Here is a 1,072,500-nt window from a genome sequence, read left to right as displayed (position 1 = left end):
TGTCGCACCTCTGGTGCACCAATTCGCTTTGAAGTGCCCCAGGGTTCGGCCTCATTTCTGTACATGCTCCAGAGACTGAATCACTCGCAGGTTCACGCACGGTCCCTGATTCTCGTCTCTGTCATGGCATACCATTTCTGTCACTTATTACGCTCCAATTCGAATCCTGTCGCATTCCTCTATGCACCGATTCGTCCTGGTGTGCCCAGCTGCTACGCCTCATTTCGGTACATGCTCCAGAGACGGATTCTTTGTAACCTACAGTCCAGTCGTTGAATCCTGTCTCTGTCATGGGACATCATTTCTGTCACTCATTACACTCCAATTCAAATCCTGTCGCATTTTTATGCACCGATTCGTTCTGGTGTGCCCAGCTGCTACGCCTCATTTCAGTACATGCTCCAGAGACGGGTTCTTTATTGCTACCATCAGTCCAGTCGTTGAATCTTGTCTCTGTCATGGGATATCATTTCTGTCACTTATTACGCTCCGATTCGAATCCTGTTGCGTTTATTTATGCACCGATTCGTCCCGGTGTGCCCAGCTGCTACGCCTCATTTCAGTACATGCTCCAGAGACGGATTCTTTGTTGTAACCATCAGTCCAGTCGTTGAATCTTGTCTCTGTCATGGCATATCATTTCTGTCACTTATTACGCGCCAATTCGAATCCTGTCGCATTCCTTATGCACCGATTCGTTCTGGTGTGCCCAGCTGCTACGCCTCATTTCAGTACATGCTCCAAAGACAGGATTCATCTGTTTGGTTCATGGGCTCGTCCTCTGATTCTTGTCTTTGTCATGGGTTTTTCATTTCATTTCACCTATCACGTTCCGGTACGAATAGTCACATCGGTGTACCAAATTCGTCTCGGCGTGCCCCAGGAATGGCCTCATTTCAGTACATGCTCCAGAATCCGTTTCGTGCTCGGTCGCAAGTTGTGGCATGGCGATCCGGATCTCTGTCATGGCAGGTTCTCTCATTTCACTGTCACATACCGCTTCCCGGCTTGGGTCCAGTTGATTCTTCAATGTTTGGATGCCTGCCGGGGGGCCTTGCTCCTCGGCCTCATTTCATTATAGATTGCCTTCAAAAGGGAAACACAGCTTCGTTTAGGCGTGTCTCGCTGTTTTCTCCACATACAAGCGCAGACTTCTTGCAATCGTTGCAAACACACATCCAAGCGTAGACTTCTTGCAATCGTTGCAAGCATGCATCCAGACATAGACTTCTCGAAATCGTTACAAGCACGCATTCGAGCATAGACCTCTTGCACTTATTACTAGCACGCATTCGAGCATAGACCTCTTGCAATCGTTGCAAGCACGCATTCGGGCATAGACCTCTTGCAATCGCTGCAAGCACGCATTCGAGCATAGACCTCTCGCGGTCATTACAAGCACGCATTCGAGCATAGACCTCTTGCAATCGTTGCGAGCACGCATTCGAGCATAGACCTTTTGCATTCATTACAAGCACGCATTCGGGCATAGACCTCTTGCAATCGCTGCAAGCACGCATTCGAGCATAGACCTCTCGCGGTCATTACAAGCACGCATTCGAGCATAGACCTCTTGCAATCGTTGCAAGCACGCATTCGAGCATAGACCTTTTTTTGCATTCATTACAAGCACGCATTCGGGCATAGACCTCTTGCAATCGCTGCAAGCACGCATTCGAGCATAGACCTCTCGCGGTCATTACAATTACGCATTCGAGCATAGACCTCTTACACTCATTACAAGCATGCATTCAAGCATAGACCTCTTGCAATCGTTGCATGCAGGCATTCGAGCATAGACCTCTGGCGATCATTGCAAGCACGCATTCGAGCATAGACCTCTTGCACTCATTACAAGCACGCATTCGAGCATAGTTCTCTTGCAATCATGGCAAGCACGCATTTGAGCATAGACCTCTTGCAATCGTTGCAAGCAGGTGTCCAGGCACAACTTGTTGCAATCATTGCTGGCAGGCACTTCTGGCTTGCTCAATAGATTGCTTTAGGGAAGACCTGGATACCTTCCTAAATGTACGTTGTATTACGGGGTACTTATATTTATAGGTATAGTTGATCCAGGGAAAAATCCGATTGCCTCTCGAGGGGTCAGGAAGGAATTTTCCCCGGCTGTAGCAAATTGGCCTATGCTCTGTTGGGGGTTTTTTGCCTTCCTCTGGATCAGCTGCGGGCGTAGAATTGGGTGTCGGGTTGTGTGATACCTTATTTATTTTGATTTGGTTGGACCGGATGGACTTCTGTCTTTTCCGGCCTGGCTACCCATGAAGCCTACCATAATTCCTTGCAGTCGTTGCAGGCACGAGTCCTGGCACAACTCCTTGCATTAGTTGCAGGCACGCGTCCTAGCATAACATCTTGCAGTCATGGCAAGCACGCATCCTGGGTAACATCTTGCAATCATCGCAAGCACGCATCCAAACATGCATTCAAGCACAACTCCTGTAGTCTTCGCAGTGCACATGCGGTAACACGAATGGCTCACAGTCACTACGTATACATCTCCAGTGACAAACTCCCGGGCAATTGTCGCAAGCACATGTTTAAACACAACTTTTAGTCACGCCAAGGCTCGTGACTTAGCATAACTTCTTGCAATCATTCATTGGCAAGCACGTTCTCAGTGGCACACAAACTGGCTACACGTCATTTTCAGCAGCACTTAATTGGCCTCTCGTCTCCCGTGGCTTTCTTACAAACCATTCACTGTTGTCTGTCTATCCGTCTCTTCCTTAGGACAGTTGAGTTCAGCTTCCGTCCCGCACCAGGATCATGTTGTCACACGCAACTGGCTTCTTCCTGTAGCACGCCCAGGCTATTTCTAGCCAGCGTTCAGCATTTCTTATCCTTACAGTGCACGGAGAGCCATCTGTCGTTACGGCCCATACAGCAAGATCCCCACCTCGGGGCATCCAGAGGCATCAGCCCATAGCCAACGGCAAACGCTCGCCATCACAACTGCCATCTTTAGGGGCATATTATATCCTCGCATATTCTCCAGTCTAGTCGTCCAAAAGACACCTACAGTCCCTACACGGCATGTTGAGTTCGCTATGCGCATCATCCCTCAGGGTCGCGCCTTGTGTCACACCTATTGGTTTTACTGTCCCTCTCACAGGATCCAGAGCAAGTCCTCAGCCTGGATCCCGCGGCAATAGCAGTCCTTGCTATGCGGGAGGAATTCCTATCGTCTGGGAATGGCGTCTCCCTGTTCATTCCCTCCGTGTCTTCCCTTTCACCCCAGGTGATGACCGACGCAGCGGCCTCCACGGGCTTGCGGCTGTTTTTTGGCCACCTCTGGCTCGCAGCTCCCTGGCCTCCCCAGTTACTGGCAATTCCTGGCTGCGCCAAGGCGTCCTCTCGGTTGATTATGTCCTTCCTACGTCTACTGGTCCAGCTCTTGTTGTTGTTTCAGTTCAACATCTATTGTTCCTTTATCCACGGTAAGTTCAATCAGGCAGCGGACGCCCTCTCCCGCTGTAACCTTGTCTCTTTTCCGATCAGGTACCCGGAGCCGGACCAACATCAGCAGCTATCCCGGACTGGTCTCAACTAACCCTGGATTAGCCCCTCACCTCCTAGCGGCTACCCAACTTATCGATCACTCCCTTTCCCGCAATACCTTCAAGGCCTATCAGTCAGCCTGGAGGGCCTTTAACCGCTTCATCACGTATCACAGCACAGTGACGTCCCGTGTCAAGCGAGTCGTAGCCTTCATTTCCTACTGCCACTCGCAGTTGGTGTTATCCGTTAATACGATCCGGCTATACCTGACCGGTGTACAACATTCCACGTCCCTCCAGGACCCTACCGTACCCTCCTTATTTTCTTACCACACCGTTCGGGCTGTTATGCGCAGTGTCCAGAAGCGCCAGCCGATGGCCGGCACCAAACCACCGCCTTTCACAGGAGACGTTCTAGAACTATGTCAGATATCCTGGCCACTTCACCTTTCGGTCTCCACATGAGTGGCATTTACAAGCAGCCATACACCTGGCCTTCTACGGCTTCTTACGGCCAAGCCAGTTTACTTGTAGTAGCCTCACAGCACGCATGCTGTACAAGCACCACCTGGTCCGATACGAAGACCATTTCATCTTACACTTAGCAGTCTCCAAGACGCAGCAGCTTGGCTCGGGTATGGACATACACTTCTATAAAACCAACAACCGCTGGTGCCCGGTCACTGTTCTCATCCGCTTGTTGACCCTTTTGGCCAACCAACCAGGAACTGGCCCGCTTCTGCCTTTTCACACGAAACCTCTCGACGCAGCCCAGTTCATGGAGCATGTCAGGATACTCCTGGGCATCCTTCACCTCAATCCTGCTCACTACTCCGGACATTTATTCCGTATCGAAGCAGCTTCTACTGCCTCCCGCCAAGGGGTCCCAGTCCATGTTATCAAGAAATTGGGTAGATGGAAGTCCTCCTGTTTTGCCCGTTACATACCCAAACTGCAAATAGAGATGGCCCAGGCCTTTGTCAAACTCACCCAGTGACAGTCTTGTCTCAATAAAAGTGCAACCCCTACCTGGATGTTTTGCCCCCTTATTTTGGCATACCGTACGTTAGACCAGGGCACACTTTCAGGTCCATTTCAAGGAAGCGAGTTTATGTTAACCTTGTTTGTCATCCTTATCCGTATCGGTCTGAGGGCTCTGGACCATAAATAGAAAGGCCAGTATGGTGGCCTGAAATTATGGGAGGAGCCCGGTGGAGTATTTAACCAGCCGTCCGCCCGTCTTCCTCGTCGGTTCCGGTGCGCGATACCCGCCCACCCATCCCCTTTGTCAGGGCATTTCTCTAAGCATACTCCTCAAGTGAGTACTCATTTCACCCATTTCATATTCATTTCATTTTAAGGTATGCCCCCTTATTTTGGCATACCGTACGTTAGACCAGGGCACACTTTCAGGTCCATTTCAAGGAAGCGAGTTTATGTTAACCTTGTTTGTCATCCTTATCCGTATCGGTCTGAGGGCTCTGGACCATAAATATATATATATATATAGACAGACATACAGACATATATTTATACACACACACACAATATATTTAGGGAACAACTGTCATTTTTCTGAGCTTGTCTGCACTGTGCGCCCTTAAATGCAAACAAAATTTAAGTGGAAATAAAACTGCGCAATTGTTTCCCACATAACTGCTCCGCCCTCGTACATCGTTGAGCGTTAAGCTTAGAAAACATCTGTTTAGATGAGTAAGCTTTCCAATCACAGCGGTTTTAACTCAGAAAGTGGCTGATTCACCACTGATTAAACCCGAAAAGTAAAAAACTGAAAAATCTGCAAATTCAGGTTTGTGAGTTAAGGAAAATATTCAAGTTTCCATAAAAGCGGAGGCCAAAAATTAGAATAATATCTGCCATGAGTAATACGATGGATGGTCTTATTCAAAGTAAATCACATCTGAAATGTAGTTAGCTATGATTTCTTCTAGCTGCTCTGCAATTTGTGTAATTTAACCTGTAATTCTGCTAGTATGCATCAAACAGGTCAAATACACAGGAAAAGAAATATGCTAATAGTAAAACTTTCATTTTCAAGTCTAGAAAGTGACAGTTGCAAGGAATATATAAAAATATTCAGCCTCCCCCTGCACCTCTCTACAAGACATTGTGACCAAGCATCCTACTGTAGTTGCAGGTGGTGGGAAAAGGGTGGGCCAGTCCTTGACTCTCCCGGCAAAGTCTCTACAGGGCTCTGGGGCTTTAGAGGTGCACCTGAAGCTGATAGGTACAGGGGCGGACTGACCATTTGGCCACTCGGGCACTGCCCGGGGGCCCCATCAGGGTTGCCAGCCTCAGTAAAATCAGGGACATTATGTAAAAATCTGTGTTTTTTTTTTTTACATCTGTCTCTGAAATGTCCCTTACCGACATCATTTTGGTCTAAAAATCCTGAGATTATAGCTGCCCCACCTCTCCAGTACCTTCTCAGCCAATAGAAAGATGTCTGTGTATACTGTGTGTGTATACTGTGTGGCCCCATAATCTCTGATTGCCTGGGTGCCCCATAATCTCCTATTGCCTGGAGTTGTCAGTCCCCCCTGGATAGGTACATTTAATTCAGGCAGTTCAGCAGGAACCAGCTGAATTTTCGATTCATCTATAGGGAGACTGGTTGTACTGAAGTCGATCTATTGATAAACTTCAGTACAAGCAGCATGTCAGTTTTTTTTTCGGTACAGTCACTGCCACTGGCTGTAGCCAGCAGCACTGATCCTTGCACTCTAACAATGGGGAAGCTTCCACTGTCAGACTGTAATAACGTAGTGGGAGGGATTTCCCCATCAACACCGACGAGTAAAAAATGCATAATATATGGCCAGCTTTAGCGTTGACCTTAAAGCGGGAGTCCGCCGGGACTCCGTGTTTTTTTTTTTTTTTTTTAAAGCCAGCAGCTACAAATACTGCAGCTGCTGACTTTTAAAATAGTGACACTTACCTGTCCAGCGCGCCCGCGATGTCGGCACCCGAAGCCGATCTCTCGATCGTCTCTCGGGTGCTGCCGCCACCATCTTGGGTATGGGAATCAGGAAGTGGAGCCTTTCGGCTTCATTTCCCAGTTCCCTACTGCGCATGCGCAAATCGCGCTGCGCAATAAGGATGGACCCGCTGCCTCTGGGATCTGTGTGTTTCCCAGCAGGCAGCGGGGGACTTTCGGAAAGGGGCATAATCTACGCCCTTTTCCGCAGAGAGCTATCCCGGAAGTGGGTGCAGATATTTGTACTGTACAGGTATCTGCACCCCCTCCCCCCTGAAAGGTGCCAATTGTGGCGCCGGAGGGGGGGAGGGTTCCAATGAGTGGAAGGTCCACTTTAGGGTGGACCCCCGCTTTAAAGTGTTACTAAACCCACAACAGTAAAATCAGTGTGCATATGCAGTAAAGCATAATTCTTATACTCACTGTGGTACCTAGGGGGTTAATCCTGTGCATTGTCTAAAAATGCTGTTTGATCCTGTTTTCTCTGATTCTTCCCTTCTTCCACTGTCCCCAATCCATCTCCTGAGAAGACAGAGCCTTTGGAGTCACTCTGCACATGTTCAGTTTGGTGTGTATTGCTAGAGAGTTTTTTTTTTCTTGGGAGGGTGCATGTGATCAGCACAGAGCCAATCGGTACCATCCAGACAGAGGGTCAGGGGTTATTATTAATAACCCCTAGGTTCCACGGTGAGTATATATTATTAAAGGGTAGTCAGAGGCGAATGGAAAATCCTCCTACAAGCCTGACACCGATAGAAGTCACAAGACTGCTAAATACTGCTGCTGAGAAAAGGTATTTAGTAGTTTATAGTTGCTAAAATAATTGCATTTCCATGTTCTGTGTACTGTGGGAGACCAGATATAGTGAATGCAGGTTCTGGGTTTAGTAACACTTTTAAGCCCAACTGAACCTTCCATTTAAATAAATTCAAGATGCGTCAAAGCAATATGTAGAAATCAGTTACAGCCTTAGTAGAAATGTCTGTCCCCTATCTGCAATGCTGTAGTGAAGGACTCTTGCTCTATGTGTGGAAGCAGTTGTCTATCTGCAGAGGTCCCACACACTCACTTCTGAGTCAGACCTATGGCTTGTCAATCAGCAAAGTTCATGCTCCCAGCTGGTTACAGAGCTCTGTGTTTAGATCCGCAGTGGATGTGTCAGGCCTTTGCAGAAAGGCCACTGCTTCCACACAGAGAGCAAGGGCCCTTTTTTAAAGCATGCTTATATACAGGGTGCAGTGTGGTGTGCTGGTGGCAGAGAACACACATATGCAATAAACTGTGTGTTGTAGAACGTTTCAACAGGTTATAACTAAAGTCAGTAGCAGTGGTTCAATGCTAACATTACTAACAGCTTTTGCTATGAGGAGCAGGAATGCGGCCTGGCCTGTCCTATCCAACTGGGAGTCTTCCAACATGGAGATAAGGTAGTCCCTACGCTTTCCTTACTCCTCTGGAACCTCTCCCTGATGCTCAATGCTGTCCCTCCCAGATGGGGAACCTGTCCCTAAATTAACCAATCACAGAATGTGCACTAAATAAGGGGGGCAGAGGCTAAAATAAGCTCTGCCCTCAACCAAGATGTCTGTAGAAGTCACAAGGGGCACCAGCGTCCAATCAGACAGCTGTTCTACTGGTAACATAGAGGAACCAAGTTCCTCACAACTTCGTTCCCCTTCTGCATTGCCACTTCAGTTGAGCGCCACCTACAGTGGGGAGTACAGACTGCATCTACCAACATGCTGGCAGGGGACAGGATGTGGATGCAGGTACTTTGTGGCATCACATTCCCGAAATAACTTTTACTAAGAATATATTTGATAGGTTAAAAATCTGCCTGCATAACTCAACCCATAAATTATGTTCAGTAGCCCTTTAATGGCCATCTGCATGACACATGGAACCGCTTTATGGAATTTTGTAAACAGCCCTCCACTCTCCAACAAGCTGCAAGTAATATTACCAGCCAGCAGACAATTAGCATAGAGAACATAACCAAGGGGTAAATTATACAAGAGACAAGAGCAAGAAGCATGCTGTGCCGCCTTACAGCCTTTCCAGGAACATATTACACAAGATTCTATCTATTCTCCGCCACATGCCATTAACATAACGCGTAATGAAATGATTTAATTAGAAATTCCAATATCCATATGTAAAATCATTATTGCAATGAAGTTTATTAAAAAAGGGCTTGGGGAAATGCAAAACCACCAGATAGAAAATGACAAGTACATGAGCAACATGGAAAAGCCTGATTCTACTCCGATGGAAATCCGCTAAATCTTTTGCATTTAAGCTGAATTTTGGGATAAGCAGATATTGTCTAAATAAAAGAGTCATGTGTATTCTTCCTTGAATCTTAAGCCGCGTACACACGGGCGGACTGTCTGGCCAACTAAGTCCGTCAGACAATCCGACGGACAGTCCGTCCTACTTTCGAATGAACGGACTTGACCACACACGATGAACAGACAGTCCGTCGAAAGCTTGCGCGATGACGTGTACAGCACGCAGGGCCGCTGTTAGAAATCATGGGGCCCCATACAGCCTACCTGACGGGGCCCCATTGACCCCGCCCACAACCCATCCTGGCTCCGCCCATAACCCCACCCCTGCCTCCACGCTGTCAGGGCAGGAGGCAGGAGCAGGAACATTTAACATTTACAGCGCCCCACCAATCATAACTGCATCTGAATGGGAGAGATGTCAGTGTTTTGACATCAGTGCCCATTCAGTTTGTGTCTTCATACGGAGCTTTCAATCAGGTCTGCATGAAAAAGGACCTAATTGCAAAGCTTGGGTGAAAGGTTATGAAAGGAGAGTGGTTTGGGGGTGGTAAAAATGCAGCTTGGCTATGTATTTTTACTGTCCCTTCCCCCATCACATGTGTAAAAGTAGCATCTCACTATGTGCTCATGGTCATTATCATTATGATGATCAGAGCACAGCAGGTGCTGTGTGGCTCTGTCAGTGTAACATGACTGTGTGATGCTGACTTTGTTATGGCTGTGCTGAGTTATAGTCTGTAACACACAGTACAGTCATATATCAGGAAAGTCAGCACCACACAGTCATGTTACACTGACAGAGCCATACAGCACCTACTGTGCCCTGATCATCATAATGATAATAACCATGAGCACACAGAGTCTAGGGACTGCACATGCTACAATAGTGTGACCTGTCAGTGTGTGTGTGTGTGTGCAGGGGACTGCTTGCCTGTGCACCACTGCCATTGTCCAGATTACTCCTGCTGCTCTGTCTGTCTCAGCCGTCCCAGTGATAAGTCCCTCAAGCTGCAGCACTTACTGGATGAAGGGAGCCGTATAACAGTAATATCCATCCGCCGGAGAGGCATACAGTGAGCAGGAAGAACTTTAGTTTGTGCAGGTATACTGAGAACAGCATGCGGCACAGCATTGTATCCCTGCACCCGAAAATAGAAAAAAAGTCCCTCTTCTGCTTTCACCTCCTGGGCCCCTCTGGTAACCTGATGGGGCCCAGGAAATGAATATATATTCCTTATATATGTTAGTAATCAAGTGGGTGCAGGTTAATATAGTTATTTCGTTTTTTTTTTTTTTTTTTTTTTTAGCTAGAAGTTAAAAGCTGCTCGGGCCCCCCCTGCTGGCCAGGCCCGGTACAACAGGGCTGGTTGTACTGCCCTATCAGCGGCCCTGACAGCACGTACGACGGGACTAGAAACAGGACGTCCAATACACAGCAATGCAACCTTCCGCCGTGTAAATCCTTTCTGAGCATGCGCCATACTTAGTCCGTCCAACTAGCCTACTCACGAGCGGACTGTCCGCTGAAACCAAAGTTGGACGGACAATATTACGGAAATTCCGAAATACTTAGTCCGCCAGACTGCACGCTGAAAAAGTCAGCTGAAGCCCACACACGAGCGGACTGTCCGCTGAAATGTGTTTCAGCGGACTAAGTTGGACAGACAGTCCGCCCGTGTGTACGCGCCTTTAGTGTGCTTTGTGTATTTTATCCCAGATTTGTGCAGTAATCCAGTGTGAAACTTTACCTCTGTGCAGGAGCTTCCCGTGATAAAGACCGGTCACTTCTGTTCTCTCTACTTGTGCAGAGTGGTTGGTCTTGTCTCCACCCCCTCCTGTAGTTTTCTCTTATTAGTTAGGCAAGAATATATATATATGTATTACATATACACACACACACACATATATACTGTATATATTTTACTTATTTATTACAGGTACAAATAAAAATCAGTTTATGCAGTATATTTTGTATATTCACATCAGCCCCTGCCTGCATGGAGCTTACAACCTAAGGTCCCTATCTCACATTCATACATACACATACTAGGTCCAATTTAGACAGGAGCCAATTAATCTACCAGCATGTTTTTGGAGTGTGGGAGGAAACCAGAGTACCTGGAAGAAACCCACACAGGCACACGGAGAACATGCAAACTCCAGGCAAGTAGTGCCGTGATTATAACGACCCCAAACAAACCTCCAAGATGACCACTGCCTTGCTAAAGAAGCTGAGGGTAAAGGTGATTTACTGGCCAAACATGCCTCCAGACCTAAACCTTATTGAGCATCTGTGGGGCAATAGGAACGGTGGAGGAGCGCAAGGTCTCTAACATCCACCAGCTCCATGATGGAGGAGTGGAAGGGGACTCCAGTGGCAATCTGTGAAGCTCTGGTGAACTCCATGCCAAAGAGGGTTAAGGCAATGCTGGAAAATAATGGTGGCCACACAAAATATTGACACTTTGGGCCCAAATTGGACATTTCCATGTAGTGGTATACTCACCTTTGTTGCCAGCTGTTTAGACATTAATGGCTGCGTGTTGAGTTATTTTGGAGGGGACAACAAATTTACACTGTTATACAAGCTGTAACAACAGATATAAAGAAAAAGATGGCCGCGATAATCAAAATGAAAATGAAGTGAATAAGAAATGTGTGCAAACAATTAGTGAATAAACTCTAAGGCCGCGTACACACGCGGGGACTGTTCGCCCAACTTTGTCCGTCAAACAGTTTCGGCAAACAGTCCGCTCAAAATTAGCATGGACGGACATGGCCACACACGACGAACGAACAGTTTGCTGAAACCGTGCGCGATGACGTGAACGGCACGTACGACGGGACGAAAAATACGACGTCCTATACACTGCATTATAACTTTCGGCTTGTAAATCCTTTCTGAGCATGCGCGGAACTTAGTTTGACGAACAAGCCTACACACGGGCGGACTGTTCGCTCAAACAAGGTTTCAGCGGACAGTTTTACGGAATTTCCGAAAAACCTTGTTCGTCAAACTGTCCGCTGAAACTGTCCGCTGAAAGCCCACACACGAGCGGACTGTCCGCCCAAACACTGTTCAGCGGACAAAGTTGGGCGAACAGTCCGCGCGTGTGTACGCGGCCTTAGAAAGAGATAAGCATAGAATCTACATAATCACCATAAACATGTATACCACAATATTTCATATGTGCAAATCAAAAATTTACCAAAAATACTGTTTAGTGCGAAAATTAAAACAATTACACATAAAAGTTTTTGAGTGGGGAATTCCCACATATTATTAAAGTGTAAAAAGTCAATAATGAGGTGTATAATTCCAGCATCATAGGCACCAAGTTCAATTCCCAGATGGAAAGGGAAAAATCAAGGAGACAAAGAGGAAAAATTGTTGGAGAAACTGTTGAAGGATGAAGGTAGGTTCCACCGCCACCGAGGGAACAAGGGATAGCTTCTCCCTGCAGCATACAGCCAAAGTAAAATGAGGACCCTTACTGGATGCGATGGACTCCCTATCAAAGTGAGGCCATGTGCGCTTGCAGATATAGCCCTCTGCGGGGTCTCTGGTCGGTCAGAAGTGCCCGGAACTCCAAACTCCCAACGTCCTTCTTTCTCTGTATATCTTTCCACTGTTCCGCATGTATGGGGGGCTCTCCTTCTAGTAGGTGTCAATGCACTCTCCCGGGCCGGAACAGGCCGTGTAAAAAAAATAAAAAGAACTCCAATAGTGCGTTATCCGTAAACACTAGATTTATTGTTAAAACGATTTTTTCAAATAACGGATACAAAAAAATGTTAAAACTCTTGCCGGCAAACAAACACTAAAACGTACGCCCGTGCTTCCAGGGTTGCGTAAAACAAGGCGACGTCAATGCGTAGTACCGCCCTTATACAAGCGGTACACTCACTACTTTACATTGTAGCAAAGTGTAATTTCTTCGGTGTTACCACATGAAAAGATAGAAAAAAAATATTTACAAAAATATGAGGGGGGTACTCACTTTTGTGAGATACTGTATGTATATATAGCAAAGCTTGGGTTCAGCAGTATGTCCTCTAAGGTTGGATTCACACCTATGCAGCTTTTTGCATTTTGCAGATTTGCACTACAGAACGTGTTCCATAGGAAACCATGGTACATGGACTGTAGTGCAAATCTGCAAAATGCAAAAAGCAATAAAACTGCATAGGTGTGAATCCAGCCTAATATCATTTGTTGGAAATTTGCTGCAGAAATCCTATTAATCTGGATAATATCCCCCACACACAAGCAATACATTAGTATAATTTATGGTGTGTGATTGGAACGCCCCACTTTACGGGCTATGAACAGATCAAGCCTATCAATGCAAACTATGCAAATACAGTAGATTCCTGGTGTATAATACATTTAATCTCTTTATACCTGCATAAGAATATAAAGATTACAAAATAATATGGAAATACTATTGTGTAAAAAAAAAAACATAGTATCAGTAGAATTCCCCTTTACCAAGTATTGGTGTTCCCAAACCCTCCATATTATTTTCTAAATTTCTTTAACAGTGCTTATCATAGCATTGTCACATCTGAAAGCAGTGAGGTCTTCCCCAAACAACGTGACCAACATCAATGGTGACAACTGAGGAGAGGATGGCATGAGGTGGGACTGGTTCCATCATGCTGAGAAATTCCATCCCGTCAATCTTTCATTGCTCTGCTCAGGTAATAAGAAGGGACAGACTTTTCATTATGTGGACATGACATGCAAGGATCAGTAGCACTGCTCATCACAGGACCTCATTTTCTGTTTAAATATATCAACACCGCTAACTTCAACAAGTTGTTTTTTTATCCTCAGTCCCTTCCACACCATCAATCTCTCTCATCTCTCTCCTCCCTCTCTTCTCTTCGCCCTCTCTCCCCCTCTCTCTCTCTCGTTCTTCTCTCCCCTCTCTACTCTTTCTCTGCTTCTCTCCTCTCTCTTCTATCTTCTCTTCTCTCCTCTCTTTCTCTCTCTCTCTCTCTCTCTCTCTCCTCTTCTCTCCCCTCGCTCTTCTCTTTCTATTCTCTCTTCTATCCTCTCTCTTCTCTCCTCACTCTTTTGTTCTCTTCTCTCCTCACTCCCTTTTCTCTCTTCTCTTTCTGTCTTCTCTCCTCTCTATTTCTTCTCATCCCTCTCTTCTCTCTACTTTCTCCTCTCTCACGTCTCACTAGATATGTGCGATTCGTTTTGTAGGAATCGAAAATTCGTACGAATTTCCGTAAATTCGTAGATTCGGGAGGATCTGAAATACGAATTGCTATGCTTCCGAATTTTGTACGAAATACGAAATTTTGTTTTCGAATTTTGGATCCAAATCCTGTTACAGTGAAAACATGTCTTGACATGACATGGTGTTTTGTTGACCAATCAGAGGTTTTCTTCTGCTGCTGAGCTGACTGATGGTTGGGAAAATGACCTTTTTTAATATGGGAGTGGGAGACTGGTACTGGTAGTCGATGTGAGATTCAGAATCGGACAAAATAAGAATGTTCGTTAATTACGATTATTCGTTATGATGAAAACCCAAGAAGTCAGCACTGCACAGGGATGGTGAGAGCCCCTCTTAATGATAAATTCATCATAAAGCATAATTGTTTCCGAAAAGTTAACAAACCTAACAAAAATTAGTATTTCCTACAAATCCAAATTGAATTTCGGACACGAATTACGAAATACGAATTAACGGCTAATACGAAACAGAACGGAACAAAACTAAACAAATTTATTGACGGCGCACATGTCTACTTCTCACCTCTCTCTCTCTCTCTCTCTCTCTCTCTCTCTCTCTCCTCTCCTCCCTTTCTCTTCCCTCTCTCCTCACTCGTTTTTCTCACGTCTCTCTTTCTCATTTCGCTTCTCTTTTCCTCCTCTCTCTGCCTCTCTCCTCTTTCTCCGGTCTCTCTCTCTCTCTCTCTCCTCTCTATCTTCTCTGTCTCTCCTCTTCTCTCCCTTCCTTTTCCTTTCCTCCCTCTTCTCTATCTCTCTCGCTGTTCTCCCCCCCACACACACACCTTTCTATCTCTCTCCCTCTTTCTTTTTCTATCTCTTCTATCTTCCCTGTCCCCCACCCTGCTCCTCAGCTGTACAGTGCATAAATGATGTTGTTTAAAAAATATGCCCCCTGGTGGTTATATTCAGAACAATGAATGATTTCTCTTTATGTAAAACACTGTGTATGATATATTGCAGAGACTTTGTCCTTTCTGTTCCTTTGACCAGGACCAGATTAAGAACATCGTGGGCCCGGTGCCGAGTATTTTGTTGGGGCTTTTTATAAAATAAATATAAATAAATAAAAATGCAAACAATTTTTTATTATAACAAATTAAATTAAATAGAGAGAGGTGAGGGGTAAGAGAGGGAGGATGAGAGAGAGTGGGGGGATGAGAGAGAGGGGGATGAGAGGGAGAGGGGGTGAGAGAGAGAGGGGGATGAGAGGCAGAGGGGGGATGAGAGAGAGAGAGGGGGGGGATGAGAGAGAGAGAGGGGGGGATAAGAGGGAGAGAGAATGCGCATGAGCATGCATGGGAGTGAAATCAACGCAGCCCGGCCAAGGCAAGTGACCAAAGGCACAGAACCCAGAAGGAAGACCGGGTGAAGATGGAAGCGCCCGAGACCAGCCGGATTGATCACAGTGCAGAGCTGGAGGGCTCAGTCTGACTGGTAAGTGTACCCTTGTGCTAATATGCTGTGCATACTAGTACATTATGGCATAACCTACCTCAGGGCCTCTAAAAAGTAGTAATGTTATGCCGCGTATACACGACAGGACTTTTTGACAGCAAAGGTCCGACAGAACAAATCTGTCGGACAATTTGATCGTGTGTGGGCTCCATCGGATCTTTGCTTGCCAAAAATCTGGCGGACTTTAGAGATAGAACATGTTTTAAATTTTTCCACCGGAAATTCCGATGGACCGAGAAATCCGTTCATGTGTATGCTCATCAGACGGGCAAAAACCGACGCTAGGGCAGCTATTGGCTACTGGCTATGAACTTCCTTATTCTAGTCTGGTTGTACGTTATCACGTTCGAATCCGTCGGACTTTGGTGTGATTGTGTGTGGCCAAGTCCATTCATTCGGGAAAGTCTGTCGGAACTCTGCCGAAAGTCCGTTGGAGAGCCGTCGGACCTAGTCCCTCGAAAAGTCCGGTTGTGTGTACGTGGCATTAGCGAAGTTTACTAGCGTTTTAATATCACAGGATCCCATGAGCCTCTCATGGGGCCCCCTACTGATCCGGAGTCCCTTGGGCAGTGCCCAAGTGCATAGTTGCCAACATTTCAAAAATATTTTCAGCCACAATTTTTTTTACCTGCGGTATATTTAGAGTAGCTGACATCCCCTATGTTCCTCTATACATCACAATAGTAATCACAAAATTAAATGAGTACTAATAACGGGCAGAACAAATATTAGGACTAAGAATATTTTCTTTAGTTTAACTAACCAAAGTGTGCCCATTCTAGAGCTGGTAACATTGAGGATATTCAGTATAATTTTAAAGAACTGTTTTTATGGGTAAGAGGCATAGAGGAGGTGTATGGATGGTATAAAAGTGGGAAGTATGTGCAGGTGAGGGAGAGGAATATGGAGCTTATAATAGTGGGCACTATGTACAGGAGAGACGTGTGGAGGGTATGGAAGCAGGCACTATGTACATGAGAGGAGTGTGGGGGGTATGACAGCGGTCAGTATGCACAGCAGAGGAGTGTGGAGAGTATGGTGGGGGCAGCATGTACAGAAGAGTGTGGAGGGTATCGCAGTGGGCAGTATGTACAGGAGAGGAGTATGAACAGTATGATACTGAGCAGTATGTACAGGAGATGAGTGTGGAGGGTAAAACAGTCAGCAGTATGTACAGGAGAAAAGTGTGGAGGACATGAAAGGGGGCAGTATGTACAGGAGAGCAGTATGAAGGGTATGACATTGGGCAGTATGTACAGGAGAGGAATGTAGAGGGTATGACAGTGAGCAGTATGTAGAGGAGAGGAATGTGGAGGGTATGACAGTGGGCTGTATGTAGAGGAGAGAAATGTGGAGGGTATGACAGTGGGCAGTATGTACAGGAGATTAGCGTGGAGGGTATGGCAATGAGCAGTATGTACAGGCGACAAGTGTGGAGGGTAAGACAGTGAACAGTATGTACAAGAGTGGAGTGTGTGGGGTATGACAGAGGGTAGTATGTACCGGAGAGGGGTGTGGAGGGTATGACAGTGGGCACTATGTATAGGAGAGAAATGTATGATAATGGGCAGTATGTAAAGGAGAGGTTTGTGGGGGGTATGACAGTGGGCACTATGTATAGGAGAGAAGTTTGGAGGGTATGACAGTGGGCACTATGTATAGGAGAGGAGTGTGGAGAGTAGGGATGAGCTTCGTGTTCGAGTCGAACGCAAGTTCGACTCGAACATCGGTCGTTCGTGCGTTCGCCGAATTCCGAACGTTTGGACCGTTCGCGGCAAAATTTGTGTGGCCCACAATGCACTGCGATGGCGCAATGCATTGCTGTCTCACGATTGGCCAAGCATGCACTGTGACCCCGCATGCTTGGCCAATCGCAGCGCCAGCAGCGAGGAGAGCCATGGTTGGCCACAGGCATCCTGCCTGTGGCCAATCATAGCTCAGGCTGTGTAGTGCACGCCCCACACTATATAAGGCCGCCATAGCGGCGGCCTCGTGTAGTGTGTTGGCGTCTGAAGCAGTGGGTGTTCTGTGTACCTTCAACACAGTTACACACCAATCGTTTTTGGCTGATTTACTATCTTGCTCTTGTGTAGTGGTTACTGTCTGTGACCTGACCGCAGTATACACCACTATATTCACCTCACCTATATAGCTAGTGATCTAGCTTTAATAATAGAGCTTGCAGTCAGTAGTGTTAGTGCGTGCTGTCTGCATGCTCTGTACCCAGTACATACCACTATATACACCTACATAGCTGTTCTCTATTTGAGCCCGATTGTCATCTGCAGGAGTTATTGGAAGTTGTGTGTGCCTCCAGCACAGCACAGTATACATCTGTATATACCCCTTTAACTCTGCTGTTTTCTGGTTATTGTCTGCGTGCCCTGACCGCAGTATACACCGTGATATTCACCTCACCTATATAGCTAGTGGTCCATCTTTAACAATAGAGCTTGCAGTCAGTAGTGTCACTCAGGAGATAGTGCGTGCTGTGTGCGTGCTCTGTACCCAGTACATACCGCTATAATCCACCTACATAGCTGTTCTCTATTTGGGCCCGATTGTCATCTGCAGGAGTTATTGGAAGTTGTGTGTGCTTCCAGCACAGCACAGTATACATCTGTATATACCCCTTTAACTCTGCTGTTTTCTGGTTATTGTCTGCGTGCCCTGACCGCAGTATACACCGTGATATTCACCTCACCTATATAGCTAGTGGTCCATCTTTAACAATAGAGCTTGCAGTCAGTAGTGTCACTCAGGAGATAGTGCGTGCTGTGTGCGTGCTCTGTACCCAGTACATACCGCTATAATCCACCTACATAGCTGTTCTCTATTTGGGCCCGATTGTCATCTGCAGGAGTTATTGGAAGTTGTGTGTGCTTCCAGCACAGCACAGTATACATCTGTATATACCCCTTTAACTCTGCTGTTCTATAAAAAAGGCATCTGCAGGAGTTAGTGGGTGTTGTGTGCCTCCAGCACAATATAAACTACCCAACTACTGTTTTACCCAACTCCCTTCAGGCCATTACCATGTCTGGAAGGCCAGCAAGGAGAGGCAGACAGGCGCAAGCCGATAAAAGAGGGCAAGCAGGCTCTGTGTCTAGAGACAACAGTGCTGGTCGTGGGCGCGGTGCATTGTCATCAGCACGTGGCCATGGGACATGCTTGTCCTTCTTTTCTGCAGCTGGACATGTTGAACCGCAACATGCCAACGACTTGGTAGAGTGGATGACCAAGCCCTCCTTATCCTCCTCATCCTCTCTCACCCAGTCTCAGGGTAGTAGAAAAGCAGCTGCCAACACATCGTCGTCCCTCCTCTCAATGTCATCATCAGTGACTCCTTCCCTAGACCCACCACGTCCTCCTGAGGAGTCTCCTGAACTCTTTGAGCACAGTGTTGGGTACATGCTCCAGGAGGATGCCCAGTGTTTGGTGGGCTCTGATGATGACACTCAGCTAGAGGAAGGCAGTAGCGTGAGCGCAGAGAGAGAGGATGCTCAAGAAGCACAGCAATCTGGCAGTCATGTTCCACAAGCTGCAGCATACTGCCAGGTTTGCTACAGCAATGAAGAGGGAGGGGATGATGAGGGCACTGACTCCACGTGGGTGCCTGGAAGGAGGGAGGAGGAGGAGGAGGAGGAGGCACATGTCCAACGAGGCAGGATGCCCTCCGGGGGCCAGCTTAGGGGCAGCACACCGACTGAATCACACCGCAGAGCTCCGCCTGCACAGAGCGCTTCCTCTGCGCGTTATTCTAAAAGTTCTTTGGTGTGGGCCTTTTTTGAGACGAGTGCATCAGATCGCACCGCTGCTATTTGCAACATATGTCTCAAGCGTATCTCACGTGGCCAAAACATCAGCCGCTTGGGCACCACATGCTTGACCAGACATATGTTGACCTGCCATGCAGCTCGTTGGGAAGCATACCTCAAAGACCCACACCAAAGAACAAAGCGGACCTCTCCTTGCTCCTCATCAGCTGGCATCTCCAACCCCACTAGACCTTCAGTCCTCTCTGAAACCTGCTCTGAGAGGAATGAAGGTGTAGAATTAGGTGTGTCACAGCCAAGTGCTTCCGGGAACTCTGCTAGTGGTACATCCACGTCCGATTATAACAGGCAAATGTCCCTGCCCCAGCTGCTGGACCGGCGGAAGAAATTTACTCCCAGCCATCCACATGCCCAGCGGTTGAATGCTAGCTTGGCTAAATTGCTAGCACTTCAACTGCTGCCTTTTCAGTTGGTAGACTCGGCCCCCTTCCGTGAGTTTGTACAATGTGCGGTTCCTCAGTGGCAGGTCCCCAAACGCCACTTTTTCTCACGGAAGGCGATTCCGGCTCTCTATCGGCATGTGGAAGGCAATGTCCTTGCCTCGCTGGACAGGGCGGTCAGCGGTAAGGTGCATATTACCGCTGACTCATGGTCCAGCAGGCATGGACAGGGACGTTACCTGTCTTTCACTGCCCATTGGGTCACTCTTCTGGCTGCTGGGAAGGATGCAGGACAAGGTGCAGTAGTGTTGGAGGTTGTTCCGCCACCACGCCTCCAAAATGCTACTATTGGTTGTGACACACCTCTCTCCTCCACCCCCTCCTCTTCTTCTTCCTCCATGGCCTCTTCCAGTGCTCTGTCCTCAGAACCAGCGGTGCTCCGTAGGCGTTGCAGGGGCTACGCAAGTACGCAGGCAAAACGATGCCATGCCGTGCTTGCGCTGGTTTGTTTGGGGGACAGGAGCCACACTGGGGCGGATGTTTTGTCAGCTCTGCAGGGGCAGGCCGAGAGGTGGTTGACGCCACGCCAGCTTAAGCCAGGAATGGTGGTTTGCGACAATGGCACCAACCTCCTCTCCGCCCTCCGACAGGGACAACTGACCCATGTGCCCTGTGTAGCTCACGTCCTTAACCTGGTGGTGCAGCGGTTCTTGGGCAGGTACCCCGGCTTACAGGATGTCCTGAAACAGGCCAGGAGAGTCTGTGTGCATTTCCGCCGATCATTTAATGCCTGTGCTCGGCTGGCTGAGCTCCAAAAGGAGTTGAACCTGCCCAAGAACCGCCTTATATGTGACATGCCCACCAGATGGAACTCAACATTGGCCATGCTGCAGCAGCTGCACACGCAGCAGAGGGCCATCAATGAGTACCTGTGCGACTACGGCACCAGGACAGGGTCAGGGGAGCTTGGTTTTTTCTCACCACGCCAGTGGGGCATGATCAGGGATGCATGCACTGTCCTGTCACCGTTTGAGGAGGCCACAAGGATGGTGAGCAGTGACAGTGCATGCATCAGTGACACTGTACCTCTTGTCCACCTGAATAATGGACAGGGCACTTGAGGCAGAACAGAGGCAGGAAGAGGAGGACTTCCTTGCCTCTCAAGGCCCCCTTTATCCAGACAGTGTTCCTGCTGTGCCACCCATCACACAGGAAGAGGGTGAGGAGGAGGAAGAGGAGGAGGAGGATGATTGTGTCAGCATGGAGGTGGAGGCTGGCACTCAGCATCAGCAGTCTTATAGGGATGATTTACAGTCCCAAGAAACACGTGGACTTGTACGTGGCTGGGAGGAGGTAGCTGCGGATCATGTTGTCCTTAGTGACCCAGAGGACTCCGGACCGAATGCCTCAGCTAACCTACGCTGCATGGCCTCCCTGATCCTGCAAAGCCTGTGGAAGGATCCTCGTATTCTTCGGATCAAGGAGAGGGACCATTACTGGCTGGCCACTCTCCTTGATCCACGGTACAAGGGTAAGGTTGCTGACCTTATCTTGCCATCGCAGAGGGAGCAGAGGATGAGACATCTCCGGGAGGCCTTGCAGAAAGCTCTGTGCAACGCGTTCCCAGAGACTGGGAGGTCACAAACTCCTGGTCCTGGACAACGTGTTGCTGAGGCATCAGTCAGAAGGAGCGGTGGAGAAGGTGGCCGTCTGACTGATGCTTTCAGACAATTTTTTAGTCCGCAGCCCCAAGGTATGATTGGTTCCAGCACCCATCGCCAGCGTCTAATTTACATGGTGCAGGAATACCTAGGGGCAAGGTCAGACTTGCACACCTTTCCCACTGAAAATCCTCTGGCTTACTGGGTCTTGAGGATGGATCACTGGCCAGAGCTTGCACAGTATGCAATTGAGCTACTGGCCTGTCCTGCATCCAGCGTTCTTTCGGAACGCACCTTCAGTGCTGCTGGTGGCTTCGTTACCGATCACAGGGTGCGCCTGTCCACCGAATCAGTTGATCGACTGACCTTCATCAAGATGAATCAGTCTTGGATCACCCACAGCTACCAAGCACCTGAAGCTGATGTAACCGAATAATTTTTTTTGAAATACCACATCCCTTCAAGACTGCCTATGCTGATGCTGAGTGACTGTCCTGTTATGTTGATTGTCTATCCTCTTCCTCCTCCGCTGATATGTTGGAAGAACATTTTTGGTTCTGGGTGATGCCTAAGGCCCAATTTTTCTGCCCCTGTTTAACAGGGGCGTTTAAGTACAATTTTTGATGCAATGCTTTGCAGCAGGGCTAATTCCTGCAATAAAACTAGAGTATATGGCAGAGGTTGCAGTGTGATGGCACCAGTGCCTAAGGCCCAATTTTTCTGCCCCTGTTAAACAGGGGCGTTTAAGTACAATTTTTGATGCAATGCTTTGCAGCAGGGCTAATTCCTGCAATAAAACTAGAGTATATGGCAGAGGTTGCAGTGTGATGGCACCAGTGCCTAAGGCCCAATTTTTCTGCCCCTGTTTAACAGGGGCGTTTAAGTACAATTTTTGATGCAATGCTTTGCAGCAGGGCTAATTCCTGCAATAAAACTAGAGTATATGGCAGAGGTTGCAGTGTGATGGCACCAGTGCCTAAGGCCCAATTTTTCTGCCCCTGTTTAACAGGGACATGTAATTACAATTCTTTATATAATATTTCACAGGAGGGCCCCTTCCTGTGCCCACCCAGAGTAACGGTGAGGACTTATAGTGTTGTGGCACCAGCACCACAACCACCAAAGGTCAATTTTTCTACCACTGTTCAACAATGGCATGTAATTACAATTCTTGATATAATCGTTCACAGCAGGGCGCTCCAGCGCCCACTAAGAGTCACTTTGAGGGCTTACAATGTTGTGGCAAAACCAACACCTTGTTCCGCCATTTCTGCAGAGCATATAGGGCAGGCCCCTACTTTCAAACATCCAATTTACAAACATCTCCTACTTGCAAACGGAAGGAGACAACAGCAAGTGAGATGAAAAAAGATGGACGACAAAACAAATTATACAGGGGTGATAACCCTTCCCTATGTTTTCCAAAAAGCTTAAAAATAGTTTTTTTGACTGGAGCTACACTTTAAAAATGTACCAGTTGAAAATTACAAACAGATTCAACTTACCACAACAAACCTACACAGTCCCTGTCTTGTTTGCACCGCCTGTATACTGCTGTTCTGAGTATATAGGGCCTGGGGGCCACACACATTTCCTTTTTTTAATATGGGTACGGGGTTCCCCTTAATATGCGTACAAGACCCAAATAGGCTGGTAATGGGCAGGGAGGGCTACCCATGCCATTTTTCTGAATGATTTTCAACCATATTGCAGGAACCAGATATAACATTAAAACCGCAAGCAGTTTTAAATGGTGTTATTTCCGTTTAATGTCATTTTGTGCAGGGACTGTTCTAAACACGGGAAACACGTGGCACTTCACAGGCATACTACAGACACCCCCCAGGCACCATATTTAAAGGAATATTTCATTTTTTTTTTTTCACTTTAATCGTCATTAAAATCAGTGCTCCCGCCAAAACGGCCGTTTTTAAAACTTTTTGCATTGACCCATGTCCCCTGAGGCAGGAGTCAGGTCCCCAAACCCTTTTAAGGACAGTATCTTGCATATTAGCCGTTAAAATTAGCACTTTCCATTTCAAACGTTCGAGTCCCATAGACTTCAATGGGGTTCTAACGTTCGTTACGAACGCGGGGTCCGTTTCGAAAGTTCTGGTGCGAACCGAACCGGGGGGTGTTCGGCTCATCCCTAGTGGAGAGTATGACAGTGAGTAGTATGTACAGGAGAGGAGTGTGAAGGATATGACAGTGGGCCCTATGTATAGGAGAGGAGTGTGAAGGAAATGACAGTGGGCACTATGTATAGGAGAGGAGTGTGGAGGGTATGACAGTGAGCAGTATGTACAGGAGAGGAGTGTGGAGAGTATGTAAGGGGTCAGTTTGTACAGTAGAGGAGTGTGGAAGGTAGGACAGTGGGGCAGTATGTATAGGTAAGGAGTGTATGACAGTGGGCACTATGTACAGGAGAGAAGTGTATGACAGTGGGCAGTATGTACAGGAGAGGTTTGTGGAGGGTATGACAGTGGGCACTATGTATAGGAGAGGAGTGTGGAGGGTATGACAGAGGGTAGTATGTAACGGAGAGGGGTGTGGAGGGTATGACAGTGGGCACTATGTATAGGAGAGAAGTGTATGACAGTGGGCAGTATATACAGGAGAGTATAGTGGGGGGTATGACAGTGGGCACTATGTATAGGAGAGGAATGTGGAGGATACGACAGTGAGCAGTATGTACAGGAGAGGAGTGTAGATGGTATGACAGCAGGCACTATGTATAGGAGAGGGGTGTGGAGGGTATGACAGCAGGCACTATGTAGAGGTGAGGATGAAGGAATCTGGGAGGGAAAAATGTAAAGCTTTGTGGAAGGATGTTTAGGGACTGCATAGTGGTTAAGCGGCCATACATGGATTGAAATTAAGCCAATTAAGCAGGGACCAGCCATAGTCGATCTACGAATGGGCTAGCTGCTTGTACACAAGTCAATCTATTATTCGACTTGAGTACAACCAGCCTGCCAGGTTTTTCCCAAAACAATCAGTGCTGCCAGCCAGTGGCGGAACTACCGCCGTAGTGACCCATACGGGCGAGGAGGTCCAACTGAGTGGGTTGCGGTTTACACACATGCCTCCCTGTTCTGCCTCTCGTGCCCACGATCGCTCATGGTGCAGTGACCGACGGTCACAAGCATTGGCACCCCCTGCTGTGCAGTGGGCGGGGGCACGCACGCCTGCTATCCCGCTTAAAGGGACCAACGTATAGCTACGACGGTTCATGGGATCGTGCCGACCTACTTCAGTATAATGACGGAGGCTGGTCGGCAAGTGGTTAACCTTTAACCTGAAAGTAAATCTGTCATGGCATGAAAGTTTTGAACTGATTATTTATGTATTTTTTTTTGCAAAATATGATGGTTCTTCACAAAGTTTCAATAAAAAAAAAAAAAAAAAAATGCGGAAAAATCTTTGTTTGACAATTAAGGGTGTACCCATGGACACAGGATCCCCAGAGCACTAGAGTTTTTTCAAAGAGAGGGAACGGCAGGAGCTATAATTTTACTTTTTTTTTTTTTGTTTAGTCTGAATAAAGCTCCACTTCATGCCTCTTGAACCCCTTCTCACTGACAGTACACAAATATTCAGCCTCATGGAAGCACGTCTTTATCCGTCAGACCACCTGACTTTGTGCTAGGAGCATCACAGAAGCCAAACTCTTCCTGAAAGCCCCAGGTCTCCTACTAACAATCCAGACTCTGAACTCCCAGTTCCAGGTCACCTAATCGCTGTGATAACAGAGAGGAGGAGTCACTTGAACTACTGAACTCTATAAACAGGTTTCATTTAGCAAAGCAGATAATGACCGCCATAAAACATATAAACATGAGTCAAGATTACCACCTACAGGCTGAAAATGTAAATACAAGTTATTACAAAAAAATATAATTTTTTATATGTTTTCATTTTTGTTTATTTTTTTTTATATCTCATCATAGGAAATAGAGAAAATCTGTTCAAAGCAACTACATCCTTTAGATTGTGGATTATATCTCTAATGAGTAAATGTATGTGTAACTATTGCACAGCAAATGTATCCACCCACAAAAAAAATGTTCTGTATTCTTTCAATACCATGGATTAATCCTTCAGCACTCAGAATCCAATTAACTGTAATGTTTCCAGCGGCCCTAAAAAGCTTCAAATCAGTACACACCTGCAATGTCTATAAAACAGACATTAACTTACCACTGATATTAGTTTATAGCATCTGTACAGCCATATTCAGCTAGATGCACATAAAGCACGCAGGCATTCCTAGGACATCAAGAATATAAAATAGACATGCACAGCTTCCGTGGCAGAAATTCATTTAACATTAATAATCCAGAATGTCACATAAAAATACAATTATAGGTATAACAATGTAGGGAAAATACTCAGCCTTTAGATCCGTAAACATTAATTTGGGGATAAGACAAACTGAAGTAGAATTTCTGTTTCCACAGAACAGTACAAGCATTCAGGGCCACCGTTATCAATTATGGAGCCCCGTAACCTACCCCTTTATTGTAAAAGGAACCCCAATACACCCCAGTACACCTTAAAGTAGAAGGAAAGGCTATGCAATAACCCCCTATCCTTTAAATGTGGTCTGTCTTTCTCATACACCAATCAGCCATAAGATGACAGGTAGGTGAACATGTCCCTGAAGTTGATGTGTTGAAAGCAGAGAAAATGGGCAAGCGTAAGGATTTGAGCGACTTTGAGAAGGACCAAAAATTCTAATGACTAGATGATTGTTGAGAGCATCTCCAAAGCTGCAGCTCTTATGGGATGTTCCCGATATGCAGTGGTCAGGACCAACAAAAGTGGTTCATGGGAGGAAAACTGGTGACACAGTCATTGGCGTGGAAAAAATGATCCGCACTTCGGTTGTTGCTGTTAAAGTTTCTTCATTTTTATTGAATAGCCACAGTGAATAAACGCAGATTAAGTCAGTTGACGCGTTTCAGTATATAAGGCCTTAGTCATAACCCAAGACTCTTTGATGGCAGTGGGGAGAGAAGGCTGGCCTGTGTAGTCTGATCCAATAGAAGAGTTACTGTAGGTCAATTTGCTGAAAATGTGGTTGCTGGTTCCTATAGAAAGGTGTCAGAATACACAGTGCACGCAGTTCTGGCTAAGTAGCAGAAGAGTGTCCATGATGACCTGTATCTACAGCCAAAAGCGCCTACAATGGGCATGTGAGCATCATAACTGGACCACAGAGCAATGGAAGAAGGTGGCTTGGTCTATGAATCATGGTTTCTTTTACATAATCTGGAAGACCAGATGCATGTGAGTGGGGAAGAGATGGCACCAGGATGCACTATGGGAAGAAGGAAAGCCGGCACAGCAGATACAACAGCAAATCTTCAGAAGTCTAGAGGAGTCTATGCCTCGATGAGTCAGTTCTGTTCTTCACAGCAAAAGAGGGACCTACTCAATATTATGTAGTGATGGCCCCATGGGGGTGGCTACGTGTTACAGCATCCACACATTTCACCCTGTTGCCAGACATCCATTAGACACACTTTGCAGTCAATGAACAGCCTCTTGCTTGTTTTTTTTTTTTTTATTAGAGGATTGAACTTGGTTGGGGAAAAGGGACATGGGATGCCCATAGGATAAATTGTACTTTGTAGAATACAAGTAACTGCGTCACACTTCTCAGCAGAACAAGATGGCTGACCCTAAACTTGACAGACCTTTACCTCAGAACACTTCTTCCAGCACACTACTTCACTGTCCAACTTTAGTACTCTTGTCATACCATCAGCATGACTAGGACTCACTATGAATAAGTCCTAGTGTCCATTCTTAATAGCCCTTTGTAGGCCGGGGCCTGCAGTACCCCTTTGTGGTAGCAACCGATTTACTTGAGATTACTTGGGTTTCTCCTTTTTCCCTTTCTTTCCTCTTATCCCTCCTTTTTCTCCCCCTTTCTCTTCTTTTTTCCTTTCTCCCCACTCCCCCTCCTTTCTTTTTAGTTTTCCCTTGTGTTTGTTTTGTTCTCTGCGGTTTCTTCGGCTGTTTGATTCTTTTCACCAATTGTATATCGTTTTTGACATTCATTCACTGAGGATACCACCATTTGCCTTCTCCCTCTTTGTTCTTGTTCACTTACCCCTTAAATCCCCACCCCCCTTCCCCCATAATTTCACCGAACACCCTTTTCTCGTAACCCCCCCTCCCTTTTTGACCACTTCAACTTTGGCATATTCACCTTATACACCTCATTCCACCCAGACTCCAGCCCCCTGACTTGTCAATCTCCCCCAGTCACTGCAGGGGGCTTCTGTGGGTACGCCCTGTGCTCTAGTTCCACTGGGACTTGGGTAAGCAGCCGTTTACTATTATAAAACATCCCCCCCCCTTCTACTTAAATGTATCATCTATATGAATTATGTATATATACAGTGGTGTGAAAAAGTGTTTGCCCCCTTCCTCATTTCCTGTTCCTTTGCATGTTTGTCACACTTAAGTGTTTCGGAACATCAAACCAATTTAAACAATAGTCAAGGACAACACAAGTAAACACAAAATGCAATTTGTAAATGAAGGTGTTTATTATTAAAGGTGAAAAAAAATCCAAACCATCATAGCCCTGTGTGAAAAAGTGATTGCCCCCTAAACCTAATAACTGGTTGGGCCACCCTTAGCAGCAACAACTGCAACCAAGCGTTTGCGATAACGTGCAATGAGGCTTTTACAGCGTCCTGGAGGAATTTTGGCCCACTCATCTTTGCAGAATTGTCCTAATTCAGTTACATTAGAGGGTTTTCGAGCATGAACGGCCTTTTTAAGGTCATACCACAACATCTCAATAGGATTCAGGTCAGGACTTTGGCTAGGCCACTCCAAAGTCTTCATTTTGTTTTTCTTCAGCCATTCGGTGGTGGACTTGCTGGTGTGTTTAGGATCATTGTCCTGCTGCAGAACCCAAGTTCGTTTCAGCTTGAGTACACGAACAGATGGTCGGACATTCTCCTTCAGGATCTCTTGGTAGACAGCAGAATTCATAGTTCCTTTTATCACGGCAAGTCTTCCAGGTCCTGAAGCAGCAAAACAGCCCCAGACCATCACACTACCACCACCATATTTTACTGTTGGTATAATGTTCTTTTCTATGAAATGCAGTGTTCCTTCTACGCCAGATATACTTGGACAAACACCTTCCAAAGAGTTCCACTTTTGTCTCATCGGTCCACAGAATGTTGTCCCAAAAGTCTTGGGGATCATCAAGATGTGTTGTGGAGAAATTGAGACGAGCTTTGATGTTCTTTTTGCTCAGCAGTGGTTTTCTCCTTGGAACTCTGCCATGCAGGCCATTTTTGCCCAGTCTTTTCCTGATGGTGGAGGCATGAACGCTGACCTTAACTGAGGCAAGTGAGGCCTGCAGTTCCTTGGACGTTGTTGTGGGGTCTTTTGGGACCTCTTGGATGAGTCGTCGCTGCGCTCTTGGGGTAATTTTGGGCGACCGGCCACTCCTGGGAAGGTTCACCACTGTTCCATGTCTTCGCCATTTGTGGATAATGGCTCTCACTGTGGTTCGCTGGATTCCCAAAGCTTTGGAAATGGCTTTATAACCCTTTCCAGACTGATAGATCTCAATTACTTTCTTTCTCAATTGTTCCTGAATTTCTTTGGGTCTCGGTATGATGTGTAGCTTTTAAGGATCTTCTGGTGGACCTTACTGTGTCAAGCAGCTCCTATTTAAGTGATGCCTTGATTGTGAACAGGTGTGGCAATAATCAGGCCCTTCGTGGGGCTAGAGAAATTGAACTCAGGTGTGGACAACCACAGTTATAGTATGTTTTAACAAGGGGGGCAATCACTTTTTCACACAGGGCCATGATGGTTTGGATTTTTTTTCACCTTTAATAATAAACACCTTCATTTACAAATTGCATTTTGTGTTTACTTGTGTTGTCCTTGACTATTGTTTAAATTGGTTTGATGTTCCGAAACACTTGTGACAAACATGCAAAGGAACAGGAAATGAGGAAGGGGGCAAACACTTTTTCACACCACTGTATATGTATATATATATATATATATATATATATATATATATATATATATATATATATATATATATATATATTTATATGACTTTATTGTCATTGACTGTGTGTCTATTTGCAGATGTATTTCCTGATGAAGCAGTTCACCACACGAAACTAGTCAAAGTACTATGTATGACCAAGTCATCTTTGTTTTAACTTCATTGTTTTGCTTTTTGTATTAATACATTTTTTTGTAAATTTATATTCAATTTGTATGTTTTCTATATTGTACCAAGATAGTCCATTTGCTCCCTTGCCCTTGGGGAACCTTGATAGGGGATCAGGTTCCCAAAAATCACTATTTTACTTGAAAAGAATAAATATAGATGGACTACTGATACTTGCAAATCCTGCCCGCCCTCCTACCTGCAGCGACTTGACACAAATCCCCACAGTCTCTCCCTCTGGCTCTACATCCAGTTCCCCTGGCATGTCTCTTCCAGACCTTTCCACTGTGCTTTCCACTCACTGACACCTGCCCTGGATCCTTCCTGAATGACTTTACTCCGGACATGTGGGCCAACTGTCTCCTCCTGCTCCTGTTCCAGGACACCTCTCCATGACTGTGTAAGTAGAAGCTCCCTCCCAGCTCCCAAGCTTCCCGTCTGAGGTGCACCACCACCCCCCAAGTAAGGGGGTTCCCTCAGACATGACAGCCTAACACTCCATTGTCCATTTCACCCAGCCAACAACTCCCCCTCCAACAGGCTGACCATGGGTATATATAGGAGGCCTGCCCCCTGTCAATTCTAGATGGAGAGCTCCTCATATGCACCCCATGTCACTCTAGCTCTCTGCCCTGCCCCCTTTCCAGAACCTTCTCCCTGGAAAAAAAAGAGGTGCCCAAGAGCTGAAGTGCATGTCAGTCACCCATAGCTATATATACTAAACCATTCCCCTGCCCCCAGATAAAAAAAACAGCTCACAGCATAGGCCTGCTTAAATTTACCTGCACTGGCAGATTACACAAAATCTACACCTAGCACATACCTACTTAAGGTAGAGGGTGCTACAATTAGGTGGGTAGTCATAATGTTATGGCTGATATGTGTATTTGCTGCATACAATTTGTAATACATCTCAAACTAAATACCTGTTTTTGTTTTCCAAGCAGTTACATGACAGCAAAGCTCTGCTGAATGGGCTTGTGTGTGCAGGCCAGACAACGCCACTGATGTCACCCCACCGGCATCCATGACACTGAGGTGTTGTTGACCCTGAGAGAGTTAACATCTACCAGCTGCACAGATGGACACGACGCCTTTAAAATAGAATAAAAATAAGTATCTGCATTGAGATTTATTACAAACCGTATGCAGCAAGTAAAGCAGCGGGTAGGTAACATTTAAAACGTGGGCTATTGTATAGCCTTTCCTTTTATTTAAGTCCAGATCAGCCAATCAGGAAATGGACAGCTAATTAGGGGTAGGTCAAGAGGTAACTCCACTACATATCCATAATTCAAGCTTAGAGTTCCTCCTTTGTTACTCGGGGGGGGGGGGGGGGGCACACTCATATCTCTGGCCTAGGTGTCTCTGCTCTGCTAGTCAAAATGGCTATCTACCGCTCACTAAGCCATTGGGAGCTGTCAGGTGAGAGACATTGGTGACAGTGAGTAGCAATTATATCATGGGAAGAAGGCTGCTCCCTCCCTGATATACTAGACAAAAGATATCTCCCATGGGACTTTGTTGCAGCAGTAGAAATCACACCATTACAAATTGGCGTACAAAATGTAAAAAAAAAACTTTTATTGAACAACAGGTTTAAAATCGGCTGATCTAGACACTTCACGTCCTGAGCGTATATCATTTCTACAATATACATATACTGCAGGAATACGTGAAATTATTAAAATAAATTGCATACCCCCCAAGTCAACCCAAGCAAGTTGAAACGCGTTGGACTGACCTGGTGGATATGCAATTTATTTTAATAATTTCACTTACCTCTGCAGTATATGTATATTGTAGGAATGGTATAAGATCAGGATGTGAAGTGTCTAGACCAGCCAAATTTTAAACCTGTTGTTCAATAAAAGTTTTTTTACATTTTATACACCAATTTGTAATTGTGTGATTTCTATTGCTGCAACAATGTCCCATGGGAGATATCTTTTGTCTAGACATTGGCAGGACTAGGAGGAGCCCTCAACCAATGAGAGGGTACATCTCCCTACCTCCACCTGCAGCATGGCATATAAAAAAGTGAGCTTAATCGGCCAGCAAAGTAGGCTGTCACTGGAGGGCCAGGGAGTGAGTTAGGAGAACCTACAGCATTACCTTGAGGTCCTGTGATAGCTGAGGGAGCTTGAGATCTAACATATTGCCTGCTTCCAAGTCAAGCCCTATGGGGCCTGGGCCTCGATGATCCTGCAACTATTGCACAGTAGAAAACATTGTGTGCACACGTATTTTAAAATATACAGCTGTAACCACATTGTATTAAAAAGAAAACAAAAACAAAATGGTCGCACACTGGAGCCAAACGAATGCTTGATAGGAAATCTTTATTGTCAGATACCAGACAAATGTACAGGAATCACAGTTGATGTGTTTCACACAAGTGTACCGTGCTTGTTCACAACAACCACCCTGTATTTTAATATATTTTAATTCTACTATATTCTAATATAATTGATCATTTCTGGGTAGTAGTTTTCTTGGGACAATTGTAAATTTCTCATTTGGCTTCTCCCTTTGTGTTTTGGAATTGTTGCAGTATCCTACTGTCACCACTAGGTGTCACTGACAATTAGAGCTATAATTATGGGACAAAAGCAAATCCTGTGCTATTGAGCATTTATGTCCCTTCTCGCCCCCACTAGTAATTTCCAGTACTAGTAGTAGTGCATGCTGGGAGAGGTTATAAAAGCTTGGGGAGTGGCCTGGTGAGCTTTCTCTCCCCCAGGCTGCGGCCTGGGGAGGACATGTGCAGATTGTTGCGCTGTGTAGGCTTAGTTAGTCCTATGAGGTCTAGCACAGGATGGACCGAGCTGCCCTGCCTGGTTGTGAAGGGTACGCTTGAGGAGGATCATTTTCTGCCCTTACAGAATCCTGGCACTTCTTTGCCCTGATGAATGTCTGCTGGAGTGGACTGTTGTGCCTGCTCTCAGAGAATCCTGGCACTACATTGGAGAATTTTTACAGTAATCAATGCAATTTTGAGGCATTGATCGCTGTATTAATGCCAATGTTCCCAAAAGTGTGTCAAAATTGTCCGATGTGTCCGTCATAATGTCACAGTCACGATAAAAATCGCTGATCGCCACCATTACTAGTAAAAAAAAAAAATTATTAATAAAAATGCCATAAAACTATCTCTTATTTTGTAGACGCTATAACTTTTGTGCAAAGCAATCAATAAACGCTTATTGCATTTTTTTTACCAAAACTATGTAAAAGAATGCGTATTGGCCTAAACTGAGGGAAAAAAAGTTTTTTTTTTAGATATTTTTGGGGGATATTTATTATAGCAAAAAGTAAAAAATAATGCGTTTTTTTAATATTGTCACTATTTTTTTGTTTATAGCGCAAAAAATAAAAACCTCAGGGGTGATCAAATACCACCAAAAGAACGCTCTATTAGTGGGAAAAAAAGGACGCCAATTTTGTTTGGGAGCCACGTCGCACGACCGCGCAATTGTCAGTTAAAGCGACACAGTGCCAAATTGCAAAAAGTGCTCTGGTCAGGAAGGGGGTAAATCCTTCCCGGGCTGACACGGTTAAGGGTCCTTCACATTTTTCTCTTTAGTGCGCGTCTCAATGATAGTGCACATCACTACAATAATAGGTCTAATTGTGTTGTCAGAAGGAAAAAGAAAAACACGCCGCTCCAGGTGAGTGTTATGAGTCGGATGGACTCGACAACTGGGTGCTAGCCCCAGCTCTTTTCCGTGACACTGAAATCCCAACAAAATTGGCTGCACACCACGACCAGCCTAAGAAATGTATTGTGCAATCTTCAAAGAAAGACCACCACCAGGACACAGTCAAGCTAGAACTGGTTGACGTGTTTCACACAAATGTGCTTATTCATAATGAGTCGTTCTTGGACTGGCCATGGCGTGCAGCCAATTTTGTTTGGATTTCAGATCTATTTGTGTTGCCATTCATTTTCAATAGCACCCCAACACCAATAAATAGGCACACCTGCCCCTCAGAACACCTCAACTCATATAATAAAAATATATGTGTTGCCTTGCAGTTCACTGGGGAAAAAAAATGAGGCAGGTATGCTTTTTTATTTTTATTTTTTTAGCCCGTTGACATGCGATAATGGACTTCTACATGCTGAAAAATGAAAAAATACACACATTGTTGTAAAGGTCCCTTTTAGTAAATGTATATTGTTTTATATAATTTTCTTTCATCGTTATCTATTATGGTGTGGCTAAACAAAATTAAAAAATGGAAAAAACATCAAAAGCTAGAATAGTACAAAAAACAGGGTCCGCTCTCTGATGGAATATATATTCAGCGAGAAGAACATGTCAGTAATCAATGACACAGTGACCATTTCATACTGACACATCAAAGAGGCCCTGTTCAGAGTACAAACGTTTATGTCATGCCGCCATTAAGTAAAAGAGGTCACTAAATGTTCCTTGAATTTACAATGAGGAGAGAAGCCATCTAAACTACAATGAAAGCCAGGAAGACCCAAAAGGAATATATACTGGTTTTGTACATATTTTCTTTCTTAATTATTATGCTAACAAAACAAACACATATTTTCATCTGTTTATATAGTATTTTATTCAACCAGCAAGTGGAGCTCTCAGAAACATTTCACGTTATCTGCTGTCTCTTTACCACCTGTTATAGCAAAAAAAAAATCTTGCTGTGTACGGAGATCAATAGCTCATGCTGAAATTTACACACAGAAGAAAATAGGTGAGTGACTCATCCCTTATCAAATGACTTATTCCTGAGGGAGGTCCTGTAGTGTCTTTTCAGATAACCTAAAATGCTCTAGGGATTCTTTGTTGTGTTAAAATATATTTGTAAAATAAAGAAATAAAGATGTACTATACATACACACTTATACTAGAGCTGCACGATTCTGGGTAAAATGAGAATCACGATTTTTATGCTTAGAATAAAGATCACGATTCTCGTAGTGTAACATCATCTTTCATATTATACAAAAAAATTGGGCGAACGTTACTGTTTAATTATTTTTTTTAATTAATTGAAATGTATTTTTTCCCCAAAAATTGCATTTGAAAGACTGCTGCGCAAATACAGTGTGACATAAAATATTGCAACAATCGGCATTTTAATCGCTAAGGTCTCTGCTAATATATATATATATATATATATATATATATATATATATATATATATATATATATATGTATATATACACACAAACATACACACACACACACACATAATGTTTCAGGGTTCCAAGTAGTTTTCTAACAAAAAATACAGATTTTAACTTTGTAAGAAACAAGTGTCAGAAAAAGGTTTAGTCTTTAAGTGGTTAAACTGCCCTCATCTATACACCGAAGTTCATTCCTTTGATCTAAGAGCGAAAAGTTACAATGTTTATAGTTATCTACCAGCCATGAAAAAGTTGTAAAAATCTTGGCAGGCTGCCCAATTTTTTTTCTTTTGATAGCTGAGTGAGCAGAGAACTCGCTATACTTGTTACATAAATGAATCGGGAAATTCTGCATAGAGATCGTGAGGGGGGTTTCATCGAGATCACGATATTTTAACGATTATTCGCGCAGTTTCTCTGTATACACATAAATACAACATACATTCACATTGCAACTCACTGCATACACATACATATGACATACATACGCACTGCTCACACAAATTCGTACAATATTCATACACATACACGAATATGCATAAAAGATTAGCGATACACATGGTATACACATACATATGTACAGTGCCTTGAAAAAGTATTCAGCTTCCCTGAAATTGTCCACATTTTGGCATGTTACAACTAAAAAAAGTAAATGTGTTTTATGTGATAGACCAACACAAAGTGGCACATAACTGTGAAGTGGAAAGAAAATGATAAATGGTTTTCCAAATTAAAAAAAAAAAAATATCTGAAAAGTGTGGCGTGCATTTGCATTCAGCCCCTTTACTCTGATAGCCCTAACTAAAATCTAGTGGAAACAATTGCCTTCAGAAGTCACCTAATTAGTAAATAGCGTCCACCTGTGTGTAATTTAATCTCAGTATAAATACAACTGTTCTGTGAAGCCCTCAGAAGTTTTTAGAGAACCTTAGTGAACAAAGAGCACCACGAAGGCCAAGAAACACACCAGACAGGTCAGGGATAAAGTTCTGGAGAAGTTTAAAGCAGGGTTAGGTTATAAAAAAATACTCCAAGCTTTCAGATGAGACCAAAATGTAACTTTTTGGCCTAGAAGCAAAACGCTATGTGTGGCAGAAAACTAACACTGCACATCACCCTGAACACACCATCCCCACCGTGAAACATGGTGGTGACAGCATCATGTTGTGGAGATGCTTTTCTTCAGCAGAGACAGGAAAGCTGGTCAGAGTTGATGGGATGGATGAAGCCAAATACAGGGCAATCTTAGAAGAAAACCTGTTAGCCCTTGTACACACGGTCGGAGATTCCGATGGAATGTGTCCGATCGGATCGTTTTTTTCGGATATTCCGACTGTGTGTGGTCTACATCGGACTGTTTCCGACGGACCAAGTTTTCCAACTTGTTGGTAAAATTTTCTGACAAAATGCTCCGATCATGTGTAGAGAATTCCGATCGGACAAAGTGCCACGCATGCTTAAATCAAATTCCTACACCAAAGCTATTGGCTACTAGCGTGAACGTAGTCCCGTCGTAACGAAATAACGTCATCACGTCGGATTTTCCGACAACGTTGTCCGACCGTGTGTATGCAACAGTTTCGGACAAAATCCGACTGACAAAATCCGACGGATTTGGTTGTCGGAATCTCCGACCGTGTGTACAAGGGCTTAGTCTGCAAAAGACTTGAGACTGGCGGGAGGTTCACCTTCCAGCAGGACAACAACACTAAACATACAGCCAGAGCTACAATGGAATGGTTTAGATCAAAGCATATTCATGTGTTAGAATGGTCCAGTCAAAGTCCAGACCTAAATCCAATTGAGAATCTGGGGCAAGACTTCAAAATTGCTGTTCACAGACGCTCTCCATCCAATCTGACAGAGCTTGAGCTTTTTTGCAAAGAAGAATGGGCAAAAATGTCACTCTCTAGATGTGCAAAGCTGGTAGAGACATCCCCAAAAAGACTTGTAGCTGTAATTACAGAGAAAGGTGGTTCAACAAAGTATTGACTCAGGGGGGGCTGAATACAAATGCACCCCACACTTTTCACATATTTATTTGTAAAAAAAATTGGAAAACAATTTATCATTTTCCTTCCACTTCACAACAGCGAGGCACAATCTGACATCTACGATCTCGCTCCGCTGTTTGCATAACTTTCAATTGTGTCCGTGAATTGGTATGTTCCTTCCAGAGCTACCTCCTACGGTGTACGCATGCGCCATGGGAACATCACGCCAGCTGATTGGGAAATCAGCTTGGGTGCTCTTCTATACTGCGCTATACTATACTACATTTCGATAGAACACCGGCAACTGGAGCAAAATTATGGCATTGCCAAGTCAATTTTGGTAAGCTCCCGGGTATGATCATCAGTAAACCTACCCTGACAAACACCATGCAGCCATCACTGGACTGTATGTAGACAGGAAGCAAGTGCAAATAGTCTGCGGGAGATCAGCATCACTAAGATGCAACGAAGAATAAAAAAATGAAAGTTGTTTATGATAGGCAGTGCTATAGCAAACTAAACGTCAGTTAAAGTTTACATCTGATTTAAGAAAGCGCACACTCTCATAGATCATTAAACTCAACAATCGACCCTACAGAATCAGTGTAATTGGAGGTATTTTAACCGCCGGTGCCTCATTACTTGAAAATCCCATGGAGCTTGTCATTAATTAATAATTGTCACTGACTGTATGTATGGAGCGTCTGCAAACAGAAAATGAAACAAGGTGACTCGCTTTAACCAAGTCGCTTATTAAAAAGGCAAAACAAATGGGCAATTAGCAGAAAGGAGACGCGACTACAGCTGTGACAAAGGAAAGGCTTACACCAAACATTAATGCTGTCACTCGGCGGTCAGGAACCGCTTCTCAGCTGCACGTGACGGTTAATTGCATGGGAATGGAAAGTACAGTCAGAAGGTTCAGGTTTTTTTTTTTTTCGTTGAAACAAACACTTCTTGTCAGCAGCTCTCAGCAAATTGTCAAAAATCTAGCCTCAGGTGGATGGCCCAACAAAAAAAATACTAAAATTATCTATTGCGTAGATACTTTATATTATTAACCACTTCAGCCTCAGGAAAAATTTACCCCCATCCTGACCAGAGCACTTTTTGTGATTTGGCACTGCGTCGCTTTGACTGACAATTGCGCAGTCGTGCGACATTGTATCCCACAAATAGAGCTTTCTTTTGGTGGTATTTGATCTCCTCTGCGATTTTCATTTTTTGCCCTATAAACAAAAAAAGAACAACAATTTCGAAAAAAAAACACATTATTTTGTACTTTTTTCTATAATAAATATATTTTTCTTTTAAAAAAAGCTACTTTTTTCTCAGTTTAGGCTGATACGTATTCTTCTACATATTTTTGGTAAATAAAAAAATTTGCAATAAGTGTATATTGATTGGTTTGCGCAAAAGTTATAGCATCTACAAAAAAAAGGGATAGATTTAAAGAAGTTTTGTTATTTATTTTTATTTTTATCATGACTGCGACATTATGGTGGACACATTGGACAATTTTGACAGATTTTTGGGACCAATGTCATTAATACAGAGATCAACGCTATATAAATGCATTAATTAGTGTAAAAATGTAACTGGCATTGAAGGTGTTAGCCCCTTGGGGGCAGTGAAGGGATTAACTGTGTTCCCTGGGAGGTGATTCTAACTGAAGGGGGAGAGGACTGACTACAGGAAGTGACAGATCGCGGTTCCTAGCTAATAGGAACACACGATCTGTCACTCCTGTCAGAACATAACAGGGAAGTGTGTGTTTACAGACACTCGTCCCTGTTCTGTGTCTCCTGCTCACGATCGCTCGAGGCCGGAGGTCAACGCGACCATCGGCCACGAGCATCGGCACCCCCGCTGTGCAGCGGGCACGTGCCTGCTATCCTGACCCTGCGAGCTGATGTATAGCTATGCCAGTTCACGCAGGGGAGCCAACCTGCCACAGTATAACTGTGGCGGTTGGTCGGGAAGCGGTTAAATATATACTATATACAGTATGTGATATCTATCTACACACACACACTATACAGTATTGCTAAAGGTATTGGGACACCCTCCAAATCATTGGATTCAGGTGTTCCAATAGCCTCCATGGCCACAGGTGTATAAAATCAAGCACCTAGTCGTGCAGATGGCTTCTACAAATACTCTTATGGCGCGTACACACGATCAGAATTTTGGTCGGAAAAAGCTCTGATGGTTTTCCCGTCAGAATTCGCGCAAGCTGCCTTGCATACACAAGGGACTAGAAAAAGGAAGTTCAATAGCCAGCAGCCAATAGCTTCAGTCTCCTAGTTGAATCTGAGCATGCGTGAGTTTTTGCATATCGGAATTGCATACACCAAAATTTTTGCTGGTGAGAATTCAGCCAGCTAAATTCCGATGGAGCATACACACGGTCGCATTTTCCGATGAAAAGCTCTCATCGGTCTTTTGCTGGCCGAAATTCCGATCGTGTGTACGCGGCATTAGTGAATTCAAGCATGGTACCATGATATATTGCGGCCTGTACAATAAGTCCATCCATAAAATTTCCTTGCTACTAAATATTTCACAGTCAACTGTAAGCCCTTGTACACACAGTCGGAAATTCAGACAGAAACGGTCCGATCGGATTATATTGCTGATCGTGTGTGGGCTCTATCAGACTTTTTCCGTCAGTAATTCCGACGGAAAAAACTTCAGAGCAGGATCTCAAATTTTCCGACAACAAAATCTGATGGGTCTTTTTCCAATCGTTTGTAGAGAATTCCAATCAGACAAAGTGCCACACATGCTCAGATCAAAGTACGAAAGCAAAGCTATTGGCTACTAGGCTGAACGTAGTCCCGTCGGAACGAACGAACGTCATCACGTTCCGAACGATCGGATTTTCCGACAACTTTGTCCGACCGACCGTGTGTATGCAACACCAGTTTCAGACAAAATCCGTCGGAAAAAATCTGACGGATTTTGTGGTTGGAATTTCTGACCGTGTGTACAAGGGCTTAGACTCGGTTCACACTGGTGTGATGGCAGAACCCATGTAAATCCAGCACGGGTTCCCGCATCTCACCCGTCACACTGTCATATGCTAAACCACTGGGAGTGACAATACAAAAATAATGACACCCCCAGATCGGTTCACATATCGCAGTGAACACCCATGCGATCTGATTCTGGTGGAGGCCAAAAAAAAAGGGTCCTGCAGGACTTTGGTTGGAATGCGATGCAAATTCAGTCATACGATCTGTATGGCTGAATTCACATTGCACAGACATCGCATGTGATTTGCACTGCAGTGCGGTGTGAATCACATGCGATATCGCACAGCGCACCAAGTGCAATACAAAGCCTCGGATGCAGTGTTGTAAAGCACGCCACCACTGGACTCTAGAGCAATGGAGACGTGTTCTCTGGAGTGACTAATCACACTTTGACAATCTGATGTACGTGTCTGGGTTTGGCAGTTGCCAGGAGAATGGTGCTTGCCTGACTGCATTTTGCCAAGTGTAAAGTTTGGTGGAGGGGGGATTATGGTGTGGGGTTGTTTTTTGAGGGGATGGCTCCTTTCTTTTCCAACATGACTGCGCACCAGTGCACAAAGCAAGAGCCATAAAGACATGGATGAGCGAGTTTGGGGTGGAGATACTTGACTGGTCTGCACAGAGTCCTGACCTCAACCCGATAGAACACCTTTGGAATGAATCAGAGAGAAGATTGCAAGCCAGGTCTTCTCATCCACATCATTGACTGAACTCACAAATGCGCTTCTGGAAGAATGGTCAAACCTTCCCATAGACACACTCCTAAACCTTGTGGACAGCTTTCCCAGAAGAGTTGAAGCTGTTATAGCTGCAAAGGGTGGGCCAACTCAATACCGTACGGACTAAGACTGAGATGCCATTAAAGGGGTTGTAAAGCTTTGTTTTTTATTTTCTAAATAGGTTCCTTTAAGCTAGTACATTGCTGGTTCACTTACCTTTTCCTTTGATTTCCCTTCTAAATGTTTTTTTCTTTGTCAGAATTTCTCACGTCCTGTTTCTCCTCAGTAAACTTCACACCATCATCCCAGCGGTGTTTAGTCAGCCAGAACAGCTTACTGAGGAGTAACAGGAAGTGAGAAATTCAGACAAAGAAAAAAAACATTTAGAAGGGAAATCGAAGGAAAAGGTAAGTGAACCAACAATGCACTAGTTTAAAGGAACCTACTTAGAAAATAAAAAAACTAACCTTTACAACCCCTTTAAAGTTCATGTGTGTGGGAAACTATAAGTATCTACTAAAGAACAACCCACATAGTGAATCAGTATTCCAAAGATTGTCTACTGCAGCCTGGGTGTCCACAGGCATGAGAATCATTCTTCAACAGATAAGGTGCAGCTCCCTGTATTTATTAAGGGAATTTCACCTTTACACACTCTCCAGGTTAACTTTATATTCCAAGCCAGGCAGGCTAATCAGTGGCCATCAGTGCCTCCTATAAGTGTCATCTATGAGTGCCGCCTATCAATGCCCATCAGTGCCTCCTCATTAGTGTCACCCATCAGTGACCCCTAACTGTGCCCATCAGTGTCATCTATCAGTGCCCATTAGTGAAGGAGAAAATTACCTGTTTGCTAAATCTTATAATAAACTATGAAAAATATATTTGGGGTTTTATTCAATTATTTTTTTTTGTCTTTTTCATTTGTTTAGCAAAAAATTAAAAACCCAGCGGTGGTTAAAGCGGGATTCCACCCTAAAGTGGAACCTCCGCTGATCGGAACCCCCCCCCCCCCTCCGGTGTCACAATTGACACCTTTCAGGGGGGAGGGGGGTGGAGATACCTGTCAAAGACAGGTATTTTCACCCACTTCCGGGCATAGACTCCCACGGGAGTCTACGCCATTTCCTGCCCTGCCGCGCTGTCTGCTGAGACACACACGGGTCCCAGTGACAGCGCGGAGATCTCCTATTGCGCAGCGCGGCTCGCGCATGCGCAGTAGGGAACCGGGAAGTGAAGCCGATTCGCTTTACTTCCTGATTCCCTCACCTCGAATGGCGGCGGCAGCAGCCGAGGCCCGAGCGGTCGATCGGCCTCGGCTGCTGGCATCGCTGGAACCCGGGACAGGTGAGTGTCCATTTATTAAAAGTCAGCAGCTGTAGTATTTATAGCTGCTGGCTTTTAATATTTTTTTTTGGGCGGAATCCCTCTTTAAATACCACATAAAAAAAGCTCTATTTCTGTGAAGAAAACATTGTTAAAAAAAATTCACATGGGTAGAGTATAACATGACCGCACACTTGTCATTCAAAGTGCGTTGAAAGCTGAAAATTGGCCTGCACAGGAAGGGGGGGGGGGGGTAAAAATGTCCAGTAAGCAATTGGTTAAACCCAAAACCAAATATGTAATATATTGTAGTTTACCAATCTTTAGACGTGGTGACTGCATTACTTTTCTTTCCTTTTTCCCCTCTGTTTTCACTTGGTGATCTGGCCAGTAACACACCTCCTGTATCAGTGAGACATACCTCTGGAGGAATGAGAACAGGAGGCACAGTAGACAGCAGCATTGTCAGTCTGGCGGGAGGGTAGTGTTAAATGTATTAGCAAATTTAGATACACTAAACTGGATAACGAACTGGAGCCAAAGTCCAGCTTAAACTATATAATCAATTACAGCAAAAAATTTTTACTTTTAGGATAAAGGTTGTACATAAATAAATGAAAACTGATCATTTTAATTACCCCTGCTAGTGTTAAATAGTTTGTCCATGTAAACTGATACATTCTGCTGTAGAGCATGTGCTTTTGAAAAAAACAACAACAGAATTGCTGGCTGGTTCACTAGATGAAAATAGAAGAAAGAAAGCCTAAAAAGGAAAACAAATGCAGCCATCACATCTAAGAATTGGTAAGCTGTGAAATAATAAATGTTTGCTTTTAGGTTTATTAACCACGTGCCGTCCGCCCACCGTCAAATGACAGGGGGGCAGTGCGGCTCTCATTCTGGGTGGACGTCATATGATGGCTTCCCAGAACGTCCGCTCTTGCAGGGCCGCGGTGTGTTGCTAGGACACGGCGTGACCCTGATCTCTGTAAAGAGCCGCGGCCCTTTAACCATGTGATCGGCTATGCCCAATCACAGCCGGTTACATGTAAACACAGAGATGCCGGTAATCGGCGCTCCTCGCCTCACACTGACAGAGTGTGATGAGAGGAGAGCCGATCAGTGGAATCTCCTCGAAGAGGACATCTAGGTATGTAATCAGGGCACTGATCATCAGTGTCCTTATTAAAATTAAGTGCCCACCAGTGCCAGCAATGAGTGCCCACCACTGCCAGCAATCAGTGCCCACCAGTGCTCACAAGTGCCAGCAATCAGTGCTAACAAGTGCCAGCGATCAGTGGCCATGCGATGCTAGCCAGTGCTGGCTATCACTGCTGCCCATCAATGCCACCCACCAGTTCCCATCAGTGCCGTCTATCTGTGCCCACCAGTGCCACCCAGTGCGGCATACTCGTGCCTCCTTATCAGTGCCCATAAGTGCCGCCTCATCAGCACCCATCAGTGCCACCTCATCAGCACCCATCAGTGAAGCTTAAATATGACTTATTTACAAAATGTACTGACAGAAACTTGTGGTCTTTATTTTAGGAAAAAATTAAAAACCCAGAAGTGAGTAAATAACATCAAAAGAAATCTCTATTTGTGTGAATAAAATGATAAAAAAAACTCACATGGTTACAGTGTAGCATGACTGCGCAATTGTCATTCAAAGTGTGACAGCGCTGAAAGCTGAAAAATGGCCTGGGCAGGAAGGGGGTGTAAGTGCCCGGTATTGAGGTGGTTAAGGGAAGATGGTTGGGAGGGGGGTGCAAAAATTGCGGATCAATCACATATTTTAAATGCCCCCCAACCACACGTCTAAACTTAGACTAACTGCTCCCAGTTTTCTTTGCGTGCCATTATGTCAATACAGATCCGAAAAGACACAATCCTATAAAGCATCAGCTGAGTGGATGTTTCATGCTACAAATATATAAACAGAGAAATACATAAATACAAATTTCACTGCTTTTTCCATCTAACTTCCCATGTCTGGGGACTGGCGGACGGAGCAGGCGTTATAAATCTAGCGTGCTTTCCATTGACGATCAGTCCAAAATATGCGGCTGACCATAAATTTGCTGTTTGTTTGTGAAATATTGAAGTCGTCTCTCTCGGAATAGCTGGCAGACACTGGGATATGATAGAGAAGCAGGACAAGAGGTATAGATTGCAGCACAATAGGAAGGATTACGGTGAAGCAGAGCGAAGGACTTATCCAAATAACGAGGTGAAATGACAGCTAGATTGCCGGGTAGCCTGGCATGACCTGTCCTGTGTTGAAAACACAGGAAGACGACACTAATTTGCACGGCAGCCGGCGAGGTTCCAAGTCAGGACTCCACCCGGCGGATTCTGAAGCCCAACAGAATGTTCAGCAGGAGGATAATGATCTGCAGTGGGGAGATGACGGGCTTCCTAGAAAAAGCTGAAAGTGTGCTGTAATCCTCAACAACTGAACACAAAGCTTCACGTTGGTCTGCAAATGTTGAAAGCATATTTCTGATTGGCTGAACAAAAATAAGGCTAATTTTGAGCCAATTGGACTCCTTTATACAGTATCTAAGTAGAGGTCACCTCTTCCCCCTTACTCCGTGGCCATTGCCCCTCTCTGCCAATTCCTCTACTGCCTTCCTATAGCCCAGCGGCCTCCAAAATGCGACATAGGGGCTGGATGTGGCCCTATACTTGCCTTTATCTGGCCCTTGGGGCACTATTCCACCAACTGACACCAATGATGATGCACCATTCCTCCTACTGGCACCATCAAAGGGCCATTATTCTTCTCATTGATATCAACAATGGGGCACTAATCCCCCCTTACAACCAATGATGGGGCACTGATGCTGGGGCATTTTCTACTCCCAATAGCCACAACCTGGCCCCCCTAAAGCCTGAAGGACAGTAAACTGGCATTTTGCTTAGAAAGTTTGGAGACCCCTTCACTAGCCCATTGTATACAATTCAAAATACTACCTACAACATTCAAAGCCATTCACAACACTGCCCCCGCCTAGATTACCAAACTCATCTTGACGTATCTCCCAAATCGTTCACTCGGTTCCTCCCAAGATCTCCTTTTCTCTAGCTCCCTTGTCACCTCTTTCCACACTCCAGGACTTCTCCAGAACCTCTCCCACTCTCTGGCACTCCCTAGCCCAATCTGTCATGTTATCACCAATCCTCCTTTAGAGGATCCCTGGAAAAAAATGTATTCAGAGAAGTCCTGGAGTTTGGCTCCACCAAAAAAAATTGACCATTTCCATCTGCTTTTGTACCACCAAACCTTCCCTTTTAAGCTCGGTTCACACCGGAACAGGCTTCAGATCGCACAGGAGCACTGTGCATCCCTGTTCCACGTTTCAGGGACAAATCATGGCCAAATATTTGCCTGAATTCAACTCTAAAACGGAGCCAAAGACGCACAGCCGCAATGGAGATATGTGAACCGGCTCCACAGGGAGCCAGACACATTCTCCTGCTATGCGAATTGGATTCGAGGAAACCCACATCCTATTCGCATAGGTGTGAACCCGTCCTTAGATAGTAAGCTCCATGGGCAGGGCCCTTCTATTGCTTCTGTTTTCAACTGAATTATAACTGTACCTTTATATTGTAAAGTGCTTTATAAATCCTGTATAATAAAAATATCAATAATAATCTCTTCAACTGCCGAAGATTTACAAGTAATGGAAAGGCTGCCTGCATACCTGGCTTATACAACTCTGTTTTAGCAAATACTGTATATTAATACACAAAAACCAGGTACCTGCTCCCCCCCAAAAAGTTCCAAATGTGCCAGTGGATTGGGGGGGGGGGGGGGTTGGTGCAAAAAAAATGTTAACCCCTTCCCATTTTTATTGTATAATCACTGTATTAGTATCACTGGTGATGTAAGTGTCAGTTAGTCAGCTCCTACCTCATGTCAGTTAGTGTCAGATTGTCTGCTGCCCTATCGCAGTCCCATTATAAGTCGCTGATCACCGCCAATACTAGTATTAAAAAAAAATCCAGTATATCCTGTATATATACACCATAGTTTGTAGATGCTCTAACTTCCACACAAACCAATCAATATACACTTATTGGGATTTTTTTTTTTTACCAAAGACATATAGCAGAATACATTTTGGCCTAAATTTATGAAATTAGATTTTTTTTTAAAATGTTATTGTAAATGTTTTATACCAGGAAAAAAAAAATTATTTTTCTAAATCGTCTATCTTTTTTCCTTTATATAATAAAAAATAAAAAACCCAGTGGTGATCAAATACCACCAAACAATAATGTTTTATGAAAAAAAAAATTTTCGTTTGGGTGCAGCATTGCATGACCGCGCAATTACCAGTTAGGCTGGATTCACACCTATGCACTTTTAGTGCTTTTTGCATTTTGCAGATTTGCACTACAGTCCATTTAACATGGTTTCCTATGGAACACGTGCAAAATGCAAAACGTACTAAAAATGCATAGGTGTGAATCCAGCCTTAAAGTAGCACAGTGCTAAGTAGCAAAAATGGCCTGGTCATGAAGGGGGTTAAAACCTTCCGGAGCTCTAGTGGTTAAGGACTTGTGTCAATGGGCTTGTATTGATCATTTATTGAGCTGTGGTTGATCTTCTTTTGACCTGTTTTAAGTTGGATTTCCATTCCCAATTAATTGTACAGAAATGGCAAACTCGATTGAAGTGAACAAAAAACTGTCGACATAGGCCCTTAAACTGGAAGAAAAGCCTAACTATACCTATTCTTAAAATTTTAAAATAATATTCTGGTGAATGAAATTAACATATGCCCAAATGCTTGATGCACCTACATGCTTCTTAACTTGTTGGCAAAACGCAGCTTTAGAAGCCTTTTTATATGCTGCTTTTCTCATGCCAGGAGAAAAGTCATTCCGAAGATCTGGAATTACCCTCACACTACATAACTGCTGATAAAAAAAGAAGATTGTACAACCAGGTTGTAATGGAAGTGGCCAGATTTAGGATTATTAACACCTATGTTGAGCCAAGGCCTACCAATCCAGTTGAAAGGAGACTTGCACCATCAAATGGTACACATATGTGGTCAGCTTGAGATGTTAAGCATGCCTTGTCAGTAATTATGATGGGAGTTTTAGTCGTGCAGTACAAGCAAGTTTGAATATTTGTACAAATGTTAATTTTCTATCCAATAGTGACCATCGGATTCATATAGCAAGTTCCACCTTAAACATTAAGTTGGAGGGTTAAAAAAGACGTAACGTACACGCAGACATGAGGAAGCAGCCATTGGACCCTGCTGTGATGGAGCGACCATCTTGTGACTATGAGGTATTCATCAACACCAATGGCCAAGTCACCTTGGGGGGAAAGTGGTCAGGTTAGAACACCTCACCCAATCGCTCTTGGTTTTTCCATGATAAATGATGTTGTACATGTCTGCAGGAGATCTTCTCCACCTGAATTCAGTGGATAAACACAAGTGGGCAGCTGAGGCAGACACCCGAGGGTGCGCACCTCTGATTGCTCTCTATGATCAGTTTTAGGGCCACTGCACATGAGCCTACAGGCAGAGCATCAAGAATGTGTCATGAGACATATAGTGTTAAACTACACAAACATGTGCACCTCAGAAGTTTATTATCCTGCAAAATGCGGAGTCTGATTACATGTATCTACAATTTCCTTGGATAGGGTCATGCAGAAGCTTTGTAACTTAACAGCTGGTTTGGAAACTTTCATCCAGTTCTCTGTTCTCATTTGCTGGAGCAAAGATGTAGAGCCAGAAGCCAGAAAAGAAATGTACTGCCTCCTAGGCAATACATATGGGATCACCTCACTCTATGCAATATTATTGGGGAAACTTGACTGCAGGTGGTCAACAGATTACTGTATTATGTATACTCCAGCTTACTGTCCTTAAAACTTTAGGGGGGCCATGCTGTGGCCAGAGGGAAAAGAAAATGTCCTAGCATCAGAGGGGTAAACAATGACCCATGATTGGTATTATGGGGAGTAATAGTGCCCCATTGTTAGTATGAATGGGAGAAATAGTGCGGCATCATTGGTGTCAGTGGAAGAAATAGTGCCCTATTGTCAGTGTCAGGAACTACACTACACTGTTGCTGACAATGCAGGGAATAATGTCCCAAGGGTCGGATAAAAGAAAGCAAAGGGCCACATCTGGCCCTCTGGCCACAGTTTGGAGACCACTGGTCTACAGCAGCCATTCTCAACCAGGGTTCCATGGAACCCTAGGGCTCCCCCATAGGTGGCTAGGGGTTTCTTGAGCTGTGGCTAACTGACCTCCCATTTTATTATGCCTCCATATTTGCAAGTTTAACACCACTTGGCAGAGAGTGGCATTATTGCAAGAATGGCATTCTGACTAGTGCTGTAAGGCTGGATTCACACCTATGCATTTTTAGTGCTTTTTGCATTTTGCAGATTTGCACTATAGAACGTGTTTCATAGGAAACCATGATAAATGGACTATAGTGCAAATCTGCAAAATGCGAAAAGCACAAAAAAATGCATAGGTGTGAATCCAGCCAACTGACCACTAACAATTTAAGCTGCTTTTTCCAAATGACCCCCCAATGGACTGATCTTATCAGGGGTTCCCCGGAGACCTGAAAATTAGTTCAAGGCTTCCCCTAGGGTAAAAAAGGTTGACAAAAGCTGGTCTAGAACATAATAGTAAGCACCTAGCAAACAAAAAGTGATATTTCACGTATAGATGTAGTCTGCTGGTCATCTGGCTTACTGTATTTACTGAGTTCTCCAGCTATGAGAGAGGGAATCCCTTGCAATGACCACAGTAGCCCTCAGATATAGGGAACTGTTAGGTCGTTTTAAGGAAAACTCTAAACCTAAAGAAATATTAGATGATTTGACAAGTTACTGTGTGTAGGTTAAAGCTGTTAATCAACTAGTAAGCCTAAAAGTAGGGCACCTAGATTTGCCTGCACATTCAATTATCTTGTAGGGCTGCTCTTGAGTACTCAAACCTCAGTTCTCCAAACAGTAACTGTGGGTCTAACAGCTCCCGTCTCCCACATCTCACTATTGGCATGTGGCACCACCCATGACAAATATGGACTAATAGTGAAATGGGGTGGGACAGATATGATTTTGGCACCATGGATTTTTGACTGGCACTGCAGGGGTGAAAGTCTCTTGATGCATTCTTTTTTTATCTTCCTGGTAGTTTCAGAACTTTTACCTGTGTGCACAGGTTCATGGTAACTCTCCATCATCTACCACAAAACTAGATTCAGCCAGTTAATGAAGCAGATCTGCTTCAGATTTCTAAGAAAATAAAGCTTAAAAAAAAAAAAAGAAAAGAAGGGAATAAACAACTCAATTAGGTCCATCAATCTAGCGCCATCTGATTTGTTTCGTGCAGTGAAAATGATGACTCCTTTGCCAAATTACTAACATTGGCCAAAAGCCATATACAGCTCGATAAAAAACGAGCGATGTACAAATTTCCTGCCGCACTTTTGACAGTTGTAGGGGTTAACAGCTGAGCCATAACGAGTTCTCTAGAACATCAGAAGCACTCGTTATCTCATCCAAAGATTTTCCAATCCATGCTGGAAAATCTCTGAGCAATCGATCCACTAACCGTTCACCCCGCTTCTGCTCTCCGAGTCAAGGATTAGATTGTGGTTGTGAACATTTTTCTCACTCTTGTATTACTTGGTTTGTTGACGGTACCTAAAAAAAAAATACACTTAAGGTGGAAGCTTTCTTTCCGATATATCCTGAATCAATCCAATCTAATGCTGGCCATACACTAGAAGAAAAATCAGCCGAGCCCATTTTCGAAAAAAGGAACATTCGGCCGTGAGCGCATCATGTAATGTCCGGTAAATCGTTAAGTGGACATAAATGAATAAATTTTTTGTTTGTTTTTTTACATATATGTAGTGCACATTAACCTTTCAAATTATCATTCGTTCGCGAGAACAATCCCAAACTTGTCCTTCGATTTTTTTCGCTCAAAAATGCCCCAACGATTATCGATTTTGTGCCCATTAACTGGCCGAAAAACTAACGATTTTTTGGGATAGTGTATGGCCAGCATTAGTTACATGGCTAAATCTGGTTGACCAAGACCATTGCTGTACCACAAGGGAAATCGTAATACGGTGATTGCATACATTAAATCTTTACTATCATATAAGGAATATACTTTTGAATATATTCCATTCTTTCCTTACCTTGCTCCAGTTCTCCAGCTGCAAACTGGCACCAATCCGCCAACAATTTGAAAACTAATAATAAAACTCCAAAAACCAATTTGGTCTTCTTAATCTGGCCCATATCTCCGATGGGATCAAATCTCCTTCCTAGGGGTCAGAGCAAAGAAAACAACGGCAATTTTTTTCCTGCTTCCAAACTCCCGAGTCCCGATACATCCAATGGGAACACTTCAAGGAAAAGTTCTACAACCAAAATATCAAGGACAAACGTGAAAAAGGAACATCTTCATTTGTGAGAATGTCGTAACTTGTCCAGACACAATCCTGATGCTTAGAGAGTGAAAAGGCAAAAAAAAAAAAAAAAAAAGAAACTCCTCTTGGTGTCCTTTTTATCCTGATCACAAATTACCCTGTGGCAACTGTCAAAGCCAAACAATGAATGAAAAGCAATTAAACGCCTGCTGGGAACTTTTCACAAGACACCTCCAGGCTGCAAGGGGGTGTCAAGAAGTGGATGGGGGGGGTTTCTGCAGAAGTCGAAGACTTTGAGGGTCTGTCGTGAAAAGCGAACCGTACAGAAAAACAATGAATTCTCACCTCATAGCACCCACATGAGTCAATTCCAGGCACAGAGTCCTGAAAAGGGGGGTCGAAGGAGTTAAGGCGCTCTTACTTTCCGACTGGCACTACCCATGGAGAAGAAGGAGTTTTTGGTCAAGCCCAGTCTTCTTTAGCCCCCCTTATTTTTATTTTTTCTCTTTCCTATCGCATGCCCTGCCTCTGCACCTTCCCCTTTTATTCTTCACGCTGTCCGATGGATGCACTTGTGTGACAGTGACATAGAGTAGGGTCCCTCAAGTCTTCTGCTGATGGAAGATTTAGCTTGGAGGCAACTAGCACTCAGCAACACCTTCTCCTCCTGCTGCTCCAGCCTCGCCACTGCTGCCGCTGCTTCTCCCACCTTACAAGCTGATTGCTCTTAGAAAAAAAAAAAAAAAAAAAAAGGAAAAAGAGAAGAGAAGAAAACCCACTAGCAGGCTGCCTCCTTCCTCCTCCTCCTTCTGGGGAGCTTCCTCCTCCTCCTCAGCTGCATGCTACAGCCGGCTGCCTACAAGGCTCTGTGTTCACAGCCTAGAAACACACACAAAGCTCAGCTCATCTCTAGGCAGGACACTTGTGAGCACATAGACCCCCCTGGTGCGGACTCCCTTCCCTAGGAGAATGGCAGTCCCCGCAGTCCCAGCACTTGTGGGGAGGAGGAGGAAGGATACAGAGATACATTGTTCCAATCAAGAAGCATGAGGAGTAGCACATTCCGCTGTACAGGTTCTGCCTGCGATGGATTGTGTTATGTATATGAAAAAGAAATTCTGATATACAAGATTTACAAAAGTGTGCCACATCCTATGAAGAATGGAAAGAAAGAAAACCCCTGGGGGTGGGATTTTTTTTAGGCACTACCAACAGACAACGAAAATTAAGAATAATGATTTTAATAATTTTATAGAAAAATACATTAAATATTAAACAAAGTCATGAACATTAAAAAATCTAAATAAAGCATCTTTGTATCATCAATTTGCATATCTTGATTTTTTTAATGTTCATGACTGGCAGCATATTATTTGCCATTGTAAGGCTAGGTTAACCTTTTAAGCTCTGGGAGGTTTTACCCCCTTCATGACCAGGCCGTTTTTTGCTATTTAGCACTGTGCTACTTTAACTGGTAATTGCGCGGTCATGCAACTCTTTCCCCAAATGCAATTTATGTATTTTTTTCACAGAAATAGAGCTTTCTTTTGGTGGTATTTGATCACCACAGTTTTTTTTTTTTTTTTTTTTTATAATATAAATAAAAAAGACCAAAAATTAAAAAAACTAAAGAAAAACAATAATTTTTACTCCTAAAAAGCATATCTAATAAAAAATAAAAATAAAAAAAATATATAAAATTTCTTCATTAGCCCTTGTACACACGGTCGGAGAATCCGTCAGAATGTGTCCTATCGGACCGTGTCGTCGGATAATCCGACTGTGTGTGGTATGCATCGGACTGATTTCGTTGGAATATCCGTCGGACCCAATTTTCCAACATGTTGGAAATATTTTCCCACCAACTGGTCCGATTGGACATATTCTGATCATGTGTAGAGAATTCATATCGGACCAAGTGCCACGCATGCTCAGATCAAATTCCTAGACCAAAGCTATTGGCTACTAGCCTGAATGTAGTCCCATCGTAACGAAATAACGTCATCACGTTCTGAATGATCGGATTTTCCGACAACTTGGTCCGACTGTGTGTATGCAACAGTTTCGGACACAATCCGTCGGACACAATCTGTCGGACAAAATCCGACGGATTTGGTTGGCAGAATGTCTGACCGTGTGTACAGGGGCTTAGTTTTCATTCCCACGAGGCGGATGCGCTGCTGCGGAGTCCACCTCTGTCCGTCAGCTCAGCGGGAGATCTCTCCGTAGATCTCCGCTGAGCTGGAGGATGACAGGTCTCTCTCTGCTCACTGTGCGGGGAGGGGCTTGTTGAGCGCCGCTGGTTGCTATGGAGAGATTGGACGAAAACGGACAGCATGCCCATTTTTATCAGATTTCACCCGATTCGATAGCGACAGATCCGAACTTAGGGCCATCCGTCTGATTTTAGCGGATCGGACCGGGTCGGATGTCGGCGGACATGTGATCCGCTGCTCCATAGACTAACATGGAGTGTCCATTCAGGTCCGTCGACAAAACTGACAGGTGGACCTGAATGGTCTGACAGTGTGAAAGGGGCCTACATTTTGGCCAAAATATATTCATCTACATGTTTTTGATAAAATAAATCCCAATAAGTGTATATAGATTGGTTTGTGTGAAATTATAGCACCTAAAACTATGGGATACACACACACACACACACACACACATTTTTATTTTTTTAGCTTTTTTTTATACTACTAATTGCGGTGATCAGCATGATGGGACTGCGATAGTGCGGTGAGCAATCTGACACTAACTGATGCTGGGGGGAACTGACTAACTGCCACTGACATCCCCAGTGACATTATTAGAGTAACTGCACACTATACACTGTCACTGCACTGAGGATACTGGCTGGCAAGGGGTTAGCATCTAGGGGCAATCAAGGGGTTAAATGTGTGCCTAACTATTTGTAATATGTGTATTTGCTGCTTTTAAACTAAAGATCTCTCAGTTTCTCCTCCCTGCAAACTGACAGATCGCTCCCTCTATACAGAGCTCTGTGTTTATAAACACAGGGCTCTGGTCTGTGATAGGACACATCTGATCAGCAGGTCCTGGTTCTTGCTGACAGACTCCTGCTGTGTACAATCATGCATGAATGCACCCTAAACCTGAAAGTAGGCAACAACATACAGATATGTAGCTTTTCCTACAATGGCCACTCGCTTGCAGTAGATTGCGGGCAGGCGGGCGGGAAGTTGTTATCACCGACAGTAGGTGCCGCCGATATTGTGTTTTCAGCGCGATCCTGTAGTGCTGGTTCCCGGCAACAGGCTTCTCTAACCAGCGCGATCCCAAAAATGTCATTTTCCTATAGTAGCGAGCGAACCTTAGGTCTGGTTGGAGTTTTAAGGGGGAATTTTAAGGGGACGCCCCTACTCTGAAAAAACGGCGTCCCCAAAAATCCATACCAGACCCCTATCCGACCCTATCCTGGCTGGTCAGGAAAGGGGGTGGGGACGAGCGAGCGACGCCCCCCCCCCCGAGCCGTACCAGGCCGCGTGCCCTCAACATGGGGGGGTGGGTGCTTTGGGGGAAGGGGGGCGCCCTGAGGCCCCAAAGCACCTTGTCCCCATTTTGAAGAGGAGGACTGGGGAACCAAAGAGGGGGACAAGACCCCCGAAGTTGGAAGAAGAGGTGGTGACAGAAGACTGGGCCACCGCTAGTATAAGAGCTGGGAGAAGAAAGCGGAGGCCCGGCAAGAAGAACCAAAGAGGGGGACAAGTCCCCCGAAGTCGGAAGAAGACCCCTGGACAGCGACGGCCAGGAAGAAGAAAGCTGGACTCCTCCGCTAGTAAAAGAGCAGAAGATAGCGGAGGAGTCCGGCGAGAAGACCCCCCAAGATGGAAGAAGACCACCGGAGCTGTGCAATAAATTATTTTAAAAACATGTGTTGTGTTTTTTTTTTTACACTTTTTTTCACCAGGTGAATGGGTAGGGGTACATGGTATGCCAATACTCATTCACATAGGGTGGGGGGGCCGCAGGGCGCCTCCCTTCCCCCAAAGCACCCACCCCCCATGTTGAGGGCACGCGGCCTGGTACGGCTCTGGAGGGGGGGGGGGCGCTCGCTCGTCCCCACCCCCTTTCCTGACCGGCCAAGCTGCGTGCTCGGATATGGGTCTGGTGTGGATTTTGGGGGGACCCCCACATCGTTATTTCGACATAGGGGCTTCCCCTTAAAATCCCCACCAGACCTAAGGGCCTGGTATGCCTCTGGAGGGGGAACCCATGCCGGTTTTTTATTTAAAATTTGTAGTGGAGTTCTTCCTTAAGATTCATACCAAATACAGTGCCTGGTATTGGCGGGAATCCAATTTGGATCCCCGCACTAGTGTGAACCCAGCCTTAATATCTGCTTGTTGCTTATCGGGAAAGGAAAAGAAAAAATGTTCCTTTCCCGATGCGAGCCAACTCGGCTCTGGCTCCCACGACGGGGCTCGCAGGGTGTCAATCCTGCCAATAAAAGCGGCGAGATTGACACAATATCGCGGTCACCTACTGTAGTGTTCCACAAGTATGCATTTTTGCGCGTTATTGCGCTGCAAGCAGAAGGTAGCCCATTTATTTCAGTGACAAATGCACCAAAGTAGCTCATGTACCATTCTTTTTTTTTACGCTATTTGTGCATTTTAATGTCCGTGTAAACGTGAGTCTGCTTGCCATGTTTGAAGTGCCATTACCAATGAATGTTACCACAAGTGCAACACGCGTTTCCTGCACACTTTTGCTCGCATTCGCAAAATGCTCCTGTGTGAATGCAGCCTTAGGGCTCATTTTCATATGCAACAGTCCTTGCTATCCCTCTAAAAAGCAATCCACAGGGGATCGGTTTTCAGAAAGTGGTTGACAGATGGCTGGGAGATGATATGTCACTATTATAACTGCACCACAACTGTGTTGATTGCACATGGCTGCAGGGCAGTTGTAGTATGGTACTGCCTATCAAATGTGATGCGAGAGGGGGTTTAAACCAGGTTCATCAGGGACCAGACACGATTCGATCCATCTATGGGCAGGGGCAGGCTGGAAAATCGCATCATCTATAGCTTGCCTATTGTGAGCATGAAGTATCACGCCCATTCCATGTGTACAGCCCTGAGCTGCTGTATGGCTTTGTTTAGGTGGGTGGTAAAATCAAGGCTAATCCACCTGCTTTTACCCCCCTGGTGTCCAAGTGAATGAGCCCTGAATGAATATCAAAGTCAATTAAAACATTTATAAACTCCTCTTCATTTTATTTTACCTTCCACTTCTAGACTTCATTGTGCTTCTAGTTATCAGGTGTTTTCAGGCACAAGTCAGGAGATGGATACAAAAAAAATATTCCATTGATAACGCCTTTGAACATTTTTTGTATCCATCTCCTGACTTGTGCTTGAAAACACCTGACACTTGTAAAAGTGTCTAACCTGTAAATACATTTATAGGTGTCAAGCGCTTGGGCATTAATTCATTTATTTGGGCCGGAATAGTCATTTATTCTGGCCATTGCTTACAAGTCAAAATACATATATTTTGCTAGAAAATTACTTAAAAACCCCAATATATATATGTATATATATTTTAGCAGAGACCCTAGAGAATAAATTGGCAACTGTTGCAATATTTTATGTCACACTATATTTGCGTAGTGGTCTTTTAAATGCAATTTTTCGAAGAAATAAACTTTCATGAATGAAAAAAAATAAAAAAGTAATGTTAGCCCAATGTTTGTGTGATGTGAGAGATGATGTTACGTCGAGTAAATGGATACCTAACATGTCATGCTTTAAATGTGGAATGGCAACATACTACGGTACTTAAAAATCTCCATAGGTGACGCTTTAAAAATCGGTCGCTCTAATGATCCCGCCAATACCTCACATGTGTGGTTTGAACACTGTTTACAATTGCGGGCGTGACTTACGTATGCGTTCGCTTCTGTGTGCGAGCATGGAGGGACGCTTTACAAAAAAAAAATATCTTTTTTTTTATTTATTTATTTATTTATTTTTTTACACTGTACCTTTAAAAAAAAAAAAATTATCACTTTTATTGCTGTCGGAAGGAATGTACTCTTTATGGAGAGATCTGGGGTCTATTTTTTTTCACACAAATAGAGCTTTCTTTTGGTAGTGTTTGATCATCACTGTTTTTTTTATTATATAAATGAAAAAAAAAGACCAAACATTTTGAAAAAATAACTATATTTTTTACTTTCTGCTATCCAAGTAAAAAAAAAAAAAAATTATATATATCATCCATTTTGGCTAAAATGTATTCTGGCTACATATTTTTGATTAAACGTTGGTGTATATATATATATATATATATATATATATATATATATATACACACAGTGCCTTGCGAAAGTATTCGGCCCCTTTGAACTTTTCAACCTTTTGCCACATTTCAGGCTTCAAACATAAAGATATAACATTTTTATTTTTTGTGAAGAATCACCAACAAGTGGGACACAATTGTGAAGTGGAACGAAATCTATTGGAGTTTTGAAACTTTTTTAACTAATAAAAAAATGAAAAGTGGGGCGTGCAAAATTATTCGGCCCCCTTGCGTTAATACTTTGTAGAGCCACCCTTTGCTGCGATTACAGCTGCAAGTCGCTTGGGGTATGTCTCTATCAGTTTTGCACATCGAGAGACTGAAATTCTTGCCCATTCTTCCTTGCAAAACAGCTCGAGCTCAGTGAGGTTGGATGGAGAGCGTTTGTGAACAGCAGTTTTCAGCTCTTTCCACAGATTCTCTATTGGATATTTTAAACTTTTTTAGCAAATAAAAAACTGAAAAGTGGTGCGTGCAAAATTATTCGGCCCCTTTACTTTCAGTGCAGCAAACTCACTCCAGAAGTTCAGCGAGGATCTCTGAATGATCCAATGTTGTCCTAAATGACTGATGGTGATAAATAGAATCCACCTGTGTGTAATCAAGTCTCTGTATAAATGCACCTGCTCTGTGATAGTCTCAGGGTTCTGTTGAAAGCTCAGAGAGCATCATGAAGACCAAGGAACACACCAGGCAGGTTCGTAATACTGTTGTGGAGAAGTTTAAAGCCGGATTTGGATACAAAAAGATTTCCCAAGCTTTAAACATCCCAAGGAGCACTGTGCAAGCGATCATTTTGAAATGGAAGGAGTATCAGACCACTGCAAATCTACCAAGACCTGGCTGTCCCTCTAAACTTTCAGCTCAGACAAGGAGAAGACTGATCAGAGATGCAGCCAAGAGGCCCATGATCACTCTGGATGAACTGCAGAGAACTACAGCTGAGGTGGGAGAGTCTGTCCATAGGACAACAATCAGTCGTACACTGCACAAATCTGGCCTTTCTGGAAGAGTGGCAAGAAGAAAGCCATTTCTCAAAGATATCCATAAAAAGTCTTGTCTAAAGTTTGCCACAAGCCACCTGGGAGACACATCAAACATGTGGAAGAAGGTGCTCTGGTCAGATGAAACCAAAATCCAACTTTTTGCCCACAATGCAAAACTATATGTTTGGCGTAAAAGCAACACAGCTCATCACCCTCAACACACCATCCCCACTGTCAAACATGGTGGTGGCAGCGTCATGGTTTGGGCCTGCTTTTCTTCAGCAGGGACAGGGAAGATGGTTAAAATTGAGAGGAAGATGGATGCAGCCAAATACAGGACCATTCTGGATGAAAACCTGTTGGAGTCTGCAAAAGACCTGAAACAGGGAAGGAGATTTATCTTCCAACAAGACAATGATCCCAAACATACAACAAAATCTACAAAGGAATGGTTCACAAATAAATGTATCCAGGTGTTAGAATGACCAAGTCAAAGTCCAGACCTGAATCCAATCGAGAATCTGTGGAAAGAGCTGAAAACTGCTGTTCACAAACGCTCTCCATCCAACCTCACTGAGCTCGAGCTGTTTTGCAAGGAAGAATGGGCAAGAATTTCAGTCTCTCGATGTGCAAAACTGATAGAGACATACCCCAAGCGACTTGCAGCTGTAATCGCAGCAAAAGGTGGCTCTACAAAGTATTAACGCAAGGGGGCCGAATAATTTTGCACGCCCCACTTTTCATTTTTTTATTAGTTAAAAAAGTTTCAAAATTCCAATAGATTTCGTTCCACTTCACAATTGTATCCCACTTGTTGGTGATTCTTCACAAAAAATAAAAATTTTATATCTTTATGTTTGAAGCCTGAAATGTGGCAAAAGGTTGAAAAGTTCAAGGGGGCCGAATACTTTCGCAAGGCACTGTATATATGTATATATATATATATATATATATATATATATATATATATATATATATATATATATATACTGGAATTGTTATTTTTAAAAAAATGTATGCTACTAATGGCAGTGATCAGCGACTTATGATTGGACTGCGATAGTGCAGTGGGCAATCTGACAACAACTGAAATTACAGTATAGGCAACCCTCATTTTTCTTTCCATAACAACACCTTTCATTTTAACTGCTTGCTGTCCCACCACAGTACATTTACTGTGGCAGGTCGGCTTGTACAGGCACAATCACGTACCTGTAGGTCGGGGCTTTCTTCCAGGTCCATTCGTACAAGTGCGGGCGGACCCGGAAGACCGCGCTGTCATTCGCTGCAGCACAAGCCAATCAGAGGGTCCCAGCCAATGGTTTATGGCCCGGCACCCGCTGATCAGCTGAGCGCTTGAAAGAAGAGAGCCCTGTGTTGGTAAACAACACAGGGTTCTCTACTGACAGAAGCGATGTGCCATTATTTTATTTTTTATTTTTTTCCTCCCTTAGTAGAAGCAGCACACAGTACACACAGTAAACATTGTTAGGCACATGGTTAACCCTTTGATGGTCCTAAATGTTAACACCTTCCCAGCCAGTGTCATTAGTACAGTGACAGTGTATTGTATTATTACTGATCACTATATTACTGTCCCCCCTTACCCAGTGCCAGTTAGTGCCACTTTGTCCCTATCGCAGTTCCACTATAAGCCACTGATCGCCTCCATTACCGGTATAAAAGAAATAAATTAAATAAAAATACCAGTATAAATACCATAGTTTGTAGATGCTATAAACTTCATGCAAACCAATCAATATACACTTATTGGGATTTTTTTTTTTTTTTTTACCAAAGACATGTAGCAGAATACATTTTGGCCTAAATTTATGAAGAAATTTTATTTTTTAAATTTTTTTATTTGATATGTTTTGTAGCAGAAAATAACAAATATATTTTTAATTTTGGGTAATTTTTAGTTTATTGCAAAAAAATAAAAAAATATCACCAAAGAAAGTTGTTGTGTGAAAAAAAATATGATACAAATTTCGTTTGGGTATAATGTTGCATGACAGTGCAATTACCAGTTAAAGTAGCACAGTGCCAAATAGCAAAAAATGGCCTGGTCTAAAGGGGGTAAAATCTTTCAGAGCTGAAGTGGTTAAAATGAAATTAAACCCAAAAAAAATGAAATTTCTTATATAGCCGTTTGCCAATTCTTTTACATTTGTTTTGTTTTTTAGGCTTTTTCCTTTATTTTTCACCAGGTAATCCGGCCAGTTGCTCTGGTCATGATGGCGTCAAATCTTCCAAAGCTGAAGTGGTTAATTACCAACTAGTGCAAATAGTCAGGTATTCTTGTGAGTTTTAATGGGATCTTGTTATTGTGGTATGTCTCATACCAACGGAAGTTCTTATTACTTTAAATATATGTGAACCCAAGCACTAAAATATCATTAAAGCTGAACTCCTAACAGATATAAAAGACAAATGAATGCATGTAAGGTATGCAAGTACCTGGATTAGTCCTGCTACCAGCCTCTTGTAATCCCGGTACAGCAGGGCTGGAGTTTGCGAATCAGAAGCAGCACTAGAAACCACTCTTGTGCTGACAAGAAGCACGCTGATAGGAGGAGAGAGCAGACAGAGAGATGAGCTCATCACTATGCTGTTTCTCCTTTCACTGTCCAGTCACAGGCTGAGGGTGGGTCCAGGACAAACTGGGCTCACAGGAAGTGGGCTTTAATGATCAGACTGAGGACATCTAATCACAAAAAAAAGTACTGCAGGAGAAATCTCTGGATTAAAACTGAAATCTATTTTTTTATTGTATTTTGTAATGGGTTGTTAATTTTTATCTTGTAATTTTGTCTGAAGTTCCACTTTAATACATTCATTCCATTTCAAAAGTAATTTTCAATATTATTATTTTTTTTTTTTTAGTAAATTAATACCAGGTGATCCTGCCATGGCAGTTTTTGTTTGGGCACTTCCTGTCATTGGGTGACAACGCTCTGTTCTTGTCTCCCAGTTGTACTCCGGCGTTGTCATCTGTCACTTTGGACGTTTGGTGGTCAGCGATTTCCTTTAGACGCCTTTCACGCTGACCGCGCCCGCCGTTAGCGCTAAAACGGCGCTCATTTTAGTGGCGCTTTTTGCTACTAGCGGGCGTTTTTGACGTTTTGCAACACTTTTAAATCGCATTTAAAGCGCTTTGGAATGGGTGCTGCCCATTCATTGCAACCTGGACGTTTTGGGAGCACTATTTACAGCGCACCCATTCCGCCCCAAAAATGCTGCTTGCAGGACTTTTCATAACGTCCTGCAATCGCACCGCCGCAGTGGGAAAAGTCCCACTGCAGTGAATGGGAGGCGCTAAAGCGCCTGAAAACCGCTCCATTGTGAAAGGGGTCTTAAAGCTGTAATCCGGGCAAACGGCTAAATGCACAGAATAATTGCATATATGGGAGTTCTTTCATCTGCCAAAAGATTTGCATTCATGTCCATCCAGTCCTGAGATTTATTCAGCTCAGCCACACAGCACAGTCATGTCTATCAGGGGAGGGCATCTAATCTTTCTCTGCTGAAATTCTACTTTTGTTGATTTTTAATGACATGTCTCTCCTCATATCCCTCCATGAATGAACAGTGAAAGGAGTAGCTGATGAGCTTATATTTCTTTCACTCTGCTCTCTCCTATCAGCTTGCAGTGCAATGTACTCAATTGGATCTTTGTGCTGCTTTTCCTTGACCTTCTCTGAGCTCTGCTGTGCAACTAAATAGTCTGTTGAAAGATAAAATAAGAAAATCAGATTGAGTTCAATATCCAGCTTTAATCCAGAGTTTTCTCCAGCAGTACATTTTACTGCCTCTAGATGTCCTCAGTCTGATGGACAATTATTATTAAACCTACTTCTTCTGAACCCAGGTCATCCCAGCCTGTGACTGGGCAGTGAAAAGAGAAGCAGCACAGTGATTAGCTCATCTCTCTGTCACTCTGCTCTCTTCCAGATAAACGTGTGTATAAGGGCGCTCTGAGTAACAAACCAAGCAGATATCAGTCTATGTAGAAATAGAAGAGGGTCTTCATGCACTTTTGGCAGCACTTGAAGAGAGATGCAAACTCAAAGTAAAATGAAAAGAAAAAAAAGGTGCAGAAGTAAAACTTTATATTTCCCAAAAGGGTTAAAAATACTTACAAAAGGGTGGATGGGTAGAAGCACATCATATTAGTAATATGGCAGGTAGTCCGGTGTTCTGGTAGTCCCAAGGAGTCTCTGTGATATCCACAGGTGTAATTCTATGGCAGCATATTCTGAAGTGGCCGACAGATGGAAGCCACAACTCTCCTGGACACTGGGAAGACAGCTAGGCTGTCTGAGACAGCATGGACGCCGAATCCAGGAAGTGACCAGCAACCAGCGTGGACAGCAAGCTGGAAGTGATGTCATCAACATGTGACGTGTTTTGGGAAACAGTTGATTGGTTCCTTCTTCAAGCAATGACTAAAGGTTACTAGTAAGGATGAGCTCCGGCGCGTTCACACAGCCCACGTGCAGAGCCCGCCGGGAAGTCGGCGCTGCACTGCGCTAATCACAGGCAGTGATGTATATGCATACTGCATATATATATATATATATATATATATATACGCACACACACATATGTAATCTATATGCACATGCGTAACTGCACACAAATGAACATGAACGCATACATACACATATATATCAAAAACGCATGAGATATTATTGTAAACTATGGGACATGTGGAATAAAATGATAAGCACGAATGGATATGAGCAGCGCTATATGATATGAGTATGTTACATAGTCATTGTGAGGGGAAAAAAGGAAAACAATCTCAAAATCCTCGTTTAACCCTCCAGATGCCGGTATGTCCAAAGAGAAAATCCAGTACATTTCTCTTTGGCAGAGCTTGCAGAAGCGCTCAGCGGGAGGGAGGTCTCTAGGCATTGCCTCAATAACACAAACTCTCAAACCATCAAGAGATTCGTTATGGTACTTGAGGAAATGCCTAGGGACAATGTGGGTCAGTGGCAGTGCATCCATAAGGGTGCACAGGTGCCGCCCCCTCTCTTCAGCCATCCCCTATAGCATGAATAGATAGATTCGTGCATTGCAGGAATCTATCTATGGCCGCCGCTGCCACCCCCTATTCAGGAGCCCGGCCACTTTATGGGCGCCTGAATTACAGAGGCAGGGTTTTTTTTAAGCACCTGATTAGAGCCATAGGCTTTAATAGGCGTCAAAAAAGGTGACCTGTAAGCCCCATGCTGGGCGCTCGCAGCTCACTCAGCTGTGTTAGAAAAGCGATGAATATTTGCTTTCCTAACACTAAACCGCCTCTCCGCCATTCAGGTGCTCGGATCTGTTACCTGTCACCAGTGGCGGAACTACCGCCATAGCAGCACATGCGGGCGCTATGGGGCCCGCAGTCAAATGGGGCCCGGTGAGGACAGGCACTATGGCTCCGCGGGAGATAGCGGGTGGCTCCGCGGGTGGCCCGCGGGCAGTCCGCGGCTCCGCGGGTGGTCCGCGGGCGGCTCCGCGGGTGGTCCGCGGGCGGCTCCGCGGGTGAGAGCTGGCGGTCCGCGGGCGGCCCGCGGCTCCGCGGGTGGACCGCGGGCGGCTCCGCGGGTGGACCGCGGGCGGCTCCGCGGGTGAGAGCGGGCAGTCCGCGGGGGGCTCCGCGGGTCCGCGGGTGATAGTGGGAGGCAGATGAGAGTGGCCCCGCTGGTGAGAGAGTGGGCGTGAGCGGGCTGGCCAATCAGGGAGCTGACGGGCGAGGGAGCATAGAGATGACATCATCTCTCGCCGCCCTCTCATCCCTGCAGTGCAGTTCCCCCCTCACTGTGCAGGCAGCCAGGAAGCAGAGAGATGACATTATCTCTCTGCTGCCTGACTGATAATCTGCTGCCTGACTCTGTGACACAGCAGGAAAGTGGCAGAGCAAGTGACAATCCATAATGTGTGGCAGGCGACGTGGCAAGTGACAACCCAGGACGTGGCAAGTGACAATCCGTAACGTGTGGCAGGTGACGTGGCAAGTGAAAATCCATGACGTGGCAAATGACAATCCATAATGTGTGGCAGGCGACGTGGCAAGTGACAACCCAGGACGTGGCAAGTGACAATCCGTAACGTGTGGCAGGTGACGTGGCAAGTGAAAATCCATGACGTGGCAAATGACAATCCATAATGTGTGGCAGGCAACGTGGCAAGTGACAACCAGGGACGTGGCAAGTGACAATCCGTAACGTGTGGCAGGTGACATGGCAAGTCACAACCTGGATGTGGCAAGTGACAATCCGTAACATGTGGCAGGTGACGTGGCAAGTGAAAATCCGTGACGTGACAAGTGACAATCCGTAATGTGTGGCAGGTGACGTGGCAAGTGACAACCCGGGACGTGCAAGTGACAATCCATAATGTGTGGCAAGTGACAATCTAGGATGTGGTAAGTGACAATCTGTAATGTGTGGCAATCTAGGACGTGGCAAGTGACAATCCGTAATGTGTGGCAGGTGACGTGGCAAGTGACAACCTGGATGTGGCAAGTGACAATCTGTAACATGTGGCAGGTGACGTGGCAAGTGAAAATCCGTGACGTGACAATCCGTAATGTGTGGCAGGTGACGTGGCAAGTGACAACCCGGGACGTGCAAGTGACAATCCATAATGTGTGGCAAGTGACAATCTAGGATGTGGTAAGTGACAATCTGTAATGTGTGGCAATCTAGGACGTGGCAAGTGACAATCCGTAATGTGTGGCAGGTGATGTGGCAAGTGACAACCTGGATGTGGCAAGTGACAATCCGTAACATGTGGCAGGTGATGTGGCAAGTGAAAATCCGTAATGTGACAAGTGACAATCCGTAATGTGTGGCAGGTGACGTGGCAAGTGACAATCCGTAATGTGTGGCAGGTAATGTGGCAAGTGACAATCCGGGACTTGGCAAGTGGACAATCCGCAACATGTGGCAGGTGACATTCTGCAACGTGTGACAAGTGACAATCTGCATCTGGTGGCAGGCGACGTGGCAAGTGGACAATCTGCAATGTGTAGCAGGTGATGTGACAAGTGACAATCCTTAATGTGTGGCAAGTGACAATCCAGGACGTGGCAAGTTACAATCCATAATGTGTGGCAAGTGACGTGGCAAGTGACAATCCAGGACGTGGCATGTGACAATCCATAATGTGTGGCAAGTGATAATCCAGGACGTGGCAAGTGACAATCCATAATGTGTGGCAGGTGACTTGGCAAGTGACAATCTGGGATGTGGCAAGTGGACAATCCGCAACATGTGGTAGGTGACATTCCGCAACGTTTGACAAGTTACAATCTGCATCTGGTGGCAGTCGATGATGGCAAGTGACACGCTCAGGGATCCCACTGATTTTGCATTATGGTGAGTTGAACTATTTCATTTTATATAACAGAACAGAAATTGGTTAGAAGGCCTGGAGGTCTGCAATGTGTTCCCTTCAGGGGCTGCATACAGTATACTGCATACTTTGTTGTTCAAAATTAATATAAGCCATTGCCTGGGTACTGTGCCACATGGGTGTGGTAGTCTGTTGTTTAATGGCATTAGTTCATTTTTTTTGGTGGGGGGGGGGGCCCATACAACATTTTGCTATGGGGCCCTGTGATTTCTAGTTACGCCCCTGCCTGTCACCTGCTGAAACGACAGGTACTATAATTGGATGCCTATCAGGCATCCTATCATAGCAGAGCATGGGAAGAGAGGACAGGAAAAGACATTGAGGAGCTGCCCCACTTCCACCGAGACAGCGTAAGTACAGCCGGCGGGTGGGGTTACACTGGCAGCATTTGATTTGGCACAGTATCTGCGTTTAATGGGGCACAGTGGGAGCATTTGATGGGCACAATGGGAGCATTTGATGGGCACAGTGAGGCTGCATTTGATGGGGCACAGTGAAGCTGTATTTGATGGGGCACAGTGGCTGCATTTGATGGGGCACAGTGGCTGCATCTGATGGGGCACAGTGAGGCTGCATTTGATGGGCACAGTGGCTGCATTTGATGGGCACAGTGGCTGCATTTGATGGGCACAGTGGCTGCATTCAATGCTGCACAGTGGCTGCCGCATTTGATGGGACACAGTGGCTGCATAAGATGGGCACAGTAGCGGTATTTGATGGGGCACAATGGCAGCATTTGATGGCACAAAGGCAGCATTTGATGGCACAGTGGGAGCATTTGATATGGCACAGTGGCTGTGTTTGATGGGCACGGTGGTTGCGTTTGATGGCACAGTGGTGGCAATTGATGGGCACAGTGCCTGTGTTTGATGGCACAGTGGCTGTGTTTGATGGTACAGTGGCGGCAAATGATTGGCACAGTAACTGCGTTTGATGGCACAGTGGCTGTATTTGATGGCACAGTGGCTGCGTTTGATGGTAAAGTGGTGGGAATCAATGGGCACAGTCGCTGCTTTTGATGGCACAGTGGCTATGTTTGATGGTACAGTGGCGGGCCATTCATGGGCACAGTCGCTGTATTTGATGGCACAGTGGCTGCGATTGATGGTACAGTGAGGCTGCAATTGATGGGGTTTTTTTTCAGAATTTTTCAGTTTGTTTGCACCCCCCAAAAAATTTTGAGCACCAGCCGCTACTGCTGTGGGTGTCTAGTCCCTCAGTGATGAAGCACTTCCGTAGTGGCCTTATAGTTCATCCTACATAGAAAAGACTGCAGGGGCGTGTCAAACAGTAAACTACATGGTCAGTTGAACATGTGTGAAAGCCCTTGAGAGGATATGTTTGTCCTGTTTTCCACACAGAAATCCTTCTGGCCATGTTTGACAAAGCAGCAAGTTTTGCACAAGGGTTTTCGACATTGATACATACCAGTAATGGCTAAAAAAGTCGGAAGGGAATGACCTGGAGGTGGTGGTTTCTTTCTCAATTTACTAGGTACCACCTTGCTTTTGATGTTAAGCACTTTTCTATAAGGAAATGTAGGCTTATTGGACAGGGTAGGGAGGAGATGCTGGTCTCGTAGGAGCAAAGGCCAGTGTCTACGCACAATATTTTCCATCTCTTTGTGATGAGAATGGAATTGGGTGATAAAGCATAGTTTGTCCTTATTTATGTCTGTCTGGATGAGGAGACGTGGCAAAGAAGATATATCTATGGAATGAGAGTAAGCGGATTCCACAATATCAGCTGGAGTTCCTCGATGTCCAATCTCTATACACCTCCATACCTCACCATGTAGGATTACGTGCCGTACAGTCCTTCCTCTGTGAAGATCCCATGCTGAACCCTAGACAAGCCGCCTTCATCATAGAGGCAACTTCTTTTTACCTCACTTATAATTAATTAAATATTAGCGTGTTACTCTTGTATTTTTCCCCTCACAATAACTATGTAACATACTTGTATCATATAGTGCTGCTCATATCCATTAGTGCTCATCATTTTATTCCACATGTCCCATAGTGGACAATAATATTCAATGCGTTTTGAGATATACTGTATGTGTATGTTTGCGTAAGTTTTTTGCCCATTTTTGTTTGTTTGTGTGCAGTCGGTCATGCCTGTGCATATAGATTACATGTATGTGTGTCTGGCTATATACATGTGTGTGTGTATATATATATATATATATATATATATATATATACACACACACATACATACACACACACACAAATAAATCATTTTATATTGGCTTTTTTATGGTTCCCCTTTCACAATATTTTTTAATGATTCCCTTCCTCGTCATATATACTCAATATAATATACCATAGATCCATTGATGTATATTGTTCACCATTTTAGTGTTTATTGTTGATGTATACATCACACAGCGAGTGACGTGCCATCAAGCTGCTACTCTCCATTTGTAAGTCTATGAGACTTGCTGGATCACAGATCGGAGTAGGGGGTCGATCCCAACCCCTTACCACGTCAGCCAATGACAGCTGATCAAGTGATGTAAACAGAGCCGGTAATCGGCTATTTTTTCTCCGCACGCTGACAGTGTGAGGAGAAAAAAAATGCCAATCACCGGCAGCTGTGATCGGGACATCAGTCCCAATCACGGCTAGCTTCTGCAGATCCTTGGTACCCACCTGTGCCCCCTGCCAGTGCCACCTAGCAGTAGGAAACAGTGCCGCCCACCAGGGCCGACAGTGCCACCTATCAGTGCCCACAGTGCTACCTATCAGTTCCTCAACAAAGGTGGCACTGATGGACAGCACTGATCAGTGCCCATCAGTGCCACCCATCAGTGCCATTGATCAGTGCCCATCTGTGCCACCCATCCATGCCACCCATCAGCAGCCATCAGTGCCGCCTTAACTGTGCCTATCAGTGCCGCCTCATCAGCGCATATCAATGAAGGAGAAAAATTACCTGTTTGCAAAATTTTATAACAAACTATGAAACATGATTTTTTTTTTTTACAATTTCAATCCCAGCTGTGATTAAATACCACCAAAAGAAATCTCTATTTGTGGAGAACAAAATGATAAAAATGTTTGTGTTGTATGACCGCACAATTGTCATTCAAAGTGAGTCAGCGCTGAAAATTGGTCTTTGCAGGAGGGGGGTTTAAGTGCCCAATAAGCAAGTGGTTAAAGGAAATGGAAAAAAAATGACAGACTTAGGGCCAGTTCACACCACAAGAAGTCATGTCTTTTTTTTTTTTTCTTTTTTCTGCATCAAAAATGCATGTAAAATATGTTATATGGTTTTCAATAGCACAGTTCACACCATTGCGGTCAGTTCCAGAAGAAAACAGTAAAATGCTTAAAAAAAACGCACTGGAATGCATCAAAAATGCACCTGACCTCAGTACAGTGAAATAAAACAGGAAAAAAGAAAAGCATCTGCAAATGCATAAAAAAATGCACCAAAAACACATAAAAACGCACATGCAGAAACGGATCTGGAACACATCTGGATTGTGTTTTTGTGGTGTAAACCAGCCCTACTCCAGGTGAAAATAAAGGGATAGAAGACTAAAAAAAGAAAACTAGTGTGGCCACAACATCTAATGATTGGTAAACGGAAGTTTATTTTTAGTTTTTGGGTTTACCATTTTAATCGTTCCTCTTCTATCCAAAACAAAAAAAAAAAAAAAAAGTTTTGTCTACAGTCGTAACAAAATGTGGAGTGATTGCATTTCTCGTTGAGACTCACTTTGATCTCTATTACAGGATAGGTGATGGTCTTCCTTTAAGGGTAAATCCGCTCTTACACAATCCATCTGTTTCCAGATCTTTTTGTTGCCATCCAATTGAAGACGCCAAGAACACCCAGTAGGCTTTTACAGATTAATCACCTTGTAGCCGGTGAATGGCGTTTGTTTCTACTTTCCTTTTCTCCTTCCTCGGGGCGAAGTGAACTTTTCTATTCTTTATCTTCACATTGGTGTTGAAGTTGGCACCTTCATGCTACACATTTAAGGCGATTAAGTTTTAGCCATTTAACTCTAAGAAAACTTCTTTCTGCTGCTAGGAAAGAGCGATTGCACAACTTTAACGTACAAAAAAAAAATCTTTAATGGGCATTAAAGAAAGAGAACGGCATGTGATTATTGTGCTCTAAAAGGGGCTGTTCTGTAGGTTATAGAGGACAGATCTAGGAGGGGATGTACTGGGTGGTGTGCTGTCCTTGACTCACATCAATACTGGGGTCATCATTGTTATTAAGTATATAACATGATTATTATTATCACAGGAAGATGAGAACTAGAATGGAGAAAAGCAGCATGTTGTCTGGTTTATATGAGCTACAATTGGACTACAGAACCCAGCAATCAAGTGAAGAATAAGGGCCCATTCACACCTGGTGCAGAGGGACTGCATTGGGGAACAGTGCAATGCATCACTATTGGCACTGCAGCTGGCTCACCGCACAGCAGCCGCTGCATTGTACTGCAGCATTTGGCGTAAATAGACGCTAAGATTTCAGCTCTGCACCCCCTAAACCTTGCCTTCCCAGCTCTGCACCTGACCTCCTCAACCCCAAACCTGACCTTCCCAGCTCTGCACCTCACCCCCTCAGCCCTAAACCTGACCTTCCCAGCTCTGCACCTGACCCCCTCAACCCTAAACTTGACCTTCCCAGCTCTGCACCTCACCCCCTAAACCCTACCTTCCCAGCTCTAGACCTCACCCCCTAAACCCTAAACCTTACCTTCCCAGCTCTACACCTCACCCCCTAAACCCTACCTTCCCAGCTCTACACCTCACCCCCTAAACCCTACCTTCCCAGCTCTGCACCCCACCCCCTCCACCCTAAACCTGACCTTCCCATCTCTAGACCTCACCCCCTAAACCCTACCTTCCCAGCCCTGCACCCCACCCCCTCAACCCTAAACCTGACCTTCCCAGCTCTGCACCCCACCCCCTCCATCCTAAACCTGACCTTCCCAGCTCTGCACCCCACCCCCTCCACCCTAAACTTTGCCAGCTCTGCACCTCACCCCCTCAACCCTAAACCTGATCATCCCAGCTCTGCACCTGATCCCCTTCTTAACTCTGCACCTCACCCCCTCAGCTCTGCCTCTTATCCCATAAACTCTGCACCGCACCTTCCCCGCTGTGCACCTAATCCCATCAACTCTGCACCTCACCATTCCATTTCTGCATCTCACCCCCTCAGCTCTGTATCCCACCTACCCATCTCTGTACCTCACCCCCTCAGCTCTGCACTCTCTTTCTCAGCTCCCCACACACTCTTAGCTCTGCACCTAACTTCTTATCCATGCACCCACTCCCTTAGCTAGGGTTCCCACCTCATCCCTTTAAACCACAAACACACATGAATTCCACAGGTTGAGGCTAATTTAATGCAGATGAAGCACCAAGTGAGTTTAATTATCACCCTTACCAGCCACAGAACCTGTGTAATTAATATGTGTTTGGTTTTAAAGGGATGAGGTGGCAACCCTACCCTTAGCCCTACACACCACCTCTTCAACACCTCACCTGATCCCATCAGCTCTGCACCCCACCTTACCAGCTCTACACCACACCTCTACACCCCACCTTCCCAGCTCTGCACTACACCTTCCCAGGTCTGCACCTCACACCCTCAGCTCTGCACTTCACAGTTCTTACACCCATCGCCTCAGCTTTGCACCTCACGCCACCTTCCTGGCTTCATACCTCACCCCCTTAACTCTGCACCCACTTGCTCAAATGTGCACCTCACTTTCTCAGCTCTGCCCCCACCTTCCCTCAGCTCTGCACACACTCTTAGCTCTTTACTTCACCCCTTCAGCTTTGCACCCAATTTCTTATCCATGCACCCACTCCCTTAGTCCTACACCCAACCTCTTCAACACTACAGCTGAGCTCACTCCCCGAGCTGTACACCTCACCCCCTGAGCTCTGCACACACTCTTTCAGCTCGGCACCACACCCCCTAAGCGCCACAAAACACCCCCTCAGATCTGCACCCCCTTCCTCAGCTCTGATACTGGATTTGCCCTGAAAGCATTTATACTTGTAAATGTTTTTGTTGTTTTAGAGTCAAATATGTTTTTATTATGTTTAACAAAATAGATAATGACCAAGCATTCCTTACAGAAGATAGTACAATGTAAATCACGTAGCCAGTGCATGGTAAAATATAATCCTGAGTGAAATACCATCATACAGATATCTTTCAAAATCAAGAGGCAAAAACCTTTACGTCTTGAGGTGAGACTTATTAGAGTTGGGGAATAAAACTTTTGGGTGTGGGGTGAGGAGACATAAAAGAGGAGGAGGAAATAGGAGAGAAGAAAGAAAGAAGGGGGGAAAGTTTAGGTATAGTGTATAAGGGGAGAGGGTCAGATGGGAATTGAGCAAACCTTGGTGCAGCAAACTTGTGTGATGGAATCAAGGGTTTCTGAATTGGCCATGGGGTGCCAGCATAGCTTTCAGAGAGTCTGAGGTAGAAAAGTCAATCCAAATGAGCCATAGGACCTTACATTTTTCATAGGTGTCATTGTCTAGGGCTAGCATCTCTTCTATACGCGTGATGTCATTGATCATTGAAACGTTTTTGTTTTTTTAACTAAGTATTAGTATAGTTATATTCTCTGTGTCCGTACCTACCTTGAAACAATAAGCTCATATGTTTTGGCTGCATGGCTGATTGATTCCCCTATATCCATGTATTGCTGCATCTAGCTTACCCCCATTCACCAAAGGGACAGGCAACATCCAATCCATGCCCTGCCATTTTCTCTGTGTTGCATTACAAATATGATAGGTGATCGCTCTGTTAATTGCTCTGCCTGTTTGTGTCTGTATCAGATCTAATTACTGTTTAGCTCCCACCTGCTGAGAAATAGACACAGGGATGTGGGTTATATAGTTTCATCACAGGAAGAGAGATCATGCATTAACCTGTGCAGTTCCATGCAGCATACCTCATGCTTAAACACAAAAAGAAAACCACCCGCATTATGGATACCCATGAAACGCGTCATAATAATTGCATTGTTTCCCCCGAGTGGACCCTAATTTCCACCTGGGAGCCTCACTGTTGAATGGAGGGAAATTAATAGCAATTGACTGTCAGACGGCTGTGCACGTTTCCTCTTCTGACCACATAAAGTTTATGCATTCACAAAGCCACTGCCAGCTTTTCAGTAGTATCAGTCTTATTTTAAATGGATAAGAGAGTGGTCCACAGATGAATGGCACTTAGCTGAGTAGTTAGCTGATAAAGGAAATCAAGGCAGAGGAATGAGTGCAATCTATCAAGGAAAGCTGATACCCACTGATTGGATTTTCATAGTACACATCCACTAGTCCAGCCGTTTGTATTCTCTGCAAGCCTGAGCATTATCAAGGCGTCCTGGAAACACCTGCTGGAGATCCGGCAATCAGTTTATCTCTGTGCTGACGCTGAGGCCCTGCTGCCATCTATGGTACAAATAATATATGAGGATGCATGCTCTGTGCACTTTCCTCCAGTATCTCTGAATACAGAACACACAAAAGATCTGTCCGTTTATGTATGCTGCCTGGTAATCAATGCAGCTGCTGTATAGAATGTTTTTTTTATTACCAATGTTCTTATTTATGCCATATCTATAAAGGGTACAGAAAGTGCAACTGCTTCTGGAACCAGGAGATCAGACTGACCAACCATGACTGCTGTTTCCATTTATTTACCAGTTGTGTGATCACATTACATTATGTACAGAATACGCTTTTCTGAAAGCGAACCAGTCACCAATGGCATCCGTAGTAATCTGAATCTCTATTCGTGACCTGTTATACAAGTGAAACCTTACATTTCAGGGATTGCTAGCCTCACGTTTTAGAGATTTTTAAAAATTAATTTCCTGTATCATGACTGGGCTTTTATGCCCAGGGGGCTCTGCTTGATCACGTGACCACTGTGGTTGACTGTCACAGCGGTCATGTTACTAAAGTATGGGTGACGTCTTTGGCAGTTTGCATACCTCCCAACATGATGGGAATTAGGGACACCTACTAACAAATGTATGTAGGCATAAGACATGGGTATGGGTGACGTCTTTGGCAGCTTGCATACCTCCCAACAAGATGGGAATTAGGGACACCTACTAACAAATGTATGTAGGCATAAGACACGCCCCCTGTCACACCCCCTTAAAGGAGAATTAACCAAAAAATTGTTAATTAAACTCCCAGGACTTTTTTTTACCTCTACTATTCCTTTTTTATTGGCTTTTAAAAATGTACAAATGCAGCCATTTAGAAGCTGGATGAAAGGTTTAGCACTGGGAAACACTTTTTGAAAGAAAAAAAGTGCATTTTATATACAACTATATAGATCAGATGAAAATAAGGGATAAATGAGGAGGAAAGAGGGACAGAGGGACATTGCTCCAAATCAGGGACAGTCCCTCAAAATCAGGGACAGTTCGGAGCTATGAGCTTGGTCCCTGTGCTGGGAGTGCACACTGAGCATGCCAACAGCACAGAAACCTCTGCTATTCATGGATTAATATATGCGTCAGCAAAGAGGGTGGACTTTAACACCCACAAGCAGCACATATGCATGGGTGGCAAGAGGTTAAAAAGTGGTAAATATGTTTTAAAATAATGTCTCACTTACCTTTGTAGCTGTGTGCACTGTGGAGTAAATTATTCACAAAGTTCACAGCAGAAGCACTGAAGCTCAAGTCTATCTCTGAGGCAGCTCAGTTGCCCTGCTTCCCCCTCCCAGCACTGACTGTGTTGTTCAACTCCAGATGCAACCCACTCAAAAAATTAACACTTCAGCTTAGCTCTCCCTGCTCCTTCTCCTATAAGTGGCTCTGAAGCTCAGGCTCCCCCTCCTTGAAGTGACTCTGCAGCTCATTTCCCTCCTCCCCAAAGAAACCCAGCTCCCACTGCTCCCTGCATTGAGTTAGAAGATCAATCTATCCTGCTTTCTAATCTCTAGAGAAAGACAGAACAGTGAGAGCTGTTAAGTCACTGTTGGGAGGGGGGAGCTGAGCTGAAAATGGTAATATAACAAAGGTGAAATATACAGTATAAAAAGAACATTGTATGCTGTTTAGAACGAGTAATAGACCCTTAGCAATAACCAAACTCTAATAAATAGCATATATATACAGCACAGTTTTAAATCCCATATAGCATTCCATGAGTGTGCTCAGTGATAAAATACACATATGCAATAATGTTCTTAATAAACGTCCACAAAAAAATCCTATAATTGTAAAGTCCACTTCATAAATAAAATCTATAATCAAAGGATGAAATGTAAAAACGTGGTGTCCAACCATAGCATTCTGACACATCGCTGTCATTCTATCACCAGACACCTCTGAGTGCAATGCCTGCTCACCTCACTCAGTTGCCTATTACAGGTCATACTGTGCCTTTGAGATTTTAACCTGTTGGACTGGTATGCCTCCGGTCCATTGACTTCCTCTTGTAATGTGCCTTTTAGGCTGGTCAAGCTCCGCTTGGAAAATGAGTGCTCAGGATATATAAAAGAATAAGCTCACAGCGTATTATGCTTTCTAAATGATGTATTTTCAATAAGGGTTAAGAACACTTACACAAACGCTTCTTATCATAAGCAGGTAGATAAATTACAATCCAACACGGCAAATCACCATCCTAGAGACTCCGGAAGTGAAGTCAATGGCTCCGCCCGACACGTTCCGTCACGTGTCATGCGACTTCCTCAGGGTAGCTTCTTTTCATTGCACATTTACTTTGTCATTTACATAGCAGCACATAGGTTACTCACAAGTAATTGCACATATAACAAAGGTGTTCTTTTTTAATAAAATATAAATACAATGTCGTACAGAACAAGGCCCTATCATTGGTATTAATGGGAGGAATGGTGCTTTTTTTGTTGTTAGTGGAAGGGCCAGCTAAAAGGAAGCAAAGGCCCTGCATGTAGTAGAGTGTTAAAACAGAGTCAAGAATTGGCTCAGGCGAGGACACCGCTGAATGCCTAGACAGGTAAGTGCCCTGATAGTAAAAGTTAGAATCTACAGTGTTTGTAGCTGCTGACTTAAAAAAAAATTGGGGGGGGGGGGCAGAACTCCTCTTTAAGTCAATCCTGGTGTAATTCCTCTTTTTGCCACTAGAGGTATCCCTTTCCCTAGAAATAGGCTATATAAAGAGGTGTGAAGTGGGTGTGGAAGGAGATCAGGCACCTGAGTAGGAGGAGGAGAGTTGGCCCTTGTGAGAAGCTTGGTGCCTTCTCTGTGGCACATGTAGGCAACTTGGAATGGGGCCTTCCCCAGCTGGGAATCCCTCTGAACACCCACCCTTTTTCCCTTTGGGCCCACCCAGGGAGACAGTAGCTACGAGGCAACCCCATGTCAGGGCAAGAGGAAACATCACCTATATTATGCCCGGATACATGTTGACTTACCATGCTCTGTATTGGACATGTGTTTGCAGGAAGATGTTTGAATTTCCTTACTATTTAGTAAAAAAATAAGAACAAAATCTTTGTACTAAACTCAATGTATTTGGTGCTGTGGCCTATACCAGGAAACCGTAAATAAAGTAGGGCTTTGGATCCTCCAGAGGAATGGTGGAAGATGTTGATGTTCGATTACTATATGATATATAGACATTGAGTGTATTAACTCCCTACATAAGTGGGGGCTCACATTAGCAAAGCTGAGTCTGTGCTGGCTAATGGTACCCAGGAAGCTAAACATTGTGTCCATGTGCAATTGGCCCTGCCTAATACAGGCCACAGCTTGGCGACAATTTGTGTAAGGCATAAAAGTTTCCAGGAAGTGTAGTTATTTCTCATAGTAATGTGATGTTACACACCAGTTGAACAATGGTTCTAGATTCAGTTTGTCGGAGGGGGTCATCGAAATTCTGTTTAAATTTCATGCATTTCTTGAACATAGCAGTCAATCCCATTGAAGCCTATAGAGGTTAATCCTGTTAGTAGATTCTGGCCATTTTTAGGGCTAATAAGAAAATTTCTGGAAAAAAATAAATAAAAAGCTGGGTTGCTATCGTAGTCTAGGACCAATGCCAAAATAAAAAAAAATGCAGTGTGGACAAGGTCCTGCGGCTTAAAGGAAAAATATTCAAATCTTTCAAATACTAGGTTTGAGGGATGCCTTTAAAGCTGAACATCAAAACCAGCATGGTTTTTAAGGAACATTCTCAGTCACAGTGTACTTTGGAAACATATTTTTGTAGTCTCACCAGACAGCAGCATCTACTTTAATTTGATTGGCATCAGTTATTTAAAAAAAATCCTTTGTTAGGTGGCTTGACTGGCAAAAGTAGTAACCATAAAGTACTGTAATTGTTTTTTCATTAAAAAGCTACCATTGCTGTTATAACTCTTTTACTAATTCCACCATATCCCTTGAAACTTGATGTTTGGTGAATTTTAGATTAATCACTTCAGTCCCGGACCATTTTGCTGGTCAAAGACCAGGCCCCTTTTTGCGATTCGGCACTGCGTCACTTTAACTGACAATTGCGCGGTCATGCGACGTGGCTCCCAAACAAAATTGACGTCCTTTTTTTGCCACAAATAGAGCTTTCTTTTGGTGGTATTTGATCACCTCTGCGGTTTTTATTTTTTGTGCTATAAACAAAAATAGAGCGCCAATTTTGAAAAAAAAAACGCATTATTTTTTACTTTTTGTTATAATAAATATCCCCCAAAAATATATAAAAAAACATTTCCCTCAGTTTAGGCCAATACGTATTCTTCTACATATTTTTGGTCAAAAAAAAACCGCAATAAGCGATTATTGATTGGTTTGCGCAAAAGTTATAGCGTTTACAAAATAGGGGATAGTTTTATGGCATTTTTATTAATAATTTTTTTTTTACTAGTAATGGCGGCGATCAGCGATTTTTATTGTGACTGCGACATTATGGCGGACACATCGGACATTTCTGACACATTTTTGGGACCATTGTCATTTATACAGCAATCACTGCTATGTAATGAAGTGATTGCTGTGTAAATGACACTGGCAGTTAAGGGGTTAACCAGTGGGTGGCAGTGTAGGGGTTAAGTGTTCCTAGGGGTGTGTCACTAACTGTTGGGGGCTGGGCTTTCATTTAGTGAACACTGATCCCTGCTCCAATCACATGGAGCCGAGATCAGCGTCACTAGTTGCTAGACAGAACGGTGAGATGCTGTTTACAATGGCATCTCTCCGTTCAGCCACCCCGTGAGACGATCATGAGTAAGCCTGCGGCGATCGAGTCTATGGGACTCGGATAGCACATACAGAGACATGCATTTATTCACAATGATTGCCTCAGAGCATGTTTATTACACTGTCGTCACCGTCAAATCGGACCATAAATGACTCAGATATCCAAGTACTATACTCAAATCCAGAAAATAATCACAGAATGAACAACAATACAGACCATATATCCTACATCACTCAGCTCGAATTGCCCTACATGTTACGTGTTAGACAACGCTTCGTCAGGAGCTTTGCCATTTTATTTCCTAGTAAGGATAAAATTATAATTGGTTCGAAAGGGGAGTGGTGGTCTAAGACTTGGTAAACGACCAGAGGAAAAAAAGAGAAGAGAACTTCTTTGTCCTATTGGGACAATCTAGTATTAAGTACGTTAAGGTGACCAATACTTACTGGTTGTAGCCGAAAATGATCCAAAGATGCCCGGCTATAGATTAAATCAATCCAGGATGTTTAGCCTTGCATAAAGAAAATGACACTTCCCAAAGGGAACAGAGTATGTCTTGGTAGGTAGTCTGTACCATTGATGTGTTAAGAATAAATATTCCTCACGCTCCTCATTCGGGTGACAGTATCCTACCGGATAGAGGCTGCAGCAGACATCGTAATAAGCGTTATAGCGTCTACAACAGGGATATGCAATTAGTGGACCTCCAGCTGTTGCAGAACTACAATTCCCATGAGGCATAGCAAGACTCTGACAGCCACAAGCATGACACCCAGAGGCAGAGGCATGATGGGATTTGTAGTTTTGCAACAGCTGGAGGTCCGCTAATAGTAGATCCCTGGTCTACAAAATAGGGGATAGTTTTATGGCATTTTTAATAATATTTTTTTTTTTTACTAGAAATGGCGGCGATCAGCGATTTTTATTTTTTTATCATGACTGTGACATTATGGCGGACACGTCAGACAATTTTTGACACATTTTTGGGACCATTGGCATTAATACAGCGATCAGTGTGATTAAAATTGCATTGATTACTATAAAAATGTCACTGGCAGTGAAGGGGTTAACACTAGAGGGCAGGGGAGGGGTTAATATTTATCCTATTGTGTGTTCTAACTGAAGGGGGGGTGGGACTGTGCAGGGAAACTAACAGATCGCTGTTCATACTCTGTATGGACAGACGATCTGTCAGTTTTCTGCTCAGAGAACTGGAAACTGTGTGTTTACACACACAGCTGTTGGTTCTCCGCGTGCCCCAAGTGATCACGGGAGCCCGGCGGCGATCAAGACCACCGTGCACTTGCATCGGCTTGGGAGCGAGCAGGGGGGGGCGTGGCCATTTATGCTATCGACATAGCATAACGGTGATTTGCGCAGCCGAACCATGCTGGCGCAGTACGACTGTGGAGGCTGGTCGGCATGCGGTTAACCATACTAATCTCTCCTTATTCGTTTTGTCAGCAACATTGTAAGCCGGTGGTGACTGCAGTATACCCTCCAAGCTGAAGGGGGCACTGTGCCATTTCCTCAAGCTGGCAGGAGCCCATCAGAGAACTTTTGTCTACTGCTATGGGCTCCAGGCAACCATCTTGAGGAGGGCAGCAATCCTATAGATTATAGAATACCAAAGTTCTGTGAGATTTGGGCAGCCATATTGACTAAGGATTCTGTAAATGGTAGGGTACTATTTTATAAATAGTAGCATAATTCAGTGTGCCTACAGTGTGGAAATAAGATGGGGTAAGACCCCCTAATGGTTAGGGATAGCATTGGAATAGTGTTAGGGAGAGGTCAGGGCTACTGTTATAAATCACTGGGCCCTATGCTGCCTACCTGCAGGGCCCTGCAGGTAGGCAGTATAGGGTAGGCAAGAACATTTTGGGATTATATTATTATAACATTATGGACCCTCCAAGGGAAGTGCTCCTCTGGCATTGTGATAATGTTATTAAAAAGTGTCTTGTGGATAGTGCCCTCTTACGCCAAAAGAAGTGTATGACCTACAATATATGTCATGCTATTGCTGTAATATTACTATTGCAAAGTGCCTTGTGGATTAACAGCACCCTCTTCAGCCTAAGGCTGGATCCACACCTATGCATTTTTAGTACTTTTTGCATTTTGCAGATTTGCACTGCAGAACGTGTTCCATAGGAAACCATGTTAAATGGACTGTAGTGCAAATCTGCAAAATGCAAAAAGCACCAAAAGTGCATAGGTGTAAATCCAGCCTGAAGGAGTATTTGACCTGCAACACATGTGGCGCCATTGCTGTAAATAGCCTTATTTTTGTGAACAGTCAATTTCTACAAATAGACAAAGTTTAAATATCCACGTTTGTTTACTGAATTCTTGGGTACAGTCATCTGGCCCGACCTACACACTCCCTATCCTTTTCCTATTAGAGATAAAGCACATTGTCAATATGGCTGCTGATCCTTTTATAGTGAGTTAGCTGGCTTACCCAAAAGTCCCCTAATGGCTCTTTAAATCTACTGAGCTAAATTCAAAGGCCAGGCAATGCATTATGATCACAAAGAATCTGGTCTGGCAAGTTTTTGCATTTATTTGCCAAGATAACAAATGTTGCTGGAAGATGGATCCACTGCTAACCCCTGATAGTGGTGAACCCAAACCTCATGTCTACTTATGATGACCTGAAAGATTCTCCCACCACCATCCTAATGACTTTGGACATCTACAGCTGCTGGAAATGAACAACGGGATGGGACCGGATAGGGAATAGTGTTGTTGTTAAACCTAGAATTCTGCATTAAAGTGGAGGTCCACCCTAAAGTGGACCTTGCGCTCATTGGAATACCCCCCCCCTCCGGCGCCACAATTGGCACCTTTCAGGGGGAAGGGGGGTGCTGGTACCTGTACAGTACAGGTATCTGCACCCACTTCCGGCGTAGATTTTGCAGAAGGTACGTCCCTTTCCGCAGAATCTACGCCCCTTTCCGAAAGTCCCCCGCTGCCTGCTGGGAAACATGCGGTTCCCAGAGACAGCGGGGACCATCCTTATTGCGCAGCGCGACTCGCGCATGCGCAGTAGGGAACCGGGAAATTAAGCCGAAAGGCTCCACTTCCTGATTCCCATACCCAAGATGGCGGCGGCAGCACCCGAGAGACGATCGAGAGATCGGCTTCGGAGGCCGACATCGCGGGCGCGCTGGGCGGGTAAGTATCACTATTTTAAAAGTCAGCAGTTGCAGTATTTGTAGCTGCTGGCTTTAAAAAAAAAAAAAACAGCGGACTCCCGGCGGACTCCCGCTTTAACCAGGACAAGACACACTTAGTAGAAGGATGTTATTTTATACATACCTCCCAACTTTTTGAGATGGCAATGAAGGACACCTATCAGCAAAAGTATGCAGGCATAGGACACACCCCCTTGCCACACCCCCTTAAAGGAGAATTGTACAAAAAAACAAGATTAGTTAAACCCACAAGTGCTTTTTTTTACCACTACTATTCCTTCATAATGGCTTTTGGAATTTACAAATGCAGCAATTTAGAAATCGAATGGAAGGTTTAGCACTGGAAAAAACCTTTTGATAGATAAAAAGTGAATTTTATATACATATATAGATCAGACCAAATTGAGGGACAAATGAGAAGGAATGAGGGACAGAGGGACATTGCTCCAAATCAGGGACAGTCCCTTGAAATCGGGGACAGTTGGGAGCTATGCTCTATATACTGTAAGTGATGAGTTGCTGTCAGAGCAAAAGTGCACTTTTTTGGGGGCAGATAACGCTGTTGTAAATGAACACCCACCATCTAATTCAGTTGTGCATTCAAGAAAAAAAATTCTTGAATACAGCTTGCTTATGTTCCTGAATGTAATCCCAGGCACAATAGCATACTTTGAGCTGGAACAGAGAGGGGCGGCATTGTAAAGTGATCAGGCCCTACAGTAGAGATGTGCATGATGGAGAATTTTTTTTTTTTTTCGGATTCATTCGTTAAGTCAATTATTTTGTTTCATCATATTCGTTATGTTAGAATGATTTGCTTTCAGAATTAATTTTGTATATTCATTGTTCTGAATCAATTCAAATTTTTGGAAGTTATTTCAGAAGATTCGGATTTATTTGTTATGTTATGATTCGGAGATTCTGATGGATCCGCCTCTATCCAACCCAAACACAAAAAGTAGGAATCATTGTACTTTACTTTTATTCCTTCAACCCCTTTCACACACACAGAGCAGCCACTTGGGTGGTAAAGGACCGCTACTTTTAGCGGCACTCTCCCGTTGTTTTAGAGACACTTTTTTTCGTCTGCTAGCAGGTCTCTTTTAACCCCCACTAGCGGCCGAATAAAGGGATAAAAGCGCTGATGCCGAGGCGCTTTGCAGGTGCTTTGCAGGTGCTTTGCAGGCGCTTCAGCAGCGCTGCCCATTGATTTCAATTGGTATGTGCGCTTTAGGAGCAGTGTATACACCACTCCTAAAGTGCCCCAAAGATGCTGCTTGCAGGACTTTTTTTTTTAACATCCTGCCAGTGCAACATCTCAGTGTGAAAGCACTCGGACTTTCACACTGGGACGGCAGATGAGGCATTTTTCAGGTGCTATTTTTAGCATTAAAGCGCCTGAAAAACACCTCCAGTGTGAAAAGAGTCTTACTATAACTATTTAGACCCCATTCCCATCTAGCATTTTGTGTTTCTGCCCCCGAACCCAAATTACACTGCAAAAATGATAACACACCAAGCATGTTCGGGTGTCATTGATCTTAAATGCGATTTGGTTTTGTTTCAATGGTTATGCGTTTAATCGTGGAAAACTGCAACATGTGATGCTTGTTGTCTAAAAAGGAGTAAGAGCTTCTTTTGGGGGACAAGCTTCACGCATTGCAGTTTGCCACGATTGCATGCTCTACACAAAGATGGCCTAGGCTATAAGAAAATTGCTAAGACCCTGAAACTGAGCTGCAGCACGGTGGTCAAGACCATACAGTGGTTTAATAGGTCAGGTTCCACTCAGAACAGGCCTCACCATGGTCGACCAAAGAAGTTGAGTGCACATGCTCAGCGTCATAACCAGAGATTATCTTTAGGAAATAGACTTATGAGTGCTACCATCATTGCTGCAGAAGTTGAAGGGGTGAGGGGTCAGCCTGTCAGTGCTCAGACCATACACCACACACTGCATCAAATTGGTCTGCATGGCTGTCATCCCAGAAGGAAGCCTCTTCTAAAGATGATGCACAAGAAATCCCACAAACAGTTTGCTGAGGACAAGCAGACTAAGGACATGGATTACTGGAACCATGTCCTGTTGTCTGATGAGACCAAGATAAACTTATTTGGTTCAGATGGTGTCAAGCGTGTGTGGCAGCAACCAGGTGAGGAGTACAAAGACAAGTATGTCTTGCCTACAGTCAAGCATGGTGCTGGGAGTGTCATGGTCTGGGGCTGTATGAGTGCTGGCACTGGGGAGCTACAGTTCATTGAGGGAACCATGAATTCCAACATGTACTGTGACATACTGAAGCAGAGCATGATCCCCTCCCTTTGGAGACTGGGCCGCAGGGCAGTATTCCAACATGATAACTGCCCCAAACACACCTCCAAGACTACCACTGCCTTGCTAAAGAAGCTGAGGGTAAAGGTGATGGACTGGCCAAGCATGTCTCCAGATCTAAACCCTGTTGAGCATCTGTGGGGCATCCTCAAATGGAAGGTGGAGGAGAACAAGGTCTCTAACATCCACCAGCTCCATGATTTCATCATGGAGGAGTGGGAGAGGACTCCAGTGGAAACCTGTGAAACTCTGGTGAACTCCATGCCCAAGAGGGTTAAGGCAGTGCTGGAAAATAATGGTGGCCACACAGAATATTGACACTTTAGGCCCAATTTGGACATTTTCACTAAGTGGTGTACTCACTTTTGTTGCCATCGGTTTAGACATTAATGGCTGCGTGTTGAGTTATTTTGAGGGGACAGCAAATTTACACTGTTATACAAGCTGTACACTCACCACTTTACATTGTAGCAAAGTGTAATTTCTTCAGTGTTGTCACATGAAAAGTTATAATAAGATATTTACAAAAATGTGAGGGGTGTACTCACTTTTGTGAGATACTGTAGCTGCAGGGGTGAACTGACAACTCATGGGGCCCCTGGGCAATAGGAGATTATGGGGCCCCCAGGCAATCTGAGATTATGGGGCCACACAGTATACACACAGAGTATACAATCACACAGTATATACATACATGTACACACAGTATACACAGACATGTTTCTATTGGCTGAGAAGGTACTGGAGAGGAGGGGCAGCTATAGTCTTGGGATTTTTAGACGGTAAGGGACATTTCCAGAGACAGATGTAAAAAAAACACAGATTTTTACATACTGTCCCTGGTTTAACTGAGGCTGGCAACCCTGATGGGGCCCCCTAGTGGCTCGGGGCCTTTGGGCAGTGCCCGAGTGGCCCAATGGTCAGTCCGCCCCTGTGTAGCTGTTTGCCCGCAGTTCAGCCTTAAGTACCGATCCTTCCACAATGAACCTTTTTTATTCCATGTGCTTTCCTCCTCTCACATTTCTGCGTTTGCTGGGTCATGTTGTCTAACAGGACACTCCGTCCTGATTCCATCACAATCCATTTTCATTTTGCAGCATGTGTAACCTTTCTAAGTCATAAAGTGATATTGGTTCACAGTAAAAGCACGTGGAGCTCGTCCTTCTCATCCTGTCTCACCTTGCCTCCTATGTCTTTCAGGAGATATTAGAGGAAGGTCGCTACAGATTGCTCTTTTTATTCCTTGTCAGAACTGAGCAGTTTCCAAATGAGAGAGCTCGGGAGAGTGAATTGAATGTTATGGGAGGTTATATTGTGCCAAGGATTTACAGTGGAAAAAAACATGTTGTGTTAAACTGGATGTTGAACCGCCTTCTGTACAGATGCAGGAATGTGTCTGGGTAGGCTTATAGGCTAGATACATGCAGCCTGGTCATACAAAGAGACAAATCATTTTTTTTCTTTTTGGACTCTGGAAGTATAACGAATGTGTTGTGCAGTGGTTAGAAGGCAAGTTCACCTTTATTATTTTTATAATACAGAATTTATATCATGCAAAAGTTTAAACATTGCATTACAATATAAAGACACGGTACAGTTACAATACATTTCAATGCAAGTTGATTATGAGGGCCCTGCTCATGAGAGCTTACAATCTAATAACGGTGCAAGTGGTGCAAAAGATAATAACTGTGATAGGGATGAGCTGATGGAGAATTAAAAGTTACAATTTTTGGTGGAGGTAGGTAGGCTTATCTAAATGGATCGGTTTTCAGGGATTGTCTAAAGGTGGACAGAGGAGGGGATAGCTGGGCAGATTAAATAGGGAGTTCCAGAGTAGGAGAGGCTCTGGAGAAGTCCTGGAAGAGAGCATGGGAGGAGCTGATGAGGGAGCTATAGAAAAGAGGTTTTAGGAAGTGCAGAGATCATGGTTTGGGTGATAAAGTGAGACAAGATAGGTAATAAAGCTTAGGGAAGAGTTGTGGATGTTTTTGTATGTTGCCGTTGTTTAATATTTTGAATTGGCAATTGGAATAGGGTGACCAGACATCCCTGGTTTTCGGGGACAGTCCCCGGATTGAGGACACTGTCCCCAGGCCAAGTCTGTCCCCAGTTTTGTCCCCGGATTGGATTTGAACAGGGGTTGGGGCAATTTCAAAGACAGACAGTGCAGAATGAAAAAAAAAAAATCTGCATTACACACCCCAGCTCCACCACTCCTACTAGCTTAGGAAGCTGTATGTGCTGGTTGAAGTGGAGGGAATATTTCTTCAGTTTCGGGTGCATACCCATTCAGCTCCGCTCGCATGCTCTTCCACCTTAGCTCAAGTCCCGGCCAGCCGCCTGCCTGCTTATCTTCTTGACTTCCCTGGCAGAGTGATCTTCTTCCCCACCCAGTAGTAGCCGGGGCCCAGAAAGTAAGACTTGACAGGCTGTGAGGCAGGTGGCGGCGGCAATGGACAGAGAGCCACTGATTGCTGCCACCACTAGTAAAAAAAAAAATGTCCCCTGATTTCATTTAAAAAATCTTAAATTGGAAGCCAATGGAGGGATTGACAGAGAAGGATGGTGGACACTGATTCTGGCAGCAGCATTCATGATGGATAAATAAAGTGGGGACAGCCTGTGTAGAGGTGAGCCTATGAGAAGGGAGATGCAATAGTTGAGGAGAGAGATAACAAGGGAGTGAATGAGTAGCTTGTGGTCTCATTGGTTAGAAGGGGGTATTATTGAAATGTTAGAGGCGAAGTCTGAAAGATTTGGACAGTGATTGGATTTGGGGCTGAAAGGACCTTTTTAAGCCCTTGTACACACGGTCGGAGAATCCATCAGAATGTGTCCTATCGGACCGTGTCGTCGGATAATCCGACTGTGTGTGGTATGCATCGGACTGATTCCGTCGGAATATCCGTCGGACCCAATTTTCCAACATGTTGGAAATATTTCCCGACCAACTGGGCCGATCGGACATACTCCGATCATGTGTAGAGAATTTTGATCGGACCAAGTGCCACGCATGCTCAGATCAAATTCCTACATCAAAGCTATTGGCTACTAGCCTGAATGTAGTCCCATCGTAACGAAATTACGTCATCACGTTCTGAAAGATCGGATTTTTCGCCAACTTTGTCCGACCGTGTGTATGCAACAGTTTCGGACAAGATCCGACGGACAAAATCCGACGGGCAAAATCCGACGGATTTGGTTGTGGAAATCTCCGACCGTGTGTACAGGGGCTTAGTCTGCACAAATAAATTCCTGACATGTTCCAACATACAGCAACAGTATTATTTAAAAAAATAATAGAAAAAAAAGCTCTACCTTTTTTCACTAAAAGGTCCGTATGTGCCAGTCAAATAATTATACCTGACCTTGAAATCATTTTTAGGCTTCAGGGAAGTTTAGTCACTCAGGGTTATTAGGAAAGTGCCCCTTACATTACTGGTCAGTGGGAAGAATGCCCCCGTTACAGCGATTGGTTAGAATGCCCCCTACAGACAGATTAAAAGATCAATGGTGTCATGCTACTGCTCTGCCAAATAGTGTTGGCCCTGGAACTATGCAGGCACTGTCATATGGGAGGTAAATTAGCCACAGCTCTAGGAAGCCCCTAGCAACTGTGGAGGAACCCTAGTTAAGAATGACCAACCTAGGATGTTGTCGGCAGGAGGAAGCATTTCCTCAGTCCCCCCATCCCAGAGATCTGACAGCAATGGGGGCTGATCGATGTGGACACAAGCAACAACTGCATCGTAGATTTTATGATTGGGCTCTGCAATGTAAAATGAGTCAGTAGAGGAAGACCAAGTGTGCATGGACAGTTAGCACAATAAAGTTTACACTACTAAGCTACACAAAGCAATACTTACATTGCTAAGCCTGCATACACTTGACAGGAAATTATATATCAAATGCTTGGTCTGCTTTGATTCTGTTCAATCCCTAAAATATACAGTGTCTTGAAAAAGTATTCATATCTCCTAAAATTGTCCACATTTTTTCATATTTCAACCAAAAACGTAAATGTATTTTATTGGGATTGTATGTGGTAGACACAAAGTGGCACATAATTGTGAAATGGAAGGAAATTGATACATTTTTTTTTTTTTTTATATTTTACAAATAAATATCTGAAAAGTGTGGCATGCATTTTTATTCAGCCCCCCTGAATACAAATACTCTGTTACCTCAAACTAAAATCGAGTAGAACCAATTGCCTTCAAAAGTCACCTACATTGTAAATAGAGTCCACCTGTGTATAATTTCATCTCAGCTGTTCTGTAAAGCCCTCAGAGGTTTGTTAGAGAACCTTCATGAATAAACAATATCATGAAGGCAAAGGAACACACCAGACAGTTCAGGGATCAAGTTATGGAGAAGTTTAAAGCAGGGTTAGGTTTAAAAAAAAATATTTGAACATCTCACTGAGCACTGTTCAATCCATCATCTGAAAATGGAAAGAGTATGGCACAACTGCAAACCTACCAAGACATGGCCGTCCACCTAAACTCATAGGCCGGGCAAGGAGAGCATTAATCAGAGAAGCAGCCAAGAGGCCCATGGTAACTCTGGAGAAGCTGCAGAGATCCACAGCTCAGGTGGGAGAATCTGTCTACAGGACAACTATTAGCCGTTCACTCCACAAATCTGGCCTTTATGGAAGAGCGGCAAGAAGAAAGCCATTGTTAAAAAAAAAAAAAAAAAAAGGTATGTGAAGTCCCATTTGCAGTTTTCAAGAAGCCATATGGGACAAACGGCAAACATGTGGAAGAAGGTGTTCTGGTCAGATAAGACCAAAATGGAACTTTTTGGCCTAAAAGCAAAACGCTATGTGGCAGAAAACTAACACTGCATGTCACCCTGAACACACCATCCCCACCGTGAAACATGGTGGTGGCAGCATCATGTTGTCTGGACAGGGAAGCTGGATGGAGCCAAATACAGGGCAATATTTGAAGAAAACCTGTTATCCGCAATGCTCAAAAGACTTCCGATGGAACCAATTACTATTGGGAAAACCGCTCGTCTGTATGCTGTTCCTATGGACCAAAAATTACGCATGCTCTGAAGCAAGCATGAGACGGAAGCTATTGGCTACTGGCTATTGAACGTGTGTATGCAAGACAGTTTCAGCAGAAACCTTCAGAGTTTATTCCGACGGGAAATCCAGTCGTGTGTACGCAGCATAAGGCAGAAAAACACTGAAATTTGGATTCAGCTCAGGATATTGAGATTTTTAGTAGATCATTTATATGTATAACTGATAAATCACATTTTTAATCAAACTTTTGATTAATGATTTTGGTCAGTCATCAAGTGGGGATCAATAATGTGTGTGTGTGTGTGTGTGTGTGTGTGTGTGTGTGTGTGTGTGTGTGTGTGTGTGTGTGTGTGTGTGTGTGTGTGTGTGTGTGTGTTGCATTGCTCAATATTTTAATCAATGACGAATGACTTAAAAAAAATAGATCTGAATTGAATATTCAGACATTTATAATTGTCTCATTTTTTTGGGGTGCAATGTAGAACTTAAACTTTAAATGGTGGCTTGTACCTGTGTCAACATTCCTGGATCCATTCCCTGACCAGGCAGCTACCTTGGGTGTTCCAGAAGCGTTTTGCAGATAAAAGAACTATTTACTGGTTATATCCCAATGAGCAATTTCATCTCCTACATGCAGAATTATTAATCAATATTTCATTGAACTCTTTCTGAATGAAATGACTTGTTATTGATTGTATTTAGTGAAGCATTAGTATACTGTGGTTCATATAAATGCCATTTAGAAGTGTACTTACTGATTAGTGTCCATGCTAGAGCTGCACATGAGATGGTTTTAATTGCTTTAATATTCTACGGGGGATTTTAATGCATAATTAAATGTCACATTTTATTTGCAGATGCGTTTTCCTACCAGGAACTCTTTTATTGTTTTACTATAAACATTACAATCATGTAATAAGCGATAAGCACAATAAAGGAAGTGAATTAATGAGCCACAGACTTTTTTTTGTAAGGAGCGAGGGGTGGTCATGTATGAAGCCTTGAGGGACGTGTCTCAAAGAAATGTTCCCATACCTACCAATTGTCCAGAATTTGCCTGGACAGTCCTGCTTTTTAGTTAGTTGTCCCAGGACTACTGTATTCTGGGCTGTGTCCCGTGGTTACAGTGCGAGTCTAGCTGTCTGCACTTGTTGTCTTGGCCAGGGGTCACATCCCATTCCCTCAATTGCAATTTCTGGCTGTATGGAAGATAGAAGGGCACTGACTACTGTGTTTCCAATGTGTAGTCCGATCATTAATCACAGGACAGGCTGCTAAATAATCCATTAATTAATCAGCACCTTGCAGGATGGATGGCTCTACTCTGCTGATAGCCACACTGTTAAGCTATATAGAGCCATACAGATCTGCCAGGAACATTCAGGTGGAGCATAAAGACTAGAGGGGGTTAAATTCAATTAGGAGTAACCTAAAGTGGTAGTAAACTCTGTATGACAAAAAAAAAAAAAATCCACCTGCAAGGCAATATCATAATGTGAAAAAATAAATAAAAATTGTCGCACTAATGTGAAATAATAACCAATTGAAATAAATAACGGTGATCAGTCCATGAAAAAATTCAAAGTAAATGATATGTGAAATAGTAGTGGTCTTGTCTCAAGGATGCTATACGACTAAACACCCAAAGTGCATTGTGATAACAAAAGGCTGTGCCCTTACCGGATGGCTAGACTCCACATTATAGATTGAATCACTAAAGGACAATCCGCAATTCCATACATTCTCTTTAAATCAGTCCAACTATATTATATCTCCATAAAAGATAAAAGTACGGCAGAGATAGATGTGTTTCAGCCGCAACAGCCTTGTTCACAACTGCACATCGTGCACCCGACAGCTCAGGAGGAGTCTCAATAATTTGGGGTAGTAGCATTTTTCTTTGTTGTTTATCCTCATTATAAGAGCCTAGTAAAGCTTGGATTCATATAACAAAGAAGGATATAAACAGGATAATGTTAGTATCCACTCCACTGGTTAGTTGCTTTATCTCTCACTCCCAGGTATGGTGCAAAAAAGAGGAAAAGATCGCCAACATAGCATAAAAACGTGATGGTTTATTGAAAAATAATATCAAGTTCCCAAGTCCAACAAAAATTGTTGGACTTGTGTCCAACATGTCTTGGTGTGAGGGAGCATAAACTCCACCCTCCACTCCGGGTGGAGTTAATGCTCTCCCACACCATGCTAGTTTGTGGTATGATCTGCAGATTGTTTTATACAGGAGTTTTATTAATTTCTTGTTGGACTTGTGAACTTGATATTATTTTTCAATAAACCATCACGGTTTTATGCTAGGTTAGCAATCTTTTCCCTCTCTTTTTTGCATGATACCTGTGAGCGAGAGATAAAGTGAGTAACCAGTGGAGTGGATACCGACATTATCCTGGTCAATATTCCTATCACACACGTTCCTGGCAAATATGGCTCATAAAAGGGTGGGTGCTGCAGCGATTACCAGTTGGGTCCTGGAAACATCAAACAAGTGTACATATTCGCCAGCACACCATAGATCGACAACTACCGCTCCAAATGTTTATTTAAATGAAAGAGATCACATCACAAAGATAAGTGTAACGTTTCAGAGCCACGTAGGGCCTCTTCATCAGGTATGTGACATCATGTACGTTTACGAGATATTCTTTTTACCTACTGGTAAGCTTTATTACCTATACAGTGGTGTGAAAAAGTGTTTGCCCCCTTCCTCATTTCCTGTTCCTTTGCATGTTTGTCACACTTAAGTGTTTTGGAACATCAAACCAATTTAAACAATAGTCAAGGACAACACAGTAAACACAAAATGCAATTTGTAAATGAAGGTGTTTATTATTAAAGGTGAAAAAAAAACCAAACCATCATGGCCCTGTGTGAAAAAGTGATTGCCCCCCTTGTTAAAACATACTATAACTGTGGTTGTCCACACCTGAGTTCAATTTCTATAGCCACACCCAGGCCTGATTATTGCCACACCTGTTCACAATCAAGGCATCACTTAAATAGGATCTGCTTGACACAGTAAGGTCCACCAGAAGATCCTTAAAAGCTACACATCATGCCGAGACCCAAAGAAATTCAGGAACAATTGAGAAAGAAAGTAATTGAGATCTATCAGTCTGGAAAGGGTTATAAAGCCATTTCCAAAGCTTTGGGAATCCAGCGAACCACAGTGAGAGCCATTATCCACAAATGGCGAAGACATGGAACAGTGGTGAACCTTCCCAGGAGTGGCCGGCCGCCCAAAATTACCCCAAGAGCGCAGCGACGACTCATCCAAGAGGTCACAAAAGACCCCACAACAACGTCCAAGGAACTGCAGGCCTCACTTGCCTCAGTTAAGGTCAGCGTTCATGCCTCCACCATCAGGAAAAGACTGGGCAAAAATGGCCTGCATGGCAGAGTTCCAAGGAGAAAACCACTGCTGAGCAAAAAGAACATCAAAGCTCGTCTCAATTTCTCCACAACACATCTTGATGATCCCCAAGACTTTTGGGACAACATTCTGTGGACCGATGAGACAAAAGTGGAACTCTTTGGAAGGTGTGTGTCCAAGTATATCTGGCGTAGAAGGAACACTGCATTTCATAAAAAGAACATTATACCAACAGTAAAATATGGTGGTGGTAGTGTGATGGTCTGGGGCTGTTTTGCTGCTTCAGGACCTGGAAGACTTGCCGTGATAAAAGGAACTATGAATTCTGCTGTCTACCAAGAGATCCTGAAGGAGAATGTCTGACCATCTGTTCGTGTACTCAAGCTGAAACGAACTTGGGTTCTGCAGCAGGACAATGATCCTAAACACACCAGCAAGTCCACCACCGACTGGCTGAAGAAAAACAAAATGAAGACTTTGGAGTGGCCTAGCCAAAGTCCTGACCTGAATCCTATTGAGATGTTGTGGTATGACCTTAAAAAGGCCGTTCATGCTCGAAAACCCTCTAATGTAACTGAATTAGGACAATTCTGCAAAGATGAGTGGGCCAAAATTCCTCCAGGACGCTGTAAAAGCCTCATTGCACGTTATCGCAAACGCTTGGTTGCAGTTGTTGCTGCTAAGGGTGGCCCAACCACTTATTAGGTTTAGGGGGCAATCACTTTTTCACACAGGGCCATGATGGTTTGGATTTTTTTTCACCTTTAATAATAAACACCTTCATTTACAAATTGCATTTTGTGTTTACTTGTGTTGTCCTTGACTATTGTTTAAATTGGTTTGATGTTCCGAAACACTTAAGTGTGACAAACATGCAAAGGAACAGGAAATGAGGAAGGGGGCAAACACTTTTTCACACCACTGTAGTGGCTGCGTTTGATGGGCACAGTGGCTGCGTTTGAGGGCACAGTGGCTGCGTTTGACGGGCACAGTGGCTGCGTTTGACGGGCACAGCGGCTGCGTTTGACGGGCACAGTGGCTGCGTTTGAGGGCACAGTGGCTGCGTTTGAGGGCACAGTGGCTGCGTTTGATGGGCAAGGGCTGCGTTTGGCACAGTGGCTGTGTTTGGCACAGGCTGCGTTTTGACGGGCGCAAGGCCTGCGTTTGATGGGCAAGGGCTGCGTTTGATGGGCAAGGGCTGTGTTTGGCACAGTGGCTGCATTTGAGGTTACAGTGGCTGCGTTTGATGGGCAAGGGCTGCATTTGGCACAGTGGCTGCATTTGACGGGCACAGTGGCTGCATTTGATGGGCAAGGGCTGCATTTGGCACAGTGGCTGCGTTTGCTGGGTACAGTGGTGGCAATTTATGGGCACAGTGAGGCTGCAATTGATGTTTTATTTATTTATTTTCAGTTTGCGCCCCCCCCCCCAAAACTGCGTTTGACACAGTGGCTGCATTTGGCGGGCACAGTGGCTGAGTTTGAGGGCACAGTGGCTGCATTTGGAGGGCACAGTGGCTACGTTTTATGGCACAGTGGCTGTGTTTGAGGGCACAGTGGCTGAGTTTGACGGGCACAGTGGCTGCGTTTGACGGCGCAAGGGCTGCGGTTGACGGCGCAAGGGCTGCGTTTGATAGGACAAAGGGCTGCGTTTGGCACAGTGGCTACGTTTTAGGGCACAGTGGCTGCATTTGATGGGCAAGGGCTGCGTTTGACACAGTGGCTGCATTTGATGGGCACAGTGGCTGTGTTTGACGGGCACAGTGGCTGCGTTTGATTGCACAAGGGCTGCGTTTGAGGGGCAAGGGCTGCGTTTGAGGGCACAGTGGCCGCGTTTGAGGGCACAGTGGCTGCGTTTGATGGGCAAGGTCTGCGTTTAAAACAGTGGCTGCGTTTGACAGGCACAGTGGCTGCAATTGATGGGCAAGGGCTGCATTTGGCACAGTGGCTGCGTTTAAGGGCACAGTGGCTGCGTTTAAGGGCACAGTGGCTGCGTTTGATGGGTACAGTGGTGGCAATTTATGGGCACAGTGAGGCTGCAATTGATTTTTTTATTTTATTTTTTCAGTTTGCGCCCCCCCAAAAACTGTGTTTGACACAGTGGCTGCAATTGGCGGGCACAGTGGCTGCGTTTGGAGGGCACAGTGGCTGCGTTTGGGGGGCACAGTGGCTGCGTTTGGAGGGCACAGTGGCTGCGTTTGAGGGCACAGTGGCTGCGTTTGAGGGCACAGTGGCTGCGTTTGATGGGCATAGTGGCTGCGTTTGACGGCGCAAGGGCTGCGTTTGACGGCGCAAGGGCTGCGTTTGGCACAGTGGCTGTGTTTGAGAGCACAGTGGCTGCGTGTGATGGGCAAGGGCTGCGTTTGGCACAGTATCTGCGTTTGACGGGCACAGTGGCTGTGTTTGATGGCACAAGGGCTGCGTTTGATGGGCAAGGGCTGCATTTGACACAGTGGCTGCATTTGATGGGCACAGTGGCTGCGTTTGATGGTGCAAGGGCTGCCTTTGATGGGCAAGGGCTGTGTTTGATGGGCAAGGGCTGCGTTTGCACAGTGGCTGCATTTGATGGCACAGTGGTTGCGTTTGAGGGCACAGTGGCTGCTTTTGACGGGCACAGTGGCTGCGTTTGACGGGCACAGTGGTTGCTTTTGACGGGCTCAGTGGCTGCGTTTGACGGGCACAGTGGCTGCGTTTGACGGGCACAGTGGCTGCGTTTGAGGGACACAAGGGCTGCGTTTGATTGGCAAGGGCTGCGTTTGGCACAGTGGCTGCGTTTGACGGGCACAGTGGCTGCATTTGAGGGCACAAGGGCTGCGTTTGATGGGCAAGGGCTGCGTTTGGCACAGTGACTGCGTTTGAGGGCACAGTGGCTGCGTTTGAGGGCACAGTGGCTGCGTTTGATGGACAAGGGCTGCGTTTGGCACAGTGGCTGCGTTTGATGGGCAAGGGCTGCGTTTGGCACAGTGGCTGCGTTTGACGGGCACAGTGGCTGCGTTTGAGGGACACAAGGGCTGCGTTTGAGGGACACAAGGGCTGCGTTTGAGGGACACAAGGGCTGCGTTTGAGGGACACAGTGGCTGCGTTTGAGGGACACAGTGGCTGCGTTTGGCACAGTGGCTGCGTTTGGCACAGTGGCTGTGTTGGGCACAGTGGCTGCGTTTGACGGGCACAGTGGCTGCATTTGAGGGCACAAGGGCTGCGTTTGATGGGCAAGGGCTGCCTTTGGCACAGTGACTGCATTTGAGGGCACAGTGGCTGCGTTTGATGGGCAAGGGCTGCGTTTGGCACAGTGACTGCATTTGAGGGCACAGTGGCTGCGTTTGAGGGCACAGTGGCTGCGTTTGAGGGCACAGTGGCTGCGTTTGATGGACAAGGGCTGCGTTTGGCACAGTGGCTGCGTTTGATGGGCAAGGGCTGCGTTTGGCACAGTGGCTGCGTTTGATGGGTACAGTTGTGGAAATTTATGGACACAGTGAGGCTGCAATTGATGATTTATTTACTTTTTTCAGTTTGCGCCCCCCCAAAAAAATGCAAAAACAAATTATTATTTTTTAGGAGAGAAAGAGAGAGAGAGATGCAGACATACAGAGACAGAGAGAGACAGAGACCTCGGGGGGTACCTTAATTATTCTGATCCACGGGTGGCCGTCCTCCTATCTCCTCGTGCAGTCTAGTGGGCGAACCGAATGGAAGCAGGAGAAATCAGCAGCGCTAGCATCCGCACGGGCCGAATGCAATTAGAAGTCAGCGTCCTCATGCTCCTCCCCACACTCAGGCAGACAGGCATATCAGTGGGCGGAGACAGATCAGAAGAGGAGGCACAGGCAGACACAGTGCATTGCAAAGTGTGGCGGCCGCCGCTGTTTATTCTGCTGAAGCCAGCCCCGAGTCAAAAGCGGCCCCAGGGCACTGATTGCAGACGGCCTACTGGGAAATTTCCCGGTATCCCGGTAGGCCAGTCCGGCCCTGGTAGAGGGGTCCGAGTGCTGGGGAGGCATCAATCTAGCAGATATATTTTATACACAGGACAGCGTTGTTACTTTAAGTATGTAGTATTTTGCCACTGTTTCTTTGCTGTACGATTGATTGTTCAATCTGTTGAATGATTATTAATGAAGTTAATGCGGAGCTTCACCCAAAAGGGGAAGCTCCGCTTGTCTGAATAATAACTACCTGCACTGTCTCCATTGTAGGGGCCCCAGAGCATTACTTTGCCCAGGGGCTCATGATGCTATTAAGACAGCCCTGCTTCGCTGGTGTCTGACAATAGAGGATAAAGGATTTATAGAAAGTGTTTAAAACATTTTAAAGGTTATCATTGGAAATTCAAACAAATACCTCCTGTATGCCCCTGTATACACGGTCAGAGATTTCGACAACCAAATCCGTCGGATTTTGCCCGTCAGATTTTGTCCGTCGGATCTTGTCCGAAACTGTTGCATACACACGGTCGGACTAAGTTGTCGAAAAATCCGATCTTTCAGAACGTGATTACGTAATTTCGTTACGATGGGACTACATTCAGGCTAGTAGCCAATAGCTTTGACGTAGGAATTTGATCTGAGCATGCGTGGCACTTGGTCCGATCAAAATTCTCTACACATGATCGGAGTATGTCAGATCGAACCAGTTGGTCGGGAAATATTTCCAACAAGTTGGAAATTTGGGTCCGATGGATATTCCGACAGAAACATTCCGATGCATACCACACACAGTCGAATTATCCGACAACACGGTCCGATAGGACACATTCCAACGGATTCTCCGATCGTGTGTACAAGGCTTAAGTCATTTTATAGAGATGAAGATTCCTTTGTAATTGGAAAGGCAAAACATTCTTAGATTTTATATATTCAAGAACTGGCAGAAAGTGAGTCTCCCTAGTGGCAGAAGTCTTTACTCCACATTATTTTTCTTAAGAAAAAAGATGGAGGACTTATGACCAATGCTTGACTTTAAGTAGAACTATAGGCAAAACCTTTTTCCCGATGCCTCCATGGCAGCATACCCGTGACAAGCTCCACCTTGGCTCCTCCCTCAGGACCAGTGAATATTATAAAATAAAAGGATTAGTGCACTCCCAGCATTCTCCTGTTTTTCCCTCATACCTCATGGTCAGTGAATGGTGGTCAAAAATCCCTTACCTCTGCAGTCAGCAGCTTCCAGCTGGGTTCAAGCCTCTCCCAGGTGCAGTCCCTATTCTTGGGCAGCTAAATGTGCTGATAAGATAGGGAGTCCCTTCTGTGGGTCTTTTGGGACAGCAGTTGTCTCTTATCTAAGAGCTCCTATCTGCATTTATATACTGGCATTTGCTCAAGCATAGAAAGCAGCTATATCTATTTTTTATCTATCCTTCCATTTCTCCCTCCTGTCATACATTCTCTCTCGCTTTTCTTTCCTTGCATTCATCTCTCTTTTTCGCTTTTTTCCTCCCCCACCACCTTCCCCTCCTTGTGATATTTTACCTTCATTCCTGGTTACTATAGTGGGCGGTGCGCACCTCATGCCAGCTTTTCTGAGTCCCTCAGCATCTTCCTGCCCCCTCTGCACATGCACGGACGCCAGGAGCCAGCTCGGTGGGGTGGGCTGAGTCGGATGGGTCACATAGGTCCTAGTGCTTCCGGCCTGGCATGCGCGATCTGGCCTGAGGTCGTGGTGGCTATCTTGAATAGGGGAACATTTTTTGCCATGGTTTGTTAAAATAATTTTTTATAGGGTTGTATCTTACACAGATGTCCCTCCCCTCTCCACTGTTTATTACTGGGGGCTATCAGTATGGCAGCTTGTTGTCGTCTGAGGATGTTGCCTATGTGGGGAACCCCTGGAGGGGACCCTGTTTTTATGCCAACGGTAAATGTAATTTCTTTCTTATTCTTTACTCACGAATACCGTTTCCTTGCTCCAGCTGAAATACCAGTCACTAACTCCTTTATCTTCCTCTTTTTGCTTTTTCTCTTTGTTGTCACCCGAACAATACCCTCTCCAACATTTAAGGTAGGGACCGTCGTCCAGGTGAGAAAAAAAAAAAGAGCACTTATGCTGGTATGTTTTATGTATTTCAGCCTTGTACGTGACAAGAAGTCCAAGTGGACATTAACCACTTGCTTACTGGGCACTTAAACCCCCCTCAGTCCCAGACCAATTTTCAGCTTTCAGCGCTGATGCACTTTGAATGACAATTGCGCGGGCATACAACACTGTACCCAAATGAAATTTCTATCATTTTTTTCCCACAAATAGAGCTTTCTTTTGGTGGTATTTAGTTACAGCTCGGAGTTTTATTTTTTGCTAAACAAACAAAAAAAGATGCAAAAAAAAAAAAATCATGTTTTAATAGTTTGTTATAAAATTTTGCAAACGGGTCATTTTTCTCCTTCATTGAAGTGCGCTGATAAGGCGGCACTGATAGGCTGCATTGGTGGGCACTGATGGGCTGCATTGGTGGGCACTGATAGGCTGCATTGGTGGGCACTGATAGGCTGCACTTGTGGGCACTGATAGGCATAGTTAAGGCGGCACTAATAGGCACAGATAAGGCGGCACCGATGGGCACAGATAAGGCGGCACTGATGGGCAAAGATGGGCACAGATAAGATGGCACGGATGGGTGGCACGGATAAGTGGCACGGATGGGTGGCACGGATGGGCACTGATAGGTACCACAGATAGATGGGACTGATGGGCACTGATAGGTGGCACTGATAGGTGGCTCTGATAGGTGGCACTGCTGGGCACTGATGGGCGGCACTGCTGGGCACTGATGGGCGGCACTGCTGGGCACTGATGGGCGGCACTGGGGTGCAGCACCTTTGAGGCAGATTGGGTGGCACTGTGGGTGGCACTGTGGGTGGCACTGTGGGGTGGCACTGTGGGGTGGCACTGTGGGTGGCACTGTGGGGTGGCACTGTGGGCATTATGGGCACAGACGGGGGGCACTTACTTTTACTTTGTTATATTTCAGGATGGCACTGCGGGAGGCAGGTGGGCACTGGCAGGTGGCATGTGGTGCCTTTCATTGCTGGCCGTGATCGGGACTGATGTCCCGATCACGGCCGCCGGTGATCGGCTTTTTTTTTTTCTCCTCGCGCTGTCAGCGCGAGGAGGAATAATAGCCGATTACCGGCTCCGTTCTATCACATGATCAGCTGTCATTGGCTGACAGCTGATCACGTGATAAGGGGTCGGGATCGACCCCTTACACGGATCGGTGATCAGGCGAGTCTCACGGACTCGCCGATCACAGAGCGCGCCGCGCGCGCCCCTCAGGGGGCGCGCAGGCCGCTCGTAACCAGGACGACGTCAATAGACGTAGTCCTGGAAATCTAGGTCCGCGCTAATGCCGTCATTCGGCAATAGCGCGGTACCCAAGTGGTTAAGGCAACAGAAACAAACCTACGAAGGCCCAACCAGATAAGGATACCATTAGCGCTAAAACTGTATTTACTATAGCACTGGTAAATACTCCCAAAATCAAATTTATTTGAGTTCCCTGAAACCAAATGGCGCCCAAATCCTTACTCTGCTAAAAGCTGGAGAATTGCACATGGAAATAATGTTTAGAGCATGATATAATTGCCTAAATAGTAGTGAAATATGCGGTATATTATTTAAAGATGATCTGCTTTTAAACTGTGTGAAAAAGTGATTTCTACACTGAAATATCTTTAAAATTCTGAGAAGAGATAAAATCCCTGTTATTGTACAACTAGGTACCAACACAAATGAGCATGCTCAGACCTGCAATTAGCTCTCATTTTATCTCCAGTGTCTTTTTTACAGGTCGCTATAGTAAATACCAGAATGAGTGCTGTGTTAACCACTTCACCCCTGGAAGATTTGGCTGCTCAACGACCAGGCCATTTTTTAGCGATATGGCACTGCGTCGCTTTAACTGACAATTGCCCAGTCTTGCGACACTGTACACAAACAAAATTTATGTCATTTTTTCCCTGCAAATAGAGCTTTCTTTTGGTGGTATTTGATCACCTCTGCGTTTTTTGTTTTGTTTTTGTTTTGTTTTTTGAGCTATGAAGAAGAGCTGCAATTTTGAAAAAAACCCTATCTTTTACTTTTTGCTATAATAAATATCCCACATTTTTTTCAAAAAAACAATTTTTTTTCCTCAGTTGGAGTCGATAGGTATTTTTCTTCTACATATTTTTGTCAAAAATCACAATAAGCGTATATTGATTGGGTTGCACAAAAGTTATAGGGTCTACAAAATAGGGGATAGATTTATGGCATTTTTATTATTATTTTTATTTATTTTTTACTAGTAATGCCGGCGATTTTTATCGGGACTGTGATATTGCAGAGGACAAATTGGACACTTCCAGCTGGGACCATTGACAATTATACAGCGATCAGGTCAAAATATAAAAGAATGATATTGCACTTCCCCAAAACCACCACCTCCAAAACTGGTCCAAATCATTTGGTGGAGGAGGGTTTATGATGTGGGGTTGTTTTTCAGGGGTTGGGATTGGCCCCTTGTGAAAGGAAAGGCATCAGTCATACCCCATGATTTCCAACGAGTACCGTTTATCTGTGCGATTTCAAGTGACAGCAACTTCAGAGTAGTCCCTGCACTACTTTGGTCCCAATTTGATGCGACTTGAGGTCCATAGACATCAAGAATACATGGGCATTGTTTCAAGTCGCATCAAAATCGTGGAAAAATTGTGCGACTTTCGCTATAGTGAAAACATAGGCTTACTCATATACTGATATCAGAGACATTGTTGAAGAGGAAAGGGAAAAAAACAAAATTCCTCTCAATTGCCTAGGAAATCTTTATCCATGGTCAGAACAAGATTCTGCAATGCCAAATGGTTCACCGGAAGTAGGTTCGTATAACAAAGAATTTTATCTCACCAATCGATAATTCAGCCTCAATTGAGGATCCTTTTAGACAGATGAATAGACCCCGACTTAAAGGTGCTTACCAAATGGCAGGCAAACGCCTGGAAGTCAGCAATTGCCTTATCTGTATCCAAAGCTCTGTGAGCATGGACCAAAAACATGGAAACAGTGATTCATCAAAATGTTCCTAGGGAAAATATAGTCAAGGCTTTGGACGAATTATGGCTCTCTGCAGACTTCACTAGTGAAATTGGTGATGCATACAATTTGTTACTTCGCAAGATCATTGTCACTACTTGTGATAGCCATATGGCTATTGTGGTCAGAACTACGGGCAGCTGACATTGTGTCAAAACAAAATAAGTATAAATACCCTTTTTTTGATGGTAAATTACTCATTGCAGAAAGGTTACAGAAAGCCATTTCCCACGTCACAGGAGGAAAATCAGACTTGATTCCCCGGAACTGCATTTGAGTTAGATGTACCCGGAGATTCAGGGATGATTACTTGGCACACACCCATACTACAACTGTTACAGAAGTATCTGAGATTTTTGGTCGACCAGGCACATCTACAATTTCAGAGTCTCCCCTTTGGACCCTGCACTTCCCTCAGAGCCCTCACGAGGGCTCGGATCACTATCCAAGCTTCTTTATGAGAGCTGGGTCTCAGTTCTTATCACTAACCAGACGATATCCTCCTTTTATCAAAAGATCCAGCCCAGCTAGTGGAATACAGGTGGATGCTGTGGCCTACACTGTCAAGATATGGCTGGATGGTAAATCTTAAAAATGAGTCATCTTTTCTCCAGTTTAGGCGCCTTATTCAACACCGAAAAGGGATGGGGTCCCTGCCATCACAGAATGTTGGAGGTGATCAAAAAATATGGTGTGAGGACATGGTCCTACATAACAGCCTCAAGCTAACTCAACTTAATAGGGATTTTTGTATTTTTGTATCCAGATGGTCCCATGGACACATGGATACCTCAGGCACATTTTAGCTTATCGTGTATTGACAGCATTTGCTCTTTCAGATCAAGGAAAAATCTGTTCTGTTTGGGTAGACAATAGAGCACTTAAGATCTCTCTATTACTCTGAAGACCTTATACAAACAGCCTTTTGCCCCATCTGATTCAGCATCCTTGTGGAATCTCACTTGGATTTTTCTTTGTTTTGCAATGGAATTGGGCTGGGGAGTATCAGAACTTCAGGCTGTGGGATCAGAAGACAATAATATTATTTTTTGTACTCTGAAGAGTGGAACTTGGAACGGTACATGGATTCATCCCCAAGTTCTCCTCTTCCTCTACTATCTCTGAGCCTTGGTCCCTGCCAATCTTTTCAGATCCAATTTTGACCACCTTCACGAAGACAATATTACTTTGGTACTAAGACACTATCTTCAAGCCACAACTCCGTTCAGACTTTCATCTAACCTATTTGTTATACTCCAAATTTTTTAAAAAAATAACAGGGGCAAAGAAGCATCATTTGGGGCCCTCCAGCCATTCTGGAACTGCATTATCCATCATGCCTAGTCATGTTTGTGAACATCAGAGCTTTCATGTGGTTCTGCGGCAGCTGGGGAGCCATAGTTTGCAGATCCCTGCTCTAGTACAATAGTTTCATGGATAAACCGGTATGCTGCCATGGAGGCACTCACCAGGAAAGGAGAAAATTGTTTCATACTTCTCATAATATTCTTTTCCTGGTGCCTATACATGGCAGCACACAATCCCACCCTCAGTATGCTATATTATGTAGAATGCTGGGAGTGCACTAATTCTTTTCTTTTATAATATTCACTGGTCCTGAGGGAGGAGCCAAGGTGGAGCTTTTCACAGGTATGCTGCCATGGGCACCAGGAAAAGAAAATGACGGTAAGTATGAAACAATTTTTTTTTTTTTTTTAGATAGAGTAAGGGATGGTTATAACCTCTGTGAGATTTTGTTTCACCATTTGAGTCCCATTGCAGAGATTTCCCTTCACTTCCTGTCCCATAGCCAAACAGGAAATCCCTGCAAATTAGGAGAATCCCTTGAGAAACCCCAGGTCAACAGAACTAGTGTCCCCATTGGAAGATTTCCCCTCCATTATTTTTCTGGAGACAACCCAAAATTTCGGATTTTCTTTACTTTCAATAGCAATGGTGATGGTAAACAAGACAAATAGAGAGGGTGAATCTCTTTATTGGGGGCACAGACAGCAATAAAAACTGACTTGGGTTCTACTCCCTCTTCACTATATCCAAAATTTAAAAAACGTTTTGCCTTTAGTTATACGTTAAAGAAGCTAAACCAGGGGTAGGCAGTCTTAAAGAGGTGGAGATCTACCTGAACAACATGGGAGAAGTCAAAGATCACCGGGCACAGTGTCGCCCAGTGTTGCCTCCTCACACCTGATTTAAAACTCTTATTGCCCCACTACTGCATTACAATCATGTGCATTGCATGGCAATCATGACTTTAAATCAGATGGTGAGCAGGCAACATCTCTCTTCCTCACCACCTGTCAAACACACTTGGATCGCTTTACAGAGGAACAGCAGTGCCTGCTGCACTGGTGAATGACCCCTTAGTTTCATTCGGCAGCAGCAACCTTAGGGGTTGTTTACAGTTAAAATCAGGGAGTGGTAAAACCCTACAGTTGAATTGCGGTATTACTGCCACCAATTCCTACCCCCTCTAGCTGCTGAGACAGCAGAAAAAGGCAGAAGCAGGAATTGAGCCCCCTGTTGCTTTTGGTGTGTGCTACCACCTGACAATTGCAACCCATTCAAGTAAATGGGGCCAATCTGCAGTTACCCTGCAGCTGCATTCTTCTGTGGGATCCAAGCAGGTCATGAAAAAGCAACACAATGCTGCCTGCTTTAACTCCTTGTTTGCTGTACTGCATAAGGTTGCAGGGCACTTGCAGAGTGGCCTCATTCACTTGAATAAGTCATGCTTGGCTGGTGCTATACCAACCAACCATGAAAGGGCGTATAGCTTGTGCTGTGGCTACAACATGTGTAAATCTCTGGCCACTGCAGCTAAAGTAGGTGCAGTTGGGGCAGGGGTAATAAAAACACGTCTTAACTATGGGGTTTTACCACCCTGCAAACTGCCAATGTAAATGAACCCTTACTGTTCTGAGCCCCTATAAGGCTGCTTTCACACTGATGGGCTGTGGTTTACCTGCATCGGGGTGCAGCACAGTGCATTTGGAACTTTCCTGGGTTAGCTGCGCTTTGCCATAATTTCTATTATATCCTGCAGGTGTGGTACACTTTCAGAAAGCGGACAAAAACTCGTGAATTCAGGCATTTTAGTACGCTTTCAGAAAGTGCACCAAATCTGCAGGATATAATAGAAGTCTATGGCTAAGTACAGCAAACCCACAGGAAAGCTGCAGGTACACTGCACTGCACCCCTGGTCTGGGTAAACTGTAGCACATCAGTGTGAAAGCAGCCCTATACTATTATGCCCAGTGTATTGCTTCACATTGACCTGAAGATCTCTTCTTTGCATCTGCTGGCACCACTCTGGAGACCGCTAGCCAGGATAAGAGGTGGAGTTCAGTTGGTATCACTCCGCATGGGACAGGAGCCAGCACTACGGAGGAGGTATCGCCTTATGAGGCTCTTGCTCCTTACTACAGATCCAACTTTACAAGTAGTCCCTCTGCATTGCACCCTGTTTGATGCTTTGGGATGGCGGGTCAGAACCCCAGTCCGTTATCTACCAGTCACCTGTCCACGATCTACTGATAGGTCTCAATCTGCAGGTTGCTTACCCCCGAGCTAAACAAATACTGTATGTCTAAGTGGAATTGTCCAAGAGGAAAACACTCCACTCAAAACTTCCTATGATTAATCTGGCAATTGGTTGCTATCTGTAAACTTATCAAATGCAAATTAGCAAGATGCATAATTTCATATTCCCATTCATCAAAAGCTTCTAATGGCACCTATTGCTCCCAGTGGCACACACACTTGCAGATCTGATGTCCACCCAGTTGCGGCTGGTGCTCATTTTTTTTTTGGGGGGAGCGCAAAAAAATTTAGAAAAAAAAACATCAATTGCAACCCCTGTGTCCATCAAACGCTGCCACTGTGTCCATCAAACGCTGCCACTGTGTCCATCAAACGCTGCCACTGTGTCCATCAAACGCTGACACTGTGTCCATCAAACGCTGCCACTGTGTCCATCAAACGCTACCACTGTATCCATCAAACGCTACCACTGTGCCATCAAATGCTGCCACTGTGCCATCAATTTCAGCCACTGTGCCCATTAAATGCTGCCACTGTGCCATCCAACGCTGCCACTGTGCCATCCAATGCTTCCACTGTGCCCTCAAATACTGCCACTGTGCCCTCATATGCTTCCAGTGTGCCCATCATATGCTGCTAGTGTGCCCATCAAATGCTGCTAGTGTGCTCATCAAATGCTGCCAGTGTGCCCTTGAATGCCCCAGTGTGACCCCTGCCCACTCGCAGTCTGCCCGTCACTTAACCTGTCTTGGTGGGGCAGCAGGTGACAGCGACGAGCGGGGTCCTCCATGCGTCTCCTGCCATCTTCATCTCCTGTCCTCTCCTCCTAATAGACGTCCAATAGCGGTGCCTGTCGTTTCTGCCAATCAGGTAACAGACCCAAGCACCTGATTGGCGGAGAGACAGTTTAGTGTTAGGAAAGCGAATAGTCATTCGCTTTTCTAACACAGTTGAGTGACCTGCGAGCACCTAGAAAGGTGTTCGCAGGTCACTTTCTTTGAAGCCTATTAGAGCCGTAGGCTCCAACCAGGTGCTTCAAAAACACCCCTGCCGCTGTAATTCACGCTCCCAGCGCCCAAAAAGGAGCCGGAAGCCTGCACATGGGGTGCCAGCTGGGGCCATAGATAGATTCATACAGTGCTATGTATTGGTGATAGAAGGGTGGCTGGAGAGAGGGGGTGGTGCACGTGCACCCTCAATGCACGGGCCGCCACTGCGTCCACCATTTGGCCTTTAAGCATCACTTTAAACATCTCTGCTGCTGGTGGGAGAGGATAGGAGGGAAGCCGGAAAGACATGCACATGGGGGATGGAGGCGAAGATGATAAAACTGATCCTCCTGCAAGACAGCTGGTGGGGGAGGATTGATAGAGAAACCAGCAACCCTGCCAGGGAAGTCAGAAGACAATTGGTGTCTGCAGTAAGGCAGTACAGCTGGCCCTCCTGCTCAGCGGGTGTCTGGGCTCCTCCTTTTGAACTGATGGAGCCCGGGCCCAGTACAGAAGGGCTGTCTGCACTACCTTATCAGCGGCCCCGATTATGGGACAGTGCTTTGACCCATCATATTGCACAAAAGTGAGTATATAATTTTCCATCTTCTGCTCTTGGTTTTGGATATACTTGAAATCCCACTTTAATTTAGCCTTTACCATTGACTCCAATGTATTTTGGCAGAGTGCGGAAACTTTGCTAAAAATCTCAAAATTTTCATAGAAATTTCACAATATTGAAAAATTGTTTTGCTAATCCCTACTGTCCACAATGTGTCAAAGAATACATCTGGACAGAGTTACACAATCTCTAGAAACCTATTATCTGTAAAGGGTGTATTTTGTGTTTTTGGTCAGTAGTTTTCCAGGGAACATTGGAATTTTCCTACAGCACAGAAAAAAAATGTAATGTCCTCATGACAATTGCATCATTTTTTGACATCTGCTCAATGTCTTCATGGTATGGGTAGACTCCAAAAAAGATCTCACCGGCTTTTATTATGTTGGTCACATTTGTATTTGTTTTGTACTCAGAAAGGAACATCATAATACATCTGTTAATTTTCTAGAATTCCTTCCCTGTGGAGAACAACGGAGTTGCCCTCAAAATAGGGACAACAGCAAGAACATAAAGAAAACTTATTTTTCAATTTTTTTTTTAAAGGTTTGGATGCAGTAAGGGATGGTGAGAACTTATGTCAAGGTTCTCCTCACTTTCTGTCCTGGAGTCACAAGAGGATGAAAGAAGAAATATCTCCAAAGGAAATAGCAATCCACTTTTAGACTGTTGCCACAGAAAGAGATGTCCACATTGGTGATTCTATGGATAGAATTCAGGAATAGAGAAGGTAAGTGGATCATGAGTACAAGGCACAGGCTCCTGCATACTCTTCCTTCAAGTCTATGTCTGTACCAAGGTACGGTCTTTCAGATAGAGAGCTGGAGGAAGTGTCAATAGACTACAAGTGCATTAATTACCAGACTCTTGTGTTCTATTGAAAACTACAAGTCTGTCACGGTGGCGGATGGGACTTGTAGTTTATTCATTCACAGGTCTCTAACACGGCTCTGTGTGCATAGTCATGCACAGCCATGAAAAATGTAAAACTGACAGCTACCACTGCGGCGAGGAGTCCCCACACACTGTCAGTGAGGGGCATTGGTTTAGGAGTGGAGGGCGTTAGCTTGGGACCATGTTACACCCTGAATATGGTTGTAACATGCTGTAAAAGGTGGCATTAAGCTGGCCATGCACTTAGTTTTTTTTTTCATTGGCCAGCAGTTTTTTCTATCCACACTAACAAGGTGGAAAGAAAAATAACCCCTGCAGGTGCACTCAGCAGAAGGGACTCAACTGACCATGCATGGTTAGCAAACTGTTGAACTGATATGTACTTGTAAAATGTTGGAAAAAGCCAGGCTGAAGAATTATTGTTAGCATACTGAAAAGTAGGGTTGCACTGATACTGATATAAGGTATCAGTGCAAAGCATTTGAACAAGTATCAGTATTAGTGCAAATGCTCCAATACTTGAAACCAATACTTTCAGGCTTAGTTCTTTCAGCTGTCAGCGGCATCCCCCCCGACATCTGAAATATAAAATAAATAAAGCTGGCAATTACCAGTTGTTAAGGAATGTTAAGGAGTGGGGAGTTGTTAAGGGGTGGGGCCACCGTGCCAACACCCTGCCTTGGCCTAGGCCAACAAGGCCCAGGCCTAGGGCAGCACTTTGTAGGGGGGGCGCACAGAAAGAGTCCCCGCTGGCTTGCTCTACACTGTTAGTGTAGTGCCACTCTTATGGAGCGGACTGGGCTGAGAGGCAAATTAGTCTAGCCTCCCCATAAAGTGGCCGCACTGCTTCCGGTATGCGGGCGGGCCTGAATTCTGCAACTGTGGGGGGGCGCCGCTTCTAATTTTGACTGTCCTCTCATCCTGGGCCACGAACCTTCCTCACTGTGCTATATGTTTTTTTGCTGCACCATTGGCATTGTTATATCTTTTTTGTCCTCTCCATAAAATGACCAGAAATTTGTGCTTAAAGTAGAACTATAGGCAACACTTTTTTTTTTTTCATTTTGGATAGAATAAGGGAGGGATATAGCCTCTGTTAGTTTATTTTTTACCATCCCTGTCCCATTGCAGAGATTTCCCTTTACTTCCTTCCCCATAGCCAAACAGGAAGTGAGAGGAAATCTATGCAAATTAAGGGAATCCATTGCCCCCCCAGACCCTCAGAACTAGTGTCTCCACCTGAAAAGTTCAGGACGGGTCTTAACCAGCAATGGGAGTAGCCTTGACAGGAAGGGGTGGGTCATATTTAAATTAGAGGGTGCATGAGTTTCGTCAGGCCTAGGGCAGCACAAAACCTAAATATACTACTGCACTGCGCCCTTAAGAACCGATGACTCATTCAGCTGTCAGTGGGTTTCCTCTGTTCACAGCTGAAGTGTAAACAAAGTTCAGTCATTGGAGCTGTCAAAAAAAATAAAAAAAAAGCAGCCAGGCAGTGTTTATCAACAACATTGCTCAGCCGCTGAAAAAGAAAAATAACCAGAAACATTGTTTCTTTTTTGTATCTTTCTTTCTCTTAGGCCCCTTTCACACTGGGGCGTTTTTCAGGCGCTACAGCGCTAAAAATAGCACCTGAAAAAATGTGGCCCCTTTCACTCCAGTGTGAAAGCCAGAGGGCTTTCACACTGGAGCGGTGCGCTAGCAGGACGGTGAAAAAAGTCCCGCTAGCCGCATCTTTGGAGTGGTGAAGGAGCAGTGTATTCACCGCTCCTGCCCATTGAAATCAATGTGGCAGCGTGGCTATACCGCCTGCAAAGCGCCGCTTTGTGGGCGGTTTTAACCCTTTTTCGCCCGCTAGCAGGGGTTAAAACTGCCTCGCTATCAGCTGCATACCGCTGATAAAACGGTGGTAAAGCGGAGCTAAAAATAGCGGCGCTTTACCGCCGACGCCCGCACCGCCCCAGTGGGAAAGGGGCCTTATTCATCTACAGATCAAAGAGATGAACTTCGATCTGCAGATGTGGTCAGTTTAAACCGGGGTAGGCAACCTTTTGGGCATGGAGTGCCGGCAACATAAAAAAAGGCCAACTTCCCACACACAATCGGGAAAAGGAATTTTTATAAACGAAATGCTGTAAACGACAAATAATATTATCAAATAAATATTGAGCTTTGCTCCTTCACAAGTCAAATCAGCCCAATTCCTGCACTATAGACTTCAGATAACCCCATTTCCTGCACCTTCACACCTCAGATCAATGCCAACTTCTGAATTTTCACATCTCAGATCACTCCAATTCCTGCACCTTACACCTTAGATCAGCACCAATTCCTATACCTTACACCTTAGATCATCCCAATTCCTGCACTCTCACACCTCACATTACCCCTGTTCCTGGACCTTCACATCTGAGCTCAGCTTCAATTCCTAAACCATCACAATTCAGATCAGCCACAGTTCCTGCACCTTCACCCCTCAGATCAGCCCCAATTCGTGAACCATCACACCTCAGATCACCCCAGTTCCTGCACTTTCACACCTCCAATGAACCCTAATTCCCGCACCATTACACCTCAGATAATCCTCAAATTCTGCACTATCACACCTCACTTGTCACCCTCACCTGTCACCCAAATGCAGCACGTCACTTGTCACCTGTCACCCGAATGCAGCATGTCACTTGTCGTCACCTAGATGCAGCTTGTCACCGTCACCTGTCACTCAGCTGCAGCATGTCACTTGTCACCATCACCTGTCACACAAATGTAGCATGTCACTTGCTTCATGTGAATTTGCTGGTCCTGGAGTTAGGACCGGTGGTGAGAGATTATAGAATTATCTCTCTGTTTGCTGGCGGCTGCAGCTCTCTTAAGAGCAGCCTTCGCGGCCCTGTTGTTAGGGCAAAAAAGCGAATATTCTTTGCCTTCCTCTGGAACAACTCTGGGTATAGGATTGTGTAGATAAGATTGTATAATATTTTTTTACCCCTTTTAGTGTTTGAACTGAATGGTCTTTTTTCAACCAGTCTAACTATGTAACATCTTTCTTTGTGCTCTCCGTTTTGGTGGGAGAAAATTCATGGGACCTCTAATACTGGGATCCAATAACCAATGCCTGAGTGGGGAGTAGAGAAAAATAAAACATTTAAACCTTCTGAATGTAATGGTCCAAAGGCTTATTCACACCATAAAAAGTTAAAATGAAGTCCATAATGTTTTAAAATGTGTTAGTATAAAACATTACTTTCCAATATTAATAAAACTCTCTCTTGAAATGCTATAACTTTTTTAATGGATTAGAAAAATGTCCGTGTTTTTTTTTTAGTTTGTTGCTATTTTTTTGGTCATGTGACTCTACAGGTTTGTGGGGATTTTCCTTCCTTTTTTGTCCCCTAAAAACTTTTTTTTTTACCAGTTTTGTGTGTATCTATATGGTTACCTGTGTCCCTATTTGGAAGATCCACTCTAAATTTCTGTCCTGGTGATTTACATTGGCATAAGAGGTAAGTGAAAATCCAAAATGTTGCAGGTGTCACCAGAATAGGAGGTAAAACATATCCCCAGTGGGGATGTCCATTCTGGTGATAAAAGATGGATGTAACTTCATTTTGGGGAGACTTCCTCCCACCCACTGAAGATCCACTCTAAATTTCTGTCCTGGTGATTTACATTGGCATAAGAGGTAAGTGAAAATCCAAAATGTTGCAGGTGTCACCAGAATAGGAGGTAAAACATATCCCCAGTGGGGATGTCCATTCTGGTGATAAAAGATGGATGTAACCTCATTTTGGGGAGACTTCCTCCCACCCACTGAGGCAGAAAGTCATGACAAATCTTGCCAACGGGGACACAATCAAAAAAAAACAAAAAAAAAACTGACAGAGGATCTAATCCATCCATACTCTTTTCAAAACGTGAAAACATGTATTTGTTAAAACCTACAATAACACAAGTAATGCTTTCCAATGAATATGCAAAATACTGCACAATTAACCAAGGAGCCAAAAACCAGCTGCGTGTTTCACCATCAGACTAAGATCTATTTGTCGATCTTCCAGGTTTCCACATATCTTAATATCCCAACACATTATATATATATATAATTCAGCTGCAACATTCTATCTGGAACAAAGAAGTAACCAGCAAGAAGATGATTGATAATGTAGAACTGGAAGCATATGTTAGTACAAAAGCAATTCTACCATACCGACATTTGGCAAGTAATACATTTAGTATAAAAAAAAAAAAAATGCATAGCTAATAAGCCAGCATATACATCTGTCCTGTGTAAATTAACAAAATGTGAATCCATGTGAATATTGCCATTGGGCGAATGGTACAAATTCAAATGTTTGTTTTATTGGGAATACCGGCCCATCCACAAATAGAAAACAAATGTTATTGATAAAATGTTCTTATGGTTTTTTTTCTCTTCTGATCTAATGTTCTTTGTGTATTTTCTCTTAGGATCAAAATTCTTAGGGCAGTTTCTTTTAGGATCAAAGGTACTTATGGTATTTTTCTTTTAAAGTAGATGTAAACCCAATTGATGAAATTTGACCTAAGCACATATATCAGCAGTGTTTTATTATCTCTCTTCAAAGCTCTAAGACCTTGTACACACGGTCGGATATTCCGACAACAAAATTCGATGGATTTTTTCCGACGGATTTTGTCCGAAACTGGTGTTACATACACACGGTCGGACAAAGTTGTTGGAAAATTCGATCGTTCGGAACGTGATGATGTTATTTATTTACAATGGGACTACGTTCAGGCTAGTAGCCAATAGCTTTGGTCTCGTAATTTGATCTGAGCACGCGTGGTTGTCCAATCGGAATTCTCTACAAACGATCGGACAAAGTCCTATCGGATCATGTTGTCGGAAAATTTTATATCCAGCTCTCAAACTTTGTTGGTTGGATATTCCGACGGAAAAAGTCTGATGTAGCCCACACACGGTCTGACTAATCGACAACACGGTCCGATCAGACATCTGCCATCGGAATTTCCAACCGTGTGTACAAGGGCTAAGTCCCGTGGCTTTCTCCTGCTCCGTTCTTCTGTTATCAGCATGATAACTTCTGACAAGTTCTCTGACACGTGATAAAACCAGCCTAGAATTTGTGTCAATTCACAACACAGCTTTACAAGTCTCTGCCTATGAGGAGTGGGGGTGTGTGACTTTCTTCCAATCAGCTGTCTCACAGTGTATGGCAAGGCTCCCCTCCCCTTGCTGAAACGGGAAGAGAAAATTCTAACAGGACGTCCACTTTCTAAACAGTATATAAAGTTGAAGACAGAAGATATACATGTAAATCTTATGTAGGGAGATTTGTTTCTTCTCTGTGTATCATCTGAGGCTGTTCACTTCACTGGGTATATGTGAAGGTTTACATCCACTTTAAGAACAAATGTTCTAAGCGTATTTTTCTCTTAGGATAACATTTTTTAGGGCAGGTTCTTTTAGGATTGAATGCACTTTTGGTGTTTTCTCTTTGAATCAGAATTCTTAGAGCAGTATCTTTTAGCATCAAGAGTTCTAAAAGTATTAATTTTTTTTAGGAACAAATGTTCTTAGGGTATTTCTGCTTAGGATCAAAAGTGTTAGGACAGTTACTTTTATGATTACTTAGGTTATTTATTTATTTTTTATTAATGTTTATTGAAGAAAAGAAGCATGTACAATAACATAGTAGACAATACATAAACCAGCGTAGGGGGCAGTATTATCACATAGGCAGCAACCATGGTTCAGAACAAAATACTGCCCACGAGGGCCTAGCTACAAGAGGCAGTTTAGGAACTGGAACCATCATCAGGCTTGCAAAGGCGCAGGATCAGGTGATCGGTACGAATCACCGCCGCTGGAACCAGTCAACCTCTGCGGTAATAAGAATACACCCTTCTCTTCCATTATTAAAGAGAGAACACAATTGACAGAGATGGAGAAAGAAAAGAGAAAAGGAAGAAAGGGAGAAAAGGGTAGGAGATAAAGGACATAGAGAGGTGAGGGGGATGTGGAAGTGGGGGGGGGGGGGGGGTGAAGGCAGGTCCACCTCTGATATCAGCTCCAGAATTACATTAAAAACCTTAATAGTTATGATTACATCACAGTGGTTGAGACATTATATCTGCATAGCTAGAGGAGTATTTAAAGGCAACCCAACAGGCCCAAATCTTTGTTGCCAGCTCAGATTTGCCACGGAGGGAGAGAGTCAGGTCCTCCATGTAATAAGTGGTATCCACGTTGAGTAACCAACGTCGGAGCGTAGGGATCTTCCTCAGTTTCCAAAATTGTGGAATGAGGGTTTTTGCGGAATTAAGAAGGTGGGGTGTAATTGATCTTTTATAAGGGCCTGTTGGCTTCCCCGTGCAGTGGAACAGAACATACCATGGATCATTAGGGACCTCCCATCCCTGGATTTCTTTAATCCAATATAGAATCGCTAGCCAGAAGGGACGGATCCCCGGGCAGTACCACCAAAAATGAGCATGAGTAGCTTCCTCACCGCACTCCCGCCAACACAGTGGTGAGGTCAGGGGGAAAAACCTGTGTAATACCACAGGCGTGTAGTGCCATCTGGTTAAAAGTTTATACGCCATTTCCAACGCCTTAGAGGATCCGGAGAATGTATGTGCCAGGGTTAGGATTTGTGATTTTTGGGTCGGTGAGAGTTCCATTTGTAGATCCCGTTCCCAGTTGCGTAGGAATGTGGGAGTACTAGTAGAAGTGAGCGACAGCAGTGCTTGATAAAAGTACGAGATTGGCCTCTCAGTTGGGCTAGTGTCGGCAAATGCGGTTTCCACAGGCGTAAGCTCCGCCAAGGAGCGTAAGGGTTTTGGGAGCGAACGAACAAAGGCCAACAATTGATGATGTTTCCAGCGGTCCATATATGATATGGGGGAAAGCGGCAAAATGCCGGAGGGGCCGGCGATTTGATGCAGGTAGATGTAGGTAGATGTTATTGCCCAGCGGCCATGGATGAGTTTGAGGGTCCATATTACCAGGTGGGAAGAAATTGTGTCCCACCAAGGGCATCAGGGGGGAGTTATACGACCAGCCATGCGTCTTACATATAGAGTCCCATACCATCAAGGATGAGTGCGTTAGCGGTGACGTAGTAGGCAAGAGAGTCCGGAATTTCCTCGGGATCCACATCAGCGTGGAAATTTCAGTGCCACATAGGTCCGTCTCTAGATTAACCCATAGTTTCGTCTCTTTGCAATATTTCAAGTCAGAGAGCCTAGTCAGCACAATGGATCGATAATAAAGTTTAAAATCTGGCACTGCTAAGCCACCCTTACACTTAGGGCGGGTGAGGAGAGATCTAGGCAGTCTGGGTCTTTTCCTATGCCATATATATCTATATACCATAGATGTCAAAATTGTAAAGAAACCCACCGGTATCCCGAACGGGACCATCTGAAGCATAAAGAGCACCCTGGGCAGCAAATTCATCTTGACCAGCCCAATTCTGCCCAACCAAGAATGTCGTAGCTGGGACCATTTCTGGATATCTGACCTAAGTGTGTTAAGCAGGGGTATAAAGTTAGCGCGGAATAGGGACGATAGGGAGGGCGTGAGTTGAATACCTAAATATTTAATGGAGCTCATCTGCCAAGTAAAGGGGTAGTTCCGTTTCAGGTGAGCCACCTGTCGGGCGGGGACAGAGATGTTTAACAGTTCCGATTTGGACATATTAATTTTAAAGTTCGAGACCAAGCCATAGGCCGAAAACTCAGACATAAGATTGGGGAGGGTGATCAACGGTTGTTGTACATAAAACAATATATCATCAGCGTATGCTGCGTATTTGTGTTCCGTCTTGCCTATTGATATACCATGTATACTCGGGTTGCGCCTGATGAGGGAGAGGAATGGTTCTAGGGAGATTGCGAACAAAATTGGCGAGAGTGGGCATCCCTGGCGGGTGCCATTGTTTAAGGTGAAGGGGTCACTAAGGGTGCCATTAATCCGTATTTGAGCAGTGGGACGGTTGTACAAGGCCGATATTTTAGAGCGCAAAGAGGGGCCAATTCCTAGATGCGTCAGCGTAGCCATAAGATATTCCCAGTCCACCCTGTCAAACGCCTTCTCAGCATCCGTGGAAAGTAACAGGGTGGGCTGGGAAGTCCGCCGCACATACGCCACCAGGGAAAGTGTGCGAAGAGAGTTATCCCGCGCCTCCCTCCCCGGGATGAACCCCGTCTGGTCCCGCGAGATCCATTGTGGTATCAAAGGGAGCAGCCGGTTCGCTATAGCTTTAGCATAAATTTTTGCGTCAATGTTCAATAGCGAGATAGGACGGTAGCTCGCGCAATCACTGGGGTCTTTGCCCGCCTTGGGTAGAACAGTGATGTGGGCATGAGTGGTTTCCGGACGAAGGTCTCCGCCGGTCGAGGTCACGTTAGCATAGTTGGTCAAGTACGGGAGCAGTATGTCAGCGTACGCTCGATAATAAGTCACCGTGAGGCCATCAGGACCCGGGGCCTTACCACAGGCCATACTCTTCATGGCGCCCAGGAGCTCCGTTGTTGTAAACTCACTCTCCAAGGAAGCCAAGACCTCCGTAAGGAGCGTGGGGAGGGCGGCACGGGCCAGATAGTCCCGAATAAGGCGTCCCCGTGTATCGCCATCCCGGACGTCCTGGTGCACCTGATACAGGCGTTGATAAAAGTCCCTAAACGTCTTGGCTATGTGGGGGGTATCAAACACCAGGTCTCCCGAGGGGGTCTTAACCTTAGCAATGAACGCCGCGTGTTTACGCTGTCGCACCGAGTTGGCCAATAACCTACTGGGTTTATCCCCCCACTCATAAAATCGGTGAGCCACTAACCGAGATCGTCGCTTTTGGTCCAAATGAAGGAGGGACTTCAGGGTCTCCCGCTTCTCAGTCAGGGCATGGAAAAGGGCCAGGGTCTGGTTCAGTTTGTGTTGGTGTTCCAAGCCTGCAATTTCACGCAGCAAGGTAGATTGGTGTAGCATGCGCTCCCTCTTTTTCCTGGAACCCAATTCCATAAACTTACCCATAATATACACCTTGTGGGCCTCCCACAACACTCCCGGGGAGACGTCAGGGCTTACATTAGTCCTAAAATAAAACTCTAAATTGTCTCCCATCACCGTTTTATCTGCCTCCTCGGCTATCAGGTCCTCATTCAATTTCCAATTAGTGGATTTCAGGGGTATGGACTCTACTTTGATGGTTAACGAGATAGGTGCGTGATCTGACAGGGGAGAGGAGTCAATGCTTGACTTCACTAGGAGCGGTAGGTGTTGATGATCAATGAAACACAGATCAATTCTGGAATACATTTGGTGTACGGAAGAATAGTAGGTAAAGTCCCTTTCCTGTGGATGAGCGATTCTCCAGACATCCATCAACTGCAGGTCATGGAGTCGTGAGCGTATGAACCTCAATCCTCTGCTGGATAAAGAGGAGCCACCCCTAGAGGTGTCCAAAGTAGGTTCCAGCGGAACATTAAAGTCGCCCGCTAGTAGGATGCATCCACGGGCAAAACTCCGCAAGGAGTTGAGTGTGGAGGCAAGAAAACTCGCTTGATTCTTGTTAGGGGAATACAAGGTAGCTAGGGTACACGGCATGCTGCCCAGGGTGCCCCGGAGAAACAGAAAACGTCCCGCAGGATCACTCAGCATATCTTCAAACGTGAACGCAGTTCCCCCACGAATCCCAATGGCCACACCCTTTGCTTTTGGAATGTCGGAGAGGCTGTAGTACCACGTGGGGTACTTCGGGGAGTGTAGTCTAACTATGGTCGTATGTGTGAGGTGGGTCTCCTGGAGGAAGACCACGTCCCCCCGCAAACGACCCAGCTCTCTATATAAATTGTGTCTCTTCCCCGGGGCATGGAGGCCCCTTATGTTAAAAGATACAAGGTTCACCGTGGCCATGAGGTCTCAGGAGGAGGAACCGCGAACACCAACACATAACCAGTACAATACAGAGGCGGACCACCGCTAAATGGAGGGGAGAGGGCCGGGGAAGGTGTAGGAAGGAGCCAAGAGAGGGGGGAGGGAGAAGAGAAGAAGAAGAAAAAGGAACAGAAAGAGAAAAGACCCCACAGTAGTGGGAAAAACAAAATGTACCAGAAAAAATGCTGTCTGACAACAGCTAGTGGTGCATGCATAATCATGCTGTGCGAGAGCGGGCCACGTGTCCGCCACAGGGCCCCCGCGCCTCCCACCCCAAAAGGGGCAAGGACACCAGGGCCCCGCTCCGGGCAGCCCCCGCTCAAAAAGGGGGAGACGGGACTCAGGCAACTGGGCGCAAACCACACCATGGAGGTCTGAAGCACTGCCCAGTGACCCGGTGCCGACACCACAACAGATAACTCACATCATCCAGTATGTAGAACAGTAGAACGCCTGTATAAGAGAATACGGAACTAGGGCGGTAAAGCATGCAGGGGGAAACCGCAATCCAACCAAGTGCAAAAAGCAAGGGGAGGGAAAAGAAAAAGTAAAACGATATTAAATAAAACATATGCACAACAAAGTCAGAGGACCCAGAACAAAAAGATAGTAATGTCCACCCTCGGGTAGGGGCCCCCAGTGAGGCACAAAGGTGTAGGCCGCACAGCCATCAACGTCCTACCCATAACCCAGCAAGGTCCAGCAGCCGCCAGAAACGGTCCTTGTCTATGCACAACCAGAGTAGGGAAGACCTCACAACCTCAATAATGCGGCACTCCCTGCGATTGCAGCTCATAATCCAGTGCAGGAAAGCAAGCGGCAGGGCATTTCGTTGTTTCAAGGGCGGTGATCCTGGGCAGAGGTGCGACGGGCACGGCCCACTTTCTGCCATCCCTGTAAATGTAAATATTAAAAGTCAGCAGCTGCAGTATTTGTAGCTGCTGGCTTTTAATATTTTTTTTTTAAGGTGGGCCTCCTCTTTATTTTTTTTTATTTTTTTTGCCACCTCAGTGATTCCTTTTGGGAGACTTAATTAATCTTTTACCTTTTACCTTTTTTAATATCTTAGTCTCAACCCGATTCAACATCATCGTAGCAAAAATATCTCTTGAGTGTGGTATTTTCTCACTTTTTTTTGTCGCTTGGGCAGCAGAATAAACATTTCACTGTATACAATGTTACTAAGTAATATCCTATCTAGCCCATCTCCCCACCCACTACCCACCCTTGGTCTCGCCCAATATCAAAAATCCTACCCTTTCATCCCTGGATCATGTTATGCATCCACCATCCTTTCAGGATATCTCACTGATTGCTTATATTTTTCCCAATCTTTCCATCTTGTTATAAACCCCACTTCACCTATTTCTCCACTGAACTTTAGATACTCTAAGTTGTAAATATTATTTATGTTGCAGAACCAACTTTTCAAAAAAGGAATTTTTGGGTTTTTCCACATCCGAGGAATTAAACTCTTTGCTTCATTTAAAAAGCAAGGTATAAGTGTTTTCTTGTATTGTTTAATGGGCAACGTAACTCTGTGTAACAAACATGCCCTTGGCTCTTCTGGTATATTTAAGCCCGTAATTTCCTCGGTTACCCAGGGAGGCTTTACTAATCCCATTTTCTAACTTAACCCATCTTTTTTCTTTATTATTTTTTACACATTCCACCACACGTGCCAATAAAATTGAGTGATAGTAAGATCTAATATCTGGCACCCCCAAAGCCCTTTGCGTCTATCTCTTCACAGAGTTCCCAGACTTATTCGTGGTTTTCTATGCTTTCAAATAAACCTGAGGAATAACAGATTACATTTTTTAAAATATAATTCAGGGATCGGGATTGGAATCATTCGTATTTTATATAATATTTTAGGTAGTATTATCATCTTCAGACAGTTTATCCTGTTGATCCAGGATCTTTGTCTGGAGGCAATGTTTAACTTTTTTTATTTTATTCATTAATGGAATAAAATTATGTTGGTACATCATGTCGTATGTAGATGTTATTTTAATCCCCAGATACTTTATTTCCTTGTCCCTCCAGATAAATGGGAAAACCTGTTTAAGTCTACTTACTTCCTTTGGAGCAACATTTATATTTAAAATTTCTGATTTTGAGGGATTTATCTTGAAATTTGAAACTTCACCATACATTTTTAATATGAGCATGAAGTTGGGAAGGGTTGTTGTGGGACTGGAAACGTAAAACAAAATATCATCGGCATATGCCGCTATTTTTTGTGCTTCATCGTCGATCTGCACTCCCTTAATATTGGGGTTCGATCTTATCCTGGCCAACAAAGGTTCCAGTGTTAAGATAAATAATAGAGGGGACAGGGGGCAGCCCTGCTGCGTCCCATTAAACATTTCGAAGGGGGGCAATAGAGACCCATTTATTTTAACACTCGCAGTGGGGTGTCTATATAGGGCATATATCCACCTTAACATCTTAGGGCCCACCCCTATTACCTCCAGAGAGTTTTGCACGAGTCCCCAGTCTACTCTGTCAAATGCTTTCTGGGCGTCTGTAGACAGTAGTAGCCCTGGGGACCCACTCTCTTTCAGTTTGTGTATAGCCAAAAGAGTTATAATGCCATTGTCCCTACTCTCCCTTACAGGGACGAATCCCACTTGGTCACTAAGATCTTTGCAAACAGTTTTACATCAGCATTTAGTAGGGAGATGAGGGCCTCCTCTTTAAATACAATTATTTTTTTTAGGGTATTTATTTTTGTTATGCATATATACAGTTGTGCTCATAAGTTTACCTACGCTGACCAAATTTATTATTTCTTGCCCATTTTTCAGAAAATATGAATGATAACACAAAAATGTTTCACTCGTGATTAGTGTTTGGCTGAAGCCATTTATTATCAATTAACTGTGTTTACTCTTTTTAAATCATAATGGCAACAGAAACTAGCCAATCGACCCTGATCAAAAGTTTACATACCCTGGTGATTTTAGCCTTATAACATGCACTCAAGTTGACACAAAGGGGTTTGAATGGCTAATAAAGGTAACCATACTCACCTGCGATCTGTTTGCTTGTAATTAGTGTGTATGTATAAAAGGTCAATGAGTTTGTGGACTCCTGACAGACCCTTGCATCTTTCATCCAGTGTTGCACTGACGTTTCTGGATTTTGAGTTTGGGGAAAGCAAAAGAATTGTCAAAGGATCTGTGGGAAAAGGTAGTTGAACTGAATAAAACAGGAAAGGGATATAACAAGATATCCGAGTAATTGAGAATGCCAATCGACAGTGTTCACATTCTAATCAAGAAGTAGAAAATGAGGAGTTCTGTTGAAACCAAACTACTGTCAGACCAACATTTCAGCTACAACTGCCAGGAAAATTGTTCGGGATACAAAAAACCCCCCACAAATAACTTCAGGTGAAATACAGGACTCTGAAAACATGTGGTGTGGCTGTTTCAAGATGCACAATAAGGAGGCACTTGAAGAAAGATGGGCTGCATGGTCGAGTCGCCAGAAGAAAGCCATTACTACGCAAATGACACAAATGACACGCTTACAATACACCAAACAGCACAGAGACAAGCCTCAAACCTTCTGGCATAAAGTCATTTGGAGTGATGAGACCAGCATTTCGTTTTTGGCCACAACCATAAACACTACATTTGAAGAGGAGTCAACAAGGCCTATGATGAAAGATACACCATTCCTACTGTGAAACACGGAGGTGGATCTCTGATGTTTTGGGAAAGTGTGAGCTTCAAAGGCACAGAAAATTTGGTCAAAAATGTTGGCAAGAAGAATGCAGTATGTTATCAAAAAATATTGGAGGAACATTTGCATTTATCAGCCAGGAAGCTGCGCATGGGACCGACTTGGACATTCCAACATGACAATGATCCAAAACACAAGGCCAAGTTGACCTGTCATTGGCTACAGCAGAATAAAATGAAGGTTCTGAAGTGGCCATCTCAGTCTCCTGACCTCAATATCATTGAGTCATTCTGGGGAGATCTCATGCAGTTCATGCAAGACAGACCAAGAATTTACAGGAACTCAAGGCTTTTTGCCAAGAGGAATGGGCAGCTTTACCATCTGAAAAGATAAAATTGCCTTATCCACAAATACCACAAAAGACTGCAAGCTGTCATTGACGTTAGCGGGGGCAATACACGGTATTAAGTACTGGATAATGTAAATTTTTGATCAGGGTCATTTGGGTAGTTTCTGTTGCAATTATGATTTAAGATTTAAGAGTAAACACAGTTGATTGATGATAAATGGCTTCAGCCAACCACTAACCATGAGTGAAAGAATTTTTTTGTGGTATCATTCATATTCTCTGAAAAATGGTCAAGAAATCATAACTTCTGTCAAGGTATCTAAACTTATGAGCACAACTGTATATTTTTAACATCATAGATGATTGATCTGTGCACTGGCTTTATCATGTAGCAGAGGCCAGACACTCCTTATCACTTTAAGGCAATGGCAGAGCAATGCTTTAAAGCGGAGCTACACCCAAAAGGAAAGCTCTGCTTGTTCACACCCTGCCCCCCCCCCCACTTCCACATTTGGCACTTTTTTGGAGGGGGGGGTGGAAGTAGGTATATGGTTTTGTCAGGTACCAGCTACCACTTCCTGGAAACATTCATGATCCTTACATATTTTTGAGCTGCAAGAACATGACTATGCTCTGGTTGTTAGGATAATACTATATGACTTGTGGATCTCTTCCAGATGCTTGGAGTTCTGTTCACATCACCTTTAGAAACTCAAGCATGTGCCCAGTGTTAAATGTGTATATGTTGCTATTTTGACTCCCCCCCAATTTTTTTTTGCCATTGTTTATCAGTTAGTCCTTGCTGAACTTGAGCAGAAATAAAACCTCAAATAGCAACTAAATACATCAAAAACATGCAAACAAAGAGCAATAGGAACAAAATGTTTTTTAAAATGTATGCTTAGCTGCCATTATTTTTAATGCGCCATGTGTGTTTTGTAAGTTGTAGTAAAAAGTACCAACATCTCCCTTCCCCCAATAAATAAGTACAAACAAGTTTTGGGACTTTTGTTGTTGTTGTATTTTATTGACAATATGTTCAGGTTCAGAAGGATCTGGCTAATATACAGTAAGAATAATAAAAGGTCATTTCATTCTGGGGTGGATTTCCAGTCATTCTGAGGCCACGGCTGACATTCCCCAGACCCGGGTGTCCTTGACCTTTACTGTGCTAAATGTCCTGGAGGAAGCATGCTGTTCTATGGTATACAGAATATCAGTATTATGTCTGTAGGCTGTACTAAGGCAATCGTATTTTATCTACACCATGAAGACAAAAGGAAAACCTCCTCTCTGTGAGTGGAACTAAATCAAAAATTCTGATTTTAATGAAATATGTTTACTAGTATCATCCACTGCCAGTCCAGGAAGCTATATTGTGTAATGGTAGAATAACATAGAAGGAAGGGATGAAAGAAAAAAAAAAGAAAAGACAGACAGGGAGAGAAGGAAGGATGGAAGGGAGGGAAGGGAGAGAAGGAAAGGGAAGGGAGGAGAGGGAGAGAAGGAAGGGAGTTAAGGAAAGAATGAAGGGAAGGGAAGGAAATAAAGTGAGGAAGGAAGGAACACAAGAGAGGGAAGGTTTAAGGAAGAGGGAACGAGAGAAAGGAAAGAAGGAAAAGAGGGAAGGAAAAAAAGGATGCAAGGGTAGGGAAGTAGGAAGGCAGGGAAGAAACAGAAGGATGGAACTAGGGAAAGGAAGGAAGGAGAATAAATAATGAAGAGAGGGGAGGAAAGAAGGAAGGAACAGAAGGATGGAAGAAAGAAAGAAGGAGATGGGAGGGAGACAAAGGATAAAGGGAAGGAAGGAAATGGATGGAGGGGTGAAAAAAGAAGAAATAGAAGGATGGAAGGGAAGAACGGAAGGAAATGGATGGAGGGGAGAAGAAAAGAAGGAACAGGAGGATGGAAGGGAAGGAAGGAAATGGATAAAGGAGAGAAGAAAAGAAGGATGGAAAGAATGGAAGAGAAGGGGGGGAGCAGAAGGAAGGAATGAAGGAAGGAAGAGAGAGGTGAAAAATGAAATGAAGGAAGAGAAAGGAAAGGAAGGTAGGTAGGGAAGGAAAGCATGAAAGCAGGAGAGGAAAGAAGGAAGGAAAGTAAGGAACAAAGGGAAAGGAGGGAAGGAACAGAAGGATGGAAGGGAAGGACGGAAGGAAAAGTGTGGAGGGGAGAAGAAAAGAAGGATTGAAAGAAAAGAAGAAAGGGGGGGAAGGAAGGAAGGAAGGAAGAGAGAGGTGAAGAATGAAATGAAGGAAAGGAAAGGAAGGTAGGTAGGGAAGGAAAGCATGATGAAAGCAGGGGAGGAAATAAGGAAGAAAGGGAAAGGAGGGAAGTAACAGAAGGATGGAAAGGAAGGAAGGAAAGGGAGGGAGAGATGAAGGAAGGAAGAAAAGGGTTGGGGGGATGAAGGAAACAAGGGAGGGAAGAAACAGAAGGATGGAAGCAAGGAAAAAAGAAATGGAGGAAAGGGAAGGATGAAGGGAGGGAAAGAAAGGAGGGGAGTACAGGAAAGAATGAAGGGAGGAGAGGAAAGAAGGAACAAAAAATGTAATGAAAGAAAGGAAGGGAGCGATGAAGGACAGGATGGAAGGATAAGAGTGAAGGAAAGGAACAGAAGAATGCAAGGAAGGAAAGAAAGAAAGGGAGGAAAAAAGAGAGGGAGGAAAAAAGAGAGGAAAGATAGGAAGGAAGAGGAGGGAGGGAATAAAAGAAAGGGAGGTGGGGGAGAAGGGAAGAAAAGGGATGGAAGGAAGGAAGGAGGGTGGGATGGAGATGGAAAGAATGGGGGAGAGGACAGATATCATTAGAATACAATGGAGGCATGCATCATTTGTATTTTTATAGACAATTCTAATAATCTTCACTGTGAGCTGGATGCCTGACTTCTCAAATGTGAAATAAAACCATATTCTTGTTATTCTTGAAATTACAGACTAGGTGTGAAGATGTCAACAAGTCATGTTCATGTTTACCTCAAGTGGAATCCGAGTGTGATGATGCAGTGGCTCGCTGATGGAACTGACAGCTGCATTTGTATCTGTAAAATTTTTACATTTAAAGAGTGAAAAGAAGTATTTGTGAGATGAAATCTGAGCTAATTTTCAGTGATCAGCCATTTTCCAGATCTGATTGAAGTCCTATTTTTCCTTAGGGTCTTGCATATCTTTCCCTCCATATCAGTGACAAGAGCAATAATCAAACCTGTCTGCGATAAATGACTTGAACAGCAACACAGCGCCGTGCTTACACCAAGGGTATTAAAATCTGCATAGAATTTTTTACAGGATTTGATGTTCATGAAAAATTAGTAGCAGCGCATTAGTTTATTTAAGGACCAAGCCCTGTTATAAATGGTGATTGGATTCGCTGGCCATGGAGGGTTGCATGGGCCCTTATGGATGGATCTTCTGGCTTTCCCTGATAACCTAATGCCCTGCGCACAAGGTCAGACTTTTCCGACGGGATGTGAGCTTGTTGGCTGAAAGTCGGACCGTGTGTATGCTCCATCAAACATTTGTTGGCGGACTTTCCGCCAACAAAAATGTTGGCTAGCAGATTCTCAAATTTTCTGCCAGCAAAACTTTGTTGTCGGACTTTCCGATCATGTGTACACAAGTCCGTCGTACAAAAGTTCACACATGCTCGGAATCAAGTACGAGCTGGAAGCACTCGGTGTTGTAAATCTAGCGTTCGTAATGGAGATATCACGCATGTCACTACGTTTGTAATTGTTGGCCAACATTTGTGTGACCGTGTGTATGCAAGACAAGTTGGAGCCAACATCCTTAGAGAAAAAAATCCACAGTTTTGTCGTCGGAATGTCCGATCCTGTGTATGGGGCATAATGCTCAGACTCTGAATCACTCATTTCCTGAGCTTCTGAACATCTAACACGTTATGGGATCCCTCCAGCATAAAGTTTTCTAAATAAAAGCCATGTGTATTCTTCTTGAATCTTGGAGTGCTTTGTGTATTTCTTCCAGATCTGTGCAGTAAACCAATGTAAAACTTTCCCTCTGTACAGAGACTTTTTATAATAAAGACTGCTGCTGCCCTCGCTCCTTGTGCAGGGTAACTGGTCTTGTCTCCGCCCCCTTATATCTTTTTTTGTAGTGAGTGGATCTTTTGGGCCCCTCCCATATCTCTGCTCTCTGCATAGGCTATGTACAGCACAGCTATTGCGTCGCTTTTACTTTTACAAGGTAATATCATCTGGGGATGCAAACATGCATACAAAGTGGATTTCTACCCATTGTGACTGTTGAGTAATATATTTCAAGGACGTTTTTTTTGTGCCTAGAGTTCAACTTTAAGGGATATTTGCTATATTTGCTCCACATCAGTGAGTCACAAATCACTAAGGTTATGGGCTCAGCATAACAGCTTTGCAATGGCAACACCCATATTTCTCTCATAAGAGGTTCTGTTAATAGGACTGTGACACCAAAACAGAATAATTAGTTCAACATGCTGTGCTCAGTTTTTCTAATGCAGGCTATCCATGTTTTTCTTATATGGAGTTGTACTTAAAGCTGAACTCCAAGCAAACAGTAGAGATGGAATATATATATATATATATATATATATATATATATATATATATATATATATATATATATATATATATATATAAAATGTGTGTGTGTGTAATAGCTACCCCTGCAGGAGTTGCTTCGTAATTTTGGGTTCTTTATTCTGTGCCAAGACTCCAAAAACAATATCAGCCCATCCGCCACATCTGGTTGAGTGATGGTCACTACAAACACACATGGGTACCTTTAACCCGTTCACACCAACATAACGCAAATATGCCACCTTCGGCTTGAGTGGGTTGTACAGGGGTGATACATGCAGCTACAAGCTCAGCTGTTATTACAAGCAGTGGGTGGGGAGGTCCCCCCCTCTCGTCCCCCCCTATTGCCGCCTTCCGCGGCTCACCTGGGCTCTCCTGTCCCATCGGGAGGCCCAGTGCAACCAGTCGGCACCTCCACCGGCTCGCCAGAGAACCAAACAAAAGCAGGAGTTCATTTACTGAAGACTTAAAGGCGCCAAATTTGAAAAAAATTACAGTATGCAAAACTTGGTGTTTTGAATGCTTTTAGGTGCAAAGGAGTGATTTTTGGGTCTTATAGACCACTAATCTCTCCATAAAGATTACCTGTCAATGCTGTCACAAGCGTTGTTTACATTCCTTGTGACAGCAATAAAAGTGATCAGAATTTTTTTTTAAGGGACAGTGTAAAAATCCAAAAATCAAATAAATAATAATTTGTTTTTTAGAGCACCCCATTCCTCCGTGTTTGTGTGCAGAAGCAAATGTAAATGTGCTCGCAAAGGTAGACAGTGTTCAAATCACACATGTGAGGTATCACCGCGACCATTAGAGTGAGAGCAATAATTCTTGCACTAGACCTTCTTTATAACTCTAAACTGGTAGCCTGTAGCAATGTTTAAAAAACAAGAATATGGGCGACTCTAATATATATCAAAATACCTTAATGGTAACTACAATATCCACTCACATGGGAGAAGGTATAGTTGAGTGCATCTCTGGGCTGAGCAGGTGGGGCAACAAGTCACAGTGAATCCGCTTGTCTCTGGCAAAGGGCAGCACATCAGGTCCCAGGAAGAAATGGGGCGATGAACAGTCAGAGCCTGTAGATTATCATCTTTCACATTATACAAAAAAAATGGGCTAACTTTACTGTTTTTTTTTTTTTAATTCATGAAAGTGTATTTCTTCCAAAAAAATTGCATTTGAAAGGCCGCTACACAAATACAGTGTGACATAAAATATTGCAATGATCACCATTTTATTCTCTAGGATCTCTGCTAAAAATCTATATATAATATTTGGGAGTTCTAAGTAATTTTCTAGCAACATATACGGATTTTACCTGTAAGCAACAAGTGCCAGAAAAAGGCTTAGGCATGAAGGGGTTAATTCAACTGTGAATTAGAATCAGGAAATATACACTAGGCCATTTAGTGGTAATTTAACTCAAGATATTGGTACAGGGTAGAATAAATGGGGAATTGAGCATAAATGAGTATACAGAGGAAAGTGTTAGGCACAGTCTACTAAACAATGCTATCTCTAGGCCGAAGTGATGTGGGTTAAACTTCTGTACCACTAGACTTGGATTAACTCCTGAATCAGCAAAGTTAGCAATAAACAGTGCATATAAGCATTGACTGCAATGTAAATAATAGTAATATAATTAGTCTAGAGTGCACTTCAGGAGAATGGCTAGGATATGGTGCAATGTCCCCTGAGCGGTACCTCTTAGCATAAGAAATAGGTGAAGGTCTCCATGTAGCAGCTGTAACACCATACACCATATCAACCATGGTACCATGATGATTGAAACGCTAACACCAGCCTTTGCCCGCAAAAAATTGCTTACCAGCAGCTAACAGCGCGTTTTTAATGCTGCTTTTTTGTGGCGGCAGCACTGGCTTTTTTTCCTTGTCAAAATATTTTATTATGCATTCAAAGGTAAATTATACAAGTGTACAATATAATCTGTTATCAATCAAATTAATGAAGCTCAGTTATATAAATGCAAAGAATAGTATAGATTGCTATTATATATTATTAAATAAAAGTAATAAAGTTATAAGCAACTGTTGATTTTTATTTTAATGAAATATCTTAATTTATACAGTTATAATTAGGAGCTGCTGATTTGAATTGGGCCTGAACTCTGCTGAGAAACCCCCCTTCTGTATGACTCTGTCCCCTTGGCACAGCTGTGGTGCAGTAATAATACAATACAGTGTAAACAATATAATGTACCTGTGTCTATCCCTCAGGATCCTCTGGCTCCACCTGGTGGGGAAAGACAGTAAACCACACACTTGTACTCTTAAACAGGAATACTTTTACTGAAAATATAGCAAATAGGTGGTTACAGAGGTTGCACTGTCGCCCCAACGTAGAAAGTCAGCACAACATAAGTCAACAGGCAAATACAATAAACAGCATGCAATTATGTTACTATCTAGACCTGGGAGCTCCCCTTATTTAAAGTCTAACGTGAGGCCTCACTTAATGTATTTCCTCCTTTATCTTCTTTCTTTGCTAGCTTAAATAGTTCCTCAAATAATTGTAATCCAAAGGGGTAAGTAGAGAAAGTTAACTTAGAACACTCCAGGTATAACTCCAGAAACTTGTAATCACACTTAGATATTAAAGTGTAACGGGCCTTGAGCCTACTAAGTGTCAGTTGCTCAGTTGTACTTTCATGGAACAACAGGTTCCAGCAAGGCCTATTAGTAAGTATAAGTACGTGTAATAGATTAAACGGTGGGCCGCAACCCGCTCACACACTGGATCAGAGATCTGAGTGATGGCTTGAGTCCTACAGCTGCAGCTTGCTTCCGCTGACTAGGCCAGATGCTCCATGTCACCCCACCGACTGGATCCGGCTCTCAGCTGCTCTAACAAGCGTCTCCAATCCCCATTGGTCTGATCACCAGCTCTTGGCTCCATCCAGTCATCCAGCAAACAGTCTGGGTTGCACTCCGCGGTAACTATCTACCGATGCGTCCGAGAACCTTACACACAGTTCCGTACAGGCAGGCAACGTGGTTCCAAGAGACCAAATATGGCCGCTGCAGTCCCTTTTATACCCTACCAGCATGCACTGCATATCAAAGTGTTCATGGGTAGGTCACACAGACTCCTGGGTAGATAAGGTCAAAATGACCAAAGTAAACACAGTCACTTCCTGTTATCTTTCAATACCATAGAAAAGAAAAATAGCTAAGATCCAGTTCCAGTTTTTGGTCACTAGATAGCATCCAATACTAGTGAATACATTGTCCATAGATTTACATTGTACTTCGCATTTATTGCATTAATACACCATTATATCCTCGCTACACTGTACAAAATTCTATATGATCATAGGTAGCATATGTGGGAGCTTCGAAGCGCTGGCATTTTTTAAACGTGCTGTGTGCATGAGGCCTTAAGAAAAAAGAGAGCCATGGAAAACACAGCAATAAAAGTCCCTATTCTGGAAGATCGGAGAAGCGTTAGGACTTCTGTCAGGTTGTACTATCTGTGTCCCCACCAGGGATCTTTTAGCAGAAAAAAATAATTATCTGTAGTTCCTTTGTAATTAGTCCATGTGTAAATGTGTTTTCTATTACAACGGAGGTTTTTCTTGGTGCATCTGTTTCCTGATCTCTTAAGGTCTTGTCTGTGATTTACACCTATTCTGACTTCACACATTTTCTTCAACCAGCGCAGTCTCACTGCTCACAGTTGTGTTTATCACATCCCTATCTGTGATAGCATTTCATCTGTTTTGTTTTTTCTGCTTTATAGGAAAAATCTCTTTTCTATTTGAAAAGTTTTTTTTTTTCTTTTTGAAAGTTAAACTACCAATGCTATTAGCTATTTACTGCAGGGTAACGTTTGCCATACACTAGTAGATTTTCTTTCAAAAATTTTTGTTTTAAGAATGTTCATTAGACTTTCTAACCATTAGTGGGATTAAATTAAAATTCATTATCAACCACAGTGACAAAAAAATTCGAAGGAGCAGGATGGAAAATATTTTTCCACCAAAATATTTTCTAACAGTGTATGTGTTTTTTGTTTAGGAAAGTCCATTCATTCCAAGAAATGTTAACCTGTTCCTGCCCGTATTATAGCACGGCTCTCCAGTTCTGGGAGAGATGTCCTCCCGTACGCCCCCTTGTGATCACTGCGTCCTTTGGACATAGCTGATCACAGATCGTGGTAAAGGGCCAATCACAGTGGCCCTTTACCATGTGATCAGCTGTGTCCAATCACAGCTGGTCACATGTAAACAGACATGCCGATTATCGGCATTCCTTTTCTCAAACGCTGTATGGGGAAGTAAATGGCAAGTCTGACAGGGTACAGAGAGTACATTGTTTACACTAATAATCAGGGCACTGAATATCAGTTCAGCCCTATCAGTGCCCATTAGTGCCGCCTATCAGCACTCATCAGTGCTGTCTATCAGTGCAGCCTTGTCAGTGCCTCCTCATCAGTGAAGTCCCATCAGAGCCCCCCCATCAGTGCAACCTTTTCAGTGACCACCAGTGCAGCCTTGTCAGTGTCTCCTCATCAGTGCCACCCTATCAGTGCAACCTTTTTAGTACCCATCAGTGCAGCCTCATCAGTGCACATCAGTGCAGCCTCATCAGTGCACATCAGTGCAGCCTATCAGTGCCCATCAGTGCAGCCTCATCAGTGCACATCAGTCCAGCCTATCAGTACCCATAAGTGCAGCCTCACCGGCACACATCGGTGAAGAACAATTACTTATTTGCAAAATTTTAAAACAGAAACAAAGAAAAATGTTTTGTTTTTTCAAAACTTTGTTTAGCAAAAAATAAAAAAACACAGTGGTGATTAAATGCCACCACAAGAAAGCTCTAACTGTCTCAAAGAAATGCTAAACGTTTCATTTGGGTAAAGTGTTGCGTGAACGCACAAAGTGCGACAGCACTGAAAGCTGAAAATCAGCCTGGGCAGGAAGGGGTGAAAGTGTCCAGTATTGAAGTGGTGAAAAACAAATTAAATCTTGTAGTACTTTCTAGGCAAACTTTCATCAAATCTGAAATTGAGTCTAAATCTCTTTGAAAGGGGAAGTCGCGGCTATCACCGGTCTACAAATTTTTGGAAATTATCGACCTCCGAGATAAAATGTGCCAATTCTTCTTACATATTTTAAATAGATGAACTAGAAAACAGGTGATAAAGGTGCTGGTTTTCAAGCTATTTCACAATTTGCCTACAAGGAAGGTGTCTGATGATCATGATGCCTCGTAACTTCTCGACAAAGTACGATAGAACAATGAAAATGGTACCACATGGAAATGTATAAATTTATCTTCACGTTGAGACTAAAGATTATTACGTAACTGTAATTTATTGCTCTTTTATTGTAAGGTACATTTGTCTTGGTCATATCTACGTATCATATTGTTACTTCTGATGGCTTGTGAAAGTATCATTGCCGAACATTTCCAAGGAACAGTTGCATGATATTTTCCCTCAGAAGCCAAAATGCCTCTAAACTGTGTAAACAATGCAGATAACTTCTGCTACATTTGTGGTGAAGTTACATTTGCATCTCAAAAGTGCAGTATGATGGCAGTGGTAAAAAAAAAAGGCATACCACCTACACTATAGTACCAAAAGTATTGGTACACCTGCCTTTACAATCTTAGTACGTAGGGTTTAAGTTTGAGTTGGCCCACCCTTTGCAGTTATAACAGCTTCAACTCTTTGGGAAGGCTGTCCACAAAGTTTAGGAGTGTGTCTATGGGAATGTTTGACCATTCTTCCAGAAGAGCATTTGTGAGTTCAGGCACTGATGTGAATGAGAAGGCCTGGCTCACAGTCTCCGCTCTAATTTATCCCAAAGGTGTTCTATCTGGTTGAGGTCAGGAGGCCAATCAAGTTCCTCCAACCCAAACTCGCTCATCCATGTCTTTATTGATCTTGCCTTGTGCACTCGTCCAAATCATTTTGTGGAGGGGGGATTATGGTGTTGCTTTTCAGGGGTTGGGCTTGGCCCCAATAATTCCAGTGAAGGAAACTCTTAAGATGTCAGCATACCAAGACATTTTGGACAATTGCATGCTCCTAACTTTGTAGGAACAGTTTGGGGATGGCCCCTTCCTGTTCCAACATGAGTGCACACCAGTACACAAAGCAAGGTCCATAAAGACATTGAAGAGCAAGTTTGGGGTGGAGGAAATTGAAAAATGCGCTTCTGGAAGAATGGTCACACATTCCGGTAGACACACTCCAAAATCTTGTGGACAGCTTTCCCAGAAGAGTTGAAGATGCTATCACTGCAAAACATGGGCCAACTCAATATTGAACCCTAAGGACTAAAACTGGGATGCCATTAAGTTCATGTGCATGTAAAGTCAGGCGTCCCAATACTTTTGGTAATATAGTGTATATTTTGGATGTAAAATAGGGGATCGGAACAAGAGTGTGGCCCCTCATTATTGTTGCATTACATGTGCAACTTATCTGCGTCATTGGAAAAACAAGAAGAAAAGGTCCATGCCTTTCCCAGTTCCAATGGTGTGGAGGCAATCCACCAATCATAGTAGCGACCTGCTATTTTTGCATTTCCCCCCCCCCCAATTGTAAAAAGTATATTAAGAAAGAAGAAGTGGACTGTGGAATATCCAAACCTTCCACCCGCACTGCTGTCTTGCTGTCTCTTGGTGAGGACTTGCCAATTGTAGGACCACCAGAATCCTACTCTCTAGACTCTGATAATGATAAAGGCGATGAGCAGGATGCAGCTAACCGGGGCCATCAACGTCACTGGACCCAAACTTTAACTTTTGTTATCAATAAAAATATAAATTTATAATGATTGGTGTGGCACCATTCTCATCGCTAGATCACATTTTGCAGAAAAGTGATGGAGCATAATCGCACATCCCCCCTGTAATTTTGAATAATTTTGATACATTTTTGACCTGAAACTGTACAGGGGGTCCCCGACTTATGAATGCCCGACCTACGAACATCTCCTACTTACGAACCGGGCACTGCCTGGACCCTCTGCCATTTTGCGTGGACATCGGGCAGACATCAGTTGTTCTGCGCATGCGCGGCCAGACGGAGCCTCGGAAAATGACAGAAAACATCGGAAATGCCCGTGATTTGCTGCGCATGCCATACCATACCATAGCAGGGCGGAAGCAACGTCAAAATGTCACTTCCGCCCATAGCTCTTAAAGGCACATTTTTTCAATGTCATTTTTTCAAATGACAATTTTTTTTTTTTTTTTTACTGCATTTTAGTCCAAATCTGACAGTTTTTTGACCCCAGATCTCATATTTAAGAGGACCTGCCAAGCTTTTCTCCATTACAAGGGATGTTTACATTCCTTGTAATAGGAATAAAAGTGATCCAGATTTTTGTAAAAAAAAACAGTGAAAAAAGTAATAAAATTAAGTAAAATAAAGAAGAATTTTTTTTTAAGTGATCTGTCCCAACGAGCTCATGCGCAGAAGCGAACGCATACGTGAGTAGCGCCCGCATATGAAAACGGTGGTCAAACCACACATGTGAGGTATTGCCGCGATCGGTAGAGTGAGAGCAATAATTCTAGCCATAGACCTCCTCTCTAACGCAAAACATGCAACATGTTGAATTTTTAAAACTTTGCCTATGGAGATTTTTGAGGGTAAAGTTTGACGCCATTCCACGAGCGTAACATTATCTTTCACAATATAAAAAATGGACTAACTTTACTGCTGTCTTATTTTTTTATTCAAAAAAGTGAATTCTTTCCAAAAAAAGTGCGCTTGTAAGACCGCTGCGCAAATACGGTGTGAAAAAAAGTATTGCAATAACCATCATTTTATTCTCTAGGGTGTTAGAAAAAAAACAATATATAATGTTTGGGGGTTCTAAATAATTTTCTAGCAAAAAAAAACTGTTTTAAACATATAAACACCTAAATTCCAAAACGAGGCTAGTCCTTAAAGTGGTGCCCCCCCCCCCCCAAAAAAAATATGATGAAAATTACAAAAAAATAAATAAAAAAAATTAAAATTTGAAAAAAATAAAAAATTAACTCACCTCTAAATGCCTGTTGCTAGGGGGTCCCTCGTAGTCTGCCTCCTTCAGTGCCCCGGGCACCTGACGTCACTTCCTCACGGCGCAGTCAGTCATCTGGGAAACGTGACAGGTCCCAGATGACTGCACATCGTATCACAGTGCGCACAGTAAGAATGCTGGCACCGCCGAGTGGAGCAGAGAACGAGTGGGGCTTAATTTCCCCGCATCGCTGGACCCTGGGACAGGTAAGTGTCCGATTATTAAAAGTCAGCAGCTGCTGTATTTGTAGCTGCTGACTTTAATTTTTTTTTTTTTAAGGGGCATCCCACTTTAAGTGGGTAAAGATTTTATTATACCTTTTCACGTGACAACATTGAAGAAATTATACTTTGTTACAATGTAAAGTAGTGAGTGTACAGCTTGTATAACAGTGTAAATTTGCTGTCCCCTCAAAATAACTCAACACACAGCCATTAATGTCTAAACTGCTGGCAACAAAAGTGAGTACACCCCTAAGGGAAAATGCCCAATTTGGGCCCAAAGTGTCAATATTTTGCGTGGCCGCCATTATATTCCAGCACTGCCTTAACCCTCTTGGGCATGGATTTCACCAGAGCTTCACAGGTTGCCACTGGAGTCCTGTTAAACCCCTGTATGGTTTTGGCCACCATGCTGCAGCTCAGTTTAAGGGTCTTGGCAATCTTCTTATAGCCTAGGCCATCTTTATGTAGAGCAATAATTCTTTTTTTCAGATCCTCCGAGAGTTCTTTGCCATGAGGTGCCATATTAAACTTCCAGTGACCAGTATTAAAGAGTGAGAGCGATAACTCCCCATTCACACCGGAGACCTTATAACGCTAACGAGTTACATGACACTGGGAGGGAAAATGGCTAATTGGGCCCGATTTGGACATTACTCACTTTTGTTGCCAGGAGTTTAGACATTAATGGTTGTGTGTTGAGTTTTTTTTAGAGGGCAGTAAATTTACACTGTTATACAAGCTGTACACTCACTACTTTACATTGTAGCAAAGTGCAATTTCTTCAGTGTTGTCACATGAAGATATAATAAAATATTTACAAAAATGGAAGGGATGTACTCACTTTTTTGAGATACTGTAACTCAACTAAACCCACTGTAATAACATGCAAAAAAAGTGCTAGTGATGGTGTGTTAGGTGCCAACAAGCAATATATTATATATATATATATATATATATATATATATATATATATATATATATATATATATATATATATATATATATATATATATATATATATATATATATATATATATATAATGTCATAAAAAACTCATGCAAATGAATCTTAATCAATAAACTGGAAAAACTCCATCATAAAAGTCGCTGTGATAAAGTGCTCAGTGCTTCACAATTAATATAACTTTAAAAGTGCTCCAGTGCTAAGAAGAAAGGATGCTCCTCAAACATAAATAGATGGCCTTTTACTAAATGTGATAGATCCCCATTACAGAGATCAAACACAGCCTGTAATCAAACTCCACGTAATTGATTCACATCCACGTGAATATATCGTCACAGCAATGTAACCTGTTCTATGGATGAGCGCCACTCAACACAGGAGCATGTGTGGAACATGAACATGGGGAAGCCTCATAGTGTAAATCTGTATAAAATGTGTTATTAAACAAAACTAAAATACACTTACATGAGGAGCAAAGAAATAAGCAGAGCAAACAAGCTGGTCGTGGTGTCACCTGTTACACCAGCTGCGATGACATCATGTGTGATCTCCACCTTGCGCATTTCTCCAAAAATTGCATCTTCTGGGACTGGAGGATGTATTGGAGTGAAGATATATTCACATGGAGGCTTTTTGAATGTAATCAAACTCCATGGAATTGATCCAGAGGCTGGGTTTGAGCTCTGTACTAATTTTACAAGGTAATATCAGGACTGATTTCAATCCTTTGTGACTATTGAGGAATATATTTAAGTGAACGGTATTGGAGTTTAGCTTTAAAAAAAACAGAAAGAGGTTCAAACCCTTCCAACACCTTATCTTAAACTAAATGTAAATAATTATCATTAAATCTTTTTTTTTTTTATGTAATGCTATAAATAACATAAGTACCGTGTAATAAAAACGAAGGATTGCAGGTGTGAACATTGTCAGCCACAGTGAAATAATCATGTTCAAAATTGCAATAATTAGTTCCCAAGCCACAAATGTATTGGCAGAATAGCCAAAATGTGTTTGAATGTTTCTAATCCCATGTGTTAAATAATATATACTCACATACATCATTGTTTTTTATAGTTCTTGGGGTTCATCTTTCTAACCACTTCCCAACCGACCACAGCCTGCATATACAGTGGGACAAAAAAAGTATTAAGTCAGCCACCAACTGTGCAAGTTCTCCCACTTAAAAAGATGAGAGAGGCCTGTAATTGTCATCATAGGTATACCTCAACTAGGAGAGACATAATGTGGAAACAAATCCAAACGATCACATTGTCTGAATTTTGAAAGAATTTATTTTCAAATTATGGTGGAAAATAAGTATTTGGTCAATATCAAAAGTTCATCTCAATACTTTGTTATATATCCTTTGTTGGCAATGACAGAGGTCAAACATTTTCTGTAAGTCTTCACAAGGTTGTCACACACTGTTGCTGGTATGTTGGCCTCCATGTCCTCCATGCAGATCTCTTCTAGAGCAGTGATGTTTTGGGGCTGTTTCTGGGCAACACGGACTTTCAACCCCCTCCAAAGGTTTTCTATGGGGTTGAGATCTGGAGACTAGCTAGGCCACTCCAGGACCTTGAAATGCTTCTTAGGAAGCCCCTCCTTCGTTGCCTGGGCGGTGTGTTTGGGATCATTGTCATGCTGAAAGAACCAGCCAAATTTCATCTTCAATGCCCTTGCTGATGGGAGGAGGGTTGCACTCAAAATCTCACGATACATGGCCCCATTCATTCTTTCATGTGCACGGATCAGTCGTCCTGTTCCCTTTGCAGAGAAGCAGGGGTGTTGCCACTCCCATGCTTCACAGTAGGTATGGTGTTCTTTGGTTGTAACTCAGCATTCTCTCTCTTCCAAACACGACAAGTTGTGTTTCTACCAAACAGTTCTACTTTGGTTTCATCTGACCATATGACATTCTCCCAATCCTCTTCTGGATCAGCCAAATGCTCTCTAGCAAACCTCAGAAGGGCCCGGACATGTACTGGCTTAAGCAGGGGGACACGTCTGGCACTGCAGGATCTGAGTCCCTGGTGGCGGAGTGTGTTACTGATGGTAGCCTTTTTTTACATTGGTCCCAGCTCTCTGCAGGTCATTCACTAGGTCCCCCCGTGTGGTTGTGGGATTTTTGCTCACCGTTATTGTGATCATTTTGACCCCACGGGGTGAGATCTTGCGTGGAGCCCCAGATCGAAGGAGATTATCAGTGCAGTGGTCTTGTATGTCTTCCATTTTCTAATTATTGCTCCCGCAGTTACATTTCTTCACACCAAGCTGCTTGCTTATTGCAGATTCAGTCTGCCCAGCCTGGTGCAGGTCTACAATTGTGTTTCTGGTGTCCTTCGGCAGCTCTTTGGTCTTCACCATAGTGGAGTTTGGAGTGTGACTATTTGGGGTTGTGGACAGGTGTGTTTTATACTGATAACAAGTTCAAACAGGTGCCATTAATACAGGTAATGAGTGGAGGACAGAGAAGCCCCTTAAAGAAGATACAGGTCTGTGAGAACCAGAAATATTGCTTGTTTGTAGGTGACCAAATACTTATTTTCCACCATAATTTGCAAATAAATTCTTTAAAAAAATCAGACACACTGATTGTCTGGTTTTGTTTCCACATTTTGTCTCTCATAGTTGAAGTATACCTATGATGACAATTACAGGCCTCTCTCATCTTTTTAAGTGGGAGAACTTGCACAATTGGTGGCTGACTAAATACTTTTTGTTACCCCACTGTATATATATATAGGCTACAACCGTGATCCTGTTATCAATTTTTAGGGCCGGCAATTCTCTTTCGTGCAAAAGTACTACGCGCGGCTGGGCAGCCGATGGAATCCTTTTACAGGTGGTGGAAGGGGGTCCATCTTTCCCCCACCTTTCAAGTGATTGGTAAGCCCAGTAATGATGCCGTCAGCCTAATAGACCCCCCGTCTCCCAATAAAAGAGTACCTGTCATTGCTATTGCCATCAAAAGGGATGTTTGCATTCCTTTTTTGTCAGCAATAAAGGTGACGAAAAAAACAATAGATAAAATGGAATGAGGAAAGATCATCTCCTACTATGGCCCATAGACCTCTAGGGCGATACATATATCCCTTGGCATTTCTTGACACTGTAAGTCCCTCTAACCAATGAGAAAGATTAGAAGAGGGCATTATATTTGTATATCATGTACTCCTTAGTTCGTAGTCAACACTTTTTTCATTGTTACAAGATGCGTTACGTCGCTAATTTGTCTATTATGAATGTGATATATAAATATACTCTGTTATATTTTCTTTATGAAAACCCAATAAACATGATTGAAATGAAAAGTGACCAAAAAACGTTCTTTTTTTTTTTTTTTTTTAAGAAACACTGTAAAAATAAAACAAATAGAATGAAATAAATAACAAAATAATCCCAAAATGTTTTAAAGCACCCTGCTGTTCCACCACGCATATGTAAACAGTGATCGCACCGCAAACTTCATAGCAAGAACAATTATTCTAGTACCAGACCACCTGTGTAAATCTAAACTGGTGACCTGCAAAAGCTTTTAAAGCGCCACCTATGGATAATTTAATGTACCGTAGTTTGTCGCTATTCCATGAGTGTACACAATTTTAAAGCGTGACATGTTTGTATTTACTCAGTGTAACATAATCTTTTATATTTTACCCCCATAAATTTGGTATATTGTGTTTGTGTGAATCCAGTCGAAATCAATAAAAGTTCATAGAAACAAGGGAAACAAGAGACAGATTCCAAATGATGTGAAAGATGTGCATCAAGACAGCAACCAAGTGTCTTAATCCGTGTGATGCCTCTACCATAGAAATATATGGCCACTCAACTGATGTACTGTATATGACCCTGATTCAACAGATAGGTCTCACACACATGTCCTTGTCAGGGTAGGACTCCTTGGGGTCAGTGGGAACGATCTCTCCGTGCAGACAATGATCCAGTATGCAAGGCAAATAAAAGCAATATAGTGCTCTCTGCTAAAACATAGTTTATTAGAATCAATAAACCAATCAAGCACTTATACCAAATGTAAGTACAGAGCGCTTAATACTGTACATCCATAGAAACCACCCGGGACGTAACGCATTTGGTTTGAGTGGCAGAAATGTAAATTTTTTACTTTTGATTCTAATAAACATTAAACAAAGTTTTAACAGAAAGCACTATATTACTTTTATTTACCTTGCATACGGGATCATTGTCTGCACAAAGAGATCTTTCCCATTGACCCCAAGGAGTCTTACCCTTACAAGAACATGTGTGTTAGACCTACCTGTTAAATCAGGGATCATATATGTCAGGGGAGAGGCCATGTATGTCTATGGTGGATGCATCTCATGGATTGAGACACTTGGTTGCTGCCTTAATGCACATCTTTCACATCATTTGGAATCTGTGTCCCTTGATTCAACAAACTTTTATTCATTTCTACTCAATTTGTGCATCTCTATTGTAAAGTTTTTATCTGTTATCTGGGGCATTGTATTATTGGCCTTGAGTGTACAGCTGCATTCTTCTGAGATTTATTGGTAAGTTTGTTTGCGCTGATTGTACCATTTGTTTATATTGTGTTTGTGTTCACTAAAATTAATTAAAGTATATTTTTCCCAAAAAATTGCTTTTGAAAGATCACTGTGCAAATAATGTATGACATAAAATATTGCAATGCCCACCATTTTATTCTCTAGGGCAGTGGTCATCAACCCTGTCCTCAGGGCCCCTCTAAAAGGCCAGGTTTTATGTATTACCTTGGGGAGATGCAGACTAGAATACTGCAATCACTGAGCAGCACATGATATCACCTGTGTGATATAATATGTTTTTCAGTTATCTTGCAAACCTGGCCTGTTAGTGGACCCTGAGGACAGGGTTGATGACCACTGCTCTAGGGACTTTGCTTTAAAATATATATATATCATGTTTGGGGGTTCTATGTAATTTTCTAGCAACAAAAGGTAGATTTTTACATGTATGTGAGAAGTGTCAGAGTTGGCCCAGTATTGAAGTGGTTAATGAATCATCAGAAAAAAATGATATTGGTTACAATGTAAACTTCCATCACATGGGGGGCAGAATTCATAAAGAGAGCACAGTACACCCTCCCCTTCATACAACCACCAACCCCAGGAGGCGCATCTACAGTGTCAGGCAATTACAGTTTATGGAACTGTTGATTTTTATTTGCCAACATGTTGGATAATTCTGGTATGCTTACAGATGTGAATAGAACAGCAATAACGGCAATAATCCTCTGTGCTGCCCTTTTTAGATACAATGGGAGATGTGGGAAGACTGTTTGTGGAGACAGCTAGTGAAGCTTAAGTTTAATCTGCTCATATATGGCCTTCACTGGTGCATGGTCTGCGTCTTTTAGTTTACTGTACTGGGCGGCGTCTGGTATAGTTTCCAACATGCACTACTTGGCTGATTTCTTGCATGCCGGCCCGTTTCCTCTAATAGTTGCAGGGTGCTGTTGGCTAGTTCCGGACATGGCAGGGGGCCTTCCTCAGTGGCTAGCTTCTTGGGGTTTCTGTCCAATTCTTTGGCAGTGTGGGGCAAGCTTATGGATGAGATGCTGGCTATTTGATTTTGAGCTGATGTCAGTGAGGCGGCATAGTCAGCGGCATTTGCGGCAGCTGCAGTCACTTAAAAAATATTGTGTGGTCAGGCCTATTGACAGTTTTTTCACTCATCATTTTACAGCGTCTATTGATGGCGCTTGGGTGTCTGGTCATCGTATTCTGTTTTCTTGGGATAGTGAGGGTCCTTTGGTCTTGGGAATCCTTTATCATTCCTGCTGTAGTAGATTGGTGGGGCTGGCAGCCGCCATGTTTAGTTTGGGCTTTATGTTGCCACGGGGTCTGCGGGTTGCCTGTGGAGAGCAGCTCCTTGGCCGCCGGTATGGTGGGTAGTTGGTGTTACTGTAATTGGTGTCTTTTGTTTAGTTTAAAATGGTTCTCTGTTGCACAGTGGGGTTTTTCATTTTGCAATAAAAGGTTTGTTTTCACTGTGACAATTTGGGGGTGGTTATGATAATGAATGTTGTGCCTGGGGCACGGCATATGCAGCCAGGCATATTTAGACTTGGTTTGGTTTTGCTGGTGTTTGAATTCTTTTTTTTCTGCAGTCCTTGTGCTTGGTTGTAACTCCATGGTTGCTGCTGTTCTCGGTTTCAGTGGGACGGGTTTTGCCCACCGGCTCCGTGAGTGGTGTAACTGTAAGTTCCTTGTCGGTACTGGCTGTGGAGGGTTGCAGTACCACTGACTTTTGAGTTTCAGTTGTGGAGGGTGCTAGGTGGTTGTTTCATTAGCAGATTAGGGCTTATGAGTTGGGTTTGGCCCGCAGGTTGGGCGGGGGTATTTGGGAGCGAATGGATGGCACTGCCACTGCTTACGTTTGGGTGATCGGTGTTGGCTGTGCACTGCACGTTGATGGGGTTTGGTTACCTTTTGTTTCTGAGGTCGGGTAGCTGGTACCAAGAATGTGACAACACAGGATGTAACAACGCAGGATGTGAATGTCAACACAGGAAAAATGAATTCATACAACAACCAATGAAACAATGACTACAATTCCTGCTGATGAGAGATTATCTGCAGGTGTATACTCATGGCATCATAAATATGTTGATCAGGCATACAGAGGTGACAGGAGCGCACATCAGCTAAACCGATAATGTGTGTGCAGAGCAAACACATCCCCCCAGATGATCGTTCTGTGCATTGCACAGGGGCCCTTCGCTGGTGGACATATCCCCACTCTGCAAACACTTCTCCACATCCCCAAGGAGCTTTCCACTACCAAATGGATCTCAATCATCGGCAGTCTGCCCCAGTCAGCTCTTTAAAGTGGGCTACGGGAGAACTAACACTGGGAGACAGTCAGACTCCCTATTTGTATTTCCAGAAGGACCAAACAAGCTTCCATGTCCACTATCTCCTGGTGTATATGTTGTGTTATCTCTTAAGCCTTTGGTTTGAAAGGAAAAGCTCCACCTTTTTTAAGTGAAAGCTCATTCTACCGGGAGTGTAGATGGGCTATATGGCATCAGGCTTCAGAGGCTCGGGTCTGCAATGCTGTCACTTTATCTTCAGTTCACACTTCACCAAGATTTTACCAGGTGGACGTAAGAGTCCCTAAAGACGGTGCAGTGTTTTATAAGCTACGGTATAAGTCATCATCGGCCTGAAGGCAGGGCTGGTGTTGAGGGCTCTACAGGAAAAAGTCAAGGCACAACCCACTCTTTCCTTTCATGATGCCATGGTGGATGCATCACTCTGGCACCTTCTCCCCTGTCAACCCTGCAAATGGCGCTGACAAAACTGCCTGTAAAATCCATTTCTTGGAGTATGTCATGGGATACAGAGATTCTTTCCCTTTTTATTGGGATGTATGGCTTGCAAAAAATTGAGGTACTTCCTGTATGGGAGGGGTTATTTAGGAGAGGACTTCTTGTTATTTAGCCAGTGTCCAATCACCTGTAGGTGGTGTGTAACCCTAGTGAGTAAGGTATATTAGGACTGGTCTGTGTCCCATGGTGTACTCCAAGAAATGGATTTTACAGTGGGCTGTTTTTTTTTGTTGTTTTTTTCTTGCCACCTGTTTCCTATTGGGGAGATTTCCCTTTACTTCCTGTCCCATAGCCAAAACAAGAAGTGATAGGAGATCCCTCCAAAGTAAAGGAAATGCCTGGCAGTCTCCAGAATGTGTGTCCCCGTTGCAAGTTTTCTCCTCTAATACTACTTTGTTGGGGACAATACAATATATGGGTTTTTAACTTTGACTTTTGGTGATAACTTTAAGATAATATTAATAATTATGATAATGGTAAACAGGAAAAATGGAGAGGGTGAATCTCCCTAATGGGGGGCACAGACACCCATAAAAAGCAATGTTCTAATCCCTTCCTACTCTGTCCAAACCTAAAAAGTGACCAATGGCTGCTCAGTTTCAAGCAAGTTGGAAATCCCTACAAGCAGGGCTTGAATTCAGTGGGAACGTGGGGGGAACAAGTTCCGGCACCTCAAGCACTGAATGTATTTTATGGCAGGGTGTGCTGGAGGGTCTTTTGTCACTGGGGAGGATTTATTTTTGTGTGAGGGTCTATTGTTGCTGGGGGATCTATTGCTGCTGGGGCGAGGGTGTATCAAATTACTTAGTAGCACAAAATGATACCTGGTTCTGTATTCTCTAAGAGGGTGGCACTGGGAGGTGGGTAGGGGATGGAGCCAAGAGACAGTGCTCAGAGGTGGGTAGGGGGCAGAGACGAAGGGAGACTCCAAAGAAGGAAGTTTATGCACCTATGCTCTGAAAAAAAAGCCCTGCCTACAAACAAAATGGAGCACACATTGCCTAACTGCTGGAAGCCATGTTTGAATAGATTTCAGGACAGGCCAAAACTCCACGGCCTCTAAAACATTTGCATTGCAATAATCTTCACTGACAACACAGACTTCTTGGCGGCAGTGCATCTCCTTGAAAAATGTTCAGTAAATGGAATCACAAATTCCTATATTACTAGACTTATCTCCAATCCTTTATACTCGTCTAGTTTATTTTTTACAGATCCTTTTTAATCACAGTGGAATTCTGGCAGTATTTTCCTAGCAAATAAATGTGCCTTGGGTTTTTTTTCCTTTGAGAAAGACTAAATGGATTGCTGCCCAGAAGCCTTTGCTCTCTCTAACGGGGAACGCATGCATTCATATTAGTTTGGCGACTCTATTATGGAGGATTCTACTCGCTTGTCAGTGTGGCGTCTAGGATGTACCAAAAGGTCATTTTTATATGCACGCAAATTTGAAGTTGGCTTTGAAAGAAAGATGTAATTTATATACTAATAATTATAGGCTGCATCATAAAAATAAATAGCCCTGTAAAAATATATATAATTTATTCTCTCTGAAAAGCAATGGATCTTAATGGGTTAGTAATTACATTTTGTGATTTCTCGAGATTTTTAGAAAATGATCAGCATTAGAAAAAGAAGACCCTTTGCACCTTTATATGATATTTAAAATAAAAACATGCAATTTGAAAAGGTTACTGCTGAAAAAGAATGCAAACACTAACCGTTAAAATGTGGTTTTATACAAGTGACATGCCATATGAAGATTATAACAAAGCACAAAGAAATGACTAGCACATCACAAAGTTGGTGTGTTTTTTCTTTGTTGTTTTTATCCTTTTTTTTCTTTGTTGTTTTTTACTTTTTTTTTTCTTTATTGGATTTGCACGATATCACCTTTGGCCAACATCCTCTTTAAAGGCAGGAAAGATGAAGCTGTGACATGGATTTGTGTTCAATGAATGGAGAATATGTTGGAGCTGACTTGATAATATCCACATGCAGTATTAGGCTCCATGCACACTGAAGCTTATAAACGGACATTTTTTTGGGAGTTTGGGCATTTTTTTTAACAGCCTGTAAATAGAGATGAGCCGAACACCCCCCGGTTCGGTTCGCACCAGAACTTTCGAACGGACCCCAAATTCGTAAGAACTTTAGAACCCCATTGAAGTCTATGGGACTCGAACGTTCGAAATTAAAAGTGCTAATTTTAACGGCTAATATGCAAGATACTGTCCTAAAAAGGGTTTGGGGACCTGGCTCCTGCCCCAGGGGACATGGGTCAATGCCTAAAATGTTTTTAAAAATGGCCGTTTTGGCGGAAGCACTGATTTTAATGACAATTAAAGTGAAAAAAAAAGTGAAATATTCCTTTAAATATCATGCCTGGGGGGGTGTCTGTAGTATGCCTGTGAAGTGCCACGTGTTTCCCGTGTTTAGAACAGTCCCTGCACAAAATGACATTAAACGGAAATAACATCATTTAAAACTGCTTGCGGTTTTAATGTTATATCTGGTTCCTGCAATATGGTTGAAAATCATTGAGAAAAATGGCATGGGTAGCCCTCCCTGCCCATTACCAGCCCCTTTGGGTCTTGTACGCATATTAAGGGGAACCCCGTACCCATATTAAAAAAAGGAAATGCGTGTGGCCCCCAGGCCCTATATACTCAGAACAGCAGTATACAGGCGGTGCAAACAAGACAGGGACTGTGTAGGTTTGTTGTGTTAAGTTGAATCTGTTTGTAATTTTCAACTGGTACATTTTTAAAGTGTAGCTCCAGTCAAAAAAACAATTTTTAAGCTTTTTGGAAAACATAGGGAAGGGTTATCACCCCTGTATAATTTGTTTTGTCGTACATCTTTTTTTCATCTCACTTGCTGTTGTCTCCTTCCGTTTGCAAGTAGGAGATGTTTGTAAGTTGGATGTTTGAAAGTAGGGGCCTGCCCTATATGCTCTGCAGAAATGGCAGAACAAGGTGTTGGTTTTGCCACAACATTGTAAGCCCTCAAAGTGACTCTTGGTGGGCGCTGGAGCGCCCTGCTGTGAACGATTATATCAAGAATTGTAATTACATGCCATTGTTGAACAGTGGTAGAAAAAATGACCTTTGGTGGTTGTGGTGCGGGTGCCACAACACTATAAGTCCTCACAGTTACTCTGGGTGGGCACAGGAATGGGCCCTCCTGTGAAATATTATATCAAGAATTGTAATTACATGTCCCTGTTAAACAGGGGCAGAAAAATTGGGCCTTAGGCACTGGTGCTGGTGCCACGACACTGCAACCTCTCCCATATACTCTATTTTTATTGCAGGAATTAGCCCTGCTGCAAAGCATTGCATCAAAAATTGTAATTAAACGCCCCTGTTAAACAGGGGCAGAAAAATTGGGCTGATGGCATCACCCAGAACCAGAAATGTTCTTCCAACATATCAGCGGAGGAGGAAGAGGATAGACAATCAACATAACAGGACAGTCACTCAGCATCAGCATAGGCAGTCTTGAAGGGATGTGATATTTCAAAAAAAATTATTCAGTTACATCAGCTTCAGGTGCTTGGTAGCTGTGGGTGATCCAAGACTGATTCATCTTGATGAAGGTCAGTCGATCAACTGATTCGGTGGACAGGCGCACCCTGTGATCGGTAACAAAGCCACCAGCAGCACTGAAGGTGCGTTCTGAAAGAACGCTGGATGCAGGACAGGCCAGTAGCTCAATTGCATACTGTGCAAGCTCTGGCCAGTGATCCATCCTCAAGACCCAGTAAGCCAGAGGATTTTCAGTGGGAAAGGTGTCCAAGTCTGACCTTGCCCCTAGGTATTCCTGCACCATGTAAATCAGACGCTGGCGATGGTTGCTGGAACCGATCATACCTTGGGGCTGCGGACTAAAAAATTGTCTGAAAGCATCAGTCAGACGGCCACCTTCTCCACCGCTCCTTCTGACCGATGCCTCAGCAACATGTTGTCCAGGACCAGGAGTTTGTAACCTCCCAGTCTCTGGGAACGCGTTGCACAGACCTTTCTGCAAGGCCTCCCGGAGATGTCTCATCCTCTGCTCCCTCTCAGATGGCAAGATAAGGTCGGCAACCTTACCCTTGTACCGTGGATCAAGGAGAGTGGCCAGCCAGTAATGGTCCCTCTCCTTGATCCGAAGAATACGAGGATCCTTCCGCAGGCTTTGCAGGATCAGGGACGCCATGCAGCGTAGGTTAGCTGAGGCATTCGGTCCGGAGTCCTCTGGGTCACTAAGGACAACATGATCCGCAGCTACCTCCTCCCAGCCACGTACAAGTCCACGTGTTTCTTGGGACTGTAAATCATCCCTACAAGACTGCTGCTGCTGATGCTGAGTGCCAGCCTCCACCTTCATGCTGACACAATCATCCTCCTCCTCCTATTCCTCCTCCTCATCCTCTTCCTGTGTGATGGGTGGCACAGCAGGAACACTGTCTGGATAAAGGGGGCCTTGAGAGGCAAGGAAGTCCTCCTCTTCCTGCCTCTGTTCTGCCTCAAGTGCCCTGTCCATTATTCCACGCAGCGTATGCTCCAAGAGGTGGACAAGAGGTACAGTGTCACTGATGCATGCACTGTCACTGCTCACCATCCTTGTGGCCTCCTCAAACGGTGACAGGACAGTGCATGCATCCCTGATCATGCCCCACTGGCGTGGTGAGAAAAAACAGAGCTCCTCTGACCCTGGCCTGGTGCTGTAGTCGCACAGGTACTCATTGATGGCCCTCTGCTGCGTGTGCAGCCGCTGCAGCATGGCCAACGTTGAGTTCCACCTGGTGGGCATGTCACATATAAGGCGGTTCTTGGGCAGGTTCAACTCCTTTTGGAGCTCAGCCAGCTGAGCACAGGCATTAAATGATCGGCGGAAATGCACACAGACTTTCCTGGCCTGCTTCAGGACATCCTGTAAGCTGGGGTACCTGCCCAAGAACCGCTGCACCACCAGATTAAGGACGTGAGCTACACAGGGCACATGGGTCAGTTGTCCCTGTTGGAGGGTGGAGAGGAGGTTGGTGCCATTGTCGCAAACCACCATTCCTGGCTTAAGCTGGCGTGGTGCCAACCACCTCTCGGCCTGCCCCTGCAGAGCTGACAAAACATCCGCCCCAGTGTGGCTCCTGTCCCCCAAACAAACCAGCGCAAGCACGGCATGGCATCGTTTTGCCTGCGTACTTGCGTAGCCCCTGGAACGCCTACGAAGCACCGCTGGTTCTGAGGACAGAGCACTGGAAGAGGCCATGGAGGAAGAAGAAGAGGAGGGGGTGGAGGAGAGAGGTGTGTCACAACCAATAGTAGCATTTTGGAGGCGTGGTGGCAGAACAACCTCCAACACTACTGCACCTTGTCCTGCATCCTTCTCAGCTGCCAGAAGAGTGACCCAATGGGCCGTGAAAGACAGGTAACGTCCCTGTCCATGCCTGCTGGACCATGAGTCAGCGGTAATATGCACCTTACCGCTGACCGCCCTGTCCAGCGAGGCAAGGACATTGCCTTCCACATGCCGGTAGAAAGCCGGAATCGCCTTCCGTGAGAAAAAGTGGCGTTTGGGGACCTGCCACTGAGGAACCGCACATTGTACAAACTCACGGAAGGGGGCCGAGTCTACCAACTGAAAAGGCAGCAGTTGAAGTGCTAGCAATTTAGCCAAGCTAGCATTCAACCGCTGGGCATGTGGATGGCTGGGAGTGAACTTATTTCTCCGGTCCAGCAGCTGGGGCAGGGACATTTGCCTGCTATAATCGGACGTGGGTGTACTGCTAGCAGAGTGCCCGGAAGCACTTGGCTGTGACACACCTAATTCTACACCTTCATTCCTCTCAGAGCAGGTTTCAGAGAGGACTGAAGGTCTAGTGGGGTTGGAGATGCCAGCTGATGAGGAGCAAGGAGAGATCCGCTTTGTTCTTTGGTGTGGGTCTTTGAGGTACGCTTGCCAACGAGCTGCATGGCAGGTCAACATATGTCTGGTCAAGCATGTGGTGCCCAAACGGCTGATGTTTTGGCCACGTGAGATACGCTTGAGACATATGTTGCAAATAGCAGCGGTGCGATCTGATGCACTCGTCTCAAAAAAGGCCCACACCAAAGAACTTTTAGAATAACGCGCAGCGGCAGCGCCCTGCACAGGCGGAGCTCTGCGGTGTGATTCAGTCGGTGTGCTGCCCCTAAGCTGGCCCCCGGAGGGCATCCTGCCTCGTTGGACATGTGCCTCCTCCTCCTTTCTCCTACCAGGCACCCACGGGGAGTCAGTGCCCTCATCATCCCCTCCCTCTTCATCGCTGTAGCAAACCTGGCAATATGCTACAGCTTGTGGAACATGACTGCCAGATTGCTGTCCTTCTTGAGCATCCCCTCTCTCTGCATTCATGCTACTGCCTTCCTCTAGCTGAGTGTCATCATCAGAGCCTACAAAACACTGGGCATCCTCCTGGAGCATGTACCCAACACTGTGCTCAAAGAGTTCAGGAGACTCCTCAGGAGGACGTGGTGGGTCTAGGGAAGGAGTCACTGATGATGACATTGAGACGAGGGAAGACGATGCGTTGGCAGCTGCTTTGCTAGTACCCTGAGACAGGGTGAGAGAGGATGAGGAGGATGAAGAGGGCTTGGTCATCCACTCTACCAAGTCATTGGCATGTTGCGGTTCAACATGTCCAGCTGCCGAAAAGAAGGACAAGCGTCTCCCATGGCTACGTGCTGATGACAATGCACCGCGTCCACGACCAGCACTGTTGTCTCTAGACACAGAGCCTGCTTGCCCTCTTTTATCGGCTCGCGCCTGTCTGCCTCTCCTTGCTGGCCTTCCAGACATGGTAATGGCCTGAAGGGAGTTGGGTAAAACAGCAGTTGGGTAGTGTATATTGTGCTGGAGGCATACAACACCCACTAACTCCTGCAGGTGCCTTTATTATAGAACACCAGAGATAAAGGGGTATACTGTAATGGAGTCACACAACACCCATTAAGCCCTGCAGATGGCTCTATTAGAGAACAGCAATAAAGGGTAGATACAGGTGTATATTGTGCTGGAGGCACACAACACCCACTAACTCCTGCAGATGCCTTTATTATAGAACACCAGAGATAAAGGGGTATACTGTAATGGAGTCACACAACACCCACTAAGCCCTGCAGATGGCTCTATTAGAGAACAGCAATAAAGGGTAGATACAGGTGTATATTGTGCTGGAGGCACAAAACACCCACTAACTCCTGCAGATGCCTTTATTATAGAACACCAGAGATAAAGGGGTATATACAGATGTATACTGTGCAATAACTCCTGCAGATGGCAAGTGGGCTCAAATAGAGAAGAGCTATGTAGGTGGATATAGCAGTGCGTACTGGGTACAGAGCACGCAGACAGCACGCACAAGCTCCTAACACTACTGACTGCAAGCTCTATTATAAAAGATAGATCACTAGCTATATAGGTGAGGTGAATATAGCGGTGTATACTGCGGTCAGGGCACGCAGACAACAACCACTACAGAAGAGCAAGATCGAAAATCGGCCGATAACGATCGATGTATACTGTGTTGAAGGTACACAGAACACCCACTAACTGCTTCAGATGCCAACACACTACACAAGGCCACCGCACTGGCGGCCTTATATAGTGTGGGGCGTGTACTACACAGCAGAGCTATGATTGGCCACAGGCATTCTGCCTGTGGCCAATCATGGCTCTCCTCGCTGCTGGTGCTGTGATTGGCCAAGCATGCGGGGTCACAGTGCATGCTTGGCCAATCATGAGCCAGCAATGCACTGCGATGACGCAGTGCATTGTGAGGCGTGAGCGCCACACGAATTTGGCGCGAACGGCCCATAACGTTCGGAATTCGCCGAACGGGCGAACAGCCGATGTTCGAGTCGAACGTATGTTTGACTCGAACATGAAGCTCATACCTACCTGTAAACTCCCCTCTATGTTATCCTATGTGTCCATGCACACATGGACGTTTTTGGACGTTTATCAGCAGTAGAGTCTATGGGCTGTTTTCTGAATGCCATAAAATCGCGTTCAGGAGCCGGTTTTCTGACCACAAAAAATGGCAAATGCTGATAAACGCCAGTAAATGATCAAAAACATGGCTCATCAGTGTTTTTTAACATTTTTGATCCAATGAAAAAAAAAAAAAACACTAAAAAATGCTAACGCGGAAAACCGCTAATAAACGCTATTGCTATTGTTTAAAAAACATTGAAAGACTCACTGCAAAGCTACTGGCTTTTTTATAACGTTATTTTAACATCCAATGTGCATGGAGCCTAATCCACCAGGACGTTAAAGTGATATTAAAGGTTCAGCTTTAAAAAAAAAAAAAACATGTGATATATACCTGCTTTGTGCATTGGTTTTGCACAGAGTAGTCCTGGTTCTCTTCTTCTTGGGTCCCCTTCCCGGCGCTCCTGGCTCCTCCCCTTTGACCAGTACCCCCTATAGCAAGCCACTTGCTATGGGGGCATTAATGCATGCTCGCTCCTGAGACACATAAGGCACATGGAGCCAATTAGGAGAGGAAGTCACGGGTCAGCCGAGAGGAAGCGGAGGTGAGTATTAGGGGGGCTGTGGGGGGAGCAGCACACAGCCCCCCTACTAGAGTGCATGAAGGTAACAAACCATCAGCCTTTACAACCACTGTTAAAAAAAAAAAAAATCCATTGCAATCCAGCATTTATCCAGCAGTTGGGCACATAAAGGATACGATTTCACATGTCCTTGGCTGGCTGAAAACTTGTCTGAACAACCAATATGGTGGGGCAGGGAACTAGGACCAAACCAACTGGTGTGGCAACATGTACAGTGGGACATGCCCAAAAAAAAAAAACACATTACAAAAAATATGTAAGCTAGCTGCTGTGACAGCACACTAACACTATATACATTGTAACATTTGGGGGTTATTTTAACTTAAAGGTAGAGCTTACCAGTGAGCTGAGTCCACGCCAGATATGCCGTTTTAAGTGCTTGTAGGCCCACTTTTATTAAAGAAAGAAAAGTCCGATAACAAAATAGTTGCCCACACAGGGGTTTCAGCTTTCCACAGCAATAATGTAAGTAGAACCAAAAATACCAAGCCACCTGGCTCTCTTTAGCAGCACTGCTGCTCAGACTTCTGCTGCAGCCCTCTTGGCTCTTTAACAGAGTTCCTGTACACCCAGTACCTCAGCACTCTTTACTAGCTTCTTTTTCAGCCCACAAGCTTGGATCCTCTGTCTGCTCTGACAGACCGACCTGTGCAGACATGCACACTTCTCCCTTACTCGCCTGGACTCCTCGGGAGGGTGGAGCCCAGAACCATGGTGTTGGCTTTGTTTTAAGCCCAAGACCCACCTGTGCAATCATCCAGCCAGACTGCTGGCTGGTCCCAAAACCCGGTCCCAGGATTGGAGATTCCGTACTACCACAACATCTATTTACTATTTCTATAATAGGATAATTTCTTTCTCATTATTGATACACTATCCAATAATACTATCCAAGGCCATTGCAAACCATTGGCAAATCAAGCAGCTGCCTGGGTTCAAATTAGGCTAAAGCTGGCCAAACATGGAGCAAAACTCTGGCTGGTTTCTGATGAACCCGGGCAAAATGTGACTCTGAAGTGGCCCTGTTGGAACCCTCTCACCCATTTCCTTTGTTCTGCAAAAAGGACCTGGGAAGAAAATTGTCTGGCCAAATGCCTGCTGCATTCAATCAGAGGCAGCCATTGTTCAGGCATTCTGATACTCCAGGTGCAGGTTGTCAGAATACAATAGCTGGAAGTGCAGATTCCTCCATCCATTTTATTAAAATAATATTAAAAGCTCAGATTTTATTTTTTCTAAATAATAAATATGGTATACACCCCTGCTCTGTGCAATAGTCTCTTTTTTGGCCCCCTACTGGCACTCCTGGCCCTCTCCCCTGCTGAGTGCCCCCATAGCAAGCCTATGGGGGCACTTGTGCGCGCTCGCTACTGAGCCCCTCTCTGTGTGTCCATTGACTTAGCCCTACCCCCTTCCTCCTCAGTTGACTGTTATTGACAATGGTTCCCACTGCAGTGTCTGAGCCAATGAGGAGGGAGCCAGGAGAGCCACTTCTCCCGTGCACATTGGTGTATCAAGATTAGGTTCATGTAAGTACAAGGGGGGTGGGAACAGCACACAGATTTTTTTTTATCTTTATGCATTAACAACCACTTTAAGCTTGGATGGGGGAGTCAATTGATTTCTCTTGATCAGTCCATGTGGCTTGCCAGCTTAAAGTGGAACTAAACTCGTCAATTTCACTTTTTGCCAGTTACATTCAAGGAATGCCTTGAATGATAACTTTCACAGTTGCTTGTGCTCTCAACCACACAGCCCATCCATCAAATGGCTGGTATCATTACTGATCACATGACCAGCACCATGGCAACTGTAGATCAAATAGTCTAAAATGTCAGCTTCCTTGGCTGTAATGCATAGGAGGGTTTAGTTCCACTTTATGAGTGCCAGGCTCTGAAAGTGGCCTGGAATTAGGCAGAGCCAAGCATTTATTGCTTACAATTATGCTTTTGTGGTATTGTTTCTAAGGATGAAAAATCCCTTGACCAGAGTAACTATGGTATAAATAATGGGGAACCTGAAGTGGAACTAAACCCATCTATCCTTTAACTGCTTCAGCCCCAGAAGATTTTACCCCCTTCCTGACCAGAGCACTTTTTGCGAATCGGCACTGCGTCGCTTTAACTGACAATTGCACGGTTGTGCGACGTTGAACCCAAACAAAATTGACATCCTTCTTTTCCCACAAATAGAGCTTTCTTTTGGTGGTATTTGAGCACCTCTGCCGTTTTAATTTTTTGCGCTATAAACAAAACAAGAGCGACAATTTTGAAAAAAACACAATATTTTTTACTTTTTACTATAATAAATATCCCCCAAAAATATATATTAAAAAAAGATTTTTTTCCCTCAGTTTAGGCTAATATGTAGTCTTCTACATATTTTTGCTAAAAAAAATAAAAAAATCGCAATAAGCATATATTGATTAGTTTGTGCAAAAGTTATAGCGTCTACAAAATAGGGCATAGTTTTATGGCATTTTTATTATTATTATTTTTTTTACTAGCAATGGCAGTGATCTGTGATTTTTATCGTGACTGCAACATTATGGCGGACACGTCGGACAATTTTGACACATTTTTGGGACCATTGGCATTTTTACAGCAACCAGTGCATTGATTACTGTAAAAAGTGAAGAAGTTAACCACCAGGGGGCGATCAAGGGGTTAATGTGTTCCCTATTGTGTGTTCTAACTAAAGGGGGGAGGGGACTGTGCAGGGGAGATGACAGATCACTGTTCATACTCTGTATGTACAGACAATCTGTCTGGTCTCCCCTCAGAGAACCAGAAAGTGTGTGTTTACACACACAGATCCCGGTTCTCAGTGTGCCCCGAGCGATCGCAGGAGCCCAGCGGTGATCACGACCGCCAGGCACTTGCATCGACTCCATGGGCGAGCAGGGGGCATGCGCACATGCCCCTAGTGGGTCGAATATGTTCCCAATGTAACATGACGGCGATTCGCGCAGCCGAGCCATGTTGCCGCAGTACAACTGCGGCGGCTGGTTGGCAAGCGGTTAAGATGGCACCTTCTTAGCCTCTATTTATATCTGCAGTTGCCAAAGCGCTGCATAATGCATATGTGATCAGCAGCTATGGCTTCTTCTAGGTGCCAGTCTTCAGCCATCTTGATTGGCATTGGCTTGATGTGGAATGATGTCACGCATGTATGAAGTTCGGTCCGCCTGGCACACAGGAACTATGCCTGAATGTAAAATGAGCTGTGCAGATACATTCTACAGAAGACTATGAGCAGGCAAGTAGGTTTCATGTCTTGTCTGCAATAAAGAGCCTGTCTGCTTGCAGTTTTTCAATTTTAGACTTCATCAATGTTTGAAATTAGGGTCAAAAGTTTTTTAGAAGCATAGCACCAAAGCCTGTGATTATTTGGCCACTAGGCTGCCAGTCATAGAAGGTAACATCATGGTAAATTGGAGCCAACCAACCACAAAGCAGGTAAGTTGAAATTCCCAAACTAGCTCCAAACTCTTCTACAGGGGTCAACATGTGGAACACTACTGAGGTGAAATAAGAAGTCCTGGTAGATGTGTATTGATTCCAGGCACTCTGAGGTCATGCTTGTATAGTTGCCAGTGTTTCTGCTTTTTATTAAGAAGTTCTATTTTAATAAACTGTTTTTGTAATAAATCTGGTTGGCTAATGGAGGTGTTTCTCTACTATGCAATAATAATTTAATAAAAATAGTTACAATGAACAAACAAAGCCGGGTGTCCTCTTTTTTTCTTTTTGCGGCATGCAAGGTGATGACACAGATTTATTATTTATTTACTTACTGTAATGTAAAGCCCAAGTGCAGCCAAAATCAGCTCAATGGACACAACTTACAGTCAGTAGGATGTATCACTTGTGCTAAATCCTTTTCTGTTGGTGAAAATCTTCCTCTTGCCTGATCCCCAGCCCTACCCCTCCACCATAATCTTCCAGTGTGATGGGGGGTAATACAGCTAATGGGCTGTCAAGAAAGCCTGACCATGCCCACCGTTTCAGCCCAGTTCCTCCAATTAAGGGAAGCAGCTTTTATGAATAAAACAAGTTCTCTGAATGGTGGGGGTGGAGCTATCCATTATATATGTATGTATATGTATAGTATGTAGGCATAGGACACACCCCCTTCCACGGCCCTTAACCACTTAAGGACCGCCTCACGCCGATGTACGTTGGCAGAATGGCACGGCTGGGCACAAACACGTACCTGTACATTGCTTTTTAAGTGCCCAGCCGTGGGTCGGGAGTGCGCCGCCGGCGGCGCGCTCCCGACCCGCTCCTGTGCTCCGTGACCCCGGCTGCGGGACCAGCGGTCCCGATCACTGCTGATGTCCGTGATCGGGTCACAGAGCTGAAGAACAAGGATAGGTCTGTGTAAACAAACCTCTCCCCGTGCTTCCCTGTGTGGCTGTCACCGTTCATCTCTTCTCTTTTATAGGGAAGGACGATCAGTGACGTCACATGCCAGGCCACGGCCCCTACAATAAAAAAAAACACATAACGTCATACATAACACCTACACTGCCCCCTAGTGGTTAACTCCTTCACTGCCAGTGTCATTTACACAGGAATCAGTGCATTTAAATAGCACTGATTGCTGTATAAATGACAATGGTTCCAAAAATGTGTCAAAAATGTCCGATGTGTCCGCCATAATGTCGCAGTCACAATAAAAATCGCTAATCGCCGCCATTACTAGTAAAAAAATATATATTAATAAAAATGCTATAAAACTATCCCCTATTTTGAAAACGTTATAACTTTTGCGAAACCAATCAATAATCGCTAATTGCGTTTTTTTTTTTTTTTACCAAAAATATGTATAAGAATACGTATCGGCCTAAACTGAGGAAAAAACTTTTTTTATATATATTTTTGGGGGATATTTATTATAGCAAAAAGTAAAAGATATTGCACTTTTTTCAAAATTGGCGCTCTATTTTTGTTTATAGCACATAAAATAAAAAACGCAGAGGTGATCAAATACCACCAAAAGAAAGCTCTATTTGTGGGAAAAAAATTACGCCAATTTTGTTTGGGAGCCACGTCGCATGACCGCACAATTATCAGTTAAAGAGACGCAGTGCCAAATCGCAAAAAGGGACTTGGTCCTTTGGCTGCAAATTGGTCCGGGGCTTAAGTGGTTAAAGAAGCATTATACAAAAAAATTGCTAAACCCACAAACTACTTTTTTACCACTAGTATTCCTTTATACTGGCTTTTGAAATTTACAAATGTAAAATACAGATACATTTACATATTATATTATACATTTAGAAATTGGATTAGCACTGGGAAACACCTATTGAAAGATAAATAGTGCATTTCATATACAACCGTATACATCAGAATAAAATAAGGGACAAATGGAGGAAAGAGAGACAGGGGACCTTTCCTCAAAATGAGGGACAGTCGCTCGAAATCAGGGACAGTTGGGAGCTATGGCTGTAGTACGGCTTCTCTTGTTCTACGTTCATGTTGAAAGGACGGGCATAGTTGGACACTCTGATAGTGTGTGTAAGTGTGACAAGCCTACTGTCAGATGGAAGTGACCTGGAAGCTATTCAGCTGCCTGAACGTTTCCACACACCCATGTAATTATTGGTCTTTCCTCTGTGTAAACCCCCACCATGTTTTCCAGGCTCTGTGCTTCCACTGGTAGACCCAGGACTGGCATGGCGGGTGCCACTGTGTAGAGGGGTGAGAGATCAGTGACCATCTATGCACTAATCTCCCTTGCCTGCTAATGACCTGGAAGTGACACGTAAAATGTCACTTCTGGGTCCTGATGGCAAAGGAAGAAGCTAATAGTGTGCAATCTGTACTCCATTAGAATTATTGGATGTCAGGTAAGACATCAGGGGTCTTTTAGATCCCTGATGTTTCATTAAAGAGAACCAGTTACCAAGTAAATAATTACATATGGGACTGTTTGTCCTCATAGGATGAAAAATAAAGTTTAGTGGAAAAAAATTGTAGTTTAAAAGTTAATGTACATATTTGCCAGCACACCATGGCATGGATCTTCAAATAATGTCCAATGGTTTTGTAGCGGCCATAACCTTTTGCAGGGTGGCCTTAACTTTTTGGGCTTACCGGTTACCTCCGCTTGGCTTGTTCTTCCACGTCTAGGGGTTCCCAGGGTTGATACCCAACAACTTTGGACACTGGCACTAATAAAGTCCCTTTGAAAGGTTTTTATTTGCAGGGGTAACATCCAACAACACAGTCTCCTATGGGAACAGAGGGCAAGGGTGAAGAACTCAGGCACCTTGAACTGCAGATATAACAACGTCTCTAGTACCACCCAGAGAGTAGCCACTCGCACTTCAAGGCTAAACAAATCTCTAGCCAGAGATTATGGCAATCAGCACATTGATCCAGAACTTGTCAAAACCTCTGAATGTGACAATTTATAACTGGAAGTGGACACTTTGACTCAGAACTTGTGAAATCTCTGACCTTGAACAAGTTGTAACTGGAAGTGAGCAGGAACCTTTTTCTTTAGTACCTGGAACGTTCTCTGTCTCCTTGGTAGTACTGAAAAAAGCGTGGATTCGTCAATGTCCTTCCCAACTCAGTAAACGGGCACTTCTCAGGATGCCAGCTTGTTGGCCCTCCTCCGAAGAGTCCTCCACCGGTCACTTTCACGAGCTGTGGTGCCCCTCCAAGCCAAGAGCACACCCGGACACCTTGAATCCTCCCTCGGTTACTGCACCCCAGACCAGGCGGGTCTAGTGGGGTTAACCAACCGAAGCATGTTGCGGAGCGTCGAGCGCTCCCATGACCGGGACCCCTCACAGGGCTACCCCGGTCCAGAAATCAGGAACAGACTGCTAGGGCCTCACAAAGGAACCACCTATAACACGTGACCTCAACATCTTAAGTACCCCTCCCCAGACTCCTCAGTGGGGCCTGGCACACCCACTGATTGGCTCTGTGGAAGCTGATATCCAAAACGTCCAACCAGGCCTGGTTCTGGCCTGTCATGTGCACCTCACTGTATACATGACCAAGCAGAACTCTAAGGCCGCGTACACACGCGCGGACTGTTTGCCCAACCTTGTTCGTCAAACAGTTTCGGCAAACAGTCCGCTCAAAATTTGCATGAGCGGACTTGCCCACACACGAGCGGACTGTTTCAGCGAACTGTTTGCCAAACAGTCCGCTCAACTTTTGAAATGAACGGACTCGCCCACGTAAGGCGGAGGCAAATCCGCCCATTTCGAGCGCGTGTACAGGTAGGCGGGGCCCGCGAAGGAGACGTCGCGGGCTCCGCCGCCTGGAATGGGCTTAAAGGGGAACCCAACGCCGAAAAAAATCGGCGTGGGGGTTCCCCCAAAGTCCACACCAGACCCTTGTCCGAGCACGCTACCCGGCCGGCCAGGAAAGGGGGGCGAGCGAGCGCGCCCCCCTCCTGAGCCGTACCAGGCCGCGTGCCCTCAACATGGGGGGTGCCTTGGGGAAGGGGGGGCCGCGCGGCCCCCCCACCCCAAAGCACCTTGTCCCCATGTTGATGAGGACAAGGGCCTCTTCCCGACAACCCTGGCCGTTGGTTGTCGGGGTCTGCGGGCGGGGGGCTTATCGGAATCCGGGAGCCCCCTTTAAGAAGGGGGCCCCCGGATACCGGCCCCCCACCCTATGTGAATGAGTATGGGGTACAATGTACCCCTACCCATTCACCTGTGAAATAAAGTACAAAAAAAAACACAACACAGGGAAAAAATATTTTATTGCACAGCTCCGGGGGTCTTCCGTCTTCGGGGGTCTTCTCGCCGGACTCCTCCGCTATGTGTGTGTAGCTCTTTTACTAGCGGAGGAGTCCGGCTTTCTTCCTCCCCGCCGCCGGCCTCTTCTCCCGACTTCGGGGGTCTTGTCCCCCTCTTCGGTTCTTCTGCCGGGCCACCGCGCCTTCTTGTAGCTCTTTTGCAGGCGGTGGCCCGGTCTTCTGTCGCCGCTGCCTTCCGTTCTTCTGTCGCCGCCTTCGGTTCTTCTGCCGGGCCACCGCGCCTTCTTGTAGCTCTTTTACAGGCGGTGGCCCGGTCTTCTGTCGCCGCTGTCGTCGCCGCCGCCGCCGCCTTCCGTTCTTGTTCTTCTTCTTGTTCTTCTTCTTCTTCTCCTGGAGATGTTGACTCGACGAGCTCTCCGGCCGGAATGCCAGGGACACGCTCCGCTGCCACTTATATAGTGACAATGGGGCGGTGTCACATGGTATATGTCACATGGGTTGGTCACATGGTGACCCCGCCCCCTTACGATGTCATAGTCCCCATGTGACATCAACCCATGTGACCAACCCATGTGACATATACCATGTGACACCGCCCCATTGTCACTATATAAGTGACCGCACAGCGCGGCTCTGGCATTCCGGCCGGAGAGAGCGACGTGTCAACATCTCCTGGAGAAGAACAAGAAGAACAAGAAGAAGAACAAGAACGGAAGGCGGCGACGGCGACAGCGACAGCGGCGACAGAAGACCGGGCCACCGCCTGTAAAAGAGCTACAAGAAGGCGCGGTGGCCCGACAGAAGAACCGAAGGCGGCGACAGAAGAACGGAAGGCAGCGGCGGCAGAAGAACCGAAGAGGGGGACAAGACCCCCGAAGTCGGGAGAAGAGGCCGGCGGTGGGGAGGAAGAAAGCCGGACTCCTCCGCTAGTAAAAGAGCTACACACAGATAGCGGAGGAGTCCGGCGAGAAGACCCCCGAAGACGGAAGACCCCCGGAGCTGTGCAATAAAATATTTTTTCCCTGTGTTGTGTTTTTTTTTGTACTTTATTTCACAGGTGAATGGGTAGGGGTACATTGTACCCCATACTCATTCACATAGGGTGGGGGGCCGGTATCCGGGGGCCCCCTTCTTAAAGGGGGCTCCCGGATTCCGATAAGCCCCCCGCCCGCAGACCCCGACAACCAACGGCCAGGGTTGTCGGGAAGAGGCCCTTGTCCTCATCAACATGGGGACAAGGTGCTTTGGGGTGGGGGGGCCGCGCGGCCCCCCCTTCCCCAAGGCACCCCCCATGTTGAGGGCACGCGGCCTGGTACGGCTCAGGAGGGGGGCGCGCTCGCTCGCCCCCCTTTCCTGGCCGGCCGGGTAGCGTGCTCGGACAAGGGTCTGGTGTGGACTTTGGGGGAACCCCCACGCCGATTTTTTTCGGCGTTGGGGTTCCCCTTTAAGCCCATTCCAGGCGGCGGAGCCCGCGACGTCTCCTTCGCGGGCCCCGCCTACCTGTACACGCGCTCGAAATGGGCGGACTTTCCGAGCGGGAACAGTTTGCTCATTTCGAAAGTAGCCTACACACGGGCGGACTGTTCGCTCAAACACAGTTTCAGCGGACAGTTTTTCGGAATTTCCGAAAGACTTTGTCCGTCCAACTGTCCGCTGAAACTGTCCGCTGAAAGCCCACACACGGGCGGACTGTCCGCCCAAACACTGTTCAGCGGACAAGGTTGGGCGAACAGTCCGCCCGTGTGTACGCGGCCTTACACAGTCCAGCCAAACTGATGTCAAAGTTAACCTATATAATTAATTAACCCTCAGAACCCCATTACCGTTCTGAGGCAAAAAACGAAATTTACACATGAATGACACTTTGTCCAAAATGTCATCCACTACAGTTTTATTCAAAAAGGGATCACATCACAGTGGAAAGGTGAAACGTTTCAGGACTGCGCAACGCCCTTCCGTCAGGCATGTGATAAGTGCATACAGTAGCGTAAAGATATTTAAACTAACATTTACCAATCAAAGGTGAAAGGAGCTCCTCCCCCCACCTTCTGACATCATCTGATCATAAATCCCGCTAAAATATTATGGTAAATAAAAACACATAATCCAATGAAATTGCCATACACCGCAGGAAGAGCAAAGCGGAATACTATAAAAGCACCTGGACCTGATGGCATCCACCCACGGATCCTAAAAGAATTGAGCTCTGTAATTTCAAAGCCATTGTATCTAATTTTTAGGGACTCATTAATGACGGGAATAGTACCACTGGATTGGCCCAGGGACAATGTGGTGTCTATATTTAAAAAGGATATAAAGTCTTTACCAATAACTATAGACCTGTTAGTTTATAGACCTGCTAGTTGGGAAGATACTGGAGAGATTATTAAAAGACCACATAGATGAGTTCTTGCAGGAAAAAAATATTTTAAGCAACAGACAGCATGGGGTCAGAAGTTGTCAGACAAACCTGATTTCTTTTTATGAGGAGGTAAGTAAAACCTTGGACAGAGGGGTGGCGGTGGACGTGATATACTTCGATTTTGCAAAAGCGTTCGATACAGTTCCGCACACACGGTTCATGTGTAAGGTAAATTAAAAATCAAACAGATGGTGTTGCGCTACCTGAGCTAGATATAAATAAAGAACCTAATACTGGAAGAAATAAAATAAATAAAATCTAACTATAAGTCGACTACCCTATCTTAAATACAAATTAAGGTGCCTTGTGCCAAAAAAAAAAAAAAAAAAAACACTATTTAAACTTGCTCCACCAAGTTAATCCAAAAAGCAGAGAATATCAGGTGTGTTATGAAACATAAATTCCAGAAATCATGTGTTTATATATCAACATAAATAACTCTAAGTAAAAGGGAAAAATATTCCATAAAGTAAAAATGTCTTATGTTAAAACGTGCAATTCATAGTGCATAGTTACAAAGAGTTGGTAAAATACAGTCTTTAGTGAAATTAAATAAAGTGCCAGTGATTATTAGTTCCGTACTCTTCTTAATAAAAAAAATTAAATATGTGTATAAAACAATCTCTATGTGAGCTGAAATAAGGTGCTCAGTGACTTATTTGGTGCTTCTCAAAAGACAGGTGCCAGCAATCGTGTTGTGATTTCTGTAAACAGCAAATCAAGCAACCAAAACAAGGGTCCAGGGATTCTATCCCAATTCCTAGCAGGTGGATATTGGCCCCCTCAGGTCGGTTTTTTTCCTCTCAGATAGTTTCCATATAGATCTTTGGCTTCAGTGTAACTCCCAGAGGTCTCATAGGAAAGATAGAGGTACACTCGGATGGTGAAGTACGTTCGTAAATTTTATTATTAAGATATATAAAAAAAGAGGTACTCACAAACATACGGTAAAATACAGCTTTTAAAAACGATCGAGCGTTCCGCTCGTGTATGCGAACGTCACTTCCGGTATCCTTGTTCCGACGCGTATCGTCACTAGTCACGTGACTTCATCAGGGAATGGGATACTCTAGCACGGAAGTGTCTTTTATATGCACGTGTATGGCGGCCATTTTACTGAAGTCTCCCATAAGATATCATTGGCACAGCCATCTTTTTGGAGTCTTCCATAGGTTAACATGGTGCGGCCATCTTTTAGAAGTCAGTCTACACCCAACACCATTTACCACATATCTAAGCTACACCCGCGGCCATTTTTCGTTGGTCCCGATTAGCAGCCATTTCCCCATAGCTCACCCATGGGTTATATCTTCAGTGATGTTTTTTTGTCTCTATACATAATGGTGGGAATTTCTATCGGGCTCCTTTATTCCATTAGATGTCATATAAGAATTTGTCCGCAATTCCATTAATTCACATCAAATTTCTACCGGGGGGCACCGGGGGAGCAGGGGGGGGGGAGGTGGAGAAAAGGGGGGGGAGGGGAATGGGGGGGGAATTAGGTGATCATAAGAGGTATAGGTAAACTCGATATTCAGTATCAACCTATATAAAGGTTATTTATCAAATGTCGTAAGCATTGTAACCCCATATTTTACACTAAAAAATATATATATAATATCTAAAACCGTTCTTTAAAATTAGTATATATAAATTTATAAAACAAGTGGTGAGGTAGCATTTTATCTCATGGCTGATAAATATTAGCACTATATTTCCCCTAAATAAAGTACCCCTTATCTAATTCGCCTATCCCCAGCTGATCCATTATTTGTATTTGTCCTGTAGTTTTAAATATTAGAGTGTCCAAGACCGGATTAGGGTAATGTGGACTAGTGGTCCAGAACTAGTCCATTATAATCATATATATATGTTATTTATCCTGACTTTTGGGTATCTAAGACCAAATTAGGATAATATGGGAAGTAGAGAGTTGTCCTATTATTATCGTTTATACCGGAAACCGGAAATGGCGTTCAAAATGGGCCCAAAATGGTTCATTTATACTATCACAATAAATAGAATAGTTTTACAAACATGTGAATTAGATATATTATATAAAATGAGTATTGCAAGATCATTACATTAAAACAGGTATCAAAGCTAAAACCAAGTTAAAAGTTATAAAAATATACTAAAAATATTTTTTAGAAATCGCTGATAAAGCAGTTTAAGTCAAAATCAATGTTCAGGCCTTGGGGGGTAAATGTATCTAAAATAAAAATCCACTTAGATTCTGCTTGACTAAGTGTCCTAACTTTGTGGCCCCCTCTCCAGTGTTTCTTATATGGTTCTATACCCCAAAAGGTCAAATGAGTAGGGTGTTTATTGTGGTGGGTACTAAAGTGTCTGGATACACTATGCTTATCAAAGCCGCTAATAATGTTCTTTACATGTTCCTTTATCCTTACTCTCAGTGGTCTTTTGGTTCGCCCAACATATTGTAAGCCGCAACTGCACTGTAAGGCATAGACAGCTCCCTTGGTGTTGCAGCATATAAAATCCTTAATATTATACGTGTTTCCAGTGCTTGTAGAAGTAAAGTTAAATTTCTTTTCAACCGGCTTTTTTATTCTTGTGCACGCATAGCAGCGTCTACAGGGAAAAAATCCCTTGCCTGTAAAGAAAGTTAAACCATTATAGGGGGGGTCGGGGATGTTTTTTACAATCTTATCCCTTAGGGTTGGTGCCCTTTTATAAATGAATCGTGGATATTGGGGTAGGATCTCCTGCAGGTGTATATCTGACCTTAATATGTGCCAATGCTTTTTGATCATTTTCTCGATCTTCTTATGTTGCATATTATAATTCAATATTATTGGTACTCCATCACTTTTGTTCATAGTGGGTGGTTTATCCTTTATTAGTGTTGCTCTATCCATATTCTCTATTTCTGTAATATTTGTCTTGATACCTTCACTCTTGTAGCCTTTATGGATAAATCTATTTCCAATTTTCTCTGCTTGTGTCACAAAATCTCTTGGGTGGGAGCAGTTCCTTCGTAGCCGGATCATTTGTCCTTTCGGGATATTGCTCAACCAATTCCAATGGTGGCAACTATCAGTGGGCAAGTAGCTATTCCTGTCCACATTTTTAAAATGAGTTTTAGTATATAGTGATTTCTCGTCTTGTTTTATTTCTAGGTCCAGGAACGTGATGGTCTCATCACTTATCTCCCACATTAAATTGATGTTCCTGTCGTTTTTATTTAGTCCTTCTAAGAAGGAGATTAATTTGTTTTTTTCCCCTTTCCACAGTATTAATATGTCATCTATGTACCTCTTATAGGTCACTAGCTCTTCAGGGGGGTTCTTGAAAATCGTCTCCTCCTCCCATTGTGACATGAAGAGACATGCCACACTGGGCGCAAATTTTGCGCCCATCGCTACACCCACTTTTTGATGATAATAATTTCGGTCATACCAAAAATAACTACTTTTTAAACAAAAATCTAAACTTTTAATTAAAAATTTTCTTTGGAAGCATGGCAAGGTCGAGAATTTTCTTAGGCCCCATTTTGTGGCTTCACATGCCTGATGATGTTGAATAATTGTGTATAAGGAAGCCACATCGGCAGTTGCCAGTATCCACGGCGTTTCTCCTTTGGGGGTCTCCTCTATTAGTTGCAGTACTTGTTTAGTGTCTCTCAAGTAGGCTCTAGTTTGTTTGACCACTGGTTGTAGGTAGTTGTCCAGGTATTGTCCTATTCTTGAGGTCAAGGACTCGATTCCATTGACTATGGGTCTCGGTGGGGGGTTTGTGCTATCTTTATGTATCTTAGGTACTGAGTAAATAACAGGAGTCCTGCACGACTCAGGGATCAAGAACTTAGCTTCCTTTTTGTTGAGAATATTTCTCTTTAAGCCTAGATGTACAATCTGCTCTAATTCCTTCCTGCATCTAAATACCGGATTACTCGGCAATACTTTGTATGTGTCCTTGTCTTCCAGTAGCTTCTTCATGGTCTCTTTGTATTGTGTTTTGGATTGGACTACAATTCCTCCCCCTTTATCTGCCGGGCGGATGACAATGTCCTTTCTCTTTATCAGTTTACTTATGCCATTTTTTATGAATTTCGGTCCTTCTAGTTTTTTGACTTTCATTTCCTTTAGATCTTGCAATACTACTTTTTTAAAAACATCTATATGTTTATTATTATTTAAAACTGGATTAAAAACAGATTTATTTCTTAATTCACTATGGACTACTTCTTGGTTTTCTACAGGTGGTCGTTTTTTAGAGGGGTTACTCGCTATGTATTTTTTGATGTTTAAGGTTCTGATGTATTTTTGGATCTGTATACAGGTTTCAAATTTGTCTAGATTTTTTGTCGGTGCATATTTCAGACCCTTATCCAATACTCCAATTTCTTCGTGGGATAGGGGTTTACCACTTATATTAAAAATACCTTCACCTTTTAATTTCTTCTTGGCCTGTGTTCTCTTTCCGGCTCTCTTTCCTCTCTTCTTCCTGGGCTTCTCCGTGGGTCTCTTGGTTCCAACGCCCATTTTGGGGGATGATTCTCCATCCCTCGCTCTAAAAAAGATCAAAGACCATACTATCCGTACAATACCCCACAAAATAAAGGGAAAAAACCTTATTGGAAGTATAACAATAAGAAACAATATAATGGCAATGGTAATAGCAACAGAACTACCTATGATCAGAGAGAAAATAGGGGCCAATATGGACCACGAGAAAAAAGCCCCCCATACAATCATGGAAACGGACAAAGAGATAATTGGAGACCCCCACAAAAGGATAATCGGATGAATGATGGAAATGGGTATAGGGATAACTGGCGTCCCCCACAAAGAGACAATGGCACAAATGATCAGAATCCGATCCCACTAAGAGATTATTATGATGATGAAAGAGACGGAGGAATGCAAAATCATTATCAAGACCCACACCAGAGGAGGGCTTTTTTAGAGAGAGGGATGGAGAATCATCCCCCAAAATGGGCGTTGGAACCAAGAGACCCACGGAGAAGCCCAGGAAGAAGAGAGGAAAGAGAGCCGGAAAGAGAACACAGGCCAAGAAGAAATTAAAAGGTGAAGGTATTTTTAATATAAGTGGTAAACCCCTATCCCACGAAGAAATTGGAGTATTGGATAAGGGTCTGAAATATGCACCGACAAAAAATCTAGACAAATTTGAAACCTATATACAGATCCAAAAATACATCAGAACCTTAAACATCAAAAAATACATAGCGAGTAACCCCTCTAAAAAACGACCACCTGTAGAAAACCAAGAAGTAGTCCATAGTGAATTAAGAAATAAATCTGTTTTTAATCCAGTTTTAAATAATAATAAACATATAGATGTTTTTAAAAAAGTAGTATTGCAAGATCTAAAGGAAATGAAAGTCAAAAAACTAGAAGGACCGAAATTCATAAAAAATGGCATAAGTAAACTGATAAAGAGAAAGGACATTGTCATCCGCCCGGCAGATAAAGGGGGAGGAATTGTAGTCCAATCCAAAACACAATACAAAGAGACCATGAAGAAGCTACTGGAAGATAAGGACACATAAAAAGTATTGCCGAGTAATCCGGTATTTAGATGCAGGAAGGAATTAGAGCAGATTGTACATCTAGGCTTAAAGAGAAATATTCTCAACAAAAAGGAAGCTAAGTTCTTGATCCCTGAGTCGTGCAGGACTCCTGTTATTTACTCAGTACCTAAGATACATAAAGATAGCACAAACCCCCCACCGAGACCCATAGTCAATGGAATCGAGTCCTTGACCTCAAGAATAGGACAATACCTGGACAACTACCTACAACCAGTGGTCAAACGAACTAGAGCCTACTTGAGAGACACTAAACAAGTACTGCAACTAATAGAGGAGACCCCCAAAGGAGAAACGCCGTGGATACTGGCAACTGCCGATGTGGCTTCCTTATACACAATTATTCAACATCATCAGGCATGTGAAGCCACAAAATGGGGCCTAAGAAAATTCTCGACCTTGCCATGCTTCCAAAGAAAATTTTTAATTAAAAGTTTAGATTTTTGTTTAAAAAGTAGTTATTTTTGGTATGACCGAAATTATTATCATCAAAAAGTGGGTGTAGCGATGGGCGCAAAATTTGCGCCCAGTGTGGCATGTCTCTTCATGTCACAATGGGAGGAGGAGACGATTTTCAAGAACCCCCCTGAAGAGCTAGTGACCTATAAGAGGTACATAGATGACATATTAATACTGTGGAAAGGGGAAAAAAACAAATTAATCTCCTTCTTAGAAGGACTAAATAAAAACGACAGGAACATCAATTTAATGTGGGAGATAAGTGATGAGACCATCACGTTCCTGGACCTAGAAATAAAACAAGACGAGAAATCACTATATACTAAAACTCATTTTAAAAATGTGGACAGGAATAGCTACTTGCCCACTGATAGTTGCCACCATTGGAATTGGTTGAGCAATATCCCGAAAGGACAAATGATCCGGCTACGAAGGAACTGCTCCCACCCAAGAGATTTTGTGACACAAGCAGAGAAAATTGGAAATAGATTTATCCATAAAGGCTACAAGAGTGAAGGTATCAAGACAAATATTACAGAAATAGAGAATATGGATAGAGCAACACTAATAAAGGATAAACCACCCACTATGAACAAAAGTGATGGAGTACCAATAATATTGAATTATAATATGCAACATAAGAAGATCGAGAAAATGATCAAAAAGCATTGGCACATATTAAGGTCAGATATACACCTGCAGGAGATCCTACCCCAATATCCACGATTCATTTATAAAAGGGCACCAACCCTAAGGGATAAGATTGTAAAAAACATCCCCGACCCCCCCTATAATGGTTTAACTTTCTTTACAGGCAAGGGATTTTTTCCCTGTAGACGCTGCTATGCGTGCACAAGAATAAAAAAGCCGGTTGAAAAGAAATTTAACTTTACTTCTACAAGCACTGGAAACACGTATAATATTAAGGATTTTATATGCTGCAACACCAAGGGAGCTGTCTATGCCTTACAGTGCAGTTGCGGCTTACAATATGTTGGGCGAACCAAAAGACCACTGAGAGTAAGGATAAAGGAACATGTAAAGAACATTATTAGCGGCTTTGATAAGCATAGTGTATCCAGACACTTTAGTACCCACCACAATAAACACCCTACTCATTTGACCTTTTGGGGTATAGAACCATATAAGAAACACTGGAGAGGGGGCCACAAAGTTAGGACACTTAGTCAAGCAGAATCTAAGTGGATTTTTATTTTAGATACATTTACCCCCCAAGGCCTGAACATTGATTTTGACTTAAACTGCTTTATCAGCGATTTCTAAAAAATATTTTTAGTATATTTTTATAACTTTTAACTTGGTTTTAGCTTTGATACCTGTTTTAATGTAATGATCTTGCAATACTCATTTTATATAATATATCTAATTCACATGTTTGTAAAACTATTCTATTTATTGTGATAGTATAAATGAACCATTTTGGGCCCATTTTGAACGCCATTTCCGGTTTCCGGTATAAACGATAATAATAGGACAACTCTCTACTTCCCATATTATCCTAATTTGGTCTTAGATACCCAAAAGTCAGGATAAATAACATATATATATGATTATAATGGACTAGTTCTGGACCACTAGTCCACATTACCCTAATCCGGTCTTGGACACTCTAATATTTAAAACTACAGGACAAATACAAATAATGGATCAGCTGGGGATAGGCGAATTAGATAAGGGGTACTTTATTTAGGGGAAATATAGTGCTAATATTTATCAGCCATGAGATAAAATGCTACCTCACCACTTGTTTTATAAATTTATATATACTAATTTTAAAGAACGGTTTTAGATATTATATATATATTTTTTAGTGTAAAATATGGGGTTACAATGCTTACGACATTTGATAAATAACCTTTATATAGGTTGATACTGAATATCGAGTTTACCTATACCTCTTATGATCACCTAATTCCCCCCCCATTCCCCTCCCCCCCCTTTTCTCCACCTCCCCCCCCTGCTCCCCCGGTGCCCCCCGGTAGAAATTTGATGTGAATTAATGGAATTGCGGACAAATTCTTATATGACATCTAATGGAATAAAGGAGCCCGATAGAAATTCCCACCATTATGTATAGAGACAAAAAAACATCACTGAAGATATAACCCATGGGTGAGCTATGGGGAAATGGCTGCTAATCGGGACCAACGAAAAATGGCCGCGGGTGTAGCTTAGATATGTGGTAAATGGTGTTGGGTGTAGACTGACTTCTAAAAGATGGCCGCACCATGTTAACCTATGGAAGACTCCAAAAAGATGGCTGTGCCAATGATATCTTATGGGAGACTTCAGTAAAATGGCCGCCATACACGTGCATATAAAAGACACTTCCGTGCTAGAGTATCCCATTCCCTGATGAAGTCACGTGACTAGTGACGATACGCGTCGGAACAAGGATACCGGAAGTGACGTTCGCATACACGAGCGGAACGCTCGATCGTTTTTAAAAGCTGTATTTTACCGTATGTTTGTGAGTACCTCTTTTTTTATATATCTTAATAATAAAATTTACGAACGTACTTCACCATCCGAGTGTACCTCTATCTTTCCTATGAGACCTCTGGGAGTTACACTGAAGCCAAAGATCTATATGGAAACTATCTGAGAGGAAAAAAACCTACCTGAGGGGGCCAATATCCACCTGCTAGGAATTGGGATAGAATCCCTGGACCCTTGTTTTGGTTGCTTGATTTGCTGTTTACCTTACAGCAGTAAGGTAAGGGGCCATTCTACCTGGTGTGCCGTGTATACTGGAGACACAGAAATCACAACACGATTGCTGGCACCTGTCTTTTGAGAAGCACCAAATAAGTCACTGAGCACCTTATTTCAGCTCACATAGAGATTGTTTTATACACATATTTAAAATTTTTTTATTAAGAAGAGTACGGAACTAATAATCACTGGCACTTTATTTAATTTCACTAAAGACTGTATTTTACCAACTCTTTGTAACTATGCACTATGAATTGCACGTTTTAACATAAGACATTTTTACTTTATGGAATATTTTTCCCTTTTACTTAGAGTTATTTATGTTGATATATAAACACATGATTTCTGGAATTTATGTTTCATAACACACCTGATATTCTCTGCTTTTTGGATTAACTTGGTGGAGCAAGTTTAAATAGTGTTTTTTTTTTTTTTTTTTGTGGCACAAGGCACCTTAATTTGTATTTAAGATAGGGTAGTCGACTTATAGTTAGATTTTATTTATTTTATTTCTTCCAGTATTAGGTTCTTTATTTATATCTAGCTCAGGTAGCGCAACACCATCTGTTTGATTTTTAATTTATTACCTAGGGGTTAGGGTTTATACCCCTGTCGGTAGTTTGCTGCAACCTATCCTTTTAAATAGTTTAGGCCCTTGACGACAGCGCGGGGATACCTTAACCTAAATGTGTAAGGTAAAGTCTACAGGTTTGGAAATATCAGTTTGTAAATCGATAGAAAACTGGCTAAAAGACAGAATTCAGAGAGTAGTGTTAATGATTCCTACTCTGAATGGTCTAAGGTTATCAGTGGTGTACCCCAAGGTTCAGTGCTGGGACCCTTACTTTTTAATATCTTTATAAATGATTTTGGATCTGGGATCAAAAGTAACATTTCCGTCTTTGCAGATGAGACCAAGCTATGCAGTGGAATAACCTCCTTACAGGATGTCTCCAATTTACAAGCCGACCTCAATGCTCTGTCTAATTGGGCGACTATGTGGCAGATGAGGTTTAATGTTGAGAAATGTAAAGTTATGCACTTGGAGTCTAAGAATATGCATGCATCATACATTTTAGGGGGAATACAACTGGGGGGGGGATACATAGTGGAGAAGGATCTGGGGGTTTCGGTAGATGATAAGCTCAATAATAGCATGCAATGCCCAGATGCGGTTTCCAAAGCGAGCAAAGTCCTTTCTTGTATTAAGAGAGGTATGGACTCCAGAGAGAGAGATATCATTTTGCCCCTGTTCGAATCATTAGTAAGACCTCATCTGGAATATGCAGTTCAGTTTTGGGCACCAGTTCTCAAAAAGGATATCGGGGGAACTGGAGAAAGTGCAGAGAAGGGCAACCAAACTGATAAGAGGCATGGAGGAGCTCAGCTATGAGGAAAGATTAGAGGAACTGAATTCCTTCACTCTTGATAAGAGGAGATTAAGGGGGGATATGATCAACATGCACAAATATATAAAGGGTCCATATAGTGAACTTGGTGTTGAGTTATTCACTTTACAGTCAATAAAGAGGACAAGGGGGCACTCTTTACGTCTAGAGGAAAAAAGGTTTCATCTCCAAATATGTAAAGGTTTCTTCACAGTAAGAGCTGTGAAAATGTATAATAGATTCCCTGCAGAGTTGGTTCTGGCCAGCTCAGTAGATTGCTTTAAGAAAGGCCCGGATTATTTCTTAAGTGTACATAATATAACTGGGTACTAACATTTATAGGTAAAGCTGATCCGGGGAAAATCCGATTGCCCCTCGGGGGATCAGGAAGGAATTTTTTCCCCTGCTTAAGCACATTTTTTTGTGGTGGAACTAGATGGACTTGTGTCTTTTTTCAACCTGACTAACTATGTAACATCTTTGAGTCTTTTGGGCTGTTGACATCACATCCAAAATGGTGGCATTTGACAACAGCCTCAGACATCTTGAATGTCCTCAAGGGTCACCAACAGCCTAACGCTCCATCTCCAGCTTCCACCCAAACTCCACTGTCCCAGCTGGGCTGACACCGAGTATTTGAGGGGGCCGGCCCCCTGCCAACCCATCTGATGGGGATTGGTCAGGGCCCTCAGAATATTCCATCAAGCTCCTCCTCACTTCCACTCTCACTCTTCTGGAAGTTTCCATAAAGTTCCAGAAGTAGGGGGAGGTCTCAGAGATGCTGCCTGTGACTCATACCACCCTCCCTGAGTCATACCACCCTCCCTGAGTCATTCACCTGACCAAGAGCAAAACATTTTACCTACACTAACAAAAACTAAGACATTTCTACTATAGCACACTAGAGGATGCTACATTTATAAAATACATTGTGGATTGTTGTGGAAATTAATGGTTTGGTGACTGGGTCTCTTTAAAGTGGAAGATAAGGCTAACTCGAATTATTCTTAACAGCATTACCTCCCCCATACTGTTACCAATCCTCATGCCCTGTATTTAAAAAAAAAAAAAAGATGTGTGCGCTTAAGTCTTTTTAATCTGCATCAGTCTGGTCATGTGATCCAGCTGCTCCAGCTATCCTGTGTCAGAGTGAGTGACAGCTTCAGGGGAGAGGAGGGGACACTGACAAAAGGGTTACACTTTAGTAACACTTTAAGGGTTACTGCAATTGTGCGGATTAGTATTAAGAGCAGAACCAGACAAAAGCCCTGAGTACCCCCTCCATGTGTCTGACAGGACCCCCCCAAGAATACCCTATCCACAATCATCAGTGTGCTGTAGTTAATATCTCTCCCTATTGCTACCTCCATGTTTATGTAACATCTGTTTCTGAAACAAGGATCTGCCTTCCAGCCATGCTTTATTTAAGTCATGAAACATCAATAAGCATTAACTAAGTAACTAACTGTCTAAGACAAGGACATTTTTGCAAAAAGGTAAATACATTTTTATGTTCTGCAAATCCCATTTTCTGTACATAATACACTGTCTCACTTTATAATTTAATAAAATAAATAGTTTTTGGACTTCTGCAGCAGCCAAGAGTGAATTTTGGATTTATTCCAGCCTGAGGAGGCGCCCCCGAACCATTTGTGGGCACGAGGAGAAAATATGAGACGTATTTGTTCAGACGGAAAGCAGTCCCAGCAATACAAATGAACACAGACGATGCTTAATGACATCAGGGCAAGGCCGGACTTCTGTATCGATGCTGTCATTGAAAGCTGCTTATCAGACATGTCTTTTCAACTATTAGGCGAGGGATAATTTTTACAATATGGCTGAATGGATTGACTTAAAAACCAACTCCACTTTTCCCCTGCCCCCCATCTTCCCTTCTGCCCTCATCTCTCTAAAGCTCCTTCCCAGTGGCGGTGCATCCATAAAGGGCGCAGGAGCGCCCCCTCCTGTCACTCTCTAATCACCATAGATAGATTCATGCATTGCATGAATCTATCTATGGTTGCTGCTGACACCCCCTATTCAGGTGCCCGGCCCCTTTTCGGTCACCAGGTGCTGTAAGCTCTAATAGGCGTCCAAAACAGTGAGAAGTGGGTGCAACGCTGTGCATTCCTTGTCACTCAGCAGTATTTTAGCAAACCAAGGGAATTCGCTTTGCTAACATTGTACCGCCCCATAGCCAATCAGGTGCACAGGTCTGTGTTACCTGTGCCCTGATTGGCTGAAACGACAGGCGTTGTGATTGGGCGCCTATCAGGCGTCCAATCATAGCAGAGGATGAGAGGAGGAGCGGGCAGGAGAAGAAATGGAGGACAACGGACACCGCTGCCACCGTCACCCGAGACAAGGTAAGTGCCGGGTGGGAGGCACAGTGGCAGCACTTGGGGCACAGAGATCAGCAGCATGTGCAGTAGGAGATACATGGTCTTCTTTGCAGGGACAGCTTTATTTTGAGTCACAATGAAATCTTGCTCTCAGGCTCTATGCAGTTGATGGTTTTTCACTTAAATGATTCAGAATGCAACAGGAGCACACAAAGTGAGTGGCACAAAATTTACTGAGAAACATACAAATAAAGTAAAATGCAAAGTACCTGTATCTGCTTTACATTGTATCTGTGCAATTTGGAGGACTTAAAAAAAGGAGGATTGCTTGAGTGATTTTCAGGAAGGATAAATTGTGAAACCTGATCATTATGGGCAACAACTCACACTTTTTTCAGTTTTTTTTCTATTTTAATTTATAAATAGCCCCATAACATTTTAAGGGCTCTGTTGGTAACAGAAAATAAAGCTTGCGTCACATTGCATATTACTTATATGTCTTACTATACTTACTGGACAAAGTGGCTGCGTTTGATGGGCACAGTGGCTGCGTTTTAATGAGCACAGCAGCTGCATTTGATGGCACAGTGGCTGTGTTTGATGGGCACAGTGGCTGCGTTTGATGGGCACAGTGGCTGCGTTTGATGGGCACAGTGAGACTGCAATTGATGGGGCTTTTTTTTTTTTGAATTTTTCAGTTTGTTTGCGCCCCCCCACAAATTTTGAGCACCAGCCGCCACTGCTCCTTCCCCACCACTTTAAAAATAAAAAAATTCATTATACTTACCTTTTTACTTGCAGTTTTCTGACCCGTGGAGAGGAACCCAGTTCCTCTATGATCTCTTCGGTCACAGAGAGGCAGCATCCGATTGGATACTGGCATCCCATATGATTTTGGTGGCCATCTTGGGTCAGACTAAGTCTGTTTAAGACCCTTGGCACACATTGTACATGTGGCTAAAGTAGGAACAAGTCATCCTTTTGTTATGGACAGTGCTTAGCATCAGGGAGCGGTTCCAGATGAGTAGGGAAAGTGTAGGAACACTCCATCCATTCTGGAAGCCTCCCAACTTGGGTACGGACTGGCCAGGCTGCATTCTGCCCCCTCGAGACAGACACTGTCGGCACACCTGTAACCTAGTGCTACTACCCATTGATGTTACATCCTGTGAGTGCGCCTGGTTGGATTGCCTTCCCGCCAGGCTTTTTGTGTATTACTAAAATTCAGTATCAATAAGTTCTGTTTTCTGCAACTGGACTTTGAGTGTTTACTGCCCCTGCACTATACTGCACCTACCCACTAATGTAATTGCACATGAATGGAGCACTGTGAGAACAAGCCAGCATGCACCTCCAGGAGGTGTCCTTCGTCAGTTGGGGCTCCCAGGACGTAGGCTGGACTTCACTCAAACTACACTGAGCAACATTATAAACATAACACTTTTGAATTTGCCCCTATTTATCACGAGCTGAACTTAAAGATGTATGACTTTTTCTATGTACACAGAAGGCCTATTTCTCTCAAATATTGTTCACAAATCTGTCTAAATCTGTATTAGTGAGCACTTCTCCTTTGCCGAGATAATCCAACCATCTCATAGCTGCGGCATATCCAGATGTGTACATTGAAAAAGTCGTAGATCAGCTCATGATAAATAGGGGCAAACACAAAAGTGTTGTGTTTATAATTTTGCTCAGTGTAGTTTCAGTGAAGTCCAGCCTACTTCCTCGGAGCCCCAACTGTCATAAGTACACCCACTGGAGGTGCATGCTGGCATGTACTGCTTGAACTGCTAGGAACATCTCTGGATTAAGGATGAGTATTGCAGCAAGAGCTACTTTTTTTAATTTTATATTTCATAGATTTTATAAAAAAAATAAAATAAAGTTTCACTAAAAAAAGAAAAAAGGAAAGTTGGGCCTTAAAGTAAGGTTCACATCAATGCGGCTGTGCTTGATGTGTTTTTTTAGGTAAGTATGATGGGTTAAAAAAAAACATACTTCTCTTTTAACTGAACAAATTGAAGTTAGAAGCTGATTGGCTACCATGCACAGCTGCACCAGATTTTGCACGCTCCAGTTTTAGTAAATCAACCTCCGGCCTGAGACAGAGGCCATCCAGCAGCCATTGCTGGATTTTGACCCTATCCAAAATAAAAAATAAAAAAGTTTTGCTTTCAGTTCTACCTTGAAGTGGACCTGTCATTAAAGACTATAAAGGCTGCCATTGACTTCTAGAAATGTTAGTTATCTGACTGTTATTTGACCCTTTGACAAACATACATTTAGAGTAAATGACCCAAAACATAAATATTTCAAGTGCATAAAAGAAGTTGGAATGAAGTAAGAAGTCCTTATCATACCTTGTTAAGTACAAAAGCAGGGGGGTCGGTGGGACAGCCAGGGTAAAGGCATTTTCAAAACGAGAAGTCAGCCACAACACTGTTTGCAGGCTTCATTCACACAAGAGACACTGTTTGCACTCATGAAACCTAGAGCAAGACCTGGTCCCGGTGATTTGGCATTGGAAGACTGACCATGTGACGGTCGGTGAAGGAGGGTGGACCTTGAAATCACTTTTACTTGTAATTTGGGTACCTTTTTCACTAAAATTATTGATATTTCAATGAATTATTTAAAAAAATAAACCACTCTTAGTTAATATTTTCACAGGCAATAAATCTAATTGTAAGTAAAGCTAGCCATATATGTTCAAATCCAAATGAAGCATTGATGATGTCCAGTGATGAAACGCATAGAGGTGGGACTTCCAGTGGCTTATGTCACATACGGTGACATCATTTCCTTTGTGTGGAACACACTATGGCTCCGGTTTCCAAGAACAGTGCTGATTCCAATACTCAGTTTGGCTGGAGATACCAGGTGGAGGATGGGATTAGACATGTGCATTTGTTATCGTCTGAATGCATTTTCATCTGAATTTTGGGGATTTTGATGTTTGTTTTAACAAAATGATAAAGAATGCATAGAGATTATTTGACATAGATAGACATAGAGAGAAAAGATTTGACATTATAAGATTCAATTAAGCCGCTAAAAACATACGATCGCAGCGAGCGGACATTTACGGTGAAAGCTCCAACCATAGGCTATAGAAGAATTATACTAGTAATAATAATTATAATTATTACTAGTCAAACAAAATTAGAATTCTACTATAGCTTGTGGGCGGAGCATTCGAACGCAAATGTACAATTGTGGCGTCGTACAGGTTAGCTGCTTCGTCTAATCTTCTTAGAAGATCCGAGAGACACCATAAGCCTTCAATTAAATGCAAAAAAGTGTAGCTGCGCTATCTAAATGCTCCCCCCAGCTGTGTTTAGATGACTAATGCTATTGCAACATACGAACCCTCACCGTAATCAATAAAGTGAATACTATTCCAAATAATACATCAACATATGGAAAAAATTATGAATAAATAAATAATGAATAAATAAATAAATATTATACAAAATTCATAAATGCTCTTAGAAAATCGTTAAACGATAAGGGTGAAGAGAAAATATTGATGAATATTAATAAATAATTAAATAGTGAATAAATATAAATTATTCAAAGTAATAAATAAGTAATAAATAATATTGATATATGACAGTGAGCAAACAAGGTGAAAAATTTTATGAAACACTTATACAAAAAAAGAGTGACCAAGTGCCCAAAACCCAAAGTGAAATAGTCCACTTAAAAGTCCTTTCAGTAAGAAGGGTAACTCCTTAAATTAATATCAATTAAACGTGCAATCCTTCTTCACCAACACACTGTGCTGATCACCAGTTACCAGAAGGAAGCATGTAAATGTTCACAAAATATGTCACTTAGTCTGCCGGATGGATCATAGATTCCCCACCAACTTTGACTGGAACTTCTCCCGGGAAAACTCTCAAGTACGCAGATAACTCATAAATAAATAAATAAAAACTCCCATAGTGTAAAACTGGCAAGCAACTTTATTCGTAGTAAAAGCACAAAATACTCACAAACAGAAGTCAAATAACAGCGTATCTGCCGGCCGGGAAGCAAGCGCCCGTTCGCTCAGAGATCACGTGACTGCTTCAGCACGTCTAAGCCACCCGACACAGGTTTCGTCATATGTGACGACGTCTGCACGTCTAAGCCACCAGACGCATGTTTCGTCATATGTGACGACGTCTGCACGTCTAAGCCACCAGACGCACGTTTCATCATAGGTGACGTCAAGCCTTCAATTGACAGATTTGACCTTAATCAGTTCGGATTTTCAAACAAATGCATTTTTTACGAAACAAAACAAATACAAACTAATTTCGGGAGTAACTAAATAAATGTATTTTTCGGACGAAACTGAAATTCCCGAAAAACAAAATATTTCAGTGTGCACATGTCTAGATGGGATATTGTAATATGTAAGTGTAATTGCATATTTTATATGTCTTTTAAAAATTTTAATAAACTGGTTGCACAATGATATCTCCTCTTGTTCTCTTGTCAAGCTGCATTTTTAATGTGATAACTCACAGTACTGGGAATTTCTTCCACAAGCGGTGGAGTGTCAGATCCCTGCTTAACATAAGGCGCACATTGGCCCACTTAAAATTAGGGGGTCAATTGTATTTAGTGAATGAGCACTTTTGTGGGGGCACCACTGTCACTGCACTTGAGTGGAAGTTGGATTGAAGCAGAACATCATTTATTTGGGAAGCATGGTTACTTATTTTTGGAGCACTCATTATTGAGCGAAGCATTTTATTGTCATTTGAGATCTATTATACACACTTAAAGGGGACTCCCGCACATTGAAATTCATGGTTTATGGACTATATGAGGTGGAGATGTTATTGTCAGAAGCGTGTACGTTCTTATTCCACTATAGCTGCTGATTCCAGCATCCTGCTTTTGGCTATGGCATTCAATTTGTCTATCTGTCCATCTGCAAGTTGATTGATGTGGCCAGGCTCTGGTTGGAGATCAAACCTGATACAAGCCAGCCAAGCCTGCAGTTTCATGCTTGTGATAGACTGTGCAATACCTGATCAAGCAGCCTGTTTTTCTTCCCTGCTCTGCTAGATTGGATTTCCCTGTGTATGACCTTGGATCGGATATCAACTATTCTGTAATCGCTGTGTGCCTTATACCTGGACTGTCATTGAACCGCTCTGCCTGTCTGCCAACCACAAGTACCTGTTTGCTTTGCTCATTTTCTGCCTGCCCTGGCATGGTGGCTAGGAACTATAGCATTGTGTATATGTCCTGGGGGCAACCGAGTACTTGCCTTATGAGAAAGTGGACTGCTATAGGTGAAGAGCACAGTAGCCAGCTATAGTGTTTGACCACTTGCGTTAGGGATAAGCATAACTGTTATGTTGTATAGAGCACTGGCACTTTCATGGGAGACGTTTGTGTACAGTAAAGGAAAAAAGTATTTGATCCACTGCTGATTTTGTAAGTTTGCCCACTGAAAAAGAAATGATCAGTCTATAATTTTAATGGTAAGTTTATTTTAACAGTGAGAGACTGAATAACAACAAAAATATCCCCAAAAAAATGCATTTCAAAAAAGTTTTAAATTGATTTGCATTTTAACAAGTGATATAAATATTTTATCCCCTATCAATCAGCAAGATTTCTGTCTCCCAGGTGTCTTCTATACAGGTAACACGCTGAGATTAGGAGTACTCTCTTAATGGGAGTGATCTTAATCTCAGTTTACCTGTATAAAAGACACCTGTCCACAGAAGCAATAAATTAATCAGATTACAATCTCTCCACCCTGGCCAAAACCAAAGAGCTGCCCAAGGAAGTCATGGACAAGCAAACGTCAGCCTTGGAACCTTAACCACTTCCCACCTGGCCTATAGCAGAATGATGGCCGGGCAGTGGATCTGTTATACTGACTGGGCATCATATGACGTCCAGCAGGATAACATGCCGGCACATGCCGGCGAGGGCATGCAGCGCAGTGATCGTTGGTTCTGTGTGTCACTCTGAGGCTCCTTACCACATGATCAGCTGTGACCAATCACAGCTGATCACAGCGTGAACCAGGAAGTGCTAGTAAACAGCTTTCCTCAGTTTGCGCTGACAGGGAGAGCCGATAGGTGGCTCTCCCTGTCAGAGGGGGGTCTGCACTGATAATCAGCACATGGATTATCAGTACAGCCCCCATGAGAGGTGCCCATCAGTTGCCAATCAGTGCCCATCAGCTGCCAGTCTGTGTCCCATCAGTAACGCCTGTCAGAGCCCATCAAAGTGCCAACCAGTGCCCATAAATTTGCCAATCAGTGTCCATAAATTTGCCAATCAGTGCCCCATCAGTAACCCGTGTCAGTGCCCTTCAGATGCCAATCAGTAATGCCTGTCAGTAGCTCCTCATCAGTGCCCGGCAGTGAAGGAGAAAACAACATGTTATAACAGAAATTAAATTTCAAAAATTTCAGTCTTTTTTAATTTGTTTAGCAAAGAATAAAAACTGCAGATGTGATCAAATACCACCAAAAGAAAGCTTGTGGAAAGAAAATTATAAAAATTTATCTTGGGTACAGTGTTGCAGGACAGCGCAATTGTCATTCAAAGTGCGACAGGAAATGTGGGGGGGGTCCCTGTATTGAGGTGGTTGATGACTTGGAGAGGATCTGCAAATAGGAGTGGGACAAAATCCCTCCTGAGATGTGTGCAAACCTGGTGGTGAGAAACATCTCACCTCTGTGATTGGCAAGTCATGTTTTACAAAGGGGTCAAATACTTATTTCACTCAATAAAATGCAAATCAATTTTTTGAAATGTGTTTTTATGGATATTTTTGTTATTATTCTGTCTCTCACTGTTAAAATAAACCTACCATTAAAACTATAGACTGATCATTTCTTTATCAGTGGGCAAACGTACAAATTAAGCAGGGGATCAAATACTTTTTTTCCTTCACTATACTGTATATATAATATTTCATTTTTTATTTTTTTTAAGTACACTTGAGATAGTACCACTGCTTATTACTTTTTCATATATACTGACCTTTTTTTAAGCAGGATTGGGGGGAGTTTTGGCTGAAAAAATAATTTGATGTGGAGCTAGAAAACCCTCCATGATCCATCCATTACATGCCTTACTAGGCCCCATGTGCATTGTCTACATGGTGCTGTATACTCACAGATTCCCTTTAAATATTTTTCAAAGCTCAAAAATTCAGCTCCTAGGGATTTTATTAGTACAGGAGAAGATCTACATTACTTACTGCTGCTTTATCACTCGGGGAGATATAGAAGATACAACTGAACAGGATTGTACCAGCGCACAATGCCACACTTGAAGCTGCAGTGCTTCAATGGGATTGTTCCCTTGATGTAGGGAGCTTCCAAGCACCATTGTGTCTGTGTGTGTCCTGTTTAGATTTCCCGATACTTCATTTGTTATGCTGGTCCAGCATCCTCTGCATGTTTTTCTTTGTCGTATATGTCTTCTGGGGGTTTAACTAGATTGTAGCTGAATTCTTTGTAGTGATGAGCAGTAACATAGCATGCCTTGCAGTTTTTTCCTATTGAACTGTGTTATACAGGAGGAGTAGTGTAGTCAATCAGAATTATACATCTAATACAGAATCGAGTACAGAAGCAGTTATGATGTAATAGATTTCAGTTTGGGGCAAAACTTTTTTTATATAGAAAGGAAGGACCCCCACCATGCCAACATCCAATAGATATATAAAGATTGAAAAGCACTATATATGCACATAATTTAATTATATACTGTATTTTATTCTTCCGTGATTGGCATTTATTTTATTGTGTAGTATTTTTTGGTTTTGGTTTCACTGTTCTGTCATGAGGGGGAATCATGTTAGATGAGAGGAAGGAGCTGTTGTTGCCTGCTATATTGTAAATGCTGGCGCATTGGTGGCACAGGGACACGTCATCTGCGCATGCGCGATCTCCAGATACGGTATCTGTGCATGCGCAGCTCCTATTCATTGAGTATGTGCGACATACTGTCTGCGCATGCGCGGCTCTCAATCACTGGGTACGTGCGATGCAGGGCAGGGGAATAAAAGGAGGTGTGCCAGATCAGATAGCCAATCCCTTGAATAAGTCTGGTATGACGAAACATGTCGGGGGCGTGGCTATCTGGCAAACATCATTGAGTAATTAGCTTGAGTACGTGAGGGCGGGAGGTGACGCTGGACGGAGGGTACGGAGGAAGCTGGTTAAGGCTCCCTAACTGAAACACGAACCTGCTGTGTGGGACCAGGTGGGACGTGTGAGGAGGGGTGAGAGGTAGGTACCCGTTTCCCTGTATAGAGGTCCGCCGTGACCATCAATGCCCCGGCATACTCAAGCACCTGTTGAAGTTTAAGTGTGGAGTGGATTGATCTTTGATTTGGCGTGTATTCTTTCACTGTTCATGTAAGTGCATAGAGATTGGTTTTAATGATTAAAGTGTTTTAACGTTATTAAGCTATTGGAGGCTTCCATTGTCATTCCTTTTGAGGTATATATATATATATATATATATATATATATATATATATATACACTTCTAACCAGAAGAGATCCAGGGATACAGGCTGCGATATTGGGATGCCCCGTAGCGTTCATCTTCTAAGAGGATTCAAAGTTTTATTGGCCAAACACGCGAGTGTGAGGCTTATTAGCTGGTGAGTGTACTCACAACGGGGAATTCACATTCACAGAAGGTGTGGTGAAGGAGCAAATAAGTTGTTTTGGACACCAACTATCACTCTCACGTGGATTACCTATATTGGACTGATTTATAGTTTCAATATATAATTTTTTATGGTGTTGTAATTCATTACAGTCGTCCTTATTGGATTATTTTGTGTGGTTAGTGGGTTTCACTATACACTTAAGCATAGATATATGAAGATTTATATATCTTTATGTATACAAAGTGGGTGGTATTTAAAGTGATGCACTTATAGCACTTGTATTCTGTATTGCATATTTATATGTGATTATATATATTGTTTCACTTGTGTGAATATCTGTAATTTAGGTAGATAGTGTGAGTTGAATTATTCACATCTTTATAGCGCTATGTGGTATCAGTTATTTTTTCATTTAAAAATAAACAATTTTTGGTGCACCTATTTGAAATATACTGTATATATATATATATATATATATATATATATATTATACTGTATATATAAATATATAAATTGTACATCTTGTATATTTTTTTTCTCTTTTCCTCATTCCAACATGATTTAATATATATATATATATATATATATATATATATATATATATATATATATATATATATATATATGTATATATATATAGTTAAAATATTTATATAATTTTCTTATTTTTTTGTATAAGTTTTATGCACATAATATATATATATATATATATATATATATATATATATATATATATATATATATATATATATATATATATATATATATATATATATAGTGCTAATACTGTTAAAACGTATACAAAAAAAATAAAAAAATAAAATTATATAAATATTTTAACTATATCAGCACAGCACCTATCCAGTATGTCCTGAGGAAGAAATTTATGTTGCAAAACGCGTTGACAAGCTAGCATGGAGGAGATCATGGACCTAAATTTTTGATACATATACACCATTTCATGTGAATTACGGATCTACTATTACTTTGTAAGGATCCATAGCTCCACGCTTTTTTGCACTATTGGGTATCTGTTGACCTTGTCAAGCAAAGGGTGTTGTCTGTTTGGTATTGTATGTGTTTTTAAATTACTGTAATAAAGATATACATTTGTTATATATTACTGCCTCATGTTGTGCCCACAAAGTCCGTAAATTTTTGAGAGAATTTTTTACTCTTTTCATTCTCTCTCTCTCTTTATATATATATACAGTGCCTTGCGAAAGTATTCGGCCCCCTTGAACTTTTCAACCTTTCGCCACATTTCAGGGTTCAAACATAAAGATATAACATTTTTATTTTTTGTGAAGAATCACCAACAAGTGGGACACAATTGTGAAGTGGAACGAAATCTATTGGATTTTTGAAACTTTTTTAACTAATAAAAAAATGAAAAGTGTGGCGTGCAAAATTATTCGGCCCCCTTGCCTTAATACTTTGTAGAGCCACCTTTTGCTGTGATTACAGCTGCAAGTCGCTTGGGGTATGTCTCTATCAGTTTTGCACATCGAGAGACTGAAATTCTTGCCCATTCTTCCTTGCAAAACAGCTCGAGCTCAGTGAGGTTGGATGGAGAGCGTTTGTGAACAGCAGTTTTCAGCTCTTTCTACAGATTCTCGATTGGATTCAGGTCTGGACTTTGACTTGGCCATTCTAACACCTGGATACGTTTATTTGTGAACCATTCCTTTGTAGATTTTGCTGTATGTTTGGGATCATTGTCTTGTTGGAAGATGAATCTCCGTCCCCGTTTCAGGTCTTTTGCAGACTCCAACAGGTTTTCATCCAGAATGGTCCTGTATTTGGCTGCATCCATCTTCCCCTCAATTTTAACCATCTTCCCTGTCCCTGCTGAAGAAAAGCAGGCCCAAACCATGATGCTGCCACCACCATGTTTGACAGTGGGGATGGTGTGTTGAGGGTGATGAGCTGTGTTGCTTTTACGCCAAACATATCGTTTTGCATTGTGGGCAAAAAGTTCGGTTTTGGTTTTATCTGACCAGAGCACCTTCTTCCACATGTTTGGTGTGTCTCCCAGGTGGCTTGTGGCAAACTTTAGACGAGACTTTTTATGGATATCTTTGAGAAATGGCTTTCTTCTTAACACTCTTCCATAAAGGCCAGATTTGTGCAGTGTACGACTGATTGTTGTCCTATGGACAGACTCTCCCACCTCAGCTGTAGTTCTCTGCAGTTCATCCAGAGTGATCATGGGCCTCTTGGCTGCATCTCTGATCAGTCTTCTCCTTGTCTGAGCTGAAAGTTTAGAGGGACGGCCAGGTTTGGTAGATTTGCAGTGGTCTGATACTCCTTCCATTTCAAAATGATCGCTTGCACAGTGCTCCTTGGGATGTTTAAAGCTTGCGAAATCTTTTTGTATCCAAATCCGGCTTTAAACTTCTCCACAACAGTATTACCGACCTGCCTGGTGTGTTCCTTGGTCTTCATGATGCTCTCTGCGCTGAGACTAGAACCCTGAGACTATCACAGAGCAGGTGCATTTATACAGAGACTTGATTACACACAGGTGGATTCTATTTATCACCATCAGTCATTTAGGACAACATTGGATCATTCAGAGATCCTCACTGAACTTCTGGAGTGAGTTTGCTGCACTGAAAGTAAAGGGGCCGAATAATTTTACACGCACCACTTTTCAGTTTTTTATTTGCTAAAAAAGTTTAAAATATCCAATAGATTTCGTTCCACTTCACAATTGTGTCCCACTTGTTGGTGATTCTTCACAAAAATTTTTAATTTGATATCTTTATGTTTGAAGCCTGAAATGTGGCAAAAGGTTGAAAAGTTCAAGGGGGCCGAATACTTTCGCAAGGCACTGTATTTATATATATATATATATATATATATATATATATATATATATATATATATATATAGGGGGAGCCAGCGATGACGGGGGGCAAGAGCGCAGAGGTCAATGGGGTGACAGGCGCAGGAGTGCGTCACCGAGGTGGCAAAGCAGATCTGATGGAACAGGGCAGAGAGTCGGGAGAGTCCAATGTGGCAGATCCAGGGACAACAGAGCAAGCCCGGCAGTGACCCAGGTGGCGGCGAAGCAATATGCGGGCCCGGTGGCGACAGATCCGAGGGTGAGGTGACGGAGTCCAATGGGGGTGACGACCCTGGCCAGACAGCAGCGGTGAGTCCAGTATCGGCGACTGAAGTGCCCGATCCTGGGGAGCCTGGTGAGTCCAATGCTTCTTTTACTATTTCCTCATTACTGCAGAATTTGTTGGGACCAGTTCAGCAGGGACACCAGGAGCGAGGTATACGTATGCTTCGAGGGACCGCTGGGGGCGCATTTAAAGTCAGAGGTAAAAGACAAGATATGGAAGGGTGAATACGTCAAGATATTCACCCTGCTGTCCTTGGAGAAGTTCAACCTGGATAGGTTGAAACCTGAAGAATGTAAGAAGGAGGATGAGGAAAAGAGACAGTTGATTCCACTGTCTTTTTCTAACTGGCTCCAGGTGTTCACAATTCAGGCTAGCGTTATAGGGGAAAAGACACTGGAGCATTGTTGGGCGCTGTTTGTGTATCTCAAGGCTATCAGTGAGGCCCACAGGATCTACAGAGGGATGGCGTGGCTCAGGTACGATGAACAGTTTCGTAAGAGGGTGGCGGTTCGACCGTCACTTCATTGGGACCACAAGGACATTAGCATGTGGATGAAGCTGATGATGGCAACACAGGCCTCCAAACAGTTTTTTCAGGCAGGGGTCGGCGGTTCCACAGTCTCAGGACAACCGACAGAAAAGAGATAGGGTTTTTGTTGGCAGTTCAATGAAGGCATCTGCAAGTTCGGGTCGAACTGCCGATTCAAACATATGTGTTCCGGCTGTGGGGGGGCACACGCGCTGTCCAAATGTTTTAAGAGGGGCAAGGGACGTCCCCGGGATTCTACAGTTAAGAGGGACAACACCGGTGCGGATGGAAAGGATGTGTCCTTTCCTCAGTAGATATCCCGACCGGGTGGCAGTGTGCCTGCTGGAAGCGGGTTTTACTGCTTGATTCCGAATCCCCTGTACTTTGACTACGGTTCCCCCAGTGGCTAAGAATTTGAGGTCAGCCCTATCCCACCCAGAAGTAGTTGTGGAAAAATTGTGAAAAGAGGTCGCCTTGGGGCGCATGGCCCTAAGATGGTGGTCATATGGTCGGATATGATAGGCAGGATGTCCTGGAGATGGGCATGGTCGGACAAAAAGATTGATAGGGCCAGAATAAAAGTGAACAAAGAAGTGAGCAGATTCTTTATTAAGAATGGGGGTTTGGCCATCCGACACAGGGAATTTGAGGTGGATACTTGGAGGTACTTGAGGAGTGATGGGGTACACGTGAATTAGGTCGGTATGGACTTGTGGGGCCTGGGATTACAAGAGGGGATCCAGAGGGGTCTGAGGATATGGAGGTGCTCGCAAGGGTAAGGGTTTACCCCTTGTGGGCCGTTGCAGCTCTTTGGGTTGCTGGAAGAGGAGATCTGAGAGGTACATGTTTAAAACATGCTGTACCCATCCATGTGATGGGAGTGGTTTATGTTACTTCCAGGTTACAGGGGGTACCTGGAAGGGTTTAAAAGGGGTAGGTCACTGCTAGGTTTGGTAATGCCGCCGAGTCAGGGGATTCCGACTGGAGGCATAAGGTTTGAAGTTAAAACAGGTGTTAGCAGTGACCAGTGGTTTGTTGTGCCCCCCACCCAGGACCCAGTTTAAATAAGTTTAAAGTTGATGTGAATGTTAAATTATGTTATTTATTAAATTTTATATTTGTTAATAAAATAAGGACAGCTGGCAATTTACTCCAAAACCTAGTCGGGTCTTTTGTGAAGAGGGTTTTGGAGGGTGTTATTAGGTCATGGATTAAAAGGTATTAGATCACTGGGCCTAAGTCCTACAAAGGTCAAGTATAGGGCAGGAGTAGGCAACCTTGTGAGCACAGTTTGCTGAAAAACGTTTTCAAAGAAAGTGAGAGTGACGATTGACGACAAAAAAAAGTCAACTTCACACTCTCAATCACGAAAGGATTTTTTTATAAAGTAAAGTAAATGCCGTAAACTACTTGAGTAATGAGAAATTAACATACTGCACTCTCATCACGCCTCAGATCAGCCCAAATTCCTGCAACTCCACACCTCAGATCACTGTCCATCCTGCACATCTGCCCCATCACTGTAACCCCTGCACATCTGCCCCACCACTGTAACCCCCTTCTCACCTGCCCCACAAATGTACCCCCTGCACATCTGCCCCACCTCTGTGCTACCCTGCACATCTGCCCCATCTCTGTACTAACCTGCACATCTGCTCCACCACCGTATATACCCATGCTCTTCTGTCTTACCGCTGAACCATCTTCTCATCTGTCCTAACACTGAACTTATCTGCTCATCTGCCCCACCATTGTAACCCCCTTTCTCATCTGCCCCACCACTGTACCTCCTGCACATCTGCCCCATCTCTGTACCCCTCTGCTCCTCTGCCCCACTGCTGTAGCCCCCTGATCATCTGTCCCACCCTTTTCCCTCTTTTCACATCTGCCCCACTGCTGTACCCCCCTGATTTTCTGTCCCACTGCTGAAATGCTTTAATTGGAATGTCTCTTCATTGGGTAATTCAAAAGATGTACGTTGCCTTATCACTTCACAGAATGAGCACGACCCACATGGGTATGTACCCCAAGTTTTACAGGGGTCAAGTCGTTGACTTCCCCTGTACTCACTTTGAGTGAGTAGCCCCCCAATCTAACCTGCTTTTCGAAAAGTAATTTGAGGATTAGCTGTAATTAATCCAGAAAGGACTGGATCACCTGTAAGTACTGACCAATGTTTGGTGAGAATCTTTCTCATGTTCGTTCGAAAAACCGTAATATTATTCTAGTAGTATCCTCTGATTTTCTGATTTTTTTCTTCTTAAATAATAGCTCATGTCTATCCTGATTTTTTTTCAACGATTAAAAGCTTTTTTGAGGCACGATTTTGTATATCCTCTTACTGAGTTTGTCTGCCTCTAATTGAAAGGCTTCATCAGTTGTACAATTCGGCTTTATTCGAAGAAATTGACTATACAGTATGGATTTCTTTAGAGACTCCGGTTGAAAACTTCTGGCATGCAGAAGTGTATTACCTGCAGTCTCCTTACTAATAACTGAGTTGTTAATCTTCCAGAGGCATCTTCCAGAGGCATCTTTCATAATAGAAATATCCAGAAAGTCAATTTTAAAGTGGTCATAAGACATTGTGAAAAAGAGATTAAAAGCATTCTGATTCATTTCCTCCAAACATTGTTTAAGTAACTCCTCAGGGCTATTCCATACAAGGAACACATCGTCAATGTAACGTTGCCACAGCACAACATGTTCCGTGTATCTCACCAATTGATCATTGGACAAAAAGGCTTTTTCCCACTCCTCCAGGTACAAGTTGGCATATGAGGGCGCACAACATGTGCCCATAGCCACACCTTGTACCTGGAGGTAGTGGGAAACTTTAAATAAAAAAAGTTATGTCTTAATAGGAAATCAAGCATCTGAAGAACAAAATTATTTAACTTCCATTCAGTAGTAGGTCTCTGTTGCAAGATTCGTCCAATCGTGGCTACCCCTAAATCATGTGTGATGCTATTGTAAAGTGACTTAATGTCTATTGTAACTAGTATTGCTGAATCCGGAATTTCCAGATCCTCCAATATCTGTAACAGATGGATAGTATCCTTCGTATAGGATGCTAATTCCAGGACATTCCAGGGTCTAAGATAATCATCTATGACTTGGCTAACCCCCTCAAAGATACTTCCATTCCCGGAAATGATTGGTCTCCCCGAGGGGTTTTTAATATCCTTGTGTACCTTAGGTAATGCATACACTGTTGGAATTCTGGGATGTTTGGTACGTATGAATTCCAACATGTCAATGGTAATAACCCCACTCATGTGGGCTGCATCTACCATGTCATAGAAATCCTGTTTAAACTTCTGAACCAAGTGAGCAGAGATTTTGTGATAGCATTTGCAATTATTCAAAATCTTTAAACACATTTCATACATCGAGTTATCCATTAGAACAATATTCCCACCTTCATCTGAACCTTTAATGGTTACTTCCACATTATTTTTAAGAGATTTTAATGCATTCAATTGTTCAGGACTACGATTTTTGGATCCACCTTTGCCTTTGCTGATTGCTTGGATTTCTTCAGTAGTTAACTTTACAAAAAGCGCCAAGGCCGGATTTTGGTCAAGCGGGGGAAATTTATTGGATTTCTTTTTAAACACTTTTCTTGATTGGGGAAATTCTTTGGTATTTTCCTCAATACTGTCTTCACTGTCCGAGCCCTCAACCCAGCTGTCCATACAGGACTCATTTTCTTGAAGTAGCTGATTAAGATCACGCAGAGCTTTTGTCCAAAACCAGGGGGTGGAGATGTGAGTAGTTCAGCACAAATATTTTGGGTACATATGTATCTTTTAAATGGCATTTTCTAATTGTTTTCAAATATATTATTTGATATTTTGTGCTTTCAGAGAGTGGCTTCCCTGAAGAAGAAATTTTATGCATCATTCGAAATGTGTTGGAAAAGCCGCTCTTTGTCGCTTTATAAACCACATATCATACTGTACAAAATACTTATGTGTAATCATTATTGTATTCTTTTTATCATTTTGGATCAATAAATATTGTTGTATATAAATATGGGGAAAAAAAATTTGTCATTGACATTGCCTTTAAAATCCCACTGTTGAGGTATTCAAATATTTTTTAACTGCAACTCTCTGCAGGAAATATTTCTGCTTTTTCAAGTGATTACTTCAATTAGCTTCTGTCAGATACACACATCCATGTAAATATAGTCTAATTGTTCCTTACATCTCTTCAGTAGTCCAGTGATTTTATGTCTGCATGTAAAAACCCATGTCTGCCTATTTTTTGCAGCAAGAACAGGGGGCTCCCACTTTCCAGATTGGATCTGGCAGTCCACAGTCTTCAGAAAGCCTTTTTTACTCATTAATTAAACTGCGTTTTACTACCACCAGCGTTTATAGTTAGTAAGGTTGAATAAAGACACCAGTCCATCCAGTTCAACCTGAGTGAGAGTGTCTACAATTGTCCCTATCCCTGTACATTGCACACACTCACATCAGTCCCTACCCTCAAGGAGCCCACAATCCAAGGTCCCCATTCATATACTAGGGCCAATTTTGGACAGAAGCCAATTAACCTACCAGCGTGTCTTTGGTGTGTGGGAGGAAGCCGGAGGAAACCCACGCAGGCACAGGGAGAACATGCAAACTCCAGGCAGGTAGTGCCGTGGTTGGATTCGAACCAGCGACCCTTTTTACTGCTAGGTGAGAGTGCTGCCCACTACACCACTGTGCTGCCCAAAGTTTAATTTCACTCCACACAGTAGTAAAAGAAAGACTCTACATGGCAGAATTGTTTAGATTTTTTTTTTAATCATAAAAAATAGTTATGTCATCAAACATATGGATTTCAGATATTTATATATATCTATAGACAGTTTTTGCTATTCCTCTGGTTTTACTAAATTAGTATTTAAAGCCAAAAAACTGCTGATTACAGCCTATGTGTTCATGGACACATAGTATAACATGGAGAGTTTATTGATTGTAGAAAACAGCTGCAATAAATATGTCCAAAAACATCCAGTGTGCATGAGGCCTGAAAGTCAGAATTCTGAGATTAAGGGCTCCTTCACATGGACGTGTCCGTGAACGGAGCCCGCTCTGCTCAGCGGGGGATCGCTCTGTCGATCCCTGCTGAGCAGGAAGATGGTAAGTCTGTCTCTGCACACTGTGCACAGATGGACCTATCAGAGGGCTGCACTCCCCTATGGGGGAATCGGATGACGACGAACCGCAGAGTCCGTCGTCACCTGATCCAATCCGCAGACAGATGGAAAAATAGGTTTTTCCTCCGTCACACTTTTTCTCGTTCAAAATTTTTTATTTTATGTTAAAATAAATTACATGTACAGAATATAAGACAAATTATGTGATACCAGAAATAAAAAGTAGACATATTGAAGTACGGATGATACAAAGCAAAGAAGAATTTCAAGATATTCTCGTGGGAATGACAATAAATGGCCTTATATATTTTAGAATTTGAAAACATTCTTATAGCTGAGTTTTAAACATTTTAATCCCAAGAAAATATAAATATGTCTAAAAGAAAATATATGATTTTAAAGTTTTGACCATAACTTCTAAAGTATGTTTATAGTAAGTATTATATAATAAGGGAAGAACATAAAAGGTATATAGGAGGGGAAGGGGAGGGAATAATTCTCCGGAGGAGGTTTTATATATCATCTAATGTTGTAATTCTATAAAAAATCTTAATCACCATAACAATAAACTCGGTTGTCAATAGTATCTGACGTATAATATTTAATCCAGGGTTTCCATATGATATCAAACTTTGTCATCTGGTTTTTATCTATAGCGTCCATTTTAGCATGGATGAAAGATTGATTCATTCTACATTTGGTTTCTGCAATATTCACCACATCTGTTTTCCACGCATTGGCTATAGTCTGCTTTGCGGCTATCAGGAGTGTAAGAACTAATTTGAATTGTTTCTGATTCAGAAAGGCTGGTTTTAAATTAATGAGAGCTATAATTGGGTCTGGAAAAATTGGACGATCAAAAAATGTTGTAATTATCAGAAAAATCTTTTTTCAAAATGATTGTACAATTGAGCAATGCCACCAGGTATGTATATAGGTACCTTTTTTCTGGACAGCCACGAAAGCAGAGGCCAGTGTTGTCTGTTGAGAATTTGGCGATTCTCGCAGGAACCAAATACCAGCGTGTGAGAACTTTATATGATGATTCAGACGCCAATATATTTATAGAGGAAGATTTTGTGAAAGACCATATGTTGGACCAAGACCTAGAATCGATCGTACAATCCAAATCTTTTTCCCACTTGGCCACATATTTAGGTATAACAGTATTAGAATTAGATATCAATTGTGTATACAATGATGTAATACGACCTTTAGCATGTGGTTCCTGTCACACTTTTTCAGTTCAGAACGGGTCGGATGTCAGCGGACATGTCTATGTCCGTTCAGGTCCGTCTAAAAAATGGACAGGAGGACCTGAATGGATCGTCCGTGTGAAAGGGGCCTTAGAATCAGAATTCAAATTTCAAATACAGACTTTCTGAGATTAAAAGTTAGAATTCTGAGATTCAAAGTCAGAATTCTGAGTTTTAAACTCAGAATTCTGTAAAACAAAAAACATTTTTTATCATGGCCCCAGGACTCTTCCATATTAAAGCCCCACCACTCAGATGTAAAAAAAAAACAAAAAAGTAAAAGAAGAAGTAGTAGAGTTTTCAAAGAAAATTCAGCAGACTTGTATACCAGTTGAAGCTTCAAGGTAGTAAGGCTGCATAAGGAGGAAGAAATCTGACATTTGTGTATAAGGTATGTGTGCTTATAAATCTAAAAACTGTCCTATGCAACCAGCACACTGGAGAGCTGAACTAAACAGATTTCCAAGATCTTTCTTAGGAAGCATTGTTGATTGGAGCACAGTGCAGGAGGACTGGAGACTTAGAACACAACACTCCGTGAAAGCAGCGGTCTGGCTCTCCAGTGTGCTGCTGGCTCAGGTCATCTTCTATATAAGCTCATACACTTAAAAATAAAACAAAAAAAAAAGGTGCCATATTCTTTTATTTGCTGAGCCCTTTCAGATGGAGCGGATCTGTCCATGCAGAATCAGCCTGCTCAGTGGGTGATCTCTCCACTATTCCCCACTATGCAGGCAGATGACAGGTCTGTGTCCGCTTCGCTATGCAGAGCAGACATGGACACAGCCCGCTCTCCTCTATGGGGCCATCGGATGGAAACAGACTGCATAAACATATCTCCATACTTCTATTTTTAGCGTATTTTATCGGATTGGATATCTGACGGGTGTCAGCAGACACATGTCCACTAACATCCGCTATGTCATAGAGAACAATGGGTGGTCCGATCAGGTCCGCCTGAAAAACTGACAGGTGGACCCGATCGGTCCACTGGTGTGAAAAGGGCCTTATACTGCCTGACTGCATAAAAAAGTGGAACTTTTGTGAAAAAATTATGTCCTGCTAGATCACATCAGGCAGGCCCATTTTGCAGGTATAGCTATGGAAATCATTAAAAATAAGTGTCTATACTGTTTTAAATCCAGTTATACACTGTCTTACCCTGCTCTGCACATGCTCAGTTGATTTGTATTTTAGGCACTGTGTCGAATTTGTAGAGGCCAATATGCTGCCAGTCTAAAGTTTAACTGCTGTTCAGGGTTTCTGGGCTTCAGCAAAATGGCAGCCTCTGGCAAGAAAAAAACATTAGCAATGCTGGAGGCAAATTACAGCACACACTTATTTTGGTAGCATAATTATTAATGAGAAATGTACACTCACCGGCAAATTTATTAGATACACCTATTCAATTGCTTGGTAACAAGAATTGCTAATCAGCCAATCACATGACATGAAGTGAATGCATTTAGACATCTAGACGTGGTGAAGATTACTGAAGTTCAAACCGAGCATCAGTATGGGGAAGAAAGGGCTTTGAACGTAGAATGGATATTGGTGCCAGACAGTTGGACTGAGTATTTCAAAAACTGCTGATCTACTGGGATTTTCACACACAACCATCTCTAGGGTTTACAGAGAATAGTCGGACAAAAGAGAAAATATATAGGGAGCGGTGGTTGTGTAGCGGAAAATGCTTTGTTGATGTCAGAGGTCAGAGGAGAATGGGCAGACTGGTTTGAGGTGATAGAAAGGCAACAGTAACTCAAATAATCACTCTTTACACCCAAGGTATGCAGAACACCATCTCTGAAAGCACAACACATGGAACCTTGAAGCAGATGGGCTACAGCAGCAGAAGACCACATCATGCGCCACTCCTGTCAGCTAAGAACAGGAAACCGAAGCTACAATTCGCACAGTCTCACCAAAAGTCTCACCAAGAGTCTCTATTTCAGCTGCAACATTCGAATAGTAGGGTCAGAATTTGGTGTAAATAACATGAACGCATGGATCCATCATGCCTTGTATCAACGGTTCAGGGTGGTGGTGTAATGGTGTGGGTGATATTTCCTTGGCACACTTTGGGCCCCTTAGCACCAACTGAGCATCGTTTAAACACGACGGCATACCTTAGTATTGCTGCTGACCATGTCCATACCTTTATGACTACAGTGTACCCATCTTCTGATGGCTTCTTCCAGCAGGATAATGCACCATGTCACAAAGCTCAAATCATCTCACCACTGGTTTCTTGAACATGACAATGAGGTCTCTGTACTCCAATGGCCTCCACACTCACCAGATCTCATCCAATAGAGCACCTTTCGGATATGGTGGAATGGGAAATTCACACCATGAATTTGCAGCCAACAAATCTGCAGCAACTGCGTGATGCCATCATGTCAATATGGACCAAAATCTCTGAGGAATATTTCTAACACCTTGTTGAATCTATGGCACAAAGAATTATGGCAGTTCTGAAGGCAATAAGGGGTCCAACCCGATACTAGCAAGGTGTACCTAATAAAGTGTACAAAGAAGTGGCGCCTTGATGGGGCCTGTAGCTTACGCATGTACTGGCAAATATATGCAGCCTAAACCCCTGTTCTTAACGCATGATGTTAGACAGATCAATTTGGTTGGTCACTGGTGGTTGGTAAGTTCAAGCTTGGAAATCTCTCTGTATTTGTTTTACATACCTAATAAAGTGGCTGGTGAGTGTATGTTCCTTGCTAAAGACTTGCACTGTTTCAAGGAGCAGTAAAAAACAATCATTGTATACCGCTGCAAAAAACAGAACCTTCCTGTACAATGTAAGAATAAGGCCTGGAGCTAGATAGGCACTGGGCAGCATAGGCGGAAGGCCTGACATGACTGGGTTGGCAGCAGGGGTGGACTGACAACTCATGGGGCCCCCGGGCAATAGGAGATTATGGGGCCCCCAGGCAAGCCGAGATTATGGGGCCACACAGTATACACACACACACACAGTAGAAAATCACACAGTATACACAGACATGTTTCTATTGGCTGAGAAGGTACTGGAGAGGTGGAGCAGCTATAATCTTGGGATTTTTAGACCAAAAGGATGTCGGTAACGGACATTTCAGAGACAGATGTAAAAAAACACAGATTTTTACATACTGTCCCTGGTTTTACTGAGGCTGGCAACCCTGATGGGGCCCCCTAGTAGCTCGGGGCCCTCGGGCAGTGCCCGAGTGGCCCAATGGTCAGTCCGCCCCTGGTTGGCAGGATAGACTGGAGTATCGTAGGGTTAAAAATGAGTCTTAGTGCAAAGCTAAATGTCCCATCTAATTGGAGAAAGCAAGGGTAGGGCAGGGTGGAGTCTTGGTGGAGTAAGTTGGGTGGTGCTAGTGCCTCAAAGTCAGTCGGAGCTGGTAGAACCAGTTTCTCCTGCCCTACCTTCCGTAATTAGTTTTGCTCTTGGTTTTCAGTTTTTGCTTATATATTTGCCTTCAATTTCATCCTTGTTGCTCAGGGAGTTAAACAAAGGGGGATTGCTTTGTGGTACTATTAGGTGTTTGGAGGGATTGTATGTTTACCGGGAATGTGTCGTAGCAGTTGGCAGGAGTCTCAGGGTCTTGGAAGTCAGTGATGGTTTAAAAGTTTGGAGAAGGAGGGGTGGGACCCGTTTCAGGTATGGGTGTACCTACCCTAGTAAATTTAAGGCAGTAATGGTTTAAGAGTCATTTGGGTGCATTGAAGGTATCTTAATAGTAAAATGTCCTCGAGTTGGTGTAGTTGCGGCTGAGAGCCTTGAAGTCTATTTTGATAGTAGATACAGCCAGTCGGTAGAATACAAGCTTCTAAGATCCTAGACTTTAATGAGGTTAGTTACTGTACTGCGATTGTGGTCATTAATGTTCCGATATTTAAAAAGAAGAATAAAGAAGTATTTTGATAATAAAGTTGTATTTTATTGTTTAATAAAATGGCTGCTATGGCCTATTCAAATCCAAAAGAAAAAAAAAAACTGCTGTTGTCTGTTGATTGTGGGATCTCAAGTAGAGGTTGGGGTTTTAAAAGGTTTAAGCAGCCGTAATATCTGCAATAACTCAGTCATGAACAAAACATACTGCTATCCTTAAAAATGACGTCAGTTCCATTCAACACTTTCACATGCCACTTTATACATTCTCATCATCACTTTTATAAGGACCTGGAAAGAAGGTTAGCATGCTGCAAAGCCAAAGCACTCTGCAATTTCTTGCTTTTACAGGCTCTGATAGAACGGTGTTTAGCTATAGGTGTTGTATGTGAGTGGGTGACATGTATTAATTCACCTATCTCCAAAAGCATTTATTTCCTGCTATTGACTCTCTTTAATAACAAGTTATACCAACAATCACAGAGGCTGTGGATTAAATTATAATTTATCTCTAGGACATTTCAGCACACGAGATGACGGCAGCATGGAAATCAGGCATCCGACTCCTTCCCGTACAGTGGGTTGGAGAATGAATCGGCCTTCAGTGCTTTCTTGGAAGTCTAGGAGATAAAGAAAGGAACAACAAAGTAAATTAAAAGTAGGAATGAATAGAAACTTCTTACAAGACTTGCTGAGCTGATGTGTCTCCTACTGTCCTCCAATTTGATTGAATGTAGTCTAAACTTGTTGTGTGATTGCTAAAAATGTCCCCAATACAAGCAACATTAGGTCACACATAGACCTCAAATCAATTTAACCACCTTGACCAGGCCATTTTTTGCTTTTTGGCATTGCGTCACTTTAACCACTTCAGCCCCCGAAGATTTTACCCCCCTTCCTGACCAGAGCACTTTTTACAATTCAGCACTTTAACTGACAATTGTGTGGTCGTGCAACGCTAAACCCAAACAAAATTGACATACTTCTTTCCCACAATCAGAGCTTTTTTTTGGTGGTATTTGATCACCTCTGCGGTTTTTTATTTTTTGCGCTATAAACAAAAAAGACCTACAATTTTGAAAAAAAAAAAGATTTTTTTACTTTCTGCTATAATAAATATCCCAAAAAATATATATAAAAAAACAAATTTCTTACTCAGTTTAGGCCGATATGTATTCTTCTACATATTTTTGATTAAAAAAAAAAATTGCAATAAGTGTATATTGATTGGTTTGCGCAAAAGTTATAGCGTCTACAAAAATAGGGCATAGATTTATGGCATTTTATTATAATTTTTTTTTTACTAGTAATGGCGGTGATCTGCGATTTTTATCGGGACTGCGACATTGCGGTAGACAGATCGGACACTTTTGACACTATTTTGGGACCATTGACATCTATACAGCAATCAGAGCTAAAAATAGCCACTGATTACTGTATAAATGTCACTGGCAGGGAAGGGGGTGGCGATCAAGGGGTTAAGTGTGTTCCGTCAGCGTGTTCTAGCTGTTGGGGGAATGGGCTATGACTGAAATGACAGAGATCGATGTTGCCGATGACAGGGAACAGCAGATCTCTGCCATGTTACTAGGCAGAACAGGGAAATACCTTATTTACATGGACATTTCTCTCCTCGCCGTGATCACAGGCCGCCGGCGGACATCAAGCACACTCCTAATTAAAAATGAACAGGACTGCACTGCGCCATGGTTCAAATGTTACAGTAATGCCTGTTGTATTGCCCCTTACTTCATTAAATTAAGTAAAAGCAACTATCTGACTGCTGTCATATTATTTAAAGTCAAATACTACCTAAAAAAGATATGTATGTTTGTAAGCAGGTGCAGTTAACTAGTCTGCCGCTATGTGTTTTTTTCCCAAAATAGTGTGCGGTAACAGAGAATAGTGTAATCAGTCCTTTTTAACTAGAGCCCTCCTGTAGTGATGTCATAAGTGAGTCAGTGCCCATTTAAGCCAGGTTGGGAGGAACCTTAGTCAGTCAGGGCATGTGAGCCAGAGACCCCACCAGCATGCAGATGTAGTCAGTTGAGTGGAGGCCCTGGATAGGGCTGAAGGACAGTGTGAGGTAGGCCTGCACTCAGAAGAGCCAGCTGTAGTCATCCTGTCTCTTATGGTGGAGGAGGCTAGAGTGGGTTGCAAAAGGTCTTTTAAGGCCAGGCCCAATGTTCCCTAATGCAAGGTTATCAACCTGGAGGACCTGGGAGACATGTATTAAAGCAGAGATAAATTGCAGTAATCCTGTCTCAGGAACTACGTGCAAGAAATTGTGATCTGGAAACAGATTGCCTAAGGTAAGCCAGAATGGCTTGATAAAATTGTGCTGTGTGCTGCTTTCACGTGTGACTGCTGCGGATCATTCACTATATGTGATTGACAAAGTACTGTCAAGTGACCCCAGATAGTATGTCTATGTGATGTGACTATAAATGGTATCTTGAAGTGACACTGGTCAAGTGCAGCAACTCTATCTTTTTTGTGTGGACATTCCTTTCTTCGAGATATAAAGGCTAATGGACCAAAATTTAGTGGGGAGGCTTCTGGTATTGAGATGGGCACACTATGGCAGAGGGTAAGGCCGCTTACACACGCGGGGACTGTTCGCTCAACTTTGTCCGTCAAACAGTTTCAGTGGACAGTCCGCTCAAAATTAGCATGGACGGACTTGGCCACACACGACGAACGAACAGTCCGCTGAAACCGTGCGCGATGACGTGAACGGCACGTACGACGGGACTAGAAAACGACGTCCTATACACTGCAATGCAAACTTCGGCGTGGAAATCCTTTCTGAGCATGCGCGGAACTTAGTTTGACGAACAAGCCTACACACGAGGGGACTGTTCGCTGAAACAAAGTTTCAGCGGACAGTTTTTCGGAATTTCCGAAAAACTTTGTTCAGCAGACTGTCCGCTGAAACTGTCCGCTGAAAGCCCACACACGAGCGGACTGTCCGCCGAAACACTGTTCAGCGGACAAAGTTGAGCGAACAGTCCCCGCGTGTGTACGCGGCCTAAGGCTTCAGGCAGGAGGGTTGTTATCCTAGCAGGAAGAAGCAGGGCAGGGACTTGTGCTCTTGGCGCCAATACACAGCCATTCAAAAGCCCCCTTACATTTTTATTGTTTTAAAGGCTAAGTTCACCTTTGGAACATGTAATATGTTCTACTCATATTTAGGGTGAAACATGGAACATGTTCCAGCTCCTTCCTCTTCTCCCCCTGACCCCTCCCCTGCAAACGCGGGTGGGTGGAGATCCTCCCCCTGCCCACGCTGTCACAATTTTAAAAACAGTGCAGCCATGTGGAGCTCCACCCACACTGCTGTATCATCCATTCATAGAGTTCTATATTGTCCGGCACAACGGCAGGAGGCCTGTAGTTCTCAATGAACTGCAAGGGCACTGGTGAGTGCTCTCCTAGTTCATTGATGTTTCCTGCAATGCAGTAACTGCCTGCCTGCATCAGAGGTACCAGAGGTATGGGCAGACAGTGTACCGAGAGCCTGCAGGTTCTTGGCATCACACCCACAATCTGCAGATTGGGGGTGCAATGCTTTTACAGACTCCAGTGTAAAAAAAATAATAAATGTACATTTTTATACCTGCAAAAAAGATGTGCATTTATTATTCTTTTTAGAAAAAGTTAACTCATCCATTAACCAGCAAGAGGCATTTGTACTTATTTTGTTCAGTCACTCTTCCTTGTTGGACAGTAGTGATAGTGCTTGATTCATTGTCCAATGAGCAGCCTGGGGGTGGAGAAGTGAAAAGACACTGCAATGCTGATGTATAAATACAGTACCTATGTCACCGGCTTGACAAGACTTGCTGAACAGAATTGCAAATCCTTTGACATGTTAAACCTGATATATACAGTATCTCACAAAAGTGAGTACACCCCTCACATTTTTGTAAATATTTTATTATATCTTTTCATGTGACAACACTGAAGAAATGACACTTTGCTACAATGTAAAGTAGTGAGTGTACAGCTTGTATAACAGTGTAAATTTGCTGTCCCCTCAAAATAACTCAACACAGCCATTAATATCTAAACCACTGGCAACAAAAGTGAGTACATCCCTAATTGAAAATGCCCAAATTGGGCCCAATTAGCCATTTTCCTTCCCCGATGTCATGTTACTCCTTAGTATTACAAGGTCTCAGGTGTGAATGGAGAGCAGGTGTGATATATTTGGTAAATTTGTGGTAAATCTCTCTCACTCTCGCATACTGGTCACTGGAAGTTCAACATGGCACCTCATGGTAAAGAACTCTCTGAGGATCTTAAAAAAAAGAATTGTTGCTTAACATAAAGTTGGCCCAGACTATAAGAAGACCATACAGCGGTTTAATAGGATAGGTTCCACTCAGAACAGGCCTCGCCATGGTCGACCAGGGGTTGTTTTGGAAAATAGACATATGAGTGCTGCCAGCGTTGCTGCAGAGGTTGAAGGGGTGGGGGGTCAGCCTGTCAGTGCTCAGACCATACACCACACACTGCATCAAATTAGTCTGCATGGTTGTCGTCCCAGAAGCAAGCCTCTTCTAAATGTAAAGCGCCCCCCATCCCACTGTGCTTACGCGCAAATGCAAACACATACTTTACTCCCGCACACATATTTAAACGGTGATCGCACCACACATGAGAGGTATTGTCACAAACTTCAGAGCAAAACCAATTATTCTAGTACCAGACCTCCCATGCAACTCTAAATTGGTAACCTGTAAAGCCATTTAAAGCGCCTCCTGTGGAGGATCGCCACCATTCCACGGGCAGATGCAATTTTAAAGCATGGCATGCTAGGTATCTATTTGCTCGGCATAATATCATCTTTCATATTATACAAAAAATTGGGCTAACTTTAGTGTTTTTTTTTTTTTTTTAATTCATGAAAGTGTTCCCCCCCCCCCCCCCCAAAAAAAATGTGTTTGAAAAACAGCTGCGCAAATGCCGTGTGACATAAAAAATTGCATAACCCACCATTTTATTCTATAGGGTCTCTGCTAAAAAAATATATATATATAATGTTTGGGGGTTCTAAGTAATTTTCTAGCAAAAAAAGTTAATTTTTACATGTAGGAGCGAAGTGTCAGAAATGGCCATGGCAAGTGGTTAAACTGACTTTATCAGCAGACCAAAGTACATGCCTTTGATCTGTAGATGTATAAACAAAAAGATACAATGTTTCCTTTTATCTTTCAGTTTCAATTGCTGAGCAATGTTGTTGATAAACATTGCCCAGCTGCTTTTTTTTGACAGCTTCAATTTCCGGATTTCGTTTAAACTTCAGCTGTCAACAGGGGAACCCCACTGACGTGGTGGCCCCGCTCCTTAACAACCGATAATTGCCATCTTTATTTTGTTTTCTTACATTTCTGCTTTCAGTGGAGGAATCCCACTGACAGATGACAGAACCGAGCCTGAAAGTATTGGTTTCAGGTATTGGAGCATTTGCACGAGTACGGATACTTGTGCAAATGCTTAGTATCAGCACCGATACCGATGCAACCTTAATTTCTAGTTAATCTTTATCCATGGTAAGAAGTCTACAGTGGCCTGCTAAGTTGCTGCTCCCTTGACCTTTTATGATTTGTTATTATGTATGGCTTAATTTCACAAGTGGTTTATTATTTTACAGTACAGCGTAATTTGCAGACTAAGTGACCATAAGTGTCACGCCTGTCCCTCTTCAAATAAAAATCTCTCCCTTTTCTTGCTCAAACCTTCAAGTTCTTATTTCTAATCTGTGTGCTGGAAGCAATTCCCCAGTTGCCTTTTCAATTTACGATTCACAGTCTAACATTCATGCAAACAGACGAGAGAAGGCGAACATCAGAGACAAGCCAGGTAAAGCCATGTAATGCAGATCTTGTAGCGTACGTAGCCTCGTGTCTCTGTGGTACTGTGCTGACAATGGCAAGCACACCCTCTCAGTTCTTTTATTTGTATTCCAGAGGAATGGCCTGTCAAAGCGTGGCTGATTGAAAGAAATCTTCAGTTTTAGCTAAGAACACTTGTACAGCACTGAAGGAGGAAAAAGTGAGCCTACAAACCTGTTATTACTATCAGCATTGTTATAATACTCATTATGTTTTCTGTGCCTCGGGATCTTGCCATGTTTGGCCTTTTCCAGGTTTACTAAATGTGCCAGTGAGTACGACTATAGGTTATTGCATTTTACAAACAGTCGTAGTTTTTATTAACTGCTTTGGCCCCGGAAGGATTTACCCCCTTCCTGTCCAGAGCATTTTTTGTGATTCAGCACTGCATCGCTTTAGTTGACCATTGCACGGTCGTGCGACGTTGTAACCAAACAAAATTGGCGTCCTTTTTTCCCCACAAATAGAGCTTTCTTTTGATGGTACTTGATCGCCTCTACGTTTTGTTATTTTTGCGCTATAAACACAAAAAGACCAAAAAATATATAAAAAAATATATAAAAAAAAAAAACAGTTCAAGCCGATATGTATTCTTCTACATATTTTTTGTAAAAAAAAAATCGCAATAAGTGTATATTGATTGGTTTGCGCAAAAGTCATAGTGTCTGCAAAATAGGGGATTTATGGCATTTTTATTGTTCATTTATTTTTACTAGTAATGGCAGCGATCTGCAATTTTTATCAGGACTGCGACATTATGGCAGACAGATTAGACACTTTTGACACTATTTTGGGACCACTGATATTTATACAGCGATCAGAGCTACAAATAGCCACTGATTATTGTATAAATGACACTGGCAGGGAAGTAGATCCCTGTCATGTTGCTAGGCAGAACATGGAAATGCCTCGTTTACATCTCCCCATTCTGCCTCTCTGCTCTGCAACCACGGGCCACCAGTGAATATCGATTTCACGGGAACCATGGACATGCTCTCGTTTTGCGGGACCTGCGGGCATTCTCCCATGGTGGGTGCCCACGGCCTGCAGTGCGCGTCTGCTAGGCGGCAGATTCAAAGGGACGTAGGGGTACATCCTTTTGCCTACCCGTGCCATTCTGCCAGCGTAAATCAGGGTGCATCGGTCGGCAAGTGGTTAAACAGGTCTGTCAGCAGCCAAGCATGGCCAGACTGAGGTAGACTATCATTGATGAGTGTTGCTTTTATTCCATTCTTCAGATGTTTTTTATTTATTTTGTATATTTATTTTTATGTAGCCCTTTTCATGGTACATAGAAGCATTCACAACACTCCCTGCCTCAAAAAAGCTTACAATCTCTTGTCCTTATAATTATACACACATTTTCTATAGAGGCCAGTTGGGTCAAATGTGTATACCCCTATTTCCAGTTACTGCCACCCTTCGCAGTCCAAAAAGAATGCCCTTATATGTTCCTGGGACAGTCTTATTGGACAAGAGAATGGCAGTTGGCAGGACTTAGCCTTGGGCTTGAGAAAAGTCAGGCACCAGTAACAAAATTAAACTTAATCAGAGAAGGGAACAGAATAGGCCTGCCTTGCAGCTCTAGGATCCTTGGTTTGAATCCCAACCAAGATACTACTTGAAGAGTTTATGTTCTCCCTGTGCTTGCATGGGTTTCTTCCCACACTTAAAGGTCATGCTGGCAGGTTAAGTGGCTCATATCTCAACTTGCCCTAGTATCAGACCTTGTAAGCTCCTTAAATACCTGTAATAAATAATAGAAGATATTGTAGCACCCTCCTAGCAAAGGATGCTAGGGGAATTTAGTTTGGCTCCTTCTGTAATCGAGGAAGTAGAAATTGTTTGTTCTGGCCTGTTCAGGGTTTCTCAGTCTGAGAGTTTGATTGTTTCCCCTGGCTCTGGGAGAAGCTTCCAGAGTTTAGGGCAGGAGATTGAAAGCAAACAGCCTCAACATTTATTATGCTCCAGCGATTCCTGGAGAGGAGTGTCCAGAAAAGGGCTAGAATAATGATAAATAGTCTGACACACTCGAGAGCAGGATTCCTTCTTCCTAGGAGGGATCCTGAGCCTAGGAGGGACCACTGATATTTATACAGCGATCAGAGCTACAAATAGCCACTGATTATTGTATAAATGACACTGGCAGGGAAGTAGATCCCTGTCATGTTGCTAGGCAGAACATGGAAATGCCTCGTTTACATCTCCCCATTCTGCCTCTCTGCTCTGCAACCACGGGCCACCAGTGAATATCGATTTCACGGGAACCATGGACATGCTCTCGTTTTGCGGGACCTGCGGGCATTCTCCCATGGTGGGTGCCCACGGCCTGCAGTGCGCGTCTGCTAGGCGGCAGATTCAAAGGGACGTAGGGGTACATCCTTTTGCCTACCCGTGCCATTCTGCCAGCGTAAATCAGGGTGCATCGGTCGGCAAGTGGTTAAACAGGTCTGTCAGCAGCCAAGCATGGCCAGACTGAGGTAGACTATCATTGATGAGTGTTGCTTTTATTCCATTCTTCAGATGTTTTTTATTTATTTTGTATATTTATTTTTATGTAGCCCTTTTCATGGTACATAGAAGCATTCACAACACTCCCTGCCTCAAAAAAGCTTACAATCTCTTGTCCTTATAATTATACACACATTTTCTATAGAGGCCAGTTGGGTCAAATGTGTATACCCCTATTTCCAGTTACTGCCACCCTTCGCAGTCCAAAAAGAATGCCCTTATATGTTCCTGGGACAGTCCTATTGGACAAGAGAATGGCAGTTGGCAGGACTTAGCCTTGGGCTTGAGAAAAGTCAGGCACCAGTAACAAAATTAAACTTAATCAGAGAAGGGAACAGAATAGGCCTGCCTTGCAGCTCTAGGATCCTTGGTTTGAATCCCAACCAAGATACTACTTGAAGAGTTTATGTTCTCCCTGTGCTTGCATGGGTTTCTTCCCACACTTAAAGGTCATGCTGGCAGGTTAAGTGGCTCATATCTCAACTTGCCCTAGTATCAGACCTTGTAAGCTCCTTAAATACCTGTAATAAATAATAGAAGATATTGTAGCACCCTCCTAGCAAAGGATGCTAGGTGAATTTAGTTTGGCTCCTTCTGTAATCGAGGAAGTAGAAATTGTTTGTTCTGGCCTGTTCAGGGTTTCTCAGTCTGAGAGTTTGATTGTTTCCCCTGGCTCTGGGAGAAGCTTCCAGAGTTTAGGGCAGGAGATTGAAAGCAAACAGCCTCAACATTTATTATGCTCCAGCGATTCCTGGAGAGGAGTGTCCAGAAAAGGGCTAGAATAATGATAAATAGTCTGACACACTCGAGAGCAGGATTCCTTCTTCCTAGGAGGGATCCTGAGCCTAGGAGGGACCACTGATATTTATACAGCGATCAGAGCTACAAATAGCCACTGATTATTGTATAAATGACACTGGCAGGGAAGTAGATCCCTGTCATGTTGCTAGGCAGAACATGGAAATGCCTCGTTTACATCTCCCCATTCTGCCTCTCTGCTCTGCAACCACGGGCCACCAGTGAATATCGATTTCACGGGAACCATGGACATGCTCTCGTTTTGCGGGACCTGCGGGCATTCTCCCATGGTGGGTGCCCACGGCCTGCAGTGCGCGTCTGCTAGGCGGCAGATTCAAAGGGACGTAGGGGTACATCCTTTTGCCTACCCGTGCCATTCTGCCAGCGTAAATCAGGGTGCATCGGTCTGCAAGTGGTTAAACAGGTCTGTCAGCAGCCAAGCATGGCCAGACTGAGGTAGACTATCATTGATGAGTGTTGCTTTTATTCCATTCTTCAGATGTTTTTTATTTATTTTGTATATTTATTTTTATGTAGCCCTTTTCATGGTACATAGAAGCATTCACAACACTCCCTGCCTCAAAAAAGCTTACAATCTCTTGTCCTTATAATTATACACACATTTTCTATAGAGGCCAGTTGGGTCAAATGTGTATACCCCTATTTCCAGTTACTGCCACCCTTCGCAGTCCAAAAAGAATGCCCTTATATGTTCCTGGGACAGTCTTATTGGACAAGAGAATGGCAGTTGGCAGGACTTAGCCTTGGGCTTGAGAAAAGTCAGGCACCAGTAACAAAATTAAACTTAATCAGAGAAGGGAACAGAATAGGCCTGCCTTGCAGCTCTAGGATCCTTGGTTTGAATCCCAACCAAGATACTACTTGAAGAGTTTATGTTCTCCCTGTGCTTGCATGGGTTTCTTCCCACACTTAAAGGTCATGCTGGCAGGTTAAGTGGCTCATATCTCAACTTGCCCTAGTATCAGACCTTGTAAGCTCCTTAAATACCTGTAATAAATAATAGAAGATATTGTAGCACCCTCCTAGCAAAGGATGCTAGGTGAATTTAGTTTGGCTCCTTCTGTAATCGAGGAAGTAGAAATTGTTTGTTCTGGCCTGTTCAGGGTTTCTCAGTCTGAGAGTTTGATTGTTTCCCCTGGCTCTGGGAGAAGCTTCCAGAGTTTAGGGCAGGAGATTGAAAGCAAACAGCCTCAACATTTATTATGCTCCAGCGATTCCTGGAGAGGAGTGTCCAGAAAAGGGCTAGAATAATGATAAATAGTCTGACACACTCGAGAGCAGGATTCCTTCTTCCTAGGAGGGATCCTGAGCCAAAGGGGCTGCTGTACTGGGGCAGCCTATGGACTGTATAGTTGAGTTAGATGCTTCAGTGGTGTCAGGGCCGAGGGCCTGGATGGACTCTGCTTGAAGCTGGTTGCAGAACTTCACCACCAGGGACCTGGTCAGGAGAGATGCTGTGTCACTCACAGGACTGTGTCCAGAGGAAGCAAGAAGGTGGCAGCTGTCCTGGGACTTGTGGAGTAATGACCCTAAATTAACCCCTGTGACCGTGAAGTGTTCTGGAGACTGCATTGGGTGCCAACAGTTATGCAACAGTGCAAGGTACCCAAATGCCAAAAGGACTTACTCCATGGTCCTCAACTGTGGGGTTTTAAACTGTCCAACATCCATGTTTACCTAATGAGAAGATCGTTCTCTGATCACTAAGAGCTGAATATTTTGGAGTATCCCATGCCCTAATCCTCCCTTCACTGCTTGATTTTTTTAAGCAATAAACTACAAAAAAGACATCCCCCAGACCGATTTATTGCAGCCAGTGTGTGCGGACTGGTGCTTGGGTGACTGGCAGCCTTTGTACTGTTAGGGAAGATCCAGTTAATACTAGAAACCCGTTCAGGGGTAGTGTTACACAATCTTATCTTGTCTTTTCTTAGGCAGGACATATTCTTCGATAGATAGATAGATAGATAGATAGATAGATAGATAGATAGATAGATAGATAGATAGATAGATATCAAATTGTAGAATGTCTGAGAGAAACAATTAGGCAGATCTTATTGAGCATTTAAAACATCAGTCTGCCCACAAGTGATATTTTCATTGTAGGCGAAGCTTGGTGGAATTACCCTCTGCTATTTATTTATTTTTTTAGCTCTTGTAGGCTCTGGTAACTCTGGCTCTGGTAAATCTGTCTCTCACTGTCATGGTTATCACAGATTTTTCAGTCCACCCTGATGTATAGATTGTTCTCAAACCAGAGGCGGCTCTCCAATTAGGCAAATTAGGCGATCGCCTTAGGCCTCACGATCGCAGGGGCCTCGCCATCGCTGAATTTGCCTGATATGTGGAGTGCCAGGATCCCCATCCCTTGCTCTCCCCGCCAGCCGCCGGCAAATGACAGGTGCAGTCCGAGAAGGAGACCTCCTTCACCCCCCTGCTTGAGCCGCCGCTGAAAGACTGAAGGGTTCTCTGTGCTTCCTGCCCATTCCCCCTCCAGAGCAGCAGAAGATCGCAGCGGCTGTGTCTGTGTGGACAGAGAGAGCAGCAGCAGCAGCAGCTGTGGGCTTTTCTCCCCCCTCCTCCTCTCATCACTGTAGTCGGGAGCTGTGCTGACTATGTTTCTTCCCCCTCCTTCTTATTGTGCAAGAAAAAAAAAAACACTAAACTGAAGCAGAGAGGAGAATTGTGGGAATTGTAGTCCCGAGGTCTGGACATTGCAACTCCACTGGAAGAAACTGCAGCCCTCAGCGTGTCCAGCTGAAGAGGAGGGAAAGAGAGCCAGGAGCTCAGGAGAGCTTTTGGGGAAGTGCACCCAGAACTCCAGCGAGAGAGAGAGAATCTCATTGCACTGCACCACCAGGGAAAGCCACACAGCCAGCACCATCCCTTGTGAAGAAAGGCATGAAGTTATGTCCAGAATACAGATCTGGGTGCTACCCAGCGGAATCGCCACAGGAAACCCAGAATGAGCTGTATCCCCAGGTATGGTAAGAGGGTCACTCGGCCATTATCTACTGCCATCTATAGGAACTGCCCACCCTGTTATTCTTTGGCCCGAAGGGTGCTCTCAGACTGGGGCGTCAGCAGTAAAGCACCGCTAATTTTAGCGGCCATTTACTGTAGTTTTTGCAGAGGTTTTCAGCCGCTAGCTGGGTGCTTTTAACCCCCAGTAGCGGACAAAAAATGGTTAAAACCACCTGCAAAGCGCCGCTTTGCCGGTAGTTCAGCAGCGCTGACCATTAATTTCCATGGGCAGGAGCAGTGGAGGAGTGGTGTGTACACCGCTCCTTCACCACTCCAAAGATGCTGCTTGCAGGAGTTTTTATAACATCCTGCAAGCGCAGCACCTCAGTTCACACTGCCCTATGCGGATGGCTGGGAGTGTCAATGAAATGTTAATGACACCCCCAGATCCGTCCGCATATCGCAGTGCGATCTGCACACTCGCACAGGAATCGGATCGCATGGTGTGAACACCCATGCGATCCGATTCTGCTGCGGACCAAAAAAAGGGTCCCGTGCAAGTTTGCTGCGGGAGCGATGCGAATTCAGCCATACTATCTGTATGGCTGAACTTGCATCGCTACGGAGATCGGATGTGATTTGCACTGCAGTGCGGTGCGAATCGCATCCGGATCTCCCCCCGCAGCAAATTGAACCCAGCCTTAGTGCTAGTTTACACTGCAACAATGTCCGACATTGAATGCGATTTGTACCACACTGCAGTGCAAATCGCATGCAATTTCTGTGCAATGCGATTTCAGCCATACAGCTAGTATGGCTGAATTCACATTGCATTCAGACCAAACTTACACAGGACCCCTTTTCTGATCCGCAGCAGAATCGTAACGCATGGGTTTTCACACCCATGCAATCAGATTCCTGTCCGAATTTGCAGTTTGCACTGCAATATGTGAACTGATTTGGGAGTGTCATTAACTTTTATTTAACACTCCCAGCAGTTTGTGCCATCGGGTGACATGTGATGCGGGAACCCACAGTGGGTTTGCAGGTGTGATGCGAGAATCCTGCGAATCCACTGCGGGTTCCCGCATTGCAGTGCAAACTGTCAATTCAGACATGAATCAGATCACATGGGTGTGAACACCCATGCAATCCAATTCTGGTGCGGGCCAAAAAAGGGTCCTTCACATGTGATTTGCACTGCAGTGTGAAAAACTGGTGTGAACCAAGCCTAAAAACTTCCCTATAACAGTGGCCCCAGGGCTATGGCCCGCACTACCATATGACGGCTTAAGCCGCCACCTCAGGGGCTAGGATAGGGGGGCAGTAAAATGCTAATCACCAGCCACTTGCTGGGGATTCTGATTTTTACAGTGCTGAATGTGTTTTTTTTTTGTTTTTGTTTTTTTACACACCAAGCCACTATAGCAGCTAGGAGTATGTGTACGTGTATGTGTATGTGTATGTGTACAGCCAACTGTGACCTTTCATGTGGAAGTGTTACAAGTGGCTGTGAAGCCGCCTATCATTTCCACAACTGCCACGATGTGCAACCCCCTTCACCGTGTTTACCGGGCATCACTGTCTCACCTGCGGGCCCGCTGCTTTTATGGTGGGTGGCACTGAGAAGGGTGGCAGGAGCTCAGCAGACCTTCGTCCACTTAGCCACCCTCCTGTACACAGACTGAGAAGTGTGATGTATGATGTCAGGGGCGGCTGGGCCAGGGTTCACAGTGGCAATTTCCCCCTAGGCCACCCTAACCTATGGTGAAAACAGCCGGCAGCTGCTGCCCGCTGCCTTTATTTTTTTCTCTCCTGTAGGAGGTTGGGCCGGAGGCTTAGGGGGGTGTATTTTTTTCCATTATCTGTGTCCCTTTCTGATGATGATGTGCTGGTCGGAGCAGATGGACTATTTCTTCAGTTTCCAGGATATGCCCATTCAGCTCCGCACACATGTTCTTCTGCCTTGGCTAAAATCCCAGCCAGTCATTTTCCTCCGCTCCCCACCCAGTAGTAGCCGGGGCCCAGAGAGGGAGACCTGAGAGGCTGTGAGGCAGGTGGCGAAGGCGACGGGCAGAGAGAGGCAGCTGAGCTCAGCTGATGATGTCCAGCAGCAGGAATAGAGGGGAAGCAGATCCAATCGTGGGGCTGCCAGTGCCTTCAAGACTTCAACACAGGTGTGCTTTGGGGGTGTCTGTGAATAGACTACATTGCATCCTATGTAAACAAGGCAGTTCGCCATTCTGTCAGTATGGAAGACATTGATCCTGTGTTCCTGCAAAGCAGGTACAGTGATCCATGTCTTCCCTTAGTAAAAGCACCTCCCCCACAGTGCGAAAACACTTGTTAGGCACACATTTAACCCATTGATTGCCCTAGATGTTATCCCCTTCCCAGCCATTGTCATTAGTACAGTGACAGTACATATTTTTAGCACTGATCACTGTATTAATGTCACTGGTTTCTACAAAGTATCAAAAGTGTCACTTAGTGTCCGTTTTGTCCACCGCAATATCGCAGTCCCGCTATGAGTCACTGATTGCTGCCATTACTAGAAAAAAAAATAAAAAATGTCCCCGGATTTCATTTTAAAAATCTGGTCACCTTACCTTAACACTGCTGTGCTCAGGCAGCGTTAGGAGCCCTGTCTCACTTAAGACCCCTTTCACACTGAGGGCGTTTTGCAGGCGTAATAGCGTTAAAAATAGCGCCTGCAAAATGCCCTAAAACAGCTGCTGCATGCACTCCAGTGTGAAAGCCTAAGGGCTTTCACACTGGAACAGTGCGCTGGCAGGGCGTCAGAAAAACTCCTGCCAGCAGCTTCTTTGGAGCTGTGAACTCACCGCTGCTCCCAATTGAAATCAATGGGGCAGCGCTGTGATACCGCTGCCAAAACGCTACTCCAGCAGCATTTTGCAGGTGGATTTAACCCCTTTTTGGCCGCTAGCTAGTTAAAACCCCCCCCCACTAATGGCCCAATAGTGCAGCTAAAACAACAGTAAAGCGGCGCTAAAAATAGTGCCACTTTACCACTGACACCCTAGGCGGCTCGGTGTGAAAGGGCCCTAAGCATGCCGAACATCTGATTTGCAGCACTTTAAAAACATTACAAGACATCTTAATGCTGCTGTGTGCAGGCAACGTTAAGAGCCCTGTTACACTCACCTCTCGCCTAACCTAAGACTCCTGATGTTCTGCCTGCCAGCCATTGAGGAGTGATGTTGCGTCCCCGTACATCACTTCTCCCATCCACCGCAGGAGAATCTCAATCTGGGAACGCCTTCTGCGTATTTTAAGGGCATCAGTGGGGCCTCATGTCTAAGTTTTGCCTAAGGCCTCACAATGCCTAGAGCCGCCCCTGTCTCAAACCTACTCCTTTGGGTATTTCCCACTTGATATTAGGCAGACTATAAGTATACAATACAACAGGCAGAGTAGGAGCTCTTTAATATGGTTGCACCAGGAATGCAAACTTGGGAAATACAGCACACGGATCCTGTCCCAATCTTCGGAGACATAAGAAACACGTCACTTATCCTTCTAGTATTCACAAGAAACTAAAATGCGTGTTTTGGCAGGACTGTTTATTTATATTTCACTTTATGTGAGCAAAGAGTTAGATTAAAAAACAAAAAAAAAAATAGACGAAAAGATTACAATAGATAGATAAAAATTTGAGAAACCTACCTTGTGGGTAGATGTCCATGGAAAAACACTGATGTGAACATTGGGGTGCTCAGTTTCAAAAAACTATGAAGAAAATCATATACATGTATTCAGTAAAACTAACAACAATTACATTACTGAAAATAGTTAATTTAAATGCAAGAAAAAGGCATACAAATCCTAAAATGTGTAAGTATTTCATTTGGAGAGCTGTCTGATAGGAGAAAAATGAGCTCCTTGCAGAACAGACTGTGGAACAAGTCCTAATGGCAGTCTAGAACAACTGTCTCCAGTTATTTTGGTTTGTTTTCTAGCAGAACTCTGGGTGAAATAAGGACAGAAACGTATCTTCCAGCATGCAAAGAGCTTCCAGCATGCAAAGAGCATGGGAGATAAAACTGTAACACACTGCGATTAACATAAATGTCACTGATTAAACAGTAAATAAGCACTCTATATACTGTAAGTCACTTGCTTCTTGTACAAATGTCTGTATACTTGTCTTGTCAGTGGGCCACATCTCCTATTGCTATTATGAGAATAAACTACTCCTACACTTTGAGTTCAGCTTTACTTTAGATAAGTTGTCTACACACTGTGGTCTGGGGTCCGGATTTGGCCCTTTGCTTGCCTTTATCTGGCTCTTGGGGCACTATTCCACCACCTAACACCAATGATGACCATTCCTCCTACTGACACCATTGATGGACCACTCTTCTTCTCATTGACCATCAACAATTGGGAACTTTTTCTCCCATTACAACCAATGATCGGGCATTGATACTGTGGCATTTTCTACTCCCACTAGCCACAGCCCAGCCCCCCTAAAGTCTGAAGGACAGTACATTGACCCTTTGCTTTGAAAGTTTGGAGACCCCCGCTTTAGATTATGGGACACACAGCAGAAAAAGTTAGACTTGTTGACCTGGACTTACTGGCCCTACCTGTACCCAGGGAAAAATCAGTTTACATTAGACTGACAGATATCTGTGCTGCAGCTTTTTCAGCCAAGGGAGAAGAGAGAAAACTGACATTACATGTGCTGTAACCATCAGCCAAATATATCTGATGTTCCATAACTGGGATGCCTTAGGAACAGTGTTGACAAGCTTTGGGGTTGTGTTGATGGGCAAATGCTGCTTCATTGACAGGTATATTTGATCTCCTAAGTTGCATCAACTTGCTTCAAGCTTCAGTTCTGTTGCAAACAAAAGCCCATCAACACAGGATTTTAGCAGAATGGCATCCTCTAAATACTAAACTGAAAGACTACTATAAAGTGTAAAAGGTCAAGCACATTAGACGAAAAAACATTTTACAAAAGGTCTAATTTAAAACCATGGGTCTCCATAACATAATGTTGATGGGGTTCCCTTCTACTTATGTCACACCACCCGCCCAACCCTTTTACCCACTGAAAGTGATATTGCCACACTTCTCCTCTTCCTCCCTACTACACATACTTTAAAAAGGTAGCGACAAGGTGGATCAATTCAAAGTAAGCTTATTGATTTGCTATAACCTGCCCTGTCATCTGAAGAAACACTACTAAGTAAATGGAGAGAAGGCAAGGAGCTTCACTCGACTCCAGCAAAGTTAAACATAGGCCTGCCCCCTGCGTAGATCCCGACATTTGAGTAACACCCATTCCAATATGTAGGGTCATACACATCATGCTAGTGAAGATAAAGGTTTTGGGCTTTGCTTTAATGGAGGACAGGAGAAGAGAAACCAAAGTTGGTTTAAAAAAGCTTTTTTATGGCAAGAGGGCAGAGAAGCCAAAAAGCCTTACAGGCAATGGTTGCCAACCTATATAATAGGCACCTCAACAGCCCCCCTGTGTCCATAGGTCTAAGTGGGCTGCAATGGCTATTGTAACACCCTTTCATTTCAATTACTTAACTAAATGTGGATTAGGGATGAGCTTCGAGTTTGAGTCAAACACATGTTCGACTCGAACATTGCCTGTTCACCTGTTCGGCGAACAGTGAACAATTTGGGGTGTTTGCGGCAAATTCGAAAAGCCGGGAACACCCTGTACAAGTCTATGGGAGAAATCTAAAGTGCTAATTTTAAAGGCTAATATGCAAGTTACTGTCCTAAAAAGTGTTTGGGGACCTGGATCCTGCCCCAGGGGACATGGATCAATGCAAAAAAAAGTTTTAAAAACGAAAGTTTTTTCAGGAGCAGTGATTTTAATAATGAGTAAAGCGAAACAATAAAAGTGTAATATTTCTTAAAATTTTTTGGATATAAACTCCCATATGAGTCTGTGTGCATCTGTATATCCATGGAATAGACAATTATACACAAGCACATTGAAATTCTACCTTTTACTAACCAAAGAACACATTCCAGGAATAAATAAGAGCGGGGCTCTGCTGTTCTGCTTTGCCATGGCTCAAAGCAAGTGCACTGTAATGGCTGATAAAGATTTTATGTACCTCGTTCTCTGAAGTCATGCTGCCTCCTGCATAATTTGGATTGGTAAACCCACGGGTAATATCGCCTTTATGTTTCCTAGTGGAAAATAAAATGAGGAAAAACATTAATTTTAATTACAGGGTTGTGAAGTTTTAAAGGGGTGAGTCATTTTAACATAAGACCAAAACTGTTCTATGCTATGTAAATGACTCGCCAAGAGGTGTGCATCATATAGCTTTCTTTAATGCTGAATTTTGGGCAAGCAGCAAAATACACAGATTAAATGCATATACAGGATCTATGTTACCTGCCACAGTTGTAATTCTGCTCAATCGGTTTTGTGATCCTGACATCCCTGCAAGGCAGTGCAACCAAGCCATGGATCTCCATTGCAGTGGAATGGTTTAATCCAGAACACAAGCCCAGCCTACTGATTGGACAAGTGCAGGAGCATAATGATGAGATCATACCTCTGCTCCCCTCCTGTCAGCATGTTCCTGACATTGGCACTTCAACAGAGCTTAATCGGCTTAGGGTGCTGGCCCTTCCATTTCACTGTGACATACGCATTAAATCAGAATTAAAGTATCTGTTTTTGAATCCATGAAATGTCAAATCAATAATAGTGCATGCATGCGTACTTTAAAATCTGTTACCCTTTTGCTTTATCAATATTTTAGACCAGCCTTTCTCAACCTTTTTCACCCCTTAGATAACCTTTAAAAAATTCTCAGGTCAAGAGGATAAAGCCTACAGCTCATGCTACATTACTGTGATCAATAAGTTAAACAAAGTTGTAAATAAAGGAATAAGTAATGTGGCAGTGCTAATTAACACCCAATGCAGATCCTTTGTACCCCCCTCCCTACAGAATAATTCTTGAAATGAAAAGAACAACAACGGAAAAGAAAGGCAGCCAGTATAAATTGTGGTGTCCTGTAACTTAGGGGTATATGTATAAAACATTCACTGTGCAAATGTCTTAACCATTCGCATAGGCACCAGAAATGTTTGCCATATAGTTCGTAATAAATTATCTCCTATGATCGTCAGCTCCATTTAGTAGCTATAATGTGGTATTTTTTATTGAGGTAATACAGGTAAAACACAAATTATGACCACTGGATGGGGCTGACAATCACAGGTGATAATTATAGTGCAAACAATACAGCAAATAGTCATGGTGCCCATGCGAATGGTTAGTGTCCTTTGACCACTTAAGGACCACCTCACGCCGATATACGTCGGCAGAATGGCACGGCTGGGCACAAGCACATACAGGTACGTTGCCCTTTAAGAGCCCAGCGGCGGCGCACTCGTGACCCGGTCCTGAGCTCCGTGACCATGGCCTCGGGACCCGTGGACCCGATCGCTGCCGGTGTCCCGCGATCGGGTCACAGAGCTGAAGAATGGGGAGAGGTAAGTGTAAACAAACCTCTCCTCGTGCTTCCTAGTGAGCTTTTCACTGATCGTCTGTTTCCTGTCATAAGGAACGATGATCAGTGATGTCACACGCCAAGCCACACCCCCTACAGTAAAAAAACACACATTAGGTCACACTTAGCCCCTACACTGGCCCCTAGTTTTAACCCCTTCACTGCCAGTGACATTTTTACAGCAATTAATGCATTTTTAATCACACTGATCACTGTATTATTGCCAATGGTCCCAAAAATGTGTCAAAATTGTCCGACATGTCTGCCATAATGTCGCAGTCACAATAAAAATCGCTGACCGCCGCCATTACTAGTAAAAAAAAATGATTACTAAAAATGGCATAAAACTATCCCCTATTTGGTAGACGCTATAACTTTTGCACAAACCAATCAATAAACGCTTATTGCGATTTTTTTTTTTACCAAAAATATGTAGAAGAATATGTATCGGCCTAAACTGAGGAAAAAATGTTTTTCTATATATTTTTTGAGGATATTTATTATAGCAAAAAGTAAAAAATATTGAATTTTTTTCAAAATTGTCGCTCTATTTTTATTTATAGCGGAAAAAATAAAAACCGCAGAGGTGATCAAATACCACCAAAAGAAAGCTCTATTTGTGGGAAAAAAAGCACGTCAATTTTGTTTGGGAGCCACGTCGTATGACCGCGCAATTGTCAGTTAAATCGACACAGTGCCGAATCGCCAAAAAGGGCCTGGTCCTTTAGCTGCAAAATGGTCCGGGGTTTAAGTGGTTAACATACAGTAGTGTTCAGTGGAGAAGTGACCCCTTAATTGGATGTTAGTGGACAATTGCCCCCTTGATTGCTGTTGATCAGGAAGAACCCTAGGGTTCTATGGAACAGTGTTAATTTCATCAACAAAAAACGATTTAGTCAAAGTTTTCTTCAGTGCCATTTTTACAGTGCTGAAATGAAAAGTACAGCACTTTTTCATCCACTGACGAAAACTATGACGAAAATCAAATCTGTTTTCCTTAACGAATGAAAACGGGACGAAATGGCAAGGAGGGACCTTTACCCTCATGAACTAACTTCCAGTTTTCATGGAGCTCCACCTGCTTCCCCTCCCAGCAAGCAAATGACTGTGTGTACTGTGACGACTGCCAGAGACCAGAACAGCACTGCATTACAGCCAGGCCTCCCAAGTCCCAGCGAGATTGAGTCTGTCCCTGTGTCCCACTCCCGAGTCATGAGACAGAAAACTGCCAGCCAAATGCCCACATGCAGGGCAGAGAGCAGAGCAGACTGTGCGTGTGTACTGTAGTACATTACAATTACAGCAGGCCTGTGGCCTCCCCTCAGACCACCGTCTGTCCAGAGCACTGTGTGTGCATTACACAGGTCTCCTCTGACCACTAGCAGTGGCATCCAGGGCACTGTGCATTACAAGCCATCCCTCAGACGACCACCATCCAGCACTGTGCAGCGTTACAGACCCCCTGGGACCACCAGTATCCAGGGCACTGTGTATTACAGGTCAGACCTGCTGAGACCAAACCACCATCCAGAACTGTGTGCAGCATTACAGGCCTCCTCAGACCACTGTTCAGAGAGCACTATGCAGCATTACAAGCCTACTCTGACCACCGTCCATTCCAGAGCACTGTGCATTACAGGCTTCCTCCTCACTATCCACATCCAGACCTCACCGAGGTGAGTCGGACTCAGACTGAGTCATTCCTCCTATTTTTCCATCACCACTGCTGCACAAAGTATACCAGACATTTCGGCTTCTGTGTCTCTCACTAGTAGAAATAGAAGATCTATAGATGTATTTTACGTTTGATCTTAAGGACAAGACCCTTTGCAAACCATATGGAATGACACTCGCTAGTAAAAAAAAAAAAAACAACAAACTTCATTTTTTGACAATTCATCCTGAAATTCATACAAAGGTAAGCACAGCACATAACTCAACTTTTGTTGGGAACAGTCTTATGTACACTGCAGGTATATTTTTTAGCAAACGTTCTTGTTGTCAGATTTCATACCTTTTGTTATTCTGTAATAGTTGTTTGTCTGTCTATGTTGTGCACTTTAGTCACTAAATTTTAATGGGAGTGATTTGATTTCATAATATCTATCAGCCACTGCTTTACCCGAATTTAAGTATCTCACCAAAATATATGTAGAAAATGTAGTCACTGGGAGTGGGAGGGGCTGGGGTACTGTCAATTTTTTGCAAGGCACAGGGCGCCTAAAGGCCTGAGGTATATTATAGAGAAACAACTTGGAGCTAACTGTGTGAGGTGAGGACTTTGTTAGCATGATGGAGACAGTATATAGGAAGCTGACTCTTCCAAAGAAAACTAAAATAAGCAATCTGATTAACAAACAGTATGTAGATGAAAAACAAAAAATCAAAAAGAGACTGGCTGCTGCCCAGAGAGTATCTATTTGCACTGATTTGTGGACCAAAAAAGGACTCTTCGCTTCATTCCTTGCAAGTGCATGCTACTTTTGTGTTGAACAACATAAACCTGAACACATATTGTTGGCCCTTGAACAAGTAGCCGACCCACACACTGCACAGTCAATCAAATCATGTCTGGACAAATTCTTACAAGAGTGGGACATACCAAAGAGGAAGATCCTTACAGTGATAACAGACAACAGGAGCAATATTATGGCTACATTTAAACAAACTGCAGCAGCAGCAGCAGAAGAACCACTCAGCTCTAGTGAGGAAGACTCCCCCATGACGGAAAGTGACTCTGAGTCCGAAATTGATGATCTGTGATGAGCCATTTTTATTATTCTTTTACATGATGACCGATTGACACCAGTCAATTATCACATGCATATGAGCTGATTGATATGGAGGCACTATCTGCTCTAGTCTACATGTGCATCTTTGTTATTTTTCTACTTTATTTGTAGTCTTGTGCAAAAGTATTCCCATAAGATGTTAAATGTTAAAATAATAGAATAGACCAGTAACCTTTTCTATACTTTATGCTTATTTGGTTGTGTTCCACTTGTTAGGTACCAACAGATCGACACCGCACACCGGTGTGGTGCATACCTTGTAACTTGTGGTTCACATGGTGTAGAAGAAGACAAGTGTGAAGAGAATACTGGATAAAGCAAGATCAACTGTGAACCTCTTCTGTAAGTCTTTGATTGCAACACAGAATCTATTGTGGCCTTACTCTTTTAACCACTTCAGCCCCGGAAGATTTTACCCCCTTCCTGACCAGATCACTTTTTGCGATTTGGCACTGCTTCGCCTTAACTGACAATTGCGAAGTCGGGTGATGTTGCAACCAAACAAAATGTACATACTTGTTTTCCTCACAAACAGAGCTTTCTTTTGGTGGTATTTGATCGCCTCTGTGTTTTTTATTTTTTGCGCTATAAACAAAAAAAGAACAACAATTTTGAAAAAAACACAATATTTTTTAATTTTTGCTACAATAAATATCCCCCAAAAATATAAAAAAAAACTTTTTTTTCCTCAGTTTAGGCCGATACGTATTCTTCTACATATTTTTGGTATAAAAAAAAAAATCGCAATAAGTGTATATGTGATTGGTTTGCGCAAAAGTTATAGCATCTACAAAATAGGGGATAGTTTTATGGCTTTTTTATTTATTTATTAAATTTTTTTACTAGTAATGGCGGCAATCTGCAAATTTTATCGGGACTGCGACATTATGGCGGAAACGTTGGCAAATTCTGACACATTTTTGGGACCATTGCCATTTTTACAGCGATCAATGCTATAAAATTGCATTGATTACTGTAAAAATGTCACTGGCAGTGAAGGGGTTAACCACTAGGGGGCAGTGAAGGGGTTAGGTGTGTTCTAGTACGTGTTCTAACTGAAGGGGGGAGGGGACTCTGTAGGGGAGATGACAGATCGTCTGTTCATACTCTGTATGAACAGACAATCTGTCTGTTCTCCCCTCAGAGATCCGGAAACTGTGCTTTTATACACACAGGTCCTGGTTCTCGGTGTGCCCCGAGCGATTGCAGGAGCCCGGTGGTGATCGTGACCGCCGGGCACTCACATCGGTTCCGTGAGCGAGCAGGGGGCGCACATGCCCGCACCTCCAGCAGCACGCACATGCCCCCTAGTGGCCGTCTATGTTATCGTAACATGGAGCCGATTCACACAGCCGCACCATGTTGTCACAGTACAACTGTGGCAGCTGATCGGCAAGAGGTTAAATGACTGCCCTACAGACTGGTCAAGTACATTCAACATGATCGCAAGACTCCTCAAACTGAAAGAGTTGGCCTGCCAAATCGCAAACAACATGGGATGAGACAGTGTGCTCCCTAGTGAATGGCAAAAGCTCACATCATTTCATGACCTACTGCTGCCTTTTGCAGAACATGCTAAGACTCTCCAGAGTGACACCATGTCCATGTCCCTGCCCTCTTTGATCTGCTCAGTCACATTGAGGACTTTAAACAGAACACTAGCTACCAAGATTTTGCCACAATTGCACAGAAAATGAAAGGGAGTGTGAACCAGCTGGGTATGCCATCTTCTCGACCCTTTACAGAGAGGGTATTCAGTGTCACTGGTGACCTCTCTAGAGGCCGGTGGAATAGAGCAAGGGTCATATTGGCACAAAATGCTTTCCTTAAAATGAATCGAAAAAAAATGTTTTATTCTCCAGGTATTTATATTTCTAACATAAGAAGCATACCCAATACCTGTGGATTGTGCTTATTGAGATAGGAAGAATCAATAGTTCAACAACAGTTTTAATTGTCAATTAAATTCATAGGAAAATGCACTTCTGAGGCTACAAATATCATTAGTATGTGGAAAAAGAACAACCACCACTTTTTATCAACTAGTCTTTCTCTTAGCATTGACAAATTTGACAATAGAGATAAATATCAAACTGATGAAAAAAAAAAAAAATAGATCAGTAACGGTCAAAAAGGGTAGCCTTACGTCAGGGTCCTGTCCCAGTAATCTTTTTAGTGTGACCAACCCCCAGGAAGGGTATGGCCTAGGGTGTGGATCCACCCGATCTTGATGTCTCGGGGCTGGCTAGCCCGAGGCAAGGAAATTAAAGGAGGATTCTGAGGTGTTTGGGTGCCGTCTCCGGTTTGGGAGAGACCCAGTGACTTCACGCTATCCAGGGGAGGACTCTTCCGAAGAAGGCCACGTACAGGTTGGTTTCTTAGTAAGAGCCTGGAGGAGCTAAAGTACCCAAGAGAGTCCGGTCTCCTGGATATCGCCAAGATGGCTGAAAGATCCAGGTATCACACAAGTGTTCTTCAAGATTAGTTTTCCTACTAGTTCTACAACAACGTCTGTGGCAGAGACTTGATCCTGAGTAAGCGCCTTGTTTGGCTGCTAGGCCTTGTGAGAGAGGGACTGTCTAACTTGAGTGAACATCCAGTTGCGAATGGCTATTCTCTGGATGCAGTCAAAGTAAGCAAGTTCTTCAATATTTGAGTTTGACACTAAGAGTACCCGAACCTCCTTTCCAACCCTCTGATCCCCATTTAAGAGACTGTTCATTGTCTATGTTTTTTCAAATAAAATTCATTCAGGTGGATCTGTTGTCAGTATCTCGAGTTACTGGGCAATCTACCACGGGACACCCCTAGGCGTGAAGTGAGGAGAAAAGAAATTAACGGTAAGCCCAAATCTAAACAGCAGCTCCTTCGGGGGTTAGTACTGCACACATTTTCTTTAAAGCAATTGTAAAGTCATGTTTTTTTATATATAAAAGTAACAAACATGTTATACTTACCTGCTATGTTGCAGTGGATTTGCACAGAGCATCCCAGATCCTCCTCTTCCTGGGTCCCTCTTTGGCGCTCCAGGCCCCTCCATCCTGTCAAGTGCCCCCACAGCAAGCAGCTTGCTATGGGGGCACCTGTGCCGAGTCACAGCTCCCTGTGTTCATTCAGACATGGAGCCCCAGCCCAGCCCCACCCCCTCTCTCTCCTGATTAGCTAGCTGACTTTGACTGCAGTGGGAGCCAATGGCCCCTCTGCTGTATCTCAGCCAATCAGGAGGGAGAGTCTCGATGGCCGAGACACTTGTGGACATCGTTGGACAGAGAGGGGGCTCCAGGAATTATTAGGGGGGCTGAGGGCCGTTGCTGCACACAGAAGGCTTTTTATCTTAATGCACAGAACCTTCTGCCTTTACAACCCCTTTAAGCTCTTTTCTCATCTGAAAAATGTTCTTAAATTAAGGGCAGTAGAAAATTAAGGTCACTAGATGGAGCTGAGCAACACAGGAAATACAATACATAGATCTTTGTAACAAGTAAAGTGTTTTAGTAAATCAACCCCTGTATCTCTTGTCACAAAGTATGCATTTCCTATGCTCCTCAGCTCCATCTAGTGGCCATATTTGGTATTCTAATACTGCGCGAAGTAAAATAATAATTGCTCATAAGAGACTATAGCCTAAAGAACATTTGATTTTTGCCCAATTCTCACAGAAGAAATGTACATGCGGATTCACTGGACACAAGGCAATGCATTTTTTTTATAAATTGACCCCATCGTTTTAAAAGTATGCATGCATGCATGTATTTTTTTACCTTGCAAATTCAGAATGTTTGCATTTTTATTCAAATTAACTAGTCCTGTTTCTACTTTTTCTAATATTAATAGCATGGACACTAGTCGAGGTAAAGATAGATTGATAGATTTATTTAAATACTTATACCTACACAGACATTCACGTGTACATTCCCCAGTGTGTACAAAATAATTTAAATGTTAATGTGGATCTACTGTTAGCTCTAATAGGAATAGGCTTTATTTATAAATGTATCTTAAATTAGAATAGCTGGTAATTTCCCACTAGTCAGCTGGAAATCTACTTGGGGAAAATGAGAGTGGTAGAATGAAACAGTGAATGTGATTCATTGCTGTGGTGCAGTACAAATGTTTTTTTTTAAGTAAAGGACTTGTAAAGGCAGAAGGTCACCACATCCGTTACATGGAATCAGGTACAACATCAGACAATGAATTGACATTAAGATCATAAAGCAATCAAAATAGATTAATGTAGATATTCTGAGCAAAACTTCTATTTATAATGTTGAAATGGTTTAATTCAAATGTATTGATTGTCAGCTATCTATCAGGAAAGGTGAAAAATGAACACTGGGGTAAGATCAAGTTTGCCCATTTTCTCTAGTTTAATAAAAACAAAAGGAACAATTAGAAGAAAAGATGAGAAGGGAAGTATGAAAGACAGTAAGAGAAAAGAAAGGGAGGGGAAAGGAGGGGGGTCAGGATGGCATTGGCTCCAGACCAGGCCCGGACTGACCATAGGGCACACCGGCCTCCAGGTTGCATGTCCTAAGAAGAGCAGCCTGTTGATGACCAGGCCACACAGCAAGAGGTAATCGGCGACTGCGGTTTGGACATGGCTTACACAGACCGTGGCCACCGCTCATCTCCTGCCTGAAGCAAGGCCGGCGTCAGCAAACTAGGACGTGCAGAAGAAGGTGGGAGAGAAGTACCTGCAGGGCACAGACACCTCCCAGGCCAGCCGCTGGAGATATACCTGCACTCGAGGAACACCGGCCGGCACACTGTGATAGCTGCACAGGGAGGAAAGTAAATACACTAAACTGATCCAGCGTGTGTTACAGCCCCGCTCTGTAGCATCAGGGAAGGGGGGTGGACTGGCGCTGTCTCTTTGCTGGTCTGGGGATGTGTCTTTGCTGGACTGAGGCTGTCCCTTTTCTGGTCTCTGGCTGTCTCTTTGCTGGACTGAGGCTGTCTCTATATTGGTCTGGGATTGTCTCTTTGCTGGTCTGGGACTGTCTCTTTGCTGTACTGGGGCTATCTATTTACTGGACTGGGGATATCTCTTTGCCGGGTGGGATGTCTCTTTGCTGGGTGCAGATGTCTCTTTGCTATATGGAATGTCTCTTTGCTGGATTGGGATGTCTCTCAGCATGAATATCCCGTCACCAACCACCAATACGAATGCTCGTCCCCTCATCTTCACATCCAGGAAACGGGCTGCCCAATCTAAAATGCCTGGGCCTATTATTTTGTCCCAGTCCGTGCCTGCTCAAGAGGACCAAGAAGAACACGTCATGGAACTCATTCATGTCATTATGTTCCAAACTGATTCCAAAGCCCCCAAGTTTTAGGGTATTTTTCTTGTTGGTGTTGCGCAGTGAGAACTAGATCCTCCATTCTATTAATATCTTCCAATTTATGAGGCCAGTCAGCAGTAGTTGGTGGTATTTGTTTCTTCCAATGGAGTGGGATACAGGACTTTGCAGCATTCAAGAGATGGCGTACGATGGATTTTTTATAGAGTTTGGCTGAGATGGCAGAGACGTGCCACAGGAAAAAGGCTGGATCACCAGGAATCTTGTATTCGGTGAATTTTTGGGTGACGTCTCTAACTGTTGCCCAAAAAGATGACAATTTAGGACATGACCAAAATACATGGAGCAACGTCCCCCTCTAACAGTCGTCAGTAATGGCAGGGTAGTATTTATGTAAGAGGTGAGGGGTGAGGTACCACCTTATTAAGAGTTTATAGTTGGTCTCTGGAATTTTTGTACAGACTGAGGATTTTAGTGAGAATCTGAGAATATGTTGCAGCTGGGCAGGTGAAAATTTACGTTACAATTCTGTTTCCCATTTGTCTAAAAACGATAAGTGTGCTTGTGTGGTCGGACAATTCAATAGGGAGTACATTTTGGATAGAACTTGTGTGAGGGTGCACTCTGCAGAGCAATATTCCTCAAAGGTCTTCAGTGGATGATCAAAAGCTTGTAAGTTAGGCAAGATATTGAGGAAATGCCGCAATTGAAGTACTGTCCAAAAGGGCAGTTGAAAGGGATCCGCAGTGTTCCCTAACACTTCTATGGAAGGACACCATCCTCCCGTTAAAAAATGAGATGCCTGAACTCTACCAAATTGTTGCATAGTTTGAAGCGTATGGGGGTTAAGACAGGAAGGGAACCGCGGGTTTCCCATAATAGGGAGCAGCAGGGAATCTGGGGAGGAGAGAGAGTTCTGTCTACTAACCTGTGAGCTTATCTGCAGTGCCGTACCCAGTATAGGATAAGATATCAATGACGTGGTTATATGGTCGAAACACCATAGAGCACTTTGCAGTGGAATGTCAGTTTTGTTTGAGCCGGCTCTATCTTTACCCATAGCTTAGAGGAGTGGGTAGGGCACCAATCAAAAATTCTACCAAGGTTACATAGTTACATAGTTAGTCAGGTTGAAAAAAGACACAAGTCCATCCAGTTCAACCACAAAAAAAAAAAAAAAAAATATATATATATATATATATATATATATATATATATATATATATAATAAATATCATACCAGCCCATATACCCAATTCTATACCCACAGTTGATCCAGAGGAAGGCAAAAAACCCCAGCAGAGCATGATCCAATTTGCTAAAGCAGGGGAAAAAATTCCTTCCTGATCCCCCGAGAGGCAATCGGATTTTCCCTGGATCAACTTTACCTATAAATGTTAGTACCCAGTTATATTATGTACACTTAGGAAATAATCCAGGCCTTTCTTAAAGCAATCCACTGAGCTGGCCATAACCACCTCTGCAGGGAGTCTATTCCACATTTTCACAGCTCTTACTGTGAAGAAACCTTTCCGTATTTGGAGATGAAATCTCTTTTCCTGTAGACGTAAAGAGTGCCCCCTTGTCCTCTTTTTTGACTGTAAAGTGAATAACTCAACACCAAGTTCCCTATATGGACCCCTTATATATTTGTACATGTTGATTCTATCCCCCCTTAATCTCCTCTTATCAAGAGTGAATAAATTCAGTTCCTCTAATCTTTCCTCATAGCTGATTTCCTCCATGCCTCTTATCAGTTTGCATTTTCTCCAGTTCCCCGATATCCTTTTTGAGAACTGGTGTCCAAAACTGAACTGCATATTCCAGATGAGGTCTTACTAATGATTTGAACAGGGGCAAAATTATATCTACATACCTCTCTTAATACAGGAAAGGACTTTGCTCGCTTTGGAAACCACAGCTTGGCATTGCATGCTATTATTGAGCTTATGATCTACCAAAACCCCCAGATCCTTCTCCACTATGGATCCCCCCAGTTGTACTCCCCCTAGCATGTATGATGCATGCATATTCTTAGCCCCCAAGTGCATAACTTTACATTTCTCAACATTAAACCTCATCTGCCACATAGTCGCCCAATTAAACAGAGCATTGAGGTCGGCTTGTAAATTGGAGACATTCTGTAAGGACGTTATTCCCCTGCATAGCTTGGTGTCATCTGCAAAGACGGAAATGTTACTTTTGATCCCAGACCCAATATCATTTATAAAGATATTAAAAAGTAAGGGTCCCAATACTGAACCTTGGGGTACACCACTGATAACCTTAGACCATTCAGAGTAAGAATCATTAACCACTACTCTCTGAATTTCTGCTTTTAGCCAGTTTTCCATCCATTTACAAACTGATATTTCCAAACCTGTAGACTTTACCTTACACATGAGCCGTGTGTGCGGAACTGTATCAAACGCTTTTGCAAAATCCAAGTATATCACGTCCACCGCTACCCCTCTGTCCAAGGTTTTACTTACCACCTCATAAAAAGAAATCAGGTTTGTCTGACAACTTCTGTCTTTCATGAATCCATGCTGTCTGTTGCTCAAAATATTTTTTTCCTGCAAGAACTCATCTATGTGGTCTTTTATTAATCCCTCCAGTATCTTCCAAACTATAGAAGTTAAACTAACGGGTCTATAATTACTTGGTAAATACTTTGTTCTCTTTCTAAATATAGGCACCACATTGGCCCTGCGCCAATCCAGTGGTAATATTCCTGTCATTAATGAGTCCCTAAAAATTAGATACAATGGCTTTGAAATTACAGAGCTCAATTCTTTTAGGATCCGTGGGTGGATGCCATCAGGTCCAGGTGCTTTATCCACCTTTATTCTGTCCAAATATTTCTGGACCATATCACTTTTGAGCCATTGTGCATTTGGGGCTGTGTCAGTACCACCCCCATTATAGACATGAGCTCCCCCATGCTCTTTTGTATACACAGAGCTGAAGAAAGTATTTAATAAGTTAGACTTCTCTTTGTCCCCAGTCAAACACTTCAGATTATTTTGCAAAGGGCCTACATGCTCAGACTTAACCTTTTTACTATTAATATATTTGAAGAATTTTTGGGGGTTTGTCCTACTATCTTTTGTAATCTGTCTTTCATTTTGAATTTTTGCATCCTTGATTTCCTTTTTACATATTCTGTTATATTCCTTGTAACATTTTAATTACACTAGCATTCCTTCATTTTTATATTTTTTAAAAGCTCTTTTTTATAGTTTAGAGCTTTTTTAACTTTGGCCGTGAGCCACATCGGTTTTATTTTTAACCTTTTAAACGTATTGCCCATGGGAATATACTTTGCCGTGAGATCACAAACAGTCTTTTTGAAGAATTCCCATTTCTGTTCTGTGCCCATTGGTGCCAATATTCTCTCCCAGTCTAAGTCCTGGAGAGCAGCCCTCATCCTTGGAAAATTTGCTCTCTTAAAATTAAGTGTTTTTATCTTTCCCGTATGTGATTTTTGCTTACAGCTAACATCAAATGAAATCATGTTATGGTCACTGCTACCCAGATGTTCCTTTATCTGAACATTAGTAATACGATCTGCATGTTTTGAGATTACCAGGTCCAACAGAGCATCATTCCTAGTTGGGACCTCAATAAACTGGACTATAAAATTGTCCTGTAATAGGTTTAAAAATGTTTGCCCTTTAACTGTCCCAGCAGTGCCATTACCCCAGTCAATTTCTGGGTAGTTAAAATCCCCCATTATTATCACTGTCCCAGCCCGAATTGCTTGATAGTATCACCGTATATCCGGTAGGGCTAGGCCACCATATTGTTTGGGTAGAGACAGCAATTGGCGAGGGAGGTGTTTTTTTTTTTATGTGCCCATACAAACCTAATGAAAAGGGAATATACCTGTTTAAAATAAGCAATAGGTATTTTAACTGGCAAGGCTTGAAATAAGTACAGGAATTTTGGTAGGATGCACATTTTTAGTAGGTTACAACTGCCAAACCAAGAGTGTAGGCTCTTATGCCAGGAATCTAAAAGTACTAGCCATTAGAGGTGGGAAATTATGTGTGTAATATTTGCAGGAATATAATTACCCAAATACTTTAAAGCTGTGTCCCTCCATTTAAAACTAAAACTCAACTTGAATGCTGATAGCAGGGGGAATCCTGATCCCCATTGCTTCCAATTTATTAAAGTTTATTTTTAGGTTGGAGAGAGATCCATAAAGTTTGAATTCCTGTAATAAATTTGGGAGTGATATGGTAGGGTTCGTCAGAGAGAAAAATAAGTAATTTGCATATGCTGAAATTTTGTATTGAGTGTCTCCAAAAGTAAGCCCTGAATATCTGAGTTCACACGGATTCTACAAAGAAATGGTTCAAGTGACAGAGAGAATAACAGGGGGGATAATGGGCACCTCTGGTCCCATTCGTAATGGGGAAAGGCTCAGACAGGACTCCGTTAGTTTTATCTTGAGCTGTAGGGTTGGAGTAAAGTTTTGTAATCCAGTTAATGATAGTGTTTCCTAGGCCAAGGTGGTGGAGGACCAAGAACATATATTGCCAATTCACATGGTCAAACGCCTTCTCTGTGTCTGTGCTAAGAAAGACACAGAGTGTACAGGTTGAGCTGGCAACAGAAGGTTGAAAAATGTAATCACGTTATCCCTTGCCTCCCTGGTGGGGACAAAGCCCACTTGGTCTAAGTGGACTATGTCTTGTAAGTGTTGCACTAAACGGGTCGCAAGGATCTTAGTGAACAATTTAAAGTCAATGTTCAAGAGAGAGATGGGCATATAACTGCCGTACAAGGTTGGATCTTTTCCTTCTTTATTAATGGCGGAGATATGCACCTTCAGAGTGTCTCTGGGAAGGACTGTGTCTGTTCCAAGGTCGTTGAACATGTTCACCATATGAGGACCCAGGATTGGGAGCATTGTAAAATAATATTGAAGAGTGAAGCCGCTTGGGCCTGGGGCTTTTCTCGGTTTAGTCAAGCCAATGGCTTGTTCTAGTTCCTTCATTCAGGTGAAATTGTAGGGATCTGAGATGATTGGACATGTTCGTCTGTCTGAGTTTGGGAACCCGAAGTAGTAGGCAGGTTGTAAAGAGAAGCGTGCCAAATCCCCCCCCCCCCCCCCCCATGAGACCCTTGACAAATGCAAAGCGTCCTTCTGCATCCAGCATAGTCTCATGGCAGGTCCATGGGAATTTACCAGACAACAGGATAGAAACTCCCCTAAATTTAGCAGGTCTGTTAATAGAATGATAGGTCAGGGGGTAATATTTATTTTTCAGTATTGTTAGCTTGTCATCTCTGGAGTGGGTCTATCGTATAAATGCTATATCAGCATGAGAGATTTTCAAATCATGTAACAGCATTCTTCTCTTTTTGAGTATGTTGAGACCCTTTGCATTTAGGGAAATGATCTTTAGTTGATCCATCGCCCATGGGGGGGGGGGGGGGAGAAAAAGAGGTGGGGGGAGGGGATATAGACAGAAGAAGGAAGAAAAATAGAAAGTTTAAGAAAAGTGGGGGGGAGTGAAGGACGGAGGTAAAATCTATCATCCACTATCCCTCAATACTAAAATTGGCACCCGCCAATTGCAAAACACACACCTGGACAATATTCCAGGAAAGCATCGATGGCCCACCCTGACCATGCCAGCCAAGATGAGTTATTCTAAGACAGGCTTATGGCATTAACAGAAGCACAGTATTTAAGGAAGCATTAGCAAGGAACATAACAGAGCAGGGGTCAACAACGCCTCTCCCCCACCAGACAACCCCCTTGAAAGGAGAGGGGAGGAATGTGGTCCCCCGAGGGTGAAACACAGACACAACCCCCAGCTGGCATCCAGTCTCATATAGTGCCAGAGACAAAACACAAAACTCCCTGTTAGCTATCCTTGCCTAAAGTATTGGGGACAATGTAATGCATATAAAGGTATCTCAGTGAGCAAAGCATTAGGAAACAAGGGACATATCATCTTAAGAGGTATGACATAAAGGCATTATCTGAAGATTATGTACATGTAAAATGTGATATAGTACTATCTCTCTGATGGCCTTGTTAGCAGCGTCATCATGGAACATCACTAGGGGAAGGAGGGCGTGGGTTCCGGGCACCTGGACGCCAGTTAGTGGGACTGGTGCAGAGCACGGCATACCAGGGACCAGGAAGGCCAGTCCACCTCCCCTGATAGCAGCTACATAGGGGCGAGGCCCCTCTCCACATCAACCGAGGAGATGTATTCCTCTCCCCCTCCCCAGGCAATTGGGGGGAAGAGGAACCACCAGAGCCCACCCCATGCCCCCACCAGCCACATATGCATGGGAGGATGGTTAGAGTCTCTGTACTCAGACCCTGAAGATTAACCTCTGTGGTACAGTATGGTGAAAATTACAAATAAAACAGTGATGCAGCAAAAAATTTAAGTCATTATATCCTGCAGTAAAGCTGTAGTGAGATAGAGTGACTGCATCAGTCAAAAACAGTGAGGCACTAAGACCTCTGCTGAGCCTATTGATATAGGGGAGGAAGCAGCATGCCAGTGGCTTCCGGGTAACCAGCTCACATAAAAAATTAATACAATAGCCATCCCAGAATTTCTGGTGTAACTAGTTACCAGTGACGTCTGATAGCAGGTATCTGCAGTACTACAAAAATAAATATGTATCTCCAGATACTGTGGTGGCAGTTAGGTTAGGCAGTAAGTGTTGGGTGCACAGAGAGCAGCAATGGCCACCTCAGGACTCACATGGTTCCTCCAGGGGAATGTAGTCTCGATCTCCGTCCGGATCGCTGTGACCAAGAATGAGGGTTTCTCCATGGTGTTGCCAAGCTCGACTGGCCTGTTGGCTGTCAGCCAATTTGGAACATGGACCAGTTCGGAAAGTAGAAACAGAAAAGAAAGCCGGGAGGTCTCCAGGTGTGCGGAGAGTGAATGCACTTTGATCCTTCCTGAAATGTACAGAGAGTGGGTAACACCAAGCCTGCGAAACAGCTCCAGGACCAGACGGGGTAGCCTTTGAGAGATCAGGCATGATTTTCACAACCGCCCCACCAAAATCGATGTCTCCGGCTTCCCACGGTTTGCAGGCGATAATTTCCTTGTGCCTGTAGAGGTGGATTTTACAGATCAAGTCCTGTTGTCGGTCAGAATCAGTGGGTTTGGGGCCCAGGGCCCTATGGATCCGGTCAAGTTCCACATTCGTGGGAAGGGAATCTTCAGAAATCCTGCGGAAAATGGCCACTGCCATCTCCGTCAGGTCTTCAGACCCCGTCACCTCGGACAGGCCCCAGAGTCGGAGATTATTCTGCCAGCTCCTATCCTCCATGTGAAGCTGCAGGATCACTGCAGCACTGACATGGGTATCCTGGAGGGATTATGATGATTCTCCAGACACTGAGCCGAGAAGAGAGGGACTGTACAACCTTCTTGACCTCCAGAAAATCTCTACAGTGCTGTGCCTCCAGTTGACCAATGGCTTGGTCGGGAGGACATGTAGGAGTGCCTGCAGCTCTGCATCTACACTTAAAGTAGGAGGGTGGGGAGAGGGACTCAAACTCAGGTGTAGAGTTGCTGGAGTGTCAGAAAATGAGTCAGACTCAACCAAGATGGCAAGAGAGCCAGGATGGTCAAGAGAGTTCTGGGCTTCCCACGATGGGCCACATGGCTCTGCCATCTTCAGAGCAGGGGAGGTTGCCTGGAATTGTGAAAAGAAACGAGTTATTTTCCCTCCGGTTTTAGCCGATTTGGCTGCCTGAGTGTTTCTCTTCACCTTCCTCTTCTTAGTCGAAGGCATGCCACAGGTGAGGTAGTGAATCGAGCTGGGGTATTTTGGGAGAGAACTGAGAGCTCTGCAGATGCACATCCTCAGACAGCCATGTCCAGCCATGCCCCCGGCAGAAGTTTTTTTTTTATCTTAATGCATTCTATGACGAGACTTTACAATCACTTTAAATAAAAGAGATAACACTATGTAGCGGCCATAACCATTGGCAGGGCGGCCTTAACTTTTGGGCTTATTGGTTACCTCCGCTTGGCTGGTTCTTACACGTCTAGGTGTTCCCAGAGTTAGTACCCAACAACTTTGGACGCTGACACCATAAAGAATTTAGAAAAGGTTTTTATTTGCAGAGGTAACATCCAACAACACAGTCTCATATGGAAACAGAGGGCAAGGGTGAAGAAACTCAGGCACCTTGAACTGCTAATATCGGAAAGTCTCTAATACCACCCAGAGAGTAGCCACTCGCAGCTGGGCACTTCAAGGCTGAACAAATCTCTTGCCAGAGATTATGGCAGTCAGCACTTTGATCCAGAACCTGTGAATTCTTTGACCTTGAGTAACTGGTAACAGAAGTGAACAGGAACCTTTTTCCTCAGTACCTGGAACGTTCTCTGTCTCCTTGGTAGTACTGGAAAAAGCGTGGATTCGTCAGTGTCCTTCACAACTCAGCAACCAGGCACTTCCTAGGATGCCAGCTTGTTGGCCCTCCTCTGAAAAGTCCTCCCCCAGTCACTTACACGAGCTACGGTGCCCCTCCAAGCCGAGAGCACACCTGGACGCCTTGACTCCTCCCTCAGTTACTGCGCCTCAGGCCAGCCGATTCCGAGACTCGGGAACAGACGGATCCTTACCCTAGACCAGGCGGGTCTATTGGGGTTAGCCAACCAAATCATGTTGTGGAGCGACAAACGCTCCGTGACCGGGACCCCTCGCGGGGCTACCCCATCCAGAATCAGGAACAGACCGCTCACGCCTCGCGAACGAACCTAGAACACGTGACTTCAACATCTTAAGTACCCTTCCCTAGACTCCTCAGCGGGGCCCGGCGCACCCACTGATTGGCTCCGGGGAAACTGATACCCAAAACGTCCAACCAGGCCTGGTTCTGAGCCTGTCATGTGCACCTAACTGTACACATGACCAGGCAGAACTCTAACACAGCCCAGCCAAACTGATGTCAAAGTTAAACCTACACAATTAACTCTCAGAACCCCTTTACTGTTCAGAGGCAAAAACTAAATCTGTACATAACAATTTGTCCAAAGTCTCATCGCTACAACTATATAGACAAATATTTATGGAAACTGGACAGCTATATGACAGCTATAGTATTAGTTTCACTCTCTCCCTCTCCTCCACCTCCTCTCCTTTCAACCACCTAACATTAACCCATAGAAACTGACGCCAGCTCAATCTTTCTCTTCTTTACTCTTATAATGACCACCTCTATGACAAAGTCGCACCCCTATCCTGCACCGACCTAGCCACTTCTGTCTACAACACTTCACTTCTAGCCTCACTGGACAAACTGGCCCCCCTTACTACATATGGAATCAGGCCCCGTCCCCTTCAATCTTGGCAAACAGATGACACTAGAAGTCTGGAAAAACACAGCCGTGCTCTCGAGCGCCTGTGGCATAAGACTAAGTTTCAGAAAGATTTAAACCAGTATAAATCTGCCCTCCATAAATACAATCCCTGCCTCCTCACAGCCAAGCAAACCTATTTTATCTCTCTCATTAACACCTTATCATCCTGTCCCCATCAGCTCCTCTCTACCTTCAACTCCCTACTTCATCCTCAACTGCCTCCACCCACCAACTCCCTCACTGTCCAGGAGATCGCCAACCACTTCAAACAGAAGATTGATACAATTTGCAAGGAGATCTCTACTGTTCGGTTACCCTCCACGCTTTACACTTCATGCCCACAGGTACAATCATTACTTCCCTCCTTCAACCCCACTACTATAGACAAGGTTGCTAAACTACTTGCTAACTGTCAGGAATTGTCCCACCTGCTGGTAGCATTGTTGGCATCTGGCATGCAGTACTGATTTCCACCAGCGGGTGTCTCCTGAAAGTTTGGAACTGTCAGGGGGCTCTCTCTTGCTGGTGGTATTATTTGATCTAACCATGACTGGAGAGAGGAACAAGAAGCTGCCTTGCAAAACTCATTTTCCGCATAATACTTCGCTGAGAGTGGTTCCTGTTGATCCTACCATCAATATCTAGTTTGATGCACCAAGGATTGGAGGTCCATTTGGAGGTTTTCCATCTCTTTTCTGGATCCCACCCTGGAAGTCCTGGACCCTTCTGAGCTCCATACTTTGGCCATTTGTGGCATCATGTCTGTATGTCTCCATGTCGCTGACATAGGAGTCCACCCGTTCCGGTAAGGGCACACACACTTCTTTATTATTGATGATGCAATATCTTTGATGTCCTCCATATCTAAAGAGTGTCTTCACCACTCCTCACTAGAAGATCAGCCTTGATTTGACTATAACCCGAACATCTGTATATATACTTTTTCACATTTTCCAGGGCCCCATGGTGTTTGGTTACTTATTCACTGAGTTTATGTACATTTATTGGACACTTTGTGTATCTGATTTGATGCATTATTTTTCTCCACAACCCCTTTCATTTAGGTATTTGCTTGGTTAGCGCTGCAATATTTACCTTTCTTATTTGATCTATGGGTCGCAGTACTGGCGCCCACCAGCGGGTGGTTTCTGGCAGTGTGGAGCCGACATCATCTCCTGCAATCAGGCATCATCTGAGCCTGATTGCAGGAGATATGTATAAAGATCCGGCAAGTACACAAACACTTTGCTTTGGTATCTTCCTTGTGCCCTGACCTGATTCTGTGAGCTCTGAGACCTAATCCCATTCCCGTCTCTGAACCTGATCCCTGTACCTGAACCCTGTGCTTTGTACCTGTACCTGTCCCTCCTGTGATCCTGTTACCCTTGCCCTGCAGCCTATCCATCCATCCTCTCCTTGCCCTGTTTGTTTCCTGTCCCGATTTTCCGGCCTCCCATTGATGACCCTGGCTTGGCTCCGTTTATGATTCCGGTATTCCCTTTGTGTATATATATTGTACAGGATGCCATGGTTGGGTCCTGGACGGCTGCTATGTAGCACCAGTATTCAGGTTGAGGTCCCTTTAAGGGAGTCATGGTAGACTTCAGGGGGTCACCCAGAATGGGTGAGGAATTCTGGGTGTAGTCAATCAGGAGAGGACTGACTCTGTCGGAAAACCCGCCAGAATTTATTCTGACCGGAAAAGCCGGTCGGGTGTACGCGGCCTAAGTCTTTAAAGTGGTTTTAAACCCTTTATAACCACTTTAACTCCTTGGTGTCCACGCTATAGCCGGATGAGGGCCACAGCGCGGACCTGAATTTCTGGGAGGCCATCATATGATAGCCTCCCCTTTTTATTTGCATGTGCTGACGTCATTGGCACATGCACAATTAAGCCAACTGAAGCAATGGCACTTATGTGCCGTTGCTTCAGTTGTACTAAGCCATTCCCAGCGGCTCCCATTCATGTGTGAGAGTGATGTCATTGCGGCTCCGGTCAATCACAGCATCGGAGCCGCGATATCCAGAAGTAAGTCCCAGTGGAGATATCGGCCGCCGGAGCAGTGAAGAAGGATCGCTGCGGGGGCTTCGATCTCAGGTAAGTCATTCATAATGAGCTAGTATGCTATGCATACTAGCTCATTATGCCTTTATCTTGCAGGGTTTTTTTTTAATATCGTAAAATGGGTTTACAACCACTTTAAGTGGTTAAACTGTGGGACAAGAAAGTAAAATGTAGGTAGGAAGATTGATATGAGAATTGGGTATTTACTATGATTTTATAACCTGACCCATAAAATATATATATTTGTTTCAAAACAGACATCATTGCTGCAGTATTTTGTAACTTTGCAGCAACAGAGGCGCACGTCAGAGTTGAGTTGCACACTGGTGCCCTGTTTTAAGGGGCACAGGCAGGTTAACTTGGAAAGTGGTGGAGTATTGATTTTTATATGTTCTTATAAGGAACATTATAAAGAACATTTTGTATCTGGAGTAAAAGAATCCTTTGCAGCAAACAAATGCTGAACTCTTTTAGAAGATAGTTCCTGTGGGACTTGGCTTGGCTAAAACTACTTTGACAAGATCACCAATCGTTACAATGTTAATATCAGAATCTAAGGGAAAGCGTAATTGGAATGTTTGGTAATTATCACATGATATTTCAGGTATAAATGCTTATAACACCAAACACGGATAAGCCTTGTGCATGAAAATCAAAGTGTTTATGCCACCCACGCCCACAACAATCCCCCTTAGTTCTGCTATTTCCTAGTATAAAGGGGATCATAAACAAAAATGTATACTGTATTTGTTTCCTTTCAGGCATTTATATTTAGGTCAATGCGTGCCATAAGCCCCTCAAGAGCCGTATCTGACAGTAGGGTTAAAGGGGGGATGCGTGGGATTGGGGTGCATTTGGCAGGCAGCTGGAAGCCAATAGGGGAGATCTGATAAAACTTGGAGCATGCAAAATCTGGTGCAGCTGTGCATAGTAACCAAACAGCTTCAAAGTTTTATTGTCAAAGCTTAACTGAACAAGCCAACCAGATGCAGTAGAGATCACAGGGATTTGATACACATCTTATGGAGATGCCCAAAGCTCCATCTATATTGGAAAAAGGTCTTAGACATTCTTAATAGGGTGGCAAGGGGGCAAAAGTGGTAATTTTGATAAATTGTGGGCCCCATGGTTAGGTATCCAAGGTCTAGCCCCATTAGATCTGGTATATGACCGACTGTTCTAGCTTTTGTTCACATTTTTACCCTGCCTCTCTAAATACCTGGACGACTGGTTGTATAGTTGTACTTTATGCTGATAAAGTTAATAAAATAGTAGGATAGTAGTGTAGCGGTGGGCTCCTGAAGAGTGTGTTCAAAATGTAACTTTACCCAAACTACAGTTTGGTTTTGGTCTATTTGCCTAAATTTGACTTCTGTGTCAGTCTGACTGGGCTGTGAGATGTTCAGCCTGGCCACGGGGGGGGGGGGGGGGGGGGGGGCGCTGTCTCTGGTGGCAGGCGTGGAACTATGGTCTGGTTGGGCGTTTAATTTACTCTCTCTCTGAGTCAAGTCAGTGGGAGATGCCCTCCCGCTGAACCCTCTGGGAAAGGGTATTTAAGATGCAGACGTCATATGGTTCGGGGTACAGTATGCGGTGCTGATTACATGGTCCTGGTCCTCCTGACCAGCCCCCAGGAAGGCTATGGCCTGGGGTGCAAATCCACCTGACTTTAATGCCCCGGCTAGCCCAAGGCAAGGGAACTAAGGAAGGATTCCAAGGTGGATGGGTGCTGTCTCCGGTTCTGGAGAGACCCATTGAACTTCGAGCATTCCAAGGGAGGACTCTTTAGAAGAAGACCACGTGAGGTTGGTTTTCTTAACAAGAGCCTGGAAGGGCTGAAGTAACTGAGAGAATCCGGTCTTGTGTATATCGCCAAGCAGGCTGAAAGATCCAGGTATCCTACAGGTGTTGTACAGCTTAGGTTCCCTACGTGTTCTGCAACAACGTCAGTGGTAAAGACTTTGTTCCTGAATAAACACCTGGTTGGCTGCTAGGCCTTGTGAGAGAGGAACTGTCCAACCTGAGTTTTCATCCAGCTGCGAATGGCTATTCTCTTGATGCAGTCAAAGTAAGCAAGTTCTTTAACGTTTTTGGACTTTGACATTTAGAGTACCTGAACTTTTCTTTCCAACTCTTTGATTCCAAGTTGAAAGACTGTTCAATGGTTTGAGTTTTTGTAAATAAAATACATTCAAGTGGATCTATTGTCAGTCTCAAGTTACTGGGCCATCTACCACGGGACATCCCCTAGACGTGAAACAAGGAGAACGAAACGGTAAGCCCAAAAATAATCAGCAGCTCCTTCGGGGGTTAGTGCTACAGTAGTAATAGGATAATGTTTTTTTTTTGATTGCATGGGCAGGTGGGTTGTCAATCTGCAGAGTGTTTTGTATACTATACTGAATTTTTATATGTTCAAATCTACAGATCTAGTGTACTTGCTTTGCTCTGGACCATGTATGTACAATTTCTTTCTGTGCTCAATAAATACTTATTGTTTGAGAAAAAAAAAACAAGCTAAAGTTAGAAGCTGATTGGCTACCATGCATAGCTGCACCAGACTCTGTGTGCACAAGTTTTAGTAAATCTCCTCCACCTTTATGTCACCTCCTAACCATCTGTTTTTACCCTGTAAAGCCCAGGCCACTGAGCTGCAACCATACGCACTGCATGCAGTTGCAGCATGGACCTCATTCACTTGAATGGGTCATGCTTGGTGGTGGTACTGCCCAACAAAATTGAAAATGGGTATTATTTTTATACCGTGTGTACAACCTTGTCCAGCCACCGTGTTAGGTTTAGGCTGGAATTCTACTTTAATCTAACTAGTCATAAAAATTATCCCTCCCCCTCCTAACATCTATGTTGACTAACCTGCATAAAAAAAGATGAATATACTTACAGTATATGCAAAAAAGAAAAACACATTAGAAAGAATTCTAAGGATCAGCATAATTCAATGATTCATGTATTACATGATGGAGCTTCCCACATTTGAGCCCTCATTCTTTTAACTCGCCAGTGCATTTGACCCTTCTGTAGCTCCCCTTATTGGGCTAATTTCTGTTGTCCCTGTTTAGATAAGCAGTATATCATTATGGGAGTTGGGAAAAAACTAGAGGTTGTTGTTAAAGGTAAAGCAGAGAGAACATGTGTTCCTGATTTAGGCTCTCATAGAAATCCACAGGCTTCCCCAGCAGACCATGTAGAATCAGAGGCGGCTCTCCAATTAGGCAAATTAGGCGATCGCCTTAGGCCTCACGATCGCAGGGGCCTCGCCATCGCTGAATTTGCCTGATATGTGGAGTGCCAGGATCCCCATCCCTTGCTCTCCCCGCCAGCCGCCGGCAAATGACAGGTGCAGTCCGAGAAGGAGACCTCCTTCACCCCCCTGCTTGAGCCGCCGCTGAAAGACTGAAGGGTTCTCTGTGCTTCCTGCCCATTCCCCCTCCAGAGCAGCAGAAGATCGCAGCGGCTGTGTCTGTGTGGACAGAGAGAGCAGCAGCAGCAGCAGCTGTGGGCTTTTCTCCCCCCTCCTCCTCTCATCACTGTAGTCGGGAGCTGTGCTGACTATGTTTCTTCCCCCTCCTTCTTATTGTGCAAGAAAAAAAAAAACACTAAACTGAAGCAGAGAGGAGAATTGTGGGAATTGTAGTCCCGAGGTCTGGACATTGCAACTCCACTGGAAGAAACTGCAGCCCTCAGCGTGTCCAGCTGAAGAGGAGGGAAAGAGAGCCAGGAGCTCAGGAGAGCTTTTGGGGAAGTGCACCCAGAACTCCAGCGAGAGAGAGAGAATCTCATTGCACTGCACCACCAGGGAAAGCCACACAGCCAGCACCATCCCTTGTGAAGAAAGGCATGAAGTTATGTCCAGAATACAGATCTGGGTGCTACCCAGCGGAATCGCCACAGGAAACCCAGAATGAGCTGTATCCCCAGGTATGGTAAGAGGGTCACTCGGCCATTATCTACTGCCATCTATAGGAACTGCCCACCCTGTTATTCTTTGGCCCGAAGGGTGCTCTCAGACTGGGGCGTCAGCAGTAAAGCACCGCTAATTTTAGCGGCCATTTACTGTAGTTTTTGCAGAGGTTTTCAGCCGCTAGCTGGGTGCTTTTAACCCCCAGTAGCGGACAAAAAATGGTTAAAACCACCTGCAAAGCGCCGCTTTGCCGGTAGTTCAGCAGCGCTGACCATTAATTTCCATGGGCAGGAGCAGTGGAGGAGTGGTGTGTACACCGCTCCTTCACCACTCCAAAGATGCTGCTTGCAGGAGTTTTTATAACATCCTGCAAGCGCAGCACCTCAGTTCACACTGCCCTATGCGGATGGCTGGGAGTGTCAATGAAATGTTAATGACACCCCCAGATCCGTCCGCATATCGCAGTGCGATCTGCACACTCGCACAGGAATCGGATCGCATGGTGTGAACACCCATGCGATCCGATTCTGCTGCGGACCAAAAAAAGGGTCCCGTGCAAGTTTGCTGCGGGAGCGATGCGAATTCAGCCATACTATCTGTATGGCTGAACTTGCATCGCTACGGAGATCGGATGTGATTTGCACTGCAGTGCGGTGCGAATCGCATCCGGATCTCCCCCCGCAGCAAATTGAACCCAGCCTTAGTGCTAGTTTACACTGCAACAATGTCCGACATTGAATGCGATTTGTACCACACTGCAGTGCAAATCGCATGCAATTTCTGTGCAATGCGATTTCAGCCATACAGCTAGTATGGCTGAATTCACATTGCATTCAGACCAAACTTACACAGGACCCCTTTTCTGATCCGCAGCAGAATCGTAACGCATGGGTTTTCACACCCATGCAATCAGATTCCTGTCCGAATTTGCAGTTTGCACTGCAATATGTGAACTGATTTGGGAGTGTCATTAACTTTTATTTAACACTCCCAGCAGTTTGTGCCATCGGGTGACATGTGATGCGGGAACCCACAGTGGGTTTGCAGGTGTGATGCGAGAATCCTGCGAATCCACTGCGGGTTCCCGCATTGCAGTGCAAACTGTCAATTCAGACATGAATCAGATCACATGGGTGTGAACACCCATGCAATCCAATTCTGGTGCGGGCCAAAAAAGGGTCCTTCACATGTGATTTGCACTGCAGTGTGAAAAACTGGTGTGAACCAAGCCTAAAAACTTCCCTATAACAGTGGCCCCAGGGCTATGGCCCGCACTACCATATGACGGCTTAAGCCGCCACCTCAGGGGCTAGGATAGGGGGGCAGTAAAATGCTAATCACCAGCCACTTGCTGGGGATTCTGATTTTTACAGTGCTGAATGTGTTTTTTTTTTGTTTTTGTTTTTTTACACACCAAGCCACTATAGCAGCTAGGAGTATGTGTACGTGTATGTGTATGTGTATGTGTACAGCCAACTGTGACCTTTCATGTGGAAGTGTTACAAGTGGCTGTGAAGCCGCCTATCATTTCCACAACTGCCACGATGTGCAACCCCCTTCACCGTGTTTACCGGGCATCACTGTCTCACCTGCGGGCCCGCTGCTTTTATGGTGGGTGGCACTGAGAAGGGTGGCAGGAGCTCAGCAGACCTTCGTCCACTTAGCCACCCTCCTGTACACAGACTGAGAAGTGTGATGTATGATGTCAGGGGCGGCTGGGCCAGGGTTCACAGTGGCAATTTCCCCCTAGGCCACCCTAACCTATGGTGAAAACAGCCGGCAGCTGCTGCCCGCTGCCTTTATTTTTTTCTCTCCTGTAGGAGGTTGGGCCGGAGGCTTAGGGGGGTGTATTTTTTTCCATTATCTGTGTCCCTTTCTGATGATGATGTGCTGGTCGGAGCAGATGGACTATTTCTTCAGTTTCCAGGATATGCCCATTCAGCTCCGCACACATGTTCTTCTGCCTTGGCTAAAATCCCAGCCAGTCATTTTCCTCCGCTCCCCACCCAGTAGTAGCCGGGGCCCAGAGAGGGAGACCTGAGAGGCTGTGAGGCAGGTGGCGAAGGCGACGGGCAGAGAGAGGCAGCTGAGCTCAGCTGATGATGTCCAGCAGCAGGAATAGAGGGGAAGCAGATCCAATCGTGGGGCTGCCAGTGCCTTCAAGACTTCAACACAGGTGTGCTTTGGGGGTGTCTGTGAATAGACTACATTGCATCCTATGTAAACAAGGCAGTTCGCCATTCTGTCAGTATGGAAGACATTGATCCTGTGTTCCTGCAAAGCAGGTACAGTGATCCATGTCTTCCCTTAGTAAAAGCACCTCCCCCACAGTGCGAAAACACTTGTTAGGCACACATTTAACCCATTGATTGCCCTAGATGTTATCCCCTTCCCAGCCATTGTCATTAGTACAGTGACAGTACATATTTTTAGCACTGATCACTGTATTAATGTCACTGGTTTCTACAAAGTATCAAAAGTGTCACTTAGTGTCCGTTTTGTCCACCGCAATATCGCAGTCCCGCTATGAGTCACTGATTGCTGCCATTACTAGAAAAAAAAATAAAAAATGTCCCCGGATTTCATTTTAAAAATCTGGTCACCTTACCTTAACACTGCTGTGCTCAGGCAGCGTTAGGAGCCCTGTCTCACTTAAGACCCCTTTCACACTGAGGGCGTTTTGCAGGCGTAATAGCGTTAAAAATAGCGCCTGCAAAATGCCCTAAAACAGCTGCTGCATGCACTCCAGTGTGAAAGCCTAAGGGCTTTCACACTGGAACAGTGCGCTGGCAGGGCGTCAGAAAAACTCCTGCCAGCAGCTTCTTTGGAGCTGTGAACTCACCGCTGCTCCCAATTGAAATCAATGGGGCAGCGCTGTGATACCGCTGCCAAAACGCTACTCCAGCAGCATTTTGCAGGTGGATTTAACCCCTTTTTGGCCGCTAGCTAGTTAAAACCCCCCCCCACTAATGGCCCAATAGTGCAGCTAAAACAACAGTAAAGCGGCGCTAAAAATAGTGCCACTTTACCACTGACACCCTAGGCGGCTCGGTGTGAAAGGGCCCTAAGCATGCCGAACATCTGATTTGCAGCACTTTAAAAACATTACAAGACATCTTAATGCTGCTGTGTGCAGGCAACGTTAAGAGCCCTGTTACACTCACCTCTCGCCTAACCTAAGACTCCTGATGTTCTGCCTGCCAGCCATTGAGGAGTGATGTTGCGTCCCCGTACATCACTTCTCCCATCCACCGCAGGAGAATCTCAATCTGGGAACGCCTTCTGCGTATTTTAAGGGCATCAGTGGGGCCTCATGTCTAAGTTTTGCCTAAGGCCTCACAATGCCTAGAGCCGCCCCTGCATGTAGTACACTAGTCTATGGCTATAAATGAGCTGTTAAAGTGCATACATTTTTTACCTGTTCCAGTATGTCACAAAAGTGAGTACACCTCTCACATTTTTGTAAATATTTTATTATATCTTTTCATGTGACAACACTGAAGAAATTACACTTTGCTACAATGTAAAGTAGTGAGTGTGCAGCTTGTATAACAGTGTAAATTTGCTGTCCCCTCAAAATAACTCAACACACAGCCATTCATGTATAAACCGCTGGGAACAAAAGGGAGTACACCCCTAAGTGAATATGTATACATTGGGCCCAAAGTGTCAATATTTTGTATGGCCACCATTATTTTCCAGCCCTGCCTTAACCCTCTTGGGCATGGAGTTTACCGGAGCTTCACATGTTGCCACTGAAGTCCTCTTTCACTCCTCCATGACGACATCACAGAGATGTTAGAGACCTTGCACTCCTCCACTTTCCATTTGAGGACGCCCCACAGATGCTCATTAGGTTTTAGGTCTGGAGACATGATTGGCCAGTCCATCCCCTTTACCCTTAGCTTTGTTAGCGAGGCAGTGGTTGTCTTGGAATTGTGTGTTGGGGTCGTTATCATGTTGGAATACTGCCCTGCAGCCCAGACTCCGAAGGGAGAGGATCATGCTCTGCTTCAGTTTGTCACAGTACGTGTTGGCATTCATGGTTTCCCTCAATGAACTGTAGCTCTCCAGTGCCGGCAGTACTCATGCAGCCCCAGACCATGACACTCCCGCCACCATGCTTGACTGTAGGCAAGACACACTTGTCTTTGTACTCCTTACCTGGTTGCCGCCACACACGGTTGACACCATCTGAACCAAATAAGTTTATCTTGGTCTCATCACACCACAGGACATGGTTTCAGTAATCCATGTCCTTAGTCTTAGTACTAGTCTAAGCTTCTCTTCAGCAAACTGTTTGCAGGCTTGCTTGTGCATCATCTTTAGAAGAGGCTTCCTTCTGGGACAACAGCCATGCAGATCAATTTGATGCAATGTATGGCATATGGTCTGAGCACTGACCGGCTGGCCCCCCATCCCTTCAACCTATGCAGCAATGCTGGCAGCACTCATACATCTATTTCCCAAAGGATATGACACTGAGCACATGCACTCAACTTCTTTGGTTGACCATGGCGAGGCCTGTTCTGATTCTGAGTGGAACCTGTCCTGTTAAACCACTGTATGGTCTTGGCCACTGTGCTGCATCTCAGTTTCAGGGTCTTGGCAATCTTCTTCTAGCTTAGGGCATCTTTATGTAGATCAACAATTCTTTTTTTCAGATCCTCAGAAAGAAACACCAAATTTAACACAACCGCTCCCCATTCACACGTGAGACCTTGTACCACTAAAGTGTCACATGACACCAGGGAGGGAAAATAGATAATTGGGTCCAATTTGGACATTTTCACTTAGGGGTGTACTCCACTTTTGTAGCCAGTGGTTTAGACATTAATGGCTGTGTGTTGAGTTTTTTTGAGGGGGCAGCAAATTTACACTGTTATACAAGCTGTACACTCACTGCTCACTACTAGTAAAGTGTCATTTCTTCAGAGTTGTCACATGAAAAGATATAATAAAATATTTTTAAAAATGTGAGGAGTGCACTCACTTTTGTGAGATACTGTATATGCATGCAAGTAATGAGTATCACATTAGGAGGATTTTATTAGCTGTCATAAGGTTCACAATACTTCCCCTGACAATAATTTCATTGTCCTCTCTCTCTCTGCAGGTGTCTGATGCCATCTTTGCTCAGACACATTCTGTACGCCACTGGTTCTCAACCCTGTCCTCAAGTACTCCCAACGGGCCATGTTTGCAGGTTTTTCTTTATCTTGCACGGGTGCTTTAAATCAGAGTCAATGGCTTGGTATTTTGGACAGCTATTTAATCTAAGAAAAATTCTCAAAACATGGCCTGTTGGGAGTATTTGAGGACAAGGTTGAGAACCACTGTTTGCCAATCCTTTCCCTAGATGTCACAGTTTTGGTAATTCCAGAACCTGTGTGTAGCCAGGTGCTTGGCAAGAGACTTAGGACATTCTGTTGCGGTGCTCTCTATACTCCCAGTGCACTCCAGATGAATGGGTTAACACTAGCACACCTCTTTCCACCAGGGGAGCTGAAGAACCTCAAGAGACTTCATTGTTGGCATCATTGAATGATGGGAGATGAAGTTCAGGAAAGAAACTTTTACTGTGGCAGTTAATAGACTATTGGACTACAATTCCCAATGCAAGCTGGGTATAACAAGAGAGAGCTGTATTTTCACAAAAAACAGAGTTGTTCCAACCTGTTACTGCTGGCCATAGGGACTGGCCATCCAACTTGCAGCATTATTTACTGCATGCAGGCTTTACTGGGACAGTACTCATGTGCACCACTGTATAGACTGGGCCCCAATGCTAGCCTGCTGAAGCATTAGGGCTAAAGACTACCCACTCAGTTTGCTGCTTCACAAGAACTTTGCCTATTGTCCATAGTAAGAGGTACTACTTTAAGGATTCCTAAATGTCATTGCTGCCAATCATATAACATTCACTCTAAAGTGGATATAGCTACTGTTCACAGAGGACTTATTGAAGTATTGATTATCATTGCTGTTACTATTTTCTAATGCCATTACTTATTGCCGATTTTGTGGATTACCGGGTTTAACTCCATCCTATGCTGCTATAGCCTAGTGAACATATTGTCCAGTGTACTGGGATTGACCCAATCCTTTACATTCTCATTTAGGTGCATACTTCTAATTAATGCAACCCATGATAATATATTGGGTTCATTCACCACTAACAATATGATATTTTCTTTTTGATACGGAACCTTAGTTGTGTGCACAATATCTATATTTGTGCTCCCAGCAGCAGTGCAGTGTCCATTTGCTTAACCTGGTGTGTCAGTGAGGCTGAGGTTGAGTCGAAGCAGAATAACAGAGAACCCAATACATCAAGTGGCTCCTGCGGAGGTAGCACCACACTTGCAATGTCCTTTATGCAGGGATTTTTTTTTTTAGAGAATAGGTGCAAGTACCCCCCCCCCCCCCCCGAGTTACCCCTTGTCTCCATCACCTACATAACTCCAAGCACCATCCCTTTTCTCCATCTCTATCCACCTCCCAGTACTGCCCATTTTAGAGAGTACAGAATCAAGTATCATTTTGTGGTGTTAAGTAATTTGTATGGAATTTGTTATTGATAACAAGGAAGGCAGTAAAATAGATCCCCTTCAGCCAGCAACATTAGAACCTCCCCAGCAACAATAGCTCCCCCCAGCAATATTAGACACCCCCCAGAAACAAAGCCTCACCTCTCAGCAACAATAGATCCCCAAAAAACATACGACCCCAGAGAAACAATAGACCCCCAACTAGCAAAAATTGACTCCTCCGCTGCAACAGTAGATCCGCTACACTACACCAACCCAGCAACAATAGATCCCCCAGCAGCCAGCATCAATAGACCACCCCAGCATCCCTTGCCAATTAATACTGTACATTACCACCCCAGTACTGTACTGCTAAAAAAAAAACTGCCTTTATGTAGCTAGTCTCTTACAGATCAGTCTTTATTGCTTATTCTCATATTGTGATGTGCTACAAAACAGCACTGTTCCAATCTGAATGATCACTATGCAAAAGGAGACCGAGAATGTACCATTCCTGATTGCAGCTGACTTATAACACCATTCTCCCAGGTTGCACTTGTCATGGAAGGCAAAGGTGCTTGCCCGGAGCTTAGAGACTGCTTTTTATTAATAAAAGTTATGTAGCACCGGCTCCTGAAGAGCATGCGCTATGGTTTTTTTCTATTTAACGTTCCTAGAGCCACAGTTTGGTCTTGGGTTTAATTATACCAAATTATGGTCTCAGTACCAGTCTAGCTGGATTGCACTGTGTTCTGCTTGGCCATAGGTGGCGCTGTCATCACTGGCAGGTGTGAGAACGCAGTTCAGCTGGGTGCCTTGAGTATAATTCCTTCTCGAAACCAACCCAATGGGCGTATCATCCTGCTGTGCATTCTGGGAGAGGGTACTTAAGGTACTGAGATCACGTGCTTCGGAGTTCCGGTCCAGAAGATTTTTCTGTCTGTTTGGTCCTGGTCCTCCTGATCAGCCCCCATGGCTCTCATGGCCTGGGGTGCGGATCCGTCCAATTCCAAGTCTCGGGGCTGGCTAGCCAGAGGCCGAGTAACTGGAGGGAGGATTCTGAGTTGGTCCGGTGCCGTCTCATCTGTGGAGAGGCCCAGCAACTGAAGAAGCAACCAGGGGAGGACTCGCTGCAGGCTGGCTTCTCAGAAAGAGCCTGGAGGCTTAGTTGAAAGACCCCAAGTGAATCTACACTCGTACGGTATCGCCGGGCCGGCTGCAAGATACTGGTACCATATTAGGGCTCTCTAAATTGGTCTACATCCTTCAGTTACTACAAGTATTCTACAACAAGTCTGTGGCAGAGACTTTACTACAAGTGTTCTACAACAAGTCTGTGGCAGAGACTTCACTTTATCTGAACACTCTATCGGCTGCTAGGCCTAGTGAGAGGAGGTCTATCCGATAGTGGTGAGGGTCCAGTTGTGAATGGCTATTCTCTGGATTGTTATAGTGAGAGACTACCTACTTTGAATAAGTTCCAAGAGTACCTGAACTTTCCACCTGAAACCCTCTAACCCTTATCGAGAGACTGTGTTTTGTTTATTCAGTTTCTACAATTCTTTGGGCCATCAACCTCGGGAAACCCCTAGACACACACAAGATCAAGAAGGTAACGGTAAGCCCAATAAAATCAGCAGCTCCTTCGGGGTCAGTGCTACAGTTACGTCAATAAAAGCACTTAATTAGGAAACAGTGCTTCACTTACCTTTTGTAGAAGTGACATACAAAAGCGATGACAAGTTCAAGCAATAAAAAACACAGCCCAATTCCAACACCAATCCACAGACCTGTTCAGAAGTAAAAGATGAAAACATGATGGGAGGATTCAATAACACTGTTTTTGGTGGTATGGTCCATTTTAAAACAACTTAATTAAGCCCGAAGTCTGAAGAGTTTAATTCAGGAAAATCTTGCAACAGTTTTCCAAGGTCTTCTAAAAGATGCACCAGATTCAGGTAGTTCTTATTTCTACCAATTTTGGAATCTGTGACTGAAACTGGTGGTAATTAAGACCAACTCTGAGTTGGCGTACAGAAAGATGCCAGTGTTCAGAGCGGGGCATTTTGTGCTGGGAAGCTGTCATGAATATGACAGAATATAACAGCTTTCTGCACAGGGCTTCCTGGTTGCTATGAAGCCAAGGGCCACCAAGCATCATAGCAACTAATTATTTATCACGGGCACCATTTAGCTGCCAGCCAGAAGATTCTCTGGACCAAAGGCTAATAGAACTAATTCATCTTTAGTGACATTTGCAAGCTTCCCCAGTACATTAATAGGAAGTCTTCTGTTTTGTGAATACTTACTTTTCAAGCTGCTTTCTACACAGGCTCCCCTCTCCATCCTGCCTAAGATGTGCAGCCCCAGAACCTCACAAATGAGCACACGGCTTTGTTCCCTACCCATACATGTACAGTACACTCTCTCGCAGCAGCAGCTGAACTCAGTGTTCTGCAAAAGTGAAAGAGAGCTGACGGTGCCGCATGGGTAAGGAACAAGTACTAATTTTTAAGGTGCAGGGGCCACACATCTTAGGCAGGACAGGAAAGTTTGAAAAGTAAGATGCTATGACACTCCAGGCCCAGTTGTGTGCACAATATCTATATGGCAAATGAGGTTTAATGTAGAAAAATGTAAAATAATGCATTTTGGTGTTAAAAATATGAATGCAATCTATACACTGTGGGGGGAATCGAGGTTGGAAAGGGACCAGGGGTCCTAGTAGATGATAGGCTCAGCAATGGCATGCAATGGCAAGCTGCTGCTAACAAAGTAAACAGAAGATTGGCATGTATTAAAAAGGGGATCAACTCCAGAGATAAAATGATAATTCTCCCACTCTACAAGATTCTGGTCCGGCCGCACCTAGAGTATAGTCCAGTTCTGGGCACCAGTCCTCAGGAAGGATGTACTGGAAATGGAGCGAGTACAAAGAGTGGCAACTAAGCTAATAAAGGATCTGGAGCAGGGGTCCTCAAACTATGGCCCTCCAGTTGTTCAGGAACTACAATTCCCATCATGCATAGTCATGTCTGTGAATGTCAGAATTTTCCAATGCCTCATGGGACTTGTAGTTTGGCAACAGCTGGAGGGCCATAGTTTGAAGATCCCTGGTCTGGAGGATAATAGTTATGAGGAAAGGTTCTGAGCACTGAACTTATTCTCTCTGGAGAAGAGATGCTTGAGAGGGGATATGATTTCAATTTACAAATACCACACTGGTGACCCCACAATAGGGATAAAACTTTTTTTGCAGAAGGGTGTTTAACAAGACACGTGGCCACTCATTAAAATTAGAAGAAAAGAGGTTTAACTTTAAACTACGTAGAGGGTTCTTTACTGTAAGAGCGGCAAGGATGTGGAATTCCCTTCCACAGGCGAGGGTTTCAGCAGGGGGCATTGATAGTTTCAAAACACTATTAGATAAGCACCTGAAAGACCGCAACACACAGGAATATACAATATAATACTGACATATAATCACACATATAAGTTGGACCTAATGGACTTGTGTCTTTTTTCAACCTCACCTACTATGTAACAATTGGCATCTTTTGGAGGGGAGGGGGGACAGGATACCTGTCTTTGACAGATATCATGTTTCCACTTCCGGGAGCCACAGCTGCGGATATTGACATCACTACTTGGTAAACCTCCTCTTCCCCTGTCGTCGGACCAGTAGAAAAGAGGAGCAGGGCTTTGCGAACGTGCAGTAGGGTTCCCGGCGTGAAGCCTACACTGACGGATTGGAAACATCATTGCTGGACTCCAGGACAGGTAAGTGTCCTATTGATAAAAGCACGCAGCTGCAGTATGTGTAGCTGTTGGTTTTTAATTTTTGCAGCGGTTGGCAGTACCTCCTCTTTAAGCTACGAGTTTACTTCCGAACTGTGGATGGAAACAATGTAAACATGGGGACATCTTAAAAATGCCAGCAGATGGCTTCCATAATGGGACTTAACCCATGACCTAAGTGTGGCAAAGCCCCAGTATTAAAGGAGCGGCACCATTGGCTCGCGTGGCTGTCAATCAAAGTCAGTTAGCCAAAGGGGAGAGAGGGGGCAGGGCCGGGTCGGGGCTATGTGTCTGAATGGACATATGGAGCTGTGACTCAGCTTGGCAGCAAAGAAGGACCTGAGAAGAGGAGGATCGGGGCTGCTCTGTGCAAAACCATCTGCACAGAGGAGGTAAGTATAACATGTTTGTTATTTTTATTTATTTTTTTAAAACAAGACTTTACAATGACTTTATTCCGCCACCACAATACCAATATAAAAACAGATATTCAAGTCTGTTCTCTATATTGATATAATCGCTTATTGAAAAAATTTAAGTCTTACCCCTGGTATCAGTTTCTGTTACGGGAGGCGATATTTGAGGGGAACGGATTTGGCAGCGGGTTCCAGTCCAGTTTTTCCTACACCTGTATAACAGAGAATTAGACAAACTTCAGATACTTTTCAACTCTGCAGAAGAAAACAGATTACAGTGGGACGGCTCGGCTTGCTGCTTGTGCCAATAAACTCCTTGGAGAAACATGCTTTATATGATGATCAGCAGCTTCTGTATAGTCGCGCTTTAGATGATTGTTCAATATCTGCGCTTGTGATGAGCTGACTCAGCATGTGGGCAATCCCAAATGTAATAATAAACTAATTTACCTTGGGATGCACCTGACTTTTACTTCTATTCTAGCAACAGCCATGTGATGGATAAGGCCATCGAGATGTGCCAGGAGACCTATCAAAGGTTACATTTACAAGACACAAGCCAAGGATTTGTCAACATTAGTTGTAAAGGTCAAGTAGAAGATGTTATATGGTGAGAAGGATTTTAGAGAAGAATTCTAATTTGATTAAAAACCAGAATATTATTTTAAACCAAGGAGTTCTTGACAGTACTGTATACAGAGGGCCTTGAGAGCATTTTCTATGATCAGACGTGTTGATTATCTTCAAGCAGAGCCAGATTTATACTTAAGTCGTCCCTAGGCCAGCTACCTTTACCCTCACCCAACATGTGCCATATAAATACTTCCCTCCACTTAATAAAAAAGAAATCAGCGTGTACATAGTGGGTTGAACAGTCTTTTCTGTATTGAAAAACAGGATTTCCCAAATAAGAGAACTAATAAACACATAAGAAGTTGATCCTCATTAAATTATCACTCATAAGTAAATTTGTTCACAGAAACACCTACCATACCAGAAACATGTCCACAGAGACAGAGCCAGTACCATGCTGGAATAACCATAAATTTGTCCACAACAACCTCTGTACAATACTAACACAACCAGAAAGGTGCAGTTTGTACCGTAGGGACTCAACAAGAAACAGGTCTGCAGGGAGTCAGTATTGAACTGACATAACCAGAAATTTTCCCACAGAGACACAATCAGTAATATACCGACATCACTAGAGATGGGAAGGCCTGGAAACATTGGAAAGGTTTTTTTTTTACCATTTTCTGTTTTTTTTTCTGGAAAAATTGGAAGAAAGTGTGGAATATGTTCTTTTACAATGATAAGTAATATATCTATGCCATTGTATTAAAACTATATAACATGCAAAGTCCTAAATTATTATAAGTTCTCTTAGCTGAAGACAAGGAAATCTTGTTTAGGTAACACTGTACTTCTCAATGCAGTTCTCAAGAGAAAAATGCATTTCTGCCACTAGGGGGCACTGCAGGGGAAAGGCTCCAGTTTAGTATTCTTGTAGGCTCCATCTAGAACCTGCTACAGTTAGGTGATTGTTGTGATACAGTAGATGATAGTTAGGGCTGGTGCAAGGATTTTTGACACCCTAGGCGAAACCTCATTTTGCCGCCCCCTCCCCTTGGCTCCACCCCCGACTCCACCCACTTTTCCCCCTTCCATGGTCTGTAGGCCCACACCTGCGCCTCTGGACCCAGCCTGAAGACAAATAGTGGCTAGACCAGCTTGCTTCTTCACACCAGTCTTGGTCCACAGGTGTATAGACAGGCTAGGGTAGTATATGGACAGGCTAGGGTAGTATTTGGACAGGGTGGTATATGGACCGGCCAGGGTGATATATAGCTAGGGTGGTATATAGCCAGGGTGGTATATGGACAGGCCACGGTGGCATATGGATAGGCCAAGGTGGTATATGGACAGGCCAGGGTGGAATATAGTCAGGGTGGTATATGGACTAGCCAGGGTGGTATATGGACAGGCCAGGGTGGTATATAGCCAGGGTGGTATATGGACAGGCCAAGGTGGAATATAGTCAGGGTGGTATATGGACTAGCCAGGGTGGTATATGGACTAGCCAGGGTGGTATATGGACAGGCCAGGGTGGTATATAGCCAGGGGTGTATATGGACAAGCCAGGCTGGTATATAGCCAGGGTGGTATATGGACTAGCCAGGGTGATATATGGACAGGCCAGGGTGGTACATAGCCAGGGTGGTATATGGACTAGCCAAGGTGGTATATGGACAGGGCAGGGTGGTATATAGCCAGGGTGGTATATGGACAGGCTAGGGTGGTATATGGACAGGCCAGGGTGGTATATAGCCAGGGTGTTATATAGCCAGGCCAGGGTGGTATATAGACAGGGTGGTGTATGGACAGGCCAGGGTGGTATATGGACTAGCCAGGGTGGTATATGGACAGGCCAGGGTGGTATATGGACTAGCCAGGGTGGTATATGGACAGGCCAGGGTGGTATATAACCAGGGTGGTATATAGACAGGGTGGTATATAGCCAGGAGGTATATGGACAGGCCAGGCTGGTATATAGGCAGGGTGGTATATAGACAGGCTAGGGTGGTATATAGCCAGGGTGGTATATGGACAGGCTAGGCCCTAGCCTAGTGGAGGAGAGGGGGAGATAATGAGGGAGAGGGGAGAGAGGAGGGTGAAGAGGAGGAAGAGAGGTGTAAGGAAAAGAGGGAGGGGAGGGGCAGAGAGAGAAAAAGAAAGGGGGAGGGAGGAAGAAGGTGCAGAGCACAAAGTGGTGGAAACAGAAAGGGGGGTTGTTGTTCTGGGGATGGGAATCACACTCACCAATTATGTCTCCCCCATTCAGTCTGGTGTCCCTCAAGGCTGTGGAATCTTTAGTTTGAAAAGTACCGCTCAGCTGTTCGCAGAACTCCTCTCCCAGCACAGAGCAAGTGCATGGCATGCATGTGGATGGAGTGTGGGTGGGCACAAATGGGTATCGGATTTGAGAAGCAGCAGAGTGAGGGTGGGGTTAGGAGGACAGTGGAGACAGAACACATCCCGACTTCTGTGTAAGCTGGCTTTCCCCGTTCTTACTCTGTGACAATGACAGGATGCCAGAGGCTGTGGAGCACCGGAGATAGAGATATACCTGCTCTCCGTCTCCACACTACAAGTCATGGTGCCTGGGGGAGAAGATGCCCCGCACATAGACTCCACCCCCTGCTCTGCTTGCTTGTTCATTCTTATCACTGCCCAGTTCATCCTGTGGCTTGTCACCCCGCATACCGCAATAGAGCGTCAATCTGCTCGGTCGGTGCTGCGGGTGTGTAATAGCAGGGAGCTGTGAGAAATCACTTTGTCAGCAAGGGTTTACTGCCCCTCCTATCCAGGCCCTTAGGCAGCTGCCTGTTCCGCCTAATGGTTCCACCGGCCCTGATGATAGTTTCTGTCCTCTCAGGCCTTAATTGGCAGGTAAGAGGATTAATTGGTCTGACAAATTAGTTTATCGTATTTAACCTTTAAATTATTCCAATTAATGTTCTTTGCCTCATCATAGTGTTTCTCTATAGTCTGGTCAGTAAATAGTTTTTTCTTAAGTATAATCTTTTCTTTTTTTGTTATTAATTAATTAAAGAAGAACATAGAGAATACTCCAATATAAAATGTGGTATACAATGTAGATACAGATGAAGAACTCAAAAACTCATCAGTACAAAGCTTTCACATTGGATATACATCATACATCATGAGAAGGGAGGCACAAGGTTATATGCCCTATTCAATAGTCAGGGCAATATGCCCTCCTATCAAACAGCCTGGTATTGGATCTAGGGAGACAATTGAGGAGGAGGTGTGGACAAAATGGTTGACTATGGTACACAAGGATATACTCAACACTTCCCAGGTGAAGGCAAATTACAAGGTCCTATCGTGCTGGTATCTCGTTCCGACAAGGCTTTGCTTCAGGGGATGCAGGCAGCAGGGTGAAATGTTTCATGTCTGGTGGTCCTGTCCGAAGGTCCGACGTTTCTGGATCAGGGTGTTCAATCTTATCCACTCAGTGATGGGTCAGAACACACCCAGAGGTGTCAAAACTGCATTGTTCGCTGACCTGTCGGAAGAGATCACCAGACATCTTCGAACTCTAATTTTCTTTATTTTATTAGCGGCTAAAATAACTATAGCTAGGGCATGGAAATCGTCTGTGATCAATGTCACGTTGGTGAAACACAAAATATCTTGGATCATGGCTAATGAAAAACTGGACATTATCCATAAAGATAAACAAGCTAGGTTTGACAAGGTGTAAAACACCTGGATTGTGTACCTCCAAGCTTGCTAGACATTGGGATGTCATGTGGATTGAGGCTTGGACTGAGGTGACCAACTTGGGCCTTTTCTCTCACTTTCTTTCCTTTTCCTTCTTTCTTTGCGTTATTGTTTGTGTTTTTCTTTTTAAAGGATTCTTAAATGGATGCTGAGGGGGGACTATGTAGCCTCTCTCACTTCCATTGCTCTTTAAGGTATTGTGTTATTAGGCACTGAAACAATTCTTGGCAATTAAAGTTTCCCTCCTTTTCCATGTAATTGAGATATGTGGAGACTATAGTATTCATAATTGTTCCCCTCCATAAATCCTTGCAATAGGCTCCTGATAGAGCAGGTCTCGCAGCCCTAGACATAAGATCGATATATTGAATAGAAACCGTATGTTAGGCCTGACTTTTTTTACCATAAATGCATTCTGATTATTACAATAAGGCGATTGAACACTTCAGAGGGTGCATTTTCCTGTATATATTTATGTTGCTATGCTATATGTTTTTTTTTTATAAATGATGTTTAAAACGCTACAATAAAAATGATTGAAAGAGAAAAACAAATGGCAGTAGAATCAACAACAAAACAATTGCAAGAGTTGTCAACACTGGTAAGCAAGGGGTATACAGAAACAGTATCCCATATTATCATGTTACCAGTGGTTGTAAGATAAGGAGTTGTGAGAAAAGGTTGAGAAGAAGGAAAGAAAGAAAAAGAAGGTAAAGAATAGAAGAATGACAGAGAGGCCGGTGGCTCAGAGCAAACACAGGACTCAAGTTATAACAACTCCAAAAGATGAGGACTCAGGGTTCCAGGAGAGATTCATTGAAACCAGGTGGTAAGAAGTGATTCACCCAGGACTGCCAGATTTTAAGATGTTTAGGAATTTTATCTTGGATAGTAGCTTCAATTTTACTTTGTATCGTGGCCTGGGTGATCCTATGCTTGGTTTCAACAATACAGAGTTTAGGGGACTTCCAAGATCGCAGTACGGTTTGTTTAGCTGTCGTCATGACCTGCAATATAAGACGGAACTGGGCTCTAGTAAATCCAAGCTATTATGGTTTGGCAACACAAGGGATGGGTCTAAATCCAGTGTGGTGCTGATCAAGGTAGAGGCCATATGGAAAATCTCAGCCCAAAATTGCTGCACAACAGGACAAGTCCACCAGATATGTGCATACGTGAAATTGTTTTTTTTTTTATTTTTCTCCTTTCAGTAACATGATAAGACCAACATTTAGTATTTGCAAATATTGTGAGAAGAAATATTATTTTCTAAAGGCTGCAAGGATAACAAAAAAACATGTTGGCATGCCTGAGGTGCCTAAAGATATTAAAAATACGTTATGCAATGAAATGATGAGGATCAAAATGAAAGTGTTAGTAGCTTTTCCCTCCAAAGTTCTCATTCCATAAAAACTTTTTTCTGTTGCTTCTGGATCGTCACAAAGTGTTTTTTCACCAGCAGCATCTTCAAGTAAGGAAATGCTACAAACCACAGCCTGTCAAAAATACACAACTTCTTCATTTATAGCAAGAATCACACCTTAAAATCAGGAGAACATCGATCAAGCTCTTCATATAGCAATAAATGCTTCTGGATTAGCATTGTCTATAACTGAAAATGCATATTGGCAGGAAGTTTTTACATGATTATGAGGTAAAGGGGGTGATTACCTGTTCTCATGTATAGGTGAAATGCTCAGTCCTTGTTATTTCATTTGAAATAAAAATATTTTAAAAAGCAAGTTTAGTTTATTTTCTGAATAAGCTAAACTTTTATTTCAAGCATAATACTTTTATATACACTACATTCCACCTTCCCAGTGTAACTGTCAAGAAGGACGTTCCGATCATCCAGCTGACCCCGGAAGTCTTACCTGTGAAGTTTCTTGCAAAAGAGCCAACAATGCGCGCTAACGCGGATGGGCGCACGCGGGTGCGTGCTAATGCGGATGGGTGAGCGTGGGTGCGCGTTAACTGTGACGGGCGCACGCAGGTGCGCGCTAATGCTGGCGGGCACACGCGGGTGCATGCTGATGCTGCCGGGCGCACGAGGGTGCGCGCTAATGATGGTGGGCGCACGCAGGTGCGCGGAGGGGTTGGTGTGTGCGCGCGGGCGTATGCGGATGCACGTGAATGCACGTGGACACGCAGCATGACAGTTCTTGGCGCCAAAGGGGTTATTTAAAGGGACCTGTCACTTTGCCTCCTTGCTGTCTGGTCTACAGCGTTCCTGAGAGACCCCCTGTTTCTGTCTTGATTACTACCTGATTCCTGTTACCCGCTTTGCCTCTGACGACCCCTTGCTTGCTGCCTGCCTCCGACCCCCGGTTTGTCTGACTATTCTCCTGCCTGCTGTTTCGGTGCCATACCTGCCTGCCTGTGTTTGACCCGGCTTGTCTACGACTACGCTTTGCCTGCCGCCTTGCTGTTGTTCCTGCCGTCCAGCATCCTACCCAATCTGCTTGAAGGTCCGCTGAGTGTCCTGAACTACAAGACACCTTCCTCCCTGATCTGGTGTGAGTGTTCCTGCTGCTCCTGTTCCTCGCTGACCTCAGTTCCAGCCTGCATCCGGTACCTCTCTGCTCCTTAGAGTCTGGACCAGCCCTTGCATCAGTGACCTGCTAGGCGCTTGTGCCCCTTCTGTGCTCCTGAAAATCTGTCCGCTCTACCAGGAGTTCTTGAGCCAAAGGTATACGAGTAGCCGCACCCAGCATCCATGGGCTAAGCCACAAGGTACGTGACAGTAACAAAATGATTTTAAATTGGTAAAACTACTCCACACTGAACTGAATTTGGAAAACTACTCCACACGGAATTCTATTTAAATTTTTCCAAAGATGTAAATTTTTTACAGGAAAAAACAGGGGAAAATTTATTTTTTCCCATGGCTTAAAAAATTCTGGAAATCATACATCTCTAGACATAAGCCAGAAGCATGTGAGCAGGGACACAATGTTACCAGACATATAGGCTCCTGCTCCTGCTTAGAGCTGGTAAAAAAAGTTGTGGGAGCAGGAGTTGGTGGATACAGGGTTGGGCAACTAGTAGGTAAGGTAGTTGGATATGTAAATACAAGGGTGCAGGAAGAAGAGGGATGGAGATGATGGCCCCGCTCAGCTTTCCTTTGGTTATTTTGTCTGGATGGCACATACAATCCAATTGTACAATCTTCTATCGATATACTATCAATTAAGCAGTACAATAGGCTACTTAAATAAATCAATACCTAATGGATTGCTTAAGCAGGCCCTTATATGACATAAACCAGGAGCATTTACAGAGATTACCCAACCAGACATGTAAAAACAACATATCTGGCCAGTTTCAAGTTAACATTGAAGAAATGCACTACATGCTAAGTCACAATGCTGTTGTGATCAGTCTCTGTACCTGAGAAGGGTACAACTGTCTGAAACAATAAAAAAAATCATGTTCTTACTTGTTTTACTACAATAGAGGCTTGCACTGAGTTATGGAAGTGGATATTGATAAATGACTTGCATGCAGAGATGCTATAAATGTCTGCATTTGTGCTGACCGAGCACAGTCACCCTATCAGTAGGCACAGACTAATTACTGTGTGTAATTGCAGAGGGTGTTAGGCAATGAATCTTTATTTATACTCCACACTCCCACTAGAGCTGTTACAACACTGAAAATTAATCTCTATGGTATAGAATCCTTCCCATTAGTCATAATGTCTAGCACTGTACAATATAAATACACATTTACAGGTGCAGAATCTATTTCATGGAATATTTGCAAGATTTTTTTTAAATAAAATAACAAGGACTTCTGCTCTTTGCATCACATTTAGCTTAAAGGGAAATAATAAAGGTTTAATTTTGGTAGATTGGTTTTAAGTTTAGCTTGTAAGGTTTTAAACTTGTCATATTATGTATACAGTATATATAGTGCTAGGTAGGGAGAAATTAATCCGAAGAAAACGAAAGAAGGCGGGAGAGGGGGGGTCGTAGGGGGAGTAGGAGGATGGGAGGGGGGGATTGATAGGGTATGGCCTAGCAAGGGGGAGAAGGGAGGGGTCTCTGGCTTCCCCCATCAAGGCGTAGAGGAGGGGTGTAGCAAAACTTAGGGACCGAACTCATTGCTAAGTATGAATTGCCATATGTGACAAGTAATCCTGAGAGGTCTGGAAGTGAGTCCAGCAGGCTCACTTCCTATTATATTTGGTTGGGGTATCTCGGGAGATGTTAATAAGCTTCTCCATTTCAGCAACTTTTTGTAGTCTGAGGAACCAGTCTTTGATGGTAGGGACACGGGTAGATTGCCAGTGAATTGGTATGCATTGCTTAGCCGCATTGATCAGGTGCATCATCAGCGATTTGTGGTATGTATTGTGTGGGAGGCTGGAATGGTACAAGAGGAATTGGGCAGGAGTGAATTTTAGTGTGTAAGAGGTATTTTTTTCTGTGATACGGTGTACTTCTGTCCAAAAACACTGGATTGATGGGCAGGACCACCATATGTGGAGTAGAGACCCCCTGTCTTGCTGACATCTCCAGCAGGCCTCAGGTATGGTGGGTTTGTATTTATGGACTACTACCGGTGTGTGATACCATCTGGATTGGATCTTAAATCCATTCTCTTGGATGGTCACATTAGAGGACCCTTTATGTATGTTTACATGTATTTGTTCCCATTGGTCTTCCGAAAGTGAAATGGTCAAGTCTCTTTCCCATTTTTTTGCAGGCTGGTGTGTAATTTGCTCTGAGGTCCGCGAAGAGCAGATTGTGTGTGTAAGAGATGAGATGTGTTTGGGGGGACAATCTAGTGCAAAGCGTTTCGAAAGGGGAGAGTTGTCGAGAGCAGCAGGAATTTTTGTCTAGGCTCAGCAAGTACGAGGCCAGCATGAGGTAGGACCAGGGAGGAATAGGGGTTTGGTGATTTTCTTTAACCCTTCCCATCAGAAGACGCTCCTGTCGAAATGTTAACTTCTGTGGACGGCCTTGATGTCTCTGTAAAATGGTTGCAATTCCAGCTTTGTTCAATTTTTGTATCACTTTGCTACAGTATTCTGACTGATAAGTAAAGCTTTGCTGATCTTCTTGTAGCCTTCACCTTTCTTGTGTAAAGAAATTATTTTCTTTCTCAGGTCCACAAGGTGCCATTGCTGATTATAAAAGCAACGCCCTTTTATAATCAGCTGTCTGCTGGACACTTGTTTAATGAATAATTAGACTCACCTGTAGTTGACTTCTTGTTAATTAAGATTTTGTTATCTAAAATTTAGCTTTGCTCCTAAGACTTTCATTGGGGTGTATTCATTTTTTCAGCATGGTCTTGAATGGATTTTTAAGGCGCAATAGCATTTTTTTTTACAGAGTGAGAGCACCTTCATCCAGTGTTTGGAGCCTTTTTGCTACCAGTTGAGTTGATCTGGTTATCCTATAAGAGGACAGCATAGTGACTGTTAGTAGCCAGAGACAGTATCAAGTCCTCAGTTTGCATTCAAGTTACATTTTTGGGCATCCCATACCTTCACTTACCCATCCAAGTTTATGCCCTAATAAACCAAACCAAAACCAAACACCCTGGACTGGTTCTTGACTACTGTGCAAATGCTGGAAAATTCCTGTTGCCTGGATGTGCATAAGGACGAAGACCAACAAATCCACCAGCCCTTGCAGGGGTGGCAGCACACACATATATACAGTATATATACATATATATATATATATATATATATGAAAGATTATATGGAAAGATTAGAACCCCTGTCTTGTGTTGCTACTATCCAAGCCCCAGTTACACTGGTTATACACAGTTGTTTATTTATTTTCTCATTCAGACAGCAGGCAAAAAACAAAGTGGATGGAGACGCCCTCCCCCGGGACATTGTATTCTGACAGCAGCACCCACAACTATCAGAATACACTGATCAGTGGCTGGTTTTGAGAAACATTTTTCGATATGTCACTTCAACAGAAGTCAAATGATTATCGCCAGCAGAGGAGTTCACACACTGGTAAAAAATTGTCTGGATCCTGTTGATCCAGCCAAATTTTGATTAGCATAGGGCCAGTATTACTTTCTCCCTGGGGACAGCCTTTTGACCAGAAAGGAAGTAAAGGAATCTCTCCAACAGAGCTTCCAACAGCACTGTAACCTGACAATTGTTTTATTCCTTTCCAACGCCATCAAAAACTAAAAAGTGTTTTGGCTATAGATATACTTTAATACACAACAAAAGATTGCCATGGGTAATTTAAATAACAATAAAGCAGAATGTATCTGCCATCGTGCTAGCTGTGTCTAATTGAATCCTAGGATAGAATTGTGTGATGGGGATGGGTCACTGCTCTGACTTTTTTAGTTGTGTATGTAAATATCAGCTTGAGCTATATACCTCTGTTATCAAGCAAAACACAGCATGCACAAAAAGAATGTCCTATGGGGGCATAGCCCCAATTATTAAACTGGCTGATAAGGCACCTGCCTCTGCAACATTTCCATCACACTTGAGAACCTTGCTGTTTTGGCTGCAGGTTAAAGAGGAGCTCCAGGCTCCTTCAGAAAAAAATAAAAGTCAGTACAAATACTGTAGCTGCTAACTTTTAATATTTGGGCATCTACCTGTCCACAAATCCACTCACTCTGGGAGATTTTTCAATCGGCTCTCGTGTGCTGTCGCTGACATTTTAGCTAAGGGAAACTGGCAGTGAAACGCGCTGCGCTTTGTGAATGGCCCGGCTGCGGGGGAAAGAGGAGAGGTCCAAACTTCCAGCCGAATTTGCAGATGAAACCAGGTACCTGCTCCCCCCCCCAAAATGTGTCAAATGTGGCAGCTATAATGAGGCACTGTTCCAAAATAGAAATTTTTACTGTGCTGTTTTTTTTCTCCTGGTTGTGAATGCTAATAAGTTGGCTCTGGCATGCAGCATCTATATAATACAGGTATACCCCACTTTTAAGTACGCAATGGGGTTTATTTACTAAAGCTGGAAAGTTCAAAATTAGGTTCACTTCTGCATAGAAACCAATGAGCTTCCAGGTTTTATTACAAAAGTTTAACTGAACAAGCTGGGGTTAGAAGCTCATTGGTTTCTATGCAGAAGTGAGACTGATTTTGCATGTTCCAGCTTTAGTAAATAAACCCCATTGTGTACTTAAAAGTGGGGTATGTCTGTACATATATTTGGAAAAACAAATTATCTGTCTTCTTCTACAGTATGGAACTCTGTTTCACTAATGGCAACCAATCAGATTTAAATTTCCATTTGGGGCAGTCAGATCAGTAAGGATGATTTGTGATTGGTTAGTGTTGTTTGGTGCACTTGGCAAAAGGCCTTTTGCATTGTTAAATTAAGTTTTATAGTTTGTTTTGATCTACATATGTCCTGTTTAGTCTGAATTTCTTAGGCTTGCATGGTCTAATAGCTTTGTGCATTAAAACACAGTTTACGTAGGATTATAAATCATTTTGTCATTCCCAGACAATCAAAAATTCATCTCTTCCCACAGGAGACAACATTAAATCATAATGCCTAGCTGTGTCTCAGCTATGTATTCTGGAAGTCGGGGCACAACTGAAGCTACAATCTAAATCAGGAGTATGTAATTTATTTTTTAGTAAAATAGTATTTAATGTGTGCTCCTGCCAATAAACTCGCAGTTATTTATGACTTTTTTTATAGCATCTAGGAGGAAGACAAAGGGCCGGTAGAAAGAACTTTACAAAAATGCTAGATAGGAGCCGTCACTGAATATTGCAGGGTTTGACAAGGCTCCAAAATTGGAAGTAAAGATTGTAGGTAATGACAGAGTCTTTTCAAGTAAGGCATTTCATTCTAACTGCAGATTGAAAGAGTAAGAAGGTAAAAGCGAGAAGGATAAATATATAGAGATGGAGCAGGGAGATATGTGAAGAGGGGAAAAAAAGTCACAGGAAAGGAAGAGAATGTGAAGAGAAAGAGTGGAGATGGTGAAGAGAGGGAGATGAAGAGAGAGGGAGCGAGGCGTAATAATGAAATGGGACAAGAGAGGGGGGACATAAAGGGGGAAAATGGAGGAGAAAAGAGAGGAGATGGAGATAAACGAAGAGGGGATGGAGATAAAATGGAGAGGAGATGGAAATAAATTGAGATGAGAGGATGTGGGGATTAATAGACAGGTGAGGAGATGCAGATAGATGGACAGCACATCGGAGGAGATGGGATAAACTGGGAGGAGATAGTTGGGATAACTGAAGGGGGCGGGGTAGGATGTAGATTTATGGAGAGGAGAGAAAGGGGATGGGGATAAGAAGGAAAGAATAAAAGACGAGGGAAAATAGGGAGGCGGTGAGAGGATATGGTGATACGTGGAGAGGCCGGGATATGGGGAGAAATGCAGAGAATATGAGATGGGGACACATAGACAGAAGAGAATAGGAGATGAGAATAAATGGAGAAGATAGGAGATGGGGTAAAAGGAAAGGACGAGAGATGAGAATAAATGGGCAGGAGAGAATAGAAATGAGGATAAATGGAAAGGATAGGAGATGATGACAACTGGAGAGCACAGGAGATGGGGATAAATGCATAGGATATGAAATGGGGATAAATGCGGAGGACATTAAATGGAGATAAGTGAAGAGGAAGGGAAGATGGGGATAAATGGAGAAGAAAGGATATGGGGACAAATGAACAGAAGAGGATAGGAGATAAGGATAAATGGAGAGGATAGAAGGCAGTAGTAAATGGATAGGAGGAAATATGGGAATAAATGGAGCGGAAAATAAATGGGGTTTACTGCCAAGAAAAAAACTTGGGATACACGGAGAGGAGGGGAGATGGGGATTAATAGATTGGATTGGAGAGGAGGGGAGATGGAGATTAATGCAACGGATTGTAGATAATTATAAACTGAGAGGAGGTGGGATGGAGATAGAGCATGGAGGAGATGGAGATAAATGGAGATGATGGGAGGAAAGCCAAGAGATGAGTAAGAGAAGCCATGGTAAATAAACCAAGTAGCTAGAGGAAGTAAATGGGTAAAGAGAATTTGGAAAAGAGGCCAACCAGAGTGAGGTAGAGGGTTGAATAAGTCTGAATAGGTCAGTTAGGCCCTAGCATAGGGCAGCACCGTTAGTTTTCTACATCTTAAGGAAAAGGCACGTTTTATTTAGGCACAGTGAGTTTCACATTTTGGACAAAATGGAACAAGCATCCATGAATGGGGCCTTCAACACCACCAGGCTAACAAATATAATGCCATTTTAACATCTCTACCCCATCGATTTTGACAATTCACACCTTCAGCCATGTGGATGGCAGGATTAACACCTATACATCAATTGTGACTTCAACCACAGGGTTATATAACTAGAACATTGTGGTTCCACTACTTTCACACCTCCCATTCTGTTCTTAGACAATCAACACCCACCTTGACACATTCAGTGGTGATTGGTTTAAGGGTATGAGTGGCCTACGCAAAAGCCAAACCTCAATCCTACTGAACACCTTGGTGATAAATTGGAATTCAGTTTACTTCTCATCCAACATCTGTACCTGATCTCACAAATGCTTTTTTTTTGCCACAAATTCCCAGAGACACACTGCAGAATCTTGTGGAAAGCATTCCAAGAAGAGTGGAGGATTTTATAGCCACAAACGGGAAGGGGCAACTTCATATTAATGCCCATGATTTTGGAGTGGGCTTTCCACAAGGTTATATTAAGTATGCTAGTCAGTCAAACTTTTAACCATTAAACATATACATCTACTGTATATCTAATTCTATTGATTTCTCTATGTATGTGATATATTTCACAATCCACTATCAGATTAGTATACAGCAACACTGTATTCATCTAGGAATATCAGGGTTTTCAGTACTAGGATTACCATTATGCTCTGTCAAATCGTCTCCAATTTGTTTTTGGGATGTGTACTATAGTCCTAACATACTGTAATTCCTGTCCTAAGGTGACAACACTATTCCTCTATAAACAGAGTACAGTGAGCGAGTGTTGTCACCCTAGGACAGGAAGTATGTAATTGGCAGGATCTCCAGGTGAAAATAGAGCGACAAAATGTCTGAAAAAAGAAAACGAATGCAGCCACAACATCTAAGGAATGAAATATATTATATTTTCATTATTGGATTTAGATGCATTTTAACAAACCAGGTGCTGCAGTCTTTTTTTCTAGAGACATTTTTTTTCATGTGGATACTTTCTTTTCAATCAGGCCACTGTGTCTTTGGATGCCAGAAAGAAGGATTAATGACTGGAGGAAAGACAGACTACACAGAAGAAGAAAGAAAAGGCATAATTACAGCCCGAGATCACTCAGTCATTCCCACAGAGCAATCTTTAGTGAATCAGCAGTCAGTGTTATTCAAACAGAGTTGCACAACACCTGCAAATACGGAGATACCGATAATTAGAAGCATGAGTATAAACCGTTACAGATACTAATACGTAGGGGTTCTTTTAAAAATATAAATCCGCAATTCTCATTATATTCATAATTTATTATTGACAATAAACTGGCTTTACAGTGTTTGTACATGAAAAATGTTCTCAGTAGATGATATCACACAGCCCACCTTCAGCTTTTTTTTTGCTTATTATTTACAGCAGCCATTCTTAACTAGGGTTCCACCAGTGATTTTTTGGGTTGTTCATTGAATGTTCTTCAATGCAGATGAGATCAATAAACTGTCTACTTGTCTCAAGTTAACCTGTATTAGATCATTCTGCGCGAATGCTAATATGAATCTGTTCTGCCTATGCAGTGTATAGGTAAAAACACTAGTGTTCCATAATAATGAGACAATCAGAGATTTTACAAGGATCAGAAATAACTTTTTACAGGTTAAACTAGAATTTTGTTGGCGAAAACGCTATACAAATATAGGAATATTGTTTTAGTCACTTCACTTTACTGCTATGCTTTCATCTGGTGTTGTATTAGGATCTGACTAAACTGAAAGCTGAATCATTTTAGATCCCTGAAACTCTTTTTACCCAATAATTAAAACAGTATCTAATGGAAAAAGGGGGTCAGGATTTTTTTTTATGTACACCAGACTTTCTGTCTGCATGGAAAACGCTATGGTGTATGATGTTTACATCAAAGAATTTGAAGAACACTGTCTATCTATCTGGATATACTGTATTGCCAATAGTATTGCGACGCCTGCCTTTTCACGCACATGAACTTTAATGGCACCCCAGCATTCTTTTTCCCTAGGTGCAATATTTTACATTTAGAAACACACATTATTTACTCCGTAGGGTTCAATATTGAGTTGGCCCACCCTTTGCAGCTATAACAGCTTCAACTCTTCTGGGAAGGCTGTCCACAAGGTTTAGGAGTGTGTCTATGGAAATGTTTGACTGTTCTTCCAGAAGCGCATTTGTGAGGTCAGGCACTGATGTGCATGAGAAATCCTGGCTCACAGTTTCCGCTCTAATTTATGCCAAAGATGTTCTATTGGTTAGGATGATGGGTGCAGCATAAGGGGTTGCAGGGGTCACAATCACAACCCCGTCCCTAACTCCAAGTGGACCCTGCAGCCTCCCTGCCATATTATTATATCCTCCACAAAATCCAGCTCCGATCTGCCCTAGGTCCCCACAGCCACACTTCAGTACTGGGCTTCTACTTTGCCTTCCGCAGTCCACACCCTTCTGTTCCCATTGGCTGGGGAAAATCTGTGAGGCATTTCCTGAATGGAGAGGAGCACGAGGTGAGAACAGCCCAGGATGGGGAAGTGTCTGTGCTGTGTGCTGGCAACATGGAATGGTAACCGAGCTCAGCGAGGTAAGAGGAGGAGAGTGCCATCCTGTAGCCATGATGGGACTGATGTCACTGGTGAGGTATGACACTGCTCAGTGTCTTCTAGTCACCAGCTGGGATTCTCTGTACTCCCCCACACGGGGATGTCTACTTACCCCACTTCCCTGACAACTGGGGAAAAGACGCACCTCCAGGAGGTGACCTTCCCCCAACACCTGCCAACACTGACAGAGAAACCCTCAGAAATTGCCAAAACAATTTCCTTAACACCTCCTCAGGGGGCCCCTGAAGGGCTGCAGGCTCCAGATTTTGTGTCACATGGCTTTGCCCTCCCAGATCTAAGTTGCCCCCCCTCCAAAGCCCCCTGACCACCCTCTTCACCCTGCATGCTATGCCCGGCTGCTGAGGTCCTTTCCTATTACAGCACTCTACACTGTTCCTTCTTTTCAGGGCTGAAATTATATTCCTTTACAATACAGTCAGTTAGCCATGATCTGCAAAGGGGGTATCTGCCTTCTGCAACTACACTGCCGCTCCGACCAGGGGATTTCACAGGTCAGAAGGGCAACATAAGAGCCAGCTACACCCTGTGGAGACTGACAGACGGTGTGTATAGGAATGTGATTTCAGCCCTGTGTAGTGTGTGTGTGTGTGTGTGGGGGGGGGGGGGGGGGGCTGTATAGAGTGCTGGGATGGGAAAGGAGCTCTGCCAAGTGACCTGCCAGGGGTCCCTGTCCTCTGATTCTCCAGTGGTGATTCCTGTCCTCTGATGTAAAGAGGAACTCTGGGAACTAAAAACTCTTAAGCCACTTTGAGTATCTTGGCGTGCGGTGGATGTATCTGCACGCACGTTGTAAGTAATGGGGGGGGGGGGCCCAAGTCAACTTTTACATCAGACCCACAAGCTTCAAGCTATGCCTCTGGTTAGGACTCTGTGCAGGCCAGTCAAGTTCCTCCACCCCAAACTCGCTCATCCATGTCTTTATGGACCTTTCTTTGTGCACTGGTGTGCAGTCATGTTGGAACAGGAAAGGGCCATCCCCAAACTGTTCCCACAAAGTTGGGAGGATGAAATTGTCCAAAATGTCTTGGTATGCTGACGCCCTAAGTGTTCCCTTCACTGGAACTAAGGGGCAAAGCCCAATGACTGAAAAATAAACCCATACCATAATTCCCCCCTCCACCAAATGATTTGGAACAGTGCACAAAGCAAGATCCATAAAGACATGGATGAGCGAGTTTGGGGTGAAGAAACTTGATTGGCCTGCACAGAGTTCTGACCTCAACCCGACAGAACACCTTTGGATCAGGGACTGCAAGCCAGGCCTTCTGGAAGAATGGTCAAACATTCCTTTAGACACACTCCTAAACCTTGGGAAAAGCCCTCCCAGAAGAGTTGAAGCTGTTATAGCAGCAAAGGGTGGGCCAACTCAATTTTGAACCCTACGGACTATAGTCTATCTATCGATCTATCTACTGTATCTATCTACTGTATCTAGCTATCTATCCAGCTCTCTTCTATCTATCTCAGGCTATCTATCCATAGCTCCACTAATGTATGTATGTATGTATGTTTCTATCTCAGGCTCTGTCTATCTATCTATCTATCTATCTATCTATCTATCTATCTATCTATCTATCTATCTATCTATCTATCTATCTATCTAAATGAGTATCTATCAATCAATCATCACTCTAAAAAAAAGGAATGTATCTGTCTATCCATCTCTCTAAAGAAGTATCCGTCCATCCATCCATCTATTTATATACCACTAGCAATATAGATTCCAAGGAAGGACAGTGGTTGATACTTGTATACACACAAGGTTTCAATAAAAACTGATTTTCCGATACTCTGGTCACCCTCACTGAAAAGAGGAAACTAAGCTGTTTGCTGACATGTCTCTGGTGGCTTGGAAAGAGGCCTATTTTCTTGAGACTTCTGCCAGAGCCATGCTGGAACAGACAGATAATATATTGAGGGTGGTTATTTCAATGCACATGAGGAGCCACAGATTGAGCGTGTACTCTGTGGTGGCTGCAGACAGACCACATTTGTGGTGATTTAATGAACACTTGTTGGCATTACAATGTAAAGGCTTGAGTCTAGGCATTTATTTTGTGGTTACATTGTAACAGAGCGAGGTACTGTCTAAGTTAATCAGGCAAACCTACACAGGTTTGATTTTCCCCATAACAGTCTACCGAGAAAGCCATCCAAAGTGCAAGTGGATGAATAATATTTATCTAAAATTTTAAGAAATTCGATGGACCGTTTTTTAGATATTACAATGACATCAGTGGCAGTTATTGAATAAATTCACATAAGAGAACATATAATTAATTCAGCACAGTATAAAAAGTCTCTAAATGTCCAAAAGGTATATTAAACACTTGACCTCAGAATGCTTTACCCCCTTCATGACCAGGGCATTTTTTGCGATTCAGCTCTGTGCTACTAAGTGGTAGCACTGTAAGCGGCAATTAAGTGGTAATCAGTGGTGCATCATGGAATGCTGTATGCAAATTAAATTGATATCATTTTTTTCATACAAATAGAACTTTCTTTTGGTGGTATTTGATTACCACTGGGTTTTTTATTTTTTATTATGTAGCGGCCATAACCCTTTGTAGGGCAGCCTTGACTTATTGGGCTTACCGGTTACCTCCACTTGGCTTGTTCCTCCATGTCTAGGGGTTCCCAGGGTTAATACCCAACAACTTGGGGGCTGACACCAATAAAGTCCTTTTGAAAGGTTTTATTTTGCAGGGGTAACATCCAATAACACAGTCTCGTATAGGAACAGAGGGCACGGGTGAAGAACTCAGGCACCTTGAACTGCAGACATAACAAAGTCTCTAATACCACCCAGAGAGTAGCCACTTGCAGCTGGGTACCTCACAGCTGAACAGATCTCTAGCCAGGGACCATGGCAATCAGCACATTGATCCAGAACTTGCCAAAACCTCTGAATGTGTACAATTTATAACTGGAAGTGGACAGGAACCTTTTTTTTCAGTACCTGGAACGTTCTCTGTCTCCTTGATAGTACTGGAAAAAGTGTGGATTCGTCAATGTCCTTCCCAACTCAGTAACCAGGCACTTCTCAGGATGCCACTTGTTGGCCCTCCTCCGAAGAGTCCTCCCCCAGTCACTTTCACGAGCTGTGGTGCCCCTCCAAGCCGAGAGCACACCCGGACACTTGAATCCTCCCTCAGTTACTGCGAGCGGCTGGTTCCGAGACTCGGGAACAGACGGATCCTTACCCCAGACCAGGCGGGTCTATTGGGGGTAACCAACAGAAGCATGTTGCGGGATGTCGAACACCCCGTGACCAGGACCGCTTGCGGGGCTACCCCGGTCCTGGAACCAGAACAGACCACACGGGCCTCACAAACTCCTCTCCTGAACACGTGACCTCCACATCTTAAGTACCCCTTTCCAGACTCCTCAGGGGGGCCCGGCACACCCACTGATTGGTTCCGAGAAGGTTCATACCCAAAATGTCCAACCAGGCCTGCTTCTGACTTGTCATGTGCACTTCACTGTACACATGACCAAGCAGAACTTCTAACACAGCCCAGCCAAACTGTTTTTAAGGTTAACCTACATAATTAACCCTCAGAACCCCTATGGTTCGGAGGCAAAAACTAAATTTACAATTATATAAAATGAAAAAACATCAACAATTTAGAAAAAAAAAAAATATTTTCTACTTTCTGTTATAAAACATATAAAAAAAAAAGAAAAAAATCTAATTTTCTTATAAATTTAGACCAAAATCTATTCTTCTACATGCCTTTGGTAAAAATAAATCCCAATAAGTGCATATTAGTTGGTGTGTGTGAACGTTATAGTGTCTTCAAACTATAGTGTATATATATATACTGGAATTTACACAGCTATAGACGTTATACTTGTAATGGCGGTGATCGGTAACTTATAGTGTGACTGTGATGTGTGGCGGGCAATCTAGCGCTAACAGTCACTGGCTGGGAGGGTGACTAACTGACACTTAATACAGATATAGTGATCAGTGGAAATACTTTACACTGTACTAATGAAACTGACTGGGAAGGAGAAACCTGATGGCAAACTCATGCTGTGTCCAATCACAGCACGAGTCAGCAGGGGGCGCCCACATGCATGCTTCAAACCCGGAAAAAAGTCTGCAACATACATGTACATTACCAAGCATGCGCTTAGGTATGACAAATTTTTCATAGTTACATTGATCCAGCTTGGATGTGTGCCATACGTGGGGGATCCCAGCTAAATCTGGAAATCCCTGTAGTAGACACAGCTTATAAATGAGCGTATGACTTAGTCCATGTGGCAGCACTGGACTGAATATCTTTGAGTAAAATGTGACTTGAAAGGGACAAAACAGCCACAATCAGATAACTACAGTACATCATTCAATAAGATATATTGTACCAAATAATACAGAGGTCCCTCTAAGATCCTCAGTCACTGACATATTTTACCTAACCAATGGGCTTAGTCACAGAGATGAAGGAAAACAGGAAAGACTGGAGCCATACATTATCATTCATTCCTAAACAGTTCTCCTAAAGGTACAATGCATTATAACACATAATGTATTATACATGTAGCGCCGGTACTCCTGATGAGTATGGGCTATGTCTGTAAATTTAGTTTTTTCCCTGAACTGTAGTTGAGTTTTGGGGTTAATTGTTCTAAATTATGCTTTGGCATCAGTTTGGCTGGGCTGTATTGAGGTTCTGCCTGGTCATAGGTGGGGTTCGCACCTGTGAGAGGCCTTAGAACGCAGTCTGGTTGGACACATTGGGTACCAATCTCTTTCTAGGAGCCAATCAGTGGGCGCGTTTGTTCCGCTGTGTATTCCGGGGAGAGGGTACTTAAGGTGCTGAAGTCACAAGGGTCTGGGTTCCGGTCCAGAAGTTGTTGCTGACTCCGTGGTCCTGGTCCTCCTGAACAGCCCCCAGAGGCCCTTATGGCCTGGGATGCGGATCCATCCGTTTCTGAGCCTCAGAAATGGCTAGTTTGAGGCGCAGTAACTGGAAGGAGGATTCTAGGGTGTTCCGGTGCCGTCTCGAGTTTGGAGAGGCCCAGCAACTCTACATGCAACCAGGGGAGGACTCTTCAGTAAGAGGGCCACGCACAAGGCTGGCTGCTCGGTAAGAGCCTGGAAGCTGAGCTGCCATGGACATTGATTGAATCCACATTTCTTATGGTATCGCTGAACCGGCTGCAAGATTCTGGTACAGTAAGAAACGTTGCTACCTCTATCCTTCCGTTTGCAACTAAGTTTTCAACCAAGTCTGTGTGAGAGACTTTGCTAGGCTAGAATTACTTGCTGGCTGCTAGATCCAAGGTCAAGGATTTATCCAACAGTTAAAGAATCCAGTTGCGAGTGGCTATTCCCTGGATTGTATACAGAGAAACTTTTATTGAAGTTAGCAGTTCCAAGCACCTGAGCTAAACTTTATCCTGATACCCTCTATTCCCAACTTAGAGACTTTGTTCAACTGTTTTATTCAAAATAAAATTCCTAAAAAGGAACTCAAGTGTCGGTCTCTAAAGTTACTGGGTCATCAACCCTGGGAACCCCTAGACAGGAATAACGAGTGACGAGTAGTGATGGACGAACTTCCGACGGGACGTTTCGCGAACGCGAAACGCGAACGGGCACAAACGTTCGCGAAAACGACCGTTCGCCGCGGGCTCCATTGACTTCAATGGGAGGCGAATTTCGCAAACCTTTAGGTCGAATTTGCGGCCACGGGGTAATTATTAGGGGGTAGCACGTAGTCCCACCACCTGGACAATAGCATAATACATGTATGAGGTGAATTTGGGATCGATAACTACAAGCATTTTTTTTTTATTTGGGAAATTGTTCTGACAATTCAGGACTATGGAGCTAATGAAGGCAATGGAGGAGAGGGAAGGTCAGGGACCAGGGTAGGCAAACAAGAGGGTGCAGGAGATACAGAGCACTGACAGCAGCACCGTAATACAGAGCACTGACATCAGCACCGTGACATACAGCGCTGACAGCAGCTCCGTGACATACAGCGCTGACAGCAGCTCCGTGACATACAGCGCTGACAGCAGCTCCGTGACATACAGCGCTGACAGCAGCTCCGTGACATACAGCGCTGACAGCAGCTCCGTGACATACAGCGCTGACAGCAGCACCGTGACATACAGCGCTGACAGCAGCTCCGTGACATACAGCGCTGACAGCAGCTCCGTGACATACAGCGCTGACAGCAGCTCCGTGACATACAGCACTGACAGCAGCTCCGTGACATACAGCGCTGACAGCAGCTCCGTGACATACAGCGCTGACAGCAGCACCGTGACATACAGCGCTGACAGCAGCTCCGTGACATACAGCGCTGACAGCAGCTCCGTGACATACAGCGCTGACAGCAGCTCCGTGACATACAGCACTGACAGCAGCTCCGTGACATACAGCGCTGACAGCAGCTCCGTGACATACAGCGCTGACAGCAGCACCGTGACATACAGCGCTGACAGCAGCTCCGTGACATACAGCGCTGACAGCAGCTCCGTGACATACAGCGCTGACAGCAGCTCCGTGACATACAGCGCTGACAGCAGCTCCGTGACATACAGCGCTGACAGCAGCTCCGTGACATACAGCGCTGACAGCAGCTCCGTGACATACAGCGCTGACAGCAGCTCCGTGACATACAGCGCTGACAGCAGCACCGTAAGCAGCCCCAGGAGGAAGTCAGCACAGCACAGGGATGGTGTGATCCCCTCATAATAAGAACCCCCAGGAGGAAGTCAGCACAGCACAGGGATGGTGGGAGCCCCTCATAATAAGAACCCCCAGGAGGAAGTCAGCACAGCACAGGGATGGTGGGAGCCCCTCATAATAAGAACACCCAGGAGGAAGTCAGCACAGCACAGGGATGGTGGGAACCCCTCATAATAAGCAGCCCCAGTAGAAATATGACACCGCTCAACCTCTTCAAAGAGGAGGGTAGGGGCATATAGTACGGTGTGCTTTTTTGGGTCAGGGAAGTGAGCCAAATGAATTAAGAAGGTCTGTGTGCTTGATTCCAAAAATTGTTTATAGACATATACATGGTCTACTGATCACATGTGTTGAATTCCTCCGAGATCCATGCCTCATTCATTTTTAGAAATGTGAGGTAGTTAACACTGTCGTGAGCTAGGCGAGTACGCTTATCGGTCACAATCCCCCCTGCTGCGCTGAACGTCCTTTCGGACAGGACACTGGATGAGGGGCAAGCCAACAGTTCGATTGCAAATTGGGCAAGCTCTGGCCAGAGGTCAAGCCTGCCCACCCAGTAGTCTAGGGGTTCATCACTCCTCAGAGCGTCCACATCGGCCGTTAACCCAATGTAGTCGGACACCTGACGGTCTAGGCGTTCCCTGATGCTGGATCCGGATGACACCTGTCGATGGGTCGGCTGAAAGAATGACCTCATATCCGAAGTCACCAACACATCTTCAAACCGGCCTCTTCTTGCAGGCGCTGTTGGATTGGTACCCGCAAATCCTTCTCTGGGAGTGGGAATTGCTCCTCTGCCAGCGCACGCAAAAGCAGAATGCAGCATTTCTCGAAGCAAGGCCTGGAAGTGCTGCATTCTGACAGCCCTCTGCGACGGCGGTAACATTTCCGCCATTTTGTGTTTGTACCGGGGATCTAAGTACGTTGCCACCCAGTACTGGTCCTTGACCCTCATGCTTTTTATACGGGGGTCCCTATTAAAACACTGGAGCATGAAGGCCCCCATTTGCACTCAAGCGGAAGGTATGTGGTGGTGGTGGTGTTGTTGGTGGTAGTGTCTTTGGGGGTGCACATAGCAGAGAGTGAAGAAGAGGGTGCAGATCGAGAGGATGAGGAGGGTGCAGAAGAATAAGGCTGAGTGAGCCACTCAACCAAGTCTGGTGCGTCCTTTAAAGTAATTGAACGCACCTTCTGCAACTTCCCACTTTGGCTCAAGGCTGTTGCTCCTGCCCTACCCCTACCACCCCTGCGGAAGGGCCTGCCTCTTCCTCTGCCTGTCATTTTTTAAATCACCCTGTGACAAAACTCTTAGTCCCTATACCGCTGAAGGACTGCTGCAGTATAGGGCAGCGGTCAGCAGTAGTGCACGTCAACCCTATGTATTGTGGACCGATAGCGGTCCTTACAGAACAGCAGACTGTACTGCACTCAGGCCTATGTACCGTAGCACCCTATACCAAGTTACCAGTCCTTATAAGAACTTTTGTGGACCAAGCAGGTTGTGTGTTAGTGATTAGCAGACTGTACGTCAGTCCCTATACCAATGAAGGACTGCTGCAGTATAGGGCAGCGGTCAGCAGTAGTGCACGTCAACCCTATGTATTGTGGACCGATAGCGGTCCTTACAGAACAGCAGACTGTACTGCACTCAGGCCTATGTACCGTAGCACCCTATACCAAGTTACCAGTCCTTATAAAAACTTTTGTGGACCAAGCAGGTTGTGTGTTAGTGATTAGCAGACTGTACGTCAGTCCCTATACCAATGAAGGACTGCTGCAGTATAGGGCAGCGGTCAGCAGTAGTGCACGGCAACCCTATGTATTGTGGACCGATAGCGGTCCTTACAGAACAGCAGACTGTAACGCACTCAGGCCTATGTACCGTAGCACCCTATACCAAGTTACCAGTCCTTATAAGAACTTTTGTGGACCAAGCAGGTTGTGTGTTAGTGATTAGCAGACTGTACGTCAGTCCCTATACCAATGAAGGACTGCTGCAGTATAGGGCAGCGGTCAGCAGTAGTGCACGGCAACCCTATGTATTGTGGACCGATAGCGGTCCTTACAGAACAGCAGACTGTAACGCACTCAGGCCTATGTACCGTAGCACCCTATACCAAGTTACCAGTCCTTATAAGAACTTTTGTGGACCAAGCAGGTTGTGTGTTAGTGTTTAGCAGACTGTGCGTCAGTCCCTATACCGCTGAAGGACTGCTGCAGTATAGGGCAGCGGTCAGCAGTAGTGCACGGCAACCCTATGTATTGTGGACCGATAGCGGTCCTTACAGAACAGCAGACTGTACTGCACTCAGGCCTATGTACCGTAGCACCCTATACCAAGTTACCAGTCCTTATAAGAACTTTTGTGGACCAAGCAGGTTGTGTGTTAGTGTTTAGCAGACTGTGCGTCAGTCCCTATACCGCTGAAGGACTGCTGCAGTATAGGGCAGCGGTCAGCAGTAGTGCACGGCAACCCTATGTATTGTGGACCGATAGCGGTCCTTACAGAACAGCAGACTGTAACGCACTCAGGCCTATGTACCGTAGCACCCTATACCAAGTTACCAGTCCTTATAAGAACTTTTGTGGACCAAGCAGGTTGTGTGTTAGTGATTAGCAGACTGTACGTCAGTCCCTATACCAATGAAGGACTGCTGCAGTATAGGGCAGCGGTCAGCAGTAGTGCACGGCAACCCTATGTATTGTGGACCGATAGCGGTCCTTACAGAACAGCAGACTGTAACGCACTCAGGCCTATGTACCGTAGCACCCTATACCAAGTTACCAGTCCTTATAAGAACTTTTGTGGACCAAGCAGGTTGTGTGTTAGTGATTAGCAGACTGTACGTCAGTCCCTATACCAATGAAGGACTGCTGCAGTATAGGGCAGCGGTCAGCAGTAGTGCACGGCAACCCTATGTATTGTGGACCGATAGCGGTCCTTACAGAACAGCAGACTGTAACGCACTCAGGCCTATGTACCGTAGCACCCTATACCAAGTTACCAGTCCTTATAAGAACTTTTGTGGACCAAGCAGGTTGTGTGTTAGTGTTTAGCAGACTGTGCGTCAGTCCCTATACCGCTGAAGGACTGCTGCAGTATAGGGCAGCGGTCAGCAGTAGTGCACGGCAACCCTATGTATTGTGGACCGATAGCGGTCCTTACAGAACAGCAGACTGTAACGCACTCAGGCCTATGTACCGTAGCACCCTATACCAAGTTACCAGTCCTTATAAGAACTTTTGTGGACCAAGCAGGTTGTGTGTTAGTGATTAGCAGACTGTACGTCAGTCCCTATACCAATGAAGGACTGCTGCAGTATAGGGCAGCGGTCAGCAGTAGTGCACGGCAACCCTATGTATTGTGGACCGATAGCGGTCCTTACAGAACAGCAGACTGTAACGCACTCAGGCCTATGTACCGTAGCACCCTATACCAAGTTACCAGTCCTTATAAGAACTTTTGTGGACCAAGCAGGTTGTGTGTTAGTGATTAGCAGACTGTACGTCAGTCCCTATACCAATGAAGGACTGCTGCAGTATAGGGCAGCGGTCAGCAGTAGTGCACGGCAACCCTATGTATTGTGGACCGATAGCGGTCCTTACAGAACAGCAGACTGTAACGCACTCAGGCCTATGTACCGTAGCACCCTATACCAAGTTACCAGTCCTTATAAGAACTTTTGTGGACCAAGCAGGTTGTGTGTTAGTGTTTAGCAGACTGTGCGTCAGTCCCTATACCGCTGAAGGACTGCTGCAGTATAGGGCAGCGGTCAGCAGTAGTGCACGGCAACCCTATGTATTGTGGACCGATAGCGGTCCTTACAGAACAGCAGACTGTACTGCACTCAGGCCTATGTACCGTAGCACCCTATACCAAGTTACCAGTCCTTATAAGAACTTTTGTGGACCAAGCAGGTTGTGTGTTAGTGTTTAGCAGACTGTGCGTCAGTCCCTATACCGCTGAAGGACTGCTGCAGTATAGGGCAGCGGTCAGCAGTAGTGCACGGCAACCCTATGTATTGTGGACCGATAGCGGTCCTTACAGAACAGCAGACTGTAACGCACTCAGGCCTATGTACCGTAGCACCCTATACCAAGTTACCAGTCCTTATAAGAACTTTTGTGGACCAAGCAGGTTGTGTGTTAGTGATTAGCAGACTGTACGTCAGTCCCTATACCAATGAAGGACTGCTGCAGTATAGGGCAGCGGTCAGCAGTAGTGCACGGCAACCCTATGTATTGTGGACCGATAGCGGTCCTTACAGAACAGCAGACTGTAACGCACTCAGGCCTATGTACCGTAGCACCCTATACCAAGTTACCAGTCCTTATAAGAACTTTTGTGGACCAAGCAGGTTGTGTGTTAGTGATTAGCAGACTGTACGTCAGTCCCTATACCAATGAAGGACTGCTGCAGTATAGGGCAGCGGTCAGCAGTAGTGCACGGCAACCCTATGTATTGTGGACCGATAGCGGTCCTTACAGAACAGCAGACTGTAACGCACTCAGGCCTATGTACCGTAGCACCCTATACCAAGTTACCAGTCCTTATAAGAACTTTTGTGGACCAAGCAGGTTGTGTGTTAGTGTTTAGCAGACTGTGCGTCAGTCCCTATACCGCTGAAGGACTGCTGCAGTATAGGGCAGCGGTCAGCAGTAGTGCACGGCAACCCTATGTATTGTGGACCGATAGCGGTCCTTACAGAACAGCAGACTGTAACGCACTCAGGCCTATGTACCGTAGCACCCTATACCAAGTTACCAGTCCTTATAAGAACTTTTGTGGACCAAGCAGGTTGTGTGTTAGTGATTAGCAGACTGTACGTCAGTCCCTATACCAATGAAGGACTGCTGCAGTATAGGGCAGCGGTCAGCAGTAGTGCACGGCAACCCTATGTATTGTGGACCGATAGCGGTCCTTACAGAACAGCAGACTGTAACGCACTCAGGCCTATGTACCGTAGCACCCTATACCAAGTTACCAGTCCTTATAAGAACTTTTGTGGACCAAGCAGGTTGTGTGTTAGTGATTAGCAGACTGTACGTCAGTCCCTATACCAATGAAGGACTGCTGCAGTATAGGGCAGCGGTCAGCAGTAGTGCACGGCAACCCTATGTATTGTGGACCGATAGCGGTCCTTACAGAACAGCAGACTGTAACGCACTCAGGCCTATGTACCGTAGCACCCTATACCAAGTTACCAGTCCTTATAAGAACTTTTGTGGACCAAGCAGGTTGTGTGTTAGTGATTAGCAGACTGTACGTCAGTCCCTATACCAATGAAGGACTGCTGCAGTATAGGGCAGCGGTCAGCAGTAGTGCACGGCAACCCTATGTATTGTGGACCGATAGCGGTCCTTACAGAACAGCAGACTGTAACGCACTCAGGCCTATGTACCGTAGCACCCTATACCAAGTTACCAGTCCTTATAAGAACTTTTGTGGACCAAGCAGGTTGTGTGTTAGTGATTAGCAGACTGTACGTCAGTCCCTATACCAATGAAGGACTGCTGCAGTATAGGGCAGCGGTCAGCAGTAGTGCACGGCAACCCTATGTATTGTGGACCGATAGCGGTCCTTACAGAACAGCAGACTGTAACGCACTCAGGCCTATGTACCGTAGCACCCTATACCAAGTTACCAGTCCTTATAAGAACTTTTGTGGACCAAGCAGGTTGTGTATTAGTGTTTAGCAGACAATGCGTCAGTCCCTATACCGCTGAAGGACTGCTGCAGTATAGGGCAGCGGTCAGCAGTAGTGCACGGCAACCCTATGTATTGTGGACCGATAGCAGTCCTTACAGAACAGCAGACTGTACTGCACTCAGGCCTATGTACCGTAGCACCCTATACCAAGTTACCAGTCCTTATAAGAACTTTTGTGGACCAAGCAGGTTGTGTGTTAGTGTTTAGCAGACTGTGCGTCAGTCCCTATACCGCTGAAGGACTGCTGCAGTATAGGGCAGCGGTCAGCAGTAGTGCACGTCAACCCTATGTATTGTGGACCGATAGCGGTCCTTACAGAACAGCAGACTGTAACGCACTCAGGCCTATGTACCGTAGCACCCTATACCAAGTTACCAGTCCTTATAAGAACTTTTGTGGACCAAGCAGGTTGTGTATTAGTGTTTAGCAGACTGTGCGTCAGTCCCTATACCGCTGAAGGACTGCTGCAGTATAGGGCAGCGGTCAGCAGTAGTGCACGGCAACCCTATCTATTGTGGACCGATAGCGGTCCTTACAGAACAGCAGACTGTACCGCACCCAAGCCTATGTACCGTAGCACCCTAGACAGACCAAGTTACCAGTCCTTATAAGAACTTTTGTGGAACAAGTGAGTTGTGAATGATTAGCAGACTGCAGCAGAAGGGCAGCAGTCAAGTATAATATTCTTTCTATATTTGGAAGAAAGAATATTATACGTGTACAAGCCTATTACCGTACCACTGATACCAGTCCTGAAAAGAACCTTTGTGGAACTAATAGTAACAGCAAGTCTTTAAAATTATCCTCACTGCCTGACACACTGCTTCCTGCCTGTCCCTATACAAATTGGCAAAAAAGAGTAGGCTGGAACGATTAGCTGGAACAGCTCTTTTGTGGACCTGATAGTAACAGCTAATGATGATGATGATGATGATGATGAAGAAAGACTAATCTGGCTGAGCTGTCCCTAAAATAGCAGCATACAGCGCTCTGTCCCTTTATCTAAACTGACAAAAGAAACTCAGGCTGCTGACCTAACACCTATACCAGTCCTGAAAAGAACTTTTGTGTACCAAATAGCTAGCGTTTTCTCTGTCCCTACTCCACACAGGATCCTTTCCCTACAGTGACAGAAGAAAGAATGTAAAATGGCCACCGGATCGGGTGTATTTATAGGTTAGGGGGAATGTCCAAGTGTCCATGAGCTGTCATGTCTCAATTGGTTGTCCTGTAACACATGATAAACGTGTCACGAAAGGTTAAAGTTCTTGTATACATTAAACACGTAAGTCCGCCGGGGCGAACGACGGAAAAAGGCGTTCGAACCCGCGGACGGCGAAAGTCGGAAATTCGCCGCGAAACGACCGCCGGGCGAACCGTTCGGCCATCACTAGTGACGAGCTGGTGGAGGTAATCGGTAAGCCCGGAAAAAATCAGCCGTTCCTTCGGGGGTCAGTGCTACATAAAATTTGCCCTAGGTTGCTTTAGACTACAGCCTACTAAGCATCTAGATATATGCAATACCTGGAAAATAATTAACTTATATAAATGGAAATTGCCATTTATCTTCATTAAAACTTCCCCAAATTCTTGGAGAAAAAAAACTAAATAATAACCCTGAGCTCTTATGACAGCTCCCTGCATTAATTGGCTCCATTTCCATTTGTGTCATCATGGCAGGAATTAAAAGAGAGAAATGGCTATAGTGAAGATATAGATCTCATTTACAACAGAACAATAGGCTATAATGAAACATCCAGCTCTGCAGCTCGCCGCGACAACATCTAGTTAAAAGAACGCTCTGCTGTGTTTTGTAAGCCTTTCATCTGCCATCTTCCTGAACAATGCAAATGCATGCTGAGTATTCACAATCACATAGGCTTCATACTCCGTGGCTCCAAAGTTTACAGATGATTATGAATATTACCTGTACATCTAAATTCTGTGCTCCTGTCTGTCAAATGTGGGGAAAGTAGAAGATTGCACCAAGTTCAACTTTACTTTAGTTCGTTTCAGAGTATCACACATTGAGCTGCAACATTAACAGAAAGAACTAACTCCAGCAGAATATCTAAAACCCAGGGGTAGGCAACCTATGGCCCTCCAGCTGTTGCAGAACTGTTGCCTCTGCTTCTGGGAGTAATTGTAACTGTCCATTTTGCAATGCCTCATATAAAATGTAGTTCCACAAAAGCTGGAGGGCCACAGGCTGCCCACCCCTGGTAATCCAGTTCACACCACTCTCCTTTCTTTCGTGAGATAGTCAACTGTCCTGGCTTAAAGTGGAAAAAAATCCTAATCTAAATATTCTTAAAAAAATATTCCCTCCCCCCTTCTTCTACCTATCTTTCCTATCCTGTATTAAAAAGATGTATGCACCTATTTTTAATCTGCTTCGGTCAAGTGATCCTGCAGCTCCGGCTTCAATGTGTCAGTAATGCCCCGTACACACGAGAGGGATTAAGTCTGACAGACCTCCAAAGGAGTTCCGCCGGAGTTCTGGCGGACTTTTCGACCGAACGGACTTGACCACACACCATCACACCAAACTCCGACGGAGTCGAACGTGATGACGTACGACTGGATTCGACGTAGGAAGTTCCTAGACAGTAGCCAATAGCTGCCCTAGCGTCGGTTTTAGTCCGTCGGAGTAGCACACACACGAGCGGATTTTTCAAAGGGGACCGGGTCCGGCGGAGTTCCGTCGGGAAAATTTAAAGCATGCTTCATTTCTAAAGTCCGTCAGACTTTAGCTTCGCTAAAGTCCGTTGCAGCCCACACACGATCGGATAGTCCGCCGGACTCAGTCCGTCGGAGTTTGGATGTCGAAAAGTCCGCTCGTGTGTACGGGGCATTAGACATAGATCGGTCATTATGGTTACCTATTTGTTTATATAAACCATATAAACCAGAGCTCATCACTTGGCTTCCTACCTTGATGAAGCCAGGTGGGTTAGTGGCGTAATGCATAGGGCATAGCCAAGTGACATAACTTCCGGTGCAGAGCCAAAAATCAAAAAGTCATTGGACGGAGTGAAACATGTTGGGGGCGTGTCCTGGAGGAAGCCTAGGCTGAGACTGATGTTCATTCCAATACCAGTGGGTCTGCATTGATGTGCGGCTATTCGATTTTCTTCAGATTTTTGTCTTCAGATTTACCAAAACCATGTAGTGCAAGGGCCTGCCTGAATGCATACAACTTGAAACTCTTAAGGTTTGACCTTATACTATAGGTTTTGGTAAATCTGAAGAGAACAATCTTCAGAAAATCTAATAGTGTTTGTGCGGTCTAAGTGGCTGCTGCAGGGGAGAGGAGGGAGCACCAGCAACAATTTGGCCTTGGGAGCCTATGGGGGACATCATGGCTCCTGGAACTCCCAGCCATTGTAGAGTGTTCCCTGAGCCAAAGCTGCAAGATCAAGTGACTCGAAAAGAGCGAATTAAAATTTAGGTAAGCACACACAAGTTTTTTTTATATAGGTAGGAGAAGGGGGAGGGAATATTTTAAAAAAATTGTGTATTAGTGTATTTCCATTTTTGCAGTGTGAATTGGCAATAGAAGATGTGTGCCACTCAGGCTACAAGTTAAAGCAATCCTGTGTCCACCACTGTGAGTGCAGGCCAGGGAGGAGCTTGTCCAAACAACTGTTGAGCAAAGGATGGGTCCCATGAAGTCGCACATCAATGCAGACCCACTGGTATTGGAATGAATGTCAGTCTCAGTCTGGGCTCCCAGCAGGCCACACCCCCAACATGTTTTACTCCATCTGATGACTTCTGATTTTTGGCTCTGCACCGGAAGTTATGTCACTTGGCTTTGCCCTATGCATTACACCACTAACACAACTGGCTTCATCAGGGTAGGAAGCCTTGTAATGAGCTTTGGTTTATATGGTTTATATAAACAAATAGGTAACCATAATGACCGCACCAGGAGGAAGTAATACATTGCTGCTTAACAAATTAACCAGTAATAGCACCCTAACTCTTCAGAAATGTATTTAAAAAATGATATACTGTAAAAAGGCAACACATAAACATATAGTGGGGTTTTCTCAAATCTGACTGCAAAAAGTGAAAATACATTTAAAAATATATGTAAAGGAAAAACTTTTTGGATAGATTTTTTTACATATTTTTGTCACGTTTTTATTGCGGTCTGTCTGTACTGGGGAGATTTACCCCCCAGTTTGACCAAGGAAGGCTTGTTTTCAGAGGGGGTGGGGCCACCCGGTTATGTAAATGGATGGCCCCACCCCCTTTGACTCCCCGGGAAAGCCATGGGGAAGTCCCCGAGCATCAGAGGGGGGCAGGGTCACCCACGTACATCACAGTGTGGCCCCGCCCTCAGTTATAAAACTGTCACCTGCGAGGACGCGTCATATGGCAGGTGCCTCCAATGGAGGCGGGTTGGTTGCGGCTTTGTTTTTTTCTTTTCTTTTTCGGTCAGTCGGCGGAGCAAGAGAAGAAGATGAATGGACTTCATGGGCCATTTAAAATTTTTTATTTTTTAATAAAGGACTTGTCCCAAGTTGTGTCTTGTCTTTTTTTGTGAACTGGTAGGGGTACATTTGTACCCCGATACCATGTCACACAGGGAGAGGCCGGGATCTGGGGGTCCCCTTGTTAAAGGGGGCTTCAAAATTCTGATAAGCGCCCCACCCACATACCCCCACAATCACCGGGCAAGGGTTGTGGGAATGAGGCCCTTGTCCCCATCAACATGGGGACAAGGTAATTTGGGGGGCTACCCCAAAGCACCCTCCCCATGTTGAGGGCATGAGGCCTGGTACAGTTCAGGAGGGGGGCCGCTTTGGCATGGGGTTCCCCTTAAAATCAGGTCTGGTATGGATTTTAAGGGGGACCCCAACGCCATTTTTAAAAAAAAATTGGCACGGGGTTCCCCTTAATAGCCATACCAGACCCAAAGGGCCTGGTAATGGACTGTGGGGGAATCCCATGCCGTTTTTTTCAATGACTTTTATCTGTATTGCCGGGACCGACAATTCATTATGAAACAGGTGCTGAAAAATTGGTCTTTGGGTGTTAATTGTGCCCATGAAACCTATACCAACATTTTTTTTTCCACATAAAATAATTGAACACCCTCAAAGCTAGGCAGCCTCAAAGTCCTGTAGAGATTCCACATCTCAAAAAGACTTAATCAGTGACATCGGCATCAGGGGTTTCATAGCTGGTAATCCAGGACTGATTCATTTTTATAAAAGTCAAACCACCAATGGAGTCTGAGGACAGACACGTTCTATGATCAGTAATGAAACCCCCTGCAGCACTGAATGCCCATTCTGAAAGCACGCTGGATGCAGGGCAGCCCAACAACTCAATAGCATTTTGGGCAAGTTCTGGCCAGTGGTCTATTCTCATGACCCAGTATGTCAGTGGATCGTCAGCTGGAAGGCTCTCCATCTCTGTTTTAGCCCTGAGGTAATCATCCACCATGGGATGCAAACGCTGCCAATGGGGTGTGGAAGCTGACAGCCCTGGGTGATGAGGACTAAAAAAAATCCAAAATGCCTCACTTAGGCAGATGCCTTCTCCAATGCTCCTCTCTTGACCAACAGAAGACTCAAAACTCAGTTTTCCATGACAATGTAACCTACTGGAATCAGGAAAAACATTCAATAAAATCCTCTTTAACGTTTCCTCAAGAGATTTTATCTTCTGAACTCTCTGTGGGGAAGGGATTAGTTCTGAGACCTTCCCTTTATAATGGTGGTCAAGGAGGTTTGCCAACCAGTAATCATCCTTCTCCATTATGCCACGTATTCTTGGGTCCTTGCAGGCTTTGAAGCATGAGGTTGCCCATGCGCCTCAAATTTGCCAAGGCTTGAGAAGCAGACTCCTCGGGGTCACTCAGAATGACAGCATCTGGAACTTCCTCCTCCCAGCCAAGTACTACTCCCAAGGGCCCTGGGGTTGGAAGGCCATCGCTTACAGAATGACGCATGTCTTCCTCTTCTTCAAAGCCTATGAAAGTACCAGAATCCTCCTGGATAGCTCTGCCTCCAGTGCCCTGTCCATAATGCCACGCAGAGTCTGCTCAAGCAGGAACACAACAGGACTTGTGTCACTGATGCATGCACTGTCACGGCTCACCATCCTTGTGGCCTCCTCAAATGGTGACAATACAGTGCATGCATCCTTAATGATCAGCCATTGTTGTGGGGAAAAAAGCAGAGGCGGCCTGAGCCTGTTGTTGTGCCGTATTCGCAACAGGTACTCATTGATGGCCCTCTGCTGCATGTATAGCCGCTGCAGCATTGACAAAGTTAAGTTCCACCTGGTGGACATGTCACAAATCAGCCGGTTTATGAGCAGGTGGATTTCCCACTAAATTTCAGCTAACCAAGCACTGGCTGTGTACGACCGCCTGAAATGGCTACAGACTCTCACTATTTAGGAAATGCTGCACCACCAAATTGAGGACATGTACCAGGCATGGCACATGTGTCAACTTTCTCTGTCTAAGGGTGGACAGGAGGTTAGAGCCATTATTGCACATCACCATTCCTGGCTCCAGCTGGCATGGTGGGAACCACCTCTGGACCTGTCCCTGCAGAGCTGCAAGAATCTCTGCTGCGGTGTGGTTCCTGTCCCCTAAACACACCAGCTGAAGCACTGGATGGCACCCTTTAGCCTGACTCTGGGAATAGCCCTTTAAACGCTTAGGGGGTACCTGCTGTTCATAGGACAAATCTGCAGAGGAGGGCATGGAGGTGGCAGAGGAGGAGGGGGTAGAGCTCAGAGGTGTGGTATAGGGCCGCCATCAGGGGGGTACAGCCGTTACAACTGTAAGTGGCCCCGGGGCCCGAGGGGTCCACCTGGGTCAAAAGAAGGCAGGACGGGTGAAGAGGAGCTGTGTTGTGCATTACAGAAACAAGCTCTTTACTACCACCTCTGGCTACTATGTGCATGTGCACCCCTCGTGTACTGGGCTTTTCTGTGTGAGCAACATGTCAGCTTTGTGAAAACGAACTGGAACCAGGTAGGAAAAATTCTTTACAAGTAGGGGCTGTGAGGGAAAGGGAGGGGGCTGTTTGTGTACAGGAAGGAGCCAGAGCAGAGGCGTAACTAGAAACCTCAGGGCCCCGGTGCAAGAAATCAGGAAGGCCCCCCACCATGATTTTGATACTATATTTTTTTCCACTGTACAACAAAGTAAAAAATTTCTGTTTCTGATTTGAACAACAACTTTAACCGTGCCCAAAAATGGAGGGGGACTTCTTACTGATCCCATCCCCCACCACCACCACCACTGATCTCATCCCTATCCCCCCACCCCCCCATCACCTCTGTTGTAGAGGTGATGGGGGGATAGGAATGAGATCAGTGGTGGTGGTGGTGGTGAGGGGATGGGATCAGTAAGAGGTAGAGCCGAAGAGGTGGTGGAGGTCGGGATCAATTGATTGCAAGGCAAAATGGTGACTTAACTGCAATCAATCGATCGATTCCCCCTCCTCAGAATCAGAAAGTATCCTTCACGAAGTTCCTCTCGAAGCATGCCTCCTCCAGGAATGCCTTGCCTCAGAGAGCTCCTCCCCTGCCTTCACTGAATAGGTCTGCTGAGTGTCCACCCCGCCACCCTTACAGTCTCTCTGCCTCTGGATAGGCGGGGGTGGAGCCCACAAAGTCTCTAAGCACTTCTCTTTTATGGTCTCTCTCCTCGTAGCGGGTGAAAGCCCCCTTCCCCACAGCATGAACCATACAGTGACAGTCAATCACGGACACACATCCCCGGACAGTCAGGTGGGCCCCTCACGGGCGGGCGGCCAGTGGGCCCCCTGAAGTGGTGGAGAACTACAGGGCCCAGTCGCACTTGCGACTGTTGCGACCCTGATAATTCTGCCACTGAGCCAGAGCCTTGTGTGTTTACAGATTTGTGCATGTGGGGGGCTGACATATATACAGGTGTGAGGGGTCTGACATATATACAGGTGTGGGGGGGGCTGACATATATACAGGTGTGTGTGTGGGGAGCTAGCATATATTCAGGTGTGTAGGGGGGCTAACATATACAGGATTGAAGGGGCCTGAGTGTGTACAGGTGAGGTGGCCGGTGTGCGAATTCGGTAGGATGGCCCATGGGCAAGCCTTGGGAAATGTTGGTGGTCAGGCTCGGGGGAGGGGGGGCATGCCTAAAGCTGTGTAAGGGGCCCAAAAATTTCTTATGGCTGTCCTGGTCTGGCATCATCACCACCAGCTGTATGGAGACATGGGGGCACAATACCTGCAGCACCAAGCCCTGCCCTGCATCCTTTCGAGTTGCAAGCAGCGTTACCCAGTGTGCTGTGAATAAAATATATCATCCCTGCCCATTCTTGCTGGACCACATGTCAGCGGTAAGGTGTATTTTACAGCTGACTGCCTTGCCCAATGGGAACATTCCCTTCTATGTGATGGCAGAGAGATGGAACAGCCTGCTGAAAAAGGCCCAGACAGCTGAGCTTTGGGGAGTGGGCTGGGAGATAACAGCTGCAGAATGTGATGGAATAGGGTGGCTACTCTCTACTGTTTCTTGATGTCGGCCTCCATGGGGTTGTGCCGCCTCACCTTCAGTTTCCTCCTCTGCTCTATCTGGCACCCAAGTCGGATCAGTGACCTCATCATCATCATCATCATCTCCATCTTCATCATTACCATCTTCATCATTACCACTGGAGACAACTTGGCAATACGCTGTGGCTTGGGGAACATGCTAATTTGTCTAACAGTGTTCCTCCCTCTCTCTAGGCCAATGTTCCTGTCATCCTCAACCTCAGAACCAACATCTGAATCCAGTAATGGCTGGACATCATGAAGGAGCAAGTGGCTGATGCTGTGGTCAAATAACTTAGCTGACTCCTCAATGGATGATGTTGGGGCTATGGCAGGAATAGATGTGGACAAGGAGGCAGGTTTATCCACTTCTGGCAACTGCAGGGGACTGCACACTTCTCTCTGCTTGCGTGACAGAGGATGAGGAGGATGAGGAAGGTTTAGTAAGCCAGTCCACCACCTCTTCTGCATGATGTGGCTGGATAGCATGGGCAAACTCACTAAACAGAGGAAATTATGCCCTGCCTGAGGACTGACCACCACGTCCACCTTTGCATGTGGACACATTTGTTGCTGGCCGCCTTACAGTGCCAAGGGGACATCTGCCTCTGCTTGTTGTCCTCCCAGATAATATTGGGAGGGAGGCGGCGGTGCTTATAAGCAAATGTGAAGACGTTGAAATCTGTATGTAGATGCACTTTAATCAATGTAAAGAGGTGTTTGGTGCACTTTAATTTGAGTACTCACACTACACGGACATACTCCATGGATACATGTAATATACTGCAATATAATGCACCAAATGTACAGTGACGCACAGAACTATATGGCGTTAAACTGGCAGTAACGCACACAGAACTATATGGTGTTAAACTAAGAGTAACGCACACAGAAGTAAATGGCATTAAACTGGCAGTAACACACACAGAACTATATGGCGTTAAACTGGCAGTAACGCACACAAAACTATATGGCGTTAAACTGGCAGTAACGCACACAGAAGTAAATGGCATTAAACTGGCACTAACGCAATCAAACAGATGGTGTCCAACTGTCACTACACTGACACTATCTGAACTGTCCCTACTCTAGCTATACACTAATGTAAAGATTACTGACAAGGTCTCACTACACTACACTGAAACAATATGAGCAGTCCCTACTCTACACTAATGTCTGTAAGAATGACACTGTCTCACTTCACTACAGTGAAACTATCTGAGCTGTCCCTACTCTAGCTGCACACTATGCAAAGCTTAATGATGGTCCTCCTTACTACACTCACACTATCCCTAGACTGACACTAAACTAATATTCTACACTGACAATTGAAGCAAAATAGCACAGTATAGTACACTAATGAATAGCACAGAACAGAGCCCTGTTCTATCTCTCTCCATGCCAAAATCACATTGAAAATGGCTGCCATTGAAAGAATACTTTTATACTGTGGGGTGGGAATGAGCCATGATTGGATAAAGTCATGATGACACTGTCCAATCATGACTCTGATAGTGCTCTGGGCCCTGATTGGCTGAAGCTTTCAGTGCTTCAGCCAATCAGGGCTTGCAATGCACTGTTCAGTGCCGCAATGCATTGTAGTCGTTTCGGGGGGGGGGGGGGGGGGGGCGAACAAATGGTCGAACGACCCATTTGTTCTGATGTTCGCCGAGTATCCAAACCACGAAAATTTGGCCCGAACGTATGCATGGGCCGAACCGTTCACCCATCCCTAAGAACCACTGCTCTAGAAGACACAACCACCACTTGACTATGGAAATGGTTGGGAATGGATTAGAAATGGATTAGAAATGGATTAGAAATGGATTAGAAATGGATTAGAAATGGACTAAGATAATAATATAGATTCAACTGCTAAGGGTCCCCTTCTTTGGACACCAAACGGGAAGTGCTTGGAAGATCAGACTAATATAACATGCAGGCGTAAACCTCAACATCTTAAATTCAATATTAACAAAATTAGCCAAAGACAATAAGATTTGGAATAGCTTTGTTGCTGACTTGTGCCCCTTCCAGTATAATAAGCAATAACAATGGTGACAAGCATTCCATGTTGCCTGGTACCTACAAGGTCAAAAATACTGCAGCTGTCAAACTGAAATGCAGAAGCATTTCTTGCTTTAATGGGCATCCATACCATAAAAAAATAAAAAATGCTGTAAGGGATCTTCCCGGGGTAGGGTGTGTTTGGACACAGTTCACAGCAGACTTGGACTTTATAAAGTAGAACTTGGCGTTTATTCGTGGTACAAACAGTCCAACAAACAAAGTATACAGCAACACCGTGCTTCTTGTGTATAACAGGCACAAAATAATAACAAAAACAAAACAACCTAGCCCGGCTGGGCGCTTACTAACAGGTTCTTCTCACCTATCTGACACTTATAAACACAGCGTCTTTCGCCTGGATATCGCAGGGTGGATGTTAGCTCCAGCACTGGCTGTGCTTGCAGCTTCCTCAAACACACAGACTGTTCGTTTCCCTGGCTGGGAGCAATCACCTGCAGACCCTGCAGAGCCTTTAGCTTCCCAGGCTAATTAGGATCAAAGCTCACCTGATCCCAAACCCAGAACTGGATCGGGGGATGTGGAATGACAGGTCCCTCTACCAAACCTACCTGCCATTCCATATAAACCCAGGCCCGGCAAAATTAAATAACAACTCAGCAGCATATCGCTGCTGAGAAACTGATCCATCCTGGATTTACCATCTCACACTGTGTAGCAACCTAGGTGAGATGTACACCCCCTCGATCACTTCTCCAGTGACATGTCTACATATCCCCCCCCTCTTTTTCAGACCGGAGGGCTGAGCCTTTTGTCCCCACAGACAACTTACCCTTGACAATGCGTCAGCATTTGCCTGTAATTTCCCTGGCCTGTGTTCCACAGTGAAATTAAAGTTTTGTAGGGAGAGAAACCATCTAGTCACTCTTGCATTTCTCTCCTTGTTTAACTTCATCCATGTTAGGGGGGCATGGTCTGTCACCAACTTAAATTTCCTGCCTAGCAAGTAATACTTTAAAGATTCTAGGGCCCACTTTACTGCCAAACATTCTCGCTCCACAATGGCATAATTTTTCTCGGCCGGGGTTAGTTTTCTACTCAAGTACGTCACTGGATGCTCCTCACCATTCACTACTTGTGAGAGTACTGCACCTAAGCCTGTGTTAGAGGCATCTGTCTGGACCAGAAATTCTCGCCTGAAATCGGGGGTAACTAACACAGGTGGTTGGCACAAGGCAGACTTAAGGCTTTGGAAAGCCTTCTCGGCCTCTGGGGTCCACGTGACCATTGCTGTCTTTCCGCCCTTTGTCAAGTCAGTTAGTGGAGCAGCAACTGAGGCAAAGTTCGGCACAAATCTACGGTAATACCCCGTAATACCCAGGAAAGCTCTAACCTGTTTCCTTGTCAGGGGTCTAGGCCAATTCTGTATTGCCTCAATTTTATTTAGCTGTGGCTTAATCAACCCTCTCCCAATAATGTAGCCCAGATATTTGGCCTCTTCTAGGGCTAGAGCACACTTCTCGGCATTTATGGTCAACCCCGCATCACTTATGGCATCCAACACGGCCTGTACCTTACAGAGGTGACTTTCCCAATCAGGGCTAAAAATGACCACATCATCGAGGTAGGCAGCTGAGTAATCACGATGTGGTCGCAGAATCAAGTCCATCAACCTCTGGAAAGTTGCAGGCACTCCATGTAACCCGAATGGCATCACTACATACTGGAATAGCCCATCAGGGGTGGAGAATGCAGTTTTCTCTTTAGCCTCACCAGAAAGTGGAATCTGCCAGTAGCCCTTTGTGAGATCGAGAGTGGTTATGTACCTGGCGTTACCCAACTTCTCAATCAACTCATCTACCCTGGGCATAGGATAAGCATCGAACTTGGAGATCTCATTCAACTTTCTGAAATCGTTACAGAACCTCCAAGTTCCATTGGGCTTTGGGATTAGCACAATTGGGCTGGACCATTCACTCTGTGACACCTCAATTACCCCCAGAGCAAGCATACGTTTTACCTCGGCAGATACGGCTTCCCTACGTGCCTCCGGTATCCTATAGGGCTTAAGGTTTACTCTGCTTCTAGGCTCAGTTTCAATGTGATGATGGATGAGGTGTGTACGCCCTGGGAGGTCAGAGAACTTGTTTTTGTTTCTCTGTAAAAATTCCTGAGCCTCCTGTTTCTGTGACACTGATAGAGTATCACCTACCTTGACTGGAGGGATTGGTTGTGACAAATCATTAACAGTATTTGTCGCCACCAAGGATTCCCTGTCTTTCCAGGGCTTGATCAAGTTTATGTGATAAACTTGGAAAGGCTTCCTTCTACCTGGTTGGTGCACCTTGTAGTTCACCTCACTGATCTTTTCAACAATTTCATAAGGACCTTGCCACTTCGCCAAGAATTTACTCTCAACAGTGGGGACTAGTATAAGGACCCTATCGCCTGGGTTGAATGTCCTGATTCTTGCGGACCGGTTGTAAATTCTACTTTGGGCCTCTTGAGCCCTCTGGAGGTGTTCCCTTACCAGGGGCATTACAGTGGCTATACGGTCCTGCATTTGTGCTACATGCTCAATAACACTCTTGTATGGGGTGGACTCATTCTCCCATGTCTCTTTTGCAATGTCCAGTAGACCCCTAGGGTGATGACCATAGACCAACTCGAATGGTGAGAACCCTGTGGACGCTTGGGGCACCTCCCTAATAGCAAACATGAGGTAGGGTAATAAATGATCCCAGTCACGACCATCTTTTGCCACCACTTTCTTCAACATATGTTTCAAAGTTTTATTAAATCTCTCCACCAATCCGTCCGTCTGGGGGTGGTACACAGAGGTACGGATGTGTGAGATTTTAAATAGTTTGCATAATTCCTTCATTACTTTCGACATAAATGGCGTACCTTGGTCAGTTAGGATTTCTTTGGGGATCCCAGTCCTAGAGAACATATAAAACAACTCACGTGCAATTGTTTTAGATGCAGTGTTTCTTAAGGGTACAGCCTCAGGATAGCGGGTCGCATAATCCAGGACTACCAAAATATACTGGTGTCCTCTAGCTGACTTTACAATGGGACCCACTAAATCCATGGCAATACGCTCAAAAGGCACCTCTATAATAGGGAGCGAAACCAAAGGACTGCGAAAATGTGACACTGGGGCACTAACCTGACATGTGGGGCACGACTCACAGTATTTTTTAATGTCATCATATATAGCCGGCCAAAAAAACCTCTGGAGAACCCTCTCTCGCGTTTTGTCAGTCCCCAAGTGTCCCCCAAGAACATGGTTATGTGCCATGTCAAGCACCTGACGCCGGTACGGCTTAGGTACCAGAAGCTGTTCCACAATCTCATCTTTAACCTTATTGACTCTATAGAAAAGATCATTAGTCACCGAAAAATGTGGAAATCTTTTTTCAGCATCTGGTTCCTGAGGTACCCCGTTCATAACAGCAACCTGCTCTCTCGCATTTTTGAGAGTGGGGTCCTGTAATTGTGCAGTCCCAAAATTATCGCTAGACACCTCTAAGTCTAGTATATTTTGCTCAGTGGGAGGAGCCTCCTCCTCCCCAGCCAGGACCTGCAAAGGAAAACAAACAATCATTTTCATCCTGCACATTTTTATCATTCACAGTGGACAAGGCAACCCCCTTAGAGGTATCCTCACTCCTTTTGGGGATTTTTCTTTTTTCCCCCAAAGAGCCCAGAATAATGGAAAATCGCGCCCCAATATTACATTATGCATGAGGTTTTTAACCACACCCACTTCATATTGTACGGTGCCTTGTTCAGTCCCGACTTTAGCCAGCACTATAGGGTACACTTTTGTATCACCATGTATGCACACAACACTCATATGCTTTTTAGACTCTAAGTCCCCAGTCACCAGGCTAGCATGCACCAAGGTTACAAGGCTTCCTGAGTCCATTAACGCTTTAACAGGAAAGTCATTGATTGTGATGTTGCAGATTTGCGGTTCAGTCTCTAGTCCAGGAACTGCAGCACAAGATGGTTCCGCAAATAGCGACTGACGCCGGCTAGCGTCACATTCCATGGGTTCAGAGGTAAGAGGGCAATGGGCAGACACGTGTCCCGCCTCATGGCATCTCCAACACTGGATAGGGCCTGGTCTCTTTGGCAAGGAGTTCTTTTCAGAGCCCCTTAGCCACCCGGGACCATCACCAGTCTTTTGTCCCTGAGACACCACTTGAGCCCTTTTCCCCCCATCAGCACCCCTCCACACTCCCCCAATAGATGGAAGTCTCTTACCAGCTGACGGCACAGATCTGGCGCTCCGGGGAGGTGAAGATGCTGCAGGAACATCACGGAGGTAGTCCTCAGTCGCCTGGAACCTCTCCACAAGGTTGACAAGTTCGTTTGCGTTCCTAGGATCACCTTGTCCCACCCAGCGTTGCAGGTCAGTAGGAAGCGCTCGGAGGTAGCGATCCATCACGACCTTCTCTAGGATTTGTGCAGGAGTAGAAGTGTCTGGCTCCAACCACTTTCTTGCCAAATGGATTAGGTCATACATCTGGGACCTCGCTGATTTGTGCAGACTGTAGCTCCAGTTGCGTACCCTCCGGGCACGGACTGCAGTAGTAACTCCTAGTCGGGCAAGTATCTCCTCTTTTAGCCGAGTATAGTCCTTAACCTCTTGCTCACTGAGGTCATAGTAGGCCTTTTGAGGTTCACCTGTTAAATAGGGCGCAATTACCTCTGCCCACTCAGCGGCTGGTAACTTCTCTCGCTCAGCCACGCGCTCAAATACTGTTAGATAGGCCTCAACATCGTCCTCAGCAGTCATCTTTTGCAGCGCTTTCTGCACAGTCCTTCTCCCAAAAAAAATCTCTGGAGCGGCTCCCTCCATTGTGGGTGGATTAGCAACCACAGGCGCCTCTCGATTTACTATCAGGTGCTCGATAAGTTGTTGTTGGCTTTGGCGCAAAGCTTGCAACTCTTCCTTATGCATCTGATGTTGTGCCGCCATGTACTGTTCATGTCGTCTATTGGCCTCTGTCTGCGCCTGCTGTTGTTCAGCCATGGACTGTTCATGTCGTCTATTGGCCTCTGTCTGAGCCTGCTGTTGTTGCAAACTCACTTGCATAAACTGCTTCAGCATCTCCTCCATGTTGCTGGACTGTTCTTGGAGTGTAGTTGCAGCTTTCACCCAGGACATCAGCAGCTGTAGCCAAGTCTGTCCACACCGTTGCCCCTAGCAACCGTGTTGCCCGCTACCTCCACCAATTGTAAGGGATCTTCCCGGGGTAGGGTGTGTTTGGACACAGTTCACAGCAGACTTGGACTTTATAAAGTAGAACTTGGCGTTTATTCGTGGTACAAACAGTCCAACAAACAAAGTATACAGCAACACCGTGCTTCTTGTGTATAACAGGCACAAAATAATAACAAAAACAAAACAACCTAGCCCGGCTGGGCGCTTACTAACAGGTTCTTCTCACCTATCTGACACTTATAAACACAGCGTCTTTCGCCTGGATATCGCAGGGTGGATGTTAGCTCCAGCACTGGCTGTGCTTGCAGCTTCCTCAAACACACAGACTGTTCGTTTCCCTGGCTGGGAGCAATCACCTGCAGACCCTGCAGAGCCTTTAGCTTCCCAGGCTAATTAGGATCAAAGCTCACCTGATCCCAAACCCAGAACTGGATCGGGGGATGTGGAATGACAGGTCCCTCTACCAAACCTACCTGCCATTCCATATAAACCCAGGCCCGGCAAAATTAAATAACAACTCAGCAGCATATCGCTGCTGAGAAACTGATCCATCCTGGATTTACCATCTCACACTGTGTAGCAACCTAGGTGAGATGTACACCCCCTCGATCACTTCTCCAGTGACATGTCTACAATGCATAGAAAAACAGCAATGCAATATTACCACATGTGAAAAGCATGGGCAAACCTTCTATTTAAAAGATAAGGTTCAAAATAATTTCTAAGTAAAATTTTGGGTTTTCCACTGAGGCTTTAGTATGTTTGCAGGGATTACATCTGGCAGAGGACACCACTATAGTCATAAAAAAACAACTTTTATTAAAAATCCTTCAAGCTTTATTCATTTCCTGGGATATAAGCCTCCCTAGAGTTGTGCTTTGATATCTGCAACCAGAGAGAAATGCAGACACAATAGACAGTGCACTTAAATCTCCCTCATACCAAGCTGTGGCTTAATCTTCAAAAGAAAAACACAATAATCTACCCAATTCCGTTCAACCAACCTACAGTTCTTAGGTAAATAGACAGTCCAGCTCAAGGAGGAAAAAACACATTATTTTGTCTAAATGTTTTTTTCTTCTGCATATACTTATAGTGGCCCTGTACTAGCAAAACAAATTGTAATAACACAGGATATAAAGCAGGCAACATAAGTAGCGTATTTCACACAGGTACACTGGTCAAAAGCCTACCAAGGCCCAAGTCCGTAAAATTTAATTAGGGGCCAGTAATTTGATAGACCTCTGGAAAAAGATACATTTTGCAGTTATAAGTTTGGGGATGTGATGCCATGTGATCACCCATCAATCCTCTCCACTAATATCTGCTCGACAGACCTCTGACCATCATGGTGCCCATCTAGGAGATTGAGGAAGACACCTATCCACACGTATCTAATAGTGCTGTGCTTCAGGTCACGTGACAAGTCTGATGGGGAGGGAAGGGCATGCATTCTAGTTGCAAGTCTAGATAGTAAAGGGTGGACCTACTTTAGGATTACAGAAGAAACTTTGAATTCAGATCCAGGTCTCAATATACAGATATAGTTTTGTAAACTATACACTGTAAATGTATATATTCAGCTATACTAGGCGCCCCTAATTGCCTATACTAAAGACTGTATTTTTTTTCCTCTGCTATGATATTTTTAACTATATTTGGGCTGCTGTCTATTCTATTAATTGGTCCCTGTTGAAAGGTCTCTAGTGAAAGGATAGGCTGCATTTTCTATTATATCACCTGTTTCTAGTGAATGGATAGGCTGCATTCTCATTGATGTTACCTGTCCCTAGTGAATGGATAGGCTGCACTTTTGGTGATGTCACCTGTCTCTAGTGAATGGATAGGCTGCATTTTCAGTGATATCACCTATCTCTAGTGAATGGATAGGCTGCATTCTCAGAGATGTCACCTGTCCCTAGTGAATGGATAGGTTGCACTTTTGGTGATGTCACATGTCTCTAGTGAATGGATAGGCTGCACTCTTTGTGATGTCAACTGTCTATAGTGAATGGATAGGCTGCATTCTCAGAAATGACACCTGTCTCTAGTGAATGGATAAGCTGCAATCTCAGAGATGTCATCTGTCTTTAGTGAATGGATTGGCTGCATTCCCAGAGATGTTACCTGTCTTTAGTGAATGGAGAAGCTGCATTTTTGGTGATGTCACATGTCTCTAGTGAATGGATATGCTGCACACTTGGTGATGTCACCTGTCTCTAGTGAATGGAGAAGCTGCATTCTGAGTGATGTCACCTGTCTCTAGTGAATGGATATGCTGCACACTTGGTGATGTCACCTGTCTCTAGTGAATGGAGAGGCTGCATTCTGAGTGATGTCACCTGTCTCTAGTGAATAGATAGGCTGAATTCTGAGTGATGTCACCTGTCTCTAGTAAATGGATAGGCTGCATTCTTGGTGATGTCACCTGTCTCTAGTGAATGGATAGGGTGCATTCTGAGTGATGTCACCTGTCTCTAGTGAATGGATAGGCTGCATTCTTGGTGATGTCACCTGTCTCTAGTGAATGGATAGGCTACATTCTTGGTGATGTCACCTGTCTCTAGTGAATGGATAGGTTGCATTCTCAGTGATGTCAACAATGTTTAGTGAATAAATCCGCTGCATTCCTGGTGATTTTACCAGCCTCTGGTGAATGGATAATCTGCTTTCTCTATTATATTACTTGTCTAGTGAATGGATAGGCTGCATTCTCAGCAATGTCACCTGTGGCTAGTGAATGGATAGGATGCATTCTTAGTGATATCATCCATCTCTAGTAATGGATAGAAAAAAGGAACCCTGATGAAGTCACGTGATTGGGGATGATAGGCCTGGGGAGTAAGCCAGGTGATGTCACACTCCATAATGAAGAGTAGCGGCAAGTACATAGCTTACATCACAGCATAACCACAGACGCTTCCATTTTATGAACACCATGTGAGTGTTTAGCGTTTCTTTGTTACTTTGTATCTCTCTCTATTAAACAGTGTTGCACCAGGGCTCGTATATACTACACTACGGTGGCTTGCATTTGGTGTTGAGGTCTGTCTGCAGAAACTCCCAGGAACATTGCAGCCTGTACCTGAGCGGAACAGAGTTAGAGGATACAACTGAGATGTATACGAATGGGAAAGTCCATTGCACCATCCTGGGATGGCCCCACATACCTGGTCACCCCTGAAGTTGGGGACAAAGTATGTTTAGGCCTATTGCATGGGTCTATGAATCAGGTACGGGTCCAGCTTACATTCACATGCTTGGTGGTGCACTGGAGTTTGATGTAGATTTATAGCACTGAGATTAGGGATTCAGTTACCAGCAGTAATTGCACATAACACCTATTTTTGGTGAAGGTTAAAACCTATTTTTAAGAATATTACAGCTTTGTTAGTGTGTGGACTATATCTATATGTGGACAATGTCATTTTTATGCACTGAAGGAGTAGTTTGAAGTACCTGTCATTTATTCCACACCACTGGACATTGTTTGGACACCACTGGGATTATTGTATATAGGATTACTTAGGCAATGCTATATATCACGAGTATTTGATCAATTGCACTACTACTATATTTGTTGTATTTTATTTTTATATTTAATATTTTTTTCCAGCAGCACAACACATTTTTTTAATTTTACCCAGTGAATGGATAGGATGCATTCTATTTTTTGTCACCTGTCTCCAGTGAATGGATAGGCTGCATTCTTGGTGATATCACCTGTCTCTAGTGAATGGATAGGATGCATTCTCAATTATGTCCCTAGTGCATGGATGGACTGTATTCTTAGTGATGGTACCAATCTCTAGTGAATTGATGGGCTCTAATCTCAGTGATGTCATCTGTCTCTAGTGAATGTATAGGCTGCATTCTTGGTGATGTCACCCATCTCTAGTGAATGAATAAGCTGCATTCTCAATTATGTCCCTAGTAAATGGATGAGTTGTATTCATATTGATGTCACCAGTCTCTAGTGGAATGATAGGCTGTAATCTCAGTGAGGTCACCTGTCTCTAGTGAATGGTTAGGCTGCATTCTAGGTGATGTCCTCCATCTCTAGTGATTGAATAGACTGCTTTATCTATTATGTCGCCTGTCTAGTGGATACATTCTCATGCATTGCAAATCATAAAATCTTGTTCTGATATTCCTCCCTTTCAATAGTTTGAGGAGTTCAAACATAACAGCAGCAAGACATACAGCACGGAATTTTCCATCACAGTGCATGACTGACAGTCAAGGAAATTTCCTACCAATGCCACACATGACTGGGTGTCAGTAGCAGCGGACCATCAGGGTGCAGGTTAAGAGGGATCTTTCAGGTGGAGTAAATTTCTTACACATACTTGATGGTCACACGTTCTTCCACCCAAAACTAAATTAAATCCCAACTCCATCCACAGCTTTTATTTTTCACTTAGCAATACTCAAGATAGAGAAAGAGAGAAGACATAGGAAGCTAAATTGCTAAATTAGGAAATAAGGATTAAAAATCAAGTATAAATCAGGTTACACAATAACCATTAATGCATTTAGATTTTTATTTTTAGCGGTTTGCCTGGAGTTCTTCTTGCATCAGTATTTACTGCCATATACATATCAAATATGTCTTAATAAGATATCTAGTAATCTGCCTATACAAATACAGTTCAGATGCAGGAATGGTAGTGAGGAAATAGGGTGGATTATTTTGAAATGAGGACATTTATGTCTTCTAAATCACCTATTTCAGTGCAGCCCTCTGGAGGCCTAATCTGTTCAGTTTCATAAGTGGTAAAATTTCCACCTGGGATCTGAGAAATCGAGCAGATGAAATCACATACAGCAGCTCCGACAGGCCATTGCTGAGTGATTTATGACTACATTGTGCAGGTAAAAATAGGTTGTAAAATAATATCAAAATGTGGAGAATAAAGAAGCTCAGCATCCATTTCCGAATGTGCTGGACCCAGCAAAATACAACGGCACAATAATTGAGCTGAAGGTACAAAATGCTCTGGGAAATACGCACAGTGAATGAGACCACATGCTCTGGGGGCCTATTGTAAAGCCATGAATATGGCATTTGGCACACATTTCATGACTTTCACCAACATTCGTAATTGACATGTTCTGGGGTCTGGTGGATAATCTAGTATTCTGCATATTTATAAAATGGTGAATGTCACAATCAGCGCACATTGGACAAAAGCCTTTACTTAGTCAGTCTGAAATAGCAAATCTTTGTATTTTACAAATGAAAACACAATGCGGCTTAACTACAAAACCCCATCGATTCCGAAAACATCAGATGGCATTCACATTCTTCAACAATAATCAATTAAAGTAAACATTTTCTTGCCTTTGCTGACCTCCTTTTAAAAAAATTATAATTGCTTGGCTATTTAACTGCCTACTGACTTCAGTGCAGACTGGCTGAGTAGAGTCTCTAAAGGGAGTCAAATCAGAACTTCCGTCTTCATACTTGTTTGAGGGCTTTTGTCTCACGTTATTGAAGCAAGAGGGTTAGCATGACAGCCAGGCAATTAGCATCTCTATTATTCTTAGTGTTTGTTTCCCTTATCTAAAGCCAGAACCTTTTTTTTAACCACTTGTCTACTGGCCACTTTTCCCTTCTTCCTGCCAAGGCCAATTTTCAGCTTTCAGCGCTGTCCCACTTTGAATGACAATTGCGCAGTCATGCAACACTGTACACAAAGAACATTTTTATCATTTCTTTTGAGACAGATGGAGCTTTCTTTTGGTGGTATTTAATTAAACAAACGAAAAAAACCAGAAAATGTTATTTCTTAGTTTTTGTTACAAAATTGTGTAGATAAGTAATTTTTCTCCTTCACTGATGTTCACTGATGAGGTCGTACTGATGTGCACTGATAGGCTGCACTGATGGGCACTGAAGGGGTGGCACTGATGAGGAGGCACAGATGAGGATGCACTGATATGCGGCACTGATGAGGAGGCACAGATAAGGATGCACTGATATGCGGCACTGATTGGCACTGATAGGCAGCACTGATGGCCCCTAATAGGCATCCCTGATAGGCACTGACAGGCAGCACTGATGGACACTATTGGAGTTGCACTGATCATCAGGACACTGATGATCAGTGCCCTGATTATCAGTGTAGAAGTCATCTGTGTGTATTGCGTCTGGCTCTCCTCTCGTTGCACGCTGTCAACCTGCAAATCCTGTTTACACTGTGATCAGCTGTGATTGGACACAGCTGGTCACATGGTAAAGACTGCTGTGATTGGCTCTTTACCCCAATCTGTAAACAGCTTTGTCCAAAGGACACAGTAACCATAGATCACTGCCGATGCGTGCCGTCGATGTGCACCTCCCGGAAATGTGTGACCTTTCTGTAGCCGTCATCTGGCTATAACGCAGTCGTGAAGAGGTTCACTTGTGGGTACAGTTGGGATGGGTTAAAATGTTAATTTGTCCCAGTGAGGAGATTTTCCTTATCCTCCTCTACCACAGATCCATGCTAAAGGGAGAAGAAATCTTTTCAAAGTGAAGAAAACCCTCCATGTTACCCATGATGTTTCCTTGAAGACAATGGACTTTTAGACATTTGCTCATTCTCAGAAACACTGACTATCATGACAGCACCCCTTTGTTCATTGGTGAAAAGGAGGGATTAGCTCCATTGCATATACTGTACATTTCCCATCAAGTTGGAAAAGCATCTTCTTAGTTACTGAGCACGTGCAGAGTACATTTTTGCTCCAGCCTCAGATAACTGTAAATAGCCTTCACTAAGTCTTAGAATAGCCAGTTAAATAGAAGCTAAGATCAGACAGTGTTTTCCATTTAATGCACATGGTATTATTACAGATCAGTCAATTCATTCTTCTTTATAAAGCAAATCAGAACTCTGTAAAGTTGTAAAATTACCTGCATACAGGAACTTCATTTTTAACAACACATGTTCCTTCATTTCTGCAATATCTATAGGGACATTCTAAAAAAAAAATAATAATAATTTTTAGATGATCAATTTTGATAGTAACATAGTAAAAGTTTAAAATGAAAAAAAAATGTTTGTCCCTTCCTCTGCCTTTTTCTTCCCATCTCTTACAATATTTTGAATTGAATGCTTTGCATGAACATTTTTGTAAATTGTAAACAATACGACCCTGGCTTTTGTAGTTCCGACATGTTCTGTTACCTACATCCATTCTGTTCCTGCTTACTGTTTATCTTCCATGAACGCCCATGAATGCACATCCCATACAACTTTGTATATGGTATGTGTGGAAAACCTGAATAAAAAGTTTGAATAAGAAAAAATGTGTGTGTGCTTCTACACATTAATAGTTACTGATTCTCATAAATGATTTCTAGCTCATAGGGCTAGAAACTGCTACTCCAAATTAGATATGTGCACACTGAAATATTTTGTTTCGGAATTTTTTTTTCGTCTGAAAAATACATGTATTTAGTTACTCCCGAAATTCGTTTTTATTTATTTAGTTTCTCATTAAAAATTGTATTCGTCCAAAAATCCAAATTAATTAAGGTCAAATCTGTCATTGAAGGCTTATGGTGTCTGTCGAATTTTCAAAGAAGATTCGACGGAGCAGCTAAACTGTATGACTCCGTATAGTTTAGCTACTCCATCAAATCTTCTTAGAACTTTCGACAGACACCATAAGCCAAAGATTCAACGTTTGTATGTTTTTCGCTGCTTTGTCAAATCTTTTTTGTTCATGTTGAATGTATATAGTTCAAACAGAAAATGGACTGGTGATAGTGATCACTGATCAGATAGGTAACAAGATAGGGTATATAGAATCTATATAGAATCTCAATATATAATATAGAATCTATAATAATAAATCCCCCCCCCCCCCCCCCCCCCACAACACGTGCAGCCTCTGAGGCTATTACAGCACTAGCAACACTAGCATCACTATCCGGTTCATAACACCAACATAATAGCAGCAGATTTTTATGAAAAAGTTAGGTTGAACTGTAGCTTGCCTCACTATTGTTCTGCTTCTGTGCTTATGCTTAATTGCTAAATAATTTAGGTTCTCTGACAAACGGACCAGCTAAGATTGTCTGTCTTCTGAAATGATTCAGTGTATGTGTCTCTCTCTGTTAGCAATTGTAAGTGAAAGTAAGTTGGCTGTATGTTTGTACCTAGTTCTGACTATTTTACTGCTCCTCCTCTTTGGTTACAATCAGCCAATAGCATTCATCATCATCATTTTTATTTTACTTCCCCCACCCAATTCCAGCAGCGATCTTTTCTCTCTATATCAAATCTTTTGTCTCTATGTCGAATAATCCTAGACTAATATAGTTAATGTTAGGCACATTCGACCACAGGTTCAATAGACACAGATTGTTATTGTCAGCATCATGTTGAATCTCGTATCTATATCAAAACTGTTGTCACAACGAAAACTAAAATAAAGCATTTGTTTATGTCGGATCTTTTGTTTTTTTGGATTCTGCACTTTTGATAACGAAAATACCTGAAATTCAGACGAAAATGCATTTGGACGAAAATGAATGCACATGTCTACTGTTTTTGTACAGGGGCTTTTCTCAATCTGTTTACCAGAATGAAAATAAAACAGGCATATAATCATATAATGCAGATGATAGATAATACACTTGGGTGGCACACTCCAAACTTGATAGATGGATCATAGGGTTAACCATGTACATCAGTATCAGATGGAACATCAGAACTGGTCTGTTCTTGTTGCATGATCAGACATGACCAAACCGGCTTTTTTTTAATTGATATACAGCGGCCACATGAATCAGCTCTTTCCTAGCCTGTCTACAGCAAAACAAAAAGCAGGAGGAGCTTCTAGTCCTCGGTCCGCTGTTCTCTCTCAGGTGGAAATCCGGCCCTGGTTACCTGCAGGAGGCCAGCTCTCTGTCACTCTCCTCCTCTTGCAGGTTCCGTTACTTGGGCAGCTGTGTCTGGGTGGGCTAGCAGCCCACCCAGGGCCGGATTCCCACCTGAGAGAGGATAGCGGACCGGGGACACAAGTTTACTGTGGGCAGAGGACTAGAAGCTCCTCCTGCTTTTTGTTTTGCTGCAGACAGGCTGGGAAAGACCTGAGTCATGTGACTGCTGTATATCGATTAGAAAAAAGCCAGCTTGGTCATGTCTGATCATGCAAAAAGAAATAACCAGTTCTGATGTTCCATCTGATACTGATGTACCTGGTTAACCCTATGATCCATCAATCAAGTTTGGAGTGTGCCATCCAAGTTTATTATCTACCATATGCGTCATATGATTATATGCCTGTTTTCTTTTCAATCTGGTAAGCAGATTGAGAGTACTTGGGTGTGGTGTGCTTCATATATGCACACTGAATCTTGGTGGAAGACTTACGTCACTTGTCTATGGACAATCACATTTACGTTTTTTTTGTTTGTTTACATTTGGTTTTATGGACAATCACATTTAAAACTTCTTTTGTTCACATCTGTTTTTTGTGGACAATCACATTTAAAACTTTTGTGTAGCGCTGCAATATTGGACTTTATAATATGTAATGCACAGGTAGCAAAACTTTTCTTTTTCTAGTTTTGAATAGAGTGAGAGGGGTTTGGAGCCCTGTTGTGTTTTTAGTGCTATTGAGGGCTCCTCTACAGACAGTTTTTCCTCACTTACTGTCCCATTGACAACAGTTTCACCAGAGAGGAAATCAGGGAAAATCTGAAACAGAAACACTTTTTTTTTTTTTATTGGAAATACGCATAATAAATAAAGGAAAATTTCTCTAACAAAACCACAAATAGCAGCAAAAACATACAAGGGTTCTAATCCTTACCCACTCTATCCAAAACTAAAAATAGTTTTGACTGGACTTTAATGTTTATGGTAGCATTCATTGGCTGAATTTATACTGAAACAGATACAGTAGCTGCTGGAGTGCTTTACCTGTCCAGCAGCTGTCTGTTCCAACTGCAATAGGGAGCAGTGCAGTGAGTGTTTTTTTTTTTTTTTTGCGAAAACTTTATTTGAAGTGTACAAAAGTACACTTCATTTATAGCACTGTACGGCAGCATAATGCAATGTACTGCTGTACAGTGACGTGCAATCCTTTACAGTGCACTGCAATAAAATGTGCAAAGTCTGCATTTTAGTGCAGCTCCAGGCCACATTGTAGTGTGATCGGAACATACACATAACAATAGTTTTCTGTGTGTCCTTGTTGTGACCAACGTTTTAAATTGCAGTAAAATGCTGGTCACCGCTAATAGTCTGAATTCAACCTTTTTTTATATATACAGTGGTGTGAAAAAGTGTTTGCCCCCTTCCTCATTTCCTGTTCCTTTGCATGTTTGTCACACTTAAGTGTTTCGGAACATCAAACCAATTTAAACAATAGTCAAGGACAACACAAGTAAACACAAAATGCAATTTGTAAATGAAGGTGTTTATTATTAAAGGTGAAAAAAAATCCAAACCATCATGGCCCTGTGTGAAAAAGTGATTGCCCCCTTGTTAAAACATACTATAACTGTGGTTGTCCACACCTGAGTTCAATTTCTCTAGCCACACCCAGGCCTGATTATTGCCACACCTGTTCACAATCAAGGCATCACTTAAATAGGAGCTGCTTGACACAGTAAGGTCCACCAGAAGATCCTTAAAAGCTACACATCATGCCGAGACCCAAAGAAATTCAGGAACAATTGAGAAAGAAAGTAATTGAGATCTATCAGTCTGGAAAGGGTTATAAAGCCATTTCCAAAGCTTTGGGAATCCAGCGAACCACAGTGAGAGCCATTATCCACAAATGGCGAAGACATGGAACAGTGGAGAACTTTCCCAGGAGTGGCCGGCCGCCCAAAATTACCCCAAGAGCGCAGCGACAACTCATCCAAGAGGTCCCAAAAGACCCCACAACAACGTCCAAGGAACTGCAGGCCTCACTTGCCTCAGTTAAGGTCAGCGTTCATGCCTCCACCATCAGGAAAAGACTGGGCAAAAATGGCCTGCATGGCAGAGTTCCAAGGAGAAAACCACTGCTGAGCAAAAAGAACATCAAAGCTCGTCTCAATTTCTCCACAACACATCTTGATGATCCCCAAGACTTTTGGGACAACATTCTGTGGACCGATGAGACAAAAGTGGAACTCTTTGGAAGGTGTGTGTCCAAGTATATCTGGCGTAGAAGGAACACTGCATTTCATAAAAAGAACATTATACCAACAGTAAAATATGGTGGTGGTAGTGTGATGGTCTGGGGCTGTTTTGCTGCTTCAGGACCTGGAAGACTTGCCGTGATAAAAGGAACTATGAATTCTGCTGTCTACCAAGAGATCCTGAAGGAGAATGTCCGACCATCTGTTCGTGTACTTAAGCTGAAACGAACTTGGGTTCTGCAGCAGGACAATGATCCTAAACACACCAGCAAGTCCACCACCGAATGGCTGAAGAAAAGCAAAATGAAGACTTTTGAGTGGCCTAGCCAAAGTCCTGACCTGAATCCTATTGAGATGTTGTGGTATGACCTTAAAAAGGCCGTTCATGCTCGAAAACCCTCTAATGTAACTGAATTAGGACAATTCTGCAAAGATGAGTGGGCCAAAATTCCTCCAGGACGCTGTAAAAGCCTCATTGCACGTTATCGCAAACGCTTGGTTGTAGTTGTTGCTGCTAAGGGTGGCCCAACCAGTTATTAGGTTTAGGGGGCAATCACTTTTTCACACAGGGCCATGATGGTTTGGATTTTTTTTCACCTTTAATAATAAACACCTTAATTTACAAATTGCATTTTGTGTTTACTTGTGTTGTCCTTGACTATTGTTTAAATTGGTTTGATGTTCCGAAACACTTAAGTGTGACAAACATGCAAAGGAACAGGCAATGAGGAAGGGGGCAAACACTTTTTCACACCACTGTATACTGCAGGCAGGATATCATTACCTGAACAGAGAGACTCATCTATGTAGTTGTTGCAATCTGGTCTTCCATCACACCTCTGCTCAACAGTCAGCCATGTATTGGTGGGAATGCATAGAATGGAACCATTGGCAGAAACTATAGAAGCTAGAGAATATAACAACACAATCAAATGGATAAAATGGTTACACTCAGGGTCATTCAATAACAAATGCAAATTAGTTCTAAACAATTTTTAGGAGTGAATAGGACTTTCAAGCGAGAGAGAGCGAGAGCGCCTAATTACTTTACTAGGCTTGTAGCCAAGCAAGCTCATGATTAGTATGTGTGCAAGCCAGCAGCTCCTGTGCAGCTAAAGTACCTGGAACCTCTTGGAGCTAAAAGATAGATTCCAGCTTTATTCTTATTTTTTCATCAATAATGTCCACAATTGATTACAAATATACTCCTATTTTCCTTCTATGTACCAAACTCACTTTAGGCCTTAGTGGGGTTTTATGCCAACAGATGCCATTGGGAAGACCCATTCAATGCAATGAGAGCCTGAAAGCTCCCATAGGCATTCACATGTAATTAGACATGCAGTGATTACCTATGGATGATTGGCCCTGGATACAGACAGTTTGCACCCAGAACCGATCATCCAGAGATAATTGCTAAATGTCTGATTACATGCGGATGGCCACAGTGCCAGTGGGCATTGTTAGCCTCTCATTGCTTTGAATGGGTCAGCCCATAGTCAGCCCCAAATTCACGTGAAAATGAGGCCTTACTATAACGTTGGCTAGTTGCAGCAATCCTGTTCCCTTTTCCAAAATGGTGAATTACAAGTCAAACTGCTCGCACCAATTTGGTGAACTTTTACATAATCTCACTGATTGGTTCCCTAACTTCCAGGTGATTGGTATTCAGATAAAATACTCTCTTGTGAAATACAGAAGGCATTCAGCTCTTGTTATGCAGGTTCAGGTTGGCAATGTATGAACAATGTGTGCACTAAGCCAGGGGCGGACTGACCATTGGGCCACTCGGGCACTGCCCGAGGGCCCCATGCCACTAGGGGGCCCCATCAGGGTTGCCAGCCTCAGTAAAACCAGGGACAGTATGTAAAAAATAGAGGTTTTTTTTACATCTGTCTTTGAAAGGTCCCTTACCAACATCCTTTTGGTCTAAAAATCCTGAGATTATAGCTACCCCACCTCTCCAGTACCTTCTCAGCCAATAGAAACATGTCTGTGCATACTATATGATTGTATACTGTGTGTGTGTGTGTGTGTGTGTTGTGTCTACTGTGTGGCCCCATAATCTCTGATTGCCTGGGGGCCCCATAATCTCCAATACCCGGGGGCCCCATAAGTTGTCAGTCTGCCCCTGCACTAAGCCATTCTGCTCAGGACACTATCAGACACAGCAGCTAGTGGGCACTTGGTGGGCTTTAAATGCAATTGGCAGGTGTTGAGCACTTGCACTTAGTTCATTCTTCTCGTGTCCATGTGAGCATATCTTTATAGAAAGTAAACATGGTGTGTGTGCAGAAGTGTGCTGACATGTTCTGCAGACCATGCAGACAAACTGTTGGCCAGAAAATGTATCAGCTGTTTAATTAATGATTATATAGACAGGAGCTGATCTGATATTGAGAATTTTTGCAGACCGACTTAGAATGGGAAAATCAAAGAGGCCAATAGTCTAGGCAACCTTAGAGGACAATTACACAAAGATACGTCTTTACAGAGAGTGTTAGTTCATTTCTTACTCATATTTATTCTTTTTATTCTAATATATTCTCAATGGAGGTACATGAAGAACCATGCAGATTCAAAAGTATTTGTTTAGCACATATTTAGGTTATTGTGCGATATGTCTTAGCTGGCTCCAACACTCTCCCATTAACCAAAAGTTTGTGGATCCTTGACCATTACACCTATTCTTTGGCCAAAGGTATGTGGACACACCTCAAATGTTTTACTTCAAGTGTTCCAGTAAAGGTACTGTAATGCCGCGTACACACAATCGGACTATCTAGCGGACTTAGTCCGGCAGTAGACATGGGCGCCGTCAATAAATTTGTTTTGTTCTGTTCCGTTTCTATTCGTAATAAAATTAATTCGCACTTCGTATTTTGTGTCCGAAATTCCGTTCTGTTTCGTACGAAATACGAATTGTCGTTAACGTGTTCGAACGTTCGTTACGATGAATTTAAAGGCAAAAACATTGCTCATTATGCTTATTATGACTTGCAGAAGACTTCTGTGATAGAAGTCAATGTAAGTTGCCTGAAGACATCAGTGAAGTTTTTTTATCCTCTCTGGGCAGGCTGCCAAGAAAAGAACAAAATGATACAATGTTTCTTCTTCAATGGGCTGAACTCCGTGTGTAGGAGTTCTCAGTTTAATCATTTAAAGACTAAATCTTTTCTGACACTTGTTGCTTACAAGTAAAAATCCAGTATTTTCTGCTAGAAAATCACTCAGAAGCCCCAAAAACTATATATATATATTTTTTAGCAGAGACCCTAGGGAATAAAATAGCGGTTGTTGCAATATTTTAGGTGCAGGTGTCTCCGCTGGCCGTGGACCTCTAGCAGCCAGCGGCAAAATTAACGGGGACAAACCAAATTTCCCGGGACATTTCCTGGGACAAAATTAATTCAGGACAAGGGTCCTAATCCCGGGAATGTCTCGGGAAATGCAGGACAGTTGGCAACTATATATTCACCTAGGTATAATCACCATCAGATTGATGCTGCATCTGTCCCACGCCGGTTCTGTAGGGAGAACTGAGCAATAGACATGGGCGCCGTCAATAAATTTGTTTCGTTCTGTTCCGTTTGAAGCCCCAAAAATTATATATATATTTTTTAGCAGAGACCCTAGGGAAACAAATAGCGGTTGTTGCAATATTTTATGTGACACGGTATTTGCGCAGCGGTCTTTCAAACGCAAGTTAGCCCTTTTGTTTTTCGGTGGACCTCTAGGGAGCAATGACACCTGCACCGTGATAGAGTGATCTGACACCAGCACCGTGATAGAGAGCACTGACATCAGCAGCGTGACATACAGCAATGACACCAGCACCGTGATAAAGGGCTAACTTGCGTTTGAAAGACCTCTGCGCAAATACCGCGTCACATAAAATATTGCAACAACCGTTATTTTATTCCCTAGGGTCTCTGCTAAAAAAATATATATACTTTTTGGGGTTTCTAGCAGAAAATACTGGATTTTTACTTGTAAGCAACAAGTGTCAGAAAAGATTTAGTCTTTAAATGGTTAAACTGAAAACTTCTACACACGGAGTTCAGCCCATTGAAGAAGAAACATTGTATAATTTTGTTCTTTTCTTGGCAGCCTGCCCAGGGAGGATGAAAGTCCTTCACTGATGTCTTCAGGCAATTTACATTGACTTCTATCACAGAAGTCTTCTGCAAGTCATAATAAGCATAATGACTGAGATCCGGAATTCGTAAACAAAAGTTCGTATTCCGTACAGAATTCGGACGCACGGCAATTCGTATTTCGGATCCTCCCAAACGTACGAATTTTGAGAAATTCGTATGAATTTGAGATTCGTACGAAACGAATCACACATGTCTAGCCGGCAGACAACCCGCCGGACTTTGCAGCGGAGGTCCACCGGACTTTCCCGAGCGGACCTGCCCACACACAACTGTTTTTCCGGCAGACTAGGTCCACCCTAGCCAAACCTGGGCATTTTAGGAGGCAGTTGCAGAAGGCTTGGGACCTTTTGAGCAATTTGGCACCATTACTTAATTGTAGGCACTCTACACTCTCATGTTAGTACAAACCAAAGCCTTCCCATTTAGCAGTCAGTTTGAAAACTTTACCGCAATTACCTCAGAATCTACAAAACAGAAGCAAGTTGTGGCTGCATTATTATTATTTTTTTTCAAATATGAATTTTATTCAACTCTGGATAGGGAAAAGCCCCACAGCACAAATAATAAAACATACAGAGCTATGACTACATAGGTCAATTCAGCACAAGAAACTGTCAGGTCACCTTGAGGCGAGGTGACAGGTGCACACCGTAGGGATCTGGAGTGCACCGCAAGGTTGTGGACCCTACGACTGACTGCTGCAGACGGGGGACAGATCCCACTGGGGTTAGAGCGTAAGATTCCCTGGGGCGCGGAGTCTAAGAGCCAGCAGGTGTTCACCAGTGCCTCTGGTGGTGAGGATGGACTTGGCTGCAACTGGCTCCAGGTCGCGACCCCCAGGGTCCCCCAGCTCACACCCACAGTAGGCAACAGGAGGATAGGGATGGTGAGGGACAAAGCCAAGGTCGGGGCCACAAGCAGACAAGAATAGTCGGGTACACGCCAAAAGGTCAGGATCACAGGCAAACAGGGATAGTCAAGACAGGCCAAAGTCGGTAATTGAGAAACCAGTAGCAGAGCACACGGCAGGAAACAGGAAGCTAACACACAAAGGAATACACAATGTTTGATCAGCACTGATAGCCTGCAGTGCACAGGTTAATATAGGGCTCCCTGATAGGGCCTGGGGTGGAGCCATGCTTAGAGGAGAGGTTATAAAAACCACCAGGTGGAAGTGGCTGACCTCTTAGTCTGAAGACATGAGGGGAGGTAAGCAAACACAGGAAGATCACTGCATAACCATGACAGAAACAAACAGAGAAGTGTATAGGGCATATGTTAATAGACAGTTAAATAGCAGGCCACTGCCTCTGTTAGAAGTAATATCTGCTAACGCCAAAGCTCATTCTGCTGGCACAGAAATGGGGTTCAATCCCCTCACTCCTTCCACCCAACGTGAGGGGGGAAACCCAGAGTCGCTGGAGGGGGGTCAGGGGAGGGAGGGAGGACACAAAGGAAGAAGGGAGAAGAAAGGCGGGTAGAGGGGAAAGAAAGAGGGAAAGAAAGACAGACAGGGGGACCTAAAGAAAGACATGGCGGTGACCAAGGTTAATATCTTCTTAGAGAAGATGGGGAAGGGTTATGTCCCCATCAAGCGTTGACCTTCATCTGAAAATATGAACATGCTCCAAATATCCAAGGTCTTTTTAAAGGCCTCCTGTTTATGTTGTGCAGTGAGGATCAAGTCCTTCATCTTCCGCACCCAATGTGCAACGGTTGGGGGAGAGTGTTGTTTCCAGTGAAGGGGAATGCATGCCTTAGCTGCATTAAGAAGGTGACAAACAAGCGATCTCTTATATTTTTTGATGGGAATCGTAGTAAGAAAAAAGCGGCATTATCTGGGACAGCGTAATCCGTGAACTTCTGAGTAATGCGACGGACCTCATCCCAGAACACCCACAATCTAGAGCAGGACCAGAAAATATGGAGTAAGGTACCCTCATCCTCACCACAGCACCAGCACCCGTCCGACGATGAGGGAAGCACCTGCGCAACCGCGGCTGCATTATTATTTCGTAAAATACATGCAGTGTTTAAAGCGTGAAGCCAGTTTTTTTTTTTTTTACAAAAAAGGAGGTTTACTTTAGGTGAATGAATTTAACAGTATAGCCTTCACAATATTTAAGAGATAAACTTTCTGGCTAAAAATGTCTTTGGATGATAAAAAAAAATAATGTAATTAGTTACATATTTCACAGATTTTCTGTTTAAAAAATATTAGTCTTTTTACTGAAGTTCTTTGTCTGCTTTTCAGAGCTTGTATTTTATCTCTGAGAAGCACGTTTGTTAAAATATGTCATCACCTCAAAAAAAAGATTATTTTATTAGCAAAAAGTAGTTTACACTACAAAGTAAAAGCATCATTTACAGAGCTGTGATTCTATATCAAAGTAAGGGAAGTCATTAGAAGAAAACGTTCTTGGTCCTCTACACTGTCAGTAGAATTGGTTTCCCTCTGCTAATTAAAAAAAAAATGAAATTTGTAAAAGTTAGGAAATATGAAAGGTTTTCTCAAGGGTCATCTAGGGTAATAAAGATGGTAAAGATTTGTACTTTATATCATTTGCAAAAGAAAACAGCTCACCAGGGAATTAAAGGAATTCTAGCAATGTTAGCAATAATTGTTTTTTCTTTGGAAAGTCATAAAAAAACACCTTTTTTGGTGATAGTTTGTATGCATGGTCAAAAATTAAAAAAAAATAAGCTGTTAGCAAAAATAACATAATACAGGGCCTTTTTGAACATTGCAATCCACTGCGTTCCAAATGCACGAGTGTGCTATCTGCTGCAAATGTCAATAGATTTCTTACGACACCCCGATCACATAGTACTGCAGTACTATACCTTCCAGTTGCAGAGCATTTTTAAAAGTAGTGCATGCACAACTTTTTCTGCAATCCAGTGCAGTTTCAGTCCATTCAAATGAATGGGCTGAAAATCACAGCGCACTGAATCACACAGGAATTGCCCTGGAATGTGGAGCGCGTTTCTGTGCCATTCCTAGTGTGAAGTAGCACTCAATTAGTCTTAATTTTAAACAAATGTAAACAAAGGAGCAACGAATTACTATTTTAAGGGAATCTCCCTTTTAATTGAGAGAAAAGTAATAAATACTGGAAGGATTTTTACATTATATGTTTGCATTATGTATGTATATAATTATGTATTATATTATGTAGATACTGTATGTATGTATTATATGTTTAATTGCAAACAATAGGAACCCCACAAATGCTTCCCACCCTCAGTAGCAAATACCTAATATCATTATTAAGGCTAAGACCTTGTACACACAGTCGGACATTCCGACAACCAAATCCGTCACATTTTGTCCGACGGATTTTGTCCAAAACTGTTGCATACACACAGTCGGACAAAGTTGTCAGAAAATCCGATCGTACTTAACGTGATGACGTTATTTAGTTAGGATGGGACTACGTTCAGGCTAGTAACCAATAGCTTTGGTCTAGGAATTTGATCTGAGCATGCGTGGCACGTTGTCAGATCGGAATTCTCTAAACATGATCGGACAAAGTCCGATCGGATCATGTTGTCAGAAAATTTTATAGCCCAGCTGGAAAACTTGGTCTGTCGGATACTCCAATGGAAACAGTCCGATGGAGCCCACACACTGTCGACAACACGGTCCTATCGGACATTGTCCATCGGAATGTCCGACCGTGTGTACAAGGGCTAAGAATTTTTTTAAAGTAGGTTTAAAAATTGTCTGAGAGCGCTGATTGGGAGCCGGTCAACTGCGGTATTTCCAGCATGCTTGTTTGACAGAAGTCGGCTTCTGATGAACAGACTGAATCTCGGACTAATTTTTTTTAACCACTTAAAGCAGTTGTAAACCCTTTACAACCACTTTTTATTACAGGTAAGCCTATAATAAGGTTTACCTGTAGCTACCCCGGATATCTCCTAAACCTGCATGGTTTAGGAGATATACCCTGTATCTGCATGTGCCGACGTCCCCTGTAATAGAAAAAAGCATGACAGGGCCACTTAAATATAAGATCTGTGGTCAAAAAGACCTCAGATCTCATATTTACACTAAAATGCAAAAAAAAAAAAAAAATGTTGTTTGAAAAAATAAATAAATGTCCCTTTAAGAGCTAAGGGCAGAAGTGACGTTTTGATGTCGCGTCCGCCCTGCAATGGTATGGAGCAAGCGGGGGCCATCTTCCCCTCAGTCAGCTCCATACCACAGTCCGAGAAGGATCCGATCGCCTCCGCCGCTGCCCGCGGCTTCCGTTTAAGCCCACCGCCTCGCCCTGGAGCGAGGCGGTGGGCCCTCTCCCACCACCGTTAACAGTGATCTCCTGGTGAATCTGCTGCAGAGACCACTTTTATCTGAAAACCGACCACCCACTGAAGAAGAGAATACCAGGGTTATAGCAGCTAGCTGCTGCCATAACAATGATATTCATCTTCAAACAGCCGACATATAACGGCGGCGGGCGGTCGGCAATTGGCTAACTGACTGATGTCTCCCGACATTCGGCAGGTGTGTACAAGGCAGTTCCAGTTCTGGAGACCTCAGTTACAAAAAGATATTGACGTAAGAGGGAGCGAGTCTACAAATTGACAACAAAAATGGTGCAAGGTCTAAGACTGGGTTCACACTTGGTTCGGATGCAGCTGACATCAGGGGTCCAGTGCATCCCTGTTCTCCGTTTCAGGGACAAATCAGGCTCCAATTCTTTTCTGAATTCAGGCCTGAAACAGAGCCAAAGATGCGCAGGACCCTTGTGCAATTCGCTCCGCAGCCGTCCCGGAGATGTGGGAATTGGTTCCATTGAGAGCCAGTCACAGTCTCCTGTCATGCGAATTGGATGTGGAAAAACCTGCATCCAATTTGCATAAGGGTGAACCTAGCCTTAAGAATAAAATACCGTGGAACCTTGGTTAATGAGTAACGCGGTTAATGAGCGTTTTGAAAGACAAGCAACTTTTTAAAAAAAATTCTGACTCGGTTTACGAGTGTTGTCTCGCAAAACGAGCAGAATTCAAGCTAATGGGGTGTGCAGTACCGCATTTGGCCAGAGGTGCAGGGGCACCGGTGACACTCGGAAATGGTTCGGAGCCGTTCGCAAACACTCGGGTAATACTCCATTCCCGAGTGTTTCCAAACCTTTCCGAGGGTTTCCAAGTTCAGCCGAGCTGCCCCGGTGTATTTCCGAGGCTCTCTGGCGTCCACCCCTCACCTCTGGCCACATGCGGTATTGCATGCAATAGAAGTCAATGCAGAATGAATTATCTTTGTTTCCATTGACTACTATGGGGAAACTCACTTTGATATGCAAGTACTTTGGATTACAAGCATTCTTCTGGAATGGATTATGTTTGTAATCCAAGGTTCCACTGTATATCAGCAGAGTCTCGAAGGACTTCATTTTTACAGCCTGGAGGAAAGGAAAGAAACATGAGAATATGACTGAAACAGAAGAACATGGGGACACAACCTCGAGCTACCAGGAGGAAAGTTTAAAACTAACCATAGAAAGTATTATTTTACCAAAAGAGAAGTGATGCTTGGAGCAAACTTCCAAATGAAGTTTTGACTCAAACAACAGTAAGTTTGCAAATGCGTGGAAACACCTAAACATAGACCTATACTTAGAAAAAAAAGGTTAAGAAAACACAAAAAACAAGAAAACAAATGTTGAAAAAAAGAGTGTGGGGAAGACTTGGGGAATGGCTTTGAATTTTTTGCCCTCATTCTTCTATGTTACCTTTAGTATATCCCTGTGAATTCCCTTGGATTTTATAGCTAGTACATAGAGCAGTGATGGCGAACCTTGGCACCCCAGATGTTTTAGAACTACATTTCCCATGATGCTCATGCACTCTACATTTTAGCTGAGCATCATGGGAAATGTAGTTCCAAAACATCTGGGGGTGCCAAGGTTCGCCATCACTGACATAGAGCCTTGCATTCTGCCCAAATTAAAATTGTGCCCACCCTTATTTTATAACTGAGAAAAAACCAAGACAAATTGTAACACTTACTACAATTATATTCATCTTCACCCAGCAGACAATCAATTACTCCATCACACCACATCATCGCCGGGATACATCGTCTGCTGGAACACTGGACTTCTGTACTTTTGCATTGTGGCTTGGGAGCTGTGCTGGGCATCACTGTAGGGCAGAAGATTTCATCTGTTCCATCCATACAGTCCTCCATCCCATTACACTTGGCAGACAAGGGCACACATTGCTTTTCATAGGCACATGTAAACAAGTCTTCAGGGCAGGTAGGCTTTGGTATTTCTGGCTCTGGGGAAAAAAAAACATGCTTATTTCCCTTATTTTGCAGTTTCTCCTCATCTGCTTTTTGTTAATTTATTTTTTTAAGCTTACAACTGTTTTTATATTATTATTTTTGTATTAATAAAAAATTATTATTTTTACAAATTAACATTTATTGCAGGGAATGCCAATGCGTCTGTGCAGCTCCTGGCAAGCTGTCAGATAAGAAAGACCAGCACTAGTTCTGCACGTGTTGTCTCCTCTTGCAAACAGAAGACCCAGACTGCACCCTCTCAAGAAGAGATGTGTGTATATCCTGAGATTACACGTATAGTCACCGCTATGCAGCAAGTCAATTTAAACATCTGAAGCCCTCTAGTATCAGAACCGGTTGTTGTCTGCCAAAGGTTAAATATGAAATATTGATCTGCAAAATGTTATTTATCTGACAAAAGTAAGAAAAAGAAAAATGTTTTCTGGAAAAGCCCTTTTAAGGTATACATTTTGTGCGAAAACACAATGGGGCAGCCCGACTGTGCAGGGATTTCACTGTTTATCCTTCATCTGTTGAGTATGCCAGGTCACCCCACTGTATAAAATCCTTTAGTTGTTGGCCACCTGGCGTTCTGAGCCTGTGAATCTGTAACTTCCTCTAGTCCAATTATGTGTCCATCTGGTGCAGTCTAAGTATAAAACTTCCAGCTATACAGAAATAAATTATGCATGCGTCTACTGCACCCCTAACACAGTCTATGGAAAATCTATAGGAAGAAGCTGCTGGGGTGGTGATGTTGGGGGAGTCTGAACAGAAATGACTATCAAGAAACTACTGTGCCATTTAAGTACTGTTTAATATGAATGAAAGCCAAAAAAATTTAAATGTATGTGAAATGTACAGTGGATATAAAAAGTCTATACACCCATGTTAAAATGTCAGGTTTCTGTGATGTAAAAAAATGAGACAAAGATAAATCATTTCAGAATTTTGTCCACCTTTAATGTGACATATAAACTGTACAACTCAATTTAAAAACAAACTAAAAATCTTTTAGGGGGGGTAAAAAACAAAAATGTGGTTGCATAAGTGTGCACACCCTCTTATAGCTGGGGTCATAGTTGTTTTCAGAATTAAGCAATCACATTCAACTCATGTTAAATAGGAGTCAGTATACATCTGACATCCTTTAAAGTGCCTCTGATTAACCCCAAATAAAGTTCAGCTGTTCTAGTAGGTCTTTCCTGACATTTTCTAAGTCGCATTCTATAGAAAAAGCCATGGTCCATAGAGAGCTTCCAAAACATCAGCGGGATCTCATTGTTAAAAGGTATCAGTCAGGAGAAGGGTACAAAAGAATTTCCCAGGCATTAGATATACCATGGAACACAGTTAAGACAGTCGTCATCAAGTGGAGAAAATATGACACAACAGTGACATTACCAAGAACTAGACATCCCTCCAAATTGATGAAAGGACGAGAAGAAAACTGGTCAGGGAGTCTGCCAAGAGGCCTACAGCAACATTAAAGGAGCTGCAGGACTATCTGGCAAGTATTGACTGTGTGGTACATGTGACAACAATCTACTCTTCATATGTCTGGGTTATGGGGTAGAGTGGCAAGACGGAAGCCTTTTCATACAAAGAAAAACATCCAAGCCCAGCTAAATATAGCAAAAATGCATCTAAACTCTCTCAAAACCATGTGAGAAAATGTGTTATGGTCTGATGAAACCAAGTATTAATTTTTTGCCCAAGATTTAAAAAAATATGTTTGGCGCAAAAACAACACTGCACATCACCAAAAAAACACCAAACCCACAATCAAGCATGGTGGTGGCAGCATCATGCTTTGGGGCTGTTTTTCTTCAGCTGAAACAGGGGCCTTAGTCAAGGTAAAGGGAATTATGAACAGTTCCAAATACCGGTCAATATTGGCACAAAACTTTCAGGCTTACATAGTTACACATTTACTGTACATAGTTAATTGGGTTGAAAAAAGACACAAGTCCTAGTTCAACTATAAAAATAAATAAATGAATAAAAAATAATATCATACAATCCCATATACACAAGCCTATACTCATAGTTGATCCAGAGGAAGGCGAAAAAAAACCCAGCAAAGCATGATCCAATTTGCTACAGCAGGGGAAAAAATTAGTTCCTGATCCCAGAGGGGCAATCGGATATTCCCTGGATCAACTTTACCTATAAATGTTAGTACCCAGTTATATTATGTACATTTAGGAAAGAATCCAGGCCTTTCTTAAAGCAATCTACTGAGCTGGCCTGAACCACCTCTGGAGGGAGCCTATTCCACATTTTCACAGCTCTTACTGTGAATAAACCTTTCCATATTTGGAGATGAAATCTCTTTTCCCCTAGGCGTAAAGAGTGCCCCCTTGTTCTCTGTGTTGATCGTAAAGTGAATAACTCAACACCAAGTTCACTATATGGACCCCTGATATATTTGTACATGTTGATCATATCCCCCCCTCAATCTCCTCTTCTCAAGAGAGAATAAATTCAGTTCCTCTAATCTCTCCTCATAGCTGAGCTCCTCCATGCCTCTTATCAGTTTGGTTGCCCTTCTCTGCACTTTCTCCAGTTCCCCGATATCCTTTTTGAGAACTGGTGCCCAAAACTGAACTACATATTGCAGATGAGGTCTTACTAAGGATTTTGTACAGGGGCATCTCTCTCTCTGGAGTCAGTCCATATCTCTCTTAATACAAGAAAAGACTTTGCGCACTTTGGAAAGCACAGCTTGACATTGCATGCTATTATTGAGCTTATGATCTACCAAAACCCCCAGAGTCTTCTCCACTATGGATTCCCCCAGTTGTACTCCCCCTAGTATGTATGATGCATGCATATTCTTAGCCCTCAAGTGCATAACTTTACATTTATCAACATTAAACCTCATCTGCCACATAGTTGCCCAATTAGACATTGCATTGAGGTCGGCTTGTAAATTGGAGACATCCTGCAAGGACGTTATTAGCTTAGTGTCATCTGCAAAGACTGAAATGGTACTTTTAATCCCAGACCCAATATCATTTATAAAGATATTAAAGAGTAAGGGTCCCAGCACTGAACCTTGGAGTACACCACTGATAATCTTAGACCATTCAGAGTAAGAATCATTAACACTACTCTCTGAATTCAGTATTTTAGCCAGTTTTCTATCCATTTACAAACTGATATTTCCAAGCCTGTAGACTTTACCTTACACATTAGCCGTGTGTGGGGAACTGTATAGAAACACTCTTGCAAAATCCAAGTATACCACATCCACAGCCACCCCTCTGTCCGAGGTTTTACTTACCGCCTCATAGAAAGAAATCAGATTTCTTTGACAACTTCTGTCTATCATGAATCCATGCTGTCTTTTGCTTAAAATATTTTTTTTCCAGCAAGAACTCGTCTATGTGGTCTTTTATTAAACTCTCCAGTAACCTCCCGAATATAGAAGTTAAACGGGTCTATAGTTACTTGGTAAAGTCTTTGTTCCCTTTTTAAATATAGGCACCACATTGGCCCTACACCAATCCAGTGGTACTATTCCTGTAATTAAAAATGAGATACAATGGCTTTGAAATGACGAAGCTCAATTCTTTTAGGATCCGTAGGTGGATGCCATCTGGTCCACGTGCTTTATCCACCTTTTATTCTGCATAAATATTTCTGGACCATATCACTTTTGAGCCATTGTGAATCATTTCGGGCTGTGTCACTACCCCCTCATTATGGACATGCCTTCTCTTTGTCCCCAGTCACCAATTCTAGATTATTTTGTAAAGGGCCTACATGCTCAGACCTGACCTTTTTACTATTAATATATTTGAAGAATTTTTGGGAGTTTGTCCTACTATTTTTTGCAATCTTTCATTCTTTTTGAATTTTTGCTCCCTTAATTTCCTTTTTACATACTCTGTTATATTCTTTGTAACATTTAAATGACAATAGTGTTCATTCATGTTTATGTTTTTTAAAAGCTCTTTCCTTATTGTTTATAGCTTTTTTAACTTTGGCCGTGTGCCACATAGGTTTTATTTTTAGACTTTTAAACTTATTGCCCATGGGAATTTACTTTGCATTGAGTTCACAAACTGGTTTTTTTTTTTAAGAATTCCCATGTCTCTTCTGTGTCCATGGATGTCAATATTCCCTCCCAGTCTAAGACATGGAGAGCAGCCCTAATCCTTGGAAAATTTGCTCTCTTAAAGTTACGTGTTTTTATCTTTCCCGTATGTGTTTTTTGCTTACAGCTAACATCAAATGAAATCATGTTATGGTCACTGCTACCCAGATGTTCCTTTATATGAACATTAGTAATAAGCTCTGCATGGTTTGAGATTACCAGGTCCAACAGAGCATCATTCCTAGTTGGTGCCTCAATAAACTGGACCATAAAATTGTCCTGTAATAGGTTTATACATTTTTGCCCTTTAACTGTTCCAGCAGTGCCATTACCCCAGTCAATTTCTGGGTAGTTAACATCCCTCATTATTATCACTGTCCCAGAACTTGCAGCCCTTTCCATCTGCAAGGAACTGAGTCTCCACCTCCTCATTAACATTGGGTGGTCTATAACAAACTCCAATGATTAACTTTGAACTGCACACATCTACAGTGGTGTGAAAAAGTGTTTGCCCCCTTCCTCATTTCCTGTTCCTTTGCATGTTTGTCACACTTAAGTGTTTCGGAACATCAAACCAATTTAAACAATAGTCAAGGACAACACAAGTAAACACAAAATGCAATTTGTAAATGAAGGTGTTTATTATTAAAGGTGAAAAAAAATCCAAACCATCATGGCCCTGTGTGAAAAAGTGATTGCCCCCTAAACCTAATAACTGGTTGGGCCACCCTTAGCAGCAACAACTGCAACCAAGCGTTTGTGATAACGTGCAATGAGGCTTTTACAGCGTCCTGGAGGAATTTTGGCTCACTCATCTTTGCAGAATTGTCCTAATTCAGTTACATTAGAGGGTTTTCGAGCATGAATGCCCTTTTTAAGGTCATACCACAACATCTCAATAGGATTCAGGTCAGGACTTTGGCTAGGCCACTCCAAAGTCTTCATTTTGTTTTTCTTCAGCCATTCGGTGGTGGACTTGCTGGTGTGTTTAGGATCATTGTCCTGCTGCAGAACCCAAGTTCGTTTCAGCTTGAGTACACGAACAGATGGTCGGACATTCTCCTTCAGGATCTCTTGGTAGACAGCAGAATTCATAGTTCCTTTTATCACGGCAAGTCTTCCAGGTCCTGAAGCAGCAAAGCAGCCCCAGACCATCACACTACCACCACCATATTTTACTGTTGGTATAATGTTCTTTTTATGAAATGCAGTGTTCCTTCTACGCCAGATATACTTGGACACACACCTTCCAAAGAGTTCCACTTTTGTCTCATCGGTCCACAGAATGTTGTCCCAAAAGTCTTGGGGATCATCAAGATGTGTTGTGGAGAAATTGAGACGAGCTTTGATGTTCTTTTTGCTCAGCAGTGGTTTTCTCCTTGGAACTCTGCCATGCAGGCCATTTTTGCCCAGTCTTTTCCTGATGGTGGAGGCATGAACGCTGACCTTAACTGAGGCAAGTGAGGCCTGCAGTTCCTTGGACGTTGTTGTGGGTTCTTTTGTGACCTCTTGGATGAGTCGTCGCTGCGCTCTTGGGGTAATTTTGGGCGGCCGGCCACTCCTGGGAAGGTTCACCACTGTTCCATGTCTTCGCCATTTGTGGATAATGGCTCTCACTGTGGTTCGCTGGATTCCCAAAGCTTTGGAAATGGCTTTATAACCCTTTCCAGACTGATAGATCTCAATTACTTTCTTTCTCAATTGTTCCTGAATTTCTTTGGGTCTCGGCATGATGTGTAGCTTTTAAGGATCTTCTGGTGGACCTTACTGTGTCAAGCAGCTCCTATTTAAGTGATGCCTTGATTGTGAACAGGTGTGGCAATAATCAGGCCTGGGTGTGGCTAGAGAAATTGAACTCAGGTGTGGACAACCACAGTTATAGTACACAGGGCCATGATGGTTTGGATTTTTTTTCACCTTTAATAATAAACACCTTCATTTACAAATTGCATTTTGTGTTTACTTGTGTTGTCCTTGACTATTGTTTAAATTGGTTTGATGTTCCGAAACACTTAAGTGTGACAAACATGCAAAGGAACAGGAAATGAGGAAGGGGGCAAACACTTTTTCACACCACTGTATATGCAGTTCCACCCATAATGCTTCAGTCACATCACACACTCCATCAATTAGGTCCTCATTCACACTCGCTTTGAGATCCCTTCTCACATAGAGACCCCGCCACCTTTCCTTTTTACCCCGTTTCTCCAAAAGAGTGCAAAGCCAGGGATATTAATAGCCCAGTCATGTGAGGAAAGAAGCCAAGTTTCAGCAAACCCAAATACATCATAGCTTTCCTCATGCACAAGAGCATACAACTTAAATATTTTTCTTGGCAGACTTCTGGTATTGGTGAACAAACACTTTAATGCATTATTACAATTTGCTTTGGTGTTTTGCATATCCTTTTTTAGTAAAACAAATGGCACTATCATTTCAATGGTTGTTTGCAACATGGGAACTTTCTTGTCACCTGCCATAGTCCTCCTGCTAGAAAGCTGAAAATAAAGAGGAACTTTATCTTTCAGCATGACAACGACCCAAAGCATACATCAAAATCAACAAAGGAAGGGCTTCACCAGAAGAAGATTCAAGTTTTGGAATGGCCCAGCCAAAGCCCAGACCTGAATCCCATTAAAAATCTGTAGGATTCTCTAAAGAGGGCTGTGCACAGGAGATGCCCTCACAATCTGACAGTTTTAGAGTCTTTTTGCAAAGAAGAGTTGCCAAATATTGCCAATATGTGCCATGCTTATAGACTCATACCCAAAAAGACTGAGTGCTGTAATAACATGAAATGATGCTTCAAAAAAGTATTAGTTTGATCACTTCAGCCCCAGAAGGATTTACCCACTTCCTGACCAGGCCATTTCTTGCGTAATCAGTGCTAAAAAAAAATGCATTTTATGTTATTTTTGTTAATGTACTAATGACACTGGTGGGGAAGGGGGTAACATCAGGGGTGATCAGTGGGTTAAATGTGTTCCCTCTTTGTGTTTTTTAACTGTATGGGGGAATGTGTGACTGGGGAAACACACATACCCATCTTCCTGCATAGCAGAAAGACAGGATCTGTGTTATCTCCCCTGTCAGAACGGAGACCTGCCTTGTTTACACAGGCAGATCCCCATCCTGTCTCTGCGTAGAACGATCGCAGGTGGCTGGTGGACATCGAGTCCACCGGACCCATTGATTGGCTTCTCCACTGGCCAAAGGGAACGCCCAAAAAAAGCAAGTTCCCGCACTGACATACAGCTACGGTGATTTGAGGGAGCGAGCCACCTTGCCACAGTATAATGACAGTGGCTGGTCAGGAAGCATTGAGTATGTGCACACTTATGCAACCATATTATTTTAGTTTTCTATTTTTACTTCCCGCCACCTAAAAGATTTCAGTTTGTTGTTCAATTGAATTGTACCGTTTATAGGTCACATTAAAGGTGAAAAAAGTTATGAAATGATTTATCTTTGTCTCATTTTTTTACATCACAAAAACCTGATATGTTTTATATCCACTGTATTTAGAACTCAGATTAAAGTAGCAGTTTACATGAGAGGGCTGTGATAGCATTTGCTATAATGTGCACGGAATACTTGCACATTATAGCATACTTAGCCCTGCCTCTACTCTCTTCCAGTAATGCAACTTCCAGGTTTTCAGCTGATGTCCCATCACCTTCTGCTCCAACATCTTCTGTTGCTTTTCTTTAGGGTGCTCTTGCTTTGACCATTTAGTAGTCACTGATGTAGTAACTACTGTGTTTTTGTGTTGGATGTACATTATACGAACACCCAGCTCCATTCTCTGCTTCTTACAAGTGCCAGGAATGGCCCAGGACTGTACACTGCAGGGCACTTATGCCACATGCAGTGTACATTTAACAAAAAGTTAAAAGACAAATAAAAGAGTTTATTGGCAGAAGAGACCTATGGAGGTTGATCCATTAATGGCAAATAGGCTGTTCACTTTGCAAGGGAAGTTTACACTTCACATGTAAATTTTTGCCAGAGCTTTGTGAGTATGGTGAAATTTCACTTTTCAGAGACTATCCAATCATGTGGAAATACAACAAAAAAATATATATATATATATATTTTTGTTGCACATGATTGATAATGGAAGTCAATAGAGCTTAATTTGCTAAACCCATGCAAAATGAACAGTCTATTGGCCTTTGAGAAATCAACCCTTAAGTATCTGTGTGGTCACAAGCACAGGTGAGCTGAATCTCTCCAAATGGACACATTTTGAGTAAGGAAGGATTAGAAGTCATTTGGGAAAGGAAGTAAGGGGAAGTTTCACTAAATGGGACATAGACAACCAAAAAGCACAAGAAAGGTTCTATTTCCTCTCCACTATCCCCAAATATAAAGAAAAAAAAGATTTTGCTGGAGTTAAAGTCATACAGAAGGCATTGTTGCTGCAGGGCGCAGAGTATTGTCATTCTAGGGATTGACAGTTCTAACGTTATAGCACGAACAACTGCTTTGGACCTAGTGCACTGTTATTGGAATTGATATAAAATCCTAAGGCAAAAAATGTGTTCATATTTGATGTCTGATTCTCTTAGAGCAGTGACTGTACGTAGCAAAGTCTCTGCCATAGCACAATAACCCTACAGCTAAAATTCTGAAACAAAACAACATATAACTACAAACTCCTCTGTGTACCAATGTAGGACACTGCTTTGTTATAGTATTGTTAACATTCTAGGCAGTAATGACTACTAGCATCACATTTAAACAAAGGATTGAGTACATGGTGCTCTAAAATCTTTATTTCAATGCATTCTGGCAACACATTTTTCATTTTTGTCAAATTTGTCCTGCCAGTCAAATTTGAAAACCTTCTGAAGGATTTTTATGTTTCCTGAAGATTTATCAGAGGCAGCTTTTAAGTGAACCCATGCTTTGCCCATTCACAGAAAAGCAACTGGATCCATTTATTAACAACCCCACCAACAGCTTGTATTTATCTTTCTCTCTCTGTGTTTAGTCTTTAGGAGAGAAGAAAATACTTCCTAGTGTTTTACTTCCTTCTCTCTTGCATGGCAGCACTGGTGTTTGTTAATTGGCCACTGAGGCACCAAACTCTGTCACTTGGGGATGAGAAGAGAGTCCTTAGCCCCGTTTAGGCTTTGGGAAGGTGCTTTAGGGCAAGGGAGACTCTGCCCCCAAAACACCTTGTCCCCATGTTGATGGAGACAAGGGCCTCTTCCCCACAACCCTGGCCGAGTGTGGGGGTGACTTATCAGAATCTGGAATCTGGTCCCCAGATCCCAGCCCCGCATGTGAGTGAATAAATATGGGGTAAAAAAATAAAAAGCTCTGCTTCCAATGAATGCCCTGGCCGATGATGACACAAGGGGCGGGATCACCCGGTGACATAATTGGGTGGCCCGACCCCTAATTATTTAAGACCTGTCAAATGGTGGTACTGTCAGAAGGCGGGCGCCTACATGGGGTGCAGAGGTTTTTTTCAACGTGATCCCGGTCAGGAAGGGGGTAAAATCTTTCGGGGCTGAAGTGGTTAATAGAAGTCTTGTCAAAAACTGCCTGCTGTCTTTTTTTACACACTTTTTTTGGTGAATGAGTAGGGGTACTATGTACCCCTACATGGCAGGTGTACTACATGGGGGGGGACTTCCAGATTCATAAAAGTCACCCCTGCACTCCCACAACCACCAGATGACAGTTTTGGGGAAAAGGCCCTTGTCCCTATCAACATGGGGACAAGGTGCTGGTGGGGGCAGACCCGCCTGCCCCATAGTAGCCCCCATGTTGAGGCCATGTGGCCTGGTATGGATTAAGGGGGGGTGCGCTTGTCCCCCCTTAACTGCCTTGCCGAACTGCATGCTCAAAAAAGGGTCTGGTAAGGATTTTTGGGGGGCCACAAGGGTAAATATTAGATACATGTTTCCAAACCTGCAGCACCCACATCCTGACAAGGACCATAGGACTGTAGAGCTCTTGTTTCATTGGACACAAGAAAAGCATTGGACAACGTGGAATGGTCACAACGTGGAATGGCCCACATCCTGACAAGGACCGTAGGACTGTAGAGCTCTTGTGTCATTGGACACAAGAAAAGCATTGGACAACGTGGAATGGCCTTGTCACTCCTTTCTGTTACCCTTATATTGGCTGCTAGAGTTAGAATTAAAGTGTTACTGAACCCACAACAGTAAAGTCTGTAGATGCAGTAAAGCATGCTTGTTATACTCACTGTGGAACCTAAGGGGTCAATCCTCCATATTGTGTACTGCTGACCTCGTTGCCCTTATTCCCTGGCACACCTCCCATTGCCGCATATGTCGCTAGTTGCCATATTAAAATACCACATTGGGACCTGCTGACCATATGGCCCTTGTTCCCTGGTACACCACCCACTGCCACATATTTTACAAGTTGTCATATGGAAGATTGCTACCGTTGATGGTAATCCTTGCGTTCTGGTTGTTTTTCGCTAGGTGTGCTCCTAAGGCCGTCCCAGACGTTTGGGCTGGTGAACCTGCTGCCTGTCCCCACTAGTGATCCCCAAATTTGCTATATGTCTGGGTCCTGAAGAAGCCAAATTGCCGAAAGGTTGACTGTACAGACAATCCAACATCATAGCATTGTATGAACTGTATTTTTCCAACCATTTGCACTGCTTTTATATTGTATGTTTTCTTGCCCCTTCCTAGGAAGCCTACTTTTCTTAATTAACAAATCATTTTGAAATTGTCTAATAAAACTTTACAATTTTACTTATTATGTCTCCTCGTTGTGGCTGTTATAGTCTGTTATTTTAGGATATCGCTGAATTCCCCCAGTAATCACCGAATAAATCTCTGTGGCTTCTCAATAGGTTGTGATACATAAATGGCTAGTCCCTTCGGGAGAAAATATAGATACATGAAAGCAGTAGTTATGAGTTTCTTTGAAGCTTTAAGCAATTTAATGTATAGAAAACCCTGTCCCTCTGTGCCTGGGAACACAGTGATTAAAATGCCTTTAAAGATTCCTAAGGATTCTAATGGTTCCTAATAGAAAAAAACTACCCAGCCACATATTTTACATTACCTAAAGCAGCCTACTAGTGTAAGAGGGGGAGAGGGACACTTCTTTTAAATCTACTAGTTAACAGTTGACTCAAGGCCTAAGAATTTGGGTTCTGAGTCACACCAGCATACAAGTCAACATCCACACCAGAAACAAAACATGAATCGTGGGCTTAGTAATCCCATTAAACAAATAATAGTTAGAAAAAAATCCAGATCTCACAAACCACAAGCCATACACATTTAATTATTTAGCATGTGTTAACAGCCCTGGATCTTTTTAATGCTTACCATGTATTTTAATTTGTCTCTAATTACACATTTTATATAATTAAGATAGATTTTAGATAGATGGCTTGTAGTTTGTGGAATTGTTTTTATTATTTTTTGTTAAATGAGATTGTTGGGCCCACAAAAAAACCTGGAAGCCAATGTTGGGAATTATGTCTCATATTTCAATGCTATAATTCTATTTGCAAAGTGGGGAAAAATTGATAATGACAAAATTGTACTGTAAACGATAGTATTGTTTTGTGGTGTTTTACTCTTTTTCCCATTTATTCTTAAATACAGTAAAATATTCTTTAAAGTGTTACTAAGCCCAGGAGCCTGCATTCACTATATCTGGTCCCCCACAGTACACAGAACATGGAAATGCAATAATTTTAGTAAATATAAACTGCTAAATACCTTTTCTCATTAGCAGTATATAGCAGTCTTGCGACTTCTATCAGTGTCTGGCCGAGCACTGGCTAAAGCTTGTATGAGTTTTCATGCTCCTCTGATTGTCCTATGAGTCTGCAGGATCCCTGACTCTCTGTCTGGACAATTCTGATTGGCCCTGTGCTGATCACATGTACCCCCCCCCCCCAAAAAAAAATCTCTCTAGCAATACACACAAAATAGCATGTGCAGCGTGTCCCCAAGGCTCTGCTCTATAATAAGATGGACTGGGGAATGTGGAAGAAGGGGAGGTTTAGAAAAGACAGGAACAACTAGTCTTTTTTACACAATGCCCATGATTAACCCCTTACCGTGGGGAACATAATAATTTTTCTTTTACAAAGAAATGAAGGATCTAGAATTGTTATCATATGTGTATTTTAAATGATAGAGACAGAATATCATCCAAAAATCCAGAAAAAACACGATACAAATTTTATAAATTGAGTTGCATTTCAGTGAGTAAAATAAGTATTTGATCCTCTACCAACCAACAATAATTCTGTCTCCCACAGACTGGCTAAAGTATGTGCTCATGTGGTACATTTCAGTACATGTCAATTTAAGAAGGTGCTCCGAACGACAACTCTTTATGTGTATAAAAGACACCAGTCCACAGAATAGCTTTCTTACATTCAAACTTTACCATCCTGGGCAAGACCAAAGAGCTGCCAAATGATGTCAGGGACAAGACTGTATACCTACATAGGGCTGGAATGGTCTACAAGATCATCAGTAAGAAACTTGGTTAGAAGGAGACAACTGTTGGAGTGATTATTCGCAAACGGAAGATATACAAAATAACACTCATTTGCCGTCGGTCTGGAGCTCCATGCAAGATTTTGCCTCATGGGGTAAGGATGATCATGAGAGAAGTGAGGGATCAGCCCAGAACTACATGGGAGGAGCTTGTGAATGATCTCAAGGCAGCTGGGACCACAGTCATCAAACCATTTGTAACACAATATGCCATCATGGATTCAATTCCTGCAGCGTTCACAAGGTCCCCTTCCTCAAGAAGACACATGTACAGTCCCATCTAAAGTTTGCCAATGAACTTTGAAATAATTCAGAGAAGGATTGGGAGAAAGTGCTGTGGTCAGATGAGTCTAAAATTGAGCTTTTTGGCATTAACTCTTCTCGCCTTGTTTGGAGGCAGAAAAATGCTGACTATGACCCTAAGAACACCATCCCTACAGTCAAGCACGGAGATGGAGACATTATGTTTTGGGGTTGTTTCTCTGCTAATGGTACAGGTTGACTTTGCCGCATTAGAGGGCCCATGGACGGGGCCATGCATTGTAAAATGTTGGATGAGAACCTTCTTTCCTCAGCCAGAACACAGAAGATGGGTCGTTAATGCGTTTTTCAGCATGACAATGACCCAAAACATACCACCAAGGCAACAAAGGAGTGGCCAAAGAAGAAGTGCATTAAGGTCATGGAATGGCCTAGCCAGTCTCCAGATCTTACTCCTATAGAACATTTATGGAAGGAGCTGAAACTTTAAGTTGCCAAGCGACAGCCAAGAAACATTAAAGATTTAGAGAAGAAGAAACGTTTTACCTCTGTGCTTGCCAACAAGGGTTTCTCCATCAAGTACTAAGTCATGTTTCGCTTGGGGATCAAATATCTATGTAGCGGCCATAACCCTTGGCAGGGCGACCTTAACTTTTGGACTTACCGGTTACTTCCGCTTGGCTGGTTCTTCCACGTCTAGGGGTTCTCAGAGTTAGTACCCAACAACTTTGGACGCTGACACCATAAGAGTCCTTTAGAAAAGGTTTTTATTTGCAGGGGTAACCTCCAACAACACAGTCTCGTATGGGAACAGAGGGCAAGGGTGAAGAAACTCAGGCACCTTGAACTGCTAATATCAAAAAGTCTCTAACATCACCCAGAGAGTAGCCACTCCCAGCTGGGTGCTTCAAGGCTAAACAAATCTCTAGCCAGAGATTATGGCAGTCAGCACTTTAATCCAGAACTTGTGATATCTTTGACCTTGAGTAACTGGTAACAGAAGTGAACAGGCACCTTTTTCCTCAGTACCTGGAATGTCCTCGGTCTCCTTGACAGTACTGGAAAAAGCATGAATTCGTCAGTGTCCTTCACAACTCAGCAACCAGGCACTTCTCAGGATGCCTCTGAAGAGTGCTCCCCCGGTCGCTTACACGAGCTGTGGTGCCCCTCCAAGCCCGGAGCACACCCGGACACCTTGAATCCTCCCTCAGGTACTGTGCCTCGGACCAGCCGAACGCTCCCGTGACCGGGACCCCTCGTGGGGCTACACCGGTCCAGAATCAGGAACAGACCGCTAGGGCCTTACGAACAAACCTAGAACACGTGACTTCAACATCTTAAGTACCCTTCCCCAGACTCCTCAGCGGGGCCCAGAGCACCCACTGATTGGTTCTGGGGAAGCTAATACCCAAAACGTCCAACCAGGCCTGGTTCTGAGCCTGTCATGTGCACCTAACTGTACACATGACCAGGCAGAACTTTAACACAGCCCAGCCAAACTGATGTCAAAGTTAAACCTACACAATTAACCCTCAGAACCACTTTACTGTTCTGAGGCAAAAAACTAAATTTGTACATGACAGACACTTTGTCCAAAATGTCATTGCTACATCTATTTTACTCACTGAATTGCAACTCAGTTTATAGCATTTTGTATCATGTGTTTTTTTCTGAATTTTTGGTTGATTTTCTGTCTCTATCATTTACCTATGATAAAAAATTATAGACCTTTAATTTCTTTGTAAATGGGCAAACTTACAAAATCTACAGGAGATCAAAAAATGATTATCCCCACTGTGAGTATAACAAGAGTGAGCATAACAAGCATGCTTTACTGCACATACAGACTGATTTTTACTGTTGTGGGTTCAGTCACACTTTTTAAAAAAGTGAAAGTTTTCCCATCCACAACAAAATCCCAGGTTCACCAAAAATCCCATTATAAATAAAATGCAAAAATCACATATTATCTAGGATACAGGTTTCACTCCCTACACTCTTTATATTTTTCGTGAATGTCGGTCAGGGACAGCTTATTCACACTATCGTATGCCTTCAATTCATAGACTGTAGCAGCAGAAGCATCTGAATTATTATGTTGTTATCTCTGTACTGAATAAATGACAGTCCTAGGATTTGACTGCTTTCCTGGATAATCTCATGTATTCAATAAAATATCACAGTTTACTGTGCATAGTGGAGAACCGAGGTTCATGTCATACTGCCCTTATTTTGGTTGTTAGCAATGTAAAAGGTCCCACCATCCTGTATAAACAGAAAGGCTACATTCACATAGGCAAATATCAGTAGATAGTTTACTGCATTCAGAAGCAGATGGACTCCAGCTCTGGATGCAGAAACACTGTGCGCTATGGCTGCATACAAACTGGCCAATTAGCTGTGGCCAGGTTGTTCCACAGAAACGCCAACCCTGGATGCATATTCTTTGTCCGGGGTCAGTCAGAGGCTCTATTCACATGTAACTGCCCAGATAAGCAGTTACATGCAAACAGCAATGGCACAAGACATTGACTGTATGTACAGACAGTGTTTGGAACCAATGCAAAAAATGTACTGGCCGGTGCGGTGTAACTTTGTGCCTACAGCCTAATGCCTCGTACACATGATCGGATTGTTGGCCAACAAGACCGTGGAATTTTGTATAAAGGGTGTTGGCTCAAACTTGTCTTGCATACACACACAAATGTTGGCCAACAATTACGAACATAGTGACGTACTAGACGTACTACGTGGTTTTTCAGCTCTTTCGCGCCACCCTTTGAGCTCCTTCTGCTAATTTCGTGTTAGTAGAAGTTTGGCGAGTGTTGATTCGCATTTTTCATTTTTCGCTTTTCAGTTCACACTTTTCATTTCGTGCTTTTCAGTTTGTTTCTGAATGGCCGTTCGTCAACCAGACATGTTGTGGAATCAGAGGAGATAACGTGTTATTTATATTGGCCTTGGAGTTATTGCTTTGACATAATTTTTTTGGTTGAATAATGATTTGATTTGGTATATTTTCTAGATTTTTGGATGCATAGAATAGAAAGATTCATTTTTGTTTTTTGGTTAAGTTCAATTGGCAGATAGCATGTCAATTTTTTTTTTGTGTAAAATGGACCCTCGCGCCACTATGTGCTAGACGTGAAATAGATCTACGTGCATAACAAAGTATAATGTAACAATCTGTGGAATAACAAAAGTGCAAGTGCTACTAAATAAAACAGAAAATGCAGCGGGACAAAATAGTAAACACAAACTATCACTTGAATAATTAAAAAAATGAAGAAGTCACGTGGTGACGTAACGCGTAGGGAGTGGCCGTAGGAATACCGGAACAAGCGTAAGACTGGCTGTACATGCCAGATCTCTTTCTGTTTGATATTTTCTTTTTAAATGTGAGAGTCCATTTGCTTTCTCTTAAATAAATGTATTCAGTTTTGGAAACCACTACACTATTGGAGTCCCCATTCTCTCTCCCTTCCCCCTTCCCCTCTGTGTTTTCTTTAAGTTTCATACCACGAGGATACATATGCTGCAGCATTACTCATAAGAGGTTGAATCGGCCCTCTAGTGGTAGAAGTTTATACCATTTGATGATTGTGCACAGAGAAGTGAAGGAGAAGTCCATTGGAATTACTTTCCTTTGCCTTATTATTCCATCTCTGAGGTGAGAGTTCTGGGAGCCTGATCTTTTTGGAACATTTGGTCCTGTTCTTCCTCCAGTGCTTTTTTCACTACACACTTACACTATTGGTGTGTTTATTTTGAATTTTTTTTTTTTTTAATGCATAATAAAAAATTGTGTAGAATAATATTTGGCTATGTGTTTTACTTCAAATTACAGTTTGGGAGTAGACAGTTACATTTTAAAAAATGCAATGTAAAATTAATAACAAGGGACACCAACATAGTTGTATCTTCGATCTTAAAAACTACGGGATAATGGTATTGTGGTAACTTGCACAAATAAAAGAAAAAAAAAAAAAAGCATAATAATATTATTCTTGATATCACTAGAAGAAAAAAGTATTTGAAAATTTGTTTGTAATAACTCCATCAGTATCACCAGCAAAGCAGCTTCATTATTATCCCATTAAAGAGAATTGTGCGCTGCATTTGGAGATTTTTATAATTTGCCACGTCATGAATGTTAAATCTCCATTACAAACGCTAGTTTACAAGACCGCTTCTGCTTCCGAGCATGCGTGTTTGTACTTTGGGAATTTGTCCGACGGACTGTGTACACATGATCGGAAAATCCGACAATATACATTTGTTGGCGGAAAATTTGAGAACATGCTAGCCAACATTTGTAGGCGGAAAGTCCAACAACAATTGTCTGAGCATACACACGGTTGGATTTTCCGCCAACAGCCTGACAGCCAACATTTCCCGTCGGAAAGTCTGATCATGTGTACGAGACATAAGGGTCCTTTCACATTTCTCTGTGCTGTTTAAATGCATTAACACATTGCATTAAAGAAGCACATTAATTATTAATAGGCTGCTAATGCACAGCAACAGCCCAACAAAACCAGACAAGTCACTTTTTTTTAAAAAACATTATAACGCAGTGCACGTGTTTTATGGTATATGGCAGTATTGGTGCATTGCCCACTACTGTAAATGTGCATTGGTGTGTCATTTATTAATACCAATAGAGTCCTGGGTCTTTTATGAACTAGAGACTTAAAGTTCCTTCCATTTTATATACGGTACTTGATGTGTATTGTATATCCGTTGATCATCCTTTTACGAATGGCAATTGTTTTTTTGTTTGTTTTTTTACATGTAAACACCTTTTATTGTATGCCTTCACCTGCACTTCCAGCATGTCATTGCCTAGACGATTATGTCACTAGATGATTTACAAGGGCTCCTGGGATAGCAGCATCATGTATCCCAGTAGTCCTTGTGAATAGCCTACTGACGAAATCTCGCAATGTTAGCAAGAGGGAGAGCTGCCAGTGGCATTACTGCGCATGCGCGAGATCAGGGTAGCCAGCATGCACCTCCCAATCTCAGAAATCCTGGAAATATGGACAGGAGGGCTTCAGATGCCCACAACTAAAAGGGCACTTGCCTGTTTCCAAGATCTGTGAGGAAAAAAATGTTTTTAAAGAAAGCAAAAGTACAACACAGATGACATGTTGTAGATGTTAGTGTACATGTTTGGACAAATGCAGATCAGTCTTTAACCACTTGCCGACCAGCCTCCATCATTATACAGTGGCAGGTCAGCTCGTTCCCGCGAATCGCAGTACTGGTACATCGGCTCCTTTAAGAGCCATAGCAGGCTTCACGGCGGGGACCCGATGCGCATGGGCGGTGGCTTCAATGATGGATGGCCGGCCACCCATGATCGCGGGCACGAGAGCCAGAACTGGGATTTGTGTGTATGTAAACACACAAATCCCCATTCTAACAGGAGAGGAGAGATAGATTGTTTGTTCCTAGTAATCTAGTAATTAGGAACAGTGATCTATCTCCTCCTCCAGTCAGTCCCATCCCCCCACAGTTCGAAACACACACGAGGGAACACATTTAACACATTAACCCCTTGATTGCCCCCTAGTGTTAACCCCTTCCCTGCCTGCATTTTTGTAGCACTGATTGCTGTATAAATGTCAAAGGTCCAAAAATGTGTCAAAAGTGTCTGATCTGTCTGTTGCAATGGCGCAGTCCCGATAAAAAATTGCAGATTGCTGCCATTACTAGTAAAAAACTATATATATATATATATATATATATATATATATATATATATATATATATATATATATATATATATATATATATATTTATATATTTATTTTATTTTTTTACCAGCTTTCCCTAACCAACTCCATCACATGTTGAGAGCTCATCCTTGTCCATTTTTTATGATTACTGGCTCTTAGTGGCCTATCTGACCAAGGGTAATGATTATGCAATGCATTATAGATTCAGTTGTAAATTTATGGCCACAAATTCTGGGTTTTGCCAAATCATTAAATCCACCTCAAATCCAAGGTGGCTCTGACCAAACTCCATCCCTGCTTACTGTTCATTCCAGCATCAAGCACATGTCCTGGAATATTATTAACACTTAAGACCCCCCCATCCCAAGATCTCACCCATGTCTCTTGCCTTACACATTTACAGACGGAATTACATAAGTTAAATTCCCTCTCAAAAATCCATGTGCTCAGGCACATAGCTCGGTAAATAAATATACATCATAGCCGACCACACCAAGTTCCTAGACACCACGAGTCTCCTCAACAAGTTGTTTATATGCAAATCATAAAAGCTTATTTACCTTACTAGTTAATCCGGCACGGTCTCTCCTCTCCCGGAAGTGACATCTCGCTGGCCAATGACGTCACTTTCAGAAGTAGGGTCTATGGATCGGATAGGGATTCCGCAACCCCTGGCAAAACGGCACTTGAGCCCTGACAGGGTCATGAGCCACAGGTTCAGAACTGCTGGTCTAGGGGATTGAAGAACAGAGATATACTTACCTAATCCACTCATCCCCCTCCCCACACAAGACTGGTCCATGCAGCTTCAGTCCCCGCCGTGGTCTGATGCGGGGAACTGTTCCTGATGTCCTCACGTCCATAGATGGAAATGAGGACATCAGGAACAGACGATTGTGGGGGAGCGCTGTTTGCCGTCAGAGCAGAGGATCCAGGGGTATACTTTCCTGGACTCTCCTATACTCTCCCCTGGACAACCCACACAGTGCGGGCACAGCCCTACTGCATGGGAAAACGTTTGTTTGCCCAGAGGCGGGCTTTATTCCTGAATGAGGTACCTCTATCCAATACCCTATTAAAGCCTTATTAGATTTTAGCCTCCAACTAAATGAGTAACAAGCTCATGATCAGCAGAAAACTCCAACCTAACATGTTAATTTTGTCAGCTGTCCAACTTGCGTATGAATTACATACAACTGAAAGCCAAATACATGAGAATCTAATTAGATTTATAATTGCTTATTGCCCTCAGTGACACTTAGTGTCACCCATCACTATCTTCTACAGGAATTCACAAACATGTTATTCATACATTTCATTCTTAGAATACTTAGAAATATAATCTAAATAATGACAAAAAGTGTGTGCGCATGTCAGAGTCACATTCTAGTCTGCAGCTAAAGCAACTGTCAACACTGGATTAAGAAGCAGCTCACCCTGAAATAAATTTATTATGGCTGAACAAATTAAATTAAAAAAGTCTAAAAGGGGGTGAAAATGTTTGGTGGCATTAAAAGAATCAGTAGATTTCACCAGTAGTTTGATTCGCTTTCGACTGCTATTTAGAAAAATATTCATATCAATTTGTGGGTAGCTACTTCCACTTTACTGCAATATTGGTATGCATGGTTAGCATCTCAATGAGAGCTTCTAGTGAAAAAGAATATCCTCTGAATATCTTAAAAACTGACGCTCGTGTTTTTTTCAATCTGCAGTTAGATCTCTGTAGGCCTATTTATAAAGAAACAAAATGGTGTGTTTGACACTTATGGGTTTTAAGCATTTTGTACTTAAGTTTGTCTATAAAAGCTCATTAAACCATTTAGTTCACTGTTTTAATTCATTAATTTATCATTTTGAAGCAAAATCACTCATTCAGACCTTGAGTTCAGAAAACAGCAGCCAATGCTCCTCTATGCAGGAACTCAAGTCAGGGGCTCGCCAGTAACTGCTGAAAACCAGTACAAGAGGGATCCAATGGACTTAGGCCGCGTACACACGCCGGGACTGTTCGCTGAAACTTTGTTCGTCAAACAGTTGCCGCAACAGTCCGCTCAAAATTTGCATGAGCGGACTTGCCCACACACGAGCGGACTGTTTCAGCGAACTGTTTGCCAAACAGTTCGCTCAACTTTTGAAATGAACGGACTCGCCCACGTAAGGCGGAGGCAAGTCCGCCCATTTCGAGCGCGTGTACAGGTAGGCGGGGCCCGCGAAGGAGACGTCGCGGGCACCGCCGCCTGGAATGGACTTAAAGGGACACCCAACGCCGAAAAAAATCGGCGTGGGGGTTCCCCCAAAGTCCACAACAGACCCTTGTCCGAGCACGCTACCCGGCCGGCCAGGAAAGGGGGGGCGAGCGAGCGCGCCCCCCCCCCTGAGCCGTACCAGGCCGCGTGCCCTCAACATGGGGGGTGCCTTGGGGAAGGGGGGGCCGCGCGGCCCCCCCACCCCAAAGCACCTTGTCCCCATGTTGATGAGGACAAGGGCCTCTTCCCGACAACCCTGGCCGTTGGTTGTCGGGGTCTGCGGGCGGGGGGCTTATCGGAATCCGGGAGCCCCCTTTAAGAAGGGGGCCCCCGGATACCGGCCCCCCACCCTATGTGAATGAGTATGGGGTACAATGTACCCCTACCCATTCACCTGTAAAATAAAAGTACCCAAAAAAAAAACACAACACACGAGAAAAAATATTTTATTGCACAGCTCCGGGGGTCTTCCGTCTTCGGGGGTCTTCTCGCCGGACTCCTCCGCTATCTTCTTGTAGCTCTTTTGCTAGCGGAGGAGTCCGGCTTTCTTCCTCCCCGCCGCCGGCCTCTTCTCCCGACTTCGGGGGTCTTGTCCCCCTCTTCGGTTCTTCTGCCGGGCCACCGCGCCTTCTTGTAGCTCTTTTGCAGGCGGTGGCCCGGTCTTCTGTCGCCGCCGCCTTCCGTTCTTCTGCCGGGCCACCGCGCCTTCTTATAGCTCTTTTGCAGGCGGTGGCCCGGTCTTCTGTCGCCGCTGTCGCCGTCGCCGCCTTCCATTCTTCTTCTTCTTCTTGTTCTTCTTCTTCTTCTCCAGGAGATGTTGACACGACGCTCTCTCCGGCCGGAATGCCAGAGCCGCCCTGCGCTGCCACTTATATAGTGACAATGGGGCGGTGTCACATGGTATATGTCACATGGGTTGGTCACATGGGTTGATGTCACATGGGGACTATGACATCGTAAGGGGGCGGGGTCACCATGTGACATCAACCCATGTGACCAACCCATGTGACATATACCATGTGACACCGCCCCATTGTCACTATATAAGTGGCAGCGCAGGGCGGCTCTGGCATTCCGGCCGGAGAGAGCGTCGTGTCAACATCTCCTGGAGAAGAAGAAGAAGAACAAGAAGAAGAAGAAGAACGGAAGGCGGCGACGGCGACAGCGGCGACAGAAGACCGGGCCACCGCCTGCAAAAGAGCTATAAGAAGGCGCGGTGGCCCGGCAGAAGAACGGAAGGCGGCGGCGACAGAAGACCGGAAGAGGGGGACAAGACCCCCGAAGTCGGGAGAAGAGGCCGGCGGCGGGGAGGAAGAAAGCCGGACTCCTCCGCTAGCAAAAGAGCTACAAGAAGATAGCGGAGGAGTCCGGCGAGAAGACCCCCGAAGACGGAAGACCCCCGGAGCTGTGCAATAAAATATTTTTTCTCGTGTGTTGTGTTTTTTTTTTGGGTACTTTTATTTTACAGGTGAATGGGTAGGGGTACATTGTACCCCATACTCATTCACATAGGGTGGGGGGCCGGTATCCGGGGGCCCCCTTCTTAAAGGGGGCTCCCGGATTCCGATAAGCCCCCCGCCCGCAGACCCCGACAACCAACGGCCAGGGTTGTCGGGAAGAGGCCCTTGTCCTCATCAACATGGGGACAAGGTGCTTTGGGGTGGGGGGGCCGCGCGGCCCCCCCTTCCCCAAGGCACCCCCCATGTTGAGGGCACGCGGCCTGGTACGGCTCAGGGGGGGGGGCGCGCTCGCTCGCCCCCCCTTTCCTGGCCGGCCGGGTAGCGTGCTCGGACAAGGGTCTGTTGTGGACTTTGGGGGGACCCCCACGCCGATTTTTTTCGGCGTTGGGGTTCCCCTTTAAGTCCATTCCAGGCGGCGGAGCCCGCGACGTCTCCGTCGCGGGCCCCGCCTACCTTCACACGCGCTCGAAATGAGCAGACTTTCCTCCGAGCGGGAACAGTTTGCTCATTTCGAAAGTAGCCTACACACGGGCGGACTGTTCGCTCAAACAAAGTTTCAGCGGACAGTTTTTCGGAATTTCCGAAAGACTTTGTCCGTCAAACTGTCCGCTGAAACTGTCCGCTGAAAGCCCACACACGGGCGGACTGTCCGCTGAAACACTGTTCAGCGGACAAAGTTGGGCAAACAGTCCGCCCGTGTGTACGCGGCCTTACTCCTTATACTGGCGTGTTACAGGGGGGAGATGCAGGCCCTTGTGACATCACAGCCCTGAGAAAGTCTTATGCCGGGTACACACCATCGGATTCTCCGAAAACAAAACCGTAGATTTTTGTTCAAAGGATGTTGGCTCAAACTTGTCTTGCAAACACACGGTCACACAAATGTTGGCTAAAAATTCCGAACGTGAGAACGCGGTGACTTACAACACGTACGACGAGCCAAGACAAAAGAAGTTCAGTAGCCAGTGTGGCTCATTCTGTTTGATTCAGAGCATGCGTGAACTTTTGTGCAACGGACTTGTGTACACACGATCAGACTTTCCGACAACAAGTTTGGTTGGCGGAAAATTTGAGAACCTGCTATCAAACATTTGTTCGTGGAAATTCCGACAGCAAATGTTCGATGGAGCATACACATGGTTGGATTTTCAGACAACAAGCTCACATCGAACATTTCCCGTCGGAAAATCCGACCGTGTGTATGCGGCATTAGACTTCCTGATTAGAACAGAATCTTATTAGAAATTATATTACCTATTAGTGCAATGACATTAGAAGCACCAGCTTTGTATATGCCCTACTGGTACTGCTCACACCACGAGTAAGCAGAGATCCAAGCAAAAGGTGGAAAGCTTTTACTCTTATGGAATACAGTCTTCCTGCCAGGGGGTAGGGTCATTGGCCATATTGCAGGTCCTGTAGTGAACCAGTAAAAGGTCCAAAATGTAATTTGTGCCATCTAAAGTAATACCAGGATTTATGCCCCATACGCACGATCGGACCTCCGACAACAAAACCATGGAATTTTGTTTGAAGGTTGTTGACTCCAACTTGTCTTGCATACACACTGTCAGACAAATGTTGGCCAACAATTACGAACGCGGGAACATGGTGACGTACAATAGCATTAATATACATTTTTTGCATAAATATCAATGCTTTCCATTAAACCTTCAGACATTTTACTTCACTTGTCCTCAATTTTTCCAAACGTATCCATTTGTTTTGCTTTACTTCCTGGTCAGGCTTTAGGTCATGACACAGGGAGGAGTTGGCCAGCTGACCTCATTAGCACACACCCTGCATCAATCAACCTCCTACCTACCCACCCATTCCCAGCTGCACATTTTTTAAATGAAATGTAATCAGTCAGTGATCACCCTTCTCACTAAATACACAATAAACAAGTACATTGCATAGTGTATGGCCATCTTTATACAAGTACATAGGAGGGAGTGGACAGAAACACTCAGCTGTCAAACACCCTTTACATTTCTGCATAGCGGGAACTCGCATTCCTACATGCATTTTTATTTAGTGGGGGGGGGGGGGGGGGGGGGCGGCATTTTGGAGCATTTTCACTAATCACACATAGGGCAGCCCATCCACCTGAATGAGCAGCCCTACATGCAACCAACTAGACTTTCAGGTCCCATTAACATCTAGCATAGTAGGAGCGCACATTTAGTGGCTCATTTTTCCTTTGACACGAATAGGGCAGCCTGTTGATTTCAATTGGCTGCACTATATGTGGCTTATGGGACATTTCTGCATTTTGTGGGTTGCGCGTTTTTTACTGTGCGTTTTGTAGCATTTGCTACTCGTTTTTTCCACATGGCAAAATGTGTGTTTGCCTCTGTGTTTGGTGTGCCGTTAACAATTAAAGGCACTGAAAGCGCAACTAGTAATTTTAGGTGTATAAAGATGGCCTTACACTATACAATCTGATTGTACAAACATCCAAGAGGACAGTGAAGGAAGTGCAATCACTGATTGATTGCATTTCATTTAAAAAACGTGCAGCTGGGAATGGGTGGATAGGTAGGAGGGTGTATGATACAGGGTGTGTGCTAATGATGTCAGCTGGTCAACTCCTTCCTGTGTCACGACCTATAGTCTGACCAGGAAGTAAGGCAAAACTAATGGATACTTTGGTAACATTGATGAGTTAATGGAAAGCTTTGTTATTTTTGCAAAAGAAGTACATTAATGCTATATTGGTACATAGGGGAGCTGGAATTTAGAAAGAAAAAAAAGGTGAACTTAGCCTTTAAAGCCCTACCTTGTCTCAATTCAGCCATGCCCATTTTTAGGCATTTCTTCTACATCTCAAAGTGTCTTTCTTTCTCCAGTTGCAAAGTTGGAAGGGATGTTATACATGCTGAGGAACGTATTAAAGTCTAATACTATGAGTGACTGGCATGCTGAATATGACAAGTGAAATGACTCTATTACATACCCAGTGAGTTAAAAAAGTGATACCTATTCTTTTCAAAAGCATGAATATTTTATGGATAAAGTCACTTCCGGAAAGCAACAAGGTAAAACAAAAACAATAATGAGTAGTAGGGAGCCTATTAATAATAATAAGTGCAACCACTGTGTAAAATAAATGAGGGGAGACTGACAAACATGACAAATAGTGCTAGACTGGCTAATTGACCAAGGAGGGAAAAAGTGAAAGTGGAAAACAAAAGAGAAACGCAAGTAAGGGGGGAGTAACAAAATACTCCAGCAGGGTGGAAACATAAGGGTGCCTGTGCCTGGAATGGCTTATTTGAAATTGTGGTCTGCCTGCCCATGATGCTACCTAGTGCCTAAAATACTGACCTTATCTACATACAAGTATTGCTGTGTATGCCCTGTGCATTCTGTGCTGTGCATGCTGTGAGTGGTGTGCTCTGTACTACGTGGACTGTTTTGTGTGCACTCTGTCTGCATATGCTATATCATTTCTGTGTATGTAGAGTGCACGGGTAGGAGGGATTTCCTCTTTAACCACTCCAGCCCCGGAAGGATTTTCCCCCTTAATGACCAGGCCAATTTTTGTGAGTCAGTGCTTTAAATGCTCTGTTTTGAGTGTTCTGTGCATGTTATGTGTGCTCTTTGATGTGGGTACTGTGGGCTCTGTGCTGGGTGCATTGTAAATGTGCTGTTGGCGGTAAATCCGACCGTTTGTACGCCCCATCGGACAATTGTTGTCGGATTTTCCGTGGTTTTAAAATTTTCCGCAGACAAATGTGTGCTGTCGGATTTTTCGAGCATGTGTGCACAAGTCCGTCGGACAAAAGTCCAAAGTACAAACACGCATGCTTGGAAGCAAGGACAAGCCAGAAGCGATCGGTCTTGTAAACTAGCTTTCGTAATGGAGAATTAACATTTGTGAGGCAGCAAATTACGAAATCTCGAAATGCAGCGCACAATTCTCTTCTTCTTTAATGGGATAATAATGAAGCTGCTTTGCTGGTGATACTGATGGAGTTATTGCAAACTAATTTTCAAAGGCTTTTTTAGTGATATCAAGAATAATATTATTATGCTTGTTTTTTTATTTTATTTGGGCAAGTTAACACACCATTATCCTGTAGCTTGTAAGATCAAAGATACAACTATGTTGGTGTCCCTTGTCAATTTTACATTGTATTTTTTATATGTAACTGCCAAGTATTATTCTCCACAATTTTTTTATTGTGCATTAAAAAAAGAAAACAAATAAAATTAACCATGTTATCTGCCAATAGACCTTAACCAAAAAGTGCATTATATGCATCCAAAAATATAGAAAATATACCAAATCAAATCATTATTTAACCCAAAAAATAATGTCAAAGCAATAACTCCAAGGTCAATAACAAATAACACATTATCTCTTCCAGTTCCACAACATGTCTGGTTGGCGAACGACCGTTCAGAAATGAACTGAAAAGTGCGAAATAAAAAGTGTGAAATGAAAAGTGTGAAATGAAAAGCGCGAATCAACACTCACCAAACTTCTACTAACACGAAATTAGCAAAATTAGCCCAAAGGGCTGTGCTAAAAGCTGAAAAACCACATAGTATATCACTACATTCGTATTTGTGTATGCAAGAAAAGTTTGGGCCAACGCCCTTCGGACAAAAGTCCACGGTTTTGTTGGCCAACAATCCGATCAAGGGTATGAGGCTAAAGTGCTCTGTCCTGAGTCTGCTCTGTATGATGTGTATACTGTGGGCTCTGTGCTGGGTGTGCTGTAAATGCTTTGTCCTGAAAGTGCTTTATATGCTGTGTGCTCTGTTTTGGATCTACTGTGTATGTTGTATGTTCTTTGTCCTCTGTATACTTTATGCACTGTGCTATAAATGAATGTGCCTATCTAGTTCTTAGAAGTGCAATCACTCCATAGTCAATGGACTAAGTGGAGCATGGAAAATTACATCACCTTATCATTAAATAATATAAGGGAACGGGTAAGACATTTTATGGAATTGTATATTTATATTGTTATACACTAAAGAATATGGTATTAATACATAGAAATTCTGTTTTCCTTCCCTCTCCCCCTCTTTGTGCATTACCATAACATATTGGTAGCATTATTGATTCATCCATGACAGACAAACAACATTAATCTGGGTCACTCTGCTTGACTTTATGTGGTGAAACTGACAAATGTACAATTAATTGCCTGGATCTATACATTTGTTTAGCTATCCATATGACCAGATGAAGGTTAAAGACAAACCTTCCAGCAAGGGAATGTACAGAAGAGCTCGCTCCCGTACTGAGAGTACTCAAACTTTGTTGGACAGCCAGTGAGCACATATTCCTCATACTCCAATAAAGAGTCAGTAAGTACACTCTTATTAAACGCTGTTGAAGATTCAGTAAGTACACCTCCATCAAACTCGGTTGTAGATTCAGAAAGTACACCCCCATCAAACCCTGCTGAAGATTCAGCAAGTACACCCCCATCAAACTCTGTTGAAGATTCAGTAAGTATACCCCCATCAAACTCTGTTGAAGATTCATTAAGTACACCCCCATCAAATTCTGTTGTAGATTAAGGCAGTAAACCCCCATCAAACTCTGCTGAAGATTCAGTAAGTTCCCCCCATCAAACTCTGTTGAAGATTCAGTAAGTACACCTCCATCAAACCCTGCTGAAGATTCAGCAAGTACACCCCCATCAAACTCTGTTGTAGATTCAGTAAGTATACCCCCATCAAACTCTGTTGAAGATTCATTAAGTACACCCCCATCAAATTCTGTTGTAGATTAGGCAGTAAACCCCCATCAAACTCTGTTGAAGATTCAGTAAGTACACCCCCATCAAACTCTGTTGAAGATTCAGTAAGTACACCCCCATCAAACTCTGTTGAAGATTCAGTAAGTACACCACCATCAAACTCTGTTGAAGATTCAGTAAGTACACCCCCATCAAACTCTGTTGAAGATTCAGAAAGTACACCCCCATCAAACTTGGTTGTAGATTCAGAAAGTACACCCCCATCAAACCCTGCTGAAGATTCAGCAAGTACACCCCCATCAAACTCTGTTGTAGATTCAGTAAGTACACCCCCATCAAACTCTGTTGAAGATTCAGCAAGTACACCCCCATCAAACTCTTTTGTAGATTCAGTAAGTACACCCCCATCAAACTCTGTTGAAGATTCATTAAGTACACCCCCATCAAATTCTGTTGTAGATTAAGGCAGTAAACCCCCATCAAACTCTGTTGAAGATTCAGTAAGTACACCCCCATCAAACTCTGTTGAAGATTCAGTAAGTACACCACCATCAAACTCTGTTGAAGATTCAGTAAGTACACCCCCATCAAACTCTGTTGAAGATTCAGAAAGTACACCCCCATCAAACTTGGTTGTAGATTCAGAAAGTACACCCCCATCAAACCCTGCTGAAGATTCAGCAAGTACACCCCCATCAAACTCTGTTGTAGATTCAGTAAGTACACCCCCATCAAACTCTGTTGAAGATTCAGCAAGTACACCCCCATCAAACTCTGTTGAAGATTCAGCAAGTACACTCCCATCAAACTCTTTTGTAGATTCAGTAAGTACACCCCCGTCAAATTCTGTTGTAGATTAAGGCAGTAAACCCCCATCAAACTCTGCTGAAGATTCAGTAAGTTCCCCCCATCAAACTCTGTTGAAGATTCAGTAAGTACACCCCCATCAAACTCTGTTGAAGATTCAGTAAGTACACCCCCATCAAACTCTGTTGAAGATTCAGTAAGTACACCCCCATCAAACTTGGTTGTAGATTCAGAAAGTACACCCCCATCAAACTTGGTTGTAGATTCAGAAAGTACACCCCCATCAAACGCTGCTGAAGATTCAGCAAGTACACCCCCATCAAACTCTGTTGAAGATTCAGCAAGTACACCCCCATCAAACTCTGTTGAAGATTCAGCAAGTACACCCCCATCAAACTCTGTTGTAGATTCAGTAACTACACCCCCTTCAAATTCTGTTGTAGATTAAGGCAGTAAACCCCCATCAAACTCTGCTGAAGATTCAGTAAGTTCCCCCCATCAAACTCTGTTGAAGATTCAGTAAGTACACCCCCATCAAACTCTGTTGAAGATTCAGTAAGTACACCCCCATCAAATTCTGTTGAAGATTCAGTAAGTACACCACCATCAAACTCTGTTGAAGATTCAGTAAGTACACCCCCATCAAACTCTGTTGAAGATTCAGTAAGTACACCCCCATCAAACTCTGTTGAAGATTCAGTAAGTACACCCCCATCAAACTCTATTGAAGATTCAGTAAGTACACCCCCATCAAACTTGGTTGTAGATTCAGAAAGTACACCCCCATCAAACCCTGCTGAAGATTCAGCAAGTACACCCCCATCAAACTCTGTTGTAGATTCAGTAAGTACACCCCCATCAAACTCTGTTGAAGATTCAGCAAGTACACCCCCATCAAACTCTGTTGAAGATTCAGCAAGTACACCCCCATCAAACTCTTTTGTAGATTCAGTAAGTACACCCCCATCAAACTCTGTTGAAGATTCATTAAGTACACCCCCATCAAATTCTGTTGTAGATTCAGTAAGTATACCCCCATCAAACTCTGTTGAAGATTCATTAAGTACACCCCCATCAAATTCTGTTGTAGATTAGGCAGTAAACCCCCATCAAACTCTGCTGAAGATTCAGCAAGTACACCCCCATCAAACTCTGTTGTAGATTCAGTAAGTATACCCCCATCAAACTCTGTTGAAGATTCATTAAGTACACCCCCATCAAATTCTGTTGTAGATTAGGCAGTAAACCCCCATCAAACTCTGTTGAAGATTCAGTAAGTACACCCCCATCAAACTCTGTTGAAGATTCAGTAAGTACACCCCCATCAAACTCTGTTGAAGATTCAGTAAGTACACCACCATCAAACTCTGTTGAAGATTCAGTAAGTACACCCCCATCAAACTCTGTTGAAGATTCAGAAAGTACACCCCCATCAAACTTGGTTGTAGATTCAGAAAGTACACCCCCATCAAACCCTGCTGAAGATTCAGCAAGTACACCCCCATCAAACTCTGTTGTAGATTCAGTAAGTACACCCCCATCAAACTCTGTTGAAGATTCAGCAAGTACACCCCCATCAAACTCTGTTGAAGATTCAGCAAGTACACCCCCATCAAACTCTTTTGTAGATTCAGTAAGTACACCCCCGTCAAATTCTGTTGTAGATTAAGGCAGTAAACCCCCATCAAACTCTGCTGAAGATTCAGTAAGTTCCCCCCATCAAACTCTGTTGAAGATTCAGTAAGTACACCCCCATCAAACTCTGTTGAAGATTCAGTAAGTACACCCCCATCAAACTCTGTTGAAGATTCAGTAAGTACACCCCCATCAAACTTGGTTGTAGATTCAGAAAGTACACCCCCATCAAACTTGGTTGTAGATTCAGAAAGTACACCCCCATCAAACCCTGCTGAAGATTCAGCAAGTACACCCCCATCAAACTCTGTTGTAGATTCAGTAAGTACACCCCCATCAAACTCTGTTGAAGATTCAGCAAGTACACCCCCATCAAACTCTGTTGAAGATTCAGCAAGTACACCCCCATCAAACTCTGTTGTAGATTCAGTAAGTACACCCCCGTCAAATTCTGTTGTAGATTAAGGCAGTAAACCCCCATCAAACTCTGCTGAAGATTCAGTAAGTTCCCCCCATGAAACTCTGTTGAAGATTCAGTAAGTACACCCCCATCAAATTCTGTTGAAGATTCAGTAAGTACACCACCATCAAACTCTGTTGAAGATTCAGTAAGTACACCCCCATCAAACTCTGTTGAAGATTCAGTAAGTACACCCCCATGAAACTCTGTTGAAGATTCAGTAAGTACACCCCCATCAAACTCTATTGAAGATTCAGTAAGTACACCCCCATCAAACTTGGTTGTAGATTCAGAAAGTACACCCCCATCAAACTTGGTTGTAGATTCAGAAAGTACACCCCCATCAAACCCTGCTGAAGATTCAGCAAGTACACCCCCATCAAACTCTGTTATAGATTCAGTAAGTACACCCCTATCAAACTCTGTTGAAGATGCAGCAAGTACACCCCCCATCAAACCCTGCTGAAGATTTAGCAAGTACACCCCCATTAAACTCTGTTGAAGATTCAGTAAGTACACCACCATCAAACTCTGTTGAAGATTCAGTAAGTACACCCCCATCAAACTCTGTTGAAGATTCAGTAAGTACACCCCCATCAAACTCTGTTGAAGATTCAGTAAGTACACCCCCATCAAACTCTATTGAAGATTCAGTAAGTACACCCCCATCAAACTTGGTTGTAGATTCAGAAAGTACACCCCCATCAAACTTGGTTGTAGATTCAGAAAGTACACCCCCATCAAACCCTGCTGAAGATTCAGCAAGTACACCCCCATCAAACTCTGTTATAGATTCAGTAAGTACACCCCCATCAAACTCTGTTGAAGATGCAGCAAGTACACCCCCATCAAACCCTGCTGAAGATTTAGCAAGTACACCCCCATTAAACTCTGTTGTAGATTCAGTAAGTACACCCCCATCAAATGCTGTTGAAGATTCATTAAGTACACCCCCATCAAATTCTGTTGTAGATTAAGGCAGTAAACCCCCATCAAACTCTGCTGAAGATTCAGTAAGTTCCCCCCATCAAACTCTGTTGAAGATTCAGCAAGTACACCCCCATCAAACTCTTTTGTAGATTCAGTAAGTACACCCCCATCAAACTCTGTTGAAGATTCAGTAAGTACACCACCATCAAACTCTGTTGAAGATTCAGTAAGTATACCCCCATCAAACTCTGTTGAAGATTCATTAAGTACACCCCCATCAAATTCTGTTGTAGATTAGGCAGTAAACCCCCATCAAACTCTGCTGAAGATTCAGCAAGTACACCCCCATCAAACTCTGTTGTAGATTCAGTAAGTATACCCCCATCAAACTCTGTTGAAGATTCATTAAGTACACCCCCATCAAATTCTGTTGTAGATTAGGCAGTAAACCCCCATCAAACTCTGTTGAAGATTCAGTAAGTACACCCCCATCAAACTCTGTTGAAGATTCAGTAAGTACACCCCCATCAAACTCTGTTGAAGATTCAGTAAGTACACCACCATCAAACTCTGTTGAAGATTCAGTAAGTACACCCCCATCAAACTCTGTTGAAGATTCAGAAAGTACACCCCCATCAAATTTGGTTGTAGATTCAGAAAGTACACCCCCATCAAACCCTGCTGAAGATTCAGCAAGTACACCCCCATCAAACTCTGTTGTAGATTCAGTAAGTACACCCCCATCAAACTCTGTTGAAGATTCAGCAAGTACACCCCCATCAAACTCTGTTGAAGATTCAGCAAGTACACCCCCATCAAACTCTTTTGTAGATTCAGTAAGTACACCCCCGTCAAATTCTGTTGTAGATTAAGGCAGTAAACCCCCATCAAACTCTGCTGAAGATTCAGTAAGTTCCCCCCATCAAACTCTGTTGAAGATTCAGTAAGTACACCCCCATCAAACTCTGTTGAAGATTCAGTAAGTACACCCCCATCAAACTCTGTTGAAGATTCAGTAAGTACACCCCCATCAAACTTGGTTGTAGATTCAGAAAGTACACCCCCATCAAACTTGGTTGTAGATTCAGAAAGTACACCCCCATCAAACCCTGCTGAAGATTCAGCAAGTACACCCCCATCAAACTCTGTTGTAGATTCAGTAAGTACACCCCCAGCAAACTCTGTTGAAGATTCAGCAAGTACACCCCCATCAAACTCTGTTGAAGATTCAGCAAGTACACCCCCATCAAACTCTGTTGTAGATTCAGTAAGTACACCCCCGTCAAATTCTGTTGTAGATTAAGGCAGTAAACCCCCATCAAACTCTGCTGAAGATTCAGTAAGTTCCCCCCATGAAACTCTGTTGAAGATTCAGTAAGTACACCCCCATCAAATTCTGTTGAAGATTCAGTAAGTACACCACCATCAAACTCTGTTGAAGATTCAGTAAGTACACCCCCATCAAACTCTGTTGAAGATTCAGTAAGTACACCCCCATGAAACTCTGTTGAAGATTCAGTAAGTACACCCCCATCAAACTCTATTGAAGATTCAGTAAGTACACCCCCATCAAACTTGGTTGTAGATTCAGAAAGTACACCCCCATCAAACTTGGTTGTAGATTCAGAAAGTACACCCCCATCAAACCCTGCTGAAGATTCAGCAAGTACACCCCCATCAAACTCTGTTATAGATTCAGTAAGTACACCCCCATCAAACTCTGTTGAAGATGCAGCAAGTACACCCCCCATCAAACCCTGCTGAAGATTTAGCAAGTACACCCCCATTAAACTCTGTTGAAGATTCAGTAAGTACACCACCATCAAACTCTGTTGAAGATTCAGTAAGTACACCCCCATCAAACTCTGTTGAAGATTCAGTAAGTACACCCCCATCAAACTCTGTTGAAGATTCAGTAAGTACACCCCCATCAAACTCTATTGAAGATTCAGTAAGTACACCCCCATCAAACTTGGTTGTAGATTCAGAAAGTACACCCCCATCAAACTTGGTTGTAGATTCAGAAAGTACACCCCCATCAAACCCTGCTGAAGATTCAGCAAGTACACCCCCATCAAACTCTGTTATAGATTCAGTAAGTACACCCCCATCAAACTCTGTTGAAGATGCAGCAAGTACACCCCCATCAAACCCTGCTGAAGATTTAGCAAGTACACCCCCATTAAACTCTGTTGTAGATTCAGTAAGTACACCCCCATCAAATGCTGTTGAAGATTCATTAAGTACACCCCCATCAAATTCTGTTGTAGATTAAGGCAGTAAACCCCCATCAAACTCTGCTGAAGATTCAGTAAGTTCCCCCCATCAAACTCTGTTGAAGATTCAGTAAGTACACCCCCATCAAACTCTGTTGAAGATTCAGTAAGTACACCCCCATTAAACTCTGTTGAAGATTCAGTAAGTACACCACCATCAAACTCTGTTGAAGATTCAGTAAGTACACCCCCATCAAACTCTGTTGAAGATTCAGTAAGTACACCACCATCAAACTCTGTTGAAGATTCAGTAAGTACACCCCCATCAAACTCTGTTGAAGATTCAGTAAGTACACCCCCATCAAACTCTATTGAAGATTCAGTAATTACACCCCCATAAAACTCTGTTGAAGATTCAGTAAGTACACCCCCATCAAACTTGGTTGTAGATTCAGCAAGTACACCCCTATCAAACTTGGTTGTAGATTCAGAAAGTACACCCCCATCAAACCCTGCTGAAGATTCAGCAAGTACACCCCCATCAAACTCTGTTGTAGATTCAGTAAGTACACCCCCATCAAACTCTGTTAAAGATTCAGTAAGTACACCCCCATCAAATTCTGTTGTAGATTAAGGAAGTAAACCCTCATCAAACTCTGTTGAAGATTCAGTAAGTACACCCCCATCAAACTCTGCTGTAGAAACAGTAAGTACACGCCCATCAAACTCTGTTGTAGATTCAGTAAGTACACGCCCATCAAACTCTGTTGTAGATTCAGTAAGTACAACCCCATAAAAACTCTGTTAAAGAGCCAGTGAGTGTACCCATAGTGACAGGAGTGCTGCCAAAAAGCTCAAGTTTGTTCGGATCCTAGTCTGAACCCATCTAAACAAGCCCATCAGGAAGCTGTCACTGTACTGGGCCAAACATAAGTGTCTGAGGCATTTCCTGCCCCGCGTCACACATATACATGCACACTGTAATGCCCCATCCACAGATTATTGGCCTAGTAAAGGTGACAACTTCCTGGTAGGCTCGCTCAGGTGGGTTTGGATTAGGATACGAACACACCTGAGCTCATCACTTGTGCTAAAGAACCAATTGCTGTGCATTTACTAAATATTTAGAAACCATAATGATGGCTTCTGATACCAAGATTGTCAGTGAAACTATGCATTTGTATCTATTATATTGTCATGCTAAGAACACCACCAATCTTCAATTAATATATTTTGATAATCTGAAATGATGAACAATCTGAAACTTCATGAAGGGGTTGAGGAGTTAAAGAGTAAAGTGGGCCTTGGGTTAGAGCAATTCCAGTGCAGTTTGGATCAGAACAGAATAGAGTTCACCTATGGCAATTGATACAATTTAAAAACATGGATGTAAGAAAGGTTATTAAAAAATAAATCATAATAATTTGGAGCAAATACATAACAGATGGAAGAAATCTGAGATACACACACTCACACACCCTACTTTCTGGATATTGGAATGATTTTGTAAAATGTTGTTCTGGGTTCCTATTTCCTGTTACATGTGAAATGCAGAAATATGTAAAATGACTGCCAAGTGTAAGACTCCACTGAGCAGATGGTGTATTTGAGAACAGAACTACATATCCCATAGGTCATCAGTCCTCTCAGGCTGCCATGTCATGTTTTCTACATACAGCCTGAATAGTAACACTGCATTACCAAAAGTATTGGGAAGGCTGCCTTTACACGAACATGAAATTTAATGGCATCCGAGTCTTAGTCTGTAGGGTACAATTTTGAGTTGGCCCACCCTTTGCAGCTATAACAGATTCAACTCTTCTGGGAAGGCTGTCCACAAGGTTTAGAAGTGTGTTTATGGGAATGTTTGACCATTCTTCCAGAAGCACATTTGTAAGGCTGGTACCAATGTGATTGAGAAGACCTGGCTCGCACTTTCCGCTCTAACTCATCCCAAAGGTGTTCTATCAGGTTGAGGTCAGGTCAAGTTGAGGTGAGGCCAGTCAAGTTCCTCCACCCCAAACTCACTCATCCATGTCTTTTTGGACCTTGTTTGTGCACTGGTGTGCAGTCATGTTGGAACAGGAAGGGGCCATCCCCAAACTGTTCCCACAAAGTTGGGAGCATGAAATTGTCCAAAATGTCTTGGTTTGCTGACGCCTTAAGAGTTCCCTTCACTGAAACTATGGGGGCAAGCCCAACCCCTGAAATACAACCCTACACCATAATCCCCACTTCACCAAATGATTTGTACAAGTGCACAAAGCAAGGTCCATAAAGACATGGATGTGCGTGTTTGGGGTGGAGGAACTTGACTGGCCTGCACAGTCCTGACCTCAACCCAATATAACACCTTTGGGATGAATTTGAGCGGAGACTGCGAGCCAGGCCTTCTCATTCACATCAGTGCCTGGCCTCACAAATGCGTTTCTGGAAGAATGGTCAAACATTCCCATAGACACACTCCTAAACCTTGTGGATCGGCCTTCCCAGAAGAGTTGAAGCTGTTATAGCTGCAAAGAGTGGGCCAACTTAATATTAAACCCTACGGACTAAGCCCCTGTACACACGGTCAGAGATTTCCACAACCAAATCCGTCGGATTCTGCCCGTTGGATTTTGTCCGTCGGATCTTGTCCGAAACTGTTGCATACACACGGTCGGACAAAGTTGGCGAAAAATCCAATCTTTCAGAACGTGATGACGTAATTTCGTTACGATGGGACTACATTCAGGCTAGTAGCCAATAGCTTTGATGTAGGAATTTGATCTGAGCATGCGTGGCACTTGGTCCGATCAAAATGCTCTACACATGATCGGATTAGGTCCGACCGGCCCAGTTGGTCGGGAAATATTTCCAACATGTTGGAAAATTGGGTCCGACGGAGATTCGGACGGAATCAGTCCGATGCATACCACACACAGTCGGATTATCCGACGACACGGTCCGATAGGACACATTCCGACGGATTCTCCGACCGTGTGTACAAGGCTTTAGACTGGGATGCCATTAAAGTTCATGTGTGTAAAAAGGGAGGCGTCCTAATACTTTTGGTAATATAGTGTAAGTTATAAATCAAGAAGACATTTTATAAAAGATAGGGACTTTGAGGAAAACATGGCCTGGTAAGGCCCAATAATTCCATCCCTAGGGACTTTGAATGATAACACGGCCTGGTAAGGTCGTGAATATCCATCCCAATTACCTAACCAAAAAAGAGGGGGGAAATAATTTACAAGGGAGATGGGACTTTAAATGCAGCACATTGGAGCAAAACAATAAAAGGGCGAATGTAAAGGAGTTTTATTGATACATCAATCAAAATATACAAAAATACAAAAAATAGTACAATTTAATAAATAGAAAATAATAATGCAAAGTAACATACATATAATGATACATATGATAATGATTTCACTAAATACACTCCAATTAGGGGCATTAATAATATAAGAATGGACAAAACAATATAAATATGGATAAAAATAATGAATTCATATGATGTAAACAATACAACGTTTCCTCATTCGTCTCAAAAAGGCATGGTATATGACAGTACTTAAAAGGTAAAATCTGCAGGACTTATGACCTCACTAAGCCTGAAGGGGGAGTAAGAATTCTATAATGACATAGAGGTCTAAATACGATTTGGTAATTACATGGAAACCAGTAGCTCTACGCGTTTCGTGGCTTAACCGCCACTCATCAGGAGCAAGCATATATGGAATCTAAAAGAGATTTTTATAAAAATAGGAAAATTAATTGAATATATAGAAAAAAAAATTATATATATAAATAGCTAGAGAAGCAAGGTTGGGGAGCGACATAAATAATCACCCCAACCAAGGCCAACTCACTGGAATTCGCTGTGCAGCCAATGTGGTAGTAGGACTGAAAGAGCGATCTGGAGAACAGCTCCAACCAGGAGCTGAGGTGGACAAGCATCCAGCACCGATATGGGCGATACCCAGGGTGGGCGACTCGCAGGGACATTCTAAAGGGGAAGGAAAGGAAGTGAAAATGAGAAACGGAGGGGAGGGAAAGGGGGAGGAAAAGGGGCAAGAAAGGGAGGGAGAGGGGGGAAATAAAGAAAACCCAAGTAGGGAATTACATAGATATATACAAGGATGTAGGAAGAATGAAGGAAAAAAAAATATATATATAGAAGAGGAAGGAGAGGGAAAGAGAAAAGAAATAAAAAGGAAGGAAGGGGAGGGGGAAGGAGAAAGAAGGAGTGAAGGATATGTAAGTGGTGAGTAAAACACTATAATGTGCAGAAGGGGGAAGTGAAATTATACAAGTGTTAACTGCAAAAGGGAAAAAAGGAGAGCGGTGCACGGTGAATAGGAAGAATCAAAGTAATGGTGTGAAAGTGAAGACAAGTTACCTGGTGAACATGATGGTCTCAAATGAAAAGAGGCCAAAAGAGTCAGATACTGGCTGAACACAGTTGAAATGCACGTAAGGAATGTCCTGCCTGCCGGGAACACCCAGGGAGCAGCCCAGAAAAAACATTGGTCACAGGGGAGTCCACCAACGCCAAGCCGTTTGACGAAGGGAAAGGCGCCACGATCCGGGAACAGGAACCACCGGTCCATCCCAGACACCCATCTCCAATGAGCATGGTATATACAGGGCGTGCGCGATGACATCAGGGAAGACGCCACGCCCACAACGTGCAATACGTGATGTCGACACGTGTATACGGCGCCTCCAGCCGCCCCGTACACAAAACTTGAAGTAGAGGGAGGAGGCCCGCAGGACGCGTCGCAGCACCCGGAGTAAGAGCAAAAGCCAGACCACAATGCAGTCCAAACCCACACCCACCAACACAGCGCAAACTTGACACAATACCAGTCAAAATAAAAAATAAAAAAAAGGAAAAGAAAAATTGAAGAAATTATAAAAATTATAAAGGGCAACTAATAAGATAGTAGGCCCAATAAATCCATTCCTAGGGACTTACCAGGCCATGTTTTCCTCAAAGTCCCTATCTTTTATAAAATATCTTCAGTAATTCGGGATGGCACCACATGGTTTAGCTTCTCCTAGTTTAAGTTATAGTACCCTGCCTGCACATTATGACCTATGTTGATCCTCCTCAGATTTTTCTATTTATCTAATTTATCCTTATCTATGTTACTTTTTAATTAATTAATTACCTACTATCTTATTAGTTGCCCTTTATATTTTTTATCATTTCCTCAATTTTTCTTTTCCTCTTTTTTATTTTTTATTTTGACTGGTATTGTGTCAAGTTTGCGCTGTGTTGGTGGGTGTGGGTTTGGACTGCATTGTGGTCTGGCTTTTGCTCTTACTCCGGGTGCTGCGACGCGTCCTGCGGGCCTCCTCCCTCTCCTTCAAGTTTTGTGTACGGGGCGGCTGGAGGCGCCGTATACACGTGTCGACGTCACGCATTGCATGTTGTGGGCGTGGCGTCTTCCCTGACGTCATCGCGCACGGCCTGTATATACCATGCTCATTGGCAATGGGTGTCTGGGCTGTGCGCCGATGGACCGTAGGTTCCTGTTCCCGGTGCGCGGCGCCTTTCCCTTCATCAAATGGCGTGGCGTTGGTGGACTCCCCTGTGACTGATGTTTTTTCTGGGCTGCTCCCTGGGTGTTCCCGGCAGGCAGGACTTTCCTTACGTGCATTTCCACTGTGTTCAGCCAGTATCTGACTCTTTTGGCCTCTTTTCATTTGAGACCATCATGTTTACCAGGTAACTTGTCTTCACTTAACACCATTACTTTGATTCTTCCTATTCACCATGCACCGGTCTCCTTTTTTCCCTTTTGCAGTTAACACTTGTATAATTTCACTTCCCCCTTCTGCACATTATAGTGTTTTACTCACCACTTACATATCCTTCACTCCTTCTTTCTCCTTCCCCCTCCCCTTCCTTCCTTTTTATTTCTTTTCTCTTTCCCTCTCCTTCCCCTTCTATATATATATTTTTTTTTTCCTTCATTCTTCCTACATCCTTGTATATATCTATGTAATTCCCTACTTGGGTTTTTTTTATTTCCCCCCTCTCCCTCCCTTTCTTGCACCTTTCCCTCCCCCTTTCCCTCCCCTCCGTTTCTCATTTTTACTTCCTTTCCTTCCCCTTTAGAATGTCCCTGCGAGTCGCCCACCCTGGGTATCGCCCATATCGGTGCTGGATGCTTGTCCACCTCAGCTCCTGGTTGGAGCTGTTCTCCAGATCGCTCTTTCAGTCCTACTACCACATTGGCTGCACAGCGAATTCCAGTGAGTTGGCCTTGGTTGGGGTGATTATTTATGTCGCTCCCCAACCTTGCTTCTCTAGCTATTTATATATATATATTTTTTTTTTTATATATATATTCAATTAATTTTCCTATTTTTATAAAAATCTCTTTTAGATTCCATATATGCTTGCTCCTAATGAGTGGCGGTTAAGCCACGAAACGCGTAGAGCTACTGGTTTCCATGTAATTACCAAATCGTATTTAGACCTCTATGTCATTATAGAATTCTTACTCCCCCTTCAGGTTTAGTGAGGTCATAGGTCCTGCAGATTTTACCTTTTAAGTACTGTCATATACCATGCCTTTTTGAGACAAATGAGGAAACGTTCTATTGTTTATATCATATGAATTCATTATTTTTATCCATATTTATATTGTTTTGTCCATTCTTATATTATTAATGCACCTAATTGGAGTGTATTTAGTGAAATCATTATCATATGTATCATTATATGTATGTTACTTTGCATTATTATTTTCTATTTATTAAATTGTACTATTATTATGTATTTTTGTATATTTTGATTGATGTATCAATAAAACTCCTTTACATTTGCCCTTTTATTGTTTTGCTCCCATGTGCTGCATTTAAAGTCCCATCTCCCTTGAAAATTATTTCCCCCCCCATCTTTTTTGGTTAAGTTATAAATCAGCATGAATGGTATATAAGAATATCTGCTGATTTGGTCTTATCTCCGCTTTAAATGTAAGTATGTTATTTGCCTATAATATAAAGTTCTAATTATTATTTTTTAATCAAAAGTGTCCCCCAGGTAGGATACAAAACAATAAAGCAGCTCAGGGCTTCAATGCTCACCTTAAATCCAGAGATGCCCCAAGATGTCCTCAGTCCACCCAGTGTCATTCAACCCAGAAGACTGAGGAGATCCATGAATTCCAGGCTTCACAGGGTGGCCCCCTAAGGAGGTGTCACCACGGCGCCCATTAATTTATCAAGTTGAAGCAGACAGTGACGCTAATGTCATCTTGACAGTGCCACTCTTTGCATTAGCAGAGGGCTACCCCTGGGCCTGAAAAGGGAAAAAGGATCAAGACCCGACATGGCATAGGGCTAGCCTGTAGACATCTAAGAAAGGTAAGTATAACACAAGCACAAAATACAACATAGAAGGAACTCCAATGGGGGAGGAATTGAGACGCTGAGTTGATTTACTTAATAAATAGTAACTGTTTTCTTATCTATTTAAATTTTGGTAAATATGGTAAAGATGTGTTCCCTTTAAATACCCAGTCGTGTGCAGAGAAATGAAAAAATAATTTTTGGATTTTTCACCCTATTTACTAAGCTCAAAGAACTTCCATAAGTTGTCCCTCTGTACCTAACAAACATAACTCTCACACAAAGAGAACCTTGGAAATAAACAAACAGCCATTCCCTCGTCAAGCAGTTCTCTATCTTCTTTATCTCACTCCCTCAGGCTGCTAGCCTGATGAAATTCTTTAGGCATTTGTTGGACCCTCAGTTTTCATTAACTGACTCTATAGGAATTCAATCTGTTCCCATCGCCTTGCTCATCCCAATTTGTTTGTCTAATCTGAATGGGGAGAATAGCGATAAATCTCTTCCAAGGTTTGGCTTTGCTGCATTCCTGCTATGTAAGTCTCAGATTGAATTTATTTTGTAAACTGAAAAAAAAAAAGGAAATGAGTACACATGATTGATTTTCACAGATAAAATGTCTAATGAAGATTAAAAAAGAAAGAGAAATAAAGAGTTTATGCATCCGTGGAGTTTTCTTCACCCTCTTGGCATTTCATTCTGTATTTTACTTTTACCACTGTAAGGCTTATTTAATAAGACAATGATTATGTGCAAGGTTCAGTAACCCAGAGAAGCTAATCAGATTTCACTTTATTGTGGTTAGATCTGTTAAAGAAAACCTGCCATGAAGGAAATGTTGAGGGTGCCATTGTGGACCTCACTTTCTGAAAAGAATATTAGTCACTTTGCTGTCATGCTGAAACTTTTGCTTCAATGCCCCCTCTGATCAGGAACAAGCACATGAGCAAACTATATGGCAAATGCTATGTGGACAAGCCTCCAAATTTAGAGTTTAGGTGTTTCAGTCACGCACACCGTTAACAGATATATACAATGAAGCATACAGCCTGCAATCTCCGTTGACAAACATTGGCTTTAGAATGGGTCATACTGGAGATCAATGGGTCATACTGGAGTTCAATGGGTCATACCGGAAGATGGCACATTTGCCAAGTCAATATATGAAATTTCTTCTCTGATAGATTGTGGAAGCATTTAGGCCAGGCATGCGCAACCTGTGGCCTACATAGCTGTCAGATGTAGCCTGCAACTTCAATCCTATGGTATCCCGCACAGCCTCCTTTGGAAGCACCCTTCTCATAGTTTCATAGTTTCATAGTTTGTTAGGTTGAATAAAGACACCAGTCCATCCAGTTCAACCTGAGTGAGTGTCTACAATTGTCCCTATCCATGTACATTGCACACTCACATTGGTCCCTACCCTCAAGGAGCCCACAATCCAAGGTCCCCATTCATATACTAGGGCCAATTTTGGACAGAAGCCAATTAACCTACCTGCATGTCTTTGGATTGTGGGAGGAAACCGGAGTACCCGGAGGAAACCCACGCAGGCACAGGGAGAACATGCAAACTCCAGGCAGGTAGTGTCATGGTTGGGATTTGAACCAGTGACCCTTCTTACTGCTAGGTGAGAGTGCTAACCACTACACCACTGTGCTGCCCCATAAATTCTCTACTGAATGATTGCTGGTCAAGGGAGGCTATCATACACAAGCTGCTATTGTGGCCGGCTCCCAAGTCTTCTCTCTCTTTCCTAACACACAGGTATGGGATTTAAGCCTTTAGCCGAGTGGTTACATCTAGTGGCATCCATACAGAGGTTCTGAAGGTAGATTCTCACTGTCGTGTGATGAGCTTGGTGTCATTCCGGGAGCATGTGAGTGCATTATGTGTAATTTTATTTGTACATAGTGCACTACTAGGACATGCACTTCCGTGATCTGTTGTTTTTTTGGTTAGATTGTCTACAGTCCTTGTTTTGGCAATGCAAGGGATGGCTGCAAAAACCCTGTTATAGTGAAGGCTACAACACTGGTTCCGTGCTTTTTTTGGCTGGTCACACCTGAGGGAAAGAGTGGAATTAATGGTGATCTGGTTAATAAAAAAATGTGATTTTTGTGATTGTGATTAAACAGTGGTTAAACATCCAAAAGGGTTTGGTCCCTCGGAAAATGTTGATCCTGATTGTTTAAAATCTACATTATGCTATGCAAAATAAAAAATCTAAAATTGTGAACTTGTTTATTTTATTGTGGCCCACCGCTGGTTACCAAATCACCTGTGATGTGGCCCGGGCTCTTCAAAAGGTTGAGCACCTCTGATCTAGGCTTGACAAAAGCACAAAGTGGTACGCTACGCAAACTGTATTACAGCATAGTTAAGAATTGCCTCTGAAAGCAACATCTGCACAAACACTGTACATGTGAAACTTCCAAAAATGAGTTGCTGTTGGACTTGAGAGTAATGGAAAAATGTTCTCTAGAATGGCGAATTCACCATTTCACCAATTCACTATCTTGCAGTCTCATTGATAAAACTGGGTTAGGTGGATTCCGGGAGAATGCTACATTCTGAACTATATTGCGCCTACTGTAAAGTTTAGTGCTGATGGATCAGTGGTATGGGGATGTTTTTCAGAGTTTGGGCTAGGCCCTTGATTTGAGTGTAGGGTATTGTTAATGCTACATCATACAATGAAAATTTTGTGGCAACAGTTGAGGAAAGACATTTTCTGTTCCAGCATGACTGTGCACCTGGTTGGACCAGTTTGGTGTGGAGAAAATCAAGAGTCTTGACCTGACCCTTATTGAAAACATTTGGGATGAACTGGAACATTGATTTTGAGGCAGATCTTTTCCTCCATCATCAGTACCTGACCTGACAGATGATCTTTTGGCTTAATGGGCACAAATTTTGACAGACACACTCCAAAATCTTAAAAGATTTTTTGGAAAGCTTTCGCAGAATCGTTCCTGCTAGAGCTACAAGAAGGTGGGGCATTTCTATAATGATGCCCATGGTTTGGGGTGGAATGCCCAGTAAGTTTACAAGTGATATAGTGAGTAAGTGATATAGGTATAGGTATATACCTAGGTATAGGTAATTTATTCGTTTTAGTATTTATTAGCGCTGCACTTCTTTTGCACTTTAGTATTTTGAGTTGTTGTGTCTAGACTCTAGTGTCAGCTGCTTTTTTCTCCACATGGTTCATGTTTGATTATAGTTAGCGCGGCGTGAATCCTTGTTGGGGTTCTTTTTTTATCAAGTTTATATAGTGCTGATCAAATTTTGGGAAGGGAGAGGGTATCTATTACTTAAAAAGGATACTCTTGTACTCTTCCTTTTAAATGAAGAGCTCTTAAAGAGGAACTCCTGAAGTAACTGATTCCCAATAACAGTTACATCCAAGTCATGCCTTCAATGATAAGTGTCACAATTGCCAGTGTGCTTATGTCGCTTATGTCACCTCTCAACTGAATACAAGCCCTCAATTGTCTGGTGTCACAGCTGATCACATGTGTAGCACTATGGCAACTGCATAATTAACTATCTAACTAGAGGCTAAGAAGGCACCATCTATGGATGTCTGTAAAGGATAAGTATGTTTAGTTCTGCTTTAAGTTTCTTCACGTGCCCTAAAGCATTAGCCAAAGTCACATGATCTCCCCTATATCAGTAGCCTTGTGAGTGTATCAATTTATATGAAGCTACAGATAGCCTGTGTTTTGTATTTAGACTATAGAAAACAAAATCTGCATATGAAAGAGAAAATATGTCTATGTAAAAAATTACATCAATCAGAAAAATGGTTTTAAAACAATAATACACACTGCTAACATTACACAGCCCAACAAAAAAACTTGCTTTGCTTTTTTGACCTGTCCTTGGGGTTATTTGGGGCGCTGATTCATAAATTTGCATTGGCTAGACGGCATCAGCTCTAGTTTCTTAGATATGGTCAAATGTATATAATGTTTAGTCCGTTTTTGAAAAGATCTTGCTGATCATCTTGTTCTTCTGTTAGTTTGTGTTTTTGCATACAAGTTAGTAGATATAGTGAGAGTGATTATGTACTTCTAACTGTATTTTTACATTGGAAATATTGGATCTTAAAGTGTAATTTAATAACTGTATTATGGTTATGATCGTATAGAAGGTGTGTGTATATTGCCACATCTTTTCAGTTTGGCAGATTGAGCACGGTAGAGTCATTCCAATGTATTTTGCTATATTTATATTCTGATTTTTGACAGGTGACCAGAGTGAAGAGTGGTATATGGTATGTATGCTGTATCTCAAAACCTAAAGCTGATAGAGAAAAATTGGTGCCATTCTTGGAAACAATGGGTCAAATATGCCCAGGTATAGGTCTAAAATTTGAGGTATCAAAATATGTATCGGCCTGTGAAGCGCTGTGCAAACTTCTGGCACTATAGATGTCCCGTATAATACTAACTTACAATAAGTTTTTTTTTTTTACATATGCATATCTAAAAAAAATTTAAAATGTCAAGGAAAAGGATGGAAGTTTCTTCTCAAATGAAATTCTAACTGTGAATGTGGTTTTGGTTTAAGAAAAACCTGTTTAATATATTTGTGATTCCTATCAGCACTGTCTCTTATTTCAAAGTCTCCCGGATACCTCCAAACCCTTTATGAAATTCATCCATTCAATTTGTATTGCCATGCAATGGACCATTGCATTACATTGGAAGACAGGCTCAGTTCCATTCGCTCAAGTTATTGCACGGATAGAACACATAATGAGAGCCGAAAAAAAATTCATACTTTACACGACTCTATCCCCTTGTTTGATGCTAAGTGGAACCCTTGGCTCTTGTTTAGACTTTAAGACTGACCGGAATTATTTTTGTTGTCTTATTTTATTTCACAGTTTTGTTTTGTTAAATGGAATATGTTTCACGATTATCGTATACCGTCATCATAAGGTGTTTATTTGATGATCTCAATGGTATTCCTGCCTGTTATGATCTAGACGTTTGACACAATTACGTACCATTTATCATTGGCTCGATATTATACCCATTGAATTGACTGATGTCATAAATCCATCTGTTTTGTAATTACTTTATTCTTAATAAAAACATTTTTGAAAACAAAAATATATTTGTGATTCCATTCAAATAGCAGGTCTGTACAAAATTTTAAGGGCTTTCGGAACAAAATTAGTTCTGTCAATGATGGCAATGCTCTGAGTAACAATTTTTCAGAATTTCCATATGAGAGAGTAATTCCCCTGGTATACCTGTATGCCCAGCTTACCTTGTCCAGGGCTAAAACCCCCAGACATGTTAGTTGTGAACACTGACCATGGTCACTTATTCATCCTAATCAAACATATTGCAACTGCTAATTGTAATGTACTGTATATTCTCACTGTTGATAGTTCCACTCATAAAATCATTAGGGGTTGTTCACACTAGCAGTTGAGGGGAAGTAAAATGTAAGCCACATTTTTACTGCCCCCCAACCACCCCCCCTCCCTTTAGATGCAGAAGCAGTGTCCAGGGGTATACACATGCTGCAGCAGGAATTATACCCCCTGTCACTTTCAGCAGGTGTAGCACCTGCAGAGCGAGACCCATTCAAGTTATTAGGGCTGTTCTGCAAGCACCCTGCAACTGCTTTCAATGCAAGTAATTGCAGCGCACTATGTGAGGGGTTGAAGGGGGTAAAAACAGGCAGTGTGGAGGTGATACAAAGACTCCCCCCATCTGTAAAATGCTCTCTGAGGAGCGATCCATGTTCAGATTAAAGTCCACGTAAATGAGTCTTAAAAGCCACTGCCTATTGAAAGTAGTATCTCTTCTTTGAAGACAAAACTACCCTGACAAGTGCAAGAGTGGGTCTAGATGCAAGATTTTAGAATTCTCTAGTTGAGTGCCCCAGTAGGCTACTAGTTTTAAATTTTGTTTTTGGCCTTCCTGTAGCCAGGGAGAGCAACAACTGTTTAGTAGTGTCTGTTCTGGATTCTGGTGGTACAAATGTGTTACCTTCCCTTGCATCCCATTATGGGATACAGTTGGTGGAAGAACACAGACCCTAACCTGCATATTAATGCCTTTTCAGCCAATCCCTGGTCAATGGTGTGAGTGACCAGCAGGGGGCTGAAAGGGGTATAAATAGGCTGGGACCCAGAACAGAAGTCTCTTGTTACTGGGAGAGTAAGGCCCAGCCTGAGGGCTGTTACATCCCTGGGAGTTTATCTGTAGCTGAAAGAATCCTGTTAGGGGTCCCGGCTTCTGTTTTGGCTGGGGGGCCCCTGGCCTAGCCTCCTGAATTTCTGCAGAGAGCTTACCTAAGGATCAAGGACACAGGCAACCCAAGTACATAATACTGGACACAGTGAGTATTAGCCTTCTGGACTTGGAGACTTTCTTTGGCCTCATTTGGGAGAGCTTATTCTTTGTACATTCAGGACTAAACTTCTGCTGTGCAAACCCTGTTTAGTACCAGTTTACTATCACATTAACCACTTGACCTTCATCAGATTTACCCCCTTTCATGACCAGGCCATTTTTTGCGATACAGCACTGCGTTACTTTAACTGACAAATGCGCGGATGTGCGACACTGTACCCAAATAAAATGTATGTCATTTTTTTCCCCACAAATAGCGATTTCTTTTGGTGGTATTTGATTTTTGCGCTATAAACAAAAAAAGGGCAATAATTTAAAGAAAAAAATACTTTTTTTATTTTCTGCTATAATACATATCCAATAAAAAAAATAAAAAAAATCTAATGTCTTCATAAATTTAAGCCAATATGTATTCTGCTACATATTTTTGGTAAGAAAAATCCAACTTTTTTATACTAGTAATGGAGGTGATCAACAACTGACACTTTTGACACTTTGTGGGAACCAGTGACACAAATACAGTGCTAAAAACTGTACTTATGACACTGGCTGGGAAGGGGTTAAACAGCTAGGGAAATCAAAGGGTTAAATGTGTGCCTAACCAGTGTTGTGTGTAGAGTATGCTGCTTTTACTAAGGGAAGTAATGGATTTTATTCCCTGCTTTGCAGGGAAAGAAAATCAGTCACTTTCCCCGTTAGGACGAAGCTCTGCCTTGTTTACATAGCTCCGGTCTGTGTCTCTCCTTGGCAATCAGTGAGTGGTGGTGGATATTCCATTGGCTGGCACCCGCTGATTGGCTTCTGGTGTGACAAATCACAGCAGAAGCGGTGTGGGCGTGCCCCCCTGCCCGGAACTGCAGAATCATGTAAATCAGGTATAGGGCGGTTGGCAAGCAGTTAAAGGGGGTGACCATACCCTAAAGCAGCCTTCCTCAACCTTTTCAACACAGAGGAACCCTTGAAATAGTTCTGCGGTCTCGGGGAACCCCTGCTAAAAATGTAAAATCTACAACTCATAATACATTAGTGTAATGGTTAGTGGGAAGAATGATCCTTACACTTGTGGTCATTGGGAAGAATTACCTCCTTACAGATAGTTAAAAAGATCAATGGTGTCACTGGGAACTTATCTGAGATGCAGAAATTGCCCAATGCTGAAGGAACCCCTAGCAACCTCTGGAGGAACCCTACGGTTCCATGGAACCCTGGTTGAGAATCACTTCCCTAAAGAAATAGATCAGTTTTAGTGTCCTCTACTACAGTTGTTTTTAAGTTTATTGGACTATCCTAGGGCTCACCCTCACCCAATCCCAGTTCTCTGACAAAATAAAAACCACAAAAAGGCATGTTCTCTGACTTGAGTGACTGTGAACTACCATGTGCCTGGCCACTGTGTGCCTATCAGGGAATAGAACCTGGGAGAAAACAACCAGACCAGTCCCAGGTCTGAGCTACACTAGTATAACCATTCTGGTAGCCAATCATTGTGATCACGTGATCAAGAACTACACTGATTGGCTTCTGGTCATTTCTATGCAACTGTAAACCATTCAGTAACATAACCAAAACAGCTACACCTTGTACATGTTGTCAAACTTACCTTCCATATAACAGTTCAGTGTAAAAGATATATCGTCCAAGGCAATGTCAACGCTTGCATCTGCCCCCAACTGCGCCTCAAATGCCACCTGAAACGGGCTGCTGCTGGACAAGATAGCACTGCCGTACATCCACCTCCCTTCCTCACTCTCCATAGTTGACCACAAAAGGATGTTCACTCCGTATTCAGTGACCATGAATACCTGTTGAATATACATGGATAAAAATAAACAGGAACAGGCTGTACAGTGGCAGGCTAATATTAAAATTAGCATTAAACATAATTTGCAAGTTTTAGGTCAGTCTCCGACACCCTGGACTGTGCAGACTGATTGATGGTTGAGACAGCTAGAGGAAGAAGGAGACAATTTGTGCCAACGATGAAACCGATCAGTCTTGCTTTAAAGAACTCCACTTATGATGAATGCAAACCCATCATGAAAAAAGTGAATGACTTTGAAAGCTGCGAAAGGTAAACAATCAATTTTGTCTTGTATTCCACTGACAAAATAAGATGATGGGAAAGTAGAAATACTAATGTAGACAGAGTGTCCAAATATCAGGAAATGTGCTTGTAGGGATTTTGATAACAGAAAGCTCTTGCAAAAAAAATGATATGCATTGGGTGTTTGTAAAAGGATCAGTCCACTTACATCTCGCATTTCAGTTACAAGTAAACATTGATTCATGGAGGGAGAATTTTCTTGGCAAATTATCTGACTTTGTCCCCAGGATCCCCTATAGTCTCACTCTTTCTGCTGCAATCATCATAATGTAACATAAATGAAAATCCCAACAGAGAGAGTTGATTATCCTGAAATTGGCTGCAGAAGGTGGGTGGAAAGAACTGGGAGCTCAAAGGCAGAGATGGCACTTAAAGTGTATGTCAAGGCATATAAGAAAAACAAACATATATACAGTACATCTGTGCAATATGTGCACATTTGTCATGTTTTAACCCCTTAAAGTACCTGCAAGCACAGAAAAATCTAATTTGGTCTGCTAGAAATCAACTCAAGTGTTAAAGTGGCTGTAAAGGCCAAAGTTTTTTTCCTTCATGCATTCTGTGTGCTGTTCCCCCTTCAAACCCTCAATACTCACCTGAGCCCCCTCTCAATCTAGCTATATGCACGAGAGCCTCGGCTGGCCCGGGACTCCCTCTCCTCATTGGCTGAGACATTGGCTCCCACTTCTGTCAATCATAGCCAGTGAGCCAATAAGGAGAGTGCAGGGGTGGGGCCGAGCTGCAGTTCTATGTTTCTTATGGATGCATAGAGCTGGGCTGAGGAGCGTGCACGCACCAATGCCCCCATAACAAGTGGCTTGCTATTGGGGGGCACTGGCCAAGTGGGAGGAGCTAAAAGCGCAGGGACAGGACCCCAGAAGAGGAGGATTGGGGCTGCTCGGTGCAAAACCATAGGGGTTGATTTTCTAAAGGAAAATAGACTGTGCACTTTGCAAAGTGCAGTTGCACTCCACAAGAGCAGCTGCTCCACAGCACAGAAATGAGCAGAAACTCTGCTAACTTCCATCATCCAATCATGTGCAAGCAAAAATGCATTTTTTTTTATTTTCCTTGCATGTGATTGGGTATTCTTTGCAAAGTGAAGCTGGACCGAATTTATTAAGCTCTGGAGCAACTGCACATGCAGAGTGCAATTGTACTTTGCAAAGTGCACAGTCTATTTGCCTTTAGTAAATCAACCCCCTAGAGCCCTGGCTTGGCCCCGCCCCTCGCTCTCTCCTCATTGGTTCACGGGCTGTTATTGTCTCTGCCGATGAGGAGAGGGAGTCCTGGGAAAGCTGAGGCTCTTGTGCACAGTGCTGGATCAAGATGGGGCTCAGGTGAGTATTATGGGGACTGTGGGTGGAGCAGCACACAGAAGGTTTTTTATATGTATAGAAGCCTGCTGGGCTTGCTATATAGCCTCAGCTACATACAGTATGCAGCACTGTGCTCTGACAGTGGAAAGGGTACTTCTGGTCCAACACACAGAACAAAACAGAATTTTGAATGAATAAAAAGCTTTCTCTGATTGGCTGAGGTGGAGAGGCAGAAAGATGGTGTCATGATCTCAGCCTCAATTAGAGGAAGTTTTGTGTTCATTCAGAGAATAGCTGAGCAGCACTCAGCCCAACTCGCTTTTTTTCTGGGTTTAGGAAGGAAGCCACCACCTGAGGACTCAAGTAGCAAAACTAGTTGAGGCCCCACGGGTGTCGTCACTTCCAGGTCCATTCTGACGTCATGCCTAGCCTGAATTTCCAGTTGTAGGAACGCATGCCGATCCTCTTTTGGACCCACAGTGGTGCTGATACTTGCAAGGTTGTTTACTTGTTTAGTGCTAAGTCAAGGAACATGTACAAGTGAGTAAAATTAAAAAAGCTGCACTAAAAAAAGTCTCAATTAATGAGTTCAGAGAAACTTTGCATAGAGACAAGGAAATCAATTTGAGCCACTGGAATACTTGATATCGCCGCAGTGTGCACACACAAATAAGAAATTGCCCAACCACCGTAGCTGTAGAATCTGCTTACCAGACGGCAAGCATAAAGGGCAGATGGCTATAGCCCAGCCTAGGCCTTTAACTTGCAGGTGACCACAGTAGTAGCAGTAATTAAACCGGATTGTACAGATCGCTCCCTCTATCCAGCTATAATGTCTGTTTAAATTCAAATGGATGCCCAAAAAAAGAGAAAACTAGCCATAGCGTAATATAGTCTAGATTTCAATTTATTTAAAACAAAGTATTGCACTTACATTTAGGAAGAAATAATAATGCATAAAAAAAAATGCCAGCCGGCACAAACATAGGGAGCCTGTCCTCCTACTCCAATCGCTTGGTGACGCCACTATGTGCCTTCCTCCAGGCGCGTTTCGTCATCAACAGACGTTAACTATGGTGGTCGGGCACTTTCTTGTTTGTGTGTGCACACTGTGGTGATATCAAGTATTCAAATGGCTCAAACTGATTTCCTTGTCTCTATGCAAAGTTTATGTGGACTCATTCACTGAGACTTTTTTTTAGCGCAGCTTTTTTCATTTCATTTTGTTTCCTGTGTTATAGCACTGTACGCTGCTGCTTGTTTATTTACATGTTCTGCTCATTACTAATTATTTTTTCGAGCGGTATCCTCTTTTGTATGTACAAGTGAGTGCAATACTTTGTTACCTTATATATACACTTTGTACAATAAAAAAGCTATACTATAGTACTTTTCTTGTTTAATATGGTGATGTCCTTGGAGTGTTGATGGGGCATATAGGAGACTTTTGGAAGATTTAATGAAGAGTGTATGATCGATTTAGATAAGTTATCATCCATCCCAAAGTGCTTGTTGACCTTTATTCATGTAGAGGTCAATGGAGTGACGGTGAGTGCGCACTTCTCACTTTGGCGGTGGTCCTTGGTGTTTTATTGAAAGATTATTCCCCAGAAAAGATTATACTACATGGTATACAAATTATTGCACATGTTTATGGACTAATTATTTGATTTATTATAACACCTTTTGTAAATTTAATGAAATTATGGTCGTATTGGCACCTTATGCTTTTTTAGTTTAAAGACAGATTTTTGTTTCTGTGTTGACTTCAGATTTTTTTCTATTACTAGCTTTAAACAGTTTGTACTGTTAATTCAAGAAAAAATATATACATTTTTTTTTTTCAAAGTATGTTTGCTTATTCCCCTACTGTGGAAGGCATAGTTCGTGTATGCTTGTGTTCAGTGATATTTCTCCTTTGGACTAACAGAACAGTGTACTTTTGATTGATTTCTCAATGCTGTGGTCTGACAAAGGGAGGAGAGCTGGTCTTGAAAAATGTACTACAAAAATCAGTGTCAATGAATACTCAATGTTGTTTTCTTATACGGCTATACTGATATAGCTGGAGGTATTTTTCATATACAGAATATGATTAGTCTGGACTGCAACTAAGGTTGAAACAATCTATTGCCTCTTTCAGGTTTTTAAAACATAATGCACTTTTAACCGCTTCAGCCCTGGAAGATTTTATCCCCTTCCTGCCAGAGCACTTTTTGCAATTCGGCACTGTGTCGCTTTAACTGACAATTGCACGGTCTGCAATGTTGCACCCAAACAGAATTGATGTCCTTTTTTTTCCCCATAAATAGAGCTTTCATTTGGTGGTATCTGATCACCTCTGTGTTTTTTATCTTTTGCGATATAAACAAAAAAAGAGTCACAATTTTGAAGAAAAAAAAACACAATAATTTTTACTTTTTGCTATAATAAATATCCCCCAAAAATATCTAAAAAAAAACTATTTTTTTCCTCAGTTTAGGCCGATATGTATTCTACATATTTTTAGTAAAAAAAAATCGCAATAAGCATATATTGATTGGTTTGAGTAAAAGTTATAGCGTCTACAAAATAGGTGATAGTTTTATGGCATTTCTATTATATATTTTTTTACTACCGGTAGTAATGGCGGCGATCTGCAAATTTTATCGAGACTGCGGCATTAGACAATTTTGACAAATTTTTTGGGATCATTGGCATCTATACAGCGATCAGTGCTATAAAAATGCATTGATTACAGTAAAAATGTCACCGACAGTGAAGGGGTTAACAATAAGGGGCAATCAAGGGGTTAACCGTGTTCCCTGCTATGTGTTCTAACTGAAGGGGGCTGGGACTTGCTAGGGGAAGAGATAGCTCGGTGTTTATACTTTGTATGAACACATGATCAGTCTCTTCTTCCCTCAGAGAACCGGGATATAAACAGAGAACCCGGTTCTCGCCGTGTCACAAACGATCGCGGGAGCCCGGCAGCCATCACATCACGCCCCTAGTGGCCAAAGGGCAAAGCGAAGCAAGGTAGCGCACTTTCGCCCAGCCGTGCCATTCTGCCACAGTACAACTGGGGCGGCTGGGCGGCAAGTGGTTGAGCAACCATAGCTGGTATAATACATCCGCATAAGTCATAAACAAAGAAAGTATGCATGGCACTTAAATAATTTAATGAAAAGACTGATTTTATTTCAACACATTTATAAAGATACATAAACCATATTTCCAAGCTGTATATACATCTGTACAATTCTCCTTATCCCAACATGTTTCAAAGCTGTTTTCCTTCTCAGGGAAACTGTGAATTTGTAGAGTCCATAGGGCCCTATTGTAGATGGTAGATTCCTTTGCGATATTGCTTTTGCGATATTGCTTTTGCCTATTTTTTAGTCCCTACAAATTTTCAGTTTCCCTGAGGATGGAAAACAACTCGGAAACACGTTGAGATGAGGAGAATTGTACCCAGTATAGATGCTGATCACTGACTGCATATGCAGCACATCCATGCTATGGCCGAATGATGGCCACAGCGTGGATGTGAATTCCTGGGAGGCCGACATATGACAGCCTCACCTGTGCACGCTCACTGTAGGGCACGCACATAGCGTAACTCACTGAGACTCGGGTGATCACCGATCCAAGTAAGGAGCCTCTCCCAGCCCCTTACCATGTGATTGGCTGACAGCTGATCACATGATCAAAACAAAAGCTCAGTGATCGCTTTTTTTTCTCCTCACTCTGACAGCGGAGGAGAAAAAAAAGCCGATCCCCGGTTCATCTTAAAGGGACATCAGTCTTGAAACGGAAGAGGCAATTATGCCTCTTTTATGCCATCTGAAAGTGCCCACAAGTGCCACCTATCAATCCCCACAAGTGCCACCTATCAATGCCCACCAGTGGTGCCAATCAGTGCCACCTAGAAGTGCTGCTTGTCAGTGTAACCGATCAGTGCCCATCATTGCCACCCATCAGTACCCCTCACTGCCACCTAACGGTACCCATCAGTGCCGCCTCATCAGCGTACATCAATGACAGACAAAAATTACCCGTTTTGAAATTTTATAACAAAATAAAAAATGTAATTTTTTTTTTTATTCTGTCTTTTTACATTTTTTTAACAAAAAAGAAAAAAAGGGAAAGGTGATCAAATACCACCAAAAGAAAGCTCTACTTGGGGAAAAAAATAATAAAAATTGTCATTCAAATTGCATCAGCGCTGAAAGCTGAAAATTGGTCTGGATAGGAAGGGGGGTTTAAGTGCTCAGTAAGCAAATGGTTTTTAAATAAAATCAGTCTTTTTATGAATTTATCAGTTGTTTTATAGATTGCCGTTTCATCCTTACTTTCTAAGTTTATAATGCAGACTATTTTAGGATGTTGGCATTCAATGGGTGGGTAAAAATACTTGGAGGTTACATTATATCCAGGTAAGTCGAGCAAACCTGAAAATATATTTCAATTTTCCTTCTGTCTGCTATCTCCTAAGACTGGAATCTCTAAGCTGACCACGCACTGTTAGTTTTTTGAACAATCATTTGTGAAAGATTGCTTGACAGAGCATTAAATGTGCCCATCATTGACTCAAAGAATTTTCGTTCAATTGCCATGTCAAGCTAAAGTATGTAAATGTTCAATTTTCAATCCTTTGCAATAGTATACAAATGCTATACATAGGATTTTTTCCCAACTGATGACCACATTCAAGTGGAATTAGACTCAAAATTTTGATTTGGAGTCCAAAATTTGGAATTATACTCATAAATGACAGAACAGACCCTATTGCTCTCTATTATTAAAATTCTTTCCCCCCACCTGTTAGTGGTAATGTACACTAAACCCCCATACACACTATCAATTTTTCTGCTGAGTTTTTTCTTCAGATTTATATAATATGAGGTCAAACCTTAGGAGTTTCAATTTGTATCCAATCAGGCAGGCCCTTCCACTACATGGTTTTGGTAAACCTGAAGAAAAACTGATAGTGTGTATGGGGATTAAGCCACCCATGTAAAGCTCAGAGTACATTTACGGCACTGCTCATGCCGTGATGAAGTGACTCTGGTACACATGTGCCTGGGTGACGTCATTGCGACCTGGCCATTCCAGTGCCTGAACAGAGCGAACCTGGAAGGAAGACCACGCAAAGATGGAAGCACCTGTGCACTGACAACACAGATCTGGAGACCATCCTTTGACAGGTAAGCCTGTCATAATGTGTAAGCATGCAATGTAAACCAGGAAATGATGACATAAATCTCCTGGAGGCCCGTTTTTAGAAACATTTTGACAGGAGTTTAATTCTGCTCTTAGATCATTTTGTTTGTTTAGAACCCAAAAAAAAATTTCCATCCTGAGCCTTTGGATTTTCTCATCAATACGGTCAAAAATGAACATAAATTTGTCCCCATTATCAATTAGAAAATTGATTGAATGTTTTAAAAACTAACATTTGCAAATAAAATTCTGCAAGTACATGACCAGCTAAGCTGCCCATAGATGGGTAGACTTTCAAATGAAAATCCTTGAGGAAAGGAGGTTCTAAGAATGTCTGCTCATTTTTCTAATCATTAGTCAAATTGACCTTCATTTTTGGCTGCATTGACGAGAAAATTTGAGGGAGAAGGATTTTCTCAAACAAAATAATTTCTAAAGCCCCATACACACTATCAGATTTTCTGCAGATTTTTTCTTTCAGATTTACCAAAACCATATAATATGAGGTCAAACCTTAGGAGTTTCGATTTGTAGAATGCAGGCCCTTGCACTACATGGTTTTTGTAAATCTAAAGACAAAAATCTGTAGAAAATCTGATAGTGTGTATGGGGCTTTACAGTGAATGTGATTTTTGTTTGGTAAAGTCTATTCATTCCAAAATCAAATAATAAAAGCAAATTAAATCTTTCATACAACAAACAAAAGTTCTGAGAATGTTCCGAGAATTTTTGTAATTTCCTAAGAATCTATGGCCAGCTTTAGTGTCCTGCCAGTAAAAATTCCTGCAAATGCCATCAGCAAACATTATCAAGTACAGCAATAAAGAAAAAACGGGTAATCTTTCTAGCTGGACATGCTCACTAGAGATAAACAAGCTGTTTCATGCTTGACTAAACTCAGCAGTGCATCAAACATAAGGTCGGAGAGGCCTGCTCTACTGATCTGTGTTTTAACCGGATTGGTTTTCTCAGTGAACAAGTAAAGTTTTCCAAGGACTGATTATCACTTCACTTTGCAGAACACACAGCATCCCTCTCCAAGCCCTTCCTACAACCTTGCATTTCATTGGAACACAAGTTCCCCACCTCTTCCTAGTTTACCCTCTGGTCACCAGTATGAGCAATATCCAGGGGATCCTGCCCCTGTGATGTCACTGCTCTTTTAACCGCTTAAGGACCGCCTCATGTAGATATATACGTCAGCAGAATGGCATGGCTGGGCACAAGCACATACAGGTACGTTGCCCTTTTAATGCCCAGCTGCGGGTCGCGCGCACCGGCGGCGGCGCACCCACGATCCGGTCCTGAGCTCCATGACTGTGGCCGTAGGACCTGCGGACTCGATCGCCGCCGGTGTCCCGCGTTCAGGTCACAGAGCTGATGAACGAGGAGAGGTAAGTACAACCAAACCTCTCCTCGTGCTTCCTAGTGAGCCTGTCACTGATCGTCTGTTCCCTGTCATAGGGAAAGACGATCATTGATATCACATGCCAAGCCACGCCCCCCTACAGTAAAAGAACCACACACAAACTTAACCCCTACACTGCCCCCTAGTGGTTAACCCCTTCACTGCCAGTGACATTTTTACAGTAATCAGTGCATTTTTAATCACACTGATCGCTGTATTAATGCCAATGGTCCCAAAAATGTGTCCAAATTGTCCAACGTGTCCGTCATAATGTCGCAGTCACAATAAAAATCGTTGATCGCCGCCATTACTAGTAAAAAAAAATTATTAATAAAAATGCCATAAAACTATCCCCTATTTTGTAGACGTTATAACCTTTGCGCAAACCAATCAATAAACGCTTATTGCGTTTTTTTTACCAAAAATATGTAGAAGAATACGTATCGGCCTAAACTGAGGAAAAAAAAACTTTTTTATATATATTTTTGGGGGGTATTTATTATAGAAAAAAGTAAAAAATATTGCATTTTTTTTAAAATTGTTGCTCTATTTTTGTTTATAGCGCAAAAAATAAAAACCGCAGGGATGATCAAATACCACCAAAAGAAAGCTCTATTTGTGGGAAAAAAAGAACGCCAATTTTGTTTGGGAGCCATGTCGCATGACTGCGCAATTGTCAGTTAAAGCGACACAGTGCCGAATCGCAAAAAGGGGCTTGGTCCTTTAGCTGCAAAATGGTCCGGGGCTTAAGTGGTTAAGGAAGCACTATAATTCTTTAATAATTCTTTAATGGAGTAAAACCTAATAATGAAGTATAGTTCTGACATTGGCCTCTTAACTTCATTATCAACCACCAGCAGAAATGTATTATTACTTATTCATCACTAATACTGACAGCCCCTAATTTCCCACAGAGATGTAGAAGTAGAAAGCACAAGAGGGATGTTTTTCTTCATGGCTCCTCACTCTCCCCTAAGAACTTCATTCTGTTTAACCCCTTTGATGCCAGAGCCATTTTTGCACTTTTTTTTTCAGACGTTTAAAAAAATCATTTTAGGCCTGAAGGTTAGTTAAAACCTCCAACTATTATATATTTTCTAAAAGCAGAGATCCTGGAGGAAAAAAAAAGGTCGTAGTTTATGTCACAATATATTTGCTTAGTTTACTAAAAAAAATACACTTAGGTTTATTTCGGGGCACACAAACACAATATATGACCCAAAAGATGAGGTTGCACCGAGTAAATAGATGTCCATCATGTCAAGCTTTAAAATTCCACAAAATGCTGATGAGCATCGGTTATCCCCTTATTTTTCACAGGCAATGCTTTAAAAGCCCCTTGGTCATCAGTTTAAAGTTAACTGTGAATAATGTCCCTAGAATTATTGCTATTGCATAGTATTACATACCATGTAGAGCGTAAGCAATGTTTTTGTATATAGGTGCCCCTGATGGGTGTGTTTAAATTTGTGTGTTCATAGATGTGGGGGCAGTGCAGGCTAAAATTGTTGTTTGGGGGGCACCTTAATACATGGCAGAATTACTTTACTTTATTTTTTGTCACTTTTTTTTTTTCACTATAACTATATCACATAGGGAACAAAAAGTCCCATATGTGATGTAATTCCTTTTTGACAGGTACTTTTGGACCCCTAATGTCCAACCTGCCTTCCATTGTCCCAACGGAACACAGATCACGCTCCATTAGCTTCTTCACTGCCCATAGTAGCCAGGGAGAATGACAACAGAAACTGGAAGTCGAGATATACGCATTGCTTCCAGGTTCTTTACAGCTAGAGAAGATGAGTGAACTGATGTTTGCTGGTCTCCCTTCCAACCATTTAGTGGCATCTGCCATGCGGTAGCAGCTAGCAGTGTGTGTAAAACCCTTTTCACCGCCACAGACACATGATATACATTGGCAGCGAAAGTGTTAAAGTGTATGTAGACTCAAAATCTGTTTTTCATTAGGTTTGGCTTTAAGTCTTTGGACTATGCAAGTGATCATTTAGGAAAATCAAGCTTGTGCTCTATAATACTAACCTTTAGAATTCCCGACTGTGGAGGTCCATACATATAATACCAAAAGCGCACTCTGCACATGTCACGAGCAGCAGGGAAAAAGTTGCTAGTAAAAATTCTTGCCCTGTCTCCAGCGTGCTGATTAGATGTGTTGGCATAAAGGAACAACTTTCCACTTCCTTATAAACAAAACACAAGAATCAATCAACGCATATGCACACGTAACTGAAAATGAGAAGCTGTTATCAAACATCTTAGATTGTAGGCTCAATTCACTATTCTATACGTTTCTTTTGCCCTATGGTGCCCGATATGCTTAACCACGAAGTATAGTCATACCAGGGCCACTTTACAGTAGGGATCCACACAGATGCCTGGACCGCCAGCTGGCACAGCCTCTTAGCGAGCCGCTGGGAGACTGAGCCAGCCCCTCCTACCCCCTGCACTTCTCATCACTCCAGTGAGTGCTGGAGGGGAAGACAGAGAAGCGGTTACCGACAGTCACCAACTCCCTGCAGGCTGAAGACCTGGAATTGAGCGATCAACAATCTTTGACAGCTCAGTTATCATTCTTAGAGGTAGCAGGGGCAGCTGCAGCTCGGGTCGGGGCTGCAGCCTTCTAATTTTTTTTTTTTTTTAAACGACTCTTTTAAAGGCTAAATTAACCTTTTCCAGAAAATAGCCTATGCAGTCAAAGGAGCCTCAGTAGATATTAAAAAACTGTGTATCATTTGTTCATTAATTTTAATGTCATAAGTGTATGTCCCCTAGAAGCCTAGATGAAGGCTAGTAATTCCCATGTCCTGCCTTGTTGCAAGGAAGCAAAAAGCGTTGTTTTTTTTTCCTGTAATGTTGGAAGTGAGTGTTCAACAGTTTTCACATCCTAGCAGACAGAGTGTGGGGATGGAAGGGGTAAGGGGGGCAAATAGTGTACAGGTATGACAATAAAATTAAAGAACATTTTACAATGCTGCTCAGTTTTTTAATATCTACTAGGCTCTCTAGACTGCATAGACTATTTTCAGTAAAGGGTGAACTTAGCCTTTGTAAAAAAAGAGGTGAGATTGCGCTATGGATTGGGCCAAAATGCAATAGGTAAGAGCTGGCTCTACCTTATCTCTCCTCTCAAATAGAGTGGATTAAGCTTGTGTAAAAAAAAGGGAAAGTAGACTTGGCGCTATACCTTTAAAATGTAAAGTATAAAAAACTTTTGTTTAAAACTGTGAATAAATATTGTGCTCCTTCTACCGTAATATACACCCTTCCTACTAAATTTAGAAGGGAACCAGTTGAATGGTGATTGAAGTAAAATATCTCAGAGTGTTGGATCCCCTGGAATTGGGGTTAAATCTAATACGATATTTCTAAATGTAGTGGTGGTGACTATTGTGTCCAAAAAAACAAAAAAAAACGATATGCTTTCAATCAATATACGTGCATACAAATTAAAAAATTACACAACCAATTTACGTGCATACAAATTTAAACAACCAATATATGTGCATAAGTGCATGCAATATATATAAATGTGAAACTGTTTGTTGAACAACTAGTATACATGCAATTAGTATTAATGGTGTATAAAAAAAGTTTATGAATAAAATAAAAGTCCCAAAGAATATTGAAGGTGACTTGTGCAGAAAATCTATAACCGCTTCTAAAGAGCTCCCTGTGCGTGTTTCCAGTGCAAGATAATGATTTTGCCCTCACCAGATACCCTGCCCTTGCAGGGGTGGATTTGCCTTCACAGTGTAAGCCCCTGTGTCGCTGCCTGGTGTCTCCCTGGTAGGTTCGTTTTTCATCAGCTGGGAATACCTCACTCAAGTGTTCAATGAAAAGAGGAATATCCATAGTGTAAAAAGTTTCCACAATGTGTTTATTGAAAAAGAAATTTACTCACATATAAAAAAGTATTGAAATCGCCAGTGAATTAAAAACGCTGCCGGCCGCTACAGCTTGTAGAGGAGAGTACCTAGGATTAGAGCATCTAATTGATTAAAGAGGCCTGCAACTTATGGTGCCCTGGGCGCCCGTGCAAATCACTTAAAGGGGACATGTATATCCCAAATGATGAGACAATCCACTAATTGTATTGTAATTGTATTTTAATATTCATAAATTGTTTTGATACAAATACGAAACCATAAAGTTTTAGAAAAAATAAATAAATTACTAGTATTAAATCACATTTTAGATTTGAACCAGACTCATCAGAGAACAAACACATGGTGATATACAAATAGATCCAACCCACCATAAACATATCTACTATTAATCAATTATATTAAATAAGAAAGAAAAGAAAAAAAAAATAAACAAACCCATAAAAATGGCTTGAAACTAAAAGTGTCATTTAGGCCTGGAGAGAAGGTGGCCTTTAAATTAAAGATCCAACGTGCTTCACGTTGAAGCAAAATACGATTGTAGTCGCCTCCACGGTTTCCCGGGGGTACATGTTCCAATGCAAAAAAATGCATCAGAGAGTCATCTAAATTATGATAGAGGCCAAAATGGCAGCTAATGGGAGTCTCCCACCCCCTCCTATGCCAACCTGTACCTGGGGTGTGGGAGCGGTACATCTTCTGCCAGGATGATTTGCAGATTTTTCTCGAATCAATCCCTACATGGAGAAGATATATAGACGACATTTTCTTTATTTGGACAGGAACCGAGGCTGATCTTTTGACTTTTGTTGATCTTTTGGGAGTCAACCGTTTTAATCTCAAATTTACCATGGAGAGAAGCCGTACCAGACTGACTTTCCTCGACATACAAATTTTTGTGAACCCCAATGGGGAGATTCAATCAACTTTATATCGAAAACCGTCTGCAGCAAATAGTTTGCTGCATGCATCTAGCTCTCACCCTGCTCCCTTAGTAGCGAGCATTCCCTATGGACAGTATCTTCATCTGAGACGAAATTGTAGTAACAATGCCAACTTTGAACTTGAAGCCAAAAAGCTCCAGTTACGTTTACAACAGCGAGGATATCGCAATAGGTGCATTAAACGATCTTATTCTCAAGCTAAAAAACAAAATCGAACCAATCTGATTCATGGTCAGAAGGCTCCCAGACTCTGTCCCGGGGTTAGATTGATCACACGTTTTAATGGCCAACACTCTCAAATGCGAGATATCCTTCAAAAATTCTGGTATTTCCTGAAGGGTGATCCGGCGATATATAAACATATATCTGACTACCCTGAGATCACCTTCAGGAGATCACGATCGCTGTGGGACACTCTGGTTCATAGCCATTTTGCCCCCCAGCCGTCGGTTTCTAAAAAACTTAAGGGATCTGCACCATGTCATAAATGCAGTTTTTGCAGGTACATTTATGCTTCAGAATCCATTAGGTTACCAAATGGGCATCTCTTAAAACCTAGATTTTCGGATACTTGCCAATCGGCATTGTGTACATTATGATCTGTCAGTGCAATGCCTACTATATAGGTAAAACAAAACGCCCATTTTTCCATCGCATCAGAGACCATGTGTCTCTGGTGCGTGGAAAGAAAATGGAGACTCCCATTAGCCGCCATTTTGGCCTCTATCATAATTTCGATGACTCTCTGATGCATTTTTTTGCATTGGAACATGTACCTCCGGGAGACCGTGGAGGCGACTACAGTAATATTTTGCTTCAACATGAAGCATGTTGGATCTTTAATTTAAAGGCCACCTGCTCTCCAGGCCTAAATGACACTTTTAGTTTTAAGCCATTTTTATAGGATTTTTTTTTCTTTTTTTTTTCTTTCTTATTTAATATAATTGATTAATAGTAGATATGTTTATGGTGGGTTGGATCTATGTGTATATCACCATGTGTCTGTTCTCTGATGAGTCTGGTTCAAATCTAAAATGTGATTTAATGATAGTAATTTATTTATTTTTTCTAAAACGTTATGGTTTCGTATTTGTATTGAAACAATTTATGAATATTAAAATACAATTACAATACAATTAGTGGATTGTCACATCTTTTGGGATATACATGTCCCCTTTAAGTGATTTGCACGGGCGCCCGGGGCACCATAAGTAACGGGCCTCTTTAATCAATCAGATGCTCTTATCCTAGGTGCACGATTCTGTCCTGTTAGACTTTGCACTGTTCCCCCATTAGCTGCTTTTTCCATCTGGCCCCCTTTTGTAGATCTAATGAAGATGATTTGGGATGGATGAGATTCACCCTTCCCTCTTTTCACCTTTGCTCCCATTGTCAATATACTACCGGTATTTGGAAGCTCGCCTTTCCCAATATGGCCGCGTCGCGAGGCTGACGCTTTTTGCGTCACTCGCGCATGCTCAGATTGGTAACATGCTAAGGGCATTTGGCCGCTTTCAATATGGCTGCGGCACGATGATGACGCATATTGCGTCACTCGCGAATGCGCAGGATTGCGGACCGATCTCTGCATCGGGGCGGAGTCTTTCTGTACACGCCCGCAGCTCGGCGGCGACGTCATATTTTTTCCACATTGTTGTAGAGTTTTTTTTTTTTAAACAATGTATAACAGGTTTGTTCATTGATTGTATACTCTGTATTTGGTTCACACAGATTAGTGCTTAATTGCTTTGTCCTTATATTTTGGGGGTGTTTTCATATACTTTTACTTGTTGTTTTTCACACAATTTTAATGTTCTAATATACGATGCCTTGAAAAAGTATTCATACCCCTTGACATTTTCCACATTTTGTCATGTTACAACCAAAAATGTAAATGTATTTTATTGGAATTTTATCTGATAGACCAACACACAGTGGCACATAATTGTGAAGTGGAAGGAAAATGATAAATGGTTTTCAAAATTTTTTACAAATAAATATCTGAAAAGTGTGGTGTGCATTTGTATTCAGCCCCCCCGAATCAATACTTTGTAGAACCACCTCTCACTGCAATTACAGCTGCAAGTCTTTTTGGGGATTTCTCTACCAGCTTTGCACATCTAGAGAGTGACATTTTTACCCATTCTTCTGTGCAAAATAGCTCAAGCTCTGTCTGATTGGATGGAGACCGTCTATGAACAGCAATTTTTAAGTCTTGCTCTTCTCAATTAAATTTAGGTCTAATGTATCACATAAAATCCCAATAAAATACTTTTATGTTTTTGGTTGTAACATGACAAAATGTGGAAAATTTTAAGGGGTATGAATACTTTTTCAGGGCACTGTAGTACAAAATATTTGTTCTATTTAGGTATTTTCTGTTTGTGTTGAACATGTTCTTAGCCTCAAAAGTAAAAACCAATGGAGCCACCACATCTAATGACTGGTATGCTGCAATATATTACATTTTTGTTCTAGGGCAGTGGTTCTCAACTCCTGTCCTCAGGACCCACTAACAGGCCAGGTTTGCCAGATAACTGAGATACATCAGAGGTGGTGTCATTTGCTGCTCAGTGATTGCAGTATTCTAGTCTGCATCTCCCCAAGGTAATACTTAAAATCTGGCATGCTAGTGGGTCCTGAGGACAGAAGTTGAGAACCACTGTTCTATGGTTTTTATATAGACCCACCCTACATCCCAGTGTTCCAACACCCATTGTCTGGAAAAGGCCAGGCTTCTGTCCAGCACAGCACTCATGTAGAAGTTTTCTATCTCCACTTCCACCTTCTGATCACAAATTGTCACATTAAATGGAGCTACTAGGTAGGTCTGGAATAGAAAACTTACTGACTTTGCAGTTGGGGAGCCATGCTTATAACAGGTCTAAATGAGGAATAGGAAGGGTTGCTGTTAATCTGAAGTTGGATACTTACTCCCCATATATTTCTTTCCATATATTTTTTTCACCTATAATTATCACCACTGCCAGTGACTGGAGATTTTTTTAAAGACTTTCACCAGTGGCATCACTATGGCACTTCTCCTCCTACGTGTGCAAAATTTCCTGCCGGACGTTCTTCTGTTCTACCGAGAGCAGTAGTAGGGGATAGCAGTGTCTTAGATCTACTGATATTCATCCATGATCCTGTAAACACAGGGGTGTCTAGGTATCACCACATACCAGGAAGCCCACTAATATTTTTCTGGGGAAATTCTGGCCATTGTACTGCTTAGGCACAATTAAAGCTGATCTCCGGACACAAAAACTATCATTTAAAGATATTACATGTAGCATTAACCCCCGAAGGAGCTGCTGGCTATTTTTGGGCTTACCGTTACCCTCCGTTCTCCTTGCTGCACGTCTAGGGGATGTCTCGTGGTAGATGGCCCAGTAACTTGAGACTGACAATAGATCCACTTGAATGGATTTTATTTGCAAAACTCAGACAATTGAACAGTCTTTCAACTTGGGATCAGAGGGTTGGAAAAGCAAGTTCAGGTACTCTTAGTGTCAAAGTCCAAAAACGTTAAAGAACTCGCTTACTTTGACTGCATCCAGCTGGATGATCACTCAAGTTGGACAGTCCCTCTCTCACAAGGCCTAGCAGCCAACTTGGTGCTTATTCAGAAACAAAGTCTTTGCCACAGACGTTGTTGCAGAACACGTAGGGAAACTAAACTAAACTTGAAACACTTGTAGGATACCTGGATCTTCCAGCCAGCTTGGCGATATCCACAAGACCGGATTCTCTCGGTTACTTCAGCCCTTCCAGGCTCTTGTTAAGAAAACCAATTCATACGTGGTGTTCTTCTAAAGTGTCCTCCCCTGGAATGCTGGAAGTACACTGGGTCTTTCCTGAACCGGAGACGGCACCCAACCACCTCAGAATCCTCCTTTAGTCCTTCAGGAGGACCAGGGCCATGTAAGCAGCACATCATACTGGACCAGAACCCCGAACCACGTGACATCCGCATCTTATGTACCCTCTCCCAGAAGCACAGCGAGAGCGTCCCTCCCAATGGGCTGGCTCCGAGAGAGAGTAACTTAAGTGCCTGACCAGACCACAGTTTGATGCCTGCCAGAAGAGACAGTACCCCCCTTTGGCCAGGCTGAACATCTCACAGTCCAGTCAGACTGATGCTGAGGCCCAATTTAGATAATTACACCCAAACCAAACTGCAGTTTAGGCAACTTTCATTTTAGAAAAAACACATAGCACGTGCTCATCTACTTTATGTGCACCAATTACATTTGTAAACCCAAATATTACCTTGTAAAAGTGGCAGCGACTTCATCACTGTGCTGCACATGGCCTGTGCAGGTAGCTGAGCTGTGGGAATGGCTCAGCAGGCCCCACCCACAACACACTGCCTGCAAAAAACTACAGAAGGGGACAAATACAAGACCAGTCACCCTGCACAAGGAGCAATTGCAGTAACTGGCCTGTATTACAGGAAACTTCTGCACAGAGGCATAGCTTTACATTGTGCAAGTCCAAAAGAAAAATGCAAAGGACAAATTTTATTTTTGACGGGATACTCCCAAAGAGTTAATCACTTCTGAAGAGATGCTGACACTGCAACTTTCCTCATTAGAACATTGCAAGTGAATCAGCTGATTAATAATGAAAAAGTCACTTCCATTCATGTTGACTTTCCACTGTGCTTGTTGTGCATTACTGAACTTCATTTTCAGTACAGACTCAGTTCCCAGCCCTGGGAGGGGAGGAGCACAGAATACCTGTATTTGAGGTGTAATATATAAATGGGATATGGCTTTTAAAGGTTGCTAAACAAAATATATATATATATATTTTTATATAATACATCACAATTCCAAAAATGTGCAGTTATGGGACCATTCTACTTCGAAAAAACACATCAACGTAAAAATTCTGAAAACCACAAATGAATAACAGAAAATAATTGCTATTTTTCAGTTAACACAGTCATCCTCATTCCTCACAACTGTCATTTTACTGAGTGACAATAAACAATTTAATGAGCAATGGAAGGTCAGAGGCAATGTGTGGAAGCTCAGTTGATTGTTGAATAAATTATTCTGCCCAAAATAACAGAAAAATTCCCTTTAGTTAAAAAATAATCTACAGCATTCAAGGAAATAACACTCCTGCATATGTTTATCCATTGGGGTTGAAAAGGTTCTACTGGAGGTCTGTCTCATACATGTACTCTGGCAATAAACATTTCGAAAAACATCATCTCCTGATTATATTAATTTAAAAGAAATCTAGTATTGCAGTTTTTAAACATACATGTGTGTAGCGCTGGCTCTGTGGGGTTGCTACGTGTTACAGCATCCACACTTTTCACCCTGCTCCCAGACATCCATTAGACGCACTTCTCTGTCAATGAATAGTCTCTTGCTTGTTTTTGTCGTTTTTATTAAGGGATTGAACTTGGTTGGGGAAAAGGGACATGGGATGCCCATAAGATATGTAACTATGTAAGATGAATATTGCTTGGCAGAATAAAAGTAACTTGGTCACACTTCTCGGCAATACAAGATGGTTGACTTTAAATTTGACAGTTCTTTCCTCAGCTCACTTCCTCCAACACCCTACTTAGGAGCACACTACTTCACTGTCCAACTTTAGTCTCCTTTCACACCATCAGCATGACAAGGCCTCACTCTGAATAAGTCCTAGTGTCCTTTCTTAATAGCCCTTTGTAGGCCAGTGCCTGCAGTACCCCTTTGTGGTAGCAACCAATTTTTTTTTAAGTGGACAGCAGCCTGCGATAAGTGAATTGCCAAGTTACTGCAACATGGAACTATGAGTCCTCTATGCTTTTGCTACCTGTTAATAGATCTATAGCCGAGAGTTAACCCCTTGTTTTCTGAAGGAAGGCGGCACAGCGTACTATTACTTTTGCTTTATTCCTACTTTTGGATTTTTACTTGACTGTGCAATAAGTACATCCCTCAGTGTTGTGCTGGACCTCTGTGCTTCTCTTTTGATTAAATGTGATTTTTTTAATTAATTGATTGTATTTATGTTGAGTTCCACTGAGCGCTGATTTTAAATTGTATTCAAAATAGACTCTGTCTGACCCAAGATGGCCACCAAAGTCACATGGGATGCCAGCATCCAATCACAATCTGCCTCTCTGTAAATGAGAAGATCATAGAGGACCAAGGCTATGCTTGACTTCCTCCTCTACCCGCATTGCCCCTACGGATGAGCGCCACCTGCAGGGGAGAAAATAGACTGCACCTGCCTACAAGTGGCTGGCAACCAGCAGGCTACAGCTTTATGTCTGCTACTGCTGTCACACTGTGCTCTCACCTGGCCACTCTCCACTCCATCCACCCACAGCTGAAAGGAAAAACACACCAGGCATGAGCAACTACCTTCCAGTTTGCAGAAAGCAAGTGATTGGGCACACATGTGCACATTCCATGCCAACCATGAACAGCCAGAACAAGGAGGCAGAGAATGGACACAGGGCTGTACATCCATTCTACAGCATGCATTAGAAGAGGGAAAGGGGCTTCAACTCTGCATCCTTGCCCTGGCCACTGGATGAAACTATTCCAGTACTGACCACACCTTTGGGCTTTTTAAAGCATCAGGAGATACAGTCAGGCACTTCTAGGTGGCTGAACTTTAACTTGTAGCATTTTTTCCCAGACAAAATTGTTGAATTACTAAAGGCAAATAGACTGTGCACTCTGCAAGTGCAGTTGCTCCAGAGCTTAGTAAATGAGAAGTTCTGTTGACTTCCATCATCCAATCATGTGAAGCAAAAATGAAGTTTTTTATATTTATCTTGCATGTGATTGGGTATTCTTTGCCAAGTAAAGATGCACCTCATTTTCTAACCTCTGGAGCCACTTCACATGCAAATTGCACAGTCTGTTTGCCTTTAGTAAATCATTATAAAGTCTCTTTAAAGCCCAAATCCAGCCTTTTAAACACCCCCACCCTTTCCACCCCTATTATTTAAATCACTGTATGCCTATATTAAAGCTGATCTCTAGGCACAGGCATTTTTATTTTAACCACTTGCCGCCCGCCCTATTACAAATTGACGGTGGCAAAGTGGTTTCATAATCCTGATCGGACGTCATATGTCCAATCACGGCTGTCAGACGCGAGTAGAGGAGAGCCGATCGGCTGCTCCTCTGACAGGGGGGGTCTGTGCTGATCGATTATCAGCACAGCCCCCCCGAGGATGCCCACACTGGACCACCAGGGACGCCACCAGACCACCAGGGATGCTAAGCAAAAGATAATCCTCCCTAGACCACCAGGGATGCCAGTCAGCACAATGGATGCCAATCAGTGCCCATAATGGATGCCAATCAGTGCCCACAATGGGCATCACTGATTGGCATGCATTATTGTTTGGCACTGATTGGCATCCATTAGTACAGTATAACACCAATGCTGCCTATCAGTGCCCACCTGTGCCGCCTATCAGTGCCCACCTGTGCCGCCTATCAGTGCCCACCCATGCCCATCTGTGCCGCCTATCCATGCCCATCTGTGCCGCCTATCCATGCCCATCTGTGCCGCCCATCCATGCCAATCCGTGCCAGCTATCAGTGCCAATTTGTGCCACCTATCAGTGTCCATCCGTGTTGCCCGTCAGTGCCGCCTGTCAGTGCCGCCTGTCAGTGCCGCCTGTCAGTGCCGCCTATCAGTGTCCATCAATGCCACCTCATCAGTGCAACTTCATTGGTGCCACATCAATTGTGCCCATCAGTGCCGCCTTATCAGTGCCCATCAGTGTAGCCCCATCAGTGCCCATCAGTGAAGGAGAAAACGTACTTATTTACAAAGTTTTGAAACTGAAACAAAAAACTTTTTTTTTTTTCAAAATTTTCGGTATTTTTTTATTTGTAGCGCAAAAAATAAAAACCGTAGAGGTGATCAAATACCACCAAAAGAAATCTCTATTTGTGGGAAAAAAATGATAAAAATTTAATTTGGGTACAGTGTAGCATGACCGCGCAATTGTCATTCAAAGTGCGACAGCGCTGAAAGCTCAAAATTGGTCTGGGCAGGAAGGTGTTTAAGTGCCTGGTATTGAAGTGGTTAATATATTCCTCAATACCCACAAATGATATAAATGTTTTGTGTGCAATGAATGCCTTTGCATACCCTGATTTTAAATGCTAAAATTAGCAGTGACACCATCACTCTGCTGTTCATAGCCTGTGCAGCAGATCTGAAGCCCGGCTGGGGTATCGACATCGTGGGCTACCTGGACAGATAAGTGTCCATATATTAAAAGTCAGCAGATGTGGTATTTGTAGCTGCTGACTTTTAATTTTTCGTGGGGAGGCTGGACCTCCTCTGTAGCCACCTTGGTGGTAGGATTATGTCAGATTTTTGCGACTCATTGTTTTGCACAGAATTTTTTTTATTTTTTTTTATTTTAGGTCTTTAATTCTTAATAATAACACACTTAAATCTGTCCTAACAAGAGTCTAGTGGATATCCCGGGTATGATAAAGTTTGAAACACGAAATCGTAAATTCTAAGATAATAAATATCTATAAATAATTATAAAAAAATAATAATAATAATATAATAATAATAATACAATTAATTTCCCCATGATTCACTATCGCTCAATTCTGCAAGTGTTCTAATTTACTATCACTGTTTTCTAGCTGTCTAAAATCACTTTTGACATAAAGGGACACTTTTTGGTTGCCATGGACAATCTCAAGTTTCCAGGCAGAAAGAACAGTATATATAATATAAAAGTGCATGCATGGCACTGGACAAAGCATTAGGGACAAAAGGGATGTGAAATGATTTCATACAGGACTCTGTAAGATTAAAGTGCACTGTATGTGTTATGAATTTTGTACTTTTTTTTTCATATTTACACGCGGGCTCCACTCCCTGTGCATTGCGATGCTCGCAGGAAATGGAGCTCGGTACACAGAGGCATCGGGCGCAGGACACAGCCCACGGACACAGCGGGGGGACATCGCAGGATCCTGGGGAAAAGTTAAGCAACCTGGACCAGGATCCTGCAATGCAATCCCGAATGTGGCTTGGGGTTACCGCTAATGGTACTGAAATTTACCCAGAGCCACACTCGGGAAAACCGCCAGGGAGGCTAAAGTAGAAGTATAGGCAATTTTTTTTTTACATTTTGGATAGAGTAAAGGGAGGGCGAAAACTCCTGTAAAGTTTATTTTTGCCAACTTTGTCCCATTGGGGATTTTACCTTCACTTCCTGTCCTATAGCCAAACAGGAAGTGAGAGGAAATCTCTGCAAATTAATCTCTTAGGGTCCCCTAGGTTACCAGAAGTAGTGTCCCCATTGGAATATTTCCCATTTATTACTTTTCTAGGGGCAACCCAAAATATGGAATTTTCTATTACATTCAATGATAATGGTAAACAGGACAAATAGAGAGGGTGGATCTCCCTATAAAGGGCACAGACAGCAATACCAAAACTAAAATTGAAGTTTTGCCTTTAGTTATACTTTAAAGCTGGAATTGGTTCTAGGAATGTTTTACAATCCTGCACAATCTTTAATTTTAACTTGCTTTTAGCATCAAAAATCATCATACCCATAATTACAAGATATACATGGAAACAAGGGAATTAATATGCACTGATACGATTAATTACATAAAGCTGGTCTGTATCTATACCTTAAAATATTAATAAGACTTTTTAAAAATATGCAAATTCAGTCTTTAGAAAACTGTGTTGGGTCTCTAAAGTGTTGTTTGCCAGCCGCCAACACTAAGGAAGAAATATAACTAAATATCTTATTGAGTTTAAATAATTACATACCAGAGTTGCTCGTATCACTGCCTGACCCATACATTTATTCAATTTTTCTGTGTAGGTGTTTGTTCTGGAGCTTCCATATCTAATAAGTCTCAGGCTGCACACAGAGACCTTACTTTATTTTTGTCTTGCAGCTTTTATATTTCAATGTTTTTATTAATTGTAGAAAACAGTGTACAAAAGCATGAATAGGACTATTTGTCCTGCGTCGACCAACATGGCCATTGAAACAATAGATGTGAGGCACACTGTATGGCACTTAGGAAGTTATTTACAAAAGGCAAATCCACTTTGCACTGCAAGTGCACTTGGCAGTGCAGTCGCTCTAAATATAAGGGGTAGATCTGAAGTGAGTGGAAGCTCTGCTGATTTTATCATCCAATCATGTGCAAGCTAAAATGCTGTTTTTTTATTTTCCTTGCATGTTCCCCTCGGATCTACAGCGACTGCACTTCCAAGTGCACAGCCAGTGCAAAATAGATTTTCCTTTAGTAACTCAGAGTAGTTGACATAAACATGAATCAATCATCACAAACTTTGAATATAAGCCTAGGACAGTGGTGGTGAACCTTGGCACCCCAGATGTTTTGGAACTACATTTCCCATGATGCTCATGCACTCTATAGTGTAGTTGAGCATCATGGGAAATATAGTTCCAAAACATCTGGGGTGCCAAGGTTCGCCATCACTGGCCTAGGAGAACAGAGTAAAGCTGAAAATGTGTGACCTTATGGATCAAGGAGAAGATTTTGTTCCAAAAACTCCATATTCTAGGACATCCCCACCATACGTGTAACATATCACCCCTGAGGTTACTGCCCCGAAAACAAAGAAAGAATGATGCCAGGTATAGCTTAACCAGTCTAGATGAAACCAAGTACCACCTGGTAAGTACTCTTATTCTTGCTTCTGCGAGGCTAGTGTTAAGAACACCCTTGCGTGACTTAAAAAAAAAATTCTATTCCATGTCTCCAGTTCCCATTGTTGAGAAAGGTCCTCTTCCCAGGCCAACATATAGGAAGTCTTAGAGCAAGTGGAAGACAGTGCCTTGTACATCACTGTGATTCCCCCTCTGCTCATTGGCTTGACTACACCACTGTTCATAGGTTGTGATTTGGTGATCTTTAGGTCGTGCTTTTCATAGTCTGTGGAAGAAGTTGGAGATCTGGGTGAAGCTAAAGAGTTCAGCGGGTGTCATATACAATTTGTTAATGCAGTATGCTTTAGAAAGTGGGCCCAGAGGTCTGAAAAAGTGCCCAATTCTATATAGCTCCTTGTTGAGCCACCAACTGAAGGCTTTAATTTCAAACCCTGGTGGAAATGCCGGGTTCCGAAAGAGGTGTATTAAAGGCTTCAGGGAGGAGGTCAATTGCGCGTTTCCTCTCAAACTATCCCAGAGGGCAAACGAGTGTGAAAGTGCTGGGGATAATATTGGGGATCTCAATTTCTTTTGGCCTAATAAGAGATAGTCCAGGGTATAGAGTGGGACTGCCTGCCTTTTGATGTGTATCCAGTCAGGCAATTCCCAGTGAGATTAGACTACTGAGATCTGGGCTAGTTGTGCCGCTTGGTAATACCAAAATACATTTGGAAGGCCCAGACCCAAACCCCAGCCCCAAATAAATGTATTGATTTTTGGCTTGAAACTGTTTTAGGTGAACCTTGACTAAGGGGATAGGAAGAGCCCTAAAAAAGTATAAGTGTCAGGTACTCACCGAAGCCGAAGTGCTGAGAGCGGCTTCCCTTGCAGCTGGGTGCACAGTACCCCTGAGGATGGAACAGTGGGTACAGGGCACAGAGAGGCACGGGTTACCAGCAGGTGACTGGAATGCAGCAGGTCTACTGAAGGAAGAGATGCCCGTGCAGAAGATCTCGAAACTGGTAGAGGTAAACGCCTGCCAGGGGTTCCAACACCTGGAGTGAAGGCCGAGGGTCAAACACAGGTACAGTCCGTGAGACAAAGGATATTCCAGAGGCAGGCTAAGGGTCAAGTACAGGTATCAGTTCGTGAGATAAAGGATATTCCAGAAGCAGGCCGAGGGTCAAGCACAGGTATCAGTCCGTGAGATAAAGGATATTCCAGAGGCAAGCCGAGGGTCAAGCACAGGTATCAGTCCGTGAGCCAGCAAGGCTAAGTGTAGAAAGTCCGTTTAAACAAGCCAGGGGTCAGATCAGGAGAGAAGCAGAGTGGTCTTCAAACAAGCCGGGTCACAACAGGAAGTGGTCAACAGGAACAGGAAACAGGAACACAGGAACACAGGTGAGCTGAGGAGACAAACCAGCAAAGACACAGAGCACATTGATGCCTTTTATAGGACTGTCAGGCCAATCAGGTAAGGCCCATAGCCGTGTGCATAGGCTTGCACATGCGTGTACGACATTGTGTCGTACGACGCATATGCATGCGTCGTTGTGCAGCTCTTCCCCGCAGGCGCACGGGGAAGTGCCGACGTTGAAGTCTGGTGATTCTCTGACAGTGCCCCCCCCCTCCGGATGCCCAATCTGGCTGGTAGCTTGGGGTGTCTCCGGTAAAAATCCCGTATCAGGCGAGGAGCGTGGATGTTGCTGGAGGGTTCCCAAGAACTGTCTTCAGGGGGATACCCTTTCCATTTTACCAGGTATTGGGTCTGTCTTCCCCTTTTTCGACAGTCCATTATGGCTTCAACCTCGAATTCTTCCTCGCCTTCGACTTGGACGGGTGGAGGTGGTGCCACTTGTCTGCCGGTGAAGGAGCTTGGAATCACTGGTTTTAATAGGGATACATGGAACACCGGGTGAATTTTGTACGAACTAGGTAGCGCCAGTTCAAAAGCTACTGGGTTTACCACCCTTTTGATTGCAAAGGGGCCAATGAACTTGGGACCGAGCTTCCGTGACGGGTATGGCAATCTCAGGTTGGCAGAAGATAACCAAACCTTATCCCCGATCTTGAAACTTGGGCAACTTCTTCTTCCTCTATTGTAGTATACCTCATAGTCTCTTTGAGCCTTCTTCATGGCCTCCTGAATCTGTAGGAAATTGTCCTGAATTGACTTTACCCGTTCTTGGACTGCAGGAGCGGAGACTTCAGGGACGGAATCTGGCAAGAAAGAAGGGTGGTAGCCATAGTTCGCCCAAAATGGAGTTTGGTTGGTGGCGGAATGTACAGAATTATTATACGCAAATTCCACGCAGGGCAGGAGAGAGGACCAATTGTCTTGAGAGCAGGAGCAGAAGCAACGAAGGTATTGTTCTAGTGTCTGATTTGTTCTTTCTGTTTGCCCGTTGCTTTGCGGGTGGTATGCGGAGGATAGTGAGGACTTGATTTCTAGTGCTTTGCAGAGGTCTTTCCAAAATTTGGAGGTGAATTGGATTCCCCTATCAGACACGATGTTGAAAGGGACGCCATGTAGCCTCACGACTTCCTTGATAAAGATACTTGCTGTAGCTGAAGCAGAAGGGGTGCCATACATAGGTAAAAAATGTGCCATCTTCGAGAGACGATCTACCACTACTAGGATTGTAGTGAACTGGTCAGAAGGTGGTAAGTCAACAATAAAATCCATAGAGATCTCTCTCCACGGGCGTTCAGGAACAGGTAAGGACCTCAAAAGTCCCCAGGCCTTGGTGTTTGCCCCCTTGTTACGCTGGCAAGTGATACAGGATTGCACATAGTTCTTGCAGTCCCTTCTCCAACCCGGCCACCAGTACGAACGACTGATTAGATCGGCAGTCTTCTGGATCCCAAAATGTCCTGCCATCTTGTGGTCATGAAAGGTTTGCAAAATCTGAGGTCTTACTGAAGGAGGAATGAATACCTTGTTGTGTGCCCATAGCAAACCGTGTTTCCTTTCCAGGGAGGATACTGTAGTTTTGGAGAGTTGGTTAGTGGCTTGTTTGATGGCAGTTTCTAGATCGGGCTGGATAATTTGGAGGAAGTTGTGTGGAGACAGAATAGTTGTGGGTTCGGGTGGTTTTTCGGCTTCTGGAAACATTCGGGAGAGTGCGTCTGCTTTCCCATTTTTGGAACCGGGACGGAAGGTGATATGGAAATTGAACCTGGAGAAAAAGAGAGCCCAGCGTGCTTGTCGGGGTCGGAGGCGTTTAGCAGCTCTGAGGTACTCCAGGTTCCTGTGATCTGTAAAGATCATGATGGGTTGAGACGCACCCTCCAGCAGGTACCTCCATTCTTCCAGTGCAAACTTTATAGCAAGAAGTTCTCGATCTCCGACATCGTAATTCCTCTCCGGAGGACTGAGTTTCCGAGAGGCGAAGGCAACTGGATGAAGGAGAGCCTTCGGCCCACTTCTTTGGGAGAGGATAGCACCTAATGCGAATTCAGAGGCGTCCACCTCCAACACATAGGGAAGGCTTGGATCTGGATGTAGGAGGATAGGAGCTGATATAAAGAGTCTTTTTAATTCATCGAAGGCTTCCTGTGCTTGTGGAGACCATCGAAATTTGACCTGCTGGCGGGTTAGTTGGGTGATGGGGGAAATAATCGTGGAGAAGCCCTGGATGAACCTGCGATAGAAATTGGCAAAGCCAACGAATCGCTGTACAGACCTTTTGTCTGAAGGTGCCGGCCATTCTTGAATGGCTTTGATCTTCTTTGGATCCATTGAGATTCCTCCTGTGGAGATGATAAATCCAAGGAACTGGATGGTGTCTCTCTCAAATTCACACTTTTCTCCCTTTAGGTAGAGCCCATGTTCTCTGAGGACAAGGAGGACCTTCCTGACGTGAGTACGGTGCAGTTCTAAGGAATTGGAAAAAATCAAAATATCGTCAAGATATACTATCACGAAGTTGTCTAGATACTCACGGAAAATATCGTTGACCAGATGCTGGAATGTGGCCGGGGCATTGCAGAGCCCGAAGGGCATCACTAGATATTCAAAATGCCCGAATCTTGACCTGAAAGCCGTCTTCCACTCATCCCCACCACGGATTCGGACTAAGTTATATGCTCCCCGAAGATCTAGTTTAGTAAATATCTTGGCAGTTCTTAGGCGTTGAAAAAGTTCAGGGATGAGTGGAAGCGGGTACCTGTTCTTAATGGTAATTTTATTAAGTTCCCTGTAGTCCACGCAAGGCCTGAGAGAACCGTCCTTTTTTTCGACAAAAAAGATGCCTGCACCAGCTGGAGAAGAGGATGGTCGGATGAATCCCTTTTCCAGGTTTTCATCTATGTAAGAGCGTAGGGCTTCTAGTTCAGTCTCTGATAATGGAAAGATCCGACCAAATGGAATTTCGGAACCGGGTAGCAAGTCTATCGGGCAATCATAGGGCCGATGGGGTGGCAGAGTATCAGCCTTCTTCTTGTCAAAGATGTCCAAAAAATTATGATAGGCTGAAGGGACATGTTGCAGGTTATCAGGTATGGTCTGTATGGTTAGGCAGGAGGTGGACTTGTGGGAGGTCGGCAGGTGACAGTGCTGTGAACAGTAGGCAGATGAAAAGAGTACTTCTTTCTTGTTCCAGTTGATCTGTGGGTCGTGGGCTTGTAACCAAGGGAAACCCAGAATGATTGGGAACATAGGAGAGTGGATAACGTCAAAGTGAAGAAATTCGCAGTGACCAGAGTCTGTGGATGTCAAGATTGGTACTGTTTCCTGGGTCACAGGACCGGAGCAGGGTAGGGAGCCATCGGCCAGATGAATCTGAAGGTGTTGTTTTTTAGAGCAGAGGGGAACGTGCAGGCTCCGAGCTAGGGTTATGTCCATAAAGCAACTGCAGGCCCCGGAGTCAATGATGGCTCCCAGCCGAACCTCCTCTTCCTCCACCTGTAATGAAACCGGGAGGACAAGGTGAGACCGGGTGGAAACCGCAATCTGGGACTTCACAGCAACACGAGGTTGGCACTTACTGGGTCTCACAGGGCAGCTGCGTAGGAAATGGCCCGCTTCACCACAATATAGACAAAGGTTGGCTTGACGCCGACGGAGTCTCTCGTCAGGGGTGAGTGGAGCCCGGACCAAGCCCAGCTGCATGGGTTCGCCATCAGTAGAGGAGGTGGGAGCTGGAACAGGTGCGGGTACCGGGGGTACCCGGGGTAGCATCCAGATGGGTCTAGGTGACTGGAGGCGTTCGGAGCGACGCTCCCGTAGACGTCGATCAAGTTTGGTAGCCAACTGGACCAGATCTTCCAGGGATGTAGGGGTGTCTACTCGGGCTAGTTCATCTTTTAAGGTCTCAGACAGGCCCAGACGGAACTGATACTTAAGGGCAGCCTCATTCCAGTTAGTGTCCCCAGACCATTTCCGAAATTCCACAATGTAGTCCTCTACTGGTCTCTTCCCCTGGGTAAGGGAATGCAGGATGGCTTCAGCCGTAGCGGTGCGCTGGGGATCGTCATATAGTTGTGACATAGCTTCAAAAAAAGTCTCTACTGAATCAAGAAGGGGGCTCTTCTGTTCTAGGAGGTTATGGGCCCAGGACTGTGGCTCATCGGATAGCAGGGAAATGATGAAACCCACCTTTACCGACTCAGAATGGAAGGTCCTGGGCTGCAAAGCCAAATACAGGAGGCATGCGTTTTTAAATGACCTAAACTTCTTCCGGCTGCCCGAAAAATGCTCAGGAGTAGGGACCCTGGGTTCCGGAAGGGTCATGGCTACCGCAGGTGTAGCATCGCCTTGGGCTTGCGAAGCAGAAGGTCTGCTGGATGAAGAATCTGGTAGACTGGGAGCGACTGCCAAGTGCTGAAGGCGACCCTCAATCTGGAAGTAGCCATCTTGGAGTCGCTGTACGGCCTGGGTGAGGGCTGCAACCTGCTGGCAGAGAGCCTCTAAAGGTGAGCCAGCCCTGTCGGCTTCTGACATGGCTGGTTTGTACTGTCAGGTACTCACCGAAGCCGAAGTTCTGAGAGCGGCTTCCCTTGCAGCTGGGTGCACAGTACCCCTGAGGATGGAACAGTGGGTACAGGGCACAGAGAGGCACGGGTTACCAGCAGGTGACTGGAATGCAGCAGGTCTACTGAAGGAAGAGATGCCCGTGCAGAAGATCTCGAAACTGGAAGAGGTAAACGCCTGCCAGGGGTTCCAACACCTGGAGTGAAGGCCGAGGGTCAAACACCGGTACAGTCCGTGAGACAAAGGATATTCCAGAGGCAGGCCAAGGGTCAAGTACAGGTATCAGTCCGTGAAATAAAGGATATTCCAGAAGCAGGCCGAGGGTCAAGCACAGGTATCAGTCCGTGAGATAAAGGATATTCCAGAGGCAAGCCGAGGGTCAAGCACAGGTATCAGTCCGTGAGCCAGCAAGGCTAAGTGTAGAAAGTCCATTTAAACAAGCCAGGGGTCAGATCAGGAGAGAAGCAGAGTGGTCTTCAAACAAGCCGGGTCACAACAGGAAGTGGTCAACAGGAACAGGAAACAGGAACACAGGAACACAGGTGAGCTGAGGAGACAAACCAGCAAAGACACAGAGCACATTGATGCCTTTTATAGGACTGTCAGGCCAATCAGGTAAGGCCCATAGCCGTGTGCATAGGCTTGCACATGCGTGTACGACATTGTGTCGTACGACGCATATGCATGCATCGTTGTGCAGCTCTTCCCCGCAGGCGCACTGGGAAGTGCCGACGTTGAAGTCTGGTGATTCTCTGACAATAAGATTCGAGGGAGTATCATCATTTTTATTGATTCTACCCAGCTAGGAAAGAGAGAACTGTGACCACCTGGCCCAAATCCCCAGATTGTAAGAGCTGCTAAGACTGGGGAGGGTCTGCCTCCATGGGGGAAGGCCCAGATACTCTAGGGTATGGTCAATTCGGGATTCTTTGGAGGCAGGGGACACAGGACCCAGGGGGTGTGTACTCACAGTGAAGCCTAGCGAGTGTGTAGGAGCCAGAAAAGCAGCCTGTACGCTGGTAAGGTGGGCTGGAGCTAGCAGTGGTGGAGTGGCCGCCATCTTGGGATCTGTGACCCATGGTTCGTCAGCTCCAAATAGGCTTCTAAGGTCTCTCCTTGCAGCCTCCATGGACTTCAGGGGGATCCACGAGGTGTCCGCTGCTCGTGAGGGGTCGATCCGGGTAGAGATCGTGGGCGCCTGCAGCACTGGAGGCCCACGGTCAGCTGGAGTGGGATTAAGTGTCCATGTCAGGTGCTGCCATGCATGTGCCTTGTTTTTCTTGCAGCTTTTAAGCCTTCTGAGATTTCAGACACAAATCAAAACAGCCATAGCTCCCAACTGTTCCTGATTTCAAGTGACTGTCCCTCATTCGGAACAAAGCCCCTCTGTCTCTCTTTTCTCCTCAAAGTCCCTCTGTCTCTCTTTCCTCCTCAGGCCATGGCGCTGCCAATTGCATGCTGCTGACTGCAGCATGCAATAGGCAGCGCCAAGGTCTTTACTTGAGGACATACGTTTCTTTCCAAAATTTAAATAGCTAAGAAAGTAAAATAAATTACAATATTAGAATGCTGTTTTTTATAACAGGTCCACTTTCACAAAGTGACTTTATGAAAAAAGGAACCTCATTTCCCAAAGTTTTCCCGCATAGACTGATACTTTACATCACAAAGCTACTTAGTCACTAAAATGTATTTCCAAGTGGCATGTGCAATGTTGGCTCTATAAATTCCAAACATCAATACGGCCCATATATTTCTTCATTTAAAATCACTCCAGCCCTTTTGTATTTTTGAAGCTTCTGACTTCAAAGCAAGGTAATCCTTTGAAGGACAATTTACAATTAGCTTGATAATGCGGTGACATTGACTTTGGTGCATTATGGGAGAAGCCAGTTCTTTTCTTTTCATGTTTTCCCAGCAATCTGCAGTGTTTTCAAGCTAAATCAGTAGTTTTATGTTTTATGTTTATGTGTTTTTTTTATTTTTTTTTATTCCATGTTGCTTAATACAGTCATTTACTAACAGTGTAGCAAACATTTTTTTCATATGCTTTGAAGCTACTAGATTTCCGCAATATTCAGTTTTATTGAAACAAAACTTCAGGAAAATATAAAGACACACATTATTGTATTCTCTCTTTCATAATTAAATGTATTTTTTGCAAGTAGTTTATATGCCTGAACCTAATCTGGTATCAGCCTCTAGCCTCTAATGCCACGTACAAAAAACCAGACTTTCCAGCAGAAAAGGTCAGACGGAATCATTCCGTTGGATATTACGATCGTGTGTGGGCTTCATCTGACTTTTTTCATCAAAAATTCAGACGCACCTAGAAATAGAACATGTTTCAAATCTCTCCCATGGAATCAATTTCTATCGGGAAAACCGTTCGTCTGTATGCTGGTCCAATGGACCAAATACGACTCAAGGGCAGCTATTATCTACTGGCTATTGAACTTCCCTTTCTAGTCTCGTTGTACGTCATCACGTTCAAAATGAACGGACTTTGGTCCGTTCATGTGTGGGCAAGTCCGTTCGGTCGGAACCCCATCGGGAAGACCATCAGGAAGACCGTCTGACTTTTTCTGCCGGAAAGTCCGGTCGTGTGTACATGGCATAACAGTTTCTGTACAGCACAGTTCAGACTCAGAGAGGAAGAAGCAGCACAAGGAACCAATCATGTGCTAATTACGATTATGCTGATAGGAGAGAACAGAGTGAAAGGGAGATGAGCTCATCAGTGTGCTCCTTCTCTTTTTACAGTCCAGTCACAGGCTTGTGGAACAAGACCTGTAAGTTTTACTTAATGAGAAGTATTGCCAAAGCAATTTTTACTGTACTTTTCCTGGGGATCACAGGAGAACAGTTTGTTCTGCTCTCCTGTGACCCATTCTCAACCGACAGTGGTCAGCTGATGTAACAGAGTCGGTCCAGGCTCTAAAAAGATCCAGACCATATGGCCTGATATCGCCCAGATGCCTAAACCAGAAGTTAGCTCAGCCTCTCAGCAATGCTTCTTGTTTAAATAAAGCAGAGAAAGGTCTCCTGACCTTCCAAACAATGTGCTGTGTGACAGAGCTGTAAATATTAGGACTGATAGATGCCTGCCATTGCTGATTTTCCTATAGAGGTGCTAGTTGCCTGGCTCGTTCACTGGCTACTGGCTATCTGTATACTGTGACCCAATCTTTGTCACAGAAACACAACATGAGCCTCACTAGTGCATGTTGTAAACTATTTTGTCACCTTCTATGTTTTCTTGCTGGCTTTAGCTTAGCTTTGACTTTATTTGAAAAATGCAAAAGGGTATATAGCAAGCTACAGTAGTGCTATCTATTGGGCCTAAGTTTTGGGCCTTTGGTTGGTGTGATCATCTTATAGACCTATATAGATCATCATAACTGATGATCTGGGGGATCAGGATTTCCCAGGTATGATCTGTGGTTATATACATGTATCTTGGTGGCTTACATATCAGTAACATAGAGCTGTGGCAGCATATTTTGGCAAGGATGGTTGGGTAACAGCTTTACTTTTCTGCTACCCTTTTCTCATTATTAACATTTTACTTCATAACTAACATTAAGGCTAGGTTCACACTGCTGCAATCCGACTTTCAATGTGATTATGTAGTGCAAACTGAATGTAACTTTCATACGGTCTGTATATTCTATGGCAGTGATGGCGAACCTTGGCACCCCAGATGTTTTGGAACTACATTTCCCATGATGCTCATGCACTCTGCAGTGTAGATGAGTATCCTGGGAATTGTAGTTCTAAAACATCTGGAGTGCCAGGGTTCGCCATCACTGTTCTATGGGATCGCACCAAAGTAGGACAGGAACCTTTTCCAAAATTACACTATGGTTGATTTACTAAATCTAGAGAGTGCAAAATCTGTTGCAGCCGTGCCTGGTAGCCAACCAGCTTCTAACCTCAGCTTGTTCAATTAAGCTTTCACAATAAAACCTGGAACCTGATAGGCTTCTATGCAGAGCTACACCAGATTTTGCTCTCTGCAGTTTCAGTAAATCAACCCCACTGTGCTGAGTTGCATTGATGTGCATGGGTACCATTGAAAACATTGTGATTTCCATTGTCATGCAATTCTGTGAGAATCAAGTTGCATCTGAAACTGAACTAGTGTGACCAGAGCCTTAGTGTTGGCATCGTTATTTATTTGTACTTTTTTGGCATCTTATATTTTCCTTTCCTGCAACCAAAACTGCAAATATTTAACATCATGAGACCTCAGCATTGTATGAATTTTTGGAGAGTGTATATATAGACCTGGCTTTGTATAAAGGCCTGTGCAGCTTACAACTGCCTTCCATTAATTAGTTCTCAAGGACAAACTTTTAGACTCCAAAGGTCTGAAACCTGTATGTGATCCAAATACAGAGAACAGATGGAAAGACGCAGTGTACTCCAATCCAGTAGAATGTTCTCTGTACTTCCATCTTTATTAATTAAGAGTTCAGATAACTAATTAAACCCCAAGAACAAAGAATATTACAACTTTCATTAGTCTAAGCTGACAAGCATGGTGCTGATTCAACAACCTGGGTTCTGCAGATTGTCAAATCTTTGTAGAATCTATATTAACATAAAATATTCAAGTTAACATTTTTAGGCTAAAAATATGGTTGTTCTGTGTGCCAAAGTCAGAACGTCCACTTCATTTAACTAACAGTAAACCTGCATTTACCATAAACCATATTGCCCACCAGCTCTTGTGGAACTACAAGACCCATGAAGCAATGTAAGGCTGGCAGTTACAAGCATGACTCCCTAAGGCAGAAGCATGATGGGATTTGTAGTTCCACAACAGCTAGAGGGCCACAGGTTGAACACCCATGCCTTAAACCAATAAAAGGTCTATACGAGGAAGCTAAAGTTGCCAACACATATGTTTAGATTTATTGGTTGGTCACTGCAGAAGCCCAGAAACTGAAGGTGATCTATTTTGCAAAAACATCAATCTTAGGCCAACCCCCTCCTACCTTCTGCACCTCACTACTGGTGATACTAACCTATGCAAATTGTAGACTTCAGCATAGAATGTGGAGCTTTGGCCCTTCAACTCCCACTCTTTACTATTGGTGATGCTAAGCTAATGCAAAAGCCTACCTTAAATATTTTATTTTATTTATTTATTACAATTATTTTTATAAAATAATTCGTATAAAATAAGCATATATGGTTGCTTACTGTATATTAATAAATACACACAATTTATGAAAACACATTTTTAAAGTTACTCACATTATTTGTATTCAAGTGCTCATTCAGCCAAAGCTTTTTTAGTTTTGAAGAGAGTGAAGAAGGGTTTTTAATGCTTCAGAAGATTAATTCTATCTGTGTTGCTTTTGGAGATTTTACCCAACTTCCTGTTAGGTGGAACTATGGTAATTGTGACAGTGGGGATGAAAATCTCACTAATGGAGCCTTACAGGGGTTCTAATGCAGCGTACACACGAGCGGATTGTATGGCGTACTTAGTCCGTCATACAATCCGACGGACAATCCGGCGTAGTTTCCACTGAACGGACTTGACCACACACGGATACACAAACAGTCCGTCGAAAGCTTGCGCGATGACGTGTACAGCACGTATGACGGGACTAGAAATAGGAAGTCCAAGACACAGCAAAGCACCCTTCCGCCGTGTAAATCCTTTCTGGGCATGCGCCATTCTTAGTCCGTCGAACTAGCATACTGACGACCGTATTGTCCGCTGAAACCAAAGTACGACGGACAGATTTTTGGAAAATCCGAAATTCTTAGTACTCCGGACTGCACGCTGAAAAAGTCCGCTGAAGCCCACACACGAGCGGATTGTCCGCTGAAATGTGTTTCAATGGACTAAGTACGTCAAACAGTTCGACCGTGTGTACGCGGCATAACATTTCCCTGCTCTATCCAAAACTAAATAAAAAAAAAATAAAAATTATGTTCATACACCTCAATGCCTAAAGTGGAACTACAAGCAAAACTTTTTTTCCATTTTTGAGAGTGTAAAGGAGAGTTATAACCCCTTTTATTCTTTTATTTTTGCAATCTGTGTACCATTGGGGAGATTTACCTTCACTTCTTGTCCCATAGCCAAAACAGGATAGGAGAGGAAATCTCTGCAAATTAAGACAATCCTTTGGGATGCCATCAGAACTGGTGTCCCACTTGGACGATTTCCCTTCTTACTTTTCTGGGGACAACCCAAAATTTGGGATTATCTTTTATTTTCAATGACAATGGTAAACAGGACAAATAGAGGGTAATTCATTTCCCTAATGGGTGTATAGACAGCAATAAAAAAATAAACCCATAGGTGTTCTAATCCCTCTCCACTCCATCCAAAATTAATGTTACCATGTTGCCTTTAGTTATACTTAAACTCGGGGGATGAGAATTTTCCCACTGCAAGGATTACCTGCCTAGGGGATGATAAATACAGTTATATACCCTAGTCTGATGTGCTGAGTTGTGGAGGGGCCCTTGACATCCTTCTGTACAATACATGACTGGATAACATTAGAAACCTTTGGTTTGCAAAGAGAAGAGGCTTCGGAAGACCATTATAAACATTTGTCAGTACATCACTGATCTTCAGATAACATCAAAATGGTTGTTATTTTAGAATGATCACATTACAGCAGAATAGTGCAATATTTTGAAGGTGCACAGGAGCCCTTCGTCAGGCTGGCCTGCAGAGGACTCCTCTGCGACTCAGCATTTCTCTGCTGTGATGTGATCGTTCTTCAATAAATTTGGACGTTATCTGAAGATCTGGGGTGAAAAAATGTTTATACTGATAGGAATTTTGCCATTTGCTTTGGGAAACCAGTCATATGGAAAGGGAAAAGCCTTATGGAATGAAGAATAAGGTAAATATATCACCTCATTCATCATCCCCTAGGCCAGTGGTTCTCAACTCTGGTCATCAGGACCCACTAACAGGCCAGATTTCAAGTATTACCTTGGGGAGATGCAGACTAGAATACTGCAATCACTGAGCAGTAAATTATATCACCTGTGATGTATTTCAGTTATCTTGCAAACCTGGCCAGTTAGTGGGTCCTGAGGACAGGAGTTGAGAACCACTGCCCTAGGCAAAACAAGCAGTTGACTATTGTAGTAAAGTAGACCCTCTTCATTTTTTGTCCCCAGAATTCTTTAAGTGTAGACTGTCACAAGAAAAGTCTACCTTTAATATGGAGCTGCAAACAAATATATTTTTTTTGTTTTGATAGATTGATGGAAGGTTTGTGACCCTTGTTTCAAAAAATAAGGGGAATCTAAATTGTAACAGTTGTCACTGGAACGCGAATAGAAGGGAAATCTCTCAATAAGGGTGTTTGTCCCAATGATAACTGTCAAAATAGAGTTTTCCCTTCAATTGGATCATTTCCTCAAACTTCCTCTCAAGTTTCTGGCACAGAAAGTGAGAAGAAATCTTTTTAATACAGACGCAATAAAAGTTAACCAAGCGATTAATACTAACGTACTCTAGCTATGAAAAAATACATAAAAAATGGTTTGACTGTGAGCCTACTATATGTGTATAAATCACTTACCTGGTGTGTGATCTGTATTTAGCTGAACACCTCTTTCCACTACGGTCCAATCAAAATCATCAGTCTTGTCTTGTGAAAGGTTGCATCCCAAATCACCGCCGGTATTCAGCTGTGTGAAGCTGCAGCTGCCAGGTAAATCAGTGTAAGGACCTAAGCGCATGCAAAATAATGGCGGCTTTTAATAGTTAGACACCTTTGAGACATCCAATATGTATTCCGTAATTTCGAATAAAATCACCTTGCGCTGAAAGCAGTGAGATGAATGCATGATTTACTGACACCGACCGCTGCTGTGCCCCTCTCTGAAGAAGGTTCATATGCGCCTATTGGATGTACGATTTCCTATAAGTCTATTAAGGGATTAGCTCATTCTGGCTTAGTACATTTACTTAATTTCACAAAGGAATTGCCATTTTTCATCTCAGCACTTGCTTCAGTGCTGTTCAACAGGGTGTGAAAATTATGAACAAGTTGATTTAAAATTTAAATGAAATATAGCCCTGGTTTTGGAAAAGCTTACCTGACTTACATCGCTTGTTGTTACCGGCATGTTCTTCATAAAGGGAATGAATTTTTTTTTTGTTTTTTTTTATTTCCTTTTAAATATATTTTTCATTAACTTATCTTGTTTAGAACTTATTTATTTTTTTATTATTTCTCTTTAATTTGATATACATAAGAAAAAATATTAGAGTTTAGATGTTTTCAGTGATGGGTACTGTTAAAACAGTAGTAAACCGCATCTTTAAAAAAAAAAAAAAAAAAATCTGCAAGACAATGGTATAATGTGCTAGTATGCATCGCATACTAGCAAATTATGAAATCCTTACCTTAGAATGAAGCAATGCAGCGGCACGCTGTCACCGATGACAGAGCTTCTATCTTCACCTGGTCTTCTTTCCGGTTCCGAGTGCTCCGGGCATCTGATTGCACCCATGAGGTCACCAGATGCATGTAGTGTAAATATCTCCTAAACGGTGCAGGTTTAGGAGATATTCACTGTACCTATAGGTAAGCCTTATTATAAGCTTACCTGTAGGTACAAGTTAAAAATAAGACTTTACTACCACTTTAATACTACTGCATATTAGACATGTGCACTGCCGAAAAATGTGTTCCTTTTTTAGTTTCATTTATTTTTTATTTTATTTTTTCTCATTTTTCGGATCATATGCTATGATGGTAAATTGTAAATTCAAAAATTAGTAATCTCAAAAATTCGTAAATTTTTCAATTCGTAAATTCAAAAATAAGAAAGAAAATACAAAAATTCTAAAGAATAACTAACTAAACTAATTAATAATAACTAACTATTAAATTATAGGCATTTCCTTTCAAATTTTGCAGTGAACGTAACAAATAACAGTAACAAAGTCAGTGAACGTAACAAATACGAATGTATCAGAAGTTACGAATTATCCAAAATTTCCGAATGCCGCATCTAAACAAATGGAACGGAACAAATGAATAATAAATAATAATAATAAAACATTTTTATTATTACCATTGTTATTTATGATTATTTACTTGTTACATTTCTTTCGTTTAGATATGACATTCGTTATTTCGGATAATCCGTAACTTCAGATAAATTTGTATTCGTTATGTTCACTAACAGCCAAACTTGAAAGTTAGTAATAGTTAAGTTATTATAAGTTAGTTATTAATAGGGATTTTTGAATTTTCTGGTTTTCAGATTTTCTAATTTCACATTTACGAATTTACAAAATTGCGAATTTTCTAATTTAAAAATTTACGAATTTCTGAATATTTGGAAAAAAGTGTTAAACGGGTTTTCATTCATTCGGATATTTCCAAATTAACAAATTTGTCAAAATTAGTTAAAAAACGAATTTGGAACGAAAGAAACTACACATGTTGACTTCATATGAATACATTTAGGACGATGGTACACTTCCAACCTAGTGGTAACAGTTTGGAGAAGACCCTTTTCTGTTCCATCATGACTGTGCCCCTATGTACAAAGCTGGCTCCATGAAGACAAGGTTTGACACGTCTAGTGTGGAAGAAGTTGAGTGGCCTGTACAAAGCTCAGACATCAGTCCTTCAGGATAAGGGCCTGGGTTTGATTCACTAAGTGTTCAACAAGTTTTAGGCAGGTGTGGAAAAATGTTGTAAATGAAGAATGCTTTCAGAAATAAAAGTGTTATTAGTTTATTTTATCAATTAGCAAAATGCGTAAAAAAAATGTTTTAATTAAATAAACAGAAGAGCAATCCAAATCAAATCAATATTTGGTGTAATCGACCTTTGCCTTCAAAACAGCATCAATTCTTCTAGGTACACTTGCACTCAGTTTAGGAAAGAACTCAGCAGGTAGGTAGTTCCAAACATCTTGGGGAACTAACCACAGATCTTCTGTGGATGTAGGCTGCCTCAAATCCTTCTGTCTCTTCATGCGATCCCAGACAGACTTAATGCTGAGATCAGAGCTCTGTGGAGGTCCAAATCATCACTTCCAGGACTCCTTGTTCTTCTCTACACTGAAAATAGTTATTAACCCCCTAGCGGTAATACCGAGTCTGGCTCGGGTTGGGATTTTAATTACAGGAGCGGTAACCCCGAGCCAGACTCGGGATCACTTTGCTCGATGCAGGGGAGGACACAGGGAGAGTTATTCACCTTGTCCCCTGGATCCAGCGATGTCCGCCGCGCTGTGTGATCGAGCCGTCCTGCGCTCGATTCACAGTGCCGAATGCCACCGAGCTCCGTTCCCTGCGCCGTTACGGCGCACGGGAGCGGAGAACGGCGGCAAATTCAAAAAAGTAAAAGTACACAAAACACACACAGCACTGTAAGATTACAGTGCTGTATTAAAAAATACACACACCCTTTGCCCCTAGTGGTCTGTGCAGTGCCCTGCATGCACTTTTATATTATAAATACTGTTTTTTTCTGCCTGAAATTTGGAGATTGTCCATAGCAACCAAAAAGTGTCCCTTTTTCAGTGTTTTAGGATTTGATTGCATTATTGAATATTTTTTATTATTCTTTATTATATTATAAACTTTATCATACCCGGGATGTCTGCTAGACTCTGGTTTGAACAGATTTAAGAGCGTTATTCCTAAGAATTACAGGACTACAAAATAAAACGCCAGATTTCCATGCAAAATAATTGTTCCGCTTTCAGCACCTAATTCCAGACTGAATCATACCGCCAGGGAGGTTAATGACTTTGGCTGTATGCCTGGAGTTGTTGTTCTGCTTCAGAATAAATTTAAGGCCAACCACTCGCCTCTCTGATGGTATGCAATGATAGATAAATACCTGCCTGTATTTCCCAGCATTGAGGACACCATTGATCCTGACCAAATCTCCAACTTCATTTTTAGAAATGCAGCCCCAAAGTTGCAAGGAACCTCCACCATGTTTCACTTCTGCCTGCAGACATTCATTATTGTACCGCTCCCCAGCCCTTTGCCAACAAACTGCCTCCTGCTTAAGCCAAATATTTCAAATTTTAACTCATCAGTCCAGAGCATCTACTGCCATTTTTCTGCAACCCGGTATCTATGTTTAAGTGCAGAGTTGAGTTGCTTAGCCTCGTTTCCACATCAGAGGTTTGGCTGTATGTCTGCAATTCTTCCATGAAGACCACTTTTGGCCAAACTTCTGGGGACAGTAGATGGGTATACCTGGGTCCCACTGGTTTCCTGCCAGTTCTTTGCTAATGGCACTGCTGGACATCTTTCAATGTTGAAGGGAAGTAAGCATGATGTATCTTTCATCTGCTGCATTACTTTCCTTGGCTAACCACTGCGTCTACGATTCTCAACATTGCTAGTTTCTTTTTGCTTCTTCAAAAGAGCTTGAACATGACATCTTGAAACCCCTTAGTATGCTTTGAAGTCTTTGCCTGTGATAGACCTTGGGGATGCAGTATCACTACCTTGTGTCTTGTTGTTGTTCTCAGTCTTGCCATGGTGTATGACAGGGGTCTCCAAACTACGGCCCTCCAGTTGTTCAGGAACTACAATTCCCATCATGCTTAGTCATGTCTGTGAATGTCAGAGTTTTACAATGCCTCATGGGATGTGTAGTTCCGCAACAGCTGGAGGGCCGTAGTTTGAGGATCCCTGGTGTATGACCTGTAACATGAAACTGTCTTCCACAATCTCACTGATGCTGGTTTAAAGCCAAAGGGTTCAAACCAGCCTTTGTCTTCAAACCAGCATCTGTTCTTATATAGTACTTGCACACTTTGTACACTTGCACAAAGTCAGGGATTTTGTAAGGTCAGAGTCGGGTATATGATTAACCACTTATACCAGGCAGGTGCCTGGTATAATTAATTTCAAATGTAGGTTGAAACACAGTCATTAAACAAAAACAGTTGTGTAGGGGGCTTAAAACTGAGTGAGAAACAACCAATCTATGCTACTAAGGTAAAACTGTGGAAGACAGTTTCATGTTACAGGTCATACACCATGGCAAGACTGAACACACCAAATATTAGTTTGATTTTGGTTTTCATTCTGTTCGCTCACTTTGCATTTTGTAGATTAATAAAAATAAATCATTAACATATATATTTCTGAAAGCATTCTTACTTTACAGCATTTCTTCACACCTGCCTACATTTTTTACACAGTAATATATAATATATATATATATATATATATATATATATATATATATATATATATATATATATATATATATATATATACATACACACACACAGTGGATATAAAAAGTCTACACACTCCAGTTAAAATGTCAGGTTTCTGTGATGCAAAAAAATTTAACTTTTTCCACCTTTAATGTGACATATAAACTGTACAACTCAATTGAAAAACAAACTGAAATCTTTTTTTTATTTTTTCGGGGGGGGGCAGCAAAAATAAAAAAATAAAATTATGTGGTTACATAAGTGTGCACAACCTCTTATAACAGGGGATGTAGCTGCGTTCAGAATTAAGCAATCACATTTAAACTCATGTTAAATAGGAGTCAGTACACACCTGCCACTGTTTAAAGTTCCTCTGATTAACCCCAAATAAAGTATAGCAGTCTTTCCTGACATTTTCTTAGACTAATCCTACAGCAAAAGCCATGGTCCGCAGAGAGCTTCCAAATCATCAGAGGGAGCAGAGGGAAGAAATTCCAAGGCATTAGATATACCATGGAACACAGTGAAGACAGTCATCATCAATTGGAGAAAATATGGCACAACAGTGACATTATCAACTGGAACTGGACGTCCCTCCAAAATTGATGAAAAGACGAGAAGAAAACTGATCAACTGCCAAGAGGCCTACAGCAACATTAAAGGAGCTGCAGGAATATCTGGCAAGTACTGGCTGTGTGGCACATGTGACAATCTCCCGTATTCTTTATATGTCTGGGCTATGGAGTAGATTGCCAAGGTTGAAGCCCTTTCTTACGAAGAAAAAATTGCAAAAGGGGGTGCCCTAGGGATTTTATAGGCAAAGAAAGAGGGGTAAGAAACATCAAAAGTCAACAAAGTCAACAAAAGTCAAACAAATACTGACATCTCCTGACCTCAGATCCCAGTGTGGGACCTTTTGTACCACCTGCTACTTCTGTGGGTGACATGTTGGTCAAAAGTGAATTTCGGGGCTCCACCCGAGGTGATACGTGCAAACTTTTTGTCACTTTCCCCTGCGTATCCTGTGTTCATTGTAAATACATGGACTCTAGAAAAAAACATTTGATTACCCAATGGCTGGACCTTTATTCCCAGACATTTTGCCTACTTTCAGACTATGGGAGTTATGTACCTCTTACAATGTGGTTGCGGTTGCTATCATATAGGCAATACCATACAGAAACTGTGGCAAAGAATCTACCGCCACATCCAGGCTATGCAAACCAGTAACCCCCATTTGGGAAGACATGTGGCACCGGCCCACAGTGGCCACTTTTGCAAAGTGTCCATTCTGGTTTTGGACTGAGTGCACTCCAGTTCACGGGGAGGAGATCTTAACAAGCTCCTCCTACAGCGTGAGCTGAGGTGGATCTCGGATTTGAATACCACCTCTCCAGCAGGCCTGAATTGAGCCTTCAATGTGAAGCCCTTTTTACAGGGCTTCTCTTCTGGAGGTTTGGAGAGAGATGTCTGACCCTGTGGTCCCAATTTCACTGGGCAGACTTACTCCTGTAGACATACTGTCTAGCCCACACCCCACCTACTTATGTTCATGATTTGTAGCAGAAACAAGTTTCATTAATGGGTGACAGGGGGATACCCTTATATTGGCCCCCATCCTTCCCCCTCTTCCCTCCTTTTTACACCCCCCCATCCTTCCCCCTCTCCCTCTTCCCCGCTCTCTCTTTTCCCCCTGCCTCTCATTTCTCTCCCTCCCCCCTTTTCTCTTCCCAGCCACCTATCCAGGCTATCTTTATGGACCATTATTATGGGCTCTCCTGTATAAACTCTGACTATTCTTGTCTTTTGGATATGTATCTCTCGAACTATGTATGCTCAATATACATGATAACCTTATCATTGTATAGTGCCTATTCCTTATAATTGCTGTTGCCTTTTGGACGCCGAGGCTCCCCGGCACGTGGGGGCCCCTGATGCTTTTTGCATTTCGAGGCATCCCTCTGGGCTCAGTCCTCTCTGCTATACTATGGATCAGTGTTTCACGCCTGAGATGTACCGCTCCCACCTAGTGTGACGGCTTGTGCTGGGGGATCATCTGGCAGACGAGCCCCGATGCACACCTGGTATACAGGTGATCAGTAAAGCTCATCACCTGTGTTGGTCCCCCTGATCACCTGAAACCTGCCAGCTCACCCTATTGGACCACCCCTTTGCCCTTATAAGCCAGGTAAGCTCAGTCCCTGGTTGCTGCACAGCCAGGACCACACACCAGATTGGGGATATCTACAGTAAATGGAAATCATAGATAAGTGCCTTTATGGATCCTGTGTCCCACTGCCCTTATTACTACCATGATATGCTGCTGTAAAGGCCATTTGACCCACTGCGTGACATGGTGATGGATGTATACACCTCATATTACTATACATCTTTTTTTGCTTTCTTTTTGTGTCTATTATGTCATGCTTCTTACATATTTTATGTGCCAGACCAGTCTCCAAAATTTTGGTCAATCCTCGTGGGCCCTGGTGTCCTTTGTCGGCATAGGTGTTTTATGCTCCACTCACATCACACAATATACTCTAACCGATTTGGCACAGGGAACTGCACTGTGGGGACATATATTTAGCCCCCCAGATACAACCTAGAGTATTCCACTGTGCGATGGAGAAGCCTAGAGATGGAAGCACTTCCTCTGTGTGAACCCTGATGTGTACTTTATTTCACAAAAGATAGTCACACTCTTATTATGAGATCAACTGTGTGTCTCAGAATCTAGCTGTTATGTAACTATTCAGTCTGACTATTTTGTTTTCAGGTTTATATATCTTGTGCACGAATTCTATTACTGCTTTGTACTTAATACATTTTGTATAATTTTTTTATACGTGTGTTACTCCTCTTTCTGGTTACTACTACCCTTTGCCCTAGGGCACCCCCTTTTGCAATTTTCTTTTTTGAATTGGGATGTGGCAAAGGTTTCTAGTACCATATCTATAGGTGGTTTTCTTCCATATATATTTTTTCTTACAAAGAAAAACATCCAGGCCCAGCTAACTTTTGCAAAAACACATCTGAAGTCTCCCAAAAGCATGTGGGAAAATGTGTTGTGGTCTGATGAAACCAAGGTTGAACATTTTGTCCAAAATTCCAAAAGATATGTTTGTCACAAAAACAACACTGCACATCACCAAAAGAACACCATACCCACAGTGAAGCATGGTGGCGGCGGCTGTTTTTCTTCAACTGGAACAGGGGAATTAGTCAGGGTAGAGGGAATTATGAACCGTTCCAAATATTAGTCAATATTGGCACAAAACCTTCAGGCTTCTGCTAGAATCTTTCAACATGACAACAACCCAAAACATACATCCAAATCAAGAAAGGAATGGCTTCACCAGAAGAAGATTTAAGTTTTGAAATGGTTCAATGGTTCAGCCAGAGCCCAGACCTGAATCCCAATGAAAATCTGTGAGGTGATCTGAAGAGGGCTGTGCACAGGAGATGCCCTCGCAATCTGACAGATTTGGAGTGTTTTTGCAAAGAAGAGTGGGCAGATATTGCCAAGTCAAGATGTGCCATGTTGATAGACTCATAGCCAAAAAGACTAAGTGCTGTAATAAAATCAAAAGGTGTGCACACTTATGCAACCATATATATATATATATATTTTTTTTTTACTTCCCTCCACCTACAAGATTTCAGTTTGTTGTTCAACTGAGTTGTACAGTGTATAGGTCACATTAAAGGTGGAAAAAGTTCTGAAATGATTTATCTTTGTCTTATTTTTTTACATCACAAAGCCTGACATTTAAAATTTTTTAGGGGTGTGTAGACATGTTATATCCAATATATATATATATATATATATATATATATATATATATATATATATATACACATACATACACACACAGTGTATGTGCCTTTACTATCTGAACCAAAGAAAAAAACACCAAAAAGTTCTTCCCTGACCTGTCTTTTAACACGCTCACATAGTAAAGGGGCTAGCCATCTGGTGAGCTTCTGCTACGGGCATATCAGTAAGAAGAGTGCACATGGCATGGATGTTGCAGTGGGTAGGCAATGTTGTCAGCAGGAGTAGCAGTCTCCCAAATAAAGACAGCAGTTACAACCAGACAGATGTTCTAATGTTTTATTACTCCACCAAAACAGAAACAAAAAACATTTTGGCTAGAGTTACTCTTTGCGTGTAAAAATCCTTGCAGCTGGAACTTAATTTGGGTTTCTGTAAAGATTCTCCCCTTCTGTGCATCTGTGCAGCAGTACTCTTGTATGCGGATCATTACTCTGTAATAGTTGCCTAAAGCAAGCAGAGGGAAGCTGGGACCACAGCTGTGAGATTGTCTCTTTTTTGGGTTACCAATCAAAAGTACCCATAGGGTGAGGCAGCAAGGCAAACCCTGCCTGCTTATATATTACAAAGATATGTTATAGCAGGGGGTAATACATTCTAGAACATGTCTCATTTCCTGTGCAGGAAAACTCATAGAAAAAACTCATAGAAGATTATCACCAAATGAAACATTTTACTATCCTTTAGAGTCCATATTACGGGCATTTATGTATCGTGCTTAAATAAGTTTCCAAGCTCGTTGCACTGTTGTTAGTATCAATGGATTCTGATAGGGCAGGGTATACCAGTGGCATATTCTTTTTCTTTTCAGGTTAGATTATTCTTTTTTTTTTTTTAATGCAGCTTGTTCTATACCTATTTTTAATTCAATTGATGTCAATGGGAAGCCTCTGAAATGCATGTGAGGTATAGTGTATGCATGCGAGCTGCATTTGCATAGCTTTCATCACTTTTCAGGTACCTGATAATGATATTGTTAAAAAAAAAAAAAAAAACTTTTTGGTACCAATAGATAAATCTTATACACATATCATTTTTGAAACCACATCTACTAGAGCAGCCTAAATAAATTTCCTGTTTTACCAAAATGTTGATTATACTTGATTAGCATAGAACAGGGGTCTTCAAACTTTCTAAACAAAGGGCTTGTCCTTCAGACTTTAGGGGGGCCCGAATAGGACCAGTGGGAGTAGAAAATGTCTTGCCGTTCAGTGGGATTAAACAATTCCCTAATCACTGGTGTTAATGGAAGGAATTCTGCCCCATCTTTGGTGTCAGTGGGAGGAATAGTGCCCCATCTTTGGTGTCAATGGAAGGAATTCTGCCCCATCTTTGGTGTCAGGGGGAGGAATAGTGCCCCATTGTTGGTGTCAGTGGATTGAATAGTGCCACAAGGGCCGAATAAAGGATGGGTATCAGCCCTAAATGAGTAATTTATACAGCAGTGCATGTACAGATTGACCTCAGTCTTTAGTCATTCTAAAAGGCTGAAAGCTGAAGTAATTCTGTGCCTGTACCACTATAACATGAATGGCTCACTCACAGCCAACCTGTAAAGAATGTGTAAATAGCACCAGAGGCGCCCACTGATTACACTTTGTGTTTTACACGTCAGCCCTGAGCAGAGCTGATTGCGCAATGAGTTTGATTTACTAAAGGCAAACAGACTGTGCACTTTGTAAATACAGTTGCATTATGCAAGTGCTAGTAAATGTGGTAAAGCTTCACTTTACAAAGCATACTCAATCACATGCAAGTCAAATAAGTATAAAAAAAAACGCACATGATTGACTGGTGGAAGTTAGCAGAGCTTCCCCTCATTTACTAAGCTCTCGAGCAACTGCACTTGCAGAGTGCACAGCTTTTTTGCCTTTAGTAAATCAACCCTATAGGGTTTATTACACTGTATGCTGTCTGCATGGAAATGTTAGCACAAACGTATACATGCATACAGCATAAAATATGGTCAAAGCACAATACCATGAACATACATTTTTCTAGTTTTGGTTTACGCAGCTAAATACTGCTGACCAAAACAGAGCAGTGTGATTGGGCCAACAGCATACAATACTGCTGCATATAAATTACAGATCCTAAAGGAAAAGTACAGTCAAAGCCTGTTTAGCTGTACTTCTCCTGTGGTTCACAGGAGTGCAGTGGATTCTGAAGCCCGCTGTCAGCTCACATCACAGAGCCGGTCCAGGCTGGGCAAATATCACGACCATATGGTCGGGATCCACCCAGGTGCCTGGACTGGCACCTGGCTCAGCCTCTCAGCGAGACACTGAGCGTCTGAGCCAGCCGCTCTAACCCCCTCCACAGCCCGACGCTCCAGTGAGCGTGGAGGGGGCAGAGAGACAATGAATGACTGACAATCACCAGCTCTCTGGTCGTGGAGCTCTGAGAATGTAGTGATCAGCAGTCTTTGATCGTTCAGTTCTCAGTGTTAGAGCCGGCGAGGGAGCAAATGCAGCATCAGACCGATGGCGCATCCACCTAGGTAAGTATAATAAAAAAAAAAAATCCTAAACTTCTTTTTTATTTGCAGCAAATTGTACACCCATATACATAGGCTCTTAGGCTGCACAGTCATATTTGAACACCACGCAAAACTGCTATAACAAGAATGGGAAGGTAAGACTATAAAAATGGAAAATGTTAGTATAATGTCTTTCTGGCTGCTTATCTCTTTTTGTGAAATGGCCTTTAAATGATACACCTTGCTCCAACATCTAAGGCCGCGTACACACGCGGGGACTGTTCGCCCAACTTTGTCCGTCAAACAGTTTCGGCAAACAGTCCGCTCAAAATTAGCATGGACGGACATGGCCACACACGACGGACGAACAGTTTGCTGAAACCGTGCGCGATGACGTGAACGGCACGTACGACGGGACGAAAAATACGACGTCCTATACACTGCATTATAACTTTCGGCGTGAAAATCCTTTCTGAGCATGCGCGCAACTTTGTTTGACGAACAAGCCTACACACGAGCGGACTGTTCGCTGAAACAAGGTTTCAGCGGACAGTTTTTCGGAAATTCCGAAAAACCTTGTCCGTCAAACTGTCCGCTGAAACTGTCCGCTGAAAGCCCACACACGAGCAGACTGTCCGCCCAAACACTGTTCAGCGGACAAAGTTGGGCGAACAGTCCGCCCGTGTGTACGCGGCCTAAGCCCAGCAAGCCCTCCAAGCCATGTACTGAGCAGTAGTTGCCACTTTGAGATCTTCACTGTTTGGCCCACTGAGAGTCATGCAGCTGACGCAACTGCTAAGCTCTTCATCTTTTGTGTATCCACAGAAAAATCTCTATTCATTCATATGGAAAGGCCATCTATTATGTGTCCCATATACAGCCAGGGATACTGATAGGGCAGTACAGACAGTCCTGGCATTCCGGGCCCAGTTAATTTTCAGGGCACATATACATTCAAATCCCCTCTGCATGTTGCTGTGCTTCTCATTTAATCCTGGTCATCTGCTGCTGCCCACTGCTTTCCCTGGTGGAGTGATCTCTGCTCATCTCCCATTGCCCGGGGCCAAGTGACTGATGTGAGGTGGCAGGCGACTGACAGGGGGCAGCAGAGCATTATAATGGATTCCATATGCTCAGCGGGGATGACAGGTCTGTGTCTGCTCTGCTTATGCAGAGTGGACAGGGACACAGCCCACTCTGCTATGTGGACGGTCGGATATAAACAGACTATCTGTTCATTTTGTTAGGGCTCCTTTTGGATGGGGTCCGGGGAAGGGTCAAAGGGGTCCCCGTCAGCTGTATGGGGCCCCATTATTTCTAACAGAGGTCCTATATACAGCCATCTATTATACATGGGTAACCTCTCCACAGAAATGAATAGAAAAGAGGCACCAACTGGAAGGAAATCTGAAGTGGTGGATATTTGGCTCCAGCAGAAGCCAGCAGGGTCAACAGGTCCAACAGGAAAGACCTTTTGAGGAATGATAACAGGTAAGTACCATTTGGACTAAAGTGGGATTTTCTGGCGAAGCAATTACAGGTATATATATATATATATATATATATATATATATATATATAAAAAACTATACTTAAAGTGCAGCTATTCTTTAACTCCATAACTTACATTAAGCCTATTTCTTTTTTTCTTTTTAAAACTTGAAAAGACTATACATTCTTCTTAATAAGACATTAAGCAATAAGGCAATAAGAAAGGCAAGAACATATACATACTGCAGTCAGCTTCATCAGAGTAATCTTCACAGTCTGACTTGTAGTCACACACCAGGTGGAATTCAATGCACTTCTTGTTTTTGCATATGAAATCTGTGTCTTCTGGGCATATTCCGGGCACTTCTCCAACTGCAACCAACAAGACGTTGAAATCAATACATAACTGAATCAATGCATGCTCCATTTCATTTGTTGATTTAAGTTCAGTAACACAATGCGCCTATTAACATGCTGTCATCCGTTTACCACTCCTTTCCACACTTTCTTTTATGTCCCGTTTTGTTTCTCTAATTACTCTTTAGAAAGTACTCTTTCCTTTATTATCTAGTTCAGGGATACTTAAGAGAAACAACATCTGCCTTATTTAAAGTAGAACTCCAGTGTAATTACAAAACAGGTGCTTGGTTTAAATAAGGAGATTATGAAATCACTAAATACAACTGATTGACTTTTTTTTTTTTTACTTTTCCATAAAACGCAATTGGAACGTGCTGCTTATTATTATAATGAAGGATTTATATAGCACCAACAGTTTGCACAGTGCTTTACAACATGAAGGCAGACAGTACAGTTACAACACAATCCAAGGAGGAATCAGAGGACCCCCCTCATTAGAGCTTACAGTCTAAAAGGGAGGGTCACAAAAAGATACAACTGTGGAGGACGAGCTGACAGAGAAAATAAAACAACAGTTGTTAAAGTGGTTGTAAACCCTTGCAAACCACTTTGACCTACAGGTAAGCTTAGATTAATGCCCCGTACACACGAGAGGACTTATGTCCGACAGACTTCCAAAGGAGTTCCGCCGGAGTTCCGACGGAGTTCTGACAGACTTTTCGGCCGAACGGACTTGGCCACACACGATCACACTAAACTCCGACGGATTCGAACGTGATGACGTACGACCCGACTCGAATAAGGAAGTTCATAGCCAGTAGCCAATAGCTGCCCTAGCGTCGGTTTTAGTCCGTCGGAGTAGCATACACACGAGCGGATTTTTCGAAGGGGACCGGGTCCGGCGGAGTTCCGTCGGGAAAATTTGAAGCATGCTTCATTTCTAAAGTCCGTCAGACTTTTGCGAAGCTAAAGTCCGTTGCAGCCCACACACGATCGGATAGTCTGACGGACTCGGTCTGACGGACTTTGGATGTTGAAAAGTCCGCTCGTGTGTACGGGGCATAAGGCTTACCTGTAGGTCCAAGAAATATCTCCTAAACCTATATGGTTTAGGAGATATTTACCTGAAGACAGCCACCACTGTCTACGGTGCATACGCCGTAGACAGCGGCGCGCAGGCGCACTGGGTAAGCTGCAGATCACGCGATATGCCGCAAGTTTCGGCTTCCGTGCGCATGCGCGGGAGTGACGTCATCGCTGCTCTGGCGAATCACAGCGCCGCAGCAGCGAGACCCACCAAGAAGATGGACGCTCGGAACTACAGGGGACAGCGTTGACATCGCTGGCTCTTGTGTCAGGTAAGTGACACATAATGGACTACTATGCGATGCATAGTAGTCCATTATGCTTTACCTTTGCAGGGAGTCAAAGAGGAAGTAACACCCATCAGGGTTTACTTCCTCTTTAAGTGGAGGCAGGATGGGCTTGTCTAAAGAGAACTGTTTTCAGGGATTGTCCTAAAGTGGACAGGATAGGAGATAGTCAGAGATATTGGGGTAGGGATAGGAGAATAGGAGATGTCCTAGAGTTGAGCATGGGAGGAGGTGACAAAGGAGCTATAGAGCAGGGGGTCTTGGGAGGAACAAAGAGAACAATTTGGGTGGTATTTTGAGACTAGGTTAGTGATGTAGCTGGGGGCAGAGTTGTGTTAAGTTTAAATGGTCTACACATCATGAAGAAAAAAAAACTGTCAGCTATTAATTAAAAAAACACAGCTGACAATAAAAGTTTAATGCAGGCAGAAGAGGGAAAAGAAAGGACATTTATCAGCAATTCAAAAGTGCAACTAAAGAGAAAAAAAACTGCACCATATGGCTAAAAATCTGCGGACACCGGGCCGTCACAACTACAGTCATGGCCGAAATTGTTGGCACCCCAGAAATTTTTCCAGAAAATCAAGTGCTCCCTGGACCTGCAGGACAGCTTGAATTTCTTTGGAACTTGTTTGGGGCTGCTTATCCACCATCCGGACTATCCTGTGTTGCAACCTTCCATCAATTTTTCTCTTCCATCCACGACCAGAGAGATTAGCTGCAGTGCCATGGGTTGCAAACTTCTTGATAATGTTGCACACTGTGGACAAAGGCAAATCTAGATCTCTGGAGATGGACTTGTAACCTTGAGATTGTTGATATTCTTCCACAATTTTGGTTCTCAAGTCCTCAGACAGTTCTCTTCTCCTCTTTCTGTTGCCCATGCTTAGTGTGGCACACACAGACACAGAATGCAAAGACCAAGTGAACTTCTCTCCTTTTTATCTGCTTTCAGGTGTGATTTTTATATTGCCCACACCTGTTACTTGCCCCAGGTGAGTTTAAAGAAGCATCACATGCTTGAAACAACCTTATTTATCCACAATTTTGACAGGGTGCCAAGAATTTAGACCAGCCCATTTTTGGAATTTTGTGTGACATTATGTCCAATTTGCTTTTTTCCTCCCATTTTTTGTTTTGTTCCAATACACACAAAGGGAATAAACATTTGTATAGCAAAATATGTGTTACTGAAATACATTTCTGTGAGAAATAAATAAAATAAATTTCTGGGGTGCCAACAATTTCAGCCATGACTGTATATGAGCTGCATATCCCTTTCCAAAACAATGGACATTAAAGAAGATATAATCTTCCTTTCCTCTTCTCTACAGCATTGAAAAACACAGAATGTCTGCTCTACTAGAAGGTTGTTAGATGTTGTCACTTCCAACATAAACCAAATAAGTGAAGAGCGGGGATGAGGAGTAGGTAATCCTTTAGCCTAGCAAACACGGGTCGGATGTTGTGCGGCATCAGCCGGCTCAATAGAAACCGGGCAAAATTCAGCCCGTGTGTATGGCAGCTGGTCCAAAGGAAGCTGGCCATTTGGCCGGCTTCTGTCGAAGGGCCATGACCGAAAAAAGGTCTGCCAATTAGCTCCCGAGCAACACTCTAAGCCAATGGCTGAGAGCGCTGCCTGGAGTATTCTGGTGGGAGGGTGGGTGTACCCCTGCCAGAATACAATAGCACAGCAGGGGAGATGGTTGTACTAACATCAGATTGTTAGTACAGTGGCTCTGACCTGAGATGTCAGTTTGTTTGTTTTTGTTCAACCCTCTGGAGTGAATGAAAAAAGAAACTAGTGGCTTTAGTGGCCAACTAGGCTTTATGATTCTCAGTGTTTAAGAATCACAAAATTTTGGTCAAAAACTTTGCAGGTTTACCACAAAAAATCAGGGCAACCTATTTTGCAATGCAGGGCCTTTGTTTCTGATCAGTCACAACAGCAATGAATTTGACGGAATGAATAACCAAACCCCACTTATAAAATGGTGGACTCACTGCAACCATATTGTGCACTCTGAAAATCAACGGAACAGAAACTATGACACAGAGCAGGCATCACTAAATGGCAGACCATGGTCTATATCCGCACCATATAGGACCTGCTTCTTTCCCCCACCCTCTGTCACTGTCATTATCACAGTACAGCAGAGAGCAGGAGGCAGGATAATTCTTGCCTGAAGGCGGGAGTCACAACAGTACTGGATGGAGGACAGGAGTGTGAGCTGCCAGGGTTAAATCTTGGAGAGATCGTCGAGTCAACATCTCCTGGAGAAGAAGAGGAAGAAGAAGAAGAAGAAGAAGAAGAAGAAGAAGAAGAAGAAGAACGGAAGGTGGCGGCGGCGGCGACAGAAGACCAGGCCACCGCCTGTAAAAGAGCTATAAGAAGGCGCGGTGGCCCGGCAGAAGAACCGAAGAGGGGGACAAGACCCCCGAAGTCGGAAGAAGAGGCCGGCGGCGAGGAAGTAAGCCGGACTCCTCCTCTAGCAAAAGAGCTACAAGAAGATAGCGGAGGAGTCCGGCGAGAAGACCCCCGAAGACGGAAGACCCCCGGAGCTGTGCAATAAACTATTTTATCTCGTGTGTTGTGTTTTTTTTGTACTTTTATTTTACAGGTGAATGGGTAGGGGTACATTGTACCCCATACTCATTCACATAGGGTGGGGGGCCGGTATCCGGGGGCCCCCATATTAAAGGGGGCTCCCGGATTCCGATAAGCCCGCTGCCCGCAGACCCCGACAACCAACGGCTAGGGTTGTCGGGAAGAGGCCCTTGTCCTCATCAACATGGGGACAAGGTGCTTTGGGGTGGGGGGGCCGCGTGGCCCCCCTTCCCCAAGGCACCTCCCATGTTGAGGGCACGCGGCCTGGTACGGCTCAGGAGGGGGGGCGCTCGCTCGCCCCCCCTTTCCTGGCCGAGCCGGGTAGCGTGCTCGGACAAGGGTCTGTTGTGGACTTGAGGGGACCCCCACGCCGATTTTTTTCGGCGTTGGGGTTCCCCTTTAAGTCCATACCAGGCGGCGGGGCCAGCGACGTCTCCTTCGCGGGCCCCGCCTACCTGGAGACGCGCTCGAAATGAGCGGACTTTCCTCTGCGTGTGTGGGCGAGTCCGTTCATTTCAAAAGTAGGGCGGATAGTACGACGGACTTAGTACGCCGTATTAGTCCGCTCAAAAAGTGCCGTGTGTGGGCAAGTAGCCCGTTCGGAAAGTCCGACGGACAGTCTGGCGGGAAGTCCGCCAGACTAAGTACGTCGGACATACCGCTACGTGTGTACGCGGCTTTAGTGTGTGAAACGCATCTACCATTTGAATTGTCTAACACCTGGGATGTTCGTTATTAAATAAGAATTTTGATGGATCTTGGAGTGCAGCCATTTCTTTCAGTGTTGATCGTATGCGGAGGCGAGCCGAGATGGGCACCTGTGATATCATTAGGCTTCCTGTCTCACCTGGAGCAGCGAGTTCTTTTGTTAGGATGCAGGGCAGTCCTAGCAACCAATCACTAGCTGGTTAATATTAAAAGTTAAACCTGACAGCTCCCTCTCCTGCCCTCTATGCATTACTGCTGTGCCTTCCGCCCTTGGTCCAAAATTGCCCTGCCTCCTGCTCTCTCCTAAGGTACTGTAGGAGACTGAATGGAAGCAAAGGACATAGCTGTGAAGAATGGGAGGAGTAGGGTGATGCGACGGGGCAGAGGGCATGACTGGGGGGGGTGGGGATATGAAGGTGGGCAGAGCTGTGGGGGAGGGCTGTGATGTGGAGGGGGCAGTCCTGTGGGGCGGGGATTGTAAAGAGGGCAATGTTGTTGGGGTAAAAGTGAAGGAGAGGCAGTGCTGTGGGAAGGTTGATGTGAAGGGGATAGAGGACACTACGGGGGGGTAAGTTATAGGGGACAATGCTGTGGTGGAGTGATTTAAAGTGGGGCAGTGCTGTGGGAGGGTTGTAAAGGGGGGCAGTGCTATGGGGGGGGGGGGTTGATGAGAAGGTGGCAGAGGGCAGTACTGTGGGGGGTGATGTGAAGGGGGTAGATGACACAACTGTGTGTGGGAGTGGTAATGATTTGAAATGGGAACTGAGGGCATTGCTGTGAATAAAGGGGGCGTGTAATGTGTAGAAGGGGGGTCAGAACATTACTGTGAAGGGTGCCTGAGAACACTACTGAGAAGGGGAAACTGTGATGTGACATGGGGGACTGTGGTGTACAGGGAACTGAGGACAATGATGCAAGGACAGGATTGTGATATAAGAGTAGAGGGCTGTCATGTGAAGGATCTGAGTCATCACACGAAAATGCAATTCAAAAGAAAATTTTACTGATCGGAACTCCATGAGTTTTAATTCAATACTCCTGACATAGGGTTTTCAATCAGCAGAGTCAGCAAATAAGTGATTCAATAACCTGCACCACTAATATATACAGTATTCTGTGTTGTAACCCTTCAACAAGGTCATCCCTCCATTTCCAATTAAAAATACAATTTTAACTGTATATAACATGCCAACATATAATTTTTTTTTAAAATAAAGGTTGCAATTTTTCTCTTAAATAACTTTTTTTGTATTTTGAGTTGCACATTTTGTACACAGGAAGTGTAGTTTTCAGCAGTGTTCACTTAGAATACAAGGTCAGGCAGATGTCAGATGATGATTAAGACACTGGATGTTAGAAGGTATCTTCTCTGTTCATCAGATAGAGAGCAAGTCAAGCCAGCTTCAACTATTTAGACGTAATTCAACAACCTGAAGGTGAAATGAAATGAACAACGGTGGGATGGCTGCACCAATAATAAGCCCATTACTTGGGTGACCTTTGTGGTGACTGTGAAAGTCAGCTGGATTCGTTTGCTGAGTTTAAAGAAAAGATACAGACAAAACATAAGTCAGTAATAAAAACCCCCTTACAAATAGCTACATTGCTGTGTCTGCAATTGTGATTTTGGGTGCATTGTTTGAGAGAAAGACAATCATTCACATCAAATCTCAGGCTTTTATAACCTCAATGGCCTGTCTGCTACATTAAGGATTGTTTATGACAAACCTTGTCATTGCAGGCAGGGTGATCTGAGCCAAAAGTAGGCATTTCACACTCAAAGTTTTAGGATTCAGTAAAGAAACTTGATGTTTTCCTTTAAAGTGAACCTTCTTTTTGCCTATGCAAGGCAAAACAAGAGGATTACTTTAATGTTGCACCCACCTTCTTCATATACTTACCTCTTCACCCTGTCCCCATTACGCCACTAGTCTGCTGGAAGCCAAACCAAACATATGCATTACAGACAACACCTGAAGGTACTAGAGCAGTTTAAAAGGAAGACTTTTCCAATGCATCACAAGTTTAATCACTTGTAGCACCCCTTAAGCCAGTTCCCTTACCGGGGGGCCTATGTACAGGGATATCATTGCTAGAGGACATCTTCATCCCAAGAGCTGGCTACTCAATATTACCAATAGGCTTAACAGGAAATTCTAAGTCCACTAGATACACATAGCTAATAGAATCTCATCTTCCGTGATTGAAACCTGGTTTCTCAGGGGTCACAGAACTACTCAGCCTTAAAGCCACTGGGCTACTGGATACATAGTGCAGACAGGGGACCCAACTCTGCCAACACACTGGCCAACCTAACTCACCGGGGCACTACCACCTATTAATGATCCATATTCAATACAAGGTTCCCCAGATATAGGCTACCCCCCTTAATAGTCAAGAAGGAGATTGACTCCATGTTTTTCTTTTTCTTGCATTACTGAACAAGGATTTGTACAGTACAGCTTAACTTGTCATGTAGGGAACTATTCATAAATACATAAGGAACACAGCATACCTTAGTTGAAATTTTGGATTAGTTGCATAAAGCTACATCCTCTGCCTACAACAGTTCTTAACAATTAGTTCTCTAATTACCCTGCTCTGGCCCACAGAGGGCCTGGGAGATTTCTGGCATTCCATCAAAGAGAAAACCATAGTCCAGTTTACTACATGATCTCTGCTGGTGAGGCCCTTGCATTTCCATGAGAGCCTAAATTAGGAAAACCCGTCTTTTCTGTCTGCTCTCTGTGCTCCACCACAAACAACCTTCACCAACTTCTCCCAATTCCCCTATTGATATACTTCTAACATAAACTGGGAGAATTCTAGTGGTCAAATTGTAGACTACGGCTTAGCCCTATGAGGTGAGCTACAGGATGGTCCAACACACCGGTGAGTTTAAAGATCTTAGCTTAAATGTTGGGAGCTCCAACAAGTAAACCATGAATCCTTGAATAAGGTTGATTCTAAGAATTATATTTTGTTGTTCTTTCACATATATAATCACATTAAACATTCTTCCTTTCCAATAAAGACCCAAATTATTAGATCAGCTTATTAGATCAGCTTCTCCACCAATATAGAGACAAGGTTGGTGGATTTACTAATGGCAAACAGTCTGTGCACTTTGCAAGTGCAGTTGCACTAATTTTCCCCAGAGCTTAGTGAATGCGGATTTCCAACATCCAATGTGCAAACAGAAATTCTGTTTTTTTAATTTTCCTTGCACCTGATTGGATATTCTTTGCAAAGTGAAGATTCATCATATTAACTAAGCTCTGGGGAAAATAAGTTTGATTGACAGCAGCAAGAACCAATGGCTTCTGCTGCTGCTGAGTCTCATGTGAGAAGATAGATGTGGGAGAAGAGCTGATGCAGATGGTCATAGTGCTGGATTGAGATCAGGCTCTGGTGAGTGTTTGAGGGGGGACTGGGGGAGCAACTTTTGAAAAAAAAAATCACCCTAATGCAGATAATGCATTAAGATAAAAAAAAAAAAAGTTTTCTGCATTTATAACCACTTTAAATGGTAAGATAGCTCTTACTGGCCACAGCCCCCCTCAATTTGTATGCTTAATTAACCATGTACATACAAAATATACTGTACATACAATATAAGAATATTCAGAGTCCTCCTGTGCAGCATCTTTTTCAGTGAACATTTTCTTTTGTTGTGCTTGTACACTGATGAATCGTTATCTCTTCCTTCTTTGCTCTGTGCTTCTTCTGCTCCCCGGAGCTACTTTTGTCAGACGGTTCCTAATGGCTGCTTCTCACCGCATGTTCCTCACTCTGCCTCTTATTAGATCAGTGCCCCCAAAGATTTCATTACTATTAGTCTTGTTCTTCTACACTTCCATGGATTAACGACCCAAGGGAGAATAAATGGTGGTCCGGTTCAATAATGTACATGGTAAAAACACCTTTGCTGAAAAAACTTAAGAAGAGGAACAAGTAGAATATTACGAAGAATATTCTTGTAGGACATTGTTGCTTAGTCTTCACACGTTCAGGAGATTCTGGCTTTATAAGGCATATGTTAAAGCTCTGCCATTATAAAAAAGGAAAGCTATAACAAATGTTCAATACCTACACAGTTTGGAATAACTTGGAGAAATTCTTCATGTGGTTTTCACAGTTTTACTTGCTTTATGTTCTGCATTTTCATGAGGATATTTCATATACAGATGTTTAGATCTTTCCTTCTTGTGTCTGCCTGTATGGCAGGCAAGTGTCCTAATGAGATAAATCAGAATACAAGAAAGGCCAACTAGAAATTGTGTCTCTTGTTGACTTTTGCAGTATTTGCAGACTGGACTCTTGAGAGAGAGAAACAATAAACTGCACAATAACTACATCATTACTAAACATCATGCACATCAATTATACTGTATGTTAGTATGGTTCCAGTCGTGTACATACTATATGGAGTATTAAACCTATGTGTCCCTTTTGTTTTCTCCCAGGTTAATTCTTTCTCCAGTTCTGAATTTTTCTCCACTTAAGGTCCGCTCCACGTACATTTACTGCGGCAAGGCGGCCCTTAAATGCAAAATCACATACCTGTAGATGATTCTCGTGCACGGCTCTGGGGTGCGTGCATGCTTGGGCCCAGCGAGAGCCAATCGGCCCTGATTACCACCCGCGATCATTCGCTGGAGAGAAAGAAAGATGGTCTGCCTATGTAAACAAGGCAGATCGTCTTTCTGTCAAACAGGAAGAGAGACATCTGTGATTCCTGCTTATCAGGAACACAGATGTCTCTCTTCCACAACAGTGTTGTCAGCTGTCCAAAGCCTCTCATGCTAGCCCGGCTGCACTCAATTTTCATTTGATGGTATACTAAAATATGCTGTAAAGACCAGATACCCCAACAGGCAGATTCTTGGAGACACACTTCCGCTCATACCCTTTGTTTTTAAATAGCTTTATTGGAATGTTTCATCTACGATATCTCCACAAAATATGTGAGTCCACACAATATTCATTGTTATTATAATATACATGCTATAAATAATGTTGCTCACTGTACACTTTTTCATACTCCGTATTTGACTTCTTGTTATTACTGCATTATAGATGTATGATTGACCTTCTTATAAACACCCCTGAAGAAGGAGACATAGATACTCTTAAACACGTTGGGTAAATTTACGAGAATTTTACAGTCAATTATTGTGGTGATTTTGTACTTTGTACACAGGAATTGTAACCATTCCAGTACATTTTTGTTTTTATCGTGCTTATTGTGTTTAATAAAATACACTTATTCTACAAATTATGTTAGTGCCTTAAAAGTCCATTTAGGGGAGACCCTCCTTCTGTCTAGTTAATTTGGATGTGGCACGTTACAGGGACACCTTCACCAATATAATTATATCTCTCTTCCTCTAGTGCATCTGTCCCCCACACAGTAAGAAAACACTTTTTTTAGCACTAATCCCTGTATTGGTGTCACTGGGCCCCAAAAAGTGTCACTAAATGTCAGATTTGTCCGCCACAATGTCGCAGTCCTGCCAAAAATCGCTGATCGCCATTACTAGTAAAAACATAAAAAAAATATAAAGTCCCTAAATCTATCCCATAGTTTATAGACGCTATAACTTTTGCGCAAACCAATAAATGTATACGCTTTTTGGGATTTTTTTTTAACAAAAATTGACCTAAATTGATGAAGAAATTTGATTATTAAAATTTTTTATTGAGAATATTTTATAGCAGAAAGTAAAAATATGTTTTTTTTTCATTTATCATTAAATTTTTTTTTTTTTTTTTTGTTTATAGCGAAAAAAATAAAAGCCGCAGAGGTGATCAAATACCACAAAAAAAGCTCTGTTTGTGGGGAAAAAATGAGAGTAAAGATGAGTAAAGTGTCACACAACTGTGAATTAAAGCAACGCAGTGGCGTATCCCAAAAAATGGCCTGGTCAGGAAGTGGGTAAAACCTTCCGGATCTGAAGTGGTTAATGCAGTGCCATCTGAGGGCCCTGAGATCATACGCATCCAATATTGTGTTTCGCCATTGTTCCTTGCATACAAAGATGTCTCCAGATTCTCTGAATCTTTGATGAAATTATGTACTATAGATGACTATATATTCAGTCTTCACAGTTTTACGTTGAGAAATTGTTCGCCAATTTTTAGAGGCAGCTTTTTACAATCATGTTACTGACCTGCTGCTAAATGTTCTCCCAGCTTTTCCTTGTTAGTACCACTTACTTTGCCAGATTTTTGTTGCCCTGCCCACACCTTTCTGAGATGTGTTGCTGCCATCGATTTCAAAATTACCTTATGTTTTTCTTAATATGGTACATTTTCTCAGTTAAAAAATTTCAAATGTTATCTATTATATATTGTGAATAAAATATGGTTTTACGAGATTTGCAAATCATTGCATTCTGTTTTTATGTAGATTTTTCACAACGTCCCAACTTTTTTGCAATTTGGGTTGTAAATACGGAGTCAGCAGATATAGAGATAGAGTTTCTCCCCTAGTCTAGCAGTGCTCCTGCACAGGGCTGCTGTTAGAATTTATGGGGCCCCATACAGCCTTCCTGATAGGGTCCCCCAACCCTCGCCTCCATCTCTTCCAATGTGCAGCGGAACAACAGTACTGACTCCCACCTGTTGATGTGATGCGGCGCAGGGAAATGTAATTTAAGCCCTGGTAAGCAAGTAGGAGCAGGGGTATAATAAAATCACTTTATTCATTTAGGCCAAAAGAACAATAAGGCCCCTTTCACACTGGGGCGGTGCGGGTGTCGGCGCTTTACCGTTGTTTTAGCGGCGGTCTGCGGCCGCTGGCCGGGCAGTTTTAACCCCTTTCACACTGGCTTTCACACTGGAGTGAAAGGGGCTGTTTTTTTCAGGCGCTACACAGACGCTATTTTTAGCGCTGTAGCGCCTGAAAACCGCCCCAGTGTGAAAGGGGCCTAAAGCTGCCCAGGCCCCCCTGTTTAGCTGATGAGGCCTGGGCTCAGTATAACAGGACCAGTTGTACTGCCTTATCAGCAGCCCTGCTCCTGCATATTATGGGTGTACTGCAGGACAAAATAAAGTATGAACACATAAACATGTTTTTAATTAAATAATTTTTACTGTTAAGAAGATACTGTAAATTTTCCCATTCATGAGTAATTAACAATGCCTGCTAATAGCCCACCCACTCAGCTATACTTATTAATCAGCACTCCCTCGCCCCTTCCCTCTGTGGAATCAATCTTTGAGCTCCATTATTAGATGGTGTCAAAGCCTACTGAGTGCATGATATCAGTGCCTCTCCCTTTACTTTGTTCTTTCCTGCAGTGCATCCATAATATGTCAGGAGCACTGCCGGTGGTCCAGTACCTATCTGCCTTTACCTGCTTCTAGTAGGTGGAAAGCTAAAGCAGTACTTACTCCTGAATTTAGTCTGCAGAGAATTGTAAGGGAGAAATGTCTTGCCTTCAGGATACATAAAACTTTTCCCTCTTTGATGAATGAATCAATATAACAAGTGATAAGTTTGCCACTTTTAGCATGCAGAATCACAAATCACAGCTTGATGAATTAGTCCCATTTTAGAATTACAATGGCAATACTTTTACTGTAAAATGATTCTGAAAAGGTAGGATGGGGTTTAGTTATATAAGGTAGGGCTGAAATTCGAATTTTCCTTTAAAGTTTAAAAAATAACCAGATTAGGATGATTCTATACTTTATAAAGTAAACTATATCTTTCTATATGCTGTAACCTCTTTATATAATAAAAAACTTAGTGATCCTGTCAGCAATTGAAGCTTATTCTGGCAGGGTGACACTGGTAGATTCACTGCAATGGTGTCACCCTGTGCAGTTTCTACAGCGATTGGGACTACAAGGCTGGGACATTAGGAACATTGAGGAACAGGGTTATCAAAGTTATCAGCCTTTTTATTACTATAAATGTTATCAGCTTTCGATATTAATCAATACAGCACATGCCCAGCTTCTCTCCCAGCCTCACCTCTAGGTGTGATGATTGATGGCTCATCACCTGCAGAGAATAGTGAGCATACCCGCATAGCGTCTAGAAAAAGGGATATCTCAACCCCTTCTGCTGGCTCTGGCACTGTGAGAAGACCTCTTCTAAAAAGCTCATTTCTGAGAGTCACGTTGAAGGTATGCAAAATGATAAAACGTTGCTTGAATATATAGAGAAGGCGGTAAGCCAAAAAAAGCAATAGGGCAGCACAGTGGTCAAGAGGTTAGCACTTGTGCCTGGCAGCACTAGGGCCATTGGTTTGATTCCTAACCATGCCACTACCTGCCTGGAGTTTCCATGCTCTCCCTATGCCCGCATGAGTTGCCTCTGGTTAGTCTGGTTTCCTCCTACATTCCTAAGACATGCTGGTAGGTTAAATGGTTACTATTTAAACTGGCCCTAGTATGTGTATGTATAAATTTGAGCTAGGGACCTTAGATTGTAAGCTCCTTGAGGGCAGGGACTGATGTGAATGTACAATATATATGTAAGGTGCTGTGTAAATTGTTGTTACTATATAAGTAATTGTAGTAAAATAAAAATTATCTAAAAAAAAAATAGTACTATCTGAGGAACGCTGCAACTAATCTAAATCGCCTCTCGTAACATGAGATTGTTCTGTCCAAATTTGTTCCCTCTCTCCCAGAGAATGCAAAGAAACCACAGTGGTTAAAGCTAGAAGTATCTACCCTTAACCTTTGCAGCCTCAGGGATTGGAGTTCCTGGAACATTCCAAAAAAGCTCAAACAGATATCCTCTTACCTTACAAGATTTTGCATTCTAATTCCTTGGCACAGAAAGAGTCCATCCCTAGAGTTGTTTTGGCAGCCCATATGGTAGTTGTGCCCAAAGAAGGAAAGGACCTAACATTGTGCCAGAACTATAGGCCAATCTCTTTGGTAAATCCAGATATTAAGATCCTTGCAAAGATTTTGTCTGATAGAATTAAAACATACTTCCATCAGCAATAATAAAGAAAGACCAAGTAGGTTTTATACCAGATAGAGAAAGTAGAGATCATTTTCAAAAAGCTATCTCCCTTATTAATTGGGTAGGAATGCAACAAATCCCCTGTCTGATTCTGTTCTCATATGCCAAGAAAGCTTTTGACAGTCCTCACTCCTGAATAGATTAGGGTTAGGGAACAAAAATACAAAAATTTAACAAAAATACAGGCCTGCCTCTCTGCACTCTACGATGGACTTGTGGCTTGAGTAAAAGTAAACAATACCTTTTAATCAGGCTTTCCTATCACAACCATGACATGTCAGGGATGCCCTCCATCCCTCTTGTTGATCACTTTAATGATGGAAGCATTAGGGCCAACCCAGACATTTCTTAAATCATAGTGGGATCAACAGAGCACAAGCTTGCCGCATTTGCGGACGATTTATTATTTCTTTTTGACCAAACCACATACGACTCTATCCAACCTCCAGTAAGAATTTATGAGGGGTAAATTTAGAGAAGCTTAGGTAATTTTTGTGTTCTTTTTATTTGTACATTTTCCACTTTTTGGGTATTTATTTGATATGTGTGCACTCATTCTCATAATTTTTTTTTTTTTAATTTTACTTTTTTTTCCACTGCTTCCACTGCTCATAAGTTTGACTGAGATTTTGGGAAAATAAAACTCTAAATGGTGTTCATTTCTAATGATGAGATCTCTGTGCATGTTTGTGTCAGTTATGTTGTAACTCTTTTTTCCCAGTTAGATATCTTATGTTATAGATAACGCAACAAAAGGAAAAGGACATGAGCATGCTTGTTGTAGAAGTGAGCAAGAGAACGATAAATGCCTGGAAGCCCTATTGAGATAGAAAAAGTCAAAGGTGACCCGGTCCATCAGATTCGACTTATAACTGAAATATCATGATTTAATTAACTGACCCTTTTATTCCCCTGTTGGACTGGAATGTATCTTTAAACCTTTATTTTGACATCACTGATGCAGAGGACAAGGGATGGTTATCAGCATGAAGTAATAGATACTGTACATCTCTGCCTAGAAGAAAGTTGAGTTCTGTTTGCCAGTCTGAAGATGTTGCTTCCTTGTCAAGACAAGGTCACGCCAAGGCAAGTTCAGAGGAAGATGATGGATGGCGGCAGATACCAGACAACAGGGTGTATGTGCCATGTCAATCTATACGCCTTACAGACACAAATACAAACATGCCGGGTGGCCTTACTAATCAATTTAGAGCATTTTTGCATTCTGGGCTTTGTGTCTTCTGTCACATAAGCGCTTTAAACATCATCAGTTGATGTGATGCTCGCAGAATCGCCAAGCACTAGGAAATCTGAACCTTGTACTTTCCAGATCTGGTCAGTGGTAAATCAAGTGTACAGAATATTAAACATCAAAGTCTAATATCCCTCCAAGCAGCAATCAATGCTGACACAAATAGGATCATTTAATTTACTGAAGGAGGTGCTACATTTTATCAATGAGTGACTTGCCTGCACAAGTGGCATCTAGAAGGCAGCTGCCATTTTTAAAGTCAGACTTATTAAATAAACAGAGATGAATGTAGATGAGCCATGCTGTAAAAAGTTAAGTAAATATTTTTATATTTTTATATTTAAAAATAAACAGCATGTGCTAGGTTTTAGAGCAGTGCTTTTTAACCTTTTTTTGGTCATGGCACCCTTTAAAATTCTCGAGGCACCCCATTCTAAAATGTAAAAACAAAACAAATAGTTTTACATAACACAATAACTCAGCGTGGTGCCTGGTTAGGTGACAGGTCCTCCGGTAGTGAAGTAGTTGGTGCGCTGACTGCTTCCCTAGCTGTCCATCTCCTCCAGAAGCAGACAAGGGTTATGGAGATCCAGAGCATGATCATTGGGTACAGAGAAGAAAGGGTTAATGAGCTTGTATGGTGCTCGACAGGAGCCCATTCTGTCACTGGGAGTGAGGTCATAGAGGTAAGCCGGACTGTTGGGGTGGGTGCAAGCTCAGTTACAAGTGTGAAGTGACATGGAACAAGACTTCTTACAGAGAAACATTATTGCTGCACACAACTGACTCATCTCTGCGTCGGGGACTGCCTTAATGTTTTTTTTTTTTCACATAACCACAGCCACCGCCTGGTCCCAGGCATTGGTGAGCACGCCTTGGAGTGAGGTGCTACGCATATTAGACACCGCCCACAGATCCACTATCTCTGCTGCAAGTTTTAAGCATCAACTACTCAGTAAAAACTCCCAAGATCATTCATCTACATTCCAACCTACCTCCAGCCAAATATTTTTGTTTTATGAATTTTTCCTTGCTTTGTGAGAATTTGTTAGCAGAGCTGATATGCAGACAGAGATCAGTGCCCTGAACCCCCCCCCCCCCCCCCCCCCAGGGTATCAAGGCACCAAGTCAGCAGACAAAGCAAATCCAGGAAACAGGCGAAGGTAGTTAACAGCCAGGCAGCACAGTACAGAATCAGCAGGCAACGATAAGTCCAGTAAACAGGCCGGGGTCAAAGAGATCAGGTGAACAAGGTCAATGCAGGAGCAAAGGCAGAGTCCAGGAGAAAGCCGGGTCATACACAGGTAAGCAGGTTCAATGGATCAGAACACAGGAATACAGGTACAAGCTGAAAACCATTAAGCAATTGCTCATGGTGACAAGCCAGTTTAAATAGGCAGCTGGGTGCCAAGTATGCTAAGATATTTAAAGAATATCTGTCCTTTAGTTTATGTTGGTGGCCATCCATTAGTCTGCATGCACCATTGTCTGCCATTCATGTAATGACATACTTTTTACAGTTCTGGAACTCCCATTTAATGCCCAATATATAAACAAATTTTGATTTTTCTCACAACCCAGAGTCTTGTCTCACAATCCAGAATCTTGTTTCATAAACCAGAGCCTTGTCTTGCAAACCAAAGTCTTGTCTCACAACCCAGAGTCTTGTCTCACAACCCAAAGCCTTATCTCACTAACCAGAGTCTTGTCTTAAAAAACACAGTATTGTTTCTCATTTTAGAGTCTTGTTTCTTATCCCAGAGTCTTGTTTCACAACCCAAAGTCTCACAACCTAGAACCTTGTCTCACAGCCCAGAGCCTTGTCTCACAACAACAAATCTACCCCACCCCTATGCGTTACGTCACCGGGTCATGTGACTCATCAGGGGGATTCCTATCAAAGAAATAGGATAGGAACCCCCCTGATGAGTCAAGTGACCGTGTGACGTAACGCGTGGGGGAGGGACAGATTTGTTTGACAAGACGATTTGTATCATCCAAGGAAAGGCACGAATTTGGCACGAATTTGTATTTATTTGATATATACTGTATACAGTTGGTGCACTGGAGTACCCAATGAATGTGAGTTTTATGTACAAATTTAATAAATGATATAATGTTTTAAAGAGGAGCTGCACCTAAAAAAAAAATATTAAAAGCCAGCAGCTACTAATATTGCAGCTGCTGACTTTTAATAAAATCACACTTACCTGTCCCAGGTTCCAGCGATGTCGGCGACAGATGACGAGCGATCGCTCGTCTCGCTGCTGCCACCGCCGCCATCCTCTGTCAGGGAATCGGGAAGTGAAGCATGACGGCTTCACTGCCCGGTTCCCTACTGCGCATACGCGGGTCGCGCTGCGCGTCTCTTATGGTCCCCCGCTGTGTCTCTGGGAACTGTGTGTTTCCCAGAACACAACGGGGGGGGGGGCGTCTGTGGGGGTTCTGCGGCGGTCTGGCCGGAAGTGTGTGCAGTTACCTGGATTATCCAGGTAACTGCACCCCCCTTCCCCCTGAAAGGTGCCGATTGTGGCACCGGAGGGGGGGAGGGATCAGAATAGCGGAACTTCCCCTTTAGGGTGAAGAACCTCTTTAAAATGATATAAGCATTATATGGAGCTCTCGTTCCATATATATCAAATCATTATGGAGGAAGATTGAAGGAGCATTAAGGAGGAAAACATGACTTGTTAGTCCAGAGTGACTAAAAAGTTAATTTTGACAAAACTTAATTGTGAGGTCACATTCTTTAAGGTGAGCGCATTTCTATTGGGGGAGCACTGTGGTAAATTCATATTAGACACGTTTTTTGAAGATATGTGAAGATTCAGGGAATTTTCATCTTTTCTTTGGATATTGATTTAACCGCACTTAAATACTGAATATAGACTTGGACTACCATAAGAAGATACATTGTTATTAATATTACTGTATTTTATATTGTATTTATTTAACATTGGCACTTGTAATGGCATATGGTAATAGTTTGACACAGCATGAGTCTAGATATGGTATTAGCGCAGCATTATTTGGTTTAGTAATTTTTTTGCACATTTATATTGGGAGTGTGTTATTTCCTGCTGGCTTTAGATAATACAGTTACACTCTAGTTCCCCAAAAGCCTTTTTTTTTGATTTTACAAGGAAGATATATAACGACAGGATGTAGATAGATATATATTGACTGACAACTGTCTCTGGCTTCAGGTTTTACTCTGATTATAGATTAAAGTGGTTCTAAAGCCTAAACATGTCCTACCCTAATGCATTCCTTGCATTAAGGTAAAAAATGTTTAGGTATTGGTTTTGGCCTCTAACTCCCCCTTACACTTACTTGAGCCTTCATTCGACCCAGCACTCTGCACGCCTGCAGCTCTTCTCTCCCCTCACTTCTGTGTCTCACTGGCTTTGCTGGGACACCAGGAGCCATTGGCTCCCAGTGCTGTCAATTAAAGCCAGTGACAAGGGGGTGGGGGGTGGGGTAGAGTCCCGCTATCTGTGTCAATGGAAGTGAGCAGGCAAGAATGCCTCCATGGGAAGCGGCTATCTGTAGGGGCACTGGAAAAAGAGGAGGAGCCAGGAGTGCTGGTGAGGGGACCTGAGAAGAGGGGTTTGGGGCCGGAAGGTACATGTTGTTGTTTTTTTTGTTTGTTTTTTTTATTTCCTTTACAATCACTTCAAGGGAATATGCCCACTCAGAGTCACCAGCCCAGATACCATGTGCACACAATGAATGTCAAAATGGAAATGAATGTCATTCTGCAGGTAGGCTCTGCCCTTCCCTAGTTTGAATGCACAAAGGAGCATGCTTTGAATTGTTACTCACCTGGTGAGCAGTTGGTAAACTCAATGTCGTCAATGGCTGCTCCTCCACCAAAACTTTTTGTGCGTACTCCTTCAAAAATAACTTCAAAATGTCTCAGCTTCCCAAGGTGAATTTTTACTTCATTCCACTTGGCATCTTGGTTCTCCGACTCTCCCCATACATTTTTCAGGCTAGTCTCTGTCTAAATAGAGTCCAAAATCAATGTTACATCACACCTGTAATTTAGTATGAAACAATAAATTTATTTTCTGGGGTAACTGAATTATATTGCTCACAAAGTAACACAATTAGCATTGTTACTTTGTTTGCGGTTTTGAATACATTGTATACATTTAATATGTACTGTGTATGTACAGTATTATTGTCTGTATCAGTTTTGGATTCAGCTAGGGCTATCTTATTGACATGATGAGGCCCTGCTAGGAAGTACCTAGTTGCTTTTATTGGGGTTTTTTTCTTGGGAAATATTTTTGTAATATGAATTAAAGAATATATTTTTTTTCTTTATCTATTTATTTATATTCCTACTTGGTCTCTATTCATTTATTTAGTTTAGGTGCAGAATAAAGTAATTCTAGGTTTGAATAATTAATAAGCAATTTATAGTAATATCAATTACATTTTATAGGTTATAGAATATCTTCTTCAAAACAAAAGTTCAATTATGTTTAGGTTTAACTAGTATATTATGCATGAAAATATTTTTGAATGTTTTTAAGTCTCATTAAAACATCCTTCCACCCAACCCAGTGTTGCCAGCTGTCCTCCTTTAAAAAACCCTATAGCATAAATGCGTGTTTCAGTGGTACATTTTTTCCATTTCTTTAATTGGGTAGAAGAAATTTGGATTCCTTCCAAACATGACCAATTTAGCTTCAAGGGAAAAAAAAGCTAGGATGAAAATTGATTGTCCTCACAGCTGAAATCACTTATGTCATCAGGTATATTATGACATATATAATGTACCGTGTGCCTACAAGTGAACTACTTGCCACCATGTGGGGATAACTTGGACTCCTCCATTTTCTTTTCTTTATTTTTAGTATTTTATTTGGTGCACAGATCGTTTTTTACTCATGACGAAGCTTATCATGTAAGTGAAACGTAGAGTATTTTTGGGAGCTCCTTATTGGGGGCATGCATGGTTTTGTAGGGTGGGTGTTTTTGAGTTTATTGGCAGGCAAGTAGCACTTTATAGGATCTGAGGAATCCTGTGTTTGAGGCATAGTTGGAGAATTTGACCCCTAGTTTTGGAGGTAGTGTGGCATTACCCTTTGGTCCAGGCAAGAGCTAGAGATGACTGAGGAACCTTTTAGTCCTGGGGATGATTTAGCACTTAATGCCCGAGTTTATATTCAGGAAGTGTTCCAATCATAGAAGTCACAGTAAATACCAGTCAAGACCAGTAGGAATTCAAAGTGCATAGCCTGGTTTGGTTTAGGGTCAGACTGACCTAGTACATCCAGCCAGACTAGCCAGAATCCCTAGCTATTGAGGCTGGTAGTTTTTCAAGCTATGAATACTTAGTAAAGGAGGGATTCTTTTTTTCTGGTGACCATATTGACAAAAAATCATTGCTAATGCCTTTTGCCAACCAATAAACACTAATCCTCCCTTGAAGTAAATACATACACACAGTCAATACATTGTATATAATTTGATTAAAGGTTACATTTTAATACCAATGGCCTTGGTGGGGTTACGCACCCTCGTTCATTTTAAAAGTATCTGATTGCCAGTATAGGTATTATTTATTGCAGCGCGTGGCGTATGGTCTGAGCACTGACAGGCTGACCCTGCACCCCTTCAATGCAGCAATTCTGGCAGCACTCATACGTCTATTTCCCAAAGACAACCTCTGAATATGATGCTGAGCACGTGCACTCAACTTCTTAGGTCGACCATGCCGAGGACTGTTCTGAGTGAAACCTGTCCTGTTAAACCGCCGTATGGTCTTAGCCACCATGCTGCAGCTCAGTTTCAAGGTCTTGGCAATCTTTTTATAGCCTAGGCCATCTTTATGTAGAGCAACAATTCTTGTTTTCAGATCCTCAGAGAGTTCTTAGCCATGGGGTGCCATGTTGAACTTCCAGTGACCAATATTAGAGAGAGAGAGATAACATCAAATTTATAACAGCTGCTCCCCATTCACACCTGAGACCTTGTAACACTGAGTCACATGACACCGGGAGGGAAAATGGCTAATTGGGCCCAATTCTGACATTTTCACTTAGGAGTATACTCACTTTTGTTGCCAGCGGTTTAGACATTAATGGCTGTGTGTTGAGTTATTTTGAAGGGACAACAAATTTACACTGTTATACAAGCTGTAAACTCACTACTTTACATTGTAGCAAAGTGTCATCAATTGTACAAACATCTGCATTTGTGTCAAACAACCAATAGTAATACAGATCAATTAAATGATCATTTTCAATAGATTGCATCATTCAATATTTTACTTAATTATGAATTGTTTGTTTGCTAACATTCATACCTTCGACCAATCGATATATGTTTGGCCATCTTTAGGCTTAGTGTATGATCTGGGATCATAATTATTACCCTGCAGGTCTAGGAGACTGGAGAGAAAACTGTTAATTTAATGCCAGTTGTTTGTTTTGTGTCTCAAGTGAAAAGCCATAGAGCTTCCAATATGATATAGTTATGTAGCCATGTTGAACAAGTGCATTTTGTTCAACCAATAAAATAAAAAAATGAATAGAATGAATAATTAGAAAATTTCCATACACACAATTGGATATTCCCTGGATTAACAATCTCTGGCAGTATTATCTATAAATGTTAAGATCAGTTATATTTTGTGTATTTAGGAATGCATCCAGATCTTTTTTTAAATAATCTACTGAGCTAGCCAGAGTTATTTCTTAACGGGGTTGTAAACCTTCATGTTTTTTCACCTTAATGCATCCTATGCATTAAGGTGAGAAAACACCTGGCAGTGACCGGCCCCTCAGCCCCCGTATTACTTACCTGAGCCCTGGAACTTGACACGACGGGGAGGCGCTGTCTCTCTGCCCAAGGTTCTCGGCTCTTGATTGGATAGATTGATAGCAGTGCAGCCATTGGCTCCCACTGCTGTCAATCAAATCCAATGATGCGGGTGTCGGGGGGCGGGGCCGAATCATACATTCAGTGGCTATGGACGCTGAATGCTTAACTCGGGAGTATGCCTGCAAGGTAACACCATTGGGAGAGCACTTCTCCTAGAGGTTATCTGATGTGGGGAGAAGCCACGAGAGCCGCCGGGGGACCCCAGAAGATGAGGTTCGGGGGCCACTCTGTGCAAAACGAGCTGCACAGTAGAGGTAAGTATGATATGTTTGTTATTAAAAAAAATGAACCTTTACAATCACTTTAAGGGAGTCTAGTCCACATTATCAAAGCTCTGAGCCAATCAGTTGTGCTGCATGCAGATGTATTGACAAGAAACATGCTGATAGGTGGAGAGAGAAGCATGAGTAAGAGAATTACCCAATTACTCTAATGCTGCCTTTCTGCTGTCTAAACTGATGTGGGGAGAGGACATCACTGTAGATCTAAACGTTATCTGTGTCACCTACATGGACATGCTTTGTGATGGGGCTGAGTAAATCTCAGGACTAGATGAACAGGAATAAAATGTAAACCCGCTCCCATATATATTTCATATGTCATTTAGCTATTTGCCTGAATTTCAATTTTAAAACTGCACAAAATGTACCTATATCTGTGTTATTTCTTAAAGCCAATATGATGTTCCTCTCCTTGAAGAGCACATACTCACTTTTCCTTTACTCTGTTGGTAGGGGGTAGATTGTGACTCACTCTGCTTCTTATATCATATCTCATATAACAGCACTGGTGATTAGTCTAGCACTATCGTAGGGAAAATGTCCTTAGCCTAGTATAAGCTAGACCTAAAGTAACTGAACAGGATGCTAGGGTTGGATCCTGGAAGGCATGCATGGACGTGCATGTGCATGAAAACGCATTGGGAGGGGCCTTATGCGCTGATGTCATGCCGCCATATGCAAGGTTTGGATTGGTGGCCATTGCTGTAAGTCCAGCCATTTTTTTTCTTGATGTACATCATGTGGAATGTTTTTTTATTTGGCTTTTAATTGCTAATCATCTTAAAGAGGAAGTAAACCCTGATGAGTTTACTTCCTCTTTCATTCCCTGCAAAGGCAAAGCATAATGGACTACTATGCATCGCATAATAGTCCATTATGTGTCACTTACCTGACACAGGAGCCAGCGATGTCACCGCTGTCCCCTGTAGTCCGGCGCATCCATGTTGTCGGTGGGGTCTCGCAGCTCCGCCGCTGTCATTCGGCGAAGCCGCGATGACGTCACTCCCGCGCATGCGCACGGGAGCCGACACGCGCAGCAGCTCCGTTCTTGGAAATGCCGCGCTCAGTGCGCCGGCGCGCCGCTGTCTACGGCGCATGCGCTGTAGACAGCGGTGCCTGTCTTCGGGCAAATATCTCCTAAACCGTATAGGTTTAGGAGATATTTCTTGGACCTACAGGTAAGCCTTAATCTAGGCTTACCTGTAGGTCAAAGTGTGTTGTAAGGGTTTACAACCACTTTAATAAAATATACTACACTATATACTACCTTTCAGGATCTGTATAACAAGCATGTTTTCAATTAGGATTCCCTCTGATTGAGCACTGTGCTATCTGGAGGATCGATTAAATGGCTGCTGTGGATTCCTCTAGGATGGATTGATACTTAAATGCTGTTTTCCAATGGCAGTCTGATGCATGCATATTGGTGGAGGAAGAGCACTGAAGTCACTTTGTATTTTTCTATTGATGCACTGCAAAATATTATAATGGAAGGATTGCTTCTTCAATTATCACATAAAATTCTTTCACTTTGAGGACTTTTATTATGAACACTATTCAATTACGTGCATGTTGTCCTACTACTAATGGTTTTGATTTATTTTTATATTTTATATGTCTATTCTCCACTTATTCAATGATTACCGTATGATTGTCTCTTAATATTTACAGCTCTGTACTTTCTCCAATTTCATTGTTATATTGGGTTGGTCATCTATAGTGCCAGCAGCTCCACTTCGTGAGTGTTCACTGATTTATTTACTGAGATATTAATCTCCATTGTAAGGGCTGTGGTCCTTTTTTAGGGGGCAAAAAGAATCCCAGTTAGAGTATTCAGGGATTCTTACCCATGCAAGGTGAGGGGTTTCCGGAGTGGCCCAAAAGAGAAGAAAAGCTGAATTGCAGCTTTCACAGGATTTTTATGTTTTATTATGGGACCTGGGAGGCTCGGAGAGATTTTGGGAAGGAAAGAGCCTGTAACACTGACTACAGGTACTGTGGTCCTGAAAGGGTTTACATGCCTATGAGAGTGGACTGAAAAGGACAAGAAGCAATCAGCAGGTTCCCATGAGGCGTGGTGTGGAACAGCACACAGTGGTTAGAAGAGCTGTGGGCTGTTTGTTTCTGAGACTTTGTTGAGCTTTTGCTACATTTCTGGACCCTTGAAGAGGGAGGGAACTTGAGAACCCTGTTATGGGACATCTTGAAGATGACTTATATCAGAGGTGGATGGACTGTTTTGTTTGTTTTCTTGCTGAAATTAGCAGTTTTCATTTATCTTTTGGAAAATAATGACTCTTTGTTTTTACCAACTCAGCTGGCTGGTAATCCTTGGCTCCACCAAATATTACATACTCTAACTGTAACAAGCCTTTTTCCTGCTTCTGGTGGATAAGCAAAATGGTGGGGAGCAAAGCAAAGGTGAGCGTGGGCTACTGGGCAATAGGGAATTTAATTTATCCTGTTATTTTGTCCTGTATGAAAAAGCACAGCTTTGCTTTAAAAATGAGTCACCAACAGCAACTTCTGTGTGGTAAAAGAGTTAAATAAGAAATAGCCACCAACTCAATTAAATCTGGCTCAGCCACATCCCAATATATAATACACCAAAGATAGTCAACACTATTACATGTAGTCAATTGCTGCCAATTCAACACATTTTGAAAAAGGAAAAAGAAAAAAAAGAAGGATGCAGCATGAAAGGGATGGAAAATGAATAAATGTAACAGAGCAAGTGAAGTAGGCACAGAAAATATGGCACAAGCAGAAGATATAAAAAAGGTGAATAAGGTGAACATGGGATTTAAAACAGCCTTCATTCTTCAAGCTACATTTTCCTGAATGCTAGCCTCAACGTATAAAAGCATAATGTATCACAGAAGCCACAGCTGCTGCATCATTAATCCTCCGACGAGCAGGTTCTGAGTGATGTTAATTAATTTGTTCTTTCATGGAAGTTACAAAAATGCCTAATATGGTTTCTGCTGGTCAATTTATTATGTGAAAGGGATCTCAAGGGGTCAGAGGTCATAGATTAATGTAGAAAAAAAAAGTCAAAACAAGGTATATGGTAAAATGTAAGAGGGACAGGGTTATTATTCAAACACCATCTCATTAAAATTCCCAGTGCAACAAAGAAATGGAAACATCAATATTGTTTCGTTGGTTAATTTCAAAGTGACTTTGCATTGAGTTGGAGAAGGGAAGATCGTCAAATTAATGATCAACTTGGCTCTTCTCTCCACTTCTTTTATTAGTCTTTAACATAGCAAGGCCTGCACAAAGCAGTGAGTGGCTCAGTGGCTAGCACTGTTGCTTCGCATAGCTGGGGTCCTTGGTTCTGTTCTAATGATATGGATATTGAGTAAGAACCCCACACTTTGGAAACATGTTGATGTGTTTTGGGCTTTTTCCTAATTCGTTCTTCAGAATGTTTTGCCTGATATTGAAAGGGTCATTTGATTGTAATCTTTCAATTGAGGAACTAAAAAGAATGGTTCCTTATACTCTTCAAAATGTAGCAATATAAATAATTATGGGGTTGATTTACTAAAACTGCAGTGTGCAAAATCTGGTGCAGCTGTGCATGGTAGCCAAACAGCTTCTAACTTCAGCTTGTTCAGTTAAGCTTTGACAAAAAATACCTGGAAGCTGATTGGTTTCTATGCAGAGCTATAAGTGCTCCATATATCACCAAGGTCGCCATAAGGCTGTAGGATTGGGGTTCTAAGAAATAACTGTCTTTAAACCTTTTGTACTCAACTTTCTAAAGATCTGGAATAGTAAGAGTCAATTAAGAAGGTGGACTCACAAACAATATCTTTCCTTTGGCATTCTAATGATTTTAGGACAACTGTACGTTTATATGAAGCTTAAAGCGGGACTGTACTGGGGAAAAAAATATTAAAAGCCAGCAGCTATAAATACTACAGATGCTGACTTTTAATAAATGGACACTCACCTGTCCCGGGGTCCAGCGATGCCGGCAGCCGAGGCCGATCGATCGCTCGGCTCTCGGCTGCTGCCGACACCATTCTAGGTGAGGGAATCAGGAAGTGAAGCCCCCTACTGCGCATGTGTGAGTCGCGCAGCGCAATAGGAATTGTCCGCGCTGTCTCTGGGACCCGTGTGTGTCCCAGCAGACAGCGCAGCAGGACTAGAAGAGGCATAGACTCCCACAGGAGTCTATGCCCGGAAGTGGGTGTAAATACCTGTCTTTGACAGGTATCTCCACCCCCCTCCCCCCTAAAAGGTGCCAATTGTGACACCGGAGGGGGGGAGGGTTCCGATCAGTGGAAGTTCCACTTTAGGGTGGAACCCCGCTTTAACATTACCCCCTTATCTCTTCACTAAAACCATGCCTAATAAAGTAGTTAGGATGTTTTTTTTTTTGTTTGTTTGTTTTTTTTGCTACAAATTGTCCATACTTTCATTGAATCTTAAGGGAATCTATTGTGTATTTATTAACTTGTATTTATGTATGTTTATTGTATACACTTTATGTATGTAATATTATATTTTATTACTTTTTCTTTTACAATCGCTTTTATTGGGAAGATCATGAATATAAGTACAGAAAAAGAAAATGTGTACATCACATAAAAAAGGTTCAGTGGAGTGGTGTAAAAATAATCTAAATTAGCATGAAGCAGTGTTATAATATAGCACTGGGGAAAAATAATCCAAAAAGTACTAATATTGAATACTGAGGAGATATGAGAAGTGGGTAGATCACTGTCTTCCAATGGCAAATAATGTGCAATATAAAAAAAAAAAAAAAAGGTTGAACAGATGATATATAGTTGAAGATGATGTATCTATACAGTATGAGGAATATAATACCTGTGTGTTAGTTCAAGGTATATCCCAAAATCTTTTTTTCCAAAAATATGCATAGTATTTTGGAGTGTGTGATGGGCATGTTCTGAAAGTTTGATAGTTTCCATTTTGAATAGTAACTGGGCCCAAATAAGGTCAGGTCATTTCCAGTTAAAGTGGTTGTTAAGCCACTCTAACATGTATAAACGATAAGCACGGCCTCCTATTGCAGTGCCCCCCTCTGTGTATAATTTCTAAAAATAAATGCTGAAAATACCTAATTTCACTGCGGAGATTGTGATCACATAAATGGCCAGCTTTCTTCTTTCCTCCTCTGAGAAATGCAGTGGGCAGGGCTGAGATTCCTCTGCTGATGTCAGTCTGGAGGGGAGGAGTGGAGGAGGAGAGAGCTGGCTGGTCATGTGATTGCAACCTCTGCTGTGAAATTAGGTATTTACAGTATTTATAAATCATTCACAGAGGGGGACACTGCAATAGGAGGCAGTGCTCATGGTGTATTCAGGTTAGTGAGAGCAGCAGGAGGGGGGAGGGGCGGCTCACACACAGACAGAGAGGGGAGGGTAAGGAGGACACAGGAGCAGAGAGGAGAGCAGATAGCAGGCTGCTGATGACAGAAGTACGTAAACTGACCACAGTGTCTGGTCTCAGCAGTCATGATACACTGTGGTCAGTTTACAGAGGGGTGGGGAGAAACTGGCAGGATCAGCCAGGTTTTGTAGGTGTTACAAGGAGCCAAATTGCACAGGAAAAGCACTGTGTCATATAATATGCTTTAACCACTTGACCACTGGGCACTTAAACCCCCTTCCTAACCAGACCAATTTTCAGCTTTCGGTGCTCTCACACTTTGAATGACAATTACTCAGTCATGCAACACTATACCCATATGATATTTTGGTCCTTTTTTTCACACAAATAGAGCTTTCTTTTGGTGGTATTTAATCTGGGTTTTTTTATTTTTTGCGCTATAAATCAAAAAAGACTTAAAATTCGGTAAAATTTTTTATAAAAATTCTTTATTTCTGTTAAAATTTATTGCAGAGTATTGGCAAGTATTGGCAGAGTATTGGCGAGTATTGACAGAGTATTGGCAGAGTATTGCAAAATAGTACAGAGTATTGCAGATTGCAAAGTATGGGAAGAGTACTGCAGAGTATTGGCAGAGTACTGCAGAGTATTGGCACTGAGCAGCGCTGTGGGCACTACATATCCAGCCCACAACGCTGCTACAAACGATCTCTCCCCCCTCTCCCCTTGCACTGTACAGATCGGCACAGAGAGGGGAGGCAGATACCGGCATTATGACATGACGTTGGTTTGTTTACAAGTGATTTTACGGAGTGATCACGCAGTAAACGGCCGCTCCCACCGGCCATTTACCATGATCCGTGATGCGCAGGGTCTTCTGGACCCGGCAGTCATGGATATTTCCGGGAGCGCACACCAGGGGGTGTGCGAGAGCAACATTCTGGGAGGACGTGTAATGCCGCGTACACGACCGATTTGACCGCATTAAGCCGAACAATTTGATCATGTGTGGGCTCCAGCGAACTTTTTCATCCTAAAGTCCAGCAGACTTAGAAAGTAGTTTTGACTCAAAATTTGTCCGCTGGACTTGGCTTTCAGCAGACAATCCATTCGTCAGTGTGCTAGTCCGGTGGACTAAGAATGATGCATGCTCAGAAGCAAGTACGAGAAGGAAGCTATTGGCTACTGGCTATTGAACTTCCTTTTTCGAATCCCGTTGTACGTGCTGTACGTCATCGCATTAGAAATCGCCGGACTTTTAGAGTGTCCGTGTGTGTCCAAGTCCGTTTGTTAGAAAGTGCACGGGACAATTCGGTTGTGTGTACGTGGCATAAGAGTGATTGTTTTGCCTGTAGCAAGTGTTGCATTATTGGTAGCTGCCTGCCAAATTGGTTGAAGAAATGTGCAACTCCAAAAAGTATGTAGAAAGGAACCTTGGTCTGTGCATCCCCTGAAACAATTAGGAGAGGATGTAGGATAAAAGGAGTGTATTTTGGTAGGGGTCAAATACCATCTGGAGAATAATTTTGTTGGGGCCTCCCTGATTGAGACTGAGCGGTTGCTTTTACGCAGATTGTCAATAATGGAGACCCAGTCCTCTATATCAATGGAGCATTCCAGTTCCTCTTCCCATTGCAACATTGATTTAGATTTTTCAGGGAGATGAAGAGTGTTAAAGTGTTTATAAAGATGAAATATCAAAACGTTGTCTCTTGGGGATGTAATGCATATGTGTTCAAATTGTGTGTTAGGAGGGAGAATAGTTAGTGAGTAATATTCTCCAAAGAAGTTTTTCAGTTTTGTATAGTGGGAGACTTCTGAGGGAGGAAAGTTATATTTGGCTTGTAGAAATTCCAATGAGGGTAATTTCATATTAGTGGTAAGGGATCTAAGTGTTGTAAGGTTGTTTTTTATCCATAAGACAAATAGGCTCCTATCCTTGAAAGCTGGTGAAAATCTATGGTCACCCAAAAACTAGGCCAATAAAATCTTCTGGGGCTGAAGCGATATAGCAATAGAGTTGGCATACAAAATATATAATCCAATCTTGTGTAATAGTCATGTGGATAAGAATAATGGGTGTATGCCGTTATGCCGTTATGCCTATATTATGTGCTCTTCCAAGAGCCTATTAGTTGTAAATTGTTGAGAGAGCAAGTTATGGATTTGGAGAATGCTTGAGAGGAGGGGACCAATTTACATCTATCTAAAGCTGGGTGGGCAGCTAGATTGAAATCAGCTACTAATATGAGGTATAGGGAGGTATATCTGTCTAAAATCTCTCTCAAAAAAAAAAGGGAAGATTGCGATTCATATGGAGAGTAAAATGACGCAACTGTCAGCGAGCATTCGTTTATGGAACACTTTGGAATTAGATACAGTGGGGCAAAAAAGTATTAAGTCAGCCCCCAATTCTTCAAGTTCTCCCACTTAAAAAGATGAGAGAGGCCTGTAATTGTCATCATAGGTATACCTCAACTATAAGAGACAAAATCTGGAAACAAATCCAGACAAACACATTGTCTGATTTTTGAAATAATTTATTTGCAAATTATGGTGGAAAATAAGTACGGTATTCTGTCAATATCAAAAGTTCATCTTAATACTTTGTTCTATATCCTTTCTTGGCAATGACAGAGGTCAAACGTTTTCTGTAAGTCTTCACAGGGTTGTCACACACTGTTGCTGGTATTTTGGCCCATTCCTCCATGCAGACCTCCTCTAGAGCAGTGATGTTTTGAGGCTGTCTCTGGGCAACACAGACTTTCAACTTCCTCCAAAGGTTTTCAATGGGGTTGAGATCTGGAGACTGGCTAGGCCACTCCAGGAGCTTGAAATGCTTCTTATGAAGGCATTCCTTCGTTTGGCCGGGTGGTGTGTTTGGGATCATTGTCATCCTGAAAGACCCAGCCACGTTTCATCTTCAATTTCCTTGCTGATGGGAGGAGGTTTGCACTCAAAATCTCATGATACATGGCCCCATTCATTCTTTCATGTACACGGATCAGTTGTCCTGTTCCCTTTGCAGAGAAACAGCCCCAAAGCATGATGTTGCCACCCCCATGCTTCACAGTAGGTATGGTGTTATTTGGTTGCAACTCAGCATTCTCTCTCCTCCAAACACGACGAATTGTGTTTCTACCAAATAGTTCTACTTTGGTTTCATCTGACCATATGACATGCTCCCAATCCTCTTCCGGATCATCCAAATGCTAGCTAGCAAACCTCAGACAGGCCTGGATATGTACTGGCTTAAGCAGGGGGACACATCTGGCACTGCAGGATCTGAGTCCCTGGTGGCGTAATGTGTTACTGATGGTAGCCTTTTGTTACGTTGGTCCCAGCTCTCTGCAGGTCATTCACTAGGTCTCCCTGTGTGGTTCTGAGATTTTTTCTCTCCGTTCTTGTGATCATTTTGACCCCACGGGGTGAGATCTTGCGTGGAGCCCCAGATCGAGGGAGATTATCAGTGGTCTTGTGTGTCTTCCATTTTCTAATTATTGCTCCCACAGTTGATTTATTCACACCAAGCTGCTTGCCTATTGCAGATTCAGTCTTCCCAGCCTGGTGCAGGTCTACATTATGTGACTGTTTGAGGTTGTGGACAGGTGTCTTTTATACTGATAACAAGTTCAAACAGGTGCCATTAATACAGGTAATGAGTAGAGGACAGAGTAGCCTCTCAAAGTTGAAGATACAGATCTGGGAGCCAGAAATCTTGCTTGTTTGTAGGTGACCAAATACTTATTTCCACCATAGTTTGCAAATAAATTCTTTCAAAAATCAGACAATGGGATTGTCTGGATTTGTTTCCACATTTTGTCTCTCATAGTTGAGGTATACCTATGATGACAATTGCAAGCTTCTCTCATTTTTTTAAGTAGGAGAACTTGCACCATTGGTGGCTGACTAAATACTTTTTTGCCCCACTGTATCTGCTGTCAGCATAGTTACGTAGTTAGTTAGTCAGGTTGAAAAAAAGACACAAGTCCATCCAGTTCAACCACAAAAAAAAAAAATATATATATATATATATATATATATATATATATAATATTATACCTGCTCATATACCCAATTCTATACCCACAGTTGACCCAGAGGAAGGCAAAAAACCCCAGCAGAGCATGATCCAATTTGCTAAAGCAGAGGAAAAAATTCCTTCCTGATCCCCCGAGAGGCAACCGGATTTTCCCCGGATCAACGTTCCCTATAAATGTCAGTACCCAGTTATATTATGTACACTTAGGAAATAATCCGGGCCTTCCTTAAAGCAATCCACTGAGCTGGCCATAACCACCTCTGCTGGGAGTCCATTCCACATTTTCTCAGCTCTTACTGTGAAGAAACCTTTCCGTATTTGGAGATGAAATCTCTTTTCCTCTAGACGTAAAGAGTGCCCCCTTGTCCTCTTTGTTGACTGTAAAGTGAATAACTCGACATCAAGTTCACTATATGGACCCCTTATATATTTGTACATGTTGATCATATCCCCCCTTAATCTCCTCTTATCAAGAGTGAATAAATTCAGTTCCTCTAATCTTTCCTCATAGCTGAGTTCCTCCATGCCTCTTATCAGTTCGGTTGCCCTTCCCTGCACTTTCTCCAGTTCCCCGATATCCTTTTTGAGAACTGGTGCCCAAAACTGAACTGCATATTCCAGATGAGGTCTTACTAATGATTTGAACAGGGGCAAAATTATATCTCCCTCTCTCTCTCTCTGGAGTACATACCTCTCTTAATACAGGAAAGGACTTTGCTTGCTTTGGAAATCGCAGCTTGGCATTGCATGCTATTATTGAGCTTATGATCTACCAAAACCCCCAGATCCTTCTCCACTATGGATTCCCCCAGTTGTACTCCCCTAGCATGTATGATGCATGCATATTCTTACCCCCCAAGTGCATAACTTTACATTTCTCAACATTAAACCTCAACTGCCACATAGTCACCGCATTAAACAGAGCATTGAGGTTGGCTTGTAAATTGGAGACATCCTGTAAGGAGGTGTTTCCACTGCATAGCTTGGTCTCATCTGCAAAGATGGAAATGTTACTTTTGATCCCAGACCCAATATCATTTATAAAGATATTAAAAAGTAAGGGTCCCAGCACTGAACCTTGGGGTACACCACTGATAACCTTAGACCATTCAGAGTAAGAATCATTAACCACTACTCTCTGAATTCTGTCTTTTAGCCAGTTTTCTATCCATTTACAAACTGATATTTCCAAACCTGTAGACTTTACCTTACACATGAGCCGTGTGTGCGGAACTGTATCAAACGCTTTTGCAAAATCCAAGTATATCACGTCCACCGCCACTCCTCTGTCCAAGGTTTTACTTACCAACTCATAAAAAGAAATCAGGTTTCTCTGACAACTTCTGTCTTTCATGAATCCATGCTGTCTGTTGCTTAAAATATTTTTTTCCTGCAAGAACTCATCTATGTGGTCTTTTATTAATTCCTCCAGTATCTTCCCAACTATAGAAGTTAAACTAACAGGTCTATAGTTACTTGGTAAAGACTTTGTTCCCTTTTTAAATATAGACACCACATTGGCCCTGCGCCAATCCAGTGGTACTATTCCTGTCATTAATGAATCCCTAAAAATGAGATACAATGGCTTTGAAATTACAGAGCTCAATTCTTTTAGGATCTGTGGGTGGATGCCATCAGGTCCAGGTGCTTTATCCACCTTTATTCTGTCCAATCTTTATATACATTTTGTATTTCAAAAATAATAGAGTTACGAATAAATATAGCATCCCCATGAGATTTAGGTGAGGATGCGGTATAGTGAAATTGGCTGTAGGTCTTGTCAAAATATTGTGGATGGTTCGAGGATGTATAGTGAGTTTCTTGTAATAGAATTATATCTGCTCCTAATCTTTTGTAGTGACAAAATGCTTTCTGGAGGGAGTTAAATCCTTGGACATTATGTGAAAATATCCTGATATTATAATTAATATTGATAATATTGATAAATGAGGGGGTGGATGCTAAAATGATTATATAGAGGGGAAACAAGAATTTGGATGGATAGTAATGATATCCAATGATAGACCCTACAGATAACCCCAAAACCACAGGGGGTAGATTGTTTTGTATAGAAAAATATAACACCAATACAACCATTTGCTTAAACAATGTCTCCAGTATGATCATTACTAAAGTACATAAAGTTACCAACAAGTGAGAGAATCTGTATAGTCTTCCAAAGTTTGGGCAACAAGTAAAACAGGTCATAAGGACCAGAAAAAATAAATTGAGAAATAAAGGGGAGTCAAGAAACAACATGAGACCTGACAATGTAAAATGAACACGAGGACAAATATGTCCAATACTTGCAGGCGAAGCCCAAACAACCCACCCCGGAATATTAGGGGGTGTTATAAGCTGCGGGTGCAAGCAGGGGGACAAAATCAGCAATGAGCCGAGCATTGATTTATTATATAAAAAGGTAATCATGCATGAGGAAAATATCATAAAGCACCTATATTGAGGTTGGATACTGGACCAAATTAGGCTAAGTCAATTACTGGAACTGGAACAAATTAGACTAAGTCATATAATCATATATAATTTGAACTTGAGAATGGTCCAAAAAAGTTTTAACAAGGGTTAGAGTAAACCCAAAATTAAGATGAGTTGCAAAAGTTTTAACTGATAGGAACGGTAGCTTCAACATTAAATATCAATAAAACAGCAAATCACTGAGTGTTATATTGCTCAAAGAAGTTTGGTGTAGGAACTATCACTAACCACTAAGGGAGTTGTAATGCAGTAATGAAAACAGCACATAGATCTAGTCATTGTAACTGAGGGTCGATATAGATAAAAAAAAAAAATTTCCCCCATAAATATGAGCAAAGGTACAGTAAACCCAAAGGTAAAGTCGTTGATTGGAGACTTCAGACAATTTCTCTTAGGGTGGTCGAATGAGTAGTCTATTGCAGTCTATCATTTATTGTCATTGGTAATAGTGGCTGCTGCAATATAGAAGAGTCAATAAGGCATGAGGGCACTACTGAGTTTTGGAATGTGAAAGAACATTTGTTTCAAATACATGGGAGGAAGGAGGATCATTACATTTGTGTACCTCTTTTAAGTCAAATAAACTTTAGCAAGCAACTTGGCAAGGGAGAGGTGGTTGACATTGCATATCTTGAGTGCAATTAGGCAGCTTGATCATTGAAGGATCGGCGCCACCTTCTTTGATCTCTCTGATCCCAAGGGGATGAAGGGTTAGACCATATGGGCGATGATCTGGTGGACGGATGTTTGGTTCTGGCTCAAGCAGGCCCAATTTAATTTAATTTAGTTTCTTGCCTTCAATGATGTTATATACTGTATAGATTGTACCATTGTGTGGCACCGTAATTTGAAAGGGAATCCCCAACGATATCTGATTGTTGCAGTTTGCAGAATAGAAGTGACCTCCCTCATTCTGCATCTCCTGTCTAGTGTTGCAGGGGAGATGTCAGGGAATATTTGGATCTTGCTACTATCCAAGTTGATATTAGAAGTGTTCCTGGAAGCACGCATGTCATCATCCATAGGGAGAAAGTCCTTCATGCACAGGATCACATCACGGGGAGGTTTATCAAGTGGTGGTTTGAGACAGAGAGCCCTGTGGATCCTGTCGCATGTGAAAGCTGATTCTGGTTTATCAGGCAGGAAGTTTTGGAACAGTTTGGAAATGGCTGGCATGAGATCAGTCACAGACTCAGTTATCCCTTGTAACCATGTATTATTACTGCAATTTCTTTTGTCTAAGTCTTCGACTTGGGTTTGCAAATTTGAGTAATTGTCATCTATCGTCTCATAATCTTTCCTGAGGTCATTGTGGGCCAAAGATAGTTCATTATGTTAAGTTTCTAAGACATCTGTGCGGCCACCCAGAGCTGCAATTTCCATAGAGTGAGCATTGGTTGATTTGTGTAGCTCTGTCTGTATTTTGTCTACCAGTTTCTCAGAAATTGCTGATAAACTAGCATCTACATCCACGTTGGAGAGCGGAGGAGAATACTCACAGTCCCTCCTTGATGCTGCTTGCTCCTGCGTGGGGCTGCTGGAGGAAACGGCTGCCTTGGCGCCATGTTGCTTCATCCTTGTAGTTTCCTTGGTGCAGAGTAAATAGGTGGTGAGCGAGTGCTGGGAATGGCGACTATGCACCTTTTTGCCCAACAGCATGCACGGGATAGTTCCCCAGGGGTGCCTGGGTTAACCGGGCGATTTTTGTAGCTTATGGCCCTGGGAATTCTGCTTGATCATTCCGGGTCTGGCAGGGCTGCTTTCAGACACGTCCTTAACACATCGCACTGCGCATGTGCCCCTATTTTATTACTTTTTAATCTGGTAATATATTACATTCATGTTTATCTATGTAAATCAGAATTTAGACCTCTATACTCTTTAAATTAAAGACACCCCCCTTTTTTCTAGCAGAGATGGCAACACCAGTCACGTTACCACTCACAGCTCTCTATGGATAAGAATTGTCCATGGAGAGCTGAAAAAGGGCATGTGCACAAACAATTAAACAAGTGTCAAAGAGAGGGGCTCCAGGGAGAGACGGGAATGCCACAGGACTGGGTGGTGCCAAACCTTGAGTTGGGCTTCAATAAGCAATATTTTATATTTGAAAATTAAGTTTTTTTTAGACCTGACCATAGTAAAAAAACAACACCACTTTACATTTCCTTTACAGGTAATCAAAAGCAGATGGAGGCTTGTGCAAAACAAATTTTGCTTCTCAAATGCCCATGTTTGTAATATGTGCCAAATGTCAGTTTCTATTGCCTTTTGCAAGACGAATGTAGCATTCCCCCACGTTCAATCCAAAGAGAAAAAAAAATCTTTAAGAACTTTTGACCAGTAGAGTAAAAAGCATTTGACCGATAGAGAAAAAAGCCTAACACTATAGGCTAAGAACATTCAGCCAGAAGGGAAAATAATGAGACCTCTGGACTGTGTACAATTTTTATGAGCTGTAGATTCATCCACTGTTTGTGAGGTTCAAGAATGGCTGAAAGTACTGGTGGTTGGCAGAAACAAACCTCCATGCAGCAGGAAATGAAACATTTAGCAGTGGTTTTGCCACCACTGATAAATTAAAAACTTCCTGGATCATGGTTGTTAGGGAGTTGACAGCCACTAATAGCCAGTGACGTATCCCTGCCTTAGCTTATGGTGTTAGGCTATTTAATGTATTGGTCGAATGGTCTTTAACTTTTCTCATTGAATTTCAAGAGCAAATCCACTGTCAAGAACTGTTTAATTCCTACAGTTAATCCACCTGCAGTTTAATAAATAGATTCCAAAGAAAGACATTAAGGCATCTCTAAAGAATGACTATAATAAAACCCTTGAAAGTTAAAAAAAGTGCATTGAAAAAAAAAACCTTTCTGATAGAGCCATGAAATTAACATAATATCCTATTAAACCTTTTTTCGTTTGCATACCAACAAGGTTTTTTTTATCAGCAAAAAAATAGGCATGCCTTGCTTCGATCTAAGAAGTTGAATTTATCTTTTAACTAGATTCTGCATCAAGGCCTCTTATAATTCAAATTGTATTTTTCATTAAATTGTAATTCAGATGAAGTATAGTGTTACTGAGGAACTTAATCTGCTTGCAAAAGATGGCAGAGATTGCAAAATCTCCTGATGGCGATCTTAAATTAATTAAATGTACTGCACATGAAATTTTTAGCTAATAAATTCTGTAAATATGAGTTGCAAGGCTCCAATATACATGGGCATTTGGTTTTAAGAGGACCACTTTTATACACTAGCACTAAATTATTATAATGCTGTATGCAGGAAGGTTAGTCATATTGAAATACAGAACAATTCATTGCCTAAAAAAAGTACAGTAAAATATGTAAATTAGAATAGTAAATTATATTTTATGTTCAAAAAAGCAGCATGAAAATGTCCCTGCCATTTAGCTTTGGGTAGTAAGCCTCCCCTTTATCTTCTATTATTTGAAAGTGTTGCATACCTTCAAGCTCTGAACCAATGAGGGCCAAAGGCTCCCAGGGCACTTCAGTTTCCATGGCTGTTAGTATGTATGTGAAGGTTCTCATTTATATATATTATAAATCATGGCACAGCTAGCAGCAATTAGTCACAATCAACTTGTGAAGACATCTTGTTGCTTATTTAAACAATTTCCTCAGCTCTAAAGAGTGCCGGGAACATATCCCAGCATTTATAGCTACATGGGCAAGTCAGCCTAATCCTATCACCATGGAATGTCTCAAGGTAGCTGTTGATTGTTCAATAACTTGATTGGAGGTGTGACAGTTTGTGAAATCATCTTGTTCTAATTTCACAATTCAATATCATCCATGGTGCCTGGAAGTCTTGGAGGGTATTAACAATCAGAATCAGATGGCAGAAGGTGTGGATTGTTGTCAAAATGCTGAGGTAGAAAAGTTAAAATGCCATTATGTGTTGGTGATCTATGGTGTCACCCCAAACTCACTCATTCATGTCTTTATGGTCCTTGCTTTGTGCACTGGTATGCAGTCATGTTGGAACAGGAAGAGGCCATCCTCAAACTGTTTCCACAAAATTGGGAGCATGAAATTGTGCAAAATGTCTTGGTATGCTGACGCCTTAAAAGTTCCCTTCACTGGAACTGTGGGGCCAAGCCCAATCTATGAAAGACATCCCCACATCATATCCCCCCCCCTCCAAATGATTTGAACCAGTGCACAAAGCAAGGTCCATAAAGACATGGATGAGCGAGTTTGGGGTGGAGGAACTTGACTGGCCTGCACAAGCCAATAGAACATCTTTGGGATGAATTAGAGCTGAGACTGTGAGTCAGGCTTTATCGTCCAACATCAGTGCCTGCGCTTCTGGAGGAATGGTTAAACATTCCCATAGACACACTCCTAAACCTTGTGGACATCCTTCCCACAAGAGTTAAAGCTGTTATAAATGCAAAGGTTGGGCCAACCGAATATTGAACCCTACGGACTAAGACTGATATGCCATGAAAGTTCATATGCATGTAAATGCAGGCATCACAATACATACATACATACATATACATATATATATATATATATATATATATATATATATATATATATATACTGTATATCATATGCTGAAATATCTCAGGGAGCAAATAGAAACAGAGAAGTACACTATGCTTTAAATAAGAGCCTGGACCACCAAGGCATAGTCTAATCTAAACTTTCACTAGGCTGAAGTATCATTCTGTAATACTTTTGACAAAAATTGTTTGCAAACCAGTCCTTGAACTAAGATGTCAATATTAAACCAGCCAAACTAAAACCAACAAAAATGTCTGAAATGAAAAAAATTCAGCCAGCATTCTCTGTTTTAACAAACGTTCAACCCAGTAAAGCGCTTCTGTTATTATTTGGCTAAAAGATGGAGCCGTATTTTATTTATTTAACATTTGAATTGGTTTTTCTACAGTCTGTTCTGGCCTACACAGCTCAACAAATGTATCTCATCCTGCTTTACTAATATTATACAGTATGTAGTATACTTTGCAGAAATAATATTGTTGCTCTAATGGCTTGTGTATATGGGGATGCAACATGTATTAACTTTGTTTTTTCCATATGATTTCGAAGGCTAACTTCTACCAATGTTTTATAATAGTTTTCAACAACTGTGGCTGTAATATTTACCTTAAAGTGATATTAAAGTCTGTTATTTTTTTTAATCTAAAAATAACAAACATGATATACTTATCTGTTCAGTGCAGTGGTTTTGCACAGAGCAGCCCAGATCCTCCTCATCTCCGGTCCCTCCTGGCCCTATCCTACTGCCGAGTGCCACTACAACAAGCAGCTTGCTATGGGGGCACCCAACCTGAATGGCTGCTCGGTGTGTCCATTCAGGCACAGAGCTGTGGCTCAGGCCCCACCCCCTCTCTCTCCTCATTGGCTCACCGACTTTGATTGACTCTCAGCCAATGAGGAGGGAAAGTCTCCGACAGCCGAGGCTCTCGTGCAACATCGCTTATTCAAGATAGGTCTCAGGTAAGTATTAGGGGACTGTGGGGGGCTAATACACACAGAAGGTGCTTTATCTTAATGCATAGGATGCATTAGGATAAAAAAAAAACCTGCTGCCTTTAGAACTACTTTAAGTCCTCAGCTGTTGCCCATAGTAGCTCTTCTTTTCCTCACTCATGATACCAAACATCACTCAGCCTGGAAGACTAAGGAAAGACTGCAGGGTTGCCCCAGAGTTTAGTGAATATGGTGAAGTTTTACAAGTTTTGCAGGGAATACCCAATTGCGTGCAAGAAAAATAAAAATAAAACACCAATTTTGCTTGCACATAACTGGGTACTTAAAGTCAACATAGCTTAACCTCATTCACTAAGCTCTATCGCAAATTCCCTTACAAACTGACAATTACCTTGCAAAATGAACAATCTATTTGCCTTCAGTAAATCAACTCCTGTGATTGCATAGTATCATGGCCCCACCCCCTGAGCATGGCATTATGCTTCTTCAGTTTATGAATGCAGAGCGTGGTGCAAATATTATCTCGTTAGCTCCACTTACTGCATCATCCAGGGTTGAAGATAGAAGGTGACCCGAGGTGTCACGTGACCATCTAGATGTCATCAGGAAAGGTAAGTTACAACAGTAAAATTATCACATACTGCAGGCAGGGGCCTCAAGGGGAGGAGGGTGGTGTTTTCTGTTGGTTGGAGGGGATGGGGGGGGGGGGGCTGCATAGAGCCTAAAGTTGAGCTTTATCTTTACTTTTTTAGTTTTGGATGAAGTGGCTTAGTGCTTCTCTCAGTGTTTGCAGCATTATGTGTGCCCTTTGGTTGTGGAGATTTCTGTTTACTTTCTGGTATGTCTAACTTCCATCATCCATATAGGAATTAGAGCAGTGGTGGCCCCTGCATTGAGGGTGCATGCGGCGTCGCCCCCCTTTCCCTGCCTCCGCCTCTCTATCCATGCGCCCGGCCCCTTTCAGGATGCCCAACACATGGATTCCTATGAAGGGGGTGATTTTTTTTGAAGCACGTGATTAGAGCCAGAGGCTCTAATTGGTCTCAAAAAAGGGTGAGCTCAGGGCGCAGAGTGCGCCCTGATCCCACCCAATTGTGAGACCATAGCGAATGAGCTTTCACTATCATCACACTACAGTGCCTCCCCGCCAATCAGGAGGCAGGTTAGTGAGACCTGTTTACCGACTGGCCAAAGCACCAGGCAACCCTATTGGATGCCTAGTGGAGCTTTGGCAAGGGGAGGAAGCATGAGGGGAGCAGGCACCTCTGCTGCTGCCCGAGTATGATGGGCACAAGTGGCTGCATTTGTCGGGCATAAGTGGCTGCATTTGATGGGCATAAGTGGCTGCATATGACGGGCACAAGTGGCTGCATATGACAGGCACAAGTGGCTGCATATGATGAGCACAAGTGGCTGCATATGATGGAGCACAAGTGGCTGCATATGATAGGGCACAATGGCTGCATTTTATGGGCACAATGGCTGCATTTGAGGGGCACAATGAGGCTGCAATTGATGGGCACAATGAGGCCGCAATTGATGTGCACAGTGAGTCTGCAATTGATGGGGTCCCCCCAAAAATTTTGAGCACCAGCCACTACTGAAGTAGAGGGAAACCTCCTTCATGGTAACACAAATAGTAATACAAATTTGACAGAGGGTCTAACAGGTCCCTACACTGTCCCTGTTTTTTCCTCGCCCAATGTTCTGTTTTTGTATTTGTCATTAAAAAAGGAGGCAAAGGGAAGTTTTTCATTGGGTACACAATTACAATGGTCTTACCAACTCCCAACAATAAAACTAAAAATGTAATGTTTTGGCTTTAGATATACATTAGATAAACTTTAAATTAATGAATGAATTAAAGAAAAAAATTAAAGTGGCTGAAGGCATTTTAACCACTTAAGCCCCATAAGGATTTGCCCCCTTAATGAACTGCCCATTTTTTGCGATACAGCACTGCGTCGCTTTAACTGACATTTGCGCAGTCATGCGACACTGTACCCAAATAAAATTGATGTCCTTTTTTCCCACAAATAGAGCTTTATTTTGGTGGTATTTGATCACCTCTGCGTTTTTTATTGTTTGTCCTATAAACAAAAAAAGAGCGGCAATTTTGAAAAAAAAGCTATATTTTTTTACGTTTTGCTATAGTTAATATCCCCCCCAAAAAAATAAAAAAACTAATTTCTTCCTCAGTTTAGGCCGATATGTATTCTTCTACATATTTTTGGTAAAAAAAAATCTCAATAAACCTATATTGATTGGTTTGCATAAAAGTCATTGCGTCTACAAAATAGGACATATATTTATGGCATTTGTATTATTCATTTATTTTAACTAGTAATGGCGGTGATCTGCGATTTTTAGTGGGACTGTGACATTGCGACCAAAAGATCGGACACTTTTGACACTTTTTTGGGACCATTGACATTTACACAGTGATCAGAGCTAAAAATAGCCACTTATTACTGTATAAATGTCATTGGCAGGGAAGGGGTTAACACTAGAGGGCGATCAAGGGGTTAAATGTATGTCCTAGGGAGTGATTCTAACTGTGGGGGTGTGGTACTGCCTGGAAGAGGAGACCGATTGCTGTTCATACTTAATATGAACAGCAGATCTGTCTCCTCTCTCCTCAGAACGGAGATCTGCCTGTTTACATTGACATTGACAGATCTCCATTCTGTCTTTCTCAGAAGAAATCGTGGCCGCCAGGATATACGCATTGGCTCTGTCATCGCACTGTGGGCATGCACCCCCTAGTGGTCTTGGAGCAGCCAACGTACAGCTACGACGATTTGTGCAGGGGAGCACTATAACTAGTAGTATTGAGGGCATTAGTGTTAGGTTGACTAAAGCACCTCAACCCAAGGTAAGTACAGTAATAAGTCCTATTTGCAACCTCAGAACACCCAATAAGGAGATGGTATGCAACCAGTCTAAACTACGTGGCATATTTACCAATGCCAGGAGTCTGGCGGACAAGATGGGAGAATTAGAGCTACTGAGAATTTTGATTTTGTAGGAATTTTCAACAGCTCTCATGATTAGCTGGCAACCATTAAAGGGTATTCCCTATATCGCAGGGATAGAGATGGTAAAAAAGGGGGAGGGGTATGCCTGTATGTCAAAAATATACCAGAAGGAGGAGGCAGAGGCAGACCTCCTATCACAATTTTGATTAGCGGCAAGGATGGGAAGTGTCATTATAAGGGGGGATTTTAATGATCCAGACATAGACTGGCTGGAAGGAAACGCGTGTTCATCTAAGGCTCGCAAGTTCCTAAATGTTTTGCAGAACAATTTCATGAGTCAGATGGTAAATGCACCTACTAGAAACAAAGCGTTACTAGACCTACTAATTTACTAACAATATAGACCTGATCCCGGATGTTGAAATATGGGGAATTTTTGGACGCAACGATCACATGTCAATTTGTTTCAGTATAAATCACACAAATAGGAAACATAAGGGGAATACAAAGACACTGAATTTCAAAAGAGCCAACTTCCCTAAACTAATATCCTTGCTAGAAGATACTAAATGGGATAAAATCTTAGGAACAAAGAACACGGAGGAAAAATGGGTATGCTTTAAGAGCATATTCAATAAGGGTATTAGCCAGTGCATCCCAATAGGAAATACATTTAAAAGAGCTAATAAAAGTCCTGGGTGGCTTAACTCCAACGTAAAAATGCATATAAAAGCAAAGGAGAAGGCCTTCAAAAAATACAAGGCTGAGGGATCATCATAAGTACTCCAACTTTACAAAGAATGTAACAAGAAATGTAAGGGGGCAATCAGGGCAGCTAAAATAGAACATGAAAGGCACATAGCAGAGGAGAGTAAAGAAAAATCCCAAGAAATGATTTAAGTACATAAATAGTAAGAAAGAGAGGTCAGATTATATTGGTGCCATAAAGAATGATGAGGGGGATCTGGTTACTTAGGAAAGAGAGATGGTGAAAGTATTAAATATTTTCGTCTCCTCAGTCTCCATGAGGGAATTGGGGGGCTTCAGTAACCAAAATTGCAATGTTTATCCTCATAACATGTCACAGGAAGCACCCTCATGGCTAACAGAGGACAGAATTAGAAATAGACCTGAAAAACTTAACATTAATAAGTCACTGGGACCAGATGGTTTGCATTCGAGGGTCCTTAAGGAACTCAGTCAAGTAATTGCCAAAGGATTGTTCCTAATTTTTACGAACAGTCTACTGACTGGAATGGTACCAGCTGATTGGAGGAAAGCCAATGTAGTACCAATATTTAAAAAAGGCCAAAATACATTCCTGGGAGTTACATTATTATGCAAGCTCTTGGAGGGGATGATAAGGGACTATATACAAGAGTTTAGTCATGACAACTGTATCATTAGCAGTAATCAGCATGGATTCATGAAGAATCATTGCCAAACCAATCCATTACCTTCTATGAGGAGGTGAGCTGCCATCTAGATAAAGGAAGACCTGTAGATGTGGGGTATCTGGATTTTGCAAAAGCATTTGATACAGTTTCACATAAACATTTACTGTACAAAGTAAGGTCATTTAGCATGGACTATAGAGTGAGTACATGGATTGAAAACTGGCTACAAGGGTGAGTTCAGAGGGTGGTAATAAACGAGGAGTACTCGGAATGGTCCAGGATGGAAAGTGGGGTCCCCCAGGGTTCTGTCCTGGGACCAATCCAATTTAATTTATTCATAAATGACCTGTAAGATCGGATAAACAGCTCAGATAAACGATACTAAGCTAAGCAGGGCAATAGCTTCTCCGCAGGATGTGGAAACCTTGCAATAAGATCGGAACAAAATGAATGGGGTGGGCAACTACATGTAAATGAGGCTTAATGTAGAAAAATTTGATATAATGTATTTGGGTGGTAAAAATATGAATGTGATCTACTCACTGGAGGGAGAACCTCTGGGGGAATCTAGGATGGAAAAGGACTTGTGGGTCCTAGTAGATGACAGGCTCAGCAATGGCATGCAATGCCAAGCTGCTGCAAGCAAATCAAACAGAATATTGGCATGCATTAACAAGGGGATTAACTCCAGAGATAGAATAATAATTATCCCACTCTACAATACTCTGGTCTGGCTGCACCTGGAGTATGCCATCTAGTTCTGGGCACCAGTTCTCAGGAAGGATGTGCTGGAATTGGAGAGAGTCCAGAGAAGCGCAACAAAACTAATAAAGGGACTAGAGGACCTTAGTTATGAGGAAAGATTACGAGCACTGAACTTATTCTCTCTGGAGAAGAGACGCTTGAGAGGGGTTATGTTATCAATTTACAAATACCGTACTGGTGAGTGACCCCACAATAGGGATAAAACCATTCCGCGAAAGGGAATTTAATAAGACACGCGGCCATTCACTAAAATTAGAAGAAATGCGGTTTAACCTTAAACTGAGTAGAAGGTTCTTTACTATAAGAGCGGTAAAGGATGTGGAATTCTCTTCCACAGGCAGTGATTTCAGCGGGGAGCATCGATAAATTCAAACAACTATTAGATAAGCACCTGAACAACCACAACATACAGGGATATACAATGTAATACTGACATATAATCACACACATAGGTTGAACTTGTGTGTTATTTTTCAACCTCGCCTACCGTGTAACTATGCAACTACTATGTAACTGCGGCAGCTGGTCCTCAAGTGGTTAACTTAAAGTAGTAGTAGAACTATGGGCAAAACTGTTTTTACATTGGATAGTGTAAGAGAGGGTAATAACCCTTGTCAGTTTTTGTGCCAGCTTTATCCCACTACTTGACTGAGTTCCTTAAGGACCCTCGAATGCAAACCATCTGGTCCCAGTGACTTATTAATGTTTAATGTTTATCCCACTGGGGAGATTTGCCTCCACTTCCTCCTTGATAGCCAAAACATTAAGAGGAAATTCCTGAAAATGTAGAAAATGTAGGACCTTGGGTCTCAGGTTACCAGAACTAGTGTCCCCATTGGAAAATTCCTCCTGTATTACTGTTCTGGGGACAACCCCAAATTTTGGGTTTTTCGTTCACTTTCACTTTCAATGAGAATGGTAAACAAAACAAATAGAGAGGGTGAATCTCCGTAACGGGGGCCCAGACAGCAATAAATATCAAATAGGTGTTCTAGTCCCTCACCACTCTGTCCAAAACTGAAAAAAAATATAAGGTTTTCCCCTTTAGTTATACTTCAATGCATTTTCTGCATTATAGGTAAAAAAAAGCCTTTTATTTCCAGCTCCCCACAGCCCCACCTACAGTACATACTTGCCTTAACCTAATCTTGAACCAGCGCTGTGCCTGAGAACAGCAGCACTGTTCTCTCTATCCTCTCACTGGACATTGAGGGAGAAGCAGGAGCCTTTGACTCCTGCTGCTGTCAATCAAATCCATCGTGGAGGGGGCAGAGGGCTGAACTGTATGTCAGTAGAGGCACACAGTCCAGCTAGGGATCAAGCCTGCATGTGTGCCACCATAATAAGCAGCCTTCTATGGTGACATTTAGTGAAGAGGAGGAGTGGAGAGCACCAACGGGGGACTTGAGAAGAGGAGGATTGAGGCTGCTCTGTGCAAAACCATTTTTTTAAAACCATATTTAAACAAACAAAAAAAATGAACATTCTCTTTAACTTACATATACACTTACATATGTGCATATGATTTAGTGTGTCTTTCTGGTGTGTCAACATGTGTTTAGGCAAATGGACCCTGCCCACATATTTTTTTTTTTGTCAGCACTAAGGGTATACACTTTGGGTCCTATAGTGACCCACCTGATGGGTATGCAACATTACAATGATTTCAGGGGTGAAGGACTGTCAAACTGTACACATGGAGGATACTTGGATTTGTAAGCCCTTGTACACACGGTCGGATATTCCCATGGACAATGTCCGATCAGACCGTGTTGTCAGATAATCCGACCATGTGTGGGCTCCATCGGACCGTTTCCGTCGGAATATCCGACCGACAAAGTTTTAGAGCTGGGCTATAAAATTTTCCGACAACATGATCCGATCAGACTTTGTCCGATCGTTTGTAGAGAATTCCGATCGGACAAAGTGCCACACATGCTCAGATCAAATTTCTAGACCAAAGCTATTGGCTACTAGCCTGAACGTAGTCCCGTCGTAACGAACCAACGTCATCACGTTCTGAACGATCGAATTTTCCGACAACTTTGTGTATGCAACACCAGTTTCGGACAAAATCCGTTGGACAAATCTGACGGATTTGGTTGTCGGAATGTCCGACTGTGTGTACAAGGGCTTAGAGTTGTCGGGGAGTTCCGCTTTAAAGGTATTTTATATATTTACGCAGGCCTGCTCTTTGATAAATTATTGTGGCTCACCTGTGCAGCTGACTCCATTTACTTCCAGCAGAAACTCTTAACAAAAGAATAAAATTTTTGTGCCATGAAAACATCTTTTAACTGAAACTACTATCTTAAAGCCTATAATCAGTCAACCGTGTAGCTTTAAGTGCTCAAAGGATTTACAGTTTTTTATGGATTTTGCCATCACTTGAAGACTCATGATAATAGTTGCCTTAGTTTAAATACAGTGGCTAGACTTTTCAAAAGTTCCTCCTCAACCACTTGCAATAGAGTTACTCATTTCAGTTATTGATCCACATCACTTGTGTTCCCAGGAGAGTCAAGTCATAACATGAACAACACTACACCGGTGGGCCAGATGGAGAAAAATCTAGTTTCTTCGGTGGCTAATATAGCTTGATCTGCCAGTAAATCTTTTAGTGATGTTAATCCAACATACGCCTCTCAGGGAACCGTCACAATTACTTTTTGATTTAATTAATAAACGGCAAATCTAGTTTTTCTTACCAGTGATATGTTTTAGCTATAGTTCCAGCTATAGAATGACAATCAACTTTGCTAGTCTCAAACATTATTACAAAAAGCAAATATGCTTTGGGATATGAAAATTCAGCATTTACAATGTTCTCACAAGAAGCAAAAGACTAATGCATATTTAGAAACTGTTAACTTATCGTGTAGAAGAATACTGCTGCGGAATACTAAAATCCAAGTTATTAAAAAAGACAGTTCAAAGAGCTCAGAAAATGTGCAAAGTGCAGTTTTGCATACAGAGCAATCAGACCTCGGTATTTCACTTCAAAAGGCTAGTGCATGCATGGTCAGCATAAGTGGAATCTCTCTACAAGATAATGCAGCCCCCGTACTTACCTTGGCACATGTGCTAGGTAGATTATTGATTTGCTATGTAGACTCCCATATGCAGAACAGCCTGTTTTAGTGATGCACCACCATTTACACTGTATTACCAAAAGTATTGGGAAGCCTGCTTTTACACGCACATGAACTTTAATGGCATCCCAGTCTTAGTCTGTAAGGTTCAATATTGACCCTTTGCAGCTATAACAACTTCAACTCTTCTGGGAAGGCTGTCCACAAGGTTTAGGAGTGTGTCTATGGGAATGTTTGACCATTCTTCCAGAAGCGCATCTGTGAGGTCAGGCACTGATGTTGAATGAGAAGGCCTGGCTCGCAGTCTCCACTCTAATTCATCCCAATTATCACACATGAACTTTAATGACATCCCAGTCTTGGTCCGTAGGGCTTAATATTGAGGTGGCCCACCCTTTGCAGCTATAACAGCTTCAACGGTTGAGATCAGGACAGTCAAGTTGCTCCACCCCAAGCTAGCTCATCCATGCCTTTATGGACCTTGCTTTGTACATTGGTGAGCAGTCATGTTGGAACAGGAAGGGGTCATCACCAAACTATTCCCACAAAGTTGGGAGCATGAAATTGTTCAAAATGTCTTGGTATGCTGATGCCTTAAGAGTTTCCTTCACTGGAACTAAGGGGCCAAGCCCAACCCCTGAAAAACAACCCCACACCATAATCCCCCTTCCACCAAATTATTTGGACCAGTGCACAAAGCAAGGTCCATAAAGACATGGATGAGCGAGTTTGGGGTGGAGGAACTTGACTGTCCTGATCTCAACCATTGAAGCTGTTATAGCTGCAAAGGGTGGGCCACCTCAATATTAAGCCCTACGGACCAAGACTGGGATGTCATTAAAGTTCATGTGTGTGTAAAGCAAGGTGTCCCAATACTTTTGGTAATATAGTGTATATGGTGACATCCATGCTACTTTCATACCAACTTTTTGAGATAGGAATGAGGGACACTTATTAGCAAAAGCATGTGGGCATAGGACAACACCCCCTGCCACACCGCCTACCGTACATAAAATGCGGCAGGGTGACCCAGCTAGGCAAAATCATGTACATGATTTTTGGGCACGCGGTGCAAGTGTGCCACTTCCGCTGTAATTGGACACAGCGGAAGCCTATCAGCGGGTCCGGCAGCTGCGATGGCTGCTGCGACCCAACGATCGTTCACAGGAGACATAGCAGCAGTGTGCCCATGTAAACAAGACACACCGTTTATCTGTCAGGGAGGAAAACAGAGATCTGGCAGTAAGGGACAGATTTACAAAGCAAAGGTATTGCATTATGACGTCCATATTAAAAAAAAACATGAACACCAGTGTGGCTATTCCAGTGCAGTCCCACCGCACCCCCACCACAAGACAAGGCAAAATGCCTTGTTTCTAGTGTGGCCGGTTCATACCACTGCATTGTTGTGGTGTGCGTGAAAAAAGTACTGTGTGCCAGTTTTAGCTGGCACACACTCTAAGCCCTTGTACACACAGTCGGAGATTCCGACTGAATGTGTCCTATCGGACCGTTTTGTCGGATATTCCAACGGTGTGTGGTCTCCATCGGACTGTTTCCGTCGGAATATCCGACAGACCAACTTTTCCAACTTGCCTGTAAAATTTTCCGACAAAATGCTCAGATCGGACATACTCCGATCATGTGTAGCCTACTCCGACTGACAAAGTGCCACGCATGCTCAGATAAAATTCCTAGACCAAAGCTATTGGCTACTAGCCTGAATGTAGTCCCGTCGTAACTAAATAACGTCATCACGTTATGTACAATAGGATTTTCCGACAACTTTGTCCGACCGTGTGTATGCAACATCACTTCCGGACCTCTTCCGGAATTAATCCGTTGGAATTACTCCGACGGATTTGGTTGTCGGAATCTCCGACCGTGTGTACGGGGGCTAAGGCAAGCAATACATTAATATATTTTTTTATTCAACCAGCGGGTTGAATGAAAAAAGAATTAACCAAATTCCCATCCACACATTTAATGTGGATGGGGGCATCCTTCCCGCTGAGCTATTGTATTCTGTTGATGGGGAGCCTTCCCCCGCCGGCAGAATACAATGATCAGTGTTTATGGATATAGCCCAGCGGCAGTGATTGTTTGGGAAAAACCTGACAGACTGGTTGTACACCCATCGATCAACAGAATTAAGTAGCCCATACATGGATTGAAATTTGTCCGGTTCCTGCAAAACCGACCAAATATTGATCCATTTATGGTCAGCTTGAGAGCAAAGATTAGCACTCCTATGATAAAAGGGTCTGTACTTGTCAATCTGTGTTAATTAGTCAGCATGCTGTAGTTGAGGGGATGGGAACAGACACAAAAGGCTCAAATCCAGCAGTATCAGCATATCAGCTGCTCTCCCTTGGCAAGGATAGCAGCAAAATGTTAAATGGGTTACTTAATTAATGTTAACAACTTATTATTTTAAAACAAAATGTTGCTTTTCCATTAGACTGGAATTGTCCTTTAAATGTTAGCTGGATGGCACAAGGTAGAAAGAGAAAATTCTTACTTTGATAAGGACTCGTATTTGGCCAGTAGCTTTTGGTGACATGTAATACCAGAAGCTCAGTGTACAATTTTCTCCTGACTCCTTCCATGTGACGCCTTTTATATGAGCCTTTTCACCACGCAGTCCAACCAAGGAAGTTTCCAGAGAAAGGAAGTGACCTTAAATAAAAGTCTGAGTAAATACATAGTATAAGATAAATATGTTAGGCATTTGTTGTAACTTCCTCTAAAGCAGCCATTCTCAACCAGGGTTTTGTGGAACTCTGGGGTTCCTCCAGAAGTTGCTAGGGTTATTTTTTAGCTGAGTGGCCAATTGACCAACACTACTTGGCAGAGCCAGGAGCATGACACCAATGATCTTTTCAGCTGGCATTCTCACCACCACTATAAGGGGGGCATTCTTTCCACTAGCCACCAATGTAAAGGGCATTTTTCACACTGACCCACCAATGACTCAGTTTAAGCAGGGATTCCATGAGAACTGAAAATTATACAAAGGTTCCTCAGGGGTAAAAAGGTTTTGAAAGGCTGCTCTGGAGTTTAAAAGTGAAGATAACATTGTCATTCTCTTGGGCTTACAGAAGAGAAAACAAGGGGTGGCATTACCATAGACAAGAGGGGCTTGGAGATTCTAGAAGTAACTGCCACTTGGGTAAGACATTTGGCTGGATATGCAAAATGAAGAAAGAACTACATAGGGAATCATTGCCTGATTTAAGTAATTTTCTAAGCTTTGGCACTACCATTAAATAGAAAATTAAAAAAGAAACACTATTGTGTCTAAAAAGAAGAGAGAGAGAATCAACAAAGTGGTTTTGGTTTACAGTGAGTGTCAGGACTGAATAATGTTAGGAATGCTAAGGAATATATAAGAATGCTCTTCTCCAGGATTTCTCCAGAGCCTCTCCCATCCTCTGGAACTTGCTACCTCCACTGGTTCGGCTATTCCCTACTCTTGCTACCTTCAGGCGATTCCTGAAAACTCATCTCTTCAGGGAAGCCTATCATGTCTCCAACTAATCTCCTATCACCTCATTCCCCACAGTTATAACCTTTTGTACCACCTGCCCCACCCTATTAGATTGTAAGCTCTTCTGAGCAGGGCCCTCTTAATCCTCTTGTATTTTATTGTATTGTAACTGCATTGTCTCCTTTTTATATTGTAAAGCACTGCATAAATTGCTGGCGCTATATAAATCCTGAATAATAATATTAATAATAATAATTCTACAATCCTACATTTTCTTTTCACAAGATCATTGTATTGTATTGTATTTTGCAAAAGAAAAATGGGCATTGATGATGGAAACACACCTCTGGGTCTAATGCTAGATGTCCCTGTAGGTATTAAAAATTGTTCACCAAATCTGGGCAGATATGATCAGATTAAATAATCAAATAGTCTCCACTTTGATATTTTTAAGTATTACAGAAAATCCTTTTTAAAAAAAAAATATGTAGCACCCTTGTCCCAAAGCAGGGATATATGTAAATCTAGTCATGGAAGACATTTGGCCTAGGGGGACAAGATGTTTAAAAATAGTCTTAAGCTGGCTATAGATTAATCAAAATTTGGCTGGTTCAGCAGGACCTATAGATTGACTTCTCACACATGGGCTTGTTGAAATAATTTGTGTTCAAGGAGAGCTGCAACCAATTAGCTGATCAGTGCTGATCAGTGTATTCTAATGCCCCGTACACACGATCGGACTTTCCAATGAAAAAAAACGTAGAATTTTGTTTGAAGGTTGTTGGCTCCAAATTGTCTTGTATACACACGGTCACATAAATGTTGGCTAACAATTACAAATGTGGGAACGTAGTGATAAGATGTACGACTAGCCGAGAAAAAGGAAGTTCAATAGCCAATGTGGCTCCTTCTGCTTGATTCCGAGAATGAGCGAACTTTTGTGCGTCAGACTTGTGTACACACGATTGGAAATCCTGACAACAAATTTTTGTTGGCGGAAAATTTGAGAATCTGCTAGCCAACATTTGTTGGTGGAAAGTCCGACAACAAATGTTCGGTGGAGCATACACACGGTAGGACTTTTTAGCCAACAAGCTCACATCCAACATTTGTTGTCAGAAAATCCGATCGTGTGCAAAAAAAAAGTGATCTAACTATGGCCAGCTTTACCTGTTTCCATTTAAAGAGGAAGTAAACTCTCCCACTCTGATGCTTCTCTTCATTTAGTCCATTATAATAAGTCATTATCAGACTATAGCCACTGGAATCCAGCCCAAATTGTATATTACTTACTGTTTAAAGAAACTTTAAAAAACTTGTTTCCAGGGGTTAGGCAGCACCATCTTAAGTATTGTTTTCTGAGTCCACAGTGGAGTGTATTTCAGCCCTTACATTGAGCACTTCCTGTACTGTTAACCAAGCCTCCTTCTCAATCCAACATTTCTATGGCAACCCTGCTTCCCTGTTCATAGCTTACTTGTTTATTTTATAGTATTTACTTGTGCAGATGTCTAATGTTTCCCTTTTCAGCTTCAGCTGAAGACTTTTCAGCTTCAGCTGATAAGACTGCAGTAATGGCCAAGTTTAGACTGTATGTGAGGTCACATGGTCATATGGTGTGTAGGAGGAAGCTCTGAATGATTCTGCAGCCTCCTGGGAGTTCAGTGGTGTGCCGTAGGAAGTCCTGATAACAGATAGATAAGACATAGAGCGTGTGCCTTAAATCAGGGGAGATCTGGGCATGCTCAGTGATGTCATTCTACAGAACAACAAGGATTACAACAATACTAAGCAAGTAAGGAGATATCTACAAGCAGTATTCATTAGGGTTTTTTATGCTGATTTACATGGGACAAAGTGGTGGGGGAGGGTTTACAACCACTTTAAAACAGAAGTTTATTCTTTTTCCTTTCACTGAAAAAAACAGATACCAAAAACATTGTAAGGTTACCAGCTAAATAGATTTAATTCTGATTTAAATATAATACATTGGAAATGACTGAAGATATTGCCCGGAGCTGCTTGATCTATAGGCTGTTGGAAACTCTACTGCCGTTGGCAAAATAGCATTGTGGACCATTATAAATTGTCTCAATGTATGTGCCTATTAACTTATTAAAAAGCAAAAATGTAACTATTTCTGCTTTAGTATCTTTGCAAGAATACATCATTAAAATGTCTCAGTGCTGAAATGTCAGTGCTATCATTCAGAGAAATGCAGGAATTGGAAAAGTCAATGTAAATGTATTCAGAATTATGTAATGGGGTCACACAGAACCTTAAAAATCTTTTCTAGTTAGATAAACAACACTCTTTGTGGATTCATCATTCCTATCACCATAAATATGACATTAAGACTAATTTATTGGGGCAGCGATTAGAGCAATGACAATGTGCAAAGTGTAGTTACCCGGGGCAGTCAATCCAGTTGTTACTGCAGTGAATGAAAATGTGTGTGTATATATATATATATATATATATATATATATATATATATATATATATATATATATATATATATATATATATATATATATACACATATATAAATTAGAATTCACTGCTTAGTAATTCACCAACTGTATCTAAACTAAGCAAACGGCTACTGAATTTTTGAACTTCCAGTACACATTTGTATTCCTGGCAACACAGCAAGTATTAAAACAAGGATAGAGATAACAGCCACAAAAGTATGACATCAAGAGGACTTCCCAATTTCAAGGCTGAAACCTTTAAATAAAGCTGTAACTCACCTTTCTCATTTCCCATTGTGTGGTCCACAATCTGAGGTTTCAGAGTTTGTGAAGAGTTACCTCCTAAGATCCAATCAAAGTTGTCTGCCAAGGAGTTCTGCCAACCACAGAGCCCATCTTCAAATGTGCAGGAAGTGCCACAATCTTTCTCATCTGTGTTATCCCCACAGTTATCCACAAAGTCACACCGCTCTTCTGGCCTGTAACATCTTCTATTTTTACAAATCAGGAAACCCAGTGGACAGAAGCCTGGGGAGAGAAAGACATCCAAAATAATTCAGTTGATGTTGCCTTGAGTTAATTCAAATAAGTTAAAGTGACTGTAAAGGCAGAAGGTTTGTTATCCTAATGTATTCTGTGCATTAAGATAAAAAACGTTCTGTGTATAGAAGCCCCCCTCAGCCCCCCTAATACTTACCTGTATCCATCTCTATCCAGCGATGTACACGAGTGCCTCGGCCATCCGGGACTCTCCCTCCTGATTGGCTGAGACGCACCAGCGGCGCTGGTCAATCAAAGTCAGTTAGCCAATGAGGAGAGAGAGGAGGTGAGGCCAAACCACGGCTCCGTGTCTGAACAGACACAGGGAACTGTGGCTCGGCCCCAATGACCCCATAGCAAGCTGCTTGCTGTGGGGGCACTCAACAGGAGGGAGGGGCCAGGAGCTTCAGCCAGGGACCTGAGAAGAGGAGGATCAGGGCTACCCTGTGCAAAACTACTGCACAGATCAGGTAAGTGTTACAGTGTCTTAAAAAAGTATTCATACCACTTGAAATTTTCCACATTTTGTCATGTTACAACCAAAAACGTAAATTTATTTTATTGGGATTTTATGTGATAGACCAACACAAAGTGGTACATAATTGTGAAGTGGAAGGAAAATGATAAATGGCTTTTAACATTTTTTACAAATAAATATGTGAAAAGTGTGGCACACATTTGTATTCAGCCCCCCTTTAGGCAACACTTTGTAGAAACACCTTTTGATGCAATTACAGTTGCAAGTCTGTCTCTACAAGCTTTGCACATCTAGAGAGTGACATTTTTTTCCTATTCTTCTTTGCACAATAGCTCAAGCTCTGTCAGATTGGAGGGAGAGCATCTGTGAACAGAAATTTTCAAGTTGTGCCACAGATTCTCAATTGGATTTAGGTCTGGACTTTGACTGTGCCATTCTAACACATAAATATGCTTTGATCTAAACCATTCTATTGTAGCTCTGACTATATGTTTAGGGTCATTGTCCTGCTGGAAGGTGAACCTACACCCCAGTCTCAAGTCTTTTGCAGACTCTAACAGCTATTCTTCTAAGATTTCCCTGTATTTGGCTCCATCCATCTTCACATCAACTCTGACCTGCTTTCCCTTCCCTGCTGAAGAAAAGCGTCCCCACAACATGATGCTGCCACCACCATGTTTCACGTTGGGGGTGGTGTGTTCGGGGTTAGTTTTCCGCCACATATAGCGTTTTGCTTTTAGGCCAAAAGGTTAAATTTTGGTCTCATCTGACCAAAGCACCTTCTTCCACATGTTTGCTGTGTCCCCCACATGGCTTCTCACAGACTGCAAAAGGGACTTCTTATGGCCTTTTTTCAACAATGACTTTCTTGCTGCCACTCTTCTATAAAGGCCAGGTTTGTGGAGAGCACAACAAACAGTTGTCCTGTGGACAGATTCTCCCACCTGAGCTGTGGATCTCTGAAGCTCCTCCAGAGTTACCATGGGCCTCTTAGCTGCTTCTCTGATTAATGCGCTCCTTGCCCAGGCTGTCAGTTTAAGTGGATATCCATGTCTTGGTAGGTTTGCAGTTGTGTCATACTCTTTTCATTTTCCAATGATGGATTGAGCAGTGCTCTGTGAGATGTTCAAAGCTTGGGATATTTTTTTTATAACCTAACTTCTTTTTTTATAACCTTTAAACTTCTCCACAACTTTATCCCTGACCTGTCTCGTGTGTTCCTTTTCTTCATAATGTCATTTGTTCAATAACATTCTCCAAAAAAACCCTGAGGGCTTCACAGAACAGCTGTATTTATACTGAAATTAAATTACACACAGGTAAACTCTATTTACTAACTGGGTGGCTTCTGAAGGCAATTGGTTCCACTCGATTTTAGAGGTTTCAGAGTAAAGGACGCTGAATACAAATGGACACCACACTTTTCAGATATCTATTTGTAAAAAAAATTTAAAGCCATTTATAATTTTCCTTCCACTTCACAATTATGTGACACTTTGTGTTGGTCCAAGGGGACTCTAAACCCTGGGCCGTGGTCCACATATGGCTCGCTTGTATGTTCTATCCGGCCCACAGCTCATTCAGATACTGCCGAGACTGCAAGATCAGAACTGCTTGCTTCAACCTCCCCCCTGTACATTTTAGGCAGGCTACTGTCAGCGGGACAGAGCCGAAGGCAGGCGGGGTGATGTGTGTGTACTGCTGTCAGAGAGGAAACAATAAAGCAGAGGACAGTGGAGCAGTGGGCAGATTCCCATGTGTGCAGGGAGGAGGCGGGGCCCCGCTCTCAGTCAGCACAGATGTATGGACTGGCTGTGTGGGCTGGAGTCAGGCTGGGGGGGTGCCGGTGTCCAGTCAAATACTATCCCCCGCCGCATAGTGTCCGCTGTTATGCGCAGTGCACATGACAAGCAGATTCCGAAAATATCCGAAGATGCACGGTGCCTGCACCGTGAGTCCAGGTTAAAGCCCCACCATCCAAGTGGACATAGAGTTAGAATAACAAGAGCCGAGCGAAGCGAGGCCGTGCCCGAAGCATGGCAAATGAAGCGAGCCCACAAGGGGCCCTCTAACTGTGTGCAGCCCTATGTCCACTTGGATGGTGGGGCTTGCACCTGGACTCACGGCGCAGGCACCATTCATGTTTGGAGATTTTCCAAATCTCCTTGTGCTCTGTACTGCGCAAACGCTGTGCCTGCGCAGTATGGGGCGGACAGTATTTTATAGGTGGACATTTGTTGACAGAACACCGGCAGAGGAGGAGGTCAGGGTGGAGAAGGCTCCCCACTCTGTGCAGCTGCCAACGCCACCAAAGATTTGGATGGAGGTCTTGTCATGCTTGCCCCAGTGACAGCTAACCTGTCCTGGTGTGCTGCAGATTTCTCCACTAACATCATCTGGAGGAGCCGCAGGACTGAGAGAAACTGTCTTCAGGACTGGAAAACCCAAAGGTGTGTGATGGTGGAGGGGTGTGTGAAGGGAGAGGTATGAGGTGGGGGGTATGATCAGAGTGGAGAGATATGGGGGGGGTGATCAGACTGGGGATAGCTGGGGTGGTGGTAATTAGGCTGGGGGTTATCCGGGGGGGTGGTGTGATCGGAGTGGTGGGGTATCTGGGGATGGTGGTGTGATCAGAGTGGGGGGGTATCTGGGGGGTGGTGTAATCAGAGTGGGGGGTATCTGGGGGTGGTGGTGTGATTAGATTTTGGGTATCTGGGGGTGTAATCAGTGTGGGGGACACATATGTGGGAGAGACTCTGATGGGGACACAGATGAGGGGGAGATTCTGATGGGGACACAGATGTGGGGGAGGCACTGATGGGGGAGACTCTGATGGGGGACACAGACAAGGGGGAGACTCTGATGGGGGACACAGATGTGGGGGAGGCACTGATGGGGGACACAGACATGGGGAGACTGATGGGGGACACAGACGAGGGGGAGACTCTGGTGGGGGACACAGATGTGGGAGAGGCACCGATGGGGGACACGGACATGGGGGAGACTCTGATGGGGGACACAGATGAGGGGGAGACTCTGATGGGGGACACAGATGTGGGAGAGGCACTGATGGGGGACACAGACATGGGGGAGACTCTGATGGGGACACAGATGAGGGGGAGACTCTGATGGGGGATATAGATGTGGAGGAGACTCTGATGGGGGACACAGATATGTGGAAAGGCTCTGACAGGGACACAGGCTATGATGAGTTTACATAACAAATTATTTTCACCCCGCGATTATTTGTAAAATCTACAATGTAGCCCTTGGGCTTAAAAGTTTGGAGACCCCTGGTCTAGCACATAAAATGCCAATAAAATACATTTACATTTTTGGTTCTAACATGACAAAATGTGGAAAGTTTCAAGGGGTATGAATACCTTTTCAAGGTACTGTATTTTAATAGAACAAAAAATGAAACTTTACAATCACTTTAAAGCATACCTGCTCTGGGTCTTCATGTGCAAAAAAACAGGTTCGCTTTGAAGCTGAAAAACCACAAACTAAAGCCAGTCTGCATTTATTAAGTACTGTAAGTACCAGAATTTGACTTGATCCAATGCCCTATACAGAATCCAGACTGGAAGAAGAAAGGCAGGACTAGAAACCACTTAGAAGTGCTAATTGCAACAGTGCTATGCGTGCCGATAGGAGGAGTGAGCTCTGGGGTGATCTCAGCAGTCTTCTGCTGCTCTTTCACTCTCCAGTCAGCAGAGTGAGGTGGAAAGAGGACAATACAGTACACCTTCTACACTCTATAACTGTAAAAGAGAAAGTAGTGGCAGGTAAAACAGCTCCGTGGCATGTATTTATGTTTCTGTGTCTAGCAATTTGTCTGCTGTTTATCTTTAATGCCCCACTCACCAGCAGCGCATGCTCATCTTTCCTATAATTTCCCACTTTAAGATGGTAGGAGGAGGGGAAGGGAAGTGTAAACTCTGAGTCAGAGATTAAAGTGTAAACCTCTGAAATTAATAATTAACAAAGCATATACTTCTCTATACTGTGTACTTGCCTCAATCCAAAGCACCAAGTGTAATTTATGTCTGCAATCTACTTCCTTTTTTATCTGCATGTGTCACCTCTGATCATTAATGTTGACACCAGGGAATACCAGGGGATGACCCTACCCACCCTCCAGCACACAGCAGGTGGTTGACAGCCTCAGCTGTGCCTGTTTCCCTATGATACTGTGTAGATGGGTGTGTCCATTCCCTCCACTCAGATCTCAGATTACACTCAGTATGTGGAATGATGCATTGGGAAAAATACCTGCATTTCTGCTTATGTGATTGTACTTGATATGATCGTCAGTCACCAACCTGACTTTTCACCACATCTGTGCTTCAGTCATCTCCAGCCTGCAGTTGCTTAGTTGACACTCCTGCCTGCACGCCTGTTCCAGGTCTCAGCCTACGTGTCAGTCTACCACCTGTTCGCTGTTCCTGTGATTGTCACTTGCTGCTGCGGAGTATGGCCTGGTCTTCCCGTGTCCAGTTTATCATCTTCTGCAGGGAAGCTACACAGCGGTGACCAGTTTGGATGCACTTGTCTACCTGTACCAGTTGCTGGCAAGAACTAGGAGGCACTCGGGCAGCTTTGTTCCCTTGTGAAACCTGCTCACTTCACCATGGGCCCTGATCCAGAGGTGTAAGAGAGGCTTCAGGGTCCTTCACCAGGTACATGACACTGACAGCCAGGCTATACTATATTTCAATGAAAAGAGCTAGCACTTAGCAAAATATATATGAAAATGTTATAACCTTAACCAAACTGATTGATTAAAAACATGCAATGGGACAATTCTAAATCAAGGTTCAATTTCCAAGACAATCTGAAATGACATAGACATGTGTTACCTTTCATGGGCCAGGTCTTGTGAGATTCAGTGACAGAAGTGGGAGATGGAATGCAGTCATTAGACATAACTAAGTCATCCAAAGCAATGTCCCCTCTTTGATCTTTGCCCACTTTCCCTTCAAATGTGACATAAAAATCATCTTCAAGTTTCTGGAGTTCCAACTCCTTCCTCTGCCAGAAGTTCCCCTGGTCCCTGGACACGTTAAAAAGCAGCACCTTCTGTCCGCTCACTGTCACCTGATGTACGGTTAGTGAGCCAATTCCCTCTCCATACATGTGAAAGTAAAAGATCAGCTATGAAAGAGCACACAGACAAGAGGGCCTGGAAATTAGATCAGCAATCGTATACTGATAATACAGGAGATTTAGAGGCATAGTTATAAAAAAGAACAAAAAAATTGAAACCGGAAACATATAACGTTCTGGTTTGCATGGGGTGCTCGTTAGCATATGCAATGGAGGAAGTTAGGCTAGGATTCTTATTTGCAGCACAGAATATACGGTGAACCTACACAAGCAGCACCAGAAAAATGTAACTCCCTAACAATCAATGGGAAAGCTATCTAAATCCCCAAAAATTATATATTGCAGCATACCCTTCCATGAAATGTTTTGACTCGATTTGTTTTCTTTTTTAATTTTTTACCCTATATTTTCACCTGATGATCCTAAGGCCTAATGCATTATAAAAAAGCCAGTAATGTTAGCTGTAGCTGTAGAGTTTTTCAGCATTTTTGCACTAGCGTTTTTTTTAGCTTTTTTTAGCAAAACTATACTCCCCCCATTATGCATCAGAATTTTTTTTAAAGTGAATCGAGCCTTATACTGTGAAACAGTGAAAGTAATATTATATATATATATATATATATATATATATATATAAAATAAATACACCCAGAAGTAGGATATATGGGCATTTTATCTAGGAGTCAGACATGAAGCTATATGAAGGGTGGAAGGGAGAGATAAATCTTTTATATTGAAGTATGGTATATACTCGAGTATAAGCCGACCCGAATATAGGCCAAGGCACCTAATTTTACCACAAAAAACTGTGAAAACGCATTGACTCGAGTATAAGCCTAGGGTGGGAAAATGCAGCAGCTACTGGGTAAACAATGCCCATCTGCAGCCTCACTGTGCCCATATGCCGCCTCACTGTGCCCATCTGCAGCCCCAATGTGCTCATTTGCAGCCCAAATGTGCCCATTTACAGCCTCACTGTGCCCATCTGCAGCCTCATTGTGCCCATCTGCAGCCATACCTTTATTAAAAAGGGGGTGTCTCCCGCTGTGTTATGCAGTCTGTTCGTCCATTGTAACAAAGCCCCGCCTCCTCCTCGTCCATGATAGACGGAACACTGATACAGTTTTCCAGCACTGTATCAGTATTCCTCTATCACGGATGAGAAGGGGGCGGGGCTTTGTTACAATGGACGGCCGCCGAACAGACACCCACTGTTTTAGTAATCAAAGGTACGGCTGCTGTATGGCTCACTCGAGTATAAGCCGAGGGTGGTTTTTCAGCCTAAAAAATTGGCTGAATAACTTGGCTTATACTCAAGTATATACGGAACTAGAAGCTAAAACTTTTTTTTTCATGGATATGATCATTTTAAATATAATGCACAATACTGGTAAAAGTTTACTTTAAACTTAATAGTAATGCCTTCTATTACCTCCAGTCTATCAGCCTCCACCTTCCGTGGGTGCAGATGCTGAATTTTTGTTAATGTTTTCTCACTTTTGTATATGTCCCCCATGGGAGTGCCCAACCCCTCATGCCATTTGTTTGTGAAGCCCTTGCCTATTGGTCTCGGAAATTGCCAGAACAGATTTTTAACATTTAAGCTCCCATTGACTTTAATTGGCTACAGATTGAAGATTTTAACTTTACTCTAGTTCACAGAAGCAACCTCAACCCAAGTGTGTTTGGCTCATCACTAGTTATAAGAAATAAGCCACATGTAGTTTCTGCATGGTCTATAAAACATACCTTGCAGTTTCTACTCCACTTGCTCACCAATGGCCCAGAAAGTTTAGCTACTTCGCCCATTAATTGAGGAAACGAGCTTTCAATAAAAATGTAACTCCCAGATGGATTTTGCAGAGAGTGATCAGTGACGGGTCCAGTGCCGAGCGTTGGGGTGCTGCCAGCTCGTAGGCTCCAATCAAATTCATCATCTTGATCTTGTTTCCAACTGCAAAGGTCGAACTCAAAGTCGCAGCGTCCAAGATAGCCACCTAGAAACATTAAACAGAATATACTGAATGAGCCTAACGAGCCTTACCTTTATTATGTAAACTACAAAACCCATCAATCAACGGATGACCATGACTCTCTCCATAGATACGGTGGAGAAATAGATTTACGCAGTCCACCCAGAGACAAGAAGTGTGTTATTCAGGTGAGCAAATAGTATTAAAAAATAGAACAAATACAAAAAAAAATTAAAACGAATGCAGCCACCACAGTTAAGGACTGACGAGCTGTAATATGCTATAACCATAATCACATAACTACAAAAAAACAGTCACTTGGATCAGGTGCTGTGCTATCAGTATCTAAGTAGCTCATCTGTTTCTTAAGGCTCATTCACACCATTGTATTGTGGCAGTGCTCACCTTACTCCAGCAGTACATGAAATTGTGAACAATCAATCAAAAAATTGGAAAAATAGCAATAAATAGCAATAAAGGAAAAATGAAAAATAACGAAATATGTGCATACAGTATATAATCCACCCCCGATGTCCAATCAGAGCTTGAGGGCCATTCAATATATAGAACAAATAGTGCGCACTGATCTGTGGTGTTTAAATCATGCTGAATTAGCGCAATTTCAAAGCCACACTGGTGTGAGCCAGGGCTTATTGATACATTCAAAAGAGATTGCGCACCTTTTTGAGTATTATCTTGAGTGTTGCATTCTCTTAGTACAGATAATCGCATTATATTACTTTATTTACCCCAATGAATCTGGGCCTAATGTACTGTATGTTGTGGTGGGCTGCCAAAAATGCCACATGCATCTTTTTTTGCTGCATTTTACAGCCCTTTCAAATGAATGGTCTACCTCAATGCAACGCCAATTAACGCACTTGCTGTAACTCAGCTCTAACTCAGCACAGGAGTGTTTATGGTCACTTAAAGCGGAGCTCCACCCAAAAAGGGAAAGCTTTGTTTGTTTGCCTCCTCTCCCCCTCCGCTGCCACATTTGGCACCTTTCGAGGTAGAGGGGGGAGCAGGTACCTGGTTTTGACAGGTGTCCGTTCCCACTTCCAGCTGATTTCGCCGAGGCAAAGTCACCCGGAAGTTCGGCTCCCCTCCTCCTTCCCCCACCACTGGGCCGTTCACAAAGTACAGCGCCAGGGGCATAGCTATAGGGGGCAAAGAAGTCGCGATTATGACGCAGTCCCAGGCTGTAGGGGGCCCGTGCGGCTCCCCTGTCAGGTTTATCTACAGGTTTGTGGGAGCTAGAGCCGGAGCCGGGGGGTGGAGCTGGGAGGCGAGGCTGGCAGTCCTAGGTACAGAAGACTGCTTGCCTCTTGACTTTACACTCTGGATTCAGCTAGCACCAGGCTGGATAGGAGAGCTGGCGGGATGGCATATAGGTGAACCAATTTCCTCTATTCTACTCCTGTGTCCTGCAGGTCTTTCAGCGGCTGCAGGAGCAGGCTTGGTTCTCTCATATGCCGCCCTGCCACCCTTCTATCCAGCCAAGAGTCAAGAGGCAAGCAGTCATCTGTACCTAGGGCCACCAGCTCCGCCTCCAAACTCTGGCTCCTGCTTCCTGCCTCAAGGCTGTTCAAGGCTGCTCCGGAAAGGTAGGAGAAATGCGGACCCCATCCACTGCCCTGCTGACCACATCCACTGCACTTCTGACCATTTCCATCCCTGTTGACCATGTTCACTGCTCTACTGATCATGTCCACTGCTCTACTGACCATATCCACTGCACTACTGACCATTTCCACTTCCCTACTGACCATATCCACTGCACTACTGACCATTTCCACTAGGGATGCACCGAATGGGTTTTTTGGTGCCGAAACCGATACCGAAAATAAATCTTCCTTGATCCCGAAAACCGAAACCGATACCGAAACAGCACCGATACCGAAATTTACTATTTTTAAAAAATATTTTTATACAGGAGATGGTCAGAGACTGGTGACATGCTAAAGGAGATGATCAGAGACTGTGGACATGCTACAGGAGATGGTCAGAGACTGGGGACATGCTACAGGAGATGGTTAGAGACTGGGGACATGCTACAGGAGATGGTCAGAGACTGGGGACATGCTACAGGAGATGGCCAGAGACTGCAGGCATGCTACAGGAGACGGCCAGAGACTGCAGGCATGCTACAGGAGATGGCCAGAGACAGCAGGCATGGTACAGGAGCTGGTCAGAGACTGCAGGCATGGTACAGGAGCTGGTCAGAGACTGCAGGCATGGTACAGGAGCTGGTTAGAGACTGCAGCCATGGTACAGGAGCTGGTCAGAGACTGCAGGCATGGTACAGGAGCTGGTCAGAGACTGCAGGCATGGTACAGGAGCTGGTCAGAGACTGCAGGCATGCTACAGGAGCTGGTCAGAGATTGCGGACATGCTACAGGAGATCAATGCAGCCTCACTGTGCCCAGCAGCCTACCAGTGCCCGCTATGTAGCCTGCCTGTGCCTCACCAGTGCATATAAACATACACATATAAAAACACGCACACACACACACATATATAAACATACACACATATAAACATACACATATAAAAACGCGCACACACACACACACATATATATATAAACATACATACATATAAACATACAACACACATATAACACATACATGCGCACATACACACTTAACACACATAGATATAAACATGCACACATATCACACACACACACAATATATATATATATATATATATATATATATATATATATATATATATATATATATATATATATATATATATATATATACACACACACACAAACATGCACACATACAACACACACATACAACACACAGGCATACAAACATATATATAGACAGTCTTTTTTTAAAATTGGCAGCTGCAGCTCTGTACATTAACCACTTGGGATCCGCGCTATTGCAAAATGACGGCAATAGCGCGGACCCACATTTTCGGGACTACGTCTATTGACGTAGTCCCGGTTACGAGCGGCCTGCGCGCCCCCTGAGGGGCGCGCGCGGCGCGCTCTGTGATCGGCGAGTCCGTGAGACTCGCCTGATCACCGATCCGTGTAAGGGGTCGATCCCGACCCCTTATCACGTGATCAGCTGTCAGCCAATGACAGCTGATCATGTGATAAAACGGAGCCGGTAATCGGCTAGTATTCCTCCTCGCGCTGACAGCGCGAGGAGAAAAAAAAAAAGCCGATCGCCGGCGGCCGTGTTCGGGACATCAGTCCCGATCACGGCCAGCAATTTAAACGGACACCTGCCCCCTGCCAGTGCCCACCTGCCACCCGCAGTGCCATCCTGAAATAAAGTAAGTGCCCCCCTGTCAGTGCCACCCAGCAGTGCCCATAGTGCCCACAGTGCCACCCAGCAGTGCCCACAGTGCCACCCAGCAGTGCCACCCACAGTGCCACCCACAGTGCCACCCACAGTGCCACCCAAAATCTGCCTCAGGTGCTGCACCCCAGTGCCGCCCATCAGTGCCCAGCAGTGCCGCCCATCAGTGCCCAGCAGTGCCGCCCATCAGTGCCCAGCAGTGCCACCTATCAGAGCCACCTATCAGTGCCACCTATCAGTGCCCATCAGTCCCATCTATCTGTGGTACCTATCAGTGCCCATCCGTGCCACCCATCCGTGCCACTTATCCGTGCCACCCATCCGTGCCATCTTATCTGTGCCCATCTTTGCCCATCAGTGCCGCCTTATCTGTGCCCATCGGTGCCGCCTTATCTGTGCCTATTAGTGCCGCCTTAACTATGCCTATCAGTGCCCACCAGTGCAGCCTATCAGTGCCCACCAATGCAGCCCATCAGTGCCCACCAATGCAGCCCATCAGTGCCCACCAATGCAGCCTATCAGTGCCGCCTAATCAGCGCACTTCAATGAAGGAGAAAAATGACCCGTTTGCAAAATTTTATAACAAACTATTAAAACATGATTTTTATTTTTATTTTTTTGCATCTTTTTTTGTTTGTTTAGCAAAAAATAAAACTCCGAGCTGTAACTAAATACCACCAAAAGAAAGCTCTATTTGTGGGAAAAAAATGATAAAAAATTCATTTGGGTACAGTGTTGTATGACCGCGTAATTGTCACTCAAAGTGCATCAGCGCTGAAAGCTGAAAATTGGTCTGGGACTGAGGGGGGTTTAAGTGCCCAGTAAGCAAGTGGTTAATCTCCATGCTGGGTACTGCACTCTAGGGAGAGGCAGAGAGCACAGCACACACTGCTAGACGCCTCTCCTTTGGTTTCACTTTCACAGTAAACATCGTGCCCAGCTCCTGCACAGCCGATTTACACATCGGCTGAGGAGACATATGCAGCCACCGCTGTGGAGAGGGGGACTTTAGAGCGAGGCCCCACAGGCTGACTGCAGCATAGGTGAGGAGGGAGGGGAGGAGGAGAGCTAAAGACAGAATGACACCCCCGTGATGGGCGGCACCGCGGTGGGGATTGGCCCCGCCCCATTTTCGGCACCAGTATCGGCGGAAATTCTCTTTCGGCTTTTTGCCGAACGGGCCATTTTCGGCCGATATGTTTTGGCGGCCGAAATTTCGGTGCATCCCTAATTTCCACTTCCCTACTGACCATGTTCACTGCTCTACTGACCATATCCACTGCCCTACTGACCACATCCACTGCTCTACTGACCATGCCCTACTGACCATGTCCACTGCTCTACTGATCATAGCCACTGTACTGCTGACCATGTCCACTGCTCTACTGACCACATCCACTGCCCTACTGACCACGTCCACTGCTATACTAACCATGTCCACTGCCCTACTGACCACATCCACCGCCCTACTGACCATGTCGAGCTAGAGCCGGAGACGGGGGGTCCACTGCTCTACTGACCATATTCACTGCACTACTGACCATTGCCACTTCCCTACTGACCATGTTCACTGCTCTACTGACCATATCCACTGCCCTACTGACCACATCCACTGCTCTACTGACAATGCCCTACTGACCACGTCCACTGCTATACTAACCATGTCCACTGCCCTACTGACCACATCCACTGCTCTACTGACCATGCTTCACTGCCCTACTGACCATGTCCACTGCCCTACTGATCATTTACACTGCCCTACTGACCATGTCCACTGCCCTACTGACCACATCCAATGCCCTTCTGACCATGTCCACTTCCCTGCTGACCATGTCTACTGCTCTACTGACCATATCCACTGCCCTACTGGCCTACTGCTAGGGTTGCAAATTTTCCACTTGTGACTGGGCCCTGGCCTTCCACCAGCATGGCAGAGCCAAGACTGAAGGACTACACAACATGTGAAACGGATCCGCTGTGGGACCGCAAAGGGTCGTGGGATCAGTGGGAAGGGCTTTGGGCTCGGAGGGAATTTCCCAGGTCAGAGATCGGGGGGCCCTACATGGTTTCTTACACCAGGGATCTAAAAGTACTAGTTACCCCTCTGCGCAGTGTGGCTTTGCGCATGTGCAGTAGGAAATTGGCTGTGAAGCCGCAAAGGCTTCACTGCTGGTTTCCCTTACAATAAATGGCGAAAAAATCAGCTGAGGTGAAGACATCACTGGATTTATGGACAGGTTAATGTCCTAATATTAAAAGTTAGCAGCTACAGTATTTGTAGCTGCTGAGTTTTAATTCGTGTTGAAGGAGCCTGGAGCTCTGCTTTAAAGTCAGGTCACTGGAAGATGAAGTCTGGTTACTATGAGATGCAGCATTTGCACATTTTCCTTTGCCTTACTGAATAAGTCCAAAGGTACATAAAATAAAAGGAAAAAACTTCTCTGCATTTTTCCCGTAAATTTCACTATCGGTTACAATGCCTAGTTTGATTAATTGCACGCATGCCAAGGTCAGACGCAGTAAATTAAAATGGAGATTTGCAATAGTCTGAACTGTGTGGTAAATTAATACTAATCAAGGTGAGCAGCTTAGACTTAAATACACAGGGGTTTTTAATGCTCCCTATAAATACTTGATTCAGTATATGATTTTAAACCATTAATATTATTCTGGAACCCTCCATAAAAGGCAAACAAACAAATATTATATATATATATATATATATATATATATATATATATATATATATATATATATATAACAATTTGATGAAGATTATCTTGTTGCCACAGAACAAATGAGTAATGTACACTATGCGGGTATACTGTTTGTGCTAAAAAAAAAAAAAATCTGTTTTTCTACTGCTTTAAAGTGGCCCTGTCACCATTGTGAAAAAAATAAACAGGAAGGCCCAGGGGCAGATGCTGCCTGAGAATTGACTCTTTGGGATGAATTGGATGGCATGTCTGCCACTTGGCTTTGCAGTTTCTCCCATCATTTACTGTGTCATTACTATGTTCTACGTACTCAGGCAGGGACAGGTTCTCTTGATAGGGAAAACCCTCACCCATTGCTATATAGCTGAAACAATCTATACTTGTTAATCTACAAATCATCATAAAGTATTGGCATAGATAATATTAACTACAATGGTAAACAGTGCTGTAATAACTTGCAACATGCAACCAGTATACTATACTGCTAGAGTGCACTCTAGGAATGACTATGCTTAGACTCAGGTCTTACTGCAGAGGAACCCTTGTCTATAAGCAGCTCATGAAGACCTCGTAGAGCAGCTAAAGCGACAGCCCTAGTTCTTCAACTGGCTAGAGCTGGGGCCCACTCTTTATGGTGGTGCACATAAGTACAGTTCCAGTAAAGTCTGCATTCAGTGGTGAAGGCTGCTAGTCAAATGTCCAGTTTCTATGTGCTCATTCTCTACTAGTAGCAACAGGTCCATGGCAGCAGTGACCTCTCACCAGTCCCAGCAATACAGCCGCAATGGTCCCACTATTTATATGTCCTCTGGATCTGCCTAAAGTGGCTTTGTTCCTCAGTCCACAGGTTAACTGTGCTCTGGTCTCCCTTCAACAAGACACTGTGTCCCAACAGTAGCTTAGCTCTTAGCCTCTGTGCCCACAGGTTTTTGGTGCTCAGCGTTTCAGGACCCCAATCTTTGGCTCTGGCTGCTTGCTTGTGGCTGGATGGCATTCATACAGAGAGATAAATGTGCAACTCTGAAGTCCTGTACTGTAAGAGGAAGCCATTCAGTCCAAAGCATGGGGAAAAACAGCTCCTTCCCTGTCCTTATATCTAACCCTGGGATCTGTAGTTCAATGGTCCTTAGGCTTCAACAGTATGGGTCCCTTTCTGAACTTCAACTCTGATAGTCTAATGTAGCCAGCATACAAATCTCTTGACCTCCTTCACCATGTTAGCACTCCCTGGTGGAGGTGACATAACACTAGTATATTGAGCATGAGAGTCTGAGGGGCGTACACAGAGAGCAACTGCAGTGCAGTGTCCTAGATTTGCTCTCTCACTCTAATCAAACACCTGGCTACATCTATATCCAGAAATACAGGGTAATTCCGCGTACACATGGTCAGATTTTCCAGTGGAAAATGTTCGATGGGAGCCTTTTGATGGAAATTCAGACTGTGTGTAGGCTCAGTAGGACAGTTTCCATTGGAATTTCTGTCGCACAAAATTTGAGATCTGGTTCTCAGATTTTCCAAAAACAAAATCCGTTTGCGCAAATTCCAATCGTCCGATCGACAATTCCGATGCACAAAGTGCCACGCATGCTCAGAATCAAGCAGAAGAGCAGCACTGGCTATTGACCTTAATTTTTCTCAGCTCTTCGTATGTCACCGCCTTCTTGACATTCGGAATTTCCCACCAATTTTGTGTGACCGTGTGTATGCCGTGTGTATGCAAGACAAGTTTGAGCCAACATCCGTCGGAAAAAAAACATGGATTTTGTTGTCAAAATGTCCGATTGTGTGTACAAGGCATAAGTCACCAGAGGGACGTATGGAGCACTGGGGGAGCAGGGGAATCTAAGAATCAGTTAGTGAGTGGATAAAGTAAGATTATTTTTAAAGGAAACCTGTACTGAAAAAAGGTGTTGGGGCATTGCTGAGATTCTGTTGAAAATGCTACGTCTGGGGGGCGTGGCCTGGAGCTTAATGAGGGCGTGGCCTGGAGCTTAATGGCGTAGGACGTGCAGAGTGAGAGCTCCGTCTGAGACTATATCCTTTTCGCTTATCCTTGCGGGTAAAAACTGCTAAATTACCCTACAACGCGGATCACAGCGTCGGCTTTCCTTACAGCCCCTATGTCGCCTCCAAAGCGGATCTCAGAGGCTGCTGCTAAGCTGGCAAGATATCGCCACGACGGGCAGGGCAGCGTGGAGGAAGATGGCGCCAGCCCCCATCAGGCCTCTGAGGAGCCTTCTAATGACACCACCAAGATCTTTGAGGCAGTCTCTGTCTGCCAGACCACGCTTACATCGAAAATAGAAGAAGTCAAGGTTGACATTTCACTTATCCGGCAGGACATCCAAAAGCTACGGGACAGTGCCTCTGACACTGAGCACAGAGTGCGCTGTGTGGAGGCGGACATTACCCCCCTGCAAATAACCACCGAGCAACTCCAACACCAACTCAGCGTCGTCCTCCATAAACAGGACGATATGGAGAACCAACTCCGGAGATGCAACCTCCGGTTCATCGGACTCCCGGAGAAGGCTGAAGGGAACGATCCCCCCACCTACCTGGAAAACCTCCTCATCAAGACGTACGGAAGAGAGGCCTTCTCGGCTACCTTCGTGGTCGAATGCGCTCACCGTTTGGCTGCACGCCCCCCGCCTGCTGGTGCACCCCCAAGGACCTTCATCGCCAAGCTTCTCAATTATTGAGACAGGGACACCATGCTACGACTCACCCGAGAACGCTGCAACATACAGGTTGACAATGCGTCGGCGGTGGTCTTCCCAGATTTCTCGGCCGAAGTACAAAAGAAGCGAGCGCAGTTCACGGAGGCTAAGAGGCAGCTACGGATCCGCAATCTTCCCTACGCAATGCTGTTCCCGGCGAGGCTCCGTGTGATACGCGATGGTAAAGTCCAGTTCTTTGAAGACCCCGCGGCTGTTATACCCTGGCTGGAGAACCCCCAAGCCGATGGACGAGCGAACCGCTGACCGTGACCGCATCCTTCCACAGCGGAGTCATCCGAGCTGTACCCGGGGATCGGCTGCACCTTCTCTTGCCTGCCGCAGTGAGTTGAACTACCCACGTCTCCCTCCACCCTGGCTTCCTCTCCTATTCCCACCGGCAGGCCTCCACCATACTTTTCACCATGGCATCGGTCTGGATGTCAGTACCTAATCTGCCGCATCTCCCCCCCGTCCCCTATTCATACTCTGGGTTTTCCCCCCACAAACCTTCCACTGCCCCTCGGGTGCCCTCAGACGTTTCTTAGACCCTCACTCGGACCACCCTGCACACCCTTTTAGCCATTGTACTGTTTGCTCTGCAGTTTCCCCCTTTGGGTCACCCTGATACCCCGCCATGGTCATCCCTGGACATGGATGCCCCCCTTCTACTACACTGACCTGGCATTTGTATCCAGTTTTGTATGTTTTGTTTCCCTGGCCAGCGCTCACCTTCACGGCTGTGAAGAGTGTTTCTCTGTTTATTCCACCATGCTGGATCAGAGTTGGCGCAGTTATCACAGCTTATTTGGATTATATGTTCTGGACGCTATATCTGACCGTTTGTGTATTTTATTTGTTAACAATGTTTTGCATGCACTGCTTTTTTCAGGTGCCAGGGCCGCGGGTGGTTCCCCCTGGCCCAAGATGTACCGTCCCGGGCCGGGGGGCCGTCTGGCGGTTCGGGCGGGCTTATTCTCATGGCTCCTCTCCGCACTGGGTGGCCTGTTCGGTGCCCCCGGTGAGGGGAGAACAGGGGATGGTGTTCTGTGTAATGGGTCTCCTACATCCTTCGTTTGTGTGATGCTCAATATACTTGATTTCTGTTTGCCCCGCCCGAGTGTGTCGGCTGGGAGACCGATGTTGATGGGGGCGGTACCTCACGTCCTTGGATGCTTCGCTTCCGAGGTTGCTTGCACCTTCATGCGCGGGTCTTCCACCTGCCCCCGCGCGGCGCTCTCTCAGCTGCACACCTCGGGTGCCGGAGGAAAGGCCACAATCTGGTCTGCTCACGCGGGGGGTGCCTTCTCTGGGGGGCCTGACTGCGCGCTGATATTTATATCAGCACCACATGGCTACACTTAAAGTGCTCACATGGAATGTCCACGGGCTAGGGGCTAGGCCTAAGCCCGCTGCAGTCCTCACTCATCTAAAACGCTTGAGAGCAGACGTGACAGTTTTGGTTGAGACCCACCTTACAGAACAAACTCAGCTGGCCCTTAAAAAACCCTGGATAGGCTGGATGTATAGTGCCCCACAAACCTCTAACTCCCGCGGGGTGGCCATTCTTATTGCTAAAACGGTGCAATTCCAACTTCACGAGCTGCAGTCGGATCCCCAGGGTTGGTTCCTCTTCCTCCACGCCACCATTGGTGGTCTGGAGATACTCCTCTTGGCCTTTTATATCCCGCCACCCTTTCAATTCCATGCACTCCAGGAGGGGCTTATTTTCATGGCTAGGTACCCTATGGTGCCTGTGATGTGGATGGGCGACTTCAACATAACCATTAACCCTAGCATTGACAGACTTGGAGCGCCCTCCTGGATGTCTCCGCCCTCTCGTAACACTAGATTTGGTAGGTTTCTAGCTGAATTTGCTATGACAGACTCCTGGCGGCATAAATACCCGACCAAAATTGCCTACTCATGTTATACCCCCTCGCAACAGTCTCTGTCCCGTATTGATTTGATTCTGCTTTCCCCGGCTTTGCTGCCTGACCTAGTGGATGTGGGTTTTGGTACCAGGGTGCTCTCGGGCCATTCCCCATACTGGCTGCTCACGCTCAAGTTACCAACACCTTCTCCCCCACGTCCCTGGAGACTGAATCCTTTCTGGCTCACAGTCCTTCCTGGACTGGAGACCGTCCAGGGGGAGTGGACATATTTTTTTGACACCAATGTGGGTTCGGCGTCCGCCGGAGCGGTGTGGGAGGCCTTCAAGCTGCATGTGAGACTGGTGCTATCCACCCGTATCAACAGACACAAGACCACATCCAGGGTGGCGCAGCAACAGTCGGAGGAGCGGTTGGACTCCCTGGAACAGATCTTCCAGACGGATCCCTCGGCTGCTAATGCGTCCCTCATCCGACTACAGGCTAGACTGACCAACCACTTACACTACGAACAGGCCAGGAGAGGCATATTTTCCAGCCGACAACGTGCATTTCAGCATGGGGAACATACGGGCAAACTGCTGGCCTACATGGCTCACCTCGACCACAGCCCTCCGGTTGTGGTCCGACTCCAGGAGGTCGATGGGACCGTGGTCTCGGACTCTGACTTGGTGGCGGAGGAGTTCAAGCGCTTCTACTCCAACCTCTACATGTCCACAGCACGACACACACATGACGAACTCGCCCACTTTCTCCAATATATTGATTTTCCCTCCCTTACCCAGTCCCAGAGAACCCACTTGGAAGCGCCTATATCCCTAGATTGTATAGTAGAGACCATGGCACAACTCCCTCCCTCCAAAGCCCCGGGCTTGGACGGTCTTCCCCTTGAATTTTACACACAATTCCAAGAGGTCCTTGCCCCTAAACTTCAAGCTCTATACACCCACATATTTGAGTCAGAAACTCTCCCGCTATCGATGGGCGAGGCCCTCATTGTTTTGATCCCCAAACCCGGTAAAGACCCCATCTACCCCGAATCTTATTGCCCTATTTCGCTCATACAATTAGATATTAAAATCCTGGCCAAAATCCTTGCTCTGAGACTTAACAAAGCAATACTAAGCTTGATCCACCAAGATCAAACTGGGTTCATGCCCCAAAAAAACACTGCCTTCAATCTCCGCAGGCTTTTCATGAACAATACAATAACATACAATCCACACATGACAACATCGAATCGAGAGTGGTGGTGAGCCTGGATGCCGCAAAGGCTTTCGACTCCATGGAATGGAGCTACTTATGGGAATGCCTATCCAGATTTGGGTTCGGTCCCAAATTTATTAAATGGCTGAGGCTCCTATATCAGGCTCCCACCGCTCAGATTCAGGTCAACGGCAGGATCTCAAACCCCTTCCCACTATCTCGGGGCACCCGCCAGGGCTGCCCGCTCTCTCCCCTTTTGTATGCTCTGGCCGTCGAGCCACTGGCCATTGCCATTAGAACCCACCCACGCATCAGGGGCCTGCGCGCAGGCTGTCTAACTGAGACTGTAAGCCTCTATGCGGACGATATGCTCCTTTACTTGGAAGACTCGGGCCCGTCTCTTGAGGCTGCTCTGAGACTTATAGAGCAGTTCGGGGAATATTCCGGTCTTACAATTAATTGGACCAAGTCTCAGATACTTCCCCTAGACCCAGACGCCCCCTCTGCGGAACAGGCGGCACTACCGCTAGCTAGGATGAGCCAGATTAAATATCTGGGGGTCCAATACTCCAGAGCATTGATCGACTACATCGCACTGAATATCGAACCCCTATTTTCTTTTCTCAAAACTAAAACCCAGACGTGGTCCCGACTCCCACTCGGAGTTATGGGGCGCATAAACCTAATCAAGATGATTCTACTCCCTAAATTGCTTTACCTATTCTGGCATGCTCCCCCCCCTATTCCCCCTAGGATTTTCAAGTCCATGGAAAGTATTCTCAATACTTTTGTATGGGGTGCCTCCCGACATAAGCTATCTTGGCGCACGCTGAAATGCCCCACCCACTTAGGCGGTACTGCCCTCCCGGATCTTGCGTTTTACTATCTGGCCTCCCAGCTGTCACACTTCTACAATCAGATAGATAAAGATCCCTACATGTCACTTGTATGCCCCGCACACAAAAGTCACCTTACCCATCTGTTTCAACTCCTCCTTTGTGGTCCCCCCGGCTCTGCATAACCTAAAGACAGCATGCTCTCCCACCATCGCAGGGTATGGCGACAGGCCACAGATGCGATCAAGGCCCCAGCACTTCACACACACACACCCTTGTGGGATAATCCTCAGCTCTCGGAGCTGCATACCGTTCCAGATCAGGATCAACGGACAACCGCGGGCATAGTGTTCCTCTACCAAGTTCTTGATGGTGGGGCGATCAGATAGTTCCAGGCTCTCAAGGTCGAGTTTGACCTCCCCAACCACATGCTCTTTAGATACCTCCAATTACGGCATGCTCTCCGCACGCAGTTTGCAGGTCCCATCCCTAGACTGGAAAGACTGCCGCTTGGGTCTGTGATTGTTGGCCACGACCCAAGTGGGCTGATCTCCTTTTTTTATAACCAGCTCCTCACGCCGACGACCACTGCTCAGGCCTACCGGCTTAAGCTAAGGTGGGAGGGGGACTTGGCCGCCGTGGAGGATACGGAATGGCAGACTGCACTTGCTGCCTCCAAACTAGTGTCCCCCAAACTGTCGGACAGACTTACCCATTTGTATATGTTGCACAGATCTTACCCGACCCCCGCCCGTCTATCCAAATTCTGTTCAAAAAGTTTTTATTAACAAAGAAGACATAGAGTACATAGGCAACAGCATTTCGTCTTGTACATAATACAGGAAGATAATAGCAAAATGTACTCCAAAACATGACAGGTTACAATAAGATTGTCAAGGTAACAATATGAATTACAGTTGCGTGAAACCTAATATACACGAGCCTAGAGGCCAAAGCATACGGGCATATATATGCAACATGCAAACGGTCTAGGACATTATAGGTCAGTAAAGTGTAAGAAACCTAGTTCTATGCATATAAAAAGCCACAGAGCATTCGCAACTTAACTAGTGTTATCCAAAATCACCTCCAGGGTGAACGAATATCACAGTTGAGTACATTAAGAGGGTGGATATTAAAGTACAAGTCAAAGAAGCAGAAGAAAAAAAAGAGGAAAAGGTGGAAAGACTAGAAAGGGGGTGGTAAGAAGGAGAGGAAGGGAAAGGGAAGAGAATAGAGGGGGGGGGGGAGAAAAAAGTAGATAAGCGAGAATTTCGGTCGGTCGACTCCCATTAAATAGCTTTAAACTAGCTGTTAACCGCTAAAACAAGGAAAGATGTTATTATGGGTCTAATAAATGGTAATCGAAATGTGGAGGTAGATAGTGTTCAACCCAAGGATGCCAAATTTTAGAGTGTCGGGGGACAGTGTCTTGAACGGTAGCCTCAATTTTGCTATGTATCATTGCCTGCGTAATCCTGTTTTTGGTTTCAGTCAGGCGTAGGGTGGGAGTTTTCCAGGCTCTAGCTATTGTTTGTTTGGCTGCTGTGGTGACCTGCAAAGCGAGACGCATCTGTGCCTTGGTGTACAAACTTGGATAAAAATTAAGGAGGGCCAAAGCCGGGTCAGGATCTATTGTGATATCAATCAAAGTGGATAGAATTAAAAAGATCTCAGACCAGAAGCGTTTCACCACTGGGCAGGTCCACCAAATGTGTAGATGTGTACCCCTCTCGTCACAGCCACGAAAGCAGTTTGGGGAGTAAGAGGGCCGTCTATCCAAATTCAAGCGGAATTATAACTCGTCCTGCCCCAAATGCGGTGACCCTCGGGGCACGTTCTACCACTTGTTGTGGTCCTGCCCTAGACTCCAGGACTATTGGTCCCAGGTGGTGAAATTCCTGCACGACCAAATGGGGTCCCCACTGACTTTGTGCCCTCGCCAATGCCTACTGGGCATCCTTCCTCTGCCTGAAGAGGAAAAATATCTCATTATTTTTCTACAAGAGTCACTGTTCCTTGCCAGGATGAAAATTGCTTGGGGGTGGATTGGGTCGTCCCCACCCACTGTTCAACAGTGGCGGGGGCAGTCAATGCCACCCTTCCATACAAGAGGGTGTTGTATATGCACAGGGGCTGCCCAACTAAATTCAATAAAATATGGGACAGATGGATGGCTAATTCCTCCACATGTACGACACAGGACTAGAATTTTAATATGGCGGGTCACCTATTCCGCCCTTGACTGCTTCCCTGAGCTGAGTCTGGTTGGTCACTAATCCTTTATTATCGTGTGCCCTGCCCGGCTTCGCCGATCCGGTCTCCGCACCCCTCTTTGGTTACACCTTGAGGGGGGGATAGCTGGATCCCGGGGGGGGTTTTGCCCCCCCCCCCCGCTATATATATGCCTTGTATGCTATCTCACTCCTTCTAGTGTCAGAGGTGTTCTCCTTCTATTTGGTGCATGTTGCACCGTATTCACATGTTTGTTTTCACCAATTTCTATGCTCAATAAACGTTTTTTTGAATAAAAAAAAAATGCTACGTCTGGACATTTCTGGCCTGAGCATTATGAGTCACTACAGTCTGGGCTCCTAACCTCCATACTTGTTCCAGGTTAGTGTCTTAGGATATATTGAGGGCACGGGATCAGAATAACTGCCAAACAACTAGCATTTTTAGAAGGAGATCAGCAACGGTAGGATTAATATTTTTTTAGGACAGGGTTTCTATAATCAACCGGTGAAGCTGTCCATGCACCTGCATATTTCTGCACAAAAGGCAAAAGGTTGTTTTTAGATTTTTTTTTCCAGAAAAAGACAGGATATTGATGTCTAGATGGCTGATTTTCTTGCCTGACAGATTGTTTCTGTAGCATAAAAAATGCAACTGGTCATGAACCCATGCATGACATATATGTTCAGTTCTAAAATTACCATTTTCATTTTGGAGCTGTAACCTAGAACAATGCGGACAGTTATCCTGTTTGTAGCAGATCTGACTGGCCCTGCAAAGTGTGAAGATCTAATGCCGCGTACACACAAGCAAAATGTCCGACAGAAGAAGTCAGACGGAAGCTTTTCATCGTATATTCCAATCGTGTGTGTGCCTCATCGGACTTTTTTTTAATGAAAATTCTGACTGACCTAGAAATAGAACATGTTTTAAATATTTCCGATGGAATCAATTCCTATCGGGAAAACCACTCATCTGCATGATGTTCCGATGGACCAAAAACGATGCATGCTCTGAAGCAAGTACGAGACAGAAACTATTGGCTATTGAACTTCCTTTTTCTAGTCCCGTTGTACAAGCTGTACGTCACCACGTTCTTAACAATCCCACTTTGGTGTGATAATGTGTATGTATGACAGTTTCAGAGGAACTCTTTCAGAACTCCGTCTGAAAAACCTTCAGAGTTTATTCCGACGGGAAAACCGTCGTGTGTACACGGAATAAGATCTTGATGCTTGCACTCCCCGACTAACTCTGACAGCTGTCAGTGGCCAAGTACATCTCTTACATCTCTTAGTGGCTTAGTTCATCTCTGTTATGTTCAAACCTTAAGGAAGCACATACCACATGTTAAAACAAATCCACCAAAAATGTGCACAGCTGCAGTTTAGTTGATGTGCAGGGCCGGACTGGCCTACCGGGATACCGGGAGATTTCCCGGTAGGCTGCCTGCCCTGGGGCTGCTTTTAGTTGCAGCTGCATTAGTGCTGTCTCCTATGGATCACACAGAGCTGGCTGGCTCTGTGATCGGCGGCTGCTCTGTAACACAGCCCCGCCCCCCCAGACCTGCTTGTGTGATAGTAGAGAGAATCAATGTTCCACTTATCACACATGCCGGTCTGGGGGGGCGGGGCTGTGTTACAGAGCGGCCTCCGAACACAGAGACAGCCAGCGCTGTGTGATCCATAGGAGGGGATGCCGCCCTCCATACAGCCCGCCCTGTGTGCCACAGTGCCTGGATAGGAGGATCGACGGGAGGGGGGGGCTGCCAATTCTCCTATCCAACTTATTTTACTGTCCCCAGTTCACCTTGTGCTCCTTGCCCCCCCCCCCCCGCTCTCCTCCACCACCACATTCTTCTGCCCCCCGCTCTCCTCCACCACCATACTCTCCTGCCCCCCCACAGTTCTCTCCCCCCTGTTCTTTCTGACCCCCCTGCTCTTCAGCTCTCCCCATCCTTCTCTAGCCACCTCCCAGGGCTCTCCCCCTGCCCCCCCCCAGTGCTTTCCCCCTGTTCCCCCCCAGTGCTCTCTGTCTGTTCTCCCCCCAGTGCTCTCCACTCCCCCCAGTGCTCTCCCCCCGCCCCCCAGTGTTCTCCACTCCCCCAATGCTCTCCTCCCTGTTCTCCCCCCCAGTGATCTCCCGCCCTGTTCTCCCCCCAGTGCTCTCCCGCCCTGTTCTCCCCCCAGTGCTCTCCCGCCCTGTTCTCCCCCCAGTGCTCTCCCACCCTGTTCTCCTCCCCAGTGTTCTCCCCCCCTGTTCCCCCCCAGTGTTCTCCACTCCCCCAATGCTCTCCCCCCTGTTCTCCCCCCCAGTGATCTCCCGCCCTGTTCTCCCCCCAGTGCTCTCCCGCCCTGTTCTCCCCCCAGTGCTCTCCCGCCCTGTTCCCCCCCCTGTTGCCCCCCCAGTGCTCTCCTCTCCTCCCTGTTCTACCCCCAGTGCTCTCTCCCCCTGTTCCCCCCCCCAGTGCTCTCCACTCCCCCCAGTGCTCTCCCCCCCCTGTTCTCCCCCCCAGTGCTCTCCCCCCTGTTCTCCCCCCGTGCTCTCCACTCCCCCAGTGCTCTACCCCCAGTGCTCCCCCCCTGCTCTACCCCCCAGTACTCTCCCCCCTGTTATTCCCCCCAGTGCTCTCCCCCCTGTTCTTCCCCCCCAGTGCTCCCCCCCCTGTTATTTCCCCCCAGTGCTCTCCACTTCATCCAGTGCTCTCCCCCTGTTCTTTCCCCCCAGTGCTCTCCACTTCCTCCAGTGCTCCCCACTCCCAGTTCTCTCCCCCTGTTCTTTCCCCCCCTGTCCCTCCAGTGCTCCCCCCAATGCTCTCCACTCCCCCAGGGCTCTCCCCCCTATTCTTTCCCCCCAGTGCTCTCCACTCTCCCCAGTGCTCTCCCCCCTGTTCTTCCCCCCCCCCAGTGCTCTCCCCCTTGTTCTTTCCCCCCCTGTCCTCCCCCCTAGTTCTTCCCCCCCAGTGCTCTCCACTCCCCCCAGTGCTCTCTCCCCTGTTCTCTCCTCTCCCCCTGTTCTTTCTCCCTCCCCCCCAGTGCTCTCCCCTCTGTTCTTCCCCCCCCAGTGCTCACCCCTCTGTTCTTCCCCCCCAGTGCTCTCCCCCCCTGTTCTCCCCCCCCAGTGCTCTCCCCCCTGTTATTTCCCCCCCCCCAGTGCTCTCCACTCCCTCCAGTGCTCCCCACTCCCAGTGCTCTCCACTCCCTCCAGTGTTCCCCACTCCCAGTGCTCTCCCCCCTGTTCTTTCCCCCCCCCCAGTGCTCTCCACTCCTTCCAGTGCTCCCCACTCCCAGTACTCTCCACTCCCTCCAGTGCTGCCCACTCCCTGTGCTCTCCCCCCTGTTATTTCCCCCTCCCCAGTGCTCTCCACTCCCTCCAGTGCTCCCCACTCCCAGTGCTCTCCACTCCCTCCAGTGCTCCCCACTCTCAGTGCTCTCCCCCCTGTTAGTTCCCCCCAGTGCTCTCCACTCCCTCCAGTGCTCCCCCCAATTCTCTCCACTCCCCCCCAGTGCTTTCCCCCCTGTTCTTCCCCCCCTGTTCTCCCCCCCAGTCCCCCCCCCCAGTGCTCTCCACTCCCCTCAGTGCTCTCCCCCCTGTTCTCTCCCCCCTGTTCTTTCTGCCCCCCTGGTGCTCTCCACCCCCCCCCCAGTGCTCTCTACCCCCCCCCCCGTGCTCTGCAACCCTGTTCTTTTTGCCTCCCCCCAGCACTCTCCACTCCCCACCCCTGTACTCTCCACTCTCCCTGCATTTTGCCCCTACCAGTGCTCGCCACCCCCATAGTGCTCTCCAGTCCCCCATGCTTTCCACCCCTGTTCTTTCTGCCCCCCACTGGTGCTCTCAAGCTCCCCCCCATTGCTCTCCACTCCCCCCTGCTCTTTGTACCCCCCCCCCCCCAGTGCTCTCCAGCCCCCATGCTCTCCATCCCTGTTTTTCTGTCCCCCCAGTGCTCTTCACCACCCCTGTGATCTCCACTCCCCCTGTTCTTTGCCCCCACCCATCTCTTCTCCAACCCCACCAGTACTCTCTGCTCCCCCCTTCTCTCTAGCTCCCACCCAGTGTTCTCCACTTCCCCAGGACCAAAGGACAGGCTGACTGGGGCCAGAAAATGAGGACGGCTGAAGGTGCAGGTGGCCAGGGGCCACTCCATCTCACAGCAAACAGATCCTCTGGAAGGAGCACCGTCCCCAACCAAAAGGAGAAAAGACCCTGCCTGCTGCTGGCCATCATGGATATCCTGCTGGCATACAAGGTACCGTACCGAGCATCAACAACACACCTTCCCACAGACAGGGACTGCAGAATGGGGCATGGGGCACAGGAGGGGCTGCAATGATGGGCACAGTGAGACTGCATTCACGGCACAGTAAAGCTGCATTTGATGGGCACAGTAAAGCTGCATTTGATGGGCACAGTGAGGCTGCATTGGTGGGCACAGTGAGGCTGCATTGGTGGGCATAGTGAAGCTGCATTGGTGGGCACAGTGAGGTTGCATTGGTGGGCACAGTGAGGCTGCATTAGTGGGCACAGTGAGGCTGCATTGATGAGGACAGTGAGGCTGCATTTGATGGGCACTGGTAAGGTTGCATTGAGCTCTTGCATCAAGTCTGCAGTCTCTGACCATCTGCTGTATCATGTTTGCAGTCTCTGAGGGAGTCTGGAGAGGAGTCAAGAGTGGGAGCACCACCGGGATGGGGGTCATGGGAGAAGTCAGACTTGTGTGGACTGTGGACAGGAGACTATAGGATAAAACCAGAGCCACCAAGCTGGAGCCGACTGACTGAGCCCTGCACAGTGCACCTGAGAGGAGGTCAGTGACAGCACCGCCAGGCCAGTTGGGGGGGGGGGGGGGAAGAGACTGATGTAAGGGGGGAGTGAATACGATAATGTAAGGGGCACTGATATAAAGGGTTTCCTCCGTATATTAGTAACCCACCCCCCTTACCTTAGTGTATTCTTTCTGCAGAAGGTGGCCCCCCTCCACGTTCCGAGTTCCTGGGGTCCCCCTTGATGATTAATCACTTGCCACTCTTAACTGGAATTTGAATATATATATATATATATATATATATATATATATATATATATATATATATATATATATATATTAAGCCCTATGTAATTTCAAATCTATATATAATACACTCTTCATCAAATGTGCTTTAAAATGTATGGTTTTCCCTTTCATGAACAAGAAAATAATGACGTTATGCTGTTGGGTTGGTATAATAATGCTGTGGGGCTGGTATGAATTTTTTTCCAGGGCTGATTTTTATTCCCAGTCCGGCCCTGTTGATGTGCAAATCTGAACTGACATCTGCAGTAGACTCCATTTATCACAGAGGTTAACAGAGGTCCACAGATAGCCCCAAAGGCTGTGAAGTTGGTAGAGAAGTGTGGGCATGAAGGTGTTGCATCTTCACACTCTCTTCAGGGCATCCAGGTCCTAAATTGTTGAGTCCTTGAAGTCAATAATGTTACACAATACAAGATAACACTATGCAAGATAACATAAAAATAAAATTGTATAGAAATCTTTTACAAAAGGCTTTAGGGAATGCTCAGAAAGAGATTAGTTAAGGCAGCCCATAGATTATTTGATTATTTTTCCTGCAACCATGTGTGGAAGGAAAGAAAATCGCTCAACTGACTGTGTTGTTGATGAGGGAATAAACGGGGACAACTTCCTTCCTGCGTAGAAGATACTGAACTGTCCTCCTTCCTCGACACTGACAGTCTTTGGTGATCAAAAGCCCCTTGAGGGCTAGGAACTCTACCAGCCCACCTGGCTGCTTGTTTACCAGCCCACCTGACCGCTCCAAAGATCTGCCCTAATGGAAGCTTGCTACATGTGGCAGTCTCTCCCCTTGTGAATCCCTGGGTGTGCTGATGTACTCATCCTATCCTCTTTGCTCCCTGCTGTTGCATGGGCAAGATCCCTCCTCAAACTGAGATGATGATAATATCTTCCCAAGCCAGCCTGAGCTCCCCCTCCAGACTCAGGGGTCCCCTCCTAGGCAACCACCAGTCTCCTCTGCACTCCATCTACCACTAAACTGCCCTGCTAGCATGGCTCCACCATATTTAAGGCTGACTTAGCCACCCTGCCAGCATATTCTGCCTGGGGATTGGCCAAGCTCCCCCAATTATGCAGATCAGCCCTCCTGGCTTCCGCCCACTAACTTCTATAAGTTTCTCCAAACTTCCATATTCAGAGGGAGATAACAGAGACCTGCCTCTATAAAGCCATCCAGTCTGACCTGCAGTAACCTGGGTCCAATTTCCAACTCACAAACTAACCATGAGTCATACTTCAATTTGCCTGCATTAATCTAGTAGCACAGTAGACGGTGCTACATTTAAAAAGAAGGTTTTGCATTAGCATACACGAATATATCTGGTTTTGGTATATGCTAGAAATTGAAACCATCAACTTTTATAAAAAAGCCATGAACGAGTTCACTTAAGACTCTAGTATGTTCATAAAAGATATTCTTTTTTCTCAGCATAAAGTGATTGTAAAGGATTGTTTTTTATTTTTGTTAAATAACAAACATATCATACTTACCTCCATTGTGCAGCTTGTTTTGCACAGAGTGGCCCATCCTCTTCTGGGGTCCCCCGGCGGCTCTCGTGGTTCCTCCCTGCATCAGATAACCCCCTAGAAGAAGCGCTCTCCCAAGGGGGATTTGATTGACAGCAGCGGAAGCCAATGGCTGCACTGCTATAAATCTATCAAATCAAGAGCCAGGACCCTGCAGAGAGAGGGATAGCGCATCCCTCCCAAGGAAATGAAGGGGCTCAGGTAAATAAAATGGGGGGGGGGCTGGGGCGCCAGTGACTGCCAGGTGTTTTTTCATCTTAATGCATAGGATGCATTAAGGTGAAAAAACACGAGGGTTTACAATCCCTTTAACAGACTGAGGTTCCATTACGCATGCAAGAGCCAATAACTATGGCTACTGATTAAATGAGCACTAACCATTTAGTCATAGTGATCATTGAGTCAAGATGGTTCTAAAGCCTTAAGGTTTTTCACCTTAATAATTCCCCCCCCCCCCCCCCAACCAACCAACTTTCTTATCTGAGCCAAATCTGATCCAGTGACCTGCACGAGCGCAGCGGCTTCTGCCGCTGTCTCCCTCCTCATTGAACTGATTGATAGCAGCGGGAACCATTGGCCTCCGCTCATATCAATCAAAAGCTGTAACATGGTAATGGGGGGCATTGCCGAGTCTGACTGTCTGTGTCAACAGGGACTTGGGACCGTGCAGGCATGGGGGCTCCCAGGCAAAGCGGCTTTCTGTGGGGGCACCTGCCAAAGAAGAGGGGCCTGGAGTGCCGGCAGGGGACCCCTAGAAGAAGAGGAACGTGGCTACTCTGTGCAAAAGCATTGCACAGAGTATGTAAGTATAGGCATGTTTGTTATTTTAATTGAAAAAAATAGGGTTTATTACCTCTTTAAGCTGGCTATAAATTATTCAGGCTGCTGGCTGAATGAAAAAAAAAGAAACAGATTCCCCGAGCCACACAATTAAGGTGAATGGAGGAATCCTCCCTGCAGAGACATTGGGGGTTATTTACAAAAGTAAAATCCACTTTGCACTGCAAGTGCACTTGGAAGTGCAGTCGCTCTAAATCTAAGGGGTAGATCTGAAATGAGGGGAAGCTCTGCTGATTTTATCATCCAATCACGTGCCAACTAAAATGCTGTTTTTTTTTTCCTTGCATGTCCCCCTCGGATCTACAGCGACTTTACTTCCAAGTGCACTTTCAGTGCAAAGTGGATTTTCCTTTAGTAAATAACCCCCATTGCATTCTGATAGCAGGATCATTCCGCTGTCAGAATACACTGACCAGCAGCTGCAGCCACTGACTGACATAAAATTCCCAACATTCACGCTATACAAAAGTCGATCGTGGGATGGCCATACATAGATCAAAATTCAGCTAACCCAGCCCAATTTCATTCCATCTATGGCCAGTTTTACACTGCTACAGCCCTGTTAGTGTGAGCTGATCCTAACGGAAGCTACAGCAAACTTGCAAAGTGAAAAGAGTTTTTAAAAAATAAGACCCTAAGTATCTCCTTATTAACCCAAATTATTCCCTAATTAGCCCTTTCTTCCCCTTCTCACCTTGGCTAGTTTTGCTAGATAATTGTTCTAATTTTTTCACTGTAGTATGCAAATGTTTTATTATTTACATTTGTTCCGTTTGCACTTGTTTATAGCATACAGAAAATGTAATACATATGTTTCATTTTTAAATAATTTGACCATGTCTCAGAACATTATTTTAATGTTGCAATGAATTAGACAAGTAGTAGCAGAATATAATTTGTACTTTATACTAAAGGTGCCCAAAGACATTAACCAATAACTGTATACAGTGGTGTGAAAAAGTGTTTGCCCCCTTCCTCATTTCCTGTTCCTTTGCATGTTTGTCACACTTAAGTGTTTCGGAACATCAAACCAATTTAAACAATAGTCAAGGACAACACAAGTAAACACAAAATGCAATTTGTAAATGAAGGTGTTTATTATTAAAGGTGAAAAAAATCCAAACCATCATGGCCCTGTGTGAAAAAGTGATTGCCCCCCTTGTTAAAACATACTATAACTGTAGTTGTCCACACCTGAGTTCAATTTCTATAGCCACACCCAGGCCTGATTATTGCCACACCTGTTCACAATCAAGGTATCACTTAAATAGGAGCTGCTTGACACAGTAAGGTCCACCAGAAGATCCTTAAAAGCTAAACATCATGCCGAGACCCAAAGAAATTCAGGAACAATTGAGAAAAAAAGTAATTGAGATCTATCAGTCTGGAAAGGGTTATAAAGCCATTTCCAAAGCTTTGGGAATCCAGCGAACCAGAGTGAGAGCCATTATCCACAAATGGCGAAGACATGGAACAGTGGCGAACCTTCCCAGGAGTGGCCGGCCGCCCAAAATTACCCCAAGAGCGCAGCGACGACTCATCCAAGAGGTCACAAAAGACCCCACAACAACGTCCAAGGAACTGCAGGCCTCACTTGCCTCAGTTAAGGTCAGCGTTCATGCCTCCACCATCAGGAAAAGACTGGGCAAAAATGGCCTGCATGGCAGAGTTCCAAGGAGAAAACCACTGCTGAGCAAAAAGAACATCAAAGCTCGTCTCAATTTCTCCACAACACATCTTGATGATCCCCAAGACTTTTGGGACAACATTCTGTGGACCGATGAGACAAAAGTGGAACTCTTTGGAAGGTGTGTGTCCAAGTATATCTGGCGTAGAAGGAACACTGCATTTCATAAAAAGAACATTATACCAACAGTAAAATATGGTGGTGGTAGTGTGATGGTCTGGGGCTGTTTTGCTGCTTCAGGACCTGGAAGACTTGCCGTGATAAAAGGAACTATGAATTCTGCTGTCTACCAAGAGATCCTGAAGGAGAATGTCCGACCATCTGTTCGTGTACTCAAGCTGAAACGAACTTGGGTTCTGCAGCAGGACAATGATCCTAAACACACCAGCAAGTCCACCACCGAATGGCTGAAGAAAAACAAAATGAAGACTTTGGAGTGGCCTAGCCAAAGTCCTGACCTGAATCCTATTGAGATGTTGTGGTATGACCTTAAAAAGGCCGTTCATGCTCGAAAACCCTCTAATGTAACTGAATTAGGACAATTCTGCAAAGATGAGTGGGCCAAAATTCCTCCAGGACGCTGTAAAAGCCTCATTGCACGTTATCGCAAACGCTTGGTTGCAGTTGTTGCTGCTAAGGGTGGCCCAACCAGTTATTAGGTTTAGGGGGCAATCACTTTTTCACACAGGGCCATGATGGTTTGGATTTTTTTTCACCTTTAATAATAAACACCTTCATTTACAAATTGCATTTTGTGTTTACTTGTGTTGTCCTTGACTATTGTTTAAATTGGTTTGATGTTCCGAAACACTTAAGTGTGACAAACATGCAAAGGAACAGGAAATGAGGAAGGGGGCAAACACTTTTTCACACCACTGTATGTCTATAATGCTGCCAGCTCAGTATGGGTGGCCTCAGAAAACAATCAAATGTCAGATTGCTACCTTTAGTTAAGGGGCTAGGAATGTCTACACTTGGCTATCGGTCCTTCATCCATTGCTATAGACTAGGGTCCTCATCTGAATACATGTAATATAGAATACATCTAAAGCAGGGGTGGCCAACCAGACGAAGACCAAGAGCCACATTTTTTACCGAGTTACCGCAAAGAGCCACATCATACGCATGGGCACACATGAACATCACCCCATCCCTTCCTCATACACACATACTTTTGCTCAGCTGGATTTATTGTAAATGTCACACACTGTTTTAACACTACAAAGACCACAGGCCAGTCATTTTCATCAAGTCAGTAATCTTCCTTTGAAAGTACATCCATGTGACAGAAGACAGCAGCTCATCTAATTTCCAAAATACAAATTGTCTTACAAACAGTGAACTGGTCAGGATAACAATAAATAGTTAATGGGTCTTCTAGCCTGAACTAGCAGTAAATTCTTCCAAAAAACATCACAGAAAGCATGCAGCACACACAGAGCTCTGGATAAATAAGTGAAAAGAAGCTGAAATGGTTAACAGCCAGCCGTGTGTCACACTATCAACAGACCGAGAATGTGCTGAGCAGATCTTATCAGTCTTCAGGTGAAACAGTTATTAAAAAAAAAAAAAAAAAGTACAGAGCAAGACAGAGGGAGAAGGGAGGACAGATCAGTAACCTGCACACTTGTGGTCATACCTTTTTGTATCTCATCGGCTTCAGATACAGCGTGTGTCTCCTTCCTCTGCCCCCTTCAGCCTCACTCCAGCGCCTATGTATTCAAATGTGGCGGGCTGGGGACACTACATGCTGATTGGCTGTTGATGTGTGGGAGGAGCGGAGGAGTGCAGAGACTCGGGCTGCCTGTCACTAAACCAGCCCACTGAACCATCGGCCCAGTCCGAACACAAGGGCCGCAATGAACCAGCCCGAACGCAAGAGCCGCAGGAAACCGTTCAAAGAGCCGCATGCGGCTCGAGAGCCGTGGGTTGGCCACCCCTGATCTAAAGTATACAAGTTTTTATAGTAGTAAGTTATATAAAGTAACTAGCCCAGGAGAGTTTGGGGTTGATTTACTGAAGGCAAATAGACTGAACTCTGCAAGTGAAGTTGCTCCAGAGCTTAGTAAATGAGGTAAGGCTTCACTTTGCAAATAATACCCAATCATGTGCAAGAAAAAAAGAACAGCATTTTGCTTACACATGATTGGATGATGGAAGTTTTTTTTCATAATCCAAATTTTTATTAATTTTTATAACAAACAACCCGGTTTAAAACAATATATAATTTACAACATCTTATTTACATGTATCGTATCTTCCCCCAAACAGAAACAAAAAAAAAAAGAGAGATAGAAGAAAAAAGAAAAAAAAATGTTTTTTCTCTCTCCTCTTCCCTTCCTCCATCCCTCTCCTCCATTCCCTCCACGTCCCCCTCCATCCCCCCTCAAAGTAAAGATCAAGCTTCACTTTAGGTAATCTCTGATGCAAAAAGCTCCCATTTTATCAATTTTTCTATATGTTCCTCCTTTCTATTTTGTATTGTATATCTCCATCTTTCAGCCTCCTTTATCCTATCCACTTCTTTCTTCCATTCTATCAAAGTTGGTGATGGAAGTTAGCAGAGCTTCTGCTCATTTACTACTGTAAATTCTGGTGCAATTGTACTTTGCAAAGCGCACAGTCTATTTGCCTTTAGTAAATCAACCCCAATGTGATAGTGTGTGCAAGTTTGATTATTCTGCGATGCCTATGGCCAGCTTAATATTAATTATTTAAACAATCACTGGCCAAAAATGGATGAAAGTACACTTTGCTAATTATTTTTACAGTTTTTCTTCTCTAAAATAAATAAAGTAGTAAAGTAGTTATGGGAATAAAATATAACACAGAGGGGGTTATTTACTAAAGGCAAATCCACTTTGCACTACACGTGCACTTGGAATTGCAGTTGCTGTAGATCTGGGGAGGACATGCAAGGGGAAAAAAACAGCATTTTAGCTTGCACATGATTGGATGATAAAGCAGCAGGGCTTCCCCTCACTTCAGATCTTCCCCTCAGATCTACAGCGACTGCACTTCCAAGTACACTTTCAGTGTACTTGTAGTACAAAGTGGATTTGCCCTTAGTAAATCAACCCCAGAGAATGCAGTGTTTGTTCCCCCTAAAAAATAATAGACATATCACTGTTATCATAAGTACAGGCAAAGTTATTACTGAATCAATAGGCACATAAAAAGACACGTAAACCACCACAACCAGCATGGGTAAAGCACAGGTTCTCTCTGCCATTCTGCACATCCTGTTACCGCTATTACAAAGGGATCCCCCTCCTGCCTGGTAGATTCTGATGGTCACATTGGTAAACAGTCACCTATATGGCTTCATGCATGCATGCAGCCGTACAGTGTGCAGAGTCTGCATAATCCAGACATCCCAACCTGCAAAAACTAATTTCAGGGAGGTGGCAAACTCATTTCAGGGGGGTGACGCTTCGTACCACCTTACCAGTGCCAATTAAATGCAGCCTTACCAGTGCCAATTAAATACAACCTGATCAATGCCAATTAAATGCAGCTATACCAGTGCCAAATAAATGCAGTCATACCAGTGCCCATAAAATAAAGCCTCACCTGTCTCATGAAATACAACCTTACCAGTGCCCATGAAATGCAGCCTGATCACACAGAGCTCTGAAACGTATTTGAATATTCCGGCGGCAACTGTAACAAATTCCCGCCTCCTATGATACACATCTCACTGATTCAATGTATCATTGGATCAATGTTCTATCTATCTAGGAGGCGGGACTTTGTTATAGTCCTCCACCTTGCACAGACCTTATCACATCCACCTGTCAGACAAAAGACAGAGCAACCTGAGCGGCTGTACTCCATTCGGCCGCTCGGGCTGCTTTGTCTTCTGTCTGTGGCTGAGTGACAGGCCCAGCCGGGAGATTGCCCGGCACTTGCAGCTGTCCGTGAGCCTGTAGCTAAATGTGAGAGACTTCCACGACTCGTGGGAGACTTGGGATGTCTGGTGTGATCACTCTCCTGGCTCCCACAGCTGCTGCATACAGCTGCCCATTAAGATAAAATGGAAGGTGCCGCTGTACATGGTTATGTCCTGGGGGTTGAGTAATGCACAACCCCATAGTATGCTCCGATAGCACACTATGGGGGTTATTTACGAAAGGCAAATCCACTTTGCACTACAAGTGCAAACTACAAGTGCAAAGTTGACTTGAAATTGCACTGAAAGTGCACCTGGAAGTGCAGTCGCTGTAAATCTGAGGGCTGGATCTGAAATGAGCATATGAATGCAAAAATGCTGTTTTTTGATTTTCCTGGCAGGTGATTGGATATTCCTTGCAAAGTGAATCTTCGGCACAATCACTAAGGTCTAAGGAAAATTCCTTTGCAAAGTGCAAACTGAACAGCCTATTTTTCTTTACCAAATCAAACCCCTACCTGCATTCATAGAATAGCTCAATATGCGTGCGGATGTTTTACGCAACCCCAGCGCACAACCATGTACAGCCGCATCTTCTAACTCATCTTAATAGGGGGCTATATGGGGCAGTTAGGGACCCTGGGAAAGTGATTGTGCATGTTGTATGGCCCCTGACTTGTGCAAATTCTTTATGGCCAACCAATTATAGACGAAAAATGTAATAAGCTATGTTGGACTAGTCTGGGTAGTCACTACTGATCACAACAAAATTAGGCTGGAGCCAGCAGTACATAAACATGGAAGCTTATCCAATGCCAGTGTGCATATACCATGTATAGACCCATCATTCTAAAGACCGATCATTATTTTATACCTGTAGATGAACTATTGATATGCAACCAATACAGAACGCAGAGTGACTTACGACATATGTTCAGGTTCTCATCAGACTTGTCAGAGCAGTCATTGACAAAGTCACACATGTTGTTCTTGGGAATGCAGTATTTATTGGCACACATGAACTCCTGGGATGTGCACTGTTTATCTTGGATCAGCAATGGTGAGCAGTTCTCAAAGGATATGTCATCCACAGTCACATCTCCAACATAGCTGACCCCACGTTTGGCTTGTAGAACAATCTGCAAATGGTAAAATATCAACAATGAGGTGAGGATTAGGAAAGATATAGTTGCATTTCTATACATTTAGGAATCTATCTTGTGATTACACCCCTCACATTTTTGTAAATATTTTATTATATCTTTTCATGTGACAACACTGAAGAAATTACTGTACAGCTTGTATAACAGTGTAAATTTGCTGTCCCCTCAAAATAACTCAACACACAGCCATTAATGTCTAAACAGCTGGCAACAAAAGTGAGTACACCCATAAGTGAAAATGTCTAAATTGGGCCCAAAGTGTCAATATTTTGAGTGGCCACCTCTCGTGCATGGAGTTCACCAGAGCTTCACAGATTGCCACTCCTCCATGATGACATCACAGAGCTGATGGATGTTAGAGACCTTGGGCTCCACCACCTTCCATTTGAGGTTGCCCCACAGATGCTCAATAGGGTTTAGGTCTGGAAACATGTTTGGCCAGTCCATCACCTTTACCCTCAGCTTCTTTAGCAAAGCAGTGGTCATCTTGGAGGTGTGTTTGGGGGTCGTTATCATGTTGGAATACTGCCCTGGGGCACAGTCTCCAAAGGGAGGGGATCATGCTCTGCTTCAGTATGTCACAGTACATGTTGGGATTCATGGTTCCCTCAATGAACTGTAGCTCCCAAGTGCCAGCAGCATTCATGCAGCCCCATAACATTACACTCCCACCACCATGCTTGACTGTAGGCAAGACATACTTGTCTTTGTACTCCTCACCTGGTTGCCGCCACACACACTTGACACCATCTGAACCAATTAAGTTTATTTTGGTCTCATCAGACCACAGGACATGGTTCCAGTAAGCCATGTTCTTAGTCTGCTTGTCTTCAGCAAACTGTTTGCAGGCTTTCTTGTGCATCATCTTTAGAATAGGCTTCCTTCTGGGATGGCAGTCATGCAGATCAATTTGATGCATATGGTCTGAGCACTGACAGGCTGACCCCCAACCCCTTCAACCTCTGCAGCAATGCTGGCAGCACTCATACGTCTATTTCCCAAAGACAACCTCTGGATATGATGCTGAACCAGCGCACTCAACTTCTTTGGTCAACCATGGCGAGGCCGGTTCTGAGTGGAACCTGTCCTGTAAGCCCTTGTACACACGGTCGGACATTCCGACGGAAAATGTCCGATCGGACTGTGTTCTCGGATAATCCGACCGTGTGTGGGCTCCATCTGACTTTTTCCATCGGAATGTCTGACCAACAAAGTTTGAGAGCTGGATATAAAATTTTCCGACAACATGATCCGATCGGACTTTGTCCGATCATTTGTAGAGAATTCCGATCGGACAAAGTGCCACGCATGCTCAGATCAAATTACGAACGTAGTCCCATCGTAACGAATGAACGTCATCACATTCAGAACGATCGGATTTTCCTGACAACTTTGTCCGACCGTGTCTATGCAGCACCAGTTTCGAACAAAATCCATCGGAAAAAAACAGATGGATTTTGTGGTCAGAATGTCTGACCGTGTGTACAAGGGCTTAAACCTCTGTATGGTCTTGGCCACCATGCTGCAGCTCAGTTTCAGGGTCTTGGAAATCTTCTAATAGCCTAAACCAGGGCTCTCCAAACTTTTTAGCCCACAGGCCACATTGTAGATTTTACAAATATTTGCAGGCTGAAAAAATGAGTTATGTATAAATAAATGAATACAATTTAAATAATCTCATCATAGCCTTTCCACACGTCTTTGTTCCTGTCAGAGTCTCCCTCACCTCTGTGCCCCCCATCAGAGTCTCCCCCACATCTGTGTTCCCCATCAGAGTCTCCCCCACGTCTGTATCCCCCATCAGAGTCTCCCCCACATTTGTGTTCCCATTCAGAGTCTCCCCTTTATCAGTCTCCCCCATTAGAGTCTCCCCCATGTCTGTGTCCCCCATCAGAGTCTCCCCATGACTGTGTCCCCCATTAGAGTCTCCCCCACATGTGTGTCCCCCACCCTGATTACACCCCCAGATACCCCCCCCCAATCTGATCACACCACCTTCCCCCCAGATACCCCCAGCCTGATTACCACCACCCTAGATACCCCAGTCTGACCACACCCCCATATCTCTCCACTCTGATCACACCCCCCTCCCCTCATACCTTTCCCCTAACACACCTCTCCACTGTCACACACCTTTGGGAGGAATCTGCAGCACACCAGGGTGGGTTAGCTGCCACTGGGGCAGGCATGACAAGAGTTCCATCCAAATTTCTGGTGGCGGTGGCAGCTGCACAGAGCAGAGAGCCTTCAACACACTGACCTCCTCTTCTGCCGGCACCCCCCAGCCTGACTCCAGCACTCACAGCCAGCCCACACATCTGTGCTGCCTGACAGCAGGGCCCACCTCCTCCCTGCACACATGGGAATCCACCCACTGCTCCGCCGTCCTCTGTCACATTGGTTCCTCTCTGACAGTGGTGCAAACACATCACCTCGCCTGCCTTCTGCTCTGTTTCGCTGACAGTTGCCTGCCTAAGACGCACAGGGGAGAGGTTGAAGCAAGCAGACCAGCAGTTCTGACCCTGCAGTCACGGCAGTATCTGAATGAGCTGTTGGCCGGATAGAACATACAAGCGGGGCAGATGTGGCCCGCGGGCCGGGGTTTGGAGACCCCTGGCCTAGGCCATCTTTATGTAGAACAACATTTTTTTTTCAGCTCCTCAGAAAGTTCTTTGACATGAGGTGCCATATTGAACTTCCAGTGACCAGTATGAGAGAGGGAGAATGATAACACCAAATTTTACACACCTGCTTCCCATTCACACCTGAGACCTTGTAACACTAATGGGTCACATGATACTGGGAGGGAAAATGGCTAATTCAGCCCAATTTGGACATTTTCACTTAGGGGGTGTACTCACTTTTTTTGCCAGTGGTTTAGACATTAATGGCTGTGTGTAGACTTATTTTGAGGGGACAGGAAATTTACATGGTTATACAAGCTCTACACTTACTGTACACACTTGTAGCAAAGTGTCATTTCTTCAGTGTTGTCACATGAAAAGTTATATCATATATCCTCGAGTATAGGCCGACTCGAATATAAGTCAAGGCACCTAATTTTACCACAAAAAACTGGGAAAACTTGACTCAAATATAAGCCTAGGATGGGAAATGCAGAAGCTACTGGTAAATTTAAAAAATAAAAATAGATACCAATAAAATTACATTAATTGAGGCATCAGCAGGTTAAATGTTTTTGAATATTTATTTCAAAGAAAAACAGTAAACTAGCTACTAAGTATAATTGTAAAGAAAATATAAACCATAAACCTACAGTGAATAAAGACAAAATTAACTCAGGAAAATAAATATATATATATATATATATATATATATATATATATATATATATATATATATATATGTGTGTATGTGTATATATAATAGAATTGTATAGTGACCGTGAATTAGCTGCACCCACTTGGTAGTGTACCCAAAAAACACTGTGTAATCAAATGTAAAAAGAAGAAATAAGAGTGGTGCGCTTATTCAGTAAGTGACATGAATTAATATACTTAAAAAATGAACATGATAAGTATCCAAAACATACAAATAAATAAATGTGAATAAAAGTTCAACTAAAGCCCACTGGTAGAAATCAGTTCATATAACGAAAAAAAATCTCATAGGGGTAACTTGATAGAAGAAAATAAGCACATCAATCCAAACATTAACTGTTATATTTATGAATTGGCCACCTTCAAAAATGACCCAATGGTCAAACAAGGCTCATCAGATAAGAAATCTTGCTGATGGATTTTAAAGACATCCAGGTCCCAAGCAAAGACGAAGAACTACGTCCAGATCTTAGTTTCAAAACATCTTGGGAAACTCCATATATAGAGGAAACAGCTCAATCCAAGAAAATGGCACTTTTTGTATATGGCGCTCAAAGGAAACAAAGAACAGCCATAGTGCAATATTGCCAAATAAAAAGTACATTTATTAAATAAAAGAAGCTGCTTACATCAAGTAAGAATAAAAATCACATTAAGAAACAATGGGAGTAGTGACACACTTGCCTCCTCACCGTACTTCCATAAAACGCCACCAAAAAAGACGTCACAAGGCTCTACCCGATGCGTTGCGTTACTGGTCACGTGACTTCCTTAGGGATTCCTGTGAGCTGTTTCCTCTACATATGGAGTTTCCCAAGATGTTTTGATACTAAGATCTGGACCTAGTTCTTCGTCTTCACTTGGAACCTGGATGTCTTTACAGATTCATCAGCAGGATTTCTTATCTGACTGATGAGCCTTGTTTGACCTTCAGGCCATTTTTGGAGGGGAGTGGCCAATTCATAAATATAACAGTCAATGTTTGGATCGATCTGCTGTCTGTTTTTACTTCTATCAAGTTACCCCTATGAGATTTTTATCTTTATATGAACTGACTCCTACCATTGGGCTTTAGTTGGAATTTTATTCACATTTATTTATTTGTATGTTTTGGATACTTATGTTCATTTTTTAAGTATATTAATTCATGTCACATTACTGAATGAGCGCACCACTCTTATTTCTTCTTTTTACAATAACAAAAACCTCATTAATGTACATTCTATCAGTGCCCATGACATGCAGCCTGCTAGTGCCCATCACGTACAGCCTACCAGTGGCCATGAGGTACAGCCTACCAGTGGCCATGAGGTACAGCCTACCAGTGCCCATGAGGTACAGCCTACCAGTGCCCATGAGGTACAGCCTACCAGTGCCCATCAGGTACAGCCTACTGGTTCCCATCAGGTACAGCCTACCAGTGCCCATCAGGTACAGCTTAACGGTGCCCATCAGGTACAGCCTACCAGTGCCCATCAGGTACAGCCTACCGGTGCCCATCAGGTACAGCCTACCGGTGCCCATCAGGTACAGCTTGCCAGAGCCTAGTAATGCAATGTCATGCTGTATGTCAGAGCTGGATCTGAAGCGCCGTACAGCCGCAGTAATGATGCCCTGCCTCCTATGACAGACAGCACAATGATTCCTAGCATTAGATCAGTGTGCTGTCTATCACAAGAGGCAGTCTAGGAGGTGGGGCATCGTTACAGTGGCTGCATGGTGAGTCCGATCTCTGACACACAGCATGAGATCACGCTACCAGGCACTGGGGAGGCTGCACATGACACTTGTGAGAAGAGCAGGAGGGAGGGGAAACTGACAGGGGCGCACCGGGATGATATGTGCAGCACCCAGCGGGATGGCCCGCCCCTTTTCCGGGTTTTGGCTACATTTTCGGGACTTTTTCCATTAGCATACCAGAGCAGCTGGTAATGGGGTTGATGCAGGGGTGTACCTAGAACATTTGGCACCCAGGGGCCGATCCTATATATAGCACATACTCCCCCACGTAAAAAAAAAGTAAAAACTCCCACTGTGCCCCCTGCATACCTCTGCATCCTCCACAACTGCACCTCTGGACATACATTACACAGCACCCTGCACCTCTGGACCCCTTTACATTACACAGCACTGCACCTCTGAACCCCTTTAAATTACACAGTACTGCACCTCTGGACCCCTTTAAATAACACAGCACCGCACCTCTGGACTCCTTTAAATTACATAGCATCCTGCACCTCTGGACCCCTTTACATTGCACAGCATCCTGCACCTCTGCACCCCTTTACATTGCACAGCACCTTGCACCTCTGGACCCCCTGCATGTTACACTGACCCCCCAACAGTTCTGGACCCCATTATGGTTACACAGACCCCCCCCCGACAGTTCTGGACTCCCTGCTGGTTACACAGAACCCCCTCCCTCAGTACAGACCCCTGTCATCAGTACAAACCCCCCACCTCAGAATAGACACCCCTTTTCAGTACAGACCCCCCCCTTCAGTACAGACGCCCCCAGTCACCACAGCGCCGTTGCCTAAACCCACTCCATTGTCCCTGATTCGGTCGCGGGGGGAGCGCTGGCCTGGCACCCCCACAAGTGTGTGGCACCTGGGGCGGCCCGCCCTCCACTTGGTACACCACTGGGTTGATGTACTAATACTGGAGAGTGCAAAATCTGGTACAGCTGTGCATAGTAGCCAATCATCTTCTAATGGTTGCATGTTCAGTTAAGCTTCAACAATAAAAACTGGAAGCTGATTGGTTTCTATGCAGAGCTGCACCAGATTTTGCAGTCTCCAGTTTTATTAACCCCCCTGGCCGTATTGCCGAGTCTGGCTCGGAGTGAAAATTCAGCACCATTAGCGGTAACCCTGAGCCAGACTCGGGATCACATCGCTGGATCCAGGATGAATTTACTTACCTTGTCCCCTGGATCCACCGATGTGCCCCCTCCCCCCCGCTGTGCGAGCGAGCCGCCCTCCACTCGATGTATCACATCGCCGGGCTCCATTCCCTGCGAGCGTTGCAGCGCACGGGGTGGAGAACGGAGTCATATTGAAAAAATAAAACACACACATTACATACACTATAATGTAATCTTACAGATTACATTGCTGTATGTAATTATTTCACATCCCCTTTGTCCCTAGTGGTCTTCCCAGTGTCCTGCATGCAGTTTTATATTATAAAAACTGTTATTTCTGCCTGGAAACTGGAGATTGTCCATAGCAACCAAAACTGTCCCTTTACATCAAAAGAGGTTTTAGACCAGCTAGAAAACAGCGATAATAAATTAGAATCACTCGCAGAATTGAGAGATAGCGATTTGTGGGGAAATCCCACAAATCAAATACTGAAAAGTAATGACAGTGACAATTCTGCAATTGAGCAAATTTCAGTGTTTTTGATTTGATTTCATTATTGAATAATTTTTATTATTATTATTATATTATTATTTTGTATAATTATTGATAGTTATTTATTATATTATAATTTATGATTACATTTTTCAAACTTTATCATACCTGGGATGTCTGCTAGACTCTGGTTTGGATAGATTTAAGTGAGTTATTCCTAAGAATTACAGGACTACAATATAAAACACTAAATTTTCATGCAAAATAATGGTACCGCTTTCAGCACCTAAAATCTGAAATAATCATACCGCCAGGGAGGATAAATCAACCTCTAAGGGCCAGTTCACATCACAAAAAAGTCCTCCAGATCTGTTATGGATGCTTTTCTGCATGTGCTTTTTTAACGTGTTTTTGATGAATTTCTGATGCTTTTTTCTTCCCTTTTTCTGTTTTTTTTTTTTTTCACTGGAGTCCTGTGCTTTTTTAATCCTTTTTTTTATTCTTTTTACTGCGTTCCAGTACAGTTCTGTACAGGAAAAAAACAGCATGTTGTCCTTTTCTTTTCTAGAACGGAAAAGCATTGCAACGCACTGCGCGGCTGTGAACTATGCCATTGGAGCCATATAACCTACTTTCCATGCTTTTTTGATGCAGAAAAAAAACCCACTTCACTGTATGTGGTGTGAACAGGCCCTAAAAACAAATTCTTAACAACCAGAAGACAAACTGAACCAGCATATTTATAAGACTCCTAGACTTTGGGCGGGGGCCTGGCTGTCATAATAATATAATGGTTTCCAATGGTCACTGCTCACTGCCTCTGAATATGCAGTTAAGAAATTCTGACTGGTTGCTTGTAAGTTCCCGGTCAGTAAAAAAAAAGTTCTTAAAGAGACCCTGTCATGAGGAAAAAAACAAACCAAACTTCTGCTGGTATAAAGTGCAGGAGCCTAGAGGACCCTGCACATTCCTACAGCAGACACCAAAACCTTGCTAATAGGAGTGAACAATAGTCTATTTTTACATGCAAAGGCTTCAGTTCTTCAAGGTAGTGCCAAAGTCTTGTGACTGCCTCATCCTATTCCTGCTAACTCCTTTCCTCAAACACACACGCTTCTATTGGCCTTTTACTATGATGGACAGCTTTACTGGCCAACAGAAATGTGGAAGAGGCAGTAAAGAGCAGACAAGTTAGCAGAAAAGTTTGGGCATAAACAGGAATATAAATGAACTTGGATGTCCTCCTAACTCATCTCTATCCAAATTCAAAGTCAAGATATTTCTTTCAGTCCAATCAGTTGCAGGCTGGGTCATTCACCCCTGGGTCATTCACTAAATATGGGCACATGTCCATACAGACTGTCACGGACGCACTGCTTATAGTTCTGCAGCTAGTCTAAGGAACACAGGATCACAGAGGCACAGTCCGGCTAATAGGCATCCAGCGTTGAACAGATGTGCACACCGATGCGCATGAACATGCGCAGATCGCAGAGATTGTGTATGCACACACAGTAGCTATGCCTTGGTGCCCAGCTGTTTGATCTGCAAATTTACCCTGTGACCTGATCTTGAGCTTGCATCTGATCTAATACTGACCCAGCTTCCTGACCTCACTGATGTCTCCACTCCTGACCCTTGGCTTCCTTAACCTTGCTCTGCTTACTTGTCTGCCTGATCCTCCATTACCGACCCGGCCTGAACTCTGACCATCCCTTGCCTGCTGTCTCTACTGACTGATCTGCTGTGTATGACCTGGCTTGTCTGACCTTTCTCCTGTCTTGCATCTTTAGTGCATCTGCATCTGCTGCCCCTCAGCACTCCTGCATCTGCTGACCTGCATCCGCAGCGCACCTGCATCCTGTATCCTGCATCCACAGCACCTAAGCCGGTTCCTGTTCAGCTGCCATCATCTCCAGCCAAGAGAACTCTGCAGGCACTCATACCTCACTGTGCTCCTACGGTCATTGTCTTAACTCACGTGACTCCGGAGCCAGGGCTGTACAAGAGGTTTTCCTCTGCACGTCAGACTCACCTCCAAGGTACTTGTTAGTATCAAACAGCCATGCCTGAGCCTGTAAGAAAGACCTCCTCCACGGATGAGATTTGCCAACACCTTTCAGCCTTTACTCAATTGGTGGAATTTCTCCAGGACAGTTATGTGTGATTGGAGGGACAGGTGCAATCTCTGGCTACTGCTGCAAATCCTTCTTCTGTCTCAGCTCCTCCTACAAGCAAGACACCAACAGAGACTGCTACCGCACCCACCATAATGATGCTACCTCCAGAGCCAAGGGTTCCCATTCTGATTTTCCGGGGACCAAAATAAGTTCCGCAACGCATGTGAACTGTACTTTTCATTACAATCTCAGACCTTTTCCCTGGAAACCACCAAGGTGGGGTTCATCATTTCTCAAATTCAGGGTGAACCACAGACCTAGGCCCATCGCTGGCCTGAAGAATGCCATTTTATGCTAGACTCTTTGTCATCCTTCTTCAATGCCATGGCACAGTTGTACAATGACTCCCACCGGACTTCCACTGGAGAGGCTGCCCTTCATGCACTCCAGCAAGGCCGCCGAGGCAGTGGAGGACTATGTTATGGACTTCAGATGATAGTGCGCGGATACTCAGTGGAATAAAGCAGCCTTGCGGCACCAGTTTCGCTTTAGCCTATCTGAAAGCTTAAAGGATGAACTGGGCCAGGTCGGTATACCAAAATTTAATTACTCTGGCCATCCAGATAGACCAACATCTTTGGGAGAACAGGACAGAAAGAGCTACCCAGCAAGTCCGTCCAACCTGGATGTTACCCAGAGTGCCTGCTCCTGCTCACCCTGCCTTCACCAGTCCTGTCTCAGCCAATCCTGTACAAGTTAAACTGACACCAGATATCCCTGAGTCTATACAACTTAGATTAATGAAACCCTCACTATCTGCTGAAGTTACGCCGGCAACAGAACAACCTATGCCTATGTAAAAATGACGCTGGCAGGGAAGTGGTTAACACAAGGGGGCGATCAAGGGGTTAAGTGTGTTCCCTGGGTGTGTTCTAACTGTAGGGGGGGGGGGGGGGGCTACCAGGGACATGACAGAGATAGCTGTTCCTGATCACTGGGAACAGAAGATCTGACATGTCATCTGGCAGGATGGGGAATTGCCTTGTTTAGGCCGCGTACACATGGGCGGACTGTTCGCCCAACTTAGTCCGCTGAACAGCGTTTCAGCGGACAGTCCGCTCGTGTGTGGGCTTCAGCGGACTGTTTCAGCGGACAGTCTGACGAACAAAGTCTTACGGAATTTCCGTAAGACAGTCCGTTTAAACTTGGTTTTGTCCGTCCAAACTTGGTTTCAGCGGACAGTCCGCTCGTGTGTAGGCAAGTTGGACGGACTAAGTATCGCGCATGCTCAGAAAGGGTTTACACGGCCGAAGGTTGCATTGCAGTGTATAGGACGTCGTTTTTCTAGTCCCGTCGTACGTGCTGTACACGTCATCACGCACGTTTTCAGCAGACTGTTCGTTCATCGTGTGTGGTCAAGTCCGTTCATGCTAATTTTGAACGGACTGTTTGTCGGATTGTTTGACGAACTTAGTTGGGCGAACAGTCCGCCCGTGTGTACGCGGCCTTACATAGGTAGTTCCCTGTTCTACCTCTGTACACCACGTTCGTGGGTTACCAGCGGACAACGAGTCTGCTGCACCCATGGGCACACTCCCGTGGCACGCGCCTGCTATCTCCTGTGCAAAGAACGACGTACACCTTTTGTGCACGAGAGCCGACCTGCCACTGTATAATAATGGTGGCTGTTCGGCAAGAGGTTAAAGTGTGAACTTTTGAAGATAGATTCCCCACATTTAGCTCTAAAAAGTTCTTCTGAAAAACTTCAAAGGCATATTTTAGGTTTTCAGGGTAGCTCAGGCTAAAAGCATAATCATTCTTTCTAATACAAATGAGTGCGCTATATGAAAAAAAATACACTATATCAATATGCTTGTTTTTCCTACCAATGCAGCAAAAATATGGTATATTTGTTTTCAAAATGTAACAACATAGTGCAAAGTGGACGGGGCTTAAGGCTCGGTTCACACAGGGGCGACTTGCCCAGGCGACTTAGCCGCCTGACAAGTCGTGCTCCGTTCTGTACTATGGAACCGTTCTAATAGGAGCGACTCAAGTCGCTCCGACTTAGAAAAAAGGTTCCTGTACTACTTTTGGGGCGACTTCAGGCGACTTGCATTGACTTCTATACAGAAGTCGTTTTGCAAGTAGCCGCTGATGTCGTTTGCAGGTCGCGTCTGTGAGTCGCGCTGCAAGTCGTGCCGCCCCTGTGTGAACCGAGCCTTACAGAATCAAATGTTGAATGTCCAACATCTCCAAAACCAAACAAACAGAAAGTTTGTTTTTGTGATACAAATCAGCACAAATTGTATAATTGTTTTTAAAATGTAATGACCTGTGGTGTGAAGTGGGAGAGGTTTCATCAACTATCATATCTCTGAAACCAATCAATGCTCCATATACTGTATGCGTGGTTCCTCTTAAATAGGGTACCTATATTAGACAACACCTACAAGAGGATTAGCATGCCTGCCAGGCAAGTAGCACTTTCACAGCAATAGCGGCTCTAATATTGTCAGCCTTTCTTTGACTGTCTTTGTGTTTTATTGCCAAGCCTCCAACTCATGCAGAAAAAAAACAACAACTTGGTGACAGCAGGGTTTGAGTTTCCTCGTGTACATTGTCATATCTTTATATAAAGTTGTGAAACATATTACTATTTCACACAGAAGCGATATCAAAATGTCACCGCTAAAAATACCCACACTTGAGCAATACCCTCTGTTTTATGCCGCCGTAGCAGATTGCCTCATTACCTAGGCACACAGCGTTCTCCTGTTTAACATTTGAGAGATGATCTTCCAAGATCTACTGTATGCTAAACAAGATATCCGAGCGCAAATACATATCGCTTTAATTATTTGGCTAGGAGACACATTGTTGAACATATGGTAGGTCCAATTAATTACTATGCCACTGACATTGTTTATGGTACTATATTTCAGCTTTGCTCCAGTAAATTAGACATTGCGTTAAACTCCGAGGGGAATATTATGAGGGTAACAGAATGAGAAATGTATTATTAAGCTCTTGTTACAATCGCGGTTTCAGGGCTACTATGGTTCTCATCTCATAAAAAGGTAGAGAGAAGAGACGAAACAAAAGACACTTCTGTAAGCTATATGGGGGGGGTGGAAAGCCAATAGGAATATTTCTACATAAAGCAGAGAAGACAACAACGTGAACATAACCCATGCAGTGCAATAACTCATAGTAACCAGCTGTCACTCTAGTCATAGTAGAGAGAGATGAGTGGGGGGTGTGGCCTGCAGCGGCATGTGGTAGGACGCTTATCACTGAGATCCCACGGTCTATCCTATTGTGATCCTTCCCTTGCCATCTCAACCACTCTGTACCGACCACGATCACCGGCTATTGGCCCCTGGATCCACCCAGACCTGTCACCATCTCGATTGGAGCAAATGATGACAGGAGGAAAAATAAGCTGCAATCGTGGCAGCCCTGGAGTCCCAAGATGGCACCGACTTCCCTCGGTCCCAGAGTGCCCCATGAGGCACAAACAAGCTGAAGGACGCTGGGGGTAAGTCCCACAAATCCACCACACATTAGGGGAGGGAACAGCCCAGGAACATGTTGTACTATGCCCTGAAGTTGTCAGGTGCTGGCTGCTCCCTGCTCCTAGATACATCAGCTCCACTGAGTGATCCTGACCCTGCTGACCCAGAGGGGCCCGGTGCACTGGATAATACTGTGCCCTTGTAGACCTCACCTATACCAGCTCCATATATTTTTGACATGCCCACTGATGAAACGGTACAGCCCACACTGAGTGACATATTACACGCAGTCCATAAATGTACAGCCTCAGTGGTTGATCTTAAAGAGCAATTTGGGAGTCCTAAAGAGACAGTGTCACTCCTTCGCCAGGACCTCCAAAATATCAGAGAGATAACTACAGCAGTGGAGGGATGGGTCAGTGACCTGGAGGACCAGCTGCCCCCCTAGTCAGAGACACCAGAATGGCTGCCCAATATGTCATACATGCTAATAATAGAGCTGACAACATGGAGACTAATTTTTGACTAAATAATGTCCGCAGCAGGGCTGCCTGATAAGGTTGAGGGTCGCGATCCCACTGACTTTGTGGAGCAATGGCTGCAAGAAATATTCGGCAAGGAGGCCTTCACTCCCCTCTTTGGAGTGGAGCGGGCACATTGCACACCCCCTCGGCCCCTCCCTCCGGATGGCCCCCCACGCTCCATGCTTGCTCACTTACTAGCCTACCTATGCACTGCTTCAGAAAGTCTGGAATAAATGGAAGCAACTATAGCACGCCACAGGTTACACTGCATATAGTCCGCTTTGGGGAAATCATACCTATATGAACAAGCCAAAATCGAACAGGGGCCCAGATGGCGTGCCTGGGGGATAACTCTTTTCTCCCCAGGTGTTTCATGGGAGGTTGATGTCATATGTAGACCTGCAGCGTAAATTCGCTTTACCTGACCACATGTTTTATTACTATATACAGCTATCCCACAGCAGTCAAAGCACAGGGTGAATCAATGGAGTGGTCACTTTCACCTACCCAAATATTCAATTTAATTAAGTCTGCAACTGAAACAAAGTGTTTTATATTCCAGTGCTATTACATGTTCTTAATTGAATACCCACCAGGGCAATGTCGCAATGGGAGGAAGATGTAGGCACTTTCACAGGGGATCAAAGGGATGAAGCTTTCCAGTCGGCCAATATGTGCTCTCTTAATGTCTCATAGAAGGTGTCACAATTGTATATTTTGCTCAGAGTGCACTACACCTCACTAAAACTTCACAAGATGGGAAGACTCCCCAACTCCTTGTTTGGTAGATGCCGACAAACATCTGGGGATCTTATTTATCTCCTTTGGCGATGTCCAATGTTACATCACTGTTGGAGTGAAGTCCTTACCACGCTCAATAGGGTATTTCAGGTTACTGTCCCCTAAACCCCATCCATTGCTTACTTGGAGTCCTTGAGGAAGTGATACCGAGGAAGCGACTAGGGCGGCATTTTCTAGGGCCCTATTTCAGGCCAGGAAGGTCATTCTAATGGGTTAGAAGTCTACAACTCCCCCATTGGTCAAAACATGGGTGACTCATATGGGGAACACGCTTCAGTTGGAGTGGTACATATACCAGCATCGGGGTTGACTCAACAAGTATAAAAAACTTTGTTCCCCATGGCTTGATTTCCCCATGCTAGCACCTAGGGAATCGTGTCCTAATGGGAGTATTGCAATGTCCCACTGGATGAATACACTCTAAGAGAATCATAGGAATATGGAAGTGGCAAACTGAGGCATATAGTCGCTTGCAGGTCTTTTTAAATTGACTACTCAATATTCATTATTCTGAGTGCATGGATGAGATAGGTCTCAGAGGGGGTGTTATGTTTAACCCTGTTGAAAGAAATTGCAAATTGTTATCTGCTTTTTTGCAGATGACAATTTGAACGTTTGAAGCTAATATTTTAGCACGTGGAATTAAAACCATTATCTGTTAAACAGAAATGGGCAAATTATTGTACAATCCCATTACAAAATGAATCAGGAAAGACAAACCTGAAAGTAAGACAGAGTTCTCAGGTAAACTTCAGCTCTCCTCCAACTTGCTCCTTGTTTACCACTTTGGGACCATAGTTCATAAGTCATGTTACCGAGATGAATAAGTACCTGTAATCAGAAAAAAAGAACATTACATTTTCAACACAGACATCTCTTCCAGATTCATCAGTAACTATGGAACCCTAACAAGCAGCAAGTGACATCTTCCAGACCCTTGGTACTGCTCTGCACCTAGTCCAGGTAGACCTGCTTTTCTGGCACAGTGGCCGACAATCTCTGCAGATGAAATGGACAAAAAAATAATAAAATAAAATAAACTGAGTGCTTGTTTGAGGAGAGACCCTGGAGGTGTACACAGATCAAATAAATGTGATTAAAAACGTCTCTCAATAATAGGGACAAAGTCCATAGCAACAGGCTCTAAGATGAAGCGGGAGAGGAATCCATAAACCAGCACTAAGGGCACCCAGTGTAAAGAGCTAGAAGTAGTCTTTGCAATGCAACAAAGGAAAACAAAACCACAGCACCTCTAAGTGCAGTATTGGTAAACCATTTAATGACAAGTCAAAAGTGAAACTACTCACAAAGGGAGCATAAACAAAAGCATGATAGTAATCCTGCAGCAAAATCCAGGGGTGGTTTTCTCCTAAAGATCTGTGTCTCTGAAGTACAGTTGACAGTTCGTGCAGGTGGATTCCAGAATTCACAGCCTATGAGAACAGCAGGGAACACAGGGGTGATCTGCGATGACGTCACTTCCAGGTGAAGGGTGAGAGGAGGCGGCTTCGTGTTCGGAGTAGATGGCCTAAAGGAAGGAGCAAGCATGCTCCAAACATGAAGCTGCCTCCTCTAACCCTGCACCCAAGTGATGTCATCTATGATTGCTCCTGGAAATGTATCAGTAAAACACAACTGTTCCCATCTAGGCTGTACCCAGTTTACGATAAAGAAGGATTCTACAATTGCCATCTGTCTATCGATCATCACTCTTCGATGGTGAATTTGGAGTCCTTTCCAACTAGCACATGTCAACTATTTAGTTCACTATTATTGTAATCGTCATAATCAAAATTATTATTATTATTGTTACAATATTATTGTGGTAGTAAAAGCATTGTCTTAGAATTAATAAATGCCATCATCCAAGTCGATCCGTGCAATAGATCACACATGGGACTATTTCATACACTTATGACATATTCCAAATTCAGTGGCATGACCTACCCTATTGATACAATATTAAATGAACACAACTTTTAGTGTCTCAAAGGCATTATGATTGTTTAGTGGACCAATAAAGGGGCATGTTTGCTTAGCTCCATAGTCAGTTGGTTCCAATGTTCTCTCTATGTCTTATGTTTCCTATCTCTGCTGTCCCTTAAAGCGTGGTATATGCTTCTAAGTCCCTATACCCCTCCAATGAGAACCCTATTCTTTCCAGTCCACTGGGGAATCTAGCCAGGCTTGTGTAGCACTGTACGTTTACATATGTATGGTATATATGAATGTTTGGAAAGTATGTTTAATTAAAGAAAATAGGAATTGTATCAAAATGCTCACCAGCAGGGTAGCATGCACATTATTTCAAGCTGTATTTCAGGTTATAAATCTTCTTGCACAGAAAAAAATAATTTCATTTGTTAATGCCATAAATAAAACTCAGTGAATGTTTGTGTGATTATATAGTTCTGACATGCACCCTCCCAACCCCACAGTGTATACTACATAATGGTCTGGCATAATCTGGCAAAATAAACTGTAAAGGGTGGGTTGGTAACTTTACAGTGTCCCTTGAACTTGCAGTGTATATTTCTATTATTTTACAGGTCTCTAGCCATGTACAAGCCAACTCATTAAATATTTGAAATTGATAACCTCTGTGCCTGGTTCCTTGCAATACACTTATACTCCACTGGAATAGAGCGTCCAGTGAAAAAGTGCACAATCATGCATGTTGAGAGTGTGTCAAAAAGGTAGGGTTACCCTTGTGAAGTCACAGACACAACAAATATAGGGTACAACCTTGTACAACCTTGTCCACAGCATTAAATATTCTGCTTTCCAAGGTATGGTCACAGAGGGGACATTGGGGTTTGTCTGTAACCAGCTTTGCTACTGTAAAAAATCATATAAAGATGGAAGTAGGTATTGATCCAGGGAACGCGTACGAAACTTGAAAAGTAACATCTATTGATGTGTTTATTTCTCATTAACTTAACAATAGACAGTGGTGCTGATTTACTAAAGGCAAATAGACTGTGCACTTTGCAAGTGCATTTGCTCCAGAGCTTAGTAAGCAATGCGAAGCTCTGCTGATTTCCATCATCCAATGTGCAAGCAAAAATAAATTTTTATTTTTTTCCTTGCATTTGATTTCTTATTCTTTGTAACATGAAGCTTTACCTCATCTACTAAGCTTTGGAGTAACTGTACTTGCACAGTGCACAGTCTATTTGACAAGAAATTCAAGAGAAGCAGGATGGAAAATGTTTCTCTAGTTTCTAAGTCCTTGTTTATACTTGCATTGCTCTGTGAACAAAGATCTGCATTTAGATTACTCTTTGGAGAGCATTTAATAGGTGATACAATGCTTCCTCAATGCCTGTTTAACCCTGTAAATTCAGCACTATTGCGCCACAACTGCATGCATTGCATGCTGTTGCATGACGGTTGAAGTGCAGCTCCATTCACTTGAATGGGTCAGGTTCCAGGGCAGTAGTAATATTTAATATTGCTTTATAGGATGATGGTGTGCAAAACTTGTAAGCAAGTTAAAATAGCCAGTTAGGCGCTTTCCCGGATGGGAAGGTAAAAGGTAATGCCTTTCTCGGTTTTTTGGTGTTTTTTATGGGTTCTTCTCTGGGTCCGGCCCACTAAGCCTGTGATATAAATTGGGAGAAGGTCCTGTAAAGGAGAGCACTCTTGCTTGCTCGCTGGCAGAGTCGGCTAAGGATTTATCTCCAACAGCATGTTTCCAACAAAGGCCAAGTAGTGAGTTAAGACTGGTCCCTGTAAGAGAGAGACAACGAATGACACCCACGAGGAGCAGAAAGCTGCTTATTGCTTATGTTGTCATTGGGATGTAAAACCATCAGAACCTGGAGTTCTCCCTGAAGACATCAGTCCTGGAGGAGTGCTCTTGATGGACTTTGTACTGCATGAACACTAACTTTGCAGGTATGCAGGGGCAGCCTGTAGTGAGAGTTAGGGAATTAGGGGAAGAATTATGCCTTTGAATGTTGGACTCTGTATTTTCCTTTGTCCTTTTATAAGTAATCTGCATGAAACATTGTCCCTGCCTGGTCCGAAGTTATTAAAGAAGTGAAATATAAGTAACAAGCACACACATAGTCTATCAAGTGGGCCTCATACTACTAGTGTGAAAACACAAGCGTTTACTTAAGGTAAAGGAAGTTTTACAGCAGCCTGTCAATAGTGTGTACCGGTTACAGTTGGAACGGCCTCTAGCAGTGAGGGAGATGTTGTTGGCACTCCTTCTGCCTGTGGTTGTTTCCCAGAGCAACAGGAGCGGATTCGGACCGCAGAGGTTTCCATCCTGTACAGAGGTACGGAATTTCAAGAGTTACGTTTCGTAAATGTGTAGAGCACAGGCAGAGTGCACGGAGTGGCCCACTCCACTACCGGGGAATGTTAGTGGAAAACGCTGCACAGGTGAATGCAGATGAGGCTCAGCATGTCACTCCTAAATGCATATTACAGAGAAGGTGTGCATTGTCATGGGGACCCGTACATAATTCTATAAGTAGAGGCTCACCTTAAGGTCAAGAATTCCCCTATGACAGCCTCAGCCTTGTTCCAGGGCATTGAGTGATCCTGTACAAGGTGTAAGGTGCCTAGTGTAGCCCAGAAGTACCCATCCTGGGGTAGGCCTTTCATGTGACTATTGCTTGGCGCCCAACGAGGAGGGAAACATGAAAAACGGGACAAACAACTACCCCTTACCTATCCACCCCCCCCTCCATTACAAACAGATAGCAAATGCGAGATCACATTTAGAGGAATCTAATTCCATATCTATTTTCTAATATAGATAGCAAAAACATTTAGGTATTTCAAATGCCATGTACATACAGCAAAAAATTACAGAAAGAAAATAGAATAGTTTAAGTTTGCAACTTACTAGCATCAAAGACGCAGGGAAGTGTGACAGTGTTTACTGAACTTGCTTTGGCATTTATTTTGGTGCAGATATTGTTTGGAAACAAAATGTTTGCAACTGTAATGAATTGCAAATGATCCTATATGCTAATCCCATTCATTAACATCACAAAATAGGCCTAAGAAGTAACAGTGCGTAATCTCATTACCACCCTAGTGAATATATTACTGTTTAATCATGAAGGCAAACACTGACAGCCTCATTTCACAAGTTACTCTAAACGCTTTAGACTTTATTTAACCATCTCAATACAGGGCACTTATACCCCTTTTCTGCCCAGGCCATTTTTTATCTTTTAGCACTATCACACTTTGAATCACAACTGCGCGGTCATGCAACACTGTACCCAAATTATAATTTTTTTATTTTTATTCACACAAATAGAGCTTCCTTTTGGTGGTATTTAATCACTGCTTGGATTTTTATTTTTTACTAAAAAAGAAAAAAAGACTGAAAATTTTGAAGAAAAAAAGTTTTTCTTAGTTTCTGTCAGTAAGTTTTGTAAATAAGTAATTTTTCTCCTTCACTGATGTGCGCTGATGAGGCGGCACTGATGGGCACTGATAGACTGCACTAATGGGCACTAATGAGGTGGCACTTATGGGCACTGCTGAGGCGGCACTTATGGGCACTGAGTAGGTGGCACTGATGCGGAGGCACTAATATGCCACACTGATGAGCACCAATAGGTGGCACTGATATGCAACACTGATGAGCACTGATAGGTGGCACTGGTGGGCACTGATAGGCAGCACAGGTGGGCACTGATGGGCAGAACTGGTGGGCACTAATAGGCAACACAGATAGGCAGCACTGATGGGCACAGATGGGAGGCACTGGAAGTGGTTAAAGAGAAATCACATATGTTCACAAAATACACATATGACATACCAGATAATATTATAGGGGTGGGGCATATAAACGGTGCACTCTGCAAGTTTAGTTGCTCCAGAGCATATATATATATCAAGTGAATGATGGGAAGCTTTGTTGACTTCCATCATCCAATCATGTGCAAGCAAAAATGCTGTTCTGCTTTTTTTTATATATGTTTCTTGCACCTGCTTGGGTATTCTTTGCAAAGTGAAGCTTTAACTCATATATCAAGCTCTTGGGCAACTGCACTTGCAGAGTGCACAGTCTGTGTGCTTTTCGTAAATCCACGCCAATGCCTCCGGGTATAAGGAATTTATGTGAGATGATTTGATTATCATATGTTGCCAAAACAGACACACAAAAAGATGGTCCTACTGAAGCAAAACTGCTGATAAATTCCCTAATTGCACAATAGAATACACAATACCCCATCTCTAAAGCTGGCCACAGAAAGATAGAGAACAGTTGAAAGTGCATGAATGATCCAACGGTCACGTGGCGGGGCCAGCGGTATGGTAACACGAAGAAGTAGCACGCTCCAAGTCCATCTCCCAAATGCAAAAGAGGTTCACAGTATTATATATAGTTGAATGCAATTCCACGATTAACAATTACACTTGCAGATTACAGAAGTGAGCACTAGAAGCTTTGTCTTACACGCATGCAGTATCCCTTGTGGTGGCAGGTTCAGTAGCACTTACTAACAGGTTCAGTAACTTTCAGTAACGGGTTCAGTAACTTCCAATCCAACAACTCCCTCTTCTGTAACACCCTTTGGAGGCTGCAGGGGACCATCTTCCACCTAGGACTACATTCCATTCCTGAGCAGCAAGGTACCACCTGTTGGGTGGAGAAGAACTACACCTGCCACCACCTTTAATGCATGTCTCCTGTTATAGTGTTTCTACTAAACAGGATACTTTTTCTTTGCAATAAGGGCCATGGCACTAGCAATCCTGTTGCAGGCAGAGGCCTGCCAGCAACAGCATCACTACACTGGCTCTAGGTCATCTCTTTGACTCACTTCAGATTGTCACTCACCAGTCAAGAAAGCAGAGATGGAGTGATCCCCCACTGGTTCAGCCAGTAATGCAATAGGAGCAGATAAGTGCTTTTTGTCCTTTTGGAGCAGCCATGCCGAGCTGTAGACATGGCGACCTCCAATGGTCCAGCAGAGTATAGCTTTTCTAAAGGAAAAAATGGGGCCATGATCAAGCCAGCTTCTATCATGGCAGGGGTTAACAGCTCTGATCCTGTAAGTGCTGAGAGCTTTGCCCTTTATTGTTCATACTATCCATGGAAGATCAGAAAACGCGCCTTCCTCAGCACGTAGAAGTGATCAGGCAGCAATCATTTCTGCAAATGGGAAGAAAGACATTACGGCTGGTTATTTCCGCTGCAGTAGTTATGGCAGTCGCAACAAAAAGAGAAAAGACATCATGCACTAAAGGTATAGTTCACCTTTAGGAAAACAGTTTTCTGTGTCTTATTATTTTTAAGTCGATTTAAATCCAAGCATTACAATTTGGTATAAGCTATAAAAAAAAAAAAAACATTTTAAACATAATTTTTAATTGTTTCAATCTGTATTTTTTTTTAAATTATTCCCGGTGACCCTGACATGAAGACCTTTCTTCAGGTACTTTTTGCTATGGGATGACAACTGCCATTGTTTAGACTACAAGTGGATATGCCAATATGCACTGCACAGACATGATCCAGGATTGTCAATTAAAAAAAAAAAAATGGTTAAGACTTAAGAGAAATTGTTTTCCTTTTGTGTGTACCATGACAGTGAAGGAATTATGGATTGTACCCATTAGGCACATATCTTTTTTGTCACGCCATCGCACTGCCATCATTTTGCCTTTCTGCCAGGCAACCATTTCTCCAGTCTTGAGCTTCTTATTGCCAAAGATTGGTGGCATGTCACGCCGGTTAGCCCTAACGGTTCCATAGGCATTCGTTTTGTTCTGCAGAAGGAATTCATAAAGTTCAGGAGATGTGTAAAAGTTGTCTGTAGTAACACAATAGCACTCATTTAGCAATGGTTCAATCAGTGAAAGAATGGTAGATGATGTCATTCCACAATTGCTGTATTTTGCGTTGAATATGGTTCCTTTCCCAGTGTATAGGGCAGAAATCCAAATGTAACCAGTTGTCGATCTGCATAGCATGGAGAATTTTACACCAAATCGTACTCTCTTTCATGCCATGTATTGTATCCAGCTGAGCCTTCCTTTGTAGGCCATTCGATTTTCATCTATGCCGATGTCTCTATCTGGCACATAGCTCCGTTGGAAATTCTTCAGAATCATTTGATATACTTACTAAATTTTCTTGAGTTTTGGTGCTGGATAAGTAGTTTCATCAACTTCTTCATTGTTTTCAAAGTGCAAATATTTAATTATCGGGGACATGACAGTGCCAAAGAATGGAGTGGCAAGTTATTTATTGGTTGTCCAATACCACTTCTGCAGGGGTTTCCCCACCACTCCCTGAAGAATTATTAGGCCCAGATATTTCCAAATGTTCTCTTTGGTCACTGGTTCCTACTTCTTGAAAACTTCTGATGCGTAGCAGCTTGTTGCTCTTGGTGTCAGTTTGTCTCCATAACTATTATTTCTATAACCTTATCGATCAAAAGTAGTTGTAGGTATGCCAAGGGGTTGTCATCTTTAACATCCACTTTCATACCAGGTGCTCCAATAAATGGGAATCTTGGGGGGCGCTGCGTGATCCGTACCACAGCACCAAGTCATAAACTGCTTTTGATGTAGAGGCACGCTTTTTGGATGCCATGGCCATTCTCCAGTTTCTAGGCAGAAAAACAGTAAAACTGCAGGCAAGGGCACTGGATAAAGCACTGGGGGGGGGGGGGGGGGGGCAAATTGAGGTCAAATGATTTGATACAATAATGTAATTCAATAAGATTACAATGTATTGTGTGTTGTGATTTATACACTTTGAATCTGCCGCCGGTTCCAACCCCCTGTGTCGTGACGCTCGCAGGGAAGGGAAGCCGGAACACACAGAGCATCAGGCGGAAGATCTGGCTGCCGGAAACAGCAGGAGTACATCAAGGGATCTTGGGGCAAGGTAAGTCACCACTTCCAGGATCCAGTGATGCAGTCCCGAGTGTGGCTCGGGGTTACCGCTAATGATACTGAAATTTCACCCCGAGCCACACTCAAGAATACCATCAAGGAGGTTAAAGTAGAACTATAGGCAACATTTTTCTTTCATTTTGGATAGAGCAAGGGAAGGTTATAACCTGTTAAGATTTTTTTCACCACCTGTATCCCATTGCAGAGATTTCCTTTCACTTCCTGTCCCATAGCCAAACAGGAAGTGAGAGGAATTCACTGAAAATTAAGGGAATTCCTTGGGAACCCTCAGGTCATTAGAACAAGTGTCCCCATTGGAAGATTTTCCCTCTATTACTTTTCTGGGGAAAACCCAAAATGTGGCATTTTATTTCACTTTCACTTTCAATGATAATAGTAAACAAAACAAATTGAGAGGGCGTATCTCCTTAATGGGGGCACAGACAGCAATAAAAATTGAAAGGCGGTCTAATCCCTCTCCTCTCTATCCAAAACTAAAAAAAAAACAGTTTTGCCTTTAGTTATACTTTAAGGTGCCTTGTGATTGCTCACTATCACCAGTAGATATCACTGGTATCACTAGTTGAAGTATGAGATTTCACAAACAAAACTTAGTTATGAATATTTATATTTTCTACAGCATATCTAGAAGGAGGTCTATGTCGCTGGTGCATGCTGGGGGAGTAAATAAACACTTGGGACAGGCCATGTTCTCGCTCTCTTCCCCTGGGCTGAGTTTTTTGGGAGATGCTGCTGGATGGAGCTCTGCTGTTAGGCCCAATAGCCTGGTTTAGGGCCTAACTTGCTGGTCTGCAGGAAACTGTCCCAAGGAGAAGATTCTGGGGAGGCCCCTTACTGGAGAGAGCAAGAAAGAAGGCTGGCCTCACTGGAGGACACACTGAAATTTGGGAATTTGCTTGCAGTGTTTCTGGGTCGGCTTAAAGGTTCTGGCACAGAAGCCGGAAACTGATCTGGAGAGTCTGTATTTGATTTGCTATGGTATCTGAGACCCCTGACCCTCACCTCCTTAACCATTCTGCAATAAATCTTCAAAAAGACAAGTGACCAGCGCCTAATATCTTTCCTCTATCCTCTTAATTTAGCCATGGGTTAAACATGCCATGAAGACATGAAGCCCTGGGGTGAAAATGCCTGTATCTGGAGGTGCTATCCTGCCTTTGGTGTGTCAGGGGGGTGTTACATACAGAATGTATTCATATGCTGCATTGCATATTGTGAATATAATGTGTGCTCTAGATTGTAATTTTGGATTTGTTCTCAACAAAATCTACCTTTTTGAGATAAAAAAATATATATCAGCAGCACTGAGGTGCAAAAAATGATACTAAAAGGTAAAAATAGTAATTTCTTTTTAAAAAATTCGCAATTGCACATGGCTTTAGCAAAAATAAATGCCATCCAATTAGGGTTTAAATCTGCTTTAATCGTTTCTATTTTTTTCAACAGAACATTTTTTCCCTGTAGCTATCTACCAGTATATAAATAATTTATAATTTAACTGCATCTTTACTTTTTTTGACAATAGACAATATCATGGATGAAAAAAATAGCACAATCCATATCCAATTATCTCGTTCTATAAAATAGTTTATTTAGTATTAGGATATCTGTCAACTCCTAGACAAATTGTGTTCCATACTGCCGGATCCATTATTCTTCTTTCCACATCACTGATTAAAAAATATATATATATATATATATATATATATATATATATATATATATATATATATATATATATATATTTTATTTTTTTTTTTTTTTTTTTTTTTTTTTATATAGTTGTGGTGCTCATAAGTTTACATACCCTGGAAGAATTTATGATTTCTTGGCCATTTTTCTGAGAATATGAATGATAACACAAAAACTTTTCAGTCACTCATGGTTAGTGTTTAGCTGACGCCATTTATTGTCAATCAACTGTGTTTACTCTTTTTAAATCATAATGGCAACAGAAACTACCCAAATGACCCTGATCAAAATTTTACATACCCTGGTGATTTTGTCCTGATAACACGCACACAAGTCGAGTTTCTGGACTCCTGATACACCCTTGCATCTTTCATCCAGTGCTGCACTGATGTTTCTGGATTCTGAGTCATGGGGAAAGCAGAAGAATTCTCAAAGGATCTGCGGGAAAAAGTAGTTGAACTGTATAAAACAGGAAAGGGATATAAAAAGATATCCAAGGAATTGAGAATGTCAATCAGCAGTGTTCAAACTCTAATCAAGAAGTGAAAATGAGGGGTTCTGTTGAAACCAAACCACGGTCACGTAGACCAACTAAAATTTCAGCCACAACTGCCAGAAAAATTGTTTAGGATGCAAGAAAGCCCACAAATAACTTCCGATGAAATACAGAACTCTGAAAACATTTGGTGTGGCTGTTTCAAGAAGCACAATAAGGAGGCACTTGAAGAAAGATAGGCTGCATGAGCGAGTCACCAGAAGAAAGCCATTACTACACAAATGCCACAAAGTATCCCACTTACAATATGCCAAACAGCACAGAGACAAGCCTCAAACCTTCTGGCACAAAGTCATTTGGAGTGATGAGACCAAAATTGAGCTTTTTTGGCCACAACCCTAAATGCTATATTTGGAAAGGAGTTAACAAGGCCTATGATGAAAGGTACAAAGGTGGATCTCCAATGTTTTGGCGATGTGTGAGCTACAAAGCCAAGGAAATTTGGTCAAAATTGTTGGCAAGATGAATGCAGTATGTTATCAAAAAATACTGGATTAACATTTGCATTCAACAGCCAGGAAGCTGCGCATGGGACGTACTTGGACATTAAAACATGACAATGATCCAAAACACAAAGCCAAGTCGACCTGTCATTGGCTACAGCAGAATAAAGTGAAGGTTCTTGAGTGACCATCTCATTCTCCTGACCTCAATATCATTGAGCCACTCTGGGGAGATCTCAAACGTGCAGTTCATGACAGCCCAAGAATTTACGGGAACTGGAGGCTTTTTGCCTCATCCACAAATACCACAAAAGACTTCATTGATGTTAAAGGGAACAATACATGGTATTAAGAACTGGGGTATGTAAACTTTTGATCAGGGTCATTTGGGTAGTTTCTGTTGCCATTATCATTTAAAAAGAGTAAAAACAGTTGATTGATAATAAATAACTTCAGCCAAACACTAACCATGAGCGAAAGAAAAGTTTTTGTGTTATCATTCATATTCTCTGAAAAAGAGCCAAGAAATCATAAATTCTGACAGGGTATGTAAACCTATGAGCACAACTGTATGTGTGTATATATATATTGTAAGGGATCTTCCCGGGGTAGGGTGTGTTTGGACACAGTTCACAGCAGACTTGGAATTTGATAAAGCAGATCTTGGCGTTTATTCGTGGTACAAACAGTCCAGCAAACAAAATATACAGCAACACCGTGCTTTCTAAGTACAACAAAAATAAAAGTCCTAGCCCGGCTGGGCGCTTACTAACAGGTTCTGCTCACCTATCTGACACTTACAAACACAGCGTCTTTCGCCTGGATGTCGCAGGGTGAGTTTTAGCTCCAGCAGTGGCTGTGCTTGCAGCTTCCTTCAACACACAGATTGTTCATTCCCTGGCTGAGAAGCAAACACCTGCAGACCCTACAGAGCCTTTAGCTTCCCAGGCTAATTAGGATCCAAGCTCACCTGATCCCAAACCCAGAACTGGATCGGGGGATGTGGAATGACAGGTCCCTCTACCAAACCTACCTGCCATTCCATATAAACCCAGGCCCGGCAAAATTAAATAACAACTCAGCAGCATATCGCTGCTGAGAAACTGATCCATCCTGGATTTACCATCTCACACTGTGTAGCAACCTAGGTGAGATGTACACCCCCTCGATCACTTCTCCAGTGACATGTCTACATATCCCCCCCCTCTTTTTCAGACCGGAGGGCTGAGCCTTTTGTCCCCACAGACAACTTACCCTTGACAATGCGTCAGCATTTGCCTGTAATTTCCCTGGCCTGTGTTCCACAGTGAAATTAAAGTTTTGTAGGGAGAGAAACCATCTAGTCACTCTTGCATTTCTCTCCTTGTTTAACTTCATCCATGTTAGGGGGCATGGTCTGTCACCAACTTGAATTTCCTGCCTAGCAAGTAATACTTTAAAGATTCTAGGGCCCACTTCACTGCCAAACATTCTCGCTCCACAATGGCATAATTTTTCTCGGCCGGGGTTAGTTTTCTACTCAAGTACGTCACCGGATGCTCCTCACCATTCACTACTTGTGAGAGTACTGCACCTAAGCCTGTGCTAGAGGCATCTGTCTGGACCAGAAATTCTCGCCTGAAATCGGGGGTGACTAACACAGGTGGTTGGCACAAGGCAGACTTAAGGCTTTGGAAAGCCTCCTCGGCCTCTGGGGTCCACGTGACCATTGCTGTCTTTCCGCCCTTTGTCAAGTCAGTTAGCGGAGCAGCAACTGAGGCAAAGTTCGGCACAAATCTACGGTAATAACCCGTAATACCCAGGAAAGCTCTAACCTGTTTCCTTGTCAGGGGTCTAGGCCAATTCTGTATTGCCTCAATTTTATTTAGCTGTGGCCTAACCAATCCTCTTCCAACAATGTAGCCCAGATATTTGGCCTCTTCTAGGGCTAGAGCACACTTCTCGGCATTTATGGTCAACCCTGCATCACTTATGGCATCCAACACGGCCTGTACCTTACAGAGGTGACTTTCCCAATCAGGGCTAAAAATGACCACATCATCGAGGTAGGCGGCTGAGTAATCACGATGTGGTCGCAGAATCAAGTCCATCAACCTCTGGAAAGTTGCAGGCGCTCCATGTAACCCGAATGGCATCACTACATACTGGAATAGCCCATCAGGGGTGGAGAATGCAGTTTTCTCTTTAGCCTCACCAGAAAGTGGAATCTGCCAATAGCCCTTTGTGAGATCGAGGGTGGTTATGTACCTGGCGTTACCCAACTTCTCAATCAACTCATCTACCCTGGGCATAGGATACGCATCGAACTTGGAGATCTCATTCAACTTTCTGAAATCGTTACAGAACCTCCAAGTTCCATTGGGCTTTGGGATTAGCACAATTGGGCTGGACCATTCACTCTGTGACACCTCAATTACCCCCAGAGCAAGCATACGTTTTACCTCGGCAGATACGGCTTCCCTACGTGCCTCGGGTATCCTATAGGGCTTAAGGTTTACTCTGCTTCTAGGCTCAGTTTCAATGTGATGATGGATGAGGTGTGTACGCCCTGGGAGGTCAGAGAACTTGTTTTTGTTTTTCTGTAAAAATTCCTGAGCCTCCTGTTTCTGTGACACTGATAGAGTATCACCTACCTTGACTGGAGGGATTGGTTGTGACAAATTATTAACAGTATTTGTCGCCCCCAAGGATTCCCTGTCTTTCCAGGGCTTGATCAAGTTTATGTGATAAACTTGGAAAGGCTTCCTTCTACCTGGTTGGTGCACCTTGTAGTTCACCTCACTGATCTTTTCAACAATTTCATAAGGACCTTGCCACTTCGCTAAGAATTTACTCTCAACAGTGGGGACTAGTATAAGGACCCTATCGCCTGGGTTGAATGTCCTGATTCTTGCGGACCGGTTGTAAATTCTACTTTGGGCCTCTTGAGCTCTCTGGAGGTGTTCCCTTACCAGGGGCATTACAGTGGCTATACGGTCCTGCATTTGTGCTACATGCTCAATAACACTCTTGTATGGGGTGGACTCATTCTCCCATGTCTCTTTTGCAATGTCTAGTAGACCCCTAGGGTGACGACCATAGACCAACTCGAATGGTGAGAACCCTGTGGACGCTTGGGGCACCTCCCTAATAGCAAACATGAGGTAGGGTAATAAATGATCCCAGTCACGACCATCTTTTGCCACCACTTTCTTCAACATATGTTTCAAAGTTTTATTAAATCTCTCCACCAATCCGTCCGTCTGGGGGTGGTACACAGAGGTACGGATGTGTGAGATTTTAAATAGTCTGCATAATTCCTTCATTACTTTCGACATAAATGGCGTACCTTGGTCAGTTAGGATTTCTTTGGGGATCCCAGTCCTAGAGAACATATAAAACAACTCACGTGCAATTGTTTTAGATGCAGTGTTTCTTAAGGGTACAGCCTCAGGATAGCGGGTCGCATAATCCAGGACTACCAAAATATACTGGTGTCCTCTAGCTGACTTTACAATGGGACCCACTAAATCCATGGCAATACGCTCAAAAGGCACCTCTATAATAGGGAGCGAAACCAAAGGACTGCGAAAATGTGACACTGGGGCACTAACCTGACATGTGGGGCACGACTCACAGTATTTTTTAATGTCATCATATATGGCCGGCCAAAAAAACCTCTGGAGAACCCTCTCTCGCGTTTTGTCAGTCCCCAAGTGTCGCCCAAGAACATGGTTATGTGCCATGTCAAGCACCTGACGCCGGTACGGCTTAGGTACCAGAAGCTGTTCCACAATCTCATCTTTAACCTTATTGACTCTATAGAAAAGATCATTAGTCACCGAAAAATGTGGAAATCTTTTTTCAGCATCTGGTTCCTGAGGTACCCCGTTCATAACAGCAACCTGCTCTCTCGCATTTTTGAGAGTGGGGTCCTGTAATTGTGCAGTCCCAAAATTATCGCTAGACACCTCTAAGTCTAGTATATTTTGCTCAGTGGGAGGAGCCTCCTCCTCCCCAGCCAGGACCTGCAAAGGAAAACAATCATTTTCATCCTGTACATTTTTATCATTCACAGTGGACAAGGCAACCCCCTTAGAGGTATCCTCACTCCTTTTGGGGATTTTTCTTTTTTCCCAAAGAGCCCAGAATAATGGAAAATCGCGCCCCAATATTACATTATGCATGAGGTTTTTAACCACACCCACTTCATATTGTACGGTGCCTTGTTCAGTCCCGACTTTAGCCAGCACTATAGGGTACACTTTTGTATCACCATGTATGCACACAACACTCATATGCTTTTTAGACTCTAAGTCCCCAGTCACCAGGCTAGCATGCACCAAGGTTACAAAGCTTCCTGAGTCCATTAACGCTTTAACAGGAAAGTCATTGATTGTGATGTTGCAGATTTGCGGTTCAGTCTCTAGTCCAGGAACTGCAGCACAAGATGGTTCCGCAAATAGCGACTGACGCCTGCTAGCGTCACATTCCATGGGTTCAGAGGTAAGAGGGCAATGGGCCGACACGTGTCCCGCCTCATGGCATCTCCAACACTGGATAGGGCCTGGTCTCTTTGGCAAGGAGTCCTTTTCAGAGCCCCTTAGCCACCCGGGACCATCACCAGTCTTTTGTCCCTGAGACACCACTTGAGCCCTTTTCCCCCCATCAGCACCCCTCCACACTCCCCCAATAGATGGAAGTCTCTTACCAGCTGACGGCACAGATCTGGCGCTCCGGGGAGGTGAAGATGCTGCAGGAACATCACGGAGGTAGTCCTCAGTCGCCTGGAACCTCTCCACAAGGTTGACAAGTTCGTTTGCATTCTTAGGATCACCTTGTCCCACCCAGCGTTGCAAGTCAGTAGGAAGGGCTCGGAGGTAGCGATCCATCACGACCTTCTCTAGGATTTGTGCAGGAGTAGAAGTGTCTGGCTCCAACCACTTTCTTGCCAAATGGATTAGGTCATACATCTGGGACCTCGCTGATTTGTCCAGACTGTAGCTCCAGTTGCGTACCCTCCGGGCACGGACTGCAGTAGTAACTCCTAGTCGGGCAAGCATCTCCTCTTTTAGCCGAGTATAGTCCTTAACCTCTTGCTCACTGAGGTCATAGTAGGCCTTTTGAGGTTCACCTGTTAAATAGGGCGCAATTACCTCTGCCCACTCAGCGGCTGGTAACTTCTCTCGCTCAGCCACGCGCTCAAATACTGTTAGATAGGCCTCAACATCGTCCTCAGCAGTCATCTTTTGCAGCGCTTTCTGCACAGTCCTTCTCCCAGAAAAAATCTCTGGAGCGGCTCCCTCCATTGTGGGTGGATTAGCAACCACAGGCGCCTCTCGATTTACTATCAGGTGCTCGATAAGTTGTTGTTGTGCAGCCATCATCTGCTGTTGTGCAGCCATGGACTGTTCATGTCGTCTATTGGCCTCTGTCTGCGCCTGCTGTTGTGCAGCCATCATCTGCTGTTGTTCAGCCATGGACTGTTCATGTCGTCTATTGGCCTCTGTCTGAGCCTGCTGTTGTTGCAAACTCACTTGCATAAACTGCTTCAGCATCTCCTCCATGTTGCTGGACTGTTTTTGGAGTGTAGTTGCAGCTTTCACCCAGGACATCAGCAGCTGTAGCCAAGTCTGTCCACACCGTTGCCCCTAGCAACCGCGTTGCCCGCTACCTCCACCAATTGTAAGGGATCTTCCCGGGGTAGGGTGTGTTTGGACACAGTTCACAGCAGACTTGGAATTTGATAAAGCAGATCTTGGCGTTTATTCGTGGTACAAACAGTCCAGCAAACAAAATATACAGCAACACCGTGCTTTCTAAGTACAACAAAAATAAAAGTCCTAGCCCGGCTGGGCGCTTACTAACAGGTTCTGCTCACCTATCTGACACTTACAAACACAGCGTCTTTCGCCTGGATGTCGCAGGGTGAGTTTTAGCTCCAGCAGTGGCTGTGCTTGCAGCTTCCTTCAACACACAGATTGTTCATTCCCTGGCTGAGAAGCAAACACCTGCAGACCCTACAGAGCCTTTAGCTTCCCAGGCTAATTAGGATCCAAGCTCACCTGATCCCAAACCCAGAACTGGATCGGGGGATGTGGAATGACAGGTCCCTCTACCAAACCTACCTGCCATTCCATATAAACCCAGGCCCGGCAAAATTAAATAACAACTCAGCAGCATATCGCTGCTGAGAAACTGATCCATCCTGGATTTACCATCTCACACTGTGTAGCAACCTAGGTGAGATGTACACCCCCTCGATCACTTCTCCAGTGACATGTCTACAATATATATATATATATATATATATATATATATATATATATATATATACATACAAACACATACACTAATATATATATATATATATATATATATATATATATATATATATATATATATATATTTATTTTCAACTATTTACAAAACAATTGTCAACAAGTCGGAAATTCTTCAAAGCAAGAAGTAATTATTCATGGATTCATGGTAATGATCTGAGATTAGCATTTTGTGGAGAGATTCTCGGCTTCTTTGAAAATGAGGTGTAATGATATTGTTATTGAATTTTTTATCTTAAATGAAGTCAAATTATTGAAGATTTTGGTGCAACGCTTCGTAATGAGAATTTCTGGTGATAGATTGACCCTGTAAAACAATCGAGCTGCGCAAGTTTGATGATATATTGGTGGGCTATATCTTCTGAATACTGTTTGCTTTTGATATATAGCCACCAAGGAACCAGGAAAAAAGAAATCATATTACTGCATGAAACAGCAGTGTTGTGTTTGTAACATAATAAAGCTACATGCTTAATATCAGTTGGAATCAGGTTTTTTTTATAAAAGAAAAGGCATAGCTACAAAAATACATGAAAACACAAATTTTCTCTGATATATTCTTTCAAAAGTTCCAAGATTATGGTTTCAATTCAGCTAGTACAAATACATGAAATCAATTTTCATAAAGAGCCACCACAAGCTAGCTAAAAGCTGAAAACCAGCCTTATAGTGGGAGGACCTGATCCTTAACCACTTATGGACCGCCCGCTACAGTTTTACGGAAGCTGTTTGAAGGAGCATATCCTTGGTTATGGCAGCAGCTAGCTGCCATAACCCCGGTATTCCCTTCTTCAGCGGGCGGTCCGCTAGAAGATAAAAGTGGTCCCTGCAGCAGATTCACTGCAAGATCACTTTTATCGGTGGCAGGAGAGGGCCCCCCCACCACGATCTGGTGCCCTTTGCTTACTGGAGCTGTCAGCAGCGGCGGAGGCAATCGCATCCTGCTGCTGGCTCAGTATGGAGACGAGTGAGGGGAAGATGGCCATTTTTTAAATGATTTTTTTAAATTACAATTTTTTTTCATTTTTTTATTGCATTTTAGTCTAAATATGAGATCTGAGGACTTTTTAACCTCGGATCTCATATTTAAGAGGACCTGCCATGTTTTTTTCTATTACAAGGGATGTTTACATTTCCTTGTAATAGGAAGAAAAGTGAGTTGTTTTTTTTGTTTTTTTGTTTTTTTAAATAAACATCTGGTGCAGCTCGGCCTAGAAACCAATCAACTTCTAGGTTTAATTATCTAAGCTTAATTGAAGAAGCTGAAGACAGAAGTTAATTGGCTACCATGTACAGCTGCACCAGATTCTGTGTTCACCAGTTTTAGTAAATCTCTCCCACTGAACCTGGATGATGGCTAATCATAGATGGTTCCACGACGAAGGAATTGTCAAATTATGTGCGTTTCTTTGGAAGGGAGTATTTAACCGCTTAAGCCCTGGACCATTTGGCTGGCCAAAGACCAGACCACTTTTTGCGATTCGACACCACGTCACTTTAACTGACAATTGTGTGGTCATGAGATGCTGCACCCAAACAAAATTGACGTCCTTTTTTTCCCACAAATAGAGAGTTCTTTTGGTGGTATTTGATCACCTCTGCGGTTTTTATTTTTTGCGCTATAAACAAAAAAAGAGTGACAATTTTGAAAAAAAAAAGCATTCTTTTTAACTTTAGACATGGATGCCGGACTCGGCTCCACCCCCCGATGCTCACGTCATTGTATCTGATTGACAGCAATGGGAGCCAATGGCTGCACTGCTATCAATCTATCCAATCAAGAGTTAGAACCCCATGGAGAGAGGGAGAGTGTCTCTCCACTGACAGAAATACGGGGCTCAGGTAAGTAAAACTGGAGGGGCGGTCACTGTCAAGTGTTTTTTCACCTTAATGCAAAAACATGAGGGTTTACAACCCTTTTTTTTATCATCATTTGTATAGTTTTTTTTTTTTTTTTATTCTTGGTGTTTTTATTGTCTGTTTTTAATTCCTGTTAAAAAAAATTAAATAATGGGGCTAATGATGCTCTGGTTTTTTAGCACAAGAATAAGTCCAGGATAGGTGAAACCAGAAGGAGACACTTAGGGCCAGTTCACACTTGGATTGCACTGGAACACACATGTTCGAACCCGCGCATTCCTGTGTGATTCCCTTTCATTTCAATGGGCTGCAAATTACACCAGAATGCAGAAAAAGTAGTGCACGCACTACTTTTAAAAACACACCGCACCAAATTACGTGGTACTACAGTACCATGCTATTGGGTACCTGCAAACGTACTGTGTTTGTGATTTGCATTTGGGGTGCCATTACCAATACATTAGCACCAACAGCAAGTTGCAAGGGTAGTGCGTTCTAGCATGGTGTGGGGAATTGAGCATGGGATGTGTCTTTTCCACACCATATTCTGGCATGAACCAGCCCTTAAAGTGGAACTAAATTGTATCCGAGCACCACAAACCAAAAAAAAGCTGTATAAGTCATTTTAAATATTCAAAGCAAACTTGTCCATCCATGTTTCCATGCTTTGTTTTGTTGAGAAATCACTTTGAAAAGCACCCCCCCAGCTTTTCTAACTGCAGCCATCTTGAGTAAGGGCAGATGATTCATGCAGCATTTACTACCGGGAATCCATCTGCCCTTAGCTTAGGCATGCAGACAGGAGGTGTACTTAGCTGAGAAAGCCTCTGCTCCAGAGGAAATGTAAAAAAAAAAAGTTTAAAACACGTAAATTTAATATAACTTCCTATCTATTTATTAACCACTTGCAGACCGGACCAATTTGCTGGTCAAAGACCAGACCCCTTTTTGCGATTCGGCACTGCGTCGCTTTAACTGACAATTGCGCGGTCGTGCGACATGGCTCCCAAACAAAATTTACGTCCCTTTTTTCCCACAAATAGAGCTTTCTTTTGGTGGTATTTGATCACCCCTGCGGTTTTTATTTTTTGCGCTATAACCAAAAATAGAGCGACAATTTTGAAAAAAACGCATTATTTTTTACTTTTTGTTATAATAAATATCCCCCAAAAATATATAAAAATAATTTTTTTCCCCTCAGTTTAGGCCGATACGTATTCTACATATTTTTGGTAAAAAAATCGCAATAAGCGATTATTGATTGGTTTGCGCAAAAGTTATAGCGTTTACAAAATAGGGATAGTTTTATAGCATTTTTATTAATAATTTTTTATTATTATTTTTTTTACTAGTAATGGCGGCAATCAGCGATTTTTATTGTGACTGCGACATTGTGGGGGACCCATCGGACATTTTTGACACATTTTTGGGACCATTGTCATTTATACAGTAATCACTGCTATATAAATGCAGTGATTCCTGTGTAAATGACACTGGCAGTGAAAGGGTTAACCAGTAGGTGGCAGTGTAGGGGTTAAGTGTTCCTAGGGGTGTGTTACTAACTGTGGGGGGGTTGGGCTTTCATTTAGTGAACACTGATCTCTGCTCCAATCACAGAGATCAGCGTCACTAGTTGCTAGGCAGAATGGAGAAATGTTGTTTACACAGCATTTCCTCCATTCGGCTGCTCCGTGAGACGATCGCGGGGATGCCTGCGGCGATCGAGTCCGCGGGTCCCGCGACCGGACTCACGGGGGTCCCGACCAGCGCGGGAGAGCGCTCCCGATGGCAGGGCGGCATTGAATATTGGACGTACCTGTACGCCAATATGCCTGCCCGTGCCATTCTGTCGACGTACATCGTTGTGCGCTGGTCGGGAAGTGGTTAAAGAGGAAGTAAACCCTGATGAGTTTACTTCCTCTTTCATTCCCTGCAAAGGTAAAGCATAATGGACTACTATGCATCGCATAGTAGTCCATTATGTGTCACTTACCTGACACAGGAGCCAGCGAAGTCACCGCTGTCCCCTGTAGTCCGCCGCATCCATCTTCTCGGTGGGTCTCGCTGCTCCGCCGCTGTCATTCGGCGAAGCCGCGATGATGTCACTCCCGCGCATGCGCACGGGAGCCGCCACTCACGGCATATCAGTGCGCCTGCGCGCCGCTGTCTACGGCGCATGCGCCGTAGACAGCGGTGCCTGTCTTTCGGCAAATATCTCCTAAACCGGGTAGGTTTAGGAGATATTTCTTGGACCTACAGGTAAGCCTTAATCTAGGCTTACCTGTAGGTCAAAGTGTGTTGTAAAGGTTTACAACCAATTTAATGCTAGCAGCATAAGAATTACAAATGGTTAATGCTAATTGAAAGAGTTTTGTTTTGCATTAAAGTTCATTGCACCCTTAAAAATCACCTACATTTCCAGCTGACTTCAATGCATGTTTTTACAATTTTGACATTTTGACAAAATCTCCTTGTTTTCACTAAAATGACATGGAAATTACTGTTACATTTCACTGAATGAACATGACTTTTAAAATCTTTTAGTAGGCACAACAGTACCTACCTATGAATATCAACTGTGCAGTTAATTTTTTGGAGGAGAATTTTATATAATTTAGTAATAGTGATTATCATGTACATTATAATTTAGTTTACCATTTGTTATTCATTTGACTCCTGTTAAGACATTGATGATTGTATCATTGTTATTATCACTGTTATTATGCACACTCTTCTGCCAGTGGGTAGCCAGCTGTTGCATGGCTTTCGTGGGATATAAGTACACAGAAAAGTGACATTGAATTATTATTGAAGGTTAGTTTGTAACCACAGAAGATGATATTCAAAGCTCTACATAGGCAGGCGAATGCGGATCAGCATGCAGCAATTTTTACTGTAAACCTTAATACCTAATTTCACTGTTGTAATTGTTGCAACCTTGGATGTTCACAACATATGTGCAGAAATGTAACATAATTAGTGTGTGGGTTTTGTCTCGCTCTCATTAGGACTGTAATCGCTATTGATGTGCTGATTACTGCCCAAGTTTTAGAAGGTGTGAAATTACACCTGGCAAAGTTCATTGTAGAGTAAAGCAAAATATGAGGGTTGCTTTCTCTCTGTAACAGCTAGAATCCAAAGGGGATTATCTTTCGATTGAATTGAAGGCTTTGGCTGTGTCTAAAGAGGCCAGTACATTAGATGCAGGCAGGTATTCTCTAAGTTGTGGAAAGATTGTAGGAAATTACCGCTCTAAACCAAAATATGTGAAAAAAGCTGCTAACACTCAAAGTCCAAACAGAATAAAGGAATACAGTGTAGCGCTCAAAACGGTAGTGAACTGAATAATATATGTAGCGGCCATAACCCTTGGCAGGGCGGCCTTAACTTTTGGGCTTACCGGTTACCTCCGCTTGGCTGGTTCTTCCATGTCTAGGGGTTCCCAGGTTCCAACACTTTGGACGCTGACACCATGAAAGTCCTTTAGAAAAGGTTTTTATTTGCAGGGATAACATCCAACAACACAGTCTCGTATGGGAACAGAGGACAAGGGTGAAGAAACTCAGGCACCTTGAACCGCTAATATCAGAAAGTCTCTAGTACCACCCAAAGAGTAGCCACTCACAGCTGGGCTCTTCAAGGCTGAACAAATCTGTAGCCAGAGATTATGGCAGTCAGCACTTTGATCCAGAACTTGTGAAATCTTTGACCTTGAGTAACTGGTAACAGAAGTGAACAGGAACCTTTTTCCTCAGTGCCTGGAACATTCTCTGTCTCCTTGGCAGTATAGGAAAAAACGTGAATTCGCCAGTGTCCTTCCCAACTCAGCAACCAGGCACTTCTCAGGATGCCAGCTTGTTGGCCCTCCTCCGAAGAGTCCTCCCCTGGTCACTTACACGAGCTGCGGTGCCCCTCCAAGCCGAGAGCACACCCGGACACCTTAAATCCTCCCTCAGTTACTGCATCTCGGACCAGCCAGTTCCAAGATTCAGGAACAGACGGATCCCTACCCCAGACCAGGCAGGTCCACTGGGGCTAGTCAACCGAAGCATGTTGCGGAGTGACGAACGCCCCCTTGACTGGGACCCCTCGCGGGGCTACTCCGGTCCAGAATCAGGAACAGACCCCTAAGGCCTCACGAACGAACCTAGAACACGTGACTTCCACATCTTAAGTACCCTTCCCCAGACTCCTCAGCGGGGCCCGGCTCACACACACATTTGCTCCAGGAAAGCTGATACCTAAAATGTCCAACCAGGCCTGGTTCTGAGCCTGTCATGTGCACCTAACTGTACACATGACCAGGCAGAACTCTAACACAGCCCAGCCAAACTGATGTCAAAGTTAAACCTACATAATTAACCCTCAGAACCCCTTTACTGTTCTGAGGCAAAAACTAAATTTGTACATGACAGACACTTTGTCCAAAGTGTCATCGCTACATATATATATGTGACATATAACCAATGTGATGAACAAACAAAAATCCAGTGTTCACTGTTGTGAACTGAAGAAAAAATAAAAAAATAAACAAAAAGTGTCCATAAAGTACACAATGGTGAATCCGCAATCAAAATGTAAATGGTGTAAACAATATAAAACTGTCAGTGAAGCTGTAGAATTTGAAGAAATCCTCTGTGATAAAAGTATAGATGAGTACGCTTACCGAATATGGTGGACTCACCAGCAGTAGTGGGTCAGTCAGGCTTGTGTGGGCCGAATGCCTCACAGTTTAGGTTGGGCAGGAGAGGGATCACTTCAAACAGGATAGGACTACTCTTCAGCGGTGATGGTCCAGGCAGAGTTCCTCAATCCTTATGATTTTCCAATATATGACCAAAACCTCCACTCAATGGGAGAACCCTCAGGAGGTCCGATTAAACATAAAAGGTCAATCAAACTGAGATGAGAGTAGGAAAGAAAAAGGAAAATCTCTGTATGGTGCAGGTCAAAAACGAATAAGGTTTATTTAAAATTACAGTACATCATGTAAAAATTAGTACAGAAAAACTGGTGATCACAATAAAAAAATGGAACAAAGAGCAATATGAGGAGCAAGGTATCAATACTAACGCATTTCGTCCCAACGAACTTCAACTGGGGCATATGTATAAATGTTTACATAATGTACTGTAATTTTAAATAATCCTTATTGATTTTTGACCTGCACCATACTGAGCTTTTCCTTTTTTCCCTACTCTCACTTCAGTTCAATTGACCTTTGGTGTTTACTCTGACCTCCTGAAGGCTCTCCCATTGAGTGGAGATTTTCGTCATATATTGGAGAATCATAAGGATTGAGGAAACTTGCCTGGATCAGCACTGCTGAAGAGTGGTCGTATCTTGTTTGAAGTGATCCCTCTCCCCCCCAGCCTAAACCGTGAGACATTTGGCCCACACAAGCCTGATTGACCCACTACCGCTGGTAAGTGGGTCCACCATATTCGGTAAGAGTACCCTTCTATAAGTTATAAGTCTATAAATTGGGCGATATGAGGCACAGTCAAAGGGACCTTTATCAGGTTTCGGTATAAGTACCACTGTAGCAGAATACATGGACGGTGGCAGTCTCCCCTCCCAAAATGCCTTGGAGTATATTTGCACAAGGATCAAGGCTATTACATCAATATATCTAACATATACCTTGAGAGGAAAGCCATCGGGGCCAGATGCCTTCCCTGCTGCCAAAGAAGCAATCACTTCTTGGATATCATCCTCAGTGATGTCTGCGTCTAAGGTAGATACCAGCTCTTGTGTCAAGAGAGGAAATTGTTGGTCAGACAGATACTTCTCAATATCCTGTCTGGTATGTGTGAGAGTGGTAGCATACATGTCAATGTAAAAAGAATGGAAACATTCAAGAATATAATTCGTCTTGCATGCCTTAGTACCATCAAGTCAGACTATTTTAGACACCGCTAAACTGTTGTCTAGCCATATGGGCCAGTAGTTGGCTAGACTAATTTCTAAACTCAAAGTATTTTTGCTGTACATAAAATGCTTTCCTTTTAGCACCAGTAGCCATATGACTAAAGTACAGCCGAGACACTGTTCCTAGTGTATACGATTAGTAACAGTGGGGGAATCCAGATATGTTGCCTCTGCAGCCTGATAGGCCTGAATAAGGTCTTCCTCTTTACGTGTGGATTTTTTAAAATAAATAAGATAGTGGATCTGAGAGCCCCTTTAGGTATGATTTCAGAGTATCCCAGAATATCAAACCTCTAGCTTCCCCATGTGCTTCCAGGAAAGCATGCAATTGATCTGGTATCCTATTATTGGAATCTATTAAGGACAACCTTATTGAGTAGTAATGGTGAGTTATCTGACACTCCTCTTGGAAGATATTTCATGTCAGAGACTTTAGTTAGGAGTCTGTCTTTGCCCAAGGCAAGGTCAATTCTAGATAAGATTCCTCTACTGGGAATAGACCAGGAGAACGCACAGGTGCAAGAATTACGGTTGCGCTCTGTGAGAAGAGAATGTAAGGCCGACAAACCTGGAGAGGAAGTTACCAATGGGTCACCATGTCTATCCAGGGCTGGATCCAGGATAAGATTGAAATTCCCCATACATAAGACATATGCCTCTGGGTATGATGCAGCAAATACCATAGCATCTTTCATGACTTGTAGAATAGCAGGGGCGGGGGATTGTAAATACCCCAAATGACAAAGGGTAGAACGTGTATTGGGGCAAGTATAAACACGTACCTCCCTAATTGGTCAGTTTTAACATGTAGGCGGTCAAAACGGGATTATCTTCAAGCCTATCTGATTGAACTCCACAGTATATTTAGGGTTATGTGATACAAATTGTTTGCATAAAAGGTATGACACGAATTACATGATACTTATTCATTTTATTTGTTTTTTCTTCCTTCCAAGTGTGGGCATTACCATTTGTCAATATATTTTATTAATTCTTTATTTACACAACATTTTTAATTACTGTACTCACTTTTTTGGTGGGGATAGATTGGGGATGACTCTTCTTCCTGATTTTTGGTTGGGACCAAATCGGTCATGACAGCTGGGTTGGTTTGACAGCTGCAAACCGTGTTGGCTGGTAGCTGTCCAAGTGATGACGTCGATGTACTCTCAGCACAGGCATCATGGAATGTTAATTTAATTTAACCACATGCCGACCGCCTACCGCACTTTTACTGCAGCAGGTCGGCTCTATTGCGCAAAACGATGTGCCTGTACGTCAATTCGTTCAACAGACACTGGGGGGGGGGGGCGCGTGCGTGCTGCCGGATCGCACGCTGATTGGACACAGGGAATGCCAATCAGCGGGTCTGCTGGACCTGATGTCAACTGGCTACCCACGATCATTACCCAGAGAGGCAGAACGGCGATCTGCCTATGTAAACAAGGCAGATCGCCATTCTGACAGGGAAGAAGATAGAGATCTTGTGTTCCTGCTAAGCAGGAACACAGACCTCTGTCTTCATCCAGTCAGAGCAACCCCCACAAAGTTAGCAAGCACCAGCTAGGGACACAGGTAACCCTTTGATCACCCCTCATGTTAACCCCTTCCCTGTCAGTGTCATTAATATAGTAACAGTGTATATTTTTAGCATTGATTACTGTAATAAGGTCACTGGTTCCCAAAAAAGTGTCAGTTAGGTGTCCAATTTTTCCGCTGCAATCCCACAACAAAAACGCTGATCGCCGCAGAGGTGATCAAATTCCACCAAAAGAAAGCTCTATTTGTGGGAAAAAAGGACATAAATTACAGTGCCACGCAGCCGCGCAATTGTCAGTTAAAATACCGCAGGGCCATATCACAAAAAATGGACTGGTCATTAACCACACCAGCCCGGAAAGGTTTTATCCCCTTAATGACCAGAGCATTTTTTGCGATTCAGCACTGCGTCACTTTAACTGACAATTGCGCAGTCATGCGGTGATGTACCCAAACAAACTTGGCGTCCTTTTTTCCCCAAAATAGAGCTTTCTTTTGGTGGTATTTGATCACCTCTGCAGTTTTTATTTTTTGCGCTATAAACAAAAAAAGAGTGACAATTTTGAAAAATAAACAATATTTTTTATTTTTTTCTATAATAAATATTCCACATTTTTTCCTCTATATATTTTGGTAAAAAAAAACAAAAACAAATCGCAATAAGAGTATATTGATTGGTTTTGCAAAAATTATAGCGTCTACAAAATAGGGTATACATTTATGGCCTTTTTTTTTTTACTTGTAATGGTGGTGTAAACAAATGAGGTATAGCACAGACGAGCTTTAGCACCACTAACAATATTTTTTTGTTTGGCGATTTCCACTTTCCACAGGTGCAGGGTGTGGCTATGGGGACCAAATGTGCTCCCTCATATGCCAACCTGTACCTGGGGGGGGGGGGAACGCAACCTGTTCTACCGAGAGGATATGCAGGTCTTTATGGAATTTTTGCCGGTATGGTGACGTTTCATAGATGACATTTTTTTCATCTGGTCTGGTACGAAAGAATCCCTTTTGGACTTCCTTGAAAGCTTGAAAATCAATAACTTTAATCTGAAGTTTACTTACGAGTTGAGCCAATCTAGACTGACTTTCTTGGATGTCCAAATTTTTGTCAATGAGGATGGTAGCATTGGCACCACCCTCTATCGTAAACCCTCATCAGGGAATACTTTATTACATGTAACTTCATCACATCCGGTACCCTTGGTGACAAGTGTCCTGTATGGACAATACCTACGGTTGAAAAGGAACTGTAGTTCCACTGAAGATTTTGAAAGGGAAGCTCGATCACTATATCAATGGCTATTGCAGCATGGATATAGCCGCAATTGTCTCAAAAAAGCATATTTTAGGGCTAAAAATCAACAGACATACTCTGTTACATAAATCCAAAACCAAACCCAAATGGGATTCTGGAGTTAGGTTGGTTACGACTTCCCCTGGCCAGCATAAACAGGTCCGAGATATTCTGACCAAGTATTGGTACCTTCTGGGGGATGAGAAAGTAGCAAAACACCTCAAATCATATCCAGAGATCACTTATAGACAGTCCCGGTCTCTAAAGAACAAATTGGTCCGAAGTCATTACACCCCATCGGCGGGGGTGTCTATAGAGCCTAACAAAGGCACGAGACCATGCCACAAGTGCAATTTTTGCAGATACATCTATGCAGCAAGGTCTATTATTCTACCAAATGGCCGTATGTACAAACCCAATTTTTCTGTCAATTGACAATCCATTGGCATTGTATATATAATGCAATGCGAGTGTGACGCTTTTTACATCGGCAAAACCAAAAGACAGTTTCTCTGTAGAATTAGAGACCATGTGTCTCTTATAACCAAAAAACGCATGGAAACCCCAATTAGCCGCCATGTCGGTATGAATCATAGTTTTTACAGCAGTAAGATGCATTTTTTTGCATTAGAATATGTTCCACCCGGCCCTAGAGGAGGTAATTATGATAAGATCCTCCTACAGTGGGAGACCAAATGGATATATGAGTTATCTGCACTACAATATCCAGGATTAAACGATGCTTTAAGTTTCAAATATTTTTTGTAAACATTATTGCCTTTTTTTTTGTCCAAATATGATCTACATACCTTGTCATCTTGATGTAACAATTGATTAATCATAACTAAAGCCAGTTTTTGGTCTGGTGAGTGGTATCAGTCCAATTTTGTTTTTGGTAGGTCACACAGACACCCAGGGCATACTATCTGGGAACGAGAAATCAGCCGTTTCCTGGATGTTGTGCCCATTCGGGGGGAGGCCTTTAAATGGGTGGGAGGATGTGTTTTTTTATATATACATTTATTAAGCACTTTTCTCTGGGTCAGGCGAGCCCCCCAAAGAATAAAAGTTTGGGTAATTGCCAAGAGTTAAAATGGTGCTCATATGCCGGTGTGATGCTTTGCCCTCTTTCCGGTATACTTTGCCCTCTTTCCAGTTTACTCATTTTTAGATCAGGTACATGCGCAGTAACAGGTTTTCCAATGAAGTCCACGTCACTTCCGGGGTTGATACCCTCGATGGTGAGTGGATCAACGTTGCGCTTCGGCAACGTTGTTGCTAGGCACTATACGCACCACCGTGCTACCCCCACCAAACTCTTCTGGGTGAGGTTTATCCCCATAGACGTCTGGGTGGGCGGGTATAGACATGCGCAATACTACTGGATGGCACTTCGGGCTCCATATTTGTACACCCATCCACCCTCTCTCACTCGGTCTCCCTCCCCGCAATGTATGTCCGCAGCCAGGCTGGGAGAGTCTGTTAAATGCGACCATTTGACCGCCAACTGCTCTGTCATCTGAAAACGAGCCAGGGGGATGTAAGCCTCTCTTGTTCCCCACTGTGCTACAGCGAACGTTTATACATCCTAAAACAGGTATATTAGATAGGTGCTTTTTATGTCTCTGGTGTGGGGGTCACTGTGCACTGATGATTTTAGTTTACCATAATATTTGTTTTTCAATATTGTCCATTTCTATAAAAATATTGCAGGGACTGGCCCCTATTCAATTGTTAGCCGATTCAAGCTTGCTACACATTAAGGAATCCTGTATGATGACTGTGTACAGCGTCTAACAGAGCATTTGCTGATTAAACCTTTCTATTAAATCTAGGTACTTCACACTTGATATATACTTTATTTGGAATTTGATTCCTCTTTGCCTATATTTTCAGACCTTTTATCTTGCAATTTAGGTCCTATATTTGGCAGCTCTCCTCTGACCTCCATTTTGGATTGCCTAACATCAGATCTAGGACTCGGCTTTGGTTGAATTCTATACTACCCATTGTATGGGGTTAAAATTTTGTGATGCAAGCTGCACAGCAGTGATGTTTTAGGTGAGATCACATTTGGACCTACACTGATTAAACAACCATGTATGATACAATACAAATAGGTTTGATACCTTTGATAGAGAATTGTTTATACAATTCAGGCATTTTAGTTATCTATCTTTAATATTACTCTTTGAATGCATTTAACACTAGGTATATCTATATTGAATATATATTTGATTTATAGCTACATTTGTTTACAGTTCATCTAGTAGATATACCGACTACTCCCGAGGAAGCTCGTTTTGGAGCCAAACATGTTGAGTGGTATATTCTATGAGCATTCTTAATACACACTTTGTTTGTGTTTAATCTGTTAAACAATAATGTGGACAATTGATTTTACATTTTTTGGCTTTGTGATTATAATTTTGTACTTAATGTGTAATAAAAATCTTTGTGCCTTTTATGATACCTTTGGGTTACTATTTCTATTATGACACATCAGCACCTTTAAAGTCCCAAGGGCTAGATCCCTTATCCCTGCCTTTGTTTTTTTCCTTGTAATGGCGGTCATCTTTGATTTTTTATCGGGACTGCGACATTGTAAATGTCACTGGCAGGGAAGGAGTTAACACTAGATTAGCACTATGTGGCCATATGGTGTAACTAAATCCCCATATTTTCGGAATATGCTCAGGTGTTTTTAACCACTTTCAGACCGGACCAATTTGCTGGTCAAAGACCAGACCACTTTTTGCGATTCGGCACTGCGTCGCTTTAACTGACAATTGCGCGGTCGTGCGACGTGGCTCCCAAACAAAATTGACGTCCTTTTTTTCCCACAAATAGAGCTTTCTTTTGGTGGTATTTGATCACCCCTGCGGTTTTTATTTTTTGCGCTATAAACAAAAATAGAGCGACAATTTTGAAAAAAAACACATTATTTTTTACTTTTTGGTTATTTTTATTTTTTTTACTAGTAATTGCGGTGATCAGCGATTTTTATTGTCACTGCGACATTGTGGGGGACCCATCGGACATTTTTGACACATTTTTGGGACCATTGTCATTTATACAGTAATCACTGCTATATAAATGCAGTGATTCCTGTGTAAATGACACTGGCAGTGAAGGGGTTAACCAGTGGGTGGCAGTGTAAGGGTTAAGTGTTCCTAGGGGTGTGTTACTAACTGTGGGGGGGTTGGGCTTTTATTTAGTGAACACTGATCTCTGCTCCAATCACATGGAGCAGAGATCAGTGTCACTAGTTGCTACGCAGAATGGAGAAATGCTGTTTACAACAGCATTTCTTCATTTGGCCGCTCCGTGAGACGATCGCGGGTATGCCCGCGGCGATCGAGTCTGCGGGTCCCGCGACCAGACTCACGGGGGTCCCGATGGCAGGGCGGCAAATTTAAAGGGACGTACATGTACACCCATTTGCCTGCCCGTGCCATTCTGTCGATGTACATCGTCGTGCGCTGGTCGGCAAGTGGTTAAATAGCCTTGCAGGAGTTAAATGTAATTTTTGTATATGTGCGTTATAATCTTTTTTCGGAGTTAACACTAGGGGGCGATCAAGGGGTTAACTGTGTTCCCTATGAGTGTTTCTAACTGTGGGGGGATAGGGGGTGGGCTTACTGGGACATGACAGATATCACTGTTCCCGACCACTGGGAACAGTAGAGCCCTGTCATGTCACCTGTCAGAATGAGGAAATGCCTTGTTTACATTGGCATTTCCACATTCTGCCTATGTACAAGGCAACCACGGGCTGCCGGAGAACATCGTGTTCTCCCAACCCGCCCGCAACTGAGCCTGTGTGAGCCGCCGTGCAGGAGAGCCATTTTGCCGCCATCAAACAGCCAGTCTTAAAGCGGTTATGGGGGTAAAACCATCCGGGGCTGAAGTGTTTAAAGATTGTCGCGGGAAGGGGATAATAAATAAGTTTTATGCTATGGCGCGTTTTTCTGGCTTCATGTAATCATATTTGTGGGGGGGGGGGGGGGTTATGTTTTTAAACTAAATTTTTAAATGTGATTTTGTACTATCTATACAGCTCTTTTTTTATATATAAACAAATGTTTTAAGGTGACACAGGATTCCCACAGCATTATGGATTTTCCAAAGCAGGAGCACAGCAGGAGCCGTTTGCCATCAGGCTTTCTCTATCTCTGATTGAAATCTTATACACAGTGGTCTTTGCCAACGCAGTAAACATGGGAAGGAAGTGAGACTGCTCTGGCTCACATAGTTTTTAGTGTACCAATCAGTTTAAACTATTGAAGGATTTTTTTTTCTTTTCATTTACAGTCATTTTTATTCAGAAAAATTTTAAAGTATACAAATCCAGCATTAGCCATTGTGTCAAGTAACAATTACTGATTATAAACCGGGGTACAAATCTTATGCAACAAAGAAAAATGCAATTTTAACAATAAACCCGGTATATTATCATCTACATTTTAGAAATATAAAATAAAATACCAAACAAGAGAACAATATACCAAAAGAAAATAGGCATCAAGCGGTGTGAGAACACAATATCCCATCCTGTCACATCTCGCCTCTCTAAAGACGATCAAAAGGTAGGAGAAGACGCACAAATAATGCAATTTTAATGCTAGAGAAACCCATCTCTCTCGAGAATCTAAGGATGCAGACTAACATATAGAACCCCCCCACCACCACATACGCTTGCAGCAATGATCAAACTCAACTCTCCTGTAGTCGCGAAGACCTCGATTGGCCCGAAGGCCTATCAAGCAGAAAACATAGAAATGAAAAGGATAATAGTAGAGAAGAAAAAAACAAACAAAATTGAGCTGCTGGACTTACCTGTAATGATCCCACAGTTGCGCCATCCATATAGGTCCAGAATGTTAACTTGCATTTGGGACCAGTACGAGAAATAAGAGGAGTCATGATCTGAGCTGTGTGCCCAAATTCACCATTGGAGCTGTCTGCATACAGGTACCAGCCTTCATCCGAGGACCTGGAAATCCAATGTTTATAGTCATTAATATAAGCACAGTAGCAACTTATTTAAATCCACCTTGACAGTGCAGGTCTAGACAATGTTATAGTGCAGGTCTAGACCATGCTCTCTGTACCAGTGTTAATTTTGGCAGCAATTTTCAGTTTAGTTTTAGTTTTAGTTTATTTGACTAAAATGCCATTTATGTTTTTTAGTCCCATTTTAGTCTTCTGCAATTGTTTTAGTTTTACTCGTACTTAGTCGAATAAATCTTCAGTACATTTTAGTCTACTAAAATCGGATTCAGTGCCCTGATTACAATTAAGTGCCCACCAGTGCCAGCAATGATTGCCCACCACTGCCAGCAATCAGTGCCAACCAGCGCCCACAATTTCCACCAATCTGTGCCCATAAGTGCCAGCAATCAGTGTTCATTAGTGATGCCAGTGCTAGCTATCAGTGCTGCCCATCAATGCTCATCACTGCTGCCCATCAATGAAACCCATCAAAGTCCATCAGTGCCCATCAGTGCCGCCTATCCATGCCGCCTATCTGTGCCCGCCAGTGATGCCTATCTGTGCCCACCAGTGCCACCTATCTGTGCCCAATGCCCACCAGTGCCCCCCATCAGCGCCGCCTATCAGTGCTCATAAGTGTGCCATATTTGTGCCTCCTCATCAGTGCCACCTAATCAGTGCCCATAAGTGCCACCTCATCAGTGCCCATCAGTGCAGCCTATCAGTGCACATCAGTGCCGGCTCATCAGCACCCATCAGTGAAGGTGAAAAATTACTTATTTACCAAATTTACTGACAGAAACAAAAGCCTCATACACACTATCAGATTTTCTGCTGATTTTTGTCTTCAGATTTACCAAAACCATGTAGTGCAAGGGTCTGCCTGATTGCATACAAATTGAAACGCCTAAGGTTTGAATTCATATTATATGGTTTTGGTAAATCTGAAGGAAAAAAAAAATCAGCAGAAAATCTGATAGTGTGTATGGGGCTTAAGAAAAACTTTTTTATTTTTTCAAAATTTTTGGTCTTTTTTTCTTTTCTTTTTTTAGGAAAAAATAAAAAACCCAGGAGTGACTAAATACCACCAAAGCTCTATTTGTGTGGAGAAAATTATAACAATTTCACATGGTTACAGTGTAGCATGACCGCGCAATTGTCATTCAAACTGTGACAGCGCTGAAAGCTGGAAAAATAGCCTGGGCAGGAAGTGTAAGTGCCCTGTATTGAGGTGGGTAAGCATTTCTCTACAGTTTCCAAACTTATTATAAACTCCTGGAGTGAAAAATCAAATTGGTTATTGTTTATGGTATTAGGCCTGGTTCACACTATTGCTGAAATTGCATCGCATTTGCCCCAAAATGGTGCAGGACCCTTTTTTTTGGTCCGCACTGGGATCAGATCACATGGTTGTTCATACCTGCACCATTTCACAGTTCACACTGCAATCTGCGAACCCGATATTGGGGTGTCATTAACTTTACATTGACACCCCCAGCGGTTCGCAGATTTCAGTGTGAACCACTGTGCTATTCAGGTGCGATGCGGGAACCCACACTGGATTTGCACCAGTGTAAACCAAGCCTAAAGGTTTGAACATGCACTACAGACACAGATTTAGTCATTATATAATGTTTTTAACCACATCAATCTGGGCACTTTCGTCCCCTTCCTTCCCAGACCAATTTTCAGCCTTCAGTCCTCTGTGACAATTGCACGGTCATGCTACGCTGTACCCAAATTAAATTTTTATCATTTTGTTTGCACAAATAGAGCTTTCTTTTAGTGATATTTATTCACGACTCTGTTTTTTATTTTTTGCAATATAATTGAAAAAATGCGGAAATTTGGAGGAAAAAAAACAATATTTTCTTCTTTCTATTTTAAAAGAAATCCAATAAAATCAAATTTTGTCATAAATTTAAGCCAAAATGTATTCTACTACATGTTTTTGGTAAAAAAAAAATTCCGTTAAGTGTATAATAATTGGTTTGTGTGATCAAGGAAAGATGTACGAAAATGATCATGTACAGATGTGCGCAGGTGATCACGGACATATGTGTGCAGATAATCATTGGGACTTGTGATTTTAGTGGGACATATGTGGGAGACAGGTGTTTTTATTATTTGGGGACGTGTTTTGGGGATATGTTTTATTTGGGACATGTGTTTTGGGGACATTGTGTGGTCACACTAGGTTGGTGATCAGTGAGCAAAAAGCTGTAAAAAACAGCTCATATTCACTGATCACCAGCTGGCTGCAGCGATCCGCTCTCCTCTCCTCACCGACAACTTCTGTGTGAGGAGAGGAGAGCCGATTGCCTAGCAACCGGCTCTGTGTTTACATCACATGTGATCAGCAATCACAGAGCCCCCCTGCCGATCGGAGATGTGCCGTGTCCGAGTGACACGAGTGCATCGCGCAATCCCCCTCCTTCTGAGGGATGTTCCTTCAGGAGAGAGCGCCCAACCGGCCGTTTATGTACATTGGCTGCGTGGGAAGTAGTTAAGGTTAACCAAGTTACGTTACAAGAATATTGCTTTTTTGACAGAAGTATAACGAATACACCGCTCCAAAAGCACCCCTGCTCATTGAAATCAATGGGCAGCGCCGCCGCACCACCAGCAAAGCGCCACTGCAGCGGCACTTTGTGGGCGGTTTTAACCTTTTTTTAGTCGCTAGCAGGGGTTAAAAGCGACCCACTAGTGGCTGAAGAGTGCTGTAAAACAACTATTTTTTAGCAACGCTTTACCGCTGACGCCCAGACGCTGGCAGTGTGAATGTGCTCTGACCTTCAGCTCAGACAGCCTCCTATCTACAAATGCCGGGTTCCATCCAGAGGAAGTAGGCTGAGCTCTGTGGAAAGCAGAAGTTCCAAGAGTAAACGTCCCTGCCTCACATTTTTGTTTCATTTTCGTTCATTAACAAAAATTGAATTTTTGAATTTTGTCATAGTTTTAGTCAGTGGACGAAAATGTGGTGTGCTTTTTGTTTGGTTGACAAAATTAACACTGCTCTGTACAGGCAGCATAGTGATGATATCACTGCTACTTTTACAGGCTATATCTGGGCTTGTAAAGACATTTATTTGATTCTCACAAAGGGAATTTATACTCTTTGGGGGTTAGTTACTAAAGGAAAATCCACTTTGCATTGCAAGTGCACTAGAAAGTGCACTTGGAAATAAAGTCGCTGTAGATCCGAGGGGGACATGCAAGGAAAATAAAAAACAGCATTTTAGCTTGCACATGATTGGATGATAAAATCAGCAGAGCTTCCCCTCATTTCAGATCTATCCCTTAGATTTGCAGGACAAAGTGGATTTGCCTTTTGTAAATAACCCCCTTGTGTTTATTGAGAAATATATACGTTTTTGTGCCCAGAGATCAGCTTTAACCAAACCAATATTTAGGGTCACTGGTACCAGGTTGGATTACCGCTAGTGAAAGCATCACCAATAATAATCTGGCTAAGCCTCATCCTAAGAGTTCTAAATCTTACCACGCTTTGATAAACAAACTGTAAAACGTGTTAATTATTTTCTACATGAGGGATTTTATTGGGAACTGGGGGCTGATTTCCACCAGATAGTAAAACGGTGCTGATTCTTAAACAAACTACATTGACCTGTCGATGTGTTTTCCCTGCTGAAGATACTGTAAATTACCGAATGGACAGTTCGTATTGGCAGGCTCATTCTTATTGGCTGAATTCAATATAGACGTGTCAACATACCGGCAGACACCAGATTACCCCAAAATACTAAATGTTCATTACTCATTAGGCAAATAAAAGTGAATTGCTTCAAGTGATCTACAACACTGACAGTTTACTGACTGCAGACATTAATTACAGAGCTCATTGACTGGACGATGTTTACATTTAAAAAAAGGTAAGGAAAGCTTGGATAGTGAATGCTTTTAACAGGGTCCAAATGGAATGTACCCATTAACCTAAATGGCAGTAAATATATTTTAAAGTGTAACTCTAGGCTAATGGCTAGATATTTGGTTGACGTAGATATGTTTACTGCTAGAGCTAACAAAGGATTTCACATTTTGGTGAGCTATTCTACTTCCTTGTTTAGCATTAGTACTTCCTGGGTCAACTTCATGCTTATTGGACAGAAGTAATTATGCTGACCCTGTAATATTTTTTTCCATTAAATAGTTTCTTACTGGGTTTCTCTGCCTCCTTGAAATGTATTAAAGCGGTTGTAAACCGCTGGTTGTTTTTGGTTTTTTCTGACCTGCAAGGTAAAGGTGATGCATACTATCACATTATGTGAAACTTACCTGAATACAAAGCCCCCCAGTGATATAATGTAATTCCTGGAGGCAGCGTCCACCTTCACCCGGTCTTCCTTTCGGGGTCTGCGGACTCCGGCTGTGTGACAGCCACGATGATGTCACTCATGCACATGCACGGGGGAGCCATCATTCACAGCACAGGTATCTGAAGGAACGGTACGGGTGTCTGTTCCTTCAGAGCACATTTGCCAATGACTTCATAATTTTAGTACCTATAGGTAAGCCTTTTTATAGGCTTACCTATAAATACAAATCATGCCTTTGAGTTTACTTCCTTTTTAATGAGCTACCAAGCTTCTCTTTTTCCCCTTAATCTCTATTTGTTTGTAATGTGCAGTGCATGTTAGTTGCAGTCATGTGCACTGCTTTATGCACACTACACATCCTACAGTCCATCTCAGGAGTGAGTAAGAGAGGGTGGCTACATTCCTAAATACAGTAGGACTATGGAGAATGAACGTAGCCACCCCGCAACAGGAAGTCAGGTCACAGCAGCAAGAGAAAAATGAATTTGTATATTTGAAGGAGGCTGAAAGCAATGGATTGGACTTTTTATGTTAAAGTATAACTAAATGTAGCTCTGACCCCCCCAAGGAGCCGCTGGTTCCCCACTCCTGTACAGCCAGGCAACAAGTATTCTCCAAACTTTCTCCAGACACAAGGAACAGTCTTTGAGCTTTTTTTTAATGTTTTATTAGGGAGAATAGGAGTTATGGGATGCCCAACTTGATAGCAAGAAAACCAGGGGCAACTTTTTCCCTATATGCACGTTCCAGTACTGTCTTTCTTCCTGAACACTGACAGTTTCTGATAAAAGCAAAAGCCCCTTAAAGACTAGGAAATCTCAGTCCCCTTGGAAAGTAGCACACAAATGTCATAGGTTGCATACAGGAGTGACTCCAACTTAACTGTAGACACTGATCCCAGTTCTTCTGAATGCTGGAACTACCAGCCCACCTGGTTACTTCTTCATTAACCTACCTAGCTGCTACTGAAGATTTCCCAGGCCAAGTTAAAGGAAATATTTAAGCCCAACGCTGTCTTTCAGAAAGGCCTGTTACATGTGACAGTCTTTTCTTTTACAAATTCCTGACCATGCTTATGTATTTACACTGTCCTCCTTGCTCTTGCTGCTTTCTAGGCAAGATTCCTTTCAAACTGTGGTGACTACCAGAATCCTCCCAGGCCAGCCTGAGCCCCAGCCTGAGGCAGAGACCCCCGACAGGGGTTCTCTTCAAGGGTGACCGACTCAAGGGTCTCCTCAGCACTCCATCTTCCACCTAACTCCGGACCAACATGACTTATCAATATTTAAGGGCTGGCTCAGACACCATGCCAGCCCACTACCTGGGGACTGGCTGAGCTCCCTTAAATATGAAGATCAACCATCCTGGCCTCCATTCTCCAGTTTCCAAAAAGTTATCCAACCTTCTAAAACCATGGGGAGGCACCAGAGTCCTGCCTATATGAGTCTTTCAGTCCTCAACTGCAGTAAACGTTTGACCCAGAAGACTCATTTTACCATGAGCCAAAATATATATTAGCCTGCACTGCCAATAATAGCACACTTGAGCGTGCTACATAAGGACAAATCTTTGTTTCCATTTTGGATAGAGTGGAGAGTGATTAGAACGCTTGTCAGCTTTTATTGCTGTCTGTGCCCCCATAAAGAAATGCACCCTCTCTATTTGTCCTGTTTACTGTTATGAAAAGTGAAAGTAAAAGAAAATCCTACATTTTGGGTTGTCCTCAGAAACGTACTAGAGGAGAAATCTCACGCTGTCAGTTTGAGGAAAGGCATGCCAATAACTGGCTTCTGTTTACATTCATGATCAGCTTTGATTGAACACAGCTGATTACTTGATAAAGAGCCGCTGATTGGCTCTTTACCTCAATCTGTGATCAGCAATGTCCTACAGACACTGTGATCACAGAGAGTACTGCCCTGCCCGCACTCTGCAGTAGGCATTATCACGGGAGGTTGTCATATGATGGCCTCGCAGTACTATCTGGCTGTGCTGTAGCTGTCATTCTGCAGGACTGCCTGAAGAAGGGGTATGCATGCTCCGAAGGCGCACCTGACAGCTCTTCGTACCCCCACCCACTGACATCACAGCTGACAAGCATTCAGTTCTGGAAACTACCAGAGCAGACAAGCCTCCACCAGCGCCCAAACCCGCCAGCTACCAGGATCGGGATCATACAGAGGGGCTAACCCATGTGACAAGCCTTTACACATTTTACTTCTTGTGAGTTGCCAATTTTTAATTGCATTAAATGCTGAACTTTACTAATCATACTACACTCAGATAAGCGCTGCTGTGTCTCTCGGCTTTAAAGGGTTAGTTCACCTTTACAGAAAAAACTATAAAGGTGTCCTAACACCACACACCCACCCCACCCCGGGTCCCCGCTGTATCATCACTGTAACCGGCATTGACCAATCAGAATCCATCTAGTCCGTGCCAGAAGTGATGACGAAAAAGAGGGAGAAGAGCCAGGATTTCAAATCCCTAGACCACTTGAGTGACTGTTTGCAACCCCAGGGGTAAGTACAGTTGGAGTGGGGAGGGTGTCTGGTGTTCATTCACCTTTTAACCACTTGCCGACCTCGCTATGGCCAAATCACAGCTACAGCGTGGCTGGCTAGTACTGGGAGGCCGTCTAATGATAGCCTCCCGTGATCGTGCCCACTGCCTGCCCACTGCAGGGTTCGGATAGCGTGCTCTATGATCACAGTGTCTGGAGGACACTGCTGATCACAGATTGAGGCAAAGAGCCAATCGGCAGCTCTTTACTACATGCTGTGTTCAATCACAGGTGATCATGGATGCAAACAGAAGCCGGTTATCGGCACTCCTTTCCTCATGCTGACAGCGTGAGAAGAGGAAAAGAGAGCCCATAACCACCTTTTCTAAAAGGGACATATACGCTGATAATCAGGGCACTGATTATCAGCGCAGTCCCAACAGTGCGCACCAGTGCTGCCAATCTATGCAAATTCGTACGAATTTCTCAAAATTCGTACGTTCGGATCCGAAATACGAATTGCCGTGCGTCCGAATTCTGTACGGAATACTAACTTTTGTTTACGAATTCCGGATCTCAGTCATTATGCTTATTATGACTTGCAGAAGACTTCTGTGATAGAAGTCAATGTAAATTGCCTGAAGACATCAGTGAAGGACTTTCATCCTCTCTGGGCAGGCTGCCAAGAAAAGAACAAAATGATACAATGTTTCTTGTTCAATGGGCTGAACTCCGTGTGTAGAAGTTCTCAGTTTAACCATTTAAAGACTAAATCTTTTCTGACACTTGTTGCTTACAAGTAAAAATCCAGTATTTTCTGCTAGAAAATCCCTCAGAAGCCCCAAAAATGATATATATTTTTTTAGCAGAGACCCTAGGGAATAAAATAGCGGTTGTTGCAATATTTTATGTGACGCGGTATTTGCGCAGAGGTCTTTCAAACGCAAGTTAGCCCTTTATCACGGTGCAGGTGTCATTGCTGTATGTCACGCTGCTAATGTCACTGCTCCCTAGAGGTCCACCGAAAAAAAAAGGGCTAACTTGCATTTGAAAGACCGCTGCGCAAATACCGCGTCACATAAAATATTGCAACAACCGCTATTTTATTCCCTAGGGTCTCTGCTAAAAAATATATATAATTTTTGGGGCTTCTGAGTGATTTTCTAGCAGAAAATACTGGATTTTTACTTGTAAGCAACAAGTATCAGAAAAGATTTAGTCTTTAAATGAATAAAGTTCAGCCCATTGAAGAAGAAACATTGTATCATTTTGTTCTTTTCTTGGCAGCCTGCCCAGAGAGGATGAAAATCCTTCACTGATGTCTTCAGGCAATTTACATTGACTTCTATCACAGAAGTCTTCTGCAAGTCATAAAAAGCATAATGAGCAATGTTTTTGCCTTTAAATTCATCGTAAAGAACGTTCGTACACGTTAACGACAATTCGTATTTCGTACGAAACAGAACGGAATTTCGGACACGAAATACGAAGTACGAATTAATTTTATTACGAATCGAAACGGAACAGAATGAAACAAATTTATTGACGGCGCCCATGTCTATTAGCGATAAAAATTTTGACTGGTTACAGTGTTGCATGACCTTGCAATTGTCATTCAAAGTGTGACAGCGGTGAAAGCTGGAAATTGGCCTGGGCAGGAAGGGGGTGAAAGTGCCCGGTGGGCAAGTAGTTAATCTTTTCTGTAAAGGTAATTGAATCCTTTAAAATAAATATATAACTAGAAGAAGAAAATGTAGATATATTATACTCATAATCAATGTAGGAACTGGCCAGATATTTAACAAAAGCTTAGTCAAGACGTTACTATTTCAGAATCCAATACTGCAAGCTGCTGAACATACTTTGTGTGCATAACATACCACTCAAAACAGCAAACAAAATACTGAGCAAGCATAGTGTGCCAAATCAATACTACTTTTTACATCTTACTGACCAGCGTATACAGCTTTAGGTCTAAAGAAACAACTTCCCACAGCACAATACAGCACATCATACTGAAAAGAAATACAATAATACTCTTGGCATAATTTAGCGGCATGCACCAAATAAAACAGTGTGCTTAGAAACATATCCAACAAAATATCCATTCACTAAGGAATATCGAAGGCAACAGCTTCAGCAGAAATAAACCACATACCTGTTAATGTATTGATTTTTTAGATATTTTGTATGTAAAAGTTCATAAACATTTATCACATAAGATTTAGCTACTTAAAAGAAAAGTATGAGAATTTTAAAAAATAAACATTTATACTCACCTAGGTGGATGCCGCATCAGTCCAATGCTGCAGCAATCCCCCACTGCCTCTAAGATTGAGAACTGAGCGATGAAAGAGCGCTGATCGCTCTGTTCTTGGCCTTCATTGAGCGGATAGACTGTCAATCACTGCTCTCCACCCTTCCCCTCCAGCACCAACTGGATCGCCAGGCTGTGAAGGGGGCAGAAGTGGCTGAATTGGGCTCTCAGTGGCTCATTGAGAGGCTGAACCAGCTGCCAGTCCAGGCATGTCCCCCTCCTCTACACAGTCTGATAGGAAATCATGCACAGCTAAGGCTGTCAATCACCTGCTTTGTGCTGTATGGGGGGGGGTATCAGGATTGTCTGGTGCCAGCATATACTGTCAATATTGACTCTTGCAGATATAAAAAAAAAAAAAATGAGGGAGGAGATAGAAATCACACTCTTTGCTTTCAATAGAGGCAAAACCACACTACAGAAGAGAATTCTTTGTTCATGTTTCATTTCAGAGGTTTACAACCACTTTAAAGTATATTTAACCACTACAGATCCATGCTGTAGCCGAATGACAGCTACAGAGTGGTCCTGCTTTGCCGGGACGGTGTCTATTGATGTCGTCCTGTGCCCGAGCAGCCTGCCCGCCCCCTGCAGGGCACGCGCGGCACACTCTGTGATCAGCGAGTCTACAGACTCGCTGGATCACAGATCGGAGTAAAGGGTCGATCCCGACCACTTACCATGTGATCAGCTGTCAGCCAATGACAGCTGATCACGTGATGTAAACAGAGCTGGTAATCGGCTATTTTTTCTCCTCTCGCTAACAGCGTGAGGAGAAAAAAAAAGCCGATCACCGGCAGCTGTGATCGGGACATCAGTCCTGATCACGGCGAGCTGCTAAAGATCTTTAGTGCCCACCTGTGCCCCCTGCCAGTGCCACCTAGCAGTAGGCAACAGTGCCACCTTATCTGTGCCCATCAGTACCGCCTTATCTGTGCCTATCAGTGCCCCCTTAACTGTGCCTATCAGTGCACATCAGTGCAGCCTATCAGTGCCCACCAGTGCAGCCTCATCAGCACATATCAATGAAAGAGAAAAATTACCTGTTTGTAAAGTTTTAAACAAACTATGAAACATGATTTTTTTTTCAAAATTTTCCCTTTTTTTTTTTTTGTTTAGCAAAAAATAAAAATCCCAGCTGGGATTAAATACCACCAAAAGAAAGCTCTATTTGTGGGGAAAAAATGATACAAATTTCATTTGGGTACAGTGTTGTATGACCGCAAAATTGTCATTCAAAGTGTGACAGCGCTGAAAGCTGAAAATTGGTCTGGGCAGGAGGGGGGTTTAAGTGCCCAATTAAGCAAGTGGTTAAAACCAAAACCTTTTTTTTTCTGCCATCTCTGACCCATTGGGGAAATTTCTTCACGTCCTGCCCCATAGACACAACAGAAAGTAGGAGGAGATTTATCAAAAGTTAAATAGATAAGTAAATCATTGTAATGTCCTCGACCAAATATGATCATGTCCACATTTGGTCAATGATATCACCCGGGAAACCCAGCCCCTTTTTTTACATTCTACGCCAGGAACTGGGAAATGTCATTAACAAAGTTCAGCCATTGGCAGCAGATCGTGCTGGCATATGGGGTTTTATTTGGTGGGTCGGAGGGTATCGTTCATCGTGATTGATGTAGATCTGCATCACTGAATGATGCGTTTGACAATATACAATGTGGGACATTTTTTCTTTTAAATAAAGGACTTGTGAAAACGTGTGTACCTATTTACATGCTCTTTGTACCCCTTACTCATTCATGCAGAGTGGGGTTGGCCAGCAGACTCCCACAACCACTGAGCTATGGTTGTGGGGAAGAGGCCTCTGGGACAAGGTGCTTTGCCAGGAAAGTCTCCCCTATCAAGGTATCTGCCCCACGTTAAAAGCATGTGGTCTGGTATGGCTGTTGGGGGGGGGGGGTGGGGTGGGTGCATGCTATATGCTTGGATAAGGGTATGAAATTCGGATAGGGCAACGCATTATTATTTTTTGCCTCTTTGGCATGGGGTTCCCCTTTGCATCCATATCAGGCCCTTATCAAGGATAATAATGTATTATCAGGAGGGACCCCAAACTATTTTTTGGGTCCCCAATTAACATCTATACCAGACCCTCATCTACATTAAGATGAAGGGAATCCCCAGCCATTTGTTTACAAACAGAAAGAAGAAGCTGGGAGTTGTCATTTAACAGTATTCGCTGTTCTTTGTAACTCAGTTTTGCTGTAGTAGATTGTATATATTGCACAGATGTATAACTTCATAGGCAGATTTAGAACACCCCTGAGGCATGTTATTTAACCGCTTCCCGACCGCCTCATGCAAATACACTGCATCAGAAGGGCACGTACAGGCAGATTAACGTACTTAATGCATAAAACTATGCCCTATTTTGTAGAAGCTATAACTTTTGTGTAAACCAATAAATAAACACTTATTGCGATTTTTTTTTACCAAAAATATGTAGAAGAATACGTATTGGACTAAACTGAGGAAAAAAAAACATTTTTTATATATTTTTGGGGGATATTTAATATAGCAAAAAGTAAAAAATAATGCATTTTTTTTTCAAAATTGTTGCTATTTTTTTTGTTTATAGCGCAAAAAAAAAAAAACGCAGAGGTGATCAAATACCACCAAAAGAAAGCCCTATTTGTGGGAAAAAGGACATCAATTTTGTTTGGGAGCCACATCGCACGACAGCGCAATCGTCAGTTAAAGTGACGCAGTGCTGAATCTCAAAAAGTGCTCTGGTCTTTGGCCAGCCAAATAGTGCGGGGTTTAAGTGGTTAAAGGAATTTGGCAATTTTAATATTGACCTTAAAGCATTAATATAACTGCTGCTCCCCACTACACAAAATTTTAAAACAATTTATTTGATTTGGTACATATTCTTCATGGCAGCGTCCAGTCTCCCATGCTATTTGTTATTTGGGCGATTCACCAGACCACACATGTAAATTGCCATCATACCTCAGTAATACATAGAATAAACCTCAAAAGGTGGGATTTTATGGGCAATAAAAACCAAAATATGTATATATATATATATATATATATATATATATATAAAACTTTACATATAGAAAATGTAATTTATTGTAGAAAAATTGTATTAAAAAGGTTTCATATTAATGGTACAAAACATCAAAACATGGTAAGAATAGTACTGTTAACATTGCACATTGTATAAAATTTATTTGCAAACATTGCACATTTGGCTGTTTTAGACCATGAAGTGGTGTCACGTCACATTTGGCTACCCATCACATTTTGCTGCCCGCTGGAGTGTGCATGCGCGACACTGCTATATGCGTTCCAGCACTGTTGTAAGACCACTTTGCCACAGGGCCCCTTGTGGGCTTGCTTCGGTCGCCACGATTCGGGCATGGCCTCGCTTTGCTCAGCATAATTGTAATCTAACTCTATGTCCACTTGGATGGTGGGCCTTGAACCTGGACTCAGGAGTGTGGGCACAAAATTCTACACAAGCGCAGATCGCCACAGTGTTGGAACGTATATGGCGGCATCGCGCATGCGCAGTCCAGCGGTTAGCCAGATGTGATGGGTCGCCATATGTGACGAAACACGGCAATCCTAATCTACTAGCTGTAGAATGGGATCGGCAAGTAGATTGGGATTGCCACTTCGTGGTCTAAAACAGCCAAACGTGCAATGTTTGCAAATTTCATTTATACAAAGTGCAAAAGTACCATTCTTACGATGTTTTGTACCATTAATATGAGACCTTTTTAATAAAATTTTTCTACAATCAATTACATATTCTATATGTGAAGTTTTATATATATATATATATATATATATATATATATATATATATATATATATATATATATATATATATATATATATATATATACATTTTTTTGGGCTTTTATTGCCTATAAAATCACACCCTTTGAGGTTTATTCTATCCATGCTATTTGTTAGCCCCTGTACACACGGTCGGAGATTTCCACAACCAAATCCGTCGGATTCTGCCCGTCGGATTTTGTCAGTCGGATCTTGTCCGAAACTGTTGCATACACACGGTCGGACAAAGTTGGTGAAAAATCCGATCTTTCAGAACCTGATGACGTAATTTCGTTACGATGGGACTACATTCAGGCTAGTAGCCAATAGCTTTGGTGTAGGAATTTGATTTGAGCATGCGTGGCACTTGGTCCGATCAAAATGCTCTACACATGATGGGATTAGGTCCAACCGGCCCAGTTGGTCGGGAAATATTTCCAACATGTTGGAAAATTGGGTCCGACGGAGATTCGGACGGAATCAGTACGATGCATACCACACACAGTCAGATTATACGACGACACGGTCCGATAGGACACATTCCGACGGATTCTCCGACCGTGTGTACAAGGCTTTAGACAATCCCTTGCCTATTAGTCTAGAAAACGGACATTACTGTTGTTTTAACCCAGGCAATAGACTCAGCACTACTTGCCAGTGCAAAAAACATGAGCTGACAGAGACTAATATTAATTAAGTTAGCCTTGTTTTCTCTACCTCCTGTGCGTCTAGTTGGATCCAAGCTATGGCCGTCTGTACACAGTATTACTTATTTTAAATTATAGCAATATTTTAATCTCCAAGGGAAATTTACTGAACGAAAAAAGGAACATAAAAAAAGTTGCAGTAAACAAGAACAAAATGACTTTGCAGTCAAATATGAAGGCATATTTCTATACATATATATTGATGAACTGAGCAATAGAGCTGCTTTAGAAAATCTTTTCAAACGGTAATGTAGGAAGAGAAAAAAAAAACACTAAGGCGAGAAAATCAGGTTTATAATAAAATGCATCTATTGAGGCAATTTCAGAAAAATAGCTGGAAAAAAATTCATTTTGATCTTAAGCATCTTTTCTTGAACAAGGGAAGAACACTCAGTGTTTTTATCCTTTGTGCTGTATTGTAATTTAGGAGAGTGACAAAAGGAAGAGATAAAGCATATTTTAACGTACACATTATAATAATATATCAAATTTGTCTAGTTTTGTATCTGGCACAGTTTACCGTATCAAAAGCTGTACTGTGAAAGCCGGTAAAGCAAACTGAAGGTTTTTTTTTTATGTATTTATCCAGAGCTTCATATGAATATTCTATAGCGATGACCAAAAGTCAGACAAGCAATAGTTTAAAGTGAACTTGTGCTTTTTTGTTGCACATGGAAAAGTAATATGGTCACTGAACCTTTCCATCCCCAGCAGCATATACTTACCTCTCCTTCCATCCATCACAACTGCAATCAGCTTCTGGGAATCTCAAAGAGATGAAGCCTACATAAGCCTCCCTGCCTGCCCCATGTGACAGCTGGGCCAATCACAAAGCACCTGTGCCTTCATGTGGAAAGAAGGAGAGAATGCAAAGTGTTCTTTTCAGAAACCATGAATCAGACCGAGACAGAAGTACAATTAATCACACTTGTTTAATAATAATAAAAAGGTAAACAGAGTAAGCGTAGTCAATACAAAGCCAGAGTTCAGTAACCAGATCGGGTTGTCAGCCAATGCCAATGTCAGAGAGCCAGAGATCAACGTAGTAGTACAACAAGCAGGATCAGGAGCCAGAAGGGACATCAGCCGAGCAAGTCTTCAACAGGAACGCAGGAGAAAAGTCTCTGAGATGTGACCAAAGGCGAAGGCAGAGATGAAGTGAGCTGGACTGCTTTAAGTAGGCAGGACTGACGATCAGATCATCAACAGCTGAGTCACTGTTGGGAGAAAGTTGCTGGCAACTAGCCGACAGCTGAGTGGCCAGCTCAGAGAAGGAAAGGCTGAGCCCAGCCCTGACAGTACCCCCTCCTCAATGACCCCTCCCCCTCAGAGGACCACCGGGCTTGAGAGGAAAACATCTATGGAAATCACGGAGGAGAACAGGGGCATGTACGTCCGAGAATGAGACCCAAGACCCCTTGCAATGCACCAGGTACTGTATGTGCCTGCGGAACCTACAGGAGTCAACAATGGATTGAACTTCATACTCCTCATGGTTCTCAACCTGTATAGGGTGAGGATGTGGCACCGAGGTGGATAAATGATCTGGTATTAAATGCAGTTTTCCACTCGTCACCCTCATTATGCCCCATACACACTTCAGATTTTCTGCTGCTTTTTTCCTTCAGGTTTACCGAAACCATGCAGTGCAAGGGCCTGCCTGATTGCATACAAATTGAAACTCCTAAGGTTTGGCCTCATATTATATGGTTTTGGTTAATCTGAAGGAAAAACTCAGCAGAAAAACTGATAGTATGTATGGGGATTTAATCCTGATGAGATTGTATGTCCCTCTCAAATCAAGTTTGGTAAAAACCGTTGCTCCCTTGAGGCAGTCAAATAACTCTGTAATCAACGGAATGGGATAGGCATTCTTAATCGTGAAACGATTGATACCCCTATAATCGATACAAGGTCTCAGTTCACCACTCTTCTTCTTCACAAAAAAGGAACCAGCACCAGCAGGAGACAAGGATTTGCAGATGAAACCACAAGAACGTGCGTCTGCAACATACTCCTCCATGGCCTTATCCTCCAAGACCGACAAAGGGTAAACCCGGCCACGAGGGGGTATGGCACCAGGTTGAAGGTCAATTGCACAATCATACGACCGGTGTGGAGCCAAAGTACAGACTTGGCCTTTGTCAAAGACATCGCTAAAATCGCAGTACTCCTCTGGCAGGGAAGAGAGTGAAGAGGTGCATAGGACCTTGGCCACCTTCTGGAAGCATCTCCCGTGCTGATATACTCACTGTTTCTCCTTTCTTGCTCTGCTTCCTCTCCAGTTAGGGCCCCCCAACTGCTTCCTGTGGTGAGATCCTTCCAGGCCAGCCTCCCGAGCTTCAGCCTGAGATAAAGCCCCTCCCCAGCAAGTGTCCCTCAAGGGCCACCAGCAGCCTCTCCTCAACACTGCTTCTCCATCTTCCACCCGACTCCTCTGCTGGCATTTCATATGTCTTTTTAAGGGCTCCTTAGTTCCTTGCCAGGCTCCCTAACTGGGGTTTGGCTAAGGACCCCTAAATATTTAAGGTGACCCCTCCTAGCTTCCACCCACTATCTTCTAGAATGTTCTACAACATTCTAGAAACAGGGGGAGGCACCAGAGAGCTGCCAGGATGAGTCATCCAGCCCTGCCCACCAATAATCCTGACCCACATTTAGTGATTTGGGTTAATCCCTGGGCCAGACTATAGTTTGCCTACTCTCACTTCTAGTAGCACACACTAGAGCAGGAATCTCCAAACAACGGCCCTCCAGCTGTTAAAGAACTACACGTCCCATGAGGCATTGTAAAAGTCTTGACATTCGAGGGCATGGTTTGCGTGCACTGTGAATGGCCGTCTGATACAGGAGCTCCGAAGCATCAAGGGGGAACAAAGTGCCCGAGACCTGAGCACAACGGCCAAACAGCCATAGATCATGGGCTACACACCACCCTACCTCCCGAGAATATCCAGGAAGAGCAAGGAGGAGAGGCACCCGCAAAAACGTATGGAGTTCTTTCTCCAGCCCTCATGTGGTGACGGCAAAGATGTCGCCAGCTCCTCTGCCCCCGTCACTACAGGCAGAAGCTTCCGGGTCACTACACTGACTGCCCGGATGAGCAGACACCTGCTGAGGTGACTCCTGGGGCTACATCGTCCCACCATACCCTTTAGCAAGCCCTCCTTGTGCCAGTCCTGCTAAAGCAAGGATGAGACTGGACTGTACCGCGACTAGCGGCCTGGTGAGCCAGGGGGAACCCCCTTCATCCCACCCAACACTTTGTGTGCTTCCATATCTATCAACCTGTCATGGATACACTACTGAAGGACATACTAATATACCCGCAGCAATCTTTACATGCTGACTTCACTTCTTTCACCCATACATTTTCTATAGAGAGCTCTTGCCTAGGGGAACAAATAAACTCAGTGGAAAATGCAGTTAGTGATATCCCTACCACAGTTAATGATCAAGATGATGCTAATGAAGTATTGGTGGTATTGGTATTGAGGAAAGACAATGGCTGCATACAAAAAATAGCAGATCTGGAGGATCGCTCCAGATGCAACAATTTATAGCTAAGGGGGTGCCTGAAATAGTGCAATCCTCGGAGCTAACACAATACGCCACAGACTTGTTTTGCACCCTGCTCCCTGACCTTCAGCCTATTGATCTATCCATTAACTGCATCCACCATATCTTAAAGCCTCTGTTCCTTACGGAGACGGTCCTGAGGGACAGGCTCATGAGAGTGAACTTTTACTCGACTAAAGACCAAATCCTAAAGAGGTCCAGCTAATTGGGGAAACTACCAGACCCCTACAAATAAATCCAAATATTTGCGGACCTATCCAAGTTCACTATGGGCCTTAGGCGCCAACTCAATACCATAACCAAGGCCCTATGTTATCATAACATTGGGTACAAATGGGGCCAACCGACCAAATTGTCTGTCGACAGGAATGGAAGATTGTTCGCTATCACCTTGCTTGAGTCCGACCTTGCCCTACTCAACGAATGGGGAATAATTCCTGACCCCCATCCTCCCTCAAGCTCCCAGAAGGTCCAGGGCCCAGTCCCTCTCTTCTGGCACAAAGCAAATTGCTACTTCTGACCCAAATTTTAAAGACTCACTCATCTCCTATAAAAGTAGCAACATCCCTCCCCCTCTGGATGCTTTGTGGATGCAGTGCTAAACCTGCTTGAACTCTATCCCCACAACCTTAGCTTCTCAGTTTTTCTATTGTTTATTTGTTTTGCACTTTGTTCACCTGCTCCCTTTGTTCATAGTCTGTGCTTCACCACAAAGTCTCGTGTAGTTTCACATCCCAGACAATAAATGATCCATCTTGCAATCTTTCAGAGTTCCGTCCTCCCGATGTCAATGACCGTCTGCTAACTGTGAGTACCTCTGCCACACAGCATACCCACACTACACAATGGGTATTAAGATAGCATCTATAAATACCAAAGGCCTTAATCATCTGACCAAAAGAGCCTCTCTCAGTCAAACTGCCCTGAAACTAGGCTGCGACATAGTCTGTGCCCAAGAGACACATTAAAAAAATTCTGCAACTCCCTTACTCCAACACAAACTTTTCCTCCACATATTCTTGGTCTGTAGCTCAGAAAGATCTGTAGCTGTAGATCATACAGCTCTGATTGCTGTCAAGAACTCAGTAGACTTCCAACTACTGGAACTTATTACCGATCATGAAGGACGATACCTAATCTTGAAATGTACACTTGACTCTGCCTTGTTCACTCTGGTCTGTCTATACACCCCAAACACCCAGCAAATCTTTTTCCTAAATAAGCTACTGAGGAAAGTCCAGAAGGGCTCTCTAATCCTCTGCAGGAACTTTAACATTGCTCCTGACTACCACCTTGACACATCTAACGGAAGCTTAAAGTGGTTGTAAACCCTCCCCCACAACTTTGTCCCATGTAAATCAGCATAAAAAACCCTAATGAACACTGCTTGTAGATATCTCCTTACTTGCTTAGTATTGTTGTAAGCTGAAGCTGATAAGTCTGACAAAGGCAAACATTAGACATCAGCACAAGTAAATACTATGAAATAAACAAGTGAGCTATGAACAGGAAAGCAGGGTTGCCATAGAAACATTGGATTGAGAAGGATGCTTGGTTAACAGTACAGGAAGTGCTCAATGTAAGGGCGGAAATACACTCCATTGTGGACTCGGAAAGCAATACTTAAGATGATGCTGCCTAACCCCTGGAAACAAGATTTTTAAAGTTTCTTTAAACAGTAAGTAATATGTGATTTGGGCTGGATTACAGTGGCTATAGTCTGATAATGACTTATTATAATGGACTAAATGAAAAGAAGCATCAGAGTGGAAGAGTTTACTTCCTCTTTAAGATACACATCACCGATGTTAAGCTTAATACAACCTTCATGACGTGTGGAGATGTCATTATACAACAGAGAAGGACTTCTCATTCCACTCCACGGCACTTAACTCATACTCACTGATTGACTACTTTCTGACAGACAAGTGAACTCTTCAACGAATATCAAATTTAACTATAGAACAAATAACTTGGTATGTTCACGCTCCAGTTTGCGTAACGATTAACTCTACAGCACCTCCCTTTATACACCAAATTGTGGCGGGCTAACTCATTCCTCATGAAATCCCTCCCCTACGCAAACGATCTTCAGTCCCAGATAGTTGACTACTCTATGAACAATGTTGGCTTTGTGGATAAAGCCGCAACTTTGTGGATGGTTCTCAAAGTGTTCATTAGGAAAATACTGATTAAAATGGGGTCTCAAGCAAAAAAGAGAAGGACGGAGTTGATCAACGATCAAATAGAGTCTACTGAATCCCTTAACAAATTATCACTTACCCATTTCCTCAATTTAAAACTCCTTGCCCTAAGACAAGAACTCAGATCCCTCTTATGCCGCGTACACACGATTGGACCATCCGGCCTTAGTATGGTAGACCACTCCGGCGGAACACCCGCCGGACCTTGCAGCTGAGGTCTGCCGGACTTTCCGAACGACGGACCTGCCCACACATGACCAGACTTTTCTGGCGGACAAACCGTCGGACTATGGCGGGAGTGCGCCGGACTTTTTAAATGAACGGACTTGCCCACACACGGAGAAATGTCCGTTCATTTTGAACATGGCTCCAGGTAGACGGGACCCCCTTCCCAAAAGCACCCCCCATGTTGAGGGCACGTGGCCTGGTACGGCTCAGGTGTGGGGGGGCTCACTCGTCCCCACCCCCTTTCCTGACCGGCCGGGCTGCGTGCTCAGATAAGGGTCTGATGATATTGGCTGTGGGGGGGACACCCCCACGCCGTTTTTTTCGGCGTAGGGTTTCCCCTTTAAGTCCATACCAGGTGACGGAGCCAGCAAGGTGTCAATCTCGCCGATGGAGGCGGCGACATTGACGTCCTTCGCTAGTTCCATCTACCTGGAGCCATGTTCAAAATGAACTGTCTTTTCTCCATTTGAGCAAGTCCGTTCATTTCAAAAGTCTGGCGGACTAGCACACAGATGGGCAGATTGTCCGCTGGACTGCCGAGTCCGGTGGACAATTTTGGGTAAAAACTTCTTTCTAAGTCCGCCGGACTTTTGGGGAAAAAAAGTCCGCCGGAGCCCACACATGGGCGGATTGTCCACCGGATAATCCGATCGTGTGTACGCGGCATTACTCTAAATTTCAGAAAAGACAACATAGACTATAAGCCCTATCCTATTCTACCAGCAACAAAGCAGGCAAATGCATGGCACTATGCCTATGTGGTCTCTGCACCAAAACCAAGATACCATACATCCTTCATCCCACCTCTAAGGCCAAGATCCTTAACCCCCAAGAGATAGCCAATGCGTTTAGAACTTACGAGTCTCTATACAACCTCAAAAATGATACCATAACTATTCAACCATCCCCCATTAGTAAGACTTTCTTGCTCAGATTTATCTCCTGACCCTCTCCATTAACCTACTAGGTAAGCTAAGCTTTGTGACCTCTTCAATGAAGCTCCCTCTTCCTCTTTATTCCCCAAGGAAATGTTGAAGGATCTAAATGTTTGGGGCCTTCCCCAAACCTAGAAAATAACCAACAAAGCCACAGAACTTCAGACTGATATCTTTGCTCAATGCAGAGAGAAAACTATACAGAAAAATTCTAGCAACTAGACTAATGTCCATCATTCCTTTCCTCGTAGACCCAGAATGGCTTATCAGGGGATGTCAATCTTTCGACGCCACCAGGCAACTAATTAATATAGCACATTTGGCAAAGATTTCTGGAACGCCTTCTCTGCTCCCCCCCCCCCCCCCCTTGGATGCAGAGAAGGCATTTGACAGAGTCCCTTGGGGTTATCTTCAGGCTGTACTTACCAATATTGGTTTCACAGATAGGGTACTATCAGCCATTATGGCCCTCTACTTAGTCCCTTCAGAAAACGTCTACGTAGCAGAAATGCTATCATCTACTTTCAGCATAATGGTATGTAACAGGGCTGCCCTCTTTCCCCACTTATTTTTGACTAAGCCATGGAATCCCTGACAGAACACATCAGATCCTCCAACCAGATCACAGGATTTCATGTGGGGCGACAAGGCACATAAAATGAGCCTCTTCGCTGACAACGTTATCCTTATGTTGACAAATATCCACTCCTCCCTAGCTTCAGTCCAAGTTCTCTTAAACAAATTTAGTGAAGTGTCATATTATAAAGTGAACTCCTCAATATCCCATATACTTAACCTAGGTAAATATGGTATCACAAAAAAAACTTCTAGCCCTTCAATTCCCTTTCCAGTGGTCAGAGTCAGGCATAACATATCTAGACATCCCCCTGACTAAAAACCCAGACAATCTATTTAAAGCTAACTTACCTTTACCTTTTAAACTGAAGTATACCAACTCCCTTGCACAAATCGCTAAGCACAAATGCTCTTGGGCAGGCAGGTTAGCGGTCTATAAAATGACTACTCTCCCTCAACTCCTGTACACATTCTGCTCTCTACCAATCTCTATCCCTCAAGACTACCTACATTTTCTACAATCCCTATTAGGCATATTTATCTGGCAAGGCAAAAGACCCAGAGTCACTCGGGCTTGGCTAATTAAACAGAGGTCAGTGGGAGGATCGGGCCTAGTACACATCTCAGACTACTATCACTCTACCATTCTCACCCCCAACTTAAGGAATGGTTCCTCCCAGCAGCCCAATCCCTTTGGTGCAAACTAGAGTGCCAATCCATCCCTAACAGAAATCTAAAACTTTGACTATACAGCCTCCCTCCAAAAGCTCCACTACACTTGCACTAGAGGATGCGACATAAGGAAGGATTGCTGAAACCAACCAGCAGTCCGCTCAAGTAACTTTGCGTTAAAAAATTCTGGTTTACCTTGTGCTGCTATCTAAAACTCAGACTGAAGGTACACTGAGTGGAATTCGAGTCATGAATTGATTTTATTTGTTGCCTGGAGCTGCTTTTTAGATTATCCAAGTTCTGTTTTACTCTTGAGGCGGCTTAAAGATTCAAATGAAAATAACGTTAAGGAATCTCACCACATACGCATGCATTATTAGTTTTTTGTTTTGTACAGACATTTGAGTATAATTTTGTCTAGTTTGTATGAAACTATGGAGCAGAAATACTGCATAAAGAAATAAATTAGACTTTTGCTGAATATTCTTTAAAGAAAAATTCACCATATTTATGAACATTCAGCAGTCAAGTTCACTCACGTATTCACTGCATCATGTAACATTGGCCAACGTCCGTTCTTTAAAAGGAACCGATGCTGAGTGTGCAGCTCAACCTGGCATTTACTGCACATACAACAAACACACATACATATGCCTGGCTGAAATAGCTAATCATTGAATTTTAAAATGGATATACAACAATTAACAGAGACGGACTGGGTTTAGGGAGAAGGGAACAGTGTGACATTAGCAAGAGTGTACACAACAACTACAAAAACATACTGAGGCCTATTGGTCTATTGTTGTGTATTAGTGTTATTTTGCCTTTTCACTAAATGGTAAGGTTTTGGATAGAGTGGAGAGGAAATAGAACCTCTGCCAAGTTATTATATTAGAGGATTTATATAGCGCCAACAGTTTGCGCAGCACTTTCCAACATCAGAGCAGACAGCAGAGATGGCCGTCCATTAAGGGTGCATGCCCTAACCATCACCGCCTCCCTCTATTCATGCTTCTGGAATGCCGGCTGCATGGATTCCACAGGGAGTGGCTGCTTTTTTGAGGCACTGATTAGAGCCAGAGGCTATAATAGGCTTCAAAATAAGGTGGGCTCGGGGCGCAGAGAATGCACTTACAGCCGACCCAGGTGTGTAACAACAGTGAATTTGTTGGGTAAGCGGGAGCCAGCGGAGGGTTTGGCAGAAAGGAGTGGCATGCACAAAGTGGTTGGTAAGGTGGATGAGTCTGCCAGCAGCATTCTTGATGGAATCAATGGAGGGATAGCATATGTAAAGCTGTAGTCTAGGTGGGAGATGACCAGGGAGTGAACTTTGTGGTGTCATTGGTTAGACACGCGCATATTTTGGAGATGTTGCGGAGGTTGAGGTGGCAAGATTTGGACAGTGATTGGATGTTGGGCCTAAATGATGGATCAGAGTCCAGGATTACACCTAGAACCTTGGCATGCGGGATGGGTGGATGGTTGTGCCATCGATCCTGACAGAGAGATCAGGGGAAGGGGAACACGGGGGAGGAAACATTATGACCTCGGTTTTGGATAAGTTGAGTTTGAGGTAGTGGTGTGACATCCAGACTGATATGTCTGTTAATAGATTTGTGATACGTGAGGAGACTGAAGGAGTGAGCTGAGGGGCACAGAGATGGTATTGGAAACCATGGGAAGCTGACCCAGGGAAGAGGTGTAGATCGAGAATAGGAGAGGTTCAAGAACAGAACCTTGGGGGACCCCAACAGAGAAAAGAAGAGGAGAGGAGGAAGTAGAATTGTAAGAAACGCTAAAGGTGTGGTTGGATAAGTAAGAAGAGAACCAGCAAAGAGTACAGTCATGGAGATCAAAGGCATGGAGTTTTTTAAGGAAGAGCGGGTGGGCAACCGTATCAAAGGCAGCAGAAAGGTCCAGGAGTAGGAATACAGAATCGTGTCCACTAATATCAATGATTGGGCACTATTTCTCCCACTATTGCCAATGATAGGGCACTATTGCTCCCACTAAAACCAATGATGGGGCACTATTCCTCCCAATAATAGCAATGATAGGGCATTATTCCTCCCACTAATACCAATGATGGGGCACTATTCATTTCACTGATACCAATGATGGGGTGTTATTCCTCCCACTAATATCAATGATGGGGCACTATTCCTCCCCCTGATACCAATCATGGGGCACTATTGCTCCCACTGATACCAATCATGGAACACTATTCAGTTTACTGATAGCAATCACGGGGCACTATTCCCCCCACTAATACCATTGATGGGGCACTATTCCGCCAATTGATACCAATCATGGGGCACTATTCCGCCCACTGATACCAATCATGGGGCACTATTCTTCCCACTGATACCAAATACCAATTATGGGGCTCTATTTCTCCCAGCAATTCCAATGATGGGCCAACTATTCCTCCCAATAATAGCAATGATAGGACACTATTCATCCCACTGATACCAATGATGGGGCGTTATTCCTCCCACTAATATCAATAATGGGGCACTATTCCTCCCATTGATACCAATCATGGGGCACTATTCCGCCCACTGATACCAATCATGGGGCACAATTCTTCCCACTGATAGCAAATACCAATAATGGGGCTCTATTTCTCCCACCAATTCCAATGATGGGGCACTATTCCTCCCACTGATACCAATGATGGGGCACTATTCCTCTAACTTATACCATCCACGTGGCATTATTCCTCTAACTTATACCAATAATGGGGTGCTATTCTGCCCACTAATACTAATGATGGGGCTCTGTTCCTCCCATTAATACCAATGATGGGGCACTATTCTGCCCACTAATGCTAATGATGGACCAATATTCCTCCCACTGATACCAATGATGGGGCACTACCCCTTGCACTGATACAATGATGGGGCAGTGTTTACTCCCAGTGATCCCAGGACATTTTATGCCCCCACTGGCCACTGTCCACCCCTCCTAAAATTTGGAGGACAGTAATCTGGCCCTGTGTTTAGAGATTGGTCTCTGATATTTTTTTACATAGTGACATGGTAATTTTGAAACAATTTCTTTCACGTTAAGTTTTATTATTTGTAATGTGATGTATGCAGTAAATAAAGCCGAGATGCCATCTGTGACAAGCATGTAGGGTCATGATGAAAAATGTTGAAGAATTTTCAAATGTACTGCATCAAGTAAAACGCCTGTTACCCACGTTCCCATACAGTACTATATCAGTTTGTTTTTCCTTGAGGTAAAGATTGAAATTGTATCCCCAGCGTCTCTTTATATACACTGCGGTTAGTCTGCCTTGCAACATGCAGAATTTCACACAGTCTCATCTTTCCCAGAGGTGCGACTTGATGCATGTCCAAAAATCGTATTTTAATTTTCCAGAATGTGCTGCATAAGCACTCCAATTTCCTCCTCAACAAATTGTATTTCTCTTTTCTTTTCAGCTTGGCCGTTTCCTACTCCCTTTGATGTTTTGGACCATCATGCACATAGCAGGCATACTGCAGGCCAGAGCTCTTCAAAGAAGATCGATAATATCAAAAAGCATGACCAGCCTGCAATCTGTCAGCACTACAAGGCACAGTATGCCTTACTATTGACAAACAAAAGTACACCACAAGATTTTCAAATTGCTATTCTTTACTGGCACGTGTCAATGTGCAAAATAAAAAAAAAAAGCTACAATGAACCCTAATTTGCTTTTAAAAGTTTAGACAGTGAGTCTTTATTTAGCATTTTCCAGGTTCCTTGTGTCGTGGTCTAGATATGGTTTGAGCTGCATGCCCTCCGCATTTACAGCCATGTAGTGGCAGAGCATGTGCACTCCTTAACGCATTCCTGTCCAGCCTAGGTTGGTCCCCCAGACCCACCAAGGCACTATGGGCAAGGGATCACCCCTGAGAACAAATGTAGGGGCACTTTTATTAGTTTTATACCTTCAGACCTTGAGGCAATGGACCCCAATAGCACCTTTAATCCAACATCTGTTCATTTCCAAAGGAGGTTCCTATCTAGAGGTTTAGGAAAAGGAAAAGTCAGAACAACAGAAAGCCTTTTAACTATTTACTGAAGCAACTGATTTACATTTTTACATCCTTCATTTGTCTCACACTCCTTGAGTTGCAAACATTAAAGAGCAATAACAAATAGAGAGCCGAGTTGAGGAGCCCATGCCTATGAAGGGGTTTAATACAAAATATATATGTAGTGACCTCCTGGACTGCTAGAGGCCTGATGGTGACCTCAAGAGTTAGGGAGAACTAACATCCTTCCTTGAAAAGTGGGTTAACAGGCATGGTGGGTGTCAGGCATGTACTGGCTATCGGAACTACCGGGAGTTTCCCGGTGGGCCGATGGCTCAGTGGGCCACTCTGATGTAAGGGGGCTGCTGATGGGCCACTCTGATGTAAGGCGGCTGCTGATGGGACACTCTGATGTAAGGGGGCTGCTGATGGGACACTCTGATGTAAGGGGGCTGCTGATGGGACACTCTGATGTAAGGGGGCTGCTGATGGGACACTGATGTAAGGGGGCTGCTGATGGGACACTCTGATGTAAGGGGGCTGCTGATGGAACACTCTGATGTAAGGGGGCTGCTGATGGGACACTCTGATGTAAGGGGGGTGCTGATGGGACACTCTGATGTAAGGGGGTGCTGATGGGACACTCTGATGTAAGGGGGGTGCTGATGGGACACTCTGATGTAAGGGGGGTGCTGATGGGACACTCTGATGTAAGGGGGGTGCTGATGGGACACTCTGATGTAAGGGGGTGCCGATGGGACACTCTGATGTAAGGGGGGTGCCGATGGGACACTCTGATGTAAGGGGGGTGCCGATGGGACACTCTGATGTAAGGGGGGTGCCGATGGGACACTCTGATGTAAGGGGGTGCCGATGGGACACTCTGATGTAAGGGGGCTGCTGATGGGACACTCAAAATGTAAGTGGGCCGGTCTGGATGAAGTCCAGGGCCAAATTTCTGTCCCAGTCCAGCCCTGGTGGGTGTAATGCAAGATGATATGATGGGCCTCAGTCACGTTTTTGAATGAAAATAAAAGATTTATTGTCTCTTAACAAGAACTGTGGGAGAGCCGGTTAGGGCCAGGACACCCTTAGGTAGATGCAATGTTAATTGGCCAACTCCGAGACACTATAGTTGCATAGTAGGTGAGGTTGAAAAAAGACACAAGTCCATCAAGTCCAACCCATGTGTGTGATTATATGTCAGTATTACATTGTATATCCCTGTATGTTGCGGTCATTCAGGTGCTTATCTATAGCTGAAACCACCGCCTGTGGAAGGGATTTTCCACATCATTGCCGAACTTACAGTAAAGAACCCTCTACGTAGTTTAAGGTTAAACTGCTATTCTTCTAATTTTAGTGAGTGGCCACGAGTCTTGTTAAACTCTCTTCTGCGAAAAATTGTTATCCCTATTTTGGGGTCACTAGTATGGTATTTGTATATTGAAATCATATTCCCTCTCAAGCGTCTCCTTCAAACCCTTTATTAACTTTGTTGCCCTTCTTTGTACTCGCTCCATTTCCAGTACATCCTTCCTGAGGACTGGTGCCCAGAACTGGACAGAATACTCTAGGTGCAGCCGGACCAGAGTCTTGTAGAGCAAGAGAATTATTGTTTTATCTCTGGAGTTGATCCCCTTTTTAATGGCAATATTCAGTTTGATTTGTTAGCAGCAGCTTGCTGAGCCTATCATCTACTAGGACCCCCAGGTCCCTTTCCATCCTAGATTCCCCCAGAGGTTCTCCCCCCAGTGTATAGATTGCATTCATAATTTTGCCACCCAAGTGCATTTTTTTAAATTTTTCTACATTGAACCTCATTTGCCATGTAGTTACCCACACCATTAATTTGTTCAGATCTTCTTGCAAGGTTTCCACATCCTGCGGAGAAGTTATTGCCCTGCTTAGCTTAGTATCGTCCACAAATACAGCGATTGAACTGTTTACCCCATCCTCCAGGTCGTTTATGAACAAATTAAATAGGATAGGTCCCAGCACAGAACCCTGTAGACAGCTATACAGGGAGAGGCCCGCAGCCGGATGTCACATCTGTATGGGCCGTTGTCCTAGATGCCAGCATGCCTGTGCATGATGACGTCACAGAGATCTGTGACGTCATCACGCACAGGCATGCACACGAATCCCATGGCCGTGCAGTCTGGATTGTTTTAGGAAGTGCATTATCTTTTATTATGCAAATTATTTTACACCAGAAACTCAAGAGCATTTTAAGATTATTTTCTTCTTTGCTGTTCCACACCACAGCCATTTGCAGGCCAAACCGTCACAGTTACTTTTAGTAATTGTCCCATAGTTCAGGGAAGGAATTATATTAAAGCTGCAGATTATAAATCAGATTGATACAATCTGCCTGCATCAGGAATTTATTTGCATATTCGGTCGTTGAGCCAGGAGGAGAAAATGAAAAGAATGCTTACACTAATATATGAGATGGTAGAGTAAACATTTCTTCTCACCACTGGCCACAAGGCAGAAAACTAATCAGAAATAAATTGCTAATCATTCACTAAACGTCCTGCAGTCAAATGGTAAGTTAAAGTATGTTTATGTAAAATAATACAGCAATTTTCTAATAAGATTTTAAAATATATAAGGGGACGGTGTACCAATATTTCACAATATTAATCTGTTTCCAAAAATGATATAATTAAATTGCAAGTCTGGCAACTAAAACTGTTTATGAAAAGAAGAAAGGGAAAATATTAAGTCATTTTAAAGCAGCCAATCATCTAGGGGTGCAATTAAATGTTCTGAAGTTTTTTTGAGGGGTGGGGGGGGTTAAAGTGCTACTAACCACCAATGATAGTGGTTAAGGGGTCTTAAAATACAACTGATAAACAATGATTGTAGGGTTGATTTGGAGGAGATGTTTAACCCCTTCCTGCCAAGCATATGCATACAGTATATACGCGGCAGAAGTGGGTCTTTATCCATGTGACCGCATATATGCGGTACTGTATTTGTTCCGAGAGCACGCTGCACAGCGCATTCCCAGCACAGGGATTGAACTGTCACACACTAATACCAACATACGGGAACAAAGGGTACCAGTTCCCAATCACCTGACCACAGTGATAGCCTTGACTGGCTATCGCAGTTTTCAGCCACTGTATAGCCCGCCCCTGTGGGTTTTTTTTTTCTCCTCCTGAATGTAGAAAAAGATACACTATATATTTTTCTCCTTGCTAAAGGAGAACAATTGCAAACAAAAAAAGTGTGTGTGTAAAAAGGATAACTAAATAGCTAGATCAGGATTCAACTAGAGTCAGATGTCAGGGTCAAAGATTGGAGTCAGTGTATTTTAGGTAGGATTAAAATAAGCTTTTTTTTAAATTTTGTATCAGTGTCAATTAGTGTCAGTGTTTAGGTACAATAGCAAACAGACGTCAAATAACATCACAGATGTGGTATCACTGTGATTGTCAAGGGAAAGAGAATTTGTTTTCGGCTTGATTTTCGATGGTAGAACATATATAGTTATATTTTACTCAATTTTTTATTTATTTATTTTTACTATTTTGTGCCCATTTTCATTTGATAATGAAAAAAAAAAAAAAACTACCAACAAATGAAATCCCAATTTGTCCTGAAAAAAAATAACTATTTACCTAGATACACTAAATAGTTGCCATGATATGTACAGTTTTACTAACACATGAAAGAATTGTAAAACTGTGTTCAGGCATCAAGATGTGTTTTACCTACATCATGAAGGAGTTAAAGGGCCACTGACCACAAATAGTTGTGAAATTGTTTTTGAGGGGGCGCTTGGGTTTGTCCATGACATCTAGCCTTAGAACACAATGCATTTTCACACTCCGGGGATCTTTCTTCCATTAATAACGGAAGACTTGCTTTTAGTGGACTTTTAAAGCATAAGCTCACTTTAACCACTTAAATTACAGCATTGATTGATTGATTTTCAAATGAATTGTGTCAGTTACAAAAAGAAAATACATTCGAGTGTCTACTTTCCAAAAATGGGTAATTTGGGGGTGTTTGTTATGTCCTACCTTTCTGTTCTTGATATGTAAAAAAAACTTTTTTCATACATGGTAAAAAATTAAATAAAAGCCCCAATGGCTATTACATACCACCACAACAATATCTAAAAAAATATATGAATTTCAATTGGATACAGAGTTGCATGATTAGGAGTATTTGTCTATCAAAGCACTAAAAACTGCTAAATGGGAAGATTCATCCTTTCTATTTGTCCTGTTTACCATTAGCATTGAAAGTAAAAGTTTAAAAAAAAATCCAAATTTCGTGTTGTCCCCAGAAAAGAAATAGAGGGGAAATCTTCAGTTCTGGAGGCCTGGGGGTCCCCAAGGGATTATTAATTTGCAGGGATTTCCTCTCAATTCCTGTTTTAGTTATAGGACAGGAGGTGAAAGTAAATCCCCCCAATGGGACACAGATGGCAAGAAAATAAACCAACAGGGCTCTCAGACTTGTCAGTGTGGAGCTGTAAGCCCCTGTACACACGGTCGGAGATTTCGACAACCAAATCCGTCGGATTTTGTCCCTCGGATCTTGTCCGAAACTGTTGCATACACACGGTCGGACTAAGTTGTCGAAAAATTCGATCATTTAGAACGTGATGACGTAATTTCGTTACGATGGGACTATGTTCAGGCTAGTAGCCAATAGCTTTGATGTTGGAATTTGATCTGAGCATGCGTGGCACTTGGTCCGATCAAAATTCTCTACACATGATCGGAGTATGTCCAATCGAACCAGTTGGTCGGAAAATATTTCCAACAAGTTGGAAAATTGGGTCCGACGGATATTCCGATGGAATCAGTCCAATGCATACCACACACAGTCGGATTATCCGACAACACGGTCCGATAGGACACATTCCGACGGATTCTCCGACCATGTGTACAAGGGCTAACTGATGCCCTATAGTCGATCTCATGTTTGTTGCCCCAGCATGAAGATGGGCACTAGCTTTGGCTAATACAATGTGGGCATGTGGCACACTCTCTAGGCGACTCTACACACATCCTTCTTTGACACCCATGATAGACTTTTCTCATGGCATACTTCCAGGAACCCCAGATTCCTTGCTAAAACCTCCCACTATAAATCACATTAGGATAGTTCTATTCAAACACTCCCTCCCACTATATAACTTTGCCCTGTCATCTTGTTATATTGCTGTATTAGCATTAATGGCCAAATCTCTAGGTTATTTGGGGACGTTGTCATTAAGTCTTCCTTTGCTGTAACTTGGTTTGACAATTTAGCCCCCTGCTGCTGCCTCTCTGGTGCTCAAGGTCTGTTTTTAAAAAGTTTACTGCTGCTGCATATTGTGACATACTGCATCGGGTATAGAGCCAGCGGTATACAAAATTTCAAGACAATCTTGTTTAGGTCACCATGAGGGCACTTACGTAGTATGATCTAAAACAGGCCGATGGCTCTCTTCTCCTGGATGTATAGTGATTCCTTGGCCTACTTCCCAGTGAAAAGCTGCATCTCGACGAAAGGCGTTTGCTCCCGGATGGAACCACTCGCACATACTGCCATTTTCAAAGCTGCAGTATTCTGAAACTTAGAAATGAGGCAGGTATTAGCCATCCACTTGCTATAGCTGTAAGCTGTATTGGTGCTTATATTCTGATACTGGTACACTCATAAAAGACAACACTTTGCTAGGAGACCCATCATGCTTTAATGGCTCACTTTACTCCACCAAGCCATTCAAGCACTAGAAGGAAAGGTGTACTGTTGGGTAAAGTATAATTTTAGGACCCTTCTGCACAAGAAAGTGGCCTAGGCAAATTTCTTCTTGGGAATCCCCCATAAGGCAAACCACTACCTAGTTAATAAATTAGCTCACTAAAAATACAGTGTATGTTTTATGCTTTTGGGTACAGCTTTTAATGCTGGGGAGGGGTCTAAAATATACTCTTTATAGGGAAACAGGAGGTGGTGACCAAATTCCCTTCTAAGATCAGAATTTATGTGATTCATTCACATTAGTGTCATTTACTTACCACAGCTTGCTTCATCAGAGCCATCTAGACAGTCCTCCCTGAAGTCACACAGCTTTGAGGTGGGTATGCAATTCCCGCTTGACCTACAGACATGTTCATAGGCTGTGCAGTTGTTTGCAGGAAGGGTTGCCAGAGTAGGGGTTTCCAGAGGAACTGGGGCCCATGTGGGCAAAATGCCTGCAGACACAAAAAGTTTCATTCACATTCTGTAAGGTTTACTAAAACAATAAAACAAGATAGATGCTAAATCCCTAAGGCAGAACAAAAAGCAATAAAGATTGTAAAGTATTATAATGTATAGATACCGATCACATATCAGTTAAATGTCCTAGATATTTTCTGAATTTGATATTTAAATATTTGGTGGTTTTGCTGGCTGCTGAGCTCCATTGTGACTCCAGATTTTATATACATGTTACTATGCTGAAAAATGACCACGTTTCCTTTTATCAATTGAATAGCCTGAGCACTACCTACCTAAAGTATAACTGTATGTATCAGTTTTTGATAGAACGGAGGATTACAATATCTATCGGGTTCTTCTTGCTGCCTGTGTAACCATTATGAAGATGAACGATCTCTATAAGTCCTGGTCACTGATGTCACTAAAAGTAATACACAGAGACACCCAGAGAACACATTTAACCCCTTGATTGCCCCTGATGTTGACCCCTTCCTTGCCAGTGTTATTGGTACAATAACAGTGCACATTTTTAGCACTGATTACTGTAATAATATCATTGGTTCCCAAAAAAGTGTCAAAGATGTCAGTTAGGTGTCCAATCTGTCTGTCGCAATGTCACAGTCCCGCTAAAAATCACTGATCGTTGCCATTACTAGTAAAAAATATAATAATAATAAAAATGCTATAAATCTATCCCCTATTTTTTAGATGCGATAACTTTTGCACAAACCAATCAATATATGCTTATTGCGATTTTTTTTTTTTACCATGTAGAAGAATACATATTGGTCTAAACTGATAAAGAAATTTTTTTATTTTTTTTTTATTTGAGCAATTTATTATAGCAAAAAGTAAAAAATATTGTATTTTTTTTTCAAAATTGTAGCTCTATTTTTTTGTTTATAGCACAACAAAAAAACAATGCAGAGGTGATCAAATACCACCAAAAGAAAGCTCTATTTCTGGGGAAAAAAAGGACGTCAATTTTGTTTGGGTACAGCATCGTACAACTGCGCAATTTTCAGTCAAAGCAACACAGTGTCGTATCGCAAAAAATTGCCTGGTCATTAAGGGGGAAAATCTTCCGGGCATTAAGTTGTTAAAAGAAAATCTAAAGTTAGGGTGATAAGTGATAGGGGGTGCTAGAGAACTGGAATCCTCAAGTTGATATCAATAAAATGTAACAAAAAAAATAAATATATATATATATATATATATATATATATATATATATATATATATATATATATACATATGAGGATTCCAGTTCTCTAGCACCCCCTATCACTTATCACCCTAACATTCAAAAGTCAGCAGCTGCATTTTTCAGGGAAGCAGCTCCAACACAAAATTACCTAATTTAGCCATTTTAAATTCTTAGCGCGAGGTTCCTAACACAATTTATCAAAGTAAATCTAAACCCAATCAGTAAAATCTCATGACAACCTTACCAGTTTATAGTAACTTCAAAAGTAGTTTTCAGTCATTTTAACCACTTAAGGACCGAGCCTCTTTTTGAGATTTGTTGTTTACAAGTTAAAAACAGTTTTTTTTCTAGAAAATTACTAGGTTGTTGCAATACTTTCTATCACACCATATTTGCGCAGCGGTCTTACAATCGCAATTTTTTTTGAAGAAATACACTTTTTTTAATTAAAAAATAACTCAACAGTAAAGTTAGCCCAATTTTTTTTAATATTGTTAAAAATGAATTTTACGCCGAGTAAATTGTTACCCAACATGTCAAGCTTAAAAATTGCGCCCGCTCGTGCAATAGCGACAAACTTTTACCCTTAAAAATCTCCATAGGCAACATTTAAAAAATTCTACAGGTTGCATGTTTTGAGTTACAGAGGAGGTCTAGGGCTATAATTATTTCTCTTGCTCTACAGATCACGGCGATATCTCACATGTGGGGTTTGAAGACCGTTTTCATATGCGGGCTCTACTCACGTATGCGTTCTCTTCTGCACACGAGCTCGGCGGGACAGGGGACTTTACATTTTTTTTAATTTTTTTCGGATTTATTTACCTTTTATTTTTTATTTTTACACTGTTCTTTTTTTTTTTTAAATGGTGTCACTTTTATTCCTATTACAAGGAATGTAAACATCCCTTGTCATAGAAAAAAAATCATTACAGCACCTCTTAAATATGAGACCTGGGGTCAAAAAGACCTCAGATCTCATATTTACACTAAAATGCAATAAAAAATAAATAAAAAATGTCCCTTTAAGAGTTATGGGCAGAAGTGATGTTTTGACGTCCCTTCCGCCCTGCAATGGTATGGAGATGGGTGGGAGCCATCTTTCCTTCACTTGTTTCCATACCCAGCAAGGGAGAAGATCCGATCACCTCCACCGCTGCCAACAGCTGTGGTAAGCGTCGGGGGGCCCTTCTCCCGCCGCCGATAAAACTGATCTTGTGGCAAATCTGCCGCAGAGACCACTATTATCAGAAAGCGGTTAAATCTGCAGATTTTCTAAAAATAGCTGGTGATCCTGCCATGAAAATCCTTGTTCAGGCACTTCCAAATATGGGGTGACAACTGTTTCCCAGACTTGCTCTTGTGTTAATAACCTGTCAGCTGACATTGGAGAGGGTGCTTGTAAACAGGAAGTAGATAAAAAAAAGCAGCACTGAGATGCAAAGATACAAAAAAAATAAATAAATATATATATATATATATATATATATATATATATATATATATATATATATATATATATATATATATATATATATATATATATATATATGTATGTATATATATATGGAAAACTTATTTTATTATTTAAAAAAAAAAGACAGTTGAATGACACACAGTGCCTAATCAAATTAAATGTCATCAATTTAGGTTTATATGTATTTCATCCATTATAATATCAATAATCAGCAGGATGTCAGTTGACTTGAATGTAAAGTAAATAAAATGTAAGAAACTTATAAGCCATGGTGCTTGTTCTAGGGTCATATTAGTTCTGCGGTAAGCTCTGGATGGATGAAAAGGTTACCAAGGATGTGACCCGTTAGAGCCAGTGCAGTAGAGGATTTCAGGCATTCCCATTACACATCCAATTCTCTTTCGGTATATTACATATAACACAAGGTGATAAAAGGTCAAATACAGACAATATCAGGAAAAAGCTGTTTATAGGACAGAGAACATATAAACAGTCAGACAAAACTCATCCTTCATAGCCAAGTCTATATTTACTATGGTGGTATTCCTTAAAGCTGAAGCACCAAGTAAAAAAACCTTTACTCCTGCAGTGTGTCCCTATAACTAATGTAAGGCTAGCCATTAACGGATCAAAATTTCAATCTATGTATTGAAGACATGTGCGATTTGTTTCATCACTAATTGAAATTCGGACAGCATTTTTGGTATTCGGAGATTAGGATGAATCAGAAAAGTAGCAAATTTCAACAAATCCAAAATAAATTATAACAAAATGACAAATTCATTTGTATTCATTCATTTCATTTAGATGACATGATGCGATAGTTTGGACCTTTCAATGTTTGAAGCATCTGAAATAACATAACGACATAACGAATGATCCAAATTGATTCAGATTCATTTTGTTTTTATGTTGCATTCATGTTTTTCATTATTATAAAAAATACACTACATATGAAATGGAAATATCTTGCAATGAAAACAGTAAGGCCCCTTTCACACTGGGGCGGGAGGTATGTCGGCGGTAAAGCACCACTATTTTTAGCAGCACTTTACTGTCAGGTTTACGTCGCTATTTGCCCACTAGCGGGGCAGTTTTACCCCCCGCAAGCAGCCGAGAAAGGGTTAAAAGCCACCGCAAAGTGCCTCTGGAGAGGCGCTTTGCCAGCGTTTTTTTTTACTGTCCTACTAGCGCACCGCTCCAGTGTAACAGCTCTCGGGGGCTTTCACATTGGAGACAAAGCAGCGGCTGTTTCAGGGCGCTTTGCAGGCGCTATTTTTAGCGCTGTAGCGCATGCAAAGTGCCCCAGTGTGAAAGGGGTCTTAGGTATGAAAGTGAAAAAAGATGATGATTCCTACTTGTGTGTTTGGGTTATACTTACATTGATTTCAAAAAGGACTTTCCCTGAGGAAGGAGTCAAGACTACTCCGAAATGCCTTGGAATTATCAATGCAATTTTTATGTAAACCTATTAATATTACCATCATATCATGCTTGGTATGGTGAGGTAGTTTATACCTCACTCTCTGCAAGTCAGCTTTTTACTTTAGTATTGTTCTTTATGTTTACTACTCATTGTACATTGTACAATGAGTACATTGTACATTTTGAAAGTTTAGAACGTTTAACTTTTACACTACTTTTGTTTTAGTCTCTGTGCCTTTAAAGTCCCATCTCCAAGAGGAGGAAACATTGTTTCCATATATTTTTGAGATGTTGGCCTATAAAAGCAGATAACATTTCCTCCAATTGTTATATGTGTTTGGGTTGGATGGAGGTGGATCCATCAGAATCTCTGAATCAACATAAGGAATGAATGCAAAATAAACCCATTAATGCCTCATGTTCCAATATCGGAACAGCAGTGATGTGAGAGTTATTTATATCCTATTGCTCTAGGTAACATATGAATTTTATGGACAGGTCAAAAAAAAAAAAATTCAACCTCAGGCATAAATGGGTTAATTTAATTCCATTTGTTATGTTATGATTTGGAGATTCTGATGGATCCACCTCCATCCAACCCAAACAGTGTACATAAGTAAATTCCAGAAATTTCTAATTAACACTAAATTAATATAGCCAATCTTCTGAAATAACTTCCGAAATATCGATTCGGAACAACGAATATACAAAATGAATCTGAGTATATGAAACAAATTCAAATATATGTAAAAAATTCCAAATTTCAGAATCATACTAACTTCATTCTAACTTAACAAATATGATGAAATGAAATGATTAACCTAACAAATTAATCAGAAATCAAACAAATTTTTCCATCGTGTACATCTCTAGTGTATTGCTGTCTTTGCTCTACAGAAGTAGAAGTTTGATTGACCTCTGTCGATGGGACATGCAGGAAATGAGCCAATAATGAGCCCCGAATCAGTGTATTCTGAAAGCTCCGGGTGCTGTTGTCAGAGCCAGGGCCACTGATTGGGGGGGCACTGATCCTCCTGTAGGGGTCCCGGGGAAACGCGGGCCTGGACAGTAAGGGGTGCAGTGGGCGGGCGGTAGGAATTGCAGAGCAGTGCCCTGCGTGGCTCTTCCCCTCTCCCTCCCATGGCGGGAGTAAAGTACTGGTGGTAAAGGCACACACCAGTGTAACAAACCAATAGTGCTGCTCATCTGAGTGGGAGGAAGTGGCTGCTGATAAATTGCTCCACCTCCCACCACCTCTTTAGCCAATCAGCTTTCCTCTGTAACTCTCTCCTTATCCAGCCCGCCACATGTGATCAGAAGCTAGTGGCTAAAGCAGGGCTGGATGGAGAGAATCCGAAATACCCGTATGGAGAAGGTATGATCACATTTACATCCAACAGGTCACTCAATGCCCACAGTGGACTCTGTAAAACTAGCACTATAGAAACAGCTGATCATCGTCACTAACATGTAACATGTAATGCCGGCTGCAGAAGTCATCATCATCAGTGTGTTCTCCCAGCCTGTGTGCAAATTGGGCACTGAACCCACTGATCGAGGGATGACTTCCCCTCGCTCTTCTCACACTTCTTCTTATCTTTACACAGGATGGTGATAATGATGATAATTAAACTTCTGGAAGAAGCTGCACCCGGTGTTCCGTCAGATTAGGGCGACCCATCAGAATGTGTAACAGAAGTGACATTCTGTTGCAGCCATCTTGCTACACCCCGCACTCGTCCCCAGTAAGGATACAGTGAGAAGGCGACAAGCGGACTTCTTGTTACACCCACCAGAGTTTTGCATTTCACACTTATTTTTAACAGGAAACAGAGCTTATATTGTGAAATGCAGTATTTAAAAATCCAACTGGCTGTTTAGATGTTGATTTTTAAAAGCAGTGGCGAGCCTGCTAATATCACAGGTTTGCTAATCTCACAGAATATCGCTGCTTTAAAAAATAAACATCAAAACAACCTGAGAGATTTCAAAATACAGAATTTCACTATATAAGCTCTGTTTACTGTTAAGAATAAGTGTAAAATGCAAGAATTCAGTGGGTGTAACAACATGTCCGCTTGCCGCCTTCTCACTGCGAAAAAGTGTGGGGTGTAGCAAGATGGCGGTGACGAAACGTCACTTCCGTTACAAATTCTGATGGGTCACCTAATCTGATGAAATACCGGCATTAGATAAGAGTATGTGACATGTTCTTAGTAATAAACTTCAGCTGTTTCTTTGGAGCCATTTGTGCCAGAGTCCTTATGTTATCTTTGCAGGAATTAGACTGGTGAGGATATGAGCTTCACAGACCTATTAACCATTTATTGTCCTCCTGTGCTTTAGCAATTGACTGTTAGTAAAGTTTTTATGTTTTTGTTTTTTGCACTTTGTTATATCTTGTAAACCCCTGTTTACACATAGCACAGTGATCAATGTTATTCCACACTGGAAGAACGCTGGTCACTGCTAGGACTGCTTGTACTACAGTTGGGCTCAGAAGTTTGCATACCCTGGCAGAAATTGTGAAATTTGGGCATTTATATTAAAAATATGACTAATCATGCCAAAAAAACAGTATTTTATTCCAGGATAGTGATCACATGAGGTAGTTTAGTATTACATTGTTTTTTGGATCCTTTTTTTTTTTTTTGAAAAATGTTTATTCGGTTTTACAAACAAACAAAAATCACATAACATAGCCGTACAGCTTTACAGATACATTTTTCTGCACAGTAAAACAGCCAACAATATAGTACCAGCAGGCCTCTTGCATTGTGTTACTCAGATCCGAAAGGGTCCCAAAAACCCAAAACGGTCCATGTACACCAGCTAGGCAAGTCAACCTTGCAACCCTTGGGTGAGTATCCTGTAGAGTGGGTGAGACGAATGGAGAGAGATAATAAAAATAAGACTAATAGTAGCACAGTTCAAGGTCCAAGTTGTCAAGGAGGCTTAAAGTTAGCCGGATCTCCACAGGAAAGTAGTTTAAGTCTACCCAGAGATCCAGTTAGGTTGTGTCGGAGATACCATTCCGTGTAGCGAAATGGTTGCATGGCCATCTGAAGGTCAGAGTGTGTCAGTGTGGCCTCCATATATTTGCTCCACCTCGTAAAAAAGTGGCGGGTAGGTTTAGGATTCCTGGTAATGGTATCCAGCCTCTCCAGGTAGAAGAGCGATTCAATAGCCTTTTGAACCATGGGTAGTGTAGGTGGTGTCTTGGAGATCCAAGTTTCCATAATGGTCCTGCGGGCTTTGGATCCTTTTAAAATCATAATGATAACAGAAATTACCCAAATTACCCTGATCAAAAGTTTACATATCCTGGAATGTTTGGCCTTGGTACAGACACAGAAGGTGCCACACACACAGGTTAAAATGGCTATTAACCTCCCTGGCGGTATGATTTGTTCTGATTTTAGGTGCTGAAAGCGGTACAATTATTTTGCATGGAAATTTGGCGTTTTATATTGTAGTCCTGCAATTCTTAGGAATAACTCTCTTAAATCTGTTCAAACCAGAGTCTAGCAGACATCCCGGGTATGATAAAATTTATAATATAATAAATAATGATAATAAATAATAATAAAAATTATTCAATAATGTAATCAAATCCAAAAACACTGACATTTGCTCATTTGCAGAATTGTCGCTGTCATTAGATTTAGTGTTTCATTCTACTTGGTCTAAAATCACTTTTGACATAAAGGGACAGTTTTTGGTTGCTATGGACAATCTCCAAATTCCAGGCAGAAAAAACAGTATTTATAATATAAAAGTGCATGCAGGGCACTGGACAGACCACTAGGGACAAAGGGGGTGTGTCATTTTTTTATACAGTACTGTAATCTGTAAGATTACAGTACTGTGTGTGTTTTGTGTGTTTTTACTTTTTTGAATTTGGCACTGATCTCCGCTCCCGTGCGCCGTAACATCGCAGGGAACGGAGCTCAGGCACTGTGTGAATTGAGTGGAGGACAGCTTGATCACACAGCGGGGAGGACATCGCTGGATCCAGGGGAAAAGGTAAGTAACCTCTCCCTGTATCCTCCCTGTATCCAGCGATGCGATCCCGAGTCTGGCTCGGGGTTACCGCTTATGGTACTGAAATCCCAGCCCGAGCCAGACTCGGGATCACCGCCAGGGAGGTTAAAATGTTAATTTTCCACATTTGTGGCTTTTTAAATCACAATTAGTGTCTGTGTATAAATAGTCAATGAGTTTGTTAGCTCTCACATGGATGCACTAAGCAGGCTAGATACTAAGCCATGGGGAGCAGAAAAGAACAGTCAAAAGACCTGCGTAACAAGGTAATGAAACTTTACAAAGATGAAAAGGGATATAAAAAGGTATCCAAAGCCTTGAATATGCCAGTCAGTACTCTCAATTGTTTATTAAGAAGTGGAAAATTTGGGGATCTCTTGATACCAAACCAAGGTCATGTAGATCAAAAAATATTTCAGCCACAACTGCCACAGGAATTGTTCGGGATACAAAGAAAAACCCACAGGTAACCTCAGGAGAAAAACAGGCTGCTCTGGAAAAAGATGGTGTGGTTGTTTTTAAGGAGCACAATAGGATAATACTTGAACAAAAAAGGAGCTGCATGGTCAAACTGCCAGAAAGAAGCTTTTACTGCATACGTTCCACAAAAAAGCCTGGTTACAATATACCCAACAACACCTTGGCATTGCCTCATTGGGCTTTTTTGTGGCATTCATGCAGGCTTCCTTCTAGCAACTCAACTATGCAGCTCTTTTTTGTTCAAGTATAATTGAATTGTGCTCCTTAAAAACAACCATGCCGTATTTTTGGAGAGCAACCTGCCTTTCTCCTGCGGTTACCTGTTGTTTTTTCTTTGTATCCTGGGAAATTCCTCCGCCAGTTGTGGATGCAATCTTTCTTGGTCTACCTGACCTTGGCTTGGTATCAAAAGAGCCCTGAATTTTCCACTTCTTAATAAAGGATTAAACAGCACTGACTGGCATATTCAAGGCTTATCCTTTTCCATCTTTATAAAGTGCCATTACTTTGTTATGCAGGTCTTTTGACTGTTCTTTTCTACCTCCTCTTGGCTCAGTGTCTAGCCTGCTTAGTGCATCCATGTGAGAGCTAACAAACTCATTGACTATTTATATGCAGACACTAAAGCCTCATACACACTATAAGATTTTCTGCTGATTTCTTCCATCAGATTTACCAAAACCATATAATATGAGGTCAAACCTTAGGAGTTCCAATGTGTATGTAATCAGGCAGGCCCTTCTACTACATGGTTTTGGTAAATCTGAAGAAAAAAATCAGCAGAAAATCTAAAAGTGTGTATGGGGCTTAATTGCGATTTAAAAAGCCACAAATGTGGGAAATTAATTGCCATTTTAGCCTGTGTGTGCCACATTCTGTGTCTGTACCAAGGCCAAACATTGCAGGATATGTAAACTTTTGATCAGGGTCATTTGGGTGATTTATGTTATCATTAGTTTTTTGGAACCTTTTAAAATCATATGTGATAATAAATGGCTTCATGTGATCACTATCCTTGAATAAAAGACAGTTGTTTCGCATGATTAATCATATTTTCAATATAAATGTCACAATTTCTGCCAGGGTGTGCAAACTTTTGAGCACAACTGTATGTCTGCAGTCTCTGATCATCTCCTGTAGTCTGTCTGCAGTCTCTGATCATCTTCTGTAATATATCTGCTGTCTCTGTTTCCTGTAGTATATCTGCAGTCTCTGATCATCTCCCTTAGTATTTGCTGCAGTCTCAGATCATCTACTGTAATATGTCTGCAGTCTCAGATCATCTCCTGTAATATGTCTGCTGTCTCTGACTGTTTCCTGTGCCATGTCTGCGTCTCTGACCATCTCCTGTAGCATGTCTGCAATCTCTGATCATCTCCTATAGTATATCTGCAGTCTGTGATCATCTCCTGTAGTATATCTGCAGTCTCTGATCATCTCCTGAAGCACGTCTGCAGTCTCTGATCCTCTCCTGTAGTATATTTTCAGTCTCTGATCATCTCCTGAAGCACGTCTGCAGTCTCTGATCATCTCCTGTAGTATATCTGCAGTCTCTGATCATCTCCTGTAGCATGCCTGCAGTCTCTGACCATCTCCTTTAGTATATCTGCAGTCTCTGATCATCTCCTGTAGTATATCTGCAGTCTCTGATCATCTCCTGTACTATGCCTGAACACAGGCACACACAGGTGAGTGGCCCTGAATGCACATTCTCTATTTGAGGCCATACACCTGCATTCACGTGCCTGTGAATGCCTTTGCATTGTTATTCATATTTTCAATATAAATGTCCAAATTTCACAATTTATGCCAGGGTATGCAAACTTTTGAGCACACCTGTATGTCTGCAGTCTCTAACCATCTCCTGTAGTATGTCTGCAGTCTATGATCATCTCCTGTAGAATATCTGCAGTCTCTGACCGTCTCCTGTAGTATGCATGCAGTCTCTGAGCATCTTCTGCAGCATGCCTGCAGGCTATGACCATCTCCTGTAGTATATCTGCAGTCTCTGATCATCTCCCTTAGTATTTGCTGCAGTCTCAGATCATCTACTGTAATATGTCTGCAGTCTCAGATCATCTCCTGTAATATGTCTGCTGTCTCTGACTGTTTCCTGTGCCATGTCTGCGTCTCTGACCATCTCCTGTAGCATGTCTGCAATCTCTGATCATCTCCTATAGTATATCTGCAGTCTGTGATCATCTCCTGTAGTATATCTGCAGTCTCTGATCATCTCCTGAAGCACGTCTGCAGTCTCTGATCCTCTCCTGTAGTATATTTTCAGTCTCTGATCATCTCCTGAAGCACGTCTGCAGTCTCTGATCATCTCCTGTAGTATATCTGCAGTCTCTGATCATCTCCTGTAGCATGCCTGCAGTCTCTGACCATCTCCTTTAGTATATCTGCAGTCTCTGATCATCTCCTGTAATATATCTGCAGTCTCTGATCATCTCCTGTACTATGCCTGAACACAGGCACACACAGGTGAGTGGCCCTGAATGCACATTCTCTATTTGAGGCCATACACCTGCATTCACGTGCCTGTGAATGCCTTTGCATTGTTATTCATATTTTCAATATAAATGTCCAAATTTCACAATTTATGCCAGGGTATGCAAACTTTTGAGCACACCTGTATGTCTGCAGTCTCTAACCATCTCCTGTAGTATGTCTGCAGTCTATGATCATCTCCTGTAGAATATCTGCAGTCTCTGACCGTCTCCTGTAGTATGCATGCAGTCTCTGAGCATCTTCTGCAGCATGTCTGCAGGCTATGACCATCTCCTGTAGTATATCTGCAGTCTCTGATCATTTCCTGTACTATGTCTGAACACAACCACACACGGGTGAGTGGCCTTGAATACACATTCTCTATTTGAGGCCATACACCTGCATTCACATGCCTGTCAAATTAGGGCCTGTGGCTGTGTTTGTACAGCTGCTGTGTCCCCATAGCGTAACAGAGGCTGCCTGCACACAGCTCCAGCCACATACACACATACATATATATATATATATATATATATATATATATATATATATATATATATATATATATATATATATATATATATATATATTTATTTATATAAAAGCATTGAATCACACTGTACAGCCCACATCACCCTTGTCACTGAGCCCCAAGACCTCATTTACATACAGGACTTTATATATTAACTCAATGCAGTTGTATCTTTTAGATTTATGATGATTTCTAACCACAGCCCTGGTCAGAGCACAATGTCCTGGTGGGGAGATTCCTCCATCCACCTTGCTTGAGTGGCTGGAAGAATCTGTTATTTTTTGTTCAGCCCCCTGGATTTAAAAAAAACCTACCTGTCTATGGCCAGCTTAAAGTAGTTAATTTTGGATAGAGCAAGTGAGTATTATAACCCGTCAGATTTTTTTTTCGCCATCGGGTCATGGAACAGAAACAGCTCTCCTCAAGATTTGGGATGACGCCCTCGAAGCGGCAGATGACGGAGAGCCGTGTCTCCTCGTACTGCTAGACCTAAGTGCAGCGTTTGATACAGTAGATCACAATACTCTACTCGTCCGCCTCACAGAAGTAGCCGGAGTCCAAGACATAGATCTCCATTGGTTCGCGTCCTTCCTAGGAAATCGGTCACAGACAGTGAAACTAGGAAAATTCCTCTCCGAAACTCGGGCAGTCACCTGCGGAGTCCCTCAAGGCTCTCCGTTGTCACCCGTTCTCTTCAACATTTACATTCGCCCACTCCTTCAAATCATCAGATGCTCAGATCTCTGCTTCCACTCTTACGCTGACGACACGCAACTTTATTTCCGGATCAATGGAAAAAAAGATCACCAACAACAACTTGAAAACTGCCTAAAATCAATAGAGGACTGGATGACCACCAACTCCCTCCAGCTGAACCAATCAAAGACAGAGCTTCTTATCTTACACCCAAATCATAAGCCCGCAACCAAAACCTCCTGGTCTCCACCAACCGTCTTTGGGCAGACTATCTCCCCAAAGACCAAAGCCAAGAGTCTCGGGGTTATTTTAGACGCACAAATGTCAATGGATGCGCAAATAGGAGCAGTAGTCAGTCGATCTCACCATCTGCTGCGCATGCTTCGCAGACTCATCCCTTTTATCCCAAAGAATGACAAAGCAGTGGTAGTTGGAACAATCATTAATTCACGACTGGACTACGCAAACTCGCTTTACATAGGATTACCACAATATCAACTTGCGCGATTACAACTGATCCAAAACACGGCGGCAAGGCTGATAACAGGAAAAAAACCCTGGGAATCCATTTCTCCTTCACTGAGGAGCTTACATTGGCTAACCGTAAAAAATCGGATCACGTTCAAGACCCTTTGCCTCACCCACAAATGCGTGCATAGAGAAGCTCCGCAATACCTAATGGAGAAAATAAATCATTACACACCAAACCGCAGTCTTCGATCAGCCAACAAAAACCTCCTCCTCGTGCCCAAAGCCCGGTATAAATCCAAGGGGGATCGGAGATTCGCTGTCCAAGGGCCTCGGCTATGGAATGCTCTACCAATAAACATCCGCCTGGAAGAAAATCACCTGGCTTTTAGGAAAAAACTCAAGACCTTCCTCTTTTAGCAGATGATCAAAGCTCGCCACAGCGCCTAGAGGCGATTCAGTTCGCATTGTGCGCTATATAAGTATTTCATTCATTCATTCATTCATCTGTGTCGCATTGTGGAGATTTCCCTTCACTTCCTGTCCCATAGCCTAACCTGGAAGTGAGACTAAATCCCTGCAAATAAGGGGAATTCCTGCTAAAAATTAGAAATCTACAACTCATGATACATTAGTGTGATGGTCAGTGGGAAGAATGGTTCTTACACTTGTGGTCATTGGGAAGAATTACCCCCTTACAGATAGCTAAAAAGATCAATGGTGTCGGTGGGATCTTATCTGAGAGGCAGGAATTGCCCAATGCTGGAGGAACCCCTAGCAACCTCTGGAGGAACCCTGGTTGAGAATCACTGCTCTACACAGTTTAAGGTTAAACCTTTTTCTTCTAATTTTAGTGAGTGGCCACATGTCTTATTAAACTCCCTTCCGCGAAAAAGTTATATCCCTATTGTGGGGCCACCAGTACGGTATTTGTAAATTGAAATCATATCCCCTCTCGAGTCTCTTCTCCAGAGAGAATAAGTTCAGTGTTTGCAACCTTTCCAAATGACTAATAACCTCCAGACCATTTATTAGCTTTGTTGTCCTTCTTTGTATTCACTCCATTTCCAGTACATCCTTCCTGAGGACTGGTGCCCAGAACTGGACAGCATACTCCAGGTGAGGCCGGACCAGAGTCTTGCAGAGTGGGAGAATTATCACTTTGTCCCTGGAGTTAATCCATTCATTTCCAAGACAGTATGGAAGGATTCAGAGTTTTAACTACTGTTCCAGTCCCTATCAGGAAGATTCACCATCTCTATTTGTCCAGCGGATCAGAGGAAAAATGTAAAATGTATAGTTGTTTCAATAAAAGAGATGGGGAATCTTCTGTTGGGGACACTTTTTCCAGTGACAGAGGTCTAAGTGAGTATCTTCCTTTTTTTGGAAAGTTTTTTTTAACACTTCCTGTTATGTCTCAGCAGAGGAAGTAAGGAAAGTGAAGCTGAAACGTGTATTGTACTGCTCCCTGCCAGATATTGGCACTACATTCACCACGCAGGATAGTGTGAACGTGGCCTCATTGCGTGGGGAAGGAATTCTGGTTCGCTTTTACCAGAGCTGTTTTAGTTGAACCCCTACTGGCCTCTCACCCATGAATAAAGCGGAACTTTACTTTCTCAATCAACAATAACTATTTTAATCTTTATATTGCAAGCATTAGTAAATAGACAGGAAGGTATATTATATTTACTTGTGTTTTTTTTAACATTTCTTCAGTTCCTTTTTGGTTTCTGGCCTAGGCCAAAATGATATCATACATCCCAGGAGTCTTCATTGGCATTTTTTTTTCTGGATGAGGGGCTTTCTCAGCAAAGCTCACCCTCCTGTCTGCATGACTGAGTTAAAGCGGAGGTCCACCCTAAAATGGACCTCCGCTCATCGGAATCCCCCCCCTCCGGCGCCACAATCGGCACCTTTCAGGGGGGAGGGGGGTGCAGTTACCTGGATAATCCAGGTAACTGCACCCACTTCCGGGCTAGCTCTCTGCGGAAAGGGGCGTACGTTACGCCCCTTTCCGCAAGCGCCCGCCCCCTTCAGCAAGTGCCCCGCTGCCTGCTGGGAAACACACAGCTCCCAGAGGCAGCGGGGACCGTCCGGATTGCGCCGCGTGGCTCGCGCATGCGCAGTAGGGAACCGGGAAATGAAGCCGAAAGGCTCCATTTCCTGATTCCCATACCCAAGATGGCGGCGGCACGAGCGAGCGATCGGCTTCGGGTGCCGACATCGCGGGCGCGCTGGACAGGTAAGTGTCACTATTTAAAAGTCAGCAGCTGCAGTATTTGTAGCTGCTGGCTTTTAAAAAAAAAAAAAAAACGCGGAGTCCCGGTGGACTCCCGCTTTAAGATAAGATGGATACCAGAAAGTAAATACTACATGAATCACTGCCCCTTACTCAAGATAGGCATAGCCAGAAATGATGGCGGGGGAGGGGGAGTTCAAAGTGATTTTTCAACAAAATAAAGCATGAAGACATGGATGGATGGATTAGTTTGCTTTGACTATTAAAAATGAATTAAATAGCATTTTTTGCTTGTGGTGTTCAGATACACGTACACTAAACTCTGCTTTGACAAAAATCTGCATTTTAGTGACAACTGCAGAGAAAGAGGCTTTTTTTTGTAGGACGGTCTGAGGGGGCAGCTGGAGAGACAGAAAAAGATGGATGGCCAACCTCTATAGATTTATCTACTTTATCTGTAGTGTGTAGCACAGCAATGTTGGTGCAGCACAACCCATGCACTTCATTTCCCTAACGTTACCTAGTTCATTGGCTTTGTCAAATTACATTAGCCATTCATTATGTATCACTTTTAGTTTGGAATGCAGGCCTCTAATTTTTATTTTTTATTTTTTTACGGTATCCCCAAATCAATCAGACCACATCCAGCCCTGACTTACTCCTTTCTAAATTGGCCCTAGTGTGTAGTGATGGACGAACTTCCGACGGGACGTTTCGCGAACGCGAAACGCGAACGGACACAAACGTTCGCGAAAACGACCGTTCGCCGCGGGCTCCATTGACTTCAATGGGAGGCGAATTTCGCAAACCTTTAGGTCGAATTTGCGGCCACGGGGTAATTATTAGGGGGTAGCACGTAGTCCCACCACCTGGACAATAGCATAATACATGTATGAGGTGAATTTGGGATCGATAACTACAAGCATTTTTTTTTTATTTGGGAAATTGTTCTGACAATTCAGGACTATGGAGCTAATGAAGGCAATGGAGGAGAGGGAAGGTCAGGGACCAGGGTAGGCAAACAAGAGGGTGCAGGAGATACAGAGCACTGACAGCAGCACCGTAATACAGAGCACTGACATCAGCACCGTGACATACAGCGCTGACAGCAGCTCCGTGACATACAGCGCTGACAGCAGCTCCGTGACATACAGCGCTGACAGCAGCTCCGTGACATACAGCGCTGACAGCAGCTCCGTGACATACAGCGCTGACAGCAGCTCCGTGACATACAGCGCTGACAGCAGCACCGTGACATACAGCGCTGACAGCAGCTCCGTGACATACAGCGCTGACAGCAGCTCCGTGACATACAGCGCTGACAGCAGCTCCGTGACATACAGCACTGACAGCAGCTCCGTGACATACAGCGCTGACAGCAGCTCCGTGACATACAGCGCTGACAGCAGCACCGTGACATACAGCGCTGACAGCAGCTCCGTGACATACAGCGCTGACAGCAGCTCCGTGACATACAGCGCTGACAGCAGCTCCGTGACATACAGCGCTGACAGCAGCTCCGTGACATACAGCGCTGACAGCAGCTCCGTGACATACAGCGCTGACAGCAGCTCCGTGACATACAGCGCTGACAGCAGCTCCGTGACATACAGCGCTGACAGCAGCTCCGTGACATACAGCGCTGACAGCAGCTCCGTGACATACAGCGCTGACAGCAGCTCCGTGACATACAGCGCTGACAGCAGCTCCGTGACATACAGCGCTGACAGCAGCACCGTAAGCAGCCCCAGGAGGAAGTCAGCACAGCACAGGGATGGTGTGATCCCCTCATAATAAGAACCCCCAGGAGGAAGTCAGCACAGCACAGGGATGGTGGGAGCCCCTCATAATAAGAACACCCAGGAGGAAGTCAGCACAGCACAGGGATGGTGGGAACCCCTCATAATAAGCAGCCCCAGTAGAAATATGACACCGCTCAACCTCTTCAAAGAGGAGGGTAGGGGCATATAGTACGGTGTGCTTTTTTGGGTCAGGGAAGTGAGCCAAATGAATTAAGAAGGTCTGTGTGCTTGATTCCAAAAATTGTTTATAGACATATACATGGTCTACTGATCACATGTGTTGAATTCCTCCGAGATCCATGCCTCATTCATTTTTAGAAATGTGAGGTAGTTAACACTGTGGTGAGCTAGGCGAGTACGCTTATCGGTCACAATCCCCCCTGCTGCGCTGAACGTCCTTTCGGACAGGACACTGGATGAGGGGCAAGCCAACAGTTCGATTGCAAATTGGGCAAGCTCTGGCCAGAGGTCAAGCCTGCCCACCCAGTAGTCTAGGGGTTCATCACTCCTCAGAGCGTCCACATCGGCCGTTAACCCAATGTAGTCGGACACCTGACGGTCTAGGCGTTCCCTGATGCTGGATCCGGATGACACCTGTCGATGGGTCGGCTGAAAGAATGACCTCATATCCGAAGTCACCAACACATCTTCAAACCGGCCTCTTCTTGCAGGCGCTGTTGGATTGGTACCCGCAAATCCTTCTCTGGGAGTGGGAATTGCTCCTCTGCCAGCGCACGCAAAAGCAGAATGCAGCATTTCTCGAAGCAAGGCCTGGAAGTGCTGCATTCTGACAGCCCTCTGCGACGGCGGTAACATTTCCGCCATTTTGTGTTTGTACCGGGGGTCTAAGTACGTTGCCACCCAGTACTGGTCCTTGACCCTCATGCTTTTTATACGGGGGTCCCTATTAAAACACTGGAGCATGAAGGCCCCCATTTGCACTAAAGTGGAAGCGGTGTGGTGGCCTGGCTCCTGCTCATCATCCAGGATAATGTCGTCCTCTTCATTCTCCTCTCCCCATCCTCGCACAACAGGGATCCCAGAAAGGTTTAAAGCATGCTCTTCTTGCTCCTGCTCATCCGCCCCGGCACCATCCTCCTCTGACTCCTCATCAGACTCCTGTTGTTGACTTGTCTCAGATAGAGTAGCCCCCCCTGGGAATTCATCCAGCATTGCGACTTCCTCATCTTCCCGCTCCTGCTCCTCCACAGCCTGATCAATGACACGACGCAATGCACGCTCCAGAAAGAAGGCATAAGGTACCATGTCACTGATGGCGCCATGGCTGCGACTGACCAGTTTGGTGATCTCCTCAAATGGCCGCAGAAGTCTGCATGTGTCGCGCATGAGCAGCCACTGGCGCGGTGAAAAAAAACCCAGCTCCCCAGAACCGTTTCTTTCGCAGAGTTCATACAGGTAGACGTTAACTGCACGTTTCTGCTGGAGCAGCCTATCAAGCATATAGAAGGTTGAGTTCCATCGCGTCGGGCAATCGCAAATAAGACGTCTGACCGGCAGATGGTGTCGCCGCTGAATGTCAGCAAGGCGAGCCATGGCCGTGTAAGATCTTCTGAAATGGGCCGAGATTTTCCTTGCCTGCCGCAAGATGTCCTGGACCCCAGGGTATTTGACAAGGAATCGCTGCACGACCAAGTTTAAGACGTGTGCCATGCACGGCACGTGCGTGATTTTGCCCTGTTTCAATGCGCTAAGCAGATTGGCACCGTTGTCACACACCACTTTACCAACTGTCAAATTGAGCGGTGTTAGCCACTCATCTGCCTGTGAACGCAAAGCTGAAAGGAGTGCCGGGCCAGTGTGGCTCTTTGCTTCCAGGCACAACAGACGCAGCACGGCATGGCAACGTCTCACCTGGCATGTGGAATAGGTTCTGGGGAGCTTGGGCGGTGCAGTGGAAGAGACGCTAGCAGCGGAAAAGGAGGAGGCAGCTGAGGAGGAGAGGGAGGAGGATGGAGTAGGAGGAGGAGAAGAAGAGTCAGGCCTGCATGCAATCCGTGGCGGTAAAACCAAATCTACACGGGTGCCACGGGTTACATGCTTGACGGCCGTCAGAAGGTTCACCCAGTGGGCAGTAAAACTGATATACCTTCCCTGCCCGTGTTTGCTAGACCACGTGTCTGTGGTCAGATGTATCTTGGCACCGACACTGTGTGCCAGAGATACATTCACTTGCCGCTGAACATGGCCATATAGCTCTGGGATGCCCTTCTCTGAGAAATACTTCCTTCCTGGGACCTTCCATTGTGGTGTTCCAATGGCCACAAATTTGCGAAAGGCCTCCGAGTCCACCAGTTTATATGGCAGTAGTTGGCGGGCTATGAGTTCTGACAAGCCAGCCGCCAACCGTTGGGCAAGAGGGTTATCCGGCGTCATCATTTTTTTACGCTCAAACATTAGGCCCACGGAAGCCTGCCTTTTTGCAGAAAAATGTGAGCTTGGCGTGATGGAAGGTGGAGTGGAGGACAATTGTGAGGAGAGAGGAGAAGGAGAAGTAGAAGACGAGGCTGGACGGTGAGAGCCTGCAGTGTGGCTTTGTGTGTTCCGTTGCTCCCACTGGGCTCGGTGATGGCTGCTCATGTGCCTTCTTAAGGCGGTCGTCCCTAGGTGAGTATTGGGCTTACCGCGACTAACGCGTTGACTGCAAAGATTGCAGATGGCAACGCTATTGTCAGCAGCGGACACGTTAAAAAAAGCCCACACTGCGGAGCCATGTGCCGGTGTCCTGGGAGCGCCAGATGTGACCGTACATGGTCGATGACTCGCTCCTGATACATTTGCAGTCTGCTTTGTCCCTGCTGTGCAATGTAAGTCATTGCTGCTTCTCCTCCCTATCTGCTGGTCCATATCTCCCTCTGAACTCCCCTCCTCTTCCTCTCTTGTGGGCACCCACGTGACATCACTAGACACGTCATCATCAACGTCACCTTCCCCACCGCTATAAGTAGAGTAGGCAGCAACACCGGGGACCAACCTCCTCCTTGGGCTGATCTGGGTACTGGCGTCAGACTGCTGAGTAGCGCTTGTTGCTACCTCCTCTTCCTGATCCAATACCAAGAGTGGCTGCGCATCAGAAATGTCCTCTTGATATGGATCGGAAAATAATTCCAGTGACTCAAGCGGAAGGTATGTGGTGGTGGTGGTGGTGGTCGTGTTGTTGGTGGTAGTGTCTTTGGGGGTGCACATAGCAGAGAGTGAAGAAGAGGGTGCAGATCGAGAGGATGAGGAGGGTGCAGAAGAGTAAGGCTGAGCGAGCCACTCAACCAAGTCTGGTGCATCCTTTAAAGTAATTGAACGCACCTTCTGCAACTTCCCACTTTGGCTCAAGCCTGTTGCTCCTGCCCTACCCCTACCACCCCTGCGGAAGGGCCTGCCTCTTCCTCTGCATGTCATTTTTTAAATGACCCTGTGACAAAACTCTTAGTCCCTATACCGCTGAAGGACTGCTGCAGTATAGGGCAGCGGTCAGCAGTGGTGCACGTCAACCCTATCTATTGTGGACCGATAGCGGTCCTTACAGAACAGCAGACTGTACCGCACTCAAGCCTATGTACCGTAGCACCCTATACCAAGTTACCAGTCCTTATAAGAACTTTTGTGGACCAAGCAGGTTGTGTATTAGTGTTTAGCAGACTGTACGTCAGTCCCTATACCGCTGAAGGACTGCTGCAGTATAGGGCAGCGGTCAGCAGTGGTGCACGTCAACCCTATCTATTGTGGACCGATAGCGGTCCTTACAGAACAGCAGACTGTACCGCACTCAAGCCTATGTACCGTAGCACCCTATACCAAGTTACCAGTCCTTATAAGAACTTTTGTGGACCAAGCAGGTTGTGTATTAGTGTTTAGCAGACTGTACGTCAGTCCCTATACCGCTGAAGGACTGCTGCAGTATAGGGCAGCGGTCAGCAGTGGTGCACGTCAACCCTATCTATTGTGGACCGATAGCGGTCCTTACAGAACAGCAGACTGTATCGCACTCAAGCCTATGTACCGTAGCACCCTATACCAAGTTACCAGTCCTTATAAGAACTTTTGTGGACCAAGCAGGTTGTGTATTAGTGTTTAGCAGACTGTACGTCAGTCCCTATACCGCTGAAGGACTGCTGCAGTATAGGGCAGCGGTCAGCAGTGGTGCACGTCAACCCTATCTATTGTGGACCGATAGCGGTCCTTACAGAACAGCAGACTGTACCGCACTCAAGCCTATGTACCGTAGCACCCTATACCAAGTTACCAGTCCTTATAAGAACTTTTGTGGACCAAGCAGGTTGTGTATTAGTGTTTAGCAGACTGTACGTCAGTCCCTATACCGCTGAAGGACTGCTGCAGTATAGGGCAGCGGTCAGCAGTGGTGCACGTCAACCCTATCTATTGTGGACCGATAGCGGTCCTTACAGAACAGCAGACTGTACCGCACTCAAGCCTATGTACCGTAGCACCCTATACCAAGTTACCAGTCCTTATAAGAACTTTTGTGGACCAAGCAGGTTGTGTATTAGTGTTTAGCAGACTGTACGTCAGTCCCTATACCGCTGAAGGACTGCTGCAGTATAGGGCAGCGGTCAGCAGTGGTGCACGTCAACCCTATCTATTGTGGACCGATAGCGGTCCTTACAGAACAGCAGACTGTACCGCACTCAAGCCTATGTACCGTAGCACCCTATACCAAGTTACCAGTCCTTATAAGAACTTTTGTGGACCAAGCAGGTTGTGTATTAGTGTTTAGCAGACTGTACGTCAGTCCCTATACCGCTGAAGGACTGCTGCAGTATAGGGCAGCGGTCAGCAGTGGTGCACGTCAACCCTATCTATTGTGGACCGATAGCGGTCCTTACAGAACAGCAGACTGTACCGCACTCAAGCCTATGTACCGTAGCACCCTATACCAAGTTACCAGTCCTTATAAGAACTTTTGTGGACCAAGCAGGTTGTGTATTAGTGTTTAGCAGACTGTACGTCAGTCCCTATACCGCTGAAGGACTGCTGCAGTATAGGGCAGCGGTCAGCAGTGGTGCACGTCAACCCTATCTATTGTGGACCGATAGCGGTCCTTACAGAACAGCAGACTGTACCGCACTCAAGCCTATGTACCGTAGCACCCTATACCAAGTTACCAGTCCTTATAAGAACTTTTGTGGACCAAGCAGGTTGTGTATTAGTGTTTAGCAGACTGTACGTCAGTCCCTATACCGCTGAAGGACTGCTGCAGTATAGGGCAGCGGTCAGCAGTGGTGCACGTCAACCCTATCTATTGTGGACCGATAGCGGTCCTTACAGAACAGCAGACTGTACCGCACTCAAGCCTATGTACCGTAGCACCCTATACCAAGTTACCAGTCCTTATAAGAACTTTTGTGGAACAAGCAGGTTGTGTGTTAGTGATTAGCAGACTGTACGTCAGTCCCTATACCGCTGAAGGACTGCTGCAGTATAGGGCAGCGGTCAGCAGTGGTGCACGTCAACCCTATCTATTGTGGACCGATAGCGGTCCTTACAGAACAGCAGACTGTACCGCACTCAAGCCTATGTACCGTAGCACCCTATACCAAGTTACCAGTCCTTATAAGAACTTTTGTGGAACAAGCAGGTTGTGTGTTAGTGATTAGCAGACTGTACGTCAGTCCCTATACCGCTGAAGGACTGCTGCAGTATAGGTGAGCGGTCAGCAGTGGTGCACGTCAACCCTATCTATTGTGGACCGATAGCGGTCCTTACAGAACAGCAGACTGTACCGCACTCAAGCCTATGTACCGTAGCACCCTATACCAAGTTACCAGTCCTTATAAGAACTTTTGTGGACCAAGCAGGTTGTGTATTAGTGTTTAGCAGACTGTACGTCAGTCCCTATACCGCTGAAGGACTGCTGCAGTATAGGGCAGCGGTCAGCAGTGGTGCACGTCAACCCTATCTATTGTGGACCGATAGCGGTCCTTACAGAACAGCAGACTGTACCGCACTCAAGCCTATGTACCGTAGCACCCTATACCAAGTTACCAGTCCTTATAAGAACTTTTGTGGAACAAGCAGGTTGTGTGTTAGTGATTAGCAGACTGTACGTCAGTCCCTATACCGCTGAAGGACTGCTGCAGTATAGGGCAGCGGTCAGCAGTGGTGCACGTCAACCCTATCTATTGTGGACCGATAGCGGTCCTTACAGAACAGCAGACTGTACCGCACTCAAGCCTATGTACCGTAGCACCCTATACCAAGTTACCAGTCCTTATAAGAACTTTTGTGGAACAAGCAGGTTGTGTGTTAGTGATTAGCAGACTGTACGTCAGTCCCTATACCGCTGAAGGACTGCTGCAGTATAGGTGAGCGGTCAGCAGTGGTGCACGTCAACCCTATCTATTGTGGACCGATAGCGGTCCTTACAGAACAGCAGACTGTACCGCACTCAAGCCTATGTACCGTAGCACCCTATACCAAGTTACCAGTCCTTATAAGAACTTTTGTGGACCAAGCAGGTTGTGTATTAGTGTTTAGCAGACTGTACGTCAGTCCCTATACCGCTGAAGGACTGCTGCAGTATAGGGCAGCGGTCAGCAGTGGTGCACGTCAACCCTATCTATTGTGGACCGATAGCGGTCCTTACAGAACAGCAGACTGTACCGCACTCAAGCCTATGTACCGTAGCACCCTATACCAAGTTACCAGTCCTTATAAGAACTTTTGTGGAACAAGCAGGTTGTGTGTTAGTGATTAGCAGACTGTACGTCAGTCCCTATACCGCTGAAGGACTGCTGCAGTATAGGTGAGCGGTCAGCAGTGGTGCACGTCAACCCTATCTATTGTGGACCGATAGCGGTCCTTACAGAACAGCAGACTGTACCGCACTCAAGCCTATGTACCGTAGCACCCTATACCAAGTTACCAGTCCTTATAAGAACTTTTGTGGACCAAGCAGGTTGTGTATTAGTGTTTAGCAGACTGTACGTCAGTCCCTATACCGCTGAAGGACTGCTGCAGTATAGGGCAGCGGTCAGCAGTGGTGCACGTCAACCCTATCTATTGTGGACCGATAGCGGTCCTTACAGAACAGCAGACTGTACCGCACTCAAGCCTATGTACCGTAGCACCCTATACCAAGTTACCAGTCCTTATAAGAACTTTTGTGGACCAAGCAGGTTGTGTATTAGTGTTTAGCAGACTGTACGTCAGTCCCTATACCGCTGAAGGACTGCTGCAGTATAGGGCAGCGGTCAGCAGTGGTGCACGTCAACCCTATCTATTGTGGACCGATAGCAGTCCTTACAGAACAGCAGACTGTACCGCACTCAAGCCTATGTACCGTAGCACCCTATACCAAGTTACCAGTCCTTATAAGAACTTTTGTGGAACAAGCAGGTTGTGTGTTAGTGATTAGCAGACTGTACGTCAGTCCCTATACCGCTGAAGGACTGCTGCAGTATAGGGCAGCGGTCAGCAGTGGTGCACGTCAACCCTATCTATTGTGGACCGATAGCGGTCCTTACAGAACAGCAGACTGTACCGCACTCAAGCCTATGTACCGTAGCACCCTATACCAAGTTACCAGTCCTTATAAGAACTTTTGTGGAACAAGTGAGTTGTGAATGTTTAGCAGACTGCAGCAGAAGGGCAGCAGTCAAGTATAATATCCTTTCTATATTTGGAAGAAAGAATATTATACATGTACAAGCCTATTACTGTACCACTGATACCAGTCCTGAAAAGAACCTTTGTGGAACTAATAATAACAGCAAGTCTTTAAAATTACCCTCACTGCCTGACAACACTGCTTCCTTCCTGTCCCTATACAAATTGGCAAAAAAAGAGAACGATTAGTGGTTACTGGAACAGCTCTTTTGTGGACCTTGATAGTAACAGCTAATGATGATGATGATGATGATGATGATGAAAGACTAATCTGGCTGTCCCTGTAGCATACACCGTCCTTTCCCTTTCTCTAAACTAACAAAAGACACTCAGGCTGCTGCAAGAATCAGCAGCACAGCAAACCTATCAACACCTAACACCTATACCAGTCCTGAAAAGAACTTTTGTGTACCAAATAGCTAGTGGTTTATCTCTCCCTACTCCACACAGGAACCTGTCCCTATCTTAACAGAAGAAAGAATGTAAAATGGCCACCGGATCGGGTGTATTTATAGGTTAGGGGGAATGTACAAGTGTCCATGTGCTGTCATGTCTCAATTGGCTGTCCTGTATCACATGATAAACGTGTCACCAAAGGTTAAAGTTCTTGTATACATTAAACACGTAAGTCCGCCGCGGCGAACGACGGAAAAAGGCGTTCGAACGTGCGGACCGCGAATGTCGGAAATTCGCCGCGAAACGACCGCCGGGCGAACCGTTCGGCCATCACTACTAGTGTGTATGTATGTGCATGTGACATGTGGATCTTAGGCTTCATGTACACTGGCAGACCCTGGAAGCTTCTAAACTTGAGTTTAGGAGCTGTTGATGTTTTTAAGCTAAACCTCCTGAACTCAACTCCACAAAAGCCTATGGGGTTGATCTACTAAAGGAAAATAGACTGTGCACTTTACAAAGTGCAGTTTCACTCTGTAAGTGCATTTGCTCCAGGGCTTAGTAAATTAGGTAAATCTTCACTTTGCAAAGAATATGCAATCATATGCAAGGAAAATAAAATAAACTGCATTTTTTGCTTGCACATGATTGGATGACGGAAGTCAGTAGAGCTTCTGCTCATTTACTAAGCTCTGGAGCAACTGCACTTTGCAAAGAAAAAAGTCTATTTGCCTTTAGCAAATCAACCCCATAGGCTTTTAGCAGAGTTTAGAAGCCTCCACGTTTAGGTGAGGATAAACCACCTTCTCCTGAATGCAGACGAATCACTTTCAGGATAGGAACGTTTTGATTGCCATCCACAGGAAACCCAAAACGGGCATTTTCCCATGGCTGCAGTCAGGGTAGGCTAGTGTACATGTAGCCTTATGCCCTGTACACACGGTCAGACATTCCGACTACAAAATCCGTCTGACTTTTTCTGATGGATTTTGGCCCAAACTTGTCTTGCATACACACGGTCACACAAAGTTATTGGAAAATCCGATCATTCAGAACACGGTGACGTAGAACACATACGATGGGACTTTAAAGAGGGCAGTAGCCAATAGCTTTTGTCTCGTAATTTATTCTGAGCATTCGCAGCACTTTGTCTACACATGATCGTAATTTTAAACGATCTGATCATGTTGTCGGAAAATTTTAAATCCTGCTTTCAAACTTTGTGTGTCGGAAATTCCGACGGAAAAAGTCAGATGGAGCCCACACACGATCGGATTTTATGACAACATGATCCGATCGCACATTTTCCATCAGAAAATCCGACCGTGTGTATGGGGCATTAGAGTGCAACCTCCTTGAGGAAAGGAACTGATGTGAATGTACGGTATGTAAAACACTATGTAAATTGTCATCACTATAGAAATGCCTGCTCTAAATTAAAAAAAAAAATTATGGGAAAGCCCACTGCCTCCTAAAAGTTTGCTGAAATTATTTTGAAAAGTTTTGTTGAAACGTCTGTTTTTTTGTACTGCATTTCTATTACTAATTTTTAGCAGGGTTGCACTTATTTTTAATATTGTCTTGACTTTCTTACTGCCTCACCCAGGGAATTTTCAATCTCTTCCAATATTAGACAGAATTATGCCGTTTTTGAGACTTTCCTGACATAGAAAAGTTTTCTTGATGATGGATCCTCTTGCACCTCCAGCAGAATAAATTGATTTTCTTGATGTGGTTTTATTTGTTACATAAGACAGTGATATTTGCAGAAAAAGGAAAGCTGAATGTAATAGATTTCTTGAAAAAGTCCATAATTGCCATCTGCGCTGGATAAGTCCTTCCCAGATCAATTTCACAAGCTTTGCAGAAATTGTTCTACTATAGCAGATTATGAGTTATAACCAGCAAATACACAGTGAATGGCATATCTCAGAACACCAAGAAATGCTAGTATCAAAGTATGTTTCTGTGTGCTAAATTATATATAAATTTACTCTGGTGACTTAGTAGCAATTCTTGGATCCTAAAAACTCTGAGTGACATTAGACTATAAGCACTTATAAACATTCTGTTGACTGGGTTATTGTTTTGCCTCCCTAGGATTACGACAACACTTCCAGCCATTAGAGGTCCTCGTTGTAAACTGAGACTTTTTTGTTACAAAATCTAATTGTGAGCATTATGGTACATATGTAGCCAATTCACACTGGCCAATCAAGCACAGCTACCATTCTTAGGGAAACATCTATCTGCCTACAGCCACTGGCAAAGATGGAATGCATGGGTCATTACAGGCAAGACGCTTTCCACTTGATGGGTATTTTACCAGTAGGGATGAATCGAACACCCCCAGTTCGGTTCGCACCAGAACCTTCGAATGGACCTAAAATTCGTCCTGCCTGTGGCCAATTATGTCTCTCCTCGCTGCCGGCTCTGTGATTGGACCTAAAATTCATCCTGCCTGTGGCCAATTATGGCTCTCCTCACTGCCGGCGCTGTGATTGACCAAGCATGTGGGGTCACAGTGCATGCTTGGCCAATCATGAGCCAACAATGCACTGCGACGGCGTAATGTGTTGTGGGCCGTTCGTGCCACACGAAGTTGGTGCGAACGGTCCACAAAGTTCTGAATTCGACGAACAGACGAACGGCCGATGTTCGAGTCGAACACCGAGCTCATCCCTATTTACCAGTCTAGCCTGTAAAAAAGGTGACTTTGTATTAATGCTTGAAATTGGATTGAAGATAATAAAATGTTACTAAACCCACAAAGTTAAAATCATTCTGTATATGCAGTAAAGGATGCTTGTTATACTCTCTGTGGAACCTAAGAGTTAATCCTCCACATTTGTGTACAAAGGTTGTTTGATGCTGTCTTCTCTGATCCTCCCTTTCTTTCACAGTCCCTTGGGGGCACTCTGCACATGCTCAGTTTGGTGTGTATTGCTAGAGAGGTTTTCACAGGGCCAATCAGCACTGTCCAGACAGAGGGTCAGGGGTCCTACAGCCTTTATAAGACATTCAGGGGAGAAACTCCTCCTACAAGCTTTAACCAGCGCTCAGCCGGACACTGATAGAAGTCACAAGACTGCTATATACTGCTGATAAGAAAAGGTATTTAGTAGTTTATATTTACTAACATTATTGCATTTCTATGTTCTGTGTACTGTGGGAGACCAGATATAGTGAATGCAGGCTCCTGGATTTAGTAACACTTTAACAAGATAGGAAGATATGTATTATTTTCCCTTGACAGCTATGAATCCTACTGGGTAATGACAATTGTAACCCTCTTTTGGGGAGGTTATAAGAAATATCCCTCCCCAAACAAAAAATTGTGCTAAATAGATAATCATTTGCCATTTGAGGAATTTCCCCAAACCCTATACAATATGTTATTGTTATATAGATATAAAAAATACATGAATAAAAGTAGTAAATTATGCAAAAAAGTTTACCTTTGTACAACGTGCAATTTAAGAAAGAAAGGTCATCAATGCCAATGTCCCCAGTGAATCCATCACCCACCATGCCTGTGATTAACAGCTGAAAAATAACATACAGACACATCGGTCTCGCAATAAAATGACTGGAAACACAAACTAAACAAAACAACCACACAATATATAATACCAATATCATTTTTATACAACTACAATCTTGTGTGTAAACACAAACTTATGCTAATGATATCATTATGTTTTTAAGTGCCAGCCAAATAAGCAGGACTTTTTGTTTTAGCTCCTGTGTATGTCTTTGTCTAGCTAAAGCTGGGGAGGTCTGAGCTAAAAAAGCTAGCTTAAATTGCATAATACCATAAGAATTTGTCTTTGGTTTCTGGGTTTAGATGTGCTTTAAGAGAATTGTAAACAATTATGGTACTTTTATGCACACTTGGGAGTTGAACAAGGGCAATACATGTTGTCAGTGTGGGATTACGGATCTGACAGGGCAGTTACTGTCTAATCCAGTGTTTGTCAATTTATGGGATATAAAAGGCCTCAACCACAGTTACTGATATCATCAAGAACCCACACATAATGTTTAGTAAAGCTAGAGAGAACTGACAAAGACTGCAAAATTACATGAATAAATCATGGTCAGACAATAGGGACATGCTACACATTTGTATAGCTCCCAACTGTGCCTAATTTTGAGGGACTGTCCCTGATTTGGAATAAAGCCCCCTTTTGCTCCTCATTTGTTCCTCATTTTGGTCTGATCTATATAGTTGTATACAGGGCTTTTTTTTATCAGACAATAGGTGCAGGAAATCTGGAGTGCGCTATGTACAGGGCACAGGACTCAGTAATGCTCTGCATACAGGGTGTAGGACTCAGGAGTGCGCTACATACAGTTGGGGGTTTGGTTCAGCAGGCAATGAACACCACATTTTGATCACCAGTTCGCCAATAGGTTTGAGTTTGGTCCCAATTCAGAGCTGCCTCACTTTGGGACATGAAATCCTAAGATTCAAGAAAGAAAGAGTGACTCCTGGAAGTCGTATATCTATGGTGTCCTGCTGCAATGAATGGAGTGGCAACCTCCGCCAATGGAGTGGGATCCCCATGACTAAGCTCTGGGGGATGGAGTAAAATGCATTGGGGGCGGTTTGCTTGGAGTCCAGGCTGAGGTTGCCACTCCATTCATTGCAGCAGGACACCATAGATGTGCAACTTCCAGGGGTCACCATTCCTTTCTTGAACCTTTGCAGGAGCCAGGATGGGCTCCATCCACTGTCAGCACTCTAGCAGCAGCTGCGGATGCACAGTCTACATACCCCCTCTCTATCGAGTCTGAGCGACACACACACTTTGCTCAGATCACAATGAAATCCTAAGACTCTATCATTCTTAGATAAGCTAAGTAAGGCAAAAAGCAAGGAAAATATATATGCACCTCAGAAACAATCCTGTACAGTTTTGGATTATTTAAATGTGTATGTCCAACCAAAACATTTTTTAGTTTAATATATAGTACATAAAGGTTAAAACCCCTGTTGGGATTACTGTTATCTGGTGCACCATTAGAGAGATTACCATTCCCTTATGACAATGATTTCAACAGACGGGAAGTGAGAATAAAGATTAGTAGAATCATAGTGTAGCAACCTTCTAGGTAAATTTAGTTATTTCAGCAATTGTTGATTGCTGTGGGCTGATCTGTGTCTTACACAGTGACAGGCTGTGCATTGCGGGCGCATGGGTGCCACCCCCCTATCCCTGCTTCTGCCTCCCTATCCATGCACTCAGCCCCTTTCAGGACGCTGGACACATGGATTCCTATGGTGGGGGGGTGGTTTTTTCAAAGCACCTGATTAGAGCCAAAGGCTCTAATGGGCTTCAAAATAGGGTGGGATCAGGGCGCAGAGAGTGTGCTCCGATGCCACCCAATTGTGTGACCATAGCAAATAATTTTTTGCTATTTTCACACTGTGGTGCCTCCCTGCCAATCAGGAGGCAGGTCGTGAGATCTGTTTCCCTATTGGCCAAGCGCAGGGGGGTTGGGAAGTGATGTCAGTGGAACGAGCCTAGAGCCAGACCTCATGCGCGGGGGGGGGGGGGCGAGTGCTGTCAGTGGAACGAGGGAACGAGCCCAGAGCCGGACATACCACGGGGGGGGGGGGGGGGGGGTGTGCGGGTGCTGTCAGTGGAGCAAGCCCCACTGAGGGGAGAGAGGTGGTCTATATATACTGATCTGTAACGCTGGACTATATATTGCGATCTGTAATGCTGGGCTATATACACCTATCTGTAATGCTGGGCTATATATACCGATCTGTAATGCTGGGCTATATACACCTATCTGTAATACGGGCCTATATATACACACCTATCTGTAATGCTGGGCTATATACACCTATCTGTAATACGGGCCTATATATACGCACCTATCTGTAATTCTGGGCTATATATACACCTATCTGTAATGCTAAGCTATCTACCCCATCTGTAATGCTGAGCTATATACTCTGATATGTTAGCCTGAGCTATGTACTCTGTCCTGTGATTCTGGGGCTGTATATTCTGTCCTGTGATGCTGAGCTGTATACTCCTGACACTAAGGGTGGAAGCAAGTGGAATTTGGGGATGGAGTGGGGGGGTTCTATAAGGGGTGGGGCTTATGAGAAGTGGTCAAAACGGAAGGGCAGAGTTTGATGCCCCCCCATCCTAAAACTTCACCAGCCACCATTGCTCTTACAGGTTGCGGGTTTGATTGCCTCTCCCTGTCTTCTGGAAGGTTTGAAAACATAGGAGTGGAACAAGTTAAATGAGCAGTCTGATTATTTATGGGACCTTAGCCAATTCCTAGTAGGTGTGCCCAGTAGATGGCTAAAGAGCACATAAATAGTTTGAAGGTTGGAGCAGTTTGTCTTGTCATGGTGGAGAAGTCCCCAGCCTGCAGGGTCCTTGGCAGATTGCTGCAATTTGCTGCATGATCATCAATGTCCCAGTTGTGGCATAGCTGGGGTGCCTACTTCCAAAATCTTTGCTGAGCTAGGATCTGGTCGGGAGAACTCAATGAAGAGTGCCGGGTGGAAGTTGTAAGGAGCTCAGCTGTGCTGGGGAATTGTGAGCATTAACCTCTCCCTCACTGGAAAGTGTCTGGTGGATACTGCAAGGAGGCATCTAGTGCTCTTCTGACATTGTGAGTACTACTGACCCAAGCTCAAGAACCTAGTGACTGTATGTTGTTGCTTGTGGATGAAAGTGCCAGTGACAGCTCTAATTGAGACAGTCCAGTCCCTACAAGGTCTCAATTCTGGTCCCTTTCTCCCTTTGCTTTTGGCATAGAGACTGTTGAGAGAAACTTAGGAAGTGTGTCCTCTTGTTACTGTTAACAATTCTAAAGTATCCCATACCACCATGCACCCTCTCTAAATGTATTCAGCGATAAATTACAAAAAGACATCCCCTACATCAGGGGTCTCCAAACTTTTGAAACAAAGGGCTAGTTTACTGCCCTTCAAACTTTAAGGCAGGCCAGGCTATTGGCATCGGTGAAAGAAACAATGCCTTAGGCTTGGTGGTCAGCAGCAGTATAAACAATTACATCATTGGTGTCAGTGGCAGGAATAATGCCACATTGTTGTGTCAGTGGGAGGAATGGTGCCCCAAGGGCCAGATAAAGGCAGCAAAGGGCCACAGTTTTCAGACCTCTGCTGAAGACTGATTTTGGAGCCAGAATGAATGGACTGTTGCTTTGTGCCTGGTTGCCTCTGTATTATTGTGGGAAAGTACCTGATATACTCAGCGACTCCTAGCCCTTGTACACACGGTCGGACATTTCAACAACCAAAACCGTCGGATTTTGTCCCATGGATTTTGTCTGACGGATTGTGTCCGAAACTGTTGCATACACACGGTCGGACAAAGTTGTCGGAAAATCCGATCTTTCAGAACGTGATGACGTAATTTCGTTACGATGGGACTACGTTCAGGCTAGTAGCCAATAGCTTTGATGTAGGAATTTGATCTGAGCATGTGTAGCACTTTGTCCGATCGGAATTCTCTACACATGATCGGAGTATGTCCGATCGGACCAGTTTGTCTTAAAATATTTCCAGCAAGTTGGAAAATTTGGTCCGATGGATATTCCGACGGAAACAGTCCGATGCATACCACACACAGTCGGATTATCCGACAAAATGGTCCGTTAGGACACATTCCGACGGATTCTCCGACCATGTGTACAAGGTCCTACAGGGGGTAGCCCTTCAGTAGAATAGGGAAAGGCTAGAACCCCTGCCAGCTTTTTTATTGCTGTATGTGCCTCTACAGCAGATTTTCTGCTGCTTTCTGTCTGATGGAACTGTTATCACTAGGGATAGTAAGTCAAGGGAAATCTGTATTGCAATAAAACCCAACAGAGGTGATTATCCTTACCCAGTTAAAAAAAAAAAAAACGTTTTGATTGGACATGCACTTTAACACTGAGTGTTTGAATTCCTGCATTAGTCCATTTGATTGCTTCTTAATATAGGCTTGATCATCATAGGGAAACACAACATTCATTTTCAGTGACTTTAAATATCTCCTCCTTTAAAAAATAATATCAAGCCATTTCATCAGATGTGTGCTCCTCTGCATTGCTATCTGGAAAGTTCACGCAATTATAACATCAAGAAAACATACTTCCCTTATAATTTCTTCATTTTGCTCTGATGTCTATACTTGTGGTGCCAACTGCCTTTCGCTTGTCAAGTTGTGCCAGAGCTGCACCTGCTCTGCCTTAAACCATCTACATCCGACATTTAAATAATTGATTGCAATGCAGTAATAACACGACTGTGTTGTAAATAATGCAAACATACATTCTTTGTGATCCTGGCAGTTACATAAATAAAATACTTTTTATCTTTTTCTAGCAGACAATGGCCTGGAGCACGCATGCTAGTATTTTGAGGATGCCAGCCAAAACTGCCTTAGTGCAGGAAAGAAACTTACATAAGACAGCCTCACCCAGCTGATCTCAAGGGTTCTGCTACACTTAATCAGCCTCAGAATTTAGCAGCCAGGTCAATTTCCCATCTATTCTTTTCAATGAGTTTCAGTAAATCTTTGTAATTGGATTTTTAGATGTAGAAATGTGTTGACCGCCATTTAACAAATTACCATCTCCAACCAAACTTGCATGTCAGTTCACTGGGAGCAGATACCGTGAAGATCATTTCACAACTCATTTATAACTTCAATAAGTACAAATGGTGCTCTTTTTCTTAATAATTGAGAAATGCTCGTTTTCCGACAGGTTGTATGGAAACTCGATAATCTTCTTGAGTCTTTAGATGGGAATCTATGGATTTTAGCCAGTAAACCATGAGATCCATTAAATATTTTTCTCACTTTTATAGTACAAAAATAATTATCATGAATTTTAATTTTAAGCATGGGCTGACAGGTGATGGAGTAGCAACAATGAATAAAAACTTGGATGTAGAGATGCATTAGCAGGTAGAAGGATGGAATAATGAACTGATCGATGGATTAGCTGAGAGGTAGGTAATACGACGGAAGGATAGGTGGAAGAAGTAAGACATGATGGATAGGCAGACTGATAGATGGATGGAGGGGATATATGGATGGGTGAATGCGGTAAACTGGTTTTCAGAGTAATAGAATTGGCTCAGTTGTTATTGAGTCTTATCTTAATTTATCACACCACATTTATTTACTGTACCTGCAAAACCAATTCAAAGCAAATGAGTTACACTTATCTTTACCCTAACCCCTCACACCTACCATTAGCATAAATCGGTATTAAACCCATAACCTAAAATGTAATATATTGCAGCTTACCAATCCTTAGATGTTAGATTCATTTTCTGTTCTTATGCTTTTTTCTTCTGTTTTTACCTGTTGATATGGCCAGTAACACATCTCCTGTATAAGTGTGCATTATTTGATGATTTCAATAGTAGAGTCAGAGGCTTGTTGAGAGGCTGAGACAGATATTAGTCCAGGCACCTGGTGGATCCAGACTTCTATTGTCGTGATGACGCGGTGCCTGGACTAATTTCTGTGATGTCAACAGACAGCGGACTTCAGTCTGCTCTCTGCTTAAAATGGGTCACAGGAGTGCAAACGAATTGCACTCCTGTGATCCATAGGAGAAGTCCAGCCAAGCTCATAACATTAACATACATTAACCTTTAACATACTTTGGCTTAAGTCCTTTCTTAGTCATTGTCCTGGAACAAGCATAAAGATAAGAATGTCTGATAATTTTATGACACTTATTTTTGGCACACTTGTTCTGAGTCTCTGACTCCAACATTTAATCACCATAAACAGCCAAGCAACAGGCAGGAGCACAGAAATTTCGAACAGGACGGGTGCACTTTGAGTAATATGGAAGAGAACTTGGAGCAGCACTTTCTCCAGGAAGGGTAAGTATTTTAGCCTTTCTACTTCTATTTTGTTACTAAATAAAACCATTTGGTTACACTGTATCTAGGACAGGAAGCATGTATCTCAAGTTATATTCAAACCGAACACTAAGCTCATCCCTAGATAAAAAAAAATAAAAAATACTAGAACTGGAGGCTCCAATAGCGGCTGGTTTAAGCAATGTGCCCAAACCAGATGGGAGTTGATAATTTTGTAATGATTTTCATTATTGAATAAGATCATTAAGTTTGATACCTATCCCATCCCCCTGCATCGAACAATAAATCAATTGCCTAGAAACAGCACAGTATATGGCCACGTTGGACGTAACCATGGGATTTTAACACCTGATGGGGCACTCCAGTATCAGGATGCTCTTTGGGTTACAAAATGCGCCTATTACATTTCATGCGATGGATAGGATACCCAGGCCCCATCAAAAGTATTCTGTTTCTTGCCTAGATGACGTGATCATCCATACTGCAGATTGCGACTCTCATTTATCAAGAATTCAAGCTGTATTAAATGCTATAGAGGAAAATGGGCTTACAGGCCATTTAAAAAAGTGGGCCATTGGGAGATGGTATAATTAAACCCAAATTAAACGGAATTAAGGGCATTTAAAATTGCATGCACCCCACTAATAAGACGCAAGTTTAAGCGTTCTTATTACTCTCCAGTCTTTTCCAACAATTTATTTCTAATTTTGTCTCACAGGCTGCACCTCTTTACCATTTAACAAAAGGGAGGAAGTCTGTCAGGAATAAGAGGTCCTCTGAAGCTGATGCTATCTTTGGGACTTTAAAACAGACCTTGTGTGGTTAGAGACAGATTTATACTTTCCTGACTTCTCTAAAGAGTTTATAGTACATGTAGCACTACCCCCGAAGGAGCTGCTGATTAGATTTGGGCTTAACGTTACCTTCTGTTCTCCTCATTTCACGTCTAGGTGTGTCCCGTGGTAAATGGCCCAGTAACTTGAGAGACTGACAACAGATCCACTTGAGTGGATTTTATTTGCAAAACGTAGACAATGAACAGTCTCTTAAATTGGGATCTAGAGGGTTGGAAAGGAAGTTCAGCTACTCTTAGTGTCAAAGTCAAAATGTTGAAGAACTTGCTTACTTTGACTGCATCCAGAGAATAGCCTGTCGCAACTGGATGTTCACTCAAGTTGGACAGTCCCTCTCTCACAAGGCCTAGCAGCCAACAAGGTGCTTACTCAGGAACAAGTCTCTGCCACAGACGTTGTTGTAGAACATACAAGATATGTCTCTGCCACAGACGTTGTTGTAGAACACTGTCAGAAACCATGAATCAGACTGAGACAGAAGTACAATTAAATCACACTTGTTTATTAATAAATATAAAAAGGTAAATAGAAAAAGTGTAGTCAAGCATAGCCAGAGTCCAGTAACCAGATCGGGTAGTCAGCCAGGCCAGAAGTCAAGGATCCAAGCAGAGCAACAGCAAGCAGGATAAGGAGCCAGAAGAGATGTCAGCAAGCCAGTCTTTAAACAAACCGCAGGAGATGGTTTCTAGTGATGTGACCAAGGCGAAGGCAGAGGTGAAGTGAGCTGGAAGGCTTTAAGTAGGCAGGTCAGACAAGCATCATCAGGAACAGCTGGTAAATGTGGAGAGAGAAGAGCTGGCAATTAGCCGACAGCTGAGTGGCCAGCCCAGAGAAGGAAGGGCTAAGCCAGCCCTGACAAACATGTAGGGAAACTAAACTTGAAAAAAACTCGTAGGATACCTGGATCTTTCAGCCAGCTTGGCAATATCCATGATCCGGATTCTCTTGGGTACTTCAGCCCTTCCAGGCTCTTACTAAGAAACCAACCCGTACGTGGTCTTCTTCTGAAGAGTCCTCCCCTGGAATGCTTGAAGTCACTGGGTCTCTCCCAAACCGCAGACGGCACCCAACCACCTTAGAATCCTCCTTTAGATTCCTTGCCTCGGGCTAGCCAGCCCAGAGACATCAAAATCGTATGGATCCGCACCCAGCAGGTGACAATTTCTTGGAAAAGTAGCCACACGGATGCATAGTGCTCTCAGTGTTAGGACGTTGAGACAGAAGGGTTCCAACTCCAGTCTCAGAAGAATCAACTTCTAGGATAAAAGGCAACGTAGAATCAGGATGTGCCAACACAGGAGCAGAAACAAAGGCAGCCTTGAGAGTCTCAAAGGTCTTAATGGACTCCGGAGACAACTCTGTGGGTTACCGTCCTTTCTTCTCATATCAGTCAGAGGCTTAACCAGAGATGAGACCTTGAGGCGGTCAAATAACTCTGTAATCAATGGAATTGGGTAGGCATTCTTAATCGTGACACGATTGAGACCCCTATAATCTAAGGTCTCAGTTCACTGCTCTTCTTTTTCACAAAGAAGAAACCAGCACCAGCAGGAGATGAGGATTTGCGGATGAAACCTCAAGAAAGTGCGTCAGCAACATACTCCTCCATGTCCTTATCCTCCAAGACCGACAAAGGGTAAACCCGGCCATGAGGGGGTATGGCACCAGGTTGAAGGTCAATTGCGCAATCATATGACCAGTGTGGAGGCAAACTACCGGTTTGACCTTTATCAAAGACATCGCTAAAATCACAGTACTCCTCTGGCAGGGAGGGGAGTGAAGAGGTGCACAGGACCTTGGATAACTTCAGGAAGCATGTCTCACTGCATTGTGGTGACCAGGAGAGAACCTCAGCATGGAGCCAATCAAAAGAGGGTGTCAGGAAGATCATGCCAGCAGGAATCAGTCTGGACCTTCCGCCGTGTGTTCGCTCCTGCGCTCCTGTGCTCATGCGCGCGGGTGCGGGTGCGGGTGCGCGTGCGCGCTTGTGTGCACCTGTTGGTGCCAGGTGGGCTATTTAACTCAGTCTGTCACATCCAGTTCTTGCTGTCTGATCTACAGCGTGCGAGTATCCTGATTCTGAGAACCTGCCTTCTGTGACTTGTTTGACCCGGCTTGTCTACCTACCACTCCTGCTATCCGCCTGCACCTGATCCCGGCCTGTCTGACTTCCCCTCTGCTTTATCCTTCGGTACTTCTGCTGCCTGCCTGTTTATCGACTCGGCTTGTCTGACTATCTACCTGCTTGATCCTTGGTACCTTCGCTGACCGCCTGACCTCTGACCCGGCTTGTCTGACTGCTCTGCTGCCAGCATCCTGTTCCTGGTGCCCGTCTGCTGCCTTACCTCCAGTTGTGGTTCCAGCTCTTACCTGAAGTCCTGCTTCTGCCTGAGTTCTTGCATCTGTGTTCCAGGTCCAGCTACCCACCTGCTGCTCTGCTCCAGCTTGCTGCACCTGCCTGCTGATCCTGTTCCTTCCTAGTCCCAGCAGTCTCCTGATCCAGCCTGGGGTCCTGCTACAAGTTCTTCCTGGGCTCCAGACCCCTCTGCTGCTGTTGATCCTGCCAGGCACTCGTGCCACTCCAGATTCTTGTGCTACCTGTATACTCTACCAGGGCCCTCGAGTCGGAGCCGCAAGAGAGGTCTCTTCCTGCAGGTCGGGGTCTACCACCAGGTACGTGACAGAGGGGTTGTGCCTCTGTAACCAAGCATAACCAATAACCAGCGGAAACCTGGATGAGGAAATAACTTGGAATTGGATTATCGCATGGTGAAGAGCCCCTACAGCCATGGACAACGGAACCGTCTCATGAGTCACATGGGCAGGCTGTAAAGGTCTCCCATCAAGAGCCTTAATGGCATATAGAGTGTCACGCAGCTGCAGCGGAATCGAGTGCTGCGAAACAAATGCAGCATCAACGAACAGGCTTGCAGCCCCAGAGTCGATTAGAGCCTGTATCTCGATGTACGACTCAGCCCAAGAAAGGGTGACCAAAACCAGGGGCTTATCCTTCTGGATAACTGGATGAAACAACACCACCTAAGGTCTGTCCATAACAGGACCTCAAGGTTCGGGCGTTCACTGGACGGGTAGGACAAGACTTCAAAAAGTGACCTGCCTGGCCACAATAAAGGCACAATCTCTCCCTCCTCCTAAAGGCTCTCTCATCCGCAGAGAGACGCGTGAAGCCCACGTGCATGGGTTCATCTTCACTGACCAACTCGGTACCAGGAGGCATGGGAGGTGAGGGAGGCATGGGTGGTACTACAAAGCTCGGAGGCAAACGTAGAGGAGGCTTCCGCAAGCGCTCCCTAAGAGAAAGTCTTTCTAGAGTCTGGAGTCAATGAGGATGGCAAACGAGATCAAGCTCTCCAGCTCAGTGGGTATATCTCGGGCTGCTATCTCATCCTTGATGGAATCTGAGAGACCATGTGAAAAAGCAACCACAGGGGCCTCTTTGTTCCAAGCAACCTTGCTGTCAGAGTACGGAATTCAATGGCGTAGTCGGCAACAGTTCTCGTACTCTGATGGACATGAGGCACTTGGCAGCAGAAGCGGAGGTACGCGGGAAAGTCAAATACCCTTTTAAAGGAGGCCACAAACTGAGGGTAACTCAAGACAACAGGTTTTTGCGTCTCCCATAGAGGGTTAGCCCAGGCCAAGGCTCTCTCAGAAAGCAAAGATATCACGAAACCTACTTTGCTTCTGTCCGTAGGAAATGCCTGGGGCAGCATCACAAAGTATATCTCAACCTGATTGAGAAACCCTCTGCATTGAACTGGATCGCCCCCAAATCACTGGGGAAGCGGAGCAGAACCAGACATACCTCTTATAGAGATAATACTCAAGGCGGATGCCTGCACAGAGACTGGCGCAGCAGCAGGGACTCAGGTTGTACTGGAGCAGCCACCGCGGGGGATTCCAGGTGAGCCTTGCGATTCAGGAGCGTTTGTAATGCCATGGCATGATCCATGCGGTGGTCTTGCTCATCCAATCTGGAAAAAATATTACCAACAAGTGGATTGACTATCTTCTGAATTCATGGCCTTCGCCTACTGTCAGAAACCATGAATCAGACTGAGACAGAAGTACAATTAAATCACACTTGTTTATTAATAAATATAAAAAGGTAAATAGAAAAAGTGTAGTCAAGCATAGCCAGAGTCCAGTAACCAGATCGGGTAGTCAGCCAGGCCAGAAGTCAAGGATCCAAGTAGAGCAACAGCAAGCAGGATAAGGAGCCAGAAGAGATGTCAGCAAGCCAGTCTTTAAACAAACCGCAGGAGATGGTTTCTAGTGATGTGACCAAGGCGAAGGCAGAGGCGAAGTGAGCTGGAAGGCTTTAAGTAGGCAGGTCAGACGAGCATCATCAGGAACAGCTGGTAAATGTGGAGAGAGAAGAGCTGGCAATTAGCCGACAGCTGAGTGGCCAGCTCAGAGAAGGAAGGGCTAAGCCAGCCCTGACAAACATGTAAGGAAACTAAACTTGAAAAAAACTCATAGGATACCTGGATCTTTCAGCCAGCTTGGCAATATCCATGATCCGGATTCTCTTGGGTACTTCAGCCCTTCCAGGCTCTTACTAAGAAACCAACCCGTATGTGGTCTTCTTTTGAAGAGTCCTCCCCTGGAATGCTTGAAGTCACTGGGTCTCTCCCAAACCGCAGACGGCACCCAACCACCTCAGAATCCTACTTTAGATTCCTTGCCTGGGGCTAGCCAGCCCCAAGACATCAAAATCGTATGGATCTGCACCCCAGGCCATAGCCTTCCTGGGGGCTGGTCAGGAGGACCAGGACCATGAAGTCAGCACATCATTCTGGACCGGAATCCCGAACCACGTGACGTCTGCATCCTAAATACCATCTCCCAGAAAGCACAGCGAGAGCGCCCCTCCCCCTGGGCGGGCTCTGAGAGAGAGTAACTTAAGCACCTAACCAGACCATAGTTCCATGCCTGCCAGAAAAGACAGTGCCCCCCTGTGGCCAGGCTGAACATCTCACAGTCCAGTCAGACTGATGCCAAAGTCTAAATTTAGACAATTGTACCCAAACCAAACTGCAGTTCAGGCATAACTTTAACTTTGAAAACCGCATAGCGTATGCTCTTCAGGAGCCGTCGCTACATACAGATCGATGCAGGAAACCAAGGTCTTGCAAGTAAAAATATGCCATCATTAGAAAAGAGTGCTTAGCTGTGAAGTGTTTTTTTTATTCCTTAAATACTAGCTGTTGGGTAGAATTTTTGATCTGATAACTAATAACACACAGTTAAAATGTATGGCCCAAAACAAAGAGATCAGCAGGAGATTTAAGCTATGCAGTAAGGCCCCTTTCACACGGAGAGCGGATCCGTTGGACGGACTCCGCTAGCTCAGTGAGGGATCGCTCCATTGATCACCGATGAGCAGGCAGATGACAGGTGCGTCTCCGCTCACTGTGTAGAGATGGACCTGTCAGGGCCCCACTGTCCTCTATGGGGAGATTGGATAATGTCCGTTTTCATCAGACCTGCTGGACGTAAAGCCAACCGTCTGTTTTCAGTGGATCCTGTCCGATCAGAAGGCACGTGGTGTCAGCGGACACATATCCGCCGATATCCACCTGCCCATAGAAGTCAATGGGGTGGCCTGCTCAGATCAGAAAAATGGACAGGTGGATCTGATTGGGCCGATCATGTGAAAGGGGCCTGAGGCATCACCCTGATGTCAAGATTTGGGTTGTTAAGCTACAGATGCCTTGTCCTGGTTTTACTTATGCCCTGCCCCAAGGTTAAAACAAGAAGGGGGTATGTGACAGTATGCCAATAAAAACTTCTGGTTGTATTCAGGATGGGACTTACGTATGTTTCAGTCCTGACAGTTTTCAGAATAATTTTCTTTTTTTTATGTGGGGGAGGTTGTTTTGGCTGGCTAATTAGACAATAAGCCCAGTTGAAGCAAGTCTGGTAGTTTTGGGTTCTATAAAAACTCCCCAGCCTGCCCTGGGATTTTTCTGAACCCTGGAATCAGTTTCTGAGCATGTCAGGCTGGGTAGCACTCAACTACTAATGTGGTGTAATACAACTCATGTTCGGTGAACCACAGCTAAGGGCTTAATATGTAGAGAATTAGTCACATGGGCAGCTGTAGGTTTCTCCGGGTCTGTTAGCAAGGAACCCTATATGTTACTTTGAACTCATCAAGGGAATATCGCCCACCCCACTCCTGAGAGAATCCCTCACATTACCCATCCTGCCAAGCATGCTAACATAGGATTTGGCCCCTTTAAATCTCAACTCAAGACAAACAGATAAATACACAGATGAAATACAAATTGTATAAGGCAGGTATTTAGCTGCCAAAAGATTTACAGTTCTGTCTATCCAGAACAAAGCTCTGCAACAGAGCACAGCTCTGTTTGGCAAGTCAGGAGATCCGATATTTTACATTAGGATGTATTTGAATCAACAATATTTATCACAAAATATGTTGGGTGCAATTAATTTCACCAAGAGCAGCAACAAGGCTTCAGAAATTACAGTGGAGCTATATAATTCATAGTACATACAATACATTTAATGTTCAGGTTTTACCCATGACCTTTGTAATACATTTCATTCTGATAAATTAAATAAGTAAGAGAGTTTAACACATAATTCACAAAAAAAGAAGATTGATAATGCAAAACGATAATAACAAACAAAGAAAATGTATGGCAAAAATAAATATTGAAGGCTAAATAAATTTTAGCTTGCCTGTAAACATAGTTTTAAGAGTGCAAATAACAGAAGGGGTTTTAGTGTAAGGCTTTCCAACTGTATGTCTGAGAAAAATAAATAAAAAACAGTACGTGTATACAATACAATACACATTTCTGCATGTTTTATCCCTTTAAATACGCTGCACGAGAAGTTCTGCATCAAATCAGCATCGTGGCTGATGTATACCACCAAACGTTGTTTCTAATGCCTGCTGACAGTCAATACTGAATTGATACCTGATGCCTCCTTTGTAGTTTTGGCTCCTGTGAACTCAGAGGGAGGTGCTGGGAGTAGTGCAGAGAGTGGGAAGTAAAGAAGGAGAGGACTTCCAATGGCAGCACTGATCATAGACTGTGAGAGGGAGCATGGAGCTTCAGTACATAGATGGATAAGGAGGTGAGATGAGCCTGAGTAAGGCAGCAGCATGATGCATAGTGCAGAAGGGGGGGACGGAGCATTGAGTGTATAAGCCAGCAGTGTGATCCAGGGGGAGAGGGGCAGAGAGCCAGAGCATTGTGTGCATAAGGCATGTAAAATTCATGTTAGTGGTCTGCGGGATTCAAAACTGTGAGGTTAGTGGTCCTGTGAGGTCCGAAAGATTGGCGACCACTGGTCTGATACACGCTCTGCTTGTTGGCTGAATAGTGCCTGCATCCTCTCAGATGCAGCCACTGTTCAGGTATTCTGACAGACACTAGCTGTGGTTGTCAGAAACCAATGGCCTCAACAGGAGATTCCTCCATTCATGCTTTATTTAGCCCACAGGTTAAATGAAAATATTCTAAGTGTGTACTCAGCTCAACTGGTACAAACTTGGGTCAACTTGCCTGTATATTTTTTTCTGTAACCTCCAAACTGATATTTATGTATTTTAATCTATATGAAGGTTAAACTACCTGATAGCTCTATAGGGAACCCAGTATGATTTCTGTTCTTCACTTTTCAGGTCTTGATAAGGACTGCAAGATAAGTATAAAGGGCACCTGGTAGTACTCCTGTCCTGGTATAGGAGGAGTTGGACAGAGCTGGAAGTGATATGAATGCTATCTCCTTTCAAATAGAGAGATATAGTTACAGGATCAGTTCCCCTACCAGATTGCAAGTGACCTATAAGGCAATACAGTGGGGTTTTGGAGTTCTAATGCATTTTACAGGCAATAATATACCATGCTGATAATGGCTTTAGACTTTGTAGAATTGGTTTATTGATCTGTGGATGCCATGAGAAGGATTTTCAAAAATCCACTCATCTCTACCAACATTCCAAATCCCAAGGGTCCAAAAACTGACATTTGGAAGGTAGCTGTAAAGTGAGGTGGGATTGTTGGGTCAAGTATTTGTTACTCATCTTTTGAAAGCAATGAACATTATTTAAAGTAAAAAAAAGTATGCAGCTTAGGACTTCTGACCTCATTCTGACTTTAATCTGTGTTGTCATCATTTCACATCACTGATTTAGAATGAATTGCAACAGAAGAAAGTCAGGCAACTAGCATTTTTAGAAAGATGTTAACAAAAGAACCCTCCATATTCTCTCCATAAAGGTTCCTCCTTTATACTGACAGCTGCCTTATTGAGATACATGTTTATTCACTGTTAGAATTATGGCTTTTTTTCAGATTTTCAAACTACACTACAGCTGTGCTTACAACATATGTAACATGATTATTAAAAGGAAAAATACAAAATATTACCTGGAATGGATAAGTACTGTTGATGTACAGGACTTTCTTTAACCATCTGTTGCCTTTATTTCCGAATGCCTGCCACAACAACTGGCCCCTGGTGTTCCTCATGGTTCGCTTGTAGATTGCCAAGGAATAGATCTGGCTTCCAAACATATGGTAATGAAAGCGGAAGATGCAGGTTTTATTATCGTTGTTGATGGTGGCATCTATTTCAGGGCTTAGTAGGATAGCTTGGTTCCTGTACATTTGAGGCTCCGAGGTCTCAATGTAGAGGTAATGCCCTCGAACTGTGCCCAAAGTATGGTCCTTCATAGGTCCCGTGTCTAAAGTCGGAGTCTGGCCTTGGTGTCTTGTCCAGTCAAAGTCATCTTCTGTTTCTTGTGCCCAGTTACATAATCCATCTTCAAAGTCACATTGTAATTCAGAGGCTGAAAGGAAGTAAGGGTTAAAGACGTTGAAGAGGAACTCCAGTAGAAAAGTTTTTACTTGTTTTTGAGAGACATTAAATTTGGTTATAAACTTTTAGGCTTGAAGGACTTTATCTATCAGGTTTCCCCGCACTTTATGTGTTCCAGGACCATTGTTCCGAGAACAGAAAATGAGGGGAATTTCCCCAATGGGGATACAAGCAATAGTTAAAGTGGCACTATGGGCAAAATCAAAAATTACATCTGTGATGCAGTCTTTTGCTACCAAGACAGCTATCCCTCCTACAGAACTCCAGTTTTGCTACTTGTTGATTGTGCCAGTAGATACATTTTTCCCACTTATTTTAACATGATGACAACACTTCATTCTGCACTGAAATTTCATGGCAGCATTGTCACCCTGTGGATAAAGCAGACTTAGGTGAATTGACTAACTACATAACTCCTGGCAAGCAGCTAAACATACAGTTGAAACAAATACTAGTCACATTAAACTTGACTTCATCTGTAATAGTAAAGAGTCATTATGTTGATTCTTTGCCATTGCTCTGCCTTTAGCCTAATATTTGGGCTACTTATGAATTTAACCACCATAGTTGGGCTGACTGTGAGTTCTATAATAACACCTATTATCATTGTATTCAATCCCTGTCTCCCTGTGGAGCCACTTATATCCAAGGCCCAGACATATTCAACTGTAAAATGCCAGAACCTTGATTGATCACTAAGGCTCAGGCATTTTACAGCTGAATGCCAGCAGTTGGAGCCTGGTTTTCGAAAGGTGGACCAGTTTCAATCTGAAAATCCATGTGGCCCCATGGGGATAGGTGATGTTTGAAGACTAAAGCTGGCCGTACACCAGTAGAATTTCATTAGAAAAAAAAATTCGGAATATTTTTTTCTAATATTTAATGGGATCGTTTTTAAATATAGTGTAGAGGTGAATTGAAGGAGAATAATGGAAAACGTTTCTCAAACAAAGACAATTCTAAGTGTGAATGTGTTTTTTGTTAATAATATAATACTTATTATAATAATACTTATTGCAACCTGTATTTACATCCCACACCCAAACTTTGAATTTGAAATATTGACATGGTAACTGAGCAAGAATTTTTTGGGGGTTTTCATACAAAAATAGTTGATTCCATAATGGTACTAGCAAATCCTTAGACAAATTATTTTTCTGAATTTGTTTGCGAATGTTTGAAATTAAATTCTAACATTAAAGTTTAAAATGGGTTTTTGTTGACAACTTGCACAGTGCCTGGACTCGAGCAGTTGTAACCTTTCAGGACAGGAAAGGTTCACTTTAAATGCAAAACTGTTAATACCGTATTTGACTGGAGTTCACTTCAATATAACTTTATATAAGCAAGCCTCTCTGGTCCTGCCATAATATATGTATACTTAACAGCCCGGTGCTTTTAAGTTATTACAATTTCCGTGTTGGGAACACAATCATCTATCTCCGTAAGAACATCAAAGACAGACTCTATATTCTCTTAACCAAAGATCTGAACACACTTAGATTCATCAGCATGTTTATCAAAGGGATATACCCATGATAATGTGAGAAAAGAGATATGGGAAATTACACCGAGGAGCCATTTTAAGGGGCCAGTTTTTAAACATAAAATAAAATTACTAGCTAACAGAGAAAAAACTGTTTTCATGTAAATATTAATTTGTCAGAGACATCTGCTACATGAGCTGTTTATTAATATACACACATTCTAAGCAGGAGATAAGAATGGAGTGATTAAAATACAGGGACATAATGAATGAGTCTAAAGGGTTTTGGCCCCAAGGAATTCTTTCATTTACAGTCAACTTATCTCTTAATGAGAAAAGTCTTTTGTTTTTTTGTTTTTAATATGCATATGAATATGATCAGCTTGATGTACATAATGTCCTAAAATCAAGTTTCTAAGTATAGATTTAAATATACAGTATTTGTTTACAGGTGCAGTCATATCGGCTAATTATTGGGCATAGCACAGGTTCATAAATCTAATAAAAAACAATGCAGCGCTATAATATAAACACCCAGTGTCCATTAAACTAGATATACAGGTTTATCAGAAACAGGAGCAACAGACTGAAATTCAAATTAAGGTAAATCGGTTGGACATTCTTGACTTTTATAATGTTCCAATATTAATGTTTTGATGATAGCTCAATATAAATGATCATTGCGATAACACTTACTGCAATTACTCTCATCAGACATATCTCCGCAATCATCAATCAGGTCACACACCAGTAGACTGCTGATACAAGCCCTGGTATCTTTACACCAGAATTGGTCGGGCCCTTTGCAGCTGGATGCAGGAGGGGGCAGAGAACAGTTCTCAAACACAATGTCATCAATAGCGGATACACCTTCGTATACCCCCATAATGATTTTATGCACTGATATCTGAAAAGGGTGAGACAGGCGATCAAGCTGGATAAATCCTTTCCACCACTGATTTCCCTGGCTGTAGTAAGTTTTCCACAACACAGTGTGGGAATTGTCATCATTGATATGGAGGACAAACTCTGTCGCTCCCACATCTTGTCCATAGTTATAATACCTGAAACGAAATAAGTACATTTCACTGTGAGCGGAGCAAGTCTGATATTTATTGATTACCAGTGCTTTATTTAAAGTATCAGTTCACCTTTAAAAAAACAAAAAAAACAAATGCACATAATTTTTCAGGTAAAAACATTTTTAGCAGCCTGTGTAAAGCATTGCATCAGGCTTCAGCAGACTCTTGGCATAGCTGGTATGGGCAGGCAGTTATCTGAGAGCAGAAAGATCAATGGACTATGAGGAATAGACATGTGCAATTCGTTTTGTTCCAAATTCGTTTTTTTAACTCATTTTCAACACATTTGTTAATTCAGAAACATCTGAATTAGTGAAGACCTGTTTAACAAATTTTTCTGAATATTCATAAATTAGAATATTTGAAAATTCGAAAAATTAGTAAATTCGAAAATTTGAAAATCTGAAAAAACTAACTATTAAATTATAGGTATTGGAATTTCCTTTCAAATTTGGCTGTTAGTGAACGTAACGAATACAAATGTATCTGAAGTTACGAATTATCCGAAATAAAGAATGCCGTATTTAAACGGATGGAACGTAATGAATAATAATAAATAACAATAATAATAAAAACTTTTTATTATTATTATTTATTATTAATTCATTCCCTTCTATTTGTTAAGATGCAACATTCGTTATTTCGGATATTTCGTAACTTCGAATAAATTTGTTACGTTCAATAACAGCCAAATTGTAAAGGAAATACCAATACCTTTAATTTATAGTTAGTTAGTTATTAGTTAGTTCGTTATTCTTTTGAATTTTAGTATTTTATTGCTTTAGAATTTTTGGATTTGCTTTCTTATTTTAGGATTTTCGAATTTACGAATTTATGAAATTACGAATTTTCAAATTTGCAAATTGACGCATTTTTGAATTTATGAATTTACGAATTTATGAAATTACAAATTTTCAAATTTGCGAATTTACGCATTTTTGAATTTATGAATTTACGCATTCTCAAATTTACGAATTTACGCATTCTCAAATTTACGAATTGCGATCATAAAGAATGACCCAAAAAACAAAACAAAAACCAAAACAAAAACAAATTCTTTGGCAGACTACATGTCTAATGAGGATGCTCACCAGTGCCCTCACAGCTCATTGAAAACTACAAGCCGTCAGCCGCAATGGCTGACTTTACTTGTAGGCATTTATTCACAGAAAACGGTGAATGAAAAAGGGTCAAACACAGAAAAATCTTATTTGAGTTTTTGGTTGATGCTGAAGAGTTAAGCCACCTAAAATGTGCTTCTCTTTTATCTCCATATTGTCTGTTGTAAGATCTCTGTGCTGAGTTCCCTGGTCTACACAAGTAAATCCTATAATGTGTACATGATGTGTATTCTTTTATGACCGCCAGCTCAGTCTAATGCCCTGTACACACGATCGGACATTCCGACAACAAAATCCATCAGATTTTTTCTGACGGATGTTGGCTCAAACTTGTCTTGCATACACACGGTCACACAAAGTTGGTTGGAAATTCGGAACGTCAAGAACGAGGTGACGGACAACACGTACGACGAGTGGAGAAAAATGAATTTCAATAGCCAGTGCTACTCTTCTGCTTGATTCTGAGCATGCGTGGCACTTTGTGCATCAGAATTTTTCTACACAGGATCGGAATTTACGTGAACGGATTTTGTTGTAGGAAAATTTTAGAGCCAGCTCTCAAACTTTTTGTGTCGGAAATTCCGATGCAAAAAGTCAGATTGAGCCTACACATGGTCGGAATTTCCGACAACAAGCCCCAATCGCTCAATTTCCGTTGGAAAGTCCGACCATGTGTACAGGGCATTATAGCCATAATGCAGTCATTTTTCTGAAATCAGGAAAATACCACATTATGGCCACTAGATAAATGTGATGATCATAGGAAATGCAGATTACTGGGATTATTTGGAACGGCTGCCCCAATGCTTAGGCAATTTTTTTTTTAAATAAGCTCCAAAGTTGTCTGGAAACACCCAAGTTTTCCAGACAGACAAGAATAGAGTTGGTTACTATAGCAGGAAGATCTCATTATTGGAGCTTCCAAAACACGTAAGAAGCTGCAGACTGACCCTGTCTGACAGCCTCCTACTATAATTAAAAAAATCATTACCTGGGTCAAATTAAACCCAACATTTTTTTTAAAGGGGTTGTAAAGGTAAATTTTTTATTTTCTACATAGGTTCCTCTAAGCTAGTGCATTGTTGGTTCACTTACCTTTTCCTTTGATTTCCCTTCTAAACGTTTTTTTGCTTTGTCTGAATATCTCACTTCCCGTTTCTCCTCAGTAAACTTCTCACCATCATCCGAGCTGGTGGTTAGTCAGCCAGAACAGCTTACTGAACAGCTTACTGGGGAGGAACAGGAAGTGAGAAATTCAGACAAAGAAAACAAAGAAAAAAAAACATTTAGAAGGGAAATCGAAGGAAAAGATAAGTGAACCAACAATGCCCTAGCTTAAAGGAACCTATGTAGAAAATAAAAAATTTACCTTTACAACCCCTTTAAGGATGTAATATATTGCAGCTTGCTAATCCTCAAAATGTGATGGCTACATTATTTTTTGGGCTTTTTCCCTTTCATTTCACATAGTGATCTAGCCAGTAAGTCTGTTATTTTTCAACTTCCTTTAGCAGACCAAGCTGTCCAGCAAAAGTGACAGACAACATATTTAACACTGTCTCTGGTGCTGAAAGTGGTCAACTTTTATTAATTTATGTAAAACTTTTATTTCAAAGAAAAACGTAAAAAGTGGTTGCTGTGACTGCTTATCTATTTTTTTATAGTGCATCTAACACTACCCTCTCCACCAATTGACAATGCTGCTGTCAAAGTGTGACTTAATTGCTCCTCCATAGAGTAGAGCCACCCCAGGACATGATGTGTTACCTGCACAGGTCACTAGGTGAAAATATTGCAAAATATACTAAACAAAAGAAAGCCATAACATTATGACATCCCACCATAACTTATCGAGGAATGGACTCCATTAGACCTTTGAAGATATGCTGTGGTATCTGGCACCAAGTCATCTGTAGCAGATCCTTTAAGTCCTGTAAATTGTGAGGTGGGGACTCCATGGATTAGACTTTTTTTTCCAGCACATCCCACAGATGCTCAATTGGATTGAGGTCTGGAGAATGTGGAGGCCAAATCAAGATCTCAAACTTGATGTTGTGTTCCTCAAACCATTCTTGAATTCATCAGATCAGGCCACGTCTTAGGTTGCTCTGTGGTCCAGTTCTGATACTCTTGTGCCCATTATAATTGCTTTTGTCAGTAGAAAAGAGTCAGCAAGGGCACCCTGACTGGTCTGTGGCTCTGCAGCCTCATACATAACAAACTATTTCCGTAATTTGAGCTACAGAGCTCTTCTATTTGATTGGACTACATGAGCCCGCCTTTGCTCCCCATGTGCATCAATGAGGCTTGGCCGACCATGACCCTGTTGCTGGTTCACCAATTTTCCTTCCTTGGACAATTTTTGGTAGGGCCTGACCACTGTAGACCAGAAACACCCACAAGAGCTGCAGTTTTGGAGATACTATGACACATTCATCTAGCCATTACAATTTGGCTTTTGTCAAAGTCGCTTACGGGTAGGTGCAGCGTGGTGTGGTGGCAGGGAACACTTGGAGTCCAGATGCAGAAAACAGAACTGCATTGAAATTGAAGTTCAGCAACTCACAACAAGCCCCATGGGAAGGCAACCCAACTGGGAGCACTTACAGGATGCAATAGCGATGAGTAGTAGCAGTAGGTCTCAGGGTGCTGACTGCTTCTATCTCGAGGAGAGAATGCAACCTAGCTGGTTTGTACCCAAGTGGGGATGCTGCCAGGAAGGATGGCAAGTCACTGCACTTTTCCAACTTGTATGGAACCTTTCCCTGATGCTAAGCATTGACCCTAACAGACGGCGGACTGGTCCCTACTCTAGCCACATGCGAAATGTGCACCAAGCACCGGAGCCAGAGTCTTAAATAGACTCTGCCGGACCCAAGATGGTCACCAGAGTCACATGGAGTGCCAGAATTCATCATATAGCTGCACCCTATGACCCAAGAAACCATAGAACAATTAAGATCCTCTTGACTTCTTCTCCCTCTGCAATGCTGCCACGTGAGCGCAGAAGCAAGGAGAAAGCAGACTGCACCTGCCTACATGTTCAAATCTTTACTGTCCAACTTTATTACTTTCAACACATCAACGTCAGGGAGAACATGTTTACTTGCTGACTAATATATCCCACCCATTTTCAGGTGCCATTGTAACAAGATATTAATTTTACCTCTGAGTGGTCATAATGTTATGGCTGATCAGTGTGCATTAAACTTTTGTTTTTTGGTTTCGATATGCTTTAAAGAGTAACTTTGTTGATTAAAAAAAAACATTCCCCCTGGTTGATCTATGTACATTGCAGGGATTTTAGCAAACTTTGTTGCAGATTCCTACCTTTTGTTATTCTGAAGAAATAGCTGTTTGTTTATCTGTGTCTATGCCGAGTGAGACCCAATTCATGACATGAATCAAATCACAGCCTATTGCCTGCAATGGCACTGTCCCAATCGGTGCGATGCCTTATTTCCTGCACTACTTTTGGCGAATTTTAGGGCGATTTGAATAGACATCTGCACATGAACCTGCATAGGTGTCTTTCAAATCGCACCCGAACTCGCACTAAAATGCGGGTTTGAAATTGTGCGACTTCAGCTGAACTCGCACGATTTCCAACCCACGCTCAAGGGCTGAATCTATATGGCAGTGGTTTTATCATTATCAATCAGCTGCTGCACCTGCAGGGCTCTAATGAGAAAATTGGTAGGGTCTGCATCCCTTTATATGTGTTTTCCCTTTGGGAATATCACACCAAAAATTACATTTTGCCACAAATCTGATTTAATGCAGACAATCACACAAACAGGAAATTACATTTTCAGGGGGTGTTCATTACACCGTCTGTGTACAGAACGCCTCCTGGTTGCCATATTGCATTTAACGGAACATTATAGCACTGGAGATTGAAAAGGAAAGGTCATTTTTAATAACATTCAATTACAATATGACTAGAGTTGCAATTGTATATGCAATATTATTATTTTTTATTTACTATTTTTTGTCCACAGAAGTAGCGTTACCCTTTAAATAAGTAAACATAGATACGTTAACTATACGATCAAGCATATTATAGCATATTATAAATTATAATAGAAGGGTTTCAATATAACCATTTAAAAATAAAAGATGATATATTTTGTAAATAAAAAGGAAAGACTGTAATGGTAGTTTCGCCGCCCACTAGACTGGTAACACTTTTAGAGATTAAGTAGCGATGTAGGAGAAAATGCAGTTTGAAGATTCTATAAATTACCAATATTTGTGGTTTTACATAGAAATGATCAAATAAAATAATGGAGAATTAAAATAACTCATCCGTCTCTGTGAAATGAGCCTACTGGCTGATAAGAAGCACAGGATGCAAAGCAGAAAATGTGATCATCACATGAATTAAAAAGGATGAAAGTGTTTCTCACCAGAAGGTCAGGGAACAGCCTGCCGCTGCCTGGCTGAACTTCGAGCTCCGTAACTCCGCAATCTGTGAAAAGTTGCTGTTCTTTTTCTGAATAAACATGAAGTGACCTAATACATCAGGACATAAATAAATAAACAGCTATTTAAGACATGTTACATGTAGGGCAGCCAATGTTGTTTTTAATGCCTTTGAAAGCTGTCGGGTAATTGATCATTTTCTACACCGCCATTAAAGTTTTATGCTGTTTATCAAGATACAAGCCTTGAACTGAACTGCGCTGGGTCAAAGCTCTTTTCCAAGTTTCACGTGCAAACTTCCATTAAAGTAGAGCAGAGAAGAAGGCGCGTCTAAATGCAGTAATAAAACACTTTAATGACGAGGAAGGGTTAAAAACACTTACAAGATGGAAGTGAAAAACAGGCATATCAATGAATCCATAACGTTCAGCGGGATGCCTCCTGGGAGTAAGAGAGCTGCAGGTGGAAGTTTCAGCTGACCAGGGGTGGTAAACACTCTCTGATTCAAGATGAAGAGCTGTGCTGTCAGGACCAGCATGGAATCCAGGTAACCGGAAGTGATGTCAGAGTGGGCGGTACATGTTTCGGAGCAGGCCCAGTCACTCCTTCTTCAAACCAAGATTGGTTTGAAGAAGGAGTAACTGGGCCAATATTGGTTTGAAGAAGGGGTGACTGGGCATGCTCTGAAACATGTACCGCCCACTCTGACTTCACTTCCGGTTGCCTGGGTTCCATGCTGGTCCTGACAGCACAGCCGTCCATCTTGGATTAGAGAGACAGTGTTCACCACCACTAGTCAAGTGTAACTTTCACCTGCAGCTGTCTTTATTCTCGGGAGGCATCCCGCTGGATGTTATGGATTCATTGATATGCTTGTTTTTCACTTACATCTTGTAAGTGTTTTTAACCCTTCCTTGTCATTAAAGTGTTTTTTATTACTCCACTTAGAAGCGCCTTCTTCTCTGCTTTGATTTTCCTATAGCGTGTGCTTCCCTCTTTTGAAGTGCTGCTGTGGTGCATTAATCAAATCTCAAGAGCCAGTCATGTACTGTTTGTTAAAGTCTCCTTGTTATCCAGAGTGCCCTATTCTCCACACTCCTTTCATTAAAGTAGCTCTTGGTGGTATTCATGCTGTGATCTTATATTGGTTATCATTCCACCTTGTGCCCGTGCCAGCCTTCAGCTCAAGACACATCGTAAGAACACATTTATTAGAAACTCACTGGGGTTTATTTACTAAAGCTGGAGAGTGCAAAATCAGTCTCACTTCTGCATAGAAATCAATCAGCTTACAGGTTTTATTGCCAAAGCTTATTTGAACAAGCTGAGGTTAGAAGCTGATTGGTTTCTATGCAGAAGTGAGACATATTTTTCACTTTCCAGCTTTAGTAAATAAACCCCTTAGAGAAACAGTCATGAGAAAAATATGTAGACTACGTGCGGTTTCTTTGAAAATCTCAAATGTCTGGCTGTCATGCTGAAGGTGTGGCTTCAATAGTCACTGGCCTTGAGAAAGTATAGAAATAATCTCTAAAGTCAGACTCAGCCAGGAAACTAGTATTTTCAGAAAGAGGCTAGCAAAGACAGTCTCATATAACATGACATAATTGCCCATAAATATCCGAGCATGCGTGTCTTACCACCCTATGACATCTGTTGCCACCCTTAGGCTTCATGTACACTACAGCTCCTAAATTTGAGTATAGGAGCTTTTGACATTTTTTGCCAAAGCTCCTAAACTCAACTTCATAAAAGCCTATGGGTGTTATTTACTAAAGGCAAATCTTCCCCTAAGATCTACAGCGACTGCACTTCCAAGTGCACTTGCAGTGCACTTGGAAGTGCCTATTTTTGCTTTTAGTAAATCAACCCCCATGTGTCCATGTACACATATGGGTTGATTTACTAAAGGAAAATAGACTATACCCCTTGCGAAGTGCAGTTGCTCCAAAGCTTAGTAAATGAGCAGAAGCTCTGCTGACTTCCATCATCGAATCATGAGCAAATGCATTTTTTTTTTTCCTTGCATGTGATTGGGTATTCATTGCAAAGTAACCATTCATCTCATTTACTAAGCTCTGGAGCAAATTTCAGGATAGAAATGTTTTGACCGCCGGCTTTAAAATCACAGCACAATTTTGCCACGATTTTGCAGAATTTTGCATTTTCCCATGGCCAGAGGTCAAATTAGGCTATGTACATGTAGATGAAGCTTTACAAGTGTAATGCTTGCTTTTATGAAGAAAATAAGGGGGAGAAGACAAGCTGCCAATGCTGCTTATCATATCAATCTGGACAGGATTTCTACCGTATCCAATCAATTATTATTCCAAGGTAAAAGAACAGTTGTGCAAGGGAACCACAGACTGTCAACACATACCTATGTACTAGTTGGATCAGAAGATTGGATTCTGATCCAACTATTATGTAGCACCCCCTATCTAGGTTGCTAACAGCTTTAGGCAAATTTAGTTTTGGCTCCTCTGTAGCCAGTGGGGCAAAGTTTGATTTCTTTTGTTTGTCCTGGGTTTTGCTGGTTGCAAGCTTGACTGCTTTCCCCTGATTTCCGGTAGGTTCCTGAATTTTGTGGGCGGACGAGGCAATCCGTCACTTGTATATTAATACAGCCCCAGCCAATCCCTGGTGGGGATAATGACCAGTAGGGGCCTGAGGTGTGTATAAATAGGCTGGGACATAGGACAGCATGGTCCTTGTCCTGGAGTAGACCCAGCCTGAGGGTTGTGGCCCTCCGAGGCACATAGCTGAAGTTTAGAAGAGGCCATGTGGATCCCAGCTCCAGTTAGAGCTAGGGGACCCGTGTCCAGACTTCCTGAGAAGGAAGTCCAGAGAGGATCTGACTTGGAGGTACACAGTCCAGAAACTGGCAGTGGAAGGGTATTGCAGGGAAGAATTCAAGTAACCAGGGCACAGTGAGTACAAGCCTGAAAAGATCCTAGTAGAGACTGTCCTTACCAACCTTTGGGAAAGCCAATTTAGGTTTGCCAGCTCAGATCTTTCTTTCGCAATGGAGTCCCCTGAGCTGTAGTTCACCAGTCACTAACTTCAACAGGGTGTCTGCACCCTGAAGAGACAGGACAGTTAGATAGTGTCCTCCATTGCCTTTTGCACTAGTTCTGGAGTATTCCAAGGCTCACTCAGCACCTACACAAATTAAACAAGCAAAATATCTAAAAAAGTTTGGTTCTTGTGAAGAGAGACTGGGAAGCTACCTTGTGCCTAGCTGCTTGTACTTAGTAGGGAATAGAACTCAGGACAAATAATGGGACCCGTGGGGTCTTTGCGTTCTAACTAATAATTCATATCCCCAAGGTTTATGTGAGCATTCTTTTGTGTACAGAAGCAGCCCACATATCATCTATGGTCTCCACTGGGATACTGTCAGTATAGTTTCCACAAAATTCAAAATTCAATCACATATACAAGTTGCCTACTGTCCCCATTGCGTTACTAATTTGGATATACAAGCGTTCGTTGTTCTCAAAATATAAGTGTAATCATTCATTTTTATAAATAAATGGATTCACACTATGTGCGTTTTTTATTCCCTTTGACCGTTTATGTGTGAATCCATACTATGGTGTATTTCTCTGGAGCCTTTTTTCCTGTTGACTGTGGCTCTCTAGAGGAGAGTGTGTATATTACTTATTCCTGTGTTCCATCGTCCATATCTGCTGAGGTGTTTCGTTCATTGGTGTGCATTCACCGTCATGTCTGAACGACTAATGGGGCGTATGCTTAATGGAATCCATATATTCTGGTAAGCTCAGTATTATCCATGGTGGCTTCATGTATCATTTTTCACGCACTTTAAATGTTGGTTTGAAAATTTAAGTTTGGTTCGGCAAGATTGATATAAATTTACTTATCTATCAACACTTCGGGTCACAGATTGGACTTCTAAATTTGCTTTACTGTACTGTTATTCAACTCTTTATAATGTATTTTCAGTTTTGTGTTTTTCTTATTTTTCACATAATTGTGGACATATTTTACATTTTTTTAACTTTTTCATTTGGTCATTTATTGCACTATATAAATGTGATTATTATGGTATTTTATTTATTTTAAATAGCAAGGTTTTTCATTTGGTATCATTTCCAAATGTTTATAGCACTGCACCATTATTATAAATTCAAATTAAGCCCATATCTATGGGCCCCTTTTAAGTAAACTAGCGTTAAAGGGCAAAACAACAGGCTCACCTTAATCCCCTTCCTTACACAGGAACAAATAGTTACCTATGCTTCACCTCTTTGACTGCTTTGTTCAGCTGTCAGCAGCAGCTGCCCTGTGTAAGTTATTAGTCATTCAAGTCATAGCTTGCACAGGTATATGGATTTTCCTGATGTCACAACAATTGTGCTTGATTACTGATCCAGCTATCAGTAATCAGTAAACTATCAGAAGTCACATCATCAAAGGTTATGCTAATCCTCAAGATGGCATGTTGGCATATATGCTTGTTGTTGCTATTGGCATCAAACCAGCCATTTAAAGCTCCACTCCAGACAAAAACATTATTATTATTTTTTTTTAATCAGACCTCCTTCCCACCCACCTCTAAACCATTCTATAAGGATTTTTCCTCCTTACCTTGTAAAGCCAGGAATATACCCTTAAGTCCCCCATCCAGGTCCCACACCACCACGGTTTCTGGATGGGAGACCACAGATCTAGCACTGCAATGCCCCTTTGAGACACTTTGAATCCTCCACACTCTTCCACTGATGCCCTACCCTACCACAGTACAGCAAAAAGGAAGTATCCATATCAGGCAAACACTGACATGGGCACCCGAAGAAGGACAGGAATCAAGAAGTAAGCAGACCACAGCTATAAGTAAGTAAATAGTTTTTTTCCGATACTATAGAGTTATTTATTTTTTCTTAATATAATGAATATTTTAAAACTGGTGGACAGAAGGAGTGGGAGGAGGAGGATTTTATTCTGGAGTGGGGCTTTAAGCCAAGTACTGTAAAAGTTTAGTGCTGAATAGCCTTCATCAATACCCTGAGACCTTTGATCTACAAACCTAAATATCTTTCTGTTTCCAAACCTGCTTCCCTCCTGCCTGTCTTTGTCTCTGCCTGTTGCTGATTTTAGCCTGTACCTCTGACAACCCCCCTGCCTACTAATTCTACACCTTTTCGTTTTCCTATTGTTGACCTCAGCTTGTACCCTCAACTACGCACCTGCCTGCTGTCTCTGTACAATATCTTCCTGCTGCTAATCCTGGCCTGCGCCCTGACAATACATCTGTTTATGGTAGAGTGCTTCCCACCTGTTATTGACCTGACTTGCTTTCCTGATTCCACACACTCGACCTTATGTCTTGCTGTTGACAATTGCTGCTTATAACAGAACTATGCTCTCAGGTTTTAGTAAGCCAAAGTAGCACCATGGGTACTCATGTCAATCTATGCCCTTGTGCCACCTGTTATCTTTAACAGAAGAACTGGGATGAAGGTGAAAGGGAGGCTGTCCTTGCCACTGGACTACTGACTACCAGGTATGGGACACATAGCTGGAAGTACAAATTATTTTCTTAGCTTCTGGTAGCTATATAGAGTGATGAAGAAGTGAAGATAAGATAGGTAGTAAAAACATATCAAAATCTACTGCGCTGCTCCAGATCCTCATCTCCTATCATTCCCCGTCTCCGCTCAACATTTAAGGATGTAACAAGATAAAAGTCCCACTCCAGTATAAGCTTGTCCTACCATTTTTTTCTTTTTTCATCAAAACTACTAAATTCATAATGTCTCCACCCAAAAAAAAAACAACACATTTCCTTAATGCGTTTCACCACCATGGACTTGTTCAAAAGGATAAGGTAAGGTCTTACCATATCCCCATACCCTTGTGAACAAGCCTACGTGTGTTAAGGAAATGTGTTTTTTTTTGTTTTTTTTGGGTGAAGACATTATGTATTCAGTAGTTTTACTGACAACAGAATAACATACTAGGTCAAACTTATAATGGAGTGTGACTCTTATCTTCTTATATCCAAAGAATAGCATGTGTTGCTCAGAAGGGGGTATTTAATTTAACTTTTTCATTAACTCTACACATGCATATCCTATCCCTCTAGCTCCCTCCTCGTTAGGCCCTAAAATAGAAATATAGTCCAGGTGAAGGAAAGCAGAATGTCCAACATGGCTGGACAGGGAGCATTTAAACCCTCTGGAGTACTCTGAGGCCTGTACTATATTGTCTTCATGCATGCACCAGGCTTAGCTGAAAAAGCACGATTGGTGTATATTTAAAAATGTGAGTAATGATGGTTTATGTACCATGGAGATTTGCAAAAGTAATTGCTAGATGAATGTTTGTGATGATATTAATGCATTTTTTGTCAATATAGATTTACTGTATGGTCTTTGAAAGATGCTTTTTGAAATGTGCACTTTGCTCTTGGAAACACATTAGAGGATATATCCTGCCATCCTTGACTTTGAAGTTTTATTTCAACAAAGCAATGTGTAAGGACATTGGGCCTAAAAAGATATTAAATTGCATGGAATATTAAAGTGCGATAGTGATTGGATTTATGTAAAAACAAAGTCCAGAAATAAGCATCAGCAAAATGTTATCAATGTTTGTGGCTTTTTATGGATGAAAAAATAAATTCAATGCTGTTTTACCATGCCGTGAAAGTCCCATTTCTTTGAATGCAAATGAAATTATATCCACTTGAAAGAGTAGTTATTAAAAAGTGAAATAATGTAAAGAACAAGGTGTCCTGCGAGCTTACTCCAAGGTGGAAAAATGAATGACTATTACACTTTACTTGGGAAATTGAGCCCACTCCCTGAATACGAAAGGGTGCATTACTGCAGTGGCAGAGAGCACGGAGTGTGCATTGGTACAATAGCACAGTGCACAAGACATGCATCGGTGGAGTGGCAGCAAATGTAGGAGTAGGCATTGATGCAGTGGTGAGTGAAGTGGGAACATGTTGGAGAGGTTTTGAAAGCGGGGGGGGGGGTGATGGGGTTCAGATGCACGTGGGTTGATGTGACAAACAAATGGCAACCACCCCAATCTATAACTAGCATTTGCAGCAAAGAGCACATGGAATGGAAACTCACATCAATAACAAAAATTTAACAAAATTTCCCAGCTCGCTTACCAGTTAGTCTGCAACAAAACCATATTGACCCTGTCTAACAGTAACGTTAAAAACAAGGGGATTAGTCACACGCATTTGCAAACACATGTGCAAGCCAAAGTGGCCATGTCAAGGTACCCCAGTGTACTGTGGTTCTAACTCCAAAATTCTGAGAGTCTCCCATATTGGAGCACATATAATAGTGGATAGATTAAGGGCAGGTATGCCTTGAAGGGAGCCCAACTCCACTTAAAAGGTACAGGCACACAGGACATCCAGCAAGGGCACAATGGCAGCTGAAGGTATCCAGTGCGTCCCCACACCAGCTCACCAACTTTCCAAACAAATGGCAATCACCCCAGCCTATAACTAGCTTTTGCAGCAAGGAGCACATGGAAGGACAACGCACATCAAAAACAAACAAAAACTCCCAACCCACTTATCAGGTAGCCTGCAACAGGCTAGCTATTAAGTAAGCTGGGAATTTTTGTTTGTTTTTGATGGGTTGGGGTGAGGGCACAGTGGTGTGTAGGTGTAGCCAAGGCTCACTGCCCGCAGAGGAAAAAAACTTACATGGAGCCTGGTTGATGCAGCAAAGTATATTAACGTAGTAATGTTGAGGGAGAACAGCAACTCTGCAGACAAGGCCACCCCGGCCCGGAACCCTTGCAATAAGCTAGACAGGGAGTATGATGTACACTGCAGACACCTGACAGCGTCTGACAGGGGAGGTGGCTGGGAGGCAGACCAGAAACCAGGCCACACATAAGAAGACTACTGATAGTGCACAGTGACAGTCCCTGCTCTGTCCCTACTCCATATGAACTGGACCCTAAGCTACTTCGGCTGTCCCTAGCAAGCAGCAGATCTGTCCTTGTCCTACCCACTATGCAGAATGCACACCAACCCGAAGGGGGCAGTGCTGTTTATAGGCACTGTCCACGTCAAATGTGGTTGCCAGGTCAACCAGGGCAGTAGCGTCCAATCAGACAGCTGCTTTCCCTAAAGAAACCTACGGAGGCCTTGGAGGGACCTGGTTCCCTCTTGTCCTCCGCCCTCTCTGCACAGTGGCTGCCGAACAGTGCCACCCATGCAGGGAGGCTAGACTGAACCTACCTACAGGACAGGTGGGTAGGTTTAAGACATAGTAGTCAGAAGGGGATTCAGGCACAGTGGTGACGAGTAGTGGGTGCTGTCACAGTGGTGGTGATGGAGGGAGGCAAGGAGCTGCCAGCTAAAACTCCAGCTGCAGTCATCCTGGTCCTCCAACCGGCAATCCCTCTCCCTGCCCTTGTCCCCCCAGCCACTCTACCACCAATTTCTAGGCTCTCTATCCACTTCCTCCTCATTGTGGTGATATCACTTCCCCCTTCCCAGTGCAGCCAATAGAGACCAGTCAGTCCTCTGACTTCTGGGACAACACAGTCTTCCTAAACTATTGAACCTTCTGTATTATTATTTTGAGCATGCTATCTCTATATCAGGCTGGAACAAAGGGTGCAAATTGTATCTCCATTTTACTTCCTATATTCTTCTCTTACAATAATTATAGGGTAGGAAGCCAACACAATAAGGGACACTTATTGGCCTCTGTCTGTATTTGTATTTCAAGCTATAATAAGGTGGTATCAGGGGATGAATCACTGACATGAAACAAGTATGCAGCTCACAAGACTGTATAGTCCTTTTCTGCATACTTGTCAGAGACTTAGGCCAGCCATACATTATACAATTTTCTTGTACAATTTTCCTTAAAGCCCCATACACACTATCAGTTTTTCTGCTGTTTTTCCTTCAGATTTACCAAAACCATGTAGTAGAAGGACCTGCCTGATTGCATACACATTGAAACTCCTAAGGTTTGACCTCATATTATATGGTTTTGGTAAATCTGAAGGAAAAACTCAGCAGAAAAACGGATAGTGTGTATGGGGCTTTAGAGTTACCAAAACCATATAATATGAGGTCAAACCTAAACACTTTCAATTTATATGCAATCAGGTAGGCCCGTGCACTACATATTTGAAGGTAAATATAAAGGAACTCGAATAGACGTGCACTGCTGAAAAATTTGTTTTTGTTTCATTCGTTTTTTTTTGGTTATTTTTTCGTTTTTCAGGTCAATTCGTAAATTCAAAAATTTTTAAATTTGTAAATTCGAAAATTCGTAAATTCGAGAATTAGAAAAACCGAAAATCCAAAAATAAGTAGGAAAATCCAAAAGAACGAAAATCCGAAATGATAACTAACTAATAATAACTAACTATTAAATTATAGGTATTGGATTTTCCTTTCAAATTTGGCTGTTAGTGTACGTAACGAATATGAATTTATCCAATGTTACAAATTACTTGAAATAACATGTGCCGCATCTAAACAAATGGAACGGAACAAATTAATAATAAATAATAATAATAAAATGTTTTTATTCTTCTTATTATTGTTTGTTATTTGTTATTATTAATTTGTTAGGTTCCATTCATTTAGATACAGTATTCATTATTTCGGCTAATTTGTAACTTTGGATAAATTTAGTCACATTCACTAACAGCCAAATTTGAAAGGAAATTCCAGTACCTATAATTTAATAGTTAGTAATAGTTAAGTTATTATTAGTTAGTTGTTATTTCAGATTTTCACATTTTTGGATTTTCGCTCTTTTGAATTTTTATTCTTATTTTCGGATTTTCTAATTTTCAGATTTTCAAATTTCAGAATTTCAAGATTTTTTAATTTCGAATTTCCAAATTTCTGAATCTACAAATTTCTTAATTTTAGAATTTACAAATTTTCGCATTTAAGAATATTCGGAAAAATTCATTAATTTCCTTAATTCGGATATTTTTGAATTTTTGAATTTGTAGAAAAATTCATTATGCACATGCCTAAAATTGAACAAGAAAATACAGAAAGTACTGTTGCCGCTTAGCATGACGGTCAGGCCTCATTTCACAAGGAGAGGTCAGGAGTGGCAAAATTGAAATAATCTGCATTTTTTCAACTTAGGCTAACCAAAAAATGTTGTTTTAAGATGAAAAATACCTTTAGAGGAACCTGTAGAGTGATCCTGACGGGGAGCCTGGGAGGAATATTCAGGCAGCAGGTGGCTTGGTGACTGTCTCACCCAGTTAAACCGATCAGCAAATCGTCTTTCATACCATCCACAGCTATCCGATTCAAAGTCACATTTAGAAGCTAAAAAAATAAATAAAAAAAGTTATCCCACATTAAAACATAACTAAACTCAAAAAATTAAGATTTGCAGTGTTATATAGAAAATTTAAAATGACATCTAAGCAGTACTCTGAAAAATATACCTTTTGTTTGAAACTCTTACTGAATAGGGATGAGCCTGATGTTCGAGTCGAACGTAAGTTCAACTTGAACATCGGATGTTCGCTCGTTTGCCGAATATCGAACAATTTGGGGTGTTCATGGCAAATTCGTAAGCCGCGGAACACCCTTTAAAAGTCTATGGGAGAAATCAAAAGAAATCAAAAATTTTAAAGGCTTATATGCATGGTATTGTCATAAAAAGTGTTTGGGGACCCGGGTCCTGCCCCAGGGGACATGTATCAATGCAAAAAAAGTTTCAAAAACTGAAATTTTTTCGGGAGCAGTGATTTGAATAATGCTTAAAGTGAAACAATAAAAGTGAAATATTCCTTTAAATTTTGTACCTGGGGGTGTCTATAGTATGCCTGTAAAGCGCCACATGTTTCCCGCGTTTAGAACAGTCCCTGCACAAAATGAAATTTCTAAAGGAAAAAAAAGTAATTTAAAAGTACTTGCGGCTATAATGAATTGTCGGTCACGGCAATACAGATAAAAGTAATTGAAAAAAACAGCATGGGATCCCCACAGTCCATTAGTATGGTCTGGTATGAATATTAAGGGGATATTAAGGGGAACCCCGAACCAAAATTTAAAAATAAAAACATTGCGTGGGGGTCCCCCCAAATTCCATACCAGGCCCTTCAGGTCTAGTATGGATATTAAGGGAAACCCCGCGCCAAAATTTTTTAAAAATGGAGTGGGGATCCCCTCAAAAATACATACCAGACCCTTATCTGAGCACGCAGGAAAAGAGGGAGGGACGAGAGAGCGGCCCCCTTCCTGAACCATACCAGGCCACATGCTCTCAATATGGGAAGGGTGCTTTGGGGTAGCCAAGGGCCAAGGGCCTCATCCCCACAACGCTTGCCCAGTGGGGGTCTGCGGGTTATTTCGAAGGCTGCATTTTAACCAAACTATATAAAGATGTACTATATAAATATCAAAAATAATAAATATACATGTATAAAGAAAGACACTTACCACACGATGCTTCATCAAATCCATTTTCACAGTCCTTTGTAAAATCACAGCGTTTTTTATTTGGTATGCAGTTACCATCACCACATGACATATACCCAGAGGGACAGTTAAAAAATATAAGTTCTTTAAAAAGACCTGTAATAGGAAATTAAGCTAATTACACAGTGTTCCAAAAAAAGAAGGGGGTACGCGTGGCCATTTTAGTAGACATTAGAACCTGTGGTACCCAATAGTAAAGCCAAGCTTTGATCAGATGCCTACCTTACCATGGGCATGGAAAGCAGACATGATGTTTTAGATACCACTGCTTACTTTATGGTTTGGAATCCAAAGGTTTGACTGCCTCTGCCAGGTCAACTGCAAGTTGAACAGTTTTTTACACGTACCGGGACTGCATAACCTTAGCATTAATGTTAAAAAATAGTACTTTTCAGGACCCTAATAGGGAGTCTATTTATATAGGATTTACTGGGAAATGGGTCTAACTCCAGCCAAACATTCCAAAAGTATATAGTTTGTTCTGAAGACTGCGCTGGATTGACTGGATCAGTCACTGGTTGTGGGTGGGCGATTGTGTGGGTGAGTAAGGAGATGTCCCTCCAGTAGGTCATGCTCAGTGGGCGCTGCTATTCTGGTACGGCCTTAAAGTGGATGTTTACCCAAAAGCAGGGACCGACTGGATTTCGATCAGTGTGTGGCTGTCCCCGCTCGACAGAAGTTTCTGTCTAGGGTGCATGTTAGAAAAGGGTACATGTAAGAAAATTTTCCTGGAATAGTGGGTGTTGGGTGTCAGACTACAGTGTCCTGGCAGAACTAAACTCTCTCAATTATGATGAACTATTTTTTAATCCTTGTGCTGCTAGCTGTAGTAAATAGATAGGAAGGTATATTATATTTACTTGTTTTAAACCTTTTTTTATTTTTTATTTCTTCAATTACTTCCTGGTTTCTGGCCTAGGCCAAATGAGGTTATACATCCCAAAAGTCTTCATAGGCATTATTTCTTTCCCCTGGAGGAGGGGAGGAAGGGCTTTTTCAGCTAAGCCCATCCTCCTGCCAGCATGACTGAGCTAAAGGTAGATAGATTCCAGGAATTAAATGTTACATGAATCATCCGGCCTTACTCAAGATTGCCACAGATAAAAATGCTAGTGATTTCTCAGCAAAAAATGCATGGAGACATGAATGGAAGGGTGAGTTTGCTTTCAATATTAAAATTGTATTAAATAGTGTTTTCAGTTTGTGGTGCTCAGATACAGTTAAATCTGTAGTAAAGCTTCCAGTAAAGCTATGATAAGGCTTACCTGTAGGTAAAATGAATAGCTCCTAAACATTCCCCGTTTAGGAGATATTCACTCTGGATCCAGCCAGTAACCTCGCCGGCACTTGCGTTCTGAAGGTCCACCATACCTTGTCAGATCTGCAGAGCTCTACGTTGAACTGAGGGCTCCTGCACACAGCCGAGGGAAATCACACAGCCTAATCACGAAAACCCAGAAGAAAAGCCAGGGGAAGATGTCAGCCCTCTCAGCGGGGACTCAGATTTTGTCCGACGGATTTTGTCCGAAACTGGTGTTGCATATACACGGTCGGACAAAATTGTTGGAAAATCCGATTGTTCGTAACGTGATGAAGTTATTTTGTTACTACGGAACTACATGCAGGCTAGTAGCCAATAGCTTTGGTCTAGGAATTTGATCTGAGCATGCGTGGCACTTTGTCCAATCGGAATTCTCTACAAACGATCGGACAAAGTCCGATCGGATCATGTTGTCGGAAAACTTTATAGCCCAGCTGGAAAACTTTGTCGATCGAATATTCCGACAGAAACAGTCCAATGTAGCCCACACATGGTCGGATTATCCGACAACACGGTCCGATCGGACATTTTCCATCGGAATGTCCGATCGTGTGTACAAGGGCTAAGAGGTGTTTTTTTTTAACCAGCTGTGGTTTACTACTGCTTTAAGTACATGATAAATAAATCAGGATGTGAACATAAAACAGCATCCTCACTCTAAATGAACCCCAGACAAAAAAAGGAAAATATAGGAATAGTGTCCTTAAATTACCTGCAGATGTGTTATTGATAAAGCTGCAGTCTGGAGATAAGCTGATGTCATCAATAGCAGCTATAGCCTCAGCTGATAACAGTGTGGCTTCCAATATGATCTGAAATAGAATTTAATAATTAAAATCCGCAGCAAGATAATATATGCTCAGACAATTGACTCACAATGCGGTTTCCTCTGGCATAGTGAAAAGAACATGATAACCTAAACAAAACACATGGGGGTTGATTTACTAAAGGCAAATAGTCTGTGCATTCTGCAAGTGCAGTTGCTCCAGAGCTTAGTAAATGAGCAGAAGCTCTGCTGACCTCTGTCATCCAATCATGTGCAAGCAAAAATGCATTTCTTTTTAATTTTCCTGGCACGTAATTGGGTATTCTCTGCAAAGTGGACCTTTACCTCATTTACTAAATTCTGGAGCAACTGCACTTGCAGACTGTAATTGCACTTTGCAAAGTGCAAAGTCTATTCGGCTTTAGTAAATCAACCCCCCATTATATGCACTGAGGTTGATTAATAAAAGGCAAATAGATTGTGCAGTCTGCAAGAGCAGTTGCTCCAGAGCTTAGTAAAAGAGGGAAACTCTGCTGACTTCCATCATCCAATGATGTGCAAGCAAAAATGCTGTTTTTTTAATCTTCCTTGCACGTGATTGGGTATTCTTTGTAAAGTGAAGCTTAAAGTGGATGTAAACCCACTCTCATCCTTTCTAAATGTAGCGCGGACATATTTTTGCCTATTAATGTATGTTAATGTCTTACAATGCAAGCCTATGGACAATTCTATAGCTTAGTATTTGGCACCATCTAGCGGTCAAATACAGGAAGTGGACTGGGATAACTTTGGTTTTTCAAGCATTGAATACAATACAGGAAGTGACTGAATATTTACATTTGAAGGTTGACCTTTTTACCCAGGATACTTGGTGACCTACCCATGGACACCCTCTCTTGCACTGCATGCTGGGTAGGACATAAAAGGACCCCAAGCGATAATTTTAGGTCTCTTGGGATCACATGGCCAGCCTGTGAGGATCTGTGAGGAGGTCCTCCCGGGGAAAGCGGCCTACAGCTATTGCAGAGCGCAAATCCAGCAGTTTGTGTGAGTGACCTGACGGTGCCAGAGACACAGTGACCGGATTGGAGAGATCCAGAGACACTCGTTTGAGCATCGGAGGATTGGACTCACCCGGCGGAATGGAACGATAGGCCCAGCTGACGGAGAAGCAAGCTGCAGTCACCGGACCAAAGCTACTACACGGAGCCCCAATCCAGTTGGTGAGCGGGTCACAGCCCACAGTTTGTTAACTTTCACATGCAGTTAGACTCATACACAAGCCTCACTGGGATTTATAGTTCCAAGGAGGAGGAGCAAAGCAACTGACACTGAGCAGGCTTGAGGCCTATCAACTCTGACGTCCTAAGCCTTGTAATATAGTTACTAAAGTTACACCAGGAGCACCTTTGCCTCAACTTAACTTACTTTAACCTGTGGATTACAAATCACAAGGAGTTACTTTAGCTAGCGAAGACAAGAAGATCAAAGACTAAGTACTTTAAGTGAGATCTCACGCATAGCTTTAAAAGTAGGGGGAGCTCCCGGGTATATATATATATATATATATATATATATATATATATATATATATATATATATATATATATATATATATATATATATATATTGTTTGCAATTGTTTATGTTGAAATCCATTGTACTGTCGTCTTATGTTGGGATTATAGCACAATTACTGTAATCACCTTTAGAAACATATTCACAGTAAAATATATTTGGTTAGGTATCCAGCTGTGTGGAGTGTTATTTTCTCCCAGCAGGTGGAGCCAGTGGATCCTGAGGTTACAATACAGGTATATTGTATTACATTATTTTGTACTGTATTGTATTGCACCACAGCTGTGTCAAGGGGACTGAGCAAATGTCCCCTCTGTCTGCTATGAGACCAAAAAAACTGCAGATTTTGTGGGTAGGTCTGTTTTCCAGGGCTCAGTAAGTGGAGCCGTAATGTCAGTAGACTCCCTGCCCACCTCTACACTCCCCTTATCAATACGCATTTTCTCCTGTGTAATTCTTACACTGAACTTCTGCTATGATCACTAACATCCAGTCAAAACCCAGAAAAGTCCCCACATGACTTCAGCATGCCAAATCATGCTGAGGTGTGAAACAGCCAATCCATGCAGAGCAAGAATTGGCTGCTTCACACCTCAGCAAAAGAAAGGCTTGGGAGGGAATAAAAAATAATGCATGTCTCTTAGGCTAGTGCACGAGATATGTAAATCACCTGTCACTGACAGCAAGGGGGAGGATTTGACAAAGTTTTTCTCTGTTTTTCAAGATTTATCTCACTGAACAATAAAAGAGGCTTGCTCAGAGCTGGATTAACTCTTTGTGGCAAGACTGGGCTCAAATGATAGAAAATCTTATACTCTACATTATGACATCAAAAAAAATGTTTCGGTTTACATCCACTTTAACCTCAATTACTAAACTCTAGAGCAACTGCACTGAATCAACCCCATTATTTAAAACAACTGGCAATGAAATTCGTACATAGTTATGGAAGGTACCCACGCCTCCTCCAATACCTGACACATACAGTGCCTTGAAAAAGTATTCATACCTCTTGAAATTTTGTCATGTTACAACCAAAAACATAAATGTGTTTATTGGGATTTTATGTGATAGACCAACACAAAGTGGCACATAATTGTGAAGTGGAGGGAAAATGATAAATGGTTTTAAAAATGTTTTAACAAATAAATGTAGCGGTGCCCCCGTGGGATCGCTGCGTGTTTCAGCTCCACACATCACCCTGCTTGGTCAAACATCCATTTTAGGCACACTTTCCCCCGTCAATCAACAGTCTCTTGCTTTTTATTGTTGTTTTTATATGGGGATTAAACTTGGATGGGGAAAAGGGACATGGGATGCCCAAATGATGAATATTTCCTAGATGAAAATATAGGTAGTTGAATCTATACTGACAGTCTCTCCTACTTCACATCGCCTCCATCACATTACTTGAGATCACTTACTTTCCTCAAACTGTCCACTTCTAGATTCCTGTTTTGCTGCGGCGTGTACACAGGACCAAACTTTCCGGCAGACTAGGTCTGACGGAATCAGTCCGTCGGACAATCTGATCGTGTGTGGGCAAATCCGATTGTTTTTCATTAAAAAAAATCAGACGGACCTAGCAATAGAACATGTTTCAAATATGTCCGACAGACTCAATTCCCATTGGAAAAACTGTTCGTCTGTATGCTGGTCCGACGGACCAAATATGACGCAAAGGCAGCTATTGGCTACTGGCTATTGAATATCCTTTTTTAGTCCCATCTTACGTCATCACGTTCAAAACTAACAGACTTTCGAACGGACTTAGTCCCTTCGTGTGTGGTCAAGTCCGTTTGTTCGGAAGGTCCATCGGAACTCTGTCGAAAGTCCGTTGGAAGACTGTCGGACCTATTCTGCCATAAAGTCCCGTCGTGTGTACGCAGCATAACTTTTAGCACATGGCTAATAACTGTTAGCACATGGCAAGGCCTCACTCTGAATAAGTCCTAACATTTTCCTAGTAGCCATTTGCAGGCGGGGGTCTGTAGTCCCCTCTGCAGTAGCAACCATTTTAGATGAAGATAAGGGTGGACTATGCATCGGACTGATGCCAGCATGTCCGATGCAAATCCTGCCAATCCTCCTGGCTGCAGTGACTCGACTTCAACAACACCATACCTCCCAACATTTTGAGATGGGAACGAGGGACACCTACTAGCAAACGTATGTAGGCATAGGACATGCCCCCTGTCACACCGCCTTAAAGGAGACTTAACCGAAAAAAAAGTTGGCAGCAAAGAGGAGGACAGGAATTCCTTTTAAGATCCTGCACCTCTCTGTGCAGCCGAGGCACCCCCTCATCCTCTGACCCCCAGGTCTCCGCATTCAGCAGACTGTGGCAGCTGACTCCAGCCCTCTTCTGGTCCTCCTCCAAACCCTACACTTTCTGCTTCCCAGCTTTGCCCCCAGCTTCTTCCCAGATGCAGCATATAGTAAGGGGTGCACTGTGATGTAAAGGAGGGTGGGGGACTCTTGACTTCTGATGGTGAGGGGGTTCTTGACATCTTGTGTAAGAAGAGGAGGGGCTGGCATGTTCTGGACATCTAGTCTTACAGATACAAGCAGCCTTATGAGGGCGACCATAATGCTGATGCTGCCCACGATGAAATTAGTTTGACATCTCTGCTCTTGAGTCTCTGCTAAAAAAAAATCCTAATTTTCTAGCAAAAAAACAACTGACTCACTGACTCAAAGACTGGATCACTAAATGAAAATAAAGGAAAGAAAGCCTAAAAAATTAAAAACGAAAGCAGCGACCCACATGTAGCAACTGGTAAATTGCAATATAATACATGTTTGCTTTTGAATTTAATACCACTTTAGGTTTGAGAAACGTAAAAGCCAGCGGTGATAAATAAAACCAGTTGGCTAATTTTTGGATCAGAAATGGGTCTGATAGAGGACAAAACTCATTTTTGATTACTCGATCATCTCTAGATATATGCATTACAGCAAAGCCAGACTCCTTCATTCTTGACATAAGGAACAGTTTTTTGATTTCTGACACAATATGGCATACATTAATTTTAGCAGTTAATGCACACTCCACAATCTGCTGAAGGTATCTGAAAGACATCCATCAACCTCCACATGATGTCATAGTTGGCTGGCAGTGAGGTGCTAAGTAACAGTGAAAAGCTCTCCTAATGCAGAGAAAATAAACTTTCCTATATAAGTAGAAGTTTTACCAACTTTTATTTCTTGCATAAACATTCACCAAAGCCATATGGAGCCGGGATGGTGAGCACAAAATCTGTTATTTGTTACACTATTTTAATCTTTCAGTAAAACAAAGGTATGATGGAGCCAAAAGATATAAACTACTTTCCTGACTCCAGGCTTAAAAGACATAACTTATGTTATTCCTCAGTAGTCACTAGGGATGAGCCGAACACCCCCCGGTTCGGTTCGCACCAGAACTTTCGAACGGACCCCAAATTCGTACGAACGTTAGAGCCTCATTGAAGTCTATGGGACTCGAACATTCGAAATTAAAAGTGCTAATTTTAACGGCTAATATGCAAGATACTGTCCTAACAAGGGTTTGGGGACCTGGCTCCTGCCCCAGGGGACATGGGTCAATGCAAAAAAAACCGTTTAAAAACTGCCGTTTTGGTGGGAGCACTGATTTTAATGACGATTAAAGTGAACAAAAAAAGTGAAATATTCCTTTAAATATCGTGTCTGGGGGGTGTCTGTAGTATGCCTGTGAAGTGCCACGTGTTTCCCGTGTTTAGAACAGTCCCTGCACAAAATGACATTTAACGGAAATAACGTCATTTAAAACTGCTTGCGGTTTTAATGTTATATCTGGTTCCTGCAATATGGTTGAAAATCATTGAGAAAAATGGCATGGGTAGCCCTCCCTGCCCATTACCAGCCCCTTTAGGTCTTGTACGCATATTAAGGGGAACCCCGTACCCATATTAAAAAAAGGAAATACGTGTGGCCCCCAGGCCCTATATACTCAGAACAGCAGTATACAGGCGGTGCAAACAAGACAGGGACTGTGTCGGTTTGTTGTGTTAAGTTGAATCTGTTTGTAATTTTCAACTGGTACATTTTTAAAGTGTAGCTCCAAAAACTATTTTTAAGCTTTTTGGAAAACATAGGGAAGGGTTATCACCCCTGTATAATTTGTTTTGCCGTCCATCTTGTTCAGAGCACACAGACAGCACGCACAATCTCCTACCGCTGACTGCAAGCTCTATTTAAAATGAGCAAGATAGTTAGCTATATAGGTGGATATAGCGGTGTGTACTGCGTTCAGAGCACGCAGACAGCATGCACAATCTCCTAACACTGACTGCAAGCTCTATTATAAAAGATATATATATCGCTAGCTATATAGGTGAATATAGCGGTGTATACTGCGGTCAGGGCACGCAGACAACAACCACTACAGAAGAGCAAGAACGAAAAATCGGCCGATAACGATCGGTGTGTACTGTGTTGAAGGTACACAGAACACCCACTAACTGCTACAGACGCCAACACACTACACAAGGCCGCCGCGCTGGTGGCCTTATATAGTGTGGGGCGTGTACTACACAGCCTGAGCTATGATTGGCCACAGGCATCCTGCCTGTGGCCAATCATGGCTCTCCTCGCTGCCGGCGCTGTGATTGGCCAAGCATGAGGGGTCACAGTGCATGCTTGGCCAATCATGAGCCAGCAATGCACTGCGCCATCGCAGTGCATTGTGGGCCGTGAGCGCCACACAAATTTGGCGCGAACAGCCCATAACGTTCGGAATTCGCCGAACGGGCGAACAGCCGATGTTCAATTCGAACGTATGTTCGACTCGAACACGAAGCTCATCCCTAGTAATCACAAAGAATAAAAAATCCACTTTGCATGCACCAAATGCCTTAGGAAAACCAGATAGTACTTTGTTAACCACCCGCCCTTCCGGAAGATTTACCCCCCCCCCCCCCTTCATGACCAGGCCATTTTTTGCGGTACGGCACTGCATTACTTTAACTGACAATTGTCATGCGATGCTGTACACAAACAAAATTGACATCCTTTTTTTTCCCACAAATAGAGCTTTCTTTTGGTGGTATTTGATCACCTCTGTGGTTTCGCTTTTTTGCGCTATAAACAAAAAAAAGACAATAATTTTCTTTTTTTTTTAAAACAACAATATTAAAAAAAAATTAAAGAATCTAATTTCTTCATCACTTTAGGCCAATAATGTATTCTGCTACCTATTTTTGGTTAAAAAAAAAATCCCAATAAGCGTATATTGATTGGTTTGCACAAGTGCACATGTTACAGCGTCTGCAAACTATAGGATAGAGTTACAGAATTTTTATTATTTTTTTTTTTTACTAGTAATGGCGGCGATCAGTGACTTATGACTGCAACATTGTGATGGACAAATTGGACACTAAGTGACACCTTTTGGAAACCAGTGTCCCTAATACAGTGATCAGTGCTAAAAATATGCACTGTCACTGTACTAATGACACTGGCAGGGAAGGGGTTAACATCAGGAGCGATCAAAGGGTTAAAAGTCTGCCTAGGGAGTGCTTGCTAACAGGGAGCTTGTACTGTGGGAAGTCTGAGATCTGTGTTCCTGCTTTGTAGGGACACAGGATCACAACCTTCTCCGCTGCTCTGCTTGTGTCCCAAACCACCGGTGGGTCCAGAGGACCTGCTGATTGGCTCCTGCTGTGTCCAATTACAGCAGGAGAAGGTCGCTGGCAGCACATGGGCGACCAAGACCTGGGAGTGTAAAATCATGTACAGGTATGTAATCTTGCACAGGAGAGCTGCCTTTCCCCCGTATATATACAGTATACAATCGGAAATCGGTTAAAGTGACGTCATCACTGTTCTGTACATAGCCTGTGCAGAGAGCAGAACTGTGGGAGGGGCCAAGCAGTCTCCACCCACTACAGGCTGCCTGCAGAAAACTACAGGACAAGACCAGTCATCCTGGTGAGAGAAGCAGAGACTGGTCTTTATTACAGGAAGTTCTGGCACAGAAGCAAAATTTTATTACTGCATAGATCTGAAAGAAATACACAAAGCACACTGAGATATAAGGAAGAATACATATACCTCTTGTATTAAGATAACGTTTGCTTCCTCCAGAGTTCAGCTATTTTTCGTTCTTATTCTTTATTTTGGACAAGGTGTACACAGGTAAGTACACTGCCATATTACATTCCATATTGGCGTTTACAGGTTTAAAAAAAATAATCTGCTGCAATCCTTTTACGGATAAAGCTTCAATTTAATATTGAGTTACATTTTTATTTTTATTATTAAGGTACTTTTAATTTTACTGCTGCAAATGCTGACAATTTTTTTGCAAATCTATAACTGTTTTTCTTTCTTTCTTTCTTTCTTTATTTTTGCGAATCATTAGATTCTGTGCTTTATTGTTGTCTGTGTCCAAACTGGAGAGATTCTTTCTCCGGGGGCATATCTCACAACTTTTTAAGATGGGAAAGAGGGACACCTATTAACAAAAGTATGTAGGTATAGGGCACACCCTGCCATACCCCCTTAACTGCTTCAGCCCGGAAGATTTTACCCCCTTCCTGACCAGAGCACTTTTTGCAATTCGGTACTGCGTTGCTTTAACTGGCAATTGCGCAGTCGCGCAACGTTTCAAAATTTACATTCTTTTTTTTCCCACAAATAGAGCTTTCTTTTGGTGGTATTTTATGACCTCTGCTGTTTTTATTTTTTGCGCTATAAACAAAAAAAGAGCAACAATTTTGAAAAAAAATGCACTTTTTGCTACAATAAATATCCCCCAAAAATATATAAAAAAAAACTATTTTTCCCTCAGTTTAGGGCGATATGTATTCTTCTACATAGTTTTGGTAAAAAAAAAAAAAGCAATAAGCGTATATTGATTTTCGCAAAAGTTATAGCGTCTACAAACTAGGGGATAGTTTATGGCATTTTTATTTTTTTTATTTTTTTTTACTAGCAATGGCGGTGATCTGAGATTTTTATCGGGACTCCGACATTATGGCGGACACGTCGGACAATTTTGACACATTTTTGGGACCTATGGCATTTAAACAGCGATCAGTGCTATAAAAATGCATTGATTACTGTGTAAATGTCACTGACAGGGAAGGGGTTAACACTAGGGGGCTATCAAGGGGTTAATGTGTTCCCTAGTGTGTGTTCTAACTGAAAGGGGGGGGGGGGGGACAGTGTAGGGGAGATGACAGATTGCTGTTCATACTCTGTATATACAGACGATCAGTCACTTCTCCCCTCAGAGAACCGTAAACTATGTGTTTACACACGCAGATCCCAGTTCTCTTTGTGCCCCGAGCGATTGTGGGAGCCCGGCGGTAATCGTGACCGCCAGGCACTCACATTGGCTCTGTGGGTAAGCAGGAGAGTGGGCAGCCACGCGCCCCTAGTGACCACAGGGTGAAGTGACGTTACATAACGCCGTTTCACCCAGCCGTGCCATTGTGCTGCAGTACAACTGCGGCGGCTGCTCGGCAAGTGGTTAAAGGAGAATTATACAAAAAAAAAGATTAGTTAAACCCACAAGTTCTTTTTTTACCGCTACTATGCCTTCATAATGACTTATGACGTTTACAAATGTAGACAATTAGAAACTGGTATGAAATGTTTAGAACTGGGAAACACTTTTTGAAAGATAAAAAGTGCATTTTACATACAACTATATAGATCAGACCAAAATGAGGGACAAATGAGGAGGAAAGAGGGACAGAGGGATTTTCTTACAAATCAGGGACAGTCCCTCGAAATTCAGGGACAGTTGGGAGCTACGCGGGTGATCATTGTCACTGCATCTGAAAGTGAGGGAAAACATTTTGAGATTTTACCAGAACGGGAATAGAAGGGAAATCTTACCATGGGAACACGTGTTCCAGGGACAACAAGCAAGGATTTGCCTTACTTTGGAGAGATTTCTTCTCACTTCCTGATTTATATAACAAGAAGTGAGCTGAAATCTCCCCAATGGAACAGGGTTTTTTTTACCCCCCTACTCAATCTAAAATTAAAAAAAAAAAGGTTGGCTTTAGAAACACTTTTAGCACTCATGGACACAGGGCTAAAAACGCCTCTTTTAGAGGCGTTTGACCTTTTTTTTTCTTCTGTACTGTACCACCCGACCTGCTCATGAAGAGGAAATTCCGGGGCAACACAGGGTTGAGCTGGAACAAATTCCTGCACGTATACAGTACACCCATACCTCCCAGCTTTTTGAGATGGGAATGAGGGACACCTATCAGCAAAAGTATGCAGGCATAGGACACACCCCTTGCCACGTCCCCCTTAATGGAGATATGTACAAAAAAAAAAAATAAGGGACAGAGGGACATTGCTCCAAATCAGGGACAGTACCTCGAAATCAGGGACATTTGGGAGCTATGAGTTCACCTCTCCTGTGTTGTTTTCTTTAAAATATGTAACCTCTTTTGTATATTCTGGTACATAGCACTTAGTTATTTGCTATCATAAAAAGAAGTACAATTTAAGGCATCTATGCATATACAATTCAATTACAATTGTCATATGGTTGGGTAAGTGACCACTTACCTGAGCCGGGTCTCCTGAATCCAACATATTCTTAATATATACTGTAGCCTTTGTCCATCTTTTTGCTGTACCACCACTAAATTCCTGCAACAGCTGCAAATCCTGACTCACGAGTGCCCTCTTCAAAACAGATATTTTTGAGTGTTCTGACAACTGATACCAAAATCGAATCTGTAAAAAACAATTATGTTACAATGATAACCCAAAACTGCATATATTATTTATACCAATGACCCCAAACAGCATTTATATAGAAATAAAGTTGGTGAAAAGAAGTTCCCGGTGGGCCGATGGCTCAGTGGGTCGGTTTCAGTGACAAAGTAATGGCTGCGCGGCTCGCCCTCAACTTCACGCAGTGATGTGAGAAAGGTGAGAAAAATACAGAGGAGAATAAGTGAAATAATAAAAGAGGTTAGTGAGGACTCCTTATGTTATGCTACTTATGTTTTTTTTTCACAATTGCATATAGTTTTATATACTGTTTTTGTGCTTGTTTGCAAAATTAAAGTGGGCTGGTCTGGATGAAATCCAGGGCCAAATTTTTAACCCAGTCCAGCCCTGATTCTTCCTGAAGCACATTTATGAGGTCAGACATTGTTGGACAAGAAGGCCCGGGAAGCCGGACGTAGCGTCCTTAACAACCGATGACTCAGCTGATAATTAATCGGTTGTTAAAGACACGGCGGCTGGATTTCTGGCCCACTCCTTAATAACCAGCTATTCTTCACACAGAATTTGGATCGGTCAATCATTTTTCGATCAATCCAAATTCAAATTGTTCCAAAAATTTGGAATTTGTTAGCAAATGAATAAATGAAACTTTTAAAACGTAAAAACAACATTAGTAACATAACGAATCTATCTGAAAGTAAACAAATTTTTGTTCTGCATGTGTCTAGTTTGGACCAGCTTCATCCAAACAAACTATTTAAAGTGACATGAAACATGGACATCAGCTTTAAGGCTAGTAGCATGAGGAGGCGGGAGGGGGGTAAGTTGGACTCGGGAGTACTGCAACAGGGAGAAAAGAGGGGGATATTTAGGAATGGGATTAAAACGTTATGGGTGGAAAGAATGGAGTTAAGAGAATAAGGAGAGCCACGGAGGGGCGAGCAGAGAGTAATAAAAGATGGAGGTGATTGATGGGTGTTAGTAAAGTACAGTACTTTTGCCTCTCATTCTACTTCAGCCATCAGATGTTTGCCTTATCCAAGTGTAGCAATGTCCCAGGCCTCCTTTGATTTAATGAGAACCTCCAGAACCAGGGATAGCTGACATCCTTCTGTATGTAGTGGGTTGCGAGGCATGGTGGATGCAGAGCAGGGGCGGCCCGTCCATAGGGGACTCCTGGGTGACGCCAACGACCCCCCCCCCAGCCAGTCAAAGAAAAAAAAGTGCAGTGTTCGGATGCAGGACCCAGTCCGACCCCGGACACAGTGCCCCTATGGGAAGCACCATGTCTATGCAATCAAGTAAGGGGAGGGGGGTTTTGATGTGAGGCTGCTGCTACTTGGTGGGACGCATGCTGCTGCAATCTGGTGGGACGTATGCTGCTGCAACTTGGTGGCACACATGCTGCTGCAAATTGGTGGGACACATGCTGCTGCAATTTGGTGGGACACATGCTGCTGCAATTTGGTGGGACACATGCTGCTGCAATTTGGTGGGACACATGCTGCTGCAATTGGTGGTGAAACATGCTGCTGCAACTTGGTGGAACAGATGCTGCTGCAATTGATGGTGACACATGCTGCTGCAATTTGGTGGGACACATGCTGCTGCAATTTGGTGGGACACATGCTGCTGCAATTGGTGGTGACACATGCTGCTGCAACTTGGTGGGACACATGCTGCTGCAATTGATGGTGACACATGTTGCTGCAATTTGATGGTGACACGTGCTGCTGCAACTTGGTGGGACACATGCTGCTGCAATTTGGTGGGACGATTGATGCTGCAACTTGGTGGGACGCATGCTGCTGCAACTTGGTGGGATACATGCTGCTGCAATTTGGTGGGACACATGTTGCTGCAATTTGGTGGGACACATGTTGCTGCAATTTGGTGGGACACATGCTGCTGCAATTGGTGGTGACACATGCTGCTGCAACTTGGTGGGACACATGCTGCTGCAATTGATGGTGACACATGTTGCTGCAATTTGATGGTGACACGTGCTGCTGCAACTTGGTGGGACACATGCTGCTGCAATTTGGTGGGACGATTGATGCTGCAACTTGGTGGGACGCATGCTGCTGCAACTTGGTGGGATACATGCTGCTGCAATTTGGTGGGACACATGTTGCTGCAATTTGGTGGGACACATGTTGCTGCAATTGATGGTGACACATGCTGCTGCAATTTGGTGGGACACATGCTACTGCAATTTGGTGGGACACATGCTGCTGCAACTTGGTGGGACACATGCTGCTGCAATTTGGTGGGACACATGCTGCTGCAATTGGTGGTGACACATGCTGCTGCAATTGATGGTAACACATGCTGCTGCAATTTGGTGGGACACATGCTGCTGCAATAGATGGTGACACATGCTGCTGCAATTGATGGTGACATATGCTGCTGCAATTTGCCTGCAGCCCTTTAGGGCCCCCCCGAGGAGGTGTTAAGGTATTTGTATTAGCAAATTCTGAAGGTTTCTCTGTCAGTTTTGGCAGGTGTTGGGGGAAGGTCACCTCCCTGGAGGTGTGTGTCTTTTCCCCAGTTGTCAGGGAAGAGGGGTAAGTAGATATCCCCAGATGGGGGGGGGGGTACAGAAAATCCCAGATGGTGACTGGGAGAGACACTGAGCAGTGTCATACCTCACCAGTGACATTGGTTCCATCGTGGCTACAGGACACACTCTCCTCCTCTTGTCTCCCAGCACACAGCACAGACACTCCCCCATCCTGAGCTGTTCTCACCTCGTGCTCCTCTCCATTCAGACAATGTCTCACAGCTTCTCCCAGCCAATGGGAACAGAGGGGTGTGAACTGTGGAAGGCAAAGTAGAAGCCCAGTACTGGAGTGTGGCTGTGAGGCTCCAGGGCAGATGAGAATATGACAGGGAGGCTGCAGGGGCCCCCTGGAGCTAGGGGCAGGGTTGTGATTTTTTTTTCTCTTTCCCATTTGGTGGTTTTTGAGTACCTGTTTTATCATCTATGCTTAGTTCTTCCCTTCATGTGATTTTTGGCACTCCTCCCTCTTCCACCTGTTCCCTTCCTCCCCGCTTGTGGTGGATGGGTGCTCCCTATCGCATCGGCGCCACGTCACCGCTCGGTGTGTGCGACACCTTTGACATCGCACCGCAAGAGCATGTTTTTCTTTCCAGCTAGGCTGACATTGGGGAGGTACCTGAGCCTGTATGGGTGGATTTTTTCGTTCTGGCATGGATGCCTCCCTCCTCTTGCCACGCCCATGTGACGCTGGGCGGGACACGTTGTATTAGCTGGGAGCATTTAAATTCACCTCACTTGCTGTTTGTATTTCTGGCAACACCTCATATGCAAGCATTCAACTTTTGATTCTGGTTCCCCATTTCCTTGTGAACCAACAAGGTAAATCACCATAGGTTTCACTTATACTTTCAGCACTTTGTTCTTCCTTCTTTTCGGATCCTTCACTATCTCACTTAGGATATTTTTTTATTTTTTTTCTCTTTCCCATTTGGTGGTTTTTGAGTATCTGTTTTCTCATCTATGCTTAGTTCTTCATCTGACCTGGTGTATGGGCTTTTCACACTCTATCAATATAATACCATATATTCAATATATATTATTGATCTCAATTCACAGAATATTTGGCTCAGCATCACCCACAATAGCACATTTACCCTGGTGAATCTACAGTGCTCCCTGCTTGTCCACATGTCTCTACCTAAGCTCCCATGCCAGACCTGTTTAACGGCTCTCATCCTCTGTTCACATCTATGTATCTGACGTGAGTACCTATAGGGATGTCCATCCTGTCCCTTACACATTATTTATTCCTATTACTCAGGTACAATATTATACCATATGGTTATGTTTCCTTATAGATCACCATTGCATCCGCCCCTGAAGAGTTGGTATACCCCAACGAAACGCGTCGGGCTTATATAGATGCATGATGTCCATCCAGATGATTTTATGTCTCTTATTTTGTTTTACTGTAAACTTTGTAACATCATTCAGCCCTTCCAGTGGCCCACTTTGTGCAGGACCTGTTTTTACTTTGTTATGCTTACTACCATGGTGTCAATATTTATATGCAGTTTTCAGCATACCCTGCGTGTATGCGATTCTGTAAATGCATTTTTGTGGTATTCAATATGTTATACATGATTTTACATGGTATAATAAAATGTTCTTTGTTAAGACTGCTTCTTGGTATACATCTCTTACTCAAATGCACCCTTCTTTGTTGGAACCCATAAAAGCAACTCTGTTCTATATCCTACATGTTTACTTTATATAGTGATTGACCTAATTTAAAGTCCGCTGCCCACTTTTCTTTCTCTCCGGATTGCGATTGTGACCCCTGCAACCCCTTATGCTACGTCCATGCTACAATCGCTCCTTGTAGTTCTTCAGCACACTGAGCTCCCGGTCCCTCACTAGACCCTCTGATTCACTGCCACCGAATCCCTTAAGCTCCTCCAATCCTCATCCCTGTTCAATACATAAAGAAAGAGGGTCGGGACATTAAATGAGGTGTGTATATTGTGGCTAATCGAAGGAGTCAAAGTAAAATATGAACAAGTGTCTATTTGTTTGCCTTGATTAAGTAGGTACATGGCAGACAATACATGCAATAATGGCACATAATATAACAAATCATGTATCCAAATCATTCACATGTTAAAAGTATAAATAGAATATACAATAGTATTATCCTCCATAATAAAAAATCACTATAATATAACAGTTCACAATATTGCCTGGATCCAAAAACCATGCAGGTATGTATGCATTGCCTCTAGGTTACGCCCGAGACTATCCAATCATCAGGGGCGGATGCATTATGCATTTCTCTGACTGATACACATCTTGTGCAGTCTGCACCAGATATCGCTGGCCTTTACTCCTATATCAGCAACACTATGTAACTATCACTATCATTATGACATTTATTTCATATGTGTTTTCAATCCCAGGACTTTTCCAATTTCTGGGGACCTACGCTGTTTTGATACCAGTTCATACTCATGCTATTTGGGCTCCTTTCTTTGAGTAGTTTACTTCTTTATATTTTCAGCACCATTTGGTATTCATATTTTTATTGATCCACAGAATGGAGCCCATTTTTCCTACTGTTCCAGATACTCTGGGTCACACCTACATTTATGCTTCCTGTGTTCCTGTTGAACCATAGCTTCCGGACCAGGCATTCCTTCTGGCCCTAGCACCCTGGCGGTGTGTTTGTTTCACACTAAGCAGATATGTGAGTCCTACAGGGATGACTACCCTTTCCTCCCTGTATGTATATTTATTTTTTGCCAATTTTTGTCTATGAATGGTTGATTTTGATATACTTACCTCTCTTTATATAGATGTATCCAGCATCCGCCCCTGATGATTGGATATATCCCATGAAATGCGTTGGGATTAACCTAGATACAATGGATACATACCTACATGGTGAACTGTTATATTGTAGTGATTTTTTATTATGGAGGATAATACTATTGTATATTCTATTTATACTTTGTGAATGATTTGGATACATGATTTGTTATATTATGTGCCATTATTGCACATGTATTGTCTGCCATGTACCTACTCAATTATGGCAAACAAATAAATACTTGTTCATGTTTTACTTTGACTCCTTCAATTAGCCACAATATACACACCCCATTTAAAGTTCCGACCCTCTTTCTTTATGTACTCCACCACTCCTCACGGTAGTATCTTCCTCAAGTGTTATCCCCTCTTCTCTGCTAAGTCCCTAGCTTGGCACTCAATATACCTCTCAAGCTTCACCCTTGCTGGCCTCCTCAGTCCCTGGCTTGGCACAAAAGGCTGCTCTGCAAGCGTCACCTCCGCTGGATGGGTCTCTGGCTTCATACCCACTGAAGTTTCCAGATTCTTCACCGTTGGTGACCGGTTGGTGAGAATGCTGCTCCAGTACTTGCTTCAGTTACTCACTGTAGTCCCTGGTAATAAAGCAGATAGCCCTTACTGGAGACAGCTTCCCTTCTACCTTTGACCAGGACAGGTTCTCTGTCCGACAGAACCATCATGTGCCCGGGATAGGCCCCATCTCTGGCCTAGCAATGCAGGCAAAACGACACACGTCCACCCAGACAGCCATCCAGGTGGCACAGAACATAGATCACCTGACTCCACCCGAATATATAGGCTCTCCCAGCAGGCCAATGGATCCAAGAAAACCCCTGCCCATTGGCTGAGATACCACATATACCCCTAACCTGACCTTGCATTGTCCTTCTCGTACCCAGTACCACCAAGTACCCGGCCACCTAGTGGTAGAAGAGAAACGTGCAACAAGGCCAAAAATCGCTACCAATTAACCAAGATAACTACACCTGGCAAGTAAATTTGTGAGATGCAACACTGCCTAAAATCCAGGGTGCTACACAAGACAGATATGTTTTTCCATCATTACAATTATAGGGCAATAGAGTAATATTTTGGGATAAATAGGGGCCCAGGGAGGCATATGGGGTATATAATTATAAGGGATTCTGTAAGTAAGTTAGGGCTTTAATGTTTCACAGTGCTGTCAGTCTCACACTGTTAGAGGAGTTTTTCACAACCTTTTTCAGTCAAAGCACCCTTTAAAATTATGGACAGTCTCAAAGAACTCCCTTCTAAAATGTAAAAAACGATTCTGATAGTTTTATATAATGCAACAACATCCACACACATAGGACACCCAATGTTAGAGGTGATTTATTCTTCCAAAGCAAATACACTTTTGCACACCGGTACTGACTAGCATTCCAATGCTTCTGTTCTACCTCAATTTCTCTCCATCAGTCAGCTAATGTCAACCTAGTGCAGAGCAAATTAGGGTTATAATGCTGCTTCTGCATAGAGTTTGTACAGTAAGCGAGTATTGCCACCCTAGGACAGGAAGTGTGTTGTTACTAGTAGGGTCAACAGGTAAAAATAAAGGGGGAGAAAAATGAAAATAGGAAAACTAAGTCAACCATTGCATCTATGTACTGGTAAGCTGCAATATTTAATTTTAGCTACCTGCATGTAGATACACTTTAAATGTTTGCAAAGCAAAGGTGTGACTTGATCAATGTGTTGCTACTCCTTTATTGTCAACTCACAGGTAGGTCCAAGCTACTTGCAAGCTGGGAAGCTGATTTGCCAGTGTTTAGGGTGTGTGCAGGGAGCAAGCTGTGCGCCCGCACACACTTCCACTCTCTAGTGATTTGCCCCTGGCTCTTGTCCATTTTTTTTCATTGGGCGACTGGGTGGCACTTTCTCAGCACTATGGCTTTACTTGCAGTTTCTCTGGAGCCAGTGCGGAGTGCGGACACTGCAGAGAATACTTTATTGCAACCCGGGACTCTGTGATGTTAGGCAGGGAGCGGAGATGCGGCGGATGGGTGCAGAGCTGAGCCTGAGCCGGTGTACAGAGAGCCAAAGGTGAGTGACTGAATGCGGGGATCAGAGGTGATCCCTCTCACAGTGTGAATGACAGTAACCCCCCTCCCTGCCTCTCCACCCTAAACAAGATATGCACTGTATCAGCGGTGCTGATCTGTATACTGTATCTACGGTGCTGATCTATATACCGTATCTGTGGTGCTGAGCTATATACCGTATCTGTGGTGCTGAGCTATATACCGTATCTGTGGTGCTGAACTATATACGTATCTGTGGTGCTGATCTATATACTGTATCTGTGGTGCTGATCTATATACTGTATCTGTGGGGATGATCTGTATACCATATCTGTGGTGCTGTACTACATATTATACACGATTTATATAGCACCAACAGTTTACACAGCACTTTACAATGTATAGGGGGGGACAACACAATTACAGTACAATACAAAAGGTACAGGAGGGCCCTGCTCGTAGAGCTTACATTCTAAAGGGAGGGGGTGGTGGTAAAAAAGGTAATAGCATACATATCGTATCTGTAGTGCTGATCTACATACTGTATCTGTGGTGGTGATCTATATAGCGGTATCTGTAATGCTGAGATATATACCATATCTGTAATGCTGAGCTGTATACTCTGCTCTGTGATGCTGAGCTGTATACTCCTGACACTATGGGTGGAAGCAAGTGGAATACAGGAGACGGAGTGGATGGATTCTATAAGGGGTGGGGCTTATGGGAAGTGGGAGTGGTCAAAAAGGAAGGGCGAGGTCCATCCTAAAACTTCACCAGCCCCCACTGCTCTGTGCAATGGTTTTGCATGGAGCAGCCCCGATCCTCTTCTGGGGTCCTCCGCTGGTGCTCCTGGCTACTCCTGCTTTTAGAGTGGCCCTATAGCAAGCCACAAAATACAGTATAGAGCACCCCTATAGCAAAGTAAACAAATGTCTGCCTTTAGAATCACGTCCTTCTCCTTCCCAGGACTACATGTCCTAGGAGGCATTGCTTCTCACACATTCACAATTTCTCTGGCACTTACTGACATATAGGGACAGTGTACTGAGTAGTATATGTGCTGCACTGTGTTTCCTAAAATGTCAATAAATAATGCATTCTGTATTCAGGCCAACTTATCGGCTACCAACTAAAATTTGACAACTATTATAATAACTATTATAATTTATTTTGTCGATTAGTTGTTTTAGCCCTACATAATAGGTAAGGTACGTATAATCAGCAGAAATGACAACTAAATGATAATGTTGCTATACTCTGAAGGTGTTTGCGGGTGCTTTACCCACAGTACAAGTTTACTTTAAGGGTTACTTCTATCTCCAGCGCACTGGCAAAAAACAGAAGCAAACAGTAATTCAGGCATCACCAGCTATTATTCTAAAACAATTTGTCGTCGTACACATTTAGTCAGAGAACAACTCATCGCTGTGTGAAAACAAAACAGAAATCATCACCCCAAACACCGGCTGAGAATTTAAATACGGATAAGCAGAAGAGGCCGCAGCAATTTCAATAAACAGTAGGGATTTCCCTCCTTCATCCAGAAATGTGCGATTTGCGGCATAAATATTTTGAATAATTCATTCTGGAATAAAGAGGTTATGTTTTTATTCCCAGGCACAGCGAACTCGCCTCTGTTTACTTCCCCGACCTTGCTGTTTTGCTTTTCTCATTACAATCAGCATCAAGACTTTAATAGGAAATAGACGGTGACTAAGCTGAGTACCTTCTATAATGTTTTTCTTGTGTACACTGAGGAGGCTTCGTACAGCACAGGTAAACAACATTTCCTATCCCCTAAAAAGTAGCAGCGAGAATAATAGATGACAAATCCCCCAATGGCAGCACTGTGTGATATTCAGACATGAAATTGGTTGCTGTGATCATTACATAGCAGCCGGCTGTATTTTCTTTGTTCTAATGCTTACACTGGTCTTCAGAAATTAAGCAGCTGAGGCATCTGGATACAATGTGGAGTCTAATGTCATGGTCAGACAGGCCACTGAAATCATAATTCCAAAAATCTTAGGTTACTTTAAGGAATAATTTGCTGCTGTAGCTCTGTACATTAACAAAACTATCCTGGGGAGCCAGATTACACTACAATCCCATCATCTTACCTGGGCACTCTCTAGAATCAGCCTGTACACTCCAGCTAACCAAAAAAAAAATCCCCTTTTGTACATCGCCTGGGCTTTAACCACTTGCAGACCGGACCATTTTGCTGGTCAAAGACCAGACCACTTTTTGCGATTCGGCACTGCGTCGCTTTAACTGACAATTGCGCGGTCGTGCGACGTGGCTCCCAAACAAAATTGACGTCCTTTTTTTCCCACAAATAGAGCTTTCTTTTGGTGGTATTTGATCACCTCTGCGATTTTTATTTTTTGCGCTATAAACAAAAATAGAGCGACAATTTTGAAAAAAAACACATTATTTTTTACTTTTTGTTATAATAAATATCCCCCAAAAATATATAAAAAAACATTTTTTTCCCTCAGTTTAGGCCGATACGTATTCTTCTACATATTTTTGGTAAAAAAAAAAATCGCAATAAGCGATTATTGATTGGTTTGCGCAAAAGTTATAGCGTTTACAAAATAGGGATAGTTTTATAGCATTTTTATTAATAATTTTTTATTATTATTTTTTTACTAGTAATGGCGGCGATCTGCGATTTTTATTGTGACTGCGACATTGTGGGGGACCCATCGGACATTTTTGACACATTTTTGGGACCATTGTCATTTATACAGTAATCACTGCTATATAAATGCAGTGATTCCTGTGTAAATGACACTGGCAGTGAAAGGGTTAACCAGTGGGTGGCAGTGTAGGGGTTAAAGGGGTTGTAAAGGTAAATGTTTTTTCACCTTAATGCATTCTATTCATTAAGGTGAAAAAACATCTCACACTGCTGGCGCCCCCAGTCCCCCCATTTTACTTACCTGACCCCTCGAAAATCCCGCGCTCGCCCCCGCCGTCCTCTTCGCCGCTCAGCCTGGCCGCTGATTGGCTGGAGTGGATGGATTGAAAGCAGCGCAGCCATTGGCTCGTGCTGCTGTCAATCACATCCAATGACGCAGCGCGCCGGGGGGCGGGGCCTTGTGATACAGCGAGCGGCTATAGCCGCCGGCTGTATCACGGGAGCGCGCCCGCAGTGCTTCTCACCAATGCGAGGGAGCTCGCATTAACGTGAGAAGCACCTGCGGGAGGAAGCAGAGACAGCCACCGAGGGACCCCAGAAGAGCAGGTTCGGGGCCACTCTGTGCAAAACGAGCTGCACAGTGGAGGTAAGTATGACATGTTTGTTATTTTAAAAAAATTAAAATTTTTACTTTACAACCCCTTTAAGTGTTCCTAGGGGTGCGTTACTAACTGTGGGGGGGTTGGGCTTTCATTTAGTGTACACTGATCTCTGCTCCAATCACATGGAGCAGAGATCAGCGTCACTAGTTGCTAGGCAGAATGGAGAAATGTTGTTTATACAGCATTTCCTCCATTCGGCCGCTCCGTGAGACGATCGCGGGGATGCCCGCGGCGATCGAGTCCGCGGGTCCCGCGACCGGACTCACGGGGGTCCCGACCAGCGTGGGAGCGCGCCGCCGCCGGCGCGCTCCCGATGGCAGGGCAGCATCGAATATTGGATGTACCTGTACGCCAATATGCCTGCCCGTGCCATTCTGTCGACGTACATCGTCGTGCGCTGGTCGGGAAGTGGTTAAAGTAGGGTGACCAGACATCCCCGGTTTCCGGGGACAGTCCCTGGATTGAGGACACTATCCCCGGACCAAGTCTGTCCCCGGTTTTGTGCCTGGATTGGATTTAAACAATGGCTGGGGCAATTTCAAAGACAACCAATGCAGAATAATAATAATAAAAAAAATCTGAATTACACCCCTCCCTGCTCTGCTGCTCCTACTAGCTTAGGGGGGGTTATTTTTATCCCATTATCTGTGCTCCTTTCTGATGATCATGTACTGGTCGGAGCAGAGGGTCTTCAGTTTCAGGCACATGCCCATACAGCTCCGCTCGCATGTCCTTCTGTCTTGGCTCAAGTCCTGGCCAGCCGCCTGCCTGTTTATCTCCTTGCCTTCCCAGGTGCAGTGATCTTCCTCCGCTCCCCACACAGTAGTAGCCGGGGTCCGGAGAGTAAAGCCGCGTACACACGGGCGGACTGTCTGTCCAACTTAGTCCGCCGAAACACATTTCAGCGGACAGTCCGCTCGTGTGTGGGCTTCAGCTGACTTTTTCAGCGTGCAGTCTGGCGGACTAAGTATTTCGGAATTTCCGTAATATTGTCCGTCCAACTTTGGTTTCAGCGGACAGTCCGCTCGTGAGTAGGCTAGTTGGACGGACTAAGTATGGCGCATGCTCAGAAAGGATTTACACGGCGGAAGGTTGCATTGCTGTGTATTGGACGTCCTATTTCTAGTCCCGTCGTACGTGCTGTACACATCATCGCGCAAGCTTTCAACGGACTGTTTGTTCATCGTGTGTGGTCAAGTCCGTTCATACGAAAGTAGGACGGACTGTCCGTCGGATTGTCTGACGGACTTAGTTGGCCAGACAGTCCGCCCGTGTGTACGCGGCTTTCGACTTGACAGGCTGTGAGTCGGGTGTCGGTGGGCAAAGAGTCGCTGATTGCTGCCATTACTAGTTAAAAAAAAATATGTCCCTGGATTTCATTTAAAAAATCTGGTCATCTTACTTTAAAGTGGTTGTAAACCTAGTTACACCACTTTTACCTACAGGTGGGCCTATAATAAGGCTTGCCTCTGGATACTGGAAATATCTCATAAACCTGCACAGTTTAGGAGATATTTACCAAATACGTTTAAGTCAATGTGATCGGCACATGCTCACTGAAGAAAGGGCACGATCGGCGGCTCCCACACACATGGATGTCACACGACTCCGGCCAGTCAAAGAGTCAGAGTCCACAGCCCTTGAAGGAAGAGGATGAAGAGGGATATGGCCACCAGCGGGGACAGCGAGAACTTTGCAGGCTTCGTTTGCAGGTAAGTGAAACATAAAGGGCTAGCATGCGATGCATTGTTCTTTTCCTTTGCAGGAGAAAAAAGAGGAAGTAAATCCCATCAGGGTTTACTTCCTCTATAACAATGAACACTTGCATTGACTGGCAGTTCACATCAGTGCAGCTTCAAAGACATCCCTGCACGACTATATCGAGGTTTGCATACCACTTCTTTAACAGAAATTAATGCAAGTCGCGTTGAAGTTGTCCCAAAGTAATGCAGAAACCTTTTTCTAAGTCGGTGCAACTTGAGTTGCACCGATTTGAATGGTTCCATTGCCGTTAAGAGGGCATGGCTTGTCATACTACTTTGAATTCTCAAGTCACATGGCTAGTCGCGCCTGTGTGAACCAGCCCTAAAAGCTGAACTCCAGGCAGACAGCTAAATACTCCAAATGGTGGCAGTCAATCTAGGTACGACGGTCTCCTAGGCTCTGAGGAAGAAGGTATCCCTTTGAAACATGTAAGCCAGCAGTGGTCCTGAAGTTCTCTCGTTCACCATCTGGAGACTGTCCTACCTAGATTGACTGCCACGATTTGGAGACTTTTACAAAACAAATTATCTTCACATGTTTGTGAGTAGTTTTTAATCTGTTTTTACAAATACATCTACTAAAGGATAATGTACAAGGCTGGTGCATCCTCTTTTCTCTATTTCCTCTCTTGATTGCTAGGACACCCCTATCCTGGAGGGCAGCAAGGCCTGAGGACTTATCCTTTGAACATTAGATAACCGGGTCATCACACTCATGCGCAAGAGTATTTGTTTGCTCCTTATCAGCCGCCCTGCCCGCACCCAGCAGAGCTCTGTTTAGAAGGGCAGAAGACCATCGACCCCCCCTGGTGGGGAGATCCAGTAGAGCTACGCATGTCACATCTCTATTCGTTTACTAGTGCACCAGAACCATGGGCTCGTAGGCCCTTGAGGCCTAGGTGACTTACGTGGACCTACGGCTTATACCCCTAGGACACTCAAGGGAGTTGTATATCTCTAAAATGCCTAGTTGCTCATATCATTGACCATGTCATTGTGATATGTTTGATGTACTGTACACCAAGTGGGTGATTGACTGTTTTGTTATTGAGCTTTCTGCAATAAAAATATTGTACCAGAAGGGCAGGAGACCTGTTTTTTCTCTGCTGCTAAGTAACAATTGTAAGGGTAGCTCTGGCTGGCAGCTCCTATAAGATGCTGGTGTTTACAGCCCAATCTTTCTGGTGCTTTCACTGCAGCTGAAGGGTTGAGCTGCACAGTGTAGTAGGGAGAAGCAGAGGAGGAGAGGGGAAAGTGTTTGGAGGTTGTATAGAAGTGTGGAGAGCCTAGGAAGGGAACCAGGGGAGGCTGTACTGTGCAGGGAAATGCTGTGTGCAGAGTTTCAGGGAATAGAATAGGAGACTGCTGTGTAGAGATGTGCAGAAGAGTGAAGGGAGAACAAACCCCAGGAGAGAAGGTGTAGCCTGACCTCCCTGCAGAGGAGAGCAGAGACCATCAGCCTGGAAATTCTGTGCAGCCTGGACTTTGAACTCCACGAATCTCACAAATCCAACAGGGGCAGATTTGAGATGGTAGACCTATAGTGTGGTATGGCCTTTGGACCCAAGGACATTAATACAGCATTGGTTTCAAGAGGTCCAGGTAGGAATTGTAAGGGCTTACCTAGATTGGAGTCCATGTTGCAGAGATGTAGGCTCACCCTTGCAAATAAACACAGCCCACAGTAACAAACAGATAAGCTACCTGGGCTGTGAATCTGTGCATGGGGGCTTGACAGGAATTTGCCAAAGGATTGTCCAGGTAAAGCCGTAGTCAGGGATTCCAGAAGACAGAATAAACGATATACAAGCCAGGGTCGGTAGCCGGGGTCAGTCTTGGAACACAGGAACTCAGGAACCTTTGGCAACAAGAGACAATGAACTGACCAAGCCCTCAGAGTGAGGCAGTGTTTTATACCCAGCTGATTAGGTAACCTGCCACAGCTGATCCAAGAGTGACAGGTACAAACAGAATTGCCCACAGTACTTATGCAAAACTAGACATGGCTGGAAAGCAGGCAGAATAGAACTGAGGTGTGGCTCAGAGGTAAGGTAACGGGAACAACTACTGGCAGTCATGAGTTCAATACCACCCAGAGCCACTTGAGGCGTGACTACACCTGGCTGTCCAAAATACACGGTAGGGACCGTGACAGTTCCCTCCCCTTAGGAATGCCCTCAGAGCATGGAACATCCTATTTCTTTTGGGCTTTCTTAGTTTTAGAAGTTCCAGTTGGGTAGGCTTTCGTCGCTCGCAAGGCTCTTTCGAAAATCTTCAGGTCCTGCTTACGGACTATGGTGCCATTTGAGGCATACGTACAGTCAGGAGATAGCGGGATCACCGGCACAGGAACTTCAAGCGGGGTCACCGGCACAGGAACTTCAAGCGGGGTCACCGGCACAGGAACTTCAAGCGGGGACACCGGCACAGGAACTTCAAGCGGGGACACCGGCACAGGAACTTCAAGCGGGGACACCGGCACAGGAACTTCAAGCTGGATAGCAGGCAGAGATTCAGGGACAGCAGGAAGGATCCTAGAAGTACCCACTTGGAGAACCTTAGACCGAGGTGGGCGAATTGGACAGAGAGATATAAGATGCCCTCTCCCCCCACAGTAAAAACAAAGACCACAGTCTCTCCTCCGCTCTCTTTCACCTTGGGATAGCTTGAGCCGGATGGCCCCTATCTCCATGGGTTCTACGTCTCCCAGGGAAGGTGTGCGTGTGACCTTAGGAGCGTCTAGGCTTTGTGGGGTAAGGACTTCAGCTTCATGACTTGGAACATACTGTGATGGCATGGAGTCGTATCTGTACCGGGTACTTCTGTCCTTGGATTCCCGCAGGCCACGTGAGCAAAGAGTAGACTTGGGAACTCTGGTCTTAGAAACACGAATGTAAGAATCCAGAGCAAACATGAATGCCTCCCAGCTATCCAAGACTGGACTCCTTTCCTGTAAAAGCTGATGAGCCCATGTTTTGCATTGTCCAGTGAGCAGGTTGATGGAAGCACGAATCTTAATAAAGTCAGTGGCATAGGTCCTAGGCTTAAGGGCAAACAACAGCTCACAATCCATCTTAAAACAAAAGAAGGATGCACGATTACCATCAAACTTCTCAGGCATCAAAACAAACGGTTCTGGACATGCAGGTTCCAGGGTTGGGTGTACTGTGCCTCTAAACAAACGGACTTCTTGCTGCAGCTCAGCAATGGTCTGGCCCAAGCTGGAGATTTGTAGAGCAAGGGAGGTGAGCATCCTGTACATCTCTGCGGACTCCCTGTTGGTCAGTTCATTATGTAAGGGCTTACCTAGATTGGAGTCCATGTTGCAGAGATGTAGGCTCACCCTTGCAAATAAACACAGCCCACAGTAACAAACAGATAAGCTACCTGGGCTGTGAATCTGTGCATGGGGGCTTGACAGGAATTTGCCAAAGGATTGTCCAGGTAAAGCCGTAGTCAGGGATTCCAGAAGACAGAATAAACGATATACAAGCCAGGGTCGGTAGCCGGGGTCAGTCTTGGAACACAGGAACTCAGGAACCTTTGGCAACAAGAGACAATGAACTGACCAAGCCCTCAGAGTGAGGCAGTGTTTTATACCCAGCTGATTAGGTAACCTGCCACAGCTGATCCAAGAGTGACAGGTACAAACAGAATTGCCCACAGTACTTATGCAAAACTAGACATGGCTGGAAAGCAGGCAGAATAGAACTGAGGTGTGGCTCAGAGGTAAGGTAACGGGAACAACTACTGGCAGTCATGAGTTCAATACCACCCAGAGCCACTTGAGGCGTGACTACACCTGGCTGTCCAAAATACACGGTAGGGACCGTGACAGGAATCACCCCTGGAAAGTGCCAGAAGACCCAAACATTCTAGCAAATGCTAAAAGAGTCATTGCTACATACACTATATTACTAAGAGTATTGGGATGCCTGCTTTTATAAACACATGAACGTTAATGGCATCCCAGTCTTAGTTCGTAGGGTTCAATATTGAGTTGGCCGACCCTTTGCAGCTATAACTTCTTCAACTGTTCCGGGAAGGCTGTCCACAAGGTTTAGGAGTGTGTCTATGGGAATGTTTGACCGTTCTTCCAGAAGCGCATTTGTGAGTTCATGCACTGACATTGGACGAGAAGACCTGGCTCACAGTCTCTGCTCTAATTCACCCCAAAGGTGTTATGGCTGGAAAGCCAATCGCCCGCTCTGCAAAACAGTACCGGGATGATGCCTGCAGGTGTGGGTATAAACCCCGGAAGCCGAGTACGCACATCTGCGTACGCTCAGCGGCAAGGGTTAATATTTCCTCCCCTATGTGCCTCTTCCCCTGATTTCTCTGTCAAAATTAATGCCACAACTATCACTCCGTCCCTGCATGCCAAGGTCCTGGGTATAATCCTGGACTATAAAGTATTCTTTTCGGCCCCACATCCAATCCCTGTTCGAAGCTTTGAAACACCTTAACCAGTTCCCGACCAGCACACGCCGATGTAAGTCAGCAGAATGGAACGGGCAGGCATATTGGCGTACAGGTACGTCCAATCTTTAATGCCGCCCTGCCATCGCCAGCGCGCCGCTGGCGGCACACACTCGCCTGCTGGTCGGGACCCCCGTGAGTCTGGTCGCAGGTCCCAGCGGGCATACCCGCGATCGTCTCACGGGGCGGCTGAACGGAGAGATGCCGTTGTAAACAGCATCTCCCCGTTCTGCCTAGCAACTAGTGACGCTGATCTCTGCTCCATGTGATTGGAGCAGAGATCAGTGTTCACTAAATGAAAGCCCAGCCCCCAACAATTAGTAACACCCCCCTAGGAACACTTAACCCCTACACTGCCACCCACTGGTTAACACCTTCACTGCCAGTGTCATTTACACAGGAATCACTGCATTTATATAACAGTGATTGCTGTATAAATGACAATGGTCCCAAAAATGTGTCAAAAATGTCCGATGTGTCCTCCATAATGTCGCAGTCACAATAAAAATCGCTGATCGCCGCCATTACTAGTAAAAAAAAAAATTATTAATAAAAATGCCATAAAACTATCCCCTATTTTGTAAACGCTATAACTTTTGCGCAAACCAATCAATAATTGCTTATTGCGGTTTTTTTTACCAAAAATATGTAGAAGAATACGTATCGGCCTAAATTGAGGGAAAAAAATGTTTTTTTATATATTTTTGGGGGATATTTATTATAACAAAAAGTAAAAAATAATGCTTTTTTTTCAAAATTGTCGCTCTATTTTTGTTTATAGCGCAAAAAATTAAAACCGCAGGGGTGATCAAATTGTCAGTTAAAGCAACGCAGTGCCGAATCGCAAAAGTGGTCTGGTCTTTGGCCAGCAAAATGGTCCGGGGCTGAAGTGGTTAAAAATACACCCCTTCCAAACCAATGACACCACTAAGCTTCTAATTCACTCCCTGGTCATCTCTCACCTCGACTACTGCATCTCTCTCCTCATTGAACAACCAAGAGCAAGAGCAGAAAAAACGGGTAAGACAGTGTCCACTATAATTATGCAAAATGCTCCCTTGTCACTCACCATGTAAGGTGTTGTCACCATAGCCATATTCTATAGGAAAAAAAAGAGGGTTTTTTCCCATTGTAAAGCACCGGGAAAGCATAGAGGTTATTATTGGTGACAATGAACAATGGTTGAGCAGAATCTAAACAACAAATCATTTTATTAATGACAAATAATAAAAACACCAATGTGCTGCACCTCCATTTGGAATAGCAGCCCTACAGTGCCATCCAGTAAATTTATAGTAACCGATTAAAGTGCATCAACTTTACAAAACAAACAAGGACATACATGTAACATGACAATATATAACAAATAAAACTAAGCGTCTGGGCACCAAATATTGATGCACCGGTACGATGTCATACGACAAGAATTGCATTGAATTTGCTATTGTCACAACAATGTGTGTACGTAAATAAAAATATGACATATAGTCTGAGCATTGCCCCTATAGTGTTGAAACTGGTGAATAACCCCCGGATTTCCAAATGTTCCTGGGCAGGAACTAAACCTTGGGCACACTTCTCGAGATAATCTACAGTGGAGAAAGTCAATGTGTTCAGTAATAAGAGATGGAAACTGGTGTTCCCTGTAGCACTTTACCGCTGTATGGGAGTATGGAAAAAATTATTAAGGCAAAAAGATAAGGTCTTAAGTGCTTTCTGATGTGATAATATCAATAAATCTTCCAATGCATACAGCCACTGGCCAGGAGTAATATCTTGCATACACTATAAAGTGGATAGTGATTAATCACAGGCATTCATTGGTTGGCTTATCTTAAGTCACAATTAGTGCAAATAAAGTCACATTGAAGATTAAATACCATTTCCAGTCAGGGGAATAATTCCAGTAGGTGTCTGCGGTTATCCCAGAGCTCACTATCCACTTTATAGTGGGTAATGTTCAGAGCAAGCGTAGCTTCGTCTGGATGTCCATTGATCTGTTGACTTTGACAGATCAGTGGCTCCAGCCTCTCTTCGCCCCATACTCCCTCCTCCACCCAGCATAGATAGACCCCAATTACAGCAACACATTTTCTGAACCTTTACGATATGTCAGTTACTGGCGGAGCTTTCTCTGAATGTTACCCATGTCATTAGAGGTAAATGCGTGGTGCTTCAGTCCTCTGTGAGCTCCAGGATAACCGCCCTTTAGGTGTCCCTGGACAATAGACTATATACTGGGAAACACGAATCCATAACAGCAGACACCTACAGGAATTATTGCCCTGAGTGGAAATGGTATTTCATCTTCAATGTGACTTTATGTGCACTAATTGTGACTTAAGATAGGCCAACCAATGAATGCCTTTGATCAATCACTATCCACTTTATAGTGCATGCAAGATATTACTCCTGGCCAGTGACTGATGTTGAGTCTCAACAGCCGTATGCATTGGAAGATTTCTTGATATTATCACATCCGAAAGCACTCAAGACCTTAGCTTTTTTGCCTTAATAATTTTTTTCATACTCCCATACAGCGGTACAGTGTTACAGGGAACACCATTTTCCATCTCTAATTGCTGAACACATTGACTTTCTCCACTGTTGATTATCTCGTGAGGTGTGTCCAAGGATTAGTACCTATCCAGGAACATTTGGAAATCCGGGGGTTATTCACCAGTTTCAACACTATAGGGGCAATGCTCAGACTAGATGTCATATTTTGATTTACATACACACATTGTTGTGACAATAGCAAAATCAATGTGATTCTTGCCGTATGACATCGTGCCTGTGCACCAATATTTGGCATGCAGACGCTTTGTTTTATTTATTGTGTATTGTCATGTTACATTTGTGTCATCATTTGTTTTGTAGAGTTGATGCACTTTAATCAGTTACTATAAATTCACTGTAGGGCTGCTATTCTAAATGGAGGTGCAGCACACTGCTGTTTTTATTACTTGCCATTAATAAAATATTTTTTTTTTAGATTCTGCTCAAGCATTGTTCATTGTCACCAATAATAACCTTTATGCATTCCCGGTGCTTTACATTGGGAAAAACACCCTCTTTTTCCCTACTCGTTGGTTTACCTCTACATAATCTATCCCTCCTTCAGTCTATCATGAATGCTGCTGCCAGACTCATCCACCTTACCAGCTGTTCAGTGCTACTCCTCTCTGCCAATCCATCCACTGGCTTCAGCTCACCCAACAAATTAAATTCAAAATACTAACTATAACTTATAAAGCCATCCACAACTCTACTCCCAGCTACATCACTAACCTAGTCTCAAAATACCAACCAAATCGTTATCTTTGTTCCTCCCTAGACCTCCTGCTCTCTAACTCCCTCATCACCTCCTCCCAAGCTCGCCTCCAAGACTTTTCCCCAGCCTCTCCCATCTTATGGAACTCCCTACCCCAATCTGTTTAACTATTTCCTACTCTGTTTGCTTTTAGATGATCCATGAAAACTCTTTTGTTCAGAGAATCCTATTCTGCCCTCACCTCTACATTTATTTTATCCATCAGCTCATCCCCCCACAGCTATTACCTTTTGTATCACTTGACCCTGCATCCTAGATTGTAAGCTCTAATGAGCAGGGCCATCTGATTCCTCCTGTATTCAATTGTATTGTTACTGTACTGTCTGCCCCCATGTTGTAAAGTTATGTGCAAACTGTTGGCGCTATATAAATCCTGTATAATAATAATAATAATAATAATAATAATATCATGCTTATTCTGGATCAGTCACTTACTAGGTTCTGAAACAAGTATAAAGCCAGCAGCCCCTTAAAAAGAGGTTGACAACATGAGCGCCTGTATTTTCTTGCCTTGCAGGTCCTCTTTAATGCATCCACTTGCTGAAAGCGATGAACTATGCTAAATTTGCCTAATTTAGTGACAGATCTGCTCATCTCCATATTTTTAAAGTATTGCAATTGCTACCATGAACAGCAAGACTTTTTCCTTGTATTCTTATCTGCTGGACAACATCTTCCATTGGTAACACAGAGAGAAAAGAAAATAAATAACCCAAGACATTCTAGCCACAGCCCCTATTTATCAAATGCTTCATTGCCTTTCAAGTGAGATAATGATCACTTTGGGTGATGTTGTTTCATGGGGGTGTTTCATCAAATGATGGATTATGGCAAACATGCCCATATATCAGGCTCATAAACTATTCTGGGTGGGATTATATTAACATTAAATGGATGATGCAGGTCAACCCTATGTAGCGGTACCCCCGTAGGGGCTGGTAAGTGTTGTTGGCCCACCTGTCACGCTGCCCAGCCCGGCATTCAATCCTCAAACACTCCAAGGCAATGAACAGCCCATTAGCTTTGTTTTTGTATTTTATTGAGGGGATTGAACTTGGATGGGGTATAGGAAGTATGGGATGCCCAGTGGATTTAGAATAAATACTTGAGACAACTTATATACACTCTGGTATATACAGGCCTCTCTTCCTCCAGCACAACTCTTACTGCAGACTATTACTCCTCAGCTCCTCCACCTCCAAAAAAAGAAAAAGAAAATGTTTTCCTCCGTTTAGGCCGATATATATTCTTCTACATATTTTTGTTAAAAAAAAAAAATCGCAATAAGCGTATATTGGTTGGTTTTTGCAAAAGTTATAGCATCTACAAAATAGGGGATAGATTTTAGCCATTTTTATTATTTTTTTTTTTTTTTACTAGTAATCGCAGTGATCTGCAATTTTTATCGGGACTGCGATATTGCAGCGGACAAGTTGGACACTTTTGACACATTTTTGAGACCATTGACAATTATACAGTGATCAGTGCTATAAATATGGACGGATTGCTGTATAAATGTCACTGGCAGGGAAGGGGTAAACACTAGGGGCGATCAAGGGGATAACTGTGTTCCCTAGGTGTGTTCTAACTGTGGGGGAGATGGGACTGGCTAGGGGAGGAGAGAGATTGGTGTTTATACTTAGTATGAACACACAATCTCTCTCCTCTCCCCTGAGAGAACCAGGATTTGTGTGTTTACACACACAGATCCCAGTTCTCGCTCTGTCACGGTGGTCATTGCGCCTGAATGGGACTCGTGTCGGCACCAGGCACACACTGCACACGTGCCTCCTACAGCATCTTGAAGGCCCGACATACAGCTATGGTGGCTCGCCCAGGGGAGCCATTCTGCCGCAGTATAACTGTGGCGGCTGGTCGGGAACAGGTTAAAGATGTTACTTTCTGTGGAACTACAAGCAACAGCAGAACAACGGAAAGCAAAGATGTCTGTATATAGTGTCTATGATGTTTGGTCTAGATCCTTGGAACTAAAGATGAGACAATGGTGCCTATATACAGTGTCTATAAGATTGGGCTGTTGCCGCTCACCACACTGATGATCTCTCAGGAATGTGACTCAAGGGATGACATCCAGCCTTCCCCGCACCGCACCGCACCATGGCTCACCCGAATCTGATAACACTGCAGGATGGATGTGATGGAAATGGCCTCCAGGCCGGACAACTAAGGGGAGCTGTCTGCTGGATATAATTCTGCAAGTACAGGCCACAACTCAGCTGCAGCTAACACTATCACAGATTCCCTGTACACAGATCCACACCAAGTCCCAAGAGAGCATGCCAGGCCTCAATCCATCCCTCTTATAGTCTCTCCCAGCGGTCTGCTCTTCCAGCCAGCTGGTAGTTGTGGTTCCACATAATTCAGCCAGAGGGTGAATCCCATCCATACAGACTACATATCCCAAGATGCTTTGCTCTGCCTTGTCTCTGTTTAAGAAAGTAACAGGTCAGCATCACACTCAACACTAGAGGGAAACAGCTCCCCCTGCAACAATGCCACAAGTGTCTCCCAATTGCAGGAATAGGTAAATATATCCATCTCCTGGCTATATATATGTGTCAGGGTGGACATGCCAGTGGACCCCCAGTTCGTAATCCTAGAAGAACTTTGAGGCACATAAGAACATCTATTCCCTTTACTTGTAGGATTCAGGCATTGGCGCATAGAAGTGTGCATGCGCGAACTGGCATGCAAACAGAAGCCGTCGCGCATCCCTGAGCATGCCAATGCTTGCATGCACCTGCGTGTACCCGCTCACACCCGTGATTGACGCTGGCGCCAAATAAGAGTATTTAAATCCAGCCAGTGCCTAGCCCCAGTGCTGCTTTGTCTTCAGCTCCTGTGCATCCTGTGACCTGTGAAACCTGTATCTTGATCTCTGTTATCTACCCGGTTTGTCTTGACCATCCTTGAACTCCACCTGCATTGACCTCAGCTTGTCCTGTGACCTCTCTTCTGCCTTCTCCTTTGGTTCCTGTTGCACTGATCTGGTTCCAGACTCAGCTTGCTTCCTGACTATGCTCCTGCCTGTACCCTGCATCTGATTATTACTGCCATGCATGACCCAGCCTGCCTGATCTTGCTATCCGTTGATGTCATTTGCACCAGCTGCCTGTCTGCCTTGACCTTCAGGTGACTTCGCCAGCCTACCAAAGTCATCCGCCCTGCTGCCTGCAAGACTCCTTGGCACTCGTGTGACTCTGAACTCGTGCGCCTTCTGTTCACACTATCAGAGGCCCCGAGTCAGAGGTGTAAGGGAAGCCTTCCTTGTCCAATCAGGCTCTACTACCAGATACGTGATAATATGTGATTGCAAGTAAACAGATGTCTCCATCATAATTAGAATTGACTCTGTATTAGTTAAATGGGCGATTCTCCAGGATGATGATGAGGATGATTATATCCCATGCCTTGAGTAGGTGTGAGTTTGTTCACATGAAATGGTCCTTCGATGCTTTTAAACTTTGTTAAACTGTTAAAATAAAAATAATTGAAAGCTGAGCATGTCCCAAATATTTCTAAATGGAAAAACCCAATTACAGCACAACATTAAACATAGCCATAACTGAACATGATAATAATAATGATTACTATATACAAACTTCATTATATCACTCTCCAGCTTTATAATGTCAGATTTGATTCAGAGCAGAGAACACAATGTCTAACCTGGCAAACGGCAGCTGTAGACGGCTTCACAGAAAAATCACTTTCCAGCTGGGAATAGGCTGTTCTTTCTCCATTCGCAGAATCCGCGCTGAAGTACACAAAGTTTCCTAAAAATAATAACCCTCAGTTACAAAATGGAATATTTTCATTATGCCGAACATAAGCTGTAATAATAGGTTGCAGAAATTTGGTGTTATGTAACAATGATTGCAAACAATTCTGCAGAAGGGTTGTCTGCATATGTTGTTCTATTGTACAGTCAAACAAAAGAAAAACAAACAGTAAAGAAAAAATTGTATAACTATTTCCTATTCAAAAAAGTAATTATAGGCAATAGGTGAAATCACTGAGAAGGCTAACTTATAGACTCCAACTGTAATAAAAAAAAGAAAGTTTGCTCAGTGTGAGTTCTCTAGAATCTACTGTAGCCAGAATACACAGAGCACCTCACATGTTCACTGGAAGTGCACTTCCTGAAGCCTTTGCTTTATCACCAAGGCAGGTTTAAATGTGATTGGTGGAAGCAAGAAACTTCTTGGTCCTGACATATTTTTTACAACAAACTTTGAGGAGATACAGGAAGACACCTGTATTGCAGGTGTTTGGGAATTCCTCTTCTATATCACAAGCAAGGGTCCTCAGATCATCAAACTACTGATACAATGTCAGAAACCATGAAATCGGGCTGAGACAGAAGTACAGCTAAATCACACTTGTTTAATAATAAAAGTAAAAAGAGCAAACGTAGTCAAAAGATAGCCAAAGTTCAGTAACCGCAGCGGATAGTCAGCCAAGCCAGAAGTCAGGGATCAATGTAGTGGAACAGCAAGCAGGATCTGGAGCCAGAAAGGATGTCAGCAAATCAAGTCTTGAACAGGATCACAGGCAATAGTTTCTGTGATGTGACCAAGGTGAAGGCAGAGCTCGACTGGATGGCTTAAGTGGGCAGGACTGACGAGCAGGATATCAGCAACAGATGAGTAACTGTGGAGAGATAGGAGCTGGCAATTAGCTGAGCGGCCAGCTCAGAGAAGGAGGGGCTGAGCTGGAGTGGAATGGAGTGGAGCTCTACAGCAATCCTTGGTAAAAAAAAAAAAAAAAGGAATGAACAGAGGCAGTAGGTTGTGCTCCCTTTAAACAGCTCATGGTTTAAATTTTAGTTTTCACTACAGCATGACTTTAAAAGAAAAAATGTAATCTTGATATTAAAGTGACTCTGTCATCGTCTTTTTTTTGTTAACAAAAGCACCCCACACAAAAAAATTATTGATACCTGTACGATGGGTGGTGGCCACCAAAGATTTTGTATTCTTTACTTCCTATGTGTCGGATGCCTAATCCTCTTCTGTGTGCTACCTACATCCCTGTTGTGTGCTTTAGCTGAAACCACTGTGCACAGCAGGGGGGTAGTTATTTGTAAGTGAGTTAGACCTTGAAGATTCTTTGGCAGCTATAGCTCTTAAGTAAAGACAGAAATCACCACCCATTCAACAGTTAAGCATCATTTCTTAAGTCTATTTACAAGTTTGGTATTCTACTTATCTGTGTCAGTTACTTTTTTTTTTTTACTAAGCATCATAGAAGATTCCCAGTTTTGTATTAAAAACATATATTTAAAAAAGCAGCTCAGAAAAAGAAAAAGTGTAAAAATAAAACAGCAGTTCTTGCTGCAATTCTCACCTTAAATCTGGAGCCATCGCAGCAACTCTTTTCCACCATTAGGTGCCGTCAATGTTTCAGGTTGAATGATGACAACATCATTCAACTTGTATTATATTTAGTGATGTTTGTGCAGTGCTAGTGAATGATGGATGTGATGATGCCACTTTCTAGGTCAGAGCTTACTAAGTGACATCATTATGCCCAGCAGCTCAGTGCTGGCTACAAGCGACGGTGTCTTTGCAGCTGGAGCTGGGTTCATGTTGATCCTAATGTCCAGGGAAGTGGATGTACTGTTCATTTATAGATGCCAGCTAATTATTTTAAATACTGTATTTGCTGGCGTATAAGACTACCTTTTACACTTAAAAAAAATGCCCAAAAATCGGGGGTCGTCTTATATGCCGGGTATACAGGTATACAATGCTGCCCGATGGATGTCAGCCCCCAAATGTCTGCTAATACTGTATGTGGCTTCAGCTACAAACTGTATACGCCGTTGAGCCTGGCTTTTAGGAATAAACTCAAGACCTTCCTCTTTTAGCAGATGATCAAAGCTCGCCACAGCGCCTAGAGGCGATTCAGTTCGCATTGTGCGCTATGCAAATATTTCATTCATTCATTCATTCATTCAATCCCGGCGAGCGATGTATTCTTTTAATGAATACAGAGCCTGCTTGGATTGGAGTAACAACCTCTGCCAATCCGAGCAGGCTACATAGAGTAGCCTGCTCGGAATGGCTTTGAGAGAGAGAGAGGCAAGGGCTGATGATGCTACAGCCTCTGCTAATCCAAGCAGGCGTTGTATTCATTAAAATAATACACCGCTCACCATACTTCCCTGGGTAAATCCATTCACTGATCTCCTACTACTATACATCCTGCTATTTGCCTTTGAGGTCCCAGGCACCCAAGAGGGACAGGTAAATCTGGGACATATGACAGGGGGGTTATTAAATGCATTTTGGTGGACAATTCCCATAGAATGTAACCCAAAAGTGGTATAGGTTTGGTTAGTGAAAAATTCTACTTTCCAGAGTTGTGGCATTCAATAGATCTCTGTTTGTGTTATTATTGTTTGATTTACTTTATGACATAACACAGCATGGCGGATGAGTAGTTGGCATTCTTGCTTTGTTTTTTTTAATCGTTCTAATGTTTTTTAAAAATGGTGTTGCCTCAGAAGGGGGGTAGTCTTATACCGTGAGTATTGCCCAAAACCTATGTTTTCACTTGAAAAATAGGGGGTCGTCTTATACGCCCAGTCGTCTTATACGCCGGCAAATACGGTATGTGAGCAGTTTGGATTCCCTGCTTTTGCTAATAAAATTTTTTTAAATGGAGAGCACTAGATCCGGCTTTATTGTTTACAGGGATATGTTGATGCATTATTTAAGCAAATCTGTAAATGTGTACAAAGGAGAGTTGTAGCGATATATCCCAGGATCCATTTAAGGTGGATATCTTATGCCCCGTACAAAGGAGCAGATTTTCCATCGGAAAAAACTTGGATGGTTTTTCCGACGGAATTCCGCTCAAGCTTGGCTTGCATACACACGTCAGAGAAAAGTTCTCTGAACTTTCAGCAGTCAAGAACGCAGTGACGTACAACACTACGACGAGCTGAGAAAATAAATTTCAATGCTTCCGAGCATGTGTCGAATTGTTTCCAGGCATGCGTAGGTATTTTGCACGTCGGAATTTGTACAGACAATCGGAATTTCCGATCGGAAATTTTTCCGACCGAAAAATAGAGAATTCTGCCAGCAAATGTCTGATGGAGCATACACACGGCCGGAATTTCTGACCAAAAGCTCACATCCGACTTTTGCTTTTCGTCTGTTCTGACCTCTTATGATTTTGAGGTCCATTCCAAGATGAGCAGATTCACAAGCTTTTCACATGGTGGTGTTGGAAGAGGAGAGTGGAAGATCACCATTTTTTTTAAATACACAGAACTAGTGGAGATTAAGGAATTTTGTTATTATATTAACAATTTTTGTATTCTTTAATATTTGATCACCATTTATTTATGGGCTATTCAGAAGACACTTATTGGACGGCATAGTGCATATTTATTATTTGATGTGTGTTTTTGATTTATTCTGATACCGATAGTTAATATATTTTTTCACTAGAGCTGCACAAATATTATTGAATATAATACATTGTCTATTGTCTGTGGGTGATGCACAGAATGTACAAGCTTGCTATTGTTATATTGTATATGATTGTTTGTTGTGCTGACACATTTTGTACTATTATTTAACATCATTCAACTTACTGGAACCCACCCACCCATTGTAGCTATTCAGGAGTAAGGTTTACCCTTGAAGGAAAACATTCTCTTGTGTTTGTATGACATTGAATATTGCAGACAGTAACTCTTGCTACTTTTTTCCATTAGACTAGGCTTTCTTCTTAAACAGACAATGTTGGGAGAAGATAACAAAAAAGTTCTTCAGATTTGAAGTGCAGGCACCTAGATGAGCACATATCTGCAACAGCCCCCCAAACCAAAACACCAACATTTCCCAATACACTAGGACCTTTGACCACCCTTTCCTACTTTCTGTAAATTCCTATTGTTGGCAAGGCTACCGTCATAGTTATGGACCAATATTTGGAACCTCGCTCTGACATTACAAGAAAGACTGGGTGCTGTTACCTCTGGGGCATCCAGTGGGTCAGAGATTTGACTTCCTGACCTCAAGCATCAGCAGTGCAGTGTGTGAGGTCAAAAAGTTGGCAAGGCAAAGATCAGTATTCAAGTGATGTCTGACCTTCTTACACCCAAGCTAAAGTGTCAAGCTTAAACAAAGTATGTATAGCTAAATATACTAAATAGATAGCAATTGAGGTAAACTTGTTGGCAGACCTTATATTTATGGTGGCAGTTCCGAAAAGCAGGCACCTTCAGATTTCGATCCCCAAAACTACATAGTCCTTTTAGGCACCAATCAACCACACAGCATCCAGTCAAATAACTCTCCAATCCCACATTTGCTTTTAGACAGTAAAGCTTATTATTCCATAATGCAGTAAGGAATAGTAGGAGGTATGTCAAGCATCAACCAAAAACCTGTACGGCCTCTTACTTGCCAGAGTGCTGGGGTTTTAGGAATCCTTGAGTGCTTAATAGGGTTGCCACCTGTACGGGATTCACCCAGACAGTCCGGGTTCTGAATCATCTGCCCGGTTTTCAGACTGCTTGAAACCCGGACAGACCATTCTGGCAAGGGGGAGCTTCATTACAATACATGTCACTGTGGAGACAGTCACAGCAGCAGTATCATTTCGTCTCAATAAATACACACACTGTGCTGGTGTGTGTGTGTTGGGAATCTGAAGCTCCTTTCTGTCTCCCCCCTCCAGGCTCCTGCAGGGTCTCCATTATCTCTGTTCCCCCCTCTGCAATCACTAGTGCCGTGGTCTTGAAGAAGGGGGAGGCAGAGCGGAGGAGATCACTGGAGCTGCTGTCAGGCTGCCCGCTGCTCATCAAGAGGTGAGCCGACTTTTTATTTTACTAAGCAAAGTTCCAGGAGCGTTTCTTTTGTGAAGGTTAAAGATAAGCAGAATCGGAAGAGACAGCAGTGTGTGTATGGGGGGGGGGTGGGGGGGGGGGGAAGAGTCTGCAGTCTGATCACAGTATCTCCCAAGCAGCTCACTTATCTATGTACACAAACTTCCCCATCCTCTGTCCAGATCATGTGATGTCATTTATGACCATTCACTTAACCCTGTGTGTATGTGGTGAGTTTACACCCCGATAGTCCAGACTCAGAGCCTGGATAACACAGGATATATGAATGGTCATACATTACCTTCACATCATCTGTACATACAAAGTGCTGGGGGCAGCATCTTATAACACATTGTTTTCATTTAATAGTATTGTTGTATATTTTAGTAGATGATCACAATAGCTTTTTTTTTAAAATTATAGACATCCCTATCTGACCACTTCTCAGCCCCCAACTCCCCCCAGCTTATATCACCCCCAGACCACTTCATACAGACATCACTCCGAGCCGCTTCCTACCCCCCAGCTGAGGGACTTCATTCCATAGTCACCCCACAGACACCGCAAGAAATCCCTCCCCATACTGCCTCCATCATACCCTCTGCACCACTCTCCTGTACATACTGCCTCCATCATACCCTCTGCACCCCTCTCCTGTACATTCTGCCCCCATCATACCCTCTGCACCCCTCTCCTGTACATACTGCCCCCATCATACCCTCCACACTCCTCTCCTGTATATACTGCACCCATCATACCCTCCGCACCCCTCTCCTGTACATACTGCACCCATCATACCCTCCGCACCCCTCTCCTGTACATACTGCACCCATCATACCCTCCGCACCCCTCTCCTGTACATACTGCACCCATCATACCCTCCGCACCCCTCTCTTGTACATACTGCACCCATCATACCCTTCACACTCCTCTCCTGTACATGCAGCCCCCATCATACCCTCTGCACCCTTCTCCTGTACATACTGCACCCATCATACCCTCTGCACCTCTCTCCTGTACATACTGCCCCCATCATACCCTCTGCACCCCTCTCCTGTACATACTGCCCCCATCATACCCTCCGCACTCCTCTCCTGTACATACTGCACCCATCATACCCTCCAAACTCCTCTCCTGTACATACTGCCCCCATCATACCCTCCACACTCCTCTCCTGTACATACTGCCCCCATCATACCCTCCACACTCCTCTCCTGTACATACTGCCCCCATCATACCCTCCACACTCCTCTCCTGTACATACTGCCCCCATCATAGCCTCCACACTCCTCTCCTGTACATACTGCACCCATCATAGCACTCCTCTCCTGTACATACTGCACCCATCATAGCACTCCTCTCCTGTACATACTACACCCATCATAGTACTAATCTCCTGTACATACTGCCCCCATCATACCCTCCACACTCCTCTCCTGTACATACTACACCCATCATAGCACTTCTCTCCTGTACATACTGCACCCATCACCCCCTCCAGAAATGTTATTTAATCACAAAACTATATGTATAGTGTATACAACATAAAAAAAGATGTTCATTACAATGTACAGTGGTAATGAATTTAATTTACTACAAAAAAAAAATATTTGCCGGTGTTCTGGCAGATAGTGTCCTGCCATCATATAGTGTCCGCCCCGTACTGCGCATACGCAGTACGGAGCAGACGAAGCTTCGGAAAATCTCCGAAGCTGAACAGCGCCTGCGCCGTGAGTGGAGGTGGTAGCCCCACCATCCAAGCGGACATAGGGTTGTGAATATTAGAGGGCCCCTCGCGGGCGAGCTTTGCTCGCCACACTTTGAGCTCGGCCTCGCTGCGCTCGGCTCTTTTATATTCCTACTCTATGTCCACTTGGATGGTGGGGATAGAACCTGGACTCACGGCGCAAGCACCGTTCATCCTCTGCAATTTTCGGAATCTGTGTTGCTGTGTACTGCGCATGCGCAGTACACAGTGGACACTATCGGATGGGGGACCTTATATGATAGGACACCGGCGCTGCTAAAGTGTTCGGGTTTGGCTTGAAGAAAAGGTGGCATCCCTAGTGCTTAACATGGAAGTACCATCTTTGCAGACCTTGGGCCACTTTAGGTAGAGCAAGCTTACAAATTATAAATATTTAGATCCCTGCATTGTGATTGGTTTTCTTTAAGCACCAGTTAAAATGCAAACAGGAAATTGCACTTTTAGATCTTATAATTATCCAAACTTAAAAAGTAGCACCATGCCTGCTTTGAAATGTATATTTTATCTAGTCATTTTTGAACTTGGTATTTATATGTTGTATGGCTATAAGCAAGACTAGTGGGGTTTTTTTATTTTTATTTTTTTTTTGCTTTGGAATCAAATATAGGAAATGTTGCATTTCTTTTTCTATTGAAATCTAAATTATACATTGTCAAGACAAACCCCTGGACATGCATTATGAATTTGCCCATGTATAATTGAAGAGCCATGTTAGCAAGTGTCTGGATCACAAGCTGGTGCCGTATATAGGTTCAAGGAAAGCGGGAAGTAAGATCAGTCAGTAATGAGGAGGTGAAGTCCCTGGATGATTAGGACAAAGGAGAAGGTGAATACTATTACCTTTATTATAGCTCACAAGGAGTTATGAAGAATAGCTTGAAAACCCACACAGTGTTCGTCTGTGACCTTCCACTTTATTATATGCCAGTCTGCATGATAACACAAGTTGACCACTTGCAGTAAGGGAGTCAGCTACAGCAGCTGTGCGGGCCTGCTTGCTTCAAAAAGTTCCTACCTATAACATGGAAGTGTCTTCCAGAACACAACTACAGAGCAGGTGACTACTTCTATGCCAGTGAATTGAAGAGTCTCAAGCTTATTTGTTATTCTATTTTACTCACCAGTAGTGAGCTCACAAGACATTCTATAAAGAAACAGCACTACTCTTACCTTGAATTTCCTTCTCTTATCCATATATGCCAACTTTCTGAGTTAAGAAAGAGGATGACCCATAGACAGAAGGGGTTTTATTTACTAAAGGCAACTCGACTTTGCACTACAAGTGCACTGCAAGTGCCCTTGGAAGTGCAGTCACTGTAGATTTGAGGGGGGACATGCAAGGAAAAAAAAAAGAAAAATATATAATAACAGCATTTTTGCTTGCACATGATTGGATAATAAAATCAGCAGAGCTTCCTCATTATAGAGCTTCCCCTCAGATCTACAGAGACTGCACTTCCAAGTGCACTTGCAGTGCACTTGTAGTGTAAATTGGATTTGCTTTTAGTAAATCAACCCCCTGGTACGTAGGGAAACGACATGCTCCTGCGAGAACCCTGTTATGCAAACCAGGAATTATTATGGAAAAAGTGATTGGTTACACCCACAGGTGTTTTTTCCTACCACTTTTCCTTTATTAAGTTTTTTTCATGTCTACTAGCCTCTTGTTTGGACAGATTTAAGTGTGTTATTCCTAAGAATTGCAGGTCTACAATATAAAATGCCAAATTTCAATGCAAAACATTGTACCGCTTTGAGCCTCAAAAATCTGAGAAAATCATACCGCCAGGGAGGTTAAAGAGATTTCTGCTTTTATACTAGTGAAACCTATTTTACCAGATAGGAGTTAAGGAAAATCTGCAACAGGGACGCAGATGGCAATAAAAGTTGTATATATATATATATATATATATATATATATATATATATATATATATATATATATATATATATATATATAATCTTTTTTTTTTTTTTGAGAAATAGAAAAGGCTAGAAGCCCTCTCTGCATTTTATTGCTGTCTTTGACCCTGTTGCGGATTTTCACTCTTCCTGTATAGTGAAACCATAACGGTAATTGTAAATTTCTTTAATGGAGTTCCATGCAGCAATTAATACATCGAACCATGATGCAAAATCTCATATACCTCACCTATGGAGGAGGCTGCTTTGCTAAACAGTGACACCATGTAAATTCAAAAATAATGCAGCCTGTCCATCATTGTAGCCTTGTCAGTGTCATATGCAGCCTGTCCATCATTGCAGCCTTGTCAGTGTCATATGCAGCCTGTCCATCATTGCAGCCTTGTCAGTGTCATATGCAGCCTGTCCATCATTGCAGCCTTGTCAGTGTCATATGCAGCCTGTCCATCATTGCAGCCTTGTCAGTGTCATATGCAGCCTGTCCATCATTGCAGCCTTGTCAGTGTCATATGCAGCCTGTCCATCATTGCAGCCTTGTCAGTGTCATATGCAGCCTGTCCATCATTGCAGCCTTATCATGCAGCCTGTCCATCATTGCAGTCTTGTCCATCACTGCAGCCTGTCTATCATTGCAGCCTTGTAATGCAGCCTTGTGCATCGTTGTCCCCTTGTCAGTGTTAATTTCAGATTTTATTTTTAAAAATGGCGCCCGGTAGTTCTCGGTCACCTTCTGCCATTCTCTGCGGTTTGCGGGCAAAAGCCGCGAGAAGGGCCGAAGGCAGCTGAAAGCTGCGAGAAGGGCCGAAGGAGGCTGAAAGCCACCCAGAGGCTCAAAAATCGCTCAAAAATCATGGAGGATCGGCGTATAACACGCACCTCGCGATTTTCCCCTGATTAAGGGGAAAAAAATGCGTGTTATACGCCGATAAATACGGTAAATTCCACTATCAGGAGAAACACCAATGTTTTCGAGGGTAACAGACAGAGCCTGTACAGTATATGTGTGCCCCAATTCGTTTTTCCCTTGGGTAACAAGTTTTTAGTTAATGCCTTTGCCCATCAACCATAATTGCTGTTCATTCTGTTGACTGTAGAAATAAGTAGTCAGTACTGTTATAAAGCCTTTTAGAACCCAAGGCGAAAAAGTCAAAATGCATCCCCCTATGAGTTGTGAACTACTTCAACAGCATAAGTTGCCGGCAGGGGTGGACTGACCACAGACCCCGAGCTACTAGGGGGCCCCATCAGGGTTGCCAGCTTCAGTAAAACCAGGAACAGTATGCAAAAATCTGTGTTTTTTTTACATCTGTCTCTGAAATGTCCCTTACCGACATACTTTTGATCTAAAAATCCTGAGATTATAGCTGCCCCACCTCTCCAGTACCTTCTCAGCCAATAGAAACATGTCTGTGTATACTGTGTGTACATGTCTGTGTATACTGTGTGATTGAATACTGTGTGTGTGTATACTGTGTGGCCCCATAATCTCGGATTTCCTGGGGGCCCCATAATCTCCTATTGCCCGCGGTCCCCATGAGTTGTCAGTCCACCCCTGGTTGCAGGTCTGGCCCTTTTTGCTCCCACACTACTCCTAATAAGCCCAAGACTGCCCAGTAATGTACATGAATACAGATGCCAATTTTTTGAGTTGGCAATTGTATAATCACATGAACACAGGCAGGGCCACATTTCTGGGAAGGAGATATGGGTCAGATGGGTCAGACCCAGGGTGAGATAGATTAAGGATTACCCCTTAGTTTTCTTTCGCTCTTTTTTTTTTTTTCTATGCAAGTGCTGTAGAAGAAAAGTATAAGGGAATTTGTATTTGATCAAAAGCTGTATAAATGTGTTTAAAATATACAAGGTGGCATTTACAAAGATCTATAATTACAGAAAGTACTGTATAATGGTTTACTGGGTTCGTGGGAGCATACTATACCGAAAAAACTCAATACACAGGCAGCCATTTTGTGAGCTGTCAAATGGTACTTATTATAGCTGGGAACTTTTGGAAGTCAATAGATTCCTATTGGGGTTTAAAGTGGCGTAACATTGCACAAAACATTGGAATAATAGTGTTTGAAAATGAAAGGCTTGCAGGAAATATAATTATTCTTACAAGTCATGTGAACAAGCAGCTCTGACTTGACCAGATGTAGACAAAAAAATTGCATTCCTGACTATATGCTGACAAACAAACAGGCGGTTGTTACAATATAGGCAACAAACAGACAATTGTAACTAAATAGGTAAACGCAGCAAAAAAATAGGCAATAATGACAACCCTCAAGCAATGACAATAGCACTGACTTTACAGGAACCAGGAAGGTGAGGGTGCTAAGCGCTGGCTCTCTTATTTTGGATCGGGATATCGCTTAGTATTTTCATCTGATATACAGTGCCTTGAAAAAGTATTTCCACCCCTTGAAATTTTCCAAATTTTGTTGTTGTGTATTTTATTGGGATTTTATGTGATAGACTAACACAAAGTGGCACATAATTGTGAAGTGGAAGGAAAATGATAAATGGTTTTCAATTTTTTTTACAAATAAATATCTGAAAAGTGTGGCGTGCATTTGTATTCAGCCCCCTTCACTCTGATACCCCTAACTAAAATCTAGTGGAACCAATTGCCTTTAGAAGTCACCTAATTAGTAAATAGAGTCCACCTATGTGTGGTTTATTCTCAGTATAAATACAGCTGTTCTGCGAAGCCCTCAGAGGTTTGTTAGAGAACCTTAGTGAACAAACAGCATCATGGAGGCCAAGGAACACACCAGACAGGTCAGGGATAAAGCTGTGGAGAAGTTTAACCTCCCTGGTGGTATGATTATTTCAGAATTTTATGCTCAAAGCGGTACAATGTTTTGCATGGAAATTTGGTGTTTTATATTGTAGGCCTGTAATTCTTAGGAATAACACACTTAAATCTGTCCAAACAAGAGTCTAGTAGACAGCCCGGGTATGATAAAGTTTGAAACACGAAATCATAAATTATAATATAATTAATAACTATAAATAATTATAACAAATAATAATATAATACAAATGATTCAATAATGTAATCAAATAATAAACACTGAAATTTGCTCAATTGCAGAATTGTCGCTGTCATTACTTTCGCTGTCTGATGATGAATTTCCCCACAAATCGCTATCGCTCAATTCTGCAAGTGATTCTAATTTATTATCCCTGTTTTCTAGCTGGCCTAAAACCACTTTTGATGTAAAGTGACGGTTTTGGTTTGCTATGGACAATCTCCAGTTTCCAGGCAGAAAGAACAGTATATATAATATAAAACTGCATGCAGGACACTGGACAGACCACTAGGGACAAAAAGGATGTGAAATAATTTGATACAGTAATGTAATCTGTAAGATTACAGTGTACTGTATGTACAGTGGTGTGAAAAAGTGTTTGCCCCCTTCCTCATTTCCTGTTCCTTTGCATGTTTGTCACGCTTAAGTGTTTCGGAACATCAAACCAATTTAAACAATAGTCAAGGACAACACAAGTAAACACAAAATGCAATTTGTAAATGAAGGTGTTTATTATTAAAGGTGAAAAAAAATCCAAACCATCATGGCCCTGTGTGAAAAAGTGATTGCCCCCTAAACCTAATAACTGGTTGGGCCACCCTTAGCAGCAACAACTGCAACCAAGCGTTTGCGATAACGTGCAATGAGGCTTTTACAGCGTCCTGGAGGAATTTTGGCCCACTCATCTTTGCAGAATTGTCCTAATTCAGTTACATTAGAGGGTTTTCGAGCATGAACGGCCTTTTTAAGGTCATACCACAACATCTCAATAGGATTCAGGTCAGGACTTTAGCTAGGCCACTCCAAAGGCTTCATTTTGTTTTTCTTCAGCCATTCGGTGGTGGACTTGCTGGTGTGTTTAGGATCATTGTCCTGCTGCAGAACCCAAGTTCGTTTCAGCTTGAGTACACGAACAGATGGTCGGACATTCTCCTTCAGGATCTCTTGGTAGACAGCAGAACTCATAGTTCCTTTTATCACGGCAAGTCTTCCAGGTCCTGAAGCAGCAAAACAGCCCCAGACCATCACACTACCACCACCATATTTTACTGTTGGTATAATGTTCTTTTTATGAAATGCAGTGTTCCTTCTACGCCAGATATACTTGGACACACACCTTCCAAAGAGTTCCACTTTTGTCTCATCGGTCCACAGAATGTTGTCCCAAAAGTCTTGGGGATCATCAAGATGTGTTGTGGAGAAATTGAGACGAGCTTTGATGTTCTTTTTGCTCAGCAGTGGTTTTCTCCTTGGAACTCTGCCATGCAGGCCATTTTTGCCCAGTCTTTTCCTGATGGTGGAGGCATGAACGCTGACCTTAACTGAGGCAAGTGAGGCCTGCAGTTCCTTGGACGTTGTTGTGGGGTCTTTTATGACCTCTTGGATGAGTCGTCGCTGCGCTCTTGGGGTAATTTTGGGCGGCCGGCCACTCCTGGGAAGGTTCACCACTGTTCCATGTCTTCGCCATTTGTGGATAATGGCTCTCACTGTGGTTCGCTGGATTCCCAAAGCTTTGGAAATGGCTTTATAACCCTTTCCAGACTGATAGATCTCAATTACTTTCTTTCTCAATTGTTCCTGAATTTCTTTGGGTCTCGGCATGATGTGTAGCTTTTAAGGATCTTCTGGTGGACCTTACTGTGTCAAGCAGCTCCTATTTAAGTGATGCCTTGATTGTGAACAGGTGTGGCAATAATCAGGCCTGGGTGTGGCTAGAGAAATTGAACTCAGGTGTGGACAACCACAGTTATAGTATGTTTTAACAAGGGGGGCAATCACTTTTTCACACAGGGCCATGATGGTTTGGATTTTTTTTCACCTTTAATAATAAACACCTTCATTTACAAATTGCATTTTGTGTTTACTTGTGTTGTCCTTGACTATTGTTTAAATTGGTTTGATGTTCCGAAACACTTAAGTGTGACAAACATGCAAAGAAACAGGAAATGAGGAAGGGGGCAAACACTTTTTCACACCACTGTATAGTGTGTTTCCCTTTTTGAATTTGGTGCCATGCTCCGTCCCCCATGCGTTGCAACGCTCGCGGGGAATGGAGCCTGGTGCTGTGATACATCGAGCGGGGACACGCTCGCACACAGAGCGGGGAGACATTGCAGGATCCAGGGGGCAAGGTAAGTAACTGTACCTGGATCCTGCGATGCGATCCTGAGTGTGGCTCGGGGTTACCACTTTTGGTACTGAAAATCCACCCCGAGCCAGACTCGGGAATACCATTAGGAAGGTTAAAGCAGGGTTAGGTTATAAAAAAAATCTCAAGTTTTGAACATCTCACGGAGCACTGTTCAATCCATCATCTGAAAATGGAAAGAGTATGACACAACTGCAAACCTACCAAGACATGGCCGTCCACCTAAACTGGCAGGCCGGGCAAGTAGAGCATTAATCAGAGAAGGAGCCAAGAGGCCCATGGTAACTCTGGAGAAGCTGCAGAGATCCACAGCTCAGGTGGGAGAATCTGTCCACAGGACAACTATTAGGCCGCGTACACACGGGCGGACTGTTCGCCCAACTTTGTCCGTCAAACAGTTTCGGCAAACAGTTCGCTCAAAATTAGCATGGACGGACATGGCCACACACGACGAACGAACAGTTTGCTGAAACCGTGCGCGATGACGTGAACGGCACGTACGACGGGACGAAAAATACGACGTCCTATACACTGCATTATAACTTTCGGCGTGTTAAGCCTTTCTGAGCATGCGCGGAACTTAGTTTGTCGAACAAGCCTACACACGGGCGGACTGTTTGCTCAAACAAGGTTTCAGCGGACAGTTTTACGGAATTTCCGAAAAACCTTGTTCGTCAAACTGTCCGCTGAAACTGTCCGCTGAAAGCCCACACACGAGCGGACTGTCCGCCCAAACACTGTTCAGCGGACAAAGTTGGGCGAACAGTCCGCCCGTGTGTACGCGGCCTTAGTCGTGCACTCCACAAATCTGACCTTTATGGAAGAGTGGCAAGAAGAAAGCCATTGCTAAAAGAAAGCCATAAGATGTTCTGTTTGCAGTTTGGGAGAAGCCATGTGGGGGGACACAGCAAACATGTAGAAGAAGGTGCTGAGACCAAAAACTAACTTTTTGACGTAAAAATAAAAACGCACATCACCCTGAACACACCATCCCCACCGTGAAACATGGTGGTGGCAGCATCATGTTGTGGGGATCCTCTTCTTCAGCAGGGAAACTGGTCAGAGTTGATGGGAAGACGGATGGAGCCAAATACAGAGCAATCTTAGACGAAAACCTATTAGAGTCTGCAAAAGACTTGAGACTGGAGCGGAAGTTCACCTTCCAGCAGGACAACAACACTAAACATACAGCCAGAGCTACAATGGAATGGTTCAGATCAAAGCATATCCATGTGTTAGAATGGCCCAGTCAAAGTCCAGACCTAAATCCAATTGAGAATCTGCAGCAAGACTTGAAAATTGCTGTTCACAGATACTCCCCATCCCATCTGACAGAGCTTGAGCTATTTTGCAAAGAAGAATGGGCAACAATGTCACTCTAGACGTGTAAAGCTGGTAGAGGCAATCCGAAAAAAAGATTTGCAGCTGTATTTGCAGTGAAAGGGGGTTCTACAAACTATTGACTCAGGGGGGCTGAATACAAATGCACACCACACTTTTCACATATTTATTTGTAAACATTTTTGAAAACTATTTACCATTTTTCTTGCCACTTCAAAATTATATGCCACTGTTGGTCTATCACATACAATCTCAATAAAATATATTTATATTTTTTTGGTTGTAACATGACAAAATGTGGAAAATTTCAAGGGGTATGAATACTTTTTCAAGGCACTGTAGATATAACAAATTACAGTCAGGCAGCACCATCAGAGAACTTAAAGGAGTGGATTTACTCAAGGCAAATAGACTGTGCACTTTGCAGTTGCTCCAGAGTATCGTAAATGAGATAAGGTAAAAAATAAAATATCATTTTTGCTTGCACATGATTGGATGATGGAAGTCAGCTGAGCTTCATCTCATTTAATGAGCTCTAAAGTAACTGCATTTGCAGAGTGCACGGTCCATTTGCCTTTAGTCAATCCACCCCAAAAATCGAAGATCAAAATTTATTTTTATACATTTTAGGTAGAGTGGAAATGGTCTAGAAACCTCATTGGGTCTTATTGTTTTGCCCTGATGACCATTTTCGCAGGGACAAAGTGTTTGAAAAACCAACATTTTAAGTCATCACCAAAACAGCAACAGAGGGGAAATCTTTCAATTGGGACACTTGTTTGAGCTGAGAAGCAAGAAGGTGCTGACACTACAGTAAATAAGGGAATATCCCCAATCTGTATCCCCAATAGGATACAGAAAAAAACTGACAAAGGGGTTGATTGACAAGGCAAATCCACTCTGCACTACAAGTGCACTTGTAAGTGCAGTCGCTGCAGATCGCTGTAAATCTGAGGGGAAGCTCTGCTGATTTTACCATCTAATCTTGTGCAAGCAAAAATGCAGATTTTTATTTTCCTTGCATGTTTCCCTCAAATCTACAGCGACTGCACTTCCAAGTGCACTTACAGTGCAAAGTGGATTTGCCTTTAGTAAATAACCCCCAAAGTGTTTTAACCCTTCCCGACTCTATCTACAATTCACTAAATGGCTCTGAACCTACAAGCATAAAGGTTTTTTTTTCACATATTTTATTTCTTTCTGTAATATGATTTACAATAAAAAAATAAACCTTTAAGTCTCGCAGATGAAAAAATAAAAATTAAATAAATATATATATACACACACACATATACACACATATACACACATACATGCATACATACATGCACACATACAGAATAAAAATAAAAAATATCAGTAAAAAAATAAAAGAAAGACTATTCAAAAATGATTAACGTGGGGTGCCCCTAAAAAAAAATAAAAAATAAAAGTCAGCAGCTACAAATACTGCAGCTGCTGACTTTTAATAATCAGACACTTACCTGTCACAGGGTCCAGCGATGCGGGGGAACGAAGCCCCCCTCCGCTCGCGGCGCCGTCATTCGTACTGTGGGCACCCGGCTGTGGCTTCACAGCCGAGCACCCACTGCGCATGCGTGAGCGGCGCAGGGTGCCGTGATACGCCGCACAGTCATCTGGGACACTTGACAGGTCCCAGATGACTGTGCAGCGTGAGGGGAAGTGATGCCACCAGCCCGGGCAAGGAAGAAGGCAGACTACGAGGGACCCCCTAGCAACAGGTATTTATGGGTGAGTAAAAATGTTTTTTTTTTCCAGTTATTTTAAGGAATTTTAAACACTTTTTTATTTTTTGGTGGCAACACCACTTTAAGCTTTAACAGGCAATATAGTATCTAAATGGAACAGAATATGGGTTTACACTTCAGCTGTGAATTACGCAGACTTGTAGTTCTTGTAGACTTGTAGTTGTTAGGCAACATAAATCATATATAAGTTGATGGAAGAGACAGATTTTTTGGAGTTTGATTCTCTGGATATTGTTCCTGGTTGTGAAATGTTTTACAAGTTTCTCGGCCAGAACATAATAAATTAGCCTTGTGCATTCTTGAGGTATTTAGAATAGTGGGGTTGATTTACTAAAGGCAAATCCACTTTGCACTAAAAGTGCACTTGCAAGTACAGTCGCTGTAGATCTGAGGGGAAGCTCTGCCGATATTATCGTCCAATCATATGCAAGCAAAAATGCTGTTTTTTTTTATATATTCCTTGCATCTTCCCCTCTGATCTATAGCGACTGCACTTCCAAGAGCACTTGCAGTAAATTTTTTAGTGCAAAGTGGATTTGACTTTAGTAAATAAACCCCTCCGTGCTTTATTATTTATAGTCATTTGTTTTTACCTTTCTAAGCCATGGCTCACCCAACAGTTCCTGTGATCCTCGGCATCATAAATAAATGAGGACCTCTCTAAGGCAACTGCACAGTGTATTATTGAGTGAAGAGGTCTTCCAAAGTGATCACTAATTCATTTAACACTTTTTCTTTCCATTTGCTAGTTGGTTAGTTAAAAGTTCACTATAGCAAAAAAATATTTCATTCTGGAAACAAGATACAAGGTAATCGAAGTGTATTTCATTTTTTTCTCCACATTTACATGCGGTTCAAGTTGCCTAAAGAAAGTGGCAGTGGGATGAACCATGGAATACTGCTAAGGATTTTTACAATCGGCAGCTTTTCTTTGTAGAGTTTACTTTTTTTCAAAAGAAAAAAAACAACTTGCTGTAACTGTCCAAAGTGGACGTAAAGTCCACTTGTACCTACAGGTAAGCCCAGTGGCGGCTGGTGCTCAATATTTGGGGTGGGGTGGGGGGGGGGGGGGGGGTTGGCACACCAACGCTGCCCTCCCAGCCTCTGTGGGAGACAGACGGGAAGGTGGCCAGGAGGAGAATCAGAAGGACATTAGTGAATATTAATTTGCTATTTTCACACAACTGGGTGGGCTCAGGGTGCAGTGTTTTGAGCCCCGAGCCCATCCTTTTTTTGAGCCAATTAGAGCATCAGGCTCTAATCATGTGCTTCCAAAAAAAAAAAAACCCATTGAAATCCATGCGTTCAGCACCCTGTATGTAGATTAGGGATCGGGCACATAGATATGACCCGTATGGCTGCCACTGGATAAACCTATAATAAGGCTTACCCGTAGGTACAGTGAATATATCCTAAACTTGCACTGTTTGAGATATTCACACGGGATGCAGGCGGAGATGTCATCAGTGTATGCGCCCTGAACAGACACCATACCCGTGTCATAGCTTCAAAGCTCCATGTTGGGGCTCCCGCATGCATGTGCAGGAGTGACATCATAGTGGCCCTGGCCATTCATACAGCCAGAGACTGCAAACCCGGAAGGAAGTCGGAATGAAGATGGAAGTGCCAGGGAGCCGTGACAGCGCTGATCTGGAAATTTGTGTTATGAATCTGAACTCTAGGCAGATATAAATTACACAAATTAATGTAGCTCTATGATCATTGATACATTCTTATATGTATTTTTTAAATACAAGCTGTATAAGTACTTGAATTTGACCTGGGATCAACCTCTTGCAGTCCCCATACTGCAGAACTCAGACTGAAGGAGGGGGATGCAACACAAGGAGCCAGTCAGGTGTGCTGGATTGCTAAAGTGCTAGCAAGGAAAAGGAGAGAACAGAATGCCAGAGAGATAACCTTATCAGTCATCTGCTTTTCAATTCCTGAATTTGAACTAGTATCAGCCTCTTTTAAAGCAAGGCCAATGCATGACAGGAAGAGGCTATACAAGGCTCCAGTCAGTTTATGTGATGACACGGTTCATCACCAGGCTACCTTTTCTTTCACTGTTGGGTCACAGAAAAGGTCCAGAACAAACTGGGCTCGGAGGAAGTAGGTTAAATGATGCGGGCCATCAGACTGAGGACATCTAGAGGTAGAAAAAATGTTCTGTGGGAGAAATCTCTGGATTGCAGGCAAGAAAACTAGCTGAAGTTTGTTTTGTTCTTTCATCTTCTAAGGGGCTATTCATTTTTAGCTTTTTACTTTTGGCTGGAGTATGGTGTTAGGTGGACTAATGCAAATTCAAACTCTTATACTAATGTCCACAAGAAACATTGTAAATAAAAGAGGCACTCACCATTTTGTGATGTATGGTCTTTCTCCGGCAAAACTCCATTGTGTAACTGAGTTTTATCGCTTATTCTCCACTCCAAGCCAATTGTGTTCAGTGCTTTCCATTCACAGAAGCCAGATTCAAAGTCACATCTTTTAAAATTACCTAAGCAAATAAATATTGCGCATTTGAAATATTTAGATGTTTTTTTTTCAATACAGTATACAACAATCATTTTTGGTAAAAAGCAATTGAGAGAATTAACAAAGACTGGCGCACATGGAATTGTCCTCCATTTTTCCCAAATTAATATATTAATATGCAAAAGGGGCCAAATTAATAAATCTAGAGAAAGTAGAATGTTAATTTGGTGCATAGGGAATTATTAATGTAGAAAACAGTTCAACTTTGTACTTTCTACTCTGTAAAACTTACAATAAAACACATTTTGGGAAAAAAAAAAAAATATATATATATATATATATATATATATATATATATATATATATATATATATATATATATATATATATATATAATTTTTTATTTTTTTTTAAGAAATGTGTCATGGATTTTCAGCGAACAGTAGTAATAATATAGAAATAACTATCTTTTGCCCAAATGTGTTTTTGTGGTTTAAGTGGCAGGAAAATAGCAACTTGTTGTAAAAAGATGGCATCCAAATGTATATGTTATTTTTCGACAAAAATATATTGTTTTAAGTATATAATATTCGTTATATGCATCACAAGATTACATTAGTTATCACATGAAAGTTAAATATATAAATGTGGCCAAAAAATATTGGCATTTGCGATAGGAGAGCAGATATGGCGAAAATGTGAATGATTTTTTAACAACTCAATTCATCAGTTATCTGTTTAAAATTATTTACCGTATGTACATATTTTAGTTGACTCTTTTCCATTCATTTTCACTCCTACGTTTACTTTAATTAATTAACCTTATATTAAAATATAAATAAAGGTGACATTTTTATTTCGTTTTGGAGCATGTGAAGAACTCCTGCCCGGTTTTTATTGCTGTCTGTGCCCCCATTAGGATCCAAATTCTCTATTGGCCCTAATTTGTCCTAAATGTATCATCGAGAGTGAAAGTGTAAGAAAATCCAAATTTTTGGGCTGTAACCAATATAGGGAAAGAGGGGGATTTTTTTCCATTGGGGACACTGGTGAAAACCTGGGATTCCTTGCATGTTGGAGGGGATTTCCTTACACTTACCATTGTGGTTATGGGACAGGAAGTGAAGAGAAATCTACCCAATGAGAAGCAAGGGTTATAAACCTCACTTACACTGTCCAACATAAATAAAAATGTAACTTTTTAGCACCACTTTAATTCACTTGTGGCATTGGAATCCTTTTTGTTTTCATAATGCAAATTCAGATTCTTTTCTTTTTTTGAGAAGCAATAGAGACAAAGCAGAGCTCTCAAAGGGAACACACCCTGAATTAAATGAATGGAATCCAAACGTGGAAGCTCTGACTCCAAAAGTGTCCACCAATCACTGGATACAGACATATAGTAGGAAAAGCCGGTGTCCTATCACATTGTGTCCCCCATCGGATAGTGTCCCCATGCGCAGTACACAGGACACACAGATTCCGAAAATAGCCGAAGATGAACAGCGCCTGTGCCGTGAATCCAGGTTCTAGCCCCACCAAGTGGACATAGAATGGAATAAAAAGAGCCGAGCGCAGCAAGGCCGTGGCCGAAGCGTGGCGAGCGCAGCAAGGCCGTGGCCGAAGCGTGGCGAGTGAAGCAAGCCCGCGAAGGGCCCTCTAATATTTGCAGCCCTACAATATGTCCACTTGGATGGTGGGGCTTGCACCTCCACTCACGGCGCAGGTGCTGTGAATCTTCGGAGACTTTCCGAATCTCCTTCTGCTCCGTACTGCACAAGCGCTGCGCCTGCGCAGTACGGGGCGGACACTATTCGATGGACGGATGCTATATGCCAGAACACCAGCAACTCCAAAAATCCTCTTTAAAGACTTTATTGTAGATACGGGAGTGAAAATAAAGCATGTTTTCTTGTCATTCCTGTATCTACAATAAACTCTTTAACCGTTTCCTCGCGCAGATATACTACGGCAGAAGGGCACGTATAAGCTGATTAACATACCTGTACGTTGCTCTTTAAGAGGCGACTTGCGGGCATGATCGTGGGTCCTGCAGCCTCAAAGGTCTGCGGGCTTACCCACGATCATCTCACGGGGAGGAAGAATGGGGAAATGCTAATGTGAAATGCAAGGTTCTGCCTAATGACACTGACACTAATCACAGCTCCCTGTAATCGGGAGCAGTGATCAGTGTCATGTCACACACAGCCCCCCCCCCCCCTCACAGTTAGAATCACTCCCTAGGGCACACTTAACCCCTACAGTGCCACCTAGTGGTTAACCCCTTCACTACCAGCCACATTTACACAGTAATCAATGCATTTTTAATTGTACTGATCGCTGTATAAATGTGAATGGTCACAAAATCGTGCCAAAAGTGTCCGATGTGTCCGCCATAATGTCTCAGTCCCGATAAAAATTGCTGATCGCCGCCATTACTAGTAAAAAAAAATACTAATAATAAAACTGCCATAAAACTATCCCCTATTTTGTAGACAATATAACTTTTGCGCAACTAATCAATAAAAACCTATTGCGATTTTTTTTACCAAAAATATGTAGAAGAATATGTATCAGCCTAAACTGAGAAAAAAAAAATGTTATATCTTTTTTGGGGATATTTATTATAGCAAAAAGTAAAAAATAATGCGTTTTTTTCCAAATCATAGAGGTGATTAAATAGCACCAAAAGAAAGCTCTATTTGTGGGGAAAAAAGGACATCAATTTTGTTTGGGAGCCACATCGCATGATTGCGCAGTTTTCAGTTAAAGCGAAGCAGTGCTGAATAGCAAAAAACACTCTGGTCTTTGGCCAGTCAAATAGTCCAGGGCTTAAGTGGTGAAAGCGTTTTTTTGGGGGGTTGATTTACTAAAGGCAAATAAAATGTGCATTTTGCAAAGTGCAATTCCACTCTTCAAGTGCAGTTGCTCCAGAGCTTAGTAATTGAGATAAAGCTTCAGTTTACAAAGAATACCCAATCACATGCAAGGAGAAAAAAAAATGCATTTTTGCTTGCACGTGATTGGATGATTGAAGTCAGCAGAGCTAAGCTCTGGAGCAACTGCAGTTGCAGAGTGCAATTACACTTTGCAAAGTGCACAGTCTATTTGCCTTAAAGCAGAGATCCACCCAAAAATGGAACTTCCGCTTTAAGGGAGGTGACACCCTGAAATTTTTTTTTGGGGGAGTGGGTACCCTCCTTTTAGAGGGTTCCAGCTCCCACTTCCTCCCGGTGCACCGTGGCAACAGAAGGGTAATCATCTCTCCCCCCTCCCTCTCAGCAACCATCATCTGGGACCCCGGCCAGTCACGGCTCGCGCACGCGCAGTGAATCCACAGCCAGGCGCCCACAGTTACAATGCTGGCACAGCAGAGAGGAGGGGGAAACGAGCAGGGTTTCATTCCCCCGCATCGCTGGACCCTGGACAGGTAAGTGTCCGATTATTAAAGGTCAGCAGCTGCATTATTTTTAGCTGCTGACTTTTATTTATTTATTTATTTAAGCAGAACTCCGCTTTAAATAAATCAACCCCTTGCCGGCCTATCCTACTAACTCTTCTTCTTTTTTCAATGTATATTTCAATTTCTTGGTAAAAACTTTTTAATCCAAAACAGTACACTTTTAAAAACATTTGCATGCTCATTATCCAATGAAATGCTAACTTCTTGTTTCTATATACCAGTTTACATCTGGCTTATGCTTAGAAGGTGTTTTACCATACAAATAACATACATGACTTTTGGTAATTTGCAACACTTTAAAAAATTGGTGCACTAGTCTAAAATTTGTCACACAGGGCATGCCCTTTCTCTCAACTAGGCTTATTGGTTTATTAAATTGGTGCACATCATTCCATCCTTGTATCTGTGTATTAGTTCACATACATATACAGAATTTAAAGTGGTTGTATATGTAACCGGCCTCAGGTGATACAAAAAGATGAAACAAATCCTCCTAAATAAGTTGTACCAGTTTATCTGCGGTATTTTCTCATACAAGTTATACGTTTTCATAAAACAGGGGTTGGGAAGCTGGAAATGCACTCTGCAAAGCTCAGTGAGAAGATCTGAGAGTTGATTGGAGGGAAGGCACACACCCTTCAAGCAGCACACAGGAACATAGCTGAGGACTTCATTCACAGGCTGTGTGCTGGAGCGCCGTCCCCTGTCATCTTTTTTCTCTTGGTGTCAGGAATACTTGTCAGAAGTACGAATAAAGATAGAAAAAGCTGCGCTAAGGTGTATGATAGGTTGCTGCCGTCCCACAAGTTCTCGGCCCCCACCAAGAGGCTGTGAATATACAACTGATAAATATTAATAGGAACCCAGGCGCTACCTCAAAAAAATTGTGTGTTCTAGGGTATACCCGTATTATATAGAGGTGTTCTGAGATCTCTCTGCTATGCTAAGCCGATGGCCCGCCTAAGGCAAGAAGAAGTCACAGAGTCCTCTACAGTATAAGAAGTACATTAATATCTAAAACAGGACTATAGAATTCAAATGAGGCTTAGGAAGTTCTATGTGCTTTTTGGTGTATGATAATTACCACAGAGAGTGATCCGGTAAACCCCCCCTGTCTATATACACCTACTTAGTATATATATATTTATATTTAGGTATATTATCCCTATTTACGTAGTACTCTCTAATACTAAGTAGGTGTATATAGAGAACAGGGGGGGTTTCCGGATCACTCTCTGTGGTAATCATCATACACCAAAAAGCACATAGAACTTCCTAAGCCTCATTTGAATCCTATAGTCCTGTTTTAGATATTAATGTACTTCTTATACTGTAGAGGACTCTGTGACTTCTTCTTGCCTTAGGCGGGCCATCGGCTTAGCATAGCAGAGAGATCTCAGAACACCTCTATATAATACGGGTATACCCTAGAACACACAATTTTTTGGAGGTAGCGCCTGGGTCCCTATTAATATTTATCGCTTATCAGAAGTAACTCATGCTGATGGAAGAGGAATTAAGCACCAGACAGAAATGGCACTTGGTGCTCTGGACTGAGATAATTACACACTTTAGAGCAGCCTTTTGCAATCAGGGTGCCTTTCATTTTCTTAAGGGGTGCCTTGGCAAAATTTATCAAAATTGCCCACAATTGTATACAAGCAGCGAGTTGATGAAGCCTGTCTTTTAGTTACACAAAGCCACTGGTTTTCATTGTGCACTATTACAACATTTCAACCGCCAGCGTCCTAACAACCATTGAGGTCATTAGTTAATAAGGAGGAAGTTGGGCACTTCACACAGCATCCTTGTTTGTTCCTCCCATGCCCATCTCCGTCAGTACTGGGGTCACATTAGCTGAGTGAGGGAGAAAAGCAACATTGAAATACTAGTCAGTACCAGTGTGCAAAGGTGTATTTGCTTTGGAAGAGGAAGTCTCCATTAGCGTTGGGTGTCCTATGTGTGTTTTGATGTTGCTGTGTTATGTATAACCATTTAGTTTAGTTTTTCACATTATATAATGGGGTTCCTTGAGATTGTGCATCATTTTAAAGGGTGCCTTGAACAAAAAAAAAAGGTTGAAAAAAACTGATATGCTTTGTTCATATTTCATGTCTGAGGTTTACAACCACTTTCATTTCCCTCAATATGTTGTTAGGCCGGCTGTCATTTTATAAATACCTGATTTTTTTATTGCAAAAATGTCAATATATTTTGAAAGTTTTATATTAGGACCGGTTCACACCAAAATGCGATGTGGGAAATCCACATTTGTTTTTTTTCTTGGGAGAGTGCATGTGATCAGCACAGGACCAATCAACACTGTCCAGACAGGGGGTCAGGGGTGGTGCAGTCTAATAAGACAGTCTGAGTTAAATGAAAACTCTTCCTAACCAGTGTTCAACAGACACTGATAGAAGTCGCAAGACTGTTCTAACTGCTGATGATAAAAGTTATTCAGCAGTTTACATTTACTAAAACTATTGCATTTACATGTTCTGTGTACTGTGGCACATGAAATATAGTGAATTCAGGGTCCTAGGTTTAGTAACACTTTAAAGGAAGTTTTGGCTGGGGTTCAACTTTAAACATATGATATTTCTAACCTGCTGTAAAACCTTCATCACTGCAAGAACCAAGTATAATGTCTACAGTATATCCATGTTAAAATAATTTTTCTAAATTACATGTAGCACCCTGAGGTTTAGTTAGGTAGCTCCTCACCAAAATGTCTTGTCAGGAGTAGCTCCTGCAGTTAATTGATAGAGATCTATTGATTTCGCTGTAAGTTTGGCCTTGTTGCACTTTTCTCTTCTAACACTAGGTGGCTGGGAACTTGGTGGTACTGGATATGAGAAGGGCAACCCAAGGTCAGGTTATGGGTATGTGGGGTGTCTCAGCCAATGGGCAGGGGTTTTATTGAATCCCTTGGCCCGCTGGGAGAACCTATATATTCGGGTGAGGTCAGGTGATCTGTGTTCTGTGCCACCTGGACTGCTGTCTGGGTGGATGTGTGTCGTATGCCCCGGGCTGCTAGGACAGAGATTGGGCCAATCCTAGGGGCATCTGGCGTCCAGGCTGTGTGAGGGCCCAGCCAGAAGGGACAGGGCAGCACAGGGTTGGGATTTCGGCTTGCAGTCTAACCAGGAGTGACGGTTCTGCCAGCCGGAGAACCCGTCATGGTGGAAGGTAGAGGAAAAGTTGTCGCCACTAAGGAACCAACCACCTTTACCAGGGACCACAGTGAGTAACTGAAGCAAGTACTGGAGCAGTATTCGCACGGAACAGGCACGGTGGAGAAATCAGGAAACTTTAGATTCTCACCGAACGGGCACGGTGGAGAATCGTGACATTTCAGGCGATGATCAAGTCAGGGACCCAACCAGCTGAGGTGATGCTTGCAGAGCAGCCTTGTGAGTCAAGTTAGGGACCGAGCCGGTCAGCAGGAGTGAAGCTTGAAAGGTATCCGGAGTGCCAAGCTAGGGACCCAGCAGGGAAGCCTGGGTGACGCTTGAGGGAGATACCACCGCAAAAGCCTTGAGGACCTCACGGGGTTCAGTGTCAGTTAATCAGAGAGCCGAGTGAGAGACTAGGAGCTCAAGGGGCTGAAAAACTACAAGCAGAAGTTGTAGTGAAGCTAAGCGAACTGTTGAACTTTGTGTTAGGAACTGTTAAGTATTGTTGCCATAGGAGATAGCAATCCTGCACATTTCCCTGTAAAGCTGTTCTCCTATTGAAGTCTCGGCATCTGCTGATTGAAATTGCTACCACTTAAGGGTGTCCTGGCCCTAACCCTCTTTCCCTTCAAAATATAAAAGGACTGTTAAAAGAAATAAAACCTCTTTTTCCATCCAAGAATTGTCTGGCACCCAATGACATTCACCATATTTGCACCCACTATGCCTCACAACCCTCTACATATGGAAGGATGTCAGCTCTCTTTGGTCTTGAAAGTCCCCATTAAGCTGGAAGAGGTTAAAGACATTGCATACATTTACATACTAAAAAAGACACGTCTATCAAAAACATTCCACCATATGAAAAAAGGATGCATAAAGATCCTTCTGATTTAAAAAATAGGGCAGGTTGAATGGGCAGGAGAGAATGTATTTCAACAGCACAGAGGCGATGCAGGGAATAGCAAATCAAATGATTAATTACTTAGAAGGTTGATGTTTCAGTTGCTTATTTACCATATTAATATGCCTTTTAAAGGACCGCTGAACCTTATCACTGAATTCCAGGCAAACATAAAAACACCAATTAATGCAGTTATTTAGTTGTTAAAAATCATTTAACTTGTTTTTATGTTCATTTTTAATACAGTTAAGTATCTGGTTTGGTTTTAGCCTCTTGTATTCCTAACCTCAGGCTGGAAGAGGCAATGTTAGGGGCCAATTAGATATGCTGCAAGCACATGTTCTGACCAGAGGAGAGATGACCTTATCATTCAGATTTTTCTCCTTGACTGTCCAATCACAGGCTAAAGCAGGTAGCTGACCAGAGGAGAGATGACCTCATCCCTCTGACATTTCTCCTTCATGGTCCAATCACAGGCTAGAGCAGGCAGCTGACCAGAGGAGAGATGAACTAATCAGTCTGATGTTTCTCCTTGACTGTCCAATCACAGGCTGAAGCAGGTAGCTGACCAGAGGAGAGATGACCTTATCCCTTTGACGTTTCTCCTTGGTGGTCCAATCACAACCTAGAGCAGGTAACTGACCAGAGAAGAGATGACCTTATCAGCCCAATGGTTCTCCTTGACTGTCCAACCACAGGCTGAAGCAGGTAGCTGACCAGAGGAGAGATGACCTTATCTCACTGACGTTTCTTCTTCATAGTCCAATCACAGGTTGGAGCAGATAGCTGACCAGAGGAGAGATGACCTTATCAGTCTGATGTTTCTCCTTGACTGTCCAATCACAGGCTGGAGCAGGTAGCTCACCAGAGACAGATGACCTTATCAGTCTGATGTTTTGCTTTCACTGTCCAATCACAGGCTGGGGCAGGTAGCTGACCAGAGGACAGATGACCTTATCAGATGAATGTTTCTCTTTCATGGTACAATCACAGGCTGGGATGGGTAGCTGACCAGAGGACAGATGACCTTATGTTCTGATATTTCTCCTTCATAGTCAAATCCTAGGCTGGAACAGGTAGCTGACCAAGCTGCCTGCAGCAGAGGAAAAAGTCAGGTTAGCAGCTTTGCTGTACAGTCTTGTAGCTCTGTGTAAATTTAAGGACTGGATTGACAGAAAAACCAAGCCATTGACATGCAAAATAGTTGTCATATTTGTGTAGCGCTGACATCCTTGTCTATTGATGTGGTTATGCATACTATAATATAAGGTTAATGGACATTACTATGGTTCCGTATCCAGAGACATCTAGTGACCAAATACGGGTAATGCACTTGTATATTGTTACCTCTGAACAACCCAAAAGACTTATACAGGAAGTGATTGTTGTTTGGATTCAGAAGGCTTGACCTTGTTACCCAGGAGTCTGTGTGACCCACCCATAAACACTCTCTTAGGCTACATGGGTAGGAGATAAAAGGGACCCGAGCAGCAATTTTAGGTCTCTTGAGATCGTGTTGCTGGCCTGTGCGGATCTGTGAGGAGGCCTCCTGGAGACAGCGGCCCTCTGCAATTGCGGAGCGCAACTCCGCTTGTTTGTGAAGTGACCTGACGGTGCCAGAGAGACGGTGACCGAATTGAGAAAGTCCAGCGACACTCATCCGAGCATTGGAGGACCGGATACATCCAGAGGAGCGGTACGGAGCGACTGGCTCAGCTGACACAGAAGCAAGCTGCAGTCACCGGACCCAAGTTACCACACGGAGCTCCGATCAAGGTGGTGAGCGGGTTACGGCCCACCGTTTGTTAAATTTTACACACAGTTAGACTCACATACAGGCCTCACTGGAATTTGTAGTTCCACGGAGGAGGAGCAGAGCAACTGACACTGAGCAGGCTTGAGGCCCATCTACTCTGGCGCCTCAAGCGTTGTAAGTTAGTTATCAGAGCCACACCAGGAGCACCTCAACCTAACTTTTCATAAGCTGTGGATTACAAATTACAAAGGAGTTATTTTAGCTAGCGAAGAAAGAAGATCACGGACCAAGTACTTTAAGTGAGATCTCATTCATAGCTTTTAAAGTGAGGGGAGCTCCCAGGTATAAATACAAATATATATATATATTGTTTTAAATTGTTCCTATTGAGATATATTGTGCTGTCGTCCTATGTTAGGCTGACAGCACAATTTCTGTAACCACCTGTTTTGAATATTCTACAGTAAAATATATTTCTGGTTAAGTATCCAGTGTTGTGGCGTACTGTTTTTCCCCACCAGGTGGAGCCAGTGGATCCTGAGGTTACAATACAGGTACTTTGCATTTGTATTAAATCATAATGTATTGCATTGCACCACAGCTGTGCCAAGGGGATTGAGACAAGTTAGTGGCGTTATTGGTAGAGTGCAGGCCCAAATCAAACCAGCAGCTCCTTCGGGGGTTAGTGCTACATTTGTATTTCTTCTGTGCATTTAGCAGTTCAGGTTTAAAGTGAACCAAAGCCCTGGAAGTTTCTTTCTTCCTATAAATACAGAAAAAATCAGCGCAGTACAACCCCTTTACGAAAAGCTGCTGGACACCAATGATCAATTACCAAATCCCAAAATACAATATATCAAACAGATGGTACAGCGCTCTAACTAAAATAAAATGATTACTAACATATTAAAATTAATAAAAAGTCCAAAGATAGCTTTTGAGTCAAAAAGTCCACGTGAGGAATCTTCAGTGGTATACAGTCAGTTCATGCATAAAGTGACTTAGTGCCAAGGGGGGGACCACCACCAATGGTAAAATTGGCTGCTCACCTCATCGTATGAACCCTTTAAATTACAGAGGGTCGTATGCACTTAAATATCAACTCATCCAATCGCTGTACTCCTCTCCGACAATATCCGACCAATTCACAAACGAAAACACACACTTTCTCCTATTCAGAGTCAAATGAACTGACACGTTCGTGGAATACCCGCACTGGATCGGTATATAGCAGTATTCACAATTCCTCAGACCATGTGGATAGAAAGACAGGCCAGTTTCTTTCTTCCTATGCATATGCTGATTTCTACGTAAAGCAAACAAAAAGGGCTCTCAGATATTTTGCTATTGCTATCACCCATCAGGAACGACTGGACCACTGACTCTGAGATAGTACTAAGATTCATCTTTAGTAAATATATATATATATATATATATATATATATATAAAAGTCCTTAATAAGACTGTACATTCTATTTAAACCAATACCACCAACCTCCATAGACCCTACAGATAAGCATTATGCTCCAAGTTATCTAGCTAGAATCACACAAAGAATAAAAACCATGGCTCAGATACAAAGGTACTTTAAGGATTAAGCAACATTTATGAGGAAATTATCAGGCTTGGCATGCAAATATTTTGGTTAACTGCCATATAATTTAGTCTGCATAAAACTGTTTGGTTTCTCATAATCCTGACTTTGGCAGAAAAAAAGACAAAATAAAAAACATCAGTGATATTATTTCCAGCTTTAAAGACAGAAAAAATATTCCTTAAATTCCTAACAATTGTTAGATTTTCTATCGGAACTGTCAAGACGTAGAAAAAAAACATTGTATTTATTTTATGGTGCAGGGCAAGATAACTTAATTTTGATCAAGATTTTAATTTAAAGTGTATGTATTGACAGAGGTCAGAAAAATCAATGGTTCTCTTGACAGGTTTCCTTTAAATCTAATTTAGGGGCCTTACAGGGATTTGACTTTTTGCACCCACCATGTATCTTTACAAAAATCCTCAAAGTACATCAAAGCTTTTGTGGTCAACTGAAATTAATAAATTATTACACTGCCTTGTTCTCATCTGTGGGGGTTACAGTTGTCCATCAATAATGACTTCTATTTGTTTCAACTGAATAGATTGATGAGCAATGCATAAATATTTAATTATCATTTTATTTAAAAGGATATAAGCTTTTTAGTGGATTCTTTTCATAAATATTTTATGTGAAACCACAAATGGCATAATCATTGCTTTGCCTGTTTTATTTACTTCAGCCTCAGTTGCTAAAAGCTGGCAGGTTTCCTTTACAGGCGAATGTGACAGGTAGGTGTTTGTGGTGGCATCTCCATTCTGTGGAAAGCCATCTTGGTTATCACATGAAGTATCCTGGGGATCTGGTTGGCTTGTGCAAGTGTGTTTAGCATGTCTGAAATTTGTACATTTGGGCCTGTTTATTCAGCAAAAACTTTGACACTACCTAAGGCTTGGTTCACATCTATTTGGTTGCGGTTAATGTGCTTGTTTTCTCCTGTGAATAGCCGATTATTAACCTCCCTGGCGGTACGATTATTTCGGATTTTAGGTGCTAAAAGTGGCACCATTATTTTGCATGAAAATTTGGCGTTTTATATTGTAGTCCTGCAATTCTTAGGAATAACTCTCTTAAATCTGTCCAAACCAGAATCTAGCGGACATCCCGGGTATGATAAAGTTTGAAAAATTAAATCATAAATTATAATATAATAAATAATTATAAATAATTGTACCAAATAATAATATAACAATAATAAAAATTATTCAATAATGTAATCAAATCAAAAACACTGAAATTTGCTCAGTTGCAGAATTGTCACTGTCATTACTTTTCAGTATTTGATGACGGATCTCCCCACAAATCGCTATCGCTCAATTCTGCGAGTGATTCTAATTTATTATCGCTGTTTCCTAGCTGGTCTAAAATCATTTTTGATGTACAGTGACAGTTTTGGTTGCTATGGGCAATCTCCAGTTTCCAGGCATAAAGAACAGTTTTTATTATATAAAACTGCATGCAGGACACTGGGCAGACCACTAGGGACAACGGGGATGTGAAATATTTACATACAGCAATGTAATCTGTAAGATTACATTATACTGTATGTTTACTGTTTGTTTCACTTTTTGAATTTGGCGCCGATCTCCGTGCCCGTGCGTCGCAACGCTCGCAGGGCACGGAGATCGGCGATGTAATGCATCGAGCGAGACACGGCTCGCTCGTACAGCGGGGAGACAACGCTGGATCCGAGGGAGAAGGTAAGTAAACCTCCTCCTGGATCCAGCGATGCAGTCCCGAGTCTGACTCGGGGATACCGCTCTTGGTATAAAAAATCCACCCCGAGTCAGACTCGGGAATACCGTCAGGGGGGTTAAAGAGGTGTCTCGCCCACACAAAAAAATGTAAGTCAGCAGCTACAAATACTGTAGCTACTGACTTTTAATACTAGGACACTTATCTGTCCATGGTTCCCACGATGTCAGCACCCCAGCTGATTTTCGGATCGGCTGTTGGGTGCTGCTGCCGCCATTCCTGGTAAGGAAAACTGTCAGTGAAGCCTTTTAGCTTCACAGCCGGGTCCCTACTGCGCATGTGTGAATTGTGCTGCGCTTTCTAATTGGCCCGGCGGCGGAGGATGAAGGAGGGGGGCTTAACCTTTAAGGGACAGCTCAGCGGCGCCATCTCTGGAAGTGAGGAAGGGGGTCTTTTCAAATACAAGTACCCATTCCCCCTTTCCCCTGAAAGGTGCCAAATGTGGCACCGGATGGGGGAGGAAACAGATAAGCGGAAGTTCCACTTTTGAGTGGAACTCTGCTTTAAGGAGCGGGTGACGGCTGCGTCCTTAACAACTGATGACTCATGTAAACCAAAAAAAATCTGAGTGTGGGTCTAGGCCAGACCCTTATTCGAGCATGCAGCCAGGCAGATCAGGAAAGGCAGGGATGAGCAAGTCCCCAGAACCATACTATTCCTCCCTCAAGCACCGTGTCAACATGGGGACAAGGGCCTCTTTGCTACAACTCTGGCTGGTGTTTGTGCGAGTCATATCGGAATTTGGACACACCCTTTAATAAGCCCCCAGATCCCAGCATCCCCCATGTGAATTAGTAGGAGTACATTCTACCCCTACCCATTCACTAAATAAAAACACAGAGACAGTTTTGACATCTCCTTTAGTAAAAAAAAACAATGATCCCTGAAGTAAATCCATCATCAGTCACAATGAACGCCACTGACAACCCAAATAAACAAAAATAGACACAACGAAGGCTCCCGCCATCTGACAGTTCTTAAAAAATGAAGGGGCAGGGGCCACCCAATGACATAACCTGATGACTTGCCCCCTTGTGACGTCATTGACCCAGCATGCCCCTGTCAGATGGTGGGGGTCTTCGTCAGGTAGGTACCTCTTTTTTTGTTTCGGGTCAGCTATGGCCACATTGTGGACAAGGGCCTCTTCCCGTCAACCCTGGCCCAGTGGTTGTGGAGGGTGATTTATCAGAATCTGAAAGCCCCCATTAAAAAGGGAGCCCCTAGATCCTGATCCCTCCCATGTAAATGACAAGTTGTTTATAAGAAAAGAAAACAATGTCCAGTGGAGTAGATCCTTTGTCAATCACGATGAACGCTGGCCTCTCACCAGAAAAAAAAAGGTCCATAGCCGATGAAGGCTCCTGTCAGATTCCAATATCACCCCCCCCCCCCGCACCCTCACAATCACCGGGCCAGGGTTGTGGGGAAGAGGCCATTGTCCTCATCGACGTGGGGACAAAGTGCTTTGGAGGGAGCACCCCACTCCAAAGCACCCCCCGCTTTGTTGAGGCCATGTGACAAGGTATGGTTCAGGAGGGGGGCACTCTCTCGTTCCCCCTTTTCCTGGCCTTCCTGGCTGCATGCTCGGATAGAGGTCTGGTATGGATCTTGGGGGGGCTCCATGCCATTTTTATGTTTTCATTTTGGCATGGGGTTTCCCTTAAAATCAATATCAGACCCGAGGGGCCTGGTATGGATTGGAAGGGACCCCACGCTGTTTATTCACAATTTTTTATTGTCAGCAATTGTTTTTTTTTTTTGCGGGAACCCCACTGGCATCTGTTGACTCATCCATTGTTAAGGATGCGGTGGCCGGCTTGGTGGCCCACTCTGTAACAATCAGCTATTTACTGGTTGTTTAGGACACCGGAGGTCCCGCGCCTTAATGCTAATGCTACTAAACGTAGCTTACACACTGTGCTAAACACCAGCAAAAAAAACGCTAAAATATTATTATTTGTTTATCAAGCATTTTTTAAATAGTTTTTAGCTTTCTAGTGTGCATGAAGCCTAAAAGGTGTTTCCTAGTCCTGGGGGAAAATGCTAATGCTGGCTTGCTTCCACCCCTAGGGACAGCCCCAGAGACAGAGAGGGAGAAAAGGGCTATAACCAGGCCCCGCCCCCCTCTGATGGCACGGGAAAGCTATTGGGAAGTCCCCATGTGTCAGATTGGGGCTGGGTCAGCCCAGTACGTCACCATGTGGCCCTGCCATCAGTTATAAAAGAACTGTCACTTGCGAGGACGCGCCATACAGCTAGTGCCTCCCATGGAGGCAGATCGGTGGCGGCTTGCGGATTATTTTTTCGGGTCCATCGGCGGAGTGAGAGAAGATGAATGGACTTCATGGGACATTTTTTTTTTTAATAGGAAGTGTGTCTTGTGTTTTTTTTTTTTTAATTATGACACTTTTTTTGTTAAATGGTACGGGTACAATGTACCCATTACCATTTCAAACGGGGGGGGCAGGGATCTTGGGGTCCCCTTGTTAAAGAGGGCTTCCAGATTCCGATAAGCCCCCCACCCGCAGACCCCCACAACCACCGGGCAAGGGTTGTGGGGATGAGGCTAACCCAAAGCACCCTCCCCATGTTGAGGGCATGTGGCCTGGTACGGTTCAAGAGGGGGGGCGCTCTCTTATCCCCCTTCTTTTCCTGTGGCCTGCCAGGTTGCCTGCTCAGATAAGGGTCTGGTATGGATTTTTGAGGGGGACCTCACGCCATTTATTTTTTTTCAATTTGGCGCAGGGTTCCCCTTAATAACCATACCAGACCTGAAGGGCCTGGTATGGGATTTGGGGGGACCCCCACACAGTTTTTTTTATTTTGATTCAGGGTTCCCCTTAATATTCATACCAGACCCAAAGCGCCTGATAATGGACTGTGGGGTATCCCATGCCGTTTTTTTCAATGACTTTTATCTGTACTGCCGGGGCCGACAATTCATTATAGCCACTAGTACTTTTAAATCACTTTTTTTTTCCTTTAGAAATGTCATTTTGTGCTGGGACTGTTCTAAACACGGTAAAAATGCGGCACTTTACAGGCATACTATAGACACCCCCCAGGTACTAAATTTAAAAGAATATTTCATTTTAAGCATTATTAAAATCATTGCTCCTGAAAAAACAGCCGTTTAAAAAAAAAAACTTTTTCATTGATACATGTCCCTTGGGGCAGGACCCGGGTCCCCAAACACTTTTTATGACAATAACTTGCATATAAGCCTTTAAAATGAACACTTTTGATTTTTCATGTTAATGTCCCATAGACTTTAACAGTGTTCCAAATTTTCCCTGAACACTGCATATTGTTCAGTGTCCGCAGAACATCCGAACAACCAAATTTGGCCTGAACTTATCCTTGGGCCGAACCGTCCGCCCATCCCTAATTAAGATAAAAAACCTTCTGTGTGCAGCAGCCCCCCTCAGCCCCCCTAATACTTACCTGAGCCCCATCTCGATGCAGCAATGTTCACTGCCTGGGACTCACTGTCCTGATTGGCTGAGACACAGCAGTGGCTCCATTGGCTTCCGCTGATGTCAATCAAAGTCAGTTAGCCAATGTGGAGAGGGAGGGGCGAGGCCGAACCATGGCTCTGTGTCTGAATGGACACACGGAGCTGCGTTTCAGCTTGGGTGCCTTCATAGAATGCTGCTTGCTGTAGGGGCACTCAACAGGAGGGAGGGGCCCGGGGTGCCAACGAGGGCCCCACGAAGAGGAGGATCCAGACTGCTCTGTGCAAAACCAACTGCACAGAGCAGATAAGTATGACATGTTTGTTATTTTTCGACTTTAGTATCACTTTAACAAATGGTCTCTATAAAATATTAGGATACATGCACTCTATCCACTTGAACCATATTGTATCAAACTTCCCCATAGAGCTCCTAAGATAATGGGTATGTTTTTCAAAGCAAATATATTTGTTAAGCTCTTCAGAAAGAGAATGTGGGCTGAGGGGAAGTCCACTTGATTAGAATTATGCCCCATACACACGGTCGAAAATTCAGACGGAAAAAATTATGTTGTCGGAAAATACGATCGTGTGTGGACTCTATCAGACTTTTTCTGTTGGAATTTCCAAAGGAAAAAGTTTGAGAGCTGGATCTAAAATTTTCCGACAACAAAATCCAATCAGACTTCTTCCGATTGTGTGTAGAGAATTCCGACACACAAAGTGCCACGCATGCTCAGAAAAAATTTGGAGATGAAAGCTATTGGCTACTGGCCTCTACGTTGTCCCATCGTACATTTTGTACGTCACCTCGTTCCGAACGATCTGATTTTCCAACAACTTTGTGCGACCGTGTGTATGCAAGACAAGTTTCGACCAAAATCCGTTGGAAAAAATCAGATGGATTTTTTGGTCGGAATGTCCGACCGTGTGTAAGGGGCATTAGTCAGCAGGCTATACAGACGAAATAACGATCTCAAAACATTCTGATTGATTAAAGATAAATCCACATAACCAAGTAAACAGATAAGAGGGTCAAACAACAAGTTAACCCCAAAAGCCTGTTAAGAGTCCCTACCACCTCAGCCCAGTATCTGCTCAATTTTGGACAACGCCATAGAGGATGAATAAGGGACCCAGGTCCGCGTCCACATCTAGTACAGCAAGGGTCATCTTTCAGGGCAATGTTAAATAAACTCTATGTAAAATAAATACCTGCGCAAGTCTAAGAGAGGGAGACAAGGAAACAGTCTAAAGGGATTGTAGAATATCCTCCCAGCTATCATTAGGAGTAGAGCAAGTTTCTCTCCCATTGAGACCTACATAACAAAGGAAACCTCAAGAGGAATCAATTTAATAATCCATGGTAGGTATCTGAAATCAGTCCCTTAGTTGATGACACAATAACTATTGTACAGTGTTAATCAGAGGCGTGGAGGAAAAGTAAACGGATTCCAAATTAGGCTGAGCCTGAATAGCGTGTCTAAATTGGAGATATTGATAAAACCACTTAGGATCTCCAATTCTGCCACTATTTGTGCAAACGATTTTAAAGTACTACTATCATAGAGATGTTCGAGGGTAATGCTTTTTCCCATCTTCGGAATCCCTAGAGCTTACAAATTTCAGGAAAAAGGGATAATAAATGTTCTTATTGCAGTTAATAATTTGTCATGCTTAAATCTTACCTTACCCCTGTGAACTCAGAAAGAGAAATACTTTCACATGTGGACACCTTGGTTTCTATATAAGAATGCCATGACCCCAATTCAACCAGAAAACCATTCCTGAACATTAAAGCCCATCTGAAGTGGTGGGATAATATGCATATGTATATCTATCAACACCAACAGGAGTAATCTTGTATACCCAGATTGTAAGCCTGCAGACCATTATATGTGTGTTAGTAACCTTAAAGTGATTGTAAATCTCTCTTTTTTTTTTTTAAATAACAAACATGTTATACTTACCTCCTCTGTACAGGGGAGTTGCACAGAGCAGTCTGAATCCCCCTCTTCTCGGGTCCCTCTTCGCTGCTCCTGACCCCTCCCTCCTGTCAAGTGCCCCTACAGCAAGCAGCTTTTTATGGGGGCACCCGAGCTGCTGCTCCCTGTGTCCATTCGTACACAGAGCTGCTTTTTGGCTATGCCCCCTCTCTCTCCTGATTGGCTGACTTTAATTGACAGCCGCGACAGCCAATGGCGCCGCTGCCGTGTCTCAGCCAATCAGGAGGGAGAGTCTCGGATGGCCGAGGGACTCATGGACATCGCTGGACAGAGATGAGGCTCAGCTAAGCTGTAGGGGGGCTGAGGCGTGCTGCTGTACACAGAAGGCTTTTTCTATGCATTAAGATAAAAAAAACTTCTGCCTTTACAACAACTTAACAAGTTGTCAATTCTTATGTTTTCCTCTTTAAAAAAATAATTTATAGAAAGAAAATGCAGTTGTAGTGTCATCATAAACAGCACAAATTACAGAATAAAATTGGCATTTTTATTTAGGATGATTAAAATTTTAACTTTCACCAAATTGTTGCAAAATCTGTAGATTTGTTTAACGTTTCACAATTTCAGTAGTTTTTAAAGTTATAATTGAAGTTTTACATGGCTTTTGAGATTTACAGAATCTGTTTTAATTATCCTTGACATGTTCTTGTGCCAAAAGAAGTTCCTTAATAGCCTTGCTATTTTACTTTTTCACATTTATTTGGCAGTACACAAGCAATGATCAAATACCAAACTTTGGAAAAAACATAAATGAAAAGAAAAACAAATTAAATATTTTAAACTGCCTTAAATATACCCCTCATGACCAAACAAGAAAAATACACCCCCAGTAAATAAAAGAAAACAATTGTTGATTTTAATGTTTAACCAAATGAGAATTTCCAATTCAAAAAAATTTGAGCGGCAATAAAATCAGCAATTTTAAATTAAAAAGCAATTTCAGGTAAATCTGCCAATCCATAATTGTAATCTACAGTGAATGTAGTTGGTAATGTTTTCCATCTTTTTGGAGCAATATACAGAAATATTTTTTTCAAGACAATATTGCTAAAAGAAAGCAATTTTCTGTTCGAGAAAACAGTATATTTATTATTTTAACATCATAAATAATGACATCATTATTTCCGAATCAGTTGGCCCATCGCTGAAATGTAAAGATTACTGTGGTCCATAAGGAGTATACAGGTGCAGGAGCTTGTGGTTAATATGGAAAACCTTTCTGACGTTATTAAAGGATTACATTACATTGACCTCTCAGGGGATATTTAGCATCTTTTATCCATTAAAATGTGACTTTTATTCTTTTCAATGGAATGCATTCGTGGACAACAAAAATTTCATGAAAAATTTATTCGTATGGATGTGCACTTTTCAGATGAATTTTACATAAATTTTTTATGTGAAATACCTAAATGTATAGATGAGAGGTTTGCACTGTCTATTAAATGCGTTTTTATTTCTCTTAGGCATTAAGCTTTCCTCCTTCAAACCTTTCCCTATAGGAAAACTCTGCCCACCATTGTCCAGCTGAATAGACAATACTTAGAGAAAAGTAGCAGCTATTTTGTTCTGATGGTTCTCCTAAAAATATAGGGTCATATCACTGCCACTCTATGAGACTAATGATCGACGTAAACATTTTATAGAAATGACAAATAGTGTTTTTTTGTCTCTCCTTTCTGGCCCTTTGTTTTTCTTTATTGAAAAATGAGCAGACAGTGTGTCCAAGTGTGGGAAAAGTAATATAATTTTAGGGTGTATCATTAAAGCAGCCTTTCTCAACCTTTTTAATACAGAGGAACCCTTGAAAAAAGTTTGTCGTCTCAGGGAACCCCTACTAAAAGTGACCATTTTGTCAACTCATGATACATTGTGTGATGGTCAGTGGGAAGAATGCTTCTTATGCCATGTACACACGACCGGACTTTGACATCAACGGTCCGACGGAACGATTCTGGCAGACCATTCGATCGAGTGTGAGCTGCAGCGGACTTTTGATTTGCAAAAATCCATCAGACTTTAGAAATGGAACATGTTTCAAATTTTTCTGCCGGAACTCCGCCGGACCCAGTTCCTACCAAGAAATCTGTTCGTGTGTATGCTAGTCCGACGAACAAAAACCAACGCGAGGGCAGCTATTGGCTACTGGCTATGAACTTCCTTATTCTAGTCTGGTCGTACGTCATCACGTTCGAATCCGTCGGACTTTGGTGTGATTGTGTGTGGCCAAGTCCGTTCATTCGGAAAGTCCGTCAGAACTCTGTTAGAACTCCGCCGAAAGTCCGTCGGACCTAGTCCCTCGAAAAGTCCGGTCGTGTGTACGCAGCATTACACTTGTGGTTATTGAGAAGAGTTATCCCCTTTCTATTAACTCAAAAATGAATGGTTTCTGTGGGAACTTAACTGAGAAGCAAAAAATACTCAGGTAACCCCTAACAACCTCTAGAGGAACTGTAGAGTTCCATGGAACCCTGGTTGAGAAACCTTACATTAGACAAGGGATCATCAGCAGGAGGAAGGAGGTCCTGATTCCCCTATATAGATCTTTAGTTAGACCTCATTTAGAATGCTGTGTTCAGTTCTGGAAAAACCTCACTTTCAAAAATATATTGATGAAACAGAATGAGACCCTGTTCACATTTTGCAATTTGGGATTGCGGGCAGTCGCTGCAATTCTGCCCGCAATCCCAAAACATGGGTCAATTGCAGCACAACACGCTACGCACATTTGGGTGTCATTATCTTTAAGGCTACTTTCACACTGGGGCGTTGCGTGCGCTGGAGGTAAAGCAGCGCTATATTTAGCATCGCTTTACCGTCGTTTTAGCGGTGCTATGGGGCCGCTAGCAGTTTTAACCCCTGCTAGCAGCCGAAAAACGGTTAAAACCACCTGCAAAGCGCCACTAGAGTGGCCCTTTTCAGGCGGATTTGCAGCGCTGCCCCATTGTTTTTTTTAAATGACAATTTTTGTTTTCTTTATTGCATTTTAGACCCCAGATCTCATATTTAAGAGGTCCTGTTGTGATTTTTTTCTGTTACAAGGGATGTTTACAGTCCTTGTAATACAAATAAAAGTGACACCATTTTTTTTTAAAGAACAGTGTAAAAATAAAAAGGTAAAATAAATAAGAAAATTTTAAACGTGCCCCATCTCGCTGAGCTTGTGTGCAGAAACGAATGCATACACACCACACATGTGAGGTATCGCCGCGATCGGTAGAGCGGGAGCAATCATTTTAGCCATAGAATATCTCTCTAACTCAAAACATGCAACCTGTAGAATTTTTTTAATGTTGCCTATGAAGATTTTTAAAGGTAAATGTTTATTGCCATTCCACGAGCGGGCGCAATTTTGAAGCGTGACATGTTGGGTATAAATTTACTCGGCATAACATTATCTTTCACAGTGTAAAAGAAATTGGCTAACTTTACTGTTGTCTTAGTTTTTAATTAAAAAAAAAGTGTATTTAAAAAAAAAAAAGTGCGCTTGTAAGACTGCTGCGCAAATACTGTGTGACAGAAAGTATTGCAACAATGCCATTTTATTCTCTAGGGTGTTACAAAAAAAATGTAGAATGTTTGGGGGTTCTAAGTAATTTTCTAGCAAAAAAAAAACAGTTTGTAACTTGTAAACAACAAATCTCAAAAAGAGGCTCGGTCATTAAGTGGTTAAATCAAACTGTTTATAAAGCTGTGGTCTTGGCCCCGTGGGACTAAAATGTTGAGTAATGTGGTTTATTTGGAAGCATTTTTATTTCTACATTATGTATGTTATTCAGAACAGTAACATTTTGGCATGAAAATGCAATTAACTGTTATATCATTGTACTATTGGTCCTTAGCGGCCAAGACGTCGGAATAAAACACACTAAAAAAACGAAGAAAAATAAAAGTAGATGGTTGGAGTGAGGAGCATTTATAATCCCCTAGTTCTGGGTAAAGATGTCCTTCCTCCCCTAAGGATACTCCAGAGTACAAGGCGTTCTTTAGTAATTATACCAGTGTGTTTCCAAACCAGATTGTACTTAACTGACGTCTTTCATTATATAAACCTTCTCTCTGACTACACCATCGTATGACAATAAAGTGTACAAGTATTTCCTGTCCTCATATTGTTCTCTGCCTGGTAACAGGTCTGTTATATTCACATTGTTTTTCAAGGTCAAATAATCTGCCAAATAAAATTCAACGGAATAAAGGAATAGAAAAAGAATTATGCATAATCACACCAAAACATGTTTTTACGTCCATTGCACCATGTGTTAAGAAGCTAGGGTATAAAATAAGGCTCTATTTTGAATTAACAGATAACACTGATTAAAAATGTAATTAAGCTTAATGAGAAAATAATTAATGCATAATAAGTCCCAGTAAGTTTTACCATGCTGCTAAATCAAAACATGATGTGTGCGTGTCACTAGGCAATGCAAAATTAAGCAGTTATGGTTTCTCTTTCACTTATGTCTTCTACTTTCCTGGTAAACATTTGATTGTACTGGAACTTCCCTACCTTTACCTTTGTCCTCTCACTATTTTTGGATAGATAACCCTACCTGTCTTTGTTGTAGGGTCACTAAAACCTAAGGTATGTGTAGCACTGACCCCCGAAGAAGCGGCTGATTTATTTAGGCTTACCGTTACCTTCTTGACCTCGTGTATGTCTAGGGGTTTCCCGAGGTAGATGGCCCAAGAACTGTTGAGACTGACACCAGATCCGCTTAAGGGGTTATTTACAAAGAAGAATAAATGAAACACAGTCTCTCAAAGTAGAGTTAGAAGGTTTAGGTAGAAAAGTCCCGGTACTCTTGTAACTTATCAAATAGAAAAGTCTCTCACATTAGGTAATCCAGAGAATAGCCATTCACAACTGGATCCTCACCCTTATTGGATAGTCCTTCTCTCACTAGGCCTAGCAGCCGATAGGATGCTCAAACAAAGCTAAGCCTCTGCCACAGGCTTGCTACAGGACACTTGAAATAAGTCTCTGCCACAGACTTGTTATAGAACACTTGAATAAAGTCTCTGCCACAGACTTGTTGTAGAACACTTGAATAACTGAAGGATGTAGACAAACTTAGAGAACCCTCGTACAGTACCAGTATCTTGCAGCCGGTATGGCGATACCATACAGGGCCGTTTTTAAGGCAGGGCAAAAGGGGCAGCTGCCCTGGGCCCTGTCATTGTTGTGGGGCCCAAAGAAGATACCCCATCCTTGCCAACTATCCTGGTTTAAATTCCCTCGCCCCTTGAGGTTTTAATCCTATGCTGTGTCCCAATATTTCAGTGTGAAGTGCTGCTACTAATGCTGCTCAGCTCTGCCCTATTGTTGTGTACAGATGACTCACCTGCAGACCCTGTGTTTACATATAAATTACCGGCATTCATATGTAAATAACGGCCACCGACGGCATTGATATGTATATCATGCCCCCTGAGGTCATATCCAGGTTGACTGCCAGGTTCTACATTTGCAGAGCAATTGAAGCACAAGTTATAGTTGACACTTTTCCAATTTGTAGCAATATTGTGTGGCAAGTCTCTAGCAAGAGCAAAGTTGCAGTTGTGAGTCTGCAGCAAGAGCTCTGCAAGTCAATAGCATGAACATTCCGCCACAGTGACCCCTGTGGTGGGATGACTATTGTACAATATAATTGAATCAGAGTTTTCTGCAGACTTGCAGAATGTTTGCAAACAAAGTCGATCTGGAGTCAATGTGGACTTGCTGCACAAACTCGCAGCACAATTGCTTGCTATCTGGGATATTGAGATTAGGATGCTATCTAATCACAATACAACTAGTGCAATAGTTGTGGCAACCTCTCTTTTCATTTTTTTTGTTCTTATGATGTGCTAGAAACAGAAACACTATTCTTCACCTCACCTCCCAAGGCTTAGAGGTCATAGGTTTTGATCTGATGTCACTTCTCCTACTCCCCGGCCCTGATGTCATTTCTTCTTCTGGCAGCGGCTGAGGAAACCCCAGGTTGTCTGTAAAGACAGTCTATAACAGCCATTCTCAACCAGGGTTCCGTGGAACCCTGGGGTTCCTCCAGAGGTTGCTAGGGGTTCCTCGAGCATTGGCTGATGAACCCCCTGTTTGATGATGCCAACAGAGTTCAAGGTTCAGCACCACTTAGCAAAGCCAGCAGCATGACACCAAATATCTTTTTAGCTGTCTTTAAGGGTGGCATTCTGAACACCACTTTAAGGGGGACATTCTTCCTATTGACCACCAATATAAGGAGTATTGTCCCTATTGAGCCATGATGATTTGGTTTTAGTAAGGGTTCCTCGAGACATGAAAATTATTTTTGGGGTTCCTCTAGGATTAAAAGGTTGAGAAAGCCTGGTCTATAAAAATCGCGTGAAGCTGCCCAGACCACTGCCAAAAGCACAGATGTCAGTTTGGGAGGAGGGAGCTGAGACATCAAGCAGGATCACATGGTCTTTGACAATCCTAGAAGTTTCAGAGAAGAAACAGAATCGCACCCTTTTTGCAGTCATTAAAGTAAATACATCTTTCTGAAATGTTTAGACTAGAAAATGAATTGCATCTCTTTATATTATCTCTAAGTTCTTTCTAATCTCTAAGTTCTCCAAGGGGCATAGTTATAAAGCAGTGGCTGACATTCAAAAACTCGCTCTGCTAGTGTCCAGGTGCATGTGTAATACAGTGATGGATTCATCACCAGTGACTGTTTGGTGAAAATCATATTCACTGCTTTATAAATGTCCTCAAGCTTTAACTTACTGCAAATCACTGGATCTTCATCGCTCCCATCCTCACAGTCTTGTTTGAAGTCACACGTAGATTCCATGGTGGCACATGATCCATTGTCAAGGCTGGGCAAGTCAGATAATGTTTCACAGCCAGTCAGCTGAAATCTACCCAGAGCAACAAGTCCATTTATAGTTTTTACTGTGCCTTCAAAAGCAAGCTGTAAATTAGATAATAAATATTTTAAACAATGTTATTAATTTACTGTATTTTTTTTTTTTTTAATTGTTGGTCTTTTTTTATTTATAAAAAATGCAGAGGGGATCAAATACCATCAAAAGAAAGCTCAATTTGTGTGAAAAAAAAAGAATTTTATTTGGGTACAGTGCCGCACGACCGCGCAATTGTCAGTTAAAATAACGCAGTGCCATAACACAAAAAATGGCCTGGTCATGAAGGGGGTAAATCTTTCGGAGGGCAAGTGGTTATTTGCAGGGATTTCCTCTCACTTCCTGTTTTGGTTTTGAGGTAGGAAGTGAAGGTAAAACTCCCCAATGGGGCACAGATGGCAAAAAAAAAATCTGACAGGGGCTATGATCCTCCCTTACTCTATCCAAATTGACAAAAACAAGTTTTGCTCCTAGTCCCCCCCCCCCCCCCCAACACCACACTCTGCCATGCTTTTGGGAAGGTTATCCACAAGATTCTGGTGTGTATCTATGAGGGTCTGTACCCATTTAGCCAAGGGACCAGTTGTAAGATCAGGAACTTATGTTGAATGAGAAGACTTGGCTTGTAATCAGTGTTCCAATTCATCCCAAAGGTGTTCACTGGGGTTGAGGTTAGGGCTCTGTGTAGACCAATCCAGTTCCTCCTTACCAAATTGGCCAAACAATGTCTATATATAGTTGGGTTAGTACATAGGGGCAGTGGCACATTTTGGTTTTGGCAAGACTAAAATCAAGTGCCCACACCCAAATAAATAAGTACCACCCCTTCCTGTTTATGATCCACCCCTTCATCTGTGAACTCACAAATTCCCTTATTCGCAAACTGTCATGGTTATGCAATAGAGTTCGTCTGCTTACCTGTCTCCATGTGTTCATTTCTAGAGACCAGCCGACCCTCACCTGACTGCTTTTATAATCCATCCTCTGGCATGGCTCCACCCTAGCTCCTATCAGACAACTCTATATTAACCTGTGCACTGCTAGCCAATCCTGCTGATCAACCTTTGTGTGTTAGCTTCCTGTTACCTGCCGTGTGCTCTTCTACTGTTTTCCGTTACCGACTTTGGCGTGTCCTTGACTACCCCTGTTTGCCTGTGATCCTGACCTTTTGGCGTGTTCCCGACTATTCCTGTCTGCTTGTGGCCCCAACCTTGGCTTTGTCCCTCACCATCCCTATCCTCCTGTTGCCTACTGTGGGTGTGAGCTGGGGGACCCTGGGGTCGCGACCTGGAGCCAGTTGCAGCCAAGTCCATCCTCACCACTCGAGGCTCTGGTGAACACCTGCTGGCTCTTAGACTCCGCACCCCAGGGAATCTTACGCTCTAACCCCGGTGGGATCCATCTTGGTGTTCTGGCGGCCCTGCCTTCCTATCACCTTGACCCCCGTCCGCAGCAGTCAGCCGTAGGGTCCACAACCTTGCGGTGCACTCCTAATCCCTACGGTGTGCATCTGTCACCTGAGCTCTAGGTGACCAGACACAAACCCTGCCCGCCCCCTATTCTCCACAGCTATTACCCCATTCACAGCCCTCCATCTCTTTACAACCTCCCCCCTCAACTTCATAGCTCTCACCTATACACAACCCCCCCAATCTTCACAAATCCCCCCCCCCACACTTTATAGCTCACACCTCTTCACAACCCCCCAACTCTTTATAGCTCTCATCTCTTCACAACCCACCCCACTCTTTATAAATCCTTCCCCCCACACTTCATAGCTCTCACCTATTCACAACCCCTTCCACTCCAAAGGTGGAGGTAATTGCTGCCATCTCCATCTCCACCATCCCCAAGCTGACAGGTCTGGAGAGACTGTGGCAGAGGGGGCAGCAGAAGGCACCATATCTGCAGGCACAATGAGCCAAGATGCTTACGCTGATTCACTGGTGCTTTTTTGGGTGCTGGTAGCCTGCCCTTGGGCATCCCTGGGTGTAGGGGAGCAAACAAGAATCTGGTGGTAAGAAGTAGGAATAGCAAGGGATCAGGGCGCCTGTGCAGCTACAGGAGTGAGCGAAGTTCTGTGTGTGAGCTGCCATCTCACTGTGATCAGGACACATGCACGCTCTCCCTCTGCCTGTGTCATCTCTGCTAAACCAGCGAGCGGCGCTGAAGAACAGCCTGGAGGCACCCTGATCAGCAAGGAGGTTGTGGGAGCCTATGCGAGGCGGACTGGTGGGTGTATTGTGCTGGGAGCCATGTGTCCCAGAAGAGAGCGCCCCAGCCCGTACATAGGAATCCTTCTGCTTGGGAGGCGGTGTCTCCCCCCTGAAAACTGATGCCCAAGGCAAACGGTAAACACCTTTTATGCCTCTCGGGAGATATGTCCCTGTACAGGGGCACAGTCATGCCGAACAGTGGGCCTTCTCCAAACTGTTGTTATAAGATTTGTAGTGCACAATTGTCTAAAATGTCTCTTTATGCTGTAAAATTTTTATCCAAGAAAATAACTTTTATTGGCTACATACAGCCCAGAAAAACATAGCTAACCACATATACTGTACATTATACAATAACAAACTAGATTTGTGACGACAGTGACTACAAAATGTATACATCAAAAAGCAAGCAAAACAAATATAATACAATGGACCAAGAAAATATATGACCTTGTCAACACTGTGCCCATATTGAATTCAAATTGTATAATCAACCATCATTAAGGCCCAGAAGCCTATCCATGGTCAGATCCCCAGGGGCAAGCCCATGGGTCCCAAAGTTTCTTATATTTGTGTGAACACCCCCTATGCTGGTAAATAAGCTTTTCCATTCGAATGATGTTTCCCATAGCAACCACCCACTCCATAGGAGGAGACTCTGATTTCCAATGCATCATTATTATTTTACAAGCTAGAAATAAGGTCCTAGTAATAGCCTCTCTAGTATGATTTACCCATTCAAACTCATCTAATAGATTAAGCAAACAAGATTTGGGGTCTAAACGAAGCGACACTTGGGTCCACCACCCCCCTCGAATATAGGTGTAGTTTGGGGCACCTCCATAAGAGATGGATCAAATTTGTGCTGTAATATTAAAAGTGGTTGTAAACCCAGAAAAAAAAATAAACCCTATAAGACAAAGGCATCACATACTAGCTCATTATGAAATACTTACCTTAGATGGAAACTGTTGCAGCGGCCCCCGCACACCTCTGTGAAGGACAACGTGTCTCGTGGAGTTATTTCCAGGTTTGTAGGCTCAGGCGCTGTGATTGGCCAGAGCCGTGACGACATCACTCCCGGTCACGGGACAGCTGTTTAAAAAATGGCACGAGTGGCCGTTTGTTCAGTGTGCATGTGCCGATGACGCCAAGGCAAGTGTATATGGTAAATATCTCCTAAACCGTGCAGGTTTAGGAGGTATTTACAGTACCTACAGGCAAGCCTTATTATAGGCTTACCTGTAGGTACAAGTTGTGTAAGTAGGTTTGCAACCACTTTAACAGCTCCCTTAACTGGAAACACCAAACTAAACACTAATTTAGAGTGGTTCCTATATATGTTCGGCCATAGTATATTTGTGAACAGCAGAGCATGCTAGGTCTTGTAGTTCCTCAATCATTAATGTCCCGTACTTGACCTATATTCTCTGCATATTCTGCCGTTCTATCCCTTTAGCTGTTTACCTGAACGTCCTTTGAATTTTCTGGGAGAAGAATTTTTTCTTCCATCCATTGATTATTTGTAGACACATTTTTCTCAAACAGCACAATTTCTCCCTGTGAAGAAAAGGGAATGATGTATGGAAAATATACTAAAACACAATAAACACATGTAAACCATTACGACATCAACCACTCAGCTTTGGACTGAGTTATTTATGTTTCACAGTGTGCAATAAGTAAAACAGATCGATAGACAAAGCTGTTAAATATGAACATTTCACATTTGTACAAACTCTCATCTCAGAGTAAATTAAACCTGAGGACTTAAACAAGGGCGCAATCAAGCCGTGTTCATTAAGCCTGAAACATCGTGTCAGTAAACAATCAGCATTTGAGAAACAAAGTGATGAGTGCAGTAATGAAAGTGTATTGGAGTGGGGAGTCAAACAAATTATAGAAGAGACGGGGAGTTAGTTTTACAACAGATGCTCAATATTGAGTCTACTTTACCCTGATTCATGTCAATGAGGCTCCGTTTTTTTTAATGGTAAAGCTGCAGTCCCACCAAAACAGATGTTTCAGCTTTTGGCAAACGATGATGAATTGCCTAAAACCTTGGGATTGATTTATTAAAAGAGAAGTATGGGTTTGTCCCCTGCCGCCTCTACTCTGAAAACCGAGCCAACATTGCCAATCGCTCGGTTCTCACAGCTCCCCAAGCAGAGAGCTGCTGACTGTCAATCAGCAGCTCTCCGCTCTGCCCCCTACGCTCACTGGTGTGCTGGGCTGTGGAGGGGCGGGGAGCGGCTGTCTCAGGCTCTCAGCAGCTCGCTGAGAGGCTGAGACGGGTGTCATTTCAGGCACCTGGCGGATCCAGACTTTATTGTCGGGATGACGCGTTGCCTGGACTGATTTCTGTAACGTCAGCAGAGAGCAGACTTCAGTTCCACTCTCTTCTGAAAGCGGGTCACAGTAGCGCAAAACGGATTGCACTCTTGTGATCCATAGGAGAAGTCCAGCCAAACGAGCTCAGGCTGGACTTCTCCTTTAAAGGAGTAGAGACTGTTCACCTAGCAGTCAATATATGTGAATACGGTGAAGCTGCGTTCATTCTGACTACCCAATCAGGTGTGAGAGAAACAAAACAAAAAATAGATTTTTACCAGGACTTGATCGATTATTAAAAATTTAAAAGCTTCACCTTATTCGGTCTTCACTCAACTGAGCTCCCAGTCTACCTAGACCTGCTGATTCACTGTCACTGGATCTCCTGAGCTCCTCCAATACTCTCACTGAGAATCTTCCTCAAGCGCCACTCCCGCGTAACTGTTGGGTCCCTAGCTTGGCACTCACAGATACTCCTCAACAGGGGTCAAGTCCTTGGGAAAAAAGTGTGGGAACTCCCACCCAAGATCCACTCGCCCACCAAAAAAAACAATGATACGCTCATATGCACGAACGCTTCTAAAGTGGTCTTTTTCATACAATTTTCGTATTGTGTATATGAAGCTTAACTGTTAGTACATTAAAAAAAACAATCCTCAATAAACATAAATACGGTAATTCTCTGAATAATCAGCATTCATTCAATTGTGCTTCCAGGCAAATGTGAACATCATGTTCTGATCTTTATTGGGGGATGTTATTTTGTATATAGAGTGTTTATGTGGTGAATTTACACTTTCCATTGAACAGAGTTTGGATAACACAGGGTTTAATCCGAAAGGTCATAAATTAACTGCACATTATCTGGACAGAATGCTTGGGGAGATAGTGATGTGTTCCTGCTTAGGAGATGTATGTTAACTTGGGGGGCTGCAAACTTTGCAGGGCTCCAACACACACTCGCTGCTATTCCAACCCTTCACATATTTCCACATAAACTTCCCTCCTGGCATTCAACTTTGCCAGGTATTGTGCTCAGCTTACCACCCCAAACTGATGTTCCTCCCTCAGCTCACCTCTCTCCCTGCATGTCCTGTGAGCAGAATAGCTGTGCTCCTCCTCTGGGTTCTCTCATCATATGGCACTGAAGATAGAGGAGGGGGGATTCAGCGGGACACACAAAGCAAGTATGCAGGAGACTGGGGGGGGGGGATGAGGAGACAGAAAATCAGGAAAGGCAGGCGGAGAGGAGCGCATCAGGAGAGGTCTGACTAAATACAATCTCTTAGCAGCAGGGACCTGATCTACCCATCAGCTAGCTGTGATTGACAGGTAGATTGAAGCGGAAGCTGTCATGGGGCCCCCTACTGGCAATGCCTGAATGGTCAGGTGTGCGGCACTTACTATTGCGAGCTGTGTCGGTGGCTGCTGGTGTAGCACCTGCCACACAGCTCGCATACTTCAAAGTCTTGCAGGACACGGCTGCTAATGTGAACTGAGTTCCTGTTGTGGAAAAACTCCATTCCCGTGCGTTCCCGCAGGACTTGAGCCCTGCTCCTCAAGTGTCACTCCACTGGCCTGCTCGATCCCTGTCTTAACACACAAGGCTGCTCTGCAAGCATCACCTCCGCTGGCTGGGTCCCTGGCTTGACACCTGCTGAAGGTTCCCAATTCTTCACCGTTCCCAGTTGGTGAGAATACTGCCATGGTACTTGCTTCAGCTACACATGGTGGCCCCTGGTAACAAGGTAGATGGTCCCTCAGTGGTGACAGCTTCCCCTCTACCTCCGACCATGCCAGGTTCTCCGGCCGGCAAAACTATCACTTATGGTTGGACTGCAAGCCGCAGTCCCAACCCTGCTCTGCTCTTATGCTTCTGGATAGGCCCTCAGACAGTCAAGCAGCCAGATGTCCCCCAGGATAGGCCTCAGGCTTTGGCCTAGCAGCCCAGGGGAATGCAACACATGTCCACCCAGACAGCCGTCCAGGTGGTACAGAACCTAGATCACCTGACCTTACCCAAATAAATAGGCTCTACCAGCAGACCAAGGGACCCAAGAATATACTTGTCCATTGGCTGAGATACCCCATATATTCCGAATCTGTCCTTGCAATGCCCTTGTCTTATCTAATGCCACAAGATTCCCGGCCATCTAGTGACAGAAGAGAGAAGTGCAGCAATTCCCGAATTAGGGTGGAATCAATTGATCTATTGGCCAAGGCAACTATACCTGGTAGGTAAATTTACTAGCAACCCTGCCTAAACATTAGGGTGCTACACTTAAATTGCTTTCCATTCATAGAAGCTGTAGTACAACTATTTTGAATGGAGGAGCTGGGCACACAGCGAAATCACAGTGGTGGGGGGTAGGATAGAGGAAGATTTTCACTAACAGAAGAGGAATCAGCACAGGGGACACATCCTACTGACTGTAAGTTATGTCCCTTGTGCTGATATTTCTGTTTGTTATTTTGGCCAGTAGCGGAACTACCAGGGTCACAGCCACTGTAGGGGGGCCGCTGTAGTAGAGATAGTACACTGGTCATTCACGTGCACTTTCACAGGCACACAGTCCCTGCCCCACTCCTCCTCTCCGCCCACACTCACGGGTACTCACAGCAGGCACACAGGCCCCACCCATCCTCTCTGCCCGCCCATTGAGTTCAGTAGGGTAGGGAGGTTCCATGTCAGTAAACTAAAAGAGAAAATCAGCTGACCAGGGCCGGCCCAGTAGAGTGAAGGGGGAGGTTAGGAGTTACTGGAGACACAGGAAGGAAGCCAAAGACACTGGGACCCAGCATGGTGGGGGAACCCGAGTGATCTACAAGTGAGTGGCACTGATCCCATCCCTCGATATCAGCACTGCCACTGATCCCATCCTCCCCATACCATCACCACTGCTGCCACTGAACCCTCCTCCACACCTTCACCACTGCTGCTACTGATCCCCCCCACACCTGCACCACTGCTGCCATTGCCCCCCTCCACACCACCATCACCACTGCTGCCACTTATTTCCCCTACACCACTGCCACTGACCCCCCCCACAACTCCACCAATGCTACCACTGATCTCCCACCCACACCGCCACTGCTGACACTGATCCGCCCACACCACCACCACATCACCCCCACTGCTGCCACTGAACCCTCCTCCACACCTTCACCACTGCTGCTACTGACCCCCCCCACACCACCATCACCACTGCTGCCACTTATTTCCCCTACACCACTGCCACTGACCCCCCCCACAACTCCACCAATGCTACCACTGATCTCCCCCCACCTCCACCACTGCTGCCACTGATTCCCCACACCATCACCACTGCTGCCACTCATCCCCACACCACCAGTACCGCTGCCACTGATCCCCCACACCACCACCACCACTGTTGCCACCAGTCCCACCCCAAACTACCACCATTCCTGCCACTGATTGCCCTATGGTACAAAGTACATATAGCACATTGCAGTGGCTGCTGGTGCTCAATTTTCTTGGGGTTGCAGCCTGCGTCCCCCACCCAGCCGTCTAACTGCTACATCTGCAGGAAAGCTTGTTCTTTTGAAAACAACAGACTTACTGGCTGGATGACCAGGTGAAAATAAAGGAAAGAAATCCTAAAAAGAAAACGAATGCAGCCATCACATCTAAGAATTGGTAAGCTGCAGTATAATAAATATTTGCTTTTGTGTTTAATACCACTTTAAATTCGAACTCCAGCTTTCCCTACAGGCTTCTCTCTTGTATTGAAACTGCTTAATCTGATTTCACTATACACCGTGGGCTTCTCGCAATGTGCAATAGAAGCTGCAACAAGTCAGATAAAGCTTAATTTTTTGGCTGGAGAACATCCAGCATCATCTCGCCATTACCTCTTCAGCCCTGGCCACGTCTTTCATTCAATTTATTTCAGTTTTTTTCAATCATGAAATCTCAGCATCGTATCTGGGCATGACCTAGGGCAATCTGCATGCAAATTATATCTGCCTAGAAATACCCACTTCTCCAGACTAACGTCCGCTCATCAAGGTATTTAAATATTTGCATAACTCCCTCCAAGGACCAGCCCACTGCTTGAATCAGAGCTGAGGGCTCCTGAGAGGTATACTGAGGCCAGGGCTGCTTTAAAAAATCACTGGGCCCCATACAGCATACCTGACAGGACTCCCTCCTTTTTTTCCTTTTTTTAACAGCCCTGTTAGGGGGCTTTGGTGAAATATTAGGGGTCTAAACCAGACCAGATTTCTTGCTCATTGTAAGCACAATTTATCAGCGACGAACGAACACAGCAAGTGATCTGTACCAAACGCTCACTGTGTTCATTCAGGAAAGGAATAAATGATAAATAGTTGAAGAGAAATCACCTGAGAGAAACCACATCCCATAACACAAATACATACAAATTTTGGAATAGAAGTGCCCTTTGAGGCCTGGCGGGACAGTAGCATTCAAGTTTGTGTTTCAATCATTTTTATTGATATTTCATATAGAAAGGAAGAATTACAGTCAAGGAAATATAATATTGTTAATAATGGTCAAAAATATTTGCAAATATCGTACATACACTACCGTTCAAAAGTTTGGGGTCACCCAAACAATTTTGTGTTTTCCATGAAAAGTCACACTTATTCACCACCATACGTTGTGAAATGAATAAAAAATAGAGTCAAGACATTGACAAGGTTAGAAATAATGATTTGTATTTGAAATAACATTGTTTTTACATCAAACTTTGCTTTCGTCAAAGAATCCTCCTTTTGCAGCAATTACAGCATTGCACACCTTTGGCATTCTAGCTGTTAATTTATTGAGGTAAGCTGGAGAAATTGCACCCCACGCTTCTAGAAGCAGCTCCCACAAGTTGGATTGGTTGGATGGGCACTTCTGGCGTACCATACGGTCAAGCTGCTCCCACAACAGCTCAATGGGGTTCAGATCTGGTGACTGTGCTGGCCACTCCATTACCGATAGAATACCAGCTGCCTGCTTCTGCTGTAAATAGTTCTTGCACAATTTGGAGGTGTGTTTAGGGTCATTGTCCTGTTGTAGGATGAAATTGGCTCCAATCAAGCGCTGTCCACTGGGTATGGCATGGCCTTGCTAAATGGAGTGATAGCCTTCCTTATTCATTTATTTAACCCCTTCCCGCCGAGCGTACGCAGTTTTGCGTACTCGGCTTCCGGGGGGGTATACCGGGATGATGCCCGCACCTGCAGGCATCATCCCGGTACCGTTTTTTACAGCTAAAAGCCGCTCGGCTGTTATGCCGGAGGAGCGGGAGGGGACGTCCCCCCCTCCCGCCGCCTCTCGCCGCTGTTACCGGTGCTCCCGCTCGATTGGGAGCACCGATCAGTGGTCCGACGCCTCGGGCTGCTGCGGAGGAACTGGAACGAAGCCGTAATCGGCTTCGTTCCAGTCTCCTCATCGTAAACACGGAAGCGACGTCATGACGTCACTTCCCGTTTACTCGGCTGCCAATGGCGCCGGTTTAAAAAAAATATCCGGTATTCAGAATCGCCGTTTTCGGCGATCTGAATACATTGAAGTGTAAAGGAGGGGTGGGGGGTCTTTTAGACCCCCGATCCCTCCATAAAGAGTACCTGTCACCACCTATTACTGTCACAAGGGATGTTTACATTCCTTGTGACAGCAATAAAAGTGATCAAATTTTTTATTTTTTTTAAAAACAATTTAGTCGTTTTACAATAAATAAAAAAAAAAATTTCAAAGCGCCCGCCGTCCCCGCGAGCTCGCGAAGCAAAGAAAACGCATACGGAAGTCGCGCCCGCGTATGTAAACGGTGTTCAAATCACACATGTGAGGTATCGCCGCGATCGTCAGAGCGAGAGCAATAATTCTAGCAGTAGACCTCCTCTGTAACGCTAACCTGGTAACCGTAAAAAAAATTCAAAGCGTCGCCTATTGAGATTTTTAGGTACCGTACTTTGTCGTCAATCTACAAGTGCGCGCAATTATAAAGTGTGACATGTTTGGTATCTATTTACTCGGCGTAACATTATCTTTCACATTACGCAAAAAAATTGGGCTAATTTTACTGTTTTGTTTTTTTATTATTCATGAAAGTGTCCCTTTTCCCAAAAAGTTGCGTTTAAAACACCACTGCGCAAATACCGTGTGACATAAAATATTGCAACAATCGCCGTTTTATTCTCTAGAGCCTCTGCTAAAAAAATATATATAGGGGGGGCGTGGCTTGCCGGCCGAGGAAGATGGCTGCCTAACTCCTCAGCTCCGTCGGACCACGGCCTAATCTTCTGCCTTTCCCTGCCGAGCGGCGTTTATCTACTCTCCCATACATGGGGACTTCTTCCCGTGATACGTCGGGCTCCCGCTCCAGGTCCCCGAGGGGCCCAAGCAACCGTGTGACCTACAACATCCCGGAGATGTTCCGCACACGAGGGCTCCCCTCCCGAGGTGAGGAACAACGAATCCATTGTTCTCACTCCCTCAGAACACAACTCCACGCGACTGCCCGTGCCATCCACTCCTCTTGCATCTCAACCGTTATGCCTAGCGGACCTCAGGGCGGTCGCCTCAGACATAAAGGACACGCTTACGGCGGCAATATCTGATCTACGCCAGGAACTCCAGGAAATAGCGGGAAGAGTACATGCGGTAGAAAGAACTCCTGACCGCCATCAAGGAATCCTGAGAGACCTAGATCGGAAGACCACCACACACAGTCTGTACCTCAGGGATCTCCAAAGGCACGTCGAGGACCTCGATAACCGGGGAAGGAGACACAACCTGAGGGTACGAGGCCTGCCTGAAACAGTGAGTAGTGATCAGCTTTCACACACTGTGACAACCATTTTTAATGGTATATTAGACAGACCCCCACAGACGCCTATAATCATGGAGAGAATCCACAGAGCGCTCAGGCCCAGGGGCAGGGATAACGATCCGCCCAGAGATATCGTTTGCTGCCTTGTAGACTATGCCATAAAGGAAGAAATTCTACGTCAGGCCAGAGTAAAAGAGGATATCACCTATGAGGGCCATGTCATCCGTATATTTCAAGATCTGTCAGCCATCACCTTGAAAAATCGAAGGGACTTACGTCCGTTGTTAGACGTTCTCAGACGCAAGGGCATTCCCTACAAGTGGAAATTTCCGTTCGGACTACAGGCCTCTTATCACGATCGCACTGCTATACTCAAGGTCCCGGAAGATCTAGACGACTTCTGTCATTCCCTGGATCTCCCATTTGTCGAGCTCCCTAATTGGTACGTGGACTTTGCCCGCTCCGGACCACAACCTCGGGCCAGGGAAGAAAGCATGGATGTGTCGGAGGTTTCCTTCAGAAGACGTCGTTCCCCGTCTCCGATTCTGAACGACAGAAACCAGGCTCATCAACGGCAACCAGATCGCAGATCTCCGTCCGGTCCGACACCGCGCCGCGCACGAAGGGATCGTTAGGTGAGATTGCAGTTCAACGCCTTTGACCAAGGCATGAAGCCTTGTTCCGTTCTGGTTCTGCGAACAAAGCCACTCGTTCGGTTGGAGGGACATTAATTCTCCGCAAATTTTTCTTGTTCGTCCATCGTTGACATTTTCTTGCTTATATTGCTACGACTCCCGATGTTTATTCTCAACCTCTTTTTAGTCGGATGAACGATCCACGATCCGACATTTAAGTTGCACCACCTATACCACAACTATCGTTCGGACGAACACGCTACTCCTTTGCTCGGACTGACGAAGCCTTAGATCCCTTCGATCAACAATATACGTCCCTGTGAATATGCACCAGACGGCCTATGCATAGAGAGGGAGATCTACAGTAGCAGGACGTCCCGTCTGAAAGACTAATAACAGGCTTCATGGGGAGAGGAAGGGTAACTAATGGTCAATGCTCTCCTTTAATTATTATCTCTGATTTTTCTTTTTTCAAGTTTTTGCTCTTATTGATACCCCTGGGTGAAATGCATATATTTACGATACAGTACGCCTTTCTGCTCCCCTGTCGGGTCTTATTCGTTATGCCTGGTACAACATTGATCTCGAACCAGCTATCTGCTGGCTGCTCGGAAATCCTGACGATTTATGGTCCACTCGCCCCGACATGGGAGCATGATACGCACAGCTTCCGTTGCTACAAGAATTTCCCCTATTGTTTTGCTATGTTGAATGACTACTATTGTTTGCATATGTTCGGTATGTTAAAATGTTTTTTAGGTTATGCTTTAGACCTTTTATGTACTTTTTTAATGACCCTCACCGCAAGGATACCATAGTCAGTTTCTCGCCCCTAGCACACTACCCGGATGTATAATTAGCCCTTAATTGCCCGTCCCTGTTGTTATCCCAGGGTGCTGCTTTATAAAGGGCTACAACCCCGAACATTATGTTACCAGGCCTTTACATTAAATATAGGTCGTAGGTCCGATGGTTGTTCTTAGATACACTTTCCTCACGGTACTCCCACCTCCCACAAGGTGAACTGACACGTTTCAAAACCTATCGTTAAACAGTAGCTCTATTCGTGTAGTTCACCCAATCTATACCGACTTTCTGTAATTATCTAGGAGGGACAGTAGGTACGTCCCTACAGTCGGTGTTTACAAACCAACCCATTTCCTTTCCTTCCCCTTCCCCTTCTCTGGTTCCCCTCCCTTCCCTTTTTGACTTCTAGTTTGACCTTCTCTATCTTGGGAACCCCTCTGTCCGTTGACTCCGTGCCCTTGTGCTCCTTCTGGCTTTCATTAACCTCAGTGCTCCTCCCTTGCCAATTTGTAATAGCGCAAGATGCCGACTCCCGCCAGGCCCACACTCACGTTCACGTCCTTTAACGCTCGAGGTTTAAACATACCTGAAAAACGGAGACAAATGTTACTCCAAATGCAAAAATCTCATCCTGATTTCCTACTCGTTCAAGAAACGCACTTCAGGTCAAATGCAATTCCGCAACTTCATTCTCGATACTTCCCGGTAGTGTTTCACGCTACGAACCCGGAGGCCAAGTCAAAGGGGGTTTCCACACTCATTGCATCGCGATGCAAATTCCTCCTTCTAGACAAATTAGCAGATCCAAGAGGTAGATACCTATTCCTGAAGGGCAAAATAGGACACACCACGTATACCATAGCGAACATATACGCACCAAACTCAAAGCAGGTCTCCTTTTTTAAATCTCTCGCCCAATCTTTGATCCCCTTTGTAGAGGGTACCCTAATTCTTGGAGGGGACTTCAACACCCCGCTGAACCCTATCCTTGATACATCAACAGGGAAATCGAATATCCCCTACGCGGCTTTGCGCTCCATCAAGACCCAGCTGCAAAACTTAATGTTACATGATTCGTGGAGGACCCTATACCCCGATGCCAGAGACTATATGTTCTTTTCCCCCCCACACAATAAATATTCACGTATAGACTACTTCTTCCTGTCTCAAAAAGATCTCCATTCACTTCACCGAGCCTCGATTGATCCTCAAATTCTTTCCGATCACCACCCGATCTCTATGTCCATATATACCGCTGACAACCCGCCCACAGCCGCGATTTGGCGTCTAGATCCCTCCCTACTGACGGACATGGTTACACAAGATAAAATCAAAACGGGCATAAAGCAATTCTTTGAAGATAACAAACCCACTGACACTTCCCCTCTGACCAACTGGGAAGCCCACAAATGTGTGATCCGAGGTATAATTATAGCAGAAATGTCCCAGCGAAGAAAAGCCAGAAAAAAACAATTCAGTGATCTGTTGGCCAAAATTTCTAGTCTTGAGAAAGCACACAAACAGACCCAGGCTCTACAATCCCTGACCCTACTGATCCAGGCCAGGCAGGACATGTTGGAACTATTGGGAAAACAGATTAAACGTAAATATATCCTCTCTCAGAAATTCTTTTACGAATACGGGAACAAAGCTAGCAAAGGTTTAGCCAGAGCCCTCCAGGCAAAAAAAGCAGCTGTGACGATACATTCTATTACAGACAATTCGGGTCATAAACTCACATCGAACCCAGATATAGCCTCCCAATTTGTCTCATTCTACAAACAACTATACAACCTTTCCCCTGCCTCGCCGGCTAACCCGCTGACAGATAGGAAGGCTTTGATATCGGAATTTCTGCAGAATCACGCTATTCCCAAACTATCGACTGAAGAATGCGTGAAACTCCAAGCCCCTCTGTCAGCGGAGGAAGCGAATCTGGCCCTAAAACAAATGAAGTCGGGTAAAAGCCCAGGCCCCGATGGGTTGACTACGGGCTACTATAAAGCGTTCCAGGACAACCTTATAAAACATTTCCTCTTAGCTTTTAACTCTTGCTCCTCTCCCCAGACGCCCCCACGAGACTTACTTACTGCCCACATTGTGGTCATTCCCAAACCGGACAGGGACGTGACGAAGGTAGCGAACTATCGTCCGATTTCCCTACTTAATGTTGATCTAAAATGGTTCGCAAAAATTCTGGCCAACAGACTACTCCCCTTACTTCCTCAATCTATTAATTTAGACCAGGTTGGCTTCATTCCCGGAAGGGAAGCGAGGGATAATACAATCAAGGCTCTCAACATTCACCATTGGCTGCAATCCCAGGGTCTCCCAGGGTTTTTTCTGTCCCTCGATGCGGAGAAGGCGTTTGACAGGGTGGCCTGGGACTTTATGTTTCAAACGCTGGAATCCCTGGGCTTACCACCGTCGATGTTAAACTTGATCAAGACCCTTTACTCTAGCCCCACGGCTAAAGTTCGAGTGAATGGCCACCTGTCAGACGCCTTCCCCATCGCAAATGGTACCCGCCAGGGGTGTCCGCTATCCCCACTAATTTTTATTCTTACACTTGAACCCCTCCTCAACTGCATTAGAGCGGACCAGGCCATTAAAGGGATACAAATACACCATCGTCAGTTTAAAACAGCGGCCTTTGCAGACGATATCCTCTTATTTTTAACGGATCCCCTGTCAACCATTCCTGCCCTGCTTTCCACACTACAACATTACCATATCCTGTCCAACCTTCAAATTAATTATTCAAAGTCCACTGCCCTTAATCTGACTCTTTCAACAGAGACCTGTAATCAATGCAAAGCTAAATTCCCATTCATTTGGAGTACACATGACATCTAATACCTGGGAATTCACCTTACCACGTCTATCCAAGATTGGTATGCTTCTAACTTTCTACCGTTACTCCGATCTATTACCAAAGATCTTTCCAAGTGGTCGGGAGGGTTGTTCTCTTGGTTCGGGAGAATAGCTATAATTAAGATGAATATTCTTCCCAGGGTGCTATACGTCTTACAAGCTCTCCCCATTACAATCCCCAACATGTTTTTTGCCTCTCTACGTAGACTTTTCACTTCGTTTATTTGGAGACAGGCACCTCCCCGACTTAGTTTCCTGAAACTCACCGCCCCTAAGGCGGTGGGAGGTTTGGGCCTTCCAGACATTTATAAATACTACCTCTCTAGCCATCTAACCAGGGTCCTCGATTGGAACTTACACGCTCAAGGGAAGGATTGGGTACAACTTGAGAAATCCCTAATCCCCTCGCCACTGGGGTCACTTCCATGGATACATACAAAGCACATTCCGCTCGCCATACGAAACCACCCCCTAATTGGTCCCACGTTAATAGCATCCAAAGATAGCTTCACAAAATATGCATTGTCCTCCCCTAACAGCCCCTTAACACCCATCAGAGGTAACCCCGATTTTGTCCCAGGTTTGGAGACACACTTCTTGAACGATGCGGGTTTTCAGGATCCCCTGCAAGTTCGACACTTCTATGTGGGGGAGAAAATGAAATCATACGAATCCTTAGTGGCTATGACACAGACGAACTATGTCCCTTTCTGGTCTTATGTTCAGTTGAGACACTTCTTCCAGTCGGCTCCATCCCCTTATCAATGGTCTCGCCCCTTAACTACATTCGAACAACTATGTACGCTATCAGAACCACAACGACACCTCACTTCACAGATCTATACGCTGCTAGTATCACCTTTAAAGTCGGTTTTCGATAGACTGAAACAGAAGTGGGAAGATGACTTGTCCCAGTCCTTTTCAATAGAAGACTGGGAAACTATATTCCAGATGGCTCATAAAGGGACCTTGAACTCTCACACACAGGAGAATGCATTTAAAATAATCTCACGATGGTACAGAACACCTCTCCAAATACAACGTTTCGTCCCACACCTCTCCCCACAATGTTGGCGCTGCTTAGATGGAATAGGATCTTTCTTACATATTTGGTGGTCTTGCCCCAAATTACAACCGTTCTGGAAAGAAGTTCATAGGGTGATCAAACAGGTTACCACCTTTGACTTGGCCTTCCGACCTTCACAATTTCTATTAGGCTTGCCCTCTATCCCCAAAAAACATTATTTTCGCTCACTACCAATGCACATGTTAAATGCAGCCAAACTTTGTGTACCGACCAAATGGCGAAACTCCGATCCGCCCACGATCGCAGAATGGCTGGCGAGAGTCCGCAAAACTGCGGAAATGGAGGACTTGATTCATCAAGCCCATGACAAACAAGAAAAATTCACCTCTACCTGGGCTTGTTGGTTCCACTTCCTTTCTACCCCTGATTATAAGTCGCTCACACATCATACTGGGTAGATGGTGCGGAGTCAATGGACAGACCTCCTATTTCTTATATCTTTCTTACTTTTCCTTTCCTGGATTCTTCCCCCTCCTGTCTCTGTTTCTGCTCCCTCTTACGATGGAGCCCTAACCCCAGTACTCCGGAGAGCCTCCTTCTCCCCTGAGGAGAGATTTAGATCCCCTCTTCACAAGACAACTTGTCTCTGAAGAGATTATCTCTATGCATGTAGCTGATAGTATCCTGGTTATACACCGCCCATTAAGATACAGATAAACTGTGGAGATAGCTTCCGGTGGTCTTCGGTTGTGATTATACTCACGCATCTTACGGTTTACATTAAGGAGCCTCACAGGGTGTCAAATTTTTACTTCTTTATTATGCTACTCCGTCCTTCTAGTTTAATTGAGGCCGTTCTTTTATACATACTCGGATTCAAAGCCGCTGCCTTTGATCTACGTGTAGGTTAACTAGCTGTAAGGAGACTAACAGGACCTTATGGTGGGGGGTTGGATCTGCCTCCGCTTGGACACAGTCCAGCTCCCTATCGGGGTGTCTGGGTGGAGCCACTCCCCTCCCCTCCACCCATTTGAAAAACGAATTTTTTACACACAACATTTATAGTTTGTGTCCTTATACTCCTCAAGTTGTCTATTGTAGTCTTGGACTTAGCATGCATAATACACGGCTGTTACTCCATGATTGTATAAGTTGTACTGTTATAGCTTGTCAAAACGGTTCCTGTTACTTTGGCTTTAAGTTGTATTTTTCTGTATTTTTCTGTATACTTCAATAAAAACTTGTTAAAAAAAAAAATATGTTACTAGGTGATTGAAATGCAATCTATCACCTAATGCATCAAAAGTGATTGATATGGTAAAACAAAATTATGCCTATGAAAATATGCTGGTGCATAGACATGGTAGCAGACAACACTTTGACCATTACTGAGGCTTATGGAATGCATGGGCAAAGAACCATTGAATGCATAATATACAATATAAATTGATTTGCTAACTAAGTTTCTTTTGTTCATGAATATACCTGATCAGACCATACTCTCACAATGACACTATGTTTTACTTTGCTTTTTTTTTATTTCTGTTTTGATTAGTTCATTCTATTTTATTTCCTATTACTAAGCTTATATACACTGTGGTTTGTACCCGGTATATAATATATTTCGTATATGTTATTTGTTGTAACAATTATCATACATACTTAATGTTAATGGAGCCATGTTTGGGCTCAATGTTATTCTGTATGTGCGAACACCATTGGGGCAAAAACTACCTGTTGAATTGTTGCATCTTTAATGCTCTTATTCTTACAATAAAAACGAATGAAACAAAAAAATATATATAATGTTTGGGGGTTCCAAGTAATTTTCTAGCAAAAAATATGGATTTTAACTTGTAAACACCAAATTCCAAAAATAGGCTTAGTCATGAAAGGGTTAATGAAGAGTCCAGTTGGGGACCTGTGAGGCGTCTGTTTCTCAAACTAGAGACTCTAATGTGCTTATCTTCTTGCTTAGTTGTGCAACGCGGCCTCCCACTTCTTTTTCTACTCTGGTTAGAGCCTGTTTGTGCTGTCCTCTGAAGGGAGTAGTACACACCGTTGTAGGAAATCTTCAATTTCTTTGCAATTTCTCGCATGGAATAGCCTTCATTTCTAAGAACAAGAATAGACTGTCGAGTTTCAGATGAAAGTTCTCTTTTTCTGGCCATTTTGAGCGTTTAATTGACCCCACAAATGTGATGCTCCAGAAACTCAATCTGCTCACAGGAAGGTCAGTTTTGTAGCTTCTGGAAGGAGCTAGACTGTTTTTAGATGTGTGAACATGATTGCACAAGGGTTTGCTAATCATCAATTAGCCTTCTGAGCCAATGAGCAAACACATTGTACCATTAGAACACTGGAGTGATAGTTGCTGGAAATGGGCCTCTATACACCTATGTAGATATTGCACCAAAAACTAGACATTTGCAGTTAGAATAGTCATTTACCACATTAGCAATGTATAGAGTATATTTGTTTAAAGTTAGGACTAGTTTAAAGTTAGCTTCATTGAAAAGTACAGTGCTTTTCCTTCAAAAATAAGGACATTTCAATGTGACCCCAAACTTTTGAACGGTAGTGTATATAGCATAACTAAGCAACCATTACAAATAATTAAAATTCTCAGAATAATATAAATTCGAGAAACATAGCTCAAAATTAAAGGAATAAAGAAATATATAAAAAGGGGGAGGGGGAAAGGAAGAGTACATTGTATACAAGCAATATAATATTGATTAAATTTGATAAACAAGGTTTCCATGTTTCATCAAAAGAACTTTGTTTATCCAGTAAAATTGCTGTAAGACATTCATTGACAATTATAAATGACAATTTATTTTTAACTAACTGAATGGGAACAGAGGGAGATTTCCAAGATTTGGCTATTGCAATACTAGCAGAGGTAAAAATTAATGCTGTAAGCTTTTTTATATGTTTCCGAGAATGTTCAATAGGGTATCCTAATAATGCTTGTTTAGGAAATTTCAATAAAGAAATATCAGTCAAGGGATAAATGAAATCATAAATCTGCATCCAAATTTTTTTTATTATAGGACACATCCACCAAATATGGAACATGGTGCCATCCATTCCACATTCTATGAAACATAATGATGATGCTTCAGGGATATATTTTGCTAATCTAATTGGAACTATATACCACCTAAGCAATACTTTATAATTAGCCTCTATTAGATTAGTACCGTATTAAGAAAGGATTTAGAAGAAGATTGCACCATCTTGAACCATTTATCAGTAAAAATATTTTCATTGAGATCTTTTTCCCACTTATGCATATAAGATAATTTTTCAGAATTAGAAATTAGAATAAATTTTCGATATGTGACCAGAATGTTTATCAAAAGAGGAACAAAAACATTCCATTGAAGTGGAAGAAGTCAAGTTAAACGAATGTTGTAACGATTGTATATAATTTGAAATTTGGGAATAATGTTGTATTTCAGAATCGGGAATTTGAAATTTTTTACGGAGTGTATTTATTGTTAAAACACCCTTATGGTCAACGTTCAAGTTTGATATCCACCTCAGCTCACGTGTCAGGTGTGGTTTACCTGTTGTTATGCAGTTACAATTGCTTCTACATTGGGAAAACTATACAAAAATGATGGCAAAGGATCTACCGACATATTCGAACAATGCAGACGAATAATCCAGACCTCCCCCTTGGCAGGCGTGTTCTACAAACTCATAGTGGTGCATGCCCCAGGTTGTCGGTCCTGGTACTTGATTGCATACACCCCAGCTCTCGAGGAGGGGACTTTAACAAGCTCCTCCTACAATGTGAGCTGAGGTGGATATCAAACTTGAACGCTACTGTTCCGCCAGGTCTCAATGAAGCCTTCAGTCTGAAGCCTTTTTTGCCAGGCTTCTCCTCTAGGGGCTTCATTGTTGTGGCTGCAGTACACTGCGCGGTCGCTTGGATGCTTCTTTCCTGCGGCACTTGCGCAGTCCAGTTCTTCTCCAACTTGCCAGTACTTGTTTGCCCACTTGCTGTGTCGGCGGCCTTGTCGACATCTGACTGTTTCAGCTCAGCTATTATAGGGCTTTGGCAAATTTTCTATCTGATACACTGATACACATATATGCCTATGGGCAGTTTTAAATACAAACTGGCACATACAACTTTTTTTCTGTGTTAGATCGCTGTTCCCCTATTCATATGGGCATTCATTGTGAGCTTTGGTCCGCTGCGAGTGTTCCAGTACAGGGCTCTCAGTACAGGGCTCTCAGCCGTCCCTTACTAACCTGAAGACTGGCCAAAAATTGGTTGAACCCCACTTCTTTGGTTCTTATTAGCACCATTGTACAATACAGCAGCGTTTGAGACCCGTGGCCCCGTGTCTCTTAAATGAGAGTTGTGCATTATCATTAAAAGGACATTAAAATTGTGAGTATTGCTTCTCCTAATGTTCTGGTTTGCTCTGCCTTGCTTACACTAATTCATTGTGTTCATATATATATATATATATATATATATATATATATATATATATATATATATGTAGTGCACTACTCCCTTGGGAGCTACAATGTTGTTCATTACCTTTTTAGTCAGTTATCCCCGTTTTTACGCACCACTTTTAGGTTGATAATGTTTTGTTCTGGGGTAAATCAACAGATGATGTAGTAGATGATATGAGATGCCCCTTTATCTTATCATGTTGGCAAGTTACATTTTCTCCTGATGACTCCCTCCTGCTCTCAACTGATGCTCGGTTAGAACTTAACACTTCCAATATGGACCGACCAGCACCACTCTGAATAATGCGTTGAGCTAGACTACAAAGTCACAGGCCACACTCAAGTCCTGGAATTTGTGTATCACTGTAGTCCTTGGACGCACAGCGTGTTCTGGGAATAGCACTACTGGGTAGCACTCCCTTTGCTCACTCCCAAGCAACAGTCCATGTTACTCACAGAAAGCCGATTCCCAGTTTTCTCTGTTCGCTTGACTCCTACTTCCTCCTCCTTTGATGTCCGGTGCATTCCCACATGGGACGTCCAGTCTTCATTAAGTTGCTATATAGTCACTATTCTCCAGGGACCAGTTGTGTGTCCACTGGACTCCTACTCCTCCGGTTATCCAGCTCTGGGGTCTCTGAACCCCCAGGCCTTTAAACCTCCGCCCAGAGGCTCCGGGGTCTCTGAACCCCCATCCCCCTGGCCCTCCTCTCTCTTCTCTCTCCAAACTTCCAGCCCCTTGAGCATGTAACCTGCCCTTTTTTATATGAGAGACACCCATTGACCAAAGAAATTAACCATTGGTCAATTCTCTCACATGGGTTTCCTGCCGCTCAGGCCTCAGTCCTTTCTCTCTGCCCACTGCCCAGCAGAGGAGGTATCCCTGAGTCCAAGTGTAGGCAGTCACACCGCATTCTACACTAACACTCTCATCCCCAAATAAACAACCAGGCCTAGAAAAAACAACCAGGCCCAGCCAAATTTACCTACATCTAACCAATTCTTACAAAAAAAAAACATTCTAATCACCCATCTAAGCGTGGGGTCCGATTATATATATATATATATATATATATATATATATATATATATATATATATATATATATATATACATATATATATATATATATATATATATATATATATATATATAATTTAAAAAATTTTTACTGTATGCTCTACTATATTTAAAAATCATAGAACAGTTTGCTTCCGTTTAAACCCTGAGGAAGGAAATTAATACGAATGCCCCCGTTTTCCACGTTGGGATCTTTTGTGATCACACCGTCCATGTGACCCCAGTCTTTTTGTGTTCCAAAAACTAGCAACTGTATATGTAACATATGTCCTATTCATTGTTTTAGGAGCATTTAATTGTATATTGTAATTTTGGTTACCTTGTAATAAAATGTGTATGTTTTATATACTTACTTAACTATCCCTTACTTTTCACTCCTACCACACAATCCCCAAAAGGGCACTTCTATTCCAAAATTCAGGAAAGGAAGGGGCTGATAAACAAGGCATATTTAATGCCCCACCCAACCCCCCTCCACTCTCCATCTAGAAACACCCAACTGTGTGCCCTCGGTGGCTGCTGGTGGGAGAGGATAGTAGGAAAGCCAGCAGCACTGCTAGGGAGGAGGAGGGCACACAGAGGAACTTGGACAGCAGGAGAGTGGGCGCGTAGATACCAATCCCCCTGCAGTGCAGCTGGTGGGAGAAAAAGGAGGAGAAGGAGGCAGAGCTGTAGGGGGGGGGGGGGAGGGAGCACAAGAGTTGCCAATAAGGCAGGGCAATGTAGCCGTTGCTCTTGCTCAGGAGGTGTCTGTGCCCCCCTTTTGAACTGATGGGGCCGGGGCTCAGGACAGGAGGGCTGGCTTTACTGCCTTATCAGCGGTCCTGACTGAGGCAGGAGTCCTGTGATTTTTTTTTGCAGGAAGGTATGTACATCACCTGGTTAGCTCCACCCACTAACCATGACCTACCTGCATTGCACAGAGAAGCACAGATACCCAGTGATGATATCACTGGGTCTAAAATAAGGTGTGCAATGAAAACAGAAAGGTTTTATTTCAAAATGTCATTAGCATGTTAATAGGTGGTAGAGGGAGAAACCAGGGAAAGAAAAATATAAACAGATTAAATTTCATCTTTAATATTTATCTCACTAGAAGGTTTGTAGTGTTTTCTCTCATCTAGAGCACTTCATTCCAGCTGCGCAGGAGGGCGAGCCGATGAAAGCTGCTTAATGGAATCTTACCTCATCAACGTTGAGCACCAGTCTCAGGCTGTTGTCTTCCTCAATCAAGTAATAAAAGTGGAAGTGACAGGTCAGGAGGCTGCTGCTGCGATATGGCAAGCTTTTCATGTACGCCTTTCTGTGTCCATTCTGCAGGCTGCCTTGAATAAACATAAAATGGCCTGAAACAATGAAAAAGAAAATTGTGATTATACATATAGTAGAGCTGTAAAGTGACAGGGGTAGGAAATATTCACTATATTGATGCTTATGGGTCAGTACCTGGGGCAGCAGGTATGGGGAAAGCACTAAAGTACTAAAAATAATACAGTTAAGTACCGTATGCCAAAATAGTGCATTAAATTAAGCAATTATTTAAAGCATTTGTAAAGGCAATTGTTTTTGTTTTTTAACTAATGAGGAGGGAGAGACCTAGGAGACCTTCTGCTCTTGTGTACATCGCTGGATCAGGCTCAGGTGGGGAGGAACACTATTATTATATTATCATACCTCCCAACTTTTAGAGATGGGAACTATGGACGCCTATTAGCAAAAGTATGTAGGCATAGGACACACACCCTGCCACGCCCCCTTAAAGGAGAATTATACAAAAAAAATAGGTAAACCCACAAGTTTTTTTTTTTTTTACCACTACTATTCCTTTATACTGGCTTTTGAGATTTACAAATGCAGCAATTTAGAAATTGGATGAAATGTTTAGCACTGGGACACACTTTTTGATAGATAGGTAGTCTAATTTATATACAACTATATAGATCAGACCAAAAGGAGGGACAAATGAGGATGAAAGAGGGACAGAGGGACTTTGTTCCAAATCAGTGACAGTCCCTCCAAATCAGGGACAGTTGGGAGCTACGTATTTATTATACGGGATTTATATAGCGCCAACAGTTTGTGCCGCAATTTACAACATGAGGGCAGACAATACAGTTACAATACAATTCAATACAGGAGGAATCAGAGGGCCCTGCTTGTTAGAGTTTACTGGCTCACTGCCGGTACCATGTGACAAATCACAGCAGGTCACATGACAGTTGTACACAATGGGTGGCTTTCTTTCATGCCATTGAATATGTACAACTGTGTTGCTGCCCTGCTTCCCCGAAAATAAGACCTATTGTGATTGTCGGTGATGGCTACAATATAAGCCCTACCCCCCAAATAAGCCCTACCCTGTTTCCCCCGAAAATAAACCCTACCCTGAAAATAAGAGCTACACTGACTTTAACTAGGGCTTATTTGGGGGGTAGAGCTTATATTGCAGCCATCACCGACAATCACGCTAGGTCTTATTTTCAGGAAAACAGGGTAGCTGTGATTGGTCAATTTGATCACATGGTACAGACAGGGCCAATCACAGCCCATCTGTACCATGTAATTAGCTTTGACCAATCACAGCTAATCACAACAAAACAGACTTAATAAATCAGTTTCATTAGTAAAATGCTTGCTTATAACAATGTAATGCACTGCTATAAGCAAACATGCGTAAAAAAATTCTGATCACTTCCTCAGAGCAGTACAAGGTTACTATGGTAAAATAATATTGCTCTGGTCAAAGTGTTAAAAAAAAAAAATGATAAAAAAAAAAAAATAATGTAATAAAAAACGATACAATTTTTTTTTCGTACTGTCACTATGTGTCAGGGCTGGCTTAACCCTTCCTCCCCTGGGCTGGCTGCTCAGCTGTCGGCTAATTGCCAGCTCTCTTCTCTTTCCACAGTTACCAGATGTTCCCGATGATGCACATCTGACCTGCCTATTTAAAGTCTTCCTGCTCACTTTTTCACTTGCCTTCGCGTTGGTCACATCACAGGGAACCTTCTCCTGCTGTTTGATTCAAGACTGGCTTGCTGACATCCCTCCTGGCTTCTTATCCTGCTTGCAGTTGCTCTCCTTGAATCCCTGACTTCCGGCCTGGCTGATTACCTGATCTGGTTAATGAACTTTGGACTGGCTGACTACCCGATCTGGCTACAGGACTCTGGCTATGCTTGACTACGCTTTTTTCTATTTACCTTTTTATTTTTATTAATAAACAAGTGTTATTTGTTTGTACTTCTGTCTGATTCATGGTTTCTGACACTATGTCCCTGATCACCGCCACTATATGATAATGCTGTAGTGCACTGGAGACAGTATATAAAAAACAAAACCACCATACCTTCTACTAAATACCTTGGACTGTCTACTTTCAAAAAAAGGGGGTCATTCGGGGGGTATTTCTACTGTGCCGGCATTTTAGGGCCTCAAGAAATGAGATGGGGAAGGCTGTCAGTACATCAGGTTTGCTCAAGTTTCAAATATATACCATAGTTCGTGGACTACAACTTTCCTACAAACGAAATAATAAACACTGGGTTATTTTCACCAAAGAAATGTAGCAGAATACATATTGGGCTCAATTTAGGAAGAACAATTATTTATTTGCAAAATTTTCTAACAAAAGCAAACAAAACAATTTTTTCTTTTTTTCTTTTTAATTTTCATGAATTCGTTTTTTTTTAATTAGCAAAAAAAAACAAAAACAAAACAGGGGTGAATAAATACCACCAAAAGAACTCTCTATTTGTGTGAACAAAATGATAAAAATGTAGTTTGGGTCCAGTGTTGCATGACCGCTCAATTGTCATTCAAAGTGCAGCAGCAATGAAACCTGAAAATTGGCCAGGGCAGGAATGGGGTGAAAGTGCCTGGTATTGAAGTGGTTAAATTACAAAGATATTCTTTTACCCATTCAGTATAAAGTGAGAGTTTCTGTGCAAAGCCTCCCCCAACCTAATAATACTCCCCCTTTCCGGAAATCCACTGCCCTGCAATTCTGGGTATACAGGAGCAGGGCTTTCTTTTAGCGGGAACTTGGGGGAAATCAGTTCCGGCACCTCCAACACTGCATGTATGTAATGACATTGAGTGCCGGAGGGTCTATAGATGCAGGCAGCTGGGGGATCTATTGTCACTAGTGGGTATTATGTTGTGGCGGTGCCTATTGTTGCTGGAAGATCTTTTGTTGCTGGGGGGGTACTGTTGTTGCAGGAAGCAAACTATTGTTGCAGGGAGCCGGGGATACATTGTTTCAGGATGATCTATTGTTGCAGAGGGTTACTATGGTTGCTGGCTGCAGGGGATCTATTTTACTGTTTTTCTTGTTAACATTACCAAATTGGATACAAATAAATTAGCGCCACAAAATGATACTTGGTTCTTTATTCTCTAAAAGGGACGTTGCTGGGAGGTGGGTAGGGGTGGACCCAAGGGATGGTGCTCGAAGATGGGTAGGGGTGGAGATAAGGGGCGACTCTAAAAGGGGGTACCTTTACTTATTCTGAGAAAAAAAGCCCTGTACAGGAGCACATGAGCCCCATCTATATGACATTGCTCAGGTCTAACATCCAATCTCTGAACAGCTGTAAATAACTGTCACTTTTTGGAAAATAAAGATTTTTATCTTGAGTGGTTTCACCGTGCAATATAAAAAAGGGGACTTCAATTATTGTTTTCGTTCTAGGGGTCTGCGAGTAACAACATGGCTAAGCTGCTCCCTGCTGCTCCCGACAATTGCATTGCAGTTGTGGCCTTGCTAGGGCTCAGTTCTGCCCCTGGCTGATTGATATACTGCTGTGTGACACTCCTTTGTTACCTTCTTCTGTTTACCTGCACTACAGTCTGAAATATTTCATTTTTATTTGTTGACCCATTTATGGTGCTGCATAGAGGGAATAAAAGCAAAGATCCATTTTAGATTAAAGTGGAAAAGTTAGAGATAACATAATACCACTACCTTGGCTCAGTCAATAGACTTGAGGTTGAAGCTTTCTAAATGAGTTAGGGCATAATATTTGATGAAGAAACTTAACGTGATTTGAACACTTGCTTTTCAAATCTTTTGAACAACCAGGAGATAGTATCACATTAAAGAATCTTTTCAAGATTCATATTTCAGCTTTTTCTACAGGGAAAAATCTTAAAATCACCCAACGGCTTCCCACTTCCGTGGATTGCCCTAGAGGCTAGATCTCGGAGCTATAGTTCTTGCATCTGCACAAAGTGGAAGCGCATAAAGAATTCCAATCTTAAAGTGTCTGTAAACCTTTACATATACCCAGTGAAGTAACTAGCCTCAGGTGATGCACAGAACAAAGGATGAAACAAATCCTTCTGCATATGTTGTACCTGTCTATCTGCAGTCTTCTCTACAGACATTCAAAGTGCCAAATTTATAAAGTTTGTCTGCGCTGTAAAAAAAAAAGGGGGGCGATGAGCCAAAGTTTCACTCTGTAGAGCCCAGTAAGGAGAGCTCTGAGAGCTGATTAGGGGGAAGAGACACACCGCCCCTTCACAAAGCACACAGGATCAGAGGTGAGGATGTCAATCAGCTGGAGATCCCTCCCCTGTCACATTTTTTCTCTCAGTGTCAGGAAAACTTGAAAAAGTGATTCATGCTGATAGCAGAGGAACAAGACAGTAGACAAAAATTATTACACTTAACACTCTTAATTGAGACACATATACACTATAGAGGGATATGCTTTTGTAGAGCTGGACTCTTTAAAGTTATTGTTAAAACTAAAATATTTGTTCTTTGGAGGACCAAAGATTCTTTGGTGGGGGGGGAAATGTAGCGCTGGGCTCTTTAAAAAATAAATTTCAGCAGTGCTGACAAAACAAACACAGAAAGGACATTTCTTTTTCTTCTCCCCTGTGATAGACAGCTACAGGGAGAGAGGGCACTGGACTGTGCCCTGACTGGCTGTTACTACAGCTGAAGAGGACCCTGCCCCTGACAACCCTGGAGAAGGAGGACTCCTGATTAGCCACCTAAGCCAGGCTGGTTCCCGATTGTCTGTGGGACATTTTTGAACCTCTCACCACTGAAAGAAGCAGGAGATCCATCTGGGATCTGAGGAGAGGACTCTGGGACCCATTTTTGAGAGCTGGCTCAAGAGGAAGGACCCTTTCACCAGCCATAGAGGAACCCCTCAGGACTTGAATCAGTCATCAATGGTGAGAGGTTTCCAGCCACCATCTTATTTACTTTAGTGAGTACTCCCACGCAAGGGCCCCATCACTGGCAGACTCTCTACATAGTCCCACTGGCCAGTGGTTAGGCAGGACAACTTTGCACTAGGTAGTAGGCAGGCTGTATTACCTTTGAAAAATGCCATTTGTATTGCTGTACTGTGTTTGATTGTCATTATTCTGCAATTACAAGCCAGTATCACTCACTAGCACCTGCTTAGTGCACGTTTGTGCACCAGTTGTTTCCCAGGCAGATGTGGTGAATGAAATGTGACACACTGTGTATGGTGTCAATTAACAAGGTGCCTACATTGCTATATTGGAAAATGTTGTTATTTAACCCATTTCTTTCTAGGATTTTGCCATGAAATAAAGCCCATTTAAACCTTTGAGGTGTGTCAGTGTTCCTCAAGTCCAAGAAAGGGACGAGTTATCACAGGTGCAGGGCAGAAGGGACCCAATAAAAATACCAGCGGCTCCTGTGGGGGTGGCGCTACACTTTGTTCATATTTCATGTCTGAGGTTTACAACCACTTTAATGTGCATTAAATATCACAAGATTAGTGGGAACACTTCAACATGGGCTGGAGAACACATAGTGTCAAGGTAGGGGATGAACCGTGACAGACAGAACTTGCAACTCCATTAGATCCTCTAAAAATACAAGAACAGACATTCATTCCATCAGATTCCACCTATAACTAAACTATCCCAGTTACATAAAGTGACGCCTTAACTCCAACCCCAGATAGCAAGCAATTGTGCTGCAAATTTGAAAATTACTTTCTAAGCTATTGCTAGACTTGCCAGACTTCACAAGTTTGTTGCACAGTTGCAGCAAGTCCGCATTGCATGACTGCAGATAAACTTTCTTTGCAAATATTCTGGAGGTCTTTTGCAAGTTCTGGTTTAGTTATGTTGTGCAATAGTCATCCCACCACAGGGGGCACTGTGGTTGATTTTTTATACTGTAGACTTTCAGAGCTCTTGTTGTAGACTCACCACTGCAACTGTGTTCTTGCTAGAGACTTGCCACACAAATCTGTTACAAATTGGAACTAGAACTTAGGCTTCAAGTGCTCTGTACAACTTGCCAGTGAAAATTTGCAGCAAGTTAACAGACTTACAATTCAACACTGCCACAAATTTGTGGTAAGTTATCCTTGCTATCTGGGATGTTTCTGCTATAATAAATGCCTAAAATACTGTGGTACAGCATTCTGCTGCTGAAATAGGAACCCCCTGGTTCTATTTTATACAAATACTTTGGGAATGGTGGAACACTAAAAAGCTATAAAATGTGAAACAATACCCACTGTATGGACACTACCTCCAATCCCCCCCATTTACAGTATCTCTCAAAAGTGAGTATACCCCTCACATTTTTCCACCAGCTCTGTTATGTCATCATGGAGGGGTGGAAGAGGACTCCAGTGGCAACTTGTGAAGCTCTGGTGAACTCCATGCCCAAGAGGGTTAAGGCAGTGCTGGAAATTGATAATGGTGGCCACACAAAATATTGACACTTTGGGCCCAATTTGGACATTTTCACTTGGTGGTGTATTCACTTTTGTTGCCAGCGGGTTAGACATTAATGGCTTTTTGAGGGGACAGAAAATTTACAGTTATACAAGCTGTAAACTCACTACTTTACATTGTAGCAAAGTGTCATTTCTTCAGTGTTGTCACATGAAAAGATATAATAAAATATTTACAAAAATGCGAGTGTTTTAACTTTTGTGAGACACTGTACACCCCAGCACAGCACCTTTGCTCTTTGATGAGTAAAATCTACTCATAACAGTGTCAGGGTCATAGATGTTCATTTAATTAATGCATGCAGTCATTAGTCACCAAAGATGGACATGCACGCTTCATCCAACCCTGTGACATACAGGCTGTGCACCCATGAAAGAGGGCCTGAACTGTGTCCAAAAAGGGCAAAACAAAGGACTAGTCAGCAGTATTGCTTATAGGCTCCATTCAGCTGATTATTACCCTATTACTGATTCACCACGTATTGTTCCAAACCGTATCTTAGTTGGCATAGAAGCACGGCTTCTCTGCTTCCTCATGTGAGAGCTGCCCCCTTGATAACAGGTGATCTGATGGCTGGGGAGGGAATATTCATCAGGAGAGATGGGAGAATCAAAAGTTTCAAAGAATGTAAGGGTCCCTAGTGTTCAGTGGGACCCCATGGGATAGCTCAAAGGGCCAGGTGTTTCTCCTTCTTCCCCATCTCTATATGCAGGTTGCTACTGGTTACTGCACTTGAGACTCTGCACAGCAACAGGAGCAGGATTTGTGCTTTTTGGCAGACACTCTCAGCCTGTGCTGCTGGAGCATAGAAAAGCCAACTGTTACCTGGGTTTGTAGTAGAAACAGTAAGCCCTTGTACACACGGTCGGAGATTCCGACGGAATGTGTCCTATCGGACCGTTTTGTCGGATATTCCGACTGTGTGTGGTCTGCATCAGACTGTTTCCATCAGAATATCCGACGGACCAAGTTTTCCAACTTGCCGGTTAAATTTTTTCCGACAAATTGATCCTATCGGACATACTCCGATCATGTGTAGCCTACTGCGACGGACAAAGTGCCACGCATGCTCAGATCAAATTCCTAGACCAAAGCTATTGGCTACTAGCCTGAACGTAGTCCCGTCTAACGAAATAACGTCATCACGTTATGTACAATCGGATTTTCCGACAACTTAGTCCGACCGTGTGTATGCAACATCACTTCCGGATCTCTTCCGGAATTAATCCGTCGGAATTACTCGACGGATTTGGTAGTCGGAATCTCCGACTGTGTGTACAAGGGCTTAGATGTAGAGGTGAAGCAGAAGTCCTTGCATATAGAAAATTGTGGATTTGGCTTGGAGTAGAAGCAGTTAAGAGCACACAAGCTTCTTACTTTAGCAACCAGAGCAGAGTCCCTTCACAAGGAATTAGATAAAGTAAGCTCTTCAGGACACCAGCCGATGTCCCCTTTAGTAACACACAGCTGACCTACCTCAAGAAGGGTGGCAGCAGCCAAAAAGTTTCTAAGATCTCACAGCAGTCTGTATTCACAAAATTTCCAGGGAAAGCTGGTTACCTCCTTCCAACTTCCAAGCGAAATTTTCCTTCAGTGATATCAGACTAGATCTTCAGCAGACAGCCCCTCAGTCAGCTCTCAGAAGCTTTAGCATCCAGGCCCCCAGGTCACCCACCTGAGGCCTCACGAACAGCAAGCACAAGACGGCACTGCCCTGGAGGGCAGCTAACTCTCCAGGCTACATAGGAAAAAGACCCAGAGCCTTGTGTGCTCAGAGAATATATACTGTCTTCCAGCATGCCTTCAGGGCCAGCTCCCTGGCATTGACCAGGGGCGTATACATATTTAAGCTGCCATCTGCATAGCTCCACACCTATGATCAAGAAAGTTCTCACAATAAATATATGCATCTAATAATAGCACTCATCTAGGAGGGTGCTACACTAGGTTTGGCAGCTCTACTCAAAACAGGGGTCCCCTTGGAGGTAAGAACTCTAATTAAATAGATGAGCCAGAAGGAGCACCAGGCACACATGTTGAGAGTCTGGAAATGGATTTTACTGATCCCACATATAGCCAAAAGCCTTAAAAATGCAAAATAAAAATCAGACAGAGGCCCTAGCTCACTCCCCTCTCTATCCAAAACAAAATAAAAAGTTTTCGAGTTGAGATTTGATGGCTTTGTCATTTCTAAGATTACAATAAGGTTAAATGGTGTGGCCATTCCTTCATACCTAAAGTGCTGAGCATATTTCTTCTCCACCCCTGTCTAATAACTATGTTCTTTATATATATATATATATATATATATATATATATATATATATATATATATATATGTATATATATATATATATATATATGTATATATATATTATATGAAATAGAGCTTAAGAAACTCCGGGCTGTGTAAAATAAATGTACAATAACTTTCCATCCTGTTTGTAACTGTTCAATTGCAATAAAAATAAATGTTTTACGAGATGTACTCTCTTTTATATCCAAAACAAAAATGAGATATTTGTGGCCCTTTTCAGTTTTCATTCCTAAAGCTGTAAGTCTGGTCTTATCTGAAGTTAGGAGTTTTATCACCGGTCTTATTTCAACCGTTACTGGCAGTCATTTCTGTTTTCATGGAAAACCTCCATTACTGGAAAGAAAAATCAGCTTGACGCATCCTATTCACATGGCTCCCGAAATACGCTATCTCCCTCTGCAGCCTGCTGGATGACTGTACTACTCAAGGCTGTCAGCTGCCCAGAGCCTTCCTGTCTATAGCTCCCAGCATTCTGGGAATCATTCCTGACCCGCTGCCTTTTTTAACAAACCTCATTGAATAATAATCTGACACCGTGTGCTTTCGTGCTTAAACTTCTCACAGAGGTTCCAGTATTTGTCTCTTCCAAATTGTATACTGGTTCTACATGATATAAGAAAATGGGCATGTATTGTCTGTCTTCTCAGTTATACAGTGAGGGAAAAAAATATTTGATCCCCTGCTAATTTTGTACGTTTGCCCACTGACAAAGAAATGATCAGTCTATAATTTTAATGGTAGGTTTATTTTAACAGTGAAAGAAGAATAACAACATAAATATCCAGAAAAACGCATTTCAAGGTATAAGTCGATTTGCATTTTAATGAGTGAAATAAGTATTTGATCCCCTATCAGCAAGATTTCTGGCTCCCAGGTATCTTCTATACATTTAACGAGCTGAGATTAGGAGCACTCATTTAAAGTGAGTGCTCTTAATCTCAGCTTGTTATCTGTATAAAAGACACCTGTCCACAGAAACAATCAATCAGATTCCAATCTCTCCACCATGGCCAAGACCAAAGAGCTGTCCAAGAATGTCAGGGACAAGATTGTAGACCTACACAAGGCTGGAATGGACTACAAGACCATCACCAAGCAGCTTGGTGAGAAGGTGGCAACAGTTGGTGTGATTATTCGCAAATGGAAGAAACACAAAATAACTGTCAATCTCCCTCAGTCTGGGGCTCCATGCAAGATCTCACCTCCTGGAGTTTCAATGATCATGAGAATGGTAAAGAATCAGTCCAGAACTACATGGAAGAATCTTGTCAATGATTTCAAGGCAGCTGGGACCATAGTCACCAAGAAAACAATTGGTAACACACTATGCTGTGAAGGATTGAAATCCTGCAGTGCCTGCAATGTCCCCCTGCTCAAGAAAGCACATGCACAGGCCTGTCTGAAGATTGCTAAAGAACATTTGAATGATTCAGAGGAGAACTGGGTGAAAGTGTTATGGTCATATGAGACCAAAAGCAAGCTCTTTAGCATCAACTCAACTTGCCATGTTTGGAGGAGGAGGAATGCTGCTTATAACCCCAAGAACACCATCCCTCCCTTCAAACATGGAGGTGGAAACATTATGCTTTGCGGGTGTTTTCTGCTAAGGGGACAGGACAACTTCACTGCATCAAAGGGACGATGGACGGGGCCATGTGCCATCAAATCTTGGGTGAGAACCTCCAAAGCCAGGGCATTGAAAATGGGTCGTGGATGGGTATGACAATGAATCCAGCATGACAATGACCCAAAATACACGGCCAAGGCAACAAAGGAGTGGCTCAAGAAGAAGCACATTAAGGTCCTGGAGTGGCCTAGTAACAAAATCTATAACAACAATATTGCGCAAATGGAAAGAAGAAAAGAAAAATATATAAGCGATCGGCTGCTGACACGCTAAAATTAGGGACCCTTTTAGCTGAGAGATATGTCAAAAAGTGTAGTGTAAGCGCTCTGCTTATATGACTTAAGATGATCCAAAATGGTATGTGCTCATGTATACTAAAGCATGAAAAAAATAATAACCCCCAAAGAGACAGGGGTGATGCTACAAAGTAACAAAAGTTTGAAGATACATAGAAAGTGACCTCTAAATATGTGTATAGACAAAAAATAAATATCAAAATATGTGTATAAACAAACAATATTTGTATAGAAACTGTATAAATAATTATCCCAGTGATAAGACAACCAAAAACTGTAAATGAATGATCACAGTAATAAAGTTCATAGATGTGCATATAGTCCAGATAAACATGCAATTTATCAATCCGGATGTATTGTGATGACAACAAAAATTCCTGTGGTATTGTGATCGAAGAGAATAGTATTTCACCCTGTGACGATCCCACCACCTTATAGGGCACGAGCTTACCAGATCTAAATGACCCTAGTAGACATACGCCTCAGGGGTCAAACAAAGCTTGTGATCTCAGCCAGTGTAATGGATATACCGATCATGGCATTTGCGACTCCAACAAACGACTAGATGAAGTAAGAATTCCTCAAGTACAAGTCCGACAACAACTCAGGCATGGGGAATGAAAAAATAAAGCCAACATGGCATAATAACGTTTTTTAAAAAACTCTTTAATAAAAATATGGCTAAAACTCACATTTCCAAGATGGGTAATACAGCATATCAGAGAGAAAAAGATGGCAGTAGCAGAGTCCTCCCGACGCGTTTCGACCCACCGGTCATCATCTGGGGTGGACTACCGCTACTGCCCTACTGCCTTATATAGGTACTCACACCCCAAAGTGAAGCAAACCCCTCAATCATCGCAATTATGCCCACTTCCGGTGTTGCAAGATGGCGGCCGGGCGTGCGTTCCAGGCCTCGATTCATATGCGCTCCACCTATACCTTCAATCTATTTAAAATTAGAGTCTAAAATAGAAATGGGAAGCGGTCATAGCTCCACTTCCGGTGTAAATAGAAATGGCGGCCTCGGCGTGCGTTCCACGCCTCGATCTAGCGTGCGTTCCACGTGCGTTCCACGCTTCGCATTACATGTGTTCCGCGCAAAAGAAAAAAAAGAAAAAAAGGGGAACCAAGAGCCTTTTGATATGATCCGATTGAGAGTGGCAAGGAGGACACCAATCCTCAATATGCATCACATTTTGCCATTTAGGGTGACATGGAAGGATATCACTTACCATTGCCCCGATTATGAACCGGAACAGGAAGTGCGCCTCCACGGACTCCGGAACCGGAAGTGAGTGAACGTCACTTCCGGTGCATGCGGAGAATGAAAACAAAGACAACACGTAGGGCTGGAGAGAGGGTTACTTCACTTCGGGTGCTTTTGAAAAAAGGTGGCGTGATGACACCTAGTGGCCATTAAAGAAATGGATAAAACTTCACATCAGCACATAAAGGATATAACCCATTATACATAATGCCATATGTTAATCGTCATGCAATCTAAATGACTATTTTATCATAGAGCATAAAAATGGAAAATAAATATACTAAAATAAATCAGACCTGTTATATAATCCTCATATGATCTAAATGACTGTTTCGTCATGAAACACAAAAATAAAAAATAAATAAAAAATAGAGAATAAATAAAATGAAATAAATCAAATCTTAAAATAAATGAATGGAATAAAAATATATGCAATGTAAAATGAAATAGAATACTTGTAAATATACCCACAGATTTACATTTATAATACCGAATAGCAAATTACCAATAGCGCTACAAGATCCTATGAGTCATCTATAAAGGCATTAATGTCCCACTCCACATTCATCCCGAATGGGGAGTGGGACTGGAGCTCATAGATCCAGAAGGTTTCTAATCTGGAAACCCCACGAGTTAGAGGCCCCCCTCTCCACGGTGGGGTGTATTTATCTATTGCAATAAAGTGTGTGCCACGTAAATCATTATTGTGACACTCTCTATAATGCTTCGGCACCGTGTGTTTGGACAATTTGCTTCTAATCAAAGAAATATGTTCACCGACCCTTGTGGAAAAAGTTCTGGTGGTACGACCAACATACTGTTTTCCACAAGGGCAGGTTATTAAATAAACCACATATTTGGTTTTACAGGTGCAGAAACATTTAATTGGGTATCTTTTCCCAGTTATTGTAGATGTAAATTCTGAGATTCTGCGTTGTGTCAATGCATTGTGTTGACACACGCTACATTTTCTGCACGGAAAATAGCCCGTCAGATTATGGAAAAAGGTAGGCCGGATAGGGGGATTAATGATGTTGGGGGCAATTTTGCCTTGTAGAGTAGGGGCCCCTCTGAATAGGACATTCGCTCTATCCGGAAGATTGGGACCAAGAACAGGATCCTTTTTTAAGACCTCCCAATGTTTGTTAAAAATCTTTTTTACTTGCCTGTATTGCATGTTAAAAGTGGTTATGAACGACCACTTAAATTTATCATTCTTGTTCTGAGGGGTTTTAACCTGTAAAAGGGTGTCCCTATCTATATAAGACACCTCCTGTAGTTGTTTTTCCAGGGTTGGTGCATGGTATCCCTTATCCAAAAAATGTTGTTTTAAACAATTCGCCTGTTCTAGAAAGGTGGATGGAGATTACAAAGACGGAAAAAGAAGAAGACTCTGACAGGACAGGGGGTTTTCAATTTAAGCACCAAGTCTTTTACACCTGAAGAAATGTCAGTTCTAGACAAGGGCTTAAAATTTGCACCCCCCAACAAACTCAATAAATTTTCCACTTTTATAGACATACATAAATTTACACGGAAGATAAATATTCAAAGATACCTTACATCTAATCCGTATCGTACAGATTATCATGCCAGTACTTCAGGCACTGTCCACTCAGGGTTATCTAACCCTTCCCTTTTCTCCCCTCCAGTACCCACGGCTCCTGCAGTCAAAATTTTTAGAGATTTGGTACTCAGTGATTTAGCTAAATTACCAGTCAAAAAACATTTTTCCACGTCTTTGCCAAAAGCCGCACTGAGGTCTCTTTGTGATCAAAAACAAGTTATAGTACGCCCCGCCGATAAGGGAGGGGGCATAGTTATACTTGATAAGACCAAATACGAGGAAGAAATGGGGAATATTTTAAGTGAACCAGATACATATAGCAAATTACCCAACAACCCCACCAATGTTTACAAAAAACAATTAAAAACCCTCATCGATAAGGGTTTTGAACAAAAAATTTTGAACAAAAAAGAAAAAGCCTTCTTGGTCCCGACATCCCCCAGAATACCTACAATCTATTATCTGCCTAAAATCCATAAGAGTCTGACGGCCCCCCCAGGCAGACCAATCGTGAGTGGCATCAACTCTGTCACATCACGCATAGGCAGATATATAGATTTCTACCTCCAACCATTGGTTAGAAAGATGCCCTCGTATATACAAGACACAGGGGATACCATTAGAAAACTAGAAGGTATGCAAATTCAAGGACAATGCATTATAGCTACCGCCGATGTAGCATCCTTATATACCTGTATTCCACAGGATAAAGGAATTGAAGCGGTACGCTTTTTTCTAGATCAAGAACACACGTTAGTCCCCTGCCAACGAGACTATATCATAGAATTACTGGAATTTGCTACCAGCCATAGTTACTTCTGGTTTAATGGCCAGTATTACTCCCAACGTAGAGGCGTGGCCATGGGGGCCAAATTTGCACCCAGCCTGGCCAATCTTTTTATGGCCAAATGGGAGGAGGATGTCGTCTATGCCCGGCGGAGCCCACTATTGAGGTTGTGGGTCCGGTACATAGACGACATCCTCCTCCTATGGGGGGGCTCCCCTGAGACACTTTGCGAATTTTTCCGTGGTCTAAATAACAACGACAGAGGAATCTCGTTAACTTATCAAACCAGTACAGAAAAAATACAATTTTTAGATTTAGAAATTGGAATTACAACACGAGGTTTTAGTTTTAAAACCCATTTCAAGGCCACCGACCGCAACAGCTATATTGCTATGGATAGCTGCCATCATAAAAGCTGGCTCACTTCCGTCCCACGTAGCCAATTCATTAGACTACGTCGTAATTGCACTGATGATTCCACCTTTCTAGAACAGGCGAATTGTTTAAAACAACATTTTTTGGATAAGGGATACCATGCACCAACCCTGGAAAAACAACTACAGGAGGTGTCTTATATAGATAGGGACACCCTTTTACAGGTTAAAACCCCTCAGAACAAGAATGATAAATTTAAGTGGTCGTTCATAACCACTTTTAACATGCAATACAGGCAAGTAAAAAAGATTTTTAACAAACATTGGGAGGTCTTAAAAAAGGATCCTGTTCTTGGTCCCAATCTTCCGGATAGAGCGAATGTCCTATTCAGAGGGGCCCCTACTCTACAAGGCAAAATTGCCCCCAACATCATTAATCCCCCTATCCGGCCTACCTTTTTCCATAATCTGACGGGCTATTTTCCGTGCAGAAAATGTAGCGTGTGTCAACACAATGCATTGACACAACGCAGAATCTCAGAATTTACATCTACAATAACTGGGAAAAGATACCCAATTAAATGTTTCTGCACCTGTAAAACCAAATATGTGGTTTATTTAATAACCTGCCCTTGTGGAAAACAGTATGTTGGTCGTACCACCAGAACTTTTTCCACAAGGGTCGGTGAACATATTTCTTTGATTAGAAGCAAATTGTCCAAACACACGGTGCCGAAGCATTATAGAGAGTGTCACAATAATGATTTACGTGGCACACACTTTATTGCAATAGATAAATACACCCCACCGTGGAGAGGGGGGCCTCTAACTCGTGGGGTTTCCAGATTAGAAACCTTCTGGATCTATGAGCTCCAGTCCCACTCCCCATTCGGGATGAATGTGGAGTGGGACATTAATGCCTTTATAGATGACTCATAGGATCTTGTAGCGCTATTGGTAATTTGCTATTCGGTATTATAAATGTAAATCTGTGGGTATATTTACAAGTATTCTATTTCATTTTACATTGCATATATTTTTATTCCATTCATTTATTTTAAGATTTGATTTATTTCATTTTATTTATTCTCTATTTTTTATTTATTTTTTATTTTTGTGTTTCATGACGAAACAGTCATTTAGATCATATGAGGATTATATAACAGGTCTGATTTATTTTAGTATATTTATTTTCCATTTTTATGCTCTATGATAAAATAGTCATTTAGATTGCATGACGATTAACATATGGCATTATGTATAATGGGTTATATCCTTTATGTGCTGATGTGAAGTTTTATCCATTTCTTTAATGGCCACTAGGTGTCATCACGCCACCTTTTTTCAAAAGCACCCGAAGTGAAGTAACCCTCTCTCCAGCCCTACGTGTTGTCTTTGTTTTCATTCTCCGCATGCACCGGAAGTGACGTTCACTCACTTCCGGTTCCGGAGTCCGTGGAGGCGCACTTCCTGTTCCGGTTCATAATCGGGGCAATGGTAAGTGATATCCTTCCATGTCACCCTAAATGGCAAAATGTGATGCATATTGAGGATTGGTGTCCTCCTTGCCACTCTCAATCGGATCATATCAAAAGGCTCTTGGTTCCCCTTTTTTTCTTTTTTTTCTTTTGCGCGGAACACATGTAATGCGAAGCGTGGAACGCACGTGGAACGCACGCTAGATCGAGGCGTGGAACGCACGCCGAGGCCGCCATTTCTATTTACACCGGAAGTGGAGCTATGACCGCTTCCCATTTCTATTTTAGACTCTAATTTTAAATAGATTGAAGGTATAGGTGGAGCGCATATGAATCGAGGCCTGGAACGCACGCCCGGCCGCCATCTTGCAACACCGGAAGTGGGCATAATTGCGATGATTGAGGGGTTTGCTTCACTTTGGGGTGTGAGTACCTATATAAGGCAGTAGGGCAGTAGCGGTAGTCCACCCCAGATGATGACCGGTGGGTCGAAACGCGTCGGGAGGACTCTGCTACTGCCATCTTTTTCTCTCTGATATGCTGTATTACCCATCTTGGAAATGTGAGTTTTAGCCATATTTTTATTAAAGAGTTTTTTAAAAAACGTTATTATGCCATGTTGGCTTTATTTTTTCATTCCCCATGCCTGAGTTGTTGTCGGACTTGTACTTGAGGAATTCTTACTTCATCTAGTCGTTTGTTGGAGTCGCAAATGCCATGATCGGTATATCCATTACACTGGCTGAGATCACAAGCTTTGTTTGACCCCTGAGGCGTATGTCTACTAGGGTCATTTAGATCTGGTAAGCTCGTGCCCTATAAGGTGGTGGGATCGTCACAGGGTGAAATACTATTCTCTTCGATCACAATACCACAGGAATTTTTGTTGTCATCACAATACATCCGGATTGATAAATTGCATGTTTATCTGGACTATATGCACATCTATGAACTTTATTACTGTGATCATTCATTTACAGTTTTTGGTTGTCTTATCACTGGGATAATTATTTATACAGTTTCTATACAAATATTGTTTGTTTATACACATATTTTGATATTTATTTTTTGTCTATACACATATTTAGAGGTCACTTTCTATGTATTTTCAAACTTTTGTTACCTGGAGTGGCCTAGCCAGTCTCCAGACCTTAATTCAATAGAAAATATGCAGAGGGAACTGAAATATTAATGACTTGGAGAGGATCTGCAAAGAGGAGAGGGACAAAATCCCTCCTGAGATATGTGCAAACCTGGTGTTTAACTACAAGAAATGTCTGACCTCTGTGATTGCTGTAAAAAGTGAATGTAAAGAAGTAAAATGTAAATGTAGTGTAAACTCTACATACTCACTCACAGGGGCGTTTCTTAATGAATAGCAAAGTCTTTGTGTAATACGTGAATCAGTAAAGTCTGTCTTCCTTCCAAGGCATTTCAAACGTACTTTCAGGAGTAAAAATTGAAGAATCCTTCGTTCATCCAATAGTTCGTTTATTGTTCAGAAAGACAAGCAAAGACAAGATTGACATCTGGTAACATATGGCATGGTGATGGCCTCAGAAGGAGGAATGGGTCTTCTGATCTACATTCTCCAAAGTGTAGAATCCTTTCTCTTCCCACCAATCCTCCCTTTCCTATTACCCTAGTCCATTCTTATACTGTTTCAAGATGTTATGTCAGCATATCCTAATAACACCCACATTTGCATATATACCCAATATGGTTCAGTCTATAGATAAGTAGCATAACTCCACCCATTGTTCTGACTAGTAACTCAAAAATAGAAATACCTACTCAGCAAATCCCCTCCTCCCTATATGATCTGCTGTTGTGTGACCTTCAGAAACCATCACCTACCACCGAACATATAACTTACATATATTTTCAGAAACTTTTATGATTTAAAATATTAATTACCTCAAAAACTTGTAACAATTGCCAACAAGGATTTTGCCACCAAGTACTAAGTTATGTTTTGCGAAGGGGTCAAATACTTATTTCATTCATTAAAATGCAAATCAATTTATAACTTTTTTGAAATGCGTTTTTCTTGATATATTTGTTGTTATTCTGTCTCTCACTGTTATAATAAACCTACCATTAAAATTATAGACTGATCATTTCTTCGTCAGTGGTCAAAAGTACAAAATCAGCAGGGGATCAAATACTTTTTTTTTCCCCCACTGTATATATTTTCTATCTTTTTGTATTATGTTCAGGGCTAAAAAGTACATTTTTAAAAGTATGTTTTATATAATTTTATTAGGTAAATATGATGCATTGCACAGTAAAACTGTTTCATGTATAAACACAATAAAAATAAAAATAAAGTAAGCCCATTTTTTTTTATTTTTTATATAATATGAAAGGTAATGTTACGCTGAGTAAATAGATACCTAACATGTCACACTTTAAAATTACGCACACTTGTTTAATGCCGCCAAATTCAATACTTAAAAATCTCCATAGGCAACGCTTTCAAATTTTTACAGGTTACATGTTTAGAGTTACAGAGGTCTAGTGCTAGAATTATTGATCTTGCTCTAACAATTGCAGCATATGTAACCTGTGTGTATCTGGCTCTGCTTCTAGCCAGTGTCTCACCAGCCACTGACCTCACCGCATGTCCCTGCTACACCTATAGCAAGAGCAACTTTAATAAAAAAAAAAACAGTTTTTATTTTAAATTGACTACATACAGTCTAAAGATCAACAGTAGTCCATATACAGCATATACATACAATCCAATATCCATTGGGAACATTACATATTGATCACAGCCACCATCATCATAGATCCCACATCCTAATACCGGATCCCACTTCACCGTTCAACCGGAGTATGAGTGACTTTGCCTCCTACCCATATTCCATCTGTTATTCGTTAAGGTATCTGCATTATCCCACATTTAATCCCAAAAGTTGCTCCATGATCAGGTCCTCTGGGGCAAGCCCCGGTGTCCCCAACCATGGGTCCCATAACGTCTCAAATTTTCCGGTGCACCCCCTATGTTGGTAAATAACTTTTTCCATTCTCAGCGTATTTCCTACAGCAGTAATCCATTCTTTGACCATGAGAAGGGAGTCAGACTTCCAATGTAGCATTATCAGTTTAAGGGCCAGAAAAAGGGCCCTTGTAAAGGCTTCTCTGGTATGATTTTCCCATTCAAGTTCATCTAGCAGATTCAACAGACAGTACTTGGGATCTAACTTGACACCAAAACAGTGTTCAGGGTATCAATCACCCCCTTCCAGTATACGTGTAGTTTGGGACAGCGCCACACAACATATGTATCAGGTCCCCATTATCCTGATTGCATCTAGTACATGTGCATTATTCAACTTCAATCAGACTGCACAGTTTGTTTTTATCTACAGATACCCATTATCAGCATAGGCAGTTTTGTGGTAAAGGTGAACTATCACTTTAATGATGTTCCCGGGACCCTCTGCCACCATGTACAGCTGCCCATTGAGATGCATAAGAAGAGGCAGCTGTTGGTGGTTGTGCACCTGGGTTTGCGTAATTCACCCACATGTGCACTAACCTATACTGCAAAGCCACACTATCTGTGTTCGAAGCATACATTAGTGAACAAGTGGGTGCTTTAGGCAACCCCCAGCACTCAACCATGCACAGTCACCTCTTCTAATGCATCTCAATGGGTGGCTGTACTGGTACGGAATGTCAGTACACAGGCTCTGTACACTGTATGGCCCCTGTATGGCCATGTGCATAAAGGCTAAAGCCTTCTGAGTGCAGAAGGTATTCACGCATTTCATTTCATCACATATCTGATACAGGTAAATATGACATACAGCATACACTATGTCATAGTTACCACTTAAACCAGTGGTTGTCAAACTGTGGGATACAGGGGGCTTCAAATCCTGCCCTTGACGTTATCAAGGGTCACACATAATGATCAGTAATGCTTGAGAAGACTACCAGAGACTGCAGACATGCTAGAACAGCATTTCTCTACCAGGGTTCTGTAGAACCCTAGGGTTTCTCCAGAGTTTCCTACGGGTTCCTTGAGCAATGAGCAATTTTCTGCCTGTTTCATTTACATTGTCCCTTCTCTAAAAAGTACCTTTTTACCTAATCGATATACAGCTGTCATATGACCCAGATCTTTCCCAACCTTTCTGCAGGGAAACTTAAACAGGAGGAGGGTCTATTCATCTGCTGCTGGTCACATGTTCAATATAAAAAAACAGCCTTTGGAATCAGACGAACATGCCAAATTGTACCCCCCCCCCCCCCAAGGTGTATGAGCATTAGGTGTCAGCAAAAATCCCCTCATTCAGCATATGCCCCCAGCATAAATCCACCCCCAGAAAAAAAAATCCCCCTCCTAGTACAAATCTTCTACCCCTCAAATGTCCCCTCTATGCACAAATCCTTGCCCTGACTCCAATTTCCCCCTCCCAGCATAAATTCTCTAGCACTAGCACAAGCCTCCCTTCCATATTACCACCTTTTCTAGCACAAACCCACCAAAATTCCCCCTCTTAGCACAAATTTCCTTCCCCTGTCCCCACTCCAAACACAAACCCTCTGAGATCACTACTGCTAGCACCCAACTCCACAAATTTCCTCTCCTAGAACAGTTCTTATCCTGCCCCCCAAATCCCCCCTCCAACACAAATCCCCTCCCCTCAACATCCTGGTGGTCCCCCCCACCTCACATGATACCACAGTGCCCAGGGCAGCTGACACCCCTGCCCACGCCTTGTCCTGGTCCTGTTTTGGTATACATAGTAAAACAAATAGTTAATATCAATAAACTGTTTTTAACTGTCATACAAATATATATTTGAAATCAAATCATTATTATTTTTGGCAATAGCACAGTGTGAGCAGATTTCTGGCACAGGCTATGTCACTTACCTCCGGCCTTTGTTTTATAATAGGAGGGAGATAAAGCCTCTATCAATCTACATGTCATATCCCAACCCCATTGTGTTTAGCTGGTTAGTGGGCATGGAGGAAGAGGGAGGGAGTGGGCTATCATTTAGCACTGTGTATACGCCCACATGTGTGACTCTATAGTCACATGGGCTGCTCAGATGTGATAGGGAGGGAATTCTCAGCATTGAAACTCCTTATATCAAATAATATAATTTTAAGTAATGTGGGTTGTGGGTAGGCCCTCGCTGTCCTCACATACAAAGCAGGACTGCTGGTCCTGCATTGTATTAGATCAGAGTGCAACTAGCTGGAGCAGTGGCGGCTGGTGTTTATTTTTTGGTGGGGGGGGGGCGTTTCAATCAATACAGGCCCTCCCCCGGTTGGACAGGTCACAGGTGACACCTCCCCTCTGGTCACTCAGTCATTTGGGGCCCCACACTCACCCCATCTGGCAGGCAGCATGGCGGCGGCTTCTCTCTGGACCGTGGGCTGCTTTCAACCAATCGAGTGACGGGTCTCATGACCCACTTTCTGATTGGCCGGGAAGAGATTCAATGTGATAATAGCGAATATTACTTTGCTATTGTCACACAACTGGGTGGGCTTCGGGTGCAGTGCTCTTTGCCCCCCGAGACCACCCCTTGTTTGAAGTCTATTAGAGCCTCTGGCTCTAAACGCATTCTTCCAAAAAAAAAAAAAAAAAACACCCCCGACTCCACTGGAATCCATGCGTCCGGCGCCCTGCATGTAGATCAGGGTGCCAGATGCATAGATGGGGGGCGACACCCATGTGCCCCTAATGGACGGGCTGCCACTTAGCTGGAGCACCAAAATGAAGAGGCTTCAGCTGACCAGTTATACAGCAAGGTGGAAGCGTAGAGTAAGGTAAGTATTACCACTTGTTTTTCTTTCCCTAAATCTAAGAATCATTCAAATCTTGCTGTGCAGGGGGCCCTATTGCAAGGGTATGTTTTTTACAAAATACCAGCTTTCAACAATAAACTGATCTTTATATAACACAATATGTTTTTTCTCAGGATATTCCATAATGTATACAGGCCCGGCAAAGCAAGCAATTGCTTAGGGCCCCGAGCTGGCCCAGGGCCCCCGCCGCGCTGCCAGCCACTGATTCCTATAAGCTGCAGCCTGTAGCGTGGTCGAGCTTCTCTTCCTTCCTCCTGCAGTCTGCGCGGTACAGGAGATTCAGTTTTCTGTTCCCGGCCGGACTGACAGGAAGTGCACACACTGAGTGCTCACTTCCTTTCAGTCCGGCCGGGAACAGAAAACTGAATCTCCTGCCATGTGGTACGCGGTAGGGTGGGGGGGTTAAAAAGAACAGGGGGGGGTAGTAAGGGGGGAGGCAGTCATAAAGATCCATTTAGTAATAAAAATATGTTAGCTTGCTGACCATAATTAAAACAATTACCATAGATAAGTTTTAGATAATTTGCACATTTGTGAGAACTGAAAAACGTTAATGTGAGTGTGTGTGTGCGTGTGTTTTAAGTATGTTGGATTTAGTTATTGTGCACTTTTTTAATGTATATTTGATTTTATGGGACAGTGGTGTTTTTTGCAAATGTTCAATTGTTGAAAATGTTCAGATTTTATGCACATTATATGCAACAGCAGTATTTGCACTGTGAACCTTTTTTATTTATATAAATTATTTATATAAAGTGTTGGTGAACTTAAACTGTATCTCTATGCTGTGATTCCTGTAGGCTTTGCATGCGTGCGTGCGGGGGGGTTGGGGTTGGCTCCATGTCCATTTTGCTCGGGGCCCGAAAATTCCTTCAAATGGCCCTGAATGTATATGTCACTGTACATTGTGGTAATCCATATTGCAGTGAGATTTCACATTTTAGTGCTATTTTTTAAGCATTTAGTGGCTCTAAATACTAAAAGTTCTGCATACTATTATAACCCTTTTTTTCAAACTTTGCAATAAAAACACGATATTTAATTTAAATATATTGCAATACATGTTGAAGCTTGACAACTGTGTCAAAGCACCTCCCTGGCCAGTCCTTACTCTGTTCTGCAAAAATTCTCCAGTGAATATAGTGCCAATATGGAGAAGATAGACACAAGCTGTAGGACAACTACAAGGTCCAGGTCTGGTCACTGACCTGCAATGCAAAACAAGTTGAGCACAGAAGCACAGGTATTACCATATATACTCGAGTATAGGCTGACCCGAATATAAGCCGAGGCACCTAATTTTACCACAAAAAAAATAGGAAAATGTATTGACTCGAGTATAAGCCTAGGGTGGGAAAATGCAGCAGCTACTGGGTAAACAATGCCTATCTGCAGCCTCACTGTGCCCATCAGTAGCCTCACTGTGCCCATTTGCAGCCTCACTGTGCCCATCAGTAGCCTCACTGTGCCCATTTGCAGCCTCACTGTGCCCATCTGCAGCCTCACTGTGCCCATCTGCAGCCATACCTTTGATTACTAAAACAGCGGGTGTCTCCCGCTGTGTTATGCAGTCTGTTCGGCCGTCCATTGTAACAAAGCCCTACCTCCTCCTCGTCCGTGATAGACGGAACATACAGTTTCCCAGCATTGTATCATGTTTTAGTAATCAAAGGTACAACTGCTGTGTGGCTCACTCATGTATAAGTCAAGGGGGGGATTTCAACCTAAATAATGGGCTGAAAAACTCTTTTTATACTTGAGAATATATGGTATCTTATTTTTAATTACTCCTAATGGGACCATGCAGGTTAACGTGCTAAACTTGCTGGATGCAGGGTTTTTCCCATAATGCCATGTAAATGTGAGAGCAAGTTCTATAGAAAACAATGCACTGCTGTTTCCCTATGCATTTTGCCTGTACAGCAATTTGTGCCTGGTGTGAGCGAGCCCTGTGTTGAGGAAGGAAAAGATGTGGTAAATCACAGGAAATGTAGCTCCCTAGCTATCATTTTCTCTAGATCTCAAGGAAAGCCAGCACACACAGCAAAACAGATTCAGTCTGTTAACCTGATATTTACCATTCTCCATGGTCTGACGCTCTCTGTCAGCAGAGATGTCAAATTAGCAGCAGTGATACTGCAGCTCTGAGACGGAGGCCCTGTCTAGGGATCCTGCTTGTGGTTTCACGCGTTGGCTCGTTGCATATTAGAACAAGATGTAATGTAGATAATACTGTGCTTGGGGTAGGACTCCAATGAAATAAATATATAGCACAGCACCTCAGCGGCACCCATCGCATCAGATGGAGGTCTAAAGAAGTGGAACTTCTGTTCTTCTAAAGCTGACCACAGCTGACCGCACAGGTAGCAATCTGATTTTACAATCTCCTTAAAGCAGTATTAAACCCAAAAACAAAAATATAATATATTGCAGCTTAAAGTGTAATTAAAGCCAAAACTTTTTTTTGTTTTTTTGTTTTACATTCTAATGATGTCTGTGTTCCTTTAATGGAGATTCACCATCTCTGCTTATCCTGTTTAACATTATGATTGAAAGCAAAAGAAAATCCCAATTTTTTTGGTTGACACCAGAACAGTAATAGAGGGGAAATCCTGCAATGGATACGCTTTTAAGGGAATTCCTCTCATTTCCTGTTTTGGCTATGGGCCAGGATGTGAAGGGAAATCTCCCCAGCCGGACACAGATGGCAAAAAAAAAAAACAGACAGGGATTATAAATAGGGTTGCATAGGTACCATTTTTTTTTTTGAGTATGGATACCATTACTTTTGTTAAGTACTCACCGATACCAAGCACCAATACCTACGCAACTGTTTTGTTCAGCTGTCAGCAGTGGTACAAAGCATTGAAAAGTTATTTGCAAATTAAATAATATTTTTTTTTGTTAATTTTGCACTTTTTTCAATGTGAAACATGTAAAGAAATGTTAACCGGTTCCCGACCGGCGCATGCCGATGTATGCCGGCAGAATGCCACGGTCAGGTATATTGGCGTACAGGTACGTCCAATCTTTATTGCCATCATGAGCGTGCCGCCGGTGGCATGCTCGTGTGCCAGTCGGGACCCCCTTGAGTCCGATCGCGGGTCCCGCGGACTCGATCACCACGGGCATACCCGCGATCGTCTCACGGGGCGGCTGAATGGAGAAATGCTGTTGTAAACAGCATTACCCCATTCTGCCTAGCAACTAGTGATGCTGATCTCTGCTCCATGTGATTGGAGCAGAGATCAGTGTTCACTAAATGAAAGCCCAGCCCCCCACAGTTACTAACACACCCCTAGGAACACTTAACCCCTACACTGCCATGCACTGGTTAACCCCTTCACTGCCAGTGTCATTTACACAGGAATCACTGCATTCTGTATGAGTGGACATGACCACGATGAAGTCACTCCCGCACATGCGCATGTAAGCCCTCGGTTTTTGCACAAAGCTCTAAAGGTTCAGCGTGGCATGCCATCCCTTCAGATTGCATATGCGCTGGTGACATCACCAGATGCATGTTGTGTGGATATCTCCTAAACAGTGCAAGTTTAGGAGATATTCACTGTACCTATAGGTAAGCCTTATTATAGGCTCACCTATAGGTACAAGTTCAAAAGTGGAGTTTAATTTCATTTTAACATGGTTGTACACCATATACAACCATTTTTACCTACAGGTAAGCCTATATTAAGGCTTACCTGTAGGTGCTCAAAATATCGGCGCATGGCTTTATTGTAAATATCTCCTAAACCGTGGAGGTTCAGGAGAGATTTACAATAAAGCTGTGCGCTGATGTCTACGGCGCATTCACACTTTAGAAAGGGCAGATCGTGACGTTTCTAAAGGGGGTCCTACCATGACTGACGGCTCCCACGTGGAGTGACGTCACGTGACTCCGGCCAGTCACAGAGCCGGAGTTCCTGGCCCCAGAAGGAAAATGGGTGAAGATGGACGCTTGATGCTTGTGGAGACAGCGGTGACATCGCAGGCTTCGGTTTCAGGTAAGTGACATGTAATGGGCTACTATGCAATGCATAGTAGTCCATTATGCTTTACCTTTGCAGGGAAATAAAGAGAAACTAAAATCCACCAAGGTTTACTTCCTCTTTAAGTGTTCGGATTAAAGTTATATTTTGGGGAGTTGAGTTTTTGGGTTAGGAATCAAAAGCAAATTTTTAGGGCTCAAGGTAAAGTGATATTATATATATATATATATATATATATATATTATTAAGAGCACCCACCTGACTCGATATCAGTAGGACAAATTAGTCCACGCACTACATGTACAGTAAAAAGAAGACCTGTCTGGGATGTTTTCCTTGCAAAAGCTTTTTGGCACCAGGCAGGACCACTTAGTAGAAACAATCTGCCCTTAGCTCAAGCATGCATGCAGGAGAGTGAGTGTGCTTATCCTTGAGAAAACCCCGCCTCCTCTTCTCCCCTCCTGAAGACTCCTGGGATGTATGACATCATTTGCCTAGGCAAGAAACCAGGAAGGAACTGAAGCAATGTAAAAAAAAAAAAAAGTTTAAAACGAGTAAACATGATATACTTTCCTATCTATTTACTAATGCTAGCAGCGTCAGGATTCAAAATAATCAATGTTGATTGGGAGAGTGAAGTTTCACTTTAAGAAAGATTATAGACTGATCATGTGCATGACAGATCTTTAAACAATGAACAGCGATCTGTTCTCCTGGACTGTACTGACCGTATTTTGTCAGGAATTTTTTTTTATTTATATGTCTCGAATAAAAAAATTCAATATTTCAGATTTTTGGCAGCAAAACATTTTACTGTTTATGGTTAAGAAAAACATCATTACTCAGAAAGTTTGGAAGTTTGGAAAACATGTCTACGGCTAGTTGATAAATCAATACAGAGAGGAGGAAACATTTCCTGTTTTCTCCCCCAGTGATCAGATTGCAACATTGAATTTGTTTAAGAAGTCACAAAATGAGAGGCTGTAGCATGGGCTGATCTGTCTCAGACATTTGCTAACATCAGGAATCAGCACGGGTACCAGGACTATGTCAACTTTAATCGCTTGGTGCCAATCGCATGTAAATATTTGGCCTCTCACCGGCCAGGCCTTGTTTACCGAGCACCTGCATATTTGCGTGCAATAGCGCCAACAATGCTGTGCCGAAAGTGCGCACCTTGCCGCGTTCCCGCCACAGTGATCTGTGGCTCACAGAAAGTTCCAATCGTCATTTGCGGGGGGCATCGATAGTTTCAAAAAACTATTAGATAAGCACCTGAACAACCGCAACATACAGGGATATACGATGTAATACTGACTTATAATCACACACATAGGTTGGACTTGAGTCTTTTTTCAACCTCACCTACTATGTAACTATGTGAACGCCATGACAGCTAATCACAGTGTTCATGTGGCCATAAACCCCGCCTCCCGGAACAGCATACCCCTTAAAGGACTGGTGGCAGCCGGCGCAAAGGGTTTAAGCCAGTATCTCAGTCTCAACAGTAAATGCTGACCCTGGATGATGCCTGAAGAAAAATGGTCCTGTTCTTCTGGAGAGAGATGCAGATTAAGGCTTTGACAGGCATGAATTCCTTGAAGAGTTACACATTACGTATCTTGTATGCACATTAAAAAATGTATGTGATGCTTTAGCTTTCTTTAAACTTATGTTGTGTTTTTTTTTTCTGTTATTTTTTTCTTTTTTCTTTTTTGCTTGTTTTTTTTCCTTACTAAGCACTGTATACCATTACAAATAAACCTTTGAGACACAGAACAGCAGGTCATTTTAGTCTCATATTGTCTCTTACTAAAATTCTATCTGGAGAAAGAGGAGGATCCACTGCTCTGAGTCATCCACTTGTGTGTATAAATTTCAGCTTGAGCTACTGAGCTCTGTAAAAAAAAATGTTTATTATTTTAATAAAGTGACTAAGGCCAGGCTAGAAAACAAATGAAAAGAAAGCTAGAGCTCCACCTGCTGGCTATAGATAACAAATACTGATATTTTGGATGGTCAAGGATTTCTAAACTGCCCAATGGCCCTAAGAAACCTCAAATAGAGACGCAGACACTCCTACACTTTCTGCCATGTAAGAAATAACTGACTCAGAGGCTGGCACCAACAGCAGCTGGAAAAGAAGAGTTATCTTCGATCATTAACATTGTGTGTTGTGATATTATACTCTGCTGAAAGAATGATTTGATGAGCGCAGGAGAAGCAATTTCTTATGACTATCTCCATAGCAAATAAACTTTAAAGGTGCAGCGATTAACATTTCCAGAATGTTATTGGTATGCTTATACATCATACGGCTTATTTTCTCAGTCCTGTCCTTTGTGTGGCGTGTAATTTCGGAGACCACTTAAAATCATTTAAATTCAGATCTGTTTTTATTCGCGACTATTCATTTACAATGAACATTTCCACCATTATTTATCTAATGTTTGGGTTTCAGTGACCGCAGAGGGCTCCTTGTTCATGTCCATTATTTAAAGGAATCAGCATCCAGAGATTCAAGGAGTGCTGAAAGAAACAGCTGCAGTCTGCACATCGATTGTTGAAAGTGGGGGGGGGGGGGGGGGAATTGCAGTAGCCCCTGCAAGGGGTTAAATGCTCAGTCAGTCTAGGGCAGGGGTATCAAACTCAATTTTGTGATGGGCCACATTAGCATTATGGTCGCCCTCAAAGGGCCAGTTTGTATCTGTAAGATTCAATGTCCGGAGCACCCCACCCCCACCTTAAATCAAATGTCAAGGGCCAACTCACATTCAGAAGTCAAGAGCCTCCACTCTCTTACATCACAGTGCACCCCCTTACCGTGTGCTGCTGTCAGGAAGAAGCTGGAGGTGGAGCTGGCAAGCAGAAAATGCAGAGTCTGGAGGAGAAACAGAGGAGGGCTGGAGTCTGGTAGAGACGAGGGCTGGGGACGAGACTCTCTGCAGCTGCATGGAGAAGTGCAGGATCTGGTGGAGGAGTTCTGTCCTCCTCTGTGCTGCCGACTGCTGAGTCGAGGTTGGGGCGGAGACAAAGGTGGTTCTCCAGCTGCAGGAGAGGTGTGAAGGCCACATGAAATGCCTTGGTGGGCCGGATTGTTTAACCACTTCCCGACCGCCTCACGCAGATATACTGCGGCAGAAGGGCACGTACAGGCAGATTAATATACCTGTACATTGCCCTTTAAGAGGCAGCTTGCAGGCGTGAGCCCACTAGGAGCTCCGTGACCGTGATCACGGGTCCCGCGGACTCAATGTCTGCAGGCATACCCGCGATCGTCTCACGGTGAGGAAGAACGGGGAGATGCTGATGTAAACAAGTATCTCCCTGTTCTGCCTGGTGACACTGACACTGATCACAGCTCCCTGTAATCGGGAGCGTTGATCATTGATGTGTCACACACAGCCCCTCCCCCTCCACAGTTAGAATCGACACACTTAACCCCTACAGTGCCACCTAGTGCTTAATCACTGCAAGTGAAATTTTTAGAGTAATCAATGCCATGTTTTAGCGTTGATCGCTGTATTAATGCCAATGGTCCCAAAAATGAGTCAGAATTGTCTGATGTGTCCACCATAATGTCGCATTCACAATAAAAATTGCAGATCGCCACCATTACTAGCAAAAAAAATCCCCTATTTTGTAGACTCTATAACTTTTGCGCAAACCAATCAATAAGCGCTTATTGCGATTTTTTTTACCAAAAATATGTAGAAGAATACATAGTGGCCTAAACTGAGGAAAAAAAAATTATATATTTTTTTGGGGATATTTATAATAGCAAAAAGTAAAAAATAATGCTTTTTTTTTCAAATTTGTCGCTTTTTGTTTATAGCACAAAAAATAAAAACCGCAGAGGGGATCAAATACCATACAAAGAAAGCTCTATTTGTGGGAAGAAAGGACATCAATTTTGTTTGGGTGCCACGTTGCATGACCGCGCAATTGTCAGTTAAAGCGACGCAGTGCCAAATCGCAAAAAGTGCTCTGGTCAGGAAGGGGGTAAATTCATCCGGGGCTGAAGTGGTTAACATATGTGATCTAGGCGGTATAGGAATAAGGAGTAATACTTACCTTATTCCTGACTGCAGTAGTCTTCTTCCACCAGGTGACCAGCATAGCTCCCAAATGTCCCTGATTTGGAGGGACTGTCCCTCATTTGGAGCAATGTCCCTCTGTCCCTCATTCCACCTCATTTGTCCCTCATTTTGGTCTGATCTATATAGTTGTATATAAAATGCACTTTTTATCTTTCAAAAAGTGTTTCTCAGTGCTAAACCTTTCATCAGATTTCTAAATTGCTGCATTTGTACATTTCAAAAGCCAATATAAAGGAATAGTAGTGGTAAAAAAAAAAGTGCTTGTGAATTTAATGAAACTTTTTTTGGGTGAATTCTCCTTTAACCACTTGGGTACCGCGCTATTGCAAAATGACGGCAATAGCGCGGACCCACATTTCCGGGACTACGTCTATTGACGTAGTCCCGGTTACGAGCGGCCTGCGCGCCCCCTGAGGGGCGCGCGCGGCGCGCTCTGTGATCGGCGAGTCCGTGAGACTCGCCTGATCACCGATCCGTGTAAGGGGTCGATCCCGACCCCTTATCACGTGATCAGCTGTCAGCCAATGACAGCTGATCATGTGATAAAACGGAGCCGGTAATCGGCTAGTATTCCTCCTCGCGCTGACAGCGCGAGGAGAAAAAAAAAAAGCCGATCGCCGGCGGCCGTGTTCGGGACATCAGTCCCGATCACGGCCAGCAATTTAAACGGACACCTGCCCCCTGCCAGTGCCCACCTGCCACCCGCAGTGCCATCCTGAAATAAAGTAAGTGCCCCCCTGTCAGTGCCACCCAGCAGTGCCCATAGTGCCCACAGTGCCACCCAGCAGTGCCCACAGTGCCACCCAGCAGTGCCCACAGTGCCACCCACAGTGCCACCCAGCAGTGCCACCCACAGTGCCACCCAAAATCTGCCTCAAAGGTGCTGCACCCCAGTGCCGCCCATCAGTGCCCAGCAGTGCCGCCCATCAGTGCCCAGCAGTGCCGCCCATCAGTGCCCAGCAGTGCCACCTATCAGAGCCACCTATCAGTGCCACCTATCAGTGCCCATCAGTCCCATCTATCTGTGGTACCTATCAGTGCCCATCCGTGCCACCCATCCGTGCCACTTATCCGTGCCACCCATCCGTGCCATCTTATCTGTGCCCATCTTTGCCCATCAGTGCCGCCTTATCTGTGCCCATCGGTGCCGCCTTATCTGTGCCTATTAGTGCCGCCTTAACTATGCCTATCAGTGCCCACCAGTGCAGCCTATCAGTGCCCACCAATGCAGCCCATCAGTGCCCACCAATGCAGCCCATCAGTGCCCACCAATGCAGCCCATCAGTGCCGCCTAATCAGCGCACTTCAATGAAGGAGAAAAATGACCCGTTTGCAAAATTTTATAACAAACTATTAAAACATGATTTTTTTTTTTTTTTTTTTTGCATCTTTTTTTGTTTGTTTAGCAAAAAATAAAACTCCGAGCTGTAACTAAATACCACCAAAAGAAAGCTCTATTTGTGGGAAAAAAATGATAAAAATTTCATTTGGGTACAGTGTTGTATGCCCGCGCAATTGTCATTCAAAGTGCATCAGCGCTGAAAGCTGAAAATTGGTCTGGGACTGAGGGGGGTTTAAGTGCCCAGTAAGCAAGTGGTTAAGGGGGTGTAACAGGGGGAGTGTCCTATGCCTACATACATTTGTTAGAAGGTGTCCCTCATTCCCATCTCAAAATGTTGGAAGGTATGGACCAGTCCAGTACTGCCTCCTCTCTAAGGAGCTCCCAGTCGGGGTTGCATGCTCGCCTCATCCCCATACAATGCAGGAATCATAGCCACGCGTTGTGTATGATGAGATTGAGGTCCTACCCCCGGCCTGGAGCAAAAAGGGGAAGAGGACAGCCCTGAAGCTGATCGGAGTGGAGAGTACCGTACATAATTCAGCCTCTTCCAATACCCCTGGAAATAACGAGCATAACATGCGGGGGGACCCCACTTTAGAGTATTTTTTTTTAAAGCTTTAAAGGGGAACCGCTGTGGAAAATTGTAAATATGTAGCCTTTGCAAAGATTAGTTCTCTCTGACTGTCTGGCTTCTATGCTCATCCAATGACTTCGATACACTGACTGTTAACAAGCAGATGAGTTGTTTTACATCCATCTGGCTGTTCCAGTTCAATGCCTGTTCTGGGTCAGCGACTATTTCTGGTCTTGCAGGTTGTTTGATGCTTGCATAAAATGTTCACTGTGCACATCTGACCTCTGCACAACCAGGGTGAAAATGTTCACTATTATGTCACTATTATGTGTAATTTCTATAACTTCATTGCCACCTAGTGGCCAAAATTATTTTTTTCTTTCCAAAAATACCTCAATCAGGAATCAAAAACATATTGTAGCCACTAGATGGTTCTGACTATATAGGAACCACACATAATAAAGGAAGTACAGCAATTTTCCTTCTGATTGTGCAGATGTTTGTCACATCCGCACACAAACCTTTTATGCATAGATTTTTTTGGTGTCATTCAACCAGAAGACTGACATCTTGGGGTAAAGAAGAGGCATTACAGGGAATAGTTCAAGACTGAAGGTTAGAATTGAGACTAGCAATGCTTTTTTTTTTTTTTTTTACCGCTGTCTGGAGAATATATATTTTTTCTTCTAAGGATTTTAGCATCTAATTCACAAGTGCGCAGATAAAGATATTTCCCTTTACTCTGAATTTTCTGATCTCTGCACTTTCAGTCCAGCAAAGATATTGAAGTCAGAGAGCAGAATAGCCAAATAACGAGCATTTTCACAAATGATTCAATAATGACAGACTACATATTTCTCTTCAGTAAGATTTCCTTTAAGGATTTCAGGATACTTGAAGTTTGATGAATTGAGGAACAATCTGGTTCATTTAAATAATTTTTTATCTTTTGAAAACTATAAATGATATAGTATTTAAATTCATCCTGGTTATGCTAATTGTCACATGCAAAGGTGCGATTGTGGAAAGTTCTGTCAATTTCAATTTGAAATTTGCTTGTCTCCTTTTCTGACAAGCTTAAGCTTTCAGTGACATTTTTGAGTCCTAAATTAATACAGATCAAAAGTATTTTGGCATGCTGCTGAACTCCAAGGTGTTGATAGTGAGCAGATGCAGCATAGCTTGTGAAGATCTTATTGTTGGAATAAACTATTCAAATATTGAGCTAGAATGTTTTTAACGAGCCATGCCAGGCAACAAGCAAGATCAGTCTGAATGGCTAATCCTATGCAGGAAACCTTGCATCCATGCTAATCTCAAGAAGCCTGCCCAAATTTTGTATAATCAATTTCAGATTTACCAAAATGATGTAACAGAAAGACCTATCAATCAATCTGTATCCAATAAGGCATTTGTGGGAAGAACGCAATGTTCTGCTGGGAAACCTTGGGTCCTGTTATTTATGTGGCTGTTACACCCACCATAATGCTTTGGCTGATCGGTGTAAGTCGTTATAAGAGGGACAGCTCACTCGCCCTGTTATTTATGTGGATGTTGCATGACATGAACCACCTACCTAAACTTTATTGCTGACCAAGTACACCCTTTGATGGAAACGGTATTCCCTAAGGGAAATGGCACCTATTAGCAGGATAACTAGAGAAAAAGGAGCTCCCCTTGGGTTTTGGACTTTAACGGCACTCAGATAAATGTAACAACTTGATGTAGTAGAAAGAGTATTCATATAGTTTATTAGAAATACGTAGATTAAAACATATGCAGTGGAGTATTCATAACAGCCACTACTGATGATGCAATAGTTACAAATGGATGGTATATAGAGATTATCCTTCACCCATTTCGGAGTCTACTAGAGATACTCCTTCCTCAGGGGTAAATATGATATGATAACTGATTGCAACAGTCAGGTGCTTATAGCACACTCCGTTGAATTAAAAACAGAAAGCCCAACATGGCCCCGGGAGACCTCCATCACCCTGAAGGACCCAGCATAGAGTATCGAATTGAAAAAGGTACACAATGTTCGTCCAAGTAAAGTCAGAAGCCCAAACAAGGACAGCTTCCTACGTGTGGGACAAAAAGGGACCCACTGAGGCCCATAGATGGATTACTGGGTGTACGCTCAAGGGGGAATGGAAAAGATATGATCCTTCTGATTGGAGTCTGGGGGAGGCACTATATCTGACCGCAATATCATAAAAAGCAGGCAAACCACCTGCAATATGATTGGATAGTAGATAGTAGTATCACTTTCTGGCAGGATAATGCACCCTACCACACTGCAGAAAATGGTTCAATGGTTTGAGGAACACAACGAATTTGAGGTGTTGACCTCCAAATTCTCCAGATCTCAATCAAATCAAGCATCTGTGACATGTGCTGAACATCAAATCAGATCCATGGAGGCCCCACCTAGCAACTTACAGCACTTAAAAGATCTTCTACTGATGACTTGGTGAAAGATATCAAGCACACCTTCAGAGGTCTAGTGGAGACCATGCCTCAAAAGGTCAGGGGTGTTTTGGAGACAAAAGGCGGACCGTCTCAATATTAGGGGGGTGAACATAATGTTATGGCTGATCGTTCTAAGACATTATAACAGGGACATCTCACTTATCCGGCCAATAAGAGAGCGACACATTGAAGCTGGAGTGTTTCCCCTTCCTGCTCTGTCCTCCACAAAGCACAGTGGCAGGAACACAAGTGTGAAATAATGAACCTTGGTCAAGAACAAGTGCCTTTCAAAAAACTGTTATCTTTACAAAAAGCATAAAGTATCTCAGGGACAACCTACTTTTGTGTGTTTTCTTTAACCCTCTCAATATTTATTGTATCAAGTCAATCTTTGGCATTATACACCCATTCCCAACACCCCGTTGATTTTATAACGTCATACCATTTAAAACTGATTTCGCCCTTTGTATGGTCAACAAAACATAAAGCAGCAAATATAAATATATATTTCTTGTACTCCTTTCAGAATAAGAACTTCAAATGGATGGCAATAATGGCATGGTACTCATGGCTCAAATCATTTTCTTTCTATAAGAAAAAGAGGCATTTCAGGTCGCTTGTTCAAGGTGATCCATTCAACATTTATAAAAAGAAGCAGGCCAACAATTACAGTGGATGCCCTTGAAATAAACAAAAACAGTAAGAGATTGTTTAGTTCAGAAAATGTTTTGTAAATTAATTTTTCGAAATCTGAACTCCGGGCTTTCTCTAAATTGTTGTGTATTTGTAAGAGTGCAATTAAAGACAAAGCTTTCTTTTTTAGAGTAATTCTTTTGGCTAGAGTGGAGAACACCTCTCAGTTTGTATTGCTGTCTGTGCCCCCATTAGGGAGTTAACCCTTTCTATTTGCCCTGTTTACTATTATCATTGATAGTGAAAGTGAAAATACCAAATTTCAGGTTTTCCCCAGAAAAGTAATCTTCCAATGGGGGATCACTAATTCTGGTGACCCGGGGGACCCCAAGGAATTCCCTTAAAGTGGTTGAAAAGGCACAAGGTTTTTTACCGTCATGCATCCTATACATAAAGGTAAAAAACCTGTGTGCAGCAGCCCCCCTAATACTTACCTGAGCCCACTCTTGATCCAGCAATGTCCACGAGAACGTTGTCTCTCCAGGGACCCGCACTTCTGATTGGCTTCTGCTCTGCCAAAAGCCAATCAGGAGACCGAGGGTGCTGGCCCGAGTAGCAGATCCGTGTGGAGCATGCCTGCTTGTGTGCCCCACCAGCAAGCAGCATGCTATGGGGGCACCCAGCAGGAGGCAGAAGCCAAGAGTAACGGTATGGGACCCGAGAAGAGGATGAGCTGGACTATTCTGTGCAAAACTCCTGCACAGAGCAGGTAAGTACAGTATAACTTTTTTTTTTTTTTTTTACTAGCGATCAGCGACTTATAACGGGACTGCGACATTGCGGCAGTGACACTAAGTGACACTTTTTGGGGACCAGTGACACCAATACAGTGATCAGTGCTAAAAAAATATGCACTGTTATGCCCCGTACACACGATCAGACTGTCCGGCAGACTTGGTCCGGTAGACAATCCATCTGACTTTTGCAGCGGAGGTCTGCCAGACTTTCCAAATGAGCAGACTTGCGCACACACGATCAGACTTTCTGGTGGATGAGGTCCGACGGACTTCCTGTGGCCCTCCCACCCCAAAGCACCTTGTCCCCATGTTGATGAGGACAAGGGCCTCTTCCTAACAACCCTGGCCGTTAGTTGTCGGGGTCTGCGGGCGGGGGGCTTATCAGGATCCGGGAGCCCCCTTTAATAAGAGGGCCCCCTGATCCCGGCCCCCCACCCTATGTGAATGAGTATGGGGTACATTGTACCCCTACCCATTCACCTGAGGGAAAAAGTGGCAATAAAAAACACACTACACAGGTTTTTCAAGTAGTTTATTAGACAGCTCCGGGGGTCTTCTTCCGTCTTCGGGGGTCTACTTCCGACTTCTCCATGCTTTCCGGTTCTTCTCGCCGGGCTGCTCTGCTCTTTTGCCACTCATTTGCTAGAGGAGGAGCCTGGCTTTCTCTTTCGTTGTTGTCGCCGCCGTCTTCTTCTTCCTTCTTCTTCCTTCTTCTGTTCTTCTGATGTTGACACGACTCTCTCTCCTACTGTAATGCTGTGGACGTGGTGCAGTGTGTTTTTTTTATTGCCACTTTTTCCCCCAGGTGAATGGGTAGGAGTACGATGTACCCCATACTCATTCACATAGGGTGGGGGGCAGGATCTGGGGGCCCCCTTATTAAAGATAAGATCCCGATAAGCCCCCTGCCTGCAGACCCTGACAACCAATGGCCAGGGTTGTCGGGAAGCGGCCCTTGTCCTCATCAACATGGGGACAAGGTGCTTTGGGGTGGGGGGCCACAGGATGCCCCTCTTCCCCAAAGCACTCACCCCCCATGTTGAGGGCATGCAGCCTGGTATGGTTCAGGAGGGGGGGTGCTCGCTTGTCCCCACCCCCTTTCCTGACCGGCCAAGCTGCCTGCTCAGATAAGAGTCTGGTATGGATTTTGGAGGGACCCCCACGCAGTTTTCGTCAGCGTAGGGGGTTACCCTTAAGATCCATACCAGACCTAAGGGCCTGGTGTACAGTACCCTGTAGCCGAGAACCAGCGCAATAGAATTGCACTGGAAACATTCTCGCGGGCAGGTGCTGTAGTTGTCATTCCGTCGTAGTTGGTCCGTCGGACCAGCATACAGACGAGCGGACTTCCCGACAGGAACTGGGTCCGGCGGACTTTCGGCGGAAAGATTTAAAACATGTTTTAAATCTAGGTCCGCCGGACTTTGGGGAAGAAAAAGTCTGCTGGAGCCCACACACAATCGAATTGTCTGGTGGACTCTGGTCCGCCAGACAGTCCAATCGTGTGTACATGTCATTACTGTATTAATGACACTGGCAGGGAAAAGATTAACATCAGGGGCGATCAAAGGGTTAAAAGGGTCAAAGGGTTGTTCAATGTATGCCTAGGGAGTGCTTGCTAACTGTGGGGAGGATGCTTTAACTGTGGGAAGACAGAGATCCATGTTCCTGGTAGCAGAAACATATCTCTGTCTTCCCATGTCACAGATCGGCGATCTGCCTTGTGTACATAGAGGCAGAATGGTGGTCTGCCTCTGTCGGGAACGATCGGTGGGTCCCGGGGGACATCAGGTCCACCGGGCCCACTGATTGGCTCCCGCTGTGTCCAATCAAGCGGTTAAGTTCTGTGTATTGCCATTATAAGAAATTGTTAAGGCATTTCTGCCTTAAAGCGGGAGTCCACCGGGACTCCGCGTTTTTTTTTTTTTTTTTTTTTTTAAAAGCCAGCAGCTACAAATACTGCAGCTGCTGACTTTTAAATAGTGACACTTACCTGTCCAGCGCGCCCGCGATGTCGGCACCCGAAGCCGATCGCTCGCTCGGCTGCCGGGTCCCGCCGCCATCTTGGGTATGGGAATCAGGAAATGGAGCCTTTCGGCTTCATTTCCCGGTTCCCTACTGCGCATGCGCGAGCCGCGCGGCGCAATCCGGACGGTCCCCGCTGCCTCTGGGAGCTGTGTGTTTCCCAGCAGGCAGCGGGGCACTTGCTGAAGGGGGCGGGCGCTTGCGGAACGGGGGCGTAACCTACGCTCGTTCCGCAGAGAGCTAGCCCGGAAGTGGGTGCAGTTACCTGGATTATCCAGGTAACTGCACCCCCCTCCCCCCTGAAAGGTGCCGATTGTGGCGCCGGAGGGGGGGGGGGATTCCGATGAGCGGAGGTCCATTTTAGGGTGGACCTCCGCTTTAAAGTGTAACTAAAGGGAACATTTTTTTTTTGTGTTGGATAGCAGGGAAATGGATTAAAACACTTGTCAGGCTTTTATTGCAGCCTGTGTTCCCATTAGGGAGATTCATGAAAGTGAAAGTAAAAGAAAATCCCAAAATTGGGTTGACATCACAACATTAGCAGAGGGGAAATCTTCCAATGGGAACACTAGATCTATTCACCCAGATGACACACCAGGATTCCCTCGCTTTGAAGGGATTTTCTCTCATTTCCTGTTTTGGCTATGGGACAGGTAGTGATGGGAAATCTCCACAATAGGACAGAGATGGAAAAAAAAGCTGACGGGGAATATTTTCCTCCCTTACTGTATCTAAAATTTAAAAAAAGTTTTGCCTTTAGCTACACTTTAAAGTGGTTGTAAACTCCCACTCATGAATTGTAGCTATATGTAAGCCTGTAATACGGGCTTACCTATGGGTACTGTAAATAACTCCTAAATGTGCGCCGTTTAGGAGATACTGTAAATGCATCCGATTATGTCATCAGTGCATGTGCTCTGAAAGAATGGCTACCCGTGCCCTTCCTTCAGAGTCCTGTGCCGTAACTGGCTGGCCCCCACATGCAGGTGCGGGAGTGACATCACACAGCTTCGGCCAATCACACAGCTTGAGTCCGGGAACCCGGAGGGAAGACATGTGAAGATGGATGCTGCCTCGGTGGAGGGCTTTGTTTGCAGGTACCTTTCCCATAATGTGCTAGCATACGATGCATACTGGTGGGAGAAGAAGTGACTTGGAGTTTACACAGGGTTTTTTGTTTCCAGTGTGTGCATAATGCAAATGGAGAGCAAAGCGAAAGCAAGTATAAGATGAAGAGGAGGCCGGTAAGTCAACATTTTGGTTTTTCCTAAATGCGCAAAGCATAGTTTCATTTTGAAGCAGGCCATATACAGGCCCCACTACATGAACAAAATAAAAGTGAACACTTAAAATAACTTCTAAAGATATGTAAAATATAATCACCTTGCACCCCAGCCTCCTCACCAGCTTGATCTATTTTTCCCAGCAAGACCCTCCAGCTTGTTTACCTACACAAGGTTGATGTCATTGGGCCTACTCACAGTATCTTGAGTGCTGGGGTATAAGTTTAGTATTTTTTACATTTGTCCCTACGTTAAATTTTTTCATAGTTTTAATGAGCATATCTAATTTGACGCCTGCGACTTAAAGTGGATGTAAATCCTCACATATACCCAGTGAAGTGAACAGCCTCAGATGATACACAGGAATGAAACAAATCTTCCTACATAAGTTTTACATGTATATCTGCTGTCTTTAGCTGTGTATTCTTTAGAAAGTTCAGATTGTGTTAGGAGATTTTCTCTTCCTATTCAGCACTGCAGTGAAGCCTGGGCATACAGCCAAGACAGCTGATTGGAGGAAAGGCACATACCCTCTCTCCGCATAGGCATAGGTAGAGACTTTCAGAAATGTTTGCTAAATAGTTCATTCTCTCTGCTAATCTATTTATAGCATCCTCCCCAACACAAAACTCCGGCTACTTTTATCTCAGTTGACGGAGAACTTGTCAGAAGTTATCATGCAGAGCAGAAGAAAGCTACAGGACATAGTGCTTTGAAGAGAGATAAGAAAATACTGCAGATATAGAATACAACATTGGAACTGCTCAGGCACATATAGTAAAGACACCCCCCCCCCCCCCCCCCACACACACACACACTCAATTAATGAAAGTGCAAATTTGGCGCCTTTAAGTTTTCTGTAAATCAGAAGTGATGTCATGGCATGGCTTCCGGGTTACTAGATCCAAGATCCTAGATCAAAGCCAATTCCGGCATTGTTCGGGTCTCCGGGCCAGCCGGCAATTGTGCCGGTTGGTCGTTTAGGCCTGCTGGTGGGACGGAATAGCCTGGGAGAGCTGCGGAAGGCGGCAGGTGGGGCTTTTTAGCTGCATCAGTTGTTATCCCAAGAAAGCCAACCGCCAGCTTTAAAAAACGATACGGGGATGATGCTTGCAGCTGCAGATATCACCACGGTGCAACCCCTTCAAGCCAAGACTGCATATTTGTGTATGGTTTGGCTTCAATGTGTTAGCATATCTAAATCTACTAGTACATCTAACATTCCCCTCCTTCCAGATTAACAAGGCTTCTGTTTGCTATGACCCCTGTGCTCCTTCATCCAAAGAGAAGGCGCTCTAATACAGGAGGTGTGTTACTGCAGGGGTCATCAACCCCCGGTCCCCGGCCCACTACCGGGCCGTGGCCCTTCTGCAGGTGGGTCGCGGGTGCGGGCGGTCGCAAGACACATGCTGGGCTACTGGCATGAGAGCGCTGGGTGGATGGAAGAAGCTCTCTCTCCGCCCCCTCTGCATCACCGCTCTTCCGCCCTCAAAGCCAGCCTGTGGGAGGTGCAGCGGGGAGCAGAGAGATGACATCATCTCATACTGCCTGCCCCGCATCGCCGCTCTCCCCTGGCACCTCGGTGTGTGAAAACTTAGGATTCCTTATTTAGCGGTGCAGATTGCCTGCCCCCCAGACAGCTGATCAGGGATGGCAGAAGGGTGGAGCCAGGGACTGAGAGCCGAAGGAGTCCCGGACCCTCCCTCTGCCAGATGAGACCAGTTGCAGCATTAGGAGAGACACCCTGCAACATCCAGAGGGGCGATCCCACAGAGATGTGATGTCATCAGTGACAGGTGAGCTGTGTGTGGGGGTACAGGTGAGGTGTGCTGGGACTTGTAGTTCACCCCCTCAGCTGTCTGCCTGACATACCACAAGGGGCGCTCCACTCACTCCGCATCTGGTGGCAGGTGGCAATCCACATCTTGTGGCAGGCAGTGTGGCAGGTGATGTGGCAAGTGACATTCCGCTTCTGGTGACAGGCAGTGTGGGAAGTGACTATGCACATCTAGCAGCAGGCGACAGTGGTAAGTGACACACTCAAGGCTCCCACTGATTCTACAGTATGGTGAGTTGAACTATTTCATTTATTACTGCAATGTAATAATAGAAATAATACGCTTCAATCACCCCGACACCATATCAAGCATGGTGCCGTGATTATTGAATCACTAACACCAGCCATTGCCCATGAAAAATCATGCCCCCCCCCCCCCCCCGGTCCTTGGCACAATTTTCATCCACACAGCCGGTCCCCGGTGCCAAAAAGGTTGGGGACCACTGTGTTACTGGACAGATCACCAAAAGAAATCAGAGGGAAAGAAAAAAAAAAAAGAAAAACCAATGCAGCCACCACATATAATGATTGGTAGGCTGAAATATATTACATTTATAGTTTGGGTTTTATACCACTTTAATAGAACTAGTTTCCCTTTAACAGATTCTGTTTCTCCTACAAATAAAGGCAATTTAAAAACAAAGGGGGTAAACATGCAAACCCAGAAAGGAAGCCAGTATGCAGTTCTATCAATTGCTTCCTCTTCTAAACCTCCGAACATATAATTTCACGGTTAATAAAAATCATTCTCCAGGATATGTGATTTAATTACCAGTATACCATGACATTTACTGTATAATTACCTTTCGGGATGAAATACTCATGTTGAGGTTTCACTAGTTATAGAAAAACCATAAACACAAACAATAATCGGTTGATGTTCTCGCAGTATTTGGGATGTAAATGATGACTTTAATTATATTCTGTCTGCCTGGGTGTGATCAGATGCAATACTTGCTATATATGATATGCTCTGAATTAACTGAAGTTTTATTTCATGCTCTGGAAATTCATTGCAAGTTCTCTGTTGGTAAATTCTTAATGTTAACTTATTTGAAACTCTCAATTCAAAGAGAAACAATTGGGCTTACAGTATGAACATTGAGTCTGAACATGGACATTGCATCAGATCTAGTTAGGCTCCCACCCTAAACAATGTAAAGATATGACATGAAACAAAAAACCTACAAATTGGAGGAAACTCTAAAGCCCCATACACACGATCAGAAAAAGTCAGATGTGAGTGTGTATGCTCCATCGGACTTTTGCTGGCAGAATTCCAGCCAGCAAAAGATTGAGAGCAGGTTCTCAATTTTTCGGTCGGAAAATGTTTCTAAACGGAAATTCCGATCGCCTGTACAAATTCCAACGCGCAAAATTCCTGCACATGCTCGAAAACAATTTGACGCATGCGCAGAAGCATTGAACTTCATTTTCTTGGCTCATCGTAGTGTTGTACGTCACCACGTTCTTGATGGTCGAAAGTTCAGGGAACTTTTGTGTGACTGTGTGTATGCGACAATTCCGCTCGTGTGTACAGGGCATAAGAATATATTTTACTCTCACTGCCTGGGCAGTAAAAATCTGATTTGCTGCCAAAGTTATTATTAGAAAAGAGAACATAAGCTTGGTATTCTTTACCGGAACTGGTGGCAACCTTGACTTTGATCCCATGACAATACATACAGTGCCTTAAAAAAGTATCCCTTGAAATTTTCCACATTTTGTCATGTTACAACCAAAAGCGTAAATGTATTTTATTGGGGTTTTATGTGATAGACCAACACAAAGTGGCACATAATTGTGAAGTGGAAGGAAATGATCAAATGGTTTTCAAAATGTTTTACCAATAAATATCTGAAAAGTGTGGCTGCATTTATATTCAGCCCCCTTTACTCTGATCATACCCATAACTAAAATCTAGTGGAACCAATTGCGTTCAGAAGTCACCTAGTAAATAGTCCACTTGTGTGTAAATTAATCTCAGTATAAATACAGCTGTTCTGTGAAGCCATCAGAGGTTTGTTAGAGAACCTTAGTGAGCAAACTGCATAATGAAGGCCAAGGAACACACCAAACAGTTCAGGGATACAGTTGTGGAGAAGTTTAAAGCAGGGTTAGGTTAGAAAATAATATCCCAAGCTTTGAATATCTCACAGAGCACTGTTCAATCCATCATCCGAAAATGGAAAGCGTATGACACAACTGCAAACCTACCAAGACATGGCCGTCATATAAACTGACAGGGCGGGCAAGGAGAACATTAATCAGAGAAGCAGCCAAGAGGCCCATGGTAACTCTGGAGGAGCTGCAGAGATCCACAGCTCAGGTAGAAGAATCTGTCCACAGGACAACTATTAGTCGTGCTCTCCACATATCTAGTCTTTATGGAAGTGGCAAGAAGAAAGCCACTGTTGAAAGAAAGCCATAAGAAGTCCTGTTTGCAAAAAAGCCACACAGGGTCAGAGCAAACAAGTGGAAGAAGGTGCTCTTGTCAGATGAGACCAAAATTGAACTTTTTGGCCTAAAAGCAAAAGGTTATGTTTGGTGGAAAACTAACACTGCAAATCCCCCTGAACACACCATCCCCACTGTGAAACATGGTGGTGGCAGCATCACATTCTGGGGATGCTTTTCTACAGCAGGGACAGAGAAGCTCATCAGAGTTGATGGGAAGATGGATGGAGCCAAACACAGGCAATCTTAGAAGAAAACCTGTTAAGCCTCATACACACTATCAGATGTTCTGTGGAGTTTTTCCTTCGGATTTATTAAAACCATATAATATGAGGTCAAAACTTTCAGTGTGTATGCAATCAGGCAGGCCCTTGCACTACATAGTTTTGGTAAAAATTGCTGCTCACAGACGCTCTCCATCCAATCTGACAGAGCTTGAGCTATTTTGTAGAGAAGAATGGGCAAAAATGTTACTCTCTAGGTGTGCAAAGCTGGTAGAGACATCCCTAAAAAGACTTGCAGCTGTAATTGCAGCAAAAGGTGGTTCTACAAAGTATTGACTACATTTCCCATATTTATTTAAAAAAAAATTAAAACCATTGATCATTTTCCTTCCACTACACAATTATGTGTCACTTTGTGTTAGTCTATCTCTATCACATAAAATCCAAATAAAATACAATTACGTTTTTTGGTTGTAACTAGGGCTGTGGAATTTTTTTGATCGATCAAAATTATTTTGCTCGGTACTCACCTCACCGCCGCCTTCTGGGTCTTCAGGGAGTTCAAGATCCGGTGACGTCAAGGACATCAACATCACCGGACTCCCCCCCCCCCCCCCCTTCCCCGAGTGCCTCTGTCTGCTAACGAAGGGAAGGGGAAGGAGTCCAGTGACGTCGAAGTTCTGATTGAATGTAACGCATATGGGGGAGGAGCTACACATGACGCCACCCGCTGCTGCCCTACGGAACTAACATGATTGTCGGCTTTACATGCTGTGTTTTTATCATCTTTATGTGAGTAGTTTGTGTTTGAATACAAAAATGTAATCTTTTATACTTAAGCGGTGAGCACTTAGATCTTTTCTTTCTACCCATGACCTGGCGTCCTTGCTAAGATCTAAGGTGACGTGAGAGAAGTTTGCGGTCCATGTTAACTCTTTGATATCCGCTTGCATGACCACCTGTTTGCACAGGGGTCCGTGCCATAAGGTGAGAGAAATTAGTTAGACCGGAGGTGGAGGGATTGTCACGCTACTGTGGAGAAAAAAAATGACTTACGTCAGTGCTACAGTTTGAATTTAAAACGTATTTGTGTGAAGTTAAGTCATGGATTGTGGAAACTAACTAGTGTCGGGTGATTGTATATAGTGTATACCACATTTACCACTGACTAATGCAGAGTTGCAATGCAAGGAGATCAGCTAAAAGTAGTTGGATCAGTATGTGCGTTATAATTAATTGAAATTAGTTGATTAATCGATTTTAAAAAATTGATTAATTGAACACAAAAAATTTAATCAGTAACAGCCCTAGTTGTAACATAACAAAATGTGGAAAATTTCAAGGGTTTGAATACTTTTCAAGGCACTGTACATACACAGTTCATAAAGATATGAACCTTTCATAGTCTGTATGTTCTGTCTACTTTGTGGTTTTATGCAAAGAAATACCTCCTGGGACCCAGTCTGGACAGTGTGGCATCTTGCTGACTCATCAAAATCCACTGGTAGTGTCAACTCACTAATAAGACTCAGGAGTAGAATCCATTGTAGTTTATGTATTTCAGTTTTGTATTACAGAGAGTGTTTTTCCTTGGTTTCAGTGAAGACATTTCTGTCTAAGGTCTTCTTGCATAGCAACAGTGAAACAGAAATGAACTTGGGCTGGAGAGGCTGGGAGTGGGAGGGCTGGGAGGGGTGACCAAATGTGCCAAATGCTAATCAATCAAAAAAAATAAGGAGAGTGCCATGCACATTGCACACTGCACATTTATACAAATGTTTGCGTTAAAAAAAGAACACTATCTAATGTTGTGTCAGGAGTGTGTAGCTCCATACAGGGAGAGCTCTATAATTGGAGGAAAAGCTGGTCATATGACTTTAACAGGTCAGGTAACCAAGTTCTCCTTCTCCCAGATTTTTTTCTTTTCATTCATTCATTTGAACGGTGCTCTGCTTGTGTCGGAGTCCCAAAGTATAATGCACAATTGTAAAGCACAGAGGTATATAAATGTGCATTTTTTTTCTAATCATTTTTAAAGCAGGGGTAAGACCATAGAATATTGTTTTTATAAATGGGGTCCTAAGTATTATTCATAGTATAGTTTTCTTCTGTATTGTTGTATTAAATGTATTGGTTGTATTAAATGGCTTCAGGAGTTTGGCATTTTTATAATCAGCATCCTGCTTTTCTATACCAAGGGAGTTCTTATTGAAATAAACAGATTTTGTGAGGTTACAAAGTTACAGTGTTCAGAACCAGCTCGGGCAATGTGAGCCTTCCTGCATTCAGGCGATATAGCAGTTGTTACAGAAGTGATAAGGTTCTATCTTTAGACCTGAAGCTGGCTCTACATCATATGTCACTCCAGTATAAAAGCTCCAGGCTATTCTAACTCTTTGCTTTTCATGACTTATAAAGCTATCCAAAAGGAACCTCCACAGTTTGTTTCCTGTTGCTCCTTCTCTGCTCTGCTCTCCTCAACAACAAATGGCTATTTTAAATTTTTAGTAACTTCTGCAAAATTACAGGTAACAGCCCAAATAACTGAGTTTTTCTAGTTTATTGAACAGGAATGTAGGTGCACAGTGCCAACATGTGTCCAAACCTCCAGCTAGTGGCCCATGGTAATACAGGTCATCCCCCGAGATGAGGTTAGTACTCAGCAGGTCCACCTGTACACCTGGTCCCCATAGGACATGAGGGCTTAGGTCGCCTGGCTCGTGTTTCATTGAAGAATCCTTCTCTCACTGCCAGGAGGGTGACCTCTTCCCTTAGCCACCACCAGCTCCACCAGCTAATCATGTTTGCACTAATTACTTTATGTTATACTCCCCTTGTATTGGCTGCATTTTAGGCCCCATGCACACTGGGCATTCAGAAAGAAACCTGTGTTAAGGACATTTGTCCTTGAGAGCATACTGACCTAAATCTTTTTACCGTGAAGTGCATCGTTCATCCACAGCAGCTGTCTGCCTCCCATAGAGTTTGATAGGATGTCAGCAACAGGGCCCTGTGCCCTACCTGTGCCCAACGCTGGCAGCTAAATGCCAGAGCCCCATGCACTGCAGCCAAACTCCCAATGTGCATGGAGCCATATAAACTATACTTCTATCTCTTAGGTTGATTGATTACCAGTCTACCATATTATGAATTCATATTGCCATTATCTAACTGCCTGTAGCCATTGAAATCATACCTAATTTACATGCTAAGAGGTCAATCCACATTTTGGAAGCTATCCCATTTCAGGATGCTTTACTTGGAAATAGACATTAGTTGCAAACACATGGTACATCACCTGAACAGCACTTGGCAGGTACAGTTTCAATTACACAATTAAACTTAGTTCTATACATGTAGCAGAAATATAGTTCCACGAGGTGGTAGACCAAAGACAGAGTCTAATTGTAAGCGAAAGTGTCTATTATAATAATAGGAGCTGTTCCAAGCATACGATAAAGTGGCAAGCACATACTTGTAAAATGCTTATGATACTGATCCCACTCGAGGTAATGTTAATAGAGGACTGGAGTTAGGGACTTTAAATGAAGGTATGGCCTAGTAAGGTCAATTCTTCCATCCCTTGGGACTTTAAATGAAATTGTGGCCTGGTAAAGTCACATATTTCCATCCCTATGCAAATCGAGAGAAGAGAGCGAACAATGGGGTGGGACTTTAGATGAACTGGAGGTGTCGAAGAAGTGGTGCTGCAGAGTGTTCACATTACTGGTGCATGGTAACCTCTAAAAAAGGATGTCTGTTCCCACTTTTCCAACAACATGCCCGAGACCTCAATGCTTATCCCAAAGGAAAGCATACACATGCGTCCTCTGAGTGATACATCTTGTCTCTCCCTCCTTCTCTCAGGTTCCATGCAGAAAAGCCTTTCTGAATAGTTAGGGTGCAGACCCCCTTCCCTGAAAAGGGTGGCCACAGGCATTCCTCTATGCTGCTACATGATGTTGTGCCTCTCTGCTCTAGTCCCCTATGCGAGGACTCCCTATAAAATGGTGGTCACATGATGTACAGTATATTATAGAAATGCAAACATTGCACACCAGATCTCACAGGATTGCAGTGCCAATTACAGACACTGGCTTCCCAAAGAAGGTCGCCTGGAGACAATAATAGGCGACAACATAGTCTCCAATGAGATCTTGCCAGCCTGAGGAAGTGGCACGACTCCCTTCCCAGGTCGGTGGACATGCTACAGCACTGCACCTGCATACAAGTTCATCAACAATAAGAGAAATTCAAGTGCAATTGGCACCTGGGGTCATGCAGGAACTTTTGGTTAGGTTTTTCTTATAATAAAGCCCACTGGTCTTGCCTCTCAGTGCTCCATCAGCTAACAGCAGGTGTGCACTGCTTGGGTCTTGTGGTGCCAAAGGAGCAATGTTTCACAGATAGTTTGATAAAAGCTAGAGGTCGACCGATATATCGGCCGATATTTGCCGTTTTTTAAATAATCGGCATCGGCCGATTGAGCTGATAAAAAGCCGATTTAGAACTACAGCGGGACTTTTCTATTACAGAAGTCATTTCAGTCAGTGTAAGTTGCCTGAGTCGTCATAGAAACCCTTTCCTCCTCTCTGGGCAGGCTGCCAAGAAAAGAACAAAACGATACAATGTTTACACTTGAATGAATGAAGTCATCTCTGTGTGTAGAAGTTCTCAGTTTAACCATTTAAAGACTAAATCTTTTCTGACACTTGTTGCTTACAAGTAAAAATCCTGTATTTTCTGCCAGAAAATCACTTAGACCCCCCCAAAAATTATATATATTTTTTTAGCAGAGATCCTAGGGAATAAAATAGCGGTTGTTGCAATATTTTATGTCACACGGCATTTGCACAGGTCTTTCAAATGCATTTATTTAGGAAAAAAATACACTATTTAAAAAATAAAAATAAAATAAAAACAGTAACGTTAGCCCATTTTTTTTTTTCGTCCAAAAGTTTTGACTACCTGTTTTTATTTAATATATAGTTTTTTTTTTTTTTTTTTTTATCTAAATCATACATACAAGTAAACTGATTGGAGGTTTGTTTTGTTTAATAAATGTTTAAATGTAAGAAATTTTCTGTATCACTTATGAAGACTGCTTTCACACTGGAGCAGGCAGGCGTTGATGGTAAAACGCAAGTTTTAGCGGCTCTTTACCATCATTTTAGCGGTGCTATTTGGCTGCTAGTGGGGCACATATAACCCAGCTAGCGGCCAAGGAAGAGGTTAAATGCGCCCATGAAGCACTGCTGCCAAATCGCATTGCATGCGCTTCGGCAGTGGTGCCCATTCATATCAATGGGCAGGAGTGGTGGAGGAGCGGTATACACCACTCCAAACGTGCTGCTTGCAGGACTTTTTTTTTTTAAGATCCTGCCAGCGCATCGCCTCAGTGTGAAAGCTGTCTTTCACACAGACTGCAAGGGAGCCATTTTGCAGGCACTTTACAGGCGCTATTTTTAGCCCAAAAGCGCCTGAAAAACGCCCCAGTGGGAAAGGTGTGTTAGATCAAGGGGGATTAAAAAAATAAAATAAAAATAAATAAATAAAATAAAATCGGCCTAACATATCGGGCCAAAAAAATCAGCATCATATATCGGCTATCGGCCGCCATGATTTCTAAATATCGGCATCGGCATCGGCCAGAGAAAAACCCATATCGGTCGACCTCTAATAAAAGCCACCTCCCCACTCTACATGCTCCTCAATGCTTCTTGGAAACTCTAATGCAAAGGGACCTTTGGCTCCGTCGTATAGCTCCCGCCTCAAACTACAACTTCCTTGGTTCTCAGCACTCTGCATAGAAGTCTATGGGCTGGCTTGGCTATGGTCCTCCACCTGCTGGCTGAAGGGGAGAGTGCAGCTTAACATCAGCATAACAGTGGGAAGTAGAGCAAGGACATTGTTTCATTCTATGTGCTGTTGTAGCCCAGCACCTGGCTATATAATCATACAACATATAGCCAAAAGTATGCAAACTCCCCTCCAAATGAATATAGTGCTCAAAGCCAGCTCCATAAAGACATGGTGACCTGTATAAGAAAGTGCCGCTCAAAGTGACATTGTAAAGTCCACTGGTGTCTCACACAGCTAATGGGTGCTAGCATCCAAAGAGCTCATCCTAGATTCAGAGAAGGTACAGAGAAGCAGCCGATGGTATGATAACAGCCCAAACGCAAGAAGGCAAGATGCAGTTTCAGCATGGCCCCTCCCAGGCCACACCCCTCTTACACAAATTTCCCCACCCACGGGGCTTAGTCATTAGAGGTGGGTGGGATGAAACCCATCAGAGGAAGGTGGCCTTAGAGGAACAAGGCTGAAGACGAATTTTATCTTCTGTACTTGGGCTGTGTTTCCAGTGTGCAGCATCCCATCGGTTGCTGCACACTGGATGAGTTTGCCGAGTGTGGTGTGGAGAAACTGAAGTATCCCATACAGAGTCCTGACCTCAACCCAACTGAACACCTTTAAGCCCTTGTACACACGGTGTATCTGTCGGAATGAATCTTATCGGACCGTGTCGTCAGATAATCCGACTGTGTGTGGTATGCATCGGACTGATTCCGTCCGAATCTCCGTCTGACCCAATTTTCCAACATGTTGGAAATATTTCCCGACCAACTGGGCCGGACGGACCTAATCCGATCATGTGTAGAGCATTTTCATCGGACCAAGTGCCACGCATGCTCAGATCAAATTCCTACATCAAAGCTATTGGCTACTAGCCTGAATGTAGTCCCATCTTAACGAAATTACGTCATCACATTCTGAAAGATCGGATTTTTCGCCAACTTGGCCCGACCGTGTGTATGCAACAGTTTCGGACACAATCCGTCGGACTAAATCCGACGGATTTGGTTGGCAAAATCTCCGACCGTGTGTACGTGGGCTAAGATGAATGGGAAATCAAGCCTGGTCTTCTTGGCCAACATAGTGCCTGACCTCATAAAATGCTCTTTTTCCTGAATTGGCACAGATTTCTACAGAAACCCTCCAAAATCTTATTGAAAGAAGAGCAGAGGCTGTTATAGTCATAAAGGGGGATAGCTTTATATTAATGTTTTTTTAACTACAGTAAGATTATATTTCGTATATAACAAGATCATTTACTGTAGGTGTGATGGTCAGGTGTCTACAAACTTTTGCATGTATAGTTAATTTATATTTCAACCACGTATTTAGCTATTTGCCTGGGGTTTCACTTGGAATATATAAAACTGAATGAAAACTATTGTTCTTTCTCTAAGGCCTGATTTGAAAAGATGCAGCATCACCTGAAATCAGCACAAAGAAATGTAAATTCCACTGCTAAAAATAAATGGCAGCATCCATTTTCATTTAAATGTGCAGCTCCTATGGAAACGTCATATCATGATGGATTGATTCCGGATAAGCGGTGTTTGCTCTTTGTATTACAGTAACACGGCAAATGCCTGAGAAAACAAACTCTCCTATTCTCCGTAGCCTAGCCTTTGTGTTCTGCTTAATGCAACGATCCCATCTCTAGAAATGTCAAATATCATTCTCTGCAGCTTCTTCCATCTGAATTCTGACATTTATGAAGAGATTGGACCTCTCTTTCACTAGCAGACCCAGCGGTAATGGGAAAATTGCACTCTATGCTAATGGAAATCATCTTTAGTAGATGAAAGCAGTAACCCTGGCTGTCTGATCTGAAGGAAGGGCTTCAGGGACTATGTTCACTGTTAAAGGAGGAACGCACCTGAAATGCAGCTCACTGATGGTCTTCATTGTACACACAAGGACAGACACGCCAATTGTGCAGACTGTGCAATTGTATAAGACCATTTGGGATTTAGTGGTCCATTTAAGTAATATGTGGGTTTGGTGGATGAGTGCTCGGACCCCTTCCAACTGTCACACTCTTATTTATAGGGCAGGTGAGCAGCAAGATGCATTCTTCATTATATCCTAACCATTCTCACAATAGGGGAAGGGGGGGGGGGGGGGGGGCAAACATGTTTTTGCCCTATAATGCTGCGTATACAGGATCGGAAATTCGGCCTGCAAAAGACCGATGAGAGCTTTTGGTCGGAAAATGCAACCGTGTCTATGCTCCATCTGACTTTTGCTGGCCGAATTCCCACCAGCAAAAGATTGAGAGCAGGTTCTAAATTTTTTCGGTCGGAAAAAGTTCCGTTCAGAAATTCCGATCGTCTGTAGCAATTCAGACACACAAAATTCCTACGCATGCTCGGAAACAATTCGACGCATACGAAGCATTGAACTTCATTTTGTCGGCTCGTCGTAGTGGTGTATGTCATCGCGTTCTTGACAGTCGAAAGTTCAGCAAACTTTTGTGTGACCTTGTGTATGCAAGCCAAGCTTGAGCGGAACTCCATCAGAAAAATCTTGGATGATTTTTCTGACGGAGTTCCGCTCAAGCTTGGTTTGCTTACACACGGTCACAAATCCGCTCGTGTATACGCTGCATTAGTCTGCCATTGCTAGAGATTAACTGGTAAGCAGTTCTGTACCAGTGTACTGGAAGAAGCACATATCAGCCATCTGCCTGAACTTATGTTTGCAGCAAAAAAAAACCCAGTCCACCACAAATTAAGGTCAGTGCCCTGTGCAGGCCACTTGAGTTCCTCCATACCACATTCATCCAACCATGTCTATTTGGACCTGGCTTTGTACACAGGGGCATAGTCACTCTGGAACAGAAAAAGTGCCTCCCCAAGCACATGATTGTCTAAAATATCTTGGTATGGGGTTGTATTAACAGTTCCGTAACTGAAAAAAACCTGAACTCAATCATTTAGAAGGGTGACCACATACTTTTGGCCAAACGAAGGTGAGCGGTCTCCAATGGAAAATTTCAAAAAATGAGAGCTACCTGTCAATGAACATTGACACTTTTGCTTGTCATAAGTCTCTTGCACATGGGTGTTGAAAATGCTCCATTTTTAGGCTTTTGGCCTCTTTTTCTTTGCCAATCTTTTTTTATTATTCTTTATTTCAAGGTTAAGGAATCGCACAAAACCACCATCAAAAAGAATAAACAGCCACAAAGATAGTAAAAGAAACATCCCAGCATAGTCAGTATTCAATACTCATTATATCAACTGTTAAGCACTGAAATACTAACATTCTCAGCATTTTTATTTTTTTTAACTGTTTAGGATAGCAAAGTAAGAGAGCGGCCTAAATGAATTCCCATTAAGGAAAAAGAACAGAAAAAGATGAAAGAGGGCAGGGTAATAAGGCAAGTGTGAGGAGAGAGACGAAAAAGAAAGAAAAAAAGGGGGGGGGCTTTATTGACCCGATTTTACCGAAATTTGGCAGCCGCATTTTTAACGCACTTTTGGCGCAATTTCAGGGAATGCCTGTGTAAACTTGAGGTATATGGACCTCAACTCGCATTAAAGTCGGACCAAAGTAGTTCAGGGACTACTTTGAAGTCGGCACGACTTGAAGGCATTCCGGCCAGGGAGATCGTCGAGGCAACATCTCCTGGAGAAGAAGGAGAAGAAGAAGAAGAAGAAGAACGGCGGCGGCGGCGGCGGCGGCAGAAGACCGGGCCACCGCCTCTAAAAGAGCTATAAGAAGGCGCGGTGGCCCGGCAGAAGAACCGAAGAGGGGGACAAGACCCCCGAAGTCGGGAGAAGAGGCCGGCGGCGAGGAAGAAAGTCGGACTCCTCCGCTAGCAAAAGAGCTACAAGAAGATAGCGGAGGAGTCCGGCGAGAAGACCCCCGAAGATGGAAGACCCCCGGAGCTGTGCAATAAAATATTTTAACCCTGTGTTGTGTTTTTTTTTGTACTTTTTTTCACAGGTGAATGGGTAGGGGTACATTGTACCCCATACTCATTCACATAGGGTGGGGGGCCGGTATCCGGGGCCCCCTTATTAAAGGGGGCTCCCGGATTCCGATAAGCCCCCCGCCCGCAGACCCCGACAACCAACGGCCAGGGTTGTCGGGAAGAGGCCCTTGTCCTCATCAACATGGGGACAAGGTGCTTTGGGGTGGGGGGGCCGCACGCCCCCCTCCCCCAAGGCACCCCCCCATGTTGAGGGCACGCGGCCTGGTACGGCTCAGGAGGGGGGGGGGCGCCCGCTCGTCCCCACCCCCTTTCCTGGCCGGCCGGGTAGCGTGCTCGGATAAGGGTCTGGTGTGGATCTGGGGGGGACCCCCACGCCGTTTTTTCGGCGTAGGGGGTTCCCCTTGGAATCCATACCAGACCTAAGGGCCTGGTATGCTCTCGGAGGGGGAACCCACGTCAATTTTTTTTTCAGATTACATAAGGGGCGTGTTTTATGAGAAGTGGGAGGGGCCAAACTGATGGGCGGGGTCATGATGGGCGGGGTCTGGCGCCCCCCCATCCAAAAACTTCACCAGCCGCCACTGACATGCATACTAAATGGACCATATAGCTCATGCTTTTTGCACATGAACTTATTGCACGGTCAAGCAAAATAATAATAATCACATAAAATAAAGTGATTTTGTCTACATTTTACCCAAAATGTGTTCTAAATAAACACAAACAATATTTTCCCTTTAAGAACTCCCTCCAACATTATAAGCATAAAAGTAATTATATAAAAGCAATTCTATGGAACTTTGCAATAAACTGTAATGTACTTCTACCCATGAACTTTTCCTCCAGCAACCTGCAGCGTTGCAGGTGTTATGCAAATATAATTATACCTTCTACCCGTGCTTCTATTAGCCGATTAATTCTGCATTCTAAAATACATTATTTTCCACTGAAGAATTGTACGAACAGCTAAATCACACATATTTAATGTGTGAAAAGACAATCCGTTCCAAGTGTTGTGATTGCTCATGCAAATGAGCTTTTCTGCCAATGTTTTATTAATGCCATTAAAGCTATTTTATCATTGCTGAATATTTTTTTTAAAACTTACCTTTAATACTGTCGCTGTTGTTATACTGTGCTATTCTCTCTAGGATGGGTCCGATGTTCTGGCTTGTGTGTCCCCAGGGTATTTTTCCAGTTGACAGATCTGAGGTCCAGGCACAGGAATCCACATCAAATGTGCAAGGCAGGATGGTCTCTGTGGAGCAAGCAGAGGTGTCAGTGCAGCAGCAAACAGTGATAGTAATAAGAGATTAGTGATAATAAAAAAGAACCAGCTAAATCATTTAAGTTTTGGTGGAGTTAGAGAATATTATGTCAAATGGTAAATATATACAGTGGTGTGAAAAAGTGTTTGCCCCCTTCCTCATTTCCTGTTCCTTTGCATGTTTGTCACACTTAAGTGTTTCGGAACATCAAACCAATTTAAACAATAGTCAAGGACAACACAAGTAAACACAAAATGCAATTTGTAAATGAAGGTGTTTATTATTAAAGGTGAAAAAAAATCCAAACCATCATGGCCCTGTGTGAAAAAGTGATTGCCCCCTAAACCTAATAACTGGTTGGGCCACCCTTAGCAGCAACAACTGCAACCAAGCGTTTGCGATAACGTGCAATGAGGCTTTTACAGCGTCCTGGAGGAATTTTGGCCCACTCATCTTTGCAGAATTGTCCTAATTCAGTTACATTAGAGGGTTTTCGAGCATGAACGGCCTTTTTAAGGTCATACCACAACATCTCAATAGGATTCAGGTCAGGACTTTGGCTAGGCCACTCCAAAGTCTTCATTTTGTTTTTCTTCAGCCATTCGGTGGTGGACTTGCTGGTGTGTTTAGGATCATTGTCCTGCTGCAGAACCCAAGTTCGTTTCAGCTTGAGTACACGAACAGATGGTCGGACATTCTCCTTCAGGATCTCTTGGTAGACAGCAGAATTCATAGTTCCTTTTATCACGGCAAGTCTTCCAGGTCCTGAAGCAGCAAAACAGCCCCAGACCATCACACTACCACCACCATATTTTACTGTTGGTATAATGTTCTTTTTATGAAATGCAGTGTTCCTTCTACGCCAGATATACTTGGACACACACCTTCCAAAGAGTTCCACTTTTGTCTCATCGGTCCACAGAATGTTGTCCCAAAAGTCTTGGGGATCATCAAGATGTGTTGTGGAGAAATTGAGACGAGCTTTGATGTTCTTTTTGCTCAGCAGTGGTTTTCTCCTTGGAACTCTGCCATGCAGGCCATTTTTGCCCAGTCTTTTCCTGATGGTGGAGGCATGAACGCTGACCTTAACTGAGGCAAGTGAGGCCTGCAGTTCCTTAGACGTTGTTGTGGGGTCTTTTGTGACCTCTTGGATGAGTCGTCGCTGCGCTCTTGGGGTAATTTTGGGCGGCCGGCCACTCCTGGGAAGGTTCACCACTGTTCCATGTCTTTGCCATTTGTGGATAATGGCTCTCACTGTGGTTCGCTGGATTCCCAAAGCTTTGGAAATGGCTTTATAACCCTTTCCAGACTGATAGATCTCAATTACTTTCTTTCTCAATTGTTCCTGAATTTCTTTGGGTCTCGGCATGATGTGTAGCTTTTAAGGATCTTCTGGTGGACCTTACTGTGTCAAGCAGCTCCTATTTAAGTGATGCCTTGATTGTGAACAGGTGTGACAATAATCAGGCCTGGGTGTGGCTAGAGAAATTGAACTCAGGTGTGGACAACCACAGTTATAGTATGTTTTAACAAGGGGGGCAATCACTTTTTCACACAGGGCCATGATGGTTTGGATTTTTTTTCACCTTTAATAATAAACACCTTCATTTACAAATTGCATTTTGTGTTTACTTGTGTTGTCCTTGACTATTGTTTAAATTGGTTTGATGTTCCGAAACACTTAAGTGTGACAAACATGCAAAGGAACAGGAAATGAGGAAGGGGGCAAACACTTTTTCACACCACTGTATATGTAGCACTACCCCCGAAGGAGCTGCTGGTTAGATTTGGGCTTACCGGTACCTTCTGTTCTCCATGTTTCACATTTAGGGGTGTCCCGTGGTAAATAGCCCAGTAACTCGAGAGACTGACAACAGATCCACTTGAATGGATTTTATTTGCAGAACATAGACAATGAACAGTCTCTTAAATTGGGATCAGAGGCTTGGAAAGGAAATTCAGGTACTCTTATGCGGCGTACACACGATCAAACAATCCGGTGGAAAAGTCCCCCGTGTGTAGCCTCCGGCGGATTTTTTTTACCCAAAAGAACGGCGGACTTAGAAAGTAGTTTTGCACTCCAATCTTTCCGTCTCACTCGCATTTCGGCGGACAATCCGGCCGTGTGTGTGCCAGTCCGCCGTACTTTTGAAATGAACGGACTTTTCCCGCCCGGAGAAAAGCCCGCTCATATTGAGCGCGTCTCCAGGTAGCCGGGGCCAGCGAAGGAGGCGTCGCTGGCCCCGTCACCTGGTATGAACTTACAGGGGAACCCCAACTCCAAAAAAATCAGCGTGGAGGTCCCCCCCAGGTCCACATTAGACCCTTGTCCGAGCACGCTACCCGGCCAGCCAGGAAAGGGGGGATGAGCGAGCGCCCCCCCCCCTCCTGAGCCATACCAGGCCGCGTGCCCTCAACATGGGGGGGTGCCTTGGGGAAGGGGGGGCCGCGCAGCCCCCCCACCCCAAAGCACCTTGTCCCCATGTTGAAGAGGACAAGGGCCTCTTCCGGACAACCCTGGCCGTTGGTTCCTGGCCGGTTGGTTTCCTGGCCGGCCGGGTAGCGTGCTCGGACAAGGGTCTGATGTGGACCTGGGGGGGGCCCCCACGCCGATTTTTTGGGCGTTGGGGTTCCCCTTTAAGTCCATACCAGGTGACGGGGCCAGCAACGCCTCCTTCGCTGGCCCTGGCTACCTGGAGACGCGCTCAAAATGAGCGGACTTTCCTCTGCGTGTGTGGGCGAGTCCGTTCATTTCAAAAGTACGGCGGATAGTCCGGTGGACTTAGTACGCCGTATTAGTCCGCTGAAAAAGTGCCGTGTGTGGGCAAGTAGCTCGTTCGGAAAGTCCGGCGGACAGTCCGACGGGAAGTCCGTCAGACTAAGTCCGCCGGATAGTCTGCTACGTGTGTACGCGGCATTAGTGTCAAAGTCAAAAAGGTTGAAGAACTTGCTTACTTTGACTGCATCCAGAGAATAGCCATTTGCAACTGGATGTTCACTCAAGTTGGACAGTCCCTCTCTCACAAGGCCTAGCAGCCAACAAGGTGCTTACTCAGGAAGTCTCTGCCACAGACGTTGTTGTAGAACACGTAGGGAAACCAAACTTGAAGAACACTCGTAGGATACCCGGATCCCTCAACCAGCCCGGCGATATCCATGAGACCGGATTCTCTTGGGTACTTCAGCCCTTCCAGGCTCTTAATAAGAACCCAACCTGTACGTGGTCTTCTTCTGAAGAGTCCTCCCCTGGAATGCTTGAAGTCACTGGGTCTCTCCCAAACCGGAGATGGCACCCAACCAACTCAGAATCCTCCTTTCGTTTACATGCCTCGGGCTAGCCAGCCCCGAGATATCAAAATTGGGTGGATCCGCACCCCAGGCCATAGCCTTCCCGGGGGCTGGTCAGGAGGACCAGGACCATGAAGTCAGTACATCACTGCCACTGGGCGGGCTCAGAGAGAGAGTAACTTAAGCACCTAACCAGACCATAGTTCCATGCCTGCCAGAAGAGACAGTGCCCCCTGTGGCCAGGCTGAACATCTCACAGCCCAGTCAGACTGATGCTGAAGTCTAAATTTAGACAATTGTACCCAAACCAAACTGCAGTTCAGGCATAACTTTGAAAAAAGGAATAGCGTGTGCTCTTCAGGAGCCACCGCTACATATATATCAGTATATTTTATAATACCTTTTCATGTGACAACACCGAAGAAATTACACTTTCCTACAATGTAAAATCTTAAGTGTACAGCTTGTATAACAGTGTAAATTTGCTGTCCCCTCAAAATAACTCAACACACAGCCATTAATGTCTAAACCACTGACAACAAAAGTGAGTACACCCCTAAGTAAAAATGTCCAAATTGGCCCCAACTAGCTATTTTCCCTACACGGTGTCATGTGATTCGTTGTGTTACAAGGTCTCAGGTGTGAATGGGGAGCAGGTGTGTTAAATTTGGTGTTATCGCTCTCACTCTCTCATACTGGTCACTGGAAGTTCAACATGGCACCTCATAACAAAGAACTCTCTGAGGATCGGAAAAAAAAGAATTGTTGCTCTACATAAAGATGGCCTAGGCTATAAGAAGATCGCCAAGACCCTGAAACTGAGCTGCAGCATGGTGGCCAAGACCATACAGTGGTTTAACAGGACAGGTTCCAATCAGAACAGGCCTCATCATGGTCGACCAAAGAAGTTCATTGCACTTGCTCAGTGTCAAATCCAGAGGTTGTCTTTGGGAAATAGATGTATGAGTGCTGCCAGCATTGCTGCAGAAGTTGAAGGGGTGGGGGGTCAGCCTGTCAGTGCTCAGACTATACGCCGCACACTGCATCAAATTGGTCTGCATGGCTGTCGTCGCAGAAGGAAGATGATGCACAAGAAAGCCCACAAACAGTTGAATGAATGAATGAATGAGTAACTTGTATAGCGCTACATATGCGAACCAAATCATCTCAAGGCGCTTTTTCTGCCAGTTTGCTGAAGACAAGCAGATTAAGGACATGGATTACTGGAACCATGTACTGTGGTCTGAGGAGACCAAGATAAACTTATTTGGTTCAGATGGTGTCAAGCGTATGTGGCGGCGACCAGGTAAGGAGTACAAAGACAAGTGTGTCTTGCCTACAGTCAAGCATGGTGGTGGGAGTGTCATGTCTCGGGCTGCATGAGTGCTGCCGACACTGGGGAGCTACAGTTCATTGAGGGAACCATGAATGCCAACATGTGCTGTGACATACTAAAGCAAAGCATGATCACCTCCCTTCGGAGACTGGGCTGAAGGGCAATATTCCAACATGATAACAACCCCAAACACACCTCCAAGACAACCACTGCCTTGCTTAAGAAGCTGAGGGTAAGCTGAGGGTCAGTCCATCACCTTTACCCTAAGCTTCTTTAGCAAGGCAGTGGTTGTCTTGGAGGTGTGTTCAGGGTCGTTATCATGTTAGAATACTGCCCCGCGGCCCAATCTCTGAAGGGATCATGCTTTGCTTCAGTATGCCACAGTACAGGTTGGCATTCATTGTTCCCTCAATGAACTGTAGCTCACCAGTGCCAGCAGCACTCATGCAGCCCCAGACCATGACACTCCCACCACCATGTTTCACTGTATTACAGACACACTTGTCTTTGTACTCCTCACCTGGTTGTCGCCACACATGATGGACATCATCTGAACGAAATAAGTTTATCTTGGTCTCATCAGACCACAGGATATAGTTCCAGTAATCCATGTCCTTAGTCTGCTTGTCTTCAGCAAACTGTTTGCAGGCTTTCTTGTGCATCATCTTTAGAAGAGGCTTCCTTCTGGGACAACAGCCATGCAAACCAATTTAATGCAGTGTGTGGCGTATGGTCAGAGCACCGACAGTCTGACCCCCCCCCCCCCCCCACCCCTTCCATCTCTGCAGTAATACTGGAAGCACTCATATGTCTATTTCCCAAAGACAACCTCTGGATATGATGCTGAGCATGTGCACTCAACTAATTGGTTGACCATTGCGAAGCCTGTTCTGAGTGGAACCTGTCCTGTTAAACCGCTGTATGGTCTTGGCCACCGTGCTGCTGCTCAGTTTCAGGGTCTTGGCAATCTTATTATAGCCTATGCCATCTTTATGTAGAGCAAAAATTCTTTTTTTTCAGATCCTCAGAGAGTTCTTGCCATAAGGTGCCATGGTGAAACTTCCAGTGACCAGTATGAGAGTGATAACACAAAATGTAACATACCTGCTCCCCATTCACACCTGAGACCTTGTAACACTAATAAGTCACATGACAGAGGGAGGGAAAATGGCTATTTGGGCCCAATTTGGACATTTTCACTTAGGGGTGTACTCACTTTTTTTGCCAGCGGTTTAGACATTAATGGTGTGTTTAATTTTTTGGAGGGGACAGAAAATTTACACTGTTATACAAGCTGTACACTCACTACTTTACATTGTAGCAAAGTGTCATTTCTTCAGTGTTGTCACATGAAGATATAATAAAATATTTATAAGAATGTGAGAGGTGTACTCACTTTTGTCAGATACTGTATATACTGTATTATAATAAAAATAATAATATCATAATATACTCTAACTTGCTTACAGCAGTTTTGGACTTGTTGGCCATCATTAGTGCAGTGCTTGGAAGCAGGTTTTGGTGAGGTTGACTAATTTAAGAGATTATTATATTAATAATAATATAAAATAATTATTAATAATATCATAATATATTCCAAACTACATACTTCAGTTTCGGGCTTGTTGGCCACCATTAGTGCAGTGCATGGAAATAATAATTCCGGCAGGGCTTGTGGAACAAGGACAAGCTTTTGAGGTGTAACTCCTTCTTCAAGGTCCAAGAAGTACTAATAAACAAAAGTTTTATCAGCCTGTTGAAAAATAAATCTCTGAGGTAGAAACATGCAGAGCAATGGTAACTAAACTTCGATAGTTAGATAAGGACATGAGAGGGCTGTGGACTGGAAGGGGAGAAGACTCACAGAGGTGACCAAAAAAAACAGTTGGATAGTGATTTAGAAAACCGTGGTCCACATTTAGTCTTTGTGTCTTGTAGAATTATCATTCTTTAAAAGTTTTCCTTTCCTGAGTAGTTTTGAAGTTCCCTTTAACAGCTTTCAGACAAGTCCTTCAAAAGGGCCAACACAGCATAATGGTCTTCATTCCTGTACACCAGATAGTTTGTCCTCTGCTCACTTCCGCCTCTTAAAGACAAGCAATGATACATGCCCCCTGGCTCCCCCTTTACATGTTACACCACTCTCCCATGTGACATCTTCTGAAGAAGCCACATGAGAGAGTGGTGTAACGTGTGAAGGGGGAGCCATGTGACGTGTATCATTACTTGATCTGGATGCTGTGAAACCCTATTATATCATATTGTTTTTAATGGAATAAATGTGAGTGCATTTCCTTAAGCTTGGCTGGTAGTTTCTTATGCCTCATACACACGACCAGACTTTCCGGCAGTCTAGGTCCAACGGAATCAGTCCGTCGGACATTCCGATCATGTGTGGGCTAATCCGATCATTTTTCATTTAAAAAATCTGACGGACCTAGAAATAGAACATGTTTCAAATCTGTCCGACGGACTCAATTCCTATTGGCAAAACTGTTCGTCTATATGCTGGTCCGACGGACCAAATACGACGCAAAGGAAGCTATTGGCTACTGGCTATCGAACTTCCTTTTTTAGTCTTGTCTTACGTCATCATGTTCAAAACAAACTGACTTTCGAGCAGACTTAGTCCGTTTGTGTGTGGGCAAGTCCATTTGTTCCGAAGTCCGTCAGAACTCCACCAAAAGTCTGTCGGGAAGACCGTCGGACCTAGTCTGCCGGAAAGTCTAGTCGTGTGTACGCTGCATTATGCATTTTAACCACGATACTGCACTATTGGAGATTGTTTCCTTTTATCATGAGAGTTCTGTGTAGTTATCTCAGCTGGGGAGGTTCCATCATCAGAGGAGGAAGTGAGCAGAGGACCCATTATCTGGTTTACAGGATTGATTGCCATTATGCTGTGTTTGCCCTTTTGAGGGTCTTGTCCTGAGGTGAAAAAGCATTTCACCTTGTTATATGGTGGAGCACATATTGAAATATATTGAAATATGAAGAGCACTTTATATGTGGACTATTGGGACTTTATTTACCTAAAGTGTTTATGTATTTTTCAATTCATCAATGTTTATAGCAATTTTATAGCACAGGAGTTTGATTGTTCACTATTGGGCAGCGCTATCACAACTTTTTACTTTACCAATTCCTTTATGGACTCTGGCCAATTCTGCATCCCAAACCATTATGCCCCATTCACATCTGGAAATTTGGGATTGAGGGCACAATCCGCCAACTATTCCAAAACTGCAATGGTGGCAAAATGCTCCGGCCATTTTTGGGTGCCATTTATTTTTAATAGCACCTCAAACATAGTGAGGTTTTGCCACAATTGTCACACAACAGTGTTGTGCGGAAATCGCAGCAAACCAAATGACGTGAAGCTTGTCATCAAAAAAGAAGCGGGAGCTTCTTTTAGGCAAAAAGCTTCACGTAATGTGGTTTTCCACACCAAACGTGGCAAAACTGCATGATGTTTGAGGTGCAATTAAGAATAAATGGCGCCCAAACACGTGTGGAGTGTTTTGCCACGATTGCAGTGAGTTTTTGAATAGCGAGCAGAATCACAGTGATCTGATGTATGGCCACTGTTCAAGTTCAATTATGTCATCCCAAAGGCTCCGCCCATTGCGTTTTGTGCTAATGTACATCCTCAGGGGTAACCTGCTGCTTATCTGTTTTGCAGCAAATCCTTTGGAGTTTTTTTTTATTTGGATGAATTGGTGGCAGTTTTATTGATATATTTATTGTTTCATTTTATATACATATCTAAATGATTTGGTGGAAGCTATTTCTGAACAGCCATTGGTCCATCCATGTTGTGGAATCGGAGAAGATAATGTGTTATTTATTATTGGCCTTGGAGTTATTGCTTTGACCCAAGTCCATTCCAGGAACAGGAGGAGGAGGATTTCTTGCTTTATTAATCGTGACCAATTATGTCATATGCCTTTGCTGCGGGAGCTCCAGGAGAATAATCTGGATGATTTTCTGAATTATCTCCGGATGACAGACCCCTGCTTTCACCAACTCTTGTCATTGTTGACCCCCTATATTAAGAAGCCAGACACATGCATGAGGCTTTTATTTTATTTTTTAGTTGAATAATGATTAGATTTGATATATTTTCTATATTTTTGGATGCATAGAATGCAATTTTTGGTTATGTTCTATTGGCAGATAGCATGGCTAGTTGTATTTGTTTTCTTTTTGTACTGCACTATAATTTTTTTTTTTATAGAATAATACTTGGCTGTGTGTTTTGTTTCAAATGACAGTTTGGGAGTAGGCAGTTACATAAAAAAAAATTACAATGTAAAATTAACAAGGGACACCAACATAGTTGTATCTTTGTTCTTAAAAACGACGGGATAATGGTGTTGTGGTAACTTGCACCAAAAAAAAACCCAACAATAAGCATAATAATATTCTTGATATCACTTGAAAAAAAAGCCTTTGAAAATTAATTTGCAATAACGCTATCAGTATCACCAGCAAAGCGGCTTCATTATTATCCCATTAAAGAAGAAGAGAATTGTGCGCAGAATTTTGAGATTTCATAATTTGCCCCGTCACAAATTTAAACTCTCCATTACGAACGCTAGTTTACAAGACCGACTGCTTCTGGCTCATCCGTGCTTCCGAGCATGCGTGTTTGTACTTTGGACTTTTGTCTGACAGACTTGTGTACACATGCTCGGAAAATCCAACAACACACATTTGTCAGCAGAAAATTTTAAAGCCTGCCATACAACAAAATCCGACAATGTTTGTCCGAACACATGGTTGGATTTTCCGCCAACAGCCTGTCATCACACAATTCCCATCGGAAAATCCGATCGTGTGTATGAGGCTTTAGACTAAAACAAAATCGGAATTTGCTGCCAAAATGAACACAGATTGCAATGCTTTGGTAGGTGACAGGGTCTCTTTGATGTACCTTTGAAGTATGTTACGTCCAACATTAAAAAAAAAGACAGTTGTACAGGAAATTGATAGAAATGGAATTGGATCCAAAAGAGAGACAGCTGGGAGATATGGTATCCACTTCTGTTACAAGCATTGGGAATGAACACAGATCGGAGGATAGGAGTGTCATTACTTTGTAACATTGCATGTCAAATGCAATAAATGTCATGAATTCAATTGAATGAAAGTTAATGCAAGTAATTAGAAGCCTACTGGTACAACCAATAAAGAATATACATGGCTTATATAAATACCAAGGAGGATTATACAGACTGTAATCTAATTGCCAATATGTTCTCACAAAATTTCACTACCACGAGTGGTGCCTGGGATCGATATTGCTGTAAATATGGATTATTTATCTCAACCAATTAAAAACTCACGCAGGATAAACGCAATGTTGCTTCTTTAATCTAATCTTCGATGTCAGGCTGGCAGCCATAGACTGGTCAGTGATACTAATTTGACTTTATCAGTTCAAGGCAGCTCTTGGGAGAACATAGAAAGCAAAGCTTCACATTATTACTGAATTTAAAAAAAGGACACAGAGCCTTAAAGTGGTATTAAACCCAAAAACAAAATGTATTATCCTGTATCCTGCATATCCTGTATTACCCCTGTCACCCAGCCAGTGTCATTAGTACAGTGACAGTGTACAGTATTTTCACTGATCACTGTATTAGAGCCACTAACCGGGTCAGATAGTGTCTATTAGAGACAGTTAGCGTCCTTCCCAGCCAGTGCCAGTTAGCACCAGTCCCTAATTGCCCATCACACTATCATAGTCACACTATATGTCGCTGATCACCGCCATTACTAGTATAGTGTCTGCCCAGGTCTGTATGCTGGTCACGGTCAGAACTATAGAAAACAGTCATCCCCAATAATATAGTGTCCCCAAAAATGCAGAGTTAGCAGGATCAGCCCTGATCTCTGCCAGCACTTGTGACCATCGCTCCCAACGGTCCCTGATTTCGAGGGACTGTCCCTGATTTGGAGCAATGTCCCTCTGTCCTTCATTCCTCCTCATTTGGTCTTTTTATCTATGAAAAAGTGTTTTCCAGTGCTAAACCTTTCATCTGATTTCTAAATTGCTGCATTTGTAAATTCCAAAAGCCAAGATAAAAGAATAGTCGTAAATGGTAATGGTGGAAAAAAAAGCACTTTGACCAATCTTGTTTTTTTGTACAATTCTCCTTTAGGCCGGGTTCACACCGCTGCGATGCGGGAACGCCGCGAATCCGCGGCGTTTTCCCGCATCGCATTACTCCCGCCGGCAGTTCACACTGCCCTATGCGGACGGCTGGGAGTGTCAATGATATGTTAATGACACCCCCAGATCCGTCCGCATATCGCAGTGCGATCTGCCGACTCGCACAGGAATCGGATCACATGGTGTGAACACCCATGCGATCCGATTCTGTTGCGGACCAAAAAAAGGGTCCCGTGCGAGTTTGCTGCGGGAGCGATGCGAATTCAGCCATACTATCTGTATGGCTGAACTCGCATCGCTATGGAGATCGGATGTGATTTGCGGTGCGAATCACATCCGGATCTCCCCCCTCAGCAGTGTGAACCCAGCCTCAAGGGGAAGTGGCCAGGGGTGTGTCGTCTGCCTGCATACGTTTGCTGATAGGTGTCCCTCATTCCCATCTCAAACAGTTGGGAGGTATGCTTGCGACATGTAGCGGAATACATTTTGGCCTACAATTTCAAAGAAATTTGATCTTATTGGATATGTTTTATAACAGAAAGTAGAAAATATTGGGGGGGGGATTCCAAATTTTCATCTTTTTTTGCTTTTATGTAATAAAAAATAAAAAACCCAGTGATGATTAAATACCACCAAAAGAAAGCACAAAGAATTGTATACATTTCATTTGCATACAGCATTGCATGACTGATGAATTGCCAGTTAAAAGTAGAACAGTGGTGAATAGCAATAAAATGGTCTTGTCATTAAAGCGGACCTTCAGTCATTTTTTCAACTTTCCATCTATTAAATCTTCTGCCCTTGTTGTTTTTTATCTTTGGATAGTAAAGCATTTTTTTTCAGATAGTAAGTACCTTATACAGCCCAATTCCTGCCTCTTGTCTGGTCATTAGCCTAGGCTTATGACATCATGTACAGCTCTCTGTCTAACTCGTGTGAGAGTTTGCCAGGAAGTGGGGGGGATGAGTCATAAGAGGACCAATGAGAGCTGCAGAGCTGGAGGTGAGCCTCTGTGTGTCTGTGTAAATCCAGGAAGTAAACAGGTAGCAGCTTCAGCTGCCCACAGTTAAAATGGCTGCAGCCAGACTTAGTGGAGGGAGATTTCTGCAGCATATTTGGCAAGTACAGAATCAAAGCATATATAAAATAATATGCAAAGTGGTTGGAGGGAAGCTTCAGAATGGCAAAGATGTTTTATTACAAATGATGTGAGTAGACTGCAGTTCCTCTTTAAGAAAAAACTCTAGCAATTTATTTTTTATTTTTATATAGTTATCACAACAGAATAATAGGAAGCACCCACCATTAGCAGGTATGCATCCTTCGCTGAATGAAACGTCATCTATGGCAAGGTACTCAGAGAAGACTTCGCTGAAAATAGTTCCTTTGATGGTAACCTGCAGAAATGAAAGTGTGATATGTTATTAATTCATTATCATTATTGTTATGATCATTATTATTATTATATTGTGATTACTATTATTATTATGCAGCACTTACAGGCTGGGCCCTAATTACATCAGGCTGCCCTGGACGCACTCAAAGCGAAACTAAACTCTCTCAATCAACATGAACTATTCTTAATCCTTATGTAGCTAGCGATAGTAAATAGATAGGAAGGTATAATATATTTACATGTTTTAAACTTTTTTTTACATTTCTTCAGTTGCTTCCTGGTTTCTAGCCTAGGCCAAAATGATGTCAAAATGATGTCCTGGGAGTCTTCATTGGCTTTTTTTTTTTTTCACCTGGAGGAAGAGGGACTTTCTCAGCTAAGCACGCCCTCCTGTCTGCATGCCTGAGCCAAGGCTAGATGGATTCCAGGAAGTAAACACTACATGAATCATCTGCCCATACTCAACATGGCTGCAGTTAGAGATTTTCAAAGTGATTGCTCAACAAAAACAAGAATGGAGACATGGATGGATGGGGAGATTGATTTGAATATAAAAAATGGATTAAATAGTGTTTTCAGTTTGTGGTGCTCAGATACAGTTAAAGCTGTAGGAAAGCCCGCTTTGTGATTTTTACCTACAGGTAAGCTTATGATAAGACTTACCTGTAGGTAATATGAATAGCTCCTAAACGTGCTCCATTGATGTTATCGGCGCATGCGCTGTGAAGAAACAGCCCCCCGTGCCATTTCTTCACGAGCGAGTGCAGTGACTGGCAGCTCCCGCGCGCGAGTGACGTTGTGTGGCTCCAGCCAGACACAGAGCCAGAATCCACAGCACCGGAAGGAATAGGGGCGAAGATGGATGCGGCCTGCAGCAGCTTTGCTTGCAGGTAAGTGTCACATAATGTGCTAGTATGAGGTGCATACTAGCACATTATGCTTTTAGTTTGCAGGGGCAAAGGAAGGAAGTAAAACCCATCAGGGTTTACTTCCTCTTTAACCACTTGCCGACCGCCGCACGACGATATACGTCGGCAGAATGGCACGGGCAGGCATATGGGCGTATATATAAGTCCCTGCCTGAATAATTGTTGTGGGCTGTTGGCGCTACCTCAGGCTGGTGTTCAATCCGAACCTGCCTTAACCGTTTATTATCCCTAAAGGCTATGTGTATATATATATCCTTAATCCAACCAAATGTGACTATACACCACTTCTATTAATTACCACATATAAATTCACTGGTTTCAAAAGAGCTGAAAAACAAAAGCCATACCCAAACCACAGAAAATCAGATACTAAATAATATTCACACTATTCTGTGATGGTGAAAAAAATCCCTATATATATGGGAAGTATAACATCTATACTTCCACTGTACGTGTACAATCCTTGTGCTAATTGTTAAATTATTATACTATAAAGGCCCCCAAGCCTTAATAGCTAAATTTATGTGTACCACCAAAACCTAAAAAATGCAACCTTATTCAAAACCAAAAAAATCCTTATAAACAAAAAAACAAAAAACAAAAAACAGAAAATGTGAAAAAATAAATGTGAACATATACAAAATCATATATATAGTCCAAAGATAGTCTTTCTTCAAGTATTCCCAGAAGTACAATTATTCTGCTTCAAGTGACAGAAAGGTGACTTTTGTGATTATGCCTGTTTACTGGTGACTTCCGTGCTTTTCCCCCTCAAGGGTCCCCACTCACCGAATCCACGCACCCCCTAGGGGGTTACACGCCTGTAATCTGTGTTCCACTTTATTGAGGATCCCACTGCTTGGCTCTGTCTTCAACAGGTCCTCTCCAGGGTTTTTTAAAAGAGATGGGAGAAAAAACTCCTTTGTCCGCCAGTAGTTCCTCAAAATGAAAAAAATCCACTCATGGTGTAGTATTTTGGTTTACTAAATACTTAAGTTGGGGGGAAGGGGAGCAGGCTACAAAAAAATTTTTTTTACTTAAAAAAAGAAAAATTTCCTTTATAAGTATGTATATATGGTGGGAGACTGGTAACCACTTAAAACATGCTTTATTGCAGGAAAATTATTACAAAAAATATATAATTAAAAAGCTTTTCCATATGCCACAGAGATTTCTGCACAACACTTTGTACAAAAAAGTCTTTTTAGAATTTCCACAACATTGCAATCTATAACAGTTGCACTGCAAAAAAATTCTTTATCCTTATATATGTATAGCAGTCATACACTTCAGAAGATATAAGAAATCAAAAAATTCAAAAAGACTGGCAATAATAAAAATAGAAATAAAAATAAAAAATAAAAATATAAAAAATATATATAAAAAATTTTTTTGTATAAGAAAGCAACAATACAGTCCTACTTTATATACTTATGTATAGCAGCGCTGTACTCCGTCATATGAGGCCTATACCCCTAAGTATACACCCTCCTTCTATGGTTAGGGAGCTCTGATCTCTCTTTAGGGGGTACCGTTTTCCAGGCTCTATAAGGCTACTCATATGCTGAGATTAGTATTGTTTAGCTTTTAGATGTTGGGCATCTTTGTACAAATATAAGCAGAAAAAATGCAAAGGCCACGATGCAAAAACAGCACTCCGGTTTGCGAAAATCCCTCTGAGCATTTTTTCTGCTTATATTTGTGCAAAGATGCCCAACATCTAAAAGCTAAACAATACTAATCTCAGCATATGAGTAGCCTTATAGAGCCTGGAAAACGGTACCCCCTAAAGAGAGATCAGAGCTCCCTAACCATAGAAGGAGGGTGTATACTTAGGGGTATAGGCCTCATATGACGGAGTACAGCGCTGCTATACATAAGTATATAAAGTAGGACTGTATTGTTGCTTTCTTATACAAAAAAATTTTTTATATATATTTTTTATATTTTTATTTTTTATTTTTATTTCTATTTTTATTATTGCCAGTCTTTTTGAATTTTTTGATTTCTTATATCTTCTGAAGTGTATGACTGCTATACATATATAAGGATAAAGAATTTTTTTGCAGTGCAACTGTTATAGATTGCAATGTTGTGGAAATTCTAAAAAGACTTTTTTGTACAAAGTGTTGTGCAGAAATCTCTGTGGCATATGGAAAAGCTTTTTAATTATATATTTTTTGTAATAATTTTCCTGCAATAAAGCATGTTTTAAGTGGTTACCAGTCTCCCACCATATATACATACTTATAAAGGAAATTTTTCTTTTTTTAAGTAAAAAAAATTTTTTTGTAGCCTGCTCCCCTTCCCCCCAACTTAAGTATTTAGTAAACCAAAATACTACACCATGAGTGGATTTTTTTCATTTTGAGGAACTACTGGCGGACAAAGGAGTTTTTTCTCCCATCTCTTTTAAAAAACCCTGGAGAGGACCTGTTGAAGACAGAGCCAAGCAGTGGGATCCTCAATAAAGTGGAACACAGATTACAGGCGTGTAACCCCCTAGGGGGTGCGTGGATTCGGTGAGTGGGGACCCTTGAGGGGGAAAAGCACGGAAGTCACCAGTAAACAGGCATAATCACAAAAGTCACCTTTCTGTCACTTGAAGCAGAATAATTGTACTTCTGGGAATACTTGAAGAAAGACTATCTTTGGACTATATATATGATTTTGTATATGTTCACATTTATTTTTTCACATTTTCTGTTTTTTGTTTTTTGTTTTTTTGTTTATAAGGATTTTTTTGGTTTTGAATAAGGTTGCATTTTTTAGGTTTTGGTGGTACACATAAATTTAGCTATTAAGGCTTGGGGGCCTTTATAGTATAATAATTTAACAATTAGCACAAGGATTGTACACGTACAGTGGAAGTATAGATGTTATACTTCCCATATATATAGGGATTTTTTTCACCATCACAGAATAGTGTGAATATTATTTAGTATCTGATTTTCTGTGGTTTGGGTATGGCTTTTGTTTTTCAGCTCTTTTGAAACCAGTGAATTTATATGTGGTAAATAATAGAAGTGGTGTATAGTCACATTTGGTTGGATTAAGGATATATATATACACATAGCCTTTAGGGATAATAAACGGTTAAGGCAGGTTCGGATTGAACACCAGCCTGAGGTAGCGCCAACAGCCCACAACAATTATTCAATTTCCAAACCCAGGTTGTTGAATGCAGCCTTTGGTTTTCAGGGAGGCAGCAACCTCATAAAAACAAATTACAATTTTTTGCGAAATTAACTATTAAGAGAAAAAGAATCTGGGGGTACATAAACATTTATATATATCACTGTTCGATTGCAGCCTATTCCATAAGCGCGGCTTTTTTTGCATAATTGTTATAAGTCCCTGCCTGCCCGCGGGTGGGGGGCCCGATCGGGCCCCCCCCCCGTGCCTGCGGCGGTCGGCATTCCTTCGAGAGCGATCCGGGATGAGGGGGCGGCCATTCATTCATGGCCACCCCCTCGCGATCGCTCTCGACGAATGGAAATCCCCCGTGACATCACTTCCTCTCCTGTAATGTAAACACAGGAGAGGAAGTGATGTATTCTCTCCTCCGTGTCTTTTTTTTTCATTCCGACACGGAGGAGAGCGGATCAGTGAGTTGCACCAACACTCTACACACACAGTAGAACATGCCAGGCACACTCACACCCCCCCTTTACCCCCCGATCACCCCCCCAATTACCCCTGCCCCCCAGTCACAGTGACACCAATGTCATTTTTTTTTTTTTTTTGCATTGGTGTCATTTGTGACTGTAATAACTGTTAGGGCAGTTAGAGTTAGCCCCCTTTAGTTCTAATGTACCCCCCTAACCCCCCCAATAAAGGTTTAACCCCGTGATCACCCCCCGTCGCCAGTGTCACTAAGGCTGGGTTCACATTGCAGCGGTTTATGAGAACGGATGTGATTCGCACCGCACTGCAGTGCAAATCACATCCGATCTCTGTGCGATTCGAGTTCAGCCATTCGCCGCACCCGCCACACCCGCCGCACCCGCCGCAAATTCGCACGGGACCCTTTTTTTGGCCCGCAGCAGAATCGGATCGCATGGGTGTTCACACCATGCGATCCGAGTTTGCAGATCGCACTGCGATATGCGAACTGATCTGGGGGTGTCAGTAACATTTCACTGACACTCCCAGCAGTTCGCATAGGGCAGTGTGAACTGCCGCCGGGAGGCATGCGATGCGGGAACCCGCCGCGGATTCGTGGCGTTCCCGCATCGCTCCAGTGTGAACCCAGCCTAATAAGCGATCATTTTTCTGATCGCCGTATTAATGTCACAGGTGACGCTAGTTAGGCAGGTAGGTATTTAGGTTCGCCGCAGCTTTTTATAGCACCAGGGACCCCCATATACTACCGCATAAAGCCCCCTGATTGCCCCCTAGTTAACCCTTTCACCAGTGATCACCATATAACTGTTACAGGTGACGCTGGTTGGTTAGTTATTTTTTTATAGTTTCAGGGCACCCGCCATTTATTACCTAATAAAGGTTTAACCCCCTGATCACCCGGCGGGTGTCATTTGTGACTAATAACTGTTAGGGCAGTTAGGGTTAGCCCCCTTTAGTTCTAAGGTACCCCCCTAACCCCCCCAATAAAGGTTTAACCCCGTGATCACCCCCCGTCGCCAGTGTCACTAAGGCTGGGTTCACATTGCACCGGTTTGAGAACGGATGTGATTCGCACCGCACTGCAGTGCAAATCACATCCGATCTCTGTGCGATTCGAGTTCAGCCATTCGCCGCACCCGCCACACCCGCCGCACCCGCCGCAAATTCGCACGGGACCCTTTTTTTGGCCCGCAGCAGAATCGGATCGCATGGGTGTTCACACCATGCGATCCGAGTTTGCAGATCGCACTGCGATATGCGAACTGATCTGGGGGTGTCAGTAACATTTCACTGACACTCCCAGCAGTTCGCATAGGGCAGTGTGAACTGCCGCCGGGAGGCATGCGATGCGGGAACCCGCCGCGCATTCGTGGCGTTCCCGCATCGCTCCAGTGTGAACCCAGCCTAATAAGCGATCGTTTTTCTGATCGCTGTATTAGTGTCACAGGTGACGCTAGTTAGGCAGGTAGGTATTTAGGTTCGCCGCAGCTTTTTATAGCGCCAGGGACCCCCATATACTACCGCATAAAGCCCCCTGATTGCCCCCTAGTTAACCCTTTCACCAGTGATCACCATATAACTGTTACAGGTGACGCTGGTTGGTTAGTTATTTTTTTATAGTTTCAGGGCACCCGCCATTTATTACCTAGTCTCACTAGTGTACCCCTAAATTTAGGGGTGTCTACTTTCCAAAATGGGGTCATTTGGGGGGGGGTTTGTGCCATCTTGGCATTTTATGGCCTTCAAAACTGTAACGCCCTTAGAAAGCCTGAAGGCGGTGCTTGGTTTTCGGGGCCCCGTACGCGGCTAGGCTCCCAAAAAGTCCCACATATGTGGTATCCCCGTACTCAGGAGAAGCAGCAGAATTTATTTTGGGGTGTCATTTCACATATGCCCATGGCATGCGTGAGCAATATATCATTTAGTGACAACTTTGTGAAAAAAAAAAAAAAAGTTTGTAATTTTCCCGCAACTTGTGGCAAAATATAAAATATTCCATGGACTCAACATGCCTCTCAGCAAATAGCTTGGGGTGTCTACTTTCTAAAATGGGGTCATTTGTGGGGGTTTTGTGCCATCTTGGCATTTTATGGCCTTCAAAACTGTAATAGGTAGTGAGAAGTGAACTCAAAAATTTACGCCCTTAGAAAGCCTGAAGGCGGTGCTTGGTTTTCGGGGCCCCGTACGCGGCTAGGCTCCCAAAAAGTCCCACATATGTGGTATCCCCGTACTCAGGAGAAGCAGCAGAATTTATTTTGGGGTGTCATTTCACATATGCCCATGGCATGTGTGAGCAATATATCATTTAGTGACAACTTTGTGAAAAAAAAATAAAAATAAAAAAAGTTTGTAATTTTCCCGCAACTTGTGGCAAAATATAAAATATTCCATGAACTCAACATGCCTCTCAGCAAATAGCTTGGGGTGTCTACTTTCTAAAATGGGGTCATTTGTGGGGGTTTTGTGCCATCTTGGCATTTTATGGCCTTCAAAACTGTAATAGGTAGTGAGAAGTGAACTCAAAAATTTACGCCCTTAGAAAGCCTGAAGGCGGTGCTTGGTTTTCGGGGCCCCGTACGCGGCTAGGCTCCCAAAAAGTCCCACATATGTGGTATCCCCGTACTCAGGAGAAGCAGCAGAATTTATTTTGGGGTGTCATTTCACATAAGCCCATAGCATGTGTGAGCAATATATCATTTAGTGACAACTTTGTGTAAAAAAAAAAATAAAAAATTTTTTTTGTCATTATTCAATCGCTTGAGGCAAAAAAATAAAATATTCAATGGGCTCAACATGCCTCTTATCAATTTCCTTAGGGGGTCTACTTTCCAAAATGGGGTCATTTGGGGGGGTTTTGTACTGCCCTGCCATTTTAGCACCTCAAGAAATGAGATAGGCAGTCGTAAACTAAAAGCTGCGTAAATTCCAGAAAACGTACCTTAGTTTGTAGATGTGACAACTTTTGCGCAAACCAATAAATATACAATTATTGACTTTTTTTTTACCAAAGACATGTGGCTGAATACATTTTGGCCTAAATGTATGACTAAAATTGAGTTTATTGGATTTTTCTAATAACAAAAAGTAGAAAATATCATTTTTTTTCAAAATTTGCGGTCTTTTTACGTTTATATCGCAAAAAATAAAAATCGCAGAGGCAATCAAATACCATCAAAAGAAAGCTCTATTTGTGGGAAGAAAAGGACGCAAATTTTGTTTGGGTACAACATTGCATGACCGCGCAATTACCAGTTAAAGCAGCGCAGTGCCAAAGTGTAAAAAGACCTCTGGTCATTTACCAGCAAAATGGTCCGGTCTGAAAGTGGTTAAAGTGGTTCTACACCTTTAAGAAAAATATTAAAAGCCAGCAGCTACAAATATTGCAGCTGCTGACTTTTAATAAATTGACACTTACCTGTCCCAGGGTCCAGCGATGTCGGCGGCAGATGACGAGCAATCGCTCGTCTCTCTGCTGCCCCCACCGCCATCCTCTGTCAGGGAATCGGGAAGTGAAACGTTGCGGCTTCACTGCCCGGTTCCCTACTGTGCATGCGTGAGTCACGCTGCGCATCTCTGCTGGTCCCCGCTGTGTCCTGGGAACTGTGTGTTTCCCAGAACACAACGGGGGGGCGGGGCATCTGCGGCAGTCTTGTCCCGGAAGTAGGTGCAGATACCTGGATTATCCAGGTAACTGCACCCCCTCCCCCCTGAAAGGTGCCGATTGTGGCACCGGAGGGGGGGAGGGATCAGATGAGCGGAACTTCCACTTCAGGGTGGAGGACCGCTTTAAGTTCCATTTTAGTCACTTCAGCACACCCCTTATATTATATACCAGAACAATGTTTACATCTCTGCTATGAGCCTGTTTATTCAGCAATAACCTTTGTCATTACTTGAACTAAAATTAGAAGTTTGCGTCCTCTCCCCTCCACTGCCACATTTGGCACTTTCTTGGGGGGAGGGGGTGCCTGGTTTTGACAGGTACCCACTCCAACTTCCAGTAAGATCACAGCGGCAATCTGAGTTGACGTTCAGCCCCTCCTTTCCCCCGCAGCCTTCTGGTTCACATCACAGGTCCCAGAAGACTGCGGGACCAATCACAAAGCACAGCATGCGCAGTAGGAAACCAGCTGTAAAGCGAGAATACTTCACTGCCAGTTTCCCTTGGTTACAGTGGATGTAAACCGGAATCATGAAATTTGAGCTAGGCACATATATCTGTTAGACATGTGCATTCGTTTTCGTCCGAATGCATTTTCGTCCGAATTTCAGCTATTTTCGTTTTCGTTTTGACAAACGATAACGAAAGCACAAAATCCGAAAAACGAAAGATCCGACATAAATAAATGCTTTATTTTCGTTTTCATTGTTACAACAGTTCGATATAGAATAGGAGATTCGACATAACTCTGACAATAACAATCTGTCTATAGAACCTGTGGTCGAATGTGCCTAACCATACCTCATTGATAAAAAAAAAAATAAATAAATAAATAAAAAAGCGTGGGGGGTCCCCCAAATTCAATTACCAGGCCCTTCAGGTCTGGTATGGATATTAAGGGGAACCCTGCCTCACATTTAAGAAAAAATTTGACGTGGGGTTCCCCCTAAATATCCATAACCAGACCCTTCAGGTCTGGTATGGATATTAAGGGGAACCTCGGTCAAATTTTTAAAAAAAATTGACGTGGGGGTCCCCCTAAAAATCCATACCAGACCCTTTATCCGAGCACGCAACCTGGCAGGCCGCAGGAAAAGAGGGGGGGACGAGAGAGCGGCCCCCCTCCCTCCTGAACCGTACCAGGCCACATGTCCTCAACATTGGGAGGATGCTTTGGGGGTCTGGGACCCCTCAAAGCACCTTGTCCCCATGTTGATGAGGACAAGGGCCTCATCCCCACAACCGTGGCCGATAAATAAATAAATAAAACAAACACACTTTTGAAAAATTCCTTTATTAAAAATAAAAAAAATAAAAAAAAGATTCCAGCGGCGGTAATCCACTCTTGCTATCCAGCGACGGACGGTCATCTCTCCAGCGATGGCTCATCTCATCCTTGCGTCGGAGGGGGGCGGGGTCAGGTGACGGGTGGCCCCGCCCTCCGTATATAAGAAACGTCAAGCCGCCGGAATGCCTGCAGTATCTCCTCCGCGGAGACAGAAGAAGGATGGATTCGCTGCGCTGGATGAGATGAGCCATCGCTGGAGAGATGACCGTCCGTCGCTGGATAGCAAGAGTGGATTACCGCCGCTGGAATCTTTTTTTTTATTTTTTTAATTTTTAATAAAGGAATTTTTCAAAAGTGTGTTTGTCTTATTTAACTATTTTTTACACTTTCTTTGTGAAATGGTAGGGGTACTTTTGTACACCCTTACCATTTCAAACAGGGGGGGGGCGGGATCTGGGGGTCCCCTTGTTAAAGGGGGCTTTCAGATTCTGATAAGCCCCCCGCCCGCAGACCTCCACAACCACCGGCCACGGTTGTGGGGATGAGGCCCTTGTCCTCATCAACATGGGGACAAGGTGCCTTGAGGGGTCCCAGACCCCCAAAGCATCCTCCCAATGTTGAGGGCATGTGGCCTGGTACGGTTCAGGAGGGAGGGGGGGCCTCTCTCTCGTCCCCCCCTCTTTTCCTGTGGCCTGCCAGGTTGCGTGCTCAGATAAAGGGTCTGGTATGGATTTTTAGGGGGACCCCCACGTCAATTTTTTTTAAATTTGACGCGGGGTTCCCCTTAATATCCATACCAGACCTGAAGGGTCTGGTTATGGATATTTAGGGGGAACCCCATGTCAAATTTTTTCTTAAATTTGAGGCAGGGTTCCCCTTAATATCCATACCAGACCTGAAGGGCCTGGGAATTGAATTTGGGGGACCCCCACGCTTTTTTTTTTTTTTTTTTTTATCAATGACTTTCAATGAGTGTTCTCTGTATTACGGGAGCCGACAATTCATAATAGCTGCGAGTGATTTTAAAGGACTTTTTTTCCTGCATAAATGACACTTTGTGCAGGGACAGTTCTAAGCACCAGAAACATGAGCCCCTTCACAGGCATACTATAGACACCCCCCCCCCCCTACGAAATTTAAAGGAATATTACACTTTTATTGTTTCACTTTAATCATTATTAAAATCACTGCTCCCGAAAAAACGGCAGTTTTTAAAACTTTTTTTTGCATTGATACATGTCCCCTGGGGCAGGACCCAGGTCCCCAAACACTTTTTAGGACAGTAACTTGCAAATTAGTCTTTAAAATTAGCACTTTAGATTTTGAACGTTGGAGTCCCATAGACTTTACTAGGGGTTCTAAAGTATGCTATATACTAGCGCCGTCGAATCTTCTTTATACATTCAACAGACACCATAAGCCTTCAGACAGATTTTCAGACGAATGCAATTTTTGAACGAAAAATGAAATAAATAAAAACGAATTTCAGGAGTAACTAAATAAATTAAGTTTTCGGACGAAAACGAAATTCCGAAACGAAATATTTTACTCTGCACATGTCTAATATCTGTAGTGTTTACTTATCTCTCTCCAAAGCACTAAGCCCTGTAGCTTTCTTCTGCTCCGTTCTTCTGTTATCAACATGATAACTCCTGACAAGTTTTCCATCACATATGATAAAAGCAGCCGGAGATTTGTGTTGGGGAGGATGCTATAAATAGATCAGCAGAAGCCTGAACAATTCAACAAACAGATCTGAAAGTCTCTACCTATGAGGAGGGGGGGGGGGGTGTGCCTTTCCTCCAATCAGCTGTCTTGGCTGTATGCCCAGGCTTCACTGCAGTGTTAACTGGGAAGAGAAAATCTCTTTCTAAACAGTGTATAAAGCTGAAGACAGCAGATATACATGTAAACTTATGTAGGGAGATTTGTTTCATCCCTGTGTATCATCTGAGGCTGTTCACTTCTCTGGGTATATGTGAGGGTTTACATCCACTTTAAGATTCCAATGCCTGGACCCAAAGTCGATTGAAGAATTGGCTTCGATGAGGACATTGCTGGATTCCTGGACAGGCAAGTGTGACCTTATAATAAAAGTCAGCAGCTGCAGTATTAAACTTTTTGGGGGGAGACTCAAGCTCCTCTTTAAAGTGGGATTCCGTTGACCTATCGTTTTTTTTTTCAGTGTCATTGATATGCGTTATTAATGTAAGTCTAGTACTCACTTGTTGTGTTTTTATTATCTCTGGCTTGCCGATTTCGTCCGCAAGTATAACTTTTAAAATTTCCTCCCGGCCGTTTCCATTTTGCTTGTGGGCATTTGAAGCTCAAAAGCATTTAGTTCTGGGACGCGGTGAATGCTGTGCTCCCAGCATTCACCGCTCGATCACGTGCATGCTCATTGATACCAGCGACCGGCGTCATTCTGTTCCGAAATCTTGCGAGATTTCGGCATGATGGCGTTCCCCACTGATTCATGGGAAGACTCTGAGAAAGCTCCCAGGGGACTTCACGGAGTCGGGGAAAGGCGATAAACACACCTACTCCCACGAGAGAAGAGCCCGGAAGTCACAATAAGAATATTATTTATAAGGTAATTACGACGATTTGATTTTTAAAAAGGGGCATTTGAACATCTATGGCAGTAACAGATTGGCTTAAGATGTAGTTACAAATCTGAATACAAGACCTCTTTAAGAAAACAAAGTATTATATATATAAGATTTTTAGAATAAACACAACTTTCTTTTGGTGAAAATTTTTAGACTATAAATGTGTCATTTGGACAAAAAATGTAACACCAAGACCTCTTTCACACTGGGGCGCATTTCAGGCGTTTTAAAAATAGCCCCTGTAAACCGTTTGAAAAGCACATCTCAAGCCATGCCAGTGTGAAAGCCCGAGTGCTCACTGGGGCGGTGCGCTTGCAGGATGGGAAAAAAAAGTCCTGCAAGCAGCACCTTTGGGGCGGAGGGGAAGTGGTGTATACACCTCTCCTCCACCTCTCCTCCACCACCCCTGCTCATTGAAATGACTGGGCAGCATTGCCGAAGCACCTGAAAAGCGTTTTGGCAGCGCCGCAACACGGGTGCTTTTAACCCTTTATTCGGCCCCTGGCAGGAATTAAAAGTGCCCCGCTAGCGTCTGAAAACTGGCACTATAACAGAGGTAAAGCGTCGCTAATACTAACCGCGCTTTACCTCTGACGCCCGCACCACCTCAGTGTGAAAGGTGTCTAAAAGAAAGCACTTTGTTCTACTTTGATCAATGTTAGTTTAGAAAAAAATGTTCTTACTGTTGGTACCCGTGAATCAAATCCATTGAGAGCCCGTCACACTCACATGTCATGCGACTCGGATGTGGTAAAAACCGCATTCTACTTGCATATATGTGAACCCGGAGATGAGCTGCTGGTCTGAACCCAGGATTGGTCCAAATTTTGTTTGTTCCTTGGTTTAGCAGACAACTAAATTGATGTTCGGACAGGTCAAGCCACCGTCGGTAGCGGGAAGTCTACTGCACCATCTTTTAATTTTTCTGTGTTGTATTGTACTGCATCAGATTCTTATTATTTGGTACTTTGCTGGCATCTAATGGAGGTTTTGGGCCAGCTTGTCTACTGTGTGATTTTGGTTTCTCTCTCTGTCCTCCCCTCCTGTTTAGTGCTAGTTAGTTCAGTTCTAGCTATATCTTCATTTCTTCCACGATCCCTTGGTCAATGTTAATTATTCACAGAGACAGGGCTTAGAAAAGTCATTGTGTTTTTACTTCCTCTGTACTGCAATTATCTGCAGTAAACTTGCATTGGATTTAACATCTGTCTTATTGAAGTGTTACGCTGCCTGTGGATGGTGTTAAAGAGGAGTCAGCAGCTTCACAGCCGGGCACCCACTGCGCATGCGCAAGTGGCGCTGCGCACCGTGATTGGCCGTGCACTCATCTGGGACCTGTCACGTGTCCCAGATGACTGACAGGAGGGAGGGGGCAGAGCTGAGCCCTTCCTGCGCCAAGGGGAAGTGATGTCACCAGCCCAGGCACTGAAGGAGGAAGACTACGAAGGACCCCCTAGCAACAGGCATTTAGAGGTGAGTTAAAAAAAAATTCCAAATTTTTTTTTTACATTTTTTTTAGGAATTTTAATCATTTTTTTTTTGTGTGTGTGGAACACCACCTTAAGTCAGCAGGTGACCATACTGTCCATGCAGACTGGGTGTAAAGAGATATAGCAATGCTTAAAGTTGCATTTGAAACAGAACCAGAAGAGATACATTAAGCAACGGTATTACTACTACTGTTGCATTTGATGGCTTCCCCTCAGGCTTTACAAACAGAAGTAATTGGCAGAGCTGTCATTTGCTGGCAATTTAAAAAGCATTTTTCTTTCCTTTGTAAATATCAGTTTTGCTGCAGTAGGTTGTATATATACAAATGTGCCACTTCACAGACAGGTTAAGGGCATCCCCCAGGCACATTATTTAAATTAATTCTGAATTTTTAATGCTGCCCTTTAAGTAGTATTAAAATAACTGCTCCCAGCCAAACATTTGTTTTAAAATCCCTGCCCAAGGAAATGGAAATGACTATTTGTGACATTTACCTCCCATTGACTTTAATGAGGTTCATATTCAGCACCTGAGCTTTGGTCATGTTCTGCAAAACTTCCTCAGACCAAATCCAGGTAATATTTGGCTCATCTTTAATTATGATTCTGGTACAAAGCACTGCAAAGTTATTTACTATTGAAATAGCGGCAGCCGAGAATCAATCACTAGTCCCTTGCGTTGCGGCCTGTCCTGCGAGATGGAAGATGTGGTGGTGGGTTAGCTAGTGCCGTGGACTTGAAGTTGATGGGCACAGTGACACTGATTGATGGGCACAGTGATGCTAATTGATGGGCACAGTGGCTGCATTTTGATGGGCACAGTGAGGCTGCTTTCTGATGGGCACAGTGATGCTGATTGCTGGGCATGGTGATGCTGAATGATGGGCAAAGTGAGGCTGCATTTTGATAGACACAGTGACGCTGATTGATGGGCTGCATTTGACGGGCACAGTGACAGTGAGGCTGCAATTGTTGGGCACAGTGAGTTTGCAATTGATGGGCAGAGTAAGGCTGCATTTGACAGGCCCAGTAAGGCTGCAATTGATGGGCAGAGTGAGGCTGCAATTGATGGGCAGAGTGAGGCTGCAATTGATGGGCACAGTGAGCCTAAATTGATAGGCAAAGTGAGGCTACAATTGATGGACAGAGTGAGGCTACAATTGTTGAACACAGTGGCTACAATTGATAAGCACAATGAGGCTGCAGTTGATGGGCACAGTGAGGCTACAATTGATGGGCACAATGAGGCTACAATTGACGAGCACAGTGAGGCTGCAATTGATGGGCAGTGGCACAGTGTCACACCCCTGAAGACGCACACGTGTGATGAAACGTCGGGCTATAGGGCTATACCAGGGATGAGTGAAACGTTGGCCGCTGGCTTGTAGGTGGAAAGCGCTGGATGCTTTTCTCATTGTTTACAATACATGTTTGACATGTGAGTGCATATTAATATATTTTAATTTAATAAACTTATCTTGATTTGGATTGCACTCAAATGAGGAAAATTTCTTACAGCTTAGTAAATGTGGTAAAGCGCTGCAGATTTCCTTCATCTAATCACGAGCAATAAAAAAAGAAATTATTTTCCTTGCACCTGATTGGGTATTTTTTACAAAGTAAAGCTTTGAATGCAACTGTAAATGCACGGACTATTTGCCTTTAGTAAATCCACCCCTTTGCATCTCTTTATTTGGTGTCTGTACAGTATTAATAAATGCTGTGTGAAAGCCTATTTTTAGATAGCAACTTCTACAGCTGCTATATTTACACAAGACTCCTGCCTGTCATTTTGACAGCCGGGAATTGCCAGAATATGTGAGAGGGAGAGCAGCAGAGGTGCAGAAATGTAAGTGGTACCTCATAATCCCTGTGTACTTTTATGAGGCTTTTTTATGTGTATTAAGCATGTTCCGAATCTACAACTGGGTAAATAATAATGCCCGGTAGTATAAGCTTCACCGCCTTGTAATAAATTATGTTAAAATTTGCTGCAGGAGGTTTCATGGTGTCTGCTTTATATGTAGAGCTACGTTTCACATGAACAGAGAACCAAACAAGAGAAAGGGGAGAGGTTTCTTATGTTTTCTGACGCTCAGCATTTCCCTGTACCCCCTTCCCCACTACAGTTTTCTTGCTGCATTTAGCCAGATAAGAAAGAGGGAAATAAAATAAGGAAAAACACATAATAGGAATGTTTGAGGTTTGGTGTTGCTCCCCTTTAAGCCCCCACTTCAAGCTCCCATAAACAGTGCCTGCTATGTGCAGAGCACCATCTAGTGGTGAAGGGGAGAAGCATTGGCTAATACTGTTAGAGGAGAGGTCAGAAGAGCAGAGTTGTATTGATTTTTGTATGATTTGGGTCAAAGGAGGGGGAGAAAACACACATAAATGCTTGATTTTTTTTCAAGTCCTCTGTACCTCGATTACAGCCATTTACACCAGAAAAGCAATGTTTTGTGAATTTGCAGTGGGATTATTAAACTACCTAAATAGCCAATGAAGTTGCCATTGCACAGTTCCTATTCTGGAAATGTTAGTTGTTGGCTGTCTGGCTGACCCTATTGTTTTGGGTGCCTGACTTTAATTAGCATTTTTTGATCACACTTATTCCTGGTTAGTAACTGGGAAAGTTTTGAAGCCAGGGGATCAGTATTATAGCCAAGTAACCAGTATTTTCAGATGTGCAATGTCAGCCTTATTTATCTTTGGAAATGTTTACTTTAGATTGACATTTTAGATAGAAATGGTATCTGCTGGAGTACCCTTTTAATTAAAGATCTAAAAGACTAACTTTGAACTCTCCCCCAAATTGACTCCCTTCTCTCCTTGTGGGCCCTGTCACGTGTATTTTTTTCAAATTTTTTTTTTTTTACTTACCTTTTTCTAATGTCTTCATGGCCGTCACACATTGTTGCAGTGTTCTCTTTGCCTGGTCTCCAAGCTGGGCGGCCCTCGCTGATACCACACTGGGAATGAATGGTGCTGAGCGTCATTCAACCTGGAAGCCTGAGGACATCTTGTGGCAAAGTAAGTGTGCTGCAGATGACAGCTCCAGGTTGAATGTGAATATTGCAGCCTGGGCTGTTTTTTTTTTTCTACCATTGACTTGGGGATCTTTTTAGAAAAGCATTGCCTAAAAAATAGCCTGGAGTTGGCTTACCTATTCAATAGAAAAAACTATTCAAGATAACAAAGGGGAACCTGTGCCTACTGCCTTTTTCTCCCTTCTTTAGTACAATCCCCCCAAATCAGGCTGCTTGGTTTTCAAATGCTAAATGAATGTTGGCATGCAGCACCTGAATGTTCCCACTATTTAGTGCCCAAAAGTTCACTTTAAACTCTGGCAGCTGAAGGAAACAGTTCCATTATGCACAGTGCAGCGACTGTTAACTGAACTGCTAATTACTGCAGCTGCTGTATTTCATAGCAGATACTACAAATGTTCTTCCTGCTCCAATTAATTTATTTATGAAGCACAACCTAACACAACCTCCAACTAGACACACAGAACTAGCTTCACTCTAAAATGATTTGCATTTTTCTCAGTTTAAAGACTTCAGTTTGTAAATATTAACTGTGCTGACAGAAATTCATTGAATTCATTTTTATTTTTAATCATTTCATGTTGATGTTTGCGTCTAATACAACATTGCTTTGAAAAAGACTGGCATAGTTATTTCAGTTTTGCATGTTGTTTAGGTCATATTTTCATGACAAAAAGTCATTAATGTGTGTGCAACCACCAGAGGGCACACCTGAGAACAGTCAGCATCCATCGATATAAATTACATTGTTTTCTAAAAGGTTAGTTCACCTATTCACAAAACAGGAAAAGGTGAACTAACTCTCAACACCCTCCCCTCACCACCGGTTCTCTCTTTGGATGATTATCTTTCACTGTCCATGATAGTTGATGTAATGTTCTAGACATTTGAAAGTCACGCTCTTCTGCACCCTTCTTTCTTCTGGGATGCCGGGACAGCTCTGAGCAATTCTGATCAATGTTCGCGCATCACCATGATGCTACACAGCCTGGAGGCTGCAGTTTTCAGATTGACCACAACATTGGCAGTGTGGGAAACATAAGATAATCAAGGAAGGACATATGGGCAGTAGGGACCTGGAGTATGGGGAGGGTAAAGTAAGCTAATTAATCTTTTCATTTTTTTAAAACCCTAGAGGGATGATATTTATTGTATAAATCACTCTCTATTACAGGTGACACCCCTGGCCGGTGACGTGGCCTCGCTCAAGGCATAGAGGGGCAGCTTGGTCTTCATCAGAGCATCCCTCAGGGAGTGATGGACCAGTGACCTTACTGGACTAGACGTGGCTTTCAGGATTACCCCATCAAGGGGTTTTGCCTGTCAGGTCACCTTGAGGCGAGGTGACAGATGCACACCGTCGGGATCAGGAGTGTACTGCAAGGTTGTGGACCCTACGGCTGACTGCTGTGGACGGGAGACAGATCCCACCGGGTTAGAGCGTAAGATTCCCTGGGGTGCGGAGTCTAAGAGCCAGCAGGTGTTCACCAGAGCCTCCAGTGGTGAGGATGGACTTGGCTGCAACTGGCTCCAGGTCGTGACCCCCAGGGTCCCCCAGCTCCCACCCACAATAGGCAACAGGAGGATAGGGATAGTGAGGGACAAAGCCAAGGTCGGGGCCACAAACAGACAGGAATAGTCAGGGACACGCCAAAAGGTCAGGATCGCAGGCAAACAGGGATAGTCAAGGACACGCCAAAGTCAGTAATGGAACAACAGAAGAGCACATGGCAGGTAACAGGAAGCTAAAACACAAAGGTTGATCAGCAGGGTTGGGCTGCAGTGCACAGGTTAATATAGAGTTCTCTGATAGGAGCTAGGGTGGAGCCATGCCAGAGGATGGATTACAAAAGCAGTCAGGTGAGGGTCGGCTGGTCTCTAGAGATGAACACATGGAAACAGGTAAGCAGACAAACTATTGCATAACCATGACATTGCCGGAGCAGGAAGGGTACCTTGTGGGGAAAGGGTTCGAATTATGGAATTTCAGGAGGCCAGAGTCCAGGCTGGGGTTAAGGCTGGTGGAAGGCAGAGAATAGTCAGCTGTGGAAGCCTTACAGAGAATGCAAGCACAGTAGTGGAAATTAAGCAAAAAACTGAATCTCAGGTTATTGAGCCTGCTCAGCATCAAAGGTGCACACCAATGCATGCCATAACCAGATAGGAACTGGTTACTGAATCAGCAGTGTATAGATACTAATCCACAGACCAATTGGCATATACTGTACGTGACTCAAAAAGCTGTAAACCTGCAACATGACATAGTGGTGTTAACCTCTGGCTATACAACATGGCAATCAGAAGAATGTGTGAATCAGAGAACTGGCTGAGCAGGATTATAAAATATTTGGCTGGGATACAATTCAATGCTATGTATTCCATCTGTGTATTTAGTGCTTTGTCCGGAGTTCCATTTTAATTCTTGTTTATTTGGTTTTCAATGACAAATTCAGTTTTATAGACTGTCCTGCACTGTGTCTGCTTTGTTAATTTTCAGTTTTCAACTGAAGTGTTCTCATTTTTGTGAGCTATTACCCATCGCCAGGTGCTTGCCAATGTTCCCCAACTATTTATTACAAAATATTTACACTTCTGCCAAAGAAATATACTGTGCGTTGACATTTTTCTGCTAAATTTTATGTCCCAACCAGTCAAGCACATCGAAAAAAAGATTTGTGTTAAGTCAGTATGAGTTTGATGAATACGCTAATGCTGGGAGTTTGCCATTAGGGTACCATATGTCCCATTTGAAAGGGAATTGATAGGATTTAATGGTATTTAATGCACTTAAATGCAGAATTTAAGATAATATAGGATACAATATATTTTATTATTATCCTGATTATTATATAACACAATTTAAAGTATTTAAATGGAATGTTTGAACATAAAATAGATCAATTAGATTTTAATAACTTTATCAATATATGTTAATGTTTAGATGGAGCCTTCCTAAATCAGAAGAAGTCTGCATGTCTCATGTCATCCCAAATCCTAATGATAAGGTTACAGGATAGTGGGTGGGTTTATGCACATGATTTCTTTATGCCCCAGTGCCAACTGTCTGTCCAGAACCACTGGTCGTAAAGCACATATACAGCCTAATATTATACAGCCATTTATTTCAAATTGCATATTTATGTATATATGTATGAGACTGGTTGCCCATCATCAATGTAGTTAGTATATGGACACAATGGCTTCTATAGAGGAGGCTTTGGGGAACAAATAAGAAAGTATAGTCAGACAGGTTTATGGTGAGGTAGACAAAAAATAACATAAAAGCAGGGGTTAAGTCCTGGGAAAAAAGTGTGGGAACTCACCTAAGATCCCCCCACCTCAAAAAAAAAAGCGCGTGTGTATATATACATATATAACAACGCAATCGCAGCTATTGTCTATTCAACGTCCTTTTTCTAGTCCCGCCGTATGTGTTGTACGTCACCGCATTCGAAATGATCGGACTTTGGTGTGATCGTGAGTACGGAAGTCCGTTTCACCGTCACTTTATTCGGATGGAAAAACCGGTCATGTGTACATGGCATAAGAGGCTTTTGAGGGAGTGACAGTCCTAGCAGAGAATCACATGCCACTTCTGGTCTATCTAAAAGAAAAATGTTTTTTTATTGACCCAGTAGAGTAGAGGATGATAACCCTCTCTATCTGATGAATAGTGTACAGTGTATAGTTAGTGTATAGTTAGACTGTGTGTGTGTGTTTTGTCTTCTCTTAGGTTCGTAAGAGATGGGACGGCTGTCCATCTTCATTGTGGGATCACAGATGAAGACCTGTGATAGGCAGAGTATTCCTCCCACAAGTGCTCTGTCTCCACTTGTATGGAAATAGCTACAGGGACCTGTAGGCTAGGATGTGTATATAAAATGTACAATGTAAATATATGAACAGAGCGTATATACTATATTTTTGTACTTTCAAGTACCCTTCCAAGTTGTTACCCTTTTCCCCATCCAACCAAATTTTATGGGATGCCTTTTTCCTCTTGGGCCTAGGAGGTATTTTTGTAAATTGTTTTTCCACAGCTGAGGACAGCTGTGATTTTTGGTGGAGGGTGAATGTAGCATCCTCTACCATAAGGTAGTTGCTACTAAGGGTTGTTTTACTAGGTTTGTTCAGCACAGGCAAATTTAGGCAGGCCTATGCTTGCAAGCTAGGCCTTTCTGTTTTGATCTGGGTGCTTGGAGCCTGTAAAGCATCGCACCAGTGATCAGCAGACCTCTGGTGCCATACAGGTCTCCGGTAGATCTGTCAGAGTATCTGTGTGCCTGTACATCCTGTATGGGCAAGCAGATGCAATCAGACAGGGAGAATCAATGAACTACCATGGCGCTCCACAGAGCCATGATTGTTCATTAAGAACTACACTGTGACAGACGCAAAGGGCTTGTAGTTTATTCACACATAGAGCTGTGCGAATGAATGACGCGGCCATGTATGCAAAGTCCTGCATGGCCATGCTGATTTCTAAAAGTGACAGCCAGTACAGGGAACTTCTCCCCATACTGCTGTCCACAGGGAGTGTGGGGATCGGGCAGCAGCTGCAGCATTGGGGGACATGTTATATGTTCCACCATAAAATGGTTGGAGCATGTAACATGTTCCCAAAGGTGAACTTATCCTTTAGGGCTAGTTTACACTTGCTTCAAAAAATGGCTTCGGACACGTTTTGTTAAAGCTCTCTGAACGCTAGTCAAAGCTCCTGGTGGCACTTCAGTGAGGCTTTGTGGGGCTTCGATGAGGCTTCGGTGGGGTTTCAGTGGGGCCTTAAGCGAGGTTTGCCATAGACTTCTATGGAGGCTTTGAAGACGCTTTGAAGCACCACTGAAGCTACATGGGGTATAATTTTTTAAGCAAAGTCAAAGCAAAGCAAAAGCAGGTGTACACAGGACTGTAAGCTAACCCTTTTTTTTAGTGACAGGGGCTTTGATTAGCGTTCAGAGAGCTTTAACAAAGTGTGTCCGAAGCCTTGTTGAAGCCGAAGCAAGTGTAAATGAGCCCTTAATGCTTTAAAAGCCTTGCAAAGGCCTTGCAAAAGGATTTATTTTGTGAACACAGGGCCACTCATTTTGTTCATTGCATGTGCAGATCTTTCTTCCTGATTAGCAGTGCTACACAATGGATATGCTTTACTGCTCCATCTCAAAATGCAAGTCTATGAGTCGACATGCTCACTGATAACTATGCACTCACGGTGTATCTGATATCAGATCTCCACAAGTTTTAAGAGAGAACGTGCACGGAGGGCTCCCTCTAGTGGGTAATCCACAATTCTCTGTGTTTAATACAATAAAGTGTAAGAGCCAGCATTTAATAAGTCATATAAAATTAAAATAAAAAAGTAGGCAGTGAAAAATTTATTAGAAATGTTCCCCCACTGGAAATACAATTAACACTTGTTTCAAATGGAACTGAAGTCCCCAAAAAATAAATTGGTAGCAGATACAGTTATTTGGCAGAAGATACTTTGTATGCATAAATGTAGGGAACTTCTTTATAAGTCTGCTAACAATTGTCTAAACTGGTATACAGTATGTAAAATGCCAATAGTTTAGCTGAGTGAGGGCATGGTGTTACTTTGGCACGCATGCACCAGAGTTATCTCATCAGTGGCAATGCAGTGACCAAATACAGAAGACACCAGACCAGAGTATGGACTGGAGAACATGGCAGATACATCAGGGAGCGCAGATCTTGCATTGCTGGAGAACAGCAAATATATACAGAGAGCAAATACAGCTCTAAAGGAGGAGAACACAGGAATGACTTGTTATCCAATCAGCCGGCTTGGGTTAGGGACATGACCAGGCTGTGTTGTTTCCCTGTAACAGAAAATTGTAAAGTCACACTCCTGGACGCACTGTGCGGCAGAGGTATGTAAATCAAAATCATGTCTAAATAGAACTGCAAGAAAATAAACAGCTTCACCAATTCAGCCTTCTAGGCATAGATATTACAATATGATAACTGCTACCTTTCTATTTTTTGTACAGCACAGTATAAGTTGGTTAACATTATGCCGCGTACACACGACCGGACTTTCCGGCAGAAAAGGTCAGACGGAATCATTTCATTGGATATTCCGATCGTGTGTGGGCTTCATCGGACTTCTTTATTCAAAAATTCTGACAGACATAGAAATAGAACATGTTTTAAATCTTTACAACGGAATCAATTCCTATCGGGAAAACCGTTCGTCTGTATGCTATTCCGACGGACCAAAAACTATGCAAGGGCAGCTATTGGCTACTGAACTTTCTTTTTCTAGTCCCGTCATACGTCACTGGTCTCTCTCCCCTCTACCGGGAAACACCTGCCATGCAGGTCCTGAACCTACAGGTAGGACAGCGGAGACTAGGATGCATGGCAAGGAGGTCGCTGGGAGGAAGGAACACCTCTAGAGGTCTGTGAAAGCCATCAGGTGGCTGTAGAGCCACCTAATCATTTTCACCTGAAAGCCACAGTCCACTTGTGAGATACATACACACCTGGAATGTGTGTAAAACCTCCTGATGCCACCAACATGTGTCACACATTGGTGGCAGTAAGATGTTTTTAATTCTTGTCCCAGAGACACAACAGGAAGTGAAATTAAATCCCTAAGAAATTATTAGAATTCCACTTAGACAGTTGTTTCCAGAACAGGTATACCCATTGAAAGAGTTTCCCTCCACCTCTTGTTTTGGTGATGAACAAGGTTCTACAGTAGGTCCCCAGCTAAGCCTAGCTGACACCTTAATATCTTCACTCTGGTTGCTCTAGTTTTCTCCGCCCTTGGGCAGAGCCCGTGAGCAGGGATTTCCTTCTGCAGGAAGGAAGGAAATCTGCTCTCCAGGCCTCAGACTACGTATGGGCTCCCCCTCCACCTTCTGGGCACACCTCCTCAGGGATTGGTTGGAATCCTATAAATATACACTCTGCCTGTCCTGCTCCTCCTCTCACTCTAGCAGTCTCTAGAAGACAGGGGGAGTAGCAGATAGACATGTGCACTGCCGAAATATTTGTCAGTTTTTGCTTCATTTGTTTTTTTCTTTCATTTTTCAGGTGATTTGTTTTAATCGCAATTCGTAAATTCATAGATTTGAAAATTTGTAAATGAGAAAATCCGAAAATAAGATTGAAAATTCGAAAGAATAACTAACTATTAATTACTAACTATTACATTATAGGTATTGGAATTTCCTTTCAAATTTGGCTGTTAGTGAACATAATGAATATGAATTTATCCAAAGTTACGAATTAACCGAAATAACAAATGCAGCATCTAAACAAATAGGAACAAATTAATAACAAATAATAATAATAATAAAACTTTTTTATTATTAGTATTATCTATTATTATTATTAACCACTTGACTACTGGACACTTAACCCCCCCTCCTACCCAGACCAATTTTCAGCTTTCGGTGCTCTCACACTTTGAATGACAATTACTCAGTCATGTAATACTGTACCCAAATGAATTTTTTGTCCTTTTTTTCAAACAAATAGAGCTTTATTTTGGTGGTATTTGATCACCTCTGGGTTTTTTATTTTTTGCGCTATAAATGAAAAAAGACCAAAAATTTTGAAAAAAAAACACATTTTCTTTGTTTCTGTGATAAAAAAAATGTTCATGAATTTTGGCCACAATTTATACTGCTACATATCTGTGGAAAAAATAACCCAAATTCGTGGATATTATTTGGTCTTTGTGAAAGTTATAGAGTCTACAAGCTGTGGTGCAAATCATAAAAAATTGATCACACCTGATGTACTGGTGGCCTATCTCATTTCTTGCAACAAGCCAGGAAAGTACAAATACCCCCCAAATTACCCCTTTTTTGGAAAGTAGACATTCCAAGGTATTTAGTAAGATGCATGGTGAGGTTTTTGGTGTTGTCATTTTTTCCCACAATTCTTTGCAAAATGAAGATTTCTTTATTTTTTATTTTTTTCCCAACAAAATTGTCATTGTAATAGGTTATTTCTCTCACATGGCATGTGTATACCACAAATAACTCCCCAAAATACATTCTGCTACTCCTCCTGAGTATTACGATACCACATGTGTGGGACTTTTTCACAGCCTTGCCAATTAGAGAGGCCCAACATGCAGGGAGCACCGTCACGTGTTCTAGGAGCATAAATTACACTAACTTGTTGACTACCTATTACACTTTTGAAGGTCCTGGAGCACCAGGACAATGAAACGTGGCACTGATGGTACGTGACACCGATGACAAATGGCACTAATACGTGGCACAGATGAAACGTAACACCGATGATAGATGGAACTAATATGTGGCACTGATGACATGTGACACTGATGTGACACTGATGACAGATGGCACTAATACGTGACACTGATGACAGATGGCACTAATACGTGACACTGATGACACCTGACACTGATGACAGATGGCACTCATACGTGGCACTGATGACACGTGACACTGACAGGTGCCACTGGGGACACGTGACACTGGGGACAGGTGGCACTGGGGACAGGTGGCACTGATAGGTGGCACTGGGGACAGGTGGCATTGATAGTTGGCACTGGGGGCACATGGTACTGACAGGTGGCACTGGGGACAGATGGCACTGATAGGTGGCACTGAGGTCAGGTGGCACTGGGGACAGATGGCACTGATAAGTGGCACTGGGGACAGGTGGGCATGTGTGTGTGTGTGTTTCATTGTGTGTGTGTGTGTTTTACTGTGTGTGTGTGTGTGTTTTACACTGTGTGTGTGTGTGTGTTTTACTGTGTGTGTGTTCTCACTGATGCTGCAGCTGCAGCCGTTCATCTCTCCCTCCTCACACAAAGATAGCGTGTGAGCCGGCGATGAGAGATGATCTCATATGTTTACATATGAGATCACCTCTCATTGGACAGGCCGATCAAGTGCTAAATGGCCACTGTGATTGGCCATTTAGCACGATCTGGGATTGGCTGGGCACACAGCCAACACAGAAGTAAACAGGAGGATGTCCAGGGACACCCTCCCAGCAGTTAGCGTCCGCGCTGTAGCCGTCTTTTGGCTATAGCGCAGGCGTGAAATGGTTAAGGCCCCTTTCACACTGATGTCCCGTTCAGGCCCGCCTGTCAGTTTTTCAGGCGGACCTGAACGGGTGCTCCATAGAGCTCTATGGAGCGTCGGATGTCAGCGGTGACATGTCCACTGACATCCGACCCGCTCCGATCCGAAAAAGTGTAACGGAGGAAAAAGCTATTTTTCCATCCGTCTGCGGATCGGATCGGGTGTCGACGGGCACTGCGGTCCGTCATCATCCGATCTCCCATAGGGGAGAGCTGCGCTGTGACAGGTCCGTCCCTGCGCAGTATGCAGAGACAGACCTGTCATCTCCCTGCTCAGCGGGGATCGGCGGAGTGATCCCCGCTGAGCAAACGGATATCCACGGGGCGGATCAGAACTGATCCGCCCCGTGTGAAAGGACCCTTATTCATTATGTTCCATTCGCTTAGATACGGCATTCGTTATTTCGGATAATTAGGAAATTCGGATAAATTTGTATTCGTTACGTTCATTAACAGCCAAATTTGAAAGGAAATTCCAATACCTATAATTAAATAGCTAGTAATAGTTAAAGTTATTTTTAGTTAGTTATTATTTCAGATTTTCGAATTTTCGGATTTTCCCATTTAGAATTTACGAATATTCAAATTTACGAATATTTGGAAAAATTAATTAAACGGGTTTTTGTTAATTTGGATATTTCTGAATTTGTGGAAAATTAGTTCCAAATTTGTTTTTTAACAAAACAAATTGTACATGTCTAGTAGCAGAACAGCAGCCTGTGAAACACTGAACAGCCCTAAGCAATCAACCCCTGCTCCGCTATTTACAGGGAGCTAAACTAAATTTACCTAGCAGCCTACTCTGAACTAGGAGGGGGTTACATCGACAACATATGTTGAATTCCCCATTCATTTTTGTTTCAGAACTAATAGAAATGGTGAATCTGACTAATGAGGGCACAGACAGCAATAAAATATTGACAAGGTACTAGTCCTTCCCTACTTAATCCAAAGCCAAAATAAAAAGCTTTGGTTTTACATACACTTTAAACTCTAAAACCTCTTTAATGTGATATTTTGGCCATCTGGTGAAATTATTTTGAATTTTGTTGGCTTTCTTGAAAGGAATTTCCCGTACTCTAGCTGGCACATACAGACCATAAAATGTTTAAATGATAAAAAAGCATTAGTAACATTTTCCAAAACAAAAAAAAACACAAAAACCTCCTGAGTTCTTTATAAGGCATGAAGAATATGCATTATTCAAACACCGCTGCATGCGTTAAAAATATGCAATTAATCTGTCTATGAAACCTTTTTTCTTCCATTCTAATTCTGACAAAACAGAAAAGTTAGATGGTCACATGCATTCCCGTGTGAGTGTCAAGTTTTATAAACCAAGTCCCCGAAGGAGGCTTTATGGTACATGAACTCAGCTGCATACCAGCACCTGGCTTTCTCTAATGCAAATGATTCCCAAAATGCTCTTCGGATATTTTCAAGTGCAAAGAATTGTTTGGCAGTCGGGGAGCTATTGTTAGAAATCAAATAAATGCCTTAGCGCAGCTTTTTTTGCTGAGGTTTATTTTGCTTCCTGTAATTACCTGCTAAATGCCAAAGATTTCAAATGATGAAGTACAAATAAAAAGTACTGTATGCCCTAAACAAACTATAAATGTAGAAAGGTTAAGCCAATATTGAGAAAATATTCAGGAAGAAGGATTATGTTTTCTCTTTTTGTCGCATGATCACAAATAAGCTCTGGATCTCCAGCAAGTTGCCAGCACAGGACAGCCTAATATAGTTTTAAAGCACTTTTAACACACTTAAATAGGAAGTAAACCCAGATGGGTTTTACTTCCTCTTTTGCCCCCCGCAAGGCCTGCAAATGAAAAGCATAATGGGCTAGTATGCATCACATACTAGCCCATTATGTGACACTTACCTGGAAATGAAGCCCACGCTGTCCCCTATAAAGGCCATATCCATCTTCGCCCCTCTTCTTTCAGGGGCCACAGACTCCGGCTCTGTGACTGGCTAGAGTCACATGATGTCACTCCTGCGCATGCGCGCGGGAGCCGTCAGTCACGGCACACGCTGGGAGAAGAAACGGCACGGTGGTCCGTTTGTTTACAGCGCATGTGCTGATGACGACATCACACTACAAGTGAAATATCTCCTAAACGGTGCATGTATATGGCTTCACAGTGTGATGCAAGCAGACGAGTTCTCAAATCAACTGGATTTTGTCCGTTTTTTTACTTTTTCTGTAAAGGATGTCTCAGAAACTTGCATGTGTTTATTTGCAAATAACTTTATATTTGTGAATGAGTAGGGGTATTTTTTCCTTCTTATTTATTCATGTAAAGGAAAATGCAGATATCTGGGAGTCTCTATCTTAAAGGGGGCTTCCAGATTCTGATAAGTCGTACCCCCACCCAGCACCCTCACAATCACTGAGCCAAGGCTGTGGGGAAGGGGCCCTTGTCCTCATCAATACGGGCCCTCTGCCATATCATAGACATGTGGCCTGGTATGGTTAATAGAGCTCTTCACTGACCAGCCAGGTTGCATGATTGGATTAATGGTCTGGTATGGTTTTGGGTTGGGACCCTATGCCATTGTTTTGGCACAGGGTCCTCCTTAACATCTGTATCAGATCCAAGGGGCTTGATATTGATTTTAGGTGAAGGGGGTGCTTTTTTTTGGGGGTGTCTAATGGATCTAATGTCATTTTTTTACATGTATAATAAAAGTGACATAAAGAAAAAAAGACATTCATTTATTTTTCCCTGCAAGCTTTCTTTATTTTGTGAATAATGCTATGGGAACTTCCCTCACAAAACACATACCAAACCCTCATCCTGCTTAAGGAGGAGGGTCTAGTATTTTGGGATTTCCCCATTGCATTATTAACAAAAGAAATACCACTATACTACTTTGTTTTTATGGTAGAGATGTATGACTTCACAGGCAGGTTTAGGGTATCCCCAAGCTAGTCTTTTTTAAAAGGAATATTGCCTTTTTAATGTTGCATTTTAAGTCAAGTGAATGACGAAACATGTCGGGGCGTGGCTACTAGGTAACTGAGAGTGAGAGGAACCATCGGACGGCTCACGTCTATCTTCACCAAGGTGCTGGCGAGGCCAAGGAGCGGTGAGAGATTTAAAGAGTATGTCTCGCATACCCTGGGTTCGCTAAAAATCACCAATGCTTTGGCAATCAGCTGTGTTAAAGTGTGCTGTGGCTTGACTAATTTGGCGTGGTTACAAGTTTTTAAATGTGAGTGTAACTTAAGAGGATCTTCTTATGTGTGATTAATTTTTTTTTTACGGTATCACGCTATGGGAGCATTTCCTTTTTTCTATTTCATGAGAGCACTGTCTATGAAAGTGTCAATTGGGTCAGCTTTTCTCCCACTGAAGTGAAGGATTGTATGCCTGTCATCCACATCCCTGCGAAAAGGGTTGGAAAGCGCTTTTCTGCCAAACACATTGAGTGTGAGGCTGATTTAGTCGGTGAGTTAATTCACATAAGGGGGAGAGTAATCACAATTCACAGCGGTGTGGTGAAGGAAAGGCGATTTGAGAGAAAAAAACACTGATCAATATTGCTTGTTAAAGTGAAATATGTTTTGGAGACTCACGGACTTTTGCAACATTATATGAACACTGCATATGCTCTGCAATACTCCCTGAGGAGTGTTTAAATGTATAGTGTGAACTATCACTTATTCACTGGGTTATTTATTTTTCTTTAAAGTGGTTGTAAACCTACAAACCACTTTGACCTACAGGTAAGCCTAGATTAAGGCTTACCTGTAGGTCCAAGAAATATCTCCTAAACCTATATGGTTTAGGAGATATTTGCCCGAAAACAGGCACCGCTGTCTACGGCGCATGCGCCGTGGACAGCGGCGCGCAGGCGCACTGAGCGCGGCATTCTCAACGACGGAGCTGCCGCGCGTGTCGGCTCCCGTGCGCATGCGCGGGAGTGACGTCATCGCGGCCTCGCCGGAGCTGCGAGACCCCACCAAGAAGATGGATGCGGCGGACTACAGGGGACAGCGGCGACTTCGCTGGCTCCTGTGTCAGGTAAGTGACACATAATGGACTACTATGCGATGCATAGTAGTCCATTATGTTTAGCCTCTGCAGGGAATGAAAGAGGAAGTAAACTCATCAGGGTTTACTTCCTCTTTAATGTTTATTTACTATTAATCATTTTTTTTTTTTTAATTTATGTATACAATTTTTTTTTGAGCTGTATTTGATGCACCTTGTAGTATAATATTTAGTGGTGTAACAGTCACTTGGTTTAGCGCCACGTGTTTTAATTATTTATAATAGGAACAAATACACAGAAATTACACATTATTTTAAGTGGCTGCTTAGTGGGGAAGGATTCTTTTGCTGCAAGCATAGTGGTAAATACACAGGTGAAAGGGCATTAGTGAGTGTATTATTGATTTGCAAAGTTGGACAACCTATTGTCATCCACAGGACCTTCGAATTTTTACAGCCAATCCCGAGGTCAAATAATACCAGAGCCACCTAATGTTATTTCTGCAGCCAAACAATGATCACAGTTCAAGTACAAAAATGTAGACTTTGATACTATTTCACTCTGTAGTGCCCCTTTAATTTTACTTTAAAAAATAAAATCCTTTTTTAAAGCTGAGCTCCACCCAAAAAGCGGACGTTCCACTTTAAATGGAGCTTTTAGGGAGGCGGGAGCGACAGGTACCTGATTTTAAGAGGTACCAGTTCCCACTTTCTTAGACTTGTCTTAGGTGATCATGAAAGTTCCCCTCCCTCCCGAAGTTTTCTGGCACCTGTCGCAGAAGACTTCGGGACCAGTCACAGAGCACAGTGCTGCTCGCACATGCACAGTGGGCACACGGCTGTGAAGCCGCAAGCTGTCACAGTGGTGTGCCCCTACAAAAATATGCTGTCACTGCCGAGGGAGGACACAGGAAGAAAACAACTGGGGTGAGTACCCCGCTGGATCATGGGACAGGTGAGTGGCTCTTTATTAACCCGTTTGCACGCAAATATGCAATATAGAGGCAGAGGGTTTTCGAATTATGTGGCCACCGTGTCAACTAATGACAGGGGTCCTGTGATCTTAAGCCCCACCCTGCCCTGCTTCCCGGCATCATAAACCTCTTAAAGGGCCGGGAGGTAATAAGGCAGCAGCTACATTTTTTTGTAGCTCCTGACTTTTAATTTTCACTTAAGAGACTGGAGCTCCTCTTTAATGTTTTGCTAGGTCAATCCCCCTTAATTCAAAGCCGTAATAGCCTAAAATCTGGGTAGATTCTTAATCATCTCCTGACAGCAAATGCTTTATTGTTTCATCTCTGCTGAAAAACGGCCAGAGGTACAGGAGTTTAAACGTATTTAACAACTGGGTCACAAGTTAATATATGTCAGCTCATGAAAAGAAGATCTCACTAACATTCTAAGCAGTCGCAAATGAAGCTTGATATTTTCTAATAGACCTCATGTCACTGGCAACCCGACAAACTGCAGCAAGTCATTTCAATCTCAAAGCTATGCCATCCGATAGGAATCTTTTTAGTAATTGTGGACTGTAACCCTTGACAAGAAATTTATTGGTAAGTAATTTTGTACTGGGAGATAAAATCCTCCGCTGCTTGGCAATTTTTATAGAAATCCCATGCTGCCCGAAAAAAGGAATTATTTAACCAGAGAAAACTGAAGCTGTAGAATATCAATATAATATTCAAAAGAGATCTGTCATCTTTTCATGATATATTCACAAATCAAAATAGAAACCTCCCTTTCAGGGAAAATTATAGTGTTTTTGGGGTCCTATTATGCTTTTTTGTTGTTTTTTAAATTAAAATTCCAGTTTTCTAGCTAAAGACACAATACAGGAGCTGTTTTACCCAATAAAGGATTTGTATTTGTTTATCCAGTTCTGAGATTTAAACAGCACTGTTACATCACACAGTCCTGTCTAGCAGGACAAGAGATCTGAATTTTCTCTGCTACGGTTAAAGTAATAATAAATCCTCTGTATTTTTGCTTAAAGTTAAATTTTTCTGTTTTTGACAGGTACTCACTCCCACTTCCGATCAGATCCCTGTGCGGAAGTTCGGCCCCCTTCTTCCCCCCCCCCGCAGTCTTCTGCGACACATCACAAGTCCTAGTGCGGCTCACACTTTGAAAACGGAGGTGAAGCGGCATCCAATCGCATAATTTCCCCAATGACCCAGGTTACCATGTTCCCCTTGACCTTCAACTGCAATGCCGCTGCGATTGAGCTTCACCTAAAGTGGGGAAGATGGACTACACCTGCCTACAAGCATTAAAGCGGAGTTCCACCCTGAAATATTTTTTTCAGAATCAGACTCCTCTAAACCTATAAAAAAAACATTTGGAGGAAAAAAATTCTTTATACTAACCAGAATCGTCCTGTTGCTATGTAGTGCTCTTAATCTACCACTTCCTGGTCCACGGAGCTCCTCGTCACTTCCTCCCTCGCCTGTGATGACACATCATTTCCCAGGAGTGTGTGGGCAGTACTGTGGTGTTGTCATAACAACAGGGCGGGACCTTCCTCTGTTGCCGCCCGCTGTTAAATGCAACTTTAGAAACAATCGTCGCTATGCCCGGTGAATCGCGTATGTGTGAGATTGAGAGGTGCATGCTGGTTACCCAGCATGCATCTCTCCAAAACAAATGTAGGAAGAGATCTCGATTGGGCTTCACATGCCTACAATCATGATGGCAACGGCCACAACAGGAGGCAGCAAATATTCAGTAAGAAATTTATATTTTTCTTAAATACATAATAAACATTGTATATTAGTTTTTGAATTGTATTAGTAATGATGATAGGATCAATAAATAAAAAAAAATAGTTTTCGCCAGAACGCTTTAAGGTTAATATGTATCATCTGATATCCGAGCTATGGCCGATTGACGGCCACAGGGCGAATGTGAATTACCGGGAGGCCTTCATATGATGGCCTCCCTTGTGCACGCTCCCTGCGCACGCCCTGCAGGGTGTGCGCGGAGCACGCTGTGATCACCGAGTCACTGGGACTCAGGTGATCACCGAGCTGAATAAGGGGTCGGTCCCGGCCCCTTACCATGTGATCAGCTGTCAGCCAATGACAGCTGATCACATGATCAAAATAAAAGCTCAGTGATCGTTTTTTTTTCTCCTCACGCTAACAGTGGAGGAGAAAAAAAAAGCCGATCATCGGCTCAGCTTAAAGGGACATCGGTCCAAAATGGAAAAGGCGATTATGCCTCATAATTGGAACCTGAAAGTGCCCACAAGTGCCACCTATCAATGCCCACAAGTGCCACCCATCAGTGCCCATCACTGACACCTATCAGTGTCCATCACTACCGCCTCATCAGCGTACATCAATGACGGACAAAAATTACCCGTTTTAAAATTTTAGAACAAAATAAAAAATAACTTGTTTTTTTAAAATTCGGTCTTTTTACATTTTTTTTTACAAAAAATAAAAATCACAGTAATAAAGGATTCAGAGAGCAGTGGGGTTTAGCTAAAAAGCACAGCAGAAGCTACCTGCCTGAAAGTAGTGCTTGTCTGACTGAAACTTTGCACTTGAGCTGTTCAAATGGGAGAAGTTACTGTGACTGTTTTTTCAGTTCTGTGTGCCAAGTTTGGCTTTAACCAATAAAGTGTTACTAAACCCAGGACCCTGCATTCGTTATATCTGGTCTCCCACAGTACACAGAACATGGAAATGCAATTATTTTAGTAAATATAAACTGCTAAATACCTTTTCTCATCAGCAGTATATAGCAGTCTTGTGACTTCTATCTGTGTCTGGTTAAAGCTTGTAGGAGGAGTTTTCATTCTACTCTGACTGTCCTATCAGGCTGCAGGATTCCGGAACCCTCTGTCTGGACTGTGCTGATTGCATGCACCCTCCCAAAAAAAAAAAAAATATATACACACCAAACTGAGCATATGCAGCTTGTCCCCTAGCCCACCAGCTGATAGATTGAGTATGATGGAAGAAGGGGAGGAACAGAGAAGACAGGATCAAACAGCTTTTTTTTTAAAACAGCCCTTAGGTTTCACAGTGAGTATAACAAGCATGCTTTACTGCATATACAGACTGATTTTACTGTTGTGAGTCTAGAATCACTTTAACTATGCAAACAACAGTTTTTTTTTGCAATAAAGAAGATACTGACAGGAGAATATACCAAAAGTATTGGGACGCCTGCCTTTACACACACGTGAACTTTATTGGCATCCCCTTAGTCCGTAGGGTTCAATATTGAGTTGGCACACCCTTTGCAGCTATAACAGCTTCAATTCTTCGGGGAAGTCTGTCCACAAGTATTAGTTGCATGTCTATTGGAATGTTTGACCATTCTTCCAGAAGTGCATTTTTGAGGTCAGGCGCTGATGTTGAATGAGAAGGCCTGGCTCACAGTCTCCACTCTAAGGTGTTTTATCGGGTTGAGTTCAGGACTCTGTGCAAGCCAGTCAAGTTCCTCCACCCCAAACTCGCTCATTCATGTCTTTATGGACCTTGCTTTGTACACTGGTCCAAATCATTTGGTGGAGGGGGGATTATGGTGCGGGGTTGTTTTTCATGGGTTGGGTTTGGCCCCTTAGTTCCAGTGAAGGGAAGGTGTCAGCAAACCAAGACATTTTGGACAATTTCATACTTCCAACTTTGTGGGAACAGTTTGGGGATGGCCCCTTCCTGTTTCAACATGACTGCGCATCAGTGCACAAAGCAAGGTCCATAAAGACATGGATGAGCGAGTTTTGGGATGAAGGAACTTGACTGGCCTGCACAGCATCCTGACCTCAACCTAATAGAATACCTTTGAGATGAATTAGAGCGGATACTGCGACCTGTGCCCAGGTCAAATTTCATGAATCGGGTTTACATCCACTTTACGTAATCTTCAGACCTAAAATGTGCCTTTATGTAAAAAAAGGTTTAAGAAAATGCCTCCGGCAGCGAAAGGCTAGTCCAGACATGTAAAATAAACATGTCAGCAACTCTTGAATTGTGTGAATAAAAAAAAAGACACAATACCAGACAATCATTTTTACATAAAACTGGGGCAATAATACTCCACTTCAGCCAATACTAAGGCCGCGTACACACGGGCGGACTGTTCGCCCAACTAAGTTCGTCAGACAATCCGACAAACAGTCCGCTCAAAATTTGCATGAACGGACTTGACCACACACGATGAACGAACAGTCCGCTGAAAGCGTGCGCGATGACGTGACCGGCACGTACGACGGGACGAGAAATTCGACGTCCAATACACTGCGATGCAACCTTCGCCGTGTAAATCCTTTCTGAGAATGCGTGAAACTTAGTCTGTCGAACTAGCCTACTCACGAGCGGACTGTCCGCTGAAACCAAGTTTGGACGGACTGTCTTACGGAAATTCCGAAAGACTTTGTTCGTCAGACTGTCCGCTGAAACTGTCCGCTGAAGCCCACACACGAGCGGATTGTCCGCTGAAACACTGTTCAGCGGACTAAGTTGGGCGAACAGTCCGCCCGTGTGTACGCGGCCTAAGACACAAAACTCACCTTAAATGGTTGAGAGCTGAAGATGGGAATAAAAACTCTCCTCCACTCATCTTTATAGCTTGATTCTGTTATCCATATGTCCTTATCTTGAGCCTGCATTTCCAGTCCCACTGTGAGCCTTGCACTTATTTCAGGAAAATAGTAATAAAATCTCAGCTAGAAGAGAAAAAAACATGAAAATGGGTTTTTAAAAAAAGGCTCTGAAAGACTATCAAACCAATATCAAATTAAAAAGAGTCTGTTATTAAAAGTCTGAGTGCCTTGGGAATTTCCATGTATGCTCTGAAAAATCAAAGGACAATCCCAGAGCAGATTCTGTAATGGTTTATAGTGAGAATCTTGTTTCAGATGGAGCCATGTCACATATTCAATCTTCTTCCAGTGCAACGCATGCCCCAATGCAATGATGGTAGTAAACCACTGCAGATTACATTTTTTTTTTAAACCTGTAAGACAAAGCCATAATGTGCTAGTATTCATTACATACTAGCACATTATAAAATACTTACCTTAGAACAAAGCCCTTTCAGCGGTGAAAAGGCTGACATTTTCCCCTGGCCTTTCTTCTGGGTTCACAGGCTAAAAGCGCTGCGAGTGGCCGGAGCCACAATGACGTCACTCGGTTCCGGCATAGGGTTGCCACCTGTCTGGGATTCACCCGGACAGTTCGGGTTTGGAATCATGCATCCGGGTTTCAGACTGCCTGAAGCTCGGACAGATTATTCAGACTGGACTATGGCTTCCGAGCAGGTTTGCTGGCTGCAGTTGGCTAAGCTGAGTGTCTGTTATACTCTTTTTTACACTGCCCAAAGCCAACACTAACAAAACTAACAATTCCCCCACCCCCTCACATGGACAGGAGAGGAGACAGGGCTCAATCTGCCACTCTTTCTCCCACCCCTAAGCCTCTGTGCCTGCTCACACTCCAATCCCTCAGAAAAGGATAGTGGGGGCCAGAAATTGGAAGTCTAGCAGCCTCAGATACATCTGAATGAGAGGTGCTGACTGCCAAAGGGTGAGTGAGCTCACCATCCATCCCTGCCTGTGACTAGAGCCTACCCCTCCCCCTCTTCCCTCTCCTGCTTCTGAGTGAGCACAGTAAGGTAAATCAGGGTTCTCCCTTACATCAGAGTTCCCCTTTACACCAGAGGCCACAGTGTTCGCGCTTACAGCAGAGCCCTCTCCGTACATCAGCGTTCTCAGTGTTCCCCCTGAATCAGGGTTTTCAGAGCATTTCTTAGAGTCCCCAGAGTTCTCCCTTACATCAGAGTCTGCAGAGTCCCCCCTTACAGTGAAAGTGAACTCTGCAAGTTCAGATGTAATAGGGGAATTCTGTGCATTCAGATGTAAAAGGGGAACTTTGTGGACTCTGATGTAAAGGGGGACTTTTGTTATTAACGTCATATGATTATAAATATTATTTAATAGCAAAATATATGTATAGTTTATACAAAAAAAAAAAAAATCTGTGTGCCGCTAAAGTGTTCGGGTTTGATTTGAAGAAAAGTTGGCAACCCTATTCCGGCAAGACATTCTGAAGGTCCGACATGGTACGCCGGGCCTTCAGAGTGCATGCACCAGTGATGTCAGCGGCTTTATGCAGGGTGAATATCTCCTAAGTGGTGCACATTTAGAAGATATTCATTTTAACTACAAGTAAGCCTTATTATAGGCTTACCTGTAGGTTAAAATATCAAAGCAGGCTTTACTACAGCTTTAATGTTATTGTAAAACCTCGAACCTTATTTTTTGTTAAATAACAAAAATGTTATACCTAATTGCTCCGCGTAATGGTTTTAAAAAGAGCAGTGTGTGAAAATGTGGTGCACTGCATTTTAAACATTGTCCTTTCCCCTTTTCATGTGTGTTGGCCATTCAAAATGAATGAGCTGCCTAACACGGTGTACAAATTCTTTCTGCGCTCCCAACGACGTCAGTTATGACGAAACGCTCAGGGAAGAGCCATCGCTCGTGACATCACCACGCACTCCGGAACCGGGAAGTTGTTGGTTTGATTCCCAGTACTGTTTTTTTTTTTGTTATCAATGAGTGCTTGTCATATTTTATCTTTTTGTCAGTATCTAATAATTTATTTTAATAAAATCCTTATAATGCGGTTTCACACTGAAACATGTGGCTTTCCTGGCCACTTTTTTCCCTAATGATTCCACTATGTTTGTCCATGGATGTCATAGATGCGAGGTAGCAGCGGAATCAGTGGAGCCTTCTAATCCTGAGCAGGAAATACACAAACACATTTAACTCTTTCTCTTATAAAAAGTTCAATTGTTCTTTTATAAGAGTTTTACTGCACTATAGGTGGCGGAGCACGTGAGGTGTCGGTGTTTTCAACTATTATCAACACTCTGGCGAGTCCGTGTAATTTGCACCATTTGGGACTGTTTATGTCACTTGCACATTTATTCGGACTTTTCTTTTTTTTCACTTAATTTGTCTACATGATTATTTATTGTTCATCCTTTATTTGTCAATTTTTAGCATGGCACTTTTTGAGGATTTTAGTGCACAAATACTGCATGTTAAACTTGCATGCAATAATGCAATGCACCCATGGTTAATAATGATTTCCCAGACCCATTCAGGGGTATGTCCTACCAACCACACGCTTTATTCTTTATATATTTCTTTGGTGTATTCAGCAAAAGGTGGATGACATCACAGCTAGTGAGCTCCCAACTTCATGCAACGTGCAGCTCAGAGTCAGAGATCTAAACACATGACCAAAAAACTGCTGACTTTCCACTGCAGATTATTTCACAATCACAACATGATTTTAAAAAAATGTTACATATTATGATCTTGCTTCAGACTAGACAATCCCTTTAAAGAAAACCTTACCAGACAGACTGCTCCCAGATCAACTGGGAAAAAAGTTACACTTCTTAGAACCGCCAGGGTGCCACGTGCATTGTCTACGGAGAGTGCCAGGAAGTGAGCTGTTGAGAGAACAAAACATATATATAGATTTTATTGATTTTTTTAAACAGACAGTTGTTCCAGGTCAGTGATCGAGAAATGTACTGAAACCATTTGTTCTGGGGCACATATTGTGTATCCATTACTGTAGAGCAGTGATCTTGAAACTGTGGCCTGCGGACCAAATATGGCCCTTTGCAATGATAGGGCACTATTCCTTCCACTGACATCAACGATAGTATTAGGAATAGTGCCCTGACACCAATGATGGGGAACTATTCCCCCCACTGACACCAATGATGGGGAACTATTCCTCCCACTGACACCAATGATGGGGCACTATTCCTTCCACTGACACCAATGATAGGACACTATTGATCTTTTATTGAAACGAATCAAGCAACCAATTTTATGCAAAAGTAAAAAACAAAACCATAGTACAAAACTTCAACAGAAATCAAAGGAATACACATCCATGTTCAGGATATATACAATATATACATAGTTCACTACCAAAACATTTTTAGAAAACTATTTACGTAAAGCAGCAGAGAGGGCCTAAGAGGCACAACCCATCACCTATATGTGCAACCATTTATAAAAATTAATCAAAAAAATAATAATCTAAGGTGATAAGAAACAGACAGCCACACCTGGGAAAGAGACTCCTGGCAGTCAGGGAGGCTTGAATCCCCTCCACGCCTTCAACCAAGCCCCCCGACTCAGCTCGTCTCTCTCAAACTCTGGAATCTTTGCCACCTCATGCAAAATGGCATACGCCACCACCTCAATGAGAAGGATTTTATGCCAAGTGCAGACCAGACACCGTGCATTCCAGGGGAAATAACGGGCTACTAGGCTAACAAAAAAAGTGTATCCAAACAAAAAACCCCACCAGTATTGAATGCTCCATACACCCACTAATCATAACCCAGCCTGGAGAGGAAAGGAACACTGAGGGCCTTCCCCACCTGTTTGTACACCTCTATATTAAAAGGGCAATGAAGCAGAAAATGGTCCATAGTCTCTTCCTCACCTGCACACTCCTCCCGAGGACAGCTACGATCTATCTCACTGCGGAATTTCAAATTGCCCCGAACATAGCGTCTTCCATGGAAGCACAACCAGGCCATATTCCTAAATTTAAGGGGGGCTCTATCCAAATTAATCAGTCTTAACCCTGCCCTCAAAACTTTGCCTGGGCAATCCCTTAAGGCCAGTGGGTCATGAAAGACTTCACTCAAGACTCAACTCATAAGGACTTTCCTCGGAAACCGATCTGAGATCTTCAGCCAACAATCGCTACTGCTGTAGTATCTTCAGGCACCGAGCGACATAGGCTGGTAGCTGACCACGATAACCCCTGAGATTCTTCACTTGGCCACCTTCTTCCCAAAGTCGTAGAAAAGGCCTAAACCAAGATCTAAATATGCCTACCCATCCAGGAGGTTCCACTGAAAGCATATTACCAATGTTAAAATTGAGAAAAAGCAACAAAAAGAAAAGAACTGGGTTGACCATACCTAAGCCACCCTCCCTCCTGGATAGATAGGTTACATTCCTCTTGATGGGGTTCAGTCTGTTCCCCCACAGCATCTGGAAGAACACACTACTGACCCTAGCATAGAAAGACACTGGCAAGATGCAGACAAAGCTGACATACAAGAAAATCTGAATCAGGTAAGTCTTAATCAGATCAACCCTTTCCCTCAGAGATGACTTATATCTCTTCCAGCTGACCACCTTAGTATTGGCAATTTCCAGTCTGCCTTCCCAGTTTTTTAGGCCATAACCGCCGGTTCCGAATTCAATGCCTAGTATCTTAATTTTTTCCTGGGGCACTGGAAAGGTGTCCGGGAGATCAAACCCCTCACCTTCCTTTCCCATCCAGAAAACTTCACTCTTTTCCTGACTGATCTTGGAGCCTGAAGCTTCAGAGTAATGTGATGTCAGAGATACCACCTCCTCTGTTTCATCGGTCCCAGTGATAATCACCAACACATCGCCCGCATAGGCAACAACCCTCAATGGCGGCTCACTCGGGAGCCCCACTGGTACACCACACAACATGCCACTCTCTAGCCTCCTCATGAAGAGGTCGATTGCAAACACATAGGGCAGGGGACCCAGGGGACAATCCTGATGCACTTCAGAGCCAATCTCAAAGGACTGCCCAACCCAACCATTAACAAGAGGAAAGCGTTCTGCCCCCTTATACAAGACTTTCAACCAATCGACAAAACCACCTGGCAGAACGTACTTGCTAAAGAGCAACCACAGGTACTCATGGTTAAAACAATCAAAAGCATTTGCCTGATCCATTGTCAGCAAATACTTTCCCCAGCCTGCAGCCCTGCACTGCTCCAAAGCCTCCAGGACAGCTAAAACTGCTGTGAAGGGGCTCTTACCCTGAACCGAACTGTGCTGATGACGAGAAAGCAAAGACTCTGCTACTGACGATAGGCGCCAGAAAAATATCTTTGCCAGCAAATTTTTATCAACATTGAGAAGGCTGATGGGGCACCAGTTCTCAATTATTGAAGGATCTTTACCTTTTGAAAGAAGAATCACAGCCAAGTGCCTCATGAAAGGGGAAAGCACCCCCTCAGCAAGGCAACTGTTAAAAACCCCTACCAAATGTGGGGCCAGATTAGACTTAAAGACTTTGTAAAACTCAGCCGTCAAGCCATCCAGTCCAGGTGACTTTTTGATGGCAAGCTGTTCAATTGCCCTCATCACCTCTTCAACTGTGATCTCCTCTGTCAAATTCATCAATGGGACATCTTCATAATTTAGACCTGGAGTAGAGTCCAAAAAGCTTTCCATCCTGTCACGGTCAAGCTCTTTCCTCCCAAGAAGGTCAGCATAAAAGGACCTCATGACCTCCAGGATCCCTGACCTGGACTTTGTCAAGGAACCTGTACTATCCTTAAGGCCAAAGACCGTTTTAACAGCTACACCTTGTTTGCAGTTCTGGTAAGGGTCAGGCGAATGGTATTTCCCATAGTCCCTCTCCAGAACCAAAGAGGCTTTCTGAGAAGGAGTTTCACTTTGGAGATTGCTCCAGGATCTCCTCATCTCGAGACAAGAATATCCAGCTTCCTCTGCAAATGTTGGTAGGTCATGTATTTATTAAACTGTTTTCTATTGGCTAGGCCCTTGAAGAATCCAGCGATCCTCTTTTTGGTCAGCTCCCACCACTCAGCCTTACTGCTACAAAAGTCCAGGATGGTCATCTGTGCCTGAAAGAATTCCTCAAAGGATTGTCTAACATGTTTTTCCTCGAGTAGAGTCAAATTCACTCTCCAGATGCCCTTGCCCCTCTGAGGGGCATCTGAAGCATTCAGGACCACAGATAGCATACAGTGATCAGAGAACTCTACTGCCTGCACCAATGTGTCATTAAAAAAAACGGTCTATCCTACTCTGTCTACTACCTCGATGAAAGGTGAACCTGTTGTCATCCGGGAGGTGCTTAATGTGCACATACACAAGACCAGCATCCCTAACTATAATATTTAAAAAACACTATCATATCCCAGCCTGTCCTTGAAGTCCTTCCTGTCCTTGGGCCTAGTTACTGTATTAAAGTCACCTTCGAAGACCACTTGCCAGGATGTAAAAAGAAATGGCTTGATCCTTGTAAAAAGGCATTTCCTGTCCCACTTCGTGTGTGGGCCATAAATATTAATTAGGTCCTGCCCTCCCACAAGGATGTCTAAGACCATACATCTCCCAATCTCCATGACAGTTTTAAACAACACCGCCTCGGCCACAAGAGACCAGTAAGATGAACCATACCTCCACTCTCTCTTGGCCATATGAATATCTAATTGGCTGAACAAAAAGAAGGCCATAGCATGAGCTCACTGACTTAATGCTGGCGACATTTATTGTCACCACTTTTAACCGAGGGGGAACCGCCAGTTCAGTTATTGGGTGGACTGCTTCTTAGCTCCCCTCTGCTGCTTATCACCAGAAGCTTCTCTCTTTCTTGAGGCCGCCTCAAACTCCATTTCAGAATTGTAACTTTGCTCCAAAGAAGCCCTAGATGAGGAAATATCCAACTTAGAGGACCTATGATGGTTGGAGACAGGCACTGGCCACTTCCCAACTGTCCTTCTCTCCTCCAGGTACTGTAGGTCAGCTTCAGAGATGCCCTCATCCCTTGCTTTTTTCTTTGAAGTCTTCAGAGAAGGCTTCTTTACAGAGGAAGATGCAGAACACCTTTTGATACTCTCTACCACTCATTGTGGGGGGGGGGGGGGGCTTTCTTTAAGTCAGACTTAGAAGGGGAAGACTCTTGGGGGGGGTAACTGACTTGAGGGGTACAGACTTGGAAGGTTCTGGCACAAGAGGAGAGGGTACAGTAGGCTGGGGTGACACAGAGACAGATATAGAAGGAATACCTACAGACATAAGAGCGGTGGCCTCAGGAACTGGAGAGGGAGCCTTAAGAGGACCAGGGGAGTTGGTCACCACAGAGGAGGATGGTACACCAGGGGCCTCACCTCCAACCTGTCCAGCCTTGACGTGTCATCTATTTTTTCCTTCTCCATATTGTGCCAGGCCTCAGGACATCTGCTATAGGGGTGACCAAGGCGCAGGCACAAGTTGCACCTGATCATCTGGGTGCAGTCCTTGGCCATATGACCCTGACCCTGACACACTGAACATATCAAGGCTGAACAAGAGGAGCTCAAATGCCCCTTTTCTCCACAGCGGTGACAATGCTTCGGCTGACTAGGATAATCATCCTATTCCTCCCTATAAAAGCTGAGGAGGGCAGGTGACGGACAACATTCCCAATCCTGGCCCCTTACCATGTGATCAGCTGTCAGCCAATGACAGCTTATCACGTGAAGTAAACAGAAGATCAGTAATCGTTTTGGGGTTTTTCAGAGAAAAAGGACATCGGTCCCAAAGAGGAAGAGGCACAGCCATCTCATCTGTGCCCACTAGACATGTACACTGACAAAAAATCTGGTATCAGTGCCACCTATCAATGCCCACCAGTGGTGCCCATCAGTGCCCCATCATCAGTGCCACCTAGCAGTGCTACCTATCAGTGACCCCTACCAGTGGCCATCAGTGCCCATCGCTGGCACCCATGAGTGCCCCTCACTGCCACTCATCAGTGCCCATCACGTGCCACACATCAGTGCCCATCGGTGTCACCTATCAGTGTCCTTCAGTGCCACCTATCAATGCTGCCTGCCCATCAGTGCCACCCATCAATGCCACCTCTCAGTTCCACCTCTTAGTGCCCACCAGTGCCACCTATTAGTGCCCACCAGTGCAACCTATCAATGCCCACCAGTGCCGCCTTAATCAGTGCCCATCAGAGCAGCCTATCAGTGCCCATCAGAGCAGCCTCATCAATGTACATAAATGAAGGAGAAGAATTACCTGTTTGCAAAATTTTATAAAATATAAAACCGTTTTGGGTACAGCGTTGCATGACTGTGCAATTGTCATTCAATTGTGAATTGCAATTGTCATTTAGCGCTAAAAGCTGAAAATTGGTCTGGGCAGTAAGGGGATTTAAGTGCCCAGTAAGCAAGTGGTTAAAGTCTTGATGCTGACTTTTAGTGGAAATTCAGTGTAACTACAACTTCTTATTTCTAGATTTGTTCATGGTATAATCCATCTTCCCCTTATGTTGGGGCTAGTTAGTTTAGTCCCTTAGATAAACCACTCCCTTCATCTTCATGTTTGCACAGTAAGCCCCAGCTGCATTTGCCAATGCAGCTTCTATAGTTCTGGCTGCAGGCGCCAACGTAGTGATCTACATCTACACTCCGTCCCCCCACCGGCCTCTCTCTCTCCCTTATGCCGCGTACACACGACTGGACTTTCTGGCAGGTCCGAAGGGATTAGTCTGTCGGAAAATCCGATCATGTGTGGGCTAGTCTGATCATTTTTCAAAAATGAAATCTGACGGACCTAGAAATAGAACATGTTTCAAATCTATCCTACGGACTAAAATCAGGAAAACCGTTCATCTGTGTGCTGGTCCGATGGACAAAATACGACGCAAGAGAAGCTATTGGCTACTGGCTATTGAACTTCCTTGTTTAGTCCCATCTTACATCATCACGCTCAAAACTAACGGAACTTAGTCCGTTCGTGTGTGGCCAAGTCCGTTCGTTCGGAAAGTACTTTGGAACTCCGCCAAAAGTCCTTTGGGAAGACCGTCGGACCTAGTCTGCCGTAAAGTCCAGTCGTGTGTACGCGGCATTAGTAGCAGCGGACTAGCGGAGCCTGGAGAGCGGCAGATGAGTGGCTGCAGCATGCTAGATCGAGGTGAGTGAGACAGCAGTGAGCAGGGAACCTGAGCAGGCAATGGGCAAATGATGAACCAAAAAAAAAAAAAACAACCAATCCATATGAATCTTACCCTGGCTTGTCACTAGATAGATAGATAGATAGATAGATAGATAGATAGATAGATAGATAGATAGATATTAGTAATATATGTATATATATATATATATATATATATATATATATATATATATATATATATATATATATTCATTTTTACAAAATATATATAGTGACAAATTATATATATATATATATATATATATATATATATATATATATATATATACAGTGGTGTGAAAGTGTTTGCCCCCTTCCTCATTTCCTGTTCCTTTGCATGTTTGTCACACTTAAGTGTTTTGGAACATCAAACCAATTTAAACAATAGTCAAGGACAACACAAGTAAACACAAAATGCAATTTGTAAATGAAGGTGTTTATTATTAAAGGTGAAAAAAAATCCAAACCATCATGGCCCTGTGTGAAAAAGTGATTGCCCCCCCTTGTTAAAACATACTATAACTGTGGTTGTCCACACCTGAGTTCAATTTCTCTAGCCACACCCAGGCCTGATTATTGCCACACCTGTTCACAATCAAGGCATCACTTAAATAGGAGCTGCTTGACACAGTAAGGTCCACCAGAAGATCCTTAAAAGCTACACATCATGCCAAGACCCAAAGAAATTCAGGAACAATTGAGAAAGAAAGTAATTGAGATCTATCTGTCTGGAAAGGGTTATAAAGCCATTTCCAAAGCTTTGGGAATCCAGCGAACCACATTGAGAGCCCAAAATTACCCCAAGAGCGCAGCGATGACTCATCCAAGAGGTCACAAAAGACCCCACAACAACGTCCAAGGAACTGCAGGCCTCACTTGCCTCAGTTAAGGTCAGCGTTCATGCCTCCACCATCAGGAAAAGACTGGGCAAAAATGGCCTGCATGGCAGAGTTCCAAGGAGAAAACCACTGCTGAGCAAAAAGAACATCAAAGCTCGTCTCAATTTCTCCACAACACATCTTGATGATCCCCAAGACTTTTGGGACAACATTCTGTGGACCGATGAGACAAAAGTGGAACTCTTTGGAAGGTGTGTGTCCAAGTATATCTGGCGTAGAAGGAACACTGCATTTCATAAAAAGAACATTATACCAACAGTAAAATATGGTGGTGGTAGTGTGATGGTCTGGGGCTGTTTTGCTGCTTCAGGACCTGGAAGACTTGCCGTGATAAAAGGAACTATGAATTCTGCTGTCTACCAAGAGATCCTGAAGGAGAATGTCCGACCATCTGTTTGTGTACTCAAGCTGAAACGAACTTGGGTTCTGCAGCAGGACAATGATCCTAAACACACCAGCAAGTCCACCACCGAATGGCTGAAGAAAAACAAAATGAAGACTTTGGAGTGGCCTAGCCAAAGTCCTGACCTGAATCCTATAGAGATGTTGTGGTATGACCTTAAAAAGGCCGTTCATGCTCGAAAACCCTCTAATGTAACTGAATTAGGACAATTCTGCAAAGATGAGTGGGCCAAAATTCCTCCAGGACGCTGTAAAAGCCTCATTGCACGTTATCGCAAACGCTTGGTTGCAGTTGTTGCTGCTAAGGGTGGCCCAACCAGTTATTAGGTTTAGGGGGCAATCACTTTTTCACACAGGTCCATGATGGTTTGGATTTTTTTTCACCTTTAATAATAAACACCTTCATTTACAAATTGCATTTTGTGTTTAATTGTGTTGTCCTTGACTATTGTTTAAATTGGTTTGATGTTCCGAAACACTTAAGTGTGACAAACATGCAAAGGAACAGAAAATGAGGAAGGGGGCAAACACTTTTTCACACCACTGTATATATATATATATATCATTTTTTTGTGTAAAAATGAATATATATATATATATATATACACATACATATATATATATTACATATACAATTAAAACTATATGAACCCTGGCTTGTCAGCAAAAAAGTGCCTATTTATGTGTGTACATATATATATATATATATATATATATATATATATATATACATATGTACTATATGTCTTTGGTATAAAAAATAAATCCCAAGTGCATTAACCACTTCCCATATGCCCACAGCCCCAATATATGGCGGACGGGAAGCAGTGCCAAATGTGTATTAACATACAATTACGTCAGCCCACATTGGAGCAGTGGCGGTCGGTGCTCAAAATTTTTTGGGGGGGGGTGCAAACAAACTGAAAAAAAACCCCCATCAATTGCAGCCACTGTGCCCATCAAACGCAGCCACTGTACCCATAAATTGCCACCACTGTGCCATCAAACGCAGCTACTGTACCCATCAATTGCTGCCACTGTGCCCATCAATTGCTGCCAGTGTACCCATCAATTGCCACTACTATGCTCATCAACTACTGCCAGTGTGCCCATCAATTGCTGACACTGTGCCCGTCAATTGCTGCCAGTGTGCTCATCAATTGCCGCTACTGTGCCCACCAATTTCTGACACTGTGCCCATCAATTGCTGCCAGTGTGCTCATCAATTGCTGCTACTGTGCCCATCAATTGCTGACACTGTGCCCATCAATTGCTGCCAGTGTGCCCATCAATAAAAAAGATGTGCATTTATTATTTTTTGTTGCAGAAGCCTGGAAAGCATTGCACCAGCAGATCACCGATGCCATGCAGGTTTCATGTACACTGTTGGTGTATCAGCTTACCCGTGCTCCCTGACAGCCTACCATTAAAGTTCATGTTGTGCATGTAAAGGCAGGCATTCCAATACTTTTAGTAATATAGTGTATATATATATATATATATATATATATATATATATGACTATGTATACTTAACATCTTTAACCACTTTAGCACTGGAAAGTTTTACCCCCTTCCTGACCAGGCCATTTTTTGCGATGCGGCACTGCGTTACTTTAACTGACAATTGCGCAGTCATGCGACTTTGTACCCAAATAAAATTGATGTCCTTTTTTTCCCACAAATAGAGCTTTCTTTTGGTGGTATTTGATCACCTTTGAGCTATAAACAAAAAAAAATAATCGCAATTTTGAAAAAAAAATGTTTTTACTTTCTGCTATAAAACACATCCAATCAAAAATTTTTAAAATATCACATTTTTTCATCAGTTTAAGCCAATATGCATTCTGCTACATATTTTTGATGGAAAAAATTCCAATAAGTGTAAATTGATTGGCTCTCGCAAAAGTTATAGCATGTACAAACTATGGAATATATTTATAGAATTTGTATTTATTTTATTTTTTTTACTAGTAATGGCGGGGATCAGTGACTTATAGCAGGGCTGTGATATTGTGGTGCACAAATCTGACACTAACTGACACTTTTGACACTTTTTGGGGCCAGTGACACTAATACAGTGATCAGTGCTAAAAAATATGCACTGTCAATGTACTAATGACAGGGAAGGGGTTAACATTAGGGGCGATCAAAGGGTTAAATGTGTCCCTAGGGCGGACTAACTGTGGGGGAGGTGCTTTTACTTTGAGAAGACAGAGATCCGTGTGCTTGCTTATCAGAAACACAGGATCTCTGTCTTTCCTTGTCACAGAACGGCAATCTGCCTTGGCATAGGCAGACCGCCTACATAGGCAGACCATCGTTCTGCCTCTGTCGGGAACAATCGGCAGGTCCCGGCAGACACCAGGTCTGCTGGACCCTCTGATTGGCTCCTGCTGTGTCCAATCACAGCAGGAACTGATCGCCAGCAGTGTGCGTTTGCGCCGCAGACCTGGAAGTGCAGAATCGTGTAACTGTATGTGATTCTGCCTGTACGAGCCGCCGCCCCGCACGGTATGTACATGGGGCGGTTGGCAAGCGGTTAATAAATTACCCTCAATGCAGAGTCAGAGTTATGGAGAATGCTGTGAGCCTGGACCCTACATTATTTTTTTACTGACAAAATCTGGAGAATTTACTGGCGGAGCACTTTTTTTTTACTGGCAACCTGAGAAATTATAAAACTCCTATTGAAAAGTAACAGTGAATATTTGAAACAGTATAAACATGATATAGAAACATTGACAATACCTATAACAAAGTGCTTGATTTACACAAAAAGTCAACACAGCATGAAATTATGAGCCCCTGATATTTACTGGCAGTTGTAAAAAAGATCACAGATTTTTAAAAACTGTCAGTAAATTTACTGGCGGTTGGCAACCCTGTGTAGCAGTTAGAGATTATTTAGAGAAACCATTTAACACTGAAAGGGATGCTTACAATGATCAACTTTTTTTTTTTTTTACTTATGTAAAACCTTTATCCCAAAAGGAAGAAAACTATTTGCTGTAACTGCTTTTAAAATGTAAACTGGAGTTTGGCTTCAGTGTGTTAGTGTATTTAAATCTACTAGTGCATCTAACACTTCCCTCCCCCCAGACTGACAATGCCCCTGTCATAATGCGCCCCCTGTTCTCCTTCATCCAGAGTGGGGGCACTCTAATACAGAAGGTGTGTTACAGGCCAGATCACCAGGTGAAAAAAGCAGCAAAAAATCCTAAAAAATAAAACAAAAAAAACAAATGCCACCACAACTAATGATTGATAAGCTGCAAAATATGACATTTTTGGTTTGGGTTTAAAACAGCTTTAAGAAAATTGACTTTAGTTTGATATTACAGATGATGCAATAATAATCAATATTTCCTTAACATTTAATAGAATCAGGCAAAATTCCTTTTTGTAACGTAATTAGGGCTGATGACAAATATGCCAAACAATTCCATTTATCTATAAGTAAATTACTTGCCGATTATCAAGACAAGTTAATGATTCAGCAGATATTCCCTGTAATGAATTACCTTTTTAAGACTTTGTTCTGATGTTGAAATTTAGAAAAGAACTAATCAAGATAATGACAAAGGCGTAGAATCATAATAAATAGAGAGCAGACACTTTCTTTTTAATTTATATATTAGAATATATTTTGGCCTTTTGGTTTCACACCGTAAAGGGAAAATATTAGGAGATCATTCGTCCAGGGTTCATTGATGTGCCTTAAATGCACAATTGCTGTTTAAAAGTGTATCAGTCAAATCTCATTTTTCTCCGTTTTGGTTATGGTAGGGAAGGACAGGAATCTGTGTCAGGTTTTTTATTGCTGTCTATGTCTGCAGTGGGAAGATTCACCCTCTATGTGTCCTGGTGACCATTGTCATCAGGACAAAAATTGGTGTAAAATCCCAAATGTTGAGGTATAACTAAATCAAGAATACATAGTTACATAGATAGTTAGGTTGAAAAAAGACACAAGTTCATCCAATTCAACTAAAAGAAAAAGAAAGAAAAAAAAACAATCCCATATACACAATCCTATACCCACAGTAGATCCAGAGGAAGGCGAAAAGCCCAGCAAAGTATGATCCAATTTGCTACAGCAGGGGAAAAAATTCCTTCCTGATCCCCCGAGAGGCAATCCGATTTCCCTCGATCAACTTTACCTATAAATGTTAGTACCCAGTTATTTTGTATACATTGAGGAAAGAATAAAGGTCTTTCTTAAAGTGGTGTTGCCAGCAAAAAATAAAAAATTGTTTAAAATTCTTAAAAAAATAATTAAAAAATAATTGGAAAAAAAAAGTTTTTACTCACCTCTAAATGCCTGTTGCTAGGGGGTCCCTCGTAGTCTGCCTTCTTCATTGCCCGGGCTGGTGACATCACTTCCCCTCGTGCCGCACAGTCATCTGGGACCTGTCACGTGGCATGCGCAGTGGGTGCCTGGCTGTGAAGCCACAGCCGGGTGCCCACAGTAAGAATGACGGTGCCGTGAGCGGAGCGGGACATGGGGGGGCTTCATTCCCCTGCATCGCTGGACCCTGGGACAGGTAAGTGTCCGATTATTAAAAGTCAGAAGCTGCAGTATTTGTAGCTGCTGACTTTACTTTTTTTTTTTTTTAGGGGGCACCCCACTTTCAAATGACGGCGGGGCGGTGTGGCTCCCAGAACGGGCGCTCAAGGCAGTGATCGTGGCAGCGCCGTGTTGCTAGGACACAGCGCACTCCCGATCTCTGTAAAGACCAGCGTCCGCAGCTCTTTAACCATGTGACCAGCTGTGTCCAATCACAGCCGGTCACATGTAAACAAGGAAGTGCTGGTAATCGGCTCTCCTTGCCTCACACTGACAGAGTGTGTGGTGAGGAGAGCCGATCGGCTGCATCTCACGCAGGGGACATCTAGGAATGTAATCTGGGCACTGATCATCAGTGCCCTGGTTACAATATAGCAATATAGTGTCACAAATCAGTGCCCACAAATGGCAGCTATCAGTGCCCACCAGTGGCAGAAATCAGTGCCCACCACTGCCCACAAGTTCCACCAATCAGTGCCCATTAGCAATGCCAGTCAGTGCTGGCAATCAGTGCTGCTCATCAATGCCCATCACTGCTGTCAATCAATGCCTATCAGTAATGCCCATCAGTGTCACCCATCAATGCCCATCAGTGCCCATCAATATTGCCTATCCGTGCTGCCTATCAGTGCTCACTGCTCACTAGTGCCTCCTAACAGTGCCCATCAGTGCTGCCTATCAGTGCCACCTATCAGTGCACATAAGTGTGGTATATTATTGCCTCCTCATCAGTGCCACCTAATCAGTGCCCATAAGTACCACCTCATCAATGCCCACTATATCAGCCTATCAGTGCCCATCAGTTCCACCTCAACAGTGCACATCAGTGAGGGCGAAAAATTACTTACTTACAACATTTACTGACAGAAAAAAAGTAAAAAAAAAAATGTTTTTTCAAAATGTTCTATTTTTTTTCGTTAAAAAAAAAAAAATCAGCAGTGATTAAATACCACCAAAAGAAAGCTCTATTTGTGTGACGAAAATGATAAAAAAAAGTGTTTGGGTACAGTGTCATCCAAAGTGCGACAGCGATGAAAGCTGAAAAATGACTTGGGCCGGAAGGGGGTGTAAGTGCCCAGTAGGCAAGAGGTTAAAGCAATCTACTGACCTTGCCAAAACCACCTCTGCAGGGAGTCTATTTCACATTTTCACAGTTCTTACTGTGAAGAAACCTTTCCATATTTGGAAATCTTTTTTCAGCTAGTGCCCCCTTAAAGTGAATAACTCAACACTAAGTTCACTATATGGACCACTTATATGCGTGTACATGTTGATCATATCCCCCCTTAATCTCCTCTTATCAAGAGAGAATACATTCAATTCCTCTAATCTTTCCTCATAGCTGAGCTCCTCCATGCCACTTATCAGTTTGGTTGCCCTTCTCTGCACTTTCTCCAGTTCCCTGATATCCTTTTTGTGAACTGGTGCCCAAAACTGAACTACATATTCCAGATGAGGTCTTACTAATAATTTGTACAGGGGTAACATGATATCTCTCTCTCTCTCTGGAGTCCATACCTCTCTTAATACAAGATAGGACTTTGCTGGCTTTGGAAACTGCAGCTTGGCATTGCATGTTATTATTGAGCTTATGATCTACTTCAACCCCCAGATCCTTCTCCACCATTGATTCCCCCAGTTGTACTACCCCAGTATGTATGATGCATGCATATTCTTAGCCCCCTGGTGCATAACTTTACATTTATCAAAATTAAACCTCATTTGCCACTTAGTTGCCCAATTAGAGGAATAGAGGCAAACAAAGGGAACACTTGCTCCAATGACAGCTGTCCAAGGGGAGTACCCCTTATTTTTATTTTGGATAGAATTACTTTTACATTATATACATTATATATATATATATATATATATATATATAGCTCTAGTTTCAGTGCAGATACAGTACTTCAATGTTAGCACTCCTTGTTAATTACTTGGAATTTCTAGCTGGAGATATATGCTTGTACTTGTGAGCTAACTAGAATACATGGATGGTTGGTGTATACAGCTGTGGCACGCTGTTCCAGGGCATACTTTAGTTGGGTTCTATTTCCTTTTTAATCTGGGTAGGGCATTGGCAATATTCCCATGAATAATTTTAGTAAATTTAAGATAGAGCTATATTATTCCCCTTTTTTCTCAACTGAGTGGGTGGAATTCCCTGTTTTACGGGTAAAGAAAATCTATTACTTCCCCACTGAAAGGACAAGGCTCATGTTTACATAGTCCTGTGTAAATTGATAATGATAGCCAGGTGCCAGCCATAATTCATTGGCTGGCACCCGGTGATCAACATCTGTTGTGTATAATCACAGAACGTCCGGGTCGCTGACAGCATGCGCCCCCCTACCCGGAAGTGTCAGATCACGAACTAGGTATGAGACCTGGCACAGCAGAGCCACCTTGCCACCATATATCTAGGTTATATGGTCGGCAAGCGAGTAAAGTGTATTTAGATCTTAGCAATGAAGGTCTCTTATTTGGCATTCTTTATTAAACATACCATTGAAATGTTGTGTCATGTCCGTTAGATAAGTCAAAAAAATATCTAACAAAAAATTTTGCTGGAAATCTTTAGCTAATAACTCCCTATGCTCTCTGACTGTGTTGACTGTTATCAGTTGGATTGTTCACTAAGGACTACAGACCCATGCTCCTCTACTATTGATATTAATGACAATGGGAAATGGACAGAATTATGTGGGCCTATATTGTTTCTGTTGTCTTGATATAGAAGGGAGAGGGACTGCTTTCATCCTAGGACTGGACGTGTGTTACCGGGAAAATCAGTGAGTGGAAATAAAGGGAAAAATCATTAGCAATTATACTGTGTCCCTCTTAGCCCTTGTACACACGGTCAGAGATTCCGACAACCAAATGCGTCGGATATTGTTCGTCGGATTTTGTCCGATCGATTTTGTCCAAAACTGTTGCATACACACGGTCGGACAAAGTTGTCGGAAAATCCGACGTGATGACGTTATTTTGTTACGACGGGACTACGTTCATGCTAGTAGCCAATAGCTTTGGTGTAGGAATTTGATCTGAGCATGCGTGGCACTTTGTCCGATCGGAATTCTCTACACATGATCAGAGTATGTTCGATCGGAGCATTTTGTCGGAAAATTTTACCAACAAGTTGGAAAACTTGGTCCGTCGGATACTCCGATATATCCGTCAAAACGGTCCGATCGGACACATTCCGTCGGAATCTCTGAACGTGTGTACAAGGGCTTAGACAGATTTACTCTAATTTGTGACAAAGCTAATAACCAATCCTGAATTGTCAGTTGTACAGATGTCACAATCATTAAAACTGGTTAAAGCATTACCTGTGCTGCTGTCTTTGTGGTCAGGCCATGGTCTTTTTTTCGCTAGTCCACTGGTTCTAGTCCACCCGTTATTTGGCATGCCACATAAATCGGTCTCAAAATCACACCTTTCATAATTTGTGCCTGTTGAAACATAAAATGTCAGACGGTAAGCTCTGTACAGAAAAATAGTCTAAAATAATAGCTATAAGGTGGAAATAAAGTGGTTGTAATCCCTTATATATTCCCAGTGAAGTGACTAGCCCCAGTTGAAAAAAAATCCACCTACATAAGTTGGACATGTTTATCTGCAGCCTTCTTAAATCACACATTTAAAGCGGAAGTAAACCCATCCATAAAACAGTTTAATTTTCGGCACGTGCTGGAAATGTAACACTCCCATTGGTTGTGCACTCAACCAAACTTTCAAACCACCCAATGTCTGGTTTCATAACTGATAACACATGCAGCATCATCATGGCAGTTGTAGATTACACAGAGACAAAGATAGCAGCTTTCTTGGCTGAAAACGATAAGGGGGTTTACTTACACTTTATTTTTATTTATGTACGGCCATAACCCGTTGCAGGGCGGCCTTGACTGAATGAGCTTACCGGTTACCTTCTCCTGCACTGCTCTTCCACGTATAGGGGTTCCCAGGGTTAATACCCAAGGACTTGCACACTGACACAGATAAAGTCCTTTCAAGAGGTTTTATTTTGCAGTAGAACTTTCACAAAACACAGTCTCTTAGGGAACAGAGGGCACGGGTGAAGAACTCAGGTGCCTAGAACTGCAGGTTTAACAAGTCTCTACTTCTACCCAGAGAGTAGCCACTCGCAGCTGGGCACTTCAAGGCTGAACAGACCTCCATCCAGAGATCATGGCAGTCAGCACGTTGACTCAAAACTTGAACAATCAACTGAAGATGAACAGGAACCTTTTTCCAACCGCACCTGGAACATTTCCCGCTTCCTCTGAGGTACTGGAAAAGTGTGAACTCATCAATGTCCATCCCAACTCAGTAACCAGGCACTCCTCAGGATGCCACTTGTCGGCCCTCCTCCGAAGAGTCCTCCCCCCGTCACTTCCATGGGCTGTGGTCTCCCTCCAAGCCGAGAGCACACCCGGGCACTTTTAATCCTCCCTCAGTTACAGCGCCTTGGACCAGCAGGTTCCGAGACTCGGGAACAGACGTATCCTTACCCCAGACCAGACGGGTCTATCAGGGGCCACTGACAGGAACATGCGGGATGTCGAACGCCCCGTGACCAGGACCCCTCACGGGGCTACCCCGGTCCTAGAACCAGAACAGCCACAACCACACGGGTCTCACGAACAACTCCGGAAACATGAACACATTACCCACACCTGTTTAAGTACCCCCTCCCAGACTCCTCAGTGGGACCGGCACTCCCACTGATTGGCTCCGAGAGGGCCATACCCAAACATCCAACCAGGCCAGGTTCTAGCCTGTCATGTGCACCTCACCGCTCACATGACCAGGCAGAACTTCAAACATGGCCTGGCCAGACTGGTATTAAGGCCTACCTACACAATTAATCTCCAGAACTGTAGGGTCCTGAGGCAAAAAACTACATTTACAATGCGTGTGACATTTGATCCCAATTGTCATCCGCTACATTTATTTTTCCACTTTTTTTACAGTTTTTCTGAGCTCTAGCAGGCAGGGGGTGGGGAATTTATTTTTTCACTTTTTTACAGTTTTTCTGAGCTCTAGCAGGCAGGTGGTGGGGAATTGATGTCACACAATGCAGAGCACACAGCAGGGAGCTGAGTGTAATCTGAGACCTGAGTGAAGGGAATGGACACCACCCACTCTACAAAGTCTCTTAGGGAAACATGCACAACTGAAGCTGTCAATCACCAGCTGTATCTGTTGAAAAGGAGGTCAGGATCACCCCACAGGAATCTGTGGTTTTCAGAATAACACATATACCTATTTGTCAATTCAAAGAGCTAACTCATGTGGCTGAAATTGTATACATAAAAAATGCAAATGTGGTCAAGTGGTTCAGTTGTTGTCAACCAAATATTGGAATGGGGAAGACGTGATTTAAAGGAATTTAAAGTGAATTGATTGTTGGTACCAGGTGTTGGGGTTGTAGCATTTTAGAAACTGCCGACTGCCTGGGATTTTAAAGGACTACATTTACTTGGTGTAATGTGTGTAAAAGAATGGCGTAAAAAGCAAAACTAAGTTTTTAGTTCTATGGGCAATAAAGCTATGAGATGAAGCTGTCCAGACTTGAACAGGAAGTTCAAAGATCTAAAAACAGTTTTTTTATTTTATTTAAACAAACCAATGTCAGTTTTTTTTTACCACCTGGATTCTATTGTGGGAAAGGGGTGATTTCAATTCACTTTCTGGGTGTAGACACCATAGAAGGTGAGAAGAAATATCTTCAAAATTAGGGAAATCCTCTCTTATCAGAAAAAAATGTCCTTTATTTTATACCTGTCCCTGTATCAACTAAAAATGTGTAAATTTATTTTACCTTTAGTCCTGGTGTCACCAGGACAGAGCAAATCTCTATTTGGGAATACAACTAAGTACAAGTAATAAAAACCAGTAATAAAAATCTAACACCTCACTACTCCAAAACTAAAAAAAAGTATTTATTTAGATATACTTTAAATATCCATTTGTCGAAACAGTGGTGTACTGGGGAGCTCTAAATGCACAACATGTCAACTCGAAGAAGGTGTCTAAAACCAGATTACCACGCCAGGTTCTTCTCAAATAAGCTAAGGAAAATTAGGCTCCAGCACACAATAGGCCAAGGAAATGGACAGCTGAAGACTGAAAACTATGCCTAGTCTGAGGAAATTAAATTTCTAATGCAACATGCAGATGATAGGGTAAGAATTTGGTGTACATAGCATGAAAGGAGGAATAAAATTAAATGGAATATGGAGTATATGTCAAAAATATGAATTGTTTAGCACCTTGTTGAACATGTCTTGAAGAACCCAAGCGCTTGTGATGGGGTATCTACCAAGCGCTAGATATGTGTACCTATTAAATTGGCAAAAGATTGTATAATATAAAGTGTGCAAGTGATGATACACAAGCATAAACTTGTGTATAGCATTAGACAAACAGAGAGGGGGAGGGGAAGAGTTGGGACTTTAAATGAGGCATTGAATATAACAATTCAACTACCTCCATCCCTGGTTCAATATAAAAGAGAATATTTTATGTTGGGACTTTAAATGAAGCATAGCTGCACAGTGGGTATGCAAGGACATGTCTGAAATTGATTGGTTTAGTTATAAGATTCAGAAAGTTTGAATTAATAACATCATAAACAGTAAGTATCAATAGGTTATATTTACATATAGGTATATATACAAGCGCATATTGCAACATAATTTACAATAGTAATCAACATCTTGATGAAATCCATAATTGTAAAAAGAGCAAGAATAGTCTTCCATTCATTGAAGCATATGACATTGTAGATAAAATAAGGAGAGGGAAAATTTCAGACAGATGCTTGCAGATGGTAGCATAAAAGTGCTCTACGCGTTTCGTGGAATTCATCCACTCATCAGGAGCAATTCCGGGGGTTAAAATTATCTACAAAGAGATAAGTAAACGCATGAGGATCAAACAGGAAAAAGCACAAAAGGGCAGAGGAACAGAGGGGGGGAGAAACTCAGCTCCCCCAAACACTCTTACCTCCAATGAGAATGTGACTTTAATGAGACAAAACCATTAGCAAATAAGGACGCTATGAGGACAAGTCTTCTCCGGAGCTGAGGCAGAAATCTCAAGGACCACAAGGCACCACAGTTAATCGAGGGTGACGAGCTCTAAAGCACTGTAATCCCAGAGTGACCATGTGGGGAAATTCCGAAGGACCTCTGTAGAGGAGTGAATTAATTAGGTATGAGAATGTGTCTATACATAAATGGGTTAATCGAAATTAACAGTGCAGGGGGTGATAGAATCGCTAAATAAAGTGAATAAAGTGCGGGGAGGCATATCGCCCAACCCGATAGATTGAGTACACTGGGGGTGAACAATAGATTAGTGTGTACAGTGAAAACAAATAAACAAGGACAAAAATTAAAATATACCAAACAGCCCATAATAGCCAATAAATATAACAAATAAGTGTCAAACGGAGTGCAAAGAAGTTGTGAAGGAAACAACTCAAACTGCGTGTATCAACTGGGGGTGCAATATGGCCCCAGAGACCACCTACGTCACGCTGCAAAACCTAAGGAGGAGGCGGTGTCGGCGTTCCAACAGCTACCAGCGTTCGGCGGCCGACAGTCGCATCCACCCCAGATTTATAGCAGATGGACACTCGCCAAGCCAGCCGCCCGGCGCCAAATGACGTCAGGCGCACGGCGTGCGGGGCGTGGCGTTGATGCGATGAGGGACCCGCCCACAACCCTACGATCATAGAGGTGGAGGGAAGAGGAAGGGGCCCTGGGCACATCACAGCTCCGGAAATCACTTGCTCTTTTTACAATTATGGATTTCATCAAGATGTTGATTACTATTGTAAATTATGTTGCAATATGCGCTTGTATATATACCTATATGTAAATATAACCTATTGATACTTACTGTTTATGATGTTATTAATTCAAACTTTCTGAATCTTATAACTAAACCAATCAATTTCAGACATGTCCTTGCATACCCACTGTGCAGCTATGCTTCATTTAAAGTCCCAACATAAAATATTCTCTTTTATATTGAACCAGGGATGGAGGTAGTTGAATTGTTATATTCAATGCCTCATTTAAAGTCCCAACTCTTCCCCTCCCCCTCTCTGTTTGTCTAATGACACTAGGGATGGAAGCATAATCCTGCGGTAGCATTTAATTACTATCCTCACTATTCCTGATTGCATTTGGACCGGGTCAGCACCTTGGGTTTTCATTTTTATATATCGCATATATGATATAATTTTTGCTATGCTTTGGTTGCTAATGTTCGGTTCTATTTCCGGAGCTGTGATGTGCCCAGGGCCCCTTCCTCTTCCCTCCACCTGTATGATCGTAGGGTTGTGGGCGGGTCCCTCATCGCATCAACGCCACGCCCCGCACGCCGTGCGCCTGACGTCATTTGGCGCCGGGCGGCTGGCTTGGCGAGTGTCCATCTGCTATAAATCTGGGGTGGATGCGACTGTCGGCCGCCGAACGCTGGTAGCTGTTGGAACGCCGACACCGCCTCCTCCTTAGGTTTTGCAGCGTGACGTAGGTGGTCTCTGGGGCCATATTGCACCCCCAGTTGATACACGCAGTTTGAGTTGTTTCCTTCACAACTTCTTTGCACTCCGTTTGACACTTATTTGTTATATTTATTGGCTATTATGGGCTGTTTGGTATATTTTAATTTTTGTCCTTGTTTATTTGTTTTCACTGTACACACTAATCTATTGTTCACCCCCAGTGTACTCAATCTATCGGGTTGGGCGATATGCCTCCCCGCACTTTATTCACTTTATTTAGCGATTCTATCACCCCCTGCACTGTTAATTTCGATTAACCCATTTATGTATAGACACATTCTCATACCTAATTAATTCACTCCTCTACAGAGGTCCTTCGGAATTTCCCCACATGGTCACTCTGGGATTACAGTGCTTTAGAGCTCGTCACCCTCGATTAACTGTGGTGCCTTGTGGTCCTTGAGATTTCTGCCTCAGCTCCGGAGAAGACTTGTCCTCATAGCGTCCTTATTTGCTAATGGTTTTGTCTCATTAAAGTCACATTCTCATTGGAGGTAAGAGTGTTTGGGGGAGCTGAGTTTCTCCCCCCCTCTGTTCCTCTGCCCTTTTGTGCTTTTTCCTGTTTGATCCTCATGCGTTTACTTATCTCTTTGTAGATAATTTTAACCCCCGGAATTGCTCCTGATGAGTGGATGAATTCCACGAAACGCGTAGAGCACTTTTATGCTACCATCTGCAAGCATCTGTCTGAAATTTTCCCTCTCCTTATTTTATCTACAATGTCATATGCTTCAATGAATGGAAGACTATTCTTGCTCTTTTTACAATTATGGATTTCATCAAGATGTTGATTACTATTGTAAATTATGTTGCAATATGCGCTTGTATATATACCTATATGTAAATATAACCTATTGATACTTACTGTTTATGATGTTATTAATTCAAACTTTCTGAATCTTATAACTAAACCAATCAATTTCAGACATGTCCTTGCATACCCACTGTGCAGCTATGCTTCATTTAAAGTCCCAACATAAAATATTCTCTTTTATATTGTGTATAGCATTAGGTGAAATAGGAAATAAGGGAAATTACAAAAAGGTTCATGAAACATCATTAAAGTCCTACTCTGCAGAAAAACAATCATAGCAATTCTTAGTACACAGTACAGGCAAAAAAAATTCAGGCATTATCGCAGACTGTTTCCACTGGTGTGCACTTTGCAAGTACAGTCTCACATCATTTTTCTAAGGTGTTTATCAGGTTCCATCACCCCACACATGCACTTTATTCTAATCTGTCTTGTATTCTCTGCTCCAACCCCAGTGCATGTTGCAAAGGGCAGAGGGGTTTGAAATGCCCCTTTAATGTACAGACAGCATCCATCCCAGATTCCAGCACCCCCCTCTTACTGGCTACTGGATAGGAATCGGTTAACACTCACCAGTTCAGGAAAAGTAAAAAACAGGGAGATTCATATATATCATAAGGCAGATCTTACAGGGAACATCTAGAAATAGTGATTGAGCTGAAGAAATACCATTTGTCTTGAGTTCCTCCTGAAAAAATCAATGCACTTCCAAACTGTCCCTAGATATTCCTGGGCCTAGACACTCCTGCTCTTTGAACCTAATAGCTGTATATTTGCAATGTGAATTAATGCAAAGCACTGCTGCTAGGAGAAAGAAAACTTGGCTGAGTTTGAGACGGTTTTGCCAAACCTATTGAAAGGTCTGTGAACCCCAAACTTAGCGCATAACCCCAGTCAATTGAAGGCAAAACTTTTTAAAAAGTACAGTTCAGTGGGGAGAAGGTCTTTTTTTTTGGCTTAAAGGGCAAAAATCCCTTATATAACTTACTTGGGGGATATCTTAAGGCTGTACGTGGTGTTATGGACCAGTATGATGTTAAAAACATTAAAGAGTTCCCCACCAGGAATTAATCCACACATATAGCCTGGCTGGCCAGGAAAGGGAGAAAAGATATTCATACATTGGGGGTACAGTGCACAGAGGGGGTGGGCAAGTCTCCCCCCCCCCAGTTTCAAGGTACCTTGTTCCAATGTTGAGAGAAAGGCACCTCTTCCCCACATAAAGTCCCTGAAAAAGGATGTAAGGGGTTGCAGATACCCACCCCTCCCAGGGCAAGGAGTACAGAGGTAAATCATTACCCTCTAACCATTCCCACAAATAATTAAAAGTCCTTTAATAGGAAAAAGAGTAAAAAGGGTTATCCAATACAATACCCATCATCAGTCACATGGTCCACCGGTTTAAGTCCATCGTCAATCACAACGACCCACAATCCACTGATGCATCCTGCTGCCATTGTGCATTAGTGCCACCAAATGACAGATCTTGGGTGCTGCTAAATGCAAACAGGACTGGAGATCCTGGGTTATGTAATTTACCAAATATGGTCATAACCATATTTGGTCAATGATGTCTGCCAGGATACCCTGCCTTTTGTTTACATTCAGCTACTGGGGATTTATTCCACAAACTGTGAACAGACTGGGTTTGGTTAAAACGCACATTTGACCCGTAAGCGGAATCTCATCCTGCTAATCTCAAGAGATTTGGATTGAGATTTGGTGATGTCACTACTGTGCTGCTCTCTGTTCTCCTTGCTGGAAATGAAGATTTACTTAAAGCGGGATTCCACCCTAAAGTGGAACCTCCGCTGATCGGATCCCTCCCCCCCTCCGGTGTCACAATTGACACCTTTCAGGGGGAGGGGGGTGGAGATACCTGTCAAAGACAGGTATTTACACCCACTTCCGGGCATAGACTCCCATGGGAGTCTACGCCATTTCCTGCCCTGCCGCGCTGTCTGCTGGGACACACACGGGTCCCAGTGACAGCGCGGAGATTTCCTATTGCGCGGCGCAACTCGCGCATGTGCAGTAGGGAACCGGGAAGTGAAGCCGATTCGCTTCACTTCCTGATTCCCTCACCTAGAATGGTGGCGGCAGCAGCCGAGGGCCGAGCGATCGATCGGCCTCGGCTGCCGGCATCGCTGGAACCCGGGACAGGTGAGTGTCCATTTATTAAAAGTCAGCAGCTGTAGTATTTATAGCTGCTGGCTTTTAATATTTTTTTTTTTTGGTGGAATCCCTCTTTAAGAACCCGCAGTTTAAGGATCTCCCTGCTTCTGTTTCATTCATTCTTTGCTTTCTCCACCTCTCTTGCTGCATATTGAATATTACCCTATTAACTTTAAAGCCGCATACACACGGACGGACTGTCTGGCCAACTTAGTCCGTCGAAACACATTTCAGCGGACAGTCCGCTCGTGTGGGCTTCAGCTGACTTTTTCAGCGTGCAGTCTGGCGGACTAAGTATTTCGGAATTTCCGTAATATTGTCCGTCCAACTTTGGTTTCAGCGGACAGTCCACTCGTGAGTAGGCTAGTTCGACGGACTAAGTATGGCGCATGCTCAGAAAGGATTTACACGGCGAAAGGTTGCATTGCTGTGTATTGGACGTCCTATTTCTAGTCCCGTCGTACGTGCTGTACACGTCATCGCGTACGTTTTCGACGGACTGTTTGTTCATCGTGTGTGGTCAAGTCCGTTCATTCGAAAGTAGGACGGACTGTCCGTCGGATTGTCTGACGGACTAAGTTGGCCATACAGTCCGCCCGTGTGTACGCGGCCTAAGAATACCATTTATCAGGGTGGAAGCAAAGTAATTCCTCTAACAAGATAGCTGCCTCCACACAGAGACACAGTGGAGAAAAAGTCATAGAAAGTCAGCAATCAGGACTGTTGACTTGTCCTTTGTTACCTGCCTACTTTTTTTGCGCACAGTTACACAGTTTTGGTCCTCTCCAAGTGTACTTTATATTCAAACCAATCAGAAAAGACACTTATGTCTGAAACAACCTCTGAAGTGCTCATTGTTCTTTCATTTAAACTAAATGATTTTAAGAGTGCCCTTATCCATCTACAGTACATCAAAGTTCCATTTTTCCATCAACTAATTTACAGAGAGTTTTTGAACAGTATCAGTCCTATTATTTTACGGGAAATTGACCTAATAAATTTGTCATTCCAAGGCTAACAGATCACAAAGGGAACCATAAGTCCTCTTCACATGTAATGTATTAAGTGTATTAAGGTGTCTTTATCATAATGAGGTTCTTTAGAAGAAGAGCTTGAACTGTGATACCTGTTTCAATAATTTCTCTTCATGAAAACAGATACTAGACAAGAAAAGAGCCCAATGTCCAAAATCATTGACTTTCCCATGGGCAATGTATCACAATGAGGTCCATTTTTCATCTGGGCCTAAGTCATTACTGGGAAACAATTCATTTGTACTCTAATCTTGTGAAATTTTAATGCAAGCATTATTTTCTTCATGACCTATTCAAATATGACTTTGCCAAACTTTTTGTAACCTTTTCTGTTTTCATTATTCATAGCTATAATATTTAAATCAAGTCGTTATGGTTTGAAGTTATAAAAAAAAAAAAAAAAAAAAAAAAAAAATTCTGCAAAGAAAAGTAATTTAATAGTATACTTAATCTTTAAGCTCTAGAAACTTTCTTATTCAGTCAGGCAGAGGAGTATGCATTTATTACAGAAAATCAGTCAGGCATTTTTCAATTTTAAAAAGTGAAAGTCCTTTCTAAGAGCACACTGCACAAATTGTTTGCTAGTTCCTTTATCACCAGAGATGGCTCTTCTGTGCCTCTCTAAAACTCTTTTTTGTTGACTTATCTTGACTTATATGGATCTGGGCTAAACTGCATGCTCTCTCTATTGCTCTCGTTGTATCAGAGCACTCCTTTTGGCCACTGGCTGGAGAGCAGTACAGTAATGAGTGTCTGCAGCCAACAGTAAAGCATGGTGGAGGTTATTTGCAAGTTTTGGGGCTACATGTCTGCAAATTTAGTTGGAGATCAAGACCAATGGTGTCCTCAATGCTGAGAAATACAGGCAGATACGTATCCATTATGCCATAAGCGAGTCATGTGATTGGCCCAAAATTTATTCTGCAGCCCTAAACATACACTCAAGGGGAGTTCATTACTGAAAGTGCAATTGGAACTAAAGTCGCTGTAGATCTGAGGGGGACATGCAAGGAAAATAAAAACAGCATTTTAGCTTGCACATGATTGGATAATAAAATCAGCAGAGCTTCCACTCATTTCAGATCTACCCCTTGGATTTAGAGTGACTGCGCTTCCAAGTGCACTTGCAGTGCAAAGTGGATTTGCCTTTCGTAAATAACCCCTAATGTCATGAAAAAACATTTTCAGTGTAAAGAAGAATAATTGATATTATTAACTGGAATTGATGGTTTGGCCACCACAGAACCCTGATCTCAACATCATTGAGTCTGTCTGGGATTACATAAAGAGACAGAGGGATTTGAGACACAACCTACCCACCAAGTTCCTTCAAAAACTGTGTGCAGGTGTACCTAGAAGAATTGATGCTGTTTTGAAGGCAAAGGGCGGTCACACAAAATATTGATTTGATCTTGACTTCTCTTCTGTTCATTTACTTTCCATTTTGTTACATGATAAAATATAAACTATTTACCACTTTCTGAAAGTATTTCTAATTTACAGCATTTTTCACACCTACCTAAAACTTTTGCACAGTACTGTACATACTGTATATATTTTTATTGTAAGGAGCAGGAGGGCTTTGCATAGAAAGTCCATAGCATGCAAAAAACATCTGCTGGCTCCACCCACTAACTAAATGTGGGTTCTTTACTATCAGGGTGCCCCTTATGCCCCATACACACTATCAGTTTTTCTGCTGAGTTTTTCCATCAGGTTTACCAAAACCATGTAGTACAAGGGCCTGCATACAAATGGAAACTCCTAAGGTTTGACCTCATATTATATGGTTTTGGTAAATCTGAAGGAAAAACTCAGCAGAAAAACTGATAGTGTGTATGGGGCTTTAATGTTTTTTCCAAAGCAAACAGACAGCACATGTACTTTATGGTGTTCTTTGAGCACTCAGCTTTTTCACCACGCAGCAGGCTCACTCACTCAGCAGAGAGAGTAAGCCCTTGTACACACTGTCGGAGATTCTGACGGAATGTGTCCTATTGGACCGCTTTGTCGGATATTCCGACTGTGTGTGGTCTGCATCGGACTGTTTCTGTTGGAATATCCGACGGACTAAGTTTTCCAACTTGCCGGTAAATTTTCCGTCAAAATGCTCCGATCGGACATACTCCGATCATGTGTAGCCTACTCCGACGGACAAAGTGCCTCAAAAATGTTAGGGGAATATATTGAATTTTGAACCCAATGAAAACTACTTGAAAGTATTACAATTAAAAAAGATGGAGCGCTAAAAACGTAGCTAGTGCGATATGGGAATAGTTCCAAGATTCAGGTGTGCCAGTAGGCAAAGTTAATTCACTGCTGAAACCAGACCAGGGTTTAGGGGTTCTGGTCTGTATCTGTGTGGACAGCCAGCTGTAAAGAGCAGAAGCGACTCTGTGGATATGGATGAGAGAGAGAGAGAGGAGCGGCGCCACTCTGAGTGCAGTATGTCAGTTAAAATAAAAGTTTAATGTTGAAATAAAGTTAAACTGTTTAATAAAAGTAAGATCAACTCACATTTTGGTGAGATTATGTGCATAGCATAAGTAGCTTGGGCTCCTGTAGTCCAGCTGGGCAGCGGTGGTGGTCAGCAGATCGCAGCGGCTACGGTGGTTCCCGAGGCTCCGAGGCTGAAGAAGGTCACACAACAAGCACGTCAGTGTTGATGGATGGGAGGAGTGGTCAAGCTCGCATTCAGAGCATGTGTGCTCCTTCATCAGGAATATTGTGACCAGCTGCCAAGCTGGACTACAGGAGTCCAAGCTACTTATGCCATGCACATTATATCTCACCAAAATGTGAGTCGATCTTACTTTTTTTAAACATTAAATTTTAACTGACATACTGCACTCAGAGTGGCGCCGCTCTTCTCTCTCTACTTGAAAGTATTGTAACTGCAACATAGCATACAAACAAAAAACAAATATTCCAGACATGCTTGGGTTTAGAGATCCACCAAGAATGTAACATCTGTAAAGATTAATCTCTTGCACAATGTTGATACTATTTTTCTGAGAATATTGCAATAGTAGTAATAGAATTCTCTGCTGAGATTGCAGATCTGTTGTTTATGGGTTGTCCTGAACACATACCAGGGCTCAGCTATCTGCCTGACAGCTGGGTCCCACTCTGCTTATCAGTAGTCCTATTAGTGGCTCCTGTATGAACTGTAACACAGTTTACAGGTTTCATTTACAATTTTATACATTTTCTGATAGTAGATAGCAGAGCGCCTGTAGAATAAAATGATGATGGCTTTATTGTGGCACAATATTCGCACAACCTGTATTTTGATTCTGATACAAAGCATTGCAAAGTTATTTAAAAATTTAATAATTACATTTTGCACTTTTTTAATGTGAAAAAATGAAGAAAAATTTAATTGAGAAAATATAAATAAATATTTATGGTAAAAAAAAGGACTAAAAAAAATAAATAAAAAATCTGCATGAATATAGTTATGGGGAAACGAGGAACAAATAATTAATTAAAGCTGATTAGGGCAAACTAATTCCGCGTACACACGAGCGGAATGTCCGACAGAAAAAGTCTGACGGGAGCTTTTCATCTTATATACTGATCGTGTGTATGCCCCATCAGACTTTTTTATTCCTATCGGGAAAACCGCTTGTCTGTATGCTGTTCCGAAAACGACGCATGCTCTGAAGCAAGTATGAGATGGAGGCTATTGGGTACTGGGTATTGAACTACCGCGGCGCTGGAAAGAAGTTCACCTCTACCCCCTCCCTCTCCACAATCATCTGGAACACATCACAGGTCCCAGATGATTGGCCGGCCAGTCACAGTGCGCAACGCGGCTTGCACATGCACAGTGCATGCCCGGCTGTGGATTCAAAGTGATAATGCCGGCGCTGCAGAGAAGAGGGGGAGAGGAGCGGCACTACCTTTCGCCCACATCGCTGGACTGTGGGACAGGTGAGTGTCCGATTATTAAAAGTCAGCAGCTACACTTTTTGTAGCTGCTGACTTTTATATGGGTGGAACTCTGCTTTAAGTCATCATCATGTCCAATTATGTGTGTGTGCCAGGCCCAAGCAGAAGCAAGTAGCCAATCAAATATAGTGCTCAATATGGATTAAATAAATATGCTTAGCCATTGATATCATAAAAGTGTAACAAAGTGATTTGCGCAACAGCAGGTACCACTTGCACAAATCACTTTATTATACTTTATTTAGGAAATCTACTGTATATATGGTGACAAGGCGGCTCTGCTGCACATGATCCCATACCTAATACATGATCTGGGTCTAGGGCACGCGCAACGATGACGGCCCGCTCTTGCTGTGATTATGGTGGTCTCAATGGTACACAGGCAGAACGGCAGTCTGTAAACAAGGCAGATTGACGATCATCTGTACAGAAGGCATGGACCCTGTGTCTCTGCTAAGCAGGGGCACTGATGCATGCCTTCCCCTAGTACAAGCCCCTCCCCCACGGTAGTAAAGTACTGGTCAGGCACATATTTAATCCTTTGATCGCCCCTGATGGTAACCCCTTCCCAGCCAATGTCATTAGTGCAGTGACAGTGCATATTTTTTAGCTCTGTATTAGTGTTACTGGTCCTCAAAAAGTGTCAAAAGTGTCAGTTAGTGTCCCGACTGTCTTTTGCAATATCACTGTCCCGCTATAAGTCGTTGATCGACACCATTACAAGAAAGCAAATAAATAAATAAAAATATGCCATAGTTTGTAGGCGCTATAAATTTTGCACAAACCAAACAATATGCGCTTATTGGGATTTTTTTTTTACCATGAATATGTAGCAGAATACATATTGGCCTAAATTGATGAAGAAATTTGATTTTTTTACAATTTTTTTATGTTTTAAAGCAGAAAGTTTATAGCATAAAAAATAAAAAAAACGTACAGGTGATCAAATACCACCAAAAGAAAGCTCTATTTGTGGGGAAAAGGGACATAAATTTTGTTTAGATACAGTGTTGCACGACCACGCAATTGTCAGGTAAATTCACGCAGTGCCGTATCGCAAAAAATGTCCTGGTCATGAAGGGGGATAAATCTTCTGGAGGTCAAGTGGTTAATAAAGCAAGTAAGAAATGATAACATTTGAAGCCAACAGCGGTGCATGTCCATCAATACAAATTTGATTTTGGTTTTACATGAAATGTCACCCCTACACACCCATACTTACCTGTAAGTACCAAGGATGCATGAGACCCAGCTTGCAGCTGTTAGGAGGATGGTGTATGTTTAACCACTTAACGACCAGCGCATGCCGATGTACGTCTTATTTTTGAAGAGGGATATCTCAGTAACGGCAGCTGCTGCCACAACCGAGATATCCCGCTCTTCAGGTGTCGGTCACCTGTACGATAACAGTGGTCTCTGCGGCGGGTTTGCCGCGAGATCACCGTTATCAGCAGCGGCAGAGGTGCCACCCCCCTCCCGCCGCCCTCCCGCGCCTTCCGCCTCTTACCGGAGCCGTCGGTAGCGGTGGAGGCGATCGGGTCCTTTTCCTAGCTGGGTATAGAGATGAGTGAGGCTAAGATGGCCCCCACTCATCTCTATACCATAGGAGGGCGGAAGCGACGTCAAAACGTCACTTCTGCCCATACCTCTTAAAGGTATTTTTTTTAATGTTATTTTTTCAAATTACTTTTTTTTTTTTGCATTTAAGTCCAAATATGAGATCTGAGGACTTTTTGACCCCAGATCTCATATTTAAGAGGACCTGTCATGCTTTTTTCTATTACAAGGGATGTTTACATTCCTTGTAGTAGGAATAAAAGTAATCCATTTTTTTTTTAAACAGTGTAAAAATAAATAAAATCCATTAAAATAAATAAGAAAAAAAAAGGTTTTTAAAAACACCCCGTCACGACGAGCTCACGCGCAGAAGCGAGCGCATACGTGAGTAGCGCCCGCATATAAAAACCACACATGTGAGGTATCGCCGCAATCGATAGAGCGAGAGCAATAATTCTAGCCCGAGACCTCCTCTGTAACGCAAAAAATACAACCTGTAGAATTTGTTTAATGTCGCTTATGGAGATTTTTGAGGCTAAAAGTTTGACGCCATTCCATGAGCGGGCGCAATTTAGAAGCGTGACATGTTGGGTATCAATTTACTCGGCGTAACATTATCTTTCACAATATAAAAAAAATTTGGGCTAATTTTACTGTTGTCTTATTTTTTTATTCAAAAAAGTGTATTTTTTCCAAAAAAAGTGCGCTTGTAAGACTGCTGCGCAAATACGGTGTGAAAAAAAAGTATTGCAATGACCGGCATTTTATTCTCTAGGGTGTTAGAAAAAAAAAACAATATAAAATGTTTGGGGGTTCTAAGTAATTTTCTAGCAAAAAAAACTGTTTTAAACATGTAAACACCAAGTCTGAAAAATAGGCCTGGTCCTTAAAGCGGAGGTCCACCCTAAAGTGGACCTTCCGCTCATTGGATTCCTCCCCCCCTCTGGTGCCACAATTGGCACTTTTCAGGGGGGAGGGGGGTGCAGGTACCTGTACAGTACAGGTATCTGCACCCACTTCCGGGATGGCTCTCTGCGGAAAGGGGCGTAGATTACGCCCCTTTCCGAAAGTCCCCCGCTGCCTGCTGGGAAACACAAAGATCCCAGAGGCAGCGGGTCCATCCTTATTGCGCAGCGCGACTCGCGCATGCGCAGTAGGGAACCGGGAAATGAAGCCGAAAGGCTCTACTTCCTGATTCCCATACCTAAGATGGCGGCGGCAGCACCCGAGAGACGATTGAGAGATCGGCTTCGGGTGACGACATCGCGGGCGCGCTGGGCGGGTAAGTGTCACTATTTTAAAAGTCAGCAGCTGCAGTATTTGTAGCTGCTGGCTTTAAAAAAAAAAAAAAAAAAACGCGGACTCTCGGCGGACTCCCGCTTTAAGTGGTTCATTTACTGCATGGTTGTATTAGTGGTCATTTGCACTTGAATATAATAGAAATGCATATCTTTCTGTTTAAAAAATAAAAAAACAATGAGGACAAAACTCCAAATCCTCTGCCAAAAACTACCCATGCCAACCTTCTGGTGCCAAAAACAACTGAATCATTCCTTTGCTGGGCTAAAATATAAAAAAATGTAAACTCAGTTGGAGAAAAATTACCTTTAGTGCTCCTGACATGTATATAAACCCAATAAACGGACTCTGGTGGTCTAAAACGTAGTTTCCAATGGCTGAGAAATGGAACTTGTTGCACAATACATTTATTATTTTGTTTAACCTATCAGCACTATTTATCATACACTATTAATTCCAGGCTCAATTCAATACATCATTTTTTTTTTTTTGCTACTCACATGAACTTTCATCACTTCCATCTTCGCACTGCTCTGTGAAATCGCATACAGTATCCATTGGCAGCCGAGTTCCGTCTTTGCATTGAAATCCATTTCCATGGCTTGTTTTTACAATATGAAAAGTGACCAATGAGTAAAATAAATAAAAGGCTCTAATCATTTGTCTACGTCAAGTGAAATAAAAAGAAATAAATGAAAATAAAATTAAAAATGCTATCTGCTCATTAATGTGGTCACAGAGACGATGACATTGGTGGCGAGGTGTCCCTACTCACAATGTGGATGATGTAGCGTCACTGCAAGAAGCGGGTGTATCTCTGGGTAATGGTTAACTGCTGAAATTTTATGGCTGTGTGCTCGGTGCTATTACTCCCATATTATCAATTGTTGCAAGTCTGTAGCCTTCTGCTTTGATTGCTTGTGCCAGGCAGAGAGATCTGATAATCATTCAAAGATAAAAAAGCCAACGACTTATCTTAATGGCTTTTATTTTCATGTTTTCTTGAAGTAAACTTTCAACTATGCTATGGAACATGACTGTTTACAAAACTTGTACATCATTTCATAATTTAAAGGGGTTGTAAAGGTTTGTTTTAAAAACAAAAAAATAACAAACATGTCATATGCTTAAATCCTCCTCCTCCTCCGATCCTTCTCTTCTGGGGTCCCTCAGTGACGCTCCTGCCCCCACAGAGAGCTGCTTTCCATGGCGGCACCCCTGCGGGGCTCGATCCTGATTTCTGCTGCTGCATCCATTGACACAGAGAGCAGGACTCGGGCCCGCCCCCTAGCTCCCGTGTCACTGGATTTTGACAGCAGCGGGAGCCAATGGCTCTTGCTGCTATCAATCTATCCAATGAGGACCTGAGACAGGGCTGGAGCTGATGGGCTCGTCCACGTCGCTGGAAGGATCGGGTTCAGTTAAGTAAAAGGGGGGCTCTGAAGGGCTGCTACACTACAGAAAGTTTTTTCACCTTAATGCATTTAATGCATAGAGGTGCATTGGGGTGAAAAGAGTTTACAACTCCTTTAAAGCACAGCCCAGGATGTACATTGTTTCTTTTATTCCAGCAGGTATAAGGACCTAAAAGCTGAATTTAGGCTTGCTGTAGGACCCAGATAGCAAGCAATTGTGCTGAAAGTTTGCAAATGACTTGCTTAGCTATTGCTAGACTTGCCAAGCTTTACAAGTTTCTTGCACAATTGCAGCAAGTCCGCATTGCATGACTCCAGATCAACTTTTTTTGCAAACATTCTGCAACTCTCCTGCAAGTTCTGGTTCAGTTATGTTGTGCAATAGTCCTCCGACCACAGGGGACACTGTGGCTGAATTTTCATACTGTAGACTTGAAGAGCTCTTGTTGTAGACTCACCTTTGCAACTTTGCTATTGCTAGAGACACAAATTTGCTACAAACTGGAAAAGTGTAAACTAGAACTTGTGCTTCAAGTGCTCTGCAACTGTACAACTTGCCAGTGAAAATGTGCAGCAAGTTAACAGATTTATAATTCAACACTGCCACAAAATTGTGGCAAGTTATCCTTGCTATCTGGGGAGTGTTTATTGATGGGCAGCGTGGGGGGGGTAATTAGGTGGCCAGGAATGCCAATACATGAAATTAAATACACATATGGGAACTGTATTAGATGAAGGAAGAAATTGGCTGCAGAGGTGGACTAGTTTCAAACAGCTACACTGTGCTTACTCATCACCTTAATAAGTAAGCACAGTGTAGTGATGCGCAACTAGTCTACCTCTGTATCGGCCTCTGCAACCGTGGTGTCATTGTTTGCATGGAATATTCAATAAATGGACTTCAATCACGTCGGTGTGCAGCCAATTTCTTCCTTCATTCAGTCTTCTATGGCACTCCTCCTTATTAGCATGTTCCTTTTCAACACATTTATATTCATAGGATGCAAATAATGATGCAGCACAACTAAACAGCGTCTCTTAAATAGATAAGACCCAAATGATGAAACAAAAAAAGTCCATAAATATGTATATGTGTCCAACCATCAGTGAAATCCAAATGTTAAAATCTTCCCTTCAACAAATCACTCACGTGTCGCATGCATATCGCACTGTGAACCATATGCACTCACCTCCTGGATTGGACCTTAATCAATAATCAAGGTCAAATGCACATGGACTGGAGCTTCTGTTCAGCCTCCTCCTCTCCATGCAAAATTTTCTCATCCAAAAGGAATAAAACCAATAGTACTCTCCATATGTCTTAAAAGCAATTTAATAAATTCTAAAATGGGACATTCACAAACAAATGCACTATCCATGGCGTGTGCTGTGCATGATATAAAAGTAAGCTGCCTTCACACTGCGCCTGGTGGTGGCATCAAATGTGCTGACATTACTCTGTTCCTATATGCATTACATCTCAGAAGGCTTCCTCCTCATTTGTATGTGTAGAACCCTCTAGTGCAGGGGTGCCCAGGGGGAGGCCTGATGTGGCCCACCACCCCCTGATCTGGGATGGTGGGTCGGCTAGCCCAGATCGTGGGTTCCTGACCCACCATCCCCAAGTGTGAAGAACAGAGCCGGTGGCACTAGAAGAAGCAGAGCTGATGCTTCCTGTATAACGCCAGTCACAGGCGGCATGATACCAAATGTACTCGGCTCTGCTCTCTACTTCAGCCGCATGCTTCCACCAGTGCCGGCTTCTGTCACTCTAATGTCTGGGGATGGCAGGTCAGGAACCCGTTATCTGGGACAGTAGGGCTACCAGCCAGCAGTACCCGCCAGCAGTACCAGCCAGCAGTACTCACCAGCAGTACCTGTTAGCAGTACCAGACAGCAGTACCTGCCAGCAGTACTCAAAAGAAGTACCAGCCTGTAGTACCAGCCAGCAGTACCTGTCAGCAGTACCAGCCAGCAGTACTCACCAGAAGTATCCACCAGCAGTACCTGTTAGCAGTACCAACCAACAGTACCTGCCATCACCAGTACCAGCCAGCAGTACTATACAGCAGTACCAGTGAGCAGTACCCACCAGCAGTACCTGCAAGCAATACCAGCTAGCAGTACCCATCAGCAGCACCAGCCAGCAGTACCCGCCAGCAGTACCAGCCAGTAGTACCTGTGAGCAGGACCCACCAGCAGTAACTGTCAGCAGTACCCACCAGCAGTACCAGTCAGTAGTACCCCCCAGCAATACCCGTCAGCAGTACCTGCCAGCAGTGCCCGTCAGCAGTACCAACTAGTAGTACCCGCCAGCAGTACCCATCAGCAGTACCCGCCAGCAGTACCTGTCGCCAGTACCAGCTAGCAGTATCTGCCAGCAGTATCTGTCAGCAGAACAGGCTAGCAGTACCTGCCAGCAGTACCGACCAGCAGTACCTGCCAACAGTACCTGCCAGCAGCACCAGCCAGTAGTACCTGTCAGTAAGACCCACAAGCAGTACTTGTCAGCAGGATCCACCAGGAGTACCAGCCAGCAGGACCTGTTAGCAGTACCCGACATGAAGATTGAGGTCAATTGAGGTGCAAGTAAACCACAGTGTATCAGTGTGAATGCAGCCTTAGGCACCTTTCACACAATTGGTCCGATCGGGTCTGCCTGACCATTTTTCATGCGGACCCAAACAAACCCTCCATTCACCTCTTTAGAGCGGCAGATGTAAACAGGCTCGTGTCTGTTTACACCCACCAATCTCCAATCCGTTCTGCTTAAACACACAGAAGGTGATCCATCCCTTTCTGTCTGGGTGGATCGGATCAGAGGGCCCATAGAGTAAAGCAGGCTGTGTCCGTGTATGCTCTGCATATGCAGGGGTCATCACCCGGTGACCCCACCCCTTATGCCTATATAAGTCGCTGCGCAACGTGTCTCTGGCATTATGGCCAGAGAGAGCGTCGTGGAAGAAGAAGACCGGGCTCCTCCGCTAGTAAAAGAGTAGAAGATATCGGAGGAGCCTGATGAGAAGTCCCCCGTAGCTGTCTTTAAAAACCTGTGTTGTGCTTTTTTTTATTTTATTGACACTTTTTCCCCCAGGTGAATGGGTAGGGGTACGATGTACCCCATACTCATTCACATAGGGTGGGGGGCCGGGATCTGGGGCCCCCTTATTAAAGGGGGCTCCTGGATTCTGATAAGCCCCCCGCCCGCAGACCCCGACAACCAACGGCTTGGGTTGTCGGGAAGAGGCCCTTGTCCTCATCAACATAGGGACAAGGTTTCTTTGGGGTGGGGGGGCCGCAGGGTCCCCCTTCCCCAAAGCACCCCCCCATGTCAAGGGCACGTGGCTTGGTACGGTTCGGGGGGGGCGCTCACTTGTCCCCACCCCCTTTCCTGACTGGCAGGGCTGTGTGCTCGGATAAGGGTCTGGTATGGACTTTGGGGGGACCCCCATGCCGTTTTTTCAGCATTGGAATTCCCCTTAAAATCCATACCAGGCGACGGGGTTCGCGAGGTGTCAATCTCGCCGATGGAGGCGACAACATGGACTTCCTTCACTAGTCCTGTCTACCTGAAGTCACGTTCAAAATGAAGGGACTTTACTCCGTGTGTGGGCAAGTCCGTTCATTTGAAAAGTCCGGCGGACCTCCGCTGCAAAGTCTGATAGTCCAATCGTGTGTACACGGCATAAGAATTGGTAAGATGCAATATACTAAATGTTTGCTTTTAGGTTTTAAACTGCTAAGGTTAAAGCAGAACCAAAGGCAAAACTTTTTTTTTTCATCTTGGAGTAAAGCTGGTCATATCGTAGTAGAATTTTGTTTGAAACTTTTCATTTTAGGAATACCCGCTAAATTTTCTAATCTTGGCGTGGAGTCAAATCAGCATTTATTTTTAAACACAGTGACAAGAAAATTCAAAGCAGCAAGATGGAAAAAATTTTTCAAACAAACTTTTAACAGTGAAAGTATTTTTCATTGGGACAGTTACATTTATTTCATTTATATTATTTAAGTTACATTTATTCCAAAATTAGGCCCCTTTCACACTGTCGGACCGCTCAGGTCCGCCTGTCAGTTTTGACGGCAGACCTGAACGAGCGCTCCATGCTAGTCTATGGAGCGACGGATGTCAGTGGTGACATGTCCACTGATATCCGACCCGGTCCGATCCGCTAAAAGCAGACAGATGGCCTTATGTTTGAATCCGTCGCTGGCGGATTGGATCAGTGAGATCGGATAAAAATGGACATGCTGTCCGTTTTTATCCGATCTCTCCATAGAAACCAGCGCCTCTCGACAAGCCCCTCCCCGCTCAGTGAGCAGAGAGTGACCTGTCTTCCACCAGCTCAGCGGAGGTCAATGGAGAGATCTCTCGCTGAGCTGGTGGACAGAGGCGGACTCTGTGAAAGCGGATCCGCCTCGTGAGAATGAGGCCTTAAATGTTAAAAGCAAACACAATTTTGTAGTACTTTTGAACAACATTCCTGCAGTCATGGAATGTACAAAGGAATTTTCATATGAATGCACAGGTACAAATGTTTGAAAATATACTAGTGAATGACCATCTTAAGAGAGGTTCTAACCCCTGTCACTTTTTTTCTGCCATCTGCCATAACCGTAGTAACTGGTCAGTAAAGCTTAGTGAAATTTGGTGACCTTCTAAGGTATTGGTTTGCCTGGATTTGTTACTATGGCATGTAGTAGAGGCATGATCTTTGTCAAACAATATGGTGGCAAAATTTGTCCCTTGTTATGGTTGCAATCATCCTTATGTAACACCCTCTAGTAGTATTCTAGAGAGGATAGGTAAATTTAAGCAAGCCTGGCTGGTTGCTAGGCCTGTTTGTTTTAATTCTGGTTGGTGTCATCAGGGCCTCCCATTTCTTTCCAGCGGCTTCTAGTACTTTCTGGAAAGAGAGGTGGGAAGGGAGGTGGAGCCACCTGGGGTGTTTGAGGAGCCCTGACCAATCCCCAATCTGGATTGGCAGGGGACAAGACTCCTTTAATACTCAGGGTCAGCCTGGCTGGGGGGGGAGTTGTCGGGTGAAAGAGATGGAGTGAGAGGGTGCGGAGGCTGTCAGGGCCTTTGAGGGAGCTCCCCAGTCTGGGGGGAGACCTTGGACCTGGCCTCTGGTGCACCACCTTCAGGTATGCATGAAGAGGTCCTGGACCGACTGAAGGAGTATGTACAGGGAGAGTACATAGTTCTCCCAAAACCAATTGCTGTTTATTTTGGTCCATGCTGGGCATCCCCCCCATATATCCCTTCCCCATCCAAAAAAAATAAAGTTCATTGACTGCTTTATGTCTTGGAGTCACTGAGAGTAAATGCATGGCTGGGCAAGGTGACAGACACACCACAATTCTCAGCAGCCCCTACAGGGGTACTTCTACATGTACATAACCTAAAATCTTCATTATTAAAAGCCAGGGGTCTATATTTCCTATCCTCTATTTTTGCAGTGTATCATTGCTTCCTAAACTACAGGTCCTCTTGATTAAAAAGTTAAATCTTTTCCTCAATACTGCCTGGCAATAAAACACTGCTGTTACTGTATAGGGGTATAAATCATCCAGAGTTACTTGCTTTCCCAGCAATGATTAATGGATAATTTAATCATTGTATTTACGTGCGATCATGTTTAATCAACATACTCATTACTTTTAACTTACAAGTTCTGTATACTGACATGCTTGTGAAAAATTACTCATCTATTTTAATCATCAAATCCGCCCCCAAATTAATATGCAAATGGCTTTAAATACACAACCTTATTACTTTAATGTTTTTGCAGCAGACTTTTATATAATCCATATAGTAATAGTTTTGTGGTGTTAGAGCGTTTGTGATATATTACAAATACATTTATGACCTCGTATTGGAAAACTTGACCTGAGGAGAGAAAACAAGGATGGGAGGATAAAAGGCAATAGCTGGTAAAAAAAAAAAAAATGATATACAGTATATATATATATATATATATATGTATGTATGTATATATATGTATGTATATATATATATATACTGTGTGTGTGTATATATATATATATATATATATATATATATATATATAAATACACACAGTATTTCTCACAAGTGAGTACGTCCCTCACATTTTTTGTAAATATTTTATTATATCTTTTCATGTGACGACACTGAGGAAATTGCACTTTGCTACAATGTAAAGTAGTGAGTGTACAGCTTGTATAACAGTGTAAATTTTCTGTCCCCTCAAAATAACTCAACACACAGCCATTAATGTCTAGACTGATGACAACAAAAGTGAGTACACCCCTAAGTAAAAATGTCCAAATTGGGCCCAAAGTGTGAATATTTTGTGTGGCCATCATTATTTTCCAGCACTGCCTTAACCCTCTTGGGCATGGAGTTCACCAGAGCTTCACAGGTTGTCACTGGAGTCCTCTTCCACTCCTCCATGATAACATCATGGAGCTGGTGGATGTTAGAGACCTTGCGCTCCTCCACCTTCCATTTGAGGATGCCCCACAGATGCTCATTAGGTTTTAGGTCTGGAGACATGATTGGCCAGTCCATCCCCTTTACCCTTAGCTTCTTTAGCAAGGCAGTGGTTGTCTTGGAGGTGTGTTTGGGGTCATTATCATGTTGGAATACTGCCCTGTGGCCCAGTCTCCAAAGAGAGGGGATCATGCTCTGCTTCAGTATGTCACAATACATGTTGGCATTCATGGTTCCCTTAATGAACTGTAGCTCCCCAGTGCCAGCAGCACTCATGCAGCCCCAGAATATGACACTCCCACCACCATGCTTGACTGTACTCCTCACCTGATTGCCGCCACACACGCTTGACACCATCTGAACCAAGTGCATTTATCTTGGTCTCATCAGACCACAGGTCATGGTTCCAGTAATCCCTGTCCTTAGTTTTCTTGCCTTCAGAAAACTGTTTGCAGGCTTTTTTGTGCATCTTTAGAAGAGGCATCCTTCTGGGATGACATCCATGCAGACAAATCTGATGCAGTGTGCAGCGTATGGTCTGAGCACTGACAGGCTGACCCCCCACCGCTTAAGCAATGCTGGCAGCACTCATACGTCTATTTCCCAAAGGCAACTTCTGGATATGACGCTGAGCACGTGCCCTCAACTTCTTTGGTCGACCATGGCGAGGTCTTTTCTAAAGGGAACCTGTCCTGTTAAACCACTATATGGTTTTGGCCACTGTTCGGCATCTCAGTTTCAGGGTCTTGGCAATCTTCTTATAGCATAGGCATCTGTATGTAGAGCAACAAATCTTTTTTTTCAGATCTTCAGAGAGTTCCTTGTCATGAGGTGCCATGTTGAACTTCCAATGACCAGTATGAAAGAGTGAGAGTGATAAATTTAACACACCTGCTCCCCATTCACACCTGAGACCTTGTAACACTAACGAGTCACGTGACAGCAGGAAGGAAAAATGGCTAATTGGGCCCAATTTGGACATTTACACTTAGGGGTGTACTCACTTTTGTTGGCAGCAGTTTAGACATTTAGACATTTAGAATGGCTGTGTGCTGAATTATTTTGAGGGGACAGCGATTTTAAACTATATCTATATTATATATATATATATATATATATATATATATATATATATATATATATATATATATATATATATATATATATATATTGTGAGGGGTTAGCTCGGCAGCGGGTGTGTGTGACCCCCTGGATGGGTTCACAACACAAAATCAGGCACAGCAGACAGCGTTGTAGGTGCAAAAAACAAAAGATGCGGTTTATTTATGCTACATGCAGTGATACATATAACAGCTAAACAAAAATAAAACATGAAAATAAATCCTGGTCAGCTTGACCTCTAACTACACACTTAGTTTCCCTGTCTAACAACTGAGTGCAGCCTTGTGCTGCACCAGTCCCTGTCTCTGTTGTAGAGGTTTGCCACACAGGCGTTAACTCACCGCACAGAACAGATATCACACTCCCCAGTCTATACAACACAAAACTGGTTCCAGGATGGAGCATCTCCCTAAGCATGCTGGGGTTTTTTGTAGAGGTCTTAATGAGCCCACTTACTTCAGCTGGGCTCATTAACTCTTCCCCTCTAATTGTACAAGTCTGCATAAAGCCTGAATCTAGGGCACACATATTTCCCATCCTGGATACAACCAGGTGATTTTACCTGCGTGCTGCCACAATATATATATATATATATATATATACCATCAAGGATGCTTGTGATTGCCCCCAAATTTACTCTGCAGCAGAACAATCCCAAACATATAGTCAATGCCATTAAAGTGGAAGTAAACCCATGGAATTAAACAGTTAATAAAAAAAGGCATGCAGAGAATGCTAACTGCACATTGGCTGTGCTCTCAGCCAGACTATCAAACCATGCAAAGGCTGGTGTCATAACGAATCACATGTGCAGCACCATAGCAGTTGAAAATTAAACAGAGGCAAAGATGGCACCTTCCTTGGCTGAAAACGATAGGGGAGTTTACTTCTACTTTAAGAACTATCTTCAGTGTAAAAAGAACAAGGGGTCCTGGAAGTGATGGTTTCAACATCATGGAGTCTGTCTGGGATTACATGAAGAGGCAGAAGGATTTGAGGCAGCCTACATCCACTGAAGATCTGTGGTTATTTTGACAAAATTTTTGGAACAACCTACCTGCCAGTGGCGGCTGGTGCTCAATATTTTTGGGGGGGTGGCAAAATAACCTGCCCCCTCACTCGCACGACCGCGACAGCCCGCTTCCCTCCCGGATAGGAAGGCGGCGATCAGTGGCCTTACCTTAGCCTGCTCCTTGCTCCAGCTTGCCGTGGGAAGTACCGGGCCGTTGCTTTTCCTCCCAGGCAAATAGGAAGTGGTCTGTCCTCCCGGCTGAACAGGAAGTCCTAAGACTCCAATCGCTTCCTGATTGGCTGAGAGGAGAAGCAGCAGGACATTAGCGAATATTAATTCATTAATGTCGCACAACTGGGTGGGCTCAGGACACAGTGCTCTACGCCTCGAGCCCCTCCTTTTTTTTTTTTTTATTCAATTGTATTTTTATTGAAAAAATTTTCAGAGAGAGTATACAAAGGGAAGTATAACAAAAGATAATTGTCAGTGTCAACAATATTGCAGACCAAAGGCCAAAAAGCAAATATAATAAAATAGACATACAACAAGAGGAAAAAAAAAGAAAAAAGTGATGGTCAGGCAATGTCAAATCACAAACATGTTTAAAACATCAAAGTATGCAATAAAGGGGGAGAGGATGGAGGGGAAGAGTCAGGGGGAAAGAGGAGGGTATAAAGGGGTCCGATGGGTGGGTAGGCCAGATAGCTATATGGCAGCAAGGGAAGCATAGCCAACCATTGGACCGGGGGTACGCTCATTTCCGTGAGGAGCCTATACCAGACTGAGGCATCCTCAGGGAGAGAGATGTACAGGCCGAAGGGTAAGGAAGAACATCAAATGATCCCTAGGGGGGGGGCAGTAGGGAGTCCCGGGTTAAGCTGGGAATGGTCCCATAAGTCCCAGACCCGAAAGAACCTAGGCAGTATATCATGAATAACAGCGGTAAGGTGCTCCATCCTACAGATCTGTTCCAGGGTTTGTAAAATCTGTGGAAGCGTCGGCGGAGATCGCGACAACCATCTAGCTGGTATGGCTCGTCTCGCTGCCAGTAAAATATAGCCTAACAGTTTCTGGACATTGGCAGGAAGGTCAGGAAAGGGTAAGCCTAACAGAAAGTGGATTGGTGAGAGAGGAAGGATGGTGTCGGAAAGCTGTTGCAGATATACATGGACAGAGGACCAAAAGGGTTGAATAATAGAACATTCCCAAAAAATGTGGAAAAGGGATCCGATGGCCTTCCGACATCTCCAACAGAGTGGGGAAGTCCGAGGATCATATTTATGTAGGAGCTGGGGAGTCCTATACCAGAACATTAAAATTTTATAGATCGTTTCTTTTTGTTCTACACATCTAGACGATTTAGAGGCAGTCTCCCAAATTTTCAGCCATTGGGGGGTGGTAATGGTCTGACCAAGAAGCCTAGACCATTTGCGCATGTAAAGGTGACCTGGGCCTGAAAGAGAGGGAGAGGCCTGTAAATACTGGTAAATCTCAGAGATGAGTTTCGTTTGGTATGGGCCTTGGGAGCAAAGAAGTTCAAAAGGGGTGGGGTTACGTAAGGTAAGGGTAGGGTTCTTGGAACTAAAGTAATGTCTGAATTGAAGATATGAGTAAAATAAACCCTTGGGGATCTGAAATTTGCGTTAAATATCAGCAAATGAGAGAAGTAAATGTGTAAGGGGGTGAGCCAGGTTCCGCAGTTGGAAGACGCCCGCATGTGTCCAGGGGAACATGCGCGGGTAAGACAGGCTATCTGGGATATCAGGGTTGAACAATACGTTCAATAAAGGTGAGCACGGGGAGGTCAAGGAGAAGCGCTGGGCACATTTCTTCCATATAGATAGAGTGAAGAGCATGGGGCGTAAAGATAGGTTCCTAAGTTGACGTATGGAAGTTTCCAATTCTGCCCAAATCATCGAGCAGGGGTGGACCGGAGTAGTAATGTTCATTTCAATCTCAGACCACACACTGGACGACATCCTATGTGACCATACTATAACCGGCTTCAAGTGAGTAGCAAAATAATATTTAAGGAGGTCTGGAGCCCCCAGTCCACCCCTAACTCTGGGGGTGAGCACAACGGAACTAGCTATCCTATGGGCCTTATATCGCCATATAAAGTTAAGGAAGGACCTCTGAGTCGCTTTAAGTTGGGACATGGGAACGGGAATCGGTAAGGTTTCAAATAAGTATAAAAGTCGGGGCATGATAGACATCTTCAAGACATTGATGCAACCCAAGAGGGAGATGGGATACAAGTCCCATTGCCGCAAGAGTCGGTCAATGTCCCGAAAGAGTGGTGGGAAGTTAGCATGATACAGACCAGAGTAGGAAGAGGTGAGGTTAACCCCTAGATACTTGAGAGAGTCTGTACACCAATGATAGGCGTAGTTGCGCTGCAAAGGGACAAGGTCTGCGGGGGGAATGAGGATAGGTAGAGCTTCCGTCTTGGTAGTGTTGATTTTGTATCCAGAGAGTGAGCTGAATTGGTGCAAGAGAGTATGGAGAGAAGGGAGGGAGGTGTGGGGTCTAGTTAAAGTTAGCAGAATATCGTCCGCGTATAAAGATAATTTATACTCTGTGTGGCGTAACTGTACCCCTCGAATGTCAGGGTGGATACGAATAGCTGCTGCCAGGGGCTCCAGACAGAGAATAAAGAGTAAGGGGGACAATGGACATCCCTGCCTAGTGCCATTACTGAGGGAGAAGGATGGTGATAGATAGGAGGACAACTGAACTTGCGAGGAGGGTCTGGAGTACAGTGCTCTCAGAGCCTCGACAAAAGGACCCGTAATGCCAAAGTGGGAGAGCGTAGCAAACAGGAATGGCCAACTGAGTCTGTCGAACGCTTTTTGAGCATCTAGGCTCAGAATTAAAGCTGGGCGATTCGTTTTATTGAGTACATCGATCAAATCTATGGTGCGTCTGGTGTTGTCTCCCGCATGTCTAGCCAATACGAAACCGACTTGGTCCTTGTGTATGAGTTGTGGTATTAAGCTGGACAACCTATTCGCCAAGATTTTAGTAAAAATTTTGTAATCAGAGTTTAGCAGAGCGATAGGCCTGTAATTATCTGGGAGGGAGGGGTCTTTGCCCGGTTTCGGGATCACAGATATGTGGGCATGTAGAAACTGGGGGTCAGGAACGGTGCCCTTCAGCAAGGAAGAGAATAAGGAAAGAAGGTGTGGGCTTAAAAGCGGTAGAAAGGTCTTGTAGTAGGATTAAGGTAGGCCATCAGGGCCAGGGGCTTTTTGAGTGGGAAGATTTTCCACTACTGTAGCTAATTCCTCAGGGGAGAAAGCGGCGTTTAAAGATGGGAGGTGGTCAGGAGAAAGCTGGGGTAGGGGCAGTGATTCCACGAAGGAGGCAAACTTCTCCTGAGTGAAAGCGTATTGATCATCAGTGAGTAGACAGTTGTACAACTTATGATAAAAGTGGCCAAACGTTTTAGACATTGTAAGAGGGCAGTAAGTGGAGGAACCGTCCATTTGTCTAAGAGAGTCAGGATATGCTTGGAAAGGTCTGGGTTTAAGTTTGTTTACCAGGATCTGGTGAGGTTTGTTAGAGTATTCGTATTTCTGTTTGGACCATAGGAGGGATTTGTCTATTTTCTGCAAATCAAGAGATCTGAGGAGATTGCGTAAGTGGACAACAGTCCTAAGCCCTGACACCGTGGGGGAAGAGAACAAACGGTCTTCGGCCTTACGAAGCCTGAGAAGAGCCGAGGCTCTCTGGTGCGCGGTGTCCTTTTTGAGTCGAGAGCTTATTGCAATACAATGCCCCCTGAACACAGGTTTGTGTGCCTCCCACAGAGTCGAAGGCTCAGAGACGGTGCCAGCGTTAAGCTCAAAATAATCAGTAAGGCATGTGGTCAATTGGGCTTTAGTCTCAGGGTTACGTAAAAGAGTCTCATTAAGCCGCCAGTGACAGATACGGGGGAAGGCTGAAGATAGGCAGAGTTCTAAATCGACAGAGGAGTGATCCGACCAGGGGACAGGATTGATTTCCGAGGACACTGCAGCTGTCAAGAGGGGTGTGGAAATGAAAAAATGGTCCAGTCTAGAAAAAAGTTTGTGAGGGTGGGAGTAGAAAGTATATTGTTTTTGAGTAGGATGCTTAATTCTCCATATGTCTAGAAAGCGTCGAGACCTGACAAGTCTGCGGAACGATTTGGAAATGGAGTCTACATTGGAGGGGGTCTTAGGGAGAAACAGAACATGTTTGTCTTTACCAGGGGACATAACCAAATTAAAATCTCCACCAATCACTGTAAAAGGGTGTGCATACTTATCTAACATATCAAACACAGTACTAAGAAAGCGAACTTGACCCGAATTGGGAGCATATACATTTAGGATCGTGACAGGTTGAGACTGAAACATGCAATCCAGAATAATAAATCTGCCCTGGGGGTCCAGGTAAGAAGATTGAATTTGCAACGGGCTGGAGCGGCCAATCAGGATCGCCACGCCCGCCCTGCCAGACGGATCTGAAGCCAGAAAGGAGGTCGGAAATGTTTTGCTGGCAAATTTAAGGGAACCCCCAGGACGGAAGTGTGTCTCCTGGATCAGTATCACGTCCGCCTTAGAGGTTTTAAACTCTTTCAGAGCCAACCATCTCTTCCGAACAGAGTTTAAACCTTTCACATTACAGGTAAAAAATTTCAACAACATATCAAAGGAGACAGGTGAGAGAGCATAGAAAGAGATACAAAACAGTCAGCAGAGAGTGAGTTCCAAGCGGTGGAGAGGAAGAAGCAGGAGGAGAAAAAGAAACAAAGGGAGAGAAAGGGAGAGATCCTGACATTACGGTAGATAGTGGTGTGACAGTAATATTGACCATTACATACGGTTAGAGAATTGTGGCCGTTGGTCACCAAAAAATACAAAGGAGGCCGAGGCCTGACTAAAAGGGACTTCCCAAGCAAAGTTAGTGTGTAGGCGAACGGTGTCACCAGAATGGGTGAATCACCGAAAAAAAGCTGTAGACAACTGTCAAAAACATTAAAGAAAACAAAAACAACAAAAAAAAACAGCTTACGAGGAGACTGTGTGGACAGCAACCTCAAAAAAGGACAAAAAAGAAGAAAAAGAAAAACCAAAAATAAACAAGGCATCCGAAGAGAAGCCTGGAGGGAAAAACAACCTCCAGGAAGCCCAGGTCTAAGCCCGGGACCAAAACAGGGGTCACAAGGACCACCTAATATGGGGGATATGGGAGCCTATAGGCCACCCCCTACCTTCCATAGCTAGTAAAACTAATTCAGCTAGTTGTCAAAAAACGAGAGCAGCAACTGTGTAACAATATAACAGGCAAGGAACAATATAACAGAGTTGCAAACAGTAAAGAAAAATAGAAATAAACAGTGATCAATGGACAGTGCACTCCATGGGTGTCGGGAAATAGGTATGGGGGATCCACCATGGTACAACAGCATAAGACAGCACCATGGGAGATCCAACCAGGCCCCATCTAAGGGGGTAGGTAGACTCGATCATGTTCCGAAGCAGTGTCCCTTAAATCGGGGGTCTGAAAGAAGGCCTCCGTTGGGGAGTGAGGTTGGATCTAGAAGGCTTTGGTCTAACTGATGTCCAGATTCGGGCAGGCAGTGCAGACGGCCGAGGTGTAGAAGGAAGCGGAGCAGGTTCCTCATCCGGAAGAGGTGGGAGGCCAATACTGCGCAGGAAGGCGTCGCTTTCATGCAGATCACGAATAGAAAATTGGGTGCCTTCTCGGGTCACCGAGAGGCGGAAGGGAAAACCCCATCTGTATGAAACTTTGTGAGATTGGAGGTGGAGCGTCAAAGGCCGCAGGTTCCTTCGTCGTGCCAAGGTGATAGGTGAAAGATCATTGAATATTTGGATTTTGGCACCTTTAAAGTCCAGCTTGGATTGATTGCGAGTAGCGAGTGTAAATGCTTCTTTACTGTCAAAGTAGTGGAACCGAACCACCACGTCTCTTGGGTTTGCACCAGCAGGGGGTTTAGGCGCCAATGATCTATGGGCCCTGTCTAACCGCCAATCAATATCCGGAACTTGAGGGGCCACCACATTGAACAAGCTCAGAAGGTAGGAGCGGAGATCCCTGTCCTCCACTACTTCAGGGATGCCTCTGATCCGTAGATTCTGCCTGCGTTCACAATTCTCGAGGTCTTCTTGTTGCGTTTGGAGTTGAGAAACAGAGTGTTTAACAGCTGCGTTATCTTCCTCTAACACTTGAACATATTGGAGCAGTTCATCAAACTTAGTTTCCAAGGTGTCCGTTCGGCCGCCTAATTGGTCAATCTCACCCCTCAGCTCTTTGGCAAGCTTTCCGATTTCCTGAGTGATAGAGTGAGTAATAGCTTTGAGCAGGGATTGGAGCTTAGCGTCCAGGACATCTGCCGTCAGTAAAGTAGAAGGCCCCTGGTCCAGGGTGGGTGAAGGGGTGTCCGGGCAGTTCAAATCTGGGTCACGGCGAATTTGAAGATCTGCTGCAGGGTCTCCCTCCATTTGGGAGGAGGGGATGGATTTGTGTAAATAACGGTCCATGGTGGACGAAGTTTGGGGGAGAAGAACAGAAGCGTAGGACTTTCTTTGGTCTCCTATCTTCCCCATGGGGTGCACGGCTGAGCTGAGTAGGTGAGGATATGGCTCCCGGTGGAAATAAAAGCTGTAAAACGTTGAGAAGGAGCCTCAGGAAGACGGGGGTGGGAACAAGGCCCCAAAATTACAAGGCAGTCATGGTAAAGGGGCGCTCACATGGTCCAGCAGTCCACCGGCCTGGGCAAGGAGGCACAGGGGTTGAAAGGGGGGGCAGGGGGAAACACAGGGAGAGCCAGGGAAGGTGGTAGCAATACAGTCAGCCCAAGTGGATGTGGGGGGGGGGGGGGAACAGGGGCACAGAGGGGGATGATGATGAAGGGGGGGCAGATGCAGAAAGATACCTGTTGAGATGGCAGGAAACACTGCGCCGCGTAGCGGTCCAGAAGGGGGTCAATCACAGCGAGGAAGAACAGTTCGGTAGTTACCAGGGACTCCCGGCAGGTGAGGAGCAAGGGTAGGAGCAGGCCTCTTCAACCGTAGCTGCAGGTATCCTCGCTGGGTATGTAGATTGTGTAGGCCCGAGGCCTAAAGATGGCGGCCAGCCTCGTGCAAGAGGGGCTCCGCAGCAGGCCCCAGCGCGATCGGATGCTCCGGAGGCGATTCAGGCAACCTCCGTTAACTGTCTCCACCCCCCCGATGGCCTGGGGGGGGACGTCAGCCGCACTGCAGGAGACCACGGATGGCGCGGAGGTCTGGAGATGGGGTAGGCCCCAAGATGGCCGCGGTGGTCCGGTGGACGGGGATAGGCCGCGAGCCTGGACGGGGCTCGAGCGGCCGGCAAAAATGCCAAAAAAAACCCCGGGATGGTGCGGGAGGGTTCCAGCACCCGGCGGGGAGAGTCCAGGGCTCCCTCCCCACTCGGAACGTCCTGATGGCAGCGGATGGAGCAGTGGCTGTATCGGAGCTTCAGCACAGCACGTCCGCTCCCGTCGACTTCTGGTCACGCCCCGCCATCCTTTTTTGAAGCCAATTAGATCCTCCTGCTCTAATCACATGCTTAAAAAAAGCCCACATTGAAATTCATGCATCTGGCGAATTGTATGTAGATTAGGGGCTGGGTGCATGGATTAGGGGGGCAGTGCCCCTACACCCCTATTGGCGCGACTGCCACTGCTACCTGCCAATTTCCTTCAAAAACTGTGTAACGTACCTTGAAGAATTGATGATAGTTTGAAGATAAAGAGTGATTTGATTTGATTTGAATTTCTCCTCAGGTCATTTACTTTCCATTTTGTTAATTGATAAAAAAATTAACTAATAACACTTCTGTTCCTGAAAGCTTTCTTAATTTACAGCATTTTTTCACACCTGCCTAAAACTTTTGCTCGGGGTGGTTGTTGGTGGGAAAAAATATAGTAAATATATTATTGTATATACAGATGCTGCACAAGCCATATTGTAATTAAAGTGGTTCTTAAAGGGATTGTAAAGTGCATTTAAAAAAAAAAAAAATAACAAACATGTTATACTTACCTCCACTATGCAGCTCGTTTTGCACAGAGTGGCCCCAAACCTGCTCTTCTGGGGACCCTCTGCGGCTGTCTCGGCTTCCTCCTGCAGGTGCTTCTCACATTCATGCGAGCTCCCTCGCATGGTGAGAAGCATCTGTGAGCGCGCTCCTGTGATACAGCCGGCGGCTATAGCCGCTCGCTGTATCACATGGCCCCGCCCCCCGGCGCTCCCCGTCAGTGGATGTGATTAACAGCAGCGTGAGCCAATGGCTGCGCTGCTTTCCATCCATCCACTCCAGCCAATCAGCAGCCAGGCTGAACGGTGGAAAGGACATTGGGGGACGAGCGTCGGACTTTCGAGGATTGAGGTAAGTAAAACGGGGGGACTGGGGGCGCCGGGACTGTCAGATGTTTTTTCACCTTAATGCATAGAATGCATTAAGGTGAAAAAACATTTACCTTTACAACCCCTTTAAGCCATTATGGTTATATCGTTCAGCGTCTTTGTTTTATAAAAATGATGCAGCACAGTACCTGTCCCAGCACTCTCCTTCCCTGCTTTGAGGACTGCAAAGGGAGGGGCTGAGGTTCTCTCTGATGTCAGCCAGAAGGATAGGAGGAGAGCCTCGGGTGGTCACGTGACCACTCACTGGCAGTATTCAATAAGATATTGCGCTTCTTCATTTTTATAAAACAGAGGCAGAGAGCAATATAACAGGTTATAATAGAGGGGATTCCACTAAGGACAGATTGTTATTTTACATTGTATAGCAGTAGCAGGGGAGGGGCAGGGAGGACACAGCTCACACACAGAGCTGACAGGCAGGGAGGGGAGGGAGGAGAGGACAGGGGAGAGCAGAGAGGATAGCTTTGAATGACGGAGGCACATAAACTGACCACAGTGTCAGGGCTCAGCAGCGTGATAAACGTTGTAACGAAATAACGTAATCACGTCGGATTTTCCGACAACTTTTGTCAGACAAAATCAGACAGATTTGGTTGTCGGAATCTCTGACGGTGTGTACAAGGGCTAAGATATTAAACACTAAAGCTAAAATACACCAATTGAAAAATTGTTAGAATGCATTTTCGAAAAATGAACCCACAGTTGCCATCATGTAGTGATGTGCATCGAACAATCAATCGTTCAGAGGACATAAATCAGTTCCTCGTTTGTTTTTTGCCTTTGGGTCCCATATACGCAGTACCAACAGTTAAATGTTTTAGCATGAGAGAAACACATTAACAATTTCCCAATTTCTCTTTGGGATTAATAAAGTATTCTGTATTAACCTTTCAATTCATCGTCTGTTTGGCAGAAGTTTTCCAAACTTCTCCTTTGGTTTTTTGGCCCAAAAACATCACAACAGATTTTTGATTTGTGCCCATTAACTGGATGAAAAACAAACAAACTGTCCAAATAATAGATTTTAGAACAATTTTTCATCTAGCGTATGGGCACCATAAGATACAAGTTGTGTTTTAGGCACCCTCCTCAAGACAAATGGCATTTTTGGTGAGATTCTCCATAAGGGTTTTTCTAAAAGAATGCTGACACTGAAACTTTTCATATCACAACAACGAAAGTGCATCAGCTGCTTTTGAGGAATTATTCGCTTCCATTACATCTAACAAAGAACAGGAAAGAATCTGCAACAAAGTTTGTTAAAATCCTTTGCAATGTACATAGATTACTCAGAGGGGAGTGTTTTTTTTTTTTTTATCAACAAAAGTGGAGCTTTTCTTTTTACCCTCTTCAGGACAAGGGCACTTTTTGCAATTTGGCACTTCACTACTTTAACTAGTTATTGCGCAGTCATGCAATGCAGTACCCAAACAAAATGTCCATTTTTTTTCCCCCACAAATAGTTTTCTTTTGGTGGTATTTCATCACCACTGGGATTTTTATTTTTATATTTTTTATATATAAACGAGCAAAGCCAGAACATTTTGAAAAAAATTATATTTTCTACTTTTTGTTATACAAAATATCCAATAAACTAAATTTGTGTAATACGTTTAGGCTAAAATGTATTCAGCTACATGTCTTTTGTAAAAAAAAAAATCCCAATAAGCATACAGACTCCAAAAGGAATTTGCTGAGAGGCATGCTGAGCCCATTGAATATTACAATTTTTTGTTACAAGTGTTTAAATAATGACATAAAAATAAAAAACGTATTACTGAAATGATATATGCCATGAGTATTTGTGGAATTACACCTCAAAATACATTCTGCTGCTTCTCCTGAGTACACAAATACCACAGTATGTGATAGTCTCCATGTGTCAGACTTTTTTGGAGCCTAGCCGTGTACGGGTACTGAAAACCAATCACCGCCTTCAGGATTTCAAAGGGTGTAAATTGCTAATTTCACTTCCTCACTACCTATAAGCCCTTGTACACACGGTCGGAGATTCCGACAACCAAATCCGTCGGATTTTGTCCGAAACTGTTGCATACACACGGTCGGACAAAGTTGTCGGAAAATCCGACGTGATTGCGTTATTTCGTTACGACGGGACTACGTTCACGCTAGTAGCCAATAGCTTTGGTGTAGGAATTTGATCTGAGCATGCGTGGCACTTTGTCCGATTGGAATTCTCTACACATGATCGGAGTATGTCCGATCGGAGCATTTTGGCGGAAAATGTTACCAACAAGTTGGAAAACTTGGTCCGTCAGATACTCCGACGGAAAAAGTCTGATGTATACCACACACAGTCAGAATATCTGACAAAACGATCCGATCGAACACATTCCGTTGGAATCTCTGAGAGGCATGTTGAGTCCATGGAATATTATGTTTTGCCACAAGTTTCTGGAAAATTACAAAAAAACTTTTTTTAAACAAAGTTGTCACTAAATTATATATAGCTCACATATGCCATGAATATATGTGAAATGATATCCCAAAATACATTCTGCTGCTTCTCCTGAGTATGGAGATACCACATGTGTGGAACGTTTTGGCAGTCTAGCCACATACAGGACCCCGAAAACCAATCACCACCTTCATGATTTCTAAGGGCGTAAATTGCTCATTTCACTTCCTCACTACCTATCACAGTTTCAGAGGCCATGAAATGCCAAGATAGCACAACTCCCCCCAAATGACCCCTTTACGGGCGGAGGAATTATGGGCGGAGGAGGAGCACTGAGGTTCAAAAGACATATAGCATACTGAGCATATAATGGAGGCGTGGAGAGTGGATCCAGCTAGTCCCAGGCTCCCAGCAAGGGGATCTCTGGGGAGACAGATCGTAGCAGACAATATTATGCAGGACCTGGAGACCTATTTGAGAGTAGAGGTGTTTTTTGACCTTATGGTCATATTTTAGGGTGAGTGGCCATTTCACTCACTGGTGGCTGGTGGTGGGTATTCATTGTTTTTGGGCACTAAGAGAGGATAAGAGTCTACTGAAAGAGTTTTTTTCATATATTGTAGGATCATTCAAGAATTTTTGGGGTCTTTTCTTGGACTTTTCTTTTTCATTTATCTTTGAATATTGTCCTGGATGTGGACACTATATTTTTGTGCATTATAAGGAATATATTTTTTGGGCTAATATTTTATATTATATGTATGTTTGTACATTTGCTGTAGGGATTCATTGTATCTGTATATCGTATATAAGATAGCAGCACTTATTATTATTTTATAATTTTACATATATATTTTTATTGTTTTTGATACACAATCAATACACATTTAGTGTGGAACAAGCGCACCATTTATTTATATATTTATCATTGGGTCGCAGTGTTTGAGTTCACTCATCAATGGTTGCGGCTGTTCACTGGAAGAATAAGGGCAACTAATTATAAAGTAGCACATGAGTACTTTTACACATGAAATGCTTGTAGCTTCCGGTCATAGAGATGATTGGAGCCATTCTGGGTTCCAATCAGCTCTATGGTCAGCTGGCGGAACTACCGGCTGCATTCTATGGTTCCCTGGTGGGACAGAAGAGCCTAAGAAAACCGTGGAAGGTGGCAGGAGGAGGGGGCTGTCAAAGAGTTAGGGCACTTTCGCATTGGGGGCGTCGGCGGTAAAGCACCGCTATTTCTAGTGGTGCTTTTTCTGCTGCTAGCGGGGCACATTTAAAGGGGACCAGGCATCCATGCAGTGGCAGCGGGGACCGGGCATCCAGGCATCGGCGGGGACAGGACAGGCTGCAGAACAACCCCTGAGTGGGCTCCAGAAGCATGCTCATCGTCCCAAGCCCACACTATTTTAAAGCCCATTAGAGCTTATGGCTCTAATCAGGTGCTTAGAAAAAAACTGGCTGCTGTAATTCATGCACCTAGTGACCTGAAAGGGACCAGGCGCATGAATAGGGTGCAGGCGCAGTGGCCATGGATAGATTCATGCTATGCATGAATCTATCCATTACCATATAGGGGGTGGCAAGGAGAGAGGGGGCGGTGCCTGGGTGCCCCCAATGGACAGACCGCCCCTGGGCCTTAACATGCCAAGACATTACATATATCCCCCAAATTACCCTTTTTTGGAAAGTAGACAGTCCAAGGTATTTAGTAAGAGGCATGCCAAGTTTTATGAAGTTGTAATTTTTTTCCCACATTTTTTCGGAATATGAAGAAATACATTTTTTTCACTAAAATGTGATATTAACAAGTTATTTCTCACACACGGCTTATATATACTTGCAAATACACCCCAAAATATATTTGGCTACTTCTTCTGAGTATGGCAATACCACATGTGTGAAACTTTTTCACAGCCTAGCCACATAGAGAGGCCCAACATCCAAGGAGTACTTCAGGCATTATCCACTTTAAGACCAGGCCTTCTTCTGACATTCTTGTTTACAAGCAAAAATATGTATTTCTGCCTGAAAATTACATAGAACCCCCAAGCATTTTATATTGTAGAAGAGGCCCTAAAGGATAAAATGGTGGGTTTTGCAAATTTTTATGCCACACAATATTTGTGCATCAATTTTTCCAAACGCAATTTTACACACTAATGCATGAATACATTTTAGAGAATTTCAATGCACATAAAGAACCAATATAATACCCACATCTATGGTAAAATATGATGTAACTAACAAAGATGTCAGGCTTTAAAATTTTGCATGCTTGTCAAATGGCGCAACCTTCGGTATTTAGAAATCTCCATAGGCGGCGCTTTATAAGCCTTTATTGATTACTAGTTTAGAAATATTGCTTTCGTTCTGATGTTCGTGGCGATATCTCACATGTAAGTCCACTCAGAACAATGAAGCTCCCTGCCGGCTGTTTATGTACATTGGCAGGGTGGGAAGCAGTTAAACACACATTGAGGAGATTTAATAAAACCGGAGCACTCAGAATCTGGTGCAGCTGTGTATGGTAGTCAATCAGCTTCTAACTTCAGCTAGTTCAATTAAAGCGGTAGTAAACTTTTTAAAATAAAAATAAAGTTTTCTCCTGCAAAACAATATAATGTGCTAGTATGTACTGCATACAAACTCATTATGAAAGACTTACCTTGAAACGAAGGCTGCGTTCGCTTGAATGGCCAAGCCGTGATGACATGCGCACAGGAGTTTTGGCCACGGCACACAGCTCTGAAGGAGTGCCACGGGTAGCCATTCTCTCAGAGTGTATGCGTTGGTGACGTCACCGGCTGCTGCTCACTAGGATATTTCCTGTACGGTGCACGTTTAGGAGATATTCTTTATTATAAGCTTACCTATAGTTAGAAATCACAAAGCGGACTTTACTACCACTTCAAGCTTTGACAAAAAAAACTGGAAACTGATCAGTTTCTGTGCAGAGCTACACCAGAATTTGCACACTCCAGTTTTAGTAAATGTCTCCCATAGTATACCATTAAAAGTATTTTGTCTTTTGGACAAGTGCAAAAAAACAAAACAAAATAAAACTGTTCTTTATGTTGTCTGAGTCGACTTGTCCTGGATCCTATGCTCATTTCTTGTTTTTTTTTTTGTCTCTAGGAGTCTAATTAGCCCTACTAGTTCTTATCCTGTACCACAGAATAATGATTTCCTGTATTGTAAAGATAGGAGAGCGGGGGGAGTTTGGTTTGTTTTGTTGGCTCCGTTGCTCATTTTCTTGTAACAAAGCAGTCACTTTATTCAATGCGTAGGTCATTTCCTATAACTGTCAAAAATAACAGTAAAGTCTCTTGCTGTGATGAGGTGTGTGCATCCTGCTTCTTTCCCCAGCCCGCTATCTCCCGACAGCTTTCCATGGCTGCCTAATCATATTCATACAAGCAATGTTGATAAAATTACATTGCTCAGCACCAGGAAAGCCTTTCACAGGTTGAATTGGAAATCATTGGCGATAATGCTGAGAATTTCTGTCTTAAGTACAAGCTTCTTAAAGTGCAAATTAAACAGCAGAATGGCTCTTCTGCTAAACTTACATTTACAGCGGCAGAATCCATTACCACACTCGTCAGCAATATAGGCTACCAACCTAAGCAGCATTTCACTAATGATTGCTTGTATAAAGATATGGGAAAAAAAATTCTATAGCACGATCAGAATAAATAATACATCATTTTAAATATCTCTGTCCAGTTTTAAAGGGAGAACACTCAATGGTGGGTGCTCATTAGGGGCGCAGGGGTGCCGACCCCTAATCCAATGCACCTGGCCCTTAAAAGGGTTGCAAAGGCTTGTGTTTTTTCACCTTAATGCATCCTATGCATTAAGGTGAAAAAACACCTTGCAGTCACCAGCCCCTAGCCCCCGTTTCACTTACCTGAGCCCCGAATTTCCGTTGGTGCGTCCCCTCTGTCCCTCTCTCCACGGGTTCCCAACTCTTGATTGGATAGATTGATAGCATTGGCTCTCGCTGCTGCCAATCAAATCCAATGATGCGGGCGCCGGGGGCAGGAGCCAAGTCCTGCATTCGTCCTCTATGGATGCCAAATGCTGGACTCAGGAGTGCAAGCGCAAGGTAACCCCCTTGGGAGATGGCTTCTCCAAGGGGGTTATCTAATGCAGGGAGGAGCCGCAAGAGCCGCTGAGGGACCCCAGAAATGGATGTTCGGGGCCACTCTGTGAAAGCGAGCTGTACAGTGGAGGTAAGTATGACATGTTTGTTATTTAAAAAAAATTTAAAACGATTCTTTAGTATCACTTTAAACTACATGCAGGGCACCGGATGCATGAATTCCAATTTTTTTTTTAAACACATGATTAGAGCCAGAGGCTCTAATTGGCTTCAAAAAAGGGTGGGCTCAGGGCGCAGAGCACTGCACCCTGAGTCCACCCTGTTGTGTGACATTAGCAAATTAATATTCGCTAATGTCTTCCTGTTTCTCCTCTCGCTCAATCAGGAAATAGGTCCTAAAACCCCATTGGCCGAGAGTCCTAAGACCCCATTGGCCGAGAGTCCGAAGACCCCATTGGCTGGGAGGAGAAGCGATGGATGGGATATGGAGAAGACGAGGGGGGAAGTCGCTACTGCAGCCATGACCTGCATGGGGTAAGTGCAGGTCTGACGGGGGCCTGACGGGCCAGAGGGCAAGCGAGTGAGCCGGCGACTGGTGAGGGGGTTGGTATGGTGTGCGGTGGTGGGCTTGAGCGACGGGGAGGGTTAGTGTGAGCTGACGAGCTGGCAGGCTGCAGCCATGTGGGGATGTCTGTGGTCAGGTCTGTCTGTCGCTTCCCACGACAAATGGAGCACCAGCCGCCACTGAGAACACCATACTTACGGAAGACTGACAGCATAACACTGCCCTAATATTAACAAAGGGGGCGAGGCTGATAATTATGCATGCTTAAAACCAAGATAAACCCTCTCAGTCATATGAGAGACAATTAGTAAATGCAAGCCAGTATTAGTAAATAGCTAGGAAGGTATTTACTGTATGTATAAGTATGCCATAAAGATTTTATTGAGGTTTTAAATTGGTACAAAAAAGCCAAGATGGCTACATTATATAAAACAGCAAGAAAAAAAACAAGTCAGAATAAAGATCAGCACATAACATCAAAATGTAATGTATAAAATAAGAAAGAATAGAGAAGGAGAAGTAGTACAGAGGCATGTATATGACCAGTGTAGAATAGCATTTATTAGTATGAGTACACTAATAGAGAGGAAGTAGTGATCCGAGATCCTAGCTACAAGGACGTTAAAATCAGGGCATCTTGGCTTTTTTTTTTCCTGGTAGTCCCCTACCAGGAGAATCAGTCAAAATGGTATTAAGATCAGAGAAAGGATGCATGTCAGTCAAGGGTCGAAGGAGAAGAAAAAGAAAGAAAGAGGATAGTCCAGGATAGAAGAGCTTAGTGCAGCTACAGAGAAGTCATCAGAGCACCTTGGCTTTTTTTTTAAAGGGGGGGGTAGGAGGTGGGTAGTGTGGGGGGGGGGATTGTGGGGAGGGGGAAGGGAAACCCTCATGGGACATACTATATATGATTATGTTTGTTATCGTATACAACTTATGTACTGCTTAACCTAGGTTCAAAAGGGAGGAAGGAGGTGCGCCCCCGAAACACATCAGCTTTATACCTTTTGATGTAATATGCATACATGTGTCCGCATTGCTCAACATTGTGTGTTTTTTTGGCTCATTGATAGATGCGCTTTGTGAGTACCCACTTTTTACTGATTTTTTTTTATTAAATAAATACAATTTGATAATGCACTATGTGCGTGCGCCTTCCATTTTGTTTTGTCTTTGTAGTATCAATCGGATTACCCTATCTGAGATGGGCAGCATCCGCCTAGTTACGGAATACCGTTGTCCTTGCTGCTTTTTACCACAGAAGACCTCTTAGTGCTGGAAGTGATTGCCTTTATCTGGCCCTTGGGGCATTATTCCTCCCACTGACACCCACTATTGAGCACTATTCCACCCACTGCCACCAATAATGGGACACTATTCCTCTCAGGGACACCAATGATAGGACACCATTCCTCTCAGTGACACCACTAATGGAAGACTATTCCTCCCACTGACACCAATGATGGGAGAATATTCCTCCCACTGACACCAATGATGGGAGAATATTCCTCCCACTGACACCAATGATGGGAGAATATTCCTCCCACTGACACCAATGATGGGACACTATTCCTCCCACTGACACCAATGATGGGACACTATTCTTCCCACTGACACCAATGATGGGACACTATTCCCCCCACTGACACCAATGATGGGACACTATTCCTCCCACTGACACCAATGATGGGACACTATTCTTCCCACTGACACCAATGATGGGACACTATTCCTCCCACTGACACCAAATGATGGGGCATTATTATCAATGCCAGTACATTTTCTACTCCTACTGGTCACAGTCCGGCCCCACTAAAGTCTGAAAGATAATAAACTGGCCCTTTGTTTAGAAAGTTTGGAGACCCCTGATATACATGATTTTAGAAAACCTTTTTCATATGTTAATGATCATATTTGCTTATATGGTGTTAAAGGAAAGTGAATCTACTGTATATATGCATTTATAATATTGCAAATTGACCTCAAATGGTCACCAATCACTTTGGATGCAGGTTGGCAGAACCGTTCAAACATTTGATGGAAACATAAGGAGAGTATTGCAAAGCAAAATTGTTCAACTTGTGGGATTGGGAACGAGTACCAAGTATATCCCACTTATGAGAAATGTCTAGAGGAAGACAATTAGCCATCTACTACTCATCCATTGTTCTCAGCAACACGCCTGTCTATGTTTGGCCATCTTTAAATGTGAGTATAAAGTCTTTTTTTTTTTTGGATAGGGAGTAGAAAATAGTTACCCTGACAAGTTTTTTTTTTTTTGTGTCCCATTCATGATTTCAATTCACTTCCTTTCCCAGAGACCCAACAGGAAATAAGAGGAGATCCCTCTTAGACACTTGTCACCAAAAATTAGACCCCATTGAAAGATTTTCCCATACAACTCAAAAAAATATTGATTTCTTTTCCCTTTCTATGCTGGAAACGATATTCACCAGAATCAACAGGGAAGGTGAATCTCTGAACAGGGGAAGACAAACAGCAATAAAGACCTGTCAAGGGTTCTAATCCTTCCATATTTTATATAAAACTACAAAAATATGTTGCCGACCGCCCCACATACATTTACTGTGAGACGGTGGCTCCTGTCCGCAGAATGACGTACCTGTACATCTTCTGCACCTCCAGGTCTGGGACACGCATGCGCTGCCGGCAATCCGCTTCCACTGTGATTGGACACAGCGGGAGCCAATCATCAGGTCTGCTGGACTCGATGTCCGCTGGGACCCGGCAATTATTCAGGACACAGGCAGGTCTGCCTATGTAAACAAGGCAGATTGCCATTTTGTCAGTAGGGAAGGTAATGATCTTGTGTTTCTGCTAAACAAGAACACAAATCTCTGCCTTCCCACAGTAAAAACATGTCCCCATAGTTGGTAAGCACCCTTTGATCACCCCTGATGTTAACCCCTTCCCTGCCAGTGTCATTAGTACAGTGACAGTGCATATTTTTAGCACTGATCACTGTAATAATGTCATTGGTCCATAAATGTGTCAATTAGTGTCTGATTTGTCCGCTGTAATGTCACAGCCTGGCTATAAGTCACTGATTGCCACCATTACTAGAAAAAAAATAGAAAAATTAAAAATTCCATAAATGTATCCCATAGTTTGTAGACAATATAACATTTGCGCAAACAAATCAATATAAACTTATTGGGATTGTTTCACCATAAATATGTATTGGCCTAAATTGATGAAGAAATTAGATATTTTACTTTTTTTTATTGGATGTGTTTTAAAGCAGAAAGTAAAAAATATTGTTTTGTTTTTTTTGTTTTTTTCAAAATTGTCTGTCTTTTTTTGTTTATAGCACAAAAAATTAAAACTACAGAGGTGATCAAATACCACCAAAAGAAAGCTCTATTTGTGGGAAAAAGGACATAGATTTTATTTGGGTACAGTGTCGCATGACCGTGCAACTGTCAGTTAAAATAACGCAGTGCCTGGCCATAAAGGGGGGTAAACCTTCTGGAGCTGAAGTGGTTAAAGTGTCTATAAACCCTGTTCAGGCATGTACTGGCCCATTGGGACTACCGAGAGTTTCCCGGAGGGCCGATGGCTCAGTGGGCCGTTCAGGTGCATTCCTGGAGCCGCTCCTCTCTGACAGTGAGTGATTGCAATTTCACTCCTGTCAGGAGAAGGAGCTGCTGTCACTTGCTGGAGAGAGGATTAAGCTTTCTGCTCCCTCCAGCCTGCAGGGGGAGATAGACAGCTGGCAGACTTTCCCTCCTCTCTCCCCTTATCTCTTATCACATATCACATGACTGGAGAGAGGAACGAGAACTGTGAGTACACATGGAAGGGGGAGGAGAGGAATGACATTCTGATGAAAGGGGGCTGCTGGTAATGGGGACATTCTGATGTATGGGGCTGCTGGTAATGGGGGGACACTGATGTAAGGGGGCTGCTGGTAATGGGGACACTCTGATGAAAGGGGGCTGCTGGTAATGGGGACACTCTTATGTAAGGGGGCTGCAGGTAATGGGGACACTCTGATGTAAGGGGGCTGCTGGTAATGGGGACACTCTGATAAAAGCGGCTGCTGGTAATGGGGACACTTTGATGAAAGGGGCTGCTGATAATGGGGACACTCTGATGAAAGGGGGCTGCTGGTGATGGGGACACTCTGTCATCTCTTGGGAGGCCTCTGGCTATCTGCCTCCTCTGCTTTTACGGTTCTTATATAGGTAAGGGGGGCCACCCGGCTACTTCACCCAGTGGCACCACCCCTTCTGACGTCACATGACGTCAGAAGGTGGCTGTGCCACTGGATGACATATTAGGGTGGCCACGCCCCTTGCCTCAGAGCTGTCAAAGCAAAAAGTAGGCAGATGGCCAAAAGGCCTCCCAAGAGATGACAGCGTTTTTGGTTTCTTTTCTGTTTTTGCGGGCAACGCGATTGACAATGCATTACATCGAGGGACACTATTTTTTAATTTTTTTTAATAAAGTATTTGTCAAAAACTGTTTCCTGTGTTTCTTACTTTTTGACACTTTTTTGGTGAATGCGTAGGGGTACGATGTACCCGATACCCATTCACATGTGGGGGTTGGGATCTGGGGGCCCACTTACTGAAGGGGGGTTCCAGATTCCAATAAGCCCCCACCTGCAGACCCCAACAACCACAGCCTAGAGTTGTTGGGAAGAAGCCCTTGTCCCCATCAACATGGGGACAAGGTGCTTTGGGGTAGGGGGTGCGAAGAGCCCTCCTGCCCCAAAGCACTCAACCCCCCATGTTGAGGGCATGTAGCCTGGTATGGTTCAGGAGGGGGGCGCTTGCTCACCCCCCCCTTTTCCTGACCTGCCAGGCTACATGCTCGGATAAGGGTCTGGTATGGATTTTTTTTTTTTGAATTTTTTGCCACCAATACATTACAGCCGCAAGCAATTTTAATGACATCTTTTCTTTTAGAAATGCCATTATTTCTGCGGCACTGTTCTATACCCTGCACAGATGCGCCACTTTACAGGCAAACGAAGGGGACCCACAGGCACGATATTTAAAGGAATATTTCATTTTTAGTTTTTCACTAGGGATGAGTCAAACACCCCCCAGTTCGGTTCGCGTTAGAACATGCGAACAGGTAATAAATTAGGTAAAACAAAGGGGGGGAGAGAAGTTTGGGACTTTAGATGAAGCACAACATGGTGCTTCCATCCTGATAGTCAGTAAAAAATGTAAAGGGGATTTGGGACTTTTAGATGAAGCAATTGTATAGTATAGAAAAACTGTAAATTAATGATATTTAAATATTTATTAAATTGAAGACATTCATCTAGAATCATAGAGAATATAATTTATTTCATATACATATATACTGCACATAAGGCCTGAACATAATGAGTAGGATAATATAATCAAAACGATATAAGATCAAAGTCAAATAAATAAATAAATAAATAAAAAAGGAGAAAATGATACTGAAAATTTTATAATTGCTATGGCGAGAAAATGCCACAGCGACAGATCCAAAACTGGCATATGCACCCACAGGACCTATACAGATCTATTGACTAATCTAAGGACCATATCATGAAATGTTGATAAAAGCTGGGTAGGGATCAATCCATATGGAATACAACTGTGTCATCAAGTATAGCTCGACGCGTTTCGTGGATTTTTCCACTCGTCAGGAGCAAATGTACCAGAGATTCCTATAAAAGTATATAAAATATGTCAATATATAAAGTACAAATTATACCAGATATTATATGTCAATAGATGGCTCACCAAACACACTCACCAACCCAAACCGTATACGCAGCACATGGTGACCGGCGCAGGGCAGGCCATGGATATACACCCCAACACGGGAGCTGAGGCGGCATAATATAGAGGTGCAGCATCGGATGAACAGAGGAAGTGTGCAGTGTGGATAGCCAATTTAGTATGGCCGGACGTGATGATATGTCATCAGTGGAACAGGGGTATCTGTGAACAGAATAGTATACTAATTATGTGTGTTGGTGCATAACAAAAGTGTAATATAAGTGAATTATTTGTGTGGTAAACTCAATGTGACTACACAAAGAGTAATTACCATAATGTATGAAATGAGAATAAATCAATAATAAATAATTAAAAAGTTAGATGAGTGAAAAGCATGCAATAATGAAATGATTGGTAAGGAAATAATAGAGTGTAAAAATAAATGGTGAAAATGTATGAATGTGAGGACATAAAAAAACCACCAATGAAAAAAGGAAAAGCAAAGAGGTAAAAGTAAAAGACAGGGCATAAACAAAAAGAAAAACCCATACCGAGATGCTGCACCAAAGCACAACCAGCAGAAAGATACACTGGATGTGCTGTACCCCCAGACAGAGACCGGTCCGATAAACGGCCAGCTCAGAATGAGGGATATATATATATGCCGCCAGCGCCACGCGGTGAACCAATAGGGGGGAGGAGAGACATCACCGGGACTGAATGACCACTCAGTAACCGGCAAGGAAACTCCTCCGTAGGAACACCAGGTGTTTGAGCTGGGCGCCGGCGTGTGACGTCATCACAAGCGTCACACAAGCGGCATGCCCGCCGCCACAGCTGAATAGCTAGGCGAGCGTGGCGCCGATGCGAAAATTGGTGTCCGCCCAGATCTCCCGAACGAAAAAAATAGTAAAGGGAGGAGAGGGAGGACCCAACGATCGCATCGCAGCTCCCGCGAAGGGAGAAAAAACCAAAGCCAAATACCCGCGCCTGAGCAACCACATGAAGCATACAACTAGTCAGGTGGGGAGCGTGCATAGGATGTCTAAAAAGGGGGCCAAGCCTGTGGGAACAATAGGCCAGCGTCAGAAATACTGTCTGTCATAGTTACATATATATATACATATATATACACACACACATACATATATATATATATATATACATGTATATATACATACATATACCATGTGCATAGCCAATTTTTATTTGTATAAATATGTGAAAATGTAAAAACAATAAAAATATACAAAAAATATGCGATAGTTAAGGACAAACCAGACCCAGGGACGGCAGGGGAACACTGCCGATCCCTTTTATACAATTGCTTCCATCCCTAATTCAGGTAAAACAAAGGGGGGGAGAGAAGTTTGGGACTTTAGATGAAGCACAACATGGTGCTTCCATCCCGATAGTCAGTAAAAAATGTAAAGGGGATTTGGGACTTTTAGATGAAGCAATTGTATAGTATAGAAAAACTGTAAATTAATGATATTTAAATATTTATTAAATTGAAGACATTCATCTAGAATCATAGAGAATATAATTTATTTCATATACATATATACTGCACATAAGGCCTGAACATAATGAGTAGGATAATATAATCAAAACGATATAAGATCAAAGTCAAATAAATAAATAAATAAATAAAAAAGGAGAAAATGATACTGAAAATTTTATAATTGCTATGGCGAGAAAATGCCACAGCGACAGATCCAAAACTGGCATATGCACCCACAGGACCTATACAGATCTATTGACTAATCTAAGGACCATATCATGAAATGTTGATAAAAGCTGGGTAGGGATCAATCCATATGGAATACAACTGTGTCATCAAGTATAGCTCGACGCGTTTCGTGGATTTTTCCACTCGTCAGGAGCAAATGTACCACACAAATAATTCACTTATATTACACTTTTGTTATGCACCAACACACATAATTAGTATACTATTCTGTTCACAGATACCCCTGTTCCACTGATGACATATCATCACGTCCGGCCATACTAAATTGGCTATCCACACTGCACACTTCCTCTGTTCATCCGATGCTGCACCTCTATATTATGCCGCCTCAGCTCCCGTGTTGGGGTGTATATCCATGGCCTGCCCTGCGCCGGTCACCATGCGCTGCGTATACGGTTTGGGTTGGTGAGTGTGTTTGGTGAGCCATCTATTGACATATAATATCTGGTATAATTTGTACTTTATATATTGACATATTTTATATACTTTTATAGGAATCTCTGGTACATTTGCTCCTGACGAGTGGAAAAATCCACGAAACGCGTCGAGCTATACTTGATGACACAGTTGTATTCCATATGGATTGATCCCTATCCAGCTTTTATCAACATTTCATGATATGGTCCTTAGATTAGTCAATAGATCTGTATAGGTCCTGTGGGTGCATATGCCAGTTTTGGATCTGTCGCTGTGGCATTTTCTCGCCATAGCAATTATAAAATTTTCAGTATCATTTTCTCCTTTTTTATTTATTTATTTATTTATTTGACTTTGATCTTATATCGTTTTGATTATATTATCCTACTCATTATGTTCAGGCCTTATGTGCAGTATATATGTATATGAAATAAATTATATTCTCTATGATTCTAGATGAATGTCTTCAATTTAATAAATATTTAAATATCATTAATTTACAGTTTTTCTATACTATACAATTGCTTCATCTAAAAGTCCCAAATCCCCTTTAGGTAATAAATTAGTTTGAACCCAGGTCCCCAAACACTTTTTATGACAATAACTTGCATATAAGCCTTTAAAATTAGCATTTTAGGTTTCTCCCATAGACTTTTACAGGGTGTTCCGCGGCTTTTCGAATTTTCTGCAAACACCCCAAATTGTTCGCTGTTCGGCGAACGGGTGAACAGGCAATGTTCGAGTCAAAATCACGTTGAAGCTCATCCCTATTTTTTACTTTAAGTATCGATAAAATCACTGCTCCTTTAAAAACTATTGTTTTAAAAACTTTGTGTTGATACATGTCCCCTGAGGCAGTACCCGGGTCCCCATACATTTTTTATGGCAATAACTTGCATATAAGCCTCTAAAATTAGGACTTTTCATGTTCGTGTCCCATAGACTTTAATAGGGTTTGCATGTTCGCTAGAACTTTTTCCCTGTTCGAGATGTTCTGGTGAGAACTGAACTGGGGGGTGATGTTCGACCCAACCCTAGTGAAGATATAGGTGCAATGAAAATGTGAAAGGTGAGCTAAAAAGTTGCCTAAAGGCAGCCATTGATTCCACATTGACAAAATCAGTCCCATTTCGCAGAGCTGTTATGTTCTCCCAGCAGGAGGAGCCATCCCAACAGGAGAACACACATTGATTATTGTTAGCAGCTATAACCACTGGCAATAATCACATGAAACATCCAACAGGGTGGTTGTACCCAAGTTGATCAATCAACTTGGATACAATCAACCTGCCCATTCGAATCTCAGCTGGTACCTGCTGAACCGTCCGAGTTTCGGATCATCTATGGCTGGCTTAAGCATTTATATGATTAGTACATCTCTAGACATGAAAAGAGCTCTTTTCTTTCCTCTGGTGATGGTGTCCCTTTAAGTGTCACACTGTCTGCTCCTGCCAAGTCTTTTAATGTCTTCATTACATTAAATCTCTTATTTAAGCAGGCACACTAAACAATGCTAATGATAAAGGTTAATCATGCATACAAAAGGGGAGATGTGACTTTTTTTGGTCTCCCTAACAGCAATTAAAATTCTACAACATTATGGGCTCTAATTACAAAAGTATTGATAATGAAAATGTCATTAGCTATGTAACATGTCAGGAAAATTTACATTTCAAGGTTACTGGAAGATCCATTATAAGTGTTGTAAACTCAGCACCAGCCTGATGAGTGTTGGAAAGAGATAGAATAATTACAATAAGACAAATGTTAATCTCTGTCTAGGCATACACAAACTTGTCAGTTGCCTAGAGCGCCACCTGTTGAAGAGGGAGCCAAAGTTGGAGAGGCACGAGAAACAAAAATCTTAAAGAATTTGCATCGACATGATCCAAATTTACCCCCAAATCTCCCACTTCACCATCTAAGAAAGATAATGCTGGAATATGATAAAGAGTCTAGAGCAGGGGTCTCCACATTTTTCAGCACAAGGCACAAGGGCCACATTCGGCACAAGGCACAAGGGCCACATTTCACAGCGTGGTAGGCTGATAAAATATCAATTTTAAAGTTGAATAATTAGGCATGTTCCAAGAATATTAGAGTTTACAGCTTACACCATGGTTCCCATCAGAGTCTCCTTATTACATCAGGGTCCTCATAAGAGTTCCTCTTTACATCAGGGTTCCCATCAGCGTCCACCCTTGCATCAAGGTCCTTGTTTGTGCCCTTTGTACCCTCACATGTGCCCTCCCCTTACACCAGGGTCCCCATAAGAGTCCTTCTTTACATTAGGGTTGCCATCATAGCCCCCCTTGCATCAAGGTCCTTGTTTGTGCCCTCCACTTACACCAGGGTCCCCATCAGAGTCCCCCCTTACACCACGGTCCCCATCAAAGTCCCCCCCTCCTTTCACCAGGGTCCCCATCAGAGTCCCTCCTTACATCAGGGTCCCCATCAGAGCAACCCTTACATCAGAGTAATCAGTAGTGTTAGAGGGGTAGAAGCAGAGACTAACTGATCTAAATTCAAGGTTTGTGCACTGAATCTGAGGATATGCCACTGACACTAGCTGCAAGCAGGATAAAATCTCTTTAGGGTCAGGTGTGGCCCACAGGCTGTACTCTTGAGACCCCTGATCTAAAGCATGTCCCAGCATTATTTTATTTTTGTTGAGTTCCTGTGGGAAACGGCTTTTATTATTCTCTGTGATGTCATCGCCAGGCTTGTAAAAATTCTTGCAGGGGCAGCGGCTAAAGGATCAGCAAAGTGTCCTACAAAAGATTTATGTGGGCACCCCCACTACCCAGAACTACAACTCCCAAGAGCTAGTTTTCCTTCATACACTGTGTTTGCAGGCTCTTGGGTGTCAGGGAAAAAACATGGTTTTGCTGGGAAAGCAATCAATGCATGCATGTAGAGATGGATAGAGGGGAGGGGACAGGCAGAGATCTGTAGTCCAGCAGCAGAGAAGGCCAGGTTGACAACATACCTGGAAATTTAGTGCAGCAAAAACAAATGTAAATAGGCTATATCATGTGCTGCTCACATATAAATGATTGAGTTTAATGGAAAATAGCAAATCTGACCACTAAATGGAGCCAAGTATCATATGAATGAAGAATTTTCCATTTAAAATCAATGATTTACATTTGAGCAGCACATGATATAGCCTATTTACATTCAGTGGCGGCTTGTGTTTTTTTGTTTGGGGGGGTGGCAAACAACCACCCCCCGGGGCACCTCAAAGCCCCCCACCCCCACTCGCTGTCTGCCAGTCAGTCCACTTACCCCATCTAGGTGGCAGGCATCAGGCAGTGGCGGGGATCAGGGCATTGGCAGACATCAGGCTGCGGCGGGCATCGGGGCATCAAGTAGCGTCTCCTGTGTCTTCTCCTCCTCTCTCCTCCTCGCTTCTGCCAGGCGTCTCCTCCCCTCCTAGGCATCCAATAGGATCGCCTGTCCTTTGTGCCATTCGGGTGACAGGTATCAGACCCGCTTCCTGATTGCCCAGGAGGAGGATCAGTGTTGCAACAGCCTATATTCGTTCGCTGTTGTAACACCTGCGTGGGCTCATAGTGCAATGCTGTGCGCCACAAGCCCACCCTATTTTGAAGCCTATTAGAGCCTCTGGCTCTAATCAGGTGCTTCAAAAAAACACCTCTGCTGCTGTAATTCAAGCGCCCGGCGTCCTGAAGGAGCTGGACGCATGAATAGGGGGTGGCGGTGGCAATGGATAGAGCATCACCGCATCGCTAATAGGTGGAGGGGATGGCGGCCGTGGATAGAGGGGGTGGCTCTTGGGAATTCGTAATGGATGGGCCTCCACTGTTTACATTCATTTTTTGCCACATTTGAATTGAATGAATGTACATGCACTTTCACTGGGCAAATGGCAATTCTTTATAAATCAACCCCTATGTGTCAGCCAACCCATTAAAAGAAATGTTTTTTAAAACAGGGTAAGATATGGTTATAAACTGTCTCTGATTGCTCTCTGTGTCCCACTGGTAATTTCCCCTCAATTCCTGATTCAGATGACTGTGAGATGAAGTGAGGGCAAATTTCTTCAACAGGGATAACAGCAATAACAACCAAAAACAAAAAAAATGTCTCCATGCGAGGTTTGTTTGCCTTGGATTGATATATCACGCTCATTGTATCATATACCATATAAGTCGTTTTAATCCCTTTTGCACAAATAAAGCTCCTAAGCAGTTTTCCACTATGTGGACATTTTCTCTGTCTTATATCCACGACAACCCATTTCACCATGTCCATTGAGATGTACCCAGATTATATATTATTTATTATGATATTCCTGGATGGCATGTGATTCCTAGATGCTTGATATATGTGAATACACTGTACTAGGCGCATTTGACTCTGAGATAGAGTTCTTCAACTCTGGTAAGTGTCCACCTTGCATTGGTGGTGGATCACGTGGTGAAATTGGATCACTATTGTGTGTATGACCGGAAACATTGTCACGATTGCACAAAATTTGTTTGGACTTTTTTCAAATTACAATATGCTCTAAACACTTAATGTACAATTATTACTACTAGCGCAGCATAATTTGTTTTACGTTTAATTGCACAGTAAGTCTGACTGTTTTTGCCAGTGCCTTTTTTGTAAGCACCTTTTTCCCCTTTTTTCAGCAATAATAACCTGATGGAAGTTCCATTTCTTCCCCTTTCCATCCAAAATCAGTATGTTTTCTCTGGAGTGCCACAATATGATAAAGAAGCTAGCTGTTTGAAGCAGGGGCAGCCTGGGGGGATTCAGTGTCCTGAAAATCTAGACTTTGTCGTGATTTGATCACTTGCTGTCTAGGGCAATTTTTTTAATTCTTCACACATGTTAAAATCAAAAAATGTTTGCTAGAAATTGACTTAGAACCCCCAAACATTATATATTTTCTGAAACAGAGGTCCAGGAGAATAAAGTACATGCTTGGTTAGCTGCTTCCCTCACTGTAACAGCCAGGGAATGACAGCTATGAAACCGAGAGGGATGAAATCTACGTTGCTTTTGCCTTCATTAATCACAGAGGAGATCGGGGAAGTGTTGTTCCTCCATCTCCACTGTGTAAAGCTATCCCTGCCTCCCTGCCGCTTACTGTGGTCCAGGAATCTTCCAAGGAATGGGAGAGCCTGGGAACCACTTAAAGTGGCAGCAGGAAGGGGTGTGGCCATTCACAGCACTGTAAAAGTGATCTGATGGCTGTAAAGCCACCCAGATCACTGTTAGAAAACAGGCCGATCGCTGGCTAAAATTTTTTACCAAGATCATGGCTGTAGCTGCAGGCATAACCTTGTAATAACCACTTGCTGGTGGGATGTTTATATATACGTATTTTGGTCAGCAAGTGGTTAAAGCCCAACTCCCAGACTATGGGGAGTGATGCGAACTGGACAGCCAAGCTTAAGCCCTTGTACACACGGTCGGACATTCCGACAACAAAACCGGTTAGATTTTTTACGACGGATTTTGTCCGAAACTGGTGTTGCATACACACGGTCGGACAAAGTTGACGGAAAATCCGATCGTTCAAAAACGTGATGACGTTCGTTCGTTGCGACGGGACTACATTCAGGCTAGTAGGCAATAGCTTTGGTCTCATAATTTGATCTGAGCATGTGTGGCACTTAGTCCGACCGGAATTTTCTACAAACGATCGGAAAAAGTCCGATCGGATCATGTTGTTGGAAAATGTTATATCCAGCTCTCAAACTTTGTTGGACGGACATTCCGACGGAAAAAGTCAGATGAAGCCCACACATGGTCAGATTATCCGATAATGCGGTCCAAGTGTACATGCGTACAATGCGTGTACAAGGGCTAACACGTGGTGCAGGGTTAGCTGTCCCAGCAAGAGGAAACAGCGTCAGCAAGAGACCTGGATAGGGGGACTCAGGTAAGTTATTACTGGCTTCCTTAGGTAAGAAAAACTTTACACCAGAATGGGTTAGAGGGAGATTAGAGGGGGTGGGATGGAGGGATGGGCCCAAAAACTGAATTTGCATGGAGTTGGCTTTTAACAGGGAAGGGCAAAACCAAAGGTGTCATTATGTCCACCTTTTTCCCTGCTTTTTGAAAGTTTCACAGTAGGGTCATTTCAAAATAACAAATTAAAAAAGCGTTTTCCTTTTTTTAATGTCTAGAACGGCCTAAAGTAAATCTTAAAAAGGAAGAATAAACATTTCCAGCTACTTTTCATTCTTGGCATAAATACTTCATTTTCGACAGCACCGAAACTATTCTTACCAATGAATAAAGTTGACATAGCCTAGCCAAAAAAAAAAAAATGGCTCTAACGCTGCAAACATTCTATCTAGCTGCTGTCTCAGACTTCAAGTTGATAGATGGCAGATAACCAAAATAATAAGGATGATTTGACAAGACAGTGCGGGTCAAGTGGGCCAGACTCTGAAAGGTAGACTGGGGATAAAAGTAGCATTTCTGTTCTTCTTAAGGCAAGTAGACAGGAGATTCGTGGCAGTGAATCCTAATGAGTGATTCTCCAGTCTGTAATGTGTAAGTAAAAAAAAAAAAGAAACTCAATCACTGAAGAGCAGTCAAGCGATTTTATCTGCGGAGGGCGGGTGGGATGAAGAATGAGAGATGTCCGCTAATTAAAGTTGAGAGATAATTAACGCTGTGTGTTTAAGGATAAAGACAGATGGGATTTACCTTTTCATAAATCATTTCAGCTTCAGCACCCCAACTTTCTAAAACTAGCAGGACGCTATTAACTTTGCAACAGACAGTAATGAGTTCTGGGATCTTCTCTTTTTGGCTTATTCTCGGATTCTGGCCACACTAGCATGGCTAGCATGGTGCCCTGGTAAGAAGTCCTCTATGCCGCATCTTGGATTGGCTGAGCTACATATTTCCATAGGAGGGAAACTATAGTTGTAATTTTTATTCAAATTTTTACATGATTATATCTAGTTTAACCACTTTCAGACCGGACCAATTTGCTGGTCAAAGACCAGACCACTTTTTGCAATTCGGCACTGCGTCGCTTTAACTGACAATTGTGCGGTCGTGCGACGTGACTCCCAAACAAAATTGACGTCCTTTTTTTCCCACAAATAGAGCTTTCTTTTGGTGGTATTTGATCACCCCTGCGGTTTTTATTTTTTGCGCTATAAACAAAAATAGAGCGATAATTTTGAAAAAAACGCATTATTTTTTACTTTTTGTAATAATAAATATCCCCCAAAAATATATAAAAAAACATTTTTTTCCCTCAGTTTAGGCCGATACGTATTCTTCTACATATTTTTGGTAAAAAAAATCGCAATAAGCGATTATTGATTGGTTTGCGCAAAAGTTATAGCGTTTACAAAATAGGGATAGTTTTATAGCATTTTTATTAATAATTTTTTATTATTTTTTTTTTTACTAGTAATGGCGGCGATCTGCGATTTTTATTGTGACTGCGACATTGTCGGGGACCCATCGGACATTTTTGACACATTTTTGGGACCATTGTCATTTATACAGTAATCACTGCTATATAAATGCAGTGATTCCTGTGTAAATGACACTGGCAGTGAAAGGGTTAACCAGTGGGTGGCAGTGTAGGGGTTAAGTGTTCCTAGGGGTGTGTTACTAACTGTGAGGGGGTTGGGCTTTCATTTAGTGTACACTGATCTCTGCTCCAATCACATGGAGCAGAGATCAGCGTCACTAGTTGCTAGGCAGAATGGAAAAATGTTGTTTACACAGCATTTCCTCCATTCGGCCGCTCCGTGAGACGATCGCGGGGATGCCCGCGGCGATCGAGTCCGCGGGTCCCGCGACCGGACTCACGGGGGTCCCGACCAGCGCGGGAGCGCGCCGCCGGCGGCGCGCTCCCGATGGCACGGCGGCATCGAATATTGGACGTACATGTACGCCAATATGCCTGCCCGTGCCATTCTGTCGACCTACATCGTCGTGCGCTGGTCGGGAAGTGGTTAATTTGTTAATTCACATGTGAAAAATAAAACAATGTGGGTCGAACTTCTGCAGTATGTAAAGCTAAACTCCAAAGAGCAAAATACAATATATATAGTATAGTATATAACTGCCAAAATATTTGTATTTCTGTCTATGTAGTCCTGAGATTTACACAGCTCTGCAGCAGCGTACAGCCAAGTTTAGCATATTTTGCCCCTGCAGTTACATAAGACTTACGGGTCTCTTATGGGATAAAGGCGGGGCAGCAGACTAAGGAGCTTATCTCTCTGTCAATCTGCTGACACTTGTCTTTGTACTCCTCACCATGTTGCCACCACACACGCTTGACACCACCTGAACCAAATTTATCTTGGTTCCAGTAATCCATGTCCTTAGTCTCCTTTTCTTCAGCAAACTGTTGTGCATCACCTTTAGAAGAGGCTTCCTTCTGGGACGACAGCTATGCAGACCAATTTGATGCAGTGTGGTTTGGTTTGAGCATTGACAGGCTGACCCCCCCCCCCCCCCCCATCAAGCTCTACAGCAATACTGGCAGCACCCATACGTCTATTTCTCAAAGAAAACTCTGGAAAACTCTGGATATGGCGATGAGCACGTGCACTTAACTTCTTTGGTCTACCATGGCGAGGCCTTTTCTGAGTATAACCTGTCCTGTTAAACCTCTGTATGGTCTTGGTCATTGTGCTGCAGCTCAGTTTAAGGGTTTTGACAATCTTCTTATAGCCTAGGCCAGTGATGGCGAACCTTGGCACCCCAGCTGTTTTGGAACTACATTTCCCATGATGCTCATTTACTCTGCAGCATAGTTGAGAATCATGGGAAATATCGTTTCAAAACATCTGGGGTGCCAAGGTTTGCCATCACTGGAGTAGGCCATCTTTATATAGAGCAATAATTCTTTTTTTCAGATCCTCAGAGAGTTCTTTGCCATGAGGTGCCATGTTGAACTTCCAGTGACCAGTATGAGAAAGTGAGAGCGATAACACCAAATTTAACACACCTGCTCCCCATTTCCACTTAAAACCTTGTAACACTAACACTAATTGTTCCCAATATGCACATTTTCACTTAGGGGCGTTCTCACTTTTGTTGTCAGCGGTTTAGACATTAATGGCTGTGTGTTGAGTTATTTTGAGAGGACAGCAAATTTACACTGTTATACAAGCTGTGCATTCACTACTTTACATTGTAGCAAAGTGAAATTTCTTCAGTGTTGTCACATGAAAAGATATAATAAAATATTTACAAAAATGTGAGGGGTGTCCTCACTTATGTGAGATACTGTATGTATACTGTATATAGAGTGGCATTTATTTGTGTGTTTTAGTCTGCCTGAACCCAGCCTTTAAATGACCCCACTACATGTTCTGTGGTGGGGAAAGTTGTTGGATGACTTTGATTTGGAGAAAAGGGATAGTTCCCAGATGTGTTCACCAAGAATTTGGGGATTCGTGGAGGCACAGATGATAATTAAAGGTACAAATAGTCACCATTTTAGCTTAGTACTAGTATTCACCCTTTGACCGGCTTCTATGATTGATAGCCCCACTCTGCCCCTTTCTGCTTCCTGTGGCTCACTGATGGCTATCACAATGATATACTAAGGCATTTATGGTTCCTGACTGTATGTTTAGTTACCACCCAGCTGTCCAGGTTAGGGGGAGAGGGTTAATGTTTTGACGCCTTTCCCAAAAGTGTTTGCATGCTTTCTCTGGGGTCCAGTCTCCCTCCCATGTTCTACAAGTATAAAGGGAAGAGGTCCAGATCCCTGGGGGGGGGGGGGGGGGGGCGACATACACAACTAGGGATACTTGCAGAGACTTGCTGGGACCTATGGTCTGCCAATCTCCTGTAAAATCCCAAGAACATGGACTTCTCTGTTTGAGCAATTCCAAATATGGACTTTTACCAAAGAGGCTTCATCTGTCCAGGTAACCTGGGGCAGCCACAGTTAGGTTTAGTTAGGAGTAAGAAGTTATTGCTTGTTATACATGTGGGGCCAAGTTTACAGCTGCTCAGAGCCTGGTCTAAAATTATTCAAGGGGTGCATGTGAGGCATTGGGGAATTCCTAAAGAACCTGGGTCCATAAGATCAATGTGGGGTATGTGTAACATCACTAAGACAGAGGTTCATTCAGAAAGACAAAGAGGAAAAGGTATTTGCCATGAGTAATTGCAAGGAAACAAAAGCAACCAGTCGTCGACATGGTACCTGGTTAGGTGACAGGTCCTCCAGTAGCAAGGGTCACCGGGAGTTGACTAGTGTAACGGAGATCTATGGTCTGATCACTAGGTACAGGAACATAAGAATTAGGTGTGACAATGCTATGTGCTCGGCAGAACCCCATTCTGTTACTGGGACTGAGGAAACAGAGGTACACTGACTAGTGGAGTGGGTGGAGGCTCAGCCTGTTCCTCCGAATGCAACACATACACCTGTACAAGCAAGTAGGATGTCAGACAAAGCAGCTAATAGAGGAACTCTTTATTTTGGTACTACACACTTGTGGCTCATCTCTGAGTTGGATTGCCGACTTAATATTTGATTCTTCACATAACCACAGCCCCACCTGGTCCCAGGCATTGGTAAGCACACCTTTGGGCAAAGCATTACTCCACGTGCAAGGTTTAGTAACTTGGTTCATCATCTGCCATAGCCTAAAGAACCTCTGGGAGTAGTCGGTATGGGTACCTTGTCGTACTGCTCCGTGACTTTCTCTAAACAACCACCCCCCCCCCCCCCATATGGGGAACTCTGCTGAGATGGTAAGCTGGAGACACCTGTAATTAAAGTATATAACGTTTTGAATAACGTACAAAAGAGTTGAAACCCTTGTCAGTTTATCATTTTCTATATTTGCTCCTTCTTCATATATTTCACATCACTCTCTGTCCTGGAACCACAGCAGGAAAGTGAGAGGAAATCTCGACATATAAGGGGTTTAGCCCTCACTCCTGAAGCAGCCACCATGTTGATTGGGTTATTCTGTACTGCTACCAGAACTGCCCCAAGACTCCCCCACACACCTTGTGGGCTTTAATAGGCGTTAATAAAATGTAGCCCATGTGTGTGTGGCCACCATGGCAGATTGACTTGTATTTCTCAATGGAACACAAATGGGGTGATTACTGCATTCATAGTCCATTGACACTTCCTTTAGCTTTCTAACTAAAAGCCTGGACCTTGGTACAGAAATAAAGTAAGAGTCTGCAGGAGCCTAGCATTGCACCTGTGACCTACTGATCACCGTTGCAATGATTTGCAAAATAATAATACATACACTTTTTTGCTGCAAATTTATCCTTTGTTTTTTGTTTATAAACTAATAACCACTTTTGCTATCTGTAAAATAGTGAAAACAGGCCTTCGCTATACTACTTAAGAATACAAACAATAAACAGGGTAAAAATACCTCTTCAAAAAAAAAAAAAAAAAAACAGTGTATAAAATGGAAAAAATAGAAAAAATATATAAAAATATTCAACAACAAAGGTGCACGTGCAAATATAAGGTGCAAGAAATGCAGCTGAACCTGATAGTGTACACAAACTACCCAGAAAAAATACAAGTGAAAAAAAGTCCTGCGCAAATCAATCAAAAAAAGTCCTTTTAAAGTGCTAAGTGCTGATGAAGTATAAAAAGCATATAAGTATATGAAATATATAGAGAAAAATATGCAACACATAAAAAGTCTATAAACTGTGATTCATAGGCACCACTGGTGAAAAATCGCAGATGAAAGCAGTAATATAAATCCACGGACTAAAGGCTCTCAGAACTCTCACCTACAAATAGAAAAAAACAAGCACATCAGAAAGATCCCCTGAAGAAGTCACGTGATTGACGCAACGCGTAGGGAGTGGCCGTACGTCGTACCGGAAGTGAAGTAGGACTGGCGGAAGACGCCAATACACCATTTTACTTCTTGTGCTGTTGTTTTTTTATCTATATGTGAGAGTCCGATTTTTATTTCTTCAATTAAACCCTTATATTTTAACCAAGTACTACACTATCAGAGCCTTCCCTCTCTCTCCATGTTTTTTATTACATATTTGAGCTGCACACTTCTGTGAACATCCTCCCTGCTACTACAGTATAATTGTTAGGGATGAGCTTCGTGTTCGAGTCGAACGCATGTTCGACTCGAACATCGGTCGTTCGTGCGTTCGCCGAATTCCGAACGTTTGGGCCGTTCGCGGCAAAATTCGTGTGGCCCACAATGCACTGCGATGGCGCAATGCATTGCTGTCTCATGATTGGCCAAGCATGCACTGTGACCCCGCATGCTTGGCCAATCGCAGCGCCAGTAGCGGGAAGAGCAATGGTTGGTCACAGGCATCCTGCCTGTGGCCAATCATAGCTCAGACAGTGTAGTGCACGCCCCACACTATATAAAGCTGCCTTTCAGGCGGCCTCGTGTAGTGTTTGTTAGCATCTGAAGCAGTGGGTGTTCTGTGTACCTTCAACACAGTTACACACCAATCGTTTTTGGCTGATTTACTATTTTGCTCTTGTGTAGTGGTTACTGTCTGTGCCCTGACCGCAGTATACACCACTATATTCACCTCACCTATATAGCTAGTGATCTAGCTTTAATAATAGAGCTTGCAGTCAGTAGTGTTAGTGCGTGCTGTCTGCGTGCTCTGTACCCAGTACATACCACTATATACACCTACATAGCTGTTCTCTATTTGAGCCCGATTGTCATTTGCTGGAGTTATTGGAAGTTGTGTGTGCCTCCAGCACAGCACAGTATACAGCTGTATATGCCCCTTTAACTCTGCTGTTTTCTTGTTATTGTCTGCGTGCCCTGACCGCAGTATACACCGTGATATTCACCTCACCTATATAGCTAGTGGTCCATCTTTAACAATAGAGCTTGCAGTCAGCAGTGTCACTCAGGAGATAGTGCGTGCTGTGTGCCTGCTCTGTACCCAGTACATACCGCTATTATCCACCTACATAGCTGTTCTCTATTTGGGCCCGATTGACATCTGCTGGAGTTATTGGAAGTTGTGTGTGCCTCCAGCACAGCACAGTATACAGCTGTATATACCCCTTTAACTCTGCTGTTTTCTTGTTATTGTCTGCGTGCCCTGACCGCAGTATACACCGTGATATTCACCTCACCTATATAGCTAGTGGTCCATCTTTAACAATAGAGCTTGCAGTCAGCAGTGTCACTCAGGAGATAGTGCGTGCTGTGTGCCTGCTCTGTACCCAGTACATACCGCTATTATCCACCTACATAGCTGTTCTGTATTTGGGCCCGATTGGCATCTGCTGGAGTTATTGGAAGTTGTGTGTGCTTCCAGCACAGCACAGTATACATCTGTATATACCCCTTTAACTCTGCTGTTCTATAAAAAAGGCATCTGCAGGAGTTAGTGGGTGTTGTGTGCCTCCAGCACAATATAAACTACCCAACTACTGTTTTACCCAACTCCCTTCAGGCCATTACCATGTCTGGAAGGCCAGCAAGGAGAGGCAGACAGGCGCGAGCCGATAAAAGAGGGCAAGCAGGCTCTGTGTCTAGAGACAACAGTGCTGGTCGGGGACGCGGTGCATTGTCATCAGCACGTGGCCATGGGACATGCTTGTCCTTCTTTTCTGCAGCTGGACATGTTGAACCGCAACATGCCAACGACTTGGTAGAGTGGATGACCAAGCCCTCTTCATCCTCCTCATCCTCTCTCACCCAGTCTCAGGGTAGTAGAAAAGCAGCTGCCAACACATCGTCGTCCCTCCTCTCAATGTCATCATCAGTGACTCCTTCCCTAGACCCACCACGTCCTCCTGAGGAGTCTCCTGAACTCTTTGAGCACAGTGTTGGGTACATGCTCCAGGAGGATGCCCAGTGTTTGGTGGGCTCTGATGATGACACTCAGTTAGAGGAAGGCAGTAGCGTGAGCACAGAGAGAGGGGATGCTCAAGAAGGACAGCAATCTGGCAGTAATGTTCCACAAGCTGCAGCATACTGCCAGGTTTGCTACAGCGATGAAGAGGGAGGGGATGATGAGGGCACTGACTCCACGTGGGTGCCTGGAAGGAGGGAGGAGGAGGAGGAGGAGGAGGAGGAGGAGGCACATGTCCAACGAGGCAGGATGCCCTCCGGGGGCCAGCTTAGGGGCAGCACACCGACTGAATCACACCGCAGAGCTCCGCCTGCGCAGAGCGCTTCCTCTGCGCAGAGCGCTTCCTCTGCGCGTTATTCTAAAAGTTCTTTGGTGTGGGCCTTTTTTGAGACTAGTGCATCAGATCGCACCGCTGCTATTTGCAACATATGTCTCAAGCGTATCTCACGTGGCCAAAACATCAGCCGCTTGGGCACCACATGCTTGACCAGACATATGTTGACCTGCCATGCAGCTCGTTGGCAAGCATACCTCAAAGACCCACACCAAAGAACAAAGCGGACCTCTCCTTGCTCCTCATCAGCTGGCATCTCCAACCCCACTAGACCTTCAGTCCTCTCTGAAACCTGCTCTGAGAGGAATGAAGGTGTAGAATTAGGTGTGTCACAGCCAAGTGCTTCCGGGAACTCTGCTAGTGGTACATCCACGTCCGATTATAGCAGACAAATGTCCCTGCCCCAGCTGCTGGACCGGCGGAAGAAATTTACTCCCAGCCATCCACATGCCCAGCGGTTGAATGCTAGCTTGGCTAAATTGCTAGCACTTCAACTGCTGCCTTTTCAGTTGGTAGATTCGGCCCCCTTCCGTGAGTTTGTACAATGTGCGGTTCCTCAGTGGCAGGTCCCCAAACGCCACTTTTTCTCACGGAAGGCAATTCCGGCTCTCTACCGGCATGTGGAAGGCAATGTCCTTGCCTCGCTGGACAGGGCGGTCAGCGGTAAGGTGCATATTACCGCTGACTCATGGTCCAGCAGGCATGGACAGGGACGTTACCTGTCTTTCACGGCCCATTGGGTCACTCTTCTGGCTGCTGGGAAGGATGCAGGACAAGGTGCAGTAGTATTGGAGGTTGTTCCGCCACCACGCCTCCAAAATGCTACTATTGGTTGTGACACACCTCTCTCCTCCACCCCCTCCTCTTCTTCTTCCTCCACGGCCTCTTCCAGTGCTCTGTCCTCAGAACCAGCGGTGCTCCGTAGGCGTTGCAGGGGCTACGCAAGTACGCAGGCAAAACGATGCCATGCCGTGCTTGCGCTGGTTTGTTTGGGGGACAGGAGCCACACTGGGGCGGATGTTTTGTCAGCTCTGCAGGGGCAGGCCGAGAGGTGGTTGACGCCACGCCAGCTTAAGCCAGGAATGGTGGTTTGCGACAATGGCACCAACCTCCTCTCCGCCCTCCGACAGGGACAACTGACCCATGTGCCCTGTGTAGCTCACGTCCTTAACCTGGTGGTGCAGCGGTTCTTGGGCAGGTACCCCGGCTTACAGGATGTCCTGAAACAGGCCAGGAGAGTCTGTGTGCATTTCCGCCGATCATTTAATGCCTGTGCTCGGCTGGCTGAGCTCCAAAAGGAGTTGAACCTGCCCAAGAACCGCCTTATATGTGACATGCCCACCAGATGGAACTCAACATTGGCCATGCTGCAGCGGCTGCACACGCAGCAGAGGGCCATCAATGAGTACCTGTGCGACTACGGCACCAGGACAGGGTCAGGAGAGCTTGGTTTTTTCTCACCACGCCAGTGGGGCATGATCAGGGATGCATGCACTGTCCTGTCACCGTTTGAGGAGGCCACAAGGATGGTGAGCAGTGACAGTGCATGCATCAGTGACACTATACCTCTTGTCCACCTCTTGGAGCATACGCTGCGTGGAATAATGGACAGGGCACTTGAGGCAGAACAGAGACAGGAAGAGGAGGACTTCCTTGCCTCTCAAGGCCCCCTTTATCCAGACAGTGTTCCTGCTGTGCCACCCATCACACAGGAAGAGGGTGAGGAGGAGGAAGAGGAGGAGGAGGATGATTGTGTCAGCATGGAGGTGGAGGCTGGCACTCAGCATCAGCAGCAGCAGTCTTATAGGGATGATTTACAGTCCCAAGAAACACGTGGACTTGTACGTGGCTGGGAGGAGGTAGCTGCGGATCATGTTGTCCTTAGTGACCCAGAGGACTCCGGACCGAATGCCTCAGCTAACCTACGCTGCATGGCCTCCCTGATCCTGCAAAGCCTGCGGAAGGATCCTCGTATTCTTCGGATCAAGGAGAGGGACCATTACTGGCTGGCCACTCTCCTTGATCCACGGTACAAGGGTAAGGTTGCCGACCTTATCTTGCCATCGCAGAGGGAGCAGAGGATGAGACATCTCCGGGAGGCCTTGCAGAAAGCTCTGTGCAACGCGTTCCCAGAGACTGGGAGGTCACAAACTCCTGGTCCTGGACAACGTGTTGCTGAGGCATCAGTCAGAAGGAGCGGTGGAGAAGGTGGCCGTCTGACTGATGCGTTCAGACAATTTTTTAGTCCGCAGCCCCAAGGTATGATTGGTTCCAGCACCCATCGCCAGCGTCTAATTTACATGGTGCAGGAATACCTAGGGGCAAGGTCAGACTTGGACACCTTTCCCACTGAAAATCCTCTGGCTTACTGGGTCTTGAGGATGGATCACTGGCCAGAGCTTGCACAGTATGCAATTGAGCTCCTGGCCTGTCCTGCATCCAGCGTTCTTTCGGAACGCACCTTCAGTGCTGCTGGTGGCTTCGTTACCGATCACAGGGTGCGCCTGTCCACCGAATCAGTTGATCGACTGACCTTCATCAAGATGAATCAGTCTTGGATCACCCACAGCTACCAAGCACCTGAAGCTGATGTAACCGAATAATTTTTTTTGAAATACCACATCCCTTCAAGACTGCCTATGCTGATGCTGAGTGACTGTCCTGTTATGTTGATTGTCTATCCTCTTCCTCCTCCGCTGATATGTTGGAAGAACATTTTTGGTTCTGGGTGATGCCAGCAGCCCAATTTTTCTGCCCCTGTTTAACAGGGGTGTTTAAGTACAATTTTTGATGCAATGCTTTGCAGCAGGGCTAATTCCTGCAAAAAAACTAGAGTGTATGGCAGAGGTTGCAGTGTGATGGCACCAGTGCCTAAGGCCCAATTTTTCTGCCCCTGTTTAACAGGGGCGTTTAAGTACAATTTTTGATGCAATGCTTTGCAGCAGGGCTAATTCCTGCAATAAAACTAGAGTGTATGGCAGAGGTTGCAGTGTGATGGCACCAGTGCCTAAGGCCCAATTTTTCTGCCCCTGTTTAACAGGGGCGTTTAAGTACAATTTTTGATGCAATGCTTTGCAGCAGGGCTAATTCCTGCAATAAAACTAGAGTGTATGGCAGAGGTTGCAGTGTGATGGCACCAGTGCCTAAGGCCCAATTTTTCTGCCCCTGTTTAACAGGGACATGTAATTACAATTCTTGATATAATATTTCACAGGAGGGCCCCTTCCTGTGCCCACCCAGAGTAACTGTGAGGACTTATAGTGTTGTGGCACCAGCACCACAACCACCAAAGGTCAATTTTTCTACCACTGTTCAACAATGGCATGTAATTACAATTCTTGATATAATCGTTCACAGCAGGGCGCTCCAGCAGCCACCAAGAGTCACTTTGAGGGCTTACAATGTTGTTGCAAAACCAACACCTTGTTCCGCCATTTCTGCAGAGCATATAGGGCAGGCCCCTACTTTCAAACATCCAATTTACAAACATCTCCTACTTGCAAACGGAAGGAGACAACAGCAAGTGAGATGAAAAAAGATGGACGACAAAACAAATTATACAGGGGTGATAACCCTTCCCTATGTTTTCCAAAAAGCTTAAAGATATTTTTTTTGACTGGAGCTACACTTTAAAAATGTACCGCTTGAAAATGACAAACAGATTCAACTTAACACAACAAACCTACACAGTCCCTGTCTTGTTTGCACCGCCTGTATACTGCTGTTCTGAGTATATAGGGCCTGGGGGCCACACGCATTTCCTTTTTTTAATATGGGTACGGGGTTCCCCTTAATATGCGTACAAGACCCAAATAGGCTGGTAATGGGCAGGGAGGGCTACCCATGCCATTTTTCTGAATGATTTTCAACCATATTACAGGAACCAGATATAACATTAAAACCGCAAGCAGTTTTAAATGGTGTTATTTCCGTTTAATGTCATTTTGTGCAGGGACTGTTCTAAACACGGGAAACACATGGCACTTCACAGGCATACTATAGACACCCCCCAGGCACCATATTTAAAGGAATATTTCACTTTTTTTTTCACTTTAATCGTCATTAAAATCAGTGCTCCCGCCAAAACGGTAGTTTTTAAAACTTTTTTTTGCAGTGACCCATGTCCCCTGAGGCAGGAGGCAGATCGCCAAACCCTTTTTAGCACACTATCTTGCATATTAGCCGTTAAAATTAGCACTTTCCAATTCGAACGTTCGAGTCCCATAGACTTCAATGGGGTTCTAACGTTCGTGCCGAACGCGGGGGTCGTTCGCAAGTTCTGGTGCGAACCGAACCGGGGGGTGTTCGGCTCATCCCTAATAATTGTATATGCATTATATGGCCCCCTTGTGGCCCGTTGTGGAGAATATCGCTGCATAGTCTGCTACAGTGGAGGACCCCCCTGGTGGCTGGAGACGAGGAGTGGAGTGGGCCAGTTCTTTCTGATGTGCTTGTTTTTTTCTATTTGGAGGTGAGAGTTCTGAGAGCCTTTAGTCCGTGGATTTATATTACTGCTTTCATATGAGATTTTTCACCAGTGGTGCCTATGAATCACAGTTTATAGACTTTTTATGTGTTGCATATTTTTCTCTATACATTTCATATATTTATATGCTTTTTATACTTCATCAGCACTTAGCACTTTAAAAGGACTTTTTTTGATTGATTTTCGCAGGACTTTTTTTCACTTGTATTTGTGCTCTTTTGCTATCTGCCCTCGCTAACTCAGTTACATTGTTTTTAGTTCTCTCTGTGAACTACAGAACACCTTCCTCATATTATGGAGAAGAAAAGAGAAGGAAGTTATTGTAGCTCTGTCCTATGATGACAACACTGATCCTCCATAGATACACTATAGTGGGTGAGCATTCTCGGGACAGGAAGTGTGTAATGATCACTGCCTTAAAAAAGAAAACAAATGCAGTCAACACATCTGAAGACTGATAAGGCTGCAATATAATACATTGTTGTTCTTGGTTTTATCTATGCTTCAAAGTAGAACTAAAGGCACAAATTTTTTCCCATTTTGGTTAGAGTAGAGGAGGGTTATAACCCTTGACATTTTTTAGCCATCTGTATCCCATTGGGGAGATTTTCCTTCACTTCCAGTCGTATAGCAAAACAGGAAGTGGAAAGAAATCTCTCCAAAGAGAGGGAATCCAGAACCAGTGTCCCCATTGGAAGATTTCCCCTATATTCCTGTTCTGGTAACAACCCAAAATTGGGGATTTTTCTTTTCACTTTTACTCTTGATGATAATGGTAAATAGGACAAGTAGAGATGGTGAATCTCCCTAAAGGGGGGCACAGACAGCAACAGAAATCCGAGAGGGGTTGTAATCCCTCACTTTTCTATCAAAAAATAAAAAGTTTTGCATTTAGTTATACTGTATGTCCTTTTGCTTGACTTGAGTGGCGTAAAGCAAGTAACTTAATTAGCAACTTAATTAGCAAGCCAAGCTAAAACACTGTAAAGCCAATTTAGCCTCCTCCATCCGTAACATTGGCAAGAGTCAGCTTGGCCAACCACCAATTCCCTCCAAATATAATGGATTAAAATTAATGTTCATGCTATATTTCCCCAAGTCTATGCAATCATTTCTTTCTACAGTGCAACTCAGTCAACTCTCTGTCATCTAAAATAGCCCTTAAGCTTAAAATTGTTGAAGATATTAATATAGGAATGGTCCAATCTTTATTTTTAGTTTTAGTTTTTACCCCATGATTTTTATTGTCAGTATACAAAAAGGTTCAAAATAGGCACCAACATAAGCACAGACATACTTAAAATAATCACAGCATTCACATACTTTAATATATAGTTGTCTTGCTTGGGGTCTACTTGTATCCCTTATCCCTATACCATAGACATGTGCAATTAGTTTTGAATCAAAAATTAATACGAATTTCCATAAATTCGTACGAATCCGAAAAATACAAATTTTTATGCACATGAATTCTGTACGAAATACAAAATTTCATTTACAGATCCAAATTCATAACAAAATTTTTTAATTGTTATGAAAACATAACAAACCTAAAAGTTAAAACCCCAGGAAGTTAGCACAGCACAGGGATGGTGGGAACCCCTCATAATGATAAATTCATCATAATGAAAACTCGTAATTGTTACGAAAAGTTAATGAGACTAAAGACCCAGGAAGTCAGCACAGCACAGGGATGGCAGGAGCCCCTCATAATGATAAATTCATCATAACAAACTTTCGTTATTTTAACAAAAAGTTTTTTACGAATCTAACGAAAATTTGTATTCCGTATGAATCCGAATTGAATTTTCGGACACGAATTACGATTTTTTTTTTTAATACAAAACGGAATGGAACAAAAAAAAACAAATTTTTTGACGGCGCCCATGTCTACTATACAGCATATTCTGTCTAACATTTTATCGTGGACACACCATACAGGGGCTCCAATCCACAGCTTACTAGGTGAAGTGCACCCCCCATAAGGGGAAGTGCAAAGGATGCAAGTTAAAAATATACCATAAATGGTTCCTTTGGAGTATTCCCCATAATGAGTATTCCCCACTGTGAATTTTTAGTCGTATTGTCAGATCCAATAAACAAATTCCCAAAATTAATTTATATGTAACAAAGGAAGAAAGCAATAAAAAAAAGAAGAAAGAAATTAGGATAAGGAGGAAAGTAAGAAAGACAGTTATTTCCAATATGCCCCATAAGTTTAAGACCCCATACACACGGTCGGAGATTCCAACAACCAAATCCGTCGGAGTTATTCCGACGGATTAATTCCGGAAGAGGTCCGGAAGTGATGTTGCATACACACGGTCGGACGAAGTTGTCGGAAAATTCGATTGTACATAACGTGATGACGTTATTTCGTTACGACGGGACTACGTTCAGGCTAGTAGCCAATAGCTTTGGTCTAAGAATTTGATCTGAGCATGCGTGGCACTTTGTCCGTCGGAGTAGGCTACACATGATCGGAGCATTTTGTCGGAAAATTTTACCGGCAAGTTGGAAAAGTTGGTCCGTCGGATATTCCGATGGAAACAGTCCGATGCAGACCACACACAGTCGGAATATCTGACAAAACGGTCTGATAGGACACATTCCGTCGGAATCTCCGACCGTGTGTACAAGGGCTAATGCATAGAATGTAAAGGTCCAATCTTTTATTTCCATTTGCTATGGAAAACTCTCTGGCCTATGGTTCTACCCCAATCTGATAATTCAACACAACAACCAAGCTGGGATCAGACTGTGTGCGGCTTCCCAAAGAGACATAACAAACATTCTCATCCTTCTAGTTTCCAGCTTGTCAAGGGTGGGTACCGGTAGGGAGGTAGGAGGAACTAGAAGAGGTGTTATATGCAACATTATGAGAACCTTCTTAACAATTAGAATTGTAAGTGTGATTTGTTTTTATCCTTATACATACACTTGTGTGTCCCTGATATCAAACAGCAGTTATGATTAAGAAAACAAAAGTTAATCAGAAGAGCATATGAAAAAAAAAAAATCCAGTAAAATTAGTTTTATTGGCATGTGTTCAAAGTTAAATGGACCAACAAACTTGCAAACAGGCAGCAATCCACAGGACCAGATGGGCGAAACTGTTGGCAGCTGACAGGCTATACACGTACTTCAAATGCTTTTGTGCAGGGCACCAGTCCAAGAAACAATGCCCAAGTGGGCAATCAATTTGGGATAAAGTGCTAATAGTATGAAAGTGTATGTATGACTGTAAGTCAAATTTGGTTTGCATACAAAGATTATTCATAAATGATGATACAATGTTTGACTTATTTTTGTGTTAGTTAATGTATTTGTAGGTTTAAATCTGTCAGCTCTAATATACTTTACCTGACAAAGAGCCTTGTACACTTTATAAATGGTAGATGTATTATAGGCATAGGTGTGCGCGGCCTATTGCATTAGGGTGTGCACCTCAAATGTAATAAAACATGCACAGTGTTAGTAGAGTTAGGGGACTTGTCAGTAGGGCAGAGGTTGGTTTCAGTAGGGCAGTGGATGGTGTCAGTAAATTTTTATTTTTATTTAATTTTTTTTACAATTCTTTTTAGGAGCCCTGTTTAGGGGCTTTGGTGAACTATCAACAAGGAAAATCTGTGCCACACATGGTGATTAGGGTGTGCCCAGGCACACCCGGCACACCCCATGCGCACGCCTATAATTATAGGTTACAATGGCACATTGAAGCTCAGAAATTTGTGCAAGAGTTTGAGAATCTGCATGTGACTTAATGCTGGACCATTCACATGACATCCCAAATAGGAGCACAGGGCCTGGCGTATATCCAGGGGGCAAAGCTACACCCTTCCTGCTCCTGCAGTAAACCAAAGGGAAAGCACAATTGATCAAAGCTGTGTACCTGCCTGTAGCCTCACAGAGGAGGATGGACTCGTGGACAGCTGGTGGATGATGGAAGCCATGCCAGTACAGACAAGGCACATGAGGTGGCATATCTGTGTCTATAAACTTTTTTTCATTCAAGGCACTCTTTAAAAATGATGGACAATCTTGAGGCACCCTTTAAAAATTATGGACAGTCTCAAGGCAACCCGTTCCAAAATATAAAAACTATTCTAATAGTTTTACATAATGCAGCAACAAGTCCCAGTAGGACACCCAACATAATTGGTGATTTATTCTTCCAAAAGCAAATAAACTTTTGCAAAGTGGTACTGACTAGTATTCCAATGTTTCTCTATCACCCAGCTAATGTGACCCCCACCGTTGATAGAGAGGGGCAGGGGAGGGTCAAACAAGGATGCTATATGCAGGCAACTGACATCCTCCTTATCAACTGATGATGCCGTTGGTCTTTAGGATGCCTGGCATCTAGATGTGCACAATGAAAACTTGTGACTTAATGTAACTAAAAGGCAGCCTGCAGCCACATGCCGGTGTTCCGTCAGATTAGGCGACCTGTCAGAATTGGTAACGGTAGTCACGTTCTGTCGCCGCCATCTTGCTACATCCTGCACTCCTCAACAGTAACGATACACCGAAAAGGGGGCAAGTGGACATCTTGTTGCACCCACTGGAGTTTTGCATCTCACAGTTATTTTTAACAGGAAACGGAGCATATATGGTGAAATACAGTATTTGGAAATCCATCAGACTGTTTATATGTTGAATTATAAAAGCAGCGATGTTCTGTCACATTAGCAAACCTGTGAGATCAACAGGTTTGCCGCTGCTTTGAAATTTAACATCTAAAGAGTCTGTCGGATTTATAAATACTGTATTTCACCATATAAGCTCAGTTTACTGTTAAAAATAACTGTGAAATGCAAAACTCCGGTGGGTGTAACAAGGTGTCCGCTTGCCCCCTTCTCAGTGTATCCTTACTGTGAAGGACTGCGGGTGTAGCAAGATGGCGGCGACGGAACGTTACTTCTGTTACCAATTCTGACGGGTCTACATATCTGACGGAACACCGGTTTGTATACAACTTTTGGGCAATCTTTAGGCATTTTACCAAGGCACCCCTGAAGAAACCTCAAGGCCCAGGGTGCCTGGGCAAACTGGTTGGAAAAAGGCTGGTCTATTGCAATCCTTACTTGTGTCAGTAGAAGGGCCAGAGCTGCTACCTCTCCCCAGGTTCCTATTTCACCTTATTAATTCTCTAGGTTGGATATTCCAGTTGCATGAGCAAAAGCTGCACCGAATAAAAATGTAGTGCCGGAACTTAAAATTCAGGATGCACTTGGCTGAAGCTGAAATCGAAACCAAAAATAACAGTTTTTGAAAATAATACATATTTTCACGTATATAATTGTATTATATTTGACTTTGTAATTAATATCATGAATTTAAATTAATACAAATGTATTGTTGACCATTATAGGCACATTTAGCGCAAGAAAAGCTCAATAAAAATGCATCCGAATTCTATGTGTAGCACTAACCTCCAAAGGAGCTGCTGGTTTTATTTGGGCTTACCATTACCTCACCTGCTTGCTTCTCTGTCTTGGGGATCCCGTGGTAAATGTCCCAAAGAATGATGAAACTGACACTGAATACTCTTTTGGGTTATTTATTCAGAAAAACAAAGTCTCTTAATGGAGGGTAGAAGGTTAGGGGTGAGTTCAGACACTTAGATTGCAAGGTGAAAGTATTGGGAGAATCCAGAGAATAAAACTGTCACACAACTGGATTCAACAACCCCCGGATAGACCTCTCTCACTAGGCCTAGCAGCCGGTGGGATGCTCGGTAAAGTCTCTGCCACAGACTTGTGAGATACACTTGAGCGTTACTGAAGGATGTGGATAAATTTAAAGAACTGACATACGGTACCAGTTTCTCTCAGCCAATCCGACGATACCCTATGAATGTTGATCCAGGTTGCATCCTTCAACTAAGCCTCCAGGCTCCTTCAGAGAAACCAGCCTTGCGCACGGTCTTCTCCTGAAAGAGTCCTCCCCTGGGGTTCTTCAGTTGCTGGACCTCTCCCTTCTGATGAGATGGCACCGGACCATCCCTGGATCAGTAGGCCGAAATTCGAGACACAGGGTGCATAGTTCCGTACCCCAGGCCAGGAATGCTATGGGGTTGGGTCAGGAGGACCACCAGAACCAAACGGACAGAAAGTAATCTCCCGCCAACATGGTGTCAGTACATTAAATACCACCCCCCAGAATGCACAGCAGGAAACACTCCCACTGGGCTGGTTCCGAGAGATAAGTGGCATTCAATGCATCCAGCTAGACTGCGTTTCTACTCTTGCCGGCGGTGACAGCTACACCTGCGGTCAAGAAGAACCCAGTGCAACCCAGCTGGACTGGTAATGAAACCAGACATTTTGAGAAATAATCCCGAAGCCCAACTAGGGCTTCAGGCAAGTTACCTTTACAAAAACAATAGCGCCTGCTCATCAGGAGCCAGCACTACATATGTATGTCTTCGCACTGGTCCGTTGTGGTGTTAAAAATCTTGCTTGCTGCATTTTTGGTCAGTTAAAAAAAATGCACCAAAAATGCACCTCCCAGTTGAAATGCATTGAAAATGCAGCAAGAACACATCAATAAGGCACCCGTGTTACTTTTTTTATGCACTTTGTGAGTCACGTGACCTCTGAAAAACACACCATAAACACAGTAAAATCACAGCAAAATTGTGTGCAGCACCTTTTTATCCATCAACAAAATACCAAAAACACAATTTTCAGGCAGATATGTTTTGGCTGCCGGAATTTCGATGCATCTTTACTAAAAGCAGAGGTAAATACAGACAAAGCGTAACCTGTTGCTTTACCCTGTATGGGCAAAGCACAGATTCACTTCAATTTTAATATAACTCCCCAACTTTATTACAGCTAACGCCGCCCTGCTAGATGTAAAAAGACAAGCGCTTACACCCTAAAATTGTGTGTGTATCTTCTGGTTACTGTGGAATTACTCTCCTATTTAGCAGCTGCTTTAAATCAGGCTCTATGTAAAATAAAGCCCTGTCAATATCGCAAAGAAAACTCTATAGAAATGAATCAATACATCTAACGATAAATTCATCCATCAAAACAGAGTAAAAACAGCGCATAATGTTATATTTACAAACAATAACACTAGAGTGCAATAAATGATAAGATGCTCCTCATTAAAGTTATATAAATTCACAATGTATATGTAATCAGTGGATTCAAACTCTGTGTCTTATTTTTTGTCCATCTCCAATCTTAAGTTTGTTAGCACTTTAAGGTGAGTTTTTAAATCTCACAGCAATTTAACATAGCTCGTTAAACTCTTGACATATATTGCACCATTGCCCGGAATACACCTCAACGCGTGCACGCATACAAACACCGAAAAAATCAGTGCTAGTGAGAAGTCCCCCTTTGGTATTTCTCTTACCAGACTCAGCTGGTTTCACAGGCCTTATCAAGAATTCCTGTTGGATGTTAATTCAGGTTTCCTTCACCTTTATATATCACACCACTCGATCTCAGAGAGGGATAATCACAAAAAACGCATATAGTGTAATTCCATCACCCAAAAAAGATGCTTTATTCAATTAAAAACCATCAAACATTGCACTCACAAACATCAAATCTTTCAAAGCATTGGCTCAATACGCAGCTTATTGGATTAGCTAGGTTGAAGGATAGTCCTACCGCCCTCAGCAATGGATCACTCCCCGCTGATATCTCCGGGATGGGACCCTTCTCCTCTATCTCTCCTATCAGTCCTGCTGTGTTAGACTCGTATGGTTCCACACTGACGCGTTTCGTCATATTGACATCATCTGAGGGTGGGGCCATACGTTCTCATCACCTTTTTTTACCGCTGGGGTGAATTTTATTATGAACCCTTCATAAACCATTAACATTTCTCTTCCTCTACACCTCTATACTGAATGTACCGCGCTACTGTTCAGTAACACCAACAGGCTATTCTAAGAATATTCTAATCGCCACTACTATTTCTATATCTCTCTCGTACCCCCTCCCTCTTTAGTGCGGGTCCTCTGTAAACACTATCCCATTCATACTAATATTGCGCCTATGAAGAGGAAGTATAGAAGACACTATCCCATTCATAATAATATTGCGCCTATGAAAAGGAGGTATAGAAGAAGTATAAAATACATATATATTGTGCATCGAACTGAGAACCCTTAACAGTGCTCATCAGTGGATGAGATGATAGATGTTACTCCCAAACATCCCCTGCTTCTTCATTCCTAATGGGGGACTCGCCCGGATTCATTTGCATACCCGGTTCACCGCTCAAGGTGCTATCCCCACAGCGCTAATCTGTTCAGCCTCATATTATCCTCAGACTTACGGGTGTCTAGAGCCATCCCTCCTCGCTCGGTGGATGGCTCGGTGATCCTCACCTGTTGCCATATCGATGATCCTACATGTGTACCGCACCCCTTCCAATGACCGAGCATGTACCTTGTCCTCATGTGATCATACATTGCCCGATCTTAATCGTCAGTGGAGGCCGAGAGATGTGACAAACTTCGCTATTATAATCTGCTTTGTCCCAAATATAATTTCATCCATATTTAAAAGGACATATTTTATAAAACCCTATTTAAAATTGTATGCTAAGAATTCTTATTAAAAATTCATAAAACTGACATATTTGCGTATACCCCACCTCCCCAATTGACGGATCGGTCACAGACTAATCACATATTTATCTAGCTAAGGCTATTTAAATATACAGACTATATTCTTATAATTATAAATAATAGGATACATAAATAAAAATACAGAGAGAATCTCAAATGATATAATGAATAAAAGGAATAAACAGATACAATGAATAAAATTGAATAAAAATCACCATCATAAATAACACCCATAAACTAAACTAAACTCTCCAAGGCATATCAATTATCTAGCATATTAATCTCTATATCTCCCTACCCCATCTATACCCCTCTTCCTTACTTCCAAAATGACCATTTTATGGGGTAAGTGAATTAATCGTCTTAAATGTAATTTTAACTATATTGACACAGAACTCCATAAAAAATATTGTAATTTTAACTATACTGACACAGAACTCCATAAAAAATATTGTTATTATTTTAAAAATCACTGATAAAACAATTCACGTCTAATTCGATGTTCAATCCACTAGGCGTGAGGGTGTTCATTCGATATAGCCATTGGGATTCTTTCTTAGAAATTTCTCGGACCCTATTTGATCCTCGCCAATTGGTATACACCCTATCTACTCCCCAAAATTTTAATAAAGAAGGATCTTGATTGTGGTATTTCTTAAAATGCAGGGACACACTGTGATCTTTGTATCCTACTTCTATATTATACATATGCTCCGATATGCGCTTCTTCTAGTCCTCTTTGTTCTTCCCACATACATCAAATTGCATGGGCACTGTAACACGTATACCACGTGTGTGGAATTACATGTAATAAATTCTTTCATTTCGAATTTTCTATTATTACCTGTTGAGATAAACTCTACTAGGCCTCTGATCGCGTGATTGCTTCTGATACAAGGTTGACACCTTCTACATGAGAAAAAAACACATTTATCCCAAAAGGTTTCCAATTTTTTGGGGGGTTCAATAAAATTAGTCCCCAAAATTAGGCGCCTTTCTATAAATTAACAACGGACGAGGGGGCAGGGACTGCGACAATGTTCTATCTAGGAGCAATTTTTGCCAGTGCCGGTTCAGTATGGTCTCTACTTCTTTGTACTGGACATGAAAGTCAGAGATAAAGCCCCATTCTTGATTGGTAGAATTCTCCTTTAATCTATTCTCAAGGCATTTGTTCCGCGGAATGTTTCCTATTTCAACCACTAATTTATTCAGATCATTTTCGTTATACCCTTTTTCTACGAATCGTTTCTTAATAATATCTGACTGAGCGTAAAAAATCACTATCTAATGTACAGTTACGCCGAATGCGCATCACTTGACCCTTGGGGATATTTTTTAACTACTGTGGGTGGTGTCCACTATTCAAAGCTAAGTAACTGTTCCTGTCTGTGGGTTTGAAATATACTCTTATGATGAGGGCCGCACCTTGCCTCATTATATCCACATCCAGATAATGTATTTTTTCCTTGCTGTATTCAAATTCCAAACAGATATTATTATTATTAGTATTTAACAACTTCATAAACTCGTGCAGGGAGCTTTCTGAACCCTCCCAAATAAATAAGAGGTCATCTATAAATCTTTTGTAAAATACAAGTGATGTTCTATGTTGTTGACGTGCAAAGACCACCCTATCCTCCCATTCGGCCATGAACAAATTTGCTATGATGGGAGCAAATTTAGCCCCCATGGCCACGCCTCTTTTTTGGGAGTAAAAATGTTGGTTAAAGCAGAAGTAATTCTGGGACAAACAAAAATCCAAAGCCCGTCCCAGAAAAACTTTCTGTTCATGAGGGATGTCTTCCCTTTGACTCAAGGCCCAATTAAGGGCAAGCAGAGCATCATCGTGTTGAATGATACTATACAGAGAGAATACATCAGCTGTAACTAGATGTATTTCAGCACCTTCTGTTAATTTGATCTGACTAATTAACTGTAATAAATTTTTTGTGTCTTTTAGATACGCTTTCGTATTTTGGATACTAGCTTGTAAAGATTTATTGAGATACTGCCCCAATCTCGCTGTCACAGATCCAATACAATTTACAATTGGTCTGGCGGGAGGTCTCGTTGGATTCTTATGCACCTTGGGCAATGTATAGATTGTAGGCACTTTACAATAACTTGGTACCAAGAATCTTGATTCCTTCGCATTTAGAACCTTATTTTCTACTCCCAAGGAGATCAACTTTTCTAGATTTCGATGGTATAACAAAGTTGGGTCCTTGTTTAATTGTACATAAGTGTCCTTATCGGACAACATATTTTCCAATTTTGATTCGTAAAAAGCCTTATCTAAAATAACAACACCGCCTCCCTTGTCCGCCAGTCTAATTATAATATCCTTCCTCGTCTCCAACATTTTAATACCCTCTTGTAGATAATGGGGATTTATATTCTTTTTTGGTACTATGGTTTCCAAATCTTTTAACTTTTTTGGTACTATGGTTTGCAAATCTTTAACTTAAGATTGAGGTTGACAAAAAATAAGACACAGAGTTTGAACCCACTGATTACATATACATTGTGAATTTATATAACTTTAATGAGGAGCATCTTATCATTTATTGCACTCTAGTGTTATTGTTTGTAAATATAACATTATGCGCTGTTTTTACTCTGTTTTGATGGATGAATTTATCGTTAGATGTATTGATTCAATTTTAATATAAATGTTTTCTGTTCCACATCGGATCCTCCCCCCCCACATTAGACTTACCTTTCCAGCAGACTGGGCTTTTTCCAGGTTCTGGCATTGGGATTGAACTACAGGAGGTTAAATCCACATGCAGGCAGAGTCATGGAGTAAGAAGCCACACTGCCTGCACACCGATCCTGCTCTGTCCAGTACATTACATTTCAATGCTTATGCAGTTCTTGGTTATGTTTTTCTCTACTGCACTCTATCATGTTGTGACTTTAAGGGGTGGGCGAATCTGACTAGCATTGATTTGTCAAGGGTTTGGCGAATCCTGTTTGGAATTCATCAAACTTAAATCCCACTAAAGTCTATGGCAGGCTAATTTTGTTATCAAATTTTGGCCTTTTATAGGGCTAATAGGCAAACTATTGCCCAGAATGGCAGGGGAAGCATGGAAAGAAGGGCACTATTTAAATATTGTACAGATGGGAGATGGTCTTTTCATGCTGCTTCAGGGGCAACACAAACACCCTCAGAGACAGTGGTGTACCCTGGCAGCACACATCTGGCTGTGGAATTGATTTCTTCTTTTACAGTTAACTTGGCTTACATACAGCAGCAGTAATCTGATTTATTTCAGTCTGAAAAATAAGGCTTTTTCCAGGTATTTTGAACCGTAGCACATGTTTTTCCATCAAAAGGCAATAGGCCTGCTTTAATTGAGAGCAAGAAAATGGTAAGTAGACCACTGAGGCTACCCATGTTTTCGAAAAACTGTCTTTTCTCTGGCTAATTTCTATCAAACTCATTAAGAAATGTAGCACCCTGGTTGTAGGCAGGGTTGCTAACAAATTTTGTTACTAGGTGGTGTAGTGGCCATAACCCCTTGCAGGGCGGCCTTGATTTTATGGGCTTACCAGTTACCTTCTCTTGGCCTGCTCTTCCACTTCTAGGGGTTCCCGGCAGTGGCATAACTAGAACCTTCAGGGCCCCGATGCAAGAAACCATAAAGGGCCCCCCTGAACCCCAGCCAGGGCCCTTCCCTCCGAGTCCGATGGTGGAATTCCAGGGCGTGGTACCAGGTATGACCTTTGTGAGCCCTGTAGTTCCACCACTGGTATCAGTAGTTTTTTTGCCTATTATTTTTTAAATTTTTAGGTGCCCCATTGGGGGACAGTCCTTAGGCAGGATGGGGTCCCCGTCCCCAGAAGAGATGAGGTCCTTTTCTCCAGGGCAGATGAAGTTACTGACCCCAGGTGAGAAGGGGTCCCTGTCCCCAGGGGAGGAGGGGGTCCCTGTCCCCACGTGAGAAGGGGTCCCTGTACCCAGGGGGAGATGGAGGGGGTATGTAATAGTGTGTGGGGGATGAGGTCTTCTCACTCACCATGACCAAGCTGTAGCTCGCACACTCATCCATGTTGGCCTGGGCTCCATCCAGTGTGCTGGACGGGTGATCAGCATATCTCCCAGAAAGACCTTTCATCATCTGTGTATGACGGGGTAGGAGGGGGGCTGGCAGACAAGCCTGCAGTGTCCTCTGGGGGGCTCTCATAGGGCTGCACTGCATCTGTGTGCTTAAAGTTTGTTTACCCGGGAGAAGTATGCAGTGCAGTGTGGGCCGGACTCAGGGGGGGGCGGGACTCTGGCTGGGGATAACAGACATCGGACTGAGCGGCAATGCATGGAGCAGGAGAGGGGTACTCTGAGGAGCCGGCCGAGGACACAGGTCATGCGGGGAATGCACAACTAAAGAGCAGCCAGTGCGATAGTCGAGCATGGATGGAGCTCTGCTAGTCACCCTCCACCTCCACCACCTGTGTGCATGGTGCACTGGTACCCCTAGCTGCCTATGCTGCTGCTGGCCATATGTAGAGGGGGCTGCATGGGCCCCCTGCATCACAGGGCCCGGTTGCGGTCGCGACTGCTTCACCCCCTATAGTTACGCCCCTGGTTCCCGGGGTTGATACCCAACGATTTGTACACTGACACAGATGAAGTCCTTTTTCAAGAGGTTTATTCAAATAACACAGTCTCTTAGGGAACAGAGGGCACAGGTGAAGAACTCAGGCACCTTGAACTGCAGGTCTAGCAAAGTCTCTATTTCCACCCAGAGAGTACCCACTTGCAGCTGGGTACTTCAAGGCTGAACAGATCTCTAGCCAGAGATTATGGCAGTCAGCACGTTGACTCAAACTTGAAAAATCAACTAAGTGTGAACAGGAACCTTTTTCCTCCGTACCTGGAACATTTCCCGTCTCCTCAATGATACTGGAAAAGCGTGAATTCGTCAATGTCCTTCTCAACTCAGTAACCAGGCACTTCTCAGGATGCCACTTGCTAGCCCTCCCCTGAAGAGTCCTCCTCTGGTCACTTCCATGAGCTGTGGTGTCCCTCCAAGCTGAGAGCACACCCGGACACTTTGAATCCTCCCTCAGTTACTGCATCTCGGAACAGCAGGTTCCAAAACTCGGGAACAGACAAATCGCTACTCCAGACTAGACAGGTCTATCAGGGGCCACCAACAGGAACATGTTGCGGGGTGTCAAACACCCCATGACCGGGACCCCTCATGGGGCTACCCCGGTCCTGGAACCAGAACAGACCACCTGGGTCTCATGAACAACCCCGGAACCCCAAACACGTGACCCACACCCCCTTAAGTATCCCTTCCTAGACTCCTCAGTGGGCCCCGGCACTCCCACTGATTGGCTCTGAGAGGGCCGATACATGAACATCCAACCAGACCTGGTTCTGGCCTGTCATGTGCACCTCACCGTTCACATGACCAGGCAGAAATTCCAAACACAGCCTGGCCAGACTGGTGTTAAGGCCTACCTACACAATTAACCCTCAGAACCTTTATTGTTCTGAGACCAAAAACTACATTTACATGCGTATGACATTTGATCCCAAATGTCATCCGCTACAGTGGTAACTAGCCTGTCTAATTGTTAGGGGGATCCACTGACTTTTCTAACTCTGGTTTTGATGCACCTCTCTCTTCTGTCACTAGGTGGCATTGTTGCCTCTGGCATTAGAAACACAAGGGCATAGTGAATTCAGACTAGGGGTGGATGGGTTGTCTCAGCCAACTGGCAGGGGTTTCTTTGGCCCCTTGGCTTGCTGGGAGAGCCTATTTATTCAGGAGGAGCCAGGTGATCGGGTTCTGTGCCACCTGGACAGCTGTCTGGGTGGACGTGTGTTACAAGGCTCCGGGTTGCTAGGTCAGAAGCCAGAGGTCTATCCTGGGAGCACCTGGCTGCTAGGCTGTCTGAAGCCTATCCAGGTTTGAGAGAAGCAGGACGGGGTTGGGGCTTCAGGCCCAGAAGCCCAACCAAGTTGCAGAGGTTCCGCCAGACGGGGAACCGAATTGTTGCCAGCAGTGAGGGAGAAACAGTTGCCATAAGGGACGACCACTCCTTTCACCAAGGGCAAGTGAGGATCAAGGCAAGAGGTAAAGAGGAAGCAGTCACCACCAAGGGACAACAACTCCTGTTATCAGAGGCCAGTGTATGGAAGTCTGAAGAAGTAAAGAAGTACCAGTGCAGCCATTTCAAAAGCTGGGGATGGTGAAGAAGTGGGAAAGCTTCAGCCGAGTGTCAAGCCAGGGACCCAGCGGGTTAGCACGGGTGAAGCTTGAGCAGTATACAGTGGGTTAGCTGTGGAAATGCTCCAGTGACACCCTTTGGTTAAACACATCTGGATATCGGTGGATATTTAACCCTGTAAGGCTGTTTTGTCGAGCATGAGAGTGCAAGGCATTGCCATTCGGTGAGAGTTTAACCAAATGGGAAACTGAGTGCACGCAGTGTGCTGAAAGTTTTGAAGATTTCACATCAGGATATATTCAAAATAATTGCAATAAGCGATTATTGATTGGTTTGCACAAAAGTTATAGCGTTTACAAAATAGGGATAGTTTTATAGCATTTTTATTAATAGTTTTTTATTATTATTTTTTTTTACTAGTAATGGCGGCAATCAGCGATTTTTATTGTGACTGCGACATTGTGGGGGAACCATCGGACATTTTTGACACATTTTTGGGACCATTGTCATTTATACAGTAATCACTGCTATATAAATGCAGTGATTCCTGTGTAAATGACACTGGCAGTGAAAGGGTTAACCAGTGGGTGGCAGTGTAGGGGTTAAGTGTTCCTAGGGGTGTGTTACTAACTGTGGGGGGGTTGGGCTTTCATTTAGTGAACACTGATCTCTGCTCCAATCACATGGAGCAGAGATCAGCATCACTAGTTGCTAGGCAGAATGGAGAAATGCTGTTTACACGGCATTTCCTCCATTCAGCCGTCCCGTGAGACGATCGCGGGTATGCCCGCAGCGATCGAGTCCGCGGGTCCCGCGACCAGACTCACGGGGGTCCCGACCAGCGCAGGAGCGCGCCGCCGGTGGCGCGCTCCCGATGGCAGGGCGGCATTGAAGATTGGACGTACATGTACGCCAATATGCCTGCCCGTGCCATTCTGTCAACGTACATCGTTGTGCGCTGGTCGGGAAGTGGTTAAGCATAGACTCAGAGAATGTTCTTAAAAATAAGAAAATATTTATTGACAGAAACTATTTCATTTAAACACATAAAATTATGAGGTAGTTTACAAAGCTGATTAATGGCAGTAGGGCTCCTGAAAGCCAATGACAGAGATATTCATTGCACACTATCCCGACATGTTTCACTGGTGGCTTCCTCAGGGGATGTGCAAGCCTCAGCCGAAACCCCAAAGGAAAAAAGGGCCTCAAATGGAAGGAAACTATCTGCCACTTAAACCCCACAATGGCATGCCTACCATAAGAGGGCATAGAAGGAGGCAAAGGCCAAGTTAATAAAAGCAAGAATAGTAAGCTTAGATTGATCGGACACCCCTCAACGTCATTATATAGACCGTAAAGAATGCAGCGAATCAATGTTTACAAAGCAACAGCATAAGTGACAGACCCTCCGGTTGTGTCCGTGTTTCTCATAATTTTATGTGTTTAAATTAAATTGTTTTTGTCAATAAATTATTTACTTATTTTTAACCACTTGCTTACTGGGCACTTAAACACCCTTCCTGCCCAGACCAGTTTTCAGCTTTCAGTGCTCTCACACTTTGAATGACAATTACTCAGTCATGCAACACTGTGCCCAAATGAATTTTTTGTCCTTTTTTTCCCACAAATAGAGCTTTCTTTTGGTGGTATTTGATCACCTCTGGGGTTTTTATTTTTTTGTGCTATAAATGAAAAAAGACCGAAAATTTTGAAAAAAACCGCATATTTCTTTGTTTCTGTGACAAAAATTATGCAAATTATTAATTTTTCTTCATAAATTTTGGCCACAATTTATACTGCTACATATCTTTGGTAAAAATAACCCAAATTAGTGGATATTATTTGGTCTTTGTGAAAGTTAGAGAGTCTACAAGCTGTGGTGCGAATCGCACAAAATTGATCACATCTGATGTACTGGTGGCCTATCTCGCTTCTTGTGACCCGAACAAGTCAGGAAAGTACAAATACCCCCCAAATGACCCCTTTTTGGAAAGTAGACATTCCAAGGTATTTAGTAAGAGGCATAGTGAGCTTTTTGATGTTGTCACTTTTTTCCCACAATTCTTTGCAAAATTAAGATTTTTCATTTTTTTATTTTTTTTTCCCCAAAATTGTCATTGTAATAGGTTATTTCTCTCACATGGCACGTGTATACCACAAATGACACCCCCAAAAAAATTCTGCTACTCCTCCTGAGTATTACAATACCACATGTGTGGGACTTTTTCACAGCCTGGCCACATAGAGAGGCCCAACATGCAGGGAGCGCCATCAGGTGTTCTAGGAGCATAAATTACACATCTAACTTGTTGACTACCTATTACACTTTTGAAGGCCCTGGAGCACCAGGACAATGACACTGATGACAGATGGCACTGATACGTGGCAATGATGACACTTATACATGGCACTGATGAAACGTGGCACTGATGACAGATGGCACTAATATGTGGCACTGATGACAGATGGCACTTATACGTGGCACTGATGACACGTGGCACTAATACGTTGCACTGATGACAGGTGGCACTAATACGTGGCACTGATGACAGATGGCACTAATACGTGGCACTAATACGTGGCACCGATGACAGATGGCACTAATACGTGGCACCGATGACGCGTGACACTGATGACAGATGGCACTAAGTGCCATTGATGACACGTGACACTGACAACAGATGGCACGTGACACTGACAGGTGGCACTGATGACAAATGACACTGATACGTGGCACTGATGACAGATGGCACTAATATGTGGCACTGATGACAGATGGCACTATGTGGCACTGATGACACGTGGCACTGATGACAGATGGCACTTATACGTGGCACTGATGACAGATGGCACTGGGGACAAATGGCACTGACAACAGGTGGCACTGGGGACAGATAGCACTAAGAGGTGGCACTGGGGACATATAGCACTAACAGGTGGCACGGGGGCAGGTAGCACTGGGGTGGATGGCACTGGGGCAGGATGGCACTGGGGCGGATGGCACTGGGGCAGGATGGCACTGGGGGTGCATGGCACTGGGGGAGGATGGCACTGGGGCGGATGGCACTTTTTTCTATTTATTTTTTTATTTTCTCACTTACGGCCACTGCAGCCGTTCATCTCACCCCTCTCACACGCTGTCTGTGTGAGGAGGGAGAGCGGCGCTGAGAGATGATCTCATATGTTTACATATGAGATCATCTCACATTGGACACGCCGATCGCGGTGTAAATGGCCGCTGTGATTGGGCGTTTACAGCGATCTGTGTTTGCCTGTCTCCGGGGGACACGGCAAACACAGAACTTCCCCGATGCGCGCCCGCAGCGGCGCGCATTGCGGAAGTAAACACCAGGACGTCCAGGGACGGCCTCCCGGACGAAAGCGCCTGCTCTATAGCCGTCATTCGGTTATAGGGCGGGCGGGAAGAGGTTAAGAACATTCTCTGAGTCTATGTTTAAGCACCGTTAAAATCCCAATTTTTCTCTGTACCTTCAAATATTTTCTATGTTGATCACTATCACCTGTCACTGGGTTTATTTATTCATACTGTTTAGCGCTACTATTTACTTTAGTTTATACTGTAAATGCTTTTTTAATATAAGAACATAATAAAAACTATGAAAATCAATAATCAAGGCACTGAAAAATCAACACTTGTTTTTGTATCTGTGTAACACATAAAGGTCCTCAGCCACAACACAACGACTCACAACGGACAATACCTACTCTCCACATTCACCATTAATACCTCCATGTCCCAAATTTCCAGTTAACCCATCATTAATTGGACTTTTACAGAGGACACCCATACCATAGATGGGTCCCCACTATGTGATAGGCCTCCAAAGATCCCACCCGCCACTCTACTATGACACAGATGCACACAAATCCAAAATTCCAAGGCAGGGGGTGAAAAATGTCTTCTTCACTTTTGGAAATCTCACCGACCTAGACCACATCAAAGCCCCTCCTAAGCCTTCAAACCCACCAATCCTGGTAGGTAAACTCCTATCTCCTGATAAGCTGTTAACCTTTTCTCTGCCTGTCTCCCTGTTTACTTAGTCATGTCAGCCCTCCGCGTATTTTTTTATTTAAGCGCTGTTCAAACTGTTGACACCATAAAAATCCTGACTAGCAATAATAATAATAATAATAACCTGATGGGTCTCTAATGATAACAGTTATGCCGCGTACACATGACCAGACTTTTCGAGGGACTAGGTCCGACGGTCTTTCCGAAGGACTTTCGGCGGAGTTCCGACAGACTTTCCGATTGAACGGACTTGGCCACACACAATCACACCAAAGTCTGATGGATTCGAACGTGATGACATACGACCAGACTAGAATAAGGAAGTTCATAGCCAGTAACCAATAGCTGCCCTAGCGTCTGTTTATGTCCGTCAGACTAGCATACACACAAACTGATTTCTCGGTCCGGCGGAGTTCCGGTGGAAAAATTTAAAACATGTTCTATTTTTAAAGTCCGCCGGATTTTTGGCAAGCAAAGGTCCGATGGAGCCCATACATGATCGAATTGTCTGACGGACTCGTTCCGTCGGACCTTTGCTGTCAAAAAGTCCGGTCGTGTGTTCGCGGCATTACAGCTTTTTTTTTTTAATTATCATGTTACTGGATATTATGACATGCAATTAATTTATTTGTGCAGACTTGTAAACTTAGTGAAAAGTTCACTTTCTCCCCTCTCTACAATATCCATAATATATGAACGTGATTCTAATATTACTAGGAAAAACTGAGAGAGAAAGAAACAGATGAAGAAGTGCAGAGAAAAAAGAGGAAGAAAGTAGAGAAAGAAGAGGAGAGCACATCTGTAGACTGCACCGTATCGGTTCAGGGTGTGTGCGGTGTCAATGAGTGATGATACTCATTATCATTATACATGTAGATAGTGCAGTCTCAGTAAGTAAGGATCAATTGATGAGCTGATGTGACACAGCACGCCTCTGCTGAATCATGCTCCCAGCAATCTCATTCCATCAAATGTCAGAATTCAAGGAGAAAGCCATTCCTCTGAACTTTAATCAAGGACATTGCATTGATGAGGTCCTTCTTTGCATTATGCCAGCACATAACTATTTCCATACCAGCCTCACCTTAGCTGATCATATAAATAATCATAAAAATCACAGAATGGTGCTGTTGTCAGAGTACAACATTCAATGTAATTATTATATTTTTTTAAATACAAAATGCATGTTTTGGAGGTTCTATTCTACTTTTGCTACAGTATTCTTCTATAAGCCCATGAGGAGGCAAGGGCGTAACTATAGGGGGTGCAGCAGTCGCGACCGCAACTGGGCCCTGTGCTGCAGGGGGCCCATGCAGCCCCCTCTACATATGGCCAGCAGCAGCATAGGCAGCTAGGGGTACCAGTGCACCATGCACACGGGTGGCTGGAGGTGGAGGGTGACTAGCAGAGCTCCATGCTCGACTATCGCACTGGCTGCTCTTTAGTTGTGCATTCCCCGCATGACCTGTGTCCTTGGCCGGCTTCTCAGAGTACCTCTCTCCTGCTCCATGCATTGCCGCTCAGTCCAATGTCTGTTCTCCCCAACCAGAGTCCCGCCCCCCTCCCGAGTCCGGCCCACACTGCACTGCATACTTCTCCCGGGTAAACGAACGTTAAGCACACAGATGCAGTGCAGCCCTATGAGAACCGGCTCCCGGAGGACACTGCAGGCTTGTCTGCCAGCCCCCCTCCTCCCCCGTCATACACAGATGATGAAAGGTCTTTCTGGGAGATATGCTGATCACCCATCCAGCACACTGGATGCAGCCCAGGCCAACATGGATTAGTGCCCGGCCTGCAGCTTGGTCATGGTGAGTGAGAGGACCCCATCCCCCACACACCATTACATACCACCTCCATCTCAGTCACAGACAGTGAAACTAGGAAAATTCCTCTCCGAAACTCGGGCAGTCACCTGCGGAGTCCCTCAAGGCTCTCCGTTGTCACCCGTTCTCTTCAACATTTACATTCGCCCACTCCTTCAAATCATCAGATGCTCAGATCTCTGCTTCCACTCTTACGCTGACGACACGCAACTTTATTTCCGGATCAATGGAAAAAAAGATCACCAACAACAACTTGAAAACTGCCTCAAATCAATAGAGGACTGGATGACCACCAACTCCCTCCAGCTGAACCAATCAAAGACAGAGCTTCTTATCTTACACCCAAATCATAAGCCCGCAACCAAAACCTCCTGGTCTCCACCAACCGTCTTTGGGCAGACTATCTCCCCAAAGACCAAAGCCAAGAGTCTCGGGGTTATTTTAGACGCACAAATGTCAATGGATGCGCAAATAGGAGCAGTAGTCAGTCGATCTCACCATCTGCTGCGCATGCTTTGCAGACTCATCCCTTTTATCCCAAAGAATGAAAAAGCAGTGGTAGTTGGAACAATCATTAATTCACGACTGGACTACGCAAACTCGCTTTACATAGGATTACCACAATATCAACTTGCGCGATTACAACTGATCCAAAACACGGCGGCAAGGCTGATAACAGGGAAAAAACCCTGGGAATCCATTTCTCCTTCACTGAGGAGCTTACATTGGCTAACCGTAAAAAATCGGATCACGTTCAAGACCCTTTGCCTCACCCACAAATGCGTGCATAGAGAAGCTCCGCAATACCTAATGGAGAAAATAAATCATTACACACCAAACCGCAGTCTTCGATCAGCCAACAAAAACCTCCTCCTCGTGCCCAAAGCCCGGTATAAATCCAAGGGGGATCGGAGATTCGCTGTCCAAGGGCCTCGGCTATGGAATGCTCTACCAATAAACATCCGCCTGGAAGAAAATCACCTGGCTTTTAGGAAAAAACTCAAGACCTTCCTCTTTTAGCAGATGATCAAAGCTCGCCACAGCGCCTAGAGGCGATTCAGTTCGCATTGTGCGCTATATAAGTATTTCATTCATTCATTCATTCATCTCACTTCAGGACAGGGACCCTCATCTCCCCTGGGGACAGGGACCCCTTCTCACCTGGGGGCAGTAACTTCATCTGCCCTGGAGAAAAGGACCTCATCTCTTCTGGGGACGGGGACCCCATCCTGCCTAGGGACAGTCCCCCAATGGGGCACCTAAAAATTAAAAAAAAATAATAAAAAAACTACTGATACCAGTGGTGGAACTACAGGGCTCACAAAGGTCATACCTGTGACTACGCCTTGGATTTCCACCACCGGACTCGGAGAGAAGGGCCCTGGCTGGGGTTCAGGGGGGCCCTTCATGGTTTCTTGCATCTGGGCCTTGAAGGTTCTAGTTACGCCACTGTGAGGAGGGTATTATATTGAAGTTAGATGGAATCAGACTTAAACATTACCACTATTCTCCAAAAATAATCCATACACAGCCACTAAAAAAATAAAAAATATTCAGTGTAGCGCTATAAGTGAGACTACCAAAAGCATGAAATCTTGCAACAAACTTCAGCAAACAGACAGCATGTGCCATAATAAGTCCATAAACCATCAATGAATAATAAAAAGTCGCATAATAGTGCTTTTTAATAGTATCTTGCATCGATACATAAAATAGTACGAGTGATACTCTGTCTTTTAGATTCACCACGTGTCTCCTCACAGATAAAAAAAGGTGCTCACCCCTCCAAACACGTCCACCTTATAAGAGGTCTTAAAGTGACATTAAAGGTTAATTTTGTCTGTCTCAGCCAATGAGGAATGAGAGACCCGTGAGAAGCTCAGCTCTCATGCACATTCCTGCATCAAAAGGAAGCTTAGGTGTGTATGGGTGGGCTGGGGGGGGGTCGCTGCACACAGAAGGATTTTCAAAAACTCTGATGTCACGTACACACGATCGGAATTCCGGCCAGAAAAAGACAGATGAGAGCTTTTCATCGGAAAATGTGACCGTGTGTAGGTTCCATCGGAATTTAGCTGTCCGAATTTCCGCCAGCCAAAAATTGATAGCATTTTCTCAATTTTCCAGACGGAAAAACTTTCTTTCTGAAATTCCGATCGTGTGTATGCAATTCCGACATGCCACAAATCACGCATGATTCAACTACGAAACGGAAGCTATTGGCTACTGGCTATTGAACTTCCTTTTTCTAGTCCCGTCGTATGTGTTGTACATCACCGCGTTATAAACGATCGGAATTTGGTGTGACCCTGTGTAGGCAAGACATCTTGAGCGGAATTCAGTCGGAATTTCGTCGGGAAAACCATCAGAACTTTTTCCGACGAGAATTCCAATCGTGTGTACACGGCATGAGCCTTTAAAACCACTTTAAGTACGCCAGTTGCAAAACGCATTTCCATTGATCCAGGGGTTCCCCACCAGAGCAGGTTTCCCTCTGTAGCGGTCTTCCCAACTTCCAAGGGCCCGATGGTGACCCCCCCAGAGCCAGGGAGAACTGACATTCCTCCTCAGGGTGCAAGTTACCAGGCATGGTGGGTGTGGTGCAAGGTCAAAAGATTGGGTGCCAGTCCCTTTTTATGTAGCAAAGTCTCTTACCTCTTCCAGTCTAATGAGAACCTTCAAGGCTAAAGAGAGCTGACATCCTTCAATATGTAACGGGTTTTTAGGCATAGTGGGTGCAAAGGTGGTAAAATTCATTGGGCGCCAGACACTTTTTGGATGCAAAAGAGGTTTTATTTATTTTAACAGTCCTTTTTATACTTTGCAAGGGAAAGAGGGTTAAGGCAGTGCTGGAAAATAATGGTGGCCACACAAACTATTTACACTTTGGTCCCAATTTGGACATTTTCACTTAAGGGTGTATTCACTTTTGTTGCCAGAGGTTTAGACATTAACCGCTTAAGGACCGCCTCCTGCACATTTACGTCGGCAGAATGGCACGGCTGGGCACAAGCAAGTACAAGTACGTTGCTCTTTAAGTACCCAGCTGTGGGTCGCGAGCGTGCCACAGACGGCGCGCTCGCGACCTGGTCGTGAGCTCCGTGACCGTGGCCTCAGGACCCATGGACCCGATCGCTGCTGGTGTCCAGTGATCTGGTCACAGAGCTGAAGAATGAGGAGAGGTCTGTGTAAACAAATCTCTCCTCATGCTTCCTACTGTGGCTGTCACCGATCCTCTGTTCCCTGTTATAGGGAAAGACGATCAGTGATGTCACATGCCAAGCCACGCCACCCCTACAATAAAAAAACACACAATGTCACACATAACCCCTCCCCGCCCCCTAGTGGTTAACTCATTCACTGCCAGTGTCATTTACACAGGAATCAGTGCATTTAAATAGCACTGATTGCTGTATAAATGACAATGGTCCCAAAAATGCGTCACAAATGTCCAATGTTTTCCGCCATAATGTCGCAGTCACAATAAAAATTGCTGATCACCGCCATTACTAGTAAAAAAAAAAAAATAATAATAAAAATGCTATAAAACTATCCCCTATTTTGTAAACGCTATAACTTTTGCGCAAACCAATCAATAATCGCTAATTGCAATTTTTTTTACCAAAAATATGTAGAAGAATACGTATCGGCCTAAACTGAGGAAAAAAAAATTTTTTTTTATATATTTTTTGGGGATATTTATTATAGCAAAAAGAAAAAATATTGTTTTTTTTTCAAAATTGTCGCTCTTTTTTGTTTATAGCGCAAAAAATAAAAAACGCAGAGGTGATCAAATACAACCAAAAGAAAGCTCTATTTGTGGGAAAAAAAGGACGCCAATTTTGTTTGGGAGCCACGTTGCACGTCTGCACAATTGTCAGTTAAAGCAACGCAGTGCCGAAATGCAAAAAGGGGCCTGGTCCTTTGGTTGCAAATTGGTCCAGGGCTTAAGTGTTTAATGGCTGTATGTTGAGTTATTTTGAGAGGGCAGCAAATTTACACTGTTCTACAAGTTGTACACTCACTACTTTGCATTGTAGCAAAGTGTCACTTCTTCAGTGTTGTCGCATGAAAAGATATAATAAAATATTTACAAAAATGTGAGGGGTGTACTCACTTTTGTGAGATACTGTATATACCGTGATTTTAACTGTTCCTCACCTGAGGGCAGCAATAAAATGTAAAAACGTCCTATACATGTCTACATATTTATATTTTGAAAGCAGCCCCCATTCTCTTTAAGAATACCACCCCCTTTCATAATCAGGATAGAACTATAAAACTTCAGTAATACTTTCATCCAAAAACAGTCCTGATGGATGTGAATGAATTCATTATTTGAAGAAATAGGCGTCCTATCACAGCCTATTCTAGCTAGCTACATGCTCTATGTCCATGACCAGTTACTGTCCATTTAAGTTTATTTCAGATGGACTACATTTCCCAGCAATTCTTTTTCTTCTTTAAAAGGAACTCCGGGCACAGGGCATGACTGCATTTAAAGCAAGAAGCAGCAAGGCCAAATCGCAAGGGACCACACTTCAGGACACAGGTCTCCTTGCAAGAATGTCTTCAGTCTGCCCACATGGCAGCCAAAGACAGGACTTTCTTCCTTCTTTTGCAATCAAAAACCTGCCAACGTGGCTCAAATGATCATTCCCTGTAACTGCTGGCACCATTCAGTCTAGCACAGTCCTGGCATTCCAGCTTTCTGGGATATTCCCATTAATAACATTTAAAATGGGTGTGCAAGGTAACTATCAGCAGAATGTCCTTTGCATCACACAATCCATATTTGTAATCCACAAGGTAATAGCATCACTTTGATGAGACTTCACCAATAATATCTGGGATCCAGGAGTGTTACATCTTCTCCCATGGCATTTACAGTGACAACATGGTATTTAACATCTTGCTTGTCTGGCTTACGGAGGATAACACTGTTCAGATTGATTTTGTGGCTGTAGCCCCAGGTATTCAGCACTGAAAGGTATTTCCTAGAAGTTTTAGGTGATAATTTCAGAAAGTTCACCTTGAGGGGTATTTGGAGGAATGCCCAAATGGCCTCATCCACCCACTGCATTTTCTTTTCCAGAATGTCTTCTTCTAGATGAGGAGAAATGTAGGGGTATAAATACTCATGATTTTCTGGGTATGGTCTCCATACCCAGAAAGAACCCAAGCATCTGGGGGTCGCTGAACTGGATATCCAGCAACCACCTCCAGCTTTGAAACTTGGCATGGGCATAATAGACCGGGATGTGGGAACCCACTGATTCCCTTGATCTTCCTCAAAGGACCTGGCAATGCTAATCAGCGGAGCTGCACTGGCTAACACTATAATCTGCACACTTGCGGCAGTAGTAGCAGGTGTTTCATCTTCCTGTACATTGCTAGTTAACTCTTCATCACTCTCACCCCACTTCCCTGAGTAAGACAAAGTGTCTGAAATTAGTTCCGATAGCTTATCAGACAAAATGTCTGAATCTGAGATAGTGGAACACTCTTCGCCCGGCAGATAGTTTCTCTTGGCTTTTGCCTTGGTTGGCACCTCTAGATCAACTCCCCTTGTTGCCACTGGCATCACTTCCCCCACAGGCACACCACCCTTACTGCTCACTGACTTACCCGACCCCGGTACTTTTCTTTTGGGTGAGTCAGTCATCAATGTGATCAACCTGGTCCGGCCTTGGCCCTTGGGAGCAATTGGGGTGCTGAGTCCTGGGGTATCTGCTGTGGTAGAAGTAGCAGTTTCCTGTACAACTTGGGTGGCCACCGACAAACTTTGTACGTTACTCTCCGAAGGGATAGCAACACTCTTGTCCCAATCCACCTGTCGGACCCGTGGAGGTAGGGCTGGAGAGGTAACCTCAAACAGATGCTCAGATGTTCCCCACAGTGTCCACGGACGATCCAAGGCCTCAAATGCGTGGTCAGGCCAGAGCATTTTCCACAAATCAATTTTCCCCAGAGACTCATAGCCTCCAGCCATGTACAAAGCAAGCTGACCATTTGGTGTATACCGCACTCCTATATCAGTCACGACAGGTTTTGCCCCGCTCAACGTCAATGTAGATGCCCGGAGAGTACTTTTTCCAATCCACCATCTCACTCACAAACTGCACCATCTCCTTCACTAACTCATAATTAGACACACCTGGTCGCACGTCCTTATGCTCCTCTGCAGAGCTGGAGCTCCTCCCTCTGCCAACGGATTGGTGCAAATGTTTCCCAGGAACTGTGGCTCCAGCCTCCTTCTTGCTGTGGTGCATCAAAACTGTAATGGAGTCCATTTTGGGGCCTGTTTTAACCCTTACAGCACTGAAGGAAGTGTCAAAAGACCAGGCTGATTCTTCCCCATGAGCAATGAGACTTGTTGGTTCTTCCCCACACTGATGGTACACACAACAACACAGACTATAAGAAGGGTAAATGTTATTGCCACCTTCCCACAGAGCTAGGCGAAGTCCCGATGGAGCTGAAGCTGGTTGCTATGGGCGACTGCTGCAAAGACAGCACCTTAGCCCCACGTTGGGCGCCAAATGTAGAAAAGTCTCTTACCTCTTCCAGTCTAATGAGAACCTTCAAAGCCAAAGACAGCTGACATCCTTCAATGTGTAGTGGGTTGTGAGGCATAGTGGGTGCAAAGATGGTAAATGTCATTGTGCACCAGACACTTCATGGATGCAAAAGAGGTTTTATTTCTTTTAACAGTCCTTGTTATATTTTGCAAAGGAAAGAGGGTTAGGGCCAGGACACCCTTGAGTAGTTACAATTTCAATTGGCAGACCTTGAGACTTCAATAGAAGGACAGCCGTATAGGGAAAGGCCCCAGCAAGATGCCACTTCTGCACGTGCAGGTTTGCTGTCTCCTATGGCAACAGTACCTAACAGTTCCTAACACAAAGTTAAACGGTTATCCCAGCTTCACTACAATGTCCACTTGTAGTTCTTCAGCCCCTTGAGCTCCTAGTCTCTCACTGGACTCTCTGATTCACTGACTCTGAATCCTGTGAGCTCCTCAAGGCTTTTACGGTGGTATCTTCCTCAAGCGTCACCCACGCTTCCCTGCTGGGTCCCTAGCTTGGCACTCCGGGTACCCTTCAAGGATCACCCCCGCTAACCGACTCGATCCCTGGCTTGACACACAAGGTTGCTCTGCAAGTACCACCTCCGCTGGTTGGGTCCCTGACTTGATCACCGACTGAAGTTTCCAGATTCTTCACCGTGCCCATTCGGTGAGAATACTACTCCGGTACTTGCTTCAGTTACCCACTGTGGTCCCTGGTAAAGGTGGTGGGTCCCTTAGTGGCAACAGCTTCCCTTCTACCTTCGACCACGACAGGTTCTCCAGTCAGCAGAACCGTCACTGTTGGTTGGACTGCAAGTCCAAATCCTCCACTGCACTGCTCTCTTACTTCTGGATAGGCCCTCACACAGCCTGGCAGCCAGATTCCCCTGGGATAGGCCAAATCTCTAGCCTAACAGCCCGGGCATACGACACAGCAGTCCGGGTGGCACAGAACATAGATCACCTGACTCCACTCGTATATATAGGTTATCCCAACAGGCTAAGGGATGCAAGAAAACCCATTGGCTGAGATATCCCATATACCCCTAACTTGACCTTGAAGTATCCTTCTCACGTCTAATGCCACCAAGTGCTCGGCCACCTAGCGGCAGAAGAGAAAAATACAATCAGGCCAAACTTAGGGAAAAATGAATGGATCGCTAACATCTACAGTAGCTGTTCCTGACAATGAATTTGGTGAGGAGCTCCCTGACTAAACCCCAGGGCACTACATTTATAAAAATGAACAAAGAGAGAGTTTTATTTCTCTTAACAGGAACGCTGGGGAGAGAGGGTTTAGGGCATAGGACACCCTTAGGCAAATGCAATAGCAATTAAGGCAAACTCCGAAGACAAAAATAGAACTGGGCAGACAGCAATACAGAACGAGGGCCTTTAAGCCGAATGCAGCAATCTGTATCTTGTAGCAACCGCTGTCTCCTATGGCAATGAATTCTCTCACTGTATCCTACTGTGGATCTACCAGTTTAACTTACAGTAACCCACTGTAGCTCTTGCAGCTTAACTCACAGTAACACAATAAATCTTCCAACTTAACTCACAGTATCCCACTGTAGATCCTTAAGCTCAGCTCGCCTTCTCTCTCACTAGAATTCTTGGACTCTCAGCCACCCGCTGGATTCCCGACCTTCACCCACAGCTAACCGCTGGAGGTTATATTCAAGCTTTACTTACAACTACCCGCCATGCTCCTTCAAGCTTTACGCACAGCTACCCTTTGCCTTCCTATACGAGGCTCTACTGAAGCTTTCCCCACCACTTCGCTGTCACCGGCTAGTGAAGAATCTGCTCTGGTACTCCATCAGAACTTCCTTACTTTCCAAACTTGCCTCCTGTAACAGGAGTGGTCATCCCTTTGTGGCAACTGCTTCTCCTTTACCCCCGACAACGATCAGGCTCCCCTCAGGCCGAGTCTCTAAAAAATGCGGTTTCGCCCCAGGCTTCAGGCTTAACCTTGGCTTCTCCTCCTTTGCAGAACCCTCAACAGCTGGATAGGTCTTACATGGACCTAGCAGCCAGCATGCCTCCTGGATAGGCCTTAGGCTTCAGGCCTAGCAACCAGGAGATTCTCAACACATACCCACCCAGGCCACAGCCTCGGGCGGGAAGAACCCCGATCACCTGACTTCTCCCAAATAAATAGCCTATACCAGCATACACAGCGGTTAAAGAAACTCTGGCTGATTGGCTGAGGCAACCTAGTTACCCATTACCTGAATTTATGGTAATCCATCATTCTAATGCCAAAAGCAACAGTGCCACCTATTGACAGAAGAGAGAGACTACCTCAAACTCAGACTTAAGATAGGAATCAGTGGATCAACCTACCAATTAGCCAGGCTAGTTACCACCTAGCACAACTAGATTTATTAGCAGCCCTGTTTAGGACCAGGGTGCTACATCTCCGTAGGTCAATAATGAATTTCTTCCCCTCTCCTCCTCTTTCAGAGACAAAAATAAACACTACTAGTGCTCTCTGCATAATACTTTATTAAAATATACAGCAATAGTTTACTCACATAAAAAGGTGGCATATAGCTTTAAGACAGAATCATTCAGTGATCAGTCTGGGTATCCTCCACACTAACTCACACATCGGTTCCTGGGTAGCATGATGAGGACATGTGTCTGTCTCCACCTTATGCGTTACACCCACAAGACAAGGCTTCTGAGATCAGAATAGTCCTGGGGTAAGAAGTGAAAGGGGAGATACGACTCAAACTTCTAACTACATTAACATCTAGTTAATGTGTTGCCCTCTGAAGAGGGTATTGGACAGGCGGCGAGGAGGCATTATATCACTTCACCACCCAGAACTAGCGTGCTACAACTGCTTGCATTGCACCGGTTGCAGGGTCCCCCGATTCATTCGACAATTAGGGATAATTTTTGTCATTGAATTGTGGCCATGGCATATACTGTATACATCCCCCTACCTCCTTTGCACCTTTAAAGTGGTTCTATACATGCATCTTCATGCATCTATGCATGAAGGTAAAAAGCCTTCTTTGTGCAGCAGCCCCTCCTAAATACTTGGCTACCTTTGAAAAAATCACATGACAGGTGATGAAACCGGTCGGGAGGAGACAGTGACACTACCCACGGTGCTTGAATGTGCTGAATGTGGAGGGAGAAGGATTCTGCTGTCTGCACTGACCGCTCTATGTTACACTATCAAGTTAAATGTGAGTGTAGCTATCCAAAGCTCTTTATCTACTATCCTATAGCAAACTTGCGCAATGAGGACGTCTTAATTTTTCTTTGAGAATCACTGTATTCGGAGAAGTCATGATATAATTATCCACTATATATGAAGATAATCAGTCTCTGATGTGAGCTTCTATCTGGATAATACTCCAGGGATCTTTCTCTCAATCAAGATAGATGTGTGTGTTTTTTACTTTCTCTTGGTAATCAACTAATTAACCGTTAGGTGAGCAGTACACCCACTAACTGGTGGTGGTGACCAATTGTTCACATATTGGACATATCACAGCTGCTATTTTATATTTTAGAAAAAAGAAGAACTGCGCTAGCCACAAGATACCCAATGTGATTAGGGTATATGAAAGTATCAGACCCACACTGTGGGTCTTAGTATCTAGTGTGTTAATATTGTGAATTCCCCAAACTCAATATATGTGCATCAAACTCTGTGCATAAACCCCTAAACCATAAAGATAAGAATATAAAGAATATATATTTGCTATTAGGCATAAATGACCTATCGAAAAAATACTAAATCTGCGTTCAGAGACACTCTGTATAATGTCCATACAGTCACATATCAAAAAAATTAGAAAAATTAAATAAAAAATAAACATAAAAAATAAATGTCCATATAGTGAATGAACACCAGTGAAACAAAAATTTCAAATGAGGTACGGCAATAAAGAAAAGTTCCAAACGACTGAATTGCAAATGCACGGATTGAAAATCTTCTCCAAAGACGTGGTGTGCTTATCCCATCACCGAAATAAATGAATCAGCTCCTTACCAGATCCAGACGACCCCCCGTTACAGAGGGTCACCACAAGCAGTAGTAGTCAAAAGGGTGTCCGGATAGCGCCTCCTCCTCAGATGGTCACGAATCTTCCACACGATGGGGTTATGGCTGTTACTCACTCCCAACACGACGTGGTGTCACAGGGGTATAGTTGTTGCTTAGGAAGGAGTGAGAAGAGAATGACAGGCGCTTCTCACTCCTTCCTAAGCAACAACTATACCCCTGTGACACCACGTCGTGTTGGGAGTGAGTAACAGCCATAACCCCATCGTGTGGAAGATTCGTGACCATCTGAGGAGGAGGCGCTATCCGGACACCCTTTTGACTACTACTGCTTGTGGTGACCCTCTGTAACGGGGGGTCGTCTGGATCTGGTAAGGAGCTGATTCATTTATTTCGGTGATGGGATAAGCACACCACGTCTTTGGAGAAGATTTTCAATCCGTGCATTTGCAATTCAGTCGTTTGGAACTTTTCTTTATTGCCGTACCTCATTTGAAATTTTTGTTTCACTGGTGTTCATTCACTATATGGACATTTATTTTTTATGTTTATTTTTTATTTAATTTTTCAAATTTTTTTGATATGTGACTGTATGGACATTATACAGAGTGTCTCTGAACGCAGATTTAGTATTTTTTCGATAGGTCATTTATGCCTAATAGCAAATATATATTCTTTATATTCTTATCTTTATGGTTTAGGGGTTTATGCACAGAGTTTGATGCACATATATTGAGTTTGGGGAATTCACAATATTAACACACTAGATACTAAGACCCACAGTGTGGGTCTGATACTTTCATATACCCTAATCACATTGGGTATCTTGTGGCTAGCGCAGTTCTTCTTTTTTCTATTTTTGTTTGATATATTTTTGGTATATATTTGAATTGCAGCTTCCGTTCAACACTATTTGCTTCTTTTTCCCGTAGCGCAGTTTTTCCCCTCTTTTTCCCATTTTATATTTTACACCTGTTGTTTTTATGCCATTGGAATGTGTATAAATTTATGTAGTATTGGAAGGTTGATTTTAGCGCATTATTACTTTATTAATCTACCCCCTAAATACTTACCTGAGCCCAGAGGTGTAACTAGAACCATAATGGGCCCCCTTCCATCCGAGCCCTGGGCTCCCAATTTTGGGAGGCCATCCATGGACATCCTTCCAGAACCCTGCCTCCTTACATGTCTCCTGGGATCCAGCGCAATCACAGCGGCTCTTTACCATTTGATCAGCTGATCACATGTAAACAGACTTGCTGGTTATCAACAGTCCTTTCCTCCGACGCTGTGTCTGTGCAAGGAAAGGAGAGGCAAAAATGTCAGTAAATTGTTTACAGTGATAATTAGTGATAATTAGTGCCCTGATCATAAGTACAGCCTATCAGTGCTTATCAATGCTGCCTATTAATGCCCATCAATGCTGCCTATCAGTACTGCCTATCAGTGCTCATCAATGCCACCCATCAGTACTCATAAATTCCGCCTATCAGCAGGGCTGGACTGGGACAAAGTGCCCACAAAATGCAGCCTCATCAGTGTCCATCAATGTAGCCTCACTATGCCCATGAAATGTAGTCTCACTAGTGCCAATCAAATGCAGCCTCACCAGTGCCCATCAAATGCAGCCTACCAGTGCCCATCAAATGCAGCCTTATCAGTGCCCACCAAATGCAGCTTGTCAGCGCCCATCAATTGCAGCCTCACTGTGCCCATCAAATGTAGCCTCACTGTGCCCATCAAATGCAGACTCTCAGTCTGTTCCCATCAATGCAGCCCCTCAGTCTGTGCCCATCAATGCTGACTCTGAGTCCAGTGCAGACTCACCAGTGTGCGGTTCACACAGCGGGTATCTCCTGCTGTGTCACGGAGCTTGCATCTGAATTCTTTGGTGGTGCTGTAACAGGGTCCCGCCTACAGTCGGTGTAGGAGGCAGGACTCTGTTACAGCGTGCCGCTGAAGAATTCAAACGCAAGCTCCGTTACATGTCTGTGTCATACACAAGAGGAGGAGGAGGGAGGGGACTTGAGGAGGACTCTGCTGTCTGCACTTGGATCGGCCGCAGACACTGCAAGGAGCGCTCACGGACACCAATATCCATGCACGGACACCTTGAAGATCCCTGGCGGTGCTCACCGGCCCACTGAGCCATCAGCCCATCGGGAAACTCCCGGTAGTCCCGATGGCCAGAATATGTCTGCCTATCAGTGCCACCTATCATCGCTCATAAATGCTGCCTATCAGTGCTCATCAATGCTGTCTATCAGTGCCCACCTCAATGGTGTCTATCAGTGCCACCTATCAGTGCTGCATATCAGTGCTCAATGCCCATCAGTGCTGTCTATCAGTGTTCATCAATGCCGCCTATCAGTACCTCCTTTCGGCACTCATCAATGCCACATATGAGTGTCCCCTATCAGTGCTTATCAATGTCGCCATCAGTGCAGCCCCTGAGTGCTTCCTATCAGTGCTCATCAATGCTGCCTATCAGTGCATCTTATCAGTGCTGCCTATCATTGCTCATCAATGCAGCCTACCAGTGCCGCTTACCAGTGCTGCCTATCAGTGCCTATCAGTGCTGCCTATCAGTGCTCATCAATACCACCAATCATTACCAGTGCAGCTTATCAGTGCTGCCTATCAGTGATGCCTATCAGTGGCCATCAATTCCACCTATCGGTGCCCATCAATGCCACTTATCAGTGCTCCTTAATCCCACCTATCAGTGTCCATTAGTGCCTCCTATCAGTGCTCATCGGTGTTGCCTAGCAGTGCTTATGAATTCTGCCTGTCTCCTCAGCACAGCTCTGAGCTGAGAGCGTATCTCTCATACAGTTCAGAGATGGTGTTCTATTGAATACTGCCTCCTATTCTTGCTCCCCCCACCATCCTCTCTCACATGGGATGAGAGAGGAGACAGGTCTGCTCATTCTCCCCCTGACTCTCTCCTCCTGCGTGTGCTCTACAGGAAATGTGAGCTTGTTAGCTTCACACTTGACTTCCTGCAGAGCACACACAGGAGGAGTGACTCAGGGGGAGAATGAGCAGACTGGCTGTCTCCTCTCTCATCCTGTGTAAGAGAGGACGGAGGGGGGAGGGAGGATAGGAGGGAATATTCAATAGAACACTGGCTCTGAGCTGTAAGAGAGACACGTTCTCAGCTCAGAGCCTTGCGACTAGCAATCCCACTGGGGCCCCCCGACGGGGACGGAATGCCAGGGCCCTGTTGCAAGTGTGACTGATGTGACCCTGGTAGTTCCACCACTGCCTGAGCCCCATCACATTCCATTGATGTGCACGAGAGCCCCGGTTCTCCGGGGATTCTCCCTTCGCATTAGCTGAGTCAATCACAGCCAGTGAGCCAATGAGGAGAGGGAGAGCGGGGGGAGCCACGGCTCTGTTGTGGGAATCGACACACTGAGCATCGGCCTGGGAGTAAGATTGCTTGGCAGGAGGGAGGGGCCAGGAGTGTCGGCAAAGGACCTGAGAAGAGTAATATGCAAAATCATTGCTTATTTGAAAAAAAACTAAAACAAGCCTTTAAGAGAGAGCAGGCCAGGGGTGGTAAAACACAAGGTTAGAATGCACCCCTAAGGGTGAAAGTAAGCTTCAGTAGGGCAGTGTTTTCCATCACTTAAATATATTAAAGGTAACATGTTGACAGATTTGACCTTGTGGTCAGTTAAACATAATAACACAGATTAACAGCGGTATTTATGCAGTAGGAGCACATTATGTAAACCTAATCTTGGCTAGTAAGTTAAGAGACATTGATATTGCAGTTTTAAGCTTCACAGCTTACAAAACATATAATGAGATTCACTTTCAGGAGGTAATGTCACAGGAGACCCTGCAGTACTAGAGAAGATTAAACTATAGTGATCAAAATTGATAATACTATCCCATATCATGGTAAGGCAAAACAAATTTCCACACCTGAGTGATAGTTTGCTTTGTTGACATAAAGATATACAAAATGAGTGTACGTTAACGGTGAAAGACATTTTCAATAGCTTTATGCAAAAGAACTTCCTATGAGTCTTTATGAAGGTTTAATTGTATTAGTTGTATATACTCAAATACATACAGTAGGCGTTTGACCGTAGGGCTTATTCACCTAATATGTTTCATATCTCCAAAGTATGAATAGCCCCAAAAACATGAAGGAGGATATTAAGGCAAGCATTTAGCAATTCTAGCAGGAGTGGAGTACGACGAGACAGTATTTTCAAGGACTTGTTTGTTACAGGAGCATTTAAAGAGGGCTGTGCCTATCTCAGTCCAGTCCTGGAGAAGGAGGCTTTTATAAAAGTAAAACTAAAGCTTCATTTTTTTTTTTGGTTTTAAATATAACAAACGTGTTATACTTACCTGCTGTGTGTAATGGTTTTACACAGAGCAGCCTCGATCCTCCACTTCTCAGGTCCACCGCCAGCTCTCCCAGGGTCGGGACAAGGGTTGGGCAGGAAGGACAGCTGCCCTGGGCACAGTGAAGCAAAGGAACAAAGAATGGGCATAGGTTGTGACATGTATAATCTGGGATGATGAGGTCACTGACTGTACTTGGGTGCCTGAGAAGAGAGTAGGAGGAGGAGGCACAATTCCAACACGCAGAGTTACGCAGGTGCAGGGCGCTGATGACTCCCCACTGACTTTTAAGAGTTCCTTGGTGTGGCCCTTTTTCGACACGTGTGCAGCAGATCGCACCATTGCTGTTTGCAACCTATGTCTGAAGCGGATCAAGCGGGGCCAGAACAGCAGCCGCTTGGGCACCACATGCTTGACCAGACATACAACCTACCACACAGTCCATTAGCAACAGCACTTGAAAGACCCACATCAAAGAAAAAGGAAGACTTCTCCTTGCTCCTCAACTGGCATCTCCAACCCTACTATACCTCTAGTTCTCTAAAAAGCCTGCACTGAGAGGAATGAAGATATAGCTATAAGTGTCCAAAGTACTTGCAGCCAATCTGCTAGCAGTACACCATCAATTGATTTTAGCAGGCAAATTTCCCTACCCCAGTTGCTGAACCATAAAAAGAAATTCGGTCCCAGCCATCCACATGCTCAGTGTCTAAATGCTAGCTTGGCCAAATTGCTAGCCCTGCAACTGCTGCCTTTTCAGCCAGTAGACTCTGCCCATTTTCATGAATTTGTGGAATGTGCTGTACCTCAGTGGCAGGTTTCAAAACACCATTTCTTTTCACGGAAGGCCATTCCAGCTTTCTATCGGCATGTGGAAGGTAATGTTTTGGCCTCGTTGGACAGGGTGGTCAACAGTAAGGTTCATATTACTGCTGACTCATAATCTAGCAGGCATGGGCAGGGATGTTACCTTTCCTTAATGGGGTACTGAGTAGCTCTGCTGGCAGCTGGAAGGATGCAGGACAGGGTTCAGTGCTGTTGGAGCTTGTTCCGTCAACATGCTTCCAAAATTCTAGTGGTGATTCTGCCAAAGCTCTCTCCTCCACCCCCTCCTCTTCTTCTTCATCTATGGCCTCTTCTGCAGATTTGTCCTCTGAACCAGCGGTGCTCTGTAAGCATTCAAGGGGCTACACAAGCAGTCAGGCTAAACGATGCCATGCGGTGCTTGAGTTGGTCTGTCTAGGGGATAGGAGCCACACTGGGGCAGAGATTCTGTCAGCTCTGCAGGGGATAACTCAGAGGTGGTTGATGCCATGCCAGCTTCGGCCAGGAATGTTTGTATGCAACAATGGCACTAACCTTCTCTCCACCCTCCAACAGGGACACTTGACCCATGTTCCATGTTTAGCACACATACTGAATTTGGTGGTGCAGTGGTTCTTGAGCAGGTACCCAGGCTTACAAGATCTCCTGAGACAGGCCAGAAAAGTCTGTGGTCATTTCCACCAGTCATACAATCCCAATGTTTGGCTGGCTGACATTCAAAGGGAATGCTACCTGCCCACCAACCGCCTCATTTGTGACATGCCCACCAGGTGGAACTCAACTATGGCAATGCTACAGCGGTTACACACACACAACAGGGTCAGGGGAACTGGGCTTCTTTTTGCCACGCCAGTGGCTACTGATCAGGGATGCATGCACTGTCCTGTCACCATTTCATGAGGCCACAAGGATGGTGAGCAGTGACAATGCATGCATCAGTGGCACTGTCCCACTAGTCTTTCTGCTGGAGCACATGCTTTGTGGAATCATGGACAGGGAACTTGAAGCACAACAGCAGGAAGAAGAGGAGGACTTCCTTCAAGGCCCCCTTTATCCAGATAGCATTACTGCAGGCCCGCCAAACACACAGGAAGAAGAGGAGGAGGAGGAGGAGGATTGTGTATTGTGTATGGATGTAGAGGATAACACTCAGCAGCAGTCTTCAAGGGATGGTTTTCAGTCCCAGAAACCCAAGGAGTTGTACGTGGCTGAGGGGAGGAAGTTACGCATAATGTGATCCTTAGTGACCCAGAGGACTCAGAATCAAATTCCTCTGCAAACATATACGCTGCATGACCTCCCTGATTCTGCAAAGCCTGTGATAGGACCCTAGGATATGTGGTATAAAAGAGAGGGATCATTACTGGCTGGAAACCCTTCTTGATCCATGTTACAAGGGTAAGGTTGCAGTACTCATCCTGCCTTCGCAGAGGGAGCAGAGGATGAAACATCTTCAGGAGGCCTTGAAGAAAGGTTTGTGTAACGCATTTCCAGACCCTGGGAGTCTACCATTTCCTGGTGCTGGACAACATGTTGCTGAGGCTTTGTTCAATCAGAGGAAGAGCGGTGGAGAAGGTGGCTGGCTGACTGATGCCTTTAAACAATTTTTCAGTCCTCAGCGCCAAGGTCTAATTGGTTCAAGGAACCATCGCCAGCGTCTGCATTATATGATGCAGGAATATCTAGGGGCAAGAGCAGACTTGGAGACCTTTCCAACAGAGCATCCACTGGGTTACTGGGTCTTGAGGATAGACCACTGGCCAGAACTGACTCAATATGCAATTGAGCTACTGGCCTGTCCTGCATCCAGCGTGCTTTCTGAACAGACATTCAGTGCTGCTGGAGGGGGTTTGTAACGGATCATAGACTGCGCCTGTCCACATGCGGTTCGGTGCAAATAGAAAAAATAGAATTGAATGCGTCCAGGTGCGATGTAGCGCAGCTATATGCACATAACCGCAGGTAATCTCAGTCTTTTGTGTCAACTGCGGATAGCAACGTGAGAAGGGATTCAAGGGACAAAAAAAAGAAATAAAAAAAAAGGGTTGCTATGGGAACGACTATATTAGATAACTGCAGCTGAACGCAACTGCACAGAAACGCACGTAAAAGCATGTAATTGCACTGTACAAATGCAGCTGATCGCTGTGCCTGGAGTCTTGAATTTCACAGAAAAAAATAAACATGCTAAACTGCGGCAGAACAGCTGTCCGTGTGAAAGGGGCCTTATGCTTACCTGTAGGTGCAAGCAATATCTCCTTACCATACATGGTTAAGGTGATATTTTTCTAAAAACAGGCAGGCACACTGAGCGTGCCGTTAGTGAAGGCAATCATGCCATCACTGACAGCTCCCACGCGCATGTGCCGGAGTGACGTCATCGCTGCTCTGGCCAGTCACAGCGCCGGAGCAGCGATACCCGGAAGTCACTCCGGGTATCATGGCAGCAACGGAGAAGGTAAACGAGGGTCACTTCGGGGGATTCGATCTCAGGTAAGTAATTCATAATAAGTTAGTATGCTATGCATACTAGCTCATTATGCCTTTGTCCTGCAGGGTGGGTTTTTTTTTGTAGAGCGGGTTTATTTCACAGCCGGGCACTACACATATGTGAGGTGTGCGGCACGCCGTGACTGGCTGGGCAATCATCTGGGACCTGTGACGTGTCCCAGATGATTGCCGAGAGGGAGGGGGGAGAGGTGATCTCCCTTCCGGTTGCCGCGGTGTGACGGGAGGAAGAGGGGGCTGGAACCCTCTAAAAAGAGAGTATCCGCTCCCTCCCCCAAAAAAATGCCATGTGAAATGTGGCATGTCAGGGGGTCACCTTCCCTTAAAGCGTAAGTTCCATTTTTGGATGGAACTCTGCTTTAAGTGGTTGAAGGAATATTTAATTTTTATTGTTTCACTTTAAACACTATTAAAATCACTGCTCCCAAAAAAACGGCTGCTTTTAAAACTTTTTTTTGCATTGATACATATCCCCTGGGGCAGGACCCGGGTCCCCAAACACTTTTTATGGCAATAATTTGCATATAAGCCTTTAAAATGAGCACTTTTGATTTTTCACGTTCGCATCCCATAGACTTGAGTACGATGCCTAGATACGGAATAGTGTGCATTCATTAAAATTGGAATTGAGCTTGTAAGGATTGCTGTACCAATTCAGGCAGGGTCACATTGACTGCATACGATTCAGTTTGATTGACATGTAGGCCCTAGATAGATGCAAATTCCGTCAAAAGAGATAATTGGTTAGGAAGAGAAGCGTGGAGGGAAGTAATATATAAATAAAGTAATATCGGAAAACAACCTTATTTGAGGCCCCTGCCAATTTTATACTTCAAACCTTCATGTTAGATCTGATATGTGCAGCCAGGGGTTCAAGTGCCAGGATAAATAGTAATGGTAATCGGGAGTATCCCTGGTAAGTGCTGCGAAGTAATGAAAACAAAGACTCTAATCCAAGATATTTAACTGCCGCTGATGGAAAGCTATAAAGTGCATCCACCCATTTCAAAAAGAGGTTGCCCAGCACTCTGTGAGTTAAAGCAGTACATAAATAAGACCACGATAGTTTATTGAATGCCTTTGTGTACATCTAGAGAAAGCAACATCATCAAGGATATTTAATTTCCTGCTTGTGTAATTAGTTTACTGATTTTCCCATGCTCTTTAAAACCCATGCCAACACATGATAGATTTTTTTGTCACACATGAAGAAGACCACTGCTAGCTATACAAATCCATTTCTATTTTTTTATCCTGTGCAGCGCTCCTTATTCTCCCTCTCTGCCCCAGTCATAGTTCATAGGGTTCAATATTGAGTTAGCCTGCCCTTTGCAGCTATAATAGCTTCAACTCTTCTGGGAAGGCTGTCCACAAGGTTTAGGAGTGTGTCTATGGGAATGTTTGACCATTTTTTCAGAAGCACATTTGTAAGGTTGGGCACTGATGTTGAATGAGAAGGCCTGGCTCGCAGTCTCCATTCTACTTCATCCCAAAGGTGTTATATTGGGTTGAGGTCAGGACACTGTGCAGGCAGTCAAGTTCCTACACCCCAATCTCGCTTGTCCATGTCTTTATGGACCTTTCTTTGTGCACTGGTGTTATGTTTTGTTGGAACAGGAAGGGGCCATTCACAAACTATTCCCACAAAGTTGGGAGCATGAAATTGTCTAAAATGTCTTGGTTTGTGGACGCCTTAAGAGTTTCCTTCACTGGAACTGGAATGAAACCAAGGCCAACCACTGATAAACAACCCCACACCATAATCCCCCCTCCACCAAATGATTTGGACCAGTGCACAAACCAAGGTCCACAAAAACATGGATGAGTGAGTTTGGGGTAGAAGAATTTGACTGACCTCAAACCAATAGAACACCTTTGGGATGAATTCCAGTGGAGACTGTGAGCCAGGTGTTTTCGTTCACATCAGTGCCTGACCTCAGAAATGCGCTTCTGGAAGAATGATCAAACATTCCTATAGACACACTCCTAAACCTTGTGGAGAACCTTTCAAGAAGAGTTAAAGCTGTTATAGCTGCAAAGGCTGGGCCAACTCAATGTTGAATCCTGTGGACTAAGACTGGGATGCCATTAAAGTTGGGGGGCATAGATGCAGGAGAGGAGACCCTAAAGTTGGTTTATGCCACACATTTTTCCTCTATAAATGAAGAAGTATGGAAAATGTAATTCTTCAGCTCTTGTCCTAAACAAGGTGGATTGCTGTAACTTTTAGTGTGCTCCCACCAGCAGGATAAACCATACTACCCAAAGCGCTAAAGTATAGCTCTGTCTTGTTTCCCTTTTTATTTCACAGCAAATAGCCACATTTTTGTACATCATCTTATTTCTATGAACTGCCTGCCTAGAGATTTAAGTCATAAAAATGAATAATTTACCTTCTGAGTACTAAGCTAAAAATGAATACTCACAGAAATATTTTTGCATTATTTTGCTAGTGTCTGTATACTCGATTGTGAGTTTGCTGGTAATCTGTATGAAATTGCATTGTTTGGCTGTTGATTAAAGGCAGATTAGAGTCAGCATGTGAAAGCTACTGCATCTGTAAGACATGGATTATGTGTATGTGTGGAAAACTGCAAGTGGAAAGCTATTGCACCAGATTGTATGAAAAATGTCTATCTGCCTGTGTGTGTCCAGTCAGATAGATTTGGGCAAGTCTCTCTCTAGAGGCAGCCAGTGGTAAACCTGCAAGTATTCAAAGATAGTAATACCTGTATAAAACTGTATTTATGGAGTGGTCATTACATGGTCATAAACACATTGACATCCCATTGGCCACACCTCATCTGACAGTCAAGTCAGATTGAATGCAATGGCCCATTACAGGCAGGAACCAAAGGTCCCTTGGTTGTGTAGCAAAATTACAGTGTGCCGCTTTTGCTACTCTTCCTGTGGCTACTGATCCCAGCACCCCCTCTTCAGGCACTGCCAATCCACCTAGCCACTGCTGCCCCTCTCACTAGCCCTCCAAGCTAACCTCTCCATCACAATGCTTCAGACTGGCACTCACCAGCCCACCCAGCTTAAATTTCTGGAGATCACCCACCATGCTGACCTGCTCCTTCTGTCCTCTCTCCTTGTTCCCATACCTTCAGGAAAGGCCTTCCTCTGTGTGTTCCTTCCAGCACCTGAGCCCCAGGTCAAGGTCACCCACTCCTCCCATCAGACTAGGGGGCACCCTTGAGGGCCACCGACTGCCTTCTCAGCTCTCCATCTCCATCATCCACCTGACTGCCCCTGCTGACATGGCTCATGCCTATTTATGAGGTAAGCCTAGCCCCCTGCCAGCCCATTGCTGGGGATTGGCTGAGTCCCTCATAAATATTCCAAGCAACTCCTCCTAGCCTGCACCCACTATGTCTAGAACATTCTCCATTGTCCCAGAAAACAGGGGGAGTGCGCAAGAGAGCTGCTTGGATGAGTCACCCAGCCCTGACCCACTGAACCCTGACCCAGATTCACAGCTCAGGCTTAGACCTGAGCTGAATAAATTTACCTACACTAACAAACCTATACTACATAAAAAAAACCTGCCTTACACCTCACACACACTAGAGGGTGCTACATGAATAAATGAAGAATGCAAAAAAAAATGGCAGATTTATAGACTTACCTGTTAAAATATAAATCTTGTAATATTTTGCCTATTTTCTCCCCTTATATTTTGCTTTAGTGAGTGATGGGCATTGTCGGAGATGGTTGAGTTATTTACATCCTGTGTGATGTAATATGACCCACTGAGACAAATTTTGCTTTTTTTACCATGTATTGTATCAGGAATTACAGGGAGCCTTAGGCCTGGGGGGCAAGTCCAGTCAAGTGGCCCATTGAACCACCAAATCAGCTCATCATCCATGCCCACCTGGTTTTTCAATGCAGCCTCACCAGTGACCATCCGTGCCTCCTCACCAGTGCCCATCAGTGCTGCCTCACCAGTGGACATCAGTACTGCCTCACCAGTGCCCATAAATGATGCCTTACCAGTGGCCATCAATGCAGCCTGATCAATGCCCATCCAATGCAGCGTCACCAGTGCCCATCAGTGTAGCCTGATCAGTGCCCATCAATGCAGCCTCACCAGTGCCCATCAGCTCAGCCTCACCGGTGCCCATCAATGCAGCCTTACCTGTGGCCATCAATGCAGCCTCACCAGTGCCCATCAATGCAGCCTCACCAGTGCCCATCAGTGCAGCCTTGCATGTGCATAGGGAGAGAGGATGGGGAGCTGCTGGTTTACACAGAACAAGGATCTCCCGCTTACCCGGCATGGGCGTTGTCACCTCCCACCTCCTGGACCGGCTCCTATGATGGACGTCACATGGCCACATATGTCACACGGCCATGCCGGGTAGGCAGGAGGTGGAAATCCCCACTCTGTGTAAACCGGCAGCGCTCGCCTCTGCCTGCCTCCGAGACTCTGCTCAGTTTCACCCACCGCCACCAGGAAATTGGCCGCGGTCCAGACACCAAATCCCAGAATGCAGTGCAGCAGCCAGCCAGCTAGACGGCGGCTGCCGTGGCCAGAGAAAAATAGCAGACAGGCAGCGCTGCAGCCATTTTGAATATAATGTAGGTGGCCAGGGGGGAAATTTCCACCCTGCCCAGCCCACCACTGTATTGTATGCATTCTCTTTTTTCTTCAGAAAATGGTGATGCCCCCATGGAAAGCATATGCGTGGGCATGGCAGCGTTGTGACATCGTGACATTGAGACGCACATGGTGACGTCATTACGCACACCCCCAGTGGTGGGCCCAGTAGTCATCTTGTCTATAAATAGGAGAGACATGTGGCTAATGGCCGCCAGTGTTCTTTTGCCATGTGGCAACACATATACTTTCAAAATTTCACTGCATATTGCACTTCTGATGAAGCTCTTTCTAGAGTGAAACATGATATGTCCTTCTTTGGTATGGGTACTTTAAATTATTTTATCTCTTGATAAGTCTTCACTTTTTCTTACACATGGTAGTTTGAATGATATAGTGTTTGTCAAGGTAAGATGACTTGGAATCTGGTCTACATTATGTAAGCAAATAGTGCATGGGTGGGCAGAGGCTGGACTTTGGGGAGCCAGATCAAGCCTTATAGGGTCTGCAGTGCCTTGTAATATAGAGTTAAAGCCCTTATACAACCTAAGGGGCACATGTTTGTCCTCTATTGTCCACAATCTCACTGCTGCTTCAGATGTGGATATACAGCAAGAGGGAAAAAATTATTTGATCCCCTGCTGATTTTGTACGTTTGTCCACTGACAAAGAAATGATCAGTCTAGAATTTTAATGGTAGGTTTATTTTAACAGTGAGAGACAGAATAACAACAGAAAAGCACTTTTGCATTTTAATAAGTGAAAGAAGTATTTGACCCCTTTGCAAAACATGACTTAGTACTTGGTGTCAAAACCCTTGTTGGCAATCACAGAGGTCAGGTGTCTCTTGTAGATGGCCACTAGAGCTGCACGATTCTGGCTAAAATGAGAATCACAATTTTTTTAGCTTAGAAGATAGATCACGATTCTCTCACGATTCTCGCGGCGTAACATCATCTTTCACATTAAAACAAAAAAAAATGGGCTAACTTTACTGTTTTTTTTTTTTATTCATTGAATTGTATTTTTTCACAAAAAATTGTGTTTGAAAGACCGCTGGGCAAATACAGTGTGACATAAAAGATTGCAGCAATTGACATTTTATTCCATAGGGCAGTGATTCCAAACCAGGGTTCCTCCAGAGTTCGCTAGGGGTTCCTTCAGCATTCGGCAATTTCTGCCTCTCAGATAAGTTCCCACTGACACCATTGATCTTTTTAGCTATCTGTAAGGCCGCGTACACACGGGCGGACTGTTCGCCCAACCTTGTCTGCTGAACAGTGTTTGGGCGGACAGTCCGCTCGTGTGTGGGCTTTCAGCGGACAGTTTCAGCGGACAGTTTGACGGACAAAGTCTTTCGGAAATTCCGAAAAACTGTCCGCTGAAACTGTGTTTGAGCGAACAGTCCGCCCGTGTGTAGGCTACTTTCGAAATGAGCAAACTGTTCCCGCTCGGAGGAAAGTCTGCTCATTTCGAGCGCGTGTGAAGGTAGGCGGGGCCCGCGACGGAGACGTCGCGGGCTCTGCCGCCTGGAATGGGCTTAAAGGGGAACCCCAACGCCGAAAAAAATCGGCGTGGGGGTTCCCCAAAGTCCACAACAGACCCTTGTCCGAGCACGCTACCCGGCCGGCCAGGAAAGGGGGGCGAGCGAGCGCGCCCCCCCTCCTGAGCCGTACCAGGCCGCGTGCCCTCAACATGGGGGGGTGCCTTGGGGAAGGGGGGGCCGCGCGGCCCCCCCACCCCAAAGCACCTTGTCCCCATGTTGATGAGGACAAGGGCATCTTCCCGACAACCCTGGCCGTTGGTTGTCGGGGTCTGCGGGCGGGGGGCTTATCGGAATCCGGGAGCCCCCTTTAAGAAGGGGGCCCCCGGATACCGGCCCCCCACCCTATGTGAATGAGTATGGGGTACAATGTACCCCTACCCATTCACCTGTGAAATAAAGTACAAAAAAAAACACAACACAGGGAAAAAATATTTTATTGCACAGCTCCGGGGGTCTTCCGTCTTCGGGGGTCTTCTCGCCGGACTCCTCCGCTATCTTCGTGTAGCTCTTTTGCTAGCGGAGGAGTCCGGCTTTCTTCCTCCCCGCCGCCGGCCTCTTCTCCCGACTTCGGGGGTCTTGTCCCCCTCTTCGGTTCTTCTGCCGGGCCACCACGCCTTCTTGTAGCTCTTTTACAGGCGGTGGCCCGGTCTTCTGTCGCCGCTGTCGCTGTCGCCGTCGCCGCCTTCCGTTCTTCTTCTTCTTCTTGTTCTTCTTCTTCTTCCCCAGGAGATGTTGACACGTCGCTCTCTCCGGCCGGAATGCCAGAGCCGCGCTGTGCGGTCACTTATATAGTGACAATGGGGCGGTGTCACATGGTATATGTCACATGGGTTGGTCACATGGGTTGATGTCACATGGGGACTATGACATCGTAAGGGGGCGGGGTCACCATGTGACCAACCCATGTGACATATACCATGTGACCCCGCCCCATTGTCACTATATAAGTGACCGCACAGCGCGGCTCTGGCATTCCGGCCGGAGAGAGCGACGTGTCAACATCTCCTGGAGAAGAAGAAGAAGAACAAGAAGAAGAAGAAGAAGAACGGAAGGCGGCGACGGCGACAGCGACAGTGGCGACAGAAGACTGGGCCACCGCCTGTAAAAGAGCTACAAGAAGGCGCGGTGGCCCGGCAGAAGAACCGAAGGCGGCGACAGAAGAACGGAAGGCAGCGGCGACAGAAGACCGGGCCACCGCCTGCAAAAGAGCTACAAGAAGGCGCGGTGGCCCGGCAGAAGAACCGAAGGCGGCGACAGAAGAACGGAAGGCAGCGGCGACAGAAGAGGGGGACAAGACCGAAGAACCGAAGAGGGGGACAAGACCCCCGAAGTCGGGAGAAGAGGCCGGCGGCGGGGAGGAAGAAAGCCGGACTCCTCCGCTAGCAAAAGAGCTACACGAAGATAGCGGAGGAGTCCGGCGAGAAGACCCCCGAAGACGGAAGACCCCCGGAGCTGTGCAATAAAATATTTTTTCCCTGTGTTGTGTTTTTTTTTGTACTTTATTTCACAGGTGAATGGATAGGGGTACATTGTACCCCATACTCATTCACATAGGGTGGGGGGCCGGTATCCGGGGGCCCCCTTCTTAAAGGGGGCTCCCGGATTCCGATAAGCCCCCCGCCCGCAGACCCCGACAACCAACGGCCAGGGTTGTCGGGAAGAGGCCCTTGTCCTCATCAACATGGGGACAAGGTGCTTTGGGGTGGGGGGGCCGCGCGGCCCCCCCTTCCCCAAGGCACCCCCCCATGTTGAGGGCACGCGGCCTGGTACGGCTCAGGAGGGGGGGCGCGCTCGCTCGCCCCCCTTTCCTGGCCGGCCGGGTAGCGTGCTCGGACAAGGGTCTGTTGTGGACTTTGGGGGGACCCCACGCCGATTTTTTTCGGCGTTGGGGTTCCCCTTTAAGTCCATTCCAGGCGGCGGAGCCCGCGACGTCTCCTTCGCGGGCCCCGCCTACCTGTACACGCGCTCGAAATGGGCGGATTTGCCTCCGCCTTACGTGGGCGAGTCCGTTCATTTCAAAAGTTGAGCGAACTGTTTGGCAAACAGTTCGCTGAAACAGTCCGCTCAAAAAGTGCCGTGTGTGGCCATGTCCGTCCATGCTAATTTTGAGCGGACTGTTTGCCGAAACTGTTTGACGAACAAAGTTGGGCGAACAGTCCGCCCGTGTGTACGCGGCCTAAGAAGGTAATTCTTCCCAATGACCATCACACTAATGTATCATGAGTTGTAGATTTCTAATTTTTAGCAGGGGTTCCCCGAGACTGGAGAACTATTTCAAGGGTTCCTCTGTGTTGAAAAGGATGAGAAAGGCTGCCCTAGGGTCTCTTCTAAAATATATATAATGTTTGGGGGTTCCAAGTAATTTTCTAGCAAAAAATATTGATTTTAACTTAAGAAACAAGTGTCAGAAAAAGATTTAGACTTTAAGTGGTTAAACTTCCTGCATTTACACTTGTTTAAACACTTGGCAGACTTCCTGGATTTTTTTTCTTTACACACAGAAGTTTATGGTTTGATCTAAGAAGGAAGAGTTGGTTAAAATGTTTCATTTTAAAAACTTGGCAGACTGCCCAGATGTTTTCTTTTGACAGCTGAGTGAGCAGATAAGTCTCTCCACTTGCTATATGAAAGAATCAGCAAACTCTGCAATAGAGATCGTCAGAGGAGTTCACTCGAGATCATGATTTTTTAACGATGAATTGTGCAGCTCTAATGGCCACCAGGTTTGCACACATCTCAGGAGGGATTTTGTCTCACTCCTCTTTGCAGATCCTGTCCAAGTCATTAAAGTTTCGGGGGGTGACTTTTGGTAAATTGAACCTTCATCTCCCTCCACACATTTTCTAAGGGCTTAAGGTTTGGAGACTGGCTAGGCTAGACTGATCATTTCTTTGTCAGTGGGCAAACGTAAAAAATCAGCAGGGGATCAAATACTTTTTTCCTCACTGTATCAAGACCAGCTATATGAGCCAAAGGTGGGATAGCACTATTAGTGGTATCCTTGGGCTGCACAGTTTCTTAATCAATTTGGCATTTATAGCAAATTATATAGCACTATTTTTGCAATTTTATATGGGTTCAATAAAAATGTGTTTAACCCAGTGGTTTTTGGTGTGCGGGTAGGTTCGCCCCCTGTTCATGTTATTATACAGTTAGTGCCACTTTTGGGCATAATTTGATATAGGACCATAAGATTTTGTTTATAGTTTTTAATATCTGACCTGCAGCCTTTCCTTTGGTCTTGCGCCTTTCAGGCTTCTCTCCTGTACTGAAATGTCTTGCCCTGATTTCATTACTCACTGTGAGCTTCTCACCATGTGCATTATGCCGGGTACACACGAGCGGATTGTATGGCGTACTTAGTCCGTCATACAATCCGACAGACAGTCCGTCGTACTTTCCACTGAACGGACTTGACCACACACGGATACACAAACAGTCCGTCGAAAGCTTGCGCGATGACGTGTACAGCACGTACGACGGGACTAGAAATAGGAAGTCCAAGACACAGCAAAGCACCCTTCCGCCGTGTAAATCCTTTCTGGGCATGCGCCATTCTTAGTCCGTCGAACTAGCATACTGACGACCGTATTGTCCGCTGAAACCAAAGTACGACGGACAGATTTTTGGAAAATCCGAAATACTTAGTACTCCGGACTGCACGCTGAAAAAGTCCGCTGAAGCCCACACACGAGCGGATTGTCCGCTGAAATGTGTTTCAACGGACTAAGTACGTCAAACAGTTCGACCGTGTGTACGCGGCATAAGAAGCAGCTGCAAGTCAGATAGATGCTGCCCCATTATGTCCTCCAACATCCAGCATCATCTAGCCCTTGCCTCACCAGTCTGAATGTAATCCCTGGGTTGTAGCTATCATTCATTGGATTTCAACTCTTTCAATTATGTATTTTCAGCATCACTTGTGGGTGCTACCTAGAGCACTCTTCATGTAAATGTAGCCTGTCTAGGTCTGCCGGTGTTGTGTCAAATACTGTCCCCCATCTGAGTGTCCGCCCTGTACTGCGCTTGCACAGTACGGAGGACAAGGAGACATCGAAGATCTCTGAAGATGAACGGCGCCTGCACACTGAGTCCAGGTTGAAGCACCACCATCCAAGTGGACATAGAGTTAGAATAAAAAATTGCAGAGCGAAGCGAGGGCACTGTTGCTAAGTGCTACTGTATGTCCACTAGCATGGTGGGGCTTGAATCTGGACTCAGGGCAGAAGGTACAAGCAAGTGTGCAGGCGCCGTTCATCTTTGGAGACCTTCGGAGTCTCCTTGTCCCCCATACTGCGCAAGCGCTGCGCCTGCGCAGCACGGGGCGGACACTATTCAGTTTTTGGCAGAACAACAGCTCCTCCAGACTTTCACCCACCCATCAAGATATTTTAATATTTGCATAACTCCTCCCAGCCTACTGCTTGCATTAAAGATGAGAGCTTTAGAAAGGAATACTCTGGCAGGGTGCTGTGATGTTTCTCAGGAAGCTATGTACAACACTCTGCTGGTCCCTCCCACCAGCCATGATCTGCCTGCATTGCATAGAAAAGCTTAGATACCGAGTGGTGACATCAATTGTTCTAAAATGAGATATGCAATGAAAATAGAAATGTTTTATTTGTAAAAAAAAATTTTTAAAAATAGCATGTTGATGAGGAGGGAAAGGAGGAAAAGGAAAGGCAAAATATGACCAGATAAAACTTCCTCTCTGAATTAAACACCATAAATATGAGATTGTGTACTAATAAAATATTACAGCAGCTGACATTGACCTGGGAAAGTTTGAATTTTTCTACATTGCATAAAAGATGTATTTGTGCCATCTGGTGGTTGTTTGTAATTCTGTGTTGTGAACTCAGATTGTATTACATCTTCAATGTCAGATATGTTTACCTTCATAGAGAGATCAGAGAGGTATGAGAAGAGATCAGATGGTGACATACAGACCCCCAGGCATTGAAGTGGATGTAAACCCCAACAGGGTGACATTTCCTTTTCTAAAGCACAATCTATGCTAAACAATTGCCATGTTTTCTTCTTTCATAAAATACGGGTTTTATCTTTTCATCTCCTGCAGCCTCTTTCAGCTACATCTTATCTACATGGACTCCCTCCAGCGTTAGCTGTATATTGTTGCTTTGGATTGGCTTCCTAGTGACGGCAGTGGGCTATTCCTGTGTAAAGCCTGGTACACGCTAGCAGTTTTTTTTTTTTCATTTAACCCAGTGGGCTGAACGAAAAAAAAAAAATCTGAAGAGCTTGGGTGGAAAACTAACACTGCACATCATCCTTAACACACCATCCCCATTGTGAAACATGGTGGTGGCAGCATCATGTTGTGGGGATGCATTTCTTCAGCAGGGACAGGGAAGATGGTTAGAGTGGATGGGAAGATGTATGGAGCCAAATACAGGACAATCTTAGAAGAAAACCTGCTAGAGTTTGCAAAAGACTTGAGACTGGGGCGGAAAGGTTCACCTCCCAGCAGGACAACGACCCTAAACATACAGCCAGAGCTACAATGGAATGGTTTTAGAATGGCCCAGTCAAAGTCCAGACCTAAATCCAATTGAGAATCTGTGGCAAGACCTGAAAATTGCTGGTCACAGACGCTCTCCATCCAATCTGACAGAACTTGAGCTATTTTGCAAAGAAGAATGGGCAAAAATGTCACTCTCTATATGTGCAAAGCTGGTAGAGACATCCCCAAAAAGACTTGCAGCTGTAATTGCAGTGAAAGGCGGTTCTACAAAGTATTGACTCCGGGGGGCTGAATACAAATACACGCCCCACTTTTCACAGATTTATTTGTAAAAAATCTTGAAATCCATTTATCATTTTCCTTTCAACTTCACAATTATGTGCCGCAATGGGGTTGATTTACTAAAGGCAAATCCACTTTGCACTACAAGTGCACTTGGAAGTATACTCGGAAGTGCAGTCGCTGTAAATCTGAGGGGAAGGTTGATATGAGGGGAAGCTCTGCTGATTTCTATCATTCAATCATGTGCAAGCAAAAATTATGTTTTTTATTTTCCTTGCATGTCACCCTCAGATCTACAGCGACTGCACATCCAAGTGCACTTGCACTGCAAAGTGGATTTTCCTTTAATAAATAAACCCCTTTGTGTTGGTCTATCACATAAAATCCCAATAAAATACATTAACTTTTTTGGTTGTAACAAAATGTGGAAACTTTCAAGTGGTCTGAATACTGCATGTATGTGTACATGCAGTGGGAAGGAGGTAATAATTAATGAAACCAGCTTATGTCTGCTAAATGGCAGCGTTTCCCTGTGTGTCGTGAAAGCGCACAATTTTGTATACATTCCCAACACGCATAGATATGAACTTAGCCTAACAGGATGCTTAGCTGTAAAGTATTGTGTCATGTTAACAATTTCCACAATTGATGATCAGGGAAGCATTTGCAGTGAAATACAAGCGGTCACTAAAGGGACAAGTCAAAACCTGTATAGTAGTATAAAAATGTAAATATGAAACAGCAATCATGTAAAAATTTGCACCAAACATTACAACGATTTCTTAAAATGATAACCACAGAAGCACACTTTAGGTTCCCTGTAATGCCCTGTACACACGGTCGGACATTCCGACAACAAAATCCATCAGCTTTTTTCCGACGGATTTTGTACCAAACTTGTCTTGCATACACACGGTCGGACAAAGTTGTCGGAAAATCCAATTGTTCTTAACGAGGTGACGTACAACACGTACATCAGGACTATAAGCAGGCCAGTAGCCAATAGCTGTGGTCTCTTTGTCTGTCTGAATTGTCTACACAAGATCGGAATTTAAACGATCGCATTTTGTTGTCAGAAAATTTTAGATCCTGCTCTTAAACTTTGTGTGTGGGAAATTCCGACGGAAAAAGTCAGATGGATCCCACACACGATCGGATTTTCCAACAGCACGATCCGATCGCACATTTTCCGGCAGAAAGTCCGACCGCGTGTAGGGTTTTTCCATTGTAATGTTGCTTTACCACCAAATTATTCTGTCGTTTACAGCACTGTATACCCCGCTGCGGACAAGCACGCAGCGTCAGCCTCGAATACATATCCCCATTTCATCCAAAGAGAGATTTCCATCTTTAATTAACTAAGGCAAACATTTTGCAGTCAAAAGACGTAGATAAACTTTTGTTACATAATCCCTTAGTAAAATATATCTGGAAATTGCAATTAGATCTATCTGTTAGAATTTGTTTAATATGCCAAGAAAGAAGATCACATTAGGAATAAGGGAGAATTGTGATGTCCTCACACTGCTGAGGTTTTACAAAACGTGGCTTTAAGGGGCACCTGATATTTTGAAGGATAGGATACTCCACAGGGAAGGGGGTAGTAGAGATAGGTACTCACCTTGTTTTTTAAAAGCTGAAAGACACAAATTATTGCAGCTCTATGATCATTAACCCTTTCGCTACCGGAGTTGTTTTTATGGGGTTTTTAATTTTTTTTTTTATTCATTTAGGTCTAAAAATACATCAAAAACCCCAAATACAGTGCCTTGAAAAAGTATTCGTACCACTTGAAAGTTTTCCACATTTTGTCATGTTACAACCAAAAATGTAAATGTATTTTATTGGGAGTTTATGTGATAGACCAACACAAAGTGGCACATAATTGTGAAGATGAAAGGAAAATGATAAATGGTTTTCAAATGTTTTTACAAATAAATATGTGAAAAGTGTGGCGTGTATTTGTATTCAGCCCTCCTGAGTCAATACTTTGTAGAACCGCCTTTCACTGCAATTACAGCTGCAAGTCTTTTTGGGGATGTCTCTACCAGCTTTGCACATCTAGAGAGTGACATTTTTGCCCATTCTTCTTTGCCAAATAGCTCAAGTTCTGTCAGATTGGATGGGGAGAGTCTGTGAACAGCAATTTTCAAGTCTTGCCACAGATTCTCATTTGGATTTGGGTCTGGACTTTGACTGCCATTGTAACACATAAATGTGCTTTGATATAAACCATTCCCTTGTAGCTCTGGCTGTATGTTTAGGGTCGTTGTCCTGCTGGAAAGTGAACTTCCTCCCCAGTCTCAAGTCTTTTGCAGACTCTAACAGGTTTTCTTCTAAAATTTGCCCTATATTTGGCTCCATCCATCTTCCCATCAACTCTGACCATCTTCCCTGTCCCTGCTGAAGAAAAGCATCCCCTCAACATGATACTGCCACCACCATGTTTCACGGTGGGGATGGTGAGTTCAGGTTGATGTGCAGTGTTTGTTTTCAGCCACACATAGCATTTTGCTTTTAGGCCAAACAGTTCAATTTTGGTCTCGTGACCAGAGCACCTTCTTCCACATGTTTGCTGTGTCCTCCACAAGGCTTCTCCCAAACTGCAAACAGGACTTCTTAGGGCTTTCTTTGAACGATGGATTTCTTCTTGCCACTCATCCATAAAGGCCATATTTGTGGATTTCATGACTTGGCTTCCCCAATTAATGCTCTCTTTACTCGGCCTGTCAGTTCAGGAGGATGGCCATGTCTTGATAGGTTTGTAGTAATGTCATACTCTTTCCATTTTCGGATGATGGATTGAACAGTGCTCCATGAGATGTTCAAATCTTGGGATTTTTTTTTTATAGCAAAAAAGGGGGTCCACTACCCTCACCTATGACTGGCCACTGCAGTAAGCAGCATTGGAGGGCAAATAAATATAAACAAGACCTAGGATAAATCCAAGGAAAAAAATCCAAGCTTACTTACCAACCAGCCCACGGACAACCGAATCAACCTGTCTAACAGTATGCAATAAAAACAGGGGTTTAGTCTGTACAGATTTTTTATACCCTAACCCTGCTTTAAACTTCTCCACAACTTTATCCCTGACCTGTCTGGTGTGTTCCCTGGCCTTCATGATGCTGTTTGTTCACTAGGGTTCTCTAAAAAACCTCTAAAGGCTTCACATAACAGTTGTATTTATACTTTATAACTACACGCAGGTGGATTCTATTTACTAATTAGGTGACTTCTGAAGGCAATTGGTTCCACTAGATTTTAGTTGGGGGTATCGGAGTAAAGGGGGCTGAATACAAATGCACACCACACTTTTCACATATTTATTTGTAAAATATTTTGAAAACAATTTATCATTTTCCTTCCACTTCACAATTGCGCTTTTTGTGTTGGTCTATTACATAAAATCCAAATAAAATACATTTACGTTTTTGGTTGAAACATGATAAAATGTGGAAAATTTCAAGGGGTATGAATACTTTTTTCAAGGCAATGTATTATATATTTTTTTCTGAAAGCAGACACCTTGCAAAATATAATGGGGGTAGTTCCAATTTTTTATGTTACACTACATAAGCACTGTGGTTTAGGAAATGCAGAATTTCAGTAAAAAATACGCTAAAGTTCATTTTAAGGCACACAATCGCAATAAACTACTCAGTGTTTGGTAAAATATAAAAGATGTTTAGAATTTCCCAGGAGCTCTGGTGCTAGATCTCATTGTGGTGTGCGTGGTCATATGTAATATACTGTAAGTAGGGTAATCAAGGTTTCTGTGCATAGTGGCCCCTGAGGGGTACATTTATGGTAATATGTGCATGTAAGTTGGGTTAGGGGTGCTTCAAAAAAATTTTGGATGGGGGGATTTTAAGTGACTGGGTGTAACCTGCAATCTTCACAGTGGTATCTTCCTCAAGTGTCACCCCTGCTTCTCTGCATTCAAGATACTTCTCAAGCTTCATCCACGCTGGCCTACTCGGTCCCTGGCTTGACACACAAGGCTGCTCTGCAAGCGTCACCTCCGCTGGCTGGGTCCTTGGCTTGATTCCCACTGAAGTTTCCTAATTCTTCACCATCCCTGGTTGGTGAGAATATTGCTCCAGTACTTGTTTCAGTTACTCACTGTGGTCCCTGGTAATAAGGTCGTTGGTTCCTTAGTGGCGACAGCTTCCCCTCTACCCCTGACCACAGTTCTCCGGCTGACAGAACAGTCATTTTTGGTTGGATTGCCAGCCGCAATTCCAACCCTGGGCTGCTCTCTTGCTTCTGAATAGGCCTTCAGACAGCCTAGCAACCAGATGTGCCCGGGATAGGCCCAATCTCTAGTCTAACAGCCCAGGCAATACAGCACACATCCACCCAGACATCCATCCAGGTGGCACAGAACATCGATCACCTGACTTCTCCCCCATATATAGGCGCTCCCAGCAGGCCAAGGGATTCAAGAAAACCCCTGTCCATTGGCTGAGATACCCCATATACCCATAAACTGACTTTGCTTAGCCCTTCTCGTATCTAGTACCACCAAGTACCCGGCCACCTAGTGGTAGAAGAGAAAAGTGCAACAAGGCCAAACTTAGGGTGAAATCAATAGATCTCTATCAGTCAAGCAGGATAACAACTCCTGGCAAGTAAATTTGTGAGAAGCAACACTGCCTAAACTACAGGGTGCTACACTCATATGTACCTCCTGCAGTGAACGAGCCCTAAGAGAGCAATGCAGTGGTTGGTGTGTGGTGCAGTGGTGCCAAGATGAGCGCAGTGATAATGCTCTGAGCTTGGCACATTGCACTGTTTTTTTTATTTTTTTATTATTTAAACAAACTTCACTGAGATGTCACATCTCATAAAGTTCAATTGCTGGCTGTGCAGTGCAAGGCAGTGTATTGCCTCTCACAGTGCCCCAACCATTACACCTTCGCAACGCAGGTTTTTGAACTTAACACATAGAAGACAAGCAATTTTGCACTGTCCATGTGGTAGGATTGCATTGTAATGGCCACCCAACGCAGTCCCACCGCATCTGGTGTGAACATACCCTAATTGTACTATATAAACCGAAAACCGGCGCTCAGAGTGATAAACAAAACAAAATAAAACAAAATATCTACACAACAGTAAAAAATGTGAAATAAAAAATAAGAAATAATTTGCAGCTGCTGTAAAAAAAGTGAAAACAGCGTTTATTTGTATAATCACCATTATTTGCATATATTATATTTCTTTTGGACACGTTTATGATGATACTTTGGGCACAATTATGATGAACATCATTTTTCATGGTCACAAATTTTTTCACTTTTGAGTACATTTATTTGTCACTATTGCTAGCGCTGTTTTCACTGGTATAGCATACCCTAAGGCCCCTTTCACACTGGGGCGGTGCGGGCGTCGGCGGTAAAGTGCGCTATTTTTAGCGGCGTTTTACTGTCGTTTTAGCAGCAGTAACTCCCGCTAGTGCCCGAAAAGGGGTTAAAACCTTTGCCGGCGGTATAGCCGCGCTGCCCCATTGATTTCAATGGGTAGGAGTGGTGAATAAACCGCTCCAAAGATGCGGCCAGCAGGACTTTTTTCACCGTCCTGCTAGCGCACCGCTCCTGTGTGAAAGCCCTCCAGTTTTCACACTGGAGTGAAAGGGGCCGTTTTTTTCAGGTGCTACACATACTTTATTTTTAGCGCCTGAAAACCGGCCCAGTGTGAAAGGGGCCTAATTGTACTGCTCACTGAACAATCTTTTTGATTTTACCATTGCACTTGCAATTGAACACTAAGGCCGCGTACACACCGGCGGACTGTTCGCCCAACTTTGTCCGCTGAACAGTGTTTCAGCGGACAGTCCGCTCGTGTGTGGGCTTCAGCGGACAGTTTCAGCAGACAGTCTGTCGAACAAAGTTTTTCGGAATTTCCGTAAGACAGTCCGCTGAAACTTGGTTTCAGCGGACAGTCCGCTCGTGTGTAGGCTTGTTCGACAAACTAAGTTTCGCGCATGCTCAGAAAGGATTTACACGGCGAAGGTTGCATTGCAGTGTATTGGACGTCGAAATTTCTCGTCCCGTCGTACTTGCCGTTCACGTCATCGCGCACGCTTTCAGCGGACTGTTCGTTCATCGTGTGTGGTCAAGTCCGCTCATGCAAATTTTGAGCGGACTGTTTGTCGGATTGTTTGACAAACTAAGTTGGGCGAACAGTCCGCCCGTGTGTACGCGGCCTAAGGGATCGCTCTGCATGTTACTGTGCGATTCACATGCAGTTCTGTACGGTGCAATTTCAGCCCATTCATTTTGAATGGGCTGAAATCACACCACATCCAAAGTAGTGTATGCACTACTTTTGGAAATCGCAGGTACCATGTGATTCTGTGCAGGCAATGCACTGCATTTGCGACCTGCGTTTAGGGTGTCATTAACTTTGCGCTGACACCCACTGCAGATCACAAGGGAAGAGCAATACGATGTAGTGTGTGAAACCGGCACAGAACGCGGGTTTCCGGAACGTCATCCTAATGTGAACGGGTCCTCAATCTCAACGCACTATTCTCAACGCACACGTTAATGCAGGGATGGCTGTATTTGTATGTGAGAGCTGAAGCAACCACCAGCTGGAACCATATGTAGAGAGAGTAATGTCACCAGCACACCAAAATCTCCAAAAATAAATCCAAAGCTTTTTTCAATGATGTCATCATTACAGCAGAAAGCAACTTTTCGGAGCCATGCAGGACCCCTTAATGCCTGATTAAGGGGTCCTGTTTGGCTCCAAAACTTTGCTTTCTGCTGTAATGATGTGATCACCGATTAAAACTTTAGACTCGTTTTTGGAAATCTTGGTGTGCTGGTGACATTATATTTAACAAAAGTAACAGGGGGACTGGTAACTTACGGTATTGACAGCTCCTGATTGGAATCACTGTGAGTTTTATGTACAGGGGCCAGTTCAGAAAGTGTAATACATCTATTTTACTTGGCATGAAAATAAATATAACGCCAGCAGGCTGCATCAGCAAAAAAGCTAATGCAATTTAAACATGTTTTCTGTTTCTTTGAGTATGTCTTTGAGATCCCCAGAGCCTGGCACATTATTGATGAGCTGTGACTTGCTTTTTAGATGTCTAAGTTGTATTAATTTTCCAATTGAATAAGAAAGTTGGAAAACAAAAGTACAAATGTTATAGAAACAGCAGTGTATAGATTTGTCAGGAACTGCGTTTGTAGTCAGTAGGGATGAGCTTGATGTTCGGGTCAAACATACGTTCGATTCAAACATCAGGTGTTCGCCCGTTCGCCAAAGAGCGAACATTATGGGGCGTTCGTGGCAAATTTGAGCGCTGTGGAACGCCCCATAATGCACTGTGAGATCACAGTGCATTGCTGTATGATGATTGGCCAAAGCATGCACCTGATGTGCATGCTTTGGCCAATCCTAGCGCCCTCTGTTAAGAGAGCCATAATTAGCCAAAGGCAGGGTGCCTTTGGCCAATCATGGCTTAGGGGGACTAAGTCCACGCCCCACATTATAAAAGGCTGCCTACACGGTGGTCCTGTGTAGTGTTGTTGGTGTGGATGGAGAGATAGCTTAATTTAGATTAAGCAGGCAGGTTATTCAGTTATTCGCAGTGTATTTGAATATATACATATATATATATATATATATATACACACAATCATATATAGGAGCGTGCCTGAGAGAAGAGAGGAGGAGGAGGCACAACTCCAATGAGGCAGGATGTCCTATAGGGGGTAGCTTAAGGGCAGCCATCCTATTGCATCACACCGCATGTGCATGGCGCTGCCGAATCCCCGCTGAATATTAAAAGTTTCTTGGTGTGGGTCTTTTTCAACATGCTTGACCACGCATATGATGACCTGCCATGCAATCCATTGGCAACAGGACTTGAAAGACCCACATCAAAGAAAAAGGCAGACTTCTCCTTGCTCCTCATCTGGGATCTCCAACCGTACTCCAGTCCTCTCGAAAACCTGCACTGAGAGGAATGAAGGTATAGCAATAAGTGTGCCAAGTCCAACAGAGCATCCACTGGGTCGAAGATGGACCATTGGCCAGAACTTGCTCAAAATGCAATTGAGCTACTGGGCTGTCCTACAGTCTAGTGTTTTTATAGCACTGATCGCTGTATAAATGTCAGTGGTCCCAAAAATGTGTCAAAAGTGTCCAATCTGTCCACAGAAATGTCGCAATCCCAATAAAAATCACATATCGCCGCCATTACTAGTAAAAAAAAAAATAATAATAATAATAATGACATAAAAATGCCATAAATCTTACCAATAGTTTGCAGACGCCATAACTTTTGCGCAAACCAATCAATATACGCTTATTTACATAATTTAATTTACATAATTTTTACATAATCAATATGCGCTTATTGCGATTTTTTTTTTTTACCAAGAATATGTAGAAGAATATATATTGGCCTAAACTGATAAAGAAGTTTGTCAGACTGACACCCCACAACAGAGATCGCTGAGGGGCGTGGCGGCTTTTTTTTGTCCTGATCACACGGGCAGGAAGTGGTTAGTGATCTTGCTTTTTGCACTGGTCCAAATCATTTGGTGGAGGGGGGTTATGGTGTGGGGGGTTGTTTTTCAAGGGTTGGGCTCGGCCCCTTAATTCCAGTGAAGGGAACTCTTAAGACGTCAGCATACTAAGACAATTTGGACAATTTCATGCTCCCAACTTTGTGGGAACAGTTTGGGAATGGCCCTTTCCTGTTCCAACATGACTGCGCGCAAATTGTGCAATTAAGCTTTGGTAATAAAACCTGGAAGCTCATTGGTTTCTATGCAGAAGTGAGCCTGATTTTCCAGCTTTAGTAAATAAACCCCATCGTGTACTTAAACGTGGGGTATGCTTTTATATACAAATGCATGCATCAGAAAACCCGTCGCGCGTGGATGCGGAAGAGATGTATCTAAATAGACAAAAAGATGTATCACAGTGGTAAATGTAAAAACAATGGCAGAATGGGCCAGAGCAAAACAGCCCAATACTTACCAATGAACAAAACCAGAGTTTCCATCGCTGAACCCCCAAATGGACGGCAGCATCCAGAGTATGGCACGGGAGCTGAGGGGGAGAAGATGAACACAGGTACCCCCAAGGGGGATGCCAGGCGGCAGACATGGCATAGGTGAATGGTCCTAATTGTCTCAGTATGTAATTTGATATATATCAGCTGTAAACATAGATGTATATGTCTCAATGATTTGCCAGATTTAGTAAGAGGAACAAGTTATATAATGTAGTAATATTTTGTATGAGAACATGTATACTCTAGCATAAGTATATATGTCAAGCCTTACTAAATAAGCAGAGTAGCCAAAATTGTACAATTATTTGTATAGAAACACGTGTGAACTAACCTGATCCAATAATGGAGCAGATATAGAGACCATGAGTAAAGAAGTGAATCCTGAAAAAATGCTCAAACTGTCTTGCCTACACACGGTCACACCAAATTCCGACCGCCTAGAATGCGGTGATGTACAACACGTACAATGGGACTAGAAAAAGGAAGTTCAATAACCAGTAGCCAATAGCTTCCATCTCGTAGTTGAATCTGAGCATGCGTGAGTTTTTGCACGTCGGAATTGCATACACACGATTGGAATTTCAGATAGAAAGTTTTTCCATCGGGAAAATTGAGAACATGCTATCAAATTTTTGCTGGCGGGAATTCGGCCAGCTAAATTCCGATGGAGCATACACACGGTCGTATTTTCCAATGAAAGGCTCTCATCTGTCTTTTGCTGGAAGAAATTCCGATCGTGTGTACGCGGCATCATACTGGGATGCCATTGAAGTTTATGTGTGTGTAAAGGCAGGCGTCCTAATACTTTTGATAATATAGTGTATGTTCATGTCACTTATAACAGACTGATCATTTTCACAAATAAATAATATAAAAGACCTGTACTTTCCTTTTTAGAAATAATTGTCCTTATGAACTTAGTGAAGTTGATTGTCTCTATACTATTTATAAAAGACACAACAAAGAAGAGCTGGTTTTGGAAAGTACGCTGAGAGTGTGGATAATATTTTGGCAAATTGTCACAATTTTAATGAGGGGTTATGGCAGGAGAAGTAGAGGGTTTTGGCCAACATTCTAGTGGTGAATGTTGTTTGCACTATCAACATTTATCCAGACTTCAGACATAAAAAGAAAATGGACATGTCTATGTAATATTAACCAAAAAAAGTACTGCAAGTAAAATGGAGACTTAAGTGTCTGCCCACTGGCTTCAATATTTTAACCTCTTCCGGATTGCCCATTGTAAATATACATCATTACTTTGACGTTATATACTGTTGTTATGGCAGCAGCTCGCTGCCATAACCCCAATATTTTTTTTATACAGTGGGCGATTCGGCGACTGATAAAGTGGTCCAGGCAGCGGATTCGCCACGGGACCGATTTTATAGGCAGTGAGAGAGGTGCCCCCACCCCTCCCGGCACTTCCCATCATTTCCCCACTTACCGGAGCCATGGGCAGGTCGAGTGAGGGCAAGATGACCCCCACTCGACTCTATATCCTTTGAGAACCGTAGCAATGTCCCTTCTGCCTAATGGCCTTAAAGGGACAATTTTTTTTTTTTTTTAGTAAATGTAAAATTACAATTTATTTATTTTCTTTGCTTTTATGTGTAAAGATCTCGCAATAAAGAGGACCTGCCATGCTTATTTCTATTACAGAGAATGTTTGCATTCCGTGTAATAGTAATCAAAAACAAATAAATTAAAGGGGCCGTGTAAAAATAAAAAATAAAGAGTAAAATAAATAAGAAAATTATTTTTTAAAGCGCCCCGTCCCTCTAAACTCGTGCGCAGAAGTGAATGTATACGTAAGTTGCACCCACATATGTAAACGATGTTCAAAACCCACATGTGGGGTATCACCGTGATTGTTAGAACGAGATCAATAATTCTAGCACTAGATCTCCTCTGTATCTCTAAACAGGTAACCTGTAAAAAAAAAAAAAAAAATTGTTGCCTATGGAGATTTTTAGGTACCAACGTTTTTCGCAATTCCACGAATGTGCGCAATTTTGAAGCATGACATGTTAGGCATCTATTTACTCGTAACGGAAAAAAGCTGTGCTAACTTATATACCTTGTTTCCCCCGAAAATAAGACCTAGCGTGATTGTCGGTGATGGCTGCAATATAAGCCCTACCCCCCCCAATAAGCCCTACCCTGTTTCCCCAAAAATAAGCCCTACCCTGAAAATAAGACCTTATGCCCTGTACAGACGGTCAGACATTCCAACGACAAAATCCGTCTGATTTTTTCTGACGGATTTTGGCCCAAACTTGTCTTGCATACACACGGTCGCACAAAGTTGTCGGAAAATCCGATCGTTCAGAACGAGGTGACGTACAACACGTACGACGGGACTATAAAGAGGGCAGTAGCCAATAGCTTTCGTCTTGTAATTTATTCTGAGCATGCGTGGCACTTTGTCCGTCGGAGTTGTCTACACACGATCGCAATTTAAACTATAAGATTTTGTTGTTGAAAAATTTTAGATCCGGCTCTCAAACTTTGTGTGTCAGAAATTCAGACGGAAAAAGTCAGATGGAGCTCACACACGAACTGATTTTCGGACAACAGGATCCGATCTCACATTTTCCGTTGTAAAGTCAGACCGTGTGTACAGGGCATAATAGTGCAATGTGGAGTTGCCTTTAGTAAATCAATCCCAATGACATTTTAATGAAGTGAGGAACCCTTGGATTGAATTTATCACTAATTCATGACTCTTGTAAAACATTACTGCTAGTTAGCATCTACTGTGTTTTAGACATGGGCGCCGTCAATAAATTCGTTTCGTTCTGTTCCGTTACGGTTCGTATTAAAAGTGATTCGTATTTCGTGTCCGAAATTCCGTTTCGTACGAAATACGAATTGTCGTTAGGTTCGTTAATTTGTATGAACGTTCGTTACGATGAATTTAAAGGCAAAAATATACCTCAATATGACAGTCGATGCTGATGGAAGTTTGGTTTTTATCCGAAATACGAAATTCCGTTGAAGAATTTCCTATCCGAAATACGAATTTTCATTAGATGAGAAAGAGAGAAGCGGATTGTCTGCCATGCACCGCTGGTCCAGTTTTCGCCTGCTCCTCCTGGGGCTGCATATTATGAGGGGCTCCCACCATCCCTGTGCTATGCTGACCCTCATAATAAGCAGCCCCAGAAGGAAGTCAGCATAGCACAGGGATGGTGGGAGCCCCTCATAATAAGCAGCCCCAGGAGGAAGTCAGCATAGCACAGGGATGGTGGGAGCCCCTCATAATATGCACAGCAGAGGTACAGCCCATGGAGGAAGTCAGCACAGGGATGGTGGGAGCCCCTCATAATAAGCAGCCCCAGGAGGAAGTCAGCACAGCACAGGGATGGTGGGAGCCCCTCATAATATGCACAGCAGAGGTACAGCCCCAGGACGAAGTCAGCACAGCACAGGGATGGTGGGAGCCCCTCATAATAAGCAGCCCCAGGAGGAAGTCAGCATAGCACAGGGATGGTGGGAGCCCCTCATAGTAAGCAGCCCCAGGAGGAAGTCAGCATAGCACAGGGTTGGTGGGAGCCCCTCATAGTAAGCATCCCCAGGAGGAAGTCAGCATAGCACAGGGATGGTGGGAGCCCCTCATAGTAAGCAGCCCCAGGAGGAAGTCAGCATAGCACAGGGATGGTGGGAGCCCCTCATAATATGCACAGCAGAGGTACAGCCCCAGGAGGAAGTCAGCACAGCACAGGGATGGTGGGAGCCCCTCATAATAAGCAGCCCCAGGAGGAAGTCAGCATAACACAGGGATGGTGGGAGCCCCTCATAATATGCACAGCAGAGGTACAGCCCCAGGAGGAAGTCAGCATAGCACAGGGATGGTGGGAGCTCCTCATAATAAGCAGCCCCTGGAGTAAGTCAGCATAGCACAGGGATGGTGGGAGCCCCTCATAATAAGCAGCCCCAGGAGGAAGTCAGCATAGCACAGGGATGGTGGGAGCCCCTCATAATGAGCACAGCAGAGGTACAGCCCCAGGAGTAAGTCAGCATAGCACAGGGATGGTGGGAGCCCCTCATAATAAGCATAAAGACTGAGTCGTCGATGCGACGACAACTGATCCGAAAACCGAAATTCGTAAACAAAAGTTCGTATTGCGTACAGAATTCGGACGCATGGCAATTCGTATTTCGGATCCTTCCGAACATACGAATTTTGGGAAATTCGGACGAATTTGAGATTCGTACGAAACGAATCGCACATGTCTACTGTGTTTCAGGGTAAGGGTGAGACACTGCATATGCTCTATCTCAGGGGTGCTCAACCAGTGGCCCGGGGGCCACATATGGCCCGCGGAGCCCTCTGATGTGGCCCGCGACCTCCTGCTCTGGGATATAATAGAAAGAATACTGTTATTAAAGGTTATTACTAAAATCACAGTGTATATATGGGCATATCTTTTCTGCAGTGGTTAATGGGCTGCTTTCACAAACTGATCCGCAGGTGCAGAGCAGTTTACCTGCGGGTTACCTGCACTGAGCCATAGACTTCTATTATTACCTGCGAGTTTGGTGAGCTTTCTAAAAGTGCACCAAACCTGCAGAATATAATAGAAAGCTATTGCAAACTGCAGGAAAGCCAAAGGTACACTGCGTTGCACACGTAGTGCGGGTAAACCGCAGCTCATCAGTGTGAAAGCAGCCTTGGACCCCTTTCACGCGGTCAGTCCGACCAATTGGACCCTCCATTCACCTCTAAGTAGTGGCAGACATAAACCGACTTGTATTCTACCTCCAATACGATCCGCTAAAAAGTATAGTGGGCTGCGTCCTTGTCCCGCACTCCAAATGCAGAGTGGACACGGACATGCCATCCACCGCTCATTGTGGCCCGCGACGGTAACCAAGTCGCTTAAGTGGCCATCACTCTTCAAAAGGTTGAGCACCCCTGCTCTATCTTCTTTATCATTCATTCTCAAAATAAGTATTTTATTTAGTTGTAATCATGTCTATTTGTTTGCACTTCTGTATGATATATGCAACTGGGCATGTTATCCTATATATTTCTTTATCTGATTTGTTTATTGATGGATGTGATTACTTTCTTTTTTTTTTCAGGCCATTTTTTTAACATATTTATAACAATTGCCACCATTTTTAACATATTTGTTTTCAAGGGAGTCACTTAATCACGTATCTTTTGCTTCCGGCTCAAACCATGTGACACTAATGACAATGACTGATACATGAAAACACTCCTTTGGTGTTGTCTTCTGTCTGAAAAAATGTAAGTGTGACATAGGTATGTCTTAAAGGGGGAGATTTACTAAAATTGTAGCACTCAGAATCTGGTGCAGCTGTGCATGCTAACCAATCAGCTTCTAACTTCAGCTTTTTCAATTACAATAAAGCATGGAAGCTGATTGGTTACTATGCTGAGCTGCACAGATTCTGTGCGCACCAATTTTAGTAAATGTAATTAAAGTGGCATTAAATTCTGTTTAAGTATGTATTCTTATTAGATGAGGAAGAGATGGGGCAGTGACATGACATTATGTTCAATCAGAGGACGCTTTACATTCATTCAGAAAATAAAAAGCATTCTCTGAATGGTGCCCATACCGAGTGGCTGACCTTCTGAGTTAAGAATGCAGCATAACAGCCATTCAGTGCAGGACCAGGAAGCAAGTGGATATCATATCACTGGAACAGCAAAGCATTCTAAGCCTAAGGTTAGGAGGTGGAGCAGTGATGTCACACTCTTCACCTCTCCATTCAGAGGACTCTTTACATTCATTCAGAAAATACAAAGCATTCTCTGAATGGTGCCCATACCGAACAGCTGACCTGTCTTCAGAATGCAGCATGACAGCCATTCAGTGCAGGACCAGGAAGCAAGTGGATATCGCTGGAACAGCAGAGCATTCAAGCCTAAGGTGAGGAGGTGGGGCAGCGATGTCACACTCTTCACCTCTCCATTCAGAGAACGCTTTGCATCCATTCAGAAAATGTACAGCTTTCTCTGAATTGTGCCCATGCTGCATGACAAGCCTCTTGTATTCACAATGCATCAGGTCAGCCACTCAACATGGGACCTGGAAGCTAGTAGATCATTGGAGTAGCAGTGTGTACTTCAGTGATTTCCAGCTTCCAGGGGCTTCGGACAGGTATGGGAATATATATATAAACACACACAGATCCATAGCTCTGCTCCAGACTAGCCCCACCTGCTCATGGACAACCCAGGTGCTGTCAATCACAGTCCTCCACTCTTCATGGAAAATAAGAAAGAAAATCAGTATCACTCCAATTAGCTCTTCTTGCAGTATTTGTGTTGTCTCCAACTCAAAACCAGCTTCTTTGACACATTCCACTAACCCTGGCTTGCTCACAAGGATGTGGTGAAACGCATCAACTGCACACCAGTATTGCTGCCAAACAGGCCCTTAGGTCTTAACAGCCCTTGGATAAAGCTTCTGCCGGCTTAGTTGGGGACCTTTTTCGTTGGTGCTCAAAAAATGGGTGCTGTTGCTTTAAGACACAGAGTCAATGACAAAGTTCACTTTGAGAAGGGATGTTGACATGGCAGTTCACTTTAAAATGGCATATTAATGGGGCAGTTCACTTTATGATGGCATAATCATGGGGCAGTTCACATTATAACATGGGTGCCAACCTGTGGCCTGTTTTGGGACTTTCAGTTCCACAATAACAGGAGGGCCACAGGTTGAGCACCCATGCTTTAAGATGTTGATGGAAAGTTCACTTTAAGATGTTGATCCTGATCAGCAAGAGTGTCCCCTTAATTTGGATAAGTGAAGGCGGATGCTATTTAAGCAAAGGGCCAGTTAAATGAGGGGGTCAACAAAATGTTTATAAAAAAACACTGCAAGGAAAGCTAATTGGAGTGTGATGGATTTTTTTTCCTATTTTCAATGATCTATACATAGTTACATATCTAACCAACGTAACTATGTAAAAAATGTCCATGGAATACATCTTTCAAAAGACTACTTTTGTAATTACTCCAAAATGTTGATGTTTTAAAAAAGTCAAATCATCTAAACGAAATCCTACTCACGAAATGAGAAGTTTGATAAAGACATTTTTTTCCTTGATTTCTTTTTTTTTCCAGGACGCAGAAAGTTGAAAGCTTTGAATCTGATTTTGTGTATTAAAAACCTTACATTTCATGGAATCTTTTTACAGCCTTTTCTGCGTTTCCACTTTGTTTTGTTGAAAACTTTATTTATGCTGTTTTGTAGAGCGCCCAGCAGGCTGCCTTCCAAAGAACTTATTCATGTGATTCAGGTAACATGATAAATAAATGAGATTTGCTAGAGAATATCTGTCATAGCCAAAACACAGATCCATTTTATCAGGGCCCGATACGGCCACCAGAGCTCCAAGTTTTTGTCATTTTATGCACACGCAGCATAAAAAAAAAAATGGTTTCTGTAAAAGTAGCTTGTAGAAAGAAAACAGAAATTGAAAAGATATATTTAATGAAAAAGCTGTAGGATTTATGACTGAGGAAAGAGAAAAATGAACGTAGATAGTAATAAACCTGTTTATTTTGCCTCAAGTCTCATATTTTAAGCCAAAATACACAATGTGAAATTCTGAAACTGAAGATTATGGTCGTGTTATATTACACTTCTTCCTTCATGTCAGTGTCCTGCCTATCATTATAGTGAACAAAAGCCAAGTTTGTTGGGAAATAGAGCTTCTATGTTTTAGAAAGCCCCTTCTGTATGGAGGCATTTGAAAAAATAATTGTTTGGTTGGTTAACACATTTTTACATGCAGTGGATTTCTAAACTGTATGACCCTACGGCATTGGGGTTAGTATAATATTGTTATTTTGTTAAATTTTAAAGAGAAACTCCAGTAGTATATATATATATATATATATATATATATATATATATATATATATATATATATATATATATATATATTGTATTTACGTTATTAATATTTTACTTTTATTATTTATTTATAATTTTTTTATTTTTTTGTGATTTGATTCATAAAAAAATTATTTATTTTTTCATTTATTTTATGGCCACAGCAAGGCCATCCTAGTGCTTAAATACTGTAGATTATCCAGGTACACGGCCATTGATCCCGGTGGCATAGATAGCACTTTTAAAATTGAATAGGCACATGGACAGGTCAAACAATGCCAAAAAAGTGTGTATTTATTTTATTTTTTATTTATTTCAGTTACTTATATAGCGCCATCAATTTACACAGCGCTTTTACATATACATTGTACATTCACATCAGTCCCTACCCTCAAGGAGCTTACAATCTAAGGTCCCTAACTCACATTCATACATACAGGGGACAATTTATAGAGGATCCAATTAACCTACCAGCATGTCTTTGTCTTGTGAAGCAACGCTAAAGATTGCCTATATTCTCATTGAAGAGATTTCCTCTCACTTATGAGATTTACTCTCACCTATGCAGATAATGGATATCCGAAAGAATTCTACTCAATAGGAAAATTTAATTTAAAGTTGACATATGTTCGTTTTAGTTGTGTATAAAATTAAGTTGGCCACAGATGGATTTATTTTTTTTTGATCAGCCAGCTGGCTGTCTCTCTCAGTGAGGCACATATTATATGGAAAAAATGAACACAGGGAAGTGTTCCCAATAGAGTAAATCTAGAAGCTAAATTTTATTAAAACAACAAATTAAAATCTCCTTTTTACAAGTGTTGTAGCTCTGTTCAATAATATAAATACAAGGATCCCATTCTGTACAATCCAGTAAGCTGGTCAGCATACAAGATGGCATGCATGCTTCCTAGCTCTGACCAATGTGTTTCGTCATAAGTGGCGCCATCAGGGGCATTGATGCAAAAGTTACAGTTGAGAGTGTGATTTTATTTTGAGTGTGTCTACAAATGTAGGTGTGGTTAAAAATGGTCATGGTCAGTAAGGTATCCTCAGAATTCATTTTGAAAGTCTGATAACCTTGGGGCAGAGGAATAAGCGCTAAAGTCCCTTTTCTGCACTTCCTATACAGTCCTACACAGCAGATTCTATATCAAGCAGTATCTGTCCAGGCATTTCACTTATCAATGTGTGCTCCACTTCCAGGATTTTTAGAATGTATCAGTACCTGGTGGAGGCCTTCCTAAGCTTCAATCTATTATGTGACAAATCCATAAAACATGAGGACACTTAGCAATTAGCAAATCATTCTGAACCCCTCCAATAGCATGTAGTGACAGAAATGTAATCAGTATAATCATTTTATTATCATCAGAATAACTTTTATTTATGATTTCAGTAGCTGCATAACCTTGATCAATCTCTACAGTGCAAAGAATGATTAGTGTGGCATCCACCGCAGAATTGTCTGAATTCCATTCTTCGATCTCTCATAGCCAAGCTTTGTTTTACTAAATATGTGCTGAGGGGCTGCCATTGCTGAACTATTATTGAACACGCTAGTTCCCTGGCTGTTCTGCTGATCCTCTTATCTAACTACAAGCACTATTGAAGCCATTGAACTGCCATCACAGAAAAATGACTACCATTTTCAGTATAGGGCAGCAATGGCATCTATAGCTCCCCAAATTCACTATGTCATTGGTGCAAAGCATGACATATCATTGTGTTTGCACCATTTTGAATCGCATCAAAGGACTGCTTCAGTTAAAAAAAAAAAAGAAGCAAAGAGGAAGAAGACCCAGCATATCATGTGACTGCTTTGGTTGGGGAAGGGGGGCTGGCTGAGTTTTGAGTTGTGCAAGTCAGATAGGGCACTCCACTGTCCCTCCCACCATCCATAATCTGCCCATATTTGGTAGAAAAGCCCCCCAGTGATTACACTGACTCTAGAATAAGGTATGTAAGCACTTGTATACATAGCTGGTCATTGTTTAAAATAGATCTATGGATGCCACTATGTTTACCAAGGCACTGTATCGTAAACAGTTATTTTAGATTTTTCATGAAATACTTGTTTTTGCCTTTTTCCCATGTCAGTGCTGCTGATCTCCCCCAGCCTTTTCGGCTCCTTTTGTCTACATGCACATGTTCCATCATCACCGGTTTCCTAATGGCAAAAGCAGGGACCCACAGCTGTGAAATGTGTTTCTGCACAGTTGCTTGTTGTCTCCACCAAGGACGCATTAGACGGAGGACAACAAAGGAGCACACTTGGGACACAGTTGTCACCTCATAACAGCATTCCTCCCAACTTTAGAACTTGAGAATAAGGGACACTTTAGGAAGATACTAGATGTCCTTTTTTCCAGGCTTTCCCTTATGTCGTGTCAGGAGACACTTCAGAGTTGAGGAGTCGCCTAGAGGAAGCTTCCCTTGGCTCTGACATTTAATGCTGCTGTAATGTAAGACTATCGTAGCATCAGGGACTCGAGACATTCGGCTCGGGAACTTAACCTGGATCTGCAGGATGCCAAGATTTTGTTGAAATATCAGAACTAGACATTTGTGAAGTTCTTCTGGGCTCCTGATGATGTCAATTTTGATGAAAAGTACATAGGGCGTAATGGGAAGTTGTGACATCACCAAGCATTCTTGTTCCCGCATTGCATGGTGGGAATCATAGTTGGCTCTTTCACGTGTTGCGGAGAGTGGTGTTGTCTACACTCGATGCACTGATTGGAAGTTCACAGATGATCACCTGTTGTGATGTCTTCATCTTGATTAATTCATATTGGTGTTGGACTTTTTTTTTTTCTCTTTTTTACTATTCATTTTGGGAAACTTGCAAGCTTTACTTTTATGTTATTTGATTATGTTATCTTTCACAATTTAGGATAACTTGTCACACATGTGTGTCAGTGTTGAATTGTAAGTCTTGTGAACTTGCTGCACATCTTCCTTGGCAAGTTGTACACTTGCAGAGCACTTAAAGCAATAGTTCTAGTTGGCACTTTTCCAAATTGCAGCAAATTTGCATGGCACTTGTAGCTGCTGACTTTTAATTTTTTTTTTCCCCCCTCGGCGGAACTCTGCTTTAAGTAGAAAAAAAAAAAGCTCCCATTGAAATATTTTTAGTTCAGCTTTTTTGGCCTATATTTTACCATTTCCCTAAAAAAATTTACCTCAGTTCACTTAATTGCATGAAGGCAAAACTGATTTTTATAAAAATATAAAAATATTTGAATAAAATCAATACATAAACAATGGATTAGGGTGAACATTTAACAAAACATAAAAAAGAACATTTATAATATGAAAAAGAACATTCTCAAAAATGATACAATAAAAAACAAAAACAGAAACAAAAACAAAAAAAACCCAAAACACACAAAACAAATATTGCAGTAATATACGATAATATGCGATACTATGTCAAACAATATGAAAGTGCATTATTTCAAGAAGCTAAACAGCAAAAAGACAAATATGCATAAATGACTATCACTAATTGAAAAAAAAAACACAAAAAACTGTGAAAAAAGTGCTTGAATCAAAAGCAGGTAATTCATCTGATTTTACATAAAAAACAATAAAGTGCATGTGCATCAAAAAGTGATGAGATGTGAAGATCACGTGCTCAAAAAATAGTTCTTGAAACTTGTGAACACAATTGCTCCCACCATTCAGGTATCCACCAGGGGTGTACCCTAGCAGCTCACAAACAAAGACCCCAACGGGTCTAGTAGCAGTAGTGGTATACAAATCCTTCATGGCAGTTCACGCTCTGCTCTCCTCTCCTCCATCAAAATCCACAGCTGGTCTGACAAGGCTTTAACATATGGATCCTTTATTGAAAATCACATTCCATTCCATTCCATTTCATTCTACTCTACTCCTAAAAGTGCCACTAGACCTGTTGTGGTCTTTGTTTAAGGTGAGCTGCTAGCATATTAACAAGGAAAAATAAAACGTTTCAAATTGTGCTCCACCAATGAGATATTAGGGTTAGTCTCTCCTTGATTTCTACCTCTCTGAACTCCATATGGATACCGCTCACCCCTCTACACACCACGCCCCAGCACCAATTAAAGAAAAATCTTACACACAGCAGGGAGCAATGATGACAATTCAGCCACAGTGACCCCTGTGGTGGAATGACTATTGCACAACATAACTGAACCAGAACTTGCAGCAGACTTGCAGAATGTTTGCAAAGTTGATCTGGAATCATGCAATGCAGACTTGCTGCAATTGTGCAACAAGCTTGTGAAGCTTGGAAAGTCTAGCAATAGCTTAGCAAGTCCATTTCAAACTTGCAGCGTAATTACTTGCTATCTGGGATGCAATCATGAATCACTTTAGCCACTTCAGCCCTGGAAGGATTTACCCCCTTAATGACCAGGCCATTTTTTGCGATACGGTACTGCATCGCTTTAACTGACAATTGTGCTGTCGTGCAGCGCTTTACCCAAACAAAATTAAGGTCCTTTTTTTTTTCCCACAAATAGAGCTTTCTTTTGATGGTATTTTATTTTTTGTGCTATAAACAAAAAAAGACAGACAATTTTTAAAAACAATATTTTTTACATTTTGCTATAATAAATACCCCCACAAAAAATTAAAATAAACAAATTTCTTCATCAGTTTAGTATTTAGTATTCTTCTACATATTTTTGGTTTAAATAAAAAATGCAATAAGCGTATATACTGAGTTATAAAAAGTTATAGTATCAACAAAATAAGGGATATATTTATGGCATTTTTATTATTATAATTTTTTATTTTTTACTAGTAATGGCGCCGATCAGCAATTTTTAACAGGACTGAAATTGCAGCGGACAGATCGGACACTTTTGACACTTTTTTGGGACCAGTGACATTATTACAGTGATCAGAGCTAAAAATAGTCACTGATTATTGTATAAATGTCACTGGCAGGGAAGGGGTTAACACTAGGGGGCGATCAAGGGGTTAGGTGTTCCCTAGTGAGGTGTTTTTAACTGTGGGGGGAGGGGACTTACTGGGCGTAGAGAGAGATCCCCTGACAGAACGGGGATCTGTTTGTTTACATTGACAGATCCCCATTCTGGCTCTCTGTGGAGCAATCACGGGTGGCCATCAGCCATTGCGGCCACACGTATCAGCTCCGGCGACGCGACGCTGACACGCCTGTTAGAGCCATTAAAGGGACTGCTTTACTGGTATGGCGATTCGCACAGCCGAGCCAACCTGCCACAGTATAACTGCAGCGGCTGGTCGGCAAGCTTATATTGTACTTAGCACAGCATTTTATCTATGTATTTATCCTATACATTCACTACTGCTTTCTCACTATTTACTTACTATTGTAGTTTTAATTCTTACTATTTGCACAGTATTTCCCCCTTTTAATTCGGATGACATGATGCGCTAGTTTGGGCCTTTTGTTAATATTTGAATGGGGGTCTTATTAACATGGAAATAAGGCATAACACATTGCAATTTGTGCATACATGGGTGTTCATTAGTTCATATATATACATACAAAAATGACATAAAAGCAATTCATAGATCACACTGAGCACATTGATGTAACCGGTTATGTACGCCAGTAGTATTGAGTATCGCATGGTCAATAAAAGCAAAATAGACTATTAAAAGCATGGCTGCATCCAATAGGCTTGATGCGTTTCATGGATAAAATCCACTTCCTCAGGAGCAGGAGCAGAACATATCTGAAAAAGACAATGAATACCAATATGGTCTAATGTTTGCCAAAGTAGTGGAAAAAGAGTAAGGGCGAGCGGAAAATAAATATCCACCCTGATATACTTACATATCGGTTACAGAATAAAAAAATGCAGTACTATAGGCACAGGGCTGCTAAAAATTGTTAATGTTTGAAGCATCCAATATAATGTAACAACATAATGAACGATCCAAAGTGATTCAGATCCAATAAGTTTTTATGTTGCATTAACATTTTCCATTATAAAAATATCCACTATATATGAAATGGAAACAATAAATACAGTAAGGTATTAAAATGAAATAAGATGAGGATTCCTACTACTTATTGTGTTTGGGTTGGATGGAGGTGGATCCATCGAAATCTCCGAATCGTATCATAATGAATGAATCCAAAATTCATTCCATTCGTTACTTTCAGATGCACGCGACTCCAGCCGATATCATCCAGTCAGCTCATTCCATTTCTCTTTGTGGGTTGGACTAGGAGGAACGACACATAAGTAATCTCCAGAAATAACAAATTAACATGTGAAAACAAATATAGTCAATCTTTCAAAATAACTTCCATAAAATACAAATCGTTTCAGAACAATAAATATAGGGCACGAATGCGAATATACAAAACGAATTCTGAAAACAAATCGTTCCAGCATAAAAAATATGGTGAAACAAATAACAATATTAACTGCTTGCTGACCAGCCATCGTCATTATACTGCGGCAGGTTGGCACAGCTGTGCGAATCGCCGTACGTGTACGTTGGCCTCTTTAAGAGCTATAGGGGGCGATGCACATAGCCAGTGGCCTTTCCCTGGCGACCCGCGATCGCTCCTCAGAGAACCATAACGGGGATCTGTCAATGTAAACAAACAGATCCCCGTTCTGTCACGGAAGTAGAGAGAGATCTGCTGTTCCTAGTGATCAGGAACAGCGATCTCTTTCTACTCTCAGTCAGTACACTCCCCCCAAATTTAGAAACACCTCCCTGGGGAACACTTAACCCCACTGAGCGCCCCCTAGTGTTAACCTCTTCCCTGCCACTGACATTTATAGAGTAATTAGTGGTTATTTTTAGCTCTGGTCACTGTATAAATGTCACTGGCCCAAAATAAGAGACAAAAGTGTCTGACGCAATGTCGCAGTCCTGCTAAAAATTTCTGATCACCGCCATTACTAGTAAAAAATTATTTATAATAAAAATGCCATAAATATATCCCCTATTTTGTAGACGCTATAACCTTTGCGCAAACCAATCAATATACGCTTATTGCATTTTTTTTTTTACCAAAAATATGTAGAAGAATACATATTGGCCTAAACTGATAAAGACATTTTAACTTTATTTTTTGGGATATTTATTATAGCAAAAGTAAAAAAAACATTTTTTTTTTCAAATTTTTTTTGTTTATAGTGCAAAAAATAAAAACCACAGAGGTGATAAAATACCACCAAAAGAAAGCTGTAATTGTGGGGAAAAAAAAGGACATCAATTTAGCTTGGGTATCGCAAAAAATGGCCTGCTCAGGAAGTGGGTATATCCTTCTGGGGCTGAAGTGGTTAAAGTGGATTTCTACCCACATTTCTATGTTTGCACCATCCGCTTCATAGCAGCAAGTTGAAACCATGTTTATTTTTTGGCTTGATTTACTTTGTTTCCATGGGGTAATCTGTTTTCTTCCTGATTAGCACCACCGCGGTGAGGTACGTAATTTCCCATAGACAATCATTCAGAAAGAGCCACGTGACTCATGCATGCACAGTAGGAAACCGGCTGTGAAGCCTGAAGGCTTCACTGCTGGTTTCCTTTACTAGCAATGCCGATGCCTGAACCTGATGGATGGATTGGCTTGGGGTGCCGGCATCGCGGGTTCCCTGGACAGATAAGTGTCCTTATATTAAAAGTCAGCAGCTACAGTATTTGTAGCTGCTGACTTTTAATTTTTTTTTTTTTACCCAGGCTGGAACTCCACTTTAACAAATGAATCTGAAACAGATTTTTTTTTTCCATTGTGCATATCTCTAACCGAAACAGTCCTGCAGAATCTGGGACAGTTGAGATATACAGTATCTCACAAAAGTGAGTACACCCCTCACATTTTTGTAAATATTTTATTATAACTTTTCATGTGACAACACTGAAGAAATTACACTTTGCTACAATGTAAAGTGGTGAGTGTACAGCTTGCATAACAGTGTAAATTTGCCGTCCCCTCAAAATAACTCAACACACAGCCATTAATGTCTAAACTGATGGCAACAAAAGTGAGTGCACCCCTAAGTGAAAATGTCCAAATTTGGCGCAATTTGCCGTTTTCCCTCCCCAATGTCGTGTGACTCTTTAGTGTTACAAGGTCTCAGTTGTGAATGGGGAGCAGGTGTGTTAAATTTGGTGTTATCGCTCTCACTTTCTCATACTGGTCACTGGAAGTTCAACATGGCACCTCATGCCAAAAAACTCTGAGGATATGAAAAAAAAAAGAATGGTTGCTCTACAAAAAGATGGCCTAGGCTATAAGAAGATTGCCAAGACCCTAAAACTGAGCTGCAGCATGGTGGCCAAGACCATACAGCAGTTTAATAGGACAGGTTCCTTTCAGAGAAGGCCTCGCCATGGTCAACCAAAGATGTTGAGTGCACGTGCTCAGCATCATATCCAGAGGTTGTCTCTGGGAAATAGACGTATGAGTGCTGCCAGCATTGCTGCAGAGGTTGCAAGGGTGGGGGGGTCAGCCTATCAGTGCTCAGACAATACGCTGCACACTGCATCAAATTGATCTTCGTGGCTATTATCCCAGAAGAAAGCCTCTTCTAAAGATGATGCACAAGAAAGCCCCCAAACAGTTTGTTGAAGACAAACAAACTAAGGACATGGGTCCTGTGGCCTGATGAGACCAAGATAAACTTACTTAGTTTAGATGGTGTCAAGTGTGTGTGTGGCGGCAACCAGGTGAGGAGTACAAAGACAAGTGGGTCTTGCCTACATTTAAGCATGGTGCTGGGAGTGTCATGGTCTGGGGCTGCATGAGTGCTGCCGGCACTGGGGGGCTACAGTTCATTGAGGGAACCATGAATGCCAACATGTACTGTGATATCCTGAAACAGAGCATGATTCCCTCCCTTTGGAAGACTGGGCCGCAGGGCAGTATTCCAACATAATGACCCCAAACACACCTCCAAGACGGCCACTGCCTTGCTAAAAAAGCTGAGAGTAAAGGTGATGGACTGGCCAAGCATGTCTCCAGACCTAAACCCTATTGAGCATTTGTGGGGCATCCTCAAACGGAAGGTGGAAGAGTGCAAGGTCTCTAACATCCACCAGCCAGTGATGTCATCATGGAGGAGTGGAAGAGGACTCCAGTGGCAACCTGTGAAGCCCTGGTGAACTCCATGCCCAAGAGGGTTAAGGCAGTGCTGCAAAATTATGAGGGCCACACAAAATATTGACACTTTGGGCCAAATGTGGACATTATCACTTATTAGGGGTGTATTCACTTTTTTAGCCAGAAGTTTAGACATTAATGGTTGTGTGTTGAGTTATTTTGAGGGGACAGCAAATCACTGTTATACAAGCTGTACACTCACTACTTTACATTGTAGCAAAATGTCATTTCTTCAGTGTTGTCACATGAAAAGATATAATAAAATATTTATAAAAATGTGAGGGGTGTACTCACTTTTGTGAGATACTGTATGTAACAGGAAGTGCCTAAACTAGGACCTTCATAACAGGATCACCAGGTTAAGGAGGAATTAAAAAGGTTGATAACTTTTAAAATCAAATTAAAAGACAAACATTTATCAAGAACTTTCAAAAGATCTCCAGATGTTTCTTATAGTCTTTTGATGCAGGCAGTTGTTACTATACTATCTGGCTAAACTTTAAAAACATATACAGTATATTGCAATGGGAAATGTCAAGTGGCTAATCATCATATATTAACATACATAATGTAATAGCATATAGTTGCCTTAATCATTCTGACAGTCTAATAATGGACAAATTTATATTGTCATTTAGCATGAATCAAATAAATGTAAGTCACGGCACAGCTGGGCCTGTGTGGCAAATCTCCTTTTCATTGTAATAGTTTTTTTTCCAGGTGATAGCCTACAGCTCTGTGAACCATAAATACTTTCTCAATGGACTCTGTTGTCACATGGGATATGAAAAGTCCAAAATGAAATACCTGCACACTGTAATTTTTTCAGTGCCAGCTCAATAAAATCTCAGCTTCTGACAGGCACTTGGCACGGTTATGAATAAAAGACAGGAAACTTTTATATTATGCTGCCAGCTGCACTATCGACAACCCATATCCTCACCGAACCAGAGGAAGGGGGACAATGGCTATAATGAGGAGAGTCAGAGAGTCAAGGTATGTATGTATGCTCATACTTTGAAAAAGGTTAACCCAATCACTGAATTGTCAATTAAAAAATCTATTTTATTAGAAAATTTGCAGCTCCCACTAAACTAATATCTGCTATAAGGGAAGTAGAGCTGCACAATTAATCGTTAAAAAATCGTGATCTCGATTCACCCTCTCTGATGATCTCGATTGCAGAGGTTGCCGATTCTTTAATAAAAACAAGTGGAGACTTATCTGCTCACTCAATTGTCAAAAGAAACCATCCAGGCAGTCTGCCAAGTTTTTTATAACTTGCAACATTGTAACTAAGCTTCCTTCTTAGATCAAAGGGATAGAACTTCTGTGCAAATAAATAATGCAGGCAGACTGCCAAGTTTTCAACAACATGTAAATGCAGGAAATTTAACCACTAAAAGTCTAAATCTTTTTCTTCTTTCTTAAGTTAAAATCAATATTTTTTGCTAGAAAATTACTTGGAACCTCCAAACATTATATTTATTTTAGCAGAGACCCTAGGGAATAAAATGGCAATTGCAGCAATATTTTATGTCGCACTGTATTTGCCCAGCGGTCTTTCAAATGCAATTTTTTGGGAAAAAATACACTTCAATGAATAAAAAAAAACGAAACAGTAAAGTTAGCGCAATTTTTTTTGTTTTAATGTGAAAGATGATGTTATGCCGCGAGAATCGTGATCTATCTTCTAAGCAAAAAAATCATGATTCTCATTTTAGCCAGCTCTAACGGGAAGACACTTCTCAGAGAGAAGAAAATGGTGCTTAACCCCCCAAATATTGGCAAAAATTGGAAGTTTCCCGCGATGGAGTTTTCTAGGCAGCAGGGGTTGGAAAGAATGATGGTAGATGTAAGATCATGTGTGGACACTCTAGAGCAGTAGTCATCAACCCTGTCCTCAGGGCCCACTAACTGATTGCAGTATTCTAGTCTGCATCTCCCCAAGGCAATACATAAAACCTGGCCTGTTAGTGGGCCCTGAGGACAGGGTTGATGACCACTGGTCTAGAGGATCTCTGGTTATGAAACCCCTTTCTATACAGCGTGATTAGTAATTATGCATTAAAATGTTTATTAATACCAGTAAAATGTTCTTTAAACACTAATTTGAATTACTAACATAATTCCTCTACAGCAAACCTATCCCCTGAAGATGACCCAGAAGGGTCGAAACGTGTCAGGATTCATGTACTTGCCAGCATTTGTTGACCTACAATGTTTTGTATTGCATTGTGTTTGCACCATATGTATCGATTTTTTAAGTTTTCTGTAGCAGAGCTCATATTTTTCAGGGGTTGGGCTTGGCCCCTTGGTTCCAGTGAAGGGAACTCTTAAGGCGTCAGCATACCAAGATATTTTGGATAATTTCATTCTCCCAACTTTGTGGAAACAGTTTGGGGATGGCCCCTTCCTGTTCCAACATGACTGCATACCAGTGTACAAAGCAAGGTCCATAAAGACATGGATGGGCGAGTTTGGGGTGGAGGAACTTGACTGGCCTGCACAGTCCTGATCTCAACCTGATAGAACACCTTTGGGATGAGACTGTGAGCCAGGCCTTCTTATCCAACATCAGTGCCTGACCTTACAAATGTGTTTCTGAAAGAATGGTCAAACATTCCCATAGACACACTCCTAAACCCTGTGGACAGCCTTCCCAGAAGAGTTGAAGCTGTTAAAGCCGCAAAGGGTGGGCCAACTCAATATTAAACCCTACAGACTAAGACTGGGATGCCATTGAAGTTCATGTGTGTGTAAAGGCAGGTGTCCCAATACTTTTGGTAATATAGTGTATATAACTATATTATATGCCATACCTGCCAATGCCCCTGGAAGCTGAAAATCACTGAAAGACACACAGCTGCTCCAGTGAACTTCATGGGTTTTCGGGTCCTGGGTCAGAGAATGCTTTCATTTTCTTAATGAATGCAAAGCATTTAGTGATTGGCCAAAGTGGAAAGCATGACATCAATTCCCCACCTCTTTCAATCAGAGAACACTTTGCAATTTTTCAGAAAGCTCAAAGCATTCTCTGAATTGCGCCTGTGCTGAGCGTCCGATCTCCTGCATTCAGAATGCATCAGGCTGGCTCCTCAGCATGGGACCTAAAGCAAGTGGAGATCATTGGAGTAGAAGTGTCCATGATTTCCAGCTTCCAGTGACAATGGCCAGGTAAGGAATATCCCCTTCCTCCCTCGGCTTTCGGAGGTTATGCCGGAATGATGCCCGCAGCTGCAGGCATCATCCCGGTACAGTTTTTTAGAGCGGGCAATCAGCTTTCCAGGAATAACAACCGATGTTCAAAAAGTCGCTTGGCTTTTATCCTGGATGAGCGGGAGGGGACATCCCCTCCCACTGCTCTGATCGGATCTCCTGTCCCACCGGGATACCCGATCTGCGATCCGGCACTTCCAGCGCCTAGTGACACACTGGAACGAAGCCGTAAATGGCTTTGTTCCAGTCTCCTGAATGTAAACACGGAAGCGACGTCACAACGTCACAACGTCACTTCCTGTTTACTCGGCTGCCAATGGTGCTGGTTTTAAAAAAAATATACAGTATTCAGAATCACTTTTTTGGTGATCTGAATAATTTGAAGTGTAAAGGAGGGATTTGGGGTCTTTTAGACCCCCCGATCCCTCCATAAAGAGTACCTGTCACCACCTATTACTGTCCCAAGGGATGTTTACATTCCTTGTGACAGCAATAAAAGTGATCAGAATTTTTATTGTTTTTTAAAACACAATTTAATCATGTAAGAATAAGTAAAATAAATAAGAAAAAAATAACTTTTTAAAGCATCCCTGTCACCGCGGGCTCACGCAGTAAAGAAAACGCATACGGAAATCGCGCCCGCATATGTAAACGGTGCTCAAATCACACAAGTGAGGTATTGCCACGATCATCAGAGTGAGAACAATAATTCTAGCATTAGACCCCCTCTGTAACTCTAAAAAAAAAAAAAACTTTTAAAGCGTCGCCTATGGAGATTTTTAGGTACCGTAGTTTGTCGCCATTCCACAAGTGCGTGCAATTATAAAGCGTGACATGTTTAGTATCAATTTACTCGGCGTAACATCATCTTTCATATTATACAAAAAAATTGGGCTAACTTTACTTTTTACTTTTTTTTTTTAATTCATGAAAGTGTCTTTTTTCCCAAAATGTTGCGTTTAAAACATTGTTGCACAAATACCGTGTGACATAAAATATTGCAACAATCGCCATTTTATTCTCTAGATTCTCTGCTAAATATATATATATATATATATATATATATATATATATATATATATATATATAAAATATTTTTGGGGGCTCTAAGTAATTTTCTAGCAAAAAAATATGGATTTTAACTTGTAAACGCCAAATGTCAGAAATAGGCTGTCATGAAAGGGATATACACAGATACATTGGTCCAAGTTGGACTAATGTAACTATGTATAATGTAGCCATGCCTGGAATTCTTTAACACATCTGGCAGGCTTTTGTTTTGCTGTGTCCTTGTGGGAAGATTTTTCTTCTCTTCTTGTGCCAGAGATGCAAAGGAAATTAAAAGAAATCTCTTTAAACAAGACTTTACCCCCCTTCATGACCAGGCCATTTTTTACAGTTCGGTACTGCGCTAAATTAATTGGTAATTGCGCAGTCATGCAATAACATACGTAAATACATTTTTTTGCACACAATAGAACTTTTGGTAGTATTTGATCACCACTGGGTTTTTTCATTTTTTGTGACCTAAAATTTTAAAACAAAAAATATTTTCGACTTTTGCTATAAAACATATCTAATAAAAAAATGTCATCTAATTTCTTCATAAATTTTGGCCAAAATGTATGTCTTTCGTAAAAATAAAAATAAAAATCCCAATAAATGTATATTGATTCGTCTGCGTGAAAGTTATAGAGCCTACAAAGTATAGTATAGATACTGGAATTTGTATTTATTTATTTTCATACTAGTAATGGTGGTGATCAGCGACTTATATTCCGACTGCGAGAGTGCGGCAGGCCATCTGACGCTGGTTGACTGGCTATCTGACATCTCCAGTGACACTAATACAGTGATAATACTATACACTGTCACTGTACTGACACTGTCTGAGAAGGGGTTAACATCTAGGGTGCTCAAGGGGTTAAATGTGTGCCTAACAATGTTTACTGTGTAGTGTTTTACTAAGCAATGTGCCGGTTTTTACTCCCTGCAAGGGAGAAAAAAAACGGTGCATCTCTGCCGTACAAAGACACAGGGCTGTCTTCTGTCATTCTCTGTCTGAGCCGATCAGCGGGTGTCACCCATCAATCATTGGCCGGGACCTGTTGATCGGTGTGCTGCAGCAAATGGCAGCATAGTCATCTGGGTCTGCACACGCATGCTCGCGCTGATTCGGAAGAAAGCCGCGACATACAGGTACATGATCGTGCCTGTACGAGCCAATCTGCTGCAGTAAATGTCCTGCGGCGGGTCAGCAAACAATAAAAGTGAGAGGAAATACCCTCCTAGTTGAAGCTGAAGCATGTGCATCCATTGGAAGATTCCCCATATTTTGCATTTTAGGGACTGTAATGGAAATTTGTAGGTTCTGTATATAATTGTATTCTATTTTATATGTATTGCACAATGCCCTCACTGTGCACACGGCACTAATAATGTTTTCAGTACATGTTTTGCATTCTTTCGAGTTCTGATTAGAATAAGCCTGCCTATGTAACGCCCCTTGTTACCATAAACGTACAATTGTAATATTAATGTGATACCTACGTAATCATGTGTATAAAAACCTTTAAATGCGTCATAATAAAGGAGAACGGTTATTTGGAAAGATGCTGAGCGTATCTTTTGTGTCTGTTCCCTACTGCAGTAGTTATTAATTTGGAACCACTAATCAATATGAGGATAGGAGTTGCCTATCATCAAAATATCCATTTCAGGTGGCGAGCCAGCCAGGAGGGGTTATCAGGTGACCCTGAGTATCCGAAACGAGGAGCTTGAGACGATCCGGGAATTTCTGATAATCAGCCGGCTGAGGTAAGCCTTTTGCTTACATTTGAGTTATCAGACTTCCTTGATCGGTAAGGCATTTTCGGGACAAAGGGTACCTATTTTACTCCCCTTATTCGAACTGTATTGATTAGTGGTTATATGTTATGTTGTCTACTGTCCATCAGAGTGTTATAGAGAAAGGGAAGAATAGTGCTGTTCACAGAGTATAATGTAGTACATCTGCTAGATAAAGTAGTTTAGAGGCAAGAGGGTATAGGCACACGTAGAGAAGACTGGCCAGTCATTATGGGCATTAAATTAAGTAAGGGAATGACGGGTAAGAGACCCTCAAAAATGCCCAGCGCAAGAGGAGCGCTATATATGAACCGAAGATGCGGTTCCGCCTATACTGAGCCCCTAGATTAATGGTTAAAGTGGACAGGGATCCACAAAGGGTAACTGGGTTACCACCAAAGTCCACAGGGACAAAGAATCATGCAGAGTATACAGCTAGAGAAACGGCTATTTATGTGAGCAGGATGGATCAAGAGTGACATTAACACTAGACAGAAAGGGACTTTTTGATGTTAAGTTGTGGGATGAATTTGGGGTCAGGCATTACAACTAGTAAAGTCAAGAAGCAGTAATGAGAGTTAAAACAGAATGCTTTATATGTTGTCAGAGATGGAAGATGGGATGAGCACTATAGCTGCCCGTCTGATCATAGGAGGTACAGTATGTGAAGTATGGAATTAAAATACATTGGATGCAAAGGATATCAGAACAAAATAAAGAAAGCAGAAATTTAAGCAAGAAAGTATTAAGAAGCGTTAAAAGAAAGTGAGAGAATGATAGGCATGTGTTGTGTACAAATGGGAATAATGTAAGCGATTTTAGAGATATATTTGAGTATGTTTGTGAATGCTGGAACCTTTAGTTCGCTCGCTTGTGTCATGTACGCAGATGTGACCCCCCCCCCCCCCCCCCTTTGTGCTCTCCTCAAAGAATGTAGCTGGGATGAGAGTTGGTGATAAGCTGGGAGGACACCATGCCAATTTCAGTTTTTTAGACAAAACATTTATAACAAAATGTGCCGGGTTAACGAATCTAATGATAAACAATGTGATCACAATTATTTTTGAATCTGTTTTCCAAACATGGTAAAATGAAGGTTACAAATTAACCGTGTCTTACACAAATTTAATATCCTATGATAGTGGAAACAGTGCATTAAAAAAAAAAAAAGAGAGAGAAATTGAGTAAAATGAAGTAATATGTCCCCCTTTAAGGACATTTATCTGTGCATATATATTAGTGTGTGATATTGAAATTATCATATGAGTATTAATTTCTAATATGAGTTTAACAATTTTATTAATAGATATAGATATATTGAAACTGGTTTAGACAACCTTTGGTTGGAAATGAAATCCAGGTTAATGGGGAAATTGGTAAAAATTGAATTAGTTTAGATTAAGATAACAATTTTGTAATTTTACATTTATTGAGTGGAAAGAAAAAATATTAAGATGAGGTTGTTGATTTGAATACAGCTGCAATAATGTTTAACAAAGCCAAGATGGATGGGATACATAGGAAGTTTTTCTACAAAAATGAAATCTTAAAGTCTGATAATAACTTAATGTGTGGTCCATGATGTGAGAGTAATAATACAATTTAAATATAACAGACCCATCACATCAAGTCCACACACCCTGTTAGGATAGCTGCTGCCTGCAGCCAGTTGGTTTATAGTTTTTAAAGGCCAAGTGCTTTCTGGTCCGTCATACATATTGTTGGTCCTTTTGTTTTTATGTATTTTTATTTTTGAAATCCAAAGCAGAATGTGTGGATTGTGAAATGATGTGCCCCTTTTCCTTGTAAGTGCAGTGGGTATAAGTAGAAGAATATTTTGGATTTATGGACATCTCTGCATGACTGCAGGGTATTCTTATCATTTATTATAATATTGCCAGGAAAAAGTTGTCTTTTTGAAACATGAAACTGGAGTTCTTACACAAACAGCATGATAGAAAACAAGCCATTGTTTATGCAAGCTGGACCCAGTAATGAAGGGTTCACTCTGATATATCAGAGCTGTAGCTTTATGCAAAGGTGCTATTAGACAAAGTTACAGATATTATTTTGGTTGAATATTTAATTTTTAATGGTCCGACATTATGCACAGCAAATATATAACTAACTAAGTGTTTGTCTAATGAAAGGTTCAAAATATGAATTTGTTTTGTGTGTTTATGTATAAATCTAACAATGAAAAATGTGTACATTTGAATCCAGCCACCTTATTGCCTCTATTGGAGGAGGCTGGAGACAAAAAAAAAGCACGTGTTAAATTGATGACGTGGGAATCAGCTGCTGTGAGCCCAGTGCAGGACACACTCCCTGAAGACCCGAGTATTTACTTTTTTGTAGTGTTATTCCCGGTTTTATACCGAGGATGAAGTTTATCACCCAGAAGTATTCCCTGTATTCAGAGTCATTGGATCCTTTTTCCCCAGCTCAAGAAGCAGAGCTCCATGTTTTAGAAAAGCCCGTGAGCTATAAAAAGAGTATATATTTATATAGATAGTCAAGATAGAGAGCTTTTGGTTCCATTTGAAGGGCCAGAAGTTTGTTTTTACTTCGGCAGGTAAAGCAATCAAGCATGCCAAGTTAATTTGATCGGCTGTTTTCAGCCTTCCAGGTTCTTGCTGAGGTAGCCATACTAACAGTAAAACTCACACATGGAAGCAGACCAGGCGGCTCTAAGGATGCTGCATTTACAGCCCCGGACACTTGCTGGGTCTGTGCAACTCACAGATTCCACCCTAGTTCTGGCCCAGTATAGCTGGGATTAATAATTGAACTTTAAGGACCCCAGAACGAGAAGCACAAGTGGTCCACAGAGGGCAACTTCTTACCAAACAAGACTTTGGAAAAGGTGATCATTTATGTCTGCCAGACACTCTTTTCCCTTCAGCTTGACACATGGACCATGTCATCAGTCACAAGCAGTTATGGCTGCCTTAGTAAATGAGCGTGGGATAGAGCCAGGGTTCAACACAGTTGTTTTTATAACATACCACTTCTTGTTTTACCTGTTACCAAAGGTGTTACCAAAAGCTGAACATCCATTCCAGAGATAGCAAAAAGATATATCCAGATGCCCAAGTCAGGATCTTACGAGTATGTATTTTTTCTGTATGGACATGTTTTCTGGATGTCCAGTGGCAAATGCTACTGCAAAGGCCACAGTGTTATCAGAAGTAGTTTGTAAGTACAGAGTGCAGAATCTACAGAGAGTAACAGAGGAAATCATTTTTATAGGAGAGTCCTTATTAGAAGTTTTGAGGTTTTATTTTTTACACCCTCTACTGTCTACAATGTAGCGGACAAAGTAGAGTAAGAAACTAGAAAACTTTTGCCTGAATGTTTTATTATATTTTATCAAGCCCGTAGGGGGATGTTGGACTCTCTCCCTATGGGATTTGGTTTGGGAGTGTGTTACTCACTTGCTTATGTTTTGTCTCAGCAGCTGAAGTCCTCCTTTCGGATCTCACAGAGAATGTTGCTGATCTTTTAAGGTTTTTGACAAACTCATTTATGTGTTTTCTCCCCAATTCCAGATCCTAAAAGTTTGGAAGGATCTAAAACTAAAGCCAGTTGACTTGTGGATTGTTAAGAGACATATATATATATATATATATATATATATATATATATATATAAGGAAATGTTTGGAGACTCAATACAGCTTTGCAAAACTTGAAAGAAAAGTCACCTGGATCCACACCAGACACTGTACTATGACTAAATGAAAGAAATCTCTGTGTTTGATTTGTTTCCCTCTTGCGATAACAGTCTAGGGTACTTTTTGATTCAATTACTTTAATTGTAAGGGATACATATATTTGAAAAGTAGTTTAGCCATGTTGAAGTCATATTTGTCTTTTGTACCTCTTCCATTTTATGTAGAATTGTCTGTGTTTACATGTGCTGATAAGTCAGCATACCAGCAATTAAGCTAGAAGGTCATTCTGGCCACAGGAGTGTACAGCCAGTACGCTGTAAATATGTCTTTGTTTTTCACAGTGAAAAGTCATTTTGTAATGAAAAAAGCTGCTCAGCTATTATTTTCTCCACAATGAAGTTTTTGCCTCTTTGGCCAGGACTACCTCCACCTAAGCGTGTGGAGGTTCCAGGTTAAAGGTGATAGCAGGTATGGTTAGTGATCAAAATATTGATCAAAAGAGAGGAGACTGTAATGGAAATTTGTAGGTTCTGTATATAATTGTATTCTATTTTAAATGTATTGCACAATGCCCTCACTGTGCACACGGCACTAATAATGTTTTCAGTACATGTTTTGCATTCTTTCGAGTTCTGATTAGAATAAGCCTGCCTATGTAACGCCCCTTGTTACCATAAACGTACAATTGTAATATTAATGTGATACCTACGTAATCATGTGTATAAAAACCTTTAAATGCGTCATAATAAAGGAGAACGGTTATTTGGAAAGATGCTGAGCGTATCTTTTGTGTCTGTTCCCTACTGCAGTAGTTATTAATTTGGAACCACTAATCAATATGAGGATAGGAGTTGCCTATCATCAAAATATCCATTTCAGGGACGATTGGAGAAATCTTTCTCATCACTTTCTGTCCTGCTGTCAATAAGCACTAGGATTATTAGAGAGGGTTAAAGTGTAAGTAAACCCTCCTATCGTTTTCAGCCAACGAAGCTGCCATCTTGGCCTCTGTTTAATCTACAACTGCCATGATGTGAACAGTTATGACACCAGCCATTGGATGGTTTGACAGTTTGGTTGAGAGCACAACCAATGGGAGTGTTACATTTCCGGCACGTGCTGGAAATTAAACTGTTTTATGGATAGGTTTACTTCTGCTTTAATCTCCACGACAGGGATACATAAAGCAATAAAAACCTGGCAGGGGTTCCATACGATCTAAAGTAAAAATATTTTTGGGTTTAGGTTCGCTTTAACTGATCTGGAACTATAATGTAGTGTGATGATTCAGTAACAGAACATCATGCTGAACACTGAGATAAGTAAATATTCTCTGAATACAAGAGGCCTGTGTATTGTTACTTAACCCCTTCATGCATAAGTCTTTTTCTGACATTTGTTGCTTACAAGTTAAAATCAAGTTACAAGTAAGAACCCCCAAACATTTTATATATATATATATATATATATTATATATATGTTTTGTTTTGTTTTTTGTTTTTTTAGCAGGGACCCTAGAGAGTAAAATGGCAATCATTGCAATATTTATTTGCGCAGCAGTCTTTCAAATGCAATTTTTTGGAATAAAGACACTTTCATGAATTAAAAAAACAAAAAACAGTAAAGTTAGCCCAATTTTTTTGTATAATGTGAACAATGATGTTATGCTGAGTAAATAGATACCTAACACGTCATGCTTTAAAAATGAGCACACTTGTGGAATGCTGACAAACTACAGTACTTAACCACTTAAGGACCGCCTCGCGCCAGTATACGTTGGCAGAATGGCACGGCTGGGCACAATCACGTACCTGTACGTGGCTCTTTAAGTGCCCAGCCGTGGGTCGGGAGTGCGTCATGGTTCCTGAGCTCCATGACAGTGGCCGCGGGACCAGCGTACCTGATCGTCGCTGGTCTCCCGCGATCAGGTCACAGAGCTGAAGAACGAGGAGAGGTAAGTGTAAACAAACTTCTCTCTGTGCTTCCTAGTGTGGCTGTCACCGATCGTCTGTTCCCTTTTATAGGGTAAGACGATCAGTATCGTCACATGCCAGGCAATGACCCCCTACAATAAAAAAAAAACACACAACGTCACACATAACCCCTACACTGCCCCCTAGTGGTTAACTCCTTCACTGCAAGTGTCATTTACACAGGAATGTGTCAAAAATGTCCGATGTGTCCGCCATAACGTCGCAGTCACAATAAAAATCGCTGATTGCCGCCATTACTAGTAAAAAAAAAAATAATAAAAATTTTATAAAACAATCCATTATTTTGTAAACGCTATAACTTTTGCGCAAATTGCATTTTTTTTTACCAAAAATATGTAGAAGAATACGTATTGGCCTAAACTGAGGAAAAAAAATGTTTTTTTATATATTTTTTGGGGATATTTATTATAGCAAAAAGTAAAAAATATTGAACTTTTTTCAACATTGTCGCTCTATTTTTGTTTATAGCGCAAAAAATAAAAACCACAGAGGTGATCAAATACCACCAAAGAAAGCTCTATTTGTGGGAAAAAAAGTATGCCAATTTTGTTTGGGAGCCACGTTGCATGGCCAGTCAGTTAAAGCGACGCAGTGCCGAATCGCAAAAAGGGGCCTGGTCCTTTGGCTGCAAATTGGTCCGGGGCTTAAGTGGTTAAAAATCTCCATAGGCAACATTTTTAAGAATTTCTACAGGTTACCAGTTTAAAGTACTCTTTATGGAGAGATCTGGGATCTAAAGACCCCAAATCCCTCCTTTGCACTTGGCATTTTTGAATACTGTCATTCTTTTAAATTTGGCATCTTTAAAGGGGAGGTCAACCCTAAAAAAAAAAAATTGCATAAAAATGCTTCAAAAAAATGAAAAAATAAAAATATTTTTTTTTTTAACTTACCAGAAATGGCTGTTGCTAGGCAGATCGTCCTAATCTGCCTCTTCAGACTTCTCCTCCTCGTGTTGTCTTCCGGGGAATGGGGCATGCTGTGTTCTGGGAACTGTATGTGTCCCAGAACATAGCGCACCCCATTCACAAAGCACCGCGTGACTCACGCATGCACAGTAGGAAATGGGCAGTGAAGATGCAAGGTTTCCCTTTGTTAAGATGGCGTGCCGGCACCTGATCCGGTGGACGGATCAGCCTCGAGCGGCCAACATCGCTGGCTCCCTGGACAGGTACGTGTCCTTATTAAAAGTGACTTTTCTTTCTTTTTTTTTTTTTTTTTGTAACCAGACCTCCCCTTTAAGTCTTCTGTAAACCTGAAGTGATGTCATGACATTGCTTCTGGGTTACTAGATCCGAGACCCGATCAAACCCAACTCCAGCTTTGTTCGGGTCTCCGGCCAGCCGGGGGATGCTCCGGCTGGTCGCTCTGGCCTCCCGGAGGGACGGAAGAGCCAGTAAGCCACCGAAGACAGCGGGGGGGGGGGGGGGGCATCTGAGTGGCTTCTTAGCCGCATCGGTTATTATCCCAAGAAAGCAAATCGTCGGCTCCGAGGTGATGCCTGCAGCTGCAGAGAGTGCCAGATTAATGTAGGGCAGGGGTGTCCAAACTTTTCTCAAAGAGGGCCAGATTTGATGAAGTGAACATTCGTGAGGGCCGACCATTTTGCCTGACATTCTTTGAACCATTAAAATTCGGTCTAAGTGTGTTAGTTCGAGCACTAATACACTGCTCAACAAGAATTCTCTTGCCTTTGTGTCTGTGTGTGGTGAAGAGAAGAGCTTGGGCGTGTTATTTGGATATACCATATTTTTTGGAGTATAACACGTACCTTCACTTTAAGATGGGAGTTTGAGGAAAAAAAACTTACATTTTAAATATTGAAATGTGAAGAAAAATAAGGGTCAGTGCCCATCTGCAGCCTCACAATTGCCATGAATGCAGCACCCACCATTGCCAGGAATGCAGTCTCACCATTGCCATCAGTGCAGCCTAATTGATGCCCATCCATCTGCAGCCTTGGAGGGGACAGGGTGGGGGCGAGATGAGCGCCAAAAGATTACATGCAGGAAAAACTGTTTTTTTTTGCGGGGGCTTCTTTAATACAAAATCCCGCCTCCTTTGATGGATCGCTGTGGGCTACAAAAGATATAACTCCAAATAACCAGGCGGGCCATTCAAAAATGGAACCAGACTTTGTACATGCCTGATGTATGGGGCTATTGTAGCTGCAGCTCCAGGCCTCTACCATAATATAGGCCTAGCAGGGTCAGACTGACCATTCCAGCACTGCTATTGCCCTACGAACACCATCAACAAAGCATTTTGAAATAAAAAAATGAAAAATAAATTAGAAAAAAAAAAACAACAAAATTTTTTAAATAATAGTAAAAATAATAAAACTGCTCTACTGACTCCATCTGCTGACCTCACCCACCCCCAAAAGTTAAATTGTAAAAACAAATTAAAAGAATACAATTCTCGGTTCTCTTGGGCATACAATGTGAATGAGCGGTTTGTCTAAAATACTTAATTTGTTTTATTAAAAAATTGTTTGCATTTAAATTCTATTTATTAACCATAAAAACGGCCCTCCGAAATCTTCAGCACTGGGCCCATGATGCTCTTAATCCGGCCCTGGCTGCAGGCATCACCCCGGTACAACCCCTTCAAACCAAGGCTGCATATTTGCGTACGGTTGGCGTGAAGGGGTTAAATCTTGGTGTGCTTTGTGTATTTCATCCAGATCTGTGCATTAACCACTTGCCACCCGCCCTATAGCAAATAGACGGCGGCAAAGTGGTTTCATAATCCTGACCGGACGTCATATGACGTGATCAGGATTATGAGCCGCTGCGCGCCCCCGGGGGCGCGCATCGCGGCGATCGTTGTTGCGGGGTGTCAGTCTGACACCCGGCAACTACGATCTCGGTAAAGAGTCTCCGACGGAGACTCTTTACCACGTGATCAGCCGTGTCCAATCACGGCTGACCACAGTGTAAATAGGAAAAGCCGGTGATCGGCTTTTCCTCACTCGCGTCTGTCAGACGCGAGTAGAGGAGAGCCGATCGGCTGCTCCTCTGACAGGGGGGGTCTGTGCTGATCGATTATCAGCACAGCCCCCCCGAGGATGCCCACACTGGACCACCAGGGACACCACCAGGGATGCCCAGGACAAGGTATGCCACCCTAGACCACCAGGGATTCCAGTCAGTGCCACAATGGATGCCAATCAGTGCCCATAATGGATGCCAATCAGTGCCCACAATGGGCATCACTGATTGGCATGCATTATTGATTGGCACTGATTGGCATCCATTAGTACAATATATTATAATACAATGCCGCCTATCAGTTCCCATCTGTACCGCCTATCAGTGCCTACCCATGCCCACCTGTGCCGCCTACCCATGCCCACCTGTGCCGCCTACCCATGCCCACCTGTGCTGCCTAACCCATGCCCACCTGTGCCACCTATCCATGCCCATCCATGCCAATTTGTGCCACCTATCAGTGCCCATCCGTGTTGCCCATCAGTGCCACCCATCAGTGCCGCCTATCAGTGCCACATATCGGTGTCCATCAATGCCACCTCATCAGTGCCACTTCATTGGTGCCACCTCATCGGTGCCCATCAGTGCCGCTTTATCATTGCCCATCAGTGTAACCCCATCAGTGCCCATCAGTGAAGGAGAAAACTTACTTATTTGCAAAGTTTTGAAACTGAAACAAAAAAAAACTTTTTTTTTTCAAAATTTTCGGTATTTTTTTATTTGTTTAGCAAAAAATAAAAACCGCAGAGGTGATCAAATACCACCAAAAGAAAGCTCTATTTGTGGGGAAAAAGGACATAAATTTTATTTGGGTACAGTGTCGCATGACCGCGCAATTGTCATTCAAAGTGCGACAGCGCTGAAAGCTCAAAATTGGTCTGGGCAGGAAGGTGTTTAAGTGACCGGTATTGAAGTGGTTAATCAAGTGTGAGCCTTTACTTCTGTGCAGGAGCGTCCTATAATGCAGACCGGTCACTGCTGGTCTTTCTGCTTGTACAGGGTGTCTGGTCTTGTCTCCACCCCTCCTGTAGTTTTTTGCAGGTGAATTGCAGGTGGGCAGGGCCTGCTAGCTCCCTCTCACTGGGCTCTGCACCCACAATGTACAGCACAGTGATGATGTCACACTTGCATAGGTAATATCTGGATTTGCAAAGGCACTTTGTGCACACAAAGAAGATTTATAGCTTTGCTAGCTATTGATGAACATATTTCAATGAAAGTTTTGGGGTGAGGAGTTCAGCTTTTAATGCATGCACATTAAAATAAATTGCGTGAAGGCAGCCCAGTCAGTTGATTGGGCTGCCTAACGTACCACAATGGACCTAAGACCTGCTGCATTGTTTTGTATCCCAGCACAACTCAAAGTATATGAAATATCAAATTTTGGATTTTTAGCGTCTTTCAGGTTCCAGATAAGAAATTAAGTAAAATGGGAATATCGCTGGGACTGTTACATTCTATAGACTCACGCAGAAGGTTTTGAAATGCTGTGGACTGTGACAGGAGTCAGAAATTTACATATAAAGCATCAGAGAATTGTCATACTCCAGAAAAATGAATGCTGTGACCTGGTGGGGAACAAACAACTGTTCTGGCGATTTTTTTTTTTTTTTAAATAAACGTTAGCAGGTCTAAAAATAAGATCTCTTTTATGTCCAAGGAAATGGCTCCACCTAGAGGAGACAATGCTGTATGACCTGTGATTGCTATAACATTATGACCCCTTTCACACTGAAGCGCTGCTAAAACGACCACAAAAGCACCAGCTGTTTTTGCGCTGCTTTTTCCATGGTTTTCGGCCGCTAGCAGGTCGCTTTTTTTAATTTATTTTTAATTTTTTGATCACATGATAACGGGACCTTTAAAAAAAAAAAAAAAGAGACCTGTTTTGCAGAACTTTCTAATCACTTTTAAGGCACTGTGGAAGCACTGCCCATTCATTTCAATTGGCAGGGGCATTTTTGGAACGTTATTTACAGTGCTCAAAACCCAACCCAAAGATGCCGCTTTCAGGACTTTTTCTACCATCCTGCAAGCGCACCACCCCAGTGTGAAAAGCACACATTCAAATGAATGGGAGGCAGTTTTCATTAACCTTTTTGGCGCTAATTTTAGTGCTAAACTGCTTAAAAGCTTCCTCAGTGTGAAAGAGGTCTATGTTCCCTATTGTTTTTGTGCAGCTATGCTCAGCCAGGGTTCCTCCTGATGCTCCTAGGGGTTCATTGTACAGCAGCAGGCTGACCTCCCATCCAATGTCTACAGAGTCCCAGGGCCAACATTTCTTTACAGTGTAATGCCGCGTGCACACCACCGCCGTTTCCTGCATACTAGGTCCGAAGGGATTAGTCCGTCGGACAATCCGATCGCGTGTGGGCTAGTCCGATCATTTTTCGAAAAAAAATCAGACGGACCTAGAAATAGAACATGTTTTAAATGTATCAGACGGACTCAATTCCGACAGACTAAAATCGGGAAAACCGTTCATCTGTATGCTGGTCCAACGGACCAAATACGATGCAAGGGAAGCTATTGGCTACTGGCTATTGAACTTCCTTTTTTAGTCCCGTTTACGTCATCACGTTTAAAACAAACGGACTTGTCTGGTCCGGTCGTATGTGGACTTAGTCCGTTCGTTCAGTAAGTCCGTCGGAACGCCGCCGAAAGTCCATCAGGAAGACCGTCGGACCTAGTCTGCAAGAAAGTCCGGTTGTGTGTACGCGGCATAAGGGCTAGTTTACATTTGCTTCAAAACATGGCTTCAGACATGCTTTGGCTTCGATGAGGCTTTGGTGTGGCTTAGATGAGGCTTCAAGCGAGTTTTGTCATAGACTTCTATGGAGGCTTTGAAGACGCTTTGAAGCACCACTAAAGCTACATGGGGTATAATTTTTGAAGCAAAGCAAAAGCAGATGTAAACAGGACTGTAAGCTAACCATTTTAATTAGTGACAGGGGCTTTGACCGGCATTCAGAGAGCTTTAACCACTTGCCGACCGCCTAACGCCGATCTACGTCATCAGAATGGCACGGGCAGGCATAAGCACGTAGATGTACGTGTTTTGCCTCCCGCGGGTCGGGGGCCCGATCGGGCCCCCGCCCGGTGCCTGCGGCGGTCGGTTTTCGTTCGGGAGCGATCCCGGACGAGGGGACGGCCATTCATTCATGGCCACCCCCTCGCGATCGCTCCCGACGAATGGAAATCCCCGGTGACATCACTTCCTCTCCTGTAATGTAAACACAGGAGAGGAAGTGATGTATTCTCTCCTCCGTGTCGGTATTTTTCGTTCCGACACGGAGGAGAGCGGATCAGTGAGTTGCACCAACACATCCCACACACAGTAGAACATGCCAGGCACACTCACACCCCCCCTTTACCCCCCGATCACCCCCCCAATTACCCCTGCCCCCCAGTCACAGTGACACCAATGTCATTTTTTTTTTTTTTTTTTTTTTTTTGCATTGGTGTCATTTGTGACTGTAATAACTGTTAGGGCAGTTAGGGTTAGCCCCCTTTAGTTCTAATGTACCCCCCTAACCCCCCCAATAAAGGTTTAACCCCATGATCACCCCCCGTCGCCAGTGTCACTAAGGCTGGGTTCACATTGCAGCGGTTTATGAGAACGAATGTGATTCGCACCGCACTGCAGTGCAAATCACATCCGATCTCTGTGCGATTCGAGTTCAGCCATTCGCCGCACCCGCCGCACCCGCCACACCCGCCGCACCCGCCGCAAATTCGCACGGGACCCTTTTTTTGGCCCGCAGCAGAATCGGATCGCATGGGTGTTCACACCATGCGATCCGAGTTTGCAGATCGCACTGCGATATGCGAACTGATCTGGGGGTGTCAGTAACATTTCACTGACACTCCCAGCAGTTCGCATAGGGCAGTGTGAACTGCCGCCGGGAGGCATGCGATGCGGGAACCCGCCGCGGATTCGCGGCGTTTCCGCATCGCTCCAGTGTGAACCCAGCCTAATAAGCGATCATTTTTCTGATCGCCGTATTAGTGTCACAGGTGACGCTAGTTAGGCAGGTAGGTATTTAGGTTCGCCGCAGCTTTTTATAGCGCTAGGGACCCCCATATACTACCGCATAAAGCCCCCTGATTGCCCCCTAGTTAACCCTTTCACCAGTGATCACCATATAACTGTTACAGGTGACGCTGGTTGGTTAGTTATTTTTTTATAGTTTCAGGGCACCCGCCATTTATTACCTAATAAAGGTTTAACCCCCTGATCACCCGGCAGGTGTCATTTGTGACTAATAACTGTTAGGGCAGTTAGGGTTAGCCCCCTTTAGTTCTAAGGTACCCCCCTAACCCCCCCAATAAAGGTTTAACCCCGTGATCACCCCCCGTCGCCAGTGTCACTAAGGCTGGGTTCACATTGCAGCGGTTTATGAGAACGGATGTGATTCGCACCGCACTGCAGTGCAAATCACATCCGATCTCTGTGCGATTCGAGTTCAGCTATACAGATAGTATGGCTGAATTCGTGTCGCACCCGCCGCACCCGCCGCAAACTCGCACGGGACCCTTTTTTTGGTCCGCAGCAGAATCGGATCGCATGGGTGTTCACACCATGCGATCCAAGTTTGCAGATCGCACTGCGATATGCGAACTGATCTGGGGGTGTCATTAACATTTCACTGACACTCCCAGCAGTTCGCATAGGGCAGTGTGAACTGCCGCCGGGAGGCATGCGATGCGGGAACCCGCCGCGCATTCGTGGCGTTCCCGCATCGCTCCAGTGTGAACCCAGCCTAATAAGCGATCGTTTTTCTGATCGCTGTATTAGTGTCACAGGTGACGCTAGTTAGGCAGGTAGGTATTTAGGTTCGCCGCAGCTTTTTATAGCGCCAGGGACCCCCATATACTACCGCATAAAGCCCCCTGATTGCCCCCTAGTTAACCCTTTCACCAGTGATCACCATATAACTGTTACAGGTGACGCTGGTTGGTTAGTTATTTTTTTATAGTTTCAGGGCACCCGCCATTTATTACCTAGTCTCACTAGTGTACCCCTAAATTTAGGGGTGTCTACTTTCTAAAATGGGGTCATTTGGGGGGGGGGGTTTGTGCCATCTTGGCATTTTATGGCCTTCAAAACTGTAACGCCCTTAGAAAGCCTGAAGGCGGTGCTTGGTTTTTGGGGCCCCGTACGCGGCTAGGCTCCCAAAAAGTCCCACATATGTGGTATCCCCGTACTCAGGAGAAGCAGCAGAATTTATTTTGGGGTGTCATTTCACATATGCCCATGGCATGCGTGAGCAATATATCATTTAGTGACAACTTTGTGAAAAAAAAAAAAAGTTTGTAATTTTCCCGCAACTTGTGGCAAAATATAAAATATTCCATGGACTCAACATGCCTCTCAGCAAATAGCTTGGGGTGTCTACTTTCTAAAATGGGGTCATTTGTGGGGGTTTTGTGCCATCTTGGCATTTTATGGCCTTCAAAACTGTAATAGGTAGTGAGAAGTGAACTCAAAAAATTACGCCCTTAGAAAGCCTGAAGGCGGTGCTTGGTTTTCGGGGCCCCGTACGCGGCTAGGCTCCCAAAAAGTCCCACATATGTGGTATCCCCGTACTCAGGAGAAGCAGCAGAATTTATTTTGGGGTGTCATTTCACATATGCCCATGGCATGCATGAGCAATATATCATTTAGTGACAACTTTGTGAAAAAAAAAAAAAAAAAAAAAAAGTTTGTAATTTTCCCGCAACTTGTGGCAAAATATAAAATATTCCATGGACTCAACATGCCTCTCAGCAAATAGCTTGGGGTGTCTACTTTCTAAAATGGGGTCATTTGTGGGGGTTTTGTGCCATCTTGGCATTTTATGGCCTTCAAAACTGTAATAGGTAGTGAGGCGTGAAATCAAAAATTTACGCCCTTAGAAAGCCTGAAGGCGGTGCTTGGTTTTCGGGGCCCTGTACGCGGCTAGGCTCCCAAAAAGTCCCACATATGTGGTATCCCCGTACTCAGGAGAAGCAGCAGAATTTATTTTGGGGTGTCATTTCACATACGCCCATAGCATGTGTGAGCAATATATCATTTAGTGACAACTTTGTGTAAAAAAAAAAAAAAAATTTTTTTTTTGTCATTATTCAATCGCTTGAGGCAAAAAAATAAAATATTCAATGGGCTCAACATGCCTCTTATCAATTTCCTTAGGGGGTCTACTTTCCAAAATGGGGTCATTTGGGGGGGTTTTGTACTGCCCTGTCATTTTAGCACCTCAAGAAATGAGATAGGCAGTCGTAAACTAAAAGCTGCGTAAATTCCAGAAAACGTACCTTAGTTTGTAGATGTGACAACTTTTGCGCAAACCAATAAATATACAATTATTGACTTTTTTTTTACCAAAGACATGTGGCTGAATACATTTTGTCCTAAATGTATGACTAAAATTGAGTTTATTGGATTTTTCTAATAACAAAAAGTAGAAAATATCATTTTTTTTCAAAATTTGCGGTCTTTTTACGTTTATATCGCAAAAAATAAAAATCGCAGAGGCAATCAAATACCATCAAAAGAAAGCTCTATTTGTGGGAAGAAAAGGACGCAAATTTTGTTTGGGTACAACATTGCATGACCGCGCAATTACCAGTTAAAGCAGCGCAGTGCCAAAGTGTAAAAAGACCTCTGGTCATTTACCAGCAAAATGGTCCGGTCTGAAAGTGGTTAACAAAGCATGTCAGAAGCCTTGTTTTGAATTAAGTGTAAACTAGCCGTTAATGTATGTTGAAGCCGAAACAAGTGTAAATGAGCCCTACATGGCATGCCTCCATCTCTATCTTTTTGGGTGGCATTCTACTATCACCACCAATATAAGAAGGCACTTCTGTGTTTCAATTCTGGTCAATGCTCCTTTTATAGTGAGGACACAGTCCATCTTTTGTAAAAACAAACAAAAAAAAATACCACACACGTTAATAAATAAAGTTATTAATAAAATGTTTGCATTGAAGCCCACAGAGCTATGTACAGGGATTGAGCGTTGCTTCCTTTCAGATCCTGTTTCCATAAAGAGGTATGGACTTTTTATTACAGGGCTAAAGGGAAGTAAACAACAGACTATAGATGTGGTGACGTAATGACACCTGGGCTTCATTGAGATCTGTGAATCCCTCTGCTGAGCTGGCATTTGTAGTGTTTTTATTCATAAATTCCTCACATGTTGGGGGCTGCAGTTTGTAGTGTTACAGCTGATCGCTTTCTATGCATTCATTCACCAAAGGGACAGGACAACTTCCTGTTCTGAATCAGGCAATGTCTAATGCATGTGCCGCCATCCACTCTGCATCACATCACAAATATGAAAATGCTAATGCTAATAAAAAAATACCTTGCAGCTTCATCTGTGAGCTCTCTTTGTCTGTGAACGCTCTGCCTCCTTGTGTCAGATCTAATTACTGCACCAGCACTAGACTGCACCCCAGGGCTTGTGGGATATGTAATTTCTTCACAGGAAGTGTCAGTTCTTAGACTATAGACCAAGTTCTTCATGCATTAACCTGTGCAGTGCCATGCCTCATATTTGTATTGTCAATATTCTCAACACACACTTTCCTAAATAGGGCTTAGGAATAGCAGATGCTGAAGCAAAACCTTCTAGAACTGGAGACCTCACAGATCATATGCATATACTGTATTTGCCAGCACACCATTGATCATCGCACGCTATTCAACAATCTGTGCTGGCGAATATATGCAAAATGCCTCATATTTGAATACAAGCAAAAGCTTCTGACACAAGAATGTGGAATATAATCTACTATAGGATGTGTGTACTGGGCAGCAAATTACATAAGCAATGCACATCTTATGCAGGTAGGAAAGTTTACACCTGAAAGCTATTGGTAGACATGTGCGCTGTCAATGAATTTGTTTTGTTTCGTTCCGTATTAGCCGTTAATTCATATTTCATAATTCACATCCGAAATTCAATTTGGATCCGTATGAATTTTCGTTAACTATTCGTAACAATTCCGAACGTTCATTATAATGAATTTAAAAAAAGCAAAAATAGGATTTTTTGTGCTCACCATAAAATCGTTTTCTCTGTAATTCTCCGACTGACACAGCTCCTCTCTGTAACAAAATGGGTTGTCAGCCCTATCACTGAAGATTACTAGGCAAAGTTGTAACACAACACTTCAGAACTTTTAGTTCTGCCCAGGGGGTGGTCCCTAGGCTACAACCCCCACAGCCTGCCCCAGCAGACTCAGTACGTCAACAAGCAGTATAACGTAAAGAGAAAAAGGAGGGGCGGGTGCTGTGTCGGTCAGTGAATTACAGAGGAAAGGATTTTACGGTGAGTACAAAAAATCCTATTTTCTCTTATATTCACCGATCGACACAGCTCCTCTCTGTAAGAAAATGGGACATCCCCAAGCAGTGCCAAACGAGGGGTAGGAAAAACAGCATAAAAACTTCATCCACCATGGCAATTGGGAACTAATGAAACTAAACCCACAGAAAAACAGCAGTGTGTGGGAAAAAAAAAAACATATAACCGGTATCCTCAACAGGAGTGATCCCCAAGACAGCAACATTGCGGAAGTAATGCAACAGTACATAAACACAACAGTACTGCGTTTTTTTATCGAAAAACCAGGAAAAACGAAGCTTGCATATCCAATTGCAACTACACGGCTGCCTGCAAAACTTTGTGGCCAAAATAGGCATCAGCCGATGCACTGACGTCTACCTTGTACAACTTGGTAAATGTATGGACAGACGACCAGGTCACTGCCTTACACACTTGAGCGACCGACGCTTGGTGTTGGAAGGCCCAAGACGTTCCGATGGGCCATGACCGGAAATGGGGGCACTTGCCCCTTCAAGGCGTAGGCTTGTTCTCCAATCTGTCTGATCCACCTGGAAATGGTGGCCGACGAGACCGCCATACCCTTCTTTGGACCAGCCACCGAGACAAACAGTGAGTCTGACTTCCGAAAGGGAGCTGTGGCAGACAAATACACCTTCAGAGCTCTAACCACATCGAGAGCGTGAAGGGCCACCTCTTTGGGGTGCTTCGGCTTAGGACACAACGATGGTAATACAATGTCCTCATTGATATGAAAAGCCGAGACCACCTTCGGTAGAAAAGATGGTTTGCTGAAGCAACACCACCTTATCCCTGTGGATGACCAGATAGGGCGACTTGCAAGACAAGGCCGCCAATTCCGAAACCCTCCTGGCCGAGGTAATGGCCACTAGAAAGACCACTTTCTGGGAAAGAGTCAACAGGGGAATCTCCCTGATATTTTCAAACGGCGGATTTTGAAGCGCCGACAACACCAGGTTCAAATCCCATGGAGGTAACGGTCGGTGCACCGGAGGAACTACATGTCGTACCCCCTGAACGAAGGTACCCACTAAGGAGTGCGAAGCCAGGGGTTGTTGAAGAAAGAGAGCCAGGGCTGAGATCTGCCCCTTGATGGTGCTCAATGCCAATCTCTGGTCTACTCCTCGCTGGAGAAACAGCAGGATCCTTGCTATGGAAAAGGAACGCAGATGCCAACCATTCTCCTCCCACATGGAGATGTAAGCCTTCCAGGTACAATGGTATATCTTCCTAAAAGATTTCCGTGCCCTCAACATAGTTGGAATCCCCGAGTCCAACAGAAACCAATTCCTCAACACCTGGCTCTCAACAGCCATGCCGTTAAAGCCAGTGACGGTAAAGCAGGATGAAAAATCGGACCTCGAGACAGAAGGTCCTCTCGCAAACAGCAGTCAACAGGGAGCGTCTGCCACCAGACGCACCAGACCTGCGCACCAGGGACGCTGAGGCCAATCTGGGGCAACCAGTATCACTGGGACCCCCTCGGCTTCCACTCTGCAAAGCAGACGTGGCAACAATTTCAGTGGAGGAAAGGCATAGATCAGCTGATACTGATCCCACAGGGCCACCAGCGCGTCTGACGTGTCTGCCTGCGGATCTCTTGTCCTGGACACGAATCTTGGCACCATCCGATTGAGACAGGAGGCCACCTTAGGCACAGCAGCCTGAATGTCACCGGATACAATGCCCATTCTCCTGGGTCTAGCATCTGGCAACTCACATAGTCCGCCTGCCAGTTTTCCACGCCCGAGATGTAAATGGCCGACAGGGCCGGAACGTGTCGCTCTGCCCACCGAAGTATGTGAGCGACCTCCCGAGCTGTGGCTGCGCTTCTTGTTCCCCCTTGGTGATTTATGTATGCCACCGCCGTGGCGTTGTCCGACTGAATCCTGATCGGACGCCCTTGAAGACTCACCGACCACATGTGGAGACACAGCCTGATCGCTCTCAATTCGAGCAGATTGATCGGCAACTCGGATTCTACCGTCGACCAGAGGCCCTGAGTCGACTGAACCCCCATCACTCCACCCCAGCCGGATAGACTAGCGTCCGTAGTGACCACCGTCCACTTCAGAGGAAGGAACGATTTTCCAGACTGAATCACCGGGGACCTCAACCACCAAATCAAAGAGTCAGTCCTGACTGGTTGGCTCACCTGAATCTGTCAATCCAGGGACATTTGAGACTTGTCCCATTTTAACAAGATCTCATTCTACAGTACTCTGATGTGGAACTGGGTGTAAGGTATTGCCTCGAAGGAGGCTACCATGAGTCCCAGTACTCGCATGCAAAACCGGAGCGACGACCACTTGCGGTTCATCAGCAGTTTCACCGCGGACCTGAGAGTCTGCAATTTGTCTGAAGGGAGAAAAACACTTGCTTCCCTGGAGTCCAACATCAAACCTAGGTACTCCAGATGCTGGGTCGGCACAATCACCGACTACTTTAGATTCAACAGCCACCCAAATTCTTGCAGGGTCTGCATGGTGATCGCCACATCCTCCTCTAATTCTGAGGCGGAAGATGCTCTCAGGAGGAGATCGTCCAGGTAGCCCACGATTGCGATCCCGCGTTGTCTCAGCAACGCCAATACTGGAGCCAATACCTTGGTAAAGACTCTGGGGGCTGATGCCAGACCAAAAGGAAGAGCCACAAATTGGCAATGGGCTTCCCCGACTGCAAAACGCAGAAACTTTTGATGCCGAAGGCATATGGGTATGTGCAGGTACGCATCCTGGATGTCCAAGGACGCCAGGGAGTCCCCTTGATGGAGTGCAGCGACTACTGAGCGAACTGATTCCCTCCTGAACCTCTGCAAGTTTACAAAGTGATTGAGGGCTTTTAAGTCCAAGATTGGATGTACCCCGGCCTTCTTGGGAACCACAAACAGATTTGAGTAGAATCCCTGGAAGTGTTCCGGCTCTGGAACAGGTACAATCACCCTTCGATTCAGCAAGTCCCTTACAGCCCCCAACAGGGCCTCCCGGCGAACCGGGGACATAGGTATGCTGAAGGGGAAGAATCTGTTTGGCGTCCAAGAGAGGAACTCTATCTTGTAGCCTGTGGAAATCAGATCGCAAACCCATTGGTCAGATAACTGGGAGGACCACTGGGCCGCAAACTCCCGAAGACGACCCCCACCCGAGATATGGGTGGGGGCAAACCTTCATGCGGTAGCACTTTTGTTCGCAGGCTTGTTAGGCTTGCGGTTCCATGGGCGTTTTTGACCGTCCATGGGCATCCCGTCGGGCGGTGGATGAAAAAGCCGCTTGTGAGCTCCTTAGCCTTCCTGGCCTGTGGGAGTAGTCTACTCTTACCACCTGTGGCATTTTTAAAAATGTCATCTAACGAGGCTCCCAAGAGCCGGTCGCCAAGGAAAGGGTTTTCGTCAGGGCTTTCTTGGATGCCTGGTCAGCAGACCAGCATTTTAGCCAAATCAGGCGCCTCAGCACCACAGCTGACACTGAAGCCCTAGGAAACAGAGGGAGAGTATCCAGGGCCGCGTCACAAATGTACTTAAGGCCTTGCACTAGTCGGTCTGCTAGTTCCACGCAGACAGGGGAGGCCTGTTGCTCTCCCAATTCGCGGTGCAAACGTTTTGCCCACTCTGTCAGTGTCTGCGACACCAGTGCGGATGCCAGTACAGGTCGCACAGCTGACCCCACAACCATAAACAAGGAACGAGCCACCGCCTCGGCCTTCATGTCCGTGGGATCCTTGAATGCAGGAGTCCCCTCAACCAGGATCGTGGTTACTTTATTTAACCTGGATACTAGAGGGTCCACGACCGGAGGAGCCGACCACTTTTTGAGAAAGCTTTCCTCAAAGGGGTAACGCACCGCCATGTATTTGGGGACCGCAAAGGTCCGTTGCAGGCGACCCCATTCCTTGTAAATGAACTTATCGAAATAAGTCAGATACGGAAACACCTTAGCTGAACGTGCTGGCTTGCAGGACCCAAAAAGGGACCGGTACATCAGCAGAGGGTTGCCTCTGCCTCCTGAATCTAGCTTTATCGCGCACGGACCTGGACGGGGACTCATCCTCCCTGCCTGAACGGTCCTGGTCAGCGTCCTCTGACAAGAAAGAGCAGGGGTCACCGGCCTCAGGATGGGGGGGGGCAGGGTCCGCTTTGTAGCACGTTTCTTCCCACGTATCGCCTCTATCTTGGCTACGAACGAATTAAGGACTACCATAAGGGTGTCCATAGGGACCGCGCAGTCCGCAGGTGACCCGGTTGCATTTGCCTGGATTTCAGGGGAAGAAACACCAGTTTATGAAGCCATGCTGACCCTACCCTGTCTGCCACCCGAAGGGGACTTAGGACAGTGACAGTCCCACCCTCCTGCTGCCGCTGACTGAGGGGCTCTAACCCGCTGGACTCACCACCCTGAGCAGTTCCGCACTGTATTACAGCAATGCCTGACGATCCCCAGTGCTCCCAGATGCAGAGATAGCAAAACTGTGTCGGTGGCCGGCCGGCTGGCCGCACGATCGGTGGACGATCTGACACACGTGTCCAGAATCACAGGATAAACCTCCCAGCGCTCTGTGATGACCAAACAGGAAGCTGAGGGCACACGGGCTGCTGCTAAAGCACAAAAAACACGGTCCGGCTGAAAGAAAATGGCTGCCAGTGTTCTAATAGAGAATCACTGGGAAAATGGCCGCTTGAAGCTAGAAGCATGTCTGACCCTTGCCCATACTTAAAATGACTGCCGATCAGCGCTATGAGAGGCTAGAGAAAACATGGCAGACACAGCGCTGCACCAACACAGGGGCAGACCACACAGGCATCCAGTGGGACTAAGCTGCAGGACCCAGGCACCCCATACAGCTAAACCGCCAGGTGAGAGCCCAGGACACACGCACGCACCGCTCAGTAGACATGTGCATTCGTTTTCGTCCGAATGCATTTTCGTCCGAATTTCAGCTATTTTCGTTTTCGTTTTGACAAACGATAACGAAAGCACAAAATCCGAAAAACGAAAGATCCGACATAAATAAATGCTTTATTTTCGTTTTCATTGTTACAACAGTTCGATATAGAATAGGAGATTCGACATGACTCTGACAACAATCTGTGTCTATAGAACCTGTGTTCGAATGTGCCTAACCTTACCTCTATTAGTCCAAGATTATATAGAGAAAATATTCGACAGAGAAAAAAGATTTGACAGAGAGAAAAGATTCTGCAAGATACTGTCCTAAAAAGTGTTTGGGGACCCGGGTCCTGCCCCAGGGGACATGGATCAATGCAAAAAAAAGTTTTAAAAACGGCCGTTTTTTCGGGAGCAGTGATTTTAATAATGATTAAAGTGAAACAATAAAAGTGTAATATTCCTTTAAATTTCGTAGGGCGGGGTTGTCTATAGTATGCCTGTGAAGGGGCGCATGTTTCCCGTGCTTAGAATTGTCCCTGCACAAAGTGTCATTTATGCAGGAAAAAAAGTCCTTTAAAATCACTCGCAGCTATTATGAATTGTCGGCTCCCGTAATACAGAGAACACTCATTGAAAGTCATTGATAAAAAAAAAAAAAAAATTTAAAAAAAAAAGCGTGGGGGTCCCCCAAATTCAATTACCAGGCCCTTCAGGTCTGGTATGGATATTAAGGGGAACCCTGCCTCAAATTTAAGAAAAAATTTGACGTGGGGTTCCCCCTAAATATCCATAACCAGACCCTTCAGGTCTGGTATGGATATTAAGGGGAACCCCGCGTCAAATTTAAAAAAAAATTGACGTGGGGTTCCCCCTAAAAATCCATACCAGACCCTTTATCCGAGCACGCAACCTGGCAGGCCGCAGGAAAAGAGGGGGGGACGAGAGAGCGGCCCCCCCTCCCTCCTGAACCGTACCAGGCCACATGCCCTCAACATTGGGAGGATGCTTTGGGGGTCTGTGACCCCTCAAAGCACCTTGTCCCCATGTTGATGAAGACAAGGGCCTCATCCCCACAACCCTGGCCGGTGGTTGTGGAGGTCTGCGGGCGGGGGGCTTATCAGAATCTGGAAGCCCCCTTTAACAAGGGGACCCCCAGATCCCGACCCCCCGTTTGAAATGGTAAGGGGGTACAAAAGTACCCCTACCATTTCACAAAGAAAGTGTAAAAAATGGTTAAATAAAACAAACACACTTTTGAAAAATTCCTTTATTAAAAATAAAAAAAAGATTCCAGCGGCGGTAATCCACTCTTGCTATCCAGCGACGGACGGTCATCTCTCCAGCGATGTCTCATCTCATCCAGCGCAGCAAATCCATCCTTCTTCTGTCTCCGTGTAGGAGACACTGCAGGCATTCCGGCGGCTGACGTTTCTTATATACGGAGGGCGGGGCCACCCGTCACCTGACCCCGCCCCCCTCTGACGCAAGGGGAAACCCGGGGTTCCCTGTGACGTATGGGTGACCCCGCACCCCTCTGATGTAACACAGGCAGGTTTCCGTTACATCAGAGGGGGGCGGGGTCACCTATACGTCACGGGGAACCCCGGGTTTCCCCTTGCGTCAGAGGGGGGCAGGGTCAGGTGACGGGTGGCCCCGCCCTCCGTATATAAGAAACGTCAGCCGCCGGAATCCTTGCAGTGTCTCCTCCACGGAGACAGAAGAAGGATGGATCGCTGCGCTGGATGAGATGAGACATCGCTGGAGAGATGATCGTCCGTCGCTGGATAGCAAGAGTGGATTACCGCCGCTGGAATCTTTTTTTTATTTTTTTATTTTTAATAAAGGAATTTTTCAAAAGTGTGTTTGTTTTATTTAACCATTTTTTACACTTTCTTTGTGAAATGGTAGGGGTACTTTTGTACCCCCTTACCATTTCAAACAGGGGGGGGCCGGGATCTGGGGGTCCCCTTGTTAAAGGGGGCTTCCAGATTCTGATAAGCCCCCCGCCCGCAGACCTCCACAACCACCGGCCAGGGTTGTGGGGATGAGGCCCTTGTCCTCATCAACATGGGGACAAGGTGCTTTGAGGGGTCACAGACCCCCAAAGCATCCTCCCAATGTTGAGGGCATGTGGCCTGGTACGGTTCAGGAGGGAGGGGGGGCCGCTCTCTCGTCCCCCCCTCTTTTCCTGCGGCCTGCCAGGTTGCGTGCTCGGATAAAGGGTCTGGTATGGATTTTTAGGGGGAACCCCACGTCAATTTTTTTTTAAATTTGACGCGGGGTTCCCCTTAATATCCATACCAGACCTGAAGGGTCTGGTTATGGATATTTAGGGGGAACCCCACGTCAAATTTTTTCTTAAATTTGAGGCAGGGTTCCCCTTAATATCCATACCAGACCTGAAGGGCCTGGTAATTGAATTTGGGGGACCCCCACGCTTTTTTATTTTATTTATTTATTTATTTTTTTATCAATGACTTTCAATGAGTGTTCTCTGTATTACGGGAGCCGACAATTCATAATAGCTGCGAGTGATTTTAAAGGACTTTTTTTCCTGCATAAATGACACTTTGTGCAGGGACAGTTCTAAGCACGGGAAACATGCGCCCCTTCACAGGCATACTATAGACAACCCCCCCCTACGAAATTTAAAGGAATATTACACTTTTATTGTTTCACTTTAATCATTATTAAAATCACTGCTCCCGAAAAAACGGCCGTTTTTAAAACTTTTTTTTGCATTAATCCCTGTCCCCTGGGGCAGGGCCCGGGTCCCCAAACACTTTTTAGGACAGTAACTTGCAAATTAGCCTTTAAAATGAGCACTTTAGATTTTGAACGTTGGAGTCCCATAGACTTTAATAGGGTTCTAAAGTATGCTATATACTAGCTCCGTCGAATCTTCTTTATATATTCGACAGACACCATAAGCCTTCAAAGACAGATTCGACAGTGATTCATGTGGATTTTCGGACGAATGCAATTTTTGAACGAAAAACGAAATAAATAAAAACGAATTTCGGGAGTAACTAAATAAATTAAGTTTTCAGACGAAAACGAAATTCCGAAACGAAATATTTTACTCTGCACATGTCTACCGCTCAGCATCATGGCCCCCCTCGTGAGGGGGGGAAGGAGGGGAGTTAGGGACCAGGGAGAAAAGAAAGGGGGTGAAGGGGGCCCCCAAATCGACCTCCCAGGGAATGCCCAGCTGCTCCACCCTCCCGAGACAGGGAGAGCTGTACTTACCAGTCCTGAAGAGCTGGGAGACATCCCATGGTAGTCAACTCCTGATCAGTACAGGGAAGACTACTGGCCTGGCATACTGTGACGCAGACATCAGTAGCCCGGTCATATGTATGCCCCGTAGCATAAAGCTCACCAACCAGCCTAAAATAGAAGTATGGCTTCTTTTTTTTCTCAGATTCACACTTACCTAGGTGTATGCAGCATCGCTCTGTTGCTGCATCTGTCCCCTGGCGCCTCTACACTGAGAACCAAGCAATCGAACACCACCAATCGCTTGGTTCTCACAGCTCCCTGAGCAGAGAGCTTTAGCCTGTCAGTTCTACCCCCTCCTCACTGGAGCGTTGGGCTGTGGAGGGGTGCTCTCAGTGGCTTGCAGAGAGGCTGAACCCGGGTCTCGGTGCAGGGATCTAGGCGGATCCTGACTCCATTGTTGCCATGACACCAAGCCTGGACTGACTCTGTGATGTCAGCTGAGAGCGGACTTCTGCCCGCTCTCTGCTGAAAATGGGTCAAAGGAGTGCAAAACGAACTACACTCCTGTGGTCCATAGAAATACAGCCAAACAAGCTCTGTCTGTACTCCTTTAACACCAAAAATACATCCCCAGAAGTTCCCTCTTTTTCACACCGGCCTTGAGTTGAGTTGTATCTAGATATAGCATGGTCCTTTACCCTGCAGGGTCCCGACATGCTTACAAACACATACACATACTAGGGCCAATTTGTAAACAGGATCTGATCACCCTACCTGCATGTCTGAATTTTTATTTTAACAACTTAGCGTGCTTATTTTTTTTTATTGATATTTTTATTGCCAGTGGGTTGTCCTACTTGCACCAATACCTTAACCTCTTAAGGATCGCCGTATTGCCATTGTACGTCATCGCAATGGCACCGGCAGGCACAAGCACGTACATGTACGTGCTTGCCTTCCAGGCGGTGGGGGGTCCGAACGGACCCCCTCCTGCTGGATACGGCGGTCCGTTTTCGCTTCAGGAGCGATCCGAGATGAGGGGATGGCCGTTGGTTTCTGGCCATCCCCTCTCGATCGCTCCTGGCGAATGAGAAGCTTCCTCCCTCTGTATATAGTAAACACAGGTAGGGAGGAAGTGATGTCATTCTCCTCGGGGCGGTCTTTGTGACCGGACTACGAGGAGAAGACAGAAAGTAAGTGTGCACCAACACTACACCTATCCCCCTCCCCCCCCCAGTCACAGTGTCACTGATTGCAGTGATCATTTATTTACTGATCACTGCATTCAGTGTCAGTTGTAAAAGTAAAAACTGTCAGGGCAGTTAGTGTTAGGTCCAGGGTAGCCCCCTACCACCTCCCAATAAAGGTTTAACCCCCTGATTGCCCCTAGAGTTAACCCTTTCACCCCCTTTTGCCAGTGTCACTAAGCGATCATTTTTCTGATCGCTGCATTAGTGTCGCTAGTGTCGCTAGTGTCGCTAGTTATTTTTTTAGGTTCACCGCCAGGTTTTTATAGCGCTAGGTACCACGATATACTACCCAATAATGGTTTTAACGGCCCTGATTGCCCCTAGTTAACCCTTTCACCCCTTTTGCCAGTGTCACTAAGCGATCATTTTTCTGATCGCTGCATTAGTGTCGCTAGGTAGCTAGTTATTTTTTTAGGTTCACCGCCAGGTTTTTATAGCGCTAGGTACCCCGATATACTACCCAATAATGGTTTTAATGGCCCTGATTGCCCCTAGTTAACCCTTTCACCCCCTTTTGCCAGTGTCACTAAGCGATCATTTTTCTGATCGCTGCATTAGTGTCGCTAGTGTCGCTAAGTAGCTAGTTATTTTTTTAGGTTTACCGCCAGGTTTTTATAGCGCTAGGTACCCTGATATACTACCCAATAATGGTTTTAACCCCCTGATTGCCCCTAGTTAACCCTTTCACCAGCGATCACAATATAAGTGTCACTGGTGACGCTGGTTAGCCAGTTAGTTATTTAGGTTCCCCGTCAGGTTTTTATATAGCGCCAGGGACCCCCATATACTACCTAATAAAAATTTGAACCCCCTGATTGCCCCTAGTTAACCCTTTCACCAGTGATCACCGTATAAGTGTTACGGGTGACTCTGGTTAGTTTGCTTTTTATAGCATCAGGGCACCCACCATTTATTACCCAATTAAGGTTTAACCCCCTGATCACCCGGCGGGTGATATCAATTAGGTTTTAGGGTCAGGGTCTGCGTCGCCCCAGGCAGCGCTAGGTTAGTGCCAGTACCGCTAACACCCACACGCAAAGCATAAACCTCCCGTAGTGGTATAGAATCTGAACAGATCAATATCTGATCTGATCAGATCTATACTAGCGTCCCCAGCAGTTTAGGGTTACAAAAAAACGCATTGTTAGCGGGATCAGCCCAGACACCTGCTGGCACCTGCGTTTTGCCCCTCTGCCCAGCCCACCCAAGTGCAGTATCGATCGATCACTGTCACTTACAAAACACTAAACACATAACTGCAGCAATCGCAGAGTCAGGCCTGATCCCTGCGATCGCTAACAGTTTTTTTTGGTAGCATTTTATATTTAAATTTCGGAAGGCAGTGCTTGTTTTTGGGTCCCGTACGTGGCTAGGCTCCCAAAAAGTCCCCCACATGTGGTATCCCCGTGCTCGGGAGAAGCAGCAGAATTTATTTTGGGGTGTAATTTGACTTATGCCCATAGCATGTGTGAGCAATATATCATTTAGTGACTTTTTTTTTTTGTGTCATTATTCAATCACTTGGGACAGAAAAAAAAAAAAAATATTCAATGGGCTCAACATGCCTCTCCACAACTTCCTTGGGGTGTCTACTTTCCAAAATGGGGTCATTGGGGGGGGGGTTTGTGTTATTTTGGCATTTTATGGCCTTCGAAACTGTGATAGGTAGCGAGGAGTGAAATAAAAAATTTGCACCCTTAGAAATCCTGAAGGCAGTGATTGGTTTTCGGGGTGCCGTACGTGGCTAGACTCCCAAAAAGTCCCACATATGTGGTATCCCCGTACTCAGGAGAAGCAGCAGAATATATTTTGGGGTGCAATTCCACATATAACTATGGCATGTGTGAGCAATATATCATTTAGTGACAACTTGACCGCGCAATTACCAGTTAAAGCAGTGCAGTGCGAAATTGTAAAAAGACCTCTGGTCCTTAGGCTGTTAATTGGTCCGGGGCTGAAGTGGTTAAAGTGCAGGTATTGTTTCGCACTTGCCTGCCTTCCTATCCAGCATTATATTGCATTCAGGTTTGAAACCATAAATGACACCTTCTGACTGAGTAAGCCCCAAGCAATGAGTGGGCTGGCCTTGCTGCAAGCAGAGAGTTGTCTGCTTTCCTGGAAGGCGGGGGGGGGTTAAAGAACACTTCAGAAGTCACTGCCGTATACACCGCTACTCCAGTGATCTCCCCTAGTACTCTGTGTGGAGCAGCTGCCCTGTTCCCCCCGCTATCCACACATACTTTTTATAAGTGAGCCAAGGTTGGCAGATAAAATTAAAAATTAACAACAAATTGTGCTTTAGCTTCTGATGCTTCAGGAGCTGTAATAACACATTTTTTGGAGAAATTTTGAAGAATCACTTAGCAAGAATGGAAAAAAACTATTACCGAAGTGTTCTGAAGAACACTTTGGTAATAGTTTTTTTCCACTCTTGCTAAGTGATTCTTCAAAATTTCTCAAAAAAGTTTGTTATTACAGCTCCTGAAAAAATTTGTTATTACAGCTCCTGAAGCATCAGAAGCTAAAGCACAATTTGTTGTTAATTTTTAATTTTATCTGCCAACCTTGGCTCACTTATAAAAACTATGTGTGGATAGAGGGGGGAACAGGGCAGCTGTTCCACACAGAGTACTAGGGAAGATCACTGGAGTAGCGGTGTATACGGCAGTGACGTCCAAATTCCAGGGCCATCGATATGGTGTTGTGTGTGTGTGTGCGCATTATATATATATATATATATATATATACACACACACGTGCATCATAAAATTAGCATAGCATAAAAAAAAAAAATGTATTTCAGTAATTCAATTCAAAAAGGGACACTCATTTTTATAGATACGTTACACACACATATATATATATTTCATGCATTTCTCTCTTAACCACTTCAGCCCCGGATGGATTTACCCCCTTCCTGACCAAGCCCTTTTTTGCGATACGGCACTGCGTCGCTTTAACTGACAAGTGCGCGGTCATGCGACATTGTACCCTAACAAAATTTGTGTCCTATTTTCCCACAAATAGAGCTTTCTTTTGGTGGTATTTGATCACCTCTGCGGTTTTTATTTTTTGCGCTAAAAACAAAAAAAGAGCAAACATTTTGGAAAAAAAAAATATATATATATTTTTTTTTTGCTAAAATACATATCCTAAAAATATATATATATATATAAAAAAAAAAATTCCTTATTTTAGGCCGATATGTATTCTTCTACATATTTTTGTTTAAAAAAAATAAATAAAAAATCGCAATAAGCATAAATTGATTGGTTTGCGCAAAAGTTACCGCGTCTACAAAATAGGGGATAGATTTTTGGTATTTTTATTATAATTTTTTTAAATTAGTAATGGCGGTGATCTGTGATTTTTATCATGACTGCGACATTGCAGTGGACAGATCAGACACTTGACACTATTTTGGGACCATTGGCACTTTTACAGCAATCAGTGCTATAAAGATGCACTGATTACTGTGTAAATGTCACTGGCAGTGAAAGGATAAATACTAGGGGGCAATTAAGGGGTTAAGCATGTTCTCTGGGCGCGTTCTAACTGTAGGGGAGATGGGCTCACTAGAACATGACAGATCACTGCTTCAGATCACTGGGAGCAGTAGATCCCCGTCATGTTGCTAGGCAGAACAGGGAACTGCCTTGTTTACATAGGCATCTCCCTAGTCTGTCATTCCGTACCACAATCGTGGGCCACCAGCAGACATCGAGACCACGGCCACGCTCTTGCTGTGATGCAATTAGAAAGCGCAGCACACGTCGTGCATGCGCAGTAGGGAACGGGCTGTGCATTTAAAAGGCTTCACTGCTAGGTTCCCTTACCAGGAATGGCAGCTGCTGCACCCAACCTGAAGATCGGCTGGGGTGCACATCGTGTGCTCCCTGGATAGGTAAGTGTCCATATATTAAAGTCAGCAGCTACAGTATTTAAAGCTGCCAACTAGGGATGAGCTTTCTGTTCAGGTTGATCATGAGTTTGACATGAACATTGACTGTTAGTCCATTTGTCAAAAAACAAACATTATGGGCCGTTCGTGCTAAATTAGAGCATCGCATAACGGGCCATAATGCACTGCGGAAGCGCAGTGCATTGCTGTCTGATGATTGGCCAAGCATGCACTATGACCCGCATGCTTTGGCCAATCACAGCACCAACAGCAAAGAGAGCCATAATTGGCCAAAGGCAATTATGGCTCAGGGGGTTAAGTCCACGCCCCACACTATATAAGGCTGCCTGCACATCGGCCCTTTGTAGTGTGTTGCTGGCGTTGACCGAGAGAGTGTCATTTCATTTAGATTTAGCAGGCAGGTGATTCAGTTAGCTGCAGTGTAATTATATATATATATATATATATATATATATATACACACACACACAGTGCTTTGCGAAAGTATTCGGCCCCCTTGAACTTTTCAACCTTTTGCCACATTTCAGGCTTCAAACATAAAGATATAAAATTTTTATTTTTTGTGAAGAATCACCAACAAGTGGGACACAATTGTGAAGTGGAATGAAATCTATTGGATTTTTGAAACTTTTTTAACTAATAAAAAAATGAAAAGTGGGGCGTGCAAAATTATTTGGCCCCCTTGCGTTAATACTTTGTAGAGCCACCTTTTGCTGTGATTACAGCTGCAAGTCGCTTGGGGTATGTCTCTATCAGTTTTGCACATCGAGAGACTGAAATTCTTGCCCATTCTTCCTTGCAAAACAGCTCGAGCTCAGTGAGGTTGGATGGAGAGCGTTTGTGAACAGCAGTTTTCAGCTCTTTCCACAGATTCTCGATTGGATTCAGGTCTGGACTTTGACTTGGCCATTCTAACACCTGGATACGTTTATTTGTGAACCATTCCTTTGTAGATTTTGCTGTATGTTTGGGATCATTGTCTTGTTGGAAGATGAATCTCCGTCCCAGTTTCAGGTCTTTTGCAGACTCCAACAGGTTTTCATCCAGAATGGTCCTGTATTTGGCTGCATCCATCTTCCCCTCAATTTTAACCATCTTCCCTGTCCCTGCTGAAGAAAAGCAGGCCCAAACCATGATGCTGCCACCACCATGTTTGACAGTGGGGATGGTGTGTTGAGGGTGATGAGCCGTGTTGCTTTTACGCCAAACATATCGTTTTGCATTGTGGGCAAAAAGTTAGATTTTGGTTTCATCTGACCAGAGCACCTTCTTCCACATGTTTGGTGTGTCTCCCAGGTGGCTTGTGGCAAACTTTAGACAAGACTTTTTATGGATATCTTTGAGAAATGGCTTTCTTCTTGCCACTCTTCCATAAAGGCCAGATTGGTGCAGTGTACGACTGATTGTTGTCCTATGGACAGAATCTCCCACCTCAGCTGTAGTTCTCTGCAGTTCATCCAGAGTGATCATGGGCCTCTTGGATGCATCTCTGATCAGTCTTCTCCTTGTCTGAGCTGAAAGTTTAGAGGGACGGCCAGGTCTTGGTAGATTTTCAGGGGTCTGATACTCCTTCCATTTCAAAATGATCGCTTGCACAGTGCTCCTTGAGATGTTTAAAGCTTGGGAAATCTTTTTGTATCCAAATCCGGCTTTAAACTTCTCCACAACAGTATTATGGACCTGCCTGGTGTGTTCCTTGGTCTTCATGATGCTCTCTGCGCTTTCAACAGAACCCTGAGACTATCACAGAGCAGGTGCATTTATACAGAGACTTGATTACACACAGGTTGATTCTATTTATCACCATCCGTCATTTAGGACAACATTGGATCATTCAGAGATCCTCGCTGAACTTCTGGAGTGAGTTTGCTGCACTGAAAGTTAAGGGGCCGAATAATTTTGCACGCACCACTTTTCAGTTTTTTATTTGCTAAAAAAGTTTAAATTATCCAATAGATTTCGTTCCACTTTACAATTGTGTCCCACTTGTTGGTGATTCTTCACAAAAAAATTAAAATGTTATATCTTTATGTTTGAAGCCTGAAATGTGGCAAAAGTTTGAAAAGTTCAAGGGGGCCGAATACTTTCGCAAGGCACTATATATATATATATATATATATATATAATATACACACACACTGTATCCAGTTTAGCTAGAACTGACTGCAGGCCATTCCTGGTGTACTCTTTCTAATATACTTCAGGCAGGTGATTCAGTTAGCTGCAGTGTATTTTATATATACAGTCAGTGTAATATATATATATATATATATATATATATATATATATATATATATATATATATATATATATATATCTCTCCACTGTATCCAGTTTAGCTAGATCTGACTGCAGTCCATTCCTGGCGTACTGTTACCAATACACTTTCAGGCAGGCAGGTGATTAAGTGAGCTGCAATGCATAAAAATATATATATATATATATATATATATATATATATACACAGTCCAACATATTTTTACACAGCATTCTAGTCTAGCCATGCCTATATCTGACTTTCAGGCCACTGCCGGTGTATGTTTTCAAATACGCTTTCAGGTAGGCAGGAGATTCAGTGATCTGCAGTGCATTAAAACCGATAGATAGATATATCCATCTATCTCCCCACTGCATTCTAGTCTAGCTAAGCCTATATCTGACTGCAGGCCATTCCTGGTGTATGTTTTCAAATACACTTTCAGGCAAGCAGAAATGTGATTCAGTGATCTGCAGTGCATTAAATATATATATACAGTCACCTACATATATATCCACTGCATTCCAGTCTAGCCAAGCCTATATCTGACTGCAAGCCATTCCTGGTGTACGTTTTCAAATATACTTTCAGGCAGGCAAGCAGGTGATTCAGTGATCTGCAGTGCAATTAGATATATATATATATATATATTATATCTATTATACACACACACAGTCTCCTACACATATATCTACTGCATTCTAGTCTAGCCAAGCCTATATCTCACTGCAGGCCCTTCCTGGTGTACGCTTTCAAATACACTTTCAGGCAGGCGATTAAGTGATCTGCAGTGCATTAAATATAGATAGTCTCCTATATATATATATATATATATATATATATATATATATATATATATATATATATCCACTGCATTCCAGTCTAGCCAAGCCTATATGACTGCAGGCCATTGCTTGTGTACGTTTTCAAATACACTTTCAGGCAGGCAGGTGATTCAGTGGTCTGGAGTCCAATCAGTATAATCAAACACAGCTGGACTCAAATGAAAGTGTAGAACCATCTCAAGGATGATCAAAAGAAATGGACAGCACCCGAATATGTGTCACAGCAAAGGGTCAGAATACTTAGGACCATGTGATATTTCAGTTTTTTGTTTATCAATAAATCTGCAAAAACGTCAACAATTCAGTTTTTTTCTGTCAATATGGGGTGCTGTGTGTACATTAACCACTAAGAGCCCACACTATAGCTGAAAGACGGCTACAGCGCGGACGCCAATTGCCGGGAGGCCGTTGTCCTGTTTACTTCCACAAGCACGCATCTGGGAAATTCTTTGCTGGCCATGTCCCTTGGACACAGCCAGTCACAGAACACTGTAAATGGCCAATCACAGCGGGCGTTTACAGCACGATCTGAGTGTCCAATGAGAGATCTCATATGTAAACATATGAGATCATCTCTCATCGCCGGCTCTCCCGCCTCACACAGTGACAGCATGTGAGGAGAAAGATCAACGGCTGCAGCAGTTAGTGAGGGGGAAAAAAAACTAAAATAAAGTGCCCACAATAAATGTCAGTGCCATCTGTCCCCAGTGCCACATATTAGTGCCATATGTCATCAGTGCCATGTGTCATTGTCCTAGTGCTCCAGAGCCTTCAAAAGTGTAATAGGTAGTCAACAAGTTAGATGTGTAATTTATGCTCCTAGAACACGTGATGGCGCTCCCTGCATGTTGGGCTTCTAAAAGTGGCTAAGCTGTGGAAAAGTCCCACAGATGTGGTATCGTAATTCTTAGGCGGAGTAGCAGAATGTATTTTGGGGTGTCATTTATGGTATACACATGCCATGTGAGAAAATAACCTATTACAATGACAATTTTGTGGGGGAAAAAAAAATCATTTTGTAAAGAATTGTGGTAAAAAAATGACATCAAAAAGCTCACCATGCCTCTTACTAAATACTTTGGAATGTCTACTTTCAAAAAAAGGGGTCATTTGGGGGGATATTTGTACATTCCTGGCTTGGTCGGGTCGCAAGAACTGATAGGCCACCAGTACATCAAGTGTGATCAATTTTTTTATGATTTGCACCACAGCTTGTAGACACTAACTTTCACAAAGACCAAATAATATCCACTAATTTAGGTTATTTTTACCAAATACATGTAGCAGTATAAAAATTGTGGCCAAAGTTTATGAAGAAAAATTAATAATTTGTAAAATTTTAACAAAAATGCATTTTTCCCAAAATTTTCGGTCTTTTTTCATTTATAACGCAAAAAATAAAAAACCCAGGTGGTGATCAAATACCACCAAAAGAAAGCTCTATTTGTATGAAAAAAAAAAAAAAAAAAAAGACAAAAAATTAATTTGGGTACAAGTATTACATGTCTGAGTAATTGTCATTCAAAATGTGAGAGCACCGAAAGCTGAGAATTGGTCCGGTCACGAGGGGGGTTTAAGTGCCCAGTTGTCAAGTGGTTAATGGAAAAAATAGATCCTTTTCTCTGTAATTCACCGACCGACACAGCTCCTCTCTTAGCCATTGGGTTGTTACGCCACCTTTAGGAGAATACTAGGCATTTCACGTTATGTAAAAAACAGAACTTTCCAGTTCCACCCAAGGGGCGGTCCCTTAGGCAACAACCCAACACCCTGCCATGCAGTCATCAGTAGATCAACAAGCAGTATAAATGTAAAGAAAAACAGGAGGGGAGGGTGCTGTGTCGGTCGGTGAATTACAGAGAAAAGGATTTTATGGAGAGTACAAAAAAAAAAAAAAATCCTATTTTCTCTTCTATTCACCAACCGACAGCTCCTCTCAGCCATTGGGACGTCCCCAAGCAGTGCCAAACGAGGGGTGGGAAAACAGCTTAAAAACGTCATCCACCATGGCAAGTGGGAACTAGTGTAACTTTACCCACAAAAACAACAGTGTATGGAAAAAAAACCCACCACAAAACCAGGGTACCCTCAACAGGAGGGACTACCCACAACCGCACCAAAAAACGGCGTAAATTAATGCAACAATGCATTAACTTAAAAAGGTACTGCGTTTTTACCCAAAACAACAGGAAAAAGGGAATTATTGCATACACAATTGCAACTATACAGCCGCCTGCAAAACATTGCAGCCAAAACAGGCATCAGCCGATGCACTGACGTCTACCTTGCAGGTAAACGTGTGGACAGACGACCAGGTCGCCGCTTTGCAAACTTGAGCGACAGACGCTTGGTGTCGGAAGCCCCAAGACGTTACGACTGCCCTTGTGGAATGGGTCGTGACCGGAAAGGTGGGCACCTGCCCCTTCAAGGCGTAGGCTTGTACTACAATCTGTCTGATCCACCTGGAAATGGTGGCCGACAAGACCACCATGCCTTTCTTTGGACCAGCCACTGAAACAAACAGTGAATCCGATTTCCGAAAGGGAGCCGTGGCAGACAAATACACTTTTAGAGCCCGAACCACGTCCAGAGCGTGAAGGGCCACCTCTTTGGGGTGCTTCGGCTTAGGACACAACGATGGTAATACAATGTCCTCATTGATATGAAAAGCCGAGACCACCTTCGGTAGAAAAGATGGTTTGCGGAAGCAACACCACCTTATCCTTGTGGATCACCAGATAAGGCGACTTGGAGGATAAAGTCGCCAGTTCCGAAACCCTCCTGGCCGATGTGATGGCCACTAGAAAGACCACTTCCTGGGAAAGTCAACAGGGGAAATCTCCCTATTTTCAAATGGCGGTTTTTGAAGCGCCGATAACACCAGGTTCAGATCCCACGGGGGCAATGGTGGACGCATTGGAGGCAATACATGTAGCACCCCCTGAACAAAAGTACTCACTAGTGAGTGAGACGCCAAAGGTCATTGAAAAAAAAAAAAAAAAAAAAAAGACAGCCAAGGCTGATATTTGTCCCTTAATGGTGCTTAATGCCAATGTCTGTTCCACCCCTTGCTGAACCGGAGGATCCTGGATATAAAAAAGGGGAGCGGATGCCAGCCTTTCTCCTCGCACGTGGAGATGTAGGCCTTCCAGGTACAATGATATATCTTCAGAGAAGATTTTCGTGCTCTCAGCATAGTAGAGATCACAGAGTCCGACAGACTACGGTTCCTCAACACCTGACTCTAAATAGCCATGCTGTTAAAGCAGGATGGAGAATCGAACCTTGAGACAGAAGTTCCTCTCGCAACGCCAGTCGCCATGGGGCGTCTGCCACCAGGCGCACTAGGTCTGTGTACCAAGGACACTGAGGCCAATCTGGGGCAACCAGAATTACTGGGATCCCCTCGACTTCCACTCTGCGAAGCAGACGTGGTAACAGTTTTAGGTAAGGAAAGGCGTATATCAGCTGGTACTGATCCCACAGAGCCACCAGCGCGTCTGCCCACAGATCTCTTGTCCTGGACACGAACCTTGGCACCTTCCGATTCAGACGGGAGGCCAGAAGATCCACGTCCGGTGTGCCCCATCGGAGGCACAGTAGCCTGAATACCTCTGGATGCAACGCCCATTCTCCTGGGTCTAGCATCTATCGACTTAGGTAGTCCGCCTGCCAGTTCTCCACTCCCGGGATGTAAATGGCCGACACGTCGCTCTGCCCACCGAAGTAGGCAAGCGACCTCTCGTGTGACGGCTGAGCTTCTTGTTCCTCCTTGGTGAGTGACGTATGCCACCACAGTGGCGTTGTCTGATTGGATCCTGATCGGATGCCCTTGCAGCCTCATTGACCATGTGGAGAGATATAACCTGATCACTCTTAGTTCGAGCAGATTGATCGGCAACTTTGATTCCTCCGTCGACCAGAGGCCCTGAGCCGACTGAACCCCCATCACTCCACCCCAGCTGGATAAGTTGGCGTCCGTTGTGATCACTGTACACTTCAGGAGGTAGGAACGACTTCCCTGACTGAAGCACCAGGGATCTCAGCCCTCAGAGAATCTCTGACCAACTGGCTCACCTGGATCTGTCGATCCAGGGACAACGGAGATTTGTCCCACTTCGTCAAACTCTCCTTCTGCAGAACTCTGGTGTGGAACTGGGCAGATGGTACTGCCTCGAAGGAGGCCACCATGAGACTTGCATGCAGAAGCGAAGCGACGACCACTTGGGGTTCATCAGCATTTTCACTGCGGCTCTGAGAGTCTGCAGCTTGTCTGAAAGGAGAAACACGCGCTTCTCTGGAGTCCAGCAGCAAGCCTAGGTACTCAAAACGCTGAGTCGGCACTACCACCGACTTTTTTTAGGTTCAACAGCCACCCAAATTCTTGCAGTTTCTGCATGGTGATCGCCACATCCTCTTCTAACTCTCAGGCAGAAGATGCTCCCAGGAGATAGTCTAGGTATCGCATGATCGTGATCCCGCAACAACGCCAAAACTGGAGCCAATACCTTGGTAAAGACTCGGGGGGCTGATGCCAAACCAAAAAGGGAGATCCACAAACTGATAGTGGGCTTCCCCGACTGCAAACTGCAGAAATTTTTGGATGCCAAAGGCATATGGGTATGTGCAGGCACGCATCATGGATGTTTAAGGATACAAGGGAGTCCCCTTTGATGGAGTGCAGTGACTACCGAGCAAACTGATTCCATTCTGAACCTCTGCACTTTCACAAAGTGGTTGAGGGCTTTTAGATCCAAGATTGGACATACCCCTTCCTTCTTGGGAACTACAAACCAGTTTGAGTAGAACCTCTGGAAACGTTCGGACTCCGGAACAGGTACAATCACCCTGCAATTCAGCAGGTCCCTTACTGCCCCCAAGAGGGCCTCCCAGCAAGCCGGGAGAACAGGTATGCTGGAGGGGAAGAATCTGTTTTGTGGCCAAGAGAGGTACTCTATCTTGTAGCCATAGGAAATCAGTTCGCAGACCCATTGGTCAGACAGCCGAGAGGACCACCGGGCTGCAAACTCCCAAAGCCCAGACATGGGTGGGGGCAAACCTTCATGCAGTAGCACTTTTGTTCGCAGGCTTGGTGTTCCAGGGACGTTTCTGCTCCGGGCAGACAAAAAAACAGTTTGTGAGCAGAAAATGAGGGCCCTTGCCTACGGCGTGGCTCCTTAGCCTTCCTGGCCTGTGGGTGTAGTGTACTCTTATCACCTGTGGCATGTTTAATAATCTAATCTAAAGAGGCTCCAAAGAGCCGGTTGCCAAGGAAGGGAAGATCCGTCGGGGCTTTCTTGGATGCCTGGTCGGCAGTGCCAACCAGGCATCCAAGAAAGCCCTGGATAACAGGGGAAGAGTATCCAGGGCCACGTCACAAACGTACTTAAGGCCTTGCACTAGTTGGTCTGCTAGTTCCACGCAGACAGAAGCCTGTTCTCCCAATTTGCGGTGCAACAGCTTTGCCCACTCAGTGTCTGCGACACAAGTGCAGATGCAAGTACTGGTCGCGCGGCTGACCCCACAACCGTAAACAAAGAACGAGCCACTGCCTCAGTCTTCCTGTCTGTGGGGTTCTTAAAGGCAGGAGTGCCCCTTTACCAGGATCGTGGTTACTTTCTTTAACCTGGACACTGGGGGGTCCACGACTGGAGGTGCCGACCACACTTTTGAGAAGGCTCTCCTCAAAAGGGTAACGCACCGCCATGTATTTGGGGACCAAAAAAGGTCTGTTGCGGGCGAACCCATTCCTTGTAAATTAACTTGTCAAAATAAGTCAGATACGGGAACACCTTAGGTGAATGGGCTGGCTTACGGGACCCAAAAGGGATCGCTACATCAGCAGGGATCTGCTGGCTCCTGAATCTTCAGGGTATCATGCACAGCTGTGATAAGTGCTCCAACAAGCGATTTGACGCGCACGGACCCGGACGGGGACTCATCCTCACTGTCCGAACGGTCCTGGTCAGCGTCATCTGAAACGACAAAGCAGGGGTCACCAGCCTCAGCAGGGCCCAAGCCTGTGTCAGAGCTCTCCCCAGAGGAGGAGGGGCCGCTTTTAGCACCTTTACGCCCACGCAACGCCTCCATCTTGGCAACAAATTAATTGAAGACCGCTGACGAGGTGTCCAAAGGCACTGCGCATTATGCAGGCGAACCGGTTGCAATTGCCTGGATTTTGGGGGAAGAAACACCAGTTTCTAAAGCCATACTGACCCTAACCTGTCTGCCACCCGAAGGGGACTTGGGACAGTGACAGTCCCACCCTCCTACTGCTGCTGCTGGCTGAGGGGCTCTTTCCCACAGGACTCACCACCCTAAAAGGTTCTGCTCTATCCAGCAGGTAGTGCCTGTGGTCTCTGTTGGCTCCCAGGTGCAGAGGAATCTGCTCTATCAGTGGAAGCTGCTGCTAATGGCGCTGAAACCGCTCTGCAATGTGCTCAGGCTCAAAGGAAATGGCTGCCCAGCGTCCAGTATAAGGACATAAAACTGTGGGAAAATGGGCGCCAGAGCACAGGGACACATGCTGCCGCTAGAGAAAGCTGAAAAACGTGTTCAGGCTTCTAAAAAATGTCCGCCGGCGTCCAGTATAATGATAAATCACAGGGAAAACAGCTACTGAAGCCCAGGAGAGCATGCTTTCCCTTGCCCACACCTAAGATGGCCGCTGATGCTGAAACCATGAGGGACAGAGCTGAACAAATGGCGGTGATCAGCACTGTAAGGGACACAGGCACCTCCAGGGACATGAGAAACCGGACTCGGGACACAGCCGGCCAGCGCAGCCCCCCCCCCCCCCCCCCCCACGGAGAGCCCCTGTACAGAGACACACTGCTCAGCAGCCACATGCGGCATCCCCCACGGGGGGGGGGGGGGGAAGATAGGGAGGTTCTCATGTGGCCCTGTGTCTAACCTCTGAAACTGAATAGTTTCCTACCTACGCCAAGATCACCACTGAGATATTTGTAGATCGTTATACCTCCTCTCAGGCTGGGAGAATAGGTTTAGTGCTTGTAGTAGTTTTTCCATAAATGAGATCCTCCAGTCCCCTTATTCATTTTGTTGCCCTCCTCTGGGCTCTCCAGTTCATACACATCCTTCCTGTGGATTGGTGACCAGAACTGGATGGAATACTCCAGATATGTCAGGATTGTTTTCTCTGGAGTGAACTCCTTTTATTGCATGCTAATAGTCTGCTGTCTTTGCTTACTGCAGCTTGACATTGCAACCTTCATTGGTACTAGTGGGAGGAATTATGCCCCATTGGGGCGGGGGGGGGGGGGTGTCATGCACCATTGCTGGTGTCAGTGGGTGAAATATTGCCTCAAGGGCCAGATAAAAGCAAACAAAGGGTCAGTTTGAAAAACTCTGCTCTATGGTGTAAAGGAAATTTGTAAGTTCTGTATATAACTAATTTTATTTTGTATGTATTGCACACTGCCCTCAGGACACCGTTTTCATTACGTTTGCATTCTTTTGAGTCCTGATTAGAATTAGTCTGTTGCACCCCTTGTTACCATAAACGTACAATTGTAATAGTGGTGATATAATGTGATATTTATGTAATCATGTATAAAAACCTTCAATTGCGTCATAATAAAGCAGGACAGTTATTTGGAATGATGCAGAGTAGTCTTTTGTGTCTGTTTACTACTAAAGTAGTCATTTGGAACCAATATGAGGATAGGAGTTGCCCATCTATAAATTTCCATGTCAAATGGTAACATGCATTGTTGGGCACTTCGGCATGCATCGCATTAGGGTCTACCATTCAGTTTGGCAAAGAAAAGAAACCTTTTCGCTTTCTTCTATTATACCTTCTATAAGCACCCCATGTTTTTTTTTTTACCTTTTACCAAAGACAGTTAGTAAATGTAAACTATAATAAAGATTCATAAATAGGTTTGATAAACAGCATTAAATATTTATTTGTAACTTAAAAATGGGTTCAAAAAACATTTTAGCTTAAAAATGTCATAAGTTGACAAAAGGCGCAATACGTAATGGTCATTTCCTCATTTTTAAAATGAATAGAACTAGCATACTTGCCCAGCTCGGTAGAATAGAATGGGGGCAACAGAGGCACCTTTCATCATATAATACATATCAAACCAAAGTAAACAAATATGGAGAAAGACGGGTTGACCTTTTGGTTGAATTTTTCAGCAGTTTAACAAACCAAAGAAAACAAAAATATAGAAATAAAATTTAAGATGTTGCAGCATCACAAAAGGATAAAGCTGAATTTAAAAAGGACAGTATCTGAAAACAAACATTTTACTTGCACACAGTTGCAGTAACAAGCTTAGTTACAGGTTTGCGTCTTCTAGCCCCCCCCCCCCCCCATGACTCCAGTGGGGAGATCTTCACAGTAAAATTTACAGTTACACCACCTGTCATGGTCATTGAAAGGTAAACCAAATGCTTCTTGGACGCATAATCCATTAGGGAGAACACCACTTTTTTTTTTACAGGCCTTGTATAGGGCACAAAATCTATTGTGCCAAAATCTCGCCCCTGGAGTCAGCTATGATTAAGACCCTTTAAGGTTGAAACTTGTTAGATGCAGGCTTTTAGCTGTATGCCTTTGCTTGTATAACTTTTTTAGAACCTTGTCTGTGTGCGAGAACATCCATCTATACCAGTGATGGCAAACCTTGGCACCCCAGATGTTTTGGAAGTACATTTCAACTACACTGCATAGTGCAAGAGCATCATGGGAAAAGTCGTTCCAAAACATCTGGGGTGTCAAGGTTCGCCATCACTGATCTATACCATGGAGTCAGACACAGGAAACCATTGTTGGGTAAACTTGTGTGAAGGGTGCTGGTGCCACTTTGGTTATGTGCGTCTTGTATAGCTTCACTAGAAAAAGTGGGGCGACTAAGTGAAAAGTAGAGCTTTCTTTTAAAGTGCCAACAAACTTAAAGTGAAAGCTCTAATACAGAAGTAAAAACGTAAAGTGTTTATTACCCAACAGTTCATATTCCTGATATGTGCCTGCTGTACCATGTACTTTTGTTAAAAAGTATCCTGCTCTCGTATCACTATCTTTGTGATAAATACTTGCTGACCCTGCCCACCCCCCTGCTTTCAATACGGACCACACTAGGTATGAGAGATCATTTTTAGCTTGGTCAGTTTTTAGCTGTGCTGGGAGCAGAGCCTGACTATCTTTCAGCTCTTCACCAAGATCAGTACACTTTTTCCTTGCCTCCCGGTAACATAACCCCCTGCAGTCTGGTTTTAAAATTTATATATAATAAATTATATATATATATATATATATATACACATACATACATATACATATATATACATACATACAGGGGTTGACAAATTTGCTTGGAATCTAGGAGCCAGCTTAAAAAGTTAGGAGCCAGGTCCGTGACGACGATCCGGACCTGTCCCTGGCCTGACATGGAGACGAGTGAGGGGAAGATAGCAGCGCCCTCGCCGCCCCCCCGTCTCCAAGTCATTGCCCATAGCTCTTAGAGGGACATTTTATTTTTTTCAAATGACAATTTTTTTTTCAATTGCATTTTAGTGTAAATATGAGATGTGAGGTCTCTCTGACCCCAGATCTCATATTTAAGAGGACCTGTCATGCTTTTTCTATTACAAGGGATTTTTACATTCCTTGTAATAAGAATAAAAAAGTGACACAACATTTTTTTTAAAAGAACAGTGGAAAAAAAAAAGTTAAAATAAAGCAGAAAAAATAATAATTTTTAAACGCGCCCTGTCCTGCCCGCATATAAAAATCGGTGTTCGAACCACACATAGGAGGTAGCGCCGTGATCGGTAGAGCGAGAGCAATAATTCTACCCCAGACCTCCTCTGTAACTCAAAACGTGCAACCTGTAGAATTTTTTTTAAACGTCGCCTATGAAGATTTTAAAGGGTAAAAGTTTGTCGCCATTCCATGAGCGGGTGCAATTTTGAAGCGTGACATGTTGGGTATCAATTTACTCGGTGTAACATTATCTTTCACAATATAAAAAATAATTGGGCTAACTTTACTGTTGTCTTATTTTTTTATTAACTAAATTATTTTTCCCAACAAAAGTGCGCTTGTAAGTCCGCTGCACAAATACAGTGTGACAGACAGTATTGCAACAACCACCATTTTATTCTCTAGGGTGTTAGAATAAAAAATATATATATAATGTTTAGGGGGTTCTAAATAAAGGGAAGAAGAGGCAGGTAATATAATACAGGCAGAGGAATCTTCATTAACATTGCTGGTTTGTCATACCAACGGCGACCACAAGAGGGCGCCAGATTCCATAAGGAATCATAGGACCGCAGAAGGCCTCAAAGCTGCGGCCTAAATTTTCGGCCGCCGGCGGAACGGCCCCACGCGATCACGCTGGGGGGGTCCACAGACACAGGATACCCCCAGCTGTGCTGCCCCAGGCGCGAGGTCGCTATTTCTAGTCGCCAATGCGACCTGGCGACGGGGTTTTGTCGAGCCCTGTGTATATATATATATATATATATATATATATATATATATATATATATATATATATATATATATATATATATATATATATATATATATATATATATATATATATATTTTTTTTTTTTTTACACTGTCCCTTATGGTTAATCACCTGTGTTGCGATCGTCTACTTTTACCAAGGCTGCAATGCATTTTATTACAATTCAAACATTAAGAAAAAAAAAAAAAAGCAACATTCCTGTCAAAAGTGGTCAATTGACAGGAGTTCTGTAAAATGGCTAGTAAAATTAGCATTTCATACAGAAGATGGGGTCAAAGCCATAGTAAGCAAACTATCTAAGGCGGCATTCCAACCCAAGTGACCACAATGGGTAATTTTATAAGTAACGTGGTGCTTGAGGGGTTAATCCACCAGAATCTATGCACTGTTTAACAAGGACTTATCTTACCAAAATGTTCACATATCAAGAGCTATACCAAGTCATGTTTAAGCATTAAAAACTGTACGCATTACATGTCCATCAAAAGCCATAGTTTTGGCTGGAGTAGGGGCCAATTAGGACATCTGACAGGTTTTATATTGTATGTGCCCCCTCATTCAAAAAATACACCCTCACTTCCTGTATTGTTGGAGCAGAAAGCAAGTCTCTCCAACGAGGAGATACTGCAATAAAAAACCCCAATAGTAGTTTTAACCCTTCCTCACTAGCTAAAGCAAACCGAAGGGGTTTAGCCTATAGCTCTACTTAAAGTGGATGTAAACCGGCTCCTATACCCAGTGAAGTGAACAGCCTCAGATGATACACAATGATGAAACAAATCTCCTTACATAGGCTTTACATGTATATCTGCTGCATTTCCCTTTATACATTCTTTAGAAAGTGCAGATAATGTTATTAATCTCAGCAGTGAGAGAGTCTGGGCTTACACTGTGTGAGAGCTGACTGGAGGAAAGGCACACACACCTCTCCACATAGGCAGAGCAACAAAAAAAGCTGTGCTGTGAACTGACAAGCGCTCTGCTCATTTATCTCCAAGCTCCCTCCGTGTCACACATTGCCAGCTGCTTTTATCATATGCGACAGAACGTGTCAGAAGTTATCATGCTGATAACAGAAGAACGGAGTAACAGAAAGACAGCACTCAGAGCTTTGGAGAGAGCTAAGTAAACACTACAGATGTAAGTTTCCAGGTTAGATTTCATGAATGGACTTTACATCCACTTATTGTGGCATGGCAGGGCAGCCCTTAAGCACAAAATCACAAACCTGTATGATTTTTTTCAAGGGCTCTGGAGCACGTGTGCCACCGGAGCCCTCTTCTGCTGTGATTGGGCACAGTGGGAGCCAAAAAATGGGTCCAGCAGACCCGATGTCCACCGGAGTCCCAGCGATGGCTCGTAGAGAGGCAGTCTGCCTATGTAAACAAGGTAGATCACTTTGGACTACAGGATACAGCAGTAACACATGGCAGGTGGAAGAATCCACACAGCACATCAGGGGAAGAGGCATATGACACACCTATGTGAAGATGCCATAGCCATAGCCATAGCTCATCCAGAGAGCAAAGTGAGGACTCTCCACCAGCCAGAGAGCAGTATGAAGAGTCTACTTCTGAGGGCACCCCTTTTCTGGAATTTTATTGTTCTCCAAGTGGCAGTGACCTTAACAAAAACAAAAGCCCAACTGGCTATATTTGAAAATTGACTTTTACATACAAAAAGCAGAAAATAGATAAAGTCAGTGGATCCATGCGAAAAAAAAATGAATTGAAGACTTGAACCAATTTGATTAAGAAAAATGTATGGTGATAAAAATGCTATTTTTTTAAACTCGAGACCACTTACTGGTAACATGGTCAAAAGAAAGGAATGTGTCATTTCACCACAAGCTTTCTCCCCATATTACTAAAAAGCGCTAAAATGTGACCCAATGAAATGAGGATGTGTGGTCACCTTACATATTTTAAAAATCTTGTCAACATTCCCACACCATTGATTTACCAGAGTCCTAGAGTAAAAAGGTACAGTAGTTAAAGCGGAAATTCTACCCAAAAGTGGAACTTGCGCTCATTTGTTTCCTCCCCCCTCCGGTGCCACATATGGCATCTGTCTTTGACAGGTATCATGTCGAAGAAGAAAAAAAAAAAAAAAGAAAGAAAAAATTTGAACTCGCTCAACTCTAGCGACTTTTTTTGTAAGTGAAAATGCCAGAATCAAGCATGAAAGTTTCTAAGCTACATAAAAACTCAACAAAAACAAGCTGATAAAAGGCTACACAATTCTTTTTAAAAAAAAAAGTGACCTATTTGCCCCTTTAAAAAAAAAGAACACCAGTAAACTGTCATAAAAGTATTAAAAAAAAAAAGAAAAAAAAAAAAAGTACAGTATATAGTTTGATTGGTTGGTAAAATCTAGTGAAATATTGGTGTCTACTTTCCAGAATCAGGAAAGCGGCATTTAGGGCATATTCTAAGACTTAATTGCACCCTCGGGATCTGAATTAACAAGCTGTAAAATAGTCTGACAAGCAATACTAGAAGTAAAATCCCTTATACAACAAGCTTTAGAAACAAATACAACAGGTAAAACTAGGCTTCGCTTCCAGATCTCTGCCATGATTAGGTTGTGGGTTCACTGAAATGATAAAATTTCACAAGCTTTAAAGGACTCTATTGTGCAAATGTTCCTTTCCTGGCAGTCCTACTGATCCTGTATCTTAAGTGACCCCACAAGCATGCA

At 43.4% G+C, this 1,072,500-nt stretch overlaps 2 protein-coding genes across 4 annotated transcripts in view; both read right to left on the bottom strand.

The window, feature by feature from the left end:
- PLXDC2 (plexin domain containing 2) overlaps nucleotides 1-51,050 on the bottom strand; it is an 811,301-nt gene extending 760,251 nt beyond the window's left edge. The window contains exon 1 of the mRNA XM_077490934.1: nucleotides 50,076-51,050. Coding sequence (XP_077347060.1) covers nucleotides 50,076-50,178 — 103 coding nt within the window. The 5' untranslated portion in view covers nucleotides 50,179-51,050. The remainder of the gene's footprint in view (nucleotides 1-50,075) is intronic.
- Nucleotides 51,051-195,422: 144,372 nt separating this feature from the next.
- On the bottom strand, nucleotides 195,423-891,592 carry MALRD1 (MAM and LDL receptor class A domain containing 1). Of its 3 annotated transcripts, XM_077490931.1 has the most exons (41): nucleotides 891,298-891,592; nucleotides 874,710-874,832; nucleotides 859,103-859,200; nucleotides 856,244-856,399; nucleotides 820,875-820,968; nucleotides 808,610-808,759; nucleotides 753,858-754,018; nucleotides 734,095-734,187; nucleotides 730,275-730,461; nucleotides 705,293-705,433; nucleotides 685,761-685,867; nucleotides 661,605-661,775; nucleotides 651,414-651,513; nucleotides 649,342-649,476; nucleotides 648,067-648,219; nucleotides 637,877-637,982; nucleotides 631,961-632,328; nucleotides 629,328-629,749; nucleotides 613,608-613,695; nucleotides 585,069-585,245; nucleotides 584,463-584,622; nucleotides 552,985-553,141; nucleotides 520,318-520,428; nucleotides 505,697-505,910; nucleotides 476,596-476,843; nucleotides 474,600-474,894; nucleotides 468,999-469,247; nucleotides 465,277-465,434; nucleotides 433,769-433,949; nucleotides 414,894-415,022; nucleotides 402,207-402,356; nucleotides 375,202-375,359; nucleotides 364,723-364,924; nucleotides 314,989-315,261; nucleotides 305,598-305,720; nucleotides 300,581-300,647; nucleotides 249,439-249,521; nucleotides 246,804-246,885; nucleotides 213,700-213,775; nucleotides 211,277-211,339; nucleotides 195,423-196,015 (listed from the first exon to the last, which is right to left on the bottom strand). In XM_077490931.1, exons 1-41 carry the CDS (start codon nucleotides 891,455-891,457, stop codon nucleotides 195,947-195,949), a joined length of 6,438 nt encoding a protein of 2,145 aa, XP_077347057.1. In that variant the 5' UTR covers nucleotides 891,458-891,592; the 3' UTR covers nucleotides 195,423-195,946. The 3 variants fall into 3 exon arrangements, with proteins under 3 accessions (XP_077347057.1, XP_077347058.1, XP_077347059.1); XM_077490932.1 differs by lacking the exons at nucleotides 808,610-808,759; nucleotides 820,875-820,968; nucleotides 856,244-856,399; ... (1 more) ...; nucleotides 874,710-874,832; nucleotides 891,298-891,592 and adding an exon at nucleotides 771,485-771,954; XM_077490933.1 differs by lacking the exons at nucleotides 808,610-808,759; nucleotides 820,875-820,968; nucleotides 856,244-856,399; ... (1 more) ...; nucleotides 874,710-874,832; nucleotides 891,298-891,592 and adding an exon at nucleotides 771,489-771,954.
- Between the last annotated feature and the right edge of the window lie 180,908 nt (nucleotides 891,593-1,072,500).

This window comes from Lithobates pipiens, unplaced genomic scaffold, assembly GCF_037356315.1.
Source record: "Lithobates pipiens isolate NorthernLeopardFrog02 unplaced genomic scaffold, aLitPip1_a1.2 Scaffold_19, whole genome shotgun sequence".
NCBI classification, from domain to species: Eukaryota; Metazoa; Chordata; class Amphibia; order Anura; family Ranidae; genus Lithobates; species Lithobates pipiens.
Note: the sequence above shows the minus strand (reverse complement) of the source record. Positions and strands in the feature narration are given on the sequence as shown.

Coding starts and splice junctions, on each gene's coding strand:
- MALRD1 (XM_077490931.1), bottom strand. CDS start 891,457: ATGATTAGAGCCTTTTATTTATTTTACTCATTGGTCACTTTTCATATT. Junction 637,983..648,066: donor CTCTACAGGTTCCTCTAAAG/GTATTTTTCATC, acceptor CTGATGTATTAG/GTCACTTCATGTTTATTCAG. Junction 211,340..213,699: donor GCATGACTTCAGAGAACGAG/GTACATAAAATC, acceptor TTTTCTTCATAG/TTTTTTGAAACTGAGCACCC.